Here is a 1,146,573-nt window from a genome sequence, read left to right on the forward strand (position 1 = left end):
CTCTCCAACCTCCCGGCCACTGGCCCCATCCAAAGGTGGCTGTGGGTCTACCCCTCATCATGAGGACAACCAAACCCATGTGGGGGATCTGGGAGGATGCTCCCACCTGCTGCTGTGACCAGGAGCCGGCCAGGAAGTCCCAACTTGCTTGGCTCCCCACCTAATGAGTTTTGAACTTGACAGTTCAAGGAGTAAAAAGAAAGAGAAAGGGAAACTGTATCTCCTCTCATTCCTTTTAAGCACTTCCATCTAGTTTATGCTGGGTCGCTCAGAACTTGAAAGTTCTTTCCACCGTGTCGAAATTACTGTGATGCCTTTAAATTGTGCCTTCCTAATAAGACTGAGACTGCGCTGAGGGCAGGGGTTTTGCTTCTCCGTCTTTGCGTCTATCATTGTGTCTACTGCTCCCCTCCCTTTGCAGAGCGCTGGGAAGCCCCTACCCCGCCCCCCTCCCTGCCGAGAGCCCCCGGCAGAAAGCTCCGTGCTGGGAGGAAAACAGCTCAGCCTCTAGCTCTGGCCCTGCCTGATAGTCTTCCCAGGGCCCCACACCAGCCCTATCAGTTCTGTGCACGTGGATGCCCCTGGGGGTCGAGAGGGGAGGCTGGAAGGGGGAGCAAGAGTGGGCTATGGGACCCCTGGATTCTAGACTGTGAGGCTCACTTCCAACACCTCGGGAGAATCAAGTATTCAGCCCAGGAGGAAGACTCAGGCTTTCAGACTTTGCATTGCAAAGGAAACGACTTTAAAAGGTTAGTCACATAGGCATTTGACAGTCTGTAAAGGAAACGTGGATGACTAACAGAATTACAGGATGGCTCCACCCTCTTACTGAAATGGCTTATTCTTTTGAATGCTTTGGGTAATTTCACAACATTTAGCGCTCGCTGGGAGCAGCTTTCCATCAGGAGGATGGAATAGGGGTAATTAGAATATCTTTCCCTTCTCTTTCATTACCTGCTCAGCTTTCTGTGACCAGCCTCTTTCCACTTGTTTTTCTTGTCTAAGTCTTCATGCCTTCAGAAAGCAATTTATTCATGCAAGTGGGACAATGGTAGACAAACTGGGTAGGAAAAAATAAATTCAATTACTCAGCAGTCTAGTGTTGAATTCCCGTAAAACAAAATTTCCCATCTTCCTCCTCCCCTCCCCCGGCGTAAAAGCATATATGTCGTCACAGCGCCATCTGCTGGTATCTGGAATCGCAGTAGCCGAATATTCGCTTTATATTTGTGTGGCCTTGACCAGTGCTGCCCATTTCACTCATTCATTAGGAACACATTCATTGTGTGCCTACTTTGTGCCAGGCACTATGCTAGATGCTAGAAGTACAAGAAAGCATGGCCGCTGTTTTGTCTAGTGTGGTCAGGATCCTGGCACAAGTCAGAATCTTCTCAGGAAATTTCTAAATGCAGACTCCTGGGCTCTACCCTGTGAAGATTTTGAGTTGGTGGGACCGAGACAGGTCCCAGGAACCTGAATTTTCAACAAACTTCCCAGGTGATTCTGAAGCAGGGGGTCCACGAATTATATTCTGAGAAAAACTAACGATGGAGAAGCAGACAGTGGAATCTAATATTGAAGTGTAGCCTGGTAAATGCCACATGCTAAGGCAGGGTCTACTGGAGGCACAGAGAAAAGATGTCTAATCAGCATAGGGAATAGACTGGAGAAGGCTTCCCAAAAGGTAAGACTCTAGATACATAGGAGTTGATGAGGTGAAGAAGGGGAGCAGAGGATCCAGGCAGAGGGTGCAGCATATGCAAAGGCAAAAGGTCATGAAACTTCACGGGACTGCAGGTAGTGTGGGAAGCTAGTCTGAAGTGTGGCAGAGTGTCAGAAAATGAAAGGCCTGGAATACTAGGCTAACTTTATCCTAAAAGCTCCAGGGAATACAGACACTTTTTAAGCAGGAGAATGACCTGGCCAGATCTGCATTTTGCAAAAATCCCTCTGGCAGCAAACTCAGGGTGCAGGACTAAAAGCAGGGCATCCCTTGGGAAAGAAGTGGCAGGGCTGTGAGTGGAAGCAATGGCAGAGGATGAAGAGGAGGGAGCAGATCGGGAGGAGTTAAGAAGGTACAGACAGTAGAACCTAATGGCTGACACACGGGGCAGGGAGCAAGTGAGAGGGGTCCAAGGATGACACTAAGGGTTCTGGTCTGGGTTACCAGATGTCATTTCCCAAGACAAGGCACACAAAGGGAGGGACAGGGCTGGGGAGGGGCAGGGAAGAGTAGGAGAGACACAAAAGGGAGAGAGGAAATGGACAGTGTCCCTTTCTAACATAATTGTCACTGCCCTCCTCCGCCGTTTACTGTGTGATCTTAATTCTTCCTTAACCCCACTATGCCTTGGTTGTTTCGTCTGTAAAATACAGATCGTATTAGTATCTACCTCATAGGGTTGTTGTGAGGATTAAATGAGTTAATACATGCAAGGTACTTAACAAAAGTGCCCAACACTTAATAAGACTCAATAGATGTTACCTATTGTTTTATTACTTTTTATGTATTATTCATAATAATGTTTATTGCCAGATTACTAATTGTGGTAACATTGGGTCATTGCTCCCAATGCTTCATTCCCTCCATGTTTTAGAATTTTACATCCACGTCCTTTGCTAAAGGACTTTGCGCTAGGCTAGAGTACATGCCCCTGTTTGGCATCCATGACTTGCTCTGGCCAGTGCAGTATTAGTGACACTGTGACACAAGCAGAGGCTTTAAAGGTGCTTGTGAGGTTTGGCTTGCTCTTTTGTGCTTATGCCATTCACCAGCCATGACCTTGTTAGCCACTGGGCCTGGAATGATGAAGACCAGGCAGCAGCCTCAACCCAGAGGGGGCCAAGCCAACCTGTAGACTTATGAGCAAGAAAACAAATGTTTCTGGTTGTGTGTCACTAAGATATGAGTGTTGTTGTTACAGAGCATTATGGTAACAATTGCAAACTAATACACTGCTGTGGGAAAACATTCTCTGGCCAAACTTTTACACTGTTTCAGAGACTCTTGTGTCTCTACACTAGGTTCCTCGCAAGCAGAGGCTGCCTAGGCATCCTAGATCTCTGACAATATACCAGGCCTTTTCAGCCTTTGTCAAGAGTAATCATTTTAGAGGCTTCCCAAGTGGTAGCCACCAAGGGGTTACTTTGGGTGTCTTCATGTCCACAGAAGAGAGGCACTGAGCCGGAAAAGTGGCAGGTGCCCAACCCACTTCTGCTTATACCCTTCCTTCCCCTTGACCAAGCTCAACTCATGGCCCTGACCACAGAATGAACCAACAAAGCTAAATTTAACTGTATGTTTGAAACCTGGGGGTGAGCTCAACTTGACCTCCAGCTCTCCTAAGAGCAGCACTGTTCCCAAAGCCATTCTCTGCATAGGTTGGCTACTAGAGTGGGTCTTCTTTCCCTTTGTCAGGAGCTCTTGTATTTGACAATCCATTTGCCCACATGCCATGCAGCAACTAAGCCCGTGCGCCACAACTACTGAGCCTGCGCTCTAGACCCCGTGAGCCACAACTACTGCGCCCACGTGCCACAACTACTGAAGCCTGTGTGCCTAGAGCCTGTGCTCCACAACAAGAGAAGCCACCACAATGAGAAGCCCGCGCACCGCAACAAAGAGTAGCCCCTGCTCGCCATGACTAGAGAAAGCCCGCACAGAGCAACGAAGACCCGACACAGCCAAAAATAAAAAAATAAATAAATAAATTTTTTAAAAAAAGAATAAAAAAAAAATACAACTCCATTTCCCAGTTGTATTTGACAATCCTGCTTTACTCTAGACAGCAGAGTGGGAAGGGCACTGGCTCAGGAGTTGAAAGACTAGCTCTGCCTCCTAATTGTCTGACATTGAATATTCACTTAAAATGGCTGACTCTCAGTTTTCCATCTGTAAAATGGGGATAATAGAACCAGCCTCTAATTATCATCTAGTTATAAGGACCAAATGAGAAAGTGCTCACAAAACTGTAAAATGAAATATAAGTGATAAGTCCTATCACTAGGAGCTTCATTACTGGGGGGTTGGAGCAGGAGGAATAATTCAGGAATGGCGCCTCCTTCTGTGCGTCTCAGGAACTGCAACACATGACTGAGGGGCAGCCTTCATCCACAGCGGGGATTTGGGGCCTCAGGCATTACAGGTTTCCCCTATCTCAGGTTCCCATCATCAGTTGCTTTACAACTTTCCTCCTCATCACCACTCTCCCATCCCTCAATTTGGCTTAGTCTGGGCACAGGATCTTCAGAGCAGCTTAGAATTCTCCACCTGACCTGTGATAATTTCTTACCCCACTGCAGAGCTCCATTCATCACTGTGGGCCTTTCCTGGAGGAAATTTGTGAGATGTTTAGGACAGATTCGATTCTGACAGAGTTAATCTCGTGTCTTTTTAGCTCAACAATTAGTGCTTGCTGAGAGATAGTCGTCACCTGCTTATCCACCTATTCTGCGTTGTTCTCCAGACAAGTGAACCACAAGCCCAAGGCAAAACTGCAAAGATGGTCAGGGTTTCTCTTGAGGGTCCTTCCACTCACCTTTCTGTCTAGGGGTTTTCTTTAAAAGCACCAAGAGCCAGGAACCAGGTTGTTCTTGAAGGACTGCCCACCATATCCAAACCCCAATCTCACTGTGCCCTGAGGCATCACAGTTCTGCTGCTTAGACTAACTTGAATAACTAACTTTTAAAAAGTTATTTTTTAATAAATATGTTTTATAATAAATATATTTTAGGTGATAGTATCTTAATGTGCTATCTTAAAAGACGTTTGTCTTTTAATAGCAATCTTTAAAACCTTGATTCGAAAATGGGGGTGGTAGGGAATAAAGAGAATTTCAATTTCAAATCACAAGCTTTGCCTAAAGAGATAATTTGGAGACAGAGCCTTTGTTTACATAATGATAAAACGTGCCCACATCACTAAGATCCTAAGTAAGAGCCTCACCACCTCTCTGTGACAGGCGTGATCTCCATTTTACTGTTGAGAGTGAGGCGCAGAAAGGTCAAGTACTTGCCGAAGTTTACAGAGCTAATGAGTGACTGAGGCAGGACTAGGACCCAGCTCTTCTACTTTGCACTTCATTCTCTGACACTTCATTCTGTTGTAGAGAGTATTTGATGAGGCAGATATTGCAAATATTCACTGAAGAGATAGTGATATTTAAAAGAATTCCCTGCAGATTTAAATTTTCCTTTGCTTTATTATTATTATTCTTTATTTTTTTCACAGTACTCATTACTATCCTCTTTCCCTTCCACATACTGGAAGGAAAACTCCTTGAGTATAGAGGTTTTGCTGCGTTCACTGCTGCTACATTCCTAGAACATCAGTAAATGCTAATTGGATTAAAATGAATCTAATTCATGAATAATAAAAGCGTGATGTCATCAATTATACTTCAATAAAGTTTTAAAAAGCTGAAGAAAATCCACTGTCTTTTTTTTTTTAAATAAATTTATTTATTTATTTATTTATTTTTGGCTGCGTTGGGTCTTTGTTGCTGTGCGCATGCTTTCTCTGTTTCTCTAGCTGCGGCAAGCGGGGGCTACTCTTGGTTGCGGTGTGCAGGCTTCTCATTGCGGTGGCTTCTCTTACTGTGGAGCATGGGCTCTAGGCGCGCAGGCTTCAGTAGTTGTGGTTCACGGGCTCTAGAGCACAGGCTCAGTAGTTGTGGCTCACGGGCTTAGTTGCTCCGTGGCATGTGGGATCTTCCCGGACCAGGGCTCGAATCCATGTCCCCTGCATTGGCAGGAGGATTCTTAACCACTGTGCCACAGGGAAGCCCTGTCTTTTTTTTTTTTTTTTTTTTTTTTTTTTTTAATTTTTGGCTGTGTTGGGTCTTCGTTTCTGTGCGAGGGCTTTCTCTAGTTGCGGCAAGCAGGGGCCACTCTTCATCGCGGTGCACGGGCCTCTCACTATCATGGCCTCTGTTGTGGAGCACAGGCTCCAGACGCGCAGGCTCAGTAGTTGTGGCTCACGGGCCTAGTTGCTCCACGGCATGTGGGATCTTCCCAGACCACGGCTCGAACCCGTGTCCCCTGCATTAGCAGGCAGATTCTCAACCACTGCGCCACCAGGGAAGCCTTTTTTTTTTTTTTTAAGGTGATGTATTAGATGGGATTTGTTGGGGTTTTTTTTAAGGTGATTTTTTTGGGGTAAAAATTATATATGCTCATTAAAATTCTTTTCAAATGAAACAGAAAAGTAAAAAAAATCAACATGTCACATCCGTTGTGATGGCATGCACACACAGAAAAGAGGCCATGTGAGGATGCAGTGAGAAAGTGGCCATCTGCAGCCCAGGAAGAGAGCTCTCACCAGACACCAATCCTAATGACACCTAGATCTTGGAATTCCAGCCTTCAGAGCTGTAAGAAAATAAATATTTAAGCTGCTCAGTCTATGGTATTTTGTTACGGCACCCCGGCAGATTAATGCTGGAAATATGTTTACCTTTCTCTTGAGTAAATGCCTAGGAGAGAGACTGCTTGGTTTTTTTGGTAGGTGTGCATTTAACTTTACAAGAAACTGCCAAACTTTTCCAGAGTGGTTGTACCATTTTGTATTCACATCAGCAATGTATGAGAGTTGTAGTTATCCCAAATCCTCTTCAATACTTGGTGTGACCTGGTTTTTAAAATTTTAGCTGTTCTGGTGGAATACACTGGTATCTCATTATGGTTTTATTTTACATTTTCCTGATGACCAGTGATATTAAGCATCTTTTCATATGCCTGTTTTTCAATCATATAGCCTCTTTTTTTTTTTTAATTAATTAATTAATTAATTTATTTATGGCTGTGTTGGGTTTTCGTTTCTGTGCGTGGGCTTTCTCTAGTTGTGGCAAGCGGGGGCTACTCTTCATTGCGGTGCGCGGGCCTCTCTTTGTCCTGGCTTCTCTTGTTGCGGAGCACAGGCTCTAGACGCGCAGGCTCAGCAGTTGTGCCTCACGGGCTTAGTTGCTCCGCGGCATGTGGGATCTTCCCAGACCAGGGCTCGAACCCGTGTCCCCTGCATCGGCAGGCAGATTCTTAACCACTGCGCCACCAGGGAAGCCCCATATAGCTTCTTTGATGAAGTATTTGTTCAAATTTTTTGCCCATTTTGTTATCAGGTTGTGTGTTTTGTTATTATTGATTTGTAAGAGGTCTTTACATATCTTAGATACAAGCCTTTTATTAGATATATATTTTGCAAAGATTTTCTCCTAGTGTATGTTTTGCCTTTACATTCTCTAAACATTGTTTTTCAAAGAGCATAAGTTTTTAATTTTGGTTAAACTCCAGTTTATAATGTTTTTCTTTTATGGTTCATGCTTTTTGTGTCCCATCTAAGAAATCTTTGCCTAAACAAAAGTCACAAAGATTTTCTCTTAGGTTTCTTGTAGAAGTTTTATCATTTTAAACTTTTACATGGAGGTCTATGATCCATTCTGAGTTAATTATGGCATATGGCATGAGGTAAGAATTGAGTTTAAGTTTTTCCACATGGATATCCTATTATTCCAGCAACATTGTTAAAAAGACTATCTTTTTCTCCTTTGTCAAAAATGAATTGATCCTATGTATGAGTCTATTTCTGGACTCTATTCTGTTCCATTGATCCATATACCTATCTTTACATCAACACCACACTGTCTTAAATACTGCAGCCTTATAGTAAGTCTTGAAATCAGGTAAAGTTCTCCATTTTTGTTCTTTCTCAAAATTGTATTGGCTAATCTAGGTTCCTTTAATTTCTACAAATTTTAAAATCAGCTTGTTAATTTTTATTTTTAAAAAAACCTGCTGAGATTGTGATTGAGACTATGTTGGATCTATAGATGATTTGGAGAGAACTGAGATTGTAACCAAACTGAGTGTTTTGATGCATAAACATAGTATGTCTTTCCATTTATTTAGATCTTCTATAATTTTTCTCCAAAATGAGTTTTCAATATTCAGTTCTTGTATTCAATTTGTTAGATTTACCCCCAAATATTTTTTGATGTTATTACAAATGGCATCTTAAAAACTTATTTGCAATTGTCTGTTTCTAGTGTGTAGAGATACCAATGTTGCTTTGTATTTGACTTTGAATCCAGAACACATTAGTTCTAGTAGCTTTTTTGTAGATTCCTTATGACTTTTTATATACATGCTCATTTGTGAATAAGACAGTTTTGTTTCTTCCTTTTCAATCTTCCTTGCTTTACTGCACTGTCTAGGAGCTCCAGAACACTGTTAAAGAGACACGATGAGAGCAGATATCTTGGTCTTGTTCCCCACATTTGGGAGAATACATTCACCATTAACTGTGATGTTAGCTTAGGTTTTTTATAAATGCCCTTTATCAGATTGAGATGGTTCCCATCTATTCCTAGTTTTCTGAGTTTTTAATCATAAATCGGTGTTGAACTTTATAAAATGATTTTTTGCCTCTATTGAGATAATCATATGGTTTTTCTTTTTAATTTGATAATATGGTGAATTATATTGATTTTTTTAAATGGCTATTGAGATATATTTCACATCATACAATTCACTCATTTAAAGTGTACACTTCAGTGGTTTTTAATATATTCACAAAGGTGTGCAACCATCACTACAGTCCATTTTAGAACATTTTCGTACCTCAAAAAGAAACTCTGTACCCTTTAGTTATTACCACCCTATCCTCCTTGTTCCCCATATTCCCCAGCCCCAAACACTACTAATCTACTTTCTGTCTCTATAGATTTCCCCACTCTGGACTTACATATAAATGGAACTATATAATATGTGGCTTCTTTCACTTAGCATAGTGTTTTCAAGATTCATCCATGTTACAGCATGTATCAGTACTTTATTCCTTTTTATGGCCAAATAAAGTTTCATTGTATGAATATATTACATTTCATTTATCCATTCATCCATCAACGGACATTTGAAATGCTTCCACCTTTTGGCTATTATGAACAATGCTGCTATGAACATTCATGTACAAGTTTTTGTGTGGACATATGTTTTCCATTTTCTTGAGTGTATACCTAGGAGTGAAATTGGGTTATATGATAACTCTATGTTTAATTGTTTGAGAATTATCAGGCTGTTTTCCAAAGTGACTGAATCATTTTATATTTCCAACAGCAGTGCATGAAAACTCAGATTTCTCCATATTTTCACCCACACTTGTTGCTATCTGGCTTTTAAATTTTAACCTCCTCCTTTCTTTCCAATTTTTCTCTTTCCTTCTGTCCTTCCCTTATTTCCCTACTTCTCTCTTCCCTTGGACAAATCTGCACAATTTATAATATTATTGGGACTAAAGTATTTCCACCAAGAAACCCATTCCTCTGTGCTTTTAACCCCTAAACGCCTCTTCACTTAAAATCACCATTGACCTCTACACCCACATTTCTACTACATTTATCTTTGAATTTCTAATTCTAGCGGCCAAGCCTCCCCATCTGAATGCATTGCACTTCATCAATACTTCTAAGGACCTCAGAGTTTGAGAAGAACCTTAAAAGTTTCCTAGTCTAATTTATTTTGTTTAATGAAGAAAAGGGTGGAGGGAAGACTGAATGAAAAGAAGGTGGGAAAGAAGAGGAGGGAAGCAGAGCAAGGAGAAGAGAAGCAGCACCTAGCATATGCCTGGCATTTTACATACACGATCCTATTTAAATCTCACAACGACCCCATAGGATTAATATCACCCTCCCCCTATTTCATAAATGAGGCAACTGAAGCTAAGAGAGGTTAATTATTTTGCTCAAGGTCCCTCAGCTTGTGAGAGTCAAATTTAGCTGTGTGCAACTCCAAATCCTGTGACCCAGAAAACTCTTGAATTTCAAGGAGGAGGACTACCCTCAGGGGCATATGATTACCCTATCCCTGGGTCCTGGGACAGAAATGCCCTGGATGGACCACAACTTCAGAACCGACGAGGCGTTATTATGGGAATAACACAGTGTCTCCTCTCTGGAGGGAAGTCAGTGCTCTGACAGGAGTAGTTTTGTCTCAAAGGACAAGCAATGCCTCAGGCTAGGACAAAATGGTGAGGAAGTATGTTCTATGGCCAAGTTACAGTATTTGTCACCCGGCAGGAACGCCAGAGTGAGCTATGTGAGATGGTACAGAAAATTCCAAGATAAAACTTCAGAACATGCGTTACCTCAGTAGCAAAGGAAGCAACTCAGATTTCTGCAAGCTATTCAAAGAGCAGTAGCAATTTATAAAAATAGACAGAACCGGGCTTCCCTGGTGGCGCAGTGGTTGAGAGTCTGCCTGCCAATGCAGGGAACACAGGTTCGAGCCCTGGTCTGGGAGGATCCCACATGCCGCGGAGCAACTGGGCCCGTGAGCCACAATTACTGAGCCTGCGCGTCTGGAGCCTGTGCTCCACAACAAGAGAGGCCACGATAGTAAGAGGCCCGCGCACCGCGATGAGGAGTGGCCCCCGCTTGCCGCAACTGGAGAAAGCCCTCCCACAGAAACGAAGACCCAACACAGCCAAAAATAAATAAATAAATAAAATTAAAAAAAAAAAACTGGAGCATTTGCATGGACCCTTCCTTCTGTTTCAACTGTTAAAAAAAAAAAAAAATAGACAGAACCAAGTCATTACACAGCCATGTCCATTTGTTTCATTTTGCCTTTAACTTTTTTTTTTTTTTTTAAACTGCCTTTAACTTTTAAGGCTTGCTTTTGGAAACATTAAAAAAAATTAAGTCTTGCTACATACTTAACAAAGTCACTCATATAAACCAAAGTACAGTCAGAGAAGTCTGACCTCCATCTGCCCCATTCCTTCTGCCCTTCTGCCCCATTCCTTCCTTCTGCCCCATTCCTTCCTTCCCCTAGAGGTAATCAGATTTTGTTTGTTTAAATAAAACAAAAATTTTAATTTGTTTTATTTTTTAAAAAACTTTGTTTCTATTTTATCCTTCTATTTTTCTAAAACATAAAGATATATTCATATCTTCCTCCCCCTTCTGGTTAAGTGGTAGTATATAACCTTCAGCTTTGCCTCCTTGCCTTTTTTTCACTGGCAATCATGCCATAGCACTCTATAGAGATATTTCTCATTTGCTTTTACAGCTGCGTAGTATACCAATATGTGAGTGGATCCTCGTTTATTTGACCATTCTGATGGACTTTGGGATTGTTTCCACTCTTTTGCTATTACAAATAGTGTTCATTGAACAACCCTATGTATATATCTTTTTGTATTTTTGCTAGTGTATCTTTAGGTTAGATTCTTAGAAATGGAATTTCTGGATTGACAAGTGCACGTATATGAAATTTTGCTATATATTGCCAAATCTCTCTCTCCATGGATTGTACCATTTTTGTATTCCCACTAGCAAAATATGAATGCCTGTTTCCTCACTACCTTGTCAACACATTATGTTGTCAAACTTAGATTTTTGCCAATATAATAGTTGAGAAATAGTATCTCACTATAGTTTTAATTTGCATTTCCTCTGTGATAAGTATGATTGAACATCTTTTCATATGGCTCTTTCAAGGGCTGTTAAACAGAGCCCTTTATTTTCATTTCTTTGTGCCTCCTCTGTTCTCTTCCCCTACTTTTGTCTAGATCTTCTCTTTCTTTTTTCTCTAACATCCTTGTTCTGGACAGTTTGAATTCTACTCCCAGAATTCCCTCTCAGAGAAAGCATTTTCTATATTTCACCTAACATTTTTTGAAATTACTAATTCAGTTGTTGAATAGCTATGGGATTCTTGGCAAAACTATCCTCTGATATTTTCATTTACACATTGTAAATGAAAAACAATCTCTTTTTTTTAACACTTAGAAATAATTTCAGTCAGTTCTCAGTCCTATCAGCAGAATCTGACTCATTTAATCACTCCCTCCTTCTTGAAACACATTCCATCGACTTCCAAGATACTGCACTCACCTGTTTTCTTCCTAATTAACTTGCCTCTCCTCTCAGGCTCCTTCAGTGTTTCCTCCTCATCCCAAAATGCTGGCGAACCCCAGAACTCAGATTTCAGACCTCTTCTCCTCTAGTCTAAACTCACTCCCTAAGTGACTTTGTACTAGCTCATGAATTTAAATATATCAACAACTTCCCAGATTTTATATCTCCAGCCTGGACCTCTACTATGTAGTCAAAATTTGTACATCTAACTGCTTCCTTATCAATTCCTGTGGATGTCCCAAAGGCATCTCCAACTTAACTTACCCAAAACAACACTGATATTCTCCCCAAACCTGTTTCTCCTACAGTTTTTCCAATCTCAGGTAATGACAGTTCTATTTTTCTAGTAGCTCAGGGAGAAATTCTTTCTCCACTCTCTAATCCACCTACCCCTGGGTTCAGTCCTGTGGCTACAACTGGCAGCTCAGCTGCAATGGCTGGACCGACTCAGATCGCTGGCCCTCTCTCCACATGGTCTTCTCTCAGACTTCTTTGGATCTGGCCTCTTCAGGAGTCCTAGAGGGCAAGCCCCAACATACAAGCATTTTTAAATCTCTTTTTGACTCACACTTTCTGTTGTATTAATGTATTATTTGAGCTCAGTGTCTTTACCACTGGGGCAAGTTCAAGGGTGAAGAACCAGCCCATACAAATGTGTGTGCATGGCCAAATGACTGTGCTAAGCCCAGCTGCCAGGAGATTTCTCAGTTTGACAGTTACTTATTCATTCCTCATTCATAATCCACAAACTTTAGCAAACCGGCAGTTAGTTGGCATTTTGTGGGGCCTGGTGATGTGACCACAACACTCAGCTTTTCCTCCCCAATGATGGGATGATTCCTCCGCTATTTTGTTTGTTTTCTTTCTAAGCCAAATATCCCCAGGATTTTCTTTCAGGTTTCTTTTGCAGCTAAACCCTCAAATGTTCCCAGCTTTGGAGATTAGAAGGACTCTCTATGCACCTAGTTCTCTAGTGTTTCGTAACTTGTACTTGTCCAGACCTTTTCATTTTTTTGTTAGTTCTGTTTCTTAAGTTCTCTGATCCTTTCATTTATGTTCTTTTTCTTTACTTAATCCCTTCCTCTGCTTTCCATGGGTTATTCTGATGTCTTTTTTCTAACTGAATGAGTTGAATGCTTAATTCATTTATTTTCATTCTTTCTTTCTTAGTAATAAATATGTACGAGCTACTAAATTTCTTTCCAAGTACAGCACTGTCTACCTATTAAATCCCCCCATCCACTCACCCAGCTCAGATTCACTGGGGAGCAAGATTTCCCTTACCACCTCACTCTGAAATAATTTCTATCTTTTAAATTGAAAGCAGTTTTGGGCCACTCATTCGGCAACTTCTGAAGAGGATGGAACTGTTTATTTTCACAGAGCCTTCTCTCTGCCTTAGCACAGTGACCTTCCACAAAGAAACGATAATAATAGTGGATGACTTTAATGTAACATTGAACACTAACCCTGTAGCTGGCATTACACACATTATTTTAACAACTCCATACTAATCTTCCATGCCTATTTTACAGAGGAAATAGGTAGGAAATTTTTGTCTTGTGTTTCTATTCCTGGAACATGACAAACATTCCATGTTAGGGCCTTTTCCCCTTGACTTTGTCCCTCTCCCTCCACCTTCCCATTCAGTGCTAAGAGCAGATGCCATTTCTTCAAAGCTTTACTAACCACCCAATCTAAGACAGCCTCCCTCCACACATTGTATTTTATTTTGTTCATAGTACTATCTCAAATTACCTTGCTCATTTATCTGTTTCCTTGTTATGACCTGCTTCCACCACTAGACTTTCAAATCCAAGGAGCAGGAATTTTACTGAATAAATATTTATGGCATCAATGCAAACAGTGGAGCCTGAGGAGGAGCCAGTACTTTTAGGCTCGGCTCCGTAAAAGCAACAGTTCCTTTTGAATCCGAAAGTGTGATCCTGGGAAGTAAGAGACACCCCTCAACAGACCTGTGACTTAGAGCACCTCACTCATTTTCAACTGGGATTCCTCTTCTGTGAAATGAGGAAGAAGGCCCTTTTGGTTCATTGCCACCCACTGGGAATCTACCTAGACAAACGTACCTTAACGGCCTGCGTGAGAAAGCAAGCGAGCAGGAAGAGTCGCTCAGCAGCAGAGGAGGAAGGGAAGGGAGGGGAGGGAACTGCGGGCTTGGGAGGAGGAGACGGGGGACCTCTGACGACCCAGGGAGCCGAGGGGCAAGGGTGGTGGCGAGGGGGGGCAGCAAGTGGGAGCCGCGCGGAGGACGGCGCTGGGGTTGGGAGGGGCCCCGGGCGGGCGCGGTCGATCCGCTGGGACTGGACAGGACAGGGCGGGGCACTGACAGGTGCGAGGTGTGGATCTGAGAGAAGTGGGGGCCATTCAGGGGTCACGGAGGAGGGCCCCCAGAGGCGGAGGAAAGCAAAGGGGATGCGGGGGGAGCTGGCGGGTGAGGAGAAGGCGCTGAGGGCCGCGGGCTGTGTGGGGCGGCCGAGGCGCTCGCAAGTGTCGCTGCTGGAGTGCTGAGGGGGCGCGGCTTGCATGGGCCGGGCGGGGCCAGGCGCGGCGGAGGCGGGGGTGTTCCCGGGTCGCGAGGGGCAGGCGCGGCAGCCCGGCGGGGCGCGGGCGGGGCTGGCCGGGAGGCTGTCGCCTCACTTCCGGGAGCGCCTGGGCGCGGAGGTCGTCGCTTTCTCGCAGCGCTGCCAGCCGGCCGGCCCCGACCCGCGGAGCGGGTGGGCGCGCAGCCAGGCCGAAGCCCCACTGTCCGCGCGGCCCCGGCCTCTCTCGGCGGCCATGGGGGCGTCTGCGCGGCTAGTGCGCGTAGCTATCATGGGGGCGCCGGGCTCCGGCAAGGGCACCGTGTCCTCGCGCATCACCAAACACTTCGAGCTGAAGCACCTCTCCAGCGGGGACCTGCTCCGAGACAACATGCTTCGGGGCACAGGTGGGAGCCTGGGCGGGAGGGGTGGCTGTGCGCTGTCGCCCCGGTGGGGATTTGTGGGCGGAGGGACCGGGGCGCGGGAAGTGCGTCCAAGGAATGTGGGTCCAGGCGTGCGGGCGCAGCATCTCCCAATTGCCGCCGGGGGGGGGGGGGGGTGGGGGAGACCTCGGGCTGCTGAGCTACTGTTCCCTGAAACCTCTGGCCTCTGTGGATAGCTTCAGGTGGGTTATTGAGGGAAGCCACTAGGAAGTTAGGACACATTCGAAGTTCAAAGATTAAAGGAAACCACATGGCTTTGAGAGGTATGTCCAGCCCCAGTCGCAACTGCTCCTAAGGGTCCATGATCTGTGTGTGGCTTATTCTCTGCCTGCCCTTGCGCTTGGAGAACTGTTAGAGCTCTCTTTCTTTTTCTTTTCCTTTTCTTTTTTGTTTTATAAATTTATTTATTTATTTTTGGCTCTGTTGGGTCTTCGTTGCTGCGCACAGGTTTTCTCTAGTTGTGGCGAGCGGGACTACTCTTTGTGGCGGTGCTCGGGCTTCTCGTTGCAGTGGCTTCTCTTGTGGAGCATCGGCTCTAGGTGCGCGGGCTTCAGTAGTTGCAGTGTGTGGGCTCAGTAGTTGTGACTCACGGGCTCTGGAGCGCAGGCTCAGTAGTTGTGGCGCACAGGCTTAGTTGCTCTGCGGAATGTGGGATCTTCCCGGACCAGGGCTTGAACCCCTGTTCCCTGCATTGGCAGGCGGATTCTTAACCACTGCGCCACCAGGGAAGCCCAGCGCTATCTTTTTTAACTTTTTGTTTGTTTTTTAAGCGCTATGGAATTTTCTGGTTTTGACCTTTCCCCCATAATCTGCAGGCCAAGTATTATTCACCCTCGTTGCTGTCACAAAATTGGCTTAGATCTTTAGACACGAAAGCTGTTCTTGTGCAGGATTATCTGAAAGATTGTTTTGTTTCTCACGCCAAACAAATTCTTGCAACTCAGCACGAAATCTAGTCAACAAACTGTACACTTTACAATGGGTGGATTTTATCTTACGTAAATTATATCTTAAGAAAGCTGTTTTTCAAAAGTAACAGCAAAGTGAGTTTTTTTTTTCTCTCAAAAGTGTTGACCTTTACTTTCCAAAACAAAGTCATTTTGAAACTCCTTTTAAAAATTAGAACTAACCCCTTGCACAAGGTAAAAAAGGATTGGAAACAGGATGGAAGTACATAATATTAAAAGTAAAACTCTCTCTCATTCCCTGCCTCAGTCTCATTCTTCAGAGGGGAGCAGTGTCATATGCTTGCTTTTAGAAATCTGTATTTGTGTATAAGCACATACAGGGTTTATGTATATCCCTTGTTTTAATGCAATATGTAACCCTACTAAATATGTGTTCTGCACCAGTGTGTTTTCACTATATCTAGGATGTTTTTCCACACAAAAACACAGAAATCCATTTCATTATTTAACATTTGTATAGGTATCTATTTGCTGGATCTGCCATGGTTTATTTAACCGATCCCCTACTGATGGGTTATATAGGTTATTTCTAGGTGGGTTTTTTTTTGTTTGTTTCAGAATACTGACATTCAAATGAAAAAACCGTTTTTAGCTTGTCTCGTGGCGTTCTTTGGTTTATCACCTAATCTGGTGAATTACTACTTTTATTTTTCTCTTCTAACATTGATCTTTAAAAAAATCATAAAGTATTAAACTTAAGAAGGTTAAACTGTTTGGCTCACTTCGTAGTGTTCTTGATGCAACATATTGCATTAGGTAACAATAAACAATCCCCAGTACTGCACCTGCTTGGGGCAAGATTATTCAAAGTGGGAAGGAGTAAAGAATACTTAAGCGATTCTCTGAAAAATAACTCAGCAGTGAGGCATAATTGCGTGTTAGGGAACACCTTCAGTGAAGAGTTAAAGATATGTTAACTTGGGAAAACACAAAACATTGAAAAAATTAAATTTAAAGCAAATTAAGTAAACTTCTATTTTAAATTAAGAAACAACCCTCTTTGTTTATCCTTAACATCCCATGACAAGCCTGCCGTCCTCTTCCTGACTCCACAACATGAAAAGAGAGGCTAGAGGGAGGGAGGAGAGGATCACTTGGAAGGATGTGCAGCCTGCCTTAGCCGCCTGCTCTTTCTGGAGTCTCTACAGGCAATTCTTTAACAAAGAAAACAGAAGATGGAGTTGAGGGAGGTGTCATGAGATTGTTATTACAGATGTTCTGTATCTTAGGACTAAGAATATATTCTCAAAAAATATTTGTGAATGGATTGGATATTTCCCCCAGGATCAGAGCCAAAGGAGAGGTGTAACCTTTTATTTAAAAAATACTGCTTAATGTTTTTTGATACTAAGAGTAAAGTATATTTACTATAAAGTAAGAAAAACATGTCATGAGAGTATAAAAAAGAAAATTAAAGTCCTGTATAGTTCTACTACCCAGAGACAATTATAATTAACTCTTTGGTGCTTTTTCTTACATTCTCTTTTTCCTTTCTCCTTTTTCTTTTTGTTTCTTTTTTTGTTTGTTTTTTTAAATGTATATTTATTTATGTTATTTATTATTTTTGGCTGTGTCGGGTCTTAGTTGTGGCACGTGGGATCTTTGTTGAGGCATGCAGGATCTTTCGTTGCAGCACGGGCTTTTCCTTGTGGTGCATGGACTTCTGCCTAGTTGTGGCGTGCGGGTTTTCTCTTCTCTAGTTGAGGCGTGCAGGCTCTAGGGCACACGAGCTCAGTAGTTGTGGTGTGCAGGCTTAGTTGCCCCGTGGCATGTGGTATCTTAGTTCCCTGACCAGGGATTGAACCCGTATCCCCTGCATTGGAAGGCAGATTTACCATTGGACCACCAGGGAAGTCCTTCTCATTTTTTCTCTGTTGCATTTGTATGTCTTTGCAGACTTGTTATAGTCTAAATGATTGCTTAGATAACCTTTTTTCACACCTACGTGAGCATGTTCACACATCACTAAGCAGTCTTTTAATTTCATCAAGATTGCACAATTGTTAATTGAAACATTTTCCTATTATTATACACATATGTGGTTAACCATTCTTTGTTATAATTAATACTGTTATGACTATCCTTGTACGCGAACATTTGGCAGCATCTCTACTTACTTGCTTCAAATAAATTCCCTAGTGTTGAATTTCTATAAATACAGTACCATCAAATATGCTAAGGAAGGATGGTGCCAATTTACTTTCCAACCACCATTTCATGATGATGATGTATTATGTAACCCATGGCTGTATTTTATAGCTAAAGTTTAAAATCTTCCCAGCAGATGCGAAAAAGACACTGGAAATATGTGGGAACCTGTTGACTGTAGCAAATCTGGAGTAACTGTAGACCACCATTGAACACTGCAGTCAGGAAACTTGAGTCTGCCCCTTTGTCATTAGTCCAGCCCTCTCATTTAGAGATGAGGAAACTGAGTTCAGGAGAGGTTAAAGAACTTGCTCAATAATAAAAAGCAGTCACTGGGAGACAAAAGTGGACACCCAGGTCTCCTTGTATGCCAATTAAATTACTCTCTCCATTATGCAGCATTTCCAAAATTGAGGTTCATGAGATAATTTTAGGTAGACAAAAAAATTTCTCAAAAATTTTTCTCAAAAATTAAATGCAAATAAAAAATCAATAAAATTTTTTATTTCAAAGTGTATTTGAAAAATGATAACTAGCACACCAACCCTTTAATTTTGTGAACATTATAGCTTATTAAATTAAAAAGCTGGACTTCCCTGGTGGCCCAGTGGTTAAGAATCTGCCTGCCAATGCAGGGGACACAGGTTCTATATCCCTGGTCCGGGAAGATCCCACACGCTGTGGAGCACCTAAGCCCGTGTGCCACAACTACTGAGCTTGCACTCTAGAGCCCGCGAGCCACAACTACTGAGCCCATGTGATTCCACTACTGAAGCCCACGTGCCTAGAGCCTCTGCTCCACAGCAAGAGAAGCCACCGCAATGAGAAGCCCGTGCACTGCAACAAAGAGTGGCCCCTACTTGCAGCAACTAGAGAAAGCCTGCGCACAGCAACGAAGACCCGATGCAGCCAATAAATAAATAAATAAGATTTTTTTTAAATTAAAAAGCTGAGTCACTTTAAAGAAAATTATATAGTAAATAATAGTTCAGCTATGGCAGAAATTGTAAGGTTGCCATGTGGTTGCCCAAAGTTTGAGAAACTGCACTGCAGCTTAGTGCTTCTCAAAGACATAATCCTGGACTAGATGGCTACCCCTTTTGAATCTCATTTGTTCTCATTTGTAAGTCGGGGAAGTTGAACTCAGTAGGTAATCCTCAAAGCCTCTGTCAGCTCCCAAGATTCTGTATGTCTAACAAAACTTCTATTATGTACACACAGACAGCATAGATGTGCCCAATTAGAATGATATTGACAGAGCAAATTATTTTTGTAATGGCAAAAATTTTGATTTGTATTGAAAATAGGCAATACATTTACATGGTTTTGAATTCCAAAAAATTTAAAAGGACATTTAGTGAAAAGATCCTTTCAGAGCTATTTCATGCACATACAACCCACAGTTTACCTATTCTTCCCTCTGTTCTTTTTTTCTTTTTTACACAAGTGATAGTAAACTGTGAGTACAGTTTCCTACCTTTAACAATATTGCTTTCTGTGAGGATTGCTCCATTTCTTTTTTTCTACCAAGGTAAGTTAGGCCTTTCTAAAATTCCATGGCTAGAATCCAGGATAGGGACTGCCTGGTTAAGTGGTTAAGGATCTGCCTGCCAATGCAGGGGACACGGGTTCAAGCCCTGGTCCAGGAAGATTCCACATGCCGTGGAGCAACTAAGCCTGTGCGCCGCAACTACTGAGCCTGCGCTCTAGAGCTCACGAGCCACAACTACTGAAGCCGACGAGCCTAGAGCCCTGCAGCAGGAGAAGCCACCGCAATGAGAAGCTGATGCACTGCAACAAAGAGTAGCCCCCGCTCGCCATAACTAGAGAAAGCCCACGCGCAGCAACAGAGACCCAACGCAGCCAAAAATAAATAAATAAATATTTATTGGGGGAAAAAAAAGAATCTAGGATAATCCAGGCAGCTCATCTCTCCAGCTATCCATTCATTCATCCATCCATGGACTTGTCAAGCACCCAGTGTGTGCTGGGTACTGGAGATACAGAGACAAATATATTTCATTACAGGTGCTCACAGTTGGAACATGGGCAGGCCGATGGCCATAAGTCTGCTCAGGCTGCCATAACAGAATAGCACAGACTGGGTAACTTAAACAATAGAAATTTATTTTCTCATAGTTCTGGAGGCTAGAAGTCCAAGATCAAAGTGACAGCAGGGTTGGTTTCTGGTGTAGCCTTTCTTCCTGGCTTGCAAATGGCCACCTTCTCACTGGGTCCTCATGTGATCTTTCCTCTTCCTCTTCTTGTAAGGACACCAGTCTTATTGAATTAAAGTCCCCCTTTATGACCTCATTTAACCTTAATTACCTCCTTAAAGGCCCCATCTCTAAATACAGCCACATTGGGGGTCAGGGATTCAACATATGGATTTTAAGGGACACAATGCAGTCCATACCAACATGTAAACAGGTAGTTTCAGCAGTGTGATAAGTGCTCAAACAGAGAGAAGTCTGTGACATTATGGAAGTCCAGAGGAGGAACTTTTGGTTGCCTCGGAGGTTGAGGGACACCACATCATGAAGGACCCTTTAAGATGTATCTTGAAAGATGAGTGAGAGCTTATCAGGCAACAGAGAGGAGAAAGAGGCTTGTGCAAAGGCTAGGAGGACCCAGAGTATGTGGAGCTCCTTGCTGGGGCCATGGTTTGAGGGTTGGGTAGAAATGGTGAGGAGGTAGGTGGGGGAGAGATAAGATGAGGCCAGACCCACTTGGACCTTTATACAGTTCTTGAGTTGAGATTCTATCCTGAAGCACAGTGGGAAGGGGAGGAATATAGACCTGGAATGGGAATTCTTTCTAGATGCTTCACTGAAGAGGAGTCAGATTGCGTGATGGTTGGAGGGAGGACCAGGGTCAAGGGATGTTTTGATTTTCAGTATAATTCTTGTGAACTATCCCATGCATGAAAGTATTATAATTTCTTTGATGGTTAGAAGAAGAATAAAATGAACACCCATTTACCCACCATCAGACAGAAAACCAGTACTTTTGGGGTCCCCATATGTGCCTACCCATCACATTTCCTTCCTGCCACCCCAGAGGTAACCGCTATGTTGACTCAGTCTTTATTATTTGAGAAAGTTTTTTTTTTTTTTTAAGCCCGTGATTGGGTGTAAAGCTATCACTTGACTCATTCCTGTTGTTTTCCTAGTTTTATTTTGTTTTGTTTCAACATGTTTTTAAAGTAAAGTTTTATGTACGTTATAATATAACAATGCTAAAAGCACTTTTGTCAGGAACTAGATTAATTCTCTGTAGCCCTTTCTCTTGGCATATATAAAAGAGAACTGTATTTACAGGTTGGTCAGGCCCTCTTTTGTACTTCACAGCTGCTCAAACAATAAGTTGTTTCCAGTTAGTTCGGATATGAGGTGTGGTTGGTTTGAGTAGTCTTATAAGAATGACCAGATGTTAAAAGGAGATATAGAATTAAAAATGTTTTTTTGTGTAATACAAGCACCATCTCTCAGATTAATATTTCTGTGTTTTAGAATTTCTGATTATTATCCTTAAAATCAAAAGCTGGTTTTAACCCTTCCCATTCCCTTTTAACCTTCCTTTTCTGTTTTTATTTGTGAATAACTTTATAGAAAATCGGTTTATTTTGAATGATTTACTTTTAAACTAGCTTTTTGTGTTTTGTAGGTGTGGAAGCTCCCAAATTTGTTAATTTTTTTAAATAAAAAAGGAAATAGTTTTTTTAATGAGGAGTCTATTTAGATACAACATTAAATTATAGGCAATCAAGGGAATAAAAATTTACTAAATGTCCAAAGAATATGCTAGACAAAAGTCCTTGCGTAATTTTGAGAGTAAAAACTTGAAATGTAGGGCTTCCCTGGTGGCGCAGTGGTTGAGAATCTGCCTGCTAATGCAGGGGACACGGGTTCGAGCCCTGGTCTGGGAAGATCCCACATGCCGCGGAGCAACTGGGCCCGTGAGCCACAACTACTGAGCCTGCGCGTCTGGAGCCTGTGCTCCGCAATGAGAGGCCGCGATAGTGAGAGGCCCGCGCACAGCGATGAAGAGTGGCCCCCGCTTGCCACAACTAGCGAAACGAAGACCCAACACAGCCAAAAATAAATAAAAATAAAAAAAAAAAACAAAACACTACTGGACCTTCATTTAAAAAACAAAACAAAACAAAAAACTTGAAATGTAATAAACAAACTGCTTAGACTATGACGTAGAGAGTTGAATCATTTTTCTTTTTCTTTAAATGGAAGCATTAACAGGCTTCAGATTTTAATAACTATTTGTGTTTAGTGATATAGAAAGTTGTTAGTGATATGAAAAAGATTATTAGACTATGCATGGGACTATCTACTCATAAAATATTTGGAGGTTTTTATGTTATCAGTTTTGATGATAATTATTCCTGAGTAGTGTTGGTTTTATGAGTGGCTTTTTTTTTTTCTTTTGTTTTGCTTACCTGCTTACCAGGTATTTTTCATCTTTAATTTTTTTTTTTTTTTTTTTTGGCTGTGTTGGGTCTTCGTTGCTGTGTGGCGGGCTTTCTCTAGTTGCGGCGAGCGGGGGCTACTCTTCGTTGCGGTGCGCAGGCTTCTCATTGTGGTGGCTTGTCCAGTTGCGGAGCATGGGCTCTAGGTGTGTGGGCTTCAGTAGTTGCAGCATGCAAGCTCAGTAGTTGTGGCATGCGGGCCCTAGAGCATGCAGGCTTCAGTAGTTGTGGTGCGCGGGCTTAGTTGCTCCACAGCATGTGGGATCTTTCTGGGCCAGGGTTTGAACCTGTGTCCCCTGCACTGGCAGGCGGATTCTTAACCACTGCGCCACCAGGGAAGTCCTACTATTTTTAAAAAAACATCTTTATTGAGATATAATTCACATTACATAAAATTAACCCTCTTAAACTATGAATCAGTTTTTTTTTATTACATTCAAAGTTGTGCAACCATCACCACAATCAATTTTAAAACATTTTTATCACCCCAAAAAGACACCCTATTCCCATTAGCAGTCACTCTCCATTTTCCCCCAATGCTCCCAGCCCTGGACAACCACTGATCTTCCTTCTGTCTCTCTAGATTTGCCTACTCTGAACATTTCGTATAAATGGTGTGATGTAATACGTGGTTTTTTGTGTCTGGCTTTTTCCACTTAGCATGTTTTCAAAATTCATACACTTTGGGACTTCCCTGGTGGTGCAGTGGTTAAGAATCCGCCTGCCAATGCAGGGGACACGGGTTCGAGCCCTGGTCCGGGAAGATCCCACATGCTGTGGAGAAACTAAGCCCATGTGCCACAACTACTGAGCCTGCGTGCCACAACTACTGAGCCTGCATGCCGCAACTACTGGAGCCCGCGTGCCTAGAGCCTGTGCTCCGCAACAGAGAGAAGCCACAGCAATGAGAAGCCCACGCACCGCAATGAAGAGTAGTCCCCGCCTGCCGCTACTGGAGAGAGCCTGCGCAGAGCAACAAACACCCAACGCAGCCAAAAAAAAAAAAGTTCATACACTTTGTAACATGTATCAGTACTTCACTTCTTTTTATGGCTAAACAATATAATTTTGTATGGATATTCCACATTTTATTTACCCACTTGTCATTTGATGAAGATTTGGGTTGTTTTCGCTTTTTGGCTATTGTGAATAATGTTGCTGTGAACATTCACATATAAGTTTTTGTGTGAACTTATGTTTTTATTTCTCTTGGAAAAATATACCTGAGTTGAATTGCTGCATCATGTAGTAACTCTGTTTAAACCTTTGAAAAACTGCCACACTGTTTTCCAAATTGCCTATACCATTTATAATCCTACAAGCAATATATTGAGTGTTTCAATTTTCAACATTCTTGCCAACACTTACGTTTTTTTTTTTTGTTATGTCTTTTTGATTACAAGCCATCCTGGTGAGTGTGAAGTGATATCTCATTGTGGTTTCCATTTGTTATTTCCCTAATGATTAATGATGTTGAGCATCTTTCCATGTGCTTATTGGCCATTCGTATATCTGTTTTTTTTGTATTCAGATCCTTTGCCCATTTTAAAAACATTGATTTCCTTTTTAAATGCTGAGTCGTAATAATTCTTTAGATAGTCTAGATAAAAGTTCCTTATTAGATATATGATTTACAGGAATGTTCTCACATTCAGTGGATTGGATTTTCACTTTGGTGATGGTGTTCTTTGAAGCATAAAAGTTTTAAATTTTAATGAAGTCCAGTTAAGAGTTTTGTAGTTTAGCTCTTACATTTAGGTCTGTGATATACATATGAGTTAATTTTTTAATATGGTGTGTAGGTAGAGGCCCATCTAAGCTAACCTGTTCTTTTGTGTATTGGATATTCAGTTGTCCCAGCACCACTTGTTGAGAAGACTATTTCTTCCCCCATTGAATTGGGCTTGGTATCCTTGTTGAAAATCAATTGACCGTAAATGCGAGGGGTTATTTCTGGGCTCTCATTTCTGTTCCATGTGTTCACACAAAAAGTTATATATGTATATTCATAGCAACATTATGTCTATCCTTATGCCAGTACAAACAGTCTTTTGAAATCCGAAGTGTGTGTCCTCCAACTTGGTTCTTCTTTTTCAAGATTGATTTCAGCTATTCTGGATACCTTGCATTTCCATATGAATTTTACAGTCATTTTGTCAGTTTCTACAAAGACACCAGCTGGGATTTTGATAGGATTGCATTGAATCTGTAGATCATTTTCAAGGAGTCTTGCCATCTTAATATTAACTTTTCTAATCCACGAATATAAGCTATCTTTCCATTTAGTTAGGTCTTCTTTAATCTCTTTCAACAATGTTGTGGTTTTCAGATTACCGGTTTTGTGCTTTTATAAAAAAGTATATTGCTAAGTTTTTTATTCTTTTTGATACAATTGTAAATGGAATTTTCTTAATTTCATTTTCATATTGTTCATTTTTGTATACTTTTGATCTTGTACCTTGCAACTTTGCTGAACTCATTTATTCTAATAGTTTTTTAGTAGATTCCTTAGGATTTTCTGAAAACAAGATTATGTCACCTGGAAATAGAGATAATTTTACTTCCTCCTTTCTGGATGCCTTTTATTCTTTTTCTGGACTCATTGCCCTGGCTACAGTCTCTGGTACAGTGTTGAAATGGCAAGAACAGATCATCTTTTCTTAAGGCTATTCTTATACTTAATATAAAATTAAGTACTTTATTAGTTAATCCCATCATCTCAATCTATTTGTTGCCATTAGTTGAGGGCTTGGCCTGAAGAGTGAGAGGGGAGGGGAGGGACCAATACTAGTTTTAGGGACTCAGCCCTGGAGAATTATGATTTTCCTCAGTACTGAGTTTGAGCTCTATGTCCCCCAGAGCAGTGGTCAAAACCCTGACAACAGAGAGGTGCACACATATTAAGTATGTGGACCTTTCCGAGAGGGTATTTTAGAGAGTCCTGGGTGCTCTCAGAACCCAGGGCCTCTTCCAGATGCTGTTTATAAACCCAAGCAGTACACCTGTCAAATGGCAGCCAATTTCCATGTAGTTAATTGTCCTTGTTAGAAATCTGGTTTCATGAATTTGACAATTTAGGATATGTTCTGAAGTCAGTATGTCAATCCATACCAAGAATTATGAAAACAGTCATAAACTTTTTAAAAAAATTTTTATTGGAGTATGGTTGCTTCACAACGTTGTGTTAGTTTCTGCTATACAGCGAAGTGAATCAGTTATATATATATACATATGTCCCCTCTTTTTTAGATTTCCTTCCCATTTAGGTCACCACAGAGCACTGAGTAGAGTTCCCTGTGCTATACAGTAGGTTCTCATTAGTTATCTATTTTATACATAGTATATATATGTCAATCCCAATCTCCCAATTCATCCCACCCCCTCTCCCCCCTTGGTATCCATGAAAACAGTCATAAACTTTGACTGTTTAATCTCTGAATCCTGGGAATTTATCCATCAGAAATAACTCAGAAGCCACCCCCCCAAAAAAAAGAAAGAAAAAAGAAAAAGAGTGTTAAGATCTTTAAAAGCAGAAGTTGTAGGGAAAAATCAAGACTAATTTTAAAATTTAAATGTCCAACAGTATATATTGCCATGATAGAGTATATATTTTTAAATTTTTTTTTTAGAGGTTTTTTGTTTTGACGTAGACTTTTTTTTTGGCTGCGTTGGGTCTTCGTTGCTGCGCGTGGGCTTTCTCTAGTTGTGGCGAACAGGGGCTACTCTTCATTGCTGTGCTTGGGCTTCTCATTGTGGTGGCTTCTCTTGTTGCGGAGCACGGGCTCTAGGGCATGCAGGTTTCAGTAGTTGCGGCATGCGGGCTTCAGTAGTTGTGGCTCGCGGGCTCTAGTGCGCAGGCTCAGTAGTTGTGGCGCACGAGCTTAGTTGCTCCGCGGCATGTGGGATCTTCCCGGACCAGGGCTTGAACCCGTGTCCCCTGCATTGGCAGGCGGATTCTTAACCACTGTGCCACCAGGGAAGTCCAAAAGAGTATATTTTTATCAAACATAGATATATACTGATGGAGTATTAGTTACCAAAAATGACTAAATGACTATATAAAATCACTGAAAAGTATTTACAAAATGATGCTAAGTGAAAAAAGAACACAAGGGCTTCCCTGGTGGCGCAGTGCTTGAGAATCTGCCTGCTAATGCAGGGGACACGGGTTCGAGCCCTGGTCTGGGAAGATCCCACATGCCGCAGAGCAGCTAGGCCCGTGAGCCACAATTACTGAGCCTGCGCGTCTGGAGCCTGTGCTCCGCAACAAGAGAAGCCACGATAGTGAGAGGCCCGCGCACCGCGATGAAGAGTGACCCCCGCTTGCCACAACTAGAGAAAGCCCTCACACAGAAACGAAGACCCAACACAGCCATAAATAAATAAATAAGTAAAGGTGGATCTAGTGTTGTAATTAAAAAAAAAAAAAAAAGAACACAAAACTATAAGTACACAGGTTTTTACAGTGGCATTAAAAATTCTGAATGTGTAAATAGTTTGGTAAAAGATGATGAGGAAATGAAAATACTGTTGTGTAAGAATGACATACAATTATAGGTAATATTTAAAAGTTGTTCATAAATTCTTTTCACGTATTTTATTAATAAAAATGTAACATGATCACAGTGCTGATCTGGTCAAAAACTGAATTGTGACAGCAGCATCTCTTTTAGAGGATTAGAAAAATCTCTATAGTAACATGATTGCCAGCACTTAAACTGAGCCACTTAAAAATAATGACTATTTCAGTTTCTTATTTAAAAAGAAAATAATTTCCATTAGTATATATATTTTTTCCCATAGAAAATTTAGAAAAACACAGAAAGTGAAAATATGTTAAAAAAAAAAAAGATAACATAATTCTATCACAGAGATGACTACTGCTAACATATTGGTTTATAGCTTTCCATTATTTTTATGTAATGGAGATTTTGAAATAGGCTTAGATTATTTTGTAATCTCTGTTTTTATCACAAAAGTTGATGATGCACATTTTCAAACGAGTGTGTTATCCAGGGGGCTTCTTTAGGTAACCAGTTTCCTAGAGGCCTAGAATGGGGTAGAATAGATACACTTGCTGACTTGCCTTTTTTCCCGCCTCTGCTATAGAAATTGGTGTGTTAGCCAAGACTTTCATTGACCAAGGGAAGCTCATCCCAGACGATGTCATGACTCGGTTGGTCCTTCATGAGCTGAAAAATCTCACCCAATATAGCTGGCTATTGGATGGTAAGTGGAATATTGAGAATATTTCAGCTGCCCAAAAGGATGCGTGAAGACAGGAGAGTGAGGATTTCATGCGCTACAGACATGGATGGTGGGCAGGGGGCCTGAGTGCTGCCACTCCCCACCCTGGGGCCTTGGGGGCCAGTCATCTTCTCTGGCCTGCTTCTTTTTTTAAATGCAAAGAGGGAAGTGGACTGCATGATTTCTAAGCTCCTTCAGATATGACTTTTTATTCCTTCCCCGCTTTTTGAGAATATTTAGGATAAGGGAGGATCACAAAAGGAAGAAGGAAGGCTGGAGAGTAACTTACAATCAGCTGTAAACATTCCCCAGCCAGAGGTGTGGTGGGATCCTTGAGGATATGTTGATTTTTAGTTTCTAGAGAGAGGTGTTTATTATAAGGAATTCGCTCACACAGTTGTGGAGGTGGACAAGTCCTAAGATCTTCAAAGCGAGTCAGGAACCTGGAGACCCAGGAGAGCCGGTGGTGTGATGGTGTAGTTCCAGTCTGAAGGCAGATGAGACCCAGGAAGAGGTGATGTTTGAGTTTGAGTTCAAAGGCAGGAAAAAGCCGTGTCCCAATTGCAAGGCAGTCAGGCAGGAGGAATTCCCCTTTATCTTCTGGGGAGGCCAGCAACTTTATTCTATCCAGGCCTACCCACATTAGGGATAACAATCTGCTTTACTCAGTCAACTGATTTAAGTGTTAATCTCACCCCAAAAGACACCCTCACAGACACACCCAAAATACTGTTTGACCAAATATCTGAGCAACCTGTGGTCTGGACAAGTTGACACATAAAATTAACTATCACGGTTGCCCTACAACTACAACAAGGTTGTCATCAGCCTTCCTGGTGTTATTGCTTTTGTTCAGATTGCTCAATATTAACTCATTTTCTTCCTTCTCCCCTTTCTCCCCATGGCTCTTTCTTCCTTTGTTCATTTTTAATTTACTTTGTAAAGGTTTTCCAAGGACACTTCCACAGGCAGAAGCCCTGGATAGAGCTTATCAGATAGACACAGTGATGAATCTGAACGTGCCCTTTGAGGTCATCAAGCAACGCCTCACCGCTCGCTGGATCCATCCAGGCAGCGGCCGTGTCTACAACATCGAATTCAACCCTCCCAAAACCATGGTGAGTATTTAGGGGGGAACTGACTTGGCCTTCCGCGTAGCCAACTGTCTCCAGTCCTCTTGCACTCACAGATGACCTTGGATACCCTTGGATGACCAGAACTCCTGAGGGCATGTTCTCAGGTTACTTGCTGTAGTCAGCTGGTCTAGTCCAGTCAGCTTGGTAGTAAAGGCATCCCCAGGAGCAACGGGGGTTTGTTATTCCTTCAAAAGCATGTATTGATTTCCTACTCTGTGCCAGGGAGTGTGTTAGAAATTGGGGCAGTAGGGATTAACGACACCTTGGGTTATTTAGGGCTTGCAGTTGAGATTCCCAGTCTGTAGCTGAATCTTTTCGTATATATATGTTTTTAATATAATATATATAATAATATATAACATAAATATAATATATAATATAAAATTATCTAGAGGCTGCTTAGAAAACCTTTTGCTCTAAAGAGGTGATTGACACTGTGGAAATGATCGTGGGGTCTCATGGCTCTGTGTTGCAATGACCTGGATTTGGATTTGATTCCATTTATTTAAAAACACATTATTGTTTGGTGCTTGCATAGATGTCTGTTTAAAAATCAGTTAACTACCTATAAAAATATCCTTCAAAAATATGATATTTGATGCCAGCATCTTCTAACTCCCATTTAGGGCATTGATGATCTGACTGGGGAGCCTCTCGTTCAGCGTGAGGATGATAGACCAGAGACGGTTGTCAAGAGACTGAAGGCTTACGAGGCCCAGACAGAGCCCGTCCTGGAATACTACCGGTGAGTTGGTCACTTTTCACAACTTCTCTTGTATGATGAATCACTAAATCATTTTCTGATTGTCCATGCTTTATAGCCAAAATGCTAAAATACCAGAAGATCCAATTCAAATTGGTTTAAATAATAAAGGAAATTTATTTGCTTGTGTAACAGAGAAGTCCAGAAGGTAGTTTGGGCTTCATTTGCCCCTAGGTTTGATGAGAATTTTGCTCTTCTCTCTGTTTTGTATTGGCTCTGTCTTTAGGCTTCCTGCATAGTTATACATGGTTGCCAGGAACAGCCACAGCATTCTCTTTATGAAAGGCTGAGGGGTCACCTTTCCCCCAGTGAACAAAAGCCTTAGATTGAACCAACTTGAACAGCCACTGTGATCAGGGAATGCTTTGTATTCTAGGCCTAGGTTACTGCCCATTCCTGAACCAGTCACTGGGATGGGAGAGATTACACTCATTGGTCCACACCCAGAGCAGGGAGTGGGTCAGTCTCACCCAAACTCTGTTGTCTAGTGGAGGGAGGGCTGGAATGAATGCCGGGGAGGCAAACCTAATGGTGCCCACTCCCTGTGACAATAGAGGACACTACAGCACAGAAGACTCTCAAAGGACATAATCCTCAGGTCATTTATTTGCCGAACAGTCTTTAGAAGTTTATATTCAAACATAGTTTTGTTAACTCTTAAGGGAATTCATATCCCACCACAAATATGGGAACTCTACTGGATTAATAATTGACTCAGGCTAAGAAACAATTCCGTTTCTTTACTCAGCCTTCCCCTCTCCTAACAGAGGATTGGTTACATTCACTTTCCTTTCATTCATTCACTTACTGAAAAATGACTCAGCATTAGGACAGGACAGTGCTGTGGTTAGAGCACAGACTGTGGAGCCAGAGTGCCTAAGTTCAAATCCCAGCTCACCATTTATTAACTTGACCTTAACCTCTTGCTTAACCTCTGTTTTCTCCACTGTAAAAGGGGGATGAGACTAGAGGGTTGAAAGATGGAGTTAATATGTGTAACTCTTAGAATTGTGTCTGACACACATTAAGCACTACATGATTATTAGCTATTATTATTGTTGTTGTAATGGGGTAACTATGCAGTGAATTCTGAAGCAGTAGTCTCCAAATTATTTTAATAGTTATTTCTGGAGGGTGAAATTACAAGGGAGTAGCTGTTACTATAATTTTGTGATTGATTATATAAAGAGCCTGGCTCTGCAGATTACCAGCTGTGTGGCCCTGGGCAAGGTGTTTCAACTTCTGTGCCACAAATTCTTCATTTGTAAAATCAAAGCGGTATTAAATAGTACCCACTTTATAGGGTTGTTAAGGGAGTGAAGTGAGAGAGCCCCTGTAAAGACTTACAGCAGTCCTGGCACTTTAACACTTTTAACTTTTACCACTCAGTGGTAATGATTATAATTTACTCAGTTGACACTATGCTAGCTAGGCCCCTGGTCCACACAGATAATTAGACCCAGTCCCTGCCGGCCCCAAAGAAACTCACCTTCTTTATGAGGCAAAGTGCTAGGTAAACAATATTCATCATACAATGTGATACGTGCTTATGTGAATCAGAGACCTAATTCACCCTAGCTTAAGCAAAAGGGAAATTTATTGGTCATGTAACTAAAGAGTCCAAAGGTAGATGGTTTGCGTCCAGGTGTTCAAACAGTGTCATCAGGCCTCAGTCACTCCATTTCCTTGTGTTGGCTTCAATCTCAGGTGGGCTCTCCCTGTGTGAGCCCCTCAACATTCCAGCTCACCTCCTACCAGTTTATCTACCCCAGCAGAAAAGAGAGCCTCTTTGCCTGCAAAAGTCCTGGAGTTGGCACTAACTAGCTCTGATCATGTCCACCCTTGAGTCTGGGAAGTAGGGACAGTACCATCTGAATCTCACGGACTGAGTTTGGTGAAAAGGTTGTTTCTCTAAAAGACGTTTGTTATTCATTCAAAAGTAACCAGAAGAAGGGAGAACACATTGTTGCTGAGCAGATAACAACACTGTGAGGCTATTAACAGAGGTAATAACAGAATGCAGTGGAAATACAGTGGCTGTAGGGATTAGTTCTGTAAAATGTGGAAAGGGAATTTGGGGAAGACTGTAGAGATGAAGTGTATGGCCCGGGTCCCTATCTCAGGAGGTACCCTAGTCTTTCTCGGCTTCTGGCTTTTGCTACCTCTTGCCATCAATCAGAGTATTTCCGTCTAAGCTCCTGCACAAAGAATTAGGACTAGACTTAACCAACAATTAAAAGTGGTATTTGCAGCAGGCTTAGTGAGAGTCTGCATTGTTATTTTAAAATACCGACAGTTGTACTGTTGCTCTTAAAACTCTTCTCAGCTGTGGGACATCTGATAGTGTAATTAAGTCTGTGTTTACAAGCAACATGATGCCCTTACTTTTTAGAGGACCAATAGCTGAAGCTGGCTCCGTTTTATTACGTAGAAATTAAGGTGACACATGTTCGTCCAAGGTGCACAGCTTTAGGACTGAATAGGTGCCTATAGTTGTTCCTTCAGTAATTAACCCACTTCTGACATTGGCTTGACTTTAAGGTGGCTCTTCAAGAGGCTTACAACAGTTAAGAAGCTTGTTCTCTTGAAAGCTTTACAAGATGTCTGTGAATTTAGAAACAGGAGGGCTTTAGCAGATGTTTCTTACCAAGAAAACAGTGGGAATTATTTAACTTAGTCTTAAGTGGCAAATCTTATGAGGTATCCAGAAAGGAATGCTTTTGTTCCCAGTGAAACATCTTAAAATCTAGTGAAAAGGTTGCAGAAGTATGACAGATCCTGGTTTCAGAAAGTAATAAACCAGAGTTCTTCATTTGCTCTTCTGCAGCCTTTAAGCCGGTGTGTATATGAGTAGCTGGAGGAGGAGGGTAAATAAGAGGAATGCCAGAATCTCTGGCAGGAATCTGTCTGTTTTGAAAAGCAACCCCTGGATTCTGATACTTCTCACCATTGAACCCCCAGGAAACTGGAGTGAATAGACTTTGGCTGCTGGCCTGGTAACAAGCCAGACAAATCTGCCTGGGGAGAAATGGAGAAACCCAATAGGAAACACAATAAAAACAACGTTTTAAAATTCCCTTTTCCCTAAAATGCAGAAGGAGAGCATAGAGAAAAAATAAACCAAGTGAAAGAAGGAAGGATAATCAAGTATTAGAAAGCTGTCTTGCAAAGGGGTAAGTAGACAAAGAACGCCAGGGATGTTCTGGTGTTTGGCAGGACCTGTGTTTGGAAACCTACTACCGTTTTGGTGATTTGGGTTATTGCTTTACATCCCTAACACATAGTTTTATCAGTAAAATAAGGAAACTTGAGCTCTAAAGAGGATTAAATGAATTATTAGCACTTAGCACATGCTCAAAAAATGATAGGTGCATCTTCAAAGTGACCATTTGTATTAGCCAGAGGGCACAACTGAAACCAAAATCTAGGTTTTCCAACACCCAGCCAAGTGCCTTTCTCTCTTGATCACACAGACCTATACTTACTGACACCCTTAAATCTACACTATCATCTTTTAAGAATCATTTTGAAAAGCTCATTAGGAAAACTCAGACCTGTGGGGTTTTTTTCTTTCATTTTTTAAAAATTGAAATATAATTGACTTACAATATTATATTAGTTTCAGATGTACAACATAGTGATTCAATATTTTTTTATTAGAAAATGATCACAATAAGTCTAGTTACTGTCACCAAACAGTTATTACAATATTATTGACTATGTTCCCTATGATGTATATTACACCCCCATGACATTTATTTTATAACCAGAAGTTTCTACCTCTTAATATCCCACACCTATTTCCCTTATTCCCCTGTATCCCTCCCCTCTGGCAACCAGCAATTTATTCTCTGTATCTGAGTCTGTTTTTGTTTTGTTATGTTTGTTCATTTGTTTTGTTTTATAGATTCCACAAGTGAAATCATACAGTATTTATATTTCTCTGACTTACTTCACTTAGCTTACCACCCTCTAGGTGCATCTATGTTTTTGCAAATGGCAAGATTTCATTCTTTTTTTATGGCTGAATAATATTCCAGTTTATATACATACTACATCTTCTTTATGCAATTCGTCTGACACTTAGGTTGTTTCCATATCTTGGGTATTATAAATAATGCTACAGTGAACATGGAGGTGCATATTGCTTTTTGAGTTAGTGTTTTTGTTTTCTTTGGATAAATGCCCAAAAGTAGAATTACTGGGTCATATTGTAGTTCTATTTTTAATTTTTTGAGGAACCTCCATACTGTTTTTCATAGTGGCTGCACCAATTTCCATTTCCACCAACAGTGCATAACGGTTCCCTTTTATCCACATCCTCACCAACACTTGTTATTTGTTGTTTTTTGATAAAAGCCATTTTGATAGGTGTGAGGTGATATCTCATTTTGCTTTTGATTTGCATTTCCCTGATGATTAGTGATGGTGAACATCTTTTCATGTGTCTGTTGGCCATCTGTATGTCTTCTTTGGAAAAATGTCTGTTCAGGTCCTCTGCCCATTTTTTAATCAGATTGTTTATTTTTTTGATGTTGAGTTGTATAAGTTCTTTGTATATTTTGGATATTAACCCCTTATCAGATAAATCATTTCCAAATATCTTCTCCCATTCAGTAGGCTGCCTTTTCATTTTGTCGATAGTTTCCCTGGCTGTGCAAAACCTTTTTAGTTTGATGTAGCCCCATTTGTTTATTTTTGCTTTTGCTTCCCTTGCCTGAGGAGACAGATCCAAAAAAATATATTGCTAAAACTGATTTCAAAGAGCATACTCTCCCTGTTTTCTTCTAGGAGTTTTATGGCTTCAGGTCTTACATTTAAATCTTTAATCCTTCTTGATTTTGTGTAAATGGTGTGAGAGAGTAATGCAGTTTGATTCTTTTCCATGTAGCTGTCCGTCTTTTCCAACACCATTTACTGAAGAGGCTGTCTTCTCCCCATTGTATATTCTTGCCTCCTTTGTCATAGATTAATTGACCATACAAGTGCAGGTTTATTTCTGGGCAGCTTATTCAGTGCCATTGATTTATGTATATGGTTTTGTGCTAGTATCATACTGTTTTGATTACTGTAGTTTTGTATTGTAGTCTGAAGTCAGGGAGCCTGATACCTTCAGCTCTGTTCTTCCTCAAGATTGTTTCAGCTATTTGGGGTCTTTTGTGTATCCATGCAAATTTTAGAATTATTTGTTCTAGTGCTATGAAAAATGCCATTGGTATTTTGATAGGGATTACACTGAATCTGTATATTGCCTTGCATAGTATGGTCATTTTAACAATATTGTTCCAATCCATGAACATGGTATATCTTTCTATTGTTTTGTGTCTTCTTCAGTGCCTTATAGTTTTCTGAGTACAGCTCTTTTACCTCCTTGGTTAGATTTATTCCCAGGGTTTTGTTTTTGTTTTTGTTTTAGTGCAATTGTTAGTGGGATTGTTTTCTTAATTTCTCTGATAGTTTATTAGTGTATAAAAATGCAATAGAATTCTATAAAAAGAGGGAGAGGACTCAAATCAATAAAATTAGAAATGAAAAAGGAGAAGTTACAACAGACACCACAGAAATACAGAGCATCCTAAGAGACTACTACAAGCAACTCTATGCCAATAAAATGGATAACCTGGAAGAAATGGACAAGTTCTTAGAAAGGTATAACTTTTCAAGACTGAACCAGGAAGAAATAGAAAATATGAACAGACTAATCACAAGTAATGAAATTGAAACTGTGATTAAAAATCTTCCAACAAACAAAAGTCCAGGACCAGATGGCTTCACAGGTGAATTCTATCAAACATTTAGAGAAGAGCTAACGCCCATCCTTCTCAAACTCTTCCAAAAAATTGCAGAGGAAGGAACACTCCCAAACTCATTCTATCAGGCCGCCATCACCCTGATACCAAAACCAGACAAAGATACTACAAAAAAAGAAAATTACAGACCAATATCACTGATGAATATAGATGCAAAAATCCTCAACAAAATACTAGGAAACAGAATCCAACAACACATTAAAAGGATCATACACCATGATCAAGTGGGATTTATCCCAGGGATGCAAGGATTCTTCAATATACAGAAATCAATCAATGTGATACACCATATTAACAAATTGAAGAATAAAAACCATATGATCATCTCAATAGATGCAGAAAAAGCTTTTTGACAAAATTCAACACTCATTTATGATAAAAACTCTCCAGAAAGTGGGAATAGAGGAAACCTACCTCAACATAATAAAGGCCATATATGACAAACCTGCAGCAAACATCATTCTCAATGGTGAAAAACTGGAAGCATTTCCACTAAGATCAGGAAGAAGACAAGGATGTCCACTCTCACCACTATTATTCAACATAGTTTTGGAAGTCCTAGCCACGGCAATCAGAGAAGAAAAAGAAATAAAAGGAATACAAATTGGAAAAGAAGAAGTAAAACTATCACTGTTTGCAGATGACATGATACTATACATAGAGAATCCTAAAGATGCCCCCAGAAAACTACCAGAGCTAATCAATGAATTTGGTAAAGTTGCAGGATACAAAATTAATGCACAGAAATATCTTGCATTCCTATACACTAACAACGAAAAATCAGAAAGAGAAATTAAGATAACAATCCCATTCACCATTGCAACAAAAAGAATAAAATACCTAGGAATAAACCTACCTAAGGAGGTAAAAGACCTGTACTCAGAAAACTATAAGACACTGATGAAAGAAATCAAAGATGACACAAACAGATGGAGAGATATACCATGTTCTTGGATTGGAAGAATCAATATTGTGAAAATGACCATACTATCCAAAGCAATCTACAGATTCAATGCAATCCCTATCAAATTACCAGTGGCATTTTTTACAGAACTAGAACAAAAAATCTTAAAATTTGTATGGAGACACAAAAGATCCTGAATAGCCAAAGCAATCTTGAGGGAAAAAAACGGAGCTGGAGGAATCAGACTCCCTGACTTCAGACTATACTACAAAGCTACAGTAATCAAGACAATATGGTACTGGCACAAAAACAGAAATATAGATCAATGGAACAGAATAGAAAGCCCAGAGAAAAACCCACGCACCTATGGTCAACTAATCTATGACAAAGGAGGCAAAGATATACAATGGAGAAAAGACAGTCTCTTCAATAATTGGTGCTGGGAAAACTGGACAGCTACATATAAAAGAATGAAATTAGAACACTCCCTAACGCCATACACAAAAATGAACTCAAAATGGATTAGGGACCTAAATGTAAGACCAGACACTATAAAACTCTTAGAGGAAAACATAGGAAGAACACTCTTTGACATAAATCACAGCAAGATCTTTTTTAATTCACCTCCGAGAGTAATGGAAATAAAAACAAAAATAAACAAATGGGACCTAATGAAACTTAAAATCTTTTGCAAAACAAAGGAAACTACAAACAAGACGAAAAGACAACCCTCAGAATGGGAGAAAATATTTGCAAACGAATCAACGGACAAAGGATTAATCTCCAAAATATATAAACAGCTCATGCAGCTCAATAAAAAAAACAAACAACCTAGTCAAAAAATGGGCAGAGACCTAAATAGACATTTCTCCAAAGAAGAGATACAGATAGCCAAGAAGCACATGAAAAGCTGCTCAACATCACTAATTATTAGAGAAATGCAAATCTAAACTACAGTGAGGTATCACCTCACACCAGTTAGAATGGGCATCATCAGAAAATCTACAAACAACTAATGCTGGAGAGGGTGTGGAGAAAAGGGAACCCTCTTGCACTGTTGTTGGTAAGAATGTAAATTGATACAGCCACTATGGAGAACAGTATGGAGGTTCCTTAAAAAACTAAAAACAGAATTACCATATGGCCCAGCAATCCCACTACTGGGCATATACCCAGAGAAAACCATAATTCAAAAAGACACATGCACCCCAATGTTCATTGCAGCACTATTTACAATAGCCAGGTCATAGAAGCAATCTCAATGCTCATCAACAGACGAATGGATAAAGAAGATGTGGTACATATATACAATGGAATATTACTCAGCCATTAAAAGGAATGAAATTGGGTCATTTGTAGAGACGTGGATGGATCTAGAGACTGTCATACAGAGTGAAGTAAGTCAGAAAGAGAAAAACAAATATCGTATATTAATGCATATATGTGGAACCTAGAAAAATGGTACAGATGAACCGGTTTGCAGGGCAGAAATAGAGACACAGATGTAGAGAACAAACGTATGGACACCAAGGGGGGAAAGTGGTGGGGGTGGTGGTGGTGGTGGGATGAATTGGGAGATTGGGATTGACATGTATACACTAATATGTATAAAATAGATAACTAATAAGAACCTGCTGTATAAAAAAAATAAAATTTAAATATTCAAAAAAATACAACAATTCTATATATTAATTTTGTATTCTACAACTTTACTGAATTCATTTATTAGCTCTAACAGTTTTTTGGTGGTATCTTTAGGATTTTCTATATATAGAATCACGTCATCTGCAAAATGACAGTTTTAGTTCTTCCTTTCCAATTTGGATTCCTTTCCCCCCCCCTTGTCTGATTGCTGTGGCTAGGACTTCCAATACTATGTTAAATAAAAGTGGTGAGAGTGGGCATCCTTGTCTTGTTTCTGATCTTAGAGGAAATGCTTTCAGCTTTTCACCATTGAGTATGATGTTGGCTGTAGGTTTGTCATATTTGGCCTTAATTACATTGAGGTATGTTCCCTCCATACCCACTTTGTTGAGAGTTTTTATCATAAATGGATGTTTAATTTTGTCCAAAGCTATTCTGTATCTATTGAGACAATCGTATGATTTTTATTCTTCAATTTGTTAATGTGGTGTATCACATTGATTTGTAGGTATTGAACCAACCTTGCATCCCTGGGATAAATCCCACTTCATCATGGCATATGATCCTTACTGTTGAATTTGGTTTGTTAATATTTTGTTGAGGATTTTTGCATCTGTGTTCATCAGTGATATTGGTGATTTTCTTTTTGTATGCTGTCAGACCTTTTTTTGTTTGTTTTTCATCCTTAGGAAAAAAGGGGTGTTGGAAACATTCTCCGGAACAGAAACCAACAAGATCTGGCCATATGTATATGCTTTCCTACAAACAAAAGTTCCACAAATAAACCAGAAATCATCAGATACTCCTTGAGGAAAAGTGCGTGTAACTAGTAAGATGAGCAGAAGTTCCTTGTCTGTGCATTTAGAAGTTCATTGTCCTAAGACTCTGGCATGTATAAATTCTTTGAAAATTGTGTGTTTTATTTCTGCTGATTTTATTCTGGAAATTAAGGATGTGCCAATGAGTCAGATGTGAAGATTCATCTTTTGAAATGTCTGTTGTGTTTTATCCAATTATCTTCTATGGATGCACAATTAAAAAACATCAGAGATGTCTAACTAAACTTTTGAAAATTACTGACCATAATTAAAAGAGCAGTTGGTAATAATCTAAGTTTTGTTCAGAAGAGAAGTGGTTGATAAAGTTGCCTTATTTTTCTTGAAAAGTAAAAAAAGAAAAAAAATCCATGTCACTTGTGCAAAGTGTCTTATCAGAGGCTTTTGTGTAGACTGATGCTAAAAAAGAGATCTCTAGCACTGTGGTACACAGTTTTGTGGGACACTGTGTCTACAGAATTCCAGAAAAAAAGCAATGGGATTTACAGATTAGTTGCAGAATGCAAATTCACTGCTGCCTTTTATTGACCTAAAACAAATGGACTGCCAGATATTTCTCCAGCAACATGGGTTTATTCGAGATCAGCAGATAATTGCAATTTGGGGTCTGCAACCATGGTGAGCCATGTGCAAGTCCTCCTCACAGCAAGGGAAGGAGAACACTTTTATAGAGGGAAAAGGAAGTTGGGAGGGCTATAGTAAACAAAGAGTCCGTGGCTTTTCATTGGCTGAGTCCTTGCCAGGAAACGAGAGTCTGTCTTCTTCTGTTGGGCTCTACTATCTTCACAAGTCATGAGAGCTCGCCCTTCTGGTCTCCTGACTCTAATTGAGGTGTCTATTTACACTAGCAAACTTACAGTAGCCATATATGCTATATTTTGTTGTTAAACATGCTTTCAGTTTACTACAGATTTTCAATTTGCTATAAAAATGTATCAATTAGCATATAGGAAAATATATTTTTCTATGACTTATTTTCTTTTGAAAATAGTTGTGTACTGAGGGATATGATTTGTTAGAAATTGACATCATAAGTTCTTGCAAAAGCACCAAAGTTGAATTTTCAATAGAATATGTAATTAAACTCTTATGTTTTCAGGTGTTACTCAGGTTAAGAAATGTGCTTTAGGATCTACTTGCCAGTTTCTCTTTTTGATCCAAATGTATGATCTGCCTTGATGAGTAACAAATTAAAGAGAAAGAAAGAAAGAGAAAGCGAGAGAGACAGAAAGAAAGAAAAAAGCATAAGAGAAAACCCATGGCACTACGTAAAATAAGCATACTTTTTCACTAGGAAATCGATCATGTTTGCCTGGGGAAAATTCCCTTGACATAAATAACAATCATAATTAGTAAAGGTGTAGCAATTTAAAGGATTTACATGACATGTTAAAAAAAACAGGAAACTGATTGATTTTGCTTGGAAGAGTTCTTTATTCCTAATCAAAGAAGTTGACACCTGCTAGTGTTAACTGCTATCCTACCTTAATGGTGAAGAATTCTGCCGGTGAATGTAATCTGAGCAGCCATTTTAAAATGAAAAAGATTTGATTCCTTAGTGGGGCAACGGGATGCGTGCTTATACAGTGGCCTGGTAGGAAGAGCAGGGCAATGAGAGGTGAAGGAGAAATCCGACAATATCTTCAGTTTCTTACTTGGTGCTAGATGAAATGAAACAAGTCATCGTATAAGCAATTATTAACTGCCTTTGAAAATTTGGCCCATTTTATTCTAGGCACTGAAAATACAAATGCCAGCAAGCGATTCTTACATATCTTGTGGGGAAAAAAACTTACTTTTCTTAGATTTTTAAAAATTCAATATTGATCTTTCAAAAATGTACCAAGGCTTTAAAAAAGTATTATGGTAAACATTTCATCCTTCACAAAACTTCCTTTAATGCCTTATTTGAATGTTAATATTATGTGCATTCTAAAAATGTTGGGAACTACTAAACTTATGAATTATCAAACATACATTAATATCAGTGAATTAGAATTAAATGAAAATTTAGAACTGTGGATATTACTTTGTCTTTGGTAATTCACAGGGCCCACTCTATCTCACCTTCCCTTCTGCTGCCCTGATGTCTCATTTGCTTCTGAATTAGTGTCTGCTTTCTAAATAATCATTGTCTTAAAACAATACTGTTTTAGGTACATAGGCTGGTTTCATTTTACACCTTATCTCCTGCCATAGTACTGCAGCCATACTGGCCTTCTTGACACCTTCAGGAGATTTGGAAATCAAAAAGAGGGATAGAAGAACATAGCTATGAAAATTAAGACCCTTCTTCCTGTGATCATTCCCTCCCCACTCCCAAAACAACCTAAAGTTTTGCACATACATCCATTACTTTGGGAAACGCCTGCACTATTACAAAAAGAATTTTTCTGCTGTAACTATCATTGTGATTTATGTGTCACATGAAAATATGTCTGGAGTTGAATGCCATGGCCAGAAGCTACTATGCCTTAGTTAAAAGCTAGTAAGACTTCAACCCATTACCTTATTTTCTAGAGTACCACAAGTTATTTTGGTGCACCTTTCATAAGCAGAATGTGCTGTGGGAAATGCAAAGTGGCAGTTAGTACCATCCAGAAATCTTATTTAATTCCATTTGAAATAGTTCAGATTTCTAAACCCTACCCCACAGCTGCTTCCCCTCCAGCTATTTACAATGGTATTTGAGCAAATTATTTTGGACATTCATACTTTGTGACAAAAGTTACCTATGTTAACAACAAATCATGGTAATTACAGACCTCAGATTATATTAAATTGCTGTAATACTGTAACCAATAGCAATAAATTTGTATTTTAAAACATGTTTGTAAGTTGTCTTTTCATTAACAAAAGAAAATATTCCAAGACACTGGTAAACTGCAGAAATAGCCTTCCTATCTTTCCAATTCAAGATTCTGATTTTAGAAGTTATAGTTTAAAATATTTTTTTATTTTTATTTTTTTTAATGGGATTTATTTATTTATTTATTTATGGCTGTGTTGGGTCTTCATTTCTGTGCGAAGGCTTTCTCTAGTTGCGGCAAGCGGGAGCCACTCTTCATCGTGGTGCACGGGCCTCTCACTGTTGCGGCCTCTCTTGTTGCGGAGCACAGGCTCCAGACGCGCAGGCTCAGTAGTTGTGGCTCACAGGCCCAGTTGCTCCGCAGCATGTGGGATCTTCCCAGACCAGGGCTCAAACCCGTGTCCCCTGCATTAGCAGGCAGATTCTCAACCACTGCACCACCAGGGAAGCCCTATAGTTAAAAAATTTTAAACACAGAATAGTCTAGCTGTGTTTAAAGCTTCTGGTAAAAACCCATATGCTTTGTAGAGTCCACACCCAGCTCTAGCTTTTTTTTTTTTTTTTTCCTTTAGCTCACTAATGATCACATTTTTCCATATAGCATTGAGTAAAAAGTTAAACTGTCGTGCATGTCAAATTGCACGACAAAGTGTAAATCAGTCTGGTGATGTCATATTTTACCAAAGGACTCTAAATAAGTGTTTGAAGAGTAAACAGCATGACAAATCATGCCATTTAAAGAAACAAGTGAAATATGTGAGAATTTTAAAAAATCATTTTCATACTTAGAAAAGATCAAACCTTAAATCTAATTCTTCAAGGCTTATGAGAATGGTTTCAACTGCATTATTAGATGGTAAGCAATTCATAATCAACTTTTATTCATCTTTGTACCCTCCCCCCCAATTAGCTTACATAGTAAGCAAGCAAATAAATACTTATTAGATGAGTCAGCTTCTTAGAAGACCTGTGAAATAGTACGTACATGTCCATTGCAGATGGGAAATGAATGCATAGGCTTTTAAAATGCATATGATATAGTAGCAATGAAATGAAAAGCCTGGCCCTCAACTGAGACAAGTACATTTCTGTCCCACATCAATTTAAGAACTGAAATACATGACTGACTTTGAGAAGAGTAAACTGACATCTTTTTATTTTTCTCTGAAAATACGCCAAGATTAACTTCAGGATCACTTTGCCTAAACCCACAATGTTTTCATCCTGTAAGAGAATCTACTTACTAAACTATATTCATGTTCTTTGGGCACCATTTTAGTTCACTCTTAAAAGGGTAATAGGAATGCCAGGCGGACAGACGTCCCAATTTTCCTAGAGAGAAGTTACAGGAGATTGTGAGCTTTTAGGCAATATTTGAAAGAGCCCACTAATGGTACAAGTGGATGAGAATGTTACTCGTCTCTCTCTCCTAGAGAATAATCTTAAATCAGTATTATTTCCACCACCATTAATAAAATGACACTGAGTTAACAGGGAATAGTGAAAACTATTTTTAAAAAATCTTTTATTGGAAGATTAATTTTATCAAATGAAATAATCTCTGATGGACACTTCGATGTCAAAGATGTTTCACTTATTTGTTTGGACTTTCCATGGTTTGTATAGTTTGGAGAAAATTGTCCAACATGAAATATAAATTATTCCTTTGCTTAGTATACTCTTATTATTTAAGAAACAGAAGACAGTTCTCCTAATAGGAGTTAGTTCTTAGTAGTAAAGCAAAATAAAAATAAAAAGGATGTCAATTTATTGTTCTGAGTACTATAGTACTGCTAAATTGTAAGTTATAGTCTTTAAGTGCAAATTATGGCATCAGTCAGTAGTTCCCAAAATAAATCCAATCACTTTCACACTGAAAACATACAGCACTTCCCTTTGAAAGTAAAAGAATACACATAGCCAAATTTTAAATAGTTCTTCTGTTTTAAAAAACAAAAGCCAAAAAATCCTTCCGGAATAGTTTACTTAGTTTGTTGATAATTTCTCTCCTTCCAGTCTTCAGTTTTTAATACCTCTAACCTAAGGCAAAATGAAATTCAAAACAATTTTAAAGCTTACAGGCAAATCCTGGGGAAAAGTGAGAAGAATGGAAAGTAATGCTTCAAGTTACATTTCTGTGAAACTGGGGATTTTATTCCTATGTTCATTCTCCATTTGATAGGAAGGAAAAAGCAAGAGCTTGCTCCAAAACAGAAAAAGACAAACAGCAACAAAAAAACTTCTATAACTAGGTCATTGGTTAAAAAAAAATTCAGGCTGATGAATACTACCATATAAATTAGTCAAACATTTTATTATAGAGTATGTATTTATATCAAAAGCACAAAAACAGCTTTATTCTTAAAACCAGGAAGATTGTGATGTTACATACGTAGATTCAGTAATTCCAGTCCATTTCTATGGGTACTAAGTGCCTTATCACCTCAGATTAGTTAAAACAAGGTGCAAATGAGGCCAAGATAACAGGTCTGATCACCATGTGGGTCCCTTGGCATCATCTGGCTTCTCAAATTGAGACGTGTAGTCCAAATCCCATTTAGTCATCTTCTAAATGTTTGCTACTAGTCTCAATGGGACTGAGCCAAAGACTACATTGGTTTCAAATCAAAGCTCATGTTCCTATAAGTCAGAAGGTTAATCCTCAAATAATAAGGACAGAATAATTAACACTGTCATCTCATTCCAAATAAAATGAATAATCAAATATCCTGGCATATTTAAAGTGAATTATATAGGAAGTAGTAAAGCTCAGAAGCATTCCATGGTAACTGAGCTAAAGAGAGGAATGACAAATGTAGTAAAAGCCATCATTACCAATAAGGATCACCAAATTCTTAGAAATAAGTAATTAGCTCCAAAAGATTTCTCTTGCCTTTTTAAAAAAAGTCTTTGGGCCACATCAGAGTAAAACAAACAATAACCACAATTTTAAAAATCAGATTATTTTTCCCTATTTGTTCTTACAGGCCATTAGTATTGTTTTAAAACTTGCTCCCTGAGAGATCCCAGACTATGTCAAATAAAGAAATTAAGAGTGAGATTGGAGTTCCTCTCATTAAAAAAAAAATCTGTGTTAGCTTTATCACTTTTTATATCACTATATAACCCTAATATTAAAATGTCAACAGGGTAAAATCAACTACTAAGGAATACAGTTCTGAGAATACTTGGGGGTAAATTTAGTATCTATATAAAATTGATATCATAGTCAAGGATTTAACTGATGGTGCCGAAAAAACAAATGTAATATTATTTTAAGGGGAACGATTTTGTTTTAATTTGTACCACCCCGCTTATTTAGTAAAGTAGATTATCAACTACTGATTTATTGCTTTTAATATGATGAAACACCAGATTTGACAGCTAAATTAGCAATAGGATACAAGTACATTTTTATCTTTAATCATTTTTGTAGAGTAGAACATGTACATATCCATATAAAAAGACTGTAGCAGATGCCTCCTAGAATCAACCAGTTCTTGTAAACATTGCATTTGTGCAGATTTTCATACATTGATTCCAAAATTGAGAACAATAAGATTAAAGGCAAATTTAGTAGCTAAAACCACCAAAAAAAAGTCCAGTTTGACTTCTTGCAACATATGGTACCACTCCTCTCTTCCGAAAAAAAAACAAAACAAAAAAACCTAGCAGCACATAAAAGAAATTTTACGAAACGTTTCAGTACTCTTTGTATTCCCTCCCATCAAAAACCGAACAAAAATAAAGTGCAGCACCCATAAAAGTGTCAAGAAAATAGCCAAGTTCTTCCTTTCTTGTAGCAAAATAGCACTTGGCTTCAGCAGTCTTAACCAAATTATACAGTGTCCATCATTTTGGGTTCATCATCATCTTTATGTACCACTGAGTTTAAACTGCAGAGAGCTGTATTGATAGAATACTGAAGATAATCTGGATTCTGAAAAGAAAAAAGAATGAATGAATGATAATCAGTTTTATGCCAGTATATGCAGTTGCATATTCAGTTTTGCATTATCTATTTCTCTGCAGTATAGCAGAACAGGAAAAAAGATGGACTTTGAAGTCAGACTTGGGTTGAAACCCAAGAAGGTAAAGAAAGAAAAAAATTAAATAGATTATTACCACTTAATCCAAAGAGATGTGATAAAGAGAGAATGATGTATGTGAAAAATAGAAATGTAATAAACACTACCTTTTTCCTTTGTTTAACAAAACTGTATAATTTTAATTATTTAATCATATAAGACTATATCTTCCGTATGATTATATGTACATAGCTATTGATAATTTAAAAGATAAACATGGCTTTAAGCCAGCAATGTATTATATGTATTATGAAGATTACTAATTATAACAATAAATACTAAAATTATAAAAACACTTGAATAAGGAAAAAATCTATTTACTAAGTAAATATTATAGCTATCTTCAGAGTCTATTTTGGTTTCTCAAAGGTTAAAACAAACCCAAGTGAGAAACTGTTAATCTTTTGAAAGGTACTTAGACTCGTATTTAAAAAGTTGAAAACAAAAGAACAGTTTAATTTAGGTTTTGTTTATTTTTTAAACAGAAGAACTCAAAAATATTCTACTTTGTTCATTTCTAAAACTAGGAACAGAAAACCTTATTCAATAAATGCAAAAATAAACCCATTATTATTAAAGCATCATGAATAGAGACATAAGCCCTTAGGACCTAGGACTTTAGGAAATTCTTCCCCAAGAATTCAGTTTTGTCTACTCAGTTGTTCTGAATATCTGCTCGTACTTAGAGTTTTATTATGTATCACCTACTTTCATCTATTTTATTTAATAAACATCAATGAGGAAAATAGTCCACACAGGGCATAGATATCTTAAACCTCCCCATACCAAAGGGAGGCAGGGTTTTCAAAAGGTCTCCTTAATAAAGTACAATACTTTGTGATTCTTTTATTGTAAAAGTCAAAAAGTAAGCCAGAATTTAGTTGGATTATTCTCAATCAGGTTTTTATGAAGGAAGTGGCACAAATAACTGACTGAGGTCTGGAACACTAAAATAACTTTGGACCTCAGTTCTAACCCTGCCTCTTCCACTTAGTATAATGCCATCCTCAAAGAGAAAATAATTCATCAAAATTTAATAACATTAAACGCTAGTATACAGGATAAGCCTAAGGTAACTGTTACTTATATCTCTGTCCAAGAGGCCTTGGTTTAGTTCTCTCAAAGCTAAGGATAATGGTATTTGGCTTATTTCACGAGACTGTTGTCAATTAAAAAAAGATTAAAAGCTAAAGTGTTATCCAAATTTAAGTTTTATAAAAAATTATTAATAATCTTGTTACATTATCCCATTCTCCAAAGAAACAGAGTGCTAAGATCTTTTCTGACCATCCAGGCCCAATTCCAAAGCCCTTCAGAACAGAGCTTACAATTACTCTCTATTAAGACTAGGCTCCAGATTTTCATGGAGAATTTTGAGTATTAGAACTGGCTAAAGAGATTCTCTAGAATTCATCTACCCACCTCCTTAAGAACTGAAGACATCATCACGAGGAGACTTAAAAAAACAAAAAGCAATCCATATACCTAACCTAATGTACACTTAAATTCCACTGATTACCCTATATTCTCATCTAGTAACATACTCAACACATTTCTTGTCCCAGAGACCAGTTCTTCCCAAGAGCACACAACTGAGTGTCTTGTCCTATTTCTAGCATATGATTCAACAATAGTCTATGATGTAGGTCAGTGGTCCCCAACCTTTTTGGCACCAGGGACTGGTTTTGTGAAAGACAATTTTTCCACTGGCCCGGGGTTGGGGGGATGGTTCAGGCGGTAATACAAGCAACAGGGAGCGGCAGATGAAGCTTCGCTTGCCCGCCACTCACCTCCTGCTGTGCGGCCCGGTTCCTAACAGGCCATGGACTGGTACCTGTCAATGGCCCGGGAGTTGAGGACCCCTGATGTAGGAGAATGAATGAGCAATGGAGTAGAACAGAAATCCAGGATTAGCATATTAGCTCCATCACTTACTGTATTGACTTCAGGTAAATTACTTAACCTCCAGGAGCTTCAGTTTATTCACCCATAAAATGAATGAAAATGTGTCACAGGGTTTTTGAGAAGATTAAATGAGACACCATGTAAAAGTGTTTTGCAATTTATAAACTGATATAATAAAAATGGGATGTTATTGTTATGGTAAGCTCTTCTTCCAAATCTCCTCTCAGTTGACAACTTAGTCCCTCAGGTTGTCTCTCATCTTATCCTATCTATCATTTTATCCTTCTCTCAAGTAACAGTGCTTCTATGGATCTAGCTGAAATCTTATCTTTTCCCTCTTACGTTTAGAATCAACAACATCCTTCAAAAGTCTTTTTTCCTCTGCATTCATTATGTAACACCTTAGTTTTAGGAGGTTTATATGTTGAACTTACAGAGACTTAGTCATAAAATTCCTTTGGAAAGACTGCGTCCCTATGGGCTATTTCTCACGGAACTGAAGAGAAAATTATCATTTTATTTAAACAGCATTAAGAGGTAATGTGTAGGACAAATTGAGAAGGAATATTGCTTACATGTCTAACTAAGGGTTAACATTACTAATTATTTAAAAATCAGACCTTAATTATTTCTATCCTTGAAAATAATATTTTTGGCTGAGTTGAATATGATCAATTGCTTTCCTTAAATTGTCCCTTTGGCCTACAATACATATAACCAGAATAGTGAAATTATAGATACATAAGGTCAAGATATTGAAAATCTCAATTTCTACCACTCTGAGATTTAAAAATAAATACAGGGCTCTCCTCACATTGCCTTTTGAGTGAGACTTCCCTTTCACTGTGTAGGCAACAGGCTAAACTGGCTAAAGCTGTTCCTAAAATCTTAGGGCCTGAAAATGAGAAAATGAGAGATGACTGGTTCAATTTAAATGCTACTAGAACCAAAATGGGCAGTAACTTTTAATAACTTAAAATTGTAATCCTAAGTAGAATCAGGCAGACCAGTGGTCCAACCTCCTCTTTGACATAAATTCTTTCACACTAGTGACATGGTTTTATCTTATTCTAATAGCAGATTTCCAAGGGGCTCAAAGAGTTGGCCAATATTACCATAAAGAACAGCTTAGCATAAGTTACGTTAATTTGTAGTAAAATGTTACATCTGGTAGGCAACACCAACATTCAAAAAGATAATACTACTAAACTCATGCAACAGATCACCGTGGTTGCTACTTGGACATATGCTTTGAAGCTAATTCATCTCAATAAATTCTTAACAGTATAGTTCTACTTAGAATGAGATGTTCCTCAGGAGCCATCTTGAGAAGTTTATGATTGAGATGATCAATAGGTAACACTTGCCCTTAAGAATGCTTAGGTGGTCCTCATCTTCTGTATTTAAAGGAGTGGAATTTGGTATCTCTCTAAATACCTAAGAGATGAACAAGATTTAATGCCAAAACATGGCATGAGATGAAACTCAGGGTTATCTTTTGAGGCAAGAACATTTAAAATGACCACACATATATAATGTATAAGAAGAAAGAGAAGTCCAAAAGAACAAAAATTATGTGAACTAATACATTTATAAAATAAATATTTACTTTTCCAACTTACCTGTGGTAAGGATTCTAATAAACCTATAGATCCAACACCAGAATGGGGAACATTATTCTGAACTGTCATAGGTTGGAAACTTGGTGATTGAGAATAAAGTCTTACTCTTGACTTGAAAGCTTCAAGTTCATTTTTGAATGCTTCAAAATAACCTTCTTCCTCTGCCTAGAAAACACAAAAAATAAAGACTGTGTTTTTCAAGACTTCCAGACCACACAGTAAACTCTAGCAAGCATATATTAGGCCTGAAGTCGAAGAAGTAAAGATGAGGTGAATAATTTAAATGTAGAAACCACCAAGATCTGTCAGATTTCTAAAAACTGCCTGTTTTATATGAATATTAACGATTGGTTTGTTCCATTTACCTCTGCTTCAGCAAAATAAAACAAACTAATACGAAACAACCCCTCTTTACACATACACACTAATAAAATGAAAGAGGGTAGGCTTCCTCTGTATTTCTCTTGATTTATCTATATTCTTGACAGGATCCAAAATAGTCCTTATTTAACCTCTCACGTTCTCCTCTCCTCTTCCCACTGCCAAGCAACAGCCAAGGGATATTCTTTAAACCTTCTAATTCTCTACCAATTAATGAGGGAACACTATTACCTGTTATTAGTAATTCTCTGACCCTAAAATCCCTATTTGCAAAAGCCATGAAAACCAATTAAACTCAACATTCAACTTCGTTATGAAAATATCTTACTGTTTTAGTTAAGAAGTACCTTCTTTTCAAGATTATGGAAAGAAAAAAGTACGATGAGTTATGTTGAGGGAAGGGAATTCTCTCCCAAGATGTATATAATATAAGCAAAATTCTTAATGCAAAACATCCTTTTGGCAGTAGCCTCCAATTATAAACGTTTCCTTTGCAGATTAAAAAATGACACAGAGCACATCCTACACAATAGATCATAGAATTTAAGTTCAAGTGGTGGAAGAGATTTTGTCGAAGTCTCATTCCTGAATATCAATGGGCCCATTCGTCTGCAGTGCGGTTTTTTTCTTTAATGTAGTTTACGTTGTATAACTGGATTAAAACCTATGGATTAGTTACTAGCATCAATATCTATATAAATAATGCAGACAATGTTCTGTGCTGCCATTCTATCTTTTTAAGAATTTAGGAATCATTTCCCTTAATTATATTATAGCATTTCACTTTAGTCAATATACAGTACTCGTGTAGACACATACAATGTTAGCCTTCATATCCAAAAGTAATCCTTCTGAAATGGTTATGTAGCAAACCGTTAAAGGAATCAAGTGACACAACTGCTGACCTTACTTCATGCCTAAGGCCTAGGGATTTAGATCTAGAGAGACTTGATTGATTTTTGTTTTATTAAGCAACCTATGGGTCACTTGCTCAGTTTCTCTATGCTAATTTCCTCATTTGTAAAAAAGAAATAAAAATCCTTATAAAATGTTATGATGATTTAATGAGTTAATCCATGTAAAGTGCCTAGAATAATACCTGGCACAAAGCAAGCACCTCATGAAAGTTATTCCTTAATTTTAAAAAAATTATTAAGAGCACAGTGTTAAGATCTAAGACAGCAGAGCTGTTCAGTTCTATTTTGTCGAAGAATACATATAGTTTGACTATGTTCCATTATCTTACTAAGCACTAGTTCAAACATATCCACTAATGTAAGATGAAAAAGAAAGTATGATTTTTTTTTTTAATGCCTATGTGTCAAGTGAAAATTTAGAGTAGTCATCAGAAGCCTAACTAAAATACCAACTCAATCGTTTACTCATTAACGGCTTCCCTGGTGGTGTAGTGGTTAAGAATCTGCCTGCCAATGCAGGGGACACGGGTTCGAGCCCTGGTCTGGGAAGATCCCACATGCCGTGGAGCAACTAAGCCCGGCTGCCACAACTACTGAGCCTGCGCTCTAGAGCCCTCAAGCCACAACTACTGAGCCTGTGTGCTGCAACTACTGAAGCCTGTGCACCTAGAGCCTGTGTTCTGCAACAAGAGAAGCCACCGCAATGAGAAGCCCACGCACCACAACGAAGAGTAGCCCCCGCTCACTGTGACTGGAGAAAGCCCGCGCGCAGCGATGAAGACCCAACGCAGCCAAAAATAAATAAATAAATAAGTTTATTTTTAAAAAAATTGTTTACTCATTAAAACTACTGTTTTGGGAAAATTTCCTATTTTAACAGTAGAAGTAGAAGGTAGAACTACTGCCACACTAATTTTTTTTTTATTTTAAAAATACAATGTTTTTCTCTATTTACAAAAGGAAATATGTTCACTGTAGTATATGAAAAAGAAAATGGAAATCACTTATAATTCTACCACCCAAGTATAATCAAAATTAAACTTTTGGTATATTTCCTTCTGACTTCTAACTGTGTATGCTAAAATGTATCATATATGCAAAAAAGAGCATGTAAAATATTTATGTACAATTTATTGGGCAAAAATCCCACTATGTACCCACAAAAATTAGGAAATAGATAGATCATTACTAGTATCTTAGAGATGAGTTTCAAAGAGCATTCCATCTCTCTCTGAGGTTACCATTATTGTAACTTGTCCTAATCACTCCTTTGCCTCTTCAGTTTTACTGCTTAAAATTTATGTATCTGTCAACAATATATTTAGTTCTGCTTGTTTTTGAACTTTATAAGAAATATAAAATTTTAAAAATGATACCAGATATATCATTCTGAGACTTGTTTTTTTTGCTTTCTTGTCTTTTATCCATGCCAATGCTGATTAGTATATTACCAAATGAATATACCACAATTTATTCATTCTACTGTTAACAGACATTTGGGTTGTTCCCAGACTTTTTGCTATTATGAACAATTCTATTAAGCACATACATGAGTGTCTCTAGGGCAGCAGTTCTCAAACTTTATAGTCGCAGGACTCCCTCATACTCTTGAAAATTATTGAGGAACCTAAAGAGTTCCTGTTTACATGGGCTATATCTATCAATACTTATGTGTTAGAAATTAAAACAGGAATTAAATATTAACTGAAATATAATAACAAACTCATTACATGTTAACATTTATAACATTTTTTTAAAAAAAACTATATTTCCAAAACAAACAATTTACTGAGAAGTCTGGCTTAACAGAAGATAGCTGTATTCACACATCTGCTTCTGTATCAATCTATGCTGTACACTGATGAGAGAATGAGAGTGAAAATGGCAAATAACATCTTAGTATTATTATGAAAATAGTTTTGACTCAGGACTAATGGAAAGGGTCTTGAAAACCCTCAAGTGTCCCTGGACCACACACTGAGACGTTTTTCTCTAGGGTATATACCTAGGAGAATTTCTGGCTGTAAGCACTTGTCTTATTCAACTTTACAAGGAAATTTTACAAAGTGGTTATACCAATTTATACTCCTACAGTCAGTGCATGTGAATTCTTATTGCTCTACTTCTTGTACAACTTTTAAATTATAGTAATAATTTAAATTAGTAAATTTAGTGAGTGTGAAATGTGATTTAATCTTTCTAGACATACCTATTTTTCTTTAATATAGCTGACATCATCCTGTATATGTAAACATGTATCACTTCTTTTGACTTTATAGCAAAGCATTTTCTCAGATTAAAAATTTTTCATAAATATAATTTTGATGGCTGCATAATATTCTGTATACTACAGGTTTTTTTTTTTAACCATTCCTCTAAGTTTCCTGAATACATACATTCATGTGAATGGCTCTCAATTTCACATACATGCTGTATAGTATAGCTTCTTATATAGTTCCTTTAAATCTATATTAGCATGAAAACAGCAATATAATTTTTCTTTTCCTGATAAAACCTACAGAATTTAGCCTGTGGCATCCTGGTTGGATGGCTTCCATTGATGTGTATGGACAAAAGAGGTCTCAGCTAAAACCTAACCTTCCCATTTAACAATACCAAATAGCTACTTACTTTGGCTTTCTGGAAAAATAAGCGAAAACATCCTCTTGGATCCACATTACAGTTTTTGGCCATTTCCATAATAAACTGCATTACAACTGCTTGATGTGCTATTTGTTCCATCAGAGCCCCTTTCTGAAAGTAATAGATTAAAATTATAAGAAATATATTTAATATTGTGATTACTATTTGGATTTTTAAAATATGATTTTTTTTTAAAATAGGTTAAAAAAGAAAAAGGTTTATAGTATCAAATACACGGGAACAAGAGAGGTGAGGGGGCAGGGAGGCAGGGAAAGCACATTGGAAACAAGTTTCCCTATGCTAACTGAAATAACTAAAAAAAATTCCAACAGTAAGCTCAAGTAGATGTGAAAACAAAACAAAACAAAATTATAATTTCATTTAATGACCTTCCTACTTTCATTTAAAGAAATGGAAAAAACAAAACAAAAAAGTAAATCAGAATTCCACTAAGGTTCCCAGAAATTCAAGTTTCACATGATACCTGTTCAGCTTCTAGATGAAAACACCATAAAATAAGATATTTAGCAGTTTCTTCACATACAAGGTATGGATGGTCAGACAAAAATCTCTGACTATCATCCCATCGACTTAACATACCTGTAAAAAAAAGAATTAAACCATGAATGTCAAATACTTTCCTCTTGTAAGCAAAGAAATGGTATTTTAAAATGATTCTCTTTAAAGACAACTCACATTACTATAGCAGTATGTTATGGTAAAAGAGCAAATGAAGAGCGATAATAAAGCAATACCCAGCATATAGGGAATAGCTTTCAAAATTCATAGCAAACTTTATTTCAAATAATGTCAGGCTAAAGTAGGGTGATTGGTTTAAAGCCGTAAGTTCTACATCTGGGAAATGCCCGAAGTCCCAGGCAAACAGAGACTGCTGGTCATTCTAGGCTAAAGTAAGTACAGATAATTTCAGGAGATTCAATATTATTTATTCAGAGAATACAAATTTTTCTGTTAGATGCATAAGAAAGCAAAACCTCAAGAAACTACACTGAGCAAACAAAGACTTAATAAAAGATTCAGAAAAACTACATTTCTTCTAATTTATTAAAATATGTCTAAGATGATATGGTAAAATGTCAACAGCATGGGAAACCAATCCAGTAAGTGTTATAATAGTAAATATACTTTAACTATTTTAGTCATGTTAACCATTTAGTCATGATGACTGTTTATACATAGAAAACAAAATCTTTTTAAAATTAGTTAAGCATATTTGAAAATAGCTGCCATTTTGCTTCAAAATACCAAACCAGTCCAAATACTACTAAAGGTGTACTGTCATCTTTACCCAAATTAGTTAAGAAATTTGGTCAAAAAGTTGTTACCACCCAAATAATTAACAGAACCAGCAAAGTGTTGAGCTTTATTTAGACTCATCCAACCAAGAAAGTTATTGAGTCATCATGGTAATTTTATAAGGCTATCTCAATAGTTTGGCAATAAATCTTTCCTCTAGACACAAAATGAACTTCTGAAGTTCCACATCAGAACACAAGTAAAAACAAAACTGAGGACAAATGTCTTACTGAGAAATACACAGCAACACATGGAAATTAATTAAAAATAATGATTTTTTCCTCATTTAAAAAATTGGAAAAAAGCATTTTAGCATTTTTCATAAAGAGTTTTACAAGCTTTATAGAGTTATTTCCCCAACACTTTGGATACAGTGACTAGGTCATTTTAAATTCTGAGAAACAATGATTATTTAAGTTACTTTAAACTACTTCTCAAATAATATAGTTAAAGAATCTAATAATTTCTGTGGGTCAGATCTAAAGAAAGCATAATCCTATTTCTTATACCTGAAGCCATAAAATAAATCCTATAAAGCAATTTTGCCTTAGCTTTGTTACACTTCTGAAGAGGGAATATTTTCAACTCTATCAACCATTCAGAGAGATCACTGCTTCTCCATGGGCAGCACTGTGACTTACTCAGGCACCAAATTCCTATCCATTCTGGTTTCTTTTGCAGGAAAGATAATATACGAAAGGGTTAGTGACACTTGTAAGGGCCATGAAGAAGGGTGTCACTAAACGCTAAAGGTTTTAAACTATCTACTTAATAACTGAGACAAAATTAACACTTGAGGATGACCATAGCTTTTCTTTACCTGAAAAATAATTGTCAATACTTGATTTCAAAAATGCATACTAAATTATTATGAAATTGAGAAGTTACGTTACAGGTAGTCCATTAAGACCTCTGTGGGAACAGTGTGGAATTTTATGAACAAAAGATATCAAGAGAATCAATGGCTCAGTGGAACAGAACATACCTGAAAGTACACATATTACTTTGGAATTTATAAAGAAACTTAAAATCAAATGGAGAGTAACACAATCTAGCATGATGACTCTAGGACTAAACTGCCTAGGTTCAAGTATTGGCCTTACCACACCTTGGGCAAGTTCTATTATATCTCTATGCCTACATTTCCCCATGTGTAAAAGAGGGCTAAAGGCTTCCCTGGTGGCGCAGTGGTTGAGAATCTGCCTGCTAATGCAGGGGACACGGGTTCGAGCCCTGGTCTGGGAAGATCCCACATGCCGTGGAGCAACTAGGCCCGTGAGCCACAATTACTGAGCCTGCGCGTCTGGAGCCTGTGCTCCGCAACAAGAGAGGCCGCGAGAGTGAGAGGCCCGCGCACCGCGATGAAGAGTGGCCCCCGCTTGCCGCAACTAGAGAAAGCCCTCGCACAGAAACGAAGACCCAACACAGCCATAAATAAATAAATAAATAAAATAAATTTATTAAAAAAAAAAAAAAAGAGGGCTAAAAATAGCATCTAACTCATAGGATCTTTGTGAGGACTAAAGAAGTTAATACATATAAAGCACTTAAAACAGTACCTGACAGAAAGTAAACACTTGATAAATACTAGGTATTATTAACACAATATGAACAATTCATTCATTCATCCATCAAATATTAAGCTAATCTTTTGGTTAAGGATAATCTAGTCATTTAAACTAGCCAATCAACTTCTCTGAATGCTTGAAAAACCTTACTTTGACAAATTAAAATATTTTAATTATGTATCTTTGCCCATATATTTTTTTCTGGTGAACATCTAAATCCCAATCCACCCTTTAGCTCTCAATATTCCACCTGATTCCTAAAATGGTCCCCAAATACACATCATTATTTATTTCCCTTTCCTTTTTGCATTATCCTGATAGAATGATAGATTTCAATCCTTTGAATTACACTAAGTATTTTAATTTCTCAATGTACCAAAAACCTCCCAACTAGGTTGTGAATTTCTTAATGAATGATATATGACCTATTTTTCAATATATCCTGAGCTCCAGATCTCCTGTATTCCCAATCACCTACCACCAGACAGCTATTTCTACCTACATGCCTGCACATAAACTCATCTTATTGAAACCAAACCCATTCTTCTCTCCCTGACCATCTACATTGCTTCCTAGGTTCCATGTAACCCAATCAGGCATTTCAGAGATTTTTCTGACATTTCCATTCCTCCCACATCAAACTTATCACTAAGTCCTGTGGTTATGCTATTGCAATCTGTTAATATGGTGAATCACATTAATGAGTCTTCTAATGTTAAGCCATCCTTGAATTCTTAGGATAAACCCTTTAAAAATATTTCTTTTTCAGATTATAAAAATAAAGTATTTTCATTGTGAAGAATTTGAAAAATCCAGAAAATAAAACCACCTGCAATGCTTACAAGAGATAATCAATGTTAACAATCTGATGTATTTCCCTCTGGCTTATTTTTTAATGACTTTTAGAGAAACAAAATTAGAATCATATCATACATATTAATTTCCTACTCATTTCACTTCACATTCTGTTCTAAGAGTACTTTTATTAAACGTTTTTCAAAAATAGGATACTGATGTGTTTTTGAAAAGCAATATATAAGTAATTACATTGAAGAGACTGAATATCCACCTACAGCACAACTGATTCTAACATAGTATCTATGCAAATATTTACAGCTTTTAACAAAATCTCCAGTGGCAACATCCTACACAGATTCAAAAAAATGCTGAATCACAGCTAACTTTGGTTGGAAGTGAACAGATGATGTGCCATGAAAAACTGTGTTAGATCATCAAAAATCAGCTCTGATCATCATAAAGACAGTGATGTCAAAGATGCATATGACTTTGAAGAAAACTGTTCTGTGAAGTTTAAAAGAAAACAGACTATTTCTAAATTGGTATTTTATATTTATAAAACATGAATTAACTAAATTAATAAGTAAACATAAATATGGGGGAAAAAATCAATACTTCACAATATTCCATGACATGGTTGTACCATTAATCATTAGATGGTAAATTCCATCTAATTACAATGGGTAATAAAAGCAATATAAGAAAGACAGTCAAAAAATATCAAAAAATACCATAAGGGAAAGTTAGGAGGAAGTCTGAAGAATATAAGTACGCATGAGACCACAAAGAAATATGGTGTCAAGCCTTTGCAGCCCTTCACAACCTCCCATGTTCTAGGCAGAGTCTTCCACGAGTCTGGAATGCAAACCAAGTTTGGAAAGCCTCCAGCTAGAAGCCCTAATCACAGCTGCTATTCCAAATGTGTTTACTTCAAAGGGTTATATCAATGTAGTCATTATTCTGACAAATGCCTTTTTTTCCTTTATTACAAGCCCAAAACTCCAGGAACATTTGCTTCCACCCAGGTGGGACAATATTAAACTTTCACTGTCTTGCCTCAGGTCTCTCCGTCAACTCTGTGCCATAATTTAGTCCCCAGAGACTTTGACTATCTCATCATCCCACATGACTGCAAACTGGTCTACTGCATTCTGATGGAACTTGGTGAGCAAGAAGGAGCAGGTATCCCATTTGTCTCGGTACAGTACAAACAAACATGCCAGAAAGTGGGAAATAAAAACACAGGAAAATTTTGGGAGCCTACTACCTTAGTAACATTTCTGGGGATCCAATGGGCTGCGGCAAGTAGGATATCTTGCCCAAAGTGAAAAGTCAAGTGTATTTCCACTAAGAAACAGGCACAATGTGAATCTGGGAATGGCTATCAGGTCTGGTTGGCTTTGAAGACAGTAAGGCACTGGTTAGCATTACAGGATGAGACACGGAAGCCCACTCATGCAATGGCAGAACTGTTTATTAGTCACATATTTCCCCACCATCTGATTGTTTGTACAATATTTTATAAACTAAGGAGTCATGGTGGTAGATTTGAGATTATGCAGAGATTCAACAGCATGGGATCTCTTCATTGAGGGTATTCCAGGTTAGCCACTGAATACCTAATTTACCAGTAGCAGAAACCAGTGCTGAAACCTCAATATTGGAGAGGCCAGCCAACCATCAAGCTGGAAGGACCAGCCAACCATCAAGTAATAGGTTGATAATCTTGGTCCCATTTCATTTTGGAGGGACCAGTGGTTCCTCACTTGAACAAGACCATTTGAGATCTGGTATTGCCCTCCCTCTTTGCCATGCTTCTACCAGTAATGCATCTGTGGTCTTACTAAATGAGATGTTCCCCATACCACATTATTTCTTGACCCCAAAACTCAATTTACAGCAAAAGAAATGAAGACAACAGGCTCATGAAATTCACTGGTCTTATGAACATTACTACACAGAAGCAGTAGGTTTTATAGAATAGTGAAATGTTTTATTGAAGACCCACATAATTATAGTGCCAGGTGGGTTACTACACCTAGTGAGGTAGGGATATTTTCCCAAATAAAATTCCTTCTGACCACAGCACTCAGTTTATAGCAAAAGTGAGGGAACTATTTTACATGCACTAGGTTTCCCATGGTTCCCAAGCAACTAGCCTACAGAATGAGAGCTGTGTGAAAGCACCTTGAGGTATGCTATTCTACCAGATGCATTATGCTCTGAAAGAGTAATCAGTACATGGTACTCCTTTTCCTACAGAACACACAGGCCTGGGAAGTAAGGACTGTAGGTGGGAGCTGCAACTCACATTATCACAACTAAGATTCATTCACAAAATTTTTGCTTTTTATTCTTATAATTCAGGGCTCCGCTTATTTAAAGATTTTAATGTCTACCCAAGGGATGACTGTATATCTATTTTTTCTATTATAAATAATACTGGAATGATAATATTTGCAAAAATAAACTTTGCTTACTTCTTCAGACACTATTCTTGAATTAAACAGAATACATAACTTATTTCACTTTTTAAAAATAAAAAGTATGAGGGCTTCCCTGGTGGCGCAGTGGTTAAGAATCTGCCTGCCAATGCAGGGGACACAGGTTCAAGCCCTAGTCCAGGAAGATCCCACATGCCATGGAGCAACTAAACCCGTGAGCCACAACTACTGAGCCTGTGCTCTAGAGCCCGCGAGCCACAACTACTGAAGACTGTGCGCCTAGAGCCCATGCTCCTCAACAAGAGAAGCCACTGCAATGAGAAGCCCGCACACCGCAACGAAGAGTAGCCCCCGCTCGCCACAACTAGAGAAAGCCCGTGTGCAGCAATGAAGACCCAACATAGCCAAAAATAAAAAAAATAAATAAATTTATTTAAAAATAAATAAATATATTAAAAGTATGAGAAAAATTAATAAATTTTATGATTAAACTTTATGAAATAATTCTATGAATAAACTGCAAAAAAAGGAAAAAAATCTAAAGTAGTATCCGTTGTACTGACATAAGGATAAATGAAATTCTAAACACTTTGGGAGAGAAACACCAATAGGAAAAAGGTCTCAAAATGTCATTTAAAAAGCTTATTAACATTCTCCAAATAAAAACTATGTTTACTAAATTGACACATATATACTTCCCAGTAGCATTTTCACTCCAGCAGTATTGTCACTGCTCATAATTCTTAGAACATAGCATACTGTTTCCCGACTCTGCCTTTGGACATGCTGTTGCCTTGCCTCCCTTATCTACATGGAGAACTCTTACATGTTCCTTACAATCTAACTCAGATGTTATCTCCTCTGGGAAGCCTTCACTTAAATCAACCCCCATCCCACTGCTTTTCCCCAATAAAGAAAACTATTTTTCAGTTCTTTGTATATGTATTTCTATTACTTATTATTTATTATAAATTATATTCTATTACTTATTATTTATCTGAATAACAGTTGAAGGATCTGCATAAATTGTATAGCGTCATATCCAAAACCTGAAAAAAATGAATGCTAATCTTACAACCATAAAATAATCAGATACAAAGGAAGCAAAGATGAAAAAAGACAAAAGCAAAGACTAGTTGGGAAATGGAAAGAGTCTACGTAGTAAAGAAGACCATGTTTTAGAGGGTAGGATTATATAATAATAGATTGAATTTTGCTTCTCTTCACAATTCAGTTTACTCTGTCACTCTATTTTTTTACGACCAAAAAAAAGTCTAAAACCAGAGCTATACAACTGTGCCAGAAGCAGCTATGCAACTGGAGTTTGTCACTTGTCTTCTTTTTGGTCCCCATTTTATAAATCCACCTTTTGTACACATATTTATGATACCAAACATTACAAAAGAAGGAAACTCAAGTAGTATACTTACCAAAATGTCTGATTTTCTGCTCATGTTTCTGCATAAATGATTTTGATTTATCTTCATCTTCTGTTTCTTCTCTTTTATCTTGATTAATAAAACTCTAAGAAAAAAATTTTGAAGTTAAAATCAGATTTTATATTCTAATTGGATTTTCTTTCTCAGTTATTGAATGCCTAGCAATCGTTCTTATAGACACTATAAAAAGGTGATGTAGTAAACTCATATTATATCATTAAATTCATCTGTAAAACTCTATTAAAAATTAAAATTTTCTTGTAATGAAGTTTCATTAGTCTTATTTAAAGTGAGATATATGTAGAAAATTAAACAATTATTTTAGAAATCAACACAGAAAAACAAATGAATTAACCTTTCTGTAAAGCTGAATTTCCCTGTCAAAGGCAGGTATAGAAAGATCCTTTACATGCGTAATTTATGTTTTGCATTATTCATTTCCATTAAATATTTGTAACTCTACTGTAATCTTTGGAGTTCTTGCTGGAAACAAACTCAGAAATTCAAAGCATATAGAGTATATTTACAACAAAATTTTTGGTAAGACATAAACCTAAAACAGACCTTTGCTGTAAATTTTCTTAGGAGAGGCTAAACAGTTTGATTCTGAAATCAAGTACAAATTTCTATTAAGGAAGTGCTTCTTTTCAGTTAAATAAGTCATAAAACAGACGAAGATGAAGTTTTTATCTGGCCAGAAAAACTGGCAGAACAATTTCTCAGAACATTATGTGATCACATTTAAACCTTGAGATCATCACTGCCAAAAATGAAAATTGGAAACTAGCTCTCTGCCAGTTTACAATCAGGAAACACACAAGTTTATATATTTCAAAATAAAAGCATTTTTTTCCTTTATATATTCTCCATCTAGACCAGCACTGTCCAATAGAAATATAATCCAAGCCACAAATGTAATTTAAAGTTTCCTATCAGCCACATTAAAAAGCAAAAGAAACAGATGAAATTAATAACATATCTATTTAACCCAACATATCAAACATATTATCATTTCAACATGTAACCAACACAAAAAAATTATTAATGGAATATTTTACTTTTTTTGGTACTAAGCCATCGGAATCTGGCATGTATTTTACACTTACAGCACATCTCAATTCGGACTAGCCACATTTCAAGTGCTCAATAGCACACGTGGCTAGTGGCTATCAAGTTGGACAGCGCAGATCTAGACCAGTCCTCTCAAGTCTCAAGCTCCCAGACAAAATCAATGTACGATTTTGAGCAAATGACTGGAACATAAAGATAGTCCTAATTAATTTGTGGTATAAATGTAGGCTATGTTAGATCCAACTTTAAAAAAAAACAATTAAAAGAAGAGACAAAAATATTTTCTTTGTGACCACTGTGTTAACAGAAGAGACATTAACTTTATAAACAAAGAAACATTGTTTTGACAATTCCCTCTGGAATAAAAAAATTATTTTAAATAGTTTTGGGGTATAAATGCAAACCAGAAATAAAGTAATACTTAAGATGATACATCCCTTAGAACAATATATACAGAGATAGTGAATCATTCAGTTAAAGAATTATTCTGTTGAGGGGAAAGAAAAATATATAAATATAAATTAGTACAATCACAGAAAAAGTCTAGAAAGATATGACTCATTGTTAACAGTGGGCATCTCTGGGAAATGGAAATGAAGGAAGCCTTTCAATTCTACTTTACAGGTTTATGTTTTTGTTTTTTACAAGAAGCATGTTGTACTCTTACAATTTATCTCCATTAAAGAAAGAAGTACTGATAGGGCTAGTGGTACTAGACATTTACCTGTGTGTATTACTTATTGCTGTAGCAGGACTAGACCTAGTCCAGGGGAAGGAAATTAAAGGTGCTTGGGGCGGGCGGGAGTGTTGAGAGTGGATGCCAGAGCAGAAACAAGTACTGTTACACACTACGTCTAGAAAATAATGACGGTTAAAGATAAACTGAATGCGGACTTAGACAAGAATGAGCAGTCCATACCTGAGTCTTGAGAATTAAGTTTAGTACAAATAGAAAGAGTACTACTTTAGACATTAGATGAAAATGACTTTATTTCATTGCCCACTTCTTTTTCAGATACAAAAGTCAAAGAATAAGGCCTATGTATGTAATCCAGTGAGAAACAGAAGACTGCTCTTAATAAACTACTAACGTGGCATAAGTATTTTACTACTCCTTTCAGCAATAATGCTTGTAACACTAAGACCAGATTACTATCTGAGGTTTACTAAACACATACTGGTAAATAACAGTGAGAGACTTTGTTTTATTTGATAAAACCAGTAACTATACATTAGTGTTACAAAACTGAAAGCAAGCTGATAAGCATAGCAACATCAGAAAGCACTGGTAACATCTGAGCTTTACCACATACCAGGCCCCATGCTATCTGCTTTTAAGATGTTACCTTATTTAGTTTTCATACCCACTCTTTATAGTTGATGAAACTGAGCCTTAGAGAAGTGACTTGCCCAAGGTCACAAAGCCAGCCTGTGACAAAGTTGAGATTTGAGGCAGTCTGACTCCAGAACCCATGCTTATATTCAGTGTGCTATGCTGTAGCCATATAACTGGATTAAGGACTACCCACATTAGACACTACTGGGGATAACACATTTCTGTAACAATCACTTTTCCTAAACTGTCAACATTGAATACTGTTTACAGGATTCTGTTGCTTTGTTAAGATATGCACAACTGGTTTGTACAAACACTTCAGTCTTTCCTTCTTTCATTATGGTCCAATAAAAGAGAGTACCTTATTAAAAACATCCTTGCTAATGGCATCCATGTTCCACATACACATTCTCTCTCTTTGTACTAGAGCCTCTTCTTTCTGCCGCCATTCTTCTTCCCGTTGCCTCAGTTCTGATACTGCTGTTTGTGCTTTGGCATGCTCCTGATCCAAGGACTCAGAGTTATGCAGTGCTAAGCTACCAAGTTTCTGCTGAGCTTCAGCGAGATTCCATTTGCACGCCACAGAGCTCTTCACAAACTCTTTCTGCTTTTGGCAAGCCATTTCGATTCCATGGCTATACATCTGGATTAAAAAACAAAACAAAACAGTATTTTTAAGAAATGAATAAGGCAACAGAACAGGTATGTTTATGTAGCACAGTTCAAATTTCTATTAGTCAAGGATTTCTGTACAATGTTTTTGGTACAGAGGTATCCAGCCTTCTGTGTTTGCAGTTAAGAGTTTTATATTATAGACCTTGTTTCATCAACTAGACTCTAAGCTTCTTTGTTAATTTGTGCCTCTCCCCTGACAACTAACAGCAACAAAAAGCCTGGCAACTAGCACAGTGTCCTGCATACAGTGGAGCCTCAACAAACATTTGATTTATAGTCTTCATAATCCTGAAACAGAATAACGAGAACAAAAGCTTAAATCTAGTTCATCATCTTATCACTCAACATGCTGAAAAGCAGACCTTTATAGAGTTTTGCTTTGCAAGTTCTTCACTCAAAGAACCTTTTATTTAGAAGTAATCACTTCTTGGTTTCTATTTTCTTTCTGTATTATCCCAATCCTTGGTAATCTGAGTTGTTATTATTGGAAATTTCTATTTAAAACTGACTACATCAGATAGATAACCTTTAACTTAATCCTAATCAAAACAGACAAAGTTGTTTAAAAAAAAAAAGTCACTGGTCCACCCTGGTGACTCTGTTTTTTTTTTTTTAACATCTTTACTGGAGTATAATTGCTTTACAATGGTGTGTTAGTTTCTGCTTTATAACAAAGTGAATCAGTTATACATATACATATGTCCCCATGTCTCTTCCCACTTGCATCTCCCTCCCTCCCACCCCTCTAGGTGGTCACAAAGCACTGAGCTAATCTCCCTGTGCTATGCGGCTGCTTCCCACTAGCTATCTATTTTACGTTTGGTAGTGTATATATGTCCATGCCACTCTCTCACTTGGTCCCAGCTTACCCTTCCCCCTCCCCATATCCTCAAGTCCATTCTCTAGTAGGTCTGCGTCTTTATTCCCATCTTGCCCGTAGGTTCTTCATGACTTTTTTTTTTTAAGATTCCATATATATGTGTTAGCATACAGTATTTGTTTTTCTCTTTCTGACTTACTTCACTCTGTACGACAGACTCTAGGTCCATCCACCTCACTACAAATACCTCAATTTCATTTCTTTTTATGGCTGAGTAATATTCCATTGTATATATGTGCCACATCTTCTTTACCCATTCATCTGTCGATGAACACCTAGGTTGCTTCCATGTCCTGGCTATTGTAAATAGAGCTGCAATGAACATTTTGGTACATGACTCTTTTTGAATTATGGTTTTCTCAGGGTATACGCCCAGTAGTGGGATTGGTTGGTCGTATGGTAGTTCTATTTTTAGTTTTTTAAGGAACCTCCATACTGTTCTCCATAGTGGCTGTATCAATTTACATTCCCACCAACAGTGCAAGAGGGTTCCCTTTTCTCCACACCCTCCAGCATTTATTGTTTCTAGATTTTTTGATGATGGCCATTCTGACCGGTGTGAGATGATATCTCATTGTAGTTTTGATTTGCATTTCTCTAATGATTAATGATGTTGAGCATTCTTTCATGTGTTTGTTGGCAATCTGTATATCTTCTTCGGAGAAACGTCTATTTAGGTCTTCTGCCCATTTTTGGATTGGGTTGTTTGTTTTTTTGATATTGAGCTGCATGAGCAGCTTGTAAATTTTGGAGATTAATCCTTTGTCAGTTGCTTCATTTGCAAATATTTTCTCCCATTCTGAGGGTTGTCTTTTTGTCTTGTTTGTGGTTTCCTTTGCTGTGCAAAAGCTTCTAAGTTTCATTAGGTGGTGACTCTGTTCTACTAAGAAGCAACAGTAATTAGTTTTAACATTTATTTTTAAAAAATTTTTAAATAAACTTATTTTATTTATTTATTTTTGGCTGCATTGCGTCTTCGTTGCTGTGTGCAGGCTTTCTCTAGTTGCGGTGAGCGGGGGCTACTCTTTGTTGTGGTGCGCGGGCTTCTCATTGCGGTGGCTTCTCTTATTGCAGAGCACGGGCTCTGGGCACACAGGCTTAGTTGCTCCGTGGCATGTGGGATCTTCCCGAACCAGGGATCAAACCTGTGTCCCCTGCACTGGCAGGTGGATTCTTAACCACTGTGCCACCAGGGAAGCCCACTTTTAACATTTATTGAACCACCACGTGTAAAGCATCGTGATAGATGTTTAATTCCTTATATTCCTCAGTTCTATCAAACAAAAGCTAAAGGCACATTCTTTATGATTTCTTAGCCAAAATGTAGATCAATTTCAAACTAGGTATTCAGAATAATTTTACTCCAATCTATTCCCTTATCTGCATCGCTATTCAAGCCCTTGTAATTTCACACTTTAATTATATAAATACAGCCTTTCTCATTTCAAGCCATTCTCTACTCTTCTAGACTTGGAGTGATTTCTCCAAGAAACAAATATGATAATTTTACTCATTCTTAGAGTCTTGGGATAAAGCGCAAAATCTGTGGCATGGCATGGTCCCTCATGATCTCACTTCCTATTATCTCTCTAGACTCAGTCCTAGTCACTCTTCTACTTGTTTGCTTATTCTTTACATCCCCTTCCCACCCCCCCACCCCATTCAATGTGGCAACTCCCCCATCCCTAAACCTCCTATCTCCATCCCAGATTCCAGCATCATGTCCCTTCCCTCTTACCCTGTCCCTCTCCACCCAAGTTATGCATATTTCTACAGTGGTGTTTTCACACAATACTGTGCTTATTTGTTTAGCTATCAGCTTGAGGGGCTAGAATGAAATAAATCTTAGATGAATAAACGACTCTTGACTTCTTGGAACAGACTAGTGGTGGTAAGGAATTCTAAGGCAAGTAGCATGCAAGGCTCATTTTTTAGCTAAGTCTTCAGGCAAACTTAGATTTCTATTGGAGGGAATGTGGACACTTGCTATTCAGATGTTTTACTTGTTTAGCAGGTTTGGAGCCCAGATACCACTTGGTCCTAACTAACCAAGTAAGGTATTTATTTTTACTTTTTGCTACCTTAGAATAGGGTTAAGAATAACTGCAGACTAGCTATGCTTAAGAAGGCACTAGGAAGAGGAGAAAAATGAAGCTATAAAATTTATTTTGTAAGAAAAGACAAGGAAATACTAAGAAAGGTAAGGACAAATGGAAATATCTTGCATTGTCAAATTATGCGGGAGCAAATTCTCAAATCACCTCTCAAATCAAACATAGAAATCTTATTTCTAAATCCTAAAAATGATTTATGTTTATATTCTTCTGCACAGACTACACAGACTATGTTTGGGCATTTGAGTAAACTATCCCACATGTATTGAGATGATTGATTATATTTTAATAAACAAAGATTTGAAAAAGGAACTGTTAGCATTAAGGTCTACTAATGTAACTTTACATAAAAAAAAATTCCCAAACAGGATCTCTAAGTTCCAAACTGCATTTAATTGGATCTCAGAACTATACATCACATATGACATTAATATAGCTAGGTTCCCTATATTTGGTAAAATTACACCAAGGCTGTTTTTATAAAGATTATAAATGTTTATAAACTGAATTAAATATTTTATTCTTTCCAAATATTCCAAAAGAAAAACTTAAGTTCTAAAACTTAAATCCAGCAAGACAAGTAAGTAGGTTTGTTATAAACACATGAACTAACTTAGGATTAGAAATCATTTTGCAAATCTTAGTACCATTCAAAGTTAGTTTCAGCCAAATAAAATTTTACATTACATCACAGGATGGGCAGTACAGTAGGTGGGAAAAAACACTGTACTAGGTGTCAGAAGTGGATTCTAGTTTTAATTCTGCCACTGCCTAGCTACATGGCCTCAGGGAAATCACTTCTAATGTAGGATTTAAGCCTAATCATTTCTAAAATTCCTTTCAGCTAAATAAGCTTATAAGTTAATATACAGCTATTTTTAAAATTCAGTTTCTCTTAGGTTACTCTTTAGATTCAACCACAATGCAGTGAAATTCTTGAGACCTTTCCATCCTCTCTGTACTCCTTCAAAACTGACAATGGCAGCTGCTGTTCATTCTTTTTCTATCTCTGTAACACATTCATTATGTGCTTATATAACACATTTTGTATATAAAGATGACACCAGTGATCCATAATTAGTGGGTGACTACCAACCTATCAACTCTCATTCTGTCCTCCTAAAAAAATGTCTTGTACTTTCCCAGTGACTGGCTGGCCGAAGTACAGTCTGTGGTTATGAAACAGCATTTTTCTCTGTGCAGCCAACCAACCCTGTGAGCTGGGCATAGGATCGATGACCCTACACTTATTGGCAAACAATTTAAATCACTCATTTTCATTAACAGCTAGCAGGATGAGTCTAGAGAAAAACTGTTTTAATTCAGTTAAGCCCTGGGGGGCCCCATTTTGCAAGAAGCCTAGAAGGCAAATACCTATAATCCATTTCATTGAACATATTAGTGTTTAGTCCGTGATCCTGAAATATACTTCGAAAACACTCAGGTTAGGAGAAAAACCGGGACAAAGGGATATGAGTACCTAAGCACTCCCTAAGATAGGACCAAGAAAATCCTAAGTGGCAGTATATCACATTTGGATAAGTTTCAGAGGAAAGAAGGCTGGGCTGAAAACCACAAGCAGCGGCAGGAATCTGAGGAAGAAGTCTGAAGGAAAAGGCAAACGTGTGCCTATATATTTTTACTGAAGAATGGTGTGAAGCAAAACTAAAATCAGAAACGTAAGGGGAAAATGGTCACGCGAATGGGCGAGATTTACGCCAGCATCAATAGCAAGGTTTACAGAATTTGCTCAGATGTCAAAAATCAGTGAAATAAACTGGATCTGAAATCTTTATGTCAGGAGCTCAGTGAATTATTGAAATACAACCATTCACTATTCCCATCAACTGTGCACAAATATCAGTGCCTTCAAAAGAATAAAGTGCTCGGATAAGAGCAGGCACAAGAGGACAAAGGGTCAATGTTATAGAGTGAGCTGTCCCAAATCTGGGTGCCATCAGAAGAGGGGTGGAGAGGAGAAACTTCTTCCAAGAGTGAGGAATTAGCCAAGGTGAAAAGGTGTGCGTGGAGGTGAAGGTTGGGACTATATGGCCAGCCCCTCTTCGAAGACCTCAGTAGATGCTACAAAGTGATGGGATGGCTTCAGGCTCCCGACGCCCGAGGTTAGGGGTCGGGAGTCGGGGGCGGGGGAAGGGGGAGGTGGGGGCTCAGAACAGGGCACAGAAGAGGGTCGCAGAGACAGAGGGCTCTGGGGGCCTGGTGACGGCTCCTCCCCATCCCCCGGCAGAACACGGGCCCCTTCTCACCTGGGTGCCGCCTCCCGGCAGCTGCGGGTAGCGAGGAGAACCGGGGGACACGTCCAAGTCACTCTCTTCCTCAGCCTCACCTTCTGCCCGAGGGAGGCTCCAAGGTCCTGGCGGCGGCCACGGCTGCTCCATGTCCGGCTGCCCCCGGCCCTACAATCCCCACTGCCAACAGACTTGGCGTGACCTGAACCTACTGCGCGGAGCCAGCAGCCCCAGCCGGCTGGGGCCGTTACCCAGAATCCCTCTGCCGGCCGCGACGGCGACGCACACCCCGCGCCAGCCTGTGCCGCGCCAGCTTGTGCCGCGCCACCGGCGGACGGCGGAAAAAGACGTACTCCACTTGGTACGTCACTTCCGGATTGGAAGGCGTGGCCGCGGGAGGTGCGTCCCGGGGCCTAGGAGGAGGGGGTGGGTCTGGAATGGTTTCTTGTTTAAAACTTATTTTACTGAAGCCTTTCAGTGTTGCCAGTTTACCCTCAACGGCGCTGAGGGTCATGTAGTATTAAATGCTTGTTGTCTGGAGTTTCCTACGCAGTAAACGGTGGGTCCTAGGGGCCGGGAGGTGTTCTGACCAAGTGTTGTCCTCCACTTTGAGTATTGTTTAAAAACTGCAACTCATTCCTGTACTCGTTACTGATATGTAAACCAGTTTCTGAAGCAGGGGTGAGGGTGGAGGCAGTTGAAGTGGAGAGAAATTTTAAAAACAGAGCCAACTTTCCTCTCGTTCTGAGTTACAAGCAACGAGGATTCTGCGAAACTTGGCTGGGAAGAGGATTATGCCAAAGATAAAGTACTGGAAGGAGCAGGACTTTAAAAAATACAGTACCATATATACAATGGAATATTACTCAGCCATAAAAAGGAACAAAATTGGGTCATTTGTTGAGACGTGGATGGATCTAGAGACTGTCATACAGAGTGAAGTCAGAAAGAGAAAAACAAATATCGTATATTAACACATATATGTGGAACCTAGAACAATGGTACAGATGAACCGGTTTGCAGGGCAGAAATTGAGACACAGATGTAGAGAACAAACGTATGGACACCAAGGGGGGAAAGTGGTGGGGGGTGGTGGTGGTGGTGTGATGAGTTGGGCGATTGGGATTGACATGTATACACTGATGTGTATAAAATGGATGACTAATAAGAACCTGCTGTGTAAAATAAATAAAATTCAAAAATTGTAAAAAAAAAAATAAATAAAATACAGTACCACTAATAGTGGATGTGTAGGAAGGGCTTCCTTGTATTTCTACGTATCTCGTTTAATCGTAAAGATTTGTGCTCTCATTATCCCCTTTTTTGAGAAGAAGAGATAGACCCCAGCATGCCTAAGGTCACACATTTTAAGGGGAAGTGGTAGGATCAGCCCAGGGCATATGACTTCAAAACATGCACGTTTAACAATCAGGCATTGCTGCCCTACTCATAATTAGAGACACAAATAAAAATAACGAGACGCCATTTTTTTCAGTCTTTTGAAGTTTGTCGATACCGAGTGTAGGCAAGGTGTGAGGAAATGCTGTTAGAATGTCATTTGTGTAACCTTTCGGGAGGGGTAACCTGACAGTATCAGAGGTTTAAGTGCTTTGATTCGGCAATTTAACTACCAGGAAATTATGCAACAGTTATTTTTGCACCAATAACTAGTGATTTATCCACAAAGGTGTTTATTGCAGCTTTTTTCTTTTTTCTTTTTTTTTGTGGCAAGGAACAAAAAGCAGAAAGTATATATAACTGTGCTGATATAGAAATATCTCCAAAATGTGAGTAAAAAAAGGCAACTTACTTTCTTATATGTATATTTATATAGTTATACGTATCTATCGAGAGACAGTAATCCAATTTGTGTAAAAACAATTCTCTGTGTGTGTGTGTGTGTGTGTGTGTGTATACATGTGATAGAAAATTCCTGGAAAGTAAACAAGAATTATTAATGATTACTCCTGGCGGGTAAGGCTGGGGAGGAAAGTTTCTGAGCATCTTTCCTTTCTTTTTTTTTTAAATTTTTTCGCCGTACCCCGCAGCATGTGGGATCTTAGTTCCCAGACCAGGGATCGAACACACGCCCCTTGCATTGGAAGTGGGGAGTCATAACCACCGGACTGCCAAGGAAGTCACTGAGCATCTTTACTTTCTACTCTTAGTTTTACTGTATTATGCTGTTCCAGTATTTTCCAGTGACTGTATGTTATACCTTAGTAACTAATTACAAATAAAAGTTGAGGAGCACTGTCCCTGAACCTTTTGAGTTTAAGAGTGAAAGCCATAGGAGAAAACATGACAGCAGCTAAAGCAGGAAGGGAGAGGAGACAAAAACAGCTTTATTCACTTGTGGCTTTTTACTACTTGAAGAACATTTCTCAGAAACTTCCAGTGACTTCCCCTTATATATTATTGGCCAGAACTGGCTTAAATAAGTTGACTCATTCCCTGGACCTAAATGCATTGCCACCCGCACAAAACTGGGATTCCATTGGCAAGGAAGAAGAGCTTATGGCTCTTAGGGAGGCAATCACATTGTCTTCCATAACTGTTTAAGTTCCTGTGCCATCTAGTGCCAGCCTAACTCCTGAGTGTCATTTCTTAACTTCCTCTACCCCCTGCCCAGTTTTCTCTTAGTATGCTCATTGGCCTCCTTTCAGTTCCTCAAACGTATCAATTTTTTTCCTGACTCATGGCCCTTTACATTTGTTGCTCCTTTTGCCTGGGTATCTTTTCCCTTTGTTCTTTAAAAGTCTTGTTAGTGGTCATGCTTTTCTTTTTAGATCTTAGATCAACTGTCACACCCTTAAAGAGGCTGACATGTCCACTGGGTCTAAATTAGGTTCTTCTTCCCTCTAACCTGTAACTTTCTATCTCACCCCCCTGGATATTTCCTCCCTAGCATTTATCATACTGTTATGATCTATGTTCACATATTTATTTTATTTCTTACTCCACTAGAATGTAAGGTCCACAAGGGCATAGATTGTTTCTTGTTCACTCTTGTGCCTCCATGGTCCAGAATGGTGCCTAGCACATAGTAGGTACTCAATAATATGTGTTGAATCGATGAATAGGGAACAAATGAATGGAAACAAGGAGAAAAGGAAAGGTGTAGGATTACACACAGACAGAAAAGGGTAAAACGGGAATGGGAATAGTTATATTTTGGTAGGAGAAGAAAGGGTGGATATAATAACATCAGAAGTAGCCTTATCTTAGCCATGGCTGACTTTGGGGCCTGAGTCCTGTGCCCAAGTACAGTGGACACTTTTTACAAGTCTTGGAACTAAATCATACTCTTTTCTGCTTTCTTATATCGGATAATATAATTCCTTGGAAATTGCTTTGGGTCGTAGTTATCCTACTACTCCCATGGACATAGAACTAGCCAGCTGAAATGCAAAGGAGCAAATCAATTTTTCCTGAAGATAAATTACTTTAAAATGGAAGGATATGCGCTATGTACATAGCCCAGAATGCCCAAGGGCAGTCCTTGTGGAAGGTTTTGTGTGGTATCATTAAGTAAGTATTGAGCCTACAAATGCCAGTCAGTCAAAGCAGAAGCCAAAGAGTAACATGAGTTTGACTCATGAACTCTAATAAAGTTTGTGAAATAGATTTCATGTGTGGGTCCAGATCCCAAATGACTTCAAGATTGTTAAAAGCTGTTCAATTGCAAGTTAATTCCTTCCCTGGAAGCATTCCTGATACTTGGGGAAAATTCTCAAGAAGTATGTATGCTTAAAGAAATACGCAAATTGCCAGCTCCTGTTTTGGATATTCATGCAGAGACCATAGTTCTTCTAATACACTGCTGCTTTTTTGAATTACTCGTAAAGTATTACACACCACAATAATATTCTTATGTTATCTGAATTTGAGTTGAATAGATCCACCATATTTTTTCTTTAAACGTACGTAAGACTTTTTTTTTTTTTTTTTTTTTTTTTGGCTGCGTTGGGTCTTTGTTGCTGTGCGCGGGCTTTCTCTAGTTGCAGCGAGCAGGGTCTACTCTTCGTTGCAGTGCGCGGGCTTCTCACTGCGGTGGCTTCTCTTGTTGTGGAGCATGGCACACTGGCTTCAGTAGTTGTGGCTTGCGGGCTCTAGAGCGCAGGCTCAGTAGTTGTGGCGCACGGGCTTAGTTGCCCCGAGGCCTGTGGGATCTTCCAGGACCAGGGATCGAGCCCATGTCCCCTGCATTGGCAGGTGGATTCTTAACCACTGCACCACCAGGGAAGTCCCGAATGTATGTAAGACTTCTGTCAAAGGAATTCATAGTGATGCCACCAAGAATCCTCTTGATGGGCTATCTTAAGACAGAATGAGGTTTACGTAAGGATATGATTACTTTTCTTATTTAAGTATGTGTTAAAGATTTTAAAATTTTTATTATAAATATTTTTAAATACACAAAAGTATATTATTATAGTAAACTCCATATGTCCATCACCCAGATCAACAATTATCAAGATTTTGCTACATTTCCTTTATCTATTTCTTTTATTAATTTGCTGGAGTATTTGGAAACAAAATCTTAAGCATTAGATCATTTCTGCTACATACTTCAATATGCATCTCTAAACAATGTTGATATTTGTCTTCCATAAACACAGGGACATTATCATACCTATCAAAATTAATTAATTTTGATTAATTAATTAATTGCTTGGTATTATCTAATACCCAAACCATAATCAAATTTCCCCGAGAGTGTTAAATATTCTGTTTAAGTTGGTTTGTCTGAATCAGGGTTCGAACAAAGTCTACATATTATATTTGGTTGTCAGGGCTTGTATCTTTTAATCTAGAACATTTCTCCTCCCCCCCTTCCTTTTTTTTTTTTTTTTCATTTGCAGGGTTTGACTTGTTGCAGGCTGAGTTAGTTGTCCTATAGAATGTTTCACATTCTAGATATGTCTGTTTGCTGTCTTGTGGTGTCATTAACATGTTTCTCCATCCTCTATGAAGTGAGGTTAGCTCTAGAACAACACTGTTCAACAGATGTTTCTGTGATGATGGAAATATTCTACTCGCACTATCCAGTACAGTAGCCACTAGCCATTGTGGCTATTGAGCACTTTACAGGTGACTAGTGTGAGTGAGGAACTGAATTTTAAATTTTGTTTAGTTTTAGTTAATTTAAATTTAAATAGCCATATGTGGCTACCTTACTAGATCGTGCAGCTCTAGTGGCTCAGATTCAACTTCAACTTTCTTGGCAAAAGTGCTTCATAGGTGCCTCCTATGAATCACATAGGAAGAAGACATGTGATGTCACCTTTAGTGTTGTTAAGAGTGATCAGTGGGTTCATATGGTGACACCCTGATCCCTCTAATATGAAGTTCCCCCAAAGGGTATGATTTTAACATTAAGATTTTAAAAAAATATAAACTTCATCTTTATGCAGTTTTTGAGAACCAAGGAAAGAGCCCAAAATAGCTCATTGAGCTCTTTTGTACATTTATAGTAAAAGTCAGAAAGGTAAACTTTTCTCCTCCATATATCAGACTCTAAGGAAACTATACTGTTAAAGAACATTTCAGAGAAAGACTTTGAAGAAGGCCAAACATAAAGCACAATTAGTTCCTGAGTTTTGAGGCTGGGTCTACACTTAAAAAAACAAATCAGTAATCTGCCATTGCTTTAGGGCTGAAATAATCCGGAGTGTTTCAGGTACTTGAGATTCCCCCGCCCCCAGGCATTTCTCCCAAATCCTAATGAACAACTCGCTTTGGAAACTCAGTTTGCTGGTGTTATTCACATTTGCTAATGAATAATTCACTGGCACAAAAGATTGTAGGGCCTAACAAATGAGTCTGAGTCCAGACATAAAATAATGGCCTAGAACAGGACTTTGAAGATCTTTCTCACTTATTATTGAATCCAGCTGCCGTTGGAGAGACAACTGGCTCTAATAAGTGGGCATGAATGTGATGGAGAGAAGAGCCCCTCTTTCCTTATCTGCCTCATTGTCAGATAACGTGGGTGGCCCTTCTTTTTGCTATAGCAGGGAACTGATTGCAGGACAGTGGTTCCAAAACCTGATTTGACTAACTCTACCCCTTCCAGACTCCAATGAAAACTACAGGCTCTCTTCCCAGAAGAATGCACATATGCACATGCATGAAAGGTTTCCTATCATTTCAGGGCCTTTAGGATCCCTGACACATCCAGGGGTCACAGGATAAAACACCCTGCACTGGAAGCAAAAGTAGCAGACACACTTGCGTGGATATTCTCACAGTATGCAGTGTACAGGCTGGAGCCCCAATGCTGAAGAAGCCAGTTCCTGGTCCTCCCTATCCTCCCAGATTTATCCTTTCTATTATTTTATATTTTCTACTTGTTTTAATTTGTTTTCCTTTTTAGACCAAATAATGCAAATATTTTGCAAAAATATTTTAAAAGTATCTAAGGCTATTCAATGAAAAGTAAGTTTTCTCTCTGTGTCTCTACTCTAGGTCCTTTCCCCAGAGGCATCCACCATTAGCAGTTTCTAGTTTTTTCTTTCAGAAATATTCTAAGCATGTATGTCCATATCATATTCTCTGTCTCTTGCAAATGGCAGCACAGTTTACACATTTTTGTTGTACACATGTTTTTTTTTTCTTAGCTCTATATTTTAGAGAGTTTTTACTGCTGGGACTTAGAGCTCTGCTTTATTCTTTTCCCATGCTGCATACTATTCCATCTTGCGGCTTAACCATAATTGATTTAATCTGATCATACTTAATGAACATTTGGATGGTTTCCAGTATTTTTTTAAACTACAAATATTGCTGCAGCATATGTTTTTGTGTACTTGTGAAAGTATACCCATATATACCTATTCCTAGCAGTGGAATTCCTGAGTCAAATGAAAAATTTTGATAGAGATTAACAAATTGCTCTCCAGAGAGGTTATATGTGGTAGACAGAATAATGGCCCCCAAAGATATCCATGCCCTAAGACCTGGAACCTGGGAACATGTTACCTTTCATGGCAAAGAGAAATTAACTTGAAGATGGAATTAAGGTTTCTAATCAGCTGACCTTAAAATAGGGAAATTATCCTGGATTATCTGGTGGACTCTATATGGTTACAAAGGTCCTTAAAAGAACCAGAGAGATGGTAGCATGAAAAGGAGTTGGTTCAATGTTGCTGGCTTTGAAGATGAAGGAAGGGAGCTATGAGTCAAGGAATGAAGGCAGCCCCCTAGAAGCTGGAAAAGCAAGGAGATGGAAAAGACAAGGAATGCAGCCCTCACATTTTGCTTTTAAAGATCTCTGTTGGATTTCTGATTCACAAAATCAAAAATTATACATTTGTCTTGTTTTAAGCCATTAAGTTTGTGGTAATTTGTTATAGTAGCCATAGAAAATTCATACACTTTATGTATTTACACTCCTACCAACAATGTATGAATGTATTTTCCCACATCCCTGCCATTAGTGATTCCTTTTTTTTTAATATATTGTCCTCCCCTCGTATGAATACTCCTTCCAATGTTATTTGAAAAGAAATGTTTACAATTTAGTGTCCTATATTTTTTTAGATAAAAGGAAAATCTCAGATATAATTATCTGTAATATTTTGTTCTTTGCTCATTATAATTAACTCTTTGGAAAATCCCCATCTGGGACATGTACCATTTTCTTGGCAGTGGCCAGGATGTGAGCAGGATGTATTACTGATGTGTCATTTCTGCAATGCTGTTGTCACTGCTGATCAGCCGGCACTGCAGAAATACTCTGGGAATAAGAGTTGTTTAATGAGATTTGTTTTCTGCCACCTACACAGGTACCTACACAGGTAATAAAGCCAGTCTCTGTAAGAGGTGACAGTCCAATGGCTTTGCTTGGCCTCCAGTGGAGGTGGCAGCCTCAATCTTTGCAAGATGGGCCAGAGGCATTGTATATGTAGCAACTTCCACATCTCCCTGGCAGCTGAGTGCCTCAGGTGACTGGGGTGGGGGAAATTAACAGAGTGTAAATATTTCCTATCAACTCAGTTAATACCCCTATGCCAGACTAGCTGGCAGACTAGCTCTGCCTGGTCCTTTCTCATTTTGCGTATTTAGTTTGCACTGTAGTGGTGGGACCTCCCCTTACCCATGTACATACGTTAAACCCTATAGCCTGGCTTGACCATCTCTGAAATTAACATCTATTCAGGATAATTATTGAGCATCTACTCTGCTAGGTATTTAGGATACAAACTCTTAGCCATGCAGAGCTTACAGTTTATAGAGACAAATAGTAATCAACAATCACAGGAGCAAATGTAAATGTGACTGCTATTGTCACAGTTGCCAAAAAGAGGATATATATGTATGTGTTTGTGTGTGTGTGTGTAAATAAATAATAGTGAGATTCTACCTTGTCTGGGAAAGTATAAGAGAGGCTTGGGTGGGATATGTAAATCTGTATACATTTGCTAATCCATACCTACATTGGATGACACCCTAGGTAAAGGATATAGAGGGAGGAAAAGAAAGAACTAGAAACACTGCTTAGCCAGGGAGAGGAGGATGAATAGAGTTAGAGGAAGAATGGCCAGAGAGTTGAAGGGAAACCAGAAAAGGGCTGTGCCCTAGGAGCCAAGCAAGGAGATTCCAGTTATATCAAGGAGAGTTCAGTTAAGCAAGGAGAGTCCAGTTAAGGCTGGGAAGAGCATAGAATGGGACACTGTGTCTCGGAATCAATAGGTTGTCTATGTTGCAATGGCAGAGACATGGTACGGCACACCTGGATTCAAGTGTGGCTCCTTCCCTTTAGATGTGTGGCATTGGACAAAAGACTGTCTGGCTTCAGATTCTTCACCTGTAAATAAGAATAATAATATCTCCCTGAAAGAGTTACTGTGGGGATGAAGTTAATTAGCATATGCAATATCCCTACCATTTTGTAGGTTCTCAATAAAGATTGATTCCTTCCTTCCATTATGTCTGTCCACTTATTTATTTGTGTTTTGGTTGTCACTATCCTTGATGTCTTAGCATTGGTGTTGATGACGTACTTGTAAGGTCAAGGCAGGTCCTGTCCCTGTATATAAATGCATTAGTAAGGGTGCCAGCAAGTTGTGTGATCTGACAAATCAGTGCTCTGGATGCTGTAGGGAGCCAAGCACCCACTGATGTGCCTCTTGCTATGCTGACAGACAGATCATCGAGGATTGGATAAGGACATAATACATCTTCCTTCATCACACTGAGTTTTTCCCTTTCAGGGAAAGGCACTCCAATTACCAAAATTAATACCTAATTCTTGTCTCAGGACATCTTTTTGCACTCACATTTCTGCAACTGCATAAATCTCCAATGCAAAATATTAGTAATAAATGACTGATTCCAATAAAATTTGTTTTGTTTAGAGACAGCATTGGCCCTCCCAGATTTTTCTGATTGGCTAGAAGCAGCCACTCCCTCCTCTATTCCTTCATTTTTGTCTATTAAATACAGTGAATGGGAAAAAATGCAATTTCTTCTACTGGTTAAGAACTCTTGCCCTGCCTGCTACCTCTGACGGTTTTTAGAGTGTAACCCTGGCTTTGGCAACTATGGTAACTACCCATTGGGAGATAATGTAATTCAGTGCTTCCCTTAAGTTAACTAAACCCCGGTAAAGAGACTGAAAAATATTTCTATTGGGGCTAAAACAGGATACGTAACTTTTAAACCTCTTTAGGAATTGTCCTTGTATTTTTAATTAGCACACGTTTCATTTCTTATTGATAGTGGGCATGTTTTCCGAACCAAACATGAGGACGTAACATTTCATAAGCATGATTTTTATAAGCATGAGAGTACCTTTAGGGACATACTACTATTTTAATTGTAATTGTTACAGAATTTCCAGGGCTTGGGGGTCGTATAGATACTAAAAATGGGCAGGGCTTAAATCGTAACGGAGCTATGATCACATTCGACTTTTAGAATTGACACTGTAAACATTTTAACATAGTGACTGGGGCCCTAAAGAGAGTGGATGGAAAGCGCGGTGGAAAGGAAGCTAGGGCTCTTAGCATCTCGTGATCCGGCCACCAGGGCATATACACTAGGACATTCTCTCCCGCTAGCGCACAGTCTGGAAGCCAGTGTCGTTCCAAGTGGAGCACAGGAGGCTCACACTCCGGCGGCGCCGGGGGCCTCGCAAGTGTTCCCGGGTGGAAGGTTGCGTGTTTGAGTGTCCATAGCAACGCGACGCTTCAGCCTTCTGGAAGCCTTGGCTCCAGCTCGCGCTGTATGAGACCGTCCCGGTGGGAGGGACCTGGGCTGGTGGGAGAACTGATGAGGGTACAGGGGGGTGGGGAGCTGGGGAAACTACTGGGAACATTTGCTCCAAGGATTGAGTTAAACTAAGAAAAATCGGTCCAAGGCTCAGCGCAAAAGGATCTTTTCAAATTCAGTCCTTTCGCCCACGTAGGGAACTATGCCTTTGGAGGTGGTGGTGGAACTGCAGATCCGGGCGGTAAGAGAGATCGACGAACCTCTCCTCTTTGGCCCAAATCAGACTCTTTCCCCAGGGTTCTTAAATGGTTCTGGGTCGTTTTCACCACCCCCTCGCCCCACACACATCATTAATCCTACCTCTGTCCCTAAGACTCTCTACATTGGTCTTTTCTTACTTTTTAACCTTTAGTTCAACTCAACCTCTTCCCACCCCTCCCGCCCCCCACCCCGTCCCGCCCCCAAGCCTAGCTGTTTCTTGGCTTTATCCGGAATTTTTCTGTTCTTTTAAAATAACCTTGCATTAAGTCCAAGAAGGATTTTATTTTCTTTTCCGGGATACAGATTTGTGAAGATTAAAAAGCCCCTTCTTTAAATAACCAGGGAAGATTTTAATTTCAAAAAGCCAGATCACTTCCCTGATAATTTGCCACCTCTGTAAACCAATCAAGTATCTTCTAAGCTACTTCCCCTACAGGTGGCTCTGGCTTGCTAATTCCAAAAGGGATCAATCAACAGCTGTTTAATAATTATCCACTGAATCCTGCTTAAGTGAGGTGCTGTGGCAGAATGACTCCATTGTTCCTGTTTGGGGTCAGTCATTCCTTATTTCAGCTTCCATTTTCCAACCCTTCCATGTGTAGTTGGTGACAGACTGTCTGTACACAGCTTTGCCTGAAAGCTATAAGGAGCTTCTCTACTGGCCAGGATTATAAGCAGAACACCAACAGGTTACGGCCATGGAAAATCTGGTTAGCCTCCATACAAGTGACAAATGCTGTGATTTCATCCTACATGCAGCTCTGAAACAAAGATGGAAATTTCCTGGATTTGACCGATTTTGCTGACAGCAAATAGGACCAGATTGTATCAATTGTGCTATATCAACTGTGACCTCTCACAATTGTGCAGTAAGATGAAGGAATTCTTGAGACGTTGAGTGATACATCTGTCTTCCTGCTCATTAAGGCAAAAATTAAACAAGTTTTCATCTCACTTCATTCAACATTACTGGTTAATTTTATTTTGATTTTTAAAAGGCATTCTTCAGTGTACAATTAATTAACAGTGGAATCAGTTTTTTTTACTCTACGGTACTTAGGATGCTTCAAAAAAATCAGGTGAATTGATCTGTGCTTTAAAAGCCAGCAAACTCAGGCCCCAGCAACCAAGATAGGGAATTCCAGAAAAATAACCAGAAATGAGGTGAGCCTAATTTTGATCTCCCAGTATTCAGACTTGTAGATGCTGCAAGAGGAAAAACTGCTTCCAAATATCTGGCCTGAATATTGCTGCAATTAAAATAAAGGATCCCTCTAAGGCTAAACAATAAAGGAAACCACTTAGAGTGTCACAGTTTGGCTGATTCAGGAAGTGAAGATGTAGTCTGTGTTCAGGATGTTGTGGAAATGCAAATAATTTTGCTTCATTTTGAAAAGAAGCTATTCCTTTTTCAGTGTTCCTCTCACACGCAGAAAGTTCACACTTCCACCCAATCAGAGCCTAGCTGTCACAGCCATTCTCCGGATTCCTATGTACATCTCTATATGACAGATCAAATGCCATAATCCTTGCTATTTATAAATGTCAAAATAATTGGTTGTTAAGATTATCTAAAGACACCAGTTCCACAGGTAATTTAAAGGTTCATGTTTTCAGGCAGAGCAGCATTTAAAGCACACACCCTCTTCCATCTTTCCTGGTCAAAGAATAATGAGCAGAGTCCACCCTGCATTTGGAGGTTTTTGGTCTTGTGATTTGGGGAGGCACCATCGATAAACTGCTTTAATTGTGAGGGTCAATATAAATGGAAATTTAGGAGTTATACTTTGTGCCTGGTATAGCAGTAGGCTCCACTTGATGAATTTCAAGTTAAATACTGTTACCTAAAGTGTGCTGTATACAGGGAAATGGAATTCCATATGAAAAACTATAATATACAGGGTCATCCTTGTGGTATATATTTGAAAGCTTATGCTCTTGCATTGCAAAGAATCAAGTTATTTTTCCACTTTATTACCTCATTAAAGAAGCATTATTCTTTATTCAGTAGAGATGGTAGGCAGCAGGGCCCATCTTCTTCCATGTTGGTCCACTGACAAAGTATGTAGTGAGCCTACCCCGAGACTCTCAGTTCCTTTGATCTCCTCAGCAGCTTCGCTTTTCTGTCCTCTGTCATGCCATGCTATTTGCTGTCAACAGAATTAAGCATGAGGCCATAGTCCCATCTTTCCTTTTCTATGGGCACTGTCGATATGCCCACCTTTAAGTGTTTCTTCTTCAGGAAAGTTCTTGGCTTGTTCTCTGAATGCAGAAAGACAATTTTAGTGGGAGATAAATATCTTTTTAAAGATCTTTTGAGGAGGTAGAGGAAAAGGAGAGAAAGATATGTACTATAATCTCTCTTCTCACTACCTGCTCTGCAAAGATGGAAGAGATAAAACTAAAAAAGCGTACCAAGAAAATTAGGATTAAGAATAAATCTTCCCAACTGTGGTAACAGATCTTCAGAGGATAAATTAGAAAAACCTATGTCTTAGACTCTTAAAGTACTGTTTAAAATCTACCTCAGGAAAAGAACTAGGATTAGTATGTGGCTCATCTGCCTTTATATTTACAGAATGAAGGTGATTTGTTTTTTCAAAGTTCAGTTTACAACTGATATGCTGCCTTACAGGATTACACAAAACAAAATTTTCTGATGTCAACTTTTAAAAAGCAGCAATATTATAATCACCTCAACTTGGTTTCTTTGAAGTTGTCCTGGAGATATAAAAAGCTGTTGAATAGGTATATAATAGAGGGGGTTTTTTTTGCTTTCTATAATATGGCTGTTATCAGTAATGGTCAGCACTGTGCTCTAGCCTAGCAACCCATCAAGATTGTAGGACACCTGAAATCCCAAAAGAAAGCCTGAAATCCTTAGGGGGGCAAGCAGGATGGCTGCTGGTTTATGTCAGCATCATCACGTGTCGAAGCCTTCAGATCTGGTGCCATAACGAATGAGATGGTGTCATTGTTGGTTCCACAGTACAAAGAGGACTGGAGCATTGTGCGGTGAAAGCCAGCAATAGTCCACGATGCTGTACTGCACGTAGCCCAGAAAAAAGCCAAAAGCCACGTCGGTGACATTGTGCCGCCCCAGCATGACCCTGGAGAGACCCAAGATGAAGGACCACAGTACCACCAGCACCCTCAGTGGAATGGCCAGCACTAGGTGGTTCAGGATGAACCGTGACACCAGGGCGGCCCTGGTGGCATGGCCCGAAGGGAAGGAGTACTTGTCCACCGAAAGGGCGAAAAACATGTCCATCTGGTTGTGGGCCGGGCGGCGCCTGCGGACCAGCCCCTTGATCAGGGCCACCAGCAGCAGGTCCAACAGCAGGGAGAAGAGCAGGTTCATCAGCACTTCTCGCCCGGCGCAGCTGTCGCTCCTGGACAGGCAGTAGAGGGTGCCCAGCAGCCAGGGGATGCCGTGTCCCGAGATCTCCAGCAATTTCATAAGGGGCCGCACGCTGCCCCAGGATGAGCTCTCCCCCGCACACACCCCCAGCTTCTTAGACAGCCACAGGTCGATGGCCAGCAGGGAGCGCAGGGCGATGCCCAGGAAGGACGGGTTCAGGTCCATGCGGTCCTCCTCGGGCAGCGGGGGCGGGAGCGCCGGCGAGGAGCCCGCCCCGGCCAGGGGGAACGAGCCGCGGCGGTGCACTGGGCTCTCGGACGCGCGGAGCCGGGCGCAGGTGGGGTCGGCGCCCGGCGCGCGGCTGCTGAGCAGGGACTGGAACTCGAACCTGCCGCCGCCGCCGCCGCCATGGGCCGGGCTGCCGCTGCTGCTCGGGGCGCAGGCGGCCAGCGGGCGTCCCTCGGCGTTCCTCCGGGGGCTCGGCATCGCGGCGGGCGGCCCGGACCGCAGGACCCGGCCGGCCTAAGGAGAAGCTTCCCGGCCCTGCAGCCTCTTCCGCTTCCGCACTGCCATCCTGGAGGGGCGGGGAGAGGAGCCAGCGAGAGGACGATTGTGACACCTGGCGGAGACTTGGGAGGAAATTGGAATTTCCAGTTTGAGCAAGGAGAGGAGAGGGGAGGGTAGTGCTATGGGAGAGAGAGGTGAGGGTTAAGGTGGTGGGGGAAATTTGACATTGTTTGTGGGAGGTTAGGGAAAATAGACCCTTTACAAAGCAAAACGCAAACCCTGTTCTCTATTTTTTTCTTTGTTTTGAAGATTTCTTGCCCAGGGGTGTGCCTTCCTGGCAAGCAAGATGTGTTCCTTGGGGTTTACCTCCTGAATCAGTACCTGGAGACACAGTGCTTTCCTTCCGTGTTCCCTATTATGATTCAGCGGAGCATGAGGTTTGAAAAGGTGATCTTGACTTTCTCATTGCTAAATAGAGAAATTCAAATTCTGTTGTCTGAGGATCATTTAGTGGTTCTTATAAAGAACACAGCTTTTATAAAGTTATTTTGTAAATTTTCTTTAAAAAAAAAATTACATGAAGGCACCTCAGCACAGTGCAGAATCATAGTTGGAGGACTTGCTTTTGCATCCCAGATCTGAGCCAAGTTCTGTCAAACTAGTGCTAAGTACCCTGGTAGATGTTTTCTATTTTTGGAACTCCCATGGCATTTTCTAACTGGAACAGAGAGCATTTTCTGAATGTTCTTGGAGGTGTTAGAGGCAGCTGCGTTACATTCTGACAGAGATTATCAATAAACTAGCAGACCTTAGAAACAAACTTTTTTAGACTCAGAAAAATACCCCAGACTAACCAAATTAGTTAAATCCTGTATCTGAAATCCTGTAACAAAACAAGAAGGCTTTTTAGATTTACTGAGTTTCCTTAGGTCATATCTGGTTTATTTAGCTGCAGTGATAAAAGCTAGATTCCATTCCAGTGAATGTGATCATAATATAAGTAGCCAAAACGTTACCAACCCTCTTCCCACTTTCATATTTAATGGAACATTAATTTCATTACTATCCAATCACTGACAATCTCTTGAAGTTTTTGTTTTGGAATTTAGAGATTGAATCAATTTTAACCTTGATAAGCCTATGATTTTGTCCCAAAAAATATCACTGAGGTGGTTCTTTTGGGGAGGGGATGAGAATGGGAAGGCTTCAGGGTAGGGCCTATCACTTCTAAAGGTCTGGATGGTGGTGCCCAGAAAATGACCTGTCTATTTCAAACAGAGTAGCAGAGGAGATGAGGATTGATTTTTGAAAGGGCTAGGGCTGTGTGTAATATTTTTATAAATCACAGCCCATTAATTAATTAATTAATTTTTTACATCTTTATTGGAGTATAATTGCTTTACAGTGTTGTGTTAGTTTCTGCTGTATAACAAAGTGAATCAGCTATATGTATACATATATCCCCATATCCCCTCCCTCTTGCGTCTCCCTCCCACCCTCCCTATCCCACCCCTCTAGGTGGTCACAAAGCACCGAGCTGATCTCCCCCGTGCTATGCAGCTGCTTCCCACTAGCTAGCTATTTTACATTTGGTCGTGTATATATGTCAATGCTACTCTCTCACTTCGTCCCAGCTTACCCTTCCCCCTTCCCGTGTCCTCAAGTCCATTCTCTACATCTGCGTCTTTATTCCTGTCCTGCCCCTAGGTTCATCAGAACCATTTTTCTTTTTTTTTTAGATTCCATATATATGCGTTAGCATACGGTATTTGTTTTTCTCTTTCTGACTCAACCTGTTAATTTAAATAGTCTTCCAAACTGGTTGGATAAGAGAGGAATAAATGGATATTACCTTGGAACATACAGTCCGAATCCAAAGGAACCTAGTTCTAACCATTTCAATGTTGGTCGTGGTTAAAAAGTGGGTGGTGAAAATCCAGTCTATTTTTTTCCCCCAAGAATTTCCTTATTAGTTTTATCAATTGTAAATTTGCTTCTGTAGAAGACTTTAAAAATCTTTTTATAAGAAGCCCAAGGACGTAAAATTGTAGACGCTGTAAATCAATCTGTAAATGACCTTGGAGGTCATCTAGTCCAAGCTCCCTGACTTGCAGAAGAGGAGAATGAGTCTCAGAGTCACACTCTAGATGTTGCAAAGCTGTGTATTTGAGATGACTAGATATCACAGACCATTTTTCATTTTATAAAGTGCAATTAAATAAATGCTTTATTTTAAATTTTGAAAAATTGCCTTCTTGTGTGAGCTGTTTTAGTTCATATTCAAGCTTTCTAACAGTTGGCTCTAGCTTTCTTGTATCTGTTCCATTCTCTAGCTGCAAATACTTGCAGGGAGTAGCAAAAACACTTTCTCCTCCTTGGACCTTCTGTATAATTCAGAATTCAATGTTCTAAAGCATTCAGATAAACAAGAAATTACTCATAAAGAATGTATGAGCCATTGTGTTTGAGCAGTTCATGTTGATCATATATTCCCCACAGTCATCCTTGAGAAAATTCTTAGACATGGATGAAGAGAAGGGTTGAACTAATATTACTGAAATAATTTTGGAAAAAAACCCAACTCACTCACATTTGCTTGTTAAATCCAAGTCAGTAAGACAGAAATGGATTACAGGGGACAGCCTCCACTTTTGTAGTTAAAGCAGACCTGGTTTTGGATCAAGAGCAGATTTTAATCATGCTTAAGGTTAAACACCGTTTAGATCAGAAATTTAATGCCTGAAATCAAACTCTGCTGAAAAATTGTGTTTCTTACAGTGTTCTAGAGTTCAGGGAGAGGGTCACGTTATGCCTTTACTTCAGTCCCGTAGGCCCTTTTATCTCAAGGACAAAATAAACATATTTGGCTGTGGGTAGACAGGTATCACAGTGTTTTTCTTGTGCTTCATGATACACCTAAAACTTATGAGGCTCTCTCTTTTGTTATTTTTGGATTCTGTGGGAGTCTAGCTATGAGTACTTAGCTTTTCTTTTGTGTTGCACATAGAATTTTTATTTATGTTCCTTTTTAGCACAACCAATTGCTTGGGAAGAGAAGTCATTTATTCAGTTAACATGTAATGAGTATCTGTTGTATTCAGGATGTTTTTCTAGGTACTCAAACAAGACTCTTTCAGGTAGATGCCAGATGTGCCTTTAGCAACAAACTGTGGGGCTAGGTCAAGTAGATGATGTTTTGAACATGTGGTAGATTCAGCTAACTTAAATTTTCCTTGTACTTGGTGTTGTGTTAATTCTCATTCATTTATTCTATAGTCATTTGTTGAACTTTTAACCACATACCTGTTAAAGGTACTCCTGTTGAATCCTAAAATATTATATGGCTGGATTTGACATGTGTTAATTATTTGGAAGAATATGATCTAGATTTTCTATAAGTATATATTAATAAAACTTTGAAGATTTATTTTCCCCATTTTTTTTCCTGCAGGTATTTGAAAATGCAATAGATCCTGGAGCTGTAGCAGACATTTTAGAAAGTAGGTACTCCTCCCTTCACCCCCAACAAAAGAGAGAGAGACTATTGTGTATATGTAATTCACAGATATAAAATTCTATTTTCTAAGTTGTGATACTTCCATATTTACCCCATATTTATGTTCAAGATAGTCTGTGTAAAATTTCAATCATGTCATTGATTCAATTACAAATCCTTTTCTAGATATATATGGCACTTACTGGATGGTATGATTCTGTTTGTTTTATTACAATTAAATGGTTTTTGTATCTTAACTGAGTTGTGTAACCATCACCATAATCAATTTTAGAACGTTTTCATCACCACGGAAAGAAACCCTATACCCATTCTTCCTCATCCCTTCCAGCCCTAGGCAACTACTGACTAATCTTTCTGCCTCTATAGATTTGCTTATTCTGGATATTTCATATATATGGAATTATATAATATGTGGTCATTTGTAACTGGATTCTTTCATTTAGCATAATGTTTTCAAGAGTCTTCCTTGCTATAGAATGTGTCAAGATTTCACTTCTTTTTATGTCCAAATAATGTCCCATTTTATGGATAAACCACATTTTGTTTATCCATTCATCAGATGATGAACATCTGGATTATTTTTGCTTTGGTGCTATGATGAATAATGCTGCTATAAATATTTGTGTACAAGTTTTTTTTTTAAACATGTTTTTATTTCTCTTGGGTGTATGCCTAGGAGTGAACTTGCTGGGTCATATGGTAACTCAGTTTAATTTTTTGAGGAATTTCCAGACTATTCCAAAGGAGTTGTATCATTTTACATTCCACCAGCAATATATGAGATTTGATTTCTCCACATCCTGGCCAACACTTGTTATTATTTATCCTTTTGCTTGGTAGCCATCCTTGTGGGTATGAAGTGGTACCTCGTGGGTTTGATTTGCATTTCCCTGATAGCTAAAGATGTTGAGCATTTTTTCATGTGCTTATTGGCCATTTGTATATCTTATTTGGAGAAGTGTCCATTCGGATCCTCTTCCTATATTTTTTTTTTTTTTTTTTTTAGAAATTCACGTTCTTTTATTTATTTATTTATAACTGTGTTGAGTCTTCGTTTCTGTGTGAGGGCTTTCTCTAGTTGCGGCAAGTGGGGACCACTCTTCATCGCGGTGCGCGGGCCTCTCACCATCGCGGCCTCTCTTGTTGCGGAGCACAGGCTCCAGACGCGCAGGCTCAGTAATTGTGGCTCACGGGCCTAGTTGCTCCATGGCATGTGGGATCTTCCCAGACCAGGGCTCGAACCCGTGTCCCCTGCATTGGCAGGCAGATTCTCAACCACTGCGCCACCAGGGAAGCCCCCCTTCCTATATTTTAATTGGATTTTTATTATTGAGTTGTAAGTTCTTTATATATTATAGATATAACTTTCATATCAGATGTATGATTGACAAATACTTTCTCCCATTCTTTGGATTATCTTTTTGCTTTCTTAATGGTGTTCTCTGAAACATAAAAGTTTTTAATTTTGATGAATTATATTTTATCTATTTTTCTTTTGTTACTTCTGCCTTTGATGTCATAACTAAGAAACCATTGTGTAATTCAAGTTAAAGATTTATGTCTATATTTTCTTCTAAGAGTTTTATCGTTTTAGCTCTTACATTTAAGTCTATAATACATATTGAGTTGATTTTTGTAAATGGCATGAGCTAAGGGTCCAACTTCATTCTTGTGCATCTGGAGATCCAGTTGTCTCAGCACCATTGTTACTAAGAGTAGTTTTCCCCCATTGAATGGTCATGGCACTCTTGTTGAAAATCAATTGACTGTAAATGTGAGGTGTTTTTTTGGGGGCGGGGGGTGTCTCAATTCTATTGCATTGATTCATAAATCTATCATTATTCCAGTGCCACACTATTTTGATTATTGTAGCTTTATAGAAAGTTTTAAAATCAGGAAGTGTGAGTCCTCCAACTTAGTTCTTCTTTTTCAAGCCTGTTTTTGCTATTTGGGTTCCTTTAGTTTGCCATACGAATTTTAGGATCAGCTTGTCCGTTTCTGCAAAGAAGCCAGCTAGGATGTTGATAGGCAATGATAGGTTGCATTGAACCTGTAGATCAGTTTGGAGAATATTGCCATCTGAACAATATTAAGTCTTCTAATTCATGACATGACACGTGGTGAGAATTAATTGAGTGTAAGGAATTTAGAGACTGAGATAGATTAAGCGCTTTACATTACCATTGGGGTGATGGTTGGAAAGGATATAGTCCTTCTTCCTGTTTGGAAAACCCAAAATTATGGGGTGTCTTGGCTTTTAAGTTTCTTGGCATTTAAAATTCTGTCCTCATGTATTTGTGTTTTTCATAAATCTACAAAGGGAGAATTTTACTTTTATTGTATATATTTTTTTCAGCTTTATTTGAGGATATAATTGACATACAACATTGTGTAAGTTTAAGGTAACAACATGTTGATTTGATACTCAGATATTTTGCAAAATGATTATTATAGTGTTAGCTTACACCTCTAGCACATCACATAATTACCATTTCTTTTTTGTGGTGAGAACATTTAAGATCTACTCTCTTAGTAACTTTCAAGTACAGTATTAACTATAATCACCATTATTGTCCATATTAAAATGTTTTTACTTCTAATATTTTGTGGGAATTATCTTTACTGATTTTTTATTGTTATACCATTTGTATTTTAAATTACTTTTAATATTTAAATTTTATTCTTGGCCTTATAGACATTGAACATGGGCTCACTATTTCCTTTTTTTTTTTTTTTTAACATCTTTATTGGAGTGTAATTGCTTTACAATGGTGTGTTAGTTTCTGCTTTATAACAAAGTGAATCAGCTATACCTATACATACGTCCCCATATCTCCTCCCTCTTGCGTCTCCCTCCCACCCTCCCTATCCCACCCTTCCAGGTGGTCACAAAGCACCGAGCTGCTCCCCCTGTGCTATGTGGCTGCTTCCCACTAGCTATCTATTTTACATTTGGTAGTGTATATAAGTCCATGCCACTCTCTCACTTCGTCTCAGCTTACCCTTCCCCCTCCCCATGTCCTCAAGTCCATTCTCTACGTCTGCATCTTTATTCCTGTCCTGTCTCTAGGTTCTTCAGAACATTTATATTTTATTTTTTTTTAGATTCCATATATATGTGTTAGCATGAGGTATTTGTTTTTCTCTTTCTGACTTACTTCACCCTGTATGACAGACTCTAGGTCCATCCACCTCACTACAAATACCTCAATTTCATTTCTTTTTATGGCTGAGTAATATTCCATTGTATATATGTGCCACATCTTCTTTATCCATTCATCTGTCGATGGACACTTAGGTTGCTTCCATGTCCTGGCTATTGTAAATAGAGCTGCAGTGAACATTGTGGTACATGACTCTTGTTGAATTATGGTTTTCTCAGGGTATATGCCCAATAGTAGGATTGCTGGGTCGTATGGTAGTTCTATTTTTAGTTTTTTAAGGAACCTCCATACTGTTCTCCGTAGTGGATGTATCAATTTACATTCCCACCAACAGTGCAAGAGGGTTCCCTTTTCTCTACACCCTATCTGGCATTTATTGTTTGTAGATTTTTTGATGATGGTCATTCTGACTGGTGTGAGGTGATACCTCATTGTAGTTTTGATTTGCATTTCTCTAATGATTAGTGATGTTGAGCATTCTTTCATGTGTTTGTTAGCAATCTGTATATCTTCTTCGAGCTCACTATTTCTAAATATATTTTGAACTCAGGAAATATTAAAAAATGTTGTTTTATGTCTAATTTATATAGTCATATAGCATACTGTTTTAAGCAAGATAAACTTTTATAGGTTAATGCATAACAGTTGTATTTTGAATTTTTAAAATGAAAAGTAGTATATTGTTATTTCCGTGATTTATGAATACATCTTTAAGAGAGAAAATATCATATTTTGTCAATATTTTTCAGGAGACAAAATGCTATGTTTATAACTCAGTTATTCTCACCCCATGCCCCCAATTTATTGGGTCTAGAAATACCTGAATCATTGTTGGTATGCCACTTACTATCAGTAGTAGTAATGTAAATGGGGTATTATGGCAGTTTTAAACTTAGTAATTAATGAAAAACTCTGACAGTATTCTAAAGTATTAATATCTCATTTTTCCTTTTTAGGCTTTCTAACAAGGTTTGAGTTAATACAGCTAGTGCCTCCAGGTAATGTGCCAATAAATGAATTTCTAAATTACTTTAATTTAATTTTAAAAGGATTTTGGCATGACAAAATGGGGACTGGCATTTAAAAGCTGTGCTCTATATAACACATGCTTTTTACCCCACCGGTCTGTGGAATTTTGCCCGTTTTTTTTTTTTTTTTTTTTAAAGAAAGTATTTTTTTTAATTTTATTAATTAATTTATTTTATTTTTGGCTGTGCTGGGTCTTCGTTTCTGTGCGAGGGCTTTCTCTAGTTGCGGCGAGTGGGGGCCACTCTTCATCGCGGTGCACGGGCCTCTCACTATCGCGGCCTCTCTTGTTGCGGAGCACAGGCTCCAGACGCGCAGGCTCAGTAGCTGTGGCACACGGGCTTAGTTGCTCCGCGGCATGTGGGATCTTCCCAGACCAGGGCTCGAACCCGTGTCCCCTGCACTGACAGGCAGACTCTCAACCACTGCGCCACCAGGGAAGCCCTGCCCGTTTTCAGAAGAGTAACTTTATGGGTTTGAAAAAGCAGTGAGCATAGCTTAAACAGGTTCTTTGACTTTCCATTTTTTCATAATTTTATCTAATAATCATCAAATAATTTTTTTAGTCCTGGCTCAGCTTCTTTCAAGTGTTTGCTTTTGGCTGTGTCGTAATTTGTAGAGTGAGTGAGTGAGAGTGTGTGTTTGTGTGTGTGTGAAACCCAAAGCCATCTTCTCTGTTGATGCTAGAACAGGGTTGGCAAACGACAGCCCCCAGGCCAAATCCAGCCTGCAGTCTGTTTTTGTGTGGCCTGTGAGTTAAGAATGGCTTCTACATTTTTAAGAATTAAGATTTACTTCATATACAATAAAATTCACCATTTTCAAGTGTACAATTCAGTTGTTTTTAGTATGTTCACAAGATGGTGTTACCATCACCACTATCTAATTTTAGAATTTTTATTACCCCCAAAAGAAACCCTGTACTCATTAGCAGTCACTCCTCATTCCCTCCTCCTCCCAACCCCTGGCCACCACTAATCTACTTACTGTCTCTAATTGATTTGCTCATTCTGGACATTTCATGTAAATGGAATCACAATTTGTGCCCTTTTATGTCTGGCTTCTTTCACTTAGCAAAATGTTTTCAAAGTTCATCCTTGTTGAAGCATATATCAGTACTAAATAATGTACTTTTATATGAATATGCCAAATTTTGTTTATCCATTCATCAGTTGATGGACATTAGAGTTGTTTCCCCTTCTGGATATTATGAGTAACACTTCTGTGAACATTCATGTACAAGTTGTGTGAATACGTGTTTTCTGTTCTCTTGGGTATGTATTTGGGTATATACCTAGGAGTGGAATTGCTGGGTCACATGGTAACTCCGTGTTTAACTTTTTAAGGAACTGCCAAACTGTCTTTGGTTTTTACATTTTTAAATGGTTGGAAAAAATTTTTTTTAAAGAAGAATATTTACTGATACATGAAAATTATATGAAATTGAAATTTCATCGTCTGTGATGTTTTATCCATGCTCATTCATAGAAGTATTGTTTATGGCTGCTTTTGTGCTGGAATGAGAGTTCAGTAGTTGTGACTATATGGCTTGCAAAGCCTAAAATATTTATTCTCTGGCCCTTTGCAGAAAAAGTTTGAGACCTCTGTGCTGGAATCATGGGACTTTAGGAGGAAACTGTTCTGTGATGACTTTGTTTTGTGTTATGCAAGAGACCTGAGCTAGTGAGAGCACGTAGGAACTGCCACCTGGTGACACCACTTCTCAGAGTTTCTCAATGTGGCTGATTATCTGGTGATTTTAGAGTTTGCGTGTGTATGTGTGTGTGTGTGTGTGTGTGTGTGACAGAGAGAGAGAGAGAGAGGATACCTAAAACTCAGAAACATTTCTAATACTCTTCTGATCTTTGCTGCCATACGCTTTGCCCTTTCCCTTCCCAGCTTCACAGTTTTAACTTGTAAAAAGCATCCCCAAATGATGAGGAAACCTTTATTTATATTTTGGTGAACATGTTTCTTGCTCTTTCTCTGTGGTTAGAAGAACACATGGATATGGAATTTTTACATAAATAATGTCACATACATTTTCTTCTCTTACTAACTTCCCCAATTATATGTTACTGTTATATTGTAATTTTTAAAAACAGATCGAAAAGCATTATTTTTGATATCATGAAGAATTTCATGAATTTACTTATGTGTTTTTATAGGTCTATAAAAAGTCTGTAAATAATACTTTGGGTTTTACTTTTTCACTCTACATTGTTACCTGTAGGTAACTTATTTGTCATTTTCAATAGCTATGTATTTTCCATAGTGTTATTACCAATCTTAAATTGATATTGTTGAGCATTAGGATTTCTTTGTCTTTCATATATTTATAACAATTATTTTTTCTCTTGATATATTTGTAAATAATAGAATTGCTAGATTGAACCGTATCTTATAACCTGAGAGTAAACTGATCTCCAGCAAGTTTCCATTATTTCTACTGCATTCAGCACTGTATAGAGTGCCTGTTCCCCATATCCTAGCTAATGCTGGATGCTATCATTTGGATTTTTTGTGTTTATAAAGTGTGTAACAATTCTTTAAAATATATTTTACCATATTTTCCGGTCCCTTCTTTTTAAATACGATTTGTGACAACCTTGACATTTTAAATTTACTTCAGAAATTTTCCATTTTCCCATATTATAATTTGTTTTCTTTCTTTCCTTCTGTATAGTATGACTGTCAGTGTCCTTTGATTACTTGTGGAGTGATGTCTGCATGTTAACATTGCATTTTGGTATAAATTCCTGATATTTTTACCAAAGTTTTAAATCAATTATGCTTAACACATATGTATTTCCCCTGTTTTGTTGCATTATTTTGATATTTTATTGTGTGAAACTTTCTTTTTCTTAAGAAAGCATGGGAGAAGAAAGGTGAGTCTGGCAGATGCCTCAGCTAAAGCAGAGGTGGCTGTGGAGGCTTTTATGAGGATCATGGCCCTGCCTACTGTGGCTGTTCTGGAGCAGGTCAAGGGCCCCAGTGGAGTGGAGTGGACCCAGGAGTCTGTAGTTCTTTCTTCTGCTGCTTGGTTTGTTGGCAGAGGCAGGTCCTGAAAACAGATAAGAACCCCACTCTCTGTGGGTCTAGGGATGGACACTCTTGTATATGTCAGTGCTTTCTTAGGTAGGCAGAACAGAGGGAAGATCAGAGATGCCTCCTACCTGCTTTTCAGAAATTCTCACTGAATGTTTTTTAGCCTAAAAGTAACAGGCTAAAATCTGGGCATTGAGTTTTCTTCCATAAGTTTTTTATTTGACCCAATTTTATGTTCAAACGTATGTCACTGTTAACTGGCAAGTTATATTTTAGTATGCTAACAAAATAGAAGCAGGACCATTTTGATCTTGTTTAATTTTTCGTGAGTTAAAAAGATTACCCAATATCTATAATAAATATTCTCACTGTAAAAATTTTAAATAACAAAATAATATAAAATAAAAAGTAAAACGCCACATTCATCAACAACCTCTGACAATAATTACAATTAACAATTTGTTGTATATCTTTTTTAGACCTTTAATAATGCATTTAATATATATAATGCACTTAGTATATTCAATTCTAAAATATATACACATATAAACAAACACACACTCACATATATGTACATAAATATTAACTATGTCTAATATTTAGTATATGTATATTTAATGTATATATGTGTATATAGATAGGTTGAATATATATTTCCTGCAACTTTTAAAAATTTGGTATATTTTTGACTGCCATTTTTTTTTACTTGACCGGAAATCCATCTGTGAGAAGGTTGCAAGAATTGTTCAAAATTGTGATGACTGGAGAATATTGAAGCTGTGTGCATGCTTACAGGTTATAACTCAGAAGTTAATCAGATACAAAGTGGGGGCTTTATTGTACTTGTCTTCCTTTTGTCTACAATCCTTCAGTTTCAGATTGTAATTTTAGTGGAATTAAACTTGAATTGCTTGATATAATTAATTTTGTTTAGCTTCAGATGCATTACAGATTGATCCATTAATTTGTCCAACATATGTTTATTGAAGGTGTACTTAGAAAATGCCCTACACTGTGCCACCTCCTGGTATTATGCCAGTGGCACCAGGTACAGAGTGGTGACGGTGAGCCACCTTGATCTGCTGGTTCTTGATACTAGATAATTAAGTAAAAAATGATTTGCTTAAAGTCTCAAGTGGACTGTGCTGTGGGGTCACATGGGCCACATTTAGGTTCTCAGGGAACAATTCTTCATTGGCCGAATTGTTACCTTTTCATTTTGTTGTAGATATTACTGTGTTTGATATTTTTTCATAGCACTTTCAAACACACTTACTATAATCAAAAGACATATTATGACCATTAAGTTTGTGATACAAGTACCTCAGATTTGCATACGACTTTACTTCTAAAGAATGAAGAGATCCAATGATTTGGCTTAGAAGTAATAAAGACTCCTCTGGGTCTTCAGTTTACAAAGATGGGAAAAAGCAAATAGACACAGGGGGGCAGCATAATTCTGTTTGACAGCGAGCTTGGTGCTTTTTTTTTTTATTGACCTCTTACACAGAAACTTCTACTTTGGGATAAGTCATGTATATTCAGTCCAGCTGTAAAATGCTCAGTCCAGCTGTAAAATGCTCTTTTTTAGTGGGCACCCATTCTGTGAATCAGAGCTTGATCTTTTTTAAATTAATTAATTTATTTTTGGCTGCATTGGGTCTTCGTTACTGCGCGCAGGCGTTCTTTAGTTGCGGTGAGTGGGGGCTACTCTTCGTTGTGGTGTGCGGGCTTCTCATTGCGGTGGCTTCTCTTGTTGCGGAGCGTGGGCTCTGGGCACGCGGGCTCAATAGTTGTGGCTCACGGGGTCTAGAGTGCGGGCTTAGTAGTTGTGGCACACGGGCTTAGTTGCTCCGCAGCGTGTGGGCTCTTCCCAGACCAATGCTCGTGTCCCCTGCATTGGATTCTTAACGACTGTGCCACCAGGGAAGCCCCAGAGCTTGATTTTATACTTTGTAGTGATGTTTACTAGGCATCAGCAAGGAAAGAACTCCTGCCTCAGATGATCTGGTTTTGAATTCCTGCTTTGCCATTTGGCATCATGACAAGTGTCTTAACTCTCAGAGCCTCAGTTATCTGTAAAGAAGGAATCAAGTGAGACTCCATATGGGGAAGCAAGCTGTCAATTCTGATATGCTCTCTAAATGTTAGATATTTCTAGAACCAGTATTCGTTATTAAAATTACTATTTCTCTTAAAGTCTCATTTGTTTCCTTTTTCAGGGAGAAGTTTTTCACTGATGGCATTGATGATGTCCCTGTCTGTGCCATTAGCCTATTAAGAACACCGAGCTCTTTCAGGCATTTTACTTGGCTTATGAGACTTGCTCAGCCTGTGCACATGTTTATTTATTATTTATAACCTAGGCTGTTGCTGTAACATCCCCTTGGTGTGCTGACATTTTCACACTGGGTGGTAGTTTGGATCTTTAGAAAATGACCAAACCAGAGAGACAGAATTGAGAAGCTTCACAGCCTTCTGTTTCTCTAACCCTATTTCAGTTTCTTTTTTATTCTGGTGATTCCAAAAATAGCAGATAACTCACTTCCAATTTTCGGACCTCTCATTTTTATCTTAATTCTTGCTAAATGTAGGAATAGTAAGTAATAGCTTTCATTTTGGATGCAGTGACAAGAACTAGCCAAAAACATATGAAAGGAAAAGGGAAAAGCCCACTGTGTAGAGCACCATACCAGGTGTTTGTTCCCAATAGGAACATACGATCGAAAACACACAATGTTTGTGGAGACCAGCGTAGTGCTGGGAGCACTGCTGGGCTGGTATCACAGATCATTGCATGTATGACGCTAATTAAGTTAAGGATCTCAAGGTGAGATTATCCTGGATTTAGAGTGAGCCCTAAATCCAGTACCTTTTTTTTAAATATATATATAAATTTTTTACTACGTTGGTTCTTTGTTGCTGCACGCGGGCTTTCTTTAGTTGCGGCAAGCTAGGGCTACTGTTCGTTGTGGTGCGCGGGTTTCTCATTGAGGTGGCTTCTCTTGTTGTGGAGCACAGGCTCTAGGCGGGCTTCAGTAGCTGCAGCATGCGGGCTCAGTAGTTGTGGCTTGTAGGCTCTAGGGCGCAGGCTCAGTAGTTGTGGCACACAGGCTTAGTTGCTCTGTGGCATGTGGGATCTTCCCGCACCAGGGATTGCAGCTATGTACCCTGCATTGGCAGGCGGATTCTTAACCACTGCGCCACCAGGGAAGTCCGAAGACGGACAAATCTTTAAGGTAGAGATGACCTCGGTGTGTTTGAGGGACAGCAAGAAGGGCAGGAGGGATGCTAAGGAATGACCAAGGAGGAGAGTGATAATAAAGGAAGTAGGAGAGGTGATTAGAGGCCTGATTATACAGAGTCTTAAAGGCTAGGATAAGACGCTTAGATTTTATTCTAATATGATGGCAAGCCTATTGGAAGGTTTAACCAGGTGAAAGTCACAATCTGATGTAACATCACAGTGTGTGGGGAATAGATTTGAGTTCAGGAAGAATGGAAGCAGGGAGACCAGCTAGGAGGTCATGGCAGCAGTCCAGGAAAGAGGAGGGTGGGGGCTTGGACCATGGTGGTAGCTGTAATAATAGAGAGAAGGGAACAAAATTTAGATTTGTTTTGGAGATATAGTCAACAGAACTTGCTAATGGATTGATGTAAGGAGTGAGAGTGGAATCAAGGATAAATCCTAGATTTTTGGCTTGAGTAACTAGTACTGGCTCCTCTGATGGGAAGGTAGGGGAGAGCTTATTTGTGGAAAAAAGTCAAGAGTTCTATTTTGGACCTGTTATGTTGGAGATACTATAAGACACTTAAGGTGAAACTTGAAAGATGAATAGAATCTCAACAGGGTGGGAAGGAAGAAAGGATGTTTTGTAAGAAATAGCATAAGCTGAGGAAGTGCAGAGCAGAGGAAGGAAAGATGCATCATCAGTCCTTTGTGGCTGGAGCATGTCTGAGAAGGGAAGAAGAGAAAGAAATATGATGAAAAATGTAGAACACATTTTTTTGCACTTTGATCCTTGTTAGAATCCAAACATTCACATTAAATGGAATAAGTAGGAAGAAATTAATCCATCATATTATTTGATGTAAGGTCAGTTATTTTCTACAGTTGATGCACCAAAATATACCCTCATCAGAATTCTTCAGACAAATAAAATAGGAGTCACAAAACAGTAAAGTTGAGACAGGCTGGGACCTGGGACCCTTTGCTACAATGCCTGCACCTGGACACACCTATCCTCCAGCAACAAAATACAGAGAAACTATATGGGACTAAAAATAACTGTGTGCATGGGCAGTTGGGGCAAATTCTGGGCAAAAGATACAAAGGGACCAAAAAACGCAACTGCCACTTCTGAAGAGCCTGGAGCAAAAACAGGGTGTCGGGGAGCAAATGCAGGGTACTGCATGCCTGCAGGTATGCCGCCTGCACTCAACACACACCACCGGAGGGGTGGGCAAAACACCTAAGCCACCTACTGGCCTGATCCCTGGACACATCCCTACCCTCACCCCCATATAAGGAACCAGCTCACCCCGCCTCGGGGACCGAGCAAGCAAGGGAAACGTTATTTGTTTTTGCTCCCTCCTGAGGTCGCAGGGGCCCCAGTAAAGCCTTGCCTGAGTTTCTTATCTAGCCTCTAGTCAATTGCTATTGATTGGGGAAGGCCAGGAACCCTGGTCAGTATCAAAGCTACCTCACTGACTACAGTTACTTTTTTGGTGGTGCTCTGTACAGGGGCCACTCTTGGTCCAAACCACTTGTGTAGCACCTGCTTTGTAGAAGGCACCTTCTCCATCCTTTAGCTCAGTGATTCTTGATCATGTTACACCCAAGATGATCTTTTGGTAATGAGTATTTCATACTATCCCTTTTACCATACTGAAATAATATTCGCAGTTAATATAACCAATTATATAGGTCACTGCAAAAAATATACAGTATTCCAGCCATAATATAAAGGAGAAATACAAAGGAAAATGATTTAAAATAAAATGACATGTATACTAATATGTAAATGTTGAGCAAAATGTAATATTTGGATGTGATATGATTTTCAAAATGCCAAAAGGGTCTTGGTAAATATCCAAACAAAGCAAAGTACAATTGTTCCTTAATCTACATGGTACCTGCTTTCCTGAAAATTCAGTGTATTTTTAAGTTGTACAAAAAAATGCTTTGTGTTTATATGTAACAGTTAGATTCCAGGCTCAGATAACTATAAAAAGTTTTCTTGCCTGAAAGAATGTCTGGTAGGTTGTTAAAAAGTCGTGCAGGAGTGTCTTGAGCATTGCAGGATACCTTGAACTTTGGTTCCTGCCTGTGAAATTTCTCCACAAACTTCCAAAATGTCCCTGGGTTTGGTACCAGTACTGCTGAGAACCACAGCTCTGGCTGTTCTCTGAGCCACTGGGACGCTGACATTCCTGCATCACAGAACACATGGAACCCTAGTCTACACTGTAACCTTTGAACAGGGCATTGTCTGCCTGTTCTATCCCTAGGACCTGGCCCACGGTATGTCCTTAGAAAACATTTGTTGATGTTGGATGGAAAGAGATGGATGGAAAGAGATTTTCCCTTTTGTTCTATTTTGTGGAGCAACCCTTTAGATAGTCTTTTTCTCTGCAGTGACTTGGGAAGGCTTTTAAAAATTATGCATGAGACAAAAAGTAGTAGAAGTCGTTGCCTCTTGAATAACAGGTGCTGTGATCAAAATGTCTATTTTTATCTGAGTGCTGTCTCTGCCATCACTTGTCTAAGCTTTTATTTTGTTAAACTCAGGGATGTAGATACATCATTTTCAGAACATAAATCTACTTATGCCTTTCTTCCTTTGTTTCTAGCGTGGGAAGAGTTGGCCTACTATGAAGAAAACACACGGGACTTTCTCTTCCCTGAACCCAGGCTGACACCTTCTCAACCTGGGATGTGTAGGGAGGTGCTCATGAAGACAGTTGAAGGTTTTCCGGTAAGTGATCTGTGCCCAGCTGGGCTTCTGTTGGGAGAGGAATTCTTGGGACCTGAACATTTTATTCCTGACAGGACCAGTTCATGGGCAGATCACTTCATCTTGGTTAGTGTTCCTGTTGTTCTCTTCAGCAGCCCTGATTAGATGCCCCACTCAAAATAATAAATGATACTGATTCCCACTATTGATCTCAGATGTGGGAGTCTTTTTTTTTTTTTCATTAAATACATTCATTTTGGCTTTCTTCCCACAGTGAAATACTCGAAGTAACCAACATTACTGTGGATTGCCCTGGTTCCTGTAGGAGTACCATATTTTAGCACCATTTATAAGAATACAGATCAAGGCATTTTTCATTATATAAAAGGTCTGAAGTACAAAAAAGTTATTTTAAAGTTCAGAATTAAGCTCAACCACCCCTGGTTACTGGGAAAAAGATTGCTGAGACTGTGATTATCTCCAGCCCCGTATCCTTTCCTTGGATTACCCATGTTTTGGTGAGTTCACCCCTGTGCCACAACTACACCCAAGAAATCAACAAGAATGAGATAAAACTCTGGTCAGTGTTCTCCCTCACTATTAATGAGCATTCAAAATATGGAAATATACAGATGGCCATAAAGGCCTGGGAACAGAGATATACGTAATAAATGGCTTGTTGATATGACTTTTCACTACAATTATCTATTATCTCCAGGCTTAACGACCACTCCGTATAGTTCAATTATACTTACTAACTCATTCCACCATTCCCAGTAATAAATTTCAATTTACCATGAAAAAAAAAAGCAAACGGCACAGCTCACCTTCACCCTCCCAAATGTGGCCAGGTCTCAGGCTGTGGGACCTCGCATACTTAAGAACGTCACTTTGTGACTGTAGGCCAGTGAGCAGGCACATTCATACACACGCATTCATCCCTTCTGGTCATGGCCGAGCCTACCTTACTCCTACTGCTACTGCTACCAAGGGTGGGAGCAGCTAAACCAGTTTAGTTTTGTGCTTCTCATGGCTCCAAGTTATTAACTGGATCACACAGGTATTAATCATCAGCTGCCCATGTCTTAATTCACTGCATAACTCAGCACTGGCTCCCTGATCTCTCCAGCCACTCAGAAGAGATCACCAAGAAGGTTTTCCGAAAGAGTTAAGCATTACATAGTCTTCTTCTGTTAAATAAGGAACTTAAACTTTAGAGAAAGGAATTTGCAGAATTCACGCACAGAAGTCTTCCACTGGTTCAGATTTTTATCCTTGTGTAACGTAAGACATGGAGGTCTGTCAGGCATGAGATGTGGGAGTCTTATCTAACCATTCTAAGTCACTGCCATATTCACACCATCACATAGTTATGAAAAGGTTGCTTCTTTCACCTCTTTTTTTTAATTTTAAAATTTTTTATTGAAATATAGTTGATTTACAATGTTGTGTTAGTTTCTGGTGTATAGCAAAGTGATTCAGTTTTATATATATAATATATATATAATTATTCAGTTTTATATATATTATATATAATAATATGTTATTATTTATATATATTATATATAATAATGTGTTATTATTTATATATATTCTTTTTCAGATTCTTTTCCATTATGGTTTATTACAGGATTTTTTTTGAATTAATTAATTTTATTTATTATCTGCTGGGTTGGGTCTTCGTTGCCGCACATAGGCTTTCTCTACTTGCAGCGAGCGGAGGCTACTCTTCATGGCGGTGTGTGTGCTTCTCATGCGGTGGCTTCTCTTATTGCAGAGCACGGGCTCTAGGCGCACAGGCTTCATTAGTTGTGGCACGTGGGCTCAGTAGTTGTGGCTCACGGGCTCTAGAACACAGGCTCAGTAGTTGTGGTGCACGGGCTTAGTTGCTCTGCGGCTTGTGGGATCTTCCTGGACCAGGGCTCGAACCCGTGTCCCCTGCATTGGCAGGCGGATTCTTAACCACTGCGCTGCTAGGGAAGTCCCTATTACAGGATATTGAATATAGTTCTCTGTGCTATATATAGTAAGACCTTGTTGTTTATCTATTCTGTATGTAGCAGTTTGTATCTGCTAATCCCAAACTCCTAATTTATCCCTCCCCCACCCCCTTTCCCTTCTGGTAACCATAAATTTGTTTTCTGTGTCTGTTTTTTCATCTCTTAATGCAGACTAACTGAAAGATTTAATATCAGTTTATTTAATCATAGCTATTGTTTTAGTAATAATAGTAAAATAGAGTAGTGATAGTAATAATGCTACCTCTGATTTATTTTGTGCTTGGGTTTTTTCATGTGATATCTTATTTTCCTCATAACAGTTCTTAAGTCAGCCAAGGCAGATATTATGGTTTCTACTTAATGGAGGGGAAACTGTCCGAGGTTCACAGACTGATATTATTGAAGGATCTTAAAAGATACAGCAGTTATTTAGTTGATTATCTAACTGTTTGGGGGGCATTATCTGAACCCAAATTCAAAATATTCATTTTGATGTTATCTGGGATGATTTTTAACACTGCAGAAACTCTGACAATTTTCTTTACTTTTATGTCACTTGGATGACCTCTGTTTTTTTTTAAATAATTTTTTTTTCACTTTTTTTTTTTTAAAGTTTGCTGTTCTTCTTTTTATTTATTTACTTATTTATATTTATGGCTGTGTTGGGTCTTCGTTTCTGTGCGAGGGCTTTCTCTAATTGTGGCAAGTGGGGGCCACTCTTCATCGCGGTGCGCAGGCCTCTCACTATCGCGGCCTCTCTTGTTGCGGAGCAGAGGCTCCAGACGCGCAGGCTCAGTAATTGTAGCTCACGGGCCTAGTTGCTCCGCGGCATGTGGGATCTTCCCAGACCAGGACTCGAACCCGTGTCCCCTGCATTGGCAGGCAGACTCTCAACCACTGCGCCACCAGGGAAGCCCCTGACCTCTGTTTTAAGGGCCACATCTTTGTGAATTATAAAAAGCATACTTAATACTCAACTTTTCTGTTACTGCCCCATGAATCACCATTATTATAATTTAATAAAGTGTTATTGTCTCCATTTTGTTGAGAGTACTGTGCAGAATACATAACATGCAGGACCCCTGTTTCTAGGATGTTTATGATGACAGGACTTCTAGTTCTAATACTTCAAACAGCAAGCATTCATCAAAAGTTCTCCTAATCTGAATTCCTAATGAGCATAACTTTAAGTCCTCCAATAATCTTTGAAGGTTTGGTGAATATCACTGACATCATTTTTTTTTTCTCAGAGATATTCTTTGTGTATCGCTTATACCCATGGTACTTGTGAGATGCTCATCTCTATTATGTTGAGTTATTGGGATTTTGCTCTTCAGAAGCAAAAAGGAATAAAAACTATTGAGAATTAGGTGGGAGATACTCTTTATATTAACTTTGGTTTGCCCAAGTTTTCTATTAAATAAATTCTGTCTACAAACACTGGGCTGGTATCCAGCTAAGTATCAAGACAAGAAGAAACACACTTTCTCATATTTTCCCAAATGTTATCTTTGTTTAACTTTATGGGCATAAGTAGGGAGAAGAACCTACAGGAAGTTGTGTTTGTAGTTATTCATAAATGCAGGTAAATAAGCAAAAGAGCTTTAAAACTGCAGGGAAACATCTTCATGCATTAGAGGTAAAGTATCAATTCTTACAATGAAGTTAATGAAAGTATATTTTAAACAATTTGTAAAAAGATAGAGGAGCTCAATTTCTCTATGTTCTATAAAGCAAAATAAAACCAATTGCTGAAGCTTTACTAATAGCTGACATTCATTGCATGCTCGCTAGAGGCCAGGCACTGTGCTGAGCTCCTTACATGGATTATCTTGTTCAATCCTCCTTAACCCTGCAAGGTGGCTACTATTATTTTCCTCATCTTAGGCATGGGGAAGCTGGCATGGAGAATTTATCAAAGGTACTCAGAGTCACAGACCTGGTGAGCAATGGAGCAGGGATTCTCATGTTGGCCTGTCGGGCTTCGAAGTTTGCACTCAGTCACTGCATGATGCTAATTCTCTCATGTTTATTTCAGCCCAGGGTCCAATTTCTTTTCATTAATATTGTAGGACATGAGAATAAATGACATGTGCAGGTCAGGCAAATCATTCACTTCATTTATTTTCTCTTCTTAGTTCATTAAGAATTAGATTTATTTCTTCCAATAAAACGTGACTTTTTCTTTGTACTTCCATACTTTATTTCATTTCCCTTGTTACGCTAACAGCCTTTTTTCCCTCCTTTTCCTGCTGAGGTCAAGAATTCTGAGGAGGGGAATATAATCTGTTTTTTTGTTAGGTAAAGGCTGAATTTGTAAATTAAGCGGAAACAATATTATTTTTTAATTATTAATTTTTAGTTAATAATTTCCATTTTTCTTTAGTGCAGTGATTCTAGTAAAATCCTACTGTTAAATCCATTTATTGACCTAACCATCATCATCACCATCCCATTGCTGAGGGGATTGCACAAGATAGAGCCTGTAAATTTCAGCTCTAAACTGTTATGCTAAAATCAGTACTTCTGTGAAAAATACCTTCCTCCGTATTGTCTGGAAGTCACTGCCAGGAGTGGAGGTCAAATAGGTGAACAAGATGGTGTTACAGGCTGTGGATTCCTTACTGGTAGGGGACCCTCCTCCTCTTCTCTAGGCAAAGTGGAGCTGCATGTATAGCGGTTAAGTGTGGACTCAGGTGGTCTGGGTTCAAGCCCAGTTTTGTCACTGAATGACTGTGTGATTTTGGGTAAATTACTTAATCTCCAGGTACCTTAGTTTCTTCATCTGTAAAATGGGACTGGTAATAGTTCTTCCCTTATAGGGTTATTAGGAGGGTTAAATGAGGTAATATATATATAGTCTTTAGCATAATATCTGGTGTATAGTTAAGTGCACAATAAATGTGAGCTGTTATATTTTATTAAACTGTCATTCAAGGGTTAATACTACTTCTCCATGAGGCATTAAGAAGACTACACCAGTCTGTGGCTTAAGAGATGACTTGTTCAGGCTCAGGCAGCTGGGCCGCTGGGGACCTGGGGCTTCACGCACCCATGAGGTTTTGGATTTCCACCAGTGGTGCTGTGGACCCCAGAACTCCCCTTCCCCTACCCTCTTCTTCATGTGGGCAGTCTTGATAACTGGAGGTGAGGCTGTGCCGGCCATGTTATTGTGCATTTTTTTATGAAATGCCACCTCCCCGCCCCCCGCCCCAATTATTCAACTCTGTGCAGCAACTGGGCTCTTGTGTTTATAAGCCCAGAAATCTTGAGTCACCAGTCCAGGCCTAACACTCTTATGGGCGTACTGTGCATTCTAGAGGCAAAAAAAAAAAAAAGAGGAGGGGGAGCTGAGGAGGTAGGTTGTGCCTGTGAGGACCTGTTCTGTAGACAAGATGAATGTACAGGACTGAATGTGCATCGGAATGAATGAATGCACAGGAATCGAGCTGACTAGTTCATCCATGAGGCCCCCTGAGAGGTAGCATGAGGTAATAGAAAGAGGATGGGTTTTGCTGTCCAGCAGCATTTCAACTCTTGGCTCTACTGATCCCCAGCTGTGTGACATTGGACAGACTAACCTCTTCAAGCCTGTTCCCTCACATTTAGAGTGGGATATAATTGTCTACTACACAGGTTGTGTGAGGATTAAATGCGATCGTACATGTGAAAGCCTCTAGGAGCACCTGGTACCTGTCTAAACATGCAGTGCATGTTGGTTTATTTTCCCTCTAGGGCTTCGGCCGATGCAAATTCTTCTTGCAAGTACTTGGAGTATGTTATATAAGTGAAATGAGCTGTTAGCAACTGGAGGGAGAAGTCGCTATGGGTGTGCCTGGAGGGGAGAGAGTGAGGCCAGGCTTCAAGAGACAGGTAGGATTTGGATGGGCAACAAGAAGAAAGGGAAAGTGCCCCCAGGACAAAGGGGTACCTGGCCAGGCGGTGTTCTCTGGGGGAGAGGAGAGCAAAGGGTCATGTTCAGAGGGGCTGCAGGTGACTGGATGGGGTCAATTGGAGACAGTGTAATTCAGCTCCAAGTCCTATCCCTGTTTTGACGTTTACAAGACATGTGACCTTGGGAAAATTGCTTAATATCTCTTTCTGCCTCAGTTTTTTTTAAAGAAAAATAATTGTATTTTTTAAATGTACAGTAAAATTGACTTTTTTTGATACACAGTTCTATGAATTTAACACATGTATAGATTTGTGAAACCACCATCATAATCAGGATACAGAACAGTTCCATCACTCCCCAAATCTCCCTCATGTTATCTCTTTATAGACACATCCTCCGCCATAATCCACTAATCTGTTCTCCATCATTAAAACTTTGTTTCCTCTTGAGAATGTCACATAAATGGAATCATATAGTCTGTAACCACTCGAGACTGGCTTCTTTCACTTAGAACAATGTTTTTAAGATTCATCCATGTAGTTGTGTGTATCAGTAACTTGTTCCTTGTTATTACTGAGTAGATTCCATTATATAGATATACCACAGTTTATTCACCTATGAAGAACATAAGAGTTGTTTCAAGTTTTTGTCCAGTTCTCAGTTTTATCATTTATAAAGTGGGTTGATGTTAATAATTGTACTTTCCTTAAGCATTATGAGAATTAAGTAGGATAGGGTATATGTATGTGTATGTATATATATGTGTATGTATGTATATATATATGTATGTATCACAATGTTTTAGATAGGATGGTACTGACAGAAAAAGAAGTATTGATCAATGAAACAAAATGAAGAGTTTGGAAATTAATATAAATATTTTGTATGAGATATGAAGCATGTTTTCAAAGCAGGTAGGTAGGGAAGGAGAACTTCTATCCATCCCTCCCCCTTTGTAATCTCATTCAGTTCCATGGTCCAGTGTTTTAAATAGAGTAGCTAACTGCGGGGACACAAGTTGGAATGCCTGGATTCAATTACCAGCTCTGCCAGTACTAGCTGGACAAGTTGCTTAAATTCTCTGTGCCTTAGCTCACTCACCTACAAAGTGGAGATACTACTGGGACCAACCTCACAGGGTTGTTGTGAGGGTTAGATGAGTTAATATAGGCAAAGCCCTTTGGTTGGGCTCTGGCACACAATATGTAGTATTATATGTGTTTAGCTATTCTTATTATGTATGTATTTTATTTTATTTTCAGCTTTGTTGGTATATAATTGACAAGACCTGTATATATTTAAGGTATACAACTTTATTTTTGATATATATATACATTGTAAAATAATTGCCACCATCAAGCTAATTTTTTTTTTTTTTGGCTGTGCTGTGTGGCTTGTGGGATCTTAGTTCCCTGACCAGGGATGGAACCTGGGCCCCGACAGTGAAAGTGCCAAGCCCTAACCACTGGACTGCCAGGGAATTCCCACAATCAAGCTAATTAACATATCCATCATTTAACATTGTAAACTGTTGTTTCTTTTCTTTTTTGTGGTGAAAACACTTAACATCCACCCTCTTAGAAGATTCCAAATATAAAATATGGTATTGTTAACTATTGTCACATTGCTGTACGTTCCACTTCTAGAACATGTTCATCTTGCCTAACTGAAACTTTGTACCCTTTGACTAACATCTCCCCATTTTCCCCATCCTCCAGCTCCTGGCAACCAGCATTCTATTAGCTGTTTCTATGAGTTTGTTTCAGATTCCACATATAAGTGAGACATGCAGTATTTGCCTTTCTGTGTCTGGTTTATTTCACTTAGTATAGGGTCCTCTGGTTTCTTCTGTGTTGTCACAAATGGCAGGATCTTCTTCTTTTTAAAGGCTGAATAATATTTCACTGTATATATATTCGTTATGTATGTATTTTAGATAATGTGTGTAGATTATGCCAACTACACAAAAGAGCATTTAGGTTCTCGGATGATTTCAAGTTAGGATAGGATGAGCAAAGACCCTCTTTACATTTTATTTGTTTCTTTTATGCTGTTTTATTTTCAGGGCATTGCTCCCAAAATAGAGTTTTCTACGAGGACAGCCATCAGAGAACGTGTGTTTCTGCATAGAAACAGATTTCTTGTAAGTATAATCGAGAATCCAGTGATAGAAATGTTAGAAATTTTCTCCACAAATTTAAAGAATTTCAGCCTAAACTCGGTTTACCAAGTTTAGATGCAACTGGACAAACAGAAACCTGGAGACTTATTGCTGGGTTTGAATTTCCATAGTCAAACTGTTTGTTCAGCCTGTCACGTTAGAGTGAGTATGTTTGGCATGTATTCATCATGGCATAATTGGTAGAACAGAATGATCCAGAAGCTACGATCACAAGCTTGATGTGTAGTTTAGTTAGCTTTTGTTGTTGTTGTTCCATGACTTTTACTCTTGATTTTATCAACAGTAGTGTTTCCTTCTTTCCTGTGCTGAGGCTGAAGCTCAGAGTTGTATTTGTGGGCCACCTTTGGTAACAGTGAGGGTCTTGGGGCATCCATGAGCACTACCTTCATTTTACTGTCTTGTTCAGCCCTAATTTCCCCTTCACCCTGATTTCTTTCTGTTTTTGTTTTACCTTATTGTCCATAATTTTGCAACCATGTAAAATCGTTTTTAAAATGACATAGAGAATTAATGAATATAGTTTGTAGACCTCACCTGGAGTCCTAGAAAATACCTTGAAAATGTGGGCTTTGGGTTAAGAGGTACTGAATGAGAAGGGTCACTAATCTGTGCAAATGCATCGATCCCCTGGGCACCATAACTCATAAATGGGAAACCAGTGGTTAATTTTCAGGAAGGCAATAGCTGCTTTTTAGTCTCTCCTTATTTACCCACTGTTTTCTCCTATCTGTTTAAGTGTGCACAGTGATTTTTCAGTTTATTATTCTTTTTCTTCCACTCCACCATTTTAATCTTGTTTTAATCTCCTAATATAGGTCTTCCAATATTAACTTTTTTAAGTGTTAACTTTTTTTTAAGTGTTAACTTTTAAAAATAATAGCTTTCATTGTTTTCTTATAACAAAAGTATCCCATTTATTTTATACAATTAGAAAATACAAATAAGAAAAAAGGACAAAATAAAAATAAAAATTACCTGTTATTCTTACTATCTAGAGATGAGCATGACTACTTTTTTGAATATATTCTTCTGTACACACACACACACATACACATATTTTAATTTTAGAAGATTAGGATCATACTATACTGCATATTATTTCATATCATATTTTCACTTCGAATGTCATGAACGTGTTCTCATGTCCTTAAGTATGCTTAAGCCAGGCAATTTTTCATGGCTTCGTACTATGCCATTGTACAGAAGTACCATAATTTTTGGCAATTCATTTTTCTGCTGTTGGGTACTTAGCTAGTATATCAGTCAGGGTCCAGTCTGGAAAACAAACCATACCTGTTACTTTAACAGAAAGATTTAATGTAAAAAAAAAAGAGGGCAAGCAAGGGTTGGAGGACTGAAAGGAAAAGGGGAACACTGAAGTGATGGAGATAGTAACTACAGGAAGCAGCTTCCACCTCTAGAGTTGGGGGAACAAAGGTTGGGTCATCAAGAACATAGAAAGTGGAGGAAGAAACCCCATAGAAAGGGCACCCAGACATGTGGGGAGGGGCTCCTCTCCTGGGTGTTTCCTCATGATTTCAGAGGGGAGACTTTGATGAGCTGGGACTCAGACCTCTAAGGAGGGACACTGCTCGTTGCTGCTGTCCCAGGAGCTTGGAGGAAGGATCCTGTGGGGCTAGACTCAAATCTCTGAGCAAGGGGCTCTGGCTACCTGGTGCTGTGAGGCTAGTTTTGGATTATGGTAGGAGAAAACTATAAACTGGAGCCATTTGCTGCTGTCAAGGTGAAGAATGGTTGCTGGGGTGATGCTGACAGGAACAGAATGCAAAACTGCAAGTCCCCGGTCCCTTCCTCCTCCTCTAGTCTTACAGTCTCCCTCTAGCGCCCTCTAGTGGTGGACCCTAACAGAACAGCTGGAAAAGCTGAAGGGGGTTTGCAGAGTGCCAGGTCCAGTATCATAAAGCTGAGTATAGAAAGGTGGGTTTGGAGCTGAAAGGAAAGTGCTTACTCACCAATATAGTTGGTTTCTAATTTTTGAAGTGTTCTAAGAATTTCTTTAGCTATACATATAGCCATAATTATTTCCTTATAATAAATTCCTTGAAGTGAAATTGCTGGACCCAAGTATATGCCAAATTCTCTCTCTCTCTCTCACTATATTTCTACATCTATCAATCATCTGTCTATGATGGGGTGGGGGGGTATCTGATACTTTCCAACTTTCTCATAATACAAATAAATCTCACTGCTAATAGTTGAAATATACTAGTGATACTAACCTGACCTGAAGAAAAAATTTAAAATGCCCTTCCTTAAATACATGTTTTATAAATCTGAGATGTTCAATCTTCTACCTTAGTTAAAGTTCAATTAAACACAGTTATATTCTGATTGAGTTTTCTTCTTTAAAAATATTGCTTCTTTTTTGGGGTTTCAGGAAGAAAGATGTAAGTCACGAAGGCCTTTATCTACATCAAATGGACCAAAATTCCCCTTAAGTAGTATAAAGATGAAATCAAGGGAGAGTAATCTCGACAGACTGCCCCAAGGCATGCAGTCCCGGCCGCCCTCTCCATACTTCACCAGGCGTTTCTTTCAGGACCAGTCAGCTCAACTGAATCTTGGAGATAGTTTCAAAATACCCAGAGAAAGCAAACCTCCATTTGTAGTAAGACACGTGAGCCTAAAATTATTTTTCACAGTCCTTTGGAATGGTGAGGGTGTGAATGAGGGTGGAATAAAGGAAGGTTGGACCATGAAAACAAATGGGTAAGTAAATAAATAGAGGAAATTCAAATTGAATGACAACTATGATTAAATTATGTTCACTTCCTAGAGTCATTGTCAGGAAAGATGTCTTATGCAGAAGACTTGCTTAGTAAATGTCTGCCATCCCTATTTTTAATTTCTGAAAATTATTAATAGAGAGTGTTATCTACATATGATAACCTGCCACTGTCCAGAAAAATCAGTGAACTGTCAGTGGTAGAAGATGCATATCAAAGGCTGGCATATACTCTGTACCAATCTGAAACCAAAGCCTCATCTGTTTTAAGAAAACTGGTTTGAGTTTTCTTAGTGAAGTTGTTGCTTAATGGCCGCACTTTTAAGAGCAGGAAACATATGTGTGCAGGAAGATGCAATGATGTGCCGTAGTCAAAACCCTTAATTAAAGTTATCTTAGATTTAGCCCTCAGGAAATAGTAGGCAAATTTAATCACACTTGTTCTCATAGTCTCAAGATTTTTTGACTACTGTAAAAGTAAAGGAAAATGTAGAAGAGTTCAAGAAAAAAATTACCCACAGGTTCACCAGAATAATAAAATCATTGTTTAATTTGATACATTTTCTTTTGCCTTTTTTTGGTGTTCATAATGCCTTATTTTTTCCCACAAAGTTGTAATTATACTGTATATACAGATTCGTTTCTTGATATTTACAGTTAATATCACATTAAAAACACTTCCAGTATTAGTTCATATTTTTCATGAACACCATTCCACATTCTAGTTCATGACTTATTCTTCAGAATGTTAACTATTGATATTATTGTCAAGTTGATAACTGGACTTAAAGTTACCCGTGATGATGTTTATGCATTAGACACAAGAAATGAAGCATATGGTAAATCTCAACGGCAAGGTGCTTTTGAGATGACTGGAGATAGAGTTGGTTTGTAGGTAGAACAGAGATGTTGTTTGGCTAGAAAGTACAGGATAGCTGTTTTCTTCATGGTGACCTGGGTAAAAATGTCTGGCAAAATCTAGCAACCACTCTTTAAACATGGCTTCATACAAATATTGTTGAATTGAGTTTATTGAGTCTGATTTATCTCATGTGACATGAATTTTTATAAAATACAACTTTAGTGTATGCCATTATGGGCTAAATAACCTTAAAATCTTGGAAGTTTTCTTAGGGAATTAAAACTTGCTTGATACTTTTATTTAACAAATTCTTATACAGTCTTTACTAATGTGCCAAGCTCCTAAGTGCTCTTTTATTTAGCCAGATTTCCTGATGATATCTGAAGTTTAAGTAGCAGCATTAAAATGTAGAGGACCTGATGTTGTCAAGATTGTAAATTCTAATCAAAGTATTTCTTGAAGTAGAATGAAGAGTAATATTATAACATGCTTTCTTGAAATTAAAAAAAAAAAACAGAAATAAACAACGTACAAAGAAACTCCAGCAACTCTATGTCATACATATTCTGGAAGAGTCTCTATTTCAAGTATTTTGACATGTTGGCAGATCATGTTGTCCAGTGTAGGAAAATACGGTTACCTTAAGTAAAATAATACAGTCACCACTATCCTTTTTTTCAAGGATATAGACACTCAGACTGGAAGGGGATGTGGAAGGCTGAAATGTCACCTTGTGAAAATCCCTTGTCTTCAGGGAGGACCACACCTAGGCCAGTACTGCTCAGACTGTTTAGGAACATGAAACTCTGTCTGGTTCTAAAAGAATGTGAAATAAATGTCACGTGCTGTTTTCTGGGCTGGAGCCTTACCAGTGGTTAGAATATGATTTGTGCCTAGTGTTAGCCCATGTCTTCGTGTTCTAACCTCAGTGAAGGTAGGGACAGACAGGTTTCCCTATTGGGTATGACATTTTATATACTTGGAGACTGTGATTTAATCTGTTCCCAACCTCTTTTCTCACCTGCATGACTGTGACTGAGGGGGAGAAAGGCATTACAGGTAATGAGGAGAGGGTAATACAAGCTACAGTGGGTTCAAGTCTCATTCCTTTCAGGTGGACAGTGCAAAGCCCTTTGGTGAGAACAGTTCAGAGCATCATTCCCAGAAGTCTAGAAGAAAATCTGACTTTTCAAACTTTCCATTTCCAGTGAGAAGAGGTACTTGAGTTTCTTGTTATTCCTATATAGTTTCCCCATGGGAACGAATGCATCCTACCTACCTCTAAGTCTTCTTTCATTCTGAGGAATCACATGTTTCTTTGGAAATTCAGGGCCTAATTCTCAGGTGCCCTCCCGCTGTGGAGTTTCCAGGGAGGGAGTTCCCATGAGCAGAGTCAGCTGAGAAGCTGTTTCAGAGTTCCCCTAGCTGTTGAAGGAGACTGCTCTGAGTAGTGTGACCACTGAGCGTGCTCTGGTTGTGGTTGTTCCCTGGCTGGGCTGGAAAAGCAGGGAGCATCTTGTCCTGGTGGAATCTTCTTGCTAAGGTACCACTGATAGCTAACATATAGGACTCTCCATTTCTCTGGATAGGAAGCAGCAGGGGATTGGTGGAGATCAGGAGATGCAACACTTACTTTACAAGATTCCATGTCAGCAAGGAGGAGAGGCAATTTGTCTGAAGCAGTGAGGTTAAGGCAGGGGATCTCAAACGTTTAGATTTCAGTACCCTTTTGCGTTAAGTATTATTGAAGACCCAGTGAACTTTGTGTATGCAGATGATATCTATCAATATTTAGTGTTAGAAATTAAAACTGAGAAATTTGTAAAATACAAGAATATACAAGCACACATTCCATTAGCCATCAGAGTGGTGATATAATGACATATCATGTAGCTTTTGGAAAACTCCATTATATAGTCGTGAGAGAAAGAGAGTGAAAAAGAGATTAATATTATTAGGAGAACAGTTTTGATCTTGCAGAGCTCCTGAAAGGTCTTAGGGACCCATGGGGAGGCCCCTGGATCACACACTGAGAGGCACTGGGTTAAGGCCTCCCTGGGAGGCCTTTACTTTATGATTGAAATACATGAACCATGTCAATACTGAAGGTCAGGGCAGTGAATTTCAACCATTCCTGAATTAATAAAAATTCTTAGGCTAGAAAGGGATGGTGGTGGCCCATTCTCTTGACTCTTGGTGAGACTGGACCTGTACCATCCCTGACAACAGGGTTTCCTATCTTAGGCTGAAAGGTTTATACTTTTAAGGGGCTGCACATTCTCTTGTGGTAACTCAAGCCGGTGTCCTTGAATCACTGTGACTGTTCTACAGCAGCAAACCAAGGACAGAAGACAGGGTTTGAAGCAGAAAGTGCTTCATCACCTCTGACATTTAAGTCCTTTGGATTGAAAATCACCCATGTAGCCCATAAAAGCAGCACTGTCTTCCCCATTACTGTGAAATCAAGCAACAGGAAATGTCCTTTCCCAGGGAGGACAGTTGGGCTTAATGCTAGCTCAATTACAACGGGACTCATATATCATATTGGTCTCAGGCTTTGTCTTTCTTAATCCTGGCAGGTGGAGAACTAAGGTTCCAGAGAGGTTACAGAGTGTGTACAGGTCACACACCAAGTTTTTGGCATACTTACATTTACAGAAGACGTTCAGACCTCTGGGCTCAGATCCTTGGAATCCCTGTAGCTTCCAAGCCAGACTTTTCCTTAGGTCACCTGTCAGCTCATTCATTCAGGCCTAAGGTAGAATAAAGCAGTGCTTCTCAAACTTCAGTGTGCATTTGAATCACCTGGGGATCTTGTTAAAGTGCAGATTCTGATTCCGTAAGGCTGGGGTGGTGCCTGGAATCCTTCTTTTCTAACAAGCTTCCAGGTGATACCGATGCAGCTGGTCCATGGACTACACTTTGAGAAGCTAGAGAACAAGGGCAAACTCCCCATGAAAGGGAGTGTTCAAAAATCAGTAGCAAGGGGGTTCCTAGGCAACAGGGCAGGTTTATGGTTATAGCTGAAAAGGCGCTTAGCATTACCAATTCCCTGCTCAGCTGGGAGTTGGGTAGAAGAGAGCTTCTGGGACAAGATACCCACACACATACGTGCATGCCCAGAGGATATGACAATTAGCTTTAAAAAATCCCTTTTTATATCTTCCTTCTTATTGCCAGTGGCATTGGGGAATCAGCAGTCCCTTGTCACTGCCTAAGCCCCAGTCATGCTGGGGGAAGCCACGGTGGCCTTAGCATAGCCTTGCAAATACTCATTTCAAAAGTATTTTTTTTTCAACCTGGAAAAATCCCATTTATTCTTGTTTTTTTCTGTGTGTATTTATTACTTCTAGTAATTCTTACCATTCTCTGGCATTAGGTCTATTTACTTATTATGATTACTTGGGTAATCATAATGATTTACACTTTTGCTGTGTTGTTTTTCCAAGCTCTTATGTATTCATTTTTGTATCTACCTTGGACAAGTACACTCAAGAGTTTCTGCATAAGTAGGATTTTATGTAAACCAAATATAAAGGGAATGCCAGAAGAGGCAAAGGGTATGAATTTTACATTGAGCCAAATGGCTTTCTTTTAGGCCCTGGGCACCTGGGCAAATAAGAGTTTTCCAGGCTGCCCCAGGGCTACTGAACTTATTGCTTCACTTTAGACTCCCGTTTACTCTTCCTGTATCCATACGTGCTGTCATTAATATAACCTCATTGTTGACCTCAAGAGGACAGTAAAACTAATAGATAAATTGCTGTGACTTCAGGAAGACTTAAAGGTGATGGTATAATTTACAAGGGAGCATTTAAGTTCTCTGATAATTCATTCATTGTGTAATATTTTTGTACTTCTGTGGAATAAATGTAACAGCAGCTTTGGGGTAACTGGTAATAATAAGTCATTGAAACACCTGTTCCTCTTTCTTCTAGCTTCTTCTCTTGACAGCCTTGCAGCTAACGTAAAGGTAATTTTAGAAGTAGCATTTGTAAACTGATTTATTTCCAGCTATCTAATGTCAATTATTGTGCTTTCTCCCATGAGTGGTGGAAAGTATATGACTAGCTAATGCTGGTTATGGAATTGCTGTAGTTTAACTTGAGTTGCTTTGCTTTAGTTGGTTTATTCCCCTCACATACACTCTTTTCATTTGTAGGATGAATCACCAGTGAGGGTGTATGTAGGCCCAATATCTACTTTATCAGTAGGGATTGTCATTACTTTTTCTCTAATCGAGTACCTTTGTATATAGAGGTGGTAAATCACTTGTTCTTAAAGTTTGATTGGTTTATTCAGGTGAAGGTGCAAACTTCCATGTTACAACATGAGAATGGATATATGCAAAGAAAATGGAGTACACTGAGCTTCCTTTGCCATAGCAGTTAAATATTTTGTCTAAAAAATTATGTCTTTCCCAAACCCAATAATCTCCAATCCTCACAAACCAAAGCTCAGAGCATGAGTTTATTTTGGCTTGTGAATATATGCCAAATGTACAGAATTTTGGTTATCTTTCCTCGCCCTTGACTCCTGAGCATTTTGTCTCTAGTCTTCTCTACTCCCACCCCTCTTTTATTTGCAGGAGATCTCCAGGGCAGGTGTTCTATCATCTTGCCCTCAGTTCTCTTCCCTGTCCCACCCGGCCCCCAGCTCTAAATTAAGCAAACAAAAGCTAAAACTACAACTAAAGATTAATGCACATTGTCACTCAGGTTATCAAAGAGCCAGATGAACGGATTGTTTTAAGGAATGAATCACCATCATCGTTAGATTCAAATAAATTTGGAAAGCCCTCGGCCAGTTACAGTAACCAAGGGGATGCCGATTTCCACCGGGAAACTTCATTTGGCACCTCCCAGCACTCCAGATATCCCTGCCCTCTTCTGGATCAAACCCTTCTCCGAGAAAGGTCAGCAGCAAGCACCCATCTCTTTGCTAGAAGAGTGCCTTGTGGTCTGGCAGGAGTAAAGTCAGGTCACTTCATCAGTTTGCTTCCTTAGGAATATTCAGCTGGGGACACCTTGATATGAAAAATTATTTTTCCTTGAAAAATAATCCCAAAAGTAAGAATTGAGACTTTTCTCTTACCCTGGAAAGCATATCTCAAAATGCTTGTTGAAAATGGGACAGACAGCTAACTTGGCATAGGTACTATTTATCCATTATTATGTCATAAATTTTAGAACTCAAGCTTTTGATTTCACCAGTATAAAAGAACTCACTATAGAAAGTTTGGAAATTATAGAAAAATGAAAAGGAGTAAAAAAAAAATCACCTATAGTCCTGCCACCCAAAGACAAGCCTGGTTAATATGTGGGTGTATTTTCTTTCTCTTTTTCTAGACATCGTTTGTTGGCTTGTTTATATTATTGTCACACACACACACACACAAACCCACAATTGCATATGTCTGGAGGGCAGGCCAGAGATTGAGAGCAGGAACCTTTATTTTCCAAACTGCACTCCCAGCTGATGTGACTAACCATCCGGTTTGCCCCAGACTGTCCTGATTTTAACCCTGACAATCCTGCCTTCTGGGAAACTTCTTGGTCCCAGGCAAACCAGGACAGTTGGTCACAACTCCAGGGAAGTAGCACGAAAGATAATATTTTTAAGATAGTTGTTTTGAATGAAAGATAGGCCAGTCTGCTTTTCTCTGCATTGTTAGTGATAAGAATAAGAAATCTCCACATAAAAATAATACAATTGCTAACAAAGAGACTTGTAGTAAATATCCCAGAACAAAAGTGGCACTGAAATTTTAGTAGGAATTATAAGAAAGTGACATTGCATTCTTAGACTTTTTTCAGAAATGATAGAATACCTTTATATTAAAATGGACTTGAGGAAACCAAGTAAAATATTTTGATAAAATCTACTAAGTAATGGTGAGTCCTTGATTAGTTACTATATTGGAAGAAAATAACACAACATAGATTTTTAAAAATTGGCCTTGGCTCCCAGAGACAGGTGGTGAGAGACACATTTACACCCCTCTCTGGGCCTGGTCTCCCTTCTCTTCTGGCTTCTCTTTCTACCAGCCTGCAGCTTAACAGGTGGACAGAGCAGGTGGGGGGTTACCCCAGATGTAAAGACTTAGAATTTATTTTAAACAGAGAAGGGGAGGAACCTTCAACTGGTGGTAGTCAGGACACTTGAGCTCTGCTCACCTGTCTCCAAGTGCTATGCGATCTCACACAAGTACTCAGCCTTTTAGACCTTAGTTTCCTCATCTGTAAAAGGGGTTTAGTGATCAAAGATCCATCCTCTTGCAGCCCACAGTGCTTCTTTGCTGCCAGAACTGGAAGAAGCTCATGGATTTTGCCCATGTGCCTTGTTTCCGTACATCACCCAAACTCCTTATAAGCAGCATAGCAAGCTTTTCTGAGGGACTGAATTGAGCATCCATTTATTGAGAACCTATTATGTGCAGTGTATGTGATCGTGACACGTCCTTGCTTCCCAGTGGCTCACACGCTAGACGGGGTGGCAGGCATACCCCCATGTCACTAAATGTGAGATGGATTATGATGTGCACTTAACAGAAGTATAATCGAAATGTAGGGGAAAGGCAGAGCAGGAGGAGGTTAATTCCATTAGGAAGGAAATCTAGGAAGGCCTTGTTTCTTTTTAAATAAATTTGTTAGATGGTTTATGCATTCGTTCAACCAGTCTTTCCTGAGTATCTTTATGCAGCAGGACAGTAATTCTCAACTCTGGCTCACTGAAGAATTGCCTCATATTGAGTCAGAATCCTTGAGATTAGTACTGGGTGTGTGGAGGGGAATGCAGAATATCTGTGGTTAAAAATGTGCCTCACCAATTATACCTCAATTTTAAAAAAAAGACACATGAAGAATCAGTTACCAATTCATGGCACTTAGTAGACATTCAATAAATACTTGCTGACACAAGGGAAAAAAACAGTGCCTCAGAAGAAAAACAGGATTGATAGTTAACCTGCTAGTCCTGGAATAGAAATGATAACATTTAAGACATTTCTTCTGATCTCTGAGAACTTGCAGAGGATGTTAAAAAAAAATGTACACAGTTTTCTACAAGGCAGAACTTTGAGAACAGTACAGCCCAAATGCTATCAGAGTATAAAGGAGAAGGAAAGTACTCTAGAATGTTTTATGGAGGGGGTGGCATTTTCATGGGGGCCCAGAGGGGAGGGGATTGGATTGTGATAGTTAATGGAGGGGAGGGATGGGAGGTGAGAAGGCAGGGGGTGCTATCAGCTTCTAGAAGTTAGAGCAGCCTTGGGGAGTAGTGGGTGCCAAGGCTGAGAGTCTGAGGGGGACTGTGGAAACCAAGCTAAGGAATTTGGGCTCAGTTGGAAGGCAGTGGGGAGCTTTTGCTAGTCATTCACAGGAATTAGCACAGTTGACTGTAGAATGATGACTCTGGCTGCAGACCAGAGTTTTAATCATTTATCTCTGATAAGTCAGCAAATTCTGTGTCCAAAGTCACTCTAAACTGATAAGTTTGGAACTAATCAAACTATGAATTTGTAAATAAGGTGACAAAGTATAACATGGTCACACAAATTCTATCTGGTTTGCCCAAGACTGTCCTGGTTATAGCGCTGAAAGTCCTGCACTGTGGGAAACCTCTTAGTTCCAGGCACCCAGGATAGCTTGTCACCTTAACCTCCAGGGAAGTGGCACTGAAGATAATATTTTTAAGGCAGCTGTTTTGAGTAAAGGATATCCGTTTGTATCCTTGGGGAAGAATCCATTCCTCACTGACCTCAGTGTAGCCCCTGTGGAAGAATCCATTCCCCATTGACCTCACAGAGGTAGCCCTTGGAACACTAGGTGTTACTGTTATCGAACCAGGTTCGTTTGCCCTATGCACAGCTAGCCAAATGCTGAGGTGCAGAGAAAGTTTATTCACAACGCAGCCAAGTAAGGAGATGGGAGAACAAGTCTCAGATCCACCTCCCCAAAGGCAAGGGGCTTGAGATATTTATGGGATAAAAAAGCAGGGTGGTCTTAGGCATGGGGAAATGGGATTGGAGGTAGAGAAAAGGTGAAGTAATTGGTACCTTGCCCAGGCATATCTGGGTTACATGCTTCTTCATGGGATGCATGTTCAAAAATGGAGGTACTTAGCATGACCTCAGGGTGGAGTTTTTGGCCCTCTGATGTCAAAAAACTGTTCATCAGATAACTGTGCAGACACAGTTTTAGGGTCAGTTATCCCAACCAGTCTTAGCCAGCTTGAACTAGACAGGATCCAACTTCACGTTCTTGTAAAACAACTTAAGCCCACCATTACTATAGTGACCTGTGATGTCGGAGGCTTTATCTATTTATCTATAGGGGCGGTTAAGAAGTCTTGTGATATATTACCCTAGGCTATGTGAAGCTTGGAGGGTATGCAAATAAAGAAGGGAAAAAAGAATAAAAACAACTAAAGCAAGCTTAATCAGTAAAGGCGGTTTGTAAGAAGAGGGGTTTTTATCAAGCTGTTTCCTTATCTTCTGTAAGTCAAGCTCAAGAATTTCTGGTAGTCAACCGTGAGGGGCATAGTTTCACTACCAGTGCTTAGGCTCTGCCTCACTCACCGTTCTTTTCACATGAGCCACTGGGACAAGTCTCCCTCTGCTCAGATCACAGAAGTGCATGAGAAATACCTTTTGAGTTTCTGCTGACTTAATACTGAAATCAGCAAGGGCCAAGTTTGCAAGGATGAGATGGGAGGCAAGGTTTGGAGTGAGAGTCAGCCCAAGGTTTTAATGGAGGAAGTGGAAAACCCTTTTAACTAGCAGCATGGGAAATGGTAGTCCCAAACGTGGGAGAAACACTCTCAAGCCGGTTCCCTAGCTCCAGTGTCTGGATGGAGTCACATCCCTTCAGCATCCATCCTCAGTTCAGCATCCATCCGCAGTCATCCCACTGCACAAGGAGAAGGCCGTAATCAAGGCAGAGCACTGCTCTTGCCTGTTGACTCATCATTCTCAGAGGTCTTCAAATATAGTGTTGATTGTATATAGTAATAAGGGTAACAAGTGTATGGATAATTCTGGCACTGATTACTCAAGACCAATGAAAAAGCATTTGCAGTGTCCATTTGGTGGCTATTTTTAAATGCCAATTTTATTTATAGCTTCAAAATATTTCTATTTCTTCATCTTAAAAATTCTTAGAGGATTGTAAAAATGATGTGTCTTGCCTTTTCTTAAACATGGGCAGTGCTTTAGGTGGTTCATTCATTTGCTGTGAGTCATTTTCCTGGGTTGGTAATGGATTTGTGTAGATCCAGTCATTCTCTTGCTTGTTTCCCTGGAAACCAGAGGGTACATGCTCATTACAGGGAGCCAGGATGGGTGGCCTGGATGTGGGTCTCAAACCGAGCAGAGGGGCAACTACACAGGGACTCATTAGTGTGGTGGCCATAACAACAACTGGATTGATTCTCACATGTTTCTGTCATTTCCAGTGTTTACTGTATATTAGTTAAAGAGAACGATTTTATCCAAATTGCTAAAATTTTTAGGCATTTTAAGAAAACAATATCTGTGCTTTTCATAATCAAACTGCAAATTCTGCCTCAACTTAAGAATTGGTACTCACTTCCCTCCCCAAAATGAATGAATGAATGGATGAATTCAATCACTCAAGAAATATGTATTAAATTCCTACTGTGGTATTCAAAGCCCTGAGATGAGCTATTAGCCCAAGAGGCTCAGTCCCAATTTCAGTCTAGGAGGAGAGACAGACATTAGCCAAATAATGACAAAATGTCCACTGGGGGAAGTGCTATGAATGAGGGGTGAATGGATTCCAAGTGCATGAAATAGGGAAGCCGACTTCCTCTACAGCGGGGGTCCCCAACCCCCCAGGGCCGTGGACCGGTACCAGTCCGTACCAGTTAGGAACTGGGCCTCACAGCAGGAGGTGAGTGGCAGGCGAGCACGCGAAGCTTCATCTGCTGCTCCGTGTCGCTCGCATTACCGCCTGAACTCCCCCCCGCCCCACCCCGGTGCCAAAAAGTGTCTTCCACAAAACCGGTCCCTAGTGCCAAAAAGGTTGGGGACCACTGCTCTACAGGAAGGGGCTCAGGAAGGATCTTCCTGAGAAATCAATAACTGAATTGAACTCTGAAGGTGGGTAGGACTCAACATGAGCGGGGATGGGGGTTGGGGGTGGCAGCATTCTACCCGAGGGAGCAGCGCTGGCAAGTGCCTATGGAAGGGAGAAAATTCAGCCTGTTTGAGGAACTGAAAGACACTGTAAGATCTGTGGTTTAGTTTGGGTCTGGGTGGCCTAAAGTAAATGACACATAAAATACCCCGTGGTGGAAAACATTTGGGATTAAATTTTGTATTAAAAATTGGTGGGTTACATGTTTTAAAAGTAAAAGTAGGATTTGTTCTTTAGAGAAATATCTAAAATACACAGTAAATTACAAAGAAGAAAAGAGTGACACACCCTGACACACACCATTTTTAACATCTTGGTGGTTTTTATTCCCAGTGCTTTTCCTATACCTAGGTTTAATAAAGACATTGAAACCATGCTATGCACACTGTTTTGCATGTTGCTGCTTTTTTTCTCACCTTTAAGTTATAAATATCGACCCTTATTGTTATGCACTCTAAGTGTCCTTTTTATCAGCTGCATAATACTCCACCCTGTTTACTCTGTTGAGCAGGTTCCACCCTGGGTCCCAGTCCATGTGGAAGAAGATCCACGAAAGGGTCTGCAGTCGTCTGATGTCCCACAGATCTCAGCAACACCTAAACAAGGTCAGGGCTTCTGATGGAATTAGATCTTTGCTGACAAAATAATATGGGAACTGGGTCTCACAGTCTAGCAGGGGAGACAGACATTAATCAAGTAACCACAGAAATAAATGTAAAATTGTGATGCTCACCAAGGAGGTTACATGGTATCCTGAGAGTGTATGAAAAGGAGTATTTGACTTGGTTGGCAGTCAGGGCAGGCTTCCCTGAGGAAGAGACAGTGGAGCTTCAATCTGAGTGATGAGTAGCAGCTACTTTGGAGAACAGCACGCATCAAGCAGAGGTCCTGCAGCAAGAGGGAGCATGGTCCTGTCAAAGAACTTAGAGAACACAGTGTAACTGGCCCGAAGCACATTTCCTTCCACTCTGGACAGGAATCCCTGTGCAGGGAAGAATCTAGGGACGTGTGTGGTCTGCATGAGCTCACAACATGGAAAAAAGTTTCCCTCAAAGTTCATAAGGTGTTTTTCACTGTTTGACTTTTATGGGGGTGAGGGGAGTGTTTCTGACCCATAGATAGATAAACCCAGCACTTTGTCTACTGCAGATGTACAGCCATTAGCTGTGACCTGTCACCAGTTCAAAAAAATTCAACTGGAAGGTTGACATTGCCCCCTCTGGTTGGATTTAACTATACCATGTAGTTGAATTGGTCATCTTGACTTATTTAAATGCTGGCATTTAAATGAATATTGATTACCCTAATCACCAGGGTCGTGGATTACTTTACTGCCTGTCTGCAAAGTCATTTGCTTTGCTTTGTTAATTCGTAGTTTTTTCAAGTAAGGGAATCCCTTTAAAATGTAAAAAGAATAAAAGGAAGAAAGGGAAGAGGGAGGGGGCGTGGGAGAGAAGAAGGAAGAGGAAAGAGAAAGAGAGATAAAGGGAGGGAGGGGGAAGAAAAGAAATAATATCTATGTACACACATATATCATGAACACAATATATATGGCATATATGGGATTCATAGACCTCTTAAATGCAAAACTACACATCCAGATATCCTTGATCTGTATTACATTATGAGTAATGCAATTGCTGGATTTGTTTTTGTTATATAGGAAGACTCCATCTCTGAAGTAAAGAATATCCTTGAAAGACCAAGCTACCCTGTGAAGAAATATCCGGTGCATGAACAGAGATATTTTTAAACTGCTGTCCTATGTAAGTAAGCAGCTTAAGTGCTTCTTGTTGATTTGCTAAAATAATTTCAGTTTCCTGCTACAATATAAAGTACCTAGAAAATGTGGCGGATAGGAGTCGAGGAGGAGATAAGAGCCACATTCTTCCTTCAGACAGCACATACGCGGGTCTGCCAGCAGTCTTGCCTCTTGTATCCTCCCCCCTACCCCCTTACCTAATGGTCCCTCTTTCAGCTCCTCAAACACAAGCTCCTTCCGACTGTGGGGCCTTTGCATGTGCTCTCTGACTGGAATACTTCTTCCTGACCCTGTATGGGTCACTTCTCTTTACCTTTCGGGTCTCATGACTTTCCATGACACCCCCTCCCACTCTGAGGTACACCTTTTTAGCCCTCTGCAGTTTTCTTTCATAAAGTATGACACAGTTCATTGTTATATTTTTATGTGGGTTGATTGCTTAAAAGTCTGCTCCTTCTACTTGAATGACACCTTCCCGAGGTCAGGGACTCTGCCGTCCTGCTCACTATTTTACAGCCAGAATTACAGTGGGATCCCATTTAACTTAGGTGAACTCAACCACACATGCCAGGTGTGTGCCCTGAACAAGAGCCTTCCTTCCCCCCACTACCCTGTCGCCACCCTTGCGTCAGACGACCTTCCACTGTGGTTGGTGCTCAGTAAATATTTTTTGTGGGAGGCTGTTGAATGAGGTGATGAGGCAACTCTTGAATTCAGATGTGTGGTAAGAAGTTCGTCATTTTGTGGGCTGTCGTCATTTCTCAGGTTTTCTCTTCTTTCCCTTCCTACCCAGGCCCAGCATAAGAATAGCTCTTCCTTATTAAGTGCTTCCTGAGTGCCAGGACCTGGCCCGAATACTTCACTTGTATTAAATGAATTAATATTTAATTATCACAACAACTCTGTGAAGTAGGTATTATCACCAGTTCCATTTCACAGGGAAACTGAGGCAAGGAGAGGTTAAGTGCCTTGCTCAAGGTAACATGGCTAGTGAATGGCCCAGCTACAGTCTGAACCCAGGTGATCTGGCTTCAGTGACCATGCTTTTAACCATTACATTCCATTGTTCTCCAAAACTGGAGTGTGTGATAGGAGAACCCTGGGGAGAAGGAGCAGAGCCCTTTGGAACCTAAGCAGAGTCGGTGGACATTGCCCTTGAGCATCCCCCAGAGGGTCCTATGGTGTTGTATCATGTAGTCCCTTATTCTAGCAACATCAAGATAATTAACGAATCTTTTTAAACAGTAAAGGAGTGTGGGATGATGTGCTAGGTTTTCACTGTCTTCAGGCTCCTGAAATTCTGGTTTGAGGGTCATTCATGCTTTAGGGCACACATCGCCTTGCCCAGGGCTGGCCAGGACTTCCCGCCTTCAGCACAGAGGAATGTGGAGGACAGCTCAGTAATTTCCCATTTTGCAGGCTTCTACCTTAGAACGTTCTGCTTGGTAGATTAAAGGATGGCTTCTGGGCCACATAATCTCCAGTTGCCAAAATAGTCATCTAGGCATTTATTAGGTGGTTATACGGAACACAGCCCACTTAATTACCACTTAGGGAATGTGGCCCACGTAATTACCAAATGCCAAATTGTGTTGAATTTCAACATGGCTAACATCAAGTTACATAAAGCCCTGAACCGGCAGATATGTGAACCCTGACATGAGGGGATAGAGAGAAGGTAAGAAAAAAAAAATTCCGTCTTAGTAAATAGGTTTCCTTTGTAACATGAGTTCCTACTCAGTGGTTTGGAATACGCTCAAAGGCCTTCTCTGAAAGCTCTCCATACCATTCTCCTCCTGTCCCAATTTGGGTCATGGATTCCTGGTGAGGCAGGGGTCCTGGAGGGCTGTGTCAGTGAAAGTTTTCATGGTTGTAAAGAACCCAGGTGACTTTGACTCATCTTAAGCAAACAGGGCATTTAGTAGAATGATGCTGTCTCAGTGAATCCAGGGAAGATCCAAACAAGCAAGGTCAAGCAGCTAAAACGGGACCATCACGCCTATGGGCTGGGCAGACAGCAACAGAGAGGAGCATTCGGCAGAAGACCCAGTGAGTTTCCACTCCATGTCCCCTGCCCTGCTTTTCTCAAGGACTCTCCTGCTTACAGCACCAACGCTTGTCCTTCCCTTCTGCACTTCTGCTCTTTCACTGTTCATCATCTTTCCCTCTCCTGGTTTCCTGGTGATCTCAAGATTCAGGGGAAATGAAAAAGTAGATTCTTAGCACTTAGGGATTAAGTTAGGGATGCTTGGACCAGAAACAATAAGTCCAATTGTCTGACCAGGGAATGTGTGGAAGAGATGGGTCGAAGGGGTTGGAATACACCTGTTTCTCCTTACTCAGGATGGTTTGGGCCTTGATACTTTTGGTATAAAACAGATGATCCTTTGTATACTTTAAGATGGTGAATTTTAGGTTATATGAATTTTACCATTAAACAAGTCCCATAAGCGTGCACATGCACACACGCACACACCCGTTATCCCTAGTTCTCCTGTGAGGTGTGATTGCCTCGGTGTCACCATCCTTATCAAGAGCTGATTGCCCACGTCTGGTGTGTGCTCACTGAGATTCCACTTTCAAGGTCAGGCTTACAAGGCCTCCTCTGTGATACCTCCTGGTCCCTCAGGCAGACTCAGGCCCTCTGCCTTCTGCCCCTCCACATGCCTCCACTAAGGACTTCATTCCTTCAGCCTTGTACTGTAGTTGGTTTTCCTTATGAAAACTCTCCCAAGAAGAGGGTGGAGGACTGGAGGGAGGTCTCTGCAAAGGGATGGGAGACTGAGCAGATGGCACCAGCTCTGGCCCACCGACCCTCCCATCCCTGTGAGCAGCTCCCGTGATCCCAGCTGCCACCGCCATGGCCGGCCTGCAGCGGGAGCTGGTCCACTTGTAATGCTCCCAGCTCGAGGGAGGGCAGAGAACCCAGGCCCAGACGTCCTCAGACACAGACAAGAACTGTAGCACAAAAACTTTTCTAAAATTAAAGAATAGCAAAAAGGAAATAAACCAAGAAAAGGAAAGAAAAAGGACAACAATGAATTAAAATGCTGGTTTCTGATTCTGTCATAGCTCCTTAGGCCTCCAGCTCCAAAGGGAGGGGCTGCTATGGCTTCCAACCTTACCGTCTCTGCTGGGCAGGCAGGAGCCATTTTACTTCCTCCCACGGGGCCCTTTCGTCTCCCTTACAACCAAAGCAAAAAGCAAACCAGCCTACAGATGCCAAGCTCCAGCCTCGAGGCCCTCCCTCTCTGATTTGCTCACCAGCTTCGGAGGGATTTGTCATTTGATGGCTTGTGGTGATTGGCACATGGATAATGACACACCTCCCTTCATCCCAGGGGCTCCTGGTCCTGTCAGAGTCTAACAAACAGACCACACAGGCAGTGGCCATACACCCAAATCACATGGCAAGTTCCCGGGTCAGCAATCCTCAGTGAGCATTAGAATCACCTGGGGTGCTGAAAAATACTGATGCCCAGGCCCCACTCTGGACCAGCTTAATTGGAATCTCTGTGGGTGGTGCCTGGCATCGGTATTTCTGTAAAGGTTCTTCAGGAGATTCTAATGCACATTTAGCACTGAGAATCTCTGCAGTAGGCTGCAAATGCCTTGAGAATGGGGGGACTCAGAACACCCCCAAATCCTATACTGACCCCCTCCACTCTCAAAAGCAATTGTTCCATGGAATAGAATTGATTTGGGCATGTTTAACAGTTCGGCTCAATAACACCTAGCAGTTTCTGCACATTTACTATGTGCCAAGGACTGTACTAACTCCTCAGAGTAACACTAAGAGGTAGATACTCTGCTTGTCATCATCCTAATAGTATACAAAGAGGCCAGGTAACTTGCCCAAGGTCACACAAGTGTTTGTCTTGCTAACCTAACATTGCCTCTTTCCTACACGTAGAGCTACGTGCCAAGATTTGGATAGAGGGAAATCATCTTCTTCTTGGTTGTGTTTATTGATTGCCTTTTTCTCAGTACCACATGTAGTGTATGAAGTGTCTTCACATTTCACAGGGGAGACGGAATGAAAGCTGGAGGAGCATCATGAAGAGCTCACTCATCAAGCCAACTGAACAACAGTTTTTGTTCTGCGTATCAAATCACCAGTGTCTAACCCCCTTTAAATCAAACCTGTACCCACCCAGTCTTTTGTACCCAGGTAAGAGTCATTGATTAAAGTGTTTGCTGTTTGAGGCTCAAGTTTTCTTGTCAAGCTGGAAAATTTGTGTTTTAGTTTGTTTGTGTGTTTGTTTTGAGCTTGAAAACGAAAATAATAATTGGGTGGCAGGTGCTTTTTCATTTGGAAAGCACTTCTTAAAATTCTGATGAAAATGTCAAGATGCCTTTTCAGGTGTTCCTCATTTTTGGCAGTGGATGTGTTCTTGGAAAGTTCTTTTCTTTCCCTCCTTCCTCATTTTTTCCTCCTTCCCGCTTGTCCTCACCCCTCCCCCACCTCTACCTATTTCCCTTCCCTTCCCTTCCTTTTCCTTCCCATCCTTTCCTGTCCCTTCCCGTTCCTTCCCTTTCCTCTTACATTTTCCATGAGCTCGAGGAAGCTGCTATCTAGAGGAATAAACTGATACATCCTCTAGAAAAAGACTGTCACCCTGATTTTCCATTTTTGGTAAATCTGTTTTTTTGTGGTTGTTTGTTTGCTTTTTAGTGTTAGGCTTGATTTACATGATATCAACTGAAAACCTAGGAAGAGGGAGCATTACTTCTGGAGAATTCAGGTCTTGCTTTAAAGGTTTAATTTCTATGATACATTTGTAAGAGTAGGCTAATTTCTTTTGATTGTAGTTTAAACCACTCCTTCTGTCACCTACCCCTCCTTTTTTCCAGCAATTCTTAAATAAATTTATATGAGGAACAAAACCTTCTTCAAATATTTCTCTGAAATAACTACACTAAGTTTGGCAGAAATGACTGCCAAAACAAGATTTAAAATTAGTAGAAGGGTGCCTTTATGAAATGCTTACCCAGTTTGAGGAACAAGAAGAGGATGGGGATGGATTGAAGTGGACATTTGTCTTCATGGGTCTACAGACCCAGAGAAGAGAGGGCTTGAAAACGGAAACCTTTGTCTTTCCTTCATGCTATAACCTGAGCATTTTCCTCTACCATGCCCTAAAACCCTTTCAGTTTTTACAAGATTCAGTGAGAATCAAATTTTCTTTTCTCATTATGACCACAGGAATTGGTTCATTAGGTAAATTAAGAAAACAAAATTAAAAATTAAAGGAGAAAATAAGTCCAAAAGCCAAAATAAAACAAAACTCATTTATCCCCTTCTCAAGAATTTCAGCCTAATAAAGGTATATATCACAACAAGCATTCCACCTTTGAAAGACAGACGATATGCTTAAATTACACCTGCTTGTATGTTCTCAGTGTGTCTGAAACTATAGTTGTCAGTTTGTTATTTTGAGGTCTAAGTAGTCATCAATAATAAAAAATACTGTATTACATTGAAACTATGGTACAGTTCTCAGAAAAGGGCCACTTAGGAAGGATATAAGCAGCTGAAGGAAATCAGTTCTAATGAATTGGTATCCTGTGGCAGTTGTTGTTCAGATACACACTGTGACACTCATTGTCCTTTTTTTTCTTTCTTTATGGTTTGAGCATAACTCCTTAATTCAATTTAGGGATAAGATCTTAAATGCCCATTCTTTTTTAAAGTCTTTTTTTCTTTTTTCCTTCGCAAATCAATTTGCCTTTTGCTCACTTTCTGATCTGCTAACTCTATTGTTTAAGTTATTCCTATTTTATCTTTTTATTTCTCAAGGAGTTATTTCAGTTTTGAGGAGTTACATTGGGGCCAGGATTGCAGCAGGATTTTGCTTTTGGAATATATAAAAATGTGAATAATTTTGTGACATATTGGGGTTCAGATTACTTTGGGAAGATCTGTGTCATTAAATGTAATAAAAATCCTCACCTGTCTTGCTTCAGTTTATTACTGTTTTCTTGACTTTCACAGCTGCAGATCTATCAAAGCCTGGACCGTATTTTACAAACATGTTTCACAGGGTCTGGGTTTACAGAGGCTCCTGGGAAAATCTCCTTGGTGGAGCCTGGGCCCTCCAAGCAAAAGCCACCATACAGTAAGGCCATTTCCCTACTGTCACCTGACTGACCCAAAGTTAGCTGAAGCCTATAGACCTTGAATTATAAATAAGATTTTAAAAATGAGAGTGTACATGATATGTTTAACATAAGAGAAGTTGGTCGGTTTTAAATGCATAATTGGGGAGGGCTGATGGATTATGTATGCAAGTTCACCTAGCCCCTGAATACCTAGCCGCTCTTACTAATAGTCATGGCTGTTCTTGATTAGTTCCATTAAAGGAGCCCTCTGACCTCTCTGAAGGCAGCCCGAGGAAAGGACGTGCTCTCTAGTCCATGTGTGACCAGTGAACCTGCTAGTACCGCCTGACGGGACTGCTGTCCTTCCCTGAATGGGAGGCACACCCCAGCACTCCTTGGGGACGTGCAGGTCTTGGAGAGAACTCCGTCCCCTCTTCCCATGGAGTGGGAACCCTGCTGACAGTGAGTGGAGCTGCAATCTTCCTGCTCCTTGGGTCTGCTCCCCCGGCCCCTCCACATGGGGCCTAGGGGAAGCAGTAGTTACTTTGATCATCAGAGGAAAGAGCCTGTGCTTGGTTTCACCTTCAAAACTAGGAAATTTGGCAAAAGCAGGGTCATGCCTAGGACAAGCGCTTTACCCTGGTGCAAATGGATGGCTGGCTTGTCAGAGCTTCTTCAGCAGTCTGAAATTTCCCCCTTGGGCTTCTGTATTTTTAGAGTGATCCTGCAGCACCCCCGTAAGTACATATTTTTATATTTATAAATGTATATTTATATACTTTTCTTTCTTTTGTCTTATCTTTATTTTAAAAGTACCCTGTAGCCCATAGTATAATATCAACCCTCCTCATCATTTACCATGAGAATCACCTGCCAGGGCTCATTTATTTGCTCCCTGTGGTGACCACAGCTTTGCCTCTCCAAGACCCTGTGGGCAGAAGGAATATAGCATATTCCGTGGCAGGGTTTGCTTTGTGTGTCATCTTAATTCCAGGAGCTCTGAGATGGCAGCACTGAGGGCCACCATGCCTGCCCAGAGATGGTGTGGGGAATTGGGGGCTGCTAGGTGGCTCAGGTACCAGGATTAGGATTTTCAAATGAAGAGGAAGAAGGGAGACCTCTGGCAAGGTGGAGTTCGCTCTAAGGTAGGAGAGCTGAAACATATGTGATGGGTCTTTGGTTTGTGACTGGTTGGAGCTGCTTTTGGCTCGGCCAAGGTATGTCACTGCATGTCTTGCTCAGCCTGGGTGGGGGTGTGGGGTGGTTTATTCTAGGTCCTTCCACAGAGGAGGCCAGGACAAGGGCAACGTCGAGGGACTTGGGAGAGCTACAGTCTTTTTTTTTTTTTTATACATTTATTTATTTATTTATTTATTTATGGCTGTGTTGGGTCTTCGTTTCTGTGCAAGGGCTTTCTCCAGTTGCGGCGAACGGGGGCCACTTTTCATCGCGGTGCGCGGGCCTCTCACTGTCGCGGCCTCTCCCGTTGCGGAGCACAGGCTCCAGACACGCAAGCTCAGTAGTTGTGGCTCACGGGCCTAGTTGCTCCCTGGCATGTGGGATCCTCCCGGACCGGGGCACGAACCCGTGTCCCCTGCATTGGCAGGCGGATTCTCAACCACTGCGCCACCAGGGAAGCCCTACAGTCTTTTAAAGACCATACTAACTAACTCTGGGAGACCTGGAATCGCAGGAGAGAAACGGAGTAAAGGTGTTTTTCCTTCTTCCTGCCCCCTCTTTTTCTCTCTTTTATTCCTTTATTTACTGCCTCAGTTTGCCAGGTGCTGTATCAAGTGCTTTCCAAGGGCATTAGTAGGTGGTGTTAAGGTTGAGGGCCCTGGAGTGAGAGCACCTGGATTTGAATCCTGGTTTTACCATTTACTGGCTGAGTGACTTGGGCAAATAACGTAACCTTTTTTTGTGCGTCAGTGTCCATCTATGTGAGATGGAGTCAGTGGTACCATCTATTTCATAATGTTGTTGTCATAAGTAAATGAGTTAACGCATTTAAAGCCCTTCAAATCAGTGCCTGGCACAAAACAAGCACTCAGTAAGTGTTAGCTGTTGTTATTCTCATCTCATTCAATTATTGAGGAAAGCATTCCCCTCCCCCCATCCCCCCCCCTTTTTTTTGCTGAGGACACTGAGGCTCAGAAAAGCTGAGTGTCCGAGCCAGTTTCCAAACCCTGCTCTGTCCTGCCTCCAAACCTCATGACCTTTCTGCTACTTTCTGCCACCCCTTGGTTGTCACCTGATTGTCCCTGAGGCTGGTGCATGCTGGATAATTCAACCTCAAGGGTTTGAAAAAAATGAATTCAGAGTCCTTCAGTAAAGTGACAGGGCAACTAAGGTCTCTTGACAGGAGTTGGGACAAGGTTAACCACTTCCTGTTTAGGCCAACAAGAGATGCTGTCTGCTCTCATTTCCTGTCATTGGAATATTATGTTTGTAAATAGCATTTTTAGAAAACCACCCCCCCTTCTCCCACCCCAAAATCAATATCCCTGTTCCTTTTCCTCCAGGAACTGGCACTTATTCAGAATGATATCTTGAACTGAGGTAAATATCACACCTATTTTAGTGGGACGACTTCCAGGAAAGACTGTGTGTAATAGGTGTCATTGCTGGAAGTTCTGGATTCATGGTGAGAACTCCTTGTCGTGAAAGGTCGTTTGTCCTTGCATGAGGGGAGTTCAACATGGCGAATGATGACATCCTTTGTTCATTGAGTCATATGGTCTCAGCCCTGACAATTAACTGAACTGATTCTGTAGCCTTGAGTGCAATCACTGTTGTTTTGGGTTTTTTTTAACATCTTTATTGGAGTGTAACTGCTTTACAATGGTGTGTTAGTTTCTGCTTTATAACAAAGTGAATCAGTTATACATATGTTCCCATATCTCTTCCCTCTTGCATCTTCCTCCCTCCCACCCTCCCTATCCCACCCCTCTAGGTGGTCACAAAGCACCGAGCTGATCTCCCGGTACTATGTGGCTGCTTCCCACTAGCTATCTATTTTACGTTTGGTAGTGTATATATGTCCATGCCACTCTCTCACTTTGTCCCAGCTTACCCTTCCCCCTCCCCATATCCTCAAGTCCATTCTCTAGCAGGTCTGTGTCTTTATTCCCATCTTGCCCCTAGGTTCTCATGACCAATTTTTCTTTTTTTTAGATTCCGTATATATGTGTTAGCATATGGTATTTGTTTTTCTCTTTCTGACTTACTTCACTCTGTATGACAGACTCTAGGTCCATCCACCTCACTACAAATAACTCAATTTCGTTTCTTTTTATGGCTGAGTAATATTCCATTGTATATATGTGCCACATCTTCTTTATCCATTCATCTGTTGATGGACACTTAGGTTGCTTCCATGTCCTGGCTATTGTAAATAGAGCTGCAGTGAACATTGTGGTACATGACTCTTGCTGAATTATGGTTTTCTCAGGGTATACGCCCAGTAGTGGGATTGCTGGGTCGTATGATAGTTCTATTTTTAGTTTTTTAAGGAACCTCCATACTGTTCTCCATAGTGGCTGTATCAATTTACATTCCCACCAATAGTGCAAGAGGGTTCCCTTTTCTCCACACCCCCTCCAGTATTTATTGTTTGTAGATTTTTTGATGATGGTCATTCTGACTGGTGTGAGAAAGAAAAACGGAGCTGGAAGAATCAGGCTCCCGGACTTCAGACTATACTACAAAGCTACAGTAATCAAGACAGTATGGTACTGGCACAAAAACAGAAATATAGATCAATGGAACAGAATAGAAAGCCCAGAGATAAACCCACGCACATATGGTCACCTTATCTTTGATAAAGGAGGCAAGAATATACAGTGGAGAAAAGACAGCCTCTTCAATAAGTGGTGCTGGGAAAACTGGACAGCTACATGTAAAATAATGAAATTAGAACACTCCCTAACACCATACACAAAAATAAACTCAATATGGATTAAAGACCTAAATGTAAGGCCAGACACTATCAAACTCTTAGAGGAAAACATAGGCAGAACATTCTATGACATAAATCACAAAAAGATCCTTTTTGACCCACCTCCTAGAGAAATGGAAATAAAAACAAAAATAAACAAATGGGACCTAATGAAACTTAAAAGCTTTTGCACAGCAAAGGAAACCATAAACAAGACCAAAAGACAACCCTCAGAATGGGAGAAAATATTTGCAAATGAAGCAACTAACAAAGGATTAATCTCCAAAATTTACAAGCAGCTCATGCAGCTCAATATCAAAAAAACAAACAACCCAATCCAAAAATGGGCAGAAGACCTAAATAGACATTTCTCCAAAGAAGATATACAGATTGCCAACAGACACATGAAAGAATGCTCAACATCATTAATCATTAGAGAAATGCAAATCAAAACTACAGTGAGATATCAGTTTGTTTTTAGTAATACTACTCAGTATTGTACTGTGCCCTGGGGGGTATGGGACAAGATATGCTAAGGAGTGTAAGATACAACCTGTGCCCTCCTGCAGTCTCTGGAATTACTAGGGCAATGAGATGTTTCACGTGTGACTATCATCAACTGAACAGGTCTCTCCCTTCCCACACCCATCAGAGTGCGTGAGATAAAAGAACAGATTAGGGAAGGAAAAGGCAGGGAAGAAAGAATGATGGAAATGTTTATTGAGACTGAAATGGAACATTGTTCTCTTTTATGAGTTAACAGCACAGCGTGTTAAGAGGCTGGTTACAAACTCACTCCAAAATAAGGATGACCTGCAGTTCACGAATGGCTCTGCCAACTCCAGTGCCTCAAATCGGAGCAGCCTGCCAAGGGGGTAGAACCATTCAGCCCAAGATAAATTACTTATTCAACTGTATTTGTATTTACTTCCTAAACAACAACACAATATTTGCATGTTAAAATTCACATTGAATCATGGGTCCATATTTTATGTGTACATGACCATTTGGTATCATCCTCTTGTAGATTTCAGGTGCAGGTGGTCAATATTGAGCATTTTGTTTTACTATTCCATGATCTTTGGCACAGTTTCTGATTTCTTAAATATAAAATCACAGGCTTAAATTGGCTATGCAATACTGCAGAAACAGGACTATTTTGGATCTCGGTGTAAACACAAGTATATGTTAAGCATTATTTACAAGATGAGAGCCAAGCACAGACTTCAATACGCTGTCTTCACAAATGAGCAGAAGAATGACAGGCAATGGATTTTAATGAGCAGGGGCCAAGATTACTAGACTACTAGTTAGTTAGAACAAACTTCCCTGGAGGAGGAGACAAGTTTCATACAATGGAAGAATTTCCCTGAACCACTGATACCAATGTCTCATGTTGTGGGATTTACTCTGTAAGCATCTAGGGTAGGGACAGTGCTTTTCTGGCCAATGTGGCTTGTTCAGTCCATCAAACCCATATTAAAATACAACTTAGCTGGTAGCTTGCCATTGTTGTTTGGGCCTGGTGGGTAGGAAAGGGCAAAGTACTGTCGTTTTAAGTAGGTATAATTGACTTTGGAAGAATTATAGTTGGATAATATAATTATTATACTAAACATATCCAGTTGGATAAAAACACATCCAGTCTTATATGAGTGACAACTTTGTATATAGTCTTATATAGAGCTGATATGGATTCCCTCCCAGCAGTAGAACCTGGAAGTTGTAAATGAGTGGGCCGTGCCACCTCAGAGTATCACCAGAATAACATCTCTGCTTTGGGGCTGATACACAGACGTGAAACGATCAAACAACATGATTTCTCATTCTTGTGCTTATGAGAGAGGGGTTCTGATTAAGCCCCAAAGCAGATCTGGATTGAAATCGTAGTTATTCAAGTACAAGGAGAACTCTGTATTTCACATTGACAGTTCAATTGTGATCTCTGTCTGGCAGACTATATGAAAATAATAAATATATACATATTTATATATATATATATCTATATATATATATCTAGCTCTATACTGAACACTGGGTTAATAGTTACCAGCGTCCCAATACAGTACATTGAAAAAAAGAACCCTTCTCTCTTCTCCCCAGACCTCACATACATCTTAAAACAATTACTGCAGAACCGTGCTGGTTTGTTTTCTTTCAGAGTAGTTTCTTTGAAGTTGGCTGGAGATGAGTTCAAAATGGACAATTTGGCACATTAACTTGCGGAGGGGGTGGTGTTTAGATGCATTATAATCTATAAAAATGTGAGAGGTCAAAGGAAATCCATGGCAATAGAAAGCCTGAGTAATGACAATATTTTTTTAAAAAACCCAAAACACTGGTCTGTGCATGAGAAAGCAGTTTCTCTTTCACATCTATTGATATTACCTAATTAAAACAGTTACTACTTTAAATACTTCCTAACTCTGTCTCCCATAGAATTTAAAAATTCCAGATAATACAGCTTTCCTTTCAATCAATTTTCTCTCATCTTACCCCACCCCCAAATCCCAGAACCCAGAGAGCAAAAGCTGTGAATCCAAATATAGAAAATAATCCAGAGGTCTGTATATCAAATCAAATGTACAGTTGGCCGTTAGTGTTTTTCTTTTCCTTACTTAATGTTTGAATTTGCTAAGAGATGACTCTCCTGGAGAGGTCCTTCACCACTCCCAGTTTTCCAAAGCCAGGGCCCTAGAACTGTGAGGTCTGGGTGAATGAGATGGTGTCGGACTTGTCGACAGCAAAGCCTCCGTTGACGTAGGACTTCTTGGCGTCCAAGTCTTCATTGTCGAGTGTCGTGGATTCCAAGGCAAAGGGGTTCACGATGTTGACCTCAGATGAAACATCCATCTGCTCCAGCTCTTTCTTAGAGAGCTTCTCCACAATGCCGGTCCCGAATGCATCGCCGAGGACATTCACCATGGTCCTGAACCGATCCCTGGGGAGGACACAGGGAGAGTCAGACAGAGGCCCAGATTTCATTTTCCTTCAAGTTGGAGACGGGAAAGGACCCAAGGAATTCAGTTACAAATTAAGCAAAGCACAAAGTACTGTCCCCAGGGCTGGCTGACCAGAGGCTCTCCTCTTCAAAGGCCTGGGCCAGAGGTGGTTTGTAAAGGCACAGAATGAGCATACAGGCTGCCCTGGGTCCTCCCGTCAGTCACAGTGAATCTGCTGAATTCAGCACTGAGCTCCCTAAATTCCCTCTTCTCCCAAAGAAATGTGAACACCATCTTCACAGATATTTTGGGAGAGCTGAGGGAGGGTCAGGATTCATTAGTCTTTCACCCAACCTCTTTCTTATGGGCGTTCCTGAGCCTTCTTTTGGCTAAGATGAGAGAACTTGGATGTTTTAGGGGTGGTGTGTGTGTCCCCGGTGTGCTCCTTTCCTTCCCACACAAGGACACTCCATGAGCAAGCCAACAGGGACACCACTGAGCACAGGGTCAGAAACCCCAGCCAGCCTGGGAATAGCTTACTCCTTGTGGCACTCTGAGCCAGTGTTAACCCCCAGACAGCCCAGAGGAGAGGCTGGTGGCAGGAAGCCGAGTAGGTGGAGGAGGCATCCTGGATGCTGGAGCACTGTTGCTAGGAAATGTGTACATGAATACCATGAAAGCTACACCTGCAGGACAGAAAAGGCTTACGCACGTGCTTACACACGTCCATTCTGGGTGCCCTCCTGCTATTTACAACATGGATTGAACTAGACCCTGGTGTGGACCAGCTAGTGTCTTCTTGTCCGTGGATCAGGTCAGGCCTTTGACTTCTCTGGATGTCTTGGAAGTGAAGGTCACTGGTGTTTCAGGAAGAACCAGGGAAAGGAGAGAAGTGCAAATCCACCATCACCACTAGAAAGAAAAATTGAAGCACTTGCCTCAATGGTAGGGTATCTTGGCAAGAAAGGTGCCACCTCAGTTGGGCCTTGAAGAACCAGCTGGCTGCTGAGGGGGCCCCATAGCAGCTTCCCAAGTGCAGAAGCTTCTGCCTTCTGGGATGTGACAGTATCTTCAAAGCCACATGGAATGTTTCTGCTTTCCTTTCTACTATTTCAGCTGCTACTTGCAAACTACATAGCACTGTACTTCCCAGTAAAGCTGGCTGGTTCTAAGTGAAGGCTCAATATGGAGCAAACTCTCCCCTGATGGCCACGGGACAGAGCCACACCCAGATGCTGGAAGACCACTGCACAGAGTGGGTATCAGGGTTAAAGCCGGGAACCAGGCTCATTCTGACTTTAACCCTGGGGGTCACAAAAGGCATGTTCTTACCCAGATGTTCTGCTGTGTTCCTTAGGTAGCTGTGTGCATGTGTGTGTCTGTTGTTTTGTGAGAGAAAGAGAGAATGAATTGTTGGTTCAGGCCTGAATGGTCCAACTCATTCTAATCATAACAATTAAACTTGCTGTTAATTGAGCACATACTGCCGGCCAGACACTGTTCTGGACACTCCTCTCATTTTAGCTCACTCAGTCCTTATACCAACCCCATGAACTAGACAAAATCTTTCCCATCTCATAGATAATGCAGCTGGCCCCCAGAGAGGTGAAGGAACTTGCTCAAGGTCAAAGAGCCAGTAAGACACTGAACCAGGATTCAAATCCAAATTAGTCTTATCCCAAAGCCTTTGCTTGTGCTACTGCCCTGATGGTGCTGACGATCTTGGGAAGGTGGGCTGACGTTGAACCAGGTGGTTCTGAACCTATGATGCTGACTCAGGGCTGGGATAGGCTAGGGTGGCCTATTGGGTTTGGAATGTCTGGGGCCTTGCCCAGCTTCGTCACCTTATTATTTTATGTTTATCTCATCCCACACCCAGCTCCTAACCTTGAGCATTACCAGGTATAATGAGTTAATGGAGATCACTAGCTTTATAAAATCACTGCTTGAAGTTATGAGGAGTTAATTTTTAAGCATGTTATCAGATGGCCTGGTCAGAGGGAAATTAAAGCAGCAACAGATGGCTCATTAGGCAATCTGAGGAGAGAATGATGACAGACTGCAGATTATGCATGGCTGGGAAGCCTGCCTTCCCATCCGGCAGAGGTAATGCGTTTATTCCAACTCACAGGAGCCAGTCGACAGCGATGATGAGGGTGACATCCTCAGTGGGCAGGCCCACGGCACTCAGCACGATCACCATGGTCACCAGGCCGGCCTGGGGCACACCGGCAGCTCCAATGCTGGCGGCTGTGGCCGTGACACTGTAGACAAAACACACCAACACAAAAGGAGTCAGACACCCATTTCTCCCTTCAAGGGCCCTGGTCCAAAACAGTTAGTCCTGTTGGCTGTTACTGCTGTGTCCCTAGACTGACCAGTCAGAATCTGTTCTCTGCTGAGCACAAGCTCTGCCTCATTAGAGAGCTGTGGAAGACTGAGGAGAGCATGATCTTTTTCCAGGGGGGAGATATGGCAAGTCATTCTAACGTGAGGAAGTGGAGAGGAACTGCATGAGTGGCACACAGAAATGAGCTAGAGAGACACTTAAGAGGAAGGCAAGAGTTTACCAACCGAGGTGCTAATGGAGGGCTTTATCCACCCATCCATGTATCTATCCATCCTAAACAAGTGCCAAGTACCTCTCCACCTGCTTTCTTCCTCCCTTCCTCCATCTACTCACCCAGGCAATCATTTATTGAGCATCTAACGTGTGCCAGGAATTTACACTGCCTTGAAGGATGGTGAAGGAGTGGGGATGGGGGTGGATGGGCAAGGGTATTCCAGGTGAAGGCAAAAGAATGAGGCACTGGCCAAACAGGTTTCATGCACTTTCTTTTACATCACAAGTCTCTTGACCTCTCTGGGAGCTGCCCTTTAGGGCACTGAGTTGAGAAATAGCTGTGACTCCTGTCCAAGGTACAAGTGTTTATTCCCGACTGCTCCTTTTTGCCAGTGGATGCACTTTGTGCAAAAGGAAGAAAGATCTGGAATCCAGGAGAGGCAGCCAAATTACCTTGTATTTAAAAAGATCCCTCTTGGGCAGATCAAATGTGGCACTAGGGATTTTTCTCTTTGGAATGTGCAGTTTTTCATCAGCAACATCTTCCTGATTTAAATCTGGTCATTTTGGAGAAAACAAGGGCTTGCCCTGCCCTGAAAAGTCCCTGGATTTGAATGAGCTTGAGGGGACCCCTATATTTTCTGGATACACGTTCTCATCCTTGGGCCAAGGATGCCATTGGATTTAAAGCTGAAGATGGAGACACTGTCAACTTAAACTAGAAGAATCCCTGATTCTATCCACAAATCCATACTCCGTGGGCTAAAAAAGCCTCAGAGTTCTCACCAAGTTGATTCTACTGTTCATTCATCTGCTTAGTGATGTGTCACAGATGGTCTCTAAGGGCACGGTCAAACACAGGCCAGAGTTCTTTGACAAGTGTGGTTTCCTTCAGTGGCTGTGACCACCAACTTACAGTAAATTAGAGATTTCTGGGGCTGTCCCAATTCCTCTAAAAGTTCCAGGCTTGCATAACCCTTTAGATCTGTTCTGACTTAAGTAGTCTTTGGAAAACCTAAGTTTATGTCAGCGGTGGTTGAAAACATTTAAAGTGAATGCATCAGTGGGTTTTCTTTGTCAGAAGTGATTTGTGTCCATACCCACTGATCCCTCTTGGAAGACCCAACACATCACGGTTAACCACGTCCCTATAGCTTGAGGCTGGGCTTGAAACTCAAAATCCATTTAGTCAAAGAAAACTCTGCCCTTGAGCCTTGACCTTGCTGATTAAACTTCAGCCATTTGCCTGGCTTAGGTCTGAAACTTGGAACTATAAATCTTCAGATGGGGGTAAAAATATAAAAAAACCTACTTCTTCTTCTTGAACATACCCCACTTTGACTTTAGAGGGTTTCACAGAAGAAAACACAATAATCATTGGTAGAAAGTTCTTTCCTAGCACTGAGATCTAGTTTTAGGTCAGGCCATTTAAAACTCAGCTCTCCATACCGGTTGGGGACTGAGTCGTGAACTAGAATGAGCACAGGTTTTAGAGGCAGACAGATCCAGCTCTGCCGTTTTACTAACGGTGTGTCCTTAGGCAAGTGACTTCTCTAAGTCTCAATTTCTTGCCTGTAAGATGGGGAAAATATGTCTACTTTGCAGGGCTGCTGTTAGGATTAGATGAGGTAATATATGTAAGGCATCAAGTATAGCACCTGGATGTAGTAGATGCTTAAAACTGATGCCATTTTGCTACGTCAGCAGCTGTTACAACTACTACTGCTGCTAGTATTACTATTAAAATTATCATAGGGCTTCCCTGGTGGCGCAGTGGTTGAGAACCTGCCTGCCAATGCAGGGGACACGGGTTCGAGCCCTGGTCTGGGAGGATCCCACATGCCACGGAGCAACTGGGCCCGTGCGCCACAACTACTGAGCCTGCGCGTCTGGAGCCTGTGCTCCGCAACAAAAGAGGCCGCGATGGTGAGAGGCCCGCGCACCGCGATGAAGAGTGGCCCCTGCTCGCCACAACTGGAGAAAGCCCTCGCACAGAAACGAAGACCCAACACAGCCAAAAATAAATAAATAAACAAATTTATTAAAAAAAAAAAAAAATTATCATAAAAACAACTACTATTACTACTGCTGCTACTTTTTTCCTCTAAGCTCTTTCTAGGCCCCAAATCCCATAATTATCTTTTGTTATAAGAAACTCTATCCCATTTTCAATCAGTTGTAACCTTTGGTAAGTGAATATTTTGACAAAACCACGAAAGGGAATGTTTTAGGTGGATGGCTTCTTTGATGTCCAGTCCAAAACGGCCATAGAAAGAGATAAACTATGGATCCAAAAATCTCTGTAACCATCAACCACATGAGCCACAACTGTAACTTGTAAAATTAAAAAAAAAAATAACACTTATTATTTCATTCTCTCCCAGGTAGAGCCAGAGGATTTTTTAAGTCACTGATTACTCTGGGCCTCACAGTTGTTGTTCTTTGTTCTGGGCCAGTAGTTATCAGCAAGTCTGATTTAAGAATACACCAGAGGGGCTTCCTTGGTGGCACAGTGGTTAAGAATCCGCCTGCCAATGCAGGGGACACGGGTTTGAGCCCTGGTCCAGGAAGATCCCACATGCCACGGAGCAACTAAGCCTGTGTGCCACAACTACTGAGCCTGCGTTCTAGAGCCCATGCTCTGAAACAAGAGAAGCCACCGCAGTGAGAATCCTGTGCACCACAACGAAGAGTAGCCCCTGCTCGCCACAACTAGAGAAAGCCTGCGTGCGGCAACGAAGACCCAACGCAGCCTAAATAAATAAATAAATAAATAAAATTAATTAAAAAAAAAAAAAAGAATACACCAGAGCAGGGAGAGAGGTTTTTCATGTGAATTGATTATTTAGTATCTAGGCCCAATGTTTATTTCTCTACCAGTGAGGTTAAAAAAAAAAAAAAGGTTAGAAAGATCTAGGAAACTTATAAGCAGAGGAAGGGAATTCATCCCCCAAATGACAAATACCCAAAAGAACTGGCACCTCATACAACACTCCTTGGAAATGAGTTCAGCACAGACTGGGTTCCACAGGCTGTGGTGAGGGAGGTGGGAAAAGGCACTTGGAGAAGTAAAAGTAACAACTGCTGGAACCACGGTGGTTGTGGAACTTTCTCAGGCATGATTCAGGGTTTCACTTTTAACATACTCGCTGCTACTCAAATTACAGAATTTTACCCATGCTCCTTGGGGTCTAGCTTCCTTAGCCACTAATACATTTTACAGATCAGGAGGCACTGGTATAGCTTCCCAGCTGATGTGCCCAATGGTCTAGTTTGTACTTGTCTTCAGTTAATTTCAAGCAAACTGCCGTACATACTTTATGATTTAGGGTTGGGAAGATTTAAAAATTTACTGCATTAGAACACTGTAAGAACTTACTTTATGCCTGGGATTTATGCCTATGTCAAGTGCTGAGGATTCAAGAGTGAATTAGCTCTGAAAGGTTCGGATTCAACTGTCTGTAGGCCTAGGGACCCGGTTTAGTCTTAAACTTCTACTCTAAACTGAAGTCTCAGGATTAACTCTATTCCCAACCCATCACTTCAAAGCAGCACTGTCCAGTAGAGTTTTCCGCTATGATGGCACCTATTTCTACAGTGATAGAACCTTCGCTGTCTGCTCTGTCCAATTTGTGTGTGTGGCTAATGGCTACGATATTGAACAGTGCTGTTCCAGAGAAACATCTCTGGCAAAACTCACTAATGAGGACTTCCCTGGTGGCACAGTGGTTAAGAATCCACCTGCCAATGCAGGGGACACGGGTTTGAGCCCTGGTCCGGGAAGATCCCACATGCCGTGGAGCAACTAAGCCCGTGTGCCACAACTACTGAGCCCGTGCACCACAACTACTGAAGCCCACGCACCTAGAGCCCGTGCTCTGCAACAAGAGAAGCCACCGCAATGAGAAGCCCACGCACCACAACGAAGAGTAGCCTCCACTCACTGCAACTAGAGAAAGCCCGCGTGCAGCAACAAAGACCCAACACAGCCAAAAATCAATCAATCAATTAATTAAAAAAAAATTCGCTAATGACATTTTCACCATCCACTTGAGCAGACAATTTCAGTCTTCATTTGACTACAATTCTCTGCAAGATTTTACTCTGTTGACCATTTCATCCTTGAAAATCTCTCTTCTCTGGGTTTCCATGACACCATGGTTTCATGGCTCTCTTACCACCTTTCTATTCCTCCTCATTTTCCTGTTGGGTTTTCCCCTTTCTGCCTGCCTCTAATATTAGGCTTTTCTAGGGCTCAGTCCTTCGTCTTTTTCTCTTTTCTACAAACTCTCCCTACGTAATGTCATCCATTCCCAACATTTACTGAGTGCTCAGGATGTAGGCACCGTTCTAAGCATTTTATATGCATTATCTGACTTAATTATCACTATTTGCATAAAATGTAGGTACTATTATTATCCTCATTTTACAGGTGAGAAACAGAAGCTTAGAGAATTCGAGTAACTTGGTCAAGGTCACAGCCAACCATGGTCAAACATACATAACTGACTCACGACCCACATGCTTGATGAGCACCATCAAGCTGATGACTCTGACTTCTGTATCTGCAGTTGTGACCACATTTCTCACTGCATATTTCCACCTGCATGTCTTAAAGGCATTTCAAATTCAATGTGTCAAAAAGTGTAATCTCTTTACCTTCCCACCTATACTTGCTTCTCTTATACTATTCCCTGTTCTGGTAAGCACCATCCACCGATCCAGAACCATCCACCAATCCTGGGGGTCATCCTAGCCTTCCTCTGTCCCTCACTCTGAATCCAGTAAATGCCTCTTGAATTCATTAGCTCTTCGCCATCCCCCGTGTCAGTACCTTAATGTAGGCCTTTTCATACCTTACTTGCAATAGTCTTCTAACTGGTCTTCTAGCTTATGGTTCCTGCCCCCATTGGGGCCATCCACCATATTACCAGTTACCTCTCTAAAATGCAAATCTGTCCATAATATGAAAGACTGTCTAAGACCCTTACCTGAGCTCCTCACACAAAGCCCTCCACGATATGATCCCTGCCTTCACATTGTACTCTTTATGCCAACCATACCAAATAATCTGTACTCTGTAACTAGGCCATAGTTACATCAAGACCCCTGTTAATGCTATTCCTTTTTCCAAAATGCTTTTAGCTTCCTTCCTTCTACTACTAAATTCTTATTCCTCTTCTAAGACTTAGCTAAACGTTCCCTTCTTCCAGGAAGCCTTTCCTCGCCTTCCCAGGTAGAGCCAACCCTTTCTTCTTCAGTTCCCTTTGTGCCCCCTCAACTCAAACCTCTATTATAGCCTTTACCATACCACTCAGCACTTATTTAGATATCTTCATACCTTACCTTTCTACCAGGAACCCCATGAAAGCAGGAACTGGTCCTTATTCCACCTTGAGTCCTTGGTACCTACTCTGTGCCTAGCACCTAGTGGGTGCACTGGACTGAGAACACAGGGATGCCTTTGGCTATCCAGACCTGAAGCAGTTTTATGTACCACGATCCCACTACTTGTAATATAGTTGTGCTTAATCTTGGGAAGGGACTTTGTAGACCAAGAAAATCAACCTATCACTGGACCATCCTTGATCTCCCTTCACAGATGATTTTCACTTGAGGCAATTCCAGTAACAGAGATGAAAATGAGTGTGACTTCATGCCCCACCTGATAGTGACAATCTGCCCAATGCTCAAGTCTAAGTCATTCAACTGTGCAATAAACACAGCTGCCACTGCTTCATAGAGTGCAGTCCCATCCATGTTGATTGTAGCACCAACGGGTAACACAAATCTAGTGATCCTCTTGTCCACCCGGTTCTTCTCTTCAGCACAGCGGAAAGTGACAGGCAGTGTTGCTGAACTGTGTGATAAAAGAGAAAGGAACTGATGGCCTAGGAATGCTGGTCCTCGATCCCTGCCTGAAGAGACACCTCTGTTCCAAAAACTAAACCGAGATCTCAAAGCATGATGGCACTTTCGGCAGGTCCAGGAATCAGAAGGCGCTGTGCTTGCCACTGCCCCCAGCTACACTATAACCCCTTCCGGGCTGCAGGCTCTGCCAAGAGGGCAGGAAATATCCAAGAGGTAAGGGAATATGTTTAAGGACATGGGCAGAGACTATGGAGGTCATTTCTCAAATTAAAGGCAGCTACAAAACCCACCAGCTGCAGCCAGTGCTTCATCAGGTGAGGTGAGAGTTGCTAAGGCTTGGCTCACAGACTTCTTCTAGACACCCCTCTTCTATTTACCTGGAGGAGATCATGACAGCTGTCAGAAGAGCCTGGGCCATTCCCATGGCGAATCGGAAAGGGTTCTTTCGTACAACTATAAAATATATCAGTGGGAGAATTACAATGGAGTGGATTGCAAGCCTGTAAACAGGAGAGAGAAACAGGTTCATAGATGATATCATCTCTTCATACTACTTCTTTTTTACAAACAGCATTTTTACTCATGATATTATCATTCAACTTTCATAATGACCCAATGAGAATATGAAAAAGAGGACAGGAATATATGTCTCCAGTGCACATATGAGGAAGAAGAGACTCAGCAAATCAAATATCTTGTCAAAGTTAATGGCTAAGCCAGTAGCTGAGCCCATGTTTTGGAGCTCACAGAACAAGTTGTGTCATGCTGCTGAGCCCTGTACCTGCACTTCCTGCTATACGTCCTAACGTGCTTTCACTTCCTTCTGCTATTGAATTCTTATTCCTCCTCTAAGACTCAGCAAAACTTGCCCCTCCTCCGGGAAGCCTTCCTTCACCTTCCCAGGTCAAGCTGACCTTTCCCTCCTTGGTGACTCTGTGGCCAATAGTATTCTAGCCCTTATCACAGCACTCAGCCTGGACCATGCCACTGTCTGGTTGGACGGCACCCACCACCTAAGAGGAGAATCAGGGTGCAATAAGGAGGAAGTAATCCCTGCTTTTCCACAGTCATACTTCAGGACTGACCCTCTTTTCTTTGTCATTCCTACCTTCCAAACTATTCCTTGCCAGGGGGCTTAAGAAATGAGACTGATTTAGCAGATGCCATGTAAGTGGCAACTTAGACTTTACAGATCAGTTATGTGAAGCTGAAATAATAAGAAATGGTCATGGAAAATACAGATCCTGGAGGTCAGGAAAGAGGATCTTATAGACAGAGAGCCTGTGGCTTAGAACTATGAGAAACTGACTTTTAGTTTTCTGTTAGAAACCTAGATAGGTCGATAGAGCAGAAACCAGCAGAACCCCATTATGAAATAGCTCAGCATAATAAACCTCAGCCACACCATGACCTGGACACAGCCCCTGGCCTCCAGTAAGGTGGATGGTCCCACCTCCATTACTACTGGGGCCCTGGGATTTGATTCTGGCTTTCTTCTCCATTGACCAGCAGGGCTATGCTTTTGGTACACACAGATTAAGAACCAGATGCTATGCGGTGGAAACTCCCCAGTGCATCTGAGTTCCAATAGGTGAGCTGATCGCTCCAGTTGGGTGTTTGGGGGCAAGGACCTATGGGAGTCAAGTTGATGATGTTTAGTCATTCCCTTGGTCCATATTCCTTAGCACATGTGACGTATCCTGCCCCCGGCTAGATATCTGGGCACACCATTCATAACCTACCCCACCACATCTCCCCTCAAGAACCAATAAGTGGGCTACAATAAATATGCACACGACCTGTCTCCTACTGCCCTCCTGCTTTGCACAATTCTTACCAATCTGAAGATTCTCCTAGAACCCTCTCCAATGATGCAGGCTGTGACAGTGCTTACCAGCCCCACCAACAGGAGTGGAACCAACCAGCCATCCCACTCCTACTTGCTCCAGTCTGACTTAATTTAGGCCCTGCTTAATTTCTTTCAGACTCGGGGTACGTGGGGCCTGTTCTTACTGGTTTGGTTGGTTTACATCCTTGAAGAAGTTAAGGCCAGGAGCGGGCCAAGAGAGGCCACCAGTGGGTTTTTCTCTTGTTTTAAGAAATGATTTTAACACAGCTAATAAAGGCAGTGACAAAGCATGGTCCAGGCTGTTCTGCCAAGATCTGGAAATTAGCACAGTGTGATCCACCTCCAGTTCAGCCGTTAAAGGGCAGCCCTCCTCCCCGCTGCTCTCTTATCTCTGAACCCCATCTTTCCCTGCACGTGGGAGAGAAGCCAATTTTAACCAACTGAAACCCAGGCTCTCAGCAGCAATCCATTGGCTCAAATGAGGTTTCTGTTTCTTCCCTTGAGTCTGACATACCCACTCAGGACGGTGGCCATGTAAAGGCCCAGCTTGCGGAATATTTCCCAGTCTTCAACTTCTATGATCTTCCCGGCAATCAGGAACAAAATACCAACCGGCATGTAGCTAGAAAGTAAACATAAGAAAGACCCACTTCTGTCATCAAGTATTTTCTCAGGGTGGGAATGCTGGGGAAGAAACAAGCCAGGGCATGCACCTGGGCTTGGCATGTGCCCTCAGCTGGGAGTACACAATGAAGCTAAGGTCTCACTTTCAGCCCTGCTGGACCACACTGGCACCAGGTTTCAGCACCCCTGTGCACCTTAACTTCTACCCACCTAAGCTACTGTAAGGGGTACACTTGGTTAGAAGGTGTGGTTAAACTGGTACATACCCCATGCCTTGCTTCTGGTACATAAACACCCTGCTGATGTGTATAAAATTGATGCCTAATAAGAACCTGCAGTATAAAAAAACAAACAAACAAAACAACTAATACTAAACTTTCATTGGGTTATTTTGTATGGAAATATGTATGGAAATATGTTAATATAAATGTTTCAGACATTAAAAAAAAAAAATAAAAAAAATAAAAATAAAAAACAAAAAAACAAAAAAACAAAAAAAAAAAAACACCCTGCCTACTGTCACATCTGCAGATCTCTCCTTAGCTTGACCCTCCAAATATGGCCACTAGGCTCTTTCTGGACATGGTTGTCTTGTTTCCCAGGTAGTGGTATCAGCAACAGAGCAGTAGAATTAGTCGTGCAAGTGGTCATAATAGTTCTGTTTGTGGAGCTGTCATTACGTGCTTTGCGTTGGGTTAAGAATTTTACATGCATCATTTCACTTAATGTACTTCTCCCAGCTCTAGGGGTAGACGTTATTATCCTTTTTTACATATGATGAAGCTGAGGTTCAGCAGGATTAAGTGACTGAAATGTCACTGTCAATGTCTATACTTTGAACCAACTTGCTATGAGATAAGCGGGGCAGAGGTCTCCTAGGAAAGGTGGACTTTTTGGCATCTCTAGGGACAGGGCAGATACTCAGGTGGTGCCACTGCTATGCTCACCAATGGCACCTTTTATTTGGATGCGTTAGGGCCCATGTCGTACCAACTGTAAATATTCTGAATATCCCTTCTGCCTGGGGCCTGGTTAAGGAAAGCACTTTGTGTTCTGATGTGCAGGAAACTCTTTCAAATCACTCCTTTAAGAGTTATTTCTTACATAAATGCTGCTTGGTTGCAAGATGATCAAGGGCTTTGGTAGAAAAGACAATGGCTGATATCTAGGCTTTTGTTAGTGACCTAAGTACTAAGTAATACATGGAATTATTTAATACTCCAGTGTCTGGATACCCTCTCTAAGGTGAGGTCAACTGAGAAACATAAATCTCTTCATGCTAGTTTTGAAGGGTCAGGGGAAGCAAGATGGCATTAACCGGCGTGTGCTCACCACATAATGATTTGAACGATTTTCATGGTTGCATCACTCAGAGCATTGAAGAAATCCACCAGAATCTGTCCCCTTTCTCCCATTTTTCCAATGACAATTCCAAAGACGAGGCAAAAGACAATCAAGCCCAGGACATTTATGCCGTCTGAATACATGCCTATGACTTTGTATTCCTTTGTTTTGTTCTGTGGATCAAAACCAAGAAAATACATTGATGCATGATTACAATCTTGTTAGAATGCATAGGCCCTGAAACAGAAAGATATGATAGCCAAACAAACAAGTGGATCTAGCAAGAACTTTGGCTCTACAACTTTGGGAAACATAATTAAAAACACAAACACCTACGCATGGGTCAAATTTTACTGCCCCCCACCCTCTGCCACTGAAGTTTAAAGTGTGTCTTTTTTCCTTTCTTTCAACAAATCCATATTTGAATATTTCTTTTGAAGATTTCTTATTCTGGGGTGTTTTAAATTTTTAATAAGAACTTTAGAATCAAGGCACTTTTCAGGGTTATTTTAACTACTAGTTACATTTGGAGTCTGCATAAAAAAGATACAGATTAATAATGCAGGAAGCTCAAAATATTTACCAGTGTGGACATTTTTAGGACACTTTACTATCTGTTTTATCCTGATAATGAACACAGGAATATTCTTTTCTGCCTCTAATCCTGGATGACCAATAGGATTTTAGAGATATAAAAATTAACCAGACATAGACTACTATGAACCATGTCTTTGTTTTATGCTGGGTAAGAAGAGCATGAGATATACCGAGAGATAACTCAATCTGCGTTGTGCAGCATGAGATTTACTGAGCGATTTCACGGGGAGATAACGTATTCTGAGTGGTGCAAACCAGGTTTACAAAGAATTATGTGGACGAGCCACTGGGGTACCAATTATTTCTTACTTATGATCTGACATGATCAAACATATTTATTGAGCAGTTAGTGTGCTAACTGCATTGGCTACAGCATAAGGTCTTAAAATGCAGCTGGAGAGACAAGACTAACTGTGAGAAACATGAGCCAATGATAGCAAGATGGTGTGTAATTAGCTGCACAGCCAAGCTATGCGTTACAGGCATCATATGGAGACTGGGGACATGAATGAGGGCTGTGAGGTTAGGGAAAGATAGGCCTGAGCAGTAGGCAGCCAGGAGATGAAAGCACAGTCCAGAAAAATGTAAGGAAAGGCAAAAGTCATCATGCACCAGGTCCCTGTACCCTGCTTGAATAATTCCTACTCATCCTTTATGGACCCCAAACTAATTTAAACCTCCCTGCTGAATGCCCCAGAGTACCCTATTCTTCCCTGTTTTAATATTCATCACTCTTCACATGAGGGCATATGTCACATCTGTCTTTTCTCTACTGTAATCCCAATGCCCAGCAGGGCTTGGCTCATGGAGGGTGCTCAGAAAATCTTTATGGAACCATATCACAAAGCAGGAATAGAAACTAATTGAGGAGGTGGATCTGGATAGAATAGATTGGGCTCACCGAGAAATAAGCTGGGAAACCAGGGAGGAGCTAGGTCATGGAGGGCTTTCTGTAGGAAGAAAGAGGGAGCTAACTGTGGCCTACTTAACCTGAACTCTTAAGTCTACTGAGTATTTCTTTTTTCCTTAAATCTTTCCTTTCTGTGTGAAGGCAGAGTACATTCAGGAGCAATCTACAGGACTACAAATATACTACTTTAGGCCCACACGATCTAATCTCCAATGCTGAAATCCCCAAAATTCTCAAAGCCTGTTGATTTCATTGATAAATTTATGGCAAACTCTTGGTGGCAAAACCTATCCCGAACTGAGATAAGGCTACATATAGCCTATTTTTCTTACTTGGTAGAACATTCATAAGTTAGTTGCAGAAATATTGATGTGCTTGATTCTAGAATGTTATTGTCAATTCCACTTAAGGATGTTGTATAACATATAGTACATATACCACCTGGACCTTCTAAAGTGAAAAGCTCTGGACTCAGTATCAAATACGGGCAAAGAGTTTTGGATAAGGAACTGTAGGCCTGCAGTTTAAGCAGTCTTGCAAATCTAACATAGTTCCCAGAGGTGCCCAACTCAACTCTGAGTGGCAGAGATACAGAAGTGAAAGGGCTCATTCTTTTCTCTGCGTGGTTCAGTTGCTTCTCATTATTCTCAGAAGTTACACTCTATAAAGTGGCTGCGAACACTGAATTAGTGAATATTGAATCAATGTTCCTAGGGGAAATACAGGATTAGGTTCCTGGGAATCAACAGTCACAACATTTTTGCCAAATAATCAGCATAAAACCTTGTTTTCTCTGTGTTTCAGTTCAAAGACACCTTATTTAATATATATTATTTAGTTGTTAACATTGAACTCACAGCCAACACACTTTAACTCATGCCTGAATGAAACTTATCTAACATGTATTTTCTCACATGGCACATCAGCCTGCCTGCCTTTGGGAAAACTAACTAGACAGCACTGCAGCATGATGCTTGGGGGACATTTCAAACAGCGAAATCACCAAGACAAAGTACAAAAATGTGAAAAATGTGCATAAACACACCGCACAAAGGACACTTATTTACCATGTAAGAGCTGAACCAAGAAGGCTGAGCCGTAGCCTTGTTCAGCCTCAGCGGGGAACATGTGCATTGGGCAACTTAAAATTTTCACCACTCTCTGTGTGTCTGTGAATGTGAGTAGGTGAATTCACAAACGTGGAATCTGCAAACGGTGAGGATCTACTTATTTCCATCTCCTGCTCACTCATGGCTCGGCCCCTGCCTACCAGGGAAGGGAGCAAACAACAGGATGGAAATGGTACCTTGGAAATAGCAGTTGTCATGACGGCTGTGACAGACGCCTCCGTCCTGTTTGTCCCTGGCTCATCGGGACGTTTCACTTCTTCACGTGTGGTTTTGTACTGCACGTTGGCGGGGAAAAAAGGTCAAAGAAACAAACAAAAAAAGAATTTTTTTTAAGCTTCTGAGGCTAAACCATAGGAGTATTACTTTGGCCAGACAAGTGTCACTGAAAGGTTCCACCTCTGAGGCCTCTGTTGGCTTCAGTTTTAGACGGTACCTCCCATGAGGCTTTGGAAGCAAAAATGGGATTGAGAAATCCAACCTCCTGACCTCCATAGCCACCATTCAATGGTGTCAAAATGCCCTCTCACTTCTGTAATAAGGGACCAATTAATGGAACAATAATGTGAAAGAAAGCATGGGTTTTATTTGTAGTTGCTTTACCAGACAGACTCTATAGGAATCCTATGAATCATTTTTGTTTCTGTTTATTTATTCATTTATTATTTTTAATCTGGAAAAAAAAAAAACCTCATCACTTGGATAAATGTAGTCACCATGACTTTAACAAACATCAAGAACTATACGGTTGTTCCAAAGTCAATAGTCCCTTTAGGGCTATTACGTGAGTGAGATTTCCGTTGAATTTCTTCAGCCCTGTTTGATTCTGCTGGACTTCAGCAGAGATGTTTAAGAAAGAGCTAGTATATCATCACGCCAGGCATAAATGTCACTCCTACAAGGCTCTGCCAACACCAGGAACCTTACAAATGACCACTGTGGCTGATTCGCAAAGGCACTCCCTAAATAGAGGTGGTTCTGTACCTCTTGGAGGTTGGCAGGGAGCAATTTAATTGCCATTTTTGTTGGTCTACACAGAGGTCTCTGTTCCTGTAATTATGTAAATGAATTCAGCAGTTTGTGATAGACTCAGCTGTCTTAAAGTGCACAGATAAACAAGAGAAAAAGCCTTAAAGGAAATGGAGTGAAGAGATTGTTAAACTTCCTAAAGGAAAAAAATCTTGGCTTTGTTATACTGCTCTGTAGAGTGCCAGCAATGGGCATGTAAAGATGAAAGAAAAGACCAAATGCCAGGAACACCCATGTGGGTCAGATACTGATTTCCCAACCTGGGAGGGAAAGGAAAGAAGAGGTGGAGGGCTACTTTTCTAACTGCATTATATCTGTAGATAGTCTAAGTTTCTTCACAAATATAATGTGGTTCTCCAAAAATAGGTACTAGAAGCCACATTTTAAAACACTCATTATTTGACAGGTTCCTGACTTGCTCCAGTTGAGCCCTTTTGGAGGAAAGAAAAAAAGCCTAAGGGAAAATGGAGGAGCTACAACAGGCATGTCACTGTGCCTGGAAATACTAGGGTTACGAAATAGGTCTCCTGATATTCCTCCATTCACAGGTGCATTTCCTGTCATTTTTGACGGGCTAATTCCATTTCTCGGGTCATAGCAGGAAAAAAAGCTCAATTGGTAAGGGGGAAGAGGGGAGCAACTTGAGGGCAAAAGTCATTATTCTTACCTGCTGAAAACAGGCTTGGACAAGGTTCTCAGGGAACATATTCCTGTTGGAGACAGGACAAGCAGTATTACATTAAGGCAAAAGTGTTTTGTTTTGTTTTTTGGGGTTTTTTTGGTCATACCCGATACTTTGATGGAAATGATTATGCGATAGAATTAGTACTCTGGTTTCTCTTCTGGCCTCTCCTTTACATAATACTTCCTTGTATTAAGACTTATTTTTCCCTGCTGAGCTTCAACCAGGGATAGATAGAAAGCTCTCCTAACCACCTGTCACGCTTAACTGATTCACTGAGTAGCTGACATGCTTGCTGTCCTTGGTGAAATTCACACTGGCAGGTAGACATGCACAGTTAAGAGACTTCTTTAATATTTTCCACATTTCTGTTTTCATTGATAATGAGAGTTCTCTGCACTTGTTCCCAGATTCTTTATGCCAGTTGCAAATATCGTTGTTATTACTGAATTAAAAATTATATAAATCAATGCATTATAAGTGTGAAAAGGAAGGAGCAGTTTCTATAAAAACTAAGCTGGAATGCCTGGAAACTCAATCAAGGCAAGTGAGTAAAACTTCTGTGGTTGCATTAGGTAAGAGAAGACAATTGAAATAAAAAACAACCGGAAGAACTTGGCACTCAGCTTTCTTTACTATTTCTAAGGGTTTTGTTTCTCCACTTCATGGAAACTGAATCTGGAAATTGTAGATGATGCGTTTATAAAGGCAGCCTAGGCAACAGGGAAATGAAAAATCAACTGTCACACTCTAAGAAAAGACCTTGGCCCGACATGAAAAAATTGGCAAATAAACCCATTTAAGTTTTAAGTGTAAACAAAATATGTAATTCATACTTATGATTCTCTGCTTTAAATGCTGTGTTTTTTTTTTTTAATTAACTGACCAATCTCCAGCCCTGATTGCTTCAGATAAGAGGGTTTCTCCTGTACAATTAAAAAATGTATTTCTTCAAGTATGCTTCAGAACTGACCACCCAACACAGCCCGGCATCTTAACGCACCAAGTATACTTTAGGCATCTCTGTCCATCCTAAACCCTGACAGAGAACGCTGTTCCTTCCATTCCCTCTTGGAACCATGACCTGGTAAGCATGACTGGCTGTGTGATTTGCAGGGTCCAGGGCAAAATAAACATGTATAATGATTCAAAAATTATTAAAAATTTCAAGACAGTAACAGCAGAGCATTAAACCAAGTATGGGGCCCTGTGCGACCACATAGGTCACATGCCTATGAAGCCACCCTGCTGGCCAGACACTCACCTGATCAGGTCTAACATGGCATCCACTGAACTGACTTCAGGGCTGCTGCCTGTCCTGTCAATTTCATTCACGTTCTGGGTGACACCAGGCTTGATGCTCACCACCAGCACGATACCTATGACCAAAGATAGCACCCACAGAGCATTAAGAACCTCCCAGGGCACCTGACACCACCCCTCGTGGATCCATTTTAGAAGCAATAGGCCTGGTGGTACCAGGCAATACTGGGATGGGGACCCTGAGGTCCAGCCAAAACGACAAGCCTCAGTGGGGACCTCAGCAGCTGCCTTTATTACTTTTCCATCTAAATGAAGCAGAAAGAACTCTTCATGTGTGTTTTTAAAAAATGAAGGGGCTGCATTCCAGAACTGCTTCTGGAAACATCTGCTGATGAGAATCCTCTTTTTTTCTTTTCTTTAGCTTATGAGATCAGCTTAGGCAGGGGTTAGGGTGAGAATAATTCATTTTCCAACTCAGGGCATTCACTCAACATCTTTCTGTAACTTTTACCCACAGTTGCTGGTTATTTTTCTGAGGGTCATACAGAATAAGCCTTATTTTCCTTTCATATCACAAGCCTTCAAATATCTGGAAAGCTGTTGTGTAACCCACAAAAGGATTTGGGTTAGGAAGTGTTGTTCTGTGTGACTCTTAGAGGGTGGAATGAGGACAGGAGTTCCAAGGAGAGATAGTTCTTCTCATTGTAAAGAAGAAATGTCTAAACAGAGAGCATCTGAAAGCCCCATTTTGGCCTCTAGAGGTAATGGGTTCCTCTTGAGGTGTTCAAGCAGAGGTGGGAGGTTTTAGGAAAGATCAGGTTGTTTGACTGGAGGGGAGTGAAGAAGAAAAGGCCCCATGCCCTTTATCACTCTTCCCAAGGAGAAATGCTAGTCCAAGGGGGGTAGGACTTAAGGATGCTGAATGGGTCAGTTTTGCTAATGGGAGGAGTCACTGGGCAATAGAGGGGCAATGAATGGGTGTGGTCCACTCTTCCGTCTCAGGGTTGCAGAAAATAGATAAGCCCAGCTTTGTTCTTTGCGTTGGCCTCCCTCAGGAATCTCATGAGGAGATGTAGCTTTGATTTAAGGCGGGGTTCAGGCCCTCCTAGGTCCCCTGGCCTAATACCACTAAAATGTCACCACATCTTCATCACCTTTTATCAGTTCATTAAAGCAGAGCTGCAAGGGTCAAACTGGCTGCAACATCTGAGTACAGTCCTCTCCTCTCTTCCCACTCTGGGCATCCTTCTTAAGATGTTATGCTAGGTCCCAAAGGATGGAACATACTTTTTTCACAAAAGAGTGCCAAAGGTATAAGAGCAACCATATTCCCTTATTAGAACATTCTCCCTCTTTCAAGTGGAATTTATACTTGGCAAGACTCTGTTAGCTCTGGCTACTACATGAAATTTGAAATGTAATGAAATGCTGTCTTTCTGGAAATACTTTATAATTATACTCAAAGCCACTATTATAGACTAATTATCAAGTTTAAAGATTATATTAGCTCTTGGCTTCATTTCTTTCTACCCAATAAGGTAGATATGGCACAGAACTGTCACCCTCTTTCTGTTTCTTACTAGAGACACTAATAAGCAGTACCACGGCTGAAATTCAGTCAGTATTATATTGTTCATATAAAATGTGCTGTGCTGACTTCAAGCCAAAAATTTTCATAGTAGTTTGACAACTGTAATTTCTGATTTTAAAAAAGTGTGCATTTTTAAAAGCCAACTACTTTTAAATGGAAAGTCACAATTATACAGAAAAATAAGGATTCAGAAATAAATTTTACCTAAAATTACAGCAATGACAGTGGTACAGAAATAATATACGACAGCACGTAGACCAATTTTTCCAGATATGTTGGAATCCAGTGCAGCAACACCTGAAACGGGGGAGAAATCAAATTATATTACTCAAAAAAATTTCCAGGACTGGTGGTGATTCAATCCTCAAGGTGTGAAAAAAAGAGCTGAGAGCTGTGTCTGCATCTGCTAGGCCTATCTCACACATTTTGTTTGAATAAATGCAATGGGCAAAAGAACCACTTCAATATTCCAAACACAGAATTAAGAGATGGAAGCCTAGTCGGAGGCAAGTTCCCCTCTGGCTAATCCCCACTACTTTAGCCCATAGTGAGTGCTGTGTCTTTGGCTCCTCTTGGGGGTGGTCATGAGACAGTAAAAGGAGTCCCCCCTTTTGCATCCGCTCTAAGAACTTTATCAAGATTTGCACATTATATCACTCAACATTCTTTTGGGATTCAGTATCAAGGAAAAGTTTACCTTGAAGAACTGAGAAAGTTCTTTCATCACATAATAAAAACCATGTAACTCATGATTGTTTCCCTTTCTGCCTTTTTTGTCAGGAATCTCAGAGTCAACTAAAAAACTTTTACATGTGATTATAAAAGTAATATATATGTTCATTGTACTTATCTGAAGAAAATAAAAAAACATAAAGATGAAAACAAACAAAAAAAAAAAATCACTTCATGTCATCAGCTGTAGTCAATATTCTGGTGAATTTTATCCCCATATTTTTTTCTCAATTTTTTGTAAACATGGCTGAGATAATTTTATAGTTTTTAATCCTCTCTTCTAAATACTGTATTATAAGCATCTTTTCTTATTGTTACAAATTCACCCCGCAGATAATTTTAAAGGCTACATAATCTTCTGTCATGTGGCTGTACCATAGGTATTTAATCATCTACTTAACGATGGATCTTTAGACAATCTCAGGGCCAAATACAATAATAAATCACAGTAATTTCATTATCCATCCTGGCTAGCAAATTTCCTTCTTTTCATGATTTTTAAATTGCTTTTATGTTTACAACCTTATTCTGTATGGCTTTGATTGTGAGACTCCTTAAAATCCCAGTTGGAGTTGGGATATAAATAAAAATTTCCGAGGGCACAGGTAATCAAAGAGACTTAGGACCACATTGTTAGATCTAGTTTCAGATGGTCTTTGGCTGCCAGTAAAATGACTGAATGTTACCTGACTTGAAATGGTTGTGTAGAATGCCAAGGATAACTGTAGAGGTGGAAGGCACACATCCCTCCTTGCTAGGAACCTCTGCGTTCCACCAAAGATGCTCATACAAATGGAATCAAATGATGCATCTCTCTAACTGGACTGCTTCTACGTGGGACACGAGGCAGGTTCAAAAGCGACCAAGTCATCTTTCAGCAAACTGTCATTTGAAGGTTTCAGACTACCCTGTCCGATTTCCAAAATGAGAATCACATTTTGAATCAAACAATCACCATAGAAAGTGATTTTTGAGTCTTCAACACACATGAGTTGTTCTATAACTGTTTGCAAAACCTGAAGCACAGGGTAGCAGGAAAAATGAAGTGGTTGTCATGAGGCAACCACGAGGAAAAGGTCGTAAACCTGCAGGCTATCAGCAAGCACAAGTAGCTTTTATATTCACTCCTCATGCTATAAAAAGCCTATCCATTTTTTTTAAGTGACTAGGGGATTATGCTCCTCAAATATAATCGTACATAGTTGACGTACAGGAAAAATCTGTAAGGAAGCTATCATGATGATGATGACAGAAAAAGTCATCTCTCACTCTAAACATGCCATTCCTCTGGCTGTTGATTGCTCCTTATGAAGTTAATATTTTGAGAGAAGGGGCTCTGGCCTCTAGCAGTCACCCCAGGATGTTTTTAAGGGCTCATTCACCAACCTCCGGAGCAAGATTGTGCAATTACCATATGATGGGTATACTGCAGCAGTCACATACTAGAATAACCTGGATGATAGATCCTATTCTCTTTCTTTGGGAAAAAGAATGTGTTATGCTGAGCAGACTTTCTTTTCCTAATGTTAAGACAATTAAAAACAATAATTCTGCAAGAAACAATAACAACAAAAAAAATTAAGAGACACTGAAGGCTACAACTCAGAAACCAATGAACTATCTCATATTTAGCTTTGGTCTCTTAAAAAAGAGCAAACAATAATGCAAATATATAAGCTTGCTAAGTGTATTATTTGATTATAAAATGTTCCTATTCCATTTTTGAGCTCCATACATTATTTTGATAAACAATTATAATAATTATTCATAACAATAATGGTAGGTTAAAAAAAAGAAAATCACCAACTTAACAGAACTCCAAGTAACCTGTACAAACACCTGTATCCCTGATCTAACAGAAGATGTATTTTCAGATATATTGTCCTTTGTTAGACATCCAATTTAAGCATCTCCCAGTCCCTAAGGCACTGACAAGTGACAGGTTCACAGGGTGGCTGCAGAACTGTTCTCAGGTATGTGTTTCATGCCGGCTCAGGATTTTCTTCCAGCAGTGAAACAAATTAAATCTATGTGGGTAATTGTTTCCAGCATATATGAATATGTCTTAATTTGTCTTAATGATTTTGTCATGGGCTGGTGCCCCTGCTTTTATTCCAGGTCCCAGCTGGCAATAAAAGGCTTCATAATAAGGAGATTCTTGGTGGAAATATTTTAAACAAATACAGCCCCCAAAGCAGTCAGCCAGCTCCTCTCTGCTGGAGTACAGCAACTCTCTTGTAGTTACTTTCAGGAAGAGCTTTGTTCCCCATTTCTCAAATCTACCTAGGTCCTACAGTTCTCTTGGATATATCAGAAGTGTATTCAAATCAACAGTCACACTTCTCCACCTCTCTAGAGTTACCACTCTAACTTTCTAGCCACCACTGATTGGGGGCAGAGTTCGCACTCAAATCCAGGTTCTCGACAATTTTTAACACAATGTTGAGGATGAGGGGTGGGTGACTGCCATAAAGGGAGGGAACATATTCAGGGAAACAGGCTAATATTTGAAAACCTTTATAATAGGAACATTACTGAACTTAACATGATTATAAAATGTCTGGATGGGTGGTCTAAACACCCCACCTGCCAGTAATAATGATAATTATAATAAAAATGAAAATGATAATAGACACTGTGTATTGAGCAATGACTGCATGTTAAGTGCATCATCTCCTTTTATGCTTACTATATAACCCCATGAGGTAGGCCTTATTACTCCCATTTTACAGAGAAGGCTGTGGCTTAGAAAGGCTAAGTGACATGCCAAGGTCCTACAGCTGGTGAGTGGTGGAGCTGGATCCCAACCCAGGTTTGACCCCAAGAGCCAGATCTTAACCACTATGTCGTACTGGGTCTATCCACGTGCTACAAAATTCTAGACCAGCACTGCCTGTAGAACTTCCTGTGATGATAGAAATGTTCTTGGTTTGTGCTGTCCATTGCAGTAGCCCCAGCTACACATGGCTAGTGAGCACTTGCAATGTGGCTAGTGTGACTGAGGAACTGATTTTAAATTCTGCTTAATTTTAATCTCAATATAAATAGCCACATGTGGCTAATGGCTACCATACTGGACATCAGCATAATCTCTAGACCTTACCAGAGTGTCCAGCATTTAGTGGGTGCTCAACAATGTTGAATGAATAAACTCAAGCTTAAATATATTACAAAATTCAGTGCAGGGCTTCCCTGGTGGCACAGTGGTTAAGAATCCGCCTGCCAATGCAGGGGACACAGGCTCGAGCCCTGGTCCGGAAAGACCCCCATGTGCTGCGGAGCAACTAAGCCTGTGCGCCATAACTACTGAGCCTGCGCTCTACAGCCTGCAAGCCACAACTACTGAGCCTGTGTGCCACAACTACTGAAGCCTGCACACCTAGAGCCTGTGCTCCGCAACAAGAGAAGTCATTGCAATGAGAAGCCCGCGCACCACAACGAAGAGTAGCCCCCGCTCGCTGCAACCAGAGAAAGCCCGCACGCAGCAACGAAGACCCAATGCAGCCAAAAATAAATAAATTAAATAAATAAATTTATTTAAAAAAAAAATTCAGTGCAACCTGTACCTTGATAGCACAGGGGCGGGGGAGAGGATGATGATAAACCAGATCAGCCACATCTCTTGGTGTGCTTTTCCATCACCATGCTGACCATAGTGCTCTAAGGCCGGAGGCTTATTCTTTTCTGGATCCTCCGTGTATTAAATAAGATGCTTTATGAATTTTGTACTCGATGCTTTCCATGTGACAGAAAACACTGCACTTCTTATTGGTATTCCTCTCCTTACAAAGTGAGCCCATTTCAAAGATCCACTCCTGTGTCAGAGATTAGGAACTTGGCAGGTAATCTTAAAAACCACTCATACAGGGCAGTTTGGTATGGTTCCCAGAGCGGCCAACAAAAATACTTTTCACCCATAACAGACCTCCATGTGAGAACATATTTAGCATCTTAGTGTTTCTCTTTTTTTTTTTTCATTATTGGGTGCTCCATCCCACTCGCCCCTCCCCCAGTCTTTTAGATATTTTTTCCTCATTGCCATCCCATGAAATTTTAATAGCACAAACTGTTCATCTGTTCATGTACTAAATGTATATAAGTGCTCTTCACATGAGAAGAGTTAAGTCCCCCCTCCACCCCAAGAACCAGCTTTTGCTGCCTCGAGGCCATATTGCTCCTGTTGAGAATGTGTGGTCTAGCTCAATGGATGTTGTCCTGCAAATGGTAACTTAATCCAGACCTTGGACTCTGAAGACAGCGCTTTTCAAGTGCTCACTTGTCACATGTAGCTGGTGGCTACTGCAATGGACAGCACAAATAGAGAACAATTCCATCATCACAGGAAGGTCTACCGGGCAGCGCTGGACTAGATTTTGTAGCACATGCATGGAGCTAGTATGACATAGTGGTTGAGAATACGGCCCCCTTGACAAAGGAGAATGGGGAGCTATTTATGAGTACAGAGTTTCAGTTTGCAAGATGAGAAGAGTTCTGGAGATGAGTGGTGGTGATGGTTATGCAACAATGGGAATGTACTTAATGCCACTGAATTGTACACTAAAAAATGGTTAAGATGGTAAATTTTAGGAGTTCGCTAGCGGTCCAGTGGTTAAGACTCCGCGCTTCCAAAGCAGGGGGCGCAGGTTCGATCCCTGGTCGAGGAACTAAGATGCCATATGCCACAGGGCATGGCCCAAAAAAAAAAAAAAAAAAGGTAAATTTTATGTTATGTGTACTTTACCACAATTAAAAATAATTTTAAAAATTTAAAACTCTTTCAAAATTAAAAAAAAAAAAAAAAAGAATATGGCCCCCTTCACTTACTGCAGGGGAGGTCAGACAGCGGGCCCACCTTAGTCCCAAACAGGTGAAACGTCACCATGCTTTATCCTAGGGTTTTACTCTAAAGAGCCTCCTAGATTCCTGGCTTTCAGGCCATGCCTCATGCCTGGTGAAGTCTAGAGGACCGCCTCTCCTTACAGTCCACTCCCAAAACTCAATTCTTCTGGAAGCTAACACCTGCCCTTTAGCAACTGACAAATAAATGAGAGGGACTGTGCACTAATACACCGCAAAGCAGGTGCGACAGGATCTGCACAGAAATCAAAGGTAAGTGTCTTTTTATATCTTCTTCCTAGTAATTCATTTCTATTATAGTTTACAAAGACTATTGATCCATGCAGATTGGAAATTTAAAAAACTGGATCTTTCCCGCCCACTTTAAAAACTGGATGCTCTGTAAAGCGCCGGTGCAGAGAACTGGTCCCGTGGGCTTTCAGAGGAGCCAGAGGTGTCACCAGGCTGAGGCGACCAGAAGCAACTCGCAGCAGGCGGCATCAAGATGTGCCGGATTCTGACAAAGATTCTTTGCTTGGCCACACTTTAGTCAGGCTTCTGAACCTTCTCTTAGGCCCATCTGTGTACTTCCTTGCAAAATACAGTTTCAGCAAGAACCCTGCTAAGTCAGTTTAGCCAGAACCCCCTACCCTTGATATCTGATCATCCTAGATATCTGATCAGGTCTCTTAATCCTCTACCATCATCTCCCAGAGGATGTCTGATTACTCTGGCCTGTCTTCAACATCAATCTTATTGGGTCAGTTTAGCCAGAACCCCCCTTACCCCTGATGTTTTCTCTTAATAATTGTCCATCCAGTGCCCCCCACCCCCATTGCTCCTTGGCTATAAATTCCCATTTGTCCATGAGCTATTCAGAGTTGAGCCCAATCTCTCTCCTCCACTGCAAAATCTCATTGTAGTGGTCCCTACACTTGTCTTTACGGTCCTAGGTAAAGTCTGCCTTACCATCTTTAACAAGTATCACTGAATTTCTTTTCTTTAATAAGTCCAGTTACCAGTGAGTCCAGGATTGTCCTTTAAAAACAGGGATAGTTTTGAGGCTGAGCTGTGGCCTAGAAACAGAGGTAGTCCTTGGAATTTAGGGGCACCTGCTAGCTCTTTAAGAAACCACACTTGTTTTTTCACCTCCGGAGGCTTGGATGAGCTGGGGTGCTGGCTCCTGACCAAAGCAGTAACAATCTACTAGAATTTTTTTAAGAAAACACTGCAAAGGAAGAAGTTGCCATGGGCTAAACAATAGTATGTTTTAAAAATAAACAACCGAGGGCAAAAGACTCCTCTGAGAGCTCTCTGATTGAGCTACCACCCGAGAACAAAATTTCGTGATGATCTCTCCCCACCTTGCCATTAAGGTGTCAGAATTAACTGTTACTGGAAGTTTTTTGGGTCTGGCATCTGATGGTGCTTCACAATTGTGAATGGACACATCATTCAAGAAACTCGTTGCACTGGGGCATCCTCTTATCCAGCGGACTCCTGTCTCTCCCATCACCAGCAGACGGACCACTGGCACATGGAGAAACAAGTATGGGCTTCGGTGGGACCCCCTGGGATCAAATCCCAGCCTTCTCCCAAGGCTCCTTCTATAAAATGGAGGGTTTTTTTTTTAAATTATTTATTTTATTTATTTTTGGTTGTGTTGGGTCCTCGTTGCTGCACATGGGCTTTCTCTAGTTGAGGCGAGCGGGGGCTACTCTTCGTTGCAGTGCGCAGGCTCCTTGTGGTGGTTTCTCTTGTTGCAGAGCACGAGCTCTAGGCACGTGGGCTTCAGTAGTTGTGGCACTCAGGCTCAGTAGTTGTGGCTCGTGGGCTCTAGAGCGCAGGCTCAGTAGTTGCGGCGCACGGGCTTAGTTGCTCCACGGCATGTGGGATCTTCCCGGACCAGGGCTCGAACCCGTGTCCCCTGCATTGGCAGGCGGACTCTCAACCACTGCACCACCAGGGAAGTCCCTAAAATGGAGGTTTTAAATGCCTCTACCTCGTAAAGTGTAATTGTGAGGAGCAAAGTGAACAACCCCATCTTGTACAGCTGTTGTGAGGGTCAGAAACAGTACCATACAGGGCTATAGCACGCCTAGAACTTAAATTTTACTCGGTCGATAGCCTCCGTTATTATTGAATGAAATGATCAATATGAAGTGTGTCACTGAGCACACGGAAGGCACTACACAAGTGTTAACTTGTTCGTTCCCTCACTCCTCCCATAATCCTTCTGTGTTCCTTCATCACATGGCCACTAAAGAGATCTTTTTAAAACATAAATCAGACCATTTCACATGCAGGTATAAGCCTCTCGTGGCACTTAAGGTAAAACAGAAAATCTATGTATGGCTGCCTGCCCCCAGGCACCTCTTCCCAGGCTCTGGTCCCCAGGCAGCAGAAGGTTCCAGAATGGAGCTCGAGACTCTGCGTCAGTCCTAGGTGCTGCCCTTATGATCCGTGTAATCTTGGAAAATTGGCTGAATCTCTCTTCAATCTCCTGTTTCCTCATCTCTAAAGATAGAGAGGTAAGGTCCTACTTACTTTCATTGCGTTGCTATGAGGATAAAGAAATAAGTTCATTCCCCAGAGAAAACAAGGCTGGCTATGCTCTCACTTCGTTGATTCAGGGCGGCCTGGATTAATACTCCTGGGATGTTAAAAGCGGGAAAGAGAAAAGGCAGAGGGGAGCATGCAAAATATATTTCTGTGCACGCTTCACCTGACATCTATTTTCCTTAGAGACATTAACACAAAGAACTGCCTTGAAATAGGTTCTATCTCCTCCCAGACTATTCTGTGAAGTTAAAAAAATAAAATGGTCCCCAGCAAATGAACTAAAGGCTCTCACTTGCAGCCTTTGTCAGCAGGTCCACACTTGATGTTCAGAACATCTGTCAAGAAGCAATGGGCTGGTCTCCTGGTTCTTCAGCAACCCAGGTGCTGTTTTAACTTTTTTTTTTTTTTTTTAATACCATAGAGGACAGTGGTGTTTGTAGTTGGGCCAATTTTTCAGAAGATTCAATGAGCTTTTATAGGAGGCTTCTTGTTCAATAAGCATTAAACACACCTCAGAGGATCTAAGGAGCTCAGCTGCTCTCTTCAAAGTCCGTGCTTTGACATCAGGATAGCTAACAGTTCAGTGAGACTTTTTTGGCTTTCTACCGCAAGCTAATTATTACCGAGCTCTCTCTTTGCTTCTCCTTACCTTACAAAGCTGGTAGCTCAGGCATCTGGGTAGAGGCTGCTTGTATGCTGAGGAACTCAACCTTGCTGGCAGAGCAAGCCTTTTCCTATTATTTTCATTTCCAGAATGAACGCATTGTGTGAACTCACCTGTGTGGGCTTGATTCTAATATTGGCCCTGTAGCTTCTGATGCCAATGTTGGGACTGTCTAGAAACCTCTGATAGTATCAGACAAAAAAGAGTAAGTTAAAAAATTATATAGCTCTTTCAGGGTGCTCTGACACAGTATTGTCATTATCCCTATTTTACAGTTGAGGACGCGTTAAGTAACTTGTTCAAGGTTTCACAGCTAGTAAATGGCAGAGCCAGGATGCAAACCCAGGCAGTCTGGCTCTTAACCAGTAGACTCTCCTGTTTCCTCTGTGATTGATACTGACAAAGATTCTTTGCTTGACCACACTTTAGTCAGGCTCCAGAACCTTCTCCTAGGCCTAACTGTGGACTTCACTGTAAAATCTAGTTTAGCAAGAACCCTGCTAAATCAGTTTAACCAGAACCCCCAAACCTCAAAATCTGATCACTCTCCATATCTAATCAGGTTCCTCATTCTCCACCACCCCCTAGGTGATATCTGATTAACCTGGCCTGTCTTCGGCAAGAATCCTGTTAGAGGTCAGTTTAGCCAGAATCCCGCTTACCTCCGACGTTTCCTCACAGTAACTTTCCATCCACTGATCTCACTACTCAGTTTTCGTGGCTATCAAACTCCCAGTGGCTCATGTTGTATTCATTTGGAGTTGAAACCCACTCTTTCCTCCACTGCAAAATCCCATTGCAGTGGTACCTCTACCTACCATGATGGTCTGGAATAAAGTTCTGCCTTACCATCTTGGAGTGTCACTGAATTTTCTTTTAACAATACTCCTCACCGAAGCTTGTTCAGGGTGTTCCTTTGGAGATAATGGCACAGATGGGAGTCACTGCTCTAACTTGCTTCCCCACGCCTACAGGCTCACGTCGACCCCCCAGGAAGGCGCACAAATCACAGGAAGCCATGCCCTCAGCCTTCCATTCCCATGCCTCCTCCCCAGGTTTGCAGCATTCCAGTCAAAGTCTCACTGTTCTCCCAAGATGCCATGCCTTCTGCTATTTTCTTCTGCCTGGAATGCCTGCCTCACTTCATCTGATTCCTATCTCTTCTTCAAAACTCCACCCAATGTCCCCTCCCCTGTCCTCATTCCCACAAAGCACTTATCACACAGCATTGCAATGTAGTTTCCCTTTCTTGAGGGACAGGACTTCTCTTTATATCTTGTATGCCCAGCACAGAGCCTGGGACATTGAAGATGAAATGAATGAATGAATGAATGTAGTTTCCCAGATCCATGTATTCCACAAAGGAGGTTCCTTAGAATCCTCGCATGATTTCTCACTCATTTTTTCTTTTTTCTTAACAGGAGAAAAGTATACACATTTATTTAATACAAATTTTACAGGACATGGAAGCCCTCATAAAGAATGAAGTCCCAAAGAAATGGCAAAACCTACTTGCTTTTACATTAGGTTGACAAAGAGAGGCAATTGTGGAAAAGTGACTAAAGTATATGAGGCTCACTCCTTTTTTTTTTTTTTTTTTTTTTTTAAGAAACAAAACCAGGTTAACTCAGTTGAACAGAGCTGTGAACCAGTCTAGCAGCACTGGTTTAGGCAAAAGGAAAGCTCATTCAGGGTGGATTCTCTGGGTTTCACTACGTCAGAGACTGAAGCAGGGAATATTTTACCTCTTGCCACTTTTCTCTTTATTACTGTGGCCAGTGGCACATTCATTATGGGACTCCATTCCTTACGTATACAATGTACCCCTTCCTTCTTTGGAGAAAACAATTGTAGAAACCCAGTTAATATAATAAGTCCTCTGGCTTCAGTAACTGTGTTTTAACACAACAAAAATTTCTTGTTGGTCTTAGGGAAATGTTTAATTCATGTGTGCAAAGCTGTTTAGGCCATCTTATTTTCCTGGTTCCCAAACAAGTCTGCGAAAAGAGAAAGGAGGCACTTCTTGAAATGCAGGCAGAGTCCAGTGGTTCCAGATGGTGCACATGAGGTAAGATGTTCATTCTCAGCCTGTGTGATTTTAAGCTCCAGCAGTAAGTTTTAAATTTATAATCCATCTTGAAGTGGCAATTTTCGTAGAGACTAAACTACGTAAAAAAGCCACCAATGTTTGAAAAGCATGCATACTTTCCCCCATAGATGAAGTTGACATTGGATGCTCTTAGTTACCTAATAGCAAGCTGTACAGCCAAGTGATATGTGAGTCTTCAACTCTTACACCTTCTGGCCAACAAGGAGACTCATGGACTTGGGTGGCTAGCAGAAGACCTGGGATCCATGCCCAGGTGGATGGTAGGAACTTCAGCCTCTCGCAGGGTTAGATTGTTTTCACACGGTTAACCAGTGTTTTCTGAATTAAACTGAACCTGTTTCAGGGAGGCACATGGCATGATTCTTTCCACTGGAGGGTGTGGGACAGCTTCCCAGTGCACAGCCTATTATGAGTAAATGAATATGTATCCTTAAAAAAAAACGCCCTCCCCAGCCTAGATTCCAGTATGTCATCACCTGCAAAGTCTGAATTTAAAAATAGGGGTCTCGGGCTTCCCTGGTGGCGCAGTGGTTAAGAGTCCGCCTGCCAATGCAGGGGACACGGGTTCAAGCCCTAGTCTGGGAAGATCCCACATGCTGCAGAGCAGCTAAGCCTGTGCGCCACAATTACTGAGCCTGCACTCTAGAGCCCGTGAGCCACAACAACTGAGCCCGCGCGCCTAGAGCCTGTGCTCCGCAACAAGAGAAGCCACCACAATGAGAAGCCTGCGCACCGCAACAAAGAGTAGCCCCCGCTCGCCGCAACTAGAGAAAGCCCGTGCGCAGCAACAAAGACCCAACGCAGACAAAAATAAAATAAATTTTAAAAAATATTAAACAAAAATAAAAATAAAAATAGGGGTCTCCAAATACCTTGAGACTTCACTTTATCTGCTCTATCCTTCATTCTTGTGTCTCTTCACTTCTTATGAGTAGTATTTGCTTGGTGTGTTGGTTTGTCACTCAGATTCCATCTCAATTAGACTGTATCTTGAGAGTTAGAATCTAGTCTTAAATTTATCTCGCCAGAGGTCAGCTGCCAGCTGGTCTCCTATTATTATTTTTTTGTTTGTTTGTTTGTTTTGTTTTTTAAACTTTAGGTTTATTTATTTATTTATTTATTTATGGCTGTGTTGGGTCTTCGTTTCTGTGCGAGGGCTTTCTCTAGTTGCGGCAAGTAGGGGCCACTCTTCATCGCGGTGCGCGGGCCTCTCATTATCGCGGCCTCTCTTGTTGCGGAGCACAGGCTCCAGACGCGCAGGCTCAGTAATTGTGGCTCACGGGCCCAGTTGCTCCGCGGCATGTGGGATCTTCCCAGACCAGGGCTCGAACCCGTGTCCCCTGCATTGGCAAGCAGATTCTCAACCACTGCGCCACCAGGGAAGCCCTCTCCTATTATTTTGTAAATAAACATTTTATTGGCAACGCAGCCAGGCCCAATCATTTACATATTACTGATTGCTGCCCTTCTGTGATAACCAGTTGGATAGTTGGGCAGGGACTGTATGGCTCAAAAGCCTAAAATATTCACTATCTGGCCCTTTACAAAAAAAGCTTCCAGATCCCTGCTTGAAAGGAAACCTACTCACACATATATTCTAATAAATACTGTTTATATCTAAGCCTTAATAAATACTGGCTGTTGCTTAATAAATACTGTTTGTATCAAGCCGTGTTAAACCAGTAATGGAAAACCTTTGCCCCTGGAGGTGAGATCAAATGGTTGTCATTCCAGCTTCTGCATCAGGGGAGTAAGACAGCATTCTGGAAAGATGCTCAGGGAATTTCTTGGAGCAGGAGCCAAGGAGCTGTTCCATTCCTGTGCTGGAGGCTCCAGTCATTATAATTTGTATATTAAAGAAAATGTGACCTGAATTTAAACTCACTGGCTGATAAGAATGGGCCAGGATTTTCCAGAGCCACAATTCTCAGGCATGGCCATAAGCCATTTCCCCTGCTATTTCCCTGGTGGTGTGATATAAATACAGCTTACAGACCCTAACATTAACAGAGCCTAAGCACTGATATTCTGCACATGGCCCGAGTGTGTCCCTCAGGATGTAAATTAAGGGTAGGATTCTGTTAGTGCCTACACTATCCGCCTCTGAAAATGCCTTGAGATTATGTCTATTGTGCCTACTCTTTTTTTTTTTAATTAATTTATTTTATTTTATTTTTTATTTTTAGCTGCATTGGGTCTTCGTTGCTGTGCGCGGGCTTTCTCTAGTTGTGGTGAGCAGGGGCTACTCTTCTTTGCGGTGTGCAGGCTTCTCATTGCAGTGGTTTCTCTTGTTGCAGAGCACAGGCTCTAGATGCACGGGCTTCAGTAGTTGTGGCACGTAGGCTCAGTAGTTGTGGTTCGCGGGCTCTAGAGCACAGGCGCAGTAGTTGTGGCGCACGGGCTTAGTTGCTCCGTGGCATGTGGGATCTTCCTGGACCAGGGCTCAAACCCATGTCCCCTGCATTGGCAGGTGGATTCTTAACCACTGTGCCACCAGAGAAGTCCTTCTTTTTTAAAGCAAATTCCAGACATTGTCATTTCATCCCTACATAATTCCACACACTTTTGATAAAAGAACATTTTCTTACATAACTAAATGCCATTATCACCACTAACAAAATTATCAACAATTTCTTGATACCATCTCATAACCAGTGTATATTCAAATTTCCCTGATTAATGTGACGTCTGATCCTCATCATCACATGAAGATTCTTCCCGTTAAAATAGCTATAAAGTAAGTAGTTTTACATCAGCAGAGGCTTTCATGGCAGAGGTATTTTTCCTACTTGTTATGCAAGATTATGCATAAGCACAGATCATTAGTCTTAGGTCTCAGTTTTGCGGTGTCTCTACCACTAATTTATGGATCCTTGGGGCGCTCATTCCACTCTCCCCCACTTCCAACATGTATTCTCCTTTGTCCTAATAAATGTATAAAATAAGCTCTTGACCTGCTGGATTTATAAAGGCTTTCAAAACTTGAAAACTGTTCTTCCTGTGTATTTTCCATAGCCATCTTCTGCTTTACTCTCCTGGTTCTGTGCTGGGTGGGGAGGGCTGAGGACCCACTGCAGGGTTTGGGGGAAGGACCACACACCAGGTAAAGGTGTGTGCTGAGCTGCAGGAACAGGAGCAGAGCTGGGAGGAGAGGGGGAGGGAAACTACCAGAGGGAAGGCTGGAGGAGCACAGGGCAGAATCCATCCTACTTTCTTCTTCTGGAAGGAAGGAAGGAAAGAAGGAAGGGAGGAAGGGAGGAAGGGAGGGAGGGGGAGGGAGGGGGGAGGGGAGGAGGGAGGGAAGGAAGAAAGAAAATACAAAACAAAACAAAAATAACGTGTGTTTGCCTTGAAAATGTAAAGAAAGCTCAGTGAATCACTTCTTCTTAGTATCAGGATCTAATCATTGTTAGCCATTTGGTTTTGATCCCAACTCTTAAAATGTATATACATTTTAATAAAATTTGGATTGTACACAATATCTTGTTGTTTAATTTGTTTTATCCTTCTACTTTATATTGTATTAGGAATATTTCCACCTTCATTAAATATGTTTCCAAAACAAAGTGTTTAATAGTTGCATAGAATCCTAACTTACAGGTATAACATACATTTAGACTGCTTATAATTTATCACCATTATTAAAAAAATGTTACCATGAACATCCTTGTACCGAAATCTTTGAACATATCTCTGGTTATTTCTTTGCGGTAAATTCATCAAAGTAGAAGTACTACATGGAAAGATCAGAACATGCTCCAAACTTCCCCCAGAAAGTTTTTTCCAATTATACAGTAACTGAAAGTGAATGAATGAGCCAATTTTCCCAAAACCTCGCCTTCATATTGTTATTATTTTTTCCTTTTAATCTGACAATCTAAAACACAAATATAGCGTCATCGTTTTCATTCTGCTTTGTTTGTGTCCCTTGAATCTTTGATCATTTTATCACTTTATGTCAAAAGAATGGGTAGTTGTTCTGCTTTCTAACTCCTGTTTAACTGCTGGGTATTTGGTGAAGGAAAATTGTAGAAATTTCCAGACCTGTGCTACACCTTCAAAAAGCAGCTAGGCTATGTGAATGGAATGCTGAGGGTTGCAAATTATTTTCCTAGATTATTTGCAAGGCTGAGCTAGCACCCAAAACAGTCAGACTGCAAAAATCTCACTTGTTATTGAATACCAAGAGCAGTATATATTTTCAAACATCCTACAACTAGTATATGCATACATGTATTGTTACCTGGTTTATGGCATGAGTTTTGGATTTGCTGTCTAATCTGCATCAACTTTCCATACCTTCCTCCATAGACGTAAGTATCAATCACTAAGTAGTTTATGAACTTCGTGCAATTGCATGTAAAATACAGTATATATGTACAACTGTGAACACTTTTCTTGGGAAAGAGTCCAAAGCTTTCATCATGTTCTCAAAGGAGCCTAAGAAGAGATTAAGACTCTTCAATATGGAGAAAATTCTAAGGGGTTGTAACGGCAATGTCTACAGGGGAAGGCAGGTAATGTAAATGAGTGAAGTAGATGAGGTATTAGGCAATAGGGAGTGGTGGGGACTGTGGCATCCTCAAATGCATTTGCTCCAAGTAAACAGAGTAGCTGTTTCTCAGCTCCAAACCACTGCTGGTGTGTGGGAACATGGCTCCAATGTTTCCTGATCTTATTTTTTTTTCAGAGGAAGCCAGAAATCTGGATGCTTACATGAAGTCTTCCAAATTTTAAATGCTTACTATCACTTCTACAAATAAACAAACATTATATGGTACAATGATTGGTCTGCTGATTTGGGCCCTCTGGCTGCAGGGCCTAAAAGAAGCCAGTCATTTCAAAACATAATTATACTCTCTTTAGGTTTGTAATAGGCCAAGAACACCACACCCAAGGGACTCTAGTCTGATTGGAGTTTGGCACTTCAAAGGTCAATGGCCAAATCCACAGCTCAAGCAATGCATTGCTGAATGCAGAAGATACTGACACCCACCCTCCCTTCCCCCAGCCAATGTCCAGTACTCTACATAGATCAGTCCTAGGTCTCTTTAGTGGCAGTAGAGAAAAATGTTCTAGAAGAGGCCATGTCGAGAACCCTAATTGCCTGGTTGTATAAAACCATGATTTTCAAGCTGGCAACACTAGTGATTGCCACATTTTACCTACTGCCAGAATGAAGATAAGGACACGAAACTACAGAATGCACAGAGAAGCTTACCATACCCAGACAAATGACATTTTTGTAAGCCAAATTAATATCTATCTACATAAAGGCGCTTGTTCTTTAAAGAGACCCTGCAATACAATGATCTATAAGGAAAAAATCATTTCCAAATTCAACTGCATCACAAGTTCAGATTTAAGAAAACCAGGTTTTTAAAATATGGTGCCAAGCCATCATTAAACCTTTCCCACAGCATGTGACTGCTGGTCCCCTGAGCAAATTTCCAAGGCAAGTATGTAGCAAGTTCTGAGTTCTGTGGAGGAGTGGATGTGAGTGAGAAGAGGGGACAGAGGACTCTGCAGGCTGCCGCTGACAGGGTAGGGGGCAGGAGGGATGCAACTGAGAAACAAACGAGTAAACTACTGAAAACATGATCAAGACTGACAACCACATTTTCCCTGAGGACACTGGCTGACATCTCATTGACCAAATATGCCTTTTTTTTTTCCTTCCTCATAAGACATTATACGGCTGGTCAAATGAAGATCTGAGCTGCAGTGGACAGTGCTACAGGCAGAGCAATGCCACAAAGCAATGCCACTTTGTGAATAATGAAATATTTCACTCAAGCAAATATACACTTTCCAAGTGAGGGGTGTTTTGTGTGTGTGTGTTTGTGTGTGTGTGTGTGATGCATCAAATGCATTTTGACTTTTTCCATAATAAGAAAAGAACAACTCAGGTGATGGGATGGCTCCTTAAATAATCATGGAGAATGTCAGTTTTCTCAAGGTACCTGTAATCATGCTGGATATAATTAATGGTAAAACGATGAGTTTCAGCATTCTCATTAGAATTTCTCCAGGAAAGGAAAAGTAGAATTTCTCCAGGTTAGAGAACTTGCTGTATTCTCGAACCAAAACGCCTATGGCAATCCCTAAGAAAAACAAGAATTGGAAAGAAGAAAGGAACAATATTGAGTTCTTCTGTATAAATTTCTATGGAAAAATACCACCCCCAGTGCAAATTTTAGTGGCAAGAAAAACAATTTTGATGATCTCCCATGAGTCTGTAAATGTTAGACATAAAAAACAAATCACATTTTAAAAGGTAAAGAGTACAAGTACACATTATTCAGCAAACCTGGAAAAAGTATAGTTCGGTGTGAAAGCTTTGTTTTCATTTCTTTTCTTCCCCTTCAATTATATTTATTATCATGACAAAACATCTAAGAATACTGTGAGAAGGAAAAAAAAGTTCATCTTAGTCAACCCAATATAACTATTGTTTTTACACACCACTTTTATTCTACCTATAGATATTTTACATATTTTATAGTTTATATATCAGTTTGTATTTTTCTCATATTCTTTTAATAATAATTTTAGTAATACTCTTCTCTTTTTTAATTGAAGTATAGTTGATTTACAATGTTGTGTTAGTTTCAGGTGTACAGCACAGTGATTCAGTTATACACATATATATATATATATACATATATATATATATATTCTTTTTCAGATTCTTTTCCCTTATAGATTATTACAAGACATTGAGTATAGTTCCCTGTGCTATATGGTAGGTCACTGTTGGTTATCTGTTTTATATATAGCAAGGAAATGTTCCATATCAAGAAGCATACATTCTCTGAAAGCTTGCCTTAATGTTAATATGAACTTCTTCACTTGTGATGACTTTGACAACTAAAATTCACAAATTCTATCAGTAAGTATTTCTTCTTTATCCTCTTCCAAATGGTTCTAATAACGTCTAATTGGCTTACCCCCCCGCCCCATCCCCAGGAACCCTCACTCCCTACCACCTTTCATTAACCAAGAAAGAAAATGGGTTGGGATGACTCACACATCTTTTTTTTCTTCATCAACCTCTGATGGATGACATGCTAATTGGGAGTAAAATGACTAGAGGGCAGGAAGATTCAAGGAGGATATCACTGGATATGTTAATTCACAAATTCAAATAATTAGTATGTGAAAATTTAGAGTTATTTGTTAAGAATGCTAGGGCAAATGAAAAGAGATGTGAATTATAAACAATACTAGAGTTTTCATTTAAATTCTGGTATACTTCTCATGCCCACTAGTAGACCAAATAGATGAACCACATAAGATACATTTGTGTGTAGTAACCTTATCTTTAGCTTACTTTTATTTTCCTGCATTAGCAGGTGGATTCTTAACCACTGCGCCACCAGGGAAGCCTTGGATGGGAGACATAAAAGAGTCCACAAGGAATCATTTAAAAGCAATCAAAGGTGACAAGCACAATGAATAGGTTACTGTATTTAGTAATGAAAGCTTTCTATCAAGCTTGTTCCTTGAAGTTAAGTACCACAATTATATTCTGATATTTGTTATTTTACTGAAAAGGGAAAATATAAATGCCAACCAAAACCTGGAAAGCAGTTGGGAGATTCACCCCTGGGCCAGAGATGTCATCCTGGGACTCTCAAGAACAAGTAGCTGGTGAATGACCTCAGCCAGGAGTTATGCTTGTGAATGGGTATGCTTTATCTTGGTCTCAAACACATTTGGAAAAATGAGATGCAAGATAAGAAAAAAAATCACTGGAAGATTTGCCAGGTTCCAAGATGAGGTCAGGATTTCACAGGGCACAGTCCTTCCCTACCCTTTTCCAGAGTCAGAACCTTGGACTGGATTAAGGAGCATGGAGAGGTCTCCATAGCCAAAGGCTGCTGGGAATAAGTGCCTGCCTGGGGGTGCACAGATCAGACGCACATGGTAGGGCCACTCCCCAGAAACTAGGGAAGATGAAGATCAAGAACCTCCCTGAATGGTAAAGCTCTATGGAGGTCTTCAGCAGGGCCAACAAGTAAGCCCAAAGGAAAATTGTTACGTAGACCTCTGTAGCCCCCTTAATTACCAGGAATTCATTCTTGGCTGCCTTCCCCCACACAGGCAGGAAGATCCCAAGCAGGTACTGACACAGCTTGGGAAAAATATGGTGTTAGAAGAGTAGGCTCAAGTTCTGGTTCCACCACTTACAAGGTGCATAACTTGGGCCACGACTTTAACTTCTCCCGTTGTCAAGTGGTGGGATTGGAGGTAGGGCAAAAAGGTTGAATTAGATGTCTTCAAAGGTTCCTTCTGTGGCCCAAGATGCTGTGAGCATCACTGAGCCTTGGTGTCCTTGACTTTAAAATGGGATCATAAAACAAGCTCATTAGTGCCTGGAGAGTTCGCCGTGCTTTCTCCAGTTTTTTTGCGAAAAGTAAGTATATTGGTAAAATGGAAGGGAGAAACTAGGGAGGAAAACAATTAAGACCGCAGCTACAGATTTCTTCTTCAAGTTCAAAAACTTAAGCTTAAAAGAGAAGATACACAGAATGTCATCTCTTCATGCCCATGTTGTCTCAAACAACAATTGCCAGTCCAGTAGCCCTATTTTGGAAGTAATGGGGTGATTTTTTTTCCTGCAAAGTTTATAAAAAATTATTGTTCATGAAATAGTTCTGGAGATCAAAATAAAAGACAAAAGTCATAAATAATTAATTACACCAACCTATCCACTCCTTTCCCCTCACCATTTTCCAGGTCCTACTCAGTCTTTGTTCTGATGCACACGTGTTTTAAATAGTTATAAAAATTAAACCTGGGGATAGTAGCTGAACTGCACTTGATTCAAATTTATGAAAACAGCAGTGTTCCTGTTTTAGGGTATTTGCAAAAAAGAGATTAAAGTCTTCTGTGTTTTTTTTTCAATCTTTTTCAATTTATTAAGGCTTGTTTTACCGCCTCACATATGATCTATCTTGGAGACTGTCCCATATATTCTTTTTTGGGTTTTTTTTGACATCTTTATTGGAGTATAATTGCTTTACAATGGTGTGTTAGTTTCTGCTTTATAACAAAGTGAATCCGCTATACATATACATATATCCCCATATCTCCTCCCTCTTGCATCTCCCTCCCACCCTCCCTATCCCACCCCTCTAGGTGGTCACAAAGCACCGAGCTGATCTCCCTGTGCTATGCGGCTGCTTCCCACTAGCTATCTGTTTTACATTTGGTAGTGTATATATGTCAATGCCACTCTCTCACTTCGTCCCAGCTTCCCCTTCCCCTTCCCCATGTCCTCAAGTCCATTCTCTACGTCTGCGTCTTTATTCCTGTCTTGCCCCTAGGTTCTTCAGAACCTTTTTTTTTTTTAGATTCCATATATATGTGTTAGCATACGGTATTTGTTTTTCTCTTTCTGACTTACTTCACTCTGTATGACAGACTCTAGGTCCATCCACCTCATACAAATAACTCAATTCCGTTTCTTTTTATGGCTGAGTAATATTCTATTGTATATAGGTGCCACATCTTCTTTATCCATTCATCTGTCGATGGACACTTAGGTTGCTTCCATGTCCTGGCTATTGTAAATAGAGCTGCAATGAACATTGTGGTACATGACTCTTTTTGAATTATGGTTTTCTCAGGGTATATGCCCAGTAGTGGGATTGCTGGGTCGTATGGTAGTTCAATTTTTAGTTTTTTAAGGAAACTCCACACTGTTCTCCATAGTGGCTGTATCAATGTACATTCCTACCAACAATGCAAGAGGGTTCCCTTTTCTCCACACCCTCTCCAGCATTTATTGTTTGTAGATGTTTGATGATGGCCATTCTGACTGGGTGTGAGGTGACACCTCATTGTAGTTTTGATTTGCATTTCTCTAATGATTAGTGATGTGAGCATCCTTTCATGTGTTTGGTTGGCAATCTGTATATCTTCTTGGAGAAATGTCTATTTAGGTCTTCTGCCCATTTTTGGATTGGGTTGCTTGTTTTTTTCATATTGAGCTGCATGAGCTGCTTGTAAATTTGGAAATTAATCTTTTGTCAGTCGCTTCATTTGAAAATATTTTCTCCCATTCTGAGGGTTGTCTTTTTGTCTTGTTTATGTTTTCCTTTGCTGTGCAAAAGCTTTTAAGTTTCCCGTTTGTTTATTTTTGTTTTTATTTCCATTTCTCTAGGAGGTGGGTCAAAAAAGGATCATGCTGTGATTTATGTCATAGAGTGTTCCGCCTATGTTTTCCTCTAAGAGTTTGATAGTGTCTGGCCTTACATTTAGGTCTTTAATCTATTTTGAGTTTATTTTTGTGTATGATGTTAGGGAGTGTTCTAATTTCATTCTTTTACATGTAGCTGTCCAGTTTTCCCAGCACCACTTATTGAAGAGGCTGTCTTTTCTCCACTGTATATTCTTGCCTCCTTTATCAAAATAGGTGACCATATATGTGTGTGGGCTTATCTCTGGGCTTCTATCCTGTTCCATTGATCTATATTTCTGGTTTTGTGCGGGTACCATACTGTCTTGATTACTGTAGCTTTGTAGTATAGTCTGAAGTCAGGGAGCCTGATTCCTCCAGCTCCGTTTTTCTTTCTCAAGATTGCTTTGTCTAGAGAAATTAAGGAAACACTCCCATTTACCATTGCAACAAAAATAATAAAGTACCTAGGAATAAACCTACCTAAGGAGACAAAAGACTTGTATGCAGAAAACTATAAGACACTGATGAAAGAAATTAAACATGATACAAACAGATGGAGAGATATACCATGGTCTTGGATTGGAAGAATCAACATTGTGAAAATGACTACACTACCCAAAGCAATCTATAGATTCAATGCAATCACTATCAAACTACCAATGGCATTTTTCATAGAACTAGAACAAAAAATTTCACAATTTGTATGGAAACACAAAAGACCCCGAATAGGCAATGCAATCTTCTGTGGTTTTTAATCAAAGCCCCAGAACAGTTCTCTGGTACACAGATCGAATTTGTTTTGATTAAATAAGAATTATTGGCAAAGGAAAACATATTTTTTATTATCACTGAAATAGTTATCTAGCCATGCCATCATGCTATGCACTATTTTAAGCACTGGATTAAGCCCCTCAGGAGCTAATCTAAGATGAACGTTGATAACCAGAAAATAAAAAGTATGGAATGAATAATGTTATTAACAAATGACTATGTGCATACACTCAATAGATGGAAGGATGGTTTCTCTATCTTATCCTTCCACTGAAATATACCTGTCCCTTTTTCTCATCTTTTTCTTTGGAGCTGAGCAGCTTCACCAGTGCAAGCTCTTTACATGAACTTAGGCTCAAAAAACAGATGCCTCTGTGTCTGTAAAGCTTTTATTTTTAAGCCCTTAAAAATATATTTACTGCACAAGCAATGTTATAACAGCTCTACTGGAAATCAAAAGTCGTAAAATTCACCCACAATCTCATCAACTCAAATATATGTAAAGTGAAATTGTTTTCATTGTTCATATAGTATTATGGTTAATCATAATACAAAGATTAACAATCAGTGAGTACATACTATATGTCAGACTGTGCTAAACACTTAAAGTGAATTATCTCTTGCATATCTCTTGTAATTCTGAATGGCTTATATAATTACAGCGTTTTGAAATCAATAAAACACCAATCTGGGTATTGCTGTGCACGTGTCTTGTAGATGTGGTTAACACCCATAATTAGTTGACTTTAAGTAAAGGAGATTATCCCTGATCATCTAGGTGGCTCATCCAATCAGTTGAAGGCCTTAAGAGCAAAACCTAATGTTTCTTGGAGAAGAAGGAATTCTGCCTCAAGACTGCAGCATCAACTCCTGCTTAGTTTCCAGCCTGCCAGCCTGCCCTTTGGATTTCGGACTTGACTCATCACATGAGCCAATTCTTTAAAATAAATCTCATGTAGGTGTATATAAAGAGATTCTATTTCTCTAGAAAATCCTGACTGATAAATAGTGGCATCTGTGTCTGGATTCTTTCAACTAGCATAAAGTTTTCAAAGTGCATCCATGCTATAGCATGTACAGGTTTTTGTTTTGTTTTTGGTATTTCTCCTTTAACATTATATCACAGGCATTTCCTCATGTTACACATCTCCACCTTTTTAAAATGCTGGATAATACTACTTTGGGTGGACATATTTCTTGACCATCACCCAACTGTTAGGCATGTCATTTCTTGACAACTTTGCTGAATGTTATTGACTTTACCTAACCACCAAAGGGTACAAGCATAAAATATGATGAAAGGCTTGAGTTACTGTTTGTTTTCAGGTTCAAGGGAAGGAAGTCACATTAAACACATTCTTTGTAGTATATGAATTCAAGAAAAAGCAAAAACAAAGAACTTCTATTGACATCCAACTATATGCCCAGTACTGCACTGAGTGCTAGAAAATCTGAGGGAGAGGAGTTAAAGAATACAATTTTGTTATTATTGCAATAATAAATATTTTCCATCCATCAAGGATGGATCTGTCCACTATCAACAGGAAATGTGGTTTGCACTGTTTTGTCAATAGCCATGATTGTTTACATTGAGTCTTTTATCCCTTTTTGTCTACTACCTACAATTAAGAATTTAGTCTGACTCAGGAAGAAAGCTGATTCTGGTGAGGATCTAATAGGTTTCTGCGTATGTCTCTATCCATTAAAATGTATAATGCTGTTTGTATGTGTTTGAAAATTTGACTTACATGGTATCAGTCTGGATGTATTTGTAATCTGCCTTTTCTTTTTGAAATTTTTTCATTACGTCTTTGAGATTCATTCATATTAATGCAGGTGATCCATTTTAAGTGCTGTTCAGTATTCCATACCACACTCCCTATTGTGTTTGTTTTCTATATCATTAAATTCTGCTCTTATCTAATGATTTATTTCCTTCGTTTTTTATGTTTACCCTATTCTTTTTCTAACTTTTTGAGTTGACTGCTTAGCACATTCACTTGTTTTTTTCAATACATGCATTTCCTTCTAAATTCTGTGCGTGAGTCCTATAAATTATTATATAGTATTTTCATTGTTGTTTAGTTCTAAATGTCTTATAATTTCTATTATGATTTCTTCTTTGAACTGTACATTCTTTACAAATATGTTTCCCAGTATCCAAATACATGGGGATTTGGGGGCTTTTTACACTCCTTGTTATCTCTCTGTGATGAATTTGACTGAATTTCTCACACTACCTTCCAGTTTACTAATCTTTACTTCAGGCGAATTTACTGGATGTTTAATCTTGGGCAAAATACTGATCCGGCTGCCTGTGCCTCTATTTTCCCATCTGTAACAATGGGCATAATAAAATATCAACCTCAGAGTCATTGGGAGATTTAAAAATGAGACTATACATAAAGTGCTCAGAGTAAACAGTACCTGGCTCATATAGTACATACACAATAAATGTTAACTATTATTATAGGTAATACACTCTTCATAGGGTTTCTCATGAAATCCTCAAAACAGTTGTGGCTCTCACAGGTGAGTCATGGTCACAGAGCTCAAAGCATGGTCAGGAGTTGAGGAGAGAGATTCATGTAAAATATTTTCAGTGTGACTAAATTTACAAACTTACTCTCTTAGTCTACTGTGTTTACTTTGGTAAAGAAATATTTCCTTTTATCCTATAAATGAAAAAAAATGTCAGGGTTAAAATAATGACACCTAAAGGACCCATTAAATGTACCAAATGGAATGTTTGTTCATTTCAATACCACTTGACATCACTGAAATAAAAGTCTCAGGATCTTGGAAGCACCAGAAGAAAAGGCATTTCGATTTTTTTTTTTTTTTGGTGTCTTCTGAAATCAGTTTCATTGCGATTCAATAACTTAATTAAATTCTGCAAATATTTACTGTCCAAAGGACGTTAGGTCCAGCAGTGGGAGTAAAGATATAAAAATGGATGGCATAAGACCCCTTCCCTCAAGAAGCTCCCAGTCTAAAGAGGGCCAGTCACAGATATAACTGAGCAGAACCAGAGTCCAGGTGGGGAAAGGACTAACGCAAGGAGGGAGCAGGAGCTCTGGAAAGACAGGGAGGCAGGGGAGAAGGAAGAGGAGAAGAATGAGGAAGGCTCAAGAGTAAACACAAAGAGAGAACTATTTCAGGATTTCTATGGAAATGTTTGCAAGTCTGAGAGCACATCAGGAAAATGCCACTTATGTTTCTTCATCCAGCAAGGAAAGGAAGTTGCAGTCAGTACAGCTGGCATTAACATCACACAGGCCGACCCTGTAAGCCGGAAAGAAGGAGGAAGACTGTTCAGACACACAGATTGAGTAACCACATGAGGTGAGCAGCAACAGGGAGACTGGGACCTGAATACCTGCTTCTTCAACTTTGATGTGCACACACTCACCTGGGGATTTTGTTAAAAGGCAGATTCAGTCAGCGGGACCATGCTGTGAGTAACAAAGAGGTAAATGAGCCTGGCAAGGGCATCCACAGGACTTTGCAGTAATGGTGGCATCCACCTCAACAGAGCAGAAGGACCCTGCCGCCAGCCTCAAGCCCGCGCGGTGAGGACCAGCTCCAACAACACACGAGCAAGTGGGGCTGCTCCCGTAGAGGCCCTGGACACACAACGGTTCCCGCTTACTCCTGGTCTCTCACTTAGCCACCCTCTTCAACCTCAGAGGAAAAGCTTCCTATGAAGCCGCCTCAAACTGGCAAACTCATCTTGACTACAAGAAATGTGCCCTAATGATGGCTGATGAGGGGATGGGAGCTCATCTGCCCCAGAATTTTTCTTTAAGAGCAAAAGACAACCCAATTCTTAAAGACACAGACGAAAGAATGGACTTGAGGACACAGGAAGTGGGAAGGGTAAACTGGGACGAAGTGAGAGAGTGGCATGGACATATATACATTACCAAATGTAAAATAGCTAGCTAGTGGGAAGCAGCTGCATAGCACAGGGGAGATCAGCTCAGTGCTTTGTGATCACCTAGAGGGGTGGGATAGGGAGGGTGGGAGGGAGATGCAAGAGGGAGGGGATATGGGGATATATGTATACATATAGCTGATTCACTTTGTTATACAGCAGAAACTAACACAACATTGTAAAGCAATTATACCCCAATAAAGATGTTAAAAAAAAAAAAAAAGACAACCCAATTCTGAAGCAGAAATGTTTCCATCCCACCACGGATAAAAATGCCATAAACCCTCAAGTTTCTGCCCCCACCTGCATCCTCTGCCTCCAGGGCACCTTCCATTACGAGGGATGGTGACCATGGCTTTCCTCAAGGCAGCGGGAGGATTAATGCATGACCTCAATGGCAAAACCCGCAGAGAACAAAGTTCTTCCTTCCCACCCCAATCTCCATTCTTTAGTGAAAGTTCTGGTGACCTTCCAAATACTAATAGGTAAAAATGAGGTAGGGCCTGGTAGAGACCACAGAGCTTCACAGTACGGCAACAAAATACAAATTTCTTGAAAACTTTGCTTTGTAATCAACTCAAGAAAGGCAGATAGGGCTTCCCTGTTGGCGCAGTGGTTGAGAATCTGCCTGCCAATGCAGGAGACACGGGTTCGAGCCCTGGTCTCGGAAGATCCCACATGCCGCGGAGCAACTGGGCCCGTGAGCCACAATTACTGAGCCTGCGCGTCTGGAGCCTGTGCTCCGCAACAAGAGAGGCCGCGACAGTGAGAGGCCCGCGCACCGCAATGAAGAGTGGCCCCCACTTGCCACAACTGGAGAAAGCCCTCGCACAGAAACAAAGACCCAACACAGCCATAAATATAAAAATAAGTAAATAAAAAAAAATTAAAAAAAAAAAAGAAAGGTAGATATACAAATCATATATCAGGTAAGGATCTAGTACCCAGAATATATAAAGAACTCTTACAACTCAATAATAAAAAGGCAACCCCAACCCCAGTTTTTACAAATGGGCAAAGGATTTTCTCCAGAGAAAATATACAGATGAACAATAAGCACGTGAAAAGATGTTCAACATCATTCCTCATTAGGGAACTATAAATCAAAACCACAAAGAAACACCATCTCACACACATTAGAATGGTTATAAAAAACAAACAGAAAATAACCTATGTTGGTGAACAGGCTTCCCTGGTGATGCAGTGGTTAAGAATCCACCTGCCAATGCAGGGGACACGGGTTCGAGCCCTGGTCCGGGAAGATCCCACATGCTGCGGAGCAACTAAGCCCGCGTGCCACAACTACTGAGCCTGCGCTCTAGAGTCTGTGAGCCACAACTACTGAGCCCACATGCTGCAACTACTGAAGCCCGCGCACCTAGAGCCCGTGCTCCACAACAAGAGAAGCCACTGCAATAAGAAGCCCATGCACCGCAACGAAGAGTAGCCCCCACTCGCCACAACTAGAGAAAGTCCGTGCACAGCAACAAAGACCCAACACAGCCAAAAATAAAAAATTAATTAATTAATAAAAAAAAATAACATATGTTGGTGAAGATGTGCATGTATGTAAAATGATACAGCCCCTGTGGAAAACTATTTGACAGTTCCTCAAAAAGTTAAACATAGTGTTACCATATGACCCAGGTAGTGTTACAATTGATGTAGGCAATTCTTCTCCTAGGTATATACTGAAGGGAATTGAAAACATATCTTCACCAACAACTTGTACACGAAATGCTCATAGCAACATTATTCATAATAGCCAAAAAGTGAAAAACAATAACTGTCTATTAACTTATTATTGGATAACAAAATGTGGTGTATCCATACATTGGAACAGTATTCAGCTACAAAAAAGAATGAAGTACTAATACATGCCACAGCATGGATGAACCTTGAAACTTTATGCTCAATGAAAGAATCCAAACACAAAAGGCCACATATTATATGATTCCATTCACATGAAACGTCCAGAATAAGCAAACCCAGAGAGACAGAAAGTAGATTAGTGGCTGCCATAGGATGGGGGTCCAGGATAGGGACTGACTGCTAATAGGTATGAGGTTTCTTTTTTGGGGCATGACTGAAAATGTTCTGAAATTAGACAGTGATGATGGCTGAACAACACAGTGAATATAATAAAAACCACTAAATTGTACACCTTAAAATGGTAAATTTTATTTATGTTATATGAATTTTACCTCAATTAGAAAAAGCAAACACATACTCTCAAACTAAATTGATTTTAAAAACTGAAAAAGAGAAAGGCAGGTAACACTAGATGTGATTCATTTACATTTTGATTGGTTGACAATTGGATGACTTTTCCATGGGGTGGGAGAGAAGACAAAACCATAGGGAGACTTCTTTTTTTTCCTTTTACTTATCATACTAATAGCACAAAGACTGCCAAAGATGCAGCATTTTGTTCAAGTTTTCACTTAGTATGATATGTATAAGCTTATCAGATCTGAAGGCTTTACCATCTGGAAATACCAATTTGAAAACCCAAGTGATGCCAGACATGTTTATTAACAGCTCAGAAAGAAGATGATCAATTTAAAGAAAAGTTGTGATTACAGATTGTAGTTCATAGCCCACAAAGGAGATGTTTGAGAGCTTAATTTTTAATTATAGGTTATAAAAATCAATCAAAACAACCAATAGAAAACCAGGATTAATCTGAGAACAATATGACCTGAAAATCCCTGCAGGAGAAGAAAATTCAAACTAATGACCTAGAAAAAAGTCAGCTGTCATTAATTAATGACTTGAGTCCCTGCTGCATACAACCAGTTTGCTAAGCTCTATGGAGGATACACTTGTGGTCCTGGTCCTCATCTGGCTTACAGTCTAGGAGAAGATACCAATACAAGTCATATCAGAAACTTCCAGGTGTCGTCCAGATCTGGAGTTGAGTCTGCTCTAACAGGTACTAGCTGTATGACCTTAGGTAACCTACTTAACCCTGTTAAGATGCAGTATCTTCATCAAAGAGACATAACAACAGTAGCTATATCATGTGGTTTGCAATGTTAAGTGGCATAATGAATGCAGATGATTTAGCCCCACCCCTGGCAGGAAGGCTCAGTAAGTGTTAGCTGTGATTGAGTAACAACAGAGATAATAGCAGCAGCAAATGAGAATAGAGCTTTCAGAATTAACTTAGACTCTCTATGGTATAAGTAAAAACCAAACAGGAGCATATAATGCAAAGAGGAGTCACGAATCCAGATTTTAATTCCATTTCTACCACATACTTAGCTGTCAATGCCTTTGATTTTGGTTGCTTCATTGAAGTGCTTGAAGTATTTACTTCAACAAAGGTACCTCAAAAATATTGTGAGAACCAAATGAGAAAATGTACGTAGGAAGCACTTTGATCTCAACCAAAGTCATGTATTATTCTTATTTCACAATGTATTTAATCTTATTGTTCTTTTTTGTTCCTATTTCCTTGAAGACCATTCAAATTATAGAGCTATTAATGGTGGAAAGTCGGGAGGCCTAAAGACACACTCCCAGTGGAGGGCTGAACAGAAACTTCTTATTTAGAGCAGGCAGAAGCTCAAGTTTTGTTTATTTCAGCTCAGCTCCTGATTGTCTTCCAACTAATAAACACTTATACAAATACCAGTCTTAGAAACGTGGTGGGAAAGGCTGAAGATCCTAAGGCAGACAGAATAGGAAGAATGTGACATAAGTTAGATACAACTGGGCCCAAACTCTGCTCACCATTTATTTCCTTGCTCTGGGACAGACGGTAAACAATTGCCTCTTTGTGCCTTAGTTTCATCATCAGTCAAGGAATCATACTTGACTCAGAAACATGGGGTAAGGGTTAAATGTGTTAAAGCGTAAAGTGAGAGAGTTTTCTTCTTCCTCCTTCTCACTTCAAGGAGGGTGGACCTTCCCTGTTGCTTCTGTCTTTCTCCCTGGGGAGCAGAGGGACCAGTGTTAAAAGGTGACTGTGAAAGCAGAGGGATTTGCCATTTTTCTCTTTTCCCTGTTAGACAGAATGGGGCTGACGGCTCCTCCATCTGAAAGAAGCCAGATACTGCATCGACAGGTGGTTGGTGTTGTAACGGGGCTTGAGGCCTCTATCACCATTGATTCTAAACAAATGAAAGAGGTCTGCAGATGGAGAGCACAAAGACATTTATAAAACATATGTAATAGAAGAATAAACTTTTCACCACCCTGGGAAGCAACAGCAACTTGGTCACCTGCTGTAAAATCAAAAAGGGGGGGGGACTTCCCTGGTGGCACGGTGGTTAAGAATCCGCCTGCCAATGCAGAGGACATGGGTTCAAGCCCTGGTCCAGGAGGATCCCACATGCCGTGGAGCAACTAAGCCCACGAGCCACAACTACTGAGCCTGTGCTCTAGAGCCCGCGAGCCACAACTACTGAGCCCACGTGCCTAGATCCTGTGCTCCACAACAAGAGAAGCCACCACAATGAGAATCCTGCACACCGCAACGAAGAGTAGCCCCTGCTTGCCGCATCTAGAGAAAGCCCGCACATAGCAACGAGGACCCAACACAGCCATAAATAAATAAATAAGTAAATAAAATTAAAAAAAAAAAAAGGGGGGGGGACTACTCCATTCTTTTTTAAAATTAATTAATTAATTAATTAATTAATGGCTGCATTGGGTCTTTGTTACTGTGTGCGGGCTTTCTCTAGTTGCAGCGAGCAGGGGCTACTCTTCGTTGTGGTGCACAGGCTTCTCATTATGGTGGCTTCTCTTGTTGCGGAGCAGGGGCTCTAGGTGCGTGGGCTTCAGTAGTTGTGGCACGCGGGCTCAGTAGTTGTGGCTCAAGGGCTTAGTTGCTCCGTGGCATGTGGGATCTTCCCCGACCAGGGCTTGAACCCATGTTGCCTGCATTGCCAGGCGGATTCTTAACCACTGAGCCACCAGGGAAGTCCACCATTCTTAATTAATTACAAAATAATTCAAAATTAATTCTTAATTAAAACAAAATATTCTTAATTATAGAGTTGAAATATATTTTAATGATTTTTCACAGTTTACATCAAAGGTTGTAAATGTCCAAGGCCAGAAGTCCAGGCAGAAGTGCAAGAACCAGGCCTGCGGGGCCTGTGGTGGTCCTGACAGCTCCAGCCAAGTAGTGTCACATGGAAGTGAGGGTCCAGGGTGGCCTCATCTTCTGAATTTTTTACAGAGAAACTAAGAATCTGGGTCATTGTGTGAAACCACTCAATTTTTAAATGTTAATGAAAGCTTAAAGACAATTGTTAAGCTCTGTGAGGTCACACTAAATACTTCTGCAAGCCAACTTCCTGTTGAGCTGTCATCTTTCATTCTGGTTTTCCCACTGAAGACAGTATAGGAACATGATAAAACACAAGAGGGAAAGCCGCTGTGTTCAAAAGAAAGCAAACACCACAGGGACCAGGAAATGATCATGATGACCTCATACAGCCTCCCATGTTCTTGAGTGAATCCTGCAAGTGTTCTCTAACTTCTTGCACACAACACGGGAAGAGAGGCCAAAGAGAGGATGCTGCCCCGGCCATCAAGAACCTACATTCTAGGAGGCAGGACAGGACACGCACAGTAATGATAGTCAGGAGAGCTTGCGAGCCTACAGAGGAGGCCACCCCAGAGTCTGTAGGAATCCAAGGCTTTCTTGAAATTCCCATTAGGCTAGATTAAGAAAAGGAGAGGTTCAGACGCACCTTCCATAATAGAATAGGAATTCAAAAGGCAGGTATTACTGAGGAAGAAGGAAAGTGGGGGAAACACCCAAAGACAGAGGAGTCAGGGGAAGAAGAAACTAGCACTCATCAAGTGCCTCTGTCCTAAGCACCTTTACCGTCATCTAATCTAACAAGACTTTATTCTACAATCTACAGTTGTCCCTGCATTACTTTAACCACAGGGGACTGATTCCAGGAGCCCCCGCATATACCAAAATCCAAGGATGCTCAAGTACCTTATATAAAATCGTGTAGCACAATGAATACATACAAGAAAGGTTAGAAAACTTGCCCATGGTCACATGGCCAGCCTTGAGACCAGGTCTGTCAGACCCCAAAGTGCAGCTCCTGCCACGAAGAGGTTACAAGAATGTGTTTGCCCAGTGGTTTGGCTGGTGCTCGAGGGGTGGTTTAGAGAACTGAGACAGAAACCTAAGTTGGGGCATACCATGAAAGGCCTAGAATGCCAGGGAGGAGAATTTATACTTCCCTAAGCGTAGGTCCCTTCCGATAACTGGGTCATTGTGCAGATTAAAGAGAAACCATGTGTTACACTATAAAGTAATATACCAAGATTAGCTATTAGTAGAGATAATGAGCAGCCACTGAACATGTTTGCATAGGGGTGGGCCTGGATTGGAGATAAAGCTGGCTGAGGTATGTAGGGGCTGAGATATGTAGGATGGATTAGAACAGGGAGATAAGTAGTTAGGAGGCTGTTCTTGGGAAGGAAAGTGAAGCCACACGGGGCTGGGAGATGGAAAAGGAGCTTCATCAGGAGAGGGAAAGAGAGAAGGCTGTAGAAGAAAGAAGGAGGTCAAGAGAAGCCATTCTGACTCTGCCATGTCCCCACCGCAAGCCCTGGCTTATTTCACTTTCTTGCTCAAACTAAACCTACCAGACCCGAGCTCAATCTATCAGGAACTGGTTGATGTGTATTATTCAACTGTCCAAATGTTCAGGTCATTCAGGGTAGGTGTATACTGGTGTCTTTCGAAGGATGCCTGAGGTGCAGGGCTCAGCTCTGAAGTCAGACACATCTGATTTGGAACCTGGCTCTTTTGCGGAATCGCAAGTCACTTCCTTTTTCCTTGTGGCAACGCAAAAGAGGAACCAGGCTAGCCCTAGTACCAGAGCGGTTCTCTAAAAGGATCTGGAACTGAAGGCCAGTCGCAGGGACGTGGCTTGAATTCAGAAAAAACATTTTTAGGTGGCTGAAGAGAAGTGACTTGCCTAACAACTTGCTCAAGTAATCTTTCAGTTCAGGGAAAACACCTGACTGGAAGGAGGGAGGAGGATCTAATTCCTTGCCCCATACTGAAAATGTACAGGACAGAAGCAATCAGAATGCTGTACTTCCTGCACGCACTGCCTGGCCTTGCAGGGAGGGCAGGAGATTCTGACAGTAGCAGCCTGGTGGGAGAAGGGGAGAGGATGCTCAACGTGGGTCCTAGAGTCCATTCTGGTTGAAAAGATAACTCTTTGCCAAGAGGATGCCAGGACCCAGAGAAAGAATTCTCAGACTGCAACATCCTACGAGTAAAACCGGATGGATGTCTGCAAGAACCTAGCCAGGCCGAGTAAGCTCTCCATCTCCCCATCTCTGGATATTCCCCTCCACACTGATACTGGTGTTTCCCAAGGAGTTTGTATTCTGACCTCTTCATGGTCTGTCCACTCTCACAGGGTGATCCTATCTGCTCTTATAGATTCAGTTTCCACTTCTATCTCCTGCCTCATTCTGTCTCCCAAGTTCCAGGTCTTCAGGCAATCTCTACCTAGATATATATAGCTCAACATGGGACCCAACATACTAAAAATAAACCTATCTTTCCTTCTCCCAGAAGACTTCTGACTTTTCCTCCTGGGTTAGCTGGTGGTTTTTTTTTTTTTTTTTTTTAATTTATTTTATTTTTATTTATTTATGGCTGTGTTGGGTCTTCGTTTCTGTGCGAGGGCTTTCTCTAGTTGTGGCAAGCGGGGGCCACTCTTCATCACGGTGCGCGGGCCTCTCACTATCGCGGCCTCTCTCGTTGCGGAGCACAGGCTCCAGATGCGCAGGCTCAGTAGTTGTGGCTCACGGGCCCAGTTGCTCCGCGGCATGTGGGATCTTCCCAGACCAGGGCTCGAACCCGTGTCCCCTGCATTGGCAGGCAGATTCTCAACCACTGCGCCACCAGGGAAGCCCAGCTGGTGGTTTTAAAATAGGTCCACACATTATTTGACACTCTTCCCATCAGGAGATGGAGTCTCTGTTCCCTTCCCTTAAACCTGGGTAGGCCTTGTAATGGCCTTAATAAAGAAAATACAGCAGAAATGAGCCTGCATGGATGGAGTCTGAGGCTAGCTTAGAAAAGGGGTGGCTTTTGATGGTTTCTCTTCTTGGGACACTCACTTTGAAGCCCTGAGGTACCATGTAAAAAGTCCAGCTACCCTGAAGCTGCCCTGCTGGAGAGACCACATGGGAGAGCGAGTGAGTGAGTGATAGAGAGGGAGAACAGCTGTTTGAGTCTTCCAGGCAGTAAACACGTGAGTGATGGCCCTTCAGTTGATTCCAGCCCAGCCACCATATCCCTGCAATCACAAAAGCGACCTCATGTGAGAATTGTTTAGCTGAGCCCAAATAATTCTCAGAACGATGAGGGATAATAATATGATTGCTATTTTAATCCACTAACTTTGGAAGTAATTAGTTACACAGAAATAGATACCTGGGAGTTCCCTGGTGGTGCAGTGGATAAGACTCCGAGCTCCCAATGCAAGGGGCCCAGGTTCGATCCCTGGTCAGGGAACTAGATCCCACATGCATGCTACAATTAAGAGTTCGCATTCCACAACCAAGGAGGCTCCCTGCCGCAACTAAGATCCAGCGCAACCAAATTAATTAATTAATTGGCTTATTAATTTAAAAAAAGAAATAGATACCTGGAAGTGTTCCCTATCTTCCTAAATTGTGTTGTCACTGCAGACATTTTTTGAGGGCTGTGTAGACTATGGTCAGGTACTGTTCAAAGCATAATTAACTCTGACTGATCTTCACAACTCTGTGAGGTGACTTCATTTTCAGGTGAGAGACTGAGGCACAAGGAAGTAAAGTAGCTTGTCCAAGGTCCACAGGAAATAAGTGACACAGCTGAGATACTGAAGCAGTCTGGGTCTAAAGTGGTACACTTTGGGGACATTCTAGACAACTCTGCATCCCATCCCAGGCCCACATCGAACAGCCACCAAGTTCTGCTGATTCTACTGTCTAAACAACTCTCCAATCTGTCTCTCTCCCTTCCATCCTCACTGGCACCACCTTGGTTCAGGTCGGCCTCATTTCTCACCAAGACTATTTCATCAACTTCCTAACACTCTCTCTGCTTCTGGTCTTGTCTCTTCCAATTCATCCTCCAAATCAAAGCCAGAGTGATCTTTCCGAGATGCAAATCTGGCTGAGTCACTTTCCTGCTTAAAGCCCTTTCAATGGTTTCCCATCACGGGGTGGCATGCAAGCTCCTTGGTCCGTCCTACCCCCAGCCCCGCCCCCGTGCCCAGGTCTCTGAGCCTGTGCACATAGGCCCCTCTGCTTTCCGACTTTACTTGTTTACCATTTCAGCAACTTCAAATCTCAGCTCAAGGGACTTCCCTGGTGGCGCAGTGGTTAAGAATCTGCCTGCCAATGCAGGGGACACAGGTTCGAGCCCTGGTCTGTGAAGATCCCACATGCCGTGGAGCAACTAAGCCCGTGCACAATGACTACTGAGCCTGCGCTCTAGAGCCTGCAAGCCACAACTACTGAAGCCCGTGTGCCACAACTACTGAAGCTGGCGCGCCTAGAGCTCGTGCTCCACAACAAGAGAAGCCACCACAGAGAAGCCCGCGCACCGCAACGAAGAGCGGCCCCCACTCGCAGTAACTAGAGAAAGCCCTCACGCAACAAAGACCTAACGCAGCCAAAAATAAATAAATAAATAAATTTATTAAGAAAAAAAACAACAAAAACCTCAGCTCAAGGGTGTTTGGAAAGCCTTCCCAACCTCCTCCATGTGACCTGTGTCCAGGTAACAAGGCAGGCCCTGGCTGGCCCTGCAGATGTGGAATTAAGAAGATCCCTTATCTTCCACGCCCCAAAATACCAAAAACAATTAGATCAGATATCCTCCGTAGGAGGACAGCATCAGTCCACTGGAGGCTTCGCTCTTCACAGGAATGAAAAGACACCAGAAAGAAGGAATTCCTCACACCATTTAAACACAGAACACCTCCTGAAACACTGGGCCTGTCTGTACCAGCCAGACTCTTAAGGTGTGTATGTTTAAGTGTATTTATCATACAGTAAAACGGAACTTTAGTGCACAGTCCTATGATTTTTAACATGTGTTAAAATTCTTACAACCACCGTCAAAATTAGGATATGGACAGAGAATAGTTCTATCACCCCAAAGAACTCCCTCATGCTATACCTTTACAGTGATACACACACACACACACACACACACACACACCCCCTGTCCCTAACCTCTGGCAACCTCTGATTTGTTCTCCATCACTATGTTTTTTTTCTTTTTGAGAATGTCTTGTACATAGAGTCATACTCTATGTAGCCTTTTAATACTGGTTACTTTCACTGAGTATAATGCCCTTGAGATTCATCCATGTTTTGTGCATATCAATAATATGTTCCTTCTTCTTGATGAATGGATCACATCTTAGAGGTGGACAGTATTTATTTTTTCATTCACTGAAGGACATCTGGGTTGCTTCCTGTTTTGGGTGATTATGAATAGAGCTGCTATAAACATTTGTGTATAAGTTTTTCTGTGAACATAAGTTTTTCTCTTTCTAGGGTATATACCCAGAAGTAGGACTGCTGGATCATATGGTAAGTGTATATTTAACTTCTAAGAAACTGCCAAACTGTTTTTTAGAGTGCTTGTACCATTTTACATCTCCACCAGCAAGGTTTAAGGGACCAGTTGCTCCACATCTTCATCAGCACTCAGTACTGTATTTTTTATTTTAGCCATTCTAATAGGCATGTAGTGGCATCTTGTGTTTTTTCTTAATGTATCCTTGTTTTATTGAGATTTAACTGACATACAGCACTATATAAGTTTAAGGTGCACAGCACAGCGATCTGACTTACATACATTGAGATGACGACCACAAGAAGTTTACTGAACATCCGTCATCTCACATAGATACAAAATTAAATAAACAGAAAAAAAAATTTTTCCTTGTCTCATTGTGGTTTTAATCTACATTTCCCTAATGGCTAATAATGCTGAACATCTTTTTGTGTGTTTACTTGACAGCCTCTTTGGTGAAGTGACTTTTTAAAGTTGGATTATTTGTTTTCTCACTATTGAGTTTTGAAAGTTCTTATTATGTTCTGGATACAAGTTCAGATGTGTTGGATATGTGATCTGCAATTATTTTTTCCTAGTATGTAAGATTCTTCAGTCTCTTTCCCCCCACCCAGCTTTATCGAAATAGAACTGACAATTAAAAATTGCATACATTTAAGGTGTACAACTTTATGATTTGTTGTGTTCATTCTCTTAACAGTGTCTTTCATAGAACAAAGGTTCTTTTTTTTTATAAAGTCCAATTTATCAATTTTTTCTTTTATAAATTCTATTTGGTCATAATATCTAAGAACTCTTTGCCTAACTCTAGGTCACAAAGACTCTGAAAATTTTCTTTTTTACTCTTCTTTTAGATCTATGATCCGTTTTGAGTTAATTTTGTATAAAATATGATGTTTAGGTAGAGGTTCTTTTTTTTTCTTTTTTCTTTTTTGCATATGAATGTCTAGCTGTTCCAATACCATTTGCTGAAAAGACTTTACTTTCTTCTTTGAATGGCTTTTGCATCTTTGTCAAAAATCAATTGGGCACATTCATATAGGTCTACTTCTGGAATCTCTATTCTATTTTATTGACTTATGTGCCTATCCCTTCACCAGTACTACAAAGTCTTGATTACTGTCATCTGTGATTCTTCCAACTTTCTTCTTCTTTTTCCAAATTGTTTGTTATTCCTTTGCCTTTCCATATAAAGTTTAGAATCAGTTTGTCTGATACATCTACAAAAAATACTTCCAGGATTTTGACTAGAATTGCATTAAAACTATAAGCCAATTTGAGAAGAACTGACATCATCATTATGATGTATCTTCCAATCTATGAACAGGTATGACTGTTTACTTAGGTCTAGAATTTCTTTCATCAGTGTTCTGTAATTTTCAACTATAGATCCTATTCATACATCTTGTTAGATATATACCTGATCTTTTACTTTTTGGAGCTATTTTAAATAATATTTAAAATTTTCCATTTCCAATCATACATTGTTAGTATATAGAAATAACAAATGCTTTTTTGGGAATTAATCTTGTATCTGCAACCTTGCTAAATCACTTACCAGTTTTAGGAGTTATTCTGTAGATTCCTTGGGATTTTCTATGTAGAAAATCATGCCATCTGTGAACAGGGTAAGTTTTATTTCTCTCCAATCTATGTTCATTATTTCTTTTTCTTGCTGTATTGCACTGGATCAGGCTTCCAGTGAGATACTGAATAGAAGTGGTAAGGGTGGACATCCTTGCATTATTCCTGATTTTAAGGGGAAACCATTCAGACTTTCATCATTAACAGTAGCACTAGGTTGGGTTTTTGGGGTTCGGGGTTTTTTTTTTTTTTTAATTCTTAAGAGTTTAAAGCAAAAATTCAATTGTGGTCCTTGCTTAATTTTCCTTCCCCTCCCTCAGGCTTTAAAATAGTTTCTGTCTTAATTATTTTCAAAGTACGTGGTTATTATCTAAACAACTTCAAATGTTTCTGCAATGCTATGAATTCAATAAAGCTTAGCAATGAGTATACACCGACTGCATTCAGGGAATAGTTCAGGAGCACAACAGATAAAAGGCAAAACATTTGTTGTAATTGCTACCCAATGTCCATTGTCTCTGCTGTTAATAGCATATCTCCCAACTCTCAATCTGTTTCAGGTCCAGCTCAAGCTATAGAAGTTAGGGGAAGAGGGTGGGATGAAGGAGTGACTTTAGCCTGGCCCATCAGATAATCTTGTTTCCTTAGTCCCAAGACTGATTATGGAATGGTCATATGACCCAATTAGGACTGAGTGAAACACAGGCCAAGGCCCCATAGTCCTGTTTGAACAGAGAGAAACTTTCTCTTTTCTGCTGGGTATGAAGCAGGGAAATGGAAACCTTGAACTGTGCTGGCAGCTTATCTTACCACCAGCGGGAGTGTCTTACCTGAGAGTGAAAATAACACAAGAGTGCAGAGACTATATGTAAAGAGAGAATAGGACAGAATGATATTTTTGAACCCGTGAATTCAGCTGTACTTGAAACCACTCACCACTTCTGAGCTCTTAAATTATCTGAGCCATAAATTCTATGCCGACCCCCCACATTTCTGGCTTAAGCCTGTTCAACCTGGATTTTCTGTCACTTCCAATTAGAAGAGTGGGGAGAGTGAAAGTGTCACTGATATTCTGGGTGCCCCCTCAATCAACCACACTGGCCCTCTCTGCATGAAAGAAAAGCTGGTTGATGTGAGGGCAAGGCCTTCTAGTTGTGGAAGCCATGCGGATGGGCCTGTGGGATAGGGCAAGGCAGGAGAATGGTCATGCTGGTAGACGGTTACAGACGATACAGGAGTCATTATACCACTTACTTCTCAAAATGCCCATAGCAGAGGGCTCCAGTATTACCAGACACCATCAGACTAACTTCTCTACCATCATTCGTAGACCTTGATAATGGTGTCACAAGAAAACCTCTTAGCATGGCATTCAATGCCATGTGGCTGTGTGCCCGTTATTCTCCCTTTGCCCTTTAGATTTACCTTCTGTCCTTTCTCGCCCCGCTTTGTGTCCCGGGAGACTGATCTCTCTACCAATTGTGTAACCTGGGGTTCCTTGCCCTCTGGCTTTAGCTGGGTTTAGCCAAGGAGAAGCACTAGCTGTGGATCTTAAGACAGAGAGAGAAAAGTTGGGGTATATGTTGTCTTCATTCCTTCCCTGTCCTGCCATGGTTCTGGCAGTGGCTATGTTCCTCTGTGGCCATACAGGTCCTATCAAGCAGCTGCTCTGTCGCAGCCCAGTCCCCAGTGGGCTGTGATAACACTGTCCCCCCTTCCCTTGCCCATTCTGGCATAGGGGAGTTAACAACTTCCCACAGTTACTAGCCCTGGGTGCCTCACCATCCCTTAACCCCACCTAACTCTGTAAGTAGTCCCTTGATTACAGTCTGTTCAGTTAAATACCTTTGAGTGAGTGGATCATCTGTTTTCTGCCAGGTCCCTAGCTGATATAGGCCCTCACATCTTCATCATCATTGATCTTATCATGTCCGGTCACAATAAACTCCTTGCTGTTTCTTAAAGATGCTCCTTGTTTTTGTGCGCTTGTTCGCAGATCCCCCTCCAAGGAAAACCCTTTGCCACTATCTTTGCCTAGTGAAGTGCTACTCACCCCTCAAAACAGAGTCACCTCCTCCAGAAAGCCTTCCCCAGGGTCTCTCCCCAGGTGGGATGAGTCTCTTCTCTGGGTCCTTCAGAGCTTCATCTGCATCTACTGTCCCCTCTAAAAGACCTCTATCTCAGCCCCTCCCTCCATCGCAAGTTCCCGAGGCATAAGCATTGAATGCTCACTTTTGTACCCCCCAATGTCCCAGGCACCAGTGCCTGACACTCCACGGATGTTTGGCCAATACCTGCTGCATTGAAGTGAACCAGGAATGCATAATAATTGCTATTTAATGCATATGCCCAGGAAACCACTGCATTTTCTATTCATTACTCATCAAATCTGATTACAAAAGGCAGGAGAAAATAGCTGAGATAGGGTACCATTAGCAGAGTGTGAAAACTGGGCTATAGGAATGTGGGTATAAATTCTGCCACGTTGTCCCAGGGCCATCAAACCCAGAGAGGCATCATAAATATGGCCTCTCCAGTAATGGACAATGGCTATAGTAATGCACCCATGAGAAGTTAGATGCCTGGTTCCTACACCTTGGGACTTCTCCCAGGCTTCTGGAGCCCCTGGAGTCCAAAGAGTCCCTTGGGTTCAAGTAAGGATAAGGTTGGTTATAGGACCAACCCACAGGAATCCAGTCCCTACAGCAAGCATTCAACTGGCTTAGAGGTCCAGCTCGTTCTAAGCTAGGAACAACCAGACTGTCCCTACCCCCCTAAAGATGGGTCAGTCCCACATACGTGTGTTTGGGTTATTTCCTGAGATACCTATCTATGACTTGACTTGTGGATTCTAAAATCTCCCGTTTCCTACCTGTGGTCGACTTTCTTTATTCTACTTTTTTTTTTTCCTCTTAAAATGGTTCGCATCTGCTAAACTCATGGGTCATTCTACCTATCAGCTTATTTTATACATTCCTGTGAAAGATCTTCATCTACCTTGTGGTCATACTCCACTCTTTCCCCTCCTTGGTACCCAGGCAAATATTTGGTCTCCAAGTCCCTGAAGGAATGACAGGTCTCCTCACTCAGACGTACACAGTTTGGAGAGGCCCTGGAATCCTTTGCTTGAACGACACACCTTTTCCTCAGGTTTAACACCAGATTATCCGGGAACCCTACCTCTTTACAGTAACCAGTTTTACAACTCCCATAAACACCTTCTTGGTTCATTACACAATCTCAGGAAGGCTTCTTTCCATGTGTAAAAGAAATATGACCATCTACCCCACCGTGGGGTTGAGTCAGGAGCAATTTGAGAGCAGGAAAGAGATGGACCTCTGTGAGAAAGAAGGGAGCCAGTCATCCTGGATTTTCTAGACCTGTCACAAGCCTGGAATTCTCATCTTGATGAACCCTGCATCCAGAGTGCTAAGTCTAAGTAACTGGGACTCCCCAAATTTCTCAGCCCATTCCTCACCTCTGCCTCAAAACTGTGTCACCTGCTTATTCTTACCATGTTCCTGCCTGCCAACTGTTTATTCCTCTCTTCTCCTAACTTCTATGGAGCCTTAACTCTGACCTCTCCTTCCCCACTCCCAGAAGGACTGCAGAAATATTTACTTTCATCTTCAAATGAGTTAAGGTGTATTTGAAGAATTGTATATAGTCTTTCCTAAATTAAAATGAAAGTGGTACCCAGTGTTGAAAGTTTGGGTCAGGGATTTCTGTCTCTAAATACCTCAGATGCTTCTCTTAATCCTAACTGAAAGAAAAAAGGCAAAGACAGACCAGCTTGTTTATTACTTCTGAAAGGAAAGAACACTCATGTATAGAATATTAAACATGTCATATAGCTACAAAGGGCCCAGATGCCTTTTCACAGGGAAGAGAGTAGGGCCCTAGAAAACACACAAAGATAACATTGTATATTAGTGTCTTCAAGGAATAACATTGTAACCAGGACTCAAGTTTTACAATTTGCATGGCTCCCTTTTTTGTTTGTTTCTGGGAAACAAACACAAGACACTATAGTTTTATAAAGTACCTCCACATGTATTAGCTCATTTGATAACAACAATGGATTAGATTTAAGGTCTAGAAATAAGTATAATGCATTTAAGATGACTGGCAGAGACCAAAAAAAGAAAAAAAAAATCAAACATGGTGAGTATAATCTTTTCACAGTAATACTAGAGGATTTTGTTTATTCTTGGAATCTTGGAATGTTTTACGTTTGTGAGGATCTTCAGCCTCCTTTCTCAGTATTGCCCTCATGAACAGATGTTCCAGGGCATGGGGAGAGGCTGTAAAAGGGGAGAAAGAGAGAGAATCTAAGCAAAAAGTCACAGCTGCAAACCTCATTCACTGTGATCTACCAACACTTTCCCCTAGAACACAGAGCCCTGAGCAGGATTCACAAAGCCTTTAAAAACTCAGCGATGAGCACGGCCTCAGGAACTTCAGGATCTTGATCTTGGATTCAATAAATCCAGTCTTCTATGGTTACTTACTTGCTATTTAAAAAGCAGCCAAGGGGGCTTCCCTGGTGGCACAGGGGTTGAGAATCCAACTGCCAATTCAGGGGACACGGGTTCAAGCCCTGGTCCAGGAAGATCCCACATGCCGCGGAGCAATTAAGCCCGTGCGCCACAACTACTGAAGCCCGCGCACCTAGAGCCCATGCTCTGCAACAAGAGAAGCCACCGCAATGAGAAGCTCATGCACCACAACGAAGAGTAGCTCCCGCTTGCCACAACTAGAAAAAGCCCGCGCACAGCAACGAAGACCCAATGCAGCCAAACCTTACCCAATCATTTCCGCTTAAACAACAGTAGATGTAAACTTCTAATTTTTTTTTTCAAAATAAACAAGCTAGTTAGAGATTACTGGTAAATACTTATATTTAATGCAAATGGCAAACCACTTACAGAGGAGACCTGGGCATGTTTCTCGGGGTCTGTGGCTTCTGCACTGGCAACAAGAGCTCAACCTCTGTTACTCTGTGGAACTCAGAATCTCTCCCATGTGATGAAACCTCAGGAAATTCTCTAGGTGTGAGAAAGAAATCAATGAAGTGGAAGCAGAAATGGAGCAAACCTGTTATGTCTCCTGGTTGACAATTAACTTTTGCTAATAAAAAAAGTAAAAACTCATCTTCAGAATCTTTAACAACCAAGTCTAGTGTTTGTCCAAGCTGTTTAAGCTCAAGGTCTACTGGAACAAGCAGCACAGACAGGCTAATTAATCTCTTATCATAGAAATAATCTCCAGACAGGGACAGAAATGGGCAGAATTTGGACAGGGATGTGAAATGATGCGTGGAGGGGGAAAACCTAGAAAAAAATTCACTGAAAGACATAGGAGTTGCTAAATACCACATTCAAAAAGACTCTACCAACCAAGGGTGATTCAGCTCCACGCCATGGCCCAACTTTGGGAAGCCAGATGGATCTCCCAATCTCTCTAATTCTGTCCAGTTTCAGTATTGTATGGAACTATTAGTTAGTCTAATTAGTCCAAAGAACTCTCTGGAGATCAGGCTCATTCCTGTGCTGGTTTCCTGAGAAGGTCAGATCTTCCTCAGGGTAGAAAGATGCTCTCCATTCTGAGAGCTCCAGGGTCATGCTGAGCTCACACTAAAAGGGCTTCAGAACCGTTAGTGACTAGGCTTGCTCTTCTTCTGGGGCCCCCAAACTAGGAGCAAAGTACATTTCAGATGACTCCAGCTTGGATAAGAGTTCCTCAGGGTCTTCACTCAAAAACCCATGCAACTTACTGGGTAACTAGGGGATCAGTGGGATAGGCTCATCAAGGATTGACCTCTTCTTCAGTGAAGAAGGTTCTATAATCAGTCAAAAATATTTGGGAGCATCTCTTATGAAGCAGGTTAGATGCTATGAGTGTGACAGACCCATATAAGACAGCACTTTTTTTTTTTTTCAACCCTCAGGACACTGAGATAAGAAAGAGAAGCTGTAAAAACATAACAATACATATATTAAATAGTTTCATACAATACTGAAATTGGACACAAGATAAAGACCCCTGTACTCATATCATTATCTCTACCTGGGTTTGTCATCTTTCTAATCTTCAAGCCCAGAAATCCTACCACACCTGCTCAAGGCCATTCCTGGCCTCCTCCAATTCGCAATTCCACCTGTTTCTCAATTCCCCCTCTCCTTTGAAGGCCCAAGGCGTGTTGTAGCTTTCCTGCAGCATTTACAACACTTAAGCTCATATTATTGATTTCTGTGCACATATTGCCTCTGACAGACTAAGACAAAACACAGACTTCAACTCTGCAGCTCTTGCCAGTTAACATCAATACTTGTTCAATTTAAATTAATTGTGAAATGAATAGATTTTCCCAGCAATGGACAATACTTTTCGTCTTACATGCCAGTTCCCTTTGATTAACAGTAGTTGCCTAGAGAAGAGTTTTGAGGATTCTGAGGTCATAGCAAAGCTCCAAGGTAAAGAGTGCTATAATCAATTAGTGATGTCTGCCACAGGGCAGGATTAGGAGTAGTGGTTCAAATGCAGTACAATTTGGGAAAATAAATTAAGGGTTATACGAGCACAGAGAAGGGAAATCATCTCTGACTGGCAGTCAGAGAAGTCTATATGATAAAAGTGAAAATTAGATCCACCATCAAGGATGGGTAGGATAACAGTAGGTGAAACACATGAGCAAAAGCAGTAGGGCAGGAGAGTATGACACATCCTGGGAAAGCAACTCTTAGACAAGCTCAACTAGAATAAGTTCAAATAGAAGGTTTATGTGGGAGATGAATAGGGAAAGGACTAAATACTGTAGAATGCCTCAGGTTGAAGGACATGATAAAGAAAAGCCAAGAGACAGACAAGGGATGGAGTAAGAAGGAGGCTACTAGGCTTTATTTAGCTACTGTACAAGAGAGAAGTCTGCAAGAATGCTCTGAACTATCAATTAGGTGTATCAAGGTTCATTAGGAAGTAGCCTTGCTTAATAGTTAAGAACTGCAGTTTTGGAGTCAGACAGTCCTGGGTGCAAATCCCAGCTCTGACTGTGACCTCACGTGACTTAAGCCTTGTAAGTTTCAGTCTCCTTTTCTGTAAAAAAAAGTACACTTCTTACCTCATTGTGCTGAGGCTCAAATGGGAAATAATGTGCATAAAAGTCATAATAAGCCCTCAATAAATATTACCTATTAGGCTAGGCTTGGTTACCCACAGAAAGAGAAATTTTCAAAGGAGAAAATGTGTCTCCCTCATTGTCTCATAATTTGGGAAATTTTATACGAAACTTGTAAAGTGGTTAAGTGGCTCAGAAAACAATTAAGTATATGAAATAGCCACAGAAATAGAAGAGAATCAGTTTATTTTCCAGTAATGCTTAGAGGCTTGGAGATTAGGCTTTTTGTGGTTAGGCATTTCTGGTGATGGTGCATTTTTTTGTTGACTTAATTCTTTACTGAATTATAAGTAACCAGATAACTCCCAAGCAACAGAACAGTGGTAGAAAAATAATTTAATTTTATAATCTCATTTAAGCATTCTCCTCTAAGGGTTTCCTCCTTAGTCAAGTAATTAAGTACAGTTTTAACCCCCTGAGAGCATAGTTGTCTCAATGCAGCTGTAAAAATTAACACACAGTGCAGACCCCCACTGAGGTCACTTCTGAATAGAAGTTCCAGTCCCAAAGGCCACCACTTTGCTTCAATATGCAGACCTAGCAGAGTCACATGATGCTGGTATCAGGACCCTTCCTGGACACAGGAAAATCTGCTGTGACAACTGTCCTGCCGGTGGACCCAGTTATGGACTCTGACCAATAAGGGCCCTGGGAACAAAGACCTTAGCCTGAGTGTGGAAGGATTGGTGGGAGGGTCTTGTTTCCTCAGTGCTGGTCTGGGTCTCGTGGTGGAGAACAAGGCACAGCGTCCCTCCTCTCCCGGCAAAGCGGGGACCACTGCCCACAGCTCACACAGCTGGGGCTGGGCCTGGGAGAGGAACCACCCAGGACACACATCATGAAGTGTCTGTGAGCTGGGACAAGGTCTGCCCATCCCAGAAAGTGCAGGAGTATTTGCTGGAAAGGAAATATTCTACTTCTGGTAATGGAACAGGCAGTGGGTAGATATTTTTCAAAGGTAGGGTAGTAACATTTCTGGCAATGAGTGAGTCACTGAAACACTTCCTTTCCATTAACAGAGGTGTTACTGTGGAGCATTCTAATTACAACAGAGCACTCTTTGTCGCAGTTTGGGGCTGTTTCCTCAGCAAGTATAATGAATCAGCTCCTTCTAAATCTATCTGTCGTGCTAAACTACAGCTCCTAAGTGAATTATTGGCTTAATAGTAACTGTCTTCAATGTTGTCTTCTATTAGATGTATGGTTAACATTCAAAATAGGAAAGGCCATTGAAAAGACTTGCTACTTTAACAGACACTGCTGCGGGGGAATTTAAGTGGGCCACTCAGTGCCGTCTAAGATGAGCTCATTTTCTTCGAGAGTGCTCGAGTCCCCACGGTACATGTGACCCCAGATGTCCAGCGACATCAACATGGGGGAGATCTGCAGTTCCTCAGGTGAACAGAGCTGCCTGGCAGCAGGCCAGCGTGTCACTGACTCCCTATATAGGACAGCTATTTTCAGTCTCAGCTCTGCTAAAGGTAAGCACAATTTCTCCCAAGTAATTAACATGGAAAGCTTTCTCTCTTTATAAGCAAGTGTTCATATGAGCACACATATGCTCTACAACAGCTAATTCCTAATCCCATTTATTTACACGGTGTCTGAGCAACCCAAGGTTTTTACTCATCTGAGCTACTATATGAGCTCCACCAAATCCAAGTTTGGCATGTGATAATTTTCTACATCTTATGTCATTTGAAGCTTCCTTTATTTCTTATGCCCACTGCTCAAATTTTTGACAGATGGGTTACGTTTGATCAGCCAAAAATCAGAATCTTTTCAGTGATTCCCTAACTCTGGTGGGTTCTGATTTGGTTTCAAAACTGAAAGCACCAGGCATAGGCATTCAAAGCCCAAAATTGTTTCCCTAATCCTTCAATATGTGGAACTAGGCACAAGTCAGCTAAAGGATCGCTTCTCAAAGGTAATTAATTAAGCAGATACATGCAAGATATATATACATGTATAGAAACAACTTAAGTTTATTAGACCTCACATTACTGTTGTGATGAATAATTTAAGGCTGACATAGAACATTACCCTGGTAACAGTCCCAGACACAATTTACATTTTAACACCCCAAGTCACAGATGTAGAACAAATGACTCAACATCAAGGTCATTTTACCCTCTAGTAATGACCCTTAACCCTTCCTTAGTTCCCTAAGGAAGACTTCCTCTAACTCCCAGCAATGAACTGAGGAATGACTATACAAGCATAGAGCTAAGGGATTTTAAACCTAGAAGGAACTTCAGCGACTTTCTGACCCAGGGTCAACAAGTATGCAGCACACAGGCCACTATTTCCTAACCTTAAGCCCTTGGCAGACATCAGTAATCAATTTCAGAACTTTTCCTTCTCAACAAACATATCATGCCAGACAGTCCACTACCTATAAATTGGAGTTGGCACATGAATAAAATCTCTTTGATCTTCCAGCTAATCCAAACCTCTCTTCCTTCTGACAAGAAACAAAGATTCACTTTTTTATATAGCATTTTAGAGTCAGTCTCATTACTTTAAGGTCTCCTTTCATTTTCTAGTGCCTGCTAAGGGTAATCAGAATGCTTTTGCCCTCTAGGGGTCTATAATCTAGTTTTGAAGAAGAGAAGTTTAACATGCTTGATAAGTATATGTAAACTAAGTGTTAATCTGTCTTACTGATGCAGATCAGAGGAGGCTGAAGTAGGCAGAGAAGAATGTATGGTGGAATTCAAGCTTAGCTTTGGGCTCATTTACTCATTCAATAAACAAGGATAACGTCTAACTATCTCTCTGGGTCACAAATGACACAACAATTTAACAAATGTATTGAGCCCACCAGGCTTTGTGACAGGTGCTGTGGGTATAGAGAGGGGCAACACAGAATTCCTTCCCTCAAGGGCTCATGGGTCAGTGGGGAAGGCAGAAGATTAGAATACACTCTAACTATACAGTAACAAAAAGCAAGTAGACATTGGTTCTGTACAGTGGGAGAGCATGATAGTTCTTTTCCAAGCTGCTGCCCCCTCTGGGACTTCCTCTCCTGCTAGAGATCACCACCTCTTTCTCCCAAGGACTAAACCTAGCCAACAGGTTAACCTGCTGAACACCTCACAGAGCTGTCCTTTCCTTTCCACTCTCACTGCTGCTGCTCTGCTGAGGCCCCCATCTCTCTCTCTCTCTGCCTGGACCTTAACAGTAATCCCCTAGGGTGATCTGCCCACTTGCAAGATCACCCTTCTTGGATCCATTTTCCACAGCCATCTGCCTCAAGGATCTTTTCTAAGCACAGTCCTGCCTATGTCATTGTCCAGTTTTGTCCTCAGGAGCATGTCTGAACTTATCAGCATGGCATTCCAGTCTGTCTAGGATCTGGCCGCCGACCTCCGTGGCAGCCTTGCTTTTACTCCCCCCATGTCCCTCAATCACACCCTTTGCGCCAGTCACACCAAGCCACTTAGTTAGAAGGTAGAAAGGGCAGGCTTTGAAGGTGGAAACAATAGCAGGGCAGCCTCATGGACAGAGGTGTAAGGGTGGCTCTGAGCCTAGAGTGGAGACCAGTCTGGCTGATCAGCCTGGCAAATCCCACAGGAGCAGTGTTCCTCCAGGGCACACACTGCAATTCCGAGAGTCCTGTGGAGGCATGTTGCTGTCCCTTCTCAGTCTCAGGGGAGAAAGAAGCAACTACAGCCCAAAGTGCACACTACAGAATCCTCATACCCTATCCCGATGTGGCATACAGCCAGACCACCATGGTCCCCAGGAGGGTCTGCAAGGACCAAATATGACAGGGAGATGGGGAGCAAGACGGAGGACAGCAGTCCAAAGGTAGGGAAGGAAAAGTATAGGAAGACTGGGCATTGCCAGTTGTTATCTGAGTGATCCTGAGCGAGTCCTGCACTGTTCCAAGTCTGGTTCCTCGTCCATATAACGGTGAACAATAAGGCCTACTTTATAGTTGCAATATTTTTTTCATTGATTTTTTTTTAAGCATTTCCTAAGATTTCACTAGCCATGATGGAAATGAGATTAGAAAAGTGTAAAAGTAAAATACATAGCAGGATAAGATCCTAACTTTCTTATACAGAACAATTATAAAATACATCATTTTTTTCAAGAAAAAAAAAAAAAAATACATAGCAGGTTAATTGTACTAGCCTCCTAAACTGATCTCTCTGCTTCCACGTTTGTCTCTGCTGTCTGTGGTCAAGAGAGCAGCCAGCCAGGGAAAGCTGATTAAAAGATAATCAGACCATGTCACTGCTCTGCTCAACACCTTTTAATGGTTTCCCAACTCCCAGTAAAAGTCAAAGTCCTTATAAGAACTCACACCATCCTACTGCCTCTTCCCCCCACCTCCTCACTCCACCCCCATGCTCTTCCTTAAACACACCAGGATCTCCCCAGATATCTGTGTTTCTTCACCTCTTTCCAGTCTCACTTCAGTTCTCGCCTTCCCAGCAGGGCCTTCCCATTCTCCCTATTTCAAACTGCAATCCGCCAGCGCCCTCTCTGCTTTATGTTACTCTAGAGCACTCTCACCATCGAACATACTCTACATTGTAGTTTACCTATGTTTCCGGTTTACTGTCTACTTGTCTCCACTTGAACATAAGTCTCATGAGGACAGGGGTTTTTATTTTGTTCACTGTTATGTGCCCTGGTTCTAGAACAGTCCCTGGCACACAGTAGGTGCCTAATATATATTTGTTGAATGAGCGAATGATTTAAGCATTGGTTACTGTACAGGTATATTCCAAGGCTGAGCTGATTAGACGGCCAGCAGCACCAGGCCTGAGACCTGCCAGAGCACATGAGTTTCATGATAACAAAATACATTCTGAACACTGAGCTGCAGTCGTCTCCCCGCCCGACCCCCGATCTTCAGGAGCTTCACAGACACGTAGAAACTGAGCAAGAGAGCTTATACCATGACTCAAATTAGCACTGCCAGATACAAAAGCTCCAGCGTAGGAGACGTGAGGCTGGGTGGAGCAAGGGTTATTACTAAGAACATGAAGGAATTGTTCTCGATTTTGGACAATGGAATCTGAATCTGTAAATGATTGCTTCCTTTAGTGCTCCAAAGAAAATTATTCAGGATGAATAAGCTTGCCAGCTCTGTCCTGTAAATAACAACAGCTATTTCCTTTCCTGAAAATCCATAACCTGGAAATCAGATTTTTCAAATGACTGAAATAAAGCACAACCTGTCTGGACAGAAAGATCAGGCTTTATGTTGTGAACAGGGTGAGGGTTCCATGAGTGCTTTACCAACATTATACACGCTATGATCAGTATTGGCTGACGTGAATCACAATGCTTGGACACAGAATTCTCACACACAGATTCTGCTTGCACAGAATTCCCACAGACTACACAGAGGTATGATTTTTGCACTCAAGCCCAAAGCTCCAAAGAATGAGGAAAAGAGGACTCTAGGAAGTGCCTTGTGATGGACACATTGAGGGTGGTGTAGGCTTGACTTCTCAGACCAGGAGCTGAAATGCTCAGGGACTGCCCGATGTTGCTCCTTTTGCAAATGTGCTGAAAGACTTCAGTTGAACGCTTACGATTTTTATATGGTGCTTTTCCTTTCTGGAGCAAAGTATCTGAATCAAGCTCCTGGGGCTTACCCACATTAAAACTGGAGGAAATTGCCCATCTGACACCAAAGGCCACGTCTACAAAACAGACATGTTATCTCCCGTGACCCTGAAGACATATTTATGCAACAAGTTCCAAAGGCCAGGGAAAAATTTTCAAAATCTTTGCCAAACCAGTCTCCAGTGAATCAGTAAACTCAACACTGGTGTGCCACACCTGGTTAATAGGTGAGTATCTCTGGAAAACCCCACAGCTGAAAAGGCAGGATCATTTCACGTCCACGGGGGATCGTGAGGGAAATGCCAGGCTACCCAAAACCATCCTTAAAAAGGGATTTAACAATTAATTCTGGAATCTTGTCACTAGGAAAACAAGCAAGGCCATCTCATCTATTTGGCTGCAGGGTAAACAAATCACTCTCTCTGAGGCATCTGTTATTTAAAACGTGATGGGGAAGGATAACGCTTCCCTTAAAAACACCCTAACCGGGACTTCCCTGGTGGCACAGTGGTTAAGACTCTGTCTGCCAATGCAGGTGACACGGGTTCGAGCCCTGGAGCGGGAAGAACCCACATGCCACGGAGCAACTAAGCCTGTGCGCCACAACTACTGAGCCCGTGCGCCACAACTAATGAAGCTCACGTGCCTAGAGCCCGTGCTCTGCAACAAGAGAAGCCACCACAATGAGAAGCCCACGCACCACAATGAAGAGTAGCCCCCGCTCGCCGCAACTAGAGAAAGCCCGCGCATAGCAATGAAGACCCAACGCAACCAACCAACCAGCCAACCAACCAACCAAAACAAATGCCCTAAAGCATGTGGCTCTTCTTGGGGAAAAGAGTTAAGCAGTCAAGACTTGCTCCTCTACTTCTCTCTTTTCCTCCCACAGGTGGCCTCTGCTAAGGTAATTCCAGGATGTTATTTATTTACTAGAAACCTGACTTGACTTTGCATAAGGATCTGGAGGAGCAAATCCGACCCTGAGGAATCCATTAACCTCCACAGACTTTTTTGGGGGCCGGGGGTTTGGGCACCAAGAGGGGGAGCAGGCAACACCAAATATTCTGAGATTCAGGAGCAGCAGCTGGAGAGAAAGGTGCATGAGGCTGGGAGAGGTACAGGCTAACCCTCTCCCCAGCTCCACTTTCCAAATGGAAGGTGGGGTTTTCAAAGGAGCCTCACCTGCTGGGTGTCCCCACCTGTGCGAGCTCTTAGAGGAAAGGAGGCAGTCTTGGCGCCAGCCCCAAAGAGTAGCATCCCAGGGCCCAATGTGTAAAACAGACAACCTGGCAGAAATTCAGAGTCTAAATAGGTGCAACTCATACCTCTGAGCAATGGATCTGACATTCACCTAGTCCAGTGATTTCTCAGGAATGAATCACTTAAACACACCTTGTTTAAAAACAAGCACATATGACTTAAAAATTACTTTCAATAGAAAAGCAATGTGGAGAGCAAGGAAGCTCAGGGAGGCTACCTCGGTAGACTTGCACGGGGGAAAGGGAGAAATCTGATAGCTCTCTTCGCCTTGACATCCTGGGGGCCACAACTGCATACTCCTGAATTCAAGCACGAATCTGGCCGGTTTTCCGTGCCTCCGTGCGGGCAGCGGCTCGCCGCGTGGGAAGGCACCTTTCCAGGCACTGCCCAGGGTGAGCGACCGACGGTAACATCCACCTCCTCCCTCCCCCCGGGGACCGGACCACCCCTGAGATTAAGGTGTCTCTTCCAGTCCAACCGCGAACCATCATCCACACTCAATCTCTGTCCGGACAACGCATGGTTCAGGAAAAAAAGGGGGGAGCAGATAGGATTTAAAAAATTAAACCACATTTGCTTCCAAACGGGAAGAACCGAGAGCTCTTGCTTCCCTTTCTCCCTTGCAAACCCCTTTGATCATTCTGGGTAAAGCAGGAACCCGCAGCTCGCGGAACACCCAAACAGGAGTCCCGGAGGAGCTTTGTTCTTTGCACGCAGAAATCAACACCCTCGAGGGTAAGCCCCCGCGTGGTGTCCGAGGCCGAGGGGGAGCCGAGGGACCCGAGCACCGGGTGCGCCAGCGCCATGCCCACCCTCGCACCCGCCCGCCCCGCACGCGGCCTGGGCGCTGGGAGCGCGTGAGGGTGCGCGCGTCGCCCACCCGCCACGCAACTCACCTAGCACCACCGCAGCCACGGTGGAGAGTAGCAACCAATTATTCCTCAGGAAGCGCTTCCAGTCGCGTCCCTTCTTCGCCGGCTTTCCCATGGCTGGCGCCCGGGCTCGGAACCACAGCAGAGGCGGCCGCTCTTGTGCGTGGGGTTCGGCCGTGCGCGCTGGGGCCGGGGGAGCCCGGGGACCGCCGGTGGCTCCGCGGCTCAGTGCAGGAGGGATGCGGGCGCGCTGGGGAGAGGGTGTACGTTGGCCGCTGCCGCCGCCGCCGTCGCCGCCTCCGTCGCCACCTGAGCTCGCGCGCCGCGCCTGCAGCCCGTGCTAGCTCGGTGGCCGTGCGTGGCGGGCGCGCCCGGCTCCTCCTGCCGCCGCCGCGCTCTGCGGCGCCGCGGCCAACCAGCGACGGAAAAGGGAGGAGCGGCCGTCCCAGGGAGGGGGGCGGGTGGGTGCGTGCGTGCGTGCGTGGTGCGCCCGGGGGTCCCGGTGGAGCAGGCGTGGGAGGGCGCCCACGCTGTGGCTGCAGCGGGGACGGCTACTCAGGGACTGCTGCGCTCCTCCCCAGCCTTAGGCTGGAGCCTTTCGCTTTTTTTTTTTTTTTTAAATTTAATTGGTCAGGCTAGGTTTTCGGATTTATGGTTTCCTCCTCTCCCTAATCCAGAGGGGCGGAGTCGCTGGCCCCTTTGGTTTGGACTTAATTCGGCACACCCGCACGCCTCCTCTTTCTCCATACCAGCCACTGCCAGTGCAGCACCGCAGTGGGGAGAGTCGGGGGCAACTGAGTTCTGTCCTGGGTCCCATTTGCTTCTCCATTGCAGCCTCGGATTGGCCAGCAGCCTGGAAAGCCTCCTAGAAGCGTCTAGGAGGAGGGGAAAAAAAAGAGTGCTGGGGGGAGTGAGCAGGACAGGACTTTGTGAACTTTCACACGAGGCCTCTAACTCCCCTGCCCCCATAGGTATTATTAACTCTTCTCCTCAAGCCGAGGGAGGTGACGCTCCCACAGGATGGTCTGTGGACCCAGGGCTTGGAATGGGCCCTCTTAGAACTTCACTGCTGCTCCTTGCGACTGGCTCTGTGGCCGCCCAAGGCCCCAAAGCTGTGAGACTTGGCAGAATAATTGGGACTGAGAACCCGACGGAGCCGTTCTGAGGAGAAGGTGGGCGGGCCCATCCCTAAGGCCAGATGCTTTGGAAAGGCCAACACAGGAGAGGTGGAGAAACTAGGTAAGTGCAGCTAAGTGAATTTTCTAATTCTCTTCCATTCTTCTACCCAGTTTTTTCACCCTCGCTTATACAAAACTTTTTCCTTCCCTTTTACCACGCCACCACCTCTGCAGCTCCAGTCTGCCTTCTCATCAGCTTTCCTAACGTTAAGTCAGCCCTGCACCTTTTTGCTATTGTAGAGTCTCCTCTGATTGGGGAGGGTGGGGGAATCTCCCAGCTAGATTTTCTGGTGACTAACCTCTCACAATTAGAGCTCCATTCCTTTGGCTTAAATTGACAGAAGTGTCCTTGAAGAGAAAATAAGTTTTATGAACCATGTACACTTTAGTATGAATGAGTTTATCAGCTCCTTTCCAAAAAATAAATTTTGAGAGAAGGAAAGCTAGAGGGACACCAACGTGTCCAAGACATCCATCCCACAGTAAAAAAGCTGGAAATACTCAGATGTTCAACGTGAAGAGTGGTAAATATATTATGGAACTGCCATGCAACTGTACATTATGCAGCGTCTATAAAAGAAGTTTATGAAATTTCTAATAGCATAGGATGGCACATGTCATAGTATGAGGGAAAACCGGAAGATGAAAATTGTATATATCATGTGATCACAACTATGTAAAACAAACATAGAACAAAACCATGTACTTAGAAAAAAGTCTAGAAGGAAACACAAAATTTTAACAGTGGTCATTTTTGGGTGATATTATTACTTGAATCTTTTTGCTTTCTATTTTTCTGTATTTTCTAAAGTGTTTACCATAAGCATACCTGTGCCCATTACAGTTGTGGATAGGGCTGTATTTAAGAAATAAAAAGGTCCTAAAGAGAAAAACGTGGAAGAATCTAAGCAGACTTTGTACATCACAATTTTTTGAGGTGTATGTAGTGAGATAATTACACCTGGGTTTTGGGAGTAGGATATTTAGGTTTAAATCCCAACACTACCATTTACCAGCTGGGTTACCTTGGGCAAGTTGCTTAAATTTTTTGTGTCTCAGTTTCTACATCTGTAAATGTGGGCATTAATAGTATTTATCTCATGAGGGTATTGTAAGAACTGAATACAAGAATGTATGTAAAAGACGTAGAACAGTGTCTGGCATACAAGTGTCATCATGAGTTTTACTTGGGGGTCAACCTGGACAGGCATCTTTTTACTTCCTCTCGTTGCCTGCCTGTCATGAACACACCCTGAGCCACTTCACACCCACAAGAACCCTTGTATACGTATTTTTTATTATTAATTTTTATTGGAGTATAGTTGCTTTACAATGTTGTGTTAGTTTCTGCTGTACAGCAAAGTGAATCAGCTATATGTATACATATATGCCCTCTTTTTTGGATTTCCTTCCCATTTAGGTCACCACAGAGCACTGAGTAGAGTTCCCTGTGCTATACAGTGGGTTCTCACTAGTTATCTGTTTTATACATAGTAGTGTATATATGTCAATGCCAATCTCCCAATTCATCCCACCCCCCTTTTCCCCCCGGTATCCATATGTCTGTTCCCTACGTCTGTGTCTATTTCTGCTTTACAAGTAAGTTCATCTGTTCATTTTTCTAGATTCCACATATAAGCAATATTATACGATACTTGTTTTTCTGACTTAACTCTGTATGACAGTCTCTAGGTCCATCCACGTCTCTGCAAATTGCACAATTACTAGAACCCTTGTATATTGGTCAATAGTAATTGCCTTTCGAATTACAATCAGTGGACCCTGAATCTATTGTACTTTCACACCTAAAGCCCATATAGTACATATTCATTTTATGCTTATTTAAATTATGCAATTTTAGGATAGTGCAATATAAAAAGAAAAATAGAGTCTAAACATACACACTCATTTTGAAATAATTAAAATCTCCTAAATTAAAAATAAAAGTCAAGAATCGAAGAAGTTCAAAGCACGTGGGCCAAGTGAATTATGAACTATGTTTATGCTCTTGCTACATGGCAGGTCCACTTTAGCTGGTAATAAAAGGTAATTAATAAGCAAACACTTATAATACACTTAACATTTGCCAGACACCCTTCTAACCACTTTATACATAGTAACTACTTTGGTCCTCACAACAACTTAATGAAGTAGGGACTATTGTTACCTGCTGGAAGAATCAAGTGAGATATTGTGTATTATTATTATCTTCATTTTACAGCTGAGGAATCTGAGGCAAAAAGAGGTTAAGTAACTTGCTTAAGTTCCCTCCATTATTAAGAGAAGGATCAAGGATTGAACTAGATGGTCTTGCTCAAGCTAAATGCACAAACTCTGCATTAAACCAGGGGTCCCCAACCCTCGGGCCACAGACCGGTACCGGTTCATGGTACCGGTTCATGGTCTGTTAGGAACTGGGCCGCACAGCAGGAGGTGAGCAGCAGGCAAGCGATCGAAGCTTCATTTGTATTTACAGCCTCTCCCCATCGCTCACATTACCGCCTGAGCTCCGCCTCCTGTCAGAGCAGCGGCGGCATTAGATTCTCATAGGAGTGAGAACCCTACTGTGAACTGTGCATGCGAGGGATCTAGGTTGCTCGCTCCTTATGAGAATCTAATGCCTGATGATCTGAGGTGGAGCTGAGGCTGTGATGCTAGCACTGGGGAGCGGCTGCAAATGCAGATTATCATTAGCAGAGAGGTTTGCACAGAGACCATAATAAATCAATTGCTTGCAGACTCATATCAAAACCCTATCAGTGGGGCTTCCCTGGTGGCACAGTGGTTAAGAATCCGCCTGCCAATGCAGGGGACACGGGTTCGTGCCCTGGTCTGGGAAGATCCCACATGCCGCGGAGCAACTAGGCCCGTGAGCCACAACTACTGAGCCTGTGCGTCTGGAGCCTGTGCTCCGCAACAAGAGAGGCCGCGATAGTGAGAGGCCTGCGCACTGCGATGAAGAGTGGCCCCCGCTTGCCACAACTAGAGAAAGCCCTCGCACAGAAACGAAGACCCAACACAGCCAAAAATAAATAAATAAATAAATAAATAAATAAATAAATAAATAAATAAAAAACCCCTATCAGTGAGGGGCAAGTGACAATTAAGCTGCATCTGGTGGCAGGCTTTATAATGGCAAGTGAGTTGAAGTACTTCAGTTGTACAGCTGCATCTGGTGGCAGGCTTTAAGTCAGAATCCGACACGTATTTTAGTCCACACGTGTCCCACCCATTATTTTATTTACCACTTCCGTCCGTGCCTCTTTCCCACACTGTACACTTGTCTCAGTCACAGTTTTGGTAAGCCCACAAGGTAACCCTAGCCAAAATGAGTAAAAAACAAACATCACTGGAGAGCTTCTTTGAAGAGGGGTAAAGCCCCAATGATGAGACAGCAGAAGACTCTAAGACTGCCAACAAAAAGAAAGAGGCATTTAAAAGAAAATACTGAGAGTCCTACTTAAATTACAGGTTCATTGCAACAGGTGATTCACATTCTCCAAGCCCGCTTTGTATAATATGTGGTGACCGGCTCTCCAATGAAGCCAAGAAACCTTCAAAACTACTTCGTCACATGGAGACCAAGCACCCTGCATTAAAAGACAAGCCTTTGGAGTTTTTCAAAAGAAAGAAACGTGAACACGAAGAACAGAAGCAATTACTGAAGGCCACTACTTCATCAAATGTGTCTGCACCGAGAGCATGGTCCTTAGTGGCTAACTGCATTGCTAAAGCTAAGAAGCCCTTTACTATTGATGAAGAGTTGATCCTGCCTGCTGCTAAGGATATTTGTCATGAACTTTTAGGAGAGGCTGCAGTTCAAAAGGTGGCACGTGTTCCTCTTTCGGCTAGCACCATAACTAGATGAATTGATGAAATAGCAGAGGATACTGAGGCACAGTTATTAGAGAGGATTAATGAGTCACCGTGGTACGCAGTCCAGGTTGATGAGCCTACCGATGTTGACAACAAGGCAACAATGCTTGTTTTTGTGCGATATATTTTTCAGGAGGATGTGCATGAGGACATGTTATGTGAACTTTTGTTGCCAGCCAACACCACAGCTGCAGAACTATTCAAGTCTTTGCATGATTACATATCAGGAAAACTGAACTGGTCATTTTGTGTTGGTATATGCACAGATGGAGTGGCTGCCATGACTGGATGGCTTTTTGATTTCACTACTCGGGTCAAAGAGGTCACTTCTGAATGTGAGTCTATGCACTGTGTCATCCATAGAGAAATACTGGCTAGCCAAAAAATGTCACCTGAACTTAACTGTTTTGCAGGATGTAATTAAGATTATCAACCATATTAAAGTACATGCCCTTAACTCACGTCTGCTCGCGCAGCTCTGTGAGGAGATGGACACAGAGCACACATGTCTTCTCTTATACACAGAAGTGAAATGGCTTTCTAAAGGTAGATCACTGGCCAGAGTTTTTGAGTTATGAGAGCTGCTCCAGAGATTTCTTTTAGAAAAACAGTCACCCCTGGCAGCACATTTCAGTGACACAGAATGTGTTGCAAAACTTGCTTACTTGTGTGACATATTCAACCTGCTCAACGAACTCAATCTGTCACTTCAGGGGAGAATGACAACTGTGTTCAAGTCGGCAGATAAAGTGGCTGCATTCAAAGCCAAACTGGAATTATGGGGCCGATGAGTGAACATTAGGATTTTTGACATGTTTCAAACATTAGCAGAGATTTTGAAAGAGACTGAGCCAGGACCTTCTTTCTCCCAGCTGGTGCATGATCACCTATCTCAGCTTTCAAAAGAGTTTGAGCATTACTTCCCAACCACAAAAGACCCCCGAACTGGGAAGGAATGGATCCACGACCCGTTTGTGAATAAGCCAGGTGAATCGACTTTGTCTGTGCTAGAAGAGGATCAACTGCTTGAGATCTCAAATGATGGTGGCCTTAAAAGTATGTTTGAGACAACTTCAAATCTCCATACGTTCTGGATTAAAGTCAAGGCAGAATGTCCTGAGATTGCCACAAAAGCACTGAAAAGCCTGCTTCCATTTCCAACATCCTATCTTTGTGAAGCAGGGTTTTCTGCAGTGACAGCAAGCAAAATGAGATTATGGAGTAGACTGGACTTAAGCAACACAGTTCATGTGTCACTGTCTCCCATCACCTCCAGATGGGACCATCTAGTTGCAGGAAAACAAGCTCAGGGCTCCCACTGATTCTGCATTATGGTGAGTTGTATAATTACTTCATTATATATTACAATGTAATAATAATAGAAATAAAGTACACAATAAATGTAATGAGCTTGAATCATCCCGAAACCATCCCCCCCGCCCCACCCCCACCCCAGTCCGTGGAACAATTGTCTTCCACGAAACTGGTCCCTGGTACCAAAAAGGTTGGGGACTGCTGCATTAAACCACCACCTCTTATATGAAGAACAAATACAGAATTGTTATGGGAAAATTACTCTTGAGTTACATGAATTTTACTTTATGCAAGATCTTCAAGAATCCCTCCGTTCACATCCAAGAGACACTATGGTGTCCTACAGTGCTGTGCTGAAGTGGAAACTGCATACATTTTATGGGGCAGTGGTTGAACTCTCGAATCCTCTCCCCATTGCTGCTACTGGAACTTAATAATTCTATGTGATTTCTCTGCCTAAGACAAGAAATGGTGTAGGAAGCATCACTTTGGGAAGGGGGGAAATTGGAGACCCCTAGTGCTCAAGTTCTATTCTTTCTTACTTTCTTAGCCTGGGATAGTCATGGAAACAAATCATCACAAATTTGAGGAGAGTGAAGAGGCATTTCCCTTGTAAACTCTACCTGAGGGGATCTTGACCACTCAGCTCCTGGAACAAAAACTTCACTCTCTTGGGATAAGATCTTAAAGCCAAGTAGAAAGAAGTGTTAGAATTTTACCCCCTCCAGTAGATGTTAACATCTCCCTTTTTCCAGGTCCCTCACATTTCTCATCCTGCTGAAATACACCTTTGGCCAGTTCTTACTAGATTACATTTTGCCAGTGTGCTTGCTTGCTCTTTTCCTCCCTCCCTCCCTTCCTTCCTCCTTCCCTCCCTTCCTTCCTCCTTCCCTCCCTTCCTTCCTTCCTTCCTTCCTCCCTCCCTCCCTTCCTTCCTCCTTCCCTCCCTCCCTCCCTTCCTTCCTTTCTTTCTACCATTTAAGTAACTATGCCATTTCCTTTATTGTTATTGTTCCCCACCCCCCTTTTAAATTGTTAACTCATGGACTCTCTTGTTAGTTATTAAAGAAAGGAGACTTCGACTTTGCCACACAAGGTTAAATGAGCAGGTGACAACTTGGCCTTATATATTAATTGGGATAGAAATGGAAAGGGGCATTCAGAAACAAAAAGTAAGGCATCAGCTTCTGAGTGTCTCTCAAAATAGTATGCTGGTTGCATTCTACCCCCATAAAACATATGCAGTTAGATGCTTTGTCCTCAGGCTGTGGTAATGGGGAGAAGGAGGTCATGGGTACCAGAGTCTCCTTCAGCATCTACAGCTGTGCAGCCATTCATGACTGATAGATGGTAAGAAGGATGCTGTCAGCATATTCAGATGCCCTTTTTAGCAATCTCCTTTTTATCTTCCAATCTTGATTTGCATTTCTCTTGGAATTAAAAATGAAGGAGTAAAAGAACTGTAATTTATTAAATCTTCACAGTAGTTCTCCAAGCAATATTTTATAAAGATGATTTGGCCTGAAGAGACTTACATGTTAGTTAGATATCCTTGAACTCTTAGATTCAACAGAACTTTGCCCCATAGGCTTTATTGCTTACTCTGACAAACTGAAGAGCAATTCCGTTTCATTTTAAAATATGAAAAAAATAAGTTATCTGCTTCGTAGAAGCTGTGTGTCCTTGAACAAGTCACTTAATCTCTCTGAACCTCAATTTTCTCATCTGAAAATATCATTTAAAGTAATACAAATGGTCAATACATATTTGAAACATATGAAAAAATTTTCAATCTCACTAGTACTCAAAGAAATGAACATTTAAACCAATATTTACCAGCTGAACAAAGATATTTTAACATAAAATATTTTATTTTATTTTTTCACATCTTTATTGGAGTATAAATGCTTTACAATGTTGTGTTAGTTTCTGCTGTACAACAAAGTGAATCAGCTACATGTATACATATATTCCCACATCCCCTCCCTCTTGAGCCTCCCTCCCACCCTCCCTATCCCACCCCTCTAGGTCATCACAAAGCACCAAGCTGATCTCCCTGTGCTGTGCAGCTGCTTCCCACTAGCCATGCATTTTACATTTGGTAGTGTATATACATCAATGCTACTCTCTCACTTCATCCCAGCTTCCCCTTCCCCCCCATGCCCTCAAGTCTGTTCTCTACGTCTGTGTCTTTATTCCTGCCCTGCCACTAAGTTCATCAGTACCACTTTTTAAAATTCCATATATATGCATTAGCATACGGTATTTGTTTTTCACTTTCTGACTTACTTCACTCTGTATGACAGATTCTAGGTCCATCCACCTCACTACAAATAACTCAATTTTGTTCCTTTTTATGGCTGAGTAATATTCCATTGTATATAATAGCATAAAATATTTTAAAATTCACAATTATAAAATTTATAGTTTTAACATTTTAATTATAAACTTAGAGAAGGTATGGAAAAATGGGCAGTGTCACACACTGCTGGTGGACCTGGAAAATGCTATGATTTTTCTAAGGATAATTAGGCAATTTGTAATCTTTCCATCAAAAGTGTTTGTATTCTTTTTTTTTTTTTTTTTTAATTTATTTATTTATTTTTGGCTGTGTTGGGTCTTTCATTTCTCTGCGAGGGCTTTCTCTAGTTGCGGCAAGCGGGGGCCGCTCTTCATCGCGGTGCGCGGGCCTCTCTCTATCGTGGCCTCTCTTGTTGCGGAGCACAGGCTCCAGACGCGCAGGCTCAGTAGTTGTGGCTCACGGGCCTAGTTGCTCCGCGGCATGTGGGATCTTCCCAGACCAGGGCTCGAACCCGTGTCCCCTGCATTGGCAGGCAGATTCTCAACCACTGCGCCACCAGGGAAGCCCTGTATTCTTTAATTCAACCAGTCTACCTCTAGAAATTTATACCAAAAAAGTACTACAGGGCTGTTTATCCCAACTCAGTTGGAAACAACTTAACTGTGTAGTATAGTAGATTGGCTAAAGATTGATTAAGTGTGTAAAAATACACTGGACAATGGAACACCATTCAGGGATTGAAAAGCATATTTTAGCAGAATATTAAATTACATGGGAAAATGTAAACACACACATACAACTATGTTTTGAGATGGCAAAAGTAATAAACAGTGGGTGGGTTGCTTTTTACAATGAAGATGTAGTCATTTATTATTTTTAAACCTAAAAAGATAAAACTTAAAATATGCATATTATAATTCCAAGTAAGTCTCTGTGTGTGTGCGCACGTGTGTATAAGAGTTGTGATATGAAAGTTATTAATGTGCTTTTTTCGTTTTCCTTTCTGAGCATATGTTCTTTGCCCTGCTAGGCCAAGGTGTTCATATGCTTAGGAGATTAAGATTTGTTATAGAAGGAATTTAAAGAAAAAAAAAGTACTAACATTACACTTCTGTGTTATATATTATAATAATAATAAATAATAATAATATTAATAATAATAATTGTGAGAAAGAATGTTCCATATTCCTTCATCTCCCCACTAGAATATCAAAAGATCCAGTTCACAGAATTTTCCTGTAGTGTAGGAACGATACCCTTCTATCTATAGCAGCTGTCACTCTACTGGAGCAGGAGGTTAAGACATAGGGGAATTAGAAGAAAAACTTACTACTTTCTAGTCAAGGGAATGGTGGGAGGAAGAAACGGAGAGAAGGAGAGATATTGGTCCTGTTTTCTCTCTCCAGGCAGACTTCATCCAGGAAGGGGGTGTATGTTAGAGAAAAGGGGGTGGCAGCTGTCCCCTACTCCCTATTAGGAGGCTGCTTCCCAGGCTCTCCCTTACCAACCTGGGGTGCAACTACCTCAATGCAAATGTGGCAGGACAGTGTGATCAGGCAGCAAGAGGCTCTGAGATTTCACTTCTCAACCACTGTCTGTTCCTGGTGGCAGGGATGCTGAGCTGAGAGTCACGGAATGGTCATGGCAGGATGAGGGGACTCTTCTTAGAGTCTGGGGGGAACCCATGTGAACTGGCCTCATGCAGAGAGACTCACTTATTTGTTACTTAGTGATAGCTGAGGTGAGACGGAGGCTGTGGGTAGATGCCCATAGGCTCTGGCTCTAACAAAGTAAAGCAAAGGACAGAAATACATCTTCACAGCAGCAGATTTCAACCAAGAAGGCCCACAGGGCAAGTTCCAACCAGAAACGCAGAGGACAGTGCTCTAGAAACCAAGATCCAAATGAGTCCACACATTACACTGGGTTGTTAATTTTGCATAGTCTCTTTTATTCTACAACAGATGCTCCTTATCTCATTTGTTGAGGGGTCATTTGTCCTACAAAATTCCCCATATTCTGGATTTGGCTGGTTGTTTCTTTCTTTTTTTCCTTTCTTTTTTAAAATATGGAACGCTTCACGAATTTGTGTGTTATCCTTGCAAAGGGGCCATGCTAATCTTCTCTGTATCATTCCAATTTTAGTATATGTGTTTCTTCACGGTGGCAATTAATTTGTTTCTCTACCTCCACTCTTTCCTCTAAGCTGGTGATTAGATCTGGAGGTTTGATGTTTAGCAATGCTAAGATTGAACAGTGGATTCTGATGTTGCCAGCCTGATTCATCCGTGATAAATTCACCTGTCAACCCTTTTGAATATTGTTTTGGCATCTGTTGGTGATGGTTGCTTAATACCATTTTGTTTAATTCATTCTAATTCTATCATTCCTTCTGAACACATTTGCTGAGATTCTTCCGTAAGAAGAATTTCTACCTCATCAACTGTTTGGTTACCCTGAAATAGAGTTTGTATGGAAAAGGCAGGATTCATGCTTAATTTCCTCCCTTTATTGGTTTTCTCAGTAATGAATTGGTACGCTAGAAACATCCAATGGTGATTGATGAGGTTTTGTTTTCTTATTTTTTGTTAGTATTATTATGAACACATGGATTTATGTGTTGTGGATGGTTTTATGTGTTTCAGTCAGTTATAATCATGATTCTTTTCCTTGCTCCAATTGTCCCATTTTTGGTCAATGGGAGCCCCTTCATTTTGACTCCTGTGTCCTTTTGACAGAACTATTTGTCTTCAATAGTGTCCTTATTTTCTGGCTCAGCAAGATGTCCCAAGGCGATCTCTTACATTTCTTGCCCTGGAGCTAGAATCAGCCATTTCTCAAAAGAGTCCGGGTTCCTCTTGGTGGAGAATAGTATTTAGAAGCTATGATCTTGGTGATGGGGGGCTCATTGCTACTAGGTTGTCAATGCTTCTAGACCTTTTTAGTGGATAGCCCTCAGAAATACATATTTCATGGTAAGAGACATATATATAATGAGTTCATACTGATGTTTCCTGTACAATTTTTTTGTTATTGTAAAATACTCATAATTAATTTTACCATGTAAACAATTTTTAAATGTATGAGTTTGTGACATTAAGTACATTCACATTATTCGGCAAACATCACCACCATCTGTCTCCAGGGCTTTCTCATCTTCCTAAGCTGAAACTTTGTACCCATTAAACACTAACTCCCCACTCCCTTTTCCTCCAGCTCCTGGAAACCACCATTCTACTTACTATATTTATGAATATTTTCCCTTTTGTGGCTGGTTTATTTCACTTAGCATAATGTCCTCAAGGGTCATCCATGTTGTGGCATGTAATTTCTTACTTTTTAAGGGTGAATTATGTATACATTGATGTATATACCACATATTGTTTATCCATTCATTCGTTGATGAACACTTGGGTTGTTTCCACATTTTGCCCATTGTGAATAATGCTGCTACGATAATGGGTGTATAATTACCTGTTTGAGTCCCTGTGTTCAATTCTTCTGTGTATATATCTGGAAGTGGAATTGCTGGATCATATGGTAATTCTATGTTTAATATTTTGAGGAACTGCCATACCATTTTTTACATTGGCTGCACCATTTTACATTCCAACCAGCAAAGCACAAGGGTTCCAGTTTCTCCACATCCTCATCAATACTTGTTGTCTTAATAGTAAGTATCCTAATGGGTGTGAATCAATTCAAATTTAAGATTACAGAGTTTTGATTAAACTTCTTTGATTTTACTCATATCAATTTTTTCTTTACTTCGAAAATCGTGGTTCCCAAAGACATTAATTGAAGTATTTATTTCCTAATCTATAATGTATATATAATAGTTTTTAAAAAGTATCAATATTACTTCTAATAATAAGACCACTGAAAGCAGCTTAAGAATTCTTTGTCGTTCTTTTGTCACCTGGATATATACCACAAGGGATATATCGTCAAATTTCTGTGTTTGAAAGTCACTCAACAAACATAACTAAAGAGAAACAGAGTCATAGATACAGAGAATAAACAGGTGTTTCCTCGGGTTGGGGGGATGGGATGAGAGAAATAGATGAGGGAGATTAAGAGGTACAAACTTAAATTTACAAAGTAAATGTCACAGGTATGAAATGTACAGTGTGGGGAATATAGTCAATAATTATGTAATATCTTTAGTGACAGATGATAACTATTCTTATCATGGTGATCATTTTGAAATGTATAGAAATATCGATTTATTATGTTGGGTACCAGGAACTAATGTAGTGTCGTAGGTCAATCATACTTCAAAAACAAACAGACAAACTCATACAAAAAGAGATCAGATTTGTGGTCATTGGGGGTGGGGGAAAAGGAATTGGATGAAGGTGGTCAAAAGGTACAAACTTCCAGTTATAAGATAAATAAGTACAACATGATAAATATAATGAACACAGCTGTGCGTTATATATGAAAGTTGTTGAGAGTAAACCCTAAGAGTTCTCATCATAAGGAAAAAATCTTTTTCTGTTTCTTTAATGTTGCATCTCTGTGCGATGATGGATGTTCACTAAACTTATTGTAGTCATCATTTCATGATGTATGTAAGTCAAATCATGATGCTGTACACCTTAAACTTATACAGTGCTGTATGTCAATTATACCTCAACAAAACTAGAAGGAAAAAAAAATCCATGGGCAGAATTCCAAGGAAAATGACCTAAGAGTCAAAAATAATAAAACAGCACAGCACTGTTAATGCACTAAATGCCACTGAACTGTACATTTTAAAATGGTTAATTGTATGTTATGTGAATTTTACCTGAAAAAAAAAATTGAATTAAAAAAAAGTCACTTGAAATAATTATTTGCCCTGTGTATTTATGCCATCAATTTGATATACAGTTAGAATCATAGGTTTCCATTTGGTGTCAATTTTTTTTTTATTTTATTCTTTGGCCACACTGCGTGGCATGCGGGATCTTAGTTCCCCCACCAGGGATCGAACCCGTGCCCCCTGCAGTGGAAGCTCAGGGTCTTAACCACTGGACCGCCAGGGAAGTGGTTTTCAAATTTTAGAAATTGGTTTTTAAAAATTCAATAATTTTTAAAATATGTAAAACTTTTACATAGTTCAGTCAAAACTGTAAAACAGCACAGTCAGAGAACTCTCCATCTCCTTTCTTCCTTTACTCCCCTACCTCCCACCATATGTAACAATTAGCAGATATCTCTTACTGTTTGGTTTATCCTTTAGTTGCTTCTTTTTAGGAAATAGAAAGAAATATTTATATTTACATTCTCCTTCCCTTTATTACACAAAGGTGACATTTTACAAGCCCTGTTCTAGGCCTCACTTTTTTTCATTTATCCTCGTGCTCACTTAGTGTTACGTACAGAGATCTTCCTCATTCCTTTTTCTGTTCAATACTCCTTTGTGTAGGTCTTATTGTAAAGAAATTTTCCTCATTCCTTTGAACTGCTACAGAATATTATACTGTGTGAATAAACCCATAGTTAATTTAACAAGCTCCCTACAGCTGCTATGGAGGACAGTATGGAGGTTCCTCAAAAAACTAAAAATAGAGCTATGATATGATCCTGCAATCCCTCTCCTGGGCATATATCTGGAGAAAACCATAAGTTGAAAAGATAATGCACCCCAATGTTCAGTGTAGCACTATTTACAATAGCCAAGACATGGAAGCAACCTAAATGTCCATTGACAGATGAGTGGATAAAGAAGAGGTGGTATACACACACAATGGAATATTACTCAGCCATAAAAAAAGAATGAAATAATGCCATTTGCAGCAACTAGATGGACCTAGACATTATCATACTAAGTGAAGTAAGCCAAACAGAGAAAGACAAATATGATATCGCTTATATGTGGAATTTAAAAAAATGATACAAATGACGGGAATTCCCTGGTGGTCCAGTGGTTAGGACTCCATGCTTTCACTGCTGAGGGCCTGGGTTCCATCCCTGGTCAGGGAACTGAGATCCCACAAGCTGCACGGCACAGCCAAAAAAAAAAAAAAATACAAATGAACGTGTATACAAAACAGAAATAGACCCACAGACATAGAAAACAAACTTATGGTTACCAAAGGGGAAAGGGCAGGGAGAGGGATAAATTAGGAGTTTGGAATTAACATATACACACCACTATATATAAAATAGATAACCAACAAGGATTTACTGTATAGCACAGTGAACTATATTCAGCATCTTCTAATAAACTATAATGGAAAAGAATCTGAAAAAGAATAGATATATATGTATATATATATGTATAATCAAGTATTTTTTATCATTCCAATCAACTTGTTGGTATACAATCTTTATTCCTTTAGTAGTTATACTGGAGATTACTACATCCATTCTTGAGCTTTTAGTGTCTAATATAAATTAGCACTTCCCACATAATGATAAGACCTTAGAACATATTAACTCTGTTTACATTTGATGTTTATGTTGTCATGCATTTTTTTTTGTCATGCATTTTTAATTTTACATAAAAACCCCACAAGACAGAATTAATAGTAGTAATAGTATTTTTTTAATATAGTCAATATTCATTTAGGTTTACTCATGTATTTTACCTTTTTTGGTGCTCTTAATTCCTTTCTGCATTCTGTATTTTGGCTTGGGATCATTTTTCATTTTCCTGAAGAATTCCCTTTAATAGTTCTTGTGGTGTTGGTCTCATGACAATGAACTATCTTTGTCTTTGTTTGTCTGGAAGTATCTTTATTTTATGTTCTCTTTCGAAGAACGTGTTTGTTTTTGTCTTAGATCCTACTCTGGCCCAGGGCAGACACTTCATGGTCCAGGCCTTGTGCTGCCCTTTTAGTGACTGGGCTCCTAATGCCGAACTCCCTCCTCATGCCCACATACCAGCTTTGGCCCATCTGAACCTTGGGAGGGTGTTTCTTGCTTGCCTGGTAACCATGGATCAGTTCTTGCCTGGGCAACCCAGAGAACTTTTTCACTGTCGAGTGGGCTATAACTATATCTTCTCCAACGTGAGTCTGCGTCCCAGCCTTGGGGAAAGGACCTTCTAAATTTGTCCATCCTTGGGTACTTTTGTCAGGACTAGTTTATTCTTTAGCATTCTCTTTATATATTTATAGTTGCTCCCCTGTTGAATTAGTGATTTTTTTTTAAAATCAAACTTTCCCCATATAAATTACTGTGTGATTTCTCTCTACTGGTTAGACCCTGAATGATACACCAACACATATCCCCAGGATAACCCCTTCTGTCATGACATATTATCCCTATTGGATATATATTATCCAATATAATAAATATATATTGTTAGATTAAATTTGCTAATATTTTGTTAAGAAGTTATACATCTATGTTATGAGGGATAATGTTCTGTAATCCTGTTTTCTTTTAATGTCTTTGTCAGTTTTTGGAATCAGGGTAATACTGGCCTCATAAAATGATTTAGTGTTTCTTCCTTTTCTATTTTCTCAAAAATATGTGTTTGGATTGGTATTACTTTTTCCTTAAATGTTGGATGGAATTCACCAGTGAAGTCATCTAGGCCTGGAGTTTCTTCGTGGAAGTTGTTAACCATGAATTCAATTTCTTTAATTGATATTGGGCTGTTCAAGTTTTCTATTTCTTCTTGGACCAATTTTTGATAATATGTGTCTTTCAATGAATGTGTGCATTTCATCTATGTTATTTATCACAATAATAGTTGTTCATAATATATCCTTATATCCTTAATGTCTTTTAGGTCTGTCGTGACATCCTCTCTTTCACTCCTCATGTTGGTAATTTGTGTCTTCTCTTCATATTTTTCTTGATCAGTCTGGGTAGGAACTTGTGAATTTATCAATCTCCCCCAAGTAGAACTAGCTTTCGGGTTCACTGTTTTTCTACACCGTTTTTCTGGCTGGTAGACCACATTTTTGGGGTTCCCTCATCTCTCTGATCTTGTACTCTAAAATTGTGGCTGCTAAGGCAATTTTCTAATGATGTCAGATAGACTTACTGCCTTTAAATAGATTTCATTTTTGTATTTTTTTTCTGGCTTTTCAAGTTGTTCTCAACAGGAGCACATGTTGCTTCATTACAGCCAGAAGCAGAAACGTGAGAGAAATAATTTCAGGTGGCTGGTATTGCTGGAAAAGCGCTGATTTGGAAGCAGGATTCTTGGGTTCAAGACTTTTCTCTGTTGCTTACTGATACTGCTGTTAACAACCTTGGGCAAGTCAACTTGACTAAGTTTTAGTTTTCTTGTTTGTAAAGTGGGGATAACAGTAATATCTTACATCACATTGCTTCTGTAAGTATTAAGTAATCCAAAGTGAAACTTTTATGAACTATGAAAAATTTCATGAATATAGCATGGCTCATATTTAATTTGTACAACTGTGGATACCTTGGAGGCAGGGACTGAGTCTTTTTGATCATGATTCCTCAACACCTAGCACAATTCTTGGAACATATTTTGGCTTTTAATAAACCTTTGTTGAGCTCAACCAAAGCTATTTTACATGAATGGTTAAAACTCTTACACACTGACTCAGTATAAATTCATACTGTATGCCCGTAGTTATTGGCAACACCTGAATTAAGCCAGATCATGCTGAATTGTTGTTTATTATTGTTATTTAGACTAAAAATGTATACAATATCATGTGTAAACTTCCTGTATTATTCTTATGGGATTATCCTTTTTCTGGCCACAAATAGAAACATGTGCTGAAAATCTATAAATAGTGGGAAATCCCTAAGGGTTGTCTCATAGGAGGAAGAGGTAAAAAGATGCCCTGATTCTAGTAATGCTGTAGGGTGAGTGTGCAAATATAACAGAGGTTCCTAAGTGATGTGTCAGTGCAGCTTATAAGCTCTAACATTCCTTTATAGTTTCTGCACATGGGGCTGTTTGGAGGAATTTAACTACACCACCTACAGAAGACAGGTTTGTGTGTTATCTTAATACCATTTCTGGGTCCCCGCCTGCCCCTTTCCCCCCCATATGCATGCATATCTCTCTCCTCAGTTTTAAATTCAAGGTGAATTTCATTCAGGCTAGATCACTGTTTCCCCAGCTTCAAGATTCTGCATACCACCTTCATAATTCTTTTCCACATCTATGTACCATTTATACTATTTACCTAAGATTTTCCTTGAACTAATTTTATTTTTCCTAAATTAATGTATTTTAAAAGAAAATTATCACTATCGCAAATTGAAAATCAACACCACCTTCCAAAATCGTGGTAAAAATTTAAAACAATGAAAACAAAACAATTTGTTTTAATTTAAATGCTACAAAGAGATCATTGCCTATTGAAGACTCTGAGCCCAGGGCCTGCTGTCTTTCAGGGATATACTGGGTCAGATAATCTCTAAGGTCTCTGATTTCAGCTTTCAACATCTATGGTGTTCCAAATATTTTCTCTTCCAACTATTTGTGTATTTCCTCCCTCAGTTCTCACTCATGCAAACTGTCCTTGCCTTATACCTCATGTACAAATGATTCCTTTTTACCAATGACCGCCTCCATTTTTAGTGTTGAGAGTCAGTATGAAAAAAACTTGGGGATTCTATGTAAGAAATAGAAAAAGGAGGGAAATTGTGAAAAGCAGGAAGTGATTGGGAGGAGGTGACTCGGGCAAGAGTCATCCTGCCTCCTTGACCTAGAATAGTTTCCTCTATTTTCCCAAACATATTCTTTTCATTTCCTTTTACTTCCCCTTTGAGGTTTGAGTTAAAATAAGCATATTCTCTAAAAAAGACAGATACCTCTAGAAGGATTAAGAGGCCATTAGTCATCTACACCTAAGTGTAAAATAATCCAATCTACTTATTTCCTTAATACTTGAAATTGCCTACACTGAAGGAAAGGGAATGAAATAATTTTAATGAGTGGTATGTTTTGGAAGACTAGGGGAACATAAGAGGAGAGAGGGTTGGCTGAGAAGGCATGGAGAAATAGAAGATGATAAAAGAAGGTGAGAGAGTCTAAAAGAAAAGTTTAGCATAGTTTAACAATTTCTCTCTTTCCCCTCCTTCTTACCCTATCACCTTAATTTCTGTTCTAGAGATCCACAAGTTAAATTAGTATAAAAAATTATAGAGTTCAGCTACTTCTTAGATCAAGTCAACTTTTTTTTTTCTTTAACATCTTTATTGGAGTGTAATTGCTTTACAACGTGTGTTAGTTTCTGCTTTATAGCAAAGTGAATCAGCTGGCTAGGATTCTCCCCACCATTAGTAAAATTGCTTCTAAGAGAAAATGTATTCTGCATTCTGTGACACAGTATTTCATAACCTGAGAATTGTACAGTGTTCCACACACAGTGGGTAATTAAGAAATGTTATTACTACTGTCTGCCTTTATAAATCTCCAGTGGGACAGAAAATGTCAGGAAGATTGTTAGTATGGACATGGATTTTCCCAAGAGAACAGTTCAACTTTGCTTATAGTGTTTCTGTGTGGTTTAGGTCCTGTATTAGGTTTCTTATCATGCTAAGCGCAATGATTGTTCTCATGACTTCCAGGCAGCTTCTGGGTCCATGCTTTTCAAATTGTCTGTGGTGAAGAGCCAGGATTTGTGTGTGTGTGTGTGTGTGTGTGTGTGTGTGTCTGATCTGTGGAAGACCAATCTTACTATGCAGCTTGTGCCACATGTGACTCACCACATCATTCTGACAATGCACACGCTGTTCTATTACCTCACTCAAGAAGACAATTTGAACAACCTTGAGTTTGGATGTTCTGGTAATGTCAAATTGCTATAACAGCTTCTAAACACACACTCCTAATTTCTGGACTTATCTCATTGAAGAATTATGAAGAAAAGATCACAGACTACACTTGAGTAGTCTGGTCTAGTAGGTGTGTTCTGAGAGTTCCTCTTATAAAATGACAAGACCTCTTCAGCCCTGGGGAGTCCTTTTATTGACCTAAAATAAATGTAATATTAACAGTGTGGTTCATGGACAAAAATAATCTAAGAATTATTGGTTTGTAACACAAATTTTCCAACTCACTTGGCATACTCTTGTTGCTATTCTCATTTTTAAAAACTACCAGAAAATTAGGAGCCCAGAAAGTTTGGATATCTTATAATTTTTGCCTATTATTGTAATACCTATATTACATAAACATAATGTGTAAAATAATTTATAAAGCACTTTCTGTCAGGTTAAGTTATGCTGCAGTAACAAATGGTCCCTGAAATCTCAGAGCTTTATAGCAACAAACATTAATTTCTTGTTCATGCTGTGTATCCATCAGGGGTCCATTTAAGCTCAGCTCCAATTTGTCTTCATTTTAGGACCCACAGTAAGAGAGTAGTCTAGGTGGAACATTGCTGGTCTTGTGGTCAGGGAAAAGAGAAGATGGCAGCCATGTGATGGCTCTTAAAGCTCTACCCAAATTGTACACATTACTTTCTCTCATATTTCAATGGCCAAAGCGAGTCACATGACCAACCCTGAAGTCAAGGGGTCAGGGATGTATAACCTTCCAGAGGGAGGGGCCTGGAAGGAGGGGCAGCAAAGAATTCAAACTAATAACACCTATGACACACACTGTTAAAATCTGAGTGCGAGTTGGGAAAAAGAGTAAAGTGGCATTTCAAAGTGTAGAGAATCTAGTCTGTAACTAAGAGAGATAAAATTACTTTTACTAATTTTAATACCAGTTTGAGAACATTTAACTCTTTTTTTCCAGCTTTATTGAGATATAATTGACATACAACATTGTGTATGTTTAAGGTGTCCAATGTAATGATTTGATACATGTATATATTGTGAAATGATTACCACAATAAGGTTAGATTACGTATCCATTACCTCACATAGTTACAATTCTTTCTGTGTGGGCTGAGAACTTTTAAGATCTACTCTCTGAGCAACTTTCAAATATACAATAGAGTATTGTTAGCTGTAGTCGCCATGCTGTACATTACATCCGCAGAATTTATTAATCCTAAAACTGGAAGTTTGTACCTACCTTCACCCATTTCCCCCACCCCACCACCCCCGGCAACCACCAGTCTGCTGTTTCTATTTCAGTTTGTTTTTTGTGTTTTTTTAGATTCCATATGTAAGTGAGATCATACATTATTTGTATTTCTCTGACTTATTTCGCTTAACATAATGCCCTCAAGGTTCATTCATGTTTTCGCAAGTGGCAGGATTTTCTTCTTTCTCATTGCTGAATAATATTCCATTGTATATATACATATATGCACCACATTTTCTTTATCTATTCATCCATTGGTGGACACTTAGTTTGTTTTCATGCTTTGGCTATTGTAAATAATGCTGCAGTAAATCTGGGGTACACATATCCCTTTTAGAGAGTGATTTCATTTCTGTTGGATCCATACCCAAAAGTGGTATTGCTGGATCACATGGTAGTTATGTTTTTAATTTCTTGAGGAACCTCCATATTGTCTTCCATAGTGGCTGCACCAGTTTACATACCCTTTTCTTTGTATCTTCCTCAGCATTTGTTATCTCTTTTCTTTTTTTTTTTTTAAATTAATTAATTAATTAATTTATTTATTTATGGCTGTGTTGGGTCTTCGTTTCTGTGCGAGGGCTTTCTCTAGTTGCGGCAAGTGGGGGCCACTCTTCATCGCGGTTCCCGGGTCTCTCACTATCGCGGCCTCTCTTGTTGCGGAGCACAGGCTCCAGACGCGCAGGCTCAGTAATGTGGCTCACGGGCCTAGTTGCTCTGCGGCATGTGGGATCCTCCCGGACCAGGGCTCGAACCCGTGTCCCCTGCATTGGCAGGCAGATTCTCAACCACTGTGCCACCAGGGAAGCCCCCCTCTTTTCTTTTTGATAATAGTTATCCTAACAGGTAGGAGGTGATATTTCATTGTGGTTTTTATTTGTATTTCCCTGATGATTAGTGATGCTGATTGAGCACCTTTTCATGTACCTGTTGGTCATTTGAATATTTTCTTTGGAAAAATGTCTATTCAGGGTCTCTGCCCATTTAAAATTGGATTATTTGTGTTTTTTGCCATTGAGTTGTATGAGTTCCTTATATATTTTGGATATTAACCCCTTATCAGATATATGGTCTGCAGATATTTTCTCCCATACTGTAGGTTGCTTTTTCATTTGTTGATTGTTTCTTTTGCTGTGCAGAAGCTTTTTAGTTTGATTTAGTCCCACTTGTTTATTTTTGTTTTCATTACTTGTGCTTTGGTGTCATATCCATAAAATCATTGCCAAGACCGATGTCAAGGAGCTTTTTCCCTATGTTTTCTTCTAGGAGTTTTATGGTTTCAGGTCTTACAAGTCCTTAATCCATTTAGAGTTAATTTTTGTGAGTGGTGTAAGATAGGAGTCCACTTTCATGCTTTTACATGTGAATATTCAGCTTTCCCAACACTGGCTATTAAAGAGACTATCTTTTCTCCATTGAGTATTCTTGGCTCCCATGTCAAATATGAGATGCCTGTACATGCATGGGTTTAATTTTGGGCTTTCAATTCTGTTTCATGTGTCTGTTTTATGCCAATACCATAATGTTTTGAATACTATAGTTTTGTAATATAGTTTGAAATCAGGATGTGTGATGCCTGCAGCTTTGTTCTGTTTTCTAAGAATTGTTTTGACTATTCAGGGTCTTTTGTGGTTCCATATGAATTTTAAGATTTTTTTTCTATTTCTGTAAAAATTGCCATTGGAATCTTTCTTTTTTTTTAAATTTAATTTAATTTTTTATTTTTGGCTTCTCTGGGTCTTCGTTGCTGCGCATGGGCTTTCTCTAGTTGTGGCGAGCGGGGGCTACTCTTTGTTGCGGTGCGCAGGCTTCTCATTGCAGTGGCTTCTCTTGTTGCGGAGCATGGGCTCTAGGTGTGCGGGCTTCAGTAGTTGTGGCACGCAGGCTCAGTAGTTGTGGCTTGTGGGCTCTAGAGCGCAGGCTCAGTAGTTGTGGTGCACGGGCTTAGTTGCTCCACAGCATGTGGGATCTTCCTGGACCAGGGATCAAATTGGTGTCCCCTGCATTGGCAGGTGGATTCTTAACAACTGCACCACCAGGGAAGTCCTGCCATTGGAATCTTGATAGGGGTTGCATCGACTCTATAAATGGTTTTGGCTAGTATGGACATTTTAACAATTTAATTCTTTATTTTACTCTGTCTTAAAGGCTCTTATGAGATTAGTTCTTTAAGTGTCCTAAGTGGAAAATGTATCCCCTATGGAAGAAGTATAGATAATTTATATTAAAAAAGAGAAACATCATGGGAGTTTATCTCTCTCGGGTATATAGGGATGACATAGTAATAAGCATGATTATAAAGGATAAACAGAAGAGAATAAAGTCTAATCTGATACTAACCCACTTTATGTCTGAGGTTTCAAAACTTCAACGTCTTTTATCTTGATTTGTGTGGTTCATTTTTTTTATTTGTTTATTTTTATTTATTTATTTTTGGCTGTTTGGTCTTCGTTGCTGCACGCAGGCTTTCTCTAGTTATGGCAAGTGGGGGCTACTCTTTGTTGTGGTGCACAGGCTTCTCATTGCGGGGGCTTCTCTTTGTTGTGGAACATGGGCTCTAGGCGTGCAGGCTTCAGTAGTTGGGGCACATGGGCTCAGTAGTTGTGGCTTGCGGGCTCTAGAATGCAGACTCAGTAGTTGTGGCGCACAGGCTTAGTTGCCCCGCGGCATGTGGGATCTTCCTGGACGAGGGCTTGAACCTGTGTCCCCTGCATTGGCAGGCAGATTCTTAACCACTGTGCCACCAGGGAAGTCCCCGTGTGGTTCATTTTAGAAGATGAGAATATCACAGGAAAAGAGTAACATATTCACGTTCTGAACTTGTCAGAGAATTCCTGATTTGGTAAAATACAATTCCCAGAGAAGAAGTCAGACAGGTCTTAGCAGTTCTTAAAAATTATTAATTCTCTGAGGATAGGAAAGAAGTTTCCTCAAACCTTTCTTAAAATAGGGCTCATTTCATATCAAAGAATTAATAAGCCCCCTTAAGCACGTAACATACAGTCATGGAGTAATTGGGCTCATTTGGGGCTAGTGCTCTTCAAGATCTCTTTTATCTTTAAACGACTTCAGATTTGAAATGCCTTGTCAGAAATAGAAAGAAAGAATAAGGACAAATCCCCAATGCATATAGAGGATTCTTCTTCTTTTTTAGTTTTAATTTTTTTTACTTTTCATTGTCTTTCATTCTTATTGATTTATATTACTAGTAAACACGGTATTTTGCAGTATAACAAGCAGTTTACTGTTCAGTTATATGATTTAGGAGGAGGACATAAAATTTAAACTTTTTTCTTCATAGTCCAGTGTGGGACAGATTACATACCCCTCTACACATTTATGAATATATACATATATCTATTCATATACACATGTACATATATAAATGTATATATACACATGTATTTATATATAAGAATAATATATAAATAAAATAATATATTATATATAAATGAAATCAACTTTTTTTCCCTCTTTTATCTGCCTCTTCCCTTTCCCTCCTTGCCAGTGATTTCTCTTTTTTTTTCTTTTCTCTTTTCTTTTCTTCTTCTTCAGTCTTCTTTCCTCTCTTCCTTCCTTTCTTTCTGTCTTTCTGTCTTTTTTGACTTATGCTACTCTTGGGATGGCTTTTTCAATTTTCTGTTTTGAGAGCTAGTAGGAGTACATTTTCCTAAGAGCTCTCAGTGTTTAAACTTGGGGAAAAGAATTGTGTTCTTCTAGCCAGAACATCCAGCTATAGTTGTTCAAAATATATATGCTTCTTTATGGGGCACAATGTGGCCAGGGAGTGATTCCTGAAGATGTGCCACATGGGTCTGCACTTCCATTTTGTCATCATGATGGTAACCAATTATGCTTGTTGTGGTAACCTATCATGCTTGTATAGAAGTTACAGTATGTGCAGAGTTCATTCATCACATTCTCTTTTTTGATCTGATTTTGACACCAGTTCTGTAAAACTGGGACTTTTAACCCTATTTTATAGTTAAAGTTTAAGTTACAGACACAGTGTTGGGGACAGCCTTGGTGACCTCCCCTTCCTCCTTCCTTCCCCCTTTCTCCATCTGCACATATATCTTAGGTGCCCATGTTCCTACCTTACAGCCTGAGAACCCCCACTGTTGATCAGTCTACCACTAACCCATCAAATTACCCTTCCCCTTGGTCATAGTGTATTGGTCTAAAGGTGAGTGCTTGATCTGAGCCACATTAATCAGGGTCCATCTTTAGGATTTTAAAAACTAGAACTGAGAATTCAGCACCTCTTCAGTGGTACAGCTTTTAGAGCATTTGTCGCCATTATTTCACTGAAAACAGCTCTTATCAAGGTCACCTATGACCCCCTGTGGTCCTATCCAGTAGTCAGTTCTCAGGCCTCATTTCTCCCCACCATTTAGCAGCATTTAGCATGGTTCATCAATTCCTCCTCCTGCATTTTCTCCAGATGGCTTGTGGGATATCACTGTCTCTTGCTTCTCCTCCTACCTTGCTGACTATTCCTTCTGAGCCTTCTTTGCAGATTTGTTCCCAGCTCCCAATCTCCAACAGCTGAAGACATCTGGGGCTCAGTCCAGGCTTCTTCTACTCTCTATCTTGGGCTACCTTTGGTTCTCTCCTCTTTTACCTCCACATCCAGTACTTCAGCATATAAAGTTGACTACCTTCAGAATATATTCAGCCTCTGACCATTTCTCACCCACTCTACCACGTTATATCTTTTTTTTTAAATTAATTAATTTATTTATGTATTTATTTTTGGCTGTGTTGGGTCTTCGTTTCTGTGCGAGGGCTTTCTCTAGTTGCGGCGAGCAGGGGCCACTCTTCATTGCGGTGCACGGGCCTCTCACTGTCGTGGCCTCTCTTGTTGCGGAGCACAGGCTCCAGATGCGCAGGCTCAGTAGTTGTGGCTCACGGACCCAGTTGCTCCGCAGCATGTGGGATCTTCCCAAACCAGGGCTCGAACCCGTGTGCCCTGCATTGGCAGGCAGATTCTCAACCACTGCACCACCAGGGAAGCCCCTACCACGTTATATCTTATCTAGATTATTGAAATAGCCTCCTAAATAGGCCCCAGGCCTCCACTTTGCCCCGCTACAGTTTCATCTCCATGCAGCAGCCAGAGTGGTTCTACTAAAACATGAATCAGATCCTTTCACTTCTCAGCTCAATATTTTCCAGTGACTTTCCATCCCAGAGTAAACACCCAGATCCTTACAATGATATTGGATTTATATGGTCTGGGCATTGTTACCTTTCTGATCGTGTCGCTTAGCACTCTTCTTTTCTCCCACTTCTACTCTAGCACACTGGCCCCTTGCTTGTCCTTGAACATGTCAGAGTATGTTCCCACTTAGGAGTCTTTGTGTTTGCTGTTCCACCAAATATTCTTACTACTTTCTCCCTAACTTCATGGTTTGTTCATATATAACCAAATATTAGAACACTTTCCCTGACCACTTTTATAAAATAACATACACCACCACTACCACCACAACCACTCAGCACTCCCTAACTCCTTATACTGGTTATTTTTCTCCATAGCAGTTAACACTACCTTATATATTATTTGTACATTCGTTTGTTCTGTGACTTTCTCCACTCCACGAGAACACGAGTTCCCTGAGGGCAGACATTTTCCTTGTCACTACTATTTCCCTAGTGCCTAGAACAGTGCCTGCCATGCAGTCAGGCTCAAAGGCAACAACTATTGAGTGAATAAGTAAATGTAACAATATAGAGCTGAGAAAGGCAGAGAAAACCAGTCTGAAAAAAAGAGAACAAAGCCAGCATTCTGGGAGGAGCAGAGACCAGGTGAAAGGTGAGTCCTGACTGAGCCTGAGTCCCTGATTGTTCCAGGTGCTCAGGTGCATTTCTGATCTCCTGCAGCTTGGTGGTTCAGTTCTCCCATGGAATCTATGGACCTTGGTGTTTAAGTAGCCTTGAGTTGGCTTTCTGTATCCACCAGAGTCCTAACAAGTACTGTACACCATAGTCATGTATACAGAAGGAGCTACAGGGCCAGAATCCAGGTCTTGGATTTTTAATCCAGCATCATACCAGGCATTTCTGCAGTTCAAATCCCTTATATGATTATAGGGCCAAAGATGTAAGTGCCAAAATCCACTTGAAACAAGGACACAGAGGGTGTCAAATGTGAATGATTTCCTGCCAAACTTGCTAAATATCTGCAGAGGGTGCAATCGCTTTCCTTATAAATACACATTTTCAAGATCTGAAAAGGTACAAGCAACACATAGTCTTTGCGCACCCCATTATTGATCAATTTATGATGATAAAGAGTAGACTTTATAAAATTAATGGCATGAATGACTGGAGAGATCCTACAATGTTAGGTTGAAAGGAATGTTAGAGGCAGTTTCACCGACCCAGAGAAATATGATCGACCCAGGATAACTTGATTAGTGACAGAGTTAGAACTAGAACCCTACTATCCCAAGTCTGACCCTCAACCAGACTCTTTCTACTACACAAGATGCCTCATTCTTCTCCTCGTCCTTGTCTTTTCACTCCCATTCTGTTCACTGAGGCTACATACAGCTATGTAAATTCTATTAATAATCTCTCCATCAACAAATTGTGGATAATGCTATTTAGTTGTCTACAAAGAGTGTGGTGACAGATTTTAAATGAACTCAGGGCAACTGAAGAGTATAAGATGGAAAGCAATATCACACAAGCTGTGAATGAAATATAAATCAATCCAAACTCAGCAATTTATGGGCTCACCCATGTAGAAGAATAATAACTTTAGAATATGTCACAAAGGCAGGTTTAAGGCTCATTATAAGTAGACTTTTTAATATTTCTATTTTAGACTGAGAAATTGATTATTATCTCAGAGCTAAATTCTACTTTGCACTATCTCTCCAGGACTCTGGGTAAAGGTATAAATTACCAGGTGAAGTGGAAAAACACTAAACACTGCTTAATTCTTGATAGCTTTGGAGAGGTGAATGGTATAAGAATAAAGGAGGAGCTATAATAAATATTAAAAAGAATAAAATAAAAAATATTTATCTTCACATATGCACAGGTTAGGTTGTGTGAAATAAAAGTTTCTTCAAATTTGGAAGATCCACTCCAGGATGCCAGCAAGGGAATGTGTCTCCTCCTACTATATGTTCTTTCTTGAGTAACCCTGCTCATATTGAAATCATGGAAGCGAGAACCTAGTAGGCCCAATCTGGGACACATCACACCCACTGACCAGAGGAAAGCAGGATATATTCGCTGCAGTAGGGGAAGGGTAGTCCTCCAAAACAGAAATAGAGGTATATTTACCAAAATAAGAGGAGATCCATGCTAGAAAGGGAGAAATAAGAGGTGTCCACTACTGTCTCCTCTATTTGTCCCTTTGCCCTTTCCCCCATGTTACCATGTTATCATAATGTGTTGGGAAAGCAGGGTATAGGGCAAAGGGACCTGGATTTTAAGACTTAGATTTGATCTTCAGCTCTCTAAAATCTTGGACAAGTCGTAATAACCTTAGTTTTTTATCTATAAATGTGGAGAGCTTTAACATGTTGCAAAGATTTTTTCCTGTTTCAGATGATAAGAATTTATGGTATTGGGGCTTCTCTGGTGGCACAGTGGTTAAGAATCCACCTGCCAATGCAAGGGACACAGGTTTGAGCCCTGGTCTGGGAAGATCCCACATGCCGTGGAGCAACTAAGCCCGTGCGCCACAGCTACTGAGCCTGCGCTCTAGAGCCCGCGAGCCACAACTACTGAGCCCGCGCGCCACAACTACTGAAGCCTGCGCACCTAGAGCCCATGTTCCACAACAAGAGAAGCCCCCGCAATGAGAAGCCTGCGCACCGCAATGAAGAGTAGCCCCTGCTCACCGCAGCTAGAGAAAGCCCACGCGCAGCAATGAAGACCCAACACAGCCAAAAATAAATAAGTAAAATAAATAAATTAAAAAAAAAAGAATTTATGGTGCAAACTTGGGTGCTGTCCATGGTCCTGCCAATTTAAAGTGAATTATTTCCAACTGTACATCAAAGGCTTTATTATGATAAACAACCCAAATCAGAGTTTATTCTGATGAAACATCAAGAATCTGAAGGTAGACAATCAAATAGCCGCTCAGACTGGGATAATAGGGAGCTGTGGAAGAAATCTTGGACTGGGCATTAAGAGGATCTAGTGCAGTGATTATCTGTGTTTTTGTCTGTCTGGCATTCATTTACCTTTCTTCAGTTAACAGCACCACGATTTTTCTTTGATCAATCTATCATCCCCCATAGCTCCATACAATTCAGGTAGAGTTGACCTCACCCTCCACTTCCCCCCTCCATTGACCTGTCATTGTTGCAGTGAAGGATCATAGTTCTGTGTGAGATCCCAAACTGCAGTGAATCAGATAAGAGCTCCAAGAGTTAGCTTTAGTGACCAGTACCAGTTAGGGAAAGCTTCACTACTTTGGAGGACAAATAGGACAGGAACAAAAGTGAAAACAACATAAAAGGGCAGGACCTGAACATGGAATACGCTGGCCTCAGATGCTGAACAGAGGACTGTGCTCAGGAGGTGGACTGCTTTACACAACCTCCCATCAAAAGAAGAGATAAAGTTACCTGGGTCCTTGGGGAGGGTGTCCTTCATGAAGTCATCCATGGAGAGAAGATTTCAGCATCTCTTTCAGCAGATCAGCAGTACTTTGAGTCAAAGACCAGTCAAGAAGCAGAGTGAGGTTCAGGAAGGGTGATCAATGGTCACGTTGGAATAAGAATGAAGAATTTAATTTCTCAACATTAGTTGAGATTTTGATTGGAATAACAGACAAAATAAGTACTTCCCATACTATGAGGTAAATGCAAGAATACATGCAGGACATTGTAAGAATATAATGGATGAACACATTGTGTGGTGTTGTGGTGGGGAGACTGTTTAGAGGTTAGTTCCTGGTAGAAAGATAAGATATAATATGGGAGGAAGGTTCATTGCAGGCATAAGGTACAACATAAGCAAGTGACAGTGGGCATGTTCGTGAGAATCAGTAGATGTGTTTGTAGAATTATAAGCTGTTCAGTGCTGCTGGCGCCTAAGCACAGGCAAGGACGGTTAGAAAGCGAGCTGAGAAGGACGCAGGGGCTGGATCACGAAAGGCCTTTGATACCATGAGAAAGAATTAGGACATTTCCACAGGTTGCAAATTGGTAAATCGTGGGCTAATTTTAACCCTCGGATATTGTTTGACCTACACAACATTATTTAAAAAATTGAAATATCATTTAAAAATTAGGAGGTTTTACATATCAAAAAAATCTAGATTTCTGATCTTTCTAGAAAAAATTAGAAGATATGGCAGTCCTGGACCTACATGGTGATATGGTAAAAAATTACCCAGAAACAAATATTATCTGTCTTCTCTGAATGGGGCATATGCATTTCCAGTTCCCAGCAGTCCAGTTCCAGTACACTCCACTGATTCCTCAACTGGCAGCCAGCCTCTCTCTCTCTCTTTTTATCTGCATGGCCCTTGTAGTAGTGAGAGTATCTGAGAAGGATTCAGATACCTATATTCAAAGTCTGAGTTGCCCCCAACATGCTCTATATCTACAAGTAGGTCATTTAATCCCTCTGGTCCCCAGTTTCCCCATCACTTAAATCCTAACAAGTTTATTTCCAAGGTCCCTTCTTGCGCCGTTATTGTATAATTTTATTATAATTAAAACAGTGATGAAAAATGCTCTAGCACTTTACAGTTTTCAGAGATTTTATATACATTTGTCACAGCTCCTGTGAGAACAGTACTACATTCCTGATTGAATGGATAGTAAACTGAGATCCATAGAGGCTAAGAAACAAATCCTGCACCCTTTCTCTCACACTGCACTATACTGTAAGGCGGTGCTTGAATTTCCTTCTTTCTAGTATTCCCCTGGGTTGATGCATACTGATTAAAATAATGAAATGCAACCAACTAGCGTGAGATAAAACGTATGAGATGTAACTCCAAGGCAATGGGATAGATTCCATATGACAAACAAAAAATATATACTTAACTCTCGTGTTCCTTGTAAGATGTTTTGGCATCTTGGGGAAGAAGGAGCTAAAACTGTGCCCATTAAGAAGGTTTTCAGTCAGTTCTTTTCAGACAATTTATTCAAGCATAACATCTTTGAAACAATTTTGTAATCAAGTCTGAAAACAAGTTTTCAATCTCAGATGCAATAAAGCTGGGGCTAGTGAGAGTAAGAGGGTGTGTCTGCAGGGAATGCAAATGTCACTGGTTTCATATACACTAGAGGCTTTGGCTCTTCTTATGTGTTCATCTAAAAGGAGAGGCAGGGGAGGGGAGGAAAAAGTAAATAAATAAAAGGAGAGGAAGCCAGACTTCTAATGATGGAATGGCTTGCTGTCTTCATGATAACTGACAAGGTAATCAGAATACCAGACTTGTGAAGTCATGTCCAGCAACCAGATGTTTTGCTTCATACGGGTGAATTTGAAGTTGCTGGAAAGAAGAGACATCAGATACACAATAGAATTACAGGAGTCTGGCTTAATGATTCACATATGAAAGAGAGACCAGAGCCAAAAGCTCATCACTCCAGTTCATTCAAGAAAAGTATGTGAACTGGAAGATACTTAAGATAATGTTGCTAACTCAGAAAGGTGAGAGGAAAACTTAGCATGTGATTATGTATCACTTCTGTTGGGGAAACAGAAAGGCATTACGTAGCTGTCTTTATATTGTGTATGTGAGGCAGAGTAGTTATTATGATGCTCTTGTAAATAAACATAAGTGGTATACATTATTTTGCAGAAGAGATTTTGCATGTTTGAGATGCTGATTGTTGGAAGGGCATCCCAAGCTGAATTTAAGAACCCAAGATCATAAAAAAACAAATAAACAAACAAAAAAAACCAAGATCACATTTCAAACAATCAGCTCCTGTCACTTTCTCCTGGTCATCACTCCAGTGATCAACCACCAGATGGAGAGATTTCTTTTCCTTCTACCATGTTCTTTCCCCTTAATTCCTTCCAGGGTTGCTCCTCTGTGGTGAATCACCAGTACCTCACCCAGCTGTAGGGAGTCAAGTCACCTTGACTCTATTGTGGAGAAGCTTGGGATAGAACCGCTCTACAGCCAAACAAGAGACAGGGACACACACAGCAGAATTGAGCATGTCAACCTGAGATAGATTAACATAATTTGGGCTTCTTTGAACCTACCTCTTTGAATCCAGGCCAGCTAAGCTATTTCCTTTTGCACTTGGGGAAAAAAAGGACCTTTCTGACTGAGTTCCCAGGGCAATCCAGAGTTTAGGTCAAATCTGCTTTCTTTGCAACACTTGACATATAAGCTTATTATTCCTTTTCCTGGACCTCACACTCACTTCTCGAACTGGCCTCCAGAAACGTGTTTCACAAGTGTATTCTCTAACAGCGTCCTCTTCAGCGTCCTTTAATCCCATCTTGTCCCCCTTTTCAACCCTGGTTATTTCCTTCTCCATCATTGCTCCCTCCCATTTTAGTCTCCTTAATTGGGTAACACTTCTTTGATCCTTATTTTTCTTTTTTTTAAAAAATTACTTCTTCTTAGAGTTTTCATCCACTTGTTTTTATTTATTTATTTATTTATTTTTATTTTTGGCTATGTTGGGTCTTCGTTTCTGTGCGAGGGCTTTCTCTAGTTGTGTCAAGCAGGGGCCACTCTTCATCGCGGTGCACGGGCCTCTCACTGTCACGGCCTCTCTTGTTGCGGGGCACAGGCTCCAGACGCGCAGTCTCAGTAGTTGTGGCTCACAGGCCTAGTTGCTCTGCGGCATGTGGGATCTTCCCAGACCAGGGCTCGAACCTGTGTCCCCTGCATTGGCAGGCAGATTCTCAACCACTGCGCCACCAGGGAAGCCCCTGATCCTTATTTTTGACCTTAAGAACACTGCATCTTCGTTATTTATTTTTCTGACAGTCAACTTCCAACTCACATGAATGGGAATTTCATTTTAAGGGATAGAAGAGACTTATGGTCGAATTGGAAAAGGAAATTATATTTGGACACACACACCCTGCTCCAAAATGCAGACACAACAGATAAAATATGAAAAAAGAAAGCAAAAAATATTAAGTTGAACTTTCTGTGATTGAAGTTCTCATAGGTTAAAATTGTCAAATTTTAGAAATTTTATATGGTTCACGTTAAAAGATAAATGGACTAAAGAAATAAGATTAAATGTCCCTGTACATCAGAAATGAATGAACTGTAAGTGGTAGGTGGTGCTGGAATTACAGGGTTGCTGGGCTCTGGACCTGGAAGCAGGCGGTAGCAGTTAGGAGCTTGGCTCTTTTGGGTAACAGAGACTTGAAAATGTTCCAGGAGAGTTGGAGGACGGGACACAGGATTGCTACTTGAAGCCAGGTACTGGAATGAGACTCATCTTTCATAAAAGAAGTTTAAGGGGGAAAAAACTGCTACCAGCTAATTCTTGGAGCCTGTACATCCTCTCACATGCATGATTTCGGAGGAAGGAGAATAGAGGCTCAGTGGTTTGACCAGCAACCAAACCAAACTGCCTGCTGACTCAGTGACTTTATTGGAAATATCCCAATTATCACCACAGGGCATTTCTAAACTATTCTTATGAGGTTGCGCTCTGGATTGGGGTCTGGATCACTATGTGGACACAGCTTCAAAACTCTTAGAATGAGGGACAGCAAAGTGGGAGAAAGAGAAATTGAAAACAAAATCCATTTGATTTAAACTAAACCTGCAAATTAATAACTGTAAACATATAAAGGAATCTAATGATAAGGAAGACATGAATTCATTATAGATGAGATTAACTTATTAATTTATTAAATTTATTAATTTTATTTTATTAATTTATCTGACAAAGACTTTGAACTAACTATATATGTTTAAGGTATTCAAGGAGAAAAATGAAGAAATAAAATTCACTGAAGGGCTTCCCTGGTGGTGCAGTGGTTGAGAATCTGCCTGCTAATGCAGGGGACATGGGTTCGAGCCCTGATCTGGGAAGATCCCACATGCCGCGGAGCAACTAGGCCTGTGAGCCACAACTACTGAGCCTGCGCATCTGGAGCCTGTGCTCCGCAACAAGAGAGGCCACGATGGTGAGAGGCCCGCGCACCGCGATGAAGAGTGGCCCCTGCTTGCCGCAACTAGAGAAAGCCCTAGCACAGAAATGAAGACCCAACATAGCAATCAATCAATCAATCAATCAATCAATCAATCAATTTTTAAAAAAAAATTCACTGAAAATAAGAAATTGTAAAACAAAAGTAACAGAAATGAAATCTGAAATGAAAAAGGATGAATTAGAAATCCTGGAAAATAGAAAAAATCTGTAGTCTTTGAAATACAAAATTTCATACTTATAGGGAGAATTAATGAATTGGAAAGTAGTACTGAAGAATTCACTCAGAATGCAGCACAGAGAGACAAAGGGACAAACAAAATTAAAGCATGTTGAAGAGGCAATAGACTGAGATTGAGAGGGAGGGACCAACACTGACCATTGTGTACATTTTGATTGCACATTATGACCCTATGTATATAATTCCTAAAGGCAGGACAGACAATGCTATATTTAATGAAAATCTACACGTGTGGTAGGATTATACAAAATATGCAAGGAAACGATAAACACCAGATTCAAGATAAGCTGTTGCTTCGTTCGAAGTGGGGCCGAAGTTAGGGTAAAAAATACTTCCCATTGCCACCATCTCACATTCTCTTTGGCTCATTCCACCCCCCTTAGGAAAATGAGAGTCAGTCTTCATACCCTCAGAGCTTCCTGTTGTTGATTACGGGGTGGGCAGACTTCAGTGGGATATGGATAAATACAGTCTACTTGTTATCTGGCCTTTCATTGCTTTTAATTAATATGGTCTTCACTGCTAAAACAAACATTTTAGTTGTATCTATAATTTTTTTTTCTTTAAACATGTGTATCTAAAGAAAATATGGCAAAACATTAGGATTTATTAGGGTGGCACGATGGGTACCTGAATATTGGTTATTTCAGTCTCATTATTATACTTTGTTGTAGAATGGAAATATTTCATTTGAAAATAAATTTATAAAATAAGAAAGAATAAGAAGCTATGTAGTTGGTGTCAGTGTTTGGGGCACAGGTTCTGGAGTCAGATTGGTTGGGGTCATTTCCTAACTCTTCAGCTACCGGCTGTGTGACTTTGGGCAAGTTGCCAAACCTCTCTCTCCATGCCTTAGTTTCCTAATCTGTGAAATAGTTGTCATAATGGTGTCTACTTCAAAGAGGTACATGAAGGGCTTCCCTGGTGGCGCAGTGGTTGAGAATCTGCCTGCCAATGCAGGGGACACGGGTTCGAGCCCTGGTCTGGGAAGATCCCACATGCCGCGGAGCACCTGGGCCCGTGAGCCACAACTACTGAGCCTGAGCGTCTGGAGCCTGTGCTCCACAACAAGAGAGGCCGCGATAGTGAGAGGCCCGCGCACCGCGATGAAGAGTGGCCCCCACTCGCCGCAACTGGAGAAAGCCCTCACACAGAAACGAAGACCCAACACAGCCAAAAATAAAAATAATAAATAAATAATAAATAAAAAATTAAAAAAAAAAAAAAAGAGGTACATGAAGAGTAAATGAAAAAAATTCTATATATATGCACAAAAAGCTAGAGAATTTAGAAAATATAGATATGTAAAAAGAATAAAACCATGTTGTTCACATCATATTAATATCTTAGTGGATAAACCTGCATCTCTTTTTCCTTGTGGATGTGCATATAAATATAATCCTAATAAATGTAAGCCCCTCATGCAGTTTTGGGTCCAGCAAGCAAAATTAATATTTAAGAAATCAAATTCTTTATTGCCACTTCTACAAAACCATGAAGGGGTTCAAATACATTTCCATACTAAGTTTTCACAACTTTCCTCTTCTGTCCCACTTCCTCACACCCTGATGCTGTTCTACATCCCCTGGGAAACTCTTCCTCTTCCCCAGCTCAAGATACCTTTTCTCTATATTAGCACTTTATTATGTAGATTCAGTTGCCTTTTAGATGGAAGTCCTCCTTTTTCTTCTTCTTTAGTTCTGTCTCTCTCTCCATTACCCAGATTACACATCACAAAACTCAAAGAATTTGTCTGAGAAAAACAGAACTCTTTTCTTAAGGTAAGATGTCATTGATGGGGATGGTATAGGTAGCCTGGAGGTCATGGAGGCAGCAGTACTGGTAACCTGAGCAGGCAAAGACTGGATTCATTTTGGAGGTAGAGGGAGGAAGAAGGTGAATATTACAATGTTACAATTTTTATTGTATTTCCTATTAACATGAGATCATAGTTTATATTAATTTGAAACCAACTTTTTAATGTACTATATTACGAATATTTCTCTTTGATATTTTTCTACAACACCATTTTCTTTGCATAGTATCCCATAGTACAGATTAAACATTTCTCTATGGTTGTTTCCAAGTTTTTATTACTATAAACAAAGCTTTGATGAGCCCCCTCATAGCTATGTCTATGTTTATATCTAAATTTTTAGAAGAGGCATTATTGGGTTCAAGGATATACCAAATATCTAAGGCTTTTCTTTATAGTAAAAAAAAAATCAGCACCAGTGTTGTGAGTCACAAATGAGTTTTCTTCAAGTATTCATGTTTATACCGAATATCCTTAGGATAGCTACAATCCACAGAAAATTTGGGGGGAGATTTTTGTTATAGGCTATTGTCTTAACCTTTTTGGCAGAGATTTAAACTGAAGAGGCTTTTCAGTGATACAGCAAATCTGTTCATTAAATACTAAGCAGACCCAGGATCAGATAAAATTAATATGAAAGGACCTTTGTAAGAGGATGCCTTTTGAGGGTCCTGTGACAATGGTCAGGAGACCCAGAGAAGGAAAGAGACACTTGTCTGGCAGTCTGAGGCATAGTCCCCACTCTCCAATGAAAAAATGAGAGAATCTGGGGCTTCCCTGGTGGTGCAGTGGTTGAGAATCCACCTGCCAATGCAGGGGACACGGGTTCGAGCCCTGGTCTGGGAAGATCCCACATGCCGCGGAGCAACTGGGCCCGTGAGCCACAACTACTGAGCCTGCGCGTCTGAAGCCTGTGCTCCGCAACAAGAGAGGCCGCGATAGTGAGAGGCCCGCGCACCGCGATGAAGAGTGGCCCCTGCTTGCCGCAACTAGAGAAAGCCCTCGCACAGAAACAAAGACCCAACACAGCCAAAAATAAATTAATAAATAAATAAATTTAAAAAAAAAAGAAAAGATGATTACTATCTTAAAAAGAAAAAAAAAAAAAGAAAAAAAAAAAAAGAAAAAAAAAAAAAGAGAGAGAGAATCTGCTCAGCTCCTGGAAACTCTACCTTTTGATTTGTCTTTCTGGGATTTCATCCAGCCTTCCTTGCGCCTGCCTCCTGCCATTGAGTTTCATAATCTCATTCAGTTTGCACTATCAGTAGTAGTTCTGAGTATGAAACAGACAGTGGGGAGAGGGAAAATGAAGGGGGTGGAGAAAGGAGAAGAAGGAAAGAAGCAAGAAGAGAAAGTGTTTGCCAGGCTAGGCATACTGTCATGGAAGGGAGAAAACTCGAGAAATTCTTTAGGTTGGCCTTATTCAAACCCTCTCAACAGGCTCAAAGACGTTTATCTCCACAAATTGTTTCAGATAATTGTGAGAGACAGAAATCTCAACTTCAGCTGTATTAATGATTGTGAACTTCCCAAATTCTTGTATGACTTTGAGTACAAATCATACAATTTGGTACTTGCTGGCTTTGTTCTGATTTATTTCTTGAATACAAATCTTGATTCTCTAGTGACATTATAATTTATTGGTAGCCTGGATCGAATCTCCTTTGGCATCTCTCCCCAGCACACTGGGCTCACAGTGAGTATGGGGTTGTATTCAGTATCCCATTTGCTTACATGTGCATTAGGATGAAAATCTCTCATTCTCAAGATTTAAAATTTTTAATTTAACAGAAAGAGAAAAACTAGAATGTCTTCTCTAGAGCTGGAGGTGGAATTGGAATTAAACCTCAAGGCACACTGGAGGTCTGTATGGAAGAAAGACTGACTGACAGTACAGGGTAGAGGACAGTACAGGGTTTCCAAAGGTTTCTTCACATCCATCCTTCCATCCATCCATCCATCCATTCATTCCCTTAGCAAATATTCATTGAATATACACAATGCTCTGTAATCAAATGCTTTCTCTACTTGAGATGCTGCCTTCCCATTCTCTCGAAAGCTTCTATTTAACATCTCAGCTCAGATATTATCTTTTCAGAAAAGCTTTTTCTGATCCTGTAGACAATTTTAGATGCCTCTTTTCCTATGTACCACTTTGACCTGGACATACCTCACAAAATAAATTATAATACTGTAGTGTAAACACTTGTTTGCAGTGTGACTCTCACGGGCTATCTCTACTACCTCTGGCACCAGTGCAGTATCTGGCACACAGCAGATACTCATAAATATTTGTGGAATAAATGAGTGAATAAATGACTATTAACATTAAATGTCAGAATGAGGCACTGGCACTGGGTGCTCCCAATTTTGAGGCTTCCATTCAGTTGTAGCTTAGGTAGACCTTACATGAATGTCAGAACAGATTTCTCCAGCAGCAGGTGGAAGCAGGGAGTCCTGCACAGAAGGCAGCTGAAATCAATGCTTTCAACACAGATGGGTTCTGAAAAACAAGCCCAACAGGTTTGTGTCAATTAGGGGTAAGTAGTTCTTTTTTAGGAATCTAGAAATGAAGGCCCAGCTAAATAAGCTTCTGACTTCATGGTTCCACCTCTATGCAAATTACTTCTCAGTATCCAAATGATTTGGCAAAAAACTTGAGTCTATATTTTATCATGGCATACCCTTCCAGGAATTTCAATAGTTGGTTATAAATCTCTGTACATGTTAACTGAGGAACTTTTCCTAGGAAAGCTTATTTTAGATTAAGACAATGAGAATCAGAGCAACATTTATATAGCTCTATAGCTGAATAACTTCCTGGATATGTTGGTTGAGTAAAACAATTCTTCTTTGCAGATACTTAAAAATTATAAACACCTGAGAAACAAGCTTCTGTAGACCAATCTGGGCCTCTAACTCCCATTGCTTATAGTGTGTTAGAAAATAGTCTGTGTTTCAAACAACAAATTTACAAACAGATTTTTGGCACCCAAGATTTGTGTGTATACTTCTCAACAACTTACAATGGCTCTCTATTGCCACTATATGTCTAAACCTTAAACCTGGTGTTCAAAACCTTTTTATCTTTCCGGACTTATGTCCCTTGATTCCTCCAAATAACTTTGTGTTACAGCCAAACTCAACTACATGTGCTTACTAAACCTACAGTGCTTCCAGCTGCTACACATTTGCTCAAGCTGTTCCCCACTTCTGTTTGTTAAAATCCTTTCCTACCTTTGAGAATCAACTGTAACCTTTCCTGATCTCCCTCAATTAAGTATGACCACTTTCTCCTGTAAATACCAAAGATACTTTATTCCTGTATTAAAAACAAAAGATGATGGTGCCATTTATTGAGCAAATCCTACATACTGACCTTTGCACTAAGCACTTTACAAACACTGTTTAATATAATCCTCAGGACAGTTATATGGGGATAGGCATTAATTTTACATGTGCCTCTTCCATAGTGCTCACTCTTTATCTACTGTCTGAATGCAGAGAGGGACAAGGTCCCAGAGCAGGGGTCAACACACTACAGCCCACTGCCTGTTTTTGTAAATAAAGTTTTATTGGAACACAGCCATACTTATCTATTTACATTTTGTTAATATAAATTTATTTATTTATTTATTTTTGGCTGCATTGGGTCTTCATTGCTGCGTGCGGGCTTTCTCTAGTTGCGGCGAGTGGGGGCTACTCTTCGTTGCGGTGCGTGGGCTTCTCATTGCGGTGGCTTCTCTTGTTGCAGAGCACGGGCTCTAGGCGTGCGGGCTTCAGTAGTTGGGGCACACGGGCTTCAGTAGTTGTGGCTCATGGGCCCTAGAGCACAGGCTCAGTAGCTGTGGCACACAGGCTTAGTTGCCCCGCGGCATGTGGGATCTTCCCGGACCAAGGCTAGAACCCATGTCCCTTGCATTGGCAGGCGGATTCCTAACTACTGCGCCACCAGGGAAGTCCTCGATTTACATATTGTCTCTGGCTCCTTTTGTGCTGCAGTGGCAGAGCTGAATAGTTGTGACAGAGACCATATGGCACACAAAGCCTAAAATGTTTTCTATATGGCTCTTTACAGAAAGTTTGCCAACCCCTGGACTGAGAGATGGTGAAAGCACATGATGGAAGGATCCTGAGTCCCTGATTAACCACGTGGAGCAGAACTTTTCATTCCCCTGCCTCGCCAACCCGCATTGAACTGCGATGGAAGTAAGAAACAAATTTTTATTCTGTTAGTGTGTTAAAACTTCTGGGTTACTTGATCTAGTAGTTAGCCTAGCCTCACTAAAGTGATGTAAATATGCTATCTCTCCAGGACAGCAATCAAATGATTCCTCTTTCCATGATCCAGGAATATGTGAAGTTTGTGGCTGATTTCTTCTGTTGACTTCTGATGCCTTTTAAAAATTACAAATGAATATAAGAAAAATTCTAGGACTTCAAATTAGGATTATGCTTCACAAAATAACTTCCACAAACGCCATGGCAACTGAGTTGCTAGTGATTTAACTAAGTAAATAAACACCATAGGAAGAAAGATCCCAACAATTTCTGAGGCATGTACTTAGCTCCTGTTTGAGTGGGGAAGGTCAAATTGAGAAAATCTGTGAAGCTCTTCTACATGCCGGGTCCCTCCAGAGTTAGAGGAACTGAAACTAAAAAGCAGATATTTATTTGATCATAGCTTCTCTCTTGGAAGAGCAGTTTGTTACATCTTTTTATTCCTTCAATGAAAAATTCTAAGGAAAGGAACCCGGAATGAGATAAAGATGAACTTTCCCATGATCTCTGGCATATTGAAAGTGACTGCAATTCCTACTGGGAATTTGAATTAAGTTAAGGGCCATTATCAGCTTATCTTTGGACTATATTTTTTTTGGAAGGAGAGTAGCCTAGTCAGTAATCTACACATTCTCCAGCAGTGGCCATTTGAGTTCCTTGCCCATTGCCTTCCTTAGGATCATGGGAGGAAGATGTTTATCCTCCTGTGGTTGTTGTTTCTTTGCTTTAACAGAACATAGTGATCTTGGAACAATAAAGCTGGTTATAGATTAACTGATCCTAACTTTTCAGTTTTGCAGAACCATCAAAGTTCAAGTTGGATAACTATTGCTAAGATTATTTATGAGGGCCCTACCCAAATATTTTCCATGCAAGGTACAAGCATAAGTGTGTACTAACAATAGTGCGTCTTTCCTGCTACTCTCCCATGCATCTAGACTGGGGATTGCAAATTGATATCCACAGTCCACATTCCTCCTGCAGACATGCTCTCTTTGGTCTGCATAGTGTTTCAAAATCAGAATGACTGCACACAAAAGTCAAGGTTTGAACCTCTCTTAAAAATTAGGACAGCCTAAAAATACTGGGCCTGCATTCCTGTGTACCAGTAATAATTTAGAGCTAGAATTATATACACGTTCCAGCTGGATGTGGTTCCCAACACTCCGTCTTATCTTGGTTCTGACCTGCCTCACCCTTTACATTACCTGCCCAGCTCCTGTCGGCACTGGAGTTCCTGGCTCTCACTCCAGGGTTCCTTGCTGTCTCCTCTGCTTATCTCAATTGTTTTAAATAGAAAGACGGCTGGATTTGGAGTCAGATAACCTTGATAGGCATCTTAGATCTACCATTTTGTGACTCTGGGCAAGTCATTTGATATCTCTAGTCTCCTTGTTTATAAAATGCCCGAAGCAAAAGATGGAATGTTCTTCAGATTAGCCAAGGTAATGCATGAAAAAAATGGCCTTGGTTTCAGTCGCTCACCTTCTCCTACAGGACCATTGCCTCAGTCTCCACCTTGGTAACCCTGCATCCAGTCTCTTCACTCCTCTATTCCATGGTTTTTAATGTTTCATTTACTCAAAAGCATGTTGAGCACCTACTCTGGCACTGGGCTGGGGATTCAATGGTCAGTGAGAACAGACTCAGTCACTATCTTTATGAAACTTACAGCTTTAATGGGGGAGGCAGACATAAATCAAATAATCATACAGATAAATGTAAAATTGTAATTGGGGCAACTCTATGAAGGAGATGAACTTGGCATTAAGAGAACATATGATGGGGCCCTTGATGAGGCCAGGGAAGTCAGATAAGGCTCCCGAGATCTAAAGGATAAGGAGTTGTACAATTGAAGAGGGTTTAGAAGAATATTCTAGGCAGTGGGAACAGCATGTATAAAAGCTCTGTCGGGGAGGAACATGGAAGGGATGAGGCACTAGAAGAGATCCAGTGGGTCAGGTTTAGCGGGAACGAGGAAGAGTGGGAAACAGACAACTTGGGGGAGGTAGGGATCAAATGGCATTGTAGGCCATGCTTAGGAGCTTAATCTTTATCTTAAGAGCAGTAGGAAAGCTGTGGACAGTTTAAGCAGGGGGCAGGTACAACATGATCAAATTTGCTTTATGAAAAGGTAACTCTTTTTGTAGGGTGGAAATCAGATGGAAGGAATATCAGGTTGAATCATATGAAGTTGCCACATGCAGACTATTTGTCCTATAAGATGGCAATTTCATATGATTCCACCTGATAAAGTGGTTGCAGGGTAAACCAGATAGGAGGCTAGCAAGAGATGATTAGTGGCTTGGACTAGGATGGGGCATTGGAAATGGAGAAAAATGGGCAGATCTGATAGATATTTAGTAGGTAAAAATCAGTGAGCCTTAGTGATGGTTGGTGCAGGGTATCAAGGACAACTCCCAGACTTGTGTGTCTTAATGGGAAGTGGTGCCATTCATGAGTAGGGTGCTTTGGCAGATGACCAGGTTTGGTAAGCAGGGACGATTCCACATTGAGTTCGAAGTGCCTTTGCAACAACCCCAAGGAGATGAACTTTGAAAGTGTCTCTACAGAAATATCTTGCCTTGGCTTTAGCTGGATTCCTGGGGGGATGAATGACCCTAGGCTATGTTAAATCATCAGCTAGAGGTTCCACATTATGAATGTTTTATAAATTAAGGCCCCAAACCTGTGTGATGTGGGCTCAGAGTTTTGATTTTCACAGGTAATTATTTTTACCCCTCTCAAAACCCCAGGCAGATAATGTGTTTATGCAGGGAGTTCAGTTCTATTCTTTCCCTCCTTTGGGCCTGAACTCACATTTTTTTTTTTTTTTTTTTTTTCTGTAGGTGTTAGAAGTCTAGTTCCCTTGCCCCAGGGGGTCCATAACTCCACCTGAAACTCCTGTGGCCTCCTCCTGGTATCAGCTCATATTTGTTCCTCTGACTTGATTTCATGCTATTCTTGGCACTTGAAAATTCCTTTTTTTAAAAATCAAACTTGGTTACATGGAAGGTATTTTTTGTCACATTGTATCTAGTATTTCTATGTGGTTATGTGGCAAGGGGCCTATTTGGGTCAGCTCAGTGGGCTGGGTGGTCACAAGTGGTCCAGGTAATTTTCTATACATATTTTTAGAATTATTTTATAATGAAGTGTGACATGCTATTCTGCCATTTGACATAAGTATACATCTCTTGTCACAAGAGAGGAAAATCTTGCAGAGTGGTTGCCATCTGGCATTGGGCTTAAAGCTTATAGAATATGAAAATTTGTATATGACCTGGGTCCTGAGCTTGAATTCCAATGCTAAAGAGCAGCTAGTTTGCAGGAGCCCAAGAAGGACATTTCTGATCCCTTACCACAGTATATGGCACCGAGGAGTTGCTGAAGAGATGTCTGTATAATTGAAAAGGAATTGAAAAAATTTTAATTGGAGAACATGGGAATTCTTGGCATATCCTTCATGGTGTAATAAAAATCCTGGGATTAGGACAGAGAGATGTAATCAGGATGTTTTTTCAAGACCCAGAATGATTTGTAGTCTCAATATAGCATCCATCTTACTGTTCCCTGGCGTCTAATCTATTCATAAAATGTAGATGACAACAGTGCTATCTCTTGTTCTTAGATTACATGTTTATGGATGGTTCATTTAAATTCAAATATCATATACTAGTTATTTGCTCTGTGCAAAGGTTTGTTTGTTTGTTTTTCTTTCTAGGTTCTATGAGGTATAAAGTGATGACTAAGACCCAGGGTCTACCCTCAACTACTTTATAGCCTAATGGTAGGGGGTGGGGACAAAAGCATACAATTAAAATAAAAATAACTAGCCCTTATCAAATGCTTTCAGTGTGCCAGGCACTGCACTAAGTATTTTACATGGATTAGCTCACTTAACACTATGAAGTAGGCTGTTACTGTCTTATTTTGTCAGTGAGGGAACTGAAGCACAGATAGGTTAAGAAATGTATACAAGGTCACATAGCAAGAAAGAGACTGAGTCGGGATTGAAACCCAATCATTCTGATTTCAAATGTCAAGAGTTCAAATATTCTGCTGTATGGCAGCCCAAATAATCCATGTTAGAAGATGTTCATACCTTAACAGATGTTCAAGCTCAGGCTGAGAGCACAAAGGAAGTGTTCGGGAAAAGCTTTATAAAGAAGTTTATTTTTCCATGGTCTTGAAGAATGAGTGGCATTTTGACAGATAGTGATGAACGAAGAGGGTCTAGGGGTAGGAAGTTATTGAGCAAAGGCAGAGGGCACAAGAAGGCACCTTGGCATGTTTGGGAAACAGCAAATAAACAGTCCAACATGGCCAAGTATGGGCTGTTTGTGTGAGATAATGCAGGAAAGGAGAGGTAGATGGGACTTGAATTTCAGATAAAGGACTTCAGAGCAGGAAGTGGGGAGGGGTGTGCAGCATTCTTCTCATTGTTGGTCATAAATAACGTAAAGCCCATGAACAATTGACGCTTCCAGAACTGACTTGGTCTACTTTCATTTGAGAGCAGAAGTGGAGAAAAAAAAAATTGGATGACTTCAGAGGTTTTAAAATCTGCTCTGAGGTTCAAAGGCATGACATATACACACTACTGTATATAAAATAGATAACTAATAAGGACCTACTGTAGAGCACAGGGAACTCTACTCAATACTCTGTAATGATATATATGGGAAAAGAATCTTAAAAAGAGCGGATATATGTATAACTGATTCACTTTGCTGTACAGCAGAAACTAATACAACATTGTAAATCAACTATACTCCAATTAAAAAAAAAAAAAGACTTCTTAGCCTGGGGGCTCTGGACTCGTGAATAGGCTTCAGGGGGCCTGGCACCTCAGGAAATTGTGGGCAAAGTTTTGTGTTGCATGAACATATATGCTTTATGTCTAAGGAGGCGGTCCATAAGATGCATCACTTTCTCTAAGCATTCATGGTCAAATAAATATTGCAAATATTTATCATCCTTAGACCTTATGATGGTCTAAGGAGATAAAGTCAGCAACGATCTCAGTGGGGCCTTCCTCGGAGTCAGGAACTAGAACCAATGTCCTGTTGTGTATTCTGAAACTCTGAGATTCTGCAGAAGTCAAAACTGAGAGTTTGAATTACCCACTGATAAGCAAAACTTTCCACAGAAATATCATCACCATGAATCTGTAGAGGCCTGCCTTGTGTCAGCCTCTGCCTCAGGATTGCAGGTTATCTTGGTTAGCAGTCCTAACCAGGAAGGTATTAGGTAAAGCAAGCCTCATTGTAAAAGTGTCAGTAGGAACTGGGTCACTTTTGAGCTTCTGCCCCTGGATGTTTACAAGGGTAATAGGAAACTATAATTTCCAGGCAGATGACAGCTGTCTGGAAGGATTTCTACCATTGCACTTTTAACCCAACCCACCAGAGTCACTCAACAGTAAAACAGCCTTGACAATTGGCAACTTGTGGGCCAAGCCTATGAGAAAACCCTTCATTTCCTCCTGTTTGCAAAGCTTGCCCAGCAGGCCCTGCCATCAGTGACACCAGCTGAGGCGACTGAGGGTGGGAAGCCAGAAATGCCAGTGATGAAAACAAGGTTTCCAGGTAAATCCTTTGGTTTGCAGAAATAGCTGTGGTGGAGGCTGCTTTGGTCATTAGTGTTGTGTTTTATATAATGATACTCTTTGATAAAGAGAAACAGAGTCCTGTGTGTATTAGTCATGATTAGGACTGTCTGCAGGTGACAGAAAACTGAAGACAACAGTGGCTTAAACATGATAGATATTGATATCTCTCTCATGTAAACCAAATCTAGAGTTGGGCAGTCTGGGACTCGTTTGGCAACTCCATGATCAGCAGGAAACCAGGCTCCCTCTAGTTTATTCCTTCCTCAAACCTAGGGAGCTACTGGCTCCTCAACATCCAGCCTGGAGGAAGGAGAAAGAGGGGAAGAAAGGAGCCCCCTCTTTTAAGGACATTTCCTCAGAAGTCTCAATTCCATATACATCCCATTGTCCAGAACACAATGGCTGAAACTAGTGGTGAAGATGGTTGGAATGTAGTCTTCAATATGGGTGTCCAAGTGTCCAGTGAAATATTGGGGGGCCTATTCCATACATACATATATGGACAATTAGATGTCTCTTACAGTGTCCTCAGAAAAGATGGAATGTTTTGATGCTGTTTTGATAACTCTAGAGACCTTAGCAAGCCTGGATACTCCTCTATTTATTTAGGTTATTTAGTTAGTTCTCCTCCTGCCATGAAAGGCACCTTTAAATAGATAGCATCCTTTATTTTTGTTAACAGGAGTGTGAGAAGCAAGATTTCTCCATTCACTCACTCATTCATTCACTCACTCATTCATTCAGGTATCAGTACTGTCATGGCAGAGATGATCAGCTATTCACCACATTTATGCCTCCTATTCAAAGCATAAAGTTGCTCCTGGGAAGTGGTTGTCCAGCCAGGGGCTAGACTTAGCCTGTACCATAGAGGTGGGCCCATATGACCAGCTTTGCCAATGGAATGTGAGCAGAGGAGATGCATCCCTTCTGGGAGGAGGTGGTAAAAAAACAAGCATGCTTTCTTCATCACCTATTTTCCTACCTGCCTCTGGAAGCAAGGGACCCTGAGGCCTATCAGATGGCAGAGCCACAGGTGGAAGGAGCCTGGGCTCCAGAATCACCCCAGGAAAGCTGCCCACCAAATATGCACACTGGACCGTTACATGAACAAGAAATAAACTTCTATCATCTTAAGCTTCTAGTACGAGGGTGTTCAGTAAGTAGCCTGCTCTGATACAACGCTAGGTTGAGGGGTCAGCTCTCACATGAGATAGAACTAGATTCCAATGCCACGTGCAGTACTTACTCGCTGTGAGATTTCAGGTAATTTTTACTAATCTCTCTGACATTTATAAAATGTGGCTTAATAATAGTACATACCACATACAATTTTTTGGTGAGAGGCTAGCACCTATTAAATGCATCATACATGGTGGTTTTTATTCTTATAATCACATCTTGTTGAGTTCCTCCTTTTCTATTCTATTAGGGTAGCTTTTGCTAATTTAGGGAGCAATCAAAAAGTTTGGGCTCTCTCACTTAGTTCTCCTCTTGTGCCCTGCAGGTTGTGGGTCTCTCTGCTGATGGTCATCAGTGATTCTGCACAGCAGATGTCTCATTCCCCAGCTGCTCTGTAGTAGGCAGAATAATGGCCCAAAGATGTCCATGTCCTAATCCCCGGAACCTGTGAATGTGTTGCTTTACGTGGCAAAAGGAATTTTGCTGATGTGATTAAGTTAAGGACTGATAGATGGGGAGATTATCATGGATTACCAAAGTGGGCCCAATGTAATCACAAGGGTCCTTAAAATATGGGAGAGGGAGACAGAGAGTCAGAGAAGGAGATATGATGATGGAACAGATGTTGGAGTGATGAGGTTGCTAGCTTGGAAGATGGAAGAAGACCATGAGCCAAGGAATGCAGGCAGCCTCTAGAAGCTGGAAAAGGCAGGGAATGGACTCTCCCCTAGAGCCTTAGAAGGAACACAGCCCTGCCAAACCCTTCATTTTAGCCCAGCAAGACCCACATCAGACCTCTATCCTACAGAACTGTAAATAATAAACATATATTGTTTGTCCTTAAGTTTGCAGTAATTTGTTACAGCAGCAATAGGAAGCTAATGCATACCCTACCCCTAACATGCTTTGTTGCAACGTTCATGTGAATTTCTTTTTTTTTTTTTCATCTTGGAATATAATTGCTTTACAATGTTGTGTTAGTTTCTGCTGTACAACAAAGTGAATCAGCTACATGTATACATATATCCCCATATCCCCTCCCTCTTGAGCCTCCCTCCCACCCTCCCTATCCCACCCCTCTAGGTCATCATAAAGCACCGAGCTGATCTCCCTGTGCTATGCTGCTGCTTCCCACCAGCCAACTATTTTACATTCGGTAGTGTGTATATGTCAGTGCTACTCTCTCACTTCATCCCAGCTTCCCCTTCCTCTGCTGTGTCCTCAAGTCCGTTCTCTACATCTGCATCTTTATTCCTGCCCTGCCACTAGGTTCCTCAGTACCATTTTTTTATATTCCATATATGTGCATTAGCATACGGTATTTGTTTTTCTCTTTCTGACTTACTTCACTCTGTATGACAGACCCTAGGTCCATCCACCTCATTACAAATAACTCAATTTCGTTCCTTTTTATGCTTTATTGAAGCAGGAGGGAAAATCTCAGAAAGGAGTCACAGTGCAAGAAGGACAAAGGCCAGGGTGGGGTGGCTAACATGAACTTTCCTTTGTATCATACAAGGAAAGGTACTTTAAGACTTGGGCTTTCCCAAGGGGGCTGTCCCCAACCCTCCAAGGATGCTCCTCAATTTCTGGCCAGGCTCTCCATCTTTGTTTTGTGTCATGGACACTTCATGGCACCCCTGCACCAGCCCTCCCACTGCAAGCTGTGGGCCTGCTAAATCCCATACTAAGTGCCCTTTAAGTAAGAACATGTCTCCTATTTTCCTATTGGCAGGGCTCTGGCTTTGAACTTGAGCAATAGTGGATCCCATACTTGTAGTGAGAGCTTTGGGATGTTTCTGCCCCTCCCACCCCTAGACCAGGGAGCAACATAAAAGGGACACACTGACTCCGTGTGTGTGTGTTTGTGTGTGTGTGTGTGTGTGTGTGTGTTGAAATTCACATAAGCCATTTTAAATTGTACAATTTAATGGCATTTAGTACATTCATAATGTTGTGCAACCATCACCCCTATCCAGTTCCAAAACATTTTCTTCACCCCAATTAAGTAGTTCCGATTAAGTAGTCACTCCCCAAGTGCCCCTTCTTCCCAGGCCCTGGCAGCCACCATCTGCTTTATGTCTCTATGGATTTATTTTGGAAATTTCAAATAAATTGAATAAAACAATAATACAATATATGGCCTTTTGTGTTTGGCTTTTTCCACTTAGCTTAATGTTTTTGAGGTTCATCCACATTGTAGAATGTATCAGTACTTCAATTTCTTTTCATGACCAAATAATATTCCATTGTGTGGCTATACCACTTTTTGTTTATCCACTCATCCATTGATGGATACTTGGGTTGTTTCCCCCCTTTGGCTGTTGTGAATAATGCTGCTATGAGTATCTGTGTATGAGTTTTTCTTTGAATACCTCTTTTCAATCCTGCATGGGCCTGTGTTTTCATATCTCTTGGGTATATTCGAAGGAATGGAATTACTGAGTCACCCTGGCCTTAGACACCTGCTTATTTTGTTGTCAAAGATAAATGTCTCCAGCACCACTAAATTACTTATTTTCAGGATCTTCTCTAGGTGGAAAGTGTGTACGGGGGCAGAGGGGGATGCTAATTTCTCTACCACATTGCTATTATCAAGCATGTTATCCCACGCATCTTTGTAGCCAAAGTGCTACCATGTGCTAAATTAATGGTGACCTGGAAGTGAGGGCTATAGGCTGCATCAGAACCCAAGACACCTTCCGTCACACTCTGACACATTAAGCGGGTTACTTATACATTCACTGTCTAACTCCTTTACTGACTATATGAGTTCCACAAGGGCAGGGATTTGGTATGTTTTGTTCATTTCTGTATCCCGAGTGCCTATGACAGTGCCTGGAACAATGAACACATGAACATTTGGGAGGTCTGACCAGCAATGTTCTCTGATTCAATGTCCTGTCTCTCCTTGAGGTCCCAATCCTAGTAGCTGGGTCTGATACCCAGATGGAGGGTAAGACTCATATCCCGGAACTCTTTAAATGGCACCTTTGTGTCCATTTTTCCTTTCAAGACTCAAAAATACCCTGGAGGTGTACAGAGTAGGTATTCTTTCGTCACTTTGAAGATGAAGAAAATGATGATCAAAGGCATTAATTTGTGTCAAATAACTCAACTAGTGGGTGGTGTCAAAGGAAGGTAAGGGTGGTGTAGTAGTTTCCTAGGACTGCGGTAACAAATTACCACAAACTGGGTGAGTTGAAACAACAGAAATTTATTCTCTAACCATCCTGGAGGCCAGAATTCTGAAATTAAGCTGTCAGCAGGACCATGCCCACTCTCAAGACTCTAGAGGAGGACCTTGCTTCCAGCTTCTGGTGGCTCCAGGCTTCCTTGGCTATGGCAGCCCAGCTCCAATCTCTGCCTCTGTCTTCACATGGCCTTCTCCCCTGTGTCTCTGTGTGTCCTTTCTGTCTCTTATAAGGACATTCATCGTTGGATTTAGGGCTCACACTAAGCCAGGATGATTAATCTCAGGATCCTAAACTTAATTCACCTGCAAAAGCCCTTATTCCAAAGAAGGTCACATTTTGAGGTTCAGGTAGACACATCCTTTGGAGGCCACCACTGAACTCACTGCAGGTGGGTATCCCAATGAGAATGTCTCCTGATTGAGCTCTTTCTCAGTGGGAGCCTGATCTGCACTCCAGCCTTCCCAAACTGTGTCCATGTAACACTGGTTCCTTGAAACAGTAGGTGTTGTGAAAAAGAGGGCTGCAGGCAAATGAGTTTGGGAAACTCTGAGTTAAAGCTAGGCAGGAATTTTTACTGCAGGATTTCTCAGACTCTTTAATGTGCTAGTATTCACTGTAAATCTTCACCAGAGGAAAACATATGGAGCACTCCTCAAATTCCTTTGATCTGGAAATCCTTTGAAAAAAGTGTAATGGAGAACAATGGAACTCTCAGGGGGTGAGGCTGCCTGGAATATACGTGGGAAGCGATGCTCCTCTCTTTCTCTTTCTTTTCTCTTGGGGGGACTCCATTCCTAGGAGAGGTCCCATCAGAAATGGTATAAATCACCCCAGAGAGGCTAAAGTCAAGTGGCATGGAAACGATCAAAAATATAATGCCAGATGTATTCTTTCAATCAGTAAATGTCTAATTAAAAAAAAGAAAAATCCACCAGCTACCTAAAAATCCCATATGATTGTCATAGTGATCATGCATCCCTTAGTGGACCATATTGGAAGTTTGAAGATATTTGCTAGGATTATGTTCCTGTTAGGAATCTATTGCCTAGTGCCACGTGTGCCTATTCTAATTAGAAAGGCAGAGTTTTAGAGCTGCAAGAGGTCTTAGAAATAATCTCTTCTAACCCAGTAATTTTACACATTAGGAAACAGAGGCCCAGAGAGACAAAACAGTACAGAGTAGAACCTGCTCAAGTTTGCCCAGAGAACCAGGTGCAGAGCTAGTTCTGGAACTTACGTCAACTGATTTCAAGTCCAAGGCTCTTTCTGCTACCCCGGGCTTCTTTTAAAATATTGCTGTAGAAGGAAAAAAGTTTACACTGATGTTTCACTGGAGATTTAAGGATTTGGGGATATTCTTATAACTGAACTTTCTGCCAAAAGTCCTTTTACCTCAACTCTTGATTTGAGGAAATACTTCTAACATTTATTGTCTTTATTCAAGATGCAATTTATTTTTTCTTTAAGTATGCATGATTTTACAGTGGGTTAGGTCTGTTGTCTGACCACAGACTTAAGTGGAGATATAGACTGTATAGGAAAGAGACTAGCAACACTTTATAAGAGATGTCAAACTTTCACTGATTTTCTTGTGACATTTTAAGTATGTGTGTGGGGGACGCTATGAAAAAGAATAAAGCAACTGAAGGTTTAGAAGTATCTGGAAAGGTAGTCTGATAGGAGCAGTTGGTCCACTTTTCAATAAAAATGGTTCCGTGTGCCCTTTATGGCATTTGTGCAGTAATTTAGCCCACATTTATTATAGGGCATAGGGCTGAATGTTCAATGACCTTGTGATATCCCCTGAAATTATTGGTTTTTTAAAAATAAATCCTTTATATGAGCTTGTTTCATAGCCACTGGGTAGGATTTTTGTAGATTTTAATAAGCTATAAGTGATGTCGTAGAGGCTGCTCACAGACAGGAGCTTTGATGTCGTTTTTTCATAAGGAAAGAGTGATTCTCCTAAAGGTCAACGCAATAGGGGCAAATGAGTAGCTTTCCCTGGATCCAGCTGGGAAAAGATGTGAAGATGTTTGGCATAGAACTCTTGTGCCCACCGGCAGGCCTTGAGGTGAAAGTGAGATGCATTTTAGAGGCAAATAGTTGCCGTTCCCCAATCCCTATAACAGAGAGGTTATTTCACTGCTGCAGGCCTCTCAAAATCAGGGGTGTGGGCTCCATGATATCAGGTGAAACATAGTTGTGGATCCTCTCCAGGAATGAGGTGGGACCTCTGCTAATAGCAACTTTTTGTCTGAAAGGCAGACTTACGAATTGGTCTAGGAAGGCTCAGCGTTGTTCAGAGGCAAAAAGGTGCCGCCCCCTGCCTTCGGTACTCCACATGTGGAGAATCTGGACATGGCATATATGAGGGCCCTCGATATACATCCCCACTGCTGTTTCTGACCACTTGTGTCCATCTCATACCCTTGGCCACCCCAAATTTCCTCTTCTGATTCCTGTGATTTGTTTCTTTCTCCAAAAAGCAGGGCATGGCAGGGAAACAATTACTACTAACTCAGGGTAACTGAGAGTTTACTTGTTTCTGTCTCAGGTCCTTTGTCCTATCTGTCAGTAAAATTCCTCCCCCAGATATCCTCCTCCAGATCTCAGCATGACTTGCGTCTTCCGAGAGAGCTTCCCTGTCCCCTCAGATGTCCCATAGCACCTCTTGGAATTTGCTCTTTATCTCATTACCCTGGTTCATTTTCTTCAGGGCTCTGCTTTCTAACAGAAATCATCTTGGTTATGTATTTCCTTATGTGTGGTTCGCTCTGACTTCTTTCACTAGACTGGCAGGCACAGATGCTGTATCCCCAGGGCCCACACAGTGCCTGGCACAGGAGAGATGGAAGCAGAATCTAGGTGGGTCCCACTAGACTAGAAACTGGGGGGTTGGGGGGCATGTCTGCTACTATAAGGCATCTCTCACACCTAGACTTTTTAAAAGAGCTCTTAGCACTGTTTTCAATTATATATTGGTGTGATTATTTCTGTAAGGCCTATCTCTCTTACTAGGGCAAGGATTCATAACCATTTTGTGCCAAGATACATTTTGGTATCTGGTGAAGCTTATGGACCCCTTCTCAGAATACTGTTTTAAAATGCATAAAGTAAATATATAGGATTATAAAGGAAACCAAATATTGAAGTTAAATCATCAAAATATTAAAATATAAATTTGCAATGTAGTTACATGTGCTTCTTCATTAAGTGACACATTAAATAACAAAACCGACCATAATTTTTTTTTAAAATTTATTTATTTATTTTTGGCTGTGTTGGGTCTTCGTCTCTGTGCGAGGGTTTTCTCCAGTTGCGGCGAGCGGGGGCCACTCTTCATCGCGGTGCGCGGGCCTCTCACTGTCGCGGCGTCTCCTGTTGCGGGGCACAGGCTCCAGGCTTCAGACGTGCAGGCTCAGTAGTTGTGGCTCACCGGCTTAGTTGCTCTGCGGCATGTGGGATCTTCCCAGACCAGGGCTCGAACCCGTGTCCCCTGCATTGGCAGGCAGATTCTTAACCACTGCGCCACCAGGGAAGCCCAAAACCGACCATAATTTTTAAGTGGTGATGAGCATAATCAATTTTTTGAGATGTCTGCAAAAACTGTAGTGTGAGATAAAAAGTCTGTGATTTCTACTGGTGACAAAAGCATAGGTACTTTTAATACTGCTGTGTTTTGTTGCCTACGTGCATGATTAAATCAAATGCTAAATTTCAGTTAGAGATTAGTGAAAATAAAGATGTAATTCTTCCCATTCAAGCTCACTGATTCCCTGAAGTCTTTCCACAGATTTGGGGGGTAGGCGTGGGTGGGGAAGGGTCCATGGAGCCCAAGTTAAGAATTTCTGCACTAAAAAATATCAGTTAAGTTTGTTTCGCCATTTTAACCCTAGTCCCTAAGGCACAGTAGTAGGTACTCCTTACATATTTGTGGAAGGAAAGAAAGTAGGAGAAAAGGAAAGAAGGAGGGAAGGGCATTCTTCTTTGTGTCTGACACTTTTTGGTGCTTGCTTGCTGAATTAATGAATGAATGGATCCTGCAGGCAGGGCACTACCCTTAATAAGCTAGTCCTTAATAAATGAGAGCACCCCTTTCCCCACCTGTTCCAAATAACAATTGTATTTTGGGTAAGGTCCTTTGTATACTACTGAAACCCACTGAGTGCCTCACCCATAGCTGACACAAAATACATACTTGAATGATAAAATGCCTCTTTGTGTGAGATAACCCCTACACTGTGAATTATCAGGTATGATGCATCAGTGCTTTGAGACTTCTATCAGACCAATCAGCTTTCCCTTTGGGCTGCCTTGGGCTCCATTTCCTGTCAGCAAGTTCAGAGCTTCTGAGGCCATGGCCCTTTTATCATGACAGCACCCGTGAGTTGACACTAGCCACCACCACCAGCCCCCCACCCTTGGTGAGTCATCTTGGAGGGACCTGTTCCTGCTTCATGAGAAGAGAAGGCCCATGGGGACAGCAGGCTCACTAGGAATCTGGCTCTATCATCTGACAGAGATCACTTCAGGCTCTCATGAGTATCAGCTGGAAAGATCAGTGCTGTGGATTACTGCTCTCACTGACGGGACTTAATGAAAACTCAGGGCTAGTGGAGATGAAATCTAATTCTTTATTCAATGCTTCAAAAACAAATCCTAATATATCAGCATCACAGATGCCAACATGCATCTCTTGGTAGCAGACACTTTTTGAAAAGTTTGGAATGCTTTCTAAGACAGTTAAGGACAAATGAATATTTATGAAAGTGCTACAAAAATGAAGGGTCTATTTCTTTTTTTTTTAACATCTTTATTGGAGTATAATTGCTTTACAATGGTGTGTTAGTTTCTGCTTTATAACAAAGTGCATCAGCTATACATATACATATATCCCCATATCTCCTCCCTCTTACATCTCCCTCCCATGCCACGTGAAGGGTCTATTTCTTAATAGGGGAAAGATAAACAGCTTGGGAAATAAACGGCAATAAAAGTGGCTATAAAACTAGACCTGCTAACACATATATATGGAATCTAAGGAAAAAAAAATGTCATGAAGAACCTAGTGGCAAGACGGGAATAAAGACACAGACCTACTAGAGAATGGACTTGAGGATATGGGGAGGGGGAGGGGTAAGATGTGACAGGGTGAGAGAGTGGCATGGACATACATACACTACCAAATGTAAAATAGATAGCTAGTGGGAAGCAGCCGCATAGCACAGGGAGATCAGCTCGGTGCTTTGTGACCACCTAGAGGGGTGGGATAGGGAGGGTGGGAGGGAGGGAGATGCAAGAGGGAAGAGATATGGGAACATATGTATATGTATAACTGATTCACTTTGTTATAAAGCAGAAACTAACACACCATTGTAAAGCAATTATACTCCAATAAAGATGTTTAAAAAAACAAAAACAAAAACAAAAAACTAGACCTTATGCATGGACCTGCTTTATTGTAACTGCACAGTGGAATCTTTCTATGTTATCACACAGATCAAATAGTAAATGTGCTCCGTGTTCCCTCACCCATCCTACCCTCAAATTGATTGACTTGCTCAACGTAATACTAGGCAGTGACTAACTATAACTTCCTTGAATCACAAAGCCCTATGAGGGACTTCCCTGGTGGTCCAGTGGTAAAGAATCTGCCTTCCAATGCAGGGGACGCAGGTTCGATCCCTGGTCGGGGAACTAAGATCCCACATGCTGCGGGGCAACTAAGCCCACATGCCACAAGTACTGAGCTCGCGCGCCTCAACTAGACCCTGCGTGCTGCAAAACTACAGAGCCCCCGTGCTCTGGAGCCCACGCATCACAACTAGAGAGAGAAAACCTGCATGCCACAGCTAGAGGGAAGCCCACACGCCACAATGAAAGATCCCGCGTATCGCAACTAAGACCCGATGCGGCCAAAAAAAGAAAAAAAAAAGATTAATAAAAAAACCCAACACCCTAGGAGTAATGGTTTGGGGCTAGAGATGCTTGTCCAGCTATACAATCATCAAATTATCTTTCCTCTCTTTAAGTTTGTGGGGTATGTGCTTTCTCAGATAACATGGTCAAGATAATGGAATATGGATTAAGCAATGGAAGAAAGTGAACTTCTTGAACTCCATAAAATTCCTGGTCTATCTGCAAATGTGGCAGTGGACTTGTGGATTCATGATTCCCAAACTGCTTCTTCCTCTCCATGTGGGGTCAGTGGTCTCCTGTTTGATGATTCCTCAAATCTGTGGTTTTCCATCCTGGAAAAACCACTGCCCATTAGAATCACCTGGGAGTGATTTTTCAAAATAACCACACGTGCCTGGGCCCTACTCCAGGCATTTTAAAAGCTCCCCGGGTGACTGCACTGAGCAGCCAGGGTTCAGAACCACTGCTCTAAAATCTCCACCAACTACTCTTGATGACTTCTGTTCAGATCCCTGTACATGGCCCTCAGCCCACTCTCCTGATTGAAAAAGATTAGCAGCTGTTCAAACCAGATGAGCATCAAAATAGAGTCCTTTTCTCTGATGTAATCAGGAAAATTGAACTTTTGGGAGAGAAAGTGACAAAGAGACTCCCATATTTGAGGTCAGAAAGCAATACTCCTGGACTTCATCAATTGGGTCTCCATCTCCCTTTCTAGCTTTGTCTTGAGTTGACTGTGCACCATACTCTACCTTTCAGTCCACCACACAGGGCGGCAACTTGTTCCCTGAAGAAGTCCGGAATGTTTCCACCTCTTGCCATGGCTCATACTTCTCCTCCTACATACAATACAATGCCTTCCTCCTCATCTCCACCATTTGAAATCCTACTCATCCTTAAAGATCCACTCAAATACTACCCATGAAGGCCATTCTCTCTTCAAGGCCTGAATCAGCATCTTTTGCCAATATGTTTTTATAATACCATTTTGTATTTGTATTTTAGCCTTTGCAAAATTCTTATATAGTCCTTTCCAATAATTAATTCAGAAAGTTTTACTAGAGCAAATCCTATAACATCCTCTTTTTAATCTTCTCATTTGGGCAGCATTGTGATTTGTGTAAGGTTATAGTCTACATGTTTGTCTCTCCCACGTGAGTACAGTGACCTCAATCGTTAAAGCTAAGTTTCTTTCCTACAATAAACATTTGTGGAACTTAAAAAACTGCTTCAGTATTCTCTAGCATAGTTTAAGGTTCAGGGTGGCTTATTCAAAGGACATCTGGCTATACCCAGTCCATTTGTTCAGGATGGCTCATGAGTGACTGTTAAGTCTTGGTAAGAAGACTAAGACGTCCACCCAGTGGTTCTCAGCCAGGTGGTCCAATCCTAAGAGGGCTTTGGAAATATGAGGCTTTCATAAAGCCTGGAGGTGTTATAGGCATTTAGTGGGCATGAGCCAAGAATGCCAAATGCTTTGCAATGTGTAGAAAAGCTTGTACAAAATGAGTTGTTCCATTAAAAATACCAATGGTTTCCCAAACCTACACCCATCCTAGTAGATTCTAACCAATCCACATTATAAAATACTTAAAAAACAGAAACAAAACCCAACGTGGTTTGGAGAAATGAAAGAGGCTCATAAAACTCACTCTGAAATCACATGAAAAGTATCCTGGGCATATTATCAGACAGGCAAAGAAAACTTGATGATATCTGGTTGGTGAAACAGGAATTCTCACATTCTGTAGGTGAGAGTATAACATGATGTAACCTTTCTGAGGACAATACTTATCAATATTTAAAACACACATTCCTTTAGATCTAGCAATTTCACTGCTAGGAATTTATCCTGTAGATATATAAAGGCTAAAAGGTGCATGAACAGGGATGTTCATTACAACGCTGGTTGCCATCACAAAAAAGTGAGAACAATCTATATGTCCATCAATAGGAGGATGGTTAAATAAGCATTGGCACATCCATATGATGGTATGTGAGCATATGGAATGAGTGCCAAGTTTAGAAAAAAGTGAAGCCAAGGGATGCATGATATGATCTCTATTTTTCTTCAGAGTATATGCATGTACTTACATACATATATACACACACAGAATATATATATATTCTTTGCATGGCTCTGATATAAACAAATTTTGTTACCATGGCTGAGTTAAATAACACCAGTCCCACAACAACATGATTTCAGTTTTAGTTACCAAGGTATATTAACTGTGAGTCATTGGATAAAGTACAAACTTTGTTGCTACCTCTTCAATCCACAAATCACTACATAAATAATAAATGCACACCATGATCTGTGACTACTCACTAAGACTTCCTTCAATGTCTGTTGGCAATAAGTCACTGAACATTTGTTATCAGTTCACAAACAGACAGCAAAACAAGTAGTTGTTTGTCCCTTTGTCTCCCAGTAATAAACCCACGTGACACTTTAGAAAACTGAGGTGCAGTTTTTACCTTCTAGAAGGTAAATTTTGAATTGCACGAAATGGAGGTGTAGAAGAAATAGATGACCGCGGAAACATTGACGCTGCTGCCACTTGAGAGACTCAAGATACGCATCAGGAGAAACTCAGTGAAGACCCACTTACCAGGAGCAATTAAAATTGTTGTGAGAAAAGAGATGAAGGTGCCTCAGAGGAAGTGACACCAGCAAAAAATTTCACATGAAAGGAACTCTTGGAATTATTTCCTGACATTGAAAGCATAAAGGATAAAATGTTGGAAATTGATCCAGATTCAAAAAGGAGTATGACAATTCGCCAAGGCATAGAAAAGACACTCTCTCCATATCATCAAGTTATATGACAAAAAGAAGGCAAGGATTCCTGCTAAATTTTTTACAAAGAAATATGGCACTCTAATTCTCAGTGTTTCTAATGTTTCTAAATAAATAGTAGCTTTACTATTTTTTTCCTCTACATTTGTAACCAACAGTAAGAGAGTTTTAATGTTTTGAAGAAAAATTGTAAAGATAATGAAAGTTATAATTTTCCCCATTGATCATTAAGATCACTTTGCATGGTTTCAGTTTGCAGTTATTTTCACGGTCCAGCACTACTGTGCAAAGCCAGGCCTGCCTGTATATATAAAATGCACAGGGCTTCCCTGGTGGCGCAGTGGTTGAGAATCTGCCTGCTAATGCAGGGGACATGGGTTCGCGCCCTGGTCTGGGAGGATCCCACATGCCGCGGAGCAACTGGGCCCGTGAGCCACAACTGCTGAGCCTGCGCGTCTGGAGCCTGTGCTCCGCAACAAGAGAGGCCGCGATAGTGAGAGGCCCGCGCACCGCGATGAAGAGTGGCCCCCGCTTGCCGCAACTGGAGAAAGCCCTAGCACAGAAACGAAGACCCAACATAGCAATCAATCAATCAATCAATAAATCTTTAAAAAAAAAAAAAAAAAGTTTAAAATGCACATATATCTACATGTACATATATGTGTAATTTAAAATGGAAGTATATACAAGGAATCATTAATAGCAGTTACTTCTGAGGAGTGGGGCTGAGGGAGAGATGGTAGCAAAGGGAAATTTTATTTTCATTTTATACCCTTCTGAAATGTTTGACTTTTTTCCCTTTAGTATGTATTAATTTTTGATATAAAACCAAACCTATAAAAATAAATATAACGAGAAAGATAAGTTAATAAAACATTAAAAAATGTTCTGTGAACGTGATTTGTGCTGTTGTCAGTCCCTCCACCCCCACCCCAGGGAGATAATCCAAAGTTTTTGTTAATTAAGAATTTCAAAAGAATTAATGACACCAAAATGGTTAAAAATCCATTGCTGTAAGATCATATTCACCCTGTTCCCAAGCAGAAAGATTACAAAATGTGCAGGTTCTTCAGATGAATACGATCTTAGTTATTGATTTAATTTGTCTGTAGGAAGAACTGGCCTGAAAACAAGTATAACTGATGGTGATGTTTAGGTGCAATTTGCAAACAGATGCCCTAGACAAAATGCTTCCGCTGTGTCTGATGATTGAACATGCATCTGTTTAGAAGGCAGCAGGATTGAGGCCAAGTATGACCTTGTGCACAACCTTGAAAGTTTACTTGCTGGCAAACAAAAAGGCAAATACATAGCAAGGACCATTTAGAGATATAATGTTGAGATTACCAGTGTATTTACCCTGCCAAGACTTGTATACTCAGAAAATGAAGGGTCCCATCAGGATTAGGCTGAAAACTTAACCACTGATGCAGAATGAGCAACCAGGATTTGGTCTGAGAGAGTTCATAGGGTGGAAAGATCCTGAGATGCCTAAATTGACATAAACAATAGGTTTTGACCTTCTATCACATTCCCTGAGGCCTTCTGGATAGATGAGGAAAATGCAAACTTATTATAACCAGGAAAGATTCTTGAAGGTCTAGGGAGTGAGCAGGAATGACTAGGTAATCCTGAAGCATGCAGGATACAAGGTCCATCAGTGTTTTATATGCATTATCTTATGTGACCATTAAAACCATCCTATGATTGTTTTTACCACCCTAGTACCACTGATGAGACAACCAAGGTTCAACCAAGTTCAAGGAGATTAAATAATTTTCCCATTACCACATAGGGGGTAACTGGTAGAGCTACGACTCCAAAGTGCTTGGAAACGCCTCTGAGCTATACAGATTTTGCTGCATCTTCCATTTACCAGAAATCTTGCTACTGCTAGATTATCTAAACTAAAATCTGCCCAGCCCTGCTATACTGTGGTGCTTGCCATTAAGGGCACTCAAGCCTTTTGATCTCGGATTCTGCCCTTTTGTGTTTCTCTTACATGGTGTCTGTGGCTGGGAATCTCCTTGCTTTTGCCAACTTCACATTCCAATCAGTTCAGAGGAAATGTACACAAGCCATAGTGTTTCCCCTTAAAGGGCAGTATGGTTCTGGCTTTCACTGACTTGGCAAAGGCTTCTTTGTCTACAAATAAGAAACATCTGACCGTGGGTCTATAAATGAAAATGATGACAAACTGGGCAGGGTGGAATTCTATAATCTGGCAAAGTTGACCCATATTTGGATAGTCAAAACTTCATTTAGCAAAATCCAAGTTTTCATTTGGATTAAATCTTATTGGGTCTCAATTAATAATTTGAAAAATGAAATTGTGTTCTTTTGGGGGCATTATAAGTAATGGTTAAAATGGGCAGTGGAAAATATTCCCTACTTGGTATAAGACTCAGGGACATGGAGTCCCCTCCCCCATTTAAAGTCATGCTAGGTCTGGGTGGCACTGTTCAGGATGCTATTGGGGTTCCTTCCTAAATAACAGAGTCAAATCTGAGCTCTTTACAGAACTTTGTTAGCACACTGAAGAGTTTGACAGTCTTAACAATTGTCCACAAGCAGGACATATTGAAAAGTATGTTTCTTGAGAGGTGGAAACTGGAACTTGCATACTATCTTTGAGATAATACATAGCTGAAAAATTATCAGAGTTCAAAATGTGCAGTATCAGAAGGCAAGCCCAGGTCTGATGGAAACTCCTTTTTTTTTTTTATTAGAAAAGGGATTAAGCGTGAGACCATGAAACTGGAAGAGACCAAGAAGTCAGAGAGGACTGCACTTCCCACAGTCATGTAGTCACACTAATGGTGTGATTCAATGTACTAGGCATTATGCTAGGGTGGCTGTGGCTGATGTGTTTTAAGCCAATTGCCTACAGGTTATTTCTTTGGGAGCATTATTCTGCTTCAGAAGAGGAGTTTAGGTAGTTGAGCATAGAGCATCTAGCATTAGGGATCTCATTTAATCTTCTCAACAACGCTGATTTGGGATCAGGGTGCTAAACGTATACCCAACGTCTCTGAGTTGGTGGGTGTCAAATGCAGAACTCAAGCCCAGGACTGACTCTAAATAGCACACTTAGCATTATGATACCTTTCCTTCGGTAATGTCAATAAAGCATCATCTATTTAATGGGTTGTATTAGTTAGGATAGTACCAGCTGCTGAAACAAACAGACCCTAAATATCAGTGGCTTAACAAAAGAGAACTTTATTTCTTACTCATGTTAAGTCTAATTGGCAGCAAGGGGGTGGCAAAAGAGGCTCATTCAGGGATCCAAGCTGACACAGGCTCTGCCATCTTTGACACTGGCTCAAGGTCACTCTGGGTACTCACATCCAGAGGCAAATGGGAGAAGAAAGATAGCGGGGGATCATATGGTAAGTTTTTATGGGCTGGGCCTGCAAGTGACATATCCATTTTTGCCCAATTTAGTGGTTAAATTCAGTCGTATGGCTAGACTTACCTCCCAGGGAGCCTTGGAAATGTAGACTAGTTGTGGGCCCAGGAGGAAAGGAAAAAGGGTTTGGTGAATAGCCAGCCAGTTCCTACCACACTTGTGTTTTTCTATAGTTACCAGAATGTAAGTATTATAAATAAATGTTGTCACCTACTAAATACCACATTCCATGCCAGGTTCTGAGGATTTAAAAGTGAATAAAACCTGAATTCATGTCCCCAAGTCTAGTGGGGAACTAGACAGATACAAACACACAGACTGATATGGATTGTATCCTTTACATAGATAACTAGGCCATTTGGCTCTTAGGTTGCATTTATGGATGCGAGGATCCTCTCTAGTTCAGAATTACTGATTTGGCTCCTTTTGAGGCTCTAGAATTGTCTGCTGCAGGGTTTGAACTTAAGTGCCAGTCTAGGATAGGTTTTTTCCCCCTTAAAAAAAACTTTGATTATAAAAGAACCCATCTGTAGGCTCCCAACACAACCCAAAAGCCACACTGTCTACAGCTCACAACTCATTTTCACATTATCAAGCTGTCATAGCAGGATAAGCATTCCACCTTGCTAGGCCTAAATAGGCGTGCTTCTTAGAAGAGCACCACCTAACCTTTAGGCTAGCTATTGGGCTGTATAGATGGTAGGATAAGCAAGATATTCTCAGAAAGTCACTGAGGACAGGGGTGCTATTAGAGACTTAGACAATTTTGTCAGAGTGACAAATCCATTATATTTTGGCCTACAACTGTAACTAAAAAAATAAGATTACCTTTCCTTCCTGTCTCTATGCTAAGGAGAAAAAGGAACTGTTTTCTCTGTTGTTCTAGCTTCCTCTTAATAAATGAAAAAATAAATATTTAACTTATACGTAACCTAGTCCTTCAGATTTAAAATACGTGGGGTTTTCAAGAAATTACTCCTGTTTTTACATGTACTGTCAAAAAAGATACTGAGAATCATTTATAGGCACTTGGGGATTGAGGAAATTCCAGTAGTCATGCCTGAAATCAGAACTAGCCAATAACAATGCTCTTCTGTATGCTTCCAGGTTTGCTTTCCCTGTGGCCAATATTATTTTTCTTTGACCATCTTTATATTTTATGACCAGTTCCCTTTTTCACATCTATAGTTTGTGGCTTATTATTTCTTCCTCTCTTGTTTTTAACTCATGTTTAATAACTCACCAAGAAAATGACCGTTTGCAGTTAGAAGCATAATTTTATTGAAATTACTAGAATCTTCAGTGTTTCCCCTAATGGTTTTCGTTTATGACATCATGCTGTGACAATAATTCTGTGTATACTCTATAATGATCCAATTATACAAGTAAGCATGTTCACCTGTAGTAAATGACTGAGGAGACTTCCTGTAACCATAACAAGGGCAAATTCAGCCATAAGTACTAGCAAATAAAGTGGTATTCACATATTAATTAGGAGATAATTTGTAGGAATATTTTTGATAACATACTGAAATATGTGGTACTAATATCTACACCACTGCTTAAGTCAAAAATGGAGGACAACACCCTGATGTCCTCATCTCTGTCACACTCACATTTCATCGATCAAGCCTTACTGAGGTTTACCTCCTAAATAGCTCTACCCTTTGCGTCTCTATCCTTCCTGCTATTGTCCTAATTCAGGCCACCATCATCTCTCGTCCATATTATTTTAACTGCCTTCTAACCCAACTCCATCATTTTTCTCACGCCCTCTCTTGGATCTATAGCCACACAGAAGAGCCATCTTTTCTAAAATGCAAACGTGATCATGTCCCTCCCATGCTTAAAATCTTCAGGATGCTCCTTTTCTTCAAACCCCTTATGTGGCTTCTAAGGTTCTTCATAACTGGAATCCTGCTTCCATCCGGGTCTTTTCTCATCCCATTGCCCATTCTCCCTCCTCCCCACCCGACTCCAGCCTCCCCTATCCTGCTCCAGCCATACTATATTTCCTTCTTATTGTTCCTTGAACCGGCCACATGATCTCTCATTTCTGAACTTCACACTGTTTCTCTGCTCAAATATTCTTCTCCCCATGTTTTCCTTCAGTTTTCAGCTAGAATACCATGCTTCAAAGTAAACTTAACCGCATAGCCAACGCTGAATTAGATGTCCCTCCTGTGGGCTCACAGCATCCTACACTTAGCACCATAGTATCACGTATCACAGTGTACTGGTGCTTGAGCAAAGAGACAAGGTCTTGGGAAAAGAATTGCATTCACACACACACACACACACACACACACACACACACACACACACACACACACACACACACACACACACACACACACACACACACACACACACACACACACACACACACACACACACACACACACACACACACACACACACACACACACACACACACACACTGAATGTCTAGTAACTAATTACACCTGGCATTGTGGTTATAAAAGAATGTCAGCATGATACAGAGGAAAGGACAGACCAGGGCTTGATCTTGCCTTTGCCTGCTGACCATCTATGAGAACTTGGACAAGTTATTTGATCTTCATGAGCCTTTGTTTCCTCATCCATAAATGGGGGTTATTGTAAAATGTTCTGCTTCTGTACCCTCCCCCCTCCTCAAAGCACGAGGGAAGGAACAGAAGATAATCAAAGGAATCTAAGAACTTGAACAACCATCTCAGAGTCCAGAGGATGGTACTGGGTATAGGGTGAGGCGGGAGATGGGTGGCTGAGAAGCCACTTTTAGCTAAATGAAATCTACTGACCTGTCCCTTAGATGGAACCACTCTTCAGTCTGGGCTCAGGGTGGAGGATGAAGGAGGCAATTCACTCCAGGACCACAAGGGAACTCCAGCTTAGGTGGTAAAGATGTGAAGATGGTGGTGGAGGGCACTTCAACGTGCACACAGATCACTTGGGACTATTGTTAAAATGCAGATAATGATTCAGTGAAACAGGGTGGAGCCTGAGATTTTGAATTTCTAACAAATTCCCAGGTAATCCTAATGCTGCTGGTCCAGGGAGCATACTGTAAGTAGCAAGGATGTAGAAAACAACCACTTATGCCATCTCTTACTGGTGTAATGATATGGAAAAGCTATTAGCCTCTTAGTAGGTAACATAAGAATTCCTTTGGGGAAGAATACCCTGTGTGTTTAAAAAACATACTCTGATAAATTACTGGGTTTGGGCTGAGGGAAACTGACTCACCAAAGCACATATCGAAATAATTATTGACGATCTTAAACTGCCTTCTCAGGAGGCGGGGCGTCCCATTAACTTCAAGGCCTTTTTGTCTGTGCACCAGGATGAGTGGGGCATCTGGGTTTGAGGGCAGAGAGTAATTACTCTGCAGAGGAGGAGGCGGGAGCCAGAAGGGATACAGATTGAGTGGGGGAACTAGAGAAAGAGAAACCCACGTTAGAGAAGTGTCTATATCATTATTTAGAAGTTCTTTGGTTGACAATATACTCATTTTTGTTCTTCCCTTCCAAGGAATCCTTTGGACTTCTCACCAATGCTTTTGTACATGTGGTTTCCTTCTTTCTTTGCAGGGGGCGTGGGCTTGAAGAGGTGGATGAGGGGGACAGCTCACAGCAGGGTTACACTAGCCACAAAGGGCCCCGATAGGTTCTCTTCAGCAGCTGCAGTGGGGTAGGCAGGAGCGAGGGTGGGACATATCCATATTCTATTGTCGAGTAATATGGCTCTGCTGCTATCAAAATCAGTAATTAAAGCCAAGAGCATGAATGGGTTAGCAAAAACACAGAGGCCACAATGACAAAGGAGATGAAAATAGGATGCTTGGGAAAAGGTTAACAGTGCCTGGAGTATTTACCTAGAAAAGAGCAAAGCCATCGTGATGATCAAATTTTATCAGCCATATTCAGGCCTTCTTTATTTCATAACCTTACAAAACCATAACTCAAGGAACTGGCACTAGTTTTAAAACATAGAATCTTAACCTGGGATCCAGGAAAGGGCTTGGAGAAGTGATGGCTTTGAATTTCCTAAAATTATGTGCAAAAATTATATGCATAAGCATATCTTTCTAGGGAGAGGCTATGTAGCTTTCAGCAAATTGCATACTGAATGGACATATGAAAATAGTTAAGAATCGCTGATTCCAAAATGAAAACCAGCTAGTACTCTTGCCTATGAAAATAATGAAAAAATGGGGAAAAAAGGAAACTAGGAATCTTGTCAATAAGCATTAAAAGAATCAGGCCAATGTTACACTGTCATTCTCTTAAAAATAGTGAGATCCAATCAGAGGAGGATGAAACTTTTGCATCTGCTTAGAAAAGTAAAAATGGCTTCCCTTGATATTATTCAATAGAAAATAATGGCAAATTAATCTCTTTCTCTACAGTAAATAAAAACAACAGCAAAAACATGACATCAGATTGTAAAAGTACAAATTCAAGTTGGATCAGTAGTTCTCTCCCCCAGGGAATATTTGGCAATGTCTGGAGACACTTTGGGTTGTCGCAACTAGGGGTGTGCTGCTGGCATCCGGTGAGTAGAGGCCAGGGATTCTGCTAAACCTCCTACAGTGCACAGGACGGCCCCACAGCAAAGAACTCTCCAGTCCAAAATGTCAACAGTGTAGAGGCTGAGAAAGCCTGAGTTAGAATAAATGAAAACTTCCTGGCTATGAGGAGTATGAATAATTGAAATAGGTATCTTAGGAACTGTAAAATCTCCTTCTATGAGGTTTTTAATGATCAAGAACCTCGTCTCTAACTCACAAAGCACCTTCATTTTCTGCAGAGGTGAAGGTACAATCTATGGAGATGAAGCTCACATGAGAAAGACTAATATTTTTCAATTTCATGTCCTCACAGTTCCTGTGTTTGCAGAATGAATAAATATCTCTATTTACTACAAGTGACCTGCCACTAATCTGACTGCCTCTAGGGTCAAATGCCTTTCTCAATAGGAAGGATAATCATATTTCACCAACTTGAAATTGTAAGGAAATTTAAATAGGAAGGCCATCACCTGATCTGGAATTTAGCCAGACTGGTGGCAAGAGCCTGCTGGGAAGTAGAAGCAATCCCTGGTAAAGTATCCATATAAGCTTCTCAAAGGACCAGTTTGGCATGGGCTCAGCCCCTTTCAGAGGAGAGGTGTCACCAGTACCAAAGTGACCCATGGGTTGTGTGGGGATCCTTTCCCTTTGGATAGAGCATCAAAGCTGGCTGAGTAGCAGACACCACCACATACCTCAGGCTGCCTTTTGAGCCTGAGGCATAAGATGAAAAGCAGATTGAAATCTCTGTAACAGGTATATGTTCACACCAACATATTATAGTGAGTTGGGGGAAATAGAAAATCATGTCAGCACCTCAACAAAATTATCAGACTACATGTGCAAATCACCTTATTTTGGAAGTCATGTATGTAATCACTGGTCAATGAATATATTTATATTCTGCTTGTAAAATACTGCCTTTTAAGGGAGAAGATGTGATTGGAGTTAAATAAGCTGAATTATTAGGATTTAAATTCATGGGCACAATTTGTAAATTTATGAACATGGTCTGCATAAAACCCTCAACATTAACATTTCGTAGGTTGGAGACATGCAATAGAAGCCCATTTTATTCTTAATGAATAACTGGAAAGCATTTTACACTGTTATAGACTTTCTACAGAGTCATGGTTCCGAATTTTTAAGTTAGCAATTAGTCATCTACTGGATATTCAGTGCAATAATAGTACTCAGTGTGTTTTTCCAAGCCAGTCTGATTAAACAGCTAATTATAGTGCTAGCTATTGCGGCTATGGCCTCCAAGCTTAAAGATATTCATAATAGCTAGACATGGCTATATTTGGCAGTTTTGCTATTGCTGTAATACAGAGAGAGCTATATGAGTTATAATCTTTTCTCATTGTTAGTGAACGGAATGAAGAGTGTGCTTGCATTAGTCTGTACTCTGTAAAAACAAATGTAGAGTCAGATGTGCAAAATCAGGAAAATCAAATGAATGTAGTGGGCTACCTTTTCTGAGAAACTTCGGCATGAGATACAAAGCTGACCTTTTGAATGGATATGAATTATTTCTCACATATATCTCATCTGAATTAAAGGTGAGTCTTCTTTCTTCCACCCACTCGATGGTACACAGCACCACTAAATTAAAGCTTGAAGGTTAACGTTTTCCTTTGCTTGTTGTTCAAGAATTATGACTTTAAGAATTCTTCAATATTTGAAGCACAGATCCCAGAGCCTAACTCCATGTCCCTTGAGAGACTGAAGGCTCAAAACAGCTCCAGATCACTCCTTTAGTCCTTGAGTTGGGGCTCTGAAATAACAACGACTGAATTGAGCGCTCCTAAGAGAAAGATATGAAAGTCCCAAACCTCATCTCAAACCATTCTGTGCTTTATGCATTCCCTGAGAAGAATCCTGAATTGTCAGGGGGAGCAGACCAAGGCGATCAAAATAAATTCAGAAATAAATTCAGTCAAAAATAAACGTAGAATATGAAAGGGATTTTTAAAAAAATGTAGACCAGTTATCCTGGAATTGGGCCTTTAATGGAACCAGGTTCAGCAAGTCCCAGTTCTATGTCCTTCTGGTTCACCCAGAAGTACCATTTTCTGTTCCAGTTTTGGTTACTCTGTGAGTAGGGTAAAGAGTCCAAATTCAGGTGTACTGATCCATGAAGGTCACAGGAAACATAATGCTTTAATTGGCAGTAAAAAGAGAATCTATTAAAACATAGCCCCTCATATTTTTAACAACAACAATGATAAGATAAAAAGACTGTCTCCCATTAATTAAGTGATCAAAGTTAATCACTAAAACAGACAAACTAACATCATGTGCCTCCTGATATGATGTACCAACAAGGACAAAACATTACTTCTTTGGTTTTCCTGACAAAAATGAATAACCTGAATCTAATCATGAGGGAACATCAGGCAAATTCAACCTATGGGACATTCTACACAATAACTGGCTTGTGCTTTTCATAAAAATCAAGGCCAAATAGCACAAAGAAAGGCTAAGAAACTGTTCCAGATTAAAGAGGAATAAAGAAACATGAAAACTAATGCAATGTGTGATACAGGATTAGACCTTGGTCTGGGAAAAACCAAATAGTTATAAAAGATATTATTAGACAATTGATGAAAACTTAATATGGACGATACTCCACATTATATATCATCAGGGAAATGCAAATTAAGATGACAGTGAGGTGTTACCACATACCTATTGGAATGGCCAAAATCCAGAACACTGACAACACCAATGCTGGCGAGGGATGTGGAACAACAGGAATTCTCCTACACTGTTGGGAATACAAAATGGTACAGCCACTGTGGAAGGCAGATTAGTGGTTTCTTATAAAACTAAACATACTCTTACCATACAATCCAGTAGTCATGCTCCTTTGTCTTTACCCAAAAAAGCTGAAAGCTTATGTCTACACAAAAACCTGCAAAATGATGTTTATAGCAGCTTTATTCATAATTGCTAAAACTTGGAAGCAACCAAGATGTCCTTCAGTAGCTGGATGGATAAACTGTGGTACCTCCAGAAGATGGAATATTATTCGGTGCTAAAAATTAATGAGCTATCAAGTCATGAAAGACATGGAAGAACCTTAAATGGATATTACCAAAGTGAAAGAAGATAATCTAGAAAGGCTACATACTGTATGATTCCAACTATATGACATTCTGGAAAAGGTAAAACCATGGAGCCAATAAAAAAATCAGTGGTTTCCAGGAGTGGAGGTGAGGAAAGATGAATAGGCAGAACACAAGAGGATTTTTAAGGCAGTGAAAATATTCTGTATGATATTATAATGATGGATGTATATTATTGTACATTTGCCAAATCCACAGAATGTACAGTATTACCCCTAAGGTAAACTATGGACTTTGGGTGATTATGATGTGTCAATGTGGATTAATTCTTAGTAAAAATAATGTACCATTCTGGCAAGTGATGTTGATAATGGGGGAGGTTATGCATGTGTGGGAACCGGGGGTATATAAGAAATCTCTGTACCTTCCTCTCAATTTTGCTGTAAACCTAAAACTGCTCTAAAGAAATAAAGTCTTGGACTTCCCTGGTGGCACAGTGGTTAAGAATCCCCCTGCTAATGCAGGGGACACGGGTTCGAGCCCTGGCCCAGGAAGATCCCACATGCCGCGGAGCAACTAAGCCCATGAGCCACAACTACTGAGCCTGCGCTCTAGAGCCCGTGAGCCACAACTACTGAGCCCCCGTGCTGCAACTACTGAAGCCCGCGCGCCTAGAGCCCGTGCTCCACAGCAAGAGAAGCCACCACAGTGAGAAACCCGTGCACCGCAACTAGAGAAAGGCCATGCGCAGCAATGAAGACCCAACATAGCCAAAAAGAAATAAATAAATATATATTAAAAAAAAAAAAAAGAAATAAAGTCTTAAAAAAAGAATATAGATTGTTGATAATTAGTATTGTATCAGGTTAAATTTCCTGTTTTTGTTTTTGTTTTTTTAAATTTTTGCCTGCATTGGGTCTTCGTTGCTGCATGCGGGCTTTCTCTAGTTGCCGCGACTGGGGGCTACTCTTTCTTGCAGTGTGCGAGCTTCTCATTGTGGTGGCTTCTCTTGCTGCGGAGCACGGGCTCTAGGTGTGCGGGCTTCAGTAGTTGTGGCACGTGGGCTCAGTAGTTGTGGCTCGCGGGCTCTAGAGCACAGGCTCAGTAGTTGTGGCACATGGGCTTAGTTGCTCCATGGCATATGGGGTCTTCCTGGACCAGGGATCGAACCCATGTCCCCTGCACTGGCAGGCGGATTCTTAACCACTGTGCCACCTTGGAAGTCCCCAATTCCCTGGTTTTGATAATCACAGTGTGGTTATAAGAGGACACCCTTGTGCTTGTGAAATACACATTGAATTATTGACTAAAGGGGCACGGTGTCTCCAAAATTCTCTCAAAAGATTTAGGAAAGGAAAATTACAGATAGAGATATAAGTAGAAATAGAAATAGAGATATAAATAGAAATGTGTATATACAGAGAGACATGCATGTATAACAAATGGAGAAAAAAAGGAAAATGTAAGCAGTTGGTGAATTTATATAAAAGGTATATACAAGAATTCCTTGTACAATTATTGCAAAAATAAAAAGTTATCTTATAATATAAAAAATGGCTGCCATTTATTGAGCATTTACTATGTGTGAAGCCATGCTCTAGATGTTATATACACATTAGCTCAGGTAATTCCCACAATTGATTTAGGAGATAGGATGGCCCCATTTTACAGAGGCGGAAACTGAGGCCCAGAGAAGTTAAGTGATTGTTAAGTGACAGAGAGGCCTGGTCTCATCCTGGGTTGTCCAATGCCAAACCTGGGGTTTTGGCCACTATGCTCTCCTCTCCATGAGAGGCATATTTTTATACTTATGCATGCCAGTTACCACCCAGACCTTTCTAAAGCAAGATCTTCTGGCAACTCTAAGCTGGCTCTAATACACTCTTCCTCCTTCAATGCAAAAGCCTCCACACAGCCATGTGCACATATGAGGACTGGAATTACTTCTGGGGCCAGAGGACAGCCAATCCCTAAGCAGATCTCTGGCCTCCTCAGCCATTACCCCATCAGTAGAGCCCCCTGACCAGGCATCTCCTTTGATGTTCTTATTCTCTTCCTTCTTGGTGCTCTCCTGGGCCCCACACTTCCCCCTGATGCTCACTGGAACACCCACTGATTTCCCTCTTTGTCATATGTAGTTTTTAAATTTTATTATTTGGCTGTGTCAGGTCTTATTTGTGGCACACAGGATCTTCATTGTGGTGCACAGGCTTCTCTAGTTGTGGTGCACAGGCTCTCTAGTTTTGGTGCATGGGCTCAGTAGGTGTGGCACGTGGGCTTAGTTGCCCCTTGGCATGTGGGATCTTAGTTCCCTGACCAGGGATCAAACCCACATCCCCTCTGTTGCAAGGCGGATTCTTAAGCACTGGACCACCAGGGAAGTCCCCACTCTCATTTTTTTAAGTGAAAGTTGGCTCCAACCTCAGAATGCTGCTGCCTGCTACGTCCCCCTCCAACAAAGATGTGTATTATTCTGTTTCTCCTGTGATTCATGTTCTTGTGATAGGATTGGCTTTTCCAATTGTCCAAGTGTTGAACTGTGTCCCCCTAAAAGATATGTTGAAGTCCCAACCCCCAGTACCTCAGAATGCCACCTCATTTGGAAATCGGGTTATTGCATTAGTTAAGATTAGATAAGGTCATACTGGAGTAGGGTGGGCCCTGAATCCAATCGGTCTGATGTCCTTATAAGATGTGAAGACACAAGAGTAGAGAACACCATGGATGATGGAGGCACCTATCACCCAAGAAATGCCAAGGATTACCAGTGGCAACCAGAAGTTAGGAAGCAGTATGAAAGACATTCATTTCAGAGCCTCCAGAAGGAACCAACCCCACTGACAACTGGATTTTTGGACTTCTGGCCTCTAGAACTGTGTGAGAATAAATTTCTGTTGTTCTGCCCAGTTCGTGGTACTTTGTTATGGCAGCCCTAGAAAACTAATACACCAAGGCTGCTTCAAACTCCTCCTACATCAATTGGTAAAAATCTCAGCTCTTTTAAGGGTCCTGCCACTAGGTTGTACCTCTTCTACTCCTTCTGATCACTGAAAACTACCAGCCTCCTGGCCACTCTTTTTTTTTTTTTTTAATAAATTTATTTATTTTATTTATTTATTTTTGGCTGCATTGGGTCTTCCTTGCAGCACACGGGCTTTCTCTAGTTGCGGCGAGCGGGGGCTACTCTTCGTTGCGGTGCTCAGGCTTCTCATTGCGGTGGCTTTTCTTGTTGTGGAGCACAGGCTCTAGGTGCGCGGGCTTCAGCAGTTGTGGCACGTGGGCTCAGTAGTTGTGGCTCGTAGGCCCTAGAGCGCAGGCTCAGTAGTTGTGGTGCACGGGCTTAGTTGCTCTGCAGCATGTGGGATCTTCCCGGACCAGGGCTTGAACCCGTGTCCCCTGCATTGGCAGGCAGATTCTTAACCACTGCGCCACCAGGGAAATCCCTCTTGGCCACTCTTAACGGGTTCATTGACCCTTTGGCTCCTTTCTTCTCCACCCCTTCCCGTTACCTGCTGATATTCCGTGTGTTCAAATGACCCTGTAGATGAGCCATCCAACACCTGAGCCTCAGTTTCTTAGCCCCAACTCCAGTAAACCCCACTTTACTGGAGCTACCTCCATCTTTGGCTTGGAACCATTCCATATTAGAAATCCTAGGTAACCACTCTCTGACAAAACCCCAAGTCCTCCCCAATATCATGTACCTCCTTTCTTAAAACTCTTGTTCTTTAGCTTCCTAGTGTCCTCTGTACCCTAAATCTCAGCCTATTATTCCAGTCATCCCCCTTCTAGCCTCACTTGTTTCCTTCCTTGACTTGGCCCACATGGTTGATGACCTAAGCTACAATTCCACTCAATCTCTTAATTCTTCTGCAGCCTGGCTTTTATGCCACAGCCACCAGGCATAACTCAATCCTGAAATTTGCAATGTGGCTTTCCTTCTGTACCCAGATTGTTAAGTGATAGGTTGGAGAAAATCACATCTTCAGGTGGGCTGGCTCCACTACAAAGCCAGGGTTAGCATAGTGGCTCAACTCTTTTTCTTGTTGCTTGTCATCTTCTTTCCCTTTCCCCTCAGCAACTACTGTGACCCCCACTCTCCTCAGGTCCCTCATTCTCAGCAGAGAGTCTGTCTCCTTCATATACTACAATAGTGAGGTCTTTGGTGAGGAACTATTCAACATTCTAGGTCCCCCTCTGTAAACACAGCCACATCCATATGCACCTTTACCTCTTCCAGCCAATCTAAAAGGAGAGAGTGCCTTCCTCCAAACCACAGCCATTCCTCTGCTTGTTCTTGTGATCCCAGCCTTCTCATTTCCTCTGGGACCCTAATTCTTCTTTCTTATAATTTCAACCCACTGTTAAAGTTTCTGTGATCCTAAAATCAATCAGTTCTTTGATTCATCCCACTCTAACCACTGTGCTCTCTTCCCCTTAACAGTTTCTTACTTCTCATTCACTCCTCAACTCACAAAAATCTGGCTTCTAATTCTATTGTACAATGAACTGCTTGTCAAGATCACCAATGACCTCCATACTTGTAATCAATGGGTCTTTTTAGCCCTATGTTACTTGTCTTCTGTGCTAAATTTAACATTGTTGGAACATTCTCTCTTGAAATTTTCTCCTTCCTTGTCTTCCATGACAATAGTTCTTTCTATTTTTCCACCTATATTTCTGCCTTTTTTCTCCTTTTCAGTTCTCCTTTCCCAGTCTGTACATTTGGTGTTATCTGGGGTTCCATCCTCGGTCTACTACTCTTCCATGGGTCATGATTTTACCCCCATAAGTTATTTCCTTAGAGAGAACTTCCACGACCCCAGCTGCAAATCAGGTCCTTCTCTTAACTATCTTGTAGTAGCTTCACCTTTCCATTATTGCACTAAACAAAAGCACAATTTTCAATGATATGTTTATGTGACTTTTTTGATTAATGTCTGTCTCCCCCACTAAATGGTTAACTCTTTGAGGACAAGAACCAAGAATTATTTTGTGCAACTGTTGTATACCCAGAGTTAAGTGCAGTGCCTGGCCCATAGGTATGTGACTCCTAGATCCAACCAGGCAAGTATATTCTATGATTTCCAAGTTCATAGCTCCAGCCCTGACTTCTCTCCTGAGTCCCAGATTTACATGGCCAACTGCTTACAAGACACCTCTGTTTGTATACCTCATAGTCATTCTAGACTTTTCTAAAACTAAACTTATCTTCCTCCTCCTGATGCACTTGTTGTCTTCTATTATTTATCTTCAACCACCCAGACATCCAAACCAAAAGCCTAGGAGTTATCTTACATTCTCATTCACCCCCACATCTAATCAATTACTTAATCTTACCTATTTTAGTCTAAATCTCTCTCAAAGTCATCCTTCCTCTCCATCTCTGTATCACTGCCCACATGCCGGCCTCACCATCTCTCATTGAGACTATTCCTCTGTCACCTGCCTGGACTCTCTGCCTTTGCACATATGCCTGTCTGAGACTGGAATGATCTAACTGAAATGCAAATCTGACCATATCACTCTCCTTTGGAAAGCCTTTTCATGGCTCCTCATTGCCTGCAGGAAAAAAAAAACCCTCCAAATACCTCCAGAGTCCACAAAACCATGTAAGGTCTTCTGCTATCTGGGCAGAATTAGTTTTCCCAGTTGCATCGACTGTCTCCCATTATCTGGCACTTCCTACCCTGATAATACCAAATGTTCACAGGCTCATCCGTACATCCCCACGCCTTTATTTCCGCAGGTCCAGTGACCAATGATGCTCTTCTCTCCATAAAAGTACATCGCACCAAAAGTCATCATCACCAGCATTATCCTCCTCATTTATGTGTCTGCCACCCTCCCTATCTCCACCCAATTAGACTGAGTACCTTGACAGTTGAGCCATGTGTAGTTCATTTTCATTGCCCCGTATCTTACTAGCACCTGCCTGACACATAATAGTTGCTCAATAAACCTCTGACAGCCTGACCTGAATATACTTGGAACATAAGTGTGCTGGGAGCTGGTAGTATGACAGTTTGGTTTTGAAACTGTTTTCCTGAGGTTCTGAATTATTGACCAAAGAAACTTCTTTCTTGTCCAAAGGAAAACAAAGACTTGCATGGTATCAGATATTTCCTAATGCTGCCAGTTCTGGTACATATTAGCCTATTATAAATGGCCAAGTTAGACAATAAACAATAACTAGTCCACTGGGTCATAATGTCATCTTGAAGTGCTTTTTTACCCCCCTGATCACCCCTGCTCTCCTCACAATTAAAACAAATCAAGTTCTATTCTACATTCTTTCCTTTCCAAATCTAAAAGGATAAATATGCGCCCATAGTAACCAGCAAAATAATGGGAAAGAAAGAAAAATTTACTTTTAAAATTTGACCCTATAAATACTGTAACATTAAACAATTTTTACACACACCATTATTTTATTTCTGTCAAATCCCCCAAAGTGGGATTGCTGGATTAAAGGAAACTCCTTCACTTTAAAAAACAAATTAAGCTCCACTGTTTAGGGAATAAAACAAGCAGTGATTCAGGAAGAACAGTGACCTAAAGAAGCAGTTCTGGATTTTTTCCAGTTATTTCACTCTGGCAAGTGACATCTCTGTGTAGTCTTGTGTTTCCACTTGTTACTATAAGCACCAGTAGTCCTGACTCAGAGAATGGGGCTGCTTTGAGGTGCTCCCACCAATGACTGCAGAAATAGATGATTAATTCATCTAGAAACAAAAGGGTATAAATTGTGTGTCCTTCCTGCCTTAGCTTCAATACTTTGAAAAGAATGTTGCATGGGGGTGGGGGGCGAGGTGATCTAGGTAGTAAAAGAAAACATTAAAATCCTGGATTGGATAAAAAAGAAAAAGCTGCAACTGTGTCCCCCGTTAGAATCTAAGGTTCAGGGCTGCACTGAGAGGTAACTGGCTTCAATCCCCTTTCCCAGGAGGAACCACAAACCCCAGCTAAGCCAGGCGGAGACAGGTTCTACATAGAGATCCTAAGGCGATGCACCTTTTGTAAGAATAATGATAGCCTCCAGGTATTGCATGTGTGTTTCCTGGTGCTAAGTGCTTTACTGAATCTCTTTTGACAATGCAAGCCTCTTTCTGGTTTTTCTGTCCTCAATGGAGATAGAGAAATGTGATTATTTTTCAAATTTCAAATAAACATTTACATATCAGCTGGAAAAAAGTGAACACCCCATCCTACCCTACTCAACAAACACACACACACACCCCTCCTAGACTTTTATCAGTAAGAAACCTGACAATGAAGAAGAAACTATTTGAGTACAGTTCCATTGTCTCAGGTGACCCAAGTAGAGTGATTTTTCAGTTAATGTAGAAAGCCTTAATGAAAACCAGGCCTGGAGAGAGGTCTAGTGTTACTAATTCAAAAGGAGCAGGGTTAAAGCTATATTAACAAGAGAATATGCTCCCTATATAGACTAGACAAGGTAATCTTTGCAGGTAACTACTTATTTCACAGAGGAAGTTTGTTTGCCTTTAAGGAACGTCAGAAGGCAATCTGGAGGCAGGCCCTTTGGAGGTGAAGCACCCTCAGCGTAAGTCCTTTCACAGGAGAATGTACCCTATAGAACAATTTTACAGAAGGGGGCTCAGAGAAAACCTCCACTGGCATCCAGCTGAAACCAGAGGTTGCAGAATATTCCAGACTCAACAACTGGCTGGCACCAGGACTCCACATCCTGGCAGGAATCATAGGGAGTGATAGAAAGGGGAAGGGGAGATAGGGAAGAGTGGGGTCCAAATAGAAGAGGAGAAGACTCGAAGATAAGGAGACAGAGGAAGGTTAGGACGGTAAGACGCCTTCGTGGAGATTCTTTCTAGAAGCCCCCAAACATGGATGACTTATTCCCCTTCTGAGAAATAAATAGAATATTAGCTTTTTTTTTTTTTTTTTTAAAGCTACAATTTCTGTTTCTGCCCTTAACCCTCCGCTCCTCTGGGTCATACATGAATCTTTCAGGAAAAAAGTGATTGAAATCTTCTCCCAGTGGAATCTAGGGAAGGTGAGAAAGTATTAGGAGAGGCAGGCATGCTACATCTGATGACACCTGTTCTGTCCCATGATGGACTGCTGGGTGGGGAAAAGCCACAACCAGCTGAGGGTCCTCCAGCCTGAGGGAGAGTAAGGTGATTCCCTGTGTCCTCTGACTGCCGCCCCACCTTCTCAAAAGGGCCACAGGCTACTAGCAGTTTCAGACTTTACCTAATATACACAAACACTGGGGTTTGTACCTCCACAAAATTTACTTATGCTGTTTACTTATGCATATTATGAAGTGTTGCACTCAATGCATAGTATGAGTTATTGCATACTTCAGCCTCATCTGCTGCTTTTTTCCTGCAAATTTTATTCTCCCCAATTTGGAACGCCGCACAGTTCTTCAAACCCACCATGATCTCTTAGGCATCTATACATGCATATGATCTCCTCTTCCTGAAATGTCTCTTTTTCTCTTTGCTGGAAAATGTATTTATCCAGGTTTTTGCTCATTACAGCACATAGTATGTATTCAGGAAATGTTTATGGAATGAAGGAATGAATGACTCCATCCCCACAGAGTTAATCACTCCCTTCTCTGTGCTATCTTAGAACCTTCTGTACATGTCAGTAGTTTCACTTATCATGCCATGTTCCTTATTTACTTATTTCTCAACCATAGACAGATTTTTTTTTTGTCACCACCATATCGAATTTTATTCCAACGACACTAATACAGCTGAAGATGCTCATGGTGACATGGCACAAGATTTCCTGCCTTCTAGTTTCTGTCCAAAGAGAATGTCTACCCACTTGTTCCTTCCCCCCTTTCTGGGAGAAAATCCACAAGAGGCCACTTACCCAAATAAACCTCTTCATGTGTTTATTTTAAATTTTTGGGGGGGACATTTGCGTTCCCCTCTGAAGAAATGAAAAAAAAAGTGTTGGGTGTCCCCTCCCCTCCCCCACCTCCACCTGCCAAATAAGTACGTGCTGCGAAGGCATTTCTGTTGCTCCGAAACCTTTAAATAGATAATAAAAAGAAACGTCATCAAACGTCCACCGTGAGCGATGGCACCAAGTGGGCCCCAGAAGGCAGGCAGGCGGAGCATCTCGGGTCTGGACAGTCTCGCGAGGCGTCGTGAGGAGAACGAGAAGCTAGAGGTTGTGTGGGTCGCCGGCTGGACGCGGGCGCTGCGCAGAGACGTGCCCCGGCGGAGGCGCTGTGCAATATGCCGCTTCCAATCTGTCCTGGAAGTTGTCTGGGGCTGGGATGCCTTCCTTCAGGACTATGTGCTTCCGCGTGTCCCCCACAGCCTGGCTGGGGCGGCTGGTGTGGTCGAAGGGGTCTGCGAGCAGGGTCTGGAGGTGCCAGGAAGGGGAAGGCCTGGCCGCTCGTGTGAGCCCTCAAGTCGGCCGTGAAGCCAAAGGACTTGTCGAAGGGCCTTCACGACAAGCAAGGGGGTGCCGGCCACCTGGGCCTCCTCTAAGACGTGGCCCCGCTTCCTGTGCAGGACCCCCTCGATGCCACCAAGCCCTGTTGGGGCCATCGGATCTCCACAGGTGGAGGGGCTCCACGGGCCGGGGCAGGAGGTCAGCGCGGCGTAGAGGCAGCGCCGGGCGTGGGGAAGCTCCGAATGGATCCACGTGCAGCGTGAAGTAGCGAATGTCGAATGTCGAAGCGCCCCCTGAAGGCCAGCCGCCACGCTGTCCCCATCTCGTTGAGGTACTGCGCGCCCTTGGTGATGTCGGGGAGGTGATGGGGCGGGTGCTTGAGGGCCCAAAGCACCGCAGGCTTCGGACCTCGGTCACGTCTCACTCATGTTTCTTGGCCAGTTTGAGGCGTGTTACTTGAGCTCCTGGCGGGCGGACACCTCTGGTCGGTGTCCTTGGCCAAGGAGTCGAGGAAGGACCGTGCTTTCGTGTACAGCCGATCGTGCTCATTGGGGGCCTCAGACAGGCACCGCAAGTTAGACTCCTCGCTGACGGTCTCGCGATACTGCACGACCGGCTAGGATTTCTTGGTGGGAATGCAGGTGTGGTCCTTCTCCCGGTCCTTCAGGCAGCCCCACAGGTGCTGCTCACCACCCCGCTGATAATGTGCTTCCCCGATTCCTCAGTGGTGAGTTGTAGCACGCGGACCGGCTTGGCCGGCCTCTTCGGCCCCTCCACTGGCTTGGGCAGGTCAGCCAGTTGTTGGCCTCCGTCGTGACCCCAACAGTCGGGCTCATGCTGAACTTCATCACCCGCATGTTGTGAGCGTGCTCAAAGATGGTGATGGTGCCTGTCTTCACCAGGAACTGGCCCATGCCCAACAGGCCAACAGTGTTCCCCCAAGGCACGTCCTCGATGGACTTTACATAATGCTAGACAGATTCTTGGTGGCCGACACTTGATGGCACTTCTGGTGTCTCAGCCTTGTTGAAAAAATACACAGCCTGGAACATAGTCAGCGGAAGTTTTCCCAGTGGTGAGGACGCTCAGTGGTCTAAGGAAGAAAAGTTAAAGAAATCCTGGGCTTGAAAAAGACCTGAGTAGGGCATGGGGATTGAATGACACTTGCAAAGGGCTGTCACCTCACAGGGAGGAGGGATAATGTCTTTGTGGCCTTGTGGTCTAGACCTAGACTGGTGGTTGGTGGCTAAAAGGAAATAATTTTCAGTTCAGAATAAAAATGAATTTTCTAATTGTTAGAGTAGTCCAAAGGTGAAATATTTAGAAAGAGAGTTTACTGTCTTTAAATGTAGATAAATAAAGTGATCCTTGTAGACAGTGTTGAGGGGATGACTCACAGATCAGATGAGGACTGAATTTAAGGACTTTTTGGCTTTTCCCAATATGGCATCCTTTGGTTCACTGAACTTGAGTTGCTTTAGTAAAAACACTAGTCATTTACTCATTGTAGCACAGCGAGGGAATCCTCCTTTATTTTGTGTAATGGAAAGAGCATGGTTTGTAGAAATAGACCTGGGTTTGAATCCCTCATCTGTCATTTTTCTGGTACACCTTTTGAGAGAACTCAAGTAAGTTTCCAAGCCTCAATTTCGTCGTTTTAAAAGTGAGGGTGCTACAATATTTACCATCTAAGATTGTTGTGAATGTGAAGCACGTGACAGAGTACCTGACAGACAGTATGCTCTAGGAATATTTGTCATTAATAATAATGGTATTGTTGTGATTACTCTTATTAGACATCTTGAAATTTTGATTGATTAATTCTATTTCTAAGACTCTATCTCAAAAAATATTCATGGCCACACACAAAGATTTAGTCAGAAAAATGTTTATTACAGCCCAATAATACGTATTTATATAAGTAATTTATTATTATAATGGAATAACACTCTGATACTGTTTGGTGACCAAATTTTTTTCTGAGTGTGGTGATTATGGGGAGAGTTTATTTTTAGTATCTCTCTCTTTTCTCCCCCCTTAATTTTCTACTGTGTATATATGTTTTTATAATAAAGAGATTAATCATAATAAAGCATTAAGGAAGGAGTCAATTCCTCATGCCTAGGGGTCGTTGGTCCCTGAGTGGGGAACCAGGAAAGATACCAGCATCAGATGGGAATAGAGGTGGATAATCTTAAGGTTTCTCTGTATCCTGAAGTATTTTATGCAGTCAATGAGTGGTACAGATGCTAAGTGCTATAGGAGATTAAAAGCTTGTGGGGCTCTCTGGACAGGCTTGGACTTTTGGAAATCCCTGAAATTTTTATTTGCAGAGGGAAGCTGAGGAGAAACTGAGTATGGGAAATGCAAGAGGTTGCAGAAACAGTCCTGCTATCAAACTGCAACAGATGGTACTCTAGCTGCTATTAGTTCACCGGGACAATAAACTGTCCCTGATGTGTGTCAGGAGATTTTCCTTTATTTAGAAATTTGAAACACACTTTAAAATCTCTCATTCTCTGGTCATTTTACAAGCATTTTCTAAGAGGCTGAGCCATCTGCCCTTGGTTTCTGGCCCTCTGCAGGGCAACATCATGAAATTGGAGCAGCTGAATTTTGACAGGTGACTTGAAATTGTGACAGTGACAGTTATAACCCAGCACTGTGCAACAACATCTCAACTGAGGCTCATGTTCCCAATTTGGATATCAAGGAATAGAAAGTCTTTTATCTGATATGCTTTAGATACCAGGGTTGTGTCAGGGGGTGGGGGCAGGACACAGAAGTCTGTAGATATTAACCAGCTGATGTTAGAAATTTCTCAAAAAGAAAGGCAGTTCATTACCTAGCTTTTGGATGTACAGGAAGCTGATAGATGGAGAGTTAGGTCCTGAAGTAAAGCAATGAGTGGCATCTTGCTGTCCAGGGAAGAAAGAAGAAAGTGGCTGTTTTTTTGTTTTGTTTTGTTTTGTTTTCTGTGTTTTTTTTTAAGACCAGGAAAACAAGAAAGAACAAAAGAGAGAGAGAGAGGGGAATGAATTTCAGTGCCATTGGCCATGGGTAATAGTCCTTATTAAAGAACAAAAAGCTTAGACTGACAACTTAGAAGATTAACTTTTACCTTCATGTGGAGTCTCTAGAAAGTTCTTTTCCAGTGAGGGTGAGTCCTGACTAAATGAAGAGTATTGCCTAAAAAGCTGCTCCTGTCTTTTTTTTTTTTTTTGGCAGCGTTGCTGTTATTTCAAAAGAGGCCCCCATAACTGAAACCCAAAGGTCATCAAGGTCCAGCAACCTGGGTACATTGCAAGTGTGGGTCCCACAAAGTAGGTGGGAGGAAAACTTGTAAACACCATTGACACAGTCTCTGAACAGAGTGCTGGGAAGTTAACCCCAAAAGACCACAGCTTCTTCAGTACTAAGTGGGGAACAGATGGGACTAGCTTGATGCCCTATAAGTGAAATGACTGATGGGCAGCCAAGAACGCAGAAATTCCTCCAGAGGATCATTGTAAAATATAAGTAGAGTCTGGCTGTTCACTGGGAAAATGGGGGTAGTTCATTGAATATTTAGGGGAGTAAGTTTTGAAGGAAAGGAATCTAGGGGTATTTAGGGATTCAGGGTCTCTCTAGGACCACCCAGCTAACACAGGATAAGGAGGGGACCCGTTTCTACAACTGGAGAGCCATTTACCATTCAGTACTTCCCTTTTCATTGAAATTTAAGCCTCTGAATACAACAATTTTGTGGTCAGTCAATATGAAGAAAGGATAGATTATCCAGGATATTTACTTTTGGAGAAGTAGATGCTCAAATGGAGAAGATCAAGGCATGGTGTTACCTAAGAAGGGTTATAAGGGACCTTTGAAGGCCCCTTTTGGATCCATAAATCTAGAATTCAGTTCCTTTCAACTATCTTAATGGATTTTTAATGCAGTCGGAGAACTGGAATTCAGAAATGTTAAAATATAGCCAGGTCTCAGCTTGTGTGGAAACTGCTTTTGGAAAACATGCAGTACTCAACCTGTTAGTAATTAAAATTAATTACTGAATAGCTTCTGTCATAGGTGAGGGTTCTATATCACCTTAAAAATAACATAATAAATAGCTCATGGCAAACCTAGATTGGTTTGCTCATCCAGGAGTCAGGAATAATTTAAGTCAATAATGTGGGAATAGTAGACCTAAAAGGAAAATTAAAATTTCAAATAACAACTCCAAATGTTATTAAACAAAACGTGAATAAAAATGCAGTCTGTTTGGAGTTTAGTTTTTCTTGCAAGCTCATTAAGCTTATTTCTTAAGCTTGTTCTTCAGAATGCTAATTCCAAGAACCTAATGCAATGAAATCTCAGGCCTCAGGCCAAGGAGAGGCTTACTTCCGCTCTTTTTAGTTCTTACTTCCTCACTTGAAGCCTGGCAGCCTCAGGACATGCCATCATTTACTTTCAGAGAACTCAGGTTATTTGCACTGTTTAGGTTTTGCTGTCTATTTTCTTGGCTAGGTTTCTACATTTCTCTCTTAGGAAAGAAAGCTGATGGAAAGACGGATGAAAGTATGGAATCAGTGAGTCCAGGGAAGGTCAAAGTTTACTACTTGAGATGCTTTTCATTGGGCCAGAAATATTAATTGGGCAGTAGTGACACCACCTGGTCTCCTTGGGAATCTTCACTTAGTCAGTTCATTGAAAAATGGACAAATTTTATGGCCTCTGTGTAAACTGTGTTAGGCACAGTAAAAGCTACATAAGAAATGGGAGGGCCCTGACCTTGAGGGGTTTATTATCTGAGGAATATTTTATATGCCTTTTCTACCCCATCTCGCCCACCCCTTACTCCAGAAATTCTGATTCAGGAGGTTAGGAGTGGGAGTGGGGTCCTGGCATCTGGATATATTTTTCTGAGGATTCTGATGATCACTCTGGCTTAGGAAGTGATTCAGGGGAAGACTCTGACTGATTGTTTACCTGGAGAGATACTCTAGAAATGAGAGAACCGAAGAACCAAAAGAATTCAGAGTATGTAGATCAAGGCTAGCTGGGGTAATCAGAGAGGCTTCAATGAAGAGGAAATTCTTGTAATCTGTGTGAAAAAGCAGAGCGGATTAAAAAAACACAATATAATAAGGTAGTATGAGCTAGGAGATATTCTGGGATGAGAGGAAGGTATTTTATCCCCTACATATGCTATTAAATAATAACCTAATTCTCCAATTTAATTTCAGTTTCTATTCTGGATTCTTATGGAACACATGAAATGTTCTCTAACCTCTGCTTTTAATATCTAATGTAATCACGTTTCCCCTGATTTTACCAAGTGTGTCAGTCAGAGTATTGTCAAAAAAACAGAAACCACTTCTGTTTCAAAAAGAAGTTTCAAACAGAGGGAATTTAATACAAATCTTGGTCTTATGGGTATTGGAAGGGATTTAAGAAAAAAAGAAAAAGCAAGGGAGCTTGAGAAGCAAAAAAGATAAAGAGTGATACCCAGAGATTAGTATTTGTAGGAAGCAGCTATAAACTCTAGGACTGGATCCCAAGATCAGACTTCTAGGGGTTCCACCTAGCCAATGCTAGGGCTGTGGAGGATGGTCTCCCTGGCCACAGCTGGGACCACCAAAGAATAGCAGTTACAGCAGAAGCTTGGATCACTGACGGGATGCAACTACTTCCAGAAACACCAGCCGAAGCAAAAGAGTATGAGAAAGAAGTAATGGTTCTTTCTTTTGCCAGCTATGAGTCTGGGAAATGTAGTTTGTAGATACCAAGCCCCAGCAATACAGAATAGTTGGAAGAAGGTGGATGTGGAGCTGAGGGGAAACAGGTAGATAACTGGTACATCAGGTAAAATGAATCAAGATGTACTTCCTTCAGGAAGACAAACATGTCCCAGTCAGAGGTTCATGCATGACTGCCAGCATGTATTAGTACTAAAATATGCCAATTCTCGTAACAACCACTTAGCAGCTCAGTCCAAGAAAAGTAGAAAATGAAGCTTATGAAGTTTGGTGAATACTATGTGAATGTGCAACTCTTCCCTTGGCTTTTCTCATTTTAACCTGATTCACCGACCCATCCATCTACCTACCCATTCATCCATCCAGTTAGTGCTTACCATATGCCAGACATTGTGGTGCACACTGGGGATACAAAGATAATGTCATACAGGCCTCCTTAACTAGCTTCCAAGCCAGGCAGGCAGTGGACAGATTTGATAGTCACAGAAAATGCTTCAAGAAATAACCATATTATTTACTCCTTATGCTTTTCAAAGTAGTTTCTCATCTCCTATTCTAAAATTCTTATAGGATATTTTTAAAAGATAATTTCACATTGAACATATTTTAATTTATTTCTTGCCAAAAACTTTCCATGAACATTGTATATCATTTTCTTATAAATATAAGGACACTCACATTTTTACTATTTTTCACTCACCTGCCTCTTACTCTCCTTTTTGATGAATAGGCTTTTTCCTCTGACCAGTGACCTTACTGAATCTCTTCCTTCTTTGTAGGCCTCAACAGTGGTACCATGCAAAAGATTGCCACTGTTTATCCTGTGGCCATTTCTGTCCCTCTTCCCATGTTTTTCTTCCAATTTTATATGGCCTCTTAGACTCTTGGATTTGTCCTTTTCCTCCGTTATCTTCGCCAGCTGGCTTTTGTAGATCAACTTTAAAGACTTTTTGAGAGATCAGACATTGCTATGAATCCTTCTCTCCTTGCCCTGCTCTCAGGAGGGTCTTGTCTGTCCTGTCCCAGAATTTATATTGAAACAAGTGTACTTTCTGCTTTCTACCATTTTCTTTTTAACTCATTGCCTTTAAAAATCTTAACTATATATTTATAGTGACCAATGTTTCCCAAAGTGTTCAGAATGGACCACCTGCCTCTGAATCACCCAGGGAGCTTATTAAATATCCAAATTCCCTGGCCAACTCCAGTCCTACTGACTTATAATCAGTGGTGTGTGGTCCAGAAATTTGCATATTTAACAAGTTCCCCAGACGATTCTAATCACGTGAAAGTGTGAGATGCACTGATAGAGATCTTTGTCTTCAAGCTCTGAAGCTCTGAAATTCTCCCCTCCTTTGGTGCTTTTGAAAACACTGGTGTCTTTAACAGAATACTTTCTTATCATCAGACTTCCCTGATAGGCAATAATGATTTGAAGTTTGCCCCCTTATTTCTGAAGTCATTTCACTTTGAATCAGTTATAATTTCTTCTCATAGTAGCATATAGCCAAGATGTCTTCTAGGTTTGAAACCTTGTCCCAAAATACTCCTGTGGAGTAGAGCAATATTGATGTCAGACTACAGTTGGTGAATATGAGGCTCAGAAGGAGTACCGGACTAGTGGAAGGTCACATAGCCAGATCATTGCAGAGCTGAGATCGAAGCCTAGGCCGCCTGGGACACTTTCCCTGTCATCCCCCAGTTAAGACCTCCTCTTTTTGGATTGGTATCTGTATTAAAAGATAAAACCCACACACACACAAACACACATTTCCATCCTTTGCAACGTACCATGAAATGTATTGAATACTGGCCTTTTTTGGTACCTACCTTTCACAAAAGTAAAGTGGCATCTTTTCCCCAACAGCAAAAAGATGCTTGACAATGCCTCTGTCATCACTAGTGTCACTGTGAATTTACACAGTGATGTTGATTGTAAATGGGGAGGGATGGTGCACACTGAAGTGAAGCAAACAGTTGTGATCATTTCAAGCTTCACTGAAATAGCAGAAGAAAAGTCGGCTGTCACCATCAAATGGAGATGAAGCAACTCGAGGTTTAGCTCCCAGATCTTGAAATCTAATCAACTCAAAACAACTTATAAGCATTTACATGTTTACTCTCCCACCTCTAGATAATTTGCACTAAAAGAAGGGACTGATATTATCAGTCTTCCAAAATGGCTGATAATTCCAAAGTCATTTAGATTTGACTTTGCAACTTTTTTTTTATGTTTAGTATTTGAATTTGGGCTTAATGTATTCTGAAAAATTATCACATTTTAAATAACAACAACACAGTAGTGAGAACCAGGTAATAATATCTGCCTTTCTTATTCTGCCTCTTGATTTAACACTTCTCCTCTATATGGTCCATAGTAGGAATGCTGGTGATCTCCTACTGCACCAACCAAAACTGAATCTCTGTTTCCGACTCTCTCTGTCTCTGCCTCTGTTTTTTTTCTCTCTGTCTGTCTCTTTCTCACATATATAATTATTATATCTATTTCAAAGGACTGATTTAGGGTTGCTAGATGAAATACAAGGTGCCAAGTTAAATTTTAATTTCAGGTAAACAACATAAATTTTTCGTACAAGTACATTCCAATATCTCAGATAAACAATGAATAATTTTTAGTATGAGTATGTGCAAATATTTCAGATAAACAATGGAATAATTGCATTTTGGACATACTAAAAATTGTTTATTTGAAATTAAAATTTAACTGGCATTGTGTATTTTTATTTCCTAAACTTTGCAGTTTGAAGTGGAAATTAGATGAGATAATGTGTGTACAGTATCTGGCTCATAGTAAATGTTCATTAAAATTATTTTCATAATTGAGCTTCTATAGACCTTAACAAATAATAATAATTAGCATTTGTATATTACTTTACTATTTCCAAAGCCGCCTAATATTCATGACTCTTCTGATCCTCTTAGTGACTCTGTGGTATCCCCATCTACCTCATGAAGAAATTAAGCCTCATAAACATGTTTTACTGACTGTACAGTAATCCACAGTATGCTGTACAATCTTTTATTTCATAGACGTATTTTTGAATATTGGCCTCATTTCTAATCACTGCTACTATAAATATTATTGAAATGAACATATAAGAGCATAATTTTTTTATAAGTACTTTATGAGCTCCTTAGGTCAGAGACCATGACTATTTTGTTTTACATTGCCCAACCAAAGATACTGCTCAATACATATTCCCTAAATGAATGCAATTTCCAGATTTACTGCTAGACTCTTCTAATGAAAATAACAACATTAATATTAATACTATTTCATGATGTACCAGGCATATTCTAGATTGCTTTCATTTACTGATAATAATCTTCACAGTACTTTGTGAAATAGGTAGCATTATTACCTGACTTTATGGATGTGGAATCTGAGGCACGAAGAGATTAGGCAATTTCCTGCCCAATTGTTTGGCTAGTAAGCAGTGGAGCTGGGAGACAATTTCAGGTGACCTGGCTCAGAGCCTGCATTCTTATCCGTTTCACTCTTCAGCCTCCAGCAATGGAATTAATGGCTCAAAGAACATGCATATTTGTAAGCATATTAATGCACATTGCCAAATTGCTTTTCAGAAACATTGCACCTATATATTCTTCTACCAGGAATTCATGAGTGTCTCAACACAGCTTTTCTAGCATTGTTCTCATTAAAACTTCTTTTCACATCAGTTAGGTGAAAAATAGTATCTAATAGTTCCTACATTGTATTTATTTGATTACAAAAGGTTGAACTTTCTTTTTCATATAGTTAAAAAATATATTTCTTCTCTTACAAGGTGTCTATTTATATCCATACCCTTTGGCATATTAGGACTAAACAAGCCAGTCACGTGAGTCTTATTGTCATATGTTGCAAAGGATTTACGAAAATCAAGTTTGCTTGTCTTTCAGTTTTGCCTTTGGACCTTTGGCTTATGAAGTTTAATTATAAAGAGAGAGAAATATGTCAGTCTTTTCTTTTGTGGTTTCTTTTGTTACTCTTGTGCTTTGAGAGCATATAGGTCCAACATTTTAAACTGGACATTGTAATCCATTGCTTTTTCAAAGTCTTTACCTAGAAAAACTTCAGCCTTTGAAAGCTCTCCTTGTTATCCTAATTTTTTAGATACTTGACACCTAAAAAGGTGGATTAATTTGTCTTTCTTAACCTTTCCCTACTCACCCCTTTTCCTCCTAACAACTTCTTCTGAGAGAAAAGCTTTGCCCCTCCTTCAGGGAATTCTTTCCTCCACTAGGATCATGTCTGAAAATATTTAAGGAGCAAGGCTAAACTATTTCTTTAAAAAAATCCGCATTGCTAATCCAGCTGTTTTGAACAATAATAAGGCTTTATATTCTGTCTGGTGTTTTAGCATATTTCAGCACCCTTTCTATATGTTATGTGACCTCAGCATCCCTGTGAAGCCCATAGCACAGGTACTTTTTCCCTTTTCCAGGTGAAGAATCAGAGACTGAGAAGTTCAGTGACCCAAGGTCACTGAAACTCGTGTAGCTAGGACTGGAGTCTGGTTATTTTAACTCCTGCTCTTGTGATCGTTTCACTACTCCAAAGTTTCTTATAAATGACTTACTGTCACAACAAGAGACCTAAATACTCACATAGTCATTTTTCCTCTCTCAAGTGTTTTAAGGTTCTGATACTTTCCCACTCATGACAGAATGTTATCAGTTGGGGACAGTGAATTCTCTGAGCATTTGCTTTACGTGCACACATTTTTAAAAAATCAACAAACACTGATGTTTATATTCTATTACTGTAGAAGCAAATATTCCCTTAAAGAGGGGCTTGCAGTCATACTTAGCTGGTATTTCTCATAACTTCACACACTAGAAAGCCATGTATCTTCTGATTATCTTCTGTGTCAGCCACAAGATGGTACCCTTGCACATGGGAAAATGTTCAAGATGTAAAGTGAAAAAAATGGATTTCAAAACAGTATATTCAATTGTGTGCACAGGTGTGTGCATGTGTCTATATGTGTGTGGAATTGGATGCACAATAAATGGCTAACAGTGGTTCTCTCTGAAAAATGTAGCTATTTATTTTTTGACCTTTGAGTATAATCTACATTTTCTGTAGTAAGCCTGCTTTGTGTATGTGATCACTCATCCAGGACATGGGAAGGCTCTGCTGTCAACAGAGATTTCATTCCTATCCTTATGGTGGGGGAGATGTCATGCCTGAGTTGACAGCCTCATCAGAATCACACAGAGCTGGGAGTGGGCAGAGTTTCCCAAGAAAGGGATGCCAGGGAGACAGATGCCACGTGTGGGCCTAGCTGTCTTGAGGGCCTCGGGCTGGGCCTGTACGAAATGTTCTTTTAGGGATTGGTCAGTAATTGGCTGAAAGTCCTGTCTGGGTTAACCCCAATATTGGTTCTTCTAAAATATGCTATGAGGTGGAAATTTCAGGATAGCTAAAGTTAACCAACAGTACCTTCTATCTTTTTGTTTTGGAGGGGTGAGCAGAGTAGGAAGTAGGGCATAGAGGTTTTTGCCTACAACAGCCATTGATTCAGAGAAGGCAGTTGTTCTAACTCATTTTCTAACTGTTCTTGGAGCAGAAATACTTGGCAGTGATGGCAAATAATCAGAAAGCAATATCACTGAGGCAGTTTCAATAGGGAAATCTTTTTCTGTACTTCAGTAGGAAAATTAAATAGCAGAGGTATGCATTTGGACAAAGATTTCTTGTATTACTTGAGAGCCTCATACTACCTGTTCCATTCATTGTAAGATATGAAATGTAACTGTCAAAAAGGTACACGCATATGGTATAAATTGTTCAATAGTCACAGTCTGAAAATTTCGTGTTTTTCCCCCAGATAAGGAAAAATAATTAATTTCACCCTGAGTGTTGAGAAGTCTTTTTAGACCCCGGAAAGAATTTGGCCAGGGGTTTTGCATAACATTTATGTAATTCAAATTGATTCTTGGTATAAATTGAGTTGGGTCTCAGAAACATATGCAGCTTCAACAGTTTGTCATCCTAGGGCAATGGTTCCCAAATGCTGGTTTGTGTATCAGTTATATGAGAATCACGTGGAAGAGGTTTAAAAATCCCCCACACCACTCCCAAATTCTGATTCAGTAGGTCTTCAGTGGATCCTGAGGACCCCCAACCTTCCCCAGGTAACTCTGATGCAGTTGGGTGGGAAACCATTGATCCAGACCACAGGACGTGGAAGCTAACAGCTCCTCTTCCACATTTAATGCAGTGGGTGATCAGTGATGTCTGAGAAAGGTGTTCTGCATTCCCCAGGTCCCATCATGGCGCCAGAAAAAGTCCAGTTTTATGTAAGAAAGCAACGTTTCAGAACTCATAAATCACAGAACCCAATGTTTCCATGTGCTTGGGACCTAGGGAACACAGAAATCACCTTCCTGGGGGCAGTGCCTGGTTTTGAAATGTGGCATTTAATAATCCAACTTGTGTTTTTCTTTCTGGTGTATTTTTGCCTTCTGCAAACATTTACGCAGTGCTACTAGTACTAGTTAGTGCATGAGGCATTGAGGTGGATAGAAATATCAGCCATCATCCCTGGCTCAGAGAACTCATTGTCCATCAGAGGCTGGGGAAGGACTGTGGAGTCCTACCATCACTACATGGAGTGACATCTGCCACGGTGGTGGCAGGTGGGAAGAATGTGGGTGAAATAAGGACAGTAGCACAAGATTCCTTCAAGGGTTAGATGAACTATTATAACTTTAGCATCTTCCCAATTCTTTTCTGTTTTAAGATTTACTTATTATTTATTTATTTAATTTATTTTTGGCTGCGTCAGTTCTTAGTTGCGGCACACGGGATCTTTGTTGAGGCATGCGGGATCTTTTATTGTGGCACGCGGGCTTCTCTCTAGTTGTGGCGTGTAGGTTTTCTCTTCTCTAGTTAGGGCGCGCGGGCTCTGTAGTTAGCTGCACGCAGGCTCTCTAGTTGAGGCGCGTGAGCTCAGTAGTTGTTGTGTGCAGGCTTAGTTGCCCCGAGGCATGTGGAATCTTAATTCCCTGACCAGGGATAGAACCACATCCCCTGCATTGTAAGGCGGAGTCTTTACCACTGGACCACCAGGGAAGTCCCCTTTCCCAATTCTTGACTCTATTTTTAGGGTTCTTAGGAAAATCACCTATTTTAGCAGGTCTGGGCCCCTTCAAGCAAATACTGCTTACAATAGGATTTTCATCTTTCGATCATCAGACAGTCTCCTAAATTAGATGAAACTAGGAGGCTTTCTTGAAGCAACTTCCTAAAGTCTAGTAGTATGTGCAGTTGCTGTGTAATTTTTTATTGGAGGGCAACTGTCCTTGGGTGGCCCAGCCCATGAATGCCTGGCTACTTACCATTAACATCCTGACTACACCCTCTGGCCCTCTCTCGGGCAGCCTGCAACAACAGGATATGTCCAGTGGTTCTTGCAGTTGGTGATACACCTGCTAGAAGCCACTGTGGATTTCCCACTTCTTTCCTAACTAGAGATGGTGGACTCATCCCTAAGAAAGTGCTCATCCTCCTCCCCTCCATCAGCATGCACTACCTGGAGTGATGAGGTCTGTAGTCCTTATTTCTCCTGGGCTGGGACATCTCCCTTTTTCCCCACAAGGTCTGGGTGCTGTTGGTTCATTTCTGTCAAGGCTGTGTTCCTTGTGTAAGAGACTTTGGATTAGAGGGAAAAGATTCTGTTCTTAATTTCCATTGGAACAGACAATTTAGTCTTTAATCAGACCAAAGCACAACACATAGTAGGCACTCAATAAGCCTTTCCCTCCATCTTTATAAGTGTAATTTGGGGTTTGCTAGTAGTCAGGATAGAAAGTGGTTCCTTTTTGCCTGTGAAGGGCCAGCTACCTAATTTGCAGGGTCCAGTGCAAAATGAAAGTGCAGGGTCCCTTGTTTAAAAAGCATGAAAAAAGTGCCATGAAAGGTACTAAAAAATACTTTCTCCTTTCTTTTCTTTTTTTTTTTTTTTTTACTTTCTCCTTTCTTCTGTAGACTCTCTCATGATCTGTCATGGTGTTTAAAATTTGCTATTTAATGTCATTCTAAGTAATTAAAAATTTAAATTATTACCATGAATTTTACCATTCATAATTACATTGCACAAATGTGAGTCTGAAAGCAAATATAAGAGCATTTAACTTGTATGCAGAATCAATGTCATTGCACATTTGTATTTCATAGATCATACATGCGTATGTATCTCATTCTTATCAGAACAGTAGAAATGCTACACAAAACTAACTCAGCTTTTAAATTTCACTTCTTGATATATGCACATTCTATCAACATTCTCTACCTGATAAGTAATGAATAACTTAAAGGAAAAGGAACCAAGTGTTACCCTACCTTTCCCTTTCTTTCTGTGTCATCTTTTCCACCATAAGTGATTGGCCAATTCAGGGAAGTAATGTGAATAAGGAAGGATATGATAGGGTCCTTGGGCATTCATATTTCTGTCTTCTTTCTGCACTCAAAGCAAATTCTGGTTCAAATGGAAAGAGTGGTCTCCCTAAGGTGTCAGTTTACTCAATTGCGAATGTAACATGCTCACCTTGTACTCACTTTTGAGTCTTTCTGAACTCCCAAGTATGTAGATTTACCAGAATTCTGTACTCATGGGATATCACAAATGCTATATGTGATCGTGGTGGCAAGAAACAGAAGCAGACACGCATGTTGCATGTATCTCTTACACTCAAACTTTTGCTCCACTGTTCCATCGTATTTCACTTACATAGCAGAAGTTCGAAGATAAAATTATTAAAAGTTTCAAGATGGCAACAGTAGAGTATTAAACCCAAGCACAGGGCTCTTCTGAGCAAAGGCCCTGTGCAGCTGCACCAGTGGTATGCCCAAGAAGTTCGTGCTACATGAATTCTTTCTAGACTAATTCCTCTTGCCTCAGGACACTTCAGCCACCCTTCATCTTCATGGCATAAACAGAGCAGGCTGAGTAGAAGTTATGCTGCCACATCTTCAAAATATCAGGGATCCTAGAGGAGGGGAGGGGGCAGCACACAGTACCTGAAACTACCCATGGAGGCTGGATTAGAAGGGGACTGAAACAGACCCAGGTGCAGTTATGGCTAGAAAAGGTGCAAACAGACAGGCAGAGCTGAGGATCCAAGGAAACACTGTTCTGTCCACATTTATTGTGAAACAGAAGGACTAAGAGGTGGCCTGTACCCTTGAAAGAAAGAGTCAGGTCCTCGGGGGAGACTTGAGCCAAGCAACAGATTTGAATTTCACTTTGTAGGAAATGCGGAACCACTGAAAAGATTAGGAGAGTTATGGGATGATTTGTATGTTTTATAAACATGACTTTGGCCACAGTGCAGTAAGTGGGTGGTGGGAGAGACAAGGCAAGTGGCAGGGGCCAGTTGGAAAGCTGTAGCAATAGTCCAATATCTTGTAGATCACAATGAGAGGTCAGCAAGGAGGGCCACACACTGGGGGTGTTGGGTGTCCCAATGGCAAGTCCAGGCAGGGAAAAGCACTGGAATTGCCCTCACTGGGCTGGGATTTGTGGGCAGGGCTCCAGCCATCAGGTGGGTGAGTGGTCAGAACAACACAGGCCACATACAGAAGCTTGAAGGAGAGAATTAACTCATCTAGGGAGGAGGAGTCTGGGGCTCAGGACTGAGGTGGTATCTAGTAGAAGAAGTGGAGTGAAGCTGAGGGGACAGCTTATGAGAGACAGTGTACTAGGGCTACTTACATGCCTTCTGTCCCCCGTCAGTCAGGATTTGTCATGGGCATGCACCGAATCAGCAGGGAGAAATACTGTTCTTCTTTTTGTGAGGAACAGAGGAGATGTCAAGCCTGGGAGCCAGACCTGACCACACAGTTTATATATGAATCTTTTTAAGAACCAAAAAATTATATCTTTTTCTATCACAAAAATGAGGATATTAGACAATACAGATGAGTAAAATGAAAAAAATCAAAGCAAAGTATAATTCCAACCATCCTGGGTCACTATTAACATTTGGGGGCATACACATTCAATATTTTATCTTTGCAAGTTCCCCCCTTCATTTACAAAAATGTTAGTCTTTTAAGCTGAATCTAGGTTGGAGGAGGGATATCTTTTACCTTTTGAAGTTTCACTCATTTGTGGTTCCTATATAATTCATACATGTTTATCTCAAGTCCCTGTCTCTAGAAGCAGGACCAGGTCTGCTGTTTTGTTTTGAATTCCCCAGAGGATTCTAATTCTTTCTCCAGAGTCTTCATGAAATAATGTCTTATTGACTAGAGGACTAGTTACCTCAGGAAATGTACATTGAGTATGGTGGATCTCTTATTCCTTAGTTGAAAGAAAGAGAAAATATAATAATATATTTAATTAATTAAATATAAAATATTTTATTTATATATAGTTATATAAAATACTTAAATATATTTGTTATATATAAAATACATACATGTTAAATATAGTATATTTAGTATCTAGAAAACCTGACATTGTGCAGCTCCCATTCCTTCTGTCCTTCCACATGACCCATAGTTTGAGATCCCATTGCCATCCAGAGGAAAAAAGACTGTGAGCAGATCAAAATCCCTGAAGATTTTGAAGATCTGGAATAATGAACCAAATGAACCAAATTTAAAGAGCTTTATTTAAAAGAGATAAAGACCTATATTTGGAACCAAAAATCTAACAAGACCCGTAGAAGAAACACACAACTCTGAGATGGTGATGAGGCAGCAAACTATGGCTCAGGGGGAAGGATTGGAAGAACAGGACTGTTCATCATGGAGAAGTCTGAGAAAGTGATGCTGCTTACTTGTCTGAAGACTGTCCTGCAGCAGAGGAAGCTCCTCACTGATACAGAAACCCATGCAAATATTACTTTGGATAGCCACAAAGTGCTATTGATTTGTATTTCGCTTCCAGTCTCCAATTCTTTTCACTGTCTCTTCATTCATGTACTCCTGCAATTTCATGTTTCCTTTTTAGTTGCTTGCTTTTCGGCCATGAACATAGGACTTTATTAGATAAACTCTCTTTAGATCTGGTGCATGGTTCCAACTTGTCAAAATCCTTTGGGATTCTGATTTGTTCAGTGAGCATCTAAACCAGCTCTTGCAGTTGTATGCACATTTGATCAGCATGCCATTATTATGTATAATATAATCCTCCATGTATTGATGAGAAATAGATCCTTAAGGAGGATAACTGCTTGCCCAAGGCCTTACAGCTAGGGTGTGTCAGAGTCCAGACTACACCTGGGTCTTCTATTCTCAGGCCAGTGTTCCTTCCATGGAACGGTACTCTCTCAACACAATTTTGAATTTTTGGTAGAACTTCAAGATAGATGCCCCAGACACAATGTAACAGAGATGTGCCCTTTGAGTAGTGCTTTCACAAACATTTTGCAATAAATTATTTTAATAACTTTAGAGTTGGTATTGTTGCTCTCATTTTATAAATAAGAGGCCCAGGAAGGTTAAGTATTTTTATTCAAGGTCAGAAAGCAAACTACATATCAGTTGCTGCAGAGAACAGTTAGGTTGGGAAGATGTCTTTCCTTCCTGGGATTCTTAAAACATCTTAGGGAATACTTCTTTAGAAGACCTAGAATAGTAGCTGAACAGTTCATCAGGAATTATTAAAATGGGAGGACCTCAAGGTCTGATCAGTCAAGATACTAGAGAATCTTTATATGGTGTAGAAAAATTCTAAGATGAAGCAAATTTCCAAAAAGATGCATAACAAGAAAGCATGTAAGCAGCATTTGGGATCTGATTAGAATTCTGAGACTAGTTCTTTACATTTAGAAATATAGAAGTTGGAGAGAATTTTCAGGAAAAAAGAAAACATTCTTTTGGGCATTATTTGCTCTGTTTAATTAAGACTTAGTTAACATAAACAAGATTTTTATTTTTCTGACTGAAGAGTTTGAAGAGGTCTTTTAACACCAAGCAAAATCGCCACCTTATTTCAAGTATAAATCAGCAAGTTTGTAGAGACCAGCTCCACTTTGAATTAGAACAATAGAATCCATCCTCTTCTTTTCAAAAATGAGGAACCAAGTTTCAGAGACATGAAATAGCTTAGTCAAAGTCATCCTTCAGGCTTGGGCTAGTGCTTACCTCCTAACTTTGTCCTCTTCCTGTTTTCTGATTCATGATGCTTTGTTGCCTTCTGGTTGGGAAAGCTCACCAGGGTGACTTAGTTATTTTCTTTGTAGATATTCAGAAATTGAATATCTCATTTTAAAATATCTCTTTTTAAATGGAAGAACAAAAACACCACCTAAAATAAATACCACCTGATAGAGATGATTTTAGCATTATTCACTATTTGAGAATAGTCAAGCCATGTGATGCTTTCATTGACAGGAATAAGCAAGAATTGACTGTGGTCACCTTGGGCTACGTAAGAGGAGGCATCATGCAGTAGAAAGTCCATGGGCTTTGGAATTATACTTGGGTATGAATTCTGGATTTGACATATTCTCCCTTATAGCTTTGGCCAAGCTACATAAAACCTCTCTGAGCTCCACTCACTTTCCTCACTATAAGTTGAAGATGATAATACTTTCCTTAATTGTATTAAATGAAGATTAAATGAAATAATAGATGTACAAATATCTAACCTAATGCATTGCCCATATTTGACACACAATAATATGTCAGTCCTCTTTTTCCATTCTAGAATTTGCTTCTTCAAACACATTATTTCAATAAATATCTATAGACCCTGTGTTTGGTGTAAAGGATAAGGAGATGACAAGCACAAGCACAGTATCTGTCCTCATAGAGGACAGATTGGGGAAGATACACATTAAATAAGCAATTGCAATTGAGTGTTATGAGTGATTAGGTAAGGAAATGCAGGGTGCTAAATTTGGACTGAACAGGGAGATCTAGTTTAGGGGCTCAAGAAAGGCTTCCCTGAGGAGGTGATATTTAAGTTAAATTCTAGCACATGCATAAGATTTAGCCAGATGAGATGGGGTGAGGTTGGGGAAGGAAAGTCACAACTATTCCTAACAGAGGCAGCAATCAAGTGTGAAAATATTGAAGAGAGAAAGTTCAAGAAATGTAAAGTGAGGGGGAGAGTGACAATTGATGTAGCTGGGGAGGTGAATAGCGGATATATCCTTAGGGTTTTACAAACCATGATAATGATTTTAGAGATTAATTTTAAGGGCAATGGGGAATCATTGGACAGTTTATGAATTCAAGTGAAATGATTTTTGTCATTGAAATTAAAAGACTGTAGATATTAGCTCTCTGGAAGTGTGTAGATAAAGACCATTACTCAAATGGGCTGATAGGATTGCTTCAGGAATTGCCTTCATCCTTCGTTCATGGAATTCGGGGATGTCTTTCTAATGGGAAAGTGGCAGGATTTAGCCATTGTGCTCTGCCACAAGAGGGAGCTAGTGGTCTTCCGTGGTCAAGTAATTTTCTGTTGGTCCATTGTCTAATGACAACATGGTAGCACTGGCAGTTGGCTCAACAGCTGGCAGTTTTCCAGGGACAAGGCCGTTATGGCAGTTGGTGGTTGGTAAATTCAGTCCCTACTCTCTGTGCCCAACCATATGTCCAGACCTTCCTAGTCCTGAAGCCTCCAGCCAGCTCAGAACAAAGACTTAGTCTGAAAAGCCCTCTCCCTGTCACCATCGCAATCACTTGAGCATTTATGCTCAAAACAGCTCTCTGACAGGAAAACGTTTGTGTTCCTCCGGAATGTGAAGGAAGGTTCATGGTTTTTAAAATTCATGAATTGCGTGGAATGGAACGTTCCTTCTCTGAGTACAGGAAAGAAACAGAGAGGCTGTGTCTTCATGACATCCAAGCTATGGGTCATCTCAGGCAGGAAAAATCTAGTCAAGCCAATTATTTGGCATGGTAAAGACCCCTTTCCCTTCCATTCCAAGAAAAGGTTGTAAAATTTTTTCACTTTCCAACTCATTGCATTGGGTTCACTTGAGAATATTCAGGCTCAGGCAACCAGCTGAAGAAATTCAGTATTTCTTTCTTCTATTTAAAATTATATAAAGGCAGTGATTCAGGCTGGGTATATGATCAAGTAAAATCCAATTAAAAGATTCAAGTGGCCTGATTTTCTTTGGTTGGTTAAATACAGCTATGAGGATAGGATAGAGCCTTGGGAAATTGTGGAGTTTATCTTTAACCATTCTTATCACTCTTTCTACGTTCTCTCCTGCCTTCTTGGGTCTGTTTCTTCCTTCTGGATGCCAGATCCCTCATACCCAAATCAGACTTCAGTTCCCCACCAAAGCATATCCAAGGACCTCTCCTACCCTGTTTGTTCTCTCATCTACACTTTTGAATGAAATCTTAGAACCTCTGAGTTTGAAACAAAGACATTTGATTAAATTGATTTACTGTAAGATTTTAATAAACTCTAATGTGTGAATGTAGGAACACCCAGCACACTCTCTAGCTTCTTGACCCTTGGGAAAGATTTTGATAGCCCAAATGAATACTTGGTGGTGGCATTTTAGGAACACAGTATTTTGGCAGCTGGTGGAATGGGGTGAGTTGGAGCAGGCCTTCTCAGCACTGTGAGTGGGTAGTAATCTACGTTGCTGTTTTTGGAGTCTTAACTTTTGTCCTTCCACGTGAGCAAGTCAGGGTGATAAGATGCAGCTCAGGTTTTCATTATGTTTGATTTGATCTTTCTCATTTTCATATAATCTTTTTCATATAGTTAAGCCATCTCTATTTCAACTGCCTTCCCGTCCCCATACATAATACTTAATAGCATGTTTGTGGAAACTAGAATTACTGTTTGATGATAGTGTCTGAGAAAGACCTACGACAGACAGAATTTTCTGAAGAGGGAAATACCTCTTTTATAAAGAAATCATATTGAAGGGACATGGAATTTTTTTATCAGTTAAGAATATCCCATGTCTTCACTTTATAGTTTTATTTTAAAACCAATACATGGGCTTCCCTGGTGGCACAGTGGTTAAGAAGCCGCCTGCCAATGCAGGGGACCCGGGTTCAAGCCCTGGTCCAGGAAGATCCCACATGCCACGGAGCAACTAAGCCCGTGTGCCACAACTACTGAGCCTGTGCTCTAGCCACAACTGCTGAGCCCGTGTGCCACAACTACTGAAGCCCACGTGCCTAGAGCCTATGCTCCACAAGAGAAGCCACCTTAATGAGAGGCCTGCGCACCACAGCGAAGAGTAGCCCTCTCGCTGCAACTAAAAAGAAAGCCCGTGCACAGCAACGAAGACCCAACGCAGCCAAAAATAAATTAATTAATTTAAAAAATAAATAAATAAAAGCAATACATGATGACAGCATAAAGATATAGAATATATATAAAGTGTAATAGAAAATATAAAGAAGAAGGTAAAAAAGATAAGTGTGATCACAGTTTTAGAGAATAATCACTGTTAAACTATTAGCATTTTGAAACATTTGGAACTTTTCATGTATTTTTCTACGCACACGTAGTCATTTTTCAAACATAAATAAGCAATATTATATTATGGTTATTATTTTGTAACCTGATTTTATTCACTTCATTACACATTGTGAGCATTGTTCATATCATCATTTTAAATGGGAGCACATAATTCCTTTGCTTGAAGGTATTATCATTTACTTAAGCAATGTAACTGATCTCCTGTTAATGGAACTGTTCACAATTAAAAATGGCCAAATATTGCATCCTGAGATTTACCCTTGCCGGGGATATAGCACACACTGTTTTTTTTTTTTTTTGGCTGCGCCAGGTCTTAGTTGTGCTACGCAGAATCTTCATTGTGGCATGTTTTTAGTTGTGGTATGCGGGATCTGTAGTCACAGCACGCATGCTCTTAGTTGCGGCATGTGGGATCTTTAGTTGAGGCATGCAGACTCTTAGTTGTGGCATGAGAACTCTTAGTTGCGGCATGTTAATTCTTAGTTGTGGCATGCATGCAGCGTCTAGTTCCCTGACCAGGGATCGAACCTGGGCCCCCTGCATTGGGAGCACAGAGTCTTACCCACTGGACCACCAGGGAAGTCCCACCATACCCTATTTTTGAAGAGGGAGTTTTCTAATGTTCACTAAAAATACTGTGGTCCTAGGTTCTATCTAGTATTTCAGAATGAGCTTCAGAGAGAGACCAAAGGCCTACAGAGATTTAGAGAGGGATTAGCTCTCCTTTTTGGTAATAGTTCTTCAGTATACTCAACGATATCTTAAGATCAAATGAGAATAATCAAGTGTCTCCACTCTTACAAAGAGAGCCTTGAGTATTCCATTCAGTTTTCAGCTGAGGTTTAACCCAGAAGGGCAGATTTTTAACTTGACTGCATTTTGTGTCAACTGTATGTGTTTCAACGTTTAGTATACAAGTCTCTATAGGAATTCTATCCAGACTACTGTTGAACCAGAGTTACTAAAGGGGAATTTAAGCAAAGGATCGAGGACTATAGAAACCTCTTTTGTAATATTGGACTGGGGGTCCTGCTCTGTGTCCTTATTCCTGGGAATGCTGTTGGAGCCTGGCATGAAGAATTGCCACAAGAGGTTGTAACCAGTTTATTAACCTCAACAGCCATCTCGCCCTTATGAGATTATCTTAGCTGGTACAAAGTGTTGATCAATGACAGTTGTATGTATATATGTGTGTATTTTCAGAGCAGAAGAATTAAATGAATTTACTATGGGTAGAGCAAAGATACAAATGAAAAACCAGTATACTTAGAAATGTTGCTGAGTACCTATTTGTTGAGGACATGATAGAGGTGGAAAGAATCCAGTCTGGATTAAATAGTGCTGGAGAAGCTGACCATTAAGGGGACTTTTTTTTTTTTTTATAAGCATTATTATTATTATTATTTTTTAAGTATTTATTTATTTATTTATGGCTGTGTTGGGTCTTCGTTTCTGTGTGAGGGCTTTCGCTAGTTGCGGCAAGCGGGGGCCACTCTTCATCGCGGTGCGTGGGCCTCTCACTATCGCGGCCTCTCTTGTTGCGGAGCACAGGCTCCAGACGCGCAGGCTCAGTAATTGTGGCTCACAGGCCCAGCTGCTCCGCGGCACGTGGGATCCTCCCAGACCAGGGCTCGAACCCGTGTCCCCTGCTTTGGCAGGCAGATTCCCAACCACTGCGCCACCAGGGAAGCCCCCAAGGGACCTTTTAATATTAATAGCTCAGACACTAGGAAACATCTCTTGGACAGGACTGTTGCTACTGCAGTATATAGAATTTCTGCTCCAAAATTTGTGTTTGACTTCTAAATGCCTTAAATATTCTTTTTTAATTAATTAATTGATTTATTTACTTTTGGCTGCGCTGGGTCTTCGTTGCTGCATGCGGGCTTTTCTCTTTAGTTGCGGTGAGCAGGGTCTACTCTTCATTACGGTGCGTGGGCTTCTCATTGCGGTGGCTTCTCTTGTAGCAGAGCACAGGCTCTAGTCGCACAGGCTTCAGTAGCTGTGGCATGCAGGCTCAGTAGTTGTGGCACACGGGCTTAGTTGCTCTGCGGCATGTGGGATCTTCCTGGACCAGGGATGAAACCTGTGTCCCCTGCATTGGCAGGCAGATTCTTAACCACTGCACCACCAGGGAAGTCCCGCCTTAAATATTCTTAAAGAAATTTAAACACTCTATTTTTTAAAGGCAATTTAATTTTCATCATTTATGCCCTAAAATTCTCTGGTTACTTGGTGTTAATTCAATCAAGTGTTTTATTTTTATTTTTTTAATATTTATTTATTTATTTGGCTGCACTGAGGCTTAGTTGCAGCACGCAGGATCTTCGTTGCCGCGTGCAGGATCTAGTTCCCTGACCAGGGATTGAACCCAGGCTCCCTGCATTGGGAGTGTGGAGTCTTACCCACTGGACCACCAGGGGAGTCCCTCAGTCAAGTGTTTTAAAACTATCTTCAGCTTATTTATTACTTCTGTTCTTGGTGGTTTTCTAGATCAAGGCTGTCTCTTGGGATTAATGCAACTGATTTCCAGTTTACAGAGTGAATAATAGACCAGTGTCCACCTCGCTCCTTTCTTTTCTCTTCTCCTCTCTTTTTCTTTTTATTCTGCCATCATCTTCTTTTTATATTACCAGTATTTCCCCTTCACTACCCTCTTTACCTCTCTCTTCCTTCCTTTAACTCTTCAAATTCTACTTCTTTGTGAGCCAATTTTCTCAAAATTAGGCATCTTTTATGTTTTCCCATCATTCTCCAGCATAATAGCTGGGTTTTCTGGCAAGCTCTGTAGGTCCTGCAGAGTTTACTCTTTGTTTAGGGAAGTGGTGTACTAAGAGTGTGATCCTCAGTTTTTCTGTGCTTTGCTGCCCGTCTCCCTCTTTGCTTGAGCATTACCTGAGGGCCCAACAAATGTTTTTGATCATAAGAATAATGTTCAGACTTTCCCCGTATGAGGTAAGATCCCTTTCCCATTGGAGTCACTGAAGGTGGCAAACATATGACCATGAGCAACTTTAAGGGAAATTCATCATAAAGTGCCTTTTTTAGTGTTGTTTGAAAAATAAGCTGTTGCTATAGGATTTTCGTAAAACTGGCCCCATGCCGAGATGGAAAGCATGTGGTCATCAACTACAAAGGGAGCTTCAGCTGAGAGGGCTCATTTGGGGATGAAAATTGTCTTCCTGTTTTCTTACTGCATCAGTGATACAGCAGTTTCTTTTATAATTTCCAGTTGTGCACAAGCCAGTCAGAAGAAAAATGAGTTTCCTTTCCTCCCTAGCTGAGAGAATATTCTTTTAAAACAGGGAAAGAAAGATAAACAGAAGAAGGAAAGAAAGAAGTAAGGAAAAAATCCATGGCAAAAAGTATATTTAAAAAATCCTCCCCCTCCACTGGTTTCAGGGAAGAGAGATTAGTTTGATATACAGCTTGTTTTAGATCTTATCTTAACCAGATAAGTTGCTTCACCAGGCACATGAGGTTATTGGGGGGAACTGATGAGCATTTTTTAGTGATTCAGTATTGTAGGTAAATATATCCTCATTCATTGACCATTTATCTCTTGTTTATTTCTGCTTACAAGCTAGAAAAAGAATATCAGTTGATCGTTGGAATTTCAGTTGGATTTTCTCATAAAACTGTTCACACATTTTATTTCTTTTGGATGGGGGAAGAGAGATAACATTCCAAACTTGCAAAAACAAAATAAAAACTTCAAAGATTACAAGGTCCTCTTCATCATCAGGGAAGGAGCTTCAAATTAGGCTGTAGATTTTCTACTGATGTGCAACCAAATTCAGGGTTTTAAGGTGTAATAAAATCATCGTGTTACAAGGTCAGGAAATGTGGTTAGGAGCTTTCACTGACTTTTGATGCCAAGCCTTCCCAGATATATTTGCAAGGTTGGAGCAAGGTCAAGTGAGGACTGCTTATAGAGTGACTAGGGTAGGAATATGGGGATCTGGAAGCTTGAGCTTCCACCCAGGATTTATCTGAGGATTGATCTTGGCCCCTTGGGTGAATTACCCGGGAAGGACCAGTTCATACACCACAGCTTTGTAAATCTAAATCTCTGTGCATGTAGAACCTTGTTGACACTCGGTATGGAAGGGAAAGAGACCAACCATCAAATAATTTTTTTACAAGAACTGTTGTCTCAGATTGAGTTTCCTAGGAAAATGGGACATTACCTTCAGAGGAGTGAAGGAAACAGGATTGGGCAGAAATAGAAATTGAACTGCCCTGCAATTGCAAGAGAGATTTCAGCCAATCCTTGGGATCATCAGAGGGCCCCCTTCTTGACGCTAGAGGGCCAGACCTTGGTACTCCCCTCCATCCACCAGCCATTACATAACGACTGCCCACAAGGAGGGGTATAACCTTGAGTGAAGCCACTCCCTTCTGCAGAGAGCAATTCGCCAAGAGGGGCAGCTGGGAGCTGTCAATGGCCACCATTGCCAGCAGCAACACTCTCAGGAATGAGTTTTTTTTTTTTGTTTTTTTTTCCATTTATAAAATAGGGCCAATACTGTCAACTTTATGGGGTTAATATAAAGAATAAATGAGATAATCCTTGTAAAGGGCCAAAGCTGGCATGGTAAATGCCAAGAGCTTAATGCATATTAGCAGTTATTATTTAAATGACAGCAGTGTAATATTAATAATATTTGTAAAAGTGTTATTAGCCATCAGCCACATCTGTCTGAGAGTGTGTATTTTCCGGGTGCAAGATGCAGGCGGACTTCGGGAGAGTGACAGTGTCTCTGAGATGGATCATGTTTTTCATATAACAACCAAATGTAGTCAGTCATGTGCTCTTCTGTTGTTGTATCCCTTCACTCTTGGAAGACATGTTGAGACACAGAGCCCTTTGCTGTCAAACAATCTAAAAGCCAGGGGTGGGTCAGACGCTTAGATGATGCCTCCAGTGTTTCTAAGCCTGCTGCCTCCTTGGGAGCAAACAGTGCTGTCTGTACAAGGCAAGTGCCCTTGTTGAATAAGGATGGCAGAGGGAAATGATGACTTCGTTAGGAGATGGAGAATAGCATAGGTAGGCTTTAATTTCTGTAATTTAAGTTTTTGCAAATTCTGGTATTCTATTAAAATTCTATCTATCTGACATTTGTGTCAGCATGAAAAAAAGTAAGAATACATATATTGATACTTGCTTTTTTTAACATGAAGCTTAATTATTTTTCAATGTAATTATTGACTGAGGTGGAGACCAGGGTAGCCTACACTTCTCAGTTCAATAACTCTTTTTTTAAATTAAAAATACTTTTATTTATTTATTTGAAATTGATTGTTTTTATTTTTTTTCTCTAGTTGCGGCGAGTGGGGGCTACTCTACGTTGTGGTGCGTGGGCTTCTCATTGCGGTGGCTTTTCTTGTTGTGGAGCATGGGCTCTAGGCACGTGGGCTTCAGTAGTTGTGGCTCGCGGGCTCAGTAGTTGTGGCTCGTGGGCTCTAGAGCGTGGGCTCAGTAGTTGTGACACACGGGCTTAGTTGCTCTGCGGCATGTAGGATCTTCCCGGACCAGGGCTCAAACCCGTGTCCCCTGTATTGGCAGGCAGATTCTTAACCACTGCACCACCAGGGAAGTCCCTCAGTTCAATAATTCTTGATGTTAACTTCAGCAGATATCAATGTCTGCTTATTGTACTCCCAAGAGCCATTGCAGGCAACTCTACCTTTTAAAATAAATGTTAGTTCTAAAATTAAATTAAAAGCTGGGTCTTGGCATCTCATGAGTACTGTGTACTCCCAAGTTATTTCTACGAAATGTTAAATAAAACATTTATTGGGTATGTTGCCCCTGTCACCAGGCAGAAGCTGTTATTCCTCTGCAGATGGGAGGGAATCATTATAAGGTGATGAAAGGTGAGCAGTAGCTCCTCAGAGGAGTCAGCCAGAAAGATTGTAGGCCTTAGTCTCATTATAGTAGAAATAACAATCAGAAATCTGTCCTGATCTTTGCCCTGAAGGAATGTAAGCAGCTGTTCCTGACTTCCTGAGGCTAGTGGTTCCAAAAGCAGTTCAGGTGAATCTACAAGGTCAAAGTGGAAGAGGAAACAGAAAAGGTCTGATGAGCCACATGCCAGTTACAGGCACTCCAGCAGTGGAGCCAGTAAGAGGTTGGGAAAAAGTAGGTGCAGGGCTTCCCTGGTGACGCAGTGGTTAAGAATCCACCTGCCAATGCAGGGGACATGGGTTCAATCCCTGGCCCAGGAAGATCCCACATGCCACGGAGCAACTAAGCCCGTGCGCCACAACTGCTGAGCCCATGTGCTACAACTACTGAAGCCCGTGAGCCTAGAGCCTGTGCTCCACAACAAGAGAAGCCACCACAATGAGAAGCCCGTGCACCACAAAGAAGAATAGCCCCCGCTCACCACAACCAGAGAAAAGCCCGTGTGCAGCGAAGACCCAACGCAACCAAAAATAAAATAAATTAAAAAAAAATAAGTAGGTGCATGAGGAGATTCACATGTATGTGTCTATGGGTGTGCACAGCTGTGGGCATTCCTGGACATCTGGGGTTTAGTACATGCTGGAACAACTGTTACAATTGACTTGGTTGGAAGGAGCTACTTTCAATCCCCAGAGATTGGTAGCTAGGATGACAACCCAGATGAGGTATTTGAAATCTCCCTTTGGTGAATGCAAACCTCTGTCTCTATAAGCTGGCATAGTCTTACCAGATGGAAATGCCAAGGATGGGACTAGTGACAAGTTTTAAGGATTTAGGGACCCAGCCATCTCCTAAACTACAGCCAGCCTGGGATTTAGGGACCTGGCTGTCTCCTGAACTGCAGCCAGAGTGGAAGGTTTTGGAGTGGAGGAGTACAGGCAGCAGCAGCAGAGGGAGCCCCCAGTGAATTCTGTAAGATGACTCTGGTTGTTAGTAAGATTTTACATGTTATGGGGACATTTTTCACACCCATCTAATCTGCTCTGAATAGAGACTTCACTGTATAGGGTTGTCTATGTGAATGCCAGACAGACTGTAACCCAGACACAGATGTTAAAACACACGTGTGCACACACATGTAATGTGCACACATACACACCTGTGTGCTCATCCCTCTGGGAGCATTTGTAGAGATTCTCACTGTATGAGGTATATCAGAACCACATGAATGTGATGTACAGACTGCAAAATTTCTGATGTAAATAGGTAGACTTTAAGAATGATGAAGGCAAAGGTTTTTGTCTCTTTTGGTCAATGATATATCCCCAGTACATAGAAGAGTGCCAGCACATATTAGGTGCACAATAAATATTTGTTGAATGAAATAGGTAATATTCCACCACCAATAACAGCAGCACCAACTATACTACCAAGAACAATTACACCAGCAAACTAGAGAGTTTCATGGGACGAGGAGCACTTCAACTTGGGAAGGTACTTAGCATGTTGCTTGGTATGTGATCCTTAATTACTGAATGAATGGGGGAACTTTTGTATTACTCTAGTTTTTTTTTAAATACAAAAGTAATACCTGGCCATGGTAAAAAAAAAACCCAAACATTAAAAAAGAGTATATAACAAAAAGTAGAATTCCTCATCACTCTGGCCACTAGTCTCACTTTCCAGAAGCAACTAGTATTTACAGTTCATGTGTGTGTAGGGGAACATACTCTACACTGTTCTGTCCTTGCCTTTCTTGTGTTGGATGTCTTTCCTTATCAGATTATATAGATCTACCTCATTTTTTTTTCAACAAAGGCATAAAATATCCATAGAATTGTATCATGTAGACGTAACATAACTTATTTAATTGGCCTCCAGTAGTTGAAAGTTGTACCCTTCTGAAATGTCACTTGACATTTCAAACAGTGTAACAGTGAACATCTTTGTCATGCTTCAGGGGCACCATTGCCAAAGCCTCAATGGGAATGGTGCCACCTGGCCCAACACTGTGTAATGCAGTGGTCCTGAGCCTTATACTTAGTCTTTGCACACATGTCCAAGTGTTTCTGTAGGATAAATTTCTAGAAGGACAATTGCTTGCTCAAAGCCTATGCTCAGTGTGAAGTTTGATAGCTAATCTCCATAATGTTGAATGATGTTAACATGAATCAACTGATTAGTCATTTGTGGGAGTCTGTATTAGCCAGAGAAATAGAATATCTACCTACCTGTATATCGATATCTATTTATCTATCTCCTATTGGTTCTCTGTCTCTATATGTGCGTGTGTGTGTGTGTGTATGTATATAAAGATATTTATTATAAGGATTTGGCTCATATGATTATGGATGGTGAAAAGTCCCAAGATTTGCAGTTGGCAAAGAGGAGACCCAGGTGAACTGATGCTATAAGTTCCAGTCCAAGTCTGACTCTAAAGGCAGGAGCTGGATGTCCCAGCTAGAAGAGTCAGGCAGAGGGAGCAAATTCTTCTCTTACTTACCTTATGTTCTGTTGAGGCCTTCAGATTGGATGAGGCCCACCCACATTGGGGAGAGCAATCTGCTTTACTCAATCTACCAATTCAAATGTTAATTTCATCCAGAAACACCCTCACAGACACACCCAGAATAATGTTTAATCAAACATCTGAGCACCCTGTGACCCAGTCAAGTTGACAGATAAAATTAACCATCGCAGTGTACTCACTTTTATTATTTTTTAAATAAATTTATTTACTTATTTATTTATTTTTATTTTTGGCTGTGTTGGGTCTTCGTTGCCACGCGTGGGCTTTCTCTAGTTGCGGCGAGCAGGGGCTACTCTTTGTTGCGGTGTGCAGGCCTCTCATTGCAGTGGCTTCTCTTGTTACGGAGCATGGGCTCTAGGTGTGCAGGCTTCAGTAGTTGTGGCACTCGGGTTCAGTAGTTGTGGAGCACAGGCTTAGTTGCTCTGTGGCATGTGGGCTCTTCCCGGACCAGGGCTTGAACCCGTGTCCCCTGCATTGGCAGGCGGATTCCTAACCACTGCGCCACCAGGGAAGACCACTACTCACTTTTAAAATGCAACTTAAGACTAAAATATGACTTTTATTTCTATCCTATTTGCATAAATAAATGCACTAATACTCAATGATTTGTATGTGTTAAATTTTGTTTTCAGATTCTTGGTCTTTGGACGCTATAAGATTTAGTGCTAGTGAGTATATTCCACCTTTTAAAACACTTGTTAATGTATTACGATAAAGCCAACCCTAGCTCCTGGCATAATGCTCTCCCATGAAAGTCTAATTTAACCTTCCTTTTACATATGTAATATTGCAAACATCAGTGGGCATTTTACATCCAAAGGGCTTTGGGTTCAAACCTTTAGAGATTTCCTTACTGATGTTTCTCAGCTGTTACTTCAGCAAATTCCAAATTCACTCTTGGTGATTTTTATAGCTATAATAGCCATTCAATTTCATTTATAAATGAAATAAGTGGCCTTTGATCATATACTCTTTGCAAAGCCTGATGCACTCTGTTGAATGTGTTTTGTTCCCGCTGTATTTTTAAAAGCAGTAGCTGCACTAGAGACAGCTTGACCTTACCGTGAGAAATAGCATTTTATCATGAAACTTGGCAGAGCCTTCAATTTCCTCCCGTTTAGTATCTGTCAGTCATTCCCATTGTCCAGGAAATATTCTCTCTGCTCTCCATGTGAAAGTTGTTATCTCTGGTGGCAGATACAACTTCTCTGAGGCCAGATCATCCTCATCCCACAGCTCAATCATGTAGTATTGCCGGATCCCTGTGGAAAACCAATCATGTTCTTTAAAGTGTGGCTGGAAAGTTAATGATGCAAAAGAAAGACACTGGATCCCCTACACGTACCATTAAGTTCCTGCCCACTTCCCCTAAATTGTGTGCCAATCTCTTTGACCCTGCTTATGAACCCAACAGGCATAAAATAGAGGCTGAAATGAAAGGAAGAGGTCTTATTTACCATATCAAAGTATTGAGCTGGAAGGGACCTTAGACTTTGTCTAATCATAAACCTTCATTATAAAGACAAGAAAGCTGAGGCCCAGAGAGGGGAACTGACTTGACCAAGACCACTCAGCTAATTGGTGTTGGAGCTGGGGCTGGAAAGCATATATTTTTATTGACTAATTTAACTGATATGTAACTTGCATACCATAAAATGCACAGAACTGAGATGTCCAGTTGATGCATTTTGACAAATGGATATATCTATGTAATCATAGCTAACACACCCACGTCCAATCAAGATATAGAATATTTCTGAGGAATTTTCCATATATTCCTTTCTAGTTAAAAAGTAGGTTTTTCACTCTTGATCTAGTATTTTTGCTACCACTGACCTTTTCACCATCATATAGGTACGCTTACCATTTGACGAAAAGAGCCCAGGGCCGGAAACAGGGTATATGGGTTCTCCTTCCAGTTCTTGTTCAATTAACTGTATGATATTAGGCAAGCAGTTTCACTGAGTCAGTGTCTCTAGCTATTATAGGATGGCGTACGGTGGGGAGCCAGATTGTCAAGGTGATAAAGCTTGCCTTTGGTTCTTCCTACCCTTCTTTTCTGAAATCTTTCTTCTCTGGGCTGTGAAGTGTTGCTAGTTCTATCTAATTCCAACTACATTCTGTATGTTGTTTTGATCTAGCTAAGTACCATTACAAAGTAAGCTGAGTAGTCTGTTTTATGTCAAGGTATTAATAACTTTGTTCCTGGAAATGCTTGTATTTAATAATCATAGTGACATCTACAGTTTATTGGAACCTACACGGTATATCAGGCATGTGTTTAGTACTCTATATATGTTGCCTAAATGGATGTTGCCTTATAGGAGCTCTATAAAGTTGTTGGGTCTATAAAGTTGTTGTTTAGGAGCTCTATAAAGTTGTTGGTTGTAAGGCCAGTCTGAGGCTCAAGTAGGTTAAGTCATTGGCCCATAGTTGCACAACTAGTAAGTAGCAGAGTTTGCATTGGGACCCAGATCTGCCCAACTCCACAATCAGGACACTTTCCATTCCCCTTCCTGCCTCAGGGAACTCTTGAAGATGACAATGACTTCACCCAAAGGAATAACTCTTTGAAGGTAGAATTTGAGGTAGTATATCTTTCTGGGGTGAGAATGACATCTGACCGGGGAGCTCATGGACAACATATGCATCACTCCAGGGCTGTCAGTGTGGTTGTTCTCCTGGTCCCAGGACCACAGTGAGAAAGGCCTGAGAAAGCCCTGTGAACAGTGCACTGCTTTGCATGAGTTCTGCTATGTTTAACTGTGTCTGGACAATTCTGTGCACTGGGGTTTTGGACTCAGTAAGATGGAGCAAATGGATTTTGGAGGGCAAGTAGTTATTACAGCCAATATCGCCTATAAAAATTGAGATTTCAGGCCAGAGCATATAACTATGTTAATTACAGGAAAAGAGAAAGGAATCACCATGCACTCACTCAAGGAAGTAACTCTGGCTAAGGACCTCATGCCTACCAAAGGGGTGCTCTGTCCTCTTCCCCACAACATAAAGAGAGGTTTCCTGGTTTAAGGGTATGAACTGAATCTTATTCACAAAGAAAATGCTCAGAAGTTTTGCCTGAGGGAATACTCAAGAGTTTCTGTTGGGGTATCTAATTTCATTCATATACCTTTGCTTCTAGTTGTCTGACTAGCAAGTTTAGCATAGTATTCTTTTTTAAAAGCCCTACTGGGGGCTTCCCCGGTGGCCAGTGGTTAAGAATCCACCTGCCAATGCAGGTGACACAGGTTCGAGCCCTGGTCTGTGAAGATCCCACATGCCGCGGAGCAACTAAGCCCGTGAGCCACAACTACTGAACCTGTGCTCTAGAGCCCGCGTGCCGCAACTACTGAAGCCCACACGCCTGGAGCCCGTGCTCCACAACAAGAGAGGCCACTGCAGTGAGAAGACCACGTGCCGCAGCGAAGAGTAGCCCCCGCTCGCCGCAACTAGAGAAAAGCCCACGCGCAGCAACAAAGACGGAAGGCAGCCAAAAATAAAATAAATTAAATAAATAAATTTATTTTAAAAAATGTATATTCTAAAAAAAAAAAAAAAAAAGCCCTCTTGGGTATTAAGAGTTTTCCTGAAGTGGTACAAAGGAAATATGAGAAATAAAGCAACTCAGCAGATAGAGGTGCCAAATTAAGTACAGCACATGTAATTCAGAGCATACTATCCCCTTGCAGGGGATATGCAGGCCCCAGGAGAAACAGCTGAGAACAATTCTGCTGTGTGGTTTATGGGAGGAATCTAGATCTATCTTAAGAGCATCCCAGACTCTAGCCTACTACTGATTAAGACCCCCTTTTGGGTAACTTCTTGACCTTGGACCTGTTGAGAGACACTCTCAGGCAAGGAATCAGAGTGCAATCCTTAGTTTTGTTAGTAATGCACAGATACACATGCCACCCTTTGGCCAGTGCCCAGAGCAGTTCTGGAAATGCCTTAGTCATTTTTGAGCTGGGCTGAATCCAGAGACAAACCCTGGCCCCTGAACTTTGGAAATGCTGAGGCTCAGTAGACTTTATTAGTTTTGGTGCTGGTGAACTTCAACACCTCCTTCTCATCTTTTAAAAAAAGCTGCCTGAGGTCAGAGACCTGAGACTTCAGAAAAGCAGATCATATAGCATGCAGCTGCATTCACAACAAGACAGTGGAGGCTTTGAGGGGTTGCTTGCCTATAGAAGTTTGCACCCAGCTGTGGTTTTGCCTGGTCAGTGGGGCACAGAAGTCTGATCGCCTTTGCATCAACAGTTTTAGCCTTTAATGGCACAGAGGTATCAAGACAGTTCTCAGAGTCTGAGAGAAAAAGAGGTTGGGTCAAGTTGTGTTTGTTTGCTCAGGGATAAAAGATGAAACCGAGTCTTGGGAGGTGGCTGCCATACTCCAGGCTGGCATAACTTTCCAGAGAGCTAACTGACCTCCTGACCAAACCAATAAACCAACAAACCACTAAGGACTAGAGCTCTGAAGGAGGACCCCATATCTTAGCCTGAAGAGTCGCCACTTACACCTGCTAAATGTGTAGACAGTAGGACTTGTTTTGTGCAAAGGAATGTTTTTCTTTCACAGTTCACAAAATCTTTCAATGGTTCACCAAGCAAAAAATATTTATTTTTGGCAGTGTCTGAGAATATTCATTTATGACCAATTCATTCTTTTGACCACTCCATCAAAGTGTTGTTTCCTGGAGTCTGTGGCACAAAGGTACGAGGGCAAGCTGAACTGCCCAATACCACACCTAGCCCTTCAGGCCTGCCTTGGTCCTAATTATCTCTGTGCCCATGAAAGCCTACGGGTGGCCAATGGAAGAAATCTCTCTACATAGAGACAGCCTAACCCAAGACAGAGTTCATTTAATGACCATCTGTAAGAGGCATGGCTATTTGGTTACCATTCTGTGCTCTGTGATACTGGAGATCAGGAAAGTCTCTTGGTTTTACCCAGAAGATGCCCCACTGTGCCTCAGCCAACTGTGTTCTCGTGCCCTCACAGGCCAAAAGGATCCAGGCTGAACTGTGAGCTACTTTAAAATTGGAGATCAATGATGGAGACCTTACGTAAAAAGCCTAATGTAATTTTAGTAGCCATTGGCCAGCCTCAGGTTTTCCCCTTGTTCCTGAGCCATATGCCTTCATGACCTTGAGAAAATCAGTTAGCCACCCAAAAGAGGGTGTTACTGGGTGTTGCCTGAGCTTTACAGATGTTAGCAAGGCTCAAGACAATGGCTGCATTTTTTATTTAAAGGAGGAATACTGTGAACCAAGACAGGCTTCTTCTATAATGACAGAAATACCGCTTTCCACATCAGTTGTGAATCTAACTTCATAAACATGATAGTTCAAGTTTACACTGAACACTTTATGAAACGGAGGATATTTTACAAAATGATCTAGCTTACTTATTTTTTTTTTATTGAATTTTATTTTATTTTTTTATACAGCAGGTTCTTACTAGTTATCCATTTTATACATATTAGTATATATATGTCAATCCCAGTCTCCCAATTCATCCCACCACCACCCCACCCCCCCGCCACTTTCTAGCTTACGTATTTCTTAACCAAGAACAGCTATTAACCCTCTAGAGATTAAATTAAATCTCTTAGATCCAAACACAACTCAAATAGAAGCACTATTAGTTTAATTTTTTCTCCAGATTCAGAATCCAGAAATTTTTTAAAAAAGAAAACTGTGCATTCATTTTCTCTGAACATGACTTGTTTGCGGTCCAGATTTCTAGCTCAGATATAAAATTGGATTCTTTGAAGAGGTTCAGAAACTAATTTTAAAAACCTAAGGCTCATCAATAAGTGACAGAGAGTACTTTGGGTACCATTTTATGCTCCCTAGTTCTAGGGACCACAATATTTTGTTCAAAACAAAATCTTTCATTGTCATTTAATGTCCATCATTAGGCAATACAGATTATAAACTTTTTGCTCTTTTTGCCCGTGAAACCTACTAATTCTTGTCAGTTAAATGGAGAGTGTATTTTCAGTGTAAAATCTGAATAATAAAGAATTCTTAGAGAAAGGTATTTTTGTGTTTTAAAATATATATTTGAATACTTTGTAATAAGCTCAAACACTAAACAGTATTTTCTGAATTATGTAAAAGATTTTTCCTCACTCCTCCCTTCTTGATTTATATTTTGTTTGTTTTTCATTTTGGAAATTTAAAAAATACAGGACAGTGTGAAAAATAATAAACTATTACCCAATACCCACTAACATTTTATTATATTTACTTTTACTATTTTTTTAATTAAAAAATAAGACATTTTCGATCAAATTGAAGTCCCCTTTGTTCTGCATTCTCTATCTTATCCCATTCCCAGGGACAGTTGCTGTTATGAATTTAAGATATATTCTTAGAATATTTTTAATACTTTTTATGTGCGTACTTATATATCAGCGGACAATATGTACTAGTGTATGTGTATGTGTGTTTTTGTTTTTGTTTTTTTAACATCTTTATTGGAGTATAATTGCTTTACAATGGTGTGTTAGTTTCTGCTTTATAACAAAGTGAATCAGTTATACATATACATATGTTCCCATATCTCTTCCCTCTTGCGTCTCCCTCCCTCCCACCCCTCTCTAGGTGGTCACAAAGAACTGAGCTGATCTCCCTGTGCTATGCGGCTGCTTCCCACTAGCTATCTATTTTACTTTTGGTAGTGTATATATGTCCATGCCACTCTCTCACTTTGTCCCAGCTTACCCTTCCCCCACCCCGTATCCTCAAGTCCATTCTCTAGTAGGTCTGCGTCTTTATTCCCATCTTGCCCCTAGGTTCTTCATGACTTTTTTTTTTTTTTTTTTTAAGATTCCATATATATGTGCTAGCATACGGTATTTGTTTTTCTCTTTCTGACTTAACTTCACTCTGTATGACAGACTCTAACTCCATCCACCTCACTACAAATACCTCCATTTCGTTTCTTTTTATGGCTGAGTAATATTCCATTGTATATATGTGCCACATCTTCTTTATCCATTCATCCGATGATGGACACTTTGGTTGCTTCCATGTCCTGGCTATTGTAAATAGAGCTACAATGAACATTTTGGTACGTGACTCTTTTTGAATTATGGTTTTCTCAGGGTATATGCCCAGCAGTGGGATTGCTGGGTTGTATGGTAGTTCTTGGTAGTTCTTTTTTTTTTTTTTTTTTTTTTTTTAAAAGGAGCACTGGGCTTCCCTCGTGGCGCAGTGGTAGAGAATCTGCCTGCCAATGCAGGGGACACGGGTTCGAGCCCTGGTCCGGGAAGATCCCACATGCCGCGGAGCAACTGGGCCCGTGAGCCACAGCTACTGAGCCTGCGCGTCTGGAGCCTGTGCTCCGCAACAAGAGAGGCCACGATAGTGAGAGGCCCGCGCACCGCGATGAAGAGTGGCCCCCGCTCGCCGCAACTAGAGAAAGCCCTCGCACAGAAACCAAGACCCAAGACAGCCATAAATAAATAAATAAATAAATAATAAAAATGAATTCCTTTAAAAAAAAAAAGCATATGTCATTTAAAAAAAAAAAAAAAGGAGCACTATTTTTTTTTTAATTAATTAATTAATTAATTAATTTATTTATTTTTGCTGTGTTGAGTCTTCGTTGCTGTGCGAGGGCTTTCTCCAGTTGCGGCAAGTGGGGGGCCACTCCTCATCGCGGTGCGCGGGCCCCTCACTATCGCGGCCTCTCCGGCTGCGGAGCACAGGCTCCAAATGCGCAGGCTCAGTAGTTGTGGCTCACGGGCCTAGCCGCTCCGCGGCATGTGGGATCCTCCCAGACCAGGGGTCGAACCCATGTCCCCCGCATTGGCAGGCAGATCCTCAGCCACTGCGCCACCTGGGAAGCCCTGTATGGTAGTTCTATTTTTAGTTTTTTAAGGAACCTCCATACTGTTCTCCATAGTGGCTGTATCAATTTACATTCCCACCAACAGTGCAAGAGGGTTCCCTTTTCTCCACACCCTCTCCAGCATTTATTGTTTCTAGATTTTTTGATGATGGCCATTCTGACCGGTGTGAGATGATATCTCATTGTAGTTTTGATTTGCATTTCTCTAATGATTAATGATGTTGAGCATTCTTTCATGTGTTTGTTGGCAATCTGTATATCTTCTTTGGAGAAATGTTTATTTAGATCTTCTGCCCATTTTTGGATTGGGTTGTTTGTTTTTTTGTTATTGAGCTGCATGAGCTGCTTGTAAATCTTGGAGATTAGTCCTTTGTCAGTTGCTTCATTTGCAAATATTTTCTCCCATTCTGAGGGTTGTCTTTTGGTCTTGTTTATGATTTCCTTTGCTGTGCAAAAGCTTTTAAGTTTCATTAGGTCCCATTTGTTTATTTTTGTTTTTATTTCCATTTCTCTAGGAGTTGGGTCAAAAAGGATCTTGCTGTGATTTATGTCATAGAGTGTTCTGCCTGTGTTTTCCTCTAAGAGTTTGATAGTGTCTGGCCTTACATTTAGGTCTTTAATCCATTTTGAGTTTATTTTTGTGTATGGTGTTAGGGAGTGTTCTAATTTCATACTTTTGCATGTAGCTGTCCAGTTTTCCCAGCACCACTTATTGAAGAGGCTGTCTTTTCTCCACTGTGTATGCTTGCCTCCTTTATCACAGATAAGGTAACCATATGTGCGTGGGTTTATCTCTGGGCTTTCTATCCTGTTCCATTGATCTATGTTTCTGTTTTTGTGCCAGTACCAAACTGTCTTGATTACTGAAGCTTTGTAATATAGTCTGAAGTCAGGGAGCCTGATTCCTCCAGCTCCATTTTTCATTCTCCAGATTGCTTTGGTTGTTCGGGGTCTTTTGTGTTTCCATACAAATTGTGAAATTTTTTGTTCTAGTTCTGTGAAAAACGCCGGTGGTAGTTTGATGGGGATTGCACTGAATCTGTAGATTGCTTTGGGTAGTAGAGTTATTTTCACAACGTTGATTCTTCCAATCCAAGAACATGGTATATCTCTCCATCTATTTGTATCATCTTTAATTTCTTTCATCTGTGTCTTATAATTTTCTGCATACAGGTCTTTTGTCTCCTTAGGTAGGTTTATTCCTAGATATTTTATTCTTTTTGTTGCAATGGTATGGTAAATGGTATGGTTCTTATAATTTTCTGCATACAGGTCTTTTGTCTCCTTAGATAGGTTTATTCCTAGATATTTTATTCTTTTTGTTGCAATGGTATGGTAAATGGGAGTGTTTTCTTAATTTCACTTTCAGATTTTTCATCATTAGTGTATAGGAATGCAAGAGATTTCTGTGCATTAATTTTGTATCCTGCTACTTTACCAAATTCATTGATTAGTTCTAGTAGTTTTCTGGTAGCATCTTTAGGATTCTCTATGTATAGTATCATGTCATCTGCAAACAGTGACAGCTTTACTTCTTCTTTTCCGATTTGGATTCCTTTTATTTCTTTTTCTTCTCTGATTGCTGTGGCTAACACTTCCAAAACTATGTTGAATAATAGTGGTGAGAGTGGGCAACCTTGTCTTGTTCCTGATCTTAGTGGAAATGGTTTCAGTTTTTCACCATTGAGGACAATGTTGGCTGTGGGTTTGTCATATATGGCCTTTATTATGTTGAGGAAAGTTCCTTCTATGCCTTCTTTCTGCAGGGCTCTTATCATAAATGGGTGTTGAATTTTGTCGAAAGCTTTCTCTGCATCTATTGAGATGATCATATGGTTTTTCTCCTTCAATTTGTTAATATGATGTATCATGTTGATTGATTTGCATATATTGAAGAATCCTTGCATTCCTGGAATAAACCCCACTTGATCATGGTGTATGATCCTTTTAATGTGCTGTTGGATTCTGTTTGCTAGTATTTTGTTGAGGATTTTTGCATCTATGTTCATCAGCGATATTGGCCTGTAGTTTTCTTTCTTTGTGACATCTTTGTCTGGTTTTGGTATCAGGGTGATGGTGGCCTCGTAGAATGAGTTTGGGAGTGTTCCTCCCTCTGCAATATTTTGGAAGAGTTTGAGAAGGATAGGTGTTAGCTCTTCTCTAAATGTTTGATAGAATTCACCTGTGAAGCCATCTGGTCCTGGGCTTTTGTTTGTTGGAAGATTTTTAATCACAGTTTCAATTTCAGTGCTTGTGATTGGTCTGTTCATATTTTCTAGTGTGTGTTTTTTAAAATTAATTTTTATTAGAGTATAGTTGCTTTACAATGTTGTGTTAGTTTCTGCTGTGTGTGTTTTAAATGTGCAAGAGGGACAGTTTACCCTACATATATTTTTTTGCATATATCATCTTACAAGTTGCTTTTGTCATTCAATATCGATTTAACCATGAATACCTTGATTAGTGGATGAGTCTTCTTTGCTTATATTATTTATAGTATGTGACATATTTGGAATTACTTACACCATTTTAGTTTTTTTTGTTTGCTTTTGTTTTTCCATTTTGCTTGCTTTTCCCCTCTCTTCTCATCTTCTATTATATGGTCACATTTCTTTATTTTCCCTTTTTTACTAGTTTGAAAGTTACACATTCTATTTCTAGTCCTTTAGTAGGTACCTTTAAAATTTTGTTATACATAACTCACATTATTTTAAAATAAATACTGAAGTTAATTTATACTATCCTTCTAAACAAGGAATTTAGCACATTTTTACTATAGACAATCCTCTTCAGTCTCCCATATTAACTATTATTTAGAGTTTTAGTTCTACCTTGTTTTTAAATACAAAAGAGTGTTTGTTATTGTTAGCTAACATTTTTACAATTGTTTTGTTTGTTTTCTTTTCTCCCCATTGCTGTTGAATTCCATCCTTCATTCTGGCTTCTTGTTCTTTCTTGCTAAAGTCTCTCTTTCAGTAGTTCTTTTGGTGAGGATCAGTTAACTCTTTTGGGCTTTGGATGTATAAAACGTGTATTTATATTACTTTCATTCTTGAGTGATCATTTATCTGTGGATAGAATTCTATTGTATCAGTTTTTCCCCTTGAATACTTAGAAGATTTAATTCATTCTCTTCTGGTATCTGTTGCTTCCAAAGAGAAGTTTGCTGTTAGCCTGCAGCCTGTCTAAATGTGTGATTTTTAATTTTTAGATAATCTGCCTTCTCTTTCTGTTCGATTTTCAGATTTTCTCTTAATATTCTATAGTTTCACTACAATGTGTCAATGTTTTGGAATTGTTTTTATTTATCCTGCTCACGACTCAGTGTGGTTTTTATTTATTTTTTAAATTTAAGTATTTCTTTGGTTCTAAAATTCTCATCCATTATCTCTTTAAATATTGCCTCTTTCCTATTTCTCTATTCCATTCTTTTGGAATTTCTACTAGAATTACACTTTTCCCCTTTCTTTCCTCCATGTCTCTTAGTGTCTTGTTCAAATTCTTAATTTTTAAAATTTCTCTGTGCTATGTTTGCTGTTTTTTCAGCTCTCAGTTCACTAATTCTCAGTTGTTTCTTTTTTTATTTAAATGAGCATATTTTTATTTATTGTATTTCTACTCAGTTCTTTTCCAAATCCAATAGTTCTCGTTTCATAATCTATTTTTAGATTAGAGGTTTGTATTTGTCCCCTTTGTGATAAGGATACTGCTTTAAAAATATTTTCAGGTGTTTTATTTTCCTGTCCTGAAAATCTTATCACCCACATTGAAGTGTGACTGGCAGAAAAAGGGTTGGGAAATGCCCACTATATTTTAAAAAGACATTAATCGGTTTTTATCACCAAGTTAGATTTTCTCTGAATCCACAACAAGAAAATAAGCTTGAAGTCCAGACTCCTTTAAAGCTGACCAAAGATAGGCATAGAGGTGCAACTGAAATTGGCAGTTCTGGTCCTTTCTATCAGTTGATTGACACTTTATGACTGTGGATTTAAAGTAATAGCCACACTTATGAATAATGAATATGATATTTTAGGAATTATTTAATGTATTTTTTATTCCTCTTAAATCAAGATGCCATATGGCTTCCCATCCTTTTAATCAATGAGTTTCAATGCTTCAGAGGCAGGGTAGTTACTGGCTAGAACACCAAAGTCATCCCTCAGCTTTGACTGTCAAATGAAGCTTTTTAATGTATTGTGTCCCCAGGGAGAAAGTGCTGTTGAAAGCTGGGCTATATCAAGAGAGGAAAGGAATTTCTAAATTTCTAAGCTCCCTTTATATATCATTTATTTCTAATGGCATTGGATTCTTATTAGAGAATGAAGTCTGTAAAATTTCTACTTTCATACTTTCTTGAGGTTTTTTTGAAGCCATGTTCATGATCAATTTTTATAATATGTCTTTCCTTTAAAGGATGTCAAGTTCTTTAGCAATTAAAACAAGTGAGTTGATTGTAATATTCAGTTCCTCTGTATCTGTATTTATTTTTTGTCTCATAGATCTCACTGATTTGAAAGAAGTATATTAAAATCTCCTATATAACTGTATTTTATCTGTTTCTTTTTAACTTTTGCAGTCAAATTGTACTCTAACGCTTAAAGAACAAGAATTGACAACAAACAAACTGAGCAACATAATCCCTGCCTTACTCCTTTCTATTCCCCAATCCTCACCCCTCAGAGGCAGCCACTTTCAACTCTGCTTATCTTCTGGTGGTTACTACCATATTTCAAAATTACATGTAACTTTGATTTTAAATTTAAAAAATTATCTATTGACTTTCTACTTTGGACAATGAGTTTGGGGAGAAATGGAGATAAACACCTGCATTCAATCTGCCACGCTTAAAGTCTTTAAGGAGGGGGAAAATGAGGAACAAAGGCAAGTGGTGAGATATGTGGATCCTGGTTCCTTTTTTGCAGGTCAAAACGTCAGCTGGGGGGTAATGAATATTAGAAGTAATAAGACATATTAAAAATATTTATTGAGCACTTACTGTTCTAGTAAAATGCCCTCATGAGCTTGTATTCTATTGAGAGAGCCAGACAATAAATAAATATGTAAAACACATATGTCAATTGGTAAAAAAAAAAAAAAGCTATGGAGAAAACAAAGCAAGGAGGTAGATAGCATAAAGAGGTGGGGTTGGGGGTAGGCTTGTGATTTTTAAATAGGATCATTATAGAAGGCCTGACTGAGATGGCAGCGTCTGTGCAAATGCCTGAAGTAGGTGAGGGTACTGGCTAAGGGTATTTCAGGAAGAGCAGAATGAAAGAAAGGCAGAAGTAGGAAATGAGATCAGTGAGGTAATGGTGGGGCCCAGTGGCAGGAAAGGGTGAGAATAGATTGTGTCTGACCTTGTAAACACTTTGACGTTTACTCTGAGATGGAAACTTCTGGAGACTTTTGAAAAGAGGAGTGACCTAATTTGATTGTTGTTTTGAGGACAGACTCAAGGGAGACAAGGTGGAAGCAGGAGATGAGTCAGGTGAGTAATGCCATAGTCCAAGTGAGAGATAAGTACAAGTTGGACCAATTACAGTGGTGAAGACACTGAGAAGTGTGAATTCTGGATATATTTTGAAGGTAGAGCCAACAGGATTGCTAATGGATGAGCTTTGGCAATCTGAGAGGAAGGAAATTTTGCCTGAGAAACTGGAAAGAGAGAATTGCTACTTCCTGTATTGAGGAAGATTGTAGACAGAGCTATTTTTAGGGGGAAAGATCAGAATCTAGTTGTGGACAGGTCAGGTCTGAGATGCCTGTTGGTCATCCAAGTGAAACTGTGGACTAGACAGTTGGATATTGGAATCTAGAATTCATGGGAGACGTTTAGACTGAAAATGAAATTTGGGAATCATTAGCATAGGTGATTTTTAAAACCAGGAGACTAGATGAGAACACCAAAGAGTGAGTGAGTATAAAAGAGAAGATAGGAGAGAAGAGGCCTAAGGACTGAGCCCTGGGTCACTCTACATTTGGAGGTCAGAATAGGAGTGGGAAAAGAGTTGATAATGAAGTCAGAAGAAAACCAGGATTTCTAGGAAGCCAAGTAAAGACAGTATTTCAAGGAGAAATCTCCATCAAACTTGTCAAATGCTGCTGGCATGTTAAGTAGGATGAGGACTGGGAGTTGACCATTAGACTGAGCAATAGGAAGTCATTAGTGGCCTTAAAAAGAGTAGCTTCAGTGGAATGGTGGCAGGGGGGAAAAAGGGGAACCATGGAGGAAATCAAAATAAATATAGCCAGCTCCTAAGAGGAGCTTTTCTGTAAAGGGGAACAGAGAAGTGGAGTGATAGAAGGGGATGGATGAGGATGTAGGTTCAAGGTAGAAAAGAAATTTCAGTATGTTTAAGTGGGATTAAATTAGCAGAGAGAAAAAAGGTGATGATGCAGGAGACGGGAGAATTGCTGGCAATGGGATCTAATGTTGAAGTGGAGTTGTATTTAATTAGGAGAATGGATTGCTTGTCCTCAGTAACAACAGGGAAGGCAGAATGTATGGGCACAGCTGCAAGAGCTGGGTAGAAGTGATGGTGTAAGCCTATGGATGCTTTTCTATCAGTTTTCATATTCTCAGTGAATTGAATGCCCCTTCATCAGCTGAAAATGAGTATTGATGAGGAAGTGCTAGGAGTTTGGGGAGATGAGAGAAAGTATGAAATAAGTCATGGAGGAGAATGGGAGAGAAAATGATCTAGGGCAGCAGTAAGGCCTACGTGAGATGAGTGAGTTCAGATTTAAAATGAGACCAGCCTTCTTAATCATGAGTTTTTCTCCAGCCACACTGGAGCTGTGCACATGTTAGCCTGGGACAGACAGAGAGTTAGACTGAACCAGGGTGAAATGTTGCCAGACAGTTATGAGTTTGGAATCCAGAGTAATGGAGCTTATCCCTCGCTTCCTTGGGTGCATGCCGGGAAAACTCTAAGCTCCAGTGTTGCCAGAGTGCTAGTTTAGAAATGGCTGAAGAAGGGTGGACGTGGTTGGGCAGAGAGTGCTCTTGACTCACAGAACGTAGCACATGCCTGTGGGGTCAGAGAACGCAACTAGGAAAATCTGTCCCCCAAAAGGGAACACAGAAATGCTAAGAGAAGCTATGGACCAGAAGAGATAAGAGATCATTTGGATTAGAGGTAGGCAAGATTTGCAGCCAAGAGGGTACCTCAAGGATAATGGACTCTAGGCATGGGTGTTTGCAGAGTTTCCAAAAGAATCAGGTGGGATCAGGCCCCCACAATGGTCAGCAGGTTCAGGTATCCAGGGAAAAGATGCCCAGTCTCCATGTCCCCATGGTGGGCAACAGCAAGGACATGTGAGCCATCCCTCCTACTCCCACCCTCTTGCCACCATAAATACCCCCAGGTCCAGGAGCCATCTTGGTAAGGAAAATGGGGAAGAAGTATACACCCTGAAAGATGGAGCATTTCTTCCAAAGACACTGGGGTGAGATAGAATTTTAAAATGTTTCATACTGGAATTAAATGAGTTATATTTAGTTAGTTCGTTGAGTCTTCCCCCACCCTTCTCACTTCTACCCCTTGGCACACCAGGAGCTCAAAAGTCAGGTGATAGCAGTTGTGGGAAATAGAGGAAGGCAACATAATTTTTTCTCATTTGATTTGTAGTTCATAAACTTCTACTTGGGTGTAGACATTTTGGATTATTTAGGGATTTAAATCATACATATTATTCCATGTAACAAAATATTAAAAGTATGAAGAAGTCTGGAGAAAAAGGGAATAGATCCAGACATTCTAGGGGAATACTAACCTCACACTAGACCATGAAGCCATGAAGATCTTGTGAATTTTCCAATGAGCAAGAGGCAAAGCCACTTGTAACCAGGTGGTATTAGATCTTGACTTCTCACTAATCTATGTATATTGGTTAATATCAACATGAGAATGTCTGCTCTGAGAAGTCCACTCTACCACCAAAAACATCCTGGTTTTTTCTTTTTTCTTTTTTGAATAAAAATTGCTATGGAGCTTTCACACCCATTAGGAAGATTTCCAGTTTTGCACTTTGACCCTGAGGTGCGTTAATGATCCCTCCGCCCCATTAGCTCTTGGGCTGTATCTTAGATGTCATCAGCACCCTAATGGGCAGTGTCCTGTGATTTGACAGTGCTACAGCTGTTTGAGGATTTTGCCTTTTTAAAATCCAAGCCAAAGGCCACTGCAGCTCAGGAGAATCATGTGTGCTCTAAGAGTGGAGGTAAAATGAGGGCAAAGTAGGTTTTCCAATGGCCTTGTGCAGTGCTCAAAGTTGTTATGTTCATCAGTGACCCAGTGGGCAGACAAGGGCAATGAGGAAGCTTCCCCGTGGAATCAAAGGCACTAGCAGCTGAGAGAATGGGCCATTCAGAACCATCTTGGGCCACGTCTCTATCTTTACCAAGAGCTCAGCATGACAGAATGTCCTGCCTTAGAATGGAAGCTGTTAGATGGCATCTGGATTTGGACAAGCTACTATTATCCCTACTTTCCTTTCAGAATTCAGTCCTGCCAGGTTGCTATAAGGATTAGTGATAACGTATTTAAAGCAGAAGACATATACTAGGTGCTCAAGAAATGCTTGCTGTTATTGCAGAAACAATGTGAATAGTATTAGTATAAAGCAGTAGTTTTCAAAGATCTTCTCAGAAGTCCATGGTTAAAAAAGGGAAATTTAATTTAGACCAATGGTTTTCAAATCTGGCTATGGTCAGAATATTTTCTGAGGCTTGTTAAAAACACATACCCTGGTGTCAGTCCTAGACATTCTGATTCACTTTGGGGTAGGGAGTGGGCATCTATATACTGATAGTTTAACAAGTTCCACAGGTGATACTGATGCACAAACCAGTGGTTGTCAGCCCTGGCTGTACATTAAAATATTAAAATAACTGGGGAGCTATGAAAATTACAGATGCCAGGGCTGTACCCTGGGCCAACTGAATCAGGATCTCTGGGCAAGCAGACACTGGTGTTTACAAACCTCCCCATGAGATTCTGATGTGCCACTAAAGGGTCTCTGGTTTACATCATCATCACCTGAGGTGCTTGTCAAAAATCCCAATGCACAGGCCCCACCAATGCTATTCTGTACTAGATTTATTTGAGTGGAGGCCCAGGGATCTGCATTCTAGCAAACTCCACAGGTTTTTATGCATAACCAGTATTAAGAACCACAGTTATAGACAATAATTCTCAAACTTAGCACATTGGAATCTCCTGGAATAATTTAAAAAGTACTGATAGTTTGGTCTCACCCCCACATATTCTGAATGAATTGGAATGAGCTGTGGCCTGGTCATAAAGATTTTTTAAAGCTCCTTGGGTGATTCTAATATCCAGCAAAGCTTGAGAACCAGTAGTCCCTGGGTCAGTAGCATCAGCATTATCTTCTGGGAACCTGTTAGAAATGCAAATTCCCAGGCTTCACCCCAGACCTACTGAATCAGAAATTCTGGGGGTGGAGCCCAGTTATCTGTTTGTTTTTGTTTTTTTTTTTTAATTTTTATTGGAGTGTAGTTGATTTACAGTGTTGTGTTAGTTTCAGGTGTACAGCAAAGTGAATCAGTTATACATATACATATATCCACACTTGTTTAAGATTCGTTTCCCATATAGGCCATTACAGAGTATTGAGTAGAGTTCCCTGTGCTATACAGTAGGTTCTCATTAGTTATCTATTTTATATATAGTAGTGTGCGTATGTCAATCCCAGTCTCCCAGTATATCCCTCCCACCCTTATCCCCTGGTAACCATAAATTTGTTTTCTACATCTGTGACTCTACTTCTGTTTTGTAAATAAGTTCATTTGTACCCTTTTTTTAGATGCCGCATGTAAGTGTTATCACATAATATTTGCCTTTCTGTGTCTGACTTACTTCACTCATATGACAATCTCTAGGTCCATCCATGTTGCTGCAAATGGCATTATTTTGTTCTTTTTTATGGCTGAGTAATACTCCACTGTATATATGTACCACATCTTCTTTACCCATTCCTCTGTTGATGAACATTTAGGTTGCTTCCATGTCCTAGCTATTGTAAGTAGTGCTGCAATGAACAATGGGGTGCATGTATCTTTTTGAATTATGGTTTTCTCTGGGTATATGCATAGGAGTGGGATTGCTGGGTCATATGGTAGCTCTATTTTTAGTTTTTTAGGAACTTCCATACTGCTCTCCATAATGGCTGTACCAATTTACAGTAATCTGTGTTTTAACAAGTGCTTCTGGTGATTCTATTGCACACTAAGGTTTGAGAACCAGGGACTAGACCTTGCTAATTAGCATGAATCAATTAGTAAGGTTTCATGGATCAGATTAGCTGGTTGTCACTTTGATTCAAGGGGCTTGACCCAGTCAGTTTCTACTGAAACAGTGGGAAAGGCTGACGGTGTGCAGCCCTGGTTGAGGGGTGCCTAGCTCAAGGCTGCCTAGAAAGGTTAGCCTCTAGGTGTGTGTGTGAAATGAAGAGCTCTGATCGGCCCTGAATGGGTTCTTTCTCATTTGAAAAGCCATGTTCGGGGCTTCCCTGGTGGTGCAGTGGTTAAGAATCTGCCTGCCAATGCAAGGGACACGGGTTCCAGCCCTGGTCCAGGAAAATCCCACATGCCGCGGAGCAACTAAGCCCGTGCACCACAGCTACTGAGCCTGTGCTGAAGAACCCGCAAGCCACAACTACTGAGCCCATGTGCCGTAACTAGTGAAGCCTGCGCGCCTAGAGCCCATGCTTCGCAACAAAGAGAAGCCACCGCAATGAGAAGCCCGCACATGACAACGAAGAGTAGCCCCCGCTTACCACAACTAGAGAAAGCCCATGCACAGCAACGAAGACCCAACACAGCCAAAAAATAAAAACAAACAAATAAATAAATACTTTTATAAAAAAGAAAAGAAAAGAAAAGCCATGTTCTACCAGAGGAGAGCCCAACCCTTCCAAGGGCTTTCAACAGCTGTTCCAGGCTTTGGTGAGAACTAAACCCTAGAAACCATGTTAAAATTCAGCTTCCTGAGCCCCATGCCAACAGATTTTGGTTCTCTGGGTGTGGGGTAGGCACCAAGAAATAGCATTTTAAACAGGCACCCACTGTGATGCTGATGTAAGTGGTGTGTAAACCAAGCTCTGAAAAACATTGGTTTTATGGGCTGCTATCTCGAGGCTTTGTGAGACCAACTTCTGAGACCTTCAGATTTTAGCCCTGGTTCAGCTTCAGAGGTCTGGGCTCCTCCATTGGCGTATGGGTAGCAAACCCAGGTCACTATGTGCAAAGTCACTGGCCGAGCTCTTCTTCCAGCACCTGGTTCCAAAGTGAGGCTTTTGATGTCAGCGAGAAGTTTCTTTTGTTCCAGGCCTCCCCAGCCCCATTGTTGCACTGCAGTCTGGCTTTGAAATGTCACTCTAGTGTCCCCACCCTTGCTTAGGAAACTTTGCTATATGCGAAATCCAATGTGCTTCACCTGACCCTAACTCCTTGTGACTGAGGCCAGAAGCAACAGGTCGAAGAGGATCCTTCTAAGAAATCCAAAACGCTGCACATGTTTGGCCTCCAGGCGGCGCCAGCCTTTTGGAAAAGGAGGTTGTTTATGTAACAGATTGGCAGTTTCAGCGGCTGTGTAAATGTCATTCTTTAAAAATAAAGATGAAACTCTCAGTTAACTCAAACAGGAGCAAATTAAAAAGTAGAGTGAAACATCTATTTCATGAACACAGTTCATCTGCTGTCTCTGGTACTTCAAAATGATACCTTTTCTCCAAATGATAACTGGCACCCTCCCACTGGCTTTAGCTAGGCAGTGACAAAACAACAGATCAATTCACTCACTTCAGTGAAGAAGAAAAATCCAGTCAGTTAGGATGGGCTTCATGTAACACACACCTGGAGGCTGAATCCTTTCTATGCAACCAAACATATAAGCAGAGCCACTGAAACATGACTGAGGTGTTCAGTTTGTCCCCCAAAATGCGATAAGGAAGTTTGTAATGAATCTCAATTGTTTTTAAACCCAAAGGATGATTATTCTTTGTGAACTCACCAGGAGGGTCCTTGAAATATCAGTTTTCAGCCATTGTAAGGGTATGTCTATAACATGTAAAGCCATCTCATTTAGAGGGCTTTCTGTCCCGTGTGCTAATGCAAAATCTCAGCCTTAGCTTCAAAATGGAATCGCTTGGGAAGCTTTTAAAAATTCCAAGGTTCAGGCACATATCCCAAGCCAATTAAGTAAGGATCTGGAGGTGGGACCCAGGCAACAGTCCTTTTTTAAGCTCCTTAGGCGACATAATGTGAAACCACCCCTTTCTGTTTGCAGCTAATTTTCTCTGGAGTTCAGACCCTAGTCCTTGGGGCTGGGTGCAGGGACCAATCTCTAATACACACACTGCTTTCTCCCAATTTCTCTTCTCCTAGGGTCTGCTCCAAACCTCGTGCAGACCAGTCCCTAGAGGGCCCATCTCCAGTATCTTATGCCTATCATCCCAGGCGTGTCTGAAATCCAGTGGTGGCTACACCTTGACCTCAAGCTTGGGGCCCCACCACATAGTAATTGACTGGTCGATATGAAAGATAGCTCATTGTCTAGTATGATGGTTCCCAAATAACAGTCCAGAGTTAATTCTTATCCTGAATAAGAATAGCTCAAGGAGCTTGTTAAAATATGTATTTCTGGGCTCAACATCAGAAAACCCCATTCAGTTGGTCTGGAGAAAGACCTGGAAAGTTGTGTTTTAACAAGCTAAGCTTCTGGGGGAAACTGATTTAGTCCAGTGTCTCCAATACATAGAGGTAACAGAATCTCAGAGGAGATGTGACTTGTTCAGGGTCACTTGTCTAGTTAGGAGAAGAGGCAAGATTAGAAGCAGGTGTCCTGACTACCATGAAAAGAAGACATGCTATGGAGAAATACAGTTTTTGCATTTCAAAAATATTTTAAAAATCAATGAATTTTCTTTCCAGCCTTACCAATTAAATATGCCAGAAAGAGCAAAGCCTTCTGAAGTCAGATCTGTGTTCTAGTCCCTGCTTAGCAACACATTAGCTGTGTGGTTTGAGGCAAGTATTTTCATCTCTCTGAGTCCCAATTTCTTTATCTTTCAAATGGGGTGCTACTTGTCTCATAGGGTTTTGTGAGGATTAAATGACATAATGTTGCAATGGAGAGGACTTATTTTGAACCCACATGAGATACTGTTTGGAGACTCCCAAAATTAGGGCAGGGAGAGGATTTTGCAATGGGTGGGAGCCAGAGAAATATTGTTTCTGCTGCTTTTGTGATCCCACTTTAACATCATGCTATGTGGCCTACAGATAATAAACAGATGGGGAAATGGAGGCCTACCAAGGTGCAGGGACTTGCTCAAGATCACATAGCACATTGCTTTCAGACACAGGTCTTCTGACTTACCAATCATTGCCCTTCCTTCTACATCTCCTACATGTCACCGAGGAAATTGCTTCAAGTTAGTAAGTTTTTACATTAGATGATCATAGTACTATATTACCTACCTGAATTTCTTGGAACTAGATACAGACACCAAGGATAGGATGAGGGAAGGATCACTCAGCCCCCTAACCTTATCTTCCTAAATCTGATTCAGTGGGGGAAGGGAACTTAGGACACTTCAGCAAAGGACAAGGGACCCAGGGGAGGGCCTCTTGGATCCTTCTAGGATATGTATAAACGGATCCTGATGTTTCAGGTTTAAATCTTACCCTAAGCAATGTTGAAAATGCTCCCTGTTTAGCCCGGGGCTCTCTGGGACCCTGCAGAAGAGATGCTAGACAGAAGCTGGGTCAGTGCCTTCCTCAGGCTAGTGAAGTGGGGATGGACCCTGGAATCATCACATTCTCCCCGTTTTCCACACCTGAAAGCTTTGTCAACACAGGAAGAACATGGAGTTGAGATGACACTTCAGTTTGAGCAAAAACCCTTTGCTGGGTAGTGTTGCTGGATATTTCCATCTGGTAAATCTGGAAACCTTATGAGCGATTGAGGATTTTTTTTTTTTGAATTTTTGAATTTTATTTTATTTATTTTTTTATACAGCAGGTTCTTATTAGTTATCCATTTTATACATATTAGTGTCTATATGTCAACCCCAGTCTCCTAATTCATCACCCCTCCCCCCCCGCCACTTTCCCCCTTGGTGTCCATACGTTTGTTCTCTACATCTGTGTCTCAATGTCTGACCTGCAAATGGGTTCATCTGTACCATTTTTCTAGGTTCCACATATATGCATTAATATACGATATTTGTTTTTCTCTTTCTGACTTACTTCACTCTGTATGACAGTCTCTGGATTCATCCACATCTCTACAAATGACCCAATTTCGTTCCTTTTTATGGCTGAGTAATATTCCATTGTATACATGTACCACATCTTCTTTATCCACTCGTCTGTTGGTGGACACTTAGGTTGCTTCCATGTCCTGGCTATTGTAAGTAGTGCTACTATGAACACTGAGATGCATGTGTCTTTTTGAATTATGGTTTTCTCTGGGTATATGCCCAGTAGTGGGATTGCTGGGTCATATGGTAGTTCTATTTTTAGTTTTTTAAGGAACCTCCATACTGTTCTCCACAGTGGCTGTATCAATTTACATTCCCACCAACAGTGCAAGAGGGTTCCCTTTTCTCCACACCCTCTCCAGCATTTGTTGTTTGTAGATTTTCTGATGATGCCCATTCTAACTGGTGTGAGGTGATACCTCACTGTAGTTTTGATTTGCATTTCTCTAATAATTAGTGATGTTGAGCAGCTTTTCATGTGCTTCTTGGCCATCTATATGACTTCTTTGGAGAAATGTCTATTTAGGTCTTCTGCCCATTTTTGGACTGGGTTGTTTGTTTGTTTAATATTGAGCTGCCTGAGCTATTTATATATTTTGGAGATTAATCCTTTCTCCGTTGATTCGTTTGCAAATATTTTCTGCCATTTTGAGGGTTGTCTTTTCATCTTGTTTGTAGTTTACTTTGCAAAAGCTTTGAAGTTTCATTAGGTCCCATTTGTTTATTTTTGTTTTTATTTCCATTACTCTAGGAGGTGGATCAAAAAAGATCTTGCTGTGATTTATGTCAAAGAGTGCTCTTCCTATGTTTTCCTGTAAGAGTTTTAGAGTGTCCAGTCTTACATTTAGGTCTCTAATCCATTTTGAGTTTATTTTTGTGTATGGTGTTAGGGAATGTTCTAATTTCATTCTTTTACATGTAGCTGTCCAGTTTTCCCAGCACCACTTATTGAAGAGACTGTCTTTTCTCCATTGTATATCCTTGCCTCCTTTGTCTTAGATTAGTTGACCATAGGTGTGTGGGTTTATCTCTGGGCTTTCTATGCTGTTCCATTGATCTATATTTCTGTTTTTGTGCCAGTATCATATTGGCTTGATTACTGTAGCTTTGTAGTATAGTCTGAAGTCAGGGAGTCTGATTCCTCCAGCTCTGTTTTTTTTCCTCAAGACTGCTTTGGCTGTTCGTGGTCTTTTGTGTCTCCATACAAATTTTAAGATTTTTTTTTGTTCTAGTTCTGTAAAAAATGCCATTGGTAATTTGATAGGGATTGCATTGAATCCGTAGATTGCTTTGGGTAGTATAGTCATTTTCACAATATTGATTCTTCCAATCCAAGGACATGGTATATCTCTCCATCTGTTTGTATCATGTTTAATTTCTTTCATCAGTGTCTTATAGTTTTCTGCATACAGGTCTTTTGTCTCCCTAGGTAGGTTTATTCCTAGGTATTTTATTCTTTTTATTGCAGTGGAAAATGGGAGTGCTTTCTTGATTTCTCTTTCAGATTTTTCATCATTAGTGTATAGGAATGCAAGAGATTTCTGTGCATTAATTTTGTATCCTGCAACTTTACCAAATTCATTGATTAGCTCTAGTAGATTTCTGGTGGCATCTTTAGGATTCTCTATGTATAGTATCATGTCATCTGCAAACAGTGACAGTTTTACTTCTTCTTTTCCAATTTGTATTCCTTTTATTTCTTTTTCTTCTCTGATTGCCGTGGCTAGGACTTCCCAAACTATGTTGAATAATAGTGGTGAGAGTGGACATCCTTGTCTTGTTCCTGATCTTAGAAGAAATGCTTTCAGTTTTTCACCATTGAGAATGATGTTTGCTGTGGGTTTGTTGTATATGGCCTTAATTATGTTGAGGTAAGTTCCCTCTATACCCACTTTCTGGAGAGTTTTTATGATAAATGGGTGTTGAATTTTGTCAAAAGCTCTTTCTGCATCTATTGAGATGATCATATGGTTTTTCTTCTTCAATTTGTTAATATGGTGTATCACATTGATTGATCTGTGTATATTGAAGAATCCTTGCATCCCTGGGATAAATCCCAGTTGATCATGGTGTATGATCCTTTTAATGTGTTGTTGGATTCTGTTTGCTAGTATTTTGTTGAGGATTTTTGCATCTGTATTCATCAGTGATATTGGTCTATAATTATCTTTTTTTGTAATATCTTTGTCTGATTTTGGTATCAGGGTGATGGTGGCCTCATAGAATGAGTTTGGGAGTGTTCCTTCCTCTGCAATTTTTTGGAAGAGTTTGAGAAGGATGGGTGTTAGCTCTTCTCTAAATGTTTGATAGAATTCACCTGTGAGCCATCTGGTCCTGGACTTTTGTTTGTTGGAAGTTTTTTTTTTTTTTTTTTAAGAGAATTTAAATGTTTATTTATTTATTTATTTATTTATGGCTGTGTTGGGTCTTCGTTTCTGTGCAAGGGCTTTCTCTAGTTGCGGCAAGTGGGGCCACTCTTCATCGCGGTGTGCAGGCCTTTCACTATCGTGGCCTCTCTTGTTGCGGAGCACAGGCTCCAGACGCGCAGGCTCACGGGCTTAGTTGCTCCGTGGCATGTGGGATCTTCCCAGACCAGGGCTCGAACCCGTGTCCCCTGCATTGGCAGGCAGATTCTCAACCACTGCGCCACCAGGGAAGCCCCTGTTGGAAGATTTTTAATCAGAGTTTCAATTTCATTACTTGTGATTTGTCTGTTCATATTTTCTATTTCTTCCTGGTTCAGTCTTGGAAGGTTATACCTTTCTAAGAATTTGTCCATTTCTTCCAGGTTGTCCATTTTGTTGGCATAGAGTTGCTTGTAGTAGTCTCTTAGGATGCTTTTGTATTTCTGCAGTGTCTGTTGTAACTTCTCCTTTTTCATTTCTGATTTTATTGATTTGAGTCCTCTCCTTCTTTTTCTTGATGAGTCTGGCTAATGGCTTATCAATTTTGTTTATCTTCTCAAAGAACCAGCTCTTAGTTTTATTGATCTTTGCTATTGTTTTCTTTGTTTCTATTTCATTAATTTCTGCTCTGAACTTTATGATTTCTTTCCTTCTGCTAACTTTGGGTTTTGTTTGTTCTTCTTTCTCTAGTTCCTTTAGGTGTAAGGTAAGGTTAGATTGTTTATTTGAGATTTTCTTGTTTCTTGTGGTAGGCTTGTATAGCTATAAACTTCCCTCTTAGAACTGCTTTTGCTGCATCCCATAGGTTTTGGATCATCGTGTTTTCATTGTCATTTGTCTGTAGGTGTTTTTTGATTTCCTCTTTGATTTCTTCAGTGATCTCTTTGTTATTAAGTAACGTATTGTCTAGCCTCCATGTGTTTATGTTTTTTTTGTTTTTTTCCCTGTAATTGATTTCTAATCTCACAGTGTTGTGGTCAGAAAAGATGCTTGATATGATTTCAATTTTCTTAAATTTACTGAGCCTTGATTTGTGACCCAAGATGTGATCTATCCTGGAGAATGTTCTGTGTGCACTTGAGAAGAAAGTTTAATCTGCTGTTTTTGGATGGAATGTCCTATAAATATCAATTAAATCTATCTGGTCTGTTGTGTCATTTAAAGCTCGTGTTTCCTTCTTAATTTTCTGTTTGGATGATCTGTCCATTGGTGTAAGTGAGGTGTTAAAGTCCCCCACTATTATTGTGTTACCGTCGACTTCCTCTTTTAGAGCAGTTAGCAGTTGCCTTATGTATTGAGGTGCTCCTATGTTGGGTGCATATATATTTATAATTGTTATATCTTCTTCTTGGATTGATCCCTTGATCATTATGTAGTGTCCTTCCTTGTCTCTTGTAACATTCTTTATTTTAAAGTCTATTTTATCTGTTATGAGTATTGCTACTTCAGCTTTCTTTTGATTTCCATTTGCATGGAATATCTTTTTCCATCCCCTCACTTTCAGTCTGTATGCGTCCCTAGGTCTGAAGTGGGTCTCTTGTAGACAGCATATATATGGGTCTTGTTTTTGTATCCATTCAGCAAGCCTGTGTCTTTTGGTTGGAGCATTTAATCCATTCACATTTAAGGTCATTATTGATATGTATGTTCCTATTACCATTTTCTTAACTGTTTTGGGTTTTTTTTTTTTTTGGGGGTTTGTTTTTGTAGGTCCTTTTCTTCTCTTGTGTTTCCCACTTAGAGAAGTTCCTTTAGCGTTTGTTGTAGGGCTGATTTGGTGGTGCTGAATTCTCTTAGCTTTTGCTTGTCTGTAAAGCTTTTGATTTCTCCATCAAATCTGAATGAGATCCTTGCCAGGTAGAGTAATCTTGGTTGTAGGTTCTTCCCTTTCATCACTTTAAATATGTCATGCCACTCCCTTCTGGCTTGTAGAGTTTCTGCTGAGAAATCAGCTGTTAACCTTATGGGAGTTCTCTTGTATGTTATCTGCGTTTCTCCCTTGCTGCTTTCAATAATGTTTCTTTGTCTTTAATTTTTGCCAGCTTGATTATTATGTGTCTCGGCATGTTTCTCCTTGGGTTTATCCTGCCTGGGACTCTCTGTGCTTCCTGGACTTGGGTGGCTATTTCCTTTCGCACGTTAGGGAAGTTTTCGACTCTAATCTCTTCAAACATTTTCTCGGGTCCTTTCTCTCTCTCTTCTCCTTCTGGGACCCCTATAATGTGAATGTTGGTGCATTTAATGGTGTCCCAGAGGTCTCTTAGGCTGTCTTCATTTCTTTTCATTCTTTTTTCTTTATTCTGTTCTGTGGCAGTGAATTCCACCGTTCTGTCTTCCAGGTCACTTATCCGTTCTTCTGCCTCAGTTATTCTGCTATTGATTCCTTCTAGTGTAGTTTTCATTTCAGTTATCGTATTGTTCATCTCTGTTTGTTTGTTCTTTAATTCTTCTAGGTCTTTGTTAAACATTTCTTGCATCTTCTTGACCTTTGCCTTCATTCTTTTTCCAAGGTCCTGGATCATCTTCACTATCATTATTCTGAATTCTTTTTCTGGAAGGTTGCCTATCTCCACTTCATTTAGTTGTTTTTCTGGGGTTTTATCTTGTTCCTTCATCTGGTACATAGCCCTCTGCCTTTTCATCTTGTCTATCTTTCTGTGAATGTGGTTTTTGTTCCACAGGCTACAGGATTGTAGTTCTTCTTGCTTCTGCTGTCTGCCCTCTGGTGGATGTGGCTATCTAAGAGGCTTGTGTAAGTTTCCTGATGGGAGGGACTGGTGGTGGGTAGAGCTGGCTGTTGCTCTGGTGGGCAGAGCTAGGTAAAACTTTAATCCGCTTGTCTGCTGATGGGTGGGGCTGGGTTCCCTCCCTGTTGGTTGTTTGGCCTGAGGCGACCCAACACTGGAGCCTACCTGGGCTCTCTGGTGGGGCTGATGGCAGACTCTGGGAGGGCTCAAGCCAAGGAGTACTTCCCAGAACACACAGCCACCCCTCGCCTCTGCAGGAGAGCCACCAACACCAGCAGGTAGGTCTGGTTCAGTCTCCTATGGGGTCACTGCTCCTTCCCCTGGGTCCCGATGCACACACTACTTTGTGTGTGCCCTCCAAGAGTGGAGTCTCTTTTTCTCGGAGTCCTGTCGAAGTCCTACAATCAAATCCCGCTAGCCTTCAAAGTCTGATTCTCTAGGAATTCCTCCTCCCATTGCCAGACCCCCAGGTTGGGAAGCCTGACGTGGGGCTCAGAGCCTTCACTCCAGTGGGTGGACTTCTGTGGTATAAGTGTTCTCCAGTTTGTGAGTCACCCACCCAGCAGTTATGGGATTTGATTTTATTGTGATTGTGCCCCTCCTACCATCTCATTGTGGCTTCTCCTTTGTCTTTGGATGTGGGGTATCTTTTTTGGTGAGTTCCAGTGTCTTCCTTTCGGTGATTGTGCAGCAGTTAGTTGTGATACTGGTGCTCTTGCAAGAGGTTGTGAGAGCATGTCCTTCTGCTCCGCCATCTTGAACCAGTCTTGCGATTGAGGATTGGCTTTAACTGAATTGTTTCATTTAGCTATCTACAATTAATTGATCAAGTTCACAAGTTAATTGGCTTAGGGCTTCATTTCACTGTGTGCTATAGACGTTGATGCTCTCTGGAGGTATTTTTTATGCTTGTAATTTGTTTTTTGTTTTTTTAAAGGTCAGCAGATTTTTTTTTTAAATAAATTTATTTTATTCATTTATTTATTTTTGGCTGCGTTGGGTCTTCGTTGCTTCACGCGGGCTTTCTCTAGTTGCGGCGAGCAGGGGCTACTCTTCGTTGCGGTGTGCTAGCTTCTCATTGCGGTGGCTTCTCTTGTTGCGGAGCAGGGGCTCTAGGCATGTGGGCTCAGTAGTTGTGGCTCATGGGCTCAGTAGTTGTGGCACGCGTGCTCTAGCATGCAGGCTCAGTAGTTGTGGCACACGGACTTAGTTGTTCCGCAGCATGTGGGATCTTCCCGGACCAGAGCTTGAACCCGTGTCCCCTGCATTGGCAGGTGGATTCTTAACCACTGCACCACCAGGGAAGCCCCTGTAATTTGTTTTAATTATGGCACTGGCGCGTTCAGTAAAAATAGGTGGAAAGGCGTGTTTCTTCCGAGAGCTGTTCTGATTTTAGTTGTAGGTTTATGGGAGTGGGCATGACTGTCCATGGCTGGCCACACTTTGAAACTTTGAAGGTCAGAAGTAGAAAAGGACCATGGGACACCTCCCAACCCGCCCCCCCCCCGCCACTACAGAAAGCCTTCTACAGTGTCTTTGTGTGCAAGAATGAATGCTGCTTCTCTTAAAGGCAGTGATATGGCTGAGGGAGTGAGAAAGTGAAAGGAGAGGGCAGGCTAGGCAGCCTGGGGACAGCGTATAGCACTAGGCTCACTGCTTACTGGGCCTGGTCAGGCTGTTTTGGTCTTCACCTAGGTAACCTGTTGCCAGGAGGATGACAATAACTTCCCCATGACAACACTAGAGCAAGGTCCCTGGCATTGCAAACAGGGCCAGAAAAGTCTGCCCTTCATTATGCCTGCTGGTTAATGAGCATGCATTTGTGCTGCAGTCATTTCCGGAGGGGTGGAGGGGGCAGAGGGCACTCTCTAGCTTCCCAGTCTCTCCAGCCATAAGCTCCTTGACAACCCCACTCTTTCTGCCCATCTGCATACCCTGGACTGCCTGTTTTTATAGTTGCTTGTTTTGATCTGGTTCTGTGCTTTCTTTTTTAAATTTGTATAAGCACTCAATACTATATACAGAAAACGCCTTTAGAAACAGACGATTTACAGCCTGCTTGGGAATTTCCCTAATACAGATGACCTTTCATTGTCCCCTTGACTCAATTTCTTCGCTTGTAAAATAATCAATTCCCATTTCCCATATTTGACTGAACTTACGTGATATCACACTGCTGAGTGACACTTGCTGTAACTGTTGGTCTTGAGATTCAAATTCAAACCCCCTGTATTACAAGACTAGTATATTGCCTGCCTTATGAAGAAGTCACTTTTGTTTCTAAGAGCTTAAGCCCCTAGCACTAAATCTTGTCCTTCCCTCTCCTTAAAAGGTCAGCAGAACAGATATTGTGGCAGGGTTCCAGGCAGGATTTAAGGAATCAAAGAATTTCTCAAAGAAAAATGGTTTTCTCTGGTGTTGCCCGAAATTCCACCTTTTTGTAAAGCATTATTTGAAGCTTTATATGAATATAATTTCTTGTGGGAGGATATCGCCAATCAGGTGTAACACCTGGAAGTGATGGGGTCATTAAGCTCACTAAGTTATCCTGTGGTATTGGGTTGGAATATTTTCTTCCATTTCAAGGTTTTACTTCAAGAGATTTAGGCAAGCTGGAGTGGGTTTGGAGGACTTCAACCAGGATAGTTAGTGGTGAGATGAGACTCCAAAGGATATGAGAAATCCTTGGAGGAATTAAGTATATTTAACCTGGAAAAGAGAAAATTTAGGGATAACAATATACCTGTCTCTAAATGCATAAGGACTCCCAAGTTGGAGAATGGTTAGGATTATTCTGTGTGGCTTTAAGAGATAAAAGACAGGGGCTCAGACTTCAGTCCCAGATGCTCTTCCCTCTAGTCCCTTGTACCACTACAACTCAGCCATTTTGAATATCTTCGTGCTCCTGTAATGAATCATATTTCTCTCACTTCTGAGCCATTGTCCATGTGTTCCCTCTGTCTGGAACACTCTTCCCCAATGTCTCTCTTCCCACCAGATCTTCATCTGACTGTTTCCTTCCTGTCCTTCAGGTCTCACCTTAGACATTCCAAACTTCAGGAAACCTTGCTTAATACCCAAGTCTGTGTTTGGTGCCTTTTATATTCCTGTGGCACCCCACATTTCCTCATCATAACCTATTACATTCTATCATAATTGTGTAATAGGTGGGATTTACCACCAACCACTCCCACCCAAGTGCAGGCTCAGGGGATTTTCCTGCCACTCAGTCACTTCTCTGGATGTCAAGAATTCCACCTTCTATTTCAAGGGACCAATGAGTGTCCTGAGCTGTTTGAAAAGGGAGGGTGAGGGAAGTTCAGTAAAGGTAGTTTGCATGGTATAGTGGATTGAATAGTGTCCCCCCAAAATGTGCACCTAGAACCTTAGAATGTGACCTTATTTGGAAATAGAGTCTTTACTGGTATAATTAGTTAAGATGAGGTCATACTGGATTAGATGGGCCCTAAATCCAATGACTGGTGGTGTCCTTATAAGAAGAGGAGAGGACACAGAGAGACACACACAGAGAAGAAGGCCATGTGAATATGGAGGCAGAGGTTAAGGTTATATTCCCACAAGCCAAGGAGTGCCTGGGGCCTCCAGAGGCTGGAAGAGGTAAGGAAGGATCTTTCCCAAGAGTCTTCAGAGGGAGCAGGGCCTGCTGATACCTTGAGTACAGAAGTGTTAAGAATAAATTTTTGTTGTTTTAAGCCACCTCATTTGTGGTAATTTGTTATGGTAGCCCTAAGAAACTAATACAAATGGCCCAGGGCATGGCCCTTTCTACTAGACCATCTTAGGGTGGGCTAGTAGACATGCAAGTAGCAGTCAGTAGTGGGTACTAACCATACAGCAGGGGGAAGAACAGCTAACATTATCCTTTGCATGAGTGACATGCAGTGCTTGCTTAAATGGCAATTGGTGATTTGTATGCGCTGGCTTAGCTCCCTTCTGGCTCCCCTGATGCTTGTGGTGGGTGATTATGAAAAGTTTCTCAGTGTTAACTCCACTTTTTCCAAGTTACCCTGAGTCCAATCCCTCTTCTTAGAGAGCTCCACCCTTTCCCAGGTATGGCCTTCTACTTCATCTCTAGCTTGCTTCCCAGGCCAGGTGGAGGTCATTTAGTTTCCCCTACACCTTAGACTGGATCTTTCTGTTTTCAATCCACTGTCAAAGGTCTAAATCCTACACTAATGGTTTTCAAAGTGTGGTCCCTGGATCAGTAGTAACAGCATCACCTGGGAAGGTTTTAATAGTGTAGGTGCTCAGGTTCATACCAGACCTACTGAATTAGAAATTATGGGTAGGTACCAGCAACTTGTGTTTTTGTAGCCCCTCCAGGTAGTTCTGATGTGCACCAAAGTTTGAGAACCATTGGTCTCCACCTTGCTGTCTTAGGGACTGCCTCTTGATTTTTAAGAGGCTTTTCTTCTCTTGGCAGCGTCCAGACTATATGAATCAGAATGATTTGGCTTTCAAAACTATTGTTTCTTCTGTGAGCCTACATTGGATATCCCAAAAGTAAGTTTTGACCAGTTTTGTCTGTTAGCATTTCTGCTGGAATACTCCTCATTTTCATGAGGATATGTAAAAACCTTTGACTGACTTGGGGAAGGGTGCTATTCAAGGAAACATGGAAAAGAAAAGCACAAAGATTAATTAAGCTCAATATGATATCTCACTGCATTCATTTATTCATCTGTGTTTCCACCTAAACTATAAGCTCTTTGAGGACAGGGATTGTTTCAGTTTGGTTCACCATTGTATTACCAGCACCTAGCTGTGGACCTGGTCACTTGTTGAACAGATGAAAAAACTAATAAATTATAAAGATTATGAGTTTCCCATCATTGGAGGTGTTTAAACACAGAGTAGATGCTACTGGTAGAGATATTGTATCAGATAGGTGGTCGGACTAGATGGATTTTAAAGTTCTCTTCCACCCTGGAATGTTGTAATTCTTTGTTATAGGACCCCCCAGGGATAGCAGTCCTTGGTACAGTGTCTAGCATATTTTTATTGATAAATGCTTTATAGCCTTTTGACTTCTCAGTGAGGTTGGTGGGGTTACAGTGACTCTGTTACCAGCTGCTGGACACCACCTAGTTCTAGGATAAATTCTGAGGTGTTAGAAATACCCATTGGGAAGTATTTTACCATTCAGAGGTATCTTCCCCCCCCCCCCCCCCCCCCCCCCCGCTATCACATTTGTAAATTTGGAGGATTATTCTGACTTCAGTATCAAAACGTTGATTATCAGAAACGAGCTGCAAAAGAAAAGAGTAAGAGCCTCAATGGGAAAAAAAGAAACTTCACACACAAGCGCAAAGGTGCCTCGGCTGGTTTTATGCAGGCCTGGGGTCACAGACTCAGAATGTTATTGCTGGAAGGGACCTCAGAGAATTGTTTAAATTCAAGTAAGCTGAGGCCCACAGAGGTGGAGAACTTCTTGAGCCCACTCAGCTGTCCAAGTAGACAATATATTGGGAGGATGAAAAAGGTTCAGTGTTAAAACTATAGCCTGGCAATAAGGCAGGATTTGAGAGTCTTATTCCTCACCATAAATAAGCCTTTTGTGACAAATGCTGTTGGTATCTTGCCCATGTTCCTTTGGAATTCACCTCACAAACTGTGGTCACTGGAGCTTAAAGGAAGCAGTCAGGGAACTGCAACCTGTCAGCTTGCCGTTGATGGCCTGAGAGCAGTAAGTGTCAGACTCCTGTTCTAACAGAGTAATAATACTGAACATTTATTAGATGCTTACCATGCCAGGCACTGACCTAAGTTAAGTGCTCCATGTGTCTAATGCTTTACATCCTCACATTGCTCTCTATGATAAAAACAAGTAATATCATCCTCATCTTACAGATGAGAACACTGAGGCACAGAAAGCTTAAGAATCTCATCCAAGGTCACATAGCTAAAGACAGGCATAGCAGGATTCCAACCCAGGCTGTTCCAGCCAGACTTCAGGATGACTCCCCTATAAACTGCTCCTTAACATACATGATCATGCTGGGTTCAGGAGTCAGAAGACTTCATCTTTATCAACACAGGGTTTGGCTCCTCTAGGTTCCCCTGCTTCTCGGAGGCTGATCTGCCAGTGGATCATGCTTTGGGCTGGAGCTACAGTTTACCTGTCCACAGAATGGCAAGTGAGGGTCCCTAGATTCCACCCAGTGCGGCCTGTTTTACTGTGACTTTCTGAGGTGTGAACATCTCCACCTGCTTCCATTTAGTGGGTGGAATGGGTCCCTGTCTGGCTTTAGTCAACTGGAACCCCAGGAGGACCTGTGTCCAAGTCATTCTTTAGGGGCCACAGCATCATGTGGGCTACCTAGGAATCCCCAGAGGCGGCCTGGAGGGGTCTTTGTTCTCTTGCTCCAGCCTTCTTAAGCTGCAAAGGGTGAGTCAGTCTCGGGCCTCTGGTCAGACTCTATGGAACATGACTTACTGGCACTGAAGCCCTGGAGTAGCAGTGTGCAAGGCTCTTCCCATCAGCAGACCATGTGACCAGAAGACGTATGTGCTGGGCTACACGAGCATTGCATTGATAACAGTGATAAGTGGGGAGAGAGTGAACAACCCTCCAACGTGCCTCCAACATGCCTCCAGTCATGTGTACATGGAGGCTTTCTTCTTCCTACTTTCTTTTTGCCCAGAATTTTTCTAAAGGCCCAGGTTCATGATGTGATTTCAGTGGAATTTGACTTGAACAGCTAAACACAAAACATTTGATTGCATTGGGCTTCAGGCACGTTGGTCACTGATCACAACCCGCAGGTATACCAAGGGGAAATGGTAGATGGGAAGAAGTTAGGCCCAGGTTAGGTAGCCGAATTGTCTCCCTAAGGGTCACATGTCATATGGGGCTGTTGCTTGTGCACAAGGTCAGGAGCATCATTGCCACTGACTGAAAAGTGGATGGTAGCCACTGGAGTTGTCCAGTGTGATGACAGTGATTGAGCCTTTATTCAGTGAGTTTGAAGGCAGTATCCATCCAGCTTCACAAAGCAGAAAGTTCAGATTTATTTGTGATCTCTCCTTGTCTTTCATCCTTCATACTGCCTGATTCTGCATCCAGTTCCAATGTGGGTTTTTTTCCCCACCAACACGCAATTCTCAGGTACCAGCTGTGTGTCCTACAATTCAACTCAATTCTGACACTATCTACCTGGAGATAGAGCCAGATCCCACAGGTTGTCCTCCCACACACATTTCAGATGCCAGTCACAAGTCCAAGTTGTTGACTTGTGTGTCTGACCGACCAGCTATAGATCAGAGGTTCCGATGACCCATTCCTTGGGTTCTGTTAATTTGCTAAAGCGGCTCACAGAACTCAGAGCAACTTTTTGCTTTCTAGATTCTTGTTTTACTATAAAAGGATATAACTCAGGAACAGCCACATGGAAGAGATTCATAGGGCAAGGTATGGGGAAAGAGCAAGAAGCTTCTATGGATTCTTTGAGCGTGCCACTTTCCCCAAATCTCCACATGTTCACCAACCCACAGGCTCTCTGAATCCTGTCCTTTTGGGTTTTTGTGGAAGCTTCATTACATAGGCATGATTGCTTATATCATTGGCCATTGGCGATTGATTCAACCTTCAGCCCTTCTTTCCTCCTCAGAGGCCTGGGGTGGGGCTGAAAGTTCCAACCCACCAATCATATGGTTGGTTCTCTAGGCAACTAGCCCCCATCCTTAGGTGCAGTCCAAAAGTCACTTCATTAACATAACAAAAATCACTGTTATTGCTCTCATCACTTAGGAAATTCCAAGGGTTTTAGGAGCTGTGTACCAGGAAAGGGGTTGAAGGCCAAGTATATATTTTGTTAAAAGATAAACTGAGCATATTAAAATTTTTAAGAGTTTATTTGAGCAAAAATTGATTTGGATAGTGCCAAACCAAAAGTGTTTAGGATTTCTCCACTAGCAGGAGCTTGGGGAGAGGCTTTTATAGTCAACATGGCATTAGGGCCACATCAGTTTAATGGCCTCTCTGTGTAATTAATTTCCCCCTTTTTGTCATCCTCTCATACGTGAGAGATTGATCAAAAAAATTGGTATTAGCACCACTCTCAGTCACTATCAGAGTTAAGTTTCTCTTGTCTCTTTGTGAAACTCAGGTTATGATGTCACATCTGTGGAAGAATGGTTTTTGCTGTTCATCTCATTACCCATCCTGTTTCTCTTCTCCCAAGTACAATGAGACCATCTGATAGTAGTATTGCTGATGGCTACAAACATGCATTTAAGACCTTTGAGAGAACATAGTGTATGTACCAGGGAGACTACAGTGATAACTATTGGGAGAATACCAAGAGACTGAAGTATACTCCTTAGCCAGGGCCCCCATGAATCAAATCAGTTGTTATCAGATAAATCAAAGAATGTACCTGAAGAGTCATCAACCTGTTTTAACTAAGTGGCTTGTATGTTAATTTCTTGTACTTTCTTGTACTTTCTTGTTAATTTCTGTACTACAGTACCAGAGGTGTTGATCCAGGTACAGCAGGAGACATTTGCTATGGCATAGACTTCTCCTTGTTCAGCCAAAAAGTAATCTAAAGCATTTCTATTATCTAAAACCACCTTAGCAAGAAAGGCTAGGGACCTTAGCAGTAGATTCAGCAGTAGTTGCCAGAGTGAAGGAACATTGTCTTCCTGTGCATTAACAGAGAGAAAAAGCAAGTAGGGAAAAGGCAAAAGGAAAAAGACTTCATATTGCAGATGAAGATCTTGATCTGTGATCTTGGGAGAGGTTGTCGGCCTCAAGATGCTGTCTGCTTCAGTGGAGGAACCTCCCTAGTCAATTTTAATTTAATATCTCCAGCTAGTGTGCAGTTCCAAGAGTCAGGAGGAGCCCTTTTTAATTGGGGGATGTGGACCCAAGATTCAGGTCCCTGAAGTTTGACTGCCATCTGGGTAGTGAGGAGAACCTGGTATGGTTCCTTCTAAGGAGGTTCAGGAGCTGTCTTTGTTTTTAGTGATTCCAAACCAGAAGAGTGGAATAAAGTTGGAAACATTAGTTTGGAGAGTTGTAGCCAGATATTTGAGAAAACTAGAAGAATTCAGGATCCAGTTCGGTTTATAGATATATAACAAAACCTCAAAGGCAATAAACAGGACTAGAATATGATATCCACAAGGTTGTGTTTTAAGTTTTTACTGAAATACAATTTTTTCCTCTGTAATCACCTTCATTTCTATCAAAGATAATCATAGTAAGACTAATTTGTTTGCAGAATAAGTCTAGTCTCATTAAACTTGGCCTGATTATTTACATAAGAGCAGTAGGAATAGTCACTGACCATATACACTCTGCTGGAACTTTTCACAAGGAATCTTAGATTGGACTTTTAAAAGCCTCTCCAGGCTAAGAAGCCAAGCCAAGAATTTACCATCAGACTTTGCTTGCACTACCTATAGATTTCAGTGAATTCCTCTCTTCTTGAGGTACCCAAAATATCTTGAGGTTCCTGGGCATGCCAGGAAGTGACCTTCCGTACTCATCTGGTAAGGCTGCTGGGAATCCTGTAAGCAAAGTACCAGGCCAGTTTTCCCAAGAGGCTTTTATTGGCTCCATAAAGCCAACTTTAGTTCCTTAAAACTGTCTGGCCATATCTGATTTTATGCATATTCTTTTTTTTTTTTTGAAGACTGGTTTTGTTTGTTTATTTATTTATTTATTTTTGGCTGCGTTGGGTCTTCGTTGCTGCACGCAGGCTTCTCATTGTGGTGGCTTCTCTTGTTGCAGAGCACAGGCTCTAGGAACATGGGCTTCAGTAGTTGTAGCACACAGGCTCAATAGTTGTGGCTCACGGGCTCTAGAGCGCAGGCTCAGTAGTTGTGGTGCACAGGTTTAGTTGCTCCGTGGCATGAGGGATCTTCCTGGACCAGGGCTCGAACCCGTGTCCCCTGCATTGGCAGGCGGATTTTTAACCAGTGTGCCACCAGGGAAGTCCCTATGCATATTCTTAAATATGACATTCTAGTCAAAGGCTTTGTAATATAACCAATGTTTCCAATTGTGTCCAGTTACAAGGAGAACAGATTCTTTTTGAATGTATGCATATAACTGTATTGCCATGAAAATAAGAATAGAGTTTCTGAATTATAGAGGGATCAGATAGGGAGAAAAAGATAAATGTTTCATCTTTGTTCACAAAAAATGTATTTTACCAAATTGCTGAATAGCTTAAGAGGAAAGAGAAAAAGTTTCCTAAAATTTGGGAAAACAAAACACTGAAGGACCACAGTGTTTCAAACAAAGGTCTTAAAGAGTATAATCATCCTCATCAGTTCATCCAGTCCCATGTAATTAATTCTTGTTGATCTTGATCTTTTGTTATCAGTTTTATGAAGCCATCAGTTTCTCCATTAGCGTTCTGCAAATTCTTACTCAGTTCAGTGGTATGATCTGAAAGTTAACAGAAACCTGTATCTGTTAGAGTCCCTTCCATGAGTCTCCTTAAAGATGAAGTACTTTTGCAGGAACATTTTTGCAAAAGCATCAGAGTAAAACAATAACTGTCTATAAGTGATAAGAGACATAAAAGTGGCCGTGGTTAAATATCTAATGAGAGCTCCTTATAATGCTATTGACAAGAAAACTTGGTTATTTCTGTGACATACAACATTTTAAGATAATAACTAGAACTACAAGTGATAACATTATACTAGGACATACCAGATTTCTAGGACACTTATTATTGATATCATATATCCATATAAATTAATGTAAACATTACTTCTTATTTGACAATGCCTCCCATGTAATATAACATACAAAATAAGCCCATCCCAAAGTTACTTCCAGGTCAAAAAGACTTCATTTAGAATTTGAAGTTTGCAAAAATATCAGAAGGATTTAGACACATGGCCAAATAGGATCACAGATCATTATGAAACAATATACTTAATTATCTATTTAACCAAAGTGACGAAAGATTTTAAAGGCAAATACAGAAGGTTACATAGTTGTGAGCAAAAATTAGCTCTTTTAATATTGAGAAGACTCAGTTTTCTTAAGTATTTAAAGACCTGATAAAGACAATACAAAACACAGGAAATTATTTTAGTAAAACACAAAATCTTTGCTTTCTAGGCGGATTACTTAAAAGGTAAAGAAAAAATCATTCAGAATCTCTTATTATCAAGAGCAGAACAACGTTGTCCAGGAAAACGTTCTCTTTTTAGCAGATGAAAAAAGAATTAAGTTTTAGTTTTACATAAGCATACCACTATATTAAAACTTATTTTAAAAATCCTTATAATAACAATTCAATTTTAGCCAGCTTCACTACACAAGGTAAACTTTTCTCTCTTTCTCTCTCTTCCCAGCTTTCTATATCCATTTAGTTTGTCTTCATTCTCTTCTTTCCCATTCTGAAGAAACCAGCTTTACTTTAGAACAAAATTACTTTCATTTGTCTTAACAAAAGTGCATCTCCATACCTCATAAACTTTTCTTAGCCAAAAACACATCTTACTTTCCTTGCATAGAGTTGGTTTCCTTATTATTTTTAGTAGTTTTAATTACGCATTAATTAGAATTCTTAATCCTTAGGAACCTTAATTTATAGTGAAAAGTAAGAAGTAAGCAATTGTGAACTGTTACCCCAGCATTCTTTAGATTGGCAAATTTATGAATACATTTCATAATTTCTAGAAGCATATGCTTCCCATAGCATCATTTTTCAATGAAACACAGGCATGTTTACTAATAGACCCAAGAATGTTTAGTTCCTCTGTAATAACCCAAAAGTAGATAAACCTGTGTTCAGTAATTAATGTTTCAGTATTTTACCTTATTTGGAAGTGGTCTAGCTATTCAGTGAATATCCATCATTTAACTTATTTCAGTATAATTTTAAGGTTTCAAGTTACCAAAAAGATTTTGGGAACTATTTTAAGTAAATATACCATAAAGCATAATTATTCTTTAAAAGTTCATTTATAAACTTTTATCTTACCTACATCTATTTACTTGTTCTTAACAATTATGTTTAGATTATTCATGAAAATTTTATAAAATATTAAACAGCTCACCATTATCTTAAGATATATTTCTTGTTGACAAATTCTGTAAGAGAGAACATGAGGTTTTTTTTTAAATTTTAGTAACCTAAAATAAAAGTATTATATTTAATGCTGATAACTCTAAAGATATGCCTATTTTAATTAAACTAACAAACTTAAATGAGCTTTTATTTACCGAAGATTATCCTAGATCATGTGAAGTTGAAAAACATTTGGGTTAGTGTTTACATTTCTGAGAGTATACTTAATTTCTTAATTTACACAGTGCTTGTTTGTCTTTCTTTTTTTTTAGGCTGTGCTGCACAGCTTGTGGAATCTTAGTTCCCTGACCAGGGCCCTCAGCAGTGAAAGCGCCAAATTCTAACCATTGGAGCGCCAGGGAATTCCCCGTGCTTGTTTTTCTTTAAGCCAGTTAAATAGAGCTCTTTATAAACTAATTTTGGCAGTACTATCCAGAGGTAGAAAAATGTTATACGTCTATAACATACATGCACAGATGTACATAAACATACAGACAGATACAAATCTTACAACTTTCACTTAAAAATTTTAGCCGTGAGACAGGTATGATAATGCAAAAATCATAGGTTTATAAAAGAATAGTTGGCTCCAAATTGTGTTTCTGGCAGGTGATAGAAGTTTACTTTCTCAATTGGCTTAAACTTTTTACTAATGTTGTGGAGAAGATTTTTAAGATTTTTCGTTTGCCTAGTTTCCAAATAGCCTTTCCCCCACTTTTCTTTTTATCTTCTGATTTAGAATTACCTCCCTGAAGTTTGCTATTCAGAGATAGCCCTCAGTTCCCAGAGAAGACTGGGTAGAACATTTACATCTCAAAGGCACAGGGAAAGAATGCAGGTTCCTTCAAGAAGGACTTTTGATCCTAAATGTAGAATTTTACAACACCTACAAGCCTTTTGAGATGAATAGGGGAGGCTTGGGGTTGGTAAAAAGGATAGGTGGGCTTTGAATTGTTTCTAGAGCAGCATTTCAGTTCTTATAAAGATTTGTAAGACAAGTACAGTTGTTTTTAATTCCTTAAAGAATTTGGTTGCTGCTTGAATGATATCAAGGCTGACCCATCCAACTACTTTATCTTCAGTTTGCTTCTTACGTCAGGGAGAAGATCATTTCAACTAATATGGAAGTCAAAGATTCCTATGTTCTAGATTTAGAGCTGTTTGCCTTTGAATGTTTTTCTTCCCCTCTGGGTACAGAGCTTCTATTAGCTTAGGGGAGCCTAAAAAAAAAAGAACAAAAGCAAAACAGAAAAACCCCTTCCTATCAGGCTCTGAAAATCAGCTTCCAATTTAGCCAACTTTTGACCTTAAAACTACTTAAAAAAAATCCTTTCAAATATCTTATAGGTTTTCCTGGCAGTATTGAACAACTCCATGGACTTAAGAGGCATCCCCAAAGAGGTACAAAAGATACTGTCCTCCTAAAAATCCAAAGCCACTCCCCAAGATTGCTAAAGGAAAGAAAGACTTAGACAATTTCCCTGAGAGCTGGCAGCAGTGAGTAAGACCCTAGCCACAAATAGAGTGCAGCCCACATTTCTGCCCCCAACCTGGTGGTTGCCAAAATAAGTTCTCATGACACAAAATGAGGCAAACAAGAAGGCAACAGCTGTCCCTAGGAGAGAAAGAGTTGACAACCAATGACTACCGGAAAGCAAATTTACGAGTCACAATTCAAAGACCTTATTCTCACAAATTTTTTTTTTTTTTGCCTGCCAATCTGAATTTGGAAAGGAGGGGACAGTGTGAAATCTTACCTTACTCTCTTGTCCAGGCACCATAGATAGAGATCTAGGAGGGCTGACTTTGCTAAGAATTCTCACCCTTTGCCAGCTTCTGCCAGGTTTTCCAGGATCCCATCTGCAGGCTCTGAAACAAGTGGGGTGTTCCAGTGGGTCTCATCATGGTCACCAGAAACAGTAGAGGAGGAAAATAAATTTCCCTCTACCTTCTATGGTGAATACTTGGCTGAGACCCCGTTTTCTCTAGGTACCTCCTAAATGGAAAAGCTTATCTAGGTTAAAAGTTCCCTACTGTGGTCACTGTAATTCAAGATTATCTTTGGTAAAGTTAACCTGCTTGTTCAGCCTTAAAACAAAATTTTATTCACCTGAGGCTTCACACTGGCCTGCGTCCAGTTTAAGTAGACCCAGCCCAACCTCAGACCCAGTCTGTTTTCCAAGTCGGACCCATTCTGTCTCTGGCCAGTTTCTGGACCCAGTCTGGAAAAATAAATGCTAAAATGAAGTCTGAAAGTTCATAATGCAAAAACTGCTGAACTAGGATATGAGAGGTACTTACCCACCACCTCCAAAGGTGCAGCAAATTCAAGGGGCTCCGCAGGTTGCTTCCCCTTGTTGTTCATTGCTCCTGGGGGCCGTGGGGGGGGGATCTCCTTCAGTTCCCTCTTCTGACATCAAAACTGTCAAAAGATAGACTGAGACACATTAACATTTTAAAGAGTTTATTTGAGCAAAAATAGATTTGAATCAGGCAGCACCAAACCAGAAGTGGTTAGGAGCTCTAAACTAGTGGAAGCTTGGGGAGAGCATTTTATAGAGAAAAGGCAGAAGATAAGTTGATTGGCTATAGCTTAAAGCCTATTTGGTTGTTCGTGATTGACTGTCCTTAGTGGTTTTGATTTTGTAACCTTGGGACATTTATAGGCTTAGATTTTGATTTGCTTATGTAGGCCACCATGGCCTTAGTAGAGCCACATCAGTCTAATGGCCTCCTTGTTTAATTAATTTAACAATTTCTTATTATAAATCACAATATCATAATAACTGATTCATCTCAAAATCTAAATGCCACTTAAATATGCCTTGTCTCCTCATCTCCAGCACTTCCCTATCCTCTCACATCTATTGTCCCTCATATGGATTACTGAAGTAGCCTCCTAACTGGTCTCCCCGTATCTCTCTTGACCCTTCTTTCCAAAATGCAAACCTGATTATGACATCTCAACCTCCTTTTCTCCCCTACTCCCACCCCCAACACAACTCCAGTGATTCCTCTTTGCTCTTAGGACAAAGAACACAGGTTTGAACATGGTCCCAGGCTCTGATATCTGTCCTCTGCCACCTCCCCAGAAACATCCTGCTCCCTTTGCTCTCTCAGCTTCACTGCTGTGTTCAGGTCCTAGAAACCTGTGGTTCTTTCTGCCTAGGACACACTCCTTTCTCACCTCCACCCCCCTGCATCATTAAATCTCACTCATTCCTCACTCTTGGCTCATGCCTCACTTCCTCATCAGACCTTCTTGACATGGATCAGATGTGTAACCTCCATGTGTGATTATTTGTTTTATGTCCTTCTCCCCCATGTGACTCTAAGCTATATATCTTGTTTAGTGCCGTACCCCCAGTGACAGCACAGTGTATTCAATACATATTTGTTGTTGTTGAAGGAATCACTTTGCCCTTAGGTGGGAGGAGAGGAAACTGTGTCACTGTGAGAGGACAGGCAAGCCCACAGCCATGGATCCTTCACACCAATGCCAGCCCCTCTGTCCTCCCAACCAAGCCCCACACCTTCCTCTTCTGCGGGTGCTTCCAGCCTGAGTACATTTACAAATCGCTCTTGTTCTTTGTCCCCACTGTAGTTACAGACTCCATTATAAAAAAAGTGTGGTAAAATACATATAACATAAAATTTACCATTTTTACCATTTTAAGTGTACAGTTCAGTGGTATTAAGTACATTCACATTGTTATGCAACCATCACCACCATCTACCTCTAGAACTCTTTTATCATTCCAAATTGAAATTCTGTACCCATTAAACAATAACTCCCCCTCCCCCTTCCCCCTGGTAACCGCTATTCTACTTTCTGTCTCTATGATTTTGACTACTCCAGGTAGCTCATATGAGTAGAATCATACAGTGTTTGTCTTTTTATGACTGGCTTATTTCACTTAGCATAATGTATTCAAGGTTAATCCATGTTGTAGCATATATCAGAATTACCTTTCTTTTTAAGGCTGAATAATATTCCATTGTAAAAAAATCTCTCTGTATCTATATCTGTATCACATTTTGTTTATTCATTCATCCATTGATGGACATTTGGGTTGTTTCCACCTTTTGACTATTGTGAATGATGCTGCTACGAATGTAGGTGTACAAAAATCTGTTCAACAGACTCCGTTTTTTTTTTTATATATTTTTTTATTGAAGTATAGTTGATTTACAGTGTTTCTGGCATACAGCAAAGTGATTGTTATACATAAATATATCCATTATTTTTTTTTTCCTTTTTTTTTTTTTAAAGGAATTCCTTTATTTTTATTTTTTATTTATTTATTTATGGCTGTGTTGGATCTTAGTTTCTGTGCGAGGGCTCTCTCTAGTTGTGGCGAGCGGGGGCCACTCTTCATCGCGGTGCGCGGGCCTCTCACTATCGCGGCCTCTCTTGTTGCGGAGCACAGGCTCCAGACGCGCAGGCTCAGTAGTTGTGGCTCACGGGCCCAGTTGCTCCGCGGCATGTGGGATCCTCCCAGACCAGGGCTTGAACCCGTGTCCCCTGCATTGGCAGGCAGATTCTCAACCACTGTGCCACCAGGGAAGCCCCAATATATCCATTATTTTTCAGATTCTTTTCCCTTATAGGTTATTACAAGATATTGAATATAGTTCCCTGTGCTATACAATAGGTCCTTGTTGTTTATCTATTTTATATATAGTAGTCTGTATCTCTTAATCCCAAATTCCAAATTTATCCCTCCCCCCTTTCCCCTTTGGTAACCATAAGTTTGTTTTCTATGTCTATTAGTCTATTTCTATTGTGTGAATAAGTTCATTTTTACCATTTTTTAAATATTCCACATATAAGTGATATCATGTGATATTTGTCTTTGACTTACTTCACTTAGTATGATAATCTCTGGGTCCATCCATATTGCTGTAAATGGCATTATTTCATTATTTTTTATGGCTGAATAATATTCCATTGTATATGTATTAAACACATCTTCTTTATCCATTCATTTGAACAAACTCCATTTTTAATGACATGCTATAATTGTAAGATCAAAGGATGATATCTCCCTCTCATTGATATAATGGAGTCTTTTTTTTTTTTTTCCCAGAGAGGTTTTATTGAAGAATGAGCTATTATTTTGACTTTGGTTTGAGGAAAACTACAGCTGTTGTACCGCTACAATGTATAACAACACAACTCTAATATCAGAAATAGAGAAGACTGAATGTGGATTATACAATTAAAATAATATGACAAAATTATTTGGCATGATTCCATGGCTTCTTTTGTTCGATAAACATTTATTATTACAGGAATGAAATTAACTATCACTTTTTAAAAATTGGGGTATAGTTGTTTTACAATGTTGTGTTAGTTTCTACTGTACAGTGAAGTGGAGTTCCCTGTGCTATACAGCAGGTTCTCATCAGTTATCTATTTTATACGTATTACTGTATATATGTCAATCCCAATCTCCCAATTCATCCCACACCCCCTTTCCCCCTTTGGTGTCCATACGTTTGTTTTCTACGTCTGTGTCTCTGTTTCTGCCTTGCAAACAGGTTCATCTGTACCATATAATGGAGTCTTGAACTGAGTATTTACTTCTTCCCAAAAAAGTACCTGCTAAGTCTTTCACCAAGCTGGCTCCAAGTTAGACATTGCCCCCTCTGAGAAATTAACAAGTGTAGGGAAAGTCTGTGCCCCAAATGGCAGTTATACCTGGATGAGGAAACAAGTTCTGTGGAGTTATGAATGCTATGTTATGTATTTAGACAATCAGAATTCAGAGGAGGGAGAGATCAAAGTGGACCTGAGTGTTAGAGAGGTATATTAGTTTCCTATTGCTGCAGGAACATACTACCAAAAACTTAGTGACTTAATACAAATTTATTCTCTTATTGTTTTGGAGGCCAGAGGTCTAAAATTAGTTTCACAGGGCTAAAGTCAAGGTGTGAGTAGGGCTGGTTCCTTCTACAAGCTCTTAGGGGGAATCGTTTCCTTGCCTTTTTCAGCTTCTAGTGACCTTCTGTATTCCTTGGCTTGTGGCCCTTTCCTCCATCTTCAAAGCACATCACTCCAGTCTCTGCTTCCACCATTGCATTGCCTTCTCCTCTGAATCTGACTCCTCTTGCCTTCCTCTTATAAGAACTGTTTTGATTACATCAGGCACACATGGATAGTCCTCCCACCTCAAGATCCTTACCTTAATCATATCTGCAAATTCCCTTTTGCCATATAATGTAACACATTCACAGGTTCTGGGTATTAGGATGTGGGCATATTGTGTGTGGGTGGGTATTATTCAGCCTACCACAGAAGGCTTCCTATAGAAGCATGTGGGCTGGCCTTAACAATTGGCAGGCCCTATAGGAGAAGCAGGTGGAGACAACATTCCAGTGAGGAGGTAGATGTGTGCTGTGTAGTCTGCCCCCCACTAGGCAGTAGGCTTTGCAGGACCTTCTTTTTCCTGTGTATGATTCAACATACATGTACCCAGTGCCAACTGTGAGCCTGGACCCTCCTCATTGTACCTGTTTGAGTATTCTGTATTTTGCAAGTACCCACTATGTGTTTCTGACCAGTGAGCAATGCCCTGATCCCTGGAGGTATAGTAGCAGTGGAGACCATTGGCATTGAATGCTCATGGATCTTTAAAAGATTCACTCATCATCTACATTTTTGGGGCACCTCCAAGTGCCAGGACTATGTTAGGCTTTTGGACACAGATAACTGACATGTAGTCCTCTCACCCAGGGCATCTTTTTCTTTTTTATTTCTCAAGTTTCATACCATGAACAGGACTACTTTTATAATTGACAAAAAAACAAAGCATAGTATTTATCTAAAAATATAAAGGAGTTGCTTTCAATGCCAACTTTAGGTGAAAGTGAATCTAAAGTGTGCTTTTTCTTGTTTTAGTGCAGATGAGAGTTAGAGAAGGTAAAAAAGACATCCTTCATTTTGGAGGTAATTGCAGAAACATAGATGTTTTCCAGGAAAGGTATGGATATCAGAGAATGGAGAGTAACCAGAATGCTAAGTGGGGACAGGCTTTGGGACCTGGGCGTAGTAAAAATTCCTAGTAGGCTCTGAAAGTCCATTGCAAATGCTGATTTAAAGATGAACTGGTCTACGGCCATACCACCCTGAACGTGCCTGATCTCATCTAAAGATGAACTGTATGTTCTTCCTTAAACCTTTCTTTCTTTCATGCTTGCCCAAATGTTATGCCCTAGCACATTTCTCAGAGTTCTAGTCATCACATTAGGGGGTCCTCTACTCTTTAAAGTGGTTTCAAGGGGGACTTGTCACTCATCAAGAACACATAAACAGCCTCAGAATAGGTCCTATGCTAGCCTCAAAAGTAAAGCATAAAGGAGGAAAAAAAATGTGATAGGGTTTGCAATTTGGAAAACCCAGATTTATGCATTTAAAGGTCAAGAGAGTGCTGAAGAATATGGGCTTTGCAGTCACACCGTATGTGTTCACATCCCAGCTTAAGGATTTACCCACTGGGTGGCATGGGCAATTTATTTAATTTCTCAGTGATTCCGTGGCCTCGTCTATAAAATGGGGACAAAAATAGTACCTACAGTATCAGGCTGTTGTTAAGGATTAAAGTATTTAACATATTACTCAGCATGTAGTAAGTTTTCAGTAAATGTTAATTGCCATTCAGCGGGTCAAGATGCTATTTAAACTTATAGGGGAACATCTTTTAGTCTTTAAAGCAAGGTAAGAGAAAATGACCAAAGTTAATGGCTTTTTTAGAAACTTGAAAGAAATCACCCAAAGCCAAAACAAATCAAGTGACTTACAGAAAATGGGGCAAAACAAATCAAATGATTTACAGAAAGTGGCGCTTAACTGAGTCATTGGCAGGTTTCCTGCTTCCTTGCATTTTCCTTAGCAATTTATTTGAATCCTGGAATATGTGTTCAGATTGACCTCAGTCTCTTTATGAGGAGATATTTCAGAATCCAGACCTGCTGCCAAACTTATGTCAAAGGAGGGGAAAGTTTGAAACGATCAAGGAAGAATATTTATCATAATATTAGCTACCATAACAACTAACATTTGTATTGCGCCTATGGTTGACAAAGAGCTTTTTCACCTGTTTTAGCTCCTATGGTTCTCAAAATAATCCTGTGAGGTATCTGTGGTGGGTGTTATTAATTTGGTTTTACTGATGAAAATACTGAAGTTGAAAGAAGTTAGATAACTTGTCTAAGATGACACAGAAAATAAGTGGCAAGGTTCATGGCTCTACATTTTGTGCCTTTAGAAAAAGGCAGCATCCTATGCTATCAGCATCACTATGAAGAGATTTAAATAATAATAAACACACCCTGTTCTAGTAGCCAGAGAGTGTTGTTTTTCACAGTGGGCACTGTTGGGTGCTGTGAGCTTTTTGACAATGTGGCTGTTGTGCAAGCATTTTTAGGATGCTTTTCCAATTATGACACACACATACACACGCATGTTTCATTATTTTTTAATTCCTTCCCATTGTTGATCCAAAATGCTCAGTGATTCATTAGCCTTGGTTTCAAGTGACTTTTTGCTGTTTCAAAACTCAAATCCGCCCTTTTCAGATGTGACTTGAGATCAGTAAAGATACTCAAATAAAATCCACAGGCCCTATTGATACATCCAAAAGATTTTAAACCAGAGTAGCCTTATTGGAATGTACTGGAATAATGTGTCCCTTCCTTAGGGGACTGTTTTGAAGGGCATCTGTCATATGGGTGTGAAAGTTCTGGTATGTTTGTTTAAACACAAGGGTCATATTACTTTATCACTGTGGGTTTAGGAAGTCAATAAATAACTTCATTTCTTCCCCACCCAAATTAACTACCAGTTGAGAAATGAGACAGGGAAAGCAGACAGATGGAGATCAAAGTGTGAACTCTATTACTGATAAGCTGATGGGAGAACTGACTTGATAACTGTGGCCAAAAGGGTTGCCAACAACCTAGCCCAAAGTTAGAGAGGTTTTCTCACCAATCACCCGCACCCCCATGGTGGAGCCTGTTTCATTAAGGTACCACGCTGTAGAGGGGCAGAGCCTTATGTCTGAATTCTACAGCTGGACTGGTGAGAGCTGTTGAAGGGTTGAGAGGGCAGAGGAGAGTTGGGTGCAGGGGAGCAGGGATTAGAGAAGGGGGGAGAAAGAGAGAGAGAGAGAAAGATGGAGTAGGAGATGGAGGAGGAGGTGACTGCTGCTAAGCCTGGATGTTCACTTCTCCTAAGTTCACTGATCTGTTACTCCTCCCCCTTCCTAAAAGAAAAGTGAGTAAGAGGTGGGGGGTGAGGCCAAAAGTGTTACAACAGGAAAACATGGAGTAAGTGGAAAGGGGATTCCTATCTAGCATTTTCCAGGTATTTATCTACTTTAATGTGACCAACATTTCCAAGAGTTAGAGTGGTTGGTTGAATCTGCAGATGAAGAACCTGTGGAAACAGAACCAACTTACTATGTCATTTTATATAAGGGACTTGAGCATCCCCTGATTTGTTATCTGAGCCAGGGGTCTTGAAACCAATCCCTCTGCGGATGGTGAGGGGAGACCGTATAGATAATTTCCAAAGGTCACACAGTAGGTAATAGTAGAAAGGATTTGAACTCAAGTGTGAATACAAAGCCCATGTTTGTTCCAGTACAGCAAAAAGAACTTTGGATCGTGCACAAATAAGCGCTGTGTAAGGTAGTGTGTGATAATAGCCTAGAGACTGAAGATCATTCCATCTGGGAAATAGGGAAGTATTTTGAGGGATGTGGCATTTGAAGCAGGCATTGTGTAGGATTTAAATACTCACAAATGAAGAAAGGACTCTCTGGGAAGAGGGAACAGCATAACCAGAGATAAGGTGATGAGAAATTGTCAGGAATTGAAAGGTAAAGGAATTGAAAATAGTACATGTGGAAGTCATACCAGGTTGGGATGGTATATTGGGGTAAGCACCATTTTCAAAGTAGAAAGAACAGAAGTGAGCAAACAATTAAATGTGAGGGGTCAGGGAAAGACCAGAATCAATCAGACCTCATGTCAAAAATTGTAAGCCTAGGGCTTCCCTGGCGGCACAGTGGTTGAGAATCTGCCTGCCAATGCAGGGGACACGGGTTCGAGCCCTGGTCTGGGAGGATCCCACATGCCGCGGAGTGGCTGGGCCCGTGAGCCACAACTACTGAGCCTGCGCGTCTGGAGCCTGTGCTCCACAACAAGAGAGGCCGCGACGGTGAGAGGCCCGCGCACCGCGATGAAGAGTGGCCCCCACTTGCCACAACTGGAGAAAGCCCACGCACAGAAGCGAAGACCCAGCACAGCCAAAAAAATAAAAATAAATAAATAAAATAAAAAAAAAAAATTGTAAGCCTAGTTAACTGTTAAAGAATGATGATGACATTAAAAATATATAAAAATCAGACAGTTACAGAAAGATAGAGAAGATGAAAAGGCAGAGGGCTATGTACCAGATGAAGGAACAAGAAAAAACCCCAGAAAAACAACTAAATGAAGTGGAGATAGGCAACCTTCCAGAAAAAGAATTCAGAATAATGATAGTGAAGATGATCCAGGACCTCGGAATAAGAATGGAGGCAAAGATTGAGAAGATGCAAGAAATGATTAACAAAGACCTAGAAGAATTAAAGAACAAACAAACAGAGATCACCAATACAATAACTGAAATGAAAACTACACTAGAAGGAATCAATAGCAGAATAACTGAGGCAGAAGAACGGATAAGTGACCTGGAAGACAGAATGGTGGAATTCACTGCTGCAGAACAGACTAAAGAAAAAAGAATGAAAAGAAATGAAGACAGCCTAAGAGACCTCTGGGACAACATTAAACGCAACAACATTCGCATTATAGGGGTCCCAGAAGGAGAAGAGAGAGAGAAAGGACCAGAGAAAATATTTGAAGAGATTATAGTCGAAAACTTCCCTAACATGGGAAAGGAAATAGCCACCCAAGTCCAGGAAGCGCAGAGAGTCCCATACAGAATAAACCCAAGGAGAAACACGCCGAGACACATAGTAATCAAAGTGGCAAAAATTAAAGACAAAGAAAAATTATTGAAAGCAGCAAGGGAAAAACGACAAATAACATACAAGGGAACTCCCATAAGGTTAACAGCTGATTTCTCAGCAGAAACTCTGCAAGCCAGAAGGGAGTGGCATGATATACTTAAAGTGATGAAAGGGAAGAACCTACAACCAAGATTACTCTACCCGGCAAGGATCTCATTTAGATTTGATGGAGAAATCAAAAGCTTTGCAGACAAGCAAAAGCTAAGAGAATTCAGCACCACCAAACCAGCTCTACAACAAATGCTAAAGGAACTTCTCTAAGTGGGAAACACAAGAGAAGAAAAGGACCTACAAAAACAAACCCAAAACAATTAAGAAAATGGTCATAGGAACATACATATCGATAATTACCTTAAACGTGAATGGATTAAATGCCCCAACCAAAAGACATAGACTGGCTGAATGGATACAAAAACAAGACCCATATATATGCTGTCTACAAGAGACCCACTTCAGACCTAGGGACACATACAGACTGAAAGTGAGGGGATGGAAAAAGATATTCCATGCAAATGGAAATCAAAAGAAAGCTGGAGTAGCTATACTCATATCAGATAAAATAGACTTTAAAATAATGTTACAAGAGACAAGGAAGGACACTACATAATGATCCAGGGATCAATCCAAGAAGAAGATATAACAATTATAAATATATATGCACCCAACATAGGAGCACCTCAATACATAAGGCAACTGCTAACAGCTATAAAAGAGGAAATCGACAGTAACACAATAATAGTGGGGGACTTTAACACCTCACTTACACCAATGGACAGATCATCCAAAATGAAAATAAATAAGGAAACAGAAGCTTTAAATGACACAATAGACCAGATAGATTTAATTGATATATATAGGACATTCCATCCAAAAACAGCAGATTACACGTTCTTCTCAAGTGCGCACGGAACATTCTCCAGGATAGATCACATCGTGGGTCACAAATCAAGCCTCAGTAAATTTAAGAAAATTGAAATCATATCAAGCATCTTTTCTGACCACAACGCTATGAGATTAGAAATGAATTACAGGGAAAAAAACGTAAAAAGGACAAACACATGGAGGCTAAACAATACATTACTAAATAACCAAGAGATCACTGAAGAAATCAAAGAGGAAATCAAAAAATACCTAGAGACAAATGACAATGAAAACACGACGACCCAAAACCTATGGGATGCAGCAAAAGCGGTTCTAAGAGGGAAGTTTATAGCTATACAAGCCTACCTAAAGAAACAAGAAAAATCTCAAGTAAACAATCTAACCTTACACCTAAAGAAACTAGAGAAAGAAGAACAAACAAAACCCAAAGTTAGCAGAAGGAAAGAAATCATAAAGATCAGAGCAGAAATAAATGAAATAGAAACAAAGAAAACAATAGCAAAGATCAATAAAACTAAAAGTTGGTTCTTTGAGAAGATAAACAAAATTGATAAGCCATTAGCCAGACTCATCAAGAAAAAGAGGGAGAGGACTCAAATCAATAAAATCAGAAATGAAAAAGGAGAAGTTACAACAGACACCGCAGAAATACAAAGCATCCTAAGAGACTACTACAAGCAACTTTATGCCAATAAAATGGACAACCTGGAAGAAATGGACAAATTCTTAGAAAGGTATAACCTTCCCAGACTGAATCAGGAAGAAACAGAAAATATGAACAGACCAATCACAAGTAATGAAATTGAAACTGTGATTAAAAATCTTCCAACAAACAAAAGTCCAGGACCAGATGGCTTCACAGGTGAATTCTATCAAACATTTAGAGAAGAGCTAACACCCATCCTTCTCAAACTCTTCCAAAAAATTGCAGAGGAAGGAACACTCCCAAACTCATTCTATGAGGCCACCATCACCCTGATACCAAAACCAGACAAAGACACTACAAAAAAAGAAAATTACAGACCAATATCACTGATGAATATAGATGCAAAAATCCTCAACAAAATACTAGCAAACAGAATCCAGCAACACATTAAAAGGATCATACACCACGATCAAGTGGGATTTATCCCAGGGATGCAAGGATTCTTCAATATACGCAAATCAATCAATGTGATACACCATATTAACAAATTGAAGAATAAAAACCATATGATCATCTCAATAGATGCAGAAAAAGCTTTTGACAAAATTCAACACCCATTTCTGATAAAAACTCTCCAGAAAGTGGGCATAGAGGGAACCTACCTCAACATAATAAAGGCCATATATGACAAACCCACAGCAAACATCATTCTCAATGGTGAAAAACTGAAAGCATTTCCTCTAAGATCAGGAACGAGACAAGGATGTCCACTCTCACCACTATTATTCAACATAGTTCTGGAAGTCCTAGCCACGGCAATCAGAGAAGAAAAAGAAATAAAAGGAATACAAATTGGAAAAGAAGAAGTAAAACTGTCACTGTTTGCGGATGACATGATACTATACATAGAGAATCCTAAAACTGCCACCAGAAAACTGCTAGAGCTAATTAATGAATATGGTAAAGTTGCAGGATACAAAATTAATGCACAGAAATCTCTTGCATTCCTATACACTAATGATGAAAAATCTGAAAGAGAAATTATGGAAACACTCCCATTTACCATTGCAACAAAAAGAATAAAATACCTAGGAATAAACCTACCTAGGGAGACGAAAGACCTGTATGCAGAAAACTATAAGACACTGATGAAAGAAATTAAAGATGATACCAACAGATGGAGAGATATACCATGTTCTTGGATTGGAAGAATCAACATTGTGAAAATGAGTATACTACCCAAAGCAATCTACAGATTCAATGCAATCCCTATCAAATTACCAATGGCATTTTTTACGGAGCTAGAACAAATCATCTTAAAATTTGTATGGAGACACAAAAGACCCCGAATAGCCAAAGCAGTCTTGAGGGAAAAAAATGGAGCTGGAGGAATCAGACTCCCTGACTTCAGACTATACTACAAAGCTACAGTAATCAAGACAGTATGGTACTGGCACAAAAACAGAAACATAGATCAATGGAACAAGATAGAAAGCCCAGAGATTAACCCACGCACCTATGGTCAACTAATCTATGACAAAGGAGGCAAAGATATACAATGGAGAAAAGACAGTCTCTTCAATAAGTGGTGCTGGGAAAACTGGACAGCTACATGTAAAAGAATGAAATTAGAATACTCCCTAACACCATACACAAAAATAAACTCAAAATGGATTAGAGACCTAAATATAAGACTGGACACTATAAAACTCTTAGAGGAAAACATAGGAAGAACACTCTTTGACATAAATCACAGCAAGATCTTTTTTGATCCACCTCCTAGAGTAACGGAAATAAAAACAAAAATAAACAAATGGGACCTAATGAAACTTCAAAGCTTTTGCACAGCAAAGGAAACCATAAACAAGACGAAAAGACAACCCTCAGAATGGGAGAAAATATTTGCAAATGAATCAACGGACAAAGGATTAATCTCCAAAATATATAAACAGCTCATTCAGCTCAATATCAAAGAAACAAACACCCCAATCCAAAAATGGGCAGAAGACCTAAATAGACATTTCTCCAAAGAAGACATACAGACGGCCACGAAGCACATGAAAAGATGCTCAACATCACTAATTATTAGAGAAATGCAAATCAAAACTACAATGAGGTATCACCTCACTCCTGTTAGAATGGGCATCATCAGAAAATCTACAAACAACAAATGCTGGAGAGGGTGTGGAGAAAAGGGAACCCTCTTGCACTGTTGGTGGGAATGTAAATTGATACAGTCACTATGGAGAACAATATGGAGGTTCCTTAAAAAACTAAAAATAGAATTACCATATGACCCAGCAATCCCACTACTGGGCATATACCCAGAGAAAACCGTAATTCAAAAAGACACATGCACCCGAATGTTCATTGCAGCACTATTTACAATAGCCAGGTCATGGAAGCAACCTAAATGCCCATCAACAGACGAATGGATAAAGAAGATGTGGTACATATATACAATGGAATATTACTCAGCCATAAAAAGGAACGAAATTGAGTCATTTGTTGAGACATGGATGGATCTAGAGACTGTCATACAGAGTGAAGTAAGTGAGAAAGAGAAAAACAAATATCGTATATTAATGCATGTATGCGGAACCTAGAAAAATGGTACAGATGAGCCAGTTTGCAGGGCAGAAGTTGAGACACAAATGTAGAGAATGGTCATATGGACACCAAGGGGGGAAAACTGCGGTGAGGTGGGGATGGTGGTGTGCTGAATTGGGCAATTGGGATTGACATGTATACACTGATGTGTATAAAACTGATGCCTAATAAGAACCTGCAGTATAAAATAACAAACAAAACAACTAATACTAAACTTTCATTGGGTTATTTGTATGGAAATATGTTAATATAAATGTTTCAGACATTACATGAAATTTCTAAAAATCTTATATTTGTATTTGTATGGAAATATGTATGGAAATATGTTAATATAAATGTTTCAGACATTACATGAAATTTCTAAAAATCTTATATGTTCTGGTATAATGTTATAAGTAATAATCCTAGTTATTACTTTAAAATGTATATCTCAGAAATAACTAATTTTCTTGTCAACTGCATTATTATGAACTTTCATCAAATTTTTAACCGTGGTCATTTTTAAGTCTTTTGTCATTTACAGACAGTTCTGGGTGTACTCTGATGATTTTGCAAATATGTTCCTATAAAAGGGTTTCATCTTCAAGAAATTCATGGAAAAGACTCTGACAAGTACAGGTTTCTGGTAACTGACTGTACTGCTGAACTGAATGAATAAGCATTTTCAGAACTCTAATGAAAAACTGATGAACTCATAAAAGTGCTAACAAAAGATCAAGATGAAAAAAAAAATTAATTACATGGGACTGAGTGAACTGATGAGGATGAGTATAATTTTTGTGACTTTCTGTCTGAATTTAAAAAAAAAAAAAATCCCACAAGGACTCAGAGGCAAAGAATATACAAATCAATTTTCACTGCAAAGTAAAGGAGCTGTTACAGTGGAGGATTACTGGACTGAATGTCAATATTATGACATAGTATGAGTGTGTTTCATGTTTGGTAATTGCAATCATTGTTGCTTTTGTTGTGGTCATCCATGTACAATGCTTGGTGTCAGTCTATTTATGTCTTGTAAAAGTAAAATACAGAAAAAAAAATATATATATAAAAATCAGGAATAGAGACTGGTTTTACAGTTATTTATCTTTTAACATGTTTAGTTCGATGTACTGTTTAGTACAGATACTTATTTTCATGATTTATCCATTCATTTAAGTAACAGCTTTTATTGAGTCTTTATGATGTGCTAGGAGCTAGGGATTTAATAGCAATCAAACATAGGCATGGTGCCTGCTCTTGGGAAGCTCACAGCCAAGTGGATGGGGGAACAGATCACAATCAATCACATGATGTGAAATTGCTACTGTGGTAATGGCTACAGTGGAGATATTCAAGGTGCTTTGGAGGTCTGTAATAAATAAGTGGGTCTTACCTGGTTATGAAGGTCAGAAGACATCTAACGAGGTAACACCTGAGCTGAGATCTGAGAGATAAGTAAGAGTTAACTGGGCCAAGAAGAAAAATTGCTTTGCAGGCATGGGGTCATTCACATAATGGAATATTACACAGCAATAAAGATGAATGAATCTCTGCTACTCACAACTACCTGCAACTCACGACTTTGGATGAATATTGGTAACATAATGTTGGGTGGAAAAAAAGCAAGTTCTAAAGATTATATACTTCATGATACCTTTTAATAAAGTTTAAAAACAAGAAAAATTGAACAACACATTGTTTAGATATATATGTGATTTTTAAAAAAGGCAATGAAAAATAAACACAAAATTTAGAAAGTGAAAATTCGGAGTAGGAGTGGCAGGGGAAGGGATGGGGAGGTTCATAAAGGGACATGTAAATTTTTGTAAAACATGATGTTCTAGATACTGGGGTGGTTGGGGAGCTCTGAAAAGTTCATCATATTATTTAAAATAAATAAAGAGGGCCATGTACCAGCCAATTTTAGTGGCATGATAAACTAAGGATTATGATTAATCCAATTTTGGGCACCTGAGATTTTTTTTAAAGGGATTATGCTGAGTATTGGGGACTTAAAGAATATCAGGATGGCTGGAATAGAAAAGCAGAGGGGAAAAGATAGGAAATGAGGCTGCGAAGATGGCTGAGCTCTGGACCGTGTGTTGCAGGCCTTTTCAGGCAGTTTTCCCATTATCCCAAGAGCTGTGGGAGACATTGAAAAGTTTTTAAGCAGGAGACAGGCTTCAAAATTTGCATTTTGAAAAAAGTCACTTTGCCTTCAGTGTAGTGACCAGATTGAAGAGAGGCCAGAAGGAATGTGGATGAATCACTTAGAAAGCTTTGTCTAGAAATAAGATAGTGGGAGCTTAGTATAGGGTGGATGTTGCTGTGGTGGTGGTGGTGGTGATGGTGATGGTGATGTTGGTTGTGGTAGTCCTAGATGGGATGGTGGTTTTAGTGTTGGAAATAGAGCTAAATGGACAGATTTGAGAATATTTAGGAAGTAGAATCTTTAGAATTTAGGATAGATGTGACATATGTGTTGATGGAGAGGAAGGCAGACATCAAGGATAATTCCTAGGTTTTGGCTTGTCAGTAAAGTGGGGATGGTGCAGGAAGGAGAAATCAGTGATTCAGTTTGGGGCATGCTGAGTTTGAGATGCTTTTTCAGGTTCTACTTCTTTTGTAACCCCTTTCCAGAGATAGTGGTTCACTTTCCTCTTTATTGCCTAAATGAGAGCTCACAAACTCCAATTCTTTTGAGGGTCAGGTGGGCAACTGGTGTGAGTAAAGCAGGCTGAGTCAGGGAGAGATTCAGAATGGTGAGGACTTCAGTGACCTGTGGAAAACATGACCCATCAAAGAGGGGGTGGTGGTGGTGGCTGCGACTCAGCCCAGGTGTCGTTTTGACTCTTGAGTTTTCAAGCGGAGCAAAAAAAAATCATGGTGTTAATGTTTATTAGTTAGCAACTAATCCGACACACAGAAAGACCTACTATAAGGGCTAATCCTGTGGGTGGGCCAAACGAAATTAATCTGTGACCCATAGGTAGCTAGATTAGAATTTTGGTTCTAAATCATTTATTAATATTAATTTATTCATCATATTATTGATCAAGTACATTTCAATTATTGGGATACACATTTTCTGATAACAGCACTATTAAGAGCTACTTGCATTTGAATTTTACGGAAATGTACTATATACTCAATTTTATTTTTATTTTTAATTTTTAAATTTTGCATGTTACTATTTAAAAAAATTTTTTTTTTCTATTCCTTTTCAAATTCTTTTCCCATTTAGGTTATTACAGAATATTGAGCAGAGTTCCCTGTGCTGTACAGTAGGTCCTTGTTGGTTATCTATTTTAAATACAGCAGTGTGTGCATGTCAATCCCAAACTCCCAGTCTATCCCTCCCCCCCACCCTTGCCCCCTGGTAACCATAAGTTCATTCTCTATATACTCAATTTTAGAACATTTTTTAATATTTAAAATTTTCATTTTGAAAAATATTAAATCCTCAGAAGAGTTGCAAGAACAGAATAATGGTTCCTTCACCCAGATCCACCATTTGTAAGCATTTCTTCACGTTTGCGTTCTCTCCCCTCCACCTTCTCAGCCCCTGCCCCCTCACATCTGAACCATTCCAGAGTTAGTTGCAGACATCATGACCTCTAATACTTTAGCATGTATTCCCTGTAAAATGACATTCTCTTACATCACCACAACACAATGATTAAATTCAGGATTGATACAATACTGTTATATAATATACAGTTAATATTCAATTTTGCAATTTTGCAATTTTTTTCTGATCCAGAATCCAGGGTAAATCATCCATTATATTTGGTTGTCATGTATAGTAGTCTCCTTTAACTTGGAACAGTTCCTCGTGTCTTTTATGACAGTGACTTTTTTGAAGAGTACAGGCAAGCTGTTTTATAGAATGACCCTCAGTTTGAGTTTGCTTGATTGTTTCCTCATGATTAGGTTCAGGTTATGCATTTTTGGCAGGAATACTATGTAAGTATTGCTGTGTCCTCAGCGCATCACATCAGGAGGCACATGATGTCACTTTGATGATTTAGGGTGGCTTGTGTCTGCCAGATTTCCCCACTTACAGGAACTTATCTTCTTTGTAATCAGCAAGTAATCTGTGGGGAGATAGTTTGAGACTGCAAATATCCTGTTCACCAACAAACTTTCACCCAATAGTTTTAGCATCCAGTGAAAATTCCCATCTGAATCTGTTCCTACTATGGAGGTTGCAAATTTGTGATTTAAAAAACCCTTAACATTTCTTCTACATGTATTAGCGTTCTACTGTAAAGAGGCGCTTTGTGTTGCCCATTTATTTGTTTATTTACTTTGTCTATCTTTTTTGTATCTGTATAGACACCTAGATTCTTTTGTATTCTGCATTTTCTAACCTATTGTTGTTGTTTTTATGCTAAAATTGCCCACAGTTTTATGCTAAATTTCCAGCACCTTTAAGCTGGCTCCTGTGTTCTTTGACATCTTCCCATCAGTTTTTGAGGATTTACTTTCTGCCACAAGATGCTATGGCTTGCTTTGTACTTTCCCTGTCCTAGCCCTGGAATCTGCCATTTACCCAAGGAGCCCTGCTTCCTTTTAATGGGGAATGTGTTTAGAAACAAAAATCGGAGACTACTTGTGCTAATCACTATTGAAATGTCATTGATTCTAGGTGCTTTCAGTGGACAGAACTAGGAGGCATGCATTTTTTAAAAAATCCATGGGTTCATTCCGATACTCCTAATTCCAGTCAAACACTAGAGGGCTCTTCCTTGCTTTCCCCTCAGTCCATAGGTGTATTTCTCTTCTCCCACAATGACTGCCTGGCTCCTAACAACATCAGTGTATTTGCTCATTTAAAGAATGTGTTTTATACCAAATGTAAAATAGATAGCTACTGGGAAGCAGCCGCATAGCACAGGGAGATCAGCTCCGTTCTTTGTGTCCACCTAGAGGGGGTGGGATAGGGAGGGTGGGAGGGAGACGCAAGAGGGAGGGGATATGGGGATATATGTATACATATAGCTGATTCACTTTGTTACACAGCAAAAACTAACACACCATTGTAAAGCAATTATACTCCAATAAAGATGTTAATAAATAAATAAATAAATAATGTGTTTTAAAGCAAGGGAAATTTCCTCCTTTCCTCCCTCCTTTCCCAGCTGCTGAGATAATTTATTTTGACATTCCTCAGTTCCTATAGTTTTTCCTAGTTAATTTTTTTTCATATTTTAGGCATGTTCAGATTTCTCTAAGCATATCTTTGCAAAGATTTCACCATGTAGAAGCACTATATTAATATTATTTATCATAAATCATATGGAGAGAACAATTCCCTTCTTTTGAGTGAGGCTAAAATGAGGGTTGTTGATAATAACTTCCATCTGCTTGGCAGTTTACAGTTTGCAAAGTACTTCTTTACATGTACTACTTCATTTACTCTTAATGGTTTGAATTCTTTAGGTCCCATACAAAATGAAAAATACGTAAACCCAGAGCTTCGTGAATGTTTCACATGGTAGGACTCAAATAATACCTGCTGATTTTTAAAAAGATGCATTTAGAATCTATGGCAGATGAAAACAGGTATTATTTAAAAGTGTTACCGTGTTCAAGCTCACTCTGCTTGCCACACGACAGACGAATAACTGGAGAGACGAGGTGTTGAGGCAAGGAATAGCGACTTTATTCGGAAAGCCAGCAGACCGAGAAGATGGCGGACTAGGGTCCCCAAAAAACCATCTTATCGGAGTCTGGATGCCAGTTTCTTTTATAGAACAGAGAGGGGGAGGAGGTTAGGAAGTAAAAAGGCCATTTATCTTGCAAAATAGGAGGGGATGTGTTAATTTCTTCTTTTCTGCAGCCATTCACAGGTGGGCAGGGTCAGAATGTCTCTCAGTGAGCTGAACAAAGGCCCTTTAGTTTAACAGTCAGGCAGAGGGGCAGGGTTCCCTGTGGCAGTCCATTATGTATGCTTACAGCTATAGACAGTGATTATAATAACAAAAGCGACAAAAAGCAAAGGTTAAAGTAAAGGAAACAGATCCAACATGGAGTCAAAATTGGCTCTTCCCTGTTACATTTGCTTGCTTTGAACAGTGGTTTTCAGAGTGGTTTTACCTCCGTCCCCCCAAGCAGTATCCATGTCACCTAGGAACTTGTTAGAAATGCACATTCTCAGGCCCTACCCCAACCTACTGAGTCAGAAACTCTGGAAGTGGGGACCCACAGTCTGTATTTTCACGGGCCCCCAGGAATTCTGATGTAGGATAAAGTTTGAGAACCACTATTTTGAGGAACACTGCCAGTGTTTCCCATACTTCTTTGATGATAAGAATCACCTAGCAGGGGGCTTCCCTGGTGGCGCAGTGGTTGAGAATCCGCCTGCCAATGCAGGGGACACGGGTTCGAGCCCTGGTCTGGGAAGATCCCACATGCCGCGGAGCAACTGGGCCCGTGAGCCACAACTACTGAGCCTGCGCGTCTGGAGCCTGTGCTCCGCAACAAGAGAGGCCGCGATAGTGAGAGGCCCGCGCACCGTGATGAAGAGTGGCCCCCGCTCGCCGCAACTAGAGAAAGCCCTCGCACAGAAACGAAGACCCAACACAGCCAAAAATAAAATAAATAAATAAATAAATTTAAAAAAAAAAAAAAAAAAAAAAAAAAAAAAGAATCACCTAGCATACTTTAAAAAACCCCAAATCTCGGCTCCATCCTGGATCTATTGAATTAAAAATCCAAGGGGGGGAAAAAAAAAAAGTTCCAAGGGAACAGGTGCGTAATCTGTATATTAACAAGCTTCCCAGGTGATTCTTATCCTCAGACAAATTTGGGAAATACTGAGATGGAAAAGCCAAGGATTTGTCAATTCACAGCCTTACATTCCCTATTTAGGTTTATCTTGGGTTTTGTGTTTATCATCGCATTTAAATTTTATAACAGCCTTATGAAGTAGATACTATTATCAAACCTGTTTTATAGATGACAAAACTGAGATTTGAAGATCTCAAAAAACACACCGGGTCATTTAGATAGTAAACCAGAGAGCTGGGACTCAAACCAAGAACTTTCTGACTCTAAAGCCTTGGTTCTTAAACTGTTCTAGAGTAACTGTTTGCAAATCGTTGATGTTGTTGTTGTTACAATGTAGGGTAGCTTTGCGGACAGATACTTGCCCAGAGACATTCCTTGGGTCGGTATTTAAGAACTGCCATCTGTAATCCCAGCCCAGATTGGCAGACTTTGTTCCCTACTGTTTCTCAACATGAATTGTTCCCTCCAACAAGGCCATATTACTCCTCATCTTTGACCTCCCTTTGCTTACTCCTTCCTTTACTGTTGTATTCACTGTACCTTTACTGATGAGAAGTATCCATCCTCTTGTCTTCTAGACCTCTTAATTACTCATCCCTTATTTCTTCCCACAAAAGGATTTTCCTTCCTCTTCTCAGTCCAAAATCTGGCCATGCCTCAAGACTGTTTCAGTTTCATTTCCTCTGTGAAGAACCCCTGACCACACTGGGCATCAGTGACCTCTCCCTTCTAGGACTTACAGTGACACTCTTGGCCTGCACCCTCTATTTGGTCCCCATCATGGAGTGCCCTGCTTACGCATCTTAATCTTTAATCTAGATTTGAAGGTGCTACTCTGTTCCTGGCCAAGTAGTAAGAGTGCTAAAATATCTGTTGACCTGCAATAAAGCCAATCCAGTTAAAGAATCACAGAAAATGAAGATGGATTTTAAAAGCAAAAAAGACAAGTTGTGTGACCGTCTGGGAGAATCTGTGATGGGGTTACACTGACTGTCACATGAGCCGTCAGTGGATTTGCAAGGGTAGTTAGGTGAATTTAATGATTATTCCTTCGAATTTAGTTTGCAGGAATCGTACCCTCTCTTCCAAACTCAGAAAAAGGTGGGGGCATCTCTTTTGGTGAGGATGGAATGACAGTGGAATTGGGAGAGGGGGTGGAGGTGTGGTGTAGGCTTTGTAAGCGGGAATGGCTTTAATTAAAAAAAAAAAAAATTCCATTGTGATCTCATTCCAGACTAGAATGTATTTTCTTTTAAAAATACAATGGGTGATGCCTATTTTGGTTCCCTTCCAGACGTTAAGGTAGCATCATGTTTTGGAACAACAGCATCCTACGAGGTAACATGAGACTTCAGATCTGAAAGTCCTACATTCTGGAAACCCCGACCTGGAAGAACATGTCCAGGTACCTCTGAGCTAGGGTCAGGGCCAATGCTGGGGAAAGGGTGCCACCTACTGACCAGCCATAGTCACACCGTTTCCTGCCAGAAACCTTTCATTTGGTTTGGCTCAGAGCTCTTGCCTCAAAGAGGCTGGCCCCAGAGGCCCAGGGAGGTTCTCTGCCAACACCAATTGTGTTTCATGGGGAAGTTCATGAGGACATAGCTACACAAAGTGAGGTGTTCCAAGGGTATGTCTTCTCTGAGAATATCTTTCAGGAAAAGAGTTCTCCTTTGAGGAAAAATATCAGCAGCCTCTGTGTAGAAAATGACAGAACAAATATTTGGTTGAATGCTGTTACATAAAGTTATGGTTCCATCACATGGATTTCAAAGACAGTTGCATTATTAAGGGGTGGACAGAACAGAGGGTGACGTTTAGGACTTAACTCTGTTTTAGAAGAGTTTGAATCCATTAATGGTTTAAATAATTAGAGGTCCATTTCATTTAAAAATAAAATTATATTTTCTACCATATTATTAAATGGGGAATATATTTATATAGAAAAGTTTTATTCTTTTATTTAGTGTAGGTTGATGGAAGACACTGACAGAAAGGGAACCAGTGTCTCCTGATATACCATTCAGTGTCAAGCTCCTTGACTAGGAGATAGTCATGATTGTTTGTCTTCTCAAGACCCTGTTGGGTCAATTTGAAAAGTGCATTAGAGGTTGACAAGATGGATGGATGGGATTTGTTTCCTCCACCAGGAAAATGCATCCGGGACACATGATTGCAGGTGTGAGAAAGGCTACTTCCTAAATCAACTGAGATCCAAAATTAGACTCTTTTGCTTCTTTGGTGGGAGTGGCATCTTAAAGAAAAGACGCTTTCATTGAGTCAATACACAGGGAAATGAGAGAGAGTGGGAGGACCATGAGAGAGGAGAAGGAGATGTTTCTGTGGCAGCTGGAGAAGGACTTCACAAGCTGCATCTTGGCAAATTGGCTTTTGGGGGAATCCCACTGTCACCCTCTGCAGCACTTAATCCCCGGGGAATTCCAGCCCTCTGGATCCTGATAAACAAAGTCACATTAAACTAAACCCTCCATTGAGATGCACTATCAAGAGGGTTTTACCTAAACTAGAATGAGAGGAAGGGAGTGCTGCTTAGCCCAAAGGAGTAGTACTGACAGGCAGCGGTTACTGGTACCAGGCACTGTGCTAAATGCTTTCCACAGATCAGTTCATGGGTGCTCCCTACAGTTCAGTGAAGTAGTAATAGCAAAGGCTCAGGAATGGGGATTAAGGAACTTGCCTAATGTCCCAAAGCTGATGAGTGAGAGGGCTATGATCTGAACCCAGTTCTGCCTGGCTCCAGAATCAGTACTCTTACCCATGTGACATTCTGAACCTCTAATGGTGGCATTTCAGAAATTGCTAGTGGAATTATCTTGGAGTTAGGGAAGCTATGAAAAACACCATGGCTCACCTCTTTTTTTGATACAAGGGGCTACCCTGTGCCATGGTTGACGGAGACCCCCCTAATTTCTTTTCTTTTTTCTTTTGACTGAAGACCACGTAGCTTCCTCAAGCTTGTGTGTGTGTTGTGTGTGTGTGTGTGCATATGTGCACACACATATACATGTGTATGCATCTTTTTTGCATCGAGTGGGTTTGTTGAACCAAGAGTAGTGACACTGAAGGAATGGAGAGCAGTCAGCTACACAGTGCCGGGAGAGAATTGAAGTACAGTGAGCAGTGAGCAGTCAGCTACACAGGGCCAATGAGAAAATTGAGTCACACAGAGGTTGTTACTTGCCCCAGGTCACACCAGCTAATAAATGGTAGAAAGTTGGCTTAAACTCAGGCGGTCTGACTTACTACACTAACTATTATGTAATACTGTTTCTCAGCTAACTGACTTGTGTCAGTTAACCTTTCTGGGCTTTAGTTTTTCCTATTTATAAATTCATATTTTTAGCAAATATTGAGTTCCTAGCTTGTGTAAGAACTTATAGATCAGGTAGAGATGGAAAAGACCGTGCACACAGAGTGCAAAATGCAAAGGAGAAGGAGTCCACATGCAACTAACAGCACCAGGAAAGGCTGCAGGTGGAGCTGGTATTGGAACTTGATCTTAAGGCTGGACACTGGTCCAGAAAGGGCATCCTAGGCAGAGGTAAAGTTCAAGGTGACTTTGGGGACTTTTTGACTGACGAACAGGGTATTGGGCAGGGGACACTGCCAAAGAGAAAGAGGTTAAGCAGTCACATTCAGGGCCATTACAATCTTATAGTAGTGTGTAAGTCAAATTAATGTGGGGAGAGACTGGAGGCAGGGAGACCAATGAGGAGGCCAGAGAACTGAAGACCTCAAGATGGGTGGAGGAGGCAGGGGTTTAACAATGGGAACAGATGCCAGAAATATCAGGAAAGCAGGATGGTGAGGGCGAGACAGGGTGGGGGGAGGTAGTACAGCGAGCAGAATGGCTAAGTGAGAGGCTGACAGTGGCTTGCAAAAGAGGTCAGTTCAACTGCTGACTTCTTCAAACTAAGATTCCTGTGGACTCTGTACGCAGATACATTAGACCAGAGCTATTGGATTTATATGGCTGAAGCTCAGAGTAATGATCTTTGGAGGAATATGATAATGACAGGTATGTGCCAGGCATTCCCCCCACTCACAGTATCTCTAGTCAGCAGAAGAATATTGCTGTACGGGTGCATGGCTTTCATTTTGGAGGGATTTTCCTTCCCCAAAGAGGCAGCGTAGCATAGTGCTAGCAGGGCAGACTCTGAAGCCAGGAGACTAGAATAAGTAGAGGAGCTACTGACTAGTTGTGTATCCTGGGCAAGAACTTTAGTCTTTCTGTGCCTCAGTGTATGCATGTGTAAAATGGGGATAACACCACCCGCTTCATAGGGTTGTTGTGAGGATTAAACAAGTTAATATATGCAAAGTGCCTGGCCTGAGTTAGCACATAGGAAATATTAATTATTCCTGTTGATGAGTAAACTGAGGAGCAGAGAGATGAAATGATTGGTTGAGGACTCACAGCTCAGGATTCAAACCCAGGCCTGCCTAGCTCCAAGCCCTCCTTAATTTCCACTGTGCCATGCTGGACTGAGATGAGAAAGAAGTGAAGAGGACTGTGGAAATAGCACATCAGGTGGCAGAGGATGAAGAGCAATATGAGAAGTAACAAGGAAAAATTATGAGGAAGAACAGGAATAAAGAACTTTAAAAAACCTGTCCTGTTTTTCTGATTGTTAAAGTGAAACAGCCTCACTGTAAAAATTAAAACATCGTAGAACTAAATTCCTGTTGTCTAACTACCTCCCCTGCTCCCCTGTCAGACTTTGAAAAAACAAAAACAGACCAGGACTTCATAGTATCATAGAAAGCAGGGGAGACTCGAAAGAGCAGAGGTGGTCTACAAGACTGGATGCAGGACGGTCAGGGCCACAGGCTTGGTGTTGGGAAGGGCAGAGAGGGGACGTCATGGTAGGCGTACGAGTGGCAGATGATGCAGATCTGGTAGTTAGATTTGGAATGAATCTGGTGTGGGAGGGAGGGAGCAGTGGGCATAGACAGCTCCGGAATGAAGGGGCTGGAGCAGAGAGTTGTGGGGCAGGAGACTTTAGTGCTATAAATCCGTTTGGGAGCCTCATGAAGCTTAGGGACCTCTTCTCAAAAAATGTTTTAACACCTAAAATAAAAGACGTGGGGTTACAAAAGGTTAACACTTCTCTCCACAGACCTCTTGGAATTCAGAACTCCTGTAAAGACACTACCAGTTTTTTTTTTTTTTTAATTTAAAAATAAGGACGGATGAAAGGAGTGATACATCATTTAAATATATAGATTACAAATATATATTTATAAATATATTATAGTTTTGAACCAAACAGATGTGTGCTGGGTAAAGTTGTATTTATTTACTCTACAGGCATTTATTTATTTATTTATTTATTTTTTTAAAAATGGGAACAAAGTGGGTCAACAGCTTTATAGCTACTTTATTTATTTATTTATTATTTATTTTTGGCTGTGTTGGGTCTTCGGTTCGTGCGAGAGCTTTCTCCAGTTGTGGCAAGCGGGGGCCACTCTTCATTGCGGTGCGGGGACCGCTCTTCATCGCGGTGCGCGGGCCTTTCACTATCGCGGCCCCTCCCGTTGCGGGGCACAGGCTCCAGACGCGCAGGCTCAGTAGTTGTGGCTCACGGGCCCAGCTGCTCCGTGGCATGTGGGATCTTCCCAGACCAGGGCTCAAACCCGTGTCCTCTGCATTGGCAGGCAGATTCTCAACCATTGCGCCACCAGGGAAGCCCGACACTACCAGTTTTAAGATTTGGTACTTCAGTAAAGTCTCCATCCTTAGAAGCTACTTGCTGCCCTTAGAATCCTCTATACCCTGTCTGTATAGAAACCCAAAGATACCTCCAGAATGCAGAATGAGTCCAGATATCTGGCTCCAGACTGATTTTAGAGGAAGACCTATCTTCAGGTGATTTGGATACCCTAAAATGTAGAGAAGTTGTATAAAACATCAACATCACCACCCCCATTTGCTTATTTCAGAAGGATGTTGCCAGAGTGGAAAATGTTTTGGAGACTATGTGCTGATCAAATCCTCATAATGTTCCAAAAAAAAATTTCACTGAAAACCAGAGAAGGGTAATCCTGGGTTATTGACTCATTGTAGGAGGTTCTCGGTATGCTTCACATGCTTGAAAGATGGCTGATGTGCTTTTCTATGGGGTTGGATCCATTCCCTCACTCCCATATGGGCATATTTGGGATTTAAGTTTGCAAATGAAACTCAGAAAATCACCAGTGACTCTTCTTGGACTAGGTGGAGGGCAAGGGGAAGCCTGGCAGCAGGCATGACCCAGGGTAGACTCGTTGGGGCATATACACTAGAAAAATGAGTTTCTGAGATTCTCCTCTTCACCCATTCAATCAGAAACTGGCTGAGCCTGCCTACGAAGTCATTATTAATACAGTAGAGGAGGGGTTTACATAAAATAATCCCATTTACTGTTCAATTATGTTTTTATATTTTTTACCAGGTCACAGGAATGTGTCTATAGGAAAAGGGTTTTTCTACTCCTTGCCTGTAACTTGAAATTAAAATCATCATCCCAACAACATCCACTGTTGGAAGTACTATTTTGGGTTGGCCCTATGTAATGTGAAATGAGGAGAAAAAGTGTGTAGCTGAATCCCGATATGGAAATCCAGACTTAAAAACATTCTCTGATGGTTTGGCATCCGTGGGATAAATTGGTCATAGTTTTCAACAACTCAGATCAAAGCCAAATGCTGTTTGCATTCAGACAGTGATTCAGGGACCATGTCTTATTTGGTTTCTTTGAAAATAGAGCACAGACATTTTTTTCATACCTTTGAGAGAAATCTTTTGGCCGCCAAATTTGTGCCTTGTAAATGTTATTGTACCCTAATACAAAATTTTACATCTTGTCTCAGATATCTTTTTTGCAGTTATTCCACCATCCCCAAGTGAGTGGCTTGTTGCAATGAGGGTCTCCTGATGTAATATAAAGAGAAAAAATAGGCCAACTGGTAAAGATAAAAAAGAAATGAGAGTAAATAAAACACATATGGAATGTCTGCTTTCAGAGTTATAATGTATATGAGCATGTATGCAAATCAGCCATCCAAATAGAAATCTAGACTGGGCCAACCAGTTATGAAGGAGAAAAGGCCTTTCACTCCCCTTACCTAGATATTCCTCTGTCACCTCTACCTCTCTCCTTTCTCAGGCTACTTTTGATCCTTCTCAGTGGGAGAATCAGAATTGCTTGGTTTCAGTATTCGCTTTGGGACTCCTACCTCTGCCATGCATGCACTTCCTTTCACTTCTACTGCCCTTCAAATGCATGTGTCCTTTGCCTCCCTTCTGTGGGCCTTGCTTGTCAGGGAGGAGCTCCAGTGGTAAGTGAGAATTATTTAAATGACAGTTCTTAAAAAAATTAACTCATAGCCAGTTCTTGATTTTAATGAACAGATTATATGTTTTTTTAAAATTAATTAATTAATTAATTAATTTTTGGCTGCATTGGGTCTTCGTTGCTGCGCGTGGGCTTTCTCTAGTTGCGGTGCGCGGGCTTCTCACTGCGGTGGCTTCTCTTGTTGTGGAGCACGGGCTCTAGGCGCTTAAGGCTTCAGTAGTTGTGACACGCAGGCTTCAGCAGTTGTGGCGCCCGGGCTCTAGAGCGCAAGCTCAGTAGTTGTGGCACACGGGCTTAGTTGCTCCGTGGCATGTGGGATCTTCCCAGACCAGGGCTCGAACCCATGTCTGCATTGGCAGACGGGTTCCTAACCACTGTGCCCCCAGGGAAGCCCTATATGTTTTTTGAATTGTTTTCTGATTTTGTTTTGTTTACTTAACAGACTTTATTGAGTGTATATTATACAGAACACAATGGCTCTGGTGTAGTGGGAATTATAGGAGAGCCCAGTTGTTAATTGGGGGCGGGGGTCATATACACAAAATGTTAAACAGCATGGCAAGATAGAGTAACAACTTGGAGATGACACAGCTGATTTTATCTAGTGAATTCTTATATTGTACATTCAGTGTGGCAGACACTTTTCTAAGTGCTTCTCAAATATTAACTCATTTAGTCTTCAAAACAAATATTTAACCCATTTAGTCTTCAAAACAATCCTCTGATATTATTACTATATTCATTCCCATTCTGCAGATGGAGAGATAGGCAGAGAGAGGTTAAGTGACTTCCATAGGGTCACTCAGCTATTAAGTTTGGAACCAGAACTAAATCCCATCTGTTTGGCTCCAGGGTCTGGGTCCTTAAATCATCTTGATGCAGCCTCTCCAGCTTTAGGCGATTAGTGCCAAGTGCAAGACACAGACAACGGCTCTGAGTTTGACAGCAGGACCCACTCTAGGTGAGCTGAAGAGGTCAGAGGGGGCTTTGTGACAGTGGTTCTTACCCTAGTTGCCCATTACAGTGATCTGGGAAGTTTAAAAAAAAGTCCCCATGCTTTGATTACACCCAGGCTGATTAAATCAGAATCTCTAGAGGTGAGGTCTAGTCTGTTATATGAAGAGCTTCTCTGCATATTATAAAGGGTAGACAGCATGGAAACCACTGCAGGGAGAAGGCACTAAAACTGGATCCTGGAAAGTGGGCTGGAGCTCATGAAGTTGGGAGGAGAGAGGGTGGTCAGGTGGGAGATGGGGAGGCAGAGAAAAAGGTCCCTCCTCTGTTTTCTTTCCCTCTTCTCTCCTACCACCATGCTTTTGGATCTTCTTCCAGCCACCCTTCCTTTTTTCTCTTTTCTGACTTCATCGTCCCCTTCTTTCCTTTGCTTCTTTCCCCCTCTCTTGTCAACCCTTTATCCCTTTCCTTCTTACGTCCTCCTGCTACCCAGTCCCTTCCTTCTAGTTCATGACCTTTTGGTCATCTCACTTGCCATTGCCCCTCCTCCCAGCAAAAAGTGAGCAGAGGTTGAGGCTTTTGGGTCAGTCGCAAGGCCCATTCATAGTGCTCCTGAAAGGAATTAAAGGAAAACCTGGGAGTACAGACCCAACTCCCAAGTAGTATAATTAGTGTTAAATACTGGTAAGGACTGTACTGTATTCTTTGGGGACCTAGAGCATGTGGTATGCCTGGCTCTGGGGTGAGAGGAGAGAAGAGAGCTTGGAAGATGTATTAGTTTTCTACTGCTGTTACAACAAATTACCCTCAATATAGTGGCTTAAATAACTCAAATTCATATCTTACAGTTCTATAAGATAGAAGTCTGACCTGAGTCTCACTGGCAGGGCTGCGTTTCTTTCTGACTGCTCTAGGAAAGACTCCTTTTTATTGCCTTTTCCAGCTTCTAGAGGCTGCCCACATTCCTTGGTTCATGGTTCCTTCCCCCGTCTTCAGAGCCAGCAGCATAGTACCTCTCTGGCCCTGCTTCTATGGTCGTCACATTACTTTCTCTACCTCTCTTCTTCTGCCTCCCTTTTCTACTTGTAAGGACTCATAATTACATTGGACCCACCTGGATAATCCAGGATAATCTCCCTATATTAAAGTTATTTTGTTAGCAACCTTAATTCCATTTGCACCTTAATTCCCTTTGCCGTGTAGCCTAACATATTCACAGGTTCCAGGGATTAGGATATGGACATTTTGGGAGGGATATTAGTCTTTCTACAACAGAAAGCCTCACAGAATAGGAGGAGAAATGGACAGTAAAGGCCATTCCATGTAGACAACAGCAGATACAAAGGATTGGGGGCTTTGGAGAGTGTTCAGGGTAGGTTTTGAGGAACTATAGTTTAGTATCACTTCGTAGTATCATACAACAGGCCATTACATGTGCCACTTATCCAGTATATTTTGTTCTTAAAGTTTACATATAATTATGTTTACCACATATCTCAGCAAAATATCTTACAATAAGCAGTACTCTTTGGGGGCAGTACAGTGTTACAGCTAAGCGCATGTGCCATGGAACCATAGGCAGTGGGTTCTAGTCCCACCTCTACCAGTTATTAGACTGATACCGGTAAGGATTCAATGAGATCAAGAATCTCAAGTACTTTGCTCTGCCCCTGGCATATAATAAGCCCCTAATAAATGTGAGCTGTTATTATTGCCATACTTAAACTATGCCTTAAGCTAATGGCTTATAACTTGCCACTCTCACTTTCTCCTTTTTTTTTTTTTTTTTTTGGCCTCGCCATGAGGCTTGTGGGATCTTAGTTCCCCAACCAGGGATTGAACCCGGGCCCTAGGCAGTGAAAGCATGGAGTCCTAACCCCTGGACTGCCGGGGAATTCCCTTACTTTCCCCTTAATGTCCACTTCTTCCTGGAAAAAAAAGAAAGCAGTGATAGGAAGAATATTTCTGACCTATGCAACCTGCTGAGATAACATCGTTATTATCAAGCTCAAACTGTCTAACTGCTGGGCCCTTAATTCAATCTAGAATCTAAGGACTCTCTGCCCCTGCTGCTTATGCCAACAACCCCAAATGGTATCTATAACTGAGTTTTAATTTGGTTATGAAGCAGAAGACAGAAAAACATGGGGGGTGGGGAAGGGGGTGTTCCAGGCTGAATTGAAACTTTCAAAGGCAGGATTAATAACAACAGCAACAACAGCAAAAGTGAGTGGGACTCAGAGATGCCTGGATACAAATCTTTTTTATTTCTGAATGTAATTCCAGGAAAATCTTGGCTTTATTTTATTTGGGACTGAGATAAAGTCAAATTTCGATAGGAATTTGGGAATACATAGATTTCCTATTAGGTGCTGAGTTCTGAGACTACATTTGTTAACCAGCAACTGAGAACATGTAGAAATGACCTGGCTTTTCAGGTCAGTTGTCTGACAACCAAATGGATACACTACTCTATCTGACCCCCAAAGGTTTACCAGCTGTTCTGAAAGGGGGCGCTGTGCAATTATTGGGGAAGTGGAATGTTTCTTGCTTAATATTATACTGACAATATGGTAGGAGGATCTTGAAAAGAGGATGAGTTATAACGTTTTAAAAATAATCAGGCTAAAATGATATCACAAAAACTATTTAAGTAATTATTAGGTAGTGAGCACGTTTAAGTTTGTCTCGCTTATCTTTGTACCCTCCATGCTGCCTTATAGAACACTGTAGGTACTTCTGTGACTTGTTGTCAGCTATTTGATTAAAAAATAAAAGGGATCTACTGGCTCCCACAAATGAAAAAGTCCAGCTGTCAGATGGAGATCAGGTGTGGCTCCATCAGGGCTCTGGCCCCTGCTTTTTGCAACCTTCTCCACCTTGCCCTCCACAGAGTGTCAGCTCTCTCTGTAGGCTGAGAGGAAGACAGCTTCACTTCTGTCTCTTCACAACACATAGAAGAGGAAAGGTCACCTTTCCAGTGGCTCCCTAAAGCCACTTTCCTTAGAAGCTACCAAAGAAACTTCTCATGAGAACATCTCAATAGCCTAAATTGGGTCACATGCCTATCACTGAGTCAATCCCTATGATCAGGGCTTTCCTCTTCACATCTTATTGGCCCAGATTGGGTCACATGCTCATCAATGAACCAATCCGTATGGCCAGATGTATGTCATGCATTGGTTGGCTTAGGTATGGATTTATGAGCAATTCACTTTGACCACGGGAGGGAGATTTCTCTCAGAGTCATCAAGCCCATTCCTGGAGCTGGGGCTGGGGTCATTTCCCCTGAAGGTGTTAGACTGTGTCCCTTATCAATAGAGGAAGCCCCTGATTGCACATGTGTGCTGGTCAGTGTTGCAGTTCCCATTCAATCTTTGCAATAACTCACGTAGCTGAACTGAGGTCCCCAGTGGCTCAGGAACTAGCTCAAGGTCTCCCAGTAAGTGGTGGAGTTAGAATTTCTAGGTTTTCTGATTCCCAGGTCCATCCTCCTTCTAACACACCACCCTTCCCGAGTGAATGAACAAATAATAACACACCACCCTTAGTGAATGAATAAATAAATGTATGGTGGAAGCAGGGCTCCCTGCTCTGAAAGGGTAAGAGAGTAATGGTTAATGTGGGAGAATGTTTTTCTTTGAAGCCTGGCCATTCCCCCTGGAGCTAGGTGACACTGAGAAGACCTCACCCCTCTCTCTGCTTGTTTCCTCATTTATAAAATAGTAGTTGTGCTAGATCTTACCTCATTGGGATGTTGTGAGAATTAAGTGAGGTAATGCAGATAATGAACTTGGAACAGTGTTCCCGGCCTGAAGGTGGTCAACACCCTTACCCAGGGCAGGTCTACTTTGGGGGTAATTGGTTATTTATCCAATGGACAATAAAATTACACTTCTCCCTTCTCTACAGGATTAGAAGGGGATAGAAGTATTTATACATGTGAAAACCTCCTGAGCGTTCAGCATCATAGGGATTTAGAATTTGTAGAAAATTTCCAAATGTATTCAAACTCTCTTGCAAGGGTATTTGGAACTTGAGGTGAGTCGGGGAGAAGTCTGAAAATCCATGGAATCACTTTTTTTTAGAGCTTAATCATACCCAAAACTTATTCATTGTTCTCAGTTATCCCAATGACGTCCTGATGCTGTCCTGCCTTCTTCATTTCCTCTCAAAAAACTCATCTTCCTCTCTTGCACCCTCATTCCATCTTTTCTCCCCATAATTTAGTACATATGTATATATTTTTTTCTACAAATTTGAGATAAGCCATTCTTTTTTTGTTTTAATAAATTTATTTTTATTTATTTATTTTTGGCTGCATTGGGTCTTCGTTGCTGTGTGCAGTCTTTCTGTAGTTGTGGTGAGCGGGGGCTACTCTTCGTTGCGGTGCACGGGCTTCTCATTGCGGTGGCTTCTCTTGTTGCGGAGCACGGGCTCTAGGCGCGTGGGCTTCAGTAGTTGTGGCTCATGGGCTCAGTAGTTGCGGCGCCCGGGCTCTAGAGCGCAGGCTCAGTAGTTGTGGTGCACTGGCTTAGGTGCTCCGCGGCATGTGGGATCTTCCCAGACCAGGGCTCAAACCCGTGTCCCCTGCATTGGCAGGCGGATTCTTAACCACTGTGCCACCAGGGAAGTCCCAGTACATATATTTTTGGGGAGAAGAATTCATGGTGTGATGCAAATGACCGGGTTTGGAGTGGTGTGAAGGAGGTAGTGGGGTGTCAGACAGGGAGGGATCATCTGGTCATTGGAGGGAGAGGCTCACCCTCCTGGTTCTAAGCATTGCACAGAGACTGAATTTTCTTCCCCAAGAAATAGGAAATAATATTTTAATCTTCAGTTTACAATGAAGAGCCTGGGGGCACAGAAAGAGAAAGACAGGTGTTTAGACTCCTTTGGAGTATTGAAATGATTGCGCATATTCACAAAGACAATAGTTAGTGCTATTCACCATCTCTGCAAGTAGGGAAACCATTCTTTGGCTTCCTCATTAATTCATACATTCAGTTAGCGTTAATTACTTACTAGTGCCCAGCATTATTGTTAGGCCATGAAGGGCTTATGAAGAAATGTAAATTCTGTCCATTATAAGGCATTTACAGAACGCAGTTATGGATAAGATAGCATCATGATCAGGTAATGAATTTTATAATACTATATATAAGTGGCCAGTTTGGATATTAAGTGAAACTGGAAACTGCCACAGGAAACTGGCTGCCTGTGGAACATTGTGTATATCTATGAATTTATTTTTATTTAGGTAAACTCTGTAGATATACTTTAGTAATATGTCAAGAAATATCCTATAAACCTTTGTAGAATATTAGATGCATCTCAATTGGGTTTGTATAAAATAGGCAGAAAGATTTTACCAGTAATACAAGACGGAGAGACATTGTATAGAGTAAAATATTTCACGTTTTGGTCAGTTGTTTGTGGAGTGATACATTTTACTCTGACTTACGGTTTTGGCCTTAGAAAGGAAAAGAGGCATGATGCTATGAACGTAATGGGTATAAATAATAATTTTTAAAAATTGCATCACGGATGTGTAAGCAGGAGAGTCTGGGCTGACTGCACTTTTGGCAAAATTAGTAGAAAGATCAGTTTAAAAGTTTTATTAGGGTATCACACACTGATAACTTTCCACTATTTGTATTACTAACTTAGGAAGGTGAAATGGAAATTTTTCATCTTACACATTTAGCTCCCCTCTTTAAGTTGGCAAACACTGACTTTTTCCACTGTATTTCTACATAACTGGACTCTTGCTAGCTCCTGGGTGTGTATGTGTGTGTGTGTGTGTGTGTGTGTGTGTTGATAGTTAGGCATACTATCACTGGTGCTGTTAGCTCAACTTATCTGCATTTTTGAGGTAAAACTCTCTATAGACACTTTACAGGAGTAGGAATCTGATCAAGGTTCTTTGCAAGTTTGTAAATGCTGTCAGATCACTCAGACTGACACAAGTAACAGTTCTCCTGAAGGTTTGCAGTTAGGATGTTCCCTCCAGGGTCTACTGTGTTCCACTGCTATAGCTCTGAGATTGTGAATTATCCTATTTTGTATTCTAGCTTTGTGTGAGCAGATACACTGGAGTTACGGTTTTTGTGCCCTTTCTGATGCTGATTCCTCCTCTTGAAATGTTCTCCTTTGTTTATCAATTCTCTACCCATTCTTTGAAGCCCAGCTGAAACAGCCAAGCTACTTACTCCATGTTCTGTAGTAGGAAATTATTCCTTCGTCCTCCACACTCAGTTGTGCTTGTCTGACATTGATTAGAAGATGCCTTTTACTTTATACACTTGCAATGTATTTTATACACATTCAAAGAGCATTCATGGTTATTTTGTAGGATAGCAATGTTGAAAGGACTTGAGGCTTCTAGACTGGCAAACCTAGATCTGTCTCCTACTCTCCTTAACTGTTTACTGAGTTTCAAGCTTCCTTACTCCTAAATAGGAGACTGCCAGTGGCCATCTCATATGATTGCTTTGTTGAGATAATATATGTAAAAAGCCACCATTTCTTGAGTGTTTGCTATATCCCAGGCCCTGGGCAAAATGCTTTATGTAACATCCTCCCATGTACAATGCCTACATGTGTTGATTCCTTTGCCCCCAATCCTGGGACAGAGTAGGTACTCGCTGAATATTTCTCAAATGAATGAGAACTGGACTTGAGCTGGCAGCAGGGCCCTGTCTGCTGAGTCAGCTGCCCTGAGTCAGCCGTGGAGATGCATGCAACTAATGACTCCAGAGAGGAAAGATACAACTGGGTTGCAGTTCCCATCTATCTGGCTGAAAGGCTACCATGGCATTCCTAAGCACGATGGAAAGCTCATGGAGAAAGGAGAGTGTCATTTCTGAACTGCACTGTTTCCTTTTCCACCATCTCATTATTCTCCCCTCCCCAACTCATGCTGACCAGTTCAATCCAGAAGAGGTACAGATCTCATTCTGAGTCATCCACGGTTGTATTGGGAACACTGCATTTTAACTCTATCCCATGGAATATAAGGACATTGCAGATCTACCTTCCTAGCAAAAAAAAAAAAAATCAACCAAAGCATTGTACCTATTTAGTGGTAGGTAAATGTCTTAGGAATGTTAGAAGCTTGTGAAAATCCCACCTAAATAAAAAAAATGTCATTCCCACCCTTGGGCTCTTATAAGTGAAGAGAATTTTGGGAATCCAGGTTGATGATTCATAACTTTCCCAGTGTTTTATTTCCATGAGCCATTGATTAAAGTAGGGTGTAACACTATATATTTCTCTTCCAGCTATTCCCATCAAGTGGGAAGCTTTGGAAGCTTCTGTAAGCCCCTAGGATATAATTTCATGCATCGAAACCATTGTATTTGAAATGATATTTAAGGTACGTTGGAAAGGTTTTTTGCAACCTCCATTGAGGCTTGTCTTGTTCCTGGGGAGCAGTATGTACAACAAAAGAATCTGGATGAAGAGAATTTCCCGTGATGCATTGAAGGGTCAGTGTTCCCATCTTGCTCTGCTCCGGAAGGCTGGAGTTAATGAGGAAGAGTTTTTATGTGAATGTCAGGCATGTTGCCATAACTAGCCACAGTGGAATAGTCATGGCAACTTCCATCACTTGGTTTCTTTGTTTTTGTGATGTTGCTGCATGCTTCATTTTATGAGTATTTTCTTTTCTTGTGTGTGGTTGAACCCCCTTCTATTGCCATCTTGGGCTTGGATACTTGTGTTTAAAAAGAGAGGAAGAACAGAGGGAGAAACTGGAAAACTGACAGAATGACATATCTTAAGAACTTATTACTTTATTTCCCTCCCTCCACTTCTGCTGACAGATATTCTGGTGATTAATATTCTGATGAGTTTGTGTCTTTGGGAAAGGAAAAAAATGCCTTCCCTGAAGGGAATCTCGAAAAGCGGATCATAATGAGACAGAGGAAGTATTGTGAAAACTGGACTTTTTTGGTGATGGCATACCTTGGATACAGACCAACTCTAGTTATATTATTTCTGAAGTAAGATAAATGAAAATTGTCAACAATCTTTGGTGAGTCATTTGTGTACTTGAGGGCTTTTATCTTGATCACAGCATCTGCTATCTGAATGGTAATTTATAGTTCAGTGAGAGCCCTGGAATAGAATACAAGGACTGGTGAGAATCTAAGTGTCTTGAGATATCCTCATTCATTTCATTCATGAGGGTGAATAATATTCTCACTGTAGAAAGGTCTAACTGGAGAACACTGTGTGCTTTACATACATCGACTCCCAAGATGGAAGTCCACGCATCTGTGGCAGTTCATGTAGGGAACCATTAACAGTTGGCTTTCTGGGGACAGCCTCTTGAGGGCTCTGACCAAACCAAGCAGAAGGGCTGGGGTCACAGCTTAGGTGGGGTATGAAGTTGAGGATGTTGGATTCTTAAGAATGGTCCACTATATAGGTGCAACATATGCAGGGAATGTGCCTCCATTCCTAGCAGCCTGTGTTTAGAATTTTACATCTTGTAACACTTCCATCACCTTGCTCTCTTTTCTGCCTATTCTTTACTTTAAAAAGTTGCCAAAGGCATCTTCACCTATCCATTTTCCAAGTTATGTGCATTCAATCCTGTATATTAGAAAGACCCTTTTGCCATTTTCCACTTTTTAGTTTTTCTCTCCATTTTACTACTGCGTGTTTTTTTTTTAAACTTGCTTATGCTTTGACATTAACTATGGTCGAAATGCTGACGCTTTTGCATGTTAAAAAAAAAAAAAACAACCCGTTCAATAAATAAGGCCCAAGAAGAAGGTGAAGTGTCTCCCGGCTGTTACCCGGTTCTGGAGTTCTTTGACTCCCTGGTGCACGGGAAGGACTATGTGCTTGATCGCGTAGAGAGGGAGACACAAGCTCGGCCTTCGAATTGGCCAGCCTGGTGACCAGCGAGCCCGTCCCCCCTTCCCCCTCCCTCGCTCACACTCAGGAAGCAGCTGCCTACAGGCCGGCCCTCGCGGCCGCACACACATCCACTCTCCTCCCAGGCCGCCTCCCTCCCTCCCCCCTCCCTCCCTCTTCCCCCTTCCCCTCTCCCTGCAGCCGCGTCCACACTGCGCCGCCAGGGCAGCCCAGAGCGTGGCGCGCACGGGCACCAGCGCTGGGGCCGCCACCACTGCCCCTCCCCGCAGCCTCGTTCGCTGCCCGCAGCCGTCTAGGCTCGCACCAGCGTCCTCCCGACGGAACCCGCCGAAAGCAATTAGCCAGCATCCCGCGCCGGCCCCCAGACGCACCCCCAGGCCCAGGGCGAGGATGAACAGGACGCGCGAGGCACAAAGTCGAAAGTCAACTTTTTAAAGATATTATTTGCTCCGTGTGTGTGTGTGTGTGTGTGTGTGTGTGTGTGTGTGTATGCGCGCGCGCGCGGGGGGGGGGCGGCAGAATGAGCTGATGCCGAGGGTACAGCCACCCCACTTCTGCCCCCTCCTCCCCCTGCCGCCGCTGCCCTAGCACACGCGCGCGCACACACGGCACTTGGGCCGGGTTTCCGCGCTCTGTCCCCCTGCTTGGATGGGAGTTTTCATTTCCGAAGGAGGCAGAGCCGGGGGAGCGCGCTGAAGGGCTGGAGCCCCAAGTTTCTCCTCGCCAGCGCTGGCCGCCCGCTGTCACTCGCTCAGGCTGGCCGGGGGAAGGGACCCGCACGCCAGGCTTTGTTGTGGAAATCCCGGTTACCTGGTAAGTGGATGCCATAGGAACTTTGCTCGCAGGCGAGAGACGGGAGAAGCCGGGCGCTTGAGAATGCGGGGGAGTTGCAACGCTCAGAGATACAAACTAGGTATTAGAACTGTTTCCACGCTGAGCGGATGGCGTTCGCTCAGGTTTAAGAGTACGTGCACTCCAACACCCAGATTCTCTAAAAGATCTGTTTACTGAGATAGATAGCAATTCTCAATTAGGAGTCAAGCTGTGTTCTTGTCAGTTGCCTAAAAGCGTCGACTGAAGAAGACGGAGAGGAAATCAACAAGGTTTTAAAGTTTTTCTAATGAGTAAGACTTTTTTTGTTTTTGGCTTTTCTTCTAAACTATAGGGTCCCGAAGGCTACAAAATCAGGGCAAGTTACGGAACGCAAGGGCATGGTTGTGCACGCCACCCATGAGTCCCCACTGAAGGGAAACTTCGGAGAAGTGGGAATTGATGGGTTGACATGAGGTCTCTCGCGCTCACCGGGCTTTAGTTGCCTTTGCCAGTTCCACGTGTTTGTGGAGCTCTAACGAAGGCTGTTTTCCATGCTGTGCCTCACCCAAGCCCATGTCCCTCCCCATTGCTCCGGAGGTCCTCCGGTAGGGGGTACATTAACTCCTCTTGGGGACAGGTCCAGCGACTCGCAGCCGCCAGGTCTTGTAACTGTAACTATAAACCCATGCCGCAAAATGCACAGATTCAGACGCGCACACTCCCCACCAGGTTTGTCACCTCGCGTTTACATTTTTATAGGGCCCGACAAAATGTCAGCACTGTTTGGAAAATGTCTCAGTCTCGGGGACTTTGTCCTGCGCACAACTCCAGTCCCTATAAATGACCCTGTGTGTATTTTGAAGTCGCCCGAGGCCGCTTTCTGGAAAGCGTGAGTGAGCAGCCGGCTTTCTCCTAAACACACACCTTGCCCAGAGCGACACTTCCAAGTTACTCACTGGAGCTGACAAGTCACTTCGGTGATGAGGAAGTCACCCAAATGTCTGGAAAACTTGGCCCTGACGGATTTGTCATCCTATGGATGATTCAATTAGGTACCTGTAGGGAGAAACTTTATGAAAGGTCATTTCTGGCTTCCCGAGTCGCACCCTCGACTTGGGGGTGTCTAAGAGGCAAGAAGTGAAAGAACAAGGATTAGGACGATAGCTGGGTGGGGGCTCCGGGCCGGCGGGAGCGTGCGCTCCCGGGAGCGACGAGGAGGCTGCGACTTCCTCGGGATCCGGGATTGGGCCGGGCAGCGCGCTGCTCCCTGCCTCTTGGACTTCCCAGCCGCGGGCCAGCCGAGCGCTCATTCGGCCCCGACTTACTCAGGACTGGGTTGCACAACAGGAAGCCTGCACGAGTTTGTTTTGTTTTGTTGCGCTCGCTTGCGGACAAGGCCGAGGGTTAGGGGCAGAGGCGGTCAGGGAGTAACGGGGTCGCAGCAGCGCGTCCCCAGGAGGGCTTTGTCGCCTCTGCCCCCCCGGACCCGCCCCTCACTCCGCGCCAGAGAGCCGAGGGGCACGGTCCTCGGATCCCCGGTGGCCAAGATAGGGGGGTCATGAGCAGATAAGGGCTGCCCTTCTCCTGTCCTGCCCCACATGCTTCTCCTTCGCCCGGCGGGTCCCCGGCACCTCTCCCGACCTCTCCAGCCCTCCTTCCTGCTGGAGAGGCCCCCCCCCCCCCTCGGTATTCCTCACCCTCTTGCTAGGCTTTCCGGACATCAGCTGGGCCCTCATCCCAGCAGCATCTAAACCCAGGGCAGGGGGTGGGAGTGGAGGGTACTTCCGGAAACGCAGGGACTTGATAGCTGGAATTGCAGCCCCTTCTTGCAGAGAAGAGGGCTTTGCACCCTCTCCCCACCTACTTGCAGAACATAGCGTCGCCCCAGAGTTTGGGCCTGGGGCTCTGGAGTTTGAGAAGAGGAATGTTCTGCAGCTCCCCCCAGTGGACCAGTTCCCTTTAGGTTGTGGAAAGAGGGAATCTCAAGTATGATGGGATCTTGGTGATCACCTACGGATGAGGAAACAGACCCAGAGAGTTTTAGGAGTTTTGCCCAGGGCCTCAGAGCCAGTTGTCACAGTCGCAGGGCAGACACTCAAGTTTCCCAATTCCCAGTTCAGAGAGCATTCCTTGGCCTGAAGGTGAACTCAAGACAAATGCAGAGTCTCATTCTGTCCCTTCTGAAAGCTTTGATGAGTCATGATTTCTGCCTTGGGAGTTAGCCAGACGTCTGTTTCCCTCTCTGTAACATTTCTGACTGGACCTCCCTTTTTACATAAATGGGGAAACTTTTTTTTTTTTGTATAAAATTGATTTATATTGGTTTAAATTTTCCCATTCCTTCTTTTCTCCCTCCTTCAAGTTTGCTTACAGTGAAGTGTGAAACAGGTGCAACCAGCAAAAGTTTGTAGAAAAAGGATCTGCCACAATGAATGTTTGAAGCCACTTAGAGACAGGAGAGTGTGATGTTATTTTTGCAGTTGGGAACTGTTGAAGTTTAATGATCTCCTTTGAATGCTTTACAGTTTTCATATGTTTTCACTAGTTGTCTATGCAGCCAGATTAGCCCTAACACTACCTTGGAAAGGAAGAGTGGGGGATTTCTTTTCCAGTTACTTTCAAACACCTTTCCTTGTTGGTAGTTGAAGTCCTTTCCTTTGTTACCCAGAGGACTCAGTAATCCTGCAGTGTGAATAGTTAACTCTAATTGCTGCTGTAACTCCATCTCTCCTTGGTTCACATTAGGCCAGTTTGAGAGAGCATCTTTTCTCTGGTTCCCTATACCATACAAGTTCCTTAATAGTAAAGGGTTTGTCAGAAATTGAATACTTGGGGGGTCGGTTGGTTTGCTTGGGAGGAACTGATCATGTACCAGCCCTGCCTTCATTTATATGGCAGAAAGTGGTCTTTCCATCATTTCAGAAGAGAGCTCAGTGTTCTCAGTCTTTTTTCTCTGAGTGTTCTTTCCTGCTAGTAAATTAATTTGAGGACGTTCTTTCCAGTGTTGTCTCTCTCATATTGTAGTTATTGATCTCTGGAGTTGGAATGTTAATTTGTAGTTCTTCCAGAGTATAGAAGGAGTACTTCTTGAAGGAGGTAATTCAGGAAGTGGCATCCTGTGCACATTCTCTTCCATGGAGAAGTCATTTTCTGTGTAATTATTTTCTGTAGAGGATATTATAAGGAAGATTGAAATACAAGACTTAACATTTAACTTTTCTCAAAGTTTGGTTGGCTCATAGACTCAATCAGGACTGAAAATAAATTTAAAACATAAATAAATGGCACATAGGAAATCTGTGCAATATAACCATGCTGCCTTACTCTTTCCAGGAGGATGAAACTTACAATAAAGTCTTTGAAATGACATTAACGTGTAGTTTGATTAAAAGATGCTCAAATTCCAAGTTTTCCTAGTTTTCCACTTACTTTAGGCAGAGTTGACACAAAGTCCAAAATTTTTATTGAGATAAAATATTTTTATTGAGATAAAATAAAATATTGATAAAGTACATACATCTTAAGCTTGATGAATTTTCACAAACTGAGCACAACTGAATAACTAGCATCTGGATTAAGAAATGGAACATTACCAACACTCCAGAAACATCACTCTTACTCTCTTCTCATCACTATCTTCCCCCAGCCCTTCCAGTCACTGTGTTCTCCTCAAGAGTAATGACTGCCTTAACTTCTAAGAGATGTAATAATGTTGCCCGTCTTTTTAATACCTTATGTAAATGGGATAATTCAATATGCACCCTTGGGTCTGGCTTCTTTCGCTGATATAACAACCTTTTAGTAGGTCAAGTAATTTGGACTCCCCTTTAAAGTTTAGGGGAACATTTTGGCTTGCAGAAATTGGTTGGTCAGGCGTTACTTAATATGACAGAATTAAGGAAAAACGCTGACAGAAGCAGAAGCCCTATTCTCCATCCTAATGACTGTCTGATTAGGGAGACTGAACATGAGTGAAGCTGTAGAGTGAAGCCAGCTTAGGGTGAGCAAGGAGAATGCTGAGGAGCAGCTACCACCATGACAGCCCAGAATGCATTCGGCAGTCTCTCTGTTAGGGACAGCAACCCCCCCCCCCCGCCCCCTGCAAAGAAGCGCCTGGGTGAAAGTACTGAAATGACTGTATTTGTTTTGTGACTTTTAGTTAGGATTTCTCATTGTTCACGAGTATGCCAAGGTAAAGACAAGAATAATATGCCGGCTCAGAAGAGTGAGATGGAGTTTTTATGCTGCTTTGTTCTAATAAAGAAAGGAATAGACTAGGAGGAATAGACCAGGAAGCACACAACTGTAATTAAACTGGTTCCACAAGGCACAGAGCGTAAGGTTCATGATTTTATGGTCACACCTTACTTAGACTATATTTATTCAGGCAATAAATGATAAATATAGGATATTAATATATAAATATATAATTATATATTTCATTTATACCATGCTTTTCAGTATAAATAAGCAGTACAGTGTGATAAATATAAATATAAATATATGTGCATAAATGTATATGAAAAGTCAATATGTATGACACAGGTAGTGTGAAAAATATAAATATATAGGTATAAAATAATCTGTGTACCTCTAAGGGCTGGGGAGAGTTCAAAGGTAATTTAGACACAGTCCTAAAACTTAATGAAATTAGAATTTAGACAGGAAGATGAAACATAGGCAAATAACTATAAGGCAATGCAGAAAGTTATGAATGTTAAAGGAGGTGTACATAGAGTGGAGTAGTCAACATTTATTGGATCCTTCTATGTACCAGACACTGTGCTAAACAAGTAACGTGCATTATCTCATTTAATATTCTGTAATGCTGTGAACTAGGTACAACAGTGTAATTCTCACCATTTTACAGATCAGAGACAGAGGGATTAAGAGAGGATCAGAGAAGGCCTAAGGTGGGGTGGGCCTGGAGGTTGAATAGAATCTGGATTTGGGGAAACAGAGGGCAAAAGAAGGGAGGAGGGGAAACACCACTCAGGTGGACTCAAAGGCAATATGTAGGATGAACAGAAACAAGGATCTAATCATGTTCTACTTTGGGAACAAAATCAGGGGATTTATTTGTAAAACTGGAATCATGAAGGCGCTAAGTAGTTGAGAGCAGACTTGACGTAAAGAAAGCTTGTGGGGGCCATTCTTGTCTGACATGATCTCTTCAGGCCAAGAATGGGAACAACTACACATTCCTTCAGCTGCAGCAAGCCTTGCTGAACTGCAGATGGGCAGATAGGATTACAGTGCAAGATCAGACCCTGTCCCAGGCTACTTGATAAAAAGGTCAGGCTCTCTCAATGTCAGTTATTTCGGAAGTTCTGAGCCACATCTATGAAGTTTCATTTCTAGGCCTGCTGAATACTGTACACACAAAACTAACCAGATGCCAGGCCTATGTATGAATTCTTGTTATTCCTGTGTGTGAAGAAATGGATTAATGTTTTCTCAACCTTTGCAGCATGACCAATAGATTCCACTTCTGTCTGTAACTTGACTGAGTCATTCATGTAGGGTTTTTTTTTTTTTTTTTTAAATAAATATGTTGTCATGTTGGTTAAGGGCCTAGTCATTGTTGTGGACATTCATACTTCTGCAGTGATGTCACTGAACATAATTTAACTTGTATAAAACTTCTGTCTACCAACAGCTAAAAATAGTTACATTGGTTACTTTTAAGCAATAACTACACTGAAGGAAAGAAATCACTCAGTTACACAAGTGATAGGGATAATTTAATATATTTGAATATTTTGTTTAATGAGTGCTGAATTCAGTTTATTTCTAGAATCTTCCATAGGTAGATGTTTATTATCCTTTAGAACGTATAGTGAGTTTTAGCTTTGCAAATAGCTATTCACATGGGCTGAGTAGTTATTTATACATACTAGGTGACAAAGAATGTACTTTCATTTGCCATATTTTACAACCTGTGTATCTCCTTGTGTGAGGATGGATTTTTTTTTTTTTTTTAAAGAAAAATCTCCAGCCAGTTACTTTTCTTTTATATTTCTGAAGAAGGCTTTGTGTCTCGAACCATGGCCATGTGGTGTTTGTTCACTCTTTGCAATTCAGGTAATTAATTCAGTGGTGACATCACTGGGAATGTGTTCGTTTTTCCATTTCAAATTCCTCTTCATAGGATCTGATGGTTAACTCGTATTAAGAACAGATTTCAAAAAAACTCAGTTCTCAAAGGCAGTTAGTTATGTGTTAGTTTATACTTTCCCTCTTTATCACTGTAAAAGTGAAGTTTTATTCCAGGGAAGGTCATGTACCCTTTACAACCAGGAAGATATAAAATTGTCAGTCATTTTGATCCTGATTCTGGTAGTCAGTTGGTTAATTGATATTTGTAGAGCACAGTTGATCAGTTGATATTAAATAAAAGATAAAGTGAAAGATAACAGTGGTAGGAGTGTAGCTTTGTGTGATTTAAGCCTTATTTTTCATAAAGCTAAAAATGTCAAACATTTAGATCTTTTCTTCATTACGGCTGTATTACGGTATTTGTTTTACTTTGGTTGTTTAATTCTGTCTATGTCTACAGATATTCCTGGTAAGTACCTGGGCAGGCAGATAGTCCAAATGCTTCCATAACAGTAGCTTTTATGCTTTTTTGTCTGTAACCCACCAGAAAATATATTTTTTATCTTACCCAGAATACACTATATGCATATAGATATGCAGACATATACACCCACAAATCATTAAAAGGAAACAATTCTTAACCATTAATATATTTGATGCACATTGATAGCTTCTATTTTATTCTAGTTGGTTCTATTTCATTAAAAAAATGTTTTGCCATTGAATAATTGATTTCAGGGCTCACCAATGGATTGCCATCAATTTGAAAAACAGTGCTTTAGACACATTACTTTGTTAAACATAGATCTAGGAACTTATGGCCCGTATTCACCTTGGGCCAGTGCATGGGCCAAGGCATGGTTACCTTTCTGAACTTACCTATGTTTGTCTCAAAAATCTTTTTGGTTTCAAGTTTGTTCTCATTCTGTGTGATTTCCTGCAGCTGACTAAGGGAATCCCTAACTATCCCCCTCTCTGTTGCTGTTTTTTGGTAGGGCCATATTTTTCTAGAACTTTCTGTACTCATTGATGAGTTCATGACTGAGGCAAAGTTGATGAAACACTTGTAGGTAATTGCTACTAAAAATAGTGACATTTAGTAAGTTAGGGGGATATGAGAGTTGCATAGATGCATTGAAGTGTGGAAAGTAGATTCTAAGAGAGGTTATTGAACTTCTAATAATGCCCTCCTGCAGTATTTTCCTGAAGGTTCTGAATTTCTTCCAGAAATCCGTAATCACTAGCATCGTGTGGAATGTTCTCAATGCTGCTTCTCATTTTTAAGTTAGGATTAACTAACTACAGAATAAATTCCTGCATTAGATTTGGTCATTTTTTAGCACTCCCTTCCCCTCCCCTCCACCCTCCTCTCCTTCTTTCTGTCCCTCTTCTCCCTTTCCCTTCCCTTCCTTTCCTCAGTGTCCTGTCCATATTTACTACCCACATTTTTAGTATTGTAGCCACTAATTTGATTAAAAAGGCACTGCCAGATATTTTACTCCATAAATTTAGGGAAGATTATTTTTATTTTTGAGAAAATTTTATATAAAAAAGTTAAAATGTGTATATCTCTAATTTGATAGCAAAGGGTTGTAATCACAGATTAAAACAGAGTCAGGAATTCTATTAGATGGGATCCATAAGTTCATTATATTATCTTTTCTGAGTGGTCTTTGGTAGAATGGTCTTGAATTTCTGAAGGGAACACTGATCTGTCTTCATACTTTTAAGTGAAGTATGGTATAACTCAAAGCTAAACTTCTTCGATTTCATTTTATTGGTGATTATATTGCTTGAGTAATAGCTATAAACATCTTAGTATTCAAAATAAATATGTTAATATTCTCAAATTACCTATATTAGACATTGGGAGTGCCCAAGTGACTATATGGTCTATATGTACTGGTTACAAGGTGTAACCAACCTAAGTTTCCACTCCACATCCCAGATGTGGAATTATTCCATCACTGTTTCTGTGTAACTTCTGTTGTAAAGTCTGTGAGTCTGTCAGTCTCACTGTATAAAGTTATGAAAACACAGAAATGATCAACTAAACTTTGTTGCTGGTTACTTAATATACTTTAAATTTAGAGAAATGATATTGTATGCATCCAATGCATTTCCTCTATAGTATCCTCCAGCTTCACAGGCACATGTTTGCACTTTCCTCTTGTTAAAATTGCAGACAAGAATAATTTTGATTTATTGGTGACATCTAATATAGCTGTGTTTATATTGTTGCCAATAAAATGACTTACACGATTGGTTTTTGTTTATACAATCTTTTCTGAGGAGTCAGTCACCTGTGTTAGGACAAGGTACATTCTGCTTATTAAAATGAACTCCTAGGATCTAAGAACATTCAGCTCTATCTGTCCTTGATTGAATTGCAAAATGTGCTTCACACTGCAGCCGTGCATGAGAATAACTTATATTATCTATCAATAGGCTTTTCATTTCTATATTCTTGTGGCTACAGAGCTGTAACTAGAGAAACCCATGGGAATAGCACGGGCCTATTAGCGATCAAGGCAGTGATGTTGAAAAGGCAATGTTAATGAAATTATACAATCATTAACCCAAAGGGGGAAAAATAAAAAGAATCAATAAAAACTCTATTTTAGATGGTTTAGACGTATATATATAAGAAGCCAGCCCAGGAGCAGTTTGTTTGCTGACCAGCATTTCGTGTCTCATTATCAGGTTTTCTATGCAGGGTAAGAAATGCTTGTGGCATAAGGAATGGAAAATGTAACAAAGGCTAAATGTAGCCTAAGGAAATGAAATGATGTATGAAAATTAATAATTAACTGGCTCATCAGATGAATTATGACTCTAGATGAGTCTATTAATAATATTAACTAAGAAAGGGCTTTTGGCTGTAAATAGACATTATGGAACTCGTGTTTTTGGAATTTTCTTGAAGGGATGAGTTAACATTGTTCTGTGTAATCTTTTAATCCACAAGGCACAGTGCCTTGAGCTTTGGGTAGAAGGTAGAGTCATGATCTTGTATTTTGATTAAAGTCATAGCTTTTCCAGAAATCTAATGAAATTATCATTAAGTGATTTTGTGTCTTGGTTTCCTTAGGAGTTAAGTAACTTCCTCTCTGACTTGACTTACAAGAATGTGTTTTAAGAATTTTCAAGTGGCCGAAAGGAAAGATTTATTAACTTATGTTGACTCATATAGCAGAATGAATGAACATTTTCATTGTTTGAACCAAAGGAGTATTAAAAATCTAAATGTATTAATATGTCAGATCCAAAGTACCCTAAATTTATACTTCCAGGCGTTCCATGCTTTTTCTTTTTCTTCTTTATTTCTGTTGATGCCTGGGTTTAGAGTAGTTGGATGGAGGACAGAGGAGAAAGTAATGGTGGAGAACTTGATTAAGTTTTTAAATAGAAAGATGCTCTTCCAGTGGAATCCTACCAGTCAGGTTTTGATAGTGATTAGTTGTGATTTTACTTTCTGGCAAAGTGTAGGAAAATTTGACCCCAGTGTTCATTTTTCAAGGTGGGTGTTGTCTTTCAGCACATCGCTGATGTGATGGAGACAGTAGAGATTACTGTTACTTTTGCTTTCATATCCACCCAATCCCTTTGATTTAAGTGCCATAGGTATAAAAATCTACATATTTATCCTTCATCATAGTTAATGAGTATTTTCCATAATCTTCCTTTTCTTAATTATCTGGAAGAACAAAATTTCAAGTGATTATCACCAAATTCTTCATTTTGTGGATGAAAAACTGTCCAGAGATGTTATAAATGATTTGCCACAATTAGAATTCAGGTGTCCTAACTTCTAGTTGAGTACTCTGTTCACTCCGACTCAGTGAGGATGGGTCTTTCTTAAAAGTTAGCTGTTTATTCCTTTTTTGTTACCAAGTGAGCTTAGAATTATATATGATCATATGACCTGGCCAAAAAGCACGTAAAATATTATATAATATGAATAAACAAATTGATTTTTAAATTCTGGTGTCTAATGCTTAAAAAATCTGTTGCTGTAATTAATGTGAAAACTGGATTATTTGGCATATTTTCTCATACAGTTTATTTTATTTTTGTCTTGAGGCTGGTTTTTCTCAGCTCACACACCATTGACCTATTGGTTTTTCTTTATGGTATTAATCACTTTACTTTCTGGCTATAGCTTTTTTAGTAATAAAATTTAAGTACATTTTTGTTGTTGTTTTTACTTTCACCCTAAAGCTATTTAAAACAGGAGTGTGGTTTATAAAAAATAAAAATAAAATAAATATCTGGGCAGGTATGAGTTCTGATAATTAAGTTCTCAGTTCTTTAATTATTTTTCCTTGTTACAAACTCACCTTCTTAATGATCTAACCTAATGCTTAGTACTTACTTACATGTTTTTACCCAGATTTTTCATGAGAATTCCTGCTTATATATGATCTTGCTGCCAAAATCGACTCCCTTATTTTTAAAAAACCTGGAAATGGGCATAGTCTGCAAATCTGCAGAAACTTGTCACTTGGCCCATGGTCTTAGTGACTCATATTTCCAGTCATATTGGATAATTCCTCATTTTCAACAAATTGCCAATACAACATATTTATTTTGCCTTTTTTTTTTTTTTTTTGGTTGGTACTGAATAAGTGCTTTCTTCTGCAGGGTTCAAAGTGCCTCAGAAAACACTGTTTTATCAATGAATGGAGAATAGATGGCCAATATCATCTGGCAAAGTACAGAGACATTAAATGACTCTTGCCCACAATCAACCAGTGAATCAACAGACCAGCTGGTAGTATACTTGAATTCTTCTAAATGGATGCAGCAGAAAAGGCATTGGAATTTTTCCAGCATTAAAAAAAAAACTTACAGCCAGTCTGATACCAGGGTTCATTTCTTATTGTTCCATAAACAAACTTAAATGATGCAGTTTTGGATAATCTGCATTAGATTTATTTGTCCCTTCTTGGCCACTGTAGTGGAGGGAAGGACAGGAGTGAGACCTAGGATTGTTTCCGAGGAGGCATGTCAGTATTAAATGTGGCAGACTGATAGAATTCTTAATAAAATGGAGACTTGATAAAGGTGAAGAAAACATTCCAGATTTATATTGTTGGTAATTTTGGAAGTTCCTCAACATATGGGCATACACAGTCAACTTTGCAGAAGGCACAGTGAGTGCTTGGCTTTAAAATTAAATACTACAGGTTTCCCCTGCTATCTGAAAGTAGAGTGTTCCTATGAAATCTTTCATCAGCTGAAATGGCATAAAACAAAGAAGCAATTACCTTAGGACACATGTTGCTAAGGGATGCACAAAATAAACTGAGATAAAGCACAGATGCTCACAGACCCAGTTCAACGCTCTGGAGGCTTGAAGTTGAGATGCTGAGCGTAGTTCCCAGCGAAGGAGCACTCTCACTGCTTGGGGTGAGTACTGCCTCTATAATGGACCCCTGCAGAACAAATGCTAAAGCTGTTTTTGCTTTTCACCTTTTTTCATAAAAGTGAAAATCCTCCTCAAATTTCTTTTGGTTAGTGAAAACAGGTAGTTAGGTAAGTTTTGTAAAAGCAAAGTGACGTAAGTTGAAATGTTGAAAAGCAAGGGATACCTGTATTTTTTATTTTCTAAAACAATAAAACAAAAAAATTCTTCACAAAAGGTTTGCTGTCCTTGATATCTTGTACTTGATGATTTATGGAGCATTCATTTGGGAGTTGAGTTGGAAATATTCGTCTAAGACATTGAGTGGATCATAGAGAAAAAGTAGGAATCATCCAGTTCAGGATATCTGGCCATTACTACTTTTCACTCAGTCTGTATTTCTTGTGTTTGTTCAGCTTTGGCTTCTTTCCATGACTATCATGTCTGTATAAAAGAATACAGATCGTGACTATGTCGGTCATTTATTTGGAGTAGTGGCACTTAGTCACGTTATTACACATATTTTGGGGAACTGTTGATCAAGGGAGGAAAAGGCCTTTCCTAACGATTTATAACCAGGGAGTACTGACATTATTATATATGGATGGATGATGATGTCCTGTGGCCATGTCACTACTTTTGGTTCTCCCTCTGCCACTTGAGGAAGGGAGTGGTAGGATGGCAGATGGAAGCTTCATGGAACTACTGTCAGTTTACTGTGTGTGGTGCATGATGAACATACTCGCCTTTAGAAGGGTTGTTTTGTCCTTATGCTTTCCATATAGCGTTTCACACAGGCTTTTCCTTTTCTAGGATCTTACTGGAAGGTGAGAGTATTGTGATGTTGATTCTATTTCCATCCTTATAACTCAGGATCAGTATAGAACCAAGACTCTAACGCTGCTGTGAATATTTGGATATATGGATATATGAAGCCTTTGTGAGATTCCCATGCCTATCTTTATCCTTTGTAAATCTAGGGACTGTGAAAAAGATTGCTCATAGAGTAAAAATCTGACATGGTTTAATGTCCTCATAATCTCTTTTAGAGGTTATATCGGCTTTTAAAAAATTTTTTTTAATTAATTTATTTTTGGCTGCACTGGGTCTTGGTTGCTGTGCAGCTTTCTCTAGTTGCGGTGAGCGGGGGCTACTCTTCGTTGCGGTGTGCGGGCCTCTCATTGCGGTGGCTTCTCCTCTTGCGGAGCACGGGCTCTAGGCGCGCGGGCTCTCATAGTTGTGGCTCACGGGCTCTAGAGCACAGGCTCAGTAGTTGTGGCGCATGGGCTTAGTTGCTCCGCGGCATGTGGGATCTTCCCGGACCAGAACTCGAACCCATGTTCCCTGCATTGGCAGGCGGATTCTTAACCACTGCACCACCAGGGAAGCCCTGTGTTGGCTTTTTGTTTGTTTACTGGAATCTTTGAAGCACTAGTCTCACAGCTCATGAAGGTGATGCTTTTGGGTTTCCCAGGATGCACTGTAGCAAATGTGAACTAGTACAGACAAATCCTCTACGGAGCAAAATAAGTTTCATTTTGCAAGCTGGCACCAGTAGATTGGATATAGTTGCCAAGAGCACTGTATTGAGAAGGGTTCAGTGGCAAAAAAAACAATGCAGTGATCCATAATCCATGTCTACCACGAGTGCAGGAGGGGAGAGTGCCTGCCAATGAACCATGTATTCGATAACCCTGTTCTACATAAAAGACCGTTTTGCTGAGAGTGCTTCTTTTCTTCCTGATATGAATGCTACACAGGTTGAAAACTCATTGTAATTTATTTTCCTTTTTACTTTTAAAAATGCCTGCATTTATTTTTTTAAACAGGCTAATAAACCACACCATGGATAACTTATTGGACTTTGACTGAAAGGAATCATTAGTGTCATTGGATATTTGACCAACCTGGCTACAGGTTTTGTCAGAATGAATGGAAGGTCATGCAGCATGAATCTCCACCGGACATCAGGAACCCCACAGGGGCCTGGGATGGTCAGTGGCCAACACATTCCTCCCATTCGAGCCCACTCGGGGACTCCTGGCCCCTCGTCCTGTGGCAGCACACCAAGCCCTGCCATTGGAAGCCTTGCTAACAGCCTCCATCTCAAGATGCCCTCAGGAGGAGGGATGGCTCCTCAGAGCAACATGAATGAGAGCCCCATCCATCTGCCTGCCTTGAGCCCCAGGAGACAAGTGCTCACCAGTGGGAAGCCACGTTTCCAGGTCACCCAGACTGGAGGCATGTCAGGGCCACACACTTTAAAGCCAAAGCAACAGGAGTTTGGAAGCCCCTTTCCTCCAAAATCTGGGAAAGGTAGGATTGTCTTTTTGGGATCTTTTAAAAGTGGACACTATTTTTTTTCTCCTCCTTGTCTCTTCTCTGCCAGCAAATCCAATGGAAAAATACATGATTCAGTGTCAGGGTCAAAGTTGATAGTCTCATAATGATATGTAGCTTTCTAGGAAAGGATGTGGACGTGTACACATGTACATATTTGTGAGGGTGAGGGCACCACAGTGGTAAATGTGTCATCTCATGGGACTGTGAAATAGAGTGGAAGATGAGATAGAAAGATTGGAAACAGGGAGGTAGGGTGGGTGGTGGCAGAGGAAGGGCAAGAGCAAGTTTAGTATGATCCTGCCCTCTGGATACACAAAGCTCTGCCTTGGCTTACCAGGGGCTGGATTCTGCAGGCCATGGAGGAGATGGGTGGCTGGAACTGTCATTATGTTAGTTGGATGCTAGAAGAAAGGTGGTGTTTGGAAGGAAAAGGATTAAAAAGGGAGAAATTTTAATAGCCAATAAAATGAGGAACTAGTACAGAAAATGATAAAAAATTATTCTAAGAGCAAAGCCTATAATTTAAAAAAATTTTTATTTATTCATTTTTGGCTGCATTGGGTCTTTGTTGCTGTGCGCAGGCTTTCTCTAGTTGCGGTGAGCAGGGGTGCTACTCTTCATTGCGGTGTGCATGCTTCTCCTTGTGGTGGCTTCTCTTGTTGCGGAGCACAGGCTCTAGGCATGCGGGCTTCAGTAGTTGTGGCACGAGGGCTCACTAGTTGTGGCTCACGGGCTCTAGAGTGCAGGCTCAGTAGTGGTGGCGCACGGGCTTAGTTGCTCCGTGGCATATGGGATCTTCCTGGACCAGGGATCGAACCCGTGTCCCCTGCATCGGCAGGTGGATTCTTAACCACTGCACCACCAGGGAAGTCCGTAAACCTATAATTTTTATAATACAGCTAGTGACGAGAGAAGGCAGCTAGAAGAGTATAATGAAAAGATGTATTTTTGTGCTTGTTGAGAACTAGAAAAAACTTGTTAATTTGAAATGCATAGAGAATGCTTTTAATTCAGCAGTGTTTGAATTACCATACGTTTTAAATTAAGAATAGTTTTTGGAGAATAACAAATTATTTGAGTGACATGCTCTCTCTAGAAACTGTTATTGACTTAATGAGGTTATATTGCTAATGATATGTGTATTGGGTCTAGAAAAAGAAGGAGTATGTATCCCATGTAAAATATAGCTTTGTTATATAAAATAGCATGATTATATATTCCTTTAGGTATTTTTAGCATTTAGTTTTAAATGTTTATACTAAGTGTTTATACCACCAAGTAACATTACTAGCAGCCTTGTGAGTAGCCATTCACCCAGTTAACTCATAACTTATCCAATTATGATGAATAATGATTTATATCAGGCAAGTAACCCAAAAGTTGTTTGTTTTAGTGTCTGTGTATTTCTGTTTATGGAGAAGTTGGTATAAATGGGTAGATTAAAAAAAAAAAAGTAAACGTGTAACTTTTTTCTTTTCTTTTTTTACTTACTTTGGTGTAGGCTTGGTTTTGAGGTGTTTTATTTCTCAGAGCTACTGATATTTAGTGTAAGTATAGGAAAAATTTTCCCTGGGGGCTGCATCTAAAATAGCTCTGTCATTGTCGGGTTGCTATGTTCATGACATGGCAAGCTAAGGTTCTTAATGTCAAGCTCATGTGTTTGTATTTTCAGGGACTGAGGCCCAGTAAAATCTTTCAGCTCATGCTTGACTAGTGAACTGTAGCTTGCTTTTATATATCCTTGTGTTTGAAATCCTGACTGGTAATAATAATGGTGATAATATTAATAACTTGCACTTATTATATCATAACTTAGCATGTGTCAGGCACCACGTTAAGTTCTTTCCAATACATAGTCTCAGTTATTCCTCACGACAGCCCTGAGTTGTATGCTATTTTTGATTAACTGATAAGGGAACTAAGGTCTAGAAAGAATAAGTAACATAAGCCCTGCCAGGCAATAAGGAGTTTGGGAATATTACCTTAATAGTGATTAGAAGTGGTTATAATTATAATCGTAATTTATAAAAAATGCTTCAGGTACTTAAGGAATAACGAACTCTCAGGGTTAATACATCTTGGAACTCATGTAAAAATTAGCACTGCTTCCTGATTCTCTTCTTTTCTGTTTTCTGGCTCCTTGCTCAGCTTACAAGTTTGCAGTGCCTGTTCTGGATCTGCATGATTGGGACATGCATGGGCATGGGTAAGGGGTTGAGGACAACTGTATTATTATTCCCCCTTGCCTTGCAGCTTGGATACCGCTAGTGGTCTGGATGGTGCCAGGAGTGGCTGAATGTGTCCCTTTCAGATCTTGGATAACAATTCCTAAACTAAGCCAGTAACTGTTTGAGAATGGTGATCTGGGACTGTTTGAGCTTCATCCAATCATTTGCTCTACAAATAATTATTGAGCATATGTTATGGGTGAGCCACTGTTTTGGAGATATAATAGCCAATAAAACATAGTCCTGGCCCTCAAGGAGTTGAGAACTCAGAAAAAATAAATGGACAGTTAGAATAAAGCATAGTTAAGGCTCTGGTAGAGATACAGTCAGGGTGATGTGGCAACATTTGGAGGGGTTCCCAGCCAGTGCTTGAAAAGTGGATCTGGGAGGAGAGTAGGGTATCTAGGCAGACACCTGAAGGATGAGGAGCTAGCCTTACAGTCATGGAAGAGTATGTCCTCTGTGTGTGTGTGAAGGGGCAGGGGCTGTCTGGAACTTAGTCTGGGTAGGGAGAAAAGCACGCTCAAAACCTGGAGGGGAGAGATCATGGTGCATTTCATGGACTTCTATCTGGTTTCACATTGAGGGGAGGTGCAGAGACTCTGGTAAGAGATGAGGCTGGAAAAGAATAAGCAGTAGCCAGATGAAGGGTCATGAGTGCCATACCAAGGAGTTTGGATCTATCTTGAGGACACTGGCAAGCTGTGGAAGGATTTTAACCTAGGGGATGATGTGATAAACTTGAGGTTGACATCTCTCCCTGATTTTGCCACTGCTTTCCCATGCACTATTGACAGTGTCATGATCCAAAAGGATAAGTGCCAAAGAACCTGTGACTCTGTGGGTGTATTAGGGTTCTCCAGAGAAACAGAACCAATAGGAGGTGTATCTATTGATATATCTATTTATTTTTCTGTATATCTCCGATAGAATAAGTTACCTGGGGATTGTCATACAGACAGACATCTGACTTTTTGAAGACTCGAAAATTTCCAGCGGGAGCCTCATGAGAAATATAAACTTGATTGTAATGTTTATGTTACTTAAGGATTGAGTTCTGCTCATATAAAAACTCAAATAACCATGGCTTTAACACTGTAGGGTGTGGTTCCCAAATAGTGTGCCGAGGGCACTGGGGTACCACAGGAGACTCAGAGGGAGCCACGAGATATTTTAAAGTTTGCAGGAAACATGGGATATGTGACATCCCTGAACACCAGGCAGACCACTTAGTTTGAGGAGGCTTACAGTTTCACCATGAGATTGCAGTATGTTCTTTTTGATGATATTGTACCTTTGAGAAACTACATATTTGGTAGTTGTGATTAAAAAAAGCAAGTAGTTTGTACATTCATGTTCAGAGCAACATTTTTCACAATAGCTAAAGGTAGAAATAACCCAAGTATACATCAGTGTATGAATGGGTAAACAAAATGTGTCATATCTATACAATGGAATATTATTCAGCCTTCAAATGGAAGGAAATTCTGTTATATGCTACAACATGGATGAACCTTTAAGACATTATGCTAGTGAAATATGCCAGACACAAAAGGACAAATACTGTATGATTCCGATTCCTCTTACATGAGGCTCCTAAAATAGTCATAGAGACAGGAAGTAGAATGGTGGTTACTGTGGATTAGGGGAGGAGAGAATGGGGAGCTATAGTTTAATGGGTACAGAGTTTCAGTTTGGGAAGCTGAAAAGTGGTGATGATTGTACAACAGTGTGAATATATTTAATGCCACTAAACTGTACACTTAAGAAATGGTTAAGATGGTAAATTTTATGTTATGTATAATTTACCACAATAAAAAAAGCACATACTAAGTGAAAATCAATGTGGACTAGGAGATGAAGGTGGTGATGTCCAATCTGATTCCAAGGTTTGAGAAGTAGTAGAAGGCATAATTGAAATGCACATCCCATTAGTAGTTGTAGTTATTTAAAAATGAAATAAAAATGCTTTTTAAAAAATTGATGTGTTATTTTTTCAGACAGCTAATAAGTTATTAGTACATAATTACTATTCCTAACTACTTAATAAACAGAACTGTTAGGTGTTCCTTTTGGCCTGGGGCGCCATGAAAAAATTACCAAGACGCTAAGAATGCCATGAACTGAGAACATCTGGGACCCTATGTCATAGGAGTTCATTTTTCTCACAGAAAGAGCAAAGGTAGGTGATTGCTGCTAATAGTTAGAAGCTCAAGGAAGACAGCCCCAAGATCATGGAGCTTCCCTTAGTCTTTCCCTCTCGGTTGCACAGGGGCTGCCTCACTGCAGCATCTCTATGAGTTCTGTCTTCTGAGGAGGCTGAAGGAGGAAGGAAGAAGGACAAAAGGCAAAAAGTCAAAGGGGACTATTCCCCTGCAATCTACCTCCTTTAATTGGCTTTTTCAGGAGCCACACTCAACTACTTCCACTTAATTAGCCAATTGTACATAACTGATCTCTTAAATAAAACTTATTCTTGGTTCCTGAGTATATCTTTTTAAAAAAGTTAGATTTTGTCTTATATCATTTTGTATTACGTTCTATTGTATTTTACTTTTTAGCATTTGCCTCCTTTATCTCTCTCTCAAGTAAGTTGAAACACTTGCGAGTAGGTTGCAGACATTGTGACCCTTTACCCCAAAATTCCTAAGCAGGTATCTTTCATGCCATATAACTAACATACATTAATCATAACCAAGAAATATAGCTTTGATACAGCAGTATTATTTATAAACAGTTGTATCTTAAAATATAGTTCATATTCAGATTCACTATATATTTTACTTTACTTAATTATTACTTATAATATAAAGTATTATTTTCTTCCCCCTCTTATAATCTAGTATTCTTTGTAGCCATTTTTTCCCCTAGCCATCTAGGATCTAATCAAAGATCATGCATTACATTTGGTTGTCATGTCTCTCTGGTGTCCTTTAATCTAGAATGGCCCTCTCCCCCTGCCTTTTTTTTGTGTTTCATGACAAAATGTGTTGATACTTTTAAAGAGTTCAGGTCAGCTATCTTGTCTCACAATCTGATTTGTCTGTTCATCTCTTCATGGTTCGGTTCAGGTTAAACATTTTTGGCAGGAATACTACATAGGTGATTTGTGCACCACCCGTTGTGTCATACCAAGAAGCACTAAATCTTCATTTGTCCTAGTATTTGTGATGCTGCTTTTGGTTGTCTGTCTAAGGTGGTGTCACCAGATCTCTACATTGCAAAGGACACTTTTCAGAATTAACAAATAATCGTATGTGAATATCTTATTCTGTAACAGCCTTTCATAGCATTTATTGATGATCCTTGTCTGAATCAGTTATGCTGCTGATTGCATAATGGTTATTTTCTGATTTTATCATTCTTTCTAGGTTTATTATCTGGTATTCTTCTGGAAAGGAGAGCTTCTCTCCCTTCTCTTTTAGAGTCATTGCAGATTCATGCATTCTTTTAAAAAATTCACTGTGCTATAATTCACTACCATCACTGTTTTTTCTGATGCTCAAACTGTCCCAGAATTGGCCAGCGGGAGCCCCTTCAAGTCAGTTCTATGTCCTTTTGACATGTTCCCATTAAGTACTTCCTTGGTTTGAGACATAGCAAGAAGTTCTAGGCTCATTTATACTTCCCTGCCCCAGACCTGGAATCAGCCATTTTTCCAAAAAGTTCAGGTTCCTTTTAGTGGGAATTGATATTTGGGAAACCGGATGAAAAGGTGTTCTTACTGGCTCTGGGGTGTCATTGCTTCTAGGTCCTTTCTGTGGACCGAGTGAGGAAATACACCAGACCAAGATAATGAGTTCCCGTTAAAATACATCACAGAGTTCTTCCTCACACTTCCTCATTGCGAATTTGTCAGTGAGAACCCTGGTTCTCAGGAACATGAGTGTATTTGTTTATTTGCTTTGTACTACAACAGAGAAAAAAGTTACTTTTAGCTTTATATTTCTAAGATATAGAAATTTGTTTTAGAGATGATTTCTTACTACATGTCAATTTTTAATGTGCTGAGATAAGAATTTTCATATTTATCTCTGCCGGTGAGTGAGTGAGTTTGGAGGACTTTCTGCAGTTGACAACTTTCTGGCCCTCCTAGAATTGGTGAGTACAGAATCTAAGTTATATTGTACCACTAATGGCATTTCTCCCTACTTCCTGCTCAACAGTTACAGACTGTAATTAGACTGGGAGAAATGCATTTTTCAAAGCATCTAGGAAATCAGTTTTATGATCCTCACTATAAGCACGTTTGACATAGCTGTTTAAATATTTAAGACAATTCCACATTCGCAGTACCCCTAGAACTATATAATTGGGAAGATTTTCATTGTAAAGGTTTTTTATTTTTCTTCGGGGCCTGTGACATTTCTTGTTGGGCTCTGCTGTCCTTGGAGACAAAGGGAGTTAGTTATTCATTAGTGCTTGTGGGTTATTCATTATTGTTGGTCAGAAAAAGCAGAATAATATCAACAAAGGACACTAAACTAATTGCGATTTAAAAACTCTTTTGTGTCACTTAAGGCTGGTGTCTCTTATAAAGACCTGGTCTAAGAAAATGTGTCGTGTGAGCCTGGGAGGTCTAAAAACTAGTGTACTTTAAATAATACATCAAGTTTTATTTTTATTCTTTATTGTTTGTGGTTTACTAATTTAATTGGTTATAACCTGGAGCTTAGGTTAGAGCTTGATTCCTTAGTGGGTCAACTAGCTTCATAGTTTTCCCACACTGCTACATCAGAAAATTGTAAAATACTGCCACTGATTTAAAAAGTTACGTTCCTATATCATTCCTTTACTTATGTTGATCCCTGGTAAAACAACAGACAATAAAAAAAAAATCTGCTAACACCACTGAGTGAACCATGTTGAGTGTAGTCATGTTAGAAGTGGGGCAAGAATAGCAATTGGGGAATCCCACATTTTTGAAGAGATACAGTTGATATATTAGCTTAAGAAAGTTGGGGCAAAATATGTGGTTACTTTTTTCCCCCCTACTTCTGCTTTTTAATCATTTATATTTCCTTGCACTTCCAGTGTGGCTTCCTGCAGAATTAGAGCAAATAAAGTTAATATTCCATAAAAGGTTCCAAAAATAACCAAACTAGTGAGAGACTAAAGGCTTTATTCCAGTTGAGGTAGCCAGAGTTTTCATTTCATCTTGCCAAACAAGACAGGTGAAACACAATGTTTACTTTTGTTTACTCTTTGGTCTGCACAGGGTTCACTTTGTGTGATTTATTGATGCTGAGTATAAGTCAGATTGATGATGAATTTCCAAGTATTACTGAATGGCAAGCACAATTTGTTCCAGTTATGAAAGTGGTTTGTCAGTCTCATAACATTCCACCTTTAAAAGAATATATTCCGTTAACACCCCTACCTTCTACACACACCTCAAATGCTGTGGGGCATGACCTTGAAATGTTACATCCGTTAGTAACCTATAGCATTTTCTAAGGCTGTTAAACAGCAACAACTTTGGATTTGTAAAGTACTTTGTAGTTCATAACCTTTCATAGTGACTCTTTCATATGATTTAATCAAAGGCATAATCCCATGAGCTAAGGCAAGTGTAATTGGCCCCATTTTAGGGATGAAGAGACTGAGGCTCAGTTTTCTAGAGATCTCATTTTTCATGTGCTGCATGGGTTGCCATTGAATAGGACTCCATAATCTGAGAGTTCCTGCTACAGGAATTCTGAGAAATCTTGCCCCCTCTCTTCAGTAGAGTCTAAGGTTGCTGCCATTCCTGAAAAAGTATATCTTTAAAAACTCAAAACCGTTCAGCCATCATTTCTATCCATGAGCTGAGGATATGGGCCCTTGCTCCTGTTTTAGAAAATTGTACTTGACACTTTTCAACAATAGGTCCTTTTGAGCAGGGAGAGCATTGTCTACCTGAGCAGGAATCAGGAAGCCTTTGTGTGATGGCCACCTGAGTGACATCGGTATATGTGCAAGCATGAAGTCTTTAAACCCAGGCCGGAGGATATCATAAATATATGAATAGATTTGCTACTTCTGACACATCAGATTTTAAGGATACAATGGATGGTGACTTGTATTTAATACCTATTTTCATGGCTGCATTATTTGAATAATGAAAGAAATAGAAGGTGTGTAATTGGCTCTGACATAATAAACAGGTTAAAAAATGAGACTTTTGGTGCAGGATCTTGATACTCAAGGATAGTCTGAGGCCAACAGTGTTAGCATCCTCTGGGAGCTGGTTAGAAATGCACAGTCCCAGGGCTACCCCAGATCTGCTGAGTCGGATCTTGCATTTTAAAAGATCCCAGGTGATTCTTGTGCTCAGGGCTGGCTTAAGGGTGACTGCACAGTGCCCTGTCTCAGAAGGGGTGCACTGTGCTTGGGGTATAATGCTCTGTGGTCACTGACTTGACATTATTACTAATTTTATCTCTGAAATTGTGTTTTGTAAGTGAAGTCTGGTGGGACACTGGTGCTTGCGGGGGGAGGGGAGCTTCGACTCTCAGTTCATACGTAGTTCCACATCTGGCCAGGATGGCCACTGGCTCCCTCGCCCCAGTGTCCACTACTGCCCTCTGCCCTCAGCAGGAACCTGAGCATTGGTGTGGGGAAGTCAGGGTCAGATGTGTGTGCCCCACATGCCCAATTATGGGTGAGGATCTGGGCGCCTTTGAAGGCCTGCATTCACTCTGTGAGTATCCCTGTTTGGAAGCAGCCCAGTGTTAAATAGCAAATAAAAAATACCATGGCAAGTCAAGAGATGGGAGAAGAAAGGAAAATGCTGTTTTCCTCCTTTTTGAACAAGGGATCCAGCATTTTCATTTTGGTCCCTGTAAATTATGCAGCTGACCTTGCAAGTGCACACTGAAATTTGAGAAGCATTAGTATAAGAGAAAGAGCATGGACACTAGACTCAGAAGACCCACATCTGGTTCACACTTTGCTGGTGTGTAACATTGGGCAAGCCACTTGACCTCCCTGACTCAGTTTTCTCATCTGTAAAATGGGGGTTATGTCTTATGCTCCTTTCCAAATGGGCAGGGTCTAGGTAAAGGGCAGACCTGGCGACATGTCTTTGGTAGGAGTGTGTCCAGAACACCTTTCATCTTTGGCTTCGGTTTCTTGAGGCTGGTAAACAAACCTGGACATCATGGCCTGAGGGTGGGATGGAGGTGGAGGGCAGGGTTCAGAGTGGGAGAAGAAGGTCAAAAACCTGGTTTTCAAATCCTTGGGAGTGGATGGAAAGCAAGAGTCAAGGAACTGAGGAAGACAGGAACTGGGGATTGTGGGTAGGGAGAAGTGAGCATCAGAGAACTTGTGAGCTGCACGCATAGGTTTCCCAAGTGGTTACCCACTTGTGTGGAAATCTCACGCACGCATGAAATTGTGGAACAGAAAACGCGTTTGCTCTTGAGAGTTAAATTTGATGATACATGTGAGAATGCATTTTACACTGTAAACTGTCGGACGCATGTAAAGTATTGTTCTTCCTAATTCCAGGGGCAGTATGGCTCTCCATAATCCACAGCACCTGCTGCTGAATGGAATGGCCTCATCCCGATACCCTATTTGTTCACAGATTTGTCCTTTGAAGTAAAGGCCAGCTTAGTCATAACTCCCAAGTCTGGGCAGTTTGAAAAGCTACTTGTTGTGTGGATGTAGAATCCTAAATTCTGTTTTCACGGTTTGCCTCAAAAGCTAGAGAGAAAAAAATTAAAACACAATAAACAAGCCTTGAGATGAAATAACATCTTTTAAGTTTGTCTTCCATCTAAAGATTTTACTATAGATAGGGTGATCATATAATTTATTATCCAAACCAGGACACTTTCAAAAGTGAAATGGGGCCCTATTAATAATTATGCCCAGGACTACCCAGGATGAACTGGAATGAAGGCAGGGTTGCCCTACATTTAGGGGAAAGTTTAATTGCGTTTAAATTCGGCATCTTACTCAACTTCTTTAAGGTAAAGTAGTTCAACCTACTTGACAGGATTAGCCCCATGTAAGTTATGTCTTTCAAAATTATTTCTTGGGGCCATTGAGTGATTGTTAGTATATTATTAGGTAGAATATATCAGTTTCTGGTTGTTCTACGGTTGGATATAAGTGAGCTAGCAATTATTTAGCACTTTGTATTTTGTATAACTGTGCTTAGCTTCACATATTTTAATTTAATCCTTCCCAGCTCTATGAAGTATCCCCACTGAAAACATGAGGAAAGAGAGGCTTAGAAAGATCAAGTAACTTGACCAAGAACACATGGGTATTTTAGCCCATGCCTCACTGACTTCGGAACCCTAAGTACTTTTATAGGATGTTGTTTTGGTTTTCTGGCACAGGGTTTGCCTCAACAGCCTAGGCTCTTGGCAGTTGAGTACGATTTCCTGAAAGACATAATTATGTCTACCATAATTTCTACTATATAGTAGTGTAGTGTCTTGTATATATTTATTTTGAAGAGAACAGTGAGCTGAAGCAGAAAATCACTGTCAAGTAAATTGTTGCAGGTGTTTGTGTCAATTTGTGTTAAAAGTGTTCCTCCTTACTTGATTAAGATAGTGGTTTTGGTGGCAGTCAGGTAGGCAATGTGATATAAAAAAGATACAGCTAATTTTTTTGAACCCTTACTCTGGGCTAGCTGCTGCACTGAGCAGAGCTGCTGGGCCATGCAACTAGAGAACAATCCAGAAGGCCTAACATGATGGCCCTGGAGCTCAGTTCCCTTTAATCCTTGTAACAACCCTATGTGACATTAGATTAAGAAAACTAAGGTTTGAAGAGGTGAGTAATTTAGCAGCAGTCATGTGGCTAGTATGTGGCAAAGCTGGGAATTGAATCCAGGTACTGTCTGAACCGAGTGCCTTGGGTCTTAACCATCCTACTGTCTTCTATTGGGATGAGTCAGGTTACAGGGGCCGAGCTGGAGACCAGGGCCTTCTGTTGCATGTGTACTGATTCACCAAGTACCTTATTCAAGCCTCTTTTGGTTTCAGGTAACTGAAATGCACTGGGCTAGCTTATGTAAAAGGGGATTTATTATAAGGAACCAAGGGTGTTTCATGGCACCCCAGAAGAGGATGGACCACAAGATCTTTTGAAGGACTATAAGAACACGATACTTCTCCACACTCCTTCCCTCTAGGCAATGTGATTTTTTATCTCTGCTGCTTCTGTTTGCACATTACTTCATTCTTCTTCCTGCAGATTGATTTTCTGGTGTGTGTGTGTGTGTGTGTGTGTGTGTGTGTATGTGTGTGTGTGTGTCTGTATTAGTCAAGGTTCTCCAGAGAAATAGAACCAATAGGATATATTTATTTTTTTGTTTATTTATTATGAAGTATTGGCTCATGCAAGTATGTACGCAGAGAAGTACCAGAATCTGCAGTCGGCAAGCTGGGTACCCAGGAGGGCTGATGGTTTAGTTCTAGTCCAAGTATGAAGGCCTGAGAACGAGGAGAGCCTGTGGTGTAAGTGCCAGTCCAAAAGCAGGCAGCCTCGAGATTCAAGCAGAGTCAATGTTTCAGTTTGAGTCCAAAGGCTGGAAAAGACTGAGGTCCCAGCTCAAAGCTGTCAGGCAGGAAATGTTCCTCCTTGCTTGTGGGAGGATCCACCTTTTGTTCTATGTACACCTTCAACTGATCGGACTAGGCCCATCCACATTGGGGAGGGTAGTCTCCTTGACTCAGTCTACTATTTCAAATGTTAATCTCATCTAGAAACACTTCACAGACATACCCAGAATAATGTTTGACCAAATATCTGTTCACCCCATGGCCCAATTAAGTTGACCCATAAAATTAACCATCACAGTATCTATGGCCTCAACATGGCTTTCTTCTCCAGCCCTAAACAGGTAATGTACTCAGAACTTCTGTGCTATGAGTCAACTGGGTAGTGTCCCTCTATCCCATTTTTAGGTTCCTTGGAAAGAAAGAGAGTCTGGTTGGTCCAGCTTGGGTCAGGTTTGGTTCATCCAGCTGGGTAGGGAGAGCCTCATGGAATAAACATGGGTCCCTCCTGCTCAGAAAAGGAGCATGTAGGTTGAGTGACACCTAGGACTTAGTCTCCTAAGTAAAGTTAGTTTGGGGATATGCTTCAAATAACGGTGACGTTTCCAAAGGTATCACAGAAATGGTGTTCTTCAGCTGGCAGGATTCCAAAGTAAGGGAAGAGATTTTGGAATAATGACCACCAGCAAAAGTTAATTCTAAGAGAAGTTATTTTTTTAAATTTATTTTTCTACTTAAAAGATAAACTACTAAACTGTGATTGTGGTTGTGATACTTTGCATTACTTTTCAGTAGTGGCCACTACAGCTTATAAGGTAAACGATTTTTTTAATATTACCAGATTTTCAGTCCTGGATGTGGGAATTAAGAAAGAGCATATAATAGTTGATCTATTAAGCATTTAGGTTTATGTTGTATTGAGAGTGTAGTGAAGGTGAGGGTTGCCAGGGTTCAGATACGCAGACCAATGATTTCTATTTGAAATCACCTTGAACAGCACAGCAATTTGAAGTAGTTTGGCTGTCAGTTTTGAAAATTTTCAGCATAGCTATTTCTTGTTGCCTTGGGTTATATAATCAGAGAGTATCTATTCATGATTTGAATACTCTCGGCTTTTATGCCAGTTTTAATAGGAATCTATCAGGCATAAAACATATGCAATTAATCAGTGAGTCCAAATTTTAAAAGTTGGAGTATATGGATTGGGTGTTGAAAGCATATTTTCTTACATATTTGGCCCAGGTAATTTTCCCCCATAGATAGAAGCAAATTCTGTATAATTACCTATACATTATTGTGACAGGCAGACTCTAAGATGGCCCTCAATCTTTCCCATCTTCTGGCATTCATGCCCTTGTGTAATAGCCACCCCTTGAGTATAGGCTAGATGTAGGGACTTGCTTCTAACCATGACAAAGGTGATGAAATGTTACTTCCATCATTAGGTTACAAAAGGTTTCACTGTTGTCCTGCGTGCAGACTCTCTTTATTGTCTTCTTGGTTTGTATCTTTGATGAAGAATGCTGTGATTTTGGAAAGGCCCATGTGGCAAGTAACAGAGAGGGGACTCTGGCCAAAAAACAGTGAGGAAATGAGTCCTCAGTCCATCAACTGTCCTGTAACTGAATTCTGCAAACAACCATGTAAGATTTGAAGTAGAGCCTTCCACAGCTGAGCCTTCAGATGAGACTGTAGCTCTAGCTGACACTTTGATTGCAGGCTTGTGAGAGACCCTGAAGCAAAGGGCCCATCCCAGCCATATTCAGATTCCTGACTCACAGAAACTGAGATAATAATACACATGTATTGTTTTAAGCCACTAAGTTGGTGGTAATTTATTATGTAGATAGATAACTAATGCAGTTGTTGTCTGGACTTCTCTCTCTTTCAGGAGGCATGAGAAATTAGGCAACATCTAGGAGCAGGTGGGTAGGAATTAACCTCTGGGTTTTCTTTTTTAGGTTTTGATTTTATTTTATTTTTTAAGTTTATTTTTTATTGAAATTTTTTTTTTCTTCATTGTTATGTTTGCCTTCAACACTGTGGGTTTTTTTTTCTTAACATCTTCATTGGAGTATAATTGCTTTACAATGGTGTGTTAGTTTCTGCTTTATAACAAAGTGAATCAATTATACATCTACATATGTCCCCATATCTCTTCCCTCTTGCATCTCCCTCTCTCCCACCCACCCTATCCCACCCCTCTAGGTGGTCACAAAGCACCGAGCTGATCTCCCTGTGCTATGCGGCTGCTTCCCACTAGCTATCTATTTTACGTTTGGTAGTGTATATATGTCCATGCCACTCTCTCACTTTGTCCCAGCTTACCCTTCCCCCTCCCCGTATCCTCAAGTCCATTCTCTAGTAGGTCTGCATCTTTATTCCCGTCTTGGCCCTAGGTTCTTCTGACCTATTTTTTTTTTCTTCTTTTTTTTAGATTCCATATATATGTGTTAGCATGAGGTATTTGTTTTTCTCTTTCTGACTTACTTCACTCTGTATGACAGTCTCTAGGTCCATCCACCTCACTACAAATAACTGTTTTGTTCCTTTTTATGGCTGAGTAATATTCCACTGTATATATGTGCCACATCTTCTTTATCCATTCATCTGTTGATGGACACTTAGGTTGCTTCCATGTCCTGGCTATTGTAAATAGAGCTGCAATGAACATTTTGGTACATGACTCTTTTTGAATTAAGGTTTTCTCAGGGTATATGCCCAGTAGTGGGATTGCTGGGTCGTATGGTAGTTCTATTTTTAGTTTTTTAAGGAACCTCCATACTGTTCTCCATAGTGACTGTATCAATTTACATTCCCACCAACATTGCAAGAGGGTTCCCTTTCCTCCACACCCTCTCCAGCATTTATTGTTTGTAGATTTTTTGATGATGGCCATTCTGACTGGTGTGAGATGATATCTCATTGTAGTTTTGATTTGCATTTCTCTAATGATTAATGATGTTGAGCATTCTTTCATGTGTTTGTTGGCAATCTGTATATCTTCTTTGGAGAAATGTCTATTTAGGTCTTCTGCCCATTTTTGGATTGGGTTGTTTGTTTTTTTGTTATTGAGCTGCATGAGCTGCTTGTAAATCTTGGAGATTAATCCTTTGTCAGTTGCTTCATTTGCAAATATTTTCTCCCATTCTGAGGGTTGTCTTTTGGTCTTGTTTATGATTTCCTTTGCTGTGCAAAAGCTTTTAAGTTTCATTAGGTCCCATTTGTTTATTTTTGTTTTTATTTCCATTTCTCTAGGAGTTGGGTCAAAAAGGATCTTGCTGTGATTTATGTCATAGAGTGTTCTGCCTATGTTTTCCTCTAAGAGTTTGATGGTGTCTGGCCTTACATTTAGGTCTTTAATCCATTTTGAGTTTATTTTTGTGTATGGTGTTAGGGAGTGTTCTAATTTCATTCTTTTACATGTAGCTGTCCAGTTTTCCCAGCAGCACTTATTGAAGAGCCTGTCTTTCCTCCATTGTATATTCTTGCCTCCTTTATCACAGATAAGGTGACCATATGTGCGTGGGTTTATCTCTGGGCTTTCTATCCTCTTCCATTGATCTATATTTCTGTTTTTGTGCCAGTACCATACTGTCTTGATTACTGTAGCTTTGTAGTATAGTCTGAAGTCAGGGAGCCTGATTCCTCCAACTCCGTTTTACTTTCTCAAGATTGCTTTGGCTATTGGGGGTCTTTTGTGTTTCCATACAAATTGTGAAATTTTTTGTTCTAGTTCTGTGAAAAATGCCGGTGGTAGTTTGATAGGGATTGCATTGAATCTGTAGATTGCTTTAGGTAGTAGAGTCATTTTCACAATGTTGATTCTTCCAATCCAAGAACATGGTATATCTCTCCATCTATTTGTATCATCTTTAATTTCTTTCATCAGTGTCTTATAATTTTCTGCATACAGGTCTTTTGTCTCCTTAGGTAGGTTTATTCCTAGGTATTTTATTCTTTTTGTTGCAATGGTAAATGGGAGTGTTTTCTTAATTTCACTTTCAGATTTTTCATCATTAGTGAATAGGAATGCAAGAGATTTCTGTGCATTAATTTTGTATCCTGCTACTTTACCAAATTCATTGATTAGCTCTAGGAGTTTTCTGGTAGCATCTTTAGGATTCTCTATGAATAGTATCATGTCATCTGCAGACAGTGACAGCTTTACTTCTTTTCCAGTTTGGATTCCTTTTATTTCTTTTTCTTCTCTGATTGCTATGGCTAAAACTTCCAAAACCATGTTGAATAATTGTGGTGAGAGTGGGCAGCCTTGTCTTGTTCCTGATCTTAGTGGAAATGGTTTCAGTTTTTCACCATTGAGGACGATGTTGGCTGTGTGATTGTCCTATATGGCCTTTAGTATGTTGAGGAAAGTTTCCTCTATGCCTACTTTCTGGAGGGTTTTTATCATAAATGGGTGTTGAATTTTCTCAAAAGCTTTCTCTGCATCTATTGAGATGATCATATGGTTTTTCTCCTTCAGTTTGTTAATATGGTGTATCACGTTGATTGATTTGTGTATATTGAAGAATCCTTGCATTCCTGGGATAAACCCCACTTGATCATAGTGTATGATCCTTTTAATGTGCTGTTGGATTCTGTTTGGTAGTATTTTGTTGAGGATTTTTACATCTATGTTCATCAGTGATATTGGCCTGTAGTTTTCTTTCTTTGTCACATCTTTGTCTGGTTTTGGTATCAGAGTGATGGTGGCCTCGTAGAATGAGTTTGGGAGTGTTCCTCCCTCTGCTGTATTTTGGAAGCGTTTGAGAAGGATAGGTGTTAGCTCTTCTCTAAGTGTTTGATAGAATTCGCCTGTGAAGCCATCTGGTCCTGGGCTTTTGTTTGTTGGAAGATTTTTAATCACAGTTTCAATTTCAGTGCTTGTGATTGGTCTGTTCATATTTTCTATTTCTTCCTGGTTCAGTCTCGGAAGGTTGTGCATTTCTAAGAATTTGTCCATTTCTTCCAGATTGTCCATTTTATTGGCATATAGTTGCTTTAGTAATCTCTCATGATCCTTTGTATTTCTGCAGTGTCAGTTGTTACTTCTTTTTCATTTCTAATTCTATTGATTTGAGTCTTCTCCCTTTTTTTCTTGATAAGTCTGGCTAATGGTGTATCAATTTTGTTTATCTTCTCAAAGAACCAGCTTTTAGTTTTATTGATCTTTCCTATCGTTTCCTTCATTTCTTTTTCATTTATTTCTGATCTGATCTTTATGATTCCTTTCCTTCTGCTAACTTTGGGGTTTTTTTGTTCTTCTTTCTCTAATTGCTTTAGGTGTAAGGTTAGGTTGTTTATTTGAGATGTTTCTTGTTTCTTAAGGTAGGATTGTATTGCTATAAACTTCCCTCTTAGAACTGCTTTTGCTGCATCCCATAGGTTTTGGGTCGTTGTGTTTTCATTGTCATTTGTTTCTAGGTATTTTTTGATTTCCTCTTTGATTTCTTCAGTGATCTCTTGGTTATTAAGTAGTGTATTGTTTAGCCTCCATGTGTTTGTATTTCTTACAGATTTTTTCCTGTAATTGATATCTAGTCTCATAGCGTTGTGGTTTGGAAAAGATACTTGATACGATTTCAGTTTTCTTAAATTTACCAAGGCTTGATTTGTGACCCAAGATATGATCTATCCTGGAGAATGTTCCATGAGCACTTGAGAAGAATGTGTATTCTGTTGTTTTTGGATGGGATGTCCTAGAAATATCAATTAAGTCCATCTTGTTTAATGTATCATTTAAAGCTTGTGTTTTCTTATTTATTTTCATTTTGGATGATCTGTCCATTGGTGAAAGTGGGGTGTTAAAGTCCCCTACTATGATTGTGTTACTGTCAATTTCCCCTTTTATGGCTGTTAGTATTTGCCTTATGTATTGAGGTGCTCCTATGTTGGGTGCATAAATATTTACAATTGTTATATCTTCTTCTTGGATTGATCCCTTGATCATTATGTAGTGTCCTTCTTTGTCTCTTGTAATAGTCTTTATTTTAAAGTCTCTTTTGTCTGGTATGAGAATTGCTACTCCAGCTTTCTTTTGATTTCCATTTGCATCGAATATCTTTTTCCATCCCCTCACTTTCAGTCTGTATGTGTCCCTAGGTCTGAAGTGGGCCTCTTGTAGACAGCATATATACAGGTCTTGTTTTTGTATCTATTCCGCCAGTCTTTGTCTTTTGGTTGGAGCATTTAATCCATTTACATTTAAGGTAATTATTGATATGTATGTTCCTATTACCATTTTCTTAATTGTTTTGGGTTTATTATTGTAGGTCTTTTCCTTCTCTTGTGTTTCCTGCCTAGAGAAGTTCCTTTAGCATTGTTGTAAAGCTGGTTTGGTGGTGCTGAATTCTCTTAGCTTTTGCTTGTCTGTAAAGCTTTTAATTTCTTCGTTATATCTGAATGAGATCCTTGCTGGGTAGAGTAATCTTGGTTGTAGGTTTTTCTCCTTCATCACTTTAAATATGTCCTGCCACTCCCTTCTGGCTTGCAGAGTTTCTGCTGAAAGATCAGCTGTTAACCTTATGGGGATACCCTTATGTGTTATTTGTTGTTTTTCCCTTGCTGCTTTTAATATTTGTTCTTTGTATTTAATTTTTGATAGTTTGATTAATATGGGTCTTGGTGTGTTTCTCCTCGGATTTATCCTGTATGGGATTCTCTGTGCTTCCTGGACTTGATTAACTATTTCCTTTCCCATATTAGGGAAGTTTTCAACTATAATCTCTTCAAATATTTTCTCAGTCCCTTTCTTTTTCTCTTCTTCTTCTGGGACCCCTATAATTCGAATGTTGGTGCGTTTAATGTTTTCCCAGAGGTCTCTGAGACTGTCCTCAATTCTTTTCATTCTTTTTTCTTTATTCTGCTCTGCAGTAGTTATTTCCACTATTTTATCTTCCAGGTCACTTATCCGTTCTTCTGCCTCAGTTATTCTGCTATTGATCCCTTCTAGAGAATTCTTAATTTCATTTATTGTGTTGTTCATCACTGTTTGCTCTTTAGTTCTTCTAAGTCCTTGTTAAACGTTTCTTGTTTTTTCTCCACTTTATTTCCAAGATTTTGGATCATCTTTACCATCATTGTTCTGAATTCTTTTTCAGGTAGACTGCTTATTTCCTTTTCATTTGTTAGGTCTGGTGGGTTTTTGTCTTACTCCTTCATCTACTGTGTGTTCCTCTGTCTTCTCATTTTGCTTAACTTACTGTGTTTGGGGTCTCCTTTTTGCAGCTTGCCTGTTCGTAGTTCCCATTGTTTTTGGTGTCTGTCCCCAGTGGCTAAGGTTGGTTCAGTGGGTTGTGTAGGCTTCCTGGTGGAGGGGACTAGTGCCTGTGTTCTGGTGGATGAGGCAGGATCTTGTCTTTGTTGGGCAGGTGCACGTCTGGTTGTGTGTTTTGGGGTGTCTGTGGCCTTATTATGATTTTAGGCAGCCTCTGTGCTAATGGATGGGGTGGTGTTCCTGTCTTGCTAGTTGTTTGGTATAGGGTGTCCTTCACTGTAGCTTGCTGGTTGTTGAGTGGAGCTGGGTCTTGGCGTTGAGATGGAGATCTCTGGGAGATTTTCGCCGTTTGATATTACGTGGAGTTGGGAGGTCTTTTGTGGACCAGTGTCCTGCACTTAGTTCTCCCACCTCAGTGGCACAGCCCTGATGCCTGGCTGGAGCACCGAGAGTCTGTCCTCCACACGGCTCAGAATAAAAGGGAGAAAAAAAAGAAAGAAAGAAGAAGGTAAAATAAAATAAAATAAAATAAAGTTATTAAAATAAAAAATAATTATTAAGAAAGAAAAATTTTTTAAGTAATAAAAAAAAAAGCAAAAAAACGGACAGAGAGAACCCTAGGACAAATGGTAAAAGCAAAGCTATACAGACAAAATCACACACAGAAGCATACACATACATACTCACAAAAAGAGACAAAGGGAAAAAAGAAATATATATCTTTGCTCCCAAAGTCCACCTCCTCAATTTGGGATGATTCATTGTCTATTCAGGTATTCCACAGATGCAGGTACATGAAGTTGATTGTGGAGATTAAATCCGCTGCTCCTGAGGCAGCTGGGAGAAATTTCCCTTTCTCTTCTTTGTTCGCACAGTTCCCGGGTTTCAGCTTTGGATTTGGACCCACCTCTGCGTGTAGGTCACCTGAGGGCGTCTGTTCTTCACTCAGACAGGACGGGGTTAAAGGAGCAGCTGATTAGGGGGCTCTGGCTCACTCAGGCCGGGGGGAGGGAGGGGTACAGATGTGGGGCGAGCCTGCGGCGGCAGAGGCCAGCATGACGTTGCACCAGCCTGAGGCGTGCTGTGCGTTCCCCTGGGGAAGTTGTCCCTGGATCACGGGACCCTGGCAGTGGCGGGCTACACAGGCTCCCCGGAGGGGAGGTGTGGATAGTGACCTGGACTTGCACACAGGCTTCTTGGTGGCGGCAGCAGCAGCCTTAGCGTCCCATGCCCATCTCTGGGTCCGCGCTGATAGCCGCGGCTCGCGCCCATGTCTGGAGCTCCTTTACGCGGCGCTCTTACTCCCCTCTCCTCGCGCACCAGGAAACAAAGAGGCAAGAAAAAGTCTCCTACCTCTTCGGCAGGTCCAGACTTTTTCCGGACTACCTCCCGGCTAGCTGTGGCGCAGTAGCCCCCTTCAGGCTGTGTTCACGCAGCCAACCCCAGTCCTCTCCCTGGGATCTGACCTCCGAAGCCCGAGCCTCAGCTCTCAGCCCCCGCCCGCCCCGGCGGGTGAGCAGACAGCAGACAAGCCTCTCCGGCTGGTGAGTGCTGGTCGGCACCGCTCCTCTGTGCGGAAATCTCTCAGCTTTGCCCTCTGCACCCCTGTTGCTGTGCTCTCCTCCGTGGCTCCAAAGCTTCCCCCCTCCGCCACCCGCAGTCTCTGCCCACGAAGGGACTTCCTAGTGTGTGGAAACCTTTCCTCCTTCACAGCTCCCTCTCACTGGTGCAGGTCCTGTCCCTATTCTTTTGTCTCTCTTTTTTCTTTCTTTTTTTTTTTGCCCTACCCAGGTTCGTGGGGGAGTTTCTTGCCTTTTGGGAGGTCTGAGGTCTTCTGCCAGCGTTCAGTAGGTGTTCTGTAGGAGTTATTCTACATGTAGATGTATTTCTGATGTATTTGTGGGGAAGAAGGTGATCTCCGCGTCTTACTCTTCCGCCATGTTGAAGCTCCTCCCTTATTGAAGTATTGAATTACAATGTTGTGTTAATTACTGCTGTACAGCAAAGTGACTCAGTTATACATATATACATTCTTTTGCCTATTCTTTTCCATTATGGTTTACCACAGGATATTGAATATAGTTCACTGTGCTATACAGTAGGACCTTTTTGTTTATCCATTCTATATATACCAGTTTGCATCTGCTAATCCCAAACTCCCAATCCACCTCTCCCCCAACCCCCTCCCCCTTGGCAACCACCAGTCTATTCTTTATGTCCCTGATTCTGTTTCTGTTTCATAGACAGGTTCATTTGTGTCATATTTTATTTTATTTTTTTATTTTTTATTTTTTTTGTGTCATATTTTAGATTCTACATATAATTGATATCATATGGTATTTGTCTTTCTCTTTCTCACTTACTTAGTATGATAATCTCTGGTTGTATACATGTTGCTGCAAATGGCATTATTTCATTCTTTTTTATGGCTGATTGGTGGAATTAACCTCTGTTGAGGGCCCATGATATGCCAGACATGGTGACAGTCTCTAAGATTCAGCAGAGCCAAATTGTAAGGCCTTTTTTATTACCTCCATTTTACAAATGTGGAAATAGACATTCAGAGAAGTGAAATTATTTGCTCAAGTTTACATGACTCATAAGAGGCAGAACCAGTGTTTGAATGCAGGTCTGTCTTACTCCAGTGTCTCTGTTCCTTCCATGCATCTGGCTAACTCCTGCAAGCTATGACAAACACTGGTGTGGCATTTTTACCTAGAAAAAAAAGGATTAAACAAAGACAGCTCATATTTAAGCATTCACAAAGTAGCCAAGTACCTTCTGTGGCTTGTTGTCAGGACTCACCCCCACCCCTCCGTCTTTCTTCTCAGTGTCATGTTCCCACCAGCTATTCTTTTGCTTCTCTCTTCCTGCCCTCCATCTCCATCTAAACCTGTGTTTCATAGCCCTACTTTTATTGCCCCCTTTATTATTCTCAAACAAAATTCATGGACAGTATTGTCTACCTGCACATTTAATTTTTTAAAATGGATATAATTTCATAACTGAAATACAAGGAAAATAATTTATAATAAAATAAAATGCATTTAAATATGAAGATGTTCCAGCACAACTATACTAGAAGACATAATGAAGTAGATAAGCTTGCATGTAAAAGTGGAATTAGCTAAAATTCTGATGATTTAGAATTGTATTTGTTGTATTGGTGACTCAGATATCTAGTTGTTTGCTTTCAGTGATAGGATTTCATGAAATGATGGACAGTACTTCATAATATTTCTGTCAAAACAATAATGCACTTGATTTGCACTATAACTTCATTTTAGATAATTTAGTGTAAATAAGAATTATGAAAATAAAATTGACTACAGTTCTAAACTCAGATGATTATAAACAGGTTTTCACCTATGTGAATGTCTGGTGAGACACTTGATCATGTGGGATAATTTTTTTATTGTGGGGGACTGTGTGGCATCCCTGCCTTCACCACTGAATGCTGATAATGATAACAACCCAGAATGCCCCCAGAATTTCTAGATGTCTCCTAGCAGGCAGTGTCCCCCAAACCCACTGATATAAATCTAAATTTGCTTTCAGCAAAAGAGATTATCAACTGATTAAAGTATCACAATTGTCAGAGGTGTTTATGTTTTAACTGGGTCAATATCTTAAGACAAAGAAAGGCATCATGCATGGTGGAATTTGTTTGTGGGGGGTAGAGAAGTGGCAGTGTGAGGGATGAAGAGGATCTCCTTTTTGCAACCCTTAAACTACGTGGCATATGTGTAATCTTTATATTTTTGATTCTAGCCTTTCTTCTTATATCCCTTTTCTTTAGGCTCCGTATACACTTTACATGACAAATTAGATGTCTTTTTTTTTTTTGGCCAAGCTTTGCAGCATGTGGGATCCTCGTTGCCCAACCAGGGATCGAATCCGCGCCCCCTGCGTGGAAGTGTGGAGTCTTAACCACTGGACCACCAAGGAAGTCCCTAGATGTCTTTCTAAGTCAAATTCTTTTTTAATTTTCTGATTGTATTTTAAGAGCTTCTCTATGTGTCTAGTGCTGTCAAAAAATCAACTGATATTTTCTGAGCATTGACTTTAACTAAGATGATGTTGTGCTAGCTACTACGGGGTCAAAGGTGAACAAGATGCAGCCTGAAACCTCAGTATATTTGTGATTGTAACTCAATCCAGCACACATTTACAGGGCAAGGAACAATGCTAGGCATTCTGCAGATACACACACACACACAAACACACACACACACATATGTGTACATACATTTGTGTTTATACCTTCAGGGAGCTGATACATATCAATACATATAAGTATGAAGAAAATCAATATGAACACAATCAAATATGAAGAGAGAAGGAGAAACTTTAAAAAGCAAGAGATTGTATGAATAATAGTTCATTAACAAGAATAAATGAATTTCACAGGCTTTATGTACTTTTATGTAACTCACAACATGTAAGTATATAAAGCCTTCGAAATGACATGTATTATATGAACTGTATAATATACTATTTATATTATATATGCTATATATAACTATTATTTATATTACAATTTTTATAGAAAGTCTTTTATTAAATTAATAAGTAAAAGTTCCCAGAGGCAACTTTTTCCTCCATTGTTTTATACATTGGAAATATATCTTCATACATAGATACTTTTATATCCCATGGAGTATGTCTTTAGTTTACATTGACAAGAGGAGAAGATAAGCTAAGAGGAGAAGATCTCATATCTCAAGTGGATAAGTTGAAATTAGACATTAAGAAGAGCTCCCTTTGAGGGACACAAGGGTGTTTTAACATGTTTCAGGTAAAGGATTGGTGTTGCATTCTCTGTCAATTTTAATGATAAGGGGTGATTTGTGTAGTGTGCGGAAGCTGGGGCTAAATGTCCATCCAATGATGTATCAGCCATGGCCCAGTCAGGAAAAGAGAAACCACTTCAACTATTTTAACAGAGATAATCTAATATCAGAAATTAACAGGTTAAACAGATATTGAAGGACTGAAAAGGGGAAACAAACAGAACTCTGAGGTAACACATAGATAATAATTGTAGGAAGCAGCTACCATCTTAGGGCTGGAAGATCAAAAGGAAGAAATTCAAAGTTACCAGAACCTAGAAATTCAGAGGAAGAGCCCACAGGGCTGGGACCCAGACCTCTGAGGAGGTGCTGCCCAGCTGGTGCTGGTACTTTGGAGAGCTGGGACACACTTCCCTTCCAGTGGCTCTTACAGAATCAAACCAACAAGTATGAACTCCTACTCTCTGTGAAGTATCACTACAGACCCTGGAGTACTCTACACAGATGTCAAATCAATAATGATTCTCAAAACAAAAGTCATGGATTAGATCTAAACACTGGTGGGACATTTCCTCCTTTTATTCTTGTCCTTAAATTACCTAGAATAATTACACTGGTTAGGTCTAGGCATAGGCCGCTAAGCCATACTATTGCATTCCTTTCAAACTGTTTGTATCAAGTGAAGCTTGCATATTTGAAAAGTGTTCAGAACAAGCCCAGAGAAATAAAGCAAAGTGAGACCTTAACCTCCTTTTCATGATTTCTATACAGTCTTAACAAGATTGGAAAGAATAATGTTATCTAATACTTACATAACACTTATGATGTGGTAGATATTGTAAGTGCTTGGTATCTGATTTTTTTAAATGTATTATTGGGACATATTTAAGTTGCCCCCAAACCCAGTGAGGTGGGTACCATCATGCTAGTTGTTATTATTATTATTCCTCCTATTTTATAGGTGAGGAAACTGAGGTATGGTTGAATAACTTGTCCAAGGTCACACAGCTAGTAAGTGCAAAGTTAAGACGTAAACCAGCCAGTTTGACTCTAGAGTACATGATCTTAACTACTAAGCCATATTGGTAATTTATATCTATAAAACCTGTGTTCTTATTTATCTGCGGATGGATAGCAAATCAATTCATTTCTTCAGCAGTGATGTAGTATAGTAGGAATGCTGGCTTGGGGATTGGGAGAATGAGGTTCAAAACCTAAGTCTTCCAATAATTTTCTCAGAGATTTTATGAGAGTCATCCTAGCAATTTGGGCTCTTTGTAAAATGAAGAAGTTGAATGAAATTATTTTGGAGATTTTTTCTACAGATCATTGTTTTATGATTTGTAAGGAGCTTCGTCACTTTTTAGGAATTGGGAGCTAGAGGTGAAGCCTGACTTGCAGGGTGAGTTAGCAGTCAGTTTCCTAATATGTGTCAGACATAAACTTGGTAGTGGTAGTGTGATTGATAGCTAAGTAGACAGAGATTGTCAAGGACAAATAGAGTAAGGACACATTTTATTCAGACATTTGGGCACTATGGGTTGACTGTTGTTTTAATTCCCATTTTTTGCTGAATTTCTGTTTTTCTGCACTAGAAGTCAGTCTTGCCGGGAGCTTTCAAAACACTGCTTAGAAGTAATTTCATCTCTGGAGCTTTAGCCAAGAGAGGATGGTCTCTTCTGCTAGCTTCCCTTGCTCCTAAGGGACTGTCTACTTTCCCAGTTTGTAGATAGCTCATCTACAGACTTATCTTTGATCCAAACACTGGCGAGCTAGAGTCCAGAGACTGAAAAATGCCCATGAACTAGAAAAATCTAGCAAAAGTGTTCTCAGATTAGAAGATGGGCGATGAGTTGTGTTGGCTTAATAAACCTTGTCATAAGGTTATGGAGGGAACATGGGTGTGTGTGGAGTGGGTGTATGTGTGTGGGGAAAGCTTTTCTCTTATTCTCTAAGCAGTGACATTCCCTTTACCCTTAAGCATTCTCTTTTTTTTCCATTTCCTTCTCTCCCACCCACATTTTCCAAAGCCTTGATTTTTATGAAAGAGCTGAGTCCTCGAAGCCTTTACATAAATGGGTTGTATTGTAGCATGTAGCACTTATCAGCAGTTCTATAAAATTTATGGGTTTATTTAGAGTCAAAAGTGATATCAAATTAGGTTCTAAGTGTTGCCAAGTGTCACAGTTGATGTTGTTTTGGTAAATTTAGAACAAAAGAATAATTTTGGCTCATGTTTAGTAGTAAAGTTGAATACAGATACGTAGTTTGTTTTCCAAATAATTCTTTGTAATCTTTGAATTGTGTCAGGATATTATTTTTTTACTATTTATAATATTGCAGTGAAATATATTTTTTTACTATTTATAATGCAGTGAAATAAATGCATCATTATCATAATGGATGATATCCATCCCAGATACAATCAGGAACCACAAGACTGATAAGGAGGGGATGTGTGTGTGTGTGTGTGTGTGTGTGTATAAAATGTATGCCTACAGTTGTAGATATGCTAGATAGCATGGGCAGTGAGAATGAGTGACATCTTGATAGGGTACACATACGGGCTATTCCTAATTTATATTGCAGTAGAAGAAAGACGCAAAGTCACTTTACTGCATCTCGAACTTGTGGTACCTGTTCTTAGGTCTTGTGCTGTTCTAGAATTGAGCTAGAGAATCCCAGAGAATTTTCCTGGAGCTCTGTCAAGCTGTAGGAGGGATCCATCTGAGGCACTCCATCCTGCACAGTCAGGAGTTAATGGAAGTTTGAGGCAAGAAGTTGGTTTGGTTCTTTCTGCATAAGCCAGGTAGCTGATTTTCCTGGTGACAGATAAAGAGCCAGGATGAATGTGTTTTACTGAAGTATTTGGCTTTGGTTTACTCCAGGTTGTGAACTTGTCACCTCTAGTTCTTATTTAAATTTATAATATTTAGAGGGGAAGAATTCATAATGTGGGTAGTATGAGTGATGAAGTAGTATGACAAATGTCTTATTTGATGCCTCATCACCATAACATGGCATGTGATCTCTGTATGTGCATGTCTCTGCATTCGCCTGTGGTCAGTTGTCTTCAGTTAATCGTATTTGGGTAAATGAGTTCTTGTGATTTAATATAGAAATTAAATTTCAAGCAGTACAAGTGACAGCATTTTTTTCCCTGTAATAGGAGGTAGAATTGAAACATTAGAGGTCATTCTAGCTCAATCCCTCCATTTTACAGGTAATGACATATAGAGGCAGTACATAGCGTAGCATATTGGTTAAGAGTATAGACCAGGAGTATGATAGACCTGAGATTGAATCTAAACTCTCCCTAGGATCACCTCTGGGACCTTGAGCAAGTGACTAAGAGACAACATTTGTACATACCTCATAGAAACTTTAAAAATTAAGATAATATATGTTCAGAATTTCACATAATTATTGATATGTAAGACATGCTAATATGTTAAGTAGCATAGTGTGAAATTAGCACAGTAAACAACAGACTTTAGACCAAATAACCAGGTCTTTTTAGCTGAAGGTCTTTGCCTTGTCATCTTCACCAGATGTAAACTCTGTGAGGACAGAAGTTTGTTTTTTCACTAAGAATTTGAGAGCCCATTGTATGCCCATGTGAACAAGAAAAAGTCTCACCTTATATTCTAATGGGAATAGCAATCAACAAGTAAATACCTAAGATATATTTTCATAGGGTGATAAGTACAATAGAGAGAAGCAAAGCAGAATAATGGGGTTCAGAGGGATGGGGATAATATTTTAGAATGGATGTCCAGAGAGAGCTTCTGATTTAAGTGAGGAGTAAGCCATCTGAAGATCTAAGGAAGAGTGTTCCTGGAAGAGATAAAAGCAAGTGTATCGGACTTGATGTGATTCTGGTTTAGCCAGATCATTTAGGTCCTTAGAGACTGAAATAGGGAGTTCAGAGATTTTAAGTGTGATGGGAACTCCTTTGAAGGGCTTTAAGAAGAGAACTAATATTATCTAACTTATGAAGAGGAGGTTCTGGTTACTGTGTTGAGAATAGACTGGGTGGGAGGGAAAGAGTGGAAACAGGAAAACCAGTTAGGTTATTGCAGCAGCCCCAGTGAGATGGATGGAGGGTTCAGATCTGAGATGGGTTTTGATGACAGGACTTGCCGAAGGATTGGATATGACGATAAGAAAAGGAAGAATCAAGGAAGAATTCTAGGTGTTCTTCCTGAGCATGTAGTGAATGGCAGTACCATTACCCTACATGGAAAAAAATTGAGTTTGAGGGTAGGAGATCAGGATTTTATTTTGAACATATTATATTTGTGATACCTGTTTAGTCCTTCAGGTGAGGATGTCAAGTACATAGTTGGATATATAAGTCTGGCGCTCTGGAGTGAAGTGGGAACTAGAGATAGAAATGTGGGAGTTAACAGTATAGAGAAGATATTTGATGTCATGGGACTACAAGGGACTTCCCAGGAGGAGAGTGAGGATGGAGAAAACAACCAAGAACTGAGCCTTGGGGCAACAACATTGGAGGCTGAGAAGAGGGAGAAACTGATAAGCTATAATCAGTGGGGTAAGAGGAACACAAAGATAGAAGATGTCCTGGAAACCAAATGAACAAAATGTGTGAAGAAAGAAGAAGTGATTAACTTGGTCAGATGTTGCTAAGAGGTTGGGAAAGATGAAACCTGAAAATTCTCTATTGAATTGGAGAAGATGGAGGCCACTGTTGGCCTTGACAAGAGGACAAAGGCCACGTTGTTGTGTCTGGCTTTTTCACTGCTATGTTTCCTGTGAAATACATTGTGTCTGGAACATGATAGAAACTTAAAAACATCTGTAGAATGCTGGATGAATGAATGAATGAATGACTTGACAAGCCAGACTTTCCTCCTTTTTGTAGTCTCAGTGCAGTCTTTGCTTATTTTAGACTTTAGTTTTTTTTTTATTAACATCTTTATTGGAGGATAATTGCTTTACAATGGTGTGTTAGTTTCTGCTGTATAACAAAGTGAGTCAGCTATACATATACATACATTCCCATAGCTCCTCCCTCTTGCGTCTTCCTCCCACCCTCCCTATCCCACCCCTCTAGCAGCTGCTTCCCACTAGCTAGCTATTTTACATTTGGTAGTGTATATTGTCCATGCCGCTCTCTCACTTCGTCCCAGCTTACTCTTCCCCCTCCCCGGGTCCTCAAGTCCATTCTCTATGTCTGCATCTTTGTTCTTGTCCTGCCCCTAGGTTCTTCAGAACCAGTTTTTTTTTTTTAGATTCCATATATATGTGTTAGCATACGGTATTTGTTTTTCTCTTTCTGACTTCACTCTGTATGACATTCTCTAGGTCCATCCACCTCACTACAAATAACTCAATTTTGTTTCCTTTTATGGCTGAGTAATATTCCATTGTATATATGTGCCACAACTTCTTTATCCATTCATCTGTGGAAGGACACTTAGGTTGCTTCCATTAGACTTTAGTCTTTAGTTTTATCAGGGACAAAATCATATGATTATAATAAAACATGTACATGGCTTTCTCTCAGCTAACAGTCTGTAATATTGACTGAACATTTACCTCACATGTTAATTAATGAAAAGTTTATAAACCAGCGTATTTCTAGACAATGTCCTACATTATACAGTAGAATGAAGTAGTTAAAGAAGTGATCGATCCATTAATACTGCACACCCTGTCCTCCCTGTTCCTGAGTCTGCAGAGTCTCTCTGAGTCACCCTGGGGTTTATCAGTTACCCAAAGGCTGCTGTGGCTTGAATGTAGAACACTTTTAATAGAACAGACCAGAGGTTACTTCAGGCCATTTCAGTCTGGGCCATACAGATCTTTTTCCCTTTCTTTGAGATGTAAACCAGCGAGGATACTCTCAATTGGTTGCAGTAGGAAAAGCCCAGCCTTGCAGTTTCTCAAACAGTTCTCTGAGGTACCCTGGGGTGACACAGGGAATTCACAGGGAGGCTGTGGGATTAATTTTTTTTTAAGGAAGACAGAAATAGTTAACATCTGTCAGTTACTCTGTGAACTACTGGTTCAAGGTAGTTCATAGTTTCAATATTAGATCACTGCATTACTTTTTAATGATGTCATATCTTTGCAAAGCTGGGCTCCTGGGGTTCACTGCCCTTAAAAAAACAGTACTGTATAAAAATGTGGAGCAGGAAATGGGGTGGGGAGGTTCAAACTCATTTCAAAGTTTGAGAAGCTGTGCAGTGCCAGCAGCATACACATCTTATTAAACATCGTGGTTATTTAAGAATGAAATAAAAACATTACTTTCATATCAATTTATTTCTAGTTTGTGAATGACTACCAAGTTGTTAGAACATAAGTACTTATTAAGTTGTTTGGATCTACCTATTTAACAGATGGAACTGCTAGGTATCTCTCTTGGCTCAGGGGAGCCATGAAAAAATTACCAAGACACCAGGAACTGATAGAGTTTGAGAACCTCTGGTTTAGCCTTTTAGGCTTCTAGCAAGAAGAAAAGGAGAGAGGGAACCATTCTGCTGCCATCTCCAGCTTGGCCTGTTTGATGCCCAGCATCTCACCTAAGTCCATGCCACTTAGCATTCTGTGAGGCATTCCTGTGAATGATTGGGTGAATTTGCAAAATTAACAGGTATTGGTGAACATTCTTATATTACAGCTGTGCCAACAACCCTACTTATGAGTGGCCAGTGTTACCTCTCACCCAGGAAAGAGTGACAGCATTTTCTGTCCCCTTTTCCTCTTTCTCCCCCTTGAGCACTGTGCCACAGCTCCTAGAACCAGGTTCAGATTTATGGTTAGAGAGACTTTTCGGACTAGCCTGGGTCTCTCCCCTAACCATTCATTTCTGTTTTATTTTCCTCTCCATGGCAATGTATTTTGAGCACTAGACAACTACCTTACATGTGAACTTTCAGAGCACAGCCCTTTATAACATGGGGATCAGCTGGATTGGTGGAGAGCCCTTTCTGGAGATGATATTAGAGGATACACTTAGTTATGATGTATTATATTTGGCCCTTAAAACCTTAAGAAATTCATATCCGTTCATAGGAGGAGCATGGTGCTTTTTTGTGTGTGCGTGAGATTCAAGAGAAGAAAGTGAAAAAGATCCATTTCACAGGTTCATGAGCAGTGCCATGTGACTTTCTGAAATGGGAATTGCGCTTAGTGAAATTGTGGGTTTATGGTCATTGACAAAGATGAAAGGCAGAGAAATGAGGGAATTACATGATGTGTCTTTGTCTGTTTTGCTCAGGTGTATTCTGAGGGCTCAGAATGCCAGAGATGTATCCTTTACCTTCACTTTTGTGCCTTTTTTTGCTGAGTGGGTTGACCCTCTTGAATTATCTCCTTGGTTACTTGTCACTTTATTCTTGATACCAGCCTTCTCAGTTTTAGTCTTCAGAATTACTCTGAGTAGTGGGAAGGGTGTTTGGTTTTTTTCCCACCATAGAGATATTCGTCCCTATCTCTGTCTGTTACTTCTTAATCTCCATCTTTCCATTTGTATGTTCACCATCTCCTCTGTTCTCTTTCCATCTCAATCTACCCCTCCTCCTTCTCTCTTCTTCCCCCTCCCCCCTCTCTTTCATCCCTTCTCCTCCATCCCCATATCTCCTCTTCATTGCTTCCATCACAGCAGAGTCCTCAAGCCCCATGTCTCACTCTCACGTATCCCCAAAGGAAAGAGGTGCTCACATTGAATTGTGGGTATTTACCCCAGACCTGAATTGAGCATCAAAGCTTTTTGATATTTTCTGTGTTGAACTTGTGGATGGGACACAGATGATCTCTATAAATGAGTTTTACCCTAGGATAAGTTAACCAGGACTCAGTTCCCTCATCAGTTTTCTAGAATTCCATAAAATTCAGAAAAATTAGCCTGTGTTCGCTGCTTAGGTTTAAATGTCTCCGATACTAGGACCACATTATCTCCAGAGCAGCACTGCTGTGTAGAAATAATGTGGTAGCCACAAACATGAGCCACAGAAGTAATTTTAAAATGTTTTAGTAGGCACGTGAAAAAGTAAAAAATTAAATAGTGAAGTTAATTTTTTTTAAAAAATTATTTATTTATTTATTTATTTATGGCTTTGTTGGGTCTTCATTTCTGTGTGAGGGCTTTCTGTAGTTGCGGCAAGTGAGGGCCACTCTTCATCGCAGTGCGCGGGCCTCTCGCTATCTTGGCCTCTCTTGTTGCAGAACACAGGCTCCAGATACGCAGGCTCAGTAATTGTGGCTCACGGGCCTAGTTGCTCCGTGGCATGTGGGATCTTCCCAGACCAGGGCTCGAACCCGTGTCCCCTGCATTGGCAGGCAAATTCTCAACCACTGCGCCACCAGGGAAGCCCTGAAGTTAATTTTAATAATATATTTTAGTTAACCAAATATATTCAAAACATTATCATCTCAATATATAATCAGAATAAAAAGAGGTTAATGAGATATTTTACATTCTTTTTTTCTTACTAAGTCTTTGAAATCTGGTGTATATTTTATACTTAGAGCACATCTCAATTTGGACGAGTTCCATTTCATTGCTCAAGAACCACATGTACTAGTGGCTACTGTATTGGGCATTGAAGCTCCACATAGAAGGACATGGAGAAAAAAGATTGATTTTAGGCAATTAATGAACTGAAAGTATTTCTTGAGCTTCATGCTTCCAGAATGCTGAGTGAATGGAGCAGGTGCTCGACTAATAAGATGGGCTTGGAAAGTACCTTCAAGTTCGATATCAGTCTTTTAATTACCTTAATCAAATAGCTGGTTGGCTGTGGGGTCTGGGGACTTGACCTGAGGGATAGAAGGCTAGGGGTCACTGCCATTTTCTGTACAACCTCCCAATTCCCCCTCTTCTATATTTCCACCCCCCATGGAATTTTCCCACTTATTGGAAGTCTAGGACTTAAACAAATAAGGATTAGTCCTTCTGGTGAAAATAACTTAGCAGTTAAGAGCTCAAGTAGGTCCTTTAAGTTCTGATACACATTCTTTTCCTTTTTACACCTTGGTTTGCATGGCAAAGGAGGAGATTTACCTTTTTCCTTGAAATTACCAAATGACTTCTTATCCCAGAAAGGCTCAAAAGTCAGCAAATTTAAGTAATATATTTTCATAGTTTGCATGTCACAGTGACAGGAAGGTGCTGCTTACCTCCACCCCCCATTTTGAACAGAGACAAGTTTGAACAGGCCCTGCCCCTTTCACCTTGGTTAAGCATTATCTTGTGTTCTTTGGGTTACTCTTGCATAACACTATCACAGCATAAACTGAAAGTGCCCCCATTTAACTTTGGTCTGAATCTGCCCTAAGGATGAAGGGATAGGGTTGTGGGGGTGAGGAGTTGGTGAGTTGTCAATAACTAGGTAAATTAAATGGGAATATGGTTAACTTTAACCCCTCCCCCCTAAGTCTCCCCACACTTAACTTCCATTTATTTTCTTCCACATGAAATGAGGAGTTTGATTAGATGAGAAACTCCCAGTGTTTCTCCTGAAGAAGGTCTGTTTTCCATTCTTTATGTGCGAAGGGGAAGGTAGAGGGTGCTGCCTGTACTAGTGGGGATTGGGAACTCCCGGTTCTGCAACGAGTTATCTGGCCTTTCTTAGAAATGAGCAGCTGGAGACCCTTGGATCTCATGTAACCTAAGGTCCTTTGGTAGTTTCAGTTTCTAGGTTTCTGACTTTTGTAGAATCCTTGAAGTGTTGCTTACCTATGCTTTTGCAACAAAGAGGTATTGATAGGATCTGAGTGGTGGGGTCTCCATTAATGAAGTACCTGGAATGTTTGGTTGCGGCGAGGTGTTATGCAGGCAAGTAGGGGACAGGTAGGAGATGGCAAACCCATAAGGGCCCATTGGTGTTTACCAGAGTAAATTTGTTTGCTGGATGACATCTGGAGCTTTGTGATAGTAAGCTGAAGAGCTATGTTTAGAAATAGCATTGGAGAAATACAGAGGTTGAATGATTTCCACATGTTAGGAATGTGGAGGGTTGCTTGGATAAAAGAGAAAAGAAAGAAAAGAATCCAAGTAATGTCATACTAGGGTAGTCCAGTATTTTGTTTTCAAGGGACTTCAAAATTTTAAATATATTTACATTTACTATTGTAGCAATAAAAAAAGAAACCAACACATGAAAACATAAAATCACCCCCAGTTCTGCCACAGAAAACCAACTGGTCTAGTTTTCTGTTGTTTCTGAGAGTTTCAAGGGCTGATTTATAAGTGAACATGGCTCCCCTTGGTGAATATCCTCAGAAGCAAAAGGCCATCTTCCAAATATGCTTCCTTTCTCCCTCCCTCCCTCCCTCCCTCCCTTCCTTCCTTCCTTCCTTCCTTCCTTCCTTCCTTCCTTCCTCCTTTCCTTTCTTTCTGTTGCGCCGGGTCTTAATTGCGGCAGGTGGGCTCCTTAGTTGCAGCCGGCAGGCTCCTTAGTTATGGCACGCAAGTTCTTAGTTGCAGCATGCATGTGGGATCTAGTTCCCTGACCAGGGATCAAACCTGCGTCCCCTGCATTGGAAGGTGGATTCTTAACCCCTGCGCCACCAGGGAAGTCCCCAAATATGCTCCTTCTTTACCCATTATGAGTCTGCCTTTTTTTTTTCTTAAAGTAAACTTTTTATTTTGGAACAATTTTAGATTTACAGAAATGTTGCAAAAATAATACAGAGATAAAGCCCCCAAAACAAGCCCCTGATACTTCCCTGCAGGCCAACTATCTGACTAAGGTTATTTGAGGACTGACAATGAACTTTAAGGTTCATGAACTTCCCCAATCGCATCTTACTGGCCAATATTACCTAAATTACTTTATATTACATTTGTCAAACCTAAGAAACCAATATTGGTATACAGCTATTCACTAAACTCAAGGCTATATATTCAGATTTCATGAATCCATTGTGGATCTTTAAGTTATTATGTGTTCATTTAAGTTATTTTTTGAAGTTTGGAATTGTCTGTGATACTACTTTATTTAAATAATGCTTTTTTCTCTCTGAAAACAATATATATATATTTTTTTTTTTCATTGTAGAAATTAGGAAAATACTGAAAAATATAAAGAATAAAATAAATTGTAAATCCATTCCTGCCCTAATTTTGTGTTGAATGTAAGTATGTATGCATTAGCAAATTAAGTTCATTATGTTTACAGCATAGTTTTGAATTGCGTATTTTTCATGTAGTATTACTTTAGGAGAAATTTAATTAAAAATTTTCAAATCAAATGTGTAATTTTAAAAAGTCATATTCCATTGTATAATTACTCGTTTATTGATGAACAACCCTTAGGCTCATTCTAACTTTGGCTACTATAATTTTTTTTACCACTTCCCTGATGATGTTCGCAGTGTAAATTTCTAGGAGTGGAATTACTGGATCAGTGGGCCTGCCTTGGTGTTTGTTGACAAGTTACCATCCAGAAACATGGTACCAATTTATATTCCCAAAGTATCCTTTGAGATACCTTACTTCACCTTTACCAGCACTGAACATCATAATTTTTAATCTTTCACAATTTGATAGGTGAAAAGTTGTATATCTTTATTTTTTTAATTCGCATTTCTCTGTCACTAAAGTTGTCCTATATTTTCTTAGCTTATATAAATGACCATATTATGCGTAATATTTTAAACCATCACTGATTAAATATACATTTACTGAATGGTATGATATTAATATAAATGTCTAAAAGGCCTTTTTCTACATAGTTAATGTACCCCCGAACTATAATTGAATATTGCTTATCCTATTCTCACTGAATTGTTATGTTCTTTTTTATAGGAGTGTCTCTATCTGAGATCACTCATCTGTTCCAGTGATTTCTCTGTATCTTTGGCCAGTACCAATATTATTTTACCATTAGAACCATTTTTATTTAGGGCTTGGGCAAATTCCTTATCTTTTTATTCCAAAAATATTTTAGCTCTCCCAACCCTTCCCGATGAACTTTGGAACATTTTGCCAATTTTCAAAAAGGAGTCTATACTGTCCAATTTCATTAGAATTGCTTTATAATTGCTAGTTTTCTCAATCAGTAATATGGCATGGTTCTCTATTCAGTCTTTTAAAAAATTCTGTTTCTCAAAGTGATTTGTAATTTTCCTCAAATAGATCTGATGCATTTCTTGTTAACATTACTTTATGTTTTGTTGTGGTTGATGTTATTGTTTTTGTGAATGGAATCTTCATTTACACATATCTTCTAATTATTTTTTATTGGTAGAGGTAATTACATAGGGCTTGATTGAACCTTATGGATTTTTTTACCCCTTATGCCTAGTGCATTACCTGACATGTAATAAGTGTCAATTAGTTTTCAGTTCTTAATTTTGTATTTTCTCACTATACTGTCATATTCTATAAGTAATGATAGCTCTGTTTTAATATTTAAATGTTTTGTTTCATGTCTTATTGAATTGTCTGTATCTTCCCAAGTAATGCTAAATTATAATGGTGGTAGTAAGTATTCTTGTCCATGATTTAATCGGGATGCTTCTGGTGCAGGAATTCTTAACATCTTAGAGATCTATGGATGGGCTTTAGGAGAGTCTATTAACCATCCAAATATATGTGCAAATTTGATTTAATGAGAGAGATTGTGTGTGGGAGAGAATATTTATATTTATATAGCTGTTCTTATATAGTTATATATTTTATATTAAATTTATAATTTTAAATCATATAAACAATATATCTTTATTTCTGTACTTCTTTTTACCATGAGATTATTTTCCTTTGTTTGAGTTCTTCTTCTCTTTTATCTATTTTTAAACAACTGTCCTTTGAGCTTTAAGGATATGTCCCCTTAAAATAGCTGGTTTTGACTGATGATACTGTTAGCAGAGGGGAGAACAGCTATTGAGAAAATCCAGGCAATTGTGAGATTTAAGCTTTGTAGGAGGCTGGAGATACTTACAAATGGCAGTGAGAGGCTATTTTAATGGCCTTTTTTGTACACATTGAACTCATGAAGACCAAGGCAAGGATGACTGACAAGGTGTTTTTAAAATCCAGTGTTTGAAACACTCAGATGTTTGAGTGACAAAACATACTGAATAGAGACTATAACCCATCACAATGTATTATCTTACGCTTAAACCAAACTAAGTATGAGCTAGTTTATTTAGGGTAAAGCTTTTACTCCCTTTGGTGTCAGAGTTTGGTTAAAGGATGTGAAGGAGCCTCAGGAAAGTGACAGAGACTATCTCATTGGACAGTAGTCATTAAAACAAATTAAATACAATTTACAGTTTCTGTCAGGAGTTAAAAGGGACAGAACTTGAAAAGCCCCTTTAAGAGCTCCAAATAAGTTCTACAATGGGCAAAATGAAGTTTTGTTTTAGGAATTGACAGGAGGAAAAGGATGAGACCAGTACTTTCCTTTAACCTTAACAAATTTCATATCAGGTAGATGCCTTTAGTCAGTAACAGTTAGTGGGGATCCTGAAATCCAGTGTTAGTTTGGAAAATACATTACTACAGTGATGGCTGTAGCTTCCTCAGCGATTATTCATTACTTAAATTTTAGTGGGAGTCATTAGAAATCCTAAAATAACCAAAAGAGGCACTTAGAAAAAATGCATGTAAATTGTAGTCACACAGAATCCCCTATGGAGTTGTAGAAATATTTTACCTTAAACAAGATCTTGAGAAGCCCACTTCCTATCTGTGTACCTGGGAACACAATGTGATCTATTTCTTCCTGTAGGCAGTGAATGACTTCATTATCTACACTGTTTTGTGTGTGTAAAAGCACTCCAGATGCTGATCAGCAAAAGCATTACTAACCATTTAAAATAACAGAAGTATTTTAAGAGGAATTTATTGCTTCTTAGACTCATAAATGATATGGGCCCTCCTTGAAATAGGGTGTTTCCTTTTCTAGCAGATAGGGGAGGTGGAAACACAAGCAAGAATTACTTTTCCCTGACTATTCTTTATGTAGTTTGCTAAGTCAAACTGGAAAAGGAAAAATAATTGCCAGAGTAAGGAACAGAAGATACGGGAGTGAACAAAACCCATGAGCTTTAACGACTTTGATAGTCAGTTGGAATTCTGCATTCAGACCTACCCTGCTTGGCACAGGGCACTTTGACATACTCTGTGCTGACTTAGAGCTGAAAAGAGAGGCTTCCGTCCTGGAGGCATTTAACAAGAAGGGAAAACTTAATTATAACATGAGGCAGATACCGGGTTATAATAAAAATATATAGTGTTGTGGGTGCCTAGAGGAACTGGAGGAACAGAAAAGGTGGAGAGTTCTTGAGCTTTTCAACCCAGAGGTGGATTTCCTTAAGAAGTCCATTACAAGCCAGAGTTAAGAGTGGGGCAAAGCCTGGGGCATGGAAGTGTTAAGGAAGAGTTTGCAGTCTGTTGTGATTCATGGTGAGAGAGACAAGACTGTGGAGCTGTATAATATGAAGTCCTTCAATGCAGAGTCCTTCAGTGTGTTGGCAGAGGTAAGTTACTGACGGATGTTGAGGAAAGAAATGACATGATTTGAACTGTGTTTTAAGAAGACAACTTTGGGGGGGTGGAGTCAAGATGGTGGTGTGGGAAGACGTGGAGTTTATGTCTCCCCACAATTAGGGTGCCTGCAGGGTGCAGATGGGGGACCTTGACGCCCAAGGTGATGGGAGGAACCCACAAGCGAACTGCCAGGGGTCAGGCCGAAGCTCCTGCAGTGGGAGCTCCGTGTCCGAACCACTGGACTAACAGAGAACCTCAGACCCTAGGGAATATTCATCGGAGTGAGGTCTCCCAGAGGTCCTCATCTCGGCACCAAGACCCAGCTCTACCCAACAGCCTACAAACTCCACTGTTGGAAGCCTCAGGCCAAACAACCAGCAAGACAGGAACACAATCCCACTCATCCAAAAAAAAAAAAGAAAAAATGAGACTGCAAAAAAATATGTCACAGATGAAGGAGCAAGGTAAAAACCTGCAAGACCAAATAAATGAAGAGGAAATAGACAATCTACCTGAAAAAGAATTCAGAGTAATGATAGTAAAGATGATCCAGAATTTCAGAAATAGAATGGAGGCACTGATTGAGAAAATACAGGAAATCTTTAACAAAGATCTAGAAGAACTAAAGAACAAACAAACAAAGATGAACAACACAATAACTAAAATGAAAAATACACTAGAAGGAATCAATAACAGAATAACTGAGGCAGAAGAACGAATAAGTGAGCTGGAAGACAAAATGGTGGAAATAACTGCTGAGGAGCAGAATAAAGAAAAAAGGATGAAAAGAATTTAAGACAATCTCAGAGACCTCTGGAACAACACTAAATGCACCAACATTCGAATTATAGGGGTCCCAGAAGAAAAAGAGAAAAAGAAAGGGTCTGAGAAAATATTTGAAGAGGTTATAGTGGAAAACTTCCCTAACATGGGAAAGGAAATAGTCACCCAAGTCCAGGAAACACAGAGAGTCCCATACAGGATAAACCCTAGGAGAAACACACCTAAGGTTAGACACATATTAATCAAACTAACAAAAATTAAATTCAGAGAAAAAATATTAAAAGCAGCAAGGGAAAAACAAAAAATAACATACAGAGGACACCCCATAAGGTTATCAGCTGACTTTTCAGCAGAAACTCTGCAGACCAGAAGGGAGTGGCAGGATATACTTAAAGTGATGAAAGAAAAAAAACCTACAACCAAGATTACTCTACCCAGCAAGGATCTCATTTAGATTTGATGAAGAAATCAAAAACTTTTCAGACAAGCAAAAGCTAAGAGAATTCAGCACCACCAAACCAGCTTTACAACAAATGTGAGAGAAACTTCTCTAGGCAGGAAACACAAGAGAAGAAAAAGACCCACAAAAACAAACCCAAAATAATTAAGAAAATGGTAATAGGAACATACATATTGATAATTACCTTAAATGTAAATGGATTAAATGCTCCAACCAAAAGACATAGACTGGCTGAATAGATACAAAAACAAGACCCATATATATGCTATCTACAAGAGACCCACTTCAGACCTAGGGACACATAGAGACTGAAAGTGAAAGGATGGAAAAAGATATTCCATGCAAATGGAAATCAAAAGAAAGCTGGAGTAGCAATACTCATATCAGATAAAATAGTCTTTAAAATAAAGACTGTTACAAGAGATAAGGAAGGACACTACATAATGATCAAGGGATCAATCAAAGAAGAAGATATAACAATTATAAATGTTTATGCGCCCAGCACAGGAGCACCTTAATACATAAGTCAAACACTAACAACTATGAAAGGAGAAATTGACAGTAACACAATAATAGTAGGGGATTTTAACACCCCACTTACAACAATGGACAGATCACCCAAACAGAAAATAAATAAGGACACACAAGCTTTAAATGACACAATAGGCCAGATAGATTTAATTAATATTTATAGAACATTCCACCCAAAAGTGGCAGAATACACTTTCTTCTCAAGTGCGCATGAAACATTCTCCAGGATAGATCACATCTTGGGTCACAACTCAAGCCTCAGTAAATTTAAGAATATTGAAATCATGTCAAGCATCTTTTCTGACCACAATGCTATGAGACTGGAAGTCAATTACCAGAAAAAAACTGTAAAAAACACAAATACATGGAGGCTAAACAGTACGCTACTAAGTAACCAGGAAATCACTGAAGAAATAAAAAAAATACATAGAAACAAATGACAACGAAAACATGACAACCCAAAACCTATGGGACACAGCAAAGGCAGTTCTAAGAGGGAAGTTTATAGCAATTCAGTCTCACCTCAAGAAACAAGAAAAATCTCAAATAAACAAGCTAACCCTACACTTAAAACAACTAGAGAAAGAAGAACAAAGAGGACACAAAGTCAGTAGAAGGAAAGAAATCATAAAGATCAGAGCAGAAATAAATGAAATAGAGACAAAGAAAATAGCAAAGATCAATAAAACTAAAAGCTGGTTCTTTGAGAAGATAAACAAAATTGATAAACCCTTAGCCAGACTCATCAAGAAAAAAAGGGAGAGGATACAAATCAATAAAATTAGAAATGAAAAAGAAATCACAACTGACACTGCAGAAATACAAAGGATTATAAGAGACTACTACAAACAACTATATGCCAATAAAATGGAGAAATCCTTAGAAAGGTACAATTTTCCAAGACTGAACCAGGGAGAATTAGAAAATATAAACAGACCTATCAGAAGTAATGAAATTGAAACCGTAATTAAAAATCTTCCAACAAACAAAAGTCCAGGACTAGATTGCTTCACAGGCAAATTCTATCAAACATTAAGAGAAGAAGTAACACTGATCTTTCTCAAACTCTTCCAAACAATTGCAGAGGGAGAAGCACTCCCAAATTCATTCTACGAAGCCACCATCACCCTGATACCAAAACCAGAAAAAGATATCACAAAAAAAGAAAATTATACACCAATATCACTGATGAACATAGATGCAAAAATCTTGAACAAAATACTAGTAAACAGAGTCCAACAGCACATTAAAAGGATCATACACCATGATCAAGTGGGGTTTATCCCAGGAATGCAAGGATTCTTCAGTATATGCAAATCAGTCAATGTGATACACCACATTAACAAATTAAGGAATAAAAACCATATGATCATCTCAATAGATGCAGAAAAAGCTTTTGACAAAATTCAACTCTGATTTATGATAAAAACTCTCCAGAAAATGGGCATACAGGGAACCTACCTCAACATAATAAAGGCCATATATGACAAACCTACAGCAAACACCATACTCAATAGTGAAAAACTGAAAGCATTTCCACTAAGATCAGGAACAAGACAAGGATGTCCACTTTCGCCACTCTTATTCAACATAGTTTTGGAAATCCTAGCCATGGCAATCAGAGAAGAAAAAGAAATAAAAGGAATACAAATTGGAAAAAAAGAAGTAAAGCTGTCACTGTTTGCAGATGACATGATACTATACATAGAAAATCCTAAAGATGCCACCAGAAAACTACTAGAACTAATCAATGAATTTGGTAAGGTTGCAAGATACAAAATTGGTGCACAGAAATCTCTGGCATTCCTATACACAACAATAAAAAATCAGAAAGAGAAATTAAGGAAACAATCCTATTTACCATTGCAACAAAAAGAATAAAATACCTAGGAATAAACCTACCTAAGGAAGCGAAAGACTTGTATTCGGTAAACTGTAAAACACTGATGAAAGAAATCAAAGATGATGTAAACACATGGAGAAATATACCATATTCTTGGATTGGAAGAATCAGTATTGTGAAAATGACTATACTACCCAAAGCAATCTACAGATTCAGTGCAGTCCCTATCAAATTACCAATGGCATTCTTCACAGAATTAGAACAAAAAATTTTACAGTTCGTATGGAAACACAAAAGACTCCGAAGAGCCAAAGCAATCTGAGAAAGAAAACACGGAGCTGGAGGAATCAGGCTCCCTGACTTCAGACTATACTACAAAGCTACAGTAATGAAGACAGTGTGGTATTGGCACAAAAACAGAAATATAGATCAATGGAACAGGATAGAAAGCCCAGAGATAAACCCATGCACATGTCACCTAATTTATGGCAAAGGAGGCTAGAACATACAATGGAGGAAAGACAGCCTCTTCAATAAGTGGTGATGGGAAAACTGGACAGCTACATGTAAAAGAATGAACGTAGAACACTCCCTAACACCATACAGAAAAATAAACTAGAAATGGATTAAAGGCCTAAATGTAAGACCAGACACTATAAAACTCTTAGAGGAAAACAGGAAAAACACTCTTTGACATAAACCACAGCAAGATCTTTTTTCACCCACCTCCTAGAGTAATGAAAATAAAACAAAAATAAACAAATGGAACCTAATGAAACTTAAAAGCTTTTGCACAGCAAAGGGAACCATAAACAAGGACAGAAAGGCAAACCCTCACAATGGGGAGAAAATATTTGCCAATGAGACAACGGGCAAAGGATTAACTCCAAAATATACAAACAGCTCATGGAGCTCAATAATCAAAAAAAACAAACAATCCAATCCAAAAAATGGGCAGAAGACCTAATAGAGATTTCACCAAAGAAGACATACAGATGGCCAAAGAGGCACATGAAAAGATGCTCAACATCATTAATTTTTAGAGAAATGCAAATCAAAACTGCAATGAAGTATCACCTCCACACCAGTCAGAATGGCCACTTATCAAAAAAATCTAGAAAACAATAAATGCTGGAAAGAGTGTGGTGAAAAGGAGCCCTCCTGCACTGTTGGTGAGAATGTAAATTGATACACCCCACTATGGAGAACAGTATGGAGGTTTCTTAAAAACTAAAAATGAACTACCATATGACCCAGCAATCCCACTACTGGTGCATATACCCTGAGAAAAACCATAATTCAAAAAGAGGTCATGTACCCCAATGTTCACCTCAGCACTATTTACAATAGCCAGGACATGGAAACAACCTAAATGTCCATCGACAGGTTGAATGGATAAAGAAGATGTGGCACATACATACAATGGAACTATTACTCAGCCATGAAAAGGAACGAAATTGAGTCATTGTTGAGACGTGGATGGACCCTGGAGTCTGTCATACAGAGTGAAGTAAGTCCAGAAAGAGAAAAACAAATACCATATATGCTAATGCCTATATACAGAATCCTAAAAAAAAAAATAGGTACTGATGAACTTAGAGGCAGGGCAGGAATAAAGATGTAGACGTAGAGAATGGACTTGAGGACACAGGGGGGAGGGGGAAGCTGGGATGAAGTCAGAGTAGCATCGGCATATATACACTACCAAATATAAAATCGTTAGCTGGTGGGAAGCAGCAGCATAGCATAGGAGATCAGCTCGGTGCTTTGCGATGACCTAGAGGAATGGGATAAGGAGGATGGGAGGGAGGCTCGAGGGAGGGGATGTGGGGATGTATATGTGCATGTGGCTGATTCACCTTTGTTGTGTGACAGAGGCTAGCGCAGTTATGTGAAGCATTATACGCCAATAAAGATCTAGTAAAAAAAAAAAAGACAACCTTGGTAGAAAATAACCATACATTTGGGGGAAAAGAATAACAAACGTGTTGGGTTGTTGTTTAATCGTTGCAGCGATTTCTTAACAGACCTTTCTCGGGACTTCCCTGGTGCTCCAGTGGTTAAGACTCCGTGCTTCCAATGCAAGGGGGCCCAGGTTCGATGCTTGGTTGGGGAACTAAGATCCTATACTACTGCAACTAAGCCCTTGCGCCGCAACTCCTGAGCCTATGTGTGCTGCAACTACTGAGTCCGTGTGCTGTAGAGCCTGAACGCCGCACCTAGAGAAAGCCTGCACGCCTCAACTGGAAGAGAGCTATGTTGCACCGCAACGAAGACACGGCGCAGCCAAAATAAATAAATGTAATAAAAAAAACAAAAACAAAAAAAACAACCCTTTCTCCAGGTCATCAGGGTCTTAGGGAGGTTGTTCGTTTATTTTCCATCCTTCTTCCTCTGTATATTTCATCTCTTCATTCATTTAGGAAAAAAAATGCGAGCATTCATCATTACATCTTTTCATGTATATAGTTCCTTGTACTTTTCAAAGTGCCTTTATAATATTGTCTGTCTTGCTTCCTGTAAATTACCCTGTGAAGTAAGTAGGGATGATGTTATGGTTATTATTTTATAGATAGAGAACCTGAAAATTGCTCCAAAGTCAAGAGCCAGGAAGTAGTGAATTTGTATCAGATTTGGGGTCTTCTGATTCCTTAAGCAAATATGACTTCTTCCTTTTGTACAACACTTAATTCTGTGTGGAATGCTGAGGACTCTGGGCCACGATAATCTTTCTTGAGAGAGGGACAATTGTTTGCGGGGTCTGAGGTCACATTACCTCCCAAGCCAGTATAATCCCTCTTAGCCAGCATGATCTGGACTGGTTATTGTTCAGATAATTTAAAAAAATTGTTCATGGGGGAAAATCAGAAAGCTGCTATACATTCATACCTTAAACATGTTACAGCAACTCTTAAAGCATCTAAATGCATATTTATTTACCAGTCTTTTGATTTGGGACCAAAGGTCCCTTTGTTTTCATTAAATGTCTTCTTCTTGGAGTCCACTTCAATCATCTGCTCTTTGTATATCTCTTCTTATAATTTAAAAGTATTGATTTATTTAATGTCGAGTGAGAATTTAAAAAAACATTTGTGAAGCAATCTTGAGTATGGAATCATTTTAGGTTTTAAAATTTCCCCCTATATATCGTTTACACTAAATATCTTCACCCCACACCCTAATTTAGCAAATAGGTTTTTTTTAAAGTTGTTGACCTTTTTTTTTTTTGACTCTTTCCGATGTAGTTTTTATAGAAAAGCAACCATGCCTTCTTTTTCTTTTCACTTTATGTAATCTTAATTAAAGTATGTAAACATAACAGCATACAACTGTCATAACACAGTCTATCATAAATGGGTTTGGGAATAAACACCAACGACTCTTGGTAACTACCCTACTCAGTTGGTGGGGGCTGAAGTACACTGGCATAGTTAGGAAGTAGCTTCCTAGCCAAGAGCATTCACTGTGCATGGACAACAGTCAGGATATTTCACAGAGGGAATGGTGGACATTAGCTGTTTCAGTGAGTTGGTTTAAAGAGAGATTCAACTGCAATGTAATCTACAGCAGCATATACCACTAAAGAAGTTCAGAGTGTGGGTGGGTCGAGGTGGTCCAGAAAGATTTGTGGATGGCTTGGAACATTAGTTGGGGCAGGAAAGATGGGTGAGATTTAGGAAGGGAAGTTCTGGTTGTGTGGGTGCATGGGTTTGTGTGTGTGTACTCAGAGAGAAACAGAGAGATAGGGAGTAAACAGGGCATGGTCATGTGTTCTCAGAAAAGGAAGGAAGTCCATTTCCTTGGAATACAAAAAAGTGGACAGTCAGACCAACTTCATCTATTCAAAATCCTCTTCTAAATTCTACCTCATGAAGGAAATCTTCTCATAATAGGTGGTTTTGTGAGGATTTGGACGTACTTCCTAATGTAAACAAAATCATTGTGGTTCCCATACAAATTTTAAAAAATTTGTTCTAGTTCTGTGAAAAAATGCCGTTGGTAATTTAATAGGGATTGCATTGAATGTGTAGATTTCCTTGGGTAGTATGGTCATTTTAACCATATTGATTCTTCCAGTCCAAGAACACAGTATATCTTTCCATCTGTTTCTGTTGTCTTCAATTTCTTTCATCAGCATCTTATAGTTTTTGGAGTACAGATCTTTTGCCTCCTTAGGTAGGTTTATTCCTAGGTATTTTATTCTTTTTGATGCAATGGTAAGTGGGGTTGTTTCCTTAATTTCTCTTTCTGATATCTAGTTGTTAGTGTATAGAAATGCAACAGATTTCTGTATGTTAATTTTGTATCCTGCAACTTCGCTGAATTCATTGGTGAGCTCTAGTAGTTTTCTGGTGGCATTTTTAGGATTTTCTATGTATAGCATCATGTCATCTGCAAACAGTGACAGTTTTACTTCTTCCTTTCCAATTTGGATTCCTTTTATTTGTTTTTCTTCCCTGATTGCTATGGCTAGGATTTCCAAAACTATGTTGAATAAAAGTGGCGAGAGTGGCATCCTTGTCTTGTTCCTGATCTTAGAGGAAATGCTTTCAGCCTTTCACCATTGAGTATGATGTTAGTTGTGAGTTTGTCAAAAATGGCCTTTATTATGTTGAGGTAAGTTCCCTCTATGCCCACTTCCTGGAGAGTTTTTATCATAAATGGATATTGAATTTTGTCAAAAGCTTTTTCTGCATCTATTGAGATGATCATATGGTTTTCATTCTACAATTTGTTAATGTGGTTGTATCACATTGATTGCAGATATTGAGAAATGCTTGCATCCCTGGGATAAAATACCACTTGAAAGTGGTGTATTGACCCTTTTAATGTATTGTTGGGATTCAGTTTTGCTAGTGTTTGTTGAGGATTTTTGCATTTATGTTCATCAGTGATATTGGCCTGTAATTTTCTTTTTTGTCTGGTTTTGGTTATCAGGGTTATGGTGATCTCATAGAAGGAGTTTGGAAGTGTTTTCTTTCTCTGCAATATTTGGAATAGTTTCAGAAGGATGGGTGTGTTAACTCTTCTCTAAATGTGGTAGAATTCACCTATGAAACCATCTGGTCCTGGACTTTTATTTGTTGAGAGTTTTAAAATTACTGATTCGATTTTCAGTACTGGTAATTGGTCTGTTTATATTTCCGTATTTTCTTCCTGGTTCAGTCTTGGGAGATTGTACCTTTCTAAGAATAAATAATGCCATTTGTAGCAACAGGGATGGGCCTAGAGATTATCATAGTAAGGGAAGTAAGTCAGACAGAGAAAGACAAATATCATATGATATCACTTATATGTGGAATCTAAAAAAATGATACAAGTGAACTTATTTACAAAACAAATAGATTCACAGACATAGAAAATAAATTTATGGTTACTAAAGAAAATAAATTTATGGTTACTAAAGGGGAAAGGAGGGGAAGGATAAGTTAGGAGTTTGGGATTAACAGATACACACTACTATATATAAAATAGATAAACAACTAGGACTTACTATATCGCACAGGGAACTATATTCAATATCTTGTAATAACCTATAACGAAAAAGAATCTGAAAATAGTATATGTGTGAATAACTCAATCACTTTGCTGTACATCTGAAACTAACACAACATTGTAAATCAACTGTACTTCAATTAAAAAAATCATTGTGGTAGCTATTTAGTCTCCCATCTCCATTGTGGACTACACCTACATTACATCCCAGACAGATTAAGGGCTACCCGATTTTAAGAAAGCTGCCAAAGAAGCATTTATGATTTCCCTTAGTAATCCATTCTGATATTCTGGCCCTCTGTAATAACCCTTCACATATTTAAAAATGATTATTAAATCTTTTTTCCAATGCCTAGGCTGGATTATCCCAAAGTGATAGAACCGTCATTTCATATGTTCTTTACTCTAAATTTACTAAGTAGAAAGAAAGAGAAATTACAAAGCATAGATTTACCATTCTCAATTTCAAATCAGCCATGAAGGATGTTGGTACTATATGTATATATCTATGTTAGTACTATGTGTGTATGTGTGTGTCTGTATAGTTGTGTTTATATATGTATATATATATATGCATGTATGAACATACATATGTGTCTAAAACAGTGTGTAAATATAATATATATACACAAATGCATACATATACATACACACACACCATAGCTTTTGGAAACCAAAAGATAAAGGTGCCAAAGGCAGTCTTACAGGTGTAACTTGAAAGTCAGAATGTTGAGGTTCTGTCTGAGATCACCTGACAGGGAAAGTTGATTGTTGATACCCTTTTACCTCGATCATTTTTCTGGCGTTTCCTTCTGGCCACTTCCTCCTCCTTTCTGTCTTCTGTACTCTGTCACAGGTTAATAAGAGTTGACCCCTCATATCAGTTTGCTGAGCTCCTCTGATTATTAAGTGGGTTTGCTACTAAAAATGCATTATAGGTATCATTCTCCTTAAGGTTATTGTTGTTCTTAAGGGAGGATTACTTTTGGAGACAGAAGTCCTTGAAGACATAGTCTTGAAGACCCAAGGCCTGGAATCCCTAATGTGGGATCAAATGGTTGAAGGGTTAATCCCACTAGTTTGCCAGGCATACACTGAAATCTCATTGATGTACATACAAAGGTGGGCTTTTCTGTATGCATAGCTTATCTAGACCAGTGCTGTACAATAAAATACAATGTAAGCCATACATGAGCCATGTATGTAATTTAAAATTTTTTGTAACCACAGCAAAAAAAAAAGTAAAAAGAAACAAGTGAAATAATGTTATTAATTATTTTTTTGTGGCTTAATCAGTCCTTCTCTTTCTTTTAAAAAAAAAATTCCGTTTCGCATTATATGGTTTATTATAGTATATTGAAGTCTAGTTCCCTGTGCTATACAGTAGGACCGTTGTTGTTGTTTATCCATTCTATATATAATAGTTTGCATGTGCTAGTTCAAAAACTCCCAATCCATCCCTTCCCCACCCCCCTTCCCCCTTGGCAACCACAAGTCTGTTCTCTATGTCTTCTGAGTCTGTTTCTGTTTTGTAGATAAGGTCATTGTGTCATACTTTCAGATTCCATATATAAGTGATATCATATGGTATTTGTCTTCTCTATTTTCTGACTTACTTTGCTTAGTATGATAATCTCTAGGTCCATCCATATAGCTGCAAACAACATTATTTCATTCTTTTTTATGGCTGAGTAGTATTCCGTTGTGTGTGTGTGTGTGTGTGTGTACCATATCTTCTTTATCCATTCATCTGTCGATGGACATTTAGGTTGTTTCCATGACCTGGCTATTGTAAATAGTGCTGCTATGAACATAGGGGTGCATATATCTTTTCGAATTAGAGTTTTGTCCAGACATATACCTAGGAGTGGGATTGCTGGATCATATGGCAACTCCATTTTCAGTTTTTTGAGGAATCTCCATACTGTTCTCCGGTGGTGGGCTATACCAATTTACATTCCCACCAACAGTATAGGAGGGTTCCCCTTTTCTCCACACCCTCTCTAGCATTTGTTATTTGTAGACTTTTTAATGATGGCCATTCTGACCAGTGTGAGGTGGAACCTCATTGTAGTTTTGACTTGCATTTCTCTAATAATTAGCAGTGCTGAGCATCGTTTCATGTGCCTGTTGGCCATCTGTATCTCTTCTTTGGAGAAATGTCTATTTAGGTTTTTGAAACTAATTTTAATAATAGGTTTTATTTAACATACGTATATAATCAATGAAAAATTTCATCAATGAGATATTTTAGTGTTTTTGTATTAAGTCTTCTGAATCTGGTGTGTATTTTGTGTAATGCATCTCTACTTGGATTAGCCACATTTTAAGCACTCAATAGCCACATCTGGCTGGTGGTTACTCATTTGAATAGCGCAGGTCTAGAGACCTGAGAGTGCCACAGTGAGGACAGGGAGCCTGTCATTTCTAAGTGTTGGATCCCACTTAGTACAGGGAGCCTGTTGTTAGACAACCTCCATCTGCCAGGGCAGTTCCATGGTATGCGTTGGTCATGCCCAGTAAGTAGAGGGAGTCAGAGTGTTTTGTTGAGCATGGGACTTTAGAATAGCACTTTGTGTTTGATTTCACCTCAGAAGGAACAGATTGATTCCTATAGAGTTCTGAATAAAGTGAATTGTTCCTCAGAAAGAAAGTTGTTGAGCAACAAGTATAGGATTTCCTGGATAATAGCCAAGCGTGAGCAGGTTTTCTATAGATTAGCTGGCACACATTTTTTTCCACTTCCTGGAGATGCTGGAGAGTTAGAGATGAAAAACAGCCAAGTGTTACCGTGAGGGGACTACAACAAGACACAGTGTACTGAAACTGACCAGGTTAGAAGTTGTTTCCTCGGGGGTCTGGGATGGATCAGGAAGGGTCCATAGCAGCAAACTGGCTTTCTTCTACTACTCAGACTCCTGAGGCACCCCTGTGAGTTTCTTTTCATTGCTGAGGGCCTCAAAGCCACAAGATAAATATGGTATAATTTTACTCCAAGACTTAGAGAACAGCAGTGTTATTTTTGTATTAAAACAAATGTGGCTATTTTATGAGTGTAATGCAAAATTCCCTTGCATCTTAAAACGTAAAACACAAGTCTTGTAAAAACAACGGACAGTGAATTACTTTGGGACACACCATCTTTTTCCTTGAGCTTGGAGCTCATTTCCTTGCTTGTTGGGAATACTTGTAGAAGTGCTGCCTTCCTATGTACTCCCACCACACTTCTTCCAGTCTTGAGTTTAGTGCACCTTCAGGTTCCAGAGCATGCACAAAAAGGCAAGGAAACTCGGGTAAGGTCATAATTATAAAGGGGGATTGTCCAGTGATGGGAGTAAAGTTATTTTGAAATCAATTTTTGAAAAAGAAGGATACAAATTGCCTGTACAGGTTAATTTCAGTAGAAATTAGTCTAAAAAATACACACACTACACACATATACACATACATATTTTCTTTCTCAGAGTAGCCATAGTTCTCTTTTCTTACCCTGTGTCATTTATTTTCATTTGAATATTTCTTTTGGTGAAGCTCAGTGAACAAGGATATGCTGTTTAGATAGTTGTCTTATTCCCTTTAGCATTGTAACTCGTATTTTATTTAACTAGTTAATTAATTTTATTGAGATATAGTTGACACATAATATATTAGTTTGAGGTATGCAACATAATGATTCAATATTTGTATATATCCAACTTACATTTTAAATCTTTTCTAACATTTTTGCTTTACTCAAATTATAAGACTAATACATTCTGACTATATGAATAAGATAAAGTTATCTATTAGTTTTGTGATGTAGTGCTATCTTATAATCTTGTTTATGATTGTTGCTGTTTTTTGAAAAATTTATTTTTATTTATTTATTTATTTTTGGCTGTGTCAGGTCTTCATTGCTGTGTGTGGGCTCTCTCTAGTTGTGGTGAGTGGGGCTACTCGTCGTTGTAGTGCTCAGACTTCTCATTGTGGTGGCTTCTCTTGTTGTGGAGCATGGGCTCTAGGTGCACGGGCTTCAGTAGTCGTGGCTTGTGGGCTCAGTAGTTGTGGCTCGCAGGCTCAGTAGTTGTGGCACATGGGCTTAGTTGCTCTGCAGTACGTGGGATCTTCCTGGACCAGGGCTCTAACCTGTGTCCCCTTCATTGGCAGACGGATTCTTAACCACTGCACCACCAGGGAAGTCCCTGATTGTTGCTGTCTTAAAAAAAATTTCTGAAGGGAAAGCCTTAGGAACAGAGGATCGAAGTTAGGCTTTAGGTGATGAAATAATCATGAGAAAGATAAGATATATGTCCATCACTTACATATTATAATTTTATCTATCAATTGCAATTGCAGTTGTAAAAAGATCAAGTTAAATGGTTGCAGAAATAATTCAGCATGAACAAACTAAAGTTAAAAAAGTAACTTAGTGTATAACATAATGCAGATGGGTGAGACAGGGTCCTATCACCCTTATTCTGATAAAGGTCTTATGATTCAGAGTGAGGAAACAGACACCATTTGCTAACACTCCTGAAATCTAGTGATTGTGGTAGATAGTGCTCATTGTGCATGGTCGTCTTTTCTACTGCAACTAGGCATAGCCTCACAATACTTTTTAATCAGCTGTTGGTAGAGTCAAGTAGAAACTATTTAATGTTTATATTTATTTAATATTCTAGATGTAATGTAGTCAGAGAAGGGAAATAAGTGGTGGAAAACCATAAAAAATTTTAGATCACTTTTTTAGTGAAAAAAAGGGGACCTAATGATGATGAGATCCCCTACAGCTCCCAATGTCCAAGCCTTCTTTTATATTGAATTTAAGGAAAGATAGAGAGCACTAGTGTAGTAGTTCTCAACCTTGTTTTCTCATTAATGACGAAAGTACTAGAGTTGGCATCCAGGTCTCTAGAAACGGTGCAGAGTCTGCAGCCCACAACTTAGATCTGCTCATGGGAATACAAAAGTATGAGAAGGTCATCATTCCCAGTCACAGAGGAAAAGAAGCTATGACTGCTGTGGCTAGAGAGAACAGCTCTTTCATAATTTGTTTTAAACTGGTTTCCTCACGGTGAAGAATTTACAGCAGCAGCAGCAGCTGCAGCTGAGTAGTTACAGTGGTTATAGCACATCTCTTTGCTGGCCATTTCAAAAGTCTGAACTCCAGGGAAAGCCTGACTCACAGAATGCTTTAGGACATGAGGGCTTCAGGGTTTAATTTAAAGAAAGCCAACTCTGGAAGAAAGATATCAGGTAGGCACACAATACAGTGATAGAAGGTGTCTGACTCACAAGGAATGACACACAGGGAGAACACTTGTTCAGAAAATTGTGCATTTTCCTGTTATCAGTAACTGAAAGAACATTGGTAGCACTTGTGTTATGCTGCCCATAAATGGTGAAGGTTTCCTTGGTTGCTAAATAGAGGCCTTCTGAGTTCAAGTAGCCACAGTGGTTTTAGTTTTAGCACTGCAGGGTGGGGGGATATTTGGCACTTGATTTTTTTTAAATTGTAAACTGGTAGGTCTAGGTATATTTCAGGAAGGAAGTTAGAATGTTGGCGGATGATTAATATCTTCTCTCATGCAGGAAGGCTCTCTCATTCTCGAACAAATAGGAGTATATTCATATTTTATTCCTCTTCATAGCGAAGCAACAATTCCATCTTCTGTATCACTTCTATTTTGGGCAGAGGTTAGGGATGGAGAGGGATAAATACTGATAAATACTGTCTACTAAGAGATCACCTCCCTCCCTTTTGGTCTCCCTTTTAGCTACATTGTTTTACACTGTCTCTTAGGAAGCTCTGTAGAGGAATCAACTTCACATGAAACAGGCTGAGAAGTCCTTTCTCAGGGGGTGGACCTAAAGGCCCTGATGTTGTGCTCAGTGGTATGGAAACAAGACATACCAGTGACAACAGGAAATTGGCAACAGGAAATTTGGGAGAAATTTTTTGTTCTAGAGCACTCTTAGGTAGAAATTCTGAGAAAGGAGATCTGGACAGTCACTGGTCAAAGGCAGAATAAAGAGAACGTGTGGGGACTCATCCTGTCCATGTGAAACCTGCTGGGCTAGTGAATTAACTGAGGAAGGGAGTTATTTAAAGCCACATCAACTGGGTAAAGCACTGAAGTAGCAGAGGACTAGAAGAGAGAAAATATGCTTCCAGTGTTTCCAAAAACAGGAAGACAGAAATGAAACTGTCAGTCGTTATGCTCTCAGTATAGAATTAATCTCAAGTGAAACAGTGGAAAAAACATTGCAAAACAAAAGGCATATCTTACGAGAGAGTTAATCAGGTCGTGAGAATCAACAGTTTGATAAACCATGTTAAAAAGTTTGAATTTATGAAATTGGAGTAAAAAAGGTAATATTAATTGATAATGAAAGTGCTACACCAAAAACCTGGACCTGTGGTTTAAAAAAGTAATTATTCTGGAATGATAAAGATCCCAGTTCTAGGTTTTCAGTCATGCCTCAGGGCTCACTGTTGACCCTGAAGTAGAGATTCCTTCTTGCTTTCACTGGAAACTACTATTTTTGCTTTTTTGCATATTTAAAAATATTTGTAGTCATAGTATAGACTTAATTTAATAATATGATTCTTTTCTTAGTTAAAGTTGCCATGAGTGGTTAGTTCATGTTGTCATAATTTTTACGGCTGCATAATATTCTACTTAGAGACGGTGCTTAACCATGTCTTGTGTTAGATATTTAGGTTATTTCAAAGGGCATTTTCGTTATTACAAATAACCCACTATGAACATCTTTGCTTAGTAAACCCTTTCCTGTTATTTTTGGATTATTTCCTTAAAATTATTTTTAAATAGGATGGGTGAAGAAAATGAGCATCTTTATGACTATACTTATTGTCAAATTGCTTTCTAAAACATTTCTGTGATTTTCACATGGTGGAGTTAGGAGTGGATGTGGCCACTTGTGCCTAATGAGATTATACTGCGTGAAGGATTCCCTAGATTTAATGCAGCTGGAAATGATTCTCACTTGAGGTGATGTTGAGTCATCTCCCAAGGGAATCCTGGTCTCAAAAAATATTTCTAATGAATTGCTATGGAAAAAAGAAAGAAAGCATCTGCCAATCAGAAGTTTTAGATAGCCTTCAAAGGAGGGATTTTTATTTTGATTATTTTTTTTTTGGTTTACATTGTCTTATATAAGTATTCTTGGCCTAGAATCTGGGAATAAATACAACTTTAATAAATTGAATTTTGTTTTTTATAAGATAGCACCTAAAAATGCCTCATGCATAGTGGAGCGCAGTAATATTTGCGAGTAAATGAAATGCTGTGGGAAACTTGTCATTGAAAGTAACCCTGAAATGAATTTGTTTTTTGATCAACAGAACAGAAATTAGACTATTCTGCTTGAAACTTCAGATATTTTTCCATCTAGGTTTTCTTAAAATGAGGTATGCTTCTACAGTTCACTGCTACAGCCAATATTTGCAAATACTGTAACAAAAAACTGTTTAAACATGAAAACAAATATTCAGTTTGTCACATCCCAACCCATGTGGAAAAGGGAAATACTTTTTTAAAGTGGGAATTCTTAATATTATAAATTGTTTGGTTGGAGCAGCAACTATTTAAAAACTCACAACTTTAATAAGTGAAGGAGACATACTGATGTAAACCACAAACATGTTGAGTGCATGAGATAGTTCAGACTCCTTCTCACCTTCAACACAAAAGGTTTTCCTTCTTCTCTGGTTTTTTCTTTTTCCTTTCTTTCTTTCTCTTCTTTCTTTTCTTTTCTTTTTTTTTTTTTTGACAACCACGTCAAGTTTTCCTGGCTGTGGCCAGGGAGCAGCGCTCCAGCTATTAAGCTGTGTGAGAACAGTGAACTTGGTCAGCAAGGATCATTTGTCTCCAGTTGTCAACAAAGGCTTGTTTTACTAGGAACAATGACTACGCAGGTTTGTGCAGAGTGTTGTGTGCAGAAACGTTAATCAGTAAGCAGCTTGAGCCGTACTCAAAATCTCTTTTACATAGTTATTTTGCTTTTTAGGGGTGATTATTGTCTCTGTCAATTGGCACCATCTGAAAAAGAAGTTCATCAGTATGCCGAGATGCTCTCTACCGAGAAAGCTTGACTCAGTCCTCTGTTTCTTTCTTTTGGTTCTCTTTAATCAGTTTTCACCAGTGCGCAGCCCCGTTACTATTGATGTTTAAGTACAGCGAAGTGATTAAATGATAATGATCTTGGTTTCCATCCAAGATGACAGATTTTTCTAGCTTTGGGAATTCTTCAGTGCCCTGATGGAATGCATTTTTTACACACTCACCCACTCGTGCATTCACATGCACACATACACTCACATGCTTCACACTCACAGAGGACCTTGATTCCAAGAAGTACAGAAAGGATGACTGTTGGCTATTAGAAAGGGTGCAGTCTAAAGCCAGTAGGAGTAACTGGGGGTGAATGAATTCTTCTGCTCTGTTTGGCACTTACCAAAAGGACTGAATCACTCCAAGAAACATTCTGAGCTTAATTCCAGCATGACTGAATCACTGAGATCAAGTTGTTAGAAATTTGAAGCTGATAGAAGTTTCACTTTGAATCCGAAGGAGTGGTACGTATGTGAACCTTCTCTCTGTGTACATATTTCAGGAGACTCTTCCCAACATTTCCCACTCAGTGATCACCTCCCTACCCATCACATTTTTATTAAGTTCAGTGGGGTGCAGCTTTCCATGACTGACTGAGGCAAGTGAGACTGGTGTCAGGGAGTACATGGAGTGGCATATTTTCAAGTCCTTCCAACTTCAGAGAGTGTTTGTGAGGGGGCAAAGAGTATAGTGTCTAAGAGCTTGGACTGTGGGGTCTAATGCAGATAGACCTATGTTATAATCTTGACACTGGCTCTCTTTCTTTTTTAAAATTAATTAATTAATTTTTGGCTGCGTTGGGTCTTCGTTGCTGCACACGGGCTTTCTCTAGTTGCGGTGAATGGGGGGCTACTCTTGGTTGTGGTGCGCAGGCTTCTTGTTGTGGTGGCTTCTCTTGTTGCAGAGCACGGGCTCTAGGCGCGCAGACTTCAGTAGTGGTGGTGCGTGGGCTCAGTAGTTGTTGACACTGTCTCTTAATAGCTGTGCGACCTTCAGCAAGTCACTTAACCTCTCAGTATTAAGAATCAACATACCAATAATGGATTAACATAATAATAGTTTAACACTAATTGAGCTTTCACTATATACTGGGTGCTATGCTTAAGCATGTTACATATGCTGTCTCATTTAATCCTATGACAGTGCATCCAGGTCCATCCTGTTATATCTGTGAGGAAATTCAGACCCAGAGAGGTTAAAAATGAGCAGTCAACTGCATCTCTTGAGCCATATTCATTCCACCATACCATCCTGCCTCTCCCTAAATGCCCTGGTGTGATTTCTTGTATACCAGGATTCCTGTTTCTGAAAGATTGAATGGGTGAGATAGGGAGAAATGGTTGACCAAGGATCTCCGCAGATTCTAAACTGTGCTTGCTTTTAACTGCTAATGGTTGGGAAGCAGGCGATGGGGGGATAGACCTATAAGAACTAATATTCTAACTAATTGCTGGTCAAAGTGGTTTGCAGCAAGCAGCTTAGGGGTAGTGAGACATGGAAAGGGATACAAAAGGCTGAGGCATCCCGTAGACACATGGTCCTGGGAGGGACCATGAAGTAGTAACATCAGTGACAATGCAGGAAAACCCATGTGAGGGTCCAGTGAGTCACTTTAGTCAAAGGTCTTTCAGCTCTAAGGCTGAAGGTATGAGGATTTGTGTAACTAGACCAGAGTAGTTATACCAAGTCTTGGAGTGTGAGTCTTTAGAAATGCTCCTTGGTGCATCCCATAAGCCCTGTAGACTTCATTGTCCTTGAACAGAGTTTCCCCTAGCCAAAGGTGGATGGAGTTGAAGGAAGTTCTGGATTCCTCAAGATTAGCAAACCTGGGATAGTACCTGAGCAGGAGGGGTCAATACTGCTATAAAGTACAAGCCTTTCTGGAGGGACCTGGTTATTCCCTGGATCAGGGATTTCTGTGGTAATGGTGGCCAGCTCTAACTTCTGGGTATTTGAATGGAGAGTGTCACAAGAGAAGCAGTAGTTAACCAAGAGTATCAAGAAATCACCTCATCTGCCAGTCTTAAGGACTGAAGATAATGTGGGAATACTCTCTCTTTGAAAAGGGTCACCAGTGTATTTGTATCATTGGTACCAAAATTATGTGATTGGTCATTGGAACTCATCCTCTTTGTTAATATAGATATTACTATCATGTGGTAGTCTTGGGAGCAGAGTTGTTGGTAATATTCTAGAGTAGAAAAGAAACAGGCCCAAACACAAAAACACTTTGCCTGCTTACTGATTCCACTGGAGGTATTAGGATTAACATTCTACTCTTTGGAATGGCCAGTGTTTCCTGGGTAATTTTACCTATCACTTACTTATATCTTCGATTTTGTTTTTCAGAAGTTTGCTAACCATCTAACTATAGTTCCTTTAAGAGTTTTGCTTTCTTCTGATGTTTTCTGTTTTACCTCAATGTATTAGATGTAGATTTATTTTTACTTATCTTGTTTATGCTTTCAATATAAGGACTTGTTTCTTTCTCCAATTATGGGAGATCTTTGTAATTCTCTCCATTCTTTTCTTCTGGAATTGTTATTAGACATGTAATGGAGCCTCTCAGTCTGTCTTCTGAATCTCTTAATTGAACTTTAATATTTAAGAAAAACCTTTTTTCCCCTTGTCTTCCTTTTGGATGAATAAAATAATACCTCCTTAGTATTATCTTCTAATTCACTGTTCCTTTTTGGACATGTGAAGTATAGGTTTTACCTCATCTATTGAATTTTTCTGGTTCAGTTAGTATACTTCCCAAAATTTTAAAGTGTTTCTTTTTTGTGTCTACCTGTTTTTATTTTGCTTTTTTATTTTTATAAATCCATTCTTATTTTTAATGGCTATTGCTTCTTTATTTATTAACCATCCTAAACCTATGTACTTTAAACTCTTTGTCTGTCTGTTCTGTGAAATTAATTTCATTTGGGCTGAATTCATAACTTGATGGTTGATTTGAGTTTCTTAGAATTAGATCCTTTTATATGTTTGGAATTTTAGTTTGTGGTTTCATTTTGAATGTGAAGGATTTTTGCTTTCTTCTATTGTTTCTTTCTCTCATTCTTCCTTCTTGACTAATGCTTTTGTGGTTTTGCATTTGCCTTTACCTGGTGCCTCAGGCCCAGTCCATAACTGAGTATTATAACAGTGTTTATTATATCCTTGCTCTGTGATGATTTGGGGAACATCACAGATTCATGGAGCAAGCAGGCAATCTGACCCAATTTCTCTCTTAAGTCTTCTTTCCTCTTTCCCTATGCCCATAGCTGCTGGTAAAGCTTAGGAGTCTTAAGCAGTAGGTCCTCTGTTACTTCATCCAGGTTCCTTTCACAAATGGGTGGGTACTTGGACATTTGCAGAGGAGAGAGGGAGCCTCACTTCAGTCTCTGGCTTCAAGCAGTAAGTCAGGCTCCATCTCCACCTAGCACGTGACAGTTTAGGCTCTCATACCCCTCAGAAGTCCACTTCTCTGCTGCTGCTGCCTGCTCCTGATTTGGGAGTCCTGCATTTCTTTAATCTCAGCCCTACTTTATTTCTGTTTCTTTTCTAGTTGATGGAGATTTATCTTGCCTTTGAGACTGATGATATCTTATTGATTTTCTCAATTAAAAAAATGTAAAGTATGTGTTTGGATCAGAGAAGCTGTTTTGGAGTTTGGACTTACAGGGCTGACTTGACCTGAATTTTACCATTTTCACTTTGCCAGCCTGCCTGTTTTAAAAGTCATTTCCCCAGGAATGCCAAGGTACTATTGTATTGCTGTCTGCCTGGCCTTTTTTCCTCTCTTGTTGAATTGCTTCTGAAATTAAGGGACTTACTTTCTACCTGGTGTTATCTTGATTGCATAATATTAAGAATAAATTTCAAGACTCCATCTTCACTGTAAATGTCAGTATTATCTCGAGTTAAGGAGGATAATATTAAAGGATAAGTAAGCTTACAGAAATTATTCTCCAGACCAAATTTCAGGAGATGTGACATTTGATATGATGTGTACTCAAGTATAAACTTCCACTTGGCTTTCATGTGTGGTTATGAAATAGCTGAAAAAGCTTCATGAGTTGTTAGGGTTTTCTTTTTCTTTTAAATAAGAAATAATATGATAGTAAAGACTTTATATCAAAGCTTTTAAGAAGGCAAATGTTAATAAAACTGCAAATATTTTCTTTATTTTTTTCACGTCTTATTAAATTCAAAGAACCAAAACATATCCATGTTTCAGGGCACTTTTAAACGTACCTTGAGTACTTCAAGTTTAAAGGTAACATTGTGCTATAGACAACTTCTCTAGTCCTCCTTTAAAGTCTGTTGAAGACCTACCGTAACTTTCCTGTCATTCCAGTAGCTTGTGCTCTTATGCTCAGATCCTGAGCTCTGGGAACTGGTCATGGTAACCAACCTAAGTTAGATCTCTTGAAATCCTTTCTATGTGTACAATAATTTAATATCAGCTATTGTTTTCAAAATTGTTATTTATTTTAAATGATTCTTAAAAATCTTTCAAAAAGATAATATGTGTGCATGGTAAAGTTTTCACACAAAGCATATTCAGTAAAAGCAAGTCTCTAATTCTATCCCATTCCTTTAGGCCTCCTCCTAAGAGATGGCGAATGGTGGTGCTCTGTATTTCCTTCTTGAGATCTTCTATGCATGTATGTGCATGTTCCGTTTTTTCATAAATTGTAGCATATCATACATACTGTTCTGAACCTTGTTTTTTACATCTAACAACTTACTTTGGAGCTCATCCTCTAATGGTATATATAAGGCTACCTCATGATTTTTTAAATTAAAACTGTTAATTATTGCTAGAATCTTCTTGTATTCCATAAAGCATTATGTAAGAGCTGTTAATATCCATCACAGGTTTACTTTAGAGTAGAGTGGACTCTCTCTATTTGGCTCTCCTGGACAGTAGATTTTGAACTTCATATGTGAGTAGATAATAGAGCAGAGTTTCACTGTATGGAAGTCAGCTCCTAAGCTAGCCTTTCAGTTCTGTGTTTTCAACAATAGGTGGCACCAGCAATTTCTGTATTTGGGCTGTATGTAGATGGGAAGCATCATCATTTTGATAATTTTTCGTTTCATATTGTTGTGTTCACAGATTATTAATAGCAAAGATGTGTTTACCTGAAAGCCCAGAGGCTTGCAAAACATGCGTACATACATGGGGGATTAAGAAGCACTTTGTGGAAAGGTACCTGGAGTACTATGCTGCTTTCCTTCCCTTGCCCTGGATTTGTAGCAGTCATCTAATGAGACCAGACATTTATTTAATTATGAATATTATTTTATATATACAAACAGATCTTTGCAGGTGAAACTTTTGAGACTGATTTTGGTGGAAATTTGTTCCTTGGCCACACACATGAGAATTTATCACTGCAGTGAGGAGTCATGCATTCTCAAGCTTAACCTGTCACATCTGTGCTGACAGTTCTTGTCTCTGTCTCAACCCCTCCTGCTACCCCATGATCCTTGTCAGCTGTGCCTAGAATGTCCCCTCAGCATTTAAAACACAGCATTTAAAAAACTAAATTCTTGGCTGCACAAGGGCTTGAAGGTGCACCTGCAGGCCGGTTCCCTAGCAGTGCGTGTTTACTTTTGAGGGAAGGGCCACTACCCTGTGGTGCTGGGAGCTTCCTGTCACATCACGTCAGGAGGAACGTCCTGTGTTCTTAGGTCGTTGGGAAACAGACTGAGCCTGCATACTTTTTTCTCAGCTGTTACCCATAATGTATTCGGAATCATTTAGCCTGCCATTGTTTCCAGAAATAATTACAGGTCTGTCCTGAGTGGGAAAGAAGTGGCCTGTGCAGCAGGACATCTAGAGCAAAGTCCCAACTCTGCTGCTGTGTGGCTGTATGACCTCGGACATGAGTGTCACCTCTCTCTGGGGGAATAACAGCACCTGTGTTAGCTGGAGTCTATCTCTTGGCCACCTCCTCATCCATCACCACGTCCCATCTCCTCTAGTCTATTTGGAGATGAACCCGACAGACTCTGCCCTGGAGTCCTTCAGAGACAAGAGTGGAGACGTGTGTGTGTATTTTTCTTTGTGTGATTTTGTCTGTTTAGTTTTACTTTTAACATTTGGTTTGGGGTTTATCACTTCTATTTTTTTTCCCCCATTTTTTCTTCCTTTTCTTACAAGCCATGTGGCTGGCAGGGTCTTGGTGCTCTGGCCGGGTATCAGGCCTGAGCCTCCAAGGTGGGAGAGCCAAGACCAGGACATTGGACCACCAGAGACCTCCTGGCCCCGCGAGAGCCCTCCCAGAGATCTCCAATACCAGCTCCACCCAACGGCCAGCAAGCTCCAGTGCTGGACGCCCCATGTCAAACAACTGACAAGACAGGGACACAACCCCACCCATTAGCTGAGAAACTGTGTAAAGTCATACTGTGTTCACAGACACCCCAAAACACACCACCGGACATGGACCTGCCAACCAGAAGAACAAGATGCAGCCCCACCCACTGGAACACAGACATCAGTCCTCTCCACCAGGAAGCCTACACAAGCCACTGAACCCACCTCACCCACTGGGGCAGACACCAAAAACAATGGGAACTATGAACCTGCAGCCTGCGAAAAGGAAACCCCAAACAGAGCAAGTTAAACAAAATGAGAAGACAGAGAAATACACAGCAGATGAAGGAGCAAGGTAAAAACCCAGCAGACCAAACAAATGAAGAGGAAATAGGCAGTCTATCTGAAAAAGAATTCAGAATAATGATAGTAAAGATGATTCAAAATCTTGGAAATAGAATGGAGAAAATATAAGAAACGTTTAACAAGGAACTAGAAGAACTAAAGAGCAAACAAACGATGATGAACAACACAATAAATGAAATTAAAAATTCTCTAGAAGGGATCAATAGCAGAATAACTGAGGCAGAAGAACGGATAAGTGACCTGGAAGATAAAATAGTGGAAATAACTGCTGCAGAGCAGAATAAAGAAAAAAGAATAAAAAGAATTGAGGACAGTCTCAGAGACCTCTGGGACAACATTAAACACACCAACATTCGAATTATAGGGGTCCCAGAAGAAAAAGAGAAAAAGAAAGGGTCTGAGAAAATATTTGAAGAGATTATAGTTGAAAACTTCCCTATTATGGGAAAGGAAATAGTCAATCAAGTCCAGGAAGCGCAGAGAGTCCCAAACAGGATAAATCCAAGGAGAAACATGCCAAGACACATATTAATCAAACTATCAAAAATTAAATACAAAGAAAAAATATTAAAAGCAACAAGGGAAAAGGAACAAATAACATACAAGGACATCTCCATAAGGTTAACAGCTGATCTTTCAGCAGAAACTCTGCAAGCCAGAAGGGAGTAGTAGAACATATTTAAAGTGATGGAAGGGAAAAACCTACAACCAAGATTACTCTACCCAGCAAGGATCTCATTCAGATTTGACAGAGAAATTAAAACCTTTACAGACAAGCAAAAGTTAAGAGAATTCAGCACCACCAAACCAGCTCTACAAGAAATGCTAAAGGAACTTCTCTAAGCAGGAAATACAAGAGAAGGAAAAGACCTACAAACACAAACCCAAAACAATTAAGAAAATGGTAATAGGAACATACATATCGATAATTACTTTAAATGTAAATGGATTAAATAAATACTCCAACCAAAAGACATAGACTGGCTGAATGGATACAAAAACAAGACCCATATATATGCTGTCTACAAGAGACCCACTTCAGACCTAGGGACACATACAGACTGAAAGCGAGGAGATGGAAAAAGATATTCCATGCAAATGGAAATCAAAAGAAAGCTGGAGTAGCAATACTCATACCAGACAAAATAGACTTTAAATTGAACACTATTACAGGAGACAAAGAAAGACACTACATGATGATCAAGGGATCAATGCAAGAAGATATAACAATTGTAAATGATTATGCACCCAACATAGGAGCACCTCAATACATAAGGCAAATGCTAACAGCCATAAAAGGGGAGATCGACAGTAACACAATCATAGTAGGGGACTTTAATACCCCACTTTCACCAATGGACAGATCATCCAAAATGAAAATAAATAGGAAAACACAAGCTTTAAATGACACATTAGACCAGATGGACTTAATTGATGTTTCTGGGACATTCTATCAAAAAACAACAGAATACACTTTCTTCTCAAGTGCTCATGGAACATTCTCCAGGGTAGATCATATCTTGGGTCACAAATCAAGCCTTGGTAAATTTAAGAAAATTGAAATCGTATCAAGTATCTTTTCCAACCACAACGCTGTGAGACTAGATATCAGTTACAGGAAAAAAAATATAAAAAATAGAGACACATGGAGGCTAAACAATACGCTACTAAATAACCAAGAGATCACTGAATAAATCAAAGAGGAAATAAAAAAGACCTAGAAACAAATGACAATGAAAACATGACGACCCAAAACCTATGAGATGCAGCAAAAGCAGTTCTAAGAGGGAAGTTTATAGCAATACAGTCCTACTTCAAGAAACAAGAAAAATCTCAAATAAACAACCTACCATTACACCTAAATTAATTAAAGAAAGAAGAACAAAAAAACCCCCAAAGTTAGCAGACGGAAAGAAATCATAAAGATCAGATCAGAAATAAATGAGAAAGAAATGAAGGAAATGATAGCAAAGATCAGTAAAACTGAAAGCAAGTTCTTTCAGAAGATAAACAAAATTGATAAACCATTAGCCAGACTCATCAAGAAAAAAAGGGAGAAGGCTCAAATCAACAGAGTTAGAAATGCAAAAGGAGAAGTAAGAACTGACACTGCAGAAATACAAAGGATCATGAGAGATTACTACAAGCAACTGTATGCCAATAAAATGGACAACCTGGAAGAAATGGACAAATTCTTAGAAAAGTACAACCTTCCAAGACTGAACCAAGAAGAAATAGAAAATTTGAACAGACCAATCACAAGCACTGAAATTGAAACTGTGAATAGAAAATCTTCCAACAATCAAAAGCCCAGGACCAGATGGCTGCACAGGTGAATTCTATCAAACATTTAGAGAAGAGCTAACACCTATCCTTCTCAAACTCTTCCAAAATATAGCAGACGTAGGAACACTCCCAAGCTCATTCTATGAGGCCACTATCCCCCTGATACCAAAACCAAAGATGTGACAAAAAAAGAAAACTACAGGCCAATATCACTGATGAACATAGATGCAAAAATCCTCAACAAAATAGTAGCAAACAGAATCCAATAGCACATTTAAAGGATCATACACCATGATCAAGTGGGGTTTATCCTAGGAATGCAAAGATTCTTCAATATACGCAAATCAATCAATGTGATACACCTTAGTAACAAATTGAAGGATAAAAACCGTATGATAATCTCAGTAGATGCAGAAAAAGCTTTCAACAAAATTCAACACCATTTATGATAAAAACTCTCCAGAAGGTAGGCAAAGAGGGAACCTACCTCAACGTAATAAAAGCCATGTATGATAAACCCACAGCCAACATTGTCCTCAGTGGTGAAAAAGTGAAGCCATTTCCTCTAAAATCAGGAAGATGACAAGGTTGCCCACTCTCACCACTATTATTCAACATAGTTTTGGAAGTTTTAGTCACGCAATCAGAGAAGAAAAAGAAATAAAAGGAATCCAAATCGGAAAAGAAGAAGCAAAACTGTCACTGTTTGCAGATGACATGATACTATACATAAAGTATCCTAAAGATGCTACCAGAAAACTACTAGAGGTAATTGATGAATTTGGTAAAGTAGCAGGATACAAAATTTATGCAGAGAAATTTCTTGCATTCCTACACAGTAACGACAAAAAATCTGAAAGAGAATTAAGGAAATACTCCCATTTACCATTGCAACAAAAAGAATAAAATATCTAGGGATAAACCTAAGGAGACAAAAGACCTGTATGCAGAAAACTATAAGACACTGATGAAAGAAATTAAAGATGATATAAACACATGGACAGATATACCATGTTTTTGGATTGGAAGAATCAACATTGTGAAAATTACTATACTACTGAAAGCAATCTACAGATTCAGTGCAATCCCTATCAAACTACCATTGACATTTTTCACAGAACTAGAACAAAAAATTTCACAATTTGTATGGAAACACAAAAGACCCCGAATAACCAAAGCAATCTTGAGAAAGAAAAATGGAGCTGGAGGAATCAGGCTCCCTGACTTCAGACTACACTACAATAAATAAAGTAATCAAGTATTTATTATACTACAATAAATACAGTAATCCAGACAGTATGGTACTGGCACAAAAACAGAGATATAGATCAATGGAACAGGATAGAAAGCCCAGAGATAAACCCACGCACATATGGTCACCTTACCTTTGATAAAGGAGGCAAGAATATACAATGGAGTAAAAGACAACCTCTTCAATAATTGGTGCTGGGAAAACTGGACAGCTACAGGTAAAAGAATGAAATTAGAACACTTCCTAACACCATACACAAACATAAACTCAAAGTGGATTAAAGACCTAAATGTAAGGCCAGACACTATCAAACTCTTAGAGGAAAACATAGGCAGAACACTCTGACATAAATCAGAGCAAGATCCTTTTTGACCCACCTCCTAGAGTAATGGAAATAAAAACAAAAATAAACAAATGAAACTTAAAAGCTTTTGCACAGGAAAGGAAACCAAAAAGACAACCCTCAGAATGGTAGAAAATATTTGCAAATGAAGCAACTGACAGTGGATTATCTTCTAAATATACAAGCAGCTCATGCAGCTCAATATCAAAAAAACAAACAACCCAATCCAAAAATGGGCAGAAGACCTAAATAGACATTCCTCCAAAGAAGATATACAGATTTCCAACAAACACATGAAAGGATGCTCCACATCACTAATCATTAGAAAAATGCAAATCAAAACTACAATGAGGTATCACCTCACACCGGTCAGAATGGCCATCATCAAAAAATCTACAAACAATAAATGCTGGAGAGGGTGTAGAGAAAAGGGAACTCTCTTGCACTGTTGTGGGAATGTAAATTGATACAGCCACTATGGAGAACAGTATGGAGGTTCCTTAAAAAACTAAAAATAGAAATACCATAGGACCCAGCAATCCCACTACTGGGCATGTACCCTGAGAAAACCATAATTCAAAAAGGGTCATGTACCACAATGTTCCTTGCAGCACAATTCATAATAGCCAGGACATGGAAGCAACCTAAGTGTCCATTGACAGGTGAATGGATAAAGAGGATGTGGCATATATATACAATGGAATATTACTCAACCATAAAAAGAAACAAAATTGAGTTATTTGTAGTGAGGTGGATAGACCTAGAGTCTGTCATACAGAGTGAAGTATGTCAGAGAAAAACAAATACTGTATGCTAACACATATATATGGAATCTAAAAAAAAAGGAAAAAATGGTTCTGATGAACCTAGGGGCAGGACAGGAATAAAGATGCAGACATAGAGAATGGACTTGAGGACATGGGGAGGGGGAAGGGTAAGCTGGGGCGAAGTGAGAGAGTAGTATTTACATATATATGCTACCAAATGTAAAATAGATAGCTAGTGGGAAGCAGCTGCATAGCACAGGGAGAGCAGCTCGGTGCTTTGTGATCACCTAGAGGGGTAGGATAGGGAGGGTGGGGGGGAGACGCAAGAGGAAGGGGATATGGGGATATATGTACACGTATAGCTGCTTCACTTTGTTATACAGCAGAAACTAACACATTGTAAAGCAATTATACTCCAATAAAGATGTTAAAAAAAATGAAATGAAAGCACACACACACACAGAAACTAAATTCATCATTATTCCCTTTTCTTTCTATTGCCACCTTAGAGTTCTCTCCACCAGTATCTAATTCGCCCTTTTGTATTTCAAAAGATTGCCTTTATTTCTGTTTCCTGGCAGTCCAAGGCTTTGGTCAGTTTATAACTCTGTAATTCTCCTGCCCCACCCTCCTTATGTTCTTTTAAAGTATAGGGAGAAAAATCCTCCTGACTTGAGGATGGAAAATCAATAGAGGGGTCCTCAACAAGGTTTTCGAAGTTAAACATGCACTGATTCCAACAAACTGTGTGATACAATACAGGTGTGAGCACACACATTTTGATGTCATCACCAGTTTGCCCACATCCCTTGGGTCCACGGGCAACCTTTGGAAAGGAGGAAATGAAGGGAGATTCTACAACCCTAACAGTGTTTGGCTTTCAGTTGAGTCAGCATTGCTTCTCTTGTCCTTTCTGAAGGGAGTTCAGAACTCGTTGGCCTTCACCTGCTATCATGCTGGAGATAATCCTTTGTCAGTTGCTTCATTTGCAAAGTGTTTCATCCCATGATGATATTTGTGGGTTTCTGTCTTTATAGAAACTTTTGATCTTGTAGAAGTCCCAGATAGGTCTGCTGTGGATCTTTAAGTCAAGACCTTATATTTTCCAGAGTTCCTAAATCTTCCTTTGTGTTCTGTAATTCAGTACTTTACTCTTAGGCTTTTTCAGGTATTTTTCAGGTAGTTTTCAGGTATTTCAGTGACTTATTCAAGTCATTCTGTCAGTAAATAGTCAATTACGCAGAAATACCAGAGCACACATTCAGAATTATGACTATTCTTTGTGCTCAAAGCTTCTGATTTATCAACCCCGTATTTTGCCATTTTATTAGGACAAGGGTCTGTACCAAAGAGGCCAATATAGTCCTGGAGTCACTGCCTTTTCTACAGTTTTTGCTTGAAAACCTTCAGTAGCTCTTCCCAACTTTCCATTCCAGACAGACCATCATTATGTGGACTTAACCTACTTTTTTGTGTGTGTGTAACATAACATGACCCAGAGCCATCTTTGGGAGTCTGCAAGCTCAGACCTGTCTTTCTGGGACCATGAAAGATCACGTGACTTAGAGAGGAATACCCAAGAGAGAGAGAAAGAGAAAAACAGGGGTGCTTGGTGAGGTTCCAACTGCTGCAGAGCTGTCTCCTTCTGCACACTCTCTGTCAGCAAAGCGAAGGGACGGAACTGCCTATTATCTTTCTGCAGACCTCTCCCAGCAGTATAGGCTTCTTCCTTGTGTGCTAGGACTTCTGCTTTTTTTTTTTTTTCCAAGGATGCTCCTAATGATTATTCTGACTGGATTTCATGTATATGTATGTGTGTATATATATATATATATATATATATATATATATATATATATATATATATGAATATATATATGATTAACTGTGCCCCTCTCAGAGATTAATTATTCTTATTCTTTTAAAAACTTGGTGGAGTGATAGTCTAGAAATTTACTTCAAACTAATTAATTAATAATACTAGCCACTGCTTATTGAGGTCATGCTACAAGCTAGACATTTTACATCCATTGTCTTTTTAGTCCTCATCAACAACTCTATGCCATAAATACTGTTACTCCTGCCCCATTTTGCAGTGGAGGAAATCAAGGTTCAGGAAAGTTAAGTAACTTGCCTAAGGTCACATAGATAAGGAGTAGCCAGAAGGAGACTTGGCTCTTCGCTTCATACCTTGTTATCTCCATACTTTGAGGCAGTGCTATAAAGTTCTACTTCAGTAAGAAGCAGGAAGCCATACAGTTTTCTTATCCTTGCTTGGCTCCTTCTTACCATTCACTCTCCCTTAGGCATAGACGGGTCGTGATATAGAGTTTGAGCCTAGGCATAGCACCCTTTAACCTTCTCTAGGGAAGAGCCAGTATTTCTCTGTTTGAGTTTTGTAACTTTTCTTTGTTGGTAATTTTTAAAAATTTTTTCGCCATATATATGTATTCTAATGACTGTGTGTCAAGCACTGAGCATACAGTTGTTCAACAGACATATATGGTCCTATCTTCATAGAGTTTTATAGATTAGTTGGGGAGAATACAGGCTATATGTATATAAAAAGTTAATTAGCTAAGTAAGAGACCAACTTATTTCTGTTCATCCTTACTGTCAAGATATTGGAAAGCAGAATTAACTTGAGCATCCAATGCATAGTCTGCTGAGAGAAGATAAATACGAATACATTGTCTCGTGGGCAGGAATTAGTAATTCAAACCAGTAATGTTTGAAGTTGATTAAAGAAAAATAGTCAAATTCCTGAATAATGATTTAAATGTGCTGGAACATTACCCATTACCCACACATTATATAAATATATTTTAAAATTCTGACCAGTTGTTGAAATGATAATATTTCAAGTAGGTGGCGCTAATAAGTATTCATGCAATCATAGAATGTTGTTAGAAAGTGTTGTTTGACCTTCCTGTTCCTCATTTTATCTGAAGAAATTAAAACTCAGAAAAATTGCCTATGCAGTGTTCCCTTACTTTCCAAATTCATGACTTGTAGAATGAATAGACTCTGGTTTATTCAGAGTCTCAGGAGTTCAAGTTGTCAACATTTCATCCTCTCACACATTAGCAATGTCAATGACTTGGAAATGAATATGATTTGAACTTCGTGATTCTTTCTCTCAGATGTGGTTGAAGTAGTGTGAGCTCATCATCAAGAAACAGTTAGTTAGATCTTCTCTTCAGCCTGCCTTGTCTAAATTTCATCTTCTACTACTAAATGGTTTTTACTAGTTCTAGTGACTCAAGAGGCAGTTTTACTCTGTGTGACTACTAGCAGACCACATTAAAGCATTTATGTTCCTTGTTAAGTTGCAGGAATGAGTTTTCTTAATGCCATCACTGAATTCCAATGGAGGAAATAAATTACTCATGCATTTTCTAATGGTTACAAAATTTTCCAGTGTCTTGGCTGTCTAGTTCTCATCATGCTGAGGTTCCATTACCAAAGAGTAATTGACATGATTTTGACTAGCAGGCTAATACTACTTAGAAAACCAACTAAATAAAACATCTGAGTCATGGATCCTAGGACAAAATTTCAAGGAGTAAACTATATAAGAGACAAAATTTTGTAGTTATGGGGAAAAATACTAGACTTGGGAAAAAAGCCTGTGGTCTTGTCTTATTAACTTATTAACTTTGTCAGTGTGGGCAAGCTGTTTAACCTCTCCAAGCCTGTTTTCCTCATTTGTAAGCATGAAGATAATCATATTAATAACTGCTGCAACTATTTCATATGACTGTTGAGAAAATCAAATGAGATAACAAATGTGAAGTCTCACTAGAAAAATACTATGAAGATCTTTGTAAATGTAAGGGCTGAAAAGTATTGTAGTAATGATAATGATACTCAAAGTGACAATTGTGATCTAAATCTTGGCATAGAATTATGTGTAAGAGAACATTAAATGGGTGCTTGGTGCTCTTATGTGTTGGTACAGTGACAGTGTTTGAAAAACCAAGTCACTAAAAGAACGATTTTGCTGTTTAGCATTGATGTCAGTAAATGAAAATAGCTTGAAATATCCCCTTTGTGTCAAAAAAGGTTAAAAGTAGTTTTCAAAGATATAAACAATAGAAAAGATGAAAGAAGGTAAGTGAGGAAATGGGGAGAAGGAAAGTGGGATGAAACAAAGGTTAAGTTAGGACCCCAATGCATCTCATAGGGCCCTACACCATTTGTTAGTAGGTGAGTCAAAGATTGGGTTCTCAGTTTTCCTGCAGGCCAGTGCAAGGAGGGAAACATAATCAACTATGTGAATCATAGTGCCCTTAAGGTTCTATAGTGAAGCAGGGCTGGCTATTCCTAATAATGAGACACAAGACAAAAGATTTTCCCAGGGAGTCATAAAAGAGGACAGTGTATGATGAGCAACATCCCACGGGACATCTTGATGATAAGCATTCATACATTTTTTGACGTTGTTATCGGTATGATTGCCAGATGAAAAACTGACAAATTCACTATTTGTTAGCAAGTTTTTAGTTGCTTGGTTATAATCATGATTGAATGTATGTTAGGACTAGAAATAATCTCTGAGATCACCTTGGTCCCTCCTTACGTCTTGTGGATTAGGGATTGAGGCCTACAGGAGTTGAGTGAAGGCTCAGGGTTAGGTGGTGGGTTTATATCAGAGCGCAAGGGGCTTCAGTGAAGATAGTTTCCTCTGAGCCCAACCTGTGTGATTGCGGGAACTTTCCTTGTCTTGATATAAATACCATTTGGCACTTTCAACATGTTTCTAATTGTGATTTTAGCAGTTTACTGTGGTGGGCTTTTTCTGGCTGTTCGTTGTAGAGTATAGAAGCCGTTGACTTTGATGGCATCTTCGTATCTTCTTTGTTTTGTTTTCATTGTAGAAGTTACTTATAAGCCTGCAAAACTGGATCCGAAATTTATAGAGAACAGGTCTCAAAATGCAAAATTTCCAAAATTTGTGATTATACTGCCTGCAATGCCCCTCCTCATAAACTTAACACTGTCATCAAAGACATAACTAGAAAATGCCCTCCTCATAAACCTAACAGTATCATCAAAGATATAACTAGAAAATGTAGACATCAATATTTTAAGCAAATTAAAAAAAAAAACCCAAACTGTAATTTTGAAACATAGATGGAGTTTTAAAATATTGGCTAAAAGCCTAAGGGAATTTTAGATTGGCTTCTGTAGTGAACTTATTTGCTCACATTCATGGAAGGTGGCTTCTAATGTAAGCAGCAATTGTTCAAGAGGTTCCTGTGGTGTTTTAGAGGCTGAGTAAAACAAACTTCTTTTGTCAAGGAACCATGAGATCAGCTGTGAGAATCAACAAGGGGGCCTAGGTTCTAGAGAAAATGAGAGTGGGTCTCCAAAAGGATCAGTCAGTGGGTTTGAGGGATTTTAGGGAAATTTGACTTTTTTATGGTCAATTGTGAGGCCAATGTGTGTCTTTGAGAGAGGCACACTTAATGAACTTTTAACCTAGGAGTAGTGAATCATAGAATGTAAACATTGGAAGCGGTGGTTGTGAGAAGACGTCATGTCTGTCTCACCCACCAGGTTAAATGACTTGACCAAAGTCACAAAGTACAAAGGATTAAGACTTGAATATTCTCAGTCCAACTCTAAGATATGTGGGGATGTGCTGGAGTGGAGGGGAAGAAGAGGCAGTGCAGATGTTACATCCTTTCCCGATCTGTCTTTTTCTTTCCTAATTTGTAAAATTAAAAATCGGGGCCAGATTATCTCAAAGCAATTTTATAAATCTAAAAAGAATTCCTCTTGTGGAGTGTAGGTGTGGGAGATGTAAGTACTTTAAAAGTAATCTTTCTCTTTCCTTAAACAACCCCAGCCTACCTAAAAAGTATTTTTTTCTCTCATTCTGTAAGGAAGAGCAGTTAAAGGAGTTAACCTGAAGGCTACTGAGATGAACAGAGTGGAGACATAATCTGTTATTCCCCTTCTGCTTGGTATAACCCTGTGAATGAACACGTTGGCTCAAGAAATGGAATGCTGCATCAGTTCATCTACTGACAGCAAAATGAGTTTGACACCTTTTATCTCAAACATAAGCACTTGTTAAGCCAATTTGTTAAGATGCAAAACGTATACCACTTTTTTTACCTCAAATTGCTTAGCGTGTAGTTAAAGTATAACACATTCCCCTGGACTTGGTACTGCCCCAGACTTGGTTCAGGAGATGCCTTTATTCTTTCTTTTAAAGTACCACTGTTCTTTGACCTTATACATCCAAAAACTTGCCTACTGAATTAGTGATCTGTGCAAGCACTTGACACTAAATAGTGACATTGTGACTTGAAACATTGGGTGAGCTACAATGCTGTGGGGTTAAGTAAAGTCTTGGCTGGGTCTGTTTATGTTTGTTGTTGGTGATGAGTGTTAAGTGATTCACGGATGAAAAGGTTAAACACAAGGCTGGGCTCATTCTAAGCATCTCCTTTCTTCGTGTCCATTTTCTAGGTTGTAAGGTGAGTCAGTGTAAGGCTTTTTGGAAGAACTGAGTCATGCAGAATCCGATGCAGAGAGGTTGTCTTTTAGATAAGTGGATAGTGAGAGAAGCTGGGTAGATAGAATAATATTTTGCTTGGGAGTTGCAACAGGAGAAGAGAAAGAGGAAGGTGCACTTTACTACAGTGTCTAGAGAAGTTGTGGTCCATAATGGTTTATGTTTATACAAAGCTTAGAGCTTGCAAAGCAGTGTCACATACCTGGTCTCACTGACTCTGGATGGAGAAAAGGGAAGGAGGGAGAGGAGTCTGGAGGTGGCACCAGTGGCATGAATGTTAAAAATACAAAGACATCTCAAGGGTCCTTTGGGTCTGTGGCAAAGTGCCAACTCCATCATCCCAAGAGCCTAAGTAGCTTCTTCCTCCTTCCCTTTCTGGTCTGTCCAAGGGCAGCTGATCTGGACATCTTCCCAGACCTGTATGGGTCCTCTTTACATTGGGAAATTCGCCCAGGTGGCCTCTGGGGTCCCTTTCAAGAGCTCTTAGAGATGACTCCTAGCGCTGGGACTTCTTGCTTAAAGACAGATGATACTGCCTTTTCAGACTGTCTGATTCCTATCATCAGGTTTGCCTTGGCCTCTTCTTTCTTGCATTGTCAGTACATGCAGTGCTTTTCTCAACTGTTTCTGCCTCTTGGTATTTCCGTATGTTATCTTTGCCCCTTTCTCTCATGGTATAATCACATGTTAGCCAAAGTCAAGTATTAGATTTTCCATTCTGTGTGTTGGTAGTTCTTTCTTTAGACATTCTTTGATATCAAAAGAGGGTTTTGGAAAAAAATTAGGTCAGTTGCCTGAATTAAATCTAGATAATTTTCAAAACCTCTTAGTGCACTAATTGATCTTTATGTTCTCATTCATCTAAGGAAAAAGTGAGAAAAAATTTTTTCCAGCTAATTCATGGCCCCTGTATTATATATGTATTTTGTGCATGCTTGAGGGTTCCAAGAAAATGCCAAATAAAAAATTATTTATTTTCTTTATTTTTTACCTATATATTTTTGGTTAACTTTAAAAATTTTAAACAATGTTAAACTTCAAGAAAAAGTTGTAAGCCTGGTACAAAGATTCCCATATGCCCTTTACCCAGATTCCCCAAATTTGAACATTTTACCTCATTTTTGCCTTATTATTCTTTCTCAGCTCTTTGAAAATGTCAAGCTTTGACATATATCCATATATCTCTTTATATGTATTTTTTTCTGAATCATTTGAGAGTAAGTTGTAGACATGTTCCAATATCTTGAAATATTTCAGTGTATATTTCCTAGAAGAGAAAAAAAGAAAAAAAAATTCTTCTTTTATTTTTCCCTTTCCTTTTTGCTCTGGGATCCAACCTAGAGTGTTACACATTGTTTTCATCATGTCTCTTGGTCTCTTTTAGTTAGGAATAGTTCCTTAGTCTTTTGTCTTTTTCAGTCTTTTTTTTTTTTTTTTTTTTACTTTGGTGAGCTGACGTTTTTGAAGAGCACCTGCCTCTTACATTGTCCATGTTGCTCACGATGAGGCGTTGTGCTTTGGGTCTGAAGACCTCAGATACAATGCTGTGTTCCTCTCGAGGAATCATATCGGGGCATCAATGTGTTCAGTGCTGGTGATGATAACTTCTGTCTCTTGGTCAAGATAGTTGTGCCAGGTTTCTCCTCTCTAAAGTTAATTAATATTTTGTATTCAGGAATTTATAAGTGACTTATAAGTTTGTGATATGGAAATACTTTGAGATTATCTAAATATCCAATTCTTCATCAAACTTTTACCCTCTGCTTTTAGCTACACAGATTATTTTCTAACCTCATCATTACTTCTAAATTTATTAATTTAATTCCACAGTAAAAAATTATTTATTTATACAGTATGTCATGGGTTTTAATTTTCTCAGCATGTTATAAACCATTGCTATCAATATTTATTTTGATGCCCAATATGTCCCAGATTTGTCCAGTGGGAGCCCTTTCAGACTGTCTCCCGAGTCCTTTTGAAATGTCTCTATCATTCCTTGAGAAATTTTTTACTTTCTGCTATAATTAGATGTTCTAGGCTTATCTAGTACTTTCGTGCCCCTGCCCTGGAATCAGTCACTTCTCTTAAGAGCCCTTTGGTGGAGAGTGGTATTTTTAGAAATCAAGGTTCTGGGTGGTAGATGTGCTTATTGCTACTGAGGTATCATAGCTTCTAGGCCCTCTCAGTAGGAAGAACTGGGAAATATATAGGTATGTACACACATACTATATACACACAAACATCTATATGTCTTTCTATATCTATCTAACTATAGATATTAAAAACCTTGAGTTCGTACCAATACCTCTAATTCCCAGTTTAACACCACAAGGCTTATCCTAGTTGTATCCCTTTCCACATTTGTATCTCCTTCTGCAACAGTGAGAACCCTGCTCCTGTTATTCTTGTTTACTTATTTCCTCAATTGCCTGGCCACATGGGCTATCTCCTGAGTCCAGCCTCTTCAACCTAACAGTCATCTGGGACAAGCCCCTATCCCTGCTCTGCCCATTATGGGTCTGCTGCACATGCTGACTGTACCAGCCAAGGCCTCTCCCTTCCCTTAGCTCAGCTACGTTATTTATGAGTTTTAAAAAAATATTAGTGTTTTTCATTGAAAGATGCTTAGAATAGTGATTGCCATAACTAAAGTCAAATTTGTAACTGGTGTTTTTTCATCTTTCTCCCTGTTCACTATGGGTATGAGAGAAGTGACTGATTTCTAAACATTTGAATGATATTTTGAGGGTTTGTGGTTTGATCACATTTATTAAAGCGTGGGTTCAGTGGGTTAACAGTGCTTCTCAACAAGTTTTGTATCTTGAGGCACGTAGAAAATGGTGATATTTGTTCAGCACACAGAGTTAAATGGATAAGATTTGTAGAGGATGCAGTCAACAGGCCTGGGGGCTGTGGGTATTCGGGTTCCCTTATCTTGTTATACCTGTCACCCAGTAAGGACATACTATGTTTTAGAAGCTCTGGTTTAGACCTTGGTACTCCTCAGCTGCTCAGATAGTTCAAGGACCTAATTCTAGTGTCTGTAGCCTGTGTGCCTGATGTTGGTCAGTTCTCTGTCAGATTTGTGCCAGTGGTCACAAGGGGACTATGTAAGAGGGCATGGATATACAGTGACAGCCCCCTGGCATGTTAGGTGCAAAAGCTCAAAGCACTTGTTATATTAATGGATGGACTCACTAGTCACCTCCATTAGTGGAGGATTGCTGTAAAGCAAAACATAGAAGATAAAATTAAAATTTTTAAAATGTCTATTCCAAATTCATTGATTTATTACTTTAGCAATTACTTATTGAGCTCTACTTATGTGCCAGGCACTGCTTGAGTTAATAAGGATACAATACTGACCAATTTTGGCTCTCATAGGCCTTATATTTTAGAGGAAGAAACAGATAATAAAGAAGCAATTAATAAGGATTATTTCAGATATCTATGAGTGCCATGAAAAAAATAAACCCAGGGGAGTGTTTTAAGGTGATGATGGGGCATGGGCTGATTTGGTACATTGTGATTTGTATTTTTAAAAGATCAGTTTGACTGATATGTAGGGAATAAATTTTAGGGAGCAAAGAGTGAGTGTGGGAGACTAGGAGAAAGATGATGATGATTTACACTTGGGTGTCCAGTATGGTAGCCACTAGCCATATGTGGCAGTTTAAATTTAATTCAAAATTAATTAACATATCTGACACATGCTACAATATGGATGAGCCTGGAGGACACTATGCTAACTGAAACATGCCAGTCACAAAAAGATAATTACTGTATGGTTCCATTTACATGAGGTATGTAGAGTAGTCAAATTCATAGAGACAGAAAGTAGAATTGTGGTTCCCAGGGGCTGGGAGAGGGGAGTAGTAGTTTAATGGGTGTAGTTTCAGTTTTGCAAGATGAAGATTTCTGGAGGATGGTTGCACAACAATGTGAAGGTACTTACCTCTTCTGAACTGTACACTTAAAATGATTAAAATGGTAGATTTTATGTATATATTTTACTACAAATTTTTAGAAAACAGTTAAAAGAACTAGCTAAAATTTTCTGCATGAGAACACCAGAGATAAGCAGAAGTTTGTGGAGTAAGAGAAGGATGAGAGGAGAAAGAGGGAAGAAAAGAGTAGCAAGATGGCATGAGGCTAGGGTCAAGAGAGGGGGAGAGAGCCAGTCTAACATATCTCAAGAAATAGGACATGGAAAGACAATTAAAAACATTAATGTATCCCCTCCGCCACCCAAAATTTATTAACCTAAAGTCATTTTTTTCCAGTTACACTAGCCACATTTCAAGTGCTCAATAGAAACATGTGGCTGGTGTCTGCCATATTGGACAGTACACATGTAGAACATCTCCATCACTGCAGCAAGTTCTATCATACAGCTCTGGTTTAGACCATGGTGGTTGTAATGGAGGTGGGGAGGAAGAAGTAGATGGATTGGTGATGGATTTGGGAAATATCATCAACAGGACTTGCTGATTGATAGGATATTGTAGTAAAAGGGAAGCAACAAATAAGGGATGATGTGTGGCTTTTCTGCTTGAGCAACTGGGGTAGATTGATAAGACTGAGTAGGAATGGGGTCGAGCGTACAAATCAAGAGAGTTCTGCTTTAGGCACATTATGCCATCTCTTCTAGAGCAGAATCTAAATAACTCTTAATGGAAGTAGAGGGAGAAGGAAAAGTCCATTTTGATGAGTTTTTCAATCTCATAACAGATGCTAAATAAGTCCCATATGTTTGTAAGTCCTCATCTTGCTTTAATTTTAGAGAGGCCATTATTGTCTGTTGGTTGTTTTATTAAAATACTATTTCATGCTGCTGCAAAATTTAATTCCACAGAAATCCTTTTGTTTATTTTAATTTTGTTTGAATTGTGATTTGGGATGCCAACTGAAAGTGACCAGAAAATGGGGGGTTTGCTCTTGATTCTTTGCTGAAGAGTTACTTATTAAGAGACCACAGATGGAGGACCCTGACTCAGGCTATGACAGGTAAATTAAATTATACTAGCTTTACCTTTTTGGAGCTTAACACTTTAAAATATATACACGAGGCATGTCTTCTAAAGAAGGAACTGTACGGGATGAGGATACTGCAAGTTGGCCTGCCTTAGAACCAAATGACATTTCTTGGTCTCTTTAGAGAAGGGTGCTACTTTCAGACACAAAGACAGTCCATGCTGAGCACTGTTATGTGGGTGCATACCCTTGAAGATTTTCCCTCTTAGAAATTTCTGCCAATGTTGCCCCCTTTTTGGAAGGAGTCACTTGCCTGTCCATGTTTAGGGTAAGAGGCCCTATATTGACAGTTGTCATGGGGGAGAAGGCTAAATAATTTTTTTTAATGCCACAATGCTTTTATGGCTAATGGCTTACAAACAGGTATCAGGTCTGAGGCAAGTGAATGAGTCACATCTATGCTCTGTGTGTTTCCCTGCACAATTTTTCTGAAGCATGAAAGTTCTCTTTGGCTTCTTGGGTTGACCACTTTTGTGCTCACGAACCAGTCACTCTGGTGCCCTGCTTCCCATTTCCAGACCCTCTTTATTGTTCCGTGGGAGTGGTAGAGATCACCTGACAAAAGCAAACTGGGGGACACTTGGGAAACATCACCCTCTCCTTTGTTTGCTTTAGTAGCACATTTTCCAGCGCCTCGGCTCCTGGCAGCAGCAGTCCCCTTAGTGTGGCTCTGTTCCCCTTTGAATGTTCGTTGTTTAATGTACTGAGGTCTCCATTCTCTTAGGCTGTTGTGCAGATCAGATCGATTCCAATTTGCCATTCAAGAGAGGAGGAGTTTTGATTTTTAATACAATGCATCTGACATTCTTTGTCTGCTTCATCTCTTCTTGTTGTGACAGCCCCCTCCCCCACATCCTGCTCATCAGATAGAAAATGGATATTTACAGAGCCATAGCTTTAGTAAGAATAAACTTAGCAGGAACATATAAAGAGTTTTGAAACCTAAGTCCTCGACCACATTGGACTGAGGGTATACTAGAAATCATAGAAATACTGAGATAGGACTAAAAACAAAGAACAACCAGGTATGCATCACAGTGAACTTGTATGTGACAGCTGAACTTGGCTCTCTCTAGCCTTCCTTCAGAACCCTGGTGGGGCTCTCTAAGTCCAATGCGTTTGCCAATTCAACCCACATTTTCTCCTTGCATGGAATTAATTTAGAACTAGGGAAGAAAAACTGCCCTGGCATCTGTCTATTTAAATAGAAGGAAAAGTCAAAAGATTTTTTTAAAAAAACAATCTTCTCTGAGCATATGTAATGAATTTATGTGGACATGATTTTCTCAAACATTAGGAAGGCTGCAATGGGACCATCACACCAAACAACATGGAGTCCAGCATCAAACTGAGAATTATATTTGAATTTAGAATTGCATTAGAACCTTATTTTTGATTTTTTAATTCTCCTGTGTCTATCCCTATATTGCAGAACAGTTTTAAGAAAAGGATTTTGAAAACAACTAAGTTCATCTTTCTTTTAAAGGCAGGCAAATACCAACTAAGTATTGTCATACTATTGAAGAAAACAAACATTGAGAGCTGGAACATGACTTTGTAGTAACACAGTGTCATGAGGAAACTTTGAAGTAGTAACACAGACCTGTTTTCAGAGCCTAGAGCTTTCAGTAGGTATTGGAAATGGATGCTGATGACGGGAACATTCAGTGCATCAAAACTGAATCATAGAAAGATGATTCCATGGTATACACCCAGGCAATGGCATTATAGTGAAGCTTCAGGGTTTTTGATGCTTGGAAGATGAAAGTAGAGCATTGGAAAATCCAGAAATCTTTTCTTAGTAGAGTGGTAATAAGACCAAACATACTTTTTCTTTTCTTTTTTTAATTAATTTTTTAAATTAATTAATTTATTTATTTTGTCTGAGTTGGGTCTTCATTGTTGCGCACAGGCTTTCTCTAGTTGCGGTGCACAGGCTTTCTCTAGCTGCAGCAAGCGGGGGCTACTCTTCATTGCGGTGTGCGGGCTTCTCATTGCAGTGGCTTCTCTTGTTGCGGAGCATGGGCTCTAAGTGCGCGGGCTTCAGTAGTTGTGGCTCGTGGGTTCTGGAGGGCAGGCTCAGTAGTTGTGGCACATGGGCTTAGTTGCTCAGCAGCATGTGGGATCTTCCTGGACCAGGGATCGAACCCGTGTCCCCTGCATTGGCAGGCAGATTCCTAACCACTGTGCCACCAGAGAAGTCCAAACATACTTTTTCTTCATTGTAAATGGTAAGTGATTTGTCAACCTCCACAAAAGCGTGCCATCATAATTAACAAAAGAAGTGAACTCCCTTCCCACCTGAAAGTGAGTGTATATATAATATACGCGCACATATTTATTTATATGTGCACACACACACATGCATGTCTTTCCTGTCCCTTCACTGGCAAACGTATGACCAGTGACTGTGCATGCAGAAGTTTAGCTCAGTTCTAACTGGAGGTGTGGTGGGAGGGTTTGCACATAGATTTATTTGCTTGCATATTAATCCTCTCTTCCAACAAGGAGGCTAGAGGTCATTTCAGTGAAGTTTTGCCTCTATCTGCATGAGGCCAAGTTTTTAATCTATCTTCTCTGTGTTTGAATATTGGCTTACCTGTGTACCAGTCAACTAGTGCTATGAGAGCAAGAATCATCATTTTTTTCTAATGACCATTTATACAGGGCTTTTAAAACTACAGAGTGCTGTCCTGCCCTGTTTCACCTAGTTCTCACAACCAGGAGAGGTGGGCAAATATTTTTAAATTCCAGATGATCCTGTTGGGGAATCTCCTCTTGGGTAAGTGATTAACATAAGTTACATGCTGTTGACCAGCCTTACAATTTTTTTCCCAGCATACGAAATGAACTTTATAATCTGACATGTTTCCCAGCTACATGATTTGTAATCCCAATGGTGTTAGATGCTGCAGTAGCTAAGGGAAATTTCCTTTTATGCAAGATGCTGAATTATGAAATAATTTTGGTTTTAGGAAAGGATACAGCATTCTTGGAGATTTTATGACCAAGGATAAAGAACATTCAGAAGCTAAATGAAAACCAAAAGAAAGAAAATGGTGTAACATGCTCTGCTCAAGTTGTCTTTTTTTTTTTTTTTAATGTGTGGTTTCTCTTTTTCTTCCTGGTGTGGGAGCTCTTGGAGCGCAGGCACTAGTAGGTTCCTGTCCCTCACACTTAGGGAGATGCTCAGTAAATGTGGAGTAAATTAAATTACAAAACAGAAGATACATGCTGCAGGTGGAGACTTTGATTGTCTGCTGGTTCTGACACATGTTGTGACACTGGGTAATTCAGAAAATGTTTCCCCCAGAGTTTGCAGAAATTCTCTGCCTGCTGGGGCTAACCATTTGACACATTAATAGCTCTGAAACAGAATATGGGTCAATTTTGCCACTGCCTTCTTTCCACAAAAATGCATACTTGAAAGCTTTTATGACAAGATGATCAGAGCAGAATTTATTTCTGAGCAATTATCTTACTTTCTGTTAAAGTTTGTTCCATTAACTTTCATCATGAGTTTTGTTTGATATGTGCTAGAATGCTGGGGCAGCAGAGGCTCTGGCAAAATACTATTAGTGAGATAAAGTATCATTAAAACCAGCACATACTCTCTCCATTACTCTCTATCCCTTTACTTTGCTTTATTATTTTTTTTCATAACACCTCTCTCCGAAATTGTTTATTTTTGTTTTGCTTAATGTTTTTTTCTGTCTTCCCATTAAAGTGTAAGCGCCACAAAAGCAGGGTATTTGGTCTGTAACCCTGGTATCTAGAACAGTACTGGGAACTTTCTAGGTGCTTGATAAGTGTTTGTTGAATGAATGAATGCATATAATTATGGCAGTCTGAGCCTGTCTGTATTACTTATTTATTATATAAGTATTTATATATTTATCAAGTTCCTATTATGTACCCCATGCTTTTATATATGCCAGAGTTTCAGCAATGAAAAGATACAGTGCCTGTGTTTACAGACTATAATGTGTCGTGCTGTGCTTTCCAATATGATAGCCACATGTGGCTATGTAAATCTAAATGTAAATTAATAAAATTAAATAAAATTAAACGTTCTGTTCCTTAGTCACACTAGCTTACATGTAGCTGATGGTACTGTAAGTGCTTACATGTAGCTGATGGCTACCATATTGGATAGCACAGATATAAAATATTGCCATTATCATAGAAAGTTCTATTGGATGACACACATTTAGCGATAAAACAGATCAATATTTGGGCATTTGCATTGCAGAGGGATATAATACATGCTGTGTAGAGAATAAGCACATGTTTCAAAGGGAGTGTATAGGAGAGGCTTCTAGCCTAGAATGTGGCTGTCAGGGGTTGTCAGAGATGGCTTTCTGGAGGAATGGCTTCTAAACTGAGAAATCAAGAATGCATAGGGATTAGGCAGGCTAAGGGGAGTGTCTGAATCAAAGGAAACAGCTGGAGGAGAAGGGGCTAGAATAAGTACCTTAATATGGTTAGCTGCAGGAGGACCTTGTACTTTATTCTGAAGCCTACCCGTGAATAGACAGATCGCATGTCCATTCATAAGCCACCTTCCATGCAGGCAGATACTTTTGTCATGGCAGCTGCTGTCTCTTCTCAGGCCCAGCCCAGCATCAATCTATAGCAGCCTCCTAAAGGAACTTCCTGCTTCTAGTTTTGACTCCTCAACATTTTATCTCCAGCGAACTCCAAATTTTGTCATGTTATTCACTTGCTGAAAACATTTTATTGCCTCCCCATACCACTTAGGACAAAGCTCAGACTCCTTAATGTACCTGTGAGGATCTTTATGATCTGACCCCTGTTTACTTTCCCCAAATTTATTTTCCTACTCTTCACTTCTCACACTATGACTGAATAGCATCACTTCTCCAAATGTTCCATTTCTCTGGCCTCTAGGCCTTTGCACCTGCTGTTCCCTCTGCATGGAAAACTGTTCCTCTTCCCTGGCTCATCTTTGTTTCCATACTTGCTTTTCAGACCTCACTTGAGAGTTTCTTCAGGATCCCCTGATATCGAAATCAAGGTGAGGTGCCCCACCGTATGCCCTGTCACACCTGTGTGTTCCCCTATTGTAGAATATATCACACTGTCTTATTTTGCCCGCTTTTGTGTCTGTAACTCTCAGCCCTGGGACCGCAAGGGATCACATCTGCCTTGTTCCCTTTTTTGCCCCAAGTACCCAGCATAGTGCCTCAGTAAATATTTGCTTATGGAAGGAATGAATAGATTTGATGATCCATCCTCCTTTCCAAGGTGTGATCAATAACAAGTATGGTTCTGAAATGAAGGGGCCCATTAGAAGAAGCTCCTAAAATTCAGCCACTGGGGGAGAAAAGAGATGGAAGTCCGTTCGTGAAGAAAGCAGATCAGTGACCCTTATTATTTGTTTTTATGCTTAATTTTTTTATTGAGGTCTGTTTTCTTTTTCAACTCAACACCATGCACAGAAGCATGCAATCCAATGACTTAAGGTAAATTTGTAGAATTGTGCAACTATGACCATAATCCAGCTTTAGAACATGTCCGTCCCGCCAATAAAATTGCTCCTTTATGTTTACAGTTAATCCTTGTTCCTACTCCCAGTCTCAGGCAACCATTAATCTATTCTTTGTCTCTGTGGATTTGTCTCTTCTGGGCATTTCATGCAAATGGAATCATATAATATGTGGTCTTTTGTGTCTGATTTCTTTCTCTTAGCAAAATATTTTTAATATTCATCCTGTTGGAGCGAGTATCAGTATTTAATTCTTTCTACATTCAATAATATTCCATTGTATGGATATACCACATTTTATTTATCCATTTATCAATTGGTGGATATTTGGGTTGTTTTCAGTTTTTGGCTGTTATGAATAGCGTTGCTACAGACATTCACATATGGATCTTTCTGTGGATATATGCTTTCATTTCTCCTGGGTAGATATCTAAGAGTGGGATTGCTGGGTAAATTTATGCTTAAGTGTGAAAATTTTTCTTAAAATTTTAATTATGGTAAAATGCACAGAACACAAAATTTACCATAATAACCATTAAGTGTACAGTTCAGTACTGTTAAATATATCCACATTGTTGTGTAACCAATACCCAGAACTCTTTTCTTCTTGCAAAACTAAAACTCTATACTCATTGAGTAACAATTCCCCATTCTCCCTCCCCCTCAGCCCCCAACAACCACCATTCTACTTTCTGTCTCTACGAATTTGACTACTCTAGGTACCCATGTAAGTGGAAACATAACAGTATTTGTCTTTTTGTGACTGACTTACTACACTTAGCATAATGTCCTCAAGGTTCACCCATGTTGTACTATGTGTCAGAATTTCCTTTATTTTTAAGGTTGAATAGTATTCCGTTGTATGTCTATGACTCATTTTGTTTATCCATTCATCCGTGGATGCTTAGGTTGCTTCCAACTTTTGACTGTTGTGGATAATGCTGCTATGAACATGGGTGTACAGATGTCTCTTTGAGACCCTGCCTTCAATTGTTTGTGTAAATACCCAGAAATGGTTTTGCTGGATCATATGGTATTTCTATGTTTAATTTTTTGAGGAACCTCCATACTATTTTCCATAGTGCTGCACCAAGGTTTTAATTTCTCCACATCCTCCCCAAAGGTTGTTATTTTCTGTTAAAAAAATCTTTTTTTTTTTATTAGAGCCATCCTAATGGGTGTGATGTTTAACTTTTTAATAAATTGCCAAATTGTTTTCCAAAGTTACTACACCATTTTACATTCCTACCATCAGTGTGTCTGGTGTGACCTTTGTTCTTAAGGGCTAACTTTAACCAAGGCAGCATACCCTTTTATCCCACCACCTGGTGTTGTGAGCTGACAGTTAAGTGACACAATGTCTCTTTCCTTGCAAAATAAGGGATTGGCAGGATTGTGGCAAAGCTTGGTAGGTCTCTTTCTGCACCGAGTGTGAATGAAACCTCCTCAGGGAAACTTTGTCTTAGGAGTCTGCTGGAAAGCTCACTGCCCAAAGCCATCCCAATGAGAATTCACTTTGTGGGTTTTGTTAGAGTTGGGCCCAGTGGACCTTGAATTTACATAATTACATGGAATCCAGAAGAAATGTACATAAAGAATAGGGCACAGATTCATACATTTAGCACAATCTGGAATAGCTCTGTAAACAAGTTTTTATTGAGCAGTCACCATGTGGCCAGGATTGAGCCAGATGCTGGTGGGATGTGGGTTTCGTAGATGCCCAGGGAATTTAGTCTCGTTGGGGAGACCAATTTAATCCAAAGGAAGCCACAGCTGAACCCTCTAAGATAGCATTTACTTAAGTGGGGAAATGTGTGGTACAGATTATAAGTATGGTAGCAACTCCAAGTAGAGGACTGTGAGAGCTGGCGGTGTTGGAGTTGGCTTCCTGGATGAGGGAAGGTAAGGGTATATGGAGTTTACCTTGAGAGAGGGAAATGGGGAACATTCCAGGTGGGGGCCAACATGAGAAAAGGCCCATAACTGAGATGACTCATGGCTTATTGGTGAGACCATGAGGAAACTGCTTGACCAGAGCAGTGGAAAATAGGACGGGGCAATGAAGCTTCATCAAGACCTGGAGCCTGGTGCGGGCCTGTAGGAGCCCCTTCCTCCCCGGACTAGCAGGATAAGTGTTGTATTTCTTTCTGTATTTTGAGGTTTCCATTTTCTAGGGGGCCTTGCTTATTTTTAAACTGAAGACTGAGGTTTTCTGGATTGTAGAATCCCAAGATAAGAAAAAAAAATTCCCCAGGGCAGCTTACTAAAGTTTGCTCTTAAAAAAAATATTCCTGCCTAGCAGTCATAAATAGCTTGCTAGATATGAATTTAAGTAGGCCAACTTTGAAATTCTATTCTAATTCAAAGCATGTTGCAAAGCCCTGTTTTCAGATTGGCAATTCAAATGCTTTCCCAGATAATACAGAGGGATGTTCAGATAAACTTAAGGCTACCACAAAATAGGAAAGGCAATTGGATGCCAAACTTCACTGATAACAACTGGCATGATAATCTGATGGTTACTTTCTGGTTGGGTTGCTCAAAGATGGAATGATTAACCACACCACAGATCTTTTATATATTACAAAGCTATCATAATAGGTGCTTTCTGATGTTTTCTCAAGAAGGTCTTTGGGACTTCTGTTACTGGAATTAGGCTCATTTATTAAGGCTTGAGTTAACTAAGGTACGTATTGTTCTGAAGAAGGCTTCTTTCATTCAGTAAATACTTACGGTGCGCCTGCTACGTGCCAGGCATTGTCCTAGCACTGGAGATACCAAGCTGAACAAAACATCATCCTTACATTCTGTGAATGGTGTACCCTAACTTCACACCAAGCCATAGACTGATATCGACAGAAAAAATTAAGGATGAGGTGATGGGATGTCTCATCTCCTTATGCCTGTGTAGATTTCTTATTTGCAGTTTTGGTCCAGAGCAGTGGTTCTCAACTGTGGGTGGTTTTGGCAATGCCTGCAGATATTTTGGTTGTCATACTGGAGAGATGTTACTGGATTCTGGTGGATAGGGGTCAGGGATGCTGCTAAACATCTGAAATGCACAGGAGAACTCCCCACACAAAGAATTATCCAGCCCCAAATGTCAGTAGTACCAAGGTTAAGGAACCCTTGCAGAGAGACTTCCCTGGTGGCGCAGTGGTTGAAAGTCTGCCTGCCAATGCAGGGGACACGAGTTCAAGCCCTGGTCCGGGAGGATCCCACATGCCGCGGAGCAACTAAGCCCATGCGCCACAACTACTGAGCCTGTGCTCTAGAGCCCGCGAGCCACAACTGTTGAGCCCGTGTGCCACAACTACTGAAGCCCGCATGCCTAGAGCCCGTGCTCCGCAGCAAGAGAAGCCACTGCAATGAGAAGCCCATGCACCGCAACTAGAGAAAGCCCTCACACAGCAATGAAGACCCAACGCAGCCAAAAATAAATAAATAAATTTTAAAAAACCAGAAAAACCCTAGCAGAGAGGTAGGAATTCTACAAAGCCTCTAGCCATGAGTCTTTCTGATGACTGTTATGATGAAGGTTGTAGAAAAAAGTGAAATGGAATGAATGTGACTTATAAGAATCCAAGAGCTGGTGCATTGAGAATAACAGAGACTCGTCACTGATGACGTTTCTATTGGGAAAGGGAAGCCCATCTTGTGAGGGTTGCTCCCAACAAGGGCCCTATTGCCATTTGGACTAGAGGATTCTTTGTGTGGAGGACTGTTCTCTGGATTGTAGGTGTTTAGCATTCCTGACCCACACTCATGTGTGCCAATGCCACACCCAGGCATTATGACAAACCCAGAGACCTTATGTTCTTCCAAATGTCCTGAGGTGAGGTAGCACAGACCGATGCTGAGAACCTTCAAGGAGTACTGATCTAGGGTCAAGATGTGTGGGTTCTAGTTGAACTTGGTGACTCCCAGTAGAAGTAATTTTACCTCTTTGAGCTGAGTGTCTTCATCTATAAAATGAGAGGATTGGGTTAGATCAGGGGACTCCAAAGTGGAGGATGGATATCCATTTTAGTGCAGGAAGAAAATCTATAATTTTGTCTATTTTTCTTGTGTTCTTTTAAAATGGCTCTTTTATGTATGTTTTATAATGTACCTGGCATGGACAGTACCATGGGTACATAAGTTATATAAAAATGAATGTGCATTTATGATGGGCATGCTCAGTAGTCTTCTACTGAAGGAGTGCACCATCAGAGAATTTGGGCACCGTATTCCTCTTCCAACAGCCTAAGTTTGGGGAAGGAATGTCACAGGAGCTGGAGACTTTCTAGCCATGGATTCATCTCTGCTGAAGGGCATAAAAGGTGATGGGTATCAGTTTTACCAAGAAGCAATCACCCACAGAGCTTCATCTCCTGGCATGTGGAGATTGGCATAGGACTTTAGGCAAAAAAACTGCATGTTCCCTCGTCATACAGAGCCAGAAGCTATAAAAACTGGCAAGCCACTGGGGTTTTTTAAATTATTCTCTACACGGGTGTGGAAAATACTATTTCCTGACAGAAAATTTGATTCACACTTTACAAAGAGTATGGGGACACGGTTAAATTGCGTAATCGCCACTCACAAAAGGGCCCTGAGTAGAACAGCCTCTTCCAACCCTGCCCACTTCAGCTGGAGCAGAATAGCACACTTGTTTTCAAACACTTATGCTACACCATGTTGAGCAACTTAGTAGACTTTATATTCTTAAGACCACTCCTTTGGAAGCTGCTCAGAGGCACAGTTCTCACTCAGTCCCCTTTCCATTGACGTCAGGCTGAGCTGCAGGGAGATCAGAAGTTGTCCACAGCCATTGTAGTCTCAAGATCTAAAATAGAAATCTTTTCCGTTCCCCATTCCCAAGCATGTTAATTATCACTTCTCCTTTTGTCATTTATCTTGGGGGAATGTATACTTGGTAGTCATATAAAGAAGCCATATTTTAGAAATCAGCTAGTTTCTTAGATTACTTATGTGTGGCAGGAATCTGCTTTGACAAATAAAAGTTTCTCCCCAGGGAGTGAACTAAAATGAAAACTGCAGGCCTGCTTAGGCCTGCACTTGGCAGGAAAGGAGGTTAATGTGACATTAGTAGAATAGAAGTAACTTTGCTGTTGGTGAACAGAATGGTTATTGAGTCACACACACTGACCGTGCTGTTTTAAGCACTCTGTCATTGCCCCCAGCTTTGCTCAAGGGATGTATAGTATTTCTGTGGCTGTTAAGGTGGAAGTACTTTACTTTAGCCAGGTAAAGCAAAGTTAGAATTGTAGAATCACTGACCTAAAAGTGATCTTAACAAATCATTCCATTTGCTTCCCTGTCTCCTACCCTGCTCAGAGGCAGTGTAGTACAATGGTTAAGGGCACGGACCCTGGGCCAGGCTGCCGGCTCTGAATGCCCCCTCTTCCACTCATGAGCTGTATGGCCTTAGGCAACCTATTTATGCCCACTGTGCTGCTGCTTCCTCATCTGCAATGCAGGCACAATGAGAAAAATGATGCTTATGTCATAGCATTGCTGTGAAGATGAAATGAAATAATATCCATAAAGATCTTACTATGTGTAAAGCACATAGTAGTATGTTAGCTATTATTATTAGCGATTCTTAACTTTAAAGAGGAATAATCATTAATCCCAGATTTGTAACCCATCTTTAAATTACTCGGTAAGCATCATTTTGACATAAAGGCATAATGGGAAAAATGCACATTTTAATTCTGCAAATGTTTCTTTTTCATTCTGAGTTTAGGTAAGGCTGGCAGAGAGGCAACTTCCCCTCCCTATAGTGGAGGAACTTGGGGGGCAGCTATGGTAGGGGGCTGCTTTGTGTGAGGAGAGGACTTGGGGTTAGATCATAAAGTTGAACTGGGTTACAGAAAGAGGTTTTTGATTATTCTTCACAAATCATTAGGAATTGGGAAGAGTGACCTGAAGGTAGGGAATGAATGTGATGACTTTCTAGGTGCCCTCTGGTCTAAGATTCTGTAATTTTCAAAGGGCAAGTTGTCTTCATCGGCTTCTAGCCCCTCTGGCTCCACACAAAAAATGTATTTGGTTTCTGTGGACATGAGTGTCCAAATAAGAATGTTAAAGTTGTTGTTTGTCGGTATCAAGGATTTAGTCCCTCCCTGCTTCCTCCCAGTGCAATATGCCAAGTATCTACTTTAAAATGTGAAAGCTATGTTAATCTCTCAATTGTACTCAGATTTGACAGGTCAAATTTCAATAGACTATTAAAACAGTTCAGCTTTGGCGTAAATTGACCCAATTTACGTTCATATCTATCAAAGATGTTCATTCAGGCAGTTGCCACAATTCTGCATTTTTCACAGATATATCATTTCATTTATGGATGGTTCAGACTCCTCATTAGACCTGAGAATTTGAGGTGTGAGACCCATGGTTCTTCCAGCCCAGCAACATGCTATGGGAGAGATTATAAAGTATTTTGTTATTTCAGTGAGCTCAAAGGTTAGGGAATATGGAGGTTTCTTTAAATGTCTAAAGTGTATATACTATTTGAGGTTTTCCTAAGCAGTTCATAAAGCTATGCCTGCATTTTCGACTGGTAGGCATTCTGAGTTTTACATTATCATAGCTTTCCGTTGGAAATAGTAATTTTCATATGTAGAAAATAAACCTCTTTTAAGGTTAGGGGATACCAGCTAGTCTTTGTGTACTGAAATTTAGTGAGTGACATCTTTTTTTAATCTGTTTTTTTTTGTGTTTGTTTGGTTAGTTAATAACGCTTTATTTGAAAGTATCCAAAAATGCAAATATACTCCTCTAGGTGGACATCTTATTTCCACTTTCATATGCATAATTTTTTCTCTTTAAATATCCTGCTTAAAAACACCAACTGGTGAATGAAACCTTAAGTCAGTCTTTTTGTAAATTTTTGGAAGACTCTCATTATGGCCTCCCTAAACTTTCTTCTTTCCAGAATAAAAAACTTTGATTTTTTTTTAATGCCTTTGGTGAAAGTATAGGAAATAAAACTAATTTGCAAATCCCCTTGAACACTTTTAAGGTCTTCTTTCCAGACAGTTCTGTTATAGATTTCCTTAGGTTTAGTGACAAGAAAGCAGATAGACTTTCCCTTCATAATTTTAGAGTGGAAGCATCTTGTACTAGTTATTCACTTTCTCTTCTAGACCTTCAACTCTCCTTTGTTCTAAATCCTAACTATCAGTTTTCAAGTTAGATTCAGGTTATCTTGCATATTGCAACAAACAAGCAAGCAAGCACACAAACAATGAGCATTAAAACAAAGCAAAACAAAACAAAACCAACCAAACAAAAAACTAAAAAAAAAATCCTCTTTTGACCACAGCTGATCCTTCTTTGGGTGCCGCCTAAATTTTTTCCCTTTCATTCAAATTTCTTTAAGGAGAAATCAACCGCATTTAACGTATCTACCAATCAATTGAAACTGCTTTGCTTCAGGTCACTGGTGACCCCTTGTATCAGCTGGGATTCTTTGTCTTGCTTTGTTGAACCAACTCTAACTGGCTTAAGCATAATGGAGAATTCTTGGCTCATGTAAATTAAAATCCTGAAGTGAGTGGTGGCCTTAGGTGAGGCTTAATCCGGTGCCTGAAATGATTCACCGTGGACCTGGGTCCTCTCAATGTCTTTGCTTTGCCTTCCATGTAAAGTCTTCATTCTTTGGCTCTTCAGTGTCACTTACTTATCTTTCCACATCCCAGCTCTAGCCTTTCCCCTCTTATAGCGACATAAGTTGCAAGCAATTCCAGATATCATATCCTCACATTAAAAACCTTACAGGAAAAAGACATAGGAAATGTCTTTTTTTCTCAGAAGCCCCAGCAAATAATCTCCTTGCATCCCATTATCTCTGCTTGGATTCCTGCCCATCCCTGAACCAATCAGTCACTCTGGCCAGGGGTTTTGAAATGGGGATTGACCGAAGCCAGTCATGGCTCATCTTTGGAGCTAAGCATGGCATCAGTAAATCCAGATCACATGACTAAAAGTGGGGAAAGAGTGATTCCCAAGGCAAAATTGGGGTGCTTTTAACAAAATGATAGAAGAGGGTTTTGGGCAGTGACAACAGTGGGTGCTATCTCTGAAATGTCATAACCTTCCTTCTTGAAACTCAACTCCCTTGGTATCACTTCTGTTCTATCATGATCTCTCTACTTTCTTGGTTCTCTTCACATTTCTTAGGCTTTCTTACTTAAGTTCTCTTTGATGGCTCCTCTTACTCTGCTCATCAGTAAACACTGGTTTCTTCAGGATTCAACCCTTTCTTCTTGCTCCTTTTGCTTTCATATTCTGTATCTTCTCAGCTTCTGCTCCCAGATTAATGAAAGGAGTCTCCTACTCTCAGATATAATGAGTTCCTGAAAATGTGTCAGATGGTTACACGTACAAAAGTCAAATATATTCTAGAAGGCATTGGAATGTGTGTTGAAAAAATGGTAATAAAACACCTAATTATACTTCTCCTTTTAAACAGTATCATCAACCCGAAGATATTTCCAAAAATGTGTACCTATATTCTTTAATTTAGTGCTTTTCCTTCATAATGGATCATGCTTTCATCAACTTAGATCCAATGACTATCTGTACACAGTAATTTCTGACTTTTCTATCAGTAGTGTCAGACTTCAATTTTCTTTTTCTTTTTACGTCTTTTTTTTGGATTAATAAAACAATAAGCCCAAAATGTAATAAACCCTAGTAGCCAAAAAATTACACAAACATTGTTGAGTGAAAACATTGTTGCTACTACCAGAACTGAACATCTGGCTGATAAGTATTGTCACCACGTGATTGCTCAAAATATTTATTCTTCAGCTGAGGAAACAAAATCCATATTTGGCATATGAAAAGTGATTTATGGATTTTAGAGTACACTGTACAGAGGTGAAATGGATGAGAGTTCATTGCAGCTTACATTTCTAGCTCATGTGTATCCAGTTGCCTCCAAGACAACTCCACAGAAATGTTTTCAAGGGCACCTCATCCTTCCAGCATCCCTCCTGCATTCTGTAGCTCAGGTGGAGACACCACCACCCTCCCTAGTTGTTCAAAACAGAAACCTGAGATTATCCCTGACGTGACCTTTCGTTGTTAGTGTATAGGAATGCAAGAGATTTCTATGCATTAATTTTGTATCCTGCTACTTTATCAAGTTCGTTGATTAGCTCTAGTAGTTTTCTGGTAGCATCTTTAGGATTCTCTATGTATAGTATCATGTCATCTGCAAACAGTGACAGTTTTACTTCTTCTTTTCCAATTTGGATTCCTTTTATTTCTTTTTCTTCTCTGACTGCTGTGGCTAAAACTTCCAAAACTATGTTGAATAATAGTGGTGAGAGTGGGCAACCTTGTCTTGTTCCTGATCTTAGTGGAAATGGTTTCAGTTTTTCACCATTGAGGACAATGTTGGCTGTGGGCTTGTCATATATGGCCTTTATTATGTTGAGATAAATTCCCTCTATGCCTACTTTCTGGATAGTTTTTATCATAAATAGGTGTTGATTTTGTGAAAAGCTTTTTCTGCATCTATTGAGATTATCATATCGTTTTTCTCCTTCAATTTGTTAATATGGTGTATCACATTGATTTGCATATATTGAAGAATCCGTGCATTCCTGGGGTAAACCCCACTTATCATGGTGTATGATCCTTTTAATGTGCTGTTGGATTGTATTTGTTAGTATAGGATTTTTGCATCTATATTCATAAGTGATACCTGACATGACCTTTGATTTCATTCACACACTTTGCTGATTTGATACTATATGTTGTGAAATTGCCCTACCCTCTTTATCCCTATTACCGCTTACCCTAATTCAACCCCATGTCATTTTTCAACTGGTCTTCCTTCTTTTACCCACGTTCTATACCAGGGGTCAACAAACTTCTCTGTAAAGGGCCAAATAGTAAATATTATAGGCTTTTCAGGCCGTATGGTTTCTTCCAACTACTTAACTCATCTTTGCAATAACAGTCATTGATACTATGTAAATGGATGATTGTGGCTGTGTTCCAATAAAACTTTATTTATAGACAGGGAAATTTGAATTTCATATAATTTTCATGTGTTACAAGATATTTTTCTTGTTTTGACTTTTTAAAAACCTTAAAAATGTAAAAACTCTTCTTAGCACACAGATCATACGAAAGTCTTGCAGGCTGCAGTTTGCTGACCCAAGTTATACAGGGTTACCAGAATGAGATAACCAAAATATAAATCTGAACATTTCATTTGCACCCTTAAGTCCATCATCAAAGTTCTGCCACCATGAGATAACAGAATAAGGTCTATCTTCCTTGAAATGGTCTGTTAATTCCTTCATGATCAGAGCTCCAGCCTTATATCTTGCCAGTTCTAGTCGTGGACTGCACAATTCAGAATGCTGACTTCCTTGCAGTTCCCTGCCCACACCGAACTTTTTTTTTTCTTAGGCCTTGACTGCTGTTCTTGGAAGGTCTTCCCTTCTTCCTTTCTCCCTTCCTTCCTTCCTTCTTTTCTTCCTTCCTTCTTTTCTTTTTTCTTCACAATGTATTAGAATTGTTGCATTGTTTGCTCCACTAACAGGTTTCCTGCTGGCAGGACCATTTATTACTCTACTTTGTGTCCCCATTATCTCACTTCTAGCCCAGTGCCCTGCTAAAGTAGGTACTCAGTAAATATTTGCTGAATGCATGCATGCATGAATGAATGGACAAATGAATAAGTGGAATGGAATAGTTAAATGAGGCAAATTTTCTATTTTGCTAACAACCCTGACCAAAGTGTTGGTGAGTTCATAGGTTGAGACCAGTACAGGCAGTTCTTAACATAGGAATGGGTTGGGTTCCAAAAGTTTGTTTGTAAGTTGGTTGTTCAGAACTTGGAATGCATTTTCCCATATAAATGATGTTGTAAATTATGCCTAACTGTTAGCCCTACTCCACAGAGGATTATTTGATGCATCATGTCACTGAACTGTGGACCTGAAATTTTAAAAACTTAGAAAATAATAACTGAGATGCCATGGTTTAAATTCTATTAAAATATTATAAGCCCACATTTCATCTCAAGAAATGTTAAAAGGTGGCATTTTGTAATACTATAAATAAAACAAAACTGAATGCTGGTAAAGGCTTAGTGTAGAAAAGATGGTAGAAAAATTCTGCCTCCTACCTTTTTCCCATAGAAAAATTCTACGGGAAACAATGTTTTCAAGAACATCAGTTTTTTTACTCTTCTCATTATCACTTCAAAACTTACAGTTTTCTTTGCTATGATAAATGTTAATCATTAGAACTTCTTTTGGGCCCATCAGAAAAGATTATGTTCAATTTTTGACTCGAATGTAAATGATACATAGACACATTTTAGAGGCCAAAAAAAAAAAAAAGTCATCTTAACCATTTACTTCTAACCTCGTTCAGCAAAATTTCATGTTATTTTATCCTTGCTTTTTTTCTTGCTTTAGAATTATTTTCTCTTTTGTTCTCTTTTTCTTCTTGTTTTTCTCTCCGGCTTATCAGTATTTTACTTGTGGTGTTTGATTTCCTTGTATCTTGGCTAAGAGGTCAGGTAGGCACTTGTGGGATCAATGATAAGATCATTAGCTTCAAGTCACTTTCATTTATTAATTGAGTTGTTTACTAAATCTTTCCTCTATTTGATATGTATTTATCAAAATGCTTTCTAAATCTAAGGCAGAAGGCCAGCTCTGCATCATTTAGGGAAAAGGGTTTGGAAGGACAAAGTGGAGTTAGTAGGAATGAAAGGAAGTTTGAAGAGCAAGAGCAAGGCTTGGTATTCAGAAACCATGATGATCTAAGTCTTGGTAATAGAATACACTCATTGTAAAAAAATCCTGACATTATAGAAATTCTTAATTTAGACAAGTAAATTTACTCTTAAACTCCCCCATTGCAGATGAGGTATATACATCCAGGTAGTTCATGTGTATATGAACATATTATTAATAACGATTTTTACAAAATTGGGATCATATCTTATTTCATCAAATCTAAAATTCTCAATTAAAGATGTACCATTACTTTGTGTATCACTAAAAAAGGAAAACTTTGCCAATTTAAACAATGCCAGATATATATATGTTGATTGCTCTTCCATATCCATTCTCCACCCTTCTCCACACTGTTCTCTGTTCTGGAAGACTGACTGATCTGTATGGACCATGTCAATGGCCTCCCTTGCCCTCTGGCTTCCAGTTGGGTCTGGCCAATTGGGAACCTCTGCAGGAGATGAGAGGGAAGGAGAAGAGTGAGGAAGGAGGATTTATTCCTAAAGCTGTTCCAGGGGACCTTGTGCCGAGTGTGCTCCTTGATAGAAGGACACTTTCTTCTCAAGGCGGCACTTTCTTCTCTTATCTACTCCCCTGCCTCAGCCCTACCTTTACCTTTACATTTAATCCCTTTATTATACCTTCCTCAAATTATCCTAATTTGAGCATGCCATCTGTTTCCTCTTGAGACTTTGACTGATATATAAATGATTGATCCTAATTATTGAGATGTTAAAACGTGAAGCTCTTGGAAGTGATGCTATTCTACATCTCCCCCACTGCCCCCCACATAAAAGTCTATGTTGTTGTGTCAATGCACAGATTTGCATGTTAACATTCATAGAAGCGTTATTCATAATAGCTGAAAAGTAGAAGCAACCCAAATGTCTATCAACTGGAGACTGGATAAGCAATATGTGGTGTATCCATAGAATGGAATATTATTAAGCAATAAAAATGAGTGAATTCTGAAATGTGCTATGATATAGATAAACCTCAAAGACATTATTCTAAGTGTAAGAAGTCAGGCACAAATGACCACACATTGTGATTCCAGTTGAATTAAATGCTCAAAAAGTCAAGTCAGTAGAGACAGAAAGTTGATTAGTGGTTGGCTAGGGTTGGGGGTGGCAACAGGAATTAACTGTATACAGGCACCATGAATATTATTGGGATGATGGCAATGTTCTAATTCTAGATTATGATGATCATTACACAACTTGGTAAATTTACTAAAATTCATTGAGTTGTACACATAAAATGAGTACATTTTTTGGTATGTAAACAATAAAGTTGTTTTGGAAAAAGTACACCTTGGATATCTTTTTATGTCAGTAGTTGTGGCTATAACTGTAACCCATATGTTTAATGCTTTTGTATATAATTCTATTTTTCTGATGTGCAATATTGATGTACAACTTCAGTCCCTCCCACGTTCCATGCCACACCCCCAAATAATCCATTTTCTTAAAAGCAGTGAAAGTGCTATAGTCCCTATCAGAGATTTTACGGGGAGTTAGTATCCACAACAGAGAGCTCTGCTGTCCCAGGTCTCTCCAGGCTTCTCCTCCAACCAGGGGCTTGCCCGTCCCTGGAAATTTTCCCCTGCATGCAATGCCAACCTGGGTTGTTCTTCTCCCCTCTTCTTCCCCCCCCTTCCCTTCCCCTTCTCCCCTCTCCTCCTTTGTCCCCCCGTCTTTTCTCTAGCAAATAAATTATTGATCATACTTAGTGGAGAACTGTTCTATCTGTGTCTCTCAGTCCTAGATTCTAGTGGCCCCTCAGTTTCAGATACCCACCAAGGAGGCTTATCCACCCAACAAAAAAGGAAGTCTCTGTCTTTGGGGTGGGGGTATTCTAATACAGCTGCTAAGAAAAATAAGTTTATCTTTATATTATTACATCTGTTATTCTATTCAATTGCTGTGTAGTATTTCATTTTATGAATGAAATAAACTTTTTATCAAGTTTTCTCCTGAACAACATGCTTGTGCTATCGCATATCTTCAGACAAGAATGTAAGGACTCCCTACTGTTGAATTTAGATTAGATTTAGATTAGACAGTGTTTATCCACAAATTTGCTTTTAATCCATGCCCTCCCACATTGCCAAAGATAATCAAGCTTTGGCTGTAATCACTCATACTTTGGTTTGGAATACGTGATTAATTATATGTAAATATTATATCCTGTTAATTGGTGTTTTCAATATAAATGGCCTGAGTTAAATTTTTTTCCAGGGCTTTTTTTTTTTTTTTTTAATAACCAGAAAGTCAATCTTTTTGTGTTCCCCATTGATTTCCTGTGGCAATAAAAATAAAAGGTATTGAATTTTTTAATATGAATTTAAATTGGAATTTCACTGATTTAACTATGTAGTTTAATTAAAGTGCCTACTATGCTAGGCAGCAGCAGTATGTTAGAAGAATCATCTGCAGTTCTCTGCCCTCAAGGACCTGAAGGGCTAAAACAACTAACCTATAAAAGATCCAAAATAATTGTCAGAATCCTGACAAGGCAGGAAGAAATAGAAGGAATTCCGTAATCAGTTGGCATGTAAAGCTAGTCTAATTGAAAGTGATTTAGGAAGTGTTATTATTTAAAACATTTTTTAAAAAGATAACACAATAAGAAAAAGTTGTATCTGAAGGAGACCTTAGAAATAAATCTAATTAGTGCTCTTATTGTACAAACGAAGAAAGTGCCGTCTAACCTGGTAGAGGGGCTTTATAAAGTCACACAGCTTGGAGTAAAGGAGTCAGGAAGATGAAGATTCATAGACTTTTCTCCAGTACAGTGTGCTAGACCATGTAATGAAGTTAGATTAAGTTAATGAAAATGAGGCTAATTAAGTTAATAAAAAAGACATGGAATCTTTGCTTAGGAAATCTATCAAATCAACAGTGAGTGGCATGGTAACCTCTGGATGTAGAAATGTGGGCTCGTTGCAGAACTCCTGAGCTATATATGGTTGGTGTTGCTTTCACAGAACCCTGGACTCTCCTGGTTGAAGTGACCCCCAACACTCATTGAATTTTTCCTTAAAGTTCTATGTTGAATTTAAATTTTTGTGCCTAAGACATCTACCACCTGGTTTCAGCTTTGTATCTCAGAAGTAACATGGAAATCATGTACTAGTCTTTCACTTGGCAGTGCCTTAACAACCAAAAGATAGTCAGCTGTCTCTCCAAGCCTCTCCAGGCCAAATAGCACCATGGGAAATGCCTTCCAGACAGCACGCTGGCCTGACCACTATCTGTGTCAGCCACACATAACTGTCCCTCACTGGGATTGAGAAAGGGCATTAGAATGAGAGAGACTGAGTGCCGTTTACTAGCACTTGTGTGGTGCTTGGTGAATTACATTACTCTCTGCTGCTCATTTCCCTTACTTGTAAACTAGGAGTTGTTGGGAGAGTCAGATGAGATGACAGTGATAAAACATTTAGAATGATGCTTTTATATATAGTATGTGTTCAATAAATGGTGGCAATTTATTGAACACCCTTGAGTGATCCTATTCATCATTACTATTGCTTTTTCAAGACACTAGTGGTGACCAGTCTTTGAGATAGCATCCAGTGATCCACTTTCCTGCTGGTTACACCCTGTATAGTCCCCTCCCATATTGAATCAGGGCTGGCCTATGTGACGAATAAAATATTGCAGAAGGTATGTGACTTCTGAAGCGAGGTCATAAAAAAAGACCAAGAACCTTCTGTCTTGGTCTTTTGAATCCCTCGCTCTGAGGGAAGCCATCATGTTGTAAGGACACTGAAGCAGTGCTGTGGAGAAGCTCATGTGGAGAACTGTGACCTCGAGACTTCTCTGGTGGTGCAGTGGTTAAGAATCCGCCTGCCAATGCAGGGGACATGGGTTCGAGCCCTTTTCCAGGAAGATCCCACATGCCATGGAGCAATTAAGCCCATGCACCACAACTACTGAGCCTGCGCCTAGAGCCCGCGAGCCACAACTACTGAGCCTGCGTGCCACAGCTACTGAAGCCTGCGGGCCTAGAGCCCATGCTCTGCAGGAAGAGAAGCCACCGCAATGAGAAGCCCGCGCACCGCAACGAAGAGTAGCCCCTGCTCGCCGCAACTAGAGAAAGCCCACATGCAGCAGCGAAGATGCAGCCAAAAATAAATAAATAAAAACAAACGAAAACTGTGCCCTCTTCCTAACAGCCAGTGCCAGCTTGCCAGCCATGTGAGTGAGTCACCCTAGAAGCAGATACAGGTCAGACGAGTCTTTCAGTAATTGCAGCCCCAGTGACATATGACTGCAGCCTCATGAGAGACCTCAAATCAGAACTGCTTAGCTGAGATACTTCCAAATTTCTGACCCACACAAACTGAAAAATAATGAATGTTTATTGTGGTCTTAAGCTATTAAGTTTTGGAGTAATTTGTTATGCAGGAATAGATAAATGATTCAACATATTTTCTTGTTTTTTATTTCTTCACTGGGGGAACCATGACTCATGGAAAATTTGCCCACATAAAAGATGAAGATGAAGAATGAGGTCTTGTAGGTTGTGAACATTCTCCAAGATGTTGTTGGTTCTACTCCCAAGTCTTTATGCCTTCTCATCACCTCCCCCAGTTTTAATCCACTTTTCAGTTCATATCTCTGCTTTGTCCTCTCACTGATAATAAAATATTCCTATCAGTAAAGGAGGTTCAAGTTTTCTATACCTGGTGCCCTGTAACTTATCACTGCAAATGGTCAAAACTGGGGGGAAATCAGATGTCTCTAGAGCCAGTCAGGTGAGTTAAATGGTTCTAGGAGGTGTGGACTTTATAAAGTGGTGAGAAATGTGGCTGAACTGAAGAGTACTTGCCCCATGTAAAGGGACTCACATTTCAAAAAAAATTTTCAACATTCTGTGCTCTTTGTCTACAGAATTCAACCAGATGGTACCAATTTGATAACTCTGATCAAAATGAACAACCACATTAATAAACCTAAAGGGACAAAAGTTTCATCACTGGAAAATTTTTATTCCCTTTCTATCTTCCCATTGGCACATAAAAGCTCACCATATATGTACTTAAAGAATGGATACATATGTATCTTGGAAGAGCTATACTTGCTTTCTCACTTACCTCTTGCAACGTAACAAACCACCCTAAAATTTAGTTGCCTAAAACAGTACATGTTTATTATGTTTCACAAGTCTGTGGATTGGCAGAATGATTCTTCTAGTCTGGACTGGCTCAGCTGGGGCTTGATGACCTAGGATTCCTCACTCACTTATATGGGCCCTTAGCTGAGAATATTGGGACAGACTGTCTCTCCATGTGGCCTCTTGATCTCAAGGATGCTAGCCCAGACTTCTTCACACAGTGGTCACAGGGTTCCCAGCAGCAATAAGCTTCAATGCTCAAGTACTTTTCAAGTCTCTGCTTGTGTCACATTTGTGAACGCATCATTGGCCAAAGCAAGTCACATAGCCAAGCACAGATTCAAGGAGTACATAGACTTCACCTCTTGGTGGGGGGAATGGCAAAGTTACCTCCATGTGCCTGGGAAACTGTATGGCACTTTTTGTTTCCATAGGTAAGGAAGGCTCTGCTTGGTGGGAAGTTTTCCAAATATAGGAAGGAGAGTTGTATGGTGGTTAGGCAAAAAGGACAAATGTCCACTACAGTTCTTCAGGCACAGCCTGGCAGTAGCAGCCTAGATGTCATGGAGCACAGTCATGCTGGAGCACCTAACTGTCATCCATCAGCGATCAGAGAGATAGGGAGGAGCAGGCAGAGTAACCAAATGGCTGCAGTGGGCCTGAGGATGGTGCCTGCAGGCCTCATGGATCATGGAGGACAAAGGAAAAAAGGGTGTCTGCGTGGAGTAAGTGCTGTCTATGGTTAGCCCCAGTGTCCAAGAGATAGACAGGGCCTGATCAATACCCACAGATCCACAAGAGAACATTTCTGAATGATGCCTGTGGAGAGGAGCTATGCCTAAAGACCTTCTCATTTCAATCAGGCAAAAGCATGCCCAGAATGGGTGACTGCCAGGCATCTGCTCACCTTTCAGGACTGACCCCCACCTGTGCCTGGAGACTGCTCAGCTCATCTTTACCTACATGGCGTGAACACCTGCTTCAACATCCAAGGGTACTTGTAATTCCCTTTACCCCCTACCTCCAAAATAGAGAGTGGCATTCTGGACAGCCAGGCAGATGGTGGCAGACACGGAGTAGAAGAGATGCCACCACTCCCCGCCTCCCCCAGCACCTGTGCTTGGGTAAATCTGAACAAAACCAGTTTGAGATTTTGTTCACTAGCTCTTTACCTCCAGGCACCTGCCACCCCTAGGCTTTGTGTGAGAGACAGGAGGAATTTATGGCCTTTTTTTTTTAACAGTCTACTAACTTGCCTTAGGGAAAGGAGAGTAGGAAAAATTATGTAAGGTGGGGAGGGGTCGTGTTCTCTGATGAAGCTGAAAAGAAAGTACCCCTGATGAAAATTGGAAACAGAAAGTTTCCAGAAAAACACAAAAAGATTTCTGATGACAGGCCTGACATTTGATGAGCACCAGCTATGTACGATACTGGGCAGTAAGTCACAAAGAATGTTTTCATTTGGTCCCAAAATAACCCTAAAAATTTATGTGAGGGTTTCCTCATTGTTGACGAGGAAACTGAGGCCAAGAGCAGCTGAACATCCTGAGTGTGCCCACTGAGCTAGGAAGAGGCTGAACCTCATGCTGTTTCCTTGTGTCATACTGCTTCCTGTGACTATATGGGGGAGCAGGGTGGAGACATCTGGGTAGGGTGGGGTTATCACTGACCTAGGACTGAAGTAGCTTTGGGAATCATGATGATAGGAGACTCTGCCCCATAACTCTTTGCCCCGAATTCTCCCCAGACTCCATCCTCTCCTAGGTATGCCCCCTGCCCCTGATCCCCATCCTGTTCCCTGTTTCAGGATCTCTGTCTGTGCTCCTCACTGACCCTTTGCACCTCAGCCTTGACATAGGTAATCATTAGTAACTTGGAGCTAGAGAAAACTCTAAATCAGGTATCTGTCAAGTGGCAAAAAGAATGTTGTTGCAGGTCCAAGTAGATGACACAGGCTCATGCAGAAATTCAAGTTTGAATTTCAAGCCTACTTTCTTATAAAAATTCTATTACACGGGTAGTTCATTTCTTTTGCTAGAAATTTATTTTATTTTTAAAATTATTTATTTATTTTTGGCTGCATTGGGTCTTCATTGCTCTGGGCGGGCTTTCTCTAGTTGTGGCGAGCGGGGGCTACTTGTCATTGTGGTGCGCGGGCTTCTCATTGCAGTGGCTTCTCTTGTTGCGGAGCATGGCCTCTAGGTGCACCGAGCTTCAGTAGTTATGACAGCCGGGCTCAGTAGTTGTGGCACACGGGCTCAGTAGTTGTGGCTTGAGGGCTCTACAGCGCAGGCTCAGTAGTCGTGGTGCAGGGGCTTAGTTGCTCTGCGGCATGTGGGATCTTCCCGGACCAGGGCTCGAACCCGTGTCCCCTGCATTGGCAGGCGGATTCTTAACCACTGCGCCACCAGGGAAGTCCCCTAGAAATTAATTTTAAACGAAGGATTTTAACGTGCTTATATTTCTTCTCTTTCTATGGGAGGTTGCATCCTGGGTTAAAAACTAGAGAGACAATAACTAGGGTTTTCAAATAATTTATCGTCCAAACTGAGCACTTTTGAGAGCGGAAGGGGGCACTGTTAATAATACCCCAGGACTATCCCAGGTAAACAGGGATGTATAGCTAAGGGAATTTTAGGATAGAACACCTTTGAAAGTTAGGGACTACCTGCACATATTTTATGATTTGATGATATACTGTTTTAGGTAGTGTCTTAATAACTTTAAAGAAAATACATGCACGTCTCTGGGGCAGACTTCTAAGCAGTGAAAGGAAGAGTAACTTTTTGGCTTGCTCGTTATTAATAGCCCAGTGCTTTCAAATCGCCGTTAAGTTTCTCTTGTCTGGTTCACACATTTGGATTCTGTCTTTCATACGGAACATTTGCAAACTATCCAAATATAAACATCTTTAATGAAGCAGTAAGATACTGAGGCGAAACAATGTCCAAGGTGTGAATTATTGCACCATCCATAACTCAGATTGAAGTGTGACTTTTTGTGATTACAGAATAGCTGTTTGCCAAGTTGTATAACAAAAAGCATGGTAATTACAGCCCTAAATAATTCATATTATCTTTAAACATCTATTTTTAAGTTGGTAGAAACTGTAAAATAAAAACCCAAATAGTAAAACCTCATCCTCAATCTTAAGTTTATTTAAATAACTGGTGTTTATGCTACCTACCCTCAAAGATGTTTGCTTCTTTTCTTAGTAACTTTTGAGAAGTATTATTAATTGATAATTGATGGGGGTTAGATAAGGGTAAAATGTCTTTGGTGAAAGACTTCCTATAAATCAATATACATCAGGCATAATTCTGTACACTAGAAAATGGTGTATCAGACCTTCTGAATTTCTTTAGGAAGTTTAGATTTTTATTTTCCTAATTTTATCATGGTTAAACTGTGATTCCCTTGACATAAATTATATGCACGTACAAGTTTGGAATACGTAAGATATATGTAGGACAGACCCTAGGCAAAATTCAACAACACTCAATAGCTTTTTGTTTGTTTTCAGTAATCTTGACACTGGATGTTCCTAGCTCCAGATTTTTTTATGTATTCCTCTCTGATCCCCAACTCTTCCTTATCCTGTCTCTTTGCCTTAAGATTCTCATCTCTACTCAACCTAAAGACTGTTTTTAAGTGATGATGATTCCTATTATCTCCTATGCCACCATTTTGTTGTTGTTGTTAGGATATCTTTTAGAAAAGTGACTTAGAAGAGTGAGTAAGTACTCAGGCACTGTGGCAAGTCGGTTGTGAGGACTGGAATTTGGGGGGTAGGGGTATATTTCTCAACCCCCGTAGTGTTCAGTCCACCTACCCTTCTTTCATTATGCAACGAGACCATAGTCATTCTCGTTCACTTGGAAATAAGAATGTATCTTTAAGAATAAGAAAGTCCCATGGGAAGATGTACTGAAATGTGAGGCTTTTGAGAAAGGATGCAGTAATTGCTAGCTTTGCTCCATAAATCACTATATTTCCCTGAAGATAGAGATAATCAATGTTCTTTGACTCTCAGCTTCAGCTGGAAGAATCGAGGAAGAAATATTTCACATTGATTTGTCTCATCCAGGACCCAAGCTGTGATGGGAATTAGTGAATTCTGAAGAATGGCTGATACATCTGCTGGAAACATTCAGCATTTGGAATACTCCTGTTTTCCTGTCATATAGTTTATTCAGTATTGCTTTTTTTTCCTCTGCACCAACTGCATTTTCAGAGAGAGAGAAAAAAAACTCTTCAGATTCACCAGGAATACTTTCTATATGAAGGCTTGTTACTATGCCTCTGGGATGCTGGCTTTCTGAACTCACCAAATCTTAGTGTGTTTTTTAAAGCTTTCTTTTGCATCCTAGGAATGATTGGTTTCGTAGAAGCTCAAAGAGATCTTAGAAATAAACATGCTCAGTAGTGTTTTATTTTATTCTTCAGAGCCCTAGGGTTCCTCCAAGGTGTTTCAGAAGCTATGAGGGGCCCATGCATAAGAAGGTAAGGCCCCTCGCTTCAGTCTCAGCACCTTCATTTTTACCTGTTTTATACAATGGGCTCTGTGTAAAATTCTCTTGACCATGTCAACCAAAATTTGAAAGAGTTTGGTCTCCGTGAAGTGATTAGTCCCAAGTGTTCCAACTAGTTAATGGCAATGTCTAGGTCTAGAATATGCCTTCTGGTCTGTAGACCTCTTGTTTTGTTATATTGCTGTACCTTATGGAAAGGGAACCAAGGCCATAAACTGCCAACCAGTAGACAGAGTCATGAAAAGACCACTCATAAAGAGGAAATAAGCCTTTTTAGAAAATGCTCAACCTCACTGAATTTGGGAGTATAGATTAAAGCAGTGTTTGTTTTTTTGTTTTTTTTTGCCCTTATCAAATTGGCTAAGATGATACTTAGTGGATAAGCAGAACACATTGAGATTGGTGTTATCGATATGTGTTTTGGGGGTATAAATTCGGCGGGAGGCATATTTATGTAGAGAGCTTGAAAAATATTTAAGATACATTCACATTATCACCTGGTGAACACTGGTGCAGCCCAGCAGATGTTCACAAGCCACATCCTTTCTGACTGGTCCGTGTATGTATTCTGACTGGGGGATAACCATGCTATACAGGGATTAAAGGTGTTGACTGTTGTTCCCCCATATAGCCCAATAACCTTACACTTTTAGAAATTGATGCTAACAAAATAATTTGAATTATAGTAGAAGAAGTGTGCATAGAAATGTTCTTTGCAACATTTTCACTATTTTTTAATAGTGAAAAATGATCTCCCCCCTAAATGCACACAGTAAAGGAACGGTTAAGCAAACTCTTAATGTCTGGATGGTGAAATATTAAAACTAAGTTTACAAATAGTTTCTTGAGAAGTGTTAAAGTAATTTTAGTATACAGTTAAATGAATAGAACTTCATATAAAGTATAGACTGGAATGATTATCTCCGGGCAGTGAGATTGCGAGTGATTATTCACTTCTTTATTGGCTTTTAAAATATTTTCCCAGTTTTCCGTGGTGTGTATGCATTCCTTTTATAAAAGGAGAAGGAATTCGTTTTTTCTCTTCCTGATAATTCCACTGAAAGTGCCACCAAAATCATGGTTTGGGCTATTTTCTGATATAACCCAGGAGTGAGGAGAAGGCCAGAGCCTGCCTTCCACTGTGCTGTTTTGGTTTTGTGAACAGAAGAGATTTTCACGTGTCATTTGTCATTTGGCACACTCATAGTTCTCTGCTGGCAACAGTTGCTCCCTGAGTCTTTTGAGTTAACATCAAGGAATTCCGGGATTATGTTTGGGAAAGTATAACGGCAATGTGGGGCTTCAGTTAGGGTTTAGCAACTTAAAGACACTTTCTTCTAGCTCACAAAAATGAGAAGCCCTGCGTTTCAGTTCTGGCTATGTCACTTCCTATCCATGTGACTTTGACTGAATGTGGAAAGTCTCCGAGCCTCAGTTTTTTCATTTGTCAAGTGAGAGTGATGCTACCTCTTTTATGGTGCTATTAAAACAAGAAAAGACAGGTAATGTGCCTAATGTAGTGCATGGCATTAATGTAAAAGAAACCTTCAATCTGTGTTTATTCCATTGCTTTATTTACTCTGGGCCTCCTTCCTTTATTCGAGTTATGTAAGGGGAAAAGTACTTGTGCTTTGAAAATTTATTCCTTATCCAATACTGTGGAGACTTGGGTAGATATAATCCTAAGAATCAGGAGGATAGTCCTAGATGGGTAGATCATTCTGGCAACTCCAAGAGAACAACAAATGGCAGTTTCTGTTTTTCAGGACCTGTGGACTGACGTGGTTAAGAACTTTGTTTATGTGTGTGTCTCAGAGGATATATAAAAATTACAGTTCTTTGTCTTCAGTAGCCAGAGGTCCAGCTTTTTATTATTTGTGACTAGAGAAGGTGCCTAGCACAGAATGTGTTCTAAAACTCTGGAGGAGACATTTCTTTTCAGTCTCCTTAGTCCATCTACATCTACCCAGTACCCAGTACCCTAAATCTTTCTATCTGCCTTTTTGCCCTTTCAGAAAACTGCTGTCAGATCCTTCATTCTGGGGAAAAATATCAGTATTAACAGATTTTGCTGTTCCCTTTTTCCTTTTTTTTTAAATTTAATTTTATTTATTTTTTTACACTGCAGGTTCTTATTAGTCATCCATTTTATACACATCAGTGTATACATGTCAATCCCAATCTCCCAATTCAGCACACCACCATCCCCACCCCACCACGGTTTTCCCCCCTTGGTGTCCATACGTTTGTTCTCTACATCTGTGTCTCTATTTCTGCCCTGCAAACGGGTTCATCTGTACCATTTTTCTAGGTTCCACATATATGTGTTAATATACGGTATTTGTTTTTCTCTTCCTGACTTACTTCACTCTGTATGACAGTCTCTAGATCCACCCACGTCTCTACAAATGACCCAATTTCGTTCCTTTTTATGGCTGAGTAATATTCCATTGTATATATGTACCACATCTTCTTTATCCATTCGTCTGTCAATGGGCATTTAGGTTGCTTCCATGACCTGGCTATTGTAAATAGTGCTGCAATGAACATTGGGGTGCATGTGTCTTTTTGAATTGTGGTTTTCTCTGGGTATATGCCCAGTAGTGGGATTGCTGGATCATATGGTAATTTTCTTTTTAGCTTTTTAAGGAACCTCCATACTGTTCTCCATAGTGGCTGTATCGATTTACATTCCCACCAACAGTGCAAGAGGGTTCCCTTTTCTCCACACCCTCTCCAGCATTTGTTGTTTGTAGATTTTCTGATGATGCCCATTCTAACTGGTGTGAGGTGATACCTCATTGTAGTTTTTTTTAAAATTAATTAATTAATTAATTTATTTATTTACTCTCAGCTGTGTTGGGTCTTCGTTTCTGTGCGAGGGCTTTCTCCAGTTGCGGCGAGCAGGGGCCACTCCTCATCGCGGTGCGCGGGCCTCCCACCATCGCAGCCTCTCCTGTTGCGGAGCACAGGCTCCAGATGCGCAGGCTCAGTAGTTGTGGCTCACGGGCCTAGTTGCTCCGCGGCATGTGGGATCTTCCCAGACCAGGGCTCGAACCCGTGTCCCCTGCATTGGCAGGCAGATTCTCAACCACTGCACCACCAGGGAAGCCCCTCATTGTAGTTTTGATTTGCATTTCTGTAATAATTAGTGACGTTGAGCATTCTTTCATGTGTTTGTTAGCAATCTGTATGTCTTCTTTGGAGAAATGTCTGTTTAGGTCTTCTGCCCATTTTTGGATTGGGTTGTTTGTTTTCTCAATATTGAGCTGCATGAGCTGTTTATATATTTTGGAGATTAATCCTTTGTCCATTGATTCGTTTGCAAATATTTTCTCCCATTCTGAGGGTTGTCTTTTCGTCTTGTTTATGGTTTCCTTTGCTGTGCAAAAGCTTTTAAGTTTCATTAGGTCCCATTTGTTTATTTTTGTTTTTATTTCTATTACTCTAGGAGGTGGATCAAAAAAGATCTTGCTGTGATTTATGTCAAAGAGCGTTCTGCCTATGTTTTCCTCTAAGAGTTTTATAGTGTCTGGTCTTATATTTAGATCTCTAATCCATTTTGAGTTTATTTTTGTGTATGGTGTTAGGGAGTGTTCTAATTTCATTCTTTTACATGTAGCTGTCCAGTTTTCCCAGCACCACTTATTGAAGAGACTGTCTTTTCTCCACTGTATATCCTTGCCTCCTTTGTCATAGATTACTTGACTATAAGTGTGTGGGTTTATCTCTGGGCTTTCTATCTTGTTCCATTGGCCTGTGTTTCTGTTTTTGTGCCAGTACCATATTGTCTTGATTACTGTAGCTTTGTAGTATAGTCTGAAGTCAGTGACTCTGATTCCTCCAGCTCCGTTTTTTTCCCCTCAGGACTGCTTTGGCTATTTGGGGTCTTTTGTGTCTCCATACAGATTTTTAAGACTTTTTGTTGTAGTTCCATAAAAAATGCCATTGGTAATTTGATGGGGATTGCATTGAATCTGTAGATTGCTTCAGATAGTATAGTCATTTTCACAGTATTGATTCTTCCAATCCAAGAACATGGTATATTTCTCCATCTATTTGTATCATCTTTAATTTCTTTCATCAGTGTCTTATAATTTTCTGCATACAGGTCTTTTGTCTCCCTAGGTAGGTTTATTACTAGATATTTTATTCTTTTTGTTGCAATGGTAAACGGGAGTGCTTTCTTAATTTCACTTTCAGATTTTTCATCATTAGTGTATAGGAATGCAAGAGATTTCTGTGCATTAATTTTGTATCCTGCTACTTTACCAAATTCATTGATTAGCTCTAGTAGTTTTCTGGTAGCATCCTTAGGATTCTCTATGTATAGTATCATGTCATCTGCAAACAGTGACAGTTTTACTTCTTCTTTTCCAATTTGTATTCCTTTTATTTCCTTTTCTTCTCTGATTGCTGTGGCCAAGACTTCCAAAACTGTGTTGAATAATAGTGGCTAGAGTGGACAACCTTGTCTTGTTCCTGATCTTAGAGGAAATGGTTTCAGTTTTTCACCATTGAGAATGATGTTCACTTTGGGTTTGTTGTATATTGCCTTTATTATGTTGAGGTAGGTTCCCTCTATGCCCACTTTCTGGAGAGTTTTTATCATAAATGGGTGTTGAAATTTTTCAAAAGCTTTTTCTGCATCTATTGAGATGATCATATGGTTTTTATTCTTCAGTTTGTTAATATGGTGTATCACATTGATTGATTTGTGTATATTGAAGAAACCTTGCATTCCTGGGATAAATCCCACTTGATCATGGTGTATGATCCTTTTAATGTGTTGTTGGATTCTGTTTGCTAGTATTTTGTTGAGGATTTTTGCATCTGTATTCATCAGTGATACTGGTCTATAATTTTCTTTTTTTGTATTATCTTTGTCTGGTTTTGGTATCAGGGTGATGGTGGCCTCATAGAATGAGTTTGGGAGTGTTCCTTCCTCTGCAATTTTTGGAAGAGTTTGAGAAGGATGGGTGTTAGCTCTTCTCTAAATGTTTGATAGAATTCACCTGTGAAGCCATCTGGTCCTGGACTTTTGTTTGTTGGAAAATTTTTAATCACAGTTTGAATTTCATTACTTGTGATTGGTCTGTTCATATTTTCTGTTTCTTCCTGGTTCAGTCTTGGAAGGTTATACCTTTCTAAGAATTTGTCCATTTCTTCCAGGTTGTCCACTTTGTTGGCATAGAGTTGCTTGTAGTAGTCTCTTAGGATGCTTTGTATTTCTGTGGTGTCTGTTCTAACTTCTCCTTTTTCATTTCTAGTTTTATTGATTTGAGTCCTCTCCCTCTTTTTCTTGATGCGTCTGGGTAATGGTGTATCCATTTTGTTTATCTTCTCAAAGAACCAGCTTTTAGTTTTATTGATCTTTGCTATTGTTTTCTTTGTTTCTATTTCATTTATTTCTGCTCTGATCTTTATGATTTCTTTCCTTCTGCTAACTTTGGGTTTTGTTTGTTCTTCTTTCTCTAGTTCCTTTAGGTGTAAGGTTAGATTGTTTATTTGAGATTTTTCTTGTTTCTTGAGGTAGGCTTGTATAGCTATAAACTTCCCTCTTAGTACTGCTTTTGCTGCATCCCATAGGTTTTGGATTGTCGTGTTTTCATTGTCATTTGTCTCTAGGTATTTTTTGATTTCCTCTTTGATTTCTTCAGTGATCTCTTGGTTATTTAGTAACGTATTGTTTAGCCTCCATGTGTTTGTGTTTTTACGTTTTTTTCCCTGTAATTCATTTCTATTCTCATAGCACTGTGGTCAGAAAAGATGCATGATATGTTTTCAGTTTTCTTCAATTTACTGAGGCTTGATTTTTGACCCAAGATGTGATCTATCCTGGAGAATGTTCCATGCACACTTGAGAAGAAAGTGTAATCTGATGTTTTTGGATGGAATGTCCTTTAAATATCAATTAAATCTATCTGGCCTATTGTGTCATTTAAAGCTTCTGTTTCCTTATTTATTTTCATTTTGGATGATCTGTCCATTGGTGTAAGTGAGGTGTTAAAGTCCAACTATTATTGTGTTACTGTCGATTTCCTCTTTTATAGCTGTTAGCAGTTGCCTTATATATTGAGGTGTTCCTATGTTGGGTGCATAGATATTTATAATTGTTATATCTTCTTCTTGGATTGATCCCTTGATCATTATGTTATGTCCTTCCTTTTCTCTTGTAACATTCTTTATTTTAAAGTCTATTTTATCTGATATGAGTATTGCTACTCCAGCTTTCTTTTGATTTCCATTTGCATGGAATATCTTTTTCCATCTCCTCACTTTCAGTCTGTATGTGTCCCTAGGTCTGAAGTGGGTCTCTTGTAGACAGCATATATATTGGTCTTGTTTTTGTATCCATTCAGCAAGCCTGTGTCTTTTGGCTGGAGCATTTGATCCATTCACGTTTAAGGTAATTATCGATATGTATGTTCCTATGACCATTTTCTTAATTGTTTTGGGTTCATTTTTGTAGGTCCTTTTCTTCCCTTGTGTTTCCCACTTAGAGAAGTTCTTTTAGCATTTGTTGTAGAGCTGGTTTGGTGGTGCTGAATTCTCTTAGCTTTTGCTTGTCTGTAAAGCTTTTGATTTCTCCATCGAATCTGAATGAGATCCTTGCCGGCTAGAGTAATCTTGGTTGTAGGTTCTTCCCTTTCATCACTTTAAGTATATCATGCCACTCCCTTCTGGCTTGTAGAGTTTCTGCTGAGAAATCAGCTGTTAACCTTATGGGAGTTCCCTTGTATGTTGTTTGTCGTTTTTCCCTTGCTGCTTTCAATAATTTTTCTTTGTCTTTAATTTTTGCCAATTTGATTACTATGTGTCTCGGCGTGTTTCTCCTGGGGTTTATCCTGTATGGGACTCTGCACTTCCTGGGCTTGGGTGGCTATTTCCTTTCCCATGTTAGGGAAGTTTTCAACTATAATCTCTTCAAATATTTTCTCAGGTCCTTTCTCTCTCTCTTCTCCTTCTGGGACCCCTATAATCCGAATGTTGTTGCATTTAATGTTGTCCCAGAGGTTCTGAGGCTGTCTTCATTTCTTCTCATTCTTTTTTCTTTATTCTGTTCCACAGCAGTGAATTCCACCATCCAGGTCACTTATCCGTTCTTCTGCCTCAGTTATTCTGCTATTGATTCCTTCTAGTATAGTTTTCATTTCAGTTATTGTATTGGTCATCTCTGTTTGTTTGTTCTTTAATTCTTCTAGGTCTTTGTTAAATATTTCTTGCATCTTCTCGATCTTTGCCTCCATTCTTTTTCCGAGGTCCTGGATCATCTGCACTATCATTATTCTGAATTCTCTTTCTGGAGGGTTGCCTATCTCCACTTCATTTAGTTGTTTTTCTGGGGTTTTATCTTGTTCCTTCTTCTGGTACATAGCCCTCTGCCTTTACATCTTGTCTATCTTTCTGTGAATGTGGTTTTTGTTCCACAGGGTACAGGATTGTAGTTCTTCTTGCTTCTGCTGTCTGCCCTCTGGTGGATGTGGCTATCTAAGAGGCTTGTGCAAGTTTCCTGATGGGAGGGACTGGTGGTGGGTAGAGCTGACTGTTGTTCTGGTGGGCAGAGCTCAGTAAAACTTTAATCCGCTTGTCTGCTGATGGGTGGGGCTGGGTTCCCTGCCTGTTGGTTGTTTGGCCTGAGGCGACCCAACACTGGAGCCTACCTGGGCTCTTTGGTGGGCTGATGGCGGACTCTGGGAGGGCTCACTCCAAGGAGTACTTCCCAGAACTTCTGCTGCCAGTGTCCTTGTCCCCATGGTGAGCCACAGCCATGCCCCGCCTCTGCAGGAAACCCTCGAACACTAGCAGGTATGTCTGGTTCAGTCTCCCCTGAGGTCACTGCTCCTTCCCCTGGGTCCCAATGCGTACACTACTTTGTGTGTGCCCTCCAAGAGTCGAGTCTCTCTTTCCCCCAGTCCTGTCGAAGTCCTACAATCAAATCCCGCTAGCCTTCAAAGACTGATTCTCTAGGAATTCCTCCTTCCGTTCCCAGACCCCCAGGTTGGGAAGCCTGACGTGGGGCTCAGAACCTTCACTCCAGTGGGTGGACTTCTGTGGTATAAGTGTTCTCCAGTCTGTGAGTCACCCACTCAGCTGTTATGGGATTTGATTTTACTGTGATTGCGCCCCTCCTACCGTCTCATTGTGGCTTCTCATTTGTCTTTGGATATGCGGTATCTTTTTTGGTGAGTGTCATTGTCCTCTTGTTGATGATTGTCCAGCAGCTAGTTGTGATTCTGGTGTTCTTGCAAGAGGGAGTGATAGCACGTCCTTGTACTCTGCCCTCTTCGTTCAGGGCCTGCTCTTCCCTTTCTTAGGTGCACTTGCTTTTTTTTTTTTTTTTTTTTTTAATTTTATTTATTTATTTATGGCTGTGTTGGGTCTTCGTTTCTGTGCGAGGGCTTTCTCTAGTTGCGGCAAGCGGGGGCCACTCTTCATCGCGGTGCGCGGGCCTCTCACTATTGCGGCCTCTCTTGTTGCGGAGCACAAGCTCCAGACGCGCAGGCTCAGTAGTTGTGGCACACGGGCCCAGTTGCTCCACGGCATGTGGGATCCTCCCAGACCAGGGCTCGAACCCGTGTCCCCTGCATTGGCAGGCAGATTCTCAACCACTGCGCCACCAGGGAAGTCCCTCTTTTTTCATTTATAAAATGGGATGATAATAGTACTGTATTCTCTCTGACTGCCATAACAAAACACCATAAGCCAGGCGGTTTAAACAGCAAATTTACTTGTCACATTTTTGGAGACTGGAAACCTGAGATCAGGGTGCTAGCAGAGTCAGGTTCTGGAGAGGTTGCTTTTCCTGGCTTGCAGATGTCCCCTCTCCACTGTGTCCTCACATGGTGGAGAGAGCGGTGCACTTGCTTTTAATGAGAAGCCTTGGAGCTAAGAGCATGGGTTTCTAAATGGAGGAATTCTAAAGTTCAGTTAGCAAGAGAGAATTTTGGATGTTAAGAGACCATCCAGAAAGGCCTTAAAGTAATTCCTGAAGAAACCTCTTGTTTGGACTATTTGATCTTTAAAGGAAGGAGGGCTGAGTTCAGAAGACCAGGTGCGTAGGGAGGGTCACCACTACTGGTGCATTGTTCACTTGTTCCTTTTCCTTTGTGTCCTTGGCCTGTTTCTGAGTCATCTCACTACTGCAAATGTTACCAGCCATATTTGCTGTGAAGATAGTTAGATCTAGATTGTTGCAGCTCTGAGGGATCATGTTGGAAGAACCTAAAATTAAACCAAGTCAGATGCCAATATATAAGGAAAATGCAAATGAACCATTAAACAATTAAAAAGTCAACTGATGTTTACTGCCGCCTGGAACATAGCCCGGGAACCTGGATGCAAGATAGGCACACATCTCGAAAATAAAGCAACTGCACCATGGGATTTAAAAGACAGTAATTCCAAAGGAACAATTAATTTAAAAAGGAGGTTAATTCACAGTTTACAGACTTAGCAGGTGCTTGTTTAGCATATGCAATAAAAAGCAAACTAGTGGTAGATTTATAAAAATGTCAGTTAAATAATTTATGATATATACATGCTAATTGTTTTTGCATAATCCAGTTCGCTTTTCCCTCTCATGACCGTCACTGAGATATTGTTTTCAAACAGAATGTGGTGCTTATACCCTATGTCTTTTTATGATTTAAATATTCTAAATGGAAGAATTTATATATTTTTTGGTAAGCTGTTTGTCTTTGGAATTTCAGAACTTGGTTTTTTGGGGTTTTTTCCCTTTAAATCGGTGAATTGAAAATTATCTGTTTGTGTATATATTTTTCTTGGCATGTCCAAGTTATCTTTTTGAGCTGAAGTTCACAGGTTATCTAAGTATATGTAATAACAGGAGTCCTGTTTATTTTGCCGATAACAGGAACTTAAATGCATCTATTGTAATATGAAGAAATTCTCATGTTATTGCTTTATCCTGGCATATTTGTATTTACCTTTATTCTGTAGGAGCAAACTATTATTTTAATTGCTTCTTCTTCTAGAGAGAGGTCCCTACTGCAAAAGGTTTTTATGGTCTCACCTACTTATGTAGAATTTCCTACAGAGGCCTAAATATACTGAAAATGAGGGTCAAAACTGAGTTAGAGATGTGGAAATCTAAGGTTTTGGTTTTTTTTAATTTATATTTTTCTATATGGGAATGCTTGAGAGAGAGTGTGTGTGTGTGTGTGTGTGTCTGTGTGTGTGTATGTATTTTAACTCAGACTAGGATTCCTGTCTTACTTTGCTAACGGCTGAAGAACATAAGTCATTTGAAATAAGGATCTTCCAGTTTATTCCAGTGAAAATTTTGGATATAGAATTTTCCAATAACATTTTTTGCTTCAGAAAAATCTCACCCCTCAGGGATCACTTCTTGTGTTAAAAATATATTGCTCCTAAATATAGTAATACACTTGCCTGTAATTAGAATATCATGAACATCTGAAAGATTATTTTTATTTAACATCTTAATTAGATATAATTGCTTTACAGTGGTGTGTTAGTTTCTGCTGCATAACAAAGTGAATCAGCTATACTTATACATATATCCCCATATCCCCTCCATCTTGCGACTCCCACCCTCCCTATCCCACCCCTTTAGGTGGTCACAAAGCACCGAGCTGATCTCCCTGTGCGATTCAGCTGCTTCCCACTAGCTATCTATTTTACATTTGGTAGTGCATATACGTCATTGCTACTCTCTCACTTCGTCCCAGCTTACCCTTCCCCCTCCCCGTATCCTCAAGTCCATTCTCTATGTCTGCAAGAAAGACTATTTTAAAAAATATTTACTTATGCCCTACCTCTTTACAAAAAGAATTTGAAGCTGTTTACAAAAAGAAAAGAAGATGTATATGCCATGATAAATAGGAAGAGTTAGGGGCAAATTAGGGTGAGAATGTGGTAAAATAGGAGGAAAAATATTCCCATCTGAAGTTTGAGCATAATTACTGAGATTTAGGACATTAAGGACTTAGTAATATATGAGCCCTTACTGGAATTTAGCCACCTAAAAGCTATACTTTGTTTTCCCATTTGTATTCCTCTTTTTTTTTTTAACATCTTTATTGGAGTATAATTGCTCCACAATGGTGTGTTAGTTTCTGCTTTATAACAAAATGAACCAGCTATACATATACATATATCCCCATATATCCTCCCTCTTGCGTCTCCCTCCCACCCTCCCTACCCCACCCCTCTAGGTGGTCACAAAGCACCGAGCTGATCTCCCTGTGCTATGCAGCTGCTTCTCACTAGCTATCTGTTTTACATTTGGTAGTGTATATATGTTCATGCCACTCTCTCACTTCGTCCCAGCTTACCCTTCCCCCACCCCGTGTCCACAAGTCCATTCTGTACGTCTGTGTCTTTATGTCTTTATACCTTTCCTGCCCCTATGTTCTTCAGAACCTTTTTTTTTTTTTCTTTTTAGATTCCATATATATGTGTTAGCGTGAGGTATTTGTTTTTCTCTTTCTGACTTACTTCCCTCTGTATGACAGACTCTAGATCCATCCACCTCACTACAAATAACTCAATTTCGCTTCTTTTTATGGCTGAGTAATATTCCATTGTGTATATGTGCCACATCTTCTTTATCCATTCATCTGTCAATGGACACTTAGGTTGCTTCCATGTCCTGGCTATTGTAAATAGAGCTGCAATGAACATTGTGGTACATGACTCTTTTTGAATTATGGTTTTCTCAGGGTATATGCCCAGTAGTGGGATTGCTGGGTCATATTGTAGTTCTATCTTCAGTTTTTTCAGGAACCTCCATACTGTTCTCCATAGTGGCTGTATCAATTTACATTCCCACCAACAGTGCAAGAGGGTTCCCTTTTCTCCATACCCTCTCCAGCATTTACTGTTTGTAGATTTTTTGATGATGGCCATTCTGACTGGTGTGAGGTGATACTTCATTGTAATTTTGATTTGCATTTCTCTAATGATTAGTGATGTTGAGCATCCTTTCATGTGTTTGTTAGCAATCTGTATATCTTCTTTGGAGAAATGTCTGTTTAGGTGTTCTGCCCATTTTTGGATTGGGTTGTTTGTTTTTTTGATATTGAGCTGCATGAGCTGTTTGTATATTTTGAGGATTAATCCTTTGTCAGTTGCTTTGTTTGCAAATATTTTCTTCCATTCTGAGGGTTACCTTTCCATCTTCCTTATGGTTTCCTTTGCTGTGCAAAAACTTTTAAGTTTCATTAGGTTCCATTTGTTTATTTTTGTTTTTATTTCCATTTCTCTAGGAGGTGGGTCAAGAAAGATTTTGCTGTGATTTATGTCATGGAGTGTTCTGCTTATGTTTTCCTCTAAGAGTTTTATAGTGTCTGGCCTTACATTTATGTCTTCAATCCATTTTGAGTTTATTTTTGTGTATGGTGTTAGGGAGTGTTCTAATTTCATTCTTTTACATGTAGCTGTTCAGTTTTCCCAGCACCTCTTATTGAAAAGGCTGTCTTTTCTCCATTGTATATTCTTCCCTACTTTATGAAAGATCGGGTGACCATATATGTGTGGGTTTATTTCTGGGCTTTCTATCATGTTCCATTGATCTATATTTCTGTTTTTGTGCCAGTACCATACTGTCTTAATTACTGTAGCTTTGTAGTATAGTCTGAAGTCAGGGAGCCAGATTCCTCCAGCTCTGTTTTTCTTTCTCAAGATTGCTTTAGCTATTCAAGGTCTTTTGTGTTTCCATACAAACTGTGACATTTTTTCTTCCAGTTCTGTGAAAAATGCCATTGAAGTTTGATAGGGACTGCATTGAATCTGTAGATTGCTTTGGGTAGTAGAGTCATTTTCACAATGTTGATTCTTCAGATCCAAGAACATGGTATATCTCTCCATCTGTTTGTATCATGTTTAATTTCTTTCATCGATGTCTTATAGTTTTCTGCATACAGGTCTTTTGTCTCCCTAGGTAGGTTTATTCCTAGGTATTTTATTCTTTTTATTGCAGTGGAAAATGGGAGTGTTTCCTTGATTTCTCTTTCAGATTTTTCATCATTAGTGTATAGGAATGCAAGAGATTTCTGTGCATTAATTTTGTATCCTGCTACTTTACCAGATTCATCAATTAGCTCTAGTAGTTTTCTGGTAGCATCTTTAGGATTCTCTATGTATAGTATCATGTCATCTGCAATCAGTGACAGCTTTACTTCTTCTTTTCCGATTTGGATTCCTTCTATTTATTTCTCTTCTCTGATTGCTGTGGCTAAAACTTCCAAAACTATGTTGAATAATAGTGGTGAGAGTGGGCAACCTTGTCTTGTTCCTGATTTTAGAGGAAATGCTTTCAAGTTTTCACCATTGAGAATGATGTTGGCTGTGGGTTTGTCATATATGGCCTTTATTATGTTGAGGTAAGTTCCCTCTATGCCTACTTTCTGGAAGGTTTTTATCATAAATGGGTGTTGAATTTTGCGAAAAGCTTTTTCTGCATCTATTGAGATTGTCATATTGTTTTTCTCCTTCAGTCTGTTAATATGGTTTATCACATTGATTGATTTGTGTATATTGAAGAATCCTTGCATTCCTGGGATAAACCCCACTTGATCATGGTGTATAATCCTTTTAATGTGCTGTTGGATTCTGTTTGCTGGTATTTTGTTGAGGATTTTTGCATCTATGTTCATCAGTGATATTGGCCTGTAGTTTTCTTTTTTTGTCGCATCTTTGGTATTGGTATCAGGGTGATGGTGGCCTCATAGAATGAGTTTGGGAGTGTTCCTCCTTCTGCTATATTTTGGAAGAGTTTGAGAAGGATAGGTGTTAGCTCTTCTCTAAATGATTGATAGAATTCACCTGTGAAGCCATCTTTTACCTGGGCTTTTGATTGTTGGAAGAGTATAAATTCACAGTTTCAATTTCAGTGCTTTGATTGGTCTGTTTATATTTTCTATTTCTTCCTGGTTCTGTCTCAGAAGGTTGTGCTTTTTTAAGAATTTGTCCATTTCTTCCAGGTTGTCCATTTTATTGGCATATAGTTGCTTGTAGTAATCTCTCATGATCCTTTGTATTTCTGCAGTGTCAGTTGTTACTTCTCCTTTTTCATTTCTAATTCTATTTATTTGAGTCTTCTTTTTTTTCTTGATGAGTCTGGCTAATGGTGTATCAATTTTGTCTTCTCAAAGAACCAGCTTTTAGTTTTATTGATCTTTGCTATCGTTTCCTTCATTTCTTTTTCAATTATTTTTGAGCTGATCTTTATGATTTCTTTCCTTCTGCTAACTTTGGAGTTTTTTTGTTCTTCTTTCTCTAATTGCTTTAGGTGTAAGGTTAGGTTGTTTATTTGAGATGTTTCTTGTTTCTTAAGGTAGGATTGTATTGCTATAAACTTCCCTCTTAAAACTGTTTTTGCTGCATCCCATAAGTTTTGGGTCGTCATGTTTTCATTGTCATTTGTTTGTAGGTATTTTCTGATTAACTCTTTGATTTCTTCAGTGATCTTTTGGTTATTTAGTGGTGTACTGTTTAGCCTCCATGTGTTTGTATTTTTTTTTACAGATTTTTCCCTGTAATTGATATCTAGTCTCATAGTGTTGTGGTTTGGAAAAGATATTTGATACGATTTCAATTTTCTTAAATTTACCAAGGCGTGATTTGTGACCCAAGATATGATGTATCCTGGAGAATGTTCCATGAGCAGTTGAGAAGAAAGTGTATTCTGTTGTTTTTAGATGGAATGTCCTAGAAATATCAATTAAGTCCATCTTGTTTAATGTATCATTAAAAGCTTGTGTTTTCTTATTTATTTTCATTTTGGATGATCTGTCCATTGGTGAAAGTGGGGTGTTAAAGTCCCCTACTATGATTGTGTTACTGTCGATTTTCCCTTTTATGGATGTTAGCTTTTGCCTTATGTATTGAGGTGCTCCTATGTTGGGTGCATAAATATTTACAATTGTTATATCTTCTTCTTCTTGGATTGATCCCTTGATCATTATGTAGTGTCCTTCTTTGTCTCTTGTAATAGTCTTTGTTTTAAAGTCTATTTTATCTGATATGAGAATTGCTACTCCAGCTTTCTTCTGATTTCCATTTGCATGTAACATCTTTTTCCATCCCCTCACTTTCAGTCTGTATGTGTCCCTAGGTCTGAAGTGGGTCTCTTGTAGACAGCATATATATGCATCTTGCTTTTGTATCCATTCATGAGCCTGTGTCTTTTGGTTGGAACATTTAATCGTTTCCTGTTTAAGGTAATTATCGATATTTATATTCCTATTACCATTTTCTTAATTGTTTTGGGTTTGTTTTTGTAGGTCCTTTTCTTCTGTGTTTCTTGCCTAGAGAAGTTCCTTTAGCATTTGTTGTAGAGCTGGCTTGGTGGTGATGAATTCTCTTAGATTTTGCTTGTCTGTGAAGATTTTAATTTCTCCGTCGAATATTAATGAGATCCTTGCTGGGTAGAGTAATTTTGGTTGTAGGTTTTTGCCTTTCATCACTTTAAATGCATCCTGCCACTCCCTCTGGCTTGCAGAGTTTCTGCTGAAAGATCAGCTGTTAACCTTATGGGGATTCCCTTGTATGTTGATTGTTGCTTTTCCCTTGTTGCTTTTAATATTTTTTCTTTGTATTTAATTTTTGATGGTTTGATTAATATGTCTTTGCGTGTTTCTCCTTGGATTTATCCTGTATGGGACTCTCTGCGCTTTCTGGACTTGACTGACTATTTCCTTTCCCATGATAGGGAACTTTTCAACTATAATCTCTTGAAATATTTTCTCAGTCCCTTCTTTTTTCTCTTCTTCTTCTGGGACCCCTATAATTCGAATGTTGGTGCGTTTAATGTTGTCCCAGAAGTCTCTGAGATTGTCCTCAATTCTTTTCATTCTTTTTTCTTTATTCTGCTCTGCGGTAGTCATTTCCACTATTTTATCTTCCAGGTCACTTATCTGTTCTTCTGCCTCAGTTATTCTGCTATTGATTCCTTATAGAGAATTTTAAATTTTATTTATTGTGTTGTTCATCATTGTTTGTTTGCTCTTTAGTTTTTCTAGGTCTTTTTTAGACATTTCTTGTATTTTCTCCATTCTTTTCCAAGATTTTGGATCATCTTTACTATCATTACCCTGAATTCTTTTTCAAGTAGGCTGCCTATTTCCTCTTCATTTGTTTGGTCTGGTGCGTTTTTACCTTGCTCCTTCATCTGCTGTGTATTTCTCTGTCTTCTCATTTTGCTTAACTTACTGTGTTTGGGGTCTCCTTTTCACAGGCTGCAGGTTTGTAGTTCCCGTTGTTTTTGGTGTCTGTCCCCAGTGGGTAAAGTTGGTTCAGTGGGTTTTGTAGGCTTTCTGTTAGAGGAGACTGGTGCTTGTGTTCTGGTGGATGAGGCTGGATCTTGTCTTTCTGGTGGGCAGTACCACGTCCAGTGGTGTGTTTGGGGGTGTCTGTGAACCTATTATGATTTTAGGCAGCGTCTGTGCTAATGGGTGGGTTTGTGTTCCTGTCTTGCTAGTTGTGTGGCTTAGGGTGTCCAGCACTGAAGCTTGCTGGTTGTTGAGTGGAGCTGGGTCTTAGCGTTGATATGGAGATATCTGGGAGAGCTTTCACCATTTGATATTACGTGGGGCCGGGAGGTCTCTGGTGGATCAATGTCCTGAACTCAGCTCTCCCACCTCAAAGTCTCAGCCCTGACACCCGGCCAGCGCTCCAAGACCCTGTCAGCCACATGGCCGTCCAAATATATTCTCCATATAGATCTCTTCCAACTGCACTCAGAGCCGGCAAACTGTAAGTGTACGCTCTCCCCAGGGCTCACTATACATCAGAAACCCTGGTCTTCTCTACATCCCTCAAAGAAAAAATTATTCCTCTTTTGGCTGATTTCTTCAGTGGTATTGGTATGCTACTTCCACCTCCCATCCTTTGCCAGACTGGAAGATAAGGGAAAAATAAGCAGTGAGTTCTTATTGATATGTAGAAAGACTTAGATAGGAGATTACTAACGGATAGTCAGTTTTCACTGGGAGAAACTATTGCAGTGTATCAGTTATTCAGTTTGGGCACTGAATGACCTTGGTGGACCAGGCAGTCCTACACCCCTGTCAGTGCCCAGCTTTCCCTTAGCTTAATATATACAGCTAAGAGGCTGTATATATTAAGGATTGGAGCTGAGCCATTACTCCAGAAAAGAAAGCTCACTGATAGTAAGAAAGACAGATGCAAATACAAGACTTTCCAAGTAAATAAGAAAATATATATTCATGTGGATTTATTCCAAGCCTGAATGTGATTCATTTTGGGTTCACATATATTTTTTTTTCTCAGATCCTAACATTTGGAGGCAGAGCTAAACTTCAGTTTTCAGAAACCCTTAAATACAAGGTACTTGATATAAAAGAAGCATTTTATGAAAAATAAATATTTAGCAAATCTGTTAATTTTTGGAATTCAAAAAAAAAATCAAAAACTCTTTGGTCATTATTTCCTCAAATACAAACAAAATGCAAAGATTTCTCAACCTTTGATTGTTGACTTCCCTTTAAATGACTTATAAAATTTTATTCCTTAGAAGCCAGCCCTCTCCAGTCATTTAATCTTTCAGCCAATTGACATTTGGGCATTTGTTCTATGTGTGGTACTGTAGTTCCAAATTACACTTGTTGAAAACCTGCAGAGTCTAAACACTGTAGACCCAATTTTAAGCTTAATCTATATTAAAAGAAAAAGAGTTCAAACCATCTTAGTCAGATTCCTTCCATATGACTGCTTTTGTCATAAATTTTTATGTCATGTGATAACTTATCAATCCATTAAAGGCCACACTGGATGATGTAAGCAGTTCTTGTCTCAGATAGCTAAAGATAAATTCTTTAAAGCAATCAACCAGCAAGAATCTTCCCTTATTCCAAATTTTGAAGTCTGCATCTGATTTTCAAATTAAGTGGATGAGGTTTATTCCATCTGTGTTTCTTTCCTTTTCCTTTTTTTTTTTAACACTAAAAATGGAAGCCTGAAGACAGCTTATCATGTCTTTTAAGGTGAAGAACAGAATGCAATGGGTTAAATTTTAACCTAATTTCTCTCTAAGCAGCTTCTATGGAATCTTTATTACTAGGCTTGGGTACAACACATTTCATTTTTGAAGGCTTAACTTAAGCTATTCCCAAAACTCTTTTAGTGAATAAAAAGAACTCTTTTATCTCCATACTGTTTTGGTGAATATTGTACATATATATATATATATATATATATATATATATATATATATATATATATATACACACACATATATATATAGTCATGTTCATCCCGACAGAATTTAATCATAATAAATACCCTTTCAATGATGGAAAGTCATAGCATTTCAGGAGTGAATGTCTGGTATGCTAAATATGACTTACAGGTGATGCTAATAAAAGTGCGTTCACCATGTACGTGGTGGTGATAAATCTTATCCTTAGATAAAAGCTTGATCACTCTCATATGACTCTGTGTGTGTGATCTGTTTGTGCTAAGTATCATGAACACAGTTCTAGGTATGTGATTTCTTAAATAATTATTAATTGATCAGTTCATTTTTCTACCTTATTGTGTTCCCTGCCTGACTCTGTCTGTGATCCCCAGTTATAAGAGGTTCATGGTTTTTACTTAGTATTTATAGCGGAAGTCTTTGGAATGTTCCTGCTTATATGAATTTAGGTAGTTACTAGTAAAACACACACCCTGAACATACAGATGTTGGATAGAACATGGGCACTTTTCTGAAGACTTTGCAGAGTGGGGAAAGGAGTTCCACTATATGTTTTAGTCCTGAATGAGATTTTCCTACATTGGGGTTAGAGCATTGTGTTGCCTGTATCCAGTGCTTGATCTTTGGGATGTTGTATTGGGTATGTACTTGGAGAACAAGACATGCATGCCTCTAGGTGATTATCTCAAAGACTTTAATACACTGTACATGGCATATTGAGTCAGAGGTTTCTTATCAGGCTGGGAGGGTCCTCTAACCCTGGCTCCCATGCCTTGGTTGCATCCTCACATGTGGTGTTGCAAAACTGATCTGTTGACTATTCCAGTTTCCCCCAACCTAGCCAGACAAACTTGCTTGGTCTTCCTGGCAGGAGACTCCTTCAGGCCTGCTGCCACCCCTCTATTCAAAAGAGTGGCCTTTATATAATTTCACTGTTGATTCATATCTTTACTACTTTTAGGATTCCATTTGAAATTCATATCTTCTAGAAAGTTTCTCCAGTTAGGTTTAACTCATCCTGAACACTTATCCTTATTTTATCATTTCAGCCTTTTTGGAGGCTAGAATCATATCTACTACTATTATTATTTTCTCCATGTGTTACAGGAAAATTACTATATCAATGATTCACTGCTTTTCGTGGAATCAGAGCCACTTGGGGATACCTGGATTTTAAAAAATCCTCTGGTTGTACATGTGAAATTCTCTTTTGTCATACGTATGAAGATACTGTTAAATTAGCATTCTGTGAATATTCACCAATTGCTGATTATATACCTAGGATTTATTTTATTTTAAGTTTTTATTTTGAAATAATTTCAGACTTAACAGAAAAGTTACAAGAACAGTACAAAGAATTTCCTTATGTTCTTTACTCAGATTTCTCAAATGTTAACTTTTTACCGTATTTGCTCCATTATTCCCTCTCTTTGTTTTTTTTTTCTGAACCATTTAGAGTAAGTTGCAGACATGGTGCCCCTTTGCTCCTAAATTCTTTAATGTGTGCTTCCTAAAAACAAGAAAATTCTTTTATGTAACTGCAGTACAGTTATCAAAATCAGGAAATTAATATTGATCCATACTATTATCTAGTATATAGACCTTAGTGATTTTGCCAATTAACCCACTGTCCTTTATAGCAAAGGAAAATCCTGAATCCCACATAAGTGGCATCCATGAGACTAGCACCCAGATCTTTCAGCTTATTCTCCCATGTTCCTTTTGTCTCTCTACACCAAAACAACATTTCTGAGGCCACCATGGAGTTACCTGAAAGCCTTGGTAAACTGCTTAGGGCTTTCAAAGCTGTTTAGTAACTTCCAGAATCTGGGGCTAGTAATGATGTTATTTTTTAAAGGTCAGTGAATGCAAAGTAGAAATCTTGTCATTCTTCATGCTTTCCTTGTGTATGCCAAGCTGTAGTGGTCTCATTTATGAGATTGAAACTCAGAGAACTACCAGTAGGCAATGTTTGACAACAGCAGAACCTTGGCCAACAGTTAACTAGGGTTGGAGATGCCTGAAATGTACAGACAGAAGAATTAGCTTTCTCCTCCTTCCTCATTGAAGATGGTGGTGATGATCTTTGACCCCATAGGAAAAAATATCAGAATACCGTGAGCTTAAGTTTAAATAGCTCATCACTTATAAATTAAATAACATATATCTTCCTATGTTGCTACCATGATTTTCATCTTCTAAATTCTAAGTAAATTAAAATAAATAAATCCAATTAATCCAAATCTTATAAACCAGTTAGAGAATCTGTATAAAACAGAATGATGTTTCAGTGATTAGGCCTAACTAGGGACCAAGGCTCATGTCTATTTCCATAGAGTTTCTTGCTTAATTTACCATAAGGCATCCCAACATGGCCTTCAGCATTAAAGAGAACATAGTAAAGCAGCATATGAGCTGGAAAGGAATTTGACACTGTTCAGAGGTTTGGAGGATAATTACAACACCCATAAAACCAGAAAATGATACATAAATCTTTTATGAAGTAAAAATGTTGGCTTATTTCTCAAAATGTTTCTATTACTTAATACTCTGAATATCAGATCCTTTGTTCAGTACATAATGTTCAGAATAAATTGGTAGACATGAACTAAAGATCCTTTAAACAACTCGCTTTTTTCACAATTCAATTTTATTCCTCTATTCAGGCATGGTGACATTCATTTAGAGACTTTGTTGTGGGAACATTTCTTTGCATATAATATACAGAACTGTTCAAATGTAGTCTGTTTTGGGTCATTATCCATTTCTTCGGGTTTCTTGGATGGAACAAATAGAGTCCAGTTAACAGCCTCAAGTAAAAAATATCTGAAAGACACGGCTTCTCTTATATATATATAATTAGGAAAGAAACCCTTCATTTTCGGATATACTTACAACAGAGAGCTGGTCTGAAGCTTTGGCAAGGAAGAGAGGAGAAAGAGAAAAAGAGAGAGAGGGAAAGAGGAGAAAGAACAATTAATCTGACTTGCTAGCTGTGTTTAACCTTTGCTATCAAGGAGGGAGGGAAAGATTACATTTAACCAGGCCAGTTGTGTTATCTCTACACAATAGGAACAGACTTCAAACTGGAGCCCAAGACCAACGTGCTCTTCCTGTTGTTCTGCGCCTCCTCACTGCTGGCGCTTGAGAGTGTGTTCTCCTCAGCACCCTTAGAGATACTGACCATGCTTGGCCATTGCAGAGGAGTAACCAGACCAAAAGTGGCATCTTAAAAAAAAACACTTTGAAAGCAACCTAGGACTTAAAGAAAAGGATGAAATAGCCATATGCGTGATAAAAATCAGCCACTGCATCTGTTAGAAAATGTGTTTTTCTTCGGATTGGAGAAAAGTATATGAAAGGTGGTCCATGCAGTGAAAGGAACACAAATGTACTATGGGCTCAGACAATCCCAACTTCAACTTCAGATTCCAGTGCTACTACTTTTACTAGCAACATGACCACCTTGAATACATAATCTCTCTGATCTTCACCTTATGCACCAGGAAAATCTTACATTCATTCAGCAAGCATATATTGGGCACCTACTGTGTACCAGCACTTTGTCAAGCACTGAGGCTCATGGATGAATAAGATGCTGCTCCTCTCCTCAGGAAGCTCAGAACCTTCGAGACTCACAGAGTCATGAGGTATATGAGAACATACATGAAATCACTTAGCAGAATGTCTAGCACATATTTAGGGCTTAACGTATTCTTTTTCCTTTCCAGTTTGTCCTCTCAGCCTTCCATGAAAATGGGGAAATCCAAAGATCTCCCAAGAATTTAGCAATTGTAGTCAATTATTCCCATTACCTCCCACATAAAACCTCTTATTAGGAGATGTCATAATTTGGAATTTGATGCATACCAGTTAGATGCATATTTCCATGGAATGCATACTTCTGTGGTACTTAACTGAGCCAGCAAACAAGAGCTCCTATTCCAGCTTTGCATCACTAACTGTTTGCTCTTGGATGATTCACTTCACCTTGGGAGTCATTTGGTTCAATGGTAAAATGAGTATTGTGAATTAGTTAAGCCTGGTCTTTTATTGATTGATTGATTGATTGATTGATTGACTGCTGCCTTGGGTCTTCGTTGCTGCGCTTGGGCTTTCTCTAGTTGCGGTGAGCGGGGGCTGTTCTTCACTGTGGTGTGCCTGCTTCTTATTGTGGTGGCTTCTCTTGTTGTGGAGCACGGGCTTCAGTAGTTGTGGCATGCATGCTCAGTAGTTGTGGCTTGCGGGCTTAGTTGCTCTGTGGCATGTGGGATCTTAGTTCCCCAACCAGGGATCGAACCAGCGTCCCCTGCATTGCAAGACAGATTCTCAACCACTGGACCACCAGGGAAGTCCCTGGTTTCAACCTTGATTCAGTTGATTTTATCCTTTCTTTCCTCTCATATCTGGTTTTGGGGCAAATTGAGGAGGAAAAAGAAGAGGAGGGAAGACATGGCTGTCTCCACTTCTTAAACTACAGGTAACTCTTGGGTTCTCTGTTTCATGCTGAGAACACAAGAGGCTAAAGTCCCTCTGATCCCTAATGTCTTCACCAGTGTTACTGCTTTCACTTGTAGCCATTGAAACCTTAGGCTAACTTATAGAATACCAAAAATCATAAATGGTCAGAACTGGAAGAGGTTTTAGTTGGCTGCTTTGCATGTATAAAACTGAAGTTCTGGAAGGAGAAGGAACCTTTTCAAGGATGTGCTGTTGGTTAGCACTCAGGTCAGAACTTGACCTCACATCTCTAGTGAAGCTCTCTTTCACTCTGCCATTGCTGTAAGAATAGTTATTTTTATGGTTTATTCTCCACATCACCTCTTAGGCAACCAAACATCACGAGCCTCTTTTTTGGTAAAGATTTTCTTGGCCTCCATCTTCATTATACTGTGGTCTCTCTTTGCCTTATGGGGTTCTCCCCCACTGTCTCCTTGGCTGAAGCTTTCCTTTCTACTCTTTGATGTATTCAGAGCAGTTCTAGAAATAGATCTGAGATGCTCCTAGTCACCCATAACCTTCTGTATCTATTCCTATAAACATATTAATCATGGCTAACAGTTTTTGAATGCTTAATATGAACAAGACACTGTGTCAAGTACTTTCCATTAGAACAACTTTGTGATGTGCTATTGTTTTCTCCATTTTCCAGAGGGGAAATGGAAGTATAGAGAAATTCTGTATTTTATTTGGGGTTCCGAGTCTGTAAGCATTAGTTTCAGGATTTGAAGCCAAGTGATTTCACTCCAGAGTCTGTGTCTTTAAATATTGTGGCTTCCCACCTTGCTTCTTCCTGCTCACCCCATCCCACCCCAAAGATACTTTCTCTTCCACTTTTGCAGATTCCTTTTTGCCTACAGCCCTAAACATTGGAGATTCTCAGAGTTCTATTCTTTTTCCTATTCTCCATCCCCTATATATGTGATCCTTGGGCAATCTCACCTGCATTGAAGACTCTATACTTATTCATAGCCCCAGGACCTGATTCTGCCCCATTTCCAGGTTCTCCCTTACAAGTGCCTATGTAGTTCTATCTGGATTTCGACACAGGCACCTCATACTCAACTTGTTCAAAACTGTGTGGCATCTTAGGTGACTGGAGTGATTGCCCTTCAGGCATCCGCCTGGAGGGGGAGATATTTTGAAAGCCTCCCAGGTTCTGCTGCAATGAAACTCTAGGTATCGCTCTATGTCATAATGTGTAGGTCTGGATGTTAGAAAATATTTTTTATAAACATTTACCTATAAACAAATAAATTAGAAAACCTTTTTTTCCCCCCTATGGAAAAGAATGTAGTTTTATAAAGCATAGGATGATTTTTTTTTCTTTTTTGCCTTGGATATTCAAGTAGGTGTTTATATAAAAAGGAACTCTGCAGAGATGATGTTGGAAATGGCCTCCTCACCATGTTTGAGGACCCCTCCAGCCTCCACTGTCCTGTATCCATGGAACCTCAAAGGCAGAGGTGCTCTAGAGCCTCTCATAGTGTGGATGAGACACAGCCCATGAGGGTTTCCACAAGTTCCAGTAACCCAGTGTATCAAACCATAGTATGATACCTTGAAAGGGAAACCAAGAGCAAAATTCAGAATTAAGCTGTCTTCACTCCCCTTCCCTACTTCTAGTCTCCAGCTGCTCTGCTATCTTTGGTTTAAGTGGCACTATTTTTTGCCAAGATTAAGCATCTTTTTATTTCTTTTAAGTCTGGTTTGTGCCTTGCTTGGGAGTGTTCATTTGGATTTTACTCCCTTCCTCCCTGATCCATAAATTTTTGTTCTTAAATAGCCCTCTCACCTAATACAGTATTATTTGCCTCCCAATATTGTTTATTCCATGCTTATAGGATGTTCTTTGCCATCTAATTTTAGATCCTACATAATGCCCTCTAAGCAGCCTCTTCTTTGGATAAAAGCCATAGTTAAGATGTCACTTCCTATAAATCAGTTTTGGTGAAGATGAAGGCAGCTGTGGACAGGGGAGGGGGGCACAGGAACTCATGAAGTCTGACTCTTTCAAAGTCGACTTAATCCTCCCTCTTATCCCAGCTGTCTTTGTGCTGCTCTTTGGAGGGTGGATGGACCTCTTTAACAAGAAGGAATGAGATTTTGCATTGTTCGACTTTGTCACAACAACAAAAGCCCTGGAAAATTCCAATTAATTAGCAAGCCGTGGGCTAATGAAAGAATAAAACTGAAAGAGAAGTGCTCTAAGCTTTCGAGAGGCGTGCGCATGTGAGGACAATGCTGATTTCAAATATTTGGGGCTGTTTGTATAATTTTCCCAAGGTTTGCCTTCCTGAAATTCAAAGAGATAAGATGAGAGACAAGAGCAAGGATTTGTCAGAGTCAGGATGTAATAACACTGTTGGCTTTTCAGGACACTATATGACCCACCATCATTTGAAGAAGTCAGTTAAATGTGGACTCACACAATCAGGGAAATTAAAACCAGAATATAGACCCTTTGTATGTTTGGGTTTAGAGGAAAACATGGCAACTGGCCTGGCATAAAGTAAGTTATGAAATAAGGTTGAAGTTAATTATTATGAAGGACTAGGAAATCACTGTATCATTGTGTCCTTGAATGAGGGAGTGCTTGCAACCAGTGTGGCTGCTAGAAATGTATAGTGATGAAAAACACTGAAGTTATTCATTTGTAGCTTTTTATTGAATGGTAATAATAATGATGATGATGATGATGCAGTAGTAGTAATAAAACTACAACAAAACTGCTACCACAACTAACATATACTAAGCATTTAATGTGCACTAGGCACTATTCTAAGCATATTTAATCTTCTCAGCAAGCTTACTAGACAGTAGATATTATGTGACTCATGTCTTTATTACCTCCATTTTATACTTAAGAATATTGAGACTAAAATATTAAGTGGCTGACCCACATATATAAGTGACAAGCCAAGATCTGAATCTATGCAGTCTAATAATTTTAGTGTCCATATTCTAAACCACCACTTCCACCTACCTGTGATATGGTTTAACTACATAGACCTACTAGAGAGGCTAGATGTTGCCAGGCTGGACGAGGAGGCAGAACCTCTGGGGCTCTCTTCCCAGTTTGGTCACAGTTTTTCCCAGGGACCAAGTCATTCAGTTATCATTTCTATTCTCCATTGTGTTCATCTATAAATTGAAATTGTTGTAGTAGATGATAGCTGAGGTGTTTTCCACTTCTAAAATTCTGAGGATTGGGCTTCCCTGGTGGCACAGTGGTTAAGAATCCGTCTGCCAAGGCGGGGGACATGGGTTCGAGCCCTGGTCTGGGAAGATCCCACGTGCTGCGGAGCGGCTGGGCCCGTGCACCAGAACTACTGAGCCTGTGCTCTAGAGCCTGCGGGCCATGGCTGCTGGGGCCCGTGTGCCTAGAGCCCGTGCTCTGCAACGGGGGAGGCCACTGCAATGAGAGGCCCGCGCACCGCAATGAAGAGTAGCCACCGCTCGCCGCAACTGGAGAAAGCCCGCGTGCAGCAACGAAGACCCAACGCAGCCAAAAATAAATTAATAAATAAATAAATTTATATTTTTAAAAAAAAATTCTGAGGATTAAGAAAATGATGTGTTTTAGATACAGGGTAAATGAAATGGTCATTTCTGAAGTGTGTGTGTGTGTGTGTGCATGCGTGTGTGTGCGTGTGCATGTGTATACGCACTCAGACATAAAAAATGAGGTATCAGCTTTGGATTCAGGTAGATCTCTCTACTTGTGTGACTCTCCTATATGACTTGGGGCTGATTGCTTTATCTCTGTGAACTTTAGTTTCTTTTCTTCTGTTGGAGATGATGATACTATGTGTCCAGAGTGCCTAGAATAATGCCCAGGCGTTGTTGGTACTTCTCCTGTCTGTCCTCACGTAGATGGTCTGAGGGTTGAGAAGAAGATACCCCACTTAGGGAGCTGGGTCCAGAGAAGAAGTTGGTTCAGCCAAAAGGGTCATTTTCCTGAATAGGTGGCTGGGTAGGTATTTTTACATGATGGATCTGTTGGTAATTGACCTCATAGGTGAGAATAATTCAGACCTGGAATCACCAAGCTGTTGGCAGTTTTACTGTTAGACTTTTTTTTGTGTGAATTACATCACTTTCCTTTCACTGTTCTTCCATGGGCAGTTATTTCATCTGCACATATTCTTCAGATAGCAGTGTTCTTCAGACTCCTTGAAAGGATGTTGCTTAGCAGTCATACTGGGTTGAATAGTGTCCGTCTCAAATTCATGCCTACCTGGAATCTCAGAATGTGACCTCATTTAGAAATTGGGTTTTGTAGTTGTAATCAAGTTAAAAGATGATTTCATACTGGATTAGGGTGGAGCCTAATCCAATAACTGGATCTTTATAAAAAGAGGGAAATTTGGACATGGATACCAAGATGAGAATGCCATGTGAAAACAGAAGACACAGGGAGAATACTACGCGATGACACAGGTAGAGATTGGAGTGGTGTGTCTACAAGGCAAGGAATGTCAAGGACTGATTATTGGCAACCACCAGAATCTAGAAAGAAGAAAGATTCTCCATTAGAGCCTTCAGAGAGAGCATGACCCCATCAACACCTTGATTTAGGACTTTTACTCTCCAGAGCTTTGAGAGAATACATTTCTGTCATTTAAAGCCACTCAGTTTGTGGTACATTTGTTATGGCAGCCCTAGGAAACTATTACAGCAAGTAAGTTACCTGTTACTACTAATAATCAGGGCTGCTTGAGAGGGAGAAAGACACATAGACACTGACTAAGAGGGGAAAGAAAATACAATGCATCCACAAAGGCATGATTTGGAAGCCATTTATTGTCATCATGACTTCTCTGCACAGTGTAAGTAAAAGCTCTTTTTACTCGTATTGTCCAGGGTCAGAACAAGTGTCATGGAAATGACAAAACAAAACACTTGACAAAGATTGGATTCTTAGTAGGCTAACGTTTTTTAAAATTTGACTTTCATAAAACCAATATACTATAAACTACAGTGATTACCAATGAGATACTGAAGTGTTGGCCACTCAGTGAATATTAAGAGAAATGCTACTACATGGTTTGTCAATTAATTTGAATATTTTTTGAAGTTACCTGCATGCTTCCAGAGGTTGAAAAATGGTTAGTATTTCAGAAACATTTACTTGGCTATAGAATAGATTGGAAAGTACAGTGTTCCTTAGAATCAGGTTATCAGTTGTAATTTGGGAATCAATCTTGAAATTGTAATAAGAAAAATAAATCTTAGTTACCTAAAAGGCAAGGACTTTGCAGAAAACAACACGATAATAAGACAAAACTGTCAAATAGGCTGGGGCTATGTGGATTCAGTTTGTTTCCAAAAAGCTCGTGAATTCTGTCATCAGGCAGTGAGGCCCGTATCACATGTCACTTTACTTTGTTTTTAACATGTGGCTAAAGCTATGCCAGACCTGCTGCTGTGTGGGAGATGTACTTTCTGACAAAATAAGGCATTTTCCTGGCATCAGGCCCCTTCGGAATTTTTACTGGTATGCATAAATCCAGCAAGTTTGCATTTCCCACACATATCCAATGTAGTCACACTTGGCTTTCTGGATTTGTGGTGGTCTCAAAGCCTGTCAATGCCAACCTGGTCATTTCCTCATCACTATTGGGACTTATTCGGAAGAAATGAAACCAGGTGTTCATTCATCCATTATTCAAAAATTATCTCCCATCTACCGTGCCTGATGTGAGGAAGAAACTGAGGAGGCAAAATAATCCAATTTTGAAAGAACTGAAAATGTTTTGTAGAGTAGAAATGAAAGTATTTCTAGTAGGCTATCTCCTTTTCCTCTTTCTCCTTATCCATCCTGATAATAAAGTCCACTGGGAAAGTTCATTTATATTATTTCGTGTTCAAAGTGATGGTGATGATGATGACAGTGATGACGTTAATATTAATGTTAATTCTTGGTTGTTCATTATTGGCTGAATTTAAGTACTATATAAATAAACAAATCTCAGGACATGAGTCTGAGCTTTTCTAAGCTACTTTAAAGAAAAAAATTAATTAATTAACTTATGGCTGCATTGGGTCTTCATTGCTGCATGTGGGCTTTCTCTAGTTGCAGTGTGCAGGCTTTTCATTGTGGTGGCTTCTCTTGTTGTGGAGCACGGGCTCTAGGCACGTGGGCTCAGCAGTTGTGGCTCGTGGGCTCTAGAGCACAGGCTCAGTAGTTGTGGCGCACGGGCTTAGTTGCTCCACGGCATGTGGGATCTTCCCGGACCAGGACTTCAACCTGTGTCCCCTGCATTGGCAGGCAGATTCTTAACCACTGCACCACCAGGGAAGCCCTAAGCTACTTTTTGAAATCTTATTGGGTTGCCCTTTTAATTCCTGGTTCTCTTCTCCTGAACATTTTGATATTTCATTCTCAGTCACAAGAGCCATCTGTGAAACAATATGGACCTCCACGCACAAATTCATTATCTCTGATGGAAAAGTAACTAAAAGAACCTTCTCCAGCATTAAGAGTCCATGATATATTATCTTTGCATAGATAGGATAGAACATGATCATCCATGTTGAAAGAAGGGGCTGAGAGAAGGCAGATTGTACAAAGCAACAGAAAAATCCCCAGTGTTTCACATACAATCTTGGGAAATGCCTCATTTACTTTATTCATTCAACACACATTTGTTGACCATGTGTCATACGTGAGACTAAGGACTAGAGCTGCCAACTGAAGTGAGACACAGGCCCTGTTTTGTAGGAGCTATAGTCTAAAGTTAAAAGATTGGCAAGTCATCTCCAAATTTGTCTGGTACCATGCTCCCCTTTGCAGAGTACATTTCAGTCAGCCTGGTTTTCCTTTCCTTTCTCCAGCATGCCAAGCTGGATCCGGGTTTAGGTCTTTGTACTTGCAGCTTCCTCTGCCTAGGACTCTGCCCGTGTTGTTGTATGGCTAGTTTCACCATTTGTGTCTCAGCTTATGAGCCATCTCTTTCACAGGCCTTCCTGCCATTCAGTCTAAAGTAACACCCTCACCCCCTGCCCATGCTTCTTAAGTCCATCTTCCTGTTTTCTATGTTTCATGGCACTTATCCTTGTTTGAAATTATCTTGTTCATTTATTCATTCACTTGTTTTATTGTGTACCTCCTCACCAGTAGAATGTACACTTTATGAAAAAGCAGATCTTACTTGTCTCGTTTACCATTTTGTTGAATGAGTGGATGAATGAATGAATGGATAACTGTAATACATTATAATACAGTCTGTAATGGAAGCATTAACAAAGTGCTATAGGAAAGTAAGGAAAAGAGTGACAACTTCTGTGTCTGAGCAGGTTGGGGATGTCTCCACAGAGAAGATGTGAGAGCTGGACCAGGAAGGCAGGAGAGAGTGTATCAGAAGGCACTATTTCTCTTAGGTAGATGAAGCCCTTCCTTCCTCATCCTGACCCTACTCAATTGACCCACCTGCTCCTGGCATTCAGTGAAGAGCCCAGATGATTCACTGATAGAGTTGACTTAATACCTGACAGGATAAGCCCAGTAATTGTGACCCTTGCCCTCTCTGGATGCACGTATCAGGGAAGTAAAGAACGCGTTTCCTGAAAACTTCTTTTTCATGCTATGAGAAGTTGCTAAAAGCTTGTCTGTCCAATAAAGAGAACTTGGGATGTAATGGATAAAAGGAGCTTATGAAACATAAGTAGGCATTCTTGACAAAATAAAAATAGAAGCTTAAAAGATGCATCATTTTTGGAAAGTTAAAAAAGATTTTTTTCCCCTACTGTAAGAAAATATGTGTGGATGAGGCATGTGTTTTAAACTATAGAATAAAATTTGCATATTACTTTAGGGTACTGCAACCATGGCAATTCAGAGTTTTGTCGTTCCTGATAGACTGCTTGCAATATATACATCCATTAACAGGATTATCACTTGAAGAGACAATCGTATTTTTACTGAAAAGGTTTTTTGAGGATAAAATTTATTGATATTTAATGAAGCATGAAGCTTCTAAATGAACCATGAAAGCAATAGCTAAACTAATTAACTGCACACAAAGGCTCCCAGAATACATATGTGATGTGGGCTGTGTGCTTATCAATTGTGCCTGGTTACGCTGACATCCTGGATAACATGCTCCTCATATGTGCTTTGTGGAGCAACAGTAAATCCTTCTGTAATGCATGCAATAAAAGAGGAAATAACCGTTTAGATTTCCTGCAAATGCGGATGGGATATTTAAGTCAAGCGTTGCAGGGTTTATAGGTTATAATTTAGCAGAGTTAAGACTAGTAATAACAACGTATTATTTCCACACACTTGATTTAAGCCTCTATCTGTGCTGTTTCATTGAATGATAAATTGTTCCCTGGTTCTAAAAATATGCATCTTCCTCCCTCCCCTTTCTCCTCCAAAGAAAGACCAAGGATGCTAAACAACATGAGGTGAACATTTCATTGTGCAACAGGGATTCTTGTGGGCTTTTTTCAACTGTATGTGAAAACATGCCCTGTTGAGGGCTCTAATTTTAAAAAGAGAGCAAACCACTCTGGCTTTGGCGGTCATTGCAAGTTGCACCAATTTGGGAGGCAAATGACTTACCCTAACGGAGTTGTTCACATTGACCTTTATCAGTGACCATCTTCCTTTTTAATCCAGTGGCTACCTACTCAGCCATAGACACCTACTCTCTGCCTCATTATCACAGAGTTTAGCTCTTAATGAGTACCTTATAATTTCCTCATGCACCTTTCTGAAAATGATATTCTTATACTAATAAAGGAGTCTGACAAATCATTAAGACCCATAATAATCGTGCATACTAATGGTATAGAGGCAGGCACTCTAATAGACATTGGAGCATTGAACTTGAGTGTGCATCAGAATCCCCCAGAAGGCCTGTGAAAATGCCAGTAGGTAGGCCCTACTGATTCAGTAGGTACGGGGTGGGGCCTAGAATTTGCATTTCTAGCAAGTCCTCAGGTGATGCTGATGCTATTGGTTCAGGCACGACACTTTGAGAACCATTGCAGTACTACATGCAGACTAGGGTGGAAAAGGCCATTTCAGGGACACCCTTCAGGGAAGTCACAACCAGGGAAGGATATGGTTTGTCTCAAATAGCACCTAGACTCCAATCTAGTATTCTTTTCTTTCTTAAAAAGTATTCCCATTTTTTCTCTAAGACATCCTGGGCCCTCTTCACCAGACAAGGCTTCGAAATTTATTCAAACTTAGGTGTAAGTGACCTTTGGCAGTTTAAAAGGCTGTCCTTAACAAGGATATGTACATTTCAATGGGGGTGAAATGAAAAGAATGAAGCTCTGAAGAAGATATTTCATATATCTGCTCTGCAAAGAAAACAAATGGGCTGAATATTGAAAGGGTAAAAAGAAAGTTTATAATGCAGTCACACTGAACAATTACATGAGAATCTGTGTCATGGCTGGGTCATGAGCCTGGGAAAATGACTCGGTTGCAGATCAAATGGGCCGTGTAATGGGTCAGTGGTTCCAGGTGTAATTGTCCCTGATGTCACTGGCTGCACAATCATGTTTATTCTCCTGCTTTTTACTGGCTTTTCAGTCTTTCGGCAGTAATTTAGTAACATGTGACCTTTTCAGTTTTTCACCCATTAGTACTAGTATTTTTTCTTTAAATGGCTTTTTTTTTCCTGAGTATAAAAATAATACATGTTTACTGTAGAAAAAAATTTTAAATACTGAAAAAAAGATAAAAATAAAAGAATAATGTAAAATCACCTACCAGTATCAGTATTCCCCAAACACGGAGGTATCCAGTGTTAATATTTAGGAGATAAATATGTGTGAGTATCCTGTGATATATGATAGTGGTAATAAATATCTTAATAAAATTTTGTGTTTTCTTGTCTTTTCTTTCACTACCTTGTGTTATGAACTTTCACCCATGTATTTCAGTATTCTTTGAAAGTACAGCAGACATTTTTTTAAGTGTGTGAGAAGTATACTATATTTATTTAATTAAGTTTGGTTTCTTTTTTGTTAAAACTATATTATCACAAATATCTTTTTAAATGATGGTAGATTATTGGGTCAAATGAACATTTTTTTTAAATACCCTTGACTGTATTACCAGGTTGCTTCCCAGATGGGTCATGCCACATTTTACACTTTCTACTCGATCTACTAGCAGAAAATTGAGTGTCTATTTTATGTCTTGTCTACTGGATTCTTTTTTTTTGTGAACTGTGGAACATAGGAATGTTTGTTTTTTTTTTTTAATTTAATTAATTAATTTATATTTTTGGCTGTGTTGGGTCTTCGTTTCTGTGCGAGGGCTTTCTCTAGTTGCGGCAAATGGGGGCCACTCTTCATCGTGGTGCGTGGGCCTCTCACTATCGGGGCCTCTCTTGTTGCGGCCTCTCTGTTCTGCTTCTTTGTTCAGCCTACTGTGTGCAGGCTCAGTAGTTGTGGCTCACGGGCCTAGTTGCTCCGCGGCATGTGGGATCTTCCCAGACCAGGGCTTGAACCCGTGTCCCCTGCATTGGCAGGCAGATTCTCAACCACTGCGCCACCAGGGAAGCCCGGAATGTTTGTCTTTATTATTGATTTGTAAGGCTTCTTTACATATTAAGCCCATAACCCTTTGTTATGTAGAATGCTGGTATTTTCCTAGTCTTTTGATTGCTTTTCAATTTTGTTTATGGTACTTTCTGAGCTAAAATATTTTTGCAGTTCTATCTATTTATCTTTGCCTTCTGCATCCTAAAATTAAAAAAAAAACTCAGATATATTTTCTTTTAGTTGTTTTATATTTTATTTTAAATAAATATTTATTAATAATATTTAGCTCTTAATTTCCCTGGAATTTATTTTGATATGTTATGGCTGATTGTATTTTCGAATGATGACTGAAACCATCTCTCCCATTCCATGTGCTTTTCTGTAGTGTGACTTTGCTGGTTCCTTCTTTATTTTTCCACTCCTTTGAATTTGAGGGAGTCCTGAGATTTCTTTGGCCAGCAATATATGGCAGAAGTAGTGCTGTGCCTGTGGTAGGCATGGCCCTTAACTGGCCTGAAAGTCAGCCGCTATGCTGTGAGAAACCCAAGCCATATGCAGAGGCCGTGTTTAGATGTTCCCATTGACAGCCAGGATATGAGGGAACCACCTTAGAAGTCTACGCAGTTTACCCATCAGGTAACTGCAGCTCTAGTTGACATCTGACTGCCGTGCATGAGAGACCCCAAGTGAGAAGTGCCTTGCTGACCCAGTCAACTCCCAGAACCACAACAGATAATAATAAATTGTTGTTTTAAAGACTCTAAATTTTGGGGTGGTTTGTTATATAGCAATAGATAATTGGAACATATCTAATGTGAATAAGGATTTAGCTTTGATTTTTCCCCAAACAGTAAACAGTTGCCCCACTACCATTTAATGAAGGATCTCCTTTCTCCTACTCATTTGTAATGCCACCATATGCTGGTTGTTATTATATATCTGAGTTATCTGAGGTCATGATCTTTTGCTTCTGTTCTGCTTCTTTGTTCAGTTTAACTACTCTTTCTTCTATATTTCACAATTTTTACTTTCATAGCTCTATAATATATTTGTTTTCTTTTTCAAAGTCTTCTTGACTATTAGTATAGTTTATTCTTCCATGTGAACTTTAGAATCCATTGTCAAGGTAGTGAGTGAATGAGGAAGGGCCTGTTAGGACTTTGCACTAAATCAGTGGTTCCCCACCTGAGCGTTGTTGTCCCCTGGGGATATTTGGCAGTGTCTGGGCAGCATTTAGTTTTGGTTATCAACAACTTGGGGGAGTGCTGCTGGCATCTAGTGGGTAGAGGCTAGAGATGCTGCTCAACATCCTACAATGCACAATGTCCCCCCTCCGACCACCACCAAATAAAAGCCCGAAGAATTATTTGGCACAAACTGTCATTAATGCAGAGGCTGAGAAACCCTACATTAAGTCTATGAAAAAGTTTGGAAGAGTCAACACACTTACTATATTTAGTTTTCTCACCTGAGAATATGTATATATTTTTTCATGTCTTCAGAACAAAAAGTAGTTTTTTTCATATTACATGCTATTCCTAGGTATTTTTAATTAAACTTTTTTCCATTAAATTTTGAAACTCATAATTGATAGTATATAAGAAATCTATTGTTTTTGCCATATTTATGTTGTGTGTTGTCACCTTAATGAATTTTCTTTTCCTGTATTGTGATTTTTAGGGGATTCTGTTGAATGTTATGGGTAGGTAGAATTCCTAAATTTAATTTGGTAAAAAGGAGAGAGAGTAAACTCAGTGTTCACTCAGAAAATGTTTGAGCTGGAAGGGATTTGAGAGATTACTTAATCCCTGGCCTTCATTTAAGTGATGATAAATCTGAGGCCTAGAGAAGTTAATTTACCTGCCTTGCATCACATAGTAGAAGCCTAGAGTAGAAAGAAGTACACACACACATATACACACACAAAAGCCTTTGAATGAGGGCATTGAAATTTCTCATAATTTACATAAAAATATGAAACTTGACACTGTGTTTTAAGCCTTTTGAGGTGTTACATAGAGGGGGGAATGACCTTAGAAATGTTCTCTTCTAGTTCCTTCTCCCTCTACATTCTCTGCAATATCCTGGCAGCCCTTCCGCGTATTCTTTCGGGACAAGAACCCTGCCTCACCAAGAGTTCCCAAGGCACTTCTGCTTGCTAGAAGGTTCTTCCTTTGATTAAGCTGTATTCTGCCTTCTTGAGGCTCACACAGCCATTATAGTTGAATGGTGCTGGAGGAAGCAGAGCTTTTACCTGCTGCAGAAGTGGCAAGTAATAGACGTTTGAAAAGGCAGTGGGAAAAATTGTGTTACTGGTCGGTTGACTAGGTGAGATATGGGGTTGGGAGGGTTTAAAGTTCTGGTTTCCAACTGTACAAGACCCGTGTCAACTGGGCATCCCATAAATACTTGTTGAATAGAATTTAATTTTATATGATGATTTCGCTTTCTACTTCTTCCTCTTCTTCTTTTTTTTTTTTTTTTTTGAGAGGCCTGTAGATAAAATTTTGGCCCAAGGAGGACTAAGGGTCTTAACCCCAAATGCCTCTCGTTCTGTCACCTTCCAAAGGCTCTCCTTTTGTTGGGGCCTCAGCCAGGGTTCCCCCCGCTGTGGAGGGTGTGAGCAGGTTTAACTAGGAACAGACAATTCTTTTTTTTTTTTGGAACAGACAATTCTTATGCTTCATTAGCAGGCTTCGTTACCAGGCAAGGTCCCTGTGCCATGGGGACTCCCTCCAAACTCTCATTGACATAATGAAGAACTCTCATTATTTTAGACTCCTGAAGGCAGAATTCTTCTTCAGAACAAAGACAAAGACAGTAAGGCCACAATGCAAAGGAATTCCCTCAGTGCTTAACTGCTAATTGGACAATTTTCTGCTATTATTATTATGCCTGGAAATAATCTCGTTACAGCCTCACTCATTGCTTGTAAACTTTCTTTGAGATGGGAATCTTTCAAAAAATTATGCTGTCAAGTTTGATATGCTGAAATTAGATGTTTTCCTTTTCCTTAACAAGGTGCTTTCTGTCCCCAAGCAGCCTGAACATTGGTTCCATGGCAAATTTATATTTGGCAGGTAAATAAGCAGGCACTGGTTCCAGTAAAACCTGTAGTTCAGCAGTGATTCTACTGAAACCTAAGGTTTAAGAAGAGTTGAGCAAACTCAAACTGAACCTCTTTTTTAAACTATTGAAAAACATGGTAAACCATCTCATTTCTCTTTTCTCCTGAAAATTCATGCATTTTGTCTGAGCTGGGAGAGTGGTAGATTTTGTATTCTCTAGGCTTGCAGATAAAAGGGAGGGAGAATCTGTCTGGGGGCACTTCCAGATTCAATTGGTGGACTGAAATAGAATTGATTTTTGGGCACAGTTGTAAAGTAGGGGATCTCTGTGTCCCTTTTCACTCCTTATCCCCTCCTCTGTGCTTACCCCTTTTCTCCTCCAGCTTATCATCTCTTCATGAACATTCCTGTCCCAAACCCAACACTCATTGTGTAGAAGGAGTCTACCATCTGCCATTTTCATTCTATTTTGAAAGCCAAAGACATTTGTTTTTAACATCTTTATTGGAGTATAATTGCTCCACAATGGTGTGTTAGTTTCTGCTTTATACCAAAATGAACCAGCTATACATATACATATATCCCCATGTCTCCTCCCTCTTGCGTCTCCCTCCCACCCTCCCTACCCACCCCCTCTAGGTGGTCACAAAGCACCGAGCTGATCTCCCTGTGCTATGCAGCTGCTTCCCACTAGCTATCTTGTTTTACATTTGGTAGTATATATAAGTCCATGCCACTCTCTCAGTTCGTCCCAGCTTACCCTTCCCCCTCCCCGTGTCCTCAAGTCCATTCTCTACGTCTGTGTCTTTATTCCTGTCCTGCCCCTAGGTTCTTCAGAACCATTTTTTTGTGGGTTTTTTTTTTTTAGATTCCATATATATGTGTTAGCATACAGTATCTGTTTTTCTCCTCCTGACTTACTTCACTCTGTATGACAGACTCTACGTCCATCCACCTCACTACAAATAACTCAATTTTGTTTCTTTTTATGGCTGAGTAATATTCCATTGTATATATGTGCCACATCTTCTTTATCCATTCATCTGTCGATGGACACTTAGGTTGCTTCCATGTCCTGGCTATTGTAAATAGAGCTGCAATGAATATTGTGGTACATGACTTTTTTTGAATTATGGTTTTCTCAGGGTGTATGCCCAGTAGTGGGATTGCTGGGTTGTATGGTAGTTCTATTTTTAGTTTTTTAAGGAACCTCCATACTGTTGTCCATAGTGGCTGTATCAATTTACATTCCCACCAACAGTGCAAGAGGGTTCCCTTTTCTCCACACCCTCTCCAGCATTTATTGTTTGTAGATTTTTTGATGATGGCCATTCTGACTGGTGTGAGGTGATACCTCATTGTGATTTTGATTTGCATTTCTCTAATGATTAGTGATGTTGAGCATTCTTTCATGTGTTTATTGGAGATCTGTATATCTTCTTTGGAGAAATGCCAAAGACATTTTTGACTGCCTCAGAGGTATTTGCACTATTAAGCAAGTCCAATGAATGTAGTAGAATACAGTAGAAAGTGGGATTGGTTGGGTGCTGATTACCTGGATTTTTATCCTGACTTTGCAATTAAATAGCTGTGTGACCTAGGATAAGTCACTTTACCTCTCTGGACTTAAGTTTTACCATCTGTAAGGAAATTGGAAACATGATCTCTATTATTCCTTCTCGACATATAAATCTATGAATTCAAAGCGTGGTGGGAGCATGGATCCATCATTTTCTCCTGGGGGAAACTCTTGAAATGATTTCATCCTCTATTCTGGTTTGGAGGTAGTCTTTTATATTATGAGAGGTGAAAGGTTTTCAGATGTGATCTGTGGGTAGGAAGGGGAATTAACGCTTACTGAGTATTTGGTTTGTGCCAGCCAGGTGCTAGATAGTTCATTATATGTTCTCACTAAGCTAAGCTTGGCAGGGAGGTTTAGTCTAAGTGATTTGGTCAAGTTCACACAGCTACAAAGCCACAGGACCAAACTTAGCCTCCTGGCCTTATGACTTGGCTCCAGCAGGCATAGATCCTTTTCATCTCCATACTGCTGACCCCACCCACCGTACATCCACATTTTTCTCCTCCTTATGTCAATATTTTTATTTCATAGCGAAAGCAGAGAGCAGCCACATGCCTGGGGACAGTTGGTGGCTGGTTAGACTCTGCTTTTAGGTCAGTGCAGTTTTGAAAGATGAAATTTTAAGGCAGAATTTTAGAAAAGATTCCTTTAAAGGCTTCATTTATATTGGTTTTTTTTTTTAATTAATTAATTAATTTATTTATTTTTGGCTGTGTTTGGGTCTTCGTTTCTGTGCGAGGGCTTTCTCCAGTTGCGGCGAGCGGGGGCCACTCTTCATCGCGGTGCACGGGCCTCTCACTGTCGCAGCCTCTTGTTGTGCAGCACAGGCTCCAGACGTGCAGGCTCAGTAGTGGTGGCTCACGGGCCCAGCCACTCCGCGGCATGTGGGATCCTCCCAGACCAGGGCTCGAACCCGTGTCCCCTGCATTGGCAGGCAGACTCTCAACCACTGCGCCACCAGGGAAGCCCCTATATTGTTTTTAAGGTTGAGATTTCTAGTAGAAAGGGGCCCTATCGAACTGCATGGGAGGGTGGCCCTTCAAGCACCTCATATTTACCTGTTGAACCTGACACACTGTGTAACTGTCTTTGTGCTCCTCTGTGTGTGTGTGTGTGTGTGTGTGTGTGTGTGTGTGCACGTGTGCATGCAAGCGCCTATCATGTGCTTACATCTCTAATATATATCCTGATGAATTGTGCACACTTAAGACTATTAATCAATAGAAAAATCAATAAATACCTTCTATAGTAAGATTCATGGAGATGCTTATTTTCGTATTGTGTTCCTAAATATTGTCATCATTATCATCTCATTGTCTCCTCAATGTTCCAACAGCTTTTTGATCATCCCTTTTTTTAACAGACATCATTTTGTGTTGTAATTCTCTTGATCTCTGTTTTGCCTTCTCTTTCTATGCAATTTAACCCCTGACTGAGTGAATGAAGAAATGAAGTTGATGTTATGTATCAAAAATTCCTGAAAGTGAGGGGGGTTATATAATGGACATTTATCTGCTACCATAAAGGTTAAAATAATGTCATCTATTTATACTTGCATGCATGACACCTTTTATGGCACCTACAGGGAACAAATTAAGGTATTGTTCCTCACTTTTGCTTATATATGGAAACCAAGCTGTTGGAGGCTGTGGGTGGTGTTTGTTCCAGCTTAGGGAGAGAAGAATCAGTTTCCAGTTGTCCTCTCTTCTCCCCATTTCATACTGTCTGTCTAGTCGTGTGGAGGGTGGTGGTCAAGGATGTATGAGCTCATGGACATCTGTGCATGTTTTTGGAGTGGGGCTACCTGAGTTTTAATCCTCACTCTGATCGAATTACTGTGTTTTCTGAATCTCAGGTTGTCTCCTCTGTGAAATAGGATGGTAATAATCAGGGTTGTTGTGTGAGCTGACTGGTTAATCCAAGTATAGAGCCAGGCATCCTCCCCTGGTACCAAGTAAATCTTCCACTAGGGCTTCCCTGGTGGCGCAGTGGTTGAGAATCTGCCTGCCAATGCAGGGGACACGGGTTCGAGCCCTGGTCTGGGAAGATCCCACATGCCGCGGAGCAACTAGGCCCGTGAGCCACAATTACTGAGCCTGTGTGTCTGGAGCCTGTGCGTCTGGAGCCTGTGCTCTGCAACGAGAGAGGCCGCGATAGTGAGAGGCCCGCGCACCGCGATGAAGAGTGGCCCCCGCTTGCCGCAAATGGAGAAAGCCCTCGCACAGAAACGAAGACCCAGCACAGCCATAAATAAATAAATTAAAAAAAAAAAATCTTCCACTAATGTCAGCTCTCATTTTTTTTTTTTTTTTGGCTGTGCGTTGCTGAGCATGGGCTTTCTCTAGTTGTGGCGAGTGGGAGCTACTCTTCATTGCGGTGTGCGGGCTTCTCATTGTGGTGGCTTCTCTTGTTGTGGAGCATGGGCTCTAGGCGCGGGCTTCAGTAGTTGCGGAGCACAGGCTCAGTAGTTGTGGCGCACGGGCTTAGTTGCTACGCGGCATGTGAGATCTTCCTGGACCAGGGCTCGAATCCGTGTCCCCTGCACGGGCAGGCGGATTCTTAACCACTGCACCACCAGGGAAGTCCCTCTCATTTTGTTTTTAATGTATAGATGTATTATTATTAATAGTAGTAGTAGCAGCGGTAGTAGTAAAGTATAATTTCTTGGTGAGGAAGTATGATCACCATGTTGATATCTTTGTAACCTCTACGTCTCCTTTGTGATATTTATGAATCGCTAAGAAGAGGGAGAGGAGAGGAGTTTGTTATACCCCTGTTTCCATGGAGGGCTTCACAGAAAAGGTGACAAGTCCCACAGTTTGGAAAGGGCTGTGTCCATGGGGAGGAACTGTGTGTGTAATGAGGTGTAGAGTCAACCTGTGGGGAGTGAGAGAGGAGGACAGGTTAGGAATGGCAGGGGCAACAGAAAAGAGGCCCTCTCCCCACCCCCCACCCCCCCACGCTGGGCCTCCCAGCAATCTCCCTATTTTGAATAATAAAACAATTTTTCCTTTTAGCCTTTCCGCCACCTACCTGTGGAAAGTGGCTCAGTGTTAACAATAAAAGGTATGGGCATTACCTGTCCATAGACATACAGTGAGTGTCTGCCCTGAGCACAACAACGTTGTAGCCTGGTACTCTGGGGGCGAGGGGTTGGGGGTGAAGGTAGATAAGGTAAGTTCTCTATCCTCATGTTCCTGCTAGTTATAAGGCGGAAAGGTAAGATATAGGTACAGGTGATATATAATGTAGAAATGATCAGTAACACAAAAGATGCAAAAGTAGCATTACCTGGGATTTTAGAGGAGGGATAAAATCACCTTAAACTTGGGATAGGAGGCAGGAATCTGGAAGGTTTGTTTCAAGGAGGGGGTAGCATGATAGTTGGTCTTTAATGGTGGGAGTTGGGAGTTGTGGGCCCTGAGGAACAGTGGGCAGGGATTCCCAGCTGCCTGGAATGGAGTATGTATGAAGGAACTGGGGCCTCCTGTGAGTGCAGCAAGGAAACTGATACAGCCAGATCTCATCTAGGGTCTGCGATAATTAGTAAGAGTTTTCCTGAATTTTTGCTATAATAAAAGGGGGGGAGGGGTTGAGAGCTAAAGCATTCTCAGTATTCAAAGTTAAATGTTAACTCCTTTGTGTAGTTAACGACTAACTTATTCTTTCCTATGCAAAAGAAAAAAAAAAGAGAGGGAGGAAACAATGCATTAACCACCTAATTTTTAAAAAAATTGCGGTTTACTTGTGTGGTTGCTTATTTTCAAGGTAATACATATGTAGCGATTATAAAGATGTGTGCAAACTTGAACAACAGCAGACACACCTTCGTGAGTTCCCTGTGTGGCTTCTGCAGGGTTCTCAGAGAGTTAGCTATTTTCGAACACATTCCTAGTTTAGCCATTAGAAAATTATGGGTTTTATTTGTATAAACTCAGCAGCTAAAATAGCACTTCCAGAAAGGTGGGTGAGCTCATCGCCGTCTGAACCAGGCAGGTTAATGACCTGCCCAGTATTGTTCACGCTGGCCAGTGCTGGCTGACTTCACCAGCAGTTCCACTTGAAGGGAGACATTGTTTCGTAGGCTGCATTTGTTAGATGCTTTCCTCTCTGCACACCAGCCCTTGCTGAATGTGCTAGCAGTCCCTGAATGTACAAGCCCTGCGCATACGTTATGAAAGCGAAGAGCAGGTAGACCTGGAAATGTATGCAAAGTACTCTCTGCACAGCTGTCTGAGGCCCCCAGCCAAGAAAAAGATGTAAACACCTTTATCCCCACACCTTTACACAAACTGCCTATGGAAGCTCCCCAGTGAGAGAGCTTCTTACTTCTAACACTTTTAAATGTCAGTGACCAAACAGCCTGGGAACATGAATAACTTAAGCATGAGGTGCTTTTGCTGGTGATTCTGATGACTTTTCAAGAAGAATAATGGTAAAGTATGGAATGGAGGTATGCGGGGGGAGGGGATTAGGGATTGTAGAATTTGTATTTGCTGTGAGAAATGAAAATATACCATGGTGTTGAACTTTAAGAACTTAGGATATTACCTGCATAACGTTCAGTTTGGTGAAGGAATAAATGGCTGGATGAGATGTCTAGTGCTAGGGCAGGGTGGCTAGAAAAGTAAGAGGCAGATGGTGGGTGAAACACCTTTGATTATACCAATAACAGTGAATGTGTTTGACTCTGAAGATGCTATTCTGCATACAGTCAAAATGCAGAAAGAAGAGCAATGTAGTTTTAAAAAGTCAAATTGAATGCTCTTCAGAATGAGTGCCAAATAGAATCCTGGTACGTTGGTTCTGGCCTCTTTTAAATGAGTGGTTTTTGCATTATCCTCTCCTTCCACTGTGCTTATCTAGAGTACTGTTTAATTTTTATTACTAGGCTAATCCCTGTATTAAAGACATAAGACCTTTCGTCTGTAGGTAGGAGAATAGGTGCTTGAGGTGAACTTTCTTCAGGGTTCTGTCCTTACTGCAGAAAAACCTAATTCACTGTTGAGTGGATTGAAACTGCAGATGCTAATTTAGAAATCCGTTTGCCAGATTCAGGTGATTCTGATAAGACTTTTGTTCTTTACAATCTTATGTGTTCGTGCGTGCATTCTTGGGAAGATTGCTGCTGGGTAGTGTTGCGTGTCAGAGATGAGGGAAGTTTAGTTATTAACCCCATGTAGAGGGTAAAGGGGGGGCAATAGGCAGACTGTGGAATGAGGAAAGGGCCAGGTTGAAACATTTCCAAAAGGTATTTTTGTTGTTTATACTTGTTAATTATTAATATTAATTATTGATGAAAAGCAGTTTTGAGTTACATGCCACACATTGTTTAGGAATAAATTATCACATTTCTTATCTGGAACTATAGTAGATATTAAACTGTTTCAAATAATCAATATGTATTAATTTAGCAAGATTTTCCCCCTCCAACATTAAAGACAAAAATTCATTAATTTCTGACTCATAAAGAGTTTTTGTGAGTTTTTTTAGGCATTTCCATATTTTGTAGTTTATCATATAGGTTTAAGTGAAGTATATTTTGTTCAAATTCCAGTGGGCAGAGATGTACAGGATTGAAGATAGCTCTGGGAGTCAGAACTGGCTGATGATCATAGCCTGTGTATGTGTGTGTGTTGGTGGGGATTGGGGGTAGAAGGAGAAGAGGGGAGGAAAGAGAGGAGAGAAAGAGAGGTTGAGATTGAAGGTCTCTCTGACAGAAAAGGAATTGATATGACTTGGAGACCTTGCTCTCAGAGTCAGGCTATAAAAGTCAATGTTTAATTCTTAGGCATTACGGGCTTTTTGAATGTTATTAAGATTCATTTTAGCCTCAGTCTTAAGGACTGTGTATTGGGCTTCCTGTGGCCTTTACTCATTCTGATCATTTGGTTCTACTATGTAATAGCACAGCAGTCACAGCATTGGCAACCCAAAGAGTTGTTTGATTGAGAAAATAGCACACACAGTTGAACCATCTCTGGAGTTTGCTGGCGGTGTATTTTCCCAGTAAGGAGGGGTTGTAGTAGTGGCTTGAAAACCTTACCTAAGGTGGAGTAAGTAGTCTGATCCTGGACCAGTTCATTCTCTCTGTCATCTGAAAGACTTGCCCACTGACCTCATCCATAGCTTGGTGTTTGATCTCTGTGAGAAACTGATTTCACCACTTTTCACAGCCCCAATCTAAGATTCTCTGGGGGATCTGGAAAAGTCTACCTTACCTTTATGAAGGTTATGGCCATTTAAACCTTGCTTTTGATGGGCTCACTTCATTTTGGGAAGAAAAATTCTGCGTTTGTGAAAAATGAGAGACACTTGGCTTTTTCAAGGGAGCTGACAGCTATTGGTTTCTCCAGAGAGGATTACTGGTGAAGACAGTTATGAAGAGAACAAGTAACTCTTTTAAATGAACAACATGTTCTTGCTTAAATATTTCCCAGAACAATTCTAAAGAAATATAATACAGGTAAGTTTTGTTATGTTCTCATTGTGAATTATGTTTACAAGAAATAAAAATAGGATTAAAATCATAGAGGAGGAAAAGCTTCTTTGTACTGGTGGCTTATGTTTTACATGTCATGAATTCTAACCATTTATAAAATTATCTGGTTTCTTGCCCCTACTCATGGTTGATTTTTTTCCCTCTTTTTCCATCTAGAGAACTTTGAATTATTTTTATTCATAAGTGAAAAATGTATTACAGCTTTATTTCCTTTTATTAATAGTTCCTTCTTGCCCTTAACCACATCTCTGACTTTTTGGCATGTAAAGTCCAATGAGCTCATGCTTAATCATGTATAAACAACCATCTAATTATATGGTTTTGAATTTTCATTTGACCGACTAAACAAAAATGACACAGAAAAGAGAAACCTGACAACCTCCCTGTCTTTGGATACCTGGCCTTTCTCTCCCTCACTCTCTATTCTTGCATTTAGTAAAATGCGTGTTAAAACTTATCAAAAAATCAGTTTGCATTTGCCAAGTTTCTGAGGTAAAATTGTTCTTTTCAAGGCTACGTTTCAAAAAACAAGTCAGTTAAGCTGAATTATATGTCTTTTTTACAATTTTTTTCGGACTCCATTCTTTCCTCCTCTAGAGGGAGGTGTTACTAGAATTCTTTGTGCTACTGGTGTCAGATGACAGAGCATCCAATATTCATGGGGCAAGATTTCTCAATCTTCATCCCCTTACCTTCTCTACTGAAGTACAATAACAAGGATACCAGTTGCCACATCTTCCCACCCTCCCCCAGACCGCTCTGACTAACACATTTTTGAAAGAAGATAGTGGGAAAGTCTTTCCAAACAAAGGTGCTTACTGTGTTTAAAGAGGAAGGAAGAAGTTGTCCATTCCCTTTTCTTCTCATTGGCTTGGTCCTAGAATTCGAACATGGAGCAAAATCTCTTCTGAAATTTGTGATGGTTTCACCATAGCTAGCTTGCTGTGCTTGAAAGCAGAAGACCAAAGAAAAGATAACTCCCTTTATTATTTTTTTTTCTGGATTCTTCACAAGATCAGTACCTAGGCGAGTAGGTTTGGTTATCTAGTACCTAATAGCTATAAGAGAGAAGAAAGGAAAGGGATACCTGTGAAGTTTGGTGAAAGTGAGTTATTTTCTCACTAATTCTTCAGCCTTAAGATATAACTTGATTTCTCAAAGTACTGTGACTCTGAAGCATGCATATCTCTAAGTGCTAAAATTTATGTAATTTTATTAACTTACTATCTAAGTAGGTTTATTTAGAAGCAAATTATATTGACTCCATTTTGAAAATTTAGACTTAGAATGATCTCACTAAGGTGATTGCCTAAACAGTTTTCTTTATTGAAAATATTTTAGCAATACCTTTATAATTTTTCTGCTCATTGTAAGTAGCTAACATTACCCAGTGATTCACAAGTATTTATGTAATATTTTATTTCAAACTGTAGATTTGTATCAAGGTTCGTGTTCCTCTCATCGTGCAAGACGATCATAGTGAGACTTCTGCCTTTCCTTGTTATTTTTGTTTTGTTACGGGTGTTTAGAACAAAGAGAAGAACAAATTCCGGCAGACTTTATATTTTGGTTCAGCTGGAGCAGTCAAAAGAGGAGGTATCTAACCACCAAATCAAGGCCTTTACTTAATTGACCTTTGGAGAACTGGGGAGGAATTTTATTTCTCTCCTTCCCATTTACATTTAAAGCCATAGGAATTTTTTATGTTGCTTATTTATGATTTGTTATTAATTCTCTTCTAAGAATTTGTAAATTATTTAGGAAATGTTTTTGATTCAATTAGCATTCAACTTTTTATTCACATTTATTTTCAGCTTTCATATTCAAATTCAGATAAATAATAATACTCCTTAAAAAAAGTATTATTTTAGGGAGAACATGAGCACCACTTTTTTTTTTTAATTGAATGAAAGATTCTTTAAAGTCTATAGTGCTTTACAATTTTCAGAAGTTGTTACATGATTTCATATAATCCCATAATAACCTTTTTCCCCCTACCCCTATGTTGCTCCTCCCCCCTTCCCAGTTCCCACTGGTAACCACTAGTTTGTTCTCTATGTCTGTGAGTCTGCTTCTTTTTTGTTTTATTGACTAGTTTGTTGCATTTTTAGATTACACATGTAAGTAATATCATATAATATTTGTCCTTCTCTGTCTGACTTACTTCACTTAGCATAATGCCTTCCAAGTCTATCCATGTTGCTGCAAATGGTAAAATTTCATTCTTTTTTATGGCTGAGTAGTATTCCATTTTGTTTGTTTGTGTGTGTGTGTGTGTGTGTGTGTGTGTGTGTGTGTGTACCATATCTTCTTTATCCATTCACCTGATGCTAGACACTTAGGTTGCTTCCATACCTTGGTAGTTGTAAATAGTGCTGCTGTGAACATTGGGGTGCATGTATCTTTTCGAATTAGTGTTTTCTGTGGGGTTTTTTTGGATATATACCCAGGAGTGGAATTGCTGGGTCATATGGTAGTTCTATTTTTAGTTTTTTGGGGAACCTCCGTACTGTTTTCCACAGTGGCTGCACCAATTTACATTCCCACCAACAGTGTAGGAGGGTTCCCTTTTCTCCATATCCTCGCTAACATTTGTTATTTATGTTCTTTTTAACGATAGTCATTCTGATAGGTGTGAGGTGATAGCTCATTGTGGTCTTGATTTGCATTTCCCTGATGATTAGCGATGTTGAGGGTCTTTTCATATGCCTGTTGGCCATCTGCATTTCCTCTTTGGAAACATGTCTATTCAATTCTTCTGTCCATTTTTTGATTCAGGTTGTTTGTTTTTTTGATGTTGGGTTGTATGAGCTGTTTATATATGTTGAATATTAATCCCTTATCAGTCATATCATTTGCAAATATTTTCTCCCATTCAGTATATTGTCTTTTCATTTTGGCGATGGTTTCCTTTGCTGTGCAAAAGCTTTTAAGTTTAATTAGGTCCCATTTGTTTATTTTTGCTTTTGTTACCTTTGCTTTAGGAGATGGATCCAAAAAGAATTATAAGCACTACTTTTAATTTAGATTTTTTTCATACTGGCATCAATCTGTATTATGATTGCTTTTTTGTTTTGATGAGAAAGAATTTAGGTTGGAATTGGTGTTCTTTTTTGTTTGACTTAATTTCATTATTATTAATTCAGTTATTGTTGATATAGTGTCTGAATTAACACCTGTAGGATATAGAGATAAAACAGTCACAATTACTTTAATGCTAACTCATGCCCCAATTATATTTACAGAAGTGCTTAGATTACTCTAGTTCTCTTGTAAGTTCAAAAATGGCATTAAATAAAAGAAACACAGGGAACTTGTACTATGTAGGCCTTAGTCAGATTGTCTCTGTGTTGAGACTTGTGATGTTAAAATTTTTAAAAATATTTTGGTAGTTGGGGTAATGTTATGTAATTTTACACAATGACAAGTTTCAAGTTGCTTGAGCCAAAGGGTAGATATTTCGGCCTTCCAATCTCTCCAGTTTTAATTGAATCTGTAGTGGATGTGACTTACTCTACCAACTCACGTATAAATGAAAGCGCTCTTTAAATTATTTCCTTTAATTGAAAACAAATCAGATTCCAGTACCCTGAAATTTAATCTCAGTCATTGTTGGTTGGAGTACCTAATACCTTGCCAGAGAGACGAGATCCCAGGGTCTTTGTGCAGAGCAGAATATACCAAGAGCTTTTCTGGTTCTTCGTCCAGGTTGATGCTGAGGTGCCTGCTGACCAAGCCTACATGGTCTCTAGAAGTCTGCTCCTTGTGCATTGCTTGGGCACAGAAAGCTTTGCCAGAGCTGGAGAGCTGGGAGGCCCTAGACCTAGAGCCTGGCCTTTGTACATTTGCCATTGCAGACATTCTCTTCATCACTGCCTTCTCTGAGAGCTGCCTCACTACTTGGGGGACTGTCAAACTGATGTTTTTCCCAGACTTTGGGCAGTCTCCCTTCTCCTGGCTTTCTCTTCATAGGTACTCAGAGCACCTGGGTAATCTCAGTGGATTTAGGCCTCCCCACAGGACTAGAAGAAAGGACGAAATCAAGCAGTGTCTACTTTTAGCCCTTTTATAATAACTACCCTGAGATAAAGGAGCACAAAATACAAGTAGCAGCTCAACAAATTTTCTTGCATATACCTGGGCTGCTGAATGGACTTTGGAGCCCAGAGTCAAGAATCTAAAGCCTAGAAGCAAAAGATATCTGGTTGATGAGACAGTTGAACAACCTGTATGACTTCTGGATGCAGGAAGCTGGGCATTTTCTGGTTCTTAGAAATATGGGTGACTTAATTTTTAGTATAAGAGAATGTAATCTCCATAACTGCCATTTCTTTGGGTCGGATGCTTCTGGGCATCTCATCTGAACTTGCAAGCCTGTGTAGAATGTGTAACAGAAAAAAATTATGATGTGTATGTTGGGTATGTATCTCTTTGGACAGTTCTTCAGAATTACTGTTTGGTGGAAAACAAGTTAGCCTAGTAGCTTTTAGTGATGGCTGTGTAAGTTGTGACTTTTAGATACTAAGAAGTTACCTCTGTTATGAAGGATCGAATGGGATTTTCCCTTGGAACCAGCTCTTAGATCCTAAAAAAAAGTTCCATTGATTTGCATTGACTGCCTTAGACTACTCTCCCTTCGTGTCAAGTCATGTGTGTGTGTAGGGAGTAAGGAGAGATGCAGCAAACTAGTAATATTTCCAGCTGTTCAGGAACTTAGAGATAAGGACGTATCAACAGTTGTGTTCACCAGGGATCTCTGTGTTTCTTTCTTCTATATCACAACTCACATTTAAGAGGGAACTTCTCAATTTTATTTGTGTCCTTGAACTATATTTGCCTTAGAAGTCATATTCTTTATTCATTCACCCAACAAGTATTTGTTGAGCACCTCCTCTCTGACAGGGGTCCCAGTCATTGTTCCATGCAATGAGAGGTCTTACCAGTGGGCAGCTTTGCCATTTCTCTTCCAGTCACTGTTTTTGGTTGGCCTAGAGGGGAAAAGCAGCTTAGGGAAAACACAATGTTAACTTATGGAGAAGGGTCTGGAATCTAGTACTTCTTACAGTCCCTTCAACAACCCTCTTATTTGTTTTCTTTATAAGATAATTTGGGGCTACTCTGTCCCTTTTATTCACCTCTGCTCAACCTGGTCCAGGCCTTGTCACTGCATCCTGAGCTCAAAGCAACATCTTCCTACCTTGCTCTGCTTTCTTATGTGCTGAAAATAGTGAAATTGTCTTCTTCATAGTCCCTCATCACATCACACTCATGCTTAAAAGCCTACTATAGTTCTTTTGGAGGGCCTAGCCTTAGAGGGCCTGTGTAATCTAAGAATGCTTTAATAAGAGCATGAATACCTAAGGCTTACAGAGTACTTACTGTGTGCTGGACACTATTCTAAGTGCTTACATATTTGACCTATTAGTTCTCCAAACAGCCTTATGAAGGTAGGTACAATGATCATCCCCATTTTCTAGGTGAGGAAACAGAGGCACAGAGAGGTTAAGGAACTTGCCCAAGGTCACAGAGCTGGTAAGTGAAGCCATTTTGGCTCTAGCATCTCCGTCCTTTACCACTTCCCCATGCTGCCTCCGTATGCCTTCATAGTACATTTCCTCACTTCACTTTGGCAAACCCCCTTTTTGTACCGTTCTCTCCCCTCTGGCCGTTAAAAGGCTCAGATCAAGTTTCGCCTCCTCCAGTTTAACAGATCTTTTTCTTGTTTGAGCTATCTCTTTGCTCAGCATATGGCAACTCAGTTTAAGATTGGGTGTTTCCTCCTGTCAGAATGGCCATCATGAAAAAGAACACAAATAACAAATGTTGGCGAGGATATGGAGAAAAGGGAACCCTCCTACACTGCTGGTGGGAATGCAAATTGGGGCAGCCACTGTGGAAAACAGTATGGAGTTTCCCCAAAAAACTAAAAATAGAACTACCATATGACCCAGCAATTCCACTCCTGGGTATATATCCAAACAAACCCCCAAAACACTAATTTGAAAAGATATATGCACCCCAGTGTTCACAGCAGCAGTATTTACAACTGCCAAGGTATGGAAGCAATCTAAGTGTCTATCATCAGGTGAATGGATAAAGAAGATATGGTACACACACACACACACACACACAGACACACACACAATGGAATATTACTCAGCCATAAAAAAGAATGAAATTTTGCCATTTGTGGCAATGTGAATGGACTTGGGGGACATTATGCTAAATGAAATAAGTGAGACAGAGAAAGACAAATATTGTATGATATCACTTATATGTGGAATATAAAAATACAACAAACTAGTGAATAAAACAAAAAAGAAGCAGGCTCACAGATATAGAGAACAAACTAGTGGTTACCAGTGGGAAGAGGGAAGGGGGGGCAATATAGGGGTAGGGGAAACAAGGTTATTATGGGATTATATGAAATTATGTGTGTGAAACTTTTGAAAATTGTAAAACACTATAAATTTTAAAGAATCTTTCATTCAATTAAGAAAAAAGATTGGGTGTTTCCTAATTGTTTCATGTGTTGATTAAAATTCTTTACAACTGGTCAGAAGCTCTTTAGGGGAAAACCCAATGGCCTAGGACTCCATTAGTACAGCACAGCACCAAGCCCACAGGTGGTGCTTAATAAATGTGACCTGTTCATGGGCTTTGGGAAACTGAGGCAGTTTTCTCCCATTAAAGTATGCTTCCTTCCTCCTTTTTTTCTCATCCTTTCTTATATTTGTGGAAGTCCTATTTTTATAGGGTAAGTATAATTTCACCTTGAATTCATATATTTTCACAGATTAATCCCATGTGTAAGCCTTGATGTAAGCCTACTAAATGAGATGGTAAGCAAGAATTGTTTAACCCATCTGTGTATCCACACTCCCTAGAGTATATACTATAGCACAGAGTGGGGGCACAATAAAAGAATACCTGATCAGTGAGAGATGAATTACTGAACTATGCCAGTACTGGTATTTCAGTTTTTCAGAGTAATGGTTTGCTTGTTTAACAAATATATCCACTCTCTTCTCATGGGATTGTTAGAAAATTTGTCGAGGGAAAAGCAGTAAAATGTGCTTACATCTCCTCTTCGGTTTTCTAGGCTAATTGTTGGTGAACTTTATTTAACACTCTTGCTATACTAAGAGCCTCTATGGAGCAAAGCAGCTTTCAGTTAACTTGGCAAATCATTACAAGAGAGAACAGAAGGGTCAGCATAAGCACTCTGTACTAATTAGTTGATAATTGATGTACAATAGCTGACTGATGGGACTTTAGAATATAAACTTTGGGAATGCTGTTTAATATATCTTTACATCTTTATGAGGTGGTTTGGAGCTATGTGTTCTTAATAACATGTTATCAGGAGTGCCCAGTGGTGGTTAGCAAGACTGAGACTTCATGTCCAGGAATCCAGGGCACTGAGTGGTTCAGAAAGGAATATGATATTTTTTAATCTCTGGGAGTATAAATACGATTCCATTTAATGCAGGGATAAAATAAAAATGAGTAATGCTGGTGATTCCATACTTTGTGGCCAACATTCCTGAATACTGACTAAGGTTAGAAGAGTGTTAGTGTGAAAGTTATATTCTTTCTGGGATAAACTTGGTAGGTTTCCTGAGGGCAGAGTGGTGGGAGATTGCCCAATTCGTGGGAATCTTCATTAATCTGGATTAGGATTTAATCTATTTATTATCTGGGATCAAGTAATTAATTTCGGATTGGAGTTAACAAAAATAGCCTTTATATGACCTCCTCCTCCTTTTTAAGCTTGATCTTCTAAATCTTTATCAACCAATTATATAATCCACAATCTTACTCTTAACTTGCTTCCCTAACCGTTGCCTTCTTACTCTGTCATTTACTACCACATGGGCTTCTCCTCATTGTTTGTCCAGCTTCTGGTTCATGTACTCCTCCATCCTTTCTCCCCATCTCCATCAGATTAATCTTGGGTGAACTTGGCTTCTAGTGGGATGCATCACTATCTATAGTACAGGGTCCCAGGTGCATGTCAGCAGGCCAGTTATACCAGCATCATCTGGCTTAGTTGGTTTGAAGTGAAGCCTATGAATTTGCATTTTTGAAAAGCTTTCCTGGTGACACTAATGTGCAGCCAGGTTTGGAGCCATTGGTGAATACATAATGTCCAGTTGTTAAATCAGGCCCACCAGGCTGACAAAACAAGTCCTCTAAGTCTGTCTTCTCCCTTTTTTTCTGGTCAAGCCCCCTCATGCAGGCAACCCTGACTTCTCTTCATTTCCCTAGCACATACCATGCCTCCTCCCTTCTGTTTCCGTGTTTACACCTTACTATTTCCTTCCCATTCATGTGCTCGTTTTTCCTTCATGTTTTACCTCATTGTTTTCTAAAGAGTGTTCTTTAGTATGCCAGTCTTGGATGAGTCATAGGGGAAAAAAAAACACCCTAAACAAATATATTTTGCATATTATTTGCTCCTCTGGGAGATTTATTATCAGCATTTGCAATTTTTAAATGCTCTGAGAAGACCTGTAGTAAAGAGATATGTTTAACTTCGTTATATTAGAGTTTCCCAAAGTTATTTGACTATGGATCTCTCCATGACCCCATCTTATTTGTTATCACTGAACACCTTTGGACTTCCTGAAGACCTTTGGGAAATGCCTTTTTGGTTAAAGTTGTTCTTCAGTGAATTACCTGGTAAACAGTGATTTCCACCTTTTTTGAACTCCCGTCTCTATGATTCAGTCTCATGCTTTATTCTGTACAGTCTAGTATCATTATCTGATTGTTCCTAGATGAGTGCATCTTATCTCTACAGAGCTGTAAGCTCCATGGAAGCAGAATGCTCTACTCAGTAGTCCTTACCTCTCATAAGTTTTGTGCAGTTTCGAGCATTTGTAACATACACTAAATTTAAATGCTTTGTCCCTGAATAAGGAAGCCAGCTATTTCATTCTGATTCTCATCCTTTGGTGTTCTTAGTCATTTACCCTTGCCTTAACTGTATTTCAGAGTAACATACTACACACTCACATGTATTCATGAAGTTGTCACTACTGTATTTCAGCAGTAAAACATTACAAATTTGACAAAACACTATATAGCAAGCCTAGTATGTTTAGTAAGCAAGAATATCTTATTTCTAGTTCTAGGGAGGAGTATGAATGAAAGCTGGGGAGAGTCTAAGAGTAAGATAAGATGGGAGTGAGGAAAGGCCTGAAGTCTGGAGTCCATCGATGGGAGGATAATAACTCTACTGTGTGTTGAGTGGAAGCCCTTGGGTGGGGAGGTATCAGCATGCCATCCTTGGTCACTCAGGAAAAGAGGTGCTAGAAATATCAGAAAGGTACCAGAAATGAGTTCTTTAATAAAATATAACTAACATTTATAATGCATTTAGTAAGTGCCAGGCCCTAAATATGTTGGACATATTAGATCATTTAATCCTCAGAACAACTCAATGAGGTAAGTACTAGTATTAACCCTATTTTAGAGATCAGAACACTGAGGCACAGAAAGCTTGAGTAATTTACCCAAGGTCACGTGGCCATTCAGTGGTGGAGCTAGGGTACAAATCCATGCTTTTAACTATCGTGGTGTGCGCTGTTACCTCTCACTTCTTTTCTCTCTCTGATTTTCTACTTTTCCATCAACCTTCAGTGCCCGGATGTCCATTGATTTACTATTCCATTCTTTTTTTTTTTTTTTAAATTTTGTTATTTATTTATTTATTTATTTATTTATTTATGGCTGTGTTGGGTCTTCGTTTCTGTGCGAGGGCTTTCTCTAGTTATGGCAAGTGGGGGCCACTCTTCATCGCGGTGCGCGGGCCTCTCATTATCGCGGCCTCTCTTGTTGCGGAGCACAGGCTCCAGACGCGCAGGCTCAGTAATTGTGGCTCATGGGCCTAGTTGCTCCGCGGCATGTGGGATCTTCCCAGACCGGGGCTCGAACCCATGTCCCCTGCATTGGCAGGCAGATTCTCAACCACTGCGCCACCAGGGAAGCCCCTACTATTCCATTCTTGAAGTTCCATCTCAGCAAAACCTTTCCTTGAAATGCATGATCCTGGATTTGAAAACAGTTGCTCTAAAGGGTGTTATTGGGATCATTAGTAATATTTGACTATAAATGGTGTATTATGTACTAGTACTATATCATTGCTAAATGTCTTGAATTTGATGATTGTGTTATGATTATGTATTTAGGGGTGAAGGGCATAAAATCTATGGCTTATTATTAAATAGTTCAACAAATTAATGATAATTAAAACAATAATCTTATATATAGAGAGATGGATAGATGAATAGATAGATCAACAGATGGAATTTATCAATTGATAAATTAGATAAAGAGGATTCATGTACTATTCTTACAACTATTCTGTAGGTTTGAAATGTTTTAAAGTGAAAGATTGGGAAGAAAAACCTGATCTTTAGAGATGGTAAAGCATATAATAATATATACTAACCCTTTCAATCCTCATAACAGCCCTATGTATTAGGTACTATTACTGTCCTAATATTAGGGACAGGATACTGAGGCACAGAGACTTTTAAGGACCTTGCTCAGTGTTGCACAGCCAGTGGGTGGGTGAGACAGAACTCAAATCCTGATATGCGTTATTTCTGTTTCCAAAACACTCTGCATATGTGTTAGGTTGAACTATATAGAAACTGCTCTTATTTGATCATGTTTGACCTGTAAAGAAAGACATTTCATATGACCCAACCTAGGAGCAGGGATCTCTTTTATATAATGGTTGCTTTGGTATTCCTCTTCATGGGCAGATTGTGGGCTCTGTGGGGGGATGGGACTCTGTCTATCTTGCTCACCATTGTCTCCAGGGACTGCCCAGCTCATTCATGGTTGGCATTTGATTAGTGTCAGTTGATGAACAATTACAATCAAAAAAAACTTTGATTACTTCTCCCTACCCACCTCCTATATATATATATATATATATATATATATATATATATATATGCTATTTCTGTTCCCCCAATATCTCTGTCATTTTTAGAGGAACCAGTGGATAAACATAAATCATTCTGAAAGTTGCAGCCTCAGCCAGGGTAATTGCAACATAGTCAACTATTTGACTTCAAGAGAACTCTTTCAACTAATGAAGATGTTAATTAAAAACATGCCCCTGCTAAGATGACCTCTCAGTTCAGGAAATGCAAAACGTTTGCGCTCCCCACCAGCATGCAGTGATTTTGGCTAGAATGTATGTAGTACTCAGAATGCCATCCACTCAAAACCTTATTTGAGCAGTAAACACATTTTTAAGAAACACTGTACAGTCTCTAAAAATAAGCAGTATTTCAAAATGAAAACCAGCATACAAGTAGTTGGCACATCTGGTAGTCAGAAAAGTTGTACGGTTTGTTTTCAGGGAATGACAAGCCAAGGAATGTTCAGACTTGGCCAGCTGAAAACTTTTCTTCTATCTGTGATGACACCTGGTTTTGAAAAAATTGGCTCCAGGCTCAAAGCAGAAAGAAATGGGTAGAGAATTAAATAGTATCATTTACTTGTATCTTGTTTTGTGCAAGGAATTATAAAGAACTGTTTTCTTCTTACTTCAAGAAAGAGAATGTAGCAAAAAAAAAAAAGTGATGACAGGCATGAACAATAATAACAACAATAACTACAACAAAAATTGCAGCTAACATCCATCAAGTACCTACGATGCCCTAGGCAACGTGTGAAGTCCTTTACGTGTGTAATTAATACTAGATGCACAATAACACCTTATGAAGTGGTGTTATTTTTATTCCCATTTTACAGATGAGAACACATAGAGATAAACACAAAAGTTTAAGTAATTTGCCCAAGTCACACAACCTGGGTTGGGGGTTCCCAAGCAGGCTGTCTCCAGAGCCCATACTACAATGCACTACACAATTCTGAGCAGTCTGGAGGTGTTCATTCTGTCCGGCATTATGAAAAAAAATTGGAGTTAGATGGTTGCATTAAGCACAGTGGTTCTTGGTTAAACTGTTATTTGCCTCCCTGTGTGAGAGTGTTGATGCCATTTTACAGTACATTCTTACAGCTGCTCCACAAACATAATGTGTTCCCAAGAAATTTACCGTATGGCTTCATGCTAAATATATGTGATAGTCAAGTCAGAAGCTGTCACTCCTCTATGGTTAGATGAGGCTCAAGTTGACCAGTGAATTTGGGAGTAGGAGGTGTTACAGTGAAAATGATGGAGACACTGGGGAGGGGAGGATTAATGGTTCTTTATTACAGATGGAGAAAATACTGTGAATGTGAGGGTCCAGGGTATAGGGTTACAAGGGCAACCTTGACCAGTGTAAAATTCTAGTCCAGGGAGATGGATTTATAGTTACTACTCCCGCAGCTTCATCTTCCATTCAGACCTAGTTAGCCACACTGTGGAGAAACATCAAAGGATTGACTTAGTTTGAGTCTGTTTTTGAAAAATGGCACTGTTTTAGACAAGAAGACTAGGAGGGCTTCAGTGGAAATAATGTGTCAGTATTTAATAGCATGTATAACTATCTTTTATTTTCATTCATTCATTCATTCATTCTTAGCTTCATTGACAGACTTTATTGTGTACTGTATAGGCCCTGGGCTAGGTGCTGAGGAAGCAGCGATAACTCAGACAAGAGCTTTGTCTTTAAAAAGCAATAAAGTATAAACGGATGACAGGCATGTAAACATTTCCGTTCCCTGAAGGTGCTTAGGCAAATGTGTTACGAAAGACTGTGGGGGAACGAAAAGAAGAATTGGTCAGATTTGCCCAGTTGGCAGTGGGGGGAGGGGGAGTCACAGAGAAGATGACCTTTGAATCAAGACCTTGAAGACAGAGGTGCTCCTAGGTAGACAAGTTAGAGTAAGGCTGTGCCAAGCAGAGAGAAAAGCAGGAACAAGAAAAGGGTTAAAATAATTTTTTCAGCAATCTTATTGGTATTTATCTATGCTAAGGTGTGCATTATTTTCACATCAGATTATCTCTGAAATATTAACACCATGTACTAGTTTAATGTTCTTACTGGTATATAAAATAATGGTATGACTTATAATATATGGCATCTAAGATTTGATGACATAATGTATTAATATGCTTTGACACCAAGTAGTATTTGTTGGGTGTGCTGTTCCAGCTGCTAATATGTCTTTGTTTTAGAGGTAGATATTAATACCATTTTATGGTGAAGGAAACAGGCATGAAACGAGTGAGTTCCTTAGATGAATATGTGACACTGAATTTGACAGAATACCTGACATCTAACGTTGCTTTTAATAGCAGTGGCTGGTAGGGATAGAACCTGGGGATAGAATTCAAGTGTCTTATATACTGGGCTAGGATATGAACCATTACACCGCCTTTATCCAAGGTAAAAAGGGGGTTTGAAAAGCAGATCACATGTAGCTTGTTGGAATTCATAAAGATATTAAGTTTATGATCATTGCACAAAAATGTACCCACTACTCTTGGTGTCAAGATGAAGCCCTGATGGTACAGTGTTATATGAGTTATGAAAACAGAGAGACTATCATCTGTAACTGATCTTTCAAGGCACAAGAAGATGCATCAGACAGAAGCTGCATGGAGAGGGGAAGGTTCCGGTTTGTGTATCTGAAAAAAAAAAAAATCAGACGGAAATTTCTTTTGGACCTTTCTTGGATCTTGGAAAGTATCCAAGGAAGAAACTAAGCATCCAGCACCTAAACTTAAGGACACAGGTGCCATGAAAATATACTCTTGTAGACTCCGTTTCTGCTCTGTCAGTAAATCCCTGTGTGATTTACTGACACAAGTCAATTACTACTTGGATTTTAGTTTCCCAGAGGGCTGGACTAGAGAAGGTTTCCTGCTAGCTAAAGATGCTGTGACTCTCCCAGTACTTTGGAGATGTGGTTTCATTGATGAGAGCATTGGTGATTACTCTAAGGTCTTGTTTATCCTTAGTTTGTGGGCTCTTGGAAGAGAATGTTACAAAAGGTGAAGAAGTCATTTTTTTTGGCTATTAACCTAATTTTTGAGAAGACAAAATAAAAAATTATACTTCTTAGGGCTAAGGAAAGTTACTGTGATGCTTTTCTACTACTTTGATCCCAAATATATCAACGAGAAAGATGGGGAATTTGGTGAGAAAATTTTAGAGCCTAATTTGCCAGAAAAACCTGAGATCATATTTATTTTGATTTATTTGAAATGGGAACTGAGACTGGACCAGGTAGTTTGCAAAAAATGTTTGAAAAAGTATATCCATGTAAAAAGAATGTCTAGAATGATTCAACCACTATTATTATTTTTTATAAATGAGTCATGGCAGCATTTACCTTTCTCCTCTTTGCTCTTCACGTTTCTGTAACGGCACAGATTCTTGAGGGTTTCTTTTTTTTCCTTTCCCCTCTGGGATATGTACCAAATTTTACTATGTTCGAAGATTGTTACTAATGAAATGAAAAATTTATGTTAAATTTGGTTAACATGCTACTTTTAGAATGAATGTTTTGTTTAGGGTTCTCTCATCTTGATTTTTTTAAAAATTGGGTGTATGTCCAATGAAAATATATTAGGATGAAGAGGAAAAATAAAGATTGGAGAGACACAGCCAGTCTATATCCTTTTAAAGAGGCTTTTTGGAAGACCAGACTTGGAATGAAATGAACCAGTTAAACAAGTTTTTTTCAGGAGTGTCAACTTTCCTTGCTGGGTCATTCAAGATATTAGCTATTCTAGAAAAAACATGGTTTGATACAAGTAATCCCATCTACTTACCACCTTAACCCTTTAGGTAAAGAGATGATAAAATATGATTCTTAATATAACTGGACACTTCTATACAGAAGAAGCAAAATGTAAGCATATTTTGTATGAGTGGTGATTATAGAAGGGTTTCTATTGTAGCATTATGGATTTTTCATTGGAATTAGAGAAAGCTTTTTTCTATCACTAATACTGAAAAAAAAAAGATGATCCAAGGACTGTCTCTAAAGATGAGTCCTGATATAAGTGTGCACATATGTGTATTTACTGATTTCTGATATAAGGGACATGAAAGCTAACCTGATTCATTTGTTTTTAGGGGCTCTTGGCTTTGGGCCTCAGTGCAAGTCCATTGGAAAAGGCAGCTGCAACAATCTAGTGGTCACCAGCAGTCCCATGATGGTTCAGCGACTGGGACCCATTTCACCACCAGCAAGCCAGGTCTCTACAGCATGCAACCAGATCAGTCCTAGCTTACAGAGGGCAATGAATGCAGCCAACCTGAATATACCTCCTTCAGATACCAGGTCTCAAATTACTTTTTTTTTCCCCCTTCTTATGGTATAATCACACCCATGACTGTTTTTCCTTTCCTTACTGAATGCATGCCTGCACAACACACACACACACACACACACACACACACACACACACACACACACACACACACACTCAAGCAGCTCTCTTAATTTGAGCTTTGTAGGGGAATGTGTATAAAAACTATGTGTGCCATAATATCATCTTAATTGGGAAGAATGGTTTAATACCTGCTGTCTTACAGTGTGAGTGAAATTAAGGCCCACTTTGAGATTTTCGGGCCTCTGTGACTAAATACCAGTGTGTTAATCTGTTGATTCCTGGTGAAGCAGGTCATATCATGGCCTAGAAAGATAAGATGTTCCATGCACATCCATCTTAGCTGCTCGTTTTTCAGTGTATATGTTGCAGCATCCTAAGGCTGCTTTACAGTTGTTTTGTCCGTCCATCCATACATTCACCCATCTAACCAAGTATCTTAAATATTTATGGTCCTGCATAATACAATAGTTGAAGTTTAGGGAGATAGTTGAAAAAGTAAAGATAGAAATTATGAATTTCAAGACTTTATGATGCGTCTAGGAAGACATACTTTCGTGTGTGAGTTACATAACATTTCAACACAATGTCTGATTAGGTGCTGGAATAAGTAGGTCCAATAAATGCTATACATCTATCTCCATGGGAGATAATTGAATAGGGAAATTACCTTCTCAGACAAATTTTTATATCTCTTAAGGTTGATATTACAGGGGACATAAAACCAAAATACTGTGTAATGTATAAGGTCTATTTCTATGTTTGAAATGAATTGTTTCATCTTCTGTAAGTAATCTTCTTGGAGAAATACAATCCAAAGTTTTTGCCTTAGTCCCGGATCTGTTGTAACTGTGATTTTGCAAAGGAATTGGACCTCTCTTCCGTGGACCTCTGTTCCTCTTCTTGGGGGACTGGAATCTGCTGAGATGCCTTGTAGTTCTGGGTTCTGTTTCTTCCTCTTCTTCCTCCCCTTCCTTTTTCTTTTCCTCTTATCCCCCTTTCCCCCTCTTGTGTCTCTGCACTGTCCTCCTAGCTGCTATTCGAGAATCTGAAATCACAGTTCCTGGATCATTTTTTATGCCAATTTTTTCACGAGATGGAAACCTGTTTTTCACCTGAGATTTTTTTTGTGATGGGAAGCTGCTCCTGTCATTTTCCTATTGATGATTATGCCTTGAGGGACTCTTCAGACTTGCTGAGTATTGCATGTAAAATTAACTGTACTCGTGGGGTAGGTGTCATTGGGAAGCCTGCAGCTTCCTGTCTGTGGCAAGTCCAGCCCATGCCTTGAAGGCAGAGAGTCATAATTAATGGAGAAACTGCAGGTAGGCAGGGCACAGGCTGCTGCAGCCATGCATGTATCTAGTGCAGTCCCTTTCATGGGTCGGGCAGGGAAGGGTCATTATCTCATTGTTTTCTGGCATATTTGATTCCTTAGCATAAATTTTTATCCTTAAAAGATAACATCTTAGAGACGCATGGACATATATGTTTTGACTATGTATTCTGTGAGCCCTTCTATGGAAATAATTTTTTGCAGGATGAGCAAAGAAACAGGAGTTGGGAAGTGGCTTGGTGAAATATCGAATTTACTTTTAGCAATTTGGAAAGGTCACATTTATTTGTGATACTTAAATTGGTTTGCGTGTTCCGTAAGAGGAGAGATAGGACAGGAGGCAACAGTTCAACTTGAAGGCATTTTGCTGTCTAGAGATGAAGAGAAGGTGGAGAGAGAATCAGCTTTGTATATTGGGGGCATGCCCAGGGGGAGGGGGAGGTGGGGTGGGGAGCTTGATGGGGACATAACTGTTCAGTCTGAGTGATGGCCACCCTATAAAAAACTGTAAAATTTATTGTTTTTTCCTGATTATCTATGTAATTCTTACTCATTGTAGACAATGTGGAAAATATGGACAAGCACAAGACAGTATATGATAGTCATCCTGAATCCTACCACTCACGGGCAACCATGGGTGGAATTTTGATATATATCCTTCTAGCTGTAGGTAAACATATACACCATAAGCATAGGTTTCCCTTTCTATCAACTTATCTATAATGATCTATATAGTATTATATTTACTCTTTTCATTAATATAAACACTTTCCTTTGTAATAACCTTTTGTGGTAGAAATATATTTAGCATCATATAATGACTTCTTCTTGCCCAAGATTCCATTTTATTAAAAAGTATATACATAAAACTATAATTTTTATCAGTATCTTATTACTGGGCATTTGTTTCCCTTTATTTCATTATTGTAAGTGATACTTTATTGGATCAATTCTGTAACTCTTTTGTTGCACATCTCTTTTTCATGACATATATATACATATATATGTATACATATATATGTAGTCATTCTCTTAAGCATCATTTTGAGGAATTCCTTGTCATGTATGCGTTAGTATTTCTTTTGAGCTTGGCGTTGAACCAAGCAATTTAGCTTGGTCATTACACCTCTTACGGCCCCATGAGAGTTACTGAGCTCTTGCTTCACCAGCTACCCTAACCTATCTCACTGTTGGTTTCTGAGTTTTTCCTATTGCTTTTATTTTGTTTGAGTTATCTTTCTTTCACATATAGCTTCAAATTAACCAGTCACCAGAAATAATATGCTTAGGATTAGATGAACATATGGAAATGGAGATTTCTCTAAGTATGGTGATAGAACCACAGCTCTTTGTCACTTTCTTTCCCATAGGCTTGGTGTGGGTAGCAGCAGGGCTTATAGGCAAGAGTTCTTTGCAATCTTTCACAGTCATTCAGCATATTGTTTCATAAAGAGAACAGAAAATGTGTTTTCCAGTTGTAGCTCGTGTGACTTTAAGCCTCGTACACCAGGTCTTTTAATCAAGTAGAGCAGCATGGACCACATGTGGGGTATGTTGTGAGGAAAACAATGGAGGATGTATGTGATCCAGCTAGGTGACTGCCTATCAAATGCTGCTTTATTTGTACGTCTTTAAGGAGTTTTGGTCCTTTTTTTGGTGTCACTGGGAGGAATTTCACAGAACCTTGGTTTTATTCTCTGTAAAACAGAGGTTATTTAAACAATCCAATTTACTTACTTCACAGGCTGTATTAAATGAAATAATACAAAGGGAAAATACTTCATAAGTTAAAAATGATGGTTATCATTATATTGATTGATTACTCACCTTAATCAACATTTTTTGGGAAAACTTTAACACTCTGGTGGGTACTGGCGGAGATAAAAATGACCCCTTTTTTTGGAGGACTTTGAATTTTATTGAGGAAGATAACACCCACAGATGCTTGAAGTTAGCTATGTTTAAGGCTCAGTACAGACAGTATATAATTTTTCTGGGAAGAGGACTTTTACTGAGAGCTACTATCTTTGGAGCAGGTTTCATGGATTAGAAACTTTGAAATATTAAAAGATCTGGGTAATTGCTCAGAAGGGAGGTGGGCTGCTAGGCAAAGGCCATTTGTTGGAAATTTTGTTCTTATTAGGTGTTTAAGATAGAAGAGAGAGTTCTCCATTCATATAACTGCCTTAGTGAATAGAACATAGAATTTGCTTTCTGAAAAATATATGATAACTGTCTTAGAAAACTGAGATGTCCAAGGAGTTCAGAAATGTGCCTGCATGGGGTTATGCTCAAATTTAAATCGAACTATACTTTAGGTGTATTTTGAGAAAACTAAGAAACATCTCTTGACAATGGAACAAATGAACATGTCTCACTCACTATAGGCAGCCCTCAAACCAAATAATATAATTTCAAACGAAAAGTATATACAGATGGGTAAAATACTTTCTGCCTGCTATTCACTGCTTAAAAATCTGAAATCCTCCAGTATGACAGTGACCAGGCAAATGCACCATTTGAGAATGTTATATAAACCATCTCAACCTCAGGGCGTAAAGCAAAGTCAGTTGTCTTTGCCTCATATATGACACGACTACTGATTTGACTTGGGTCAGAAAGCAATTCTGTATCTCCCTGGGGAAGGGACCAAAAGGCCCTTGACATCCTATCACCAGGAGCCTTCAGCTGAGCTCTGCAGGGAGAGCTACAAGCTGCAGGTATGCTGGGAAAATAATTGAAAGTGTCCATGGGGAATTAAAAACAGATGGTTCAGAAACCACTCTGGGGCTTGCAGAAGGACTTCAGTCCAAATATAAAGATCTGGACAGAGGAAAATAAATCTGTGTCAAGGGCAACTGGACGTAAATTCCTGCTGTGTTTGTCATCGGTAAACATTACTTCGCTCGATGGAAACACCACATCGACAGCGGTGTTATCTACCACCTTATACTGTGCATTTCGGAGCCGAGATGTTTTCTTGCTAATTTCTCATGCTTGTAGGAAACAGTGTTCCTGGCTTCCATTTTGTGAAAAGAAGTAAGAGGAACAGATGGGATGAGAATGCTTCTATTTTTCCCTCAGTTCTTTTGCAACAGGTTGCTGTATAACAGCTGGAAGTAGTAAATGGGTTCATTCTGGGAAGATAGACATTCTATACAATATTTTATTTTAAATGTTTTGTCAGAAAAAAGATCTCTGTAGAAAGCCAGTGCAAGTACATATAAAAAAGTCAGGTTTTTCTGGTATACACTATTCTGAGTTGGGAGTACACTGAATTATGAATTATGTCCAGCCTCTTTGTGACAAATTTTCCATCCAAAGGGCATAGCTTTTCTCTTCAATGATTTTTAAGGCAATGATGTCATAGTAAAGCAAAATGAATTTTAAAGTGGCCAGACTACAAAGCATTCTGTTATTCAGCTAATTGTTGTGACATGTGAGGCATGTTTTTTAAAGGGTAAGAAGGACAGGAGAGGAATTGTTGCAAAAGTGAAGTACTTAAGGCAAATGCTTTGCTCTCAGTCCAAATCTGCTCTGATTCAAGGACAACAGTTCATGGAAGATCCAAAACTAGCAGGTGTGATTAAACCCTGCACAGCCCAAATGCGTAATTCCAAATATGACTTGATTTCAGGCTGTCACTCCCATATATATTACAGCTGTATTTTATATATATTTTATTTCTGGGGCAATTTGATGTTGTGACTGAGTACTTATAGTGTGAATTGCTGTCTTTTATAGAAACATGTAAAATTCCTTAATATCAGTGAAATAAACTTGTGAAATTATTATTAGGTCCCCTGGATGACTTCGAGGATTTACTTTTTTTTTCTTTTCAAATTAAGCATAGGTTTATGTTTTACCTCACCAAACAGATTTCACTCAAAGGCTGGGACTCTCTTTAGACTTGTGTTCCCTGCGATGCCTATTTGTAGTGTGCTGCACACAGTAGATGCTTAATAAATACTTGTTTATTTGGTTTGCCATAACAAGCTTCAATAATTATTCCTAGGTCTCTAATTTTTTCCCTGTATTAAAAAAAGATGTTTAAAAATAAAGCAAGGACTATTTATTATCATTTAAAGTATTAAGATTATTTATAACAATAGATCTTTTTGTTTTATTATTCCAGTGAGCATTAGCTTTTATTGTTCTTCTTGGTAAAATGTTATTTACCTGGAACTAAAAGCCTTGGGTTTTATCTTAGCCAAAGAATGTGTGTTTAGCCGAGAATGTAATTAGGGGAAATACTTAAGGGATTGTCAATGCAATGTTCTTTTAGCTCTTAGGCAATCCATATCCTGCTAAAATGTTTGTCTTTTTTTTTCCCCCGCCTTCTGGCTGCTGTTCCAGGTCCCTTATTTCGCGTGAGTCTTTGGCATCCTCAACTTTGAGTCTGACGGAAAGTCAGTCAGCCTTGAGCGTGAAACAAGAGTGGTCTCACGGCTACAGGCCTCTCCCTTCGCTCTCCTCCAACCACAGCTCTCAGAATGGCATTGATCTAGGGGATCTCCTCAGCCTTCCTCCTGGGACAGCCATGCCCAGCAACAGTGTCTCTAACTCATTGCCATCCTACCTCTTCGGGATGGAAAATAGCCACTCTCCTTACCCTAGTCCCCGGCACTCCTCGGCCAGGTCCCACTCGGCCCGCTCCAAGAAGAGAGCACTGTCCTTGTCCCCGCTGTCTGATGGCATTGGGATAGACTTCAATACCATCATCCGCACCTCGCCCACGTCCTTGGTCGCCTACATCAACGGGTCGAGGTCTTCCCCGGCCAACATGTCCCCCCAGCCAGAGGTCTATGGGCATTTCCTGGGGGTGCGCGGCAGCTGTATCCCCCAGCCATGCTCGGTGCCAAGCAGCCAGAAGGGCGTGCGGGTGGCCAGCGGCGGCCTGGCTCTTCCAGCCTACGACGAGGACAGCGTGCTGGAGTATGAGCGCATGCAGCAGCTGGAGCACGGCGGCCTGCAGCCCGGCCTGGTCAACAACATGGTGGTGCAGCACGGCCTGCTGGATTCTGACGGCCAGCCGGCGGGCCTGCTAAAGACGGAGCGCCTGGATGACTTCCCGGGCGGCGCCCTGGACTTGCCCCCGGCACCCCCTCTGCCTCCTCTGCCACCTCCGCCCCAAGGCCCCCCGCCCCCCTACCACGCCCACCCGCACCTGCATCACCCAGAGCTCGTCCACCACACCCAAGCGCTGGCCCTGCCTCAGGCCGCCCTGGAGGAGGATGGGGAGATGGAAGACGTTGGGGGCAAGCACTGCTGTCGCTGGATCGACTGCAGCGCCTTGTATGACCAGCAGGAGGAACTTGTGCGGCACATCGAGAAGGTTCACATAGATCAGCGCAAAGGGGAAGACTTCACCTGTTTCTGGGCCGGTTGTCCTCGAAGGTACAAGCCATTCAATGCCCGCTATAAACTGCTGATCCACATGAGAGTCCACTCGGGGGAGAAGCCCAACAAGTGTTCGGTGAGTCTCCTAAAGCCCACCGGGAGTTCATTGAAGGTGTATGTGGTTTTCCAAACGCCGCCACAAGTTAGGTGGCATTTTCTTCTTTTATGGAGTTCGGATGCTGGGGGTCTAGGTATCCATGAGATTTGACTCCTCTTCAGCCTGAGAAAGGGGAAGTTTTCTTTAATTATTAGTGGCTGGGGTGTATCTCCACTTCTAGATTCTCTTCTGCAGATGTACATGATCAGGGGAGGTTCACACTGCCACACTGTCCAAAGTCTTGGAAAATTGATTCCCACCAGGCACCAACTAGAAGTTGCTGAAATGTGCAGGGCAGAGGAACACACACTGCACCACCAGCAAGCTTTAGCTCTTTTCCAAAGTAAATATTCAGTGATTTTCCCTTCCCTCCAATAACTGGGTGAGTGTTAGGGTTAGAGGGGTGGTTCTGATATTTGGAAAGGAACTCACACTTAGCAACTTGGCTAGTAAAAATGTTGCTGCATACACCCACACGCCTGCACACTGCACACTCCAAGGTTGTAAGACTAGTTAATGATTTATAGGCAGCATGAAAACACTCAGGGTTACCACAGGAGCAGAGTCTTACTGGATCTTACTGAACTTTAAGGAGAGGGAGTTCGGTGGAAGATGTATAAGGAGAAAGAACCCAGAGGGGACTGTGTCTTTGGTGTTGAAGGAAGCGGGCATGGTGTCTCTTTCTCCCCACTTCCCCCTTTCACAACATCAATCCTGGAACTATCTCTGTTTCTTGGCAGAATTTACTGTTTTTGAATAATATGACTCTTAAATGGTTGCACAACCATTTCACACCTAACAGAAACCCTCAGGGTTTACAAGCAGGACATCACGCTTGGGATCCCAGGGTGGCTTTGCACAATCTCAGACAGCTCGCTTAACTCTTGGAAAAAGAAGAGCATGTGTTTTATATTAGTTTAGATGGACAGGAATATTTCTTTTAGAGTTAAGAATCTGAGAATTTTAGGTATTCCCTGGATATTGAATATGCTACAGGTCACTAAATGTGTAAAATATATATATCATTTGGAAAAGGAACTTATTTAGATGGTGGTTCCCCCAGCCAGAGTCCCTTCTTTCTGTAGTATGTCTTGATAATAAAGAATCTGGGCCATGTTTACCAGGTTTATGCTTGATTATAGATTGGCCAAGTTGTCGGATTCATGTAAAAGCAAACCAAACAGGTGATAGTTGTAAGGCAAGTATTAGAAGCGTTTTTTCACCATCCAGTAGGTATTTTTGAAAGAGTTTTAAGAATTTCTGGAGGAATGAATTGCATTTCTTGTCCTTACATTATGCCCCATGTTATGATTCTTCTTAAGGAAAACTTGAAGCTCATACATTGTAAGAATGCCAGGTTATATGACTGAAAAGAATAATTACATTCCAGCCAACGAAACCTTACTCTGTCAGTAAAGTTCTGCATTTAAAATGCCAGAAAGAGACAAGCAATTGAAGGCAATTCCATTTACTCTGTTTGGAACACACCGGCCTATTGCAGGCAAGAAAGACATTCAGTCTCTGAAGGAAAACAGTCCAGCCTTTTAGTTCTGACTAATCCTGGCTGAAAATAGTTTGCTGGATTTGGCTTTACTGAAATAAACATATAGGCTTGAATTATCCAAAAAAATATTTTTTTTGCATTGCAAAATTAATTTTTGTGCAAAAGGATTTCCCTATTTTCCCACTATCCCCAGATTTTGAAAAGGCATATAACTTTATGAAGTTGACTTTTGCTAAAGTGCATGATAACTATTAAAAATAGAAATACTTCAGTGAAAGAATAAGCTGAGAGGTGAATGTTTGCAGGCGTCTGCATAGCTTTTCATGGTATTATTCAAGATGGGTATGGGAGGTGATTTTTCACTCTCCCCTAGTCTGCGTACTCCCCATTTCTAGACGAAATCTGTGCAAAATTTAGATTGCTAGATTTAATAGCACATCAAACCTAGACCCACAAAGCATTAAATCACATGTTATAGTGCAAATGTATTGTACAAAACAGTGTTTCTTAGGGGCTGACTAATGCTGCAGTTCTTGCCTTGGGACTGTATATTTTTAGCAGGAATATAAAACGTACATATCATGAGCATCATGTCTTGTGAAAACTGTTATGTTGCTGCCCGTCATCTGCTTGATTTGTAGGGTTGTAGCTAACTGGCAGCAAATAATTTTGCTGTGAAAGTTTAGCAGTCCTCTCAAGTTGTAGCCCTTGGAGAGAAGACATTGTGCTTAATGTGGATGCGCATCTGAAAAAGATGCATTTTTCTGCCTCTTGCAAAACCAGCCTTTACACTCTTGGAATCCAGACACAAAGAACTATTAAAACTGAACAGTTTCATCTCTCACTTTTTTAGAAACTGATGGTAGTTGATTCAAAGCTCAAGATCCTTGCCAAGTAAAATGACCACATTCTTCTTTTGGAGACATGAAGTGATCTTTGGGTTTTTGTGGCTGTGTCACATGCTGCAAAGGCTAGGAGCAGTTTAAATTATAAGACCCTGTCCACTTCTGTTTTACGTATGTTTAACTGCTATTAATTTTCTGTGGACCATAGTTAGAGTTAGTCATCATTTTCACTCACTTAGCTTATTGACCCAAGAAAGATGTGATGACCCAATTGTGTTTGGTGACCGTGACTACAGGCAGCACAATGAGCTTCTGGAAGTCATGTGAAAAGGAGGATGTGTGAAAGGGCTATTCAGTGACAGCCTGCTTACAGTAAGAGGCTACCACTGGTGTCCTCCCTTGATGCCAGATTCCATCTCATGCATGGGAGAACACATTCTCAGAGTCTCTGACTGTAACTCCTCAGCCTTACCCAGAACTCTGGGATTCAGATCTCTCAGGACTTTAGGTGGCAGAACTGGGGGAAGATTGTTAATTTATTATTTGGTTAACTTACTGGAAGGAGAGAATGGTTTCTTTTCCCTTTTCCACCCAAACAACTCCACCCTTCTGTAGATCTCATTCTTACTGCTTCTGTGGAGAGCCAAACCAGCTGCTCTCTTTCCGCTCTTGGCCTTGATTACAGAGATATTCCCAGCCGTCGGCAAAGGCCTTGAGAAGTAAAGGCCTCAGCAGGCAGACAGACAGACCTCAGTTAAATCAGAAACTGGAATATGGCAATATTACATTAAAAACACCTGAGTCCATTCACTTCTGTCTACTAATAAAGCAATTTGTAGGTGCCAGATCATTCTATTTAGACCTTCCTGAGCTTAGACCAACCTCAACATTGATGAATCTCAGAAATATCAAAACTTTTGAGCATTCCCAGGTATAGCTTTGCTGAATTCTGTTATGTTTTTCTGAGATGATAAGGTTTCAAATGCTCAAGTCAGAGCAAGTAATGGAGCCTTATAATCAGTTTCTTTCCCAAACCCCTGTTTCATGTTCCTAAAAGGACAACGTAAAGAATAACCCCAAACTATAGATGTACACTAACCATCCCTAACAGTAGCCATAGTAAGTGTTCCAACTGAGTGCACACTGAGAATGTTTTTACCGTAGTAGGTCTTTTTCCCATTAAGTTGAAGAGTGTGCAACACCTCGGTAGCGTTCCCAGGAAGGTGTGCTCTGAATGAGATCAGACACACTCTGTCTGTCAGTACTTCTCATGAGAAAGCCTATCTGATCAGGGCAGAGTGAGCAGAGGGACAGGGTTCCGTTGCCAGGATCAGAAACACTGATCCTGGCCTTTGTGCACAAAAGAAAGCAGTTGGGCTGGGAGGTTAGGGAGTGTTAATAAGGGAATTAGGGGGAATGTGGATCGCCACTTAAATTTTGCTTATTTTTCCTGGATGAATTTTATCCAATAGCAAAAAGGAATTTTGTAAAACTTTTACCCACCCACAGATTTTCACAAAAATGTCACTGACCAAAGACAGCTTTGAATCTTGTATGAATTGACTCATTTCTCCACAGACATTTTGCCTGGCAAAACGCAGAGTATTTGCTTTGGCTTGACTATTGGGCCGTTTGCTTTTTAAGTAACATTGGATTATGGAATACAAGAAAATAAATACAGAGCTGGGGCCATGTCCCCATTCCTCTTTTATGGCCTGATTTATGGGTTATGGGCCAGCTTTAGCCATGTAAGACATTTCTTGAGGAAAAGTAAATTCATTGTAAAATATGGAAGAAGGCTTTTTTTCCCCACATCCTTTAGTTTATTATTTTGATAAGACTTGGCATTGATGTGGTGACCACAATTACCTGACTAGAAGGGACCTCAGGAAAATATCACCTAAGCATAATTATTAGTTATCACTCCACAATCTTCATATTGGCAACAATTAATAAATTCTCATAACGTCAAGTATTGGAGGGTATGGAGAAGGGAATGTTTTACCATTGTTAGTGAGAGTAAATTAGTGTAACCACTTTGGAAAAAATTTTGAGAATATCTAGCAAACGCGAAGATGAGCATATCCAACAAAACCATGTCTAAGTGTCTATCCTAGAGCAACTCTTGGTGGCAGGAAGACATGCCTTTGTTGTTGTTCTTTTTTAATAAATTTATTTATTTTATTTTTGGCTGCGTTGGGTCTTCAGTTGCTGCAAGCGGGGGCTACTCTTCGTTGCAGTGCGCGGGCTTCTCATTGTGGTGGCTTCTCTTGTTGTGGAGCATGGGCTCTAGGTACACGGGCTTCAGTAGTTGTGGCACCTGGGCTCAGTAGTTGTGGCTCGTGGGCTCTAGAGCCCAGGCTCAGTAGTTGTGGTGCACGGGCTTAGTTGCTCCGCAGCATGTGGGATCTTCCCGGACCAAGGCTCAAACCCATGTCCCCTGCACTGGCAGGTGGATTCTTAACCACTGCGCCACCAGGGGAGTCCCCATGCCTCTGTTTTTTAAAAAAAATATAAATAACCTATCTCTCCATAGATAAGGTAAGTCAACAAACTGTGGTTTATTCCTAATGAAATAATATAAAGGAATTTAAAATTAAGAAACTATATATAAATCGATATATCTATAGATTGATAGATAACAACATGGATAAATAGATAACAATGTTGAATGAAACAATTACATGCAAAAGGGTATATACTGTGTAATATAATTTACATATATTTAAACACATGCTAAGCAGTATTATACAGTTGTTGTAGATACATAATTACTTGGTTAAACAATAAAATCATGTAGGCCAGGATAACCTTAGGATAGTGGATACTTCTAGAGATGAAAGAAATAGGAAGATATGGGATGTAGGGATTTTGCTTTATCTTTTGTCCAAAGAGGGAGAGAAATGAAACAAATATGGCAGAATATTAAAATGTTTGGTGGTGGCAATACAGCTGTCATAGGTATCTTATAATATTTTCTATGCTTTGCTGCCTGTTTGAAATATTTTATAACTATAAATACATATTTTTATCTAAAAAGAAAAGAAAAGAAAATCAATGAGTATAACACTCTTAACTCCCTTCTACACATACCAGTTTTTCAGATAGGAGAAAAAAGCCTAGGGAAATTAAGCGATTTTTCTAAGACTAGGAAGTTGTTTGGCCATTGCCTACTTACTCCAAGGAGGTGGTTTTCCACCTTGACTGACATTGGAATTGCCTGAAAAGATTTATAAAATACCCATACCTGGGTCCTACCCCCAGAGTCTGTGATGTAATTAGTGGGGTGTGTAGCTTTCCAGGTGATTCTAAAGTGCAGAAGGGTGAGAACTAGTGCTCTAAAAGCTTCCACATTCTGACACTGAACTCTAGATAGATAAAAGCCTACCTTGTCATTTCAGTTAAGGTGTAGGGAGGCACTGTTTAGTAACAACTACATTTTCATTATCATCGGTGTCCTGACAATGATTAGGGTAATTTCGTGTTCCCTTGGAATAAAATTCAGGACAAGGGATAAGAAGATAACAGAGCAGCGCTGGTAGTGGCAGAAGGCTTTCAACTGAGTGTCCATTTCATATGCAGAGTATTCTCTCTCTACAATTAATAGTCAGTTAAAGGTTGGGATGAGACTGTGCTGAGTAATGAATGTCATTGCCACCTCCTTGCCTCTTGAGTTAAAAAGTGAAACTGACAAATCTGTCACATTGTTCCCATTTTTAAAGGTAAAATAGAGTGTTTCCCCTAACAACTACAATGCAGCCTTTCTGCTTTTAATATAAAATGATCTTCAAAACATTTTTGCTACTATGGATGTTTCTGAAGAGTTGGTAAATTACTAAAATATTGAATTTTCCCTTTTATCAAATCTGCCTGATGTGATTAAATAAATAAAATTAACATTAATATCCTCTTTGTCTCTTGAGGCTGAAACACCAACAGTGAAACATCTGGTAAAGATCAGAGAGAGCGTAGCTTCCAAATCATATCCCACAAGGCATCAGTCTGTCAAATATATAATGCAAACTCAGTGATTTAAAAAAGATACAACTAAATCACAAGATTTTTTTCCCATCGATTTTACATAAGAAAGAGATGCCACCATATTTATCTGTGTATAGACATATACAACATAGTGTAGACATATATATGTCACTATAAATTACAAACCCGTTAGTATAGGTAAAAACAAAACCACAGAAATTCTCATCAGATGGGGCATTGACCACAGTTTATAAGGCGTCTGTCAAATTGGATTTTACATCCCAAAACACAGTTTAGGAACCTTCCATTTGGTAGTGGTTTAATTTTATTTCCCTTTAGAAGGCATTTAATCCACTTTACCTGAGGAACTGGCCTTTCATGAACTTTGTCTTGAAAATAAATTCATAGCAGATTTGGGCAAACGTATCATAGCAAATCGTGGTTTATGTTTCTTTGCCCGGCACTTCTAGGATTAATGAAAAATAATAGATAATGAGAGAAACTTTAAGAGGCTGAATACTTGAGGCTTTATCCTCATTAAGCAAAATCATTAACTACATGACAGTTAATGTTCCTTTTAGTTCATATTTGTTTTGTGGTTTTTCTCTAATTTCATGCCCTGAAATAATGTTTTTAAAATTACAAAAAATTATGGTAATCTTTTCCTAAGTGATCTGATTAAGGGAATATATTTCAGATCTTCTGAGGTTTGTTCATATGTAGATTTTATTTTATTTATTTTTATTTTTATTTTTTTATCTTTATGGTTTACAATGGTGTGTTAGTTTCTACTGTATAACAAAGTGAATCAGCTATATGTATACATATATCCCCATATATCCTCCCTCTTGCATCTCCCTCCCACCCTCCCTATCCCACCCCTCTAAGTGGACACAAAGCACCGAGCTGATCTCCCTGTGCTATGCGGCTGCTTCCCACTAGTTATCTGTTTTACATATGGTAGTGTATATATGTCCATGCCATTCTCTCACTTCGTCCCAGCTTACCCTTCCCCCTCCCCATGTCCTCAAGTCCATTCTCTACGTCTACGTCTACGTCTTTATTCCTGTCCTGCCCCTAATAGGTTCATTAGAACCATTTTTTTTTTTAAGATTCCATATAATATGTTAGCATACAGTATTTGTTTTTTTCTTTCTGACTTACTTCACTCTGTATGACCGTCTCTAGGTCCATCCACCTCACTACAAATAACTCAATTTCGTTTCTTTTTATGGCTGAGTAATATTCCATTGTATATATATACCACATTTTCTTTATCCATTCATCTGTTGATGGACACTTAGGTTGCTTCCATGTCCTGGCTATTGTAAATAGAGCTGCAATGAACATTGTGGTACATGACTCTTTTTGAATTATGGTTTTCTCAGGGTATCTGCCCAGTAGTGGGATTGCTGGGTCATATGGTAGTTCTATCTTTAGTTTTTTAAGGAACCTCCATACTGTTCTCCATAGTGGCTGTATCAATTTACATTCCCACCAACAGTGCAAGAGGGTTCCCTTTTCTCCACACCCTCTTCAGCATTTATTGTTTGTAGATTTTTTGATGATGGCCATTCTGACTGGTGTGAGGTGATGCCTCATTATAGTTTTGATTTGCATTTCTCTAGTAATTAGTGATGTTGAGCATCCTTCATATGTAGATTTTAAAACGTATTTTTCTTAGTTCATTCTGCATCAGTGTGGAAAATTAGTTTGGCGATTTATTAGAAATGTCTTTTGTGACCTTTGGAATATTTCTTGATTCTGTTTGCTCTGAGTGGTCGTGTTGACATCTTTGAGTCCAAATGGAATTCAAGTATGTAGAGTGAAAGACCACATTTATTTTTCCATAAAAGAGGTAGTCTGATTCTCTTTGATCTTTCAGAAGTGTTTTCTTCAAGCTCTGGGTAGAATGATGTGGAAAAGAGATGTTTTTTTTTTTTTCTGGGCAGATTTGTTAGTTTCTACTGTAATTACTGAGTCAGGGCTTCTGGACTATCAATAAGACAATGAATGTTGTAACCCTGGGTGGTGGATGTGTGGCTGGCAAACACCCAACCTGGGTGGGCAGGCTCGATTTCCCCTTGGCTTGAACTGTGGGCAGCCTCAACCAGAGGGGAGAGTGGTTGGTTTAGTGGGTGTCATCGCTCATATGGGAGGTTGGTGTAGATAGGAATTTGATGAGAAAATGGAATGAAACCTGTGTGTTCTTATTTTGCAGTACAGTATTTATTTTTATTTTCTTGGTCCATGGATGCTGGATTTGAGTACAGAGAATAACTAATAATTTTGAATTTTGAAGACTTTAAAAAATGGTTAATTTGAAAAGTAACTGAGAAACTGGAAAATGAGATGACCTAGTTCTGGGCAGGCAGGGGCAATGTGCATGAGTAATTACACCATACTCCAAACTTAGGGTGAGCATATAGTTTATTGTTCAAATTGGGACAATTTTGAGAGTGAAAGGGGTTCTCTTTCCCTGGAATATCAGTGTAAACCAGGCTTGTCCTAGGAAAACCAGGATGCATAGCTGTTCTGCCCAAATAGTATATGCAGGGACTTCCCTGGCGGTCCAGCGGTTAAGACACCGTGCTTCCACTGCAGGGGCCATGGGTTTGATCCCTAGTCGGGGAACTAAGGTCCCTCATCCTGCGTGGTGTGGCCAAAAAAATAGAAAAAACCACAAAAAACCAAACAGTATATGCACTGATGTGTCCAACCAATCAATGCATGCTCATTCATTCATTTGATCACTGAGTACAAGCCATGTGCCATGCCCTGTCCTGGAAGCTGGGGGTGAGTAGGTATGGAAATAAATGGGACATTCTTTTGAGGAGATCACAGTCTTCTAGCAGTGACAGCTGTGAAAATAGTTATTTACACAGTAATGAAACAAGGGCTATGATATAGGTCTATGCAGATTGGTTTAATGGGAAAACAGGGGAAGAAACTTCCAGCTCTGTAGAGTCTTAGAGGAGGTGACTGCATCGTGAAAGAAGACAGTGGTTCTTGCAGAGAAAAGGAAGGAAGCCATTCAAATGGAGGACCACAATATGTGATAACACAGGGGTGTGAAAGAGTCCAGGAAAGAAACAGTTCCTAGGTAGTTCAATGGTCCAAGACTAGGTAGGAGTGTGAAGGGAGGCTGGAAATTCACCTTGGGCCAATAACAAAGGACTTTTACTCTCAAACAGGGATAATATTTTGAAAATTAGAAAGAATTACACATCTAGTTAATACAAATGCAAATTCAGTTAAAACAAAAAACGTCTTAGGAGGCAGCATCACTAAGGAAGTAAGCACAGTGCTTTAGTGCATGTGAAATGAAACTTTGACGTCCCCCAAACCATCTCATTGTCTCTTAAAGTTTATAGTTTCATTCTTCATTGAAATGTATCTCTTGACAGCTATAATAAGAAACACAAATTTTTCTTATGCCAAATGATCAGCCAGGGAAACACATAAATGGAGACAAACATAAAAGTATTTTCTGTTGTGGGCTTTAAAGAAAATTAAAAACCTGAGGAAGACTAGGGACCAAAGGCTATTTGATCAGTTATGTAGAATGACTAAGATGTGGACAGAGGCTGCATACATTATCCTGTGTATGAGTAGCCTTCTATTCGTTAAATATTTCCTTTTATAATCCGTAAAGGAGTGAAGTACTGTTAAGCAAAGGTTGGACTGGTACTCGTCATGTTGAGCTTGTCAGCCCTTTCCAGACTTCCCCCCACACTCTGACTGCTAAGATTTACTATGGAATTTTTTTCTTCTCAGACTGAATTAATACAGAGCAGAGCTAAATATTTGAGATGGTTAGAGGAGTGCACATTAAGTAAATTCTCATCAAAATGGCACCCATTCCTGGTGATTCAATCTGGAACACCTTAGGGCCTCATGCCTCTCTAGACTGGGGAAGGCAGAGTGAAAGCAGAGACTGGCCTTTTGTTACACGAGCTTCCTGCTCTAGAAGCACTCACCTCACCTGGGGCTTGAGCCTCCCAATGTTGGGCCATTTGCCTGTGTGACCAGAGAGCACAGCCTGGAGCCAACATCAGTAGACTTAGGTGTTCAGAGTGCTCCAGATAAGGCATCTGACTGGTCTTGTCCTTAAAATTTACGAGGCAGCATCTCAGGCTTGTATTTATAGAACAATTTCTTTTTTGTGTTTTAGCGTGCTTATTTGAAAATGCTTTAAGTTTTAAGCTGGGAAAGCTCATCCTTTGATGAGAAATATTGCTACAACTAAACTCTTTCTCTTCTGCCACTTCCATCTCCCATTCCCAGTCAGTTTCTAGTGTGAAACCACCAAATGGTGCTTTGTTAGCCAAGAGAATGGATTTGGAGGTGGAAGAGCAGTTGTAATGAAGGGAAAATGGGGGACCCCACCTTAAAAAAATTCTGAAATGGAAATTTGTCTTCCATTACATTTGTGGTGACTCTTATTGTCTCCTTCCCTCAGAATTTCCATGCTGCCTTAGGGGCCGTGCTTTTGCTCCTTATTTTTTCCCTCCATCTATTCAAGGCTTGCTTTTGGGAAAAAAGTTCAGCAAAGATAAAATTCATACATATAAATGGTGAATGACTGAGAAAAGATTCAGTGCACTGGCCTTCCCAGGGGTAGTTGCTATTTTCACTAGGAAGAAAGTGTTAAACCTCTCCCTTAGACAGAAACTCATTTAGGGAAATGAAAAGGGAAAGAAAATAATGGTGTTACAAATTCTGAGCTACTAGATTACTTTAATCTTCACCATAGCCCTCAGAGTGAAGTAATTTGTGGAGCTTGAGTCTCACATTCTCTTCTTTTTAACTACATATTCCAACGTCATTATTCATCTTTGAGTCCTACCCATGGCACGTGGCTCAATGATTAGAATAACATATAGTATCTCTCAAATATATTTACATACATCTCTGTCTTTTTACCAACCAATCAACTGATCTATCTGTATCTGTGTATATGTATATGTGTGTGTGTGTGTGTGTGTGTGTGTGTATATATATATATATATATATACACACATATGTGTGTATATTCATATATTCTTGGAGTCAGGATGGGTACATGGAGGTTATTATTATTCTATTGTTTCTACTTGTGAGAAGATTTGAAATTTTCCATAATAAAATGTTAAAAATAAGCAAATAAAGTTTTTGAGTTAACTTTTAGGAAGCAAAAGGACAGTTCGTTCGTTCCCTCCAACACCTCAGAAAATGTTGCCAGCCATTTTTTTCCTTGGGTATCCTGTATTCTGATCTGAAAGCAAATTAATTTTTTCCATTGCTCTTAAAGGTCTCTGAAATAATTTTGCTTAAAAATGAGATGAGAGATACTCTTAAGCAATAACATGATATTTGAAAAGGCAAACGATAACAAGGAAGCGTTATTGGAGTATGTTAAGATAATCTAACTTCTGTAATAGACAGCCCCAAACCTCAGTGGCTTGGTACAATAAAGGTTTGTTTCTTATTCATGTTGTAATACAGCTTGCTCCTTGTGATTGTACAGTGGCTCAGGAACCTTCAGTCTAATAGCTCTGCAATCTGAGTCTAGGGTGAAAGAGCATGTTGAGGATTGTGCAGAAGGTTTGGAAGCTGGATCTGCAAATGACACGCTTCACTTCTTCTGCATCCCATTGGCCCGAACTCAATCACATGACCCCAGCTAACTGCAAGGGGGCTTGGGAAGTGTGGTCTCTATGTGTGCACAGGAGGACATTAAACACAGAATATTGTATCTGCAGCAAGCAACTAGACGTCCCTCTCCTGCTTCACCCCTGACTTATCCTGGTTCTCTGTATCCCCTTGAAAAGAAGAAACATTCAAATCTTGATCTTTGAGTTTTTCTTGAGTGGCCACCCTATCTCATCAAAGTGGTTTTGTAAAAGACCATTTCTTTTTTCTTATCAGTGCTGGCTTCTATAACTTGCTTTTCAACTTACTAAATCCTTCCCAGCCCAACCATTTTTTTCTTATTTACTCTCCAAGGATTCCATTGCCGTACAGTCACCACTGCTGGGAAAACTCTTGTTATCTCAAGTGAATTACTCAGTTTTTCCCACCTTGTCCAAATTACATGTTCTTGGTGCATAATTCCCCACTGCTCATCATCTTTCTAAGTCATGAGGATGTGTGATGTCTTCATGTCCCACAGGCACTCACCCTTGAGGGATATCTGCTCATTATCAAGGGCAAGGTCATAAATGAATCACAGAGAGATACACCATCGTGAACAGAAATGTGGTGTGAAGGGCTATTTTACTAAGACCCTGAAACACAATATTCCCCATCTGTTCATAAAGTAACTTATTTGATACACACAGTGTGGTCGTAAGTGCTCTTCTATTCTCTGAATGCTTGCTTTTGGTCATGAACTGGCACACACAAAAGGAAAAAATGACAGTGTGCCTCTATGGACACTTTTGGTCCGTTTCCATAAATATATTCAAACAAAATGAAATTGCCTGGCTCTATATAATATGTCCTTTAGTGTGTTTAAGCTTGCAAAATTACCCCCAAGGATGACGAATTGTAAACATCATGCAATACCACAGCCGTGGTTCAAGGCCTGTCTCAGTGTTCTGCCGACATTCACCCTTCCTAGAAACGTTTAAAGTGTTTTAGGAAAACGAAGCTAGGCAAACAAGCTTATCAGGAACGACAATAAAAAAATCATTGATTCTAATTAGGAGGCGTCACATATACAGAAACAAAGCTGCTTTTGTGTAGTGGAAAGTCTATCTGTTCTCTGTAACACATGGAGTGTTTTCCAGTCGCTTTAGATAATCAAGCTGACAAAGTTTCAGGGCCCTGACCTTTTGGCCCATCTCAAGCAATGCAGCTGCACTTGTCGAAACTTGTTGAAGGTGTTGGTGGGAGGTGTGCTGGGATACAAGTTGTTATAAAGGTGACAATGAGACAGGTGCTATATTTTCTGAAAGCCCCAAACTACATCATAAATTGAGGTGGGGAGTATTTAGGTTCTTGAGGCAAGGACTGAGTTTATAGCAATTACCTCTAGTTGTTCCTGTAGCAAGTACTTCTCCCAGCAGCCCAGTGCATTGACCCACCACTGGTGAGGACTCCAGCAACTCCGGCTGTCTGGGTCAGCCTGATCCTGCTCCATCGTGTGTCCTGGGGAGATCAGCTTTAGATTGTAACCCTGGTTTTGTGCTATGCTCATGGAATGGGGTCTTTATGATGGAACCAGGCAAGAAGGAGCTGTATAATCTGAGCAAATAAGGGAGAAATCACTCTAATTGCTTACTCCATTGAGGTAGTAAATCAGAATCAACAGCTGTGTCACTGTCACTTCTCTTGAATTCAGAACTTCAGAAAAATGAATTTCACTAGACCACAGGGTCAGGAACATAGATCATAGTAAATCAATGGACAGTTTCGTTCAAAATTAAGAGTACATATTGACCATTTGCAGTGTCAATGATCTATTCTCAAGGAGGAGTTTCATAGAAGACGTTTCTAGTTGCTTGATTGTACATTTCCTCCGAAGATTGGCTTGCTAATTACCATCAGTGAGTAATAGGGGTTGCCCCACCCTGAAAAATAAAGCCCATTGTGTTCTGAAGGAATGACGCTGCCAAGTGTCTTGACGGGCTCCTGCTGCACTTGTCAAACAGCTGTGCCTGGGTGTGAAATTTTGAAGTTGGATTCTCACTTAGCCAGGATTAGAATAGGTTTAATTGAAGGTGTCTGAAACGGGGGACAATCTAAAATTCTTAAATACAGAATTCACGCATTTCTAAAAAACACTGTACTGATCATTTCTAAATAATTTGGTTTCCGCCTTCATTTTTGCTAACATTGATATTATATAAAATTCAAATGATCATAATATAAAAGGAAATTATCTTAATATGGAAAATGTAAAGTTATTTGCATAATTTTTTTTCACTTAAAGATCTTTAAATATTTGGTTTATGTTTACATTTTAATACTGAGTCATTCATCTAATTGCAGGTGTGCGTGCTCTCTGTGGTCTCTAAAAGTGATCCGCAGGTGTAAGACAAAAAGGTCTCTGATGACTATCTCTATTTCACTCATTCAACTATTGAGCAATTGAGCAACTATTTCATAACAACCACTCTTCTAGGCCCTGGGGATATAGCAGTGAACAGATCAGACCCCAAACTCCCTGTCCTCTTGGAGCTCTAGAGGGAAGGATAGTAAATAATGCAGATACTTGGAGGAAGAAGGTTTCAGACAGAGAGAATAGCAAGTGTAAAGGCCTTGAGGCAGTAGTGTTGGCCTGGTTTGTTCTAGAAACATCAAGGAGTCCAGGGTGGCTGGAGTAGAGTGAACAAGGATGAAAGAGAAGAGGAATTCAGGGAAAAAATGGGGTCTAGATTGTTTAGGGCCGGTAGTCCATGAAAGGATAGTTTTGAGTAGAGGGATGATATGATTTATATTATGTTTTTATATAATTGTTGAATGCTGTATGGAGTGTACACTGAAGAGGAACTAGGGATAGAAGCAGGAAGACCAAGCCTCCGTAACTGGGATCATTGCAGTAACCTTCTCTCTGGTCTTCCTGCTCATGTCCAGAGGTAGAAGTTAGGATAATCAATTGAGTTCTGGCTATATAAACAGAGCCAGAACTCAGTTGACAGAATTTCTCAATGGATTGGATATGGGATGTGGGAGACAGAAGTGTCAGCTGTGACCCCAGGGTTTGGAGTCTGGGAGGATGGGAGTTACCTTTAACTGACTGTGGGAGGTTTGGGGAGAAAACAGAGAGTTTGGTTTTATTTTTATTTATTTTTAAAAATTTATTTATTTTTGGCTGCACTGGGTCTTCGTTGCTGTGCGCGGGCTTTCTCTAGCTGCGGAGAGCGGAGGCCACTCCTCGCCATGGTGCACAGGCCTCCCACTGCGGTGTCCTTCCCCGCTGTGGAGCACGGGCTCCAGAGCGCAGGCTCAGGAGCTGTGGCACATGGGCTCAGCAGTTGTGGCTCACGGGCTCTAGAGCGCAGGCTCAGCAATTGTGGCACATGGGCCCAGTTGCTCTGCAGCATGTGGGATCTTCTTGGACCAGGGCTCGAACCTGTGTTCCCTGCGTTGGCAGGTGGACTCCCAACCACTGTGCCACCAGGGAAGCCCAGAGTTTGGTTTTAGACTTGTTAAGTTTGAGGAGCCTGTGGTGTGAGTCCCGGGGTGCATCTGGAGATCAGGGAAGTCTAGACTGATACTATTTTGGGGTTACCTGTGTATAGATAGTATTCAAGGTTATGAGATTGGCTGACCTGATTGAAAGTGAAATAAGTAGAGTCATGAAAAAATTGGTGTCTGTACTCCTGAATCCCATGAGGGGTGGGTGAAAGGAGAGATGAGTTGTAGGAGTCAAGTCCTCTTTCCCAAACAGCTTGTATCTCCTTTGCCCTGCTTTGTTGTGTTGCCCTGACCCTACCTTCCATATATCTAGGAGAATTTCAAGGTGCCATTGAAGAGAAAAAGATAGGGTTGAAGAGGTTGGTTCAAGTTGGACCGCCATTGACATACCTGTATTTCTGTTTCCAGATCAGAAGATAAGCAGACAGAATACAAGGAGTACATGATTCAAGAGAATAAATAGGTTTCTACCGTCATAGTTTTATGCTCTTGAAATTGGGGGGTTGTTAATAATAGCATCCATATATCTTAGTTTATACAGAACTTAACAGTGTGTAAGCTCCAAGAAATAGTCTTAAGTCAGTTCTATCATTGAGGTGACATGGAGGTGACAAGGAATCCAGGAACAGATTGGATGACTTCTTGGTCAGTTTGTTGAGGGGATTCAAAAAATAACGGGTAATTTTTTTCTCCTTTTCCAACAGTGAGATTCTGAGATTCTGTCTTTTAATAAATTAATCTCTCAGTGAATTTGATGGTAGCTTGTGTTCCAGAATTCATGTTCTCAATAGCCTGGCTGATTTCTGCTTAGACAGCCAGCTCCATGAATGTCTCCATAATGTTGATAGGGAGCAATATGAAAGAGCTATGGGTTTGAGGTTTTCAGGGGTTGTACTTGGGTTCATGTCCTAAATGTGTACATTGTGTGAAAGGCTCAGGGATTCTGTTCTTGGCCATTGAAGCCCAGTGAGTCTGTGGAAGTAATTTTAATTTTAAGATCACACAATTATATTTCTTCCTACTCTAGAAACAGCTTAATGAAAAACCTTTTGTGTACCATGTATTGGGTTTGTTTACTGTAGATTGTGATAGCTAGGGAACAAAACCTTACATTTTAGCTTTTGGAAAATTTTATGATGTTCATGTCTATGGCAATAAAACTTCATTGGCTCCAACAAGATGCCTCTTTTGTTTGCCTGAAGTGTTATGTCAGGTCTATATTCAGAGAAGGGATAGGGATTTTTTTACATTTATTTTTCCCTTCTGTTTCCTCTCTTCTCCCCCCATTTTCTAGCACCTACTCATTCACTTTATGTTTTCTTTCTATGCAGAGCTATTGAAGGTGAGTACAAAGAGAAAATGGAGGTTTTAACAGTGCTTAAAATCTGTGTGTGTGTTTCCATCCAGTGACTACGAAAGTATATTCAGTGCTTAAAAACAGTGATATTTAATATTTAAGTCTATATTTTATAGAGTTTATATCTGTTGTAGGGACTGTCTTGTATTTTCTAGCAGGGTTTACTGTTCTACTAGTTAGGGCAGGGCTTCACAACCTTACGCTATTGACATTTTGGACCAGATAACTCTTTGTTGATGAGGACCTCTCTTGAGCATTGTAGGATGTTTAGCTGCATCCCTGGCCTCTACACATTAGATGCTAGTAGCACCCCCTTTATCCCTGGTAGTGACAAAAATATCTCTAGGCATTCTGTATGTCTCCTGGGGGGCAAAGTTGCTGCAGGTTGAGAACCTCTGAGCTAGGGGAGTCTGAATTTATCTGCCTTATTCATGTGGAGACAGGGCAGTTATTTTGAGATTACAGTCAGTGCCTGAAATGCAAATATTTGGCTTAAAAAATCTTCACTTGGCATTTCCAAGTGAGAGCTTATGGGAACCTTTTCTTCTCTGGCCTCACCAAGGACCCTGGCCATGGCCTCTGCAACTTCTGATGACCAGTTGATGAAGAAGTAATCCTTGATGCATTCAGGATTGTAGTAGGGAGGGATGTAAATTGTTCCAAGAACCTACTTGACCCGGAATTGCCTTTTCTTATAGAAATACTGATGTAAATGGAGGGCTGGTTCCCTGTTCCAGAAGAATGGCTGTATCTAGAATGTATCCTCTTCTGATGGGGAAGTGGGGATTTATCTAGAGCAGAACTACTGTGATATTTTAAGCCAGAATCCCAGTCTTATGTGAGAATAATCCCTATCAATATTCAACTTCTCAATTTCAGTATTCATAATGAAAGCATAGTACTGAAAATATACAGAAATGTAAAGGTCCAAATTTGCAGTTTCACTGTGTTTGTCTTTGCAATGCTCTGCCTTTTGATTCTAGAAGTGAAGCCCATTTCACTCTCCCATTTAGAACAAGTCATTGAGAGGGTGCACTGTTGGTGCCCATGATGGCACTAGATATAAATGACTCATTAACAGGAAAGGGCTCTTTCCATCACTACTTGACTTCAATAAGGAAAGCCAAAGAACCTTTAGATCTACAACTGTATCAAGCCAGCAGTGCTTACAAGATTAAACTTTTTTGAAATCAGCTAATTAGAAGCAATTTTAAAACAAACAGCTTTCTGGAGCTTCATCAGGAAAATCATAGGTATAATTATCAGTAGTTACATGTATTATCCTAGAAGAATAATTTTCAAAATATAAGACACTGATTGTTTACCTAACCTGTTCCACCCAGGGGACTTTTTGAGTCAAGACTGGGTTTGGAAATATTTTACACAGAATGACTAGTGGCAGTAATAATAGACATTGACAAATGAAAGTGGCCTTGTATGGTTTATACAGAATAATAAAAATCCCACTATGCTTATGACAGAAGAAAATTAAGTAGAACAGCTGTATTTGGACATTTACTTTTGGACCCCGAGGAAAAAAAAAGTTTTCATGGTTCGAGACAGACTTTTGGGAAACTGAACTCTACCCAAGATAATAACATCTTCCATTTGTTAAGTCAGGTTTACAAAGCACTGTCCCATGCATAATCTCATTGGATTCTCAAAATAATCCTTAGAGGTAGAAAAGGTAGTTGCAGTTTTCATTTCCATTTTAGAATAAGGGAGCAGCTCATGTGACTTTACTAAAGTTTTACAGCCAGTAAGTACTAGATTGTAAACCAAGACCCAGGTCTGTTGGACTCCCAGACCAGCACTTTTTTCCATTCCACCACAGCCTTCCATAAAGCTATTGTGAGTCATGTTTATTCCATTTCATACTCTGCTTTTTTCTGGGATCCCAATCCTAGTTCCTGCCCCTACTCTACTAGGACAGCTGCATTGCACAACCCGGGGCACCATTCATTTTGCACACTCCATGGTGTATTGCAACTAGAGGATCCCTGGAGAAGCACCATGTACATAGGCCACATGAAATTCCATCCATCAGGAGAGTTTCTACCTGTGTTCATTACAACTACACAGCAATACAATGGGTGAGTAAAGTGGCTCTCTATGCCTGGAAACTTTAAAAGAACCATTTTTTTTCCTTCTTTTCTTCCCTCAGTGTTATACCACTTAAAACACCATATAACTCTATGGTACGACTTGTGGAAATGGCTACTTGGGTTCTGCAAAAAAAAACAACTAAAAAAGCCACCACTGTTTCTTTTCATTTGGTTAAAGAAACACCCTGGTGTCTGACACAGAATCATTTCATCTTATTTAAGATGATGTAATTTTGTTCTTTTGAATTTGGTTATTCTGGAAAAGGCACACTTTTACTTGTTACAAAAGTATGTATCTCAGGACAAATGTATGGACACCAAGGGGGGGAAGCGGCCAGTGGGGGGTGGTGGTGTGATGAATTGGGAGATTGGGATTGACATGTACACACTGATGTGTATAAAATAGATAACTAATAAGAACCTGCTGTATAAAAAAAATAAAATAGTCTTTAAAAAAATAAAATTATGTCCAGCCACCAAAAAAAAAAAAAGTATGTACCTCTGAACCATATATTATCAAGGAGTATTAGAAGTGGGCTTTTATTTATTTTTTATTTATTTATTTTTGTCTGCGTTGGGTCTTTGTTGCTGCGCGCGGGCTTTCTCTAGTTGCAGCGAGCGGGGGCTACTCTTCATTGCGGTGCGCAGGCTTCTCATTTTGGTGGCTTCTCTTGTTGCGGAGCACGGGCTCTAGGTGCATGGGCTTCAGTAGTTACGGCACGTGGGCTCAGTAGTTGTGGCTCACAGGCTCTAGAGCACAGGCTCAGTAGTTGCGGCACACGGGCTTAGTTGCTCTGTGGCATGTGGGATCTTCCTGGACCAGGGCTCGAACTCCTGTCCCCTGCATTGGCAGGTGGATTCTTAACCACTGTGCCACCAGGGAAGTGGCACCTTAGAAGTGGGCTTTTAAAAATCATGTTTTTCCTTAATTAGTCAGGTGTCTTTTATACTATTTTGTTGTACCTTTCCCCCATTAAAAATATACTAATACACTCTCTCATGTTTTCCACAAGTTAGTTGTCCTCTTTTCATGAGCGATCAATTTTGTGGGAACAAAATGCATGTAAGAAGTTTAGTGACTAGGATAGTGTGTAGTTTAACATGTCAACCCTGGTGGGCAGTAAGGCCAATTAAGATGGAAGGAAAACAACCTGCCAGTGTAAACCTCATTCTCTTATACTACCCCATCTGTTCTGGTTTCTGTTGTAAGAACTCTGATTTCTATTACCAGTGTAAAACAGACAGCTAAGTAAGAGTAGGAATACCATGACTTTTCATTATTATACCGTTTCACACCTTTTCAAAACATCGTCATATAGTATGTGTCATTTTATTGTTGCAAAATCCAGTATGGAAGGCAGAATGGGCAGTCTTATTATTTCCATTCTACAGGCTAGGAAACTGAGGCTCAGAGAAGTTATGTGAGAGGATTGCCCAAGTTAATAAATTATAGGACAGAGTCTTCTTTATATTTTTTGTTGTAAATCTTATCATTTTCACCCAAAAATAATGTTAGGAATTCAAAGGTAAAAACACATTTCAAGCAATTTAAATTCTTGGAATGAGGTGAGATAAATTTGCAAACAACATCTTAGAACACGAAGTCACATATTTCACTTCATACTTAATATATAACTTATTGTGTCCTGCAAATCAGAAACCAATAGAAATTGTGTTTGGAAGGGGTTTAGAGAGTCACACCTCATCTTGGAACAGGGTTTTGTTATGGGTTGAATTGTGTCCCCCCTAAAAGATATGCTGAAGTCATCACCCCCCAGTACCTCAGGATGTGACCTTATTTGGAGATAGGGTCTATAATTGTAGAGGTAATCAAGTTAATTAGGGTCATTAGGGTGGATCCTAATCCATTATGATTAGTGTCCTTATAAAAAGGGAAAAGTTGGACACAAAAACAGACATACACAAAAGGAAGATGATGTGAAGAGAGGAACATGGAGAGTGCCATGTGAAGATGAAAGCAGATACTGGAGGGATGCATCTACAAGCCAAAGATTGCCAGCAAACCGCCAGACGCCAGGAGAGAGGTCGGAACTAATCCTCACTCATAGCCCTCAGAAAAAAACAACCCTGCCAACACCCTGATTTTGGCCTTACAGCCTCCAGAACTGTGAGACAAAAAATTTCTGTATTTTAAGCCGCCCTGTTTGTGGTACTTTGTTACAACAGCCCTAGGAAACTAATACAGACTTTCCTCTGTGCCTGCCTTTGACAAACTGCTGCAGGTGCCACTGCCACTGCTGCTTTTCCTCCTTTTTTTTTTTTTTTGGCTGTGTTGGGTCTTTGCTGCTGCGCGTGGACTTTCTCTAGTTGTGGTGAGCTGGGACCACTCTTCGTTGCAGTGCACGGGTTTTTCATTACGGTGGCTTCTCTTGTTGCAGAGCACGGGCTCTAGGCATGAGGGCTTCAGTAGTTGTGGCTCGCAGGCTCTAGAGAGTGTAGGCTTCAGCAGTTGTGGCACATGGGCTTAGTTGCCCTGTGGCATGTGGGATCTTCCAGGACCAGGGATCGAACCTGTGCCCCCTGCATTGGCAGGCAGATTCTTAACCACTGGGACACCAGGGAAGTCCTGCTTTTCCTTCTTGGTGTCATAACTATGGAAAACCATGCAGCAGAATGCTGGACTTCATCTTGAAGGCAGTGGGGAGCCACTGGAATGTTTTCAGAGGAGAAGGAAATGATCAAATCTGTGTTTTAAATGTTCACATTGGCTGCAGTGTAGAGAAATACATTTGGGAAGCATGATGGGAGCAAGACCATAGACCTGTAAGGAGGTTTTTATGCTAATCCAGTTGAGAGATGAAGAAGGCATAAATTATAGTGAGGACCCACTGAAGTATCATCCATTCCTTAGGTTTCAGGACAGCCTCATCTGCACACATACTCTCTTAGCTTGTGGGCCAGAGCAGGATGGACCAGCTGTCTTGTGGTACATGTTCTAGTCTGCCATGCATCAGGGCTCCAAGCACACTTGTAGTTCATGTTTTCTGAAACCCAACTCATGGGAATTTGGGGATTATCATACCCTGCCCTGGACATAGGTATCCTTACTTTGAGCTCTGCATGTAGGTTTGTTTAATGTGTTTTGGAAGTGTGTGAGAGCTAACTTGGAGAGACAAATGAATAAGCTTCTAGGAGAAATTAAATCATGAGTCTGTCTATATTTGAATTAAGATCCCTGGAATTTTATGTCTCAACTTTGATCATGTTTTTTTTTTTTTTTTTCACTGTAAAGAAAAAGCAAAAAGGTGAAGAAGAATGACACTATAGCAAGGGATCAGAAGAATTTTTCAACAACTTAGAAATTAAGTTTAGAGCCATCCTGATAGTTTTAAGGCACATTTGTACTGTATACAGTTGGAATAAGGAAATGTTACAGAGAGAGGCTTTAGTTCACATCCAGTTAATCTCTCAGGATAATTTGTTTACTGGATTCTGCTGCCAAACCTATGAGTTGCTTTCTTCAGGGGTGAGAGTTCGTCGATGAAGTGATTTATTATGTTTCTATTACACAGCATATTGATCATGCTCATGGAAAATGTTAATGGTGTCCCTTCTACATCATTCATCTTCCACTCTCTCCTTCATTATTCCCATCCCCCATCAGTAGTTCTTGTATCACAGAGGGACATCTCATTAGGAATATACCAAGGTCGGCGAATGACATGGCTCTGTGTGTTGCTGCAGGATTTTTTAAAGGCAGTCATTACTTAGAATTGCAAGAGGGAATTAGCATTTAAGTAAGAAAGTGTTACAAAGTCTTGAAAGTGGATCCTTCCGTAGCTTCGGTGAGAAATTAAATTCTGAGAGACAGAAATTTGTTTTTATTTTCATATCTCTCAACTGTACCAGCTCTTCCTTCTTTAATCATCCAGTGTCCTGCTGTGTAGAAGAATCTGTGGGCCTCTCCGTGTGATGCTGAGACCCTGACTTTAAAAAGTTATGAACTATTTCTGAATATGTAAGGCTGTAAGAATATTACAGTGAACACTCAAATAGACTGATGGAATAGAATAGATCCCAGAAATGACCCACAAATAAATGGAAGCTGAATTTTTCAGAATTTTGTGTTGTTTTGTTTTGTTGCTTTAACTGAGTAGTGGGTCTTCCCGCTGCTTTTGGGGGTGATGCAGCCCCAGGACGATTGGGTTCTTGAGACATCATCTCCCAGTAAACTCCCCATGTTGATCATAGTCAGGGTATAATGAGGATATATTACTGACAATGCGCAAAGTGCTTCACATTCTACAACAGCACAGCACACTCCCATGATTGTATTTGTAAAAAATATTTTATCCTGATGAAATATTTTGGTCACTGTGTGATGCTGTAAGAGTGACGTCCTGCATTGAAATACCCACTATGATATCTTCAGTTAAAAGCCCCAGAGCAAGGAGGAAACTAGTGGAAGTGGTCATAGGAGATGCCGCCTCCCTCCATCTGCCTTCTTACTGAAGGCTGCATGGGTGTACCTCTAAGAGGACGTGACAAGAGCATCAGGTGAGCCCACTCTTCTGCCCTTAGATGAGCCTTGAAGCCCAGGATTTCAGGTAGGCCCCTGATTCTCCCTATTCCTTCTCATAGGGTAGACATCCTATTTGTGCTATAGGTCTTCACTCAGCAGAGACTCACTCAAACCTTTTTGCTCTCAAACCTAGAAGAAACTTTTCCTTTTGTCTCAATTTACAGTAGAGGCAATCTTGGTTCCAAGTGGCTTTGGATGGCAGTAAATCCTAGAAAGGATGTTCCTACCCTAACGGATTAGAGGTGTGCTGCTCTCCGAACCTGTAGGTCCTTCTTGGGAGAAAGATTTCTGCAAGCAGAACCCTCCCCGTGGAGTGAGGAGTGACTTTTTTTCTAGTTTACTCCACCCTTTGTTTCCTTTATTCCACTAATTTATAAGGTGTCTTCCCCTGATGCCACCTCTGCCGCTCCCCTCCCCTCTCTTTCGAGCCTTGTTTTGAAAAATAGATTACATTTCAAATAGATTACATCTCAAATAACTTCTAAACTCAGAGAGGGAATAGTCTCCACTACAGATAACCTCAGATTAAGGATACTCCACTATAATTTTTCGTTTAGTCCTTCAGCCAATAGATTTAAGTAAGTTGAGTAACAACTATACTCCCTCATCCTCCAACCCCAGTTTTTAAAAATTATAACTGGTCACCAAATTAAAGAAAGGGCCATTGAGAGCTTAGAGTTCTGGAGTTATTCATAGGATGAATGCATTACTTTTGTTTTGGGTGTGAGTTAACAACACAAATGACCTTTCAGTTGAAACTATTCCTGGACTAGGTGTAGGAGTGATTCAGTCTATGTCTTTATAATGCAACTGGTAGAAAAAAAGAACCATACACTCATATTTGCATTATTCTAAATACAGTCAATTAACAACAAATCATCTTGTTATTTTAGTACTATGTAGAAACAAATTTTAAGTCACTTTTGGTGATTCAGAATTTTTTTTTAAATTATCTATTTAATTCTTTGGTGAACAAACTTATCTTTTTTCTTTTTCATTATTTTCCTTTAAAATATTTTCTCTTTTTGCTTTTGCATTCAGATGTATTCCTATTATGACAAAATCCATGATAGAGAAATTTTTTTTCTTTAAGTCTGGATTACTGGATATAGAAAAAATACAGCAAAAAGCAAAGAACCCAGATTTGGGGTTAAATTCAACTGGGTTTGAACCCTTGCTCTGCCACTTCCTTGTTCTGGAATCTGGAAAACTACTTAACTCCTCTGAGCTTCAACTTCCTAGCCTGTAAAAGGAAGATGATAATACTTAACCTTGTAAGGTTGTTGGCAGGGTTAAGAAATGGAGAACTACAATGGCAAGTAATTAGTAGGAACTCACTTCTTGTTCTTGTTTTGTTTGTTAAAATTTTTTTTATTGAGCTGTAATTGATACATAACATTATATTTGTTTCAGGAGTACAGTATAATAATTCAATATTTGTATACATCTTGAAATGATCACCACAGTAAGTCTAGTTACCATCCATCCATCAGCATACAAAGTTAACTTTTAGGATTTATTATCTTGACAACTTTCAAGTATGCTCTACAGTATTACTGACTATAGTCACCATGCTTTATATGGCGTATCCCCATGACTTAGTTACTTTATAACTAGAAGTTTGTACCTCTTGACCCTTTTCACCTGTTTTGAACACTCCCCAACCTCACTCCCTTCTGGCAACCACCATTCTCTTCTCTGTATCTATGATTTTTACTTTGTTTAGTTTGCTTTGTTTTTTAGACTTCACATATAAGTGAAATCATATGGTATTTGTCTTTTTCTAGCTGACTTATTTAGCTTAGCAAAATGCTCTCAATGTCTATCCATGTTATCACAAATGGAAAGATTTCATTCTTTTATTTATGGTTGAGTAGTCATCTGTTGTGTATATATACCACATCTTTATCCATTCATTCATTTATGGACACTTAGGTTGTTTCCATATCTTGGCTATTGTAAATATGCTGCAGTGAACAAAGGGGAACTTATATCTTTTCAAATTATTATTTTTGTTTTCTTCAGATAAATATCCAGAAGTAGAATTGCTGGATCACATGATAGTTCTCTTTTTAAGGGGAGCCTCCATACTGTTGTCTGTAGTAGCTGTACCGATTAACATTCCCACCAACAGTGCATGAAGGCCCCCTTTTCTCCACATCCTCACCAACACTTGTTATTTCTTGTCTTTTTGATAATAGCCAATCTAACAGGTATGAGGTAATATCTCATTGTGGTTTTGATGTGAATTTTCCTGATGATTAATGATGTTGAGCATATTTTCATGTGCCTATTGGCCATCTGTATGTCTTCTTTGGAAAAATATCTATTCAGCTCCTCTATTCAGTGTTTCACTGGATTGTTTTTAGTTAGGTTTTTTTGTTTCTGTTTTTGTTTTTGTTTTGCTATTGAGTTGTATGAGTTCTTTATATATTTTGGATATTAACCCTTTATCAGATATGATTTGCCAATATTTTCTCCCATTCGTTGGTCACCTTTTCATTTTGTTGTTGGTTTCCTTTGCTGTGCAGAAGCTTTTTGGTTTGATTCAGTCCCACTTTTTTATTTTTGCTTTTGGAGTCAGATCCAAAAATTCCTCACTGAGACCAGTGTCAGGTAGCTTACTGCATATATTTTCCTCTAGGAGTTTTATGGTTTCAGGTCTTACATTCAAGTCTTTAATACATTTTGAATTAATTTTTGTGTATGGTGTAAGATAGTGGTCTAGTTTCATACTTGTGTGTGTGGCTGTCCAGTTTTCCCAACATCATTTATTGAAGAGACTATCTTTTCCCCATTGTATATTCTTGCCTCCTTTGTCATAAATTAATTGGCTGTATACATGTGGGTTTATTTTTGGGTTCTCTATTTGTTCCATTAATCTATATGACTTGATATGATTCAAGTCTTCTTAAATTTATTGAGACTTGTTTTGTGGCCTAACATGTGATCTGTCCTGTTTTTAATGCCAATACCATACTGTTTTGATTACTGTAGTTTTGTAATATAGTTTGAAATCAGGGACCACGATACCTCTAGCTTTGTTTTTCTTTCTCAAGGTTGCTTTGGCTAATTGGGTTATTTTGTGGTTCTATATAAATTTTAGGATTGTTTGTTATATTTTTGTGATAAATGTCATTGGAATTTTAATTGCATTGAATCTGTATATTGCTCTGGGTAATGTGGACATTTTAACAATATTAACTCTTCCAATCCATGAGTGTGGACTGTCTTTCCACTTCTTTTGTGTGTGTCTTCTTCAGTTTCTTTCATTAGTAACTTATAGTTTTCAGCATACAGTTGTGTCACCTCTTTGGTTAAATTTATTCCTAGGTATTTTATTCTTTTTGATGCAGTTATAAGGGATTGTTTTCTTAATTTCTCTTTCTGATAGTTCATTGTTAGTGTCTAGAAACACAACAGATTTTTATGTGCTCATTTTGTATCTTACCACTTTACTGAATTTGTTTATTAGTTCTGACAGGTTTTTTGTGGAGTCTTTGGTGTTTTCTATATATAAAGTGTGTCATCCACAAATAGTGACAGTTTTACTTCTTCCTTTCCAATTTGGATGCCTTTTATTTCTTTTTCTTGCCTAATTGCTCTGGCAAGGACTTTCAATACTATGTAGAATAAAAGTGGGGAGAAGGGGGCATGCTTGTTTTGTTTCTGATCTTAGAGAAAATGCTTTAAGCTTTTCACCATTTGAGTATGATGTTAGCTGTGGGCTTGTCAAATATGGCCTTTATTATGTTGAGGTACATTCCTTCTGTATCCACTTGGTTGAGAGTTTTTATCATAAATGGATGTTGAATTCTGTCAAATGCTTTTACTGCATCTATTGAGATGATTTTTACTTGTGATTTTTCCAGTTTTGATCTTATAATTGATTCTAATTTCATACCATTGTGTTCAGAAAAGATGCTTGATATGATTCAAGTCTTAAATTTATTGAGACTTCTTTTGTGGCCTAACATGTGATCTATCCTGGAGAATGTTTCTTGTGCGCTTGAAAAGAATATGTATTCTGCTGCTTTGGGATGGAAAGTTCTATATATGTCTATTAAGCCCATCTGATCTAATGTGTCATTTAAGGCTGATGTTTCTTTTTTGGTTTTCTGTCAGGATAATCTCTCCACTGATGTAAGTGGGGTGTTAAAGTCCCCTACTATTATCGTATTACTGTCAGTTTCTCCCTTTAGGTCTGTTAGTATTTCCTTTATGCATTTGGTGCTCTTATGTTGGGTGCATATTTATTTATAAATGTTTTACCTTCTTATTGGATTGACCCCTTTATTGTTATGTAATGCCCTTCTTTGTCTTTTATTACAGTCTTTGTTTTGAAGTCTGTTTTGTCTTATATGAGTATAGCTACAGCAACTTTCTTTTCATTTCCATTTGCATGGACTCTCTTTGTCCTTCCCTTTACTTTTAGTATATATGTGTCCTTATTTCTGAAATAAGTCTCTTATAAGCAGCATATAGATTAATCTTGGTTTTTTTTTTTAATCCATTCACCCTCTCTATGTCTTTTGATTGGAGAATTTAGTTCATTTACATTTAAAATAAGTATTGATAGATATATACTTATTGCCATTTTTCTTTTCTGTTCCTTTGTTCTCTTGCTCTCTTCCCTTGTGGTCTGATGACTTTCTTTAGTGTTATATTTAGATGCCTCTCTCAATTTGGGGGGGGGGGTATCTGCTCTAGGTTTTTGCTTTGTGGTTACTGTAAGGTTTGTATGTAACATCATATGTATATAGCAGTTTATTTTAAGTTGAAAGTAACTTAAATTTGAACTCACTCCAAAACCTTACATTTTTACTTTCCCCTCCACTGTATTTTATGTTATTGATATCACATTTTACATCTTTTAAAGTTTATGTATCCCTTAACTAATTATTATAGTTTTAGTTAATTTTACTGCTTTTGTCTTTTAATCTTCATACTAGCTGTACAAGTGATTAATTTATTACCGTTACCTTATAACTACCTTTGCTAGTGAGATTTTTACTTTCATATGCTTTCTTGTTATTAATTAGTGCCATTGCTCAAAGAAGCACCTTTAAACATTTCTTGTAAGGATGTCTTAGTAGTGATGAACTTCTTTAGTTTTTGGTTGTCTGGAAAACTCTTTATCTCTCCTTCCATTCTGAATGATAACCTTGCCAGGTAGAGTAATATTGGTTGGAAGTTCTTTCCTTTGCACACTTTGAATGTATTATGCCACACCCTTGTGGTCTGCAAAATTTCTGTGGAAAATTTGCTGATAGTTTATGTATGTAACAAGTTGTTTTTCTCTTGCTGCTTTTAAGACTTTATCTTTAACTTTTGCCATTTTAATTATAATGCGTGTTGGTGTGAATCTCTTTGGGTTCATCTTATTTGGAGATTATTGGGCTTCCTGGACCTGGCTGCCTGTGTCCTACCTCAGGTTAGGGAAATTTTCAGCCATTATTTATTCAAAGAAGTTTTCTGCCCATTTCTCTCTCTTTTCTCCTTCTGGGACCCCTATGGTGTGAATATTATTCTGCTTGATGTTGTTGCATATGTCCCTTAAGCTGTCTTCTTTTTTTTAAATTCTTTTTTTCTTTTTACTGCCCTTTTTGGTTGAGTTCCATTGCCCTGTCTTCCAGATTACTGATCCATTCTTCCGCTTCATCTAGTGTGCTGTTGAATCCCCTAGTATATTTTTCAGTTTAGTTATCATGTTCTTCATCTTTGTGACTTCTTTTTGGTACTTTCTTATATTTTCTATCTCTTTGTTGAAGTTCTCACTGTGTTCATTCATTCTTCTCCTTAATTCAGTGAGCATATTTATGATCATTACTTTAAATTTTTTATCATTACTTTAAATTTTTTATCTCTGTTTCATTAAGATCTTTCTCTGAGGTTTTACCTTGTTCTTTTGTTTGGAACATATTTCTCTGTTTTCTCATTTTGCTTGACTATTTCTCTGTATTAGGCAAGATAGCTTCTTCTCTCAGTCTTGAAGGAGTGGCCTTGTGTAGGTGGTGCACCTTATCACTCAACCTTGCCCTAGCTCTTGGTTGTCTCTTGAACCTTTATGATTGTCTAAGCAGCCTGATTTATTCTTGATAGTCCCTGTTGTTGAGGGTATGCCAAGACCTGTCAGTGTTCCAAGGGGAGGGATCTCATTTAGCACCTAGTTTCAGGCTGATTAGAAGCAGCAGCTTTTAAAGTATGTAAATAAGTACAGCTCCATGGGACTGAAATCATAAACCCTGCTGATCTCCAGATCACCCCTGGGTGACAGTTGCAAAAATAAAGCTCCAGATGAGTATATAAACTTTTCTGGAAGGTATCAGTGAGCTGGAGTGAGACCAGGGGAGTGCTCAAAGATAGTGTCTCCCTGCTTATGTTACCTGGGAGTGCCTCTGTAGCCTTTAGACGTATGGCAAACCTGAAGCTTGTCCCTTATGCGGATCCAGGACAAGTAAATAGGCCTTTTTAGCAGGAAGACTGGGGATGTGTTTTAGTCTGCTGTCTGTGTGGTACCCTGAGAGTGGTAGCCTGCCAAGAACTGTCTTTCTGATTGTTACAATCACATGGAGCCCAGGCATACAAGCCTCCTCGACCACCAGGGCCAGGTGATCTAGAGGTGTCTCCTGTGTTGACTGTGCATGTCTGCTGGCTTTAACAAGGCAACTAAAGAGAAAAGGGGGCAGAGCATGCTCTCTGACTTCAGCAATGCAGCAGGAGAGTGCCTTGTCTGCCTATACACTTGGCTTTAGTAAAGGAGCCAGAGAATGCCATGACTGCTCATGCTTGCTAGCCACAGCCTGGGAGCAGGGGAGTGCAGCAACTGCCTGCCCTTGTTGGCTTCAGCAAGACAGCAGGATGGTGTTGCAACTTCTCGCCCCCACAGGCCTTAGCAAGGCAGCGGGAGGGTGTCATGTCCTCACACACCCACTGTGCTAGCACGGTAGAGTGAGAGTGCAAAAAATGGTATTTGCCAGTGCCTCCATCTCTGGAGAAAGTCCCAGCTGTCCCCCTGCCCCTCCAGCAGATGCTGGAGTAGCAAATGAATCCTCTTCACATATAGTCCAGGCATTTTGCAAATTGCTGCTTTGGTGCGGGGTCCTGGGGCAAATAAGACTGCCTGTGAGCCCTTTAAAAGGAGAATCTCAGTTCCCTATAGCCCTTTAGGTCCATTGGACATAAGCCCCGTTGGTTTTCTAAGCCAGATGTTTTGAGGGCTCATCTCTCTGGTGTAAGTCCCAAGGGTTGATAAGGGGCACAAACCCTTCATTCCTCTGAGAGAAGCTCCAGGCTTGTGAGATTCCTTCCTGTTGTGAGTCACCACACCAGGGATGGAGTTTTTGGTAAGACCAAATTTCTCCCTGTCTTACCCGACTACCTATGGTCCTTTTATCTTTTGTTGAGGAAGAGCAGTTCAGCTAGTTTTCAGTTCTTTTTCAGAGGGAATTATTCCATATGTAACTGTAGATTTGGTCCATCCAAGGGAAGAGGTGAGTTCAGGATCTTTCCACACTGCCGTCTTGGTTTGCCAGGAGCTCAGTTTTTAAGTGTTAGTTCCTTCCTCCTTTTGTGTCAGCACATTGAGATTCAGCTTAATTTAGCTGTTGTAGAGATGGATCATTAAAAGTGAAGCAAATTTGTAACTAATTCACATTTGTCATTCACGGATGAGGGAAATCAGAGGAGTGAAGTATCTTATTCAAGAAGGCAAAATTATTGGCAGAAGAGAGATTAGAACCCGCCTGTCCCCCTTTCTCAAACCCAGACCTTTCTCCTTACAGTAAAGCTTGTCCGTTGATCCAATAAGCCTTACCCTTGAACGCTATAGAACATAGCATCCACCTAAACAAATCTCCCAGTCTAATCACCAAAGGAATATGAGCGAAATATGATCTCTATCTGCTTGGACATCATATTTGTTATAACATAATTTGTTAATTAAGATGAAGTTAGGGACTTCCCTGGTGGTGCAGTGGTTAAGAATCTGCCTGCCAATTCAGGGGACATGGGTTTGAGCCCTGGTCCGGGAAGATCCCACATGCCACGGAGCAACTAAACCTGTGTGCCACAACTACTGAGCCTGTGCTCTAGAGCCCTCGAGCTGCGACTACTGAGCCCACGTGCCACAACTACTGAAGCCCGCATGCCTAGAGCCTATGCTCCACAACAAGAGAAGCCACCGCAATGAGAAACCCGTGCCCTGCAACGACGAGTAGCCCCTGCTTGCTGCAACTAGAGAAAGCCCACGCGCAGCAACAAAGACCCAACACAGCCAAAAATAAATAAATAAATAAATAAAAATTGAAAAAGAAAAGGCGAAGTTATACTATTAATTAAGATGAAGTTATACTACAAATAACTTTATGTCTGTGGTTATCATGAACCCCATTCATTAAAATCTCTCCTGAAATTTAGCAGTACTCAGAATTTGGATGTCTTTTTGGTATAGCATGAGATGGCACCCGGGTATAAGGTTAATATTCAGGGAATGACTTATTCAAAGTGTGTGTGCATTTAAAATTGGGCAAATCTTGGCAGATTTTATCTCCATAGGCAGTTGTACTGATTTATACTCACTAGCCATATATGAGAGTGCCAGGTTCTCCTACTCCTAACTGATATAGTATGTCAGCAAACTTTGATATTTGCTAATCTTGTAGATGAAAAATGCTCATCTTTTTAAGAATTCAGTGATCCATTTTGACTGTCTTTCTTGTTCCTCAGTCCCTCTGTCCTCCCTGCCATGTTCCTTTCTTGTCTCTTTCTGTTCATCATCTGGTGGCTTCGGTTGAGATTTTAGGTTACTTGAAGTCTTTTACTGGGAAGCATGCATGGAAAAGGTGATCTAGAAAGGATCCAAAGTTAAGACATTTGCAGGAAGCTGAATTCAAAGAGGATGAAAAAAGCAACAAATTATTCCCAAGAATTAGTCAATAGCAAAATATTGATTCAACACACGGTTGACCTAAAATTCCTCAGTTTTTGGAGTGGGATTTTATGAGATGAGGCCTCAGGGATATTGAAGAATTGATAAGACCTTCTGGTCAACTTGTCCTATTGTGACCAATGAATATGTCTTTAGTTTCAAATGGCCTAAAATTCAAATGGGTGTGCAGTAACAGGTCCAGTATACCCACTGCAATCTAGGGAAGTTGTAAATGGACAAGTCAACCTCACTTCTGGGTTTGGAGGGAAGCTGAAGATACCTTGGCCCCCTGTAAGCTTCTTTAAGACCAATATCTAGTCTTCCAGTTATATATAATCCCTCATGGTACCACAGAAGGCCAAGCTCATAATAAGCATTTGTTCCTTGTTAGTTTAAAACATGCTATAAACTAAATGACTTTGGATTCAGGTCTAGAACCCTATCTTTAGGCTACCCTCCTATTCTGACTTTGGTTGGAAAGCCCCTGCCAGGCAACACTGAGTTGACCTTTCTCTGCCCTCCAAGTGCCTTTGTCTTCCCTTCGTGTGCACTTTGCAAGAACTGTCCACGCTTATTGAAAGCAGTAGGGTCAAAGTGATTGACTCTTTTCAGTATTTTTCTAGCAGGAACATTCATTCATTGTTTTAACTTTTTTTCAGGCAGCATAGCATAGTGATAAAGAGCATGGGCTCTGAAGCCAGACAGCCTGGGTTTAAATCATGACTCTCATGACTCTGCCACCCAACCTGTCACTTACACTGTGCCTCAGTTTTCTCATCTGTAAATGAGCATAATTAAATATACATACATACATATGTACATATGTGGGTGTGTGTGTGTATGTGTGTGTAGCTTAACAAAGTGCCTACCTTATAATAAGTGATCTTGTATGCTTATTGTTATTAATAATAATATTATTTTTACTTCAGACACTGTAAGGATAAGTAGAAAAAATGCTTACTATATACAACTCCTGCAAACATTTTATACAAATAACTTGACTCACAATAACTCCATGGATGTTATCATCCTCTTTTTATATAAGGAAACTGAGGCACAGAGAGGTTAAATGAATTGTTCAAGGAACCTACCTAAGTCAGAAAATGGCCCAGCTGGGATTTGAAGTCAGACTCTAGAGCCTGCAGTTGTAAACACTGTGCTGTGCATGAAACTCCTCTTCACAGAGTGCACAATCTAGTGACTCTAGCATGCTGGCAGTAGTAATAACAATAGTCCCAGCAATAGCAGTAGAAGTATTGATACCAGCCTAGTGGTAAGAGGGTGTATTACCCTCTACTTCACATACCTTATGAGGGAAGTACTATTAGAATCCCTGCCGATGAGGAAATAGAGGAACACAGCTACCATGGTGGCTACATATATCTGAGCCATAGTTTGAGCCTAAACCTGTCTGATTCTAGTGTCCTGGGCCTTAATACCACCCTGAATGTCTCCAGTTCAGATTCCGTGTCCTGGGCCAGGTGGCCTGAGTGTGTCAGGCAGGATATCAGTGTGGGTTCAGTAGACTTGGAAGCTTTCCTTTTTCCTTCCACCTTTAGCTCTTTCTTACCTGATCCTTCCTGGGAAGCCTCATTTTTTTTGTTGTTTTTTTTTTGAAGTCCCAAAGAAGGTTAAAATACAAATTCTCTTGTGACACACCAACAGGAGCTGTAATCAAGTCTTTTTTTGGTTTGGTTTGGTTTGGTTTTCATTGAGTGTCAGTTTAAGATCCTCAATGAATTTAAGAGGTTTTCTTAAACTTGAATCAAATATTGATTAAGCCAAGATCACAGTTTTGGATCTGTTGGAGTTTATAGGTAAGAAGCTAGTACTAAGAAATCTAGTGTTCTCTAGAAGATGATGAGGGCACTGGGCCTCTGTAGAAGTGAAGAGGCAGTGCAGATCATCTGTATCACAGCTCTGTCTAATACTATCTCTGGGACAAGTAAGCTGACCTAGATGGGATGAAAATGTGAGATACATACCCTGAAGTCCCTGGGAGCCCAGACAGGACAGCTCTCACTGACACAGGGCAGAAGGGATCCAACAAGGAGCAGAGTTCTTGGACATAACACCTCTTATGCCAGGAACATGGTACATAGGGGGAGGTACCACTTCTTCTGAATAAAAAGAAATATTCCTCTTTTTGATCACATGGAAATGTGGATTTCCCCTCTTCTCTACCTGATTAATGAAGATACCTGAGAATTTAATTTTTTATGTTTTTAATATTTTTATATTTTGGCAATGTTCCTTCTCAGTAATTCCCCAATAATTTTGAAATAGTAATATATTTTCATTTCCCCTTTATTTCATATATTTGAATTTTAAAGCCATGTATATAAATACACAATTTTGCATTATCTTCAATATTTTATATGTATATATAAATATATGTATATATTCATACAAACAAACACTTATACTTACATTTGTTTTCTCTTAAAACTTTTGTGAAGGGGAAAAAGATACTATCCACTGCATCCACTATTCAAGATTGGACTTTTCAGGAATTTTTATCTTTCATTTTTGCGATAAATTCATTAAACCGAGCTATTTTATAGGTGATCAGTGTCTCCTTTATATAATGGAGTGATGTATCCTCATAGAACCTGAGCTTAAATTGCCACACTGCAGTTGTGACAAGCATTAATATTTGGGTTATTAAGAGGCATGAAAAACTAGCCCAGATAGGAAGATTTGTGACTAGTCCATAAAAATAAAAGTAAAGCCAACATTTACATTTTGTTTGAAGAAAGTTGTGAGGGAGAGCCTTTCTACCAGCTTTGTTTTAACATAGACGCATTGATATAGATGTTTCTGTCAAAATTAAGTCATTGGTAACTCCATTTGAAGAGCTATTTCATTTTCTTTCTGAGGAATGAATACAGGCCTTTTGGGGTGAGGCCCTTTTGACTGGCAGGCTGCCATGTAGGATTTGGCTGTGAAGTACGTGGGCTTTTTGAAAAGGAGTATTAGTATATCTCTTTTAGCCATGGTTTTAAAACATAGGACTTCATAAATACTGTGAAATGTCATCGTGTTTTTTGCATCATAGTAAAAGGCACTGCAGTTTACAAGGAACATGACACTAGATTGTAAGATCCTTGAGGGGAAGGACAAGGTCTTATTTATCTCTTTCCTCCCTAATATCAGAAACATACCCCATATATAGTTGGTACTCAATAAATACTTATTGAAGTGAATTCAGTTTAAAATAGTGAGTAGCCAGTTTTAAGAAGATAATTGCCATGTGAATTTTTACTTAAAATAGCCTTTCAAATTTGGCTTAAGGGACAGACATCTTATTGAATCACTTTGGGACACCTTAGGATGGGGAAAATAAGGGAGGATTGTATTTCTCTTCTGTTGACCAACATTCATTTCTCATTTCAGTAGGTACTAATTAAGTGAGAACATTCTTTTTCTTACCCTTCTCTCCCCTTTGATTAACTAATTGATATACCAAATATTTATTAGGCATATGTTTTATATCAAGGATTGGGCTAGGCTATGGGACTGCAAAGGTAAATAAAATGTAATACTTGCTTGCAAAAGGAGGCAGGTCAATAAATTAAATTAATGGTTGCAAGTTACCTTGTTAAGAAGCATTTATCTACATGGTACTAACCTCTGTTCTATCATATTTTCTTTCCCATCTTCTCTATTCTTTCTCCCTTTGAGAAGTAGAATTCTTGTAGGTTTTGTGGGGGTAGAGGAGAAATCCAGATCTACCATGCTGTGATCAAACATTGTCTGGCCAGTCAGCTGTGTTCCACTGTGGCAAATGCATTGAGAGTTTATTATTTAATGAGATGTGAAGTCTATCTGCAAGTGATCTGAAGTTCATTGGTCGATCACATGGCTGTAACTAATTGTAATACAAAATAGATAATGGTAAATGGGATAATCAGGGATAGATCATCTCTGGATGTGTTTAGGGGCCAGAGAGAACACTTCTGTGTGTGTGGAGGCAGAGGGGGGAAGGGAGGATTGGAGGAGGAAAAGTGAAGACTTCATGGGGAAAATGGTCAGGTTTGGGCTGGGTAATAAAATGGGGTACCTTAGGGCTATCACGCCACATAGGAATATGGGTACTGCATATTTCCATATTAGGTGCTCAATGAATATTTATCTCACATATATGAATCTTAAGTTGTTGCACTTTTTTTCCTTAAATCTCCTATTGTTTTCTAACTTTTAATGTGGTTGTCAATATAACTGTATTTTCAGCTCTGTGAGGACAGAGTTCACATTCTGTACTTTTTGTTCTTCATAGCACGGGGCTTTCAAACCGTTTGAAAGGCACTGAAGGATTTAGTTGGAGTATTTTCAACAGAGGAGTTAAGTTTTAGATCTATCTGGAAACTGCTGATTGTTTTCCTATTTTTTTTTTTTAAGTTTAATTTTATTTATTTATTTATTCATTTATGGCTGTGTTGGGGTCTTCGTTGCTGTGTGAGGGCTTTCTCTAGTTGTGGCAAGTGGGGGCCACTCTTCATCATGGTGCACGGGCCTCTCATTATCGCGGCCTCTCTTGTTGCGGAGCACAGGCTCCAGACGCGCAGGCTCAGTAATTGTGGCTCACGGGCCCAGTCGCTCCGTGGCATGTGGGATCTTCCCAGACCAGGGCTCGAACCCGTGTCCCCTGCATTGGCAGGCAGATTCTCAACCACTGCGCCACCAGGGAAGCCCTGTTTTCCTATTTTGTTTGTAAGGATGTCATTTCAGAATCCATTTGCCTTTTCTTCTTTTATCTCAAAACTTTTTATCACCTTCACTCAGTAGTGGTTCTGTACAGTTTTGGCTGTGCATACATTCAAGGCTCTCACTTGAAAGTAAAATATGTGTTTTATCCACGACCTAAATAATGGATGACTAAACAAACAGTTGATACGTTTTTACAGCTATTCTACCTCTGCACTCAGTCTGACCATAATAAACCTAATATTTATTGCTATTACCTATTAGCAGTATTTTAGATTTTTCTCTTCCTTGCCTCCACTTAACATGAGTTATTAGCTGCGAACTAGTATAATTATTGCTTTTTTAAATTTGAAACTTAGACATATTTTCTTGGTCAATCCAAGTCTATTAAACAATTGCAAGTTGACTGCCAGGGGTATGCAAAGCACTATACTAGAAGCTTGTAGATGCTGTGGAGGTGAGGAGTGGAGAGTCTCTGCCTTCTAGGAGCTCATTACCCAGCATGGAGGACATGTCTATAAATCATTCCATTATCAGTTAGACTGTGTAAAATGCCACAACTAAAGAACAACATGACTTTGTAGGAATTGAGGGGGGAAAAAAGAATAATCTACACAGAGGTTATCCAAGATCATAGGTTTCTTTGGTTAATGAAGTTCCATGATGCCTAAAATCCCGACCGTGCAGAGTGCCAGGTACATACTATAGTGCCTCCTCGGGCTATGTTGAAAGGTAGTACGCATGGGTGGTAAAAAAGTCTAAAACTCTATAAAAGGGTATACAGTGGAAAGTAAGTCTGTCTCTTAACATATTCCATCATCTTTCCTCACTAGAGACACCCGCTTTTCACAATTTCCTGTTTCTGATTAATTGTTAAAGATTTATTTCTGGAAGATCCTTTTAAAAATGTCATTGAATTCAATCCAACATAATAAACATTCTGCAAATGCGCCAGGTGCTGTATTAGGTACTGCCAATACAAGACTGGGATTCTGATTCCCAAGAGTTCACAGTATGATACAATAAAGATATGACTTGAAATATAACATGTTCAATGATTTGATAAAGTTATGGGATAAGTGTTCTGATAACTCAGAGGAAGAAATGAATGACTCATTGCCCTAGAGTGGGGCTGGTACAGTTTTAAAGAGGTCATGATCTTTCATCTGGGACTTGGAGATGAGCATTTCACTAGACTGAGGTAGAAAGAACCATATGTTCAAAGAAATAGAAGACAAAATACATGTTGAGTATATCAGTAAGGCTAGAGTGTAGGATGTGTGCAGTGGTAAACATCTGGAGGTTGAGGCCAAATTGTTGGGGACATTGAATTTCTCATCTCATGAAGTGTGGATGTCATCCTGTAGAGAGTGAAAGGAAGTGGTTGGAGGTGTGTGAGAATGGTAGGGACATAAGGCATATCTGTCTTTTGGAAGGATAATTTTGGTGGTCCTCTGAAGGCTGTAATGGGCAGCGGAGAACATGTAAGTTTGGGGATCAGTTAGGATTATAACTCTGGCTACTACCTGGACAGGATGACTTGAGACAGTGTCAGTGAAAATGAAGAGAAAAAAGATCTGACAGATATCACAGAAGGAGAAATGACAGGCTCTGATGATATCAGGAACGTATTGGCCATGTTCCTATCTCAGGATTTGTACTCTTGCTAAGGGGCACTCATGGATGAATTAGACAGTCTAGTGAGAAACAGAGCATTTTCAGGATTCAGAGCAAGAAATGAGAAGGGAATCCCTAGAAACCATCAACATTTAAATGGCGGGTGAATAAAGTCATCAGTGATAGAAGCAAATTGATTGATTATAAAGCAGAATGAGACAGTCTAGAATAGCACAGTGGTGAGAGTTTGAGCAAGGAGAAAGTGTTCCGTAGTGTCTGACCACTGATACTGAGAAGTCAGGTAGAGTGAAGACTGTGAGAGAGCTTAGGCAGTTAGAAAGTCAGTGTTGGCTTCTGAGGGAGAATATGACTTATTTGACAAGGAAAGAAAGGTCAAGGCGGAGGGCCTTGAGGGGAGAGGAGATGAATTATGAACCACTGGCTATGAAGTGGGCATCATGAAAAGACATAGGACTGGGCATACCATCTCTCCTCGTGCCATCTACTCAGTGAATTTTGCCCAGGGTGGTTGGTAAATGTGAAACCAAATGTGGGAGCTGGAGGAGACAGAGTTGATTGTCTATGGTGTGAAGGATGGCAGTTGTAAAAATGGCGACCAAGGCAGGGAGAGGGTGAAGGTTCTGCAGAGCCGCCATGGGGCATCCGTTCTTGGCAGTGAGTCTGGGATGTGTCTGTCCACTGCCTTCACTGGCAAGCTGTTCTGTTGTTTCTGTTGAGTATCTAATTTTACGTATAAACTCAAAGGAGATCATTTTCTCTGGGCTTTTTTTTTTTTTCTTGCCCAGAAAAGTTTCGCATTCTTTTCCTTGTAAAACTTGATAGTCGCTTTTCATCACAGATGGGACCAACCCTGTCTGCATCTTTCTGACCTGCATCAATGTGAATGCAGGAGGGTTCTTGGAAAAAAGCAGCACGGTGCCAGATATTATAGAAGGTCCCTGTGTGTAGCTTGAGATGTACAGATTAATGGCCACAGTCCTGACGTGGTGTTCTGGAAACAGCGTCAATCTACACAAGGGGGAAGCTGAGGAGTTTGTTAGGTCACCAGAGCCTGGAGCTTGAAGCGCAGCTTTAGTGTACGACATGCTTCTGTTGTTTATAACTTTCTGTAATGTGTGATAACAAAGAGCAGTGTGTGGTAACAAAGAACACTCTGTTACCACAAGTTATTTTAACCACCAGCCTTCGGCTGCTCATCCTTTTTTCCCCTTCTTCCTCACAGCTCTGTTTCTGGCTCCTTGTCTCTGTCACCCACTTCCACCTCCTCCCCAGCTGCTCCTCCTTGTCTCCTTGTGTGAAGTCCTTCCTCATGGCTGTTTCTCCTCCACCACAGCAAACCTGCTGGAGGCTTTTGGCTTCATAGCATTAGCGGTTTGCCATTATTTTCCCCTCCACTTGCACTAACATTTCTCTCAAGGGTTCTTCAAATTTAGAGAACCACAAGATGAAGGATATTTTATGGGTCCTCTCAGTTTAAGGGAAGTCTGGGAATTGTGTGTGTGTGTATGTGTGTGTGTGTGTGTGTGTGTGTGTGAGAGAGAGAGAGATCAGAGGTTTTGAGGGCTTCATAGTCGTTTTCTCTCTTCCCAGAGGGCTCCATGTCTTTTTTTTTTTAAATAAATTTATTTATTTATTTTTGGCTACATTGGGTCTTCGCTCCTGTGCGCAGGCTTTCTCTAGTTGAGGCGAGCAAGGGCTACTCTTCTTGCGGTGCACAGGCTTCTCACCGCAGTGGCCTCCCCTGTTGTGGAGCACGGGCTTTAGGCGCACAGGATTCAGTAGTTGTGGCACGTGGGCTCTAGAGCACAGGCTCAGTAGTTGTGGCGCATGGGCCTAGTTGCTCCGTGGCATGTGGGATCTTCCCGGACCAGGGCTCGAACCCGTGTCCCCTGCATTGGCAAGCGGATTCTTAACCACTGCACCACCAGGGAAGTCGCTCCATGTCTTTTTAATGCTACTAAGCTAAAAATATAGACTAAGCTTTATTAAATGGACCTGGAGAAGTCAATGTGTTTTGTTCTTAAAAACCTGGCCTCAGACTCTGAATGGTATCCAAGCCCTGGAACAACATGTGACCCTGTGAAGAGAGTTGGGCAATCAGATGTGACCATGGTATAAATGGTGATGAACCCAGAATGGTCAAACAGAGGCAGTTTCTTTCTCTAGAGATAATTTCTACATGTACTGCCTTTTTTTTTTTCTGGCATGAAATAGCAAGTGAAATCAGAATTGTTGATGTAAGCAAATGATACGTGAGGTAAGCTTTACTGATCATCTTGCATGAATTTAAAGGTAGGGAGTGATTTTTTATATTTTCCTTGTGCTTTCTGTGGTGGATATTTTTTTTTTTTTGGCTTAGTTTATTGAACACACCTGAAATGTTTTTCTCGAACCCCTTTACTCTTAAATCTTGTTGTTCATGTTTTCAGTAGTATAAATCATACCTGGAAAGAATATAAAAAGCAATTCAAAGATTTCAATTTAAAAATCCCTGTGTATTGACTTTTCGACCTTTGAAAAGTCAATTAACACCTCCATTTCTTAGTTTCCTTATCTGTGGAATGGGGGTGTTGAACAACATAAATTCTAAAGTCTTGTCCATTTCAAGCATTCATTAATAATAGGACAAATTCAGGGTTGGATATACTGGATTTCACCTAGTATTTCAATTCCATGTGTCTGGTTGCAGCTACCTAGAGGGCTATGTAAGGATTATAGACTGCCAGGCTCAGTTGGAAAGAGGAAGGTATTGATTAGTGATGTCTGCCTTGAATGCAGTATTTAGGAGTGGTGGTATGTGTTTTGAGTTTTTACCATTTTTTTCTCTAACCCTACTAAGAGGGACCACAGGGCAATTATGTTTTCATATTACACACACACACACACACACACACACACACACACACACACAAATACACATCTCACTTGAACCAAATCATTGATGAGACCACAGGCATGGGTTCTATTCCTTTTACTGATGATTTAGCTTCAATTAAGTCAAACTTATGCTCCCTGATTCATGTCTTAAAACCAAGAGGAATAGAGTAAAGGGTGTGTAAATGACTTATTTTAAACACATCACTGCTTCAGACCCAGATGTTCTTAAAACTTGTTCACTTGCAGAGGACAAGGTGCTATAAATTATAGCCAGTTACCACCTAATGTAGTATATCATTGAGCCCTAAAATGTTACACTTTTTTAATAGCCATGGGCTAGGAACAAAATGGTGTAGAGAAATATGTATGGGAAATTATGTAAACTAAATCTTAAGTCAGTTTCAAAAGTGAAATTTTAATAATTATAATTAGTTATAATTTTATAACTAATATTTTTTATAATTGCTCTAGGAAGTTTGACAAAATTATGCTTTCAAAATATCCAAGTGAAGAGTGGAAGAGCTGCAAAACAGTATTTTTAGAATGCTAGATAAAGATGGGTGATGTTCATCAGATTTCAAGGTTCATCTTGACCTGCTGCCTCTCGGGACACTGATCAAAGTTTCGTGAATCCTTCTGATGCGGAGTTATTCATTAGGGTTCTCAGCACATAATTATGGACTGTCAGAAGATTTCAGTTTTGTGTAATAAATGAGTAGCATGCCTGCAGCTTGCTGAGGTGTTAGCTTAATAACCTCATAAGATAGGTTGTTTTTCTTCTCCCTCAAGACCTGAGCAAACTGGCTTATATCTTGCCCACCCCACCTCAAATGAAGATGAAAAGTTCAAGACTTAGATTTCTTTAAAAGTTTCTTTCTTTTTTTTAAAAACATCTTTACTGGAGTATAATTGCTTTAAAATGTTGTGTTACTTTCTGCTGTACAACAAAGTGAATCAGCTATATGTATACATATATCCCCATATCCCCTCCCTCTTGCATCTCCCTCCTACCCTCCCTATCCCACCCCTCTAGGTGGTCACAAAGCACCGAGCTGATCTCCCTGTGTGATGCAGCTGCTTCCCACTAGCTATCTATTTTACATTTGGTAGTGTATATATGTCAGTGCTACTCTCTCACTTCATCCCAGCTTACCCTTCCCCCTCCCTGGGTCCTCAAGTCCATTCTCTATGTCTGCGTCTTTATTCCTGTCCTGCCCCTAGGTTCATCAGAACCATTCTTTTTTTTTTTTTTTTTAGATTCCATATATATGTGTCAGCATACGGTATTTGTTTTTCTCTTTCTGACTTACTTCACTCTGTATGGCAGACTCTAGGTCCATCCACCTCACTACAAATAACTCAATTTCGTTTCTTTTTATGGCTGAGTGATATTCCATTGTATATATGTGCCACATCTTCTTTATCCATTCACCTGTTGATGGACACTTAGGTTGCTTCTATGTCCTGGCTATTGTAAACAGAGCTGCAATGAACATTGTGGTACATGACTCTTTTTGAATTATGGTTTTCTCAGGGTATATGCCCAGTAGTGGGATTGCTGGGTCGTATGGTAGTTCTATTTTTAGTTTTTTAAGGAACCTCCATACTGTTCTCCATAGTGGCTGTATCAATTTACAGTGCAAGAGGGTTCCCTTTTCTCCACACCCTCTCCAGCATTTATTGTTTCTAGATTTTTTGATGATGGCCATTCTGACTGGTGTGAGGTGATACCTCATTGTGATTTTGATTTGCATTTCTCTAATAATTAGTGATGTTGAGCATCCTTTCATGTGTTTGTTGGCAATCTGTATATCTTCTTTGGAGGAATGTCTATTTAGATCTTCTGCCCATTTTTGGATTGGGTTGTTTGTTTTTTGATATTGAGCTGCATGAGCTGCTGTTATATTTTGGAGATTAATCCTTTGTCAGTTGTTTCGTTTGCAAATATTTTCTCCCATTCTGAGGGTTGTCTTTTCGTCTTGTTTATGGTTTCCTTTGCTGTGCAAAAGCTTTTAAGTTCCATTAGGTCCCATTTGTTTATTTTTGTTTTTATTTCCATTTCTCTAGGAGGTGGGTCAGAAAGGATATTGCTGTGATTTATGTCAAAGAGTGTTCTTCCTATGTTTTCCTCTAAGGGTTTGATACTGTCTGGCCTTATTTAGGTCTTTAATCCATTTTGAGTTTATTTTTGTGTATGGTGTTAGGGAGTGTTCTAATTTCATTCTTTTACATGTAGCTGTCCAGTTTTCCCAGCACCGCTTATTGAAGAGGCTGTCTTTTCTCCATTGTATACTCTTGCCTCCTTTATCAAAAATAAGGTGATCATGTGTGCATGGGTTTATCTCTGGGCTTTCTATCCTGTTCCATTGATCTATGTTTCTGTTTTTGTGCCAGTACCATACTGTCTTGATTACTGTGGCTTTGTAGTATAGTCTGAAGTCAGGGAGCCTGATTCCTCCAGCTCCATTTTTCTTTCTCAAGATTGCTTTGGCTCTTCAGGGTCTTTTGTGTTTCCATACAAATCGTGAATTATTTTCTTCCAGTTCTGTGAAGAATGCCAGTGGTAGTTTGATAGGGATTGCATTGAATCTGTAGATTGCTTTGGGTAGTATAGTCATTTTCACATTGTTGATTCTTCCAATCTAAGAATGTGGTATATCTCTCCATCTGTTTGTATCATCTTTAATTTCTTTCATCAGTGTCTTATATTTTTCTGCCTACAGGTCTTTTGTCTCCTTAGGTAGGTTTATTCCTCAGTATTTTATTCTTTTTGTTGCAGCGGTAAATGGGAGTGTTTTCTTAATTTCTCTTTCAGATTTTTCGTCGTTAGTATATAGGAATGCAAGAGACTTCTGTGCATTAATTTTCTTTCCTGCTACTTTACCAAATTCATTGATTAGCTCTAGTAGTTTTCTGGTAGCATCTTTAGGATTTTCTCTGTATAATACCATGTCATCTGCAAACAGTGACAGCTTTACTTCTTCTTTTCCAATTTGGATTACTTTTATTTCTTTCTCTTCTCTGATTGCTGTGGCTAAAACTTCCAAAACTATGTTGAATACTAGTGGTGAGAGTGGGCAACCTTGTCTTGTTCCTGATTTTAGAGGAAATGGTTTCAGTTTCTCACCAGTGAGAACGATGTTGGCTGTGGGTTTGTCATATATGGCCTTTATTATGTTGAGGTAAATTCCCTGTATGCCTACTTTCTGGAGAGTTTTTATCATAAATGCATGTTGAATTTTGTCAAAAGCTTTTTCTGCATCTATTGAGATTATCATATGGTTTTTATCCTTCAGTTTGTTAATATGGTGTATCACAATGATTGATTTGCATATATTGAAGAATCCTTGCATTCCTGGAATAAACCCCACTTGATCATGGTGTGTGATCCTTTTAATGTGCTGTTGGTTTCTGTTTAATAGTATTTTGTTGAGATTTTTGCATCTATGTTCATCAGTGATATCAGCCTGTAGTTTTCTTTTTTTGTGAATTACTTGTCTGGTTTTGGTATCAGGGTGATGGTGCCCTCATAGAATGAGTTTAGGAGTGTTCCTCCCTCTGCTATATTTTGGAAGAGTTTGAGAGGGTAGGTGTTAGCTCTTCTCTAAATGTTTGATAGAATTCGCCTGTGAAGCCATCTGGTCCTGGGCTTTTGTTTGTTGGAAGATTTTTAATCACAGTTTCAATTACAGTGTTTGTGATTGGTCTGTGTATATTTTCTATTTCTTCCTGTTTCAGTCTCGGAAGGTTGTGCTTTTCTAAGAATTTGTCCATTTCTTCCAGGTTGTCCATTTTATTGGCATAGAGTTGCTTGTAGTAATCTCTCATGATCCTTTGTATTTCTGCAGTGTTAGTTGTTAGTTCTCCCTTTTCATTTCTAATTCTGTTGATTTGAGTCTTCTCCCTTTTTTTCTTGATGAGTCTGTCTAATGGTTTATCAATTTTGTTTATCTTCTCAAAGAACCAGCTTTTAGTTTTATTGATCTTTGCTATCATTTCCTTCATTTCTTTTTCATTTCTTTCTGAGCTGATCTTCATGATTTCTTTCTTTCTGCTAACTTTGGGTTTTTTTTGTTGTTGTTCTTTCTCTAATTGCTTTAGGTGTAAGGTTAGGTGGTTTATTTGAGATTTTTCTTGTTTCTTGATGTAGGATTATATTGCTATAAACTTTCCTCTTAGAACTGCTTTTGCTGCATCCCATAGGTTTTGGGTTGTCATGTTTTCATTGTCATTGGTTTCTAGGTATTTTTTAATTTCCCCTTTGATTTCTTCAGTGATATCTTGGTTATTTAGTAGCGTATTGTTTAGCCTCCATGTGTTTGTATTTTTTACAGTTTTTTTCCTGTAATTGATACCTAGTCTCATAGCGTTTTGGTCAGAAGAGATACTTGATACATTTTCAATTTTCTTAAATTTACCAAGGGTTGATTTGTGACCCAAGATATGGTCTATCTGGGAGAATATTCCGTGACCACTTGAGAAGAAAGTGTATTCTGTTGTTTTAGGATGGAATGTCCTATTAATATCAGTTAAATCCATCTTGTCTAATGTGTTGTTTAAAGCTTGTGTGTTCTTATTTATTTTCATCTTGGATGATCTGTCCATTGGTGAAAGTTGGATATTAAAGTCCCCTACTATTATTGTGTTACTGTCAATTTCCCCTTCTGTGGCTGTTAGCATTTACCTTATGTATTGAGGTGCTCCTGTGTTGGGTGCATGAATATTTACAATTGTTATACCTTCTTCTTGGATTGATCCCTTGATCATTGTATAGTGTCCTTCTTTGTCTCTTGTAATAGTCTTTATTTTAAAGTCTCTTTTGTCTGGTATGAGAATTGCTACTCCAGCTTTCTTTTGATTTCCATTTGCATGGAATACCTTTTTCTGTCCCCTCACTTTCAGTCTGTATGTGTCCCTAGGTCTGAAGTGGGTCTCGTGTAGACAGCATATATATGGGTCTTGTTTTTGTATCCATTCAGCCAGTCTTTTGGTTGGAGCACTTAATCCATTTGCATTTAAGGTTATTATCGATATGTATGTTCTATTACTATTTTCTTAATTGTTTTGGGTTTGTTTTTGTAGGTCTTTTCCTTCTCTTGTGTTTCCTGCCTAGAGAAGTTCCTTTAGCATTTATTGTAAAGCTGGTTTGGTAGTGCTAACTTCTCTTAGCTTTTGCTTGTCTGTAAAGGTTTTAATTTCTCCGTCAAATCTGAATGAGATCCTTGCTGGGTAGAGTAATGTTGGTTGTAGGTTTTTCCCTTTCATCACTTTAAATAGGTCCTGCCACTCCCTTCTGGCTTATAGAGTTTCTGCTGAAAGATCTGCTGTTAACTTTACGGGGATTCCCTTGTATGTTATGTGTTGCTTTTCCCTTGCTGCTTTTAATATTTTTTCTTTGTATGTAATTTTTGATAGTTTGATTAATATGTGCCTTGGCGTGTTTCTCCTTGGATTTATCCTGTATGGGACTCTCTGCACTTCCTGGACTTGATTGACTATTTTCTTTCCAATGTTAGGGAAGTTTTCAATCATAATCTCTTCAAATATTTTCTCAGACCCTTTCTTTTTCTCTTCTTCTTCTGGGACCCCTATAATTCGAATGTTGGTGCGTTTAATGTTATCCCAGAGGTCTCTGAGACTGTCCTCAATTCTTTTCATTCTTTTTTCTTTATTCTGCTGTGTGGTAGTTATTTCCACTATTTTATCGTCCAGGTCACTTATCTGTTCTTATGCCTCAGTTATTCTGCTATTGATTCCTTCTAGGGAATTTTTAATTTCATTTATTATGTTGTTCATCATTGTTTGTTTCCTCTTTAGTTCTTCTAGGTCCTTGTTAAATGTTTCTTGTATTTTCTCCATTCTATTTCCAGGATTTTGGATCATCCTTACTATCATTATTCTGAATTCTTTTTCAGGTAGACTGCCTATTGCCTCTTCATTTGTTTGGTCTGGTGGGTTTTTACCTTTCTCCTTCACGTGCTGCGTATTTCTCTGTCTTCTCATTTTGCTTAACTTACTGTGTTTGTAGGTCTCCTTTTCGCAGGCTACAGGTTTGTAGTTCCTGTTGTTTTTGGTGTCTGCCCCCAGTGGGTAAGGTTGGTTCAGTGGCTTGTATAGGCTTCCTGGTTGAGGGGACTGGTGCCTGTGTTTTGGTGGGTGGTGCTGGATTTTGCCTTTGTGGTGGGCAGGGCTGTGTCTGATGGTGTGTTTTGGGGTGTCTGTGAACCTAGTATGACGTTAGGCAGCCTGTCTGCTGATGGGTGGGGTTGCGTTCCTGTCTTGCTAGTTGTTTGGCATGGGGTGTTCAGCATTGGAGCTTGCTGGCCGTTGGGTGGAGCTGGGTCTAAGTGTTGAGATGGAGATCTCTGGGAGATCTCTCGCCGATTGATATTACATGGGCTGGGAGGTCTCTGGTGGTCCAATGTCCTGAACTCGGCTCTCCCACTTCAGAGGCTCAGGACTGACACCAGGTCAGAGCACCAAGGCCCTGTCAGCCACGCGGCTCAGAAGAAAAGGGAGAAATAAAGAAAGAAAAAATAATAATAATTAATAAATAAATAAATAAAATAAAATTATTAAAATAAAAAAGAATTATTAAAATAAAAAAATTTTTAAAGTAATAATAATAATTTAAAAAAAAAGAGAGCAACAAAACCAAGAAACAAATCCACCAATGATAACAAGCGCTAAATTCTGTACTAAGATAAACATAAAAATCAGAAACTAGTCAGTCGCAAACAGCAAGCCCCAAGTCCACAGTTGCTCCCAAAGTCCACCGCCTCAATTTTGGGATGATTCATTGTCAATTTACGTATTCCACAGATGCAGGGTACATCAGGTTGATTATGGAGATTTAATCCGTTGCTCCTGAGACTGCACAGAGAAATTTCCCTGTCTCTTCTTTGTTCGCACAGCTCCCGGGGTTCAACTTTGGTTTCGGCCCCGCCTCTGCATGTAGGTCACCCTCAGGCATATGTTCCCGCCCAGACAGGACGGGGTTAAAGCAGCGGCTGATTAGGGGGCTCTGACTCACTCAGACTGGGGGAAGGGTGGGGTATGGTAGTTATAACTGGAATGTGGGGCTAGCCTGGCGATGGCAGAGGCCGGCGTGACGTTGCAACAGCCTGAGGAGCGCTGTGTGTTCTTCTGGGGAAGTTGTCCCTGGATCTCGGGACCCTGGCAGTGGTGTGTTGCTCCCAGGGTGGGTGTGGATAGTGACCTGTGCTTGCACACAGGCTTCTTGGTGGCTGCAGCAGCAGTGTTAGCATTTCATGCCCGTCTCTGGTGTCTGAGCTGATAGCTGTGGCCCACACCCATCTCTGGATCTCGTTTAGGTGGTGCTCTGAGCCCCCTCTCCTTGTGCACCCCGAAAGAATGGTCTGTTGCCTCTTAGGCAGGTCCAGACTTTTTCCTGGACTCCCTCCAGGCTAGCTGTGGCTCACTAGCCCCCTTCAGGCTGTGTTCACGCAGCCAACCCCAGTCCTCTCCCTGGGATCCGACCTCTGACCTCTGAAGCCTGAGCCTCAGCTCCCAGCCCCCACCTGCCCCGGCGGGTGAGCAGACAAGCCTCTCAGGCTGGTGAGTGCTGGTTGGCACTGATCCTCTGTGGGAATCTCTCTGCTTTGCCCTCTGCACTCCTGTTGCTGCGCTCTCCTCCATGGCTCAGAAGCTTCCCCCGCCCACACCCTATCCCCGCTAGTGAAGGGGCTTCCTAGTGTGTGGAAACTTTTCCTCCTTCACAGCTCCCTCCTAGAGGTGCAGGTCCCATCCCTATTCTTTTGTCTCTGTTTTTTCTTTTTTCTTTTGCCCTACCTACGTACGTGGGGATTTTCTTGCCTTTTGGGAAGTCTGAGGTCTTCTGCCAGCATTTAGTAGGTGTTCTGTAGGAGTTGTTCCACACGTAGGTGTAGTTTTGATGTATTTGTGGGGAGGAAGGTGATCTCCACGTCTTACTCCTCCACCATCTTGAAGGTGCCCCCCTAAAAGTTTATTTCTAAGAGGAAGAAACACAGCTTCTCATTTTATCACCCCTTCCTTTGTTCCATCTTCTTTTGAATTGGAAGCGTAACAAATTTTGTTTTTATACTGGAATCTTGATTAGGACGTATACGTTTTTCTCCTATCACGCATAGTTATATACAGTAAGATGTTAGTAAATCAGTGCTGATAAGCACTGCCATGTTTAAATTGCTGCCTGCATGATACTCTTACTCAGGGATGCAATTATTTCCCTTGGTTTTGACAAAGATGTCAACTGTGATATTCACAGAGCACAAACATATCCTAAGACACTGTAGTGCATTAGAAATCTTTCGAGAGGAAGACTCAAGCTTCCGTCTGGGGCTCCCATTCTGACTCTCTCCTCTGTTTTTGGATGTTTGTTTATATTTAGATATTAGCTGATTATGCACATGAAGTGGCATTTAAGAAGCATGAATCATTCTATCTAGTGATCATAATTAACAGGGATTTCTAGGAATATTTTTGCCTTCATTTTCAAGTTTGAGAATATAACGAAATGGAGGGCAATTCATCATTAGTCATTTTACTGGTAATGGTGGTGGAGGCGCTTGTTTATAATAGCTTCAAGAGGGAAATAGAGGTGGTTAATTTACTATAGAATTTTATTGCACACCTACTATGTTCAGCTCACTGTTGAGAATACAGAGTTGCATAAGATACAGAGCCTGCCAGTGAGGAGTTTATAGTCTAGTTGAGGAAGTAGATCAGTCAGGATAGGCTGGCTGCTATACGAGACCCCTAAATACACTGAGCTTATTTTATTGATATTTATTTCCAGTCAAAGTGTATTTCCAAGTTTGGGGCTTTCCTTGTTTCATCCAGAGACACTTGCTCTGTCTACCTTTGACTCCATTGCCTGGCAGGTCTACAGTATTCTCTCCATTTAACTAGATAAGGAGCAAAGGAAAGGTAGATTATACATGGGAGGTCTGAAAATGGGTAAGTCCCTTCTATTCACGTCCCACTGGCTAGAACTGAGGCACACGGCCAAATGTTGGTGCAAAGGAGGCTGAGAAATGTAGCCCAATTTACTGAACAGCTGACAGCCTCTGCCACCAGAGATAAGAATGTGCAACAGAGGAGAAAGTGTTGGATGTGGTAAGGACAGAGTGGGAAAGCCTGGGAGAGAGGAACTAGATGCTTAAGAATATTTTGAAAAGAAATCAAGTGGGTGATTTTGTACCAGTTGTGTCTCGCAGTCACATTCCCACATAGCATGGTAATCCTCAGTGCCATGTTGGAATTTGAGTGCCTGGCCTGCATTGAATATGAAGCTTGTTGTATAACCCAAGAACAGCTAAGGGATCCATGGTGGCCAGTCAGTTCTGAAGCAGACTCTACTGTCCTGACCAAGAGCCAGCCAGGCAAGTCTGGAAAAATGCTCTGTGTGGTGGAAACCCTGCCTATGGAAATACAGTTGCCCTATGGAGCTGCGTGTGTAAACAGACTGTGAAAGACAAACAGAGCCACCTCAAACAGCCTTTGTTCCAAAGGCTGTTTCTTCAGAAGTGAAAGGAGTATGAAGGTTGTATGATGTAGCATAGGAAGATCCAACAGAAGGACTGGTTTTAGGTATTGCTGCTGACCAGCCTTCTGTCATTTGCCCCTTGCTTTTTCTCAGCCTTGATATTTGCAATATATCCTTAACGTCCCTAGATTCCCCCCATTGGCGACTATGGAATTTCAGGTTTCAGCCAACTATGAGATATGTCTTATTCAGGGCCAGGATTAGAGTCAGAAATCTAAGGCGGTGCCAAAAGCTCATCAATCAAGATCAATAATATTTTACTGTAAGATTTGAAGTAATCAATATTAATACAGAAAAATCCATAGTGGACAAAACATCAAAATTCTAAATAGAATAAGAACATTATTACTAATTTTTCTTTCTGCCTCAGCTCCTGTATGACTCAGCACTGTACTCTTCGTGATCTTGTCTTTATTTAAAATCTTAATATTTTATTCATAGTGGATTTTTTTGTAATGGTATTGGTTACTGAAAATATTGCATCAAAGTATTACTTATCTTGATTACTGAGTTTTTGGAGCCCCTTTAAATTGTGTATCTAAGGCAGATGCCTCCCAGCTAACCTTAGTCTGAACCCTGGCCTACTTACTTCTGCATCCCCAGTGTATAGCACAATGCCTGAGATATAGTAGATACACAAGAAATGCTTACAAATGCAGGAATGCTGGAAAAAATAATGGATAAACTAACAGATGAGGTGTCTTGAAATTGGAATAAAGGATAGTTTTGGAATTATAGTGCACCATTTCCAGGCGAAACATAAGGCCAGGTTTCATAGATAACCAGTACACTCAGAGTCCTTAGGTCTTACTAGCAGGCAGATTCCTGCATGGACATTTTTACAACAGCATTTTCCAAATGCATCCTTGTTTGTAATCTTAAATGATTATGCATATTTTTCATCTTTTAGGATGAGAGTATTCATAGTGTTCTGTATTTTATCAACAAATATCTGTGGAATACCTAGTTGTTCTTTTTTTCTTCTCTTTCATTATTAGGTTTCTTTTTTTTTTTGGTAGGGCAATGTTTATGTTTATGAGCAGCTATGAATCATTGAATTTTCCTTGTGTGTTCGTTGCTTCTAATGATCCCAGCAATCTTTTGAGGTAGTGTCTTTTGTTTGTTTTTATTTTTTAAAATCCTCTTTCAAAGGCGAAAATAGAGGCTGATCTTGGTTTTGAGTGTTAAAGCTAGGGTTTCAATCTAGGTTTCTCTGGCTCCATAGCCCATGCTCTTCCTAGCACTGAGGACATGCTTGGGGATAAAGGCATTTCCTTGGTTGTGACTTGAACTGTGTCCCAAAGGCAGAGGAACAGGGTGAGGACTTTGAAACTGCCCTGACCTCTGCTGATTGGAGAAGCTTTCCTGGAGAGGCAGATAAGAAAATCCCATCAATGGAACAAGTTGCTCCAGGTTTGCAGAAGTTTCAGGATTGGTTGGTCTCCCTATTTTGCTTTCTTCACTTTGGTTTGCAGATACTGCAGTTTAGGAAAGCAGCATACCTTTCAGAGCAAGCACAGGGCAAGCGTCCAGGGAGTCTTTTTCCTAGTCAGACTTTGACAAGGATGTTAAGCAAGTCAAACTCTCTGGGCTTCAATCTTTTCTTCTGTGAAGAGGGAATAATTCTAATACCTGCCACTTACCACCTTTATTGACAGTTGTTGAAAAGATATAAAGAAAAAAGTATTTGCAAGTTATAAATGTTACCTATACAAAATTTAAATGTTTGGAATTTGTTCCAAAAGCAATATGACCCTATTTTTGGGGGATCAAAGAAGGTAAAGACATAAGCTTAAACAAACTGCAGTGGGACATGGGTACAGGAAAACCACCTTTAATATGAAATATATTGTTTGCATTAAACTGCTTTACATTTGAAGAGTCTGAGTATCACAAAGACTTGGTTCAATTTAACAATTTCCTAAAGAAACAAGACTACATTTTTAGCAAATGGCCTGGAATTTTTTTTTTTTTTAAAAGAAAAGAAAGCTTAATAGTTTTCTAGGGGGGAATGGAGGGTATTTCAAAGCACAGATTTCTCTTATTCAGGACTTTCAGTGCCCTCTCTGAGCTCTAAAGTAGCTAAACACATTTTTAGTAGCTTCACTGAAAGAAAGTACAGCCTGGAGCCAAGAGCTTTCATGCCAAACTTGAAGCTAGAGCAGATTTTTTAAGTCATGTTAGAAACCTCCAAAAGAAGAGGGATTATAATGAAAAATGTTGACCTGTCCTTAACTTAACAGCAGGAATGGCAGCAGTACAATAATAATGATTTCTCTACTGTATTACTTCCAGCCTGGCTGAAAAGGATCTCTTAGTTTCCTTTCGTGGTCAAAAGATGGGGCTATAAATGGGACAGCTAGATGTATATCAGGCACCCTGTGGCAGGAGTCTTCTGCACTGCTGGAGCTATTACTGGGGCTACATAGATCTCCAGAGAGTCCTGGGGCCATGCAAGAAGAATTACATGGTTACAGAATCATAAGATTTGGAAGGGAACTCAAGTTGTCTGGATCAGTGGTTGCTAGACTGGGTTCTACTGAACCCACGAGTTCCACAGAAGGATGGGGCAGGGCAGGGCAGGTGGGAGCAGGGCTCTGTAGAAGCTTCTGGTGGAGTGGAACCATGCAAGTAGGGGCAGGATGCTCCATACCCCCATTTTAGCCAAAGCAGATTTGCTTTTATGTGCTTTATATATTGTTTGGCATGAAATTATATTTGCATAAAGGGTTGCATTGATAAAAATAATTTTAAGACTACTGATCTGGTATAACTTTCTCTTAGTCTAGGAATTTCCTTTACAATAACCTAGAACAGAAGTAATTCCTTCTCAATTTACCTAGCTCTAGTGATGGGGAACTGTATCAGTCAGTCAGGGCCCACTGAAAAGACCGCAATCACACCAGTCATTTTAACAGAGAGAATTCAATGTAAAGAATTGTGATTCTTAATAATTCCAAACAATTTTTAACAATTCCAAACTAGGTATGGGAAAAATGAAAAAGTTAAAAGAAGGGGAGGAAGTAACTGTGGGAAGTAGCTGTCACCCCTTGAAACAGGAACAAAGAGAAGAGGTCAGAATTGTTAAAATTTAGGAGCTTGGAGAAGGGTCCCAGCGAGCTGGGAACCAGGTCTCTGAGGAGGAAACTCTGAGCTGATGAGACTGGTTCTGGGCTTGTTGGAAAAACTACAAATTGGGATTAATTACTGTGGCCAAGGTGAAGGCCTTCTCATAGCGTAATCCTGACAAGAACAGAAGAACCTGGAAGGAGCCAGTCCTTTCTCCCTCCTCCAGTTTTCCTCTAGCACTCCCTATTGGTAGAGGCTAACAGGGAACCACCTGGCAAAGGAGAAATGAATTGCAGCTTCCCAGCTTTAGCAGCACAAAGCATAGCACAGAAGGGTGGTTTTGAAGCTGAAATGCAATACCTTAATAACCAGCATAGGAATATACCCTTTCTCAATGTATCCTAGTGTATTGTTTTTTTGTTTGTTTGTTTTTGTTTTTAACATCTTTATTGGAGTATAATTGCTTTACAATGGTGTGTTAGTTTCTGCTTTATAACAAAGTGAATCAGCTACACATATACATATATCTCCATATCCCCTCCCTCTTAAGTCTCCCTCCCACCCTCCCTATCCCACCCCTCTAGGTGGTAACAAAGCACCAAGCTGATCTCCCTGTGCTATGCAGCCTAGTGTATTGTTGAATCAACTTTAAGTGAGAAACAAAGAAGCCGACAAGTAAACAAAAACCCTTTCCATTTTGGAGGGAATTTATCCTTCCTTCCCAAGTTTTCTTTTCTCCAGGCCAAATACACCCAGTCCCTTCAGCCTGCCTCAAGGACATGTGTAGACATTTTGGTTGTCATCCTTTGGACACCTTCCAGTTTGTCAGCATCTCTTTTAACTGTGGTTCTCAATTTGTTAGTACCCACTGAAAGCCTTAAGAATGTGCGTACTTTTTTCTTAGCAGTTCCACTGCTAGGAATTTATCCTTATGACGTTTTCATAGTCTGCATAAAAATTTAGCTATAAGGGTATTAATTTCAATGTTGATCATTTTTTAAAACTTTGGAAAACCATAAATGTTCAAGAATAGGGGATTGGTTGTACTGTACAGTACTCGGCAGGTATTATAAATGATGATGAAGAAGAAAATTTAACAATATGAAAACAAAGTCACATTGTATTTTTAGGTAAAAAAGTCAGGTTATGAAATGGCTTACACATACATACATACATCCACATTAAAAAAAAGATGGGGAGGATATATACTAAATATCCAACATATGATTGGTGATTATTTTGAGATGGAGATATAATGGGCAGTTTTAATTTTCTTCTTTCTAGTTATTTGTATTTTAAACTTATTTTCCAGTTAAAATATATTTCCTTTCATAATAAACCGAGAAGTAATCCGGTGCACAGATTGGAGCTTAAGACTTTATAGGTATCTTTTGACTAACACATAATGGAATTACAGTTTCCCTTCATCTGAAAAATATAGTTCTATTAAGACAAACTAAGATTGCACTTTTTCTTTCTTTCTTTCTTTCTTTTTTTTTTTGGCAATTGTGTCACTTTGTTTCTCCATTGTAAGGTTTTAATCATTTAAAATTCAATATTTTTTTAATATGAGGATCATGGTTCTCATGGGATAGTAGGTAGAACCTATTAATCAAGGTTTCCTCACCCTCTACAGATCTAAAATGTATTTTTAATCAACTTTATTGGGTTTTAATTTACATTCAGTAAAATGTACTCATTTTTAAGTGTAAAGTTCCATGAAATTTGACTAATGCATTCACCTGTGAAACCGCCTCTCCAGTCAATATGTAGAATATTTCCATCACTCTGCTAAGTACCCTTGTGTCAGTTTTCAGCCAACGCCTCTGTCAACTCTGGACTGAGGTAACCACTTCTTTGCTTTCTGTTACTGTAGATTAGATTTGCCATTTTAATCATTTGACAGAAATGGAATCATCCAGTATGTACAATTTGCTCCTAGCTTCTTTTGTGCAGTATAATGTCCTTGAGATTCATTTATTATCATATATTGAAGTAGTTCATTCCTTTTTATTGCTGAGTAGTATTGCATTATATGAATATATCATAGTTTGTCTGTCCATACACTTGATGGGCATTTCAGTTGGGGCTATTGTGAATAAAGCTTCTGTGAACATCCTAAAATCTTTTAAAAACCTATATCTAAGACTCTATGTTAGCTCCTATTTAATATCTTTTATTTGGTTTATTTCCATCATGTCAGCTCATGTCAGCCTTTTAAAAGCTAGTTCTATCATCTAATGTATTTGTCATTCTTCTCATCATGTGCCAACTACTTATTTGATGAATATGACTTTTATATCTTCATTGTGAAATTGCATCAGTAGAAAGATTGCTGGAGCAGTCAGGAAACTATAAACCTCCTCCTGTGTGTCTTTGAGAAAGTCTCTTAAAAACTTAAGTGTCTGTATCTGGAGAATCAAGAAGATTGCTGTAGATGATCCTCTTATATTGGCTTTAGCTCCAGAATTCTGTGGTTTGGTGAAAATGCCTGATTACCAAATAGAGGCAAAATCACATTTACCAAGATCTTGTTTACTTTGTAGGTGACACAGATGACTGAGACCAGGTGACTGAAATGTAACTAGATCCTGTGTGTGATCCTATGTTGATGATTTTAACTAATGCTGTCTAAGAAAAGGTCTTGGTACAGGGATAGGGCCCTAAACATGGCTCTTCATGGTGATGGCATTTCCAGATCATTGGAATATGGAAAACAAATCTCCTATGATGTAATAAGGGATCAAGGTATAAAATATAGACCATAAGAGAATATAATCCAATTGGGTAACCTCCATATCTGACAAAGGAGGAAAGGAGTTTAGAGATTGACAGCTGATAAGAAATGGAGAACTGGGACTGAAATGTGGCTGAATCTCTCAAGGTTATGGGGTTTGGTAACACCAATCATCAAGAAAGAATTATCAGGAGGAGTAGTTGAGTGTATTTAGAGGTATATAAGCCACAAAAAGCTTAGAAAATAAGTGTTTAGAAAAGGAAACTAAATTCCTGGAATTTCTGTGACAAATCCTGGGTGATGAGGATGCCCAGTCATGGCTTAGGTGGAGCAGTTTCAACCTGAAACCAAAGTATTTGGGGAGACCTGTATTGAAATGGCCCTGCTCCTCTGGAGACTCCTGATTCATGACATTGATCATCCCCAGCCTGGGGCTAGCTCAATGGTAAATTAGCAAGAAGACTCTATTCCCTTGGATTGGGGAGGAAGGAGGAACCAGCCAGCTGGAAGGGAGATGGAGAGATAGAAATGCCAGAGAGTGGGGCAAAATGATTGTAGCATGCTCCTTATGCAAATTTGAGTGAATTAAACTGGAAACCTGCCTCTTGGCTCTCAGTTTGAATAATGGTATTCTGCAAGTTACTTCTTCAATGACTATTTTGTGTTCTGCATTTTAAGCAGGGGTTTATGTACTTACACACATCAGACACACACAGTTCAACCACTGAGCACCTCCTATATGTCAGGTGCTGCTTCATATACCTTGCATGTTTTGGTTTACTTAAAATTCCCATTAATTCCGTAAAGTAGATGCTCATTATTATTCCCATATCATGAATTAAGAAACTGAGGCAGAGAGAAGTTAATTCCTTTGAGGAGTAAGGATTTGAACCTTGGCAGTCTGACTCCAGGATTTACACTCTGAACCACCATGTTATGTTGCTCTATACCTTGTATGCCCTGGTCAGGATTGGGGAAGAGTGCTGTGTCACCCAGTAGAGGCCATCCTGAGTTTCTGCTTTGTGGCTGTGAATTGTGAGTATTTCTCAGCCAGCTTTGCTCATGTTGTCATACCCTGAGAGTCTGTCTATCAGCTTTTTCAGCCTGGGAGTAGAGATGCAGGCTCCTCTTATGAGTGAGTCCCAAATGTAGTAGTCCATGATTTTTTTGAATGACCTGGGTGCTTGTTCTTAGGCCCCACCTAAGATCTTCTGAATCTGAAACTTTCAAGGTGAAACCTGACAGTTAGAAGGTGTAACACATTCTTGGGTGATTTGGGTGTACACAGAGGTTTGAGAACAGCTGTTTAAGCATCCTGTATTTAGATGATTTTTACATCAATTCTCTTTTGCGTGATCATTCTTGTAAATCAATCCAGATGAATGTATCTCTATCTCCACTGTACTATAGAAATCTGGTGGTGGGTATTAGAAGAACAGGTGTGCAACACAAGTGTAGTGGTTGCAAGGTTATAAAGCTGGTTTCCAATTTGAGATTGGTAGCCATTTGAAAAAGAAAGAAAGATACTTAAGGGGCCAATATTTAAAAAACAAAGCAATAAACCCAAGTGGAAAACGATCATAAATACATGCATCATGCTTTATGGCTAAAGCATATGATTTTATTTGAGTTATTTTACTACTAATTTGGCCTTTCAGTTCTATTTGGGGCTATATGTGAACTTTACACTGATGAGCATGGCTTTGTTAGGCTGCTCATTTATATCACAAGGTTCTCTTTTTTAATTCACTCTACTCTTATGGAAGAAACAAACTAAACAGTCACAACAGCAGCACAATAATATAACAACAAAAAAGAACAGTCCTTTCTAGAAAGCCAGTTCTCTTGTTATATGCAGAAATCTCTGTAATAGGCAGGATGTCATAAAAAAAAGATTCATGCTTGGCTAGACTTTTCAGTAAATTGTAAAGAGGAAGAAATATCATGTTTTATTTACAGTGAATGTATTTCATACATAGGAACTAAATTTTGATAACTCAATAATGGCTACTTAAAATGTCCCTGGAAGTTTTACAGAAAACTCTTCTCCTCCCCTTCTGAAAATTAACTCAGTCGTGCCCAAAGGTTACTGATGGATTGGAGACACTCTGACTCCATTGTCATGGAAGAGTGGACCCACCATGAAACTACCCACTCACCATGTTGAGAACATTGTATGATTGTCCTTGTGCACTTGTCAACTAAGGGCTTTACAGCCTGGCCCTTTTCACAATAGTCCAAACTTTGCAATGGTTGTGCATAACACAGAAGGCCCATCTTTGAAGGATTTGAGTTGTGTGTGAGCACATGTTCTGAAATGGTCAAAACTAAATATTATTATCAAGATGAACTCTTCTCAAGAGAGAAGATGAGTAGCTTGAAAACACTCTTTGGAGGAAAGAACCACTGAGAGAGGCACAGAGCTGGAAATAAAGGATGAGGGGACTATTTCCATGATTAGAGAAAGCATCCCTCCACAGCTTTGCCTGGCCTTCTCTGGCATCTGAGACAGTAGGATGACCCAGTAGGTGGGTATATATAGAGCTCCATCCTTTATGTTGTACAGAGCTGTGGGCTTCGTTCTCTGTCCAAAGGGGTGTTATCAAGGCAAGTAAATGCAACCTGTTGCTTTTCTTCTTTGGGTGTGTTTCTTGATGTTGTGTTATCTCTTGCTTTGTGATGGATGAGTTTTTGTGGCTTTTATGAAACTCTCAGGGTGACTTTTTAAAAGATATATTAAGAAAGTACTTTAAAATTATAAAGCCACCTTAGTAATTCTCCTCCCAAAGAATAAAAATGCCAAATTAGGAATTGTGGACTCCAGGGAGTATGACAAAGGGAAACTGAATTTTATCCTTTTCCCTCTGGTTGGTTCTAGCAGTCCTGGGAGCAGATACTAGTAGTAAGATTTCCTAAAGGGTAACAATGTTGGCAGCTGTCACTTAAGCTTTTTCATAGTTCTTTGTTCCTTAACACATGCAGATATCCATGCACTCCTTTTAAAAGTCAAAATCTGAGATCCAGGAAAGAAAAGGAAACATTGGTGGAGACTTCAAGGTCATGGATGATTTAGAAATAGCTTATTTCGTACCCTGATTCTAATCCAACCCCAGCACACTCTGTTGGCAAAGCTAGTATCAAGTTTATTTTCGGGATAGTTATAACTGATATTACTTTCAATTTCCATAGACTCATGTCCGTATTGTTTAAGGAGTTCCTCTGTACTTTGAAAAAAGAAAGAGAAAAACAGCAAGATTTAGATTAAGGACATCTACTTGTGATTTTATTTTTCTTATTCATATTGGCCCAGTGGTTACATAACAGATTGCTGCTATGAATATTTCCCATCACATTGTATCTTTGAAATGTACCTATAGGCATTTGAAGCCCATGACTCCCAGTGATGCATTGTCTCCTTATTTAAATTCAAGGAATGTTTTGTGACCATTGCTGATTCCTGAGTGGGAGCTTTTGGTGTATTAGCATGCTTTGCAGTTGAAAGGCCTTATAGATCTCTTTGCATAATATTGGTCAAATCATCATAAACCAATTTTAAAGGAAGAAAAAAGGTCCCAGTGGTGAAAGGAAAAAATAATGACAAAGAAACCTGCTTCCTGTGAGTGTACATGTACATATCTCTGAGTGCTAAAGTACAGATATATAAAGCAGGGGGTTTAACCTTGCCACCATGTTGTGAAGCTCTTTTCTATCTTAGCAGGGCTTTTCTAGCTGGCCCATAAAAGAACTCTAAAAAGTGTTCTCATAAATAATTGGAGGCTCACTGGCACCAGATTAATTACTTAATTATTTGAATATTTGAGTGCTGATTACTTGCTTTGGTATATAAGAATTTGAATATGTGGGGCAGAGAAATAATTTTACCCATTCTCTTTCACCTGGGTGTGTGAGAGAGAATTACATAGAGCTTACACATAAACACACATACACAAACACGAGTTACCACCACCTATCACCTTCTTTGGCGTCTTTTTTGATACCAGAGGGTTTAGAGAGTCAGTAGTCGTGTCTGGGGACATAGTCTTAGATATCTGAGAGATCTTACTTAACAAACAAAATTTCCCAGGAAATAGTCCTTATTTGTCAGTTTTCTCATTATTCTTACTTGGTGCAAATCTGAACTTATGCTAAGTCATTATCCATTAAATCGTTATACTCAAGAGAGAGGAACTCAGTACAGAATGGCTCTATATGGAACCTTCTTATAAGGAAGGGACTTGAAAATTGAAGAATCTGAAGAACTTTTCTATAAAGCTATCTCAACTATGAAATATCAACTTTAGCAGAGATACTGAGGGCAGAATTAAGATCCAATATGTAAATTACCTTGAATGTAAATAGATTAAATGCTCCAACCAAAAGACACAGACTGGCTAAATGGATACAAAGACAAAACCCGTATATATGCTGTCTACAAGAGACCCACTTCAGGCCTAGGGAAACATACATACTGAAAGTGAGGGGATGGAAAAAGATATCCCATGCAAATAGAAATCAACAGAAAGCTGGAGTAGCAATACTCATATCAGATAAAATAGACTTTAAAATAAAGACTGTTACAAGAGATAAGGAAGGACACTACATAATGATCAAGGGATCAATCCAAGAAGAATATATAACAATTATAAATATTTATGCACCCAACATAGGAGCACCTCAATACATAAGGAAACTGCTAACAGCCATAAAAGAGGAAATTGACAGCAACACAATAATAGTGGGGGACTTTAACACCCCACTTACACCAATGGACAGATCATCCAGACAGAAAATAAATAAGGAAACACAAGCTTTAAGTGGCACAATAGACCAGATAGATTAAATTGATATTATAGGACATTCCATCCAAAGGCAACAGAATACACTTTCTTCTCAGTGCACATAGAACATTTTCCAGGATAGATCACATCTTGGGGCACAAATCAAGCCTTGGTAAATTTAAGAAAATTGAAATTGAATCAAGCATCTTTCCTGACCACAACACTATGAGATTAGAAATCAATTACAGGAAAAAAAACTATAGAAAACACAAACACATGGAGGCTAAACAATATACTACTAAATAACCAAGAGATCACTGAAGAAATCAAAGAGGAAATCAAAAAATACCTAGAAACAAATGACAGTGAAAACATGACAGCCCAAAACCTACGGGAGGCAACAAAAGCAATTCTAAGAGGGAAGTTTATAGCAATTCAATCTCACCTCAAGAAACAAGAAAAATTTCAAATAAACAATCTAACCTTACACCTAAAGCAACTATAGAAAGAAGAACAAAAAACCCCCACAGTTAGTAGAAGGAAAGAAATCATAAAGATCAGAGCAGAAATAAATGAAATACAAGTGAAGAAAACAATAGCAAAGGTCAATAAAACAAAAAGTTGGTTCTTTGAGAATATAAACAAAATTGATAAACCTTTAGCCCAACTCATCAAGAAAAAAAGGGAGATAACTCAAATCAATAAAGTTAGAAATGAAAAAGGAGAAATTACAACTGACACCGCAGAAATGCAGAGGATCATTAAGAGACTATTACAAGCAACTATATGCCAATAAAATGGACAACTTGGAAGAAATGGATAAATTCTTGGAAAGGTACAATCTCCCAAGACTGAACCAGGAAGAATTAGAAAATATAAACCGACCAATCACAAGTAATGAAATTGAAACTGTAAGTAAAAATCTTCCAACAAATAAAAGTCCAGGACCAGATGGCTTCACAGGTGAATTCTGTCAAACATTTAGAGAGCTAACACCTATCCTTCTCAAACTCTTCCAAAAAATTGCAGAGGCCACCATCACCCTGATACCAAAACCAGATAAAGATGTCACACACACAAAAGAAACTACAGACCAATATCACTGATGAACATAGATGCAAAAATTCTCAACAAAATCTAGCAAACAGAATCCAACAACACATTAAACGGATCATACACCATGATAAAGTGGGATTTATCCCAGGGATGCAAGGATTCTTCAATATATGCAAATCAATCAATGTGATACACCATATTAACAAATTAAAGAATAAAAACCATATGATCATCTCAATAGATGCAGAAAAAGCTTTTGACAAAATTCAACACCCATTTATGATAAAAAACTCTCCAGAAAGTGAGCATAGAGGGAACCTACCTCAGCATAATAAAGGCCATATAAAACAAACCCATAGCAAACATCATTCCATCATTCTCAATGGTGAAAAACTGAAACAATTTCCTCTAAGATCAGGAACAAGACAAGGATGTCCATTCTCGCCACTATTATTCAACATAGTTTTGGAAGTCCTAGCCACGGCAGTCAGAGAGGGAAAAGAAATAAAAGGAATACAAATTGGAAAAGAAGAAGGAAAACTGTCACTGTTTGCAGATGACATGACACTATACATAGACAATCCTAAAGATGCCACCAGAAAACTACTAGAGCTAATCAATGAATTTGGTAAAGTTGCAGGATACAAAATTAATGCACAGAAATCTCTTCATTCCTATACACTAACAATGAAAGATCAGAAACAGAAATTAAGGAAACAATCCCATTTAGTGTCACAACAAAAAGAATAAAATGCCTAGGAATAAACCTACTTAAGGAGGCTAAAGACCTGTACTCAGAAAACTATAAAACACTGATGAAAGAAATTAAAGATGATACAAATAGATGGAGAGATATACCATGGTCTTGGATTGGAAGAATCAACATTGTGAAAATGACTATACTACCCAAAGCAATCTACAGATTCAGTGCAATCCCTATTAAACTACCAATGGCATTTTTCACAGAATTAGAACAAAAAATTTTACAATTTGTGTGGAAACACAAAAGACCCTGAATAGCCAAAGCAATCTTGAGAAAGAAAAACGGAGCTGGAGGAATAAGGCTCCCCGACTTCAGACTATGGTACAAAGCTACAGTAATCAAGACAGTATGGTACTGGTACAAAAACAGAAATATAGATCAGTGGTACAGGATAGAAAGCCCAGAGATAAACCCACACACCTATGGCCACCTAATCTATGACAAAGGAGGTACGAATATACAATGGAGAAAAGACAGCCTCTTCAATAAGTTGTGCTGGGAAAACTGGACAGCTACATGTGAAAGAATGAAATTAGAACACTACCTAACACCATACACAAAAATAAACTCAAAATGGATTAAAGACCTAAATGTAAGACTGGACACTATAAAACTCTCAGAGGAAAACATAGGTAGAATACTCTGACAAATCACAGCAAGATCTTTTTCAATCCACCTCCTGGAGTAAAGAACATAAAAGCAAAAATAAACAAATGGGACCTAATTAAAAGCTTTTGCACAGTAAGCAAAGGAAACCATAAACAAAGTGAAAAGACAGCTCTCAGAATGGGAGAAAATATTTGCAAATGAAATAACTGACAAGGGATTAATCTCCAAAATATACAAACAGCTCATGCAGCTCAATATCAAAAAAACAAATAACCCAATCAAAAAATGGGCAGAAGATCTAAATAGACATTTCTCCAAAGAAGACATACAGGTGGTTTAAAAGCACATGAAAAGATGCTCAACATCACTAATGATTAGAGAAATGCAAATCGAAACTACAGTGAGGTATCACCTCACACCAGTCAGAATGGCCATCATCAAAAAGTTTACAAACAATAAATGCTGGAGAGGGTGTGGAGAAAAGAGAACCTACTTGCATTGTTGGTGGGAATGTAAATTGATACAGCCACTATGGAGAACAGTATGGAGGTTCCTTAAAAAACTAAAGCTAGAACTACCATATGACCCAGCAATCCCACTACTGGGCATATACCTTGAGAAAACCATAATTCAAAAAGACACCTGTGCCCCAGTGTTCACTGCAGCACTATTTACAATAGCCGGGACACGGAAACAACCTAAATGTCCATCAACAGATGAATGGATAAAGAAGATGTGGCACATGTATGCAATGGAATATTACTCAGCCATAAAAAGGAATGAAACTGGGTCATTTGTAGAGATGTGGATGGACGTAGAGTCTGTCATACAGAGTGAAATAAGTCAGAAAGAGAAAAACAAATATTGTATATTAATGCATATATGTGGAATCTAGAAAAATGGTACAGATGAACCTATTTGCAGGGCAGGAATAGAGACACAGACGTAGAGAATGGACCTGTGGACACAGAGGGGGAAGGGGATGGTGGGATGAATTGGGAAATTAGGATTGACATATATACACTACCGTGTGTAAAATAGATAGCTACCACTAACACTACCACTAACAGTGCTGTTACCACTAGCACAGGGAGCTCAGCTCAGTGCTCTGTGATGACCTAGATGGGTGGGGGGGGAGGGAGGTACAAGAGGGAGGGTATATATGTATACATATAGCTGATTCACTTCGTTGTATAAGAGAAACTAATACAACATTGTAAAGCAACTATACTCTAATTTTAAAAAGCCAATACGTAAATTATATATGTATATGATACAATACAATGTGTATTATATCTATGTATATACATAGATATAACATTTTGAGTCAGAATCACTTGACTGTCTTATTACAGATACATGCAAATGTCAGCTGGACCGAGTAGAATGTGGATGAATGGCTGCCTATGCACCTTGGTACCATGTTCTGTAGGTCTCTGCCTGGATCCGACAGTGATGACACAGATGGCTGGAGCATATTCAGAGCTTCTCTTCCTGTCACCCATAGGCTTCCCTTCCCAAATGAAAATTTTCAGTTACACTTCAAACTGGAGAAGGCAGAGTGTCCTTGGGGTTGGTGTTCTTTTAAAATCTACTGTGGTATTTTAGAATGATTCCCAAATCTTCCATAAAAGAGCTTTGGCAAAATAGCAAAACAGCTGTAAAAGGCTCTTGACTAAATTCAATGGCTTAATTTCCCTGTAAGTATGCACTGTAGAGCAAAAAGCACCCCTCCACACACACTTTCATTTCAAGGTACTTTCTGCTTCAATCTGGAGGTAGGCATGCAGTTGGCAAAAAAAACTTTTGATGTTCTGGGGAAAAAATAGCCTAATATTTGACAGATAGTCTAAAAAGAAACTTTAGGATTTTTAGATCGTAAGTATCTGTGAGAGCCACTGTGGGCTGTTACAGACTCAGACTGGGCCTTTAGTAGGCTTGTAGGCCCATGTGCATTTACATCTATTAATGATTTTTATTTGTAAATATCTTATCTTTAATCCTGCTTTCTCCTGGGGATAGCAACTGGAATATTTATGAGCCTGAGGTTTGGAATGGCTGAAGCGCTATTCCAAGTTTAGCTTCCAGCTGGGCAGCCTCTCCAGTGGTTTTAGGCGCAGAGGCTGAAGAGGACCCAAAGGAGCAACCTCCAAGTCTTGAAATCTGGAAGACAAGGTAGCCAATCAATTTCCCAACCATAAAGTTTTAGAGCTGGCTCGTATCTTAGGAATCTACTCTGCTCACTAAGTTCCTATATATTCAACAGGGCATTTTTATTGAGCCTTATCCGAGGCGCTAAAGGCTTTGTAAAACTATAAGTTTTATAGTATTCTGCTAATCCCATGCATTTATTGGAACTAATGCTACTGGCTGAATGTGTACAAGTTACTTACTTTTCTGAGCCTTATTAATTCTCAATGAGTGAGACAAGGGGGTTGGATTATAGATGATTTCTAAAAATCCCTTACTTTTCTGATATTCTTTAATTAATGATTAGACCTGGATTTATTGGTCAAGTCTCCATTGAGAAGTCAGATAGACCTGTTAAACACACACATACTCACACACACAGAGCAAAAACCCCCAAAAACCTATAGTCAAGAAAGGAAAGACTCCCTTGACAGCACTCTCTTTCAATGTTTCATATTACGACTAGTCTTGTCTCCTTCCACTGGTCTTATGGAGGCAGATATAGGACCATGTAGACTGACGTACTTTGCAGTTAATGACAGGAGGAATGTCTTCTCTGAAATTTTAGCTTTGAGTCCCAGGGTTTTGTCTAATATTTATTATTTTGTTTCTGATTATACAGATTATATTTCGTCATTGTAAACAAATTGGAAAGTACAGAAAAATATAAAGGAAGAAAAATAGTAAATTCATCACTCAAATACTTAACATGTTTTGGGGTATAATGTTGGCCTTTTTACTTTTCATACATATAATATTTCTTTGTCCTTTTCACCATTTGTGATTTGGAAGTTGTTACTTTTAGGTTAAAATTAATTTTATAATTAAATAGTGTACAACTTTTTCTCTAGTTGTCAAAATCATGAATGAAATACTCTGTTGATTTTCCACTTGGGCAACATAAGAAATATAGCATCTTTCGCTGACTTCCCTGAACTTTAGAATGAGATTATTATAATGATTTAAAAATTTTTGTTTTTTTTTTACATTTTGCTTTTAATACTTTTAATTCAAAAAATTTTTAGAATTTGCCTTTTTTATTATCTTATAAAATTTCATTTAATTTTAATTAGAAAATTTAGTTTCTGAACTCATGCTTACTACCAGCCTTTTCCTACTAATACTTCTCCATTTTTGAGCTCTTAATTTTGAGTCCTTTCTCTACCAGTTGGAAGTTGTTTGAGAACTCTTTTCAGGAAGGATATATAGTGTAATGCTTTCTGACTTTATACACCCTGAGAATTTTTTCTGTTATCTTTACCTAAGAATGATGACTACAGGATATTGAACAATTGTATCATAAGCTTTTTCTTTCAAAGCTCAGTGGTTATTGCTTCATTTTATTTCTAATTATTGTTGAGGAGAAGTCTGGAATCCATCTATTCTTTGCTAGTGATCTTTTTTCCTTGCTTTGATGCTTAATTTTTTCTTGAAATGAGGCATTATTAATTTTTTTTCTCTCCTAGAATCCAGTCTGCTATTCACTATCTTAATTGTGGTTTTAAATTTGGCAAATCTGTTTTATCTCTCTACTGTCCTTACTCTAGTTTTGTATATAAAGTACCAACTTGAATCTAGTTGAAAAGACAAATTGGAAATTCTCAGAAATATTCTCTTGGTTCTTTAAGCAAAACTATTTCACAGGAATGCTTTTACTTTGATCCTTTGTGGCTGCTTGCTTATTTTGGCAACATCTTTTTACAGCACTTTCTAAACAGCATCTTTTCCTCTGTTCTTTGCTCGTACTCTCTCCTTTGTTCACTCCTATAAAGAAGCTTCTTTGTTTATGCATTGTTAGAGTGTTGAGACAGTGCATAAGGCAGGGTCCAGTCAGGAGACAAACCTTGCCAGTGTTTTGAAGAAGAACAATTTAATGTAAAGTATTATTAACCGATCAAAGGTGTTAAGTGCTAAAAAGGATAAGAGGACTCTGAGGAATACATGAGTGGCAAATGCAGGGAACAGTTGCTTCCTCTAGGGCTGAAGGGGACTAAGCAAGCAAGAAACTAAGAATTTAGAAGCGAGATCCCCTCTTGTCCAATCAAGGTTGAGAATTAGACTTCATTGGAAAGGGTGTGTTGGCAGCTGTGTGGTGGACAAGTTCACTGGGTGTTAGCTGACCAGAGCTGTTCCACATGAAGCCCCTGCCGGAGTGCCAGCTGACCACAGCTGTTGAACAGGAAGTCACCCACCATGGTGCCAGTGGGCTGGGGCTGGTCCATGGGATGATGTGCACTGGGGTACTAGAGAAACTGACTAGAAAGTAAGTACCACTGGGCCTCATACACACTGCTGCAGGAATGCAATAGAAGCAAGAAGAAAAGCACACCAGAACTAGAAAGAGAAGCCCCTTCTTCCACTATGCCTTGCAGTGGCCTTCCAGTTTCTTCTGTTGACAAAGCCTAATATTTTACCAGCTGGCAAAGAAGAAATGCTTACAGTGTTCAGCTTTAGTTTTACTAAGCAGAGCAAAGAAGGGTGAACTGGAGTTGACAGTCAATAAGCTGCTAACTGACACAGATGGTCTCTCTGAGGCACAGATAAAAGAAAGAAGAGTTTTTAGTATTGTTTCTATTACCTGGTCAGAAATCAAGCAGCCTGGAGTAGCAGGGAGAGAGCTGAAGCCATAGCATTGGCGACGAGGAGCATCAGCTTTGTGCTGTTGAGTTTCTTTTTCATTCTTTCTTGACCACCAAGAGGAGGCTGGGACCGTGCTCTTGTTCTGCAGATGGTACAGGTATCAGCATCAAGGGCAAACTGGGAAACCAGAGGGTTTCCCACCCAGGGGGCCTCCCTGCCTGGATGCTTCTATAAACCCTGCTGGGGTTCAGATAAGTTCCCAACGGCCCCACAATAATGAGTGTTAATGAGTTTCTGCTGGAGCCTCTCCGACTTCTGGGCCAGAGAGTTGTATATAAGGTCAGCCTTCCCTACAGACAAATACCATTTGCTCTTTTATTAAATAGAAATACCTTGAAATTTCTGGTGTGTGAATGTAACCCTTTCTAAATTCCTTAAAGGATGTAAATTTTCCAGGTTTTTTATATTCTTTGGGTCATTTTAATGAGATTATGGAAGGAGGCAGAGTTATATGTATACTTATACACCTGGAAGTCTTATATTTTTAATGTGCCGCAAGTCTGTTTTCCTGTACTTGTTTTAACCGTATATTAAAAAGTCCAGTCTTAGTCTGTATTTCTTATGCCCTTTCTAATTGAATTTAGAACTATGTGACATTATTTCAGGGCTAAAAATATATTGCATGCTTTAATGTTTAATTTTTATGAGTGTCATCTATACATACAGTGTAGCCGAATTCTAGCATCTTAAACAGACCTCTTCACCTGGAATATTCTATGCTTGTCTGTTTAGTTAATTAGCATCACAGTGATTTATGGGTTGAGAAACATTTGGGTTTTGCTACTTTGTTTTTTTTGCTGGCCGGTAAGAAATTTATAAGGTTAATACAGAGAGATCTATTTTAGTAAACCTGTTTACTAATTGGTAGAACATGACATTTGTGTTACTTAATACATTAAGGCAGAGAGGTGGGAATTTATATAAAACAAACAAATTTGTTATTAAAGTTTGAAAATGACAGAGAAATTCTCACCTGGGCTGTTGTGCAGTATTGTTATGAAAAGATTCAAAAAGGGTAAAATAAAAAGTGAAGGGCTTTATATAGCATGTGGAAAAAATCCCAAATATTGTAGTACTTAAAAAAATAAGCCATTCCACTTACCCTTGACTCATTCTTTGTTCAGTATTCCCTGATGCTCCTCTTTCTATCTGGTTTGTGTTGCTGGTGGCTCTTTAGAAGAATGGCTCTGAGTCAGGGAAAACCTGAGAAGGGACCCAGAGGAGCCTTTGTCCCAAGGAAGGGTCTGGTTTGCAAACTCCACAGCCTGAGGGAGTTCTGGGGAAAAACAGAATTTCAGACCTACAGAAGAAAAAATAGCCAGTTCTATATTCTTTATGGGACATGGGATTAAATTTATTGTTTTAAAATTATTTAATTAATAATTTTAATTTGAAAATATTTAATTAATTTAAAAAATTATTTTATAATTTCCAGAATCAAACTTTTTTCCTTTTCTAAAAAATTAGGAACAGTGCCAGTTTTAATCTTCAGGTGTCTCTGCTCTACTCTCAGACAAATTGATAGTGGAGCACTAGTCATGTCTACTAACAGCACTCTGGGGGATTAGGACCCATCAGCACCAGGACACTGGGACCCAGTTAACATGACTACATGTTCTCTTGCTAATTTTTTTTCATCTAATTAGTCTTAAATTTCAGTTTGAAGCCCATTTCCCTATATGAGAAAATGGAAATGAAATGGGAATTAAGTAGCTTCCTCTCTGACATTGGTTAATTTTATACATCTTCTCTGAGCAGAGGGTCTGGAATTGAGTGTGGTAGGAAGGGGATGAACTAAATGGGGATGTGGATATTGCATAACCAATGTTATAAATCCAATATTTATATTTTATAGAATAAAAATTAGAAATGCAGAAAATATGACAGTCAAGGAAAACCTTGAACTAATGTATAAATTTTATGTAAGTAATATCTCTGTGCTTTGTTGTGTAAAAGCTTTACATTTTTGTTAGTCACATCCTTCAATAGCTTCTATTATTTGTGGATTTTTATCTTATTTAAGAAGGCCTTTTTCTCCTAATATTAGAAAAAAATTCTCTGGTATTTACTTCTAATACTTAAAATTTTTCTACTCACTTTTCTCTCTTTATTCCTTGTAGAATTCATTTCTGTGTATGGTACAAGATACAAATATAGGTTATTTTTTCCCCTCAATAAATGTAAGTTCTCCCGGCATCACTAAGGTCTGTCTTTTTCTACTGAGATAATATGCTACCTTTAGCATAAACTATTCTAATTTTTGCCTTATTCTGTTACTTGGTTCTCTCATCTGTTTCAGTGGTCTAGTTGTCAGGTATTGTAGAGACATTTCAGAGTTTCCAAAAATGTCTTACAGCTTTAAAATATGTTTTGACATCCAGATAAGATGTTTCCTCTCATTATTAGACTGTTTCAAAATTTTGTTGACCTTACAGATTTTCCTTTCAATTTTAATGGGCCTCAGAATCAGGAATTTGATAAGTTCCATTAAAAATCTTGTGATTTTGATTGAAATTGCATTCAATTCACAGATAAATATTTAATCTCACTGTTCAGATTCTGATATTTTCCCTGTTTCTTCATGTCTTCCTTTATGTCTTGTAGTAAAGTCTTATGATTTTCTTCACATGCATATTTTACTTCAGTAGGTTTACTATTGGATATTGGACACGCACACTGTCACATATACACACACACTCTCTGAATACCTTCACCTTTCAATTGGTTGGTTGTGTGTAGAAAAGTTATTTTTTCTATGATGACCTTGTGTATGACCAACCTATTAAACTCTTTTATTTGCCTTAATATTTCTTTTCAATTGATTTTCCTAGATCTTCTAGGTATTCCTTTCTAATATTTACATCTCATTTGTTTTCTTGTTTAATTGCCTAATTTAGGACCTTTGATACATAGTTGAGTTCTTAGTGGTGAGATGATAGCAAACTACTTGTCTTTCTTCGGTTTTAGTGAGTGTGCTTCTAATGCAATATCATTTTTAGAATTCTTATTTTTTTGTTTTTAAATCATGAATTGGGATTGAATCTTATCAAGAGCCTTTTTAACCTCTATTGAGACAATCATCTGGTTGGATTTCTGATTCTGTTAGTGTACTGAATTACATGAATAGATTTCCAGATGTTTAATCATTGTTCATTCCTGGAGTAAACAATTTGTTGTGGTAGGATTTGGTTTTCAATAATATTATTCTTTCCTGCACCAACATGCCAAATATATCACCCCACCTTCCAGGATAATTTGTAACATACCTCTAAAAGTCTCTTCCACACCATATGAGTTATTCATTGTATTATATGTTTTATAAGAGAATTTTACTAAGTGGGGAATAAAAAAGAATAAGTAAGAAGAAAGGATAAGTCTCATACATTTTGCTCCTGGGAATATTGTAAAATGTACAAATCACATCCCTAGACAGACCTAAGATGGTGTTGGCTCAGAAATACTTTTTTCTTTTGTGCTTTGTTTTTTGCAGAAATGGAACTTAATTTATTAATCATCAATATATTAATCTGATGAGGGTAAAGATTCAAGTGACGTAAATGAGTTTATTCCAAGTGCTTAGTCAACATAACAACAGTAAGAATTTGTGTCACTTGTACACTGTACTACTGTATACATAGCATTCTTAACATACACCATCTAAATTAATCTTCACAGCAATGATGGGGGCAGGCAGAAGAGTTATTATCACCCCATTTTATAGGTATGAAACTGAGGTTTGGAGAAGATGAGTGACTCAACTGAGGTCACATAGCAAAGGAGTGATTCGGTTAAGACTAGACCCCCAAGTCTTCTTAATCCTAAATCAGTATTCATTCCATCTCTGTCTCGGACCTTTTGTATAATGAAAACTCTATGTGGCAGAAACTGGCACAGAAGTAAAGAAAGTTGAGAACCCATTCTTTCCCTTCCACCTCTGTCCCACTCCCTCCAGTAATTTCAACATGAGGAAATTAGCAGGGAATCTTCAAGGAACATTTCTACAACATCATGAAGACTTTCATTTTGAACTGCCTTTTCTTTCTCTCCTAAATTAAGGAAGTCACTAAGCCACAGGGGCAGTGTATCATTTTACTATGACTCTGCATTTGTTGAGCTCCTTTGGGTCAAAGAACGCACAGTCCTGTATAGACATTATCTTTCACAACCTGGGTACTTAGTGTGGGTAGGCAAGGAAGTAATTCAATCTCCATGTTGTGGGTAATGAAGTCCTGTCAGGGAGAGGTGCTGGGACAGCCCAAAACCTCAGAGCAAATGAAGTGAGAATGGAGAGGACCAACACACCTTCAGCCCCTCTCCACCTCCCATGCCCCGTTTTTACCACCTGACTTAAAGAAGCTCAGCTGTCCCAAAGAGAAGAAGCTGTCTCAGGATACACTGATCACTGAAAAATCAAAGGAACAGAGTAGTAAAATGTGCAGAGTCCTTATAAGTCACATGTGGCAGTCTAGCATAATTCTCCATGGAATATGCAAATACAGGCTTACAGAAAGAATAGCATGTTGCTTTTTTCCTCTAGAAACACTTGAGAATATCATGATGTTGGCCTTCATGATGCTTTTGATAATTCAGATATTTTACTGGACTGTCATGCAAACATGAGACTAGAAAAAATTGTTGGCATCTCATTTTTATACTAAACTGTGATAATACATACTCTGTGTAGTTCAGTCTTTACAGGTATCCAATTAAACCATTCTGTGCCTAGTTACACGAGGTTCCAAGTCTAGAATAGAAAGCCCTCCCCCCCCCCACCATGTAGCATTGTAATGTTAACAACTGAGCAGCAGCCATCACAAAGCAGGCAAATAGAGAGTGGTGTGCAAGTCTATCTGAAAACCAGAGGATTGGGGTAGAAACTGCATCTGGAGCATAAAATGGATAGGCCAGAAAGTAAGGACTGGAGGGCAGGCTCTGAGTGTAGAAAATCTATAGGTGGGGGTGGAAGGTGGTCGGGCATAAGAATGGTACCAGTGAGCAGAGCTAAGACTTGCTTCTGGGGCAGAGCCTGGTTGACTTAGGGAGAAGAAAAGAGAATACCACTCTGAATGCAACTCATTGGTGAGCTGGCAGGGAGCACCTCCAGGTGAAAGGGACCAAGGATTATATTCAGTTGAGAGGAACCATTACCCAAGGTGATAAACAGATTGGCTGAGAGGAGAATCAGGTACCAGATTCGTGTTTAAAAAGACAATACTTGTTAAATTGGAAAGTTGAAGAGAAGACATAAATGGGAGACTCAGTAAAGGCAGTTAGTCCTGGAGAACTGAAAACAGAATGAAGTGAGGGGTAAAAATTCCATTAAGTGAGAAGTTCAGGATAGGCTGGAATTCCAAACTGGGAGCTTGGCTGAGACATCTTTGAGTAAAGTGTCCAGTGTGTGCTACGAGGCCTGGCAAATGGGCTCAAAGAAGCTGCCTGGGCTGGTCAGGAGCCTTAGGTTCCAGGAGGAAGGCTGCATGTAGAATTCAACATGGCCTTAAAAGTAGGAGTTGAGGACTTCCCTGGTGGCACAGTGGTTAAGAATCCGCCTGCCAGTGCAGGGGACACAGGTTCGAGCCCTTGTCCGGGCTTTCCCACATGCCACGGAGCAACTAAGTCCGTGCACCACAACTACTGAGCCCGCACTCTAGAGCCCGCGAGCCACAACTACTGAGCCCATGTACCACAACTACTGAAGCCCACGCGCCTGTGCTCTGCAACAAGAGAAGCCACTGCAATGAGAAGCCTGCACACTGCAACAAAGAGTAGCCCCCTACCCTGCTCACCGCAACTAGAGAAAGCCCGCACAGCAATGAAGACCCAACACAGCCATAAATAAATAAACAAATAAATACATAAAAGTAGGAGTTGAGTTCTAGTTCAGATGTAGAAAATTGCAAGAGACCTTCACATCTACTCTAACAATGAGAATAAGCAATAGAATTACAGATGTTTTTAAACCAGTGAGAGAGCCAAGGACACAAAGAAGTAGACATAACTTCTTTCTCTTCCTAGGAGAGAAGAAACCCAGGGCTGCTTTCAGTCCTGGAAGAGTGGTAGGAAGAGGAGGAATATGTTATAGGCAGAGTAAGAAGAAACTAGCCCAATTTTAACTAACTTTGAGTGAATGCATGTTGGCTGGCCTGACTGTTTAGAAAACCAAGGATCCCTAGCCACAGAGCAAGCCTGCATCACCCTCTAACTTTTCCGTGGGCTTTTACCAAGTGCATAGGGGTGACAGGCAAAAGGCTGAGAGTAGGACAGAAAAGCTGATAGTTTCCTTTTAAGACACATGTGGGCTTTCCCAAGAGTAAGACAGTGACTTGGTGAAGGCTGACTGAAGACAGGAGAGGAGAGCTGAGAGAAATTCTGTCACAGCACTCTGGAGTGTTCTGTAGTCACCATCCAAAGGTTGAGGGCACCCAAAAGTAGGGCAGAGAGAGCTTTCCAGAGATACAGAAAGCCAGGAGCTGTAATGGAGAATGAAGAGAATTTCTTAATAATCCCAAAATATGCCTGCTGGACTTTAACACTGAGAGAGATAACCACCAGTTTTGAACGTTGATGGTTTACCTGTAAACCATAGGGAGATCTGGAATCTTATTAGTACTCAGATCTCAACCTGCTAAAAAAGAGTCCTGATCCCATCCTCTAAATATTAAAGCCAGTGGTGAATTGAATTTAACTACAGCTGCAGTAAATCCAGACACAGATCAACTATAGATTAAATGACACAGTGCTCCTTTCCCCCCACCAAAGAAGAATGAGGCCTTTTCTGTGGATAAATATTAACTTAGTCTCCATTGTTCTTCTACACAAAATGTCTGCAAAAAATAAGTTATAGACCTATGAAAAAACAAGTGAATGTGACTCTTGCCCAAGAGGAAATAGTCATAGACATAAAGATGGTCCAGTTTTGTAATTATTAGGCAGGATTTTAAATCATTATGCTAGGTATCTTCAAGGATCTAGTGGAAAAAATGGATAACATGCAAGAACAGATGTGGAATTTCAGCGGAGAGATGACAATTTCTTTTTTAAAGTTGGTGCAGGAGAGCCTAGAGGGTCAAAGAGATCAATAGGGAGAGAAAGGCCCTATTCAATAGGGATGTGATTCTGTACACAGGGCAGTGACTACTTATCCTCTGCCATGCTCTTGTGCTCCCTATTACACATGTGTGTTCATAGTTGCTAATTATGAAAAAACAAAAATAAATAAAACCAAAAAAAAAAAGCAAAACAAAGAAAAGAAAGCAAAGGCCTACAAGCATTTCTTGGTCTGGAGAAATTAGTGGCACAAGAAGCCAGGCTCATAGCTAAATCCTGGATTCACTTCCTTTTCCCTAGGAATAACGTACATTTGTGATTCTGTACAATCCACACAATGAGTGATATTCTTTGTCTTTTTCCTTAGCTTTGTTTGGAGAAATCACTCATCCAAAGGGGCAGATGCACCAGAAGAAAATGTCTGAGTTTCAAAGCCCAGAATAGCGATAAATATCTATAGATAATTTTAGAACATTATATTTTCTTTACAGTTAATTTTGTTTAACCTGTAAAGTAGATCAAAGTTCATAGCAAGGGGCCTGGGCTTTTTGCATAAGCCTATCATCAAGGCCTGTTTTCTGAGGTTTTTCTCAGTGAAGACCACTTTTTCTTAACAGCATTAAAAGTACTGTCATGTCTTTGCTGAGAATTGTCAAAGACTCCTTTTGATATCATGGAAAAAGTTGAGTAAACTGTTTTTGTTTTTTGTTTTATGCTGCATTTTTCTGTTCCCTAGGAAGTTGGTTGACCTTTCTTTCTTTTTTATTTCTTTTTCAATTTTCTTTCATTTGAAGAAGAGTGAACTGGTTCACACAAAATGTGACTTTATGTTGTGCTTTTTAGTCGAGAACAAATAATGAGTCTGAAACAGACTCCAAGTGCCTGCCTTTTCCAGGAAATGAAAAAGTTCTTCTCTTTATTTATCTGTGATTATCCATTTTAAAATTGTTCTTTGTCACCTGTCTCTGTGCTTTCCTGTTCAGCTTTTTAGAATAAAATTTGTATCTTCATTAGATATTTTTCTTGGGTACAGACCCAACCAGAGAAAATTCAGTTTGAAATCAGTCAGGACCAGCTTCATAATTTGCAGGGCCCAGTGCAAAAGGAAAATATGGGACCCCTTGTTCAAAAATCGTTAAGAATTTTAGGCTGTCACCATCCTAGGTGAAAGGCTCCAAGTTTGGAGCCTTTGTAAGGGTGAAACCCTGTGCAACTACACAGCTTATATGCCCATAAAGCCAGCTCTGGAATTTGGATTATCTCAGCTTCTGGTTCCTTAGGACATCGTTGATCTCTCATGAAGCTGCTCATCCAGATATTCTAGAGTCATGGTCTTGAATGAGATGAAATTTAGGAGCCTAGTTGTTATGAAGTCTGCACGGCCAGGATGTAAGGCTGTGCAGGTTGTGCACTGAACAATTCTAGGGAGCACCATTCACATTCTTAGTCATCATAGATTTAGATAATTAGTGGCATTTTTTCCTGGTATGTGGCAAAAAAGTGTCTTGGGGAAGAAGAGCAGACTTTTCTAATACACAAAGATATTATTTGGGCAAGTAGTAGCTGCTTTTGCCAACTCCCCTTTCCCTATTCGTCAACATTTTCTCTTTCCCTGTCTCTTGACCTCACAGTTCGTGTGTGCTTGTCTATGTCTGTCTCTCTTTTCTTCTTTCTCTCCTCTCTCTCCTCTTCTCTGTTTTCTTCTCTTTGGTTTTTTTTTTTTTTTTTCCTCCTCTCTCCAGCCTTTACTTTGCTCCCAAAGCCTGGCTCCATAGAAAGTCTCCTGAGAAACTGGCATTCAGTCTTAGGTTGAATTTCATTCAGTTTGTCCCATCTTTAAGGGAGTATTCCATTTAAAATCCTCAGTTCTAAATCCTCATTTTAAATCACACATTCTCTATCTCATATTTACGTATTCTAAACTTTCATGTGTCTCAAGATTATAAGCCCTGAGAGGTAGCTACTCATCTACCTCATCTTGGAACCCCCATTTTCTTTGCATATGGAAGGTGCTCAAGTATAGGAGCTTTTTGGTGATGCTGAGAGACATTAAAAAATAGGATCAGGAACCGGGATACACAGAGGAACCCTTGATTTCATCCTACCTAGAATTTAGAGTAATCTGAGGTCAGTCACACTCTGCCTAGTCAAACTCTACATCTGCAGCTACATGTCTCAGAATAGCCCAAGAAAGAGAAAACAGAGGCTCTTGCCAAGTCTGTTGATGTCAAGGATGACAGCTCCATATGCTAAGAAGAAGGAAGCCCCAGTTGCCCTGCTCATTCTTGGTCCAGGATGAAAAAGTAATGGAAAGAAGAAAGATGAAGCATATCTGGCATCATCTTTTCTTTTTTTTTTTTTTTAAATTTTTTTATTTATTTATTATTTTTGGCTGTGTTGGGTCTGCATTTCTGTGCGAGGGCTTTCTCTAGTTGCGGTGAGTGGGGGCCACTCTTCATCGCGGTGCGCGGGCCTCTCACTATCACGGCCTCTCTTGTTGTGGAGCACAGGCTCCAGACGCGCAGGCTCAGTAGTTGTGGCTCACGGGTCCAGTTGCTCCGCGGCATGTGGGATCTTCCCAGACCAGGGCTCGAACCCGTGTCCCCTGCATTGGCAGGCAGATTCTCAACCACTGCGCCAACAGGGAAGCCCCATCTTTTCTTTTTTTCCCCTTACCCACAGACCCGGAAGAGAGGAGAATAGAATTTAAAAAATCAAGGTAGCATCATAATGTTTTTTTAAAAGCCCTAGATATCAATGTTAGGGCAAACCTTGTTAAATCCCAGAAAGGTTAATTAGTAGCTCTTGTGGGAAAAGCTGTGAGAGCACATTAATTGGACCAATATCTTCATTTTTAAAAATAGAATCTTCTAAGCACTGAAAGCCTGTAGTGGTCAAGTGTGCCAAGGAGCAAGATGTTGAAAACTGCTGGTTTCTCAGGTGATTTGGTTAAGAACACCACCACCACCACCCCCCTCCCACGGCAGCGCACACCAAAATTTTAAAAAATTTACTCTGGTTTCAAAATGTTCTAGTTTGGCTATCCATGATGTGCTGCCATTATTATTATTATTATTATTATTTTAGCTGAGGAACAGCACAGGTCTATAGAGAAAATAAGTAAATAAGCCAAGGCCCAGGAAAAGTGATAATCATGTCTTCAAACTCTGAATTGCCATGGAGGCAGCTTTGTCACCAGTGTTCCCTGTGATCTGATTCTACCTGAAGCCCTGATCAGGCCTGCATTTACCTCCTTCTCCCATAGAAGGCCATTTCTGTACCTGCAGAACCCACAGGCTCTGACTGTTGAATTTACTCCAGAGCACATCTTCATGTGACTCTAACCAAGGTGTTTAATGTCTATCCTTAAATTCAGGTAGTTCTTCAGAGCTTGGGAAAACACATTTATTTGTTTTGTGCCTTTAAAAGCTTGGAAACGTGGAGGTGCTGTGGAGCTGAGGGAACATCTATTGAGTACACTGCAGGCATTGCTCTCTTCTGAAATCAAGCAGTGACCACGAAAGGCAAGGTCTCTGCCCTCATGGAGCTGATGTTCTGCTGGCGAGTGTAGATGGGCAGTCTGCCCTGCCACCATGGAGCTCTGTGTCTTTGAATAAGCAGTTTACTGCATGAAGCCATGGGGTCTTCATCTCCTAAAAGAAAGAGTGAGACCTTTAGAAGGCTTTGTGCTCAACTCAAACATTTTCTTTTTGTTCCTCTTTCTCTCTTATTCAAACAGCAGGAATCTGATTGTTGTGAAAAAGACCCAAGTTGGGTAAAAGCAAATGTGTACACATTGAAGGATCCTGCAAAGTAACTTGACTTTTTGCTTTGACCTTAAAGTGAGTTCTTGGAGGAGTCTATTTGATAAGCAGAACAGAACAAAATAAAATCAAAGCTTGAAGCAAACTTACCTTAAAGGCTAAGCTCTTTTGTCTTAACCTCAGGAACAAAACCAACCAATTGCAGTGACAACTGGTTTATGAAAGAAAAAGGCCGAGGCTTAAATGCACAGTTGAAACTAAGCAGTCTACAGTTAGTTGGTCAATGGTGTCACTAATTGGGTGGCCTTTGCGGCCACATTTGTTTCCTTTCTTAGGGCTTTAGAGCCTGTTGCCATCCAGAATTATTTTGTTTTGTTTTGTTTTTGAGAAGAAAGAAAATTAATAGGCACTGAGTCTGGCTCTTCCCCTGTCTTGTAGGAATTCTTTTTAGCCTTAAGCACTATTCAGATATTTATTCACTAAAGAAATGCCTACTGTGCCTGGTACTGTTTTAGGCACTGGGGATATAGTGGTGAACAAGACAAAAGAGTGCTGCTCTCATGGAGCTTACATTCTAGAAGAGAGAGGTAGGCAATTAACAAGCAAATGAATAAATTAATAATTTCAGAGAATCTGAAAGTGCTGTGAAAAGAGTACCATAGGATAATAGCCTGGAAGTACCTGGGGATGGGGAGAAGGAGCTGTTTTAGTTTGAGTGACCAAAGGGTTCTGTCTGAGGAGGTGTCCAGTTAGCTGAATTTGGGCAATATGGAGAAGCCAGCATAATTGTTTGTTCCTGCACTGACTGTTCATGTTACTTAATAATAGTTATAAAATTAAACACGAATGGGGTAGCCCTGGAGAAACATAGTTTGGTGGTTCCTCAATAAGTTAAATGTAGAATTACCATATGACCCAGCAATTCTACTTTTAGGTATGTACCTAAAAGAATTGAAAACAGATGTTCAAACAGGAACTTGTACATGAATATTCATAGCAGCACTACTCACAGTAGCCAAAAGGTGTAAAAAAACCAAATGTCCATCAGTGGTTGAATGGATAAACAAAATGTGTTATGTCCATACAATGGACTATTATTCAGCCATAAAAAGGAATGAAGTACTGATAGATGCTACAATGTGGATGAACCTTGAAAACACTGTGCTAAGAAGCTAGACAAAAAGGCCACATATTATGAGATTCAGCTTATATGACATAGGTAGGTAAATCCACAGAGGTAGATAGCAGGTTAGTAGTTGATTAGTTTATGGGAAGCAGGGAATGGGAAGTGACTGCTAATGGCTATGAGGTTTCCTTTCAGGGTAATGAAAAGGTTCTGGAACTAGATAGTGGTAATGGTTGCACAACACTGTGAATGTACTTAATACCAATGAATTGTACACTTTAAAGTAGTTAAAATAGTATGTATATTTTACCACAAAAAAAAAAAAATTAAACCCAACTGTGATGTTTGACACTAGTCCATACCAAGAGACGTTTACATACAGTTGGAAAAAATCCTGAGAAGTAATTGTAGATTGTCGGGCTTAGCCCTTTATTTTAAGGAAGAAGTTTAATTTTGTATTTATTTAGGCCCATACCATCTGGATTGATCCCTTGATCATTATATAGTGTCCTTCTTTGTCTCTTGTAACGGTCCTTATTTTAAAGCCTATTTTGTCTGATATGAGTATTGCTTTCAGGGACTTATCAAGGTAAAATTGAACACAAATACAATTGTACAAATATGCAGATGCACACATCTCTCCAATGAATCTATTCTTTAATGTCTTAAACCATTTAGAAGTGAATAGGATGTGTTTTATACACAGGCCTCCCCCTGATGCACTCTAATGTCTAACTTTTTTATATGTGAGGAACATTCTCACCTGAGAGCTTGCTGACTGTTCCTGGGGTCTTAGTGAAAAGAGAAGGCTCTGCAGTTGAGGAGTGGGGACGGGGGGAGGTGATATTCATTATTAAGAACACCAGACTTGGAAATAAAACAGGTGGAGGAGGTTTTGACAGGTCTCCCAAGACCAAGTTGAAGACATGGCCATAGATAGAGGTAGCATGGGGGAAGGAGGAAGGGCAGAACAGTGGCCTGGCATTCCAGAGGCCTGATTTTAGTCCTGGCCTCACCTGTCCCTGACCTGCCTTGTGCCTCTAGGATGTTATTTCAATACATGTATAAATGTATTATTTATAAAGATTCATACCTTTCACAAGCCTAGCACCTAAAGTAAACACAAATGGGGAAAAATAAGCACCTTTGATCAAACTTCAGAATATTAGCCATAGCAGTAGTCCCATATTTCTTCACTGAGTTTGGTGTGTCATCCATCTGACATTTCTTAGAATGAGAAACTGGTGAAAATTCTGTAGTCCCCCAAGATTATTGATGAAACATCTAAAGAGTTTTCAAACCTCTGGTAAGAATGATGGCTATGCTCTTTAAAAAATATATATATCTCAAGTAGTATTCATTTAGTGTCTCAAGTTGTTATGACCTTATTCTTTCTTCGACTGACATAAATAAAATGCTACTGAGGCCTCCTTGTTTTTTCTACCACTTCCTCTGATCTACATAGTTATTGGGAGGTGGAGGTATATTTAGATATATTATTGAAGAGGTGGTTTTGATATATTGAGGCTCAGGTATAAGGCATTCCACCCGACTGTCTTAAGAAAATGTTAGGATTGTCACAATTTCCAGCAATCCAGAATGTTATGTCTACTTGTCAGTGGCAGCCTCTCACCCCCACATACACCTTTCCTTTTTTTTTCATTTACTCTTCCTACTACACTCACCACTGGAAATAAGCAGTGCTATGTCTTGCTTAGGCAGTGTTTGAATTCCCTCATAAACACGTGAGAGAAGAGAAGTGCATTCTGTTCTGTTTGTCTGAGGCCCATTGTCTGCTTTCATTTTTGACCCAGTTTCTTTTGGGACTGAGAGTACAGGGAGAATTTAGGCCTCACAGGAGATTATCAATGGATGCTTTCAGGCAGTCCTCTGAGACGTGTGCCTGAGTGGTAATTACTTGCCTAGGATCCTACATTCACCAGAAGGAGTATATTGTTCTCAAACAGGAGGAAAAACAAATCTTTGTAGTTTATTGTGAAACTTTCTACTTCCCCCAACTACAAGGACCCCGAAGGCAGGTTTAGAGTTTCACCTGCAGGTGTAAAGGCTTACTATCTTTTTTTTTTTTAATAAATTTATTTGTTTATTTATTTTTGGCTGCATTGGCTCTTTGTTGCTGCGCATGGACTTTCTCTAGTTGCAGTGAGCGGGGGCTACTCTTCGTTGCGGTGCACGGGCTTCTCATTGCAGTGGCTTCTCTTGTTGCGGAGCGTGGGCTCTAGGAATGCAGGCTTCAATAGTTGTGGCACACAGGCTCAGTAGTTGTGGCTCACAGGCTTAGTTTCTCTGCGGCATGTGGGATCTTCCCAGACCAGGGCTCGAACCTGTGTTCCCTTCATTGGCAGGCGGATTCTTAACCACTGCACCACCAGGGAAGTCCTAGGCTTACTCTCTTTATCCCCTCTTACATGAAGGCTTATCTCTGATGGGGGGGTTAGAGCCTAGCCAGGCTAATTAAAGTGATGCCAGTGACTTTCGGGGGAAACCTAGCATTGGAATATGGAAAAAAGTCACAACTAAAAGATTTGAATCCTGATAAAAAAATGTATGAGAACAATAAAGACTCCTAACCCAGTATAGCTTCTTCTATATGAGATATATACTCTGTGATCTTAAGACGTTCTCAGAGGATTCTTATGCAGAGAGAGAGCTTAATCCTATGTGTCCATATGTGTGTTGGAAGCAGGGTGATGTGTGTAAAAGAGGATGAGGGAGAGAATCCGAATATTAATAGTCTCACAGGACACTCTCGCTAGCATCCCTGGGCTGTGGGCTTTGGTGATAGTCACTGTGTTTAATAGCTGGCCTGGCCTGGCACTGTCCAGTTGGAATAGATGCCAACTGTATTGCTGACGCAGAGTCCTGGACAGCCCATTTTGTGCCAGGCTTTCATCCTTTAGCTATCATGTTGTGGGGAAGGGGTCCTATAGGAGGAATCCAGGTGGCCATGCTAGTGACAGGGGGGAACTTAGGTATCACGGCAGTGGTTATTTACCAACCAGTATGAATGCATTTGAATATTTCAACAACCAGTACACAAGCTGCAGGTCTGTGAATCTCTCTGTATCCTAGGCTTGTGAAGCAGTTCTTATCAAGATGTAGCCTACTTGGTATCTAGGACAGCTGGTTGTTGTTGTTGTTACTGTTGTTGTTGTTAGGTGTTTGTTTCTTGGCTAGTATGATTATGTGATAATTTGCTCATACGTCCTTGGTGTTCAGCTGAATTGCTACCTGGTTAAAACCCAGCCATTTGTCCTCAGCAATCTCTATGCCTATGACATTCAGTACAATAGAGGCCTGCTGACTACATCAGGAACCCAAAACTATTTTGAGTACAGGCTTGCTGTGAGTACTTGAGTACTCATCTTACTGCTTTTTGGTGACTATTTCAAAGTGATAGGATGCAGTAAAGTCACTGAGTCTCCAGAGATGGTTTTTTAGGAGAACTACATTGCCTATTTTCAGAAAAGGGCTAAAATATTGGAAGTCACAAAGTTGTTGGTAAGATGTTTGTGTAGGGGTCCTAATAGGTGTACACGCTAGGCCTGGTTGCATGATGGGTGGCTGGAAGGACAGTATTTGAGAGGGGTGAACTTATTAAGAAAGTTTGCAGCTGGGACATCTGATTTCCACAGAGAAGACTTCAGTGTTGGAAGAGATGCTGCCACCTTTCAATCCTGGTCTTAAATGGTGCTTTCATGTGCTCCATGAAGAGATACTTCTCTCTTCATTAGGTCATTGCCTTCCAAGTGATTTAATGCAATGTAAAAATAAGCACACAGTTGAAAACTATAATGTGGTTAAGCAAGCTGTTTCTGACTGTGCAAGCTAACTTTTTTCTATTTATGAGAGTGGCTTATATTATATTATGCATATACTGAGCCATGGTGTGACTGTATGATAGCCCTGTATAATATCAGCATTTAAGGTGGACTGTTTAAATAGATCCACAGGGAAATAAGTTTTCAGCAGGATCCCTTACAGTGCATGAACCATCTCACAGCTTGATTTGTACTTTTACATCTTCTGCTCAATATGTTTTCTTCTCTTGATCCTCATGAACGTCATTCAGTATTAAAAAATACTGTTTGCTTTCCATGGTTCAGCTTAAATGTTGCATTATGTTTAACTCTAACATGCCCTGTAGGATAGAATCTGCTAGAGAGTCAGAGTAGGGTTCGATGCTCAAATGTTACCACTCACCCCTCTTCTTCAGGGTTTGGCTAAATTCAGTATGAACACACAGAACTGCAGTAAATAGGACAAAGTATGTTTTATTTAGGGTTCTCTGATCGTGGGTTAGAGTGCAGTACACAGTGGGGCCCCTAACCTCACTGCCTGAATCTTGAGTCTTACCCAGACTTCCCATGTGGAAAAATTGGAAAAATTCTGGAAAAATTGGAATTAGAGAACAAAGACCTTCCTGGGTCTACCAGATAGCAGCTGGTTGTGGAGGGTATAACTAACTCCCTGGTTAACTGGGTCCAGTGGATGTCAGAGTCTCCTTAGTATTAGTCACACTCTCCTTCCCTAGGGAATGGCTAGGAGGACCAGAAGCCTTATACAGAAAATCTCTCTCCTAAGGAGGGCCTTGGAAATCCATTCTTGCATGCATGAGTTTGGTGAAGTAGGGTTCTGCTTGCACCCCTTCTATCCCAACAGAGGTCATCTCACAATAGTTCATTGGCCTTGTCTAAACTACTTGGAGTTACTTTTCTATGTAACAGAAAGAGTATACAGAAAGGTCCAGGATGTGGCTCTAGAGCCATAATGCCAGCTTAAGTCTTTCATAAGGTCTTCCCTGGCTTAGCTAGGGGGCCCCTCTTCTGTGCTATAATAATGTAGCACACTGAGCCCACTCTGTCTCTTTTCATTCTGACAGCATTATGTTAAAATTCTTTCTCCCCTTAGATTGTGAGCTCCTTGAGGCCAGGGACCATGCATTGGTGATATAAAATGAGCTTTTAGCATAGTACCCAGATTATAGTAGGTACTCAATAAATATTTGTGAAACTAAAATGAAAGGCAAATGAAGCCATCTGGTAGAGGTCTTTAAATGGTAGGTCTAAGGGTGTGGATTTAAGCCTTTTTGTAATTGGGAGCAGTGGCATATTTTGTGAAAAGACATGATTGGAACTGGAATATAAGACTAAAAAAGTAATATTTTTTTAAAAGCATAGACTCTTAAGATTAAAAAGGACCTTAAATATTACCCAGTCCAGCTACACATTTTAAGGTAGCTATAACTTAGTGGTTATTGGGCCTTTGAACACCTGCCAAGGCAGCCTATTCTATTTTCAAATGAGCTAAAGTATCTTCTATAGCTTCATCCCTAATTTTTCCTTTGGAGATACCTAGACAGTATATTGCCTCTCTTCTATATGACAACCTTTCATTTATTTCAAGAAAAATTGTCATGTCCCCCTGCCCACACTTGCTAAGTGAACACACCCAGTTCATCATTCCTCATCTGATACAATTTAGGGTTCCTTCATTATCCTAGCAGCTATCCTCTAAATATTTTCCAGTGAATGTACATTCCTCAAAAATTGCATCCCTAGAACTGAAGGGGATATTTCACGTATGGTCCAGAGTAGAAAGGATTTATTGCTTCTCTAATCCCAGAAGCCACATGCACGTTGAACACAACTTACCTTATTAGCTTTATTGATGACCTGGTCCCATCGGTGAATCCCGTTTGGCTTTCTGTTGATGAAAACGTAGTCTTTTCCTATGCTGCTGCTTAAACCGGGTATCTCAACCTCTACTTATGTAATTACTTATTTGGACCCAAGTAGAGAACGTTACATCCTGGTAGGTCTCTCACACCTGCCAACCCTCTCTGGCTCCGTACTGTGCCATTTGATGTATCTGCTACCTTTCTCAGCACTGTGACCTCTCAGGATTTTATGGACATCCCCTTATTATTACTGTCTTCATTCAGCTTCATATGAAAATGTTCAGCTGGATGGGCCAAGGATAGGGTTCTGTGTCAAGCTGCTGGAAATCTCTCTGTGGTGGGTGTCGACTTTGGGAATGGTTTATGTTTATAAGTTTTACATCCTCCCTCCCCCCCATAATTTATAATATCATAAGAGACCTTGTAAAATGCATTGTTGAAATCCACATTTTGGTATAATCGAAGGGAAAAATGTTTAGGCAGATATGGCCCATTGTGGTAAAATTTTGCTGCCTTCTGGTGATGGCACTTTCTCTTTCTGGCTTCTCGTGAACAATCCCTTTAACCATTTTGGATTTTTCCCAAGCTCTCCCAAGGTGACCTGTATACAATTTTTTGAATCTACCTTCTTCTTCAGATTGAAAACATGAATGACATTTGCCAGTTCCCCAGTTTTTGGCACATCTTCCATTTTCCACAATTACTCAAGGATTTCTGACAGGGCTGGAGCATTAGCCATGTCTTTTGTGAGGATTCATAATATCTAGGCTGTGATTCCAAGGCTATGTTTAATTTCACCTGAAGCCTGTTGTCTGATTTTTTCCAGGCCTTGACTGTTGAGAACACAACTTTTCTTTTTGTGGAGTTGTTACATTATATGTACAAAAGAAAAAAATCATTTTTATAGCAAAAAATGTCCAGAACACTTCACCTTCGTGCGGCTTTCTAGTTATGTTAAATGCACAAGTCCCAGTGTGTGTGTGTAGGTTTCTTTCATAAGTGGGCTTCTTCAAGTAATAGAGCTTGCTGTAAGGCTGCAGGTGGCAATAATAGCAAAACTGGCTCTTTGGAAACACAAAATTGAATCAAGAAATGGCCAGGACCTGGAATTGGAAAATCAACATCAATTCTAGGGACTGTGCTATCTGGACCCTGCGGTAGCAGCATTAGTTCACTGACTCCCCACCCCAGCACTATGCCAAGGACAGGCTCAACTCCCTTCTGCCCTCCCTCCCTCCCTTCCTTCCTTCCTCCCTCCCTCCCTCCCTTCCTTCCTTCCTTCCTTTCTTCCTCCCTCCCTCCCTTCCTTCCTTTCCTAGAGCTGACCTCAGGCATAGTTTATTTATTTCCTCAGCTCTTTTCTTTGCTTTATCTTTTACTTCTGTGCTACAATTTATTGACTCTTTACCTCAGAATTTATATTTACCCATATTTTTGACTTGGTCAAAACTTTGCCTCCCCCATGGCATTTTGTGGGCTATTTCTTACCCATTCTCTTGTCCAGGGAGACTTTTAAGATGGTGGCTGGAATAATTTAGGAACAGATCTGCCCAAAGACTTCAAGACATTAAATAATCTATATTTGTCCTAGTAGAACTGAATATTCCTCAGGTTTTTGCTTTTCTTTTCAGACAGGTATGCGAAAACTTGCTAATTGTCTAACTCTATGACAATATCGTGAGCAGTAACTTGTCAGTCATGCCCACAGTCTCTTTCTGAGGATAACTGCTCACCTTCTGGACCACCATGTTTTACTCCACTTGACCCTGGCTCAAATATGGCTGACTGTATTGAAGGTACGCAACAGACCCAAAGACAGCAGTCCATGGGCTGGCCAGCAAAAAGCTCTTCCCACACAAGGGTGAAATAGGCCAGTCAGATTCCTTCTATCTGAAAAGGAATTCCTTTTCTAACTGAGAAATGGGAATAGGAGCAGGCAAACAGGAGCTCAGAAGACGGAACCCCACAGAGAGACCGTGAAAGACAAGAGAAACACTAGGTGCTGTTTTCCTAAGGGAAAGGGGCAAAGATTACTTAATGTCTCTCCCAGTCTTTGGGCTGATCCATATAATCATATGCATAAATAAATACTTTGTGGCCGTTTTCTAGAACTTGGCATGAGTGGATGGAGAGCGGGAGGTTGTCGGTAGAGTTAGGAGCCACACACTACTTCAAAGACTTTACTCTTCGTTCTGTTGCAGGAGCTCCATTCTCCTCCGCATTCTCCTCTTGAGTAGATCAGATTCTTCTCTAATCTCCTTTCTGCTGGGCATCCCCAGGCAGTCTCCCAGCTTCTCTGGGATACTGAAGCATACCTGCCAGTTTCCTCTTCTGTGCCAGCCCCTATTGGTGATGTTTGTCTGCTTTGCCTCTTGACCCTCACCTGTGCTCTTAACAGTGCCCAGCGTGCTGCCTTCCAGTACTGGTGACACCACCTTGCTGCAGTGCTGGCTGGTGCTCCATGTGCTAGGTTCTGCCGCTCCTGCAGCTGCTATACCTGGGAGCCGTGTCAGAGGGTACCAGATCCCGACATTAATTAAAGTGGTGAAGACTGATTTTACTCAGTAACTATTGTAATAGAGGAAAAGAGGCTCCAATATAGAACTGGGCACAATTCTAAATACAAAGACACATGGGACTTCATATACAAGGAGCAGGATGAGCAGGTCAATGGGTGGAAATGACTAAAAGGAGACATCAAGGGTGGGGGGTTTCTTGCTTAAATGACTTAGCAGGATTCTTGCTACAACTGGACTAGACAAGCCGAAGACAGGACCCAAGGATGAAGCCTAGTTGAAGGAGGGCTCAGAGGAACCTTTGTAAGGTTTGGTTAAGGAGAGAGTCTTTGCCAGCCCTCAACCCACCACATTTTTATTGGATTTCTGGAACCACAGATAAACTGAAGCTGCATCTTGTTTTTGTCTTAAATGAGATTCTCTTCTCCCTTTTGTGTTACTTGGTTACATTCTCCTAAAGAGGTACTCTGTCCGTTCCCAGTAGCTCAAACATGGTAGGAAAACAGGTCTTTGCATTTGTTTCTTCAGGCTTCATTCACAAGCCCATGGCTGCCAGGACTTGCGGGGTGAGAAGTTTTTCCTGGGAGAAGTCTGAGTAATAGACAAAATACTGTACTCAAAACCATGTCTACTCAGCCCTCTAACAGCTGAGGCATTGTTTGGGACTAAACTTGTCTCTACCCTTGAGATCTTACGTGAGAGCCCCTCTCTAGCCCTTCCTGCAGACTGACCCTAGTGGAGTTGTCAGCCTGACAGTCACCTCAGATCAGCCACACCCGAATACCACCTGGGTGTCCAACCAAGGCTAAGCCAGAACTGCTCCCCACCCTCCTTAGTACTTGGAAAAGAAGAAAATACATCGAAACCTAATGCACTTCACCCTGACACCTGCCTCAAAACTAAGAAAACTGCATTTATTTCTTAACACTCTCCAGTTTATACTTTAAAAAAATTAATTCTGACAGAACCACCTCAGGCCTCTTTCCAAAAGAAGTGAAGTTTTACTGAAAATGATTGGAAAGAAAGGCACAAATGAATGTTTAAAAGAATTAAAATGCAGGCGTTAAAGTAGGACCTTGAGTGGGGCTGTGGGAAGTGGAGAGGGCTGAAGAGAACCATAGCTGAGTGTATCGTGGCACTGAAACTAGGGGAGAAAAACCATTTTTGATTCTCAGTAGAAGAATGGCCATTTCTTTGGATATTTCCAAGATTGCCGCTCTTGAGGTTTGCACTGCTTTTTCACTGCACCTTTTTTCTTTTCAAGAAGCTGCTACTGATTTGGCATCCTGCACATAGCTGCATTCTCCTTATAACTATGTGTACTTTCAAGTCTTTACTCAAATTCAGTATAATTTATTTTAGAAAATCATTTTTCAGGAACATGGTATTAATTCAAGAAAGCTCTTGATGCTTTTATTGTCACTAAAATCATATATTGTTTTTCACAGAATACTGCCATTTGTTTGTATTTCCCCACAGTTTTTATTTTTGGGAGTTTTGTTCTGTTCTAGTGGTACCTGAAGTGATTTTGAGTGTTTGCAGCATGATGTTAATTAACCAAATGTTTCAACCTGGAACTTTAAACACCTGGGCTGACATAAACTGCTCTGAATCAGTGTGGAAATCTTTGGAACAGTGGATGTTGAAGATTTGGGGTAAAACACAGTAGATAGTAAGAGATTTTATGCTCTACTCATTTTTTAAGGCAGAATAAAAGCAGATGAATAAGTGTTGGGCTCGGTAGCAGAGTTTGTTCTCAGCAGCAGGCATGTCTTATATACTAATGGGTCAACCATCAGCAGCTCCCAGCATCTGTCTGGATGCAGAGAGCATAGGTCTAGTTTATGTTTGGCTGAAATATGACCCTGTTCCCATTTCACTTCTCTATTCTGCCTACCCTTCAGCTTGATAAGTTAAAAATCTTGGATAGTTGCAAATGAAGAGTCAAGGCTAGTCATGGGAATTGCTAGGGCAAAGGATTTGGGTACCTAAATCCTTCCACTTATCCTTTCTTCCCTCTGAGGAATTCTGACCAACAGAACATATGCAATAAGAACCATATTTGAATGGAAAATGAAGCACCGTTTCATTAATAACTGAGCAGGCACCTGATAAGCTCACACAGACACCTGCACAAGAAAGGGGGCTCTGGTAAGGCTGAAGTGAACCAAAATGGCTGTGCCTGTGGGGCAAACCCACCCTTTCTTCCATCCAGTCTAAGGTACAAGAGCTAAAATGGATTGAGAATAGTTGATTTGTCTATCGCAGGGTTTCTCAGAAGCAGCGCTAATGGCATGTGGGACAGATAGTTCTTTGCTGTGGGACCGTCCTGTGCATTGTGGGAGGTTTGGCAGCACCCCTGGCCTCTCTCCTCAGTAGATTTCAGTAGCAAGCTTTCTCCACCCTTGTTGTGACAACCAAAAAAGTCTCCAGACACTGCCAGACATCCCCTGGGGGCAAAATTGCCCCTAGTTGAGAACTACTGGCCTATGGGAAGCAGACCCCCAACTGGTCTGGGTTTCCCAGTGATACATAGGTTATAAAACACAAGCTTAACCATGGACCCATGAGGAGAGGGTCTAGAATAAGATTTTTTTAATTGAGTGCATAATATGATTGAAGTGCTTTCAAACACTGGTTTCCAAATGTTACATATTAGAATCACCTGAGGAGCTTGTAAAAATCCTGAGGCCCTGGCCACACTGCAGTGTCAATTAAGTCAGAATCTCTGGGGTGGAACCAGGCCCTCAGGGTTTTTTAAAGCTTCCAATGTGCAGCCAAATTCGAGAACCAGTGCTTTAAAGTACAGTCACTAGCAGGACATGGCCAAATTGCCTGACTTGCAAATATCCTGTGTAACGAACAGCTTCTTGCTGTTATTCATTCTACATAACTGGTGAGTAGTTCTCAAACTTTAGCTTGCATCACAATCAACTGGAGGGCTAGATGTTGAGAAAGAAATCTTTCTGATTCATTAGGTCTGGGGTGGAGCCTGATGTTTTGCATTTCTGAAAAATTCCGAAGTGGTCTTGATGCTGCTGACCAGGAACCACCTTTGAGAACCACTGCTGATCACCATCACTACAACCCTTTTACCTGAGGAGCAGTGGTCCAACTGTCCCAAGTCAACAGCACCACCCAATGACAGACATGGAACCATCTACCAGACTTCACTAGTCTTCATCTCTCTTCATCTTCTTATAGTTTTCTCCTTTTTTCCATCTTTCCTAACTCACAGCCCACACCGTTCCATTGAAGGCACTCCGTGATTGTAATCAACCTTAACAGTCCTCAGAAGTACTCAGAATTTCTATTCAGAAATTTCACATGCCTTCCATACCCTTATTCGTTGAATCCGTTTTTCTTCCTTTGCTAGCAGTTAAAAAGTTTAGGAACAGACCTCTTATTTAGTTTTATTGTTTTCGGATTGCCCTTATCTGGTGATATACTGTCAGTGGGGATTTCTTCCATTTTCGTTGTAGCATGTTGTAATACTTTGTTATTGAAATAGACTTTGAGGATTAACTTAGAAATCTAACCGTGATTTTAAAACAATGAATTAATTTTGACAAAATATCTTTGGAATTTGGAGACTATATATTCAGTGTAGCAGGTTGCTTTTTTTTAACCTGTTAGATGCAAGGCTCCATAATTTAAACATATTATTTTAAACACAATTGTCTTGCTTTAGAAGTATCAAACTCTTTGAAGACCAAGGCCATGACTAACATGTCCCTATTTATGTCTCCCATTAAAATGACTACCCATTCAGAAATAGAGATGGTGTTAATCGGTAGATATTTGGTCAGTTAAGTACCAGGGCTATGCAGGGGGCTTTTCTGCAGGATGACCAGAGGATGTCATTTTATTAAGGAGGAGGTCTCAATTACCAGCTGCTTAGAATCCTTTGAAACAGGGATGCCTGCCCTTGTCTTGCCTCTTGACCCACAGATCTTCCCAAACGGTTTGAGATGGACTGGCCCTGTGTTTGGTATTTGCCCACTGGCTTTGCAGAGTCAATTTCTCACAGGCATTTCTACAACCATAGCAGAAGCCATTTGGATGGATTTTGAAAAGAAAACAAATATGTCTTAGGAAATATAGTAAGAATTAACATTGGACTGGGAAGCCAGAACTGGGCTCTCTCTAGTCCGTGCTCTGGCACAAACTAGTAGTGTGACCTTGGACAAATCACTTCACTTATCCTGCTTTCATCTTTCCGGTCGGGAAAATCGAGGGAATTAAAGCAGGCAGTCTGTAAGTTCTTCTCTAGTGCTGCTACCCTGTGATGATGTGAAGTTAGATATTCTGTAGGCTAGAGACCTATGGGAGCATAACTGCTTCTGTGAAGTGTGGGCTTCTTTCCACAGTCGGTAACTCAGGGTAATACATTGTGTGGAGAAGGGAAAGACATGAACAGAGAGTGTTTGGCAGCTTCTCTTTGTTGCCTTTTAGTGCCTGAATAATACTACATTGAACAGCTAGGAAAAATAAACTTTGTTTTTCAATCAAGCCCTTGAATTTTAGTCCTCACAACCAAATTTAATAAATGCAAAAATACCTTACTGAATGACTGTGCTGGACCCTCTCCAAAGGATAGCTAAGTGGCCTATTAAATTCTATGTTAAGCAGGTAGAGTGTGGAAACACCCTAGGTGTGAAAAGGTCCTTTAAAATGTTCCTTCTTAACTTCTCATCCCTTCTTAACTCCCCAGAAGTTAAGAAGGGATGAGAGTAAGGTCTGGTGCCCAAGCTTGTTACATTGGTTTTCTTTTTTCCCTGAGTTTATAAGAGATGAATGGTTCCCAGTGTTGTGGCAGGCTCTCCAGCTATGCTCTGGCTCACAGTGAAAGAAGACGTGGGTTTATCAGGCAGTTCCTCAATTGTGTAAATTAGTCTGCCTTGGAGATCAGTGGAGGAGAAAAGCAGGTGATCAGAGTTATGAGGGAGTCCAGTGTGTCCTCTTCCTGATTTTTCCTACAGATAAGAACACTTGTATGTATAGTATTTAATACATATAAAGGCTGGGTCCATGCCTTTAAGAAATCAGGATTAAGGAAGCTGTACAAATGTAAACTTTGAAGAAAAAGAATGAACAAAAGAGTACTGGAAAGTTGAATACGTATGGCCAAACTATGTCACAAGCCAAAGGGCCAGTCATCTTTATAACATGCTAGCACAGTGGCTTACAGAATGGATTCTCACGCATACTCCTAGGACAAAAACACTAAAGGGACATACCCAGGAAATTCCTTTTCCTTAAATCAGGTTGAAGCAGCCTATTGAGACCTGGGAAATCGTATTAGATTTCACCTTTAATCTCCCAGACGTCAATCTCTTTACAAGTGGTCATTCTCAGAAAGGTACAAGTCGGGAGTGCTTTGGCATTGAGTTCCAAAATGGCCTATATCATCTTGATGACAATTTTTCCAATTTAGTTAACAGTTTATTCAGTTGTAAAACTACAGTGACTCACGTAGAGGTTTCCCTCTGTGTCAACAGCGAGAATTTTCAGAGCTTGGTAGTGAGTTGGACAACTTTTCTGCCGCACTTCAAAAGAAGTAGTCAATCATGGGATAATATTTTTAGAATGTCAGAACTGGAATATGGCCAGATGCTAATCATCCTCAAATAAAACCCTTGATTAATTACAAAATGAATTATCCAAAAGTGACAAAATTTACTTGGGCCTTATTGAAGTTTTACCAGGTTACCTGCTCCATGCCAGGTGAACAGGAAGCAGGAAAAGATGTTCTTCTCCTTCATTAATGTTCAACTTAAAACAAACATACAAACAAAAACAAAAAAGCTACAGATGGGGCTTCCCTGGTGGCACAGTGGTTGGGAATCCGCCTGCCAATGCAGGGGACACGGGTTCGAGCCCTGGTCCCGGAAGATCCCACATGCCGCGGAGCGGCTGGGCCTGTGAGCCACAATTACTGAGCCTGCGCGTCTGGAGCCTGTGCTCCGCAACGGGAGAGGCCGCGATAGTGAGAGGCCCGCGCACTGCGATGAAGAGTGGCCCCCACTTGCCACACCTGGAGAAAGCCCTCGCACAGAAACGAGGACCCAACACAGCCATAAATAAATAAATAAAAATTTAAAAAAAAAAAAAAAAAAAAAAGCTACAGAGCTCACAAAAGATGGATGAGAGACCTTGTAAAAGTTTCATCCAATGAAGTGATTTTTTTTTTGTACTTCCTGCATTTCATATCTTCCCTGAATGTGGGCAGCTGAAAGGTGTTTATAAAATATTTCTCAACACCAAAGTGAAATTTCTCCACAGCCGTCATAATAATAGTTCATTAAATAAATGGTATAAAAAACTGCTTGAACATTTCACAAGCATAAATGAATCACAGCAAGTCTTGGAGAGATACTACAAATTAATTAAGTGACCGCAAGGACAGGATGAAAATCTGAAATTTGAAATTCAGGAGAATTCCAGCTATGAATCCCTTGTCAAGGTTGTCATCTGATTTTCTGCCCCTGAGAAGTTTATTGTTTATCTCCTATTGCTTGGGTCATAGGTTAAGTTACGCCTGGGCATTGTGAAAGTTCTGACAGAATCCATTGTTATTGTGGGGGGGGAGGGGTGCACCCTGCAGCACACAGCATAGTACCTGGCTTATGGGATAGTCACAATCCATATATTTATGAAACATGTATAACATTACTTCTTTAGATAAAAAATTTACTCATTTATTCCTCATGATTACCCTATCAGATAGTCACTCTTATCCCATTTTACAAATGAGAAAACTGAGCCTTGGAGAGGTTAATAACATGCCTAAGGCCATAAAACTAGGAAATGACAAAACTGGAATTTAAATCCTGGGCCATGTGGTTTTAGAGTCTGTGATCTGTGCTCCTGTGCTGTGTTGCTTCTCTCAATAAATCTTTGTTGAAATGAAAATTACAGTCTTGTCTATGAAGAGTTTATAAAGCAAATTCACATATCATTTCATTTGATCCTCAAAGTACCCAGTAAGGAAGGCATAGCTATTCCCATTTTAGGATGGAGAAAACTGAGGCTTGGACAGGTGGATGATTTTTCCAAACTCACCTGGCTAGTAAGTTATGGGGACAAAAGGTTGGAACTTGGATGGCCCGTGGCTTCAGCTCTGGCTTTCTTTCTGCCTTAGCTGCAGTGGAGTAGTAACTGTTATGAACCAGAGTCCACTGCACTCTGCCTGTTTTATTTCTAGCCCCCTCCATTGGTTTTCATTTCTCCTTGAGGTCAGTAGTTACACTCAAATGAAATGAGTGGGGAGGGATTTTTGCATCAAAGCAGGTTCCTCCAAATACCAGCTTTTCTGCAATTTCTCTTGGTATGTCACCAATCTCTAGTATAGTTTTCTCCAACTCCTGCCCCATGCACAACTAGCAATCACTTATGGTGGGAATGGATTTGGGAAGTCAAAGTTAAGTAAACAATTCTTAGGCAGTGCTCTGTTTACCGGATACCTGGTTCATATCTGGACCTCAGTGCTTAAGGCTATAGCTTCAGAGTACTATAGCCCCCACCCCCATTTTTTACTGTGTCACCCTTTGAGTCTCAGGGAGCAAACTGTTTTCTTGTTTCAGTCCTGTATCCTTCCCTTTTGACTATGGAGAGAAACTGTAACAAATTTGGGCTGAGTTCTCCACTTTTTTCCCCCATAGGAATCTTACTTTCAATGCAAGTTGTCAATCATTTCTCAAAAACCTAATCTTTATTTATACGTCTATTTATTTATATGCCACCTTGTTCCATAGGAGTTGAGGTAAATTAAAGGAAACATAAAATAATAAAATACAAGGAGAAAGTAGAAAATAAAGATTGGAGAAGACAGAAATTAGAATAGGGCAGGAGTTGAGGATAAAGAGAGATTTGACTTCTAGCTTTTTAGCCAGAAAAAAACAAATAAGAACAAAAACAAAATGTGAAATGCAGTGGATTTCAGAATTCTTGTTGATGAAGAGGAGGATAAAAACCTTTAACTCTAAAGGAAAATTCTCACTTGAGGTTGCTTTCAGATGGTAATTCCCTATGAAACACATTGTAGGTACTGCGGTTATAAAGATGATCTTGAATCTTTCAGTCTAACAGATGAGTCAGGCAAATTGAAACCTATGGAATAAAATAAATGCAGCTCAAGGGCAAGTCAGTGGGAGTGCCTGGGAAAGGAAGGTCCATTTTGACAGGAGATTCCTGGTTGAGCTTTGAAGGAAGGATTTGATTTTGATTGAAGAGAATGAAAAGATGGGCACTCCAGCCCTAGGGAATGGAATGAGCCAAGATCAAGGTTATGGGCTTGTGTTTGGGGTGGAACAGAGAGACAATCATTTGGGTCAAGTATAAGAAGACTGGTGTGGAAGGCAAGACAGGAAGAGAGCTTAGTATGAGCCTGTGCCTTTTAGGAAGCTGGATGATTAGCCTGTGCCTTTTAGGAAGCTGGATGATTTCTGCAGAAGGGCTGTGTCCTGACCTTGCTTGGGGACGTTCATTCTGGCATCAAGGTGAAGATTGTGTCACAAAAGTGAGGGGCTGAATGAAGGGAGATCAGTTAGAGCACTGCTGCAGTAACAGAGAAGTGACCAGGTCCCAACTAGGCCAGTGGCAATGGAAATGAAAAGTAGAAAATGGAGAATCTATGGGAGCTAAAATTTAAAAGATTTGGCCAAATGTGGAGGTTAACTAGGAGACAGAAAGGAAGTGCAACAGGCGAAAGTTAGGAGGTTGCTTTGGGGTATGCTGAGATAATCCAACATGCAGAGATCTGACTGAATCTTCTGGAGTCTTTTCTACTTTCGTTACAGTATGATACACTGGTCAAGAACTTTGAGTTTGGTTGACTAAACCTGGTTTTGAATCATGGCTCACTAGCTATGTAATCTTCCGTAAACAATCCAAGCCTTCATTTTGCCACTCGTAAAATGGGGATAACATCTACCATAAAATGGTGTGGTAAAGATTGAGGGAGAATGTGCACATTTGGAAAACACTTAGCACACCATGCAGCTGTAGTAAGCAATCTTATTGGGATCATTTCTACTCCTGGTACTTTCAGGCTGGTCTTGGTCCTTCTCTTTGTACGTCTGCTCTTTTGTCTCATCTGCCATTCTATTGGAAACATACATTTCTCAAAACATATTCAGAGCCCCAGTGTCCTGACTCACCTAGCAGTAATAGTACACACAGCAGCATGGTGAAGTCAAGCACAGTCTTGCTGCTGCTAGAGTATCTGAAGTGATGAAGACCCTCAACATTTGTGTTTTGGCCTCACTCACCACTAGGTGAAGAGGAGAGACACTCTAGGATACCAAGTGACATTCAGGTTCTGAAGGCAAGATTTTGCACTCTGCGACGTGAGGGTCTGCACTGCTAAAATCTTCAACCAAGAAGTGCTCTGGGTGAAGTTAAAGTGCCCCTAAGGACAGAGAAGCAGACACTATTGAAAAAGGGAGGGCCAGGATTTCAGTGTCACTTGGTTCCCCAGACTACTTCTTGAAGACATGTAAATGTGACAGTCTGCAAAAGCAGCAGCAAAAGTGACAAGTGGTAGAAATTGTGATGTGGTCTTCTGTGAATCCCTGAGGGCAGCTAACACTAGGAGAGTGTCTCTGATGGGTCAGTGATTTGTTATAACATTCCTAATTATCAGGCGTTTTGGGCTGAGCTTCTTATTGGGAAATTCTCTTTCTAATTAACATATCCCTGCTCTGAACATGCTCACAGGTCTCTGCTAACTCAAGGAACAGTGGGAAAATGTACCAGGAGCTCAGCTTTAATTGAAAATATAATAATTAGATTGTGGAATCCTACTTTTAATTAATAGAGCCAGATTTTCCTTGGTGTCTAACTTATTTTCTGATGATATTATGCCCTGACAGAACTAATAAAGTTTCTGGGAATCTGTTACAATTTTTAAAAAGTCTGTGACTCAGTCTCAGTCCAGAAGTGTAGATAGGACCCATATCATTCCACTTGTCTTGGATCCTTTGCTTGAGTTGTTGGAGAACTAAACAAGCCCCTGTGTTGTCATGCACATGAATGGAATGTTATTTCATCTGAAATAGCCTACCTTCACTTTCATAGTTGGTTAAGTAGTATATCAAAGGACTGACAACTGCCAGACACAACATCACTCTTCAATTTGGACAAAAGGGGCCCTGTGCCAGTCCCATACTTGAACTTCAATGTGCATATGAATCACCTAGAGATTTTGATTGAGTGGGTCCAAGTGGGGCCTGGGATTCTCCATTTCTAGTAGGCTCCCAGGTGGTGTTCACTCTCGTGTTGATGGAGTACACTTTTGAGGAACATAGCTCTGAAGGACCCCACTCTGACCCTTCTCCATCTTCTCCCTTCCCTGTGGGATAAGGAATCCACAGATCCAAGGAGATGTGCCTACCCACAGCCTGTGCCCCCTCCTTCTAGACCTTGCTTTAGGTACTTGGAGTGCTAGAATTCCCTGCCCAAATGGCCTAGCACCTTCTTCTAGAGTCTTCTCTGACCTCCTTCTCAGGTTCTTTCACCTGAAGTGGGTGAACCTCAGGTCTGAGGGGTTGCTAAGGGGCAGCTGTTGTGGATGTGTGTTCAGTGCCCCTTGTGGTATAAGATAGAACTGAGGTGGAAAGAAGGGGGAAAAGTCAGGGTATGGGTGGCTCTCCTGGCACAGCTCTATTCTAGTGCAGAACCCTGAGAAGTTGAAGAAGTCTACATTCAACCTGGATTCCAGCCTCAGGTTCTTTGAGGAACTTAAAAGGAGAATGCCGTTATCAGTAGAGACTGGGGGTGTCTTGTGGACAGGAGTTGCCTATCTTGAATTGGATGGGGTGAGCAGATACTTCATGGCATATGATATATGGGCCTCCATTTGTACTCTTGCTCCTGTCCTACAAATGTTGGGGTAGGTCTAACTGGAAGATGCTTTATGACCCCAACAGAGAGAGATCTTCATCCCTTCATCATTTGGTATTTTGCATACATTTATTTTCCTTGATACACATTAGAAATATGCATATTTGTTATGCTGCTCTATGGTATACAGTCCTATGCCTTTGTTTTATGGGCTATTCTGCCATCCTTAAATATATTTATCAGCAGACAAATTCTTTTAAAAGTAAGATTTTTTTTTAAAGTTATAAAAGTTAATATAAAATTTTTAAAAATTTTTCTCTAAGGAAGAAAATAAGATGATATGCTTTTACATTTTATGATTTTGGTAGATTTCAGTAAAAGTTGGTTCTTTATGGTTAGACTAGTGAGGACCGAAGTTCCCAGCTACAGATACAGATTATAGGAGCGATGCTGAGTGAAAGGAGTGAAGGGCCTTCTGCTGAACCCAGCACCTTGTGTTCTGCTTTAAGTTTTCATCTGCACTTCTGAAACCTCCTTCTGTATGCAGTGAACATCTGTGTTTAAGGACCCTCTGGCCCAGCACAGCAGACACTCTTCTCAGGACTCAAGGCTAGGATCTAGCACTTCGGACGGGGATCTCCCTAGGTATCCCTTGCTGCTCAGTGCTCCTGTGCTGCCTCTGTCTGAGCTTCTGAACACCCCACCCTTCCTGCCAAGGTTGAGAGGGCCTCCTGGGTTCTTTGGGTTTTGCTGAACTTAACCTTCTATCTCTCTAGATTCGGTATCTGCCAGGCTTTTTAGGCTAGTTGAGTCTAGGCTTCTTGCCTCCTATATAATTGGCATGAAAAATGAGGGTTTAAGAAGAATGATTTCAAACCTTTATTGTGTCACTGAAGAGAAAGAGACTGGAGCCACTGGAGCAATTTCTAATTGATTTCTCAGCTGAATTGCTTATTTGTTTTCTTTTCACCTTTATACCTCTGGGGGTAGTTCTTTCTTTGGTACCTATGAGCAGTTTCTTTTTCCTTTATTGCCTCCTCTTTTTTTCCTTTTTTCTTTCTTTAATCTCTTTTTTTTTTTGACATTTAAAAATATTGAAGTGAAATTCACATAACATAATTAACCATTCAGTGTGCAGTACATTAACCTATTATATTTAATATAACTGGAATCATATAATATGCTATCTTTGGTATCTGGCCTCTTTCACTTAACATGTTTTTGAGGTTCGCCCACATTTAGCATGTGTCAGTACTTCATTTCTTTTTATGGCTGAATAATAGTCCATTGTATGTATGTACTACATTTTGTTTATCCACTGATGGGCATTTGGGTTGTTTCCACCTTTTGGCTGTTGAGTAGTGAGTAGTTCTGCTATGAATGTATGTGTAGAAGTATTTGTTTGAATACCTGTTTTCACTTCTTTTGAGTGTATACCTAGGAGTGGAATTGCTGGGTCATATAGTAATTCTGTGTTTAACTTTTTTGAGGAACTGTCTTCCACAGGTGCTGCACCATTTTATGTTCCTATCAGTAATGCATGAGTGTTCCAGTTTCTCCATACCATTCCCAGCACTTATTTTCCATTTCTATTATAACCATCCTGGTGGGTGTTTGAAGTGGTATCTCATTGTGGTTTTGATCTGCATTTCCGTAATGACGAATTATGTTGAACACCTTTATGAGCAGTTTCTTGATAAGTCAGTACATGATGTTATGATGTCAGTGAGTAAGATATAGTTCGTAGTGGAATATTTGAACGAGACAGCTCAGCATGTCTTGCCTCATCCTAGCTTTCTGTATGGGCTGTTAACCTCTTGGTGAGTGCGAGTTATGTGAACTCTTACTGCCATGCCATCAAGAATGGTAGGGGGCCACCCATGTTGGTCTAGTGGGAAGAAAAGACCTGTTGGTCATTTCTAATTTCTAATCCTGAGGAGCAAATAGCATTAGAGTTGGATAGATGAGAATTTTTAAAATTTACTTTCTGAGGATCATAAGGGTTTCTGTGATAGTTTTTAAAGTACTAAGGGGGATATCAGTGCAGTTTAAGTTTTAGATGTATTTGGGGGAAATTACTGGTTTGTATTTTAAGTGTGAGTGATGGCAATTACTTTCAGAGTTAAATAATTTTTCTTCTTACTACAAAATGCACTTCTTCTTGATGTCCTCACAATCTAGTACCACACTAGAAAGCAGGTACGATGAGTTTCATTCAGATACGAATGTGTGAGATTTTCCCCTTTTTGTTCTAAATTGTTTGGATAAAGAGTAAGAAGAAAAGAGAGCCCAACACTGTCCTAGCAACATACTGACGTTGCTGTCAATGTATTTATTTTTATATACTGTCCCTTTGGCTTAGCTGATTAGCTGCAGTATCCTGCATTCCCATTTGCCTTTTGCATGTGTCAGCATTATTAAAAAGTTACTTGATTCAAAAGCAGGCAGATGTAATCTATGGTGTTGGGATTCAGGAAAAGGGTTATTGTTGCGGGAGAAATGGCTGGAATTGGGCCACGAGGGGGCTCCTGGAGGACTGGTTATATTCTTTTCTGATCTAGGTTACATGGGTGTGTCACTTTGTGTAAATTTATGCTTATGATTTATGCTCTTTTCTGTATGTATGTTATACTTCAGTAAACGTTTTATTAAAAAATAAGAAGAGGGAAAGAGCCCTGCTTCTTCCTCAATGTGCTGTATGTTCTGGATTTTAGTATAAAGGCTGCATGATTTGAGAAAATGGGGAAATCTTTGGTCCTGATAAAGGGAAAAGAAAGGAAGGAAATTGATTTTTAGGAGTCATGCATTATATTACATAATGCATTATCTCATTTGGTCTTCACAGCAATCCCGTGGCATTGTATGTTATCCCCATCTTGCAGATGGAGATACTGAGACTTAGAAAATTTAAGAAATTTAGGGAGGCTCATATAGCTTTCCGTAATGGAGTCAGGAATTGGCCCTAGAGCTGATGTTGCAAAGTTCTCTACAGTACATGGTGTCTTTGTAATCTAGTCAGTGTTCAGTTACTATCTCCTTAATGGGTGAGGGAGTTAATTAGGAGAAGGAAAGTGCTATGCTGCTCCTCTAGTGTGTATCTGGTTTGTGCTGGTTTGGTCTGGTACAGTTTGCAGATGGGTCCTTAGAAATGGAATTGACAGGACCCCCACCCACTGGGTTCCCCTTTCTCTCAACTCTGAGCTGGTCTTCAGTTGGACAGAGCCGAGCAATCTTGAGAGATACTGACAGATTGACGGCCTGTTAGCCGGAGTGTACCTGTCCTGTGAGGGTTCCACCAGGGCTCTTCTCATTTAGAGCTGGGTGTCTGAATGCCTCGACCTTCTGGAAACTGGCAGGAATAATGGACTGGTTGGGACGCTGAATTGAACAGGATCCTAGTGAGCTGTCAAATGTGATTGCTGAAATGGTTTCAGTATGAGCTTATCAGACTGTTTAGGAACAGAGAACAAGCACAGTACATGTTATTTATGGCATTCACACTCTTGCAGCTAGAAACAAAATATAGCATGTCCCAGGCTCAGATTTAAATTAGAATATTCCGGCGTGCACAGATTAACTGAACAATAGATTTGAAGGATAAGAAAGAGCCTCAAAGTTAGAGGAGGAGAGAGGGAGAGATCAAGCAAGAGCCAGAGTGAGAAAGAGAGATTGAGGAAATGTGTCTAATTTTACAGTGCAATTTGAAAATGTTTCAGTCCTCAAATGAACTGGTTGTCCTTTACCAACTGTGGGAATGGGAAAGGCATTCTAGTATATCCAATTGTGAACTATTTTAGTAAAACTCCTGCTGTGAACTACTGCTGAGTTACATTGTTTTCTTGTGGCTTACAGACCTGTTTAGATAGATCTTGCGGTATCTTCTGTAGTTGTTTTAGTGACTTTGAAAGGACTAAGGTTTGTTCAATTAAATAGATGTGTCCTGTTAGCCAGGTTACTAAAATTGTATCCTGGTGGACTGTTAACTACCTTATCAGTGAAACTGATTATAGTGTAGCAGATGAGTGTGTGTTTGTGTCCTGAAGATTGGTTGACTTGTATTTATTGTTGAGAGAAAGATGGGGCAGGTTTGAGATTTGAAGTAGCCTCACTGCTGACCCCCCCACCTACCCTGCAGGCATCTGGCTGGTGTGACCCACCAACATATGTCCTCAAAGCCTGGGAACCCAAGGCATTTGGAGTCAGGTAGACCCAGCTTTGAATCCAGCCGCACCTTTTACCAGCTGTGTGATTTTTCTCTTTCTCTGATTCCCTCTTCTCATTTATAAAAGAGTGATAAAACCTAAGTTGAAGAGATAGTGTGAGAATGAAATTAGATAATATTTACAGTGCCTGATCAATAAATGTTAATTTTTTCACTCATCTCGTTTCACCCCTGGTAATTTGAATGGATGAAATAATACTGGTAAAAGTGTAACACATATTTAAAAAATAGTCTAATAAGTATGCTTAAATAAAATGAATGTTAAAATATCTTCTTCTTGTTGGGAGGCTCTTAGTTTTGGAAGTTCATTACAAAATGATTAATATTTTACTGCATTATTTTATGTAAACTGCATTGTATATACTGATGATTTTTTTCTTATTTGCATGTTTGTCTCTGTGTGTATACATATATTTTATATATACAAAATATATAATATACATTATAATTATATATTTTATATATATAAATAATATGTGTGTATCCTTTTTTGGGCCACCTCAAATGTTTTTTAGAAAATGGAAGACAATAAAGAAATTTAAAATACATAGATTTTTTTACTTTTGATGAGCTTTCACACTTAAATGCATATTAATAAAACTGCAATCATTGTTGCTTTAGGATTACAGAAAAGCATTTATTCATATACACAATGATAAAAGTAATTGTGTATTTGCTAGGAAAAAATTAATGGACCTCTGTTTATGGGGCTTAATAATTGAGACTGTTTGATAGCGAATCTACTGGCTTATTGTTTCTCGGTAAATACTAAATGGGTAAACCCTCTCTTTCCAACTAAAATAGCGATGTCCTACCTATCCAGGGATGTTGTGGGCCTGCTTGGTGAAGTACCTGTGCATTTATAACCTTCATGTTGGAAGAAAGCCTTTTTGGCTGTGTTAGGCAGTTGGGCTACTGTGGTTATATGCCAGAGACTGGGTAGTTTATAAACAATATAAATTTATTTCTCATAGTTCTGGAGGCTGGGAAATCCAAGATCAAGATTCAGTGTCTGGTGAGGGCCCGATTCCTTGTTCATTGACGGCCGTCTTCTTGCTGTGTCCTCACATTGTGGAAAGGGCACAGGAATTCTCTGGGGTCTCTTTTAAAAGGGCACTAATCCCATCCATGAAGGCTCCACCCTCATGACCTAATAAGATACCAAGGGCCCCACCTCCAAATACTATGATAATTGGGGATTAGGTTTCAACATAAGAATTTTGAGACGGACACAAACATTCAGTCTGTAGCATAGGCTAACCATATTCTCCTCGGTTTTTACTATCTGCAGTTGATAATGTTCTTGGGAATTGTGATCTGACCCAAAACATGAACAAGGGTATATTATATTAAAATTTATTCCTCTCTACCATGACTTTTGTTTTTAAAAATTATTTGCAACATTTTATCCTAATTGCAATACAGAATAACACAAATCTTTTTCTCTATTGGTTATTTCAAAAAAGAAAACTGTTTCATTTACAAAGCTCCCCATGGTCAAGAATCATGAATCATGTAGTCACAGTATATTTCCTACCCCTGAATTCTTAGGAATTTTTATTTCCTTTTGAGCTGATAATAAGGCCTCCATGGGCTATTGAATCTTCTTTAAATTTTTAATTATATGAGACTCATGATTAATTTTATCTTTTTATCTAAAAACGTGGACCAAAGCATTGTATAGATGGTCTAATATCTGGAGACTTCATTTGTTCTTCCATTTATTCACTTATTCGTTCATTTCTTCTTTCAGCAAACATTTGTTGAGTATGTTCTGTTGCTCATTGCTGTGTTTAAGTGCTAGGAATCCAGTGCTGAACAGGACAGGCATGGCTGCTGCCCTGTGGAGCTTACCAAACTGTAGGGGACATGAACACCAGTCAGAAAATCACCGGACTAAATTTATCCTATCTGTGATAAGCAGAAGGAAGCAATCTAATCAGGAAAGTTGAGGAAGGCCGTCTGAAAAAGTGACAGTTGACCTGAGATACGAAGGAAGAATAAACATTAAGTAGTTTCTTGCCTATGAATTCAAAGTCCTGGCCTCCATTTTGCCCATTTGAATCTGTACAGTCTCAGCAGCAATTATAAGGAGCACACCTCCTCCCCTGCACTCCTGTGTAGTATGAGGCAGCCTGTCTATACCATACACTCTGAGTTCCCCCACAACTAACCTTTGTGAGAAATATGAGAAATGAGGAGACAGAGTTTTCTGGGCCAACGTTTAGTTCTACCCTGATTAAATTTAAGCAGTGGACACATGGATCAGCCCCATCTGTGCCTGCTACCTTTGCTGCTCCAAAACTAATGGGGCTGATTCAGGAATGTGTTCCTACAGGGATGAAAAAAATAAATAAATAAAGAGGAAAAGAAGGAAAGAAGAAAAGAAAATTAATTAATCCACTCCTCATAGTCACTATCAGGACCTTCATTTTGATTCTTGATGTGATGACAACCGTATTTGCAGCTTATACAACCATGATACTAATTAGAATGGAAACAGCACTTTTGATAAACTTTCTCTTTGAGAAGGTTTATTTAATTTCTCTTTACAATCTCAGTCTGAACAGCTACAGACAGGCTGGGGGCTGCATGGATTTGACTGGATGAAAGCGAGTGACCTCTTTTTGGCTCTCGCCATCATCACTTTGGGAAAAATTAACCTTCACTGAGTAAGACGTACTATAAAACTGTGCTTCTTAAACCATGTGTGGAGGAGGATCAGTTTTTTCTTTTTGCATTTTAAGCCACTGTAAATGGAACATGGCCCTCCTGTTCATGGCTGGATTCACCAGATGTGTTTGACAACACTGGACCTGGTCTGTACCCTGCTCTATGAGCTTCTCAACACTCTTAATTTCTGTACTTATCTCACTGAGTGTCAGTAACAAATAGTTTGTGACCCAGCACTGGGTCACAAGCATAGTAATCCTAAATGCTTCTGTATCAGTGAGAGAGCAATGAGGTGGGAGCACATCCGGAGCTGAGAAAACTTTCTAGTTGCTGACCTCTTGTGGGCTAAACTCTATTTCATCTTCTTTCCCCTTATCCCTTGCCTTGTAGAAAACCTCAAGTTCAAGCTCAGGTTTGCCATGGCTTTCAGAAGCAACACTACCTGTATGGCCCACATGACGTAACATGCTCCCCAGCACAAAGAGGGTTTTGGAGAAGTTCTGAGACTTAGAGTCCTGAGTTTTTGTCAGTCCTTACAGGCATACCTCATTTTATTGTGCTTTGCTTGATTGTACTTTGTATTGATACTATAATTTTCACAAATTGAAAGCTTGTGGCAACCCTCCACTGTCAGATGATGGCTAACATTTTTTAGCAAAAAAGTACTTTTTAGACTAAGGTATGTCATTTTTTTTTAGACACAATGATATTGCACAGTTAGTAGACTACAGTGTAGTGTAAACATAACTTTTATACGCACGAGAAACCAAAATATTCTTGTGACTTGCTTTATTGTGATATTTTGTTTTATTGCAGTTGGTGTGGAACTGAGCCCACAATATCTCTGAGGTATGCCTGTATATGTTTAGGAACAAATGCAAACATTTCCTTGGTGACACTTTTTAGGGTCGGTTGGACAAGCTAGCAGGCTCACTCTAGTCTGCTTCCAGGATGTCTTTGAAAAGCAATGAAAAATAGCAGATTGGAGTTACATTTAGATACAATTCTCTGAAGAGTTGCAATGCCTAATGCTGTGTTCTGAACTGCACAGAATTTAAGCTAAAAATGAGAACTTACTGTTGACTATCAGGAGTTTAGAATCTAAAGTAAACAGTGTGGATAGCTCAAACTATATATTGTGTCAGATAAGGGCTGGCAGTTTCACAAAATTTTGAGTATGTTTTAAAAAAAGATTTGATAACTGGAGTTTAGTATATACATGGTTTCCTTTAGAAACCCTTATAGTTTATTTTCAAATTTATTGAGGTATAATTTATGTATATAATAAATTATATCCTTTTAAAGAAATCATTGCTCCAAACAAGATACAGAGAGCATTTTCATCACCCCCAAAAGTTTCCTCATTCTGCTTTGCAATCTATTCTTCTCTCAGTCTGCGATCCTAGGCAAACGCTGATCTGGGTTTTGTCACTATAGATTAGTTTACATTTTCTAGAATTTTAGATGAATGGTGTCTTACAGTATGTACTCTTTTGTGTCTGGCTTCTTTCACTTCTATACCTGTCTTGAGATTCATCCATGTTGTGCGTTTCAGTAATTCATTCCCTTACAATGCTGAGTAGTATTTCATTTAATGGATACAACATATTTTGTTTATCCACTTTCCTGTTGAACTGTTACCAGTTATTGACTATTGTGAATAACATAGTCATGAATATTTGTGTACAAGTCTTAGTATGGACATATGTTTGCATTTCTCTTGGGCAAGTACCTAGGAGTTAAATGTCTGGGTCATATGGTAGGTATACGTTTAACTTTTCAAGAAATCAGGACAGAGCATTTTTTGGTAAATTCAGCCACTAAGCAATGCATACACATTTGTATTTTAGAAATTTTAATTTTTATACATGAATGGATCGAATCAGTTTGAGGGGGGTAAGGTTTTTCTGTAAAACTGCATGCCGAAATATGCTCTTATAAAATAGACTTTCAGAACAGGGAAAACTGAGATATGAATAGAGTGAATTCTAATCATATAGTTATCAAACCAAGCGCAGGATCTGGGGCTTGAGTTCCTCCATTTCCTAGTTATGTGACACAGACCAGTTGCTCAACCTCTCTAAGGCCTCCATTTGCGTATCTGTGAAATGGGGATGATAGTAGTGGAGTGACAGTTCAGAATGTTGCTGTAAGAATTAAATGCAGAAGTCCAATGGTCTTACTAGCACAATGTCTAGGCATAGCAAGTCTTCAGATACTAAGTTGTTGACATCTCTGTTGTATTTAAGAAGGTATCTGAACAAAACCATCTGAGAAGTGCATAAGCTGCATTGGAGACAAAAAAAATATTGAACTGCAATTCAGCATGTTTTGCTTGTGATTGTATGTATCTGATTTCTGCTCTTTGACTAAGCAGTGCACCAAAATTACTACTTTAGGAGCTTCAAATTGTAGAAACACGTTTCTCCAGATAAACAGAAAAGACTTGAGTTGCTTTGTGAATTATCCAAGTGATGCCCAGCTGGTCACATCCTGAGTTCAGGAAAAAGTACAGACAACTTGGCAAGTGCTTCAGCAGCTTGCTTCTGACAGAAAACCAGAAGCTCCCTAGAGCTTGCTCAGGGAAAATCTCTAGGCCCTTGGGTGTATTTTGTTAAGAACCTGGAAAGAGCCTCTTTATGTTAAATGCGATGTTACATTATATTAATTAAAAATGAGATTCTAACTGTGTTAAATTGTTGAACAGGAAATTTGACTGGGACACAACGGAAGCTTGTATTTGTAAAGCACAAATAAATAATGGGTAGTCATCCAAGGCTGAAGTTACCTCGTGTCGGGCAGATCTGAAGCTACATATTGCCATAGCTGTTGTATTCTGTGAAGTTGTGCTGTGTAGAGGATGAAATCTTGTCTCTATCTGCTGGTGACATTAACTCATTAAACTAAGCATCAGTCAGATAAATTTGGCCAGGAGGGGTTTTGCAAAGAACAGAGATAAATTTCTTATTCAGTTGCATCAAAACCACAAAAAAGTGGTTATAAATTATTTAAAAATGAATATGAATTAGTAAGTCAGGTTTATTCTTTGAATTATTATTTTTTATTTCATTGCAAAAAGTTAAAAGAGTTAGATATCTGAATTATAGTGCCTAACTTGGGCAGAAGTTAGAATTAGTAAGTCTAAAGATTTCCATGCAGTTACTCAATATATTTTCATATGTAAAAGTAAGATATATATATTTTTTAATATCTTAACATACCTATAGATCAGGAAGAGTATTTGTCTTCATAAGAAATGAGAGAGCAAAAAGTAATTTGAGCCTTTGGAATATATAAAAATTTTTTTTAAACATCTTTATTGGAGTATAATTGCTTTACAATGTTGTGTTAGTTTCTGCTGTATAACAAAGTGAATCAGCTATACATACACATATATCCCCATATCTCCTCCCTCTTGCGTCTCCCTCCCACCCTCTCTATCCCACCCCTCTAGGTGGTCACAAAGCACTGAGCTGATCTCCCTGTGCTATGTGGCTGCTTCCCACTAGCTATCTGTGTTACATTTGGTAGTGTATATATGTCCATGCCACTCTCTCACTTTGTCCCAGCTTACCCTTCCCCCTCCCTGTGTCCTCAAGTCCATTCTCTAGTAGGTCTGCATCTTTATTCCTGTCCTGCCCCTAGGTTCTTCAGAACCATTTTTTTTTTTTGGATTCCATATATATGAGTTAGCATATGGTATTTGTTTTTCTCTTTCTGACTTACTTCACTCTGTATGACAGACTCTAGGTCCATCCACCTCACTACAAATAACTCAATTTCGTTTCTTTTTATGGCTGAGTAATATTCCATTGTATATATGTGCCACATCTTCTTTATCCATTCACCTGTCGATGGACACTTAGGTTGCTTCCATGTCCTGGCTATTGTAAATAGAGCTGCAATGAACGTTGTGGTACATGACTCTTTTTGAATTATGGTTTTCTCAGGGTATATGCCCAGTAGTGGGATTGCTGGGTCGTATGGTAGTTCTATTTTTAGTTTTTTAAGGAACCTCCATACAGTTCTCCATAGTGGCTGCATCAATTTATATTCCCACCAACAGTGCAAGAGGGCTCCCTTTTCTCCACACCCTCTCCAGCATTTATTGTTTCTTTATTTTTTGATGATGGCCATTCTGACTGGTGTGAGGTGATACCTCATTGTAGTTTTGATTTGCATTTCTCTAATGATTAGTGATGTTGAGCATTCTTTCATGTGTTTGTTGGCAATCTGTATATCTTCTTTGGAGGAATGTCTATTTAGGTCTTCTGCCCATTTTTGCATTGAGTTGTTTGCTTTTTTTGATATTGAGCTGCATGAGCTGCTTCTAAATTTTGGAGATTAATCCTTTGTCAGTTGCTTCATTTGCAAATATTTTCTCCCATTCTGAGGGTTGTCTTTTCGTCTTGTTTATGGTTTCCTTTGCTGTGCAAAAGCTTTTAAGTTTCCTTAGGTCCCATTTGTTCATTTTTGTTTTTATTTCCATTTCTCTAGGAGGTGGGTCAAAAAGGATCTTGCTGTGATTTATGTCATAGAGTGTTCTGCCTATGTTTTCCTCTAAGAGTTTGTTATTGTCTGGCCTTACATTTAGGTCTTTAATCCATTTTGAGTTTGTTTTTGTGTATGGTGTTAGGGAGTGTTCTAATTTCATTCTATTACATGTAGCTGTCCAGTTTTCCCAGCACCACTTATCAAAGAGGCTGTCTTTTCTCCATTGTATATTCTTGCCTCCTTTATCAAAGATAAGGTGACCATATATGCGTGGGTTTATCTCTGGGCTTTCTATACTGTTCCATTGATCTATATTTCTGTTTCTGTGCCAGTACCATACTGTCTTCATTATACTGTAGCTTTGTAGTACAGTCTGAAGTCAGGGAACCTGATTCCTCCAGCTCCAATTTTCGGTCTCAAGATTGCTTTGGCTCTTAGGGGTCTTTTGTGTTTCCACACAAATTGTGAAATTTTTTGTTCTAGTTCTGTGAAAAATGCCGGTGGTAGTTTGATAGGGATTGCATTGAATCTGTAGATTGCTTTCGGTAGTAGAGTCATTTTCACAATATTGATTCTTCCAATCCAAGAACATGGTATATCTCTCCATCTATTTGTATCATCTTTAATTTCTTTCATCTGTGTCTTATAATTTTCTGCATACAGGTCTTTTGTCTCCTTAGGTAGGTTTATTCCTAGGTATTTTATTCTTTTTGTTGCAATGGTAAATGGGAGTGTTTTCTGAATTCACTTTCAGATTTTTCATCATTAGTGTATAGGAATGCAAGATTTCTGTGCATTAATTTTGTATCCTGCTACTTTACCAAATTCACCGATTAGCTCTAGTAGTTTTCTGATGGCATCTTTAGGATTATCTATGTATAGTATCATGTCATCTGCAAACAGTGACAGCTTTACTTCTTCTTTTCCTATTTGGATTCCTTTTATTTCTTTTTCTTCTCTGATTGCTGTGGCTAAAACTTCTAAAACTATGTTGAATAATAGTGGTGAGAGTGGGCAACCTTGTCTTGTTCCTGATCTTAGTGGAAATGGTTTCAGTTTTTCACCATTGAGGACGATGTTGGCTGTGGGTTTGTCATATATGGCCTTTATTATGTTGAGGTAACTTCCCTCTATGCCTACTTTCTGGAGGGTTTTTATCATAAATGGGTTTTGAATTTTGTCAAAAGCTTTTTCTGCATCTATTGAGATGATCATATGGTTTTTCTCCTTCAGTTTGTTAACATGGTGTATTGCAATGATTGATTTGTGTATATTGAAGAATTCTTGCATTCCTGGGATAAACCCCACTTGATCATGGTGTATGATCCTTTTCATGTGCTGTTGGATTCTGTTTGCTAGTACTTTGTTGAGAATTTTTTGCATCTATGTTCATCAGTGATATTGGCCTGTAGTTTTCTTTCTTTGTGACATCTCTGTCTGGTTTTCGTATCAGGGTGATGGTGGCCTCGTACAATGAGTTTGGGAGTGTTCCTCCCTCTGCTATATTTTGGAAGAGTTTGAGAAGGATAGGTGTTAGCTCTTCTCTAAATGTTTGATAGAATTCAGCTGTGAAGCCATCTGGTCCTGGGCTTTTGTTTGTTGGAAGATTGTTAATCACAGTTTCAATTTCAGTGCTTGTGATTGGTCTGTTCATAGTTTCTAGTTCTTCCTGGTTCAGTCTCGGAAGGTTGTGCGTTTCTAAGCATTTGTCCATTTCTTCCTGGTTGTCCATTTTATTGGCATATAGTTGCTTGTAGTAATCTCTCATGATCCTTTGTATTTCTGCAGTGTCAGTTGTTACTTCTCCTTTTTCATTTCTTATTCTGTTGATTTGAGTCTTCTCCCTTTTTTTCTTGATGAGTCTGGCTAATGGTTTATCAATTTTGTTTATCTTCTCAGAGAACTAGCTTTTAGTTTTATTGATCTTTGCTATCGTTTCCTTCATTTCTTTTTCATTTATTTCTGATCTGATCTTTATGATTTCTTTCCTTCTGCCAACTTTGGGGTTTTTTTGTTCTTCTTTCTCTAATTGCTTTAGGTGTAAGGTTAGGTTGTTTATTTGAGATGTTTCCTGTTTCTTAAGGTAGGATTGTATTGCTATAAACTTCCTCTTAGAAGGCTTTTGCTGCATCCCAGAGGTTTTGGGTTGTCATGTTTTCATTGTCATTTGTTTGTAGGTATTTTCTGATTTCCTCTTTGATTTCTTCAGCGATCTCTTGGTTATTAAGTAGTGTATTCTTTAGCCTCCATGTGTTTGTATTTTTTACAGATATTTTTCCTGTAATTGATATCTAGTCTCATAGCATTGTGGTCAGAAAAGATACTTGATATGATTTCAGTTTTCTTAAATTTACCAAGGCTTGATTTGTGACCCAGGATATGATCTATCCTGTAGAATGTTGTATGAGCACTTGAGAAGAAAGTGTATTCTGTTTTTTTTGGATGGAATGTCCTATAAATATCAATTAAGTCTATCTTGTTTAATGTATCATTTAAGCTAGTGTTTCCTTATTTATTTTCGTTTTGGATGATCTGTCCATTGGTGAAAGTGGGGTGTTAAAGTCCCCTACTATGATTGTGTTACTGTCCATTTCCGCTTTTATGACTGTTAGTATTTGCCTTATGTATTGAGGTGCTCCTATGTTGGGTGCATATATATTTACAATTGCTATATCTTCTTCTTGGATTGATCCCTTGATCATTATGTAGTGTCCTTCTTTGTCTCTTGTAATAGTCTTTGTTTTAAGTCTATTTTATCTGATATGAGAATTGCTTCTCCAGCTTTCTTTTGATTTCCATTTGCATGGAGTAACTTTTTCTATCCCCTCACTTTCAGTCTGTATGTGTCCCTAGGTCTGAAGTGGGTCTCTTGTAGACAGCATATATACGGGTCTTGTTTTTTATTCATTCAGCCCATCTATGTCTTTTGGTTGGAGCATTTAATCCATTTACATTTAAGGTAATTACAGATATGTATGTTCCTATTACCATTTTCTTAATTGTTTTGGGTTTGTCATTGTAGGTCTTTTCTTTCTCTTGTGTTTCCTGCCTAGAGAAGTTCCTTTAGCATTTGTTGTAAAGCTGGTTTGGTGGTGCTGAATTCTCTTAGCTTTTGCTTGTCTGTAAAGATTTTAATTTCTCTTTTGAATCTGAATGAGATCCTTGCTGGGTAGAGTAATCTTGGTTGTAGGTTTTTCCCTTTCATCACTTTAAATATGTCCTGCCACTCCCTTCTGGCTTGCAGAGTTTCTGCTGAAAGATCAGCTGTTAACCTTATGGGGATTCCCTTGTATGTTATTTGTTGTTTTTCCCTTGCTGCTTTTAATATTTTTTCTTTGTATTTAATTTTTGATAGTTTGGTTAATATGTGCCTTGGCGTGCTTCTCCTTGGATTTATCCTGTATGGGACTCTCTGTGATTCCTGGACTTGATTAACTATTTCCTTTCCCATGTTAGGGAAGTTTTCAACTATAATCTCTTCAAATATTTTCTTAGTCCCTTTCTTTTTCTCTTCCTCTTCTGGGACCCCTATAATTCGAATGTTGGTGTGTTTAATGTTGTCCCAGAGGTCTCTGAGAGTGTTCTCAATTCTTTTCATTCTTTTTTCTTTATTCTGCTCTGCAGTAGTTATTTCCACTACTTTATCTTGCAGGTCACTTATCCGTTCTTAGGCCTCAATTATTCTGCTATTGATCCCTTCTAGAGAATTTTTAATTTCATGTACTGTGTTGTTCATCATTGTTTGTTTGCTCTTTTTTTTTTTTAATTTTTAATTAATTAATTTATTTCTGGCTGCATTGGGTCTTCGTTGCTGTGCGTGGGCTTTCTCTAGTTGTGGCGGGAGGGGCTACTCTTTATTGTGGTGTGCGGGCTTCTCACTACAGTGGCTTCTCTTGTTGCAGAGCACAGGCTCTAGGCACTCGGGCTTCAGTAGTTGTGACACCCAGGCTCAGTAGTTGTGGCTCGCAGGCTCTAGATTGCAGGCTCCGTAGTTGTGGCGCACGGGCTTAGTTGCTCCGTGGCATGTGGGATCTTCCCGGACCAGGGCTTGAACCCATCTCCCCTGCATTGGCAGGCGGATTCTTAAGCACTGCGCCACCAGGGAAGCCCCTGTTTGTTTGCTCTTTAGTTCTTCTAGGTCCTTGTTAAACGTTTCTTGTATTTTTTCCCTTCTATTTCCAAGATTTTGGATCATCTTTACTATCATTATTCTGAATTCTTTTTCAGGTAGACTGCCTATTTCCTCTTCATCTGTTAGGTCTGGTGTGTTTCTACCTTGCTCCTTTATCTGCCGTGTGTTTCTCTGTCTTCTCATTTTGCTTAACTTACTGTGTTTGGGGTCTCCTTTTCGCAGGCTGCAGGTTCGTAGTTCCTGTCGTTTTTGGTGTCTGCCCCCAGTGGCTAAGGTTGGTTCAGTGGGTTGTGTAGGCTTCCTGGTGGAGGGGACTAGTGCCTGTGTTCTGGTGGATAAGGCTGGATCTTGTCATTCTGGTGGGCACGTCCACGTTTGGGGTGTCTGTGACCTTATTATGATTTTAGGCAGCCTGTCTGCTAATGGGTGGGGTTGTGTTCCTGTCTTGCTAGTTGTTTGGCAGAGGGTGTCCTGCACTGTAGCTTGCTGGTCGTTGAGTGGAGCTGGGTCTTGGCTTTGAGATGGAGATCTCTGGGAGATTTTTGCCGTTTGATATTACGTGGAGCTGGGAGGTCTCTGGTGGACCAATGTCCTGAACTTGGCTCTCCCACCTCAGAGGCACAGCCCTGACACCTGGGTGGAGCACCAAGAGCCTGTCATCCACCTGGCTCAGAATAAAAGGGAGAAAAAAGGAAAGAAAGAAAGAAAAAGATAAAATAAAATAAAGTTATTAAAATGAAAAATAATTGTTAAAAAAATTTTTAAAGTAATAAAAAAAAGAAAGAAGAGAGCAACCAAACCAAAAAACAAATCCACCAATGATAACAAGCACCAAAAACTATACTAAAGAAAAGAAAAAAAAAAAACGGACAGACAGAACCCTAGGACAAATGGTAAAAGCAAAGCTATACAGACAAAATCACACAGAGAAGCATATACCTACACACTCACAAAAAGAGAAAAAGGGAAAAAAATATACATATCGTTGCTCCCAAAGTATACCTCCTCAATTTGCGATGATTCGTTGTCTATTCAGGTATTCCACAGACGCAGGGTACATCAAGTTGACTGTGGAGATTTAATCCGCTGTTTCTGATGCTGCTGGGAGAAATTTCCCTTTCTCTTTTTTGTTCGCACAGCTCCTGGGGTTCAGCTTTGGATTTGGACCCACCTCTGCGTGTAGGTCACCTGAGGGCGTCTGTGCTTCACTCAGACAGGACGGGGTTAAAGGAGCAGCTGCTTCGGGGGCTCTGGCTCACTCAGGCCGGGGGGAGGGAGGGGTACAGAGGAGGCAGGGCGAGCCTGCGGCGGCAGAGGCCGGCATGACGTTGCACCAGCCTGAGGAGCACTGTGTGTTTTCCCGGGGAAGTTGTCCCTGGATCACGGGACCCTGGCAGTGGCAGGCTGCACAGGGTCCCGGGAGGGGCGGTGTGGAGAGTGACCTGTGCTCACACACAGGCTTCTTGGTGGCTGCAGCAGCAGCCTTAGCGTCTCATGCCCGTCTCTGGGGTCCGCGCTGATAGCCGCAGCTCACGCCCATCTCTGGAGCTCCTTTATGCGGCACTCTTAATCCCCTCTCCTTGCTCACCGCGAAACAAAGAGGCCCGAAAAAGTCTCCTGCCTGTTCAGCAGCTCCAGACTTTTTCCCGGACTCCCTCCCGGCTAGACGTGGCGCACTAGCCCCCTTCAGGCTGTGTTCACGCCGCCAACCCCAGTTCTCTCCCTGGGGTCCGACCTCCGAAGCCCGAGCCTCAGCTCCCAGCCCCCGCCCGCCCTGGCGGGTGAGCAGACAAGCCTCTCGGGCTGGTGAGTGCTGGTCGGCACTGATCCTCTGTGCGGGAATCTCTCCGCTTTGCCCTCCGCACCCCTGTTGCTGCTCTCTCCTCCGTGGCTCCGAAGCTTCCCCCCTCCGCCACCCGCAGTCTCTGCTCACAAAGGGGCTTCCTAGTGTGTGGAAACCTTTCCTCCTTCACAGCTCCCTCCCACTGGTGCAGGTCTCGTCCCTATTCTTTTGTCTCTCTTTTTCCTTTTTTCTTTTGGCCTACTCAGGTACGTGGGGAGTTTCTTGCCTTTCGGAAGGTCTGAGGTCTTCTGCCAGCGTTCAGTAGGTGTTCTGTAGGAGTTGTTCCACATGTAGATGTATTTCTGATGTATTTGTGGGGAGGAAGGTGATCTCCACGTCTAACTCTTGAAGCTCCCTCTCAGGTTTATTCTTTGATAGTCTACGTTATCCAGTTTGAACCAACCCCCCAGCTTGATTTTTATTCTTACCATAGTATAATACAGGATATATACGCTAGTATAGCAAATTATGTTATATATTTATATATATATATATATATATATATACACACACACACATATATATATATATATATACACACACATATATACACACACTATATATAATATAGTAAAATTGTTAGGTAGCAGTCTCAGCGACCTTCAAGTCCTTTCAGAGACTTATCCAAGAATTGCAGATGCTCAGTTCCTGTTACTCTTGAAAAAACTTTGCATCAGACCTGTGTCTTTTTTAATCCCTAAGACCCACTGCTTTCTCTAGTGCACAGAAATCTCTGAGCTGCTCTATTTTTGGCACTGTGAGCAGGTGGAAGTTGATTTGTGGTGAGTGTTACTGTGGCTGTGATCAGGAGATGTGTGACCTGTATCATTTGCTTATATCAGGGTGACAGCAAGGGAGAATTTGAAATGAATCCACCATGTGTGCTGCTGCTAATTATTTACTTTGTTCAATGCAGCTTGGCACTAATTCTCACAATATCAGAGATTTATAATCTGATGCTATGTAAATGACTGGGGAGAAGTCTAAAAAGTGTCTCATAGCTGGAAGCTCAGGCTTATTGGAAAAGTTATTAAATGTCATGATTAAAACCAAGGTGAAAAACCTGGTGTCAGAATCCATGTTACTAAATAAATGTTTGGTGTGTGACTGTCTTCCTAAAGATCTTAGACTGCACATGAAGCCAACCTGATTGGTTTAAAGGGTGAAAAATACAGTCCCAAAGACTTTTTTAAAAAATTAAGTTTCTCTAATACTAGGAAAAAGATTTGGTGAAATTTCCGTTAAATTGACCAGATGTTTCGGTATGATATAAATGTAAACAGACAATGGCATGCTTGGTTTGAGAGGGGCCTTGACAACTCAAGTCCTTGCAAGGAAGAACTGCAGTATACTCACATACAAACCTCTTTTATGCCAGTTCTAAAAACAAATAAATGGACCTTCCCATCTATTACCCACCTCTTGTCACCCCACACTGGCCACAAGGGCCCCTGTTCCTCCTGCACACAAGACTCTCTCCTGACTTAGCATCCTTGCACTGGCTGTTCCCTCTATGTGGAAATGCCCTCTGCCCTCATCTACTAACTCTCACCTCCTTCAAGGCTTTGCTCAAATGTCACCTTCTCCATGAGGTATACCTTAGCACCTGATTTAAAATGGAAGCCCGCACTTTCCCTGCTCTAACTTTTCTTTTTTACTATAGAGTTTACCAACTTCCAGCATGCTGTAGAATTTACTTACTGTGTTTCCTGCTTATTGTTGGCCTTTTCTCCCCATACCTCTCCCTGAGGGCAGATTTCTTTGCTGTGTTGTTCATGGATGGGTCTAAGTGGCACATAATAGGCACTCAATAAATATTTGCTAAGTGAATAAATTTATGGTATGAGCACTGGAAAAAGAAATATCTTGGGTGGTAAGGTTGCCAGACCCTGAGCTGTCTGATGTAATCCCAGAGATGCGCAGGCAGAGTCTGTTCCTATCTTTGAATTTCTTTGCTAGATGCATGATATCAGGCAAATGACTTGACCTCCTGGGTCACCATTACTTTCTAATAATCCCTGGGGATTCTTGTGAGGGACAAAGAAGTCACAAGTATGAAAGCACTGTTTAAACATCCTGTATAAACTTTGATCCTGTGTTACGGAGTTTTAATGTTCCAAAGAATCAAGATTATTTCTATTTTCACCAAATTCTTAACTATCATCTTTTATGTTGCATTGAATGAATCAAACTAGCATTTATTGACTGCCTGCTAGTTGACACTGTGCTGGCTACCTTCCACAAGTCACCTCATTGCTCCTCACCACCACTGCGTGAAGTACCTGCTGTTACCTCATCTGCAATAGGAATTAAAGACCCAGAGGGGTACACACAGTAAGTAGGATGGCTGGAATTTGAGCATCAGCCTGTGTCATTCACAGATTCTTCATGTTTGTTCCTCTAAGCGAGAATACATGATTCTTCTTTTCTAGTTAGGAAAAATTGGTCTCATTAGCTTACTGCCATTTATATTCTGTCCCCCTGTCATAGTGATTCCTGAGGAGCATGTATCAATATCACTGGGGACACTCTTTTTCCAAGTGTGTACACCTGCCTCCCTGGGGATTGGGTCTCATTGCCACAGCTGTTACTGAGGGGACTATGGGTTTAGGCCGAAGATAGTTTGAGAGCTATTGCACTTTTGATTTGAAAGCTACTCTCTAAGTCACCCTCCTTAGCTTCTCCCTTCTCTGAGCCCCCTAATCCCAGTCAAGTTCCCAATTAAAGCTAAGAATCTGTGAAAGCCCTGATATTTTAGCCTGTTTTACAGGCTTAATTTAATTCAAAGATGATAAACTGTGACTTGGAAAGAACATCCCAAGTGTTCCTTTAATTCATGAAAAAACAATGAGCAAAAGAGGTGATTCATCTTGTTTCCTTCCTCAGTGACTTCTCTTTCAACTGTGGGTTCTGGGAACAGGTGTGTGCATCCTCCCCAGGGCTTCCTGAGCCAGCTCTTCTGTAACTGGGGAGGGGGGATGAAGAAGCACAGCCAAGAACTTACCTCTAAACCTCAACCTAATTGTCCTATTTTATATTCAACATCCCTCCTATTAAGACAGGACAAAGGCCACAAACAAGCAGCCAAGTTTATTTCAGTTTCATCCCTCCCTCCTTCCCTCCCTTCCTTCCTTTCTGCCTTCCTGTCAGGATACACTTGAAAATTTTGATTATAGGAAGAGTTTTGCTTCTCTATCAGTCCAAGCATGCAAAAATCATGTGTTTATGAGGTTACCCACAGCCCTGATACGTAGCCATGTTTTCATATTAGAAGTAGGTTCCCTGGGGGTGAGGCTGGGCCCAGGGGACAAGGCCTGCCCCATTGGTTGGTCGGGGAGCAGCCATGTTAAAAAAAGATGGTGCTTTCAGTCAGTTTGGTCAGTACATCACACAGTCCTACTGCTAACGTTCCAACTGCATATTGAACTGATTGACCTTTGCATTCACACAATTTCTGCTGAATATTTTTCATCAGTATTAGCACCCATCCTTAAATATTGTTGCTAGCATGTATTTTGAGGAGGGTATGTATTTTCCTCCTGCAACTTCTCAGCCTTTTCCACTGACTCATTCTGTCACCAGGCTATTCATTCATAGAGTTCTGTCTTTGCTTGTGGTACTTCCCCTATTGGGAATCCCCACAAACTTCAGATCTTTGCATCTCAACCCTAGCCACCTTTCACAGCCTCTGTCTGATCGTCTCTACTCTGGGAAGATTTCTGGGACCGCCTGAAAGCAGAGGAGGTTTCTACCTTCTCCAAACAGTTGTCCTCACTCTCTGTCCCTCATGTGATATTTGTATACTCCCCGTGTTACTTGTTTGTGTGTGTGCATGCATGTGCCCACCGATAGATTGATGACTTCTTGAAGGTAAAGACAGCATATCTTCTGTTTATTTCATGGCATCCAGCACCCAAATTGCATCATCTGTTGGGTGAAGAAGTACATACCACCTGCTACTCCCTGCTACAGAGTGAAGATTAGTCAAGGAATAAACAACTTCTTGAGCTGGTTATAGTTACTAACCTAGAACTAAACCAGTATCTCTTTTTATTTTTCCAAGCAAACGGCTGCCACTATTCAGAGACAAGCATAAGGCTAGCTTGTCTAGCCAGCTGGTCTTGGCAAATATCTAAGTGGTGGTATGTTGGGAAGAAGACTGGAACAATTTAGTAGTTTCTGAAAGGTAAAAGGTTTTCAGAGGGGAAAAAGGGCCAAGCTGCCTTTTTCAGAAGCACTCAGGACCAGATGACAGGCACATGATGGCCGATTGAATGGTTGTTCCTCGACGTTGGAAGCATTTTGCAATGTGATTGTTCAGCTTATGGATCGGGTATCAGAAGATCTCTCGGGCTGCATTGCCCAAGAGTGAGACCTCAGCAGCTCCTTGTGCGGTTTAAGTGTTTGTGTTCCCTTTAGTTATCATCTGATCATATGCCAGCTTGTAATGAGATTGTAGTGGCTTTGCACAACAATGGAGTCCTCAACAGGCTGAAAAAACAGGACAGAAATGGAGAGTGGCAGAATCCTTAGATGTCTCATTTAATGCTGGGTGATTGAGTGCATCCACGTGGAGGAGTTTTTTCAAGTCAACATCAGAGCAGAGCAATTTCAGAAAAACATCAGAGCCTTCCCCAAATGAGAAGGCATGGATGGGCAAAGGCACTTTTTGCAAACAAGTTCAGAAATCTGAAGGCAGAGGAGTTGTATTGTTTTTCAGCATTAGGGAACCTCACTGTCATTTCACGTGAAATCTTCTAAAATGCCCCTTTGGTGTTTCTGGCCTGATGTACTATGGTGAGTTCATTCAGCCCCTTTGTTCTGTTTAGGAAGATATAATTCTTCATATTAATTTAGTGTAAAGTGGAAATGAGAAAATAAAGGAATCACAAAACTTAAGTTCCCAGAAAGAAAATGAGACAGTTTGACCAGGAGCTCTTTTTCAGTACCAGTGGGAATTTCAGTAGTTTCTGATATATCCTGACTTCATGGTTGACTCCATGTAAAGTAGCTTCAGATGTGTGAAGCTTTTTATTGGATGACAGTGCTGCGTGGCCACTGACTTTCTGGGTGACTGGTGACTAGTTGTTGGGGTCAGCCAGTCATTCACTGCACTCAGTTTACTTTGTTTTTGTTTTGTTTTAATATTTATTTATTTATTTGGCTGCACCAGGTCTTAGTTGAGGCATGCGGGGTCTTTAGTTGCAGCATGCAGGCTCTTTTAGTTGTGGCAGTTCAGTGCATATAGCAAATGAGTGTTCCCTTTGTCTTTTTTAGGCTGTAAGTATTTTGTGGTTAACATCTCATTAATATGTTAATGACATTATCTTGCTCTTTTATGAGCTTCCAGGAAAAGCAGTGTGGTGGGAAGAAGATTGATGAAAAGGTCAGAATCTTTATCTGGAATTTTCTCTTCTAGTTCTACCTCCTTACTCCCTCAAAAACCCCATGTCTGCACACATGTCACCCTTCCATGATGTGGTGAACTAACTTTAATTTATCCTTTAGATTTCCTCTCAAATATCACTTCCAGGGAGCCTTCGCCTGATTTCCAGGTTAGGTCAGAATCCCCATCATGTGCTCTCATCATCAGACACTATGTTTCTCTTCTGTAGCTTTTGTCCCACTTGTAATAATTTAATAATTGTTTAAATAGTTGCTTATTATCAATCAAATCTATTAGAATGAAAGTTTCATGAAGGAGAGGTCTATCATTGTCTTTTCTAATGCTCAGTGACCTCTTCTAAGTATAAAAGCAGTCCATGAATATTTACTGAAGGAGTGAATGAACAGTGAGTGAATTGTCCCAGCTCTGTCATGATTCAGCCCTGAAATACTGGGTCAGTTATCCAAATTTCTCTTGGTCTCAGTGTGTACATCTTCCCTTCAAAAGCACTGGACTACATGATTTCTGTATTAGTTTCCTGTGGCTGCCATAATGAAGGAACATAAACTGGGTGGCTTAAAAGGACAAAAATTTATTCTTTCACCGTTCTGGAGGCTAGAAGTCTGAAATCAAGTCATTAGGAGGACCATGCTCCCTCTGATGGTTCTAGGGGAAGGTCCTTCCTTGCCTCTTCCTAACTTCTAGGGATTGCTGGCAGCCTTTGGTGTTCCTTGGCTTGTAGCTACATCACTCTGATTTCTGCCTTCATTTTCACATGGCCCTCTTCCCTCTGTGTGTCTGTGTTGCTCTTCTTCTTATTAAGACACCAGTCATATTGGATTTAAGGCCTACCCTACTTCCAGTGTTACCTCATCTTAACTAATTAAATCTGCAGAGACCCCATTTCCAAAATGAGGTCACATTCTGAGGCTCTGGGTAGACATGAACTTTGAGGAGACACTCTTCAATCCAGTACAACTTCTAAAACCTCTTCCCAGTTTTTTGATTCTGTGACTTAGCTTTCTGTGATTCCATTCTCCCATCTTCACAGCTCCACTCTCCTCATGCTGGTCTTAGAAACGTTTCAGGCTCAGTTGAGACAAAAGCCAGGAGTTGGTGTTGCCACCAGCAGGGCATGTATCAGAGCTTACTGGGTGGTAGGATGTGTTGAGTCCAAATGGAGAGCTTCTTCTTCTTCTTTTTTTTTTAAATTTTATTTATTTGGTTGCGCCAGGTGTTAGTTGTGGCAGGCGGGCTCCTTCATTGCGGCTCACCTGCTCCTTAGTTGTGGCATGTGTGCTCCTTAGTTGCAGCATGTTTGCTCCTTAGTTGCGGCAGGTGGCCTCTTTAGTTGCGGCTCGCCCGCTCCTTGGTTGTGGCATGCGAACTCTTAGTTGCAACATGCATGTGGGATCTAGTTCCCTGACCAGGGATCGAACCCGGGACCCCTGCATTGGGAGCGCAGAGTCTTAAACACTGTGCCACCAGGGAAGTCCCCAGATGGAGATCTTCTTGATTCTTGGGCCCCATGTCAATTCTCTCTTCAAGTTTGTCTGCATTTCATTGCCCTTGGCTCTCTCAGAATTGTAGTATGCCCATATGGTACTTTTGCATGAAAGAGTAAAAGATGCCCCCTATGTTTGGCATTTCAGTTCCCATCACCCCTTCGCTGGGCATACTTGTGCTGAGTACAACCTGCCCAACTGTGTGCTGAGGCCTTGGCCTCTCCAATTTTTGACAAATGCCTACCTGGACTTCTGTTCCTCTGCCTTGCCTTGCCTTGCCGCTTCACACTTGAGTCATCCAGGTTTGCATCTATCTATCTGGCCTGCCTGTGACTATACTAATCCTTGGAGTCTCTTTTGTCCTCACGCAAGACATTTGCCACCAAGAGATCAAGCACTGACTAGAAAAGTGAAGGTAAAGGTGGCCTAATACTTCATACTCACAAAATAATAAGCTAGTAATAGTAGGTCTCGAGCCTGCCTGTGTTCTCCATTTGATAGAGAAGCCAAATGAACATTTATTGAGGACCTGCTATATGTCAGACCTTATATACCTGTTATAAATGTCTAAATTTGTATACAGAGTAGGCATCTTATTCCTATTTAATGTATTTAAATGCAGCAATCATATTGAAACAATGAATCTCTAAGGACAGAAAATTTATTATATAATGAGAGAGTGTGCTTTGACTCTTAACCTAATTGTTACTGCTTCCTTTGATATTGGGAATAAATGTCAGAACCATCATCAAAAGAGAAAATATATAAGGAAGAAATGGAGTTTGCTATGGAAGTGATTTTTAAACTTGTAGGCTATCTTAAAGTCTGTACTGGCTCATCCTCTGAGAAGTGTGTGCTCTGGTGTTTGGAGAATTGGGGACATGGGACATCATGGGCCATCAGAGGTTATAAATCAGTTCACAGGCATCACCACACTGTGATCCCAGCTGCCACAGAGAGCTAAAGATTCCCAAAGATAGTCACAGTTTTGCTCTATTCCGGTACAAGAAACCAGGGAGAGGTGAAGTTCCAACATGTGAAAAGGATTAGAAGAAAACAAAGTTCAAAGAGAAATGGTGGCTGGGGCCCACCAGGTGACCCCATTTCCTGACAGATCATAAAGGGACATAGTAGTTTCCAGAAAAATGTAAGGACGAATGTTTTTACATAGTAGTTAAAGAAACAGGAATCTCGATGTCCTCAAGAAATTGTATAAATATATAAATAATAGCATCAAGAAGGGTTTATATGTTCAGTTCCTTTGGAGAATTATTGGAGGAGAGTTGGGAATGATCATCAACCTTTTTTTTCTTTTTGCTCATGACACAGGTGAAAGAATAAATACAATAATTATCAAAAAGGATCTAGTTTGCCTAGATTTGTAGGCCCTGCTTTTGATCTCCATAATGTGCGTTGACTGCTTTTATCTACACTCTTCTAATAATTATTAGTAACTCACTGATTCATTTATTTATGGGCATTTTTCAATGCTCCTATGTGCCAGACATTGCAGTGACTGCTGCGGAAAGATTGGAGTTGTAGAAAACACTGTTCATACTTAAGGGATTTACAGCCTAATATTAGAGTATGTATGAACAGGTAATGGGACAGTGGTTTAGCCCCTATACTTATGAAATTGCTTTGAATGACACAAACAGCATTGGAAGGGTTTTTGTTGTACTTTAAAACTTTTTCTTTGTTCTCCCCATGATGTTTGTTTTATAGGCAGGCTTTCTGCAAGTGGAAGCAAAAAAAATCTCAGTGCCTCTAGTACTTCCCTCTCTACTATTACCTTTCCGACTTCTGCCAAAAGTAATCATTTTTAATGAGAATTCTCAACCATAAAAATCTGACTTTTGAAATCAGTGCTGGAAAGAGAGACCAATCTCTTGGTGGGTACGTCAAAACAATTTTAAAGAAATGTTAAAAGATTTGCCCAGTTTCCTGTGAATAGCTAGAGTTTTATGAAAGTCATAGCAAATGAAAAATGAAGTATGGGGACAAGGTATCTGTCCCACCCAAACCAAACTCACCAGATGAAAGCATTACCAAAAATCAATTAGAAAAATAATGATCATACAACAACTCCCTCCTAATTGGTGAGGGCAGCTGGACCAGAAACAGCAGGCTGGGAGCGGTTCAGTGCATTATTCACCAGATAGATGGGATGCCAGGTCTTTGGCCCCCTCCCCTGCTTGGGAAGCTTTATATTCTAGACGCTTTGTGAGCGGGCTACCTATCATACCTGTGAATCAGGGAGAGCACTTTGTGGTGCATAGCCCAGCGTCTGCTCGCTGAGGCCTTGCTCATAGGACCAAAGACACTTATAGGCCACCAAATGCCTCTCACCAAGATGTGTCACCTTATCTTCTGTGTCTTCTGGGCCTTGTTTCTGTTTTCATCTGCCATTTGACTATGAAAATCTTGAAACAGAGACCCTGCTTCTTACTGAGCTCTTTCTCTCCCCAGGGCCAGGCACAGTGCACCTTACAAACCTGCTTCTCTAGAGCGATCAATCAGCAGTTGTTTGCTACCTTCTCTGGCTCTGGGAATACTTCCTCTAGACTTCCAGTTTAGCACTTTGTATGCATGGAACTGGTGTGTATTTTAGGATTCTTCTCTTACTACAGGGATTTGCAAATAAGGTGTTTCAGAGGCTTAGGATTCTACAGGTGTGGGGAAGAAGTATGAGCAAGTGGTAAGCCACATGGGCACCCCCTTCACCCAACACCTATCTGTCTTGAGAAGCTCCACTTTTACCTGTTTTATACTTTGGGATTTTCTTTGCAAATAAAGGTTCTATATAGATACACGCATAAATACACAATCCATCCATCCATCCATCCATCCATACATACATGCATACCAATGCATCACTATTCCCAGGAACACTTCTGATAGTAGGAATTTTCTTTGCAAATAAAGGTTCTATATAGATACACGCATAAATACACAATCCATCCATCCATCCATACATACATACATGCATACCAATGCATCACTATTCCCAGGAACACTTCTGATAGTAGGATTTTAGTAACTTGATCAAGTTAATGGGTTCATAGTTAGAGTCTGGTCTGGAAAACAGGACCCACCCACTCTAGGTACTTTAAGAAGGAGGGGATTTCGTACAGAAAATTATGTCTTATAGAACCATTGGACAGGCAAGTGGAGAAAGGCTCAAGGAAAACTGCATCTGGCTTTCCAAAAATTAAGAGGGTCCAGAAATCAAAAGAAAGAGTCACAGATGACCTCAGTCATTTAGAGCACCAAAGCAGGGACTTTGCAGGAGAAAGTCTGGAATCTGAGGCAAATTTCAAGTCCGTTCTTGTACATGGCTCTGTTTGCCATTCCTAGAGGGGAAAATGGCTTCTCCTTCTCTTCTGTTTCCAAAATTACACAAGGTGACTCTCCCTGGGAGGCTCTAAAGGTGGAGCCCTGCTGGTAGGGATTCTGGAAGAATGGACTATTTCCTGAGCTCCTCTGGAGGAGAGGAATGCTTACTATGGGCCAGACACCATTCTGAGTATTTTCCATATATGAAATAAGTTAATATTGGAGCCACCTGATAAGGTGGGTTCTGTTATTATCCTCCCATTTTACAGCTGAGGACACTGAAGCACAAAGATCAAGTGACATGGCCAAAGTTATCCATCTTGTAAGTGGCAGAGTTGGGGTTAAGAGCCCAGGCAGTCTGGGGCCTGAGTCTGTGCTCTTGACCTTGACACCAGTGGTTCTCAATTGGGAGCTGTGCTAGGGGACAGGGGACATGTCTGGAGATATTTTTGATTGCCACAACTGGGGAGAGGGGCTTGCTACTGGAGTTCAGTCGGGAGAAACCAGGGATTCTGCTGAACATCCTGCAATGCACAGGACAGCTTCTTACGGTGAAGAGTGATCCATCCCAAAATGTCAATGGTGTGAGGTCGAGAACCCCTTCTATACACCATGCTGAGTGGGAGCAGAGGGGCTTCTCCTGTTCTTTGGTGTGTACCACTTGAGAGCCTCTTTTGTGTCCTATGCCCTGGGTTGAGATGGCCAGGCCCTTTCCCTTTCCCCGGCTCTACAAAGGACTGCTTCTCTCTTTGCAGTGAATCCAGGTGGACCTGGCTGAGGTCAGAGGATGGGAGGCCCTCCTGTTCCAGAGACTGCCAGGTCCCTTAGTGTTTGGCCCACACCTTTGGCGGTGCCTAGAGCATTTTTCAGATACAACATTTTGTCTCTTCCTTCTCCTTGCTCCTCTTGCTACAGGATTGTCATTCTTCTGCCAAATACAGCACAGACCCACGGGGAGCCTTAGAATAATCTTAGGCTCCAATCATGGCCCCAACAACCCAGCCAGCATGAGTGTGCTGCTACCCCTTCCCACAAATGGCCAGCATGAAGCCGGTCCCACTTCTGCTCTCTGCTGGGAAGTTTGCGGAGGGCTGTGGGATCCAGGGCTTGGGCCATGGGCTGCACTTGCTGGCCCTCAAGAACACTACCCATCTTCTTGAGCGGCAACCGGTGCCTGTCACACGTGTCCTGGTGGCGTCTCTGTTGGAAGTGAGGAGTGATCCATGCCAGCTGGCTTGTCAGCTGTCAAAATAAACAGTGAGCATGAGCTACCTTGTGTCTGCAGCACAGCTGAGGGGCTGCCTTTGCACACGGGCTGTGCGAGGGAGGTGGGCAGCCTCCTCATGCTCCATATGAGCAATTTCCATTCTGTTGTTTTCTCTCACACATGGTGTTCTGGAACGGCTCTGGAGGGAGAGAGAGGGAGAGAGACTGACTCAGTGTTTTAACTGAGATTCTGTGAGATTCATCTATGGATGCATCCATTTTCTTGTGAGTAACAGGAACGCCTCTTCTGTATCGCAGAGTGTCAACCCATGAAGAACTCTAATGCTGTGGTGGAAAGGGCACTGGGCTGTGAGTTATGACTCACCGGGGTCAAGTTCATGACCATGGTTTTCTCACCTCACTTCTCCTCATCACGATTTCCTCATCTGTAAAACATAGATATTGGAACATTATCACCTTTAAAGTTTCCTCCAACTTTAAACATCAGTGGCTTTAGAGTTCATTTCATAGCATTTAGACTAGGGTCAGAAGCTTCCAGATCTCCAGCCTGTAGCCTTTTTGACTATGTCACAGAATTCACATAAGCAAACATGTGGAGCCAGTCCTCTGAATCACTCTAGATGAAGAGATGAACATGGAGTGCTCTGAGAGTCACCCCTGGCCACATACATCAGTCCTTACCCCCTGTGTTGAAAGATGTCAAGTTAAGGATAAAATAAGATAGTGTAACCCATGTAGAATTCTGCAGGCCCTGCCTGTTTTATCCAGGGAGGTACTGTGGGGGGCTAGGTTTGAAATACACTGGGAGCATTTTGGACAACTTCTGTCTGCCTCTTCACCTGGGAATAGAATGAGAGCAGGGAAAGGCACTGGCCGCTATAGCTGGGATCAGTGCTCATGTTGGAAGCTGATGACAACTTCTGAGCCCGCATGAAAGGCTGGACTTGCCCTGGCCGAGCAGTTCAGAGCCACTAAACAAATGTAATATTAGGGCCTACTGTGAGCCAAGCACCATGCTCTGGGTCAGGCCTTTGGAAGTGATCCTGAGGAATCTCAGAGCATACCCTTCTGAGCCATGTAAAAACAAGGCCAAGCCTTCTCTCAGCCACTCCCAGGCCCTTTATAGTCAACAGACTTTGCAGAGACTGGGAGGGTTTGTTAGACAGAGAGAATTTAAGAAACTGTGGAATTAAGGGCTTTCTTTGGGCAAGTGAGAGCTTAGGTGCAGAGGGATCAGGCACGTGCAGCCCTGGGGTACACACAGAAGCAGGCTGACGAAAGACTGGCCTTTGGTCCCAGAGCCTTGGCTGTCTCACAGAGGCCTGGGGCGATACCCCTAGGGACATTGGGTACATCGCGACATTTGGAGGTAGGCAATAGCCTTAGAAATGTCTGTGATTGCCACCGAAGTCTTTATCTCTCCAAAGTGAGAGTACACATCGGTACTTCTTGATTTGTAGCTTATGGATATACTTTTAAAAAATTTATATATGTGTGTAATCTTTCTTTTATATCTTTCTTATGTGTGTATTTCTGCCAACGTGTGCAGGTAAGAATTTGTGTATATCATCAGCTTTTCATAGTTTCTGAAATTCTACCACTAGATATTCATTTCCTTTAGTTTCTTTAGATTTTTTTCTTAAATTGTCAATAAATCCCCACTGAAATTCCAACTATCCCTGGGACTGTTAGCATCATATTTCTTTTATAATTGGCATTTTAGTAGGGATTGATCTATTTCTTAGTTTTGGCAGGGGACTGAGAAGATGGCATCCGGGGAGAGGGGTGTAGCCGGCAGTGAGATGAGGGAGGTGTCCTTGAACCAGGAAGAGGAAGAGGGACATGGAGAGTGTTGGACTTTATTTTTCGCACTAGCCTAAGTGGTGGGAAGTAGGGGTCATACTACCTAAAGCTCAGAGCTTGGCTGTTTTCCTGTCCAATCAGAAGGAAGACAGCCAGGGCTTTTTGTTACTGCTCACCCTAAATCCTGGATGTCCCCTCTCTTTTGGGGGCCCCTGAAGCAGGACAACACCCATCAGGCTCAAGCAGGGCTGAACCAAGCACTGTGAGACCCTGTTTGGATTTGCAGCTGGTTTCCTGTGCTTTTCTCCCAGTAGTCTGTCCCTCTAGGAAGATGAGTCAGATTCTTGGTCTCAAGGCTTGTGTCCCATAAACAAGAACCTCCAAGTGACTTCCAAAAATGCTGCGGGTTACCAATGTATTATCATTTCATTTTGGCCCACAAAGAAGTACATTAATGACATTGGGCCTTGGCTGTTAGCATTTGCTTCTTTCCCGGGCAGCTTGGATCCAGGACTTTCTGATCTGTCACCTCACAGTGTTTCTCTGGGTCAAAGAGCACCATTAAGAGTTTTTTATAGACCTTCTATCTATTCCTACATTTTCCCTTAGCCTTCACTATTACTGAAATATAGTGTCCTACCCCAAAATGTTGGGCTTTAGAAGAGCGAGCACGGGTTTTAGAACCAGCCAACTTGGTTTTTAAATCTAAGCTCTGTCACGTTCCTGCTAAATAACCTCGAGCAAGTCTTTTAAGCTCTCTAAGCCTCAGTATTTTCATCTACAGTGTGGAGATGATGACTCTTAGTTCATAGGGTTGGTCTGAGTACTTAAGGTATGTATAGTGGCAGGCATTTGTTAGTCAGGGAACATGCCTTGGTTCCCCTTCCTTCTCTGCTCCTCACCCACAATCCATCCTAGGTCTTCAAACCTTCCTCGTCTCACATATGCTGAAGGTATGACTTGAATTCAGTGATGACACATTTTTTTTATAACCTGGCCTGCAACTAAGTTATATTCTCATCTGCTGGTTTGCCCCTTTGTTCTGTTTTCAAAATTTCCATACGGATGGTTAAATGTGATTTAGAAACACTCCCGTTTTCTTGAATCATATGAGTAACTGTAGTTAAAACCAGTGCTCAGAATAATCCATTAAGGGAGCTTTCATGCTATTTACCTGTCAGGCAAGGAGTGTGAAAGAGAGAATTTACAGCAAAGAGCCTAACACTGTAGATCCAGGCAGGAAAACCTGCGTTCTCCCCAATTATTTTGGCAGCTTTTGTGGAAAGTCTGTTGAAAGCAGGGATGAGAAGAAGGTAGCTCAAGTGTTTTCTTCCCATGAGAGCTGCGACTTGAAGAAGTGAAGCAGCAGGTAGGAAGGACCTATGTGGGTCTGTAAAGATGTTATGTCCATGTGCAAATGCACATGACTTTAATCTTTGTATTGTCTCACATTTCCGCTCATCCTGAAGCACTTCTGACCATAGCAGTACTATACTAATTCAATAAATGGCTAAGAGACAACTGAGGGGGAAAAAACTCCACAGAGCCCCAGATAGAATTCTTTGCCTGACACATGTGTATTCTTTCTCTTCTGGACAAGCAGCTGATACAGATAGATTTCAGTACCTTCAGTGGTAATATCATTTTCTCTTATATGGATTCCATCATGAATTCAACCATCCTATTCTTGGCAGATGTTTTGGTTATTTTCAGATTATTTTGCTAATACAGTATTTGACTGAAAATCATAATAATAGCAGCTAACATTTGTACAGTACTTTATACTTGTTGGCCTAAGCCCTTTACATGTGTAGTTGATTTAATCCTTTCAACAAGTCTGTGAGGTAGGTACTATCCTTTTTTTTTTTTTTGGCTGCATTGGGTCTTCATTGCTGCGCACGGGCTTTCTCTAGTTGCGGTGAGCAGGGGTTACTCTTCGTTGCGGTGTGTGGGCTTCTCATTGCGGTGGCTTCTCTTGTTGCGGAGCACTGGCTCTAGGCGCACGGACTTCAGTAGTTGCACCACGTGGGCTCAGTAGTTGTGGCACGCGGGCTCTAGAGCGCAGGCTCAGTACTTACGGCACGCAGGCTTAGTTGCTCTGCAGCATGTGGGATCTTCCCGGACCAGGGATCAAACCCGGGTCCCCTGCATTGACAGGCGGACTCTTAACCACTGAGCCACCAGGGAAGTCCCGATAGGTACTCTTCTTATCCTAACTTTATAGATTGAAAAACTGAGGAATAGAGATCCAAGAGGCCTAATGTCACATTAGAAAATGGTAGAAGCAGAAAGAAGCAGCATTTGAATTCATGAGGCTTAGCTCCTAAGGCCATACTCTTATTCACTACATTACTCTGTCTCCTATTATTAGCCTTTTGTGTGTGTATGTGTGTATTTGTGGATGTATGCTATATACATCCTTACTTTTATGGCAGGACATACTTTTATTGTAGAGCAGTAAATTAAATTCTTAGCAGTGAGATTGTTATATAAAGGGTATGTGCATTTGAAATTTTGATGAGAATTGCCGGATTGCCTGCTGCACTCCCACCCCCCAAAATAGAATGCACCAATTTACTCTCTTACAACAGTTATTTCAAGATATATTTTCCACTGCTAGGTGCCACAGAGAATACTGAATGGAGAAATGACACCAAAACATGTGAAGGTAGACGCTGAAGTTTGAATGTTTCTGATGACGGTTTAGAATAGACCAGAGAATTCACCACTGAGGGCATTGTAATTCAAGGGGTTAGACCACTGCCTGTAAATTGAGGAACTGCCAATTTTAATCCTACTTGGACTTTGCTTTGGGAGGGTTACTTCATTTCTTCATTCAGTCACATTTTAAATTTATGTCATCATAGATAAATAATACATGGTAGAACCAGGACTCAAATCTAAGTATGTTTAAAATCCATATTCTAAGTCTAGTAGAATGGGATTACTAATCGGTATCTCACAGGGTTGTTGGAAGGATTAAATGAGTTAATGTGTAAGGACCACACAGTATCTGTTCAATAAATGTTAGTCTCCATCTCTTTCAGTGCTCTCTGAAACCATATAACTAATCCCAGTGCTCCCCTTTCCAGTATTCCCGCAAACCAGTAGACCCGCACAATGAACAGCAGCCGCTGGATGTGCCAAAGATGTGCTCAGTGATGTTGAACTTCCCTGAACTGTACTTGTCCTGTGACCAACCTTCTCAGTCTTCTAACTATTCCAAGTAGTGTTCATACAACAGTACCTGGCTGGATCCTTATTTAATCCTTCATGTTTTGAATGACTTTGGTACTAGCTGTGAACTCGTTCTCCAATCATGTCTCCAAAGACATTTTTGGTATTTGTGGAGGGATTTGAGTAATTTGTGTGTTAAAGTCCTCCCACTGCCTCATCATTTCCATCTATTCTTTTATTTTCTTTACTTGAAACGGTCCTGATATGTTGACCTATCAAATGTCAAGGAGTCTTTTTCTTGTTTACCACCCTTGCTCTGGTCTTCAATCAATCAATCAATCATTCTGTCAGTTAAAAGGAGGTTTTTTTATCCATTCCCTCATTCCGCTCAAATAACTTGTAATTTCCCTTTTACAACTCATAGCATATATTTACTTGTTAATGTCTGTCTATTACTTAACCAGAAACTAAGCTTCACAAGGATAAGAATTATAATTTCTCTCTGTCTCCATTTCTAGCTCTGTGCCTGCCATTGAGTAGGTCATCCACATAGGTTGTTGACTTCAGCCTCTGAATGTTTCGGTGCACTGGGACACCATAGTAATAGTCATTATAAATGGAATGTTCTAATGAAAAAGCCCATTTTAGATCTCTGCCTTTGCCGTAAAAGATTTACCAAGGAACTTTAACAAATCTCAAATTTTGTAAGACAATTAATGATATGAGCCAAGGTGAAAATTTTAGTAAGTTGGTATAGTTTCATTCCCGGAATAATCTTCTATCTTCTTTGGCACTGATTTCCTCTAGACAGCTCACTATAATTTTTCTTATTGCTCTGGGAATTTTGTGTTATGTATAGTCTTCAGCACACTGGAGTACTATATTTGGAACTGGCAAATTAAGCCTCCTTTAGTAATATTTTGAGTTAATTTGGTTTGGGGTTTGCAGAATGGTGATGGAGAGACTTAGGGACACTCAGTACATTGATGTTAGAAGGAGTGATTGGGAGCTTGGAAGTCTCAACTTGATTGTCATTGCAAGTTCTTCAATGTGTATTTATAACATGTAATTCTGCAAGGTTGAGCCAATGAAGGTGGATGCATCTATTCTTCAGCATTTCTTTTTCAATTTGTAGTTTCATAGTAATGACTGAAGTTTGGTTTTGCATTCCTTCCTTCCTTTCCTCCTTCCCTCCCTCTTCTGTCTCCCTTCCCTATCTCCCTCTTCTTTCCTTCTTCCCTTTCCTTTTCTCCCTCCCCCTCTCCCTCCCTCCCTTTCTCCCTCTCTCCCTTTCTTTCTTCCTTCCTTCCTTCCTTCCTCCCTTCCACCTTCCTCCCTTCCTTCCTTCCTCTCTTTCCTTTTCTCCCTCCCTCTCTTCCTTTCTCCCTTTCCTTTTCTCCCTTCCCCTCTCCCTCCTTCCCCCACCCCCCTTCCTCCCTTCCTTTCTCTTCTTTCTTTCCTTTCTATATATACCAGTGCATAAAACTATGTGCTACAGAGGATTCTGTTATATTTTTCAAAGCCTCAGTGATCTGGCTGCTTATGGTATTGTACAATGGGGGCTACCAGAGAAAAGTAATATATTAGGAGTGCTTTCAAGCTGCAAGTAACACCAACCATACTACAGTGGCTTAAAAAAAAAAAGGAGCTATTATTCTCATAAAACCAGAAGTTTCCAGACGTAGGCAACTATTGGCTTCGGCTCCATGACTCAGCAATATCAGAGCCCATGTCTTTGTGGTTCCCTTTGCCTTTTGCTCAAGACAGCAAGACAGCCACTGCAGCTGTAGCCATCACACTCATGTTCAAGGTAGGAAGAAAGGGAAATGGTCACACCTTTCCTTTTCATCAAAAAAGCAAAAGTTTTCCTCAAATTTTCTCTTTCTCCCAGCAGACATCCATATATGCATCACTTTTCAGAACTGGGTTATACTGTCATCCCTCTTTGCAAGAAAGGCTGGGAAAGAGTGTTTGACTTTCTAGCCACTGCAGTATGAGGCAGCAAGGGAGAGTGAATTGGAAGTGGTTTCAGGGTAATTAATCAACAGTGTCTGCTACAGGCAACAAACAAGTATCAGGTTAATACAAATCATACCAGAGCACAAGGGGATAACCAGTAAGACATGACGATAGTTTCAGAAATGAGAGAATTGGGTATTATGTGGGGCCGAGGAAAATGTTAGGGAAAGAGAATGTATGCAGGGACACAGTCTAATCAGTGAGTGGATTCCTTTTCTATTGCTGTTGTAACATTTACCACAAATTTAGTGGCAAATCAAACGATACAAATTTATTATCTTACATTTCTGGAGGTCAGAAGCCCAGAATGAGTCTTCGTGGGCTTATTGGGTGAAAGTCAGCAGGGCTGGTTCCTCCCGGAGGCTCTGAAGGGAGAATCTGTTTCCTTACCTTTTTCAACTTGCAGAGGCCACTTGCATTCCTTGGCTTATGACACCTTCTTATCTTGATTCCATTGTCACATCTACTACTACTAACTCAGATCCTCCTGCCTTTCTTTTATAAGGACCCTGTGATTACATTAGGCCACTCAGAGAATCCAAGATAATCTCTCCATCTCAAGACCCTTAATTTAATCAATCTGCCAAATCCCTTTACCATGTAATGTAACATATCACAGATTCTGGGGATAGGACATGGACATTGCTGGAGGTGTCATTATTCTGTCTACCACAGTGAGACTAGAGAGAACCATCCAGGAGGGTCAGAATAAGATGTCTGTTGAGAATGATAATACATTTGTCCACCGAAGAATAGAGGCCAAGGAAGGGAGAAGGAAGCATTCAGATCGCATAGCCACATCATACAGATGATCCTTACTTGCTTTTCTGTGTTTGGTTTGTTGAAAGCTAGTATCTGAGAGATGCATCATTTTCAGTATTCTTTGGCATATACTATTCATAAGTGACAGATCTGAAGACTGACTGGGTGCCTAAAGCTGCTTAGAAATTTTAAAACATTAAAGAAATGCTTGATTTGGACTCTTGGGAATTTTTTTCCTTTTAAAGGAAGTGAACAGCAAGTTAACATGTTTACAAACAGAGGTTTACTTGGGAGAGACCAAAAAGGAATACTTTCACTGATATTTTCCAGTTCCACACACAACTTGTATTATTGCTTGGTATTGTGTTGTATAGTGAATCTAACTTTTAATTGGTTGGTTCTGGAAATTCCATCAGAATAATTAATAATTAATAATCTCCATTAAGATACACTTTTGGTATTTTTTTTTCCTTAGATAAACTTTAGTTTTTGACAGATATATACAATTTACAGCCTTAAAAAGTCATGGATTTGTAAACCCGCTGAAAGCATGATTCATTGCCAAAAGGTTTGTTTGTTTATTTAAATAGGAAAAGAATAGTTCTGTTTGTCCCTTAGTTTGTTCATTCACTGAGTGATTCATTCATTGATTCATCAGACGTAATTGAATAATCTGCAATATACCAGGCACTGCAATCAGCATAAAGAATATTGACATGAGTATAACTAAATTGCAGATTCTTTGAGGGTAGAAAATAGGGCCTATTCCTGATAAATTCAATGTCTAGCACAGTCATGACATAAAATTAACACACAGGAAATGTTGGTTGAACTGAATTGAAAACATAGTCCCTGCCTACAAAGATCTCACAGGCAAGCAAGGAGGGACATATAAACAGATAAATTGAAATATACCTTGTGAAAGCACAGAAGAAAATATCCATCAGAATTTTTCAGGGAAGACTCTACTAAGGATCTGGCATTTGCCTAGTTTGAAAACAGGAATTGGCTAAATTGAGACAGGAAGAGTGAATGTCAGGAGAGGGAGCTGCAGGTGCATAGCTTAGGTGTGTGCTTGGGGATCTGATAATTCAGGTATCACTAGAATACAGGTAAGTCATGGGGGGTGGTTAGGGGGAAGATGGAGGGAGGTAAAGCTGCAAAGTTAGTTGGAGGCCTGATGGGGAAGAACCTATAGTTTTTCTTGGTAGGAAGTTGGATTTTATCCCGTAGGCAACAGGAAGCCACTAGAAGCTTTTAGGTAAAGGACTAAGAAAATCATTTTTTCTTTCCTTCTATTAGACTTTTTGAAATTGTGAAATGAATCTTACCTACCAAAGAGGGAATATAACATAAATGTCTATTTTAAATGAAAACAGTAATAAAATAACACTGATGATTCTAATAAGAGATGGATGATTGTCCTCTTAGAATCTCTCTGTCTCCTTTACCGATCATATCCCCTCTCTCCCCATCAGGGGAAATTACCATTTTAATATTGTATTAATAATTTTCTTGCTTTTACTTAAAGTTTTACCACATGTGTAAATATCCCTAAAAATATATTGTTTGGTTTTGCCTGCTTTTATATAACGTGTATAATAGAATCATACTGAATGCATTTCTTCTGAGATCTTCTTTCTTGCTCCACATTGCTTTTGAGATTTATCCATGCTGATTTGTGGACCTATGGATCATTGATTTTCACAGCTATCTAATAGTTATTAAATGATTATACCAAATTTAATTATCCATTTACCATCATGGATATTTAAGTTATTTCAAGTTTTTATTATTATGAATAGTACTGTTTAAATTATTCTTGTACTTGTTTACTAGAGGCATGTATATGAGAGTTTCTCTCGGAGAGAAATCATGGGGTCATCGTGTATGTGCATATTCACTTTTTCCACAATGAATCTATCAATTTATACTCCCACCAGTATATGAGCTCTTTCCTCAGATCCTTACTTGGCATTGTCAGACTTTTTAATCTTTGCCCCTTTTTTTGTATATAAAATATTCTCTCACTAGAATTTTTTTATAGCTACTTTTATTTTTATTTATTTATTTATTTTTGGCTGTGCTGGGTCTTCGGTTCGTGCGAGGGCTTTCTCTAGTTGCGGCAAGTGGGGGCCACTCTTCGTCGCGGTGCGGGGACCGCTCTTCATCGCGGTGCGCGGGCCTTTCACTATCGTGGCCCCTCCCGTTGCGGGGCACAGGCTCCAGACGCGCAGGCTCAGTAGTTGTGGCTCACGGGCCCAGCCGCTCCGTGGCATGTGGGATCTTCCCAGACCAGGGCTCGAACCCGTGTCCCCTGCATTAGCAGGCATCAACCACTGCGCCACCAGGGAAGCCCTCTCACTAGAATTTTAATTTGCATTTTTCTACATACTAGTGAGGTTGAGCCTCTTTTCATATGTTCATTGGTTGTTTGTATTTCTTCTGTGAAATAGAAATTTTTCTGCCTATTTTAAATAAGGTTATTTGGTTTTTACTTATTGATTTGTAGGAGTCTTCCATTTATTCTAGATACTATCCTTTGGTGCTTATCATCTAGTTTGTGACTTGGATTTCTATTCCCTTTAAGATCTTTTGATAAGCATTCTTGATTTTAAGTCAAACATTAATTTTTTCATTATGGTTTGTGTTTTTTATGTTTTATCTAAGACACCTTTCCTACCTTATGATCTTCAAAGTATTATCCTATATTTTTTGCCTAAATATGTTAACCTTTTGTCTTTCACTTTTAAGTTCTTGATTTATTTGAGAGCTTTTTTAATGGTGGAATCTACTTTCATTTTTTTCCTCTGGATGATCAGTTGTTCTGGAAGCATTTTTAAATAATCCATACTTACAGATCTGCAATGCCAGCTCTGTCATATATCAGGTTTCTATATATGTATGGGTCTGTGTATGGGATCTCTATTCTTTTCCATTGGTGTATTTTTCTATCTCCTTGATTAAATATTAAATTACATAATGACTAAGTCTTGTTTCTTGATAGAGCAAGTCCCCAAACCTAGTTCCTCTTTAAGCCTGTCTTAGCCTCTCTTTCTTGGCTGTTTGCTCTTCTGTATACAGTTTAGAATAAATTCATCAAGGTCCTTGAAAAATCCTATTGAGATTTTTGAAAAAATCTTTACTGAATATGTAAGTAAATTATAGGATCATTGACATATTTACAATAGTAAGTCTTTTTTTTTTAAACATCTTTATTGAAGTATAATTGCTTTACAATGGTGTGTTAGTTTCTGCTTTATAACAAAGTGAATCAGTTATACATATACATATGTTCCCATATCTCTTCCCTCTTGCATCTCCCTCCCTCCCACCCTCCCTATCCCACCCCTCTAGGTGGTCACAAAGCACAGAGCTGATCTCCCTGTGCTATGTGGCTGCTTCGCACTAGCTATCTATTTTACATTTGGTAGTGGATATATGTCCATGACACTCTCTCACATCTGATAATTCAGGTATCACTAGAATACAGGTAAGTCATGGGGGGTGGTTAGGGGGAAGATGGAGGGAGGTAAAGCTGCAAAGTTAGTTGGAGGCCTGATGGGGAAGACCCTATAGTTTTTCTTGGTAGGAAGTTGGATTTTATCCCGTAGGCAACAGGAAGCCACTAGAAGCTTTTAGGTAAAGGACTAAGAAAATCATTTTTTCTTTCCTTCTATTAGACTTTTTGAAATTGTGAAATGAATCTTACCTACCAAAGAGGGAATATAACATAAATGTCACATCTCACCCCTCCCCCTCCCCATATCCTCAAGTCCATTCTCTAGTAGGTCTGTGTCTTTATTCTCGTCTTGCCACTAGGTTCTTCATGGCCTTTTTTTTTTTTCCCTTAGATTCCATATATATGTGTTAGCATACTGTATTTGTTTTTCTCTTTCTGACTTACTTCACTCTGTATGACAGACTCTAACTCCATCCACCTCATTACAAATACCTCCATTTCATTTCTTTTTATGGCTGAGTAATATTCCATTGTATATATGTGCCACATCTTCTTTATCCATTCATCCGATGATGGATACTTAGGTTGCTTCCATGTCCTGGCTATTGTAAATAATAGTAAGTCTTTCCATCCATGAATATGTCTTGTCTCTCAATTTATTTATATCTTCTTTAAAGTCTTTCAGTAAAGTTTAATACTTTGTTTACCTAAAAATCTCACACAATCCTTGTTTTTTTTTTTTTAGATTCTGTTTCCTTTTTTTTTTAAATTATTTATTCATTTTATTTTTATTTATTTATGGCTGTGTTGTGTCTTCGCCCCCGTGCGAGGGCTTTCCCCAGTCGCGGCAAGCGGGGGCCCCTCTTTATCGCGGTGCGCGGGCCTCTCACCATTGCGGCCTCTCTTGTTGCGGAGCACAGGCTCCAGACGCGCAGGCTCAGTAGCCATGGCTCACGGGCCCAGTTGCTCCGCGGCATGCGGGATTCTCCCAGACCAGGGCTCGAACCCGTGTCCCCTGCATTGGCAGGCAGATTCTCAACCACTGCGCCACCAGGGAAGCCCCACAATCCTTGTTTTTTTTTCCCCCACCATATATTATATATTTTTGTTTTTGATTTTGTAAATGATAACTTTAAAAATTTACAGTTTAAATTATTGATTGCTGGTGTTTAGAAATGCAGCCTTGCTTTTAAAAATACACTCTATTGGAGAGTCTAGGAAAAAAAGCATTCTCATTCATTGCTAGTGAGAATGCAGAACGATTACAACTTCCATTTTGGGGAATTTCATGGTATCTAACAAATCTGCATACCTGTTTACTCTTTGACCTAACAATCCCACTTCTAAAAATTTACCTTGATGAAACACCTCTAGAAATACGAAGTAACATAAAGATAGTTATTTGTTGTAGTTTTCTTTGTAATGGCAAAATATTGGAAACCCAAATGTTCAATTACAAAGACTGGTTGAATAACCATGGCATAGCCATACAACTGAGTAAGTACTATGAAGCTGTAAGGTATCATGAGTAATATTTCTATAAACTGTTATGGCGTGATAGCCAGAATAATTGTTAAGTGAAAAAGCAAGGTACAAAAGAGTATGTATTGTATGCCACCTTTTGTTTAAGAAAGAAAGGGAAATCTATATATGTGTGTATGTATGTAGGTGTGGGTGTGAATTGATTAATTTTGCAAAAAGAAATACAGGAAGTATAAACCAAAAAGTAATTAAAATGATTGATAAGATGGGGTGAGTGGTAATTGGGTTGAAGGTGATAGGGATTGGAGTATACCTATTTATATAGTTTTGACTTTTGAAATGTATAATATTTTACCTAATGAAGGTAAAATTAAAATCATAAAGGATGAAAACATATCAAATCTTAAAATTGAATGGAAACAAAAAGAAAAGAATCCTAACTGTATATCAAATAGATAACATAACTACAGAACAAATAATGAATTCACAGTATTTTTAAACATAGTACTCATAATATATATTTTCATGGGATGTATTCTAAGGAAAAAAAGAACTGCAAAGAAATCTTAAACTCTACTTAGTAGGTTTATTGTTAGTATAGTGTTTGTATTATAATTATGAAAAAATATTGTAGGATAAAATAGGTAAGTAAATATACTAATATAATTATAAACCACAATGTTTTACTGTAGGAGAAAAGATATATATATATATATATATATACATATATAATAAAATAAGATACAAAAACTTCTGTGATGTTAAATTTGAATTGGTTCTATCAGATGAATTTATTATTTAAATCATATATTTCCTAGCTCTGTACATTAAAAGGACCTGGGAAATGACACACAATTAGCAATAAGCACACTCAGCACACAGATCTTGGTTTCTAAGTATCATTACTGACTAAAAGGAAACAGGACTTCTTATAGAAATAGCTAATTCCAGATCTGGGGCAGGGAAGGACCAAGGTGAGCCTGGATTATATTTTTGGGCCAGAAGGCAAGGAAGCCCTCAAAGAGTAATCAGGATCATGTCAAAAGAACACAAGAGGGGCTTCCCTGGTGGCGCAGTGGTTGAGAATCTGCCTGCTAATGCAGGGGACACGGGTTCGAGCCCCGGTCTGGGAAGATCCCACATGCCGCGGAGCAACTAGGCCCGTGAGCCACAATTACTGAGCCTGCGCGTCTGGAGCTTGTGCTCCGCAACAAGAGAGGCCACGATAGTGAGAGGCCCGCGCACTGCGATGAAGAGTGGCCCCCGCTTGCCGCAACTAGAGAAAGTCCTCGCACAGAAACAAAGACCCAACAAACACAGCCAAAAATAAATAAATAAATAAATAAATAACGTTAAAAAAAAAACGGTATAAAAAAAAAAAAAAAAAACACAAGAGCTGGCCTCAACAAATTTCCACAGGCAATTTGGGTCAATTAAAGCATCAAAAAGAACAATGACAATAATTATTACATAGTGATGAAAAGGAAATAAATGAAACTTCATTAAACTTTTTAATTTGAATAATTTGTAGATTCTTTAGGGATTTTTATGTATAAGACTATATATTCTACATATAATGATTTTTGTGTCTTCTAATGCTGGCGCATTTTATTTCTTTTTCTTATTACAGTATATAAACTAGAACCTTCAGTTTGATATTGAATAGAAATGCTGATAGTGCATGACCTTTTCTTATTCTTATTCCCTTAAGGCCATGTTTTTAACTATTTCACAACTGAGTATAACATTTTCTGTAATGTTTTTAACAGGTTAGCTGGTTCCCTTATATGCTTAAGTTTGCTAAGAGTTTTTATCCTGAATGGTTGCTGCACTTTATTAAGCCTTTTTTTTTTTTTTCTATAGTGGTAGTTATATTGTTTTCTCCTTAATCTCTCAGTGACATGATCAATGAACCTTACATTCCTAGAAAAAATGTTCAACTTGGTCATGATGTGTTATATTTTTTATGTATTTAATGAGTTAGTTTGCCAATATTTTAAGATTTTGACATTTATGTTAATGATGAGGATCACCTAAAGTTTTCATTTCTTGTTCTAGTCTTATCTCATTTCTGTTCTCTTGGTATATTTTATGTGAGTGTGAACTTTTCAGTTTCTTGAACGTTAGTAGAACTCAACTGTTAAGCCATCTAGACCAAGTGGGAAGGTTTTAAATTTCTGACTTAATTATTTTAATGGGTGCATTGTCATTCAGGATTTCTCTTTCTTCTTAAGTCTGTCTTGGTAGTTTGTATTATTCTAGACACTTGTCCTTTTCATCTCATTTACAAATTTATTGACATAAAATATTATCACTTTTTAAATCTGTGCTGCATCTGTAATTCTGTCCTCTTTTCATTCCTATTATTAATTTGTGTCATCTTCTCCCCACCTTTTATTAGTCTTGCCAGATTACCAATTTTATTTCCTTCTAAATGAAGCAATTTTGGACTTCATTCATCCCCTATTTTTTTTCTGTTTTATTAATTTATTTTCTTATCTTTATTATTTTTTCCTTCTACTGCTTTGAGTTAATTTGCATTTTTAAGTAACTCTTAATAATTTATTTGTTAACACAAGCATATCAGGTTAAATATCCCTAGAAGAACTGCTTTAGCTATATCCTACAAATTTTGACATTATAACATGCATATTTAACTTAACAAAAAGTAAAGTCAATCAGTATTTTTACCTTTTTCCCAAATGGCACTCTATCCATTCCCCACCATAATTGTGTGGGGAGGATGCTCCAGAATTTATCAATCATTATTTTTTAATCCCTAAAATTAAATCTTAGTGTTATTATTTTAATGACCAATATTTGTATTAACCCACATCTTTTCTACCTTCTTTGGTCTACTTTCTTTGGTTCTTTTTCTTGTTATTAGAACTGTCTTCTGAGATAACTTTACTCTTTCTTAAAGAACATCCTTTGGAAGTTGTTTTAGTGAGAATCTCAGTTTTTGTATTTCTGAAAACATTTTTATTTCATCCTTGTTTTTGAAAGATATTTATACCTTGTGTGCAATTTTAGATAGTCAGTTATTTCTCATAGCAATTTGAAGATATATATCATTCTCTGTCCTTTGGCTTCCGTTGTTGCTTTTGAGTCTAACTGCCACTCCTACTGTAATCTATCTTTTCTGTTGGACTGCTTTTAAAGTCTCCTCCTTACCTTGGTGTTTTGCTACAATGTGCCTAGGGATAAATTTGGTTTTATTTGTTCTACTTAGAATTCACTGGGATTCCTAAAACATTATGTTTTTTTTCAATTCAGGAAAGTTCTTATTCATTTTGTTTTCAAAATATTGCCTTCCCTCCCTCACTGTGCTGTCACTTCCTGGAACTCTGATTAGAAGGCTACTGTATGTTTTCTGTTTACCTTCTATGTCTTTTATATTGTCTTCCATAATTTTTTACCCCTTTGTCTCTCTGCTGTCTCTCTTCTACCTAATTTATTTAGATCCATTTTTCCAGGTGGTTAAGTCTTTCTTCAGCCACATCTTCTTTGCTGCTTAACTCATAAATTAAATATTTATTTTTAATTATTACATCTTTCATTTTTAGAAGTAGTTTTTATTTTTCAAAACTGCCTGGTCAGTTTTTTAAATTTCTTGTTTCTTTGGCATACATTAATTTTTCTTTTTTACTTCTTAAAACATTTAAATCATACTTATGGACCTGATATTTCCATGCTTGTATAGTTGATAATCTTTTCAGGTCTTCTTCTGCAGTGTGTAGTTTCTGCTGACAGTCACTCAGTGGTAAATTTGTACTGTAAGCTCACATCCTTTAGAATTTTATCTTTGGGAATTCTTTGTGGCCTAGGTTGAAAGTACAAAAACTTAAAGACTCTATCAACTCTGTATCACTTTCAACTAAAATATCAGCTTTGAGGTGTTTTAGTCCATACAGGTACATGAATTCAAGATCCGAATTCAGGTTTTGTGGTTAGGAATTCTTAAGGGAGCTTTCCCTCCTTTACCAATTGCCAAGAAAGGCACTTTTGCCTACTGGCTCACTCTATATGTCAGGTTTATTTATTTGTTTTTCCTAGTTCATTTGCTGATTATGTTGCCATTCAGAAGCTCCTACTTTATGAATGGATATCTTTCAAAACTCTGGATCCAAATGTGGATCCATGCTTTGTTTTTCCCCCCACCTAGCCCTTTAGAAGCCATGCTTTAGGATGCCTGGAATTGGTAGACTATCCCCAGCTCTTACTTACCCTTGATTGCTGGGGGTTTTGTGTGTGTGTATGTGTGTCCAGCCTCTAAAGTATTCCCTTACTCTATTACCAGGTCAGCCATGCATTAAAAAAGATATTCTTTGGATTCCACGTAGAAGTGATATCATATGATATTTGTCTTTTTCTGTCTGATTTACTTCACTTAGTATGATAATCTCTAGCTCTATCCATGTTGCTGTAAATAGCATTATTTCATTCTTTTTATGGCTAAGTAATATTCCATTGTATATATGTACCACATCTTCTTTATCCATTCATCTTTCAATGGACATTTAGGTTGCATGATACAAATGAACTTATTTACAAAACAGAAACAGACTCACAGACTTAGAAAACAAACTTATGGTTACCAAAGGGAAAAGGTGGGGGGGGGGAGGGATAAATTAGGAGGTTGGGATTAACATGTACACACTGCTATATATAAAATATATAATCAACAAGGACCTACTGTATAGCCCAGGGAACTCTACTTAATACTCTTTAATAACCTATATGGGAAAAGAATCTGAAAAAGAATAGATATGTGTATGTGTATAACTAAATCACTTGACTGTACACCTGAAGCTAACACAACATTGTAAATCAACTATACTCCAATATAAAATAAAAATTTTTTAAAAGATATTCTTTAAAAATTTTTCACCAATGTTTTTAGATGTGCTGCCTCAGAAATGATTTCTTTGAGCATCTCATTTGCTATATTGCTAGGGACAGAAGTAAACAGGCAATCAGTTTTGATTTTTAGAAAGATATGTATGACCACATACATAGGGTTGAACATAGGCTGACAGCAGGGAGAGTCTAGATGCAGGGAGAAAGTTTTTGGTTCTGATGATTTATTCTCACAATAATGCACAAATCCTGTGTAAATACTTAGATCTCATTATACAGGCAAAGCGTGTAAAACAACTCAAAATGAAGATATTTAATACTCATTAGTTATGGAAATAGTTATTTACCCCTTGTGGTGTTTTAAATTAGGTTTGTGAGTCAGAGTGTATTTTCACAGCCTAACCTTAAGGAAGACGTATACTTGCCAAATCTTGAGTGAGAAAAATGAATCCCAAATCGAGGTACAGGTGTCTAAATTGCAGTCTCTCCTGCCAGCATTACTTATTTGACAAACATTTTTTAACATAAAGAGAGCACCTGAGCACATGCCAGGCCATGGACTGTGCTGTGAAATGGCAACTGAAACAGCTTTTTATTTCTCAATGGGAGGGTAAAAAGAGATGATACCATAATGATAAGCCTCTTGATGCATCAGTTTCATAAATCCAGCCGGTGCATCTCTAGAACAGTATTACTCAAAGTGTGGTCCAGAACATGGAACTTGTCAGAAAGCAAATTCTCAGGTCCCACCCAAGACCTTCTCAATCAGAAACTCTAGAAATGGGGCCCAGAAATTTGTGTTTTAACAAGCCTTCCAGATGATTCTGATGCATACTAGAGTTTGAAAACTACTATTCCTAGGAAGGCTGGGTTGAAACAGAAAGGAAGTGATTCAGAAGACAATCCATTTTCCATTGGATTTTTCCACTGTCAAAATACTTTTAAAATGTGGCAAAGCAAATTATTTATAACAGACAAAAAAATTGGAAGCAAACTAATTGTCTAGCAGTGCAGTATTAGTAGAATGAATTATGGTATAAACATTTGATGAAATTATGCCGTCATCAAAGTTACTTAAGAGTATTTAATAATGAGGAAAATGCTTATAATAGAATGTTTAAACATGTTTGCATGCGTACACAAACATACATGCTTATAATGGCATATGTAGACATTCATCAGGATCCCAGAGAATTCCTTACTTGTCTTTGGAAATACATGAAAATGATGTTGGTTCTCCATAGATAGTAAGATTATGTGATATTTTTACATATACCTGTAATATACATATACATTACTACTTTATGTATTTTTAAATTGTCTATGACCGACAAATATTATTTTTACAAATATTAGCAACAAGGAAATAAAGTATTTTTTAAGTTATAGTCAAATTGCATTGAATTGCAGACTTCAGAGATTAAAGATTACACCTGCCTCACTGCTCTTCTGTGGAACAGTTAGGGGAAGAACCAGTACAAAGAGATCCTGATTTGACAGATGGTATGAGGCCATGGCAGAGTAAGGTGCATTGTTAATGGGTTTTACTCTGGGGATATTGTCAGGCCAGTTCATGACATTGTTGACTGGCCATAAAAGTTTGAAAGCTGAAAGTTTGAGAGCTGGAGTGAGAACACAGGAAACGCAAAAACCTTTTCCCCCACGATCCTGTAGCTCAGAAAATCCCCAACATCTGGCTCACGTGTGAAGCCAGGAAAGATACGATTTACACTGGCAGCCAGCCTTACTTTGAGCCTTAGCTAGTTGGCTTCGTGTCACACAGGGAAAACACTGGATTTGCTGAGGATTTTATTCCCAAGTGGAAAATCTTCATACACATCAAACTAAACTAAGACAGTTTTGTCTAGCACCTTCTAGGGGACAAAAGTGACCTTATGGGAATTGGTCAAATTAGAGATTATTGGATATCACACTGTCTGGTCTTTGTTTTACACTGACCAAATTAAATCTGGAATAATGTTCAGAGAGTAGGAATACCTTTACAAACACAGCAAATCCATTGTTAGCCTCTTTTTTTACTTTTATTATGGAAATTCACAAAAATTATCAAAAGTTTAAAGGATGGTTGTAATGAATATGCCTATCACCTTGCTTTAAAACCATTTACTCCTTAATAATGGAAAAAATATATTGAGCTTCTGGGTTAATAATCTTATCAACCTTATCCCATAAATGAGCATCTCTTCTTTTACTTTGAGAGGGGTTTAGTTTAGAACCTCTATACATTCATCATGTACCTATGGGGAAAGGGGGCATGCAGTTTCTTTGAACACTTTTCAGCAGAAACTTTAACAAGGAAAAGCATTTCTTTGTTGCCCCCTTTCTCAAAGAAGCAAGTAACAATAAAATACACAAACTAATTTTCACTAATTCCTTTTCTTTGGTTTTTATGTTTTACACTTTGAATAGCTGAAAACAAAAATCACTTTTTCTCCCCAAAATTACTGCTAGAAAATGTGGGGTTTTTTTATGCTAAGCATTAGTCTAGGCACCATGTAAGATTAAAGTGAATGCCACTATTTTTTTCCTCTGAATGTCCACATTCTAACATCATTAGTTGTGGTTGTGACATGAACAGACAAAGCTGCCCTAAAGCAACATTTTCAAGGGGGACCTCTGTTTTCTCATTGACTTTGTACTAAAAAATCTGACTTCAGTTCCTCTAGAAGTAATTGGCCTTAAGTTACAATAAAACTTCAATTAAATTCAACCCACATGAAGTCATGACGAACTATGTAGTAATAAAATATTGCTAACTCCCAAGGTAAGCTACAGTTAAAATATAAAAATACAATTAAATTAAAACAAAAATGAAAGAATCAATAATTTCATTTATCACCATGTGAAGTATGGCAAATGAAGGTATCGTTAATGGAGTGAACAGACTCCAGGATGTGTATAATTTTCCTAAGTGTTCTCAGCATATTAAACCTTCAAGCAAAGTCATAACTTCAATGATTATATCCAGAGTTTTTTAACCAAGTGATTCACTTTATTTTACTTCTGCTATCCCTTGCACATACTAATCTTCCTGCAGATTTGAGCCCAGTGACATCTGCTGAAACTCTTTGACATTTTCATTAAAGAGGCTTTTGGGGGGAAGGTAAAAGTAAAAATCAAAATGGACATTTGATGTCATGATAGCTACTGATGTACCAGTTTGTACACTAATTTTCAAGGCATCTCAATAAAATACTTAACAGTTTTAAAAACTGACACAACTTGCTATTGCAAAATGTGTGACGTGCAATTTCTTTTCAATACCCTTTTTATCCAAGTCATTGCAGGAGCTGAGTGCTTCTGCTGTTATGCTAGGAGCTATTTCGGCTTAAGAACTAGTTGGAATAAAGATATAAGGATCTTGTCAAGTTCCATAGCCCTCATTTTCTACATCAGAAACATCATTTCGGTTCCCTGTTAAACAAAACTGTTTCATTTTGACATTTCATACTTCAAAGGACTCCATTGTTGTTTGGACCTGTTTTTAAAATTTGGGGGTTGTGTGTACTGACAGGGATGAACCTTTTCTTATTTGGAAGGGATGGGGGTAAGCTCAGTTCTGTCATTTAACTTGTATAAAATTTAACATATTTTTAAAAATATTAAACATGGAACACAACATTGTAAATCAGCTATACTTCAATAAAAAAATAAAATAAACATGGATATGGTTGGATATTTGACAACTAATTTTGACTTTAAGCCTGGACAGCTTCAGGTTATATCCTTCAGTCTTCTGTATAGCAGAAGGCATGGGCTTAGGCAATGCTTAGAGTGCCAGGAAATTCCTATTTGACCTACAGAGCCAGAATATTGTGAACTCCTAGTTGGCAGGAATTTCTTTTTTAGTCTCACTGTGTTGGGTGTGTATTTGTTTTTCATTCAGCAATCAACCCTACTGAGTGCCTACCATGAGTCAGAGGCTGTGCCAGGTGCTGATCAGTCTTTGGTGAATAAAACAGATGTGTCATTGCCCTCTGGAATTTAAGACTTATTGTTATCAGTAATTGCTAATTGACTGATAGGGTGTTTACTAGCATCTGTCTTCCTCCTGACTGATTCTTATACTGTGTGAATGTAATATTCCTTCCTCCTTTCTCTTATAAAGCAGTGGCTTTTCAGTGATGATTAACTGAATGATGAAAAACTATGCACAAAGGCAGGTTGCCCAAGGCCCTTTCCATGCTATACACCTGGCCTTGGTTGCCACATGCCGTGTTTGAAAATTAACTTCACGGTAGAAATATTACCTGGTTTCATCATTCAAATTGTGACGGTATTCAGGTTTTTTAAATTGAAATGTTTATTGAGGTAATTATAGATTCACATGCACTTGTAAGAAATAATACAGAAATGTATGTGTGTGTGTGTGCACGTGTGTGTTTGTATATAATTGTATTGCCTGTTTTTGTATTCACCACCACGGTCAAGATACTGAACATTTCCAGCACCCCAGGGATCTCTCCTGTTTCCTCTTCATAACCATACACTCTTGCTGCCCATCTCCCTAGCCCTAACCTTTCTAGCATTAATCTGTCTTCTATTGCTAGAATTTTTTTCAGCTCAAAAAGTTACATAAATGGAACTATACAGCATGTCACCTCTTTGGGTTGGCTTTTTTTACTCAGCATAATTCACTGGAAATTCATTTAATTTGTTGTGTATATCAATATTTTATTCCTTTTTATTTCTGAGTAATATTGTATGGTATGTGTATTCTACACTTTGTTTAACCGTTTACCTGGTGAAGGACAATTAGGCTGGTTCCAGTTTGGGGCTATTACAAACAAAACTGCTATGAACATGTGTATACAGGTTTATGTATGGATGTAAGTTTTCATTTCTCTGGATAAATACCCAATTGTACAATTTCTGGGTCATATGATAATTTTATGTTCAGTTTTATAAGAAACCTCTAAACTGTTTTCCACTGTGGTTGCACCATTTTACACTCCTACCAGCAATATATGAGTGATCCAGTTTCTCCATATCTGTGCCGGCATTTGTTGTTACCACTATTTTTTATTTTAAGCCTTTCTTATAGGCAAGTAGTGCTATCTCGTGGTTTTGATTTGCATTTTCCTGATGGCTAATGATATTGAAGTCTTTTCATGTGCTTCTTTGCCATCTTCTGTGAAATCTCTGTACATGTCTTTTCCCCTTTTCTAATTGGATTGTTTGTTTTGTTATGTCGAATTTTGAGAAGTTTTAAAAATATATAATCTATATATTAGTCTTTTGTTGAATATGCATTTGCAAACATTTTCTTTCAGCATAGCTTGTCTTTTCATTCTTTTTCCATGGGCTTTTTCTAAAAGTGGTATGGTTTTATGTTTTACACTTAGGCTTATGATCCATTTTGAGTTAATTTTTGTAAAAGATACTCGGTTTAGGTCAAAATTCATTTTTTTGTCGGTGTATATCCATTTGTCTATGGCGTTCCAGCACCATTTGTTGAAAAGGCTATCCTTCCTCCATTGAATTGCTTTTGCACCTTTGTCAAATAACAGTTGAACATATTCGTGTGGTCCAATTTCTGGGTTCTCCATTGTATACCATTATCTATGTCTATCCTTTCATCAGTATCACACTGTCTTGATTATTGCAGCTATACAGTAAGGCTTAATGTAAAATAGAGTGATTCTTCCTCCTTTATTATTCTTTGTTAAGACAGTTTTCGCTTTTCTAGGGCCTGTGCCTTTTCTATAAATTTTGAGTGAGATATGGAAACCTCACTTCCATTTAAGTCCTTTTACCTTCCCCGCTTTTAAATATCATTGTCTTGAGTACCATATAGTGTTATAATTTTTATTTCAATCATCAAATGTGATTTGTAAAACTCATGAATAAATGATAATCTACTGTATGTAGCAATATTTCCACTTTTTCATTGTATCTTCTTCCTTCTTAATGCCCCAGAATTCTTTCTTTTATCATTTCCTTTCTGTTTGAAGAACTTTCTTCAGCCAGTCATTAAGGGTAGGTCTGCTAGCATCAAATTCTTCATCTAAGAATATTTTTATTTTCCCTTTATTCCTGATGGATAGTTTCTTTGGATATAGAATTCTCAGCTGACAATTCTTTCATTTCACACTTGAAACCACTTTGTTCTGTCCTCCATGGTTACAGATGAAAAATCCACTGTCATTTAAATTGATGTTCATTTGTAAGCAGTGTATCCTTTCTCTCTTCCTGCTTTCAATATTTTTTTCTTTATCTTTAGTTTCCAAAATTTTAATTATGATTGTGTCTTAGTGTGGATCTTTCGGAGTCCATTCCCTTTGCCATCACTATGTTTCTTGGATCTGTGGGTTTGTGTCTTTTTCTACATTTGGGAAGTTTTCAGCCATAATTTCTTCATACACTCTTTCAGCCCCACTCTCCTTCTCTCCCTCTGAAACTTTGATGATACAAGTGCTGGATCTTTTGTTACTGTCCCACACTTCCCTGAGGCTCTGTTAGTTATTTTTTCAGTATGTTTTCTCTTTTTGTTGAGATTGGGTGATTTCTCTTGTTCTGTCCTCAAGTTCACTGATTCTGTCCTCTGTAGTCTTTACTACTGAGTCTATCCAGTTAGTTTTTACATTTCAGTTACTTTGTTTTTCATACAGTATTTTCTATAATTTCCACTTGATTCTTTTTTATAGCTTCTATTTATTTCCTGATATTTTCTATTTTTTCACTTGTAAGAAAATTTATAGTTGATTAAAGCATATTAATAACAACTGCTTTAAAATCCTTTTCAGATGATTCCAATGTCTGATCCACCTGATTTATTTTGGTACTGGCATTAGTTGTTTATCTTTTTTTCATTCAAGTTGTGACTTTCTTGGTTCTTGGTTGATAGGTGATTTTTTTATTATATCAGGGACATTTTGTCTATTATATTTGGAAACACTGGATTCTATTTCAATCTTTTATTTTAACAGACAGTCACCCTGTTTAGGTTTAGCATGTGGGTCTTTGCCTACTTTTTTAGTGGGCTGTGGTTCCAATAGCAGTTTAATCTTTAGAGCCTTTGTGGTGCTATTTTGGTTGGCTCAGATTGCCTGGTGCCACTGGGGCTCCCACTGGTCCCTGTCAGTGCTGCCTGAGGGGGCAGAGAAGGTTTCACCACCAGATGCCTTTCATTGAGGGAAGGGTGTGGTGGGTTTTTCCTATCAGTGTTTCCAGGTAGGGGAGGAAAGTATCAGGCTCATGGGGACAAAGAGGATTCCCAGATAGGGTCACTTGCTGTATCTGGATCCCTTTTACTGGTTCCAGTTGTCTACCAGAGTATCCAATATAAAGTGTATAAATAGTCTCTTTATTAAAGATTTTTCTTTCTTTTTTTTTTTTTTTTTGTCCCTGTATTATAAATGCTGGTATCACCGTTCTTTATGCATTTCTGGGCCTCATTCCATCCTCCCTTATTGGGGCAAAAGTCCCTTTGAAATTAGTGGTGTGTTGGGTTAAGTAAGTGGCATTAGGCCTACAGGACCTTGCCCAGGTTGATGTGTAATAACCTGCTAACTCAACCCCCTGTGCTTTGGTTGTGTGTGTGTTATTGGATCTGGTCCTGTTTGTTCACCCCCAACTGTCCATATTCTCTGTCCCTCCCCTCCCCCAGGCCTTAGTGCAGCCTGAGTGAGGTACATGGCTTGTCCACTTGAATGACCTCATGTGAGCAAGTAACCCACCAGTTTGAAGCTCTTTCCTGGTCTATGCAAGAGGCATTACCTTGTTGACCAGTTATCACATTTTATTGAATATTGGGCCTGATCTCAAGACTTACTTAATATTTCATTGGAAGACCAATCTTGTGCCTCAAAATACAGCTAGCTGTGAGGAATAGCTTATGTTACTCGGGATCTCAGTGATACATATGGTACTGGGGATGAAAGATCAGACTGTGGATTAATGGTGAGGTAGGCCTAATTTCACAGTTTCCAGTAAATCTGCTTGAGAGATCAGAATGGGGGCAGGCAATGGGGGTGGAATTCTGTGAATAGTTTATTATCACACAAGGAACCTTCAGTCCATATTTAAAGTTTGATTCATGTAATTATCAAAGCCCCAGAGCAAATTATCTGCAGCAGCATCCACAGCCTCCATCCATTTTTTTTTTTAACATCTTTATTGGAGTATAATTGCTTTACAATGGTGTGTTAGTTTCTGCTTTATAACAAAGTGAATCAGTTATACATATACATATGTTCCCATATCTCTTCCCTCTTGCATCTCCCTCCCTCCCACCCTCCCTATCCCACCCCTCTAGGTGGTCACAAAGCACCGAGCTGATCTCCCTGTGCTATGCGGCTGCTTCCCACTAGCTATCTATTTTACATTTGGTAGTGTATATATGTCCATGATACTCTCTCACCCTCCATCCATTTCCAGTCTTCATTGACTCCTCAACTGCTGAGCAACCACATTTAGCTCTGCTCTGCTCTGCTCTGTATGGAATTAGCAAAGGGCAGAGGGTCCCTTGTCACAGGACCCAGTGGCTCCAAAGTATTGAGAATTTGTTTGGTAGTTTTCATTTCTATAAATTATTCTATAATTTAGCTAAAAAAGACTTCCTTTTCCTTCAGGGAAGCTATTCTTGACAGTTCCTCACTTAATTTTTTTTAATTAACATGACTGATTTATTTCTCTTCTTTTTCTCTACAAATGAGTTTATAATTGATGTGGGTAGAACAAAGTGTGCAGCTTATAGTTTAATAACATTATAAAGTTTTAGTTTAAATTGGAAATGGCAAAAACTAGAAGGAAACATTAAAAAATAATTTTTATGGAACTAGATTGTTGCGTCACGCAATTATTTTGGGTTTGTACATAATACCCCTAACTAACACATAGGACCTCTGCTTCTGTTGAGTGTTACATATCAATAAACCCTTTCTTTTCCAGAGTAATTTGGAATTTCTTACAGGAAAAGCAAATCTTGCTTTCTTTGCTAAAATGTTTATTACTTGAAAAATCTCTTGCTATTACTAATTGACATATTTTATTAAAAAAATAGTGAACCTGGTAGTAGCTGATGTATATCCACACAATCTGTGGTAGAAGATGATATTCTAGAGACGAACATACGTCTGCCTTCTGGCCTCAAACATCCTATACCAGAAATCAGCGCCTTGCAATTAATGATCCCTAAAATTGTGGAATTTTATTTCTGACACAAGAATTATATTTAATTTTGACTAAAATGGTGAAGAATAATTTTCTGAGTGAATTAAGCTCTGTGTGTAGGGAGTGTACCAAGTACAAGAGACTGTTGTTTACTGGCTAAGAGAGCCTTAGTTGTGGCCTTTCACCTTTATTTTGACTCAGATTTCTTTTGATTTAGGAAAGTTTGGATCCTGTATCATTCCTGATGATATTTAAGAGCCAGTGACCCTAAAGTGACCCAGACCTTGATTGTCCTACCTTCTTTCTGGCTAGCTACCTAAAGGCTTCTATAAATGACAGGAAAAATAAAGGAAGTTAGGATGTAAGCCAATTTCCTTTCTGTTTCTGAGAAAAGTCTTGGTAAAGAAAAGAGTTTGAAACTATCCTTTGGTTAAATATGTCAGTGGATATAGATTATTTTTGCCAGGCTTATTAGCCCTTCTGACTGAGCAAAAACTGAAAGAACCTTATATATTTATTAGTTTGTGCTTATTTAGACATTAAATTTATGGAGCATCTTTTCCTGAATTCATAAAGGGCCCCACTATATCAACAAGAAAAAAAAACAAGAAACTTCTCCTTTGTTTTCCGTCATGGGCCACTTGTTAAAGAGGAATGCAGTCAGACATATAAACATTGTAGTATGTAGCAGAACATTTGATCTTTACAAGTCGGAATGACTAGAGCGGTAACAAGCTGTGCAGAGCCTGGCAGAGTAACCATGACTTTGCTAGGGTAGGGGACCTGGGGGAGAGAAGGAGTCTCCATGCCAAGATCACCCGGGATAGGAGTCATATTTAATATGAAGGAGGGAGAAAAGAGACAAAAAGAGGCAGTGTAGTCAGTTGATTCCTTTCTTAATTTACACAGCTGTGTAGGAAAAAATAAATGAAGTAAAGGTACCCCATGCTGGTAGAGGAAGGGCAAATCATGGGAAAGAGGACATTTTGGAATGTTATGTTCTTTTCTGTTCTCTGCTTTAGCAAGTAAATACAATAACACTACATGGAAACAACAAAGGAATTAAAATGTGCCATTCTGAAAGGCATAATAAAATCAGACAGGCCAATCCAGGACTTTTTTTTAAGTGTAAGCAATTACTTTGCAGGTAGAATAAGATTAAAGCTGTTCCGTAATTTCCTCCCTCCCTCTGTGGCAGAAATGCAGAGCTCAGAGCCTACCAGAACTCTCTAGAAGCTTTTGAGGTATCTCTCAGGGTTTTGAATGTCCTTCTGTGAAAGAATTTGCCAGCAAGTGGCTGGGCCTCTACCTGGGAAGGATACCATCTTTTGGACCTGGCTGGTTAGGTAATACAATAGAAGACATCTCATGACAAGGATTAGGTTATGTGATGTCTCCCACAGGCCCAGAAAACCAGATGACAGTCCACATCACAGCCCCTAATCAGTGTTCTTGGGGTTGACCTAAGTTTGTTGTAAACCATGAATAGCAAGGTTCTCTTACAGAGTCTCTTGTTAGAAAACCTTCAAGAAGTGTGCATATGCTAGCAAAAGGCATGAATATGCTAGCTTCCATCCATCTGCCCATCTATCCAACCATCCATCTAATGAGTTTGGAATTCCTTATTTGTTCAGACTGTTGGGAAGATCTTCATACCAACTTTATTAAAGTCATCAAGGAGCCGCAGACAGCCTTCGATTTTACTGTTAGGTCACCTCTGTTGCATTGCTCTGTTAATGACCAAAGAAGGAGTTCTAGCCCTCCCCCATGGAAAGTACCCCACCAAATTAACTATCAATGAGACACATTTTCAAAAGAGCATGTAAGGTTAGTTTCTACATATTTTTTGATTTCTAGAATGATAAATAAATCAGGAGATAAACTGACAAAGTGATAAGTGGTATGACTCCAAACCAGCCCTAAAATGGACAAACAGCTTTTCATGCATCTTGGGAAGCAGAACTGCACCCAGGCAAACAGGACAAAAATCTCCCTGGTTTCACTGCTTTGTCTCAGCCACTTGTAGGTGAACCTGAGCAAAATAGCAGGTCTTCGGAGTTTGACTTGTTAATTCCTTGTCTCTTCTCTTCTTTGCATTTTCTCTCTGGGATCGGATCCTTTGCCTGCTGCTCTTTCCCCTCTCCAGTTAACCAGTGCCGTTTGTTTTATTAGCCCCTTTCCAAATGACTCTGCTGCCAGCCCTTTGGCCTTCTTGACTGACAAACATTTACTATGCATAGTTTCCATATGTTGCCTCCTACTACTTGCATTTTAATCTTTTCTTTCAAGTGTGGATGAAAGTCAAGGCCCCCGGGACACTGGGAGGGGCTTCTTTCCAGAAATAATTCCACAGTGGGCCTACTTTCCCTGTTGAGGATACTGAAAGTTTCCTGTGACTTCCTACTCTATATGTTCAACTTGTATCCCCTATTCCTCCACTGCAACTAGGCCACTTCTCACCCTCCCTTCACCCCACTTCTCACCCTCCCCTCACCCCATGCACACTGTAAGTGCCTGCCCAGCCCTGCCTTTGCCCAGGGGTCTCCTTCCCCAATGGTGGTGAACTTTCTCCTTTATTCCCTAGCCTAACAAATTGTTCAAGACCTCCTTAGTCCTAACTCCTTCATGATCCTCCTGATCTCCTCCCAACTCCCAGTCAACTCCCATTTCATGCCTCCAAAGAGCCTCTGTATTGATGAGAAAGAGGAACCAACATGTTAATTTGACCCCATCTCCGTAATCTCTCTGGAGGCCCTGGAGAGAAGTAAGGATAATTGTTTTTAAGTAGTAATGAAGAGAGAAATTCTTGGACCCCACTTGAAATTCAAGAGATTTAGGATTAGAATTGAATTGTACCTCACTCATCAGAATCAATTTTGATCCCTTTGCAGCATGAAAATTTCTCATGTGAAATAGCCTTAAGCCAGGCAACTTTTAACAAGATATTCCTGGACCAGTAATTTTCACATCGCTTATATCCTTGCTTCCTTGAGATATTCCTTCTTTCTGCATTATTTAAGCACTTTTTATGTGTGGCCATATCTACTGACTATACTTTTTCAGGTTCACTTTTCCTACTAAATTGTAAATTCTGTAGGAATAATGAGCCTGCCTCTTTATTGTACATTGTCCCTAACACTACTCACTGGTCTTCCTGTGAAGGCAGAAATATTTAGAGTATAGTGTCTCTTAGAGTCACTAACTCTGCTGATCTTATGTTCAAAATGCCAGCAAGGTAAGTGTTCAAACTGCATTTTTCAATTTTGGAACCAGAAATAGGTGCCTGGAGCTAATTATATTCTATCCATGGGACAGGATAGAGAGGAGGTGAGGACAGAGAAGTGGAAGGAGTTTGGGGTAAGGAAAGCCGAGGGTATTTTGCAGAATTTTTCATCCCATAGGTAGTTAGTGAATGCCTCCTATGTGTCAGGACCTCTGCTAGTAACTAGGAGTAGTACAACCGTAACCAACATACACAAGGTCTCTGCTTTTATGGAGCTTGCAGCCCCCTGAGAGAGACTAATAATACAGAATTATTTACTCAGAACGGGGTAAGAGTCACAAAAGAAAAGTAAAAGTGTGCTTTCAGCGTACTTAAAGGGTGGGGGGCTTCTACTCAGGAGCTTCGCTGAGAGATTCATCAAGATTCAGCTGGCCTGAAACTAATCTGAAATGCTTTTTCTCAATGTCAGTGAGAAACACCATTGTCACGTCAGGAAGAATTTTCCAGCCCCAGGAACCAATGGCATATTTATAGCCTCTTTTACGTCAACTTGTCAAGCAGCATCTTTAACACAGCCTGCTCCCTAGAAACATCTCACACTCGTTGCAGGCTTAGTGGCGGCACCGAAGCCAAACATTCTGTGCTCTCCGTTTCAGTATAGCAGAGGATGCCGGGAGTTAGTCTACCCACAGCACACTGTTAGCACAAGCATCTCGAGTGAGCCAAAAGACAATAGCAGCTCCGATTCCCTGGAGTCTGGAGGTACTTCTCTGGCCAACTGGTCTCATATGTAAACCTCTAACCTTGGAACAACTGGTTGTCGGTAACTGATTGAGAGGCTTAATTCTATCTGTGTTTTTTAAATGGTGATGATAACATGCAATTTTTTTTTAGACTCTTAATACACCTCCAAGTGTAGATCGTTAGAATTTTTGCTGAATAATACATATCAGGTCTAACTAGCAGGAGTGCAGTGATGCTTGTTATTGGGACACTGCACGTTACAGAAATGCGTGCATAAAAAAGAGATAGAATATATTATGCTGCAGAAGAATGATGTTATTCACAAATGAAAGCTCAAACAGAATATTAAAATGAAGACTATGAAGAAAAGATAAACAAAAGGTGAATCTTCGTTATGTAGCTGACTGGACCTTAGGAGTTCACCCATCAAGTTTCCATCATTGCCTAACTTGAAGTAGCCCCCAATAGCAATCAAGGTGATTTGATTTTGTGCACAATTCCACATAGGAAAGCTCAGGGTAAGAAATTATATCATGCTCATTATGAAAAATCATAATAATCTGTAGCACATCCATAAGCTTGATGCCAGTTTTCTCTGTGCAGAGAGGGAACTGTATTCATGTAGCAGTGCTTTAGCCATCTCAGACCTTTTGTTCAGAGGAACAGGTCCTTCTTTGGGCTTTCCTTGATGAGTTTCTGAAACCTGGATCAAGCATAATTGCTTTTAAATGGACTAGCACTCCAAATCATAACCCATATGAGATCTGGAATTAGGAAGGAGTGGCTGGCTCAATGAGTTAGGAAGGGCTCTGCTGAGGAGGTGACATTTGAGCTGCATCTTTGAGGACATGCAGCTTATGCCCAGAGCACAGAGGATGGCAAGAGAAGTTTTCTCTCCAGAGGGAGCAGTATGTGGTAAAGCACAGAGGTACAGTATCTGTAGGAAGCAGCTAATAGGGGTGCCTAAAGATAAGATCATGGCAGGGAGGGGTGGGTGAGGGGATGTGCCAGCTTCATCTGCTTGCCTCCAGACTTTCTCTTGAAAGAGATGAAGATAAATGCAGCCTTTTAAAGTAGTCAAAGGATGGAATCACATTTATTTTTCAGAGAATTCTGATGACAAGCAAGAAACCAAAGACAGTAAGAGATATGATGAAGCCGAAATGGGAGATGCTGAAGACCCAAGGCCTTATGTGGCAGTGGGGAATGCAGGTGGGGACAAAGTGAAGAGGAGCTTAGGAGAAGTCTGGGTCAGAACCTTTACCAGCAGAGAAAACAAATACTCTGGGGAGATACAGCATGTCCATTGCAGGAGGCCAAATACTGAGAATGGTTGGAGGAGCTGTAATCAGCTGTGACTTCCAACCCCTTTTAGTCCTTGGGACTTGGAATCTGGAGATTTTTCCCTTCAGCTGCAGGACTAACAGTGAGAGAATTTATTTGAGGCTTAATATGCAGTTGGCACTCTGCTAATAAGCATCCTACTGGTGCTGTATAATTATATCCTTATTGCAGACCAACCATATAATGTAAGTATTACTATTATCTCCATTATGTGGATGAGGAAATTGAGGCCCAAGAAGCTAAGTGGTTTTACTGGGGCTTCAATCTTGGGTTCAGACCCTAGAGCGCATCCTCTTTACCCCATACCCACTGCACAATAGAAAGATTTCTCGGTTTCCTCATAGGTATATAAAAAAAAGAAAGTTCCAAACAGAACCTCCTGACTCCTGGTTGCATCTCTCCATTCTCCTTTATTTTTTTTACGTTATTAATGAGAACACTTCTTTTACTGGTTGTTCTAGTTTTACTGAAACTAGAAAATGTGAAAGCCCCTAACTCCACCTTCTCTGTCTCCCTCTTCTCCATCACCAATTAGTCCCCACCCCCAAACTGTGTCTCCTCCTAAATACTCTACAGTTGAGGTGTTACTCCACTGTGAACCAGCCCTGCCTCTCAAACCCTCTATTCCTTATAAGTGCTTTGCAGTCTGTGAATTCCTGTCTCTCTTACATTCTCCATTGGGTTATAAACTTCTTACGAGTAGGGACTATGTCATATGCATTTTTGCATGCCTTTATGGGCTCTAACATTCTCTGTGTCTTAGCAACAGTAGAAGTGTAAAATTATTTACTAATTGATTTAGTCAAGAGAGCCTTTAACTATATGATGAAACTTTAATTGTGCTTTACTATTCGTTTATTTTTGCGTTAACCCAAATTGGGAGTGTAGTTGGGGGTGTGTGTGCTGCCCCTCTTACTAGAGAACAGCAGATGGGATCAATGGGTTGGACAGAGTTGAGGATTGGTTTCAGACCTTCTCAAAAGGGCAGATTTCTGTAGGAAGGCCTTGGAAAAAACATTTGGACTTTCTCCGTGACTCAAGGCTTAGGCAGTTTCAAGGTCCAGTATGGAGTATGAAGTGCTACAAAGCTCCAAAGCCAGCAACTCCCTCCCCCATAGATCAGAGTAAAGAGAACCAACTTCAGGGGACATACGCTAGATTACCAGACATTCCTCAGAAGAGGATCTGTTCTTTTTTCCCTCTTATATTCTTCATTCACTTTACATTTTAAAATTACAATGTGGTATAGTTTGGGTTTTTAATTAAGAAGGGAAGTGAATTTCATATTAAATTACTTTAAAATTTGCAGATGTTATTTTCATGATGAAATAACCCAATTTTATTTACAAGTGAAGTTTTAATTTTCTCAACTTTTCTCTCCTGTATCTAATGATCATTTTAAATCTGTCATCACATGATCTCCATTTTTGCCTTCCCTCTCATTTGAAAACATCTATGTTAGTGTTCACTGGCGGGGTCCAGCCTTCCGCTCAATCATTAGGATTGTGGTCAGTGTATGGGCCTACAGTGAAGATTTTGCATTCTGTAAAAACTCATTAATTAGGATTCTGTTGCTTTAGATTTGTGGTAATATAGGCCTGGCAAGTATTACTGACATTGAGTAAAATGTTTGGCCTTTTATGTATAAAATTGTCCTTTTTCCACTAATTTTCAAAATTATAGAGCTCAAGGAACCATAAAAGCTTGTCACAGATGCCTTACTTGACAGATAAGGAAACCAAGTTACAGAGGGTGGAAGAATATTTGAAGGAAGAAAAGCCCTGATCCTCTATCTTCAGATCCCCAAGACACCATGTAAAAAAGAGATACCTTTTTAAAAATTCCAAAGTAGCTCTCACTTTGAACCCTGTACTGATGCAAGCAAGGCTTAAATCCACTATCTTCTGACCCCACCCCTTCTCATATTATTCTAACAGTGAAGTTATCTTTATATCCTATATGCCAGTAGGACTTTAATTAATCTAGAAATAATTTTGGAGCCATCACTGTACTAGAAATGCATCTCCTCCACACTGCTTTCCTTCAAAGACAACCCTAAAGTGGCCACTTCTGGTAGAAAGAAAAAGAAGAGAAAGCCGTGTGGTCCCCTTTCCTTCACAGCTGATGGTGCAGCCTGGAGCCAGAGCTGGCTTCCTCCTTCTGCCAGCAAGCCCTTAGTTGAGCCACCAAGCCCTTAAGGCTGGCCCCCAAGTTGACTTTGGATCTTACAAGTTCTTGAAGTTCATGGGCAAGCTCAAGGAATTGGCTGTGAACAGCTGCCACCCTGGAGGCTACTTCCATTGTAAGCCTTGTCCCAGAATTTTGGAAGAGCACTAGTTAAGGTCAAAAGGCATCTCACATCTTTCTCCAGAAGCTCTAAAACAATGGTGTGCATCCTTTGGGGATATGGATGGCTTTGGGACTAATGAAGACTATGGATACGCCTCCCACCCCATCCCCAAATATAGAGATGCATGTGCATAGACACACAGTCACACAGCTTTGCATGCTATTTCAAGGGATCTATGGGTTCTCTGAATTCCATCTACAGAGTGTAAAAATCAGTCTCCCTAACCTAGAGAGTTCAAATTTATGATGAGTATTACGTAAATTTGTATAGCACTGTATGGTTAATGACACCTTTGAAATACATTATAGCAATTTATCCCAAATACCCTCATGTGGTAGGTATATTTCTCCCATTTAATAGATGTAAAATAATAGAAAATAATAGCAATAATGACATTATTATTATTATTATTTATTATTGCTAACATTTATTGTTTGCTGTGTGCCAACTACTATTCTAAGCATTTTACGTGTATTGACTCCCCTTTATAATGTCCTTTGTAAGTAGGAACTATTATTAGCCCTAGTTCAAAGGTCATCAAACTAAAGCAGAATAGTAGGGTGCTCACAGGATAGATAGGGCTTCCGGACCATGCATGGGGTTGAGTGGAATCTAAAACATCTTTCAAGGAATTTGCTGGTGGTCCAGTGGTTAGGGCTCCGTGCTTCCACTGCAGGGGGCACGGGCTTGATCCCTGGTTGGGGAACTAAGAGCCCACAAACCGTGCGGTGCTGCCGAAGAAATAAAAATAAAAAATAAAAAAGTAAAACATGTTTCAGAGTTTGTGAATCAGTCTTAATTTTGGTCAGTACACTTTCCCTATGATGAACAATCTCTAACCAATTGAATCGCTTACTCAAATGCAGTGCCCAGGGGAGCATGCCCGACCCCTGGCTGAACTGGTCCCTGTGGTTTCTCTAGAGAATGGCCAGCTCCTGGATTTATCCTTGTACTCATACTATACTTCATGATGAAGAACTAATTCTCCCAAAAGAAGTTGGGGTGAGTTAAGAAGGGAGAATGAATATTGGGCAGCTAAAAATGATAAATGGATTGATGATCTGTTATTATCCCTTCCAACTATGGGATTTTGTCACTTGGTGATTCTGTGCCATCCTTCGGTTGAGCGATTGAATGAATTAATGGTGATCGAGTCCGTGCCAAATGTCCAGTGCCAGCAGCTGGAACTGAGGCTGAGTCCACACCCTGGGCCTGGAGAGCCCACCACATGAAAGGATACAGGAAGCCAACCCTGTTTTCCTTTAAAAAAAAAAAAAAAAGGTAGTTGAGCTAACCACCATATTAATATAAGCTATTTTCATGGGAAAAGAATTTTATGTGTGGGGCAATGGGCCATAGTAAAAACTTTATTTTATTTTTAATTAAATGCTGGTTTTTCAGGTGCCATTGGGCCATACTAATATGTGAAGAGTAAATTCGTAACTTGTTGGGTTTTTACAAGGATTTATTGTGTAAAAGCAGCTCTTTGCTCCACTGTAGTTTTTCTGAGTGCCCCATCACTTTAGCCATAACCAACACACGTGGGGCTGAGTTTTTTACTCATCACACCTCACAACATCTTTTCATGTATTTCAGTCCAGATCTGGTATTTTTACAGGGAAGGTCATGAGTATAGACTGCTCCCCACACATGTACACTCCCACACACTTTTTCCCCCTTTTAGGGCTTCACACCCTGAGTAGGCATCTCAGCGAGGCAGTCAGATTGCTATAGTTGGGGTGTCATTGATCTTGTGGAGCTAGAAATAACATGACAGGGTAGGAAAAATACAGGCTCCAAAGCCAGATGTATCTGGCATCCAATCAAAAACTCTGTTCAGTTTTTTAAAATTCTCTTTTTTCTGTCTGTTTCATTTTGGATATTTTCTATTGCTCTGTCTTCAGCCTCTCTAGCTTTTGCATCTACAATGTCAAGTCCGCTGTTAATCCCTTCCAGTGTAATTTTCTTATGAGACATTGCAGTTTTCATCTCTAGAAGTTTGCTTTTATAGGTATCTTCCACGTCTCTTCTTAACTCTTTTAATATAAAGAATATAGTTATAACAACTGTTTTTTTAAATTTATTTTTATTTATTTTTGGCTGTGTTGGGTCTTCGTTGCTGTGCACGGGCTTTCTCTGGTTGCGGCGAGCGGGGGCTACTCTTCGTTGCGGTGCGCCGGCTTCTCACTGCAGTGGCTTCTCTTGTTGCGGAGCACGGGCTCTAGGAGCATGGGCTTCAGTAATTGTGGCGCATGGGCTCAGTAGTTGTGGCTCGCGGGCTCTAGAGCGCAGGCTCAGTAGTTGTGGCGCACGGCCTTAGTTGCTCTGAGGCATGTGGGATCTTCCCAGACCAGGGCTCGAACCCATGTCCCCTGCATTGGCAGGCAGATTCTTAACCACTGTGCCACCAGGGAAGCCCTATAACAACTATTTTAATGGTTTTGCCTGATAACTCTAACATCTGTGTCATTTATCAATACATCAAAACCAGATTGATTTTTTTTCCTCATTGTGGGTCACATTTTCCTGATTCTTTGCATTCCTGGTAGTTTTTGATCAGATGCCAGACAATGTGAATTTATTTTGTTGGGTGCCTGATATTTTCACATTCCTGTAAATATTCTCGAACTCTGCTCTGGGGTATGGTTAAGTCGCTTGAAAATAGTTTGATCCTTTCCAGTCTTGTTTTGTTAGGCAGCCTGGGGGCAGAGCTTGATCTAAGGCTAATTATTCTCCACTACTGAAGATGACTATCCTGAGTCCTCTACTTAACGTCCTGTGGACTCTGAGTTTTCCAGTCTGACTGGTAGGCATAACAGGGACCCTATATGAGTTCCCAGCACTGTTTTCTCTAATCCTTTGGTGTTATCTTTGCACTCAGGTAATTTATTCACATGAATGTGCTTACGTATCTGTTCTTGGCTGAATACTTGAGGGAACCCTGTGCAAATCTCTTTCTGGGCTGTTCTCTTCTCTGTACATTTCTCTATTCTGTCCTGTAAACTCAAGCTGCCTTGTATCTACTTGCTCTATTTCCTCAATTTAGGGAGTCTACTGCCTTCTGCCTGGGCCCTTCTTCCCTGTGCTGCCACCCAGAAATTTTCTTAAGGCAGTAAGCTGGGGCAGTAGTAGACCTCACCTCATTTGTTCTTTATCTTGGGGATCCCTGTCTTTATTGCCTGGTGTCCAGTGTCTTGAAAAGTGTTGTTTTATATATTTTATCTGTGATGTGTGTGTGTGTGTGTATTTCAGATCAGAGAGTAAACCTGTCCCTTTTACTCCATCTTGACTATAAATTAATGAGAAGTGTGGCATATATAAAGAGGGTACCACTCAAGGATTTTTCTCCTTGCATACTGGTTACTGATTTCACTCAAAAATAAAATTCCCATAGTAAATTATTTTCATGTAGATTAGTGCCCTTTCCATCCTCCCTCCCTCCCTCCCTCCCTTCCTTCCTTCCTTTCTATCTTTTCTAATGCAACAGTGGCTAGCATGTTTAGGGTTGCTCAGTTACTCACTTTTCACAAATACTCATTGAGCATCTACTAGATACCATATGTGCTGCAAGGCACCAGCAATATAAAGAGTGATGTGATGGTTCTTGCTTCAGAGTAGCTATAATGTGGTCATTGATTGAAAATTTCCCCAAAAGCACTTGTGAGTCAATTTCTTGCATATAGCTTATGAGTTGCCTTTTTGAATGAGAAAAACAAAGGCTTTTAAAAAGGAAGAAAGAGAATTTGACTAGCAAGTCTTATGAACAATGTATGGAAAATAGTAGGTACTCAATAAATACGTATTATTTGAATGAATAAAAATTATCTGTGAATTTAATAGTCATATTGATGATTTTAGGGCCATATTTAGCTCAGTATGGCTTGAAGGGATTTGAAGATACTTTTCCATCTTACTTGCAAAGCAGTTTAATTGAAATTATGTATTGCACCATTGATTTTCTTTGGTCATTGTGGTTGGCACTGGGGCCATGAGTGAGACATGGTTCCTGTGCTCTGAGCTTATGGTCTAGAATTGTGTGAAGTACTGGTTGTGTCAGAATACCTAGGAGCATACTTATCCCAGACTCATTGAGTCAGGGAAGGCTTCCAGGAGGAGGTGATGGCTAAGCTGCAGCCTGAACAAATGATACCTTTGGTGAAGAGAAAACTTTTGAATGAATCCAGTTCTTCCAAGGCCTAAACTACAGCTTTGGAAGCTAGACTCAGACTTTCATATCCACTGTCTACTTCTGTCCTCACTAATAGGTTTCATATAAAATTGGGTGAGCCATCAAGGTAAAATCACCTTCCAAAGCATGTACAGTGCAATATCCTGCCAGTACCTGCTTGAAATGAAAAGACCTAAAGTTCTGTCGCGTTTAATACAGAATCCATTAAAAAGTATCCCAGCAGAGGGCTGAGCACAGTGGGCTAAGGTCTTAACAAATGCTTGTTTAATTGAATTGAGGACATAAACTCTGAGAGGTGGCCAGGAGAGAAGTTGGGGAATCTGCTGCCCCCCCTCCTCTCAGTTCTGGGCTGCTGCCTGAGTTCATCTTTCTTCAGCTGGTCCAGCTCTGCAACAAAGGAGTGCTTCAGTTCAGCAGAGCAGCACAGAGCTTGCTCGCATGCTGAGCAGGAGGGCTGTCGAGAGAGACCGTGTAGTAAATAAAGAGTGCTCATTGAAATGCCAAGTGTCACTACTTTGGCATTTAATTATCTGACTTGCTGGCAGCTGGAAGTAGGGAAGCAGGCAGGAAAAAGAGAAGAAAGGCAGCGAGGAGCAGAAGGCAGAACTGGACAGACCTGATGCGGACACTCAGCCAGGAGCACTACTTTCTAAGCACATCCTTAAGAAACACTCACTTCGTATCGACTGTTAGAATTACCTACATTTTTGAGAAGAAATTTCAGTTAAAATGCCTTATGATTTTTAAGAAATAACTGCTTGGAACATACAGAGGCACAGTCAAGGGACTCTTAAAGTGAAGATCATTTTAGGTTATGTTCAGCGTGGGCTGTCAGAGGTGTCTAAACACACAGCAAGGTCGTGTGGGAGAGACATTCAGGCAAAGCAGTGCCAGTGCTGTGGGCGTTCTGTCCAATGTGAACGAACACCACTTGGCAGCCTGCTCGTCTTCCTTACTTCTCTGGTGAGTAGAGAGCTGTGGGCTCTAGAGGCAGCAGAGAAGGGTTTTAATCCCGGCTTTGCCACTTACAGTGTGAATTTGGGCCTGTGTGTGTGTTGTCAGTTCTCTCAACACTTAAAGCTTAAAACACTTAAAGCTTCCTGTCGGAAGCTTTTGTTGTTTGGGTGCTGGCCTAAAAGTCATTTTCTGTAGTGCCTAGCACTGAGCTGATTGTACCTGGGGATGTGTTTGAAAAATCTTTTTTTTTTTTTTAAAGCAGCAGGTCCCTTTTATTAAGCAAAATATTATATAGGGCATTTGTGTCTGAAACCAACAGAAGGAGCTAGCGCTCAAAGGAGGAAGAGTGACCTCTCCCAAGTCTAGATATCTTCAGGTCTTCATTCACATGTCACCTTTTCAGGAGACCTCCTCATACCCCCCTTCTACCTAAGCACCAAGCCCTCCCCAGCCCACCCCCAACTGCTGGCATTACTTTCCCCTTACTCAAGTCCTATTTTTCTTCGTAGGAGTTACCATATCTGCCATACAGTACATTGATCTATTTAGCTGTTGGTTTGCTCCTCCCCCACTGGAATATGTGTCACATGTTGTGTTCTGTGCTATATCTCTAGCAAAGAGGTATCCCCAGTACCTGGAACAAAGTAGGCACTCAGTCATTATCTTTTCAGTGAATGGTGCATAAGTAGTGACCAATACTAACACATACGGTTCCTGCTCTGATAGTCTTGTGTTGGGGAAAGACAGGTAGTCAGGCAGCCATTGAACTGTGTGGTTAAGTGTTGTGCTGGGTGAAGTGTGAAGTGCTGTGGGGGCACAAGGAAAGGCCTCTGACCCAGACATGGGAGGTCTAGGAGGGCTTCCTGGAGGAGGAAACCTGATCACATAAGAAACTGAGGCTCATAGATGGTAAGTCCTAAGGTCAGGTAGACTGAAAAGTGGCAGAGCTGGTGCAAAGTAATGAAATAGCACTGGTACGAAGGTGTTGGTCTCCATTCTGAACATGTGATATTTAGAATCTGCAGAAGTTTTAGGACTTTAGTTGTGCCAATGGGGAGTCAATAAAACCACGCCTACGTCATTGAAGGTTGATCAGAACAGGATGCCTTGCAGGGATTGGGTCCAGGGAAAGTTCATATTATTCTGGAGAGTGAGAAACAGCATTGCTGAGGAGGTAGAGGTGAAATTGTGGATCTGTATGACTATGAAAGTGATAGTAGCAAGTTTGGGGTTTTGTCAGGATCTGATCCAGGAGAAGTTGCCTTTAAAACAAACATTCCATGTCTAGGCATTAAAACGGTGGCCATCCTATATGCAAAACAAAATTTTTTAATGAAGATACTTTGACCTAGGAGTTCCAATTCTAAGAATTTATCCTAAGGTAATTTATTCTAACATCATAATCCAATTATATGTGTGTATGTATAGTACATGTTCATGTATGGAGAGTACATGTTTATGTACTCTATATTATTGTTAATAGTGTATATGCATATATACATATCATTGCAAAATAATTGGGGACTATCTAAATGTCCAACAAGAGGGAGCTGATTAAATAATATGGGTAATTCATAATGGAATATTATGCAGTTGTTAAAAGTGACAATTTTGAGATATATTTATTTACATGGAAAGATAACTAAGTTATTAAGCAAAACACCTTATAGTATGTGTGTGTGTATATATATATATATATATATATATATATATATATATAGCGTGATTTCATATTCTAAAGAAAAGTGTGTGTGTTTATGTATATATATATATATATATATATATATATATATATATATATATAAATAAAGCATTTATATATTTCCATGGGATAAACTACAGAAGGACATACATCACTATATTAACCGTGTTTATGTATATTAACAGTGTTTATTTATGCAGTCAATACATTTTTATTCATGTAATGAGAATCACTGGAAAGAAGTACAGTGGTAATTATATACGCACCACCCCTTTAAGAAATGGCTAGACATTTGGCGACAGTTTTTCTCCCAGCGCTCATCACCTCCACCTTCTCTTGGGCTGAGAAGTATTCCCAACTGCATGTGAACTTCTCTAGAGGGCTTCTACCTTTCTCCCAGATCCTCCCCTCCTGTGAGCTTTTCACAAGAAAGGTCCATTTTTCAGTACACAACCAAGACTGCCATTTGTCTCTCAGGTTTAGACCAGCGGAGAGAACACCCAGTGGCATCAACTGGCCTTTTGCTGTCATTAAATATTACTGTTTTACACTCACAAATAAAAGTTAGCAGCATTTCATTGCTTCGTAGTGTGAAATTAGACCTCCTAACTAGCTGGATGCAACAGCCTGGCGTAGAAATGGTGATGACTGCTAGTGTTCGTGGTTCAATTCAATTAGGAGTATTTTTTTCTCCCCTTTGGTGAAAGGGGTAGTCAAGATGAATGCCTCACAAACTTCTGAAATATGTACTTGTATAAAAGAACTATTAAAGTAGAGTAACATCTCTATGATCTTTGAACTAAGCCATCATTCTGCCATTATTGATGTAGCTGCTTTAAGCCGTCTAATTAAAATCGGAGTGACAGATTTGTTATTGAAAATCTGAAACCCAGCTCACATCCCGTACAGCACATCTGAGCAGGGTATATATCTGCTGTTTTGATGGGCTCTCAAAATTGCTAAGCTGTGCCGGGTGCCAAAAGGAATTCAATAAATCTTTTCTTTTCTTACTGAGCAGCTCTCATTAGTCTTTTTAATAATAGCACTAGTGGATATCAACTTCAGTTCTCCAAAATAAATTAAGTGTGTCCATTAGGGTTGTAATTATAGCATCGGATATGAGTTTATTCTGCTACAAAGAGATGGCCGGGCTGATAGAGCCAAGAGCTCTCCTCTCGGCCCTTTGCATTTCAAACATTGTTTTGTGCATAAAATGTGGATCTAATATCTGAGTTGGGGAGAGGTGGCCTCTGAAGGTCTTTCGTCATCTGAACTGACAATATTTCTCCCCCCTTGGAATTCTGAGCATACGGTATCAAGTGGTGTGAATTTTGCAGATACTAAGTGAAAGCTGGTCACCAACGAGCAGCCTGCAGTTCAGAGCCTGCTAAACAAACTGCATAAACCTTGGAGTAGGAGAACATGACAGAAGCCTGCGTTATCTGAAAATTTAGCTAATTTTTTTTTTAAAACCATCTGTCATGGTTATTCAGATTCGAGGGCTAAATGGAAAGGAAGGCATTGCTGGGGGATTAAACAAGTTCTCTGAAAATATTTTCATACCCTTCCCTCTTTTCAGAAGCTTTTTTTTTTCCACCAAAGATGTCATTCGAGTGTTTGGGTTTTTTTTTTTGTTTTTTTTTTTAAAGTTTCTGTCTTCCATGCCATGGGAAAACCTTGTTATCCTGTTGGTACTAAACAATGGAGTGGGATGCAAGTAGATGAGTGTGTAGTGTATAAGGTTTATTCTGGACTTCTGGATCTCACAGCCTTATAATGTCATTCTCAGTCCTGATTGAGATGTCTGGATATTCTAAATTAATCCATAAGTGATTTCTGCAGAGGTTGGCAGAGGGTAACATTTTAGCAGAGCCCTTTTCCTCCCCATGCCCAGAAAAGAGGAAGGAATTACTGAGCAGAAAAAAAATGAGCAAGGGGGCCGGAGAGTGCATTTCATAGCAAGAATCTACCAACACTCTCTTGTCATCCGTTATTTTTCCACTTCTTCCTCCAACTTGGAAGAAAAGTTCCTGTTATTGCGTAATTCATGAACAGTAACACAGATATTAGAAGCTCTGTTTTCTTGGGCAAGTGTGGAAATAGGAAGTTTGAAAAGATATTTACATCTTTTAAATATGTATGGAAGGTAACCTCCCTCCTTTCCCATCTTCTGACTTCATCATTAAAAGAAAAAAATTCACGTGGTGATGTGAAGGCAACTGAGTGTCATTTCCCTTTAAATAGTACAAAACATATGGGGGAAGGATTGCATTTGTCACAAATTGTCAAAATATTTTTTTTTAAGAAACCAAAATCTTATAGGGATGGTTCCAAATGCGCCTGATTTCCCTGAGCAGTGAGCAGCTCGACCTTTACATTAGCAGATATATTTATAAATACACATGTGGCCCACTAGGACCTGATTGGCTACTGATCTGATGAGCCAGCAACAGAATTATGGTGTATCACCTGCGTGGAGTTTAGTTTGCTTTTAGTTTTTTTTTTTTTAAGTTACTGATTTACCTTAGAGGTTTTCACTTGCAGTCACCTAATTTATCTGCGTTCATTGACAGGTGTAATTTGTTAATGCAGTCTGTGAAAGCGGAGAGGTTTTGAATGTTTTGATGTGTTTTGTGGGATCTTTACATGATAGCTTTTTTCCTCATGAATCCGTGACACTTGTCAAGATGCACAACAACCAAGGGCATAAAAGAGAGCTGGACTCGCAAGGTTTGTGTTACAAAAATGAAAGAAAGTTTTCTGTATTTAAAATATAAGATTATAATACTTAATGCCCTTTTAAAAACTATACCACAACCCCAGGAGATTCTAATCTTTTTCCACCTGAGCTGGGAATCACTGATTTAGGAGGCTTCTCCCAGCTGCTGCTTCTTCCTCATCCTCCACATGCATTAGTATGCTTTCTAAGCCAATGCCTTTTCTTTCCTTTTCCTTTTTTCTTTTTCAAGTTCACATTTCTGGCTGCCTTTTAATTCCTGAATAATCACCTTTCTCTAGCTGATGACATTAAAGGACATTTTCCCTACATTAAAACAATGAAATTGCCTGAGTGAACTGAGTACTTTTGCAGCTAAGTTCATTTCTTTTTCAGCTTCACAGGCACAGTGAAACGTGTAAATAGGGACCTTAATTTTCCCTCAGCTGCAATCTATAGTCTTTAACACTTTTGAGGTGGAAAAAACATATGAATGCTGTTCTTTTAAACTTGTAATAGTTTCACTGTAAATTCCCCATATACTCTTTGTCATCTGTAATAGTGAGCAGTTGCTTTTTCTGAAGGCACAAATGGAACTGATTGACTTTTAGAGAATAGCAGAGGCCACATGTGTCTTTACGGAAGTTTTCCGCCCTCACTAGGTGCCTTAACAGCGTTAAAATCACTAAGAAACAAAAATTTCAAATGGAGCAGAGGATCCTTTATGGAAGTAACTACTTCTTTATATGTGTGGACAAGGTAATCCAGAAGCTTTGTTGAATAGAAATATAACCCCACTGTCAGCTCTGTATCAGAGAGAGGTTCTGGATCTAGGAATTAATTAGTAAAGAAGAGAAAGGATAAAATTAAATCATGGTTCCTTCATATCATCGATTTTTTTGAGTGCAGTAGAAACCATTCATTAATTTATTCAAACCCAGTTCTTGACCTGCCACTGTATGTAATTCATAAAATTTCATGTAGGAAAAGAAGAAAAAGTGTGAATCCAGAACTTTTTACTCTGTTTTCATGTATGGTAGAAAAGGTCTTGAAGAGCTTTACACATCTCACTTGCAAAATAAAGTAGAAATGAGTGAGAATTTGTACCATATGTCCACCTATTTTTTGCACTTACAGGAATCACAAGTGATCTGAGTTCATAAAATGCTGATTTTTTCTAAGAATTTTCCTTTCTGTTAGGATATCTCACCTAGGTCTGCAAGGCTTCAGATGGATTACAATAAAAAATTTGGTTAGCTTTCAACAGCAAAGTTCAGTAAACATGTTAAAAGTTTACAGAAATAAAATATTGGAAACATTTATATTTTCCCCTTTTTAATTACGTAGTTTGAAACGATGTGTATTTTTCAAGCTGTTCTTCCATGACTCTCATTTTATTTTTAACTATTATTTGGAGGTTGCCGTCTTGTTTTGATAGTCTTAGTTTTATGTTATCAGAGATATTTATTCCCAGATCTAATTTGCTTCTTATTAAAAATTTTCACAACAGTCTTGTGTGAAAATTATTCCCATAGTGAGGTATAATAGTAAAAGGAATAGGCTAAGATTAGCATGGTCAGTAAGAACAGGTAAATTATTTGTGTAATAAAGAACTTGGCCTTGCCCAATGAGAAGTTTCCTCTACCTTCAGCTTCTGGGAGGTAACCTATGTCATACCTGATAGGAGTGTCTTTTTTAGAGTGGGAGTTGCCCACAACAGGTTTAGGGTGAGCTGGCCACACCAGGAAGACTAATCATGTAAGTTAGGGTGAGGGCTTCGGGGTCTCCTGATATCAGTCAACCTCGAGGCTGAGATCAGCCATGAGAGCATTCAGTCAATCAAGCATGCCTATGTAATGGAGCCCTAATAAAAACTCTGGAAACTAAAACTCAGGTGACTTTCCTGGATTGTCCACATCAATGCAGGGAGGGTAATGCATTCTGAGGACAAGTTTTCACATTTGGAGCCCTCTCAGACTCTTTCATTTATGTCTCTTCCCTTGGATGATTTTCATCTGTATCCTTTCTCTGAGTGATCCATAACCATGAGTATAATAGCTTTCAATGAGTTGAATATTTCCATTTAGCAAGTTATCAAGCCTGAGGGTGGTTTTGGGAACCTCTCAAACTTGCAGGTGGTGTCAGAAGTGAAGGCAGTCTTGTAGAGGACTGTGCCCTCAAACATTAAAGTTTGGTTAACCCCTGCAGTTAGTGTCAGAAGCAGAATTCTCTAGAATGACCTTGACTCACTGAAACATTTGGTTTGGGAAGAATTATTACAATACAAAAATCAAAATCTTCTTTTCTGTAAGTGAAGTCTCTCTTGAATAATTTTTGAAACAAGTTGAGGAATAAATAAATACATATATATTTACTAATAGCTTATACTCTTACTCATATAGTAACAGTATAAGCTACACCCACAGGTAGGAAGAATTTTATAATAGTAGTACAACCTCAACTCCTAAAGATTCCTTCCCGACCACATTTCATATTAATGAACAAGGAAGAGCACTTAAAGATAGCTCACCTGAGAAGTGACCCTGTGATAATCCATCAGAAAGCAGACAAAAAAATATCAGTTAAAAAACCAGAAATAAAGAGACTTAAAAGATATAACAACAAAATGCAAGGTTCAGACCTTATTTAGATACTAATTCAAACGACTCCTGTTAAAAATATAATTTTGACACAATTGAGAAAATTTAATTTTTGTAATTTAGTTTTAAAAATTTGGACAGTGCTTTAGAAAATCCCAGGACAAATCTGATAATAGTATTGTGGATATGTAACAAAATATTTATATATTTTTAAAATGTACATTGAATTATGTAGGATTTAAATAGCATGATATATGAGATTTACTTTAAAATATATCAGAAATAAAAGGAAAAGGATTAGGTAAAGGATGCATCAAAAATCTTAATAATGGTTGCATGGTAATGAAGGGAATTGGAGAGTCATCACCCTATTCTTTCTACTGTTGTATATGTTTAAAGTATTTTATAATAAATTGTTTTCAAGTATTTTTTAAAAAATGAAAGAAACCAGAAATCAGGTGGATGTTTGCTGACCCTAAGTACTGAAGAAGCTCATGCTTACTTGGGGAGCCCCCTGTCTAAGACATCATTATCTGTAACGCAGGGTTCTTGCAGCCTGAAGAAGCTAACATGCCCTCCACAACTGAACAACTGTACTCCCCACCCTCTGTCCCATTCACAGGATCCAGAGGTGTAACCGTAACCAGAGTGTAGAATGAGGAGAGTTTAAAGTTAAACTAAATAGAGAAATAAAAGAATTGGGTTGGTTTGTCAGATGCACAGACTTTATCCTAAAACAGAGAAGAATGATCTCAAAGCCCTCAAAGTCAGGAAGAAAGGAATTATATCCAGTTTCATCCTTCCCAAATCAGGCACTACTCTTCAAAACAGAATTTTTTTTTTTGTAAATAATGTACAAGTTCAGCGTTCCATAGAACAACATACCTCTCTATGGCATCCTAAGCTAGATGTGAAAACTAGTGCAGATATGAAATGCTAACCTGCTACAGTGTGTTCCATGAAAGTTAAGTGTCCTAACACACCTTTTTGAACAAAAGCCTCTATCTACTTGTATCACAGATGGCAGGACAATGCCTGCTTCTCAAGTAGTTTCTTGTTGGCAAACAGGTGCCACTCAAAACAGCGGCACCCTCAGTACTGCAGTACTGCCTCCAGGGGCGACTCCTAACCTGAAGGAGAAGGTGAGATGTGTCACCTGGTCTCTTTCCAACTCTGGAAATAGACTGGCATTCTCAAATGTAGTAGGATCTAATTATTGGAGCCAAATCATCAGTTAAATATACAGCAGTCCTTTTCAAGGAACTGTTATCACAGGCTTAAGTGTAAATACACCAAATAGAGGAGTTGCAGTGCGCCCATCAGATAACCGTATGCCCATCAGCTACTGTGTGTTCCGCAGATTAATTTATTGTGTTAGACCCAGCTTGCATCCTGGCGGTCATGGTGCCAACAGAGCCCGAGCATGTCAGTTGTGTCTGCCTCTTAACTGTGCGATAGATCTCTTTTCATTTCCCTTTCTCTCTTCTCACAAACCTGTTATTTAGTTTCCCCAAATAGCATATTCAGAATTTTCTCATTTCTGAAGAATGCCATTTTTAGGTGCAAATGATGACTGCATAGAAATCGAGTAATGACTCCTTTTGTTATGCTGGGTCAATTTTGTCATGACCCAGTCTTACTTTGTGTCAGTGACACCATTAAAATACAAAATAGAATTCATCCTCAAGCCCCTTCTGATGTAGGTGACATCAGACAGAAAGTGTTTGTTGTCTTCGTGTGGACAGAAAGGGTCTGAAATGAGTCCCCCAAATGTCCTCACCTTAAGAGGAGTAACATGGCTACCTTGCCATGGCTCTATTCATCATTGATGGTGGAAACCATAAGGCTCCTTCTCCCCCTCCCCCTTCCCACCTCCCTCCCTCCCTCCCTTTCTTCCTTCCTTCCTTTTTTATTTTACCCCAGGAGACCAAGGTCATACAGCAGGACAAATATAGCCAACTTTGAACCTCTGAGTCTGCTTTGAATTTAGGGAATACTCATCTTCTCATCTTTCTCTCTTTAATTTGCCAGCTTCACCTTAGGGTGGTTACTTGACAAACATTCTCAGAAGTTTAGAAGAGGTTGAGCTGTGTTGACTAGAGTGAGGGTTTTGTCTGTATTTCAGTGATCAAAGCAATCTCAGCTTCTGCTGCCACAAGTAATCTTGTATCACCATACTCTAGGAGAAGGCTTCTCAACCTCAGTACTACTGACATTTTGGGCTGGATAATTCTTTGTTGGGGGACTGTCCTGTGCATTGAAGAATGTTTAACAGCATCCCTGGCCTCTACCCATTAGACACTAGTAATGTCTCCCCCTGCCCTCCCCCTACACACACTCAGTTGTGACAACTTAAAAGTATCTCCAGGGCTTCCCTGGTGGCGCAGTGGTTGAGAATCCGCCTGCCAATGCAGGGGACACGGGTTCGAGCCCTGGTCTGGGAAGATCCCACATGCCGTGGAGCAACTAGGCCCGTGAGCCACAACTACTGAGCCTGCGCATCTGGAGCCTGTGCTCCGCAACAAGAGAGGCCGCGATAGTGAGAGGCCCGCGCACCGCGATGAAGAGTGGCCCCCACTTGCCACAACTAGAGAAAGCCCTCACACAGAAGTGAAGACCCAACACAGTCAAAAATAAAAAAAATATAAAATAAATTAATTAATTTAAAAAAAATGTACTTAAAAAAAAAAAAAAAAGTATCTCCAGATATTGACAAATGTTCCCTGGGAGGCAAAATCGCCCATGGTTGAGTATTGCTGCCCTAGGATGTAGCACTGGTGGTCTGTTCCAAATTTTTTGAGAAGATGGCTATGGCACACTTTCAGGTTGATAAAATGATAACTTCTCCTTCTTCAAATAATGCATTTGTTTTCCCAAGTTGACTAGGGAAGAGAAAAATTTGCATTTTGAACTCCATGTCCCATAAATTACCAGAATTTTCTGTTAGAGGAGAATCAAAACTGTTTATCTTCTCCTAATATAAGAACTGTAAGATCAAATTACTTTTGCATTTTTTCACCATTAAGGTATCTTCTTCATGACAATTTTAGTCCCAAATCTTTACCAGCATTAGAGAAACAACAAGGGTCTTGTTTACTCTCTACTTTAGGAAACCTCTGAGCTTAAGCAGAAGGATCTGTGCCAGATATTTGGTGATTATATGTGTATACCAGCTCTGAAAACCACCCTTAATAATTGTTTTCAAGTTACCTTATGTGCCAGCTTTTTGCACTTAAGCAGATACGAAAGCTAAAACTAAATTACTGGCTTCCTGGTTGAGAGTGAGGGTGTGTGAATGCAGTACATGTTATTCATTTGGAATACAGAGTGACTGTACAATTCTAAATGAAATATTTTATCGTAGGTAGCATTTATCCCCCAAGTTGCAAGACATATCCTGAAACAGGAAATAACAGAATCCACTTAAAGTCCCTCACCTAGCTTTCTTCCCTAAAAGTATACTATGAAAATGCTTCTTTTTGAATTTTACTTAATTTCTGGACAGAGATGCTGGATTGCCTAACTTTCCAGTCATCAGGAATGGTTGCTCTGAAAGCAACCATTTGGGCTTCTAACAAGGGGAGCATGGAACTTAAAAATTAAGGATCCAGGTTATTTTGGTTAATTCATACACAGCAAGCTGAGTCCTTCACGGTCGTTCTGTTTGGTTGTGAAAAAGAAATCTCCAGAAGAATCAAAAAGCTCTCCTGGGCTTTCAGAAGCTTTAACACAGAGCTATCTGCTTTCATGGAATTGATCCTGATCACCTTATATCAATTCTGATCAAGTCAGCAAATAGCTATGCATCTGGTGTGTGCAAGAACAAAAGATCGACTTTGAGTGGAAACATTGGACATTAATAAATCGTTTCCCAGGACCTACTCTTCTTTGGAGATACTTCTTGTCATGTATAGGGAATCTGTAGGGTCTGCTTACTTTCTTTTTTTCTTTTTTCTTTTTTTTTTTTTAAAAGTCTTTATTGAACTTGTTACAGTATTGCTTCTGTTTTATGCTTTGGTTTTTTGGCTGCAAGGCATGTGGGATCTTATCTCCCCGACCAGGGATCACCCCCTACATTGGAAGGCAAAGTCTTAACCACTGGACCACCAGGGAAGTCCCTCTGCTTACTTTTGAACTTCTGCATTTCTTATCTGAATGTGGATTCTAGGCAATGTTTTATTCAAAGAAAGAATGATAGATTAAAAAAGAGATTGATATTCCAGCCTTCTGAGTCTTCACTTTGTGCTGACAAATGAATTGTCTGTTTTACCTTCTTTGAACAGCGAGGTTCTATTCGGTTTGTCGGGTCACATGCATTTCATTACACTACACCTTGGTGACAAAGGAAGCTTAGGGGTAAAAATGAACCCAGAGATGAGTCAAGCATTTGGCTTGAGCTCTGTGGCTCAAAAATGGACAAGTCATTGGTCCTGACGGTGCGTCCTCTGACACATGGAAAAGACCTGTGGGAAGTCGTGTTAATGGAGCCTCACACATTTTCCAAGGGATGTTTTGTCTCTAGACTGTGGAGTCATATTTAAATTTGCTCATTCACTCATATTTAAATTTTACCCAGACAGCCCAGTCTAAACCCCAATGGATGGGATAACTGCCTAAGTATACCAAATGTATTTAGTAATTCAGACTTTCTCCTCTGGAATTAAAGATTGAATTTCTTTTAAGAATAATGATGAAATGTTCTATTTTTTGATCTATGTGGCAGTTACATGGGTATGTTCAATGTGCAATAATTGAGCTGTATGCATATCATTTGTATGGCTTCCTAGATATAATACTTAAATGAAAAGATTTATTTTAAAAAGAGTCATGCTGAAATTGACAAGAGTAACAGAAGTTTATAAAAGGGGAAAAAACTTACCCATGGAAAAAATAAAATCACAGCACCTTAGTGAGCTTCCAGCTATCATATGTATAGTTTAATCAAACATCTTTGCAAATGTACCTCTATTAAGCATTTTTATAGGAGGCTTATCACACAAATATGTATTTTTCATATGTGCATACAGTCATGATTTCATTTTGTAATGCTGAAAATGCTATCTCCTTTAAAAAAAAAAATCTTTGTTGCTTTACTGATAAGATTTCTGTATTATTTAATTAGACCACAATGGGTATTGAGACCAGTACCATTGGACTATATATCATTTCATCAGCGCCCTAATTAGTCTAAGCATTTACTGTATCTCCACTGCTCCATTCAGTTGGAATAATTTTGAGAGCCAGTAAAAGTGAGGTTTCATCCTGCATATCATGCCACTTCTGCTGCATGATAAAATCGTGTTGTCGAGGTCTTCATCCCCTTATACCAGCACTGTGAATTTGAAATCCAGTTTTGAAACCTCTTCAGTTATAACCCAGCAGTCTCCACAATCCATATAGTATTTCAGCCCACACATTTGGTAAAACCATATGAATTTAGATTTATGGTGAGGAGGGAGGAAGGAGCAGGAGAAGCTAACCTGAGTTAGTGGAAAATGTAATTATCGTTTTTAAAGATATTATTTATGGGATTTTTCTTTTCAAAGAGCAGAGTGAAATTTGCTCACAACGATGTACGAAGTATTTTCCTCACCTCCTGCCCCCAATCACCCTCCCCCTTAAAATAATGTGTTAACAATTTGATTTCTGTCTGTACATTCTTGATGATTATAGAAACATACAAACATATGCACACATATGATTTTTTATTTTGTATTACAGAATGGGATCATACTATATATATTTCTCAGCACATCGTATATCATGGACATTTCTCCAAGTCAGTTCATATAGCCCTAATACATTCTTCTTAATAGCCACATCACAGCCTATAGCATTGATGTATTGTTAACTGAGGATTCAGGCAATGTCCTGTTTTTCTGCCCCTATAACAAACGAAGCAATAAATACACTGGTATATTTATTCTTATATATATGTATTGGATACAGAACTTTTAAAGAAAAGTGGATTTAAAAAACTATTTTCAGGTGCATGTAGTAACTGAAAATGAGTTAGCCAGGCACAGGCAGACAGAGATTCTTAGTGGTCGTTTTTACTAAATGCCCAAGAAGAATCGCACGTACTGTATCAATCGTGTACATGATTGAGGAGTCCTCAGAATGTCAATTTTTGGCAGAAAATAGATTGCCTGGGGTTGGGATGGGAGCAAAGATTCACTGTAAATGGGCTGAGCTGATTGATATTCTCATCATTGGGATGCTGAGAATGCTCTAAAATTGGACTATGGTGAGAGTTGCACACCTCAGTAAATTTACTAAAGAGTAATTTAATTGTACTTTGAAATTGAGTGAATTTTTGGTATGTAAATTATACCTCAGTAAAGTTGTTTAAAGAGGTAAATTTTTAAAGCAGTTCATGGGACATCTTTTTTTTATATCATCAATTAGCATTATCTGAGAAAAAAAGGTTTCCTTCAGTAAAGGCAATTTCAGCCCACTAACACCTGTTTGATTTATTACAGTCTCAGAATTCTTGGACTTTGCTCAATAAATATTTTCTGCATTTAACTAAATAAACTTTTTTGCTCCTGCTGACCGCAGTAGTCATCTTCCAGGGTGACATTTAAGAAAGCCATGATCTTATTATTTAGACACTGATGAGTTTTATCATCAGTCATTCACTCAGCAGTTACAGTCTCATTCAGTCATTCACTCAGCAGTTACATACTGAGTACCAGTGTATGCCAGGCACTGTTCTAGTAATTTGGAATGTATCTATGTCTAAGAAAGTTGAAGACACCTGCCCTCTTGGAGCCTATACTCTAACTTAAAGTCAGAGAAAGGAGAGAAGACCATTATTTTATATTGTAAAGCAGGGCTTCCCAAATGAATTACCAGGGTTTCTTGTTAAAATGCAGCTTTTGGTTCAATAGGGATGCTGTCTGGACTTCTGGATTTCTACCAAGCAGTCAAGTGACGGTAATGCTGCTGGTCTGAAGACCACACTTTGAGGAGCAAGGTTTTAACATACAATGACATGTATGTACACAACAGTCATGCTTTTATGAGGTGGTACTGTATTTCACACCCTGTGTTCTCCTCGATTCCCTCCATTTGCTGGGACCCAAATAAACAACACAGGTGGGAATGGGAGTGTTGGTGGCCTTGATAATCACCTGGTACCTCTTCAGCATTCTTGGCTGGATGAGAGATGTGCTGCCTGCCCCAAAGAGTAGGAACATAGCTGGTCTTGGAAGTAACATCTTCTGGCTACTTTCGCTGCACTGGCCTTCCTCTCCACATACTTGGTCTGGAGGTTAGGAAGCTTGAATTTTTCTGCAGATCTTTTATAACTCTTCTATAGACCCTTGATGATTAAAACATAGCAAGCTACTGAAAGTTACAAACCAGTGAATTCTAGTGATTGAATTAGGAAAGAGGTATGGTGAAGGGAAACTAATATCAATATTTTTGAGTGACTACTCTGTACATTTAAGCATTCTGTGATGCATAAACCTTAGGAAGTCTTTATTATTATTTTCATTTTCAAACATGAAAACTGTGGCCCTCAGAGTATTTTGCTGAATTTTTTTTTTTTTTTTTTTTTTTAGTTTGTTCAAGATCACACAATGGGTAGTTAGCAGAACTAAGATTAGAATAGAATTATTTGTATCTGACTTTGAAGAAGCAAAAATACCCTTAAGCTCGTACCCTGCTGGAAAGTTCTTAGTTAAGGAAAATTTCTTGTCTCTAAGATCTCCCTCAATTTTAAAACTTTTGAAGTCAAAGCACCACAATTTCCTTGAAAGATACCACTTCATAAGTCAGAAAGAGAAAAACAAATACCGTATGCTAACACATATATATGGACTCTAAAAAAAAAAAAAAAAATGGTGCTGAAGAACCTAGGGGCAGGACAGGAATAAAGATGCAGACGTAGAGAATGGACTTGAGGACACGGGGAGGGGGAAGGGTAAGCTGGGACGAAGTGAGAGAGTGGCATGGACATATATACACTACCAAATGTAAAATAGCTAGTGGGAAGCAGCTGCATAGCACAGGGAGATCAGCTCGGTGCTTTGTGACCACCTAGAAGGGATGGGATAGGGAGGGTGGGAGGGAGACACAAGATGGAGGGGGTATGGGGATATATGTATACGTATAGCTGATTCACTTTGTTATACAGCAGACACTAACACAACATTGTAAAGCAATTATACTCCAATAAAGATGTTAAAAAAAAAAAGCAAAAAACACTTCACCCTCATGCCTGACTACTACTCAGAAACTCTGAAAATACAAGGGCCTTGACATTGTCTATTATAAATCATTGCACCTGATAACCTTTTGTGAAGACAGAATAAGAAAAGGTTCTGTTTCTGTCTCTTGTTCTTTTTGAGTATTCCAGCATGACAGGCAAGATATGTTCTAGACACAGGCAACTTTAGAGATTATAGAAACATCATCTGTTGGAGAATAATTGATCCTTGTTATATGCCTGACAATATTTTTGGCTAGTCATCTTCAGAACATCAGATTTAATTAAACGTAGTCACTAATTAAAGTACAGAATGTGTGATTGAATTCCTGGGAAATTAGAAAAAGAAAATTTCAGAAAATAAGTAGAATTCTCTTCATATGTTTCCTCCCCTCCACTTTTTTGGTAATTTCTTGACCTTTTGTCAAATGCAGTGCAAAGAGAATGTAATTAATGCAAGTGTGTTTTGTATGCCCAGTAATAGATTTTTTTCACTGAAACATAACCTTTATATGATGCTTCTGTTATTACTGGCTGTCAGGTGAAAATTAAATGAGCTTGCTCTGAGCTTCAGATTTATCTTTCTGTCTACAGAAGTCTATGTGAGAGTTTGAGGAGTTACATAGCTTTTACTGATGATTTGGTAAATTAGTCCCATCAATCTGTGGTAAACATAATACATCCTCTTCTTGAAGCTAATGGCTGGGGCCAGCTGTGATACTTTGCAGCCCAGCACTGTATCTGTGCCTTCTGCTTGGAAAATACCTCCAGCTACCAGGAACTTCTACCAGTTAGTGTGCTGATGCCGTTGTTTACTTAAAACGTGCATGACAGCCAGAAGCAGTTCATGCACCCTCTCAGATTGGGAAAAGCACCCAATTTACCAGTGTTTGGTTCATTGCAGCCTTAGGGCAATCAGATTCAAAAGTGAAACTGAAAACTGACCTGAGGGATACAGAAGGCCAGTCCATACACTATCTCCAAAGGGCTTGTCCTTTTATACTTTCTGCGCCTCGAACATCGTCCTTGATTGTCTCCCCAAGGGATAGTCCCCACCATCGAAAGCCCCCCAGCAATATTATCAGTCTGGGTTGGCAAAGATACCACCCTTTGCTTTACCTGCATTTCTAAAGCTGAGCCACAAAGCAGAAGTTGACTTCTAAATGGCCCTTCTGCTTTGTGTGCGTGAAACCTAGGATGGAGGAGGAAGCCCCCTTATCCATCAATCAGTGTTCCTCATGTGTGATGTCTGTTTCAAAGGATAGTCCCAGTGAGCTCAGAGCTGACTTGAACTCTGGCTGAGTCACCAAGGACCTGGAGATGGGATCCCACTTGGCCAAGCACCAAAAAAATCTCTGGTTTCCTGTGGCAACTCGGATTTCACAGGGGTGTGGAGTCTGACCTCACATCTTATGAGAACAAGCAGCACATCTCCAGCAGGGCCAGAAATACTGCGGGAGCAGTCCTCGCCTCGCTATTCCAGCACTCTCGCTGCCAGTTTTGTTCAGAGCTCCAGAAGTGCAGGGGATGTGTGAACATGTCAAATTAATGAAAAACAAAGTTAAACATTTCAGAACCTGCAAAACGGTTCAATTCCAGAAATGAGCAAAGGTTTGGGAAGAGCCTTATTTTTTTGGCGAGGTTTATTCATCCTCCATAGACATAAAAATAAGTCTTTCAAAGAACATGAATATTTGAGGCATTTGGCAACATACAGACTCTGGCAACCTCTCCTTATTTATACCATGTAATTATACTTGCCTTTATATGTCTGTCCTTTTCATTATTGAGACTAACATGGTCTTTTGTGAAATTCCAATTATTGATTAGCACTGGCAACTCAAATGTGGCTTTTTATACGTCAGTAAGTCTCTCTTTTCCCCCTTCTTAAATCACAGCAGATCTTGTTGGACATTTGGGGAGAAAACAACTTAAAATTCACATCCAGATCTTGGCTGCCAATTCAGGACTTTGTTACAATGAGATTTGCCAAGCGTTTAGCTTACTCCTCGCAGAAAGTGCAGAGTTTGGGGGTGGGGGATCCCTGTCGCCAGAGTAAAAATGGAGTGACATCATTAGAACTCAGCTAAATCTGCGGCTCTGGTGAAATTCTGGCCTCTACGTCTCCCCCCAACCCCTTTTTTGTTTCTTCCCTCTCCACTGCCCCTCAACCCATTATACACTCAGTTCTCAAACTAAAAGCAAACAAAAAACAGCTCAAAGGCATGACATCAGAGACCAACTATGAGCCTATCAGATTTGTTTGAATAAATATAAATAAACAACCAAAGACTTCGCCTTTTTTCAAGAGATTTAATCCTTTTGCCAGTTGTATACTTACAGTGTTAGTTTTCATTAGGGAACTGGTGCCCCTTTTGAAAGGAGAAAATTAATATTTCTGGGGAAGAAACTAATGAGGCATGAGCAGGAGCATCAGGTATTTCCAGCTTCCCTTTAGTATTTACCCAAGTTACCATTGTATCTAATCTATAGTGCAGCCAAGAAAATACAGTAGCAGCCAGTTGTTCTAAACTCAGTTATATTTAGGGTAGAATCTCTCTAGACGAAAAGAACCAAAGTTCTTTGATAATGCTATTTTCATATTACACATTTATATCAAGGTACATTGAGATCATAATTTATTGGAGAGGGTTACGTTAGTCCATGTATTAAATGGTACCCTTGAGCCTGAAAGTGTTAATGCAACTTTTCATGCTGCCTGCTTTGCAGTCACTACAGATCCCCTCATTCTTTTAAAATTAATAGACTTGTTCTTACCTTTGTCTGATTGTGCAGAGATTTGCATGTAGACCTGCTAAACTTGCCAACTGTAGCAAATGGTTAGTAACTATTCTCAATATGGGTGAGCACACAAGGTACTCTTTCAGAACTGAATGCTATTTCCTCACAGCAAGTTTCCTTCTTCCTATTGAATGTTGGCAACCTTGATTTTGGAATATTTTTGCATTTACAATCAAGAAACTTTCAAAGAATGTTTTTCTGTCTTATTAGGAACCCATGATTTATGGCATGTTTAATTCCACCTGACTTCGATTGGGTGGTTGCATGGAGAGAACATGGAATGTGTTCAGATTTTGTCAAAGCCCAAGAATAGCATATTTTTGTCATATATCAGATTCAAGCCTGTATTCCAAGCATTTATATTCATTTTACTTGTGTGTGTGTGTGTGTATATATATGTGTGTGTGTGTATATATATATATATATATATATATATATATATATATATATATATATATATATTTATTTATATATATATATAAAAACACCAAAGCAATTAGTATGTGGGTTTTGAGACTTATGTCACTTATAGGATACTGTTTCCACATCTTCTGGGGTCAGAAGGCCAGTACGAACCATACAGCAAGAGCACAGTGGGTTCTGATGAACCATTTACTTTCTTGTAATGCAAGAGCCTATTTAGGGTGATCCTGTGCTGCTGTCAGAGCAATGAGGGTCAGCAGTTGTGGTGACAGATTAGTTTTGACAAGCTTAATGACCCCAAAGAAGAAAAGTCTGTGGCTCTGATAGCAACTGGGGAATAATTGGTGAGCTCAGCCAAATAGGGAATGTGTTAAAATTCCCCAATTCTCTATGGCAGGCCAATTACACCATTCAGCACAGGGGTGGAAGGTTGCCATCCACTTCTTTAGCCTTACAAAAGCATCAGCAGGCTATATTTCAATCAATTGAATTTGGTTTGGCAGGACATCAGGACACTGAAAGAAACAACTGGATCTTTCAAACTATGTTCATACAAAAAACTTGGGCAAAGAGCAAAACGAGAATTTTTGTAAGGCACCAGTGGATAATGCTAATCTCACTGTTGGCAGATTCTGCTGGTGCACTACAAGCTGTCTCTTATCTGCCCAGGGTGGGGAGGCCCTGGAAACATAGGTTCCTTAGAGTGCATGATAAGTAAATGATTGTCAATTATTAGTCCAGCCAAATGCAATCTTTTCATTAACCTATTCAACAAAAAATTTATTGTGAACCTACTATGTGTCAGGGCGCTTCTGGGGTCAGGGAATGAGATTTTGTTCATCTCATTCCAAGAAAAGACCCCTGCCTGCCTGGAGACTATATTCTAATGGATAGATACAGTTATAAACAAGTAAGAAATAAATCTGATGATTGCTACCATGGTGGCAAGTGCTATGGTGTATTAGTTCACTAGGGGCGTCCTAACAAGGTGCCACAAACTGTGTGGTTTAAATAACAGAAATTTGTCGTCTCACAGTTTTGAAGGCTGTAGGTCTGAAATTGAGGCACAGCAGGGTTGATTCGTTCTGAGAGCCATGAGGGAAAGATCTGTTCCAGGCCCTCACCTTGACTTGTAGATTGTTGTCTTCTCCCTCTATTTTTGTATCATCTTCCTCTGTGCAAGTCTCTTGTGTCCAAATTTCCCCTTTCTATAAGGACACCAGTCATATTGGATTAGGGCCACCCCCCCCATGACCTCATGTTAATTTCATTCCCTCTGTAAAGACCCTGTCTCTAGAAAAGACAGCCCTCAGAATGGGAGAAAATATTTGCAAATGAATCAATGGACAAAGGATTAATCTCCAAAATATATAAACAGCTCATGCAGCTCAATATTAAAAAAACAAACAACCCAATCAAAAAATGGGCAGAAGACCTAAATAGACATTTCTCTAAAGAAGACATACAGATGGCCAAGAAGCACATGAAAAGCTGCTCAACATCACTAATCATTAGAGAAATGCAAATCAAAACTACAATGAGGTATCACCTCACACCAGTTAGAATGGGCATCATCAGAAAATCTACAAACCACAAATGCTGGAGAGGGTGTGGAGAAAAGGGAACCCTCTTGCACTGTTGGTGGGCATGTAAATTGATACAGCCACTATGGAGAACAGTATGGAGGTTCCTTAAAAAACTAAAAATAGAACTACCATACGACCCAGCAGTCCCACTACTGGGCATGTACCCTGAGAAAACCATAATTTAAAAAGAGTCATGGACCACAATGTTCATTGCAGCACCATTTACAATAGCCAGGTCATGGAAGCAACCTAAATGCTCATAGACAGACAAATGGATAAAGAAGATGTGGTACGTATATACAATGGAATATTACTCAGCCATAAAAAGGAACGAAACTGGGTCATTTGTAGAGACGTGGATGGATCTAGAGACTGTCATAGAGAGTGAAGTAAGTCAGAAAGAGAAAAACAAATATCGTATATTAACGCATATATGTGGAACCTAGAAAAATGGTACAGATGAACTGGTTTGCAGGGCAGAAATAGAGACATAGATGTAGAGAACAAACGTATGGACATCAAGGGGGGAAAGTGGCGGTGGGGGGGTGATGGTGGGATGAATTGGGAGATTGGGATTGACATATATACACTAATATGTATAAAATGGATAACTAATAAGAACCTGCTATATAAAAATCTAAATAAAATTCAAAAATTCAAAAAAAAAAAAAAAAACCAGACCCTGTCTCCAAGTAAGGTCACATTTTGAGGTATTCGGGGTCAGGACTCCAACATACAAATTTTGAGGGGGACACGATTCAACCCATAACAGCAGTTAAGCCACCTACAAGAAGGTGATCACAGAGTACATCCTGGAGGGAGTGATAATGGAGTTGAGGCCTGAGAAGAAGAAACCAGTCTTTGGAACAGGTGGAGGCAGAGTGTTGGGGCAGAAGAAACTGCATATATAAACGACCCAGAGGTGGTATGTGTCTTAGGAAGAGTAGCTAGAGTGCTTGTAAAGATGAGGGAGGGCTTTGGGTCAGAGGTGTGGCAGGGACAAGATCACATGGGCCTTGTTGGCCAACTGCAAAGAAGAATTTGGATCTTACTGAGAGTATTGTGGGAAGCCAGTAGAGCATTTTAGTCAGAGGAGCTAGATGTTCTGCTTTTCATTTTAAAGCCTAGATTATAGAGTGCCTACTGAAAACAAAGCAATGCATCTAGTGCAGAGTGGGCTCAAGGCTTTTCTACAGCCTTTACCACAGCCTACCTTGCACTCTTACCCTGTATCTAATCACCAGGACTTCTTGCTGCTCTCTCTTGGCCTGCTCCTACATTATGTTGTCTGTTTTCCCACCTCTAGGCCTTTTTCAGTGATATTTCTTCTACCTGGATTTACCTAAGTGCTCAGTCTGCACATTGAACTCCTATTCCTACTTTGACACCCATCTCAAAAGTTACTTCCTGTATGGTATCAGCTCAGATTCACACAATCCATCTCTGTCTTTGCTCATGTCTTTTATTGTATCACATTGTATTGCATCTGTTTGTTTACATGCCCACTTAACCAATTACTGGGTGAGCTCTGTGAGGGCAAGGACCCCAACCCCATTCATCTTCATGTGCTGAGACGTGGGTGCTCAGCACCCAGCCCAGAGTCGGAGCCCAACACCCACTTATTAAATGAATGTCTAAATGACTTATAAGTCAGGGCTGTGTGCTTAAGAAGAGAAACCATTAAGAACTCTTGGACTAGTGGAGTAGAGTGGGGAGTATGAGGGGCTTTATAGGCACACCAGCATCAGTCTGAATTCAACCGCAACTTGGGTTACTTCTGGGCATTGGTTCTTAACTTCTTAGAGCCTCCATTCCCTTACTAGTAAAATGAGCCTAATGATTCATGACCTTTTTAAAATAAAATAGGGTTTAACTTAGGAAACTTTTGTGACTGCACCTGGTCCATGGCCTGGCACAAACTAGATGCTCAATAAAATGGTGCTTTCTTTCTCTTCGCCTCATCTTCAGAAAGCCTTATTGTTATTACACATGAGGAAAAGCACATAAAGATTCATTAAAACTATGAATTGGGCAATTGTTCACTTAACGGGCTTGGTAGTTATATATATGGCGGATATTTACCTCAAAAATATGTTTTTCAGCAAACTGAGAGAGTGGAAGGCAGTGTTGCAACACTCTGGTGGAAAATCGGGGATTTGGAAGGGTGGAGGAGTCACAGCTTTTCATTACCAATCAGCTTTTTATGAAGAACTTTAAGAGTGTAACATTTGCTACCACAGAATACCAGCACTGAAGGTCTGATTCATTAACCGTGATAATCCCTTTGTTTGGGGCTTTATTTCCTGTTCCCAAGAGGCTGCCTGATTTGCAACGCGGACATTTCAGGCAGAACATTTTGCACAGTCTTGCAACATCGATGGTGTGAGTCTTTGTGTGGACCTGAGCAGATGATGCAAATGCTTAATTTTTGAGACAAAAGGAAAAACATTAAGCAGCTCTTTCCTTTGTGCACCCGAGCCAGACTGGGAATGAGAATTCAAGAAACCTCACCATGAAGTCTGTTGGTGCTAAGATTTCTTTGTCTGTTTTCCAGAGTCATGGTATATGTATGTGCCTAATAGCAAGGTTTTAAATATGGCTTCTATTTAAAATCACTGTTCTCTTGTGCTGCCTCTGCGGTGAGGATCTCATTTTCCGTGTCAGTACTGACCTGGGGGTATAGCCTTAGGGCGGCTCGATAAGTCTCTTGGTTGACATGTCTGCAGTATGCAAATTCCATCTGGAGGTTCCTCTCGAACTCCCTGTAGTTTTGGTCTTTGTTCCTCGTGCACTCACAGCCTCAGTGCCTTCTCCTCACTGCCACCTCAATAGCAACTTTTACAGTCTTTTAAATGTGCTGATTGTAAAGGTGAAAGCAAAGACATTAACTGGCTAGGCAGCTACACTGGAGAAGTGTTATTCAATCCAAATATATTGATTACTGCATAAACAAGAACAGGTTTGATGTGTAGGCAGTGTAAAAGACTCTCAGGCAAGGACTCCAGACCCACTGCTTGATGATGATTTTATCCTGCTTTTCCATTTGGGACCCCTAGGCCACACCTTCAAAGAAAGAACAGATATGTAGATACGGAGCCACTTTGAGATTTTTCTTCCCATTCCACGGCACTGCGGGAGGCAGGTGGCTGGGAGGTCTGGTAAAGATTTTTCAGGTTTTAGCTCTAACTGCTTACACCGCCTCGCGAGTCCCCGGGCAAGTTCTCAAGGACGGAGTTCTCAGACGCAGTGCCAGGGAAGATACGGGGGCTTAATCAGTTTGTGACTACAGGTGTAGATTATTCTTCTCGTTTGATGTGCCTGTGTGTTGAGGCAGAAATCTCTCCTTTTGGGGGAGCTCTCATCGTTTCGGCGAAGCTGCAGAAGAAAAAGCCTGATAAAGGCTAAACATCCAAAGTTGTTAAAGCATGGTCAGCCCTCTCATGTATGAGGCTGTTTCTGTAATATAATTACTGTTTGGGGATATTCAAAGTTGGCTCAAGGAAGAAGCCACTTTGGTAATGAAAGGAGAAAAAAATTTAACTGGTCCATGGGATCAAAAGAAAAAAAACCTGCATGTAATGTCTTTTGGTGCACCCTAAAGCTAGAGGTGAGATCCAGTGTGTCGGGTTACTTAAGCATGGACTGAGAATCAGAATGATGTCTCCAAGCCCTTTGGCTTTCTGGGAAAGGTCTTTATTTGACTGGCCAGAAATATTCCGCTTGAGGATTGGGTCTCCACAGAATTAAACAAAGGACATCAAAGCCTGTTCCATGGTGATCTGAAGGCTTCTGTCAGGGATGTTTCTGTTGATTTGGATACCAACTGTAGTCTCAAACCCAGGGCACTTCGTTGTAACATTTTACTAGTCAGCCTGGATTTTTGGCAGGCTTTAGTTTATTTTTCTCTAAGCTTAAGACATAAGGAATTGAAATTTGAGAGCACTGCTGTGCCTTGGAACTTAAAATTTAAAAAGCTTTTGGAAGTGATTTTCTTTCTTTCAACTACTGCATTGAAGAATAGAATTTAACTTTTATAAATGACCATTGGGTAACGTAACCACAACGGTTTTTGTTTGTTTTCATGGACAGTGTAAGCAGGTGGTTTGACCAGAGTTGAAGGAGTCATTTCATTTTTCTTCTTTTTTTGCCAAATCCAGAAGATGTAGATTGTAGTAGGGAGTATTTATGGGGGGAACAGGCTATGGTATGGTTGTAGCCAATTGCTGGTGCATTTATATACTACCTCATTCAGGTTCCTCCTCTTTCCCATAGCTGCCATTAAAGGGAAAGCTCTCTTTACTGATTATATTGACACCTTTCTTTTCCTAGATTTTGCTTTTTATGCTCTATCTCTTAGGCAGCCAAACTCGATGTGGGGATTTTTTTAAGAACTCAGTATATTATTCAATCACCAGGTAAATAGTCTATCCTTAAATACAATTTATCAGTTATTTTTCCCTATGGCTTTTAAGTCCCTAAATGCTGGGAGAGAAAACCTGACATTTTGGTACTTTTTATGCTTAACTCTTTACAACTTTATTTGCTAATGATCTGTTCTGAGACCCTGGAAGCATCTTGTATTCTTTAATACAGTGCCAGCCATAACCACTGCTCATGACCCCTCTTTCATTTGTATGATGCATTTAAGTTTTCAAAATATTGTGTATATATTATCTCTTTGAGCTTCACAACAGCCTCTTGAAGCAGGCCATTCTCTGTGGCAGAAATTCCTTCTCGGGCACCATGATATCTCTGTCCTTATGTCTTCCATGGAATTCAAGTGCAGGGGGTTTTTGTTGAAAACCCTTGGTTGAACTGTCTTTCTTTCCTTCCCTCCCTCCCTCCCTCCCTCCCACACAAAATGACCGTCAACTTTTAATTTAACTCCTGAAAGAGACAGGCAGAACACCACATGTCTTCGTGGGTGTAGTGATTGGAGATGAAAGAGCTGACTTTCACGCACTATCTTCCCTCGCTGCTATTCTGAGAAGCCATGTTTTGGAGACATGTCTCCGATTTACAGCTCTGTTTCCTCGGTCATCTTCATTTGATACAACTGCTAGCTTCAGCCATTCGTGCTCTCTCTCTCCAGCCTGTCCCCTTGTCCCCTCCACGTCGTGAATTCTCTTGCTTTTGCAGAACTTCTGCTCACCAGGTGGGTCCTTTTGAGCTTTCACATCTCTCTTTTATTTATTTTTACCCACAGTCTTATTCCATGTACACCATTGTCTGAATTGTCATGAATTTTGGATTTAATTCCAGATAGTCAAAAGCATGTTTTCAGCTGAACAAACCAAACGAAGTAAAAAGCCTCGTTCTCCTTTTACTTTATTCTCATTACCCATCCCAGCGGGGAGGATGAGTAAAGAATGCATCCTCTAGATCCTGAAAGAATTTCTAATATTCATTCTTTCTCTATAAGATACAGAGCTTAATCCTTTCTTTAGACATTTTCTTTTTTTCTAAATAAACAGGGCCTAATTGGAAAAAGCTGAGAGAGTTAAGCAGAAAAGAATAGAAAACATTTACTGAGTTTGGAAGTGCATATTGAATACTGCAGGAAATTTGCATATGGATTACTTGGTGAAAAAATAGAAACATTCTCAGCCCATTAGTTACTGTGATGGACTCCCACTGACTAAAATCCAAGTACTTTTGCCTTGTTTTCTCCAACTGTTCTTTTCTGTAATCATTTCTCTTTAACCACAGGGCAGCTATTCTGTTACTGCACTTTGTACTAGGGAAAGGACAAAATAAGGAACATAGCTGTGCCTAGAAAATGAGCAGGCGATCTCTGATTTAATCCCCGAACTTTGTACCGTTATTTCTACGCTTTGGCGGGAGGGTTGCCTCTTTATCAGAGGGGGCTTCTAAGTCGTATTTTCATCTCTATAGTTGTAAGTGACTATCCTCGGTTCCAAACCTTAGGTTCCTCCTTGGTGCCTCAGTTTCTCCAAATGCAAAATGGTAGGTAATATTTAGCAGCACTAATGGAAACAGGAGGAAAAGAATCAATGAATATTTATAAAAGTAAATTGAGTCCCTGGGATATAAGATCCCACAGAAATTCAAAGCATAATTAAAGTAGGGAGAACAGATTAGTGTTAAATGTATGTGTGAAGCACATTTTACATTTCCTTCCAACAAAGAGTGAATTTAATTTACTCTAAGAGGAGAAAAAAAGGAAAAAAGTGGTATTGTGAATTAGGATTCTAAATTTGGTTTTTGATATGTTGATTGGTGTACTACAGACATAAAGCCACATGTTGACTTTTTCAGCAAATGCATGCTATGTGCGTGCGTGTGTGTGTGTGTGTGTGTGTGTGTGTGTGTGTCTTGGAGGTGGAGGAGGGATATACATAAGTAAATCTAATTACCATTGGCAGTACTCCTCTAGGAGAGCTGCATCGAGTACTAGCAAAAGAATTGTTATCAAAGAGGTATTTAAAACTCTTTTTACCTTTAATCCATAGAAAAATCATTAAACATAGATCAGCTCTTTGTATTGTGGTATGAGGCAAGACCATGTGAACAAAGAGATGTTCAGGTATTGCCTACAGAAAACATCTACATGATTGTGTCATTGTTTGAGGAAACAACCCAAACTCTGTCACTTTACAAAAGAATCATTGAAAATTAATAGATGTGGAAGTTGGTATAAAAGATCAAAATATCAATATCTGTCAGCCTGTTCCAGGCTTTCCACAATGGCTCGGAAACTGCTGGAAAAAAGTTTTATGCAACATTGATCACAGAAATGGAGAGAAATACTAGTAGATAAAGAGGACCCTCTGTGTTTTATAAACACTGAAGTGCTGCATATGCACTAATTTGTCAAAAGAACTAAAAAAGGACAAATATTCTCAAGAGAGTTTATCATAAAAGTATGTCCTATAGAAAATCCAAGTTCACTTTTTTTCCTGGCCAAATTCCCTTGACACAAGTAAACCTTTTGTTGGGATAATGAGGACATGGCTAAATTTTCTGGTGAGATAGAGTTCACCAGAGAATATGTGTAGTACAGACCCCAGGTCCCAGAGGAAATCAAGAAATGGTGATCCTTCATCTCCCAAGATGACATCTGTGAATACCTAAACCAGGAACCACCTAGGTAATAATCACAATGTGATTTTTTTAAATGCAAAATAAATAAGATTCATGTGGGGGAAAAGCTGTGTTTGAGTTGTCAATTTGACCCGTAGGAACTTACTACACAAAATGTGGCCTGAGGACCATCAACATCTCTTGGGAGTTTTTTTTAGAAATGTAGACTCTCAGATCCCATTCCAGACCTGCTGAATCAGAGTCAGCCTTATAATGAATTCTTCAGGAGATTTGTGAGCACATTAAAGTCTGAGAAGCACTGTCCTAGGATACCACTTGGTAGCTGATTGCTTCGGGTCTTATGCATTGTCTCCATACAATAATTAATAAACTGTTGGTAATTGATTTTTGGTCATTGAATAAATGACGATCGAGAGTAGCTTTGACATTTGGATGATCTGACCTAATATTACCCATCAATCCCAGATTTTTCCATTTCATTCAGTGAGCACCTGGCAAGTTCCAGGCCCTGTGCTAGGCTCTGTAAACAGGGGTATGGACAAGAAAGAGCTCAGGAGATAACCATTATGCAGACGATTACTGAAATTTTTATTTAATGGCAGATGAATAAAGAATGATGAAGGAGAAATACAGTGTGCAAAGAAAATACAAATTGGGTGAGCCTGGTTGCGTCCAGAAGATCAGAGAGTGCTATGGGATTCCGGAGTGGTGCTACCCTTTGGAGCCTTCGGGTTCAAGTGGGCCTCTAGTGGGTGGATCCCAGATAGGCAGAAGAGCAGCGAGGTAGATTACCATTCCCCAGCAGTAAGGTGGCTAAGAAAGTAGGAAGCTGTTGCCTTTGAGCTAACTTTTTTCCCCTTGAATAAACATTTTTATTGGCCATATGATTTTATTTTTTTGAGGTGCCGAAAGCTTACATGGTTTGCTCAAATTAGAAATATAATAAACACCACAAGTCCAGAGAGCATGCAAACAAGAGCTCTAAATAGGGCAGTAGTTCCAGCTCCGGCTTGTTGATTGTTCTCCAGATTCTCTTGGTCTGGTTAGACCTGTGGCTAGGCAGCTTCCTCCTTTGCCTCTCACCTTCACTGGGTTTGTCTTAAAGAGATCAGCAGTGTCCCCATCTATCTTTACTGTGGCTTCAGCTGACCTCTTATCCAGAAGGGCCAGTGTTGTTTTTGTCGTGCTTCTCTCTCCTCTCTTTCCTCCTTTTTTTCTTGTTGAGGTTGCTTTTCCATCTCAGTCATTTCAAGTTTGAATTTGATTTGCATATCTAAACTGCTAATTGTACCAATTACTTGCAGTGCTTCTGAATTCCAAAAAAGAAGTCTGAAACTGACCACTTTCATTAAAGTCAGTGTCAGTTTGCCCTGAAATTTGGAGCTATGGAGACAAGTCCTTTTTTTTTCCTTAAAAATATATTTTTAAAAGGCCAGCTGCCAACGACTGTATTTTTCAGGTCCCAATCGCTCATGTTTCTGGTGGTGTTTTTCTGTAGTCCAGCATACATTCTTTAACTAAATACTACTCTTGAAAGATCAAAAGGAGTACTCCCTGCTTTCATTTTGTTCTTGGCTGTAGCTCATAGATGTCTATTTTTTTTTTCTTAATTTACAAAAAGCTTTCTTTCAGAAGAAAAAGAAGTGGCTCTGTGGATCATAAAGCAATCATTAGCATTTACTAATACAGTCTGTTCTTAAATTGCTTTCCACCACATCTTTTCAGTATTATTTACTGAGCAGCTGAAATAATTGGGCTTTGAATTTTTAGATTACTATAAAGCAAGACCTATTGTCACTTATTGCTGGGTATAATTGCACCATATATATTTAGTGAAGCTATTTATTCATCTCCCTGGTGGATAACTTTGTCAAAATGAGTTGAGATATTTCTGTGTGTGCAGTTGGAATCTAGAAAACATTTGCATTTCATGTAGCACTTAGAAATTATAGAGAGTTTCACAAATATTTTTTTTTCTCCAGACATGAGGGTCTGTTCTTAAGTTCTACTCATCTTTTATTATTCCCCCTTGTTTGTTAGAAGAAGCACTGTTCCTATGAGTATATAGTTATTCTGAGTGGATTTTAAGCCCTAACAACATAGTTTTAAAAAGAGAAAGGAAGGAAGGGAGGGAGAAAGAGAAAGCATTTTAATATAAATAGCTTGTATTTTAATATATAATAATGCATTTGTCCATTATTCAACAAATCTATGTTAGGAGCTTTCTGTGCACACTAGTGCATCATGAAAAGGACCATCCCAGTCCCCGTCCTAAAGGAGCTCATGGTCCGTGAGGATGTTATAAGGGCATATACGTGGGAGACTAAGCCTAAGCTTGGGGACAGAGACTGCTTTCCTGGAAAAGGTATATTTAAGCTAAGCTCGAAAAGATGAGTAATATTTAACCAGGGAAATAGGAGGAAAACATTTTTCCAGGCCAAGGAAATAGCATGTGCAAATGCCTTGAAGTAAGAAAGGGCATGACGGCTCAAGGAACTGAAAGACCAATGTGGCTGAAGCCGAAGGAGCGAAGGGGAGGAGGGTGAGGTGAGGATGAGGCTGGAGAGTAGGCAGGAGGCAGATCAAGCAAGTCCTTGGAGGCCATGGTTAGGCTTTGGTCTTTATCCAAAAACCAATGAGAAACCTTTAAAGAGTTTGACACGGGAGTGACATGATCAGATTTGTAGTTTTCAACCGATTACTCTGGCAGCAGCGTGGAGACTACATGGTAGATGAGGGCACGAGTGGGAGCGTGAGACCCATTAGGAGATTACTGAGGTAGACCACGTGGGAGAAGTTGGTGGCTTAGTCTAGGGGAGGTCAAATGTTGATGGAGAGAAGTAGACATGTTTGAGAGATACTTCTGAGGACCTAGATATTAGAGATGGGTGTGTAAGAGAGGGTTGTCAAGGGTTACTTCCACGTGCTGGGCTGTACTGTTGGGTAAATAGAGAGCAGGGAGTGAAGCTGTGTTTTGGGGGAAAGGTCATTGTTAAATGTTGGAATATTTACTTTGAGGTACCTTGGACCATCAGTGTACAGAGATATTGAATAGGCAGTGGGACCTGGAGCTCAGAGGAGAGGTCTAGGCCAAGTTTAACAGTTGATAACCCTGTGATTTCTGATGTGATACAGTTAGGATACATATATCCAACAAAGCAAAGTGAACTGTTTTTCTCTTTCTGGAGGAATTTTGCTTCAAATTAAAAGTGCTACAACAAATATTTAGGCAAATATTCAATCATTAACCATTTTTCAAAAAAAAACATTTATTGAGCACCTAATGCATATTAGGCACCTATTAGATTATGGGAACTGCTAAAACATCTTTGTTTTCTCCATAATTAAAGTTACTTTGAAGAAAGGCTTAGCCACATAGGCATCTAAGAAGGACCAAGTTTTGTCACCACTGGTAAATTGGTAGTAAATTCAGGAGCCCCTTCATTTGATGAAATGAGTTAAGGGTTCATGCTGTATTTTACTGTTCAGCTGAGTATGCAGCCTTGAAGTTCTTTCAAAATGCTCAGGTTGACTATTTCACATTAGGTCTGATGTTGTATTTGTTTCCAGCAGCATAAGCATCTGAGTGATTTACAGATGCATACCACTTTTTTTTTTGATTTGAGAATTACAGTTATTAAAACAAAAGATTATCCCAAGAACATAAGGCTCACAATACTTTTTAGTCATTATCAATGACTTCCCTTTATGCTCAGACTTTGGTGAGAATGATTGGTATAATTTAGGATAGTTGATGGTATTTGCTATAGTGAATTTAAACTACTAATATTTTTCACTTCGTAAAGGAACAAAAGAAAAAGCGTGTTTGGATTCCTTCCAAAGCATATTTTTTCCTTTATCTCTTTAACCTCTTGAGAAATAACATTACCTTGGCGTTGTATAGAGGAAATGGTTAAATATTGAGCCAGAAGGCCATGATTCTGGTTATCCACCTGACACTTACTAGCTCTATGTCTGTGGCAAATCACCTGACTTCTCTAGGCCTCGATTTTCTTCACTTGTAAAATGGGGATAATAATACTAGATAATTTGAATACATGAAAGATGATGGTAATAATGGTTAACTTTTATTGGGAATTTACTCTGTGCTAAGTATTTTCACGTCAGGATTGTTGGCTCTGTAAGATGGCTAAGGACATAAAGCAAGAAACATATCTTAGAAACAATACCTTTTACTCATTTTTTTATTTCTTTGGAGAATAAGAAACAATTGTAATTTAAATTCATCAAACTAAAACATCTGAGATGATCCACATACACCACAAACTTGACAATTTTAGGTAAAATTTTATGTAGACCTATTATTCTTGTGATAAATAGAGTCATGTTCAGGGCCAGGGAGGGGAGGGGTGAAGTTGCATTAAGTAGGATAGTCAAGGGGATTGAGATTACAATTCTTAGCCAAGGTATTTGCTTAAGAATTATAGGGATCAGACTCAGTGCATGCATACAGTGATTGAATACCCTGTGGGTCTCAATACCTAAGAGGTCATACTTGGAAGGGGTTAATGAATTTGATGATAGTTTCTTGCCCATGAGTGAACCATGGGCATATATATAGGAAGGTGATTCCCTCAACAAAACAAAAAGGAGAAGGGCTCAGAGATGGGATAGGTAGTTTAAAATCAGAACCAGGAAGGAGAAGAGCAAGTAGAAGGATTGGGAGATTTTCTGAGCACCTGCTACTTGCCAGTCAGGCATGTGATGGGAAAGCCATGCAGAAAAGCTCAGCTGTGAAAGAAAGAATATTGGAGGTGATGCATTTTGGAAGCAAGTGAATGAGTGGCCTTGACAAATCTTGTGGGTTGTCACAAAGGACTGTCAGTTCTCGGACTGTGAAGCTGCCCCAAAGCATCACTCTGAGCTCACACCTTTGTGATGGCTGCCAGGGCTAATGCAAGGTTTTAGTTCCATTATTTTCATATCTGCTTCTTTTTTAAGCATCCAGACACAGATGACTTTTAGCAAGTACAGAATTTATATTTAAGCAATGCGTAATGAAAATCGACGGCTTTTTGTTGAGAAAAGCATGGTGTCAGGAAAATATCCCTGCCACACTCTTTCCTCCTGTCACAGTGGTGGAAATTTTACATTTGAAAGTGAAAAGGCTTAAGATATAATTTTTTAATCCCATCTTTCCTGCCCACTTGCATCTCTTCCAAAGCTTGTCAGGGCCAGATCTGGAAAAGTAAGAGCCATTAAAAATTTGGCATCTTGCACTCTGTTTTTTGGAGTAAATTCAGTGTGGGCCAATTTATGGTAAATTATTCTCTTCGTGTGTGAATTTCCTTTTCTCTCTTGGCAAATTCATGCTTGCCTCTATACCCCTGAACACAGATCTTAAATATACACATTTATTACAGACTCTGTGGGGGATATGTGTGCAAGTGTTAGTGTGTGCCCATGGCTGTACCCCCAAGTACATATGCACATATTTGCACCTGTGTGCCTATATGATAGCAAATTGACTTAAACAGTTTGTCTTGGAAGTTTGTGTTGCTGTATGTATGTTAGCATACATTCTGTTGCAACCCACAAACAGTTTCTCAGTCAAGAGATGACAGAATTCAGCAATCATTTTGGGAAACACCATAGTAAATAAATATATTGCTTAGCTCTGTTAAACCAAGCATGCCAATTCTTAATAAAACTGAAGGCAAGCAGTGGCATTTCTCCTCTTTGCAGTCAAAGACAATTACAGGGGAGCCAGTCCACTGCCAGCAGGAAAGGCAGAGCCAAGGCCTTGCTACAGCCCCTTGTACTCTGAATACAGAAAGCTCTGGATTTAGGCAGGGTTATAGCCTGGGATTGTATGGGGTTGTAATGGCTGCCTGCCATTCAGAGAGGTTGGCTATAGGATGGTGAGCAGAGGCATGGCATGGGAAATTGACTGACCTGCTCTCTGGAGATATTTGACTCAGGCAATTTAGGGCACGGTCCCAAAGATCTTTTTTCTTTGCATGAGAGGCTCTTCCCCGGCATATTTGAGAGCATATTAGCTCAGCTTAGGGCAATTTACAACAGTTTCTTTTCCTTTATGTATGAAGAAGGCACACATTTATGTGCCTTGAATTACTGCTAATAACATGTTCCCAATGGGTCTGTGTATGTTTAGCTCAAGTTGGTGTGGTAGGAAGACCACTCACTCCCTTCATCAGTATTGCTACAGATTTCTCAGAACATCAGTAAAGAAGTTAATGCATTGCATCTACAAAAAAATACAACCATATGTTGTTATTAGTATTGTTTCCCCATGTGATTAGATATTAAAATAATTATGTGTTTTACAGTAATTCTATAGAACATTAAAATACAGCAAAACCCATAAAGCATTTTATAGCTTTTGCGATGTTGACCATTTGATGTCATCAAGAATGGTGGTGACTGGCCCTACCTAATTAAAAGGCCTTAATGAGCTTACTACACAAGGAAGTCTAGGAAATCAATATGCTTTTTATACAAAGAGTTCATTCTCTCCATTTCATTTAGCATTTATTTAGCAAATAATCTGTGGTCACTTTGAGTATATGCCAAGCACTGTAGCCAGTGCTGGCAATAAAAAGATTAATAAGACTCAGTCCCTTATCCTCATAAAGCTCACAGCCTAGTGGGGGAGACAAACAATCCAATTAGTGTATCTCCAGGCATTACCAAGGCAGTGGTCAGGGCTTGGTGTGTGTGTGTGGGGAGTGATCCATTGTGCCTTGGTGAAAGCATAAAGGAAGGCATCACAGAGGTGGTGACACCAAGCTAAAGGTTCAGTAGGATGTCACCAGGCACAGGGAGTAGCACAAGCAGAGGCAGAGGCAAAGCAGAGCATGCTGCTTAATTAGGGAACCGCAGCTGGACTGGCCTGGAGTCCAGTGGGAAGGGTGGGAGGAGAGAGGGGAGGGGACAGACCTGACCACGTACATGCCAAGACCTTCTTTGACCCGTAGCCTCTCTCTCTCCTTCTCTGTTTCTGTTTTTCTACTTCTCCTTTGCTTTTGCTTACTTAGTTCTCTTTTACTTCATCTATCCCTATCTGTCTTCTGAAATTTGAGAGACCTTTAAGAGAAACTAGAGTTTTAGAGAATGTTTCTGCCATTTTTTTAAAATGCACAAAATAATGCCTAAAATCCAAAAGATGATTGCTCCAGTGTCTCTGTTTTCCTCACCGTTAGTATATAGAAAATAATTTGAGGGTGTTAGAGCAGGCTGGGTCAGATTCAAAATTTGTTCTGAGTATATGTCTATCTCCTGGAATGTACTGTGAATGCAGAAAATGTAGGATGGAGCCTGGTGGTTCTTTTGTATCATCCACACAGCCTATAAAGTGCTGAATGTACAAGAAACTCAGTATTCCCTGGTCCATTGGTATATAGACTGATACTTAAAAAATTGGAAAAATTGTTTTCTTTAATATAGAGTAGCAAAATACATGAAAGTTGCTTTTATATGTAGACTTTATATATACTTCATAGAAGTACTGTGCTTTGGTAGATCCATGTATATGGAATTGTATATGACTATGTGGTGGTCAGAAACACAGATACACAGAAAATTAAATAGTTTGATTTCTTTTAGGTATATTTATTCAGGGCCAATGATATAGCCTTAAATATATCTGCTTTACTGGCATGTAATCAAAGTGCATTTATTGAGGTCTGACTGTGAACCTCTGAAGGATACATGCTCTAGTGGATATGTATTTTCAGACTGCATGAAATCAATGCTAACAAACAACAACAACAACAAAATTCAGGCAACTTACTGTTATGTTTAAACAACCCCCAAAGAACCAGTTTTCCATTATTTACCCACTCACGGAATAATTATTTGCTTGAAATTGTAGTTTTCTGGCATTGTATTGACACAACATGAATAATATATGATACTTTATATTTGTTGACTAACCGGAGACAGCCATATGATATGTTTTAAATATCAGTGTTGCACTGTGGAGTATTCTTTTTCCAGTTGTGAATATAATGCCCATGATGAGGTTCCATCTATCCCCAGCTCCTTTCAATTTTTATAAACCAGACACTTGATAATTTCCATAAAAATTTAATATGGTTCAAATGTTGGCACAAAAATAACATATTTCTCTCTACATTGTCATGTGGCTTCTCCAAAACATTTTTTCCATTTTCAATTTTTATGTTACACTCTTATTTATTTTGCCACCTCATTTAGAGTGTCCTTTGAAAGATCAGCTGCTGCCCATGACCCAAAATGTTAAAAAACAACAAATTGCCTTAAACCAATAAGAAACACATACATACTGCCCATTTAGGTAACCTTTGTTTTATACAGATTTCTTAATCAAAAACAAGAAGCACAACAAGCCAGGAAGTTGCATTTATGAGCTAGTTAACAGATTCATTTTGTACACTAGAATAAGAAGGAGAAACATAGTAACTGGGATCTCTTTATTACAGTTTAGGAAGACATTACAGAAAGGGTTTTATATTAATTCTACAAAATTTTAATAGTTCCAGAAAATCTGGATAAATGAGTACAGTAGGCCACTTCAGAATGCCAGATGAGTGGCATGCACTGAAGTGGTTGACTCATTGAGGCCAAAGTGTCAGAGTCTCTTCCCCACTCTGGCTACCCCAGCCAAGCCAAGGGACTGGGAAACTTTGAAGGCTGTCCTAGGAAATGCAAGTGCAAATCTATTTAGATATTTGGAATCTTCGGAAAATCACTTTAGAGTGCACTGATTTCCTTGAAGTAAAGAGAAATATCAAATTAACCAGGGTTACCCTACCACAATTTTAAATAATTTTCCAGTGAGGCCACTGCTTCTCTTGGTAGAACTTTGAAATATTTTAAAATCAGATATTACCTTTAACAACCAAAAGGAAACATAGAAACTCGTTTTCTGTGGGTACCTTCTTCCGTTATGGATGAGAAGGTGATGAAAACATGAGTAAAATCACAAAGTGAGAACCTGCAGAGACATCTTCTCCATCCTCATTACAGAATTAATAGTCTGAATGAAGCATGGAGAGGAAGGAACTCCATATTATGCAGTGTAATAAATTCATGAACTAGATAACTTTTTAAAAGCCTCAAAACATTTGAATTATTTTCTTTTTCTCCCTTTATGTAACACTTTATACAAACTGATGTGGTAAACATTAAGATTTGCTGGAGCATCCAGTCCTAATAAGAATGCACTGGGACCAGAAACCACAGGGTGGCACGAGGCAAGCCGTATGTCCAAATGCGAAGGAGACTGAAGGAGAAACAAGATCAGATTGTCCCAATGTGCTTCTGCAGTCTTTCTGTTTTGATTTCTTGTCCTTTTTTTTTCCTGACTTTTCTTCTGCTTTTCTTCCCCCAGACAACACTTTCTATTCTCTTCCCAACCTAAGTTTAACAATTAGACTTTACTCTTCTGTACTTTTAAGGACAAAGCGGCAATAGTTTGGTTCATCAAAAGTAAGCCCTTTACTTTTTTATTCTTGCTCTAGTTCTTTTTTAATTTTATCTCTTTTTTTTTCCTTTAAATCCCATCAAACTGTACATGTTCAACCTGAGGGTGGTTTCATGATCCCTAGAACCTTACTTTCTCAAAATGGAATCTTTGAACATTCAACATTTAGAAGTATGACCTAGGAGATGGTTAGAAATGCAGAATCTCAGGCCCTACTCCACACCTACTGAATCAAAATCTGTATTTTAATAAGATGCCCAAGTGACTTATGAGCACATAAAGATGAAGCACTGTCCTGGAAGGAAACTTATAAATCTCAGCTGAACACATGAGTCAGATTTCTCACCTCTTCTCAGATGCGTGAGGTGGCTCTGGGCCTTCAGCCGTGCCTTTGGCCCCCTCTTTCTGCGTCACAGAAGAAGCCATCTTTCATTTATACCTTTTGCAGGTATGTCCATGATTCAAGGGACTTGAACTCTTGGGCTTACTGTGGAAGTCATCTTGACTATATCCACAGTGTTATAAATATTTGCTGACCTTTCCACCAATGCCTTTCATCTCTGTTGTCTTTGGGCTGTACCTGGAAGATGTAAACTAGCATATAATTCATCAGTCAGTCCCCAGCGCTGCACAGCATGACACAGTATCAGCTGTCACTAATGGGATTAATTGGTCTTGACTGATGAAATTGTAAAAGCTTATTCTTCCAAGGGTCGTAAACACTGAGCCTTAATTGAAATCAAATGTATATTTTTAAAAAGCATGTCCAGCATCATAGACTCCTTTCTGTTTTGGTTTTGTTGACACTAGTGATGGTATAGAAACCTGATCAGGAAAGGTTTGCTGTTATTACTGCTTTGAATACGAACTTGTGCTTCTCAACACTCTAAATTGCTGATTAGGGGAGGGAGTAATATTCTACTTGATTACTGGTTACACATATGGAATAAATCCTATTTTAATGGTGTCTAATGAGTCTTTCATTTTCAAAACCTTACATAAAAGCCTCTAATAGAAAGGGAAAGTAATATTTCAAAGGTCATCTTAATGCCACTTAATGTCAACAATCTGTAATCAAGCCTATATATAGAGAGAGAGAGAGAGAGATGGTGATTACAGACCAGTTGTGATCCTTTAAATATGAAATAATCTCCTAAATTAACAAAGTGGTGCAAGCTAAGGGTCTCTGGATTTGAGGTAACTTATACTTTTTAATTAAGGTTTGTTACTTGAAAACAGCCTCAGAGTTAAAGAGATTTTTCTCAGAGTGAGGCTTCATACAATGCAGTATTTTCAAAACCGCATGAGATTTAAAATTCTGTTGCTTACAGTTTCATGCATTGTTCTTACACGTGTCTGTAAAGCCACTGAAATGTGCGATTGGAAAATGATGACTCCCCTTCAGTGCTTTTTCTCAAGGGTGAAATGTAGTAGGCGCTAGAAACATGGGATGTTTTGTTGGTCAGGAGGCCACTGAGGGAACTGTTAGGCATACCTGTTTCAGAACTAGACATCTGCTTGGCAACAGATTAAATAATCAGGAGTTTAAAGAATCTCTAGTATGACATTGGCGTTCTGGAATTTTGTCTCATTTGCAGTGCAAATGGAGATAACCCTGCTTTATCCTGGGATGGAGATGTTTCTTTTCAGTCCAGGGCTGCTGCAAGCCCATATGACCCTTGTCCCAATTAGAAATGAGTGAATTCTGCAAGACACTTTACTTCTGTTAGGAGATTTTCTTAAGAACATCAACAGTGATTACAATATGAATGGCATTCCAGACTCACACTGTAGCATCCAAATCTCCTGGAGGGCCCCTTAACACTCAGATGTCTGGGCCCGCACCCCCAGGTTTCTGTTCTGTAAGTCTGGGGTTGGGCCAGAGAATTTGTGTTTCTGACAAGTTCCCAAGGGTATGCCGATGCTGCTGGTCCACACACCGTGTCTCTGAGAGTCACTGCTCAAGGTTCACCAGTGTGTGACCTGTCCAGCCATATGCACTGATCTTGCTTCCATCTTCCCATGAGTAAAATTTGAGGTCATCTTGTTCCTCTCATTGCTTAACACGTAGTGCCATGCTCATAGGGCTTACTCAGTATTGGTCAGGGGGAAAAAAAGAATGCTATTTAGATAAAGTTACTAATGTGTACCAGACCCATTTCCCACCACCACTCCCTCCCGTATTACCATTCTGCATTTGTCTCTCTTTTTGTTCCACTTTTCCTCCTTCTGCTACCCCCTTGGATTCTGAGAGTCTGTTTATTTGTTGTTTTTCTCTCATCTTCCTGTATATGGCTTGTGTTTGAACCATGGGCAACTTCAGGCCTGATGACCCAGCTGTGTGTCACTGGGCCTTAAGTACCTGGCTCTACAGGCAGTCAAGGAAGGGGATGACCAGGGACTGATATTGGTCAATTTTTGTGTAGAGGTTGGTTCGTGGCAATGACACAAGCAGTCAGGTGACAATTTGGACCTTAGATCTCAGGATAGACTTTGCACTTCAGGAATCTTGATGGGAAAGTATGTGGTCAAATTCAAGGAAACTCTCCTTCTATGGTTCCGGCTTACCTTTATGTTTAGATGTTCCTTTACAAGGTGAGACTCATTAAAGATTTTGAAAACACGAAAAAATATAAGTAGAAAACAAAGCATCCATTTACTCAAACACCCAAAACATCCAGTTTAGCTGTATTTTGTAACACTCTTGTGTAGTTCTACCTAAATGTTAGTTTATTTTTAATGCATTGGCATTTAATTGAACTTATAAATCTTGGGGTAAAATTGCCTGAGGGAGAGGAAATTCTTGTGTTGAATTACAGGTTTATTCCCATAATGAATGATAATGATTCATTATGAAATCATTTGCTTTCAAGTTTCATCCAGACACCTTTAGAGAAATGAACAGCACCTAATTTCACTTCTTGCAGAATTGTTAGTGTGGCACGTTCAATCAGGTGTGATTCTCTGCATACTCCTGTGATGGGTTGGGTGTTAGGCACACCCCCATGAAGCCATTTGTCAGTTCTTCGGTGCTGGATTTTATTGGTTTGGCGTTCATGGTTTCTTCCCAGTGAATTTCTTCAATAAGAGTGAGTGGGTGATGCTTATTATGAGCCCCTGAATACATGGGGTTGCCTTGTTCTTGGCTTTATTCATATGACTCAGTGTGGTCAAATCCCTTCACTCTTACTCTTTCCTCCTGAAAATTGTATAATGCTAGTACAAGTACTACAAATACTTTTGTCTTCTGGCCTTTCTTGTTACAGAGGAAACATCTGAGATCAGTTGGATTTTCATGATTTTACTGATAATCTTTTTGTTGTCATTTTCAGTCTGGGTGCTCATATTTTCCTCCATCTTTGCTATTTTTAAAAAATGGTCAGGATGTTCTGAGCTATAGTCTACTTTTCACTGATTTGCTTGGAATGCAGCAAGCTCTTTGGTCTTTGATCATTACTTCTGTTAACAATAATACTAGCAATTAGTTGAGTTTAACTGGACATTTACATGGACATTTAACTGGAGAGACCTTAGAAATGCTAATCTACATTCAGTTTACATCTGATGAAGTGGGCAGTTGGAATTAGTTCTAGGACATGTTTGGGATCCCTTCTAATCACTCTGTGGTAGATCCAGGGGTCTTATCTGTCTGGTGCTCACAGAAACCTCATTAATCTATTCTAAAGTGGTTCTCCACTCCCATGTTGGTGCTGAGACAATGCAGCCTTCTCTCTGACCAAGAGCTAGGGTGACTATAGAAGGGAGTGGGTGTTGGGGCCTACTCAGGTCTGGGTATGCATCCCTGGAGCTGGCCCCAGAATGGTGCCCACCCTACAAAACAGCCTTGCTAGGAACTAGGCTACAGGCTTGATGTGTCCAAAACCACAGCTCATTTTAGACTTAAGTGTGGTCTACCAGGTGATTCTAAGACAAATAAACTGAGCTCCAGAAGTTTGCACTGAGTTATCATTCAGAGTGAACCTTAAAAACAGAGGTTTGGTTGGCAGAGGCCTCTTAGCCATGAATTGGGGGTTATCTTTGAGCCCCTTTATTCTCACATTTGAGACCCACTTGAAAACCTGCAGAAATAAACCACTTAATTCCCCTCTCCCTCTAGCGATATAACATTATATGCCTTTCACTCTTCGTCAGCAATCATCTTCTGTTCGGGCTAAATTTATTTTTATGTGAAATAGAAATCAGGAAAACACCAAAATTATTTTAAGCAAAATATCAAAATTGAAATAAACCAACATATGTCTGTGAAACATGTATAACTCTCAATCAAAAATAAGTGCAACTTTCATAAATATCTTAAAATACTCCAGCATGCAAAATCTGGACAACTTAAATAGATGGAGTTGTGACATGTTTGATTATTCTTCCTCCTTAGTTCATCCTTTACTTAAAGGTGAAAATTCAAATAACCAAAACCTGGCCAACTCTGGGTCATCCCTTCATGGACAATGTACTCATCTGTTGTAATAAGTAAGAGAACCAAGGAATTTTATAGCATTTCTTGTAGTAAGCTTAAGTTATACCTGCTAATTTTTAATAAAAACCATCTTCCATTTACCCTTCTTTACTTCTGTTCTCCCCACCAGCCCCACATTCCTCTCTAAGGAGTGAGGTTTCTTAATTGCAATAAACATATTATGTTTTGTTCTGATAGTTTTGGGGTGTTTTTTTTTGGCCACGCCCCGCGGCATGTGGGATCTCGGTTCCCCAACCAGGGATCAAACCCGCACCCGCTGCATTGGAAGCGCAGAGGCTTAACCACTGGACCACCAGGGAAGTCCTTGATAGTTTTTTAAAATTTACTTATTTATTTATTTATTTTTGGCTGTGTTGGGTCTTTGTTTCTGTGCGAGGGCTTTCTCTAGTTGTGGCAAGCGGGGGCCACTCTTCATCGCGGTGCGCGGGCCTCTCACTATCGCGGCCTCTCTTGTTGGGGAGCACAGGCTCCAGACGCGCAGGCTCAGTAGTTGTGGCTCATGGGCCTAGTTGCTCCGCGGCATGTGGGATCTTCCCAGACCAGGGCTCGAACCCGTGTCCCCTGCACTGGCAGGCAGATTCTCAACCACTGCGCCACAAGGGAAACCCCCTGATAGTATTTTAATTGCAGTTTTCCTTGCATTGGGAACTCTAATGGCATTAAAATTGTCAAAAGGACATAATATTCTGGGGCTTAGCATCAAAGAGAGAGTTAAAGGATAAATGCCCATCTCACATTTATGCTTCATGTATAGACTTTCTCTAACACATTTTCTATTAGATTGTCACTTCAAGGATTGAAATCACTTTGACCCTCTAATAGTAGCTGATATTTTGCCCACAGAAGACAGTAAGTAAATATTACCATCAATAAATATTATTGACAAACCAATGAAGCATTTCTTGAGATCTTCAACTTTTTATTTTCAGCTCTTCTCTTTAAGAACCAGGTAACAAAATTTCCTAAAAAAATAGAAATAAAACTATAACTTTATTTGGAATATGATTTAGCACTAAATGAATTGTCTTCCAGTTCCTTTTTAAAAGCAGGTTAAAAACTTTATCTCATTAGGCTTGGCATCACCCTATATATTAACAAGGTCACTCTTGGGAGTTGAAAACCACTTAAGATAGAGTTAAGAAAGTTTATGATCTTAATGATTCAGCAGACACATGTCCTTTTCATCTCTCACTCTTGGATATTCTATTTACTTTTTTTTCTCATACATCACTCTTTTTTTGTTAGTTTATTAGTTGTAAAAAGTTTCTTCCTTCCTGATTCTTTCAATTTAGACCAATTTGGAAATGGAAAAGTGTGTTAATTTTTTAACGAACCTTTAAGGCACGCATCACTGTATTTTTATTAACTGAGCCAGATGGCTCACAGCAAATTTTCTCTGACATAAGTAATCACAGAAATCAGTTTGGGACCCAAATCTGGTATGGAAAGTGGCATGTATATTCAGTGGAAAAATGCAGTTCACATAAACATACGGATCTTTTTAGAAGTAATATTGTTACTGTTTGTATTTCATTTTATTTTTTTGTTTTAGGCTAAGTACAAACTAAGGACATTTATTTTTCCTGTCCCCCAACCCCAAACATTCAAGGGCCTTCTCAACAACCAAAAATTGTTTTCTTTTTTGCAGTTTGAAGGTTGCAAGAAGGCCTTCTCAAGGCTCGAAAATCTCAAGATTCATTTGCGGAGCCACACAGGCGAGAAGCCGTATTTGTGCCAGCATCCGGGCTGTCAGAAGGCGTTCAGTAACTCCAGTGACCGCGCCAAGCACCAGAGGACACATCTGGACACTGTAAGAACGGCAGGAGCTTTCCAGCTTCCAGCCCCAAGCCCCGGTGTGCGGAAGTGCCCGTTTGACAGTGGGACGGTGAAGGTGTTTGCTTTATGACCTGCAGGTTATAGGGAGAGTGCCAAGGGCAGCAGTGAAACCTGGTAAAGAGCCAGAAGGGGCCCTGTTTGGTTCTTTCTTTTCCATTTTTCTGTAGTCACAAGTTATCCTAAATATTACAGCTGCCTGGGACAAAGGGGGTTCCTTGGTTACCTCTGTATACAAAGCAAAGGCACTTTAGGGGCTGTCGTATAGTAGATTTTAGTACAGAGAATGACTCCTAGAGATTGGACATTGAAGTAAGTGTTCAAATATCAAGACATACTAAGATAGATAAGATACGCTATTGTTAGAAATAAGAAGCACTTTTTTTCTTACCCTGGTTCTTTTCTTCTTGACATAAGAACTTTGAGACTGGCATGATTTTTGAAAGTGAATCTAGCCTTTTGCTTTAGAAACCACCTGGTATTTTCACCTTTAAGTGATGTAAAAAGAATCTGCAAATCTTTCCCAAGGGTTCAGTTTCATCACGCTTCCTATGTGTTAACAGCCACATATTCATTGACATAAACCTTAACTCTCTTAGTGCTGAAACATTCTGTTCATTTGCTAATGCCCTTTCCTTGACTCTGTCTTTTATTTTCTAAATTATGTTGATCGTCTTCCTTTGCATTTCTCAGGTTTTGATGCCATTTTCTTTACATGAGGCCAGGTAGATAATATGTAATTTTAGTTCACTTAACAAAGCCATCAGGATAAATGTATTATACACATCACAGATCTCTTATCCCACGTTCTTGCAAGTAATGTATTCATGACAGTACTTTTTCAGTGTTAACATTTCTGATGTCTATTATTAAACTACACCAGAATTTGAATTTTTAAAAGATACTGTTATTTCTACACACCTTCTCATACATATTTAAGATTCTTCTGATGTTATAGCTGACATATTTATTAAATTTTATATTAGTCTCTATTAGTCACATTGATAGAAGTCATTTTAGCTATATGTCACATAACCTTTCTAAACAGAATTACCTCCTGATATATATATAAATGTGATGGTTTGCCTAGTAAATATCTGAAATATAATTAGAGTAATATGGGTGTAAGATGGACCCTTTCTGCTATAGCTGAATTGAATTCAGTGATTTTAGGACCAAAAGAATGGAATATTAAATGAATAAATTTGGTGAATAGCAGTATTTTTTAAACGTAGAAGTAGGAAAAAAAAGAATGAATTATGTTAAAATGCCCTATTTTGTATGTCTAAAATGGTCTTGGTAGAATCTAATAAATTTTCCAATTTGTCATTAAACTTTATCATGGAAGAATGAACATTCATGAGACAAGATTGTCTTGAGAAATTGCTTCTTCTCTAGCTAGTTATCTATAGTTTGAAAGAACTATTGTAAGGCTAAGCGTTATGGTTCTACAATACCCTTCTTTGCTTGGAGCTAATTTTAGCTAATCAAACTAAGAGCATTTTCTAAAATCATTTTGAATTAAAAAATATATATCCCTTTTAAAAACTTTTGAGGAAAGCTACCTAAGATAATAATTTCATGATTAAGTTCAATGCAGTAGCTTTTAAAACTTAGCTGTTTTTATTTTTTAAAATTATTTCTCTATTAAATATTTTAAAACCATCATTTTTCCTTTGAAGTCCAAACTACCTTCTGTTTAAATTTTTATTGCATTTAACAAATTGGTAAGTTCTTCTAAAATCTTTTACAATTTTAAGAAATTAAACATTTATTTAAAGAAGGAAACTGTAGTTGCTTGTAGAATTTATTATTTAAATTTAGGTTCCCATTCCCTTTCATTAAGTACCCTTATGCTAATGCCGTCAGAATTTTGGATAAAGTATTTCTTCAATTAAATGGATTCTTTACTTATAGGAAAATGATTTCCCCATAAAAATTACTCAGTTCATAATTCTAACCCTGAAAAGTGTTATTAATTCATTTCTCTGTTAGCATCTTAGTATCTCAACAGGGGAAATAGTTTTACAGTACAAATGGAAAATAATGAAGAATATAGTTTGATGAAGTGTAACATGCCATTTAAAGCTCAGGTAATCTGAGTTAAAATGACCAGCATACCAGTACCACTTAGACCATCCCCTGATGTTGCCCTTTTGGCATACTGATCCCAGGTGGCTGATAGCAGGGGAGAGAGTGATATCTCAAAATCAAATACAAGATGACATTACCCATTTCTTATCTTTCTAACCCGAGTAATGGTGACTATTGTGATAATTATGGCATCGATTTATATAACACGTTAATATTCCCAAAGATTTTTACATGCAACATCTCTAATGCTCAAAACATGAGCTTATGTGGTCACAGCATGACTGCCAATAAAGATGTTGACTAATTGCCCCCATAACACCAGGGCAGGATAGGGAAGACTAGGGCAAGAAAGCTGTGTGAACCCAGAAAAGATTCCCAGGTTAAAGGAAACCTTTGTTTACCCAATGGAAACTTCCTTGGCAAGTGACTTCAGCCCATAATTGGCTCATCATTTTGCAGAAACTGTGACATATTGAGAGGCTGGTTCATCCATTGTTCATTGTTAGATCCCTGATATGTAACAGAGTGTCCAGCGTGTTATGGGAGCAAAAGAGCTGCTGGGTGATTTACTCATTCAATCAATCAGTCAGTCGATGAACAAACACATCAGATAATCAAACTTAGAATTCAAATTTGGAGTATCAAACTAAATTATATATTCATGACTTTACCTTGTTCTTGGAATCAAAAATGGTTAACAGTAGCAACAAAAAAAGTGAATCACATATATGGCTTCCTGCAGGGCAAATAATATAATCCACATATATGTTGGCCTACAAAATGACAAGCAAGTGCATGAAAACAGGAGCAAAATATAAACAGTAGGGAAAAAAATCTGATTTTTTGGGGGGGGTGGGGTCAACAGAATAGCAGGTTTCTAAAGCAAGAATTCTATTGTAGAGACAGGGTTTTAATTCTCTTCCTTACATTTCACCTCATGCAGGCATAGCTTTAATATGTCACCTGATGAGATACTAAGTAGATGAGTGACTGTTAATACATCTTATAAACACGGTTAATCTTGTGATTTTTTTCCATTCTTAGGATAAGCAGGTTTTTATTTATTCTACAACTTAAAAGCCGCATTCCCAAACCTTTGGTTTGAATTTCATTGTTACAATAGGAATAGTTGCTAAAATTTGAATCAATGTGTAGTGCTCTCATTCATTAATTCATCATTCCTAATTAGCATCTACCAATTACCAGGGACACAAAAACAAAAGATTCTAGAATCTGCCTTAGGCTCCACACCTTACATCTCTCAGGCTCATGGGGGAATTGGAGTAGCCAAAACTTGTGTTCTCATCATGCTCAACCAAGGGCTTATTCACCTAACCCAGGCTTAACACCAGGACTCCTCTACTACTAATAATATTAATGTTTCTCTGGCTGATTTTTCATGTGTCTGTTGTTTGAAACCTACTGTCTTTTACTCACTTTCCACTAATTTTCCCTTTTAATTTTCTCCCTCTCTCTTTCTGAATCAGGTTTCTTCTGAAACATTCCCAGTCTTTTCTGGACTTTTCTACAGCTTCTTTATACCTGAACTCTAAGAGTATGTGTTTCCTAATTTCTGACAGTACCAAAGATTGTTTTCAGGGGAACATAACTGTAAGTATGACTGAAGATACTAATAATTTCCATATTGAAAAATGCCACAGGAGGTTTCGTGGTAAGAGTGCATTCTGTAGCAGTCTCTTAAAAATCTTCAAAGATAAGCCATCTCTTTGTTTCTTGAAAGTTTACTCTTCTCTTCGCCTTGATGCAAACTTACCGGGCTTTCTAATTAAAATGCATGAGTATCACGTAGCATTTCACATCAGTCAGTTGGTAACAGTTCATGCTCTGAAGTCGGTAGTCTTTGAGTGAACCTTCCCCAGTTACCTTTATGATTTAACCACAGCTGTTTCTTTCTTTCTTTCTTATTTAGAAACCTTATGCTTGTCAAATTCCAGGATGCACCAAACGCTACACAGACCCAAGTTCCTTAAGAAAGCATGTGAAGGCACATTCTTCCAAAGATCAGCAAGCAAGGAAAAAGGTAATTTTAAAAGAGAATTTATCCAGCCAGGACAAGCACATTTAAATTCCTCTTGCAGTACTGGGAGCTTCTGCGGGGCGTTGGTAATTCTCATACTTCTCAAGGTATAACATGTTTTAGACTCTGAGTAGAGAAGTCGTCCATGAAGTAGTAGCAAGGCTGTGATTTTCATAACTGATGTAACCAGGTATGAATTTCTGGGGAGGGTTTGTATAATAGGAATTGGAGGAAATTAGTGAAAGTCACCTAAACTGGAAAGTAACAAAATTAAGTCTAAATAGCTAAAGAAAATTGAATTGGGAAAAACAGCACAACAAAAACCCTTTCTGGAGATAAGTGCTTTTTCATAAAATATCAATTGGCTAAAATAATTACGTCTGATGAAGCAGGTAGGGTAAGTATAGAGCATTCTTCCCTTTAAGCTTAGAAAAAAACACGTTCCTTAATAAGTATTACGTAAGAAAGTCTGAGAAAGGAATTGAACCTAAAATTACTTTGACATCAATGAGGGCTTAGTGCATCTCTCAAAGTTCATAGAAATTATAGTGTCTCTCAGATTTGGAAGAAATGTTAAAGATCAATCTGCCAACCCACCTGACTTATTCTCCTGACCTCATAAAATCTCCAGCAAGTGGTTGACCATGCTGTGCTTTAACACCTTGAGAAACGAGGAGCTTACTGCCTTTCAAGGATTTTCTAATAACTGAGTTTGTAAATTTTTGGACCAAAAAGTATCTTCTGATCATGGCAGAAAATATGTTGACCTGACCTTGGCTTTTTGAGTGTTTCATTTGTGTTCAGATGGGTACCTGATTCATTTAAGGGCCCTTCATAACAAATTTAAGGGAAGTTTAAGACTGTGCTTATTTCAAGTGATTGAACCCCATGGTGTGATTAAACCCTATGGCCGTGGTTTTCAGATCACCATGGCTTCTAGTTAACTAGAATCTTTCATTCTTTTATGATTTATAGGGATTTAACGCTTTTATGTTGGGAAATGCTCTATAATCTTTTTGTTACTTGAGATTTTTCTTCCTTGAGAGGTGTTAGCACAATGCCAGTTGAGGGCTCATATATGGAAACAATTTGACCTCTTTGCTGTGAGTTAGAAAAATGGCCAGTCAGAAGGATTTGATAGATATTCTTTTTTTTTAAATAGATATTCTTAATGGCATACAAACCCACTCTTGTAAGTCAGTTGTTAAAATTATTTTTTTCTCTATAAATATAGTTAGGTCTCTTTAATTGGAATCCCAATAAACTGATAACAGATGATCATTATCAAGAGATGATAATAGATGATCATTCAACATGGATTGGATATGTTCCTGTATTTTATTTTATTTTATTTTATTTTATTTTATTTTTTATTTTTTTAAAAAGATTTATTGATTGATTGATTGATTGATTGCTACGTTGGGTCTTCGTTTCTGTGCTAAGGCTTTCTCTAGTTGCGGCAAGCGGGGGCCACTCTTCATTGCGGCGCGCGGGCCTCTCACTATCGTGGCCTCTCTTGTTGCGGAGCACAGGCTCCAGACACGCAGGCTCAGTAGTTGTGGCTCACGGGCCCAGTTGCTCCGCGGCATGTGGGATCTTCCCACACCAGGGCTCGAACCCGTGTCCCCTGCATTAGCAGGCAGATTCTCAACCACTGTGCCACCAGGGAAGCCCTGTTCCTGTATTTTAAAACAGCAAAGGAACTGCTAAGTGAATTAATAATATACATAAAGTTGTAAGGAGGATGCTTAATATTCTTAAAATAACACACCATTGTTGCATACTGTTAACTGTTTAGGAGGACCATTGTCTAATGGTTTTTGTCATTATCCGTGTATGTCTTATAAACTTGAAGTAATAAGTTGTGTTTGTTAAAAAATAAATAAATAAACCTTCTTGCTGAGAGTTTCTTCCCCCTAAATCTGACCATTCTCCACCTCCAAGTTGTCCAAAATGTATGAGGTTTTACTGTAATAGCCAATCTATCGTAAGATTGAAGAGCACCTTCACAGAGAATAACAACTGTCACGGACACGACAGAATGTAAGTCTCACATGTAGACAAGTAAGCAATAATATGCTATTCAGCTTAAGAGGGTAACCTAGGTTGACAGTAGGTATGAAAACATAATGGGATATTTTTAGTAATTACTAATGGTTTCTGTTGTTCAAACACGGTGTGTTTCAACCTCTTTGTAAAGGAAGAGTAGTTTTGATTATGTGAAAGATTTTTGAAGCACTAATTTAAAAATCAGATCTTAAGACTACAGAATACAAATTTATAAACAATTTGCAGACAGCCTTCAACAGGCAATCCAGATAACAAGGATATACTTTCAAGGAGCAGTATTATAATCTAATGTCAAATATTACAATATTCTCTTAATTTTGTCTTATGTAAAATGAGGTATTATCTTTCAAGTGATTTAGCTTTTGACGTTCACTCTTTTTCCTGCAAGTGGTTGAATTGGATTTGGCTGACGTTCTGACGTTCATTGCTTAGTCCTTAGTGACAAGTTACTGTGTTTACTTTCCAAATTTTAACCTGTCCTTTTAATCTGAAGATTTAAAAAATCCTGTGTGGATCTGTAATGGACTAATTTGTGGAAATTAAAATGATGAAAGTTGCTCCATCCAATAAAAAGGGGAAATGTCACTCCCAGGAAAAGCAGTGCTAATAAACCTGAAATCAATCAATCCACATTTTCAAACCTTGTGCTGGTATACCGGTGTGTAGTATTTACATGGTACAATGTTGTTACTAGACCTGGGAGAGGTTCTAAGTGCTATTCACATCAGGGCTTGGTATTTGAAATATTTCCTGGCAGCAATAATAAAAAAAAGTAAGAAACAATAACCCTTTTAAGGCAGAATTAAGATTATTTACGACTTTAATTAAAAATTGAAAACTGGCATCATTTCAAAAAGCCTTTACAAAAATGTGAATTCATCAGAAATAACCATAAAAATTCCAAGGTGATAAAGGCACTGTGGAGTAATGGTCCCAGCCCTAGGGAATTGTTTTGTTGAAAAGAATAAAACCCTTTTCTGTCACACCCTGTTAGTCATGGACTTGTTTAATATACCCTGCCTGCCTGCCTCTAATCCTCTTTTTAGCCTCCCCCTAGACACTAAATGACATTATTTTGGTCTTAACATGGCCAGCTTTATGAAGTCCTACAGTGAAATCATGGCCAGTGACAAGACATCCTCACCCATAAGACAAATATTTATTAGGAGGGGTAGAGATCTCATAAGTGATGGTCATGGGCATGTGGCCCTTTTCCCACACCTGTTGGATCCTACTGAAAACCAAGAACCTGAAATCTCAGCTTAATATTATTCAAGCTATGAAAAGAAAGAAGAAGAAAAACAAAACTCTATGCAAAAGAATTGGGATAATTTGGCTCACTGCATGCAGAGCGTAACTTTTCTCTTTGTCTAATGCGTGCACACCCACACATCCCATCAGGTGACATGCAGACTTCTTCCATCGAATGTGCTTTGCAGATCTTGAGTCCATTAAATAGTGGGCTACACAGATAAATGAGCAGCAAAATACTCAAGTCACCAGCTATGGTCTCCAGTGAGAATAGAATTTAGCTTGCAGAGCAAAAGACAGAATCTGTCCTTCAATTCTGTCTGATAATGAGTGTTGAAATAAGAGAAAACTAAGGCAATAAGCCACTTGAAATTTTCCTCAAGCCTGTGAGCTTTATCAGAATTTTTCATTTTCACCTTGGAAGTGCCATAAACAAGGAGGTTTCCTTCAACTCTGGCCTGCTACCAACATGGACTTTTTAAAAGTGAATGCAAAGAATGCTGGGCCAGAAGTTAGAGATGACATGAATCTTTCGTCCATTTCACACTTCCACAAAGATGCCAGACTTTGGGTGTGATTTGTTAAATGTTTGTTAAACATTCACCTTTGACCCACCATGGTTGATAACTTTCACTTTTGTGACCTCTATGTGGGCTGTTTTAAACCAAGCAAGCATAACGTGAATGCAACACGTATGTATATTGCCTACTTAGGGAACAGCTTTATATAGCTTTCTGGCTAAAATAGAGCTGCTTATTTAATGCAACTCTCTTCATGTAGAACTGATGATTCTTGGGAATCTGTTCAGAGCCACCACCACCCCATATGTACTCAAAACTATAAACAATTTCATTAAATACAACATAGGCTCACCTTGCTTTGTGCAGTTGTTGGAATCTTAAAAAAGCTATGTGAAAAAATACATTTTCCCCTGAATGAAAGCATGTATAAAAGAGCTAGTGAGGCTCACTTTTCTATCAGTTATTTTCTGTCATCATCTACGTGGCATGTGGCATATACAAATGGGGTACACAATCAGAGGCCTTCCCAGATTTTGACAATCCTCTTTCCATCCCCCCTCCCTCCCTCCCTCCCTTCCTTCCTGCCTTCCTTCCTTCATTCCTTTTTTTCCTGCTCAGGAATAAATTAAAAATCATTCCAACTCTCAATGGAATGTCAGTCATAGGCACATATTACAGATATATCATTTCAAGATGTACTGGTAGCTCCCCTTCTTCCTCTCACCTTTAGGAAATCATATTGGGATTTGAGTAATGGTGATGCTATTACAGGGATGACATTAAAAGGGCACTAGTGTGTGTGTTTTTTTTAAGTGGGTCACATTAAGTTTTCTACTTTAACAATTGTTGCTGACAAATTACGTACTTTACACCTCAGAATGATGGTGAGACATGCTACCTGCCTGAATGTCTTGATGTCTCAGTTGAGGGTAATGGATTTCAAGAAAGGTGCTAGGTATGCTTTTGTAAAACAAACAATTTTGGTTCAAAATAGTGATGTTAACTAATAATTAAATTTAAATTTTAAAAAGTCACGTTAACCCCAGATTGATAATACTGATTTGGAGTTGAAACCAGTTGCCTGGAGGCTTCTATTTTAAGTAGATACAGTATGAAGCCAGCTATGCTTTTGAGAACATTTTGATGCTACATGGTGATTGGAGCTTTTAAAAAGGAATTGAGAATTCACATTTGGGGGTGGGAAAGTGGAGGGGTAGGGGTGGTTGTCCATGAGAGTAAACAGTTAGTGAGAAAAAACATCTGTTCATTTCTGGAGATAATGGAGAAACTGTTTTCAGCCTTGTGAATACAGAAAAATAAATATTCGCATCTCTGAGCCTAGCCCAGTGTCTTTTTTAGCCCTTAAAGCAGTGTTTCTCAAAGCACGTTCTTTAGAACCTTATCAGATCCTTATCTTTAGGATCTTATCTGATAATTCTTTTAGAAAGTTTTTTGTTATATAAATTTGGGAAATGCTGAGTTGAAAAATATTCAATGGTTTCCTTCTTGCAAGAGTTCTCAGAGCCTTGGATGTACCAATATTCCAGAGGGAAAATAACATTAAGCATTGTTCAAAATTACTTGGCCAACAAAACAGTCTTCTTTTTCCTCTAGAGCATCTCATCGAACTACTCTTCTGTAAATTACTTGAGAAATACAATCTCAAGTAATTTCATTTATTCCATTCAACAAATATTTATTAAGCACCTACTGTGTGTCATGCATTGGATAAGACCCATGGATGCAAGTGTGCATAAGACAGACATATTCTCTGTCCTCATAAAGCCACATTGTCTTGATGAAGTCCAGCAACAATAAAAAGATTGACAGAAAATAAGTAACATAAATGTAGGCAAGGAAGCAGTGAGGGAGTTGATATGGAGATTAAAGAGGGCGACCTGTTGAGGTGAGATGGTCAGGAACACATTCAAATGACCACTTTAGAAATGAGAAAACTGTATTAGCTGAAAAATTTTTTAAAGCACTGCTTAAGTTAAAATGCTGTACCTTTCTCTTTGAGCTTCTTTTAAATAATTCTGGTGCTAACTAAGAGCACAGCAGTAGATGTCAGGATCATCTTAGTTTGTTGTAATTAACCTTTTTGGCAGCCTTTCCTCAATTGCAGTGGCATTAGAAGGACTGGATGCCAGATATTGAAAAGCATAGCTTATTATCTCGCACCTAAGAAAACGACTCAGATGGTCAGCATTTGTGGTTCGCTGAGCAATCAGCACAGGTAGCGCAAGTGAGGCCCTACATCAGCTCTGGGGATTTAAAAACAAGTGAGATCTGAATTTGCCCTCCTAAAGATTACATTCCAATGAAAGACATGGAGATACGTGCTTTCGGTATGGTAGGAGAAATGCTGTGATTAAAGTCACACAGAGCGTGCTTGTGGAACATGGTATCTGGGAGTTCCTTTGTGACTGACAGAGATTCTTAAGGAGTGAAGTCTTAGATTCTATTATTTGAAAGAAATGGGGAGATCTTTGGAGTTCTACATTGTTCTTGATTATATTACAGTTCTTTGTCATATGTGGCAAAGTAGTTTTTGTTCTATCCCCCTTGAAAATTCTTAATTGGAACAAAAAATAAGAGTGTTTGGCCCAGCTCTGGGCAACTATGTAAGGAATGAGGACCGTATGACAGGTGCTTTAGTGAGCTATTTTATAGAAATTGTTCCTAGAAAATTGTTTTTTTTGATTCATTGACTGACAGAAACCTAAGCTTCTCCTTCCTTTTCTCTTATTAGATTTTGTGGATTCTTGATAAAAATGATTTTGGAATAGAAGCATTTTTCTCAGACTTTCTGCTGCCTAAACATAATGTCCTCAAATATCATGACTCAGCTCATCGTGGCCCTCCTCGGGTTTTGGCTCTGTCTCCACTTCTGAAGTACTGGTTCCCCTTGCAATTACTGCTTCCTCTGCTAGTTCTCTCTTGTCTTTCCTTTTCATATTCAACTGAGTTTTGTCTTTGATATCCATGAGTAATATGTTTCTATTTGTTTGTGTCTTGGCTCTCTGAGCTCTAAAGATTTATTTTCAGCTGACTTCCCACAAGGGCTTGGATAAGCCTAATGTGAAAACTTTTCATGGTGGTTACTGGACGGGTGGCTATGTCTCAGAGTACTGTTTGGATTGGACGTCAGGCGGTATGGGCTCCTTTTATGCAGTGCTATGAATTGCTTTGTGACTTAGCTTAAGTTACGGTCCCCTAGTTTTTCCATTTCCCCATCTTCATAGCTATCTCGAAAGGCAAACACGGGGCCTCAGAGGTGAAAGGGCAATCATTTCAGTGTTGTTACACATACCTACAATCCAGGGCGGTCTATTGTGAATGACAACAGAACAACAGTGTCCTTGGAAATATTTTTCTTTGTGAGAACTGAATATTCTTGTAGGTGAAGTCCTCTTTTAGTGATGACTATAGCTAATCTTTCTAGGTCATATGGTTGTTTGGATGATGGAGCAAAAAAGATCCAAATGAGGGAAAGGAAGCTGAGACCCAAACCAGAGGGGATTAAAATCAAACTTGAACCTGTGACATTTGGTTCTATTCAGAGGTTATTAACCTGGGATCCATGGACCATAAGGGAATACATGGAGGAGTGGGTTTTAGGAAGTTCATGAAATCCCAGAAATTATGTAAAATGACTTTTTCTAGGGAGAAGCTCCATAGATTTCACTGATTCTCTGAAATTAAGACTTCCTGATGACCAAAGGAAAAAAAAAAAACAAAAAACTCCCACAAAGGGACACAAGGAAACACTCTGGGAGGTGTGTTACGTGTCTATTACCTTGATTGCCGTGATGGTATCATGAGTGTTTGCATATGTCCAAACTCATCAAGTTGTCCATATTATTATATGTGCAGTTCTTTGTATTTCAATTATACCTCAATAAAGCTGTTAAAAAAAAGATCCTCTGAGCCAAAAGAAATGCAGGATGCCTAGTGACTGTTTCACCTGGCTTTAATTATAATGCCCCCCAAAACTTTGCCCAACTAAGAGCAATCTATGCTTCTTATGTTCTGGGGGATCGACTCCTACTTACCCAGCATTTATTGTGTGTCTGATATTTTGATAAATGCTTGTGAATACAAAAATGGTAAGATAGGCTCCTTTCCCTTGAGGCAACTAGAGATGTTAAAGCAGGACTTCGACAAGCGGTGGTCTGATTGTACAGATGGTGAATTGAAGTATGGAGGGGAGGGTACAATAAGTTAATGGAGGAGTCTGAAGCAATTGCACCAGTTAGGATGGTATGCACTTTTGCAAGATTTAATGAAGACCTGGACAAGGATAGTGGCAGTTGAGATGAAAATGAGTGGACAGGATGTGGTGATGGATTGGATGCCAGGGGTGAAGTGTAGAGTCAAGATGTCTCCAGAGTTCTTACTTCTAGGATTGGATGAGCAGTCCACCGGTGAAATTTCTTCTTTCTCAGGGAAATCTCAGTTCTGCTCTTAAGGCCTTTCAGCTGATTGTATTAAAAATTGACTATATTGACCCACCTCCTAGAGAAATGGAAATAAAAACAAAAATAAACAAATGGGACCTAATGAAACTTAAAAGCTTCTGCACAGCAAAGGAAAACATAAACAAGACAAAAAGACAACACTCAGAATGGGAGAAGATATTTGCAAATGAAGCAACTGACAAAGGATTAATCTCCAAAATTTACAAGCTGCTCATGCAACTCAATATCAAAAAAACAAACAACCCAATCCAAAAGTGGGCAGAAGACCTAGATAGACATTTCTCCAAAGAAGATATACAGATTGCCAACAAACACATGAAAGGATGCTCAACATCACTAATCATTAGAGAAATGCGAATCAAAACTACAATGAGGTATCACCTCACACCAGTCAGAATGGCCATCATCAAAAAATCTAGAAACAATAAATGCTGGAGAGGGTGTGGAGAAAAGGGAACCCTCTTGCACTGTTGGTGGGAATGTAAATTGATACAGCCACTATGGAGAACAGTATGGAGGTTCCTTAAAAAACAAAAAATAGAACTACCATAGGACCCAGCAATCCCACTACTGGTCATATACCCTGAGAAAACCATAATTCAAAAAGAGTCATGTACCACAATGTTCATTGCAGCTCTATTTACAATAACCAGGACATGGAAGCACCTTAAGTGTCCATCGACAGATGAATGGATAAAGAAGATGTGGCACATATATACAATGGAATATTACTTAGCCATAAAAAGAAACAAAATTGAGTTATTTGTAGTGAGGTGGATGGACCTAGAGTCTGTCATACAGAGTGAGGTAAGTTAGAAAGAGAAAAACAAATACCATATGCTAACACATATATATGGAATCTAAAAAAAAAAAAAAAAGGTTATGAAGAACCTGGGGCAGGACAGGAATAAAGATGCAGATGTAGAGAATGGACTTGAGGACGTGGGGAGGGGAAAGGGTAAGCTGGGACGAAGTGAGAGAGTGGCATGGACTAATATATACTACCAAATGTAAAATAGATAGCTTGTGGGAAGCAGCCACATAGCGCAGGGAGATCAGCTCGGTGCTTTGTGACCACCCAGAGGGGTGGGATAGGGAGCATGGGAGGGAGATGTAAGAGGGAGGAGATATGGGGATATATGTATACATATAGCTGATTCACTTTGTTATAAAGCAGAAACTAACACACCATTGTAAAGCAATTATACTCCAATAAAGATGTTTAAAAAAAAAAAAGAAACAAAATTGAGTTATTTGTAGTGAGGTGGATGGACCTAGAGTCTGTCATACAGAGTGAGGTAGTTAGAAAGAGAAAAACAAATACCGTATGCTAACACATATATTTGGAATCTAAAAAAAAAAGGGTTCTGAAGAACCTAGGGGCAGGACAGGAATAAAGACGCAGATGTGAGAATGGACTTGAGGACACAGAGGGGAGGGGGAAGGGTAAGCTGGGACGAAGTGAGAGAGTGGCATGGACATATATACATTACCAAATGTAAAATAGATAGCTAGTGGGAAGCAGCTGCATAGCACAGGGAGATCAGCTCGGTGCTTTGTGACCACCTAGAGGGGTGGGATAGGGAGGGTGGGAGGGAAATGTAAGAGGGAGGAGATATGGGGATATATATATATATGTATAGCTGATTCACTTTGTTATAAAGCAGAAACTAACACACCATTGTAAAGCAATTATACTCCAATAAAGATGTTTAAAAAAATTGTACATGTTAATCACATCTAAAAAAACACCTTCATAGCAATACCTAGATTAGTGTTTTATTGCATAACTAGGGCCTAGAGACTAGCCAAGCAGACACATAAAACTGACCATCAGGGCTTCCCTGGTGGCGCAGTGGTTGAGAATCTGCCTGCCAATGCAGGGGACACGGGTTCGAGCCCTGGTCTGGGAAGATCCCACGTGCCGCGGAGCGACTAAGCCCGTGAGCCAAAATTGCTGAGCCTGCGCGTCTGGAGCCTGTGCTCTGCAATGGGAGGGGCCGCGATAGTGAGAGGCCCGCGCACCGCGATGAAGAGTGGCCCCCACTTGCCGCAACTGGAGAAAGCCCTCGTACAGAGATGAAGACCCAACACAGCCATAAAAAAAAAAAAAAAAAAAACAAAACTGACCATCACACCCAGAAACTAAAATTCATTATGTTAAAATTTAACTGAGGCTACTTTATTTGAAGGTGACACTAGACACACAAAAATGAGGCATGGTAAACTTCAAAATGTAATTTATATTAGTGCAAATTGATTATTAACTAGGAAAACGTAAGGAAATTAATTATTGGATATACTGGTTCTACTCCCTTTTCTTATACCAGTGATGGTTCAAAGCAAATTTGTTCATGCCAATTAATTTATAGATACTATGCTAAGAGAGTACAAGAGGATTATACTTTAAGCAAATAAGCAGATCCTTTTTTAAACATGTATTTTGTGTTATATATCAGAGAATTTACAGAATCATAGAAATTTATCATATGTTAACTTTTAATTCAGTCATTTTTGTCATAAGTTTGTGTCGTATAATATTTGTTAATACAGTGTGTTTGTATTATAGTAAATGAAATAATGACAGTACAATGCTTAGCATGGTGACTGATACGTTATACATGGCCAATAAAGGTTAGCTGTTACGACTAGAATTACATCATGTTGTCCATTAAGTGTTTCTAAGAGAGAAGACAAGGGTTGTTGAAATTTTAGTGATTTGGTTTTCCCCGCTCCAGAGTTCTCCATTAATTTATTTTACCTCAAGGAGATTTTAGCTGCTTAAAAACAATTAATGGAAACTGAGATTATGACATAATTGTGAATTGTTTATATATCCATTTTGTGTTTTCTTCATACTAGAAACACGTTTGTGTTCATGTTTGTCTGTTTTAAAATCTCAACCAGACAAACTTACTGGAGAGAATCCATGTCTTTGGGTTGAAAATTCCTGCCATTTGTCAGTTTTCCTATAGGTATTGTTACGTGAATGGCAGATGGATGGATATAGATTTCATGCAGAAGAGTTTTACTTTTATGCCCGTTATAGACCTTGATTGTTTCCTGACTTTGCCTCTTCTAAATTGCTCTTATTTGTGAAATCTGGACAGTAACAGCAGTGCCGTAGGTATGTGGTAGCTACTAGTGAGGAAACACGTGTGCAGTGCTTGTTGCAATCCTGCACAAGACGGAGCTCAATCCTTGGAGGAGGTATAGCTGTGGCGACGGTGGTGGGAGTTAGAAGGTGTTACAATAAAGAGCAAAATGCCTTGTCGTCCCCTATTTCTGCTGGGGAAACTGGCTTTTATTAGTGGTGTACAGAGGCAAAAGTCAGATAATAGCAAGAATTTTCTGAGGGGAGAAGAGATTTTTCCTGCCTCAGCTGGTTTATTTGGATTCTTGCTTGAGAAGTTAGGGGAACATGACGAATAGATCTTTGAGCCTTCTGCAAGGAACCTCTTGAGTTGTTCAGCAAGTGGAATCCAATCTCTGTGACTCAGTTGTTTTAATAGTGATGGTGATAACCTTATTTTGCCCACATTTAATGCTTTAACATTTCAGAGCCATTTTGTATACATTATCTTATTTTATTCTTTTGGCCTTTAGAGTCAGGATGAATTTTTTATTACTACTTCTACTCTCTTTAGTTTGTTTCTGAGAAATGAGAAAGTTTAGAAGTGGAAAGGGAACCAAGTATGATGCCAAAGGTGTTATGCTGTTTTCCTACAAGACCTACAGAATGTGCTCCAGAATTAGCTAATACTGCCTAACGCAAAGCCGTCCGTTAAGTCTTGACGTACTGTTTGCAATCTTGGCATTCCACAGAACGTTTTGGCAAAAGATTATTCTCCCGCCCAGCAATCCAGACCCCTCTTTATAAACTCTAGCAAAGTGTCATGTGACATCTTAAATGCTCACTGTTTCCACTGTTTGTTGAGTCCGGACTAACTCTTAAGTAACTGTTAAAGGACTACAGATAGTCGCTGCCTCGATAGGGCTGTCCTTTTCACTGGAATAGAAAGATGCTTTTCTTCTTTTGGGGATGGGTGCTTGCTGTGCTGCCACTATAGGGGCCAGCTGTGGGCACAGGTGCAGTCCATTAGAATTATAAGAGTCCTTAAATGGATCCTCATCTTCCCTGGAACCCAGCATGGGGAATCACATTCAGAAAGTTCCAAAAGATATTCATGACGACTCTTCATGAAATCTTAAGCTTTCTGATTTTTAAGACAATCTCTTTTTTTGTTATTTAGCAAGTCTAATATGTCCAAACATTCCTTATATTATTAAGTCAAAAATCTACCTTCCTGGAACACCCACACAGGAGCTCTAGTTCTGTCTTCCAAGTATGCTTCTTTGTTTCCATCAATGACCTTACTGATGTATGCAGAAATTCTGCATTAATATTCCTGTTACCAACAATTTTTACTTATTACCCAGCTTCCAGATTTTTTTAGCATACAGATTGCATACCTTTCTATTCTCTCCCTTTCATTTGTGCCATAGAATACAGTTTCAGGTAGGGTCACGGGAGACCATCAGTGTCATTTATTGGCTATTGAGGCAGCACTGAACTGAAAAGGTTGACAGGGAACTGATGTCAAAGGGCCTTATATATCATACTGAGATGTTTAAAGGTAGATCGTGGTCAGATTTCTGATTTAGAAAGATAATTATGGTGGTAATGTGGGGCATGATTTAGGGATCTAGGGTGAAAGGAGACAAGACAATTAGGTTGGCATATTTTTGTTAATCAATATTGTTTAGATACAGTGGCTCATCTATCCAGCAGGGCTATCATCAATTCCAGGTTTCTCAGTCTTCTCCAAAATGCTATCGTGAGAGACTTTACTAAATAAGTTGTTGTAATCTAGGCTCATTATATGTGTGGCTTTCAGCTAATGGTATCTAAAAAGGAAATGAGGATTCTCTGGTTGTTCTCAATAACCCCATCCTAGCTCCTGTTGACTTACTTTCTCTTGAAGTGTTCACGAACCTATATTATTTCTAGAATCTTTCCAAGCGTGAAGTTTAAGCATTCTGGTTATCAGTTGCATTTCTAGACTTTATCTTTTTTTGCCTTGTTGAAATTTGAGGTATGGATTTCTTTCTGTTTTTCCGTTTTTCTGGGCCTTATCTCTTTGTACTTTCTCAAAACATACTTTTATAATCATGTTTACAAGTGTTTTTGGTAGCAGAGTTAGTGTAACATTAGAATCTTGAATTCCCTGACTAGTTAGTGGGCTCTCTTGCTGTCTTCTCTCCTATGCTAGGCCTTGCTGTCCTCTCTCACCCTACTTCCAGCAATCGTTTTTCTAATAATTCCCATTTGGGACTCTCAGCTATGGGATATATAGAAGCCAGGTAGTAGCAGAGTTGTGATATAGTTGATCAAAGTGGCTTAACACTGCTGCGTATCTTTCCATATATTTTTCTATCATATATAAATATGGGACCCCTCTGTTTTGATTCTTTTTACTCCGTAGTATATAGTAAAAAATCACTGCCATGAGGAGCCTTTATCACTCAATATTGGCAAGAACATCACTGGTCTCTGAAAAAGGAGACTCAAAAGGGCAAACAGTTAAAAAGGTGACAGAACACAACAGACAAGGAGCTCTGTTTCACAACAATGCTTTGGGCTAGCCTAGCATACAAGCACCAGCTATAGGAATTTGATAATATTTACCCACTGTGGACTTTGAATAGAAATTGTATTTTGAGATGATAGTATTACAAATGACATCCTTGATATTTCCTCATATGTACATATGCAAACATGGAAATCAGATTTCATTTCTCTGTACTCAAATTAGCAATCCAGGATGATCCATTCTCCTGCTCCTTTAAAAAAATCTTGTTCTTTCATATGGAGAAATGTCAAGAAAAGTTCCCCAATTTTCAAGTCATAAAGATTCAGACACGTTAGGGTGCCCTCAATCTTGGCATAAGTGAACAGAGGAACCCAGTGTTCATGATGTTTTCCCCACCTCCCATCTCTACCCCAATTATGAGCCCCCTCCCACCCCAGAATACTTAGCTTGAAGTTGATTAAAGCCTTCAACACAGCAAAACACTCACAAACTCAGTACCGCTAAATCTCTTCAACCGTCGGTGATGGCAAAATGGGGTGAATTGGCATTTAAAATATCCAGTAATAACACAATGGGTGCAATTACCCATTTTTATTCTCTTCCCTTATGAAATAAGTGTTTAAAGGAAACGGGAAGAAGAACAATAAGAACCATTAAATACCTGTGTAGCACAGTTTACTGGGCATTTTCATGCCTGTTTAGCTCTTTAATTTTCACAACAGTTACACAAGGTCAGTGTTGCAATTATTGTAATCCCATTTTAGAGATGAAAGACCTAAGCTTCTGAGAAGCTAGCTGTCTTTACAAAGCACACTCAGTAAGTAGTAGAACCGTACTCCAGCTGCGTTTTTCTGACTCCACATCCAGTGCTCCTTTGACTCTACCATTCTTACTATGGGCTGTCTGATTTTCCAACATGGGAAATTTTGTAACTTGTCCGCAAGTTCTTGGCATGATGATCATTCCCAGAAGCTCTGTAGTAGCCTTCTGTTAGAAGATGGTAGCAGGGCCTCTGACTGAGGCTCTGCCCCTAGAGGCCCCCATGCTTTGGAGTACCTTCCTCAAATTTTTCTAAACCCTTTTTTGGTGACTGGGCCGCAGTACCATCCAGGTGGGGAACCCTGAGCCCAGACTAGCACCCACAGAGGTGCCAGCCCTAATTTCTCTCCTTCAGGGCATTCTCTCACCCTCTACCCCATATGTGGGGTCCACTAGGTGCCCTAATGTGCTTTTGGACATGCTTATGAGATCATCCTGAGGCCCTGTAGGCCAGACCTAATTCCAAGAGGGCAGCCTCGTGAGCAGATCACTTGTGCTGGCCAATGTGCATTTCTTTTGCTGAATCACTTGAGATTGGCCCTCTAGTGTGATGCTGACATACTGATTTGGGGTGACTCAAATTAATTATTTTGACAGAAGCCCTGCAAAATCTTTTGCCTAGTGCTCTGTACATCCTGTGGATGGTCTTGTAAGTGGCAGGAACTATAAAGTATCTGAGATTTTACCCTAGGTACAAGCTAGTAAATTAGCCTGCCACAGTTTCATGGATGCTGTCAGAAGAGATGAGCCTCCTGGTCAGAGACAAGGTGAGGTTATTACTCACAGCAGTGGCGGTAGCCAGAGTATCATCTTTTTATTTTTATTTTTTTTTAATTTATTTATTATTTATTTATTTATTTTTGGCTGCGTTGGGTCTTCGTTGCTTCACGTGAGGGCTTTCTCTAGTTGTGGTGAGCGGGAGCTACTTTTCATTGCGGTACGCAGCCTTCTCACTGCAGTAGCTTCTTTTGTTGTGGAGCACGGGCTCTAGAGTTCAGGCTCAGTAGTTGTGGCTCACAGGCTTAGTTGCTCTGCGGCATATGGGATCTTCCCGGACCAGGGCTCAAACCTGTGTCCCCTGCATTGGCAGGCGGATTCCCAACCACTATGCCACCAGGGAAGTCCCTCATCTTTTTCTTGTGCAAGTTTCTTAAGTCTCAGTTCCCACAAGGTGACACAAAGAGGGCCAGCTGACACTTGCACACTCAGTGGATTGTGTTAAAAGAGGGAAGTTCTGAGCTTAGGGAACCCAAATCTTTTATATAGATTCACCCTGCTACCCAAAAGTAGAGCATTCCTGTGAAACCTTTCATAAGCAGAAATGGCATAAAGCAAAGAAGCAATTACCTTAGGACACATCTTGCTAACAGATGCACAAAATGAATGGAGATAAAGCACAGATGCTCATAGACGCAGTTCAACGCTATGGAGCCTTGATGCTGAGATGCTGAGTGTAGTGTAGTTCCTGGGGAAGGAGGTTGTTGGTGCCACTCCCACTGCTCTGGGTGTGCACTGCCTCCGTAACACCTCACTACAAAACAAATGCTGAACCCTATTTTCTCTTTTCTCCTTTTTTTATAAAAGCAAAAATCCTTAAATTTCTTTCGGTTAGAGTAAACAGGTACTATGTAGGTCTTTTGTAAAAGCGAAGCGGCATAAAGCAAACTTTAGAAAAGCGAGGGATACTTGTAATGGGTGAAAGTATGCCTGCCCTTTGCTAAGGAGGAAGATACTAACCTAGTCAGTTTTCCAAAGCTGTTTGGTATAGAAACATCCTTAAAAAAGATAGTCTAATAAGGGAGTCAGTGCCTCTGTTCCCAAGACGTAGAGAAACTTGAGAGACCCATGGAGAATTGCCTCTCAACAGTAGGTTCTTATTGCTCCCTCTTGATTGCAAATGTGCAGGAATAGCCAAACAGTAACCCCAGCCTGCCCTGGGATGGCCCTAAATCTTCAGGATTGTCCCAAAATAAATGATTTCCAAAAGAAAAGACTGAAGCCAGGAAAGAAGGAACATGGATGTTTAAAAGAAATGATTGTATACCTTGTGGGTCTGTATATAACTTGCCATTTCCATACATGTTTGTTTCAGATACTACAGTCCTGCCCATGGGTAGCACCAATTATCTCATGGTTTGATTTGTTCACCTGTACCTAGAATTATCTATACCACTAGCCTGTTACAATGCTTAGAATTGCCACCATTACAATCATTCTTTCCAGTTACTGTCTACAGATTGTCTCCAGAAGATCTTGTATAATTTTGTTCTGTTATATGGCACAGGCAATGCAACAGTCCCTTCACTCCCAAAATGTATCAATATGGCTTCAATTACAAATTTTCAAGTAGCAGGTCTGTCTTCCATGGATATTGTGAGAGGAAGGTGGTTTTAATGGGAGTATGAGATCAGAAGAAGTGAGAAATGATGGGTATACTTGGATCTGGGGGAGGTGGTTTCAATAGGGTCTCCAGGGGATAAAGGAATAGTTCGCGACCACTGGATGATAAGGCAGAGAAAAACCAAGCATTGGGGAGCATTGGAAAAAAATGGCTGGGGTGATGTTTTAGAAGTCACTCCACAATTTACCCTGGAGCCTATCCTCCTATTGGACTTTAAGAATAGATCTTAAAATGGGTTTTTTGCTATTCCATCTCCTTAGTTGTCCTTGGCTTTTAAAAAGAATGTAGGCAGTACATTCTAAAATGAATGTCAGGGGAGTGTTTTTAAAGGAACAACTCAAATGCAGTTGTGTTTGCTCACTTGTCTATCAATGTCACCCTTCCGTTTTGACGCCCAGCTCAGCATCAGCTGTGTGCACTGTACGTGCAGACATCTTCAGCCCTGACAGCACCTGCTGTTCGTGGCTATCACCTCTTTGGCCACACTCCTATGCAGATGCTGCCCTCAATGTCTTGGATACCAAGCAGTGATATTTGCATTGATATGGTTAAGTTAACTTTGTGGTGGTAAAAGCCTCAGTTTTTCATTTCCTGGCTGGTATTTGCAATGTGGAATTGCAACACTGCATTTACGTGTGTTTTTGCCTTTAAAATGTTCTGTGGTGTTGCAACATTTGAGAAATTCCCAGGGACCCTTAATCTTCCTACAAACACTGGTTTGTAAGCTAAGAGCCAACTCACTATCTCAAAGTAATCTCCTTGTGCCCCTGCTGCATAATTCTGATTATCATTTGTGTATCTTTAGACTGTCCCTGTGCTGTCTTTTAGTTTGTTTCACTCTTGAGGATACCAATAAAAGAATGAAGAAAAAAGATTTTTTTTAAAATTCTAGTTTCTTCTTTCAAGAGCAATTGAACTTAAAGCTACTTTCCCTATTGTTTTCCGTGAAGTTACATTTAAATATTTTATTAATGCAAAGACGTGTATTCAGGACTAAGGACCAGTGAACAGTAGCCATGGCAACCAGGAAGCCATTCAGGAGGTGAAAAAAATGCAGTAAAGAGTAAGTGTTTTAATCCTTAACTTTAATCCCTTTACTTCCTGTTCTCAAAATGAAATATAAATCAGGCACCATGGAGCGCTGCAATTTTTCTCTGAAAAGGATGTTGGCAAAAGAGGATTAGTAATGGACAGACGTATTTAAAGAATTTAATCACACAATTTGTTGTAAAACTTTTGAGACCACGAGTGACCAGTTCTTTTGAGGGGCGTCAATGAGAACCAACAAAACATACTTTGAAACTGATTAGAGAGTTGGCTCAGGGGGACACCTCTGCTTGCTGTTATTGTTACATCATTTCAGCCTGTGGTAATGACATGAGAAACCAAGGAATTTGCTTGGTTCCCCTAGTGGGGTAGTAGAAGACTGGGGGTGGGGGATGTCTTGTTGGTAGAATAGAGATATTCTTTTGATCTTCAAAATACCAGGGAAAAATTAAGTCTCCTGTATTTCACATACTACCTTTCCTTGATGTTTGATTACTATGGGAGTTTTACAAAGATGTATGCTTTCCATTGTGAACAGACTCTTGGATTTCTGCTAAAAAGCACAGGCTTTACTTTCTGTGGACAATAAAACAGAATTCTCAGAAGGATAAATTATTATTTCTTAGTGTCTCTATTTTTTGTTTCTAAGATTTTCTTTTACGTGGAGCACTGCTGACTTGTTAATTTCTGTTTAAAAATAAAATATCTATTTTTTTTCCTTTAAAGTCAGACCTAAAATATTCCCCCTACACTGGCTGAAAACGTTGGTTGTTTGACTCTACAACACATCTATTTTCCCTTGTTCTACTTTGGAGGATTATTGGGGATTAAAGGGGACATGTCTTTTGATGGCACTTTTCCTTTCTTTTATATATATATATATATATATATATATATATATATATATACATACTCATATATATATGAGTATTTTTTTATTCCTACTGGACTAAAAGTTACCAGTACACAGGACTCTTTGCAGAGATCTGAAGTAGCCACAACTTGTACTATCTCCCTGCGTTGTCAGAATGTGAAATCACTTCCAATAATAACATCTTCCCAAGGGGGTGCTAATAATGATGACAGACAAGCAACATGAGGCCTAGAGCATTTGAGAGTGGAGTTAGACACAGCAGAACACTGAGTTTGGAGTTTCTTATAGACCTGGAAAACAAAAGCATACATGCTAAGTCCTGCAAGTGGCAGAACCTCTGGGGAAGAAAAATAACATCATGTTCTCCAGCTTAGAGGACAACATGGAACATTGACAACACCTGTTTCTGCTTCATCATCGTGACCTACTGTCGTTTCTCCCCATACTGTCAGAACCAGCAAGGCTTGCATAGTCTAGGACAGAGCTTCTGAAATGTAATGCATGCACTATGAGTGGCTACTGGCAGCCATCATTATCCTTCCATAGTTTCCTTGGATTTTTGGCTTTCTAGTCTGCAGTTCTGGGGTGCAGTTAATTTTTTGGAGAGGGGATTGGAGTTCATTGCAGTGGGTGGATGATAAGAAGAAAGACAAAGTAATGTGAGTGTCCAAACGAGGAATAGTAGGTTCTAAACCTGAAGAAGACTTTGGCAGAAGCTGCAGAGACTACAGGAAGTCTCTAGAAGAGTCCAGTTCCTGTCTCAGGCTTTACTGTAAAGAACTTCTCTGAACCAGGCTTCCTTTCCCATGACCAAAGAGAAGAGCTTCATTTCACCAAAGCATTAAAAGTTTATGTGATTCATGCATCACTCTTAGATATACAGTCCTCAGACGAGAGGGGAAGTTACCTTCAGTAAAATGCTTCTGTGCCTTGATGAAAATAACACCAGGGGCAAGCTCTTATGTTGGTTTGCATTACCTCAGGGGGAAAAAGACCCTGGAACAATATTAAAGGCTGAATGTGGAGGAATGACCAGGGAGACCAAGGACATGGCTGGACACTTGATCAACCAGGGTCCAAAAGATGGAGGGTCTTGTTTTGACGGTGTACATTGTCAAAAAGGGCGCTAGAGTGTGTCATTTCAGGTCCACTTGGCTCGAAATTTCTGTTCTGCTTGTCAAATATATGCTAGACAGTGAATCTTTAAAAGCAAGGTAGAAAGTTGGATTTGTTCCCAGCCCTTCCAGGTGAATAAGAGATGGGAAGTACAAATGTAATGAATGAGCATTTCTGGAAAAATTGCTCATTTGCACATTCCAGTAGACAATGTATAAATGTGAATACTTTTATCTAGTGAAATTTGGCATGAACAGGGACTGAGCATTATAAGGAAATAAACTTCCCAAGTATCTTTAAAAAACTAAAAAACTTCTGTTAAGATTTCACTTGTCTAGAGGCAAGACGGGAATAAAGACACAGACCTACTAGAGAGTGGACTTGAGGATATGGGGAGGGGGAAGGGTAAGCTGGGACAAAGTGAGAGAGTGGTATGGACATATATACACTACCAAACGTAAAATAGATAGCTAGTGGGAAGCAGCCGCATAGCACAGGGAGATCAGCTTGGTGCTTTGTGACCACCTAGAAGGGTGGGATAGGGAGGGTGGGAGGGAGGGAGACGCAAGAGGGAAGAGATATGGGGACATATGTATATGTATAACTGATTCACTTTGTTATAAAGCAGAAACTAACACACCATTGTAAAGCAATTATACTCCAATAAAGATGTTTAAAAAAAAAAAAGATTTCATTGTCTAGTTCCTGTTTTATTCTCAGTTGATAATTTCGGCATGCTTAAACTGCCTCACTCTTTTTTTCCTTTTGTATTGCAATGAAGACATGATTTTATCTGCCTTTAGGAGCTGCTCTAAAGGATAAGCATGGATTAATGAATCCTTAGCAGCTATTGATTCATTTGTTATTCATTCCTTTATTTGTTCACACATTTCCCCAAATACTTATAGAGTACCTTTCATGTGAAAAGAAGCACTGTTTTAGCTTATATGATTAAACAGACATGGTTTCTGTTTACAAGGACACTTTTTATCTTCTGTGACACACACACACATATAATGTATAAGTAAGTATTATAGAATGTAGAAAACCACAATACTATCAGAGTGATACAGAGAAATTGCTATTGGAATGTCTAAAAAGGAAGAAATTACTTTGGAATGGAAAGATGTGGGACAACTTCGAGGAAGAGGTGACATTGAATTGGACCTTGAAGAATATGCAGAATGTGTTATAGATATGCAGAGTCTGGAGTAAGGGGGACTCCAGATGAGGGAAGCTTGTGGCCAGTAGTACAGCATAAGACATGAATGAGAATGAGCAAGGGTTATAGAGGAGAGCATGTTGGCTCTGTGTGACATGAGGCATAGGACGTGAAAGCACACAGCTAGGGGAGAGCCCACCTGTTAAAGCTGGTGAGTTTGGGGGTAGGTAGTGCTTGGTAGAGAGTCACTAAAGGGCTTTGGAGCGGGGGTGGGGGTGATGCTGTCAGCAGTGTACTTGAGGAAAATTAAACAGAAAGCAAGTGCTCTCCTTTGAAGTGACAGCCTTCAACTTTTAGAAGTAGGCATTTGAAAATTGTCCAAACACCGATATACGTGAAAATCAGCCTTAAATCTTTTTCAGACAATCTGTTTTAATTAAATGAAAGGAAGGAAAAAATAACTTCTGCAGTTAGTCTCTCCTCACTCCTCCTAAACTATAGCATAGGCAGGGGTTGTAGTCAGAAATCAATTGAAAGGGAGACAATAAGGAGCTGGTAAGATGGACGGGGGAAGTAATTACTAGATAGCTGGCTGCTTTAATTAAACCTTGAGAATACTTGAATAGAAAGAAAAATGCTACACTTGACTGGATGGGATGGAATGTGTGTCGTCACATTAGGGCAATGAGCTGGTGTCAGGAGGAATTTATGAAGCTATGATAGAAGAAACCCTTCTTCTTGAGTCTTTACAACCTCGTAACCAGGCCCCAAAGGGTGAAGGAGGATGTTTTTCATGCCGTGTGAAATTCCATGTTAATATTTCTGTATTTGTCTAAAAAAAGAATCCATCCTTCAGTTTAATGTTCTGCCTTTTAGATGTTCCTCCAAATGAAGTTTGAATCTACCTTTAACTGTGTTCATTTGTATATCATTTTCCACTCAGAAAACAAAATGTAGGATTCTTGGTGTCAATTTTAGAATAATACTGACTTAGGAGGAAAATGGTGTTTTTACAAATGTAAACAATGCAGAAAATCCAACCTGCATGCCTTTATGATTTCAACATGCTTTTGAACCTCAGTTCTCCAACTCTGTCCAGGAGAGCTAGATAGTGGTACAGATTTTGGTAAATAGGACATCTAGGTAAGTATTAACATCCCCCGAAGTGTTCTGAAAATGTTTTGTTGTTGGTTTTGATTTCTAATATATTTTGGGAAAAGTCCAATTAGAAAATTGAGTAAAAGCTAGCTACATACTTCTGAGATAGAATAATTTCAGAGTGATATTCATCTGTGAAAACTGTGCTAATGTCTTGAATAAGGCACTGTTTGGCCACAGACTCTATTTATGAGGCTAAGCAAGACCACAGGGGGTTCTAACAAGTATCACTCTTAACAATTATAATAGCTTCTCTTCTTGAGCAAAAAAAAAAAAAAATTAACTATGTACTACACTAGCCCCTTTCTGTAGGTCATCTCATGTAATCCTGTAATAACCCCACAGTGTTGGTGTTATCACCACCATTCTACAGAGGATGGTACTGAAAACTTTCAAGGTTAAATATCTTCCCAAAGGCCACGTGTTAGTAGGTAGCAGAGCTGAAATTTGAACTTGTATCTACTAGACCCCGAAGTCTCCGTTCTTTTTCCTTTGTCTTATTGCCATATTATGGTATGATAAAAATAAAGAGAAAAGTAACTAAAGATGGATGGGAGAAAAAAGAAAATAAAGGTGCATGTTATACAGTGTTATAATGTTTCCACACTGGATATTAATGGGAAAAATGTAAGAATAGAAATGGTAGTTAACATGTGTTGAACGTTGACTATATACCATTATTGGTGAAATAATTTATTATCTCATGTTATCTGTTATCCCCAACAACCACCTTATAAACTACCCACATTGTACAGAGGAAACTGAGCTAAAGAGATGTTAAACTACTTGTTAACAGTTGTCTAACATTTCATAAGTAAGGGTACAAAAGCTCAAATCCAGGTATTTTGGGTCCAGAGCCCACACTCCTATTTTTCATGACCCATATGCTAAACTATTATTTAAGTGGCTGTTAATGGCTGTTAATATCAATAGAGCACGGGCTGTTTTTCAGAGATAACTCACTCTTGTTTAGAGATTTAACATCATCATTTAATACCATCTTTGATGCCAGTGGATATTTTCATCAAGTTTGTAAATGGCCCCGAAGTGGGGAATGTGGTAGCCAGTTGAGTGACAGAGTCAAATGAAATGCAGCCAAGAGTTTCTGTACCACCAAATGACAATGGAGGTGTAAAAAGTTAGCTTCTGAATATAAAGAGCCATCCGAAATAAAGAGCATCACTTTTGAAAAGAGATCTAGAAATTTTACTTAATGGCAAGTTTTATTTTAGCCACACTATAAACTCCATGAGGGCAGGGAACCAGGTTATCTTGGGCATAACTTTATCTTCTAGGCCTAGCATAGTTTGGGGAACACAGTAAGGGATTCAGTAAATGGAATGAATGAATGAATGAATAATATAACATGGACTTTAAAAAGCTATTGATTCTTTTCGGTTGAATTGATAGAGGTAGAACATCTAGAACAAGGGATGTGTTTGTTCTGTTACACTCTCTCCTGGTCACACAGCTAGTTCACTATATTAGTATTGGCATATCATTTGCACATTTACACATCCAGTGAGGTCCAGTGTTAAGAGTAATTGGTGTGGTGAATGGAATAATATGCTACATGAGAAAGCAGGGACTGACATTTTAGGTAAGTGACTTCTGTGTACCAAACATGGTTTCAAGCACTTTCTCAACCTTATCTAATTTATTTCTTAAAGCAACCAAGATAGCTCAGTGGTATCATCTTTATTTTACAAAAGGGGGACTAAACTCAGGCAAGTCAATATATCTGCTCTGGATCACCCAGTAGTTGAACCAGTTTGTCAAACTAAGAGGCCCAATCTCCTCCTACCTGAGATTACTCTTGTCTATATTAAAAACTAAAGATATTCAGCCTGGAGAAAAAACTGCTAAGGGAGGGCTGACAAAGAAAGTAAACTACTGCCCCTTTTAGAGCTGAAATTCTGTGATACTGTAGCATTTTGAGCCTTCTCAAATATTAAAAGAAATATAAAGTAGACCACAAGCAAAGTTATTCTGTGTGGTCTGGGGGAAGAGGGGAGAAATAAACTCCAGTGAGTAGAAATTATGGGAGGCAGATTACAGATCAACTTGAGGCAAACCTTTCTAATGATTAGACCTATTTAACAGGGGAATGCAATGAGTTGTAAGGAAGTGAGTTCCCTGTCATTGAAGGGATTTAAACAAAGGCTGAGCTGCCACCATGATATGCAGTAATGTTGGGCAGTTCAGTACCCTACATTTAAATTTAAATTAATTAAAATTAGATTAAAATAAAATAAAGTTTGGTTCCTCAATTGCACTAGCTACATTTCAAGTGTTTATTAATCACATGTGACTAGTGGCTACCAATTAGTACAGTACAGAACTTTTCTATCATCTGAGAGAGTTCTGTTGGATAGCACTGCTATCGCACTGGTGCATAGCATTACTGGACTCTGGTTCCTTTTTACTCTGAAATTCTCTTTCTGTAAACAGTTCCCCATCAATCACCATTTTTACTAAATAACCAGTAGTTTTGTTGTATCTATATAGGAGTTGATTTTTCATGTCTCTTATTGAGATATACCCTGGTATGTGTATTTATTCAAATATATTGGCATGTTCATTAAGTAGCTATAGATAAAATGTTTGGCCTTTGGAGTCAGTGCTAACCAAATAAGTACTTCCTATTATAGAAATTCAGGGTGTCCAATTGGACAGTACCTCTTGTTCCCGAAGAGTTTTCTTCCAATACCATTTTTCTAAGTCTTCACTTTCATTTCTTTCCTTCTTTGCAAATTGGTCATTCCCAAAGGAAATGAATTTGACAGCAGATTGTTGGAGATTAATTACCTATGATATGCCAAAGCCACTTCATAAATGTCAGTGCTGAGGAATCCCTAGAGAGAGAATTTTTAGATTCAACTGGAAATTAATTGTAATTAATGTAATAGGTTAATTCATTGTAATTATTTTTAAGCCTTTTGGCAGTGAGTTAATTCCCCAAGATCTACATTGCTCAAAGTGTCATAGAGAGTGCTTGATGAGAATGTTCCGGTACTAAACCTTAACCCTCTTGAAAAAAATGCTGTTTGTCTTTCCTTCTGGCTGAGTTTCTTCAGAAACATATTTTGGTGGCATTTGATTTCTGAAGAACAAAGGAATCCCTGCAAGGTGATGTATAAACATCACAGCCCAGATAGAGGACGCTCATTGGAGAAAGGGAAAACAAAAGGCCTTTGATTGTGCCTCGTTTTCTTTGGAAGTATGTCTTGCTTCAGACTAACAGAATGCCTTTGCTCTTGGAATAAAATGTAATGGAACTGAAAATTGAAGAATCTGGGCCTTTTTCCCTTTCCTAATTATTTCCACTTGACTCACTTAATCTTGGACGATTATTCAATCATATCTGAAATGGGAAAATGATGGGAGTAGAATTTCCGTCTCTTGTTTCAAGAGCTTATAAACATTAACAGAATAGTCTTGAACAAAAAACAAATACAAATCACAATTGACGGTGCCTCGTTTTTAGATATTAGAAAAAAATGCCTGCATTGTTAGGGAAGCAGCTCAAGTTTCCAAATGCGGGAACCTTGTCAAGACTTGATGCGTGATTTCACTATTAACGTTGAAAAACTATCATTTAGAGCAAATATTTCATAATGGCAGATTGTACAGAAGCTAAGGAGCCAATTTGTTTACTTGCACCTGGATAGGCCAAGAAATTAAGCCCTAAAATGGGTCATTAATGACCAGGATCATTAACACTCAAAGATTCGCAGGTTGGTTTCTGAGACTCAGAGATGTCTCATTTCTTTCTAGTATGTTCATGAGCCTTACTGCAGGTTTATGAATAGAAGGACACATGGAATTCGAATAGTTGCTGAGAGCTAGATCAGGACTCAATGTGCAATAAAATTCCTGACAATTGGGACTGTCTAAAATTAAAGCTAGGGGCTTCCCTGGTGGCGCAGTGGTTGAGAGTCCTCCTGCTAATGCAGGGGACACGGGTTCGAGCCCTGGTCTGGGAGGATCCCACATGCCGCGGAGCGGCTGGGCCCGTGAGCCGCAGCTGTTGAGCCTGCGCGTCTGGAGTCTGTGCTCCGCAACGGGAGAGGCCGTGATGGTGAGCGGCCCGCGCACCGCGATGGGAAGAGTGGCCCCCGCTCGCTGCAACTGGAGAAAGCCCTCGCACAGAGACGAGGACCCAGCACAGCCAAAAATAAATTAATTAATTAATTAATAAAATTAAAGCTAACTGCCAAGATAGGGAAGTAAGTTGCCTGTTACTATAGGGAAACAAGCAGAGTCTGACAGCCACCTACTGGGGTTGCTATAGGGCAACAGTGCATAAGACAGAGGTTTGGCCCCAGTGACATCTGAGGCTGTTTTGAATGCTAATTATTCTTGTAAATTAGGGTTTTGTTTTTAATTTAGACTCCACAGTTATGCTTTTAGTATTATCCATAATGGCCCAGAATACCCCACTTTCATTAAACATCTAGTTACTATACTGCTGGTGTGTGGGCAGAGCAGGAACTGAAGAAAAGGGAACAGTGTATGTCTGAACATCTTATGAGTGCTGCTGATTGGCTCCCTGCATTCCTGAGACAAATAAAAAGAATTTGGGGGCGTTTGCTAAATTGGGTGCTCCCAGAAGCAGGCTGTGAGCCAAGGATTCAGGTGCCTGTTAGTTGTTAAAGAACTGCTCCCAGGAGAATACAGGAGAGGAATGAGGGAAGGGGCTAAAGCTAAACGGGGTGTGTGGGGGGGGTGATCCTACAGGGAGCTCTGGAGCATAATTTACACTTCAGAGTTTGTCCCACTTTGGCGCTAAGCAGAACTGGTTAGCCATGCATATGTCTGTTGGGGGGTGTCTGCGAGCTGCTGGCTGTAATGTACGCAGAAGCTGGGGGATGGGCACGCAAAGCGAGGAGAGGGGGCAGTACAGAGCTGATCAAAGGGATCAGAGGGGATCTGGCAGAGCAGCAGCGGCCTCTGCGCTATAGCTACTATTATCTGTATCTTTTAAAATTCTCTGTCAGGAGAGGTAATTAAGACACGACCACGTTGTATTTTTAGACACATCCACAGGCCACTAGAGATTGTAACGTCCTTTAGATAAAGAATTGTGTCTCATTCTTACAAATCCAGTTAGCACTGTATGATTTACCCGGATGCTGGTCCCACCCTGCCAGGTGCTGCAGGGTTTTGCAAGTTTAAAAGGCAGTCAGCCAACCAGGTCCTCGTGGACTTTATAATAGTGCAGACTAAACTCATAACAAGAAACAAAGCCTTAAACATACGTCCAGTTGCAGGATTGTTGAAAGCAGACTCTTCAGTTCTCCCTGTACCATTGGGGGCCCCGTGTGGGCTGACCTGGTCAGAGGGGGCTTCATTCAGGAGGGAGCCATAAACTGGATCTTGGAGGAATTATATTGGGAGGAGGGAAACCATTCCAGGCAAGAGGAATGAACAACATAATAAATGGGATATTTGCAGACAGCGAGATATTGCTCATGAAAGGAGCAGAGGCTTTTGTCGAGGCCTAGGGGAAATATCTATCCTGGTATGTGGTGGAATCACGTCACAGAAGCTCTTCTTGTCTTCGCCTTTTGGGACTGGTGTACTAAGAGAGGAGAGGATATTTGTTTCTTGGGTATGGCATAATAAACTCTATTTTAGGAGAGTCTGCCTGAAATCCTAGTATGGATTGATGAGGGAAGAGGGCCTGGAGGGAGAAGTAATGCCTAGCAGTCACTATTAGCAGTCCAGCCCCTTTTTTTTTTTTTTTGATGTGGACCATTTTTAAAGTCTTTATTGAATTTGTTACAGTATTGCTTCTGTTTTATGTTTTGGTTTTTTGGCCCCGAGGCAGGTGGGATCTTAGCTCCCCGACCAGGGATCGAACCCGCACCCACTGCATTGGAAGGCGAAGTCTTAAACACTGGACCGCCAGGGAAGTCCCTCCAGCCCCATATTGCTCCCTGGATCGTGCCCTCTGAATTCCAGCTGCCTGCAGATTCTTTCCACCAGGATGTCCCAGAATAATCTCAGAGTTAACATGTCTCAAACCAATCTGCTGATTTACCTCCAACCTACTCCTCTGTTCTCCTTTACTGTTCCTCAGGCCAAAACTTGGAGCTGTCCTTGACTCTCCTTCTCTCATATTTCACACCTCATTCAGCTCCACCGTCAAAACAGAGTCACCAGGGACTTCCCTGGTGGCGCAGTGGTTAAGAATCCGCCTGCCAATGCAGGGGACACGGGTTCAATCCCTGGTCGGAAGATCCCACATGCCGCGGAGCAGCTAAGCCCGTGCGCCACAACAACTGAGCCTGTGCTCTAGAGCCCGCGAGCCACAACTACTGAACCCACATGCTGCAGGTACTGAAGCCTGCACGCCTAGGGCCCATCCTCCGCAACAAGAGAAGCCACCGCAATGAGAAACCCGGGCACCGCAACGAACAGTAGCCCCCACTCACCGCACTAGAGAAAGCCCGTGCGCAGCAGTGAAGACCCAATGCAGCCAAAACCAAAAAACAAAAAAACAAAGTCACCGCCTCTGACTCTAGGCCTTCGGCATCTCCCATCTGGATTGTTGAGATAGCCCCTGACTGGGCTCTCTTGCCCTCCTACTGTCTGTTTTCCACACAATAATCAGAGTTATCTCTTCGCATTATAAGACAAACCAGTTGCTTTCCTGCTCACACCCTCCCATTAGTTGCTGTCACAGTGAAATCAAACAGTCCGCCCTCGGTATGCTCATGTTCCGCATCTCTGGATTCAACCAGCCACGGGTCAAAAATATGGGGGAAAAATTCCAGGAAGTTCCAGAAAGCAAAACTTGAATGTTTCATGTGCCTGCAACTATTTACATAACGTTTTCATTTTATTAGGTATTACAGGTAATCTAGAGATGATTTAAAGTATATGGGAGGATGTACATAGGTTATATGCAAATATTGCACCATTTTACATAAGGAACTTGAGCATACGTGGATTTTGGTAGGTATCCACAGGGGTCCTGGAGCCAATGCCCCTGGATACTGAGGGGTTACTATGCTAAATCTCCCGGTGTTGAAGGCTGGACACAACCTGACTCTGGCTATTTCTCCAACCCCATGAGCCACATCTTTCCCATTGCTCCCTTGCTCCCTCCTCTCCAGGTGGTTGTTTTTAGAACCCATCAGCCTGTTCCCTCTTTAGACTTCTTTCCTTTCTGTTCCATCCACATAAAATGCTCTTTCTACCATCTTGCCTCTCTCACTTGATTCAGGTCACGGTCCGTAATGTCCTCTCTTCCCAGAGGCCTTCCTTGACCCCTTGTCTAAAAGCATGGAGATACGAGTGTCATCCCCACAAAGTCTGGCTGAGCTCCACAGAAACAGGAGTGAGGGCCAGAGAGAACATCAGGGAAGGGATGGGGAGGGGAAGAGGACCCAAGGGAGGAGCATGGAGTCAGAGACTCAGGAGAGAGAGAAGTAAGATGTCCTCTTTTGGAGAGAGGTACTGAGGTCAGGATGCCCCTGGATTAAGATCATCTCCTTTCAGGGGCCCTGAGGCCACTCTGCATGTGCTTAGGATGCAGATCTTAAGGAATGTTTGGTGCCATGCTTTATTTTTCCCAACTGCAGATGTTCATATTACTGGGCCAGGACTGAACCAGGTGACAAGCCTCTGGGGAAGGGGAAATGAAAACCAAACAGTGGTGCTTTTTGTTTCTCTATCTCTACTCCAACAAAGACCCCTTTCCCTCAAGGGCATGGTTTCAGAATCTACACAGTGATAATGAGATATTCTAGGAACTTTTCTAGAGAACCTAGGGACCCTTTGCTCTTTCCCCAACTAGACCAATCTGAATGACAGTCTCCTGGCTAAAATACTTAAAAGTCCTAAGAGGAAGAAGGAAGTGTATGAATGTATGTGATGTGCTACAGGAAAGGAGGAAGTTGGGGGTGGGTTATTTCTTGAAGCAGTATAATGTAACTTTGAAGAGCCTGATTCGGGATTCTGACACCCAAATCCAAGTCTGACCTTTACCAGATGTGTCATTCCAACTTTCTCATCTCTAAAATGGAAATCACAATAGTGTGTGGCTCTTAGGGTTGCTATGAGGCACACAGTGTCAAGTACACTACACGGATTCCATATATGTTTATTGAAATGGAATGCAATCTTCAAAACTGTGTCATGGTGACTCTGTACATCCAGCCCTTTCCTGTGGAATTTATGTGCATGATCCTCTTTTCCTTCCTGATTGGAAATAATCATCATATGGTTGTGTCTTTCAAAGTGCATTCTAATAGGGTCTGTATCAGTCATGCTTCTCCAGACAAGCAGAACCAGTAGGAGATATCTTTATCTATGCATCAATATCTATATCCATATCTATAGATACAGATAGAGAGAGAGAGATTGATAGATTTCAAGGAATTGGCTTACTCAGTTTGTGGGAACTGGCAAGTCAGAAATCTGTAGGGCAGGCCCACAGGCTGGAAACTCTGGCAGGAGCTAATGCTCCAGTCCAAAGGAAAAATTTCTTCTTTTTCAGGTAAACCTTAGGTTTTTGCTCCCACAGATTGGATGAGGCCCACCCAGGTTATAGAAGATAATCTCCTTTACTTAAAGTCAGCTGGCTGTAGATGTTAACCCTATCTACAGAATTCCTTCCCAGCAACACCTAATGTTCAATTGAATAATTGGGTACTATAGTACAGCCACGTTGACACAAAACTAACCATCAGTGTATCCATACCCTACAACTCATATGGACTCTCAAAGAAAGGGAGACACAGTGCCTATGAGGCTATAGATAATAGGGGATGAGATGAGCCTCCCAGGAAGCAGATGGTGAAGACCCTATAAGGGTTTCCTGCCGTACTAAGACTAAAAGCCAAAGTCCTAACTGAGTGCTGCAGGGTCCTGTGGTCTGGCTCTGCCCCCACCTCACCTCTCAGAACTTATCTCCTACTTCTCTCTCTAGGTCACACCCCACTCCAGCCTCGCTGGCCTCTTAATTCTAGAACTCTCTTCCCCTTGATATGTACTTAGCTAATTTCCTCAGTACCTTCAAGTCTTTGCTTGAATCTCTTCTCAACAAGACCACAGTTCTCCCCAACATAACAATCCCACCTACCCTTCTCCTTTTTTCTTTTTTCCATAGCACTTACCACCTTCTATACAACTTACTTATTTAGTTCATTTATTTACTGTTTACTCCCTCCTCTAGAACGTAAACTCCTCAGTAGGGATCTTTGTGTGTTTTGATTACGAATGTATTTCAAGCCCCTAGAACAGTGTCTGGCATATGGTTGAGGCCCAAGAAATACTTATTCAGTGAATGAAAGAGAAGGATAAAGAAGGGCAGTGCTACTCAGAAACTCATAGGGTGTGGTTAGGGCAGCTGAGTTGAACAACTCCAGGGGTGCCATTCACATAGATTGCAATATGAGTAAACATCCCTGGTGTTGTGCAACACAACAGCCCCTTAAAATAGATGAGCTGATGATTGGGGCAGGGGGAGTGATTGTTCAAATTCCATTTCTTTCTATAAAGAGCAGTAAAGGCTCCATAAAGGGCAAGTCCTTGTTGTCCTCTGAGGGTAGGTATTAAAATGGATTGAAATTTTTTAACCTTTTTTATCCCTGTGAAAGGGTAAAAATCCAAATTGTTCTTAAGAAATGAACTTCATGTAACCATTTATTATTATGAGGTCTGAAGGGAGACATAATAAGAAATGGTTACATGAGGTTCATGTCATAAGGACAATTTGGTTTTTATAATTCCTTATTTCTACAATTCATTTCCTCTTCTCATAACCAGAAAAATCTCAGCTCTTCTATAATCAGGTTTCTTAGAGAATCTTCTCATCAGGATTCTTAGTGGTTCCAAAGTGTGGTTCCCAGATAACAGCATTATCATGACCTGGGAACTTTCCAGAAATGAACTGCAGACCCAATGAATCATTAGCTCTGCGTTGGAGCCTGCAGGTGATTCTGATGCATGTCCAGGTTTGAGAACCACAGTTAGAGGCCATCCCCCATTGAAAAAGTTTCCCCTTTCTTTTTTATATTCCTAGGAGCTAAGAAGATGTTGTTTTATATAAATAATTGGGTTTCTTACTCCAAATATAAAACCATAGTATATTGAAAGATATCCCTCCCAGGAGATTCTGCTGTGTGCCTCCTGCTTCACCCATTTGACAGTTCCTGGACTAGAGAATGTTTAAGAGCCTTAAATGATCCGGAAGGCCTTTTCCTGGTCTAATAATCTGGGAGGGAGAGAGGGATACTAAATTTGCTTATCATTACTGCATTTCTATGCATATGGCCCTCCTTCGGAAGTTTTGCATAAGGCCCTTGAGGGCCTTCAGAAAAAAAAAAAAAAAGGTCCTCAAGGCTTATTTAATTTAAGAAGCACTTTCTAGAACCATGTCTAGTCCCAGAGAAAACCAAATTAACTCTCACCACAAAGCTGTATGGAATCACACTCTTGGAACACATGAATACTTGTCACAGCTAAGGAAGAATTGCCTGCCTTTGGATCCAGGAGTAACCATGGCTGTGAAATTCCTTAGAAAGACCTCATCAGTACTCATATCTGTAAAACCCTAGAATAGTGGGTAATAGAAAGCAGAGAGATGTTCATGTCTACTCTTAGTAGAACATGTGGGCCCCAGATCACATTTTAACGATGAAAGATAAATTAAAAGTGATCACCAGAACTCATTCTAAGCCTTGAATTTTTTCCAGTTTTTCTTACGTGTCATGTGATAGGTTAGTACCAAAATAACAAACATACCTTCCAAAGCCCCTGAGAGGGTTAGGCATTAACTCAGATAGTCTTGGTCAGACATTCCAATATGGCTAAGCTGAGGAAATTATGTCTTGTTCACTACATGTGTTAAACGCTTCTTCCCTATACTTAGGGTCACTGTGCCCTTTTCATATTCTTGGACTAAGACCTGGACATGGACATGTGTTTGTCTCTTCATGAAGTTTTTTCAGTTCCAAGAAATACTGCTCTCTAAATAGTAACTTACTGATGTTTTGCACCAGTGTGTATGTTTTTCTTTCTGATCAGAGTCATTGTCAGTGGTATGCTCGTAGTGTTTAACAACCAGCTTTCCAGATGAAAAAGCCCCAGTTTGTAGCATTTGTCTATTTCCATAGTGTAAATGTTATCACCATGACCAATTTCAAGCTATCAATATGACATCATTGCAAGTAAAGTTTGGAAAAAGTACACACAATTGGTATTCTTGGATTGGTGCAAGCCAGCTCCAACACATCATTGGAATGTAGAAATTTTGGAAAGCAGAGGAAAGGATAAAAAGAAAACAGAGGAAATAAATTCATGATATTGCTGCTAAGAACAAAAATCACTTTTAATATTGGATTACATTTCCTTACAGTATTTTGTCTTTGTTTTAATGTAATTGTTATCATTTTGTATACATAATTTTGTGTTTTGCTTTTATATTCATGAACATCATTTTAATGGTTGCATAATATTCCATCAAATTAATGTAACAATAATGCTATATATCAAACTAGAGCACTGGGTATAAATCTTCCTTCACCTTTCTGGCTATTTCCTTAAGGCAAATTCTAAGAACAAATGATTTCAATTATGGGTCTTGAAAAAAATATTCCCAAGTACCATTTGGAAAGTTTGAAACAGTATACACTCCACCCAACAGTGTTTAAGAATGCTTCTCTCACTCTACCTTCACTACAGCTACTTTTTTAAAGTTTTGGATAATTTGATAAGTTCTTTTTTTTTTTAATATGTAGAATATTTATTTATTTTAACATCTTTATTGGAGTATAACTGCTTTACAATGGTGTGTTAGTTTCTGCTGTATAACAAAGTGAATCAGCTATACGTGTACATGTATCCCCATATCCCCTCCCTCTTGCGTCTCCCACCCTCCCTATCCCACCCGTCTAGGCGGTCACAAAGCACTGAGCTGATCTCCCCCTGCGTTGCAGCTGCTTTCCACTAGTGAGGTGGATGGACCTAGAGTCTGTCATACAAAGTGAAGTGAGTCAGAAAGAGAAAAACAAATACCGTATGCTAACACATATATATGGAATCTAAAAAAAAAAAAAAATGGTTCTGAAGAACCTAGGGGCAGGACAGGAATAAAGATGCAGACGTGGAGAATGGACTTGAGGACACGGGGAGGGGGAAGGGTAGGCTGGGACGAAGTGAGAGAATGGCATGGACATATATACACTACCAAATGTAAAATAGATAAGTTTTTAAAAAAAGTTTAGCATTACATTTCTTTACAATTGTGCCAAACATTGTTTATGTTTATTTTCATTTCTATTTCTCCTTTTTAAAAATTTTTGTTCATGTCAAGGGCTGCATAGTGAGTCATTCCCCTCCTAGGAGATTCTGCTGTGTGCCTCCCTCCTCACTCATTTGATAATTCCTGGACTAGGGAATGTTTAGGATCTTTAAATGTTTAGGATCTGGAAGGCCCTTTTCTGGTCTACTCATCTGGGAGGAAGACAGAGAGGGACACTAAACTTGCTCCCTCTCTCCCCTACTTACATCTCAGCTTTTTTCTATTTCTCTACTCCAAGCCCCAGCCTCCCTCCACTTCTGCCTTACTATCCCTCAGATAATCCAGGCACACCACAGAGCAACAGGTTCTTCCCCCATATGTCTGCAGGGCTCACTCCCTCACTTCTATCAAGGCTTTTTACCAGTGCCATCTCCAACAGACTTCCTCTGATCCCCCTGTCTCAGGTTGCCATCCCTCATCCCTACTCACTGTCTCCCTTCTCCGAATCACTCTTCTCTATAGCATTTATCACCATCTGCTATGGCATATATTTTACTGTTCATCATCTGCTTCCCCTCTAGGGTATAACTTCCATAAGACAGTATCTCTAGAGTCTAGAGGAGTGTCTGATGCTCAATAAATAGTTGTTGAATGAGTAAGTATACTCAAGCCCTGTATCTAAAGGGTTAGTTTTATCTTGATGAAGACAAAATCAATTTATATGTTCTCTTTAAACACTGAAGATAACTATTTGCAATATCTGTCAGAAATATATTTCTAGATTTTTTAAAGATATTATGTTTTTAGACAAACAGAAGGTTGGTATTTTTATGTAACTAAATCTTCCATTGTGATTTTTTTCAATTCAAATTACACTTATAAAGTTCTTTTTCATAAAGAAATTAGATAACTTTGCACCCGTACTTTATTCTGCCATTTTTATGGCTCTTTAATATACAAAGAATTAATTTTGTTATTGTGATAAAATGAAGTCTAATTTTTAAATGTGACTTACTGTTGGGATAGTTTGTTGCTTGTAATGACTTTGGTTTTTCTTGTTATCATGTTCCATAATATTTTAAAATTTAACTTGTGTATTTTCCTCTCATGTAAAATCTACAGGTGTCAGATCTCAACGGACATTCTTAATTATCTCTAAGATATTTTCATGATAGTATCTCTGTATTTTAAAAGCACTTTACGGAGGGGGAGGTGGTGGTGGGATGAATTGTGAGATTGGGATTGACATATATACACTAATATGTATAAAATAGGTAACTAACAAGAACCTGCTGTATAACAAAATAAAATTTAAAAACTAAAATAAAAAGCGCACTTTACAATATAGACTAAATACACTTGAGTTTGTTTTTGTTATCACTACAAGTTCTGATAAGATACAGAACAAATGAAAGAAAATATAATAGGAAGTTGGGTTCCCAGAAGTGGAAATATCAAGGACTGAAGTAAAATCTGCCTCTAGCCACATTTTTCCTGAAACACCTGCCAGGTGTTGTTAGAATTAGAAAACTGACCCTTTTATTGACTCTGTAAGTCCCATGTCTAACCTGTAGTTGTTGCTTGATAAATATTTGTGGACTGAATTGCCTGAGCCTTACGGCATGATAGCCTTTCCAGAAAAGTATTCCAAGGAATAGCCTTCCTTTTCCATCTGTCTTCTGTTTTCTCCTTCTCTTAGCTGCGGTCCAGTGCAGAGCTCCATCCTGACCTGCTCACAGATTGCCTCACCGTGCAGCCCCTGCAGCCCGCCACTTCCCCACGAGATGCTGCCGATAGGGCGGTGGGATGCTCCCCAGGGCCCGGGCCTGACCTCTATCCAGGTAATGTCAGCAAAGGCAGACCCAACCACATCAACTACCCTTCTCTAGGCCCTTCACTTTGGTTAATGGAAATGCACACATAAAAATGCTTCTAAGATCATCTGTATTTCACTTTATCAATAGACTGCAAATTATCCCCCTCCCGTCCTCCGCATTTGATTCCTGAGCTGGGTTTGGCAGCAGACTGTTTTTTTCTCATAAAGAAACAAAGTAAACTAATGCATTAACTCTTTAGGTTCTGGACTTCTGCCAAAAGTTCAGTGTACCCAACCCTCCCAGGTATCTTAAATTTATTAATTTGATTTAGACTCAAAGGAAATGTTTCCCCTAATGGAACAGTCATTGTTGTCTTTGCATTGTAAAAGGAAGCCCCAGGTCTCTAAGAAAAAATTTCACATCAGTAAATCAACTTGTAAGAATGTCCATTAATGTTTGGCAACCACTGGGGGAGCAGGGTTGGGATGGCACTCCCAGAATAGCTTCCTTCTGCCTAGGTTTGAATAATAGATGACTCTACATTTAGAAGAATGTTATGTATGCAGTGAAAAATGAGAAAGGATTAATATGCAATAAGGATGTTATTTTTTTCATTTACTTTCTTAGCCTGGATTTTTGTGCATTTTCTACTCTCTATAATGGTGATATACTTGTGCAAACATGATTGGTTAGTCATCCTCATATATGGAAAGCTCTTACTGTCATGCTATGAACATGAAAGCAAAAGTCCCACCAGCTCCACATTCCAGACAATGGGAATTTTCTGTTTTCTGTGAATTACAAATTCTTCTCCCACTCCATCTGGTTCCAGAGCCAGGTTTTGGCAGCAGATTGCTTTTTCTTTTTAAAAGTCCTAATAAGCCGTAAAGAATGAAGAATTTATTGATGCATAACAGTGGAATAGGAGAAAGACAAGCTTGTATAACTTTTTAAACTTCACAGCTCTCAGCTGATCCAAATGCAGGGGAAAAGGCATTAAGCACATATTTCAAGAGGGTCAGTCATCAAGACATCCTAAATGTTGTCCCAGTGTTGGTGGCCCTTTATCAATTGCTTTGGGTACTTATGCTTGGAGAAAACAAAGCCTCAGCTTTTTTTTTTTTTTTTTTTTTAGCCTCAGCTTTTTGAGACCATGGGAGATTAGATTAAAACTTATTTGAAAGGCTGACCAAATCTGACAAGAGATTTTGGGTGCAGGTACACATAACACATGAAATATGCCAATGTACAATGTTACCAGCACCCAAATATTTTATATTAGATATATACATGAAAAAGTGTGACTAGCTTTTGTTTGCACATATGTCCGTTTGATTTGCCAAACATTTGATATATGAACATTTATTCTAGCACATTAAATTAGCAATCAGTTTAAAACAGCCTTTAGGGCATTTCCCTACTTATTTAGTCCATAAATCCATGATCTTACTATTATAAATACCTGGAACCCAGCAACTAGCGAGTAAGAGCTAACCAGAATTGATTGAAAAATGACCCAACATCCAATATAAAAAAAAATAGTTTATGGTGATGGGCTGGTCTTGTTGCATTTAAACTTCTTGGAAATGGATTTGGGAAGCCATGATATCTTTGTCTATGAAAAACATGAGTACCTTTGCTGTATGTGGCATACAATATATGGCTCACTTTCAAAACTTAGGAGTCACATTTGTCTTGATATGTGCTTTTGGATGTCTGGTAGTATTGTTGAAGTTTTTTAAGAGGTTTAGTTTGAAACGGCTTTGTCATTCCAGACAGAATTCCTCTTTTTGTTCATGATGCTTTTCTGCATTTGATCTTCAAAACAAGCTGTTAGCTTTGAGCATCTAACTGTGGCAGGCGAGCTGCCAGAGCAGACGAGGAGCCTAGGTTACCACGGCGTCAACAGAGCATCTTCACATTGACTCGAATTTTCTGTGGCTCTGGGAATATTGGAAACAGGCAGGTGGCCATCTTGCTTAACTTTGTTCCTAGAATTTTACTTCTCCAGTTAGCTTTTAAGTATGAAAGTTTATCTGCCCTGCTTCTTTCTTTATTCCTGCTTCCTTCAGGCTCTATTTTACTTTCTTTGCTCTTGACTTTTTTTTTTTTTAGTTGATTATGTTCTCTGTTTTGCTGAGTAGGCAACAAACAGAGCAGAACAAGGCAATGGAAAACTAAAACAAAAAACTTAAGCCTTCCTTTTATAGTTCTAGAAATGCACTTGCCAGCAGTGCATGTTCGCACCAGTTTCAAACCTGTGCTAAAGATCAATGGAAAGAAGCCAAACAGCAAAAAATGCCAAAAGAAGAGGAAGCTGTTCATCAATTAGTTAAATGTAAAATCTGAAGTGTTAAGGTAATTTGATGAAGATTAAGAGTTGGCTAAATGGCAAAAAGAATTTGGAGTCGTTCCCTTAACATTCTATTATACAAAATCAAGAAAATATTTGTTTAAAGATTGTTGAGAACTTATACCTATAAGTGCTAGTAAATTGATTTATCATAAAAATATTTTGATGGAAACCTGTTGAGTGTATATGGGTGCAAAGGATCAAAAATAGTTTAGCGTGAACATCATGATTATTTAGAAGCCACAGTGACTGGGGACTTGTGGTTTGAAGAAGTCATGGTTTTGAAATGGAAATTGTTAGTGGCTGGGAGACAGTGATTTGTAAGATTCCAAGGTAGGAATAGTTTGCAGAGCATTAAGGTGAACAGGGAAGATGGCAGTTCTGACACATACAAGTCTTGCCAGTCTCCTAACATATTGGCTTCCCTTATTGAAACAAACTTCTCAGTTGATAAGACAGAGTTTGATTGGAAAGGATTGCACGAAAAGACTTTTATTTCTTTGGAAGAAAATAGTGCCCCAGGTTAAAGCAGCCAAATATTACTTGAGGCCGCACTGAGGAAGATTTTAAATTGAGGTGTTTACTTATCTACTATTCTGAAAAGCCCAGGGCTCCCCACCCCTGCTCCTGGGTTAACCTGAGAGTAATTTTGTGATCTAACAGGGAGGCCAGGGCAGTGATGAGTAATTCTCAAGGATGGCTCCCTTATATTTTCTCTGCTTTTGTTCAGAAGTTCTGTAACCCAGATAGATAATGCCCCAGGCCAGCCTGTAAATTTAGGTGATTTATCTGGTAATCTGAGGGAGGAGTATTTCATAGCCAGTAGATCAAGGTGTGAATGCCACATTCAAGCCTAAATGCCTGTGTAGATCTTCCCATCAGGGCCCTCAGTGAGCTAATAAAGAGGATAAGCCTATAATTAGTGAGTCTGCAATATCATGGGCAGCCTGGACCAGTGCCTGGTCTTGGCAGAGTCCATTCAGTAACAAAGCATGCTCTGGGGAAGAAGATCTGTCCCATGAGTGATCATAAAAATTATGTCTCCCTCAAAACTGAAACTGTACTACAGACTCAATAAAACATGGCCTTTGCAAATGCCCTTAGCCATGAAGACATCATAGAGGCCAATGTGGTTGAGATATTTGAGTCCCACAGAAACCACCCATGAGGTGAAGAGCTAATGCAACTGGAACAAGGAAATCTGCAAGAATGGGGGGAATTTTATTGTTACCACTTCTATTGGGTTATAAAATAATGATGTTTTAGAGCTTATAAGTCCTACTGAATTATCCCAATTTTGAATGTAACTAGATTTTTCAGGAGAAAAAATGTGTCATGTTCAGATATCATAGGGGATTGTAGAAAAAATCAAAGACTTGTTTAGGGCAGGAATTTTTGAAGCCGTGTAACAGGCGGTCCTCCGTATCTTCAGATGCAGAACTCAAGGATACAGAGGGACTTCAGCATCCAAGGATTTTGGTATTTGCGGGGGAGTCTTGGAACCAATCCCCCAAGGATACTGAGGGATGACTGTATTGTCATTCCCTCCCTTTCACCTCATTACTGGAAAATGAAAGCTTGTCTCTTACAATATCATCACTTTTTTTTTTTAACAATATCTTCACTTTTTTAATATATAGCACTGTATTAAATCCATATAGTATTTAGCATACTTCAAGAAATAGTTAATGTTTCATTTTAATGTAATGTTGCCTACAGTATTTAGCATACTTCAAGAAATAATGTTTCATTTTAATGTAATAGTTAATGTTTCATTTTAATGCATGGTATATGTTTTAATGCATTTTCTACATTCTTGAGTTGAATATATTTGCTATCTTGGGACAGCTTGCAGAGTTGCAGGGGAACTAGGAAACTAGAAATAGTTTCATGTAAATGTGCCTCATATAGTCTACTCTCAAAAAGTGGTTGTTAATTCAGGGACTTTATTAGAAGGTTCTAAATTGGCACACAAATTTCCTAATAGGTTGAACTTTATAGGAGAATTGTGAAGATCAAATAACATGATCTATGTAAAAGTCCTTAAGAAGGCATAGTGCACTGTAAAAAATGCAATAGTTATTAATTGCATTATTTTCAAAAGCACTGCTTTGTTTAGAATTCACAAGAGGTGAAAAAGGTACAGAACAATTTGGAATTGGTGTTGGACCAACACTAATGGGCCAACACCAAGAAGGAGGCAGATACTGGGATTACAGAAAGGATTTAAAGGGAAACATTTGGCAGTAAAGTCATTGTCAAGTCTCTTTGATGTTGCCTTGAACTGCTGTCAAAATCTTGCGTTGTTTTTGTAACGTCTCTTGTGTCTGTGGTTTGTCCACAGCTTGCATTGGATCGGTGAGGGTAGGAGCAAGCCTCATCCTTCTCTGTTGTAGGGACTGATAGCTTTAACCTATAGATTTAGCCCTCCCTGCCCCTGAGCCCGTCCTTTAGTATGCATTATATCACCTGAAAGACTTATGAGAATAGGCTGCTGGGCCCCACCCCCAGAATTTCTGATTCAGTAGGTCTGAGTGAGTCACAAGAATCTGAATTTTTTGCCAGGTATTTCTAACAAGTTCTCAGGTGACACTAGGTGTTGCTGGTCCAGGGACCACACTTTGAAAACCATTGCTCCACGATCATAAACTGTGGGAATGTGACTTTTAGCAAAACATGATCCAAATTTTGACTGGTGGAGTTAAAATAAGAATTGCCCCTAATTAACTAGATGGGGGGAATCCTTTCACAATGAATACATATAGCAAATCACCACGATGTACACTTTAAATATCTTACAATTTTATATGTCGGTTATACCTCAGTGAAGCTGAAACAAAAAAAGAAGTATTTAAAAATGAAGCAAATTTATCATGTGAAAACAGCGTGATGGAACTCTGTCCACAAAAGGGAATTTTATGATATTGCTGATATGCTATATATTTATAATGATAAATGGAATAATGCTGCTCTGGTACTTACAATTAAATAATTACAAAGATAATAAAACAGAATCAAATAGTGGGGAGCAAAATGCCCTGCAGTGTATATTTCTGTTTCTTATTATAGTGACCCTATAGATTGATATTAAGCATGTCCTCCCACACCAGAGTTATAAAGGCACTGCTCATATTTTGGTTAAGAATAAGATCTTATAACCACCCAACTAAAGAAAATTAAATTCTGATTCCCAGCCAGCACAGGGCACATTTGTATGTATGCAGCTAATGTTAGTGACTTTATATGTTTACAGGCCGCCTAATTTGGTGCTTCAGTTTTCCATATCCACTTATTCCCTTGTATTCATGTTAGTTTTTCACACAAGATTAAGCTGAATTATTCAGTTTTATAATATGTACAAGTTTTTGCTGTAAAAATATTTTTGTGGGTGAGCAAAAACAATTCCACACCTTATGGAGGAGGAGAGGAAGGTAGTGAAGCTGGGTGATTGTAGTTGTGTTCTCACTGGGCAAAGTCTTCATTGTCTTTATACAATATTTCTCCTTTCTCTCATTTTATGTTATTTTGTTGGCGCTTAAATGGGGTATGGGAAGGAAAGGTTGGATCTACTTTGAAGTGTACCCCAAGCAGGTCTTAGGAAGCAGACAGATGGCAAGATAGAATTCAGGATAGAATTTGTGGAATTCTATAGGAGCTAGTAGCTTTTGTGATTAGGAAGTTATGGGCCAAACTTCTAGGTCCAAAATTTTGACTTTCTGCTCCAAGGAAAGAGGGATAGAGGTAGTTATGTCTCTTTCATGTGAAGAATAAACAAAAAAGAAAGTGGACATTTTCAAGGTGTTTGTAGCCACAGTGAAAGTTCATTTTTTACATTTGTATGAGCACTGAAAATGAATGTTAGGAATAGCATAAAACTCTAAAGTGAAGGACATTACTGCATTAGCTTCAATATTACTTGTCATGTTTTGCTGTTAACAGTAATAAGGGAGCATATTGCAGGCATTGTATAAAGAGGATTTTGTGGAATTGACCCATTCCAGGCCACCAACAGCACTGACTCCAAAGACTGACTTTTATAGTGTCTTCCTCAATATTGTCAGAGGATTATCTGCTCCTTTCAGGTGCCCTGGCCATGTCTTGAACCATTAACGCTTCTCTAAAAATAGGCATTGATCCATCAGAAGTTACAGCTGCTTCCTTGGGGTCTTAATTTTCCTACCTAAGTTTCGAGGCTGCTCTAGCCTCACTTTCATGACATTGTTTCGAGTTGCTACCTGAGTTTAGCTTCTTGGACTCCAATCCTGTTCTCTCTTAGTGAACTTAGCTGCTCACATCTGGCTTCTGCTCTGACTCTCATCATCTCTGATTTCAGAGCTGAGTCCTACCCTAAAGATCTGTTAACACCTAGCCACATCCTAAAAAGCCGGAGATTTATAATCTTCATGGAACCTTTCCCTGGGGATTTAATAAAAGGTCGATTCCCACATTATAGGAGAGACTGCAGAAAGTAAACTACCCAGTTGACCCTTGAACAATGCGGGTTCAAACTGTGTTGCTCCATTTACACATGGACATTTAAAAATAGTAACTACTGCCGTACTACACAGTCTGTGGTTGGTTGAATTCTTGGATGTGGAGAAACTGCGGAGACGACTGCGGATACTGAGGGCCAACTATAAGTTATACATGAATTAACACCTGCATTGTTCAAGGGTCAACTGTATTCATTATTGAAGAGAAAAGGGGATAAACTCTCATCAGCGTGCATGAGGGTTTGCTCCTCAGACAGGTTCACAGGGATGCTAATCAAGTTTTCTGACAAATGGACGCACTTCATGAAAATGAATTGCATCAGCTGCCCCAGAAGATTTTGCACTTGGTAAAATAATGATCTGGGTTCCGTAGTTCTGAAGTACTAAGGCAGTTGGGGGTCATATCTACACAAAAGTAAGGATAGGCAATATTTAGCATCTCTTTTCTTAAGTCACATTACTGGCCACATTTTGTACAAGCCCCGTGATCACTGTGTAGCCAATCTATGCTCAAACAGAACATTTATAAGTGGAAATGTTACTTCTTCCTCTAAGTCAAATTTATTTCCCTCTTACTGAGATCAGTTACTGATCTGACATACATTAAATGACATACAGAGTGCTCAGAACAGTACCTAGTACACAGTAAGTGTTCAGCATCTATAGTTAATATTATTACTTTTATCCAAATACTAGAATAATATATATTATAACTCTACAAAACAGATAGGAAACAGGTGCCAAAAATTACCCACCACTCCCACTGTTTAAGGAATGGGGAAAATATGGAAGCCTAAACAAATTGTAAATTTAATAAGCATTGTTTAGTAGAATAAAAGAAAACTAAAATACAGTCCTTTATATTTTATATTTCAGTAATTTGCCCAGTAGTTCACACAGCATTTTTTAAATTCTACTGTAGGTCTCTAGAGAAAAACAAACTGGAATCAGAAGCCCACTGATTCACTTGGGTGGCAATGCACCCAGAAGCACAAAGTCCAGATTCTGTTTTGGTGGGTACCAGTGTTTGTGTATTCAAAAATAACACCGTTTTTTGTTTGTTTTTGTTGTTAATAGGCCAGTGTACTATGACAGAAAGAATGTGGGGCTAGATCTGAGCCCCAGTCCTGCCTCTCCACTCACTGAATGTTTAGTTTGGGGAGGTTACCTTTCCTCTTTGTAAAATGGTGGTAAGTTCACTGATTCCATTCTCACTAATTGTGAGAATTAGGTGAGTTCACATAGAAGAGTTCGGTACACTCCCTGCCTCTGTTAGATGCTCAATTGATGCTCCTTTCTTTTCTTTCCTTCCTCTTTGCTTAAAAGCTTAGAGAATTACTTACAAACCAAGTCCATGTCTGTGACAGGGACTAGAGCCTCTTCTATCCATTCCTTTTAGTACTGGGTGCTACTACTTGGAGTTTAGAAATAGCTGTCCTGAGATCAAGTATTCCTTCTGAGAAGAATTCAAGTCAAGATGAGGACTCAGAACTCCCATATTCTAAGACCCAACTTCAGATCTGTACATTAGACATTTTTTTGGTTGCCATAAAGATTAGAAGTATACTTAGGCTGGTCATTACAGAGTGGAAAGGTCCCTGGTTGATAAATGAACTTAATCAACATTGAATCTGTGAGGGTGAGGTAGATGGAGGAAAAAAGAAATAGGATTGATGACTTTGACCAACACAGTTTTATACAATCATTGTGTTGACCTTGCTGAGGTATAACCTTGGTCCCTCCTTTTGTCATTTTGTAAATAGACTCTTCCAGGACATGTCATTTTTCTCAAAATACACTACAAGGTGTCTAGAAAACTATTCTTGACTACTTGCTTACTTCAAATTTTTTTCCATATTTCAAAACAGTTCTCTAGTCTTTTCATGAGGGCTCTTAGTAGTTAACATGCAACAGCTAATGTATAACACCATGGGTCAAATCTGGCTTGCCTGCCTCCTGTTTTTGCATGGCCTGAGAGTTAAGGAGGGTTTTAAGATTTTTTTTTTTTTTTAATTTTATTTATTTATTTATTTATTTATGGCTGTCTTGGGTCTTCGTTTCTGTGCGAGGGCTTTCTCTAGTTGCGGCGAGCGGGGGGTCACTCTTCATCGCGGTGCGCGGGCCTCTCACTATCGCGACCTCTCTTGTTGCGGAGCACAGGCTCCAGACGTGCAGGCTCAGTAATTGTGGCTCACGGGCCCAGCCGCTCTGCGGCATGTGGGATCTTCCCAGACCAGGGCTCGAACCCGTGTCCCCTGCATTGGCAGGCAGATTCTCAACCACTGCGCCACCAGGGAAGCCCGGTTTTAAGATTTTTAAATGTAAAACGTAGAAAAGATTTTTAGCCTTTAAGTGAGAACAGTTGCTCAAAGAATTGAGGACATTGCCTCTTGCCTGCAAAGCCTAAAATATTTACTATCTGGCCCTTTATGGAAAAGGTTTGCCAACCACTGCTTTATATTTACATCTGGGACATTCATCAATTACTGAGAGAGATCAAGGAAGCTTATGGCTGCCATGTATTTTTTAAAATTATTTATTTATTTATTTATTATTTTGGCTGTGCCAGGTCTTAGTTGTGGCATGTGGGATCTTTAGTTGTGGCATGCATGCGGGATCTAGTTCCCCAACCAGGGATCCAACCCAGGCCCCCTGCACTGGGAGCGCAGAGTGTTACCCACTGGATCACCAGGAAAGTCCCTGGCTTCCAAGTATTTAATCATATTTTGTTTTAAAAATCTTCTAGTACATAAGGTTTTGTTGATCCCTGTAATATTTTAGATTTAGCAAATATTTTAGTAGTTTTCTAGTCCATGGGTTTGCAGAGATTTTTTATAAGGCCCAGTGCTTAAAACAGGTCACAGCAGAGCTGTTTTAGTTGAAGGGATCCAGACTACTTGTACTGCCCATTGCCTAGCATTCCTAGTCCTCCCTTGGGCATTCTGTGGAACCCCGAATATAGTGGCTTTCAAATGGAATTATCAGCAGTGAAGTCCTCATGTTGCAAGCAAACACCTTCAGATGCAGCCTGGGCCATGGTGAGAAGGTGTAAGCCCTCAGTGTTGTGGCTCCCCCTTAGGAAGAAGCTGCCAGAAGACAGGCAAGATGTGGTTCTGGTTCTGATGAGCCCAAGGATGACAGGGCAATGAGAGGAAGCAGTCATAGTTTAAGTCTACCCAGGTCTATTTTTCCTAAAAAGAGAAGAGTCTCAAACCCTTGAATATCCAGGATTATGTTTTCTAAAATCCAGGTCTGTTGTAGATATATGTTAATGTCCAGGAGAAAAGCAAAAATTTGAAATATTGAACTTTAGGAACCCATGTGGTCACTTTCCAACAGGAAAGATGCTCACTTCCTCAAAAATAACTTTCTACCAGCAACAAAGATGCTTGAAGTTCATATAACTGAAGACTGAACTGTCCATTCCACAGGTAGAGAAAAGCCTTTAAATTCCTTGAGAAAGGTTGTATGTGGGCATAAATTCAGGATAACATGTAAATGACTTAGAGTCTATCTTGAAAGTAAACTAGGAAGAAATACTGAGTATCTGAAGGCAAAAATGGGAAGAGTGTCCACTTCATGGGAAAAGTGTGAAAAAAGAGGGAAGGGATTCTCTGGAGTCACAAGCAAACCAAATTCTTCATCTATGGAGGTTTTCCCCCGGTGGTAATTGCAGGCTTCAGTTCCCCGCTATAGCACAGTTCCCCAGAAGGGCTATTGTAACTCCATCATACAGAGCTAGGAAATAGGGAGAGGTGTCCTGGGAGAGTTCAGAGTTGGTAAATCAGCTGTTGAGTTGGCTGAAAGAATATTGCATTAAAAAATGGATTGGCGGGCTTCCCCGGTGGCGCAGTGGTTGAGAATCTGCCTGCCAATGCGGGGGACACGGGTTCGAGCCCTGGTCTGGGAGGATCCCACATGCCAGCCCTGGTCTGGGAGGATCGCACATGCCGCGCAGCAACTGGGCCCGTGAGCCACAACTACTGAGCCTGCGCGTCTGGAGCCTGTGCTCCGCAACAAGAGAGGCCGCGATAGTGAGAGGCCCGCGCACCGCGATGAAGAGTGGCCCCCGCTCGCCGCAACTAGAGAAAGCCCTCGCACAGAAACGAAGACCCAACACAGCCATAAATTAAAAAAAAAAAAAAAAAAAAAAAAAATTGGATTGGCTATCTGTGCTAAAAATCTGTTTCCAGAAAGCCTTCTCTGCGAAATGTTTTCAGAAGTCACATGAAATTAGAGTGGGTGGAGTTGTCTCAGCAGTATCTGGAAGGGAGGAAACATCTTTTGTGGTTAACATGATACAGGTAGGAGATAGCTAAGGGATGAATAATGAGGAGTTGGAGAACCCAGTATGTTTTTTTTACTAAAATTTCTGTTTTTTTGACTGAGTCGGACTTTATTTCCAAAAAAAGAGATGAGGATCATTCCTGTAAGAACTTCCAGGAATGGTTGTCCATTCCTGCTCCATCTTTCTTCTTTCTTTCTGCTCTCCTACTCTGCTCAGAATGGGATAACATAACACACAGAGGCAATACTGGATTTTTTTCAGAGTAGTCTGAGTTGTTTGCTGGTTCAAATTATTTTACTGACTTTCTGTATAACTAACGCTCTGCGAGTGAATAAGTGTGTAGGTTGGGAAGTGAAGGAAAGAAAGCTACGGTATGAGATTTGAGGTTAGATATGTCATGCATTCTCTGGAAAGACCCAAGAGAGGTGAAATGCTGGTCCCAGAGAATTTGAGAGAGCTGCCAGGTGATGCCATTCTACTTGTAATAACTAAATGTCTTTGTTCTGAAATGCAGATGTTTTAGAAGCTTTTCCTAACATGAAGTTAATTACACCTGGTATTTCAGAATGTTTGATGGTAACCTTTGGCATTTACATGCATGACGTCAGCCGTTATCTTCTAGTTGTATTGCCATGTATTCCAGAAAGGCATGTAAGCATGTATCCTCTTCCAAACACTAATAACTTCTTTCCTGGCTATAAATCCAGCTGCATGATGTGGAAATGTAATTGAGCAGCCTACATAGATGTTTGGAGCTCATGTGGGAATATCTATTTGTAAGAGAACCTGAATATTCATGTAACTGTCCAGACATCAGTAAATTTTCATTTTACCTTATTTATTTCTGTTCCCCAGTGAACAGCAGCACTCTTAAGCTCAGAGTTAATAGGCACGTTCTTCAGAGATGTACCCTCTCTTACCTTAATAGGACATCTCCCTAACACATTTGTTTATCAGTTGCCAGGTAGCTATCCCATCAGGTGACATGAGTATGTTTTCTTTGTCTTAGTGCACAGGTGACAGTTACCATTGTTTGCCATCAATTAGCTTGGGGGTAGCATGTCAAGGATGTACAGGTGGTGTCACTTTACTCTGACAGCCACCGGATCCAGTTGAGAAGGGATTGTTTCATTATCCTCTTATCAGGGCTGCTGGATAATGATACTCTACACTGCAAAGTGGGAGAAAAAAAAGACAGGCAGAAAGAATAGATTTTTAGGGATTGGCAATGTTAAAATTATTCATGCCTCAAGGAGAAGGGAAAGATCAGAGAGCTGACAGGGCAAACCCTTAAGAAGCTTCTTTTTCCTAATACAGAGAGAATACAGAATGATACCCTTCCTGATGGAGAAAGAGAAGAGGGGGAAAGTGCCCAGACATTAGGAGGAAAGAAAAAGAGGAACTAGCCCCTTCTGCTCATAGCGAGCAGGCAAGGATTAGCTGCCATCTCTCTCCCATTCTCCAATTAACCTCAAATGCAGCCTTCCAAGTGACCGTACCGGGACCTTTTCGTTGCTAGAGAACTCTCTGGTTTGTGGATTTAGGTCATGAGAGCATTTTCCACTGAACAACAGTGCAACTGAATGGTTTCATGATGGAATACAAAGAACTGCAGAAGGTATTGGGACACAAGTTTTCATTATTGAGGACCAAAACTCCAGTCACCCCCCATGTTGGTCATTTTCTTCAGAATGACTGAGGGGAAGTCTTTTTTGAATTCTGAAAATTAACCACGGCTGGATCTTTATGCTGTTGGAGAAATGAACACAAAGAAGTGCTGAAAGGGTAAAAATACTTCAAGGTAAACTAAGCTTCAAGGGGGACAATTGTGTTGACATTTTAGTAACAGCCCATTTTCTCTCCTTAACGAAGTGCAGTCATGCATGAAAATGACTTATCTTTTAAACTGAAACGCATTATGGGTTGTAACTCGAAGGTGTGTATTACTCATGTAAAATAAAGTACAACATTTTAACCCTATGAGGATTCTTTCACAGGCCCTGAACACTTTATACCAACTTGCATTAGAAAAGTTGAACAAAAAATGCTTATTATTAGAGAGTATGATGTATATGCTCTTCTGCATTTTAAAATGACTCTAGTTCACAGTTTATATGCATCTTTAGGTAAGAAGCCATTCTTTATTGGAGATTTACCATTTTGGAGCAACATGCCTTTGTCTTCTCCATCCTGTTAATTATAGGAATAATTACAATAATATAAATAGGCAAGGAATAGCAACAATGGTTTGTCGAGCACTTAACCATGGTCCAGACACTATGCTAAGTGTTTCCTATATATTGTATAATCCTCCTCGCCATCCTGTGAGGTATTATCCTTATTTAAGATGAAGAAACTGAGCTTAGGTTAAGTGACTTGCCCAAGACACATTGCTAGTAATTGGTAAAGCTCAGATTCAAACCCAGGTCCATCTGACTCCCAGTGTGTACTCTTTGTTCCTTTAATAACCACCCTGACACTATCGCTCCTGAGTGCCCAATTTCTGGTAGGCCAAAGTAGCTAAAATTTTCATTGCAGTTCAGCCGTTTCCTGAATCCTTCCTAGGTTCAAATTTCTCCTGGAGGGAGCCTTGAGGAGGAAAGACAGAGACAAGACAGGGCTCACCATTTGAATGGGGCCTCTAATTCCTTTTTAATATCTCTGTGAAAGCTGACTTAGCCTGATTTCATTGATTAGCTTACGCCTCTGTACCCAGACCCTGGAAATAATGCCCAAGAGATGAGTAGTGAGCCCATACCTCTTCCCATGTACCAGCCACCAAGCATTAAATGTCATTCCTCTGTGTCCCAACTCTGGCACTGATTATAAGTGAATTCATAATCTATGGATAAGACTGGTTCCCCCTGTCCTATGAGAGCAGGCCCTCTATGAAGTGCAACACCATGGCTTTTCAAGTAATCATAAATGACTCCGAAAGCATATTTACTGTAACTGCTAGGTGGCAAGAGATCTGCCCAGCACATCTCTTCTTCCTGCATTATTGACAGAGGCAGTGGCCTTTCAGCCCACGACATCAACATCGTGCTCGCTTGTGGTCACAGGTGCATATATCTGATTGCTCATGAAGAGCCCCTCCCTGCCTTCCTTCTTTCCCACCAGTGGATCGACATGCTCCTGACAAGCATCTGAAATCTTTATTTCAGAAAAAGCCCATCTCCTACCAGCTGTTTGTTTTCCAAACCAAATAATTCAGTTAATTTCTTGCCTGAGTTAATTTTCAGAGCTGGAAAATTTCTCTCAGCCACGTTGAGGTCACTTTAGTGCTTTTAGGGTGGATAGAAGCGAAAATGGGAATCTACTTTTTGGATCCTAACCAGCATTTTGGTGGTTAAAACTACCCGTGTGCATTGTGTGTGGTGGGGGAGGAGTGCCTAGTGACTCCAAGCAGCCTTTACAAGTGGAGTATGCAGGGGTTCTGATACAGTGTCAACACTCTTATGCCTTTGTTTTTGCATCCATCTTGCATTTGAGAGGCAGTATAGTGTGATGGTTAGAGGCATGTGATCTGAAATGAGGTTTCCCAAGTTCGAATTCCAGGTCCACTACTTACCAGCCACATGACCTACATACGCCAGGTAACCTAATCAAGAACCTGATTAGGCCTCAAGTTCCTCAATAGTAAACTGGAGAAAGGTTTGCAAAGTACTAAATAAATGTTATCTATTGAGTCTGGGGCATGGGGCAGGCAAGAAGATGAAATACAGCAGAGATATGGTCCAACACCTACTGCTCAAAGTGCAGTCCCCAGACCAGCAACCTCAGCATTGCCTGGGACTTTGGGAATTTGATAGAAGTTCAGAATCTCAGCACTTGCTGCCTCCAAGACCTAGTGAATCAGAATCAATATTTTACCCTGGTGAATTGTTTGCAAATTAAAGCTTGAGAAGCAGGATTCTAGCTGCCCATACAGTTTTGAACAGAAATATGCCCTCCAGTTGACTGTTTTTAATATACCTCAGCCTGACAAGGGAGGTCTTCTTCCCTGCCCTCTAAAACGATGAAAACATAGTCACGAAAACAATGCCTATGGTAGCCTTCCCTGTCTCTGGGGATGGGCCTGAGACCAGTAGACTTCATTTCAGGAAGTTTCCTTGCCTGAAAAACTCCTTGCCTTTCTCTAGTCACACAATGAATACATGACAGCTGAAGTGTCCCCAAGGGTGCCCTGTCCATACCCATTAGACATACAGATAATTGTTTTCATTTGGATAGAGAGAGCGCTGCCTGTTAACCCAAACTAACCTGAGCCAGTTAAAGGCTCGAGCCTAGAATGCCCTGGTCCCAGTAGCTGGTGAGATGGCATCTGGGGACCACACAGATCAACAAATGCTGCTTTGTCAAAATTAAAAAGCCCAACTGAGTCACCTCCACCTACCTCTATAAGGAGATGGGATGAGGGACTGTAGTGAGCTAAGCCCCAGAGAGAAAGAAAGACTAAAGCAGCAGGGAGGCCAGCTCCTGGTCCTCTGCTGGAAGTAGGGCTCACGAATTCATCTCAAGACCAAGCTTTTATTTCCTTGGGGAGTCCACCATCTCTTAATCACAAAAGCAATAAGAATTTCCAATATGTTGCTCCGCCGTGCCTAATCAGTTGTTCCAGCTGCCAGTCATCAGTGCAGTCTAGAGGCTCACCTAAAAGCCCTCTTCCAGCCTTGAAATCAACACTGACCCCTGAGGTGACACTAGACAATGAAGGCTGCCCCCATAGGTAGCCTGTGTGTGCTGGTTGATTTGATCACAACAGTTTTGTTAATATTGCCCTAGATGCTGGAGGGTTCAGTTCTCTTCCTTATGCTTTGATTGATAGGCCTCATTGTATGCCCCATTAGTGGGAGTTTGGAAAATCATTTTGAGTGTGTATGGAAGGAAATTTTTCCTTTTGTGAATGACCTTACACTTGCACTCTGACATGGAGATTTTCTTCCTGAGGTTAAAAAAATCACTTGGCAAAGCCTGAGCATCTGTCTGTAAGTATTTGTTGTGGTGGGCAGGTCTGTGTGAAAGTCTCAGGTTTTTGACTTCAAACATTAAGAGACCAGCACCTGCCTGGTACAGAGTAAGGGCTGGAAAATTGTGTTTGAATGAATGAATATTCTTAGACTATAGTAAGATAGAATCCTGGATGTATGACTTTGATAGCTGGAAATTCCTAGAAGTCAGTGTAAGTAAGAGGCATTTCCTGTGCCATAGTGGCAATTTCTAAGAAATATGGCTCTTTGGTAGAGGTCAAAGGCAATCCTCCTGAAGCCACTGATGCCTGACTCCAGAGTTTTGTCCATTTTATATGCAGGATATGTGAGATGGGAGTTGGATGAATGTTGGAAAGCCATGCTCTATTGTTACTTCCTCTGAATCTCTGGTCACAGGCAACATCCACAAACATTGCCCTGGACTCTGCATGCAAAGTGCTCTGTGTAGACACTGAATTATAAGCCTCTTCTAGGTTATCTAACCAGAAGAGAATTTGTCTTACATTTCTCATCCCATTTGTTAGAATATAGAGGCAAGTCACAGGCTTCATTTTGCTGACAGTTGATTTCTTACACCCTACGTAAGAAACTGTTTCATACACTTTTTTTATGTACTTTAAATTGAACCCTAAAGCCCCCCTTTCTTCCTCTTGTGGGGTCCCCGGTCAAAGGGTCTCTGCCTGTTCCAGTGCCATTCACTGGCTGTAGCAGTGGAAGGAAGGGCTGTAGATGTGTGTTTGACTGTTGGTCAGTCAACACGTGACCTCAGCACAGCTGGAGGGCATGTTTCTGAGCCTTCGGCCCTAAACCACACACCTCTTATGTCCCACCTCACATCCCCTTCACCACGTGTTCCTACCAGCGGCCATTGCTATGGCAACCAGGCATAACTTGGCAGCACCTCCCCTCAACTGCACTGGCTTTCTGTCCCCAGGCTTCTCTGATGCCCTCGTCTTGGGCATCTCTGAGAACCTTTAACCACTGTGGTGCATGTGCCTACTTGGAAGTGTGAGAGAAGTAGCACCCTTTACCAGTGGGGAACAGGAGTTGGTGGATAAATGTTCCTTTCTGTCCTTGTCCTACTCACGGAGCCCAAGACGGGCTCCAGTGGCATTTAGATTGTGTTCGTCTTTGTTTACTCAACAAACATGAATGACGTGTTGGAGACAGTAGGCACCAAGGGTGTCTGGTTCACTAGTCTATCCCAGAACCTGGCTCAGTGTCTGCCACGTGGTAGGTACTCCGTAAATATTTGTGGAATAATTGGCTGCTGAGAGAGGAATGAGAAGAATGCAAGTAACTCGGCACACACAGCAAAAATATTAAAATAAGTACAGAAAGGTAGAGGACATTACAGGCAAAAGCACAGTAGCATAAATTGCCATGACATATTTGAGGTGTGGTCAACTGTCTGATTTGGCCAGAGTTTAGGGCACATTTTGGGATTTGGGGGGCACAAATAAGATAGTGTGTTAAAGTGTTGAACACCGTTTGATGTTGTGTATTAGTAAGTCTCAGTATTTTGGTATAATGATTTATGGAGGTCTGTTCCCCTCATTCAACTGCAACCTCCGCAAGGACAGGGGCGCACATATTGTAGAGTGGCTAGCATGTAGCAGGCACCAAATAAATATTGAATTTAAAAATTAATGGTTGGAGGATAGATGGATGGATGCATGATGATGGATGGTTGGTCTTGGCTATTAAGCGGTCTGAAGGAGAGGACCTTAACCAGGCCTAACTTTCAGTGCGCGGCAGGCTGCACACAGTACCAAATTTCCCAGCCTATTTCTTTGCAACTAATGCAAAAACATGGCTAATATAGCTAATGTAGGCCTATGGGAAGCAGCACATTTTCTACTGAAGCATAGAGCAGAGCATGGGGTGTGTACACCAAGTTTCTCTGTTGCTCATGGGTTGTAAACAGCAAGGCAGCACTTCTCTGTGAAAAACACACACACATATATACAAAAATACCTCCAGCGGATAATAAGTGATGGGTGCATTCAGCAACTACAACAAAATAAATAGGAGAGCTCACGTTTCTACATCAAGGCAGAAAAAAGTTAGCTGTGTTTCCACAGTGTCTCTGTGACCTTCTTATTATTCCATTAGTTTTTGGAATAGTATATGAAACACCAAGCTTCATGCTGACAAACACCGTATTGAAACTATTGCCGCAGTCAATCCAAACAGCCTTCTCCCGTGGGTAAAATTATTATTTGGAACACAAAGAGAATGTGGTTGCTTGAGCAAGCTGAGCATAAATGAGGTAGTGATCCATAAGGTGACTCTAGCGAGTTTGCAAATGTGCAACTTTTCTGGAGGCTGACACACAGCAGAAGCTCTGCATTGCCCTTTTGAGCTGGTAAGCATTTTCTAGTCTCACCACCTCTTCAGGACTTGGAAGACTGTGGAGGATGCAGGCGTCTAAGGACAAGAGTTAACCTGACACAATGCTGACTTACCAAAAATAAAACCTTCAAATGAGATCACACTCCTATCAGTAGCTTTTTGAGCGCGAAGATGATAATTCTGCTTCTTCACCAGTTCCTTTAAGTACTTGAACTCTTGTTCCATTGGATTAAGCTTTCAGGGGCTGGGTCATTTGGGGGTATTAACTCTATCCTGGAGAGGTTGGAGAAAAGTGGTGCTGGTCTAAAAATACAACTCCCTGAACTTTTAAACCTTCAAATCTCTTTGATTATGTGACTTCTTTTTCTTAATCCTGAACCTGGTTTTTTAAATTTTTTAAAAATCCATTTATTCTTTGATATCAGTAGAGTAAGTTCAAAAAGAGCAAAGATGGGTATATAGCTTGGCATAGCTTTGTATAGAGAAGGAAGTTACAGAGAGTCAGCATAATGATGCTGGTATGATTGCAGCATAATGAGACGTCTGCTGAGTAGATCCAGGCACTGAGAGAGCTTCTCTGATAGTGATAGACTCCGAAAGTGACAAGCCCCAGTTTCTTCTGTGACATGGTACCAATTAGCCGATCTAAATGGGCACATATTTAAGTTTGAGGTCACGTACAGTTCTCAAAGGCTAGGCTGGCCCCAACAACGAGGCTGTAACTCACTCTCTGTGTCGTAATAGACAACAGCGGGAGAAGATCCCGGAGCTGTTTTTGAGGCCCCTTTTCCATATTTTGTGGTGTTGGGGGAGGAGTCATGTTTGCTGAAGACTAAGTACATTTATCCATCACACCATTGGGAAATGCCCAGGGTCAGTTAGACTCTGAAGTTAAAAGAATGTAGGATGCTGCATTGGTACTAGGATCAGGGGAAGCTCTGTTCTCATTACATTGATTTAGCAGTGACATGGAGACTGGGCACGACCCACAGCGCCTCACTGCAGCACCGAGAAGAGGAAGAAGGCCTGTGTTGTATCCTTCTGGGTCAGCAGACTGCATATTCTGTTACCTGACTGTCCTCCCCTGTGACTGAAAAGTGCTAATACAGAGACCTTCGCCCAGGTGCAGACATTACAAGATTGGCTAATTATACGGTGTCCAGACAGGGAACTTGCCAGGCAAGGCAGCTCTTATGAGACGAACCGTGAATGTCAGCCTGGAGCGAGCTGAACATGGACTCCTCAGACAGCAGTAACGGCACATTAGCCGGGGAACCTGTTCCGCCATGAACACAAAAGCTGTGTATATCCAGTAAGGGGAGAACTGTTCCCTTAAAAGCACCAAAGAGAGAAACAAACAAGCCCCTAAAATGTGCTTGCTGTCAGCCTTCAGTATTTAAAGAGTGCGTGCTTCATTTGGGGCGCAGTCTGATGCTTGTTCTCCCTTGATTTCAGCTTCAGTTTTCTCCAGCAATCATTCAGGCCGAAGCGGGACAGCTGCTGGGGCCATGCCAACCCCACATCCTGTCAGTCACCCTTCTCCGGGACATAATGTACAGGGGAGCTCCCGCAACCCCTCCTCCCAGTTACCTGCACCCACAGCTGCGGACGTGGGAGCTGAGAGGTAAGGCCATCCGTCTCTCTCTTCTAATAGGTGGCACCGCCAAACCTCCCTCCACCAAGAAGAGCTTTGACAGTTGCTGAAGTTTATTAATAATCCATTGGTGGGTTGAATTACCCAAAGGTGACATTTTAAAAGTACATGCACAAAACGCGTGAACCGAATATCTCATTATCTGTTTTATATTCCATGGGGAAAAAAAATAAAGATACTGGCAATAGCCCACTGAAGTGTCTGATGCTGGGGAAATGCATCAGAATGTTCCTGTCGTTCCTCAGTTTGTTTCAGGGACTCAATTTTAAGGTAATGTCCCTACAGGTTGACATGTTTTCCAGATGTAAGATGGTACTTTTCAGCACATAGATCAGTGGTGTTATCTTAAGAATATAGCATAAAAGGGCACAGGATTTTATACGCACTACCAGAAAGGGGCTGTTCACTGAATACTTTATGTTGATACCACCCTCATAAGGATTTTCTGGGAGAAAATTTTTAAATCTTGACACTTCGGTCCCTGTCTTTGGACTGCCCAGCCCTCCAGTGGTGTGGACAGAGTACTACTTCTTTCATTCTCCTCTCCTCTCATCATCTGGCTTGAATTGACCTAGACATCCACGGGAAAAAGTTCTTGTGGGCACCCCTATGCAATCCTGGAATAGTAGGCATTTGGTAGACAAAATAATGGGTTGAATAGGCAACAGGAGTAAAAGTTTTGAATCTTTGATTTCACCAGCAGTCTGTGGTTTTGTTGGTGTTGGCCTGGTCTAGGAGTTTTTTAATGTGTTTTTAAGTCCACTAAGCCATATTTTTAAATTTTATGCCTACCCTTTATTAATACATCTGTTCATTTAATAAGCATCTGTTGAGTACTTGCTATGTGTCATACATTTTGCTGAAGATGAAAAGATGATTAAAACCTGGTCCTGCCATTATAGGATTTGGTGGTGAAGACAGACGTGCAAACAACATATAGTAATGCTGGCTGGATAAGTGATGTAACAAAGGTGCCACAGGAGCTCTATCTGTGCCTTGGGGAGGGGGAGAAAAGAAAGACAAGAGTAATCTAGGCATTACAGGAAGATTAAGGCTCTTCCAGATGGATAAATGGGGAAGAGCATCCAAGGTAGCCAGAGGGACATATGTAAGACATGAGAGGGGGAAGGACACATGGAGGGAGCAAGGTGCCAGTAACTCAGGTGGCATCATCAGGTAGACATGGCGGATGAAGTCAGGTGAGAATGGGTTGGCTCATGGGGAACAACCATGCTGAGGATTTTACCCCTGATCCTACTGGAAGTGAAGAACCATTATAGACCCTTTATTAGGAGAGAAACACATCAGATTGTCATTTTAGAGAAGGAACTCAGGTGACAAGATGGTAAAGTAATTGAGGCTTGAAGCAGGGATGAAAGGTAGGGAAAATTAGAAGGAGGTTATTATAGAAGTCCTTATGAACAATATGAGGACCTGAGCTAAGGCAAAGCAGTAAGGATGGAGAATTTATTCAAGGGCTATTAGTTAGGAGGCAGAATCACTAGTTATTAATATATGTGTGGGGTAAAGAGGAGGGACCAAAATTCATTTCTGAGTTACACCCCGAGACATCAAGATGGAAAATGGTGCCATTAACAAAGGAAAAGAGGGTGTTGAGTAGAGGTGAGGGCGGGAAAGGAGGAATGATAATAAATGGACTTTAGGGTTTTGACTTTCAGGTGGCTGTAAAACATCCAGGTGGATGTGTCTGGTAGGCAATTGAAACATGGATCAGAATATGTTAGACTTAATCCTAACACTTCTATGTACATGGTTAAGTGTAAACAAATTATTAGCCTTCTCTTGCAGGATCTGTCAGCAAAGCAGTGCAAATGATAATCATCTATTAAGTTCACAGACTTGCCAGTTGTTGGATGTATTTCTATAAGTTCAGATGAGCTTATTCATTTTAGGATTTTATTTAGTTCCCAGTTGAGTTTTAAATGATATTATCCATGGGCTTTTCATCATCCCATTTCATTCTGCCTGGCCAAGCATCATACCCTACAAGGTAGTGAAGCTAAGAAACCATCCATAGGGACCTCCTCCTCTTTGTCTCATCTTATCGGTAGTTATAAAGACTCTTTACAAGAATATAAGAAAAAAGTAATCTGTGTGTCTTCTTTTTTGTACACAGTCTTTAAAAGAATCAATGTAGAAAAAGATTTTAACCATTATTAGAGTCAAAAACCACAGCAACCCAAACACCTGATTAAATCCCAGCTCTCACAGTTGCTAATTGTTTCAACGTGTTCCTTGGATGCTCCTGCTGCTTGGGTTGTTTCTGGTTTTGTTTTTAACATTTCATTTTGTTTTATTTTATAATTTTTTTTTTCAATTTCGTCTTTTGAATGTTGGTAACGTATTAAAACATTTCAAGAATGGCACAGTGAACACCCATATACCCTGCACCCATGTTCACCCATTGTTAACATTTTGCCACCTTCTCTCTCTCTTTCTGTCTCTTTCTCTTTCTGACTTGAGAGATCCTTTATTTGTCTGTTTGCTTGCTTGCCTGTTGTTTCTGAACCAATCTGAGAAATTGTTGGGAATATCAATGAGCTTTAACCCTAATTACTTTAGGAAAGATCTAAGAGGGACATTTTGCCTGCATAATCACAATGTAATTATCACACTCAGGAAATTTAACATTGACAATGTATATTGTCTAATATGCAGTCAATATTCAGATTTCCCAAATTGTGTGAATAAAGTTCTATATAGCTAGAGGTTTTTTTCTTTTCTTTTTATGATCCAGGATCTAAGCATCACAGTTCTCATTTCTTTTTAGTCTTTTTTACTCTAATGAAGTTTCCCAGCTTTTAAAAAATCATCATCTTCTTCATTATTATTATTATTGCTTTTCTCATGACATTGACAGTTTCTAAAGAACTGAGGAGATTTATTTTGCAGAATGTTCCACAGTTTGGACTTGTCTGATTTTTTTCCTCCTTAATAAACTAGTTCGTTTTGGGCAGGAATAACACATAGGTGATGGGGTGTTCCTTAGCTCTTTTGAGCCTTAGTTTGCACTCATGGGGAATTAGCATTAGATGAACCAAAACAGATAAAGCACCTAGCTTGTTACATGGCATGAGGACAGGCAACCTTGGCGTGGCTGAGAGATTCAGGTTTGTAAGCCAGAGGATGTTGTCAAATGATTGCAGTGGCTGATAATATAATCATGGAAGGGAAAATGGAGAGGCAGAGGAAGGTGGTGTACTTTGCATGACTGGGTGAATGAAGTGGATATTTTCACTTTTGTGGCTTTGCCTTTTTGCTCTGCTCTCCCCACAGGATGTGAGCCCCATTCCTATGCCAGCCCAAGTGGCAGGAGCAAGGGCGTGGAGGTTTATCTCTTCCAATCAGGTTTGGAGATGAGGATGACTGGAGAAACAGCCCTGAATTATTCACTGCGTTTGCACTAATGTCCAGCATAAAAACACTAAGAGGAAATGTGCTTACCTTCCGCTTTGGGTTTATATATCTTTGCCTCTGTTTGCCTGGGAAATTCCCCAGTAAAAACCCCAGCAGTTTTCCTGACGGAAATAAGATTATCCACTTTGCGATTTTTAGTGGGAAACTGGCATTTTTTTCCTGCTTTGCAGGCATTGATTCATCATTTATTTAGCTTTAACTTGTTAATAAAATGGGCTGAGTCACTGTCATAAGTCAGGAAAGGTCCACCACATCTGTCCAGTTAACATCTGTTTCTTTGATCCTTACCACCGTAGAATAAACGCAAGTTCTCTCAATTTGACGAGGTTCCATTTTTATTTTGAATTATGATCTGAATGACACATCGTTTCAGTGATTTAAGTCGAACTACACCACATCACCTAATGTTGATTTAAAATTATTATGGGAAGTGGTGTTTTACTAGGTCATATTGAACGAGCCAGTGGTACTTTATGACAGTGGGAACTCAGCGTCTTCGGAAATGTTAATTTATTGGGTTTCAAAGTATGTCTTTTAGACCAGAGAAAACAAACATTGATGGAAGTCCCTTTTTGAGGTGGAGAAATCTTGCAATCCCAAGAATAAGTCAGCTGGATTTGTGTCACTCATCTTGTTCAGGAGCATGTTGGCTGCCTCTCCCCTTCTAAAGAAGGCCACAAATATGGTGTGCTCTGTAGCATAAGTGACAGAGATTAGGGGACTTGTGGATTTACCAGAGTGGAGCGACATGTAAAGGGCTTCCTATGAGCCCCACCTCTGAGCCAGAGAAGACTGAAAACAAGGAAAGGATGTGCTCTCCCCTTGGAGAATGCATTCTAGTACAGGAATCAACAGCAGAGAATGTTAGGGACAATTTTTTTGGAGAAAGTAATCTAAACACCTTAACTAAATAAGGAATGTCAGTTTCTTGAATCTGTATGAAGTATTGGGAAGCCTTACTGTTTTCCATTCATATCAGATGTGATACTGCTAGAATTCTAGGGACTTTGATATATGTGCAGTCTTCCTATGCCTTTGGGTAACCAGGGCTGGTCTTCACGGATAGCATTTTCTTATTCACCATTGGGAACATATTGTAGCTTTCCTGGATGCCAAGGGGTTAAAAATAGCAATTGTTTTCTATGTCATGTCTTTGCAATTATGTAAAGTTCTTTAGCTCTAGTCAAACCAACCTGCTCACTGACTTAGCTTGGTTGTTTTCTGCATCTTAATTCAGGATCTTTCTCTACCTAAAGAGAGAGTAAGGATATTCCCTCATTATCTTATTCTTGACTAAATGTTATCAGCCTGGAGCTTGGCTTAGTTTTCAGCCCAGAAAGCCTCCTTGCCTCTTGCAGCTCCCCAGTTAAATCGCTGGGTCCTTATTATCTGTCTCATTTATTTTCCATTTCCCAGATGTCCACTTGCTAACTGAATTATTAGTTCTTTGAGGGCAGGAACCTAAAATTTCCTTGTAACCTCCAGGGTTCAAACCTGCTAAGGAAGGTTTGACAAGGGAAAAGGACCAGTGAGGGGAATGCCTGGGAAACAGGGGGTCATTGCCAACTTCCACTGCCCAGGTGGGAGATTCCTAGAAAGGATTACTCCCCTTGATTCATTGGTCTGAAGGATGGTGACCTCAAAGCTCCAGCATCTTATATAACCTGCATACTTCTATACAATACGTAGTTGCTCTAATACATATGTTCACACACACACACACACACACACACACACACACACACACACTGCTAGTAGTCTCTTGCCATCACCCATTGCTGGGGTTCCCTTTGCTTTCCTGTGGTCTTTAATACTAGGTGCTCAATACTAACTATTCCCACATATTTGCATCTATAGTATCTGAACAGCTCAAAACTAGGCCTGCTGCTTTGCTGTCCTTCCCTCCCCAGGACTTTCTTAGTAAACAGGGACACTGATATCTTCACCCACTCAGCTTTTCCATAGACACACACACACACACACACTGTCTCTCTCCCTCTCTCTCTCCACATAATCTTTTCTCTCTCTTTTTAATCTTCTAGTATGTGTGCAATAATGGCTAAAATCATAAGCATCATACAAAATATTAAAGTTTATCAAAATCAGTCCTAACATTGAGGTTCATTCATTTATTGAATCATTCAGTCAGCTGGTATTTGGGCACCAGGCAATATACTGGACACTGAGGACATAGTGGTCAGTGAGACTGACAGGAGCCCGGCCCTCTCAAAGCACCTAGTCTAGCAAGAGCTAACCTGGTCAATAGGTGATCATAATTTTGGATGCTATGAAGGGGTGCTACAGGAGGCTGTGGAGGCATACAGAAGGAGTACCTAACCCAAAATTGGGGAGGGAGGAATAGATGAAAAAATATCTCCCTGAAATCTGAAGGTCTATAGAGCCCGGCCAGGCAACGTCATATATACAAAAGCTAAGAGGAGAGAGAGCAAGCGAGGATGGAGCTTCATAAATAAATGCAGGAGGAGGCTCATGAGCTGCGTTAAGGAGCTTGGGCTTTATGTAGAGAACAGGCTTTTGTGTATTTGGCTAAGACAGGTACCCTGGTGACTCTGGCATACATTTCAAAGGCCTCCATATCCTGTTATCCACCCAGCAAGAGTTCAGAACATATTCTGTGCCCAACAGAAGAAGAAATGATGAAGAATGTACGAATGATTTGTCTGGTCCTCAAGCAGACAAAGGCTGTCCTTTCCATATCCTAGACTGATAAGGCAACACAATGGATTTTGAGTTATTTTCCTTTTTAACACAATTTGTAAAGACGATTTTGTCCCTTGCAATTCCAAGCTTGTAGTTTATATAGTCATGACCTATTTAAGAAGATTTTGAAGAGTCAGTGTCAAAAAAAAAATTACCTCCATGTTAGAGACAAAGTGCCGAACATCTGAAAGTTAGAGCTCTCATATAAATAACTTGGCCTCACTGTTCTTATTATAACAGAGAAGACTTGAGTATTATTAAGACGTGTCCACATTGCTGTGTATCATAATTTAGTTGCAATTTACCCAGTGAGCACTGCTCTCAGAGGCTCCTTGATGTGTATTACAGACCCTTTCCCACATGCATAGATAGCTGACTTATAAGGCAATAAACACTGGCCAAACAAACAAAGCTTGTCGATCTTTATCACTGAAATAATTGAGAAAAGCCATAGTCAGAAAATAAATATAAGCCTCAAATATCCATTGTTATCAGCCTGAGTATTGGCATCTACATCATCCTCTGTTAGAGTCTATTGATAGGATGCTCACCTAATGTCATGTGGTCAAGAGCATCATTCTTTCTCTTTGGGCTTCAGCACTTTACATTCAGAAAACAGTTATCCACACTTAACATCCCATTAAGGGGTCAGTTTCTTTCTAGAAAAGAGACTTCCACAGATGTTCAAGTTTAAGAGAGGTGGGGTCCAAAATCTACCCCCCCACACACACACACAGACACGTCTACTTGAGAATTGCTGAATGTAATGAATGTTGTTCCTGATGTTGATGCTGTGAGCACAGAGGTAGAAACTTCCAATATCCTAGACTTGAAAATGGAGATTACAGCATTGTATCTTAGACGGAAAAGCTTGAGGTCCTTTTTCTGTTCTGTTTTCTTTAAATCTGTGGAAAATTCCTGGTACTTCTTGATGTTTATTCTAGGGCAGAATAGCCCACCAGTCTTAAAACTTCTTAAATATTGATCCATGACCAGAGCCATGCTTCATACTCTCTGGAAAATATCAGTTGGGTTATTGGCCTTTGGAATGACCTTTCTTCTCACGGAGATCTTCACCTTACTAATAACTTCTTATAAATACGCCACCCTGACTCACTTGTAATAGTCACACATACAGGGAAATTGGTGATATTTGTTACTTTCTTCTTACCTACCTAATGACTGTGAATGGCTCCTCTGGAAGAAAAATAAAACAGCAACAGCTACAACAAGGCATTGCTGAACTAGCTGCCATAGTCCACACTGATCTATCTCTCATTTAAATTTCTGGGTGGATAACAGGATATGGAGGCCTTTGAAATGTATGCCAGAGTCACCAGGGTACCTGTCTTAGCCAAATACACAAAAACCTGTTCTCTACATAAAGCCCAAGCTCCTTAATGCAGTGTGGTCTGCAAAACTTTTATGAGCCTAATTGCCTGAGGCCAATATATTTCTTGATAATGGAGGAAAATAATGAGCTAGGTCTACATGGCTGTCTTCAGCTAACTATTAAAAGCCTAAAAAGCCTAGGAGTCAACTTTGATTCCTCCCTTTGCCCAAGCACTTTCATGTAGAATTAACCTGTAAGTCCTATTAGCTCTGCCTTCAAATACGTTTTAAGCCTAGTCAGCTCCACTCCTCCACACCCAGCTCACCAGTATCCCCTCCTGTCTCAACTACAACAGCCCCCTAACTGGTTTCCCAACATCCAGTCTTGCTTACCCACAACCTTCTACTTTCACCCTACCAGCACACCTGGCCTTTGCTCCACACCACAACAGGAGCTGCTGCCCTTTAACATGTAAATTGAATCATTGAGGATTTCCTGCTCACATCTGTGTTCCCACCATACTTAGAATAAAGTCCAAACTCATTTTTATAGTGTGAAAGGTAGCAGTAACCCTGAGCAGCTGATTGATGCTCTTCCATCTCCACATCCTCCTTTGTGTCACTTCATGGCGAAGCAGGAGATGCTGATGTGAGCACACACGTGTCACTCCAGCAAACAAATGGCTTGACTTGTGGTTCAAGTATTCGTTCACGTCAGTTTGTTTTCCATGGATTTTAAATTTTGAAATGCACTATATCAGCATTTTAGGTTAATTATAAACGCACATTACAAACCATCTATTAGAAGGTCTGTAAAAGGAACTATAATTTTTAAGTGCCAATGAAGTTGTTTCACCTCTGAATGCCAAATCAGCCATCTTTATTTCGTTCCCACATTCCAAACAAATCCACTTCATGCGAAGCCCAAGATGATGTTTTTTTAGTTCCCTTGGATTTTCAGTCAGGAAAGTGAGTCATGACAGTAACAAGGAATGCTTGAGGTAAAATAGAATTCCTTTTCTTGAAACCTCTACTTTAGTGCATTAGCATGAAGCAACATGGAGTTCGCTAAGCCATTATAGTATTCAAATGTGGCAATGTGTTCTTTTCATATGCTTCCTAGGAAACACCAAGTCATATGGAGCCAAAATTCCCAAAGTGAAAGCCCACAAGCCATTCTAGCCCGAGTCAAGATATCCACGTATTACAAAGTGCCTAATCTCTGATGTAGAAAAGGCTGTTCCAAGGAAAGCCTCTGCTTAATGTTTTAACAGTGTGATCTAGAAATCACCTTCATCTTTTCCCCTCTCAGGTGGGGATAGTTGGAGAAATTGGCTCCTAAGAAACTATATCTTTTTTCAAGCGAAGGACTGTTTGTTCATTAGTGGTGAGGAGTTTATTGAAGTGAGCAGAAACCAAGAGACAAAGTTCTTTGGATTAGTCTTTTTGCCTCCTTTTCTGAGAAATAATCTTTAGTTGGTTTTCTGTTTAGTTGCAAGGAGAAAAACTTTTCTCTGTTTTAATCTTCTTCCTCGGAGTAATGGTTGGAATCATTCTCCTGAAGAAGATGTTCTCCCCTCAGAAACAGAAACTGGTTTCTGGACAAATATAATATAATATTCAACTGGCCATTTGCACCAATTCGACAAAGGTACCACCCACCTGGACACAAGAATTGGCACTAAGTTGGGAGCCATGTCTTTGGAACCAGTGGTCTCTTCAACAGCAACAGCCAACATTTATTAATTATCTTTGCATAGTACTGGATGAGGTGCTGAAGATACAAAATGGTAGCAAACAACTGAGGATTTGATGCTCTTTCCATCTGTAAGAGCCAAGAGCCCTTCTCTAATTGTGAATTTTTAAATATATGCTGTTTCTTTTCATTCATTTCTGTAGCCAATTGTTGAGTCTCATCTTCAAGAGAAGGTATAGAAAATTCATTTGTGGTTATTACAATAGTAACCTGACATCCTTCAGATGAAGAAAAAAGAGCACATATAAACAGCACATATTATTACTGACCGAACCACCACCCAGCTAGTTTCTTTTCAAATTTATGGATTATATTGACTTCTGAGGTCTCATTTGGCAGTGGCTTTCAAAGGCACCTGGCTATACTTGGCAGGAGTACTGCATTGGAAGTTAGTTCTAAAAGTTCTTCTGATGTCAAGAGACTTGTGTTTTCAGTTTGTGACCATGAGAAAGGTATGCAAGAAGCTGTTTTTTAATCTACCTATACCTCTCTTTCTCATGTTTGGAGAAAAATAACACTTTTTTTCTCATTTCTCATCTAGCATTCTCATCACACTTTCTTCCGAATGTTTTTCTTTCACCTAATGCGTTCTGTTTCAAAGCAGACTGAACTCTATGCCTAACACTATGCTGAACAAGAGAAAGTCTTCCCTTTGCCACAGGACTATGAGTTAATCCCCTTGCTTTGACCTACTCAGAGCTGCCCAAGGGACGATATCATTACAGAATTTTTTTTCACCGCAGAATTTTTGACATGAAATGTCTAAGACCACTCTGGATAAATTTTCTTCTGGTTGGCACTTTTTTTGTAAAGAGGATTTGGCAGAATCAGACTTTTCTTTCCTTTCTCCCCATCACATCAGATTCTGAAATAGACAACCAACCAAGTCACAGCCAATTCTGCAGTCAAGATATTCCAAAAAACCTGGCTCTTGGTTAAATGTGTCCTGCATAATTCATTTTTGTAACATATCCTGGATGTCCTCTCCTCCTCCCTTTGCATTTCCACAGGGGAATAATAGTGTGATACCGTGGGCCGTATGTCACTGTATACAAGAAAAAATACACTTCTCTGCCTTGGGCATTGATTACTTTGTTTTCTTGACTTACAACTTACTCCCTAAACCCAAGTGGAGAAACGTTCCTCCAGAACACTCTACCCTATCTATTTCCCACAAACATTCACTCATTATAATATATATGTGTCTTTTTTAAAAAGCCTTGGTGATCATTTCACCTATAGCCAACTTCACAGCCCTCATTTTGTCGTGCTCTGTGGAGGCTCAGGCAGTCATTTTTGAGTCTTAGTCTCGTCCAATGTGATAAATTATTTGCAGTTAATATTGACCCAGACCCTTGTAAGGAGAAAGAAACACTAAGCCCTTCCTGGGGATGGTTTCAGCTCTTCGGCTAGTTTGGAACAGAGTCCGCAGATGGACATACAGCTCTTGGCCTGCTTTGGTCCTACCCAGATGGACAGTGTTGCAATTACCCACACTTCCCCAAGGCCGTTTCTTCATTTCTGAAAGCTGGTCTTGATTGTCTCAGAAGCAGAATTCAATTTGCAGTTCCCCCAGTAACGTGCTGTGATTCATTCGGGGACAAATCTGGATTGAACTGAGTCCAAGTGTCTCTTTTGTGAGACAGAAGGGAAGTATAAGTAGATACTATAGTCACCCAGATGAGTCAGCCAGGAATTCATGAAGTGATTCATAAATCGTTATAAAGACCACTAAAGACTCCTAAAATGGAGCGCTGTCTGGCTATACAAAGTGGGGTATTATCATTGGGGGGTTTTTTTAGATGTTAAATCAGATGTGTAATCCTTAAAACTGTGCTTTTCTTTTTAGGTTTTGAAAAGGATTCCTTTTTTCCCCCTCTGCAGTCAGCCAACTGCTGAAGCCATTTTTCATTGATTAGTTTTCACAGATGAATTTTAAAACCACTACAGATGATACCCCACAATTCTTTGGGGGAATGAAGAATACCTCCCCAAATCTACCATAGACCAGTTTCTATTCATTATTTCTACTCCCTGGCAGCAAATCAATAATATTTTTCATGTGAATGCAATGAAACTAGCTGTTCTGATGCATTCTTCCTTCTTTGGGAGGTCTATAACCCCCATGGAAGAAAGAAGGTGGGCGGGGGGGGAAACTATCCAAAGCACATACCAACCAACATTTAATCTAGCTGATCATGAAAACACCTCTTTTCAAAGTGTTAACCCCCAAAGCAGTGCTAAAACATACAGTCCCACATGGCTTGCACTGCTGTGTATACAGTACGAATGAAGAAAAGTGAGACATATTTATGACATGTGCTTGATTTGCAACACAGCCTATTAGTAAATTTTGTTTGAAGAAATGCAATTGTTAGTTGACATAGAAATACTTTGGATTTATACACAAGGGAAAGAGTGTAACTGAAAGGCGTTATCCAGCTGGAAAGACTAAAGGTACAAGCTTGGCTTGGGCACAAAGAGCCCCAGTTTAGAAATGAGCAAATTCACCAAAGCAAACTGGGGAATCATATTGTCAGATTCTTAAAGGCAGTAGGTTGCTGATACCCCCCATCCCCATCATCTGGTGATGAGGAGCAAAACCTCAGATGCCCACAAGGGTCCTCTTCCATCCTCCCTCAACCTATCTCTCTGCCTTGCTTTGCATCTTCCCTAGAGAGCATCTTACCTTATTGGGGTAAAGTGGTATCTGGAGAACTAGCTGTGTGACTTTGGCAAGTCATTTCATGTCTCTGGGCTAGATACAGTGGTGCTCCACTGCCCTTCAGCTCAAATATTCTATGATTGTATGGATTTGTGAGCTCAGGATAATTCATTGGGAAAGCCAGTACCAAAAAAATGAGACTCTTACAGAAGACCACAACTAACTGCTCCTGGGACTAGGAAATTAACCAGATGAGTAAAAGCCTCACCTTCTTTAAGCCTCTTTCCACAGTCAAGAGAGAAAAGAGTGCTAAGATTTTTTTTATTTTTCGAGCTTCATAGATATTCTAACACAGTGCTATTAGACAGCTCTCAAGCATTGGGTACATTTTAAATCAGGGATACCTTAAATGTACATTCTATTTAGAGCAGTCATTCCATAAACATGTGTCAATCATCTGAAAGGTGTCAGACATTCACTGTTTAAAGTACTTTGACATCTGTGAGTTCCTAATTTAAAATTGTTCATCGTCCACCCCGCCCCTCACCTTGCATCCTTTATTTTTCTCTGTAGTACTCATTTCCTCTAGCTCAATACATAGTTTGTGGGTTTAAAATTGTTCACTGCCTGCTTCCTCTCACACAAACACGGAGATCTGTGTCATGTGTTACTCTCTCCGTAGTGCAATCGGAGCCCTTGGTTGGTGTTCAGTAAATACCTCCTGAATGAATAAATGAATATGTTATCTCAGATTTTATGATCCCCGGTAAGAGTCGAGGTTATCTTTATTTTACACTTGAAACTGAGGCTGGGAGAAATCAGGGAATTTATTCAAAATTACCCGGCTGGTAAGGGATGGAGCCACACTCCAAGGCCGGGGGGTCTGACTTCTACTCCATCTGTCTTCTACGACAGCCGTCTGCTCCTCCTGCCATTTGCAATTTCTCTGCACGTGAACCTCACCAGTTCTATGTGTTTCAATTGGGACCTATTGTTCTATGAAACAATCTAAGATTGAGTACTGCATCAACAGGAGAGCTCTTTGCTTCTGGCCCACATCACTGCAAGGTTGGGAAGCTCAATGTGAACAGAGGGTGGGAGCAGGCCACAAAAGAGAAGGAGCATAGCCAAGTAAATACCCCCAAATAATCAGACATTTCCCAAGGTGTGTATAGATAAATATTTGCAGAAATCTTTCCAAGGCGTTTTGGTTTTTTTTTCCCCAGATCTTTGGTGAGCACTTTAAAACCTGTTTCCTTCTCTCTCTCTCTCGCTCTTTTTTTTTTTTTTTTTTTTTTTTGCAAACCATTGAACCATGGCTTATGCTAAGGTTATATAAACTCCTCCACTAAATGAGTGGAAATGGTTGACTCAGTTCTCTGGTTTGCTTTTGTGTGATCTGCTTCTGGTAAGCAGTGATTTTTTTTTAAAAATTCTGGTCTGTTGTGTGCATTTTTACATAACAATCTTCTATTGTTTCAAAGAAGTATGAAAGGCCAAAGAAGAGACTGGTAAGCTATATCAAATGAAATCTGTGAAATGTCAACTGCAGATCAGCAGCTGGGGAACAGAGTTGGACCCAGAAAGACTTCAGACAGTCTGTCTTCTGGCTCTTGGACACTGCTGTCACTCAGAATGAATGAGAGTGATGTCATCTTGTCCTGACATAACAGGGGAATGAGATACTCCTTAGGAGAAAAATTATAAATCACTGCAGTTTATACTCAGCATCAAAATTATTTATTTATTTTAGTATCAAAAAATTTAATTCATCTTCTTTGGAGTTAAAGAAAATTTTTGTTTGGGGCAGAAAATTCAGACCATATTCATTTGGCCATGTGTGTGCGTGTTAAAAAGACTAGGTTGGAAAATAGGTGAGGACACTAAGAAAACGGGATTTCGAGGCCCCCTCTACCTTCAGTAACAATAACATTTTAGGTTTTGCTTAGCAAGTTTCTGTTTAAGCATGCATGTTTTTTGTTTGTTTGCTTGCTTCTGGAGTAAATGGCCCCAAACTACTCAAGTTTCTTGAGTCTTTATGGCTTTTTAAATAACATTCCTGGCATCTCTCTTGCTGTGATTTAGTGATTGCTTTTGGTTGCTCCCAGGGCCTTGCCTTGAACAGTAGGGCTCTCTCCTTCTCTGCTCCTCTCCTGCCCTCTCATCCCTGATTCTAATTTGCTATTTCTATTTCTATGAGCTAGTTAACAAGTAAGCAAGTTTATAAAAATTAAATTTAAGTTAATAGATTGTGAGAGATTTTTCAATCAAATGCAATATAGTGTTTTTAGGTAGTAACAAAATTGATTCTATGTGCTGTACTTGAAAGTCAGTCATATTTATGCACTCGTTTCTTACACTGGGCTTTTTAGTGCTAAATTCTTATTTATTTCCTTGTTCCTAGAAATTGTCTGGATCACAATCAAGATCACATCTTGTTACTTTTCATCTTTTCTTTATATATGTAAAAGTTAGAGTTTTTGTACCAATTCTTTCCTTTCCAAAGCAAAGACTACTTTAAGTGTACATTTATTTCATTTAGAATAGTATATATTTAAATTTTTATTAATACTTTATATGGAGTGGCGTACTGTATTTTGAAATTATATTAACTTATACCATAGAATCTTATTTATTTGAATAGCATGGTGAAAAATCCAGACTGAATTAGCAAAAAGCAAAATGTAGAGTCAGTTGAAGGCTCAGTAAGTATTATTTTATTCCCCCCAGGTCTCTGAGATAGATGATGCTAAAATCTTGATGTGTATGTACTTCCACATTTTTTTTCTTTGCTCAACATTGCTATTACATTAAGTAATATGTGGTAACCAAGAGAGCATGGCCAGGGTGTGAAACTTGTGTGAATAAATAGATAAGAATGATTTGTAATTAGCATATAATTATATACTCTCTAGATAGATAGATACATAGATATATAATTTATATATAGATATATCATCTAAATATAGATATAGAGGTCTGTTGTATGAAATTAACATTCCAGATGACACCTAAAATGCTCAGATGAATTCTGTTCTTTTAGTTGGTTGAATACACCCCTTTTTTATAGCTAGTAATCATAATTCACCCTATAGTCACATCATCCCGAATTATAAAAATGTAAGGTTTTATATTGCTCACAATCTTTGCCTCCTTCCCCTTCCCCATACACATTTTCTACTCTTTGTTAATCAAACCTTCATTTATGAGTCAGACTTACTGTGCTGTGAGGGAGGGAGTTGTGAAACAAAATTATTCTCCTCCATCAAGCCGGTGATACTAAGGTCCTACTTCTAAATACTGCGACTTGCTCCATCTACACATCTCTGCTCCGTCAATCCTTAAGAGAAAGGAAAGGTGGCAGAAGTACCAGAAGAGAAGACTGAAAAAACACCAAGAGCATGTTATATCTTTTATTCCCAAACAAAGAAATATAATTAAGAAGGCAAAGGATCTTGCTGCTTTGCCCCCAAAAAACAAAATTGAGTTGCCAAAGATGGCTATTTAGCAATGACATAGGTTTCCTTCCAATTCAAATCCACCCCTTTCCCTCACTCCCTGGAGATCTTCCGTTCACAGGATTCTGGTGTTGGTTGGTGGTGTGGACTCCTTCTAGCCACAAAGTCTGTGATCTCACAATTCCTCCTGCCTCTCCCACAAGCCCAGAGCAGCCTGTGAGACACATTGAGGACATGTTCCCCAAGAAAATAGCCTCTATACGGGGAATCCCGGCATACAAGTTTTAATAGATATTCTCAGGACAGTGCCGGCGTTCATTTGCTCTGTTTTTCCTCAAGGCCATTCAGCACATCTTTTCAAGCTAATTCCAGTTAAGATGATATGCTTGGAAAATATATATTTACCAGGCACAGGACACTCAGTTACTATTCTCTTCCAGCTGAGTGAAGATACAAGTTCTTGATTAAGCAGGCATCCTAACCCAGCTAGTTTCTTTAAGCCTCCTCTGACTTGTCTTCTCCGTAAGTTAACCAGTCCAAATCCTCCCTTCTTGGTTCCTACATCATCTTACCTAGTCTCATCAGACCTCAGCAAGGGGAATGCAAAAACAAATGAGATTTCATCCCATGGTTTCTTACTGCGGCAATACAAATGTAGAAGCTCTGCCTTGTTAAATAGTATGGTTCAAAATGTTGAAAATTGCTTGATAAACTTGACTGGTTCATCCTCCCTTTGATCACCTATGGCCCTACACAAAAAGCCCAGAAAAATGAAGTGACCTGTTTGTATGAAATAAGTGGTGTACACAGATGGCGACATCTACATGTTGGCATAAAACAAAGCCTGTCTTTCTATACAGTGTAAGAAACAGCCTATTGAAGGTTTTCAATCACCTGAGCCTTTGCGGGGAGACTAAACTCTTCATTGCTGATATAGTTTTTCCGCACATCATTGTGATGCTTCTTTTCACTGCACTGACAGAGTCCCTGCTCCTCTCTCCACCACACTTGCACCAGACCCCTACTGAACTGGCAGATAGAATGTCGTTTTCATAGTCTATGATCATTGCTCAACTTTAACACTGTTCGCACAAGTACACTTCAAGGGAACTTCAATGTTAGAAAGTATAAACTGTCTTTTTAAACCTAGTGAGTCAGATCCTGCCATTTTTCTGTACAATTAGAAGATCAATAGATAGTTATCCATTTTATATCTCGGGTTAGTTGATGATGTCACCTTATTTAAACACCTGTATGTCCCACCTCAGAAACTACCATAATCTCATTATGATTGGCACGTGTGACTGCAAAAGATGTCCCAAATCGTGTGTAAGGTTCCTGTTACACCCTGGGCAATGTTCTTTGCCAAGCACAGAACCCACACAGATCTTTTGGGTTCTGGATTTCAAACCACACTTGACCTTTGAGATTTAAGTTAATTTATTCTTGGCAAAAGAAAATGTATTGTTTAAAGAGAATAGGACTAGAGAGGCTTATAATAAAGTCTTATAATACTTCTTGGACCTCAGATATGTCTTACAGAACAAAATGTTTATGAGCTAAGTGTAAATGAATCAGGAACATACAGATTAAATTTCCCTTAAAATGCAAACGGGTCTAAAACTTAGCAGAAAAGGGGTCTGGCAAAAGATGTGCTTTGAATTTCACCAAACCCAGAGTATTTGAAATGCATTTTAAGAAGCTTGACAAACTCAGACTGTGACTAGATTTTCCCTTGGTTGATCTCTTTTATTCCTTCAGTATCTCAATTGAGAAGTCAGTGGTTAAAAATGGGAGAGAAAAGTCTTAAGTTTTTTTTAAAGGGCTTTTTGTCACACTCTTATACAGCCAGAATAGGGAATTAGAATTTGGCTTTGAAGAGTTTGTCTTTGCTCCTGCTATTTTACATCTCTTATGTTTCCTTTTATCATTGTTTTCTCAGGTTTGCACCTTCCGCTCCATCTCCTCACCACATCAGCCCCCGGAGAGTTCCAGCTCCTCCTTCAATAATGCAGAGAACACAGCCTGCCCATACCCAGCAGCCCTCAGGATCACACCTGAAGTCTTATCAGCCAGAAACAAACTCTTCTTTTCAACCAAATGGAATCCATGTCCATGGTAAGCAAGTAGCTGACAGTCCCTTGAGTTTTGAAAAGTGATGTTGTGCTGTTGCTTTTAATCAGGTGTCTTGGTTACCTGTTGTGGATTTCAGATGTCCTGCTATACACCACCAGGCTTTGGCTTTAATAACTTTCCTCTAAAATTTCACACTTAATCAGCATGAAATGTTGCAGTATCTTCCTGGCTTTGACCCTAAGATGGTATGACTTAGGACACCCCCAAGTGGTCAGCCCAAGGTGATGATCCATTCATTGACCCAGCACTTTTAACACCTCATGGTTAGGCCCTAACAACAGCATCTTGTTTCCTAAACAATAAACAGTGTACAAGGGAAACAACAGGAGTCCTTTTGCCCATGCATGCCTCTCCTCTCACAGGGCTTTGCCCCCATTCCCATATGCCCAGATCCTCTCCATCCTTCAAGGCCCCGATGAAATGGCACTTCTCTCTGAAACCTTTCCTGATCTCCTTGCTGGATGTAATCTCTCCTGGCTTTAAACTCTTGATTGCATATCACCTGTATTTCTGGTATTATTGATACTTAAGCTCTGTCTCCCTTGTAATTTACTTCTCTGTGAGTAAAACTTGTCTTCACTGGTAATGTGTAAACTTCTTTCTAAAGTCAGAATTTTCTGACCCACTGTTCTTTCTCTTAGAGAATTTAGCACAGTTCTTCACGTGTTGTAAAGACACGTAGATACTGGATGGGTTCATGGAAGAAGAGGAGGGAAGGAAGGCAAGAGAAATCATGATGGTTTTCAAAATGTGTTTAACCTAGAACATGCATGGAGAACTAAGTTTAGCTTAATTTCTTTTCTTTACTTAAACCAATTTTGCTGACTCAGGCAGATATCTTAGTGAACATCCATAGAAAGTTGAGTTGTCAAATCATATAGACTCAAAGTATACATAGCCTTTTACTTCCTAAGGACAGACACACCTTCTGTATAAGCAGAAGGGATACCATACATTTAAACTGAGAGTTTCAGCACCTGAGAAACATGACTCATCTCCATCTGTCTCATGTTGATTCCTGAGTTTGCTCTTTATGAGTTATTACTTGAAATTAATGGGTAGTATCCCCAAACAAATCTAAATCAGTATTCAAGCTGTGTGGATAAGTGTGAATAACTTCCCAAGATGGCAGAATCAAGCAGTACTGTGGAGCTAGGTTTGGATAAGAACATCAAAGCAGGGGTCTAGACAGCCCATGAGGAGACAAAATGCAGACAGTGGCAGGTTGTTGGAAGGGAAGAATCTTGGAAAGCCCAGGGCCACTGGCTCTGGCTCAAAGTTCCATCCATTGCTTCTCCCCTCTCCCTGATAGTAGTCACACAGACCCCCCGTTCCCCAACAAAACTTGGGTCTGTAGTAATTTTTACCTTCTTCTGTCAGTAAATTTCTTCTCAAGCTTTATTATGTGTTTACTCAACCAAGAAACATTCCTTGAGTGCCTACTATGCGTAAAGCAATGAATGTGTGAGGAAGACAAACAGAGCACTCTGTCTTCTGAGGGGGGCCTCCCAACCCTGACAAGGAGCTCTTCTAATGCGGGGGAGATTCAGGTGCTCTGAAGCCACCCTCACCTACAGGCAGGAGGCAAACAACATGAGTTCGGGGTTTGTGGAATGCAGAATAGGTCACTGATTCTAAGACACACAATTTTTACCTTCATATTTTAACACTGCTGAAATCTGAACATATCCCAGTCAGTGGCATCATGTAATTGGCAGTGATTTTTCTTTCTGGTGCTGTATAGAACAATGGAGCATTTCACAGTCAACGGTGTCATAATTCCAGTGAAATGCAGTATAACACACTTTGATTACAATTGTGAAAAACACATTTTCAAATTTCAAAAATTAACCTACTTGCATGAAAAAATATTGGAAGGAAATTCTTCAAAATGTTGACAGGTTTTTTTTTTAATCATGGTGGTAGGATAATGGGTGGTTTCTTTTCTTCTTTTTTCTGCTTTCTAAAGAAATTCTAAAAGAGATTTTGGAATTAGACCAACTTGAATGCAAATACCAATCTACTCAACTGTGTGACTCTGGACAAATTATTGAGCCTCAGTTCACTTTCATTAAATGAGAGGAGTCTTACCTACCTTCTCTCATCAGTTGTTACGAGAATTCAGCAAGCAGAGCACCTGGTACCGCGTAGGAGCTTAACTAATTAATGCTCTTCCTTCTACTCCCTTTTCTTTATTAGACTATTTGAGAATAGGAATAATATTTGTAGTCTTAGGGCAAGCATAATACTTGGTGCAAAGTAGGCATTTAGTAAGTATTTACTGAATAAGTGATTGACACTTTCTCATTCACCAAATGAATAATGAAACAAGAGGGTACAGATAATGGGATTTACCTTATCATTTTGCCCTGCCTCTCGGCAAAAGACTCTTCTGCCATATTTCTCATTTTTAGTTGAACAATGAATTTTCTCAAGTTTTGTTGAAACTTGAAATTGTGTGGTTTTTTTTTAATTTCACTTTAATTGTTAAAAATTCCCATGGCCAGTGAGAAACCGCTAATAGTGTTACCGATCCTCCCTAGTTGTTCCCCAACAAAGGTCCTTCTGCCCAGTGTTGTTGGAGCCAGTAGAACGAGACTGAGTTCGTTTCAGAAGCAAAGGAAACCTTTATGCTTTGATCAAAGAATGGAGAGGCTCCAGCTCCTGCTCTAGAACACAGGCTCTCCCAGAAAGGCTGGATGGAGGCTGGGCTGCTTTATAGGGTTCTCTCCTGCAGAGGGGTGGGAGGAGTTCCTGCGTGTCCAGTGCAGCATTTCTGCAAATAGCATGCCATCCTCATCTTCAGTTGCAGTGTCGTGCTCAGTGCTTCTGCACAATGCATGCCAAGCTGAAGTGTCTGGCACAGCAGTTCTGCACTGGGAACGCTAATCCGACATATTAAGTGCAAGGCCCGCTATAGGCAAGTGAAAGTAAACACAAAAGAAGAGGTTATCTTATCACCTAGGTTGTGTCTTATTTTTCCTGGGGACCTCAGTGGACTTTGCCAGTGACAGTAGCAGCTCTAAAATAGATACATACAACAAGCCTTTCTGGAAGAGATAAGATATAGTTATGCAAATTGGAAATCATGACTTTCTCCCAGGAGGATGGGCAAGTGGCTGCAGTGAAGAGCTTGCAAAGGGAGTGTTCATGCATTAGCCCCTGGGCAACTGCTAGAATTTAGGGAGTAGGGATCCAGATGCAGACTTACTTCCTCCTCAAGCATTTTTTCTGAAAATGTTTTTGTGAAACTTTCTGGGCATGAGCATTTCTCATCAACTACTCCTTAGGATAAGGGCCCAAATTGATCTAATATTTTTCAAGTGGGCACTACGGTGCTGGGAGTGAGGGGAGCAGAGACCCTCTAAATGAGTTGCTGTTATTGGCCGTGCCTTTCAGCTTTGGTTGCACTAGTTTGCTCAATGGTGTTATATAGCATCTTGGTAACAAGGAACTTCAGCCCCATTAAAAGTAGATTTTTAAAGCCCCAAGCAGTGTCGGGATTGCTAGCACGATAGCTACAGTGAATATTTGTTCTTTCTTTCAAGAAGTTCATGGCTTTAATGAGCGTTGTCACCCCCATCCTCTCTGTGCTCCCTACTGCAGGTAGAGGTCAGAGAAAAATGTCATCACTGTATTTTTAGAGATGGGAACTGAGACATAGAAGAATATTAAATGTCTAGGCATTGCTGCCTTGGCAAAGTACACAGGCGTCTTTAACAAGAAGTCCACATTTCCAAGCCACATTCTTAAGCTACCTATTTTTAAGTCAAAGGCACATCAAAATAAGTATGTGTTTATATCTATCCGTGGAATATACACTTGTAGGTAGATGCTGTTGCATTACATAGAGCCATGAAAGGTTAGTACTCAGAGTGGCTTTAGTCTTATAGATGAAGAAGAAAATGAGGTCCATTGAGTTTTGCTCATGGTGTACTAATTGATACGAGCTTAGATGTTGTGTGCTCCATGGATATATTTATTACGAGGTATTTTGTAAAAGGCACACTTTGAAAAGATTAATAGCACTGCTTTTTCAAGTTCCCTTAACTAGTGGATGACCCAGGACCAGAGCTCAGTTTTGTTGATTCTGCATCCACTTCATCCATTCATACTGCCTTCGTTAGTAAGGGTGGATAAGGTGTCATTTCTTTTAATGTTTGAATACTGGTAGCATTTACAGGTCTCTGGGTGGCATGTCCGAGGCAACTTCCTAGTACATTTTAGTCTTTTATTTAAGACGTAAACATAAGGACAACTCTTTCCAATCATGTAAGCTTGTTCTTCAGTCTTTTCTTTCTCTTTAGGACCATTCTCTTGCCCGGGCAAGCTTCAGAATTTTGCCTGGATTAGTTGCCTGAGAGTTGATATTTGTACATTTTGTTATGGTACTAATGGATAATTTCTTTTTAAATGCTCTATTCACTCCAAGCTGTTAGAATGCTGTGGGAATTCCTAGGACAGTATTTTCACAACCTTCCTGCTTCTGGACCCATCAAGGAGAGGCCAAGTTCAATTCAGCAAGTGTTTATTGGTCACGCACTTTTGTCAGGCAAACATGAATGTCATTTAATCAATGCAATGTGATACATGCAATAAGAATGTATCAGAGGCTCCCAGTTTATTCAGAAGAAGGTGTCAGAGAAGGGGTCCTAGAGGTGAATAGAGTTTCTTCTTGAATAGAGTTTTTGTTTTGTTTTGTTTTATACTGGAATATAGCCGATTAATAATGTTGTGATAGTTTCAGGTGCACAGCAAAGCGACCCAGCCATACATACACATGTATCCACTCTCCCCCAAGCTCCCCTCCCACCCAGGCTGCCACATAACATTGAGCAGAGTTCCCTGTGCTATACAGTAGGTCCTTGTTGGTTATCCATTTAAAATATAGCAGTGTGTACATGTCAATCCCAAACTCCCAGTCTATCCCTCCTCCCCACCCTTCCCCCCTGGTAACCTTAAGTTTGTTCTCTAAGTCTGTGAGTCTGTTTCTGGTTTGTAAATAAGTTCATGTGTATCATTTCTTTTTAGATTCCACATATAAGTGATATCATACGATATTTGTCTTTCTCTGTCTGACTTACTTCACTCAGTATGACTATCTCTAGGTCCATCCATGTTGCTGCAAATCGCATTTTTTCATTCTTTTTAATGGCTGAGTAATAGTCCGTTGCATGTCCAGTGGTTAGAACTCTGCACTTTCACTGAATAGAGTTTTTTTTGTTTTTTTTGGTTTTTTTTCTGAATAGAGTTTTGATGGTAAATAGATCACTGGGTAAGCCAAGTGGCGAGAGGCGTTGCAGGCAGGGGGAAGCAAAGCACACAGGCAAGAACACAAATGACAGCATGGTGTGTGCCTAGAGAGATGAGCCAGAGGCAGTTGGTGTACGGCTGGGATATACAGCTTCAGTCGTGGAGTAGAGGGAGAGAAGGCTGAGGGACCCGCAAGACCAGCTCATAATGGGATCTGTGGCCACACTGAGTGTAATGCTGCCGAGTGAAGAGGCCAGCGTGGTATTTAGGAAAGTCGGCCAGGGCACTGTGTAGAGAATGGAATGGGCGAGGTAGGAACATTACATCCTAAGTCTTGGGATTATATTGGACTGCCTGCATAGAACACCCAAACAGCAGTGACTTAAATAAACAGTCCAGTTCGCTCAGATAAAAGTGGTAAATAGGGGATGTCAAAATAATGTGGAACTCTGTTTGTTCACACACAATCTTTCCTAGGCAAGAGGAGCTGAGATGGCAAGAGAAGGAGAAAATGAAGAAGCCCTCAGCCTATCTGCTACATAAGCAGAATCCCTTTCTGCTCTCTTTCTATAAAATTTGAAATGAGCATGATCCCAGGGGCTGCGTCCCCAGAAAGGTACACACCTGGCCTGCCCAGCCCTCAGCTGATGGCAAATCACAATTCTTCCTAAGTGCTCATTCTATCACCTGCTGTCTCAGTTCCTGCAAGCCGTCATTTCCAGTCAACATTTTTGTCCATTTTTAATAACCACCAAAGAGCCTCCAGCCACATTGAACCGGCTGCCCAAATCCTCTCTTGATTATTTTGTTACTCCTGCAGTGAGTAGGTTTCATAGATTTTGAGTGGTCTGTCCCAATCCTGGTTTTCCCAAAGAGCCTGTTATTTGTCATACACATTTGTACAGAGCAAAGGGCTTCTCAGGATTTGTTTATCATGTTATAGCAGCATGCACAGTGTACTCTTCTCATGTGACAAGACATCTAAAAGTAAACAGTGCATGGAGGAGAAGCAGCCCCATGGAGCCAATGGTGCCCCAGTCTCCTCCGGCTTTCTGCTTTGCCGTCTTTAACAGTGGCTTCCATCCTCCTGGTCACAATATGGATGGTGATGTTCTCCATTCATTTCTTGTCTCAGTTTCAGGCAAAAGTGAGGGAGAAGAGTGGAGGACAGGTGTACCCCAGACTTAGTCCCATGGCCACCCTCACGTGCAAGGGAGTCTGGGAAGACAGGTATTTTAGTTCATTGCCATGCTCGACAAAACTGAGGTTCTGTTAATAATGTTTATTGGATAGACAGACTACAGGGTGTGCCAAAGATTCTCTGGAACCGTCTTCTAATCTGTAAAATGGAACTATCTCACGGATTCATTCACATTGATTGCCTCTGGGAAATCAGTGGTAGAGCCTAGAGGCCTCTTTCTGAGGGTTCTGCCCCATTTTCTGCCCCTCTTCCCTATTCTCTTAGGTTTCTATACTTTCCACTGCTTGCTCCCATTTTCACCCCTCTGGAGTTGCCAGTTGCCAACACAAAGATTTCCATCATCCAAGATCCAGTCATTAGATTTCATTAGGAAATCACCATGAAGCTGTCTCCCCAGCCTGAGCTGTTTGATATCAAGGCAGCAGCGGGGAAAAGCAGAGCCTTCTCTGCTGGTCCTGGCTCCTGTGGTTCATAAGCTGTCTTTCTCATGATTTAAAGTGTGCCTGCAGGCCCCGAAGAAGCAGGCCAGTGAGCTCCCAGACAGTAGTGGCATTTTCCCACCTCAGTGCGGACAACAAAAGGTTTCCAGACACCAACAGGCCTCCAAGAACAAAACACGTTGTAAATGGCTTGTCCTACCAAACAACCAAACCGTCTTTCAAACTGAAGAAACCTCAGAGCACTGATACTTAAATGAAATGGAGTGGCAGGTACAAGCTTAACTTCTTCCTCTGTGTTGGCTGTTTACTTAACAGTGATTGTGCAATGGTACTTTCCAGAAGAGCCCTATGGGTTACAGCCATGACTGATCTCAGTTCTGGGAGTTTATAGTGTTAAATGTTTAAAGCTTATTTTTTTAAAAGGCAAATTGTAGAGACAGTAAACATACTTCCCTCCCACAGGAAATTTAGTCACATCTGCATATGTGAGGTTGTGAAATAATAAAGCAGTAAGTCTAGAAATTGTATTGCTTAGAACTTAAGCATGTGTCACAACTTTGCCTTGAAATCTCAGGAAGACAAATAAGATTGATAAATCAACAGTGTAATCGTCTTCACTGAGAAAGTTGTGACATAGTCACAAAGAGAAGGAGCCAATGAGTGTACTTCACGTTATTCTGATATTATCAGCTGATATTATCATCAGCGGTCATAATCAGGAATAATTTTTGGTATCAGCCTTGATGTTATTAATGCTTATATAGTACTGGGGATTGATGATTAGATCCAGGGAAATTCTTAATTACTCTTATATACTTAATTACTACAAAATTATCCCAAGAGCAATTTTACATAACTAATACTTGATAAATTCTGACAGTGTGCTAATTCTATAAAACAAAAGTTAAATTCAAGTGTGTATATGAGTGCAGTCAGAATTTCAACACGTTGGGTTTTACGACAGGTGTGTAAGATGGTCATCTTAATCAGAAGAGCTGTTTGATTGATTATGGAAAATTGAACTGTGAATAATCTACATATGTGATTAAGCATCTGCACACACACTCACAGATTAAACCCATATATCAGTAAGGATATTAGAGGACTAAATCTAAATCAAATAATCATCACTAAATTCTAAGTTTCCTTAGGACAGGAATCGTATCTCCTCAAAATGTTTGGTACATGGTAATGCTTAATAAAAGTTTATTGAATAAATATGAATTAATAAAAAGGGGAGGAGGAAGAGAGGGATTTTGCCCATGGTTTCTTAAACTGGTTGGTGGAGCCAGCCGTTGGCAAAATTGTGACTTGGAATCAAGTTTTCAGGGCCCGTCTTTTCTCTGGGCACTTCCTCTTATTTTCCTGTTCATCTCTTTAGATATCCAGTGCTTACCAACTGCCTGAGACCTCTCCCTAGAGGAAATAGGATGATTTAATGATTCACTTATACATTAAGGTAAATTTAATGCAATACTCCTTCTCATGAGTATTTGCACATCTGGTACTGAGTGTCGAGTAGTGAAATTCTGAGCAGTGGCAGCCCTGTGGAAGAGGTAATTTGAGGCATTCCCAGGGCCCGTAGGTGCAAGTCCCTTGTTTTTGAAAGCACTTTTCAGTTTTCAAAGCATTCCCAGCCACTAACTTACATACCCCCAAATTGGTCACAGTGTCTCAGAAGAGGAGATTTCCAGAAGAGGAAGTTGTGACTTGCCCAAGGTGATAAAGGAAGAGAAACAGTGAGCTGTAGAAAAAGCTGTAGAAAAGTCTGCAGAAAAAGACTTTGGAGTCAGGCAGATCTGAATTGGAATCTTATGAGCAAGTCATGCAGTGTCCTGAATCTAAGTTTCCTGACTATTTTATTTTTATTGAAATACAGTTGGTGTCCAATATTATGTTAGTTTCAGGTGTACTGAAATTTGACATTTACATGCATTATGAAATAATCACCACAAGTTTAGTAACCATCTGTCCCCATACAAAGTTATTACAATATTATTGACCATATTCTTTATGCTGTATATTACATCCCTGGGGCTTTTTATATAACTGGAGATTTGTACCTCTTAGTCTGCTTCACCTGTTTCACTGACCACCCTCCCCTCTGCAAACCACCCATTCTCTATATCTGAGTCTATTTTCATTTTGTTTTGATTCTTTGTTTTGTTTTTTAAATTCTGAGTATAATAGGGGGATAGTGATACTTCTCTTTCAGAGTTGGTGTAAGAATGAGAGAAAATGCCTGGTCTGCAGTATATGCTCAGTTAATTAGAGCTATTATTATTGTTGTCATTTTTCTACTGTGTACCAGATACTGGGTGTGCTGGATACTTCCACTTGTATTGTTTAATCCTCACAATAACATTAATAAAAATATTAATATACTCTAGCCTCCCAGGTGAGACTGAGAGTTTAAGCACCTTGCCCCAAGTCACATACCTAGTGAATATCAGAGCTGGTTTTATAAACACAGTCTGACCCCAAAGCCCACACTCATTCTCCTTCATGATGATGCCTGTAGCTACAGTACTGTAAGAGTTTTTAGTTAGCTTGGGAATTATTTTTGTGTGAAGGTTAAATGTGGAACCATTAAAGATGAGGTTCCTTACAGGGCTAAAGTTCTGCTGGCAATACAGGTACTATGATTCATGAGACAAAGTGATTTCCCACCAACCACTTGTCTTGTGTATTTTGCATACTGATTGCTGAAAATGTTTGCCTTTTTTTTCCCCTGTGTCAGGCAGTATGGTGCATGTTTACAGTGCCCTTTCTTATTAGTCCTCATAACAACCCTATAAAGAAGGCATTGTTTATTCCCATTTTACAGCTGAGGAATCTGAATCGCTAAAACATTAAGTAACTTGCCCATGATTTCTTAATCTTGAAATGGTAGAGCTGGAAACTACACCCAGGACCATCTGACAACAATCTATGCTCTTCACCACTGGATTAAGAGCGGTCACAGTCCCTGTAGGGAAGGGATAGCTCACCCTCTGATTGCCCGCAGTGGTGTTACCCCACAGGTGTGTATGTGTATTTGTGTGTCTGTGTGTCTCTGTGTGTGTGTGCCCACGCGCATGCACACGCCCGTGCTCTCATGTGCCGTGTTTGCTCAAGCACACACCTGCTGGGAGAAATTGTTTGGAAGCCTGATTACTAAATCATCAAACCAGGCTTAACTGGATTCTTAACACATTCCTTAAATGCAGTTTTAAAATTCTTATTGACTTTTTAAATTAGAAAAAAAATTTTACCTGTTCATTTTTTTAAAGGTACTTAGGGTACTTAACCTTATAAAGAGTTTAAGTTGCTTCCCAGACTATGTTCACCTTAATTCCACTGCTCAAAGGTAATGATTATTAAGATTGGTGAGTATTCCTTTTAGACTTTTTTAAATGCTTCTGAAAATGAAATATATGCATGTATATGTACAAAACATGTGCCCTATTATAAAGTGGCCTCACATTCTGCATTTTATTTTATGACTTACTTTTTTTTTAATTAATTAATTTATTTATTTTTGGCTGCATTGGGTCTTCTTTGCTATGCACGGGCTTTCTCTAGTTGCGGCGAGCGGAGGCTACTCTTCGTTGCAGTGCGCGGGCTTCTCATTGCGGTGGCTTCTCTCATTGCGGAGCACGGGCTCTAGGTGCGTGGGCTTCAGTAGTTGTGGCATGCAGGCTCAGTAGTTGTGGCTCACGGGCTCTAGAGCACAGACTCAGTAGTTGTGGCACACGGTCTCAGTAGTTGTGGCTCACGGGCTTAGTTGCTCCACGGCATGTGGGATCTTCCCGGACCAGGGATCAAACCCGTGTCCCCAGCGTTGGCAGACGGATTCTTAATCACTGTGCCACCAGGGAAGTCCCACTTTTTTTTAACTTAACAAAATGTATGCTTTTGCTTTCTAGGTCAATGTATGTAGATCAACTCCTTCTTTTTAATTGTATAGTATAATACTTATGGGAACTTGTCATTTTTTAATCATTCCACTGTTGAAAGACATTTATGGTTTTTTCCACTTTTTGCTTTTATTAACAATGCTATATTAAATCTCCTTATGTATATTGTGTGTTTACACAAGTACTCTCACACACATATATATCTCTTTGCATTCTTTCTTTAGTAAATATTTCTGAAAGAGAAATTGCTGGATGAATGGGTATGCACATTTTAAAGCTGGATAGATACTGCTATATATTCCTTCACAAAGTCCATACCAATTTAGACTCTCACCAGCAGTGCATTAGAGCACTCATTTCCCCACCCTAGATATTGTCAGTCATTTTTTATTATTTTTGTTTGTTTTTTAAGTGTTTTGAAATTTTTTTTGAATTTTATTTATTTTTATACAGCAGGTTCTTATTACTTACCCGTTTTATACACATCAGTGTATACATGTCAATCCCAGTCTCCCAGTTCATCCCACCACCACCACCACCAGCCCCCTGTCAGTCATTTTAATACCTGCCAATTTGTACAGAAAAGTTGTTTTGATTTTTCCTTTGGTTAGTAATGTGACTGAACATCTTTTAATATTTTTATTGAGCTCTAAAGGTAGTTTAGTTATAATAGGAATTAAGTAACAGGAGCCACTACTTGGGTATCTATATTATTTATTAAGTAGTTCACTTGCTCTTTCACCTGCCAGTCAGGTTGTGTCATTGGCAGCATGACAGTTTGTTTTCTTAATTGGAAGTCAAAAATTTATTGAAGAGAAGGAAAAGATCCAGAAAATTTCTGTTTCATTGACTACTGTGACTTCTCTGTCAGTTAACTTAAAAACTATAGAAAAGTGTTTAATGAACATTATTACAGATTTAGTGCTTTTTCATTCTTTGGGGGAAGCAATGACATTTTTTCCAGAAGCAAATGTTTTGTCTTATATCTGAAACTCATGAAGTTTAGCCTTTAATGAATAGAGATCTTAAAATCAAGTTAAATATTGTCGTATAACTCTATTTTAGGGGCTGCTCATTTGAACTCTTCAGGTCTGAACATACTAAAGGCAATCCGTGTCTTGTAATTCTTGTATTTTTAGTTGCAGTTTTCCTTGTAAATATGATAAGCAACTCATCGTTTAGAAGAAAAAATGTGAATAGCTTTGGTTGGAGTTTCCTTAAAGGGAAAACCCACACACACATCAGAAACATCTTGTTACTGGTAGCAAGGCCACTGTGTTAATAAAACAGAACAACAATAAAACACTAGAATTGGCTTGATCTGTGCCCATTCAGGTCATCTGGGCTCAGACCATGTTGCAAAACAGTCCTAGTTCCTTAGAATTTCTAGTCGATTTACTTACAATTGTGAGTGCTCTTTCTCTTTACAGAAAGTTTTGCTTTCTAACCAGATTGCTCTGACTAAACTCTCTATTTCGTTCTTTTGTAAGGTCTTTGAGAACTAGACCTTAAAGATGCAAGTCTGTTGAAGTAAAAACATTCAGGCATTTTTCTAGATCATTTAAGTGTAACGACCAGCCACTCCTCTCCCACATTCCTCCGCAAACCCAATCTCATATCACACATCCCAAAGCAAAGCCTTTACTTCAGATTCTTAAATTCTGTCATCAGAATGGCAGAATGATTCAGGGGATCTGAATTAGCCAAATATTTACCCCAAGGTTGTTTGTGTCTGTGGATCTGGGCTGATGTAGTGTTTTTATCAATACCATTGAGGTCAGTGATAGTACATAGATTTATATTGCAATATATGTTTTATAAATTACTCTTAGGTACAAGATCATTGTCAGTGCATGGTAGCTATAAAGAAACTGCTCGATAAAATATCTGTTGGATGAATACCTGAATCCTCATTATAACTTTATGAAGAGAGTAGGAAATATATTTGTGCTCCTATTTAGAGATGAAACTCAGATTAGTTGACTAGGTTCCTTGACCTTGGGATGCTTTCCTAAAAGAGTACAAAGTGTTCTGTGGATGAGTTGAGCCACTTAATTCTCCTGCCCACTCTTGTTCCTCTTCAGGTTCAGTACCCTCCTGGCATCCAGCAGAAAATGGTGGCTTGGAGCAGCAAAACTCTCCAGGTCATCTTGACAGGGCCAATTGTATTTCCATTGTCTTTGTTTCTTCCTCCATTAAAAGAAAATTTCACTGTTAGAAAGGGAAGTCACTTTATTTTTCTGAAACTCCTGATAGGCTATTATGTACAAAGTTCATAGATCAAAATCTTTGAGCTCAGTTGTGGTTCCTCTTACCATCAGTATCTTCACCAAAGGCTCTATATGTAAGTATCACTCACTCATCCATTTATTCATTCTCAAATATTCAGCTCCTATTATGTGCCAGGTCCTGCTTGGGGTGCTAAAGCTACATCAATAGAGAAAATAGAAGTCCCTGCCTTTCCTGAGCTTATATCTAAGGAATGGTTCTTGGCAAGCAAAACCTTTGAACTCAACCGTGAGACAGTATTCTTCATGGTCCGTATGTAGGCAAGGAATCATGTCATCTATTTAATCCCTGTAGTACGTGGCACATTTGAGATACCTAATACATACTTTAAAATTGAGAGTTTGGTGTGCAGTGGGATGAGAGTAAGCAGGAAAGGAAAGACCCTGTAGACTAGACACACTCATCAGAGTGTGACCCTCAGGTGGCAGTGGGAAGAAGGCTGTCTAGCTGGAGGGGCGGAGCAGAGGATGACAGATCATAAATTGAGTTATCCACATTAGTAGTCAGTGTCCCCAAGGTTTGACAAGATGAAAAGGCAAGTTTCCTGGTAGCCAGATGGAAAGGAGTGGCAGGAATTTGGGGATCCAGTGACATACATCAGGTTTTACAAATGCAGAGTCCACTCTGCTTTCTTAAACCCACCTATATAGATTACTTTTACTTCAAGCCCAGATTTCATCTCACTATAATATTCTAGACAGCAGATTTGGGGGAAGCTTAACAGTATGTAACAAGGACTTAGCTGTGAGGCAGAGGTTCAGCAGGAGAAACAATCAAGCCATTGGTGCAAGTGTGAGATGGTGCCCACTCTTAGAGAGATTAGAATGCTGGAAAGTTATATAGTCATAGACTTGGATTCGGGGAAACAAGAAATCACCTAGTTAGTGGAACGGATATAACGTGGGAGTTTGGTTACAGCTAGACAGCAGAAGTCTAGGCCACAAGATCAGTGTGGGACCAACAGTAAGCCCAGAACTTCTGAGTCACTCAACTGAGGTCCCGTGATTGCACCTTGCCCAAGAAGAGAATGGTACTGGGGTGGGGAGGGAGATCATCCTGATCTATATCTGTAATCTCAAGTCACTTTGGGACAGTCATCATTGCTTTATCCCCAAGAGCCCCCAGAGTCCAGCAGAAAGGGCTGGGGGTGAGCCCAGGGGGAAGAGATGCCCACACAAAGAGCTCTCCTCCTCCATTTCAAATGAAATCAGAGCTGTTCTGTTTTTTCCTATTGGTATTCCATTTGGAAAACTTGCCAAAGATTGAAAATCATGTAAAGATGTTCTTAGGGCTTCTAAACCTTTAGTGTAAAAAACACCTTGTTAACATGAACACTCCCAGGCCCTTCACCCAGAAGTTCTGATTCACTGTGTCTGCCGTAGAGCCCAGGTGGAGCTGATGCTGTGGCCCCCACTTTAACAAGCACAGGCCTAGACCCTAAGTGTAGGACTTAGTGCCACCTCACCGTGCTTCCCCAATCAGAGATAATCCAAAGGAAGCAGTTGGCTAGTGACTGAGGAAATACTTTCCAGCTTCCTTCTCCCTTTACCTTCCGGGGAAGTCCTGTAAATGCAGCACAACCTAAAAGCTGTAGAGGACCAGGATGGCTCTCAGGGGAGGCTGCAGCATTTCATGTTAATGTCCCTTTTCGTCTCTATCTGGAATCCTCTTCTCTGCCAGACCTTTCTTACAGCAAAGCTTGCTTGGAAGGACAAGGGCAGACAGAATTAAATTTTCATTCTTTGCCGTGCTTTCCTTGTTCTGTTTTTGGCTCAAGTACTCCTGAGTCAAAGGGTTGCTTGTGAACTTTATGCAACAGAGCTTGACACAACCGAGGGCAAATTTACCTTTGTACTCAGAGAATGTAGGATGATAAGTAACACCAGGCTTATAATGAGACAGTAGGGGCTGGAATTTTCAGTGTGTTTTACTGTATGCAAAATATTTTCACACTTATTATTTCATTTGATCCTTGTAGCCACCTAGGAGGGTTATATACACCAGCAACAGAGTAACCCCCTCTCATAGAGAAATTCCCAACTCATTCCTTTCAACCTTGACCCGTGGCCAAAGTGTTTACTTCACACACCCATCAGACTCAGAATGTCCAACTCCTCCACCCTTCATTCTGGGCTTTATATGTATCCAGGATTTTTGAGTCATAGGCGGGTGATGGAGTACAGGAGGCAAATCATGGGCAACTGGGCACTGAATCTCTTTCCGTTTGTTCCCTGTGCTTCTCCCCCTCCCTACCATGAGGATCATGCTGCCACAATAGTATTATTTTCCCCCTTTTATCAATAGGGACTCATAGGCTCAGAGAGGCTATGGTTTCCTCAAGGCCACACAGCCAATAAATGGCAAAGCTGGCTTTAATATCCATGTTAAGAATCTTTGGGTCTTCTGGTTTTGAGCGTCTCTGTTTTATATAATTGCCATACGTGCATTGTCATTATCAGGATTCACTGAACCATTTTACTGTAACTGTATATACCCACACATGGCAATTATTGAGACACATTGCAATTAGTTTACTTCGGCAGCTTATCATTCTGAGAATTTGGAAGCCATAGGCCACCACGCATTACGGTTTTGGTTGGGTTGAAGATATTTTAATGAAAATCAATTACATCTTTTAACCAAAAGGGTTTTATACATGCCTTCCTTCTCACTCTGCTTTCTCCCATTTCCTTTTTGCCCTTTTCAGCAAAATGCTCTGCCCACTCTCATCCCCTTATTTGAAACTTTGCAGACATCAGTAGCAGACCATCTTCCTCTTCCCCTACCCCAGGTGTACAACTTGGAGAGCGAGTGTGGCTCACAGTAATAAATGCTGTTAGCAGCTTGCTGCAGACCAGGTGAGGTTCTGTGAGGTGCACGAGCAGAGGAGAGCACCCAGAGTGTGCAGAATGCATCTCTCTGTGGCCTGCAGGCTAGTGGTAGAAGCTATAGTTGAAAATGGCCCCACTTCTTGGAACCAGGTGGACTTGTCTAACTTGAAGCCCTCATGCTGCAACCCATCTGACCAGGGGCTAGGGGACCAGGAGGTTGCTCCACTGGTCAGCTTTCCAACCACTGTAACCTTGTTCCTTCAAAAGGAAGGTGCCAAATGGAATGTTCAGGGTTATTATTTCCATTATTTTCCTTTTTCTTAGTACAGTAGTTGCTTAAATGTCAGTCTTAAATAGCTCGAGTGCTTTGCAAGCTGGTTTAGTTCTCAGCCCGAAGAAAAATCTGTCTTGCTATCACAGTCTGTGAGCTGTTCCTGTAGCTTCCCCATTTATAGACTCCATATTAAAATGAAGAGTCGGTTCTCCATCACTTCCAGGGAGGAAGCTTAGTAGAGTTCTGACTACATGAAGACCTGGCTGAGGTTGTTGGCCAAGACCAGGAGCTAAGGGGGAAAATAGCAACCAAACTGTGGAGGCTTCACTTCACCATCATTTTATACCTAAGGGTGGTGGGTTATGAGAGATAAATTGCTTAAGAATTGCATGTGCATTATACAGAATCTACAAATACTGCTAAGCTTATTTCATGGTAGTAATAATTGCTACTATTTACTGAGGGCCTACTACATGCTGGGGAATGCACTAGATGCTTTTATAAATGCTCTCATGTATAATGTTTTCCACAACCCTATAAAATAGATATTATTTTAAAAGAAAAGGAGGCTCAAGAAGAAAAATAATTTATGCAAAGACACACAGTTGGTTAATGGGTTATCCAGGCTTTGGACCCAGATCCAGGTAGTTCATGCAATGGATAGAAATAAAATAGTGACTAAATCAGAAAATTGGCCAAGAGAAATTTCCAAAATGTCTCTGTTTCTACTCTTCAGGGTTTTTTGAATTTTTCAGTGTTTAGGTAATATCATCAATTTTGTTAATTAATTCAATGCTTTTCTCCCTAATGAAAATGTTTATACTTTATGAAATGTTGATCCAGTCTGAGTAACTTTGCCTATGTGACAGTGAGGGACCTCAACAAAAATGGCAAGATTTTGTTTAAAATGATTTGTCTGTGAGCTTAAGCCCTAATAGTCTCTATGAACTGTTACCAAACAGACAAGAGTTTGAGTCCTAGTTCTGAAACTTGGTAGCTATGAGGATTTAGGTAAGTTATTTGAACGTTTTTGTTTCCTTGTCTATAAACTGGGGACAATATTACTTAACTCAAAAGTTGATGTAAGTTAAAAAGAATGAAATATTGCCATTTGCAGCAACATGGATGAATCTAGAGAATATTATACTTAGTAAAGTAAGTCAGACAGAGAAAGACATATTATATGATATCACTTATATGTGGAATCTAAAAAATAATACAAATGAATCTATATACAAAACAAAAACAGACTCACAGACATAGAAAATATACTTATGGTTGCCAAAGGGAAAGGTGGGGGGCAGATAAGTTAGGAATATGGGATTAACAGATACAAACTGCTATACATAAAATAGATAAACAACAAGGATTTACTGTATAGCACAGGGAACTATATTCAATATCTTGTAATAACCTATAATGGAAAATAATCTGAAAAAAAATATATATATATCTGAATCATTTTGCTGTACACCTAAAATTAACACAATATCGTAAATCAACTATATTTCAGTTTTTTTAAAAGTTGTAAAAATGAAGATTTTCTGTTTAAAACACCTAAGATAATGCCTATCTCAGAGCAAATAAATATTAGTTCCTCTCCTTCCTTCTGAAAGAATTCTCTGAGGGGTTGGTGTAACACTAATCAAAATGTCTATAAAAATGCCAAAGCAAAGGGACTGCAAATGAGAAAACTCTGGACTTAGTAGAAAAGTATATGATGACTGTTTTAGTCTGCTCCCCATTTGTTTTAAGATAAAGGCTAGATCCATGAATAATTGCAAATAGCTGGATGTTTGTAAATATTAAAATGATTGTATGAATTTTCCACTTTTCTCTTATTTGCACAATAACATATAAACATAGTATTGGTTTAAAGGCAAATGACTCAACTTCCATCTCTTTGTCTATAAAATGAGAACATTTGTTTGAATCACCTACTTATAAGACAGGTATATCAGAGGCTGCCTAAGAAGGAGTTTTTTAAAGTTTTTTAAAAAGGTACCATGTGAGTAATAAGTGTATGATTCCCTGGGCCTTTCTCTGAGTAAAGTTGGAGGGCATTAAATCATGCTGAGAAGATGTGATGCCAGAGATCATATTCTTATGGCCTTTAAGAGCTTTACCAGAGACTTACCTATTTTTTTCTCTTTTCTGCTCATTGGCTTGTATCACGGATTGCAGAAGGTATTTAAAGGGGGGAGTGCAAAGGTCCCCAGAGAGTACAAGGGAATGCACAAAGAGCCATAAGAGTGCTGGAGAAGAAGAAATTAGGGTAGCCAAAGGGAGTAGGCCATGCATCTTCTTTCTGTGTCCCTGTCCCTGGAACTCTCTGATTTGAGCCCTCTCGTTCATCACTTAGGCTTATCCATGCCCCTGCACATGCAGCAATCATGACTGAGGCCCAAAACTCTACACTTCCTCAAGTAACCCACAAAATTATAGTCTCTGTGGAAAAATGATTAGAGTTGTAAAGCTCATAAACATACATCCCTGCTTCCACTTGGCTAACAAAGAGCTGTACCACCAAAAAGCTGAGCACTGCCAGCTCTGCCTCTGTCACTGACATCTGCTTATTCTCCTACCCAGGCACTAATTGATCAGTACCACTGGCAAAAAAAAAAACCCCACTCTGCCAGGGCTGGTCCTCAGCAGAGCTATGGGATGACCTCCTAATTATATCTACCCTCACCAGACAGGGCCAAACAAAAGGAACCATAATCACTACTCTTTTTTAAAAGTTTTGGGAGTGCCCAAACTTCTTTCTTATTTGAGCTTTTTCCTCTTCCTATCTTGAATGCAGTCTAGAGAAAAGAGTTACATCTCTATATATTCCTTAAAGAAAATTTCCTTTTTATTGTCACATATAATATTAAATTGTATTACTTGATTTTTCATTTATATGTTTATCTTTCTTTCTCACTGAAACATAAACTCCAAGAAGGCATGGAGCATGTTTTATGCACCACTGTGTCGCCAGCACTTGAGCAAGTGCTTAGCATATAGTTGTCGACTAAATGAAGGCATAAAAGTTGAAATGTTTGTGTTATTAGAAGAATAGGGAAGAAAAGTGAAAAGAAACATTTGTAGAGTGCTGTGTGCAGGCACATGCTCAGCCCTTCACATGGGTCATCTCTTAATCCTCTTTAATCTTTGCAGTTACCTTATGAAGTAGATACTGTGAACCCCCATTTTATAAAAATACAATAGCAAAGGCAAGCACATGCTTAGCCAGTGTTTCTTCTGAAAGGTCAAGGGGACAGATGACTCTGAGATTTGGGCAGTATCTGAAAACAACAGTGTTTGGCCTGGATGCCTAAAATGATACTCTCCGATCACATGGGAATTGAAGGGCTTTCCTGTCTGAAGATATTGAGGGGTCTTGGGAAGCAATTGGTCTCAGCATTGTTGCCAAGGAGCTTCACAAAGGGTCCTGCCCAGCCTGATCAGGCCACACTCTGGTTGAGGAATTAGTTCTGGGGGCCCTTCCTGATGCCTGTGATGGGCTTCACAGGTGGGCTGTCTGCATCTATAAGTTGGCATCATGGTCTGGGCAGAACCTACCGCAGGGAAGGGTCAGTCTTGATTCTGAATGTTGCCCATCCAACTCTTTTCCTGGCTCCCAGAGTTTGGTGGTGGTTCTCAGCCTCACCATAAAGGAGAACAAGAATTTTGTTTTGCAAAGCCATCTGCTATATATATAAACAAACCCATTAGGGGCACAGCTCCTGACATAGCACCTTGACAAAGTTCAGGCTGATGGTATTCATCTCCACCCATAAATGTAAGGTAGAGCCTCTGTATTGAACTTTATTTCATCATCAAGTGGTAGGGAAATTGGAGACCCACCTATGCTGTTGCCACTCCCACACACACAGTGAGTTAGGCCCAGAGTCTGCAGGAAAGAAAGTGGGTGATGTGTTTCCTTTTCCTTCTCTTACTTCCAGAAAGGAAAGTGGTTCCTGCAGGAGAGCTGAATTGCCCTGGAAGTTTAGCTTAAAACAATGCACGTCAGCCCTCATGAGGGTTGTGAGTTGGGTGACCATTATTTATTTACTGAAGTATTTATACTCTGGTTCCTTCTACCAAGACTAGAGTATAAATTTGTAAGGAAAAGATAAATGTAATAAAGAGTCTAATATACTTCCTATCTTGAACGCCAGGAGTCTAAGAATCATTATCTGTCTTTTATTTAAACTATTGGTGGGTCATATGTTTTTTCTCTAGGAATTTAATCAGAAACATTACTGAAAGTCTGTTAAACCTGAGAATGCAGATATCCCTAGAGTTGTGCTGTCCAGTACAGTAGCCACAAGCCACATGTGGCCATTTAAATTTGAATTAATTAAAACTAAATAAAACTTAGAAGTTGGTTCCTTGGTCGACTAGCCACATCTCAAGTGCTCAGTAGCCACATGCAGCTACTGTATTGGACAGTGAGACGGAGATCATTTCCATCAACACACAAAGTTCTCTTGGACAGCGCTGCCCTAGAGAATACCCTTCCATTACTGTATTTAGTCATGCGATTCCTTTCTCCTCTGACTTCTTCCACTCCCCTTCCACGTTGGGAAGGAAATCCACATTGAGCTTCATGGGGCTACTTTATCATCATTAAGCAGCAAGAGTAACCATGAACTCCTGATCTAACGGATCATCACAGAGCTGTCAGTGACCCCACATGACAAAGTAAAGAGGAGAGGTTTTTAAGAATGAATTTTAGGGCTTCCCTTGTGGCGCGGTGGTTAAGAATCCGCCTGCCAATGCAGGGGACACGGGTTCAAGCCCTGGTCTGGGAAGATCCCACAGGCTGCGGAGCAACTAAGCCCGTGCGCCACAACTACTGAGCCTGCACTCTAGAGCCCTCAAGCCACAACTACTGAGCCCACGTGCCACAACTAGCGAAGCCCGCACGCCTGGAGCCCGTGCTCCCCAACAAGAGAAGCCACCGCAATAAGAAGCCGGTGCACCACAACGAAGAGTAGCCCCCGCTCGCCGCAACCAGAGAAACGCCCGTGCACAGCAACGAAGACCCAGGCAACCAAAAAAATAATAACAATAAAATAAATAAATTTATTTTAAAAAAAGAATGATTTTTAATACTATGTGAGCTCATAGGTAATATTAGGGGAGAAAACAGGATACAAAACAATATGTATAACATTCCAGTTTTGTGTGTATATATCTGGCTATGTCTGAATTGTAGGAATAAAGATAATTTTTCTTTTCTTTGCATATACTATTCTACATTTTCTAGTTGGTATAATTAATTCAAAATATTTTAATAATTAGAAAAACGAGTTTGTTTTTAGAAGGGAAAAATACTTCCCAAAATTGACAAGAGGAGGAATGATTCTCCTTGACCTTCAGGAGCTACAACTTGAGTAAAGTCAGTTTATCTGCAAGTTCCTCTTCTCCTCCTCCATTCTTGGAGGTAAAATAACTTCTAAAATGGGGGAGGGGTGATTTTCTAACTAAATGTGATGACTAATATTTATTGCCAACATAAACTTATGTGTGCATTCTTCTGCTGTTATAAGTGTATGTGTTCTTGTTCCAACTGCATTATCAATCCTCAAGGACAAGGTGTTATCTTCTACTTCTTTGGTCTCTCCAAAAGCACCTTGACCAGTACTCAGTAACTATCATTGACTGACTGACTGACAGATTGGCTGACTTTGCCATCACTCTTATGTTTTATGCCCACGAAATGTGTTAACATCTTGCTGCATTTTGCTTTGGGTCCTCGAGGTAGTGTTCCTTCCAAACTTACTACATGAAATTCAGCAGCTGGAATACAGGAGCCATTCATCAGAAAATGAGTTAGGCTTTCTCTGGGTTTTTGTGTGTGGCAAGATCCTGATGGAATTTTTTTAGATTTTGTTAGTTTTATGGAAATAGCAGTGGGAAGAGGCTATGTTAAAGCTCTTTGATTTGAGTGACCACAGTCATCCACACCAGTGTATTTGGCATCTCTAGTAACTGGCTTCTTGAAGGGAGGGATTTAATAAAGAGGATTTTCTTTCCCTGAGTTGGCTGTGAGAGTGGTAAAACATGCTTGTGGGGCCATTCTGGTTTTGACTGTTTCTCGTGTCAGCCAAGAAAGCCACAGGCAGGAACTACAGTTCACTCGGCCCTCTCACTCAGACCCAGATGGACAGGGGAAACTGGGAGATGGAGCTCAGGATGTTGGGTTTACTATTTAACATCACCAGGTGTATTTCACTGCATTACGAACCTTTTATACTCTTACACTTTACAGCACTCAAGTGTAGATTGAAGCCATGTGAAATTCCTGCCATGTCTTCAAAGCAGGGAGAAGACAGGAAAGAGAGAATGAATTGGTTTTCACAAAAGGCCAGTGGAAGTCTCTATCACGTCCCTGACATACCTGAATGATCAATGTCCCTATTTGGGGAGTTGTGGGAGTCTCTCTTCCTGGAAGGTTAATATTACACTGAGGAATGCTATCAGGGTATATATGAGTGACAAATATGAACAGAGCCAGCATAGGGATATAAATAGCAAATATTGTCTATTTTGTTCAGTGAGGCGACATTACATTCTAATAAACCAACAGTGATGGTTCATGGTAATGTTTTCCTCCTGATGGCGATGCCGTGATTACATGTGCCTGGCCACTGGGTACCCAAAGTCAAGATTAGTCCAAGGAACCTCCCAAACGAAACTGCACATCCCAGGTCTTTCAGCCCACTCAAGTTTGTTGCTGTTTTGAGCCTGCATGGGGGCGAGTGAAGAAATCAGAATGTGTGTCAATTAGTGCAGGATCTAGGAACCAACATGGGAAAGAGGTATATAGCCCAGGTCCCGAGGGCCAAGAATGTTCCAGAGGATTCCACCTGGGAACTGGAAGTGAGCTACATGCCCACTGCCTTGTCCATTCTTACATTTGGTTATTGTTGAAGGACTTACTTGTTGCCCTTTTGAAAATTTTATTTCTCTTAATAAACATTTTACTTTTGAGAGCTACATTATTGTGATGTAATTTTACTTTTTTATTTTCCTTATTTAGCAAACATATATAAATTATGTTATTAAAATATATAAATATTAATTATATTCTCAGATTATATTGTATAATATGTAAATATTAACTCAATTTAATCTTCATAATAACTCACTAAGTTATAGGTACTACTTGTAATCCCATTTTACAAATTAGAAAGCTGAAATACTGCAAGGCTAAATAATTCATCAAGACTACACAGTTGGTAAGTAGTTGAGCTAGGATTTGAACCCAGGAAGTCTGGCTCCAAAGTACTTGTCCTTCACTGCTATTAAAATTCAGAAAAACATAAAGCCAAAAAAACCCCAAAGACAACTATAAATATGTTGCCTTGCAATCTGTCCTATACATAGTCTTCCACATAACTGAACCCAGTCTCCCTATTCAGTTTTGTATCTTGCTTTATTTTCCAACTGAACCTTATAATGGTCTTTCCACGATGTTAACTCCTTGTAAATACTGTTTTCATGGCTACTTAACATTCGCATCAGGTAAAAATACCATGTTCAACCGTTCTCTTATGGTTGGCCATTTTTCCTCCTCGGTTTTCTGTTATGACAGCTAGCGCTGTGATGACTACCTCTTGCAGAATTTCTTCTGTTTTTCAGAATACACTTTTAGGATACATTCTTGGAAGAAAAATTCCCCTGTCCAGAAGTCTGAACACTTTTAGGTTCTAGATGCAGGTTGTCAAGTGATTTACAGAGGCTTATACTCCTTTGCAATGTCTGCACACTCTGCACAGGGGCCTTTGCCACCACTCTCAGTCCAGCACCAAGAATGACTTTCAGAAATCTTTGCTAATGTGATAGGTAGAATATGGTATTTTATCATTGTCTTGATTTTTATTGCTTTAACGGCTAGAGAATTGCCAGTTGTCCATATTGGTGGATAAATTATATGCGTATTTGAGTGATCTGTTTGGGTCCTTTGCCTGTCTGCCTACTGAGTCCATGCAGAAGACTTAGGGCATCAAAAAGAGAAGAGCCAGTAGTTTTCCATTCTTTCTTCTCCTGCCTTGACATGGAATTTCCTTATGTTTTTTCCTAGTCTATACTGCTAACATGAATTTAATCTTCCTCCCAAACCTTATATGGAATTTTCTCTTGATTCTATATAAAGTATACTACTGGTTACTTACAAAGGATATTATTTTGTTTTCTACTGTGAGTGTACCCTGTTCATAAATCTGTGTCCATCCTTCTGTCTTGTATCATAAGCTCCTAGAGGGCTGGTCTGTGGCTTTGTGAGCAGTTCAGCACACATTCTTTGGTGATATTCCTAGTGACCATAGAACAGGCCTCCTGGCCAAGGGTAGTCTGCCTTGAGAGTACTAATCAGAAATGAGAAGGGTGTAAGCATAATAGGTTGGATGTGTTAGTGTGCCTCAGTTGTACTCAACGAGAGCTAAAAAGAACCCAAATAGCACCTTCCCTACCTGTTGATAGGTGACTCTGTAAGAAGAAGCAGTTCTAGAGGAGGAAAGCACACAGGACTAGGGCTCCAAAGTCCATGAATTAGTTCTGTATTCACCATCGTGTAATGTTTGTGAAAGGAACCCTGGGGCACTTCCTCTACTTGTTTTTTCCTTGTTTTTTTCACCAGAAACAGAGTCATGATATCAATAACTGACATTCATAAAGCACTTTCAAATGTTATATATGGATTTCCTTATCCAATGACTTGCTTCATCTTCATAATCACCCAGTGAAATAGACAATGACTTTCACATGTTAGAGTTGAGGAAACAGGTACCAAGAAATAAGGTATTGAATGAAGATTTCATTATATTTTTAAAACCGTATACTCCAGAAAGTAATCTTTTACTTAAATTTATCATGAGACGAGGAAGAGGGAAAAGGTAAGGTATCATGGAAGGTGTGGAGAATCATAGAAAAGGACCACATAGGACCCCAAGGGAAAAACTCCATTGAGTAAGAAAAAAATTGAAAAGATAAATGAAACAAGATTAGCAAAATGTTGATTATTTTCAAATATTAAGAAATCTTTTCACATATTTCTTCATTATATTGTTTATTCACTTCCAGTTTTTCTATTTACTGCAAAGATCAGCAATAATAATAGTTAAGTAAATGGTAGCATATCTGACTATGAGACACTATGTACCTATTCAAAATAATGAGGAAGAAAAGATATAAATGTGTATGAATGTATCTGTTGGAAGTGCAGATGGATAGATCTATGTTGCATTTTTTAAGGTGAGCATTGTTAAGAGCTTTATTCAGGTTTTTACGAAATGTGAAAAACAGACTATAGAATAAAAGAAGTTAAGGAAGATGCACTTAAAACCTGGTGAGAGGGCATGGGGTAGGAATGTCCCCTGAAGGACAGACCTTCAGTGTCCAGGACTCTTTGGAGAGTCTAGGGAAGGTGTGAAGCCTTTCAGCTTCAGGTACTAGAGCAAGAAATAAAAAGCCCCTGGAGGTAGAAGAGCTTCTGCTCAGGTAGTGCATTATGGATGCTTGGTCAGAAGGTTTTGTAGGTGGGCTTAAGGGTTAAAGGCATTTTGTCATACGAAGCCAGGCTGAGTGAGGGTCTAGCCAGGTTGAAATGATCTTCTGAACTTGTGCCCTGCAGTAGCTCAATGCCATGCTTGCATTTCAGGATTTTACGGGCAGCTGCAGACATTCTGCCCCCCACATTACCCTGACTCTCAGAGAACCATGCCGCCTAGCAGCTCCTGCAGTGTGGTGCCTTCCTTCGAGGACTGCCTGGTCCCCACGTCCATGGGCCAGGCTGGCTTTGACGTTTTCCACAGAGCCTTCTCAGCTCACTCGGGCATTACAGGTGTGTTGGTGTCTGTGACTTAGACACTCGGGCAGACAAGCAGGTGAGATCAGGTGGGTTTCCCGTGACCAGCCTGGACTAGACTTGACCCAGCACATGACCGCATCAAATCCTGTTCACTCTGCCCGTGAAATGTCTCTCCTCTTATCTTCCTCTCCAGCCCTTCTCCAGCCCCACTTCCACCACCCTCGTTCAGGTGCCATCATGTCTCTCCCAGACTTAGGCAACGGCCTTCCAACAAGTTCCTTGAGTCAGCTCCTTATCTTTACCATTCTGCCCTCCGAGCTACCGTAACCATTGCCTTCCAAAAATGAAGGATAAAATAAGGTACTTTCCTGTTCAGCTACCTTCAGTAGTTTGTAGTTTCCCAGAGAATAAAGTTGACTGTCCTCAGCAAGTCATTCGAAGCCCCCAGGAGTTGAGCCTGATGGAACTCTCCGGACCTGCGCTCATGTCTCATGTGCCCTCCTCACATGTCTCCCTACATGCTCTGTACCTGAGCTTTGCCAGCACACTTGGCCCCATGTGTCCCCTCTCTGTCTTCGCTCCCTCTTTCCTCCTCCTGGAATGTTCTTTCTTTATCTCTCTGTCTGTGAGAATCCCATCCTTTTTTATGGCTCAACCGTAATATCACCTCCTTTTTGAGGCTGCCCTCACTCTTCCCTACAGAACTTCACTTTTATTGCTACTCAGCCCATCTCTTGTGCCGAGTCCTATTTTAGCCACCTGCCTGCACGTCAGCCTCTTCCCCACCTAAGGAGCCCGAGGACGGGGAGACCTGCTGAAGGGCCTGGCCCGGCACAGTTTCCTCCTCAGCCCCAGCCAGCATTTGCTCCCTGTGTGCCTGGCGTCTGCGACAAGGTAGCAGTTGACTTGTGCGCTCTTTCTCTTCCAGTGTGTGATCTACCTTCGGGTTCCTCAAGCCTTTTTGGGGAGTCTCTTCGCAGTGGACCTGAAGACACCACGTTCTTGCAGATCAGCGCTGTGGATCGCTGCCCTAGCCAGCTCTCCTCTGTCTATACTGAAGGCTAAAAGCTCCCCTGGCCTCCACTACCACTGGCGTCCAGAATCTTTTTGTTCCTTGCCACCTTTTCTTCTTATACTTTCACAGACTGTAAGAAAAAGGATGTCAAGCGAATCAGCGGAACCTGCCAAGTCCCAGGTGTGTCTTTGGAGGGCAGGGCTGAATGGTCAGAGCTGGGCTTTGTAGGTGTGTTTTCAGCTGCTCCTTTTTCTCCCTGGGTTTGCCGGTGACCAGCAGGACTCTTTTCAAAGGGAATTCAGAGTCTCACTCTACCAGATACCTGTTACTTCCTGGCTGCCAACCTTCAGAGGACACCAGTGAGATGATGTGCACGTGGAAGTATAATTTGGGGATTTGCTGAAACTCCAAACACGGAAGGGCGACCCAAATTGCCAGAAGCACAGTGAACTGCCCCACCCAAGAGCCAGGCACAGCAAGGGGAACCCACTTCCAAAGCACAGCATGGGCCCAGCTCTTGGAGGACCCCAGGTTTCCCAGCGCCGGCCTGGCATCCAGTGAGCTGGCTGCCTCTCTCCTCTTAGCTGTTCCCACGCTAACCAGTTGCTTTCAGTGTTTCTCCAAACGCAAAGTGAGAAGGTTCTGTCAAGCACAGGCCCTTGAGAAGCACTACAACTTGTTTTATATTCATGCAACCTATCTTAGTTCTTTGATTTTAAAGACTTGTTATTTACGTCTACTTTTTAAAGGAAAAAAATATTTAGAGGTCTGTTCTTTGGATGGAAATAATTATTTTAATCCCCCCAGCTACGTACACCTTGCCTCCACTGTGGCTCTGCTTGCCCGCACGCTGCAGCACCTGTGAGCGCCCGGAACATTAGTGTTGCATTAGCGAAGGCTCCCTGAGGGACATGGGGTAGGCCACCCTCTTCCCAGTGCTGCCACAGAGACCCTCGTGGGTTGACTCTTCAGCGGCTCCACCTCGAAGACATTTTTCAAAGGAAAAGGTCACTTGACTGGCTCACCCGTGGCCTCCGCTCTGGTGCTCTGCCCAGGGACCTGCTAGAAGCTGTGAGAGCAGGGACACATGGAGGTGTGCTCCTGGGTTCTCAGAAAACCAAACTAGAGATGCCTGATGTCTGGCTACTTTGCACAGCCTCTGCTCCCTCCGTTAGGATCTCCCCTCACCTGTCTGTCTGTTGCTCCCTTGCCTTCCTTCTCTCCCTCTTTTTGCATCGCTCTCACCCTCTTCTTGACTGTGGTTCAGACATGCCCACCACCCACCATTGCCTGCTCACCACCTCTGAGCAAGGTCTGGCCAAAGGCAGGTAGAGGGGACAGTTCTGGAAAGGTGGCCAGAAGGAGGCAACCTTTCTGTCTGAAACTCTGTTTTGAGGGCCTGGCATTTACCCAGAGCTCTCGGCCATTTGATCTCAAACCTGAATAGGATGCCGTTTTCTGTGACTCCTTTATCAAGCTATTAAAAAGATCCAGAGTCCTATGACATAGGCTATAAAAATTGCCAAAACCCCAAAACACCTGGTAGATTCTGACATTCCAGTACTATGACCTCTCATGATTTCTTTTCTCTCTCTTTAAAAATGTTCTCTGAGGGAGAATGAAACAATGCTATTTGTCAAACTGGGATAATTATAATCTTCAACAAGACAATTAAACAGCTTGGTGTCAGACTTGGGATCTGGTGACAGTTTTTATCCTGACAGACATGTCCTTCCAGTCTGGCTGCACGGTCGGTAGTGTTCTGCCTGATTCCGGACTTCATTCTGACGCGAAGTAGAATCAGCCGAATAAAGAACAAAGTGCAGGGTCCGTTTTGACGGTGCACTCAGTCAGTCTAGTTTCTCTGGCTAGTGGGCTCTGATCTGAGGAGAGCCATCATGCAGACATCCGTGTCTGCAAAAGAGACAAGTCATTCACTTCACAAAAATCTGCTCTGCTTTACAAAAGAATTCACGTCAGGCTTTCTTTCCACATGAGTTCTCAGACGGCACACAAAGTTCCACCCCTCTGGCAGGCTTTGTGGGTTGTGTCACTTGGCCTAAGCAGGGACCATGTCCTTTGTCACACCCTGCAGAGAAGGGAAAGCTCTGGTATCTTAGAGAGACAATCTATTCATTCTAAATCCTGGAGCCTCTACAGGGAACTCAAAACACATTTCATTTGTGTGATGAGGAGGAAAAAAATGGAAAGGCAAGGTTGTTACTGCAGCTGATGTTGTCTGCCTGCCTGTGGCTTCTTGCTATAATTTAAGGTGAAAACAGGTTAGGAGGACAAAGCCAGAAGCTGAACCTCAGAAACTTTGTCTGGAGGAGATCCTCGTGCACATCTCTAGTCTCCCCGTTGGCCTCACTGAGGCCCGAGGGCACCAGGGGGTGCCAGACAGCAGCTGCACCTGTGGGGCCTCCTTCCCCAGCAGGAATTGGCAGAGGGAGTGGGCCCAGTGCAGCCTGCGAGGCTGAGTGGCCCTCACTCCCCTTCCATGTTTCCCCTCAGCTGCAGGTTTGAGCTCAGGGCCCCAGGACATGACACCTCCAGGTTCCTTGTAGACAACACATGCTGCCCTGAGATTCCAGAATCTCGCCTGACCTTAAAATTTGTTCCTTGCTTGCTTTCACACTGCACAAGATTTATATATGCTTTCATCATTATGTTTGTAGCAGTAAAAGTAGAAACTTCAAGAACTCATTTCCTTCCATTTCCTGGTCTTTTTACTCTTGATATGTAACCATTTTCGTAAACATCCGAAGAGAGATTGTCATTCCCCTTTTTTAAAAGACTGGTGCTTGTGAAAATACACACAGCGGCAAGGCCAATTATCCTATTACATTAAAAAAAAAAAAAATCAGTATGCCTAGAGACATTTCACTTGCTGCATTGTCTTAATTCCCTAAAGGGACTGCATCAAAATGTAAGTTGTAATTTAGCCTCTGATCAGCTGCTAAATATTATTTAAATATTTACTAGTCCTGTGGGGTATCTCCCATTACCCATGTCTACCCCAAATTATTTAGGTGATTCCAAAATGAACAAAAGGTCTTCAGTCAATCACGGCAAAGTTTCCACTGATAAAACAGAGCTTTGGTGTTGTTCTGTTGTTTTTAAATTAGCAGCTGTCAAGCACATTAGCATACTAGAACAGAGGTAAGTGTTCAACCCCCTATCCAAGAACCTTGCTTCCCAGTTGCCTTGAAGTATTGGGAATAGTGATTGTAAATGTCCAATTTAATTATTTGGTATTTTATTTGACTGTTTCGACCATGTCATTTTATAGCAGCATTTTTAATGGCACTTTCTGTTGGTGGTGTGGAATTTCTGTGGTTACATTTTTTTTTTTTTTTTTTTTTTGCAATGAGTAAAGAAAAAAAAACACTCATTGGAGAGATGGTGAGTGTAAGAAAGAAGAGATTTATTTTGTACAGACAGCAGAGCATCCTGTGTAATGTTGCTGACATAAAGCACTTTGGGGGGAAAAAGTGGAAATCTGTTTCCCATAAATCACACAGACTCTTGTACGTAGTTATATACACTCACGTAGAGAAATGAACTGCATATATCATACTGGATATGGGGCTGATTTTACTCTAGGGGCACATCTGGTGCTTATTGTCATAAATCTTTTAAAGAATTAGGTACACTTTTTTCTATTAATATGTATAGTTTTGTGATTTGTCACAGTTATGTTTCATATAATCATAAGTTATTTTGTCTTGTTTCATGAAGTCCTTTTTTTATGTCGAAAGTAAAATGAAGGGATTGTGCACTTGGTACATAATAAAACTGGAAATAGAGGATGCGCCCACCTGCCTGAAATCCTCCTTTAGCATGTCGTTTTAAAACACGATGGCAACAACCATTTTTTGTTTGTTTGTTTTATTATTTTGTTTAGTTTTACCATCCGCCTCAGTCATATTGGATTGGTAATTATAATTAAAAGCAGATGGGGGTGGGGGAGGGAGTGTCCAAGGCCAGTTTTAAAATGACGCATCGCTTTGGGCCAGAGCTGCAGCCTGGATTTAATTATAGATATGAGGACGAAATGGCAGTAAAAATGAATGTGTCCCTGAATCCTTTACATGTTGGGAGTGTCCATAAATAAAACATGAAGTTTTATTTCATCAGATTTAATTAAAGCTTTTATACATGTTTTATTGGTTATTCTATTAATCTGCTTCAAAAACTGGATAAATGTGTGCTAGGGTTTGGGGTTTATTTGTGCCTTTTCAATGTAGTGCTACATCATGCTTCAGAAATGCCTCTAGTGCCTGGTCCTCCAGGTGATGGGGTTTCGGCATGCTGGCCATTGGAGTGGGCCCTCTCTGCCCAGTTTTCCTAAAACCCTGCCAAGAAAGACACAAGCATCAGCTTCCTGTGAACTAATACCCTGACCTTTAAGTCCTCTGATTTCCCAAAGGAGAAAGGGGCAGTTATCATTTCCCTGATTCCTTGTCCTGTCTGAGCGGCTTCTTTCCTCAGCTCCCATCCTTAGGGGGCAGGGAAGGGGAAAGGGTTGTCAGGACGCTCACACATCTGACTGACCCGTGAGCCAAGCACAGCACTCTAAATAAAAGACATCACATTATCTCAAGGCTTATTCTTAGAAAATTGACAGTTTTCTCACTGAATTAAGACTTGAGAATTATGTTAATGGAAGATATGGAGCAGAAGGGATGATGGCTCCCATGCACCTCATCTGGCTCTTCAAGGTGCTGGGGGAACATGCAGCAAACTCATGTGGCTCAGGCTTTGGAGGTGAAAATAGTGCCGACTGACAAGACACAAAGTGTCTCTACTCCCTAGAGGGAGGCAGCTGGTGGGAGGGTGATTTGGTCCAACCTCTTTGGAGGACGGTGTGGCATTAACTGGTAGAGTTGAAGATACACATACCCTGCTATCCAACAATTCCATTCCTCTCTTGGGAGTCAGTGGTGGCTCAGATATAAGATGTCCAATGCTATCTACAATGGCCAAAAACTGGAAATGACCCAACTGTCCACCAACAGTAAAAAGAATAAGTGAACTGTGCTAGAGTAATGAAATGTAATGCAATGCAGCAAAGGCAGTCACAGACCTGCAGCCACATGCAGTAATTCAGAGTTGAGTCTCATGAACTGTGTTGAAAGAAAATACAAGACAGAAAAGAAAATATACGGTGTTATTCTATTTATACACAGTTCAAAAACAAAATTCAAATATAGAGTTTAGGGGGCAGAAGTGTAAACAACAGCAAGGAATATACTACCACAAAGGTCCAGATACTGGTGAACTCTGGTCAGGAAGAAAGGGCAACCCAGAGTACTCCCGGGGTGCTGACCAACAGTGTTTTATTTCCTGACCCATGTGTTAGGTTAAACAGGTGTTTGTTTTGTAATTTAACTGTGCATACATATTTCTTTAGTTTTTAGTTCAAATGCCGGGGAAGGTCAACTCTTATTTCCTCTACTCCCAGGGTCTGCAAACTTTTTCTGCAAAGGGCCAGATAGGACGTATTTTAGGCTTATAGGGCCATATGATCTCTGTCTCAACTACTCAACTTTGTTGTTGTAGCTCAAAAGCAGCCATAGACAATATACAAACAAATGGGTATGGCTGTGTTACAATAAAACTTTATTTATGGACGCAAATTTGAATGTCCTATAGTTTTCAGATGTCATGAGATATTTTTCTTCTTTTGATTTTTGTCAACTATTTAAAAATGTAAAAAACATTCTTATTTCACAGGCCATACAAAAAGAAACAAAAAAGGCAGCAGGCAGGATTTGCCATGGGCCAGAGTGTTCTGTCCCTAGTCAACTGAGGGAACATTCCCCTGCCCTTCCCATAAATATCTGCCCAAAGAAAATCACAGTGAGGAGCCCCTCTGCTTATTCTTCGGCTATGTTGGGTCTTATTCCTGGAGGAAATTCATGAGTTCTATTGATTAAGCTTTTGTTTGTTTAGATTCTGGGTTCTGCTGCCTGGGATACAGATGAATGCTTAGAGCCTGGAGTGCCACTTGACTTTATCTCTGGATTTGAAGTTTTTAATAAAAAGAACTGGGCATAGATAAATCTGTGAGAATTGGAAAATGAGCACCCATTCTTTCCAAGCTAACCAAATATTTGCTGGATCTTGGCAGCCATAGCCAACCGTTTCCTCTGAAATGCTGAGAGGTTATAAGTAATGGGAGACTTCATTTTTCTCAGGCCATAGCTCTTATGAGAAACTGGAGTTGCCCCTCAAAACCTGCAGCGTTCTCAGGGAGAGGAGAGTCAGGGTTTTCCGTCCAAAGATTCCACCGAGAAATGTTTGGAGCAGAGTCAGGGGGCACTGACAGCGCTAACAGTCTGTGCCCTCTCCTCATAGCAGGAGAAGGGGCTCAACACCCCAGCACCTTCTCTGGCCTCTGGTTTCCCGCAATGCCTAGCTCCCTAATTCCCAAACTTAAGGGTTTGTCAGCCCTGGCAGTGCTGCCTGTCAGCCACTCATGCTCATGAGAGAGAATGAGACTGAATTCACGTGGTCGTGAGTGTATACTCTCTTTGTATCTCTAGCTTGTGATAAAATTGATAGTTTTAAAAGTATGGTTGTTCTTGAGTCCTGGGGCACTTTTTAAGTACTAGCATGGACTAATTCCTCTTCAGTGGGTCTCCCTGGTGGTTTTGTGTGCTTGGCTTTGTATGTTGTATATGGTTTGGATACTAAAGCTGCAGGGAACACAGTGTCTTGGGTGAAATAATCTGAACTTTATAAAGAGAAGTTTAACCAAGAGAAAGCTTAGAGAACATCCAGTCCAACCTCATCTTTTACAGAGGAGGAAATTGAGGTTGTTTCATTCATTTGTTCATTCATTCATTCTTTTAACATTTTTTGTGTAAAATACACAGAGGTAGAAGTGGCTCTCATGCTCACGTAGCTGACAACAGAAGATTCCAAGAATCATCTGCCCAAGAACATTGCCCGGGTGCTTATTCAAAATTCACACTCTAGAGCTGCTGAATGCAAACCCCAGAGTTACCGAGTTGGAATTTTTAGGGGTAAGATGGTTGCATCTGCATTCTTAAATAAACTCTCCAGGTGGCTGTCTATGGAAACTAACTTTGACCGCCCCCCCTTGATTTAGTGGAGGAGGCTGACCATTTAACAAGGCAACGTAGTTTAATAAGAGCTAACAAAGAGGGCCTTCCAATCCCTGCCTGGGGAGACAGGAGAGCGGGGTCAGTTCCCTGAGGGAAGGGATGACTGCCTGAGCTAGTCCTAAAGGTCAAGTTAATCTTCAAGAAGCTAAGAAGCAGCAGAAGGGTGTACCAGGCAGAAAACGGCGCGTTTGCAGAGCTTCCAGGAAGAAAAGTAACTTGCAGGCGTCACCCAACAAGCCAGTTGGAGAGTTGGAGATTGTCCCGTCTCTGGGCAGTGAGTGATTTTTCTTCTCTGCCCCTGAGCCCCAGCCCTTCCTGTGTCGGCCCCACTGAGCTCAGGGTACTGTTTCCCAAACCAGCAGGGGATGGTATGTTACCAGTTACTCTGCAAAAAGTGGTTCCACTTTCAAATTAGTTTGGGGAATGGTGGGTCAAAGTTATTGTACAAAGTTGGGGTTTTTTTCACGGGGGGGTTGGGTTTTTTTGTTTTTTGTTTTTTTCTTTTCTGCGGGACCTCTCAGAGACTTTACTATGCTAAAGTGCATTGTGACTCTCCAAGAAAGAGTTAGAGGATGACGTTTATTGACCATGGAACCCTTTTTTTCCAAAAAGTACCTTGTTAGCACTGTAGAAAACAATTGGGCAGGTCCTCAAAAAATTAAATATACAATTACCATATGATCCAGCAATTCCATCCTTATATACATACTCGAAAGAATTGAAAACTGGGACTAAAAACAGGTACATGGACACCAGTGCTCCTAGCAGCATTATTCACAGTAGCCAAAATGTAGAAACCATCTAAATGTCCATCAGCTGATGAATGGGTAAGCAAAGTGTGGTCTATCCAACACTGAACGTACAGCCAGCCTTCTGTATCCACAGATTTGGAGCCAGCCAACTGTACTCTGTCATTTTATATAATAGACTTGAGCATCCACAGACTTTGGTATCCATGGAACCAATCCCCCAAGGTTACTGAGGGACAACTGTACTTAATGTCGCTAAACTGTGCACTCAAAAATGGTTAAAATGGTAAATTTTATGTTAGGTATATTTTACCACAATTTTTAAAAAAGTATAATGTAAACAGAGCGCCTAATAGGGTGCCTGACACCCAGAAGACAATTTTAAAAATAAGTGCCTTGTTAGGTAAGTGTTCCTTAGGACACAGTTCGGGAACGGGGACTCCAGAGACAGGTGTCGACTGCAAATTGGCACTTGCCATTGGCACTTGCCATCTACCTCTACAAGTATTACATCATGTGCTGCTGCAGCCGCTGACTTTCAACACCCCCCTGAAAGGGGTTCAGGGTGGAGAGCAGAAATGAGAAACTCTGTGCTCTGGGAAAAACTGGCAGAACAGGTCTTCAGATAGTTAGATATTCTCAGGAGCTGATTTTATCGAGCCCAATTCTTGTATCTCCTCAAATCTACAAAAGCACTAAAATCCTTCATGGTGACAACTGCTCCTCGTGACTAGCAGAAACCTTCATGAGACTAGCAGAAACCTGCAAAAATACGTGCTTGAAGACACAGAGAATGGACTTGAGGATACGGGGAGGGGGAAGGGTAAGCTGGGACAAAGTGAGAGAGTGGCATGGACTTATATACACTACCAAATGTAAAATAGATAGCTAGTGGGAAGCAGCCACATAGCACAGGGAGATCAGCTCGGTGCTTTGTGACCACCTAGAGGGGTGGGATAGGGAGGGTGGGAGGGAGACGCAAGAGGGAGGACAAGTGGGGATTATGTATATGTATAGCTGATTCACTTTGTTATACAGCAGAAACTAACACACCATTGTAAAGCAATTATACTCCAATAAAGATGTTAAAAAAAAAAGAGAGAAAAAATATGTGCTTGATTGCATGTACTCCCCTTTCACCCAAAATCACATATGTACTGACCTTCCCCCCTACCTCTTTGGAGCAGTTTCTCAGAGCTGAGATGCTGTCTCCCGGGCTGTAGTCCTCATTTTGCCCCAAATAAAACTTACCTCACAACACTCATGTTACACACTTTTTTAAGTCGACACAGGTGAGTAGAGCCCTCGGGGTGGGTGTTGGCCCCCGACAGGTGGAAGTGGGTGCTGTGAATGGTACCAGCTGGCAGAGAAAGCAGAAGAGGACGAGAAAGCAGAAAAGGACGAGAAGCAGAAGAGGAGATGGCCAGCTGGTTTGGAGCAACTGCAGAAGGTGGTTCTGAGCGCAGGGTACTGTGCCCGACATAAATTCTCAGGTAACTGAGGAAGGGAGAGGAAGGCAGACAGAAGGAAGGGGGTGGATGTCAGTGTAGCAGAAGGAAGAGGTGGTGAACTGGAGGGGAAGACAGGAGGCACTGGCATAGACCCCGCTGATCCCAATGTGTGCAAATGCAGAGATTTGGGTTTCGTTCATTCACCTAACCATTGTTTACTGAGCTCCATACCCCTCACTGTGTGCCTCTTGCTGTTCTAGGTGCTGTGATCATGCAAGAAAGAAAACACAGCATCATCTCTGCCCTTGTGTCATTGTATTCCAGTGGACTGACGATTCAAATCGTTTGCTCTGGTGGTCTGTGAAGTATGAGGCTCTGGAAGGTCGTTGACGGTTGGGTTCTCCAGGAAGCAGATGCCGAGGCAGAGTTGGGAGTGGAAACGATTCTGAAGAAGTTTTGAAGAGTGACCCCAGTGAAAGGAAAGGGGCTGAAGCTGGATTGGGCATGAGGCACCATCAGACTTTAATGCTAACCGGACAGACGTTCTGCCAGAGTCTGCTCTTACCCACTACAAGAGCGCCATGCTGGGTGGAAATAGCTAGGCCATTGTACCACCCCCTTGCTGAAGTCCATCCTGAGAAGGGTGTGTCTTGGCTATCACTGTCTTGGTCATTCATTGGCTGAGGTCCTTCCAGAGAGCCAGAAAGCTGAGAGGACACTGAAGAAGTTAATAGTGTCATCTAACCACACACAATGTAGCTGGGGGTCTGAACAGCATAGCTCTGTTCCTGCCACAGAGGGTATTAGGAAAAAGCATAGGTCCCCCATCATTTTGTTTCCCAGTTTGTAATAAAGAGAGTATTGGGGACTTACATTCACACACACTATTGAAAATGGATTTCTGACTCAGCCCTTCCCCTGGTAGCTCTAAAACACACACACACATACACACACACACACACGAGTCACTGGGATTTCAGCATCTCAAGAGTATTTTCTCTCAAGGCTAGCACACTCCTTCCTGGGAAAGAGTGGTGAGAGATTTTGAGGGAGATAAGGAGGTAGATGACCTATTGCTTTTTCTCTCATCCAGGAGGCATCAAGGACTGTCACAGGTTTGGTGTCAGGCAGACCTTGTTCCCTGTCACTTACACCCTTTGCAGCAGCAGAAATAATTCCTCAACTGCACTGCCCTGAGCCCATTTCTTCTTCTTCCAGCAGGAGTAATCACGTTCATCTCACAGGCAGTGAGATCATGCAGATATCTGGCATAGTCCCAGTTACATGTAACGTACTTTCTAAAGAGTGACCGCCATATTTTAAAAATTACTGATCCTGCACCCAGAGTAGAATGAAAATTTGTGAGGAGACCACAGAAAGGATTATAGTTCTGAGATGAGCGCATGGAAGCAGGAAGGAAATGAGCTAGTCTGGAGAGCAAGCAAGTCATAAAATCACCCAGATGACATTGCCTACAGAGGTCTGTCTATCTAGAGCTCAGAGCAGCCTGTAGTACAGACACCTTTTTGGCATCTTCCTGGGACCATCAGGATAGATAGTACTGCCTTTAGAAGCAAACAAGAGGATCTTCTGTGCTGGGCCCTGTGCTTCAAATGCTCCCCTCTGACCATCCTCCAGCCATGCCCTGCCCCACAAAGTGAGGAGTTCATGTGACTAAAGGTATGTCTCCAGCCCAAACCCACTTTCCTTCCACTTCTAGAGCCAGCCCAGGTACCTGTAAACTCTGAATTCCCAGTCCAAATGGTCCCACGCTGCTTCCAGGGCCAGCACAGTCTTCTTCCTCAAGCCCATCCTCCTAAGAGTGGATCAGGTCTTCAGTGTGTACATCCCTGGGCCTGCGAGGTAGCCAGAGAGTGGCTGTTAGAGGGATTGTGGATGAAGCTAGACGTGGAGACTGGGCTGTCCATAACTGAGCATAAAGTCTCCTCATGGCTGGAAACAGAACCAGCATTTTGGAGAGAAGAGGGGTGGGTTACAGGCTGGAGGCCGGACTGGCTTTCCTGGTACCACCAGGTTCTGGCCAAGAAATCCAAGGAGTCTCTGATCATTCTAAATCAAACCTGGCCTTCCAGGTCGTTATGAAAGTATATTTGTTAACAATTGTTTTAGCTTTCTTTGGAATTTTAAAATATTTAGATCTCTGAGTTTGTGGGCTTCCATTTGCAGTCCTGCCCTGGGGCCCTGTAAATGTTAGAGGTGGGCCTGGGGGGATGCTTAGTGCCTGGGGTCAGTAGGCCCCCAAAGTACCAGGAGAGAAGGTGTGCAGTGGAGATTCGAAAGCCCATGAAAACTCTTTAAGGAATGTCAGAGCATCAGGACTCAACAAATACCTAGACAGTTGCCAGACAGCAAATGGTGTACAATGCAAATATTTGTTGTAGTCTGATGCCTTTAAAAACAAAATAATGCATTGTTATTTCTAATCCAAGAGCTTCCTGACTTGGCTGTGCTCTTCAGTCCCCAGTGAACATCTCTAGACCATGTCCCCGCCTATGGTCCATGGAACATCTGTACAGCTCAGTCCTTGTTGCCCGTGTATATAGCGTGACCCATTACACTGAAGAGTTGCTTCACAGGGTGCCCCTCACCCCTGTCTCCACATCTGCATGGCACATTAAGCTAACAGTCTCTCTGGGGTACTGGGGGGCACATCTGTGAAGCCCACCCACACAGCTGGGTCTTCCATCATCAACTCCAAATCATCCCCTCCATTCTCCCTAGCTTGTACCCTGTGCTCACTCCCACTTAGTCTTTCAAAAGGCCAGATTCATGTCCACAGAAAGGGTTTATGTCTGAGGCCTAGGGTTCATGATGGAACAGGCGCATTTGTGCTCCAGGCCCCCATGGATGCCTGAGGAATCCAGAGCTCCATCACTGAACACTATCCGGTCCAGGTGCCTTTGCTACTGCACAGGAACCAAGATGCAGCATCAGCATCTTGTCCAAGGCTAGTAAGTGAGATGACCAGACCAAAAAGCCTGGGCTCTTCCATTTATACTGTGGTCACTTTTCCTCTGCTCCCAGGCTTTCTAGAATCTTTGCTCTTATCAAAATCTGACTGGGCTGTGCTGAGCTATAGTGGTCAGGCTTGCTCACTGCTCACGGTAGAGGCAAAGCTGCTCTGGGAATTCATGGTCTTTGTTCCATTCTTCTCTTTGCAATAGATCTCAGGCTGCCTGGCTGGGCTCTGACCATCGGACCTGAGATCAGTGCTTCTCCAGCCATGCCAGTTGCACCGTGATAGAGGCAGCATGGAGAGAGGTGAAGAGCACTGCTCTGGGCTTCTGAGACCAGGCTCCCTCTGGGTGATGATGGCCAAGTCACTTCTGACCAGAGCTTGAGCTCTAGTGTGAGATGGCCTCAGAATCCACTCCATCTTCACCACTTAAGCAAATTACTTGACTACTCTGAACCTCAGATTCTTCATCTACACAATGAGAATAATAACCTGAGCCATGGGGTTCTTAGGGATTCATGTGCCCGTCACATGGCTGGGCCCTTAATAAATCTTGGTTTCCCTTCCCCAACTGTAAAATTCAAGGAGAGGAAGCAGATGATCTGTACAGCTCTGGCATGCTTTCATGCTGTCACTTGGCTTCCTATTCCAGGATTTTTCCCAGGACCCATGATCGATTTCCTTCTGGGGTCGTTTCACACCTCAGCCCTGCGGTGTTCGTTGGAAAATTTGCTATGAAATTGTGTTGTCCCTCACCTTCCCAGGCCATGAAGGGCTCTGCAGCTAGAGTCATCCACCTGGCGGTTGGCTCTATTAATGATCCACCCAGAAGATGGATCCAGGAAGCGACCTATCACAAGGTCGCCTTCTGTGCTGCCTGGGAGAAGTTCCAGGAGAGCTCTGAAGTCAATGGGACGTGCCATCCTGAGGCATGGGAACCACAGGGATCATGCAGGCAGGGGAACCTCTACTCAGAGGCTGCAGCCCACAGAACAATACCAAGACTTCATCTCCTGGCCTTCCTTCCTCTGGGCTGCAATCTCAGGACAGGTGCAGAGAGCAGAGTACTGGGGGCTAAAGCCAAGCTGTCAGGTAAAAGAACAGCTCTGCACAGCCGGGTGGAACTTATATACTCTTTGTTTATAAGTAACAAAAGCCACGCTGAGTTGCTTAAGCAGTGAAGGGAAAGTTATTGAAAAGACACGGTACAAAATAAGGAGACACCAGGAATGGAACTGAAATGCTAACCCAGCTCTGTCTCCCCCTCTCATCTTTCATCTCTACTCATTTTGGCCTAGCTGTTCTATTCTTCTGTCTCTGCAGACCTGCCTCCTCTGCTTCTCTGATCCACACACCTGGCAAGTGATGCCCATCCATCCTGCCTCTCAAGGCTTATGCTTTACCAGCATAAAGAAAGAGAGTCAATCAGTCAGCCTTTCTCCACACGTGGATAAATACAGATGTAGATGTAGGTACAGACACAAACATAGACGTAGATGCGGATATGTATCCTATCAATCTGGATTTCAAATCCACAAAGAAGGCCTTCTGAGGTATCCATCCTGACTCAGGTACCCACCTCTGGTCTGATCAATTACTCCCGGAGCTTGGTAGTTTAGTTAACCGGACCCGCCCCCCTCCAATGAGTGAGGGGACGATAAAGGGAGATATCTGTGTTCCTGGCATAGGCTCTAAAAGTTATCCATGGCAGCCTAGCAATCAAGCCACTCTGAAAGCCAAAATCATGAGTCTAATATCAAGAGGAGCCCAGTAGTTCCAGGATTACCGTATACTAGTAATAAGTGGATAGCGACCCTTAGACAGCAGGATGCTTCTCCAAACCTACCGCAGTTGACTACTGTCCGGCAGACCTGCTTCTTCCAATAGTTCCTCGGTATTTAATTCTCCCCTTCAGAAATAAGTAACACTGCTTTAAGAGGAAAGAGTAGGGAGAGAGATTTTTGAGAATGAGAAGAAATGAAATTTGTTGGGCAAATTGACTGGGCTGTTCACAGTCTGTATACATTACCTCTTCGATCTAAATACAGCTGAGAACTGAGGTATCTTTGGGCTGAAGGAAGAAATGCTGGCTGCTGGCATGCCTGTCCTGGTTACTGCTGGTCTCCCTCAGTGGGGTTAGGAGTGGTTTGGCAATTGTCTTCCACTGATAAGGTAACATTTAAAAGAAAACAACAACAACAGAAACAAACAATAAAGGTGTGAGGGCTAACTAGGCTTCCCGTCTCACTACAATTTGTGTGCAGGAATTTAAGTGTTCTTTATTCCACCAAGACAAATCAGGTACCCCTTTGACAAGTATCCCCTCCCTGCCCACTGACTTTATAAATGCTACTTAAAAGTTGATAACAGTTGTGTGTACGTGTGTGTGTGTGTGTGTGTGTGTGTGTGTGTGTTGGGGGAGAGGCAGGGAGAGAAGTTTTAATGGGGAAAACATTTTTTATTGATTCTCAAAATGTGTGTGGTACACATATGTGATGGGGAGGATATGCAAGTAAGTACAATCTGGGGCACCTCTCTTAACTAAGATGCTTTACACACGTGAATGCACGCACTGCAAGGGATTTTGTCAGGCATTTCCTGTGTACTTGAGGCCTGAGGCCCAGAGTTGAGAACCCCATCGGGATGTTGTGAAGTTTGAATGAGGTAACATAATGATGGTCAAACTTTCTTTAAAATTTTTTTGGAGTATAGTTGCTTTACAATGTTGTGTTAGTTTCTGCTGTACAGCAAAGTGAATCAGCTACACATATACATATATCCCCTCTTTTTTGGTTTTCCTTCCCATTTAGGTCACCACAGAGCATTGAGTAGAGTTCCCTGTGCTATACGGTAGGTTCTCATTAGTTATCTGTTTTATACGTAGCAGTGTATATATGTCAATGCCAATCTCCCAATTCATCCCACACCCCCCTTCCCCTCTTGGGTTATGGCCAAACTTTAATGTGCATTTAAATTAGTTGAAGATCTTGATAAAACACACATTCTGATTCAGTAGATTCGAGGAATGGCCTGAGATGCTGCATTTCTAATAAGCACCCACATGATGCTGGTGCTGCTAATTGGGGACCACACATTGAGAACCACATGCAGAGACAAAGACCGGCACCTAAATCAGAAGTGGACGCTACCATACGGCCACATCCACAGAGGCTATTCCCTTGCACACCCTGGCTGAGGTCATCACTTGCTACTTAGGAAAAAGTAAAAACTTAAATGCACCTGCTTTGTATTTCTTGCCACCTGCCTATTCCATTTTTTCACACATTTATCTAGATGTTCAAAATTTTCTGAAATTTTAGTAAAAACTCTTTCAGCAATAGATTGCAAACCTCTACATTTTTCCTTGAACACAACAGACGGTTTAGCAATTTGTTATAGATGTGAATGTGCACATGTACAGAGATAGACATTTCTCCCTCAGAAAGGAAGATAAGTTCTACTTAAAAGGAAGTTAGCCAATTTCTGACAGATTGGGGGGATTATTTCTTTACATTTTCCAATATTCATGATACTTAATATCCTCAGCACTCTGGGCCCATCCCATGCGATTTGGTTGATCCATCTCTGTGTTGTTTTTTTCCTGTTTTGCACAAAAAGTTGCCCGGTACCCACCAGGAAGCATGAGACCAAAGCAAAGAGATAAGAAAGCTACAGTGGACCCATTCGAATGTTCACCCACTCTCTGAAGTTTCCCCCCAACACAGTTGCCCTGCCCTCCCCTCCCCTCGCTACCATTTCTGAAGAATAAATCCTTCTGTGTTGCCACAGGCCTTGGGGCATAGTTATTTACTGATGTCTGCCCTACTTCACTATTTTGTAAGCTCCCCAGAGAGCTTATGACTTATACATCATTGTATTTTCTGAGCATAGCAGAGTGTTTGACACAGAAAAGGTCCTTAATAAACTTTGTTGAATTGAATTAAATTGAACTGCAGGTGAACGAAAAAATTACTTCCATGTTCTTTGGAAAAAGTGGAAATTATGGCTTCTGGAGTAAGAATGGGACAGGGACAGATTTAGAATGCAGAGCTGTGAGAGATCACCCATGCAAAGGACTACAGATAGTTCAGTCTGGTTGGTGTGTACAATGTGAGTAGGTATCAGGAGAGAAAGGTAAGCAGGAAACAGATCCTCAGGGGCCATGGACCCCTACTAAATAGTTTAGAATATATCCTATGAGATGTGGAGAAGTATTGAACTGTGTTAAGCCTGTAACATGATCTTTTTGGCTTGTAAACAGAATACTGGCAGCAAAATAAAGGATAGATTGGAACAGACTGAGACTGGAGGCAGGGATTTAATGATCCAGACCCTGGTCCTTGGAGGTTAGAAGAATAATGTTCAGTGGACCCAGGGTAGGGGTGCAAATGTGCCTGCATCTCTGGTAGCATCCTAGGGCTGCCCAAAGATGTTCAATAATTTTTCGGAATTTTGAGAACCCATTGGGTTAATTTGAAAAACAACAACAAAAAAGGGTCTCTCCTCCAAAGATATAAGAAAAGCTTTTGCATTAAAAGCCCCGTAAATTTATTTAAGATTCTGGGGCTGGCCATTCTGGCAAAATGAATTTCCCATCAGCCTACTTGATTTCACTTCCTGCCTTTCATGAAATATATGTATAGAGAAAGCATGATACTCCCCAGCGGGTTCCGCATTCATGTGCATCTGCTGTCCAATTTACAGCTTGCGAAGAAGGTGTTAATTAGCTGGCAGAAGCACCTGAACAGGGAGTACTGGGTTGGCTGAGGGGGTGGGAAGGTCTCTGGCATTTCCTTATTCACAGAGGCAGGAAAAAAAAAGACAGGAAACTCACATTGCTGTCCAAAATGGCAACCTCCAAGCCAAGGCAAGTGGCAGAATTATAGCAGGTACCTTTCTCTCTACAAAGAGTCTATTTCTGGATCCGTGTGATTAATATCAAATGTTAATACGAATTTACTTTAAGTTTTACCTTCATATACGACTCTCTGAATTTTAGAGATCTCTCCCAGAAACATGGGTGAGTTTTTAGCTATTGAGTAGGGTAAAATTAACATTGAAGAAGGGATAGAATGAATTCCCACAGGAGAAAAAGCAGAGAACCTGTCTTCCAAGAGAAAGGGCAGTGATCCAAAGCCGGGAGAGTCTAGGAGGTGGAGGGTAGAGAAGGGAAGTCACAAATCTAGGTGGAGCCGAAAGGACTTTTCATTCGGGGTCAATAAAAAAAGTTGGCTGGGTTGAAGTAGGTGGTTCAAGGCAACCATTTGTTGGGAGGAGAATAAGACTAAATAATGATCAACTCGAAATTTCTTCAATTTGTATGTCAACAAAACTCACCAAATCTCTTAACTCAAACAAGCAGTCGATGAAACAAAAGGAAGACAGAGTGACAGGATGTCATCTGATAAAACATTTTCACTGTAGAGATGGCACAGCTGAGATTCAGAGAAGTACAGTAACTTTCCCAAGGATATTCATGATGGAATCATAGCTTGAACCTTGGGTTCCTGACTTTCTGCCCGCTTCTCTTTCCAACACACTCCACTGTTTTCTTAAATGTACTTGGGGCAGTACGCCTAATCTGATCCGGCACAGCAACTCTTAACAGCACTGAGATATTTCTACAATATTATTGCAGAATAGCAGCAGGGCCAGACAAAAAAGACATGACCAGAAAGAAGACACGGACACAGAAGGTATGAAACACCTAGTTATTTTGCCTCTAATGACCATCAAGAGGAAATCAATTTTTAAAAGTTGGGCAAATATAAACTTGCAGTTAGTTAATAAATATTGCATGTACCAGTGTGGCAGAAGACATTGTGTAAAAAATTCAGAGGTGCTTACATTACACATGTAAAGCATACATGGAGACCACTTACTTTCTGCTTTGAAAAATGCCAGTGAAACTTCATAAAGTACAACTTGTTCTAAAGCAAAGCGAAAAGGAGAAAGCGGCATAAGTTGAGCTTTTGGCACACTCCGCAAGTACTCTTTAGGCTGCCAAGGTACAAGGCACCTGCACAAAGGGAAGAGAGACCCTTTATATCCGACCGCAGGATGGCTGCACTGGGTTCCCAGTGAAGCTGAGGTGTCCAAACCGAGGAAGACAGAGTCAAGGAAATTCAGTGAGGAAGACAAATGAGGGCAGGGCCTCTCTGGAACATCAGAGCGCTCCAAGCCCTGCTGCTTCCTTCAGCAAATCCTAATTAGCCCAGGAGAAGACAAAACACAATGTGTTTTCAGGACACACACCCTGGAGAGAGAGGAATTCTTGAGGTATGTAATTAGGCGCAATTAGCCAGCGCTGGAGGGGAGCGGATAGAATGTGGAACAGGCTTGATTGGGTAATAATTTCCCTGGGGAGTTGTGGGAGGTGGGCCAGTGGGGCTTTTCTGAACTGACTTGCCATGGACTCTGTGCTCTAAAGCTTGAGGACAGAGATGGGAAAATCAAAGGGGATTTTCCTACTCAAATGTACCAAATATTTTCTCTGAGAATTGCTTTAATCCCCCAGTTTCTAGGCCAGTATGACACGTAGTAGATTTTCAGTAATGTTTACTAATGAGAAAATAAAGTAAAATGAAATGGTGAAGGAAATTCATGCATAGCCTGTCTGTCCTCAACCCCTATGGAAGTTTTGAGGGTGTTGGCAGAGAGGTAGAACAGGCTACTTTTAGTTATAATTCACTTGTCTTGTACTAGCCCCCAAAAGCCTGTAAAACCCAGCAAAGGGAAACAGGGTAAAATTTCCACTGCTTGGAGATTCATTAGGTGTAATAAAACATAATGGGCCTCCTATAGCCTATGTGGACAAGATCCAAGATCCATTGCTTCCTAGCTAGGTGACCTTATGAAAGCTATTTGATCTTCTGAGTCTTGGTTTGCTCATCTGCAAAATGGACCTGACTTATCCAGGGTTGTTGTCGGGATTAATAAGATCATGGGCCCTACTGGCTCTAGTGAACAACCCAAGACAGCAAGCCAATAAATCCATTTACACAAATGTGTGTTTTGGAATCAGCTTATCTTGGAGAGCTCACCAGGAAACTTCATTGCTCAAAATTAGATGTTCTAAACCTGGGAGATTTATTAGGATTTTTTATAGCCAAGGTGGGTGTTTGGCAATGCCTACTTTTAAAGATTGTCAAGTTAAAATTATATGGTGAGGCTCTGTGGTGTCAAATTTTGAGGCCATTCATCCGTTTATTGGAGGATTCCTAGTTTACTTTTTTCCATGCTTTATTTCCTAATTGTGGTAAAACATACATAACGAAATTTACCATTTTAACCATATTTAAGTGTGCACATCTGTGGCATTCAGTGTATCCACATTGTTCTATTCACCATCACCACCATCCATCTCCAGAACTTTTGCACCTTCCCAAACTGATACTCTATACCCATTAAACACTAACTCCGTCCTCCTCTTCCTCAGCCCCTGGCAACCACCATTCTACTTTCTGTCTATGAATCTGGCTACTCAAGGTATCTCATATAAAAGGAATTATATAATACTTGTCCTTTTGTGACTGCTTTATTTCACTTAATATAATGTCTTCAAGGTTCATCCATGTTATGGTGTATGTCAAATTCCCTTCCTCTTTTTTTTTTTTTTTTTTATTTTTATTTTTATTTATGGCTGTGTTGGGTCTTCGTTTCTGCGCGAGGGCTTTCTCTAACTGCGGCAAGTGGGGGCCACTCTTCATCGCGGTGCGCGGGCCTCTCGCTATCGCGGCCTCTCGTGTTGCGGAGCACAGGCTCCAGACGCACAGGCTCAGTAATTGTGGCTCACGGGCCTAGTTGCTCCACGGCATGTGGGATCCTCCCAGACCAGGGCGCGAACCCGTGTCCCCTGCATTGGCAGGCAGACTCTCAACCACTGCGCCACCAGGGAAGCCCTCCCTTCCTTTTTAAAGGCTGAATATTATTCCATTGTACGTATCCACCACATTTTGTTTATCCATTCATCTATGGATGGACACTTGTGTTGCTTCTACCTTTTGGCTACAGTGAATAGTGCTGATGTGAACATGTGTATACACCTAATTTATTTTTTAAGAAGATTTGACCTTCTGCATAGGTACTGCCTTGATCTACCTCTGATAATAGCTGGGTTGGTTGTCCCTTCAAGCACATCGCCTCCTCAGATTTTTAACATCTCACACAAAAATGTCAGCCCTAACCCCAGTTCTGTTAGCTGTTGAAACATATAAGTTTATAATTAACCTCCAAACACTGAAAGCTGCATTCCAGGTACTTGTCAGAAAGTATAATCTGAAATTTAATGTGGCTCAGTATCCTTCCAAAGATCAGTTGAAAGACATGCCTTGTGAAATGAGAACTGCCTGAAGCTTTACTCTTTCAAATCTATCCCTAAATTAAGCCAGACCCCATCCCAATAACTGGGATGTATTTCTTTATTGTACACAGAAGTGATCTCACTGAATTATGCTTTGGTGAAAGGGCTAGATTTAGCTTCAGTTTTTCTCGTCTGCAGTTTTATGAACCTGTATTGTATTTAGTGCATAGATATCGTGCAGGATGTTGTTTACTTTTTCATACTGTTTCCTCTTTAGGAGAATCCATGGGAGAAATTATTCTTTGGTGTCAGCATCAGCCATGGCTTCCTGGAGCTACTGGTTTATGTTTTTTTCCTGTGGGCACAGAACTGTGTAACAAATTGTGTTCCTATCATCCCTTTGGCTACTAGGAAGATTAGATTCAAATGTGCTCCCACCTAAACAAAAGGCATGGAAATGCGTAACATGAATTTTGTGTATTGAAGTCACCTCTTGCTGTGTCCTATTCTTAAATAATTTTCTCTTTGCCATGATTTTCTCCCTTATTGCCATTGTGTGTTTGTGTAAATCACCAACAGGGAGAGAGAAACAGACAGACAGAGACAGAGAAACAGAGTGGGACAGAGAGAGAGGGAGGAAGGGACAGCAAGGAAAAGAGAGGATATGTTTTAAAATAAGAATGTATCATTCAAAATTCTTGGCTGCAAACAAAGAAACCAATTCTAATTAGCTTCACCATAAATTAATTAATTAATTTAAAAGGGAATTCACAAAAAGACTAGCAGCTGAGCTCACAGAATCATTGGAAAGGTGGAGAATGGGGCTTAAAAAATAGGCAGTATCCCAGAACACTTGGGCAATGGGCACTGCAGGGCGCTCTGTACTGGAAGAGGAGGGTAAGACGTGAAGTAAGAGAAGGTTTTCGCTTTATAACCCCAATCCCCATGTGGCAACAACTGCAAACATGTACATCTGACAAGTCCATCTCTTCCTGGCTACCTCTTTAGTACGTGGTCCTACTTCTCCTTCTGACCCTAACATAGCACTCACTTGTCTGAACTTGGCTTCCCACTCTGTTAAACAAAAGCCCTGTAGTGACTAGAACCATACTGCTCAGACTGCAGTCCACTGACTACCTGCTGCTGTCTGAGCGTATCCACACTCCCCCACACCCCAAAAACACACACACATTGATGTCAAGTGGCTCGTAAAACAGTCTTCAACTCTACAAAAGGCTGTCCTTTAGAAGAGTTCAGGTAAATACAAATTCCTCCATCCTACTATACATCAAAATCTTCACCTCCTCATTCAGTGCACTGGAAATTCCACTCTGCCAGAAATGTCTAAAAAGTTTCAGATGTACCCAGGGTCCAGTATTAGCATATCTAAAGCTCTTGACCCTCCCTTTTTTTTTTTTTTTTTTTCTCCACAATCCCAGAGAAAGTATATTATCACAATGAGGCATTCTGTGTGGAACCAGAACGAGGGCTGTGTCAGCCCTGTTCACAAGAGGGAGTTTCCTGACCAGACAGCTGGAAGATTCATCCCCTTTTGTATGCAAATACCCAATATTCTCTTCATGTGGTGGGGATGACTGCATTAAATCTGCACAGTTCTACTGCCATGTTCACCAAGTAAACTTCGAATTAAAACTCGAAATATGGTTAAAACTTTTTTTCCTATGTAGCGTTTCATATGAGGGAAGGATACAATGACATGAATATCTGGGTGGCCCCCTTGCCTTGCTGTAGTTAAACACATTGGCAGAGGGGCAAGAAACCCTTTTGTGAGTTTGTGAGTCTAGTCTGCGTGGGATAATCCCCCTGGGTCCCTTTAACTGTGATCGCACTGAGGCAGTCACTTTTCTAGATCTATGAAGCTGAGTGTCCCACAGTGATGCCCAAGGCCCATTCATCCACTTACTCCTGCCCTGTGAGGTCCTGTAGACACAGCTGACAGGATTCTTGAATAGTAACAATGCTTACCATTTATCGAGCACTTATAATATGGCAGGCACTATTATTCTACGCACCCTTTTGTAAAAAAGAAAATTAACGAATTTAATCCTCACAGCATCCCTATGAGGTCGGTACTGTAATTATCATCATTTTACAGGTGAGAAAACTGAGACACAAAGAAGTTAGAAACTTGCCCTAGTGGTAGAGTCAGGATTCAATCCCAGGCAGTCAGGCTCCTGAGCTTACACTCTAGAATGTTATGCTATAGTGTCCCCAGGGATTGATGACATTTACATCTTTACAACTGTTATATTTTGGACAGATTACAGGTAGCACATCTGGAAACTGTTCATCTGAAGTCATTGGATAGAAGCTATGTCTAGTGGCTTAGAATTGCTTTGATATTGGAAAGCAAAGCAAAACAAAATGGGAAGGAAAAAACCCCAAGTGTGATATATGCCAGGTTGTTCTGTAAACTGCCCCAAAGTCATGTCTTTAGCATGGGAACTGACCAAGGAGACTTAGCCAAAAATTCACATGGATGTTGAAGGATCATTCCAGGGGAAACCGTCCTCCTTCATTGCCTGAAGTGGTCTTTCTAGATTTCTGCCTCTGTAAGCACAGTTCCTCAATGCAGGTGATTTGTGACACCTGCATTCACAGACATCACAAGTGCGGTGGGGAGTTTGGAGAGTGAGCTGCTAACGTCAAGCCTCAAACAAAGGGAAAGATGACAATATGGTGGACCCTTTAGCCAGGGTGTCCTTCCTGTCGAGTAGGTGTCTGATCAGGCCACCCGAGATAGCTGTTCTCCTGCTCTCCGTACATCCCCCGCTCGATCAGTCCCTGCCTCACCTATACCCTACTCACCTAACTGACCTTCCCTCTTAATCATGGAGCCTAATCAAAATGCCTCTGTGCTTGCCTCCAGCCCCAGCTAGTTATTGTTCTAATTAGAACATCTCTCCACTATGATAGCTGATCAAAGGGGCGGTGAGGGGCGTGCCCCTCTGCTAGTTTCCCTGGTAACCAACAAGGCAGCCTGAAGTCAATTCCTCCCGTAACTGGTAACCTCCCCTCCCCCAGTCGTGAAGGCTGCCGCCATGTTCTGCCCACTGCCGTCTGACGTCTGCTCTCTGTGGGATGTCGCTCCAGGACCTCGCTTCAGACATGTAAGCTCCCCCATCCATTAGAACACTGATGTCTCTGTCACCGACTCTGGGCTCTTTCTTCCGTCTCGAGGCTGGGCAAGTACAGGGCTTACAGGCCTGTGGGGTGCAGCCCAACAGCAGGAGTCAGGCATTCTGACTTGCTAAGGAGCAATGTTGCTTCCTTTGACTCTCTCCAGACACAGCAACAGGAGTTACAGCACAAACTGGAGCTGGTTCATTGTAGCCATTCTTTCTTTGCTCTTTTATAGCAAAAGCCTGAGCATTTCAGGGTTAGAGCATGAGGGATTCCCACCACCACAACTCCACAGCTAAAGCCCAGGCCATACACCAGTCAGGCGGAAGCCTGGGTTGGGATGTTCCCATCAATACTGAAGCCATTTCTTCTGAGGAGGACTTGCCAAAAGCCAAACATTTGATTAGAGATTCTCCTCTAGAGTCGTTCAGGGTCAACTCTTTGCCTACGCTGCCTGAGAAACCACCAAATCCAAATCTACAGTCTTCTCCACTAAGCTTTACCGCCTCTCTTTCAGTGTTTGTACATTTAACTGTACCATCTGTGGTCATGGAATATAGGATTCCTATAGCTAGAAACAATTTTCATCAACAATAAATTGTGGTAGGAATATTTACTATTAAAAAGAAAAAAAAATTCCACATCATAACTTGCAGCTTCCTGCCTGAGCAGCTGTGCCTGAGAATAAAACCTGGCCCTGCCCCCAGCCTGGCCCCAGTCCCTGCCTTCCAGGCTCCTCTCGCCCAGTCTCCAGTGGGGGTCCAGCCTCTGTAACACATGGCACTGGCCCTGATCCCTCCGCCTGATCTTCTCCTAATCTGTGACCAACCACTGACTCTTCTGCTGCTTGGAACCCTCTCATTATTCCATGACGTCATCTGCAGGTAACCCCTCTGGCCCCAGTGGCTGAGGACCCAGCCTCTCATGGAATGCCGAGCTCCCTGCCTTTTCCCTCTCCCACTGACCGTACTCTTTGAGTGACTCATTGATTTTCATTCCAATATCTCTGTCCTAGAGGCCAAAAAGCCCTTAAGTAACATGAACAATCTCCCCATCTCCACCCTCCCATCCTCTAAACAGCTGAGACCCTTGCCTTTATGGATGGTTTAGCAACTAATCAGTTGGCTCAATTAAAAATGCATTTGTCACATGTTCTGTTGCTTACAAAATAATACATAGTTACTGTAAAAAAATTTAAATTTGCAAAAAATATATAATAGAAAAAGTGAAGGTTCTTTTTCACATCCCCCTGAGACAACGACTGTTAACAGTTTGGTACACATGGGGATATATGTGTGTGTGTGTGTGTGTGTGTGTGTGTGTGTCTGCATGTCTGTGTGTATGTATTTTAGTGTCTTAGAACTGTATTGGAGTTATACTATACATATTGTTTTGAAACTTTTTTCTACTTAATAATATATCCTGAACATCTCTTCTTATCAGCACATAAAATCTACCTCATTTTTTAAAATGTTACATAGTGTTCCATTGTATAAATGTAGCACAGTTTATTAACAAGTACCTAATGATGGACATCTGGTTTATTTTCAATTAATTTGTCCTGACAATGCACAGCGAACATGCTTGGACACTAATCTTTGCTTGCTTGTATATTTCTGTAGAGCTTAGATTTGGGACGTGGCGAGGCAACTCTGAGCCTCAGTTGCTCTTTCGATAAAATGAGGATAACTGCAGGAGGCTGTGAGAATTAGATGAGATCGTTAACACTGAGGTGGACATGTGTAATTCACTCTAGCTCCCTTGTATCTAAAGCTCTATCTGAGTCAGGAATTCTCCAATTATTGAGTCTTGGTTGAGGATACTTTCTTCCATTAGAAATATCCAAAATGCCACATACTCACCTTCCCAGACACCTTAGCAGCCAGGTAAAATCATCTGACCTAGGCTCCACCAATCAGATGATTCCGAGTACACTGACTTGGGAGTCAGTGACACAACAGCCAAGGTTGGGTAGCACACTTACTCTCTCTCTTTCGTGGCCATGGTAGTTGATGATGAAAGCAAGATCAAGTTCTCATCAGAGAAACAGCAACAGTGCAAACTGTAGATGTTGTGTGTGGAGACTGACGGCAGCAGGGGCTTCTTCATTAGAATTGCGCTCCTGATTTTGGACATTGTTTCTGGCAGTTTAACCTCAAGCTTCATTCTTCAGACATCCTGACAACTCTGAATTACTCAAAATCCTATGAATAAAGTCATTTTCTGGTTAAATTAGCCAGGAACACTTTCTATTGCTTGTAATTAGGAACATTGTCTACAACATATGCGTAGCTGTAAACCACCATATGAAGATAAGCGACACAGCAGATGCTCTTTGATCCTCTTCAACAACTAGTCCTCCTTCTCCCTTGCTAACAGGTGGACATCTGACCCAGTTTCAATTAAGATGGTATAAAGGATAGGGTTCTTGGGACTTCTGAGAAAGAGTTTTCATTCCTTTCTGATAGGGGAGAGGTATATGAAGAGATAACTTCTGTCACTCCCCCCACCCCTCCTGCTCCAGCTTTCTCCTTGGGATGTTGTCATGTTAGAATGAGTTGCTTGGCGATCTGGCAGCCATTTTCTGACCATGAGGAGAGATGTTGCCCACACACAGGATGAATGACAAAGTTCAAAGATGTAAAAAGCCTTGGTCCTTGATGACACAAGTGAATTTCCAAAACAAACCTGGTTTGCCTACTTCCAGACTATCTGCTAAACGAAAAATAATCATGACTTAAGACACTAAAAATAAGATTCTATTATTTGCAGCCAAACACACCCTAATTGGTTCAAGATACTTGATTATCGTTAGAGCAGCTGTGAGAGGCTAGGCTGACGGTTTTGAGGTTTCAGAACTCAACTGTCTGACCCTATCTCCACTTGCCATATTATCCCAAATTACTGATGACATCTAGATAGTTTTAGTCCAAAGCAAACTTTTGGATAGTTCGGTTTGTTAGTGTAAGAAGCCTGATCTCATTGAAGTGCTCTTTGAGAGACTATTAAATCATCCCCAATTGGCATAGATTAAAGTAATCTTCTGTACCTGGGAGTTTAGCCTCATAGTGTTCCCTGGTATAAGGATATCTGGTATTCAGGGTCACTTGACCAACCTGAAGCTGACTTCTGGGTCTTAGACTCACAGGGTTTTGTTTTTTTTTTTAGGGTTTTTAAAAATTGAACTATAGTTGATTTACAATGTTGTGTTAGTTTCTGGTGTACAGCAAAGTCATGCAGTCATATATATACATATACATATATATGTATTCTTTTTCATATTCTTTTCCATTATGGTTTATCACAGGATATTGAATATAGTTCCCTGTGCTATACAATAGGACCTTGTTGTTTATCCATTCTGTATATAATAGTTTGCATCTGCTAACCCCAAACTCCCAATCCATCCCTCCCCTGCCCTTTCTCCCCGTTGGCAACCACAGGTCTGCTCTCTATGTCTGTGAGTCTGTTTCTGTTTTGTAGATAAGTTCATTTGTGTCATATTTTAGATTCCACATATAAGTTATATCGTATGGTATTTGTCTTTCTCTTTCTGACTTACTTTGCTTAGTCTGTTAATCTCTAGGTCCATCCATGTAGCTGTAAATGGCATTATTTTGTTCTTTTTTATGGCTGAATATTGTTCCATTGTATGTATGTGTGTGTGTGTGTGTGTGTGTGTGTGTGTGTATACACACACCACATCTTTATCCATTCGTCTGTTGATGGACATTTAGGTTGTTTCCATGTCTTGGCCATTGTAAATAGTGCTGCTATGAACATAGGGGTGCGTGTATCTTTTTGAATTATAGTTTTGTCCGGATATATACCCAGTAATGGGATCGCTGGATCATATGGCAACTCTATTTTTAATTTTTTGAGGAACCTCCATACTGTTCTCCATAGTGGCTGCACAAATTTACATTCCCTCCAACAGTGTAGGAGGGTTCCCGTTTCTCCACACCCTCTCCAGCATTTGTTATTTGTAGTTTATTTTTATTTATTTATTTATTTATTTTTAAATGCTCCCTTTTTTTTTTTTTTTTTTTTAAATTTATTTGGTTGAGTCAGGTCTTAGTTGCGGCACGTGGGCTCCTTAGTTGTGGCATGTGAACTCTCAGTTGCGGCATGCATGTGGGATCTAGTTCCCTGACCAGGGATCGAACCCGGGCCCCCTGCATTGGGAGCATGGAGTCCTAACCACTGAGCCACCAGGGAAGTCCCTGTAGTTTATTTATTTTATTTATTTATTTATTTATTTATTTATTTATTTATTTATTTATGGCTGTGTTGGGTCTTCGTTTCTGTGTGAGGGCTTTCTATAGTTGCGGCAAGCAGGGGCCCCTCTTCATTGCGGTGCGCGGGCCTCTCACTATCGCGGCCTCTCTTGTTGCGGAGCACAGGCTCCAGACGCGCAGGCTCAGTAATTGTGGCTCATGGGCCTAGTCGCTCCACGGCATGTGGGATCTTCCCAGACCAGGGCTCGAACCCGTGCCCCCTGCATCGGCAGGCGGACTCTCAACCACTGCGCCACCAGGGAAGCCCTGAAGCTGACTTCTGGGTCTTAGACTCACAGGGTTTTGTTTTTTTTTTTTAGGGTTTTTAAAAATTGAACTATAGTTGATTTACAATGTTGTGTTAGTTTCTGGTGTACAGCAAAGTCATGCAGTCATATATATACATATACATATATATGTATTCTTTTTCATATTCTTTTCCATTATGGTTTATCACAGGATATTGAATATAGTTCCCTGTGCTATACAATAGGACCTTGTTGTTTATCCATTCTGTATATAATAGTTTGCATGATGATGGCCATTCTGACCTATGTGAGCTGGTACCTCATTGTAGTTTTGATTTGCATTTCTCTAGTAATTAGCAATGTTGAACATCTTTTCATGTGCCTGTTGGCCATCTGTATGTCTTCTTTGGAGAAATGTCTATTTAGGTCTTCTGCCCATTTTCTGATTGCGTTGTTTGGTTTTTTGTTATTGAGTTGTATGAGCTGTTTGTATATTTTAGAAATTAAGCCCTTGTCGATTGCATCATTTGCAAATATTTCCTCCCATTCCATAGGTTGTCTTTTCATTTTGTTTATGGTTTCCTTTGCTGTGCAAAAGCTTGTAAGTTTGATTAGGTCCCATTTGTTTATTTTTGTTTTTATTTCTATTGCTTTGGGAGACACCTAAGAAAACAGTTGTACGATTTATGTCAGAGAATGTTTTGCCTATGTTCTCTTCTAGGAGTTTATGGTGTCATGTCTTATATTTAAGTCATTAAGCTATTTTGAGTTTATTTTTGTGTGTGGTGTGAGGGTGTGTTCTAACTTCAATGATTTACATGCAGCTGTCCAACTTTCCCAACACCACTTGCTGAAGAGACTGTCTTTTCTCCATTGTATATTCTTGCCTCCTTTGTTGAAGATGAATTGACTGTAGGTGTGTGGGTTTATTTCTGGGCTCTCTGTTCCATTCCATTGATCTATATGTCTGTTTTTGTACCAATACCACATTGTTTTGATTACTGTAGCTTTGTAGTATTGTCTGATAGCCTCACAGCTTATGACTGTCATCTCTTCTCTAGAGACTCTTGATCCCAGGGAATCTACAAGATGTAGCAGTTGTTCCACTTGACATTATTCTACATTCTTTTACATTCATAATCTCAATTTAGCCTCAAAAAAAAAAAAACTTGATGAGGTATTATTTCTTTATTTTGCCAACAAGAAAAATGATCTTCAAAGAGATTAAATAATATGCTCCAAGTCACATAGCTGGTGAGTTGTGAAAAGGCAATTCAAATTCATGTTTTTTCCTCTGCTTCAGTGTTTCTCATTGGCTGTCCATCAGAATATATTGGGGAGCTTTAAAAAATACTGATGCCTGGATCCCAGCCCCAAAGATTCTGATGTAATGGATCTGGAGGAAATCTTGGACACTGGGATTTTTTAAACAGCTTTATTGACATCTAATTTATATAGCGTAAAATTTACCCATTATAATTATAAATTCAATTATTTAAAAATATGTATTTATAGCATTGTGCAGCCATTACCATAACGTAGTTTTAGAACATTTCCATCATCGCACAAATTTCCCTCCTACCAGTTTGCAGTCAATGCTTGCTTCTTTTCTGGCCTCAGACAGCCACTAATCTACTTTCTATCTCCATCCATTTATCTTTTGTGGGCATCCATGTAAACAGGATCAGACCATGTGTAGTCTTTTGCATCTGGCTTCTTTAACTTCTCATAATATTGTTGAGGTTCATCTGTGTTGTAGCATGTTCTTTTTTATTGATGAACAGTATCCCACTCTGTAAACACTCCACATTTCGTTTATTCAGCAGTTGATGGACATTTGGGTTGTTTCCAGTTTGGGGCTATTATGAATAATGTTAGTGTGAACATTTGTGTGTATGCCTGTGTGTAGAAATATGTTTACATTTCTCCTAGGTATATTTCTAGGAGCCGGACTGCTGACTCATATGGTAAGTTTATGTTTAACTTTTTAAGAAACTGCCAAACTATATTCCAATGTGCACCATTTTACAGTTCTACCAGCGATGATTAGGGGTTTCATTTTGCTAACACTTAGTATTGTCAGTGTTTTTAATTGTTAATTTGTATTTCCATAATGACGAATGATATTGAATATCTTTTCAAGTGCTTATTAGCCATTTGTATATTTTCTTTGGTGAAATGTCTATTCAAAGTTTTTGCCCATTGTTTTCATCAAATTGTCTTATTAGTAGCTTGTAAGAGTTCTTTATATATTCTAGAAACAAGACTTTTACCAGACATGTGATTTATAAATATTTTCTCCCAGTCTTTGACTTGTCTTTTTATTTTCTTATTGGTGTTGTTTGAAACGCAAATGCTTTTAATTCTGATGATGTACAAGATATCAATTTTTCATTTTACAGATTGTGCTTTTGTGTCATATCTAAGAACTCTTTGGTCAACCCAAGGTCATGTAGGCTTTCTCCTATGTTCTGTCTAGAAGTCTTATGGTTTTAGCTCTTGTATTTATGTCTATGATCCATTTTGAGTTGTTTTTTATCTATGTTGTGAGGTTTTGCATATCTTGATATTAATTGTTCAAGTACCATTTGTTACAGAGACTATCCATTCTTCATTGAATTGTCTTGGCATATTTGTTGAATGGGCACTGGAATTTTAAGTGTCCATGGTGCAAAGTTGAGATCCAAGCTGCCTGAAGGTGCTAGCATCTAGCATTGCTAGGTCTCCTCTGTGTTTCCACATTAGAGAAAGATCTTGATATGTTCTAGAATCTAGAACACTCTCCTAGCCTGATGAGAATCTTTGTGATTTTTCCTTGGATTTTTTGCAAATGCTGTCACCATCTACCTGGAACAGATTATACAAAAGTGATCTTAAATAACTACAACCTACACTTATAAAGCTGTTCTATTATATCCTGCATGAGTCACAACTAGGTCTGCTTTTCCCATTAGACTGTGAGCTGTTCAAAGGCAAGGACTGTGTTTTAATAATGAAAACAATATTAACAGCTACCATTCTGAACATTTGTTCCAGTGCTATGCTCAGTACCTTATAGATTTATCTCATATAATCATCATTTTCCAAGACTTTTGAGAGGTGTTTCACAGAGGTTAAGTAACTTACCCAAGGTCACACAACCAATAAGTGGCAGAGCCAGGATTCATACCATGGAGAATCTGTGTATAAAACCACACAAAATAATCAAGCAAATATTTCTAGATAGCCCAGTCCTTCTCAGGAAATGGCTCCAAGTTCTCCAACCCGTTGCAGACCAATAACATTATTGTAGCGTGAAAAATGTATATGTAATCAACAGGGATGAGAAGCTGAGGCTGGCAGAGACTTCGGGCTTGGGTGGGTTAGGACTTTCCATATAGAGGTGCCACTAATAGGTTTTGTTTTTCTCTTCTGTTCTGATGCCAATTTGGAATTTTTACCCCACTGCGAGAGTGATGGTTCGTTTCATGTTTTACATGGCTGGTTTATTGTGCTCTTGACAGATTTTCCCCTACTCTTGACAATTGTGAGCATTGATCTTTTCTCTGGAGTGACAGGATATTACACTGAGACTTTGGGGAGGTTCGTGTTGTCTCTCACCAGCCATCCACGAATGCATGATGCTTGGTCTGTATTCCTCTATCACTGCGCTCAGCGCCTCTTCCTGGTGAAAGATGCTGCCTGTGCTATCCCTGACACTCCTGCTCAGAGCACATTTGCACAGGTGAGGCTAATGAGCTGGTAAAGCCATGGGCAGGCCATAGCTGTGGTTGGATCTGGCCTTCTAGACTGTGCCTATCAAAAACCAGGGCAGGGCTCAGACCACCTCTTGACTTGGCTACTCGGCGTTTCATGTGGAAGAATGGAAGAAGCACTACTCGGGTTGTCAAGAAGTCTGCATCTCACCCTAAGCCTGCCACTCTCTAGCTGCGTTACTTTGGTCAAATCACTTAATCTCTCTATAAGCTTTAGTTTCTGTAGGTGAAATTGGTACTAGTTCCGTGTTTCCCAGTTGTTGGCCTATGTATTGCCAACCTGTAATATTCTCCAGTTAAATTGGGCTTAGGAGTCAATTAAGTTGGGGAGTCTTCTTTGGGAATTGGTCTGTCCTCCTGGAAATCTCCTACACCTCCTTCAAAGCCCTCCCCTAAACTTGGATTCCTCATGAAGCCCACCCTGATCATCCTCCCCAATGGAATTCATCCCTTTCTCTCTCCTTCTCCTACACTACTTTTCAAATTCTTCTACCGTAGTCCTCATTCCATAGTGCCCAGTTTATTTTCACATATGTCTATCCATCAACTACCTGAACTCTGAAGGCAAAGATCTTGCCCCACTCATCTTTGTGATACCCAAGACCTAACACAGGTATGACATTTATGTAGTAGGTACAACATAAATGTTGATATGAATAACTAATAACTGTTATAATTGGCATTGGCAATCTTGGGATGTGTTTACACTTAGCTGTGCACCTGTAGCCGTTTGTGTTGGTCATCCACACACCTTTCTTCCTTCTCTTCCTGGGGAAACAGCTTCTCCCCAGCTCCAATCCTATAATCGTGGTGGGGCTGCCAGTCACAGTACTGGGCCCCTCGCTCACAGGAAGAGCCATGATGTGACCCCGCCTGGCCTACTCTTTCACTTTGGCAGGTGTGTGACCTACACTGGGCCCATCGTGGTTCTTCTCTGAGATTTATTTCATTGTTGTTCGTGGGTCCTTTATCAGATTTTGTTTTTATGTTAATTAATACTTTTAAACCACCTCTACATGGAGCCGCACATTTACGACAGTTAACCAAATTAACGTGACAGCACGGGAGCACCAAAATTCAAGAAAAGGACTGTGACAGTGATGTTTACACCTCCGCAGTATTATGTGCACAGATAAGTGTGACTTTGACTTTTTTGTGTGACTAATCTTGTAAGGACCTTTTCCATCACATTCTACTTGATCCCTCTGTGGTGTCTGATGCCTCCTCCTTGAAACTCTATCCTGCTCTGGTTTCTGTGACATAGCTCTCCCAGGTCACTCCTCTCTCATCTCCTTTGTGGACTCCTTTTTCTCTGGGCTGTGTCCTCAAGTGGAGAGGGAGAGAGTGTGTCTTGTATTTCGGGTCACAGAAGCAGGAGGACGTGAATTAGAAGCTGTTGGTGGCCGTCTTCCATCATCTGTGGAAATCTGTTTCCAGCAGGAGAGAATGAAGCCAGGCAGAACAGTGTGGAGTGGAGATGAGAGAGAGGATGGGGGAGAAGGTGTCCGAGTGAGTGGCCCCTGACAGTAGCAAATCCCTTAAGTCCAGCAGTTTCTCTCCCTCTGATTCTGTTAACCTCCAGTGTCTTTCTAATATACCCCCTTAATACTTAAGTGAGTTTGAGTTCCCATTACGTAACAGCCCAACTTTACTAAAACACAACCACAACCCATCCTTTAGATTATATCATTCTAGCAACATGATTACTGTACTGGCTTAGCAAAATGAAATAAAGACAAAGTCTAGGTCTCAAACAGGAAGGCAAGATTCCAGGGCCAGAAATGGTTTTTCCAGACCACAACTCAGGAAACTTGCACATTTTGCAATAGTTCTTTCTTCCTGGGTAGACTTTTAAAAATCAGTCTACCCCCTTCCTCCAGCAGAGCCCTCTGAGAAACCTGCAGTCCTTCAGAAGGATTCCTATATTTGGATGCTGACTCAGCCAAAAAAACTTTTTTTTTTTCTCCCCCAACTAATTGAATTCTACAGGCCCCACCGGTGACTGACAGTGTTCCCAACTGGGAGCACAGCGACTGAAGGCAGCAAGTTGCCTGCTGTTATTTTCTGCTTTGTTCTAGTTTAATTGCTTTTGTACCTGTGCCTATTACATGAATAACTACATGAAAACTCTACAGGACTGAAAATAGCACTTCAGATGGGATTATGTCCCCTCACAGTCTCCTCTTTGACTCTGTAGCTAGACAGGTGTTTTTCAGCAGAGGGAAAGATTTTTTTTTTTTTAAAGTTATTGTGAATCTGGGGGAAATGATGGCTACAATTCCACCTAGCCTATGCTACCCCTCTGGCATATTCTCCCATTAAAATGACAGGGTTCCACCACGAAGCCCACCAGTAAAACACTTCACATTTGATGATGGCAAAGGAGGTAAAAGTTGTGTGAAAATTCCCAAGGGAAAAGTTGTCATTTCCTTAGTTGGATGGGGTTGGGTTTGCATAATGGGAAGCTTTGATTATAAACATGGTGCTGTGCTGTTCTTACATTGTCCCAACTTTCCTCGCTGTTCAAGCAGTAATAGCGATTGTGGTTACTATACTGTGGATCGGTCCACTCCTTCCCATTCTTCTTCTCTACTTGGGAACATGGGGAGGGGGTGACCCCCATAGCTTTTTCGTAAGCAGCTGTAACATAGGAGGCTTCCTAAAAAGTTGGCCAGTGGGAGGAACTGGTTCTCGTTCATCTTGCCACCAGGATCTGAGAGTCCATCTGAGAATGGAGCAGAGAGAGAACAGGCAGAGGACAGAGGTACAGAGAAAAACTCATTTGGGCTTCTGGATCAAGCCATGCCTGCATTCAGTCCATCTTTGGGCTTTTCATTTATATGAGCCAATAAATGCCCTCTTTTTATTTTTTTTTTTATACTTATTTATTTATGGCTGTGTTGGGTCTTCGTTTCTGTGTGAGGGCTTTCTCTAGTTGCGGCAAGCGGGGGCCACTCTTCATCGCAGTGCGCGGGCCTCTCACTATCGCGGCCTCTCTTGTTGCGGAGCACAGGCTCCAGACGCGCAGGCTCAGTAATTGTGGCTCACGGGCCCAGCTGCTCCGCGGCATGTGGGATCTTCCCAGACCAGGGCTCGAACCCGTGTCCCCTGCATTGGCAGGCAGATTCTCAACCACTGCGCCACCAGGGAAGCCCCTAAATGCCCTCTTTTATTTTCGGTAATTTGCAACTGAAAGAATTCAAACCAATACTGATGATTCACTGTTTGGGTTCTTCCCCTATGAAAAAAGATCTTCCAAGGAACCATGAGAAGCATGAACAGCCACCTTCACCTCCACGCCCAGCCCTCAATTCCCAGCTTGTCCTCCTACTGCTGTTTGGCCTCATACCTGTGCTAACTTTGTTAACACCACCTGGGTTCAATTCTGAAACAACTGTTTGTTTTTTCTTCAAGGAGCCATCCAAGTACAAAGCATGGCAGAAGTTCTCAAAGTGTATGATACAAGAGGCAGCAGCAAGTGCAGCCCCTGCCTGGGAACTTATCAGAAATGTACATTTTCAAGCCCCGCCCCAGATCTCTTGAGTCAGAACTTGTAGGGGTGGGCCCCAGAGACCTGTATTTTAACCAACCCTCCAGGGGACTTGAATGCAAGCTGAAGCTTGAGAACTCCTGGCATAGAGGGTGTCCACAGTCATTGTTGACTGTAGAGCAGACATGAGTAGCATTTATAATGAGAACATTTGAAAAAGCCATAGTAAGACCACGATGGTGTCTTATCAGGAATGTTTCATGATACAGAGGCTGGAAATTTCAAGTGGTACAATAAGCAAATATGACAAGTGGGGAGACCAAAACAGGGTTAGGACTTAAAGAACCCCTGTACTTTTCTGCACAGCAATGCAAGGAAGCTGGGATCCTAAGAGAGGGGATGGAGATTTGGATGTTTCTTTTGTGGGCGAAATCACTTGTAGTTGCTTCATAATACTTTTCTCGGGCGCTCACATTTTGATATCATCTTAGATGGTTTCAGTCTAGTAATGTGGAAAGTTTGGGGGAGGTCATCATTTGCTGTCTGTGTAAAATAAATTTTGTTTCTGTCGTAACAGCAGCTTATCCAGCAGCATCCTACCTTCTAGGGCTGCCTGTAACCTGGAAGAAGCCAGGAAGTACCTCCTTTTCTCTTTTGATCACTCAGAGTACTTGGCGGCCTTACTCACTTAATGGATCACAGCACCTGGGAGGGGCGGTTTATTTCTGACCAAAGCCCATGTGTTTTAGCAAAACACTATCCACCGCCAGCACACCTCTGAGCCTGAACATTTAGAGTGAGCATAAAGTTGAGGAAAGAAACCCGCCCCCTCGGCCAGGGCGAGGAGTGGCCTCGATTTCTCTGCCTCCCCCCAATCCAGCCTTCTTTCTAAAGAGGGCCACTGTGATAAGTGGCATTCTCTCCACCCTCGGGGACAGTCCTTGGTATTAATGAGTGGAAGCACAGTATTAACCTGGAGCCTAGAGAAACAGGTAACCTGGCCCCAGCTCCAAAGCCCAATGGCAGGTGGTGACGGCAGGACGGGTCCTGGGCAGCAACTCCAGGAGCAGCCTGGAATTGCCTTTTCTGAGGCTCTTTCCTGAAAATTCAGCCTTGCCTCTCAGGTTCAGAAAACGTACGGGAAGTAAAGGGTTTGTGGGGCACTCCGAAAACAGCACCTGTTGACGATGCCTCTTTCTCGAGGAAGTCTGTGTTTCATCCCATCAGGTGCACTCTGGCCCATCCATCTCTCAGTCTCTCCCTCTGTTGCCGGATGATTAGTTGGTATTCAATAATGCTGCCTTTGTTCAATGCCTGCTGAATGAGGTAAGGCTCTAGGATGAAGGCCAGTGCCGCCACACACACACACGCGCGCACGCGCGCACACACAGCATGTCTTCTCAGCCATGAGGTTCATTATTTATTTACTTTTTAAAAAACTACAGCAGCAAGACTGAGCGAGAAAAGCTTGCTTTTACTCTTTGCTGCAGCATCTGCCACGCTGCCCCATGTCAGCATGATAGCGTCATTCCTGCCGCCTGCCCGCGCTGCTATCCATCAAGGCTCCTGGTGGGCTTTCCTCCCCCCCCCAGGTGTGACAGCAGGAGCCCAGGACTTGCCACTGGGCAGACCTGAGTACAAACGCTGGCCCTACCACTTCTTTGGTAATTGATATGAGCAAGAAACATAAATCAGGTCAAGGGGGATAGACTCACCATGTGATGGGAGATCAGGTTGCAGAATTCAACAGGGTACTCAGCACCGCCTCCAGGAGCAAAGACCTGAAGGTGAGAGACTTAGATCAGGGGGGCTACTTGGAGGAAGAGTGTTCCGGGCACAGGGCACAGCTGGAGCAAAGGTCCTGAGGCAGGAGTGTGCCTGGTGAATTTGAGGAAGAGAAAGGAAGCTGGAGTGATAGAGTGGAGTGAGCAATGGGGGAGAAGTGAGAGAGGAGGTCAGGAGGTAACGGCAGGCTGGGATTAGCTTGCCATGAGAGACAAATGTCAGGACATTGGCTTTACTTTAGTGACATGGGAGCCACTGCAGGATTTCAAGCAGAGGTGTTAGGTGATCTGACCTGGGCTCTAAATGACTCATCCAGGATGCAGTACGGAGAGCTGCCTGTAGGGGGCAGAATCAGGGAGAGAGATGGTGGGCTGGGCCAGGCTGGCAGCCGTGAAGGAAGAGAAGTGGTTGAATTCTGGATGTGTTTGGAGGTAGAGGACTAACCTGAGAGCTGGATGGACTGGATACGGGGTGTGAAAGAGAGAGAGGGGGGACATCTCCAAAGCTTTTGTCCTGAGCAACTGGGAGAATGCAACTGTTTTGTGAGAATTAAATGGGACGCACATCCCATGGAGACTGGCACGTAGTCGGCACTCACTAAGTGTTCCCTTCCTCTGCAACAGCCTCTGGGTCACTCTGCTCCTTCCTCCTCACGTGGCCTCCCAATGGGCCAATGGCAGCATCTTTAAGCCTCAGTCTCCTAATCTGTAACTTGGGGTCAGTAGAGCCAGGACTGTGCAGAGGATTACGTATGAGGAAGCATTTTGCAAGGGCTGGGCTTGGAGTAAATGCTCAGCAAATGTTGGCTTTTACTAAACAGAAAAAAAAAATGTAGCCAGTTGTCGGGCACTTGAGCAGGAGTGATTTTGGCTGGTCTTCCCACTTGCTGTTCCTGTGGCTTCATTGGGGGCCTAATGAAGCTCCTTGAGCACTGGCCTGATCATGACGCCCAGCCGCTCACGTGCAGTGGCTCCCAGCTCACCCATGAGCAAGGCCGGGCTTTTAAGCAGCAGCTACAGGCCCACCACGCTCCACTCTCGTCTCCTCAGTAGCTGTTCCCCAACAACTTATGCTCAGTTCACCAGCCCATATGCTCATCTTCCCAACCGCTGCGCGCATATTCAGGCCACAGACGTGGTGGTCCCACCGGGCTCTGGAAGGCCCCCTCCCTTCTCTTCTCGCCCCTCTGGGTGATGTCCTACTCTTCCTGTAGGACACAGACCAAATGCCACCACCCCGGAAAGCTATCTTCAGCTCCCCCAGTGTTATTTTTCCTACTCTGTGCTACCATGGTAGAGTGTACACATGTATCTTGTTGGACTGCTCCCACATCACAAAGTGTGGATGGTATTAAACTATTTAATAGGACACCGACCTATCAGATTAGACACCAGCCATAAGCAGCCGGTGCAGGACAGCTGGATACAGCCTTCTTGTACAGTGTCACGCATTGACTTGCCCACCTCCTCTCTTGCTTCTAAGGTCCCACAGGCTAGAGACCACCACTTATCTATACCTATTCCCCAAAGGACTGTCTGACATCTTCTAGCCTCTCTATAGATATTTTCTAAACAGTCACAGGGAAAAGGGATGCAAAGGTCCTGGCTTCCTTTGAAATCACCGCAGCAGTAATTTCTCACCCCCGGTGCTGCCTGGATCAAAGAAGCTCTCCTCCCCTCTTGCCTTCTGGCTGCAGGAAGGCCTGTCCCCTTCCTCTTGCCTGATGCTCTGCTTCAATCAAAGACAATCAGATTGGAGCTGAACATGTCTCCCCAAAAGTAAGTTTTCACAAGTGATGAAGCCAAAACCTACAACATCCTCCTCTGCCATCCGTTCCAGAGAGTACACTTGGCCTTGAGTGCCCAGCGGGGCACACGTGTCAGGGAGATGGAGGTGGTTTGAATTTACTGCTTCCAGCTCAGCTCAGCTTTGGCAACTTCCGCTGCCCATTTTTCCTCACTTGTATACTCACCTTTTCTAGCCTGAACTTAAAAGTGGGTTTTGGAAATTTATTCCCTCCCCATCAGGAAAAACAAGCTCCAAACAGGCCAGAGTAAATTGGCTGGGTATTTGAATAAATGATTATTTTTCCTAAGTGGCCTCTCACACATAGCCAACATCCATGATTTTAGCCCAAAAATAAATAGAGGGAAAGTGAGAAAAATTAGATTAAAGAGCATTGGACCATCTACATAGACTTCCTCAAAGTTCAGGCTGGAAGAGGCTGTGGAGATCAGCTACCTCAAGGTTTCTCAAACTGTGTTCTGAGGAGCCCCAGGAGTTTCAAGCACCCCCATCAGGAGGACAGAAGGGGGAGGAGAGCAAGAGGGGCTCCAGGCTCCCCCAGCACCTCTCCAGCCAGCTTCGCTAAGGATCTGTGTGTTTTGTACAATGATTTGTTTAAATTGAGAGTCTTGTAGTTAAAAATGCTTACAAATTACTGTTCCAAGCCTAATCCACACATTTTACAAACGAGGAAAGCAAGGATGAAAGATGTGAAATATTTTGCCGGGGCTCTCACAGTGAATCAGTGACGGAGTCAGAGCTCAATTTCAAGTCTTCTAATACAGGTACTTACCCCTCAGTACCCAGCTGCCTTGTGATATTCTACACCTGGAATTGTTGTCGCCTACCCAGTATTCTTTTTTCCCTTTTTCCTTCTTCGGTCCAGGGCCTCTGCTTGCCCTGCCACAGGTGGCTGAGGAGTAGGGTACTCCCAGAGCCTTTGATACCAAGGACAGAGTGATTGGCCAGGAGCGGGTGTGAAATCCAAGCAGAGCCAGCCAGAGTCCTTTCTTAAGAGATAGTAATGACACAGAGAGAGAACAATGTCTGTCCTTCTGAGACCGAGAGCACTAAAATCCCATGTAACTTAGAGCTGTTGGAAGCCCTGTTGCAATCATGGGGAAGAGTCCATCTGAGAATGAAATGAAGGCAAAGGAAAGCAAATCAGAGTCATGGAGAGAGATTCAGCAGATTCCTGAAGGCATTGTTTGAACCCTTGGACCCAGCCATAACTAAACCTTGTGCAACCTCTGGTCTTCTCAGTCAGGTGAGCCAATAATTCTTTTTTTTTTTTTTGCTTTAATTAATTTCGTTTCTATCTTTTATTGCAATGAAGTGTCATAACATGTGTCCTAAAGTAACTTTTATTTATAGAACATTTTATAGAATACCAAGCTTTTTTCATTACCCCAAGTCAGAGGTGGATGGAGCTATAACCCCTTCCTCCCAGAATTTCATCGCCTCCCCTTCTGGCCATGAGGACACATGAAACCCAGGATGTCGCAACATGCCAGAGAGACTTATTTGCTCGATAGATGCTCTTTGAGAGCCCTCTAAGTGCAATTCCAATTTCCCTCACTCTTGACGTGAACTCACAGTCTAGCTGGCCAGAAGGTAGATGACTTGAGATTGTGGTAGATGTCTTCAAAATAAAGGGAAGAATATGCATGTATCAGTCAATGTCTGATCAGGAAAACAGGAACTGCTGCAAGAGTTGACGACAGAGTGGATTTGGTTACAAATGGATTGGTTACAGTGGATTTGGACAGAGTGGGAATTGGTTACACAGGAGGAGCCACATGAAATGGCCTTCTTTCCAGAGGGTTGAAGTAGAGATGGTGTTTCAGCAGGGCCAGAGAAGTACAAGGTCCTTCTCCATGATTCTGAGGCATCTTCAAGCTTTGCTACTTCTGTTTGGGAAAACTGTGTTCTCTTTATTTCTGTCACTTTCACACTGAGTGGCTGCTTGCTACTGTTACATCAGCCATGCCTTGGAAACAAACATGTGGGTGTGAGGAGCAAGCCACATGTCCAGAAGAAACTGGCTGAGGCTTGTGTTCCTTGCCTGTTGTAGTCATTGTTCTGGTGGCTTCCATTCAGCCAGTTGAAGGGACAAATGTTTGTCTCTAGGCCCGCCTATTTCAGGAACTGCACGGTTCTGAGCCTGCCAGTGCGTCATTAAGAGAAAGACAGGCCGTCCACGGGAACCAACCCTATTGACAAATTCCAAGGAAGAAGACAACTTCCTGAAACTCTTTGCTCAACTTCTCTGCCTTGTTTTATTTCTCCGTGGAAGGTGCCAAGCCAAGAAAGACAGAAGGTCATTGAGCAAAGTTATTCATTTATTGGCCTTTTACTTGGTCCAGCCCCAATTTGTTACAGTTTACTTCTCAACAGCCTCAGTCTGGCAAGGAAATACTGCCTAATTTTTGTTGATACTGGGAGGGTCTGCAGTTCATCAAGTGGAAAATTAGAATTTAATGAGAAATGAGTCTTAGGGAGGAATTGACACATCTTCTTGTGTTTTACGTGTTAGAAAGGGTTGTGTGACTTCTAACTGCTTAATTATGGTGCTATTCACTCACCAAACATTTGCTGAGTAATCTGTTAGTGGGTCTTCTTAGTTTTTCCTCAGAAAACAAAACGGATGAGGGCAGAACCATGACAGGCCTTCTGTAAGTATGAGAGATTCACTTTACTATTTGCTCTTTTCAAGAGACCACTAAAGTCTGAGCGATTTTTTAATGACCAAATTTTAGGTGTAGGAGATGTTTTACTAATTCAAGTTGATGTTACAGTGTGGAAAGAGTGCAGATTCTGAAGACAGAATTGAATTTGATTCCTGACTTTACCATGTGTCAGCTTTTTGGCTATAGGTGAATCATATCCTTTCTGAATCTCAATTTTCTCATCAAAAAAAAAAAAAAAAGGGGGGGGGGTCTTCACAATACCCACCATGTAAGAGAAGAATTCAGGATAAAGAAACCTCTAACATATTAACACTCTGTTGGCACATAAGTGCTCACATAATTGTGCGAATCATTATATTTATGCAGCCTCTTCAGACATGTCTCTTTGCCAAACTGAAGTGAGGTCACATTACTTATCTCTGCCCCAATCTCATAACTTTCTCCCTTCACTCCCTAATTAGGCTAACAAGGTACTAATATTGTGTCCTCTCTGATAAGGTCCCCAGCTCTGGACATTTTGTGATCTCTCTGCCATTGTGCTGTTCTCGCTTTGTGTAAATGCACAGAGTAAGCTCTCAGCAAACACTTGTTGAATGAATGAACAAGTGCTCTACCTGATCTGATAAGTGAAATCATAGGGCTACGTGCAAATTTGTCACCAATCCTAAGTACCTTGTGCATATTTTAGGATGGAACTTCTGAAGCAATTGTAAATAACCAAGAGGAGGTTCTCACGTTAGCATGCGGGGTCAGTGCATAGGGTAAACCTTTTGGGGGGAAGTTCCTTGGAGTATTCCTCAGCTCATACCCTGGAATTACACTCCGACATCCTCTGTAAGGCATTGCTCTTTGCATTTTTTATGGGAAGTATTGGATTGGGTGGTTGGATGATATTTAGATAATTACTCGGACTGGCTTATAAGCTTTTAGAAACATCGCATAAAGATTGTTTTTAATGCCTGAGTATCTCACCTCTCACTTAGACCACAGTATGACACACACTTCTACAAATTATTTGAAAAGCAATGGTGATCGGTGTGCTCAGGATGAAATAATGGCAGGACCCCAGACTGAAGCCTGGACTGTAGCCTGTGTCCACATAGCACTGGTGCTCATGTGACTGAATCTCTTAATTTGGCCTCATCAACACCAGGCTCTAACCAAGAGAGCTATTAACCACAGACTGTGCACAAATAATCAGAGTTCCCCTGCCTATCCCAAACATTCCTTCTGGAAAAAAATAAACTATCGAATATTTGGTATTTCTGATGATGTTGAATTTAGGAAATATTCTTTTTTTGCATACGATTTATAACTGCTATGTTACTTTCATATGTATTTTACTCCCCACAGAAATAAATGAGGTGGTTTGCTGGTGGTTCTTTGCTTGCACTCCCCCATGTGATCTCTGCCTTTCTCCACCCTGCTCTATGCTTGGAGGAGGATGGGGCTGGCTCTCCAGACCGTGTCATTCAGGCACCCTCACCAATAACTCCAGGTTGAGAAGAGGAGCCAAGGGGAAGTGCTAGCAAGAGATTGGAGGGCAGACCGAGAGAGAAGTCAGGGTATTTCTTCCCCTGCTACTCTTCTGCATTGCGCTTTGTTCTGGCAGTGACTGCATCTCTAAGTCTACACCTTCTTTCAGGGAGCCTCTCTTTACAGCTCCAGTTCACATCAGGCTCCAGGAACACTGTTTCTTCACCTGTCCCTTTAGGACTAATGGCTTCTCACTATTGCTAGTCTCTAAATGCCCAATACCCCCCTATTGGTTTCTTTAATCCTTCCATACCTGTACAGAGACTCCAGTAATTAATTTTCTTCAAAATTCAAGCAGAGTGCACTTTCTGTTTCTTGCTGGGAATCCTGAGTTCTACAGGTAATTGTGACGTAAAAGTATCATTCTCAGAATGGCTTACAGAATAACACCCAACTTATAATGTAGAGGAGCCAGGAAATGGCCTCAAGACTTGAAACTCTGTACCCTCATCAAGTCACCTCATGGAGAATAGAAAATGTCTTGGAATAACAATGCCCTCTTGCGTCCTTAGCCATCTCTTAGACATCTGAAAGTACCTCAACTTCACAGCATTGTACCAAGAGGAGTTACATTTATAAAAATTCATTCATTCAGCATTCAACACTTTCTACTTTGGGGAAGAATTTGGAAATTCAAGACAAGAAAGACACGATTCCTGTCTTTGAGGAAATTTTCCATTCTAGGAGATGAATATGGACCTAAATAAATTAATCCTGGAATTGAGTCTTGAGGGATGAATAGGTGTGTTCACCAAATAGACAGGGGTCAGAGACAGAATTCCATGCAGAGAGAGCAATTTAACAATGGTTGAAAGAGGAGAGAAATAATCCAATTGTTCAAGGAACTTCAAATTGTCTATTGTGCCTAAAGTACAAAAGGAAGGAAAATAGAAAGGGGACGACACAAGAGATTTGGTTAATAAGAGTTAAGAAGGGATCAGAGCATAGAGGGCTCTGTGTTCCATGCTTAGGAATTTAGACTTCATATTTAGGATAGTGTACCCATTGAGGGCTTTTAAATTGGGGAGTGCCATGATTAGATTAGTAGCATTTTGTAGTAATCTGATGTCATCAGGAAACATAGGTTAGATGGGGCCATAACTAGAGACTTGGAGATCAACAAGCTATTACAAGAATATTGCATATATCTAGACTTGGGAAGGCTGGAGGAAGCTGATCGCTGAGTGGGTGGAAAAAAGTGAACAAATCCAAGAGACGGCAAATGTACTAGTCAGGGTCTAATCAGGAGACAGAACCACACAATAATTTGAATGGGAAAAGTTTAATATAAAGAATTATTATCTATAAAAAGTGATTGAAGTAACGAGGAATTGGCTGGTAAGAAGTAAGGAGAACTCTAAAGAATATAGGAAAAGCAGGTGTGTGAAAATAGTCACACACCCTAGGGCTGAGATAGAATACCCAAGGATGAGAAAAACAGCTGATCTAATTAACAAATCAAAATTGTAATTTAAAAAATTAACAAAATAGACAAACCACAAGCTAACTTGATCAAGAAAAAGAAAGTAAGCACAAACATACAAATTAAAATGACAAGGGGGATATAACAATTGAAGCAGAAGAAATTAAAAACAGTATAAGAAACAAATTTCAAGATCTCTATGCAAGTAAATTTGAAAACCTAGATGAAATGGATAATTTCTTAGGGAAATTCAAATTGCCAAATTTGATGCCATCAGAGTTAAAAAGTTTAAGCAGACTAATTTCTACAGAAGAAATAGTGTTAATAAGGAACTAACCCACACTAAAAATGCTACCATACCCAACTGGCTTCACAAATTATTTCCACCAAATCTTCAAAGACCAGATTTTTCCAATGTTTTAAAAATTATTCTAGAATATTAGGAAAAAACAATTCCTAATTCCTTTTATGAAGAAAGTATAAAATTATGCATAAACTAAAGACTATTCAAAGAAAGACAATTATAGACCAATATCACTTGTGAATACAAATGCAAAAATTCTGATCCAAAAATTCCCAATCCTGCTGGGATTGAAGAAAATTTACTGAATGGAGTCTTTATAGAGGAATGGAAAAGTTAAGGGAACCAACAAACAATATTAGCAAACATAATCCTACAACACATTAAATGTTATAGTACAATACGGCCAAGTAGGATATACTCAAGGAATGCACTATTTCTGCAGATGCTGAGAAAACCTTTGACTAAATTCATTACCCATTCATGATAAAAACACTTAAGGAAATAGGAATTGAGGGATACCTTCTCAACATGATAAAATATGTATGCCTTAGTCCTAAAGCTAGTATTCTACTTAATGGGGAAACACTAGAGGTATTTTCATTAAGACCAGGAACAAGGCAAGAATTGAACATTAGGCAGTTAAACAAGAGATAGTAATTAGAGGTATACGAATGGGAAAGAAAAGGTAAAACTACTTCTATTTGAAGATGATATGACAGTACTCTGAAAAACCCAGAGAATCAATGATAAAACCAATTTGAAGAGTAGGAATTCAATGAAGTGGCAAGATATAAAATTAACAAACAACATCGATAGCCTTCACATATAAAAGAACAGAGGACATAATGGCAAAGAACACCCCATTTACAATAACAGCCAAGAAGATGAAATGCATAGCAATATATTTAACCAGAATGAGCAAAACCTATCTATATGAGGACAGTTTTGAAACACTCCTGAAAGACACACAAGCAGACCTGAACAATTGGAAATCCATTCCTTGTTCTTGGCTAGGATGAAAACGTTAAAAAGCTGTCAGTTCCCCTGAAGTTAATTTATAAATTGAATGCATCTCCAATAAAAATACCAAGAAGTTATTTTATAGACAAGTTGATACTAAAGTTCATATGGAGAAACAAACATGCAACAGTCACTAGGGAATGTTGAAAAAGAACACCTAGAAGGGAGGACTAGCACTACCAGACATTAAAGCATATATAAAGCTCCCATAATTAACATAGGGTGCTATGACACATGAGTAGACAAATACTATAGATCAATGGGATAGAATGGAAAGCTCAGAATTTGACCCAAATACTATTTCTGAAAATTTTCTGTAAGCCTAAAGGTGGTTCAAAATACAAAACTAAAGCCATATAAACACAAATAGTCAGTAGGGGAATGCAAATCAAAACCACAATGAGGGGGACCTTCAGATGGTGGAGGAGTAAGACGTGGAGATCACCTTCCGCCCCACAAATACATTGGAAATACATCTACATGTGGAACAACTCCTACAGAACACCTACTGAACACTGGCAGAAGACCTCAGACTTCCCAAAAGCTTGCTTTTATACCGTTTGTCCTAGGGTTCTGTCTGCCGTTTTGTTTTGTTTTTTTTGGTATAGTTTTTAGCGCTTGTTTATCATTGGTGGATTTGTTTTTTTTGTCTGGTTGCTCTCTTCTTTTATTTTTTATTACTTTTTAATATTTTTTTTTTAATAACTTTATTTTATTCATTTATTTTTTCTTTGTTTCCTTCTTTTTTTCCCTCCCTCTTCTCTGAGCCATGTGGCTGACAGGGTCTTGGTACTTCTCCGGCCGGGTGTTGGGCCTGAGCCTCTGAGGTGGGAGAGCGAGTTTAGGACAATTGGTCCACCAGAGACCCTCCCAGCTCCATGTAATATCAAACGGCAAAAATCTCCCAGAGATCTCCATCTCAATGCTAAGACCCAGCTCCACTCAACAACCAGCAAGCTACAGTGCTGGACACCCTATGCCAAACAACTAGCAGAAGGAACATAACCCCACCCATTAGCAGAGAGGCTGCCTAAAATCATAATAAGGTCACAGGCAACCCAAAACACACCACCGGATGCTGTCCTGGCCCACCGGAAAGACAAGATCCAGCCTCATCCACCAGAACACAGGCAACCAGTCTCCTCCACCAGGAAGGCTACACAACAACTGAACCAACCTCACCCACTGGGGCAGACACCAAAAACAATGGGAACTATGAACCTGCAGCCTGTGAAAAGGAGACCCCAGACACAGTAAGTTAATCAAAAATAGAAAACAGAGAAATACACAGCAGATGAAGGAGCCAGGTAAAAACCCACCAGACCAAACAAATGAAGAGGAAATAGGCAGTCCTACCTGAAAAAGAACTCAGAGAATAATAGTAAAGATGATCCAAAATCTTCGAAATAGAATGGAGAAAATACAAGAAACATTTAACAAGGACCTAGAAGAACAAAGAGCAAACAAACAATGATGAACAACAAAACAAATGAAACTAAAAATTCTCTAGAAGGAATCAAAAGCAGAATAACTGAGGCAGAAGAATGGATAAGTGACCTGAAGATAAAATGGTGGAAATAACAACCACAGAGCAGAATAAAGAAGAAATAATGAGAAGAATTGAGGACACTCTCTGAGACCTCTGAGACAACATTAATGCAACCAACATATCGAATTATAGGGTCCCAGAAGAAGAAGAGAAAAAAACAGGGACTGAGAAAATATTTGAAGAGATTATAGTTGAAAAACTTCCCTAGTATGGGAAAAGGAAATAGTCAAGTCCCAGGAAGTGCAGAGAGTCCCATACAGGATAAATCCAAGGAGAAACATGCCAAGACACATATTAAACTATCAAAAATTAAATACGAAGAAAAAATATTAAAAGCAGCAAGGAAAAAGAAACAAATAACATACAAGGGAATCCCCATAAGGTTAAAAGCTGATCTTTCAGCAGAAACTCTGCAAGCCAGAAGGGAGTGGCAGGACATATTTAAAGTGATGAAAGGGAAAAACCTACAATCAAGATTACTCTACCCAGCAAGGATCTCATTCAGATTCTATGGAGAAATTAAAACCTTTACAGACAAGCAAAAGCTAAGAGAATCCAACACCACCAAACCAGCTCTACAACAAATCCTAAAGGAACTTCTCTAAGTGGGAAACACAAAAGAAAAGGACCTACAGAAACAAACCCAAAACAATTAAGAAAATGGTAATCGGAACATACATGTCGATAATTACCTTAAACAGGAAAGAATTAAATGCTCCAACCAAAAGACACAGGCTCATGAATGGATACAAAAACAAGACCCATATATATGCTGTCTACAAGAGACCCACTTCAGACCTAGGGACACATACAGACTGAAAGTGAGGGGATGGAAAAAGATGTTACATGCAAATGGAAATCAGAAGAAAGCTGGAGTAGCAATTCTCATATCAGATAAAATAGACTTTAAAATAAAGACTATTACAAGTGACAAAGAAGGACACTACATAATGAATCAAGGGATCAATCCAAGAAGAAGATATAATGATTGTAATATTTATGCACCCAACATAGGAGCACCTCAATACATAAGGCAAATGCTAACATCCATAAAAGGGAGAAATCGACAGTAACACAATCATAGTAGGGGACTTTAACACCCCACTTTCACCAATGGACAGATCGTCCAAAATGAAAATAAATAAGGAAACACAAGCTTTTAATGATATATTAAACAAGATGGACTTAATTGATATTTGTAGGACATTCCATCTAAAAACAACAGAATACACTTTCTTCTCAACTGCTCATGGAACATTCTCCAGGATAGATCATATCTTGGGTCACAAATCACGCCTTGGTAAATTTAAGAAAATTGAAATCGTGTCAAATATCTTTTCCGAACCACAACGCTATGAGACTAGATATCAATTATAGGGAAAAATCTGTAAAAAAATTACAAACACATGGAGGCTAAACAGTACACTACTAAATAACCAAAAGATCACTGAAGAAATCAAAGAGGAAATCAAAAAATACCTAGAAACAAATGACAATGAAAACATGATGACTCAAAACCTATGAGATGCAGCAAAAGCAGTTCTAAGAGGGAAGTTCTAAGAGGAAGCAATACAATCCTACCTCAAGAAACAAGAAAAATCTCAAATAAACAAACTACCCCTATACTGAAAGCAATTAGAGAAAGAAGAACAAAAACCCCCAAGGTTAGCAGAAGGAAAGAAATCATAAAGATCAGATCAGAAATAAATGAAAAAGAAATGAAGGAAATGATAGCAAAGATCAATAAAACTAAAAGCTGGTTCTTTGAGAAGATAAACAAAATTGATTAACCATTAGCCAGACTCATCAAGAAAAAAAGGGAGAAGACTCAGATCAACAGAATTAGAAATGAAAAAGGAGTAGTAACAACTGGCACTGCAGAAATACAAAGGATCATGAGAGATTACTACAAGCAACTATATGCCAATAAAATGGACAACCTGGAAGAAATGGACAAATTCTTAGAAAAGCACAACCTTCCGAGACTGAACCAAGAAGAAATCAAAAATATAAACAGGCCAATCACAAGCACTGAAATTGAGACTGTGATTAAAAATCTTCCAACAAACAAAAGCCCAGGACAAGATGGCTTCACAGGTGAATTCTATCAGACATTTATTTTATTTTATTTGTTTTATTTATTTATTTTTGTTCTTCCAGTTGAGTCACCTGCAGGCTTATTATTAAATTTATTTTTCTATACAGCAGGTTCTTATTAGTTATTCATTTTGTACATATTAGTGTATGTATGTCAATCCCAACCGCCCAATTCATCACACCACCACCACCACCACCCCGGCGCTTTCCACCCTTGATGTCCATACATTTGTTCTCTACATCTGTGTCTCAGTTTCTGCCCTGCAAACTGGTTCATCTGTACATTTTTGTCTAGGGTTCCAACATAGTATGCTTTAATATACGATATTGTTTTTCTCTTTCTGACTTACTTCACTCTGTATGACAGTCTCTAGATTATCCACGTCGCTACAAATAACCCAATTTGTTCTTTTTATGGCTGAGTAATAGTCCATTGTATATATGTACCACATCTTATCTTTATCTCATTTCCTCAGTCAATGGGCATTTAGGTTGGCTTCCATGACCTGGCTATTGTAAATAGTGCTGCAATGGAACAGTGGGGTGCATGTTGTCTTTTTGAATTATGGTTTTTTTCTGGGTATATGCCCAGTAGTGGGATTGCTGGGTCATATGGTAATTCTATTTTTAGTTTTTTAAGGAACTCCATACTGTTCTCCATAGTGGCTGTATCATTTACATTCCCAGCAAACAGTGCAAGAGGGTTCCCTTTTCTCCACACCCTCTCCAGCATTTGTTTGTTTGTAGATTTTCTGATGATGCCCATTCTAACTGGTGTGAGGTGATACCTCATTGTAGTTTTGATTTGCATTTTCTCTAATAATTAGTGATGTTGAGCAGCTTTTCGTGTGCCTCTTGGCCATCTGTATGTCCTTCTTTGGAAGAAATGTCTGTTTAGGTCTTCTGCCCACTTTTGGATTGGGTTGTTTGTTTTTTAATATTGAGCTGCATGAAGCTGTTATATATTTGGAGATGACATCCTTTGTCCGTTGATTCGTGTGCAAATATGTCTCCCATTCTGAGGGTTGTCTTTTCATCTTCTTTGTAGTTTCCTTTGCAAAAGCTTTTACGTTTCATTAGGTCCCATTTGTTTATTTTTGTTTTTATTTCCATTACTCTAGGAGGTGGATCAAAAAAGATCTTGCTGTGATTTATGCCAAAGAGTGTTCTTCCTATGTTTTCCTCTAAGAGTTTTAGAGTGTCTGGTCTTACATTTAGGTCTCTAATCCATTTTGAGTTTATTTTTGTGTATGGTGCTAGGGAGTGTTCTAATTTCATTCTTTTACATGTAGCTGTCCAGTATTCCCAGCACCACTTATTGAATGAAAAGACTGTCTTTTCTCCATTGCATATCCTTGCCTCCATTGTCATAGATTAGTTGACCATAGGTGCATGGATTTATCTCTGGGCTTTCTATCCTGTTCCATTGATCTATATTTCTGTTTTTGTGCTAGTACCATGTTGTCTTCATTACTGTAGCTTTGTAGTATAGTCTGAAGTCAGGGAGTCTGATTCCTCCAGCTCTGTTTTTTTCCCTCAAGAGTGCTTTGGCTATTCAGGGTCTTTTGTGTCTCCATACAAATTTTAAGATTTTTTTGTTCTAGTTCTGTAAAAAATGCCATTGGTAATTTGATAGGGATTGCATTGAATCTGTAGATTGCTTTGGGTAGTAGAGTCATTTTCACAATGTTGATTCTTCCAATCCAAGAACATGGTATATCTCTCCATCTGTTGGTATCATCTTTAATTTCTTTCATCAGTGTCTTATAGTTTTCTGCATACAGGTCTTTTGTCTCCCTAGGTAGGTTTATTCCTAGGTATTTTATTCTTTCTGTTGCACTCGTAAATAGGAGTGTTTCCTTAATTTCTCTTTCAGAATTTTCATCATTAGTGTATAGGAATGCAAGAGATTTCTGTGCATTAATTTTGTATCCTGCTACTTTATCAAATTCATTGATTAACTCTACTAGTTTTCTGGTGGCATGTTTAGGATTCTCTATGTATAGTATCATGTCATCTGCAAACATGTAAAACTGCAAAGACAGTTTTACCTCTTCTTTTCCACTTTGGATTCCTTTTACTTATTTTTCTTCTCTGATTGCTGTGGCTAGGACTTCCAAAACTATGTTGAATAATAGTGGTGAGAGTGGATATCCTTGTCTTGTTCCTGATCTTAGAGGAAAGGCTTTCAGTTTTTCACCATTGAGATGATGTTAGCTGTTGGGTTGTCCATATATGGGCACTTTTATTATGTTGAGGTCAAGTTCCCCTCTATGCCTATCTTTATCTGGAGGGGTTTTATCATAAACGCGGTGGTGAATTTGTCAAAGCTTTTTCTGCATATCATTGAGATTGAGCATACTGGGTTTTATTCCTTCAGTTTTTAATATGTGTTATCACCTTGATTTGCGTATATTGAAGAAGCATCCTTGAATCCTGGGATAAATCCCCACTTGGAGCTTGGTGTTTGATCCTTTTAATGTGTTGTTGGAATCCTGTTTGCTAGTATTTTGTTGAGGATTTTTGCATCTATATTCATCAGTGATATTGGTCCTGTAATTTTCTTTTTTTGTGGTACCTTGTCTGGTTTTGGTATCAGGATGATGGTGGCCTCATAGAATGAGTTTGGGAGTGTTCCTTCCTCTGCAATTTTTTTGAAGAGTTTGAGAAGGATGGGTGTTAACTCTTCTCTAAATGTTTGATAGAATTCACCTGTGAGGCCATCTGGTCCTCAACTTTTGTTTGTTGGAAGATTTTTAATCACAGTGTCAATTACCTTACTTGTGATTGGTCTGTTCATATTTTCTATTTCTTCCTGGTTCAGTCTTGGAAGGTTATACCTTTCTAAGAATTTGTCCATTTCTTCCAGGTTGTCCATTTTATTGGCATAGAGTTGCTTGTAGTAGTCTCTTAGGATGCTTTGTATTTCTGCAGTGTCTGTTGTAACTTCTCCTGTTTCATTTCTAATGTTATTGATTTGAGTCCTCTCCCTCTTTTTCTTAATGAGTCTGGCTAATGGTTTATCAATTTTGTTTATCTTCTCAAAGAACCAGCTTTTCGTTTTATTGATCTTTGCTATTGTTCTCTTTGTTTCTATTTCATTTATTTCTGCTCTGATCTTTATGATTTCTCTCCTGCAAACTTTGGGTTTTATTTGTTCTTCTTTCTCTAGTTCCTTTAGGTGCAAGGTTAGATTGTTTATTTGAGATTTTTCTTGTTTCTTGAGGCAGGCTTGTATTGCTATAAACTTCCTTCTTAGAACTACTTTTGCTGCATCCCATAGGTTTTGGATCGTCGTGTTTTCATTGTCACTTGTCTCTGGTATTTTTTGATTTCCTCTTTGATTTCTTCAGTGATCTCTTGGTTATTTAGTAACGTATTGTTTAGCCTCCATGTATTTGTGTTTTTTACGTTTTTTTCTTTGTAATTGATTTCTAATCTCATAGCATTGTGGTCAGAAAAGATGCTTGATATGGTTTCAATTTTCTTAAATTTACTGAGGCTTGATTTGTGACCCAAGATGTGATCTATCCTGGAGAATGTTCTGTGTGCACTTGAGAAGAACGTATAATCTGTTGTTTTTGGATGGAATGTCCTATAAATATCAATTAAATCTATCTGGTCTATTGTGTCATTTAAAGCTTGTGTTTCCTTCTTAATTTTCTGTTTGGATGATTTTTCCATTGGTGTAAGTGAGGTGTTATAGTCCCCCACTATTATTGTGTTACTGTCGATTTCCCCTTTTATGGATGTTAGCATTTGCCTTATGTATTGAGGTGCTCCTATGTTGGGTGCATAAATATTTACAATTGTTATATCTTCTTCTTGGATTGATCCCTTGATCATTATGTAGTGTCCTTCTTTGTCACTTGTAATAGTCTTTATTTTAAAGTCTATTTTATCTGATATGAGAATTGCTACTCCAGCTTTCTTCTGATTTCCATTTGCATGTAACATCTTTTTCCATCCCCTCACTTTCAGTCTGTATGTGTCCCTAGGTCTGAAGTGGGTCTCTTGTAGACAGCATATATATGGGTCTTGTTTTTGTATCCATTCAGCGAGCCTGTGTCTTTTGGTTGGAGCATTTAATCCATTCACGTTTAAGGTAATTATCGATATGTATGTTCCTATTGCCATTTTCTTAATTGTTTTGGGTTTGTTTTTGTAGGTCCTTTTCTTTTGTGTTTCGCACTTAGAGAAGTTCCTTTAGGATTTGTTGTAGAGCTGGTTTGGTGGTGTTGGATTCTCTTAGCTTTTGCTTGTCTGTAAAGCTTTTGATTTCTCCGTTGAATCTGAATGAGATCCTTGCCGGGTAGAGTAATCTTGGTTGTAGGTTCTTCCCTTTCATCATTTTAAATATGTCCTGCCACTCCCTTCTGGCTTGTAGAGTTTCTGCTCTACAGAGAAATCAGCTGTTAACCTTATGGGAGCTCCCTTGTATGGTATTTGTTGTTTTTCCCTTGCTGCTTTCAGTAATTTTTCTTTGTCTTTACTTTTTGCCAGTTTGATAACTATGTGTCTTGGTGTGTTTCTCCTTGGCTTTATCCTGTATGGGACTCTGTGCTTCCTGGACTTGGGTGGCTATTTCCTTTCCCATGTTAGGGAAGTTTTCGACTATAATCTCTTCAGATATTTTCTCGGGTCCTTTCTCTCTCTCTTCTCCTGCTGGGATCCATATAATGTGAATGTTGTTGCGCTTAACGTTGTCCTAGAGGTCTCTTAGGCTGTCTTCATTTCTTTTCTTTCTTTTTTGTTTATTCTGTTCCATGGCAGTGAATTCCACCATTCTGTGTTCCAGGTCACTTATCCATTCTTCTGCCTCAGTTATTCTGCTATTGATTCCTTCTAGTGTATTTTTCATTTCAGTTATTGTATTGTTCATCTCTGTTTGTTTGTTTTTTAGTTCTCCTAGATCTTTGTTAAATATTTCTTGCATCTTCTCGATCTTTGCCTCCATTCTTTTTCCGAGGTCCTGGATCATCTTCACTAACATTATTCTGAATTCTGTTTCTGGAAGGTTTCCTATCTCCACTTCATTTAGTTGTTTTTCTGGTGTTTTATCTTGTTCCTTCATCTGGTACATAGCCCTCTGCCTTTTCATCTTGTCTATCTTTCTGTGATGTGGTTTTTGTTCTACAGGCTGCAGGATTGTAGTTCTTCTTGCTTCTGCTGTCTGCCCTCTGGTGATTGAGGGCTATGTAAGAGGCTTGGGCAAGTTTCCTGATGGGAGGGACTGGTGGTGGGTAGAGCTGGTTGTTGCTCTGGTGGGCAGAGTTCAGTAAAACTTTAATCCACTTGTCTGCTGAAGGGTGGGGCTGGGTTCCCTCCCTGTTGGTTGTTTGGCCTGAGGCAACCCAACACTGGAGCCTACCTGGGCTCTTTGGTGGGGCTAATGGCAGACTCTGGGAGGGCTCACTCCAAGGAGTACTTCCCAGAACTTCTGCTGCCAGTGTCCTTGTCCTCATGGTGAGACTCTGCCATCCCCCACCTCTGCAGGAGACTCTCCAACGCTAGCAGGTAGGTCTGGTTCAGTCTCCTCTGGAGTCACTGCTCCTTCCTCTGGGTTCCAATGCACACACCACTTTGTGTGTGCCCTCCAAGAGTGGAGTCTTTGTTTCCCCCAGTGCTGTCGAAGTCCTGCAGTCAAATCCTGCTAGCCTTCAAAGTCTGATTCTCTAGGAATTCCTCCTCCCATTGCTGGACCCCCAGGTTGGGAAGCCTGACGTGGGGCTCAGAACCTTGACTCCAGTGGGTGGACTTCTGTGCTATAAGTGTTCTCCAGTTTGTGAGTCACCCAGCCAGCAGTTATGGGATTTGATTTTATTGTGCTTGTACCCCTCCTACCGTCTCACTGTGGCTTCTCCTTTGTCTTTGCATGTGGGGTATCTTTTTTGGTGAGTTCCAGTGTCTTCCTGTTGATGATTGTTCAGCAGTTAGTTGTGATTCTGGTGTTCTCGCAAGAAGGAGTGAGAGCATGTCCTTCTACTCTGCCATCTTCTGCTACTTCTTCTCTATCAAACATTTAGAGAAGAGCTAACACCTATCCTTCTAAAACTCTTCCAAAATACAGCAGAGGGAGGAACAGTCCCAAACTCATTCTATGAGGCCACCATCACCCTGATACCGAAACCAGACAAAGATGTCACAAAGAAATTAATCTACAGGCCAGTATCACTGATGAACATAGATGCAAAAATCCTCAACAAAATACTAGCAAACAGAATCCAAGAGCACATTAAAAGGATCATAGACCATGATCAAGTGGGGTTTATCCCAGGAATGCAAGGATTCTTCAATATATGCAAATCAATCAATGTGATACACCATATTAACAAATTGAAGAATAAAAACCATATGATCATCTCAATACATGCAGAAAAAGCTTTCAACAACATTCAACACTGATTTATGATAAAAACCCTCCAAAAAGTAGGCATAGAGGGGACTTACCTCATCATAATAAAGGCAGTATATGACAAACCCAGCCAACATCGTTCTCAATGGTAAAAAACTGAAACATTTCCACTAAAATCAGGAACAAGACAAGGTTGCCCACTCTCACCCTCATTATTCAACATAGTTTTGGAAGTTTTAGCCACAGCAATCAGAGAAGAAAAAGAAATAAAAGGAATCCAATTCGGAAAAGAAGAATTAAAACTGTCACTGTTTGCAGATGACATGACACTATACAAAGAGAATCCTAAAGATGCTACCAGAAAACTACTAGTGCTAATCAATGAATTTGATAAAGTAGCAGGATACAAAATTAATGCATAGAAATCTCTGGCGTTCCTATACACTAATGATGAAAAATCTGAAAGAGAAATTAAGGAAACAGTCCCATTTACCACTGCAACAAAAAGAGTAAAATACCTAGGAATAAACCTACCTAAGGAGACAAAAGACCTGTATGCAGAAAAGTATAAGACACTGATGGAATAAATTAAAGATGATAGAAACAGATGGAGAGAAATACCATGTTCTTAGATTGGAAGAATCAACATTGTGAAAATGACTATACTACCCAAAGCAATCTGCAAATTCAATGCAATCCCTATCAAATTACCAATGGCATTTTTCACAGAACTAGAACAAAAAATTTCACAATTTGTATGGAAACACAAAAGACCCCGAATAGCCAAAACCATCTTAAGAAAGAAAAACGGAGCTGGATGAATGAGACTCCCAGACTTCAGACTATAGTACAGAACTACAGTAATCAAGAGAGTACGGTACTGGCACAAAAACAGAAATACAGATCAATGGAATAGGATAGAAAGCCCAGAGATAAACCCACGCACATATGGTCTCCTTATTATTATTTTTTTAAGTATTTGTTTATTTATTTGTTTATGGCTGTGTTGGGTCTTCATTTCTGTGTGAGGGCTTTCTCTAGTTGTGGCAAGCGGGGGCCACTCTTCATTGAGGTGCATGGGCCTCTCACTATTGTGGCCTCTCTTGTTGCGGAGCACAGGCTCCAGACGCCCAGGCTCAGTAATTGTGGCTCACGGGCCCAGCTGCTCCGCGGCACGTGGGATCTTCCCAGGCCAGGGCTCGAACCTGTGTCCCCTGCATTGGCAGGCAGATTCTCAACCACTGCGCCACCAGGGAAGCCCTGGTCTCCTTATTTTTGATAAAGGAGGCAAGAATATTCAATGGATAAAAGACAGCCTCTTCAATAAGTGATGCTGGAAAAACTGGACAGCTACATGTAAAAGAATAAAATTAGAACACTCCCTAACACCATACTCAAAAATAAACTCAAAATGGATTAGAGACCTATATGTAAGACTGGACACTATAAAACTCTTAGAGGAAAACATAGGTAAAACACTGTGTGACATAAATCACAGCAAGATCCTTTTTGACCCACCTCCTAGAGAAATGAACATAAAGACAGAAATAAATGGGACCTAATGAAACTTAAAAGCTTTTGCACAGCAAAGGAAACTATAAACAAGACAAAAAGACAACTCTCAGAATGGGAGAAAATATTTGCAAATGATGCAACCGACAAGGGACTAATCTCCAAAATATACAAGCAGCTCATGCAGCTCAATACCCAAAAAACAAGCAACCCAATCCAAAAATGGGCAGAAGACCTAAATAGACATTTCTCCAAAGAAGACATACAGATTGCCAACAAACACATGGAAGAATGCTCAATATCACTAATCATTATAGAAATGCAAATTAAAACCACAATGATGTATCACCTCACACCAGTCAGAATGGCCATCATCAAAAAATCTACAAACAATAAATGCTGGAGAGGGTGTGGAGAAAAGGGAACCCTCTTGCACTGTTGGTGGGAATGTAAATTGATATAGCCACTATGGAGAACAGTATACAGGCTCATTAAAAAACTAAAAATAGAACTACTATACCACCCAGAAATCCCACTATTGGGCATATGCCCTGAGAAAACCATAATTCAAAGAGAGTCATGTACCACAATGTTCATTGCAGCTCTATTTACAATAGCCAGGACATGGAAGCAACCTAAGTGTCCATTGACAGATGAATGGATAAAGAAGATGCGGCACATATATACAATGGAATATTACTTAGCCATAAAAAGAAACGAAATTGAGTTACTTGTAGTAAGGTGGAAAATAGTTTGGCAGGTCCTCAAAAAGTTAAACAGTGAAACAGAAATTTCACTCCTAGGTATGTATCTAAGAGAATTGAAAACAGATAGTCACACAAAAACTTGAACATGAATATTCATAGCAGCATTATGCATAACAGGCAGAAAGTGGACACAACCCAAATGTCTTATCAACTGAATAAACAAAAATGTAGATAAATAAAATATGGTCTATCCATAAAATGAAATATTATTCAGCCAAAAAAAGGAATGAAGTACTGATACATGTTACAGCAAGGATGAAACTTGAAAACATAATGCTAAATGAAAGAAGCCAGACACAGTAAAGGCAACATATTACGTGAATGGGCACATCTGCAGAGACAGAAAGTAGGCAGTGGTTGTCAGGGAATGAGAGGCAACTGGAATTTCTAACATTTACAGGGCTTCTTTCTGGGGTGACGGAACTGTTATGGAATTATATAGTGCTAATGTTGCACAGCATTGTGACTATACTAAAAACCCATAGAATTGTATACCTTTAAAATGGTGAATTTTATGTTACATCAATTTTATCTCAATTTTTTAAAATGGAAAAGACCTCCATACAATCAAGAAACATTGTGCCAGCTAGCACAGGAAAAATATTTAAAAGGGCGAGGTCCACTTACACAGAGCAGACAAGGAGGCTGATTTGGAGACAAGAGGTGATAATAAACCGATCAGTGGCACCGTCCACCCCTTTGACTACGCAACTTCCACAAGTATCCTTCAAACATCTGAACTCCCATGCACTTTGAAAACAGAAAGTTCTATATAATTATGAATGATTTCACAGGATCTACTTATATTCTTGTATATTTTTTCCTGCCTTTTCTGTTTGGAAACAACTCCATTTGAATTCCAAAATTTTTTGGATCCCACAGGGTGACTTTACATCTCTGCCACCATGTTAGAGGAAGGGAATGAAGATTATATGTGTCTCTATCTTTAGTGAAGTTAGAATTAAAGAGAAGAATGAAACTACCTGGGATAAGTAGTATGGGTGAGAAAGCCGGAGAAATCCCCGAATTTTTTCTATACTCACCTCTGGGCCCCAAGCAAAAAGGGAAAGTAGGACTAAGAGGGTTGCTTATTTATCTCCTTTTTCCCTCTTTTATTTCTCACCTCTACAGACTAAGCCTTCTCCTGCAAGGCCAGACTATGAAGGAGTGACAGGGAACCCAGAGGTGGCTTTAGATGGAAATTTCTAGAATGGAATGTGATATATATTATTTCCCTACACACTGACTGGCTTGAAGATAACTACTTTAGAAACACTGGTCCTTTAAATCTTCCTCTGCATGTCCAATGTTGCCATTTCCCTGAGAGGCCCAGCTGTACACAGGCCTGAGTGAATTCGCTCTGTGAGTAATACTTGATTGTCCAAGAGCCCAGTGATGTCCACTGTCTAGCTCCACGTGAAGCTCCTTAAAAGGTCTGTATTCATCTTAGGGTCTATCAAGTAGTGCGTGTTCTCAGAGGAGAGAGTCCCTTTTTCTGCGGTGAGGTAACAAAACAGATGGCTCCGGCATGCTGTGCTCTCACCTAAGCTGTCAGTGAGCCAGCCATCCTGTCTCAGTTCCACAAACAAACATCCCAGTCCTTGCAAAATGTGGAAACAGCAGAGGATCTTGATTCAGCATTGGCTTCAGCAGTGAGAAAATGAAAGCATTTCGCCATTTCTCATAATAACAATTACCTAGGAGGTAAATTTAAGAGATTTAGTTTCCAATGAACCCTTTCATGGTTAAGGGAATACAGTCTACTTGAATATCCTGAAGTAAAAATTTCAACTGTAGTTTTGTGTGGGCAAGAATTGGGTGAGTAGAAGAGTGTGAAATTGTAAGCCTTCAACTGTTTTAACCAGGACCTCCAATTAACTGGAAGTTCCCTCTTTCTTTTTTTGGAAACGGGGGAGTGGGGGAGGGTGATGCTTTAAGAACTCACATCCAGGATCTTAAAACAATTTCCAGGACTTTTCTTGGAATCAATCTGCCTTCTAGATCTCTAATTCTGTAGAAATAGAACTGATGGTCAAAAGATAATCATGAGTAACTAGAAAATCCCCAATTATCAAAAGAATCAACTGTGGTCATTCTACTACTGTACTGAATAAGACAGGAAAGAGGAGTGATGAATTTATAAACACTTTCAAGTGAGTTTTTTCAAAAATTTAAATGAGAAAATTTTCGGTTATTGTTTAATTAATTACACAATTCACTTGATTTGGGTCCTGAACTTTCTGGGTAATTGAGACTTTATGAGGATTTGTATATAAAGTTGTGTATATACATGTTCTCTTTAAGAATTCCTAAACAAGAGAGGGACTTCCCTGGTGGTCGAGTGGGTAAGACTCTGCGCTCCCAATGCAGGGGCCCGGGTTCGATCCCTGGTTGAGGGACTGGATGGGGTTTGCATGCTGCAGCTAGGAGACCCTGTGTGCTACAACTAAGACCCAGAGCAGCCAAAATAAATAAATAAGTAAATAAAAATAAATCTTAAAAAAAAAAAAATTCCTAGAACAGTATGGATGTTCCTTAAAAAACTAAAAATAGAACTACCATACGACCCAGCAATCCCACTACTGGGCGTATACCCTGAGAAAACCATAATTCAAAAAGAGCCATGTACCAAAATGTTCATTGCAGCTCTATTTACAATAGCCAGGACACGGAAGCAACCTAAGTGTCCATTGACAGATGAATGGATAAAGAAGATGCGGCACATATATACAATGGAATATTACTCAACCGTAAAAAGAAACGAAATTGAGTTATTTGTAGTGAGGTGGAGGGACCTAGAGTCTGTCATACAGAGTGAAGTAAGTCAGAAAGAGAAAAACAAATACCATATGCTAACACATATATATGGAATCTAAAAAAAAAAAAAAAAGGTCATGAAGAACCTAGGGGCAAGATGGGAATAAAGACATAGACCTACTAGAGAATGGACTTGAGGATACGGGGAGGGGGAAGGGTAAGCTGGGACAAACTGAGAGAGTGGCATGGACATATATACACTACTAAAAGTAAAATAGATAGCTAGTGGGAAGCAGTCGCATAGCACAGGGAGATCAGCTCGGTGCTCTGTGACCACCTAGAGGGGTGGGACAGGGAGGGTGGGAGGGAGGGAGACGCAAGAGGGAAGAGATATGGGGATATATGTATATGTACAACTGATTCACTTTGTTATAAAGCAGAAACTAACACACCATTGTAAAGCAATTATACTCCAATAAAGATGTTTAAAAAAAAATTCCTAGAAATGTTTATTTGACTGTTAAGTCCTTATCTTAAAAATGTGGCAAGTAATTGAGTTACTTTTTTTTCCCCCCAGTGAAAACATTCAAAGACAGTGTTCTGTTTCAATCTGCAAGGATTATTTGTTTCTTGCTTTGTTTAGGAGACTCTTACCCTGGTATCCCTCAATAAGGGACTATTTGACTTTCACTGGCCAAAATCCGTTGATTAGGAGCCCCGTCTGGGAGTTAATGGGCAAGTGTGGTGGCATGAGGCAAGTGCAAGACGCAATATCCACCTCCCACCGCCAAGCCAGGGGTCCAGCGCTGTCTCGCCAGCTTAGCGATTCATCATGCTCCTTCACCTACTCTTTGTCCGCATTTGACGGAGCCCCGCCGAACGGAAAACAGCCAAGGTAGCACGGAGAAGCAAATTTGACAGAGCCCTTTAATTAGAAGCTAATGGTTAAGCTCGTTTGGTATTCTTCGTACCATAATGACATTATTTATCAGGAATTCTTTTGGTGGGAATGTGGCTGCCTTTTACACTTCCAGCAACATTTCTCATCTATTATCACGAAAGAATCTTGAGTTCTTGTAAATCCCTTAGCAAAGACTTCTTACAAAAGAACTTAAAAAGGAATAAATCCTCTGAGATATCACAGGATTCTTGCTGTGTGCCTCCCACAGACTTGCATGAGAATTGCTCGGCTTGAACCATGTACGTGGCTTTGAAGATCCGATCCGTGCGCCTGTAATTCAGGCGGAAAAAAAAGCCATAAATATTTGTAACGGAGCTCACGTCTGCATACGTTTGCGATATTTTTGGTACGGTAAAGGAGGGGAGAGTAAAACTCCGATGTTTCTTTGCAGCCCCCCTTTTAGGGGGAATTTCAGTCTACCTCTTAGGGGCAAGGAATTAGAATTTCACGTTGGAGAGCATGGGTAGGGCGACACTGGAGGACGGGTGGAGATGGAAATGAGAGAAATCAAATAATTTTTGGGGCGCCTACTTCTTATTGTTAAGAAGTCATTTATATATTTGCTCACATAAACGTCTGAAATGTTGCCTCTCCCCCTCCGCCAACAAGGGCGTGTATGAACCCCTGCCGCGCACCGCCCTCCCCAGCTGCCAGTGATTTCAGCTTCCCAAGGTATATGGCCCTGCAGCTACCAGATGAGCGACTCTCATGATCGCAGAGTTCCTATTTTTAATCAGACGTGCAGGAAATTGAGGGCATCTCTGTTTTATTTACTTGGTTTTCAAATGTCTCCTGCATGAGTTTCTTTTCTCAGCAGCGAAAATAAATGGTAGGAGGTGGTATCTGTGCCCTTCAGAAACTTTCTGTTGGGTGGGGGGCTCCTCTTTGCATTGTCTTTATGCGGGCCTCGAATAACCAGAGTCCTGAGTCTTTCGCCACTGTTTTCTACATGGAAAATGTTCTTCCTTCATTTCAGATGTCGCATAAATAGCCTAATAAGTGGAATTTGACTGAGGGATGTTGCATAGCAGCAAAGAGCTTTCTGGTGCAGCTCTGGTGTGGTCAGGATAGAGCAAGGTCACTTCCTCTTCATTCCACCATGCCGAGTAATTCTCATAATACCCAGTCACCAAAGAAAGGGGCAGGGCCAAGATTTTAATTATCTTTCATCAAATCTATGAGGGTGCTAAGAAAGAAAAGAAACCTGCCAGTTAACCCTGACAAACCATCAACTGAATGACTGATGTCAGAGGTGTTCAATGTGATGGAAAAGTATGCACCTTGGAATTGATGAAAAGTGGTCTTTAGTCCACGATTTTTTCCCTAGCACTTTGTGTGCCCACCCCTTCGGATGCTAATGGCCAAAACGTGAGACATGGCCCTGGTGTCAGAGAACTTATGGTCCCTTTGGGAGAGATAAGATTATGACCACATAAATATCATGGATAGGGCTCAATGCCATGAAGCAGGGAGTTGGGAGAAAATCTCATGGGAGTGGTTTAGAGGAACCAGAAAAGCTGAATCTTAAGGATTGTCCCATGGGTAGAGGAGAGCATTCTAGGGAAAGACAAAAGCTTTGACGTCTGTGGAAATGATAGGCAATGATGTAGGTCGTCAGACTCTGGAACCAAACTGCCTGGATTCAAATCCCAGCTATGCCAGTTATTGGCTGTATGACTTTAGGCAAGTTGTTCAACCTCTTCTTGCTTCAGGTCGCCTACTTGTTAAAGGGAATTAAATTTGTTATTGTGGTTAGCATGTTACTTAACACACAATAGGCCATCAGTGGGAATTAACTCAGAAAAACAATAATAATGGCATGTAAAGGACTGAGTAGGCTGAAACAGGAAGGGAAAAGTAGGGAACCTGGAGGGAGGTAGTTGTGGGGTATTAGAGAGGGTGAAGTTACGCTGGTCCCTTTGCTATTCCTTAAACACAGCAAAGTACCAGGGCTTTTGCACAAGCTAGTTCCCTGGCCTACAATACTCTTCCCCTAGCTAGCTGTCTGACTTTCTCCTTTAGATTTCCTTTTGGTCATGTAATCCGATCAGAGAGGTCTTCCCTGACTCTCCTACATAAGATGGTACCACCATCCCTGCTTAGTCACTTTCTATCTCCTTTACTTTAATTTTTAAAAATAGCTCTTACTACTCCCTGTTATTTTATATGCTGATTTTTTGGGTTAAGAGTGTGTATGTGTGTGTGTGTGTGTGATCATTCTCTGGCAGCCAGAATGGAAGTTAGAAGAGAATAGGGCTCAGATAGATAAGAATAATGGGAAAGAAGAACAAGTCCTCAAGACTGAAAGACTTGGAAACATCTTCAATGAAGGGGCTCAGAATGTGCCATCCTGAAATATACCACTTCAACTTAAGAATTATTTTGAGCTAAAGGCAATTAAGAAGCAGCAAATGTAGAAAGAGCTTTCTGCCCTACTCCTATCTGCTGAAAAGCAGGACATTAATTTCCCTTTGTGAACATGGTCGCCCTCCCCTCTCCTGCTCCAGGAGGACAGCCCTTGTTACTGGAGACAGAAAGTCTGCCCTGAGATGGGTCTGCACAAACAAACCTTACTAAAACAACCCTTATTCTCCATTAGTTTTCCCCACATATTTACCTTCCCCAAATTTCCTGCCTTGAGAAACTCGAATCCCTTTCCCTTTGTTTTGTCACTGCTCCAAAATTCATCATCCTTTGTTAAAATGGTATAGAAGCTCCCATGCCTGTTTTTGGGGTGTTTTCACTTCTGTGAGGCTCCCCTATGTGCATATGAGATAAACCTCTTCTACTGTTAATCTGTCTTTCATCAATTCAATTTACATGCCCTAGCAGCTAAACCTAAAGGGTAGAGAAAAAGATTTTTTCTCTCCCCTACAGCAAAAATAATACCATCAATGAATTCTACTTCCAAGGATATATAGTCTACATTTAAATAATAACAACAACAATAAAAATTAAAAATAAAAACAACAACAAAATTGTGGAGCCCTTTGAAGGCAGGGACTATGTCAATTTTTTTTGTAACCTCCATATCTGCTCATATCCTGTTCTGTAGTAAATGAAGAAGAAGCATCTCCAGGATAGAGATGCCTCCTTGGGAGAACAATACATTCTCCTGGCCCATTAACTGAAACCTGTGACTCAGAGGCCTTGGGATCTCTCACTGTGGTAGGCTGAATAATCATCCCACAAGGTTCCTAATCCCTGGAACCTGTGAATGTTACCTTGTATGGCCAAAGGGGCTTTGCATATGTGAGCAAATTAAGAATGTTAAAATGAGTAGATTATTCTGGATTATCTGGAGTAGGCCCTAAATATAATCACAAGTGTCTTTATAAGAGGGAGGCAGAGGGAGATTTAACTACGGAAGAAGAAGCCAATATCAGGATGGAAGCAAGATGCCTCAGTGCTGGTTTTGAAGACGGAGGAAGAGGCCAGGTGCTAAGAAATGAAAAAAATGTAGCTCTAGAGAACGAAGGAAGCAAAGAAGTGGGTTTTCCCCTAGAGCCTCAGGAGGGTGTGTGGCCCTTGATTTCAGCCCAGGGAAATAGATATCAGAGTTCTGGTGTCCAGAACCATAGAGTTGGTGGTAATTTGTTATGGTGGCCATAGGAGACTCCTACACTCACTGCTGTCTTTGTGATGTTTCATAGACAGTAGACACCGATCCATTTGTTCAGGGCAATCGTAGTTCAAGACAACAAATCTAGCAGAGTCTTAGCAGTTTTCTAATTTTGTTTAGGTTCAGGACAGAATTTTTTTTTAAACACTTTATTCCATCAAAATGTTAAGTCACTGGCTATAAGTCATGGTTCTCATCATCTTTCAGCTTGTCCTTCTTGAACAGGACAGGAGGCAATATGCACCAACAAATAAGAATTCTCTGAACACCTACTATGTGCCTGTATTTTGAGGCATAAATAAGCTTTAGACCACTTGGTCTAACCTTGATCATACTGGTAAGGGAATTGAGATGTGGAAGAACTCATATGAAAAGTATATAAAGAAAGCTTTGAAAACCAAAATAACCTACATATAAGAGGTATTTTTATTGCCTAACACTGTGTTGGACCCACGTACAGGATCAATAAATATAGTATGTAAGTGACATAGTCCTTGTTGTTAATAAGCTTACAATCTAGGGAAAAATATTTATACAGGAAAAACAAAGAGATTTTCCTGATTAATAAAACGTATTATAAAACTCTGGTAATTAAAACAATGTGATCTGGTGTAGGAATAGACAGTCAGATATCTGGAATGTCATAAAACTCTAAGAATAGAATAAGAATTTAATTTATAAATTTCAAATAGTGGAGAAAGAATAGATTATTAAATAAATAATGATGATAAAAATCAGCTAACACTTTGGGGAAAAAGGCTTTATTCCTCACCATACATCTTACACCAAAAGAAAGCTGGGATATAAATGGAAAAACACACGATATAATAAATTAATAGAAGAAAGCATAGATTAATATTAATTTTATTTTAAAGTGCAAAGACATCTTAAAAACACTGCACAAACAGAAATGGCATGAATTTTAAATTTTATAATCTGGTGACAAAAATTTTTATTTAAATTTTCATGTCCCAAAACAGAATATACAAATTCCAAAGATAAAGAATCTGAGAAATAATTAGGGAGTGTGAAAGTATTTATCTACAAGAGGTTCACTGAAATATATACAATGTGTGTGTATAAAAATCTAGAAGGAAAACACTATTAACAGTGATTATATTTTGTTAGTAGGGTTACAGTAGAGTCTGTCTAGCTGTCTATCTAATCTCTCTATTGAGATACATATATAAATGTTAGATAGATGATAGATAGATAGATAGATATTTAATTTATTTGTTTCTTTAATAATTTAACTCCTGGTAAACTGCCACCCCACTATCTCATTTAATTTCCAGAGTAAGAAACACATCTATTAACATGGATCTGATTATAGGGTTTAGTATCAAAATAGAGTGGAATGAACTCTGAAGGAAAGCAGAAACAATTTAAAATTCTATACTCTTTCCTCAATTTATTACTAGGGATTTCATTGTTATTTTAAAGGCAGAATACTTTGAATGACTATATGTCTGTGTATAGATTATCCTTTAATTCCTTCCGTTAGTTTACAAAATAAATCTCAAACTTTAGTACGTTTAATGTAAGTAAACTCTACTTGGAGTGATTTAAAATCCTTTAAATCACTTACTTTTATTTAAAGAATTTTTAATGTTGGATTTTAACTTTGGAAACAAACCCTGTATAAATGCAGCTGCACTGCGTAGATGAATTTTATTTTTATTTTTATTTAACCTATTTTAATATGGAAACAAGCCTACATTTTTTCTTTTTTTTCCCCTTTGTTTACATTAGAAGATTCTAACCCATTTTAAGTTAGCGGAGGGAACAGCATTCCCTGTAGGCTGATTTACAAATATTCCTCAGAGGAGTATGAAGATTAAGCCCTAAGGACAAAGAATTGGCTTTTCTGTTGCTAGTGATTCTGTTTGAAGATTTAGTGATCGTGAAATAGACAGTTTCTTTGCTCTGTGAGGTGAGAATTGGGGACTGGAGGACTGGGGTAAGAAGAAGGCAAGAAAGTCACATGACAGATTACCGTAATCTGGGAGTTGATCCTGGGAAGGTAGCCAAAAAAATAAAAAGATAGAAGGAGGCTAGTGGCCTTGGAGAAGGGCCACTTAGAAGGACGATATTCAAAGGGCTTGTGTTCACTAGACCTTTGAAAATCGTTTTTGGGCTCAGGCCCAAAGAATGAGACTCTCCTATCACCAGAATGCAGGCCTGTGACAGTAAATTCTCCAGTAGGTGCAGGTGAGAAGTTGGTCCCATTTGGGCCTCACCAGTTGCCTGATCATCAGGGGCTGTGCCCATCTGTATCTTGAGACTAGGCTTGTCTTTGTCACGCTACTCGGTATGGGCATCCCCCTGCTTACAACGTCACATATTTTTCAGCCCAGAAATTGTGTCTGGGGGTGGGGGGTTAGGAGAGAGTTGGATCCCTGTACTGATGGTGATGAGAGCACTGAATTGAGTAGTTGGAAACATCTGGGCTGGGATATGATTAGCAACACCCCTCACATAAGCATTTTCTAACTTGCCTGAAAATTAAATTTGAAATACCTTAAGCAATGGAATAAAATCACAGAGCGAAATGTCTATAGCTAAAAAAAACCTCAATCAAATTCTGCTTCCAAAAACAATATAAGCCAGATTAAAAGGCAAACAATATACTGGGGGGGATATTTGGAACAACTGTATCTCTCTTCCCCCCAAGTGGCATTCGTGTCTGCTATGGTCAAGACTGACCACATGTGGGCGGTCAAGCATGGGAGGTTATTTTATTTAGGTTAATTGCTGGAGTGATTGAGGATTAACCTGTGTTTTCTCAGCATGTGAATCCAGGGGCTTTGAAAATCAGGAGTTGCTGGCAGAACTTTGCCCTTTCCAGTGGAAGACAGACCAGGATATTTTGGACAGGGTAAATGAACATAATTTGAAACAGAAAAGAGTAAATATTATGGAAGAGACGTATATCACAGTATTACATGGTTATCTGGGTAGTAGGTTTATAAACGATTTTTCATTCTCACATGTGCTTTTAAATGTTAACCCTGTAAGACATATCTCACCAGAAGTTTCAAAATATGCCTAAATAAAAATTGAAGTCCCAAATGTGAACACATTAACCCTCAGTGCTGAAATGCATCTATATTTTTCTCATAATAATACTTGTCATCCTTTAAAGATTGTTACACTATTCTGTGCTTAAACTATACCTATTTGTTGTTCAAAGAGGGATGTTATTTTTTGGAAAATTGTTGTATCTATGCTGTGATGTAATCTGGAAAACATAAGCCTCATAAACTCCCAGCCTTTTACGTTCTCCCTCAGTGCATTCCTTCTAAATAGGGTACTGACCTTGCTTTGGTGTTAATTCTTTCACCCAGCCAGATTGGCAGATTTACCCAAGAGAGGAGAACAAGCTGAGTGAAGAGGAAATGAAAGAAAAGTGAAACAATCAAAAAATACTAAAAAAAAAATCACACAAAAAATCTTGATCTCGTTTGAAGGGTATTGAATCGATGTTATCATTTTCCTTTTAATAGAAATGTGTGGGAGGAGAAGCTTCCAGCCTCCCACTACCTAGATGACCACAGACTGTGCCTGCACCAAAGTTGTGACTCTAGGGATTCGATTTCTTTCTGTTTTGTTTCCAGGAAGTGCATTTGTACCAGATAACTCTAGCATAACAAAGGTTACCCTAAAAGCTGGTCAATAATTTATATGAAAGAATTTATGGAATTTTGTTGTTCCCTGATTTTCTTGTCGAAAGGGAGAGCAAAACAAGCAAAAGCCCTAAAAGCTTTTTGAAATGAATGTTACAGCAGGTTCCAACTTTCAAAACAACCACGACCATAATCGTGTGTGTTAGAGGGCAACGTGCTCCTGTGGTTTGGTCTGTGGCAGAGTTGCCAAAACTCACCGGCCTGTGGCTTCATTGTTCTCTGCTCAAGAAGAACAGAAACAATGAAATGGGTTTGGTTTTTTTTTAAATTTCCTTGCTGGTTTTCACAGTTCTTTTCCAGTCAGTGTGATTGTCCAACTTGGCCACAACCTGGCCTTGTTTCTAGAAATGGGGTTAGTCCTCTCAAGGGTTTACCATAAAATATAATGCAGCACGTCTTTGGCTAAGCTTCCCTGGGTTGCTATTGTGAATCAAGTCTCATGTGTTTTATGCAGAGCTTTTGGATTTTCAGAGTAATTTTAGGTCTTCCCTCTCACTAAGATGAGATAATGGGGATATGAACTATTATCACCCACTTAACAGGTGAAAAAAAAAACAACAAAACACTGATGTTTCAAGAATTTCTACAGGGCATTTATTATTAGTCTGGGGACCTTCTGGCATTCAAATCCCCCTTCCTGTTAATACCTGAATATGCGTTCTGGAGGACCCCACATGATAGCCCAGATCCTCCCTGTTCCTGCCCTGGCACAGTTTCAGGCACATGGCATAGACTAAACCAACAGGATGCTCTTTCCTGGGATTTTGCATCTTGAATGTGACCCAAAGACAAGGGGACAAGAGATAGCTAATGTCCCCAATTCCTTTCCTCCTATTCTCTGCCTCTCTCTCTCTCTCTGTCTCTGGGCGTTTTTTTGTTTGTTTTTGTTTCTGTTTTTTTTTTTTAATTTATCCTTTAAAAAAATCATTATTTACAGTGAAATCTAGTTGAAGAGCAGAGAAGTGCTATATTTAAAGTTTAATTATTTTAAAGTGAACACATGTATAACGACCATCCAAGTCAAGAAATAGTCCTTTGCCAACACCCAGAAGTTCCTGTTAAATACTTCTTCCTGACTGCAATTCTCTCCTTCCACAGGGTAACTGTTAGCCTGACTTCTGTAGGTAATTACTCTCTTGCTAGTTTTTAATTTTATCACCCAAAGATGAACCTATAAACAGTACAGTTTAGTTTTGCCAGTTTTTGAATTTTATGCGAGTGAAATCAAACACGTATTCGTTTGTAACTGGCTTCTTTCACTCAGCATTTTGTCTTTGTGGTTGGGTGAAACCACAGTTGATTTATTTTCATTGCTATGTAGCATTCCATTGTATGAGTATAACACAATATATTCATCCATTCTACTGCTGAAGGCTACCTGGGACATTTGGACTGTTACAAACAATGATGGTATAAACAGTCTTGTACATTTTATCCTGGTGCACGTGGACACAGATTTATCTAGCTATCTGAGGCTGAGAGTGGTATAGTTGGATCATAGGTTTTATTAATCTTCAACCTTACTTCATGATACCAAACAACTTTCCAAAGTGGTTGTTCCAATTCATACTACCACCAGTAGCAAATGCGTGTTCCCATCACTGAACATCCTCACCAACACTTGCACTCGTCAGACTCTTAAATATGGGATTATAAAATGATTTGCACAATTGTAACTGTCTGATTTGCATTGGTTAAAAGTGAGCCAGAATATTTTCCTCAGAGTCTCATGAGTGGTGGGGTAGTGTAGTGGTCACAGTGCTGACCTTGGATTTAGTGTGTTTGAGTTCAAGTCTCAACTCTACAGTTTAGCCGTATGACTGTGGGAAAGTTACTTAACCTTTCTGTGCTTCATTTTTCACATTTATCATAAGTTGGGTAGTAATAATGCCCAACCTCATAAGGTCATTGTGATGATTAAATGACTTAATAAACATAGAGCATTTAGAACAGTATGTGGCACATAACGAGTGTGTATAATAACACACTTGTTATTATAACATATTATTATATGTTATAATAACATATTATATGTTATAATAACATTATATGTTATAATAACATGTTATAATAACATGTTATTATAACATATTATGTTATTATAACATATTATTTTATTATAACATATTATTATGTTATAATAACATATTATTATATGTTATAATAACATATTATGTGTTATAATAACATATTATATGTTATAATAACATATTATTATGTTATAATAACATTATTATATGTTATAATAACATTATGTGTTATAATAACATGTGTTATAATAACATATTATGTGTTATAAAACATATTATTATGTGTTATAATAACATATAAGTGTTTTGCATTGTTATTACTCTGGTAAAAGCAAAAGCATGTCTGGGATCAGGTGTTGCTAAAGATTAGAATACTTGTGTGTTGGAAGAAAATAGGATTATTTATTTATTTATTCATTGATTTATCAATTCAACAAACATTTGAAGGACTATGGGGTCTGAAAGGATAAGAGACATGAGAGATGACTCACAATTTAAGGGGAAAGGCGGGTACACAAACAAGCAACACCAAGCACAACATGGTAAGTGCCATAGTGGTGGATATACACTGAAGAGGAAAGTATTAATTAAGCCTGAGAATGGGGAGTTGGAGCAAAGAAGGCTTCACCTTAATAGTAGCAGTTGAGATGCACTTCACAGTTTGAACAAACAGAAATATGGAGAAAGGACATTCCAAATAGAGGTAAAAAAGCCTGGGGAGAAAAATGACAGAAGCATGAGAGTTTAGTGCCTATTTGGAGGACTTAAGCTGGTAGGAGACTCTTAAAATATTTTGAAAGAAAATTGAGAAGTGTTAGAAAATTAGATTAAGGTCGGATTGTATAAGGATTTTAGGAAATGCCAAAAAGGTTAGAATTTATTCTTTGCTTGATCGGGACTCATGATAAGTTTTAACCAGAGAAATGACTAGAACTTTATGCTAGAGTGATAATAAGCTGTGTTACATGGATCAGCTTGAAAGGGGGAGGGGAAAAGTAGGTATACAACTATATTTGGGTCCTTATCAGAGGAATGGGACCAAGTGCACTTTCTCTGCAGTAGCTCCACTTTCTGACAAGGCTCACCATCATGGTCATAAGACCACTGTAGCAGTGTAGATCTTACAGCCTCTCTTCTTCTAATCCATGAGAACAGAAAGAGTTTCTCTTTCCCCAACAACTACTGGTTGACCGGGAAAGCAAATAGATGGTGGGTGGCAAAAATGGAGAGTTGTCCATGTCCAGATCATGTAGGGGATAGTTGAGCAGATCAGACAAGAAGTTGCTAGAAAAATTAAATGGAAAGAAAGGATAAATAGGAAATATGATCATATCTGACAATGGATGGGATATGTGGGAACAGTGAGAGGAGAAGGGTAATATGATTCCAAAGGTGGGGGCCTGAACATTTGGGAGGAGGGTGATGTCATTTACTGAGATAAGAAACACAGGCGGAGGAACAGGTTTGGGGGCCAGATGAGTTTCGTTTTGGACCTGCTGAGCTTGCGTCCTGGCAATCTATCTCTGTGGAAAGGTTGACCAGGCAGATGGAAGAGCAGGTCTGTAGGAGGCACAATACCCTGCACACAGCTTCCCCATAAATGTTTATTAAATACAAAATAAACAAAGATGAAACCAGTTTCCATGTTAGCATTCCCACAGTGATATTTACTGGTTGGGTCCTTGCCGAAGTGAGGCTTGAATATATCCAACTTAAAAATAATTGCTTACCACTTCTGTGCCCTCCCATATGTTTCTCCTTCCAGTTACTAGTACAATTTTTTTTTTAATAATTAAGATTTTGAAAAAAAAAAACAACACCATTCAAACACACGGTAGTCCTTGCCCTAGTATTATTAATTATTGGAGTGGTAGGGCTTATTAAAAGCATTTTTAACTGTGTGCAATAACACACAGATTGACAAGGCCCCTGAACTTGGCTTTGAAGTGAACACGTTTTTTCTTCCTCATTGTACAATGGATACTGCAGCCTTTGATCTCATGCTGTCTTAGTCAGCTCAGGCTGCTATAACAAAATACCACAGACCAGATGTCCTATAAAGAAGAGAACTCTATTTCTCACAGTTCTGGAGGCTGGAATTTCAAGATCTGGGCGCCAGCATGGTTGGGTTCTGGTGAGAGCCTTCTTCTCAGTTACAGACTGCTGTCTTCTCATTGTATCCTCACATAGCAGAAAGAGAGAGCTAGCTGTCCAGCCTCTTTTCCTATGGGCACTAATTCCATTCATGGGAGCTCCACCGTCATGACCTAATTACCTCGCAAAAGTCCCACCTCCAAATACCATCACATTGGTATTAGGGTTTCAACATACAAATTTTGGGGGAACATTCAGTCCATAACATTCCCTTCATAGCACATACTTCAAAAATTTTGTCTTGTCAGAATATGCTAGGTAATAGGCTCCCATCTTTGGTTCCAGAAATATGCTTAATATAGATATGGTTGTCCAAATCTAAGAAGGTAGCCACATTCCGTTCTCCTGCCCTCAAGTTACACTGTCAGGGTAGGGTTTAAAAGTATCTCCAACAAAAATCTCTCAGTTAAATTTGGAAGTAGTAGGGGCAGACAAATTCCATTCTCAGACTGTGTTCCACAAATTCATGTTCTTTTGCCCCCTTCGCTCCCATCCCTGTAATACATAGTTGTTTATCTCTTTCACTGAAATATCGCCCCCCTCAGAAGGCTTGCTGAGCTTGCTTATCCTGGGCTCCCTCACCCTAGCTTAGTGCTCGGCACATAGCAGTTTCTCAAACAAAGCACATGCAGAATACACTGGATCAAACAATTGTTTGTCTGGTCAGGTCTACTATGAAATCACCACCCTGAATGCTCATCCTGTTCCTGTTTAATCTTGTGTAGTGGGTTAGTGGCTTTGTTCAGGCCAATTAGAAGTTGGGATGATTTATGGGATAGGAGAAAACAATGTCATATATTTTTCCATAGTAATAGGACCAAAGTCTGGCTATGGTTTGCTTTTTCTCAACTGGAAGCTGTTTAAACACTTCTCTGCTAGAGTTTCCTTTTAAGTCTTTCAAGAAAGAGTTTCTTTTCACCCCCAACCCTACTCATCCCAGCCAGGTGCCCAGAACACCACAACAAGGGAATCGCTGACTCACCCTCACAAAAGTGAAGCTGTATAATAGGATACATTCTTTTCTGACTAATTTCTTCTTCTCAACACATGTTGACTCATTAGAAATGGTGAGAAGAAATTTAGCAAAAGTCACTGACTTTTACTGCTTCCTTTGCAAAAAAAATTTTTTCTTTTCTTTATGACAAATTAATTGCATACTCAGTACCATGTAATTCAACACCCATTTCAAGAGTACCTACTAGGAAAAAGGCACTGGGAACTGCTTCCTTTGGAAGTCATAAAAATTAAGAAACTAACTAGGGGAAAAATGGTCTTAGCATGTTTTTATGGCTGCAAATAAAGTACCTCATATCCATTGCTTGGTGAGGTTGACGGGGAATCTTTGAAGAGAAGTAGGGGACAGACCTCAGTGTAGAGGAAAGCTTGAAAAGGAACACTGAGCTGGGGGATGTCTTTGAATACATGTATGCAATAAGGTCGTTTACTCCTAAAAGGTCTCTTTCAGATTGCGGCAGAAGGGAGGCATTCTTCCTCGTCTCGAAGGCAAAAATTCTGGTTCTTTGAGCCTTTTTCTTATATTTTTATAAATGGCTGTTTGTTGTGTTTTGCTTCTAAGATAGGACATGTGCTCCTGAGCGGGGCTATAGAAAGTTCTCCCTGAGGGTCCACTCATGCCTGTGAGTCCAGCTCAAATTCTACTTCTTCGGTGAATCCCTCTCAGAGTCCCCTAGTAGTCTCTCTCTCACTTCCAGGTGTTCTGTGGTGTTTCTATCTCTGATGCCCACTGCCCTATAATAGAGCATCCCAAAATAGATGGTTTAAAGCGAAAACGATTTCATTGCTTGATAGTCTGTGGGTGAGGAATTTTAGCAGGGCTCAGCAGGGATGGCTCATCTCTGCTCTGTGTGGTATTAGTGGATCCACTGGGGCTGGAGGATCCCAGAAGGCTTCATCCCGTGTGTGACATCTCAGCTGGAGCAGCTGGGATACATGGAGGATGGTCAAGCCTTCATTCCAGAAGGGTAGTTGAACTTCTTCAGGGTAGCTCAGGGCTCCAGCAGAATGAAAATGGAATCTCTCAGGCTCTTAAGGTCTAGGTACTAAACTGACATAGTAGCACCTCTGTTGCATTCTAAAGGCCAAAACAAACCACAAGGGCAGCCTAGACTCAAGGAGAGGGGAGGTGGACTTCACCTCTTGATGGAAAGAGTGTCGTGCCCAGATAGAGAAGAAGAAATTGATGGTGGCCATCTTTACAGACAGTCCTTTGTAGCTGTGTTGAAATTTTTGGTCCCAATATTCTCTTATTATTTGTCTGCCTACCCTGTAATTCTGTGAGCTTCTCAAAAGGCAAAGCCATGCTCATATCCATTGCTGTTCCTTCCCACAGTTGGGACTCAGGGACCATTTGGATAAATGAATCAATTTGTATAGGCTAGGGACACAGAGTAGAGAAATATCTTGGAAAGATTGTCGGGTTTGGAATCAGATAACGTGGTTTTGATTCCCAAATGTTGCACGTATCTGTGAGCTTTAGATGTACCCCTTATTTTTAATTTCAGTTTCCTCAAGTATAAATTGAGGTGATAATTCACAGTCCATAGAGTGATTAAGAGTGAACAAGTTATTGTCTGTGGAGTTATCTAGCACATGGGCTAAGGTTGGGAAATGAGTCTCATTCTTGACTTTTGGTTTATGTCTTCTTTTCTCTCCTCAAATGTTCAGATACATTTTGACATACTTAATGACACATTTGAAGGAAAATGTTTTCTCATTGAGTGGTTAGAAGTAGAACAATATGTTAAACACAGCCCAGGATATAACCGCATTAGAATGCAGTAATTGGCACTTAGCGGAGTTGCTGACAAAAGACACTCCTGCATTCTCATGAAGCCCCCGGGCACACATGCACATGTGGATATCAAATTAAGGGTCCAGTTGTGCCAGCAGCCAGGTTCCTGAATATTACCTCTCACACCCAGAGCTGACTTTTCTTTCAGAAAACTGTCTATGATCTGTCCATAGTTTACCCTAGCAAACCATAACTAACGGACACACACTAGAGGACAAAAGAAGCCAGTAGGGAGATATTTAATGTAGCAGCCTTGACATCATAAAGAGCAGAGAGCCATCTCTCCCTGGCTAATTGGAATTCAGTCAGTCTCTTGTGCAAAACCAAGGACAAATAGCAATCATTCACATTTCTTTCGTGTAGTAGTCCTCAACCTTCTCAGTCCCAGCTCTCCCTTTATAAAGCACATATTCTCTGCTGCCCTTTTACTATTCTGAAATCAAATTCATAGATAAAATAGCTTATCTACAAGCATAAAAAACCTCAGTAGATGCCCTAACTGTAGCATAAAGGACAATGATGAAAAAGTAATGTATAGTCAAATAATATGTGTTTCAATATGTAAATACTGAGGAACACCACACTTAAGAGAATCAAGAAGTAGTTAAATGCTTGCACAAACTTAAAATTCACAAATTTGAAATTAAGATAATATTCAACTAAAGTCTTCCTGTTTAAACTTTTTTCACATTTGAAAAATAAAGGTTATGTAAGTATTAGGGTGGCCAAAAAGTTTGGTCGGTTTTTTTCTGTATCATCTTACGGAAAACCCCGAATTTTGGCCAACCCAATACATATATATGTGTATGTATATAAATGCATATATGTGTATATACATGTATATTTATATATATGTATGTCTATATAAATTGCTGTAAATACTACAGTTACAAATGTAAACTGAAACACATGTATTTGTGACTCAATGCTGCTTTTGCTGGAAAAGTTGTAAACAAAACTAAATTCTGTATTTCCTCAATTTACATGGCAATTTTCATCTGGAAAATTCAGTGCACATTCCAACCATGAAAAACTACTTGGTGTTTATATATTAATCCAAGTAAGGATCTACACTCAGATTATTATAAACACATTTTTCACTTACACAAATGTCTGACTTCTCAAATTGAAGTCTGTGACTTTAGAAAATTGACTGAAGGCAAAACAATTTTTCCTTGTACAGCACTGTCTGCACATTGCAGGATATATGGCATCTCTGATCCTCGCCAATCCAACGCTCCCCAAATCACAGGCATCCAAAATCATTGTGATAAAACAAAGCCCCTACAACTGTTGAATTCCACCAATTTTGTACAGTAAGTTTCCAAAATGGCCCTTTCCAATGATATGATCTCATTGGATGATCACAGTGAGAGATACTATTATTTTCATTTTTTTACCAGTAAAGAAATAGGCTCATGGAGGTTAACTAACTCCCATGGATGGTAATTAGTGGTGTTGACCCATATCTTCTGGTATTTGGTTTAGAATCTTCCACCATGCTCAGATTTTATTAAAAAAAAAAAAGACTTGTTTTCATCATGTGGTAGCCTTTTCAGACTTATTAGGGGCTGCTGAGTCCACATTGCAGCAGTTAGGATTTGCTGACTCACGGTAGAGATATAGCTTCCTTATTCAGCTATGACTTCTGGCTTTTCCTCATTTATCTTTCATTTAGTCCCTTCATTTTTGCTTACCTGCTAAAGCAGGTTGTGGCTGCTCTGACTTAATAGGGGTAGTTTAAGGGGGGAAAATGACTTGATGACTGCAGGATGCTTTGAGTCCATTAAATGAATTACATGAGTTGATACAGACTAAGTGCTTGGAACAGTGTCTCACACTCAGAAAGTCCATAAAGTCAGCTTCATAAATGTTAGCTATTACTACTGAAACATTTTGGGGAAAACAGGGGTTTATGATAATGGTAGTGGAGGTGATAGTGACTGGCTTTCTTGCATTTTGGTTCAACATCTTTGTTTTGATTGCCTACTTGCAAGGCTTTATATGAGGGTATTCTTGGAACAGAACACAATCCTTGCCCTGAAGGACCTTATTAGTCCTGCTGGGGAGAGGAGTCGGGTTGAAGAAGAATGAACAACACAAATAAAAGAAGTACATAGTTTCTTTACAATAGCCAAGATATGGAAACAACTTAACTGCCCATTGATGGATTAATGGATAAAGAATATGTGGCATACACACACATAAACACACACACACACACACACACACACACACACACACACACACAATGGAATACTACTCAGCCATAAAAAAGATGAAATCTTGACATTTGCGACAACATGAATGGATCTTGAGGGTATTACACTAAGTGAAATACGTCAGATGGAGAAAGACAAATATTGTATGATTTCACTCATCTGAGGAATATTAAATAAATAAATAAACAAAACAAACAAATACAGAGAACAGAGTAACAGAAGTTACCAGAAAGGGAGGGGGTGGGGGAGGGCAAAATGGGTAAAGGGAGTCAACTGCACAGTGATGGACGAAAACAACTTTTGGTGGTGAGCACACTGCAGTGTATACAGAAGTCGACTTACAGTGTTCTACACATGAAACTTATATAATGTTATAAATCAAAATTACCTCAATTAAAAGGACGATGTAGAAAGATAAATGTCTTGAGAGGCAGGAACTGTATTATAAGGCATTAGGACTTCCAACTTCTGGTAATAGCAGGGAACAAACAAGGAGAAATCGCATTCATCTGGAAATCAAGAAAGTTGAGGTGACGCTGAATGATGATAATTTGATTGTGAAACTGGTGGAGAGGCCCAGAAAGATTCAGAGTCCTAAGAGGAAAGTACTGCACCACCAAAAGCACCAGGTAGCATTGGGAAGCACGTTCACAGAGCTAAAATCAGCTAGAGTAGCCTCCCTAAACCTGCTAAACATGAAGATCACCTGGGGAGCTTTTAAAAACCGAGTCCTAAGGTCTAGCCCAGCCTTACTGAATCAGAACTTCCAAGGGTGGATTTAGAAACTTGTATTCTTTTGTAAACTTCTCAGAGAAATTCTGATGATCAGCCTGGTGTGGACAAGTTCAGAGGTTCTCATACTGGTCCTCAGCACCTATGACTATGTAAGAAATCCAGGTTCTCAGATCCCCTGAGCCAGAAACCACTGGTCTGGAGCCCAGCAATCTGTATTTTCACAAGCCCTGCAGGTGATTCTGAAGTACATTCAAGTAAAGCCCAGAGTAGAAAAATGCACTCAACTGTCAATTTCTTCTTCTCTTTTTTTAATAGAGTGAAGATGATAGAGACCTTTCTGAGTTTTTCTTGGAGACAAGGCATTTCAAGGTATGCTGTGACACAATCAGACTTTTCTTGTCCTTCTTTTTTCCAGCTTATTGAGGTATAATTGACATATAACGTTGTATTAGTCCAAGGTGTCAATTTCTTGAGTGTAAAGGGTTAATGAATGGGAGGGTGGCAAAAAAATGGAGATATTGGCTCCACCTGCTTTTTGGTGTGCATTTGTTTTTTTTCTTTTTTTTGCTCCAAGAATTTTAGTAGTGAAGAATAGAGAAAAAACAAATGAGGTAGAATTCTTCCTCTTCACTTAAATTATAATAGTGAGGACCACAGGCATCAACAATGCCAGCCTCTTCTAATATTTTTCTCAAAGTCTCATAACAACCTGAGAGGTAGGTTGATATTATCTCTATACTACCTATGAGGAAACACTCTCAGAGATTTAAAATAATTTGCCCAAGGTCACATAGTTAGTAAGTAGCTGAGCTGAGATTTGAACTTAAGGGTCTTTCACACTATGCCAGGCTGCCTCTCCTCTGATCTTTCTCCAGTTGGGGCAGTTCGAACGGTCAGAGAATTGAGAGACAACGAATGCCAATCTTCTAACTTTACCGCTGACATCTGAGGTCCAGAAGTGTACATTAAATCACCACAAATCACCAAGCAGGTTGGTGGCAGAGTTAGAGTGAGAAGCCAGAAAGAGCCAGTCCAGGGCTCTTTCGAACATGCCACCTTGAGGTTCCTTCTCAAACTGCTGGGACACTTGTTACATAATGTTTCAATTTATGTAGGAATGTGACTAATCCACATTTTTTGGTATTTGATCAGATGCAGAATATAAATGAGGAAAGTACTTAATTGGAAATCTCAAGAAATGGGAGAGCTGGGGAGGGCTACAGTACAGAGCAACCATGAAATGCAGGCTGTGTGAATTTTTTCAGGCGTTATGGATATGAACTAGTTTAGTTTACTGCATCTGCTGAGATCAATTCCGTATTACAGCTAAACAAGCACAGGGCTGTGTGGCATTCATGTCTGATTGAATTGAGGATTTGGTAATTACTAACCTTCCTGACTGATCGCTTCATCTATGAATCAAGCAAAAATTAAATGTTTGTTGCATTGCAACCTGTCTCCAAACAACTGTCTGTTTTATTCAGCAAAGCAGTGATCAAAGCAATCTGCTTATCATTTCACATTTTCTCTCTTCTGAAAAGTCAATATTTAAAATTCATTTTTGCTATAGGAAAGATAGCAAAGATAGCAATGAGTAGAATTTCCTTTCTGAAGAAACACCTGTCATTTGAAGAAGCACAAAGACTGTAGAGGGAAAATACGTACCTTAATCATAATTTTGTGTCCTTTTAATTATAATTATCTCAGAGCTCTGGTATAAAAATATGGAACATTTAGCTAAAATAGATAAAACAGATCTCAAAATGATGCCACTAAAGGACTCTAATATGTTATTATGCCTAGCTGATTCTAAATGCCAGACTATAATCACCAAAACTTAAAAAATGATCTGTAGGTTGCTGCTTTTGACCTGAAATTCTAAAAGATTAAGAAATTAAGATAATCAGATTATTGAAACAAATTTACAAATTCCAAGTTGAAGTTCTTACGTGGCTGAGAATTTTCTGCAATGTGAGTCAATCATGTTCATGACTGTAGCTGACACTCTTGGTCGTCTATACAATATCTATTGCCATATACCACCTCCTTGCTCTGCTTTCCTCCCCCAGCAAGAACCTCATTTTTACTCAGGTATGCTTCCTCCTTGGCATGGCCATATGGCAGGGGGTGAGTCTTGATTGGTTTCAGCCAATCATGTTGGTCCCATTCAACTTGCCAATAATTGGCCGAAGGTGGTGTTGGGTGACAGAATTCTGGCCTTTGAACCATGAGGACAAGCCTCTGGGGAGGACTTCTGGGAAAGGTGTCTCCACTCTTTGAAAAAGACAAAGGAAGAAATGGCTCATTTTCTGCTTCATGGCTCATTTTCAGCCATGAGGGGAGTCAGCTTGAGAAGAATGACAAAAGTAAGAGAAACAGAGAAGTAAAACCTGGCCCTGATCCTGCTGCACCCAGAGATGCTCTGTACTTCCTGCTCAGTGAGGAAAGTAATTTCTTTATTGTCTAAAACAGTAGCTCTCAAACTTTAGCCTTCCTCAGTATCCCCTGAGGGGGCTTGTTAAAGCACGGATTTCTGGGCCCACCCCCGGAGTTTCTGACTCAGTATACCCTGGGTGGAGCTGGAAAATTTGCATTTCTAACAAGTTCCCAGATGATGCTGATGTTGCTGGTCTGGGAATCACACTTTGATAGTCACTGGTCTGAAAGTCAGTTGCCAAGGGTTTCAGTTACTTGCAGCTGAAAGCCCCTTAATTTATATGCATAGGTGCTGAGAAACACATAAAGATGTAAAGGCCTCCAGCCTTCCAGGAAGTTTCAAGCATGATTTATGTTAAGCTAACCAGAAAGAAACATTCTATCCTTCTTTTTCTTTCCATTTACAATGACACTCCTTAAAAACAAGTTGATCAAAACCTTGAAGCATAACGTGTTTCTAGAGAAAAAGCATGGGCGTTGGAGGCAGGCAGTGCTGGATTTAAATTAGAGCTCTACAATGCTGTCTGTACTTGTAAATTATTTAGATTCTCTGTTTTCTTATTTATAAATGGAAATTAAGACTTTGTTCTATAGCCTTGTTGTGAGGATTACATGAAATAACATGCAGAATTCTTCCAGCATAGTACCTGATACATGGTAGATTAATTTTCCCTCTCTCTTTGTGTTTATACACAACATAATTTCTATTTGTTTTCCTAACTTCATAACTGAAGTACAACATACAGGGCAAAAAATAGAAAGTCCTCATTATCCAAAACTTTGTTATCTAAAATCCTGTATTTATAAGATTGTCAATGGAAACAAGAGTCTTCATAATACAAAAATATTTACCAATGACCTGTCCACTTATAATATTAATACACATTCAAAAATCCTCCCTGCTAAACAGTAGTGTCTATTTCTACCAATCCATCCTAATATTTGTAGATGAGTCTCTACTAGATTGTAAACTGTGAACATCTGGTAATAAAAATCGATTGCAAATTGAGGTTACATATCTTGCAAGTGGTACAAGATTTCATGACGCTAATTAAAGTGATGTTGAAAAACTCATCATAGCACTCTCAAAGTTCCTGGCATATGAGGATCTAGCAGAAGTAGACCAGTGAAAAATTTGAAGTAAAACATCTGGAATTTTGATACTAGGATAGACTCTTTAAGAATGATGAATATCAAAGGCCTAAGAGAGGCTCTTGGTAAAAGTGATGCATATTTTCACATAGAGATTCTCTCCAAGATCATATAGCAGAAGACAAATGGAAACAAAGAAGTATTAGATCATATTATTTTCTCATCAAAATGATGTCAGATTAAATGATCACCATTTCACTCATTCTTGGAAGAAACTAAGGAATAAAGAATATAACCTAAATCATGTTAAATATTAAATAAAATAAATTAATTTTCAGAATTTTAGTATCAGTTTTCAAGGTAAACTTGCACCTGAAACTTTTCCTTCACTACTTACTGTAAAAATGTAGCTTCTGCTTCAAGTGGATTTACTTTAAAATATTGAGGAGACAGAAATCCAGACAGTAATACTATGTTGTTTTTTTACAATACCTGCACCTTTTTTAGGACAAACTGCCGGCCACATCTCGATATCTGTTCTTTTCTTCTCCCACAATAACAGAAGCCTGAGTGTTAGCTGGGCCAGTGCTGTCCAGATAGATCATTTTGTTTGCTAGCCTTCTTTGAATCTATATCTGGCTGATGAGATGTGGTGAAAATGTTTTGTGAGGGTTCAAGTAAAGCCGCTTAAAAGGGAGGAGGTGTGCCTCTCTTTCTTTCCCACTTCCCGCTGTCTGGGATGTGGGCAGGGCCTCCAGCAGACATCTTGGACCATGAGGTGAAAACCACACACTCAGATGGCGGGAAAGAAAACTAGACATCCGGGTTCTTGCCATGACGATGGAACTCCCATACCAGCCTCAAAATGCCTACTCTTGAGTTTCTTTACATGATAGACAAATAAATAGTTATCCCATTAAAGCTAGTGTTATTTGGCATTTTCTGGAATATATAGCATAATTATGTCTCATATACCCTCTAAGATTTGCTGAAAATCTGTTGTTATTCTTCAAGTGTATTTTTGCTCATTGCTTTAGATGATGAGGATGTGGGAAGTGGGTCAGCAATGTCGGGGGTGGGGGCAGGGAGGAAAAAAGGTTCAAGTTTGATATTAAATAGAATTACAAAAAGCAAGGCAGTCATATATAGTTGTTTCACATCTGATTTAGCTCTGAGTGTAAATGCACTCAGTAGGTTGCTATTGTAGATTATTCACATCTAATGTTATATCGAGTCTACAGTATTTGAGCAGGAAGAGACTTTTCAATCATCTAATGCTGCATCTGTCCATTTCAAGAGTCCTCTCTACCACATCCCTGTAATATGGCCATCCAGCCTCTGCAAAAAGACTTTGGTAAGAAAGTATTAAAGGTATATAGCAGCCCCTTCAGTTGATGGGAAGGGCTTCCTTGTGTTAATTTTGAACCTGGCTATTCAAAACTTGCACCTACAAGGTTATGGTTCTACAGAGCTGAACTTCCTCTTAGTAGCCCTTTGGGTTATTATAGAAAGCTAACATGCTGCCTTAACATCTTCTCAGTTTTCGGCTAAACACCCCCCAGTTCTTTCAATTATTCTTCTTTTGAGGTCGTCCCCAGTCCTCTCACCCTCCTGATTGCTCATTGATGCATTCTAAATTGTCAGCAGTCTTCTTTGCAAAAACCCATTTCATCATGCTGTGCCTTACAGGAAACAGAGGGTCATCATCAGCTATAATTATACTTTTTATAGCTGATGGTTACCATGAGTGCCCTCTGAAGCCTTCTCCTCACGAAACAGAAGCTAACTGTTTTTTTTGCATCTTTCTTTAAAGCCCCTTAAAAACATTTAATCTCTATCAAATAGGAGGCATGGAAACAGTCTCGGAAACAAAAACAAACCAGCAAGTAAACAAAAACTTGGCTAGTGAGAGGGCAGATTTTTGAAATATATTCCAGAGTGTTTAAATCCTCCAAACTAAAATGAGATAAGACATATGAGTTTTTAAAAAAGATCACATTCCCCATAGTGTTGGTAACCTGTTGGCCTCAGTAAAATACATGTTGACTGACAATTTTCTGGGTGTGGGGAGACTGGGACAAAAACTGGTGCATCTGAGGATAAGAAAATAAACCATCGTCAGAGGAAATAATGGAGAAACAAATAAGAAATATTGGACCAAGCCAACACACACACACACACACACATACACACACACACACATGCGCGCGCGTGCGCGCGCGGTAGTAAAGCCTTTGCAACTTGCAGTATTTCCCAACTGTCTAAAAATAAGAAGCTATGGGCAGCTCCAGGCTCTCTTATCTTTTTCACAGGTATCTGCCTCCTCTTGGTCCTGGGATTAAATCTTCTCTTGATCACTATCTTACCCTTTAGCCATTCATTCCCCATTGACAGTATAAATGTCACTTTGAAATAACTGTCCCTGCTATTTAGTTTGAGAATGTTTGAAAAAGGTAGTATTTTTGCAGGAGTTGATGTTGGATTATATGATTTCGTGTAAAACAGCATGGGGTCAGCAGACAAGTCCTGCTTCTTAAGGGTTTTCTAGCTCATCTTTTAAGAGTTTGTGTGAAGAGAAAATAAAAACAACTCACCTTGCCTTGGCCTCCTCCATCCCCCCTACCCCCCCCCCAACATTTTTTTTTTCTTTTGGATCACAAATCCTTGTTTTGTCAAGAGGTTAATAGGTCATAAGTAGTGGTTCATTAACGTAAAAGCCAGGCACTATGCTGTTGTACATTTTGCAGAAATGTTTGTTCCAGACCGGTGTGGAGTGGTGATTTCCAAAGGCTTCTGGATTCTCAGTGGGCTATGCCTAACCAGGTTTCCCCATCTTGAATCAGCTCTCCCAATCTCTCTTAATAACAAGCCTTAGCAAGCCATCTTCTTCTGTTGACACAACTGTGATCCCCATGTGTCGCATAATATTTTTATTTCACCACTGACGAGCGCAAAAGAGGACGACCAGCAGTCTTGGGGTCAGGAGTCTTGCTTTGCTACCTTGTGGCCTCGGTGCTCAGAGATAGATTTATCAACTGTGCCATTGGTCAGAATTGATCCCCTCTTTCTTTCCATCCTCTTGACTGCCTTTTTCAACAGTACCCCCGGTTATATATTTTGTATTGTAAATCTTGCCCACATTTTATTTGGAAAGAGTGCCATAGAATAAAGTGAATAGGTCCACTTTTGTCACCAAATGACTCGAAGCAGTACTTTCCTTTTCTGAGGCTCAGTTTGCAAACATGTGAGATAAGAGGATTGAATTGGATTTTGAGGCCACGTCCAGCTCTTACATTCTACGAGCAGGTGACTTTTGCATTTTAAAATAGAACATAGAAGGAATATAGATCAAATACCTTGAATAACAAGGCTGTTTTTCTGCCTGTTTGTGGGCAGGAGGAAGGGTATGTGAAGCCACTGTCAATTTTTAAATAGGAGCTATGCAGCCCTGGAAAGAATTCTGCAACCTGAATTTACTCCTCATTGCGGCTGAAGCATGGCTCACTTTTGAGCTTTCAAAGGATGCAATTTGGTTTATTCAGAGGGTACAGGTAAGAAAGCCTCATGCTAAAGACATTTAAGGATGTCACAGAAAAACTGAGATAAATACCCTGAGCTGCTCAAAAGGAGGTCTTCAGTCCAGACACCATCAGGAACACCATGACCTATGGGATCCTTGTTCTTCATGCCAGGGCCAAATCTTCATCAAAAACTTCCATTATTTACTTGTTCAATGAGGCTGAAAAAGTCTCACAGAATAATGTTAACTTGTTCTTCTGTTGACCTCCTCTGGCCCTCTAGGAACCCATCTATGGAGTACGATCTGATGAAAGGGTGTCATGACCCACTTGCTTTCCAAGCATGCAATTCAGTTCATGGATCCAGAAAACAGTAGTTTGCTAAGCCTTCCATTTTCCAACTTTAAAAAATGGAAGCAAAGTTTATTAAAATAAAAAAATTAAATATCATTTCCTCTTTCTTCTTTTTAATAGATTGTTTTAGTTAGAAAAGGCATTTTCGTTATGCATCTAACTGACTTTCTTGCTGCAATGCATTGGTAGAGGTCTATGAAGAATAACAGCTCAATGCTAAATAGTGGGGGTGGGCCTGTCGTGGTGTGGGGAGGAACTGCAGGCCACATTTCCTGATGCACAAGTGGAAAGAATTCAGTAGCTCTTGAGTGTACAGTGTACATAGGAGTCAACAAGTAGACAAAGAAAATCCAGACCTTTGATGACCCCTGGTGAATAAACTAAGCACTGCATTGAAATGCAGCTAGAGCCGCAGACTTCTCTTGCAGGCTAGCCCCTGGATTGCTCCTCTCTCAAGCAAGGCAAAGGGTTTTTTCCTCCTAAGTGCCTGTTTCGTTCGCATTACAGACATGCATTACAGACTTGAGGCATCTGTATCCCTCTAAACAAACCTGATTTTGGTGATCTCTGTTGGTAGATTAAGAAATGTGTGTGCCTACACTTTTTTATATCTGTGCTATGATCCCGTTAGACACAAACAGTGTTATTTAGGAATTCAGGGATTCATAAACTTTCTTTCAGATTGGGTAATTACTTAATATTGTTTTATGGAAGAGTTATGAAGGACAAATAAACCTTCTTATGTAACCCAAATTTAAAGTCAGAGTTTACAGATAATCACTTGTCTATAAACCCTGAGTAGCAGCTAAAATGCTCTTCTATGCAACAAAAGTCTGCCTTTTCATAAACCACTGTATGTGGCCAGCGTGTGGTACATGTGAGCCAGAAGGCAGGCTTTGTTTTGTCAGCTTGCAGGAGAGGAAAGAAACTTGTTAGTGTAAAAGATGAGGTGGGGGGATGTAGGCATTTTGGGGGTGCACCCAGGCATCTGATTATAAACGTGGTAATGCCAAGTGCCTATTTGTCATCACCCAGAAGGGAATGTACCTGATAGAGTTATCATAGGGTCGAATTCTAAACAGTTTATAGTATTATGCCAGTTAGCCTATCAGTAGTTTGCGTACCATAATCTCTGGCTTTTATGTCTCTGTTGCCTGAACCAGAGATATTTTTTATATCTCTAAGGTTGATGTATGTGGAGTGTTGAACTGTTGAATTTATTCTCTCTCCCCTCCCCCTTTATTATCACCACAAAACTAAGAATTATGCCTTTATTTCTAAAAAAAAAAAAAAAAATCACTAAAAATTTTTAATGAGAAACATTATGTATTCCAAAGGTTTGCTTCAGCTTTGTGGGAAGCCGTTTGGTCTCTTCACTGGGATTACAGGGGCTCATGTAGACATGCGCAATCACATAAGCAAAGGCGGGGCTCTTCAGCACAGCCATACGAGGTAGTCCTCACCTGCTGGGTCAGGAGGCTGGCATTCTGAGAATTTAATCAACTTGCCAAACAGACATCTAAAATTTCAAAGGTGGCAAGAATCTTAGATGTTGTCTAATTCAGTTCTTCCACCGCCAGCTCCTCCCGAATGAGCAAACTGAAACCTAGAATTGGTTGATAATTCCAATGTCGCAAAGCCAAGCACAGAGGTCTGTTCCCTCCCGGTCCAGCTGTCCATCCTTTGCCTCACTTTGCCCTCCTTGGGTCATGTTGAATGTACTGTGTCTTTGTAGCGGGGACCACATCACCCTTGGGAATTTCGGGTAAATTGTTGACTAAAAAGTGGGAGGCGGGAGAAGGGATATACTGAAACACTGATAATTTGAGAAACAACTCAATTTGAAGATACAGTTATTTTATCATTTTTAAGGTTTCTTTTTCAAATTAGAGAAAGTGTGCTTTGATCTTAACCCCCAAATCCATCTATGTTTATTATTTCATTATATGTTTTAATGAAGAGTTACATTGTATACAGAACATTATAATTTGAAAGGTTTGTCATGATATCCTTATTGATGTGGTTGGGCATGTATGTTCTACTCTGTGGCTGAAGGACAAACAAATTGCTAATGATTTATGTACTACTATACATCTCAACTGCTAAAAGTAATTTCTGAGAATTTTCGCCTAGATATGATGTATTTTGAAATCTTGACGATTGCTCATCCCTCATGTTTATATGAAGTACATATTTTGATTGAACAAATGTAGCATTAAAAAGCCTCTCCCTGCATGATGCCAGCAGGCCACTGAGGTGGAAAAGTAGCTTTGCATGAAGTGTTGGAAGACATGTCCAAGATGTCTTCAAATTCAAGGTCATGGGCTCTAAGCTACCAAATACAGCGTGAGACTATCCACTCCCGACTCAAGGAATCCTTCCTTTCAAAAGAAAATTGGTTGGACATGATAAGAGGCTCTTAGTAACCTGTTCCGGGTCTTAATAGTCCTGAAGGCTCAAGTATCTCACAAAATCCCTTGTAGGTATCAAGGCTTATTTCCTAGTTGTCAATCCCTAGAATTAAGACACGTTTCTTATTGGAGGTAGCAGAGCTTAATGGGAAAAGCAGTAGAAATCTGAAGACTTGACTTTGCATCCAGACTTTCTTCTCTCTAGCTGTGTAACCTTGGGCAGATTATTTAGCCCAATGAGCCCAACATCGGGGCTAGGGAGATTGGTTTTGTCATAATATGTGGCTACAACCTGAAGTTCTTCTAGGCCTGCTTATGGGGTAGTGATTAGGGGGGCCACAGCTCAGGAGAGTGAGCTACACCTAATTGTGAAACCCACTATAATGTTGAAGCAAGAGCATCTCCACAGGAGTGACGAAGCATCCCCTGGGACAGGGCAGGACCAGGTTTCAATGGCCACACTGGCTGAAGACTGACACCTATAGACCGAAGGACTTTCAAGTCTCTCCTTTGTCTAAATAAGTCTTCCAGGTGCTTGGACATTTTATGTCTGGGTATGTTGGCAGGGGAAGGGGAGTGGGTGTGCATCAAATGATTGATCCTAGATTTTCTTAGAAGAGCAGGTCTGGGGCTCAAACAATTGATTTGGAAAAATAATGCTGACCTGAGCAGTTGAGCTTGAGGCTTAGATTTCTTGCATATTATACTGCTAAGGAAAATTAATAATTTTACTGATAATTCAACCAACTTAAAAAACAAACTCTTCCCACATTAAGACAAACAAGCACCCCACCCAAACAACAAAACATTACACATAGAAAGGTGACTTGAGTTACACTGTTCTTAGTACTACAGTCGTCCTTAGAGGACTGCATTGGAATCTCCCGGGTTGGGAGGAGGCTGCCTTTTCCTATTTCAAGCTTGTTACACGCCCCTTTCTCGTCTTAGAAAGACTGCTTAATTTCATGACAGCTTTTGCCGGTGGATGTGAATTGTGCATGTGAACACTGTGGAGTCTGAGAAGAGGCTGCAAAGTTTGGGTTTAACCACAAATGCAAGTAGATGAAAGGAACTGGTTCATGATGAGGTGTAAGATTCTAGAACCGCACAAATGGGAGAAAGTGTTGTTCAGGTCTCCAACAAATATTTATCCAATGTTACCTTAAATTTCCTACAATGATGTTCACTTGGCATGGTATCTAAGGCCTTCCATAATCTGAGTGACATCTACCTGTCTGCAGGATCTCCTTCCACTGGCCCTCTGAGTTCAGGTAATTCAGAATTATTGACCTTTACTTAAACCCATCATGCTGTTTCATGCCTGTCCTCCTTGACAGGCTACTGGTTTTTTCTGGATTGTCTTTTTCCTGTAGTGAACTCCTACTCATTCTTAAAGACCTGGTTCAAATGCCCTTTGCCACCTGCCTTTGCCCTGCGAAGTCATGATTAATCGCCATTTCTCCTGCATATGCTACACTGCAGTCTAATTATTCATAAACAGGTTTTTATAACCATCTAGACTATAAACTCCAATGGGCAATCACAGTGTTATTTGTTGTTCACTGCCAGTTCCTAGAACATAATAGATTTTTAAGCAATATTTTTGAGTGAATGAACACATGCATGCATGAATTCTCAGCACTGTATCAAAGGGCTGGTAGGTGGAGCTACAAAAATGAAGAGATGCCTTTTATCCTCAAGGAGACTATAATCATGGGGAGGAAATAGACATGTTAATCTTACCTTCACTGTAAGACAGGTTTCTAAGGAATATGCTAGAGATACAAAGTGCTATAGGAGTATGTATGCCTAGCAGTAAAACTTTTGTTGAAAGAATAATGAAGGAAATAAATATTTATTGAATGAATAACAAAGGGAAGAAGAACAATGATGAGAGAGTTATTTTAAGAGATAGAAAAAGTTCGGTGGAGGAGATACCATTTAAACTGGAGTTTAAAAGGTGATGGTAAAAATTGGAAAGGCTGAGTGGTCCCACTGGTAAAAGCAGAGCCATGAACACATGAAGTGTTAGGGAAATGATCAGCAATCCTGTTTGGTTGGAACATAGTGAATATGGGAAGGGATGGTAGGAGATTTGTCTGGAGACCTATATTGGCAGCATTAGGAAAGCCTTGGATTTTATTGGGGAAGTCATGGGGAGGTCTTGAAGGTTTTGGAGCAGGGGAGTGAAATGATATATTAATACATGCCTTATAGGATTAAATGAGATAATACATGGAAAGTGTTTGGAACAGTGATTTGTAAACAGTAAATACTCAATGAATGTTTGTTATCCTAGTTAGATATTTTCTGGAAGAAGAAATAAGGTAAGAAGAAACTGAAGTCAAGGAAAAAAGTAAGCTATAGCAATTGTCTAGATAAGAGATAATAAAGTCCTTAACTTAGAAAGAGACTGTAGGCATGAAAAGGGATTATATTCAAATGACATTTTAAAAGTAGATTGGAAATATCTTCATCACCAATTGGTGAGCCAAGAGGAATCAGAAGCTTCTAGCCTTGCTGTCTAGGAGAAGAGTGATGTTATATAAATTATGAGACCAGAGGATGGGGGGATTCTGGGAGGCAGGTAATGGGTGTGTGTTGGAAATGTTGAGTTTGATGGACCGCGACTCAAAGATGTCCACACACCTGTCAGATATGTGGGTCTGAGGTGGACAAGAGAGGTGAATTTGTGAATCACCAGCAGAGAGGTGATGGTTGACACCATGCAAATGATTTAAATGACCTCCCCTCCTCAAATGTAGAGAAAGAAAAGTAATGGGGACAGAAAATTTGTGATGGCTGATTTTTATTGGGGGTGGACTTTATGCCTAATACATGAGAATTTCGGAATAACTTCCTTCCTTACCAGTCATGCTATTTTGAGTGCCAAGGGCTGCTGAGTATGGGAAAAGCAGAACACAGAACAAGGCAACATAAATATGTACAAGCTGAGACAACATAATCAACAATAACCATCTTACCACAAAAAAATGCAGGTGCTTTAAAGGGGTGAAATAAGTATGCTAGGATCCCACCATAGTGCTCCTTCATGTACTACTAACCTGATCATTGACATACTTTAAATTAGTATGCTTCTTCATTAGGAGCAAGCCTGATCATGACACTGAAAGGAAAACTCCGTGTTGCTGGATTTTAAAAACTGAAATATGACTAAGTGCTTCAGAATGATCACATTCCTCAATTTGTGGTACACCATCACTGTTGATCCATGTAAGTTTCTCTTTTATTTTATTTTTCTATTCTTCATTCCATATCCTCCATTTCCAATCCTTTTATTATCACAAAACTTACCTATACTCATATATATCGAACATAATGTTGGGTAAAAAAGGTAACTGGAATGAGATGTATGGAATAGTATCATGTATGTTCATTTAAAATATATTCATAGAAAAAATTCTATGTATTATTTATGGATAAGTTTATATGCATGTGGGGTGGGGGACTAAAAATATAAAAATGCTTTGTTACCTAGGAAGCTTCTCGGAGTTTTACTTTCCAGAGCAGAAATCTTAAGGTGTAGAGCACTTGTCAAAATTCAGCATGAATCAGAAGCTCCTGAGGGCTTGTGCAAACACAGATCACTGGGACCCACACCAGAGTTTCTGTCTTGGGTAGGGCCTGAAAATTTGCATTTCTAACCAGCCCCCAGGTGGTGTTAATGCTGCTGATCTGGGCCCAGACAGTTACTCTCCAGTGGTAACCACTAGTTTGTTCTCTGTATCTGTACGTCTGTTTCTTTTTTGTTGTATTCACTAGTATGTTTTATTTTTTAGATTCCACAGATAAGTGATATCATACAGTATTTTTCTTTCTCTGACTTATTTCACTAAGCATAATACCCTCCAAGGCCATCCATGTTGTTGCAAAGGGCAGAATTTCATTCTTTTTCCTGGCTGAGTAATATTCCATTGTATGTATATACCACATCTTTTTTGTCCATTTGACTCTTGAAGGACACTTACATTGCTAAATACTATTTCCTACTAAAAGGAATCAGAGCTTTTTTTTTTTTTTTTTTAAAACATCTTTATTGAAGTATAGTTGCCTTACAATGGTGTGTTAGCTTCTGCTTTATAACAAAGTGAATCAGTTATACATATACAGTATGTTCCCATTTCTCTTCCCTCTTGCATCTCCCTCCCTCCCACCCTCCCCATCCCACCCCTCTAGGTGGTCACAAAGCACCGAGCTGATCTCCCTGTGCTATGCGGCTGCTTCCCACTAGTTATCTATTTTACATTTGGTAGTGTATATATGTCCATGACACTCTCTTACCCTGTCACATCTCACCCCACCCCCTCCCCATATCCTCAAGTCCATTCTCTAGTAGGTCTGTGTCTTTATTCTCGTCTTGCCACTAGGTTCTTCATGGCCTTTTTTTTTTTTTTCTTTTTTTTCCTTCGATTCCGTATATATGTGTTAGCATACTGTATTTGTTTTTCTCTTTCTGACTTACTTCACTCTGTATGACAGACTCTAACTCCATCCACCTCATTACAAATACCTCCATTTCATTTCTTTTTATGGCTGAGTAATATTCCATTGTATATATGTGCCACATCTTCTTTATCCATTCATCTGTCGATGGACATTTAGGTTGCTTCCATGTCCTGGCTATTGTAAATAGAGCTGCAATGAACATTTTGGTACATGACTCTTTTTGACCTATGGTTTTCTCAGGGTATATGCCCAGTAGTGGGATTGCTGGGTCGTATGGTAGTTCTATTTGTAGTTTTTTAAGGAAATTCCATACTGTTCTCCATAGTGGCTGTATCAATTTACATTCCCACCAACAGTGCAAGAGTGTTCCCTTTCCTCCACACCCTCTCCAGCATTTATTGTTTCTAGATTTTTTGATGATGGCCATTCTGACCGGTGTGAGATGATATCTCATTGTAGTTTTGATTTGCATTTCTCTAATGATTAATGATGTTGAGCATTCTTTCATGTGTCTGTAGGCCATCTGTATATCTTCTTTGGAGAAATGTCTATTTAGGTCTTCTGCCCATTTTTGGATTGGGTTGTTCGTTTTTTTGTTATTGAGCTGCATGAGCTGCTTGTAAATCTTGGAGATTAATCCTTTGTCAGTTGCTTCATTTGCAAATATTTTCTCCCATTCTGATTGTTGTCTTTTGGTCTTGTTTATGGTTTCCTTTGCTGTGCAAAAGCTTTTAAGTTTCATTAGGTCCCATTTGTTTATTTGTGTTCTTATTTCCATTTCTCTGGGAGCTGGGTCAAAAAGAATCTTGCTGTGATGTATGTCATAGAGTGTTCTGCCTATGTTTTCCTCTAAGAGTTTGATAGTGTCTGCCCTTACACTTAGGTCTTTTATCCATTTTGAGTTTATTTTTGTGCATGGTGTCAGGGAGTGTTCTAATTTCATACTTTTACATGTACCTGTCCAATTTTCCCAGCACCACTTATTGAAGAGGCTGTCTTTTCTCCACTGTATATGCTTGCCTCCTTTATCAAAGATAAGGTGACCATATGTGTGTGTGTTTATCTCTGGGCTTTCTATCCTGTTCCATTGATCTATATTTCTGTTTTTGTGCCAGTACCAAACTGTCTTGATTACTGAAGCTTTGTAATATAGTCTGAAGTCAGGGAGCCTGATTCCCCGAGCTCCATTTTTCGTTCTCAAGATTGCTTTGGCTATTCGGGGTCTTTTGTGTTTCCATACAAATTGTGAAATTTTTTGTTCTAGTTCTGTGAAAAATGCCAGTGGTAGTTTGATAGGGATTGCATTGAATCTGTAGATTGCTTTGGGTAGTAGAGTCATTTTCACAATGTTGATTCTTCCAATCCAGGAACATGGTATATCTCTCCATCTACTTGTATCATCTTTAATTTCTTTCATCAGTGTCTTATAATTTTCTGCATACAGGTCTTTTGTCTCCTTAGGTAGGTTTATTCCTAGATATTTTATTCTTTTTGTTGCAATGGTAAACGGGAGTGTTTTCTTAATTTCACTTTCAGATTTTTCGTCATTAGTGTATAGAAATGCAAGAGATTTCTGTGCATTAATTTTGTATCCTGCTACTTTACCAAATTCATTGATTAGCTCTAGGAGTTTTCTGGTAGCATCTTTAGGATTGTCTATGTATAGTATCATGTCATCTGCAAATAGTGACAGCTTTACTTCTTCTTTTCCGATTTGGATTCCTTTTATTTCTTTGTCTTCTCTGATTGCTGTGGCTAACACTTCCAAAACTATGTTGAATAATAGTGGTAGAGTGGGCAACCTTGTGTTGTTCCTGATCTTAGTGGAAATGGTTTCAGTTTTTCACCATTGAGGACAATGTTGGCTGTGGGTTTGTCATATATGGCCTTTATTATGTTGAGGAAAGTTCCCTCTATGCCTACTTTCTGCAGGGCTTTTATCATAAATGGGTGTTGAATTTTGTCAAAAGCTTTCTCTGCATCTATTGAGATGATCATATGGTTTTTCTCCTTCAATTTGTTAATATGGTGTATCACATTGATTGATTTGCGTATGTTGAAGAATCCTTGCATTCCTGGGATAAACCCCACTTGATCATGGTGTATGATCCTTTTAATGTGCTGTTGGATTCTGTTTGCTAGTATTTTGTTGAGGATTTTTGCATCTATGTTCATCAGTGATATTGGCCTGTAGTTTTCTTTCTTTGTGACATCTTTGTCTGGTTTTGGTATCAGGGTGATGGTGACCTCGTAGAATGAGTTGGGGAGTGTTCCTCCCTCTGCAATATTTTGGAAGAGTTTGAGAAGGATAGGTGTTAGCTCTTCTCTAAATGTTTGATAGAATTCGCCTGTGAAGCCATCTGGTCCTGGGCTTTTGTTTGTTGGAAGGTTTTTAATCACAGTTTCAATTTCCGTGCTTGTGATTGGTCTGTTCATATTTTCTATTTCTTCCTGGTTCAGTCTCGGCAGTTTGTGCATTTCTAAGAATCTGTCCATTTCTTCCAGGTTGTCCATTTTATTGGCATAGAGTTGCTTGTAGTAATCTCTCATGATCTTTTGTATTTCTGCAGTGTCAGTGGTTACTTCTCCTTTTTCATTTCTAATTCTATTGATTTGAGTCGTCTCCCTTTTTCTCTTGATGAGTCTGGCTAATGGTTTATCAATTTTGTTTATCTTCTCAAAGAACCAGCTTTTAGTTTCATTGATTTTTGCTATTGTCTCCTTCATTTCTTTTTCATTTATTTCTGACCTAATCTTTATGATTTCTTTCCTTCTGCTGGCTTTGGGGTTTTTTTGTTCTTCTTTCTCTAATTGCTTTAGGTGCAAGGTTAGGTTGTTTATTCGAGATGTTTCCTGTTTCTTGAGGTAGGCTTGTATTGCTATAAACTTCCCTCTTAGAACTGCTTTTGCTGCATCCCATAGGTTTTGGGCCGTCGTGTCTCCATTGTCATTTGTTTCTAGGTATTTTTTGATTTCCCCTTTGATTTCTTCAGTGACCACCTCGTTATTAAGTAGTGTATTGGGTAGCCTCCATGTGTTTGTATTTTTTACAGATCTTTTCCTGTAATTGATATCTAGTCTCATAGCATTGTGGTCGGAAAAGATACTTGATATGATTTCAATTTTCTTAAATTTACCAAGGCTTGATTTGTGACCCAGGATACGATCTATCCTGGAGAATGTTCCATGAGCACTTGAGGAAAATGTGTATTCTGTTGTTTTTGGATGGAATGTCCTATAAATATCAATTAAGTCCATCTTGTTTAATGTATCATTTAAAGCTTGTGTTTCCTTATTTATTTTCATTTTGGATGATCTGTCCATTGGTGAAAGTGGGGTGTTAACGTCCCCTACTATGATTGTGTTGCTGTCGATTTCCCCTTTTATGGCTGTTAGTATTTGCCTTATGTATTGAGGTGCTCCTATGTTGGGTGCATAAATATTTACAATTGTTATACCTTCCTCTTGGATCGATCCCTTGATCATTATATAGTGTCCTTCTTTGTCTCTTGTAATAGTCTTTATTTTAAAGTCTATTTTGTCTGATATGAGACTTGCTACTCCATCTTTCTTTTGATTTCCATTTGCATGGAATATCTTTTTCCATCCCCTCACTTTCAGTCTGTATGTGTCTCTAGGTCTGAAGTGGGTCTCTTGTAGACAGCATATATATGGGTCTTGTTTTTGTATCCATTCAGCCAGCCTGTGTCTTTTGGTGGGAGCATTTAATCCATTTACATTCAAGGTAATTATCGATATGTATGTTCCTATTCCCATTTTCTTAAATGTTTTGGGTTTGTTATTGTAGGTGTTTTCCTTCTCTTGTGTTTCTTGCCTAGAGAAGTTCCTTTAGCATTTGTTGTAAAGCTGGTTTGGTGGTGCTGAACTCTCTCAGCTTTTGCTTGTCTGTAAAGGTTTTAATTTCTCCATCACATCTGAATGAGATCCTTGCTGGGTAGAGTAATCTTGGTTGTAGGTTTTTCTCCTTCATCACTTTAAGTATATCCTGCCACTCCCTTCTGGCTTGCATAGTTTCTGCTGAAAGATCAGATGTTAACCTTATGGGGATTCCCTTGTGTGTTATTTGTTGTTTTTCCCTTGCTGCCTTTAATATGTTTTCCTTATATTTAATTTTTGACAGTTTGATTAATATGTGTCTTGGCGTGTTTCTCCTTGGGTTTATCCTGTATGGGACTCTCTGTGCTTCCAGGACTTGATTAACTATTTCCTTTCCCATATTAGGGAAGTTTTCAACTATAATCTCTTCAAATATTTTCTCAGTCCCTTTCTTTTTCTCTTCTTCTGGGACCCCTATAATTCGAATGTTGGTGCGTTTAATGTTGTCCCAGAGGTCTCTGAGACTGTCCTCAGTTCTTTCCATTCTTTTTTCTTTATCCTGCTCTGCAGTAGTTATTTCCACCATTTTATCTTCCAGGTCACTTATCCTTTCTTCTGCCTCAGTTATTCTGCTATTGATCCCATCTAGAGTATTTTTAATTTCATTTATTGTGTTTTTCATCATCGCTTGGTTCCTCTTTAGTTCTTCTATGTCCTTGTTAAATGTTTCTTGCATTTTGTCTATTCTATTTCCAAGATTTTGGATCATCCTTACTATCATTATTCTGAATTCTTTTTCAGGTAGACTACCTATTTCCTCTTCATTTGTTAAGTCTGGTGTGTTTTGACCCTGCTCCTTCATCTGCTGTGTGTTTTTCTGTCGTCTCATTTTGCTTATCTTACTGTGTTTGGGGTCTCCTTTTCACAGGCTGCAGGTTCGTAGTTCCCGTTGTTTTTGGTATCTGTCCCCAGTGGGTAAGGTTGGTTCAGTGGGTTGTGTAGGCTTCCTGGTGGAGGGAACTAGTGCCTGAGTTCTGGTGGATGAGGCTGGATCTTGTCTTTCTGGTGGGCACGTCCATGTCTGGTGGTGTGTTTTGGGGTGTCTGTGGCCTTATTATGATTTTAGGCAGCCTCTCTGCTAATGGATGGGGCTGTGTTCCTGTCTTGCTAGTTGTTTGGCATAGGGTGTCCAGCACTGTAGCTTGCTGGTCGTTGAGTGAAGCTGGGTCTTGATGTTGAGATGGAGATCTCTGAGAGATTTTTGCCATTTGGTATTACGTGGAGCTGGGAGGTCTCTTGTGGACCAGTGTCCTGAAGTTGGCTCTCCCACCTCAGAGGCACGGCCCTGATGCCTGGCTGGAGCACCAAGAGCCTTTCGTCCACACGGCTCAGAGTAAAAGGGAGAAAAAATAGGAAGAAAGAAAGAAAGAGGCTATAATATAGTGAAGTAAAATAAAGCTATTATAAAGCAAAGCTATACAGACAAAATCTCACCCAGAAGCATATACATATACACTCACAAAAAAAGGAAAAGGGGGAAAATTAATATATCCTGCTCCCAAAGTCCACCTCCTGAATTTGGGGTGATTCGTTGTCTATTCAGGTATTCAACAGATGCAGGCACATCAAGTTGTTTGTGGAGTTTTAATCCGCTGCTTCTGAGGCTGCTGGGAGAGATTTCCCCTTCTCTTCTCTGTTGCCACAGCTCCTGGAGATCAGCTTTGGATTTGGACCCGCCTCTGCGTGTAGGTCGCCTGAGGGCGTCTGTTCCCCGCCCAGACAGGACGGGGTTAAAGGAGCAGCTGCTTCTGGGGGCTCTGGCTCACTCAGGCCGGGGGAGGGAGGGGTACGGAGGAGGCGGGGCGAGCCTGCGGCGTCAGAGGCCGGCGTGACGTTGCACCAGCCTGAGGCGCGCAGTGCGTTCTCCCGGGGAAGTTGTCCCTGGATCACAGGACCCTGGCAGTGGCGGGCTGCACAGGCTCCCGGGAGGGGTGGTGTGGAGAGTGACCTGTGCTCGCACACAGGATTTTTGGAGGCGGCAGCAGCAGCCCCAGCGTCTCACGCCCGTCTCTGGGGTCCGCACTGACAACCGCGGCTCGCGCCAGTCTCTGGAGTTCGTTTAGGCGGCGCTCTGAATCCCCTCTCCTCGCGCACCAGGAAACAAAGAGGGAAGAAAAAGTCTCTTGCCTCTTCGGCAGCTGCAGACTTTTTCCCGGACTCCCTCCCGGCTAGCTGTGGTGCAATAACCCCTTCAGGCTGTGTTCACACCGCCAACCCCAGTCCTCTCCCTGCGATCCGACCGAAGCCCGAGCCTCAGCTCCCAGCCCCGCCCGCCCTGGCGGGTGAGCAGACAAGCCTCTTGGGCTGATGAGTGCTGGTCGGCACTGATCCTCCGTGCGGGAATCTCTCCGCTTTGCCCTCCGCACCCCTGTGGCTGCGCTCTCCTCCGTGGCTCCGAAGCTTCCCCCCTCTGCCACCTGCAGTCTCTGCCCGCGAAGGGGCTTCCTAGTGTGTGGAAACCTTTCCTCCTTCACAGCTCCCTCCCACTGGTGCAGGTCCCATCCCTATTCTTTTGTCTCTGTTATTTCTTTTTTCTTTTGCCCTACCCAAGTACGGGGGGAGTTTCTTGCCTTTTGGGAGGTCTGACGTTTTCTGCCAGCGTTCAGTGGGTGTTCTGTAGGAGCAGTTCCACGTGTAGATGTATTTCTACTGTATCTGTGGGAAGGAAGGTGATCTCCGCGTCTTACTCTTCCGCCATCTTCTCTCCGGTGACTTGGAGACGTGCGCTGAGCAGGGTAGCTCCGAAGAGTACAAAAGCCAGCTTGGGTACCCAAACACATCCAAGACTATTCTCCATATTTCAGCCAACACCTTCGGGGCCGGGGGTCCTGGGCAGCCGCAACACTCACACACATGCACTCACACACGCATGCACACATGCACACACAGACACGCGCCGAGCCCCTTCGGCTTCCTCCTCCTCCTCCTCCTCGTCCTCTTCCTCCACCTCTTTCTCCACCTCCCCTGCGCCTCTTCTGCCTCCGAAGCCTTTTTCCTCGTCCACTGACAGAATCGGCAGCATAAAGGGGCAGCAAAAAGTTCCATTCGGTCCGAGAGATCTCGAGCCCCGGTAAAACCTCGGAAAACTAACTCAAGGAAACAGAGGGAACAAGAGGAGGGAAAACAGCTCTCCACGGGGCTTGCGAAACATCAATAAACAGAATATCCAGGAGGGACCAAGAGGAGACAGAAAGCAATCCTGTGGTTGGGCTGTGCATCAAAAGATTGAGGCTGGGTAAAGTTGAAGAGAAAAATCCGTGCGCAAAACCTGGGGATGCTGTTTGGTTTTCCTCCAAGAGCCGAGGGGGACCTGGGGAGGAGAGGCAGGGCGCTGCGGGGTGGAGCGCTCTCACTTGTTACTGGAATCAGAGCTTTTTAAAGAAAAAGTGATTTCTGGTCTGTGGCAGTAATTGTACAAGGTGAGCCTGAAAGCTAAGAAGTTTTTAAAGATTAATGTAGTAATGTCAAAAGGGGCCAGATGTAAGGAGCTTGCACAGACCAAAGTTAGAATAATTTGAATATCAAAAAGAATAATAATCAATGGTCAAATAGGGAAATTTATGGATATCAGGAATTATATTTTTCAATGTGATAATGGTCTTGGGTTATACAGGGAATTTCTTTAATTTCTTTAATTTTTAGAAATGGATGCTAAAATCCTTATGGGTGATATGTCATGATGTCTATAATTTTTTTTTAGTAGCTCAGCAAAAAGTTATATAGATAGATAAAACAAATATGGCCAATTTTTGAAAACTATGACAATGGATAGCTAGTAAATGTGTTCATTTTTCTGATTTTCTGCATACTTGAGATTTTTCATAATGCAAAAAATTCTGAACTTAAAACATTTTAAATTTATATATGTAACGTATATTTTTTAATTTATATGTGCGTATGCATGGAGTACCTTTCACAATTTGTAGATGTTTAAAAATTGTTAGTTCCCTGACTTAGACTCAAAAAAGAAGAAAAAAACAAACCCTATCCTTGGCTCGGCTTTAATTCTTTTTTTAGAATGAAGTGAAGTTTAAACACACACATAAATAAACAAACAAGCAAACAAACTTCTCACCCCACCCCCCCTCCAACCCCATTCCTCTAATTGATTTCCTTGGCTTCCCTTTGTTGTATCAACAGAGAGAGACTTCAGCTTTTAATTCACACTGGATAGTGCCAAAGACATTTTGCTCTTATTCAAATCATAAGGTCAAAGAGAGAGAAAGTGGGAGAGAGAGCATGCAATGAGAAGCCAGATGGAGTGGAGAAGAGTTATGAGACAGATGGGCCTCTCGGAACAAGCAATGTAGCCATGATAATAAAACTGTAAAAACAAGTCAAGGAGAATGGTTAAAATGCTAAGAGCCTGACTGCCTGGTTTGCTAGAAATTCAACCAGAGGTGACCTATACTCACCCTAACCTGCCTAAAATCAGAATTCAGGCTTTTTTCCTCCTAATGGAAGGTCACCGCGGCCTATTTACATATAGGCAGGCCAAGTTCATTCAAGTATTCATGTCTAGATTGAGGAATGTATAATCATAACTCATTCAACAGATATTTATCAAGCTTCTACTATGTGCCAGGCTCTTTTCTAGCAGCTTGGGATATATCTGAGAACAAAACACATCAAAATCCCTGCCCTTCAAGACAATAGCGCAGGGAGATTAGCTCGGTGCGTTGTGACCACCTAGAGGGGTGGGATAGAGAGGGTGGGAGGGAGGGAGATGCAAGAGGGAAGAGATATGGGAACGTATGTATATGTATAACTGATTCACTTTGTTATAAAGTAGAAACTAACACACCATTGTAAAGCAATTATACTTCAATAAAGATGTTAAAAAAAAAAGTAAAAAGAATATTACAAGAATAAAAAAAAAATCCCTGCCCTTATGGAAAGACAATAAACAACAAATCAATTAAACAGGGTGTGGGTTGCAATTTAAATTAGAATGGTCAGGATGGGCCTCATGAGGTCAGGCATTTGAGCAAAGACTTGAAGAAAGGGAAGGAGTCAGCTGTGCTAATGACTGTGGGAAGAATTTCACAGGCTAGACAAATGGCAAGTGCAAAGACCCCGTGGCAGCAACGTACCTCGCAAGTCCCAGGAATGGGGCAGAGGCCGGGGGGGCTAAGAAGAATGAGACTGGGGAAAATGGCAGGACAAAGGGTCAGAGGTAACAACGGCCAGGTTATGAAGGGCTTTGAATACACTGAAGAATTTGGATTTTTCTCAAAGTGAAACAGGAGCGGAGGAAAAGCTTTGAGAAGAGAAGTGACACAATCTGGCTTATGTTTTTTAAAGGATGGCTCTGGAAGCTATGTTGCAAATAGACTGCAGGAGGGCAAAGGTGGACCCAGGGAGACTAGTTAGGGAGCTGCTGCAGTAATCAGGTGAATGGTGATGCTTGCTTGGCTCAAGGTGAAAGCAATGAAGTGGAACAGCAAATGTAATTGGGTCATGTGCTCACAGTGTGGAGAAGCAAAAAAAATGTACTTAGTTCCCCAATTCTCCATATCAAATAACAAGATGTTTACTTTTTCGTCTAGAGATAAACTTTATCCAACATTTAAACTCTAGGAGTGAATTATCTGGTGTATCTTTCTGCAGAGTTCATGGAACAAGATAATGGGAAGTATGTTTAGGGCTGATGGGGGCAGGAGTGGAGGAAGCACACATAACAAGGACCCAAGAGTCCACAAGAAATTCCAGGGCCCCACTATACTGGATGTCAATACAAACTTTGTTTAAGACCTTTTAGGCAGACTGCCCTTGCTGGTGTGCCAGAAAAAATTGTTATTGTTGTATTTATGAGAACCAGGCCCACTCTCAGGAGGTATTTTCTGGGGCTCTTTAGTGATAGTTACTTTTTAAAATGCTAGACATCCTTCCTGTTATTTTAAAGGCAAAAATACGAAGTGAAACTGTAATCCTGAAGTCACTTTTAAGGGATAGCATCAGAGACTTGACACGATTCAGGAATAGAGTTTAGAGAATCAAGAGGACAGAGTGAATAATGTCCGAGCTGTGTGGCCATCCCCCTTCTGCATGATCTCTGCCATGTCCTGGAACTGTAAGGTAAATAATCAGAAATCAGGGTTGCAGGTGAAGTTTTTTGTTTAATAGTTTTATTGAGGGATAACTGACATACAATAAACTGCATATAAAGTTTACGTATGAAAAGCTTTGACATATGTATACACCAGAACCAAGACAATGAACATAGCCGCCATCCCCCAAAGATTCCTACTGCTGCTTTGTCATCCCTTCTTTCCCCTTATTCTTTGATCTAATTTCTGTCAGTATAGATTAATTTGTATTTTCTAGATGTCCAGAGATCTTTTTTCTGTGCAGCTCTCTCCTCTCTGGTACTCTATTCGGAAAACTCTAGCCACCAAGTTCTCCCTGGGTTCCAGCTGTATCTCCTCAACCGAAAGAGGGAAGATCCTGAGCTCCACTTGGGTTCTCACTCCCTGTACCGTGGACTGGAAATTCTCTCAAGGCAATCAGCAAGCTGGAGCAATCATAGATCTCACCTCATTTGTTTCTCTTCTCTCAAGGATCACTGTCTTTCATTGTCTGATTCTACTGTCTTGAAAGCTTTTGTTTTATATATTTTGTCTTTTTGTTTGTTTGCTTGGATATTTCAGGTGGGAAATAACTATCCGTGTTATTCCATTTTGGCCAGAAGTCGCTGGTAAAGTTTGGAAGTGGAAGAATTCTGTGTTGCTGGCTGAAAAGAGATTCAAGGGTTACAGATTCTGTGCTGTTGGTAGCAGAGTTGAAATTTTGTTTAGGAATTAGAGAGCTTTTCTTGTATATTTTTGCCCTTGGCCTGGAAGTTGGCTGCGATACCAGTGGCCAGGTTTACCTTACAGTTTTCTTACTTGATATTACAAGTGGGAATTAAAGCAGTTAAACTCAACTGATATAAGTCATCTCTCTTAAAATGCAAATTCCCTTAGGAATCAATGTCTAATAACCCTGCTCCTAACAACTTAATAGGTACCAGTCATCGGAAGTGTACTGCTGCCTGCCAGGTACTTTGCTGAACCTTTTACATCCATTAATTCATTTAGTCCTCACGTTGATCCACTTAGGTACCTTTGAGCTTAAACAGACTGGCAGAAGTTGAGAAACTTGCCCCAGTCCAAGAGCTCTTGAGAGGATTAGAATCTAGATTTAGATGGCACCGACTCTTGCTCTTCAAAGTATGGTCCACGGGGCAGCAGTACGAGTAGAATCTCCGGTTCTACTCCAGACCTACTGAATCCAAACCTGACTGATAACAAAAGTTCCCCAAGTGGTTTGTGTGGACAAGTTTGAGCCTGCTCTGATCCATGCTCAACTTGCTCTCCCATCAAGCGGTGGAGAGAAGAACCTAAAGGAAGTTGAAACTTAAGGCAGGCGGGATAATCTGAGGGCTTGGACCACTGTCATGGCTCAGGCAAGGGTGGGTGCCCTGGTGTCGCAGGAGAAGGGGCAGCGAGAGGATGGTCACATCCCAGGTCTCCAGCAAGTCCCTGGGAGGGGCTGCCCAGTGAGGGTCCTTGGCTTCACGCAGGAAGGAATTCAAGAGCGGGCAGGGGCCTCCCTGGTGGTGCAGTGGTTAAGAATCTGCCTGCCAATGCAGGGGACACGGGTTCGAGCCCTGGTCTGGGAAGATCCCACATGCCGCGGAGCAACTAAGCCCGTGAGCCACAACTACTGAGCCTGCGTGTCTGGAGCCTGTGCTCTGCAACAAGAGAGGCCGCAATCGTGAGAGGCCCGCGCACCGCAATGAAGAGTGGCCCCCGCTTGCCGCAAATAGAGAAAGCCCTCGCACAGAAACAAAGACCCAACACAGCCAAAAATAAATAAATAAAATAAAGAATTATTAAAAAAAAAAAAAAAAAGCAAAGCAAACTTTAAAAAGAAAAACAGCAGGCAGAAGTAGAGTGAAAGTGGGTTTATTCAGAGAGATACACACTCCATAGATAGAATGTGGTCTGTCTCAGAAGGTGAGATTGGCTCTGTGGTATGGGGTTGTTAGTTTTTAATGGATCGGGTAATTTTATACACTAATGAGTGGGAGGAATATTCTATTAGGGGGAAGAGGCAGAGATTTTCAGGAACTGGGCCATGGCTCACTTTTTGGCCTTTTAATGGCCATCCTCAGAACTGTCATGGCACGAAGGGGGAGTGACTTTTACTATTATAATCGGTATTATAATGAAAGTATAATAAGCTAATGACTAGGCCATCATTGACACCGTCTTGGTTTTAGCCGGTTCCAGCCTGTTTTAGTTGTATCCTGTTTTTCTCAGGCTGGGTCCCCCTCCTCATTCTTTTAATGGTTGTGCCCTCTTCCCTTCCATCCAATCTCACTCGTGTGGGCACCGGGCAATCAGAGATGGAAAAGCATCTAACACACTGCGTATTTACTGTGTGTCAGAAATTGTTCTAAAGGACTTTACAATATTCAGTCACTTAATCCTCACAACACCTTTAGTAGATTTGTCCTCATTTTGTAGATGAGGAAATGAGTTCAGAGAGCTTAGGTAACTCGCCCAACCAATGTATTAATGGTAGAGTTGTAACGTGACCTCAGGCAGTGTGGCTCTGGAGTCTCAGCTGTAGATCACTCCATCACGCTGAGAAAGCCTCGTGAACCTGGGCAGAAGGGGGAGGAGGAAGGCACGGAACAGGGGAGAGGAGGAGAGGTACAAGAGACCGGACCCTGCTGCTCTGCAGGGGGCAAAGCTGTGCATAGTCATGGAAACACACAGCATGCTGGCATCTTTAAAATATCTAGAAAACTTGGTTTCTTTTGCATATCTGAAATTCCACGTATTATATTTATAGGCGAGCATAACTAAATAGTGCTGAAGATTTCTTGTCTCTCAAAAGAAATGATGAAGGAATAGGGAGTAATCGTTTTGGTTATATAATCTGCTGATTCTGTAGTGAGCAGAGAGAACACAACACACTCAGAGGCTAGATCTGTGTAGTGTAGAGCAAAGACAGATAAAAATATGAGAGCTGCTGGCCTTCATTAAAAGGATAAAGGATTGCTGATTGGTATTTCCTTTCAGGCTTTATAGAAGCTTTAAATTTAAAAGGACATTGCCGCTTGCTGACCCTGGTGAGGCTTTTTGCTTTATGTGGAGTGGCTTAATTGTGCTCATGCTTAGTTGTTAGGTTTACTGAGATATATTTAGATATAATCTATAGTCCTGGAAGAAAAAAAAATGCAAATGCACAAGTCAGCTGGCTTTGGGGGCACAACTGAAGGCCTATGTCTTCTATTGTGCATGCCTCAGTTAATTAGCTTTCTAATTATGATTTATTCTAAGTTGTTATTTTAAATCCATGCCCAGAGAGTGTGTTGAGGTGACATATTACCTTAGAAGTAGTAGGGATTTGGTTCTGTGCCTTTAGCTCTGAGAGTTACACAGTTCACAAAACCCTTGTTTCTGTGCTTTCCTTTCCCACACTAACCCTGATTCTTGTCGAGATTCCAAGTCATCCACAGAACTTGCCCAGCAACCAGAAAATGTGACCATCCAGTTCCATTCTCAGAAATCACACATCTCCCTTTGCTTTCCACCTCGTTTTATTCTGCTCTATTTACACCTAGCCTTTTACTTGGTTTTTGCTCCCTCCTTTTTTTTTTTTTTTTTTAAGATGAACTTTCCCCGTTTAGACTTGCAGTTTATTACACTTTTGTCCAAGGACCCTTGGGGTCCTATAGCACTTCAGCCCTGACTCAGACTTCTGGCTCCTCCTGATATGCCAGGAATTAGATACCTTGCTCATCCAATTTCAGTCCCTTCTAAGCCAAACCTTGGAATTAACCTGCTGGACAAGTGCCTTGGCTGGGTGTATTTGGTATTCATAGATGAGGAACAGACATACCCACCCCTTGACCCTGCCAAGTCTGGGCAAAATCGCAGTGAGAACAGGTTTGACTTTAGATACTATCATCCTCCTTTGGGTTTATTCTCTCTGTTCCCTCTCCTTCTCCCTTGTATCTAGAAATGTTGATGCTCTTGTGCACCTTTATTCCCTTCAGAGCAGCTCTGATCTAAATCCCATTCTCACAGTAACTTACCATTTTACTGGATGACAGGTACCTGGTCTATTACACCTGAGCATGGATTTCTTTGAAAGATATTAGTTGATTGTGCTTCCCCCACTTCAAAATCATTTGTGTGTCTTCATAAGCCATCTGAATGAGATTTTCTAACTCACATACTGAAAGTGCCTTAGGGCCTTCCTAGAACATGGTGGGATGTAAGTAAAACCAAACCAAAACAAAACAAAACAGTAACAGCAGTAACACCTCAACGTTAGTCTGACATTGTGGCACCTGCTGTGACCGTCTGCTGGTTGTCCTCCAGATCCTTTTTTCCTGGAAACAAAGCCACTAAGCTGGAGACTACATTTCTCAGTGCCCTTTGCAGTTACATGTGGTCATATGACTAAATTTGGAACAACAGTATATTTGAGGATATGATGTTTTCAAATACTGTGTCACATGCAAATTAAAATGAGCTTCTGGCTCTGGACTTTGTCTCTATTTGCCACATCCTACGGCCAGAATTTGGATAAGACAGCAACCTAGTTTGACTACCCAGATGGAGACACCACCCAGGGAGATGGCAGAGCCCCCAAGAAGGAAAGAACCTGGGTCCCTGAACGATTTCGTAGAGCAGAACTGCCCCGCCAGCCTATACTGCTAGACTGTTACATGGAAATACTTTTCTGTCTCATTTAAGCCATTGCCTTTTGGTTTCTTTTTGTTATAGCAGCTTAATATTTACAATAACTAATACACAGACCTGTGGGGGGAAAATGTCTGAATCATTCCTGTGAGGAACTAGGTTTGGAGACCTGGGTTCTAGATATTGGGCATTGGAAAAGTTCTAAATCTCCATCTTCCCTTGGAAAATAAATCAATTTATGGATGGGGCCCTTTCCATCTTTAAGTTAATTTATGGATGGAGCCCTTTCCATCTTTAAAACTGTGGTTTGCAGAGTTTTAATGTCCATCAGAATCACCTAGAGGGTTTTCAAAACACAGATTGCTGGGCAACATTCCCTGCGTTTCCAGTTCAAAAGGTCTGGGGAGGGACCCAGAATTTTCATTTCTAACAAGCTCCCAAGCGATGCTAATGCTGCTGGTCTGGGGACCACTCTGAGACCCCCTGAGTATTTGCCAGCCTTTCCTCTAACAACATCTTGAAACACTTTGACCCAGCATTGGTTTCATGAGTGCACTGTTGGGGCGTTGTTGAGTCCCTACCCCAAAACTCATGGCTTACCTCTGAGTTCTCCTGTAGCTCTAGTGGGCAGTTGCTGCTACACACGGACAGCTTCCTACCCAAGTCCACAAGCCTCTCAGTTTCTCTGCCCAAGAGCTTGCTCCAGCACCAGGGCATCTTGCTCAGCCTGCCTGTAGAGCCACCCAGAAGTGCTGGGGATCTGTGGCTCTCAGTGGAAATCTTTGACCAACAAGGGATGCTGTTGGTGGATGAATACCTAAGCTTCCCCAGCCCTGAGTGGGACAGGTCTGTGACAGGTTCTTTGTAATACTTCAGAGGATCACAAAGGAGGAAACTTTAAAAGCATGAGCTCTGGAGCCACACTGCCTGATTCAAACCCCAGATTTGCTGTCCACTAGCTGAGATGTTGGGCAGATTATTGTGTCTTTATGCCCTAGTTTCCTTACTTATTAAATGTAATAATAGGTCCCACCATATAAGGTTTAGGGGATGATTAAATGAGTTAACACATAAAAAGTTCTTAGAACTGTGTATACACGTAGTAAACTCAACAAATGTTAGCTTTTTATCACATTTCTGAGGCTAGGACTCCAGAAGAATGGGGGAGGAGGCTCCAATCCTCTCCAGCCCTGATGTACCTTCTTTTCATGTCAGGAACAGAGCAGCCATCTCTCTGCCACTCTTGCTAGAGCAGACGGCTGGCAGAGAGCTATGTGTTCTCTAATTGTTTAGTGCGTTATGAGAAGTGAAATGACTCTCTCTTGTCCTTCTGTTAGCCTGTTTTCCTTGTTGATTTTGGTAAATTACCAGTTGAAAAATTTTTTTAAAAAAGGAGGCATGCAATAAAGGACAGTCTTTATCATTTCAAAATCATTAGTGATGGAAGCTTTCTAATACAGTTTCTGCTGGTCACAATCCACAGCATGTGATAAAGAAAAGTAATTACTATTTTCTTTTAAAAATCCTTTTAATACAAACAATGCATCATCTCTGGGGAAAAAATTGGGGAAAATGATATAAGGACCAGCCATAATAATTCAACTTACTCCTAAGAATTTGTATATTGCCTTATATGGCTTTCTCTGTGTGTGTGTGTGTGTGTGTGTGTGTGTGTGTGTGTGTGTGAATGATGTTAGATAGATAGATAGATAGATAAAAATGAGACTGCACAATACATGTTGCTTTATAATATTTTTCACTGAATATAGCATGAGCAGCATTCTGTGTCTTGAAATATTTTTCCACAACATTATTTGATTTTCTCTTTTATTCTCAGAAGATGACTTATCTTGAAATCAAAAGGGTGCCTTGCTATCTAAATAATGTCTCTGAAAAGAGACAAATAAGAGATAAAGAAAGAAATCTATAGATAAATATCCATACAAAGCTGAAAGGGATTAGCTGAAAACAGCCGATGGGGAAATGTTTCTCACATAATTTTTTGAGTGGAACTGGGCTCACTTTCCTCTAAAACTGCTAAAAATTAGCATTCAAAGATTTTTTTTATTCCTTCTCTTGACCCCTATCCTCCTGTGGGAACACTTTCCAAAGATAGGTTAAGATAGACATTTTATCAGCATTAGCAAGGAGAGTTATCAGTTGATTAGATAGAGTATGACTGAACTGTAAACTATGAAACAATTCTGAGTTCAACTGGGGAGCAGGGGGAGGCAAAAAGTAGAGAATGAGCCAGTAGTTTGTTCTCTAATTTAAAGGCTATGAATGTGAGCTAATTACACAGAGTACTTTCCTTTGTGGAACTCGAGAGAGGAGGGGTTATTTTTGCCTCTTTCAGGTAAATGATGTAGCGGACACAAAAAATCTTCCTCCACCCTCGGATGACGGGGACACACTGTCCCACCTCCCTCCCAAGAGAGGGAAGCTGTCTATATTCTTCTTTCATGTACTGTGGAAAATCAAAAGGCAACATACCACCAGCCTCAAGCAGCATAACCCAAAATTGATTTCTAACATTTATAATTAGTTCCTAAGTCAAAAAAATGTACCAAATGTACTAACATATTATACAAAGGTTTTAATGGAAAAGAATTAGGGATAAAAATAGATTAAAGGATTTTAAGTCTATCTTTGAGTAGTGGCTACCACTAAACTAATTCAAAAATGATTTAACCAGAAGTAGTTCTTTGAAGAACTTGGAAAGAATGAGAGACCCTATTCATGTAAAATCCTTTTAATATCATTCCAGTTGGCAAGTAAGCAAGAATGCCTTGAGAGGCATACCAGGAGAGGTCGAGGTGATTTGGGGGGAATGATGGCCCCCTCCCTGTCCAAGGAAACAGTCTGGTTGTGGAATTTAAAGGGAAATGAAGGCAAGGCAGAAGGACTTGGGATCATGTGGTGGGGGAAGGGATAATATTGAGACCTTTGAAGCAGAGCATTTAACTTGCATGTGGAAACAACTGGAGATGTCACTAGTATCTTTAAAAAATATGACACAATCCAAGTGGTAGGAAAGATGGGAAATCCTGTTTCAACATACTTTAATTGTATAGGATGTAGAAGTAGAATGTAAGGGGAGAGATTGAAAGAACTTGACATGCTTGTTGATAAATGGAAAATGAGCCTGTGGGCAGAGGAGAAAGGAAAAAGGTAATTTAGTTAGATATGAAAATAAGATGTAACACTTGCTAAGGATCCAAATATGTGAAGTGAGCAGCTGCAGGGTAAAAGACAGTGTTAAGCATCTTTTATTTGGGCCTGGAAGAATACATATATTGTTAGAACTGAGAGGAGAAAAGCCTTTAGATTATACTAAGCTAGATAATGGGAGATTCAGAAAAGATGCCAGACTGTCAGTAAGCTGGGGAACTCAAGTGAAAGTCATTGTGATGGTAGAATTTGAACTCACCACTAAAGTGATAGACAAAAGAATATATCTTTTTATCCTGTGAAAAGCAGAGAAATAGAGAAAAGCAAACATTAATGCAAACATCTTTGCATTATTTTCTTTTTTTCACAAAAAAAGTAGAGCAGAGTCAACTAGCCTCCTTAATTTGTTAATGGTAGATCAGTGCTGAAGCTCAAACACTGGGAGTATAGGAATCCTGGGAGTATAGGAAATCAGGTTGTGAATTGGGTCAGTTCACACATCTTTTCCAAATAATTGTTGGATAAAAAGAGGGTGACTCGGAAATGGACTTTAGTAAAAGCAAATATCTTTGCATTTTACAAGTGTTTGAATTTCTCACTTCTCAAATTTTGCCTCAAAGAGGTAAGTTTGCCAAACCCTTTTATGTAGTGACATCTCAAAGCAAAGTTAGCCCTAACAAGGCAAACAAAAGCCTTGCTTAGGCAAAATAGCATGAACAGCCTTGAAAACAGACACATAAACAGAACCTAAAGTATTAGCTTGGGCAGATTTTTTTCTTTTCTGTTATTTGATTTGCATATAAACAAGAGTGTACCACTCATCCAATTCTGTCTTCTGCCCATAAAGGCAATTTTCTTTTGCTATTTGCTTTTTTCTGGAGGAAGTGAACTATTATTGGTTCTTGACAAGATGTAAATGGACGCTATAGTCAAAGCTCTACATCACCTTATGATTGACTCACACCTGTACTGGAGGATTTTGAAGCTGGTGATCAGCAGGACCAGGTTTTCGCTCTCTTGGCAGTAGGAGCTACACTAGGCAACTGGATAGAGCCACCTTTTAAAAATTATTATCTGTTTCACTCTTATGTGGAAGGATATGACCATAAGGTCATTTCACCATATTATCTTCACTAAGATCACAACTAATTTTCTTAGAAGGACCCTTAGATTGATGGCATTGGTTATTTACTTTGACCAACTACTAAAAAGCTCTGGTTAGATCCACTTAACTACTCAGTTGAAATATATAACAATTTAATTAAATTCAAAATGAAGACAATTGACAAAATCATTAAAAGATGAATTTTAAAAATCGAACTGAATTGACAGCTGGTTTGGCTGAATTATCCAAAATGGGTCATAGTGGGTAATATGTCATAGCCACAGAGAAGAGCTCGTGATGACTTCAGAGAGATCCCACTTGGCTGAGCTGAGACTGGCATTTCTCTGCTTTATCAAGGGAGTCTTCCAGGCAGGAGAAATGTATAGAGGGCAAGACTGAGCTGGGATTTGAATGTAAGGAGGAAAATGACTGAGTGGGTATGGAAGGGGGTGGTGGTTCTAGGTATCCAAAACAATAAGAAAGGAGCAGGCCTAGGAACCACATTAAGAAATGAGGCAGTTACTATGTACAATAGCTAAGACATGGAAACAACCTAAAGTCCATCGACAGATGAATGGGTAAAGAAGATGTGGTGTGTGTGTGTGTGTGTGTGTGTGTATATATATATGCAATGCAATATTAGCCATAAGAGAGAAGGAAATAACGCCATTTGCAGCTAAATGGATGGACCTAGAGATTATCATACAAAGCGAAGTAAGTCAAAGAAAGACAAATACCACATACATACTTATATGTGGAGTCTAAGATATGACACAGATAAACTTATCTATGAAACAAAAACAGACTCACAGACATAGAGGACACACTTGTGGTTGCCAAGTCGGCAGTGGGGGGGGCATGGGAGGGATGGATTGAGAGATTGGGATTAGCAGATGCAAACTATTATATATAGAATGGATAAACAAGGTCCTACTGTACAGCACCGGGAACTATATTCAATATCCTGTAATAAACAGAATGGAAAAGAATTTTTAAAAAAAGAAAACGAGGCAGTTGTTTTTTCTGCCATGAATGCCCACCTCCTTCCCTCCTCTGTCCAGCAGATCCCCATTACTTGCTTAATATTCAGCTAACACATTACCTTTGCAGAACATTCTTCCCGATCTTTTAGTTACATGTTCCAGTTCTGTGCTCTCATAGCACCTTGACCTACCTCTACCAGGTCATGTTCATTTATGATCACTGTCTTTCTCCTCTGCCTATCCTACTTAAATTGTTTGTCTTTATAGTGATACATTCTACAAGCTCATACTATGAGTCTCTAGGCTCTAAGCATGGCACTAGGTGCAGGGGTTACATAAACAGACAAATCCACATTCATGAAGGTTGCAGTTCTAGTGGGAGAGTCAGAAAATAAACGAGCAAACAACATATAAAATAATTACAAACTGAAACGACTGACTTTAGATAAGGGAGTCAGGTAAAGGCTTCCTGGAAACATGGCAATTAAGCTGAGACCTGGAACTTAAGAAAGAGGGTATGTATGGGTGCATATGTGGGTGGGCGGGCTGGAGGGTTCCAGGAGGCAGGAATAGTAAACGTAAAGGGGAAGACTGAATGTTGTTTCAATCATTCACTCTATAAGTATTTGGCAATGGGAAGTAAAGGCTGATTCCTAGGATTCTGACTTTAGGAATTGTGTGGGGAATCAGGGCACTCTCCATGTGGGGAAGACTGGTGTGGTGGGTGCTGTGTGCCTCTCAGACCCCCTGCTGAACTTGGCCCTTATTCCCCCAGCTGCAGGGAACGTTCGCTGCTAAGGGCTAGACCGTACCGCTCTCTGGTACTTGCGCTTACCCAAGTAACACCCCTCCTCAGGCACAGCCCGCGGGCAGTGACTGGTCGAGGCAGGGGTACAGAGCCTGGGCCCCTCGTCTCAGGTTGGGACATCTCCGCAGGGCCCTCCCAGCTCTGGAGTTCCCCATGGAGTTAGCAGAAGCCTGTCACAATACCAGCACAGTTCAACTTCTCCCCCTGCCCATTCCTACTTCTGTGATAATTACCCTTCCACGTGATGGTCTTGAGAACACTCCCTGATAAATCTCCTACAGGGAGAATCTTCATCTCAGAGTCTGTTTCTCTGGAAACCCAACCAAAGCAACTAGAGAGGATCAGGTTTGGGGTCGGATATCAAGAGTTCCATTTTAGAAATATCAATTTGAGATGCCTGTGAGACATCCAAGTTGGTATTTCATATAATTCAGTATACAATTCAGAACTGAGGACAGGTCGGGCTGGAGCTATAACTCTTGTATTCGTCAGCATATGAGGTATTCAAAACCTTGAAAATATATGAGAATAATCAAAGTTGCGGTGTTCAACATGGTAGCCACTAGTCACGTGTGGCTATTAAGCGCTTGAAATGTGGTTAGTGTGACTAAGAAACTGAACCTTTAATTTTAAGTAATTTAAATGTAAAAACTGACATATTTCAATTATTGGTAGACTTGAAAAAACTTGGGTATGTGAATCTGCTTTTTCCGCTGTGAATTTTATGAAATCTAAATACAAACCAAGTATTTCCAATGAAAATTTAGCATGTAAATCAAGAAGCGCAAAGTGTTAAAAAACACACAGGAATTTGAAGATTTAGTACAAAAAATGTAAAATACTGCATTAATAATTTTTATATTGATTGAATGTTGAACTGATAATATTTTGGACATATTGGGTTCCATTAAGTAAAATTGTTAGAATTAATATCACTTTTTCCCTTTTAGTTTTTTTAACATAGCTACTAGAAAATCTAAAACCACCTATATGGTTTGCATTATATTTTTATTGGATAGCCCTGCACTGGAAAGAGTATGTACACAGGGATGAGAAAATAGCCTGGGCTAAGACCAGGTAGAGGATAAAATGCCAGCAACAGAGGCGAAAAAGTGGCTGGTCTGGGAGAAGGAAAATAAGAAGGGTGTAGTGTTCAGGAATGATGTGAAGGGTGCTTCCAGGAGGGAGTGTTCCTCTGTGTGGACTGCTCCTGAGGACAGGAAAGTGTCTGGTGGGCTAGATGGGAGGAAGCTCTGCTGTGTATCTGAATCCCTGGTACTTGGCATATGAAGAAACACTCAGTAAATGAGTACTTAATGAATTCTTGAATGAATTGACGAGGTGAGATGAAATGCACTGACCTACAATTTCCAGTTCAGAAAGAGAATAGCAAGGATAAAAAGCCAAACTTTACTTCATCCATCTTTTCCACATAAGACAGTTCTTTAAATGGTTCAATTGAAAAAGTTGTATACAAGGGGGAAAAACTGTAACTGTGTGAGGTGATGGGTGTTAACTAAACTTATTGCAGTAATCATTTCACTACATATATACAAATATATAAATATATACTTTATATACATATATAAAATTATGTTGTACACCTTAAACTAATACAATGTTATGCGTCAACTATATCTCAATAAAACTGGAAAAAATTGTGTAAGCCCTCTTCTGGGAAACATGTGAACGAATCGATGAGGATGCTTTGAGCAAAAAGGTGAATCAGTAAAGTTGCTTAACGTCTTTGAGCTTTAATCTTCTTTTCTCTGAAATTGGGGGATAATGTCTCTATTGTGGAATGTTTGTGAAGGGTAAATTAAATAATTTAATGTTTATAAAGTACCTACAGTGATGCCTATAACAGCAAATGCTCAACGAATGTAGTGTCTATCATCTTCACTGTTAATATTATTGAGGTGTCAGGTTCAAGTTTGGTTTCCAGATAATGGAGTTAACTTTACTCTGTGTGGTTGCCCCAAGGTCAGCCACTTCACAATGCTTATTAATGAGCACAATAATAGGGGGACAGAGAAAAAGAATAGGCCAGAGATGGCAAATAAATTGTTCACGTGGCCCATACTCACTCTCCTATGCCCATGGCAGACATAAGTAATCAATCATGATACTCTTTCCCACTGAGCATGAACACAGCCTCAGAATCTTTCCCAGCACACTTTTTTTAGGCAGCTCCCAGCCCAGTGATTCAGAGTGAGCATCTGTGATGAAACCTGCTTGGTAAAATAGAGTTAGTTCAACTATAATAGCACTCAGGGGAAAAGTAAGCTGAAATATATTACTTTTGAAAAAGATAGAACAATGGGTTTCGAAGAAAAAATGAGTTGATTAATGCAATGAGCAAAGTTTGTTCTGACAGTAGATATGAAGACTATCAAAATGTCCTTTTTCTCAAGGTATTATTTTGCCATCAGAAAGGAAAATGTTGAGGGTAGTTTAGGGAAAAAGACAATTTAGCAAACCATATGCTGAACACAGTGTTTTCAGTAACAGCCACTGAATAATCAGGGAGACATCATGTCCTACCTCTAAGTCCTTCACCTTGCTCTTCTAAGTGGAAACACAAGTGCCTGAGGATATTTGAAGCGTGACAAATACTGGAGTGAGTGCTGATGTAAAGCCCTGTAAAGAATTTCCATGGCTGATCACATAACAGATGGCTCCTTACAAGAATCATTTTAATATTAAACAGACAATTCGGGCCTATGAAAAATTCTGCCATAAATCTGTAATTGAAAATATTAAAAAAACATCCATTCAAAATGACTGTAAATTTTTACAAAAGACTGTAAATTTTTACAAGGAACTTAGGCATTTCAGAGCTTATGTCAAAAGTCAGGATGTCCTTTATATTATTTTTTAAGAGGGGATTTAAGATCACATGGACGGCCTATCGACTTTCAAACATCGTCTTAGATGGAAAGGAGAAAGGTGTGTGCGGAGGTGCGTGTTTGTGTTTTACTTTGATCCTCTCATTTGCTCATTCTCACTGAACACCTTCCTCGTCCCACACTGACCCAGAGGCACCCTTGCTTCTCCTTGTCCATCAGAATCTTGTGGATCCCCAGGTCTTCTTGCCCAGCCACTTTTTTATGCCACCCTTTCTAGGATTCTGGAACCTCTCTGACCCTCTTGCTCTCCCACCACTCCTGTTACTGCAGCAGGGGCCCTGAGGGTGAAGCTTTGTGAAGGCTCAGCAGCTTCTGAAGTCCTCAAGTTGTTGCTGCTGAGACCTGAGCTCAGTGGTTAGACATGACTTAATTCAGCCCTATTTGTTATTGTTGTTTCTCATTGCTGCCCAATACACCTCCCACCAATTCTTAGCCTGGAGTGAACTCTCACCCCACCCTTTGCCCATCTGCTTTCTTCATGGAGAAAAGGGAGAAGGGACCTGCCCGACATCCCACTCTGGGAGAGTGACCGTCACCTGACACCTAGTCTAACAGCCCCTTCAAGCCTTTAAGATGCTTCTTGCTTCGGGACACCAGGTAGCTGCATTCACCTTTGTAGATTCTAGCCTCTCTTAGATCAGAACGCCTGTAGTTTAGGAGATAATTTTAGGAGGCATATGGAAAACATTTTTATCAAGTTTAACTATTTGTATATTTATTTCAATGTAATTTTTAGAGAAAAAATTAGTTCATCAAAATCAGCCATTTAAAGCTGATTTTGAAGACCCAAGGCAAGGTGAAGGGAGGAGACAGGAAAGGAAGACACCAGATACCAACCTGGGGCTGTGTGGAATCAAAGGATGCTTGATGATCCAAATAAAGGGAGATTAAGGCAATTATCTGGACTCCATATATGCATGTAAATCAGCAAGTGTAAGACTCTCTCTCTCTCAATCTCTTTCTCTCTCAATCTGTCTCTGTCTCTCTCTTTTTCTCAGGCCATAGACTCTGTCTTCTTCCTTATCCAGACATTACAAGACATAACTTTGCCAAATTCCAGGCTGTTGAGCCAGGCACTATAACCCCTTAGCTCTTCTCCTGCACCGCAGTATCCATAACATCACTTAAGAGTTTATGAGTCAAATGACTTTTTCTTTTCTGCAATACTCCGGTCCTTTCAGAGCCATGGCAACTAAAAGAATGTGTCGGTGTTTTATTGTTGTTGGCTTTCTTTTGCTTATTTTGATTTATTTACTTTACATTTAATGAAAGCAGGAAGCATCAATGCAGGTTGGGGGTAGTCAGCCCCAGGTGTCTTTGCTTCCCAAATAGGAAGTCTTTTGTTCCCATCCCTTAGCATCTTAGGAGATGCTTAGATCAACATGCCCTTCTTGACCCAGATAGCCTCTGGACTATAATAGTTTTGAACCATAAATGGTTCCCTCCTGGAGAAAGTGAATAGTTCCATAGTCCTGAAGAGGGGAAGCGAGTTAGGTTTAAGTTCTCACACAATAAAGCCTCCAAATTTTTTCTTACATAGTGCTTACTATATGGCAAGACTTGCTCCAAGCACTTCCTAAATATTAACTCAGTTACTTTAATCTCCTTAATAACTCCATGGCTAGGTATATTTTTCCATCCCCATTTTATAGATTGGGAAGCTGAGGCACGGAGAAAATAAATAATGTACCCATGAACCTGCAACTAGTGAGTGGAAATTTGAAACACTGTCCTAGACTAACACCTGTTATTTTCTTTTAGAAAGCCCTCATACACAGATCTATCTGAACTCTAAGAAATGATGAGGTATAAGTGAATAAAAATCAATATCTTTATACCACGCAGTTCTCCAAGAACTGCACAATGCAGTCCTCAACAGCACACACACACAGGCAGGGCTGGCTTCATGGGCGAGCAACCTTTGCCAGCTCACAGGGTCTTGCTTGGAAGGACCCCACCCTTAGTTTTATGCTCTGCTGCAGCTATCTTGAAATTCTTAATAATTTTCAAACAAGGAATCCTGCATTTTCATTTTGCACCAGATCCTGCAAATTATGTAGCCAGTGCTACACATACGCACACACTCACACAGACACACACACTCTCAATATGTGTATGCATTAGGACTAGGAGGGGTCCTTACCCTATTCATGACTTAAGGGCAAAATTGTGTTTGTGTACTGGTGTATCCCAGGTAATTCACCAGATAATTCAAGTGAATGGTTGGAGGTATGGTGCTGAATCTATAAACTACTTGTGTATGGGGCACAATCGAACATCTTTGCCAGTGAGCAACCAGCCCTGCATTGGGGCAAATCTGTTCATTTTACACCCCGGACAGCATCAGCAGCATACCTTGCAAAATATTCTTCTTGTGAGAGGCTGACAGCAAAAATATTCTGTGGTGAGGTCACAAAATTTAGCTCTCACCACCACTGAGGATAGGCTAGTTCCTTAATTTTGTCTATAGTTGCCTGTGATCCTCCTGAAGATCAGTATGAATTAACTGGTTAGTAGGCATATAAATCAAATAATCTGATCTGGATTAAATGTAGTCCAACCCAATCATTTAAATGGCTCCTTGCAGTAGAATTTAGTCTCTCCAGGAAAAAAATGTTCACGTTCTCAGAAAGCCTGCTCTTTCTTCCGCTCCTGTCTCTGAAATGACATCCATGTGTTTAGGGGTGAGGAAGCTGGTGTGTCTTTGGGGGGGTGTGAAGTTGGGTAGGGAAGAGACGTGTTGTTCCTCGGGTGTGCACTGGCTAGGATCCCCTGGGTCTCTGGGCTGGTGTTCTTTGCCCACCTGCGTATTCCTTGCCCTGCTGTCTTCAGATGCTGCGTTCTGTGGCTGATTTGACTTAGGGTCCATTCTTTTGACTCAAGTGGTGTCTGTGCCTCTTCCTCCTCGCTCAGTTCCTGCAGTGCCCGTTCCCACTGAGCCCCTAGCTGTGTCTTCTGTCTTGTCCTCTAACTTGGCAATTCACCCCCAGCATCTCACCCAGCCGTGGCAGACCCCGTGGAATGCCCACCAGCTTCAACTCAACATCTGCACCACGTAAGAATTAAGGGCAGCTTGGAAATGCTGAACCACAGGCGCTCCTGTCTAACCCTGTTTGCTGTGTTTCTGTGGCTGTTGCCCAGCTTTACCTTCAGGTTTGTCATCACTGACTCAACGCACTTCCCTGTGCCTGGCAGCCTGAACCCAGAGAGGACAAAAGCAGGACATTCGTATCTGGTCACAACACTCCCGCTCCCTGTCTCCTTTCTTCCCTCTCCCTACTATTTTCCAGGGACCAGATGGGTGGGTTTTCCTATGAATTCTGTGTTATGTCTTTTCTCTTTCTGACTACGGATCAGATTAAGGACAGGCTTGGCTTTGATATGCTACGTGCAGTAGGCAGGAATTTGGAAAAATCCTTTCTCAAGAAAATAACCTGGCTCACAGGGCATTCTCTTGTTGCACAGTCCGATTTCTAATGTCAAGAGCTGAATATTCCCTCCTCTTTCTTCTTGCATACCTTCTGCTTTAATTTCTAATCTCTTCTCAGGCAGATGGATACCCGGGGCAGATTAGGTAAAGATACTTAGAAAGGCAAAAGAGAAAGCCACATTAATGTGTAAAATTATTTCTCACATGAAAACTGCATTCTTCATGACTCTCTGCTTTAGGAGTAGACAAGAACTGTGGTATCTTGTTAGAGTATACGTCTTCCTCCCTGACAAAAGGAGGGTTGGTGTTGGTTTCCTATACCTCCACTTTCTTTCTCTTATTGGTCTTGTATAAACTTCTGTCAGGATTAGAATATAACACACTCTATATGCCATTGACTGTACCTACAGTAAAGTCATAAAAATTGGTACCAATTGAATCGCTTAGGAATTGCGTTTAGTTAGGACAGAAATCTAGAAATAGTGGTCTGAAACAAATTAGAGGTTTTATTTTTCCTACTTAAGGAAGGTATACTCCTAGCCTCCCTGGCAGTTAGACAGAGCTGTAAGAATAATTCTGACCAATAGGCTGTATGGGGAAATTAAGTGTTTCATTTCTAGGCATAGAACGCAGTCAGATCACCTGAAGAGTCTGTGTGTTCCAGATGGTACAGCTGCAAGTTGGTGGAGGCACTGCACCTGGGTCCCTGCGTGATACGTGGGTCAGAGCTGCCCCAGCAACTGGCAATGGACATGAAATGAGAAATTAACTTTTGTGTGTTGAAGCTCTAATATTTGGCAATTAAATTGTTATTGCAGCATAATTGAGCCTAACCTCACTGATACAAATGGGAAGGGCAAAAGACAAAAGGCACATGCCAGCTTCCTCCTGCCCATTTTTAAGGAGATTTTAAGTCTCATTCAACATCATTCACTTACATCTTATTAGCCAGAACTGTTATAGGGCCATACCTATCTACATGGAAGGTTACTGAATATCATTTCTTAATTTGACATATGCTTCATCTAATAAGATTTTGGTAGTAAGGAAAAATAGAAGAATAGCTACTGGCTAGATAACCAGCATTGTTTGCCATCCCTTTGGTTACCCATCATTCGGATACACTCTTATTTCCAGTGGTATGGAAATAAGCCTTGTATCAGCTCACAAAAGCCAGTTGTTGAAATTTCAGGCATTTTGTGAATTCATGGTTAGACACAGTCATTATCAAAAATGAAATTACATAAACTTGAAATTATATAAACTTTAGTATAACTATATAAAGTATACTAAAAGCAAAGGTAATATTCAAAATTCAACACTTCCTAATTGTTTTACTACATTTTGCTCTTTGGTCTTGGAGTTTGCATCTATCATACCTATATGGTGGAGGTACTTTAAAATGGAATGATACAGTACATCTGTTCCCAACTCTGCCCTCAGTGACATCAAGTTGTCATCTTAAAATCAGCCACAGTAGGAGTATTTATGCCATGGAAATCAGCAAATGCTATAAATTAGGGCTTGATTTATTGTTTTTTTGATTGTCTAGACTTAAGAATGATGAAGAAAATGTTACCAATGCAACTTAAACTTAAAACTATGTTGTGATAATAGCCCTTGCTTTGTGAATAACACAAAAAAGTGAGGAAACATTCTTGTAGTCTTTGAGATTTCCAGTATTTGAAAGTTGCTCACATTATTGATGAACGAGTGGAATTCTGACATGCATCTTTATCGTTTCACTTTCATTTTACTTGTTAACATGAACAAACATATCAACCAACATTCATGTCAGAACTCTACTTATTTGTCAACCGCTTTGTTTGTCAAAAAAGTCTGTAATAATCAATTGGCTATAAGGAATTTATAATAAAGAGTATGATCTTATTGTTTGTAAATTATGTACTATACATCCTTTATATCAATAAAATTTATATAAATGTATGTAGGTATATAAATATATGTAACCCTACCCCAGCCAGTGGTTAAACATTTATCAATGACACCAATTTTTTCCCAGAAAAAAACATCCTGAGAGAGAGAACCTCAGTCTACTGCATTTCTTGCATCCAGTTCAAAATGCAGGCTCTTTGGGTGATACACAGTCTTTCCACCAGATACAGATAGGAAGTTGTTGGTGTGTTTGGTTTGTTACAGGTCTATAAATCAAAGGACAAATGTTGTGCCCTTAATATACAATAGTGGAGAAGGAACAAGATAACTGCCATAAGGTCCCATTCGAAAAAGAGATGATGGGAAATACAGAACCATCAGTTATCCATAGCAATTAAGCAATTCTACTTGGCAGGAGTAGCAGGGACTCCCTGTCTTGCCATGGGATGAGCTCCTTGCTCGGTCAATCTCACTGAACCTGGTTATTTTCTCTGGGAGGAACTCCCTGTTCCCCTGACCCCTGTTCCCCTCATCCTCTGGTTCTTCCCTCTGATGTGGCTTGATAAAAATGCCCTTCCTGTGGTTACAAAGCCCTCAGAGCCAACTTCCTATTGTTGTAGTTTGAGACAAGGGACTGTATTAGGAATTTGTTAGCCATAGGCTATTTCAGGCCAGTCTTGGAGACAGGGAAGTATTTTGGAAATACAGTTCCCTGTAAACTTAGTACAGTTTTCTCCATTTGCTTCTGGTAAAGTCCAAATTTAAGAAATAATAGCTAAGGGTATTGTTCAGATGTAGATTTTAAGCCTGAGGAATCTCCTCCTTTAATTACAGGTCTCTCTGTTCTGCTCATCTGCTTTGTCCTAGACTCAATAGCTGCCGCCTTGAGACAGTTAGAGTCAACAGGCTCTGGCAGGAAGGCAACATCCTCAAGCCCATCACTGCCAGAAGGTGTTGCTCCTTTTTTCAGTGAAGCACCAGTATTTAGGCTACTGTTTGCCCATCACTATTTATAATTGCTTCAAGTTTGAAGAACAGAAGCCATTGGTTTCAAGACTCCCTTCACCATGACGTGTAGACCACAGGCAGGGAAAGATTCCACTGGGAAAATAGTGTTTCCTTCCCTCTCTGCAGTCTGAGTAGCTGTAGTCTGATGTCATCTCTTCAGTAGGATTTTGCTGAAAGTGCTAGAAGTAGCACATGCCAATATATAAAATGTTTGCTACCATTTCTCCTAATTGTACAGCCTCAGTTAGCCCAGGCCTGCATTCCAAGTCAAGCAGACAATAATTTCATCAAATTTTCTGCCATTTCATAACAAAGATCAACAGCTTTCCATCTTAAAGTATCTAAGATCTTTTTGCCCAAAGCCCCATTTTCTTCCGCCAAGCCAATTCCACATTTTAGGTTTGCTTAAAGCACCTCATTTTTAGGTACCAAATTCTGTTATCAGTTAGAAATTATATTCAACTCTGAAGCATAGAAAATTGAAAAATGGTAACATAAACATATTAATGATTTTGTTTTTTCCATGAAATGAGAAGCCTAGATGCAGTTAACACAAGGCTGGTATGAGAGCTCCCCCACTGTGGCAGGTGGCTGCTTCAGCATTTTATCCTTCATCCAGAAGGGGAGAGGCAGAGGACAAAGGGTCCATGCACGATTGATCTAGTTCCTTTTGAAAGAGCTTTACTAAAAGCCCCTTTTCCCAAATAATAGTCATAATGATAATAATAATAACAACAATAGTAATTTCTGGTAAAAACGGATCAAGAATCACCAGAAATGAAAACCTGAGAGAGCCACACTCAGATATATTAAGTTCAAAATTTTCTACAACTATAATTATCTTTTTACTATAACTGGAATAATTTCCAGAGAAGCTCTCTGGTTCAGTTGTCAAGGGCAACAGTAATGTCAAATTTTGGACATGGTAACCGCCATAGAACTTTTGTAAGAAGGATTATAAAAAACCAAAATTATCTATTGACGATTGGATAAGAGACCTGCCTCAACTTTACAGTCCTATTGCAATCTCTGCATTTTATAAATTCAAATGAACTTCCCAACTGGGATGCAGTAATTTCATTTTCTCTAAAATACCAGTGTAATCATGTAAAAGGGAAAAAGTCCCCAGGAGAAGTTCTCTAGCTATTAGAGTAACATATATAAAACCCTTTTCAAAAAGGGCTGTTAATCATGTCATTGGAAAGGGCTCTATGAAGTCACTTATGCCATCTTGGACTCATAAATGAGTATCCTAACCTTAAAAATATATTCAAAGAAGATTGAAACTCTTCTTTTGTTGGCTTAATAATTATCGGCACTTGCCTTGCAGCAATGTTCAAAATCATTGATGATTCCAGTTCTTTCAACAGGTATTTATTGTGCTTCTACTGTGCTTATAACACTGTAGGAGAAGCAAATATGGTCTTTGGTAGCAAAGAGATTATAATCTACTTGAAGAGATAAAAAATGGAGATGAAAGAAATTTTCCATGGTGTGAAATGGCTTAAAAAGGATTCCCGAAGGAGGGAGACTCTGTTGGGCTTTGATAGTCATAATTTGGAGAGCAAATCCCAGGAGAGAGGACATTGCCATATACCCAATTTTTATCAAAATCTCCCCATTCTTCATTCCTGACACTTCTTTCAACCCCGCCTCCACTCTATCCCCTTTGTTGCCTTGGTTCAAGCTTCCATCATCTTCTACCTAAATTATTATAACAGACTTTAACTTTCCTCCCTTTTCTCCAATATTACCCACCAAAGTCTTCAGCAATCCATTCTCAGCACTGTGAAAGAATGATCTTTAAAATATAGATCTAATGGCTTTATAATGAGATTAGGGTGAGGTGAGTGAAGCACTTGTGTGCAAAATTTAAGGGCCTGCTAGAAAACTCAATAATCAAGATAATAATGTTTTTAATAAAAAATTTTAAAGTAAAAATTAATGCAAAAAATCCATGATGGACAAAATGTCAAAATTTTAAATAAAAACAGAATCTGACAGTGCCATGCTAAACCATAGTAGAGTCTGAGACAAAAGTAAAAACGTGTGCCCCTGGATATGAGTTTTTATGTAATTTTTAAATGGTTGTTTTCTAGAACATTAAGACAGCTTAAAAAATTGAAAAGTCAACGAGTAAGCATATTAAAACTTAAAATATTATTTTAAGTTTGAATCGTTTACTTATACCATAAACACAACTTATTATAATTTTACTGTCTTGACTTTGATGAATACAAACTTAATTCAATATTGTCAGAATCCATCTCTTGCCCTGATAGCTTTGCTCACATTACTACTTCCGCATGGAATGCCCTTGCCCAAATGTATACCAGGTAGATGGTTATACATTTTCCAGTGATAAGCTTTTCCTGAGCCACCCACTCCTACCCACTATCCTCAGGCAGAATTGACCACTCTTCCTTTGTGCCTTTCACCATAGCCTATACTTAACCTCTATCAAAGCACCTGTAGCATTTCAGGTACATGTATTTTATTATTTGTCTTCCACTAGAATAGGGATATGCTAAGGGCAAGGATTCCTCTTACTCATCATTGTATTCTCAGTGACTATTACATGTCTGGGACTCTGTAAATACTAATAATATTTCTTGAATGACTGAATTCGTTAACAAACAGGGTGAAAATGTGTTTAGCATATTCAAAGAAAAGTAAGTAGAAAAGCTTTATTGGGAAGTTAGAAGATAAAGGCAAACATTTATGTTTAAATAGCAAGAATATATAGCACATTACTACAAACCATCCAAGTCATTCAATTTAATTAATTACTTAATTGTTTAATTGAATTTTACTTAGTCATTTGGTTGACTAACATTTTAGCAAGCCTAATCTGTCGGTCCTCTGTTGAAGGAGGGGAGAACTTCAGGCAGGGAGACAAAATAAAAGTCTTTTGTAATAGTTTGTGTCTGATGTGATAGAGACCTAAAAAAGGTGGTAGAAGAAGAAAAGGAAAGCAGTCTGGCTGGAAAAATTATAAAGAAGTATTCCATTGCATTTGATAACTAGAAAGTGGAGCACCATGTGAAGAATTTGCATCCCAATACAATTTTTTTCTGAAATTTGACATAGCTAAAGCTTCAAACAAACACTGTTCAGGGCCAAGGTCCTTGTCTACATCCATTTTACCCAGTAAGCACTAAGGTGCCATGCCCAGGGTCCCTGAGTTTGTCAGGGGCCTATAAAACATGTTTGAGATATTACCCCCCAGAAAATCATTGACTCCCCAATAAGTAAAGCAAATTACAATATTAAAATCAGCAAATGTTTAATTAAACCTCTACAAAAATGTTTAAAGCATAAAAAATATTTTCTTGGCTCCACAATATGCAAGGAAGTTAGCAGCAGTGAAATGACCAAGGGTTTAATTAAATGTCTCTAAACTGCGGCATTTAGGTCAACTAGTTGAGGGCAACTCAACTTAGCTCTTCTATATATATTCCATTTAATGTGGAATGTAAGTGCATTTTAATATCTGTAATAAAATGTAGATGGCCTCCAAAAGTAAGTTTTCATAGAGCCTGTGAATGATTTAAACAACCTCATCTGCATGCTCAGTTATGGTTCACATCATGCTGACCGTTATCTCTGCAACTCACAGGTGAATTCTGAATGGTGGGTCAATGTCCATAGGAAATGGCTACAACTGCACTGGTTTATGAACATCCAAGCCTGAACTGTAAACGAGAACTTGACATGAGATGCTATATTCCTTAGTTAATCTTTTTTTTTTTTCAGTTAATGTTGTGTTCATTAAAAACAGGGCGTTTAAAGAACAAGTTTCAGTTAAAACAAACGCTGTTGATGGCATGTAGTCACGTAGTAAATGTTTCTCATTAATCGGCGTTATCAGATGATGAGCTGATCTCATCTACAAATGCTTGTAAATTGTGCTCTTTACTTTTACCCAGCTGAGCCTGGGGAAGCTGTCTTTGGAAGCAATGGATAACAAGTACACATAACTTCATCACTGAATAACAGAATGGTCTCTAGGATCAATAACTAAGAACATTAGACAGTTCTTTAAACTGTCTTGTAGTGCAGCATCCATAAATTGTGACAGTTGTGCCATTTTAAAAAGCCCGTTTTAGGGTCTCTAACCGTGTAATGAACTAATGCACAGAGCACTGATCTCGTCCGAGTCTAGTTGATTTCTCACTATGGCAGTGACATGCGTAGGTAGTAGATTAGCAGCGTGAGCAGTGGCATCTCATTGGTGAAGGTCTGGGTCCTACCTGCAGTACCTTAACAGGTATGATTGTTTCACTGGAGAACGCCAACGGTGACCTGCATTATAATTCTATTGCCATGGGCCAGTGTCTGCAGGGACTAAAGGCACACCTGGAAATGACTACTCAGACCCATTCTCCTGATGAGTAAATTATCTTTCAGCAACTGTACCTGGTTGCTAGAGAAATGTCAGTTTAATTCATAAGAGAATGAGAATGGTCTTTATTATTATCCCTGCCTTTGAGCAGATTCAAGGGGGTTCAGCTTTGGAAAGAACATAATTTGGAATTTGAACCACTTACTTCTGGTTTTCTCTGCTGAGTCAATTGAACTGAGTTATTCCTAGACATTAAATCACTAGAAATACTCATTTGCTTGGTTATTTTGTGCTGCCCCCCAAAAGTTTACAGTTCCCTGAAATTCCTACTAATGGTTATCTGACAGAGACTACACATGTCCACAAAACCCTGAATTCTGCTAGACATTTGCTTTTTTTTCTCTCCCTCTTACAGCTCAGTCAGAGCACAACGATTTCCCCAGGGTCACACTGTTCTTGGGTGCTAAAGTTCTCACTAGATGTTACATTTTGTGTTTCGGATCAAAGGATTTTTTTCCACCTGGGTCTCAATATACCCTTGGCTATTTCTTCTGTTTCTTAATTCAAATTCTGAAAAGGCCAAATAGAACTGTTAATGTTCACATTCAACAAAAACATCTGTTATAGGCAGTTGCCGACTGACTAGTAATATTCATCTTCTCTGCCAAATCTAAATTGGACCTGGGAGAATTTTCACATTTGCTGGTAAACTATTAACGGCTCCATACTGGAGCATTTTCCTGAGAGAAGAAATAGCTCACGTATCTCTTCTTAACGCCTAAGAAGAAAATTGCCCCCAAATGGTAAACTGTGACTTCTTGTGGGAGAGACAGAGGATTTCACAAAAAGTGAAATCTCTCTTGCTTTAGCTAAGAAGCTAACTCCTTTTCCCACAGCCCAATCTAGCAACTGTATCTACATAGTCCACGTTTCCTCATTTCAATGGGTGAACAGAGTTAATTGACATCAAATGTCAGCCACTCCGCTTGCGCACTTGTGCACAGAATCCCACTCTTGTGCTCTGCCTCTGCTGCTATTCCTTTCCCCTTGCATTATCAAATTTCCCCTCTCCCCTAGATCCTTCACATTAGCATACATAGATGCTATAATAGCTCCATTAAATAATCAACCCTTTCCTTGATCTCATATTCCCTCTAGCCATGTCCCATTTTTCTACTAGTTTCTTTATTGTGAATTTTTTCAAAAGGTTTGCCTATGCTTCCTGTTTTCATTTCTTCACCTTTTATCTCTCCTCAGCCCACACCAATCAGGGTGCCATCACTACAACTCCAATGAAACCAGTCTTATGGAGGTCACCAGCAGGTAGGGGGACCCTGTATATGTTCTTGTTTGCCCAGGACAGTCCCAGGTTACACCTATTGTCTTGGTAGAATTATTAATAATTTCCATTTCACTTTTTAAAAAAAAATCATGGCTTGAACTATAAATTACAGGGACTATAGATCATCCTACCAATGACCTCCATCTTGCAAATTTTACTGGTCACTTCTCTGTACTATTTTTCTCAACTTCCCAGCAATGCTTCTCATTGACTCTAAATGTTGGCATATGCCAGGCTTTTAAATCACCTTTCCCTTCCATTCCCTTCCCTTCCCTTCCCTTCCCTTCTCTTCCCTTCTCTTCTCTTCTCTTCTTCTCTTCCCATACTCTCTCCATAAGTCATCTCATCCAGTCCCATGGCTTTAAATATTATCTACATTCTGGCTCACAGATTTATACTTCCATCTCTGGCATCTTCCCTGAATTCTAAACTCACCTTTACTGCGTATTTGGTAGTTCCATTTGCATGTCTAAAAGGCATCTCAAATTTAACATGTCCAAAACAGAACTTTTAATTCCCTTCCATTCTTTACCTATCCTTCCCTGGGTGTTCGCACTTTCAGGAAATCACATCACCATTATCTCAGCTGCTGGAGTAAAAAAGTATGCTTCATCCTCTTACTATTCTCTTTTCTTCACAACCCATATTCATTCTTCAGCAAATTTTATTAACTATTTCAGAACCTGTCATCAACCTGACTACTCTCTATCTCTCCTACCATCCTTGTAATCCCAGTCACCCTCTGTCAACACCAGGACCGCCAATGGTCTTCCTGCTTCGATTCTTGCTCTTCCACAGAACAGGCAGAGTTATACTTTCCAACAGTATATCAGGTTATGTTACTATTCAGATCAAACCCTCCATAGGCTTTCTATAGAGCAATGAAAATAAAACCTAGACTTCTGTTCATTACCTTTTGTAGAAGGTCTTGGCTTCCTCCATTTCTTTGAGCTCATTTTTTTAGCATTCTCTCCCTTGCTTTCTCTGCTCTGTCTACCACAAAGGCCTTTCTGCCATAGCTCAAACATGCCAAGCTTCTTCCTGCCTCAGGACCTTTGACCTTGCTGTTCCCTCCACCTGGGAGACTCTTCTTCTGTGCCTTCTAATAGCTTTGCTCCCTCGCTTCATTCAGGTCTGACCTCACCTAACTAAGGTAGCAGTCCCATCACTCTCCATCCCCTTACACTGCTTCATTTTTCTTTCTAACACTTATCACTACTCAAAATTGCACTGCCTTTGTGTATGTTTGTTTTCTATCCCCTCCATCATAACTTTAGAAAATAGAACAAGGATCTTGTCTGTCTTGCTTATCTCTAAATCCATAGTGTCTAGTTTAGTATCACCCTATAGTAGATGTTCAGTAAATATTTGCTGAAGGAATGAATGAATCACCGTTTTTGACTGAGTGAACTCGGAATTCTCAACACTCCTCATCTCACCAAATATCTGTTCCCCCCGTACTTGTTAAATATTGGTTCTATTATCTGCATTTTTAAAGATCTGTCTAGTTGAGGGATACTCCCAAGGCCTGTAAACTCCCAAGTTGATCAATCTAATTTAGCCTCCAAAGAGCAGCACATCAGAGCGCCTGACATTCTTGTGTGCCTTTGAGGCATGCAGACGTATCCATGTTGAACTAGGAAGACAGCAGTGGACTTCCCAGGTGTGAACAGTCCTGGACTCTCTTCCTGGCTAGTATCTTGCTCAATCTGCACATATATTTGAATTTGATTTCACATCTGACTCCAGACCTACCTTTGGCAGAGGGTTCGGGTGAGTTAGAGGAAAATACATCCATAACTCCCCCAACTCCCAAGAGAAATGAAAAGATACTGAAATTGTCAGAAGAATAATAGAATAGTCAAAAGTATATAGCAAACTGGTTATTTATGTAAAATATGAAAAAAATAGAAATTATATCTTTTACCAGTAGATGTATCTGTCATAAACACATCTGAGCAATCAGTATCTATTTCTCCTTTTTGATTTTTGTCATGTGAATCTGTCTCCCTCAAGGCTAGATGCTCAGTCCTCCCTAGTTAACTTTAATTCCCCAGAGTGTCTTGGTCTCTTAGTGTTTTATATCAGCGTGCTCTAGTCTGAAAGCCCAAGGCCCAGCAGTGGCGCTTTAGCTGGTGTTTCAGTTGGGACAAATGAAGCCCTTTGTTGATTGGGTAGAGTAATCTGTGCACATGCAGAGTTTTAAAGTGCTTTATAATATGGTAAATATTGCAAGCCAAGAGCCAACTAAATTGCAGTATAAATAAGGTTTGTGATGACAAAAGATTTTAGTGTAAAGACATCAGTTCAACTGAGGAAGTCATAGATATCAGGCTCACCATGACCTGAATGAAGTATCCTTTAAGACCACCACCTCTTGCCCTGATTCTATACTCCCTGAGGGAACTTCTGACTATTAGTTTGGCTTCCCAGCTATTCTGAAACCAGAAAGCAAGTGTCTCCATGGGTTCTCCCCCAAAGTAAGTTACTTGATCTTAGCCTTTCAAATGTTAATACCTTTTAATTCAGTAATTTTGTTTTATTTCCTATGGAAAGAATCAGCAGTACAGTCAGAAACTTAGTATATTTATGACAGCATTAGTTACAATGATGAAAATTTTGGAGTAACAAATGTTGTATATTTAAGAGTGGTCTGTCAAGATACTTGAAGATAAATTCTTATGTATGCCATCATTAAAAAACATTTTAGTGTCTACAAAATGATATAGGAAAATGCTCACACATGAAAAAAACTGGATATAAAACTCTGCTTAGTATGATCCATTGTGTGTGTATATGTGTATGTGTGATGTAAAATATTGTAAAGAAAGATACCAAAATGTTAATGGTTGCATCAAATGATAATTAGAAGGATGGGTTTTATTCTCCTTTATATTCTTTTTCTTCTACCTTATATATTTTTTGTAATTTCTGAAGTTTGCATGAGTATGGAATACTTTTTAAATCAGAAAAGTATACATACAGTTACGTCTATTTTTGTGATATTTCAGTCAAACACAACTTTTTCTGAAATATATCATGTTCTTTCTACACATTTTCCCCGTGTTAGAAGAGTTTACAGAGGTCACTAAGCTCTAAATTATTTATATACATCACTAAGGATGGAGTCCCTAAGAATATGCAATTTTTAAATGTGACTTAAATAAAGATATAAATGCCACAGTGCAGGAAACTGTAAGAATTTTCATCTTTAAGTATGATCACAGCAATGAAATGATACAATTAAAATTCTTCCTCAAATTCCAAATGCCCAGGTGCTTGTTACTCATCAGGTTCTTGAGTTAATTACCCAAAAAAGTGAGTAAGTAACACAAATTGTGACATATCTATTCTCCTACCCTCCATCTCTGAAAATATCCAGAATTTGCTTTAAAAACTATGCAAAAATGGCAAACCCCCATACAGATAAAAGATCAAGGGAGGGAATGAAAGATGAAGCAGCAGATGAGATAATAGACAAGATAATTACAGAGCTTTAAAAGCCTCCGATTTATTTTTAAGCTGTAAGAGCTCTATTTAGAAAAGCCCATAGCTAACTTTATGTGAATCTTGAATGAATTGTTCTGAAACATGTGACTAGTAATGAAATGAAGGAAAGGAAAGTTTGCTTTGCTTTCTGTGTAACGCCTATTCTGGCTGACCCATAGCTAAGGTGGCCCAGTGGTGCTCTGTCCTTCACACACAGAGTTAATGCCACTGACCTCCCCGTCAGTAGATCAAGGACTGGGTTTTGTAGGACAAACTATTTCTCTTTCTCTCTCTCTCTCTCTCTGATTTTCCACCATGGCCCACACAATAAAACTGCTGTCTTTTCAGAAGAATTAGGAAGCTTCTTTCTGTCCCTCTCTCACTGCTCCCCAAGAGAGGACAAACAACTTATCTCAGTTGTGAGGTAGAGAACAGACTGATGGTTTTATTTTTGAGCTCAGCTGTTCTCGGATAGGACTTGCTCTTTTCTTTGGAATCTCCCACTGGCCACATGTAACATTCCATCCTTTGCTGTGCTCAGTCCTACAGCTGGGAGTCCTACAGTTTCCATTTGTACTACCTAGATTGGATGGGCAGCCCACGGTCTAGACGCAAGATGTTCCAAATATTAAAAGATGATCTTTTGGTCTCTATCTGGCTCCGTTGTCTAACTTTTTAGATGGTTCCAAATTCAGAGAGAGAATAGGGTTTGACTGCTACTTCAGAGGACCCCAAAAAGCTGCATTTCCTTGAGTGGTCTTAAATTAGTACTGACCTGTCCGCACGATTTCAGGATGGATCTCTCACATAAGCAACAGTATAAAGCTCAATATTGCCAATGTTGTCAATCATGTGAAAGGTTGAGATTTAGGCTACAGTATGTATTTTAACTGGCACATTCTAACTGACAAACTTAACAGGTATGAATAGTATTGCCATATGATCCAACAATCCCACTCATGGGCATATATCTGGAGAAAACTCTAATTTGAAAAGATACATGCACCTTAATGTTCAATGTTCATAGCAGTACTATTTACAATAGCCAAGATATGGAAGCAACCTAAGTGTCCATCAACAGATGAATGGATGAATAAGATGTGGTACATATATACAATGGAATACTACTCAGCCATAAAAAAAGAACGGACTAATGCCATGTGCAGCAACATGGATGGACCTACAGATTATCATACTAAGTGATGTAAGTCAGTACAAGAAAGACAAATACCATATGATATCACTTATATGTGGAATCTAAAGTACGACACAAATGAACTTATTTGTGAAACAGAAACAGACTCACAAACATAGAAAACAAACTTATGGTTACCAAAAGGGAAAGAGAGTGGGGAAGGGATAAAGTAGGAGTTTGGGATTAGCAGATACAAACTTCTATTAATATATATAAACTAGATAAACAACAAGGTCCTACTTAGCATAGCACAGGGAACTGTATTCAGTATCCTGTAATAAACCATAATGGAAAAGGAAAAGAAATGAACAGGTATGATTTATGTGAAAATGGGGTTCTAGAAAACAAAATCTCAGCATTCTTGGGAAGAATAGATGGATTATTGATGACTTTAGGATTAGAGGAAACACTGTGGCTTCTTGGACAAGAAAACGAACTAGAGATTTATTTTGGAACATCATTTATAAGGAATTTTAACCTGGTTCAATTTAGGATCCAAATCTATGCATGGCAATATTATGCTCAAAATATTATGCTCAAAATGTAATACATCTTTTTCCAGCAGAAGACTAATTTAGAGCCACAGTTCTTGACTCTATGAAGATGTTATTTCCTTAGGTGTAGGTAACACAACCTACCTTTAAAACTAAACAGTATGTTATATCAGTCCTGGTCCTCCAAGAAGCAGTTGCCAAGGCAGGATTAAACAGGCAAAGGTTTTCTTAGGGGAACTGCCTGTGTGAGAGAAAATGGGGAGGGAGCTGAAAAACGAGTCTGCAGACCTGATGCAAATCTGATGCTAAGTGAAGAGAAAAAGGAAAGACTGAATAGAAGCATCCCAAGACGCAAGGCTGTCAGGGAGTCCTGGAGCTGTCAGAAGATTTCTGGGTCTCCCAGGAATGGGCCTGCCTAAGCATCCCTGCCCACTCAGCCATTGGCTGAGAACAGCGTGGCAAAAGTGGCACCAATCACAGTGTGGTGATGGATTTCACAGTGTCCCAGCTGGGGCCTTGTTCAATTCGCTCCCCCTTGTTGGGGGTCTGTGAGACCTATTACCATTGCCACCAGACCTGGGATTTGGCAACCAAGAGGAACAAAACCAGATGGTTTTCAAAGCTGTATTCCCACTGTAATTTGCTGGGATGATCCCACCAGCAGAATGTTGTTTTCACTTACCTAGGGAAGAACTGATTTAAAAATACATTGTTTCTGGTATGTCATGGACGTAACTGAGAAACATTCAGAGGAAAACAATTTGCTAAAGAACAAGACAAACTCAAGGGGTATTCAGATTTTGGCAAGAATCATTCATTTGTGCCCCCTAAGGTAGGGTACCGCATACAGCATCCCATTCTGTTCTTTTATCAAGGCACGTGTTTACTCTGAATACTAGGTCCCGGTTACCTACTAAATATCAGAATTCCCAATGTGTGGTGTGCATGTGCATGCATGTGTGCATGTGTGCACGTGTGCGTGAGATGAGTCGTGCTGAGGAGCTGGGGAGAGAAGCAGAGAGAGATCTGAGCTCCCTAGAGCTCAAACACATGTCAGTAATCAGTCAATAACTAGCTGGCACATGTGGAGCTAAATTTAAACATATGTTTTTGATTTAAAAAACCTTGTTCTGACTGCCAAAGGAAGAGAGGCTCTTAAATTTTTCTTTTAACCATCCTGAATTTATAATCGGGTGGTCTTATGAAGCAAAACATAATAAAATGCGTTTATCGGAAACACATTTATGCTTGTACCAGAGGAACAGGGTCATAATAATTTATCTAAAAGTTTTATGGTGGATTATGCTAGGCATTTGTTTTCCAAAGCTTTTGCATATTTCACATAGGCCTGTGTAATGTAATTTTTACAATGGGTTCCTCAGATAAATCACGTTTGCTATTCCCAAGATCTTTTCTCACGGGTACAGAAGGATGGGGTGATGTTTCATTGTTGTAAGGTGAGAATCTGAAAAGGCTTGTAGGGTACAATCTCATCGGGTCTCTTGAAATTACCATGCAATGGGACGGGGTATAAACTTTCTCCAAAACATGTATGCTGGCTATGTAGTCCTCTCCACATAGAGTGGCTTCCTGGATCCCCAACATCGTCTGAGAGCAGGATAGCTGGCTTTCAGAACTCTTCACCCTCATTTAAGAGCTCTCTCTGAGCTGTGCTCCAGCATTATGCTCAACAGATAGACGTTGACTTCAGTTGATGCAAGTTTTTTAAAAAATGGCTATGTGAAACTTGCTGTTTCTTATTGCAGGAGTATTGGTGAGGCGATTGTCCATTACATTATAATATCTCCTCCTCTTGGGGAATTTCTTACTTGTGTCAGTTCTTTGAAAGGCTGTGTTCCTTCAATGCACCTGATAAATGTTTCCTTCACAGGCGCTTAGCGTCTTGACTCTGATCTTGCTTTCCTCGTTGCTTTGCCACCAGGAAGCTGAGAGGCAAATTCACAATTGGGCTTTAATCATTATACAGACCTCATAGTGCACCTGGCAGTGTCCTAAATTTACTTCAGTTTACTCTTCTACCTTTACTTACTTTTTTTATTGAGGTGTAATTGACATAGCATTATATTAGTTTCAGGTGTACAACATAATGGTTTGAAATTACCTTCACTTTCGTATTTGCTTGTACAGTATTGAATTTTTTTTTTTTTCCACTCCACAACAATTGGGTTTCAGGAAAAGACGTGGTATAAGTAAAAAAAAAAAAAAAAAGTAAACTTTCTGGAATTCTACAGTGAACCTAATACCAAATCCAAGTCATTCCAGATCCCCAAGAATCTTTACGCTCATTTTCTGACGATCTCTAGGGCTGCAAATAGTATGGTCTCTCATTCCCCAGAAGAAGGCAGTTAATCACAACACACAGCATCTGTCAGAGAACACAGCTCTGGTTTACCGATATGAGAATGTTAGCTGGTCCTGACAGTAGATGTACTGATGCATTCCATGAGCGCACGCTGGTGTGTGCGTGCGTGCGTGTGTGTGTGGTAGAAGCAGAGAAGGTTTGATATTCACCAGGGGATAAACAAAGAACATGGTAACATTATCACCTGGTTGCTTCTCCTGCCTCTCCCTCCCTCATTTATTGATCTTCCAGAGCTGAGTCACATTGACAAGTTCAATCCTCTCTAAAAAGCACATCTCTGGCCCTCGCATTGCTGCTCACTCGGGTGCCTGAACTCTTCCTTTTGTATGGCACACACTTTTACTACTGAATTCTAACCCTCTTCTTCATTTCTCTTCCCGGCTTGGCTTTTCTTCCTCAGTTTCCTTCTGTTCTTCACAGCCTTCACCACTGAGCAAAGTAACATCTGATGCTCTTGTTACACAGCTTTTTTTTTGGAGAGGCCATTACAAATTTACAGAGATAAAAATAACAATGTGAATGATGTATTGTGCAAATCTCTTTAAAAGCCTACAAAAACAGCAGAAAGAAATCAATTAGAATTACCATGGCAACTACCAACAATTTTATATGCAAGAATGAAATAAAATAAAATAAGAAAATCACAAAATAAAGCATAAACTGATTGAAATACCATGAAGTGTTTATGAAGTAAACACTATACACTGAATCCTCATGAAAGTAGATTTCATTAAGGTAAATAAAATATGGTTTAACTCTTCATTACAAACGAGCAAGGTATACATAGTGAAATAAACTATTATTGATGAACTCTTAATGATGTAATTTTTCAGTTAAAAGTATTTTTGGAAAACAATTTTAGACAGATTGGGAAAGTAAATTAAAATGTATAAAATGCAAGTTTAAATAATAGTTTTTCTAAGGGAAGATTTCTTTACATCTAAGAATATTTAAAACCCATATATTAAATTTGATAGAGGTAAATTAAAGAAGTGGGGCTTGATGTATAGCAGAAGTAACTGATAGAAGTCAGAAAAGAACACAAGACTCTAGGCCATGTGTGATCTGAGTTTCTGTCTTATCCCCTGGAGTCAGAATAGCAACTCCCATTTCCTAGATCAGTGGTTCTTGACCCTGCCTGCAAATAAAAATCACCTGGGTCACTCAGATCTAAATATCCCAACATCACTATGTCTGGAATCCATCCCAAACCTATTAGAACATGTGAGGGTGTGACCTGAGCATTAGTATTTTTGAAGGTTTCCTTCCACACGATTCTATGTATAGCCAGTGCTGAGAGCCAGGGTTGAGTCCTTTCCTCAGCTTGCTTGCACTCCTTACCCACCTACCATATTATCAGGACATTCAGCAACTCCCTGTTGGAGCTCCCGGGGGAGGCAGAATGAGGCCCCTCCCAAAAGATGTCTGCCTCCTAATCTCTGGAACCTGTGAATATGTTAGGTTACATGGCCAAGAGGAATTTAGGTTGCAAATAGAATTAAGGTTGCTCATCAGCTGACCTTAAAATAAGGGAATTATCCAAGTGATCCCAATATAATCACAAGGGTCCTTACAAGTGGAAGAGGGAGGCAGAAGAAAGAGAGCCACAGAGAAGGGGTCAGTCTGATGTGCTTGAGCAAGAGGGTTACCAGCCAAGGAGTGTGGGCTGCCTCTAGATGCTGGAAAATGTGAGGAAATGGATTCTCCCCTGGAGCGTCCAGAAGAGATGCATCTCTGACACCTTGCTTCTACCCCAGTGGAGACTCATTTCAGGCTGCAAGTCTACAGAACTGTAAGATAATCAAGCTTTGTTGTTTTAAGCCACTACAGTTTGTAGTGATTGGTTATAGCAGCAATAGAAAACCAATATATCCTGTCTCCATAAATGACCCCCCCCCCAAAAAATTCTGGACCTTATATAGTCCAAAACAGTCAGTACAACTTCTACACCTAAGATGTTTCTGGCTCTTCAGCCATGTTACTGTGGTGAATTTGCCCTTTGCAGTCCCACAGAAGGTTCTGGTTCACTCTGTGTTGCTGGCTTACTGTCCGGATTCCCATTCAGGCTTCCGTGGTCCTTTAAGAGATACAGCTCCTTCCACTTTGGTTCTTCAGCTGCTTCATTGAGGCTCAGCTTTTCCACTCATCTCGTTTCCTTTCAGGAATCTACACCCTCAAGGTTTAGATAACTTTCCCTTTCCTGACATGAAAACATAAGCTTCCTGATTAAACCTCCTTTTGGGGACGAAAGAGTACTCAACTTCTATTCCTCCATCATTGCTGGGTGCACAGGTTTTCATTTTACTCTTTCCCCTCAAAACAGGATGATCTGCCCTGCCCCAACCTATTGAAGTAAAGCTAGCTTCCAGATGATTCCAGGACGTCCTCACCTCCCTTCTCTAAATGTGAGTTCCAGAGTTGGTTTTCTGGGTGTTCCGTTTCCACAGAACAGTAAAAAACACAGATTAATTCATCTCCAGCAGGGCATCCTGTTATATGGCATCTCCCACTGTCACCTGAGAATAATGTAAACTCAAAATGTGATGCAGCTAAGGCTAAACATTTTTGGGGGGGGGGGGTTGGTTCATAGGATCTTTTGGATACTAAAACAACTTATATATCTGTTGGCTTTGAATGAGTTAGAAAGTTGGCATAAGGAGTGTCAAAATTTAAGAAAGACATCACCGTTGACATTATTCAGAAAATCACACTGGTGTTCTCACTTTGATGTAATGGCCTCACTGGACTGGAGTCCATCTCTATTGCTACAACCATCCAAATCCTGTGAGGGAAAAACTTGATATTAATTGTTAATGGTGATATGAAAAATTATATCTCAAAGTCCACTCCTCCTGCCAATTTGTTTCTCTCTGAAGAGAAAGCATCAGGTGTAATTGTAGTTCTGCCCTAACACGGGGATGATTGCATGTTCAAGTTTAATGATGCTATTTTATAGCTGCTCTTACCTTGGAATAAAACATAGTTGGTATGGAATCCTTGAAAGGCCATGTGTGAAAATACCAGGGTGGATGTGTCAATATACTGTGAGTGGAGCAGTGGGAAAGAAAAATGGGGAAGAGGGAGTGAGCGAAATTATAACAGAGACTGGTGGAGTGTAAACTGGTGAAGCATGAAATTTGTGTTTCTTATTCCTTTCTTTGCAAGTTTCAGAGTTAGAAATTTTCTTATGGGTAGAAACAGTCCTGGGTTGGAGTATGTAAATTACATTTCAATAGAGCTGTTAATTTAAAGAAGGCACTGGGTACCTGCTTCTGCATTAGATCCAGTGTCTCCTGTGGGTTAAGAGATGCCCTGGAATCTCAATCCAATTTCAGGAGAAAGAGGCAGCTTAACTGGAGTAGAGGAGTGGGTACAATCTCTTCTTTATTCTTGTCGCTTCGGGCAAGTGACATGCACTGTTGGTTAATTTAATCCACTCTCTCTCCTAGAACAGGCAAAGCTTATTTAACTTCATGCAAAGTGTTTACCAATGCAAGAATCAGCTTTAAACGTGATTATTTTAAAGTCCCTAATGGCCTCTGCTGAGAACTAAAGGTTACAAAAGAAAGCATTTTTTATTTTAATATTCTCTTCAATATTGAGGTGGTTACTATAAAAGCAAATGTTGTAATGCAGAGATAAATTAGAATCCTGGGTTTGGAAGCCAACAGAAAACATGGAATCCTTGTGGGAAAAAATTACATAAGTAGGTTATAAGCTCCAGAGTGCTCTAAATGAATAACTGGTATGCTGGGAGAATGAATGCATGAATACATGTTGGAAAGTTCAACATATGTTCTGTATAATACTTGGTAAATATGAGAGTCTAACAACAACAACAAAAACAATTCAAAGAGAAGTGATACAAGCATGCTTTACTAGAGTTAGCAGATTAAAAGCATAAGGTCTAATTTTTGTGTGTGGTTTTAACTTTACATTGACATAAAGGAAATACATTGCAGTAATTTTGGTGTTAGCCAGACCTGGTTTTGTGGGTTAGTTCTACTATGAACCCGCTCTTTGAGCTTTTTGACCTTAGGGAAGTTACTTTGCTTCTCTAAATCCTGGTTTCCTTATGAGTACAAAGAAATGCATAAAAAATCCCTTGAGCAGTTATTGAGAAGAAATAATGTATAGTCAGTTGCTCATTAAATGTTAGTCCCCTCCCTTCACTTAAATAATCCTGTGATGCCTAATAAAAACTGAAACCTAGTCTTTGGGGAAAATAAGAAAGAAATAGAGAATAAGAAAGGAAGTTGAATGGGCAGGAAATATAGAAGATGGTAGGAGTTCCCTTATCGCATTTGCTTGTGTGGCAGGTAACTTAACCAAGCCAGTCATAAACGGATTTTTCTCTGTGTTCTTCCATCTTAGCTAATATTTATATTTGGAGACACAGATCCCCAAAAATGGGAATAGCACCAAATTAAATGCATTTAAAACCAACATGAGGAGACTTTTCACTCAAAAAAGCAAAATAAGTTAAACCCTGAAGCAAAGGTTTTTGAAAAGGGAAACATAAAATCAATATGATGGTCTCAAACAGCATTTTAAAAGATTAGAGTAGAAAGGAACATTTCCGAGTGTATGAAATATAGTAAGTTTTATTCCATGAAATTCTCATTTCAGACAGACACATACATGCAATGCATATGTGTGTATCAGGTCACAATGTAAAATGTATTTCTTGCTGTGGGTTGAGGTTAAAAAAAGGAAAAAAGTTTAAAAGTCACTGCTTTAAAGGGAAAGAAATAGCTATGCTCCTTTTCAATAAATTAGATTCTCTTTTGGCCTTGTTCATTCAAAGACAGTGTCATTGCTTCTGGGAAGGTAGACTTCATTCTCAATATCCTTGTCCTTGAGTCATGTCCAAACTATTCATGTATTATTTCAGTTCATGATGTACTTTATCAATACTTCCATACATTTCATCAGGAGAGAGATGTAAGAAACATTGTCAAGTTGAAGTAAGAAAAAAAATGTGAAAGCAAATTGACACTTTCATTTTCTTCCAATTCCTGAAAGGGAGTATGAAAAAATATTAAGTGATGAGGAATACAAAATAGGCTCATCCTGCTTTTTTCTAAAGAATGTTTTCCTAAGTCATCTGAAAGCCATAGAGCAATGAAAATATTTAAGTGAATGAATAGATGGAAGATACCATGAAAGAACTGGCACTGAAAAAGATTAGTGTTGGTAGAAAAAAGCAGAACCCTGGCAACAGAGAGCTAACAATGAACTCCTATGCTGGGACCCACATTCCATCAGGTGCTTCAACAGCATTATCTCATTTAATTCTTAAACAGGGGCCCAGGGTACATATTCCCATTTTACAGCTGAGAAAAATGAGGCTCTAATTGGTTGAGTCACTAGCCCAATACAGTCACAATTCTAACCCAGATCCTCCTGCTAAACTCCAAGGTTGAGCTACATCTGTTCCCATCTTTTTCTTGGGACACCTGTCCTTTCAGTTCTGCTTCTTGCTTTCGTGCCTCTGCCCCTTGGAAACCCATTTCTTCACTCCTGTTAGTGCTTCATGCTTTCTCCTCATCAAAACCTATTTTCTGGGGTAAGTTATTTACACCAAAATGCTGGTGATCGTGCTGGTTTTCCTCATGTTGTAACAGGGGTCAAAACTTAAAGAAATTCCTCCAAGGTGAAATTTCAAAAATCATGGAAAAGGTCTGAGACATTTTAGAAATGGGGGATGGGGGAAGAGGAAAGGGAGAGAAGTAGTTCATGATGTTCCTATATCTTTCCAATAAGACACTCTTTAATGTTGCCTATCTTTAATAGCTAGTTCTTTCCAGATGATGGAAAGCTGCCCAATCTGTAATCCACCTCAGGATCAACCTGACTCTTCCGTGTGCTTTGCATTCCAGGTCTGTTAAATCCCGTTTGCTTTGCTTACATGCTGTTTAAAACTAAAACAAATTACAGTTAAGTAGGCCACCAAAGAGGTTTTTAAACTATCACCTGGGCAGAGACCTCATTTTCTTCTGCTTTCGACCCCACACTGCACACAGAACAACAAACGACTGACACATAATATGCAGAATCGACGGAAAGAAGTAACTGTTGTCTTTCTTCCAGCAGTGCGAACTTTCCTTGTTGTAGAGTTGACGTCCAGTACTCACATTCTCAGGCCCCAATACATTAAGAAAACCAGTTCTAGCCACAGATAAAAATGCTGGGGCTCTCCTCCATCTCCCCTGGGCTCCCTTTGGTCTAGTGGCCCTGGTTTGGCACAGCGGGGAAGCATAATCAGGCAGTAGCCAAGTGGCGGTAACATAAAGACGCATGACATGGGACACATTATTGCTCCTACGGGGCTGGCAAGGGTTCCAGTACAGACTGACCAAATTCCCCGACAACGACTCCATCACTCTCAGCACACGCTCTGGGTGCAGGGGCAAAACCTTTCCGCTAATGCAAAATCATGAAGATATTCTCCTAGATTACCACCTATAAATGTTATTGTCTTGCGTTTCGCACATAGGTCTATAATCCCTCTAGTATGGATTTAGTTATGTTGAGCTGTAGGGCTATAATCTCATTCTTTTTTCCATTTGGAGATCTAATTGCCCCAACTCCGTTTTTCAAAAAGACTCTCCTTTCCCTTCTGCCCTGCAATGCTTCCTTTGTCATAATAGAAGTGTCCAAATACGGGTACGTCTGTTTCTTTGCCTCTTCATCCTGCCCTAGGTCCATATGTCTATCCTTATGCTGATACCACGCTCATTTGGTATCAGGTAGAGTAAGTCTTCCCATCTTGTTCTTCATCTTCAAGAAAATCTTGGCTATTTTTAGCCTTTTGTATTTCAAATTAAAATGAGAATCAGTTTATCCAATTCCTTTAACAATTTCTTGGGGTTTTGATTGAGATTACATTGAATCTATATATCAATGTTGGAAGAATTATAGTTTTTATGGAGTTCAGTTTCCAGTCTATGTTCATAGGATACCTATTAGGTCTTCCTAAATGGCTTTTAATATTTTTTTCATAAATAGGAATGACTTTATTTAAAAATATTTGTGGAAAATTAGATAAAGGGTATATGGGATCTCTCTGTATTATCTCTCAAAACTGCATGTGAATCTACAGTTTTCTCAAAACAGAAAGTTTTTAAAAATGTGTTATTCAATGGTAATATCTTTTCTTGCCATCTGTAGGTTCCTCAATACATCAATATACACTGAAATATTTAAATTGTATGTACTTGACAATGAAAGAGATCCTGCTCTAGTGTTTATGTTGGCATTTTTAGGGTCATTGACTCAACGTCAACTCCGTATTAATTTTTTTTTATCAGTAATGTTGCTTTATTTTTTTCTTTTATTTTTTTTTATACAGCAGGTTCTTATTAATCATCCATTTTATACACATCAGTGTATACATGTCAATCCCAATCACCCAATTCATCACACCATGACTCCCCCAACCCCCCGCCGCTTTCCCCCCTTGCTGTCCATACGTTTGTTCTCTACATCAGTGTCTCAATTTCTGCCCTGCAAACCGGTTCATCTGTACCATTCTTCTAGGTTCCACATATATGCGTTAATACGCAATATTTGTTTTTCTCTTTCTGACTTACTTCACTCTGTATGACAGTCTCTAGATCCATCCACGTCTCTACAAATGACCCAATTTCGTTCCTTTTTATGGCTGAGTAATACTCCATTGTATGTATGTACCACATCTTCTTTATCCATTCCTTGGTCAATGGACATTTAGGTTGCTTCCATGACCTGGCTATTGTAAATAGTGCTGCAATGAATATTGGGGTGCATGTGTCTTTTTGAATTATGGTTTTCTCTGGGTATATGCCCAGTAGTGGGATTGCTGGGTCATATGGTAATTCTATTTTTAGTTTTTTAAGGAACCTCCATACTGTTCTTCATAGTGGCTGTGTCAATTTACATTCCCACCAACAGTGCAAGAGGGTTCCCTTTTCTCCACACCCTCTCCTGCATTTGTTGTTTGTAGATTTTCTGATGATGGCCATTCTGACTGGTGTGAGGTGATACCTCATTGTAGTTTTGATCTGCATTTCTCTAATAATTAGTGATGTTGAGCAGCTTTTCATGTGCTTCTTGGCCATCTGTATGTCTTCTTTGGAGAAATGTCTATTAAGGTCTTCTGCCCATTTTTGGACTGGGTTGTTTGTTTTTTAATATTGAGCTGCATGAGCTGTTTATATATTTTGGAGATTAATCCTTTGTCCATTGATTCGTTTGCAAATATTTTCTCTCATTCTGAGGGTTGCCTTTTCGTCTTGTTTATGGTTTCCTTTGCTGTGCAAAAGCTTTTACATTTCATTAGGTCCCATTTGTTTATTTTTGTTTTTATTTCCATTACTCTAGGAGGTGGATCAAAAAAGATCTTGCTGTGATTTATGTCAAAGAGTGTGCCTCCTGTGTTTTCCTCTAAGAGTTTTATACTGTCCAGTCTTATATTTAGGTCTCTAATCCATTTTGGGTTTATTTTTGTGCGTGGTGTTAGAGAGTGTTCTAATTTTATTCTTTTACATGTAGCTGTCCAGTTTTCCCAACACCACTTATTGAAGAGACTGTCTTTTCTCCATTGTATATCCTTACCTCCTTTGTCATAGATTAGCTGACCATAGGTGCGTGGGTTTATCTCTGGGCTTTCTATCTTGTTCCATTGATCTATATTTCTGTTTTTGTGCTAGTACCATATTGTCTTCATTACTGTAGCTTTGTAGTATAGTATGAAGTCAGGGAGTCTGATTCCTCCAGCTCCATTTTTTCCCCTCAAGACTGCTTTAGCTATTCGTGGCCTTTTGTGTCTCCATACAAATTTTAAGATTTTTTTGTTCTAGTTCTGTAAAAAATGCCTTTGGTAATTTGATAGGGATTACACTGAATCTGTAGATTGCTTTCGGTAGTATAGTCATTTTCACAATATTGATTCTTCCAATCCAAGAACATGGTATATCTCTCCATCTGTTGTATCATCTTTAATTTCTTTCATCAGTGTCTTATAGTTTTCTGCATAAAGGTCTTTTGTCTCCCTAGGTAGGTTTATTCCTAGGTATTTTATTCTTTTTGTTGCAATGGTAAATGGGAATGTTTCCTTAATTTCTCTTTCAGATTTTTCATCATTAGTGTATAGGAATGCAAGAGATTTCTGTGCATTAATTTTGTATCCTGCAACTTTACCAAATTCATTGATTAGCTCTACTAGTTTTCTGGTGGCATGTTTAGGATTCTCTATGTATAGTATCATGTCATCTGCAAACAGCGACAGTTTTACTTTTTCTTTTCCAATTTGTATTGCTTTTATTTCTTTTTCTTCTCTGATTGCCATGGCTAGGATTTCCAAAACTATGTTGAATAATAGAGGTGAGAGTGGACATCCTTGTCTTGTTCCTGATCTTAAAGGAAATGCTTTCAGTTTTTCACCATTGAGAATGATGTTTGCTGTGGGTTTGTCATATATGGCCTTTATTATGTGAGGTAGGTTCCCTGTATGCCCACTTTCTGGAGAGTTTTTATGATAAATGGGTGTTGAATTTTGTCAAAAGCTTTTTCTTCATCTATTGAGATGATCAGGTGGTTTTTCTTCTTCAATTTGTTGATATGGTGTATCACATTGACTGATTTGCGTATATTGAAGAATCCTTCCATCTCTGGGATAAATCGCACTTGATCATGGTGTATGATCCTTTTAATGTGTTGTTGGATTCTGTTTGCTAGTATTTTGTTGAGGATTTTTGCATCTATATTCATCAGTGATATTGGTCTGTAATTTTCTTTTTTTGTGGTATCTTTGTCTGGTTTGGTATCAGGGTGATGGTGGCCTCATAGAATGAGTTTAGGAGTATTCCTTCCTCTGCAGTTTTTTGGAAGAGTTTGAGAAGGATGGGTGTTAGGTCTTCTCTAAATGTTTGATAGAATCCACCTGTGACGCCATCTGGTCCTGGACTTTTGTTTGTTGGAAGATTTTTAATCACAGTTTCAATTTCATTACTTGTGATTGGTCTGTTCATATTTTCTATTTCTTCCTGGTTCTGTCTTGGAAGGTTATACCTTTCTAAGAATTTGTCCATTTCTTCCAGGTTGTCCATTTTATTGGCATAGAGTTGCTTGTAGTAGTCTCTTAGGATGCTTTGTATTTCTGCATTGTCTGTTGTAACTTCTCCTTTTTCATTTCTAATTTTATTGATTTGAGTCCTCTCCCTCTTTTTCTTGATGAGTCTGGCTAATGGTTTATCAATTTTGTTTATCTTCTCAAAGAACCAGCTTTTCGTTTTATTGATCTTTGCTATTGTTCTCTTTGTTTCTATTTCATTTATTTCTGCTCTGATCTTTATGATTTCTCTCCTGCAAACTTTGGGTTTTATTTGTTCTTCTTTCTCTAGTTCCTTTAGGTGCAAGGTTAGATTGTTTATTTGAGATTTTTTTTGTTTCTTGAGGTAGGCTTGTATAGCTATAAAATTCCCTCTTAGAACTGCTTTTGCTGCATCCCAAAGGTTTTGGATCGTCGTGTTTTCATTGTCATTTATCTCTAGGTATTTTTTGATTTCCTCTTTGTTTTCTTCAGTGATCTCTTGGTTATTTAGTAACGTATTGTTTAGCCTCCATGTGTTTGTGTTTTTTACGCTTTTCCCACTGTAATTCGTGTCTAATCTCATAACGTTGTGGTCAGAAAAGGTGCTTGATATGATTTCAATTTTCTTAAATTTACTGAGGCTTGATTTGTGACCCAAGATGTGATCTATCCTGGAGAATGTTCTGTGCACACTTGAGAAGAAAGTTTAATCTGCTGTTTTTGGTTGGAATGTCCTATAAATATCAATTAAATATATCTGGTCTATTGTGTCATTTAAAGCTTGTGTTTCCTTCTTTATTTTCTGTTTGGATGATCTGTCCATTGGCGTAAGTGAGGTGTTAATGTCCCCCACTATTATTGTCTTACTGTCGATTTCCTCTTTTAGAGCTGTTAGCAGTTGCCTTATGTATTGAGGTGCTCCTAGCATATATATTTATAATTGTTATATCTTCTTCTTGGATTAATCCCTTGATCATGATGTAGTGTCCTTCCTTGTCTCTTGTAACATTCTTTATTTTAAAGTCTATTTTATCTGATATGCTACTGAGTATTGCTACTCCAGCTTTCTTTTGATTTCCATTTGCATGGAATATCTTTTTCCATCCCCTCACTTTCAGTCTGTATGTGTCCCTAGGTCTGAAGTGGGTCTCTTGTAGACAGCATATATATGGGTCTTGTTTTTGTATCCATTCAGCAAGCCTGTGTCTTTTTGTTGGAGCATTTAATCCATTCACGTTTAAGGTAATTATTGATATGTATGTTCCTGTTACCATTTTCTTAATTGTTTTGGGTTTAGTTTTGTAGGTTCTTTTCCTCTCTTGTGTTTCCCACTTAGAGAAGTTCCTTTAGCATTTGTTGTAGAGCTGGTTTGGTGGTGCTGAATTCTCTTAGCTTTAGCTTGTTTGTAAAGCTTTTGATTTCTCCATCAAATCTGAATGAGATCCTTGCCGGGTAGAGTAATCTTGGTTGTAGGTTCTTCCCTTTCATCACTTTAAATATGTCTTGCCACTCCCTTCTGGCTTGTAGAGTTTCTGCTGAGAAATCAGCTGTTAACCTTATGGGAGTTCCCTTGTATGTGATTTGTCGTTTTTCCCTTGCTGCTTTCAATAATTTTTCTTTGTCTTTAATTTTTGCCAGTTTGATTACTATGTGTCTCGGCGTGTTTCTCCTTGGGTTTATCCTGTATGGGACTCTCTGCGCTTCCTGGACTTGGGTGGCTATTTCCTTTCCCATGTTAGGGAAGTTTTCGACTGTAATCTCTTCAGATATTTTCTCGGGTCCTTTCTCTCTCTCTTCTCCTTCTGGGACCCCTATAATGCGAATGTTGTTGTGTTTAATGTTGTCCCAGAGGTCTCTTAGGCTGTCTTCATTTCTTTTCATTCTTTTTCTTTATTCTGTTCCATGGCAGTGAATTCCACCATTCTGTCTTCCAGGTCACTTATCCGTTCTTCTGCCTCAGTTATTCTGCTATTGATTCCTTCTAGTGTAGTTTTCATTTCAGTTATTGTATTGTTCATCTCTGTTTGTTTGCTCTTTAAGTCTTCTAGATCTTTGTTAAACATTTCTTGCATCTTCTTGATCTTTGCCTCTATTCTTTTCCCAAGGTCCTGGATTATCTTCACTATCATTATTCTGAATTCTTTTTCTGGAAGGTTGCCTATCTCCACTTCATTTAGTTGTTTTTCTGGGGTTTTATCTTGTTCCTTCATCTGGTATATAGCCCTCTGCCTTTTCATCTTGTCTATCTTTCTGTGAATGTGGTTTTTGTTCCACAGGCTGCAGGATTGTAGTTCTTGTTGCTTCTGCTGTCTTGCCCTCTGGTGGATGAGGCTATCTAAGAGGCTTTTGCAAGTTTCCTAATCAGAGGGACTGGTGGTGGGTAGAGCTGGTTGTTGGTCTGGTGGGAAGAGCTCAGTAAAACTTTAATCTGCCTGTCTGCTGATGTGTGGGGCTGGGTTCCCTCCCTTTTGTTTGTTTGGCCTGAGGTCACCCAACACTGGAGCCTACCTGGGCTCTTTGGTGGGGCTAATGGCAGACTCTGGCAGGGCTCATGCCAAGGAGTACTTCCCAGAACTTCTGCTGCCAGTGTCCTTGTCCTCACAGTGAGACACAGCCACCCCCCGCCTCTGCAGGAGACCCTCCAACACTAGCAGGTAGGTCTGGTTCAGTCTCTTATGGGGTCACTGCTCCTTCCCCTCGGTCCCGATGTGCACACTACTTTGTGTGTGCCCTCCAAGAGTGGAGTCTCTGTTTCCCCCAGTCCTGTCAAAGTCCTGCAGTCAAATCTCTCTAGCCTTCAAAGTCTGATTCTCTAGGAATTTCTCCTCCCATTGCTGGACCCCCAGATTGGGAAGCCTGATGTGGGGCTCAGAACCTTCACTCCAGTGGGTGGACTTCTGTGGTATAAGTGTTCTCCAGTTTGTGAGTTACCCACCCAGCAGTTATGGGATTTGATTTTATTGTGATTGTGCCCCTCTTACCGTCTCATTGTGGCTTCTCCTTTGTCTTTGGTTGTGGGGTATCTTTTTTGGTGAGTTCCAGTGTCTTCCTGTCGATGATTGTTCAGCAGTTAGTTGTGATTCTGGTGTTCTCGCAAGAGGGAGTCCTAAATGGCTTTTAATACATTTTTATAGTTCTGTCTGGAAAGGCATTAGACATTTTATTTGTATGTATTCCTGTGTACATAGTATTTTGATGTAACTTCAAATTGAACCTTAAAAATATTTCATTCTCTGTTATCGATGACATATAGAAAATGTTGATTTTTGTCTACTGAATTTTAGCCTGCAAACTTATATACTCAATTATGAATTTGAATAATTTGTTACGTTCTTTCTTTATTTCTGCATATACAATCATATATTCTGTAAATAATGTTTTTCTCCTACTTTTCCAATCCTTTATTTCATTTTCTTGCCTTGCTGCACCAGTGGGTAATGTTAAAAGGCATAATGTTAAAAAAAACAGTATCTTTTTTCTGTTACTTTGTCCTGATGTTAGAGGGAAAACTTTCAACATTTTACTTTACAGGAAAGACTTTTAACTTTTTACTTTAAGAATTTTGTTATAAGTGTTTCTTTTTTTCCCCCCCACCGCAAAGATATTTTTTATCAACACAGGAATGTTCACTTTTTTCCTTCTTTTATATGTTTTAATTATGAGTGGATGTTGAATTTGATGACATTGTTCCTCATATTTCTGGGAATATATAACTTGGTCATATGCTTGCTTATATTTTATTTAGGAGTTTTGCATCTATATTCATGAGTGAGAATGGCTGATAACATTCCCTTATTGCACTTGTCAGATTTTGGTATCAAGGTTATGCTAGTCTCATAAAGTGATTTTGAGACTTCACCCTATTTTTTATTCTCTGGCAGAGTTTTTTAAGCCTGTAATAATTTCTTCCTTAAATGTTTGGTAGAACTCACTGTTGAAACCATGTGGGTGGGCCTAGAGGTTTATTTACAGGAAGGATTTTCATTCCTCTGTCAATTTTATACAACTATTCACAGTCTTTATTTCTTGAATGGTAAGTTAAATTTGCTTAGGAGTTTCTCCATTTCATCTAAAATTTTTAATATGTCAATATAAGTGACTCATAGCATTCTCTTTTCATTTTTTTAATGTCTATAGAATCTGTAGTGGTACCCCCTTTTCATTCCTGATGTTGGTAAATTTGCTTTCTCTCTTATTTTCTAAATTAGTCCTACCAGGGCCTCTTTTAACATCTTGTTCAAAGAACCAACTTCTGAATTGTTGATGCTCTCTACTGTATGTTTGTCTTCTTTTTTTAATTAACTTCTGGTCTAATCAGTATTATTTCTTTCCTTCTAATTCTCTGAGTTTAATTCAATTTAATCATTTCTTTACAATATACAATGCTTAGATCACTGACTTTTTAGCCATTTTTCTTTTCTAACATATTCATTTAAGGCTATAAATTTCCTTTTAAGTAGTACATTAGCTGCTTTCCATAAGTTTTGATTTATTGAATTTTCATCAGAGTTTAGTACAAATTATTTTTAATCTCCATTGTGATTTCTTCTTTTATCCATTAATTATGTAAAAATGTATTTCTTTTTTTTTGTTAAGGTATAATTGACATATAACATTATATGAGTTTCAGTTGTACAACATAATAATTTGATATTTGTATACACTGCAAAATGACCACCACAATAAGTCTAGTTATCATCTGTTACTGCACATAGCTACAAAATTTGTCTTCTTTTATTCTTGTGATGAGGACTTTTAAAAAAATGTTTATTTTTTAATACAGCAGGTCCTTATTAGTTATGTATTTTATACATATCAGTGTGTATATGTCAATCCCAATCTCCCAATTCATCCCCCCCCCCCACATCCCCCCCGTGGTGTCCATATGTTTGTTCTCTACATCTGTGTCTCTATTTCTGCCTTGCAAACTGGTTTATCTATACCATTTTTCTGGATTCCACATATATGCGTTAATATACAATATTTGTTTTTCTCTTTCTGACTTACTTCACTCTGTATGACAGTCTCTAGATCCATCCACATCTCTACAAATGACCCAATTTCATTCCTTTTTATGGCTGAGTAATATTCCATTGTATATATGTAAAACATCTTCTTCATCCATTTGTCTGTTGATGGGCATTTACGTTGCTTCCATGACCTGGCTATTGTAAATAGTGCTACTATGAACACTGAGATGCATGTGTCTTTTTGGATTATGGTTTTCTCTGGGTATATGCCCAGTAGTGGGATTGCTGAGTTGTATGGTAATTCTATTTTTAGTTTTTTAAGGAACCTCCATACTGTTCTCCATAGTGGCTGTTATCAATTTACATTCCCACCAACAGTGCAAGAGGGTTCCCTTTTCTCCACACCCTCTCCAGCATTTGTTGTTTGTAGATTTTCTGATGATGGCCATTCTGACTGGTGTGAGGTGATACTTCATTGTAGTTTTGATTTGCATTTCTCTAACAATTAGTGATGTTGAGCAGCTTTTCATGTGCTTCTTGGCCATCTGTATGTCTTCTTTGGAGAAATGTCTATTTAGGTCTTCTGCCCATTTTTGGATTGGGGTGTTTGTTTTTTTTAATATTGAGCTGCATGAGCTGTTTATATATTGTGGAGATTAATCCTTTGTCCATTGATTTGTTTGCAAATATTTTCTCCCATTCTGAGGTTGTCTTTTTGTCTTGTTTATAGTTTCCTTTGCAGTGCAAAAGCTTTTAAGTTTCATTAGGCCCCACTTGTTTATTTTTGTTTTTATTTCCATTACTCTAGGAGGTGGGTCAAAAAAGACCTTGCTGTGATTTATGTCAAAGAGTGTTCTTTCCCATGTTTTATAGTGTCCGGTCTTACATTTAGGCCTTTAATCCATTTTGAGTTTATTTTTGTGTATGGTGTTAGGGAGTGTCAGTCAGAGAAGAAAAAGAAATAAAAGGAATACAAATCGGGAAAGAAGAAGTAAAACTGTCACTGTTTGCAGATGACATGATACTATACACAGAAAATCCTAAAGATGCCACCAGAAAACTCCTAGAGCTAATCAATTAATTTGGTAAAGTTGCAGGATACAAAATTAATGCACAGAAATCTCTTGCATTCCTATACACTAACAACGAAAGATCAGAAAGAAAAATTAAGGAAACAATCCCATTCACCATTGCATCAAAGAGGATAAAATACCTAGGAATAAACCTATCTAAGGAGGTAAAAGACCTGTACTCAGAAAACTATAAGACACTGATGAAAGAAATCAAAATGACACAAACAGATGAAGAGACATACCATGTTCTTGGATTGGAAGAATCAATATTGTGAAAATGACTATACTACCCAAAGCAATCTACAAATTCAATGCAATCCCTATCAAATTACCAAAGGCATTTTTTTTTACAGAACCAAAACAAAAAATCTTAAAATTTGTATGGAGACACAAAAGACCTCAAATAGCCAAAGCAGTCTTGAGGGAAAAAAAACAGAGCTGGAGGAATCAGACTCCCTGACTTCAAACTATACTACAAAGCGACAGTAATCAAGACAACATGGTACTGGCACAAAACCAGAAATATAGATCAATGGAACAGGATAGAAAGCCCAGAGATAAACCCACGCACATATGGTCAACTAATCTATGACAAAGGAGGCAAGGATATACAATGGAGGAAAGACAGTCTCTTCAGTAAGTGGTGATGGGAAAACTCAACAGCTAAAAATGTATTTCTTAATTTCCATAATTAGGGGAATTTTCTACTTATTTTTATTAATATCTACAATAATTTCATTGTATTGGAAAATACGTTCTATTGAGAATTTTATGGCTGTGCATACTTGAAAAGAATATGTATTTTGCAGCTTGTCATTTAGGTCACTTTGTTAATCATGTTTAAGTCTTGTATATTCCTTCCTTTTTGTTCTTTCAGTTACTGAGAGAAATGTACTAAAAATTTCTCACTATAATTGTGGATTTGTCTATTTTTCATTTTAGTTATGTCAATGCTTGCTTCATATATTTTTAGCCCATGTTATCAGGCACATTCAAATTTTAAATTTTATTTCCTCATGGACAATAGGACATTTTATCCTTCTGTAGAAAGGCCCTTTTGCTATAGAATCTATGCTAATGCTTTTCACCTTAAAGTCTACTCTGCTATAGTATAACTATAGTTGATTTCTTTGAGTTAGTGTTTAATTGACTTCTCTTTTTTTCTTTTACTCTCAAACTTCTCATATTCTTATATTTTAAACATGTCTCTTTAAGCAGTATATAATTGAGTTTTATTTTAAAATCCATTCTGCAGCTGCTTCCCAGGGAGATGCAAGAGGGAGGAGATATGGGGATATATGTATATGTATAGCTGATTCACTTTGTTATAAAGCAGAAACTAACACACCATTGTAAAACAATTATACTCCAGTAAACATGTTAAAAAAAAATCCATTCTGCACGTCTACTCATTCAAACTGAATATTTGGTCCTCTTATATGCAATATAATTACTGCTATTTTAGTTAAATCTGTGGTCTTATTTTGTGCTACTTATTCCAAGTGTTCTATTTGGATTACCGTTATTAACATTCCAATTTTTGTCTCTACTAGCTTCCAAGTTGTAATCTTTTATTTTTTTGAGGGGATTTAACTACAAATAACTTTTCTTACCGTATCAAACTTTAATGTTAATTGAAAATATTCTGTTGCTTTCTGAATTCCTTTGTTACGGTAGAGAAGTTAGTTTTCAGTCCAACTGTTCTTCTTTTGAAAGTAATTTTTCTTTTTTCTCAGACTGTTTTTAAGATTTTCTCTTCTTCTATGGTTATCTGCAGTTTCACAACAATGTCTAAGTGTGGATTTATCTTAATTTATTCTGTTTAGGGTTCACTGAGTTTTTTGGAATTGTGTATTGATGTCTTTCTTGCTTTTGAAAAATTGGGAGCTATTTCTTCTTCAAATTTTACCTCTGTCCCATTCTCTCACTCTACCCTTTTTCAGCTAGAATGTCTCACTGATATCCCATATACCCCTTACCTTTTCTTTTATAGTTTCCTTCCTTTTGTCCCTTTGTGCTACATTCTGGATATTTTCATTTCCCCTTTCTTCCATTTTATAGATTTTTAATATAGCTACATTTAATTTGCCCTTAAATCTATCTTCATTTTAAGTATTACGTTTTTCAAAGTTTGGGTTTCTTAATGTGCTACATTAAATTTTAGAGTTTCCAGTTTACTTCTGATATTTTTAAGCTTAGACTTTATATCATAATTGTAGCAAGCATGGTTATTTTATGAACCATGTCTGATAATTCTGAGAACTCAAGTTGTGGGTCTTCTTTCTGTTGTCTGTCTTTCTTCTGTTACTCTCCCATTGCATCCTATTGTCTTATAAGCCTGGTTATTTTTCATTGCGTGTTGAGTGGTATATTTTACAAATTATTTGGGGGAAATTTTGAGGCCTGGTATGATGATGTCTTCCTCCTGAGAAGATAGTCATTTGCTTCTGCAAATAGCAGTGGGTATCATTCCAGGAATATCTTAACATAAGAGTTTGAGTTTACTTGTACCATTAAATGATGCAAAGCTGATTGCAAATCCATGAAAGGGCTGGTTTACTTAGAGTTACTCTTCATATTGAGGGTCTGGCCCTTCAGATTTTCAACTCAAAGGGGGCTTGATTTATCGAACCCCTGTTCCTGGCAGGCTTCAGTCTTCAACTTCTGTTTGTTCATCGCTGGGGGCATCACCAAAAGGGTGGCTCAGGTTTGCAGGTGCCTCCCCAGACTTGGCAAAAGCCCTCAGGCAAAAACGCATTTTTGAGGGCCAGGTTTATCCCTCTGGTTTCTTATTGTCTTCTATATCTTGACCGCAAATTTCCTCACTATCTTGCAAGTCTTTGATGCTTTCAAGAAGATGCTTTTTGTTCTTCATCCAACTTCTTTAGTTGTCCTCAGTAAGAGGGGAAAAAAAGCCTAGTTAGATGTTCAAGGAAATCAACAAGGTATTATGTAGAGATATGTACTACTTTGATAGACTATTTAAAGTCTATACCTGTTTATCTCTAAATGATATCTTAATCATCAAGGTAGCTAAAAGGCAACAGAGTTGGATTCCTCTAGTGGTTTCTTTAGGGGAGTGATGTTGAGGATAAGAAAAGGTAGGGAAGGTGACTGTTACCGTCATAATTCACCCCTCTGTTCTAGTAGAACTTTTAATCATGTGTACATATGGCAGAGGCCACTCAGTGTCCCCAGTATCTATTCTCCCTTTTCTTTGGGTAATAAAGGGACTATGTTGTGCAGCCTCTTGGAAAGGTGTGTCCAGCTAGGTAGGGCTCAGTTTTGGCCAATGGATGTGAGTATTACTGACATGTGAAACTTCCTTAAGGTCACTTCCTTAAAGATGAAATAACTTATTCTTTTTCCTTCTTCTGGAATTTAGACATCAAGATGAAATGGCCTCAACTACACAGATGAGGGCAACACCCTACAAGGTAGTAGAACAAAAAGGCAGAAAGAACCCAGGGTCATGGAAGACCTGTGGTTTGTGTGCCCTTGACCACACATGTTCCTCTGTTACAGCACAGAAAATACATTTCTATAATATATAGGTCACTGTACTTGGGTCTCTTTGTTACAGCAGTTTAACTATATAATAACTAAAATAATATGGAATATTTGGGTTAAAATTTTAAGATACTTTATAAGACTAATAATAGTTCCAGGAAATGTGAGTTTGATCTCTGAGGGATGGTGATTTTAGGGAAGAAGGTTTATATGACAGAATTATTCATGGAAATCTGGGAATATATAAACTTATACACATTAATCATAAAATTAAGGAATAGCCTGTGGAACCATAGAGAAGAAAATGAACAGAGTTAAAGGTTACCAAGCTGCACTCAGTAGCAGCAAATGTGCAAATTTGATGTGAAACTTTTGGCTAATGACAAAACTTCTCTCAGTTAATTAACATCAATCATATGAATGATGAGAGTCTGGATATCTGTGATCTTCTTAATTTGTATATAGTTTACACAGATCATAATATGTAGACAGATAATTGATAGGGTACAGTCAAATAATAACGGATGATGCTATAGAGCAGTTACTATGTGCCAAATACCGTGCTGTGTACGTCATGTGCATTATCCCACTTAACCACATCCTAGGGTGTTGCTCTCATCTGCGTGGTTGAAACTATTTCATCTTGATGTCTAAATTCCAGAAGAAGAAAAAAGGAAAAGTCCAGGGTAAGTCCTCCCAACACTACGATGTAGGTACCATTGTTGTCCCGATTTAAAAAGGCTCAGAAAGGTTGGTGATTTACCCATGGTCACACATCCAGTATGTGACATAACTGGCATTCAGCCTTAAGATGTTTGATGCCCAAGTCCTTAGAGTCAACAGTTATGCAAGATGGTAGCAATCAAACAGTTGGGGGACTCTTAAAAAGCTAAAAATACTCTATGTGAAGAAGACACTGTGAGGAAGGGTATTAAAGAGAAGAGAAAGGGCAGGGTGCCAGGTCCTGGGAGCGGACTCCCTGGGGTCGGTGGTAGCAAGTGTACCTAAGCCAGAGCATGAGAGTTTCCACCCAATACATGTTCTGAACCCATTTTAGCAGAGACCCACCCAACATAATTGAGGATGGAGGAGCAGTGTTCAGAGTTTTACATTTAGGACAGCCAGAATTTCCCCTGGAAATGGTGGTGCTTAAAGTCAAAAAGCCAGCTGAGAGTAGCAGCAGCAGTAGCTACAGTGGCAGAAAGTGAGTGATGTGATAGTTAAGACCTCAGGGAAAATGAGATAGAAATGGGCTAGGGGCTGGATGGAAGACTCTTTAGAAAACAGTGAGATGAGAGAGTCTGAGGAGGACAGAAGCAGGTTGGCAGCATTCTGCTATCCTCAGAGAAACAGAAATAATGATAGCTACAAAAACAGCAGCTGGCAGAGGGACTGGAAAGGCAACGCAGGGAGAAGGAAGAAGACTTGGCAGGAACTTGGCATTTTCCCTACCTGGGGAAAGCTTTGTGTGTCATTCTTTTTTTTCTTGTGGGGCTTAAGGAAATCATCAGTCTCTCTGGAGACCCTTTTGCTTGAGTGTCTATCTCTTGGACTGTCACTTTACTTAGAATGCAGTATATGGAACAAAGGCAGAAGTGAAGTACTCATGGGGTGATGCTTCGTTATAAATATGACTTGGGCAGATATTTAATTTTTTACTTTATGCAATTAAATACTACATCCTATGCAGGGTTGTGATTTAACATTAAGCCATTTGGAGAGGGTCTGAAAGAATGGGGTCCATGGCCAGTCTCCACCTCTGAGCTGTTCTGCGATCGGAAGCAGTTTCCTTATCTCTGAGACAAAGGAGTTGGGCTAGAAGATGACTTCTAAGACCCCTTGGTTCTCTGATTTTGTTTTATGCCCTACTAAGGAAGATTCTGCAAAAGACTGCTTTGAACACTTAGGTTAAATTATGGATAACATTTCCCTTCAACACCTCTCTGTAGAAACACGTGGACCCAAATACCCACCCATACACTGTGATGTAGGCCAACGGTTTATTTGCTAACAATTTTAGTGTTTCCCAACCTTTCACATATCATAGCAGACATAGAAAATGATACTTGTATAGCCACTACAAAAGCTGAGGGTCACATTATCTCAGTGTTCCTGTAACCCATTCCTGCCCTACCATTTGGAATTTACCTCACCCATTAGAAAGATTTGCACTTTGGGCTGTACATTAGAAACACCAGGGAAGTGTTTTTTAAAAAAAAAAAAAAATACCAAGACTTCACCCCAGAGGAAGAGAATCCAAATAGCTGGAGGTGGGTCCCTGGCATCAGACCTTTTACCAGGTTCTCAGAATACTCTAATTGCAATAGTTTGAGAACCCCATCATAAACACAGGGACCATGTCTTATAAACCCAAGTATACGGCTTAATACGTAACAAGCACCCAGTAAAGATGTGCTGAATTGGTTAATTAATACATGCCCTAGATAGCATAGCCGTAGACAGTCCTAGACAAGCTTAAAAAGCTGGTTTAATTTTATTGGTTCCTTCCTCCCAGGAGGGCCATCTCCATAGTCATTCCTAAGTTCTCCATTTGCTTTCTCTCCTTCCCTTATCCTAGATTTATGCCACGTCCCAGCTCTCAAATAGCTGTTGCTAAATCCACCACAAGATGTTAACCACTAAGAAATATCTTCACTTCCCAGATCCCATTAAAATCCCCCAAAGATATGGAGGCACTATTGTACATTGGAAACATCAGGGCCCTGGAGTCAGAGAGCTGGTTTTGAATCCTCCCTATGTCACTCATTTATAAGATAATACCTTCCTCTGAACACTGTAGCGATGATTAGAAATTAGTAAGAGTCTGCACATAGATAATTTGTTTATATATAAATCAATTGTATGATAATATTATCATACAGTAGTGTGCGTATATATGTCTTTGCATGTATATATACACACACTCTATTGGTATTATTATTATTATTAAGCTTACAAGAGTAAAAATCTCTTTGGATTACATCTGAACCTAGTCAGATGACATAGCTGAAGGAGAAGGCTTCAGGTGAACTCCAAGGCATTTCTAAACTTCCTCACCAGTACGCAGATTTCTCATGCTTCCTTCCCTCGTGGTCTCAGCATCCCATGTTTCTTTTTCTATTTTCCTTCCAAACAGTGTTTCAATGCTTGGACATCTACTGCGCAGATAGGCCTGGGAGACACAAAGATAGGTCGCTGAGTCGGGGGCTTTTTTCTCCACTTCTGTATAAGGTTTGGTCTTGACCCCAGAGTCAGAAACGTAGTGAGCGGCGTGAAGCACCTGGGAGAGATGGCTGGCCTCTGCCCTCCCTTGTTCCTGAGCATCCTTGAGTTCAATAATCAGAAGTTTGAGGCTAATATGAACATAGCCCAGGGTAGCAATTGCTAGATTACGGATATAATACTTCATTAATGTTTTTTTTAAACTGACCAGGTTTGATGATATAAAGATGCTGCTTATTTTTTTTTTCTTTTTTTTTTAAGAAAGTTGCTGCTTATTTATTTATTTATTTATTTATTTATTTATTTATTTATTTTTGGCTGTGTTGGGTCTTCATTTCTGTGCGAGGGCTTTCTCCAGTTGCGGCGAGCGGGGGCCACTCTTCATCGCGGTGCGCGGGCCTCTCACTATCGCGGCCCCTCTTGTTGCGGAGCACAGGCTCCAGACGCGCAGGCTCAGTAGTTGTGGCTCACGGGCCTAGTTGCTCCGCGGCATGTGGGATCTTCCCAGACCAGGGCTCGAACCCGTGTCCCCTGCATTGGCAGGCAGATTCTCAACCACTGCGCCACCAGGGAAGCCCTTCATTAATTTTTTTGCCAGACAAATGTATTCAGGGGCACCTGCCTCCACTCCTGCCCTTCATCAACCATTTTCTAGGTAATAAAAATTTGAGAGGTCATTATTTTAAAGTTGCTGGTCATGACATACATGTGTACACTGGCTTCTCTCACCTCAAACTTTTCCTCCGCCATCAACACTGACCGGAAGTTATAAATTTTAGAATTTGTAGTAAACTAAACTTCATAAAATGTTTTAAAGAAAAATATATTTACAGACATCTATGTATACACATTCTCATATACCCCAAAATATCAGTTTGAGTCCTTTGTAGGAATATCACTTTGTTAAGGGTTACCATTTATTGAGAATTCCACATTCTGGTATATTTTTATTGTATAGAAAAAATTTCAAAACTCACTTCTCTATGTTCCATTCTTTGGCACGTGTGGAGGTGATGTTTTAGAGGAGTTATGCAACGTTCAAGGCTGGACAGGGCAGTTCTCACAGAACACTGTCGGTTTGCCTACGTGATAAATCCAGTAGCTCTGCTCGTAGAGCCATGCCAAAATTACAGTTTTCAGAAACTTCTGCAAAAGGATTTAAACAGTTTTGTGCCTTGCCACCAAAATGTGTGTTCATTTTTCTACACCTCCACACCTGGCAGTGTTTCAGCCCAACATTTGCTACAGTATTTTGAGTTCATCTTGTTTATTTTCTGCTTTATTTTTTTCTCCTGATGTACATTTCATGTGCAAAGCCGAAGTTACCATTTCCAATATGTACTGCTACCGTTTAGCCCTGCTCCTAAACCATACTCTCCTTAAATAAAGTACACTTCAAACTAACGTGGACTTTATACTTTAGAATTTTTACTTCCAACCTCAGCTTTTGTACCTCATATCAAGAATGGCATTTGTTATATAGCACAAAAATTGCAGAGGTATACTAAAAGTATATTTGGTATGAAATATTGTTTCTTGGAAAATTATATTTCAGAATATTGATTAGATATCAGTAGTACAGCAGGACAGGGAATGAATGCTCCTTCGGGTGTTGTTAAAGGGATGCAGTGTAGGAGGGTATAAGAGGTCCCGAATTTGAAATGAGATGATCTATATTAGTGGTTCTCTCAAAGTGGGGTCCCTGAGCCAGGAACATCAGCATTACCCAGAAACTTATTAAAAATGCAGTCTTGGGGAATTTCCTGGCAGTCCAGTGGTTAGGACCCTGTGCTTCCACGGCAGGGGGCCCAGGTTTGATCCCTGATCAGGGAATTAAGATCTCCCGAGCCACATGGCGTGGCCGGGAAAAAAAAAAAAAATGCAGTCTTGGCCCCTTCCCCAAACTCCCTGAATCAGAGATTCTGGGGGTAGGATCCAGCAATCTGTTATAACAAATCTCTCCCCATGTCACACACATCCTCCGCGGTGCTGACGCACAACGAAGTGTGAGCATCAGTGGTTTATATTCAAACCTCAGCTCAGCTGCGACCTTGGTTTATGGCCTTGGAAAGAAACCTTACTGAACGCTGGTTCCCCACTCTGCTTTCTCTCTCTGTTTTCATTTTCTGTGCTCTATCTAGAGACAGAAAGGCAGGACTTCTGGTGACACTGATGTCCAACTGGACAATGGTATGCCAGTCTCTACTTTTTACAGATGCCCCATATTCACAAGTGATATTCTTGGCTCTCCGTAGGTTTGAGGTTCAGAGTGCTGATTTTCTGAACTGGCCTTCCCCGTAAACTTGTGAAGAGAGGGGCTGGCCCCCAAAACTGGGGTCCTCTGGCCTCAGAATGTAAAACACTTCAGGATCTTTTGTGCTGAGCTATGGGCCTTCACTATAATTCCAAAACCACAGGAAAAACTTCCACTTGCCATTCTGTTATGTTTGTAAATGTGTATAATTATACACTGTATTTCCTCTACTTCACAGAATTATTGTGAGGGCCAAATGAGAAAATGATCATGAAAGTACTTTGAAAACTGTAGAGCCCTACACAAATACTGGTTTTTGTTGTTATCTAATACTCTTGAGAAATTTTTCTGTTCCTCTTTCTCTATCCTTTGCAATTCTAGTCTCAGTAGAGGAAAATTAGGCCTCTTCACTTCCCCATAAGTATTTAATTGTCAGCCTCATCACTCTCAGTTCTGTTGTATGGAGCTATGGTAGTCAGGCCTGTTTTGTTTACAAATAACAAAAACCTATCTCAAAGTGATGTAATCCAGAAATGGGATTCATGGGGAGACAATGAGTGTAGCCCACAGAAACAAAGAAAGGGCTGTAGGAACCAGAGCCTCAGGGACCCTGCTGAGGCTTTCCTTCTCCTGCTGTGGCCATCCGACTCCGTCAGTCTTGACTTTGCTTGGGGGATTGCATTGTTTTTTCCATTTCAGCCAGGTTGTGACCACATGGCACAGAACACGGCCACAATCAGCCTCAGCCTAGCAACTCCTGAGAGAGCAGGTAGCATCTTCTTCCCATTGTCCATATGTTAATCCCAGGGAAGAACTCTGATTGGACCAGGAGGATGGGGCCAGGTCTGTGTCATATGACCACCCCTGAAAAAGGGGTAGATGGCTTTTGGGGTTCACAGTGTGTTTCCAGAGGAAGGGTCATGGGAAAGACTGTTAAAAAGACAAACACCAACTGACTAAGATTTCCACAGGAATCTGGCTATTTGGTGTAGGGACTGAGGGGATACTTTAGCGTGGGTACCTTTTCCACTTCCAGTGGCTCATACGAGTACAGAAAAGGATTTACAATATTCACACGTAAGAATATACAAAGATGTCTTTTTAAGCACAAAACCCAAGCCATAAATATAGGGTTCCTTTTTTCGGTTGAATCCTGCAAGTAATTAGCTTATCTAGATTTTGTTCATTAACAAATGATAAGAAATGAAACCTATAACACTTAGATTGTAAAGAGCCAGGAGATGTGTCTGCCCTCAAGGATCTCACCATCTAGGGAGCTAAGCAACCAAGCATATTTGTAGTGCATTCCATGCTTTCTCATGGCAATGTTCACCAAAGAAAAGACAAATGAACAGCTTATGGTTTTATACGGGTATTATATAGCTGCAAAGCTTCTCTCTGAAATGCAGATAACAAACAGTCAAATCATGTCTATGCTCTTGAAATTACAGTGTTTTCACTAGGATTTGACCTTTATTCCTTAGATCAAAAACACCTAGCATTTTCCCCAAACTATCTATAATAAGAGACTACAGCCTCTTAAAACAACACACATGTGGACCAGCGCTGTAGTGTAAATTTATGGCTTAGAGGTGCAGAGTTTGAAAAGTCAAGTACTCCCTAAGAGCCATGGTGACAACAACTTATGAATTTATATGTTGTTACAGATTAAAGTAATTACTTAGACTAGCTCAGGGAAGCCCAACATAATCCCCACTCTTAAAACAAGCTATAGATTGCAATTTCATCTTGAAAGCCCCGGTTAGACTGGTACATCTTATCAATAATTTTGAAAACTATATTTCCACAGAGGAATTATAAAAGAAATAACTGCCATTCAATTTCTTGATGCTTTGCATTCTTTCAGAGTCGGCAAACATAAAAAAGTCAGCAGGTGGAGCTCCTATTCCCTTGGCAGGCCTGATAGAAGTCCTTCTCTTGAAAGAACTTTCAATTACAGACAGTCTCTCCGGCAGCCAGTTCTAGGCTCCCTACAGACGGTATCAGAATAATACATGAAAATGTGAGACTGTGAAACATTCCAGAGTGCTGTCATAGGTCAGGAAAGAGACGAGAGACAGAAGAGCCAGAAATCTTTTATTTTATTATTTTTTTGGCTATTTCCCCCATTTTAAATTTCTTTTCAATTAACAAAGAGGGTGCCGTCCTTCATGAGTGAGACCCGACAGGATATACTAATTCATTTGTTTTCTGGGACACTTTGCAGTTCTCTCTCCTGCTTGTGTCCTGTCACCCTTTCACGATGTGGCACTTCCCTACCACTGAGCTCAACACTCGATCAGACAAGAGAAATCGTATGCCAACAGGAGAATGAAAAAAATATGGAAGCCCAAGATGCCTTGGACTCCCCTTCTAAACCTTTTATTGTTGTTATTCTGTTTGAGAAGTAAATTCACAAAAAATTTAAGGATCTTTGCTGCCAGCCTCTAAGTCTGATAACTTCTCTAAATTTTTCATCAGGGTGTGTGATTGCCATTTTGCAGCAGGCGATTACAATAAAAATTCCCTTTTAATTCACTACATTTGATATGCACATAATTCCTTTAGTGTGAAACCTACTTAGTGTCTTGTTCAATTTGCCATCTCTAAAGGAGAAGGGAGAAACCGGGTGATCAGATACATTTCATATAAGGACCTGGCACGTGGTATCATGTGACAGCAGATGGCATGTGAAAGCCTTTGTGGGAAATATGGCCCCTGTTAAATAGGCTGTGAACGTGCAAGGTTGTGCGTGTCTCCTCAGAGTGTCATTCAGTCACCCCGGCATCTGCAGGAGAGGAAACAGCATCCCTTTCACTTTCAGAATGAAAGCTAATGTGAACGACCTCAGGAAAGTCATGGAGCTGCATGTACACGCTGCCCATTGCCCGTGCGGTCAAATGCAGAGACCAGAGCTAATAGCATCCACTCTGCAGGGGCGCTGGGCTCGGGCCAGCCGCCGACTTTGGAATTTATCAGACTGTGCAGTAAGAAACCACAAACGGCTAACATCTCAGAGGCAGCAAGTGAAGAAGCAGAAAGAACACAAGGTTCCCAGTTTGGTATTAAAATTCCTTTTTTGTCTATCCCACCTGTGTTGGGGAGAGAAAGGTGCTATGGCCATCCAACGGTGTCCCCTCTTCTGAGATCTTCCAACCTTTGCACACTCTGAGAATTTCACGGCTCTTCTCTTGATTCGCACCGAGGAGGAGCTATATTTTGCTCTGCAATACACATCCAAGGCAGCATGCTAATGAGAATTATTATTAAGCGATGTAGAGTTGGCACCAGTCTCTTGCAATCTGCTCCATGGCAGAAGCAGGAAGGGCAGAGGCAGAGAGTCAGAAAAGCAGCTTTACTGAATGCTCTTCTGGACCTGATTAGTTTTGGTCACTTTCAACACCAGGCAAAGCCAAGTAGAATTGTAAGCTTTCGCAGGCATGCCACACTGTTTCCTCACTGTAATGTATCTGGCCTGTCAAAAAGTCTTCTAGATTTTACTGTTGCTTTAAAAACATTCTTCTCTTTAAGAACTACAGAATCAAGAGTTTCTGTAAATTCAATAACCAGGGTACCAGAAAGACCAATTTGCTGTTCATTGTGAGATTTTTTTTCATTTTGGTACCCTATTCAAACAGGTTCATCTCACTCTCAGAACCTTTGAATTATGTCCCAGAACCTTTTATGGCATAACTTTTGGACTAAGCTGTGACATCTTGGTCAGATGGGAGAATTTGGACCACTAATCAATGTCAAACAGAGGGGCCTGAAATCAGAGCTATTATGAAAGATCCTTCAAGCAGTTAGACCAAAGCCCCTTTGTGAAGATGAAGTATGATGAAAGCAACTTGGAGATAAGCCACAAGACCAAAATAAAAGATCATTTTCACGTTTATGTTGATTTATTACTAAAGACACTTTATCAGACAGGCTTTTATCAGAACGTACTAATGTGAGGTGATTTTAAGACTGAGAGGCAGCAGGCCCATACCTCTGTCTCCCCTGAGTATTAGACCCATAGGCCCACATAGCTCATGGTCATTTGGACATTTGGATGTACCTTAGGCACTCAGACACACTAAGTTCCAAATTGTACTCACCATCTCCACAGCTGCCACAAAGATGGTTTCTTTTTTCATTATTATTATTTTTATTTTATGTTGGGGCATAGTTGATTAACAATGTTGTGGTAGTTTCAGGTGTACAGCAAAGTGATTCAATTATACATATACATATATCTATACTTTTTCAAATTTTTTTCCCATTTAGATTATTATAGAATATTGAGTAGTGTTCCCTGTGCTATACAGTAGGTCCTTGTTGGTTATCTATTTTAAATATAGCAGTGTGTACCCGTCAATCCCAAACTCCCAGTCTATCCGTCCCCCTCCCCCCTGCCCCGGTAACTATAAATTCATTCTCTAAGTCTGTGAGTCTGTTTCTTGTTTGTACATAAGTTCATTTGTATCATTTTTTTAATATTCCACATATAAGCGATATCATATGATATTTGTCTTTCTCTGTCTGACTTACTTCACTTAGTATGGTAATCTCCAGCTCCATCCATGTTACTGCAAATGGCATTACTTCATTCTTTTTAATGGCTGAGTAATATTCCATTGTATATATGTACCACATCTTCTATATCCATTCATCTGTCAATAGACATTTAGGTTGCTTCCACGTCTTGGCTATTGTAAACGGCACTGCAGTGACCACTGGGTGCATGTATCCTTTCGAACCATGTCTTTCTCTGGATATATGCCCAGGAGTGGGATTGCTGGATCATATGGTAGCTCTATTTTTAGTTTCTTAAGGAACCTCCATACTGTTCTGCATAGTGGCTGTACCAATTTATATTCCCACCAACAATGTAGGAGGGTTCCCTTTTCTCCACACCTTCTCTGATGTTTATTGTTTGTCAATTTTTTGATAATGGCCATTCTGACCAGTATAAGGTAATATCTCATTGCAGTTTTGATATGCATTTCTCTAACAATTAGCAATGTTGAGCATATTTTCATGTGTCTCTTGACCATCTTTTGAAGTCAGCCTTGGCTTCTCAGTTTTCCTCAACTTCCAGTAATCACCAAATGCTTCTCCATGCTTCCTCCTCTCCATCCCCACTGCAATTGCCTTTGCTTAGGGTTTTTCCTCATTTCTGCTCTAGACCGTAGTAATGACCTGTTGTTTCACACAACTAACCATCCTCCACGCTGTCATCAAAGTGATCTTTCAAGACCACAGTCCTGACCGTGTTGCTTCCTTCCTTGAAGCTGGCTAGTGGCACACCATTACTCCATCTCTTAGTGTGACATCAAGCTTCTCTGTGATCTGGCACTAACCTGTCCAGACTCGTTTCTAGCCATGACCCAGTGTGCACTTCATACCTGAGCCATACTACAAAAGGCCATGCTCACCAAATCAGGCTTTTTTGTATCTGTGTCTATGTACAGTTGCTTATAGTTCCCCCACCCCAGGCCCCAGCTATCCTCTTATCCCCCCTGTATATCTTTATTTTCAGATTTTCCATTGTAGGTTATTACAAGATCTTGAATATTGTTCCCTGTGCTCTATAGAGTAGTTCCTTGTTTTTTATCTATTTTATATATAGTAGTGTGTATATGCTGGATATGGAGATATATTGTATACATGTTGCTATACCTAATCTATATTACATAAATTTTTACACTATATGTACATACACATATACACATCTTTTTTACATTATTGATAATTTATTAAAACATCATTCTATACCTTGCTTTCCCTCCCCTTTTACTTAACAATGTATGTTAGAATTGCATCCATATCAGCACACTTGAACCTATCTTGTTTCTTATTTATGACCTCCTCAGGAAGCTTCCCCTAATTCCCCAAGACTGCAGTGGGGGGGCTCTTCTGTGTAACCAATGCTGCTCACCATGATATGTCGTAGTCGCCTATTGTATACGTTTTGAGTATCTTCAGCTTGGAAACAATGGAAAACTAAAGTCAGCTGTAGCTCAAAAAAAGGGAGTTTTTTTGTTTTGTCTTTTTTCTACACTGAAGTATGGAGGATGCCAGGCCAGGGCTGGCATGGTGCCTCTTGTCCATAATGTCCTCAGGGATGTGACAGTCTACAGGGATATGACGGCTTCTATCTTACTGCTCTTCCATGTGGGATCTTTTTGCCCAAGGGCACCTTTGTGCAAGATGGTCACCTCAGTTCCAGCCATTACATCTGCATTCCAGACAGCTCTCATTTCTTTTAATGACTGCATAATATTCCACTGAATGGATAGATCAAAATTTACTTAGCAAATACCCTATTGATAGACATTTAATATCCCACCTTTTAAGAAGTCAATTTTTCTTTGCAAGCCCAGGTAATCCTCTTTCAATGTCTGGGGAGATTTCATATTAAACATCAAGAAAATGCACATGACAATTTGATTCACATTAATAATATTAATAACAATAATAATTGTTATCAATGCTGAAGATGTTATATACATGAAATATTTCATTTAATACAATAATCCTCTGAGCTGGTTATTATTATTTCCATTTTACACATGAAGAAACAGGGTTAAAGAGATTAATTGATAAACAAATTCATTCAATTCTTAGAATTTGATTCTAATTTTGGTTAAATACTCTCAGTATTCTTCATTAAATTAACTCATTTTTACTTAAAAATTATTGTAAAGGAAAGCTTTATATTACTAATAGAAATTCAGAGCTGTTTGACATAAATGCAAGGTAAGAATAAAAATAAATATGAAACTATTCGAATATAAAATTGTCAAAGGTACCACCTAAAACCACCTCATGTATATAAGATATGTGTAGCACACTTTAGGAAACACCGAATCATAAGAAAAAATCAACATCAAGACTCTAATTATTTCATAGTATAGTCTATTGGAAGTGAAATATTGCATAAGTATTACGTTAGGATACATATTTATTAGCTGAACTAGTAATACACTGAGTAAAGAAATTTCTGTTTCACTGATCTAGTGTTCAAATGAGTGAATGAAGTGGCAAATAGCATCCACTTCCTTCTCACCTTTGGCTTGCCTACCCAGGACTTCCTCAGGTGGGTCATCGAGGCGTCTCACACTTCTTTTCTTGGGCTGTGGAGAACTTCAGAGAGTGTTATGTGGGAAAGAATCAGGAATCAAGAATCAAGCAGAAATATGAAGGAGTAGCTAACAGGGAGGAAACTCCAAAAACAAGGGCCTGGAGTTGGCAGTAATTTATGGCAGGTTCAGGAAGAAAGATGATATTCTGGACTTCATAATCATACCTTTAAAGATTGGGTCCAGTGCTGGGCTCTGAGGCAGTAAAGCTATAGGCAAACATAGTCCAATCTGCTATGTTTTGTGGAAGTTTTTCTCATGGTAATTACCCTAGGCACCCGCTGAGTGTTCCGATTCCTGAGCCCCACCCCAGATTTTCTGAATCAGAATCTTTGTCAATAAACCAGAAGTCAGTCTTTTGGAAAGCTCCCTAAAAAAAAAAGCTATCTGTGCACATTATTTGTCTATCATTTTCAGATAAGATTCACTTTAAAGATATGTGATATTAGAAAGTAACTCTGGTTTCTAAAACATACAACATAGTGTGATTATTTTTAAAAACATTTTAATTGAATTTGAATTATATTCTTTTCTCTCTGCTCCTGAGTTACTAACCAAAATGAATAGACATTAGAGAAATTAGGAAACTTTATACATTTAAACAACCACTGTTTATGAACCAAGTGAACAGCATCCATTAATTACCTACTATGCTATGTATTGATATTAAGCATTGCACTAGATGGATTTACTAATAGGGGAACCCTTTGCAGAAAGGTGAGGTTATGGGTGACTTGAAAATATGGCACAGTGATGGTTTCCCATAACTTCCATTCTCCTAATTCTTCTTGGTAGCAAAACCCTATATTTTTAGCTAAGAACATGGTATTACATTTTCCAGCCTCTTTTGCACCTAGTGCAGCTGTGTGTCTAAATTCAGTCTAGTAGGATGTAAGTGGAAGTGTTATGTTCAATTTCTAGAACTTTCTTAAAGAAAGGGAGCATTCTCGTCTTCCTTTTGAGTATTCCTGCTATTCTGCAGACAAGCTTGATGTCTACTGACATCTTGAATCTCAAGGTAGCCTTGGGATGGAGGCTGTGCATAGCAGAGGAACAAAATAGAAGGGACCAGGGTGGCTCTCACTTTCTCTCCAATTTATAAGTCTTGCTTTCAGACATAAATGGAGAGAAAAGCACTTTGAACTTGCTGTTGCCACTATTTGGGGTAGCTTTCTGTCACTTGCAGTTGAATAAAAGCTTAACTAATAGAGATAGCATTTCTTGAACTTGGAGGCAAGATGCTAGAAGCATGAATTTTGTAGCAGATGAGCCTTGATTGTTTCTAGTAAAATCTAGAGCTAAATATGTAGGCCACTATATGCTGGTGGGGGACAATTACTCACAAGTGTTAAGGATGGTGGGCTGGAAGAAATGATATTTGTGTAATAGAGGTGCTAAATATCGTTACAACAGCAGACATTACAATATATAAATGTATTAAATTAACACATTGTATACCCTTAAACTTATACAATGTTATATGTCAAATATGTTCAGTTAAAAAAAGAGAATGGTGGGCTGGGCCTCCCCTTTTGTCTTTTTCGAAGGTTGTACTTTGCTTACTTATAGAAGCCATCAAGGAATTTAATCTATTGTCTCTCAAGCCAAGAGGATCTCCCTACAGTTCAATTAACGAGAGACAGCTTAACTTATAATGCCTAAGAGTAGGGGTTGGGGTGCAATGCTCTCCCCACCATCAGAAATATCCGATGACAAGAAGCAGGACGACCGGGATGGGTGATGTGAGCCATGCTGGAAAGCAAGATCTTGCTAGACAAACATGTTCTGTTAAGATATACAAAATTTTTTTTTTTTTTACTGAAAATTCAAGTAGATCTCAAGAAGGAGAGCCACATGGCTGACTACATAATTTGTGGAGTTCAGTGTAAAACAGAAATGTGAATTTCCTGCTTATTCAAAAAGCAGGAAAAGAGTGTTATTAAAGGTATTACAAGTTAAAGCTTTTTCTTTTCTTCTGAAAGTCATATTGTCATCATGGATTTTTTTGTTATTTAATGTTCTAACTAAAGATAAATTTAAAATTTTAATAATTAGCATGGATTTTACTATTCTTTATATTGTACAGTACCAGTGTTAAATGCAAATATAAAAGCACTGAACTTGTGTGCAGAATCATTGAAATTACATAATTCGTGTTTCATAGCTCATAGTTGCATATGTATTTTGTTCTTATTAGAACGGAGGAATCACCGCACAAAACTACTGTTTTTCATTTTCATTTCTGTGCACATTCTTCCAACACTTTCTACTTCTAAGTTATTGTTGAGTAAAGAGGACTGACACATCATTTTTAGCATAAGTGGTTAGCTACTGCAGGAATATAACATGAGTAGGAAAGGATCTAATATTGGGTAGTTCATCTTTATTTAAACATCATTGCTTTCTTTCACGTATTTGAAGCAAGTTCTAGTTCAAATGAAAGCCTGACCTTTTGTGGTTGTCAGAGCCATTACTTACTCAGACACAAATGTAACAAGTTTACCTTGAGCTTGCTTTGAATCTCAGTGAATTCCCACTCACTGTGGTTGGGAGGAATTCTGTTTTCACAGGGCATCCTGAACACTAGATGGGAGTGGGGCGGCAAAAAAATGGCGGCATGAATGCGTATTGCCACATTGGACATCTCCTCTGCTCAGGCTCCGTTGTCACTTATCAAACACAAAGAAAAAAATAAGATGGCACAGGTAGCGCATCCGTGAAGCTAGCCTTATAGGGCAATAAAGAAGACTGGAGATCATAGGAATTCCCTCTGACTTAATCATTCTTTGACACAGCCTACAGGAAAGGTCTTCCGGATTTTAGCCTCATGAGGAAAATGCTCCCCTTGTATGCTCTCTCCTTCCCTATCTTATAAATAACCCACACCTTTCCCTCTTTCTTCAAACCTCCATGTAGCACCCTCTTCAAGGTCTTTTGTGATCCTACCTCTCCTCCTGGGAAATTCTGAGAGAAATGTATTCCACTTTTTGCCAGGATTTTTGGAATCTATCTGTTCATTCAAGCTAAAGTGTGGGAGTGTTGGGAGGTGGACAAACACCCACCCTGTAAACGAGGATGAAGATGACCATGGATGCTCCAATTTCAGGACAGTTTCCCCATCAGGGAGAGCTGCAAATACTTTTCCTACCACGTCACTAAGAAAGGTTAGCACATCAACAAGGCGAGCATCAAGACCGTACTGTCTGCAGTCATAACGAGGAAACACGCTTCTATTTAGTGACTTTGGACTCACCCCCTTCTGAATAATAAACCCTTCTATTATTTTGTTAAAAAGCATTAAGCGCTTCTTGACCCTGGCTTGCTTTACTAGAAAAAAACCATACTGGCTGAAAATGGCTCTCTTCAGTGAAAAGGCAGAGCCAATGTTTGGTCCTTCCTTCTCGAACTTCCAGGCCTTTTTCCACCTCTGGCCACTTGATTGTGGATGGCAAGCACATTTCCCTTCTGGGCAATCTAATTAGTCAACTCATTAGACTGGGCATCTAATAAGTCAACCAATTCATGCTGCCATTATCTGATAATAGCTTAATGAATTCCACTTCAAGAATTTGCATCTTAATAGGGGACTTTTTTAAGTAAAAGAAGAAGGAGGAGGACCTGGAGCGGGAAGAGGAGGAAAATTGGTTTAATACCTAGAATTTTGTATGTATCCGAGAGTGCAAAGGCAACAGATTACTCTGCTAGTTCTTAAGTTTGTGTTATTTGGCAAACAGTTAACCTTATGAAAATGGAAAGAAAATTGAACTGAGGGTGGAACAATCCACGATAATAGTGGAGGCTTTGCTGAACTCCTTTGACAAACCCTTTACTAATTCACAATTGTGTTTGCCTGAAACAAAAAAGCTTCACAACTATTTTGGTTCAGTTGAATAAGAGAAAGCAGCTTGGCTTCAATAAATATCCTAGCATCATACTAATAAATGATGTAGTGGCAGTGAGGTTGGGAAGGCAGAAAATTATAGAATAAACCGTAGACCACTTCCTTCAGATTGTTTTAAATGATAAAGATAAAATCCACAAGTAGAATTAAAGGGGTTAGATTGAGAGGTTAGAAAAACTATGACATTGTTTCAATCTAACCCTTAAATAACATCCTTTAATGAATCTTTGCTACCTACAGGGAAGAATATCTCTCACGGCCTCTGGTTCCTTCACACCTTGCCAGTCTTCCCTTTTCCCACTCCCTGCTTTGCAGTTTTTTTCTCCAATAGCATGAATTGCTTATAATTTTCCCCACGCAAGGCTGTGTCTTCACTTCATGCCTTTGATCACACTTCTCTTTCTGAATATCTTCATCTTCTCTCCAACCTGCCTTTGCCTGGCTAATGCTTACTCATCCTTCAATATTCAGCTCAAATATCATCATCTCCAAGAAAACTTTCCCTTGATCCATCTCCAGACTTAAGGCGACTTAAGTATCCCGTCTAGGTAAAATTCCTAAATACCCATTCCCGTTCCTCATCATCCCTAACCCATTCTAAAAATTCCTTTGTGCTAGATGTCAGTTGTGTTACTTTATTATGAACTCCTTGAAAGCCCAGACCAAGTTTTTTTGTTTTTTTTTAAAATTCCCAACACCATGATAGGCAGTCAATAAATATGCATTGATTTAATGAATGAATGATTCATGGAGTCTAATGACCTGAGGAGAAAACTGTGATTTGGAGGGGAAAATGGCTTTTCTCACAACTACCTTGACACCTGTATCCAGCTCTCCTGACTTCAGATCATTAAACTATTCTCCACAAACAACTAGAAGTTCCGAGAAACAGGAAAATAGTTGTTAATTTGGTTTAAAAAAAAAGAGCCAAAGAAAAGGCACTAAGATGGAAATCATTAAGGCATATAAGTATGTTTTCACTTTAAGAAAATTAAGAAGTGGCTTGCTGAATTTAGATGCCACTCCACCTCTTCAAGGATAAAATGCTGAATTTATCACACTTGGTGCTCAGATTTATACTTGGTAAATTTATTTCTAAGATTAAAGATATAAACACGCTCATTAAAGAGTGTCAGAAACTTGTCAAACATCAAATAGCTGTTACATAACAACATTTTGAAATCTAGGTTATTATATACAGATTGCATCTCCATTTTTTAAAATCCCATGTTCTGAAAATTAAGGGCAAATTACCACTTAGGTTTTTCCAGACTCCAAATACTTTGAAAGTGTTCAGAGCTATTTGGGAATTCTAAAACCTGGCTAGAGATAGGATATATAATAATATTGTTATTCCCATTAAAAATTATTATGTCATTTCAGCAAAGGGGAAAAATAGATGGGAAAAAGTTTGGATTCTTTTCCTTCATAATTGCTTAAAAGCCAAGTTTTGTATGAAAAACATTTTCTGAAAATAAAATAATTCCCTGCTTCATCCAGCCTCCAAATATTTTAAGTTACTCCTGTTGATTACCCACCCAACACTGATTCCCCTCCTACCAAGAACACCCCAATTTTCATTCATTTATCCACAGCTCCCTTACCCAAAGCTATGTGTTTCAGGAGTAAATCCACTTCCTTGTTAATGATTGGCTCAGAATGAGGGCTAAAGAAGTTGTGTATAGGTAAAGCTGGGACTACCATTTGATGAAGGCAATAAACAGATGAGGGCAGAGGCAAAAGAACCATCCCTGGGACAGAAAGCTAACCCTGCCAGATTGAGATAGTCCTGAAGTCTGCCATACTTCTTGATTTCCAGTTATGTGAGTCAATACATTTCATTATTGTTTAAATAACTTGAATTTCTGTAACTTGCAGTGGAAAGAATCCTAATTAATAGACAGCAAAATTAGCAATTTCATTTAGATTAGTAAAATATCTAATGTAAAGCTCTAAGAAAATGTTTTACTTTGAAGTAATTCAGCTTCTCTGTATTTTTCTGTTCTTGAGCTAATTATTTGGCATTTGGAGGAGCATCAATTATTTTAAAACTTAATATTCTCTGTCATTGTACCTCTCACACAGAAAACCATTTATTTCTGCATTTTTATGGATACTCCGAAAAATTCTGAGGTTTATTTTCCCTCCTTCATCTTGAGTATCGTGATTCCACTAACTAATTGTGAGTATATTAACCCCACATAGAGCTAATTGTGTGGCCCTAAGGAGTTCCTCAGAGCGTTCAGTCATCCAGGTGACTCATTAACTTTTGTGTATTTTCATAGAACGTCAGTGCACGTGTAAGACTCCTAAATTTTACACTGAAGTCTTGGGGTTACTATATTCAGGTGGGTGCTTTCCTGGTTCTATTTGTCCTAAACATTCAAAGGATCCAATGTTGGTGAGTTAATGAAAGAATTCACAGGATAAGAAAAATAGAAATACAGTGGTATAATTATTGTCAGGTGAAGACAAATGGCAATATTTCATTCTTTTTGATGGCCTGAGTAGTATTCCATTGTATATTATACCATATTTTCTTTATTCATTCATCTATTGGTGGACACTAAGGTTGCTTCCACATCTTGCTATTGTAAATAAGTTGCTCTGAAGGTTGGGGTGCATGTATCTTTTCAAATTAATGTTTTCATTTTCTTCAGATATATACATAGGAGTAGAATTCCTGGATCATATGGTAGTTCTATTTTTAAGTTTTTGAGGAACCTTCATACTGATTTCCATGGTGGCTGTACCAACTCACATTCCTACCAGCAGTGTACTAGGGTTCCTTTTTCTCCACATCCTTGACAACATTTTCATTTGTTGTTTTTTGATGATAGCCATTCTGGCAGCTGTAAGGTGATAGCTCATTGTGGTTTAGATTTTCATTTCTCTGATGATTAGTGATGTTGAGCAAATTATCATGTACCTGTTGGCCGTCTGTATGTCTTCTTTGGGAAAATGCCTATTTAGGTCTTCTGCCCATTTTTTAACTGGGTTGTTTGTTTTTTTGATATTGAGTTGTATGAGTTCTTTATATATTTTGGATTGCAAATATCTTCTCCCATTCAGTAGGTTGCCATTTCATTTTGTTGATGGTTTCCTTTGCTGTGCAAAAGCATTTAAGTTTGATTAGGTCCCATTTGTTTATTTTTGCTTTTGTTTCCCTTGCCTGAGGAGGCACATCCAAGAAGATATCGCTAAGAACTACGTCAAAGTGTGTACTCCCTATGTTTTTTTCTAGTTTTATGGTTTCAGGTCTTACATTTAAGTTTTCAATCCATTTTGAGTTTATTTTTGTGTATGTTATGAGGAAATGTTCTAATTTCATTCTTTTAAATGTAGCTATCCAGTTTTCTCAACACCAATAATTGATGAGGCTGTCTTTTCCTCATTGTATAGTCTTGCCTCCTGTGTCATAGATTAGTTGACCATATGTGCATGGATTTATTTCTGGGCTCTCTGTTCTGTTCCATTGATCTATGTGTCTGTTTTTGTGCCAGTGCCATACTGTTTTGATCATTGTAGGTTTGTAGTATAGTCTGAAGTCACTGAGTGTGATCCCTCCAGCTTTGTTCTTTTTTCTCAAGATTGCTTTGACTATCTTTGCTTTGGAGTCTTTTGTGGTTCCACACAAATCTTAGGATTATTTGTTCCAGTTCTGTGAAAAATGTCATGGGTATTTTGATAGGGATTGCATTAAATCTGTAGATTGCTTTAAGTAGTATTGGCATTTAAAAATATTAACTCACCAATCCATGAACACAGGATATCTTTTCATTTATTTATATTGTGTTCAATTTTCTTAATCAGTTTTTACAGTTTTCACAGTATAGGTCTTGTACCTCATTGGTTACATTTATTCCTACCTTGTACCCATATGATTACATCTGAGGCATATTGCCAAATAATGGGTATCATATTTCAAAAAGGATAATAGCTAATAAGAGTTCACCCAGGGGAGGATAAGTATGGCAGGAGTCTAGAAATCAACTCACATGGATTGAACAAATCATTTAGCCAGGTTGATCAATTTTTTAAATGATGTTTTGTTATTATAGAGAGAATACCCAATTGATTCACTGTATAAAAATAGAGAATACAAAGACAAAGAAAAGAATCTCACATCCCACCATCCATTGATTGACACTATTAACATCTTAGTATGTATCTTTGAAATATATATGTATCTCTTATGTCTTTTAAAATCTAGAGTAGTCCCTTTTTTTATGACCATTGAAGACTGAAGGCCAATTGACCTCCAGAATGTTCCACCTTTTTGTATTTGTCTGGTTGCATCCTCTTTTACGCTAACCCCTGTGTGAGTGATTTTAAAGGCTTGATGGATTCCAATAAAACACTATGGATAGAATATCATAGGTGATATTATATACTTCATGCTTGTTGTGTCACATCAGAAGACATGGAACTTCTAGTTCATCTACAATTAATTTGCTAAAATTGAGCTGCACTGGAGTGATGGCAGTCTGAACTCTCTATTGTATAATTTTATTTAACTTCTTGTGACTAGAACATATTCTGTGTCATATTAGTTTGGCACCGAATTAATGTCCAGGTTCCCATCAACCATTTACCTAATGATTTTAACCTTGATAAACCTTGTCTGAATTGATAAATTAGCTAAAGTTTGTAAAATGAAGTTTTACTAATTCTGTTATTCCTCCTACATTTACTAACTGGCATTTATGGTAGAGTGTTCCCTTATCAACTGGTCTGGGCCTCAATTACCAGTTGATGAAATTGCCGGGATGATGTTTATGGAATCCTAGAAGTATTCCAAGGAACATATAAAGTTATTGGAAACGTTTATAATGCCTGAGAAAAAAGAGTATATAACTGTCTTTATATATTTAAGTCTGGCCCTCCGGAAAAGGAAGTAGATCTATTATGCATTGTTCCAGAGGGAAGTTTTGAAAAGGCAAATATTAACTCAACACAGAGAATAACTTTTTGTAGGTTTTCCTCACAAAGAAGTAAGGAAATATGTGTCTCTGAAAATATTCAGAGGCTGAACCTATCATGGTTGTTAGTTCTCAAGTGCATCTCCTCAGTTGAAATATTAGAATTATAAGATTCTCAACAGAATAGAAAATCCAATAGAAATAGTGCCTAATTTTGTACCAACATTCTAGTAAACCAATAAAATTCTAATAAAGCTCAGTAATAAGACCAAATCTCAAGAGTTACAAACTGAGTGAGTGTCCTTATTTTTGCATTCTTCATACTGGCAGTGACAGATACGGCTGCTGGGGGAAATGGATGAGATGGGCAAGTGAATATGGGTATGACTCTCTGTGAGGGAAATGAAGGTTTCAGGACCACTCAGTGAATTGTGGACCTTAGCTTCTTCCCTCCACTCAGGAACAGTTTACATCCCCCAGTTAGGTGGATTGAATCCTGGAATAGCACATTTAACAAAATATTAGAAGAATTCTAATAAAGACTGGATATTACTGCCTTATCTCTTACTGTTCTTCCTTGCTTCCCATTTCCTTTCTTTCTAACCCTGTACCTATCCCAATTCCTTTAGGTTGCAGAAAATAATCAGTCCTAAACTAGAAACTGAAACAATCTCAGATGTGGTAGGAAGGTAAACTACATGTTATATGCAGTATATTATAGCAAATAGAATGTCCTGAAGATCATACAGTCATACTCTGCACCCACAGCCATTAACTTTATTGGTAACAACACACAGCTCTAGACCAGAATACATGTTCTAAGTTCAAATATTGATAATATTCATAATAATGACAACTGGACCTAGTCCAAGGTGACTTTCACTTTGTAAATTACCAAACCAGCAAAATTATATGAAATAAAGTGCAAAATTATATGCGATAAAGATTGCAAGTGAGTAGTCATGCCTTTCTAGTATAGTACCTCCTGCTATTTTTCATGAGGGCATACATGAAGTTTGGTGATTAGTATGGCCCAAAATGAAATATAAAATCTGCCAGGCTGGTGGACACAGAGCCATTGGTTGTGGTCTTTTGTACTACTCAGGCTGGGTAGAAAGCACATTATTTTCATATAAGAAATCTGCTGTGCCATAATATATACTTCCATGTTGTTGTTCTTACTATGTCATTGAGCCTACTTGAGTGTTCAGTACAATATGTCTGGCATGGCCTACCACATTTGCCAAAGAGAGAAAAGAGAACTCTATTTAGAAGAAAACATAACTCAGTGGACCAAGAAAAAGACTATCTATGATTACTTGTGAGTTGATTAAAACTTAAGATGCATGGGTACAGGATATATATCCTTTTTCTTTTGTACTTTCTGCTATCTTTTCTCCATATGCTAAACAGAGCTAGAGAAGACCTGTCTCCCTGGTTATCCTTTTCTCTCTGGTACTCTTCTAGACAGTTATGTAATTAGTGAACCAATGACCCTCTCATTTCCCTTAGATCTGCATTAGGGTAGCTGTGGATTGTCATTTGATTCCCATTTTCCTACTGATCTTTATTGTTAGAGATGCATCATGAATGATTTGGGGATGACTAGCAAGAAATAATTTAAGCATTCTAGAATCATAGCAATAATGCCATAAAACTAGCATATGTATGTTTGATTCTCATGTCTTTTTGATTCTCTCTCATTGTCCAATATTTCCATTTCCAATAATTGTATGCCCTTTTAGCATATACTTTCTTAGTGTGTGTTACTCCATAATGAATCTGTGTTTATTTGTGTAATATATTGATACCCAACCTTTTTCACCAAAAACCATGATTCTTCCTACCAGAAAGTTGGGCCAAACTTCATGGGTAAAGGCCACAGTCCTCCACAAGAATACTCTCACTTTAGACACCAGCCATGAGTTTGGGAGTCCTCAAGCCAACCTCACTTAAAACCAGCAGGCGACAAAGTCAGGGATTCCCACTATCCCCTTAGTTTTGATAATTCTCTAGAACAACTCACAGAACTCAGGAAAGCACCATATTTATGATTACAGTTTTACTAAAGCAAAGGAATACAAATCAAAGTCAGCCAAAGGGACAGAGGTATAGGTCAAGGTCTGAAAAGGTTCCAAACATGAAGCTTCCGTCAGCTTCAGGGACACATCACCCTCCATTTGTGATAACACACATAGTATTGCCAAACAGGAAAGCTCATCTGAGCCTTTGGTGACCAGAGTTTTTATTGGGGATTGATCACTTACTGCCCATGTGACTGACCTTTATGTTCCAGCCACCCCTGGAGGTTCTGGCTAATACCTTTAGTCTTCTGTTCCTCCAGAAGTTTGAACTGATATGGCAAGTTTTAAAACCCTTATCATAAATCACATTGCTACTCTGTTCAGTGGCGAAAGCCCTCAGGCAAACAAAGACACTCCTATCAAGTAAGATATTCCAGTGGCCTAGAGATCTCCCAGTCGCTGAGGGCGAAGGCCAGAACTCTCTTTGGGTAAAGTTGATTCTTTACTACACACACACTCCAGTCCTGTTATAGAATGTGCATTTAGAATTTTTGGTCAACATTTAACTAAACAATTCTGTCCCTTAATCCTGATAGGATTTTTTTCATTACCCAGTACTATATTAGTGCTTCTAAAGTTTAAGCAGTGCATGAATTGAAGTATATCTTCCATTTTTGCATGACTATAAATGAACATAATATAAATGAATATAAATATTCATTTATATGATTAAGAAATAAATAAAGGAGAATTCTAGGCTGATTGTGTTGGCAGTGAACTTCCCTAAATCATAAAACATACAAGCAAATAGGATAACAAAAGCAAAAACCCGAGCACAACATCTATGACAAAACTAAGTGATAAAGTATTCCCATGAACCTAAAATATGAACAAGTGTTGGCAAATAACTCACAGCTATAAGATCCATCAGCATCTGTGAAAGAGAAAACTAAGGGAAGGCATCAGGGTGTCCCTGAGAATAGGAGACCCTCAAACTCACAAACAGGTACTCACTAGAAGGGGACATTTTGAGAACAGAATCTGAAACAGAATTCAATGCACTGAAGTGGGTAAAGGAGTCACTATAAGCTCTGAAACGTTAGACTCGTATGGCCCCAAGACCTCTTAAAACCAAAAGAACTAAGCCCTTTATTAGGACAAACTCACACTTAGGAGAAACTTCTTGGAATAGAAATCAAATTGAGCAAGACAGGAACAGTGGGGAAGAGGAAAGAGAAGTTCCAGATAAAGGTGGAAGGAGGAAGAGAGGCAACAGATTTTTAAAAAATAAGAGGTTACATATTTTATTAATTCCAGAAGAAATCGAAAAGAGCATCTTAAAGACACACCACTAGAAAAATTATCCTGACCTACCTCTACATTCTGAAAGTCAAAGAAACAATTTTCACTTAAAAAACAAAAAAGCAATAGAAAGAGATCACAGTTGAATCCAATACAATTTTAAGAAAATAAGGAGATGAATAACAGCTTCTGAGATGGCTGAAATATGAAGTGCGGAGAAGAGGAGAGAGCTGCAAAGAGAAGGAACTTGGGCTTTCCTGGTACCACAGTGGTTAAGAATCCGCCTGCCAATGCAGGGGACAGGGGTTCGAGCCCTGGTCGGGGAAGATTCCACATGCCGCGGAGCAACTAAGCCCGTGCACCACAACTACTGAGCCTGCGCTCTAGAGCCCGCGTGCCACAACCACTGAAGCCCGTGCGCCTAGAGCTCGTGCTTCACAACAAGAGAAGCCACAGCAATGAGAAGCCCGCGCACCGCAACAAAGAGTAGCCCCCGCTCGCCGCAACTAGAGAAAGCCCGTGTGCAGCAACGAAGACCCAACGCAGCCAAAAATAAATAAATAAAAATAGATAAATGTATTTAAAAAAAAAAAAAGAGAAGGAACTTCACAAACCTGAATTTGGTCCCCTTGAATCTTTGGCCAAAGAGGAAGCTGTGCAAGCATAGGTTAAGACTCTAAGGCCAAGAAAAGCTATAAGTTGAAGGGAGATTCCAGAGCTTGCTCAGGGCTGGGAGATTTGGGGTTCTGCCTCGTTAGATTGGAGAGACCTCAGTGAACCCCTAGGCATTCAATTGACACTCAAGAAAGGCCAAATCTAATAAGTAGACCATTCTAGCCCTTGACTAGACCTTCTATACCAAAGCTTATAAACAGTCCTCTAAATTATCAAGCTGACCCACAAGTAAATTAATTACCTGCCAGAACAAAGTTCAACCCTCTTTACAAAAGAGAACAAAATTGTCCAGAATCCAATAAAAAATTACCAGACATGTAAAGAAGAAGGAAAATGTGGCCTTCAACCAAGAAGAAAATCAGTCAATAATAAAGATACCCAGAAATGACAGAGATTGTACATTATCAGACTGAGATGTTAAGACAGATATCTCCAAGGATACAAAGCAAAACATAAGCATAACGAAAGGAATGAATAAGAAATCTTAACAGAGAAATGGAAATTATTTTTTAAATGGAGATTTTAGAACTGAAAAATAAAATATCTGAAATTTTAAAACTCACTGCATGGGTTTAAAAGCAGTTAGATACCAAAGAAGAAAGTATCTTGGAATTTGAAGACAGATTAACAGAAATGATCAAATCTGAAGATCAGTCAGAAAGACAATTGATGCAAAATGAATAGAGCCTCAGAGACTTGTAGATCATTAGCAAATAGTCTAATGTGTAAGTGATTAGAGCTCAGATTTAGATTCATACTTTAACAGTCAACTGCTTTTCTTCAAAGATGCCAAAGCAATTCAGTGAGGGAAAGAATAGTCTTTTCAACTAATAGTGTTAAAATAATTGGATATCTGTATGGGAAAAAAATGAACTTGGACTCACACTATACAAAAAAAGATCAAAATGGATAATAAACCTAAATGCAAATTCTAAAACTTTAAAACTCCTAGAAGAAAACAGAAGAAAAAACTTAACCTTCGGATAACCAAAGATTTTTTTGACAGGACAAAAAAAGCGCTAACTATAAAGTAAAATAAAAACTGATAAGTTGGACTTCATCAAAATAAGGCTCTTCTGTTCAATTAAAAAAACACCATTAAGAAATTAAATAGCAAGCCACAACTTCTGACAGAGGACCTGTGTTCAGAATATGTAAAGAATTCCTCTAACTAAAGAATAAAAAGACAACCCACTTTTTTATGAACAAAACTTTAAAAAAATTTTTTCGTGAGCAAAAAGACTTTAGCAGGCACTTCTGAATATAGTACATGTAAATGTCCAATAAAGAGATGAAAATGCTCAATATCATTACTCATCAGAGATGCAAATGGAAATCACAATGAGGTGCCACTACATATTCACCAGAATAGCTAAAATTAAATAAACCGACTGTCCCAAATGTTGGTAGGGATGTGAAATACTCATATTTTGTTGGTACGAATATAAAATAGTACATCTAAAAAATACTTCTGGCAGTTTCTCATAAAGTTAAATACATAGCTATACTAAAAAACAAGTCCACTTTTTAAAATTTACTTAAGAATAATGAAAACATATGTACACAAAAAGTCCTACCAGAATGTCCATAACAGCCTTTTTCATAATAATCAAATATCTGTCAATACAGGAATGGATAAACAAATAATGATACGTGTACTCAATGGAATACAACTCAGCAATAAAGAGGAATGAACCACTTTTATATGCAACAGTATGGACGAACTTCAAAAAATATGCTGAGTGAAATAAGCCAGACACAAATGAATACATACTTTATGATATCATTTATATGAAGTTCTTGAACATACAAAACTAATTTGTGATGAAAGAATTCAGAATACCAGACTGCATCTAGTGGGGTGTGTGGGAGGGTGAAAGTTGACTGGGGAGTTACAAGAGGGAACATTTGGGGGTGATAGAAATATTCTATATCTTGATAGGTGTGTGGGTTACATGTATATATACATTTCTCAAAACTTGTGCTTAAAATGTATGCATTTCACTCTATGAAAATTATACTGCAGTTAAAAAGGGAAAATTAAATACATAAAAATTAGTGAATCCAATCCAGCAAAATATAAAAGGGATAACCATGACCAAACGGGGTTATTATTCCACATATGACAGATTGGTTTACCATTCTAATTTATCAGTGATTTTCTCCATAATAGAAAAAGGAGTAAAAGTATATGAGCATCTAGATCAGGGAGAGACAAACTTTTTCTTAAAGAGCCAGATTGCTAATATTTTAAGCTTGAAAGACATATGGATCTCTGTTGTAACTACTCAACTCTCTGGAGTGCAACATAAGTTATAGGTAACACAAATGAATGGGCATGGCTGTGTTTCAGTAAAACTTTATTTATAAAAAGAGGCAACCAGCCCACGGACCATAGTCTTATGACCTCTGATCTAGATAGATATGTTTAGTGATACATGATTTAAATCTTAGCAAACTGGAAATAAAAGAAAATTTCCTAATGTGATTTTTTAAAACTACAAAAACCTGTAACTAATATGATATTTATGAAATATTGAAAACTTTTCCTGTGAAATTGGGTACAAGACAAAGATGCCTGCTACCACCACTTCTATAAAACATTATAGTGGAGGTCCTAGCCAGGAAAATTAGGAGGGAAAAAAGAAAATGGAAAGAGGATGGAAAGAAAGAAATCTATTATAATTTGCAGATAATATGATTGTGTACCTAAAAAAGCTAGAAGAGTCTAAATGATCAGTAAATTTAACAAGATTGCTGACTCAAGGTCAATATACAAATTTCAGTTGTGTTTCTGTATACCACCCACATAAAGAGAGAATATAAAAATTTTAAAAGTATATGATTTACAATAGTATCAAAAACAACAATACCTAGAAATAAATCTAATCAAGAAGTACAAAACATTGACACTAAAAAAATGCAAGATATTTTTAAAGTAAATAAGACCTAAGTAAATGGTGATATATAAGATGTTCATGGGTCAGAAGACTCAATCCTGTAAAGTGGTTCATCTCCAAATTAATCTATATACTCAATCCAATAAAAATGCCAGCAGGTTATTATTACTTTTTTTTTTAACAATTAAAAAAGCTAAAATTAAAATTAAAAATTAAAAAGCTAACTTAAAGTTAATATGGAAATGCTGTAAGCCAAAAGAGCTAAGACAATCTTTAAAAAGGAGAAAGCCTACACTACAGATGCCAATACCTATTATAAAGCTATAGTGACTAAAACTTGGTATTTGAATAAGAAACAAACCTACAGAAAAGAGGTGAGTTCAGAAAGATCCATATAGTCAGCTGATTTATGACAAATATGATACTTCAGTGCAATGGAGAAAGGAATTTTTTTCAATAAGTTGTGCTAGTTTATTATTTCTGGTTAGATTGCAGTTTTAAATGTGAAATGTTAAACAGTTCAGAATTAAACATAAAAGAGCATTTTTATGACAGTGAGATAGGCAAAGATTTCTTAAACAGCACATAGAAAACACTAGCCAAAATTTTAAAAAGTAATGCTACTATTTTAAAATTTAAAACTTCTGTTCACCAAAAGATACCACTATGGGTTTGAAAAGGCAACCCAAATAGTAGGAGGAGATTTGGCCGAAAAGGGACTCATGTTCAAAACATTTAAAGAATTTCTACAAGTCAATAAAGAAAACTGACAAAGGACTTGACAAGACACTTCACAGAAGAAGATATCCAAATGGCCAACACAAATATGAAAAGATGTTCAACTTCATTAGTCTACAGAGAAATTCAAATTTAAAAAGCAATGAGATACCACTACAGTCCCACCAGAATGGCTAAAATGAAACACAGAAAAAACCAAGTTTTGTCAAAAATGTGGAATAACTGGTACTCCCACACACTGCTGGTGGGGATATATATTGATATTAAGAAAATCAACTTTGGAAAACTTTGGAAGTATATACTATAGCTGAAAATATACATACTCTATGAACCAGCAATTCCACTCCTGGGTATATCCCCAACAAAAATGCAAGCATGTGATCAACAAAACCATGTTTTAGTATGTTTGTAGCCACGCTATTTGAAATAGCTAAAAAGCAGATCTGACTGAAATGTTCATCAACAAACAGTAGGATGACTAAATAAACTGTGGTATATTTACATAATCCAATACTAAACTGTAACGAGAAAGAACAACTTAAAACAGACAACCATAGGGATGAATATAAGAAATGTAATACTGAGCAAAGTCAGAACAAAAAAAGTACATATTGTGTGAATTCATTTACATAACATACAAAAAAATGGAAATGAATCTATGCTGTTAGAAGAGTGGTTACTCTTGGAGGGGTATTAGCTAGAAAGAGGCATGAGTGAGGGGCTCTAATGAGAGGCTCTGGGGGCTGCTAATGTTCTGTTTCTTGATGTGTGTACTGGTTCCGTGGGTGTGTTCACTTTGTGGAAATTGAGAGAGCAATACATTTTGATACTTGCAGTTTTCTATATGTGTTATACTTCAAAGAAAAATATTTAAATGGAAAAGTAAATAATCCTAGAGAAGAGAGAGTAGGTGAGGATTGAATGCAATAAGATTTAGCCATAAATTGATGTGTTAAGTTTGGATGATGGTTACATGGGGGCTAATTCAATTATTCCTGTTATTGTTACACATGCTTGAAATTTTCTGAAATAGAAGATAAAAATGAGTTGGAGAAAAGGAGGAAAAGAGATATATATATTTTATTTATAAATACAGAGATGTATAAATATGAGATTAGTGACTCGTGGGAGGAGGAGAGAGATAAGGCATAGAACCACTGTTTTTGCTATAAACATTTTAGGACTATTTGATTTCATAAACTACATGTGTTACTGTGATAAATTAAAATAGAATTAAAATGTCAAACAATAACAGTCGGAAGGAAAGAAGATGAAGTCCTATTATTTTAATCTCAAATGACAATAAAATCATGTTTTGGATTTATATTACTTGAGGGAATTAGAATGAAAGAACAGAATTAGAGTTGAGGCCTGAGATGCTATAATTTTGTATAAAATTTAAAAATTACGTACTGAAAAAGAAAGAAAAATCAGTAATGAGCAGTAACTTCCTGCCAAAGAATACATTGGAAATAGGAATTTTGAAACAGAGAGAAATTACATACACCTTAATATTGTACAAACATATTTTAACAATGTAGTAAGTCAATTCTAATCTTTTAAGCTTATTTGACTACGTAATGCCATGGTCAAATAAGCTTGAAAAACATTCCACTGAATCCTATTCCAAGGAGAACGCTTAAAGGAAATCTGAGCTAAAGACAGTGTTAAGCAAAGCAGGAACTTTGCATTTTATGAAGCTTATGTAAGGTAGCCGTCTCCTAGAACCCAACTGATAATTCCAATCTCTCCTCTCAGCCAAGTAGGATTCTTGGACCCTATGGCAAACTCAGTAGTTTGGCTAGTCAACACGTATGCACTGGCCTGCTTCTGCTTTAAGGTTAGAAAAAGCAAATACTTTCTGTCCTAGGATTGTTGGAGCTTGTAACGGTCATGTGACTCAGTTTTCACCAGTGACACAAAAGCAAAAGTCAACAGGCAAAGTTTTTGCATTCCTGATAAAAGGGACAGATATTTTAGATTTCTTTTTTCTATCTTGATGGTATAAAAGCTCTCCTTCCACATACTTCCCACCTTTGCCTTCAACTGGGCAAAGCACGACTTGTTCTCTTTGTGTGATTATGCCTTTGTTGCATTTTCAGTTGGGCTTCAGGAAGGGGTGAAGATAAATGTGTATGTTCAACCTGACATGTTTAACTGGCGTCCTGTATATTGTCTATATATATAAACATTTTAAGTAAGCAAACTAAAACATGCTTGAGAATGACTGACACCAAATTCAGGGTCATGGTTATCATGTGGGGAGAGAGAAAGGGAAATGGGATTAGTAAAAGGTTTAAGGGAGCTTCAAAATCAACTATAGCTATGTTTTGTAATTTAAAAATCAAAGAAAGTAAAGCAAAATAGTAAATTTGATGGGTCCTGGAGTTGGGTACATGCGTGTTTCTTATGCATACTAAAATATTTAAAAATTAAAACACTACACTCAGAGATACTCTTTATAATTTTATAAATGCTAAATAGGTAATGAAAATAAGGGTGCTAAAATCCCATGCATTTAGGACAAGAAGGTGAGATGTTAGGAAGAGGATAATGCAGAATATGGGAGAAGAATCCAAAACAGACCAAAGTGCAGACGTGGCCTATCTAAGGGCTGGAAGGTGATATGATACCAACATCCACCATGTAATACATGCACACACATATACACACATACACATACCACATGCATGTATACACATATATGCATAAATATGTTTGTGACTAGATTAGGGGTAGAGTATATATTACTCTCATTAAATACTGTAGTTTCAATCCTTTTAAAACAAATTATTTTCTTGTTTTTATAAAAGTCTAGTATTCTATAATTTCTCCAGGTTTTTTTAAGTATAGATACTTAGGTAAACCTTACATCAACGTTCCTGAACTCAGAGAGGTCCAGAACAGGTAAGCAGGCTTCTTTAAAAAAAAAAAAAATTTAGTCTTATTGAGGTTGATTTCTTTCTGTGTGATGTTGTTACAGAAGCACTAGATAGTGTGTGTCAGTGATCTATATTTAAAGCCAATATTTAAATCTACACACTTTTAAATATTTGATTACATTTAGTGTAGGACTACACATTAACAATAAAAGTGCAAATCACTTTTTCATTTGGAAGCTTCCTCAAGAAGCTGTTATACTCAGTTATAGCTAAAACTAAACTCGTGCAATATACGTATAGTACTATATCTAGAATAGCCGCTCTTCTGTGACCTGTAAGATCTGATAGCACAATTGGTTCAGCCACAGAAATACTTGTCTAGGAAACTGAATCACCTCAATTATCCAATTTGGAGATTCATAGTGAAATACTGAATAGGTTTTTATTTTATTTTATTTTTTTTTATTAAATTTTTTTTTTATTTATTTATTTATTTTTTGGCTGTGTTGGGTCCTCGTTTCTGTGCGAGGGCTTTCTCCAGTTGCGGCAAGCGGGGACCACTCTTCATCGCGGTGCGCGGGCCTCTCACTGTCGTGGCCTCTCTTGTTGCGGAGCACAGGCTCCAGACGCGCAGGCTCAGCAGTTGTGGCTCACGGGCCTAGTTGCTCCGTGGCATGTGGGATCTTCCCAGACCAGGGCTCGAACCCGTGTTCCCTGCATTGGCAGGCAGATTCTCAACCACTGCGCCACCAGGGAAGTCCCTGAATAGGTTTTTAATCTAAATATGTTGACTACTTTTTTCTTATAAATATGTCTCTAAATTGTATAATTTGTCTAGATAGTGAACATGCTTTAGTAGAAGAAGCATGATGTATGGAATCAGATCTAATTTCCAGCCCTAGCTATGTCATTCACCAGATGTGTGATTTGGGTAAGTTATTTAACCTTTTCGAGCCTCCATCTCTTCATCTATAAAATGGGGACATGTGATTACACCTTATGTAGTTAGTTTAAGTAATCTATGTAGAATGTAATCAGTACATGTTAGTTCCTTTCCTGCTTTCGTAAAATCCATCTCAAAGGTCATTTTCATTGATTAAGATGCTGAGAATCCATGAAGCATTAGCATCCAAAGCTGTAAGGAACGTCACATCTTTTATTTTAGTTGTTTTAAGCGATCGATTTATTTTTCCAAATTGCTCAGACAAAACCAATGTATTAATTACACCAGGGCTCTAAATCTACTTGCAAGGCCTCCAGGCAAAATCAGCTGATGAACCATTTTGTTTATGCCTTCCCACTGATAATGAGCCTGATAAAATCAGAAGGGAAGCAAATATTAAAGAATGAAAGGTTCATTTTAGGGATGGATGGAAAGAGGGGGTTTATACAATGTTATCACAAACATTTTACATTTGCCCCAAATCAAAATGGCCCTGTGTATATATTTTTGTTTTAATTACTTTTACATTTTGTTAGGTAAGTTGTGTGGTTCTAAATCTATACCTACGCAAAACATTGACAAAAAACCCAAACTCATTACTACTACATTAGATTGTTAGGGCCTTTAGGGAAGATATTGTTGAATGACATACCATCCTGTACCACAAGCTACCAGGCGGGGGCAAAAACATGTTAAATACTTGTAAGAGGTGGGGAAAAGAGTGAAGATACAGCTATGTTATCATTTGCCTTTGATTCTTCTGTTTGATAAAAATATAATAAATCGTTTTCTCTTGACTGAATGAATATAGTGATGACCTAGGAGATTTTTGTGGCCTTCTCGGAGAATCAAAATCAGTTTTTCTCCACCGGTTGCGGGATGGGGGGGGTGCACTTTGCTTGGGAATTGGATCAAAGTCTTCACTGTGGCCTTTCCATGTTACAAAACCTGTGGCCATCATTATTCCTGTGCTCCTGCTTCCCTCAGAGAATCGCCAAATCAGGGGAAACATAAGTGCTGCAGGGAGTTATGCAGCAGAAGAAAAGTTGAGTTCACTGAGAATCATTTCAGCTGAGTGTGATATGGGGCAAATCAATAGGTGACTTAACTATCCCGGCAGCAATCTATAGGAATAAATTTTTTTTCCTGAAAATACTGTTTTATAAACCAAACAATAAAAACATGTACTACCGTGAGTCAGGCTCTTCCCAGAGAATATGACCTCTGCTTTCTAGCCTCAGTAAAAAGCTCGACTGGAAATAGTGATATTCAGAATAGGTAACATAGAATGGTGAATCCCCAGAACCAATCTGCTGGGCTGACTGGATGACAGACACTTGGGGAGCTTGTTAAAAATACATATTCCAGACTCTGACCTGTAGATTTTGATTCTGTAGATCTATGAGAGGTCCCAGGAACAAATATTTTTAAAAATTTTCCAGCTAGACTAAACAACTTACGGTGCATCCATACAATAATATACAATGCATATGCAAAAAAGAATGAGGAACTTCTTTGTGTGAGGATATAGGCTCATCTTCAAGATGTTTTATCAAGTGAAACATGCAAAGAGTGTGTATCATTTGTTACCAGTGCTGTTAAAAAGGATGAACATACATATTTGCCTATATATGTGTGAAATATCTCTGGAAGTTAATACAGAAAGCCAATAATGCTGGTTTTGCCTTTGCAGAGAACTGGGTGGTTGACAGATAGGAGTGAGAGAGAGATTTTACCACAGCATAACCTTTTGTACCTTTTGAAATTTGAGCGAAGTAAAAATATGTATCAGAAATAAATGAAAAATACTACTTCTATAATACTCATGGCAAAATACGGCTTACAAATAACTTCTCCAGGTAACTCTGATGTTCAGCTAGGATTTTAACTACTGGCCAAGAATTATATAATATGCAACACATAAATGTAATGTGTAAATATGTAGTATGTAACCTACCCATGTCTCTAAGAGATTAAGGATTTCGCCTATGCAGATAGAGCACCAGAAAGCTAGATACGGGGTAGTTGCATTAATGTGAATGATACATTTCTGGAAACCTCACTTATTTCTAATAATTCAAGATCTGACAAGGGATGGTGGGTCTTTTGCCAGTTAATTTGCCACCTCCTAATTAAAATAACAAAAGCATTAGTTTATAATGTATTCAGTCACTTGGAAGGGATATAGATTATTTCAAAATATATACATACAGACATTATTAATGTTTTGTACCACATCAAATTAGTAAACTTCATAATCACATTAAATGCAGCCGCATCTCTCTTGAACTACATTTGATTAAGCTCCTCAAAAAAAACTTCACAGAAAAAATATTTTGATGTGATTCATTGGGTTTTTATTGAGAGTTGATCAAGTAACACCCACTTGAAGAACACTTCTGCTTTTTCTCTGAAACTGTTAGAAGACATTGTGACCGTTGGGCTCCTTGATGCCACTTGTGTAAATCATAACTTCCCCATTTAAATTTTTGTACCAGAAAAGGTTTTTAAGAACTGTAGACTTCCTTTTATCAGATAGGAGTTGCTGCCAAGAACCTGGGGGTTGAATTTGATGTTCTACCATAGTATATGGCAAATTTCCTAACAAATTTTGGAATGATCTAGCCTTGGGAGAGGAGAAAGGAAAAGCAAGTATCACCTGTTTATAAAATTTGTGCAGCATAATTTTTAAAAAAGCAAGCAAAACAATCTTCTACTGAATAACAACTTTTACAATTCCTGATTTTAATTAAAATTTGGCTTCCTGTGCAAGGTAAAACAACTGAATGGATAGTAACGAGGCTCCTTTCTTTGAGGGGATCTTAGGGATAGACAAGACAGTGAGAATGTCCCCACCTTTAATGGAGTGATGCTTGAGTGGGTTGGCTAATGAATGCACACCTTAAATGGCTAAACAGGAATAGTGAGGGGATACACTAGGAGCTGAGTGTCGGTCTTGAAGAAAACTAATATGTTTGACTCATTCTTCCCATATATAGGATGCCTTGGGAACCAACAAAATTCTTCTGACTTTTCGAAGTCTTTCTCTTGGTAGGGACCCTGCACAGACCCATCTAAGAGAAATGACTAATCTGCATCTGGAGAATATTTCAGATGATAAGGGAAACCTGCTTGGACTAGGGTGGAAAAATAATGTGGTTTATAATAACTGTTGACTGTAAAGTGGTGCAGCTACTTTGAAAAACAGTTTGGCAGTTCCTCAAAAGGTTAAACATAGAGTAACAATATCACTCAGCAATCCCACTCCTAGATGTTAATTTCCTATTTGTCCACCTCACAGGGTAACTTCAGTTAAGCCAGTGGATGAATTAGGGAAGAGAGGTAAATTGTTTTTCATTCTTAAATCAAGGGTCATCTGGAATAAACAGTAATTATATTGGACTCTGTGTTTATTGTCTCTACTTCCTTCTGCTTTATACATACTTCTCTACGTTTATAGTATATTATACACTCAAGTTTATTACTAAATATTTTACCTGATTGAAAATAACTATCTAGTGTTGATTATTAAAAATATAGAAAAACACTACAAGCCTAGTACCCAAAGACAGCCACTGTTAATGTTTTGCTGCTTTCTGCTTCTTTTCAGGATATATTTACATATATTTGTATACATTTATGAAAGTGGGATCAAACATTTCACAATTGCCCTAATCTAATTTTCTCAATATCATGAAATATTCTACAATATCATTCTCATGACTAACAAATATTATCTCACATGGGCATGCATGCCATATGCTTTTTGAACTAGCTGTCCCTGAGAAATAGATTCTAAGAAAGATTTGTATTGTGTGCAATAATTGTATTGGTGAGTGGCCTTGGAACCAACCCTTACATGGGCGAGTAAAGGAAGTAGGGTTGGGTTGAGGGAAGAGTAGAACCACAGTGAAGTTGCAGAAAAGACCTGGGCGGCTCTGGAGCTGGGATGGCCCTTCAGAGTTGTTCCTCCTTGAGGCAGAGGGGTTGAGTCTTCAAATACTCTTATCATCCAATAATTGAGTGGGAACTGTGCCCCAGGAGTAGGTGTGACTTTGGGCAAAACTGCTCTTTTCAGCTTAGGGTAATTGACAGATAGAAATTCAGCTGAGAGCCATAAGTTGTCAATGCTACCAGCAACTGATTCCTCAGTCCTGAAGGGAGAATCTGGGTGACTTAAAATCGTATTTGCTAAAGTCTATCTCCTGTGACACTTGAATTCACTTTTATCTTTTATTAAGTGCTCATTGTATCCTTCCTCTACTATTTAATCTAGAGTCCACTCACTCTTGGCTAACATCTCTGCTGATCTAGGTGGCTTACCTGGTAGGGTGACCCAGATCCTCATCCCTCATGGGTCTGAGCCCAGTCATCATGACTTTCTCAGTCCGTGGCTATTGTACTTGCCCAATCTTTGTCACAGTTGGGCAATGTAGGACATCAAGAGATTTCCCAGTGGACTGGTGGGTACCAAACATAGTCCTCCTGGCCCTTATTGTGAAGGAACTGTTCTACCTCCACCTGACGCCAGGATGGTGACACCTTTCTTTGTGTACTACTTTCTTTGCTTTCCTCTTGTCATGAGGACCCCAAAGTGACATTAGTAGTTTTAACTTAATATTTAATGGGAGTCTTGTTATGTCTTTTGATGGAACATTTCCCAATCTGGGGGGTAGAACCTTTAGACCCACATTGTCTAGAGTTGTAGAGATGGGAAGCACAAATTCTACAGGTTGGTCACTTGGAGGGATAGTTAACAGGGATACTACTTCATTCTCTTAGGTCCCAGACCCATACATTCTACCTATTGGGAACATAGCATCATACAATAGACATTGTTTTAGGGTGTAACTAGGTACTAGAGCATAAGCCCCCCATTCTTGTAGAGTCTCATATCCAAGCTGGTACCTCCATTATACTTTCAAAAGGCTATTCTATCACTCTTTCTATCACTGGCAACTTCTGGATGGTGCAGTATGTGATCACATCAGTGGATCTCAAGGTCCTATGTTCACTGCCCTATCTCTTTGTTGTCAAGTGGTCCCTTAGACCGATGCAATGTTGTACAAGGTCCTATGTCAGTGGATCAGACACTCTGTAAGCCTTTGAATAGCGGTGGTGTCTGAGGTCCTGTGGTTGGCAAAGGCAAACATATACCTGGAATATGTGTTGATTCCAGCCAAGATGAATTGCTTCCCCCTGCAGAGTGGAAGGAGTTCAGAGTGGTCAATTTGTCACCAAGTAGCTTGTTGGTATCCTTGAGGATTATGCTATATGAGGACTTAGCATTGATCTCTGTTGCTGGGATGTTTGGCAATGGCAGTAGCTAGATTAGCCTTGGTGAGTGGAAGTCATGCTGTTGAGTCCATGCATAACCTCCATCCTTGCCACCGTGGCTTCTCTGTTTATGCGACCATTATATCAGCACTGGGATGGCTGATGACAGAGGCTAGCTGACAGCAATTTTCCATACCATTCTATATTTTTGGTTGTTTAGTGCCTCTTCTATGAAGGATGATGGAGGGAAGGATACACTCTAGAGAACATTAACCCGTGATACATTCCCTGTGTGCCTGTGCGCCTCATTCCCACAGGCCCCCACATACAGCTTCCCCAAACACCCTTGTCACCAGTCTTTTAATTTTTCTTTTTCCATGTTTCTGAACAACCAGCTCAATCATTTTCCTCCGCTCATAAACAGGTATACTTTACTTTGATCCACCATTCTTTCCATGCAAGGTGGATGACCAGATGCAATGCCTGAAGGTCTGCCCATTGGAAGGATTTTCCTTCACAGCTTTCTTTTGGAGACACCCTTGAGTGAGGCTATAGTGCAACAGCAGTCCATTTTCAGCTTGCACTTCATATCAGGATGACCTGTCTCTGAACCATCTGTTGGGCTTTTTCCTCCTCCGTGAGCTCATTATCAGGGCCCCCTCATGTGACCGTAGGTTCATGCTGAGGGAGAGGTGCAATGCAGCTTACTTGTGCCTTCCATCTCACTTATGCTTGATGCTGGTTTGCCACTTTCATCTTATGACAGTTTGCTGCTGCAGCCACCCCAAGGGAAGGGCTTGGCTGACAGCCATCAGCTGCCAATCTTCCAGCCGCTGGGGTATTAAATGCCCCAGCTCCTTCCCAAAGAAGGAACTTCAGTTCTCTGATGCTGAGAATTTTGTGTTCCTTGTTTTTTGGTTGCTTTTTATTTTGCTATTTTAAACAATACAACCTTGAAAGTTCTTTTTGTAAGTGGATAGTTTATAAAATTAGAAAGCTATAAACCAAAAATGGAGAAGTAATAAGATGATGAGAAATGAAACTAGGAGACTTGGGTTCTAGTCCTAGCTTTGCTATTATCTTTGAATTTTATATTTGACTAATCATTTCACATCTCAGAGCCTTAACTGCCTTATCTACATTATGAGACAGTTGAATGAGACCAATTTTTTCCAATCTAGAGTCTACTGAGAAAGTAATAAAAATTCAAGAGCTACTTCCAGTATTTTATAAAGTCTAATGAAAATAATTTATCTATCCTTGACAAGGTTGCAGAGGGATCAGGTTGTGGACACTGCATTGACAATTTAGGCAAGCAAGAGGGCAATCAAATAAATACTGTAGAATAAAAAAAAAATCCTAGAACATCATTGCATGATAGATATTTCCAAGGTCATCTGGTCCAACTCACAAACAGACGCACAAATCCCTCATTTTAATTGTAAACTTTTCTTTGAGGTTTTCCAATATCATAAGTGGGCCTTCTCCATTTCAGGGGCCTCTAACGATTACAACATCGAGAGGTACTTTCTCCTGTCAGTAGTTGCTCTCTTTCTTTTCTCATTTCATGTTCACACATCAGTTTATTCTAACTGAGCTTTGGGATCCACCATTCCACTGGGGCTGCCAAATCCAATGGTCTCTGATTTGTTCTTATCTTAATTCATTTCTCAGCAGCATTCAACACATTTGACCACTTCCTCCTCCTTGAAATGATTTCTTCTCTTGGCCTCCTGGTTAGTGTTTCTCTTGCTTTTCCTCCTAAATCACTGATTGATCCTTCTCAGTCTTGTATTCTGGCTTCTCCTCTTCTTCTACCCAGTCTCTAAATGTTAGAGTACCCATTTGCTCCATAACTTGGCTGGCCCTATTCTTTCAGGTAGTATCACTCATTTTCATGGCTTCAGGTAGTCTAAGCTTTCAAATCAATATCTTCCATTTGTCACCTCTTCTCTGAAACTTAGATTCAAATATCCAGCTTCATACGTCTCCGCTCTTCTTGAATGGCTAATAGGCATCTAAAGCTTAATTTGTCTATAAAAAGAACTTTTTATTTCTCCATCCAAATCCATTTCTTCCCCAAGATTGCAAATATCAGAAAATGGCACTTCTACTAATTTTCTCAGGCCAAAAACTTAGAAGAGCTCCGTAATTTAGCACTCTCTCTCTCTCTCTCTTTCTCTCTCCCCAATCTAACCACAAGTTCTCTCACCTCTAACTCCCAAAGTTTCCCCCAAAATGACTATCTTTATGTCCATTACTACTACTTCCCTCTAAGTCATTTCCATTTCTTGTCTGGAATATTGCCATAACATTCCAGTTGGTCTCCTTGCTTGCACTCTTGCTTTCTATAACCTAAACACCATGTAACAGCAAGAGCAATTTATTTAAAACATAATCAGATCATGTCAGATCATGTCACTCCTCTGTTTAAAACCCACCAAATGCCTGGCTTCTGATCTTAGTCAAAGTCTCAATTTTCTTACCTTGTCCTACCATGTCATAAATGACCTGGATTCTGCATCTCTGAACTTCCCATAAATATTATCTATCCTGACCAAGTTCAGCCAAGTTGGCCTCCCCTCTGCCCTTGGGATCTTTGTACTAGCTGTTCCCTTTCCTTGGAATGATTTTCTTTCTTGCTCCTCACGGTTCTGGATGCTTATTGTCATTTGTGTCTCATTTCAGATGTCAGCTCCTTAGGGAAGCCTCCCTGGACACCCAATACAAAGTAGACATCTAGTCTTTCCCTATCTTTCTGTCCTATTTGATTCTCTTCTAATACTTATCACTCTCTGGAATTTTTCTTGTTTATTTGTTGTGTCTCCTCACTAGGAGGTAAGCTCTATGAGTGCGCTGACATTGTCTACCTTGTTCCTGTTCTTTTCTGAGGGCTTGGAAAAGAGCTTGGGACATAGCAGATGTTTAAGAAAAAATTGCAAAAAGAACGAAGGAATCAGGAGCCTCTGGAACCCAGAGTTTCTAGCCTGACAAAATATCCAGGATACAATTGAAACCCGTTATTATTCAAACTGGTGTCCTTGTTTTAACATAAAACCTTATTAAAAGTCCAAGTATAGACAATTGTTAACTGCTGTCCAGCTCTTTCCTTTGTCAAATAAAAGGCTTCTATTTCTAAAATTTGTCATTTGGGGGAAGATCTAAGGCAGAGCGCACAGGGGACATAAAATGTCAATTGCCAAGAGATATAATAAAATTTATTTTATGATAGGAGCATTTTCATTTGTATATACATGTTTTCCTTATTTCAGATAATCCACAGGTACTATAATTTATTCCAATGAGCCACCTCTGCTCATAGTAAAGTGAGAGGTAACTTTCATAGAAATTTTGATAGGATATTCTCAACAGGTTTTATTGTCCTGCCTCTTTATACAAAGCTCAAGAAGTTTGCCCAGGCCTGAGAAATTACTTATCTTGTTGACAATCCAATTTTTAAAAAACAAATAGTAATCAGTTTGTGTTTGATTTTGCTGAGGTATGGGATCTCACTAGATAGTTGAAGATATCCTAACTTTAGTAATTAGGATCCATTTTTCTTCAGCCAGATTTATTCCATGATAAGCACAAGGAAACTCAAATTCTCAAACCTGACCATTGCCATTCTTTCCTTCCCCATCACTCTCTTTCCTGACTGAACCATCATCAAAAGTCTAATCATTAGTTTATGTTATCCAACAAGAAGAAAATTTCTATTGTGCTTTATTAGTAACTAGAATGTATCAAGTACTTGACATGTACCAGCGAATATTGTCTGTGTTTCATTCATTTAATCCTAATGATGTGCGTACTATTACAGCTGACGTTTGAACAATGTGGTGGTTAATCCACATTTAACGTACAGTGGCCCTCCATATCCACGCTTCCTCCACATCCACAGATTCAACCAGCCACAGACCACGTACTACTGTAGTATTTACGGATGGAAAAAATCCAAGTACAAGTGGACCCATGTGGTGCAAACCCAAGTTGTTCAAGGGTCAGCTGTATCTTGACTATTATACAGATGTGAAAACTACTACACAGAGCAGTTAAGTAACCTGAGTAAGTTTTTCTTTTTTAATTTTTATTGGAGTATAGCTGATTTACAATGTTGTGTTAGTTTCAGGTGTACAGCAAAGTGAATCAGTTATACATATACATATATCCATTCTTTTTTAGATTCTTTTCCCATATAGGCCATTACAGAGTATTGAGTAGAGTTCCCTGTGCTATACAGTAGGTCCTTATTAGTTATCTATTTTATATGTAGTAGTGTGTATATGTCAATCACGATCTCCCAACTAATCCCTCCCCCCCCATTTCCCCTCTGGTAACCATAAGTTTGTTTTCTACATCTGTGACTCTATTTCTGTTTTGTAAATAAGTTCATTTGTACCTTTTTTTTTTAGATTCCACATATAAGCAATATCATATGATATTTGTCTTTGTCTGACTTACTTCACTCAGTATGACGATCTCTGGGTCCATCCATGTTGCTGCAAATGGCATGATTTCATTCTTTTTAATGGCTGAGTAATATTCCACTGTATATATATACTACGTCTTCTTTATCCACTCCTCTGTCGATGGACATTTAGGTTGCTTCCATGTCAACAACAAGTAAGTTGTGGAACTGGGCTATGTATATCCAGACAGTCTACCTTTAGGACCTGTGCTTTCAGCCACTACACTACTCTGTAAAGTGATAAAGATCTGATTTTTCCATTTGCTCTAACAACCTATTATTACTCCAGTCACTTTTACAATTTGGTAAATAGTGACTAATATCTTCTCCAGGAAAAAAATCCCGATTTCTTCAAGAGTATCTCACATTACATGATTTCAAATCTATTCATCACCCAGGTCACCTCTGGAAATACGGGTGTATTTCTATTCATCCTCTTAAAATGTCAGAACTAGGTATTAATCCGTGTGTGGGTTTAGGTGTATATATATATATATATATGTGTGTGTGTGTGTGTGTGTGTGTGTGTGTGTATGTGTGTGTATATATAAAGAGAGAGAGAGAGAGAGAAAGAGAGAGATGATTAGTTCCTTGGAGAGAGAGATGATTAGCTCCTTCTTACTATATATACAATTTTATGAACATAGTATCATATCACCTTAGCTTTTTTGCTAGCCACATCATACTCTTTACTCATATTTCTATCAAATGTATTTTTCACAAGATTCAAAGCTCCTTAGAGCTGCTATACATACTTCTCCAAACACCTACCAGGAACTAAATAAAAAGAAGCTTCAGCACAGCTGCCATAGTCTGAAAATGAGCTTCCCTTAACATCGAGGGACACATGCATATTCAAGCATAAAATCATTTAAAATAGTTCACATGTGAAAAGATTTTTTTAAAAAACTAAAAATTTTATTTTTTAAACGTTAAAGTAATAAATCAAGAAACATTTGCTACAAAAGCCACCTGAAGGCCTGCTTACAACACAGGTAAAGAAAATAATCAAAGCCCTCAGTAGTTGAAGGCCTTCCACTATTACACTACACATGTAAGAGAGGAGAGGAAAATAAAGGGTGTATATATAAGAAAAAATGAGCATAAAATAGTTTGACTTTTCTGAAATCTTTCTCCCTCTCCTGCTTCAAATTCTCACAATTACTAAACTTGCTGTTTGCTTGTTATCTAATATTTTCCCCTGTGTTACTCTCTGGACTTAACTCTTAGCACTGTTTTTCTACCTGTTTTGGGGGACTTTCCATAAAGAGTCAGTTCAGTGATCGAATCTTAAGCTTCCTTATTTGAACTTTTTGCTTTGGTGAGATCCCTTTTCCTGGGGCTGTGATACCACGGCTCTGGCACATGAGGAGAAGCTATTCATGAACTGTTGTTAGCTCTTCTGTTTTTCTCCATGTATTATTGGGTAGAGTTTTAAAAACCTAAGTGAGAGATTTTATATTTAGTCCTAATATACTGCCTCTTGTTTTATTGAACCTGTGCTAAGATCTTTGGGGGGTCCAATTCTGCCATCAGATACTAGCCAATCAGATTTCAGGTCATCCACATATTTTGATATGATGCCATTTATTTATTTAGCCAAGTTGTTCATTAAAATGTCAACCAACAATAGGTCAAGGATGGGATTCTGGAATAAGATCACTGGAGATTTCTATCTTAATATACAATGGCACATTAATCAGTGCTCTTTGAAAATGATCATTCTATCATTTATGGATCACCCCAAGTGCACCATCAGCTAATTCATCCTTTTCTATCTTGGCACCATTAACATAATCCAGGTGTACCATTTCAATAGCATTCTTGGGATATACTCATCCTGTACTCTTTAGCGGCATTATAGCACTGCCTATAACGTGACTACCTATGCTTAAATTCTTTTTTTAAAATTTTTTAATTTATTATTTATTTATTATTTTTATTTTTGGCTGTGTTGGGTCTTTGTTTCTGTGCGAGGGCTTTCTCCTGTTGCGGCGAGTGGGGGCCACTCTTCATCGCGGTGCACGGGCCTCTCACTATCGCGGCCTCTCTTGTTGCGGAGCAGAGGCTCCAGACGCTCAGGCTCAGTAGTTGTGGCTCACGGGCCCAGTTGCTCCGCGGCATGTGGGATCTTCCCAGACCGGGGCTCGAACCCGTGTCCCCTGCATTGGCAGGCAGATTCTCAACCACTGCGCCACCAGGGAAGCCCTATGCTTAAATTCTTGTTCCCTAGTTTTAGCTTTGTGATCTTGAGCTATTTACTGCTCTAAACCTCTGTTACTTCATCTATAAAATGAGGGGAAATAATACTTAAGATTAAATTTTAAAATGTATATAAAGCATTTAACTGAGAGCCTAATATCAAGTACTGAAGAAATATTAACTCTTCTTAACAGTGGTAGTTAACCTACCCAAAAAGAAAATGAAGTTAGTCTGGTACAGCTTAATCTTAATGAGCCCATGCTGGGTCTTAGTGAATACCATTTCCCTTTGTAAGAATTTACATGCTCTCATTTTATGCTGTTTGAAAACCCATCCATTTTAATAATCCATTCTATAATTTTGCACAGGGATTAATGTCAGGTTCACTGATCCATAATTGCAGAATTTATTATTTTCCCTTATGGGAAATTGGCACTGCATTTGCTTCTCCAGTCCTGTGAAACCTCTCCCCTTCTCCACTATTCCTCAGAGGTAACAGTTGCTGGTTTGGAAGTTTCATCTCCTAGTTCTCAGCAGCCCTGCAGTAAAGTTCATCTCAGCTGGGGCACTTGATGTTCTCAATATCCCCACCTATCTTTGACATCATTTCCCTCTTAAACTAGTTTGTTCTACCCTCTTCAGTCTGAAGATCATTGCCTTTGATGCAGAAGACAGGCAGAACAGGAACGCAGTGGTCCTGCTTCCTTTTTGTCGTCTGTTATCACCATCTGTCTCAAGCAGAGGGCCTACCCCTTCCTGTTTGTTCCTCTTGCTCAACAGTATAACTTTAAAAATTCTCCTCTTTTCCCCTCATTATGTTATACAAAGTTTAGCACCCTGAGAGTTTATGCCTTAATTCATTTTTAAAGACCCATACACATAGTTTAAATTCACTGCTGGTGATCAAAAAGCTCTTTATGCTTTTTGTTTGTCTTTTCAAAATATAAGCTCTGACATTTCCAGTCTAAAATGACATTTGAAGTAGTTTCTCCCTAAAATATCTTTTAAGACTCCAATTAAAAGCAAACATTCATACACAATATGTGACTCTGGAGAGGTTTAAGGTCCTACTGTTTTTAAATGACCTGCCACCCATATCTCAGTTTTAAGTGAATTCAGAAAGTCAATTGTTAAGAAAATGTGAGGTGAATAGGTGATGTGGAGTAAAGTTATAGTTATGTAGATGGTAGTAATTGGACAGATTCAGGACATATTGAAAGTAATACCCACAGTACTACTGATGGATTGGATATAGGTTATAAGAGAAAGAAGAATCAAGAGTTATAAAACCTATGGGGTTTTTTTGTTTGTTTGTTTGGGCAATTAGGTAGATGATAAATCTGTTTAGTGAAAGGTGGAAGAATTTGCAGCAGCAAATTGGGAAGGGGTATTAATAATTCTGTTTGTCCATGTTTAAGTTTTCTATTAGAGATCCAAATTGAAATGTCAAGTAGAATATAGGAGTTTGGAGTTCTAAAAAGAGGAATAGGCTGGAGATATAAATTTGAGTTGTCTACTAAAGATGGAATTTAAAGCCCTGGGACTAGCTGAAATTACCCAGATGAGATCATTGAGGTGAGAATAGAGCCAAAGAGAAAGCCCTGGGTCACCAAAACATTTAGAGGTCTGGGGGAAGAGGGAAAGGAGTTTGAGATGAAGCAGAAAGATGAAAGAAAAGCCAGGGAAGCATAATATCCAGGAAACCAAGTGTGGAGTGTGTCAAGAAGGAATGAATTGTGTCAAATGTTAAGAGCTCAAGCAAGATGATCTCAGAGAAGTGAACATTAGCTTTACAGCAAGATGAGGTCATTGGTCCACTTTTTTTAAAGAGAAGTCAGAGAAATACCCAATTAGGATGATCTGAAGAGAAAATGGGAGTTGAAGAAGTAGAGAGAGACAATAAGTATAGATAATGCTCTATTTTTATGAAGGAGAACAGAGAAATGAATAGTAGCTGGAACAGGATGTGGAAAGGAAAGGTTTTATTTGCTTGCTTTTTTTGATTGTTTTGATAATCTTAACACATGCTTCAGTTTGGATAGGAAGAATCCAGTAGAGAGGGAGAAATTAATAATGTAGTAGAGATACAGAAAATGGAAGTAAAAAAATTTCTTTTAAAAAATAAAGGTAAGTGAAGAGGTTGAGCTAAGGTAGGAGCAGTGCCTTTTCTATAATAACTAGAAAGGAGGCCAATATGTGTGTACAGATACAAGTAGGTTGATGGCTATCTGGTTGAAAGGTGAGATAGTTCTTACTTGAGTGGAACTATTTTTGTATAAAATGTGGAGACAAGTTACTAGCTTAGATCAAGAGAGGAAGAGGATATAAGAGGATTGAAATCATCTGCTGTGATAGTGAAAAAGTGAGTGAATTGGAGTATGTTTGTCAGTGTCAAATGACCATTCATGGTGTAAGGTCATGGATTTGAAATGACTCTGGTCAGTACTGCAGTGATTTTCTCCATGAGTATTGAGATACTGTGAACAAATGTAGATAGAGCTGTTTGCATAAGGAAAGTTAGGATTTTTTTCTGGTTATGTACAAAAGTAAGAGAGATAAGCAAATAATTAATGACTGTTATAAGGGAATAATTATAAAGCTGGACAATGGAATCTAAGTCTGGTAACAAGAGAAGTAAAGGAATTGAGTGTGCTAAGTATTGTCTTTCTTTTGCTTGCTTTGAGTTTACTTCGCTCTTTTTTGGCAATTTCTTGAAATAGAAGCTTATATTATTGGTTTGAGACCTTCCTTCTTTTCTAACGTAAGCATTTAGTGCACTATAAATTTCCCTCTCAGCACTGCTTTTAGCTGCACCCCACATATTTTATATGGTGTGTTTTCATTTTCATTTACTTCTATGAATTTTTAAGTTTCCTATGATCCATTGTTTACAAGTGTTTTGTTCAAATTCCAAGTGTTTGGACATCTTCCTTGTCTTTCTGTTATTGATTTCTAGTTTGATTTCATTATGGTCAGAGAACACACTTTCTATGATTTCAATTATTTTAAATTGATTAAGGTTTGTTTTATGCTCAAGATATTATGGATTTGGTAAATGTTCCATGGGTGCTTGAAAAATGTCTCTTCTGTTCTTGTTGGGTGAAGTGGTCTACATACATCAATTTTCTGTTGGTTAACTGTGTTGCTCAGATCAGTTCTAGGCACTTTCACTGTATGATCTTTGCCACAAGCATTTTTGCTACTGATATTTTCACCGCGTAACTAATTGGCCATAAGGCAATTCTACAATAAAAGATAAAATAATGAAAAATAAAAGAGGGGAATTAAAAAGGACACAATGACACATGAGAAACAATTAAAATTCAAAAGACTTCATTGCAAAATATGAAATATTTGAATACATTTAAGATATATAGGTTCATGGCAATACTGCTCAAAGAACTGATTTTATTTTATGGATTGTACCTAAGCATTGACTTCCAAGTCTGTCATTCATAGTATTATATACATTTTTTTGGTTTGTTGATTCTTCCGATCATTCAGCATCACACTTTTTCTTTTTCCTCAAAATGTCTTCCTTCATTAAGAGACGTATCCGTTTTCAAATGCTAAGATGTATATTTGTACCTGAGATTTGTATTGCATTGTGAAAGCCTGTACACTGTTGTTTGTTCTTGGCATATTGTCATGTGTCTGTTGATAGATGTTTCTTAGTTCCACAGGAAATATGGGTTCAACTCTGCACCTCTGAGGCCCTTGACCTCTTTCTCTTCCACTGTAGTGATTTTCAAAATAAGAAACCAACTCTTGGGGCAAATCATCATCCTCTGTCAGCTCAATAAAGCCATTGACATAGCTAGGGTTTCCCTGGTGGCGCAGTGGTTAAGAATGTGCCTGCCGGGCTTCCCTGGTGGCACAGTGGTTGAGAATCTGCCTGCCAATGCAGGGGACACAGGTTCGAACCCTGGTCCGGGAAGATCCCACATGCCACGTAGCAACTAAGCCCGTGCACCACAACTACTGAGCTTGCGCTCTAGAGCCCCCGAGCCACAACTACTGAGCCCGCATGCTGTGACTACTGAAGCCCATGAGCCTAGAGCCTGTGCTCCGCAACAAGAGAAGCCACCGCGATGAGAGGCCCACGCACCGCAATGAAGAGTAGCCCCCGCTCAGTGCAACTAGAGAAAGCTCACGTGCAGCAACGAAGACCCAAAAGCAGCCAAAAATAAATAAATAAATAAATAAATAATAAAAATTAAAAAAAAAAAAAAGAATGCGCCTGCCAATGCAGGGGACATGGATTCGAGCCCTGGTCCAGGAAGATGCCACATGCAGTGGAGCAACTAAGCACGTGCACCACAACTACTGAGCCTGCACTCTAGAGCCTGCAAGCCACAACTACTGAGCCCACATGCCACAACTACTGAAGCCCACATGCCTAGAGCCCGTGCTCTACAACAAGAGAAGCCACTGCAATGAGAAGCCTGCACACTGCAATGAAGAGCAGCCCCCGCTCAATGCAACTAGAGAAAACCCGCGCACAGCAATAAAGACCCAATGCAGCCAAAAATAAATAAATAAAATAAATAAATTTACTAAAAAAAACCCCAAAATATAGCTAACTGAAACCAAACTGTCAAACCAAAAACTGTCAACCAGTTATTTTATCTTTCATGGCAAAATGCCTTACAGCTAATTAGTTATGTGACCAAAATGTCTGCAGGAAAAATGCTTGCAGCAAAAATGTTTACTGCAAAGAAGTTTACAGTGAAAATACAGGACATGGTTCAGATTTTCTGTGTCTTTGCTGATTTTCTGTCTATTAGTTCTATTGCTTGCTAAGAGGGGGTATTAAAGACCAAACAGTAATTGTAAATTCGTCTATTTCTTTTTTCAGCTGTATTGATTTCTGCTTCATGTATTTTTGAGGTTCTGCTGTGTGGTGCATACACATTAGGATTATGTCTACCTGGTGGATTGATTCTCTTATCATTATGTAATGTGCCTCTTTGCCTCTGGTAACACTGCTTGCTCTGAAGTCTACTTTATCTAATATTAATAGAACCACTCCTGCTTTTTTAAAATTAACATTTCATGGTATACTTTTCTATCCTTTTACTCTCAGCCTAACTCACTTAAAACTCAAAAATCATGTTGTTGCATTTTAAGTGAGTTTTTATAAACAGCATATAGTTGGGTTTTGTTTTTTGATGTACTTTTAATTGGTATGTTTAGACTCTTACACTTAAGGTAACTATTGATATATTAGAACTTAAATCTACCTTTTATTATTTGTTTCCTTTGGTTCTTGTTCCTCTGCTTCTCTTTTCTTGCCTTCCTGCATGTTATTTAAACATTTTTTTAACATTCCATCATGATATATTTATAGTTTTTTTAGTGTGTCTCTTTGTATAGTTTCTATAGTAGTTGCTCTGGGTATTACAAAATACATATATGACTTATAGCAGTTTACTGGTGTTAACATTTTATTAGTTTCAGTGAAATGTGAAATCCTTTCTTCCATTTATTTCCCTTTATCTTCCCCACTGCTAGCATTGTCTTGAATATAAGATAGCATTATAATATTTGTTTCAATCATCAAATATAATTTACAGAACTGATGAGAAGGATAGTATTTTGCATGTACCCATATTTCTGTTCTTGCCATTTTCCCCTGATGCTCACAATTGATTCTTTTACCATCTTCTTTCTGCTAAAAGAAAATTCCTTTGCACTTTTGAAGGGTAGATGTGCTAGCAACAAATTCTTTTAGTTTTCCTTCATCTGGTTGTGTTTTTATTGCCTCTTCATTCCTGAATTATAGTTTTCCCAGATGTAAAATTTGATAATGACAGCTATTTTCTTTATACCCTTGAAAAATGTTGTGGCATATCCTTCTGGCCACCATGGTTTCAGAGAAGAAATCCATTGTCATCCAAAGTAGTGTTCCCTGTAGCTAATGTGTTGGTTCTCTCTGGCTGCTTTCAAGATTTTTTTTCAATATTTTTAGTTTTTGAAAGTTTATGTCTTGGCATGGATTTTTTTTTGAATTTATATTATTTGGAATTTGCACAGCTTCTTTATTCTATAGTTTTAAGGCTTTTTTTCTTTTTCTTTTTCTTTTTCTTTTTCTTTTTCTTTTTTTTTAACCAAGTTTGAAAAGTTCTCAGTCATTATTTCTTCAATTGCTCTTTCAGCCCCCTCTCTTTCTTCTCTCTCTCTCTAGGAATCCAATAATACAAATGCTGGATTTTTTGTTATTGCCCAAATTTCTTTGATTCTCTGTTCAGTTTTTTTTTTTTTTTCAGTCTATATTTTCTCTTTTGTTCAGAATGGGTAAATTCTATTGATCTGTCCTCAAGCTCACTGATTCTATCTCTGTCACCTCTGCTCTACAGTTGTGCCATCAAGCAATTTTTTATTTCTAACATCGTATTTTCAGTCCTATATTTTCATGTCATTCTTATTTATTACTTCTATTTCTCTTCTGTGATTTTCTATCATTTCATTGGTTTCAACAGAATTTGTAATTGCTTACTAAAGCATTTTTAATATAGCTGCTTTAAAATTCTTGTTGGATAATTCCAATATTTGATTCATCTTGGTTATGTCAATTTATTGTGCTTTTTTGTCCAAGTTGTGATTTTCCTGATTCTTGTTATATAACAGGTGACCTTAAAAAACTATATCCTGGACATTTTGGCTATTTTCTTAGGAGAGTCTGGGTCCTATTAAATCTTTTATTTTATGACAATTCTAGTGACAATTTAGTTTTGAGGGCTCTTGTGGTACTGTTTCCATCTGCTTGGTTTATCTTATGCCAGAGGGGATCCCAAAGGTCCATGATAGTGCTGCGTGAAGGGGCAGAAGTTTCCCCAGGCTAGGCTGCCTGGTGTCTCTAAATAGAGGGAGGGAATCTGACTCACAGAGCAAAATCTTCCCAGACCAGGCAGCCAGTTTTGCAGGATTCCCCTCCCTGGTGCTACCCAGCCACCTGTTTTTTAGGTAAATGGCATGAACCTCAAACAAGGAGATGTCTTTACTCAAGGGTTTAGCTTGTGTTATTCAAGCCAGAAACCTGGAAATCATTTATGATTCTTCTCTCTGTCAACCAGAAGTGAATATACTCAGAATTAATGAAGTTTAAGTTTCAGCGCTCCTCACTTGCAAGAGCCCTGTCAAAGACCCTGGAACCCAAATGTGTTCACATGATCACATATTTTTGTAAAATTTGCAAAAGTAGCATGTTTTAACTGCAATTAATTAAAACTCTGCCTTTTTTTCCTGACTTCCCTTTTATCGCTTTCCCCTCATGTCATCACCACAGGCACTTTTGAGATCTGGCTATGAGAATGCTGTGCTAGGGATGCATTTAGTTTGGATTTGGTGAGATAAGCTTATGTTGTCCACAGACGCTACTGTATATAGTTATCACTAGATATTCTTGCATGGAGTGGCTTTAGGAAAGCTCCTAACCACTCACTTCGCTGACTTGAAATTTGGAGATCCAGAAATTAGCCTGTAGAAAATTCTTCCAATCATTGGACTTGTAATATTTAGTATTTATTTAGCTAACTATTAGAACATTTATTTAGCTGAATATTGGAATATTTGAGACATGATGGTACCTAGTCAAAATACAAGTTCTCTCTTGCCACAAATCCTCTACAATGCACAACATATATGATTATAAAATAGTCCATACTTTTTAGATGAAAATTGAATGAAATTGAATTATCAGAATTTTTCATACAGACCACAAGCTTAAAGCTATACTACAAATGGTAAGTACATCTATGTGTGATATCACGTGTTTTATATATCCCAATTCTCCATAATAAAAAACAAAGTTGATCAAACCATGCTAGAACAAAGACTGAATTATCTTTTCTTTATTTACAATATTATCTTACAAAACCATTGAATATCAAAGGCAATATCAAAGAGTTCACTGCCAAAGTGTCTCAAGCAGTTGATTGATCAAAAATAGTATGTCATTATTATTTTTTCTTGGATTTGGTAATGTTTATAGTTTTTGGCAGCTTTTTAAAATTTGCCATTTGTTGTGGCTTCTTTTCTCATTCTAAAGGAATACTCATTTTGTATCTAATTTGGAGTGAGTAGTTTTGTATTTTTTTTCTTAAAATGATCTCACAAGACTTGGATCAAGTTCTACTTTCTTCCCACTTTCAAATCCACATCCATTCTATCTGGAAATCCAGGTATTGCCACCTTAAGATATATATCAATTCTGTCTCCTTCTCCTCATCTCCAAGGCCACCCCCGTTGTAACTACTCTCACCTCTCATCTGGACAACAGCAGTAGCTTCTCTTTCTTAGGCAGAAATGTCTTAATTTAGTGTAACCAAATCAACTGCTTTTTCTCATGTTTTTAAGACTTTACTGTCTTGCTTTCTCCATTCTGAGGTTTAAAAAAAGTCTCTTAACTTTTCTTTTGATATTTTTGTCTTGTAATTTTTTTACACTTATATTTAGCCATCGTAGGGTACTTTTATACTCTTCTAGGTAACTAACCAGGAATGCTAACATCATTTAAGAGAGAAAATTTTTTTCTCCTAAATCAAAATACCAACTTTATCATTTATTATGTTCATTTTAGATTTTAGTTTATACTGGTTATCTGTGTGTCCTATTAGTATGCTAGTAGATAGTGCTTTGATTACAGTCGATTTAGAGTACTTTTAATATCTGATTGAGTAGGTCTACCCTTGATATCATTTTTTTAATGAAAAGTTATTGCACATTCTTTTTTTTAAATTTAATTTTATTTATTTTTTTATACAGCAGTTTCTTATTAGTTATCCATTTTATACATATTAGTGTATATATGTCAATCCCAATCTCCCAATTCATCCCACCACCACCACCCACCCACCACTTTCCCCCCTTGGTGTCCATACGTTTGTTCTCTACATCTGTGTCTCTATTCTGCCCTGCAAACCGATTCATCTGCACATTCTTTTTTTATATGAATTTTAAACTTATTTTGACCAATTAGAAAAAATTATATTGAGATTCTGATTGGAACTTCAATAAATTTATGTATTAATATAGGAAGTACGGTCTCTTTAATTTCAGACCTTGTGTTATGTCCTTCAATAAAATGTTACCATTTTCTTCATTTAGATCCAATTCTTGTGTTCTTAGATTTATTTTTGGTAATTTATCTTTTTTATTGTGCTTATGAATGGGACGTTTCCCATTTTAATTTCTTTTTTTTTTTTAAGATTTATTTATTATTTATCTTATTTACTTTTGGCTGCGCCGGGTCTTAGTTGACACAAGCGGGATCTTCGTGGAGGCATGCAGGATCTTCTGATGCGGCGCTCGGGCTTCTCTCTAGTTGTGGCATGCAGGTTTTCTCTTCTCTAGTTGTGGTGCACGGGTTCCAGAGTGCATGGGCTCTGTATTTTGCAGCACGCTGGCTCTAGTTGAGGAGCATGAGCTCAGTAGTCATGGCGCGTGGGCTTAGTTGCCCAGCGGCATGTAGGATCTTAGTTCCCTGATCAGGGATCGAACCCCCGTAAGGCAGATTCTTTACCACTGGACCACCAGGGAAGTCCCCCATTTAAATTTCTAATTGCGTAATATTAGTAGAAAGAAAAGGTATTAATTTTTTATCTGGCCACCCACATTACCAAATTCTCTTATTAACGCTCAGAGATATTTAGCAGAATATCTTGTATTTTCTAAGTATATAATCATACCAACTGGAAATAAAGATAGCATTATCTTTTCATTCCCATCTTTTAAACTGCTTATTTTCTGCCCTTATGAATCTCCAAAATGTGTTGAAGAATAATGATAATAGCAAAAATCCCTGTCATGTTACTGATTTTAATTTATAAGTGGCTGTTGTATATAATTTAGTTATTGGGTTGAGGGAGAGTTTTTTTTTAAAAAATCTTGTTTAGGTAGTGCTATAGACTGAATTATGTCACCCCGTAATTCATATGTTACACACATATAACTCCTTATGTAACTGTATTGCAGATAGCACCTTTAAGGAGATGATTAAGGTTACATGCGATCCATAGGGTGGAGCCCTGTCTGGTAGAACTGGTGCCCTTATAACAAAAGGAAGAAAAGGACACCAAAGCTGGTTCTCTCTCTCTGCCACGTGAGGACACAGTGAGAACTTAGCCATCTGCAAGCTAGGAAGAGAGATCTTACCAGAACCCAACTATACTGGGTACCCTGATCTCAGACTTCCATCCTCCAGAACTGTGAGAAAAGAAATTTCTGTTGTTTAAAGCTACTCAATCTATGGTATTTTCTTCTGTCAGCTCAATATGACTTAAGACAGGTAGCTTCCCCTTTTCTCTCCTAACTGAGAATTTATTGGCATAAATGCAACCATGTAAAGCCATAAATTATGATAAACATAGTCATTACATTGTCCTCTAGCCCAGCAGTTCTCAACTGCAATGAATTTGTCTCTCAGGGGACATTTAACAATGTCTAGAGACATTTCTGGTTGTCACCACTGGGGGTGAGAATTGTGTGCTGCTGGTATCAAGCAGGTAAAAGCCAGGGATGCTGCCAAATGTCCTACAAAGATGGACAGCTCCCCACAACAAAGACTTATCTGGTCTATAATGTCAGCAGTGACAAGGTTGAGAAACTCTGCCTAGCCAAGCCCCTAAAAACTCCTGTAACCTAGAGGGAGGGAAAAGCAAGAGGATGTCTCAGAACTACTTGTAAAATGCCCCACTGCCTGAGCCAAAGAGGTGGCTGGGCTGCGGGGAGTGAAGGGCTGACCCTCAGAGCCCTGGTAGTTGATGGAGCAGGACCGCTCGCTCTGCTGGCCCTGGAAGTAGAAGTCAGTAGTAGATTTTGGTATCAGGCCACATGCCAGTGATGCTCGAAGGCACCATGCTTGTTGTCACTGGCCGGTGTCCCTCAGGTAGTAGAACACAGGCTGGCGGGTAGAGAAACTGGTTCTTTGTAGCAGCGGGTGAACTTGCCCATACCACCTCCTACTCTGGCTGCCAAGACCCGCTACAGAGCTTTCTCTTATTCCTATTTTACATAGAGTTTTTCTTAGGAATGGCTAATGAACTTTATCAAATGCCTCTATGGCATTCATTGACAGAATCACATAGTTTTTCTCCTGTAATGTTTGGTGTGTTCGTTTATCTTGATAGACACCTTCATTTCAAAAAGTAAAACTACAACTTTTTTTTGTTACTTTCATTGTTTTTTTTTTATTAAGGCTATTCTAACTTTATTCAAAAGGTCTTTATGTTTTTCTACAGGCTAGAATTGGTGGACTAAAAAAATTATATATTCATTAGTGTTAGAAAGAATTCATTTCTAAATGATCTGTGCCTGGTGTCTCTTTTAAATGATCAATTTTTAACCTTTGTGATTTGTTCTATAGCCAGTTTGAAACAGTTTTGGTCTTGTGCCAGTTTTGGTCATTTCTATCTTTTAATAGTTTCTTGATCAGTCTTGCTTCTTCTGGTTTATATTCTTGTAGTCAGGGTAACCTTTTTAAAACCAGAGTTAAATCATGTCACTGCTCTGCTTAAAACTCTACTCAATAAGTAACGGAAAACAAAATTTGAACTCTTTACAATGCTTTCAAGGCCCCTAATGATTGGTCTTATCCATTACAACCCTTTTTTGCGGTACTCTTTCCTTTACCATTTCATTTCAGACATACTGATGAACTGCCTATTTCTCAAATGTAGGGATCTCTTTTCCTTTTTATGGGCTTTCCCCTTTGCCTGGAAAGTTCTCCAACCCCTCCATATTTCACATCAATTGCTCCCTTCCAAATTCAGTTTTTAAAATGCAACCTCAGAGGCATTTCCTGACCGCCCCATCCAAATAGATTTCCCCCCCACCCCAAGACCCACCCTGTTACCCAAAGTAGGCAGAGTTTTTCTCTTTTCTGGCAGTCACAAAGACTCAAAGTCAACAGCCACTCAACAGCCACATTTTCCTCCAAGGGAAAACTCAGATACTGGGTTGGTCACTAAGAGAATTATCTTCCCACTTCTCCACCTTACTTTGAAAAAATCTCATTGTTTCAGAGCCCAAAGGTTATAACAGAATCCCAAATTAATTTGTTAAAGATAATTTCTGCCACTGAGAACTTCTCAATTCCTTTTGATTCTCTGTAGATGAACATTTGTATGCAATCACATATAAACGCCAGGAATTTTTTTTTTTTTTTTTTTTTTTTGTGGCTGTGTTGGGTCTTTGTTGCTGCACGTGGGCTTTCTCTAGTTGCGGCGAGCAGGGACTACTCTTCTTTGTGGTGTGTGTGCTTCTCATTGCGGTGGCTTCTCTTGTTGTGGAGCATGGGCTCTAGGTGCTCAGGCTTCAGTAGTTGTGGCATGTGGGCTCAGTAGTTGTGGCTCACAGGCTCTAGAGCGCAGGCTCAGTAGTTGTGGCACATGGGCTTAGTTGCTCCACGGCATGTGGGATCCTCCTGGACCAGGGCTTGAACCCGTGTCCCCTGTATTGGCAGGTGGATTCTTAACCACTGCGCCACCAGGGAAGTCCCATGCCAGAAATATTTTAGAATTGTAGCCATGTAGAAATTAATATGTGTACAAGAACACTAATGTTCAGAAAAAGGGGAAGGGAGAAATTATATTTTTGATCAAGGTATCAACTACGTTTTAAAAAAAAAATAGTGTCCCCAAATGGCTTGCTGAGAAATACAATTTGGCAAGATATTTCTCAATCTGGCTTATGTTGCCTGTTGTAATTTTACTAAGCCCAGCGTTTTAACATTTTTGAACATATTCCCAAAGATCTTTAATGATTGATGAGTCTTTAAAAAAAAGTCAATAAAGTAAATATGTAGCAAAAACGGGCCACTAAAGGAATGCTAAAAATTGGATGAAGAAAATTCACAGTATGAACAATGAAGAAATAAACCATGTGTCATTACTATATAAATAGGTGTGACAATTCCTTTGAAAAAGATTTCACTGACCAGTTTTAACATGAAAGTGTTATCAAATGCAGCGAATGTATCTCTTTTCCTACCATATAAACTTTTTGAAAATAGAACCCACCCTGGATGGCAAATTTTCCAAGATAAACACTTGTATTTATTTTTCCAAAAGTAAGTGAATACAAGATAGGCCAGTTCAGGAATCATATTTATGAACATGCGTTATTGGTGTGGATAGGATCTGCTAGCATGTACCAACTAAATATTAATGTTTTCCTGTTTTGTGGGTATAAGTGGTCCAGATTTTGAATCTAGATTCCTTTCATTGTCACCTCAGATTGGGCAATATTTTTGCTTTTAAAATGATGAAATTCATTTCTCAGTGAACTTCAAAAGAGGGAGAGCCACCCTACAGCAGATGCTTTCCTGCTAACTCAGAATCATTCATGGGAGTTGTCAATTTGTTCTTCCAAAAATATCGAGCAAGATGAGAAGAAAGCAAATGTTTTTGCTATCAAGACATAGACATTTGGTCAGAGCAATAAAATAGCCTCCAATGCCAATAAATAATGAAGAAAATGTGGGATGAGTAACTTCCAAAAGTTATGGAAATAATTTGACTGTGTCTTGCTACACGATAAAAACTGACACGATTCCTAACTACCCACAGATGGAAGCACTCCTCTCCCCACGTGTTCAAGCAGAGTCATCATTACAGGCCTTATAATCATGGTGTAGCCAGGAATTTTGCCTGTTTTGAAACAATTATGTATGTATATAAAATGTGTATACATGTGTGGTTAATTTTCTAATGGTGGTGATTAGTTTGCTTTAAGCCAATACAAATTCTCTTACAGCAAATGTTATGTATTTAAAACATGACTGCATAGGGCCTCAGGTGGAATCTACGAATATAATCGTTTCTAATCTGTTCGTAGTTCACTGGCCTATAGGTAAAGGGATAAAACCCTACATTTTACACTCAATTAACAGTGTATATCAAATAGGCATTCAAAATCTGCTTCTGCCACACAAATTAACCCTTATTTTCTTTGCTGAAAATGGAAATTAGTAGAGTTATGGAAGATATGGATAACCCCATGTTCTTTACATGCAACTTAATCAGTTTGAAAAGTATTATGATAAACTGGTTTAAATAGGATTGGAAGAAGCTAGGAAAAAAAGAGGAAAAATAATATTTATGTAGGCTGATGTAGTATGGGGAAAAGGGATGGACTTCAGTCTGGTAGACCTGGGTTTGAATCATGGCTCCTGAATTATGTGTGACACTGAGCAGGTTTCTTAATCAATGTAAGTTCTGTGCTTTGTAAAATTAGGATAATAAAACCTCATAGGGATATGATGAGAGTTAAAAGAAATAATGAATACAGAATGGTGCAGTGTGGGATACATAGTAGACACTCAGTAAATGAGAGAGATTGTTATTTATTGAGTGCCTTCTACCTGCCAGGTCCTTTTTATATGTTGTCTTAATTTTTGTTTTAATTCTTGAATTTTATTTTATTTGTTTATTTTTATACAGCAGATTCTTATTAGTTATCTATTTTATACAAATTAGTGTATATCCCAATCTCCCAATTAGTGTATATCCCAATCTCCCAATTAGTGTATATCCCAATCTCCCAATTCATCCCACCACCACCACCCCACCCCATCCCATACGTTGTCTTATTTAAACCTTAAATTTGACTCCCCAGCTTTGCTGTAAATTGGAATCACTTGGATTAAAAATTATCGATGCCTAGTTCTCATTCCCAAACATTCTGAGGTGTGACTTGCAGTTTGGGATACCAAAAACTCAGTAGGTGATTCTAATACGCAGCAAAGTTTAGAAACCACTGCCTTACAACAATGCAATGAGCTAAGTATTAGCATATCCATTTTAGAGTAAAGAAATTAGAATTGGGGGATCGATTTACTCAAGATCACATGGTTAATGACTGACCATGGGGAAAATGGTCTTCCTGTATTATTTTATAATAATACTGGCTCACCAAAATAAAAAAAAAGAGTTACAAAATAATATGTAGAGTTCAATGCTAATTTCTTCTTACTGATGTGTAAAAAGGCTATAAATATGTTTATCAAATACATTTGTCAAAAATTTGGGGCAGGTAGGGTTGAAGATTAAGGTTTTTTTTGTCATGGTGATGGTTTTTCCAAATGTTCAACGAAGAATATATATTACTATTTTAATAAGAGAAAAAAGCATATTGATATTTCTTTAAGAATCAGAAAACTGGAGAAATAGCAGACTTATAAGTTCAAGAATGAACATCTTTAATTTGAGGGGCCTGGAGAACATTCAGATGACAATATCCCAAAGGTGGAAGGATGCATGATTCTGAAGCCTGGAATAGAGGTATATAATCTCTTCTTGGAAATATCTGTTAGAGATCTGAAATTACTGTCAACCTTCCATCAATTGTAAGGTAATAAGGAGTTATAAGATTTTCTTACTAGTCTGACATCAGGATTTGTACCCTTTTCTTTCAATTTCCTCTGCCATCATCTTAGCTTAGCCCTGAATCATTCATGACTTGAAAATCTATAGCTCTTTAATTGGTCTCTTTTATTCCAGTCTCTCTATATTTCAGTCTTTTCTGTATACCTATGCAACAATACCTATAAAGCTCTAGTAAGCCTTCTTCTTAAAGACACAATGGCTTCCCATTGTCGACTGAATGAAAATTGAATTTCTGAGACAAGCATTCAAGACCTTCCATAACGTGACCCCTTGCTGTTGTTTTTTTTTTTTTTTTCACCCCACTCTCCTATCAAACATGATTATTTGCTCAGATACATCATTTATTTGTCCTCTCAGGCCCTTTACTTGTGCCTCTCTCTCTGTTCCAAATGCCCCTCTGTATCTGGACCTTTTAAAATTCTGCCCATTCTTTGAAGCTTATGGTCTTCCATAAAAGCCTCCTCCATTATTCTCATTGCAAGTGATCACAACTCCATGCAAATTTTACACTCACCTGTATCACTTACATGGCATTTATCCCCCACCTGGAATGTGGTTTACTATTTACAAATCACTTCACAATATATGCTCATTTAATTCTCATAAACAATACTTGAATAAGTAGACACTAGATCACCATCCATTTCTAGAATTTTTTTCATCTTGCAAAACTGAAACTCTGCACCTGTTAAACAGTAACACTCCATTCTCCCCTCCCCCAGCCCCTGACCACCACCATTTCCACTTTCTGTCTCTGCGAATTTGACTACTCTAGCTACTTCATATAAGTGGAATCATACAGTATTTGTCCTTTTGTGACCAGCTTATTACACTTAGCATAATGTCTTCAAAGTTAATCCACGTTGTAGCATGTGTCAGAGTTTCCTTCTTTTTTAAGGCTGATTAATATTCCATTGCATGTGTGTACCACATATTGTTTATCCATTCACCTGTCAATGGTTACTGGGGTTGCTTCCAGCTTTTGGATATTGCCAATAATGCTATTATGAATGCAAATGTACAAATATCTGCATGAGTCTTTGTTTCAATTCTTTTGGGTATATACCCAGAGGAGGAATTACTAGATCATATGGTAATTCTGTTTTTAAGTTTTTGAGGAACCTCCATACTGTTCTCCACATTGGCTGCACCATTTTACATTCCCACCAGCAGTGTACAAAGTTTCTAATTTCTCCACATCCCCACCAACACTTATTATTTTCTGTTTTTGTTTTTTGACAGTAGTCATCCTAATGGGTATGAAGTGAATCTTTTGCATTTTGAGGATTAAAAACAGGAGTTACAAAAGCAAACTTCCACAGGGGCCAAAGGAGGTTACTGTAAACAACTGGCCCATTAAGACAGTATATGGTACCAGACACTCAGCCTCAGTCCAAGAAATATTAGGAAGTGGCTGATTCAATGACCATTTGAAGAGCCTATGACTTCTCTAATAGGATAGTTGCTACTCAGCTCCAGTGGATTAGGGCTTCTGCTTTTTTTTTTAAAGCACTGAGCAATGGATTCGAATTTTTAATCCTCGACAAGCCAATATTCTTTAGGCAACTATATTTGAATGAAAGGGTGCCAATATAGGATCTCGGGTGTGAATAGAAGCCTTCCCACTTTTTGGGTGACAGTCACACTGGTAGGAAAGAGAGCAGAAATTCTGGGTCCATGATGGAGTGAGTGCTGAAACTCAGTGCCTAGGAGGTGGCTGATATGACGACTGAGAGCCGATGGCTAAGAACTCCAATACTTTGGGCTCTTGCTTAATAAGGTATAGAGGCATCATGCTGGGGATTTGCCTTTTCCCAAGACCTTGAAGAACATGCCTTCACCCTGCTTCTGTGTTTTAGACACAACTACCGATCAAGGCTGCTATTACCATTCTGCTGCAAATGCCCTTCTGCACAAGTCAGCACTAGGAGATGGTGCTGAGAGAGACTAAAATTCTCTCAAAATACAGAGAAACACATGCGACCGCTGGAAAAACATTAGAGAAGAGGTTGGGTAATGTATGTGTATATGGGGACCATGAGAATGTTCTCCAGTATTTGCCCTTGGGGAACGACTGTCTCCTATTAGTTACATGGAGAACTGTGCGGAGCGGGGCTTGGTGAACCTTCTCTGTAAAGGGCCAGATGGTAAATATCTTAGTCTCCGTAGGCCACTTACAGACTCTGTCACATGTCCTTTTTCGTTTTTGTTTTGTTTTGCTTTTTATAATCCCTTAAAAATATAAATAACCTTTCTTAGCTTGCAGGCCACATAAAACAGTCCATGAGCCAAATTTGACCCACGGGCTGTAGTTTGCCAACCAGGATGTTAAAGGATCATCCGTTACATTGTGAGATCCTTTCCTTTCCAGTACATTGTTAAGAGCCATTCAGGGAAGAAATGATTCCTTGCATCCACCACAGTTTCTAACACGGTGCCTTGTAAATATTCGGGCTTAGCAAATATTGATAAATAAATGAATTCATGATTAAGAAGGGAGTTTTCAAGTATTTTCAGCAAAGTGGTGCTATCATGAATCAGTTCTAGGATCTAACCTTATTACGGTTTAGAGGCAAAAGGGAGCAGGGACTATTTTCTTTTCCTCTATATAAGAGGCTAGAGTGGTTCTGTAGAGAATTGGTGAGAGGCCATGGTAATGGCACCTGTATTTCGTGGAAAGAACAAAAATGATAAGCATTAAAACCCTGTGATAACAACACAGATTTGAGATTTTTTTTTAATGTCCCAAATTCATGGGAGACACAACCATTGGGCAAAGCTTTTACAAAAGTAAATACAGTATGTTTCCAATGAGCACATTATTATATATACTCCCTTTGTGAAATGTCTATTTTAAAGGGGAGTTTTATGGTGTTCTTAGGTTTCCAATATAAAATGTAGAACTCCAATAAGGGTTTGAGGGCAGAATTTTATCTCTAGGTCAGTAAAATTATTTCTACTTAATAAATTTCCTTTATTTGGCTTATGCTTGTAGTGCCCTGCACCACTCCCTGGCACTACGTCATGGAGATAAATTAACATTCTCAGGTCTCTAGGATACCAGTGTTTATACTGTCCTCGGCAGGGTGTACTATGTGTTGGCAGAGTAGACAGGCCTGAGTGTGATATGAGGGGCCTCAAAAGAGTGTCTAACCTCAAAAAATTTCATTATTAGCACTCAAGAGTGATATTCAGACTGTAAAAGAAATTGTTCCTTTGGGTTAAAGCACAAAATCTAGCAGAGTATCCTGTTAAAATGGAACACTTTGGAAGAAATAATGACACATTAATTAACCCATGGTCATTAATTAAGAACCCAAGGAGGATCTATTTTTCAGGCCACTAACCCCCCACTGGTCAGCAGAGGGGAAAGCCCTCAGAGCACAAGATTTGATGATAAAAGAGTTATGATGACGCAGCACCTACAGGGGAAGGAGCCTGGGTAGGGCTGAAATAAGGACACTAAAAAGTGAAGGGAGATGGGAAGTGAATTGTACAAAGTGTAAAGTTTATTTTTAATTTGTATTATTGTTTTTATTGAAGTATAGGTGATTTACAATACTAGTTCCAGGTGTACACCATAGTGATTCAATATTTTTGTGTGTGAGGAAGGATAGAAGAGAAAAATGTGCTGAGAGAAACAAGGGCATACAAAATATACATGTACTTCCTTCACACTCAACTCTGGTGCCATAAAGTGCTATGAAGCTATTATTTAGTCTCCTCAGGTACATAATTCACTACAGAGACTAGAAATTTCAGAAATGGAAACAAGCTACTTTCTTAGTAGAGCCTTAAGAGCTGTAAGTACCTGTTATAAATATTGCACTGTTCTAGGTGTTATTAGAGACGAGGGGGGAAAGAAACTAACATGTTCTAAGCATATACTATGTGCTCACCCATTAGTTAGTTATCACATATGATCCTTACAACCACCCTGTGAAAGAAGCAGTAATTCCCTCATTACAGATGAAAAATTTAGGGTCAAACAACTCATGTGACTTGTACAAAGCATTAAATTTATTATTTTTATTATTATTTTTATTGTAGTATAATTGATTTAAAATGTTAGTTTCACATGTACAAAATAATGATTCAATATTTTTATAACTTAATATTCCATTTAAATTTATTATAAAACAACTTGCATTATGTTTAATTCTAAAAGTAATAGATAATTGTATATTATGATGTAGTAAATATTGAATAGATTGTGAAAACACTTCCCACGTGGTAGAAAAGGATGCAAACCACAATCTGTAATTAATTGTCTGTGCACTTTTGTATATTATCAAGCAGTAAGACTGATAATCCAAATATGCAGGTTGTCTGGGGACCAAACCAAAATATATGAATGAAAGTAGAAGAAACGTACATGGTATGTTTTTCTCAGAATACATCTTTGATTAGAATAAGAAAAAAATTATTACAAAACAATGACTATATTTCCCTGTGCTGTATAATATATCCTTGTTGCTTATCTGTTATATACAGTAGTTGTACCTCTTAAACCTCTTCACCTGTGTTGTTACTCCACCCACCCTTCTCCTCACTGGTAACCACGAGTTTGTTCTCTGAATCTGTGAGTCTGTTTCTGTTTTGTTATATATATTCATTTGTTTATTTTTGGATTCCACACATAAGTGATAACATACAGTATTTGTCTTTTCCTGTCTGACTTTCACTAAGCGTCATACTCTCTAGGTCCATCCATGGTGTGGCAAATGGCAGAATTTCATTCTTTTTTATGGCTGAGTAATATTCCATAGTACAAAGTGTAATGTTCGGAGCTTAACAATACTTGCTTAGTGTCAAGTACCATTCTGAAGATTTCTATGTATCTCTTATTTAAATGTCGAAGAAGCCCATGAAGTAAACATTAGTAGTTTTTTGTTCGTTTGTTTTTTGGTTTGGGTTTTTTTTTTTTTTAATAAATAAGTAATCTGATGCTCAGCCAGGTTAATTAATTTGCTCAAGATAAGTGAGGATGTTGGGATTCAAACACACACAGTTAAAGTTCTGAGCCCTGAAACTGGTGGACTTCATTATCTTTAGGATGATCAGTTCTCATCTTTTGTCCTTTGAGCAGCACTTTATATCCTACTATACCACACTGCATTCTATGCAAAATAGGTTATAAGATGTAACCTATATAGCAGTATGAAAATGTAACAAACTCCCTCCCTTAGGTTGCCACCTTCTTCTTTTCTTTCTCTTCCCCTCCTTCTTCTTCTAAGGATCTAAACTTCCTTATGGGTATGGGCCCTCATTTCCAATTAGGGGTGAGTAGGAAGAGATGAAAGGGAGAATACCTAATCACGCTGACTAAAATTCGCTTAGACCCACCCATTTCATGTGAGTAGTCATTTAAATCAAAGTTCAAATCCCTGTCAGGTCTGTTTCCTTTCTCTCTTTCTATTTCCAAACACGAAGTGTGTGTTCAAGAGGGAAGCAAATGCATCCTTCTGGTGGTGAGAAGGTGCTTCAGGAGTCCAGGTGGGTATTTTGCCTGCCTTGTCTTCTAGGTGTCCATGATGACATTTGTCCCAGTTGACAGTGAGGTACCAGATTGGCACCTCCTGCTGAAGTCTGTGAGTTATCCTTCTGTGCCTCTGGATTCACTTGTCTTCATCCAGTCTGGTTCCTGTCAATAGTGGTGTCCAGCAACTGGTTCTATCATGGGGCACATTTGATGGCCATTAGACACCTGCTGGGCACATACCACCACAGCCTCCTGGCATCAGGGATCTTTAGAGGTTCTGCCTTTGTATTCCCTTTTGCCTGATAATGACTTTCTCTACAGCTGCTGTATGAGGTCCCCTTTCCCTGATAGAAATTTTTGGGTAAGGGTAGATGGGAGTGATAGGCACCAGTGAGCTGGTCCTTGGATATACTACTTATGTGGCCTTCTTAAGACAACTGGACAGTCAGAAATCCCTACCAAGCCAGCTCTAGTTCCAGTGCAAACTTGGGGATGATCTCCAGATTTACTATTTTATCTGTCATTTCTACCTGGCAGGGAGAGGAGGGAAAGGACCACATGTCTGATACTGTGTCTCTCCAAAAAGGCATGAAACATATTTACCCATATGAGTTGAAAACTTAAGTCTATATAAAATCCTGCACACGAATTTTTATAGCATCTTTATTAAAAATTGCCAAAACTTGGAAGCAACCAAGATGTCCTTCAATAGGTGAATAGATAAACAAACTGTGGTACATCCATACAATAAAATATTATTCAGTGACAAAAAGGGGTTATCAAACCATGGAAAGACATGAGGAATCTTAAATACATATTGTTAAGTAAAAGATGCCAATCTGAAAAGGCTGCATACTGTAAGATTCCAACTTTATGACATTCTGAAAAAGGCAAGAATATGGAAACAGTAAAGAGATCAGTGGTTGCCAGACATTCAAGGAGAGGTAGGGAAGAAAGTGGAACATGGGATCTTTAGGGCAGTGAAAGTATTCTGTATGATATGGTAATGTTAGATCCAAGTCATTAAACATTTGTCAAAACCTATAGAAAGTACAACACAAAGAGTGAACCCTAATGTAAACTATGGACGTTTGTTAATAATATGTGTCAATATTGGCTCATCAGTGGTAACAGATGTACCACAAAAATGAAAGATGATAACAATAAGGGAAACTGTGGGTGAAGAGTAAGGAGGTATATGGAAACACTGTACTTTCCACTTCATTTTTTTTAATAAACCTAAAACTGCTCAAAAATAGTCTATTAGTTTTTTTTTTTTAAGTCATGGAACAAGACTCCTTTGGGATCCCCTAAGTGTATTTTTCTGTCCATATCATCCCTTTCCAGGGTTTCAGGCTTGAAAGTGAGCAAAGACTTTATGTCTGATCTCCTACCTTTTCCAGCCCCCTCTCCAAAAAGCTGAAGGGCTATCTCTTACTTACCCCTACTAGCTTTCATGAACGTAGCCTATGCCACATCCTCCTCCTTCCTGGGGAGGTATTCTCCCCTCTCTCCCCTACCAGTGGGAGAGAAATGTGCAAGGCATCCATGAAAGGAGCCATCCTGACAATGAGGAAGATATATAAGGAAGTGTATCACAAATCTTATTCCTAATAACACAAATAGAAAAAAATTGTAATATAACATAGGGCAGAGGCAAACAGTGTATCTGTAAACATAGTCAAACTTTTGAGGATTTTCTAAAATCTTGAAACATAAGATACATATAAAAATGTAGGGGCTTCCCTGGTGGCACAGTGGTTAAGAATCCGCCTGCCAACGCAGGGTACACAGGTTCAAGCCCTGGTCCGGGAAGATCCCACATGCCGCAGAGCAACTAAGCCTGTGTGCTGCAACTACTGAGCCTGCACTCTAGAGCCTCTGAGCCACAACTACTGAGCCCGCACGCCACAACTACTGAAGCCTATGCACCTAGAGCCCATGCCCCGCAACAAGAGAAGCCACTGCGATGAGAAGCCCACGCACCACAACGAAGAGTAGCCCCCGCTTGCCGCAACTAGAGAAAACCTGCGCACAGAAACAAAGACCCAACCCAGCCACAAGTAAATTAATTAATTTAAAAAAAAAAGTGTACAAGGCATATACGTACAGTTTGATGAATAATTATAAAGCAAACAACTATGTAACTACCAACTAAGTAGATAAATAGAATATTTCCACCCTCTTGAAAGTCCCCATTCCATGTGCCTCTCCCTGATTACAGCTCTCATCCTGTCCCCTAGAGAAAACTATTCTGTTTTTGATAATTGCATCCTTAGTATTTTTAAAAATAATCATAGAATTTTAAAAGTGGAAATTCTCAATTATCTTATCCCACACATATTTCAGATGTGGGGACTTTGATGCCAAGAGAAGTAATATCCCAAAGTCACACAAACTGATGGTAGAGGAAAACCAACTCTTTTGACTTCCACTGCTTTCTGATGTATGGCATGCATGTTTTAGAAATGCACAGCAGAGGAGTGGGGTGGTGTGTGTTGGGATACTTAGTAATAATAATATTGTAATAATTATAGTTATACCTTATTGGGTGCTCATTATGTGCCTTACAACAACCCTATGTATGCTATGTTAGATATTGTCATCATCTTTATTATCTTTGTTATTGAAAGAAAATCAATAAGGAAATCAAGACTGAAAAATATTAATTACATTGTCAAAAGTCCGACAATTAGTTTATGGAAAATCTGGATTCTAAGTTAGCCCTGTCTGACACCAAATCTTGGGTTCTTGTGCACTTTCTTTTAACTTAAAGCAATTCTTATTTTATTATAAAAGTAATTCATTCTTACGGTTAAAAAAAATCTGAGTTGTTTTAGTTAGGAATGCATTTGTCCACAGTAGCTGGAAAGCCCCTCCAACTGTGTAGAGAGATAGAAGTTTATGTGACTCGCAGGACAAGACTAGGCAATAGGGAGGTAGGTAGAATAGGGCCATTCATGGCAGCTCAGTGGTAACGTCAGGGGACAAGGCTTCTTCTATTTTCCCACTCCATCATCCTTAACACATAGGTCTTTGTCTTCAGGATTATTACGTCAAGGTGGCAAACAGCCACTTATCTCCAGGTATTGCATCAACATTCCTGGCAGAGAGAGGAAGGAAGAGCCTCCTTATGAAGAAAAAAAAAAAAAAGGTCTTTCCAAGAAACCCCTAACTTCTGTCTCATTGTCCAAAATTGTGTCACAAGGCTACCGTAACAGCAAAGGAATCCAGGAGAAGTATTTTTAGCAAACCACAGTGCCACCCTGAACAAAACTGGAATTGTGCTACCAAGAGTGAAGGGGGAATGAATTTTGGGTAGGCAACTAGCATTGTCTTCCACAAACATGATAAAAGGTTAGCAGGTAAAACATAAGTTCATTCTACTACTTCTTGCTATCACCTTCCTCCCATGTAATTAGTGCAGTTGATTTTTCAGTCAAATTTAGAGGACAGAGTGGACATGGATGGAAGGAAAGCATGGAAAAACTTCAATGATGCAAAAAGGGACATGTGCAAAAAAAAATAGAGTTGAGTCTGAGCAAGTAAATTGAGGAGCACAAGGTGTGAATTGACAATGGGACTTAAGGGGTAGGCAGAAATTTTGGCTGCTATTCAAAAAGACTAAGCAAGTTACTGTCGATGCTGAACAGAAAAGTGAAATATTTCTATAATAAGAAAATACATATTTGTTGTCATACTGAGATTCTTAATCTCTTTCCAAGTTGAGTCAATATAGTTATCAACACTTTGCTGCTTACCACCTCCAGAGCAACATGCCAGGGAATAGGAATAGATCACTCGAGCATGATTCACCATTAATTAACAGTATTCTTTTTAGTGATTTATAAAAGACGAAGGAACAATTACTGTTCAGCTAGAAATCTGTGTAGACACAAGTGACTCTTCTTTTCTAGGTTGGTTCTGCTACTAGTATATTTTAAAAAGCCATATGGATATGATTAAGCTTAAAATGATCAGCTAATTCCATTCAGGGGCATTGTAAAATTCATTAGAAAATACTTCTTTTCCCATCACTCAAATGCCTCAGAGAATAACAATTTTATATTTTTCACTTGTTTGAATTGTAAATGTCAGCAGCACTAAAAAGGAATTTTTTTTCAGATAACATGACAAAGAGCTTACTTTTCTGAAATATTTTGAGACAGTTCCTAGTGCTATTGGGAGCTTTCAGGACCAAAAGTCCCAAAATTCTTCAGAAAGTCTGGAACTTGTTCTAATTCTTAAGCAATCTGAGCTTTTTAAGGAATCTCTTGTTCTGATATTTAAGGGAGTAACTTCTCTGTGATTCTACCTGTGCATGTTTTTTTTTTCCTTCTGTAACAATGTGGTTTGGATGTACTGCATTTTGGGGCCATTCTAACATATGAAACTTTTAAATTTTACATTGATAAATTTTGATAGCAGTTGATCATATTGATAGCATATTAATCAAATTAATATAAATATCAATTTATATCCCACCGACTTGTAGTGCATGACAAATCTGACCAAAGTCTACACTGAATTTTAACTTTGAATTATGTACATAAAGTTGTAAATATTGTTTCAGTGGAAATGTAATCTGCTTAAGAAAACACATTTTTTTTGTCACTGTAAAATTATTAATGGCCATTTATATTTTAAAACATGCATAAAGGCCAACCTGGTAAGATCTTAGTAAAAAATATACAATTTTCCTTAATTAAAAATAAAAGCTAAAAGAAACAAACAACCTCAAAATAAAAATACATAAAGTAAAGATTAGAGTTTCCAGGGTTGGGACACAGTGGAAAGTCTCCTTTGAACAAAGAACTGGACTACATAGTCCTGCTTCTCTTCTCAAGATTTGTCTTTCCATTGATGCCTATTACTAGGCATGTTAGTAATTAACTGACGCTGCCACCACCAAAAATCTAGTCTCAGACATGAGCTGTTCCTCCCTTAACAGTCTGCGTCTGAGCCAAAGTTGACCTGTGATTCTTCCCTTAAATTCAGGAAGCAGAGCCAGGACTGAGACATTCAAAAAAACTTTTTTTTTTTAAAGATTGAAGGATAACCAAGTGAAAACTAGGTGATCTGACTCAGAAAATACAGCTTTTCCTGTAGGTTTGCAGGCCCATTCCAATTCTGTGGAAACCTAATCTGGTCGGGGAAAGCTAGTTGCTGTGTCAGATCAACTCTGACATCTCAGGAATTTGGTACAATGGATGAGTATTTCTTGCGCTCCTGAGACTCTTTTCCCTTTGTACCTCAGCAATCTTGCACATATCTTCCAAGGTCTCAGTGTTTGGCTACATCATGACAGACAACGAGTTTTGGAGACTTGTCTTTATGTGTGGAGGCTGGGGGGCATTTATGGGCCATGGAGCACTTGCTGTGATGGAAGGCACTGGAGACAGAGGCAGGGGATCCAAGGCTGCCCTCTACTCCTGCAGGTAACTGAAACCCGTGGTTGTACATGGGACCTACACCACCCCACCTTGGGCTACTTCACTCCATATTCTCATCAACCCCTAACACCTAGAAAGCTGTCCTAGTGAAATCTGTGGTCTGGACTGAACGGCTTCTGATGTCTTTCTCTCCCTCCTAATACAAGTGCTGTAATTAGCTCACAAAAGGTTAAGCCATTTCTTTAATTTGCCTTTGCATTGTGAAGTTGTTTGGGTGTGTATTCATATCTTGTCAGTCTAGACTGTTCTTCCTGTTCAAAAAAAATTTTTGAGTGATGTTGGGCAGTATTCAATCTGGAAGCAAACGAGATAAATTTTCCCTGTGTTCCTTCCGACCAAGAGTAAAATCACTTTGCTGCCCCTAGGGGTGTGGGTGGAAGAACACAGGGCCTGGAGGAGTTTACAAGCTGCTCTCCTTGTGTGTGTAGATCTGCTTCTCACTTCATTCCTCTGGGTCTAGAGGTAACCTGTTTAATGGCTAATTTTCTCGAGCCCAGCTGGAATTGGGGAACACGCCTCCTTCCCAATAGTGTATTTTTAAGTTTTTCTTCCCTCCATTTTTCCTTCCTTTGGAAGCTTGAGGGGTACTTATTGGTAGGCTGAAATAAATCCCTAAAACTTAGAGTTTGAAACAATTGGTTGAAAAGCTCTTTGATCATGTCACAGTTATTCTGAATCTAATATAGTCACTGAGGAATAAAGTCCAAGGGGCCAACCACTCTCTTAGATTCCACTAAAACCCCAAAACACAAAAGTTAGAAAAATGATAAGACAATCGTATATGAAGGTCAAACTTGGATGCAAAATAAGAATGAGTTGGGAAAAACATTTTACTTAAATATACTGTATATAATGGGAGTAATTGTCTTGGAGATGGTAGCATGATAATGATTACCAGAAGCAAACAGATAGTTAACTGAATAAAGTATAAAGACAAAGAAAAATAATATAATAAAAATAATATTTTATCCATATCCTTACTGTCTAGGTAAGAGGATATTCCAATTTTACTAGACTGATGCCAGATTTTACTAAAAAAATATCCTGAAAGAACAGAAGAATAACACAACAGGCCACGTTTAATTGACATGAATTTCCTTGGTTCAATACCCAGTATCCTTAATTATTGCTCCCTAGCAACTTGATGGACAGTAGTAATTAATTAATTAAACAAACGTTTATTGAAATTCTACTTTTGTAACAGATATTTGACACTTGATTTTTAGGAGCTTCTTAACTACTGGGAGAAACCAATAAATAAAAGATTATGTTAGAGAAGGATGGGGCTATGATGATGTAAACACAGTTGCACATGGAGAGGCATAGCAAATCAGCTTGGGGAATTGGTAAAGGCCAATGGTGGTTGACAAGCTCAAACTCTAGCGTCAGACTGTCTCGATTTAATTCCCCTCTCCATATTTAATTGTTGTAGGACCTTGTGCAAATTGATTCATCTCTCTAAACATCAGTTTCTTAATCTGTACAGTGTGGAATAGAAGCACCTTTCTTAATGAGATTTAAATGAGATTATGTACTAAAGCATCTGGCATAGTGCCTATGGATTGTAAATGCTCAATTTATGTTGGCTAGTAGTGTTTACAGAAGAGATGATGCTTGAAATTAGTTTACGGGATGAGTAGGAGTTAGAGAATAGGGGAGTGGAAGACAGCATTTCAGAGGGAGGCAATGACATGGGATAGACACAGAGACACGACATAGCATAACATTTTTGGGTAACAGCAAGTGGTGTATGTCTATTTTACTATAATTTACCTTTATTAAACCCAGCATGTCCCCACAGTTGGCATGTAAATAACATTAATCATAAGTTAATGATTTGTTACAAACATTTGTATTTCACCTCAAGAATTCCTTCAGATGTACCTTCCTACCCACACTCTTCACTCCTGATTAGCCTAGTTTCTGAATTCAGTTTGGCTCCCTTCTCTGGTTTCTGCTCTTAATCTAACTCACGGATTTGGAATTGTTTACTGCAGACCTAACTGTACACTTCAGAGGACACAACTCCTGGGGTTTGCTTACTGGCTCTATGAACCATAAAAGCGGAAATATGCCTCACCATCCTCTGGGAAACTCCCCAGCCTCTGATGCTGCATCACCAGACAGGGAGGATGACTGTACAATTTTCTAGAGAGATAGGCCAGTGCCAAATTATAATGAGCTTTATGTATGTGTTCAGGAATCTGAACATTTTCCTAAAAACTACGAAGAACCACTAGAGAAGTTTAAATAGAGGAAAGACATGATCAGATTTCTATTTTAAGAAGATTACTCTAGTAGCAGTTTCTAGATCAGACATATGAAAAACCATTAGGAGCGTCTGCACAAGTAAGCCCAGTGCAGTGGGACCTGTTGTAAAGCAGCAGTGGTGGGACCAAAGGAAAAGCAGTGAGTGTGAAACATAATAGGGAATGTCCTGGACTTGGTGACTGTGGGAGGTAAGTGACAGAGAGGAGTCTGGGATGACTACCAGATTTCTAGCTCAGGCAACTGGAAGGCTGGTAAGGCCATTCATCAAGAAAAGGGATCCGGCATAAAAAAAACAAAGTTTGGGATAAAAGTCATGAGGTCAGATTTTGGATATTTTGTGTTGAAGGTGTTTGTGGGACTCTAAGTAGAGATGCCCATCAGCAGAGAAGTCTGGGCTTTTTGAATATTCATGTTTCTGAGTGCACATACAGAAAGAGACCAGCTTTACGAAGATGATTCTTGTTTTCAGACTAGGTATATATCTTTCATTATAAATGAGTAGTTCTTCTGTTCTAGAAATCAGTGTCTGGCGTTTGAATCCTAGAGGGCCTGATTGTCATTGGATTAACTTTTTGAACCACTCCAGAAAGTTCAGCAATCATATACTTTATCTTTTGCTATATTAATAGGCATATCTTTTAAAGCATTTTTAAAAGTCTGGATTTATCATTAATTCAGGCTGGCTTACTCATGTACTTGGAAAAAAAGATTTGTATTCTGTCAAATGTATACAGCTATCAGTACCCTGGAGCGGTAGCATAGTGACATGCTCATTGAGTATGAGAACTACGCTTCCTTACTTGGGTCCTAAATTCCTCATTATCCAATAACCAGAGGGAAAAAAGTATTCAGAGACTATGATGAATGGAAAAGTACAGAAAATACTAATATGAAACTCTACTCATCAATAGTTATTGAAAATGATAATTACATAAATAAAAGTGAAGGAGGTTTTAATTGATGCTGGAAAGGATTTTGTACCGGACCCTCTTTTTCCAAGCCCTCCATATCCTCTACTTTGCCTTCTCTCTTACGCAACTGTTTCCTTCCACCTAATTCACATATTCATTGAAGGTGCAGCTTTCAGGTCTTGGCTTTGTGAAGGGGTTTCAGATGATAAATTTTCACCCCACAAGGTCCAAGGCTTTGTCTTCAGTTTCGAAGAGACCATTAAAATTGAAATTCTAGTTTACCAAGGAATGGTAGATTTTTTTCCTCTTCAGCGCTGCTTTACTGTTTTTGATTTGGGCTTTCATTCCTTTCTAGATCTTTGTGAGTTCCCCTGACTTTCTTGCCAGCTCAGCAATGCATTTAATAAGCTGTTTTAAAATACTTTGCCCAGAATTTTTTGGTGTTTATTCAGCTTACCTAACCCACCATATAATCAGAAATGGAAATAATTTTTATAAATCTAGGCAGTGTAAAAGTATACTGTAACTTGAAAATGGGAATCAGAGGGAGAAAACAGGATGAAGGAAGGGAAAATAGAATAATTTTTTCATCTTTCATTGTAGAGTGTCAGTAGGCATTGTTTAAATATGAGCCATAGCTCCACATAAATGTGGTTATTACCAGAGGAACTAAAACCAAACATTGTTAACTTGTCTCTGAGACCTGGTGGGGAGGGGGATGTTAGGAAAGAAAGTCTTTTACTTTTGGAAAAGACAGAAGTAAAGTTGTCTTTATTGACAGCCGACATGATTGTCTACATAGAAAGTCTGATGGAATCAGTAGAGAAGCTGCTAGAACTAATAAGTAACTTTAACAAGGTATCAGGATATAAGATCAATATAAAAAATCAATTACATTTCTCTACACTAGCAATGAACAAAAGTAATTTAAAAACAATACATTTACAATAGCATCAAAATTATGATATACTCAGGGATACATCTGACAAAAGCTGTGAAAGACCTATATACTAAAAACTTAAAAAGCATTACTGAGAGAAATTAAAGAAGACTTAAATAAAAGGAGAGATATATCTTTGTCATGGATCAGAAGACTCTATACTATTAAGATGTCAATCCTCACCAGACTGATCTATAGATTCAATACAATACCAATCCAAATCCCCACAGGCCTTTTTGTAGAAATTGACAAGATGATACTACAATTCATATGGAAAGGCAAAGGACCTAGAATATCCAAAACAACTTTGAAAAAGAAGAGCAGAAATGGAGGGTTAATACTACCTGATTGATTTATTTATAAATTTAAAAACTTATTATAAAGTTACAGTAAATAGATAATGTGGTATGGGGTAGAGATAGACAGACATACCAATGGAACAGATTAGAGAATCCCCAAATAGACCCACACATGTATGAACAACTGATTTTTGACAAAGGTAGAAGGGCAATATGGTGGAGAAGGATAGTCTTTTTAACAAATGGTGCTGGAAGAATTGGATATCTGTATAGGTAGTTGTGGACCTCAGTCCTTATCTCACATCCTACACAAAATTTAATTCAAAATTGTTCATAGACCTAAATTTAAGAGCTAAAATAATAAAATTTTGTTAAGAATATAGAGGAGAAAAATCAAATGACCTTGGGTTAGGCAAAGACTTCTTAGATAAAACGAAAAAGGCACAAACCATAAAATATTAAGCTAGATTTCATCGAAATTAAAATATTTTGCTCTCTGAAAGGTACCTTTAAGGAAATGAAAAGGAAGCCATGCACTGCAAGAAATACTTGTAAAATATGTATCGGACAAAGGACTTGTATCCAAACTATGTTAAGAACTCATAACTCAATAAGAAGACAAACAACTCAAAATATGACAAAATATGAGGAGATATTGCACAAAAGAAGGTATCGGAATGGGCAGCAAGCCCACAAAAAGATGCTCAACATCACTAGTCGTTAGGGGAATACAAATTAAAACTACAATGAGATAATACTACACAACCATTAGAATAACTAAAAGTAAAAGGATATTTTAATCCTTGCCACAAAGGTTGACGGGGATGTGGGGCAACTAGAACTCTCATACATTTCTGATGGGAATACAAAATGAAAAAGTCACTTAGGAAAACAGTCCACCAGTTTCTTTCAAAGTCAAACGTACACTTACCACATGACATAAATTACATAGTAGGTATCTACTGAAGTAAAATGAAATCATCTGTCTGCAAGAGCACTTATATACAAATGGTCATAGCGGCATTACTTATAATAACAAAAAAAGTTGGAAACAAATTGTAGTATATCCATTCAAAGGAAAACTACTCAGCAATAAAAATAAATGAATTAACTGATATACACATTAATATGGATGAATCTTAAAAATATCCTGCCAAGTAAAAGAAGCCAGAACCCCACCCCCCCAGCTTTTTTAACATTGTATTTTCCATTTATATGACATTCTAGTGAAGGGAAAAATATAGTTAGGGCAGATCAGAGTTTTCCTGGAGTCAGGGGTTGGGGTGGATTGCGGGGAGAGAGGATTGACTGCAAAGAGCCACAAGGGAATTTTTTGTTGATAGAAGAATTACGTTGACAGAAGGGTTCAGTGGCTTGATTGTGGTGATGATCAAATGACTGCATACGTTGCTTAAACTTTTCTAATTGTACGCTTAATATGGGTGAATTTTCCTCTATGTGAGTTAAACCTCAATAAAGCTGTTTTTAAAAAGGAACATACTTCCCTGGTGGTCCAGTGGTTAAGAAACCGTCTCGCAATGCAGGGACGCCAGTTCGATCCCTGGTTGGGGAACTAAGATCCCACATGCCGTGGGGCAACTAAGCCCTTGCTCTGCAACTACTGAGCCTGCGAGCCACAACAAGAGAGCCCCCATGCTGCAAGTACTGAGTCCGCAAGCTCTGGAGCCCGTGCACCACAACTAGAGAGAAGCCCGTGCGATGCAACGAAAGATCCCGCGTGCCACAACTAAGACCCGATGCAGACAAAAATAAATAAATTAATTAATTAATTTAAAAAGGAATATACATTTATTTCTACCCCAAGATGGCATAATACTGATTATAAATATACTTTTCAAATGTCTTTGTCAGCTGGAGAAATTGGTTACAAGGAGTAGAAATTAAAAACCACAGTAGGTATAGGGGTAGATTCATTTCAAAATCCCATCCCAATAAAGCTTTTCTTGAGGATCAGTACTATTAATAGCCTGAAAGCAAACTGTGTGAGAGACATTAGAGGTCCTTTGCCTTCTGTGTTCTGCCTTCAGAACTTCTTACTGCAAGTGGATAAATGGATTCCTTATTTATGCCTTATTTCTTTGCAGAATTATTGTGCATTAACATCCTCTAAGTAGATCCAATGGCCTTTCTGAAGCCTTTTATGTAGCCAGATGGGAAGGGAATAGAACAATATCCACTGGTCCAGTTTTTCCTCTTTCCAAACATTAAAAAAAAAAATCAAGATGCCCTTAAAATCCTTTATTCTTCAGTTTCTCAGAGAGGGGTTAACAAAGCCCAGTAACACTCTTAAAGCTCTCCTGCTGCTAAAGGGAGTACAACAGAGACTGTCACCATAAGGATTGACTCCTGACTGAGAGCTGAGTCTTTCTCAAGAGAAATCTGACAATTAAGTGCAGAAGTTGCCCCTGGACTGCACCAAAGTTTAACCCAGCTGGCGTTCTGAGAAGGACTCTGGCAGAATATGGCCAAGAGGAAGCCCCTTTGTGGCATACATCTGAAATACCTTCTTGCCCTGTGGGGCTGATCACAGCCAGATAACTAGGAAGCAAACGCATTTTAGATTTATAGAGCTTCACAAGAGGCTCTGAAAGTAAAATTTTTAAAAATTAAGTTTAGAAAGAGACACATTGTGAGTAACCAAAACTGTAGCAATTTTTAGGCTAAAATTAACAATGAAAATAAGATTATAGGTATGTAGAAAACTTCACCAATGTTTTTCATTTCATTTGCTTTCCCTCCCTTGATAGACTGTGTAACACTGTTCCAAATTCAAGTGAGATTTTCTTCTTTAGGCTGTAGCTTTCAAAAACAACCCTATTCCCCATACAGGGGATGATTTGGCTTGACATAGTGATTAAGAGGGCACACTCTGGAGTCAGATTCTCTTAGTCTGGTTTCAATCCTAAACTCTACGTAGTGGGTTGTTTAGGGAAAAGTATTTAATCTCTCTCTGTCTGTTTCCTTACGGAAGATAATAATAGCACCTACGTATAGAATTGCTACAGGATTAAGTGAAATACAGGTTAAAAAAAAAAACTGGGAAGAATACCTAGCACATAGAAAATGCTTGTATTAATTAGGATTTGTTTCAGCTGTAAGGCAAAACACGATGGTTGTTTCTTTTCTCATGTAAACATAGAGAGTGCTGGGCAGGAGAGTAACCTCACAATCACTAGGGGACTTAGTCTCCTATTCTGTTGCCCCATGTGTTTGTCTTGGTCTAAGTTTGTGGCATCCTTGTTCTAAGCAGCAGGAGGGAGAAGTGGATGAAAGGATAAAGGGGCAAAGGACCCAAGTAAGGTGCCACTTAAGGAAGATCTCTTAGACGTGACCCTATGAACATTCCTGTATATAAGTCATTGACCAAAGCTTAGTCACAATTCCCCATCTAGCTTCAAGTGAGACCAGAAAAGGAAGTCTAAAAAGGTCATTTTGCGGAAAAGGTCCGGCAAAAACAGGAGTAATTCTGTTATCATAGAGGAAGACAACCACTAATCTCTGTCAGAGTGCTCCATAAATGTTAGTTATTATTGTTACCTGGTTACCAAAAGGGCTCCCAGTTCAGTCTCCAGACCAGATAGTTCTTTCTAACTCATGTGATTTCTTTTGTACATGCCTTTCCACTTCAATCTGCCACTGAGATTTGCACATTTATAAAACTGTGCTCGTTTAAAAAATCTCTTCTCCCTTTTCTAATGTTCTGCTCAGGGTAACTGTAATACTCTCCTTGTCTTTTTTTTTTTTTTTTTTTTTCCCCCTTGTTTTTTTTTTTTTTTATTCACACACACACACACTGTATTTTATTTTTACAAGACATAAATAGACTGACACCAAGCATTGTACATGGATGACCACAACAAAAGCAACAATGATTGCAATTACCAAACATGAAACACACTCATACTATGTCAATATTATTGACATTCAGTCCAGTAATCCTCCACTGTAACAGCTCCTTTACTTTGCAGTGAAAATGATTTGTATATTCTTTGCCTCTGAGTCCTTGTGGGATTTTTTTTTTTTTTTTTTTAAATTCAGACAGAAAGTCACAAAAATTATACTCATCCTCATCAGTTCACTCAGTCCCATGTAATTAATTTTTTTTTCATCTTGATCTTTTGTTAGCACTTTTATGAGTTCATCAGTTTTTCATTAGAGTTCTGAAAATGCTTATTCATTCAGTTCAGCAGTACAGTCAGTTACCAGAAACCTGTACTTGTCAGAGTCTTTTCCATGAATTTCTTGAAGATGAAACCCTTTTATAGGAACATATTTGCAAAATCATCAGAGTACACCCAGAACTGTCTGTAAATGACAAAAGACTTAAAAATGACCACGGTTAAAGATTTGATGAAAGTTCATAATAATGCAGTTGACAAGAAAATTAGTTATTTCTGAGATATACATTTTAAAGTAATAACTAGGATTATTACTTATAACATTATACCAGAACATATAAGATTTTTAGAAATTTCATGTAATGTCTGAAACATTTATATTAACATATTTCCATACATATTTCCATACAAATACAAATATAAGATTTTTAGAAATTTCAAAAATAAACTCAAAATGGATTAGAGACCTAAATATAAGACTGGACACTATAAAACTCTTAGAGGAAAACATAGGAAGAACACTCTTTGACATAAATCACAGCAAGATCTTTTTTGATCCACCTCCTACAGTAATGGAAATAAAAACAAAAATAAACAAATGGGACCTAATGAAACTTCAAAGCTTTTGCACAGCAAAGGAAACCATAAACAAGACGAAAAGACAACCCTCAGAATGGGAGAAAATATTTGCAAATGAATCAACGGACAAAGGATTAATCTCCAAAATATATAAACAGCTCATTCAGCTCAATATCAAAGAAACAAACACCCCAATCCAAAAATGGGCAGAAGACCTAAATAGACATTTCTCCAAAGAAGACATACAGATGGCCACGAAGCACATGAAAAGATGCTCAACATCACTAATTATTAGAGAAATGCAAATCAAAACTACAATGAGGTATCACCTCACTCCTGTTAGAATGGGCATCATCAGAAAATCTACAAACAACAAATGCTGGAGAGGGTGTGGAGAAAAGGGAACCCTCTTGCACTGTTGGTGGGAATGTAAATTGATACAGCCACTATGGAGAACAGTATGGAGGTTCCTTAAAAAACTAAAAATAGAATTACCATATGACCCAGCAATCCCACTACTGGGCATATACCCAGAGAAAACCGTAATTCAAAAAGACACATGCACCCGAATGTTCATTGCAGCACTATTTACAATAGCCAGGTCATGGAAGCAACCTAAATGCCCATCAACAGACGAATGGATAAAGAAGTTGTGGTACATATATACAATGGAATATTACTCAGCCATAAAAAGGAACGAAATTGAGTCATTTGTTGAGACATGGATGGATCTAGAGACTGTCATACAGAGTGAAGTAAGTCAGAAAGAGAAAAACAAATATCGTATATTAATGCATGTATGCGGAACCTAGAAAAATGGTACAGATGAGCCAGTTTGCAGGGCAGAAGTTGAGACACAAATGTAGAGAATGGTCATATGGACACCAAGGGGGGAAAACTGCGGTGAGGTGGGGATGGTGGTGTGCTGGATTGGGCAATTGGGATTGACATGTATACACTGATGTGTATGAAACTGATGCCTAATAAGAACCTGCAGTATAAAAAAACAAACAAAACAACTAATACTAAACTTTCATTGGGTTATTTGTATGGAAATATGTTAATATAAATGTTTCAGACATTACATGAAATTTCTAAAAATCTTATATTTGTATTTGTATGGAAATATGTTAATATAAATGTTTCAGACATTACATGAAATTTCTCCTTGTCTTATATTCATACTATACAGACGGTCCCTGACTTGAGATGGTTTGACTTTATGATGATGTAAAAGTGATGCCCATTCAAAAGAAACCGTATTTTGAATTCTTATCTTTTCCCCAGGCTAGTGATAAGCAGTACTGCTATAGTCTCTTGCAGTGCTGAGCACGGGCAGCAAATGCAGCTCCCAGTCAGCCACGGGGTCACCAGGGTAAACAGCTAATACACTTACGACCATCCTATACACATACCACCATTCTCTTTTTCACTTTTAGTGCAGTAGTCAAAAAATTACATGAGATATTCAACACTTCATTATAAAATAGGCTTTGTGTTAGATGATTTTTGCCAAAATGTAGGCTATGTGTCCTGAGCATGTTTAGGTTAGGCTAGACTGAGCTATGATGTTCAGTCTACTAACTGCATTTTCGATTTACAACAGGTTTATCGGGGTATAACCCCATCGTAAGTCGAGGAAAATTTGTAGTCATAATCTTGAGATATTATTTCCTAACTTATTCTGTGTTTTTCTGTCTCAACCAGTCTGTTATGGACTAAATTGTGTCCCCCCTGCCAAATTCATATGTTGAAGTTCGAACTCCCAGTACCTCAGGATGTGATTGTTTTTGGACATAGGCTCTTTAAAGAGGTAATTTAGTTAAAATTAGTTCATTAGGGTTGGCCATAATCCAATATGACTGGTGTCCTTTTAAAAAAGACAAGATTAAGACATAAACACACACATTTGAAAGACCTTGTGATGACACAGGGAGATGACCATCTGCAAGCCAAACAGAGAGGCCTCAGAAGAAACCAACTCTACCAACACCTTGATCTTGAACTTCTAGCCTCGAATTCAAGAAAACAAATTTGTGTAGTTTAAGCCACCCAATCTGAGGGGCATTGTTATGGCAGCCCAAGCAAAGTAATACACAGTCTGTCATCTTATTTGGCATCATCAAAGTCCCAACCAGAAACAGATGACAGACTAAAAAGAAAGCAGTTTGAGGTGATTTAAAGTACGAAAGGCCAGCACTTCCCTGGTGGTCCGTGCTTCCAATGCAAGAGGTGCGGCTTCAGTCCCTAGTCAGGGAACTAAGATCCCACATGCCACGCAGTGCCACCAAGAAAACATTAAAAAACAAAACAAAACAAGTACAAAAGGCCTATTTACTATGATATGGGTGTTGGGGAATCAAAAAGGATGGTTCATTAACCTAAGGGAGAGTGGAGCTACTACCACCTGGAAACCCTAGGATGAGAGGGGAAGGAGCCTTTATCAGAATCTTTAGTGAAGGGATGCAGGTGCATCTTGAAGCAACTTTGCAGGGAGGGAAAAGGGTAATAAGTACCCTGACCCCATTCTCCTCCCTTCCTGCCTCCAATCTTCTGCCAGTGCTGCCCACTGATGGAAACCAACTAACTACCAGAAAGCATGGGAATGCAATTATGTGGTCCAGGAAGGTCAGCCATCTAGAAAGGAGAGTGTAGAAGAGTAGAGAGTGAATGAGTCTGGAGAAACACATAGAAGATACCTAGCACAGGGAGGAACTTGTCTTCCTCGCTTCCTTGTCCCGCCCCCCCACCCCCACCCCGTCAAAGTGCCCATAATAACTACTATAATATATATAGCAGGTCCTCAATAAATATCTGGGAATTGGGTATTTTTCATCCCCAGTAATTTTCTTTTTTATCTTTCTGCATTTATGCTTTTAACTCTTTTACCAGTTTATTTGTTGTCAATGCAATTTTAGATTTTCCAGATTTAATATTAAACTTATTGAGGTATAGTTGATTTACAAAATTAGACGTGCTCAGTAATTTTCAACTATTGTCAATATTTCCTTTCTACTAGTTTTTAGAATACATCTATTTCTCACTATTCTAGTTAAAGCCTTAATCCAAATCTTGGCTATATTTTACTTCGAAGACTACTACTTTCCTCATGGTTTCTTGTTGGTTCATTCTGTGCAAATAAAAAAAGAAGCAAAGCAAATCACCCCACAAAACAATACCTAGTTGTACAACAACATCTCAGTTGATTATACTTTCTGGTTACATTTTCTCCTTCTTTCACCTTTATACTGCTTCATTATAGTTGACACCAGATTGATTGTTTGTGGACATTTAAGTAAGGTTCCTGTCAGCTTCCTTTCCAAAAGTGTTACAACTTTCAGCCTACCTTACCTGTTTCTGACAGGTGAGCATTATACCTTTTGAAGTTTACAATAAACTTTTAGGATATTTCTTTTCCAGAGATGATTCCAAAATATATTGGGTTGGCCAAAAAGTTCGTCCAGGTTTTTCCATAACATCTTATGAAAAACCTGAATGAACTTTTTGGCCAACCAATAGTAATATGGCTTTTTCAAGAGATACTAATAATTAGTAATGATTTGATTAGACAACTAAGTTAAAAAAATATTCTTATAAGAATTACTCTAACTTACATTGGCTACTTCCTTAGTTTACTCTCAGTAGTGAGAATGCCTACTCAAATAAAGCTCCATTTTAGATTCATTTATTTACACATCATTCAGTTCTGCCATCTCTGTAGCTGGTTCCTTAGAAGCGGATATATTTTCTGGCTTTTCTAGAAACATAGTGCTTTGTATTACATTGTTGGGTCATTGAATCAGTGCTGACTTGAAAGAAAATGACATGGTTATTTTATGTAATTTTATTTTTTATCTTTTTGATTTGATTTGAGCAAGAATTTAATCTTAAAAAATATTCACTTTAAAAAATAGGCATGTTTAACCCTATGAAAAATTCCTTGTCAGAGACTTTTACATATCTTTTTAAATTATTCACATTAACATTTCTTGTCTTTCATCAATCTTCAACACAAATTAGTATTCTTTCTTTAAGGGTTATTTCTTCTGGGTGAAGAATGAGATCACATTTAATAAGAACTCTATAATTAATGTGCCACAAATTTGAAGCTACAAATAGGATATCCCTGTAATGTAAATCCAATTGTCTTTATTTTTTATAATATGTAATTTTATAATGAGGTAAAGATTGTAGTGCCAAATTAGGGTACTGAGTTCAAGCGCACTTAAGTCATCATCTTAGAAAATAATTTTTCTATTTCTTGATTATGTTAGTGTTTTCTGATCTTTGTGAACTAGTACCCACGGTTCACTGTGATTTTATCTCAGTGTATTTCTATGTTTTTCTGCTTAATTAAAACTCCCACCCCCATAGGAAGAAGGAAAAACAAACTAAGTCAAATTGTGTTAAATTGTTTTCCTACTATATTTTAGGACCTTTTATTCATTGAGCACTATGTTCAGGACTTTATTTATTCCTCAAGGTCCTCTGAAAATGTTAGGGATCTGAAAAAAAAGTTGACTTGAAATTATGAAGAGAAAGCTGCAAATGAAAATGAACAAATACTTAATCAGATGTCTACAAAATTTAACAATGTGCTATTTATAAACTCAATACTTAGTTATGTATATTTTGTGTGATATATGGGTACATTTTAAGATGTTTGATATGATGTGGGACTGGAGAACTTCAAAACCAAGCTGTAATCAGTGATTTCACATTAGGCCAGATCTACGAAAGTCTTAAAAGTGACCTTAATTTCTTTTATGGAAGAAAGTACTAAGTAAAATTTCAAACAGTGTTTGGAAGCAAGTGTGTTAAATGTTTCGCTATACAATGTGTATACAATGTGCACAAAATACAATGTGTATTTTTTGTATTCCCTGGCCCTCAAAATGTTAGTAAGCAAAACAAAACAAAAATTTTGGAAAAATATTCCATGCACATAAATTCCCTCTTTTCAAAACAAACAAACAGAAAGGCATCAAAGGAGACAAATTCATGTAATTTGATTCAGTGATGTTTATTTTTTGTTTTTTAGTGGCTAAGTTGGTAAAAAAAATATAAGGGTGAAAAAATGTGGTCACATGCTTTAACAGCTGACATAAGTATTCAAAAACAATTTAAATGTAGGCTGTATAATATATTGTGATGCTGGGGGTGGGGAGGGTGAGATATATGACATATTCCAGTGGGAAGGTACTTTTAGTACACTTAGCATAGGAATAATGGCCCTACCGGAACTTGGGAGATTTTTCCCCCCATACTGTATATTACATTAAAGGGAGGAAAAAAAAAAGAAAAAAGTAAAGGGAGAGAGAGGGCCAACTTAAGAATTTCTTTGGCAGTTAAAGACTTTGGATCAATAAAAGCATTTCTGATAAATAATTTTTGATAATAATTGAGTAAAAATGAAATACTTTTCATTTAGTAATATATAAATATTATATATAATAGTAATATATTACTAATACTGACATTAATTGTGACTAAGTTATAAAAATTAATCTCTAACTCAGTTCAAGTTCTGTATCTTATAAAAAAATCTACTTGGGGTCCACAAAATTCTTAATAAACGCTAGTAGAAGTATCGTTAACTTTACAGTATTTACTCCACCAAAATTATTTCCTAATTTCACAAAGGTATTCCATGAACATATATGTTTAGCATTTTGAATCAATTCACCTGGTGTGCCATTTCTGAAAATCCATGAAAATTAGAATTTAGAATTGAGATCATTCAAGTCTTTTAATCCACATACAAACATTTCCTTCCACCTCCAGAAGCCCCGAGTCTTTACTGTTACCTAGAGAGTTTAGATGATTTTCTCAACTTGGTCATAGAGTTAGTACCAAAATCTCTGAAGTACTCCTAATGTTACCTCAGAAGAAGGTGATATGATCTCCACTATGTTTAAGCTACTGCAATTCCAATAAGGAAATAGAAAAAAATTCTCTTTCATCATCTAGACTTGACTTTAAGCCTTCAAAAGCAATTCCTTTGGTTTCTAATTGTATTAAAGATTATAAAGTGGCAGAACTCATTTCTGTGAGCAGCAATCCAACATTATCTACTGTTTAGTCACACATATTACATTTTTGAAAATTTGCCAAGGATAATTTTACTACCTATTATTTGTCCTTTTCTCTGTAGTGTTGAATAAAAATATTAAAGAAAAAGTGGTTAATTAGGTATGTAATACAGCAATAAATACTTCTATTAGTGTTTTCTGGGGCTTGGGGACAAGTATTATTGACATATAACGCATAGATATAATGTGCATTGTATTATGATTTTGACAACTGTAATACACTTTACTACCTAAAACAAGATCTAGAACAGCACTATCTAGTAGAACTTCTGCAATAATAGAAATGGTCTGAATCTGCACTGTCCCATTTGGTGGCCACTAGCCGCATGTAGCTATGGAGCACTTAAAATGTAACTACTGTGACTACAGACCTGAATTTTAAATTTCATTTAATTTTAATTAATTTACAATTAGATTTTAATTTTTAGCTAGTGGCTACCAAGTTGGACAGTGCAGAACATTTCCATCACCCTAGATAGTTCCTTCAAGCTCCTTTCCATTCAATCCCACCTCATTGCCCCTGGCATCATAGGGAAACACTAAATACAGTTTAGTTTTTTCTGTTTTTGGACTTTACATAAATGGATTCATACAGTATATACTCTTTGTACCTGACTTCTTTTGCTGAACATAATGTTTTTGAGATGCATCCATGTATATCATTAGTCAGTTCCTTTTAATTGTCTAATAGTATTCCATTGCATGAACGTATCACAATTTGTGTTTCCATCTTCCTACTGATAGCTATTTGGGTTGTTTCCAATTATTTGATTTTAATGCTGCAAATATTGTATTGAGATTCTGCATTAATTGAAGTGAAAAAGCTGTATGTGTATATCAAAAGATATTTTGACCTTGAGAAAAGATAGTCTACTTATGATTCTATTATCATCTTTCATTGCTGGGGTAAAAATTTAATTCCAGGTTATATATAAGGATAGACATCTCTCAGGACTGCTGAGTAAAGAGTTGGTTTGTATTACTTAAAGAAAACACAATTAGAAAGATAAATCTACCAGAAAAAAAATAACGCAATATTTTCAAAACCAAAATGTACTTTGGGTGGGAATGGGTAGAGTTAGGAGTGCTCCAGAGAATAGTGGCAAATTATGTAGTTTTGAATTACCTTGGCCTCTATCATCCTCTATCATTATTGATTATTATCATATAGCCACAGAACTTCAGATCTACTGATAGTAAAGGCAACTAGTAATCCAGTAGTCTAATTTCCCAGTGCTATACATATCATAAATATTCAATAAATATTGGCTGAAATGAAACAATTCATTTCCATATGAGAACTAAGACTCTAGGTGTCTCTCAACTGATGAAAATCAGATATTATAATCAAGTGAAAAAATTTTAAACAGGTGTGATTTCTGCTTTATAAAAGGATTCACCACAAATTCAGTGGTAAGCTGCCACAGACCAATTCATTATTTTTTAAAAAATAAATTTATTTATTTATTTATTTTGGCTGCGTTGGGTTTTCATGCTGCGCACAGGCTTTCTCTAGTTGCGGCAAGCGGGGGCTACTCTTTGTTGTGGTGTGCAGGCTTCTCATTGCAGTGGCTTCTCTTGTTGCTGAGCACAGGCTCTAGGCGCGTGGGCTTCAGTAGTTGTGTCTCACAGGCTCTAGAGCGCAGGCTCAGTAGTTGTGGCGCATGGGCTTAGTTGCTCCGTGGCATGTGGGATCTTCCCAGACCAGGGCTTGAACCCGCGTCCCTTGCATTGGCAAGCGGATTCTTAACCACTGCGCCACCAGGGAAGTCCCAATTCATTAATTTTTAAAACTCTTATACATACAATTTTTTGGAAGTAAACCTATCACGTAACAATATTTTATCTTTTTGTATGTGGCTTTTCCTTTTATAAGCATTAATGTTAAAGTAATGTATTAGTTCTTGATTATGCAGTAGATATCAATAGGAGGAAGTAACCTAATAGATAATATTGAAGAGGAAATTTACCCTTGAGAATGTACTAAAGTAATTTATAAAGTATATAATCCACACATAATCAGGGCTTCCTATTTTTCAAGTGGTTCAGATACAAATGTGTTAATCGATGTCTCTGCCATTCACTCCAAGCTGAGAGCAAAAACAATCCAAGTTCAAAGGACACAGCATTTTAAATTCACAGATATTGACTCTGAGCATTTTACAGACAGGAACTATGTCTGGCCCATTTTAGATACTGGACAAATAATAATTGCATTGGCAGTTTATTGAATTTGTCAAGCAATGTAAGATATTTTTTGGTTAGGCACTTTTTGAGTCCAGTGTGTTATCACTGTAACAGGTGATAAAATGTTAAGACACACTGCTGGGTCTTTTCTGTGACTTAACAAATAATTTATTTCTGAAATATATGTACAACATATGTGAACATGCAACTGTAAATGACCACAACAGAGATCCTATCAAAAATGACTATAGGCAAAGGGATTCTGGGACCTTTCATAACTAGTTATAACACAAAACATGCATATATAATCGTGTTTCCAAATCTACAGCTTGAATTGGTAGCTTGGTTATTTGATTCGGTGTGATGGTAACATTGAAAAATTCATATTATAGTAACCTCACTATGATTAGAATACTATCAATTATCCTAAAACAGGGAGAAATATTCTAAATCCTAACTTTTAAAGAACTCACTTAAAATACTTATTTATAACTAACTCAGAAAAAGGCCAAATGAGGACGTAGGTAAAAAATGTCTCTAAGCAGCTTCAAACCGATGTTACAATGTCCTCGCACAAAGGTCACACACTTTTTCTAAAGGAGAGTTCCTCAAAGGACTCTTGAGATACAGCTTTTCATTGTGTGGTTTTCTTCCCTGCAAATTATAAGCAGTAAATTAAAAGGGTGGGGAGGACAATAGAACTATGCTCACTAACAGCAGTAAGAAGCAACAGCTGACAGTGAGGGAAGGGATGGGCAAACTATAACAGACAATAGAACTAAAAAAGCAAAGCTATTCAGAGCTGTGTAGTGTGAGCAAACAGCCCCGCACACCATTACAGGAATAGAGGACTTTATCTGTAAATGTAATTAAATGAATATTCATAATGACGACCAGTTTTTATACAGCTGGAATGCATACTTTATTTCCCATGGGTATGTGGAAACTATTATTCTAAATCTGAAGAGTTTTAACTGCTGTTGGTCACCACACTGTCATCGGACTGGAAGGGCCTACTACCATGGTGCGCCATGAAACCTTTCCGTTTTAGCACCGTGCTCCACACTGTTCACTATTACATTGTAACACATTATTACAAGAACCTCTATAACTCATTATGAGATTACCAAAGGCCACAATGCTTTCTTGAATCTATTGTTTAACTAGCTGGTTCCTAAAATACCCTTCTCTAATACTCCATGATACAGAGCGGTAAAATAAAACCACTGACGTTTAAGACTCTGTGCCTTCTCCAAGATGAGAGTATTATGTATCTAATAGTGGTGTCGTGAGGATTAAATGAGATAATGTACGTAAAACACTAAGCACAATGTCTGGGGCAGTAAAAGACCTCAGGAACGGTGGCTATTCTTATTTCAGCAAGCCCCAAACCCCTATTTTGCAGGTGCAAAAATTAAGCCTCAAGAGGAGAACTGATTTCCTAATGCTCTAATATCCAAGTTATTGTCCCGGATAAGCAGCTTAGCTGCGTGTGTTGGTTTGGGATATTGACAGGGCCTGGGGGCATGTTCCTGCAGGACTCCGGTCTGCAGAGAACTGGGCGAGTATGTTTGAACCGTGAGGCATTAGAGGCTATTCGATACCAACGGGTGTTCGAGATAGCCAGTTGTGTGCCAACAACATCCATCACCAACGTAAGCCATTCGTCTATCCCAATACACCCGGAAAGCAGCAAGACCCTCAGATACAGCAGGTTGTTAGGTAACCGGGGACTAGGACGAGGCAAGTGACAGGACACGGGGGTGAGCTCACATCCTGGTTTCGTCAACTTTAAATAGGGACGAGCACTTCACGCGAGGGCTGAAGATGACGGGAACTAGGAACTAACTGGGTGCTATGTCAGACAGGTGTAAGTTACCCCACCTCCCAACGCCTTTCCCGGAGGGGGACCGCCATGCGTTTTCGAGTCCCGGAAGAGGGCGATTTCTTGCTCCTTAGTAGCGCTTACTTCCCGCCCTGTAGATAGAGAGTCAGGACTTCGCCTCTTCGCTGCGGAGCGAGGGC

The 1,146,573-nt window shown here is 39.8% G+C and overlaps 6 protein-coding genes, 1 long non-coding RNA gene and 2 pseudogenes across 13 annotated transcripts; 3 read left to right on the forward strand and 6 right to left on the reverse strand.

Annotated features, from left to right (window-relative positions):
* Positions 1 to 960: 960 nt before the first annotated feature.
* Positions 961 to 14,455, reverse strand: LOC118896618. Its single transcript, XR_005020221.1, has 3 exons — positions 14,004 to 14,455; positions 12,304 to 12,429; positions 961 to 1,060 (listed from the first exon to the last, which is right to left on the reverse strand). It is a non-coding gene; the product is annotated as an uncharacterized LOC118896618 (long non-coding RNA).
* A 76-nt stretch (positions 14,456 to 14,531) lies between these two features.
* AK3 (adenylate kinase 3) lies at positions 14,532 to 41,671 on the forward strand. Its single transcript, XM_036854650.1, has 5 exons — positions 14,532 to 14,863; positions 27,608 to 27,727; positions 28,691 to 28,863; positions 29,508 to 29,626; positions 38,692 to 41,671. The coding sequence occupies exons 1-5, from the start codon at positions 14,713 to 14,715 to the stop codon at positions 38,810 to 38,812; spliced, it is 684 nt and encodes a 227-aa protein (XP_036710545.1). The 5' UTR covers positions 14,532 to 14,712; the 3' UTR covers positions 38,813 to 41,671.
* A 2,271-nt stretch (positions 41,672 to 43,942) lies between these two features.
* Positions 43,943 to 69,415, reverse strand: CDC37L1 (cell division cycle 37 like 1). Its single transcript, XM_036855767.1, has 7 exons — positions 69,113 to 69,415; positions 63,538 to 63,819; positions 60,761 to 60,854; positions 53,688 to 53,803; positions 53,192 to 53,314; positions 49,263 to 49,427; positions 43,943 to 45,587 (listed from the first exon to the last, which is right to left on the reverse strand). Exons 1-7 carry the CDS (start codon positions 69,242 to 69,244, stop codon positions 45,486 to 45,488), a joined length of 1,014 nt encoding a protein of 337 aa, XP_036711662.1. The 5' UTR covers positions 69,245 to 69,415; the 3' UTR covers positions 43,943 to 45,485.
* Positions 69,416 to 69,483: 68 nt separating this feature from the next.
* On the forward strand, positions 69,484 to 128,231 carry SPATA6L (spermatogenesis associated 6 like). 6 transcript variants are annotated; one of them, XM_036856412.1, is made up of 14 exons: positions 69,484 to 69,493; positions 70,827 to 70,881; positions 83,751 to 83,888; positions 86,893 to 86,941; positions 91,079 to 91,120; positions 100,050 to 100,174; positions 108,114 to 108,191; positions 110,629 to 110,868; positions 112,953 to 113,055; positions 115,777 to 115,811; positions 116,557 to 116,753; positions 122,507 to 122,600; positions 123,659 to 123,761; positions 127,784 to 128,231. In XM_036856412.1, the coding sequence occupies exons 3-13, from the start codon at positions 83,859 to 83,861 to the stop codon at positions 123,746 to 123,748; spliced, it is 1,083 nt and encodes a 360-aa protein (XP_036712307.1). In that variant the 5' UTR covers positions 69,484 to 69,493; positions 70,827 to 70,881; positions 83,751 to 83,858; the 3' UTR covers positions 123,749 to 123,761; positions 127,784 to 128,231. The 6 variants fall into 6 exon arrangements, with proteins under 6 accessions (XP_036712307.1, XP_036712303.1, XP_036712305.1 ...); XM_036856408.1 differs by lacking the exon at positions 69,484 to 69,493 and adding an exon at positions 79,509 to 79,553 and having other exon boundaries at positions 70,830 to 70,881; XM_036856410.1 differs by lacking the exon at positions 69,484 to 69,493 and adding an exon at positions 79,509 to 79,553 and having other exon boundaries at positions 70,830 to 70,881; positions 110,629 to 110,859.
* PLPP6 (phospholipid phosphatase 6) lies at positions 80,529 to 83,504 on the reverse strand. Its single transcript, XM_036856415.1, has 2 exons — positions 82,269 to 83,504; positions 80,529 to 81,835 (listed from the first exon to the last, which is right to left on the reverse strand). Exon 1 carries the CDS (start codon positions 83,418 to 83,420, stop codon positions 82,545 to 82,547), a length of 876 nt encoding a protein of 291 aa, XP_036712310.1. The 5' UTR covers positions 83,421 to 83,504; the 3' UTR covers positions 80,529 to 81,835; positions 82,269 to 82,544.
* Positions 128,232 to 134,494: 6,263 nt separating the features above from the next.
* Positions 134,495 to 209,610, reverse strand: SLC1A1 (solute carrier family 1 member 1). The gene is made up of 12 exons (XM_036856018.1): positions 209,081 to 209,610; positions 173,056 to 173,196; positions 156,393 to 156,485; positions 154,599 to 154,713; positions 153,320 to 153,362; positions 151,803 to 151,901; positions 148,978 to 149,162; positions 147,536 to 147,643; positions 145,550 to 145,672; positions 144,967 to 145,161; positions 138,868 to 139,002; positions 134,495 to 136,737 (listed from the first exon to the last, which is right to left on the reverse strand). Exons 1-12 carry the CDS (start codon positions 209,169 to 209,171, stop codon positions 136,491 to 136,493), a joined length of 1,575 nt encoding a protein of 524 aa, XP_036711913.1. The 5' UTR covers positions 209,172 to 209,610; the 3' UTR covers positions 134,495 to 136,490.
* A 10,178-nt stretch (positions 209,611 to 219,788) lies between these two features.
* On the reverse strand, positions 219,789 to 219,888 carry LOC118897638 (annotated as a pseudogene).
* Positions 219,889 to 288,244: 68,356 nt separating this feature from the next.
* LOC118896366 lies at positions 288,245 to 294,447 on the reverse strand (annotated as a pseudogene).
* A 102,306-nt stretch (positions 294,448 to 396,753) lies between these two features.
* On the forward strand, positions 396,754 to 902,952 carry GLIS3 (GLIS family zinc finger 3). Of its 2 annotated transcripts, XM_036856374.1 has the most exons (11): positions 396,754 to 397,357; positions 410,693 to 411,179; positions 575,925 to 576,132; positions 581,874 to 582,993; positions 794,047 to 794,208; positions 798,256 to 798,366; positions 834,813 to 834,954; positions 854,866 to 855,034; positions 872,377 to 872,552; positions 898,410 to 898,592; positions 899,488 to 902,952. In XM_036856374.1, the coding sequence occupies exons 2-11, from the start codon at positions 410,792 to 410,794 to the stop codon at positions 899,622 to 899,624; spliced, it is 2,796 nt and encodes a 931-aa protein (XP_036712269.1). In that variant the 5' UTR covers positions 396,754 to 397,357; positions 410,693 to 410,791; the 3' UTR covers positions 899,625 to 902,952. The 2 variants fall into 2 exon arrangements, with proteins under 2 accessions (XP_036712269.1, XP_036712271.1); XM_036856376.1 differs by lacking the exon at positions 410,693 to 411,179.
* The last annotated feature ends 243,621 nt before the right edge of the window (positions 902,953 to 1,146,573 follow it).

The sequence above is a fragment of the Balaenoptera musculus genome, chromosome 6, assembly GCF_009873245.2.
Source record: "Balaenoptera musculus isolate JJ_BM4_2016_0621 chromosome 6, mBalMus1.pri.v3, whole genome shotgun sequence".
Classification (NCBI taxonomy): Eukaryota; Metazoa; Chordata; class Mammalia; order Artiodactyla; family Balaenopteridae; genus Balaenoptera; species Balaenoptera musculus.

Coding starts and splice junctions, on each gene's coding strand:
- AK3 (XM_036854650.1), top strand. CDS start 14,713: ATGGGGGCGTCTGCGCGGCTAGTGCGCGTAGCTATCATGGGGGCGCCG. Junction 27,728..28,690: donor ATATAGCTGGCTATTGGATG/GTAAGTGGAATA, acceptor TACTTTGTAAAG/GTTTTCCAAGGACACTTCCA. Junction 28,864..29,507: donor TCAACCCTCCCAAAACCATG/GTGAGTATTTAG, acceptor ACTCCCATTTAG/GGCATTGATGATCTGACTGG.
- CDC37L1 (XM_036855767.1), bottom strand. CDS start 69,244: ATGGAGCAGCCGTGGCCGCCGCCAGGACCTTGGAGCCTCCCTCGGGCA. Junction 53,804..60,760: donor GCAGAAAATCAGACATTTTG/GTAAGTATACTA, acceptor TTTTTTTTACAG/GTATGTTAAGTCGATGGGAT. Junction 49,428..53,191: donor TATTTTTCCAGAAAGCCAAA/GTAAGTAGCTAT, acceptor TGTGTTTTCTAG/GCAGAGGAAGAAGGTTATTT.
- SPATA6L (XM_036856408.1), top strand. CDS start 79,515: ATGCCTTTGGAGGTGGTGGTGGAACTGCAGATCCGGGCG. Junction 110,869..112,952: donor CTCCATTTGTAGTAAGACAC/GTGAGCCTAAAA, acceptor CATTCCTTTCAG/GTGGACAGTGCAAAGCCCTT. Junction 115,812..116,556: donor GCCTTGCAGCTAACGTAAAG/GTAATTTTAGAA, acceptor ATTGTCACTCAG/GTTATCAAAGAGCCAGATGA.
- PLPP6 (XM_036856415.1), bottom strand. CDS start 83,420: ATGCCGAGCCCCCGGAGGAACGCCGAGGGACGCCCGCTGGCCGCCTGC.
- SLC1A1 (XM_036856018.1), bottom strand. CDS start 209,171: ATGGGAAAGCCGGCGAAGAAGGGACGCGACTGGAAGCGCTTCCTGAGG. Junction 156,486..173,055: donor TATATCCAGCATGATTACAG/GTACCTTGAGAA, acceptor CCCCCGTTTCAG/GTGTTGCTGCACTGGATTCC. Junction 149,163..151,802: donor TGACAACTGCTATTTCCAAG/GTACCATTTCCA, acceptor TTTGATCCACAG/AACAAAACAAAGGAATACAA.
- GLIS3 (XM_036856374.1), top strand. CDS start 410,792: ATGAATGGAAGGTCATGCAGCATGAATCTCCACCGGACATCAGGAACC. Junction 576,133..581,873: donor ATACCTCCTTCAGATACCAG/GTCTCAAATTAC, acceptor CTGCTGTTCCAG/GTCCCTTATTTCGCGTGAGT. Junction 855,035..872,376: donor GCGGACGTGGGAGCTGAGAG/GTAAGGCCATCC, acceptor TTGTTTTCTCAG/GTTTGCACCTTCCGCTCCAT.